General features: G+C 30.9%; 3 protein-coding genes across 6 annotated transcripts; 2 read left to right on the top strand and 1 right to left on the bottom strand.

The window, feature by feature from the left end:
- Positions 1–279,372: 279,372 nt before the first annotated feature.
- Positions 279,373–413,511, bottom strand: dia (diaphanous related formin 1). Of its 4 annotated transcripts, XM_075363695.1 has the most exons (17): positions 413,372–413,511; positions 407,793–407,852; positions 340,261–340,422; positions 330,693–330,794; positions 327,296–327,492; positions 317,055–317,364; positions 315,531–315,641; positions 314,091–314,326; positions 310,977–311,104; positions 309,197–309,342; positions 306,732–307,100; positions 304,684–305,094; positions 300,489–300,575; positions 297,563–297,715; positions 295,625–296,288; positions 291,985–292,051; positions 279,373–286,921 (listed from the first exon to the last, which is right to left on the bottom strand). In XM_075363695.1, the coding sequence occupies exons 1-17, from the start codon at positions 413,372–413,374 to the stop codon at positions 286,900–286,902; spliced, it is 3,228 nt and encodes a 1,075-aa protein (XP_075219810.1). In that variant the 5' UTR covers positions 413,375–413,511; the 3' UTR covers positions 279,373–286,899. The 4 variants fall into 4 exon arrangements, with proteins under 4 accessions (XP_075219810.1, XP_075219812.1, XP_075219811.1 ...); XM_075363697.1 differs by lacking the exon at positions 407,793–407,852 and having other exon boundaries at positions 413,372–413,502; XM_075363696.1 differs by lacking the exons at positions 407,793–407,852; positions 413,372–413,511 and adding an exon at positions 341,999–342,167.
- An 864-nt stretch (positions 413,512–414,375) lies between these two features.
- Positions 414,376–470,911, top strand: LOC142322672 (uncharacterized). The gene is made up of 7 exons (XM_075361749.1): positions 414,376–414,843; positions 416,642–416,764; positions 450,019–450,138; positions 457,569–457,755; positions 459,738–459,897; positions 463,486–463,583; positions 468,149–470,911. The coding sequence occupies exons 1-7, from the start codon at positions 414,515–414,517 to the stop codon at positions 470,909–470,911; spliced, it is 3,780 nt and encodes a 1,259-aa protein (XP_075217864.1). The 5' UTR covers positions 414,376–414,514.
- Positions 470,912–625,515: 154,604 nt separating this feature from the next.
- da (transcription factor daughterless) lies at positions 625,516–1,151,927 on the top strand. The gene is made up of 18 exons (XM_075363694.1): positions 625,516–625,588; positions 696,895–696,941; positions 732,945–733,047; positions 747,340–747,365; positions 781,491–781,538; positions 1,048,776–1,048,869; positions 1,053,684–1,053,877; positions 1,057,134–1,057,409; positions 1,068,383–1,068,550; positions 1,069,093–1,069,155; positions 1,093,545–1,093,682; positions 1,100,876–1,100,966; positions 1,102,597–1,102,729; positions 1,114,187–1,114,279; positions 1,120,539–1,120,619; positions 1,139,627–1,139,772; positions 1,145,518–1,145,654; positions 1,151,234–1,151,927. Exons 1-18 carry the CDS (start codon positions 625,531–625,533, stop codon positions 1,151,273–1,151,275), a joined length of 1,938 nt encoding a protein of 645 aa, XP_075219809.1. The 5' UTR covers positions 625,516–625,530; the 3' UTR covers positions 1,151,276–1,151,927.
- Positions 1,151,928–1,153,433: the final 1,506 nt, after the last annotated feature.

Here is a 1,153,433-nt window from a genome sequence, read left to right as displayed (position 1 = left end):
ATCCAGAATATTTTAAAAATTCTTTGTTTAATTGAATCAAGATTTATCTGTTTGGCGATTCAGTTTTGTTATCAGATTTAATCATCTCAAATTTTTATTACATAAGAGTTTAATATACTTCCAACCGATTAGATAAGACAGATTATTGCTTCGTTAAAATGGTTCTTATTAGTCGAAGAATTTTTAAATGCAACCTGAATCATTCGTGGTGTACGTTTGAACCAAGAGTCGGGTGATTTTTGTTAAAACTTGTTCAATGTATTTTCTGGTTACATTATTTCGAATTTACTTCTCTGTTATTTTGAGATACGGTCGATTCATTAACCCACATTTTCTCCTAAACCCCTTATTTTGAATCGTAGTAGATAAGTATTATTCTAACAAGAGGAATAATGTTTTCCCGGTTACAAGAGTACGCCAACTTCTTACACATTACTACCGATCAAAAGATACCCGTTAAACGAGTTCCATTTTAGCCGACTTTAGAGACGTATCAAAACGAGCGTATGAATAAGATCAAACGCCCTCGGCTCTTCTAATCATATTAAATATGATTGCAAATAAATACAAAAATATTCTCCTCATGAAATAAAAAGTGTAAGCAGTGTTAGATTTTGATAAATGGAGAAACGGTTCGAGGTCTACACAGATCGATCTTAAAAGCTTAATATCTAGGCGGTAACGATTTACTGGTCCTACATGGGTTTCTAGAAACGTAAAAATTGTAGCAGAATCGGTTCGAATAAATCTGTACCGTAAAATGGGAGCTCGGTTGAAGACTGATGTCTTCAACCAAGGCACAAACTTGTGCGTTCGCCTAGTAAGCGCTACTCTCTTACCCTGATAAACCGTGTTTAGCAACGAGAACACGCGGTCGATTAGAGGTGTCTATATACTTAAAACAGAGAAAAGAAGAGGCTGTAATAGTGTGACTTTGCGAACACATAACTCGTCTACCTACCGGCGATGTCGAAGGTCTCCCGATAATACCCCTACCGTACGAAGACGATGAAGATCAAATAATTGGAATCCATACATTTTCCACCCGCTGCCCGCTGAAGAAGATGGAAGAAGATACACGACAGAAGAAACTCTTCGCTTCCCTTCACTTCGCATCATTCTAGGGTGATTGCGCCTAAACCTCCGTAATTTGATAAAATTTATTCTCTTCTAGGGTTCTCAGTAAGAGAACACCTCAGTATATCTCCCATATTGTTTATTGTACAATTATTCTGATACCCCACTCCTAGTTCTTCGATACAGTCGTATGAAAATAGACTAACACATATTTTGGTCTATGAATGTATACATAGTAAATACGATAAATCTTACCTCAGATTATATAGATATATTATACATAATATATATTTATACATAAAAAAATTATATATATATATATATATATATATATATATATATATATATATATATATATATATACACCTCTCGCAAAAAACTCTGCGAGACTGTAAGTTAAAAAAGTATTACTAAAGTAAGTCTCAATAAAGTTATTTTAATAGATAATTTATCTGAAAAAAAATCTACTTCGTCATATTTTTGTAAATATTTTCTAATTACGTCATCATTTTTTTCCTAGCCTTCAGCTACGCTCTAACCGCATCTATCTCCATCAGATTTTTTTATCCGATCGGTAAAAATTTACTTGTAATATTTTCCCAAAAAATAAAGGTAGTGAAATAAATTACAGTTACACCTTTAATTGAATTAAGACACTCAAATAACCCTGAAGTTATATCAAATTATTTGCAGTTTACATAAATTATCAGCGATAACTTGTACAACTTAGAAGGTATTATTTGTAATAAGCATACAAATACGTGCATTTATACGTACGATTAAAAGTCCGTAAAACATTAATTCACGTTTATTTTGTTCTGCATAACGAATAATGGACGTAATGTTTATATAATTATAAATAAAATTTCCCGAGTACTAGCATTTGCCGAGTAAATTATCCATAAATCTTCTTGCAATGTTTTTGTTAATAAATCTGATTTATTGCGGTAAACTCAAACTAATATCGCTATTAAAATTTAGCAGGAAATTACTTAACAGAACCGGTGTTACATTCTGGTTAAACGCGTAAAGTAAATGGAACGAATCCCGAGTTATTTACTTGAATTTTAATGGCAAATTAAATGTCACTTTTATGAGTACTAGTAGTACAGCCGCCCGACTTTGTATAACAAGCGTTTTTATTTCGTTTTGTTTTTTTTTTGTATTTTTATTATATTTTTTAATGCATCTCAAATAACTTCCATTCAGGTTAAACTTATATATTAATAAAAAGAAACTGAAAGTTCCGGATAGTAATTACACACTGTGTTTGTGTGTGTGTGTGTGTGCGCGCGCTCTTGTGTGTGTGTGACAAAAAAAATATTTTAAAGCGGTCTATTATTTTATTGTATTAATAATCCGACGATCTCCGCGGTATATAGGGCCCGATATGTAATTCCTAACAACATACTAACGTTAAAATTAATTAACAGGTAGCTGAAGCTGTCAATAAACGATCCCATAAAATTAAATTGCTTGGAGATATTAACGTCGGTAGATCCTAAGTTATTACTAAAGACATCAACGCCGCCAGTCCGTTTGTGATACTGGAGCTCCGTACACTTAATTACCTGTTTTGTTTTGTAGGCACACAGGTATTAATTAAAAATATAACTAATTGATAGATTACAAAGATGTATATTTAATTATGAAGCCTTCTTTTAATTAATAATGTTAAATTTATGTTCTTTCGTAAATTAAATATTTAAACGAATTGTAAACAAACTAATTAATGTAAATAGTACGTAACAAACATACATTTTTACAAAATATATGCATCAATACATACACACACGCGCGCGCGCGCACACACAACATATATATATGTGTGTGTGTATGTAATTATTTATTTCCTAATAATGCATATAAATCCCATTTATTGGTATAAAACACAGCGTTAAAATTCTACTGCTTTATTAAAAAAATTAATAAATAACTTAAAAATACCCTCTGCCGTTTACCTCACGAATCCCTGGAGAGACATTCACCTCCTTTTCAGAGCCCAACGCAACGCTCGGAATATAATACAAACTAATTCGATACAAACAGTTACAAAATTCATTTCTCAAGAGGTATTCCATTAATTTACTCATGAAAACCAAAAGTTTTTGAATTTAATTATATAGAAAAGATTTTATATTTAACTTATTTTTTAAGAAAATGTTGATTAGAAAATAATATTCTACGTAATATTCTTATTTTAGAAGCATTTACCTAAATTTTTAAATCCTGCTGATTTTACAGTTAAAAAAGGTCGACCTCAACTACATCGCATACCGTCTTGAGTCCTATTCTTTAAGTACTTATACTTCTACTTCTTCAGGTTATCAGTCACCATGATCACCGTGTTCGTTCTTTTACCTTTCTTTTTAAGTCTTTTTTTAAATAACCCTCACGAAATCGATAAGTAGATTCCTATTCTTTATCAATTTATTTCAACCAGTAATTTCTTTTCCTCTCCATTCTTTTTACCCTCTGTACATTTAAGTTTTTTTCTATCCGCTTCATAATATGCAGTCCGCTCTATTATCATGAAAATTTCTTTAACTTTTCCTACTTACCTATAATTTCACTAACTTTTCCTTTTCCCAGTGACCTATCGTTTCAAAATCCTAACCTAATATGACTACCCGAGCTATTCCAATGTTATTTTTGACACTTTTTCTTGTTTTTGTTCTTCTTCTTCATATCAAAGATGTTATGGCGCTACCTTATCCTTTACTATTCTCGGCTAGTCTATTTATTTCTGCATATGAACGTGATCCTACGGTTTTCTTAATTTGTATCGAGTACTGGTATCCCTCGGTCGACCTACTCTTTCCTTCTTTCCATCTTTCTCACTACTATGTTCACCATGCGTCTATTCATATATATATATATATATATATATATGACTGACTTCTCTTTATAGTTTAAAAATTCCCATTTCTGTCTGATTTTATAAGAACCTCCCAGTTTATTATTTTAGCTAACCTAAAAATCTTTTCCAGCCTTCAGTTTTCTCTAGTTTTTTGTCAAACTTTTCAGTAGTTAACGTTTCTGAACCGCCAAGGGCCATATGTTCGCTTTTAATAAATTTCTGTTTAATTTCTTTTGGTAAACTATCGGTTGTTAGAAGTTTTATTTTTCCTAGAATAATTCTGATCATTATATCTGGTGAATTTTTTCTATGTGAAGTAATTCTTTTTTTTATAAGTAGGAGAGATATTAAATAATTTTAGGGGTGTTTCTCTGATTTTATTTAACAGTGAGGTTTGTTTGTGTTTCCATATACTATCATCTGTGTTGTTATTAGGTCAATTTTCAGTTTTACATTTTTTTTAAGACCGTATTCTTTTACAACAAGGATTTTTAAAACCTTTCTAGAGCATTTATTTCTTCTATAACACGAGTTTCTCTTACCTCGCATACATTACACGATGCAGAAAAGTAGCCAATTCAGTCGACCAAAATCAGGTTTACTTAAAACTGAGAACGACAGAGACTGAATAAAACATTTTTATAAAATTTTTTTTAAAAAAACAGGTACCGTTAATCTAAAAAAAATATCCGTTCAAAATTCAACTTGATAGAAATATTACTTGGATTCTTGTTATTCAGGAAGCCGACACAGCTTTAATCCGTCTATTATTGGTTCTAACAGATCCTTGTCTCGAATGAGTAGTCCTCACAAAAACTCCCACAAAAATTATCGATATGATGCCTGGCAGATGCCGATATTTTTCCTACTGCCATTTCGCTGATTCTCAAAATCTTTTGTTTTTCTTGTACACACTGGTTCGGTTATCGACGAAATTATACGCACAGTTTATTTTAACGTGTTGGAACCGCTGACGCTCGATATCGATCGTCCGATATATACACCTGTATTTAAAATAAACAGTTTAATCTTCTTTAATAAAATAATCGAGGCAGACCGACCAGGCACTTATAAAAGAAAACATTCGTCGTTCTCTTGCCAAACGCTTCTGATGTCCATCATTGTGAATACACGCTGCCTCCATTGTTTTCCTCATATATTAAAAAACTCTTGTATTTCAGACCTCTTTACATGCATCACAGCCGAACTGGCCGAATTAACATCAACAAGTTAATCCATCCCTTCTTTTAAGAAACTATGCGTTATACATCGGCACGGATACTTAAACTCGATAAAAAACCGAACTGATATGAGATGAGATATGACCAAATCTTGTCATCAAATTTTTCAATCTAAAGTCGAAATATGACATGCATTTATCGGTTCGTAATCTACACTAAACGACTACAAAACATTAAACAAGATATCGAAGTAAAAGCTTACAATAAAAAACATGTAATAAAGATAAAGGAAAACAATAAAAAACAATAAAGGAAAAATTTCACGTTAAATGCATAAAACACTATTTTGATAAATCATGAATCGATATCCGTTGCGCAATAAATAAATTTCGTAATATCAGAACTTGCATATTATTTGAATATCTTTAGATAACAAAGGCGGTTCTATGGTGGCGGAATCACTTCTTAACGATAACAATGAGCGATATAATATTAAAGTCGTACGATTCGAGAAATAAAATTATTATACCGATACAAAATTTATAACTCTTAAAGGAAGCTGACCGGACATATCGTATACATCGATCTAACGAGGACATACGAATGAAAATATCGTGTTTCATCGACTATCTATTAAATCGTGATATCAAACTATATATTATATTATTAACCGATTAAGGATGGAATATCTGAAATAAGCGATGATTTCACATCCTTAAAAGTAATTTTAAAGAGAATAAATAAATTATTTAATAAAGGCTGGACAATCGACAAAAGAGATTTCATGTGACCACCTCATGACTTTCCCCTTTGACATGCTCGCTGATCGAATCGGAGATAGTACTATTTACCTTAGAAAAGCATTTTATAGGTCTTTACTTTTACGATCTGTACTTTACTTTTATTCAATGTCGTCGATTTTTCTTTCAGTGATTTGTGGACTTTTCTCAAAGTATATTATAAAAAGTATACTACAAAAAGACTGAAAAATAATTTCCTACCTACGGTCAAGCTTTTGCTTTGTAGGTAGTATATTTTTATACGAGATTACAGTATTATCTTTATCGATATCACGGTGCTAGATTTATTGACATAGCAAACTGATTAAATATCAGTTCGTGTTAAATTAATTAACTAAGTGCTTTATATTTTACATAATGTAATGTGTAGTATCACTTCTGTCTTTTTTGTGTATGAATTATGTATTCATGTTGCGATTGAAATAAGTAAATAAAAAGTAGATTAATATAAACATCGTACAGCCACAACAACTACTGACCGGGCCGGTAAAAAAAAACATGATAACAAAAATATGTAAAGCACAAAAATATTAGCATCATTAAAAAAATTATCACATCAATAAAAATATAATCGTACTATAATTACATGAAGGTATATATATATATATATATATATATATGCACCTTCATGGATATTAAGATACAATCCATATATTCACACGTAATTATGTATTATCACAAAAAAATTAAAAACGGGGCCGGCATGCTCACGAAGAACTTTCCTTCGGTTGAACTATCAGAAGACTGCAATAGTAACTATATTTTTTTTCAATAAGCAAAATGATGTAATAAAGTAATATTTTAAAGATTTCCCTTAATGAAATTCATTGATCAATAAATTTAAATGAAATCAATTAAGTGTAAGCATTAATTTTTTTTTTTTGTCTTAACTCATTTGACTGGTTTGATGCAGCTCTCCAAGATTCCCTATCTAGTGCTAGTCGTTTCATTTCATTATACCCTCTACATCCTACATCCCTAACAATTTGTTTTATATATTCCAAACGTGGCCTGCCTACACAATTTTTTCCTTCTACCTGTCCTTCCAACATTAAAGCGACTATTCCAGGATGCCTTAGTATGTGGCCTATAAGTCTGTCTCTTCTTTTAACTATATTTTTCCAAATGCTTCTTTCTTCATCTATTTGCCGCAATACCTCTTCATTTGTCACTTTATCCACCTATCTGATTTTTAACATTCTCCTATAGCACCACATTTCAAAAGCTTGTAATCTTTTCTTCTCAGATACTCCGATTGTCCAAGTTACACTTCCATATAAAGCGACACTCCAAACATACACTTTCAAAAATCTTTTCCTGACATTTAAATTAATTTTTAATGTAAACAAATTATATTTCTTACTTAAGGCTCGTTTAGCTTGTGCTATTCGGCATTTTATATCGCTCCTGCTTCGTCCATCTTTAGTAATTCTACTTCCCAAATAACAAAATTCTTCTACCTCCATAATATTTTCTCCTCCTATTTTCACATTCAGTGGTCCATCTTTGTTATTTCTACATTTCATTACTTTTGTTTTGTTCTTGTTTATTTTCATGCGATAGTTCTTGCGTAGGACTTCATCTATGCCGTTCATTTCTTCTAAATCCTTTTTACTTTTGGCTAGAATTACTATATCATCAGCAAATCGTAGCATCTTTATCTTTTCACCTTGTACTGTAACTCCGAATCTAAATTGTTCTTTAACATCATTAACTGCTAGTTCCATGTAAAGATTAAAAAGTAATGGAGATAGGGAACATCCTTGTCGGACTCCCTTTCTTATTACGGCTTCTTTCTTATGTTCTTCAATTGTTACTGTTGCTGTTTGGTTCCTTCCTGTACATGTTAGCAATTGTTCTTCTATCTCTGTATTTGAACCCTAATTTTTTTAAAATGCTGAACATTTTATTCCAGTCTGCGTTATCGAATGCCTTTTCTAGGTCTATAAACGCCAAGTATGTTGGTTTGTTTTTCTTTATTCTTCCTTCTACCATTAATCTGAGGCCTAAAATTGCTTCCCTTGTCCCTATACTTTTCCTGAAACCAAATTGGTCTTCTCCTAACACTCCCTCCACTCTCCTCTCAATTCTCCTGTATAGAATTTTAGTTAAGATTTTTGATGCATGACTAGTTAAACTAATTGTTCTGTATTCTTCATGTTTATCTGCCCGTGCTTTCTTTGGTATCATGACTATAACACTTTTTTTGAAGTCTGACGGAACTTCCACTTTTTCATAAATATTACACACCAGTTTGTATAATCTATCAATCGCTTCCTCACCTGCACTGCGCAGTAATTCTACAGGTATTCCGTCTATTCCAGGAGCCTTTCTGCCATTTAAATCTTGCTCTCTTAAATTCAGATCTCAGTATTGTTTCTCCCATTTCATCCTCCTCAACTTTCTCTTCTTCCTCTATAACACCATTTTCTAATTCATTTCCTCCGTATAACTCTTCAATATATTCCACCCATCTATCGACTTTACCTTTCGTATTATATATTGGTGTACCATCTTTGTTTAACACATTATTAGATTTTAATTTATGTACCCCAAAATTTTCTTTAACTTTCCTGTATGCTCCGTCTATTTTACCAATGTTCATTTCTCTTTCCACTTCTGAACACTTTTCTTTAATCCACTCTTCTTTCGCCAGTTTGCACTTCCTGTTTATAGCATTTCTTAATTGCCGATAGTTCCTTTTACTTTCTTCATCACTAGCATTCTTATATTTTCTACGTTCATCCATCAGCTGCAATATATCGTCTGAAACCCAAGGTTTTCTACCAGTTCTCTTTATTCCGCCTAAGTTTGCTTCAGCTGATTTAAGAATTTCCTTTTTAACATTCTCCCATTCTTCTTCTACATTTTCTACCATATCTTTTTTACTCAGACCTCTTGCGATGTCCTCCTCAAAAATCTTCTTTACCTCCTCTTCCTCAAGCTTCTCTAAATTCCACCGATTCATCTGACACCTTTTCTTCAGGTTTTTAAACCCCAATCTACATTTCATTATCACCAAATTATGGTCGCTATCAATGTCTGCTCCAGGGTAAGTTTTGCAGTCAACGAGTTGATTTCTAAATCTTTGCTTAACCATGATATAATCTATCTGATACCTTGCAGTATCGCCTGGCTTTTTCCAAGTGTATATTCTTCTATTATGATTTTTAAATTGGGTGTTGGCAATTAGTAAATTATACTTCGTGCAAAACTCTATAAGTCGGTCCCCTCTTTCATTCCTTTTGCCCAGCCCGTATTCACCCACTATATTTCCTTCCTTGCCTTTTCCAATGCTTGCATTCCAATCTCCAACTATTATTAAATTTTCATCTCCTTTTACGTGTTTAATTGCTTCATCAATCTCTTCGTATACACACTCTATCTCATCATCATCATGGGCGCTTGTAGGCCTATAGACGTTAACAATCGTTGTCGGTTTAGGTTTTGATTTTATCCTTATTACAATGATTCTATCGCTATGCGTCTTGAAATACTCCACTCTCCTCCCTATTTTCTTGTTCATCACGAAACCTACTCCTGCCTGCCCATTATTTGACGCTGAGTTAATTACTCTAAAATCACCTGACCAAAAGTCGCCTTCCTCTTCCCACCGAACCTCACTAATTCATAATATATCCACATTTACCCTATCCATTTCCCTTTTTAAATTTTCTACCCTACCAACCTTTTTTAAGCTTCTAACATTCCACGCTCCGACTCGTAGAATGTTATTTTTTAGTTTTTTGGTGACCCCTTCCTTAGTAGTCCCCACCCGGAGATCCAAACGGGGGACTATTTTACCTCCGGAATATTTTACCAAGGAAGGCGCCTCCATTTTTATTATGTGAAAATGCAGAGCCACATTTTCTTGGAAAAAAAAAACAGCTGTAGTTTTCCATTGCTTTCAGCTGCGCAGTACTCAGAGGACTGAGTGATGTTGATATGGCCGTTTAAGTCATTGTGACTCACGCCCCTAACAACTACTGAAAGAGCTGCCGCCCTCTTTCAGGAATCATTCCTTAGTCTGGCTTTCAACAGATACCTCTCCGATATGGTTGCACCTTCGGTCCAGCTACTCTGTATCCCTGAGAACTCAATCCCCCTCACCAAACGGCAAGGTCTCATGATTCATAGAGGAGGAAGCATTAATAAAAGGAAAATATTACAAAAAATAAGTAAACATCTCCTTAGTAATACCCGTTTAATAACAGCATGAATAAGGTTAAAAAAAGAAAACTTTATATATTATTAGTTTTTTTAATCGTTAAAGATAAATTTTTATTGTGATATTAATATCGATTGTAAATAGAATGGAAAATCATCGAGATCGAGAAAACTCCTTCTTTTTACGATAAACAAAATCGAGTATATCGATAAAAAACGACATCGTTGATTACGTCTTTTGTGGAAAACATAAAAGACTCGAATGAAACAGAATTATTTCAAGATTACTTTACACGAGAGGTTATCTCTAAAGTAAAGACCGTTCCACTGTAAATAAAAAAATTCTGAAAACTTTATAAATACGTTTTATTCCTCTTAAACTACTTATCTTATACTGCTTTTCTACATAATCGCCACATGAATTAAGAAATTTATCGTAGCGATACACCAGCTTCAATATACCCTCGTAGCATTCTTCTTACGCCACTTCATTTAGCCACTGATTTTTAAGTTCATTGTCACCCGCGAATCGCTTATCACTAAAAAATTCTTTTAATTTCCCAAACAAACGGTAATCAGAATGAGCTAAGTCAGGACATATTGTGGGTGATAGTAAGTCTCCCGTCCAAATGTTCTCAGTAAATCACGTGTCGGACCCGTAACATGCGGATGTGCATCATCGTGCAGCAGGAGACGCCGTCGGTCAGCCGCCCACGTCGCGGATTTTGAATGGCGCACCGTAACTTACGTAGGGTTTCGCACCAGGTTTCTGCATTTATAGTCGTTTCACGTGGCATGAAATCAATCAGCAGTATGCCAAACCGATCTCAAAAGACTGTGGTCATCGGTTTGCATCCAAATGGCTGTGGCGTTGACCTTTCTCGGTCTGGTTGGTGATTGATGACGCCATTCACTTGACTGCCGTTTTTTCTCTCTGGCGTGTAATGCGAAATCTATGTTTCATCGCCGGTAACGATTGAATTAAGGAACTCATCACCTTTTTCTGTGTAGCCCATCAAAAATTCCGAAGCAGATCCCATTCGGATTTTATTGTGACGTTCCGTTAAGACGTGCGGCACCCGACGTGCACAAACCTTTCTGAAGCCTAAATGGTCATGAACAATGCGACCGATAACAACTCTTGAAATATCACGAAAAAGAAGGGCCAGGTCGCAAATCGTTGAGCTACGACTTTCTGATTTTCATCATCGACGCGTTTCAATAAGTCATTGGTGATTATCAACGGCCTCCCCGAACGTTTTTCATCGTGCACATTAATTTTGTAATTTCTAAACCTTTCACACCATTTTCCGGACGTTTCTCTCATTCATTACATTATCATCGTACCCACCAACCAACTGCCTATAAATTTCAGCCGGCTTAACGTTTTAATGGTTTAAAAAACATATGACTCCACGTATTTCACAGTCGGCGGCAACATCGACTTTCCTATTCATTTTATAACGTAATAACTCACACGTAATCTAACATATTACAACGCGACAACTTACAGACAACAATGCACTGTGTACATTACTAGCGTGGCCATGAGCGACACAGGTTCGCCAACTTTAAGGAGAGAAATTTCCCAGTGGTTTTTACTTTAGAGATATCCCTTGTAAATTGGAAACAAGATTTTATTTAAGATCTAAAAAACTAGGTGGTCGTTTTGATTGTTGAACAATCATTATGATCGGCAAACTATCATCGACTGACGAGGAAGAGTATAATGTATGTAAGGAAATACATAAAATGTAAGTAAGGTACAATCTACCACTTTCTCCGCAATCGTCTCGTGGAGGTCGAATCCTAATTTTTTGTCATTTTCTCTTTAGAAAAAAAATCAAAGCTTTTATCAAAGATCGACAATGTGAAACATAAAAAATAAAACCCTATATTAAATGCTTTAAAATTATTGAATAATGGACTATTTAATTTAAATATTTAATAACAAAGATAAAAATATCAGTGATAATGGCTGATAATAATTATCATAGGTCCTATTCATATTTCCCGTACCGAATGCAAACAGCACATGATTCATTATTTTCCAAAAAAATTGGGGTTGATTAATTTCTTATTTTGTACTACCTGACCAGTCTTTATTATGGTAGTAACTTGTTTAAAGAATCTGAGCTACAAGCATTACTAGTTGTAGACGCTTTCTCAGGATCTAATGTTCACCTACTCTTTGCGATGAACCGTTATTAAGGTGATACTAGTACGGCCAAATATCGTCTGTATCTTTCTAAACGCAGGCAAGATAGAAAGCCTGATCGTGCGTGAAATCCTATATTCTACAACGTACAACGTCCTGAGTGAAGCTTAAAACTTATGAAAAGAGGTAGGTAGCATGGTGAAGTGAACAGCAGGGTTCGGTATGAGTGCTTTTCCAATAACATCTGATGAATCACGTTTCCAGTACGTCTGTTTTATCCCTTTTACTTTTTGTTTGATTTTTACCGTAATGACATGTGTACTAGAATTAAATTTATGTCGTTATACACAATAATATTTATGAACACACTATAAATTAACAAAAAAATCAAAAACGTTTCACGTCATAGTTTTAACACCCTTCCAATAGCGTATATTATTTATTTAACTATAAAAATCAGCTGTAGTGTTATAAAGATAAAGGAATCAATGTGGGTGGAAGAAGAACAAATTTTATAAGGCACGCTGGTTACCCAAAATCAGAAAACACACAGTAACAAAATACGGAATTAAAATGAATTTTAGGAAAACAAAAATAATGAAACAAGTAAAACGGTATAGATACTTAGATACTACGTTAACAGAAGATTGTAATACCAGAAACTGAAATACAAACAAGAACAGCAATGGATAAGGAAGCATATAACTCAAAGAAAACGTTATTATATAGTAACATAGGTTTTCCTGGAAAAGATCGGAAGAGAATTAAATAGACAAAGTAAAAAATTAAGTAATTAGGAGAGTAAAATAAAATAAAATGGATGAATAGAAGATTCAAGGAAAAGATAGGTCAGAAAAGAGTAAAAATTACTGACGATCTGAAAGTAAATGGGAACTACCAGGATTTTAAATATTTAGCTAAGAATAAAGGAGAATGAAAACAGACATTGAACAAGGAACCTCTGCCACAGGGCAGATAATCGTATGATGATATTCGATACTATTTTAAGCGCAACAAGTGTCCAATAGAATGTAAAATAGGAAAAAAAATTATTTGGGTCCTAGTTTTATACATCGAGTTTCCTGATAAAAAGGTCAATACTTGTTTGTAGAAATTTGTCCGTTACAGTAAAGCCTAAACTAAGATTTATTGTAACGGACCGTTTAATTTAATAAATGTACATTTGAGATTAAAAATTAATCTATCTGGTGATTTAAGTTTACTTTCGGTCAGTTCATCACAGGTTTACATTTTTTATTTTGCATTATAACAAACACCATAATCTTTAAGAGTGTTCAATTCCCTTTTAATCCAATTAAAAATGATTTCATCGTTTTAACTCGTCTTTCTTAATTTAAAGGACATGTAACACACAGCTACCTTTGGATAATACATTGTATAGACCCTACTACAATAATACTAAAGGTTAAAATATAAATTTATAGATAATATATTATTATGTAGGCCTATGAATGTTACATATATAATGTATGGAGTAATATATAAGCATAACAAAAGTCAATTGTAACACGACTCAAAACGGTGGAAATGTTTTTTACATGAGCAGTACATGCAGAGCGCTAGAACGTAGACGGTCACGCTTCCCGCCGGCTACAATAATCGACAGTTGAGACGATTGGAACGAAGGATGTCGTGCGCGTCTCACTTAAAAATTGAGGCGTTCATACGAGCAACCGACAAACGTATATTTAGAAAAATATCTTTTAACTTTCCACTAACTTAGCTTTTTAATTTTTGCTTAAGAAGGTAAAAAAATCAAAGGTATAAGTTCGATTTAGTCTAACAAAATATACAGAAACATATAGCATTATTACTATGGACATAGATTGAGCCTCCAAATTTAGATTTTTAAAAAAATACTGTTATTTTGACAACCCTCCCGCTCAAATAAAATAAAAATGAATAAAATTTTCACAAAATACAAGATGACTTTCGAAGTCTACAAATAAATATTTGAAAATGTTTATTTCATTATAAGCCAAAGACAACCCTTAATTAATATAAGTTTTAAAACCGTTTAAAAAATCTATAACTGAAAAAAAATATATAAGAAAAAAAAAATCGAACATGTGAAAAACTTTTGAATTTTGCACTCAGATTTTATAACGGTCCGATAGCTTAATCTAATAAAACAAAACGGTAAAACAAACTAATAACATAACCTAATTTTTTTATGTATTAACAGTTGTAAAACTATAATACGGATATGGTTTTACTGACACACGTATTATGAACCGAGTAGCCAGTGATTCGAACAAAACCAGTTTAAGAGGAAATTCTATAAAATATCTATTGAATGCCGCGGATACCACTAGAGGCAGAGCGTTCAGCGAGTTGAACCGTCCACCTTAATTCCGAGCCGTGCATTGTTCAATAAATTTCCGGTTTTCCTCCTTTTTTCGTAGCCTCCTCTTCAACATTTCCTTCTTGCGCGCGCACATATATACACCATCACACAAACGCGCACACGCGTACTTAAGTTATGAGAACTCAAACATTTTATGCCGTTTTAATTGTTTTTTGCAGTTTTAATATTTCATTGTCTATCTCGCTGCGTTCCAGCCGGTCTTCATTCCCATAATTAATTAAATAGAAATAATTAAAATGAAGTACGAGGAATTAATTATTTATAATTATTATATCGTAAAAAGAAATCGGTCAAAAACGAAAACATTTCATAATCTAATAGAGAGAGCGATATTACCTTATTACATTCCGTACGATGAAAGATAAAAACTGCTGATTAAACTAATGTTTTTAAGAAAGGTTTTAATCTTTCGACCCGAACTTACGCATTCCAGGAGTACTTCGTCGTAACGTTAGAAATAAAATGTTTTACGGGGATTATACAGCCTGTTCTACGAAAAGATTTACTTCTTTGATCCGATGTAAGTATTGTACTTATCGACCTGATTCGGTTAAAATTTCGCATGCGCATCAAAAAGAAGTTCCGAAATATATAATGTAAAATATCAGGGACTTTTTTTTTATCTTCAAAAAGAATGGTAAAATTTAAACGTAAATCTTCGGTTGTATTTCGACGCGTGATTCGATGGACCGAAAAATAAAGTGAAATTTTCGACTGTGGCCGCCAAGTTGGCCAGATTCACGACTTTTTGTAACTGGCCCGTTCAAAACAGCATGTTTACTCTAATAAAAAAAAATATGGAAAAGATATATAATATGGTTTGTCAAAGAAGAAATTTTTCAAATACCGAAGACTTCATTGTAATGCGCTTAAACGTCGATTTATTCCGTAAACCTAGATGTATACATCCTCTATTAACAAATGAAAAAGACGTAGAGAACAGGCCACATCCATGTCTCACATTATGTAATATTTTATTTCAGTTGCTTCTTTCTTGTAGAAATTACAAATATATCTTCTTCGTCTATAATCCAATAATATTTTTCTTAAAATCTTTTTACATTCTATTTCATTTTAATTTTAAAATACTTATTCATTATCTATAAATTCCAAGCTTTGTTTTTCCACCTTGGCTTTTCATATTAATCATTAGTTAATTTTAAATACGCGCGAGCGCACACAAACATATATACTGATAACTACTTTTCCAGTAATAACACAATAATTATATAATTGTCGCCAAAGAAAAAAATTGTTTTAACTAAACAAACAACTTGATAGAAGACAATTGGTTTTTATCCCGTATTAAAACCTGTTTTTTTCTGCTACATTGTTTTAAGTAGCAATTGATTTTAAGGAAAACTGTAGAAATTACAGAAACCTACGCATCAGTTATTTATTTATTCATTTTTCTAAGGAAATATAGATTTAATGACTGATAATTTCTTTAAAAAATTACATTTTTAAAAAATAAAAGAATTGTATTTAGGTATGATAAAACAAAATTTCATCGTTCATTTACCTCAGGTATTTTAAACAAATTTTCTTTTGGTAAATTTTAATAATGTAATTTTTTTTAAATTTGTTATCTCGGCTGCGATAATTTTTTTATGACTTCATTATCTGTTTTAACAACACTTACGGTGTGAACAAGGATCCAAAATTTCAGTTAAAATGTCGATAGAAAAAAATGGTCGTAAAGAAAAGAATTTCAATTGATTTCCATGTTATGCTTTGCCCGTCCTAGCATTGTTACTAAGATTCGAAGTTGACGCGTTTCGGAGCACCTCCACTCACAAGACTACTTTTAGCAGGGAGTCTTCCTGATTTTAGATCGTTGAATCCCAACTTAGGAACACTCATTGCTAAAAGCTGTTTTGAGAATGAAGGTACTCCGAAACGTGTCGACTACGAATGTTAGAGGGATAATGCAAGGAAGGGTAGAAAATAACACTGAAATCAATTAAGATAATCCTTGTGGAAATATAAAATATTGTGGAAATTTTAAAATAATCTCGGTTAAATAGGTGGAGTCTCGAACAACCGGTAGAAAATATCTCAGTCGTTTTACGTAAGAATAGAATACTCTACGGAAAATGTATCTACAAACTCTGTAACACCAAAATGATATTTGTAAAATGCTTGTTTTAACATAAAAACAAAAATTCATTTTACGATTGAGAACTGAGAAAGCATTTTTTTAAAGAATGATCATAATATTAAAATTGCAGAAAAATACTTTTAAATACTTGATAGATACATTTTTCTTAAGTATATTTAGACGGTAATCTTGTATATGATATAATAATAATTCTACGGGTCGTCAAAACTTCCTCGGACGGGGAAAAAGTAGAAAACTGTCTATAAACACGCAGTATCCTATAGTTTCAATAAATTGCAACTCAAAATAATAAAACTGAAAAAACAAACGTCAAAACAGTAAAAAGCTCAATTATTTCTATATAGTAGCGCATAAGATATTATTTTCGAAATAAATATTTTCTTTAGTCACACGCGTACTATAATTATTATAATTTTGTTTATAAACATAGAAAGAAACTTGAGGTAACCCGTGTTTCATATTTCTCCTTTTTTCACCGAGACAAACCGTACTGAAAAGTACGGGTCGCTATACAATTTCAAAAATTGTAAACAATAAAATTATTAACGATCGTTTTCCCCCGACGTTCCATAAAGCAAAAACCTCATTAACATTTGTTTAACAATACATAAATGAGTTTTAGCCCGTTCCAAATTAGTACCGATGGTGTTAAATCGTATAAATATCGTATTGCAGGAGAAGAATGCAGACTGTAGACGGAGTCATTTTTTTTTTCTTTCGATTTATAATCGACTACCCTTTTCTACTATTCGACATATGCTCCTAACTTAAAAAACTTCAGTGGCCAATCACATTCACTGATAGTAGACACAACAACAACAACAACAACGTTTTGGAAACAATAAAACAGTGTATTTCATGGCCTCTTATTTCCCATAGCGTATAGTTAAAGATTCTTAAGATAGAAAAAAAATGTTTTGCATCGTGCACACGACTACTCATATAAAAACACGACGTTCATTCTAAAAAAGACATATATAACAATTCTTTTATAATATTATTCGTATTAATAAATACGTACTGCAGAATATTTTATAATTAATTATTTTAAATACGATGGAAACATTTTAAAACGACATATGTTTTTCTTAAAACCAAGAAAAAATGCAATTAACACGTTACACAGTTTCATTAATGACCGATAAAAATTGTGATTAAAATTTGAAAAAAATTGTTTTATAAAATGGTAGGAAATCTAATTTGATAATTTAATCAATACAATCTTTGGAGCAAAGCTGATAAATAATAATTTTTATGCTTTTATTTTTCTAATCCGTTCTAGTCTAAATACAAAATTGTCTTCTCTTAACCAAATAAATCAAGAGACGTTAAAAAAAGCAATAATATAACAAGATCTACTTATTCATCTTCATTTATCTAAAAAAAAAAAAATTGAATGAAAATTAGAAAAAAAATTAGTCGATTATTTTTAATGAACATGAAAAATATATACATAATAAAAAAAATACAATTATCGCTTACCTGTGCAGTAAAAGAATGAAGATTCAATGAATTAAAGATACAATCATTAACTACAAAAGATTGAAATTTTATATTTTTTTACTCTCCACAAAAGTACGTATTGTGCATTACCTGCAGCCTATTCGCAGTTTAACGGTTTCATATTTATCCCGTAATTGTATGTTTAAGATTCGGCCTATGACAAAAGAACTTTTGTGTACTCCCGGTTTTATTCATGTAGTATACACCGTTCTCTCTATTTTCCTTGTCTTCAAGGGATTTGAGGTGAGAGTCAGCATGTACAAAGAAAAGTCGTATAAGATTTTAAGTCTCTGCTCCCAGCATCCCACGCAAAAATTTTGTAATCTACTACGTCCTTTTTAAATAAATATTAACAGCGGCAAACATATAAATTTCTTACTGGTTTATTACTTTTGAATTTTTACTGATGACTGAATTAAAATGTACTACCTAATAATTCTGTTAAACTAGAGTTAATTATCTTTAAAAAATATGCGGTTGAAGAAAAAATGAAGTTTCATATTTGAGATGAAGCATTTAGAGGCAATATTATTATTATTATTATTATTATTATTATTATTATTATTATTATTATTATTATTATTATTATTATTATTATTATTATTATTATTATTATTTCACGATTACCGATCCAGGAGTTTAAATATTAGATAATTAAAATCTAACCAAATTAATTCTACATCTTTTGAAACGTATGTTTCAATCGAATTAAACAACACGATATTTACGGGATATCTTAGGAAATAGGCTCAGTGATATCTCGTACATGATTACAACGTATTATTTGGCATCCGAGGAATGCCGTATATAAATAATGAGAAAAGCAACGGATGGAGAATACACTTTGAACTTTACATCGTGTAAAAGTATATATTTATAAATGTTACGTTATCGCAAAATAATATTTCAACAGTCTGTTTACAGGCGATAATATAAGGATTTACGAGCTGCTATATGAAGCAAGCCGATCTGATCGTCCATAATAAGTAAGTTTATGTTTTATCGTTAGTAAACTGTGAAAATAAATCAAACGGATTCCTAGATAGCAAAGAATTAGGTAAGTTATAACATTTTACGATTCGAGGCTGGGAAAATTACCGAGTGAAGTATAAAAACAGGACTTTTTACTCAAAATTTAATCGAATATATCTTCAATCGTATTAACTCATAATAAGGGTTTTCCTTGATCTCATTCTTTTTTTTTAAAATAGAGAATACAGAAAAAATTTAAATACGTCTAGTACCAGATAAATTTTATTCGTTTACGCAAAAAGTACTATACTTTGTAACTTTATATCTGTGGATGTTGTTCAATTTAAAATTTGATGTACAAAAATTTATTCTTAGTAAAATTTGAGTTAAATAGGTTAAATTTTACGTAATTAAAGTGACAAAAGTAGGTTTAATAGACCATATCGATGAAATTTTGCGACGGCAGGGAGTTTACAGCTGTCAATTAAAAATAAGACTGATCTCCCGTTTGCTATTGAAAGTTAAGGTACAAAAACGTCAATGAATAATATTTATTGTTTATAAAAAGAAAAATGCATTGTCGTGTTTACGAGCAAACGGGAGACAGATTCTACACACACACACACACACACACACACACACACACACACACACACACATATATATATATATATATATATATATATATATATATATATATATATGTATTTTTTTACGACAAGCAAACAGAGGAATATTAATAAAGCGTGAAAAAATACGACCTAACAATCGGTCGTGTATATATAAGCATTAATACATTGGGATGAAAATAAAACATAAGTCGTAATCACGATTTTACTTCTGTTTACAGTTACTAAAAAAAAAAATTCGAACCTGTGTGTCGCTCATAAAAGAAAAGAAAAAACCACCAATCATACGATCCAACAAGTGGTAACAAATCGCGTTCAATTAACGAAGTCTAAACAAAACTAAGATAATCTGTTTACATCCGATAAGTAATGTCTAAGCGACAATATTATTTTATAACCTTATTTACTAAAAATATTAGCAATGAATTTATTGGAGGTAAAGCTCGGAATTATAAAAAAAAAAAATACTGAAACACTTCGAAAAAACTAGTTCCATTTTTACGATACAATTTCTATAAATTTATCTATTTTTTTACAAATACAGCAAAGAAATTATAAAAATACAACCGTATATAAAGAATCTATGTCCCCAAGATATGCACCCGTGTACCACCCGCACCATTTTGACCGGACTGATGATTGCAAAAATTGCCTGCGCGTCGTACATGAATTTCAAGGTTTTACATTGATGGATAATCATTAAACTTATAAATAATAATGCTTACAGAATTTTAATAAAAACTGCTTTTTATCGACTATGAACCGACATTTAGTGAAATACAATGGTTTAAATAAAACAAAAACTTGCTATGAGTAATTACCTGTATTAGAAAATTAGAATCTTATCTACGACGTTTCGCCAGACCTATCGGAAGCAATTCTTTGCATTTCATACAAGCATCTCATACAGATTATTTTTGATTTCATACGAAAACATTTTTATCGATCATTTTGTAGCCATTTTAGATCAATTTTCATTGTGACAACGACCGTTCAGTTCGTAAAGGTTTCGTGTAAAGTAGAAATATAGAATGAGTGAAAATAAACGCCGATTCACTCACCATTGCAGAAAAGTTGCATGTTATTGCTTACTCAAAGGCGTATGGAAATCGTGCTACAAGCAGAAAATTCCGTATAGCAGAGTTCTGCCATTCGTGAGTAGCGAAAAAAGAAAACGAATTTCTAATAGCCGATGTAAACACGAGATTATCTCGACGGAAATCACGCGAAATATCCGGAAATAGATGAAAAACCTCAAGCTCATACATGGAATATCGGTTTGGATACGCGATTTCTACAAAAGTGTGTCAGATAAAAGCCCTGGTAATGACCGATTAATTAGATGTCGGTAGGAATGAATTAAGGCCAGTCTTAACTGGATAATTTGATTTCTTTGCCGATATAATTTTTCTATTGTAAGAAGGACGATAATAGCTGCCAGAAGTATATAAAGATAAACTAACAAAGTTTTAAACATATATCATAAATTTACAAAAAAGGAACAATTATTTCCTAGATCAAATCGACAATTCAGAACGGACGATGACTTCCGAAATGAAATATCATCAACAACAATAATTGAAAGCGAAGGTGCAACGAGTGTTTGCCGACAGAATTTTCGGACAGGAAAACATTACTCCTATATGTAATTTTTAAAAGAAAACATCTACTAAAAGGTGAACAATTTCCACCCGATACTGTCGTCTTTGAGCACAAGAGAAGGGATGGATGAATTAGTATTAGACTGGATTAAAAGCGTGTGGGAGTGTCGACCAGATGCTTTATTACGAAAACCTTCGGTACTTGTAATGAACAGTTTTAGGTGTCATACGATGGATGATGTTAAGCAAAGACTGATTGCTCGGGGAATATAATACTGGAGGATTATTATTCCTGATGGAATGACATCTATTCTTCAACCTCTAGATATCTGCTTAAACCGACCGTTTAAAATCAAACTTCAAAAACATTGCACAAACCGGATGTCAATCACTATACACGGGAGTACAACATCTGGTAAAATTAAAAAAACCGTCTTTGATACAGATTTATGAGCGGATTTTTTCGGCTTAGAAATACGGAATGATTTGCTTAAAAAACTGTTTTTTAATAAAATACTGAAAATTAATTTTTTTTTTAATCTTTTCAATTTTACAGACCTGGGCACGCGTGATAAATGGGTGTAAACGGAATAAAAAGTAGTTAAAATTCTTCAAATAACAATATTTTTGGCTTAATGAACAAAAAATTATTAAAAAATGTTTGTACTTCCCAAAAAAAGCATCTCCGACCTGATAACGTCTCATTAAAAAAATTTATAATAAATACAATGAAAATAGTTTCACTTCCACACGTTTGAAGTGTCAAATGTTAAAAAAAAATTATAAAACTAAAACTTTTATTGATGGATTTTTTTGAATATGTTGAACCTTTCTGTTCGTCGCTAAACGGTATGATTTCATTGATTTTCTATTAATGCTATTAAAGTCGCTCTGGTGGTTACGTTGTAAGTTTTCCCATATAATATTTGCAGAAGATTTATTAAAAGAAAAATTAGAATAATTTAATAGACGATGTGAAAATATTTTCAGTTTGTGACTTCGATGTCACTTATTTTTTTCTTTCTTTTTTGTAGTTCAACTATAAAAAAACCTGATGTCATTGTGATATTAAAAATATTTTCCCACGAAAATTAATTGAAAAATTTTAATTAAATAATAATAGTTATTCTCGCATTGAAAAGCAGTGGCAGCTCGTAGCTAAAATTAGTGGGGTTGCTACTCCAGAAAATTTTTTTCTAGGCCTTTTCAAGGTCATGGTTAAAATTTTCTGTAAAATAAAAGAACAAAAAAAAAACTGAATCAAATAGAATAGCTGGAAGCAGGATAATAATCCAATTCTACACTTTATCACATTCAAGAATATGGTACACGGTCTTTAAGCATATTCGGTTTAACTGAATAAATAATAAAATGTCAATACAGATATCATTTAGTATTATCAGATAATAAATTAATTAAATGTCCGCTTAAAAATATATTGTCCATCGGTGCTTAATTTAAATTTCTATGTACACAGAAACAAATTTGTAATTAGTTTTTACTAATTACCTTCTCTTTTGCCTTTCCAGCGTGTTTTTGGACAGATCTGGCTGTCGAAGAGCCCTTGCTTTCCGCCATCTTCTGATCACTACTGAAAAAATAACTAAACCGCTTTCATATTCCTTCCACCGACTAATCTAGAAAAGGGAATGAACAAGGAACGTTCCTAACACACGAGGAATAAAAAAACTATCTTCCACCAGCATGCCAGGTGCTAGGTTCCTATCAGCGCATGCGCACAATAGCCAAACACCACGCTGCTGGAGCTGTGAAGCGGACAGTTCCAAATAAAATTTTTGATCTTTTTTAAAAAATGGGGGATGGCTACTGACATTAGACTTAAGGATCATATATTGTACAAGTATAAAGATAAAAAGACTCATTAATTGGATGTTATCGATAATATCAAGTAGAAATAGGGAGTGCTGTAATTCCACAGTGCCTATACGAACTGTTCAAAAGAGTCTTAACTCACACTCGATAGCAGTCTTTACGTCGTTTGTCTGAATTCTTTTTTCGCTTTTTTATTACAACGCCGACTTTCTTACCAGCGGCTTTTTTCACAGGTTAGTTTTTGCTGGTCTACTCAAATCTAAAATAAAATAAAATAAAATAAACCAAAGAAAAAAATAAAACTGATTTTTTTTTTTTAGACTCGCTATATTAAATCCTGAGTCTAATTCAAGAATTTTTTTCAGAATAAAAGAACAGAATTTACTTTGACTTTTACTTAGTATATAAAAACCGCGTAAAACGATATTTAACAAATTAAAAATTTCATTCGATTATTCTGTATTTAAGAAAGTGTTGCTTTATCTAAATAAATAACATTTTTCAAATAAAAACACAGTATTCATTATTTCAAAACAGACAACAGAAACATTTACGCGTTACACAGAACACTTTGGTCTACGATAAAGGACATTATGTTTTCATTATTGACCGGTTTAAAAGATCTTCTGACTGATTAAAATGAAATTTTCTCCTTACAAAAATAATATTATTTTTTCGGTGAGTTTTTTTTTATATAACGCCTAAATGATCTGATTTTCTGCGTACTCTTTTTTTTAAATATAATTAAGTACTCAAATATTTTTTTAATTAATGCCTTCAAAATTATTATTTTATTTTTGATTTTATTTTTTTTTATAATTTACATTACTACTACGGATTACAATCACTTCTCTTCCTTTCTTTTTTCCTTTCTATCTCTCTCTTTTTATGATGCTGCTCTGATCTAGATCTAGTAACCGTGGAGAAGCTATCTCTACCCATCCCTGACTTAATAATGTATAATGTTCTATCTGAATAAATTATTTAATTTTTTTTTTTTTTTGTTAAACCTTTACACAATTTTTCTATAAACTCAGTTAAGGAGAACAATTGAGTGAGCTGATCAGGCATTTTAAGGTACTGTATTATCCAAAGAATTCACTATGTACACGTATATAATCTCCAACTAATGTACGCACATGTATTTACTCCTATTCGCTCTTTCACATTCTAACCAATAAAAAGAGGGACCAAATATTTTTTACCTAACAATATATTTATAAATAATAATAATCATAATAAAACAAATAAATATGCCGTTTACTAGCTACAGTTACTGCACAAAGATTTCACACAGCAAAAACACCTGTATTTTGATCATACAACTTGTAATTGCCGTCTACGTATGATAAAATAATAAGACCAAAACTTGAATGCAAATATTATTACAAACCAACTGGATGTGCAGCTGTAGTATAAAGTGTATCTTGCAGATGGTAATTTTCTCATTACAAATTCTTTATTATTTAGAATTAAAAACAAAACCGTATTTTATTTGCCATGTACTATTTCTCATATGAAATGACAAATCAGGAAATGATACATTAACACACACTTTACACCCATCCGTACATATAACGTTTTAATTTATTTATTTAACGATTATAAGAAAAATCTTCTCAGAGATAAAACCGATGACAGCCCTGTCTTTCCTCAGTGTAATTTGTAACTATATTATTGATTGATAAAAGAAAATGGCAAATCACATTAATCCCTTAAGTACCGTTGGCTGTGAAATTACGCTGGTAATATTTAAATTATAGCTTATATTACGAAACTTTTTAAATTAAGTTTTTTTTTTTTTTTAAATAAATTCACTAATCTTTTTTTAAAATACTTTTCCTACAAGCACTAAAATTATTTAGAATTCAAGTGGAAAAAATGTATTAAAATCTTATCAAATTGTACGAAAAAGTTCTGTGAAAAGCAGTCTGTATTTTAATTTTTTTATTTTGAAATGTAAGAAATATCTTTTTTTAATAATTTTGTGAATATTTCAAAGTACTTAACGTAAGAAACGTAGACGTGTATATATAAATAGCAAAAAATGTATTAAAATTTGACGGAAAATTTTTTCCACGCATAATTTAATACAATTTTCTTATAAAATTAGTTGTGAATTCACTACTAGAAGCGTATATATAATTGAATTTTATAAAAAAAAACCTTAAGAATAATCAAATTTAATGAAAAATGCTATTCGAGTTGATCCAGAACTGTACTTTTAGGAGCAAAGTAAAATTATTTTACATTTTGTATTTATTCATTTCCTTTTCCAAACAAGAACAAGCCAACCGGCCGATTAAAGTTTCTAATGAGTAATGAATTTTTAGTACGTGTGAAAAATACCAGTCCTGACTGGGATTTGATCCCAGGACCTCCTGGATGAAAGGTAGATACGGAGATCGGTATAACATAAATAAATCTACAGAAGGAGTAATGATAAACGATTTACTGAAATAAAATCACAAGGAATAGTTTATATAAAGTAAAAATCTACAACTAGAAGTAACGGATGTAAAAAAAAAATCATCATTACTTAGAAAATATTAAGAATAAACAACATAAAAAAAAAAATTCAATTTAAAAGCGTTAAAAAAATAGCTTTAACCTTTTTTATAAAACAGAAACATCCACTAGAAAATAACACATTTTGCCGTGATAAGTTGAAATTACAGAAAAAGAACGGTTAAAAATATCGTTTATGCTACATAAATTGTCATCCTGGACTAACTCATCCATATTGTAATTGGAAATGATGTATTGAAAGCGACTTTTTACTTTCCCGGATAGCTTTACTGCTGCTATGTAACAGCTGTAGCTATTAAGAGAAAGTTTACACAGATCGGTCTAAAATTTCAATGTCGAGATTTTTGCGATTATCGACGTATCATTAAACAGATTTTGTATTAAAGTTCGAAATTTACTTAACAATTTTCCTTATAAGTGTATTATATAACAGATTATTCATTTTTACTTGATTTAAACATCGGTACTTTTAGTGCTCTGTACCACCTAGCAAATATCGCCAGAACCTCAAGAAACACCTTCTAGAAACCCGATTTCAAAATTCATTTACTAAATCCGTTTTCTACAATCGCTGTTAAGTAAATGTTTGAAATATATTTCTCATCTTATAGTACGTCTGTTCTTAGGAACAAGAGGTATAGGATACGCTTGTAAAATATCAGTAAAAAGTTTTTAAATAGACCATTTATAATATTTGCAAGTTACCTGTAGCCTTACGCTTTCCATTTCATATCATGATGAATGTAAAACTTGCGCTAGCTTTACTATTAAAAAACATCTTTCTGAAATTTTAAAAACGTGCCCCCTCCCTCTTATCCATAAGAACAGAAGTACTATAAGATTAAAAATATATTTCAAGCATTTACTTAACAATAGCGATTATTCGCTATTGTTTCTAAATTGATATCGATAGTGTAAAGAAATGTTAGACTTTTATTACTTGTTATTAATAAAACCTCATGGATATATCAATTTAGAGCCATTTTATTTCTTGCCCGATTCAAAAAGTCACTTGCTCAAACAATTTCCTTGGCTATATTTAATTTGATCCAAGATCTTCTTCCTGAAGAGTTAAATGTGCAAATAAGTTACTACAAGCAATCTTTGTGCGAATACAACTTGGAAACTTAAACTTCCGACTAAGTCCTTTTGGAATGCTATATTTTTATATGGTATACCAAATGAGATTCAATATTTATCTGACATGGAAATACGATTACTTTGCAGAATTTTAACTTTCCTCAAAATCATCAAATTAAGTGAATGCTTAGGTCAATACGGTTTTCGTGGTCAACCAGTATTATCTGCGCAAGATTTTAAGGAAGTGCCCGAACAACTTCCTCTATCAGTTACAACTGCAAGATTTATAATTGTATGTGAACTTGAAAATGTTTAAAGTACTCGTCAGTTTCGAGTAAATGTTGCAAAATTGAGGGCTACATTACGTTAGTTAATTGCAAACAATCAATTTTATATAAATTTACAAGTAAATTATAACAGTAACTCTGATATTACACAGATATGTCAGGTTGTAGAGCCTAAAGAAGAGATTGTAGAACAAATAGCAGAATCAATATTATCTCTTGAATTTGAACTAAAGGTTGTAAAGGTGGTAATAGAACAATATTATGGGGAACTTTTCATCAAGATCATTTCAGATTCCCAATTTCAAGTAGAAGGAAGCAATTTACATGTAAAATGCAGCAGCAGCCATTACTGTAAGACATATTAAAGATTTAACAAACTGGACTTCGTGTATTATTGACAATATTCTTCTTGTAGGAGATAGATTATACAATGAAAGCATTCTAAATCACAACAGTCTACATCAGTGATTCCCAAACTGTGTTCCATGGCGCCCCGGGCCTCTTCACAGAGGCGCCGCGATATATTGTAAAAGCTTCATTTTTTAATTGAACCAAGACATTAATAATTATTAATTTATTGTTAATAAAGTAAAAAAATAACGAAAATACGAGTTTTATTTATTTTTATCTCTTACTTACGAGTAGTCATACTTTTACTTATGGTAGGGACCATAGAAATATTTTAATTGAAAAAGGGCTCCGCGACTCGGAAAAATTTGGGAACCACTGATCTATATATTGATGAAACAAATATTGAATATTTAAGAGTGACGGGATTGCAGACTGAATTCGAAAAACTATCAAATGTCTGCAATTTGAATATTGGGTGCGAGGTAAACAATGTAAATGGACACTTGATTATAAATAATTTAGATGATAGATTTCCCATTCTTCAGGATGGATTGAGTTGTTTATACCTAGTATACTCATAATCATACCTCAGGTATTTTAACATGTGCCGTATCAGTTAGTGTATTTAAGTTTAAAGACCATTTTTGGATATTTGATTCGCATTCAAGAAACCGTAAAGGTCGAAAAGCAAATGATAAGATTGGTTATTTCTTGAGATTTCCAACAGTTTAGTAATTATTTTCTTTTTATTAAAGTCTTTATTAAAAACTAATTTACTTAAAAATCGTAGTAGTTTGTTTGAAAATCAGTGTAGAATATTTGCAGTCATTGCCGAGATACATCCTGTTCAGCACAAGAATCATTCAGCAATGTAAACTGATGATCAAATATCCAACAATTTGGATCTCCGTTACCGAATTTGGAAACTGATGCTAATTGGTAACTTACATCTGATGACCAAGACGATCCCATTATCGCATCGTTTGTGTCGCACCTGTTCGACGAGCCAGTTCCGCAAGTTTATTCTGTTGTTGAAGGAGACCTTAAATTAAAGTGAAAAAATGTGCTCCTCTGCACATGCACATAGAACGAAGAGCTGAAGAATTGATTTTTAAAAAGAACGAGCTGGTTTATTTATTTCCAAAAGGTCGTAATGATCATAACTAAACAGCAAGGGTACATCAAATAACATCACTTGTTTACTGTTACGCTAGAGTAATGTGTGAACAGATTTCAACCTAATAATTACTTGTTTTATACACTTACCGTTATGGAATACTATCAGCTCAACAAAACGTTGGCATTGTTCTTCGAATGCGACAAAGTAACTCTAGACACGGTAACTCTATTTTTGCTACCTGAAGGATTGGTAGAAAATTTTCATATCAATATGAGAGGTATATACGATCCAATGCCTACCGGCAGAAACCCTGCAATAGTCAGATCGGTACGATGCGCAACATAGATCCACCTCAATGGTACATCGCTTTAAATAACAACGACATAAACTGGTCAGATATTTTGACAGCTTTATTGATGGGTGACCAGACGAAAATCCATATGAACTTTCATTTGAAGAGAAACAACCACTAACGGAAAAATATTCCGCCACCTTGTCTGGTCAATTCATGTTCAGAATAAACGCTTTTACAACATTTGTGAAACACGATCACCAAGTTCTCCACGGAAAGCTAATAGATTTTTAGTATAAAACTGAATTCCAATTACAAGGTAGTACGCATTTACACATGTTATGTTGCGTTGAAGATGTACCGCCTTTCAGAACGCCTGGAGGTGCAGCTGTGATAGGTGAAATCGTCTCTTCTTCTACGCACACTGAGATTCTGAACTTAACGATCTTATTCGGCGAGTTCAGATACACGTTCACAGCAACTTACTATAAAGATAAACAGAATAGGCATTGTAGTTTAAGTTTCCCTAGTAATATCAGCGATAGAACTATTTTATGGACCTGAAGAAGCAGTTCAAAATAATGAAAGATTTTAAAGAGGAACGAATATGAAATTTTCGTTAATAACTACAACAGAGATATATTATTGATATGGGGGGTGGAAACATGGTCATTTAATCATGCGGAAATGCTACTACAGTTGCATTTTACATTGCAAAATATGTTTCAAAACACGAACCACAATATGTTATTCAATCCGTTTGAGATTGATATCATTAGGGTGAAACGTTATGGTAGTGACATCCCTAGACAACGTTTTGCTGTATTAATGCCAATTCTCAACCACAGAAGAGTAAGTTTTTGTGAATATGCATATAGATTATGCCACCTTTAGTTGCGAGACTGCACGCGGAAAGTCGTGTCGCCCAGAAGAATGATATCGTATTCTTCACTCGGGTAGCAGTGAGGAGCAAGTGCATTTCAACATATTCGATCGTTAAGTTCAACATCCAGAATATCTGGAACATCTTAGCTAAGCAGAATTTTCTGTTAGTTGTGAAAATGTAACGCGAATTCAAAATTATGAAGAAGGAGATGCAGAAACTTATGATAGATGATCAACTACAGCCTCAGCGATAATCACACTTCTAAACGGTTTAACTAGGAAACTGGGAATGAGAGAAGCTGTGTTACGAACAAGATATCATACTCAAATTGCCTTCCGGGAAGGTTATTTCTATAACTACTGTGTTGCCGATGTTCCATTTCGGAGTGAATAAACACTTATTGAAGGTTATAACAGTGCTGAAGAAGCTTTTATAGCTCAAATGAATCGACTTCGACCTTTGCAAGAAAGAGAATGCATTAAACAATTTCAACACGTTGAAAGAGAATTTCAGCAAGTTACTGTCCAAACTTTATCCTTAGTAGATGAAAATCCCGTACGTAAAGAACAACGAATTGCAGAAAATTGTATGTCGTAGGGATTGGTCGATGGATATGATGTACAATTGTTAGATATTAATATCCATGACGACGACTACGGCGATGAATTTCATTTTATTACTGCAGACGAAGATTTTTGCCAAATTATTCCAAGTATGAATGTTGAGAAAAAGCTTTATTTGACAAAATTGTTGATGAAATTTTTCAAGAAATTTGCAATAGCGTCATAGACATCTTTACAATTTTTCATCACAGGAGGAGCTGGTCATGGGAAAACACTTTTGCTCAAAACAATCGTACAACAAATAAAATTATGTTAAGTTCCAACTGTGTATCCATTGTTAAGGGCTGTTATCACAGCCCTTACAGATGTTGCGTTTTGATTAGTTTATGGGCAAACTCTTCATAGTTTTTGAATTAGGAACAGAGAAAGGAAGAGCTGCAATTTACAGACGGCTCACTGGTCAACGCCTGGAAAATAGAAGGTGTAAGTGGAGAACAATAAGGTGGTTTATAACAGATGAATTATCTACGGGTATCGTGTGAAATATTATGTTCTGTTTATTTTCGTTTACAAGAGCTGAAAAGTAACCAGTTAAAGTTTGGTTTAATTTTATAAAAATAAATTTCCTGAGAGTGAAACAACCGATCCTTTGACCAGTACTCCTCAAATGTAATTAAAATCGGTTATCTTGAAATCGAATTGAATATTCTCCGACTAGTACTCAGAATTTAATGAGTAATATTATGCTGCGAAAGGTGTGTGTGTGTGTGTGTGTGTGTGTGTAAAATGTATTTTTTTTTGTTTTTTTACTTATTTATTTTTACTTCCCCGGTGAATATAACTAGAAGAACTATCTTAAAGAGAAAAGTGATCAAGTCAAAATTCGGGTATCAGGTTTTTTTGCAAATCATTATGTTTTAGGATCCAACTAGTTCATCTGGACCATAGAAACGTATGTTTTTGCGTGTATGCATGTAGTTTATAAGTATGTGCGTCACACTACTTTTGACATTATATCTCAGGATTAACCGGACCGATTTTCTTCAAATCTAGCCCAAATATTTCTCTGTATTGAAACATATAATTATTTCAATTATTATTATTTCTAAATATAATGGGTGGAAGGTAATCATGAAAAAATCAATTTCGATTTTCTTCAGAGGAATTTTGAGGAAATTTTACAAAAATAAATTTGTTACCTACACTGCACATATAAAAACAATCCAAAAAAGATTTTTCAAAAAATCAATCCCCATTTTTTAAAGTTGTAACATATTTTTTTCTTCTTTGGTTCTATTTCCCTTCGGTTTAAATATTTTTCAAAATTGTTTTAAGGTTATACTTCATATATAGAGCTATCAAGTAATGTTTAAACTTTTTTTTAAATTATAGACCACGGATCTAAAAATGTTTTTTAAAAACTTTCATTTTTTTCTTAAATTAGCCGCTATTGAATAGGGGTGTTCGATTTAGAGAAAACTTTACTTAAGCAAATTCTTTAAGCTTAACTTAACTATAAATATTTTTAGAAAATTTTTCTTAAAATTATTTCCCATCTCTAAAAAATATATATATTCTATTTTTTTTAATATTTTGGTTCTTAACTTATATTATTAATAGCCGGGAAAGTCATCCAATACATTGCCAGAGGTGTTATTTACTCGACATCTATCACTTTTATATCAAAATTAACATATCACAATTTAAATTCTTTAAACACGACCATTCCTGAGTGGAACAACTATTACTTGTAAAATGTCGTAGTAAGCAGAAAAATGATTATCCAAAAACTGATAAATTGCGCGTAGACAATGACAAAAGATTAGCTACCGTGCAGTTAATAGGTTTTTGTTTTTTTTAGATATCGTGTTTACATCTTTTACATGGATGAAAGTCGACATAGATTATTATTTAATCACCTTTCAGTTTTTTTTTTTTTTTTAAGAAAAATTACAGCAAATGAACTTATATTTTTTTTAGATTAACTAAAAAGTTATCACTCTAGAATTTTTTTACTGTACTCTGAAGTACGTTATTTAGTTTCGACTTACCGGCAAAAAAAAATGAAAATAATTTATAGTAAAATTATTAATTAAAACATTTTAGTGAAGTATTGTCAGTTCAAGTTGATTAGAATAATAAATAGTTTAGAATGATCATAATCTAGGAAGATCCGATATGATAAAAATAAATTTAAATCAAAATGTATGAAACATCGTTCCATAACCTATAATAACGAAAACTATGAATCATAACAATCCGACCTCACGAATTAATCAACTGGCCAAATTGAACTTTTCAAGTAATATAATCAAAGGAAAATTATTACAATAAATTCGTCACAAAATAATAAGCTCATAATCTTTTTTTTTTTTTAATCAGAAACCAGGACAAATAATTTAAGTACAGTAAAAGTATTATTAAAACAAAAAAATGCTGGACAATTGTTTTATTAACGTCAAGAATTTATTAATGGTTTATTTTTTGCTGATGATCAATTCACCAGAAATGATCGATGCTTGTGCTTAGGAATATGGAACGAGATATTTTGAAGCGTATGAAAAATGCCATGTCTGGACGGTATTCGAACACAGGACCTTCCGGATGAGACTGAGATGTTGCCGCTCCGCCACGGAAGTCAGCCATATGTAATTAAAATATTGAAAAACCTACAAAGCCCATGTACATAAGTTTATATATTTTTGATAGAAAGTATGTCGGGGAAATTTAAATTATTTTAAAATGATTAATTAAAATAATTTTTTTTAACTGGAAAATGATTGCATAACTTTCCTGGCTTTGCCCTTAACTGATTTTTATTTCAAATTCGTCACAGGTGTTTTAAGTATTTATAACATAATTATCAGTACTATTATGAAAAAGTTCCAAATCTTCAGTAAAAACGTTTGAGTCCTATTTGGCTCACTTAATCGAATGATTTTTTACATTAAAAATTATTTAGTATCAGAACTATAATTGAGAATAAAATCAAAAATCGTGATAACAAATTGTTGATCCTCTCAACCAAATGATGTTTTTATGATAAAATTATACTGTATTTAGAGTATAACACCTAAAATAAAATTAAAATTTTTCGTCAAAAAACTTGGGTCCCATTTGAGTCTTTTATTCGACGGCTATCTCATATAACATTTTTAATAACATTCATAATTTAAAAAACTAATAAAGTATCCGAAATTATAAAAAAAAAATTACTTTCTTAAGTAGAGTACGTGGTATCCGTTTTTTAAAAAAGTTTTAATATCGTCTACATTACTGCCAGAAACCGTTAGATTTTCAATCTTGGAAAATAAAGTCTCAAAAAACTGACATTTTAAGTACGGATTTCATTCAGCCCCCTTTTTTCGAGAACTAAAATATTTATTTATTATTTAATATTTATATAAAATATAAAAATATAAGTAATATAAATAATATAAAATAATAATATAATATAATATTATATAGTATTATTATAATATTTATTATATTATTTAATATTTATATTTATTTAATATTTTATTTATTGGAGTAATTTACTTCAATAAGTTGACCCTATTTGGTGTAGTGTTATTCTACAAGACCTAAAGAAAATTATGATTTACGAATTTAAAAAAAAATAGGATACTGTGATGGCCCCTTTCTCGATAGGATTGAAAATCAGACCAAAGCTGAGATATCTCTAGCCAGTTAGAGATATTTGTGCAGATTTCAATTTCTTTGGTAAACGGGTTTTCGAGATTTGAGGCAAAATGTTTTTTTTATAAAAATTATGTTGAGTATCTTCTCGCGCCGTTTAGAGTTATCAAATTTCGATTCTAATACGTTATTTATATTCACTGTCTTACAATACATTACAGATACCAGAATGTTTACAAAAATTTAATATTTTTCAGAGACGACAAAAAGACTGACTGATTACTTTCCGAGACTCGGCAGTAATCGAAATTACATACCAATATTATCTATAATCAGATTCTTATTTTAAAACAAGGTAAAAAAATCCGTTGGGCAGAACACAAGTCTCCGTAAATATACGATATTTTTTTGAGAATACAAAAAATGTCAAAAGTTAGATATCTTGTGATCGATACATACGACTAGAAAAATTTCTTTATTTTGCTGTGGATGTTAAACTTACGACGTTTTAATTATACAATAATATTAACAATTCATACAAAGGAACAGGTCTTCAAAGCAGAAATATTCATTAACTTAGTCGTTTTGTGTTTTGGCATTAATAATTGTCAGTTAATACAAGATGAGAGATTCAATTAAATAAAATCCAGATTTCTTAGGTACTATTCTATATTTTTATTTTGCAACACAATTTAATTGTCAACTCGAAAGAATTATTAAAAAAAAATTAACTACTCGGCCCTAATCCAATGAATCTAAATATTAAGACCAAAATATTTAATTTATCACCCGTGCGGAAGGTACAAAGTTAAAATTTTGACGGAGTCAATTTTATATGATAAGGTTAGATAAAAAATGAGAGAACGTTAAGGTAATTTGCGGATAAATCCCGTATTTACCTCTTAGGTTGTATGCTGATATGAATTTTACTTAATATCTCTCTATTATTTAAGAAATGCTGCAAGCTTGAGCTAGTTTTTTTTTTAAGTATAAAAAAAAAATAGATTGATATTTTTATCTTGAAATCTGTTAGGGCCTCATGAATCCAAAAACTTTATTTCGATATTTATTTGTGACCCTTCTCATAAATAATCATATGAAGTCTAATGCATATTCAGTAGCAAAAGAAAACAAAAAAGTTGTAATCTAAATTCTGTTTTATCCTTTTTCATTCCCTTGGAGTTCGTTAAAAATTATGTAATTAATAATTATATCTATGCTGGGATAATAACCATTTTTAAATGCCCGAGTGTCCAAAAAGATAATAAAATAATTTTTTCAGGGTTTTATTCCTGAACGATTAATAATGAGGATAATTTACGCTCAGTTTCCTTATAAAGGTTGTCATACGTGACTGTACCAGATTTCGGGTTTCTAGGAATTCAAGAAATTGGAGAATTAGTGATGAGTGAATGAGGTCTTTCGCGTTTACATTATAGATATTTACTAATACAATTCCATATAGGCTGCATTCACACACTTCATTTCATATGCTAGTCCTGCGATTTAAATGAGAATTCTTCCTATGTATGTTTCACATAATGGGTAAACTTAATTTTATAGTATCCGTTCAACCTATGTAAGCTGTATTATGATAGATCTGATATTCACAACGGATGAAGAGATTACGGCGTGTTTTAAAGAAATTTGACAAAAAGTTCGATACGTTTCCTGACCAGAAATTCCACGCAACGAAAGCTTTTGTAGATGAATTTATCTATTGAAACATACACCGTATAAAGGATACATTATACTCTACGTAAGTAAAAAAGAAATTTATTTTAACCCGTAACTAAACTGTACTTTGCAAAATAAAAACAATTTTTTTATTGTATGTATTTTTATACAATAAATTTAGCAATAGTCCGGTCGCTCGGATCCATATTTAAAACGAGGTAATAAATCGGGTCGTGCAGAATCAACAACGCTCAAGTAACTTCAACCGTATGGAACCAGCGGAGCAAATGAAATTTTTCTTCTCTTCGAATTCTAATGCGCTATATTTATTAAAAATGAAAAAGCGTAAACAAAATCCGGATTAGTAAACCTTCGTTATTTATTCTTTTATTAAAATATGCTAGGAATAATTCCTAGGCGTTTTATTCACTCCGACCGTTACGTTACGGGCGTTACACTTTTCATATCTTAACAGGACGAACTCGTTCATAAACGAAGCACGGGCAAATTAAACATCAATTATGACACGATGGCGTTCAGATTACTAATTACTTTATAATTAAACTGTCAATAGTTTCATTAATAACAGACAACATAAATAAAGGTGTCGACTGTAATTAAGTTACAACGATCGCGTCGTCGCTTTAAAATAAATATCGTACAGTAAAGAACTGGTAAACGCCGTCTGCGGCTGCTAAAACGAAATAAAAACAAAACGTTTATCCATAAATAGGGTTTTATTTATTTATTTTTTTATCGTACCAACAGTCATATTGTCCTGCTGCAGTCGCCGGGACCGCATTACAAGGCGAACTGGCATTTCCCCTCCCGCCGTATCGAGTCCCCACTCCGGTATCTTTCACCGATATACGTCAGTCAAGAGCGAGCGAAGTGACCTTCTGAAACTAGCTATCTCGGCCGGCTGCCGGTACAGTCGCCGGACGCTAGCACCGGCAGCGTAACCGCACTAACTCATCCGCAATACAAGTTACAACTAAGTCGCCGTTTAGAACACATTTTACGTATAACTCTACACAAATAACTTAACACCGTCTCACGTTCGAGCTCTGAATGCGTTTTATTTCGTTTATTTTCAAACAGAAGTCTTTATAATGTGCAGTACATTTTGCAAACGTGACATACTAATACTGTACAAACGTCGACTCGATTTTAACTCTTATTTTATTAACAGAAATAAAATAAAAAGTGACAACGTAAAACACGCCCGAACAGAACCGCGCACTCGCCGCTAACAGACATACACAATTTCGCGTATTTACAAACAGAAAATAAATACTACAAAACATACAAAAGACAAACACTTAAAAACTAGAAAATTAGTACCTACAGTTTTCTAAACTTAATATATTCATAAATCTCTTCACGGTAAACAAAACATTTTATCAATTTTAAACGATTAAAGCAAAGATAATTGAATTATAAATGACGAATTAATGGAATGTAAAAATGCGTATCCACTAAATTATAACACTTTCTTAGCATCTATTTTATTAAAATATTTTAAAAGTTAAAACAAATTTAAATGCAATTTTTCAATAAACAAAAAATAATAATATTTTGTGTAGACCGGTGCATAATTATATAATATATAGACCACATCAAGAATAGATAGGCGTGCTACTTCATGGATAAAAAAAATGAATTGCTCTAGCATTCGCCGGAGGAACCAAAGAAAACCGTGGGAAAAATTTAAATAGCAATATCATAAAAGAGATAAAATAATTACAATACATAAAATAAAAATTGTTTTGAAATAAAATAATTAATAGTCGATATAATATTATTCAAAACAAAACAAAAAAAAAAATACAATTCATATTAAAATATACTTTGTTGTATAAAAATTTAAATATAAATTAATATTAATTTGTTAGTACATGAATATAAAGTATTTTTATACTAAACAGCAAATGTTTTTTTTTCTTTAATTTGCTTTTTTAAGAATATACATGACTTGACGAAACCGTACATAAGTATTTTTATTTTATTTTTAATCCGTTTTTTAACCTGATGAAACAGATTAAGAGAAAGAGTTTTCCAAAAAAATCTTTGTGAATATTTAACGTATTAAAAAATAATTTCTACTAAATTTTTATTTTTTAAGTATAAATAATTTGTCTAAATATGCACTTATGTTTATAAATTTGATTCTTTTGGTAGTGAGAAATCATAATAATTATACCGCACACAAACATATGTTTATTTTTTCCTTAGTTTTTTGAAACTAAAAATGCTTATCAAAACGTCAAGCATATAATAATATAATTTGTAGACGACGTGAGAAAAGAGTAGCATTTTTTTAAATACCTTGTCATATTTCCTAATGGCATTTTTATACTGAGGAGCGAAACATCACCGCCAATGTACCAGTCTAGTAATTTAAAAACGGTTGAGGGAATTCGCTATCTTACGCCGGATCTTCAGACATTCATATTCAGATTTTTACGCTGATATCATTATTTCCTGATTCCGCAAAACCGCTATTAGTAAATAATATTTTGCGCACTTTCAATCTTTCCAATAACCAAAATCCTGTTATTACTCCTATATGATTGATCCTGCAGTATTAGTTTTGTATGATCTTATAATAGGGATGTTGAACATTATGGCTAATCTATCATTTTATAACGATAATAATAATAGTACTATATATTATAGTATAGTAGGGTGCAAATTTTTTGTTTATTTCTTTGTTGTGGCTACACTGCTTGACCACACCCAATCTTTAAGTTGTCTGTGTAACGTGAGGCTATTGTTCCTAGGTTATTTAGCAATTTTCATGTTACAAAGAGCAATCGATGGATGAAGCCGTAACTTTATGAAAATCCATCATAACAAAATCTGTTATTTGACTTTCACAAAAAATTTATTTAAAAAAATCACAACAGCTGTTTCCTTCCTGAGAAAGGTACGTTGTACCATAATATGAATAAATAAAAATGATCGAAAATTTACATAAAGTAAAAGTTTTTTGAGGTTGTTTCACATTTGAAAGCCTTTGTTTATTACTTCCAGTATGTGGTATGCTAAAAAGTGACGGATGTATCATCTGTTTCCATCCTGAGGAAGATACTGTGTACCGAAATAGCTGTTGCGATTTTTTTAATAAATTTTTGAGAAAATCAAATAACATATTTTGTTTATTTTCTTTTGTTATAAATAGCGTTTTGTAACAGTTTATTTCATTTTTTATTATAAAATCATATTTTCGTACTTTTTGTTTTGTGTGTGTGGAATACATAAAAATGGACGTAACTGCAAGAAGCGTTCGAAAATTTTTTCTCTTTCTAAGCATATCTGTATGACACAACGAAAAATAGCTTCTGAGTGTAGTATTGGACTAGGGACAGTAAATACTATTTTAAAACAATTTAAATAAACCGGTTCCTTCTCACCTCAAAGGAAAGGCAAGTGCAGCTGTAAAAAAAACTACTCCGACATAGGATCGGTTATTAGTGAGGAATAGTAAACTTGATCCAAAATTATCTGCTGTGGACTTAAATCGAGAATCAGCAGTCAGCGGAACAGATTTATACGCGATAACTGTTTGACGCCGGCTTCTTGCACCGGACGGAAAGCTCATCAGCCAGCTAAAATACAGCTTTTAACATCAGCAATGGGCGAAAAAGGCTCTGTGGATCAAACAACATGCTAACTGGACCAAAGAAAACTGGAAAGATGTTATGTTTTCCGATGAACCACATTTTTATGTTCACAGTTAAAAGGTTTCATTTTAATCAGTTAAAAATCCTCGGAAAAATATGTTTTGGAGTTATTTCACCATTCGAAGGCCCCTGTTCATTACTTTCAGTTGATGGTATGTTGAAAAGCAATGATATATCAAGATTCTGAAGGAAAGGGTTGTGACGTAACTTCAAAACAAATTCCCACAAGGCAACGAAGAATTCCAACAAGATTTGACGCTACGCCAAGCTAAAAAAGTGGAAAAAGTTTTCTAAGAACGAAACATTCATGCTCTCCAGTGGCCAAGTAACTCTTCTGACTTAAACGCAAATGAATCTTTGGGCAATAGTCTAAAAACGACTCTAAAATATGAACTGTGTCGCAAAAATTGACCTAATTAAAGCAGTAATATCGGTATGGTTTCATAATGAACAAATCAAAAAAGTGTAGTACATTTATTGAATTGACGCCAAATCGTGTACGTGAAGTGATTAAGAATAAAGGAAGAAGACATTTAAATCACTAGATATTCACAAATTGTACAGGTATGATTTTTTTTTTCTAAATAAAGTTACTTTTTTCTAAATAACATCTGTGTTTGGATTAATTTGAACGCTACTGTAGGCAGGCATCATCATTAGAACTTATCGAAATGAGAATATTTTTTTAAATTAAAGTTAGTAAAGATAGTCTAGTCAAATAATCTCGATTAAACACACACACATATATATATATATATATATATATATATATATAAATCATTCATTATTAAAAAATTATGAAATAATATTAAAAAGTACAAATCCACCTTACCAGCAATTAATTCTGAACTTCTCAAGATCTTTCTGTCGTAAGACCATGGTCAGGAGTTTAAAATACATTACAAAATAAAGTTAAAAAATAAAAATATTAAGCAGTCAAATAATCATTAATTTTTTTAATTCTTATTTCATATTTTTAAAAAGAGACAAGCTCTGATGATTATAGCTAATCATCGAAAGCGCTACGTGATAAACTTTTATCACATTATTAAGTAATTTTTCATAATATCATGCAAGAATGATTAAGCAGTCCTAATTGCCTAGCTTGACTACTTAACCGAGGTTCATGGTTTTTATTTTATCTTCGCTTGTTTTTACGAGAAATTAGTCATTCCTCTGAACGCATTTTCATGCTTTGAGTTAACCATTGACTCAAAGGAATTTAAACTGTACATTTTAAAGCGATGGAAGAATAGGCAATATATTATTATGATCCATCTCGATAGTTTACTTTAGCTGATATTGTTACAGTTTTATCTAACAAAACATGAACTTGTAAGACACGGACTTCTCTAATTTGATACTATATATGTACATCATTCTCCCAAATTGATTACGACATAGTTTGTACGACTATATGAGATTTTAATTAGATTGTATGAATGTTAGGTGCCGTAACCATAAAAGTTGTACGTGTCCGGACCTACGACACAGATCGTATCTAAAATCATTACTATTAATAACAACAAGCACCTCTTACCAGGCTAACCAGAAAATTGGGGGTTAAAACGTTTTTTTCTATCTCGCTGAGCCAAAAATACCGTTGCACATCGTTTGCAGAACTTACCGAAATGCATTTTATGTGTAGCTCTTTGAATAAAATTTTTACGCTGTTCTCCACAGTCTGGCTACAAAGAGAACGCTCGGTGAAAAAAAGTTAACTTTTGCGTCTTTTACCGAGATATCTATCTCCTGGGATAAATAACATAAAGAAACTAATTCACCTTACTGTTCTGTTGAAGAAAAAATTGATTGTATACATCGCTTTTATTAAAAATGTTTAATTCCTCAAAGTTTTGAATCGTTAAGGAAAAATGGAAGAATTTCAATGTACTTATCAAGAGATCTTTTTTAAAAAGTTAGTAAAAGAGCAACTCGATTTCAATTTCTGCTGTTTTTTCGTAAGTACGACTATGGTAAATTAATAGTCTTAATTAGAAAACTTTGTTTTTATTTTTTAGAAATACAATTATAAAAATAGTTGCCGAAACTGAGGTTTAGGATTGTGTTAAAAATAAATTTTTGACGTCGGTTGATCATTTAATGAAAACTACATTTTTTTAAATTTTAAATTAGACATTGTTTTTCCAAAAAGTGTGTTCGATTCTTAAATAGCACTTTTTTTCTTTTCTCCATACCTAGGAGGGTGGACCAGCTAATGCACTGCACACCCTCAGAAGTTGCCTTTTCCTCAAACCTACCGAGACCCCGTCAGTAAAATGGCTACTACATTTTTATAGCTACCAATAGCCAGTATTCAAAAAGATGTTTTTAAAAGCTCATAGTATAAAATAACGATCGTAAATTTCAAAACGAAATTTCGCAGAAAAACCGTTCGTATGATTTTGTTAATATTTTGTTTCCTTTTGTGTGAGAAATACAAAATGTCGATTTTCTTCAGAGGAATTTAATAGAAAACTTTATTAAACAATTTTTTTACATACGATGCATGTATAAATAACCAAAATAAAGTTTTATAAAAATCAACCCCCACCTCTTAAAATAGAAATATGTTTTTTTTTGTTTTTTCCCTCTATCTCCCTTCGGTTTAAACATTTTTCAAATTTTTTTAAGTTTATATTTCATATATACAGCTATCAAGAATTGTTTACAATTTTATTAATTTTTATTCTTCTTATTTTAGCCTCAGTCGAAGGAAGCGTTAGATTTAAAGAAAACTTTACTTAGCAAATTTGTTAAGATTAACCTGTATGTGAATATATTTTGAAAAATATTTCTTAAAATATATTCACAACCTCTAAAAACGATATTTTCTGTTTTTTGGCTCCATCTCTTTTAATCTTTATTATTAATAGCCGGGAAAGTCATACGCGTTACTGTGCCAGCTTATTTGTAATTTTTAACAAAAAAAATTGCTTTTGGACGCTATAAAATTTTCCCAGTAGTAGTATTTTACATTGTATAAATACCGAAATTCTATAAAAATCGTACCAACAGTTTTTATGAAAATCGGATTTAACATTTTTAAAGATGATAAGAAAATGTTGTACTAGTCTTTTTTTCTAAGACAAAGCTTTGGAATTTGTCTTAGGATAATTCTAGAGGGCTACATGGTTTTTTAACATTACTTCTGGATTGTTATAATTTCATTATTAAACTTTCAATTACTAATATTAATGTCATTTTGTGCAAATTTAAATTTTCATATGTTTTAAAAATTTCTTTCCTTTACGTTTACTATCATGAAGCCGGTAAAGAAACTTTCTTTCTTACAGTACTTATTCAGAAAAAAAATAATAACAATGTGCTTAAACAACCCCTACAGCAATTTATCAAAATAAAATTTAAACGATCGCGGTCGCAAAACAAAACAATAAATAAATGCAGAATGATTCACTGCTTCAATTATTCAGGTAAAGTATCATAAAATCTTACTCATCTTCAGACGAATATAACTGTTTTTTTTTTTTTTTTTTTTTTTTAATTTATTCATACAAAATAGAAAATAATATTTATAACTACGATCCGTTACGTGCAGGTCACGTTGATTCGTGACCTGCACGTAATTTGATGTCGATCACTAGACGATAGAAATCATATTATAACCGTTTTAAATACAAATACATTTAGCGATATTTATGTTCCTTTTTAAACAAATGGTATAAATATATATACCATAATTTGAAGAAAAATCTACTAATTTATGTTATTTTACATTATTTATTTCCTTTCGAGTAGAAATTATTGTATTACGTTGAAATACGACGGATGGAATCGAAGTACTAATATCATAAGGATTTTATGGAATATATTTTTGCATATGAGATGGTAGAGTAGATAATAATTGAACGCTGTACAGTCCACGCATTTGTCCCCGTCCATTTGACGTTCTTAAACACACCGTGAACTAATATTTTCTTGAATTACTTAACGTATCGAATTTAAATTTTTCACAATTTTTTTTATGATACCGAGTATGTTTTTTTTTTTATTTCTTTTCATTTTCTAAAGTAACATATATATATATATATCTATATACACACACATACACACACAAGAATTTGTTTATGTGAAATTGTATGTAAAATTTAAAACAGAAAAGGAGGCTAGAAAAGTAAGAAGACAAAGATGGAGTGAGGAAGAGATGATACTATGAAAGTGCACACTGGATAATCTCATCTCATGAATCTAACCGATCTCGTGACTAATCTTTATAGTACTCATGAATGAGATTTTTTTAGCAGATAGCCTTTAGTATTAAAAGACGAAAACAAGCATCGTACACAAATTTAAATGATAAATATTGCTTATAACGTAAATTGGAATTATACTTATTCAAATCGTTGGAAAAAAAATATTAGCATATGTTATCTTAAAGTTAAGTATTGGGGGAACAAGCTACCGGATCTCGTTCAACTTGACTTTACTTGGAAATATAGTCTTGAAAATAATTTTAAATAAATTCTAAACCGTATACGATTGGCTTTGTGTTATATGCAAGGCATATTTATATTCAATATTTGTAATCAACGAGGTTTACAAAATTTATCTGTCTACACGAAGGAAGAAACGGACAAAAATAAAATACCGCTTTAATAGAGAATTGTCCTATCGAAAACGTAATTAAAGCAAGGAAGCGTTTAAGTTAACAGAAAGAAACAGATAATATGTAAAGAGATAGGATTAGATTTAAAGAAACGTCATGTGAAGTGTTATATTTAAAGTGTATTTCTCTACGGATGTGACACTTGAATGACAAGTAAAAAGGAAAAAGAATCCTGGAACCATTTAATATGTGGGAATGGAAAAAATAAATGGACAAAGCGAAAAATGAACATGTAATAAGGAGAAGAAACAAGAAGTTTAAGCGATCTCTTCCGAACAATTCAGAACAGGAAACCTAATATATATTGAGACGAAAAGGATTTATCAAACCATTCCTCAAAGGATCAATAGGTGAAAAAAAGAAAGACCGGAAAAAAGCAAACACTATGGAGGATCTAAAAAAGAAACGAAAACTATCGGGAACGCAGGATCCCATTCAGAGAAAAATTAAAATATTTCTGCATAAACGACAAAAAAAATTAAGCTACTTTAAGTTGCAGCTTAACACGACCTTTCCCGAATCCGAGTAGCTTTCTCTGACTGTAGCAATGTTCACTGTACAGCCTGCGGGGAATAGATGAAGGTCTTACTTGAAGATCTGAAAATCACTCGAGTCACAGCTGGCTTAACTCGGTGTATTCACCGGTATTCATTTCAGCCAAAGAAATAAATAAATAATTAAAAAAGTCTTATTGCTGTCTTAAGATTATTAACAGTGCAGTGTTATAATGCCTCGAAATTTTGTAAATGATGTGGATACCTTTTGCTATGTATGTGGTGAGTTTACCGTAAAATCAAGTAGTAAAAACATTACGCCTTTAATTTATAAAAGAAAAGCATCAGCGAAATCATTCTAATATAATTATGGCCAAGCAAAATTATAAATTTTACAGATTTTAACTATATTTTCCCGAAATTTTTTTTGAAGCATTATTTATTTAAAACTAAGGCTGATTGGAAAATTGTACTTATAGATCTGTAATGTACGCAAAAAACCAACTCAAAAAATGATATCACACTTAGAGAAAAATTAAAAAAATGTTTTTTTTTTCTATCAGTGTTATTTACTAATATTCTTAACGTACTGGCTTAAAATTTCAAACAATTAGGTAGTACTTTACAAAACAAACATTATAAAACAATCATATCCCATAAGGCAGATAGGGCAGTTCCTCCCTAAGAAATATTAATGGAATAAAACAAATTTTACAAAAATTGTTTAAATCTCATTATTAACACGCGCACACACGCATCCATATATATATATATAAAATTAGTTTTGAAATAATTTACTGAAGCTTTATACTCGCAAACCAAGAGCTTTTAATTTTTTTAAATTTATTTTAATCATTTTTTTGTAGTAAATTTTCTGTTTCTTAATTACACATGTACATAAATGTATATGACAGCGTCACCTTTTTCTTCATTAAGTTATTATACAGGTGCCCAATTACCAACCAGCTTCATTTAACGTTTAGTATATGATACTACATCTTTTGTGTAAGATTATTTTAGTGAAAATTATCTTTTCAACGAGATCAAAAAGATGATAAACACGATTCAGCTAAACATGGATGGTAGATTTAACTTCCGAGCATATTAAAGAAAGTCTAACTTGTCGTATCGAGGAATCAATAAATGCGAATTTGCCGGAGATAGTTCAAAATTCTGAGAAGAATTAGAAAGCCAAATCTATGTAGCATTGTAAATATTTATATAAAATCCTAAACGAGACAGTCTTATGAACTTTACAAGGACGTCAGTCAGTTGCTTCCGCCTGAAAAAGAACCCCGTCTGTCGTAGGAAATTGTACCTCGCTATTCCAACAAATTTATCGTACTAATAAGTACAGAAACTAGCATATCATCCGCTAATCATTTTTGGTTTTAATAGCCCAGTGAAAAGCAAAAACATATTTCATACTTTTATTAGTGATCATCAGCAGAAAGGAAACAACAGTATATGTTTTGTCTAATACATATAATAATTGTTTTGTCAATTCTCAATGTCACATTTTTTTGTTTTATTTTTTTGATGCTGATTGTCTAACCACCTATAATAATCCTGTCAATCTTCTATGCTACTTTATTTTATTGGTAAAAACTTCATGCCGACAGCCTCTACATACGGTATTCGAGAACAGGTTTTTCTGGTAAATTTATTCATTTGTTCCCGAAGATACATTTCCTTTTTTTCTATCCGTTTATATTTCCATACATTTTCTTTCCTTCGTGAGTTGATGTATATGTGTTAGCCTGGAAATCTTTTAAAACATCAACAACATTGTATATGTTGGGATGAGAAGTGTAGAAGCCATCATTTATTTAATCGAGCGTAAAACGATTCGCAGTTGTTCTTCGTACGATTCGCTGAAACGCTGAAATTCCCTCATATTCTTGGAAGAAACGTAGCATCAGGATATACGTAAATATTAAATATATAATCTGTGAATAATCTTATGTTTACTTTTCCGTCTATTTATTATGCCATTACGTCGTCTGTAAAACATTCGTCTACGACGTCGGAACTTACGAAGTGTAAGCAAAAAAATAATTTCAAAAATAGGCTGATTTCAGTGTTTGATTTATATTCATAAGACAACCCAAGAGCTTGAATTTTTTTCTACCGGTTTTTCGCTAGATGAAAACGACAACCCTTTATCTTCATTAAAGGCCAACAACGTTTGGAGCACTATGTACTACAGATTCGAAGTTCATCAACATTTCCTCAGGATCAAGAGAAAAATTATTCGATTTGCGATTCACAATTCGCGATAATCGTTTTGAACATTTCGGTGTAAGTACAAGAGTCTTTCTCCGATAATAGAAAAAAAACTAATTGCACATAGACACCCTTTACATATCCATGTGAACATATGTTTGAAAAATGTTGGGCAACTTTAAAATGTACCATCAACATACAGTTTTGGCATTCCGCATAGAATTTTTAGATTTGTCTTTGTCGAGAAAAAAACAATCCTTTTTCTAGGTCTTTCATCATCATGAGGAAGTTTTCCCTAGTATTGGTGACAATTTCCATTTCTTGCAGAGCGTGATGGAGTTGCACGACGTTTTGGTAGACTTGGATGGATCGGTTCTTTGGACCCTCGTTTTGATTAACTTAACTTTTCCGGTCGAGTTAATTTTTTTACGTCTCCATTATTTGTCAGTTCTCTCTGTAAGAGTTTTGACAGCCTACATGAAATATCTTCAGCTGTTTTACTTTTCAAAGAATTTGCTATTTTTGTCTGTTAATTATATTTTCTTCCAAACGTGCATAAGTATGATCTTGAAAACTTTCTGTAATTTTATTTTCCAAATCAATTTTAAAATAACACTTACAAGTCTTTATGGTACGAGTCCATCGCAGAACTCCGTTCGTCAGATGTTTATGCCGATAAAAGCGATGAAAGACAACAGCTGTATCATAAGAGAATAAATTTTTTATTCGTTCCATTTCTTTTATAATTCAATACGGTAAAACAATATCCTATTCGGTAAAATAATCCAGTGCTCCCTGACCGGATCTCCGGGTGAGGACCTCTCAAAAAATTGTCGTTAGAAAATAAAAAATATGACGAGGCAAAGAATTAAATACGTAAAACGAGTGAAGTAAGATGTATTAAATATATTTTAGTAAAAATATTATGATAAGCACAGAACAGAGAGGAATTCATAAGAAAATGAAATCGAATGAATGATGGCTTAAAAAAAGTACACCGAAATCATGTATATTCAACTCTACTTAATAATATTTATAGTTATAGGGATTTAATCTGAGTTTTTTATAACCATTTTTCGTAGAAAAGTAAGGTATTACTTTCGGTCCCACGGTGGAAGCGAGAGTATGAAACTGAATTTACTTTACGTTTTAAGGTATGAAGAGTACGAAAATACCATTCACTCAAATTGTGTTTTTCTTATATATATATATATATATATATATATATATTTATTTATTTAATTATTTATTTATTTATTTATAGGCCTACGTCCAGAATATCAGATTAATTTCATTGAAATTTAAATATGCTGTAGTAGTGTATCTGAAGTTATACATGTAAAAATTTTATGAAGATGGTTGAGTCTTTCTTGAGTTACGTTATATTTAAGGTAGAAAAAATTTTAGGGGGGCAAATTAGAAACGTGGTTCGCTGTGATGCTGCAGGTTGGAAAATTGACGTTTCTTTATCTGCGGTATCTATTTTTAGCATACTCTTCGGCGTATTCAGGAAGCGTTACCTACTTTGAGAGTCATGATGACTGGGTATGTGTTTTTTTTAACCATCAAGTTAACCGTGTAGTGGTGTATTTTTTCATAACCAATTATGCAGTGAGTAACAGCGGTGAGTTGAAACTTGATGTTAGTGGGTAGGGTCACTGGTTAATCGAACATATGCATTGCGTTGTACTCCGCAAATCAGTGCGTTTCTGACTGCGAAATAGTTACGGCTTTGGAATTAACTTATTACTGATCTTCTTGTTACAGTATATTAAAATGATTTCTTCATTATTATTATTATTATTTGTGTATAGAGTTTAATTTTGTTTTAATTTGCTTCTTGATTGTTTACTTATTTATTCCTAATTCGTTTTGTTTGTAAAATTTTAGATTAGAATGAATTGATAATTTTTCAAAATGAAATAACGAAAAGTCGGTCTTCTTGGGCAGAATTGCGCAAGAGTTTTTTTTGTACTGTATTCTGAATGTTATATTCTACGGAACAGAGTCCGATAAGTTTTGTTATCAATAAAGTATTATAGATGATTTTATTAACTGTATCCTTCTTTTTGTACAGACTGATTTCGATAACCAAAAACACACTGTACGAGAACATTTTTCATTATGAACTACGTGATCTTACATTGTTTTTATTTCTCCTGAAAAATCCTGATTTAACTTGGATGCCCTCTCTCTCTTTTTTTCTGTTTAGGCTCCGGATCCACCGTAAGGTATTTCTTCAGAGGATGATATATATGAATGTAAATAAGGTAGTAGTCATGCACAGTCTCAGGTTGACCATTCCTGAGGCTGGTGGTTAATCTAAACCTAACCGCAAAAGAACACCGGTATCCACGATCTAGTATTCAAATCCGTATAAAAGTAACTGCCTTTTCTAGGATTTCAATCTTACAACACTTGACTTCAAAATTAGCTGATTTTCGATGACGAGTTAACCGCTAGATCAGCTCGGTGGGCTAACTTGGATGCCCGCCGCAATAGTTCTGTTTGCGCTTAAAATTTTACGGTAAACCTAGTCATATATGATAACAAAGATATTTTTCTGAAATTATAAACAGATTTTAAAATTATTTCATCAGCACGATCCAACCTTATCTGAGGGACGTCTACTATACGCAGAAATACTATTTTATCGATATTCTAAACTGATATAGGAATTTCAATAAATATTAGAATCGTATGTAAATAATCAATACAGAAATTTCCAGGAAATCTGTACTAAACTTTACAGGCGTATCTTCTGATTAAAATAATCAAAAAAAGGTTCAATATAAGTACGGGTTTTCGAATTACTGCTAGTGAAAAATTTCGCCCTGCTAAAATGAGGATATACTGAAATTCTTGGGGTTCAAATTACAGGGATTGGTACATTCATATTTTTCTTGACTTGAAAACTTTCTTTAATACCTTTCAGAACTAAATCTTTGGTAGTTTTTCCAAAAAATTTCATCAGCCCCAAAAATATTGATAAAAAATACATATTTTATAAACTTTGACCAAGATTTACTTTCATAATCTGCAGACAAATAAAAAAAAGTTGGAAGAAATTTTGGAGAGAATTTAATTTTGAGAAAATTTTTGTAGGTAACGTCTACTTAAATTATTTTTATAAAGTTCTACTTTAATAAAACAAAGCAAACCAAAAATACATGACAAAAAGTGCTGTTGTATTAAACTAAAAATATTCTTGATACTGAAGAAAAATTTTATGAATGTCAACCTACTCAACATAAATATTAGAGAATGAAAAATTAAATAAAATAGTATCTTTAAAGTTAATTAAGTTTAAAAAGTTTTATTTACGTAAAAAAAATTTCATATTCAAACTTTTTTAATTCAAAAGTCGCAAGTAAGTTGATCGTTAATAAAGTTTTGTCTATTATGTTTGAATAAGTTTTGTAAGCTTACAGAAGTGATTAAAATACACAGTACGTGCACATCGGTCTAATAGTGTCGTTTCAACTTTTTCTAAGGAACAATAACTGTCGTAATTTTTGTTAACCTATTTCATAATGGAGATGCGCCTGTTGCACAAGTGAATATTAAGAAAGGTCTCCCGATACAAATGATAAGAATTCTGTAATGCCACTGAACCTATACGAAACAACCCTGATACAACATAGCTACATATAACTACCTAAGGAATTTTTGATCGAGCAGAGCGTTGCGTAATCAGTGACGAAGAGATGTAATAATTTTGGTAATTTTACGGGGTTTTAAATTTATTTTAAGTAATTAATTTAGTTTCTACATTTTTTAGCAAAAAAAAAAATGTTTAATTTAATTAAAATTTTTTCTACCACGTTTTAGTTTAATTTTTTTAAAGAAGTAAAATTTTTTAAAGTTTTATTTATTTTCAATTGATTTACTTTGATAAATTTTTTCCATATTTAACTATCTAATTAATATAAATATTATTACAAAATATTATTTGTTTATTGTTTGTATATTTGTTGTATTTATCAAAATACAGCAAAATAAAGTTACACCAAACATAAGATGTTTTTTGACGATTCTATTTTTTGCATTGACAACAATTTATGGAGTAAACCACACAAACAGTTTTTTAAAGAAGAGGAAATTGCAAAGATTTATTTTTTTTACAAAAATTATTTTGTATTCTCTTTCGGTTTGCTCTCTTAAATGTTTTTCTTCGATACATCTTCAGCGAGTAAATCGGTGAAAAATTCGTTCATAAAAAAAGATAATCAAATCCCACGCTAAAATTGAAAGAAAATTATCACTTAACAATTAGTTTCATGTTTTTGAGGTTTTAATTTTTTAGGTAAAATTCATCCTAAAAAAAGTAAAAAGAAATAATAAAGTTTATATTTAGTTTTCTGAATCGTTTATATTACTCCAAATTTTCTTAAAATTATTTCAGCCATAAATATTACAGACAGAAATTAAAATAATGAGCTTTTGCTTCTACATTCTTATATAAAACCCAAAATTATATCATTAAACACAAATATCATTTTTTGAGTAACGTACATAAAAAATTTCAGTTTCAAAGAATTAAATTTACGCCAAAGAATTATTTTACCAATTTACTACTTTTGGTATATATATATATATATATATATATATATATATATATACACGCACGCACACTTATATGTTTTTTTACGTTTCCAGTTTATGTTTGTAAATTATGATAATATAATGTCTACTGGTAGTGTTGACTGATAAAGATTCATGTTCCACCTTAGTGAATCAATGGATGAAGGAGACGGGTCTTTCGATTGATCTTGCATCGACCTTCTTTGTCCCCTCCCACCACGCCACTATTTCTATCTACCAGTATTTCCTTTAATTCCTACATACCACTCTTATATAAAACAACTCCGGCTACAAGATTAGGAATGGAATGGAATGCAAAGTTGGCAGGAGTCTATTACTCCCTACTTTATCGCAGAACCTGGACAGAGTCCCTTGCTGCTGGATCATTCTAATCGGGCTTGTTTTTAAAAGGGTTATTTTTTAATCTCGGATCTAATTTTTCAAGTTTTGTCTATTATTATTTTAGTGAATTTAAGACGGATTTAATTGCATTCCAATCCGTTGTTAAACCAGCGTTATCGAACCCATTTCATGGGCCGACCGCGGAAGGCTAGGCTTATAAAGCCTGTCCTCCCGACGTAATTCCCCTTCAGACCGTCCACTGAAGTCCTTTCGGTGCTAACTCTTTAATAGGCTAGCAGGAATACGCCACAACGGGGCACTAGCTATAAGGAGGGAGCAATGCGTCCCCTTTTCCGGAGGAGTCGCAATTGCTGGGATATTTTGTCTTACTGTAAGTTTTTTTTTTAAATTTAGACCGCGTTTTTGTTTTACGCGCGACTTACCGTGTTTGACGTCTTCAAACTATATAACTCGCGAAAACCTTTCACTCGCGACCCCGGAAACGCGTCTGACGCACTATTCCGTTTATGGCTCATGCGATATGGAGGCCCCTAAGCCTGGTTTGTCGATTTTCGGCTACCGCACCGCACCATCACGGTGGTTCGTCCAGTACGGCGTGAGGCCGCTTCCTTACAACTGTCGGAGTTGGGTCCTCTCGGCAGATGTCCCGAAGATGACTGTGTTCGGACACAGCCGCTCTCCCGAACAGTCTGCGCGCCTGCGCCACCCCCACCTCGGACACGGATTGAAATCTCGCATCAGATCGGAGAGTGGCGTTCCTGACGAACCACGGAGCTCCAAAGATCGTCCGCAACGCGATGTTTTGGACGGCCTCGATCTTCTTTTGAAGCGAGGAGCTCAACACTGCCCCCCATGCCGGGTAAGCATATGTTAGAATCGGCAGTACGTACAGCCGAAAAATGAGGAGCTTAGTTGCCAGTGGGTACGGGCTGGCACTGTTCAGCACTGGGTATAGCGAGGCTCTGGCGGCCTTAGCCCTCCAGGTCGCATAATTTACATGTTCGCCGAAGGTAAGCCGCCTGTCCAACACCACCCCCAGGTACTTAACTGTTTTCTCAAAAGGGATTTTCTCCCCTGAGATTTCCAGCTCTCTGGTCGGTTTTCGTGTCTTGCATGTGAACATCACGGCCACCGATTTTTCACCGTTGACCCTGATTCTCCACATGTCGAGCCACGGTTCCACTAAGTCCAGCTGCCTTTGGAGCCTCCGGACCGCGTAATCCACATTTGCGGATTCGTAGAAATATGCCGTGTCGTCTGCGTAAAGGGCCGTTTTGACCCCTTCCGACAGCGGCATATCGTTCACGTACAAAGTGTACAAGAACGGGGAAAGTACTGCTCCTTGGGGAACCCCAGCGGCTATTTCTCTGGTAGAGGAAATCGTTTCCCCTACGCGCACGACAAAATGTCGGTCTAGCAGATATGACCGCATCAGTCTGACATAGCGGTACGGGATCGCCGATCGCGCTAGCTTATAAAGCAGCCCGCTATGCCAAACTTTGTCAAAGGCCTTGGCCACATCCAGAAAAACGGCTGCAGTCACCCGTTTCCTGTTCAGGCCTCCGACAAGGTCGTCTATTATTTTTACCAGTTGGAGGGTGGTTGAGTGACCCTCCCTGAACCCAAATTGCTCGGGCCGCACTTCTCCCTCCATGTATCGCCTCAGTTTTTCGAGAAAAATCCTCTCGAACAACTTAGACAATACCGGTAACAGGGAGATTGGCCTATAATTCCGTGGGAAAAGTAAACTTTTCCCCGGTTTGGGTAAACATACGACTTTGGCCGTTTTCCAACAATTCGGGAAATATCCAACGTACAAAATGGACGTGAATATCACCGAAATTGCTGTAATCACGGAGGCCGGTATGTTCCGGAATGCACGGGCGCTGATCCCGTCGACACCCGGGGCCTTGTCGGGGCTTGTGGCCTTAATGGCTGCGGAAACTTCCGCTTCAGTGACTTGGTCAATCTCTAGAGGGGCGTCCTCCACCTGTGAGAAATAATCTGCAAGAAAGGATTCCACCTCGGTTGTGTGCTCGTCGTTCGGGGAGGGAGGGGGGTTTGGAGTGAACTGCTCCTCCAAGGTATCGGCGAATACCTCGGCCCTCTCCGCTTCCGAGTATGCAAGAAAACCTCGCTGCCCCACAACCGGATGGCGAGGCTTCTTCCCTTCTCGCAGTCTCCTGTTCAACCTGAACACCGAGGAGATGTCGTCAGAGACCGAGGTGAGGTATTCGTTCCACGAATCCTCTCGATGGCTTGTCAGCAGTTGTTTTACCCTGTCCGTTTGATTATAAAAGGCCCGCTTATCAGCGGGGGACAGGGTGATTCGATATCTCCTCCTCAGTCGTCGTTTCTCCGTTATGGCTTCGGAGATATGAGGAGGGAGGTCGTTTCGAACAACTGCTCGAGTTTTGGCCGATGAGCTGCCTGCCAGGGCCTCGGTCATTGACGACGTGACGCGCCCGACAGTGTCGTCGATTTCCTCCGGGGTGTTCAGGAGCTCAGGATTTACCGGCCTGTACTCCCGCTGGAGGGTCTCGTAGAACCTTTTCCAGTTGACTGACCTTCGGGGTATAGGCGGGGGATCTCGGCCACCCCCTGCCTGACCTAGTTCCAACAGGACAGGGGAATGGTCCGAGCTGAGGTCTTCTATCGTTTCAATCATGAATGGGAGGGTACCCCCCTTCATGACTGCGATATCCAGCACGTCAGGCCTAGATCTGCCTGAGCGATGCACGAACGTGGGCACCTCAGGGCCTACGACGACCAAGCGGCGGGCTCTCGCCCTTTCGTACAGCAATCTGCCATTCGGATTTGTCAGAATGCTGTTCCATGACACGTGTTTGGCATTGAGGTCGCCCATGAGTATCACGGGCCCATCCCAATTTTCCAGCACGGCATCCAGATCTGCGCCGGTTACCGCGTCGTTCGGCTTGCTATAAGCCGAAACCAGCCGATACACCGTGCCCAGATGCTCCACATGCACACACGTTTGCTCCATCACGTTTGTATGAAGAACAACGCGCGTATGCATGTGGCGTCTGTGGACTAAAACCGCAGTTCCACCAGAGGTGCGAGATCCGGGTCGAACTGGCCTATCCGTCCTATATGTAAAATAGTTCCGAAGGGTCAGTTGCTTGTTTGGGTTCAAGCACGTCTCAGACAACAGTATCACGTCTATCAGTAGATCCTCGGCCAGACGGCATAGTTCCTCCGTCCGGCCTACTACTGAGTTGGCGTTCCACTGCAAGAGTCTGAGGGTGGGCCTAACCATACCTTGACAGTACAGCCATGAGGCACTCTATTAAGGACTGAATACAGTCCTTGAGAGATTTTGCCTGGAGCAGGCGTGGCAAAACCATCATGATATCTGGCAGGATATCCTTCACTGTCATCTGCGACAGGAAGTCCATGCCAGTGGTCTCCAACGGGGTAGCCGGTTTCGGATTGCCGCTGGGGGTGCCTTTTGGCGCGGCCGCCCTTTTGGTGGGGCGCGGGGCCACAGGAGCCGCGGTGTTTTTAACAGCCTGCTTGGCCTTCCCAGCCGGAGCAGGCTTTGCCTTTCCCGTCGAGGAAGGCTTGGCCTTCTTCGCCGGGGCCGGCTTTGTCGCCGCCTTTTGTTTTACCACCTTCTTGGTGGTTGCCGCCGGTTTTGGCTTGGCGGGTGTTGGGGAGGTTACCTCCCCTTTTTTCACGACCGCTTTGGCCACGGGTGCCGGCACCTCCGGTTTGGGGACTGTTTTTCCCCCACCGGCAACACGGGCCCAGCTGCGGCCGTCCAAAGTCGCGGGCTTTTTAAGTCCCTTGACTTTGTTTGTCTGCTCCTTATAATAGGGGCAGCCCCTGTAATTGGCCGGATGTGGCCCCTTACAGTTGACGCATGAGGCTGGTTCCTCACGCGGCTTGACGCAGGCAGAAGTGTCGTGGTTTCCACCACACTTTACGCATTGCTGGGCCCTCTGGCAGTAATTGGACGAGTGTCCAAATTTCTGGCATCTGTGGCACTGGGGTGGCCCCCCTCGTGACACAAATGCAGTCACTGCGACCTTGCAGTAAAAAATACTGCCAAGGTCATAAATGGCCCGGGCCAAAGGGGTCCTCTTAAGGGCCACTAGGCAGGTCGGGGTTTCCCGACCGTCCCTTGTGAGGAGCTTCTTAACCGAAACCACCTCATAGCCAAGGGAGGTCAGTTCCTCCCTTACTTCCTCCGGGGCAGCCCCATAGGGGATCCCCCGTATAACCACCTTCAGCTCCCTGTCCTTCGGGAGCTGAAAGGAGTGAAAGGCGATTCCCTTCGAGTGCAGAAAACTCTGCACCGCCCGGTAATCCGCCTCGCTGCCCAGCTGCAGCCTTATCGAGAGCCCGGTGCTTTTAGCCACCAGGCGCCCCCCAATCCTCGACTTTATGTCCCTCGCCAATGCTGGCCACTCTTTCGGGCAGTCCAGCATTATCGGTGGGATTTTCTCCCGCCTGACGGTAGCAGGCTGTGATGGGGCCCCATCATCAGCCTGCGAGTTGGCGGCTGCTGCAGCCTTGCTACAGCCCGCTACGGGCTCCGCCTCCATAGGAGGCGCGGAGTCCCGGCGTTTCTGGCGCTTCCTAGCGCCAGACCCGCTTTCCTCTCCACCGTCGGACAGTTCCGTGGTGGGAGAACGGGGTGGAGGAGGCCTTATTTTTCCTTCCATTGAGGAAAATAAGGAAGAAAAATTTAAAAATTAAAATTAAAATTAAACTTAATTTACACTTCTTAATCTACACTTGCTGTAAAATAAAATCACTGACAAGAAAATCAATTAAAAAATAAAATTATTTTAAAAGTAGCACAATAGTCCTATAATAATAGGCTATTTACTTAACGTATTCACAATGACTACAAGAGTTCACTTTACATTATTAGAAATATTGAATAGTATAAAAGTAAAATTAAGAAAAGGATTATCCTTTTCTTAATGTGACTGGCCTGTAGTCCAGGTAGCTGGCCGCCCGGCTGATGTCCTAGCAGACCCTTCTCACATTGTCTGGCGACGCAGGTAGAAGAACTGTTGAACACCTGGCTGGACTGGTTACAACTGACAATTCACAGAGCACAATAAAACACAACCTTTCACTACAAGAGCCAAGGATGGAATCACAAGATTAGGTATCGAAAAATAATCGTAACAGTTGCTCATTCAGTCATTCGGTCGACCGTTAGTAATGGATCATTCGAGTATTTTAATACGCTACTTTTAAACAATATAATGTAAACACACACACACACACCACCACCATAACTACAGCAATACTTAAAACTAGTCGAAATGATGCGAACAATAAACCGATTCAGAATGCTTAAGAAAAACTCTTAGTTGTTATACATATAAACAAAACAAAAAACTTGCTTGTTTTCTAAAATTCCGCAGAGTTTGAAAAAACGCACTACAATAAAAATAAATAAACTAACAAATGAGACAATTAACTTCAGTTTCCTAATAATATTTGTAAAAAGAATGAGCCGCTCTTGTTTCAAATCGCGATAAATCTTTTCAAAAACCATTCTTTCTTAGAAACAAGTATAACAGAACGTACTATATACTCCCGTTATTAAACATTAAAATCACTCTAATTTCCCGTTTACTCAGTAATTCATATATTTTACACTTAATGTGAAAAATTATCGGCGTCTTAACTTAAGTGCAATTACATTTTATCGCATAATTATTATACACGATTATATACAAATACACATTCTTTGTAGGAAATTATATTAACATTATAATGTGTGTTGTCGTGGCGCAGATGGTTAGCGAAATCCTTCCCGATCGGGAGTTTGAGTTCGAGTCCGGCTAAACCGGTTATATTTTAACACGGCTTCTCGATACTTTACACGGCCACGGTTGTTGGGGTTTAATAAATAGAACCACTTGGCCTTCCAATCCATTGGTCTAACGAGCTATAGGTATACTTGTTACACGAACAAGGGATGCAGCTGCATACGGGCTCCTAAGCAATAAAGCTGTACTAGATATCAAAAGACTTTCGGTATATACGAATCGCGATATAGAATACTATATATAATTATACATCGAATTCATATGTAATGCATATTATACAGAGTGAGCAACATAAAACCGAACCTATAATGAAACCGCTACCCAACACTACTTATGAAGCACACACAACTAGCGCGACTAGTAGATGTATATGTTACTACTGATTTTTGCTGCTATTTTTCAGGTGGTTACGTGTCAGTGCAGGCATTTCCGAATGTCTGTATCCCAGCGAAGAGTAGCCTACACGATTTAGTTAAAAAATGGCGTACAACAGGTTTGATTTCAAATGCAAAACCTTCCGTTAGGACTCCACAGGTCATTCCCGATACTGAAAGGAGAATTACTGCCAGTCCAAAAAAAAATCACTTCGCAAGTTATCCCAACAATCTGATGTTTAATACACATCATGTAAAATTCTTCATGAATTAAAATTGAAACCATACCGCAATACAACTGAAGCAGACTGACAAACCGAAACGACTTGATTATTGCAACTGGCTTCACGAAAACATTGCTAGTGGACAGATAGACCCGATGTTGTATTTCATGTCAGACAAGGCGTGATTTCATTAATCCGGCCATGTTAATTCGCAGAACACCAGGTATTGAATGGCGACCAATTCTCACGAGATATTCGAGCGTCCACTTCACGATGAGAAAGTTAGTATTTGGTGTGCCATTTCCGGTAATCGTATAGTGGGACCAATATTTTTTGACTGGACTGTCAATACACAAGTTTACCAGACAATTTTCAAAGAGTTCTATGCTCAATTAACTGATAATGAAAAAGAATACAGCTTCTTCCAACAAGACGAAGCAAAATGTCACATATCAAACGTTTCATTGAATCGCGTTCATGCAGGTTTCACAAATGAACGAGCTGTCAGCAGAGGACGGTGGCCTCCACGTTCTCCAGAGTTGTCTACTTGCAGTTTCTTCCTTTGGGGCTACTTAAAGGAGAGAGTTTATGCATCTAATCCCCATAATATTGATGACCTGAACGTGAAAATTCAACGAACAATCAACGCAATTCACCGCAACGTTCTGCGTCAGACGAATATCAATATGATCAGTTGAGCACAAGAGTGCATCAATGGTGGTCAGTTTGAACATCCTTTGTAACAATAAGTTAAGTAAATGCAACATTTAAGTTTACATTTTATGTTTTTTTATTTAATTTATCCGTATCATTCATAAAATTTCATTCCAACATAACCTACCGATTCTGCAACGGTTACATTGTGGGTTCTGTTTCACTCTGTACTACATTATATTGTAATAATTACTACAAAATGTTGTTCGAACGCAGCTGGAAAAAGGAAGGGTATTCACAGGAACTATGGGTAATATTCAGGATTCCTACATATGACCCAAGAAACATTACAATTTTCTGGCAAAAATTATTTCTTAGTTGAGCATCAATTTTCTACATATACGCCCGGTCGGCTACGATGGACGTTGACCATATCTTCCACTTGAATCTCTCTCTATTTGGTAAGACCCCTTTCTACAATCCTTTCCACAACCCGAAAAATTAATTTTTCTTTACTTCACCGATATCAAACGCCATGGAAATAAACACTTTTTTTCAGTAATGAATACTGTAACATTTTACTTCCGACTGATTGATTTTATTTCAGATATGTTAACGGATTACTAAATACGTAAAATATATTGTGAAATATAAATAAAAATATTAACAAACAATTTTATTTAAAAATTTCATTTGATGTAATAGGTTTTCTTCAGAATGTTGATACCGAAACAAGGTAAGTTAATTTCTTTATTGCTATCCCTTTTTTTTTTTAAATTATTATTGTTAATTTCACTCGCTTTATACCTTTTATCAGCGATCTTGGGATCCTGTTTGAAAAGACTTACTTAACTTCAAATAACACTAAAACATAAAGCCACACCGATAAAGTCTTTAAAGTTAATTTTGCTACTACGGTAAATTTTACAGTATCAAAACGTTTTTAACCCTTATTTGTTTTCAGTTGAGTTTACCTACACAGATATTCTCACAATTAGATTCTTGAGAAATACTGTTACAAAATATTGTTTGCTTACGGGCAAACAAAGTAAATTTTTCCCAGTCTTAAAATGTATTTTTTAAGGTTGGAAACGTTTTGGAGACACTGTTCTGAAATTTAATTAGAAAATGTTTCAAAAATTCTTTTTTTTTTACTTTTTCATAAAAAAGCACAGATTTTGCCCCACAGTTTGTGTCTCAAAACTTTCAGCGTAGCATCATTTTACTGTTGTATTAGAAATCAGGGCGAAATCTAGTTTCATAAGTAGAACACACTCTGCTAAAAATAATTTTAATTTCTTTGTGAAACGTAAATGAATTCAAGAAAGACATTTATTTGCCGAATATGAATTCAAGGAATAGTTTGAAGATGTTACGATTATAAAATGTTCTTTATTTTTCCGGAAGTCTAAAATTAGTAGGAAAAAACATGAGTTTTAGCTAAATTACATAGAATGGGTGAAATAAGGGATATATATATATATATATATATATATATATATATATATATATACATTCATAAATTATTTCAAACGAGAAGAATTTTCAACCAATAAAAGTCTAATTAAATTAAATAAGATCAGGAAATTGCAAAGAGATTTCAGAAGTATCTGCACGGTGACTGGATTATGGATAATAAAAAAAAATAAAAAAGAAAGAAAGAATTTTTTTAAATTCCGGTGTTACAACAGAACAGAAAAAATAAGATGGATCGATAAAGTACAAACTGCAACGATTTTTAGTCATCTTGAAGAAGAAAAAAAATTTACGACAGAATCTTGTAAATAGAATGGAAAGGTGGGTGAACAGCGTACCAAGACACCAAAGTTTAATTAATTTGGAAGTAAGAGGGTTAATCAGGATATAGACCAAATGGAAAACAGAATTAGTTAATAGAAAAGCCACATCCCTCCTAACGTAGTAAGTTTGTCACGAGACTTTTGTTATTCTTGATAATAACTAGGCCAAATATTTATCAGTTTCCAAAGTCGGAAGCGACCTGTGTTAAGACAAATTGAAAATTTAGGAACAGTCAAATACTTTCAGATATAAAAAATATTTTAAAAAGAGAAAGGAATAAAGGTACGCACATCAGTCAAATGACTAATGAAAATAATTTGTTATTCTATAAACAACACCTGTTTATTTATTTATAATTTTGAGTACATCATTACTTCATTTTTGGAGTTGAAAATCAATGAATCCGTAGGTAACCCTGAGGATCATTATCTAAGGGCTTCTTACAAGAAAAATCGTAATTTACGAAAAAATCAGATAGATAAAGCGTAAATCACTTACTTCTTTATATTGATAGCTACTAAAACACCTTTCTTTATGTTTTTAATTACGGCCGGGGTACCACGATAGTAAATCCAATAAAACGTTTCCAAAAACTGAACGATTTCGATTATAACAGTCTCTATGTACCATTCGTTATCCTACACCCAGGTATCAAAATGGACGGATAATTTCCCGGCAGCCTATTTTCTGAGTTTAATGAACAGCAGAAGCAATCAAAAAAGGCTTTCAGTTATATTTTCTTTACGATAATTTTTCACTTTATAACAATAAGATTAATTAAAAATATATATATAAAGCTATATTTCTGTTAAATAGATTTTAATTTACACTAATATAAAACATCATTTTGCATCTATAATTTTATTATATTAAATTACCTTTTTTAATTTAACTCCATGATAAAATGTTCCGATTAAGCGATAATCCCTACGTAAATATTAAATGAGGGAAACTAAACCAGAAAACAGTAATTATTTTTTCAAATACACCGCTATTAGAATACTTTTTTTTTAAATTACTCGTAATTATTTATAAATATTCCCTAATATGAATTTAAAAAAAATATAAGCTCGATGTTTATGTAAATATAAATATGGATGTACGTATTCTACACAAAAAAGATCTAGTAAAATGACTATAAAAAAAATTTACAAGTTATATGTAAATTATTATTAAAATAGATTTATTATTAAAAATAAAATTTTCAAAGAACCCGTAGAAATAACGGTACTTACGCGTAAAGATTAGCGCAAATTTGAGAGCACCCTAGTCAACTCAATCATGTTGAATCCTGTATACAACTACCCTCTCACCGCTGTCACAACACGAGCTGGATTTTCAGTAATCGAATTTACAGCATTTTTGCCACTACTCTTGCAAATGTGTTCTAGCTTGTGTGATCGTATATAATTTAATAAATAATAATCATCAAAATGAATGACAGTGAAACAGTACTGTTACTGCCTGATAATCGACGAAGAAGAGAAGCAAAGGAAGAGAAAAAGCGGAAAAATATTTGGTTTTATACCAAAAATAAAAGGAGAGTTAATTAAGAGCACAGCACTATTTCCTGAATTGACACCGGACGACGTCAAGTCTTTCAATTATATTCATAATCTTGATGTTTGAAGTCGTATAAGTCTTCATATTTTTGCACGATACTTATTCAATTACCGTCATGCACAGTCAAAAGATGAAGACCGATTAGAATGCGGCTACGCCTTGCTGGTCCCTGCGCATATCAAGGATTTTGTGATGAGTAGTCCAGCAGTGTCGCAATCATTGCATTAGTTGTTCTCGAGAACGAAGCAGCTGTTGTGCGAAGACTGCGGTACGATTAGCGATATCTCATTCGATTTAAAAGTAAAGGACACAAAATGCGCTGAAAGCGAATGTGCATATATCTTAACTCGTTATTTCAGAGAACATATCTATACGTTCATAAACGTCTTCTAGATAGCCTATATCGTAAATTAAATAAATTCCGGTCTAATGTTATCGGCTTACTGCATGGAATATGCGATACATTTGCGATACATATGCGTATTCATTTATTAAAGGCTTTTGTGCCAACATAATTATTAATAGGTCTTATTAATATATTCTGCTTTAAATAAAATTAGACGTTAAACGACTATCTTCGTTCGTAGTAAATAACTCGCTTCTGAAGATGACATTTTAAGTTTCAAAATGCGTCAGAATAATTTATGCAATAGACAATATTCTTTTTCTTATTCATTACGAACAAATTACTTTACTCGCAGTAAATTTTATTTTTTTTTAGAATGATGGCACTAAATAGACGCTTTATTTTATGTTCGTAGTAAAAAATGAAAAGTTAAATAAAGCGATAAAAATGTATGTTATCTTTGAGCAATCAAAATGAAAATTTCTTCTATTTTATCTTTTAAGACGGTTAGTTCTCGTTCATTATAATTTTTTTTTTAAAAATAAACCAATTATATAAATAAATCAATTATTTAAAAAACAAAAGAGGATCAAAGAGAATAAAACAAAACCGACGGGTTTTTTTTAAATTTTCTTTTTCTTTTCATCATCTAGAAAAATTTCCTAACCGAATGCAGAAATAAATAAATAAATATATCTATATATGTAGCCAATTTGTGTATTTCTGCATCCATAGTTAACTTTCCTTTTAGAAAAATTATTACTATTAAGTAAGTTTGGGTAAAAATAAACCTACATCATATGTCGATACTGAAATTATTTTTCCTCTTTCAGGAAATACTGCAGTTATTTTTAAAATATTATTTAAGTTGTGATTTACAATTTTTTTTTGTTTATAAATCTTTACAAGCTGTAATTTAATAATAGATATTAAAAAAAAACCACAAAGAAACGACTTACTCGATATTGCGTAACTCGGGTATAAAAGAGATTGGAAACCTAACAATACCGATTTAGAAATACAGGCAATAAAAGGATCTATTCTGTTGTTAAAGGTTCTAATGATTATTATTAAAATAAAATAAAGGGTATTCACGATATTCATGATATTCAGACTATATTATATTAATATAGTCTGTAGACTATATTACTCTAATTAACGTATTTTATTTTTTAATCGACTTATGTTGATTAACCTTCAGCTGAATTCCGATAGATTTATACCTACGCAGATCGTCACTTCCTCAATAAAACTGGAGAATCTTTGGCGTAGTCTGATTTTCAAAAGTATTAATAGTTGATTCTGTAATTCGAACGTATGCGTAAAACGGTACATTATTTTTTTAAATAGAAAAGATTTTCCGTGTATTATACAGAATGATTCACGAAGAATATAACAAACTTCTGATGAATATAACAAAAATGTTCTACTGATGAAAATAAAAAAGAAAATTCTTATAAACGTAGGTTCGGAAACGCTTCGTTAGCGCTTGTCGGCCGACGAAAGATTTGACCCTAATTTCTTGGTTAGACAACATTTAAATGCGACTTTTTTTAAGCAACTGGCCTTCAAGGTCGCCTGGCTTAACACCTCTGGGCTACTACCTGTAGGGCCACTCGAAATAATGAGTATATTCGAACAAATCTGTAATACAAGTGAAGAGTTAGAATTCTCAGTGCGGTACAACTAATACAAAACGACCCTGCTGACATACGGAAATCCACCAAATTGTTCGTCGGGTAGAGTACAGTATCTACTGTGGCGAAAGATATTTTCAGCAGTTAATTAATCGTTTTGTAAGATGGTTTTGTTGTTTGTGTTAGTATTTTTTATTTTTCTAGAATGATTAGAAAATTTTGTTTAATACCTAGTTAAAAGCTGCTACGTTTAGATATGTATTGTTTTTAAAAAAACTCCCAAATTCTTAAGTTTGTATTTAGCTCTTTAGACTTTACTCATACCATTTTATTCAGAATTAAATTATCTACAAGCTTTGTTTAAAACCTTTACGTGTTTATTATCCATTTAATAAAAGATGGAAAAGTATTGGACGACTTTCTCATCTATCAATAATAAAAATTAAGAGTTAGAGCGAGAAAAAGACTATATTTTTTAGAGGTGGGGAATAAATTTTATGAAAATATTTTCTAAAAATATTCATATATATAGATTAAGCTTAAAAAATTCCGTTCAAAAGGTTCTAAAAAATATGTAAACCGAAGAGAGATAGAGCAAAAGAACAAGAAATATATATTTCAATTTTAAGAGGTGAAGGGTTGAATTAAAAAAAAAAAAATTGGATTATTTATAAATGCATTGTAAGTAACGAATTTGCTTTAATAAAGTTTTCTCTAAAATACCTTTGAAGAAAATCGAAATTGGCTTTATCGTGATATCCCCCACCCCTTAAAGAATTCTAAAAACGTTAATACGATCAATGTGCCTCATGCATATAAATATTTGAGCTTAATTTGAAGAAAATCAGTTCTGTCTATCCTTAGATATAAGGCCAAAAACCAAAAACTAGGTACATACGTGCGCCCGCACATGCATACATATGCTTTTCTGGTCCAGATGAATTAGTTGGACCTAACATGTAAAGATTTGCAAAAGTCTCGATACCCCATTTAAGAAATGATCACCACTCTTTCCCCTTTAATACAGTTCATCTAGCTATATTCGCCGGGAAAGTAAAAAAATCATTTTACTCATAACATAAAATATTGTGTTTTTCGACCCCAATATTTTGTCTTTTACCCCAGATTTCTAAGAAGCTACTAAAAATACAATTCTAGGACCTACTTTTATTAATTTTTCAGGTCAGATTTCGTATAAAATCACTAAATTTACTCCTTAATTTGTGTCCCGAGAATTATAGTCTAGCTTAATTTTTACAGAAGGCACCGAGATCAGGGCGAAATCTTTCGCCAGCCGGGATTCGTTAACGAAGCGTTTCCAAACCCATGTTTATGAGAAAACTTTCTTCTTTACTTTACATTCTTCGTGAATCACTCCGTATAACCTGTTACGTATAAAATAATTTATTGGATTTTACTGTAGAAGCACAATAAGATTCTTAAATTACACTCACATATTTACAATTTTTTTGAGTGATTTATTGCCTCGTGTTAGGAAACTTAAAAGCTTTGTATCATAAACCCTAATATCAAACAATAATTTTGCACCGTTGAAAATTGCGAAAAAGCTATCTGATCTATTTTTCAAAAAGCAATTTGAAAAAGAAGACTAATCGAGAGCTGTGAAGATTATCTTTGGCAATTATCTCTCATAAGGTATCTTATCCATAAATTTTACTAGTTAATAAAATAACTTATTTATTTCTTTCGATACGTTTTGTAATATTTTCTTATTTAGTAACTATAAATTTGTATATTTTTAAAAAAGGGAATTTTTTTATTGACATAATGATAGGGGGAAAAGATTTGATAAATTGGGGTAAAGGCACCGTTGTCAAAAATCGAGGCTAATTTGTAAATAAAGTATTGCTCGCATATATTAATAATACTAGTGGACGATCAGGAATGTAACCCGGTCGGGGACATATCTTAATTTGTCAATCGGTTAGTTTAAAACTTTTGAAAGCATCACCATTGTTGTTCAATAACACTTAATTACTATATTCAACGAAAATTCCGCCAGTTGCAAGATGCCATCGGCGATTAGTTTTTCAAATAAAAATAAAAAACCGTTACTCTAGCTGAAATTCATCGATAGCTAGATCAATACATAAATGAACAGGTGTGATTAACAAGAGAAATATGCGGAAACGGTGTCATTGTTTGACGAAAGAAGGACAAATATAGATAATGAAGAAAGATCTGGACATCCATTTGTCATTAACGACATTTTCTGGAACCGGTAGGGTATTCTTCGATTTAATTATCTGCATCGAATATAAATCAATTCAGAAAGGTACTGCGAAACCTTAAAACGTTTCGATGTGCTGTACAGAAACGTCGCGTGGACTATTCATTAAGGAATGTGTGACTGCCCGCAATAATGCACATCCTCACATCGCTCAAAACATGGCAGAGCACCAGTAAAAATTTTGATAGAAGACATTGGACCCTCCTCCGCACAGTTCGGATCTGCCGCTGTCCGACTTTCACTTCTCCTGAAATTAAAGGAATTTTTTAGAAAAAACCCGAGAAAATCGATGACGTCATCCATCGAAATGTCACCGATTTTTTCGAGAAATAGGCGGCAGAGTTTCATCGAGGGAATAATCAAACTCGTGGACGATCTCAAAAATGTTCGCATATCAACGGGAATTACGTTGAAAGCTTGTGTTAGAAACTGAACTGTAAAACAAGGAATTTCAGTTACAATAAATAGTTATGAGTTTATGATAGAAAGATTCTATCTTAGGATATTACGCTCTTATACACATTTAACTAAGAATTACGCCTATTTTTTTGTAGGACCGAGAGCAGATTATACGAGTACAAATGACTTCTGGATTTGAGCACAACAGAAAATCACTTCGATTTTATACAAAACAAACAATGAACTTGAACGAACAATAAACGCTGTTTGTGTATAGTTTACCTTACAATTCATCATGTCTACGATAAAATGAAAAGACGGGAAAAGGATATGATGTATTGAGTAAGAAAATATATATTTTATTTAACCATCTTTTTTTTTATATACAGCCTAATTTATGATAATCAAAAGAATAACCCTGCATTGAGATTTTCACATGTCAAAAAGGAGATGTTTTACTATTTCACTCGGCCTCACGCACTATTAGTTAACCCCATGCGAAAATCCCCTGAGTAAATACTGACTTATGATACACAACGGTACAAAAAAAGGCACATTTCTCTCCCTTTTTGTCAAAGAAAACGAGTGACAAGGTCTCCAAGAAATCCGTAATTCATGGTTATAATAGTTCCGGTGCTCATCAGTCAACCCTAAGAATACGTCAAACCCCGCTTCAAGAAATACCTTAACTGCCACCAATAGTGTCATCTTCTCTTTCTTTAACACCAAGGCCTAATTCAACCTTTCTTTTTTTTGCACGATATATATGGTTCATATTTCTTTTCTTGTATTAACAATGAAAGGTTTACCACACATAAGAAGCTGGCATATTCAATATATATATATATATATATATATATATATATATATATATATATATATCACATCTACACATGTTATAAATCTACTGAGCTAGGTTACATCGTTAAAAGACGACACCAAGGAAAAATATGTTTAATTATTTGTAAACTCCGTTTCGAATTTTTCTTGACTAATGTGATTATATATGTTTTTTAAGTAAAAAATTATTTTATTTAAAAAATTAAATGTACAAAAAAAGGTGAAAATAAATATAAATAAATAAGTACGTTATCTTAGAGGCTTAAGTTATTTTTAATCTTTCGATTGGGGTTACAAATAATAACCGCATGTTTTTATTTTTTACTTTTTTTCTACAATTCCCGTAGAAAATTCTATTTATTACGTAAGTATTGATTAATTTTAATTAATATATATATTATTTATTGTGATTTTATTTTTACGTTATTTAATCCTGTTTAACTTTGTAATTTTAATGCTCTATATGCTTTATTTTATAATAAAATATTTAATAATTAATTAACAAACAATTAATATAATCCACCTAACCAGCACGTTGATACATTCTCTAGATCTTTCGGCTTACTTGGAAGCCATAATCAGGAGTTAAAATTAATGTACTAATACTAGTAGGACCGGAACAGCCATGACTGTTTTTAAATTTTAACTATAATTTTTTAAACTTCTGACTTTAAAAACATTAATTTTAACTCCTGATGATGGCTTCCAAGTAAGCCGAAAGGTCTAGAGAAGTATCAACGTGCTGGTTAGGTGGATTATATTAATCGGATTCGTTCATTTATTCATTTAACATATTTGCGATACCACGTTTGAAAAATTAATTTACCTTCTTTATATATTTATTTAAATTTATACAGAATATTTCAGAAAGTATTGTATCAAACTTGTGGGAGTGAGTCAGGACATCAAAATAAACAAAAAGGTTCATATGGACAATATCTCGTTTCCTTTTTCTTCGATCCGCCATTTTGTATATATTCAATAAAAATGGATATCTTTAACACGGATTGAGATATTTTAATAAAATTTGGGTGTATTCGTATTCAACATCTTCTAAAAAATAAATAAGTTTAAAAACTTAACCTTTAAAAATTCCAAAATGGGGGCCATTTAAACTTGTTAATCATTAATAGCTCTGTAAATATTACTTTTATCGAATTATATTTTACTAGATAAAAATTTCTTCGCTGACTGATTTAAAAGTAATTAATAACAATTTCTATTATTAATACCGTAAGCGAAAAAATTGTCAGACTGTGTAATAATTTTTGCAATTAATTTTAACGATATTTAGCCACGTCTCAGATGTTTATAAACCGATTTGAACAAAAGAGGTGCCATTTTTCTTTCAAAATAAAAAGTTTAATATTTTATCAAATAAGACGTAGTTCGATAAAACTAATATTTAGGGAGCTATTAATGATTAACAAATTAAAATGGCCGCCATTTTGGAATCTTCAAAGGTTAAATTTTTAACCTTTGAAAACTTTTTTTACTAGAAAATAGTACTATAATGCCTTGTACAGCGACTTAATGGAAGTTAATGAAACTCTTTTTTTTTACTGGAAAAGAACAATATAATGCTCTGTACAGCGACTGTCTGCCTCGTGCAAGCAAACTTTTATTTTCGTTATTGCACTGTACAGTGCGGTGAAACATTTATAAAAATAATCAATTCTTTAAATTTAAAAAAAATTAAAGTAATAATACATATAATGAAAGGTGAAAGAGCCGGAAGGAACACAGCCATCCTTTGGGTTCGGGAGTGCGGGAAGGAATAATTAAACGACTTTTTCCTATTATTTTACACCATGGTTTACGTTAAAAGTGAGAGAAAAGAGTATGTTGGGCCCTATACTTGAAATTGAAATCAGCTATCTCGACTCCGGTACAAGTTTTGAACAAATTTTACCTTGTCATTTTTAAACATTATTGTTGATAAGAAAAAAAACTTGTATCTTGAAAAAATTTGTCATATTCCCATAGATGTTAGAGGAGTTGGGGGTTAAATTCAACCGGTAGAGTTTCACAACCATGTCGCCAGCATAAAAGTTATTAAATTTGTTTGTTGCAAACTTAAAAGAACATTTCGCCAACATTTAATTTTCGATATCACGCACTTTAACAACTCAGGTATCGAGTTCGGTATTTTAAAATTTTAATTATATATTTGTGTGCATTTTATTTTTAAATGGCTCTATTATTATTTTATAGAAAATTATTTTATTTTATATCCGTATAGTAAATGTAAAAATCGTATAGCGCATTCAATTCGCTTTTTCTAATCGATTAAGTCATGTTAACATATTAAACTGTTTTTTGGGTGTTTTTATTGATTTAATTTTTAATGTAATGTGGAGAGTCCGTTTAATAAAGGTTTCATTTCATTTTTATTAAATACGCTACCGTTTAGTGTTCGGTAACTAATTCTCTTTAGCGTGAAAAATCCTGAGTAAACTACATATCATATTCAGGACGTGGTAGTGACAGACAATTTCTCCAAGCTGTTGCATTCTTTTCCTTTATAATCCGGTAAAGAAGGACATGTCTGCAATTTTCTATGAGAGAGAAAAAAATTTACTTCTATGCGACATAGACATTGCGCTGCCTTCTATATAAGGTATCTTCCTATTTTTATTTCTTAACCGACCAACTGTTATTGTAAAAGAAGGAGAAGAAGAAAAAGATGCTGCTGCTGCTGCCGTCGCTGCTGTTGATGATCATGATGATGACGATGATGAAGGGACAAGTAGACACGTGATTGTACTCGCTTCTTCAATCAATCATTTCCAGTGCCGATGACATTTCCCCTCCTTTCTTTAGCTTCTCCGATCTCCTTCTCTTTATCCCCTCCTTTTATAACAGCCCCTGTCGTCTTACCGATCACCGTTCACCGTTTTATTCAGGTCTATAATTTTATACAGATTACGCAATTAATTACGATTCGTGCCGACAAGGGGGAGAAAGGATTCGCAGAGGACCGATTCTACCATACGGCAACCGTGACCTACAACCGCAAATTCAAGGAAGAGCGGGGGGAGGCAAGTAAGAAATGAAATAAGAAAAGAAATGATTTCTAAGTAAATTATATATACTACTGTGTATTTACACCGTTACACCGACCGTTTGACCGTTTGGTGTTACTGTTACCGTCTCGTTCTCTCTAATAAAAGGCTGTGGGTTCGAGTCCTGTTGTAAAATCCGTATCATTTTTATTCTTATACATTTTATTCACAATTTAAAACTTATGTGGGTATAAGCAAAATCAAATTAAATTAAAAAATAACGTCAGGGTCAGATTTACCATTATAAATAACATTTTAGAACGCGTGCGCACGCGCGTACAAACACATAGAGAGAGACACACACACACATTAGGATCATTCAGAACAGAGTATTCTGCAATACAGTGTGTTTAACTATTTTCATAAGCTGCAAAAATTCTTTACGCAATTAATATTTATTACATTTTGTTTAATTTCAGAAGGTAATTTTTTTAAAAGTATTTAGCGTTCTTATAAATATTTCTTACTGTATTCTGTAGAAAAACGAATAGTTTATACTTGTATTTATAGATTGTTATTACACTCCCTCCATCAAGTGAATCATAAAATGAATGACCACTTTATTTGAAAAAGATTATCAAAATAGGTGGGTAAGTGGATGGTGGACGGATTTTGAGTGTGCGTGGGTGGAAGCCCTTAACAGTTTTCAGATAATATTTATTGTACGCGTTGTTTACGAAGAGAATGTATACCATTCTACGAAGAAAAAAGCTATAAAGTTAGGAGAATTAGAATATGAACATTTAGTACGCATTCAAAATTGTGAAGAAAAACCCGCTGCAGGTACAGCTTTGTGATCACAAATTCAAAAATTCCGAAAAGAAAAGCAGGATCTTCTTAAATTTAAATCGAATGAAAATAATCGTACAAAAAAAAGAATTAGAGAATTTTAAGTAATAAAAACTCTAAATATTGTACAAAAAAATGATTGAATAATAATAATAATTGTACGTCTAATTTATTGTAATTAAGGATTCAATATGCATTCAATCACTTGTTAAGATTTTTTAGTTTAAAAATATATCTAATTTAAATTTATTGGTTTTTCAATCTTCTTTATTGATTTGTTAATACTAATTACGTAATAATTAATTATAACTAATAAAACATGAAAACGGTAATAAATTAAACCTGCATAAATAAAAGTACCACGATTATTATTGTTTTGTCCTACTATGTGGGTGTAAATGTTTTTAGGTTCAGCAGTAGCGTCTCGGCCTTTCACCCGGGTTCCCGGGTTCGAATCCCGGTCAGGCATGGCATTTTTCACACACGCTACAAATCGTTCATCTCATCCTCTGTACAGTAATGCTTAACTGCGGCCCCGGAGGTTAAAAAAAAAAAAAAAAAAAAAAAAGGTTCAGCAGTAACGCAGCCCATACAACACACCTTCCTACAACACAAGTTTTTATTCTCATTGAACTATCTACGCACATAACTATCTTGAGTTAGCAGTCGTAGTGAACTGGCCTATTCATTCATCCGATTGAAAATTTAATAAAATAAATTCGTATGCATACGTTACCACAAAAAACCTTGATTATTTTTTTCCGACCCCATATGACTAAGAAAGACAGATGCCAACATACAACTCAATACGGGAAGAATTTTGCCCTTTTTTAATTTTTGGAACCGAGGACCAATGAACTTAATAAATGTAAGTTGGGCGCCAAAAATGTTTACCTGATACAATAGTTACCCTTATAATATTTTATATTACACGATGGCCGTGAAAGGAAAGTTCAGTTAACTCCTTCCTATGTCATAAATTTCGAGCCATGTTTTTTAAATGTTAACATTTGTATGATTTTATTGGTTAATTTTTTTTTTTTTTTTTTTATTCTTCTATGTTTATTTGTATTTATTAATTATTTATTTTTATATTTTGCAAATGAATGACATTCAAACAAATTGTTATAGTTAAAAATTAAATCAAACAAAAAAGTTTAGGAAACAAAGAATCTTGCGCGAGCATTTGTACTAGTAAAATTTTTGAAGATGCCGCATTCAAAAACTGAAACCTTCCGATTTTATTTCGCCGGTACTCGAAGTATTTTTGATTGTAAGAAATTCTCTTTTGGTTGTGTTCTCTGCTTCTGTTTCGTTCTTTCTCCCGCCTCAACGTAAGTTTCATTGTGTATTCTTTTAACACTTCAATAAACTGAAACGACTGTAGACTGTGTGTATAAAATATGCCGTTATAACTGCCGTGTATAACTTTGACCGGAACGTTTCGCAGTTGATGATCGTGGGTTCTGTAGCTACGATTGTAGCTACGTATCAGATGAAAACAGTCAGGGGTTAAATATAGAATATAAAATAATTTGGGACGGGATTGAAATAAGTATTTTTAAATCCTTGGATGCACTTAACGTGTCTCCAAATAGTAAACAAGATTGCCCGATCGGAATCAACACAGCCCCGGGAAAGTAATGAAACCTGCGGCGGAAATAGATCAGTTCCGTAAAATAAATTTTGAATCCTACATCAAACCCGGTAATATTTCAGTTTTCTTACGCAAACAGTATCAAAATTTGTTACTAACTGTACTAGAAATGAAACTTGTTAAAAATATCGTGGAGTGAATCAAAAACAACGGACAGGGAAAAATCCAAAATTTTCACGACAAATGATAATTAAATATGAATAACAAAAAATAACTTTTATTATTTTAATAAGTTTACAGCCAATGATTCGATTTTAGTAGTATTTTCGAGCCTTTCATATTTATTTATAGTAAAATTTAAAGAATAAAAGTTGTTTTCTCATGTTTAATCCGCAGTAAATTAAAATATGTTAACACCACCTACAACTGTTTTAAGTTCATTATTTGAGTCCTATTCGTCAAATTTAAATTTAAATCTATTTCTTCAGAAATAAAATTTCAAAAACAATCATTTCTCCTTTGTGTACTGAAAATATACAAATAGTTTCGGATATCTTCGCTAGAAAATTTCAATGAGCGTAATTTATTTAATGCGATTTATTTTTATTAACGCGTGACTATGTTTTAATTAATAATATACCGTAATGACATCACCTCTAATCGAATGCCTAAGTTTGAAAAATATGGTAACAGTTGACCAAAGGCAAATGAATTTGGCTGATTCCAGACCCTCAGAGATGGCTGTACCGAAAACACGGGGAATCGCGTACGAGTTAACCCAGTTCCTTACCGGTCAAGGTTATTTTATGGCATACTTGTACGCGCGGACGTTGAGACCCTCTGCGGAATGTGTCTATTGCGGAGAGGAGGCACCGTAAAACACACGGTGTTCGAGTGCGTTCAGTTCTAGCAGCAAAGGGAAGCATGATTGTGAGAATTCGGCGTGCTCACCTAAAACATCACGGTGACTACGCCGCAGACAAAACGGAGGGGCTCGCGGCGTCTACAATGTTGGTCAAGATCATCGGTATGAAGATGGCGGAGGAACTACAGGGATGAATAATTCCTCCTGATTATGCCTTGGGGCAATTCCCCCGCGACACGGTTAAATTAAAGGAAAAAAAACAATAATAACAAATGCGCAGGACCCCGATGGGTTCGAGGCGTGGGGCCAGTAAATGCTGGCTCCATTATTTATGAAGGCAAAACACATGGTGTGAACATCCCATTTTGTATGGGGGGAGGGGGAGTGTGGGACTCTCCCTTGAGAAGAGTCACTCTACCATGATGTTCGAGACCACATGGTGCCTATGAAAGGTTCCCTCCTCCGACGAAAAAATGTCTTAAAAATACGCTACTAGTAATTAATTTATGATAAATTAGTAATAACTAGATGATTGATATCATTGGCATTAAAATAGAGTACAAATTAAAAACAATTTGGGTTCAATTTCAAGAAAAAAGATTAATAATTTATTATGAGCAATTCAAACGTTAAACTAATTTTTTCCTTAAGTGGAATATGCCCTTTGTTCTCCCTCCTACCGTTATAGGCAAAAATAAAAATTTAGTCCCAGATTAATTGTTATTACCATTCTAGAAAACTTAAACGTTTAGAATTTTAACGAAATTTATTATTAAAAGAAAACCGTCAAAATTAATTACAACTTAATATGTTACATTCAAATATAAGTATAAAAATCACACATCGAAGATCGAAAATAAAATAAACAAAAATGACTTTAGTGATAATTAATGTCGGCTGCTTAAATTAGTGTTATATCTTTTAGAATGCTTTAACTAATTTTAATTACATATTTCACAAAATACTTTATTATTTATAATACTATAATTACTCGTACAGACTATATCAGTACATCAATAAAGCAGATACGGCATCTCTGTACAGCTATTTAATACCGAATGACAAAAGACAATTCAGAAGACAGCTATAACGAGTAGAATGACTCGTAAATTTCACCAAAAATGTGGATAGGCTGTTGATACTGATGCATACATTGGTAAGAGACATAATTGAACTGATGGTGAACGAACAAAAAAGAAAATATACGCAAACATCCACATTACAAGAAAGAAAAGAGATCGATGAGCCGACGATTGCAATGGAGGTATTTCAAAATGTAAAGAACTTCACTTACCGACCCTAGGATTGGACTGAGTAGAGAAAATAAATAATCAAAGAGAGCACTGCCGAACGGATACTGGTAGAAAAGAAAGCATAAGTAATTTAAAGCTTTTCTCATACACATCGAGTTGTATGCGTAGTATTTAAAAAAATATTTTTTAGTTTAATATTAAAAGAAGGAACAACCACGACGCTCAAAGATTCTCTGCTAACAAAAATTCGTTATCTTAAAAAAAAAATTTATATAATAGGGTGCTGATGGATAGGTCGCGCCATAAAGGTGTGCTACAGTAAGAGCAAGCAAAGAAATAAATGGAATGACGTAAAAATTTGATAAGTTTTATCTCCGTTCAGTAGGAGATAAAACACTCCTGTAAAGGAGTTTACAGAGGTTAACAAAACTAAATGTTTATTTTCCCTATCCTCTTCCGGAAATTTATAACTTGCCACGGTTTAGACCTACTTACACTATATAGTTTATTTTATTATAAGCTTACCTTTTTATCACAAGTCGTTTCCAGGGATTTTCTTGTCGGATAATATCTTTCGTATGATTTATAACAGGATCACACCTAATAATGAAAAAAAAAGAACAACCAGTCCCTTATATCACTTATTAATTCATAATCTAATTAAAAAATATCTACAACAGAAATTAACAGCCTACCTTGGTGATACAGGCGGTAGTATAATAATCTGTTATACCTAAGTTTATGATTCAATACTTGGCTAGCTAGGGTCTGAAAAAAGGTATGTGAGTCACCCTCAATGTTCTAGATTCTATTATAGTCGCCAATAGTTTTAGCGCTTGAAGTAATTAAAATTTATTGTTAATCTTTAATAACTGAACCGTATTCGATTAACTGAACAAAATTCGATTGTGTATCTTATTACAAAATGTAATAAGACATACAACAGTAAGAAAAATATAAAACATATATTAGCTTACACGGAAAGTAAAGTCGCTAATTTTCCATGACAGGCACGACCCTTTTCTCAGAAAATTGGATTTTCATGAATAAAATTCAATTTGTAAAAGCCGGTTAAATTTTTTTGGTAAGTATTTATCCGTTGTCTAATCTAGAATAACTTTGATAAACAGTACAAGACCTATTAGTGAGGGTCGTTTTCTGGTTAAATTAAGATGCTCTCTATACAGCCATTTCCTTTGATTAAAATGATGGTATCATCGGTTAGGTTGATTATCACTTACATTTCGATAGAAATGGCATATGCTGATGTGCTACGTTATACTGTATTTGATTTAATGTCGAAAGCTACGGGAAACCGGTTCACTCCTTTCTTTCCCTAGTAAGCCTGGCATGTTATATCCAAGCACAATCAGGTATATTTCAGATCCACTGAGCATAATTCACTCGGTGTAAAAATAAATGGCGATTCGACAAAACTATTATTTAGAAAGAATTTTTGAGGCGCCATGTTTATAAATAAGAAAAAAATACTTTCTCCTGTCGGTGTTCTCGTAGTTTCGGGGAAGAATTTTGGTATCAGGCTCTATGAATTTTAGTCTTGTTTCATATTGAATTTCCCATCTTCAGAATTTAATTAAGTAACCGCAACGTTAAATACTACCAAAAAATTATGAAATTTTGACATTTTTCGTGATCTCACCTACTAGTAAATTATTTTAATATTACATAACATCTACTTCGTACAAAACTTAAAAAGGAATAATGTTTCTATTTTTGCCGGGCAATAGTGTTAAACGAACGTCATTTACAAACACATATTGCTTTTAGCGTTACGGTATAGCATTTTTCATCTAATCGCTTCAGCGTTCAGTGTTCTATAGTTAATATTTCTTTTTTTATTTTAATTGAGAAACGTTGATAAAATACTGTTTAAAAGAATGAGATAGTCTTTAAAAAATTATTAACAACACTGTTGGTGATTCCGAGGTCAACAGCTCTGTTAGTTTACCTCACCTAACACGACTGATGGTCATCTTGAAACTCGCGTGGGGTCTAATCGCAATGCTGGTAGTGACCGAACGAGTGTTGTACTCACCGACTTAGCGACCGACTCGGCGATCATAACATTTTATTATAAAGGGGAGCCTTTGTTATGTTTAAGTACAAAATAATATTTATTTTGTTTGAGGATAGGAAAAAAATGTCTAATAAAAAAATTATTAACAGAGGGGAAGGATAAGAAGAAAAATTAGCGTTTTGAGAAAGACTAATATTTATTTAGAAAATATTAATTTAGTAAAAATATTAACGAACTGGTTCGCGCGTTAACTTTTATTCTTAAATCATTTTAATACTCGTCTAATATTTCTAACCGATCAAATAAACATCAACGCTTTAAAACAGGGAATTTCAAACACGCTTTAACGGGGTTCCTATTCGACTTCATCGAAATTTTTGTCGCATACCATCTTATTAATTAATCCGACAAGCATTTTGTTAAGCTAAGTATTTATATAATTAATGTCGCGATGAATTTCGATAGAAATATGTACATATATTTTTATTCGGGATCGCTACATACCACGAGTTCCTTACAAGCCCGGTCCGAAAAGGTTAAGTTTTGTGAAAATCGTGATAAAAGCCAAAAAATAAATCAAAATAAATGTTTTCTGTTTACTGTAAAAGGTTTACTGCCTGATATTAAGAGTCTTGCTCGTATTCACGAAATCTAAAAGTTCAAGACTAATCTTCTCATTAACAGGATAAACTTGCTTATCACCGATCACTCGGAGGAACTTCCCCTACAAAATCAAAAAAATATCATACTTACTCGCGTTGTTTTCACACCTGAATTTTTAAACTATATTTTGTTAAATATTCAAAAATAAAATATTCAGTCAAATAAATATGATTTTCTCAATGACTATCGCATTTTAGTTTAATTATAAGCCCGTGTAAAATCGTATCCTCGCATAAATCACGCACCTACTTTTAGATAAAAAAATGTTGGACAAATAGTAACTCGATTAACTCGAACAACGCGATTAAATACGTCATATATACGTACTAAAATGTATATTATAAATGTATATTACCGTGTGTCCCACGAAGAGGTACACGCTTTTGATCTAGTATCACTCGCCCATTCCCCCACCGATTCTTTTAAAACTTTACAGACCTTTTAACAAAGGTTCTAAAACTTTTCTGGGGAAATTTCTACCTTTCAAGATTTACAGAAACCTAATTGCGGCTTTCAAATAAAAACATCAATTTCAGATAAACCACATTTTTTGTTCAGTACAAAATAGCTGGTAAAAATGACTAAAAACAATGAATTACAAAATGAAAACAACTCCTAAAATTATGAAAAGATTTCGTACGAATTAATACAGAAGATACTTAACGCAAACTGAAATCCATCAACAGCGACACATTGTTTTAATAAATCCTGTGTATGCTATCGTAAAGAAATGTCTTGGAATTCATAAGTAACTAAAGAAACATTTCTCACTGTATTAAGTTTACCTGGAGATTGCTGTAATGAAGCATATAACATTTCCTCTTTTCCTTCATCGGTAGATCGGTTATATTTTTTACCCGCATTGCCAGTTTCCAACAACAAACACTTCCATTTGGAAAATGATATTTTGGTCGGTGGATCAACATCAGGAAATTTAGCTCTGAAATACGGTATGGACTCTGCTAGATTGTCAAATGTCCATGCACAGCATTTAGCTCTTTTTCTTTAGTTGTAAATCACATTTTAACAATTAAATTTTTACAAAGGAAAGTGAAGCAAGGTTATGACTAATTATTAGCTTCATTTATTCAATTCGAACAGTTGTTTAACAGTATATCATCTGGTTTTAATAAGTTTTACCAGCTATTTTGTAATGAATAAAAAATGTGGTTTATCTGAAATTGACGTTTTTATTTGAAAGCAAACATTTAGTTCTATAAATTTTAGAAGGTTGAATTTCTAACAGAACATTTTTAGAACCATCGTTAAAAAGTCTGTAAAGTTTTAATAGAATCGGTTGGGAGACGGGCGAGTGAAACTAAATCAAAAGCGTAAATCAAAATCATCGTGGGACACACGGATATATGGTACAAGTTGAAAACCCTCCCTTTTTTAAATCTCTTAAAACTTTATTAAAAAATCCTGAAAATAAATTTAAATAAAATATTTCACTGTAATGTAATTGAACCTTTACTGACAAAAAAAAAAATTTAATTGATAATCTTTAAGAAACCGATATCCGATTATAATGGTTACAGCCAAAGCGCAAGCGAATTATTCGTAAACTATCTTGACTTTCAATTTTCCGGTTATTATAAAAGATATTAAGTAACTATAATTTACGGAAAGAATCGTTACCGATGACAAGTTAAACCTTATCAATTTTTATATACCTTTTCTAAATAAGGGCATGGTGATTTTACGTGAAGCGGAGTCTATTTGGTATTACGTCTCAGAAAAGATTTAATTATATCATTAACGGGAAAATCATGAAATTTCGTGTATTTTGGGTAATACAGGAATTTATTCTATTAGCTTTTATTATAAAATCGTATAAGGGGTGAGGAAATACTGAGAACTTGGTTTATGAACAAGGATTTGTGAATTCATATAAAATTTAGTTATATTTTTTATATTATTAAATATATATATATATTAATATATATACGAGCACTAGACCTCTCTAATTCTGTACTTAATTTAACAAATTTAGCTGCACAACGAAATTTAATTAATGAAGTAAGAAACAGAATCGCCGATCTTAAACAATTAAGGAAGGTGTCCGTTACTAAAAAAATCTTTCTTTGTTGTCGCACAAAGTGATCGTAGGCATCACTTCCAGACACATTGGACATTAATGACAGACGATTGTCAAAGAGACACTTTCATTACATCCCTATGTTCTTTACGAATTTAAAAAAAATGTTTTAACTACATTATAGATAAAAAGTTATCACTTCAGCGGTTTGTTGAAAATTTATTTCTTTGTTATGAAGGTGAATTCAAAATTTTGAATCGAAAACTCGTTTCCTGTGACACTAAGAGAAAGAGATGAAGACAGATAAATTGAAAAATGAAGTAATGAGGAGTGTGAATAAAAATAGAAACTAAAACGATTAGAAGTAGGAAACCTAAATCAGAGAAAAATAATTCATCGAAACAGTATGCCACAAAACCGAAAAATGAGTGGTAGGAAAAGAGTAAAAGATTTAGACGATTTAAAATAAAAAAGAAAACTATCAGAAACTCAAAATTTAGCTAAATTTAAAGAAAAACGAAGCAGACCCGGTACGAGAGACCTGCTTAGGATAGATTAGAGTATGGCAATGATTATTTCCGATAAGAAAGCGACGGACCATTATTGATTTTGTAATATCATTGAAGATATTTTGTAAAACATTTTCTAGACTGGAGAGGGACTTCAAATAATATTAAATCACTCCTAAAGCGTTATCTTTTAGACGGTATGTAATAAAGATTTACAGGCCGCCTTTTGAAATGAAAATTTTTATGAAAAATCGTTTCATATGTCGATCTGTCAATTAAAAAGGAATTTTTCTGCAAAATTTCGTAAAAATTGGAGAGTATATATGGCCAGAACAAATAATCAAAAAACAAACTAATCCCAAAAGTCGAGTTAAAACAGATCCTCGCTTTGCTCGGCTAAATATCGTCGGAAATATAAATGAAATAACAACGTTAAATTTTTTTTGGAATAAATGTCGTGGAAGGAGAAGGCTTGAGACAGAAACGGATGGAGACAGCGCTGGCGCAAGTGATCTGACGCTAGGCAGAACTTCGGATGATAATGATGAAAGCACCTTCTAAAAACTTTATTATATTCCTTTTTTAAATTTTGTGTCTCACAGATTAAACAATTTTAACATATATATTTTTTTAATAAGCCATTATATCGGTGGGAACAGCTTTTTACCAAACGGCTAGATGGTAGTACTCCGTTATCCATAAAAACAAGAGTGGCATAGATATTTCTAAATTTTTACTTTTTAAACATATCGACTTCACATTAACTTCTTTTTTTTTTTTAAATTGCCGTTGAGAGGATGAGAAAAGTTATCTCTGGGTAGATTTCACATTTAAATTGTTTAAAAAAACATAAATTTATTATTTTTTTTCCATTATTATTTGGTCGTATCGCCCGTATATCATTTATCCGCTTTGATTTTTAATATTTTTTATCATATGATACCTTTTAATTATTCCGCAGAATATCCTTGATACCCTCCGATGTTCGGGTCGATTTCTAAAAGATTCGTAGTCGAGGGTATGTTCAGAGTAAACTGCAACGGGGGAAGAAAGACGGGATCTGAAGGCACAATAAGGTCACAGAGAAGTCGTATGAATGTTCTCCAATTTTAACTCTAAGCGTAGCCATACTCTAGTCCTTCCCTTTATTTTTCCTGTTTAGCCTCCGGTAACTACCGTTTAGATAATACTTCAGAGGATGAATGAGGATGATATGTACGAGTGTGAATGAAGTGTAGTCTTGTACATTATCAGTTCGACCATACCTGAGATGTGTGGTTAATTGAAACCCAACCACCAAAGAACACCGGTATCCACGATCTAGTATTAAAGTCCGTGTAAAAATAGCTGGCTTTACTAGGACTTGAACGCTGGAACTCTCGACTTCCAAATCAGCTGATTTGGGAAGACGAGTGATTTGGGTAGACCAACCCGGTGGGACCCCATACTCTAGTCCACCGACACGCAACTTAACTTTAACTTTAATGAACTGTACTCTCGGGATCTTTATACTCATCACAGCCGTAAGACAAACTCGAAAAACTGTAATAAGCCCACGCCTTTATATCGAGAAAAAGCATTATTACGTATGCAACACACCGCTACTACTAACTAGGTAATGTAAGAGACCACACCGTAACACCAATACTTCTGGAACATAAAATATAGTAAGATATAGTAAAATATAGTAACAGTAATTTAGTGTAAATATAGTAACGGTTATACAGTATTATCATTTTTAACGCATCGATTTTTGTTTCTGATGTAATTTAAGAGTTGTATCAATCAATTCTTACAATTTTTTACATGTTTCTGCAATGTACTCATTTTTAAATCGTATTATGAACCTCCGATTATCTGCTTTATATCTTCCTTTACAAAATTTTCCTTTATATTTCCTTTTATTAATAGAATAAAATAACCTTAAAATGATATTTCTCATAATTAAAAGACAATTTGTTTTTAACTTCTGTTGGAAAAAATATTTTAAAAATATTTGCTGCTCCGCAGCGTAATTACAAAGTAATATTATATATTTAAATAAATCGGCTAAAAATCTATTCTATAACAACTCGTCTCACCTCCAACCCGTTGTTTTCTTTTTCCTTTCCTACCGTAGGTAAAATGCATACTGAAAACCTGTTTCCAGTCCGTCCAGCACCATGGACTTTCAAAGTGATTTTGCTGTAAATAATAATCTCGGAAAGTTCCTCAATTAAGGAATTAATGAGAAGTTTTTGAGGATTTCTCAGAGATGTAAGTTCGGGGTCCGATGAAGTTTGATGACGCATCTGCAGGTCATTCAGAACAGAATAGAAAAAATAATCAGCCCGATCCATCCAGTAGAACGACCAGACAGACTGGAAAAAGTTTTTCAGCCCATTTTTTAATATATAGAATTTTTTGAAAGCTTCAATAAAAAAAATGTTTAATTTTATTACATTCGATGACATCTTTGGCGACATTATTTTTTATAAGCTTAAAAACGTAGCGTTCCCATTACCAGTAAGTAAAGTAAAAAAAGAATATTTTAATCGTTTTTTCGGGTTCCAGAATTTATTTTTTATATAGTACACATCTTTACCTCTAGAAAACTCTCGACCTTGTGATAGACTGATTTTAATGTTCTATTTTTTATGATATTTTGCTGCTTAAATATTAAAATTCTTTAAGTTTTAGTGTATCATTTCTTTTACCCGATTATTTTTAACTCGTAGTTATCCTTTTTCACTGTCACATTTCATTTATTTTGTTTTATTGTTATTTATTACAGTAATTTAAAAACCTAACAATAAAGGAATTAAAGAAACAAGGAATAAAATTAATACGAGAAAGGTAGTGTCGGAATTTTTATCGTATAACAAGAAAGAGGTATCGTTTAAATTGTGAGATATCAGTGATTTTAAATTGGCAGCGGTTGTCGTTTCGGGCGGCCATTGTTCCGACTCGGATAGCTAAATGGTTTTATAAGCCGCTGTTTTAGAACGCACGGCTCGGAACGAGAGAGGCCTGCTCAACAGGTATGTATATCAAATGACGCGTCGGTACCCACGATGTCAAAGCGAGTTCCGATTGACAGAAGAGGGCCCCCGACCTTCTACCGTTTAACTCCTAACAGAACTACTACTAATTTCACTTCAGTTCTTATCTTTATACAGCGACTAAAACACAACGACAAGATGTTTTAAGAAATAAACAACGTGTATGTTATCGTAACATGCACACACTTTTACAAACGGTAATGCCGTCAATTAACATTCTAATTTTATCTTTTAATAAAGAGGCCTAAACTTAACCTTTCAATGACCGTACGACTAAAACAAGATAAATAAAATCGTTTTATTTTATTTTTTATTTAATACGAATACACGTAAATGTAGTCTACCGCTTCTATAACTAAACAAGACTATTTTTTATTTTATATCTTTTTCCAGTTATAAAACACGAAATACAATAGAAAAAAACATTTGTTATTAAAGATAATATTTGTACGCTGTCATACTAAAATGATGTTTCTTTAAAAAGATGGATTATATTAACCCGATATTAATCTATATTAAGCTGTTTATTATTATTTGTTTATTTATCTTTTTTTAGGTTTTTGGGGCATCGACTACGTTGGCCGTTAGTCCCTTTCCACTTCAAAAAAAAAAGAAAAATAAAGAGAAAATATCTTTCCTTTCTAACAAAACATTAGCGACGTAGTCAGTAGACTAGTTTTGTCAATATAAATCATCCAATAATCAGACTTGTCGTGGGAATAAAACCCCAAAAGAAATACAGATGGCAAAGTTGAAAAGAATCCTTGCCAAGTAAAATCGCTCAAAACTTACACATTAAATCACTTCAAAAAACATAAGCAATTTCCGATGAAATGTAAAATCTTCAAATACTGCAATAATATCACGTGATTATTAAAAAAATCATACTTCGTTGTAAAAATTTCTTTAATCTTTTCCTTTAATATTATCGTCTGGGCTTCCCCTTAGGCCATCCTTTTTTACTTCTCTTCTTCATCTTCCTAAAGGCCTCGATGTCAGAGTCCAAGGTATCTGAGGTCTCAGAGATAAAGTCTTCAAATCCTCCGCCGTAAATCGCGGAGGATCTCCTGCTGCCGGCATCGGATGTCACCGGCTCCGTTGGCACGTTCAAAAGTACATCACAGTCGAGACTGGATGTACTCACCGCTAGAACAGGAGGGGCGGCTGAAGTGTTCGCCCTCTCGTCTAAAGGACTCCGTGCTTTCGGACGCTCCGTTGTCGGTTTTTGAAAATTTTCCTTTCCAGTATCTATACTTCTGGTTTCGCAGATCCCTTAGTAGGGGTTTTTTTCTAGCTGGACTTTTGCTTTAGATGCAGTTGGCTCGTACTTTCTCTCGATTTTTGCTTCTTTTGGCTTAACTTGTGTACTAGCCGTAGGCTCATTCTTGGGGTTTACGGAGTTCTTTTTTTCGGAAACTTCTGCTTTCTTCTGGGTCGGTTTTGGACTACTTCTTCTTGATGGTCGTCCTTTCAATTTTTTATTGATGATTAGTTCAACCACATTTGCGAGGACCGGTGCTATTTCCAATATTATGTCTTTTGAAGCTACAGTAGCTGCAGCAACCCGCGCATATAACGAACGCAACCTTTGACGTTCTGCTGATCACAATCTTCCTAGCTTCCAAGTAGCTAACCTTTTGTATCGTCTTGACTTCTTGAACAGCTACTTCTTCCTTATAAGTAGGACAATTTCAGGATCTCGTAGAGTGGTGTCCATGACAATTGACACGTACAGGAGGGTCCCTGCATGGGTCATCGGGATGTAATGGCTCACCACAAACGCATATTTGTTTCCTGTACATCTCGCCGCAGCATATCCAAATTGTTGAAATCCAAAGCATCGCAGTGAAGTCGGTATAAAAGGAAGTACATCTAGTCTATAAAATTCTGCCTTAATTTTCTCCGGACACTTTGGTTTATTGAAGGTCAGTACGTGCGACGCAAAGGGAACAACTTCGTTTCGTTGTGTGTTAAAGCAACTGTTGCCTGTTGCTTATACCGACCTGAATACGCGCGGGTACAGGTCTTGCAAGTTCTTAAGTGATAAAATTTGTTTCTAAGTGCGTAAAGAACAAAAAAGAACAAACAAAACTATAAAACTTAAAAAATATAACAGAGGTGTAATAAAGTATTACACAGGTGTAATGAATATTTTATTACGTCTCTTAGTGAAACCTCCCCCCGCCACCAACCAATCTCTCTCACATTTATCCTTTGATACTTCTTCATAATAGTATATTAAACGAAAAATAAAGTCTTATTTCGAGAAAACAGTTATTCATAAGTTCCCTAAATTTTGAAGCCGATGTTTGGGCCGTTCTTTTTTACATCGGGTTCTGCCTTTTAGAAATTAGTCTGCTCTAATGATCACAAAAATATTCAGGCCTTCTTGTCCACCTAGATCAACCTGCTTCCCGTTCCGTCCCGTTAGCTTACGTGGACCAGAGCAAAACTCACTGATGTCATAAAATTTGAGTCCCTTTGCACTCCCAGAAACCATAGGGCTACTACTCATTTAAATTAACAAAATTTTAAAAATTGCAGTGTAGTTGTACCAGTGTATTACAAAACTAAACAAAAAAGGGCAGGCAAAAAACTTAACGGATATATTTTTTGTATGAATTAACTCCTTAATCCTTAATATTTTTTTATGAATCGGTTTGTGGAAAATATAAATTCGTACCTCTACATCGTACAGTTTTGTTTTTGTGTTTGTTTTCTTTTTAGTAATTATAAATTACACCATATTTTATATTTTTTTAGCCGTATTGGATCTGCCATTTTTAATTTTAACATTACAACATCAAATTTTCAACCGGCGATCTTCAAAACCCGAAAACTTAAATTTCTTTCTTTTTTTTAACAAATACTAAATATTCTTTAATTTTTGTTCGGCCGTACTGCATAATCTACGTATTTTTAAATTTAAACACCAGAATCCGATTCGCTGACCTAAAAAACCCAATATTATTTATTTCGTGGTCCTTTTAATAGATTTGTAAAAACTATTAGTCTATTATATTAAATAGTATAATACAAACATAATTTTTTTATGATATTTTATAAAATTTCGGATCAAATACGTATAATCGATCCGCTATTTTGAATTAAATTATGTTAATATTATATCTGGATCCGGCGATCCCCAAAAAACCAATTTTCAACATTTTCTGGATTTTTGAACTGAAATTTATGAAAGGTTTTTAAGTATTGAATTTTCAAACATTCCATCGCGTGATTTCGTTAATACATAAACTAATCGATCGGAATACGCTTTAAAAATTATATAAAGGACTATAAAATCATGTCTAGCGTCACTTCTGTAGAAACTATAGAGTATCTGAGAATAAAATGTTTTAAGCTAATTTGTAATCGGTAATTGTCAGTTAATTGTACTAACGTACAATTAAATATAGTAAACGTCACTATCTAAAAGAAAACGATTCGCTGTAATTCAAATGATTTTCGTCGATCTCATCCATTAAGAACGGCTGAAAAGATAAATTTAAGAAAAGCGATTTCGCTTGATATGTTTCCCTTTTTAATTTATTTTTTTCTTAAGATATATTAATTATTTCTTTAGATACAAATTTTGCAATTTCTTAATGCTCCTTCATAACACTTATCTTTTTTTTTCTTTCTCTCCGTCTTAACACACAACCCCGTATTCTCTTCTTCCAATTACCCACAAATTTGATTCTTTCACTCCATCTTTCAACTTTTTCCGACTGATTTTCCTACACTGTTTTTCCTAACATCCTCAAAAAAGGTTTCTTTCCTGAATACATGCTATCGTTTCTCGATGTTGTTAATCGAACTTTTACCTCAGAATTACCTAATTCCAGGATATCCTAAATTTTTCCAATAACTTAAGCTTCAAAACATTCCTCCTTATTCATATTTCCTGTCTCCTTTCTATCACTTTTTACCGATTTCTTTGTAAGTTGTAATCGATCCTGTTATTTAATATTTTTCTCCCTTTACCATCACTAAAATACTTTTAGTCTTTATTATATTGAAGTTTTCAGGCACTCCGATTTTCAACGCTTTTATTTCTTTGAATTTAATCGTAGTCTATATTAATCTCAGTATATTTTTTCTCTTCGGTTGCAGACGACATGCATTCAATTAGTTTAAGCCCTTTACATCCTCGTCAATAAAAACATATAATGATTTTACCTCGTACCTAATATTTTCTAATAATCCCAGCATTCCTTCATCGCATTCTCTACGTATAAATCGAACAGCAGCGAGAATAAACAGCATCCTTGTTGTACACCTTTAAAGGTGTTAATAATTATGACAGCGGCAATCAAAATTCTGTCCTACTGAGATGAAAGTTTTTTCAATACTTGCAGTTTAAATTAATTAAACATTGAAAACTAACAGCCGGTTAAAATAATGTTGTAAATATCGTGTAGATATGAAAATAATAAATAGACAGCGAAATGACATGACTAGACGTAACATCTGTTTCTTAACCGATATGAGAAGGCTTCAAACTCGTTTCTCACCGCGTTAAGTAAATCAAACGTCAGAAAATTAAATAAGTAATATTTTTACCTCTGCTTATTTATATTTTCCTTGGAGGGGAGCACAATTACCTGAATATTTCCCACGGAGCCGCAACTGTGTAAATATATTCGAACATAGCGGCAGCAAATTTTATATTCCGAACGAAAAGAAGAAATTAAAAAATATATATATATATATATTATTTTCTATTCAAGTTTTACTTTTTTTAAAATTCGATCTGAATTTTATAATAACAGTAATCATAATAATTTTACTGTGATGTAAATAGTACCCAAAAGGTTACACAAAATATTTTCTTCTGAATTATACAGAACGAATGAAGACGGTTAAGAAATATGTAAATATCCGTTTGAAAGTTTAATACGACGTGTATCTCGGGGTGCCAACACAACCTTCCTTCTATTAGGTATTAAATAAGGTATTTAAATAAGTTATTTTTTACAATATGCCACTTGATTGTCAGAAATGGATTGTACGTCATCATAATAAGGGTAATCGGTTATTTTTGGCAGGTTAGGCGAGGTCAGGTACAATAGAATTAATAGGATGGGATTTATAAATTTATAAGATACGGCGGGTATTTTATTGTAGCATACAGGAGCGGGGGATCGGACGGGCGGGAAGGAGGTGGAAACTTTAAAAGACTGGGAACGAGGTGTGAGATGGTGAGGGGGATACGCCGGATCGCGGTGAATAAATCATTCCGCTACGACACTGGCTTTCCTGACATTTCATATAATGGGATGGAATTTCCAACCGTTGTTGGTTACAACTCTACAAGCTGTGGGTGATCGGCGACTAACCGATCGTCATTATAACCGTCATCGTCATCATAATCATAATCATCGTCATCGACCGACGCTATAAATGCCGTTACCCGATAGCACGGAGACACATGCAAATAACTTATTCATTTTTCCTTTACCGCATTACAACTAAATCTGTATCTATATTTCATTGTTTACTCATTGCTACCCGCCTGCTTCGTGTATAAATTACCGGAAAAATCTGGACTTTAACAAAATTAACGCGGCTACACCGAGGTCAACAAAACGTAAAAAAAGCAGCTTAATTTGAAAAAACCGTACTACAAATAATTTAATTTTACAAAATTAATTTACACGATTTATATTTGTAAAAATAAAAAATACAGAAACGTAAACGTAATATCTCATGTTTCATCTTCGAGATTTCAATATTTTAACGACTGGAAATATTTTGATTATAAAATGTAGATAACCGATTATACGGTTCCTCGCCATTACGAACGAAATAATAAAAGTATACATAAATCAGATAAAATCCACTAATATATATATATATACAAGGGATATTTCTAAAGTAAAGTTATTATCCTTAAGGTTGGCGAACCTGTGTCATTCATAGCCAAGATAGTAATGTACACGCTGCATTGTCGTCTGTAAGTTAAGTTGTCGCGTTTTATTAAGACCTCACAAAGCATCCTTAAGCGGTCCAAACAGATGAAAGTTGGAGTAAGCAAGATCTGGGCTGTAGTGAGGGGTGTTGCCTCAAAATTCAACTTCATGGTTTGAACGATGTGGCGAGCCATGCAATGCCGGACGGGCATTGTTATGTGGCATTGATCCAACAACACGTCTTAGTGGTACCCGTCGCGCACAAACTTTACAGAATCTGAACTCGTCTTGGATGATGATTTGACGGGCAGAACCATGAGTGGTGAAGACGTTATCACATCGATGGTAACTCGCCTATTCGCCAGAACCATCTCTCAAGCTTGCTGAATCTTGTCGTCCGTGTTGGAGGTAGATGGGTGTCCCTCTTTGTGCGTTAAACTCGTCCGGCTACTTTTAAACTTTTCAATCTACAAAAAAAAAAAACACTTTTACGTGGTAAAGCACCGTCCCCGTATTCTGATAAAAGTCTAAGGTGAGTTTCAGCCCGTTTATCATCTTCCAACTTGAGAAATCAAATCGCTGCTCGTTGTTCGTCCTTGGTACAAACTGCTAGCGAAGCTGACATGTTTACACTGTAACAGCCAGAAGGAAATGTCGCGATCGGGATCAAATTTTGCTCACGTGACCGCAGTCGTACCAACTCTTAAGCACGAATGCGCAGAAGGCAGTATGACAACTCTGAAGGTGTGTTATGGCGAAAGTTTAGGTAATTTTTGACTCGCTCTGGAAATTTCTACATTTTGTTGCCATCTTGTACGTATCATATTTCATAAACGTAAAGTAAGCAATTACTTAAAGGCTACAAACCGATTTCGATACGAATTTCTTAATGAACGGATGGGTGCGTTATAGGAAATGTTTATACGCCGACTAAAGATTTTAAAAAACAGCATTATTTCCCATAAGTATATCAATTTACTAAACTTTTGGTTTCAATGGTCGAATTTTGAGCCTTTTGAAAGAAAAGTTAATAAAAGAAAAAAATTATCTTACTGAATTATTGAAATTATTAAGTAGAAGTATTTCTGGAAATAATACCTTATTATCACTGTACTTGGGAATATAAACAATTATAAATACCCTATAAAAAACGATAATAATTTACGATTAAGTCATAAATACGATCAAATTACGAATGAATCGACACAAAATTAACATCTACAATCAATATTCTTAATTTTTAATAAAGAAATTTTAAATATTTGGAGAAATAAAAACAAACTTTTTTTACTATATTCTTAACAAAAAAAAGTTTTTTGAAACAAACTATATGATTTTAAAGAACTTTAATATCTATCCAGAGAATTTGCATAATTGAATGGTCTATCATATATTAAAATTTGATACAGTATTTTGCCACTCTTCACGGGGCTTATTAGATATTCTCTTCTTCTTACCAGACTACTAACTCAGAAGGAGTGGTACAGTGTTAAACCGTTATGTACGAATATGTTTGTTCCCTTCAGAAGGGAATAAACGTTAGCTTCACAGATCCAACCGATTACTACCAACTTCTGCATAGTAATAGGTCTTCAGCCTGGAAGTAACACATGCTATCTTAAATCGTCTTCAACCAAAAAGTAGAGGGCGCAACACTGGAGGACAAAATTAAAAAATAACGCTTTCAAATTTTAATGATGGTATTCCATAAAACGATAGAAAAGGAACACCTTTACCCTCTTTGGATTTTAACAAAAAATTCATCGTTCTCGAGCTGTAAGCGTAAAATGTGCTCAGCAAAAAGAAGCAGGAGGAATGCATCGCGGTCAGCACATAAATGCGTAACACGCATGTACATTATCATTCATTAATATTCAATTTTTATTTAAGTAGCACAACGTTTCTAAAAAACGAAAAACTTATACCCGTATCCTACCTAGATGACTAGTACATTGAACGGTAAGGTTATGAAAACAACAAAAAAGCGTTAAATGAAATAACTATTAAAAAAACAAAAACTCCGACTACTAATTGTACATATCTACCTAGAATAAATTTGAAAATCGAATAAACAAAAGTTAAATAAGTGGTTTTTTTCATTTCGTGCAAGCATTTTTCAGGATACAGTAAGTTAGTCAGCGATATGAAATTTAATATTACTTCTAAATCTTATATTGTATTCTGGTACCTGTGTAGACTATATGAGATGTTGAATTTAATGGTTTCCACTTTGTTAAGGCTAACAGGCATTCGACTACAACAGAAAATGTAGAAGTAATATTAAATTTCACATTGCAGACTGACTGACTGTAACCTGAAAAAATGCCTGTAAGAAAAGTAAAAAAAAATTTGTGGAACTATTTTTGTTCGTTTTTCATAATAATTCTAGGTAGATGTGTACAATTAGCAGTCGGAAATTCTGTTGTTTTTTTTTTTTTTGATAATTATTTTATTAGAAGACGAATATAAAAGGAATTAAAAAAGCTTTTTTTAATTCAAAAGCGTAAAATAGTAATCCGAAAAAATTACAATGATATTGTAAACCGTACGGTTAGAGTCTCGAAGATATCATTTCTTCCGCCCAAAAATTTAACAAAACGATACTGATATAAAAAAAGGTTAAGAGACACCTTTTTTTATATCAGTATCATTTTGTTAAATTTTTCAGCGGAAGAAATGATAAGACGCTTACCGTACGGTTTACAATTTCATTTCATTTTTTTGGATATCACTGCGTTTTGTTAGATTATTCTTTTATTTTTTTTATGAATTACTGATTGTTATCTATGGATTTATTATTAAAACTTATTGCCTTTCAAGAACAAATAAATATACATTTTTTTGAATTTATCGGCCAAATTTTTTTTTTTTTTGCTGTAGTCGTCACTTCGTACCATATTTTTCCTTTTTTAATATAACTATTATAATGTCCTTCACGAATCGAAGTCCGTGATTTAATATTGCTCTTATTACTTTGTAAGTATAACCCTCGATTTTTATCGTATCCATGAACACATTTTTTGTATTATTATTAAATTAACTTTTCTTTATTTCTCAATCATTTTGTTTAAATAGTTCTAATTGTAGAATAAAAGTTTTATCAATCGAATTTATTTCTGTTTTATGTAACAAATCTTTGTTGCCACTTTTGCAGCACTTTCCTACTGTTCGTTTTTTTTTGTTTTGTTTTTTTTTTTTTTTGTTTTATTAGCAGCTATAATCTCTTGTAAACTAATACTCTAATTTTTTTTTTTTATGAAGTGATGGGTTTTAAAAAAATTGTTTCATCTTCAGTACTTTCATTTATATAAGAGCATTTACTATTAAAAGAAGCAGTAGTATATTTTCTTTAAAATTTCATTATTTCAAGTACATTATTAAGTTTTTTTACGCTACCTAGTACTATCAAGTACTGCTACCTAGTGGCGCGATTCTTAAACCCACCTTTCTGGGGAAAAGTCACATATTCGAGTCCCGTAGTTCATCAAATGGAAGAAAAAAACGGTATCTAACAAAATTCGATGTATTTTTTGAAAGTATTCTTTATTACAAATCTAATTGAACTGAAATATAATGTTATCATGCTTACTTTTTAATTCTTTTTCTCATTTCAATTTTAAATTTGGTCATGTTTAGAACTGTAAACATAGTTCACCGATTTGGCGTGCCGTCCAGTTTTCTGCGGACGCTTACCGGCAAAGTTTGAACAAACTTCTTGATAATAATTTGTAATTACAGTTTTCCCCTAGTTTTGATAGCAGTAACATTTTTGAAGATGAAAAATTACTTAGGAATATTTTTTAAACAGAGAATATACAGTTAAATCGAAATAAATAATAATACAGCTACTCAAAAAAAAGTTACTTTTAATTTTCAGAATTTGTTTCAACATCTTTTTACATAGGCCATAGAATATCAGAAACTACAATTATTTTTTAATTTTAAAAACTTATATCTTTAAAAAAAAAATATTAAAAATTAAATTTAGAATTTGTTTCTCAAAATATTCTTGTTGCGAAATTATTTATTTAAAAATTGGTTAGGTTAATTTTAATATGTTAAATCAAGTTGAGTAATTCGACTTTCAAGTCTAAATACCTGTTTGTGTGTGTGTGTGTGCGTGCGTGCGTGCGTGCGTGCGTGCGTGTGTGTGTGTGGTGTATGTTTGTGGTGTATGTTGTGTGCGCGCTCGCGGCATGTGTGAATCTGCATGAACTGCGTGTATATAGAAACCCTTCCGTTCGTACGCACACGTATATACACAATCACAAGGATGTTTATTACAGTCGGAGCTATAAAACTGTAATTTCTTTTATATAAATTTATTTTCGGATTAAGAGAAAGACAGCCGAGAAGAGAGATCGGTTCTTCTCATATTATTAGAAATGATTTATGCTCTTTTGAAGATAATACATTCGGAATACTCTATATGCCGTGCTTTATATCTTGCTTTCTTTTCAAAGGGATATAAGATAGTTATAGGCCATAAAATAGCGATTGTATGTTTATTTTTACAACTTCTTTGGCGTTCTCCAAATGGTAGTTTTATGACCGAGTTATATTTTTACGGTACTCAAATCCACGGTACCGAAGTGGGCGGTGCGTGAGTGACCGACACGGGAAGGGTCTTTCTGTCATGATGAAACAGCATTTCTTACAGAAAACCGGGTAATCTTTGTAAGAGAGAAGCGTTAAATTCATACGCGACTGCACCTTATCCCTATGATTAGCGAATCTTTCAAACAAGTATAAGGTATTTAAAATATATATGAATAAATTCTGGTTACCCGTACGGTTTACAAAACGACTTTCCCCGTGAATTTATTAGATAATTTAAACTTTATTCATCGACATCAGTAAGCGTATCATCAGTAATTATTCAATATTCAGATCCGAGGCACATTGTTTCAGGTAGGTTCACTGCGCTAATTATCGTGCTACGTATTTTCTACATAAACGCTCAGTGAAACCTCTCCTTACGGATATCTTTAGAATAGTAGCCTCCGTCTGATCAGATTACTCCTCAGAGGCAGTAATCAACCTAAAAATAAATCAATTAAAAGTAAACATGTAACTTTTTTTTAGAAAAATAAAAAGGACCATAAGTTTCGGAGGTATAAAAAAGGAAAACTCCCTCGTTTTTACAATTTATTCAATGAAATTGGTTTTTCCTATTTCATTGAAATTTCATTGGTTAAACCAATGAAATTTCATAAAAATTCTTTAAATTGCGCTATATGATAAAACTTCGACCTCGTTACTTTAATAAATACAAATTTTACACGGTGAATGTTGTTTCTTTTTTTTTACAGCAAATAAAATCGTTCTTTGTTGTATATTTGTCAAGTTAAATTTTTGGCGCTGAATTTGAAGCTTAATAACTTATTTCGTAACATTAAAAAAATTCAGGGTAGTTTTACTTTTTCTCCAATTACCCTTTTGTTAATTTATGAAATTACATTTTATTAATGAAATATTTCTTTAAAAAAAATTTAGAGAAATTAAATAACAAAAGCGTTACCCTAACGAGGATTTACACTCTAAAATTCCACTTTTTTAAAAAATATGCCTAACAATTAGTTCCCGAATAACGAATCTTCTTCTTATTGTCTTTACCCGATTTGTATGTTTTTTTTTCTATCATTCTTATTTTAGTATCATCGATTTTCATCAAGTAGTAGTTATTTCAATCAAGAATAGTTATTTTTTTAAATTAAAAAAACTTGTAAATTTTGATAAACCGTTAAAAAAAACGTGTTCAGAAATTAGATGTAATTATTGTTATTACTACGAACGATATAATAGTGGTTATAACGTGGTCATTACGTGTCAACAATCACGTTATAACATAGCCTTTGTAGTTGCTACTATGAAGCCGCTCGTAAGAAAAAGCGCCGATTAACAGTTTTCTTCCATCGCTACATCGAACGTTTATAATAAATCTTAAGCACTTTCCCGAACTACAACAGTTATTATAATTTTTATTTACAAATACCACTTCATCTGTGACATAAAAATTATTGTTTTTCATTATTATATACATATCAGGTATGTTTTTTTTTTTGGTAATTTTATCAATTATTTGATACTTGTTCAACTTCAGTTTTGTTCAAACTTTAATATATCATATTAGATATGCATAGGATTAAGAAAACACAAGATCTAAATGTCGGATAGCAGGTTTGGACAGCGGGTAAACCCGGCAAGTCAAAGTCCGCACGCGTTTTCAGTACTCTAGCCGATTAGCTATCAGTTTATTGAGTTATCGAGACTTGTTCAGATGCTAATTCGTTCTGTGGAGAGAGGTTAGGGATAAATTACCAAAGACGGCAATACTTAACACCATGTCGTAGGACCCTGGGTAGAATTTATGTTTTGTTTAGTCACTACAGAGAGAAACTGCACCAGATGTTCCGTAATATTAGTCATGTGTTCGACGGATAACCTTACGAAGAGCGCCATCAGTCATCTTCAACGACTGACCCCGAGTCGGCTCTGACGACTATTAAGGTTAGTTTATAGTCTATTCCTTTCTCACTCTCTCTCTCTCTCTCTCTGTCTCTCTCTCTCTCTCTCTCTCTCTCTCTCTCTCTCTCTCTCTCTCTCTCTACAAAGCTCCAACCTTAACGCTAACTCTAATCTTAACCTTATTCTCTCTCCACAGAATGGGATTAGCATCTAAAAAGATCTTGATAACGTACAAAACTGATAGCTAATCGGCTAGAGTACTGAAAATGCGTGCGGACTTTGACCTTGCCCGGGTTACCCGCTGTCCAAACCTGCTATCCGACCGACATTTAGATCTTGTATTTTCTTAATCCTTAAATACTATAATATATTAAAATATAAAATCAATTAAAATTCGTCAAGTAATTGCTCAGAATTACCTTTTTTTTAAATAACCGTTTTGGGAATGAAATAGCTATTACTTGAAAGTTAGCCGATATAAGGATTTTCGAGAGTTGTTTGTGGGTACGGACTGTCGTTAAGTCGAATTAAGTTGAAAGATAAACTTAAAAAAAGGGTAATTTTCTTAAGTTTTTCTTAATTTTTTAAGTTAAATATCAGCAATGAGATGAAACCGTGCACGTTAAGTAATTTAGGAATAAAAGAATTTTGTATTTTTTATCGTTTTACGAAACCAGTTATATTTCTTCAAATTCATCGTCAAAGATACATGACTAGTATATATAGAATTATGTCAAAAGTTTATTCCTTACAAAACTCAATGCGATCTTAATGTATATCCGACTCTCTTGAGAGGAAATACTGTGGTTTTTGTTTATCGAACCGGAAATTAAAATTACAAATTTTTGCGACTTTTCCTCAAAAGTCACGAAGTACGAAGTCTTCTTAAATCGCCTTATAAGTGTTAAAAAGACAATTAACGAGTATAAATGTAGATCAATAGGGTGCGTCTAATGTTGATGTAAATATGAATTAGCGTTTAGGCCATTTCGACACCATAAAGCGATTTCACAATACTCGCTTCGACCTTTACGTCGATTTCTTATCGACAGTGTTATTGTTGGCTCTTTTATAAGTTTATCTCACGAGAAGTGATATAATCGAAAGACCGTTATATTTTATGATATTTTAGCCTAATTTAAATATTTAACCGGTTAAAATTATAATAAACTAAATCCCACCTTTACTAGTAATCGTTCTAAATTTCTCAAAGAAAGGAACCCTATCGTTTCTCCCGTATCTTAGCAAAACGGGCACTGAGATAAACATAACATGTAATTTTCTAATCTTTGTGATTTTTAACATTTATGTTCAGAAAAATTAAATATTTGTGTCGGTGGTAATATAATTAATAATACGTAATAAAACAGAAATTTTTCTTTTGATGCGAACAATTTGTTAGATTTCGTTAAAAATTAGGAATAATATTTTTCTCTTTAAATTACAAAATTTTTGTACGTAAATAACATAAATTTCACTCAAATTTTTATTTAAATATCACTTTTTTCACATAAAACCACTGATTAACTATGATTTATTACAATATTAATTTATGTTTTAATGGCAACTGTAAATTTTCAAATTTATGTTGTGAAACATTTCACATCACTTTTACAAAAGTTAAGTATATATAATCACTTTGGTTCAGGTATACAATATGAAAATAATGAAAAATAACACATCTTGAAGAATGTTTTGGCTATAACTAGGGCAAATTTTATGTTCAGTAAGGGAAGGAAAACGTTTTTGCACTTTTTTCCGTCCATTCTTCTTTTACTTTCCTGAAAGTAGATGGAGAATCCAAAAGAGAAGTAATGGTAATCAGAAAGAAGAAAAATATGACAATCGGTTAAAAAATTACGTATAGAATTTTTTTGATTTTTCTCGACGTCTCATAACTTGAAGAACCCCCCAAAAAAAGAAAAAAAAAGTGGGGGTAATATTCGTATGTATATACCTGCGTTGGCATGTTTGAAGCTTAATAACCTTTGACTGGATACTCCGATTTCGATGAAATTTTGTACAGAGATTTGTGTATACAGGTGAATTTGTTGGTAAAATTTGGGGACAATATCTCCAAGGGGTGGGGTAGATAGTTAGTTTTTTGGGATTAATTATCTCAACTTTTTGCAAACATAACCGTATTTTATATTAAGCTCTGTTCATGCGTGCATGCTTATCGTACCATTTAAAAAAAAATTGCCAAAAATCGAAAAAACTATTTTTTTTATTTATTGCAAATTTTTTAACCGATTTTTTTTAATACCTTTCTGGGCATAGTAGTAGTGCAAACGACCTAAATAAATACTTTGAGGGCAATATTGGTGAATGGGGAAGCCAATCAAAGTTTAAAAATATCGATTTAAAAATTTGTTTTGTGTTTATTTAAAATTTTAATACTATTAAAGTTTTAGACCGATTACCATACTTTCCTTATTTCATCGTAGCTCTTGAGCTATAATGCCAGGAAAGTAAAAATTAGAATAAATTATAAAAAATGTATTTTTAATTTATATTTTTTTTAAATAGAAAGTGCAGTTTTTTTAATTCAACACCACAGGATAAAGACTCATTACTAATAGTAAAGGCTACTAATAGTAAAATAAATGTATAATGTAAATTTCTATATCAACATAACGTGTAAATTAATTATAAATTACAAATTAATAAAACAGCATGTTCTTTATTGAAAGCGGTTATTTGTTTAACAGACAATAATCAGATTTGCGGAGTGTATAAAAATTACAAAATAGTTTTTACATTTTATATTATTTTTAGACAGATTACAAAAGAGTTTTTGTTGATTGCAAATCAATCGTATAGATAAACTCATTTTAAATAACGCATGTATTTTTATCAGCAACTGACAAGAGTGTTGAAGGGAATCGAAGTTTTTGTGTTGCTCGAGATCACAGGAGATGTGATAGCGAGTTGATCGTTACGACTCACGTATTAAACTAATGATATTCGTGGTGGAGTATCGATGCAAGATTATCTTTAAAAACGGGCTTTATACTTTATATCTTATTTATTTAGCTTAAATTTAATAGTAATTAAACTTTAAGCTATAGAATGAATTTATCCGGACGCTAGTATTCAACTGTCACTGAAATGCGGTTCAGTGATGAACTGCCATTAAATCGGTTCAAGAAATGGAAAATAAATCTCAAGATTAAAGAGTTAATAGAACAAAGAGGTATAAAAGGAATGCAGCAAAATATTCGTCGTGCTTTGGACATAACAAATATTATGACAAAAAAGATTAGCTTTAACGTGAAAAAGCGATATTTAACTAGATAAAAATGGATATAAAACTTCATATTTGTTTGATTACAGTTATTACATCGAGAGGTTATTAAACTAGTAACGTTAATCACCGAATGACGTTAACATATATAAACAAGGTTAAATTCGTTATATTACTATTACGATCGAGTTACAATAATAATTATTATAACTGTTGATTATAATTTTGTATAGTTATCGCTGTAAAATTTTTCTGATGCGGTTACTCATCGTGCAGAACACATCCCAAGCCGGCAACCGCGTCTCGTTTACTGCACAATTAACTATCTGAAATGCGTAACAATTACGTTCGGCTTTTTTCGTTAATAATCGTGTTACCTCCACTTTCGTACGCTACAATGAAGCCGTTAATTTACATGAATACAGTTGTCTGATTGAGTTGCGCATAATCACAAGTTAGTTGCAATTTAGATTTAAATATCTCAGCATACAAGATGTTTACAATCATTAATTAGTCATTCGGTTTTTATTATTCATCTTTTAATGAATTAGCATTCATCATAATAAATACTATTAGGCGTCAGTCTAATTGTGATTATTTGAATAAATAATTAGGATTGTAATAAAAATGGCTCATGGTACAAATAAAACGTTTTGTTTCTTTTACTTTTCGAAAGCAAGAAAATTAAAATAATTTCTTATCGCGTATTCAAACATTAAATCCGCCGTAAAATAGATTCGCATGCTTCCATTTACATGACAACTCCTCAAGAGTCTATCAGGTGATCGTAAAATATTTTATACTTTGTTATCTCATCGATACATCGTTCTAATTTGAAAATGATTTCAAATTCAGATTTCAAAATCAAAGAAACGACATCGAAAATGAGTTACAAATTTATTAATTTAATGTAAAATATATTTAAAAAAAGATTTTATCTTTTATCTTCGATAAATGAAGAAAATCATCTACGTATCTGCTTTGCGAGTATAAAACCGAACACAGCGGCCGCAACAATCTGACCACACGTTACTTGGCTTTCACATCTTGTGCCGTCGTTCAAAACCGCGTCACACCAATTTTTTACGATAAAAATATGGGTCGTACTTTTTTACTGAACCGGTAAAATTACTTTTAATCAGTTACTGACATTTAAACTTTTAATTTTGAATAATACGTTTATTTTCTTATATGATATATTTCTATATATTCTTTTAACTTTCTTTTTTTTTTATGAATGTGCGAAGTTCACGAAATATCACTTATATTATTTTATTTTTATTATTTTTTTCTTTACGTTACCGTAAAGTTTATTCGTATATCTTAAGAAGGGCTGCTAAAATTAAACTAAAATTTAATCGAGGTTTGTTTTATATTTTTTTTTATCCTGAATTAATTTCAGCTCTGCCAGGACATCAGGGGGAAAGGAAGCTAAGAAAATAATAAAATAAAATAAAAATTATTTTTTCAACTTTGAACAAGGAAACTGAAGAGACAAATACGTAATCACTTTGCAAGTATGTTGTTGAATTTTTTCAACTATTCCAAACGGTTAAAAAAACTAATTAACCCCTCTTGAATTGGTAAAAAAAAATTATATTTATCTTTAAAACGTTATTTATTAAAATAAAAAATATAATGACATCCAATATTGATTTGTTACAATCATGAAAAACTGGTTTCTATTTCTCATTAAAACGTCTCATTATAAAAAAAAAAAAAAATATATATATATATATATATATATATGCGTCAAAAAACATTCATTTCCTTTGTTTAAAATAGAAACAATTTTTAAAAATTAATAAAACTTCAATTTTAAATTATTATAGGTGCTCCTATTTTATAATTATTTTAAATTATTATTATAGGTGCTCCTATTTTTTCCAAAAAAAAATGTACAGAATCAATCGCCTTTTTATGCAAGTTACCAGATAATTCGTGGAGGTATAAATCACTAATGATGTATACAAACAAACAGATAAAAGTACCCTTAGAAAATCCTCCATATAACCCTGTACAGAACGTTTTAAACAAAATTTTAACATTTTTGCACTCATGACTAGAAAATCAGAATAAAATAGAAATATTCAAAAAGGATTCTATTTTTATCCAAAACATTACTCTCTTCTTATTGTTTACTAAAACAACCTGGAAAGCAACACGCAATTAAAATTGCAAAGTTTGCTGCATACGAAGCTGTCTACAGTAAACAAAAATATTCTAACATTAAACTAACATTACACCTTAGCAGGACTCCCGTACGACCTTAACATTGTAAAAAGCCATTTTCTATAACAATTCAATTTTTCGAATGCTACTAACTATTATACTTAGAAATTGATATCTAAGAGGTGTAATAGAAATGTTAAATTCTAATTTAAAGAAAATTTTGAAAAGCCTGAAATAACCGTTATAATTATGATTAATCTATTTACAATTTATTATTAGTTTTTAGCACGTTAACTTGTTTTCAAGAATAAGATATCTCCATGTTTTAGTTCGTCCTTTTAGATTTAAAAATCGAATTACTTTAGTTGAGGATTGGTAGCGTATCAATCTTCCATCCAGAAATACCTTTCATTTTCGCTCGCTAAAAAATATCCACATAGCATTTCCACGAACAAACTGTAAGCTTATTATTGATAATCTAAACGATAAAAAAATTACTTATATAAAATTATTGGTTATCAAAAATTACCATGCACGGATTGTTCTGGATAATAAATAACCATAATATTTTCCAGTGTGCAATTCTAATTTAAAAGTTTTACCCCCCCCCCTCCACTCGGAGTAATATTATTTTATAAATAATTAATCTTTTTATAAAAAGTATTCTTTTAAATACTTCCGTTTCAGAAAAAAAATTACAAAAATACCAGAGAAACAGTTTACATTTTATTAAAATATATTTAAAAAGAGTAAAAAATTTAATGTATCAATAAATCGCGTTTAAAATTTCAAGAGTTTAGTATTTCTAGTAGAAAAAGTTACATTTACATGAAATGGCCATTACTGAAATCTTTCGTTTGGCACAAACAAACAAAAAAAAAATGTATAAATATACGTTGTACGCGATTTATACAAGAATGGCTAAATAATGGCGTGTTCGTGCACAAAATTATAAGACTACTGTCATTTGAAAATACATAAATCTCTAGGCTTACTAATCTAAGTGGACCATTAACAGTAGACTTATACTGCAGTTTAATTTCTTATAATTACTGAAAATCAATTCTTATATTAGTACATGTTATTTTGTTCTAAATATCATTTTGCTCTAGTAACTGCAGACGAAAGAACCTTAAACTGAGTAAATAACCTGAAAGAAAATCTTAAAACGAAGGATTCCTAAAAAAAACACGAAAAAAATTGCCACATTTAACTCTCCTTTATAAGACTAATAACTTTCCACTTAGTGGATCTCAAAGGTAATATTTTTATAAAATTACCAAATTCATGTCGAAAATTTTCAATAATACTAACGTAGAATCTTGGTTAGCATTTTATAGTTTTATGTCAACTATTTTTGTTCGTATTTTTAAAAAAGAAGCGCAGTGTGTGTTATAATTCTTGAAATTTATGACTGCTGTTACCGTTCGGAGTAATTTCAGACAAACATACTGTAGAATAGCTCAAATATACCAGTTAATAACTGGTCTCAAACGTTTAAATAAACGAGTCGCGTAGAAAAAGGTAAATCTCCTTCAAGGCCATGATGTCGTCGAAAATGTCGAGCGTGTTCAAAAATATACCGTGTATTAAGAACCTGTAGATATCATGAATTTCTATATCATAAAATTACTTTTTCCATTTTGCACTAAAATTATGTAACTTTTTTTGAGAAGTTGAATATCATTACTCTATTACAAGATAATTATCTTTTTACAGAAGCGACATCGGGTTGAAAAATAAAGCAAAGGGATTAAACACTCAAGGCAAAAAAAAAACTTTTTTGGTATATTTTTTACAGCTCACCAGTCATAATAAAGCTTTAATTTGAAGCCTAAAATCCCTTTACCAGATACTATACGAAAGATATTAAGATAAAACGCATAAAAAATTCGACTAGGACATGAAATCAAAACGGATGATCATCCCAAACAAAATTTATTCTAGAACGAGAGAGACGATGAGAATTTCTTAAAACGTGTTATTTTCGTAGATTATACGACTCTTCTTCAAGTTTTGCCTGAATCGGCATAAATATAGAATTTGGGGGTTGAGCTGGTCCGAGATTCTTCGAAAGTGCAAAATTGATGCGGGCTCAAAGTTATAGGGACGATAATTTTGAAGATAAAATCATCTATCTTGACGTTTTCAGCCGATTTTCCTGTAAATCATGATGAAGCGACGCCTTGCTTCAGCTTGAATTAAAAATGTGCTCGACGAACGGTTACCTAAACGGTGAATTTGTAGAAAAAAAGCCTATTTCCTGGCTACCGTATTTTACACCGTTAAAATTTTTTTCAGTCATATAAATAACATCATTTATTCTGCGAAAATTCATGATTTAACCGATGGCGTGAACGGATACCAGAAGCTATCCCTTTTGTATCCGATCACGCCGGAAGTGACCAGCGACCAGAAGTAAAAACAGAAACATCACAATTTATTTTGATGTCTGTATCGGTACAAACGTTGCTCTGATATAAACCTATTAACATAGATAACAAAATGTACTTATTTTCTAATTATTTCTGTAAAGAAATAAACATCCTATTTCCTGCAAATACAAATTTCCCAAAACAACAATTGTACTGATTCTTTATCGGAAAACCTGTATTTTTTTAATCCAAAAATTTAAGCCCCATTAAAAACTGAAAAAAAATTATATATATTAAAAGGTGAATTAAAAAAATTTTGGAATGATCAAAGAAAATGAAAACATACAACTATTCCAATAAATTAACATTAACTTATCAATTATCTATGTAAAGCTCTCTATCATTAGGTAGTATAAAACAGATAAATTATTTCGTACATTTCTAGGTAATATATTACTCACAAAATAAAAATTTCGAAAAATTCTAATCACGAAAGGTGTTTAAAGTTTGTTTTTTTTTTACTTTAATTTTTTGCCAAATTACATAATTAGTAAAACATCCATCCTTAATCACAACAATAAAATTATTATTTTTATTTTTCTTTCTTAATTGGAAAAAAATGTTTCATATTTAATTTGATCTCTTAATACGTTTGACTGTATTATATTGTTAAAATAGTTATTTTGTATTGTTAAACCATTATTATCAAGAAATAAATTCCAAAAAAGTCTGTCGGATATGAGTCAAAAGTTCTCCATTAAAATTTTCAAAACCTTTCCTATGAAAGGTTATTTCAAATGATTTTTTTTTAAGTTCATAGGCGGTTTTCCTAAAAATAAATAAATAAATCACTGGATTTACATTTGTGCAAATTAACGATTTTCAAAATTACATCCTAAAGACATAAATTCTAAATCCAATAAATAATTTATCATCGGGAGGGGCGAAAGCCTATTTGTAAATACTTTAAACATTTACAGATCGATCCCAATTTAGGTAATAATAAAATTTCAACCATAAAAATTCAATAAAAACAATTCGGTCAATAATTCCGTGATCCGATTAGAATTAATAGACGCAAACCTAGAGGCGATTAACTAATTTGCTTAAGTTTTATATGAAAACCAAAAATATAAGTAAATCTTGACTGTTAAACCGAGAAAACGTTCAATCGCGAACTTTTTTATTCAGCTAATTTATCACGCATTGCACAGTATGATCACATCACCTGTATCAGATGTTCCAGAAATAGGAAAGGAACTGGCCATCGTAATATAACTCTTAGCTAAGACAACTATCTATAACGGCTTTATATAGAAGATGATGTTAGCAACGGTTCGGTCAAACCTGTCTTCGGGCCGATGACCATCCGTCTGCGTAATAAAAACCTATATTATAAATTCCACAATTATTATTAATTTTTTTATATATATTTTTTCTCTCTTTTCTGCAATTATATGGTATTTACAGAAAATAGTATTAAACATATACAAAGATAAGATAAATGGTTGACGATTAAATCTAAAAATTTTGTTTCAAATTAAAATTGGAATTATTACCCATTGTAAAAATTCCTTTTTTCCTTAGTATATGGCTTCGTGGTGTATCGCAACGGGAGGGCTCCTACCACTGTCAGAAGTACAGAACTCCTGGGGGTAATCCGACTCGAGGCAAATCTTCTTTCACAGTATCTAAAATAATTTAAAACAAAAATTGTCCAAGAGAAAATGTGGGAATGAAAGAACAACAAACATTATAATATATGAGTTGGTTTTTTTTAAAGAGGTAGACACTTTCCATAAGATGTGTTAAGTAAGAAAAGAACATAACATTTTATTATATTGCTGCCAAAATATCTGTTACATGGCATTTTTACATTGTATTGTTGAAACGTACTGTAACTAAAATAACACCGAAGTAATATATTTAAAAAAAAAGAAACCTATAAGTTGATTTACACAAAATAAAATGTTTATATATAAAATAAACAAAAAGGTTTCATTATTAAAAGCTGAAATCGTCAAATTTCGTGTATCCGGATTATACTGTTGCAAAATTTTTAAAACATGGAGTTTTAAATCTAAGACATTTATCGCGCGCGCGCGCGCGCGTGTGTATTACAAATGTTTTAAATGTAAGTTAATTAAAACAGATTATGTACAAACACAATTTCCATAGTCTTCAAAGTATCAATATTTATTAATTCAGTTGTTTTATTTTAACATGTAGCGATTATAAAAAAAAAATAAATATTTTAATTAAATAAAATCAAAATTTATTTTTTTCAAAGATAATAAAATAAATAACGTTATTTTCAGGGGTAAGTCCCTTTTTAACCATTTAAAGGTTAATAATCACGATAATTTACGTTAAGCTTTCTTATTAAGCTTATCATAAACATCGGTGCAAAATTTCCGCTTTCTAGGTATTCACGAATTAACCCACCGGGTTGCTCAAGTGGTGAACTCCTCATCGCAAATCGGCTGATTTCGAAGTCGAGAGTCTAAGGTTCAAATCCTAGTAAAGGCAGTTACTTTTATACGGATTTGAATAGTAGATCGTGTATGCCGGTGTTCTTTGGTGATTGGGTTTCATTTAAAACATCTCATGAACGGTTGACCTGAGACTGAACAAGGCTGCACTTCATTTACGTTAATACATATCCTCAATCATCCTCTGTAGTAATACCTTACGGTGGTTCCGGACGCTAAACGGAAAAAGATAAAAGTATTCAGAAATTAGAATAAATAGTCATGAATGAGTGAGTAAGCTACCTCATCTATAAATTCGAATATATATATAGGCCTACATTTACAAAATTAAACTTTTGCATTCATTCCTTTCGTTTTTTCTTCGACGTTTAGTACTTTCCCAATGATGTCTGTTTCATCAGAAAGTATTTTTATATACATGATTTAATTAGAAATATACAGAGTGTACAAAAAGGAATGTCGGAGTTTTAAGCTATTTAATGTCAAAACAAAATGTATCATACAATTATTCCCCACAAATATTCAATATACCTTAATCATCCATCCGTTCCTAGCCCTGATGGGCTTTATCGAAGATCCCTCCAAATCTGATAACCCCTCACAGTCATCGGTTTGGCCTCTATCAGGATGCCACCGACGCAAATGCCCCGGCAGACATTTTCATCAGTGTATTCACACGACTTACTATCGCCTTTGCATGGCTTCTTCCAACCTCGACCACCTGCTATAATTTACAACCCTAACCTATCAAATTAACCGAATTTCGGAAGCGCGATCCTCGCGCCTTCCTCTAACGCCGAATGCATACAAAAAAAAGTTAAAAAACGTACCTTTCGTCACACGGTACACATCCGACCGATAGGAGAGTTTGCCTAATACTTTAACCAGCACGTTTGGAGTAATGAAAGCAACTACCGCTTCAATCCTTCGCCTCAAATCGGGTAGATCAGTAGGTAGTGGAGGCAAATATACAAAATCCTTTATAAACCTCAAAGGAAAAAAGTCATATGTGATCAGATCGGGTGACCTTGGAGGCCCCTGCAAACAAGCTATGATATCGGGTCGGGGAAATGTCATTCAACCGATCCTGTATAGAGTTATACCGATGTGGATGAGCACCATCTTGATGCCAAATAAAATTTTCTGGTACATCTTGCAACCGAGGAAAGAACTGTGCACGCAGCACATCCGAATAAGCGACTTCTGTTACGCTTGCTTCAGCGAAAACGAATGGCCTGTACACTTGTTATTGGGATATTGTACAGAAAGCATTTAAGTCTGTGAAATCCCTTCGTATTGTAAAAATACACGAGGACTTTCTCATTCCCACAGATATGGATGTTATGTGTATTAACTTCTTCACTAAGATGAAATTGTGTCATGACTAAACACAATACGATCAAGACACTCTTCATCTTCATGCAGCAACATTTCTATTGCGAAGTCGGAAGGCTTCAAAGCATGCAGCAGCTACAAAAGATATGGATGCATACGTAAACGTTTCCTTAAAATATTCCATGCTCTCATCACTGTCATCGCTAATTAGCGGTTTTAACAGATTTTTAGGACTGTGTAAGAAAGATTACATGACAAGTTCCACATTTTCTTAAGACACGCTCTGTCGCTCGGTATTCTTCTCTTTACATAGACATCCGATCCTTTCAAACCGATTATGCGAACGACGAATGTTATCGTCATTCAAAGTATCACAATTAAACTTTCTAAGGAACACACGTTGTACTGTAACTAGAGATCTGCATTTAGCAAACTGCAAAACACTTTCTGGTCAGGAGTCGCCATCTTTATTAGTGCCGGCGTTAATAAGAAAGATAGGGAATCGATCTACCGCCAGCACGCAAATAAAATGCCCTATTATTATTTGATTCGAGCCTTAAATCTACGCTGAACACCTAATGAAATGTAAGATGTATTATAAAAAATAAAAGCTCTTTTTTGTAAACCCAGTAGTTTAACTTTAAAATTATTGTGAAATAGGTATCATCTAAGTCCCGAGATAAAATTAAAAAAGAAAGAATAAAAAAATTAAAAAGATTATTTTTTTTAATAATAACAGTAGATAATGAGAGGTTATTATCAAATTGAAAGAACAAATTGAAAGAACAGCTCGTTTAGTAGTAATCTGTTAAACACACCTCTGTATAATTTTAATACTTTAAATTATGTTTTTAATTAAATTTTATTAAAAAAAAAAGTTCTGATGAAGTCTAATTGTAGTACAGGACTTTCAAACGATCTTTCCGTTGTTCTATAACTAGCATTTAGCCATTTTTGTATTATTCTTTCGCAACAAATATCCGATTTATATAGAATATATATGTATGTTGGGCGCTATAAACTTTCAGTTGTAGCTGATCTGAAACGATGTTGGGATGGGCACAAGTTTTTGTTAAAAATAAAAAGCTTCCAGGTTTACTAAGAAAAATGAAAAGTAGAATGATTTCTACTTTTAGAAAGGCATAGCCTTTTCCACTGAACTGAATATCTTGTTACATAACACAACCTCATTGAAATACAGGTGACATTCAGCCCTACGTGTGATACCGTTACTCTGTTTACTACAGAAACTGGTTGTACAATGGACACCGTTACTCTCAAGGAAAGTAATTTCACTAGTACCTCTTGAAACTGAGTTGCTTTATATTAATCAGTCACAATAAATAGCGCGGAAGTAATGTAAATTAAATTATTATACTCTTTCGGTCGAAAACAAAACGTTCATTTCTAAACCGCCTATTCAGTAGAGGAAATAGAAAAACATGTAAGATCACTGCTCTCAATAGCGAACGTCCTTAACCTTACATAAAATCTAATACTTTTTTATGAAAGTTACAGCAACTATTTTTTCAAAATTTGATGTAAAAGAATTATTTTTTTAATTATGATATAACATAATTTTAATTTTTTTTTATCATTCGAACCGTTGTAAAGTTGAGCATTTATTTTAAAGTTTCGTATTTTATAAACCCAATTATGCTATTTAAAAAAATACTCCTATCGTATCGTTAAATGTCGGTTTTATTTTTTTTAAATTTACTTATTTATTTTTACTTAAAATTCCACAACTTTGAAGTCTAATTTCTCTCAGATGTAGGTTGTGTGACTTCCATTAAAATCGTTAATACGTTTATTTCTTAATAGATTATTATATTCGGTTTACACATTACGAGGAGAGATTTTAAACCGATGTAACATTGAGTTTTTTCTATAATAATCGATTCAAAATCTATCTAAATAAACAGCAAACAATCGGGTGTACACAAACAACTATAACTCGCCGCACAGTAGCTGAGGAAGCTTCTAAATGATCAGAAATTAATTATTTTACTAAATTGATAGTTTTCATCTAATTTCAAAATTTTTGTGATCCAAAATTCATAAAGAGATCTTCGTGATCTTGTTTATAAATATATACTTAGGCAAAATTTTACCTTTTATAACGTAAAACTAAGCACGATTTTAGAAAAAATTTAAATTTTGTAAATCACTACTTTACAACCAATCAAAAAATTCTGAGAGTTTCTCGACGCTTTATCTGTAAGTGTACCAAACGTCAATCCTTTGTTTTATAACAGAAGTAACTATCCTTTCATCGTATGGACAAATATTAGGGTACAAAGGAAGATAAAATCTGGTGATAAATAAATATATATATGTATATATTTTGTATAAATTAATGATAATTAATTCGCTCGCTCATCCCGAATAGCTTGAACACTAAAATTTGGTATAGTTTCTTAGGGGATCTTAAGGAAAAATAAATAAAAAAATATTTCGATAAACGACCATCACGAGGTTAAATTAAAAAGAGATGCTAAAACCAAATGAGATGAAAACATTATATAGCAGGGAGACACGTTCGCTTTAAGTAGTAACCTGAATCTAAGAAGCGATTTTTTCTTCACTTATCATTAAGGAAGTAAAAATGGATCCGAATCGATTTTTCAAACCGGTCTATCTGTAGTTGAACCACAAAACTAACATTTTTCTAATTTATACAAACGGGAAAGATCTCCTCGACCTGCTCATTAAAAATTAATTCTTCTATTTCTCGAATAAGCAGAAGGTTTAAATTTTTCATAACTACTTCTAAAAGGATAAATAAATAAAAATCATTTTTTTTTTTATAAAGTGAACTTTATTTCATTAAGCTATTAAAAATATTCCCCTATGGATATATAATTTAATTCTTTTATTATTATTTACTTTTTTATTAAATTTTATCCAAGATCTTGGTTATTATCTATTTATGATTTATTTTGGATATTTGATTTACTTTCATAATTTCTATCTATATGTTTACCGCATATAAAAACTTTGATCCTAAAATGTTATTTTAAAGGTAGAATATTATCTCCGACATTATTAACAGACTGTTTGTGATAAGTTTAAAGATAATCCGTTAATATTTAAAATAACAACTTTTGTTCTTAATTAAAAACATGATATACTCGTATTCCAATTAACGGATAAAAGAATGTGTAATCGTTTCATCAAAGTCTTATACGTAACATGATATACGGATAAGAATGTATAAACGACCAAATTCTGCACCGTGTATCGTTTGATATGTTAAATTTAAATTATAAAAAAAAAAGTATTCGAGTACGCCAAATTATGTAACATATAATTATAAAAGAATGTTTTAAAATTTATATCGGGGTACGTATTTACAACAATTTAATTTACTTCTTATTTTTTTATTAGGTAAAAGGTATTCGATTATATCGCACATATACGAGTATGTTAGAATTCAAACTTATGACGTACGATAGAACCCCTTGTAAAGTATATATGTTTCAAGCCTCAAGCTGTGGTAGTTTCAGTATGCGGTGTGTCGTGTAAAATTGTTGGACTGTAGAATGAATGCCACCTGCGTTCATAATCTACTCCCTCGCACGACACACGGTTTGGCCTCGGTGTGTGTATGATGATTAATAAGGCAAGGGGCCACATTATATAGGGGCCGGTAACAGACGTTCCAGAATACGAATAGGCCTATTAACATTTGAAAAAAAGAACATTTCTGGACATTCATTTGTTTGTTTGGCTTTTGGAAAAAAAAAACCTGTAGCCTATTGCAACCGGCAGCCAGCGAACAAGTTTATAGTATGTCTGTCTACCTCAAAGGCGCGAGCGTGCTTGCTCGTGCGAACGCGATCCCGGTTTCGATGTGAAAGAAGGACATCGTTTAACTCATTGAGTAAATTTAATTTACTGCACTAATTTATACAAAAAAGAAAAACTTCATAATAAACTGTTTAAAATAAATATTTTAAATAAATTGCGTAATCTGCTTTTTATCTTTTCTTACATGACGTTTTAGGTAAATTATGTATACAAAGTAATAAAACACAAAACTACGCTTACAAATTTCAAGATTTATTTCCATCATTTTTAGTCCATTTTTAACCGTTAAAGTCGATTATTAAATACATAAAATGAAAACTTAAAACGATTTTAAATAGGTAATTTAATCAAATTATATTCAAATTACCATTAATATTTTGAGAATTCTATTATTTAATTTGTTTGTTTATTCATCTAATTTTAATACGGCCTCTACAAGAAGGCTCACCGGTTAAAGTATTTACTTTTCTATTAAGATAACAACGTTTCTCGAGCCGTCGTTTTCGTGCACATCCTCGGTAATAAAATGAAGCGACACAAAAAAAACAATCGAAATTTTCTATAGCTAGTAATTTTTCTATCTAAAAGACTTCCTTCGTCGAAAAAGATATATATATATACCTTTAAAGCTACACAAAAGTGAAAAACACTTGGAAAAAATATACATACTCCCCCCTCCCCAAATTTTATAAATGCAGCCGATAATGAAACTTTGCTTGAAATTGTTTCTGGTACATTTAAAATCTAAATCGATTTCGATTAAAATTTACAAGCTACTCAAACAAAAATAAAAAACTAACCGACTAAATCAGAATTAAAATTTGATCTACTAAAAAAAATTCTTATTAATAATTAATTATTACTGGAAACATAGTTTAATAGCCCCAATTTTTTTTCCTTTACTAAAAAATTAAAAATAATTTTTTTTTATCAAAAATTAAAATAATATTACCAGACTTGTATTTTGAGTAATTTTATTCTTAAAATCTGGTACAATAACGTGTTAGCTTTAGTAATAACATCGAAAAGAAGAATTAATTCGTAGCTAAAAAAAAAATTTAGGTACTTTTTCCGAAAAGATGCGAGGAGATTTTAACAGAAACCATTTTTGAAAATTTTAATTTACAAAACTTTCTCAATTATTTACACGGATACTTTTTAAAACCGTTTCAAAATCAGTAAGAATAGCTCCATTTTGAATTAATTAAATATAAATTAATAAATTATAAATAGAAATTAAATAAATATAATTTACAATAATCCAGATTTTTAATTACCGTTACATTAATGTATACAGTTATGTATGTATAAAATGATATAAATTGTTATTTGCCCTCTATCACGAGCCTTTTTTGAGATGTTTGTTATCCCCAAGAACGGCTATACCCCGCTTTCAAAGGTGACTTGCGTTTCATGTCTATAGATTTTGCATTAATCGCTTATAATTTACAAACGTAGATTTTCTAATAAACATCACTATATATCATTTTTTAAATAATAACCAAATTGGGTCAACGTGATGCATCCAGCCGCCAGATTCACTCCTACCTCTTAAACTTAACAACTCTTGGGTAATATTTTTTTTTAATTTTGGAGAAGAAAACTATGCGTTTGGATTAAAACAGCAATTTAGAACTTAAGTATTTATTTCATTATATTTATTTTCCACATGATATTTCTTCGCATAAGATATAAGGTTATTCAAATGTAAACAAGCATTTTTTTTTATAGATTTTGTTTACAACACGATCCAAAATGTATTACTTATTAACTTTAAATATGGTTCCCCACGAATAAATTACAAGTTTTGCATGGTTCAATGTTGTAAAGTTATATCGGCTTACTTTTCGTACGGACCAAACGCTGCCTTCATTTGTTCACTCATAACATTTGAGTAATACTAAACGTTGTTTTATATGAGCTGTGAGAAATTTCAAGTAATTAATGTTCTCTTAATCCCGATATACAGTTGCTATGATTTTGCTTGCTGCAGAACTTGTTTTTGCATTCCTCGATTGAGAAACGCTGTTTCTATCGGGTACTTGCTATCTTCCATTATATAAAATGATGAAACCAAGTTTCACCATAAACCACAATAGATTTTAAAAAATTCGTTTCTTTTAAAATGTTAATAACGTTGTCATTATCGTTTTTTTTTTGTTTTGTTTTTTTTGGGCCGGGAGGGTTTGATGGAAGGAAAAAATAATAAGCATTTTCGTATAATATTCCTCAATCCTTCTAAAAGGAATTCCTAACCTCTGCGATAGTATCCAAAAGTTATTCGTCAATAGACTCGAATAATCGCATTAATCGATTCGGGCGATTCGTCGTCCAGAAAAATTACAAACGTTCTTGGTCGACGAAAGTGAGAATCGCCTTCCTCACGACCGTTTTCCATCAGGATCGTTTTCCGTCGGGAAACTAATCTGCCCAAACGTGCACTTAAAACATATAATAAAAATTCACCCCGAATTGTTACTGAATTCTAGGAAAAATTTCAGAAAGATGAATTTTATAATGATTCGTTGCGCAACGCTACTTGACGTCTTTTTATTTTAATTTAGTAATAGTGACTGATAGATGAAGTGGGCGAAGGGTACTTACACTTTTGAATCGGTATGATTTAAAAGCGTGAAAATATCAACAAAAAAAGGTCATAATAAGAATGACAACGACAAGAAAGGTAATAAAATTCTCGTTTATTTTATATAATAACCGACTATTTAATGTTTTATAATGTACGTTGTATCAGTTTCGTAAGGGTTGCTAATAAAGTTCGTATTTTTGGTTTATTTCCTCCTTTTCGTGATGCAATAAAATTATTTAGAAGGGAATTTAATTCTCTTTCTTTTGGTAATTATATTTATTTATTTATTTATTTATTTATTTATTTATTTATTTATTTATTTATTTATTTATTTATTTATTTATTTATTTATTTATTTATTTATTTATTTATTTATTTATTTATTTATCATCGTCGAGATTAACCATCAATCTATTTGTTCAGAATTCTGTACAACGTCAAAAACCAACTGCATAATAATTCTCGTCATATTGCACGTCGTCAGTGCTGACGAGGTTCTCTATAAAGAATGATGGTAGCTCTTACGAGAATAGTTAGGCTTCAGACAGATAACTTAAAAATTTATGTCGTAATAAAACATGAATTTAAGTATTCCTGTAAGCGCGCACGCTTATGTAAGGTAAAAACGGTACAATACTTAAAACAAAAGGAAACATATTCCGGCCTAGTATCTAAATTAAACTTGGAAATGATACTGTATTCTAATGAATAAGAAAAGTGCCGACCGTGCACAGATACCATTATGGAATTTAAAAAGTGGGTCGAAACATGTAAGCGGTCTATGTCTTCTGTGACAAAGTGGCGCCGAGTTTCTGTTTATATTAATCGTGAATAGTTTAAAATTCCTTTCATAATATACGACATCTTTTAATTAGTTAAACATTTGTTAGGATCATATTTACGTGTATACATATATTTATATATACGTATAGGAGAGAAAGAGAGAGAAAAACACTGTGCGAGAGAGAGGAGCGTGTACCTTAAACAGAAATAGGAGCTTCCCTCCGTGTGACCGATAAGCAATTCCAACCCCCGGAGATCATTTCACTCTTTATTTTTGTTTTCTTACTACTCATTTTCATGTCATATTATATACCATATCTTTTAATTTTGAAACAATCTATTGAATATCCTGCGCTTAATCTCTTAAAGACGCCATATTATCTGCGAAACTTATAACTTATTCCTTACCTTCAACCCTAATCCCTTTATTTTCTTCTACAGCACTTTTGACCGTACCTTTAATCTGCATGTTGAATACGGTCAGAAAAGTGGCAGGACAGTTGCCTTAAATTCTCTACGTACTTCAACCCGCTCGGTTTATACGTCCTTTTTTTCACAACTGTTTTCTGTTCAGGTATAATCCTTTAATTAATAATATGTTTTTCTAATCTAATCTTCGATTCCATTTGATACGATCGAATAATTTAATCATCTCAACAAAATATACACTTATTCCTTGACACCTTTTAGATTCATTTTACCGACAGTTATTATCATCACGCCCCATTGTATCCTTTGTGTCTTCCCTTTCTGATCCCGTATTATACTTCTCAGTATTTTTTTAAATTATTATAATAATATAAAAAATTATTAATAAAATAAAAAATTTTTCGAAACCTAACTGAAAGGTTTAACTCAAACATCTTAAAATTATTATAAAAATAATTACTGTTAAAAAAAGTTAATGTGTAATCAAAATCCACATTTTAGATAGTCATACTGTTCTAATAATTATTGCACTCGAATGATATTTATAAAAGTTTTAAATTTATCGACGGTAATGAAAAATTATTGATGTAATGACAATTTCATTTTTAATTTTTATTTTATTTTTATTATTATTCTTTTTCGTAAGAGATGACAAATAAAATAATACAAATAATAAAGAAAATAAGGCAAATCTTATGCGGAATGGAAGGAATGTAGTTTTCATTAACCGATCCCTCTTCTGCGATCGATTAATGAAATAAGCAAGAGTAACATGGGCGTAGTTTTTAGTTCATAAATAATTTGACAGATTATGTATACTTCATCATATTTAATAGAGTTAATTTATATTTATAAACATATAAGAGCGTGTATACACGCATTCACACGCGTGAGAGACATATGTAAAAGAACTTAGGTATTTAAATAATAATGAAATAAATAAATAACTAATTCGGTTAATAGGCAGAAAATATCACTTTCTATTTTACTACGCTGTAATAATAAAAAAAAATTTCTTATATAAATATGTACAAATAATATCACCGTTGATTATATAATTATACGTTCCATAATTGGTGATTTGAGAAATAATAGATGTAAAAAAAAAAGTAATGACGAAATTAAATGTTAAATCAAATTTAACAAGGATATAATTAGGATGTAAGAATTAGGTATAAGAAAGGAATAATAATAATAATAATAAAAGAGAAGAGTCGATAGCTCGGTCGGAAGGTCGGGGAAAAGCATCTTGAAGTGTGCCCGGCTATTAAAAAGCGATACATTAATCAACGTATTTAAAAGCTGTCAGCCTATATAGCGCTCGCACAAACGATCAATCAAAGTGAATTAGAATTAATATATTAGTATTTCAGATTATATACTATGCACTATCAAATAATCATTACATAATACTATTATTTTATAATAGTAAACTGGTATTTTTATTACTAACCTAGTGGAGATCATAAACCAGTAGAATTACTGTAATTTAACAGTTGACTACCAGTGTTACCACCACACGAAAATAACAGCAATTATTGAACCACATATATTAAGGTAGCAATTTTCCCATTAACTGTGCTGTATAACCCCCCTCAGCCGCCTCACCACTCGCCTTATGTATATATAAGGCGAGTGGTGGGTCAGTATATAGATGCACACCACACGCACTCCGTGTATACATCATGCTACGCGGTAAAAACGAATTTAACAGAGTTTTAAATTTGCGGAGCGTGCTGAATTCACCTCATAATGTTTAATATAACATGCACAAACATGTGATAGATAGAACCGAGAAGATAATGGGGACTGGTCTATCCGGATAGTCCGATGCGTGATGCTCATGATAAATACTAACGACTGCTTGCAAGAACTGTTTGCTGCTAACCCCGCTTACAAATTGTCCATCCTTCATTCTATTATAATAAGATATGCGCGTGTTTCTTTCTGTGTACGTATGTGCGTTTGATATAATTATAACGAATTAATCCCGGTGTATTTCGATACGATTTAAAAAAAAAGAATGCGGCCTTAACAGACTTTTTACTATCAAAAAATAACGATAATAAAACTTTTAAATAATTCGGGGCCGATAAAATATCTAATTATAACAATCGTACCTAATATTATGGTAATAAATTTATTAAACGGATTAATTCGTTAAAATACAATAAACTGCCGGTTCAGTTCTTAGAGCTGATTTTACGCGTGGAACGATTAGATTAAAGAGCCGAAGACGGGAATCATAGACCGAATAATTCTGCACTGCCGCTTAAAAAAATAGTTGTAACTTTCCCCACATTTCTATAGAACTTAAAATTTAACCTTTCCCTTAATAATATAACAGAAAATTATTATTGACCTCACGACCTAACTTATTTTCTTATAAAAAAATTCTAAATATAAAAACTACTCGTTAAAACAAAAAAAGTGTTTAAAGGTCATTTAATGAAGTTAAAAATATTTCAAATTAAAATAATTTGGGGTATATGAAAAAAATGTATTTTAAAAACGTTTAAAAAGGATAAACAATAAATGTTAGAAGGTTTAAAATTTCATATTTTTGGTGTGATAAAAGTTTTATAAACTTTTTCAAACTATCTTAATAACGTTTAAAGTAATCTCTATCTTTGCAATTTTTTTTTAAAAACTGTGACTTCTTTAATACAAAGGAAAGCATTTTCTTACCGATGTAAGACCTGGTGAGAACTTAATCATCAGCCAACCTTAAATGTCTTCTACTTCTACAACATGAAAAATATATTTAAACAAACTGAAACTGTCTGAAAGTTGATCACCCATTATTTTATTTTATTAAATACTGTATAACGATGTTTACTTATTTATTTCCATCCCTTGTTTTGTTTTGTTTTTTTTTTTTAGTTCGATTTATTGCCGTTTTTTTAGTTCAATTTATTTTTCGATATTTTTTTTGCAGTCGTGTTCTTTTAATTTTTACAACCGTTTTTATTATTTAATACGTTTTAGTGACCGTCAAGAAAAAATTCACGATTCGAAAACTTATGGATATAACGTATTTAAAGTACTGAGCGAAATGAGGAAACTGTAAACATCTCAATTTATTTATTTAATTGGCGAATACCAATCTAAACTTACAGATTTCTCAGGCAATTGAGTTCTTCGAGGAACTTTATATCGTGCGGATCATACAGAAATTTTCTGAGATCAAACAACTAAAGACTAAACACTACGATTGTCTCAGGCAACAAGGTGCTACGTAGACAAGGCCCTTGGCAAAAATGTGACTGCTTAAATCTACGACAGCTCTATCAAGGGTAGTCCCTTGTAGTTTATGTACCATCAAATCCCAGCACAACATTAGTAGTAGCATACGCCGTTCCGCTTTGGCCCGTTCCCCATTAAATTTGACAATAGTGGGCTCGTTCCTCAACCCGATGCTGACAGCATTACCTCAAATCGTGCTGTCATCAAACTCTACTTTGTGGTAGCTCGCCGGGCTCAAGCTGGTCTCGGTGTAGCGCAGGCCAGTCGAGTATATCAGTCAAGTTTCTTCCGGTTTGGTTCCATCGTGATTTTGTATTATACTAGAAAACATCCCGTTTGAATTTTGAAAATCGGACAATTGTTCACAGAGATATTATAAGAACCTCCCAAAACAGCGTCCCAGGGACAACCCGTTTGTTACCGGTTGATGATGATGGTTGGTTTAGCCTCGCACGAGGTGCTCTCATCACCTCACTAGCCTCACACACACAGTTCCCAAGAGGATCCCATTATATTATTATTAAACAAAACTTTTTTAAATTTATTTAATATTATTTTATTTTATTTAACGTAAATGTAATTCCATTATTTTTGTATTATTATTCATTCGATTAATTCAGTTCATCAGATTTGTGCTTTAACCGGCAAATCTCCACTAACTATATATATATGAGTGAGTGTGTATGTGTGTGTGTATACCGTATTTATTCGAGTACCCCCCGCACTTTTTTTCTTGGAATTGCAGAGAAAAAATAAGGGTGCGGGGCTTACTTGAAACATAGCCTTTGGCCAGGATAATTTATGTAAAGTAAACGTTTTCTTAAAAGTACCTAAATTCAATCACATAAATATAGATGCATTAGGCTTTTGTTTATCAATACCGGATGCCGCTTATACAGAATACATCCTTAATTATTAACATCCTGTTCATATTATCGATAGGAACGAAGTTACGGTATTTTTATAAAACTGATTCATTCTGTATAGGCTGCATCCGGTTCTAATGACACTACAGTTACAGTATCAGTTACCCACAGTAGTCTTGTCTATTCTCCATAGTAATTGTACTGTTTGTATATGTGGACGGTTATGTGCATTCTATCTGTTTAGTTTATCCTGTAAAGTCTAATATGGTGATTAACTTTAATTACGGCATTAAAATGAGTACAAAAGGCCAGCGTCTACGATCTTTTACAGTAAATGAAAAACTGCGCGTTACAGAAGAGGGTGAAAAAATTGGAAATCGGACGGCAGGAAGAAAATTTGACGTAGATGAAAGCTGCATTCGAGACTGGCGTAAGAAAAAACAACTTTTGGTGAAAGTCAATGGTAATAAAAGGGGTTTTCGTGGCTTAAAACCAAAATACACGGACATAGAAAAAAAAATTGTATGACTTTGTTATGGAAAAAAGGAAATGCGGTTATGCTGTCACGACAGAAATGTGTCGATCATATGCTCGTGTAATCGCTAAATCATTGATTTTAAAGCAAGCCGTAGATGAACAACACGATTTTTTGCACGAAATGATTTGTCAATAAGACGAAAGACGACCATTTCTCAGCGACTTCCAGACGCTTATGAACAAAAAATATTACATTTTCACAAATACATAATAAATCTTAGAAAATATAAAGGCTATTTACCTTTTCAAATAGGAAACGCTGATCTAACTCCCGTATATTTTGAAATGCCATTTGACAAAACCGTAAACAATAAAAGTGAAAAAAGTGTTACGATTCGCACTGATGATAATGAAAAACAAAGGTGTAGTGTTATGCTTTGCATTACTTCTGATGGATCAAAATTATCTCCGTACATTGTTTTTAAAAGAAAAACTATTCCTACCGTACAGGTAAATGGAGTTATTATCAGAGCACAGGAATCAGGTTGGATGGACGAAACCCTAATTTTAGATCGGATCAGGTGTGTATGGCAAAAGCGATCAGATCTATTTAATTAAAAAAATGCCGGTATGATAGTAATGGATAGTTATCGGGGGCATACGACTGATAAAGTGAAAGACATTTTAAAAAAGGGTATGACAAACCAAGCAATAATTCCAGGCGGATTGACATCTCTATTGCAACCACTAGATGTCTGCATTAATAAACTGTTCAAATCTGCATTAAAACAACTGTACAGTAAATGGATGGCTGATGAAAATTTCTTTTCCACGCCTACAGGAAGAATCAAACACCTAGATTTTAACCAGATTTGCGTTTGGATAAAAGATGTTTGGGAAGGTATTTCCACGGAATTAGTAAGAAAAAGTTTAAAAAAATGCGGAATATCTAATGAACTTGATGGTAGTGAAGCGATCACCTTTGGCAGAGCGACGTAGAGACTACCAGTAACTCTTCTACAGACATTGACAGTGACAGTGATTAATTAAAAATAAAATCCCATATTAAAAAGTATATTGAAATGATCCTTTTCAACTTGATACTTTCTTTTCGTTTTACTGGCCTACTGATTCTGAACTAAACTAGTACTTACGGTAATTAATTATTAATGTAATATTAATATTGTAATTTAAATGCTTTACTTTCTGAATATTTACGTATTTTTTTATCATATCTGTTGCACTTTAAAATACCGGTATATACTCGATTTTTTTTATCGTGGGCGAGGCTTATTCGGGGGCGGGGGGTACTCGAATAAATACGATGTATATATATATATATATATATATATATATATATATATATATATATATATACATATTTATATAGCCTATGACACTTCCGGTAATGTAAGGATTCCAACGCGGGGTCATACATCTAAATCGGTTCGACCGTTGAGCTGCTACGATGGAACATAAATACATACATCTTAAATACATTACACTCCTTTTTGGGGAGTCCTGTAAAAAGAGAGCTGCGCTAAACGGTTATTAAAATAAATTTGTAAACCGAAAAATCTCAAAAAACATAAACTGATTTCAGATAATAGATACTGTATAGCTTTTCTGGTTAACAGTACTTTTTTACATTTATAAACCGTAGTTAATGTCTTCCATTTTTAATGTAACTTTTTTTTATACACGAGTGCCCAAGAAGGAGTGAAATTTTTTAGGGTGTATGTATGTATGTTTGTTCCACCGTAGCAGCTCAACGGCCGAACTGATTTACATCTGTGACCCCGCGTTGGAATCCTTACCTTACGGTGAGTGTCATAGGCTACATAAATATGTATATATATATATATATATATATATATATATATATATATATATATATATATAATTATTATTATTATTATTTACATGTTTACCTAATCCTACTTTACGCATATAAAAGGGTCTATTTTAAAAGAATTTAGTTAAAGACTTTTGAGTCACGTTATATCCGAAAATATAGTATAACCAACAACTTTATGATGGCCGATTTAATAATCCGAATTAAATTGCAGCAGAATTTTTAAATACGACATAAAATGTTTATCAACTATCTGGTATCGTTAGAAACTCTTTGATTCGCGGTTATTTTAATTTCTTACAGTAAAGCGTACCAATATTAGCCTGCGTTGTAATCTTAATCGGTCACAGATAAGACCAGAAGAAAACAATTAGCTTTGTTAATAGAATTATAGGCTGCTTGTACGCTGCGTGAGTTTCCGATCTCTTTTAATTCTGATTGTACATGTGACACTATCTTATTCTTATCGGTTGTGTTTTATTACAAAACAGTAATTTCGCTACAGTCATTTAATTTCTTTCAAAATAGAAGATCAACAGATCTTAATGTTAATTGTAGAATAGGTTACGGTGATTTAATTAAGCTGAAAGTGTACTCAATGTTATGAAACGGTCAGTAAACATCAATGAAAGCAGAAGCAACAAAGATGTTATCAGCCGAACAATCATATATATATATATATATATATATATATATATATATATATATATGTATGTGTGTGTGTGTGTGTGTGTGTGTTACACACACACACATTCACTTAACATTCACGCTCTTTATCTATGTGTGTTCGTAACACTATTGTGCGCGCGTATGTACAGATGCTTAATTTTATAACTTTAATGTTATAACTTTTGTATTACTGAAATTCTTTAAGGAAGAATATAAATTTGTGATGAGTTAACCTTTAAAGAGGTTTTCTCTTTATTGAAAACTTATCTGGTAAATATTTGTAATATTCTTTTAAAAATATTTCATGTATTTGAATTTTTTGTTTCTTTTTTTAAATCTATTGTTTACTATAAGTTACTTTTAATTTTTTTAATAGATTATTTACTAGAAATTTCCATTCTTTTATCCCAAAATAATAATTCACTACTTTTTCGTACAGATAGACTTATTTATTTAAAGTACGTTTTTTACAATAATTACTTTTACAACGGTAAAATTATCTACGAGTACAAATAATTGTATTCCGCATTAAACATAACAAGCTTTTATCAAAATTGTATGAAATATTTTTCCAAGCATTTATCGCTGAAAACTGAAATGTACCCTTTCTAATTATATAGAATATTGCATTCTGAATTCACTAGAACGGTTAGTATTTGCCAAAAAAACAATATCATCGATCAAAACCTGTAAAGAGAAAAATAAGACGGGAACTAAGCATCAAATCACAATATATCAAATATTTTACTGAAAATCATGATTCTAATTACAGGTTTATATATGAGAATATGAAAATATATAAGGAAAAGCCTAATGGAAAACTTCCTGCAGATGATAAGAGCCGGAGAAGACAAAAACGTAATATTTGGTATCGGTTATTACATGCAATAACGAAAAACAAGGTAAGCTGAGAAGGCGTAAGATAAAAACAATAAACCGTTGCCACAAACTAACCCGGTTATATAAAAATGAAAAAAGACGAGGGAAGTATCAAAATAAGAGGTAAAAATGTAGAAAATGAAAGCTTACAAGAAAATAGGATTTTTTTCAAAATGTAACTTACCCGTTCAGCAAGTAAATAAAAATGCTCACGACGATAAGCATTCAAATAAAAAAGGGTTAATGGTTACATTCGTTTACAATATAAAACTACGACCGTTTCGAAAAGAATTTACGCAGCGTTCGAGGCTCAAGCGAGATATAAAAGACGAAAACCTTTCAGCGTGAATTTATTATCAACCGCCCATGACAGCATCTGTCAAAACCGTAGAGTTAAAAACAATCTTTACACCATTATTCCGACCGTGCACTATGTTCCAAGACAAACGCAAATGTTACTGAACGAATATCAATTATAATTTATCACGATTCCAAACTACATACAGAGTGATTCACAAACAATGTAACAAACTTTCAGGATATATTCTACTGATGAAAATAAAGAAGACAGTTCATACAAACAAAGGTTTAAAAACGCTTCTTTAACTATCGGCTGACGAAAAATTTCAACCCGATTTCTACGTCTTCGGTAAAATTAAAAGACTGTAATTCTTGTGACCCAAATTAAGGGCTAATATTACTGGTTTTATGTGAAATCTGACCTGAAAAATTGAAAAAATAGGTATCAGAATTGTATTTTTCGTTGTATTCGAGGAATCTGGGGTAAACAACAAATAACTTCGGTAAAAACACACTATTTTAGGTTTGGCGTAAAATAACTTTGTTGAACGGGTAATAAAATTTTTATGTTTTGTTTTTAATGAACTTCGAAATCCTTACGTTTATATTTAGTTTCTGTGAACTTTATTCATAGTATTTTATTCAGAATTAAATTCTTTACGGGATTTATTTAATTATTTTACGAGTTTATTACCCATTTAATAGAGTTATTTTACGCCAAATGTAAAACGGTATGTTTTTTATCTGAATCGTTTATCTTTTATTCCAGATTTCTCGAAAACTACTAAAAATACAGTTCTGGGGCCTATTTTTTCAATCTTTCCGGTCAGATTTCATATATACCATTGATATAAGTCCTTAATTTGGTTCCCAAGAATTACAGTCTTGCATAATTTTACCGAAGGCGCAGAAATCGAGGCAAAATCTTTCGCCAGCCGACACTTGCTAACGAAGCGTTTCCGAATCTACGTTTATACGAACTTTCTTTATTTTCAACAAATGAACATGTCCTGAAAGTTTGTTACATTCTTATACTTGTTAACAGTGGCGGATCTCTAAATAGGCTAGCTAGGGTATAGCCTAGCTGCAAATTTCGAAGGCGATAATGAGTCTACCGGCGGCAGCGCCGGCCAGTCGTTCAGCCTATAGGCGGCTCATTTTTAAATCCGCCTCTGCTTGTTAAATTTATTATGTTTTAGTTTACGATTGATGAACAGTGCTAATCTGAAAAGTTTATAGTTCTGGTGGATACGTCAACCAGTAAGAAAATTCCGGTGATGGGCGATGTCGTCAAATTAGGAACTCTGAACCTATTTCCGGTTGGCTACTTAAATGTGCAGTAAAAACGATTCTTTTTTAGAGCAATCATTTAACCAGATCAATACAAAATTGTTGATAAGTAATGTGCTGCATATTCCTGGAAAAAAATAAGCCCTTCTATCTATGGGCACCAATCGCATAGAAACCTTTAGTCGGTTTGCACTTCTCGAACTCCGGTTCGTCGAGAATAGATCATTTTTTCTCGTCATTGGCTGAATGATGAGAAAAAATTCTTATCCTTATTCATTTCTGTTTTCAATACTGTTTTATGATATAAAACAAGAGAAAATAAGAAATGAATATTTGTTATTCAGCGAACAGTGTGTAAATATTTTTTTATTTTTTGTGCGTAAAATTAAATTAGATAAAAATTAATCAAAAAAATCGTTAGTTTTCTTCAATTTTTTGAAGAAAAATTTCACTAATAAAATAAAATTACATGTGTTAACTGAAAAGTTAATGTGTACCAGACGACGCACGATTTTTACCGTTATTATAAAAGCTTCTAATTCATCGGAAAAGGTCCAGCGCGCCGATTGTAATTTGATACAAAGTTATCTTAATGATTCAGAGTAATAGTAATAGTAATAGTAGCCAATCTTTATAATTAAAACAGAAAATAAGGGCATGCAGTAAAATTTATTAGCTACATTCTTTTTGTATAATTGCGAGAGAAATAATCAAGAAATGTGGATGTCATAAACATAATTTTTTTAATACTGTTTAGTAGGAAACAAGAAATTCCAGTATAAGAAACGAGGAAAAAAATTGTTTAACGTAAGCAAGATATATATATATATATATCATATATGCAATTATATACATACAATAAAGGAGTAATCAGATATAATTAATACATTTATTTAAAGGTAAATTTTTTAACTGAAAATTATTAATTTATCTTTTAAATGTAACATATTTGCGTGCATCAAAGATATTAAATAAATTTACCTTTGATTATAATTTATTTCTTATTATATTAAATATTATAATTTAATACGGATAGATAATCTAAATCTTAAGTAATTAGTAAATACATCTAAAATACCTGACGAGTTTCATATCGATGCGGTATGTTCTATTCGTTGTACTCTGTTCTTCGACTTTACCTCATTACTGAAATAGTTAAAAGACGGGATTTTAAAAGCAAAAATAAAGTTATAGAAACAAAATGGAAGATAAATACTGGTGATTTAATACAAGGATTAAGTACACCTTTGAAGGTACCGCTTAAATGAATACACCGGATCTTTTTTTTTCTATCAGAGGTATACAGAGATGTAGCGGTCGAGGAAGTTAATCGAGGAAACACCTTTTTTATGGCCCGTGAATAAGTTTCATATCCGATCTTAAGCAACATCGAATAATCGTGCATTAAACACTTAGAATACTAAATCGAGGAAAAAATCGTTGATTACATCATATTTCTAAGGGGTGATGATCAGTGCAATGCAGGTTGTGTCGATTCTGTCCTATGTCGTTTACAGTAAGTCGATTCCGTCCCACGATATAAAAACAACTAAATCGGTTCGTATCAAAGATTTTTGTGAATCTTCCTTAACTTTGACTCGCATTACAAATAATTTTTTGAAATACTTCTTCTGTTTACCATCTCAAAACACAGTAGATGATGATAACCATTTCATCCAAGTCGTCGTAGCAGAAACAACCTTAAAGGGAAAAGATCTGTATTCGTATCGCAATGGAATCTTTATCCCCGTTTCGTTTTTGGGCTAAGTTCGTTACTATGACGGCATAAGTGACCGACAATTGGGAATCATAAATAGCATTCGAATCTCAACGGCACATTTTATACGATAAACACTAACTTCCTTCATTTTACCGAAACGTTAATAGAAATGTATACTTAAATATTCGAAAAGGAAAGCAGCAAAAGCAAGAGAACTCTTCTTTAAATTGAAAATGCTTGAATACCAATCAAGTATAAGGTTATCAGTACAAAGATACGTCCCAGTTTTTTAATACAGTTTCTTTCAAGGTTTTATGAACAATCAAATATTTATTCTAGAAAATTTTGACTGAATTATTAAAAGTATATATATATACATATATATATATATATATATGTATATATATATATATACATAACATTTTTGTGTTTTTAGAAATTAATAAGCAATTAAAAATACGAAGAAAAAAAGGATGGCTAAAGGGGAATTCCCCGAGTGTAATGACGATTTGTGATGCAGGTGTAGGAAGATATTTACAAGGAACATAATTACCATCATTAATTTTTATGCATTAAAATTGCTATAAATAAAATGAATCCTTTATATTCTTGGTATTACCAAAATTGGAACCTTCTTAGACGAGGCATATTTTCAAAAAAAATGAATAAATGTTTATATAGTTTCGATCAATCTGCAACCTTTTTGGCTTTTATAAAGATTATAAACGTGTACCACTTGTCCTACAATTCCTTTTCTTTTGATTTGCGTAATAAAAAACTAAACGTTATATCAATATGAAAATTAATGAATCAATATTTTTTTTAATAGCAAACGGTAATGTATATCTTAAATGTAAGGGAAAACAATTTTTTCATCTATAATTTTTTGAAAATTGTCGGCAAATGTGTAAACTATGAAAAACGGGAAAAACTATTATATTTGGTAAAATAAGAAACGTAAAAAAACTTTCTCAAAAATCCATAAAACCTTTTATTGAGAATCTTTTCGTTACGAAAAATCGTAAACAAAAATTTTTATATTTACAAAAATGGTTATCGGTACTAAAAACAGCAAATATTAAATAAACATACTTATCTTGTACAATCGTTTTTAGAAAATTAACATTCAAAGCAATTTATATTACCGCTAAGCTCTTTCATTCAAAGGCATCGTCTTCAGAGCAGCACTGAATTAAAATAATTTTTTAAAGTGATATCTTTTTTATTACCATTAAGGTGATGGCTAGCTATTAAAAGCGGGCGATTAAGTAAATAAAGTAAACTCGTTGAGGTGATTAAAAATTGTAATAGTTTTGTAGTTCAATTTTTTTTATTATGAAGGAAATAGAATTCAGTTAAAAATATGAAATCTATATAAACTCGTATATTATAAAATAAAGATTTCTGTGTCCGTTTGTCTTTTATGCAGATCTACAGTTTTATTCAGATCGTGATAAAATTTTCCATACTAATATTTTCAAACAACAGGAAAATCTTTATCTACGTTTCACTTTGAAATCCTACCCCCACCCCCTTTTACATCCTCTTCTAATCCTCTAGCATCATTCTAGCATTCACATCCTCTAGCAAAATTCTAACGCCCAGCTTTGCGGTTTTTCGGGAATATCGAAAAAGGCGAGAACATCGACAAAAGTGTAAGTAATTTTCTGAAAGCCCATAAAATTTTCTACGAAATGCAATCTTTGCGGCTCCGATACTTTTCTTAGTTCCGAAGTTATTAACAATCAGATTTTACAATTGGTGCAACCGTTTTGTTCTTTACCCTGTTGTGAGTGTGTCATTATTTCATCGGCTATCTCCTTCTCACCCGTTTTCCACCTCATTGTCGGTGTCATTCGCTCAGTGTTTGGCTACAAAAATATCCGCAAGCTAAACTTCAAGCAGCATTCAGAGCTGCCAAAACTGAAGATCAAACGAGCGTCAAAGAGTTCAAGCCACACGCCAAGTACAAGTGCGAAGCCGCGGGTAGCCTTTTGACAGTCTATTTTAAATTAGTCAACCTTCCTTGTAAAGAAACTTTATTTATATGTATCCATGAAACTGAACGAATCCGCGCTTTGACACTTGACATGTTTTATGAATATATATATATACAAAATAACTTTTTTATACATCAGTCAATTGAAATGGTAAACATACCTGACCATAACTGATATTTTAAATTATGCCTTTAATTAAATTTTATAAATAAATAAAAAAAAGTTCTGATAGGCAAAGATATCTATGAAATTACAAAAAGTGGAGGTAAAATTGTAAATAACTATTATATTACGCTGCAAAGATACAATATATATTTATATTAATTAAACAAGACGTTTTGAAAGTTTCTGTGCAATGGAATTATGGAAGTGTAAAGACGAAACTTTCTTAATTATTACTTTATATTTTTATTTCATTATTTTATAGAAACGGATATTACAATAACTTGAATAATTAATAAAAGGGGTTGAAAATGACCTTCTCCAAGATCAATACAACACTGCACACGTTTCAATTTGTTTTCACACTTTAACCAGTTTATATACTGGAATGTCTCGTACGTATGCCGTTTTTAGTTCGTCAATCGTGAGTGGTCTGTTGTGATACGCTGCTTGTTTTGATGCCTCCCAAAAAAGTAATCTGGGGGAGTAGGATCGGGTGATCGTGCAGACCACAAACCCCTCGAAATGATTTCTTCACCAAACACATTTCATAAAAAAGTCATCCACTTATTAGCTGTGTGCGCTGTGGTGCCATCTTGTTAGAACCAACCGTGACTGATTTCCACTTTTGTTAACCGACTAACGAAGTTTGTTAAAACAGCACAGTAACGATCACTATTAACTGTATTTAAAAAAAAAATTGGACTCACAATGCGCGTTCTACTCGCACCGACCAAGACTCCAATTTTCGCTTCGTGTAATTCATAGGGGTTAGTAGTCGACCACATTCGTGCATTTTGTGAATTAATATACCTTTCCAGATGAAACCACTCTTCATCTGTAAAAAACCTAATGTCGAGGATACCTACGTAATTTTGGTCGATAAAACGTTTAAACCAATGACAATAATTTAGTCTTTTGGCAAGATGTGTAAGGTCCAGTTATTTTCTTATAGCTTTATGTGCGGTAGCAAGTCCATGTTTTGCTGCTGTGCTAACTTACGCGTTGATATTGATGGACTCTCGGCCGTATCATCCAAAATATCAAGCATCTTCTATTCGTTTAGTTTAGGTGGTCTTCCACTCGATAAAAAAAAAATTTTCCTTTTATAAATTAAAGTAACTATTTTTTTTTTTTTTTTGTTTGTTATCAACAATATATATATATATATATATATATATATAATGCGCCACCTACCGGTAGCGTATATTCATTATAAAATCTAATGTTAAATAGAAACTTTCTCTTTTGATTGTACATTTATGCGAGTTGTAATCGCTGATATTAGGTTATTAACTTTATTTTTATAAGAATTTCTTAAGTAAAAAGCAAAAAAAAATAATCTAATTCATAATCATACAATAGAAACCATAAAGAACGATAATAAAAACTCACTTAAAATACATCGATTTAGTAAATGTTTAATACAACATATTTAATAAAAATGTTTATCATTTTGTCTTTGAAGGCGACCCTTTAATATTATAGATCCGACTGAATAGATTTCAGCTCATTGGAAATGAGCTGAACACACGCCACACTTTAGTATCTTTTCAGTATCTGAAGAAAAAATTAAATATCGCAGCGTATAATTCAGCTCATCATTAAAATATCGTTAATCAGTAACTCCCGTCCCGGATAAAGACAGTTTGATCTTATGAAAAATCGAAACGGGATGGTACCTGCTGCTTAGTGGGTGCCTCATCTTGTTTTCTCATCCTGCTTCGGACGGAGCAGGATTTCATCCTTTCGTAAAATCTATGTCTTTCTCTTATCCGTTTTCTGTTCTTTCATTGTATGTTGTGCGGATTTTGATTTAAATATCGGTTCTATGCTAAGGATTTAGATTTACTGCATCCTTAGTGCATTTAGTTGGGGCAGTCGATGGAGCTACCGGGGAAACGTGTTTTCTATTCGGTATCCGTACAGAAAGATTGTGGTGCTAATCGGATAAACCAGGCCTGCAAACGTGCTTGTGTTCATACTTAGTTTTTAAAACGTATTTTTAAAAAATTGCACACACCTTTTATTCGATTTGTTTTTTTACTTACTTTTACAAAGAAAAGGAAGTATTGTAATCGCGAAAAATTTCGGTTTTCAGATATCAACGGAAATATCCATTCTGACCATCCTTGAATCCATTACGACTAGTTTCGGCGGACGTCTGTACGTACGTACGTATGTACGTATGTATCTCGCATAACTGAAAAACGATTAGCCGTAGAATGTTGAAATTTTGTATTTAGGACTGTCGTAACATCTAGTTGTGCACCTTCCCTTTTAATTGCAATCGACTGGGCCAAAATACAGGGGGTTTCAATTTTGAAATATTTGAATTTTGGACTTTTTCTTAACTGCAGTAATAAGCACTTGTTGAGAGCTTTTCAACGATAGAACATTAGCGGTACTTATTTTTATTGGTTCCAAAGTTATAACCAAATAGATTTTTAATGAAATAATTGGATTTCACAAGGGTTCACACGCACATCAGTTCATTTCGACTTCATACACATATATATATATTTATTTTTTTAAATTTAAATATGTTAATTTATTAATAATTACTATTCTCTAATTGTAAAAAAATTAACAATAAAAAATAATTCAATAGTAACAATACAAAAAAGAATCAGAAGTTATTAGTGAAATAAAATTATATGTACTTTTCATTTTAATTCAAAAATGTTTACAATCAGAGGTTAATAATAATTCAGTTAATAAATCAATATATTTAAATAAAAAAAAATATATATATATAAAAATATAAATATATATAATAAGTATATGAAATCGCATTCGAACCGATGTGTGTATGGTTATGGATCAGACACGTTCTCACTTACACCACATATCTCCTTAGGCGACGTGAAATAAAATTAATTTATAAACTAATATAAAATGCTAAGGAAATTTTTAGAGCCATTTTTCTTGAGTGTAATTGAATATTACGTGTTAGTATTTTGTGATGAAGACACGTAAACAATGTACTATTCACACACGCAATATGATTCAAATCGGTGTTCCGAAGCCCGCGCCTTCCCCCTGTTAGCTACAGTAATATGGATCTTAGGTGCCTTATACTGATTAGATAGATAAACTTACATTTATTTAAAGAGTATTAAAGGGACTTTAACTCTATCCTAATATTTCAGGTAAGATTTTTGAATTAATTTTGTAGTATTAATTAATTGTAGTATTAATTAATTAATTTTAATTGTATATGTAACCCAAAAAATTGCCAAAATTAGGAATTATTCTTAATTCTACATCAATCGTTGCTTTCTTTTAAGTATTGAAATTGATTGTGAAATTAGTATTCTTTTTCGACCGCATTCAATACACTTCATTAAACTCCACTCCACTTATTATCGGAATCTATATAAACAAACACCCTAATCGGTATTGGCTAATTGTGTCCTTGAAGTCCCTGAAAATCCTTAGCGCGGCACATCCTAATGTTATTAAATTATAATTTTATATTAATATCGTTCATAGTAATATTAACGTAACGTAAGATATTAAATTGTTTATTTAGAATTTTTTTATGCTTTTTTCTTATCGCTGTTGATGCTTGGATACATCAGGAGATAGAAATTACGGCATTAATGTAGTAGGTGATCTAACGCTATAGTTAGTAAGTTAGTTCTTAGATGGCGCCACTAGAAAAGCTATATTGAAATAAGAAAAGAAAATCATAATCTAACCAAACTTAACCTACACTTGCTTCACTCGCTAACCTTGACTAGCGAGCGAAGCGAGCGTAGGTTAAGTTTGGTTAGATTATATTTATAATTTTATTTATTTATATTCTTATTTCAATGTAGCATTTCAGTGGCGCCATTTAAACACTAACTAACTAACTAACTAACTAAAGAGGTAGAGCGCCTACTACATTACAGAAATTACGAGTATATACAAAAAGTGTGTAACCCACGGTAGGAACGGTAGTACTAATTCGATCTTATCTTTGAAAGATTTGTTCACATCATTTCTAAGTGAATATAATTACGAGATGATTTCACTGTCAATATGATGAGCTAAGGACGCTTAAAACCAACAGCACAAAACATGTTTTAGACATCTGATCGCCGGAAATTAATTGAAAACAGTCCTTTTTACCTTTTTAGCCAGGAAACCACACGATATTTATATGCGTACTGTCGATGTACAGTAATATTTATTAGATTTTGCTGTATGCCTGATGTAGGATGCTTGTTATTCTTTCGAATGAATATGTAAGTCTAACGAATGAGATGTGAGTCGTGTCAAGTTATCTTAAGTTGTGATTAAAATAAAGTACACTTAAAATGTTAATATCTAAAATTAAAGTTTATCTAAACGTTTAATCAGGGATTTACCCAAAACTTTCTTTAAAATCGTATCGATGTTCTGGTATGATCTACCGATTTACCCGGTAATAAAAATTGAAATAATTGGTTAATTCGCTTCAATTTATAGTGAAATTAAAATATATCGAAGAAAATAAAATACGTTCTTAGTTATTAATAGATAAAACTTTAATATTTTGTATACTGTACGCAGATTATTTTTTATAAATAAAACATTATATTTATTAACTACCACATAAATACATCTTGTTGAATATTTTAACCTTTATCAGATTTTATTTGGCGACTAATAAACTGTTTCAGTAATAAAAAATAAAATAAAACAGAATTATTTACAGGACACAATAGAACAGAACCGTAATGGAAAATACCTTTATTATCGAAATGCTATACCTGAATCTGAACTGGATGTCGGCATAAATTATTTACTAAATGTTAAAAAATATATTGTCTAGTCCTTCAAAAATAAAGTATAGTGAATTTTAGATGCTCTGTTTTTAACCAAATTTAGCCTCACCATTTTTAACGACTCTACTGCCCTTTTTTCGACGGAATTCGGTATGGAAAAATCTTTTGAATGTCTCCTTCCTTATAAACTCCACTCTGTACCTGCGTGGAGTGTAAGGACGAATAAAGATACCAGAACGATTTAACGTTTTCTTTTCTTTTTTTTAATTTCAAACAAGAAAAATTAAAAAAGAATAAAATAGAAGACAAGAAAAAAAGGATTAAAATATCTCAAAGTAACAAAAATATTATTCCACAAAAAGAAATCGAGGTATACCTTACAAGACGAGAACTTATCTAAAGATCAAGCACCTCAAACGAAGAACCTTATGGCGGCATCATTGTAAAAATTAATGAATCAAAAAGTAAGTAATGAAAATAAGGTACACTTATGAAATATTTGATTTAAAAAATACCAGATATAGTATATTTCTCATGAGATATGAGCGATTGAAACTCAACGGCTTTAACCCCTAAAAACATCGATTTATCTAAATTTTTGAGAAAATTTTGCTTAAAAAAAAGACCGAAAAATTTAAAATAAAATTTGTTTTATGGAATTTGATTTTATGAAGCAATTTTTTTTCTAACTTAATTTAGAATTATTACTAGCATATATACAAAGCATAGTTTTTTAAGGGAAATACTTATACAAACGTTACAATCCGACAAATAAAAAAAGGAAAAAGGTAAACTCCGGTAATTGCCGGTATAAAAAGACCTATTAATTTTAATCACTAGTAAGTAACGAACTTAAAAAGTTAGATTATTCGAAATTACATTTTTTTTAAGAAAGAAAAGAAGTTCTTTTTAGGAGAAAAATTTGATCAAAATATCGATATCATTAAGATTTTATCTCTGTTTTATGTTAACAGCACTTAATTTTAGTGAAAAGTAATAATAATAATAAAATTCTTCCTTTGGGAGGGGCTGATTAACATTATTTGTCTAGTAATTAAAACTTCCATAGGCAATAGATTACCTTTTACGTTCTAACATTTAACTTAATCCTACGTGTTCACTTGTATATGCATTAAGAATTCACAATGTAACAAATCTTCTTGTCACTGAAAATCATATTATATGAAACGGATGGGTTCCATTTCATCATTCCTATTAATATATCCGAATAACATGTAAACGGAGAATTTAACCGCTCGTAACCAGAAAATTATCTATGTAGGAGAAATTAATTGAAGTCTGAACTACCGTGTTTAAATCAAATTTTATCTATTGAATTTCAGTTTTTCTCTGTAAACGAAAAATTTATATTTAAAAAACAATACTGATATTTTAAAAGTAAGTTATGGGCCGGTCGAATGATTAGTAATAGTTCGTTAATTGATAACGGAAAAACCTAGTTTTGATCTTCAAGGATAAGAATTATTACAAAAAAAATACATTTTTATCAACAAAAAAAAACCCGGTAAATAAAGGATATAGTTTCGCGACCAATTACAAGTGGGGAAAGTATTACATCCTGAAAACATTATCCTTTACCGAATATCATTACCATTATAACAACACATAAATTCAGTAGTGAGCCGATGACAGGAAGTCTGATATTTCCTTCTTCCTCTTGCTAGATGAAAAGGAAATTGAATCATAAAGACCGTTTAACAGGTAAGGGTTGAATTATCGTTAGTAATTTAGACCGGCATTTACTTTGAAAATACCGATACTGTTTCATTTATTTAACGTTTGCTGTTATCCGACCCTCAGGATCAGGATTTTAAACAAAGCGGAAAAATTTAGAGTACTTAGCATTATTTTATGGAACGATTTGGTATATTAAAACGAAAATCAAATTGAATTAAAGTTTAATTTTTTAAAAAAAGGATTGAATTTTGTAAACTAACGCTGCGTTTATCTGGACACTACTAATCCGTAACGTGCTCATAAGCCAACAAAATGTAAATTAAACTGAAATTTAATCTGATCGATCGTAAAAAATAAAATAAAAAGAAATAGGGTGTGATTTACATGAATGTGACGAAAACATTTATTATAAGAAAATCAGCACAAAGAACTATTAGCCACGATATTTTTTTATCGGCAACCTATCCCTGAGTATTGATGCAGCCTATAGAAATAACTACTCAAATAATTTCTTGATCGTGCATATTTTCTTGTCTGCCACAAGACGAAGATTGTATGTACAGATGCACGTATATAGCGAGCTGGCCGGCTGGCTAAATATGTGGAAGCACATCAAGATCTCATGACCGGTATTTCAGCAGTTAGCAACCGGATACATTGCATCAACTTCAGTAATTTTTTAAACATATATATACATATATACAAACACACACACACACACACACACACACACACACACACACACACACTCTCTCTCTCTCTCTCTCTCTCTCTCTCTCTCTCTCTCTCTCTCTCAATGTATTTCCGTTTGTAGTTTAATAGAGTGAGAGCTTAACTACCTTAATAATAAAATCAGCCACGTCTATTAGCTACATAATTCGGATGTAAAAAAAGAGGTTTATTATAATGCTCCCAGAAATTTTTAAAATGTATATAAAAAATATATTGGCGTCTCTGTCAATGTTGGGGCACTGTCAGTAAAATTTGGAAAGAACTATCTTGCAGAAATATATTGATAAAAAAGTTTTCTAATTCCTAAAACCATTACAAAAAATGAATGATATTAATTCTTCACTGCAGCAATTTTATAGATTTAAAAAAAATGTAAATCGAATAAAATTTGAAACAATATTCTTTGGAAAAACTTTGCAAAATCTCAAACGGAAATTCCACTTCCAGTTGGAAAAGTTAATATTTTCTAATATATATATATATATATATATATATATATACTCGCTGAGAAAATATATAATATGTCTATATAAGTAAACAGAATTTTTTAACAAGTTCAGTATGTAAGTTGTTTTTTTAATTTAAAATCCCCATTTGGCTGAAACAGGTTTTCTGTTGATAAGGATATAATCTAAAAAAAATATTTCAAGGGAAATTATTAATTATTATTTCAAGAAATTATCAATGAAAATACATTTTAAAACAACTTTTTTTCCCGAAGAAGCCTGTAAAAGGCCACGCAAATATAATTTCAATTCTCTCTGTTATGATTTTCCCTCTTTCTTCTCCAGAATTCTCTCATTCTTTTACTGAGCTGTGTTTTTTGTTTTTCTATCCAGCACATGCGCTCACTTTTCTTTTTGCATTCAAAAAACCTCTATTCTGTGGATTCTTTCTATAAATATTTTTCTATCTTGACAATCTTTTATTTCTATATTAGCTTTATTTTTTTTTTTTTTTTTATGTGTGGAGTGGAGTTTTATATTTACAAAATGTTTCAAAAAAGTTTTTGTTCAATCTCTCTGAATTCATTCGAATCATATGTTCCACAAAATATTTTCTTCTCTTTCTGATTGTAGTTTCTAAATCGTCAAAAATGTTATCTTTAATCTTTCTTTAATTTTATAAATTTCTTTATTTGACTTCATTCTGTATCCGCCTTTCGTTTTTCTTGCGCCATGGATCGTCTTAAAATTTTTCTTTCAATTTTTAAAAGTGGTTCTAAGTTTGTTACATTGAATTTTTCTGTCCAATAGAAGATTATTGGTTTCAATACTGTGTTATAGCACCTCAATTTTGCATTTATGGATAAACTTTTCTTCTTGTATATATTTTTAGCTAAAATTTCAATTTCTCAAAAACTATTTTCCATTTTACAAACGCCTTATTATCCGAACCCTTTGAGGTTATTATTCTGCCTGAATATTTAAATTTATCTGCGTTTCATTTTTTTCAAATTTAGTTTCTATACAATTCTTGTTTTGTTTAGAACTTGTCATTATTTCTATTTTAGTAAAGGAAATTTGTAAACCAGCTTTTCCGGCAATTATTTTCAAATCCTCAACTTGAGAAATCGCCTCTTTTTCTGAATTCGTCGTTATAGCTAAACCATCTGCGAAAGCTAAACGATTTACTCTTACTTTTCCTTTTCCTGTCCCGATTATTTTATCTAATACTAGTTTAAAGAGTATAGAGGAAAGGCCATCAACTGTCTCAGATCTGTTTTAATTTCGAAAGGATCGCTGATTTCGCTTAAAAATTTTTATTTTTGATAATGTGTTTGGTAGAGTTAGTTTGATTAAATTTATAATTATTCAATCGACTTCATATTCTTTCATTTTACAAAACAACCTTTGTAAAAAAAAACTTTTTCTGTCGCATTCCTTTCAAATACTAATTTTTAATGTATAAAAATTAATATTAGCAGTTACTGATACAAATTTAGAATTAATCCTGATCTCTGTATTCAACTGGTGACCGAAATTACTGGTTTTCTTTCAAAAATACCGACTGTCACTTTGTTGTTAGCCCGTTTAAGATTTTTTGTAATCTTTCAATTGGACTGGTTTAATGCAGTTATTTATTCTTTTTTTATTATACGGTAATCTCTTAGACTTAACCTCTTTCAACATCGTCAAAATTCACAATTTACTGCAAGTACTATTTACTTTATATACTCTAGTTGTAATTTTCCTTCCTGTTTTTTCTCTGCTTTTCTTTATAGATTCGAATTCAGTAACATTTATTCATTAATATTTTCTTTTTTATCTAAAGAATAGTGTTAATTATTAGTGTTCATTAAACGTTAATTTTCTCTAGTTGAATAGTTATTCTACTTTCAAAATTTTCAACAGATTCCTTTATTATTTATTATACGAACTAGTTGAAAATAAACGAGGTCAGCCTACTCCTTGTTTCGCTAATTTACCAATCAGAGCTCGTCTTACTTCATCTTTTATTCTTATAGTCGCCACCTGGATCCTGCAAATAAATATCTTTTTTTCTCTATACTGAAATAAGATTTTTTTTAAAATTTAAAATTTTACTCCGCTCTAAGTAACAATATCTTTCTTTATTAAACACAGAGATTATTCAACCGATCATATATAGCTTTTAAAATCTGTACGTAAAAACGATGATATTAACAACACGATTACATTACCAGAATGCGTACATTTTTTTAAATTACGGAAGTTCATATCGATATTTAATTTACTCTTGGAATAAACGATTTTAAGTTTTTTTTTTTTTTTAGTAATCATTCTTTTTTTTTTATATAAGATCGGCAATTTTTAAAGAAAAGATTCAAGTCTAAGATCAAAGTAAATAAATCTCTTCCATGAAGATGAATTAACCGGTATTTATGTAAGTATTTAACAGATTTCATTAGTATCTTCATAATTTTTATCACAAATTACTAAAAATAATCACTGGCAATATCCCATCATTTCCGATAATTGCTTAACATTTTATAGATCCGGTAATGTTTTCTATCTCATAATACCTTATTCTCAAAATGTATACATTTATTTATTTATATGTATATAAAAAAACATAAACCACATCGAAACGATTCAAGATTCTCTGACGGGAAATCAGCATTCCGTTGTCATTCCGATCGCTTGTAAGACAACAAAGGAATTTTAAATACTCCAAAGAAGGCTGCAGTCTGAAAAAAAGCCGCGACGAAATTCCCAAGGCATTGTCGAAAACAATGATGGGTCCTTCTTGACGTCAATTTTTAAATAAGCCCGTGTTCTTCTTCTTCTTAAGAGAACGCCGCTCTGGAATGTCCTAATGATTGTTTAAATTTTTAATTGCAAAGTTGCCTACGAATATTTATACATTCTCTGCTTCTAGAAAATTATTTTTCAGCGGCTCAGATTTATTTATGGACGTAAAGGATGTTTTAGACCGAACACTTAAGAGATTTTTTTTAATGTTTTGATAATTTCAATATATTAAACATACCGAATTTAATTTTTTAAATATTAAATAAATTCGAACGTCCCTTAATGCGCTTATTAATAAAATGTTGGAATTGATGAGTCGAATAAAGTTTTTTTATACTTAAATATAAGTAAATAAATCTACCTACCAGTGATTTTAAATATGATGTAAGAAAACCGATTTAAAACCAGCTAAATAAAACCAGGCATTTAGTATTTTAACTGCCTAAATAGTTAATGAATATCCATAGAAATAAAACGCATAATGAATATCTGTTTCAGTTCTTACGTAATTGTATACAACAGTATGAATGTGAAAAAAATTTGAGAACATATGCGATTCAAATGCCATTGTACAAGTTACACATGTCACTCATCGTAATTTTATCGTTAATTTTAAAGTTAAATTCATTTCATAATATACGGAACTAGGATGTCTTATTTTAATTAATTGTTTTTCTGTAACTTATATCATTAATTTTTTATTTAATTCAAAATAACGCTCTTAAAAAACGCGCAAAACAGAAACTAGTTCAAATTATATATCTGATAAGTAGTATTTTCACGTTGTCTTCAACGAATCTAAGTATTTTTGGACTAACGGTTTTCCAGATACTCGTAGTTTTCCTAATATACATACAGTCGTTCCAATTTTAAAATTAACCTTTTAAAAATTAATAAAAACTGCTCGTTTTGATATGCTAAAGATAAACAATCCATTTAATGAAAGCAAACCGTTATTACATCGCAGATTAAGTAATACTGGTAAATAAAATTATGATAAAATATTCTCAAATAAGGGTTTCGAAAACAAGAAACGGATAAAAAAACACATTTCTTACCAAAATGAATACAGAGTTCGATATTTTTATCTTTTAATAACGAAAACACCTATAAACGTGAAATTATCATTCCATGACTTTACATTTATAGACCAAGATTACAACCCAAATTGTACCGACCATGAAGGTTTTCCCTCTGATGACTTTTAAAAGATTAGAAACCACGATTATAGACCGTGAAGGTTTGATGGTCCGAACCACGAGCCTACCATGATTATAGACCAAGATAGATGAAACTTTTCTTTCTGGAATGAGTGTTTGATTTTGAAAATTCTATCAGCGACTTCGAACGACGAGATACGAGACAAAGAAATTAGAATAAAAGGAAACAAGAAGGATATCAGGCTTATGACCCAGAAAAGAGAAAATAACTATTACAAAAAATTTTCTTTTTCCGAAAATTATCACTTTCTCCGTAACTTAATAAAATTCTTATTAAATATAATTCACAAAAATTACTTCCTAAAAAAAACTTTACACAACCTTTTATTATGTAAATAAAATAAAAAATATATATTTATTATCTATACTCTTACACGTACCGAATTATTAGTTTTGGAAGTATATTATTTTTATGTACTTTTTAGTTTTTTGCAAAGGTTTAAATTTCACACTCAAATGTTTTATTTGGTTTTTCAAATTGTTATCGGATATTTTTTCAAATCATAAACAAAATATTAGTACAAAACTCTAAAATTATTCACGAAAATAGTTCAATCCGATTAATCCAAAAGTTTTGTCTAAATATCCCTTTTCTTAACTCAGAGAAAGGTAAAGATTCAATTTCTGTTACCTACGTATCTAATAAAAAACCATTTATTAGAATTTTAAAAAAAAAGATGATAATAAGAAAAAATGCATATTTGTGTAATTTTGCGTATACAAATTCATACAGTAAGGATTCTTCTTAAAAAATTTGAAATTGCATTTTGTAAGAAAAATATTAGATAATCCTAAATTTCGAAAAATTAATATAAATTTTCCGAAGTATTTGGCTTTCTATAGAATGAAAACTTTGTCTGACATTTTGAAAATCATAATGAGATACTTAATAAGAACTAAAATATTGTATCTTTAAATGAAAATGTACGGGCACAGTTTTGCGAAAAATAATTCAGAAGTGAATGTAATAAAAGTTGACAAATTTCTGTCAAGTTCGGCGTTATTTCTTCAACGCAAATGTAAATTAGCAATTTTACCCAAGCTTTTCCTTTTATTTAAAAACAAAGGAGGGAAAATACTCAACGATTAATAATTTGACGTACAAAAACTCGAAAAAAGAAAATATCACTAATAAATTCCTCTTCCTTGTATTTCCTTTCATCAACCTTATTAAGATTGAACAAGATGACGTGCAGAAAATTCTATAAACAGATAGATCAAAGAACTCTTTGAACAGAATATTCTAAAAGATTTTATTATGATATTTTATTGATAAGAAACGAAGAAAATCTCTCTCTTGTCGGGTGAATATATTTGAAAATCATACAAAATATTTAACGACAAACCACAAACCGACTTTAATATAACTTTTTTCTAAACTTAACTCAACATTTTCAATGGCTCATGCAACCCCGATTTCAGTCATTGTTGTTGATGTTTTTCAGTGTGGCGTCAATTGATAATGTAAAGTGCAGTTTGGAAGATAAGTTTTCAGGATACAGTCGAAGAGTGATTATATTTGAATCGTACCAACAGTAATTTTGTACCTTATTTTCAATAATTTACGTGTAAAATAATTAAATAACATTTGTTTATTAAATGGTATAAATATCAAATTCCTATTCAACGTTATGAATTCAATATTTTACATAAAAGTCTATAAAAAGATAACTGACTGTGATAAGATTCAAGGAATTGGACATCTCCAGAAGGTATCGGGCAACATTTTCATGAATCTGACAAACGGTTACTCTAATTACATTATTCATAACTGACAGTCTCAAATAATACAACGCGCACATATTGTGATTTGAGTTTCAAATTATTTTTTGTTACCGTATAAAACGTGTTTAATAACATTTAAAACTCTGATAGAGAGTGCTAAAAATAACACAGCATTTTTGATAAAATATTAAGTTATTTATTCATATATGAAAACCAAACGCCAACGTCCACTGCTTAGAAAAACCAGCAGTATTTATCGTAAACCAATTAATTGTAAAAAAGTTTTCTTTCGGTCGTAGAAATGGCGTCTGAGAACCTACTTCTTCCACTAGTCTAATTAAACCAGCTTTGTATCTAGCTTGAATTGAACAAAATAAACAAAATGAATGAAAATAGATTAAAAAAAATAATAATTAAATAAATCCAAAATAATTAAGCAAACTAATTAAATTTTAATGAAAACATGCGTTAGCATTTTAAACGGAGTATTTGTTGAAGTGTCCAACAGTAATCTGTAAATCAGTGACTGCAATCAGAGAATAGGTAGATATCTTGACGTGTTTATTTTTATTTCAACCAAAAAATGCATAACAAATTTATTTTATTATATATAATATAAACTGCTTACCAATATATTATTCTTTACCGTCAAGCGCTTTCGGCTATTCTGCCATCTTCAGAAGGGATTATAATTTATGATTGAAAAACAAAAGCTATAAAACACACATACTTAAATTATATACATGACAATTGATCGTCATTTTGTAAAAGTTAAAGTCGTAAGTCAAATTTACTACGCCCGTATTGTAACGGTATCTCAATTGTTATCATAACAATAGTGATTTTAACAAGGCTAACGTTTACAAAATGACGATCAATTGTTATGTATATAATTTAAATATGTGTGTTTTATACTTATATATTTCAATCATAAATTATAATCCCTCCTGAAGATGGCAGAATAGCCGAAAGTGCTTAAGGCTAACGAATAATATATTGGTAAGCAGTTTATATTACATATAATAATTGTATTTTACCAGCGGTACCATGTTAGAAAAACTAAATCTATTTTAATAGATAAAGTGAAAAGAGTGAAGTAAATAACTAAATCATGCAAAATTTGTTTTATAAACTTATTGATAAATTAATCTAATAAATTAAATTAACCGTAATTTATCGTACAAAATGATATCCACCCAACTAACTAGGTAGTGATTTTTATCTTGTAGCAAAAAACTTAAGATTTTACAAAAGAATCTTTATAAAGAAATGATAAGAGAATAATGATATACAAAAAATAATAATCAAACTTTGATAAAATACTATTAAAACGTTTGCACGCAGGATTAAATTTGGTACAGTGTTATTCGCTATCAAATGACACCTGGAGTGCAACTTTCCATTATTACATTTCATTTCGATATAGAATAGAAATCTCATTACTTTTTTATTTTGGAAAATGTTAAAATGTAATAAACGAGAAATTATGAAATTTTTTCAGTTATTCGTGTTAAAATTAACACAAAAATCAATGGTAAATGAATTGACGTCCAACCCGCTACCAAAACAAAACATAAAAACGTAGAATTAATTCTACAAAATATGCGTAACATAACAGATTACGATAACAAACAGTAAGTTATAATATTAAAGTATTAAAGTTATGTATATCATCCGATTTACATTCAAGATCGAGGAACTGGTCATCTAGACTTCCCACAATCTAGATTTCCCACCTCTTTTAATTCCGTCATAAGATTTTAATCCCCTTACTAAATACAATCAAAATGCGTTGTTTCCGGTAGAAGGGGTGCATTAGTTTACTGCATTACTCTATCTGTAACAGTCTTTCTTATAGCTTTCATGCGTGTAAAGCACCAGGCATTAGTCAGAGTTGCTTTCTTTGGGAGTAATAATGTCCATTATATAGCTAACATTCATAGTAAACAAAGTGAAGGTGTCACTGGTAGAGCTGAATTTTGGTATTTCAGTGAGGTTTGGCTCAGTAAAGGAGACGGCTGGAAATCGCTTTATTCCTCGCTTTCCTTGGTAAAGTCGGTACGGTATATTTGTTAGTTTGATAATGGCTAAGCACTTTCAGAAGTAACTTATACCTCGTGTCCGGACACATAAAATCTTTTCATTATTATCTTTTGCAAAATTATCCTAAATAGTTTAAAGTAATTTAAGAAAAAATTTCTTATTAAAGTAAGAAGTGACATGTACTAAATTAAGCACGTATATGTATCCTAACATCCTAATCGATATATGCGTGTGTATATTTCAATCATTAACGCAAAATATACACTTGAAATAGTGTTCATTATCGCGTCTGTTAATTATCTTAATCTGTATCTGCTTTCCTATCGCACGAGTGTTACGTGTAAACGACCAAACCTAACTTAACGAAACCTGCAGAATGACTTTTTTCGCCAGATATCATAGCAGTTCGTACAATTGAAACCTACCTGTTGCGTTCTCGCTTTATTAAATATTTTACTACGGACTGTCCCCTCCTAACGAAAAACCTATCATTTACTAATTTAGGTTGCACGTAACTAAACAAAGTTATTGGAAAAATGAAACACATTCACTTTTTTATAATTTTTGTTTAAGACATAATGCGTTTTAACAAAATAATTTGTACCGTACAATAATAATATTTCATATAATTTTCCTTAGACGTATTCTTTTCATTATGAACGGAGAAGTCCAGTCCGATTATCTTTGCGGCAACTTTCTTTTAATGATTTTAAGCCATTAAAATTAAGTAAATAACATTCTAAACTACTTTCATGAAAGCTTTATTTGAATTTTCAAACCCTTCCTTCATCTAAGGGAACAATATTTTTTTGATTTAGTTTTTGCGGGTGTATTCTTGTCGTATTAAAATATTTCTTAGAAAAAATGTTGGAATTGTACGGTTTTTTTTTTTTTTAATTTTGACCGAGGGTTCTTTCCTCGGTAACAAATAAGATACCCGAAGAAACACCGCTTATATAATCCATTTTATCTCATTTAGACCTAAATTACAGAATCGTTTTACGAGTAGATATTTTAATTTAAAAATCGTCATATTCTAATTTAAAAGAGATTTTAACCGTTATAAAATTACTATTAAATTCAGACTAGATATGAAAATCGAGTAGCTAATAAGAATTGTTACTGTAAACAAAGTTTAATTACAGTTCTTTGTGTAGACTTATACGGTACGTCAATTTTCCTAAATAATCGAGAAATACAAAATAAAATAATTAAAAATACAGACATTTTTAAAGAAAAACCAAAGAAAATTCAGTTAAAAATTCACTTAACGACAGACACTATAGTAAGCACTGTGAAACTAAAACCACACGCGACAAAACGAAAGAGTAGATCTACAGATTTTGTTTCTGTTTCTTTTATTTTTCAACTTTGATTTATTGATAGTGATATGTGCGGTAATCCAACTTATGCAAAACACGTAGCCCATTGCACTGATGTTATTTGTATGTCTTCAGTTACATTGTAGAGCGGTGTCCATTCCGCAATGACATATTAAAACAAATTGCATTCGAACACATCTTATACTATACTAGTCACAGATTTGAATCGGCGATACATAAAATTTGTACCGCGGTAACACGTTTCATCATTTTAACGAATAAAACAAAACTACGAATTTATTTCAGTGACGGTGGGAGGAGGGAGTGTGTGTGTGTGCGTATGTGTGTGTGTATGTCTTGGACACGGTCATAAAACTAAAATAACAAGCCACCTAATACAAAACCATCTTATTGTATTGTTTAATAGCGTATAATAATTTATCCGGCGTTTATGGGCAGTCTCTTAGTGTTGTTAAGCATAGATTGTCCCGTAAAAAAAACAGATACGACCAAATATCGAGTCCAAATTGAATATTTTATGTACACTGTGAACAGATAATGTACTCATTTCCACTGGGGAAATATCTGAACTGTTCACAGTACAATCAAATTTTTTGACATAAAACACGATTCCGGCAAGGAATGATTAATTGCGTTTAAAACCCTGTATCTATTCTCAAATGGTTCTTTAAGTAAGTTGCCGCCGCGTTTAACTTGATCGATGTAACGTGAAATTCTCGCTCGAGTAAAATTGTCCCTATTTCCTAAGAGATTAGGGGTGAAAATGAACCCCAGATGTCCAGAAGGTGCCAAAACTTTCCTCCATATGTGTTCCTACATTTTGTATTCTACTGCAGTTCCACCGAAGTCCGATCGTTCATTTTCACCAACCACGCCTTTTCCTATAACCTTCATTCCTTCTTGGCCGTTTTTGATAGCGAGGATATATCTCCTCCTGTTAGGTTATACGCTTCCTCAGCGTTGTATACACTGCCGGTTTTGGCTCATCATCAGATCGATGCCGAAACCGGCATTAAATCAATAATCAAGCATCAAGGCGCTTCTAATCTGGTGTCGACCGACTCGGAGACTTCTATTCAACAGTCGTAAAATAAGAAGCCGGTGAAGGATTTTCATATAATAAAGCTGCACCTCTTAATTTCTTTAAAGAATATAATAATTTACTTACGTAAATTTATGGAAAACTTTTTTAAGATTTGATAAACCGATCGGGCTAATCAGACTAAATTAATCGATTACGTAATCTAACATTTACAAAATACGAAATAAAGACTTTTTTTTCTTAAGCGAATAAACTATGAAAATTGGATATATTTTATGTTAAAAAGCGAGTGTAATGGACAAACCTTATAAAACTGAAATTATTTATATGGAATGGCATCGTAAATGATCTGACATTTTCTCTTACGTGAATATTCAGCGGTTCAATGGAAAAGCAGGCCTAAAATTATTTAATATTTAATCTTTTACGAATCTAATGTAAGCTAATAGGAATTTTCAGAAAAAATTTCCATTACCTTGCATTAGATTCGTAAATACTTAAAGACAAGTAGAAAATATAGATAAATAAATAATTCATCAGCGCTTATTCTTTTGATAAGTCCTTCTACAGAAATTCCGTTGTCAAATAGTTTCATCCGCAAAAACAGCTCAGCTACGCATAAGAAGATATATCAATACTTCAGAAAATTACGTTTTTATTACTTTAGACGATTTTAATTTTTGGTAAAATTTAATGAATTCCGTTTTTGCGTTAAGGAGATTCCCGTTTACGCTGATTTTTACACACAGATACGAAAATTCGTTGGATACAAAAATTCCGTTTTATCATCTTTTATAGATATCTTCAACAAGTTATAACGTATTTCTAACGAAGATTACTGAATTGATATTTTAGATTTTTATTCAAATTTTGAAATTCTCAAAGCTTATGCATCAAATAAAAAACGTAACATAATTTTCGCTAGAGATTTTAATTTATTTTTACCCGGGTATTTAATTCATTATTTATTTATTTTTACCCTCTCAGCAACCTCAGCGACCACATATGCATTGAAGTGGTCGTTGGGCGGCCTTGAATCTCTCGGACCAGTAGGGTGCTCCCTTGGTGGCTGGAACCACTGGTGCCGAGGTTACGAGAGGTGTTTGAGAGGTGATTGGGTGGATATAACAAACTGGAGCAGGAGGGACGTGGTCATTCTCGACACCTGTAGACAGGTTCTGTGAGTATGAGATAAGGATAAAGGCACTGACCTGTCTATTGGTGGTCTCCACAGATCGAAGAACTCCGAAAGAATTGCATCAGGCTCCGTCGGTGTTTGACTCGGAAACAAAGACGCGAGGCTTCACCGGGGATTGAAGATGCAACTCGGAGGTTAAATAAAACTGGCCAGAAAAGCACTAAAGAAAGCGATCATTAGCTCAAAGACAGCAAAATGGACTGAACTCTGCGATGAATTGGACGAGAACCCGTTTGGAGAGACTTACAAGAGACAAGAGACCTAGCAAAAGGCAAATGAAGGATATCGCTCCCAGATTACCTGGAGATCAATTGAGATATGTTCTGCGTGAGCTTTTTTCTGCAGATATGAATTGGCAGCGTAGAGAGATGACGGGGGGAGAGATACCTCCGTTTACATGCGATGAGTTGGAAAATGCAATCTCAAGACTTAGACCGTGGAAAACTACCGGCCCGGATGTCATCCAGTGGTAGCACTTAGGTATTTTTCCGAGACGTTCCCACTGTCGTTTTTAGGCTTTTTTAATCGGGCAGTTCAATACGAGAAAATCCCTGGAAGTTGGAAGTCAGCATGTCTGGTGTTGTTCCCGAAGGAAGAGGGGAAATTCAGACTCATTGCAAGGTCTTTGAGGGCCTATTGGCAAGCCGTCTGGAGGTGGAATTGAAACGACGAGGAGGTTGGTCCAATAAACAGTATGGATTTCGTACAAGAGATCCACCTCTGATGCGATCAAGAAAGTGATGGGAATGGTGAATGAGGTGGCATCGGGTACTCGATATACAGGAAGATTCCACTGGTAATATTAGTCGACATAAAAAACGCATTTAATAGCGTGAGTTGGGAATTAATAATAAGCCAACTGATAAAGAAGAAGTTAACTCCCTACTTCATCAGGATGGTCCAAGAATTCTTGACGGGTAGGCAGCTGACGATCTCTTCGGAGGAAGGCGAGGAGATCGTCGTGGCCATGGAGAGGGGGATCCTCCAGGGGTCGGTCCTGGGCCCCCTCTTGTAGAACGTTGTCTACGACGACCTGCTGGACAGGAGGCTTCCTGCGGGAGGAGTGGAGTTAATGGCATATGCGGACGTCCTCGCTGGGGTGGTCACAGCGAGGTCGGCCGGAAAGATGAAAACTTTAGCAATGTTCTGGCAGATTTGACGCGGTGGATGCGGGCGCGAGGTCTTTAAGTATCTATGCATAAAACTGAATTTTTGCTCATGACGGGCAGTAGATGAATGCCAAGGTTTTCGGTTAAAATTGAGGGCACAGAAGAGATCCCCTTGAGGAGAGCCAAATAACTTGGTGTTTGGCAGGATGAGACGAGGGGGTTTACAACACACGTAACGGAGATGTGCTAAAAGGCCAAGAGATTGACTTCAGCAGTTGCCAGACTCATGAGAAATGTTAGAGGTCCTAGAGCCACCAAAAGAAGGATTATTGTGGCTATGGTGACCTCCGCAATCATGTATGCAACACCGGTGAGGTGTGAAACCCTTAAAATTAAGCGTACGTAGGATTAATAGGGTCTATCGACAGTTTGTACTCAGAGTGGCGCAAGCGTACAGATCAATGTAGCTGGAGGCGGTGCTGATGATAACGGACATGCCTCTGATGGACCTATTGGCGGTTGAACGTCTAGAAAGATATGAGGGTAGAGACGCCGCGGTTGCCTGGAGAGAGTTGATCGAGAAATAGCAAGAGAGATGGTCCGACGCGGTTACAGGCAGATGGACCTTCACGTTGATACCGCGGATCAAGAGCTGGATTGAAAGGAGTCATGGGGAGGTGGACTTTTGGACGGTCCAAATGCTTACGGGTCATGGATCATTCAAGGTCTACCTCCATGCCAAGAGCAAGCATGTCGCTACTGTGACGACAAAGACGACGTAGAACATACTTTTCTCAGATGTCCAAGATAGACTTTGGAGCGACCCTTTGATAGGGCGATTTCACCTGAGGAGTATGATCGGCTCGGGCGCAGGTTAGGATAGGTGCTCGAGATGGTTGAAAAGAATTCTCTCCGTGAAATTACAAGAAGAAGAAAGAGAATACGGTAGTGGTGCAGTTCCGATGTGGGGGTGGAAGGCCAGCTCTCGGGGTTGGGCAGCGGGGATCCTGTTGGACCCCCGCTACCCACTAGTGAGGTACACATCGTCACCACGGGTGCCTACGCGCCCGTAGGCACGGGATGCCTACCTCACTAGGTGGTTCCGCCACCACGCCGCGGGAGGGGGAGGGTTTTTAGTGGATGTCCACCTTACACGGGAAACCCACACACCTAGCGGCACGGGACGCTGGGCATCTGGCAGCAGATTTTCCTTCCTCCAACGCAAAACAAAAAATAAAAACAAAAAAAAGTAAATTTTTAATAGACTTTTTTGCGTCCATTGTCATCTAATTTTAAAGGACATATAACAAAGCAAGGTACTCACCATTCTGAGTACATAATTTCAAACTAGTTATTTCTTGAAATAATATAATTTATTTTTTATGTACTCTTATAATAAAGTAAAATTTTGTTCGTGAATGTATTTAATACTTTATCTAAAGATAACGTAGAACACTGCAACCGTAATCGCATTCGAGAAACCTGTTAGTATAAAATAGATTTGTCGATACAGTATGTATCTGTCATGTTAATTCATTAATGTGCATCCCTAAAAGGAAATTTTAATTAAGAAATAAATTCCATAAAGAGTAGATTTCGATAATTACAGTCGAATTTCAATTTGTATGCAACCACACGATAACCGTAATTATCCAATTGTATTAAGGAAAAATATTCTATTTTTTTTATCAAATCCGGTGGTTTTGTCAAAGCTATTGTGAGAAAACTTTCCGATATCGAGGCGTAGCCTCAAGAATGAACGTATAATGACTTATCGGTTCGTTGCTGGTGGTGTCATCTTTGAAATAGATCTGAAAGTTTGATCGGTCTACAGGTGTACAGAGATCGATCCGAAACTTTATTTTAAAGGAATCCGATAGTTATGGATTTCGCCCCGTTAGAATCAATTCCTAACTACTTGAAGTAACTATCGATACGTAATATTATAGAATAAAAAAGTCAAGTTCCCCCTTCCCCCACAAATATTCCAGACGAAGAGAAAACTGAGATTTAATTTCCTTCTTACAATGCTCGTCCCCATAATACGGTGTCAACTATTTCCATTAACCCAAATCTGATGTTCTGCGACACCCATCATACAACCCTAACCCGCATCCGTTCTTCTGTTCCTTATTTGGACCAAAAAAAGGAATTTTGAGACCGAAGGAATAATGTATGAAAAATAATTATCTTTTTTTGTTTTATTTCATCAGACTCTACATTGAAATAACGATTTGAATTTGAATCTAATGATAGGAAACTGAATGAAGAGATGAAATGCAAAAATCCAAAGAAAACTGTAATCCAAGACTCCTGATCGGCTAGATTCTTTTAGTTCAAATTTAGGCAAAAATATCACCGTTAGTCTTACTGATTTGCATTTTATCACTAGATTTTTTAGTGAAGTATTCTTACAGATTTTTAACAATTATGTGATCTGAACGTTTCTGTGAAGAAAATATATGTCAAAGTCACACTATCTTTTTTCTTTCAAAGTTTCACTTTTATCTCGCCGTTTTTAATACATTTATGCCTGTGCAGATAATCCCTATCTTACTCAATGAATCGACTTTTTTCCAAGATACAAGGTATAATTTCTTTAATTTTTAATGTACAATAATAACCGTTCAAAAATTATTGCTGGAAAAATAATCATAAGCAAAATAAAAGGAAAAAGCAAAATTATCACTTAGATCTCGCATGAAACATATTGTAAAACTAAGCGAAATAAGATAATTAATTTTATATCTTAATTAATTAATTTCAGTTTGACACATCGAAATCTGTAATGAGTAATTACCATAATAGGATACATTTACAACACAAGGAAATAAATTATACTATTTAATGTAAAGTTTGTTTCTCTTAAATAGCATTACAAAGGATATTTATTTAATAGTAGAAAATTATAGATAATCACAGGTAATACTTACTTCATGTAACGGTAAAAATCAGTAGCGGATTAATTTTATTGCCAGTAAATAACTATTAAACGTATTTATAGGCATATATTATCAGTGAAGTTCATCAAATTTCTTTCATACTTAGTATGAATAAAACAATAAACTTTCGTCTTTAAAATTAAAGACAGAAGATATATTTAACTGCAATTCATTTTAAACACAACGTTTTCATATGTACGCATGCATATGCACGCATTTTTTTTTTGTTTTTTTTTTTATTTTTTAAGTAAGACAATAAATAAGATTTACAGTAGCATACAGTAAACGAAAAGGAAATGGGAAAAAGAAAACTATGGAAAGCACTAATGGGAAAAGTAGCTTCCTAAATTACAGATAAACGTCACTGCGCTAAATTACCTCAGCACACCGCCTTGATCAGTATATCAAAGCTAAATTTCTTGAAATCACTTTCTAGAATTTTTATGAAGTTGGATTTTATCCATTTATGTGAAATAAAAAGAATTTATTGAACGTACTCCTTCAGTTATCCAACAATTCTGTTAAAAAAATAATATTAGATAATTCTAAATTATTGTTAACCAGAGAACTCTTGTAAATCTAGCATTAGCATAGAATCTAGAATTCTTGATAACGCTTTAATAACGGATTCTGCGTTCATATTATTCGGTTATATTATAAAGTAATTTTTATGGTCCTTGACATAATCATTTTTATATAAATCGTTTTGGTCTCGATGGCTGTCGATCGGGTGTGAAATATAATTAGATGTCATTAACATGATACGCTGGAATAAAATTTTCAGTATAAAAAAAAAATTAGGGTTGAAATACAGAGATAAAAGAACAATTGCTAACATTTACAGGAACCAAACAGTAACAGTAATAATTGAAGAACATAAGAAAGAAGCCGTAATAAAAAAGGGAATCCGACGATGATGTTCCCTATCCCCGTTACTTTTTAATATAGAACTAGCAGTTAATGATGTTAAAGAACAATTTAGATCCGGAGTAACAGTACAAGGTGAAAAGATAAAGATGCTACGATTTGTTGATGATATAGTAATAATATAGTAGCTAATAATATACTTTTATACTTTTAATAATATAGTAGTAATAATATAGTAGCTAGTAATTCTAGCTGAGAGTAAAAAAGATTTAGATGAAACAATGAACGGCATGAATAAAGTCCTACGCAAGAACTACCGCATGAAAATAAAAAATAACAAAACGAGAGTAATGAAATGTAGTAGAAATAACGAAGATGAACCACTAAATGTAGAAATAGGAAGAGAAAAGATTATGGAGGTAGAAAAATTTTGTTATTTGGGAAGTAGAATTACTAAAGATGGACGAAGCAGGAGCGATATAAAATTCCGAATAGCACAGGCGAAACGAGCCTTCAGTCAGAAATATAATTTGTTTACATCAAAAATTAATTTAAACGTCAGGAAAAGATTTTTGAAAGTATATGTTTGGAGCGTTGCTTTATATGGAAGTGAAACTCAGACGATCGGAGTACCTGAGAAGAAAAGACTAGAAGATTTTAAAATGCGGTACTACAAGAGAATGTTAAAAATCAGATGGGTGGATAAAGCGACAAATGAAGAGGTATTGCGGCAAACCGATGAAGAAAGAAGCATTTGGAAAAATATAGTTAAAAGAAGAGACAGACTTATAGGCCACATATTAAGGCATCCTGGAATAGTCGCTTTAATATTGGACGGACAGGTAGAAGGGAAAAATTGCGCAGGCAGGCAACGTTTGGAATATGTAAAACAAATTGTTAGGGATGTAGGATGTAGGGGATATAGTGAAATGAAACGACTAGCACTAGATAGGGAATCTTGGAGAGTTGCATCAAACCAGTCAAATGACTGAAGACAAAAAAAAAACACAAGATACGAAGAAATATTTACCTTATTTGTAAATAAAAGAAAAGGTAATGCTGCTTATATAGCGTTAACTATATTGTAATAACTTCCTAACATTAGACGCCAGTTAATTTACATTAGTAACGTTATCTTTACCGATGAGTAAAGACAGCTTATTAACTCATGTCATAATGACAGCAAAAGATAAAGGACTACATTATTTTATTCCCCGATCATTTTCTGTAACACTATTACAATTTAATTTAATAAGATTTATTCCTTTAAAAAACTGAACGAAGAGTAGAAAAATTATCCTTTTTTTAAGTAATTTCCATTGTTACTCCCTTTTTACGTCGTGTGAAACGCGAAAATATCTAAAAATATAAGCTATCTCTTTACCCGCCTAATAAAAATTAATTTTTTCATCATCCTCCCCAAATTTTTCGTTTTTCTATCAATAGTTTTCTAGTCAGCGATTGTCAAAGTAATAATTGTCTCTAGCAGGTAAGCTCATTTTTTAAGTAAAAAAATATATATGTATATGTATTCATTTTGATAAGCCGAATAAGAAGGTATTTAGTAAAATATCCATTATAATATCGCGGATGGAACGATACCTGTAAATAAATATTTTATTTAATTTGTGTTTCACGCCAGTGAGAACGATTTACAAAAACTTAGAAAAAAGATTAATACTTGTTAATTAGCATAAATAATAAAAATATACATTGCGATCATTTTATCGTGCACTTCATGATACCATACATTATAATTCCACTACGGACTATAATACAGAGATACTCGCATTTCATTTGATTCATTGAACGTAGTTATGCGCAACTGGCAATGTCTTACAGTTAAGTGTTGGAAATGTCCACCGGTTTTCCTGAAGGCAGGTCCGAACCCTTCGCATCATATTTTTTACACCCTTCGTAGGACATCACCGCTAATGGAATTCGCTCCAGGTAATGTCCCAGGTAATAGTAATCGCTCGCTCCAGGTAATGTCCAAGACAATAGTAATCGCTCGCTCCAGGTCTTGTGTAGTACGCGGGTTTGCTCGATATACACATCCTTTCAAAAATCCCCAGAAAAAGAAGTCTGGTGACGATAAGTCACGGGATCGAGGAGACCACAGATCTTTTAAGATCATGCGATCACCAAACATTTCTTCCAAAACTTTCATGATGTTTTCGGATGTATGGCACGTTGTCCCGTCTTGTTGCAGGTAAAAATAGCTTCATCAGAGTGGAAAAAGCTACATATTGCATAATTATAATCTGGTGCCGGACTGCAAGGGTTTCGTAAAATAAAAAAATCGGGCTCACTATTCGTCGTCGTGTAATCGCACACCAAACCCTTACCTTCTATGAGTGACGCGGAAGAAAAAGATGTTTGGATTTTGTGTTCAGCAATATATGTTGTTCTGATTAATAATGTAGCCGCTTAATCTAACTTTCAAAAACTGCTAAAAAGCGGTTACTCGGTGTCAGTGTGTTCAAGACAAACGATTTGCGCGATCGCACTTTATATACCATGTAAATGCGAGCGAAACAAATTATTCGGTTGAAACTTTGTCACGATTAACTCATTGTTTATACTGTAGATTAACGGGGCGGGGCAGTAAATAAAACATTTTCACACACTTGACACACGTTAAATATAATACAATAATTAATTATAATATAATGCGATAATTTATCATTCAGAAGACGTTCCGTTTCACTTCCGGGAGATTTCATTTCCGCGTTAATGAAATTTCGTTATTAAAAGGAAAATCAACGTTTTATTTTTTCACAATATTTATATTTCCGCTAGGATTATCGTAATTAATTCAAGTGTTGTTATTCTCCGCCCTTCCTAACATTTTAACTTTATCATTCGTCGTTGACGCGTTTTGGAGTACCTCCGTTCTCAAAACTGAGAATCGAGAGTGCTAAAAGTAGTTTTGAGTACGGAAGTACTCCGAAACGCGTCTACAACGAATTTTAAAAATATTACATTTCAGATTGAATTTCCCTTTGAATCTAGATTCCCTTTTTAATCAGATTTTATTGTACACATAAAAAGAACTGTCAATTATCTTATGAGTTCCCTTAAAAGAGTATACTTAATATTATAATTAAGGGCTCCCTGAAAAAGCATTTAAACGGTTTCGGTAAACCTCTTGTTCTTCCTTTTTTTAATGTAATACACATGTTCTACATAATATACTCATTACCAGATGCCGGAAAACATTCATGAAAAATTACAAAAATCACAACTAAACTTTCAGGCGACATTAATTGTACTGTATCTCGGTAAAAATTTAATTTTTTATACACAACTAAATATTTTCTTTATCAAGTTTTGTTATTTTCTCAAATTAATATTTAGATTTGTTATGTGATCAGTGTATTTAAAAAAAAATTACCTTTTTTTATAGATTTTCATACTTTAAAAATCGATAGATAGATAATTACAAATTTTATTGCTGATGCCAAGATTGATAAAATATTATTTTTATCATAGTAACAGAAGCTTTCTTATCTATATTGAAATAATCCGATAATATGATATGATATAATATTTATAGATATAGTCCGACAATCATCTCCCTTTGCGTTTCTCTTCAATACGACTATTTTTTGAGAAAGTTAACTTTTAATAGATTTTTTAACAATTTACCACAGTTAATATAAAAGTGTAATCTAACTTTTTACCGTGTGTAATACAAAAATTCGATAAATTATCAAACTTCATCATTCTCCTAAGCTAAATACTTAAATCAAACTTTCCAAATTGAGTTTTATATACACAACAATTCGAAAATTATTTTTTTACAAATTCTCTTCGTACGCATTACTGCCAAAAGAGATGAATTATGTAATCTTAATAAATATTAAGCTTTACGCGAAATGAGAATTGTTAAAGTACTACTACGATCATTTAAAACGAAACCACAATACTAAATGCCAACAGCGTAATGTTTGAAACATGGAAAAAGTTTAAAATGAAATTTTTTTAAAACCGTTGGCTTTAAAAAATAATGATAAAGTTGAAACACAGAAGACAAATATAACAACTGTAAATTAAAAGAAAAAAAAGAACAAACTCTCAGTGTTTGAATAAACATTGAAATCATTATTATCTGATATAAGATATAGGAGATAATTGTACAATGCTTTTTTAGGTACTGTTGAAGGAAGACGGAGAACCTGATTTTGATAAAAAGAAGGCAAAATTGAAGAAACACTTTTTAAAAGGCACATTTAACTAAAATATTAATTATATTAATTAAGAATTGAAACTGTTTTATCGTTTTTTTTTTTGTTTTTTTTTTGTGTGTATACTTTAAACTAACTTAGTACGCTCTTACGCGAACTAGTTTTATTGGTTGTCCACCGGCTTCCTTCTATTTCCTAAAATATCTTCGTTTGGAGTCCAAAATAAAATCTGTTCGAGTTACAGTTAGTGGAAAATCTCGCCCTAATTTTTTCTTCAGCGTTAAAATGAGATAAAAATTAAAATGAAACTGAAATCTTTGGGATAGAAATTACGAGAAAAAAATTACTCTTTAGACGTTTATTTATCATTATTTTTTTAATGGGTTTTAGAAATATATCTCCAACAGATTTGGAAAAAGGCTGACAAAAAGTTGTAATACTTTCCTGGCATTGGTTATTTATTCTTACGTAGTGAAAAAATAATGATACATGAAAAAATATTAAAAGATTTTTAAAAAATCGATATTTTTACTTTTCTCTGATCCTAAATTCCCAATATTGCCCCCAAAGTATTTTTTTAGACAACTTGCACTACTACTTTGCAAATAAAAACATAAAATTAACACGAGAAAATTTAATTTATGTTATTTATTAACATAAAAGATTAAAGAATATAAAAATCTTTTATGAACACAAAAAAAATCGGTTAAAAAATATGCAATAAATAAAAAGATATCTTTTTCGATTTTTGAGAGAGGTAGAATTCGGGGACAATCTTTCTTTTAATGGTAAGATAAGCGTATACGCAAGTTCTGAACTTCATATAAAGTGGAGCTATGTTTACAAAATTTTGAGAAAATTCACCCCAAATAAACTATCTACCCCATCCCTGGAGATATTGATCACAAACATTTACCAAAAAATTGCCCCATATACATGAGTCTGTGTACAAATTTCCTCAAAATCAGTTTATATAGTCAAAAATTATTAAGCTTCAAACACGCCGACACACGTACATATATACGTGCGTACGAACATAACTTCCACTTTTTTTGGTTTTTGGGATTCCTGAGTTTAGAAATGTCAAGAAACGCAAAACAACCCCTTTCCCTATTTGTTTGACTGATTACCATATTTTCCTTCTTGCAAGTAAAGATTAGGATCGAAAAATAAATCTTTATAGTTTTTTGTAAATCTAATTCGTAAAAATTTTAATGAACAAACAAAACTGTACAACAAAATTTATAGAGAATTTAATTCCGAGAAAATGGATGTAAGTAAAGCCGACGAGTATAAGTTTAAGAAATTTGAGTTGTTTTAAAATAAAACAGATGAAAAAGTTTCTGAAATATGCTATAATTTTAAACCAAAGTAAAAACATCTTATTTCTGCAAAAATATTGTAAATTAATTTCATTAAATACTTTCAAAGAACAGTAACCAAAGATATTAATAGCAGTACGTTAACATTTAAAATAAAATTACACTCCGAAATAAATCTTAACCGTGTGTTTGTTTTCTTATTTATTCGCAACTAACATAAACAAAATAATTGTATCTTATAAATTATTATTTAAAATAACGGTAACAAAATGAATCCTTTAAATACTAGTTGCAGTTAATATTTTCCTCAAAAAGTGACGTTGCCTATTGTAATAAATCGAAACAATTTATAACTGGCGTAAAGTCGTAAATGTAACAAGCAGAAAACCAAACCGTTCCTTGAAGAACGCGCAATAAAAGCGCATTTGAATTCCGTGAAACAAGTAATAAATATAACCTTGCAGCAAAGTTTATAAACTCATACATTGTTAAAAAAAAGTAAGGAAATCGTTTCACCTAAACAAGAATTGTTAACGTGTATTTCTAAGAGATTATATAAAATATTTTACACCGGAGTAGGGAAATCGATGAATCGGTTTTTTAATTAAAGCACAACTTTTAAAATATATCGCACGTTGTAAATCAATTAAACGTTTAAAATTTAGAAAATACCGGTGAATCTTTTTGTCATTATTAACAGAGTATCTTCAACAGAATTACACGAGTCTCAAAGCAGTAATTTATCGACAGTTATCTCGTTAAATGTTTCTATCCACTATGTTTATACGCTACTTATAAAAGTAGAAATTTTATTAATAACCTCTGTATATCATTAAATTCGTAAATATAGTCTTTAATTCTGAATATTATATTCCAAACATTTAAAACGAGTATAGATTAAATTATAAGTTGTATTCACTGCCGGTCAATAAATCCTACCATTATAGAAGAGACGTAATTAAAGTAGAAATCGCACATGTCGAAAAACACTTATACAAAATACGTTTTATTTGTGCATTCAGTATTCTCGGATTTTTCAAATCAAATTTATTTTTACTTTCCTGGCATCACAGCTCTAGAACAATGATCCAAGAAGAAAAGTATGATAATCGGTCAAAAAATGGGGTATGGATTTTTTTTCATTTCCCGACATTTCATGACCCGGGAACCTCGAAAAACACAAAAAAGGAGGGTAATATTCATCCGTACGTATGTACGTGTGTGAAGCTTAATAACCTTTGACTGAATAAACCGATTTTAATGAAATTTTGTACAGACTCGTGTATATAGGGCAATTTGTAGGTAAAATCTTGGGTACAGTATCTCCAGCGGTAGGAGAGGGTTTTTTGGGTATTAGTCTTCTCAAACCTTTGTAAACTTTATATTAAGCTCAGTACAAGCGTGCAAGCTTATCTTAATACTTTTTTTAAATTTGTCCCAAAATTCCCCTTCTCCGGCCCGCCGAGGTTTAGTCGGTAGTGCGCAGGAACCTGATAATATCTTGCGGAACCTGTTAGCGAGTCGACACTGCCTAGGCGCCCGTAAATGGGGTTTCTCTTCTCCACCTCTATATAAAAAAATTCCCCCTTCCCCAAAAATCGAAAAATGCTATCTTTTTATAACCTATTTTTTTTAATGTCATCCTAGGCATAATAGTAGTTAAGCAACCCCCAAAAAAAAATACTGTGAGGTAATACTGTGGGAGGGAGAGCCGATCAAAGTTTAAAAATATCAATTTTTATGTTTCAAAATCTTTGGTTTATTTAAACTTAAGTGTTAAAGATTTAAAAAATAAACTTTTAGTAATAATATTACAATAAAATTTCACCATAACTCACTCCTCATCACCAAAAAAACTTTTTATTTATAGGTGTGCATTTTTTAGTGGAATTTTATTTAGTTTCTTCCATTAACATAGTAAACGTAGGAAAATAAAAATAGTTGCTTAGAAGGTGATTTTTGCACAAAAAATAAACTTTAGGTAACTTTTTTCATGTAATTATTTTTCTACAATATAAGAAAAATGATCAATTCCAGATAAGGATTAAAACTTTGTTGTCAGCTTTTTTTATACACCTAAACAACGAAAATATCCGCAACTTTGTTACATGGCCTAATTCTTAATTTTCGTTCAGTTTTCGACAGCAGTGATCCCTCTTCTACACTTCTTTCCAGTTTACTTGCCTAATAAAGTTATTAGCTACCATTTTAAATTAAAAAAAAAAAAAAATTGTATGTCGTTCCACCTTCCACCTAACAGTAAGAAATCTTACAACAAATTTATAATAATGGAAAACATAATCGACGATACTTGGGTCACTAACAAAAAAACAAATGTACAAAATGCAGAAGTTCGTATTAAAAGGACTTCGCCTCACTCGGTCAAAAAACAACTTAAGAATCATTCCCCACATAAATTTTTGTCTGGTTAAAGGAAATGAAATTTATTTTTCTTAGCGGATTTCCAAAGCATTTGTAGTAATCGCTATTGCACCTGGTCAGATTTTCTAAGGGAGTGGGACCAACTTTTCTTTATGTTTTGGAGTCTCCTGAACCCGATTCTGTAATGTTTATATACATATTAAGTATGTATAAGATATTTTCGTCCGCTCTACCGGATCCAAATCTTAACCGATTTTCACGAAACTCTGTGGGATGGTGTAAACCTATCGGGAATAGAACTCTATTGATTTTCAAGCGAATCGGTTTCCAAGAACCGGAGTTAGAGCCAGAAAACGTGGTTTTGTGTACATTTTCAGCTTTTTTTCTTTCTACTGGGCGCAATTTTTAACCAAATATGATGAAACTCGGTAGGGTGATGCAACTCTAGTAGAAAAAATACCCTATTGATTTTCAAGCGAGTCGGTTCACAGGAACCGGAATTACAGGGGAAAAATAGGTTCTTGGGTACGTTTTCAGGGTTTTTATTTTGTAACTTGAAGAGTGACATGTTAGAAAGCAAAAATTAGATTTTTGCGTTACCACGTGGTGCAAACTAGTTTTCCAATGGCTCCAAAACATCAACTTTGTTGCCCGAATCAAATGTTTGCGAGCACCGCTAGGTGCGAGTTGGTTTTGCTACAGCACTCTGCTTTCGCAATAATTCAAAATATGATCTGGTATGAAGGAAAGGGATTAGTGTCCAAAAAATCAGTTTTGAAGGTTTAATCGTTTTGGATCAATATGAACCTTTATTGTGAAAAAAAACACATTATGGGTAACAGTACAAATTATGGATAACAATTATGGGTTCTCTTAACCTATGCAATTTCATTTCATAAATGGAATCTATCTTCAAAAAATTAAACCAAAATATGCTATTGAACCTAATTGAAATCTAGCGTAAAATGCATAAAAAATTTCTAAAAATATATTACTTTAGCTAGTTTATTAATAATCATTTCTCACTGGCCCGACTCATTTGGCCTATTTCGAATTGACAGTTTTCCCAGTTATCGTCTAGATTTCTATTAACAGATATTTCATCCAGGATGGTTAATTTTTAAGAAATAAAATTTAATTAAAATTAAACTCTCCCTCCTTTATATAATCAAACAAATATTTATATATACAATTTGTACTTTTATTTTCGAAGCGAATTAAAAATCTGAATTTATGCAGCACGTTTCGTTCACTTTTCCTCCCCCATAGTACCCGCCAATCATGTGAAAATCTGGTAATTTCTAATCGGCATTAAATTATTTGAGAAAATGAATAATTGTTGAAATCTACATATTTAAAATTAACATTTTGTATACATATTCCCATCAACACATTCCCGTGTCTTAATGTTTAAAAAAACCTGATAAGTTTGTGTTGATGCAAACAACACTATCGTATTTATTAAAAAAAAATTGGGCTGAAAATCTATTTCCAGTCCGTTTGGTCGTTTTACAAGATGGATTGAACTGATTTTTTTTTATTCTGCTCGGAATGGCACGCAGATATGTCATGAAGCGTCATCGAACCCCAAACTTGAATTACTACTGAAAAATGTTCAAAAAGTCCTCATTTATTACTACACTGAGAAAACTTCCGAAGTTATTACTCACATGAAAATTACTTTGAAGGTCTGTCGATGCTTGATAACATATCTTCAGGTCATTCTGAGCAGAATAAAAAAAATCAGCTCCATCCTTCCAACAGAACGTCTGGAAATAGGTTTTGAGCACGCAACATGAAAACCTATTTTCAGACCGTCCAAACGTTCTACTGGACAGATCGGGTTGATTTTATTTTATTCTACTCGGAATCTTGCACAGGTATGTCATCAAGCGTCATCGGACTCCAAACTTGAGCCCCCTCAGAAAAATTCTCAAAAAATTCTCATTTATTCCTTCATTCAGGAATTCTCCCAGGTTATTGCTCACAGGAAAATCACTTTTACGGTCTGTCGATACTTGGTGACATATTTGTGTGGCTATTTCCAGCAGAATAAAAAAAATAAATCAACCCGATCCGTCTAGTAGAACTTCTGGACGGATTCTGGTAGTTTTAGAGCACGCATTTTACTTGTAGTAGGAAAGGAAAGGGAAAAACAAGCGAAAAAAAATGGATTGGTTTTTAGCTGATTTTTTAAACATATAAAATTATTTTGTAATAATAACGTTGTGAGCTGTAGGTTTCACTAGATTTTTAGCCGTTTTTTTTTTGTTTTTTTTTTTTGTATATATTATTACTTCGTAATAATAACGCTGTAGAGCACCAAGGAGCCACTAGTTCTTTATTAATTCTATCCATTAATCTTTTTTTTTATCGTATTATAGCAGAACCAATTTTCATCAGATTTTCGCGGTTAGTAAATCACGGCCGAGATATATCCTAACTTTTAACGTTAAGTAATTATGGGAGGGCATTCCTCGATCTAAAGATTATCGGATGTTCGTCCTCTCGAAATTAATGTTTTATTTTGTACGTATTTAGACTTATACAGCTTTTCCGGAAACGGTATTACGGCTCTATGACGATGGCAATACACAAACGATCAGAAATCAGTATCTGACTAATAAAGCCAAAAATCAGTAGATAAATAATTCAGTAAATGAGTAAATATGCCTAATAAAGTCTAGGCATAAATAAGACATAATGTATAAGAGTACATTTTGTACAGAATGAACCCTACCCGGTCGAATTCTCAATCGAACGAGGTTCCAATATTTGAGTAAATAATTTTACTATATTTCATCTAATAAAGGAGATCTTTCTATAGATTAAAAAAAATCTGTGTAAGCTTGGTCGACTGAAATATAAGATGAAATGAGATTCTACGAAAAACGCATAAATGCCATTCATTATTGAATGGTTAAATGTTAAAAACAAAAAAGATTCAATTTTATACACGTATTCTGTTTTTTTTTTTTTTAAATGCGAGTGTGTGTACATATTCTTGTGTTTATACATATATATATATATATACACACACACACACACACACACACACACACACACACGCACACACGCACATTTATAAAGTGTATTTTAAAACCAGTATCAGGTTTATATCAAATTAAAAAAACAAAACCAACAAAAAATAACCACTTTATGTGCTACTGTACAACCAATACAATATTACAAAACATCGTTTAGGTTGGCTATCTTCAATAGAATGTAATTAATTCGGAGTTTAATCAATAACGACAAGATATCTTATGGTCAAATGAGTTTTAGGTAGTTCACTTAAATACTGACAAGTAACATAAAAAATGTATGTCGACGTTTTTGCTTATATTATATATATAGATTACATTTAACTTACATAAAATACTAATTTAAAAATAAAATCTTTAATTTTATTTTATTTATTTTTTTAACATAAAGATTCCATTAATTTTACTAGCGTATATTTAACGACTCGTTATATTAAACATTCATATTTTTATTATTAATTTATCTCTAACAGGCATTCAATCCAGAAATTCTAGATTTCAATTTTGGATATTCAATTTCGAATCCCGTTTATAACATTTGCTGCGGGTCCTGCACCCGAGGTTAAATTACCCGCCGTGTTTGCATTTTTATTTTTTTTATTAATGTATTTTTAAAAACCGACTATTCGTATTATAACAGTTCTTGTTCATCGCATACAAATAAGCTAAAAGAATAAAACTATTTATAATAAATATATATAAATATTGTCGCGTGTTCGCGGCTCAATCAGGATATTGAGTGATTGATAATTAAATGTTTATTTAGTGAAAATTAGATAATGAAAAGCAGAATTCAGTCCCATTGACAAAAGACATTAGCATGACTGCTAGTCTTAACGCTTTTTAACGCTAGTATTAACGCTTTTAACCGTAGTCTTGTATTAACAACAATAGTACAATAGATAAGACAAGTATAAAGTTCTTTCCCTGCGAATACCTTCGCTGCTCACAAATAAAACTTCCCTAACAATTTATGAATGAAATTTAGTACATTATTCCTTTCACTTATAATCTTACAGTAACTCACCGAACCGTTTCTTTTTTTCGTGTATTGGAATTACTTGTGACGTTACCTTAATCGCGTCGAACTATGTACACGCTAGAAACTCGCTTCTTCGTTGTCCTCCTCGCAGACTTTCTTTTTCCTGTTTAGCCTCCGGTAACTACCGTTTAGATAATTCTTCAGAGGATGATATGTATGAGTGTAAATGAAGTGTAGTCTTGTACATTCTCAGTTCGACCATTCCTGAGATGTGTGGTTAATTGAAACCCAACCACCAAAGAACACCGGTATCCACGATCTAGTATTCAAATCCGTGTAAAAATAACTGACTTTACTAAGACTTGAACGCTGTAACTCTCGACTTCCAAATCAGCTGATTTGGGAAGACCCGTTAACCACTAGACCAACCGGGTGGGTTCATCTCGCAGACTGACATCATAACGTCTCACTTAGACTGATTTCAACTGGTTTCCCCGGAGTATTTATACTCCTACATTCTTTTCCTGCCAGATCGGACTCAATTCGAACTGTGAGAATGATCGTCTAAGCCCTTTAATTCCCATGCATTCCTACCCTGGTCCGGTAATTCTTCTCACGGAACAATATTTGTTTAGATGTGTCAGTGGGCAGTATCACAAAAGACGATTGTTAAACGGACCTGTTACCTTTACTAAAAGGGTTTCTTTTAGCCCCTTACTAGATTCCTCCCGTTATTATATTTTCCACTACTTTCTTCTTAATTGGTAGGAATCCGTTACTCTGGTTACTTTCGGCAACCCTAAAGCTTCTCACTTTGTTAAAGGAGTACGAAGCGAAACGTAAATAAATATGTTAAGAAACGAAAAAAACAGAGAACAGAAGATTGAGAACAAGTTATTAAGAATGAAAACAATGAATAATACTTTAAATGTTTACCGGCAGTATAATTTTGGTCTTTCCCGAAAATTTTATGACACGAGTAATATTTTTTTTCTTAAAATTTATGTCCTATGTAAAATTAATAAAAAATCTAAAAAACAGTAAATGAAAATTAACCGCTAAGATTGAGGAAAGATGTGATGGAGATGCGTACACGAGACTGAATAGAAGAACTAATCGCAGAAAGATCCGTGAAGCCAAAGATGAAGTGTCAAGAAATTGAAGAGCTGCAGACAGGACTCTTTCAGTGTCGATAAGAAAGTGAAATAGTTCACCAGTTTGTACCGTAAAATGGTACCAGGTAACTTGAAAGACAAACACGCGGTAATATGATACTGGAGAAAAATGGCAGACTTGCTAATTGGAAAGAGTACATCGAATAATTATTTGATGATGCAAGGCCTACACGGTTGTGTGCTGGATAATGTCAATTCTGGTCAAGATGAAGATGATATAAAAGAAAAAAAAGAAATGATTTACGCAATTAAGAATATGAATAACGGTAAAGCTGTCGGCCTGATAAAATGCGTGGCGGATTATTAATACTAGTGAAGGACGATCGATGGAGAACTGGGTCCTCACTCACACGCTGAAGAGGATAAAAGAAGCTCTGGGATGTACATATACCGACGCGTGCTGAAATACCGACTTCGTACCGAGATCATGTTGCAAACGTCGAGGTATTGCGAAAGACGTCTAACGAGACAAAGTTGCTCAATACCGTTCGTCAAAGGAAGCTTAAGTATTATGAAAACATAAGTAGAATTAATAATGTCGAGAAATACTCTGTTTATTAATTTACCTTACCGGTAAAATAGACGGCAGAAGAGGTATTGGAAGAAGAAAATCATATTTATTAATTTACCTTACCGGTAAAATAGACGGCAGAAGAGGTATTGAAAGAAGAAAATCGTATTGGGAGTATTTAAAAAGTTGGTTAATTGTTCACCGATAGAATTATTCAGGGCGGCTGTGGATAGGGTCAAGATAGCCATATGCTTCGGACGGAGATGGTGTATTACATCGGACGGAGATGGTGAATTACATCGGACGGAGATGGTGTAATCAAGAAGAAAAATTAAGACGCATTCTAAGAATAGTGGACGGAACCACAGAACGAGAAAGAATTTACTGGATAAAACTGACCAAAACGAGTAAAGAACATTTTCTTGACGTAAAAGATTAAAAACTCGGGTAAGCTTAAGAATAGTGGACGGAACCACAGAACGAGAAAGAATTTACTGGATAAAACTGACCAAAACGAGTAAAGAACATTTTCTTGACGTAAAAGATTAAAAACTCGGGTAAGCTTAAGAATAGCAAAAGATCGTTTAATTTTACTACAAAGTATTTATATTAAAATATTATTTTTAACAACAAAAATGTTTTAGTTTCTTAAGGGTTACCAAATAATTTTTCGGGTTTATAAAGAGATATATCTAATTAAAACGAACAAATTTTATTTAAATTTAATAAAAACAATAATATTATCAAAATGTAATAAGGACAAATAGGTACATTTAAACGACGTAACGTGATATTTTATTCTTATTAAAAATACTATAACAAATAAAAAAGGATTATAATTCAATTCTATTGTATTCGGTTCACTGAAAAGACAAACAGCACTCTATCCATATTTTATGTAAATGAGGCGTTTATATATAAATATATAAATGTTAATTTAACCGTTCCCGCTCTTCCACCTTCTTGCATAAACCTTGTTTTAATTTAAATTTATATTATTACTATTTCAATTATTATTAAAAATGATTATGTTTATCGAGATTAACCTTTAAGATAATTTAATTCTAAACAGCGCTCTTCAAAGAGAATCTTAACCGTAAAATTTTGAATCCGAGTGAGAATAAATACAATATTTTTATAATACAGAGTGTACCAAAAGATTCATCCGATTTCAAAATACTTTATATTAGATGAATTGGTCGATAAATATAATAATATGGTGCATACAACTACCGGTTTAAAACAGAAATATATGTCGTATAAATACGAACACGAAATGCTACTAAACATAACGGAAACCCCCGAAAAAACCAGCGGTGTACAATTGCGAGTAAATTTAACGTAGGTGATCAGGTAAGAATAAACAAGTATAAAAGGACATTTGCGAAAGGATATCTTCCGAATTGAACCAATGAAGTTTTTACTATTTGTATGGTTAAAATGATGCAGTCTATAACGTACATTCTTAAATATGGGAAGGGGAAGTAGTAAAGGGAAGTTTCTATGCGGAAGAACTGAATGAATCCAAGTATGGTAACATTTACCTGGTGGAGAAAGTACTGAAAAGAAGGGGCGATAAGCTACTCGTCCGCTAGTTGGGATTCGATAACAAAGACGATTCATGGATAGAAAAGAAGCATCTTATGAAGTATTATAAAGACAAGTCGCGTTTAGTAGCGGAGATGAATATGGAAGAGGAGGATCAGTAGTTAACGGCAATTAATTTCGAACGATTAATATTAGATATAATCGAATTCGATTCGAAAAAGACACAGCCCTCTTCTTCCGGACATCAGATACCTGGTGGTAGATCCTTCAAATTCCGGTAAGACCGATGCGGTCTTCAACCTTTTGTTCGACCCTAGCGGGTTGAGGTTCAGCAAAATATACGTTTTTTCTAAATCCTTATACCAACCGAAATATTTATTACTGAAAGGTCTACTGACCGATATTGAAGGAATAGGACCTTTAAACGATAACGATGTTATCGTAGCCCATGAAACAGAACCGAATTCGATAATGATATTCGACGATGTAATATGCGAAAAACAAAACATAAAGAAATATTTCTTTATGGGTCGACATAATAACATCGACATAAGAGTCAGACGTATAGCAAAACTTCTAAACAAATGGTCCACGATAAGGGCAATTTTCTTATGGTTTTTCGTCAGAACGAAAGAAACCTGAGGCACATCTACCGTGAAAATATGACACCCGATATGACGTTTTAAAAGTTTAAAAAAATATGCAACGAAGCTTGAAATCGGACAAGAAGTGGGTTCTTAGTGATTAAGGAAAGGGATATAGAAAAGGGTCGATACAGATTTAATTTCGATACCATTAATAGAAAGCCTGCAAAAACTCGAAAAAGCCTGAAAACGTGTGCAGGCTTTTCTAAAACCCTGAATAAATCCAAGTCTGGTAACGTTTACCCCGTAAAAGCCTGAAAAACGTGCAGGCTATCGCACAGGCTTTTCCAAAAGCGTGCAGGCTAGCGTGTAGACGTTTCCAAAAGCGTACAGGCTAGCGCATCAGCTTTCTAAAGCGTACTTAAACCTGATCTCCAAGAGGTTTATTCCTTACGCGGTCCATCGCCGAACCAAGAAAGAGGCCAAAGAGACCGAACCGCGACCAAAGGTCGAACCCAAAGAGTCTTACGAGTCTGAACCTTCCATCGAGCAACTGCTGAATGCACGCGACGGAAAGATGAGAGCGAGCATGACTATTAGGACTAGCTTTCGGGAAGAGCCGGAAGAGCGGGAAGAGTACATGCTGGACGCCATCAGGGACGTAGATAACAATCATTAACATAGATAACATCATAGAACGTAGATAACATTCACTTCGACGGCAACTAGCTGAAGATTGGCGATGCGACGAATACTTCGATCGAGACAGTAATATCCTCATAAGAGAAGTGACTTATCCTGCGAGTCGAGGGATATTCGAATTCATTTTCTTGAAAAAAACGAAGTATTACACGAATTTTGAAGAACATAAAAAAATTCTGATCCCGTCAAACGCGTACAGGAGAAACCACTACACTGTGTAACGGGTGAAGACCTACCCGGGATAAAGTACGTGGAGCAAGCTTTTTCCGCGCGATGCTTCTAAAAAATGAGGGAAAGTTCTGGTGTTTTCTGCGATGACTTTAAACAATAACCGCCCAGTCGAACACGTTTATTTCGATGATCCTAATGAAATCTGCGAGAGGTTAAAACTGGTGATCATATCGAAGAAGGTTGGCAATACGGCTAACGATAACGAAATCGTATCGATAATCGAAGAGCTGAAGGAACGAGGGCTGATAAAAGGAAAAAACGAACTGTAGTTAACACTCAAAAAGAACATGCCCGTCTACAGGTTAGGTATGACGGAATTCAGCGCGAGGATCCCTTTCGGAATCACTTACGAAGGCGATATCAATCTCCGCGAAAAAGGAATTTGCAATCTTGCGTCTACAGAAAATTACAATGACTTTGTGAACGTGGATGACTGCATGTACTTCATCGAACAGTACGCCGAAGAGAACGGGGTTTTAATGCGCGAAGAACGTAACAATATTAAAGTCGTCGATTGCAAAGATGCTCGCGCTAAAAACGCGGCTCATCCGGACGACGAAAACGATCTGATAACGATGAGATACGTGCGGTTCCCCATCCAGCAGAATTTCGACCAAGTCATCGGAAAGGTTTAGAAATCCCGTCCGACAGTAAAACTACAGCCGTTCAATGGAGACTAGACGAAACCGTCTCTCGGCTTAAAGAAGAAAGAGACGAAGAAATAAATACGGACGCATCGTCCGAAAAATTTTAGTCTGAGTGTAAAGGGAAACGAAAAAACAGGCAGCCGGTCAGTAAAACAACAGGACGCAGCTTGATAAGTTCGGTTGGAATCTTCCGCGTAAAGCGCTCAGCGTTTTAGGCGACGCTAAAGAACCGTACTCAATCGAGCCGTAGACATAGTTTCGTTCAAAGCACACATACCGGATTTCCAATACTGCGGTTCGGGAACCAACCTAGAACGATTTGGGAGAGGCGATCCTGGAATAAGCCCACTGGACAGAACCTGCAATGCGCACGATGTTGCGTACAGCAACTACAGCGACTCTCGACGAAGAGCGTAGGCCGATAAAGAGTTGGCGGAAAGGGCTTGGCAGAAGGTGACGGTTTCCGATTCCGGTATCGCAGAAAAGGCCGCCGCGTGGGCTGTAACGAAAGCTATGAAATTGAAAAGTAAGTTCGTGATCGACACGAAGAAAAAAACTATAAGGAAAAAGGGAAACATTTTATTTATATTTTATATTAGCACACCCGGCAATGCTTCGCTGTTGCTAGATTTCAGTATATGTGTATATATATATATATATATATATATATATATATATATATATATATATATATATATATATTAAAGGAACACAATTGAAAGTTTGATAAAACATTAAAAACTGAACATTACAGATCTTCACAAAATTTAACCTTTCACTTTATCCTTTTCCTTTTCCCTTTTTCCCATTTCCCCTTTCTTTGTTCATTCCCCCTTTCTCTATTCCCATTTCCCTTTTTCTTTGCCCCTTTTACCCCTTTCCCCTACTTTTCCTTTTCATTTCTCTCTCTCTCTCTCCCTTTTTCCAATTTTTCCCCTTTTCATTTTTTATCTTTTTTCATTCTTCCATTTTCCCGCGAATAAGTCGGTCCAGTAGTTTTTTAGTCTATAGCAGACGCACATACGAACACTGCCTTTTAAATATATATGGAAGAAGAAAGTCTGTTTGTATATTTGTTTGTTTGTTGTTTCATAAATATCTCGACACCGGCGCCACCTAGCATGTATAGTTTTTGCAAAAATGTTTCTTTTCACATAACCAATATATATTCTGAATATGAGCAAAATCGGATCATAAATAAAGGTTTTCGAAATATCTCTACCCCAGCGCCACCTAGCGGGACCAAACTAATTCGAAAACCTTCGCGAGAGTTAATAATCAGCAATACAATTGTGGCGCAGAACGGACCAATGGTGGTGCGCTGGGCAACTGCATACAGCTCCCTCCACGAGCAGCAGTCCGTTGTCAATTAATTTACAAATTATTTTATTTAATTTCTAAGCTTAGATAATTTTTATTTATATTTTATATTTTTATTTACTTATTATTATTTATTAATTTTATTAATAAAAGAAAGGGATTATTAATTAATATTTAGCAATAAAAAACATGCTTACATGATCGGGATATACTGCCCGTCTAAAAATCATAAGATTTTGTTTTTAAATGTTTATAAACAATAAACAACAACAGTAATAATAATTATAAAATAAATTAATAAATTTTACTACCGTAATTCATTCATTCAATATCGTAGCAGATCTTAAAACATAACTATTTTCTATACAAATAAATCGATACTGAAAATACTATAATACTATCGATTATAAATTACAATAGCATATAAGATATTTTGTTGCATTTTAGTCACAATTAAACATACATATATATATATATATATATATATATATATATATATATATATATATATATATATTTATATAGCCTATGACACTCCCCGTAAGGGTAAGGATTCCAACGCGGGGTCATAACCTAAATCGGTTAAGCTGTTGAGTTGCTACAGCGGAACAAACATACAAACATACTTACATACATTCATGCGTACATACATCCTAAATACTTTACACTTCTTTTTGGGCGTCGTGTAAAAACAGAGTGGCGAAAGAATCCAGTACCTGCTAGTCAACGGGAAACTCTACGTCGTCAACAGTTGTGGATAATAGAGATTACTGACTACACCAAGAACTACTACAGACCGCTGACGATCACCGACCGGTTGAGATTTCTCCCCAGCACGTTCAGGGGAATGGACGCGATGTATCAGCGGCCGAATGGAGATACAGTGATATTCGCAGAGCATAGGTTGCTCATGTTCAACCTCCACACGCAACAGCTGACTGGAGGATACCTGAAGAAGGTGGATTCACACTTCAACATCGCTCACCCCTGTAAGATCAACGGGGTTGTGTGAACGTGTAAAAACGTATCTCATCTATTACGACGACTATGTGTTGGAGATAGACGAATGTTCTTTCGCTGCTGTTTGGACAGACTTCGTTTCTAATCTGTTTCCCGGAATACTGACGGACATAGATGGTGTATTCCGTTTCAACAACGGATTATTTTATTTTTTCAAGAACGGAAACTACTACGAGTATAATGAATTCTTCAAAAAAGTGACCAGATTCGAAAGTTTCTTCCCGGGTTGCTGTGTTACATCGTCGTAAAACAATTATCGAGTTCATCTCCAATCATCATATATATCCGAAGATAAATGTTTAATTAGTTTACTGACTTTTTATAAGATGTTTGAACTGGTTTTGAAAATACTATGTAGTAACTTTAATATTTAATCATGTATTTGTAATTTTCAAATAAAAAACATTTAACTCGATTATTAGCGTCTTTGATTATTTCACCTTCACTTCTCAAGATAAGGGAAAAAATAAAGAAATCGTTTTACCTTAATCCGTAGTTAATTAAAATATATTAACATATAAATAATTGGAAAAAATACATAAATAGTTACAATGATAAATACATAAATAGATAAAGAAAGATATATACGTAAATATATAGATACAAATATACATAAATAGATACTCAATTAAAATATAATTATATAACTGGAAAATATACAAAAATGTAAAAAAAAATATATATATAAAAATAGAAATAAACATTGTTATATAATTATAAAGATAATACGTAATTAGTTATATAAATAAACTACTATACATTAATTTCAACAAATAATTAACTATACTCATCTCTGTCTGTTAACTACCGCAGCCGAAGGTTACAATCAATTTAACGTGAGCCAAAGCCTAACTCACTCCAAAAAATGGGAGAATAACTATCACCAAGAATTTTTTTTTTTTTTTTTCATTTGACTGGTTTGATGCACCAAGAATAACAGGCATGTACTACGTTTATTTGGTAAAATGACACGCTGTCACTCGTTGCTTTCTTCGTTGAATCGTGTATACTGTTATAATCAGCGAAATGTAAGTGACGCACAGCACTGAATTGCCACAAATAGGACTGAATTGTCACGACCGAGTACATAGTGAACATTATTGATCTCAGAGCCACAGCGGCTCTGATCGGAATCTCTTGTATTTTTCTGGTGCTTCACATGCATCACAGCCGTAAGAAAAACTGAGATTGATAAAAAAATAGAATGAATGTATATCTCTTTTTGTGGGAAATAATGATACACTTTTCTCCCTTCACTAGGAGAATTAGCAAGCATTTTTTTACCGTTGTAGTATTTTCTAACGTCAAATATTTCCTCTGTTATATTGGTAACATTACACACCACTGGAGTAAAACGTGAACCATTCTACAATTATTTACAGTAGGACATACAAAATACGGAAAACACAATTAAATATTATCGGCTTTACATAGTAAATATTTCTATAAATTATGTTAACTATTCAATTAATAATCAGCTTCTTACTGATGGATAATAGTGACGTTTAAGAGAAGAAATTAATGGAACTAAAAACGATCAGTTAGTAAACAGCCACGAAATATTTAAATAATTCACTATAGATATGAAAAAAATTCCGTTATTTGTGTCGCTGCAAGATTAATAATTAAATTCCTTGTCTGATAACTCATTTCCTTTAACATATAGACATTATTTTATAAACAAAAGAATTCGGAATTGTATTGTCCTGATGGGATAGTAATTATTTGTTAGCGAACTACGTATACAAACATTATTTCCATTTCTTTAATTTTAAAATAAAATACGTTGAATACTTCTACAGCGGTAAACGGAAATGTTCTTTCCGTGTAGAATGATTGTTTCATTGCTAACAGGATTATTAAAACCCACTTATTAAAAAAAAAGTATATATATATATATATATATATATATATATATATATATATATATATATATATAATTGCCGAAAAGTTAAAAAGATAATTAAATCTTGGCAATCTACTACCAAAATTATCAAGAAATGTAAAAATAAACTTAATTTATTTTTATAAAGGTCTTTACCAATTTAGGAAATTCGCTACCGATGATCAAATCGAAACAGTTTACAATTTTCAGAAGGGATTGTTTGAGAAAAATATTTCGTATCCTTTATTAAATACAAAAGGAAAAAAATTAATGATTCTATATTTATTGATTCATATATTTTTTGTAATTTAAGGAAGGATTAGGTGTAAATTTACCTAGATAACTCTTAACTGGGTGAGTAGTACTTTTTCAAACGAAAAACGTACTTTACATTGTAATTTTTCGTGTAGTCGTTGATAAAATCACAGATCCTGTAATATAGACAGCTACATGATTCCTAAGAGTAAAATTTACATACAATACGTAGACGCGACGAATCGAATGCTCTAGAAACTGTTTGGATTGATGAGATTTACAAGCACATTGATCACAAAAAAAAATCAAATAAAAAAATCTGGGACACAGATTACATAAATCGAATAGAGGGCTGCTTAAAACACTTTAATCATCTTTCTGTAAGGATTTCTCGAAGAGAAACTTACCTCTTTGTTCACTTCTTGTAATGTATATAATGCATCCTGATTGCTAGTTCCCCAAGAATCTAGTATTGTAAGAAAACTATTAGTCTATAACGATTTTATGCATTTTCTTATTTTCGTCCTTAGGTTTGTTTTACAGAGCACACTTTCTCACTGTTTTTACACAACTGCACGAAAAGGAGTGTAATGTTTTTAGGGTGTATGTATGTATGTTTGTTCCACCGTAACAGCTCAACGACCGAACCGATTTAGATGAATAACCCCGCGTTGGAATCCTTACGTCTCCGGGAGTGTCATAGGCTATACATAAATATAAATACATACATATATATATATATATATATATATATATATATGTGTGTGTGTGTGTAGTAGTGGAGATTTGCCGGTTGAAGCACAAACTTTAATGAATTGAGTTAATGAACTGTGAACTATGAGCCTCTATCACTGTATTAGCTGAGTTTGAATATAATGATTCAAATCACTCGAATGAATAAACTTACAAAAATAATAAAATTAAATTTACGTTAAATAAAACAAAATAATATTAAGTAGATTTAAAAATGTCTGTTTAATAATAATAATAATAATAATAATAATGAGCTTCCCGTGGGGACTGCGTGTGAAGCTAGACTGGTGAGGTGATGCGAGCACCTCGTACAAGGCTAGAGCAATCATCATCAACTGGTAACAAACGGGGTACTCCTGGGCGCTCTTTTTGGAGGTACAAAGGAGTGCTCTTATAATATCTCTGCAATCAATCGTCCGATTTTCAAAATTTAAACGGGGTATTTGTTAAAAGATTAAAGGCTAATTTTTGCATGTCTCAGGTACACTCCCGATCTAACAGAATACGGTTATTCGGAAATGTAGTTATATCTTCGCAAGCGATCTTCCGATTTTCAGAATTCAAACGGGGTATTTGCTAGTTAATACAAAATCACGGTGGAACCAAACCAGAACAAAAGAGCAATGTTTTTTAACAATGTTTTTTTTCGGTAGTCGTGTTTTTTAATATTTATCTCTTGTTACGTAGTGTAATTATAAACAGAAACGATCGCTTAAGAAATGAGATTATAACAATAGTGTAATCGGCAATTTTATTCACGAAGGAGGCGTATAATCGCTCAAAAAGTCCTAGAACTTAGTTTTTATAATTTTTTTTCAAATTATTCTTAGTTATACAAGTAACATAATCTTCCAAACCCTTAATCTATAATTCTCAATGTTAGATGTTATTTCTCAATTTCTAAGAATGCCGTTTATTTTTCATGATATTTCTGCTTTTTTTAACAAAAAAAAAAGGAAAAAAGTTAAGCCATTACATAAATTTGTGCATATACTCGTTTTTATATATATTTTTTTTCGATGCCTTAGAATAGCCAAGTCAATGTTTCATGACTAAAATCATAAATTTCATGACTAAAATCATAACATGAGTGATACCAGTCTGATTTTCATGAAAATAAATTTTTGTGTTTGTTCTTGCTATGTACGCACATTACAAAAGGTAAAAAAAAAATTATTATTATTATTATAATAATATGAGTAATTGGGGAAAAATTACATTTCATAATGTTGCCAAAATATTTTTAAGAATTACTTTTTCTTTAGCGGAGACTCTGACCTCATTCCAACAGAAAACGGATATAAATTAAAGAGACTTAAATAACGTATTAAAGACACAAATAAATAAAGGCTTGAATTACGATCAAAAAAGTTTCTAAAATCTTTTTTAGAAAATATGTTTATTTTGAACGTTGGGGGAGCTTTTGTTAAAACAGCTCGATGATTTAAATGCTTTTGGAGTTTCTTACCAAAATATCTCACCGGATAAAAATAGAATAAGATCTGAACCAACATTCTTAAGAATTAAATTTTTTATCCGTGAACCGAAATTCCACGCCTTCTCCGCAGTTATTTCATAATTTACTCGCTAGAAATTTGTTTCAGCGAAATATTTCAACCGATAAAAATTACAGCATATAAAACTTTAAACTATTATAAATATTTTTTTGTTAAGATTTCAATCAATGCAATGTTTCTTTATTTCGGCAGCAGTTTTTTTTTTTTTTGTAATTTATTGTTTGGGATGCATTTTAGTAAAAGATTTTAAGGGCCAAAATCTAAAAAAACAATATTTTCGTGTATAACATATTTAAAAATTTTGATTGAGGTTTCTCTATATGCCTAATCGAAGAATAAATAAGATCTGGTACTCGGAAAAGGTTTCTTTATTATAACTCAAATGAATAATTAATTATACGAGTAATTTTCCAAGTACTCGTAGTTTGTAAAAATAATAATAAATACAAAAAACTTGTACTTAACAACTATTAAACACAACTATCTCACGCTCTCTCTCAATCACACTCTCTCTCTCACTCTCTCTCTCTCATTCTCTCTCTCACGCTCTTTTTCTTTCTCTAGAATTCTAGACAATTTATCAACAAAAGAGTGATACAATATTTACTACATTTGTATAGCGTCTAGTAGTAGATTTCTGATTACAAATCACGATACTAACTGCAACATGAATTAGAAGTAAGTTGTCTTAGAAATTTTTATAAAAATAACAACAAAAAAACTTTCTCTATACTTGGTAACAGTTCCCATCCTGCCGGTTAAAAAGAAATTAATTTTATATTGTAGCATAAATCATTAGAAATTATTTAAAACCTGCTCTCTCGTATACTCGTATTTTCGTAACTTGAACGACTCAACACAGCATTTAGATATTTATTCGGTCATCGAATGTTACCCAACTGACCACCCAAGAAAGTTTAATCATTTTTAATAAAACATAGATATAATAAAATTACATCGCTAGTATTTTATAAAATTCCCCGTAAATTCGCTTTTTCTTAAAATGATTTCGCTAATTTACTAAAACCCTATACACAAAATAAACGATAGAAGAATTAAGAATATTTATTTGCATTAAAAATAAATAAATAAAAAACCTCCTATTCTAGTTCCATCAATAATTATATCATCTGGTATCCGTCAGAACGTTTCCGGAATAAAAATCACAACACTTTTTCACACGATGGACCTAGGAAAATCATGTTCTGGTTACAGAGAAGAAACACTATTAAATATATGTTGGCAATATTGAATATTTCCTGCCTATCGTCTGTTTGTTAAACAGAAACACGGTGTCTATGCAAGACTAGATACAATGTGTCTTGTGGTTTTAATTTAAATCTGCTATTAATACTCAGTGTAACTTCAGACAGACCTAAGGTAGAGCAGCTCCGACACGTCAATTAATATGTGTGTGGTTACAAAAGCTTAAAGAAAACCTGTCGTCGGTTTCCTGGAAGGTGGCGCATTAGTAAAAATGTCGTATATAAACTTTAATAGAAAGACAAAATCAAACCGGATGAAGTCTCGAACGTGTCGAGTCTTATGCTACGCAAGATAATGAAAATTTCTTACATCGTGTGTTGTTTTCACGGATGAGAAGATTTTTTTAAGGTAGTGGTGCATGAATCAGTATAAATACCGAATTTGGAGGAAAAGTAACCGAATAAAATTCCTCAAGATTCTACAAAAAATAAATGTCTGCAACGGAACGACCATAGGAACGTTATATGGCCGATTAGGGATGCAGAGAAAACTAACACAGCTATCTCTCTATCTTCCTTCAGCCGCTTTCTTTCTTGTGAAGTGACGAAGAATACCTTTAGGTCGTATACGTGTACTGACAGGAAGACTGCCAAAACGCTTAACTTGGAAATGTGATAGATAGAATATTTTCTAATCGATAAACGGTAAAGGATTATTCGTCATAATGAAAAATTTACATCTGATACAATTGGATTTTTTCCGGTGGTTAAATATTCTGTGAAAAATTGAGATTTATACCACCTTCGTAAAAATATAACGGAAACTGTTGGTACGACTATGCCAAAAATGACCCAGCGAACGGGGATAGAAAAGATTTAATTTTCTGCAGCGCTACAAATTATGCTGTTCTTATGTTAACTTATTAACACACGGAATACAAATTTTCTGAGTGTTTTTCGAAAAAAGTTTTAAAATTACAATAAAATTCCTAGTTCCACCGAATAATAATAAAGAATTAAAAACCTAGCGATTCTTTTACTGTAATCCTGAACATGCAGTATCATCAGGTGTATTTATATTAAGAAAAATCGCTAAGTTGAATAATAGTAAATTATACATGGACTCGTTATATCATATAACAGATAAATGATATTATCAAACATTTTTTCAAAAAGGGTGCTTCATGGTTTTAACTTATGAAGGATTTTTAAAATTCGGGTTATAATCACTAGTTTTATTAGGAATAACTATTTTTAAATATACATCTATAAAATGATTCGCGAAGAATATAACAAATGTTCAGGACATGTTCTGTTGGTGAAAATAAAGAAGAAAGTTCATATAAGCGTAGATTGGGAAACGCTTCGTTAGCGAGTGTCCGCTGGTGAAAGATTTCGCCCTGATTTCTTGAATCTTCAATAAAATTAAGCCGGAATGTAATTCTTTGGCCCCAAATTAAAGGGTAAATTTAGTGTTTTTATTTGAAATCTGATCTGAAAAATTAAAGAAAAAAAATAGTAAGTTCCACAACCGTATTTTTTAGTAGTTATTGAGAAAGTTGGTGTAAAAGACGAAAGATTGAGGTCGAAAAATTCACTATTTTATGTTTGGCGTAAAATAATTTTGTTAAATGGGTAATAAAACTATAAAAGTTTTAAACAAAACTTGTAGAGAATTTGATTCTGAGTAAAATGGCATAAAGTTCAGAGAAACTAAATACAAACGTAAGAATTTCGAAGTTTATTAAAATTAAATGCGATAGATTTTAAGTAGGTATAAACAAAACGAAATTTTCAATATTATAAAACAAAAAATTAAATCATTCAAAAAAATAAACAATCTGCATTAAATAAAAGTGAAAAATCAAATTAAACAACACATCTGTGGTTGTTACTAGTAGTGGTTGTTACTTCAACATCGTATGAACATTTTAAGATTAAAAAGAAATCACAATATTGAAAATGTTGAAACCTCTGTCTCCGTCCAGTCATTTAATAATGCCGATTATCTACTGCTAGTATTGCATCCGTTTGCGGAGATTAGAACCGATGATGTTTTAATTAAATTTAAAATACAGAAGTAAAGTAAAATTTAAAACTAAATTTGTGATTTCTGTGATCCACCAATCATTGTCAAATTTTAGTTGTTTGTATATATATTTTTTTTTTAGTTAGGTAAAATATTTCAAGAGCATGACAAAATATTTTATTAGCTTCTAATATTTTATAAAAATGTTTTTCACATTTTTTAATATTATTGGTGTAATCTCTGTTAATTTTTTTTTTGTGTAATTTTGTATTTGCAAATAATTTTGATAACTTTTTTTTATTAAATCATTAGTTATAATCTTCAAAATCGGACGCAATACTAGAAGTATTTTATAAATTTTATTAAATAATTGAAAGTTACAGATGTATCTTTCCTACATTTTAAACTTATTAAGGTTTTTTTTTACTTTAAAGATACGCAACTGATGAAGTAGTGATCGTTACGAAAGCGTTTTAAAAGAATTGAACAGCAGTACGGTAAGTTTTTATTAAGATAATGATTTTAATACATTTTATTTTTTTTTTAAACGAGGCTTAATCAGGGTGGAATAATTTCTGAGCTTAAGTTATAAAAGGTGTTTTAAATTAATTCTTCGTTGAAACACCATAAAACATTATCATTCGAGTTATTTTTAACCTAGTCTTATATTACATTATTTGGGCGTGCAATCAGGTAGGATTAACAGAATATCTTTTGCTAACTTTACAAAAACTCTACTCGCTTTTTTTAAAAATCGTTCAAATTTTATTTTATTAAGATAAATAAATAAACAAGAAATTATGAAATGCGTAAGGGTGTTACTTAAATTATAATTTTATAATCGGTGGAAGGATTTAATTTTAAGCTCCGTCGAATTTTCCTAGTTAAAAAATCTATATCCGAAGTCATAATAATAAAAAACAAAAAATAATTACAAATACGTTCAGTAACATCATTACCAGATCTAGATTTTTTTCTCTTTTCTTTCGGTAGTAAATTCCAGTAACGTTAATAATACAAATTTAATATAATATTACGGTAAAAAATTGACTTAGGGATAAATAAGATTACCTCGATATTTTGCCATAATACATGACGAATAAATTACCCTTCAAACTCATCGGTAAAAATATAATACTTCTAATATAAGACATCGGATTACATACCTCAACTATGTGTTTACGTCTCACAGAATTAAGTTATTTAAACATATCTAAAACGAATAGACGAGATGAAAATCAGTAAAAAATCAAAGGATGTTTGTTTAAAAATTAGAAAGAATTTCCTAAGCAATTTCTTTTTATTTTGTATAGCACTTACAAGTAACAAATCAGGAATATTATGAAAACTAGAACTGACCTTTTCTTGAAGTGATATTATAGGAAATACTAAAAATTAGGTGATTCGATAATGCATTTTTTTAGGAAGTTTTTATTGAAAGGAAAACCGCTCAATAATTGAAAAGGACGAAATTAATAGGTCCTTAGACGATTAAAAAAGGAGAGACGTTTACGGCAGAATCTTGTAAATGACGAATTAGGCGATAGACCTCAGTTTAAAATATCCGGGTTCAGTTAATTCTTGAGCAAGAGAGAAGTGTACATAGATTGTAAAAACTGTAGGGAAAACAAAGATTTTTTATACGGATCAAATTATTCAATCTGTAAGATACAACAAATATTTCCAGATTAAATGATTAGCGTAGAAAACAAAGGAATACAATCGTGCCTAGTCGAATGAATATTTAAAAAATCCTAAATGATTTAATATATCTTTTAAAAAATTCAATTTTAGGAAGAGAAAATTGTCCTTTCAAAATATACAGTTGACTGGGAGGCCATTTCAAAAGGCACGGTTCTGCTTCGTACAGAGTTCTGTTTCATGAGACAAAAAAGTTTACTTTTTTTTTAAATCCTGCGGAATGAAATTTTATGTTACCGTAAACCCGATCTGGAAACCTCTTTAAGCACAATAATAAAAATTTTGTCACAGTATTACAATAAACATTCACAATGATTAAGTGATAAAAATCATTAATAGATATTTTCTTACATAAAAAGTGTTTAAGAATCATGGTAAATAAATTTCAAAATTTATGTTTGAAAAAACTGTTTATTGTTGTAATTTATCTGTATAAGTTTGTAATATATTTTCTGTAAGACGGAGCAGCAATATTTAATAGAGAGTGAAATGATCTTGTTACTGAAAGGTTTATGACCGCTTGTCGTTGGTTCTGTGAAAATAATTATAAATTATTAAATTTGTGTGGTCTTATTATATATATATATATATATATATATATATATATATATATAGAACACCGCTGTAAGATATAATAACCATTGTAGTTAATTTTCATTTATCACGATACACAATATTTCAAGATTTGAAAGACTGCTTGTCGATGTCTTTCGTGCATGTGATTTGACCACATTACGGTTGTTACATTGTTTTATGTTAACCAACGGTAGTTAACTACGACTATGTTATTACACACACCAGTACAACATATACGATTTCTGTAATACGGTTCTACTACGTGCATATACGTACTTTAGGTTGAAGTGTAGTATTGTAATCGGCGAGTGTTTAACAGCCTTGTTCGTTTGACGGTTTAGAAGAAAGGATGTTTAGTTAGTTATTGCTTTTTAAATCGTCAGAGTTTTTTATTATTTATAATTCGTTCATCCCGTCGTACAAGTCGAAATTTTTAAATTAAGATTTTATTATAGAACTGAGGTCGACTTATACGCCGGAACTGCGTAAAAGTCATTTAGTTATAATACAAATTAATATTCTGTTACAAAGAATATTTTCAATATTTTAACAGCATTTAGCGATATCTTTTTATTTTAAAAATTAACAGCGGTCTATTTATTTATTACTACAAAATAATTTTTTCGTCGATATTTTGCTCGATGGATCTTTAATTCCGAACAGTGCTGTCTACCAGATTATATTCTGAAGCTGAGATTTATAAGTAAATAGATAAATCTTTTTTTTTATAAATAATTACACCTTAGAAAGGGATAGACGTGTTTCTTTACGGATAATAAAGAGCTTGCCCACCGTTTGCTTGAAAGGATCAAAATAACCGAAGAAAAAACTTTATCAAAGCATTTTTAGAAAATGATTTGCATAAAAAAAATAGAAATGATTAAATTGTACATCAAATTAAGTTTATTCTTTAAAGTTTATTTTTAATTATTTATCGCACCAGTTAATTATAAAATACAAGAAATCCATCAACCATTTTGGCGATTTACGTACTTATATGAGTACAACTTAAGATACAATTAAGCAGTTTATGTTTTAAAGTTTTTTTCTTATTTTTAAGAATAGAAATAAAGAAAAACCTCTTATCACCATTATTATTACTAAATTTAATACTTAATAATTAAAACTGCTGTTAAAAATGTTATTAGGATATTGATATTAATTAAATGTAGTTTTAAAAAGCGGGAAAAGAGATGCATACTTTAACAGATTTTTATTTCAAATATACAGTAGGGCTTTTGAATATTAACGTCTTAATTATGGAATATTTAGAGTACAATTACTGAAAGAAATAAAAATTTAACTAAAAAGCTTTTCGTCTGATTTGATTTCCTTGATCATATTATATTTTTACCTCAAAAATTACGCAGTATTAAAAATAATAAAAATAAAAAAAAGTAAAAATTCTTAATAAAAAATGTTGGGTCCCACTTGACCCTCTTGATCAAATTGTACTTTTTTCATAAAAATTATACTGTATTAAAGAATAACTTGCTAAAAAGAAAATTTTTAGTAAAAAAATTTGGAACCCGTTTGACCCCTTTGCTCGACAACTACATCATTTTTAATAATAGTTATATTAAAAAACAGATAAAGTACAAAAAATTATTTAAAAAAACTTAATTCTTAATTCGGGTCTCGTGAGACCCCCTTTTTTAAAAGATTTCCATTTAGTTCACATTAATATTAGATACGGTTGGATATTCAATCTGAAAATTAAAGTTAAAAAAAAACAGATGTTTTAAGTACGAAGGTTCCCATGCGGCCCCCTTTGCTTTTTGGAGCTTAAAAGCTTATTTATTGAATTTATTATTACTTTAAAAAGGGCCCAATTCAATTAAATGTTATAAAATAAGGCTAAAAAGAACTATAACATACTAAAAAAACCAAAATATATTACATATACGGTGTATATATATATATATATTCATGAAGAATCTAACAAACTTTCAGAACATGTTCTACTGGTGAAAATTAAGAAAATTAACTGTAAATTTGATCAATTTTCATATTTGTCCATATAAATATAGATTCAGAAATGCTTCGTTAGCGAATGTCGGCAGGCGAAAGATTTCGCCCTGATTTCTGTGACTTCAGTAAAATTAAGAAAGATCTTTAATTCTTAGGACCCAATTAAGGGATTAATATAGCGTTTCTTTTTTTTTAAGTAACAGTATAAAAAATATTAGAATGTAATGAGTAAATAAAACAATTTCTAGGGGGTCGATTGAAATCGCTTGATTACATATTAGTTGTATCTACTCGTATAAATTGAGATGCAGAAATTTCACTTTTTATTTTACCAAACTCCTGTTACTTATATTTTAAATACGCTAGACTGGAACTCTTTTAAATGGGTCGCTAATTTATTAAAAATACGAACAAAAGTATAATACGGCCCTTTCTTGGACGCCGAACTATTATGAGGTGTTAACTATTGCGAAAATTGTTCTATAGTTTATTTAGATAGAGATGAATGGTTTTTTTTTTTTTTTTGGTTTTTTTTAAGGAATAAATGCCTATTTTTTGGCAACCGTAACAAATTCATGAATACGAAAGCATGGAAGAACAGATACAGGTTTTTTATTTTAGACCGAAATATACGTTGCCATAATAAATATTTAATTACAATGACTAATTTAGGATTTTATTAAGAAGATTCAAAGTGAAAAACCAAATATTTCATAACAGAAGTACTACTGTTATCATTAATTGATACAAATTATTACAGCTTATTTTTTACAACCTACACTTTCACAATAAACAGCAAGTTTTCCACTAACAACGTAAGAAAATATTGCTTCACTATCGTTTGTATTTTTGCAAAATCTAACGTGTTTATGTAAAATCAGTAATCGTATTTCGAACGTTGTACAACACGTCGTTAAAAATACATATATAAGCAAGAGATTTATTTAAAAAACACACACACACACATACATATATATATATATAGGATTATATATACATAAGGATTCCAACACGGGATCATACGGTACTTTTTCGTTTCTACCCCACAAACGTTTGCATCTTTTTCACCTGTAAATAATTGAAAATAGCAAAGGATATTTATATTAACAATATCAATATTGTTAATTCTTCAAGTTGGAGAAATAAATAACCCGATGTAATAATTTATATCGCATTTTTATAACCATTTATATTTATTTATTTTATAAATATAATCTAACCAAACTTAACCTACGCTCGCTTCGCTCTCTTACCTTGACTAATTAACAGTAGTATTTTGAGTATTTAAATAGTAAATTCTGTAATTACTGCAATTATTTCTTATTTAAATAATAATTAAATTACTTAGTTAATTATTTGTGGTTAGCGAGCGAAGCGTGACTAGGTTAAGTTTATTTAGATTATATTTATAATTATAAGCAATAATAATTTAATATTTTTTTAATAATATTTTTTAATAATTTAATTTATATTTTTAATATGTAAAATATGGAGAATGTTTACAATGACCGGTATAAAACACCATGTTAGCGTTTTACCGGGTTATTGGGTTGTTTCTCCAACCTGGTTATTGTTATCAATATTATTATTGTTAATATTATGTTATCAATAATATTATTATTTTATTGTTATCAATATTTTCTGCTATTTTGAGTTATTTCCAAGTGAAAAACTTACGAACCTATGGGGAAGAAAGAAAAATTTACCGGTCTTACATCTTAATCGGTTCAGCCGTTGAGATGCTACGGTGTAAAAAATATATATACATACATGCTCTGTAAATACAGTATAATTCTTTTTGGGTAGTCGTGTAATAAAGTCCATTTCTAAGTACATCAGTTAATTTTTGTTTGGTTCCATCTCATCTTGTATTATACTAGCAAATACGCCGTTTGAATTTTGAAAATCGGAAGATCGGTTACAAAGATATAACAACATTTCCGAATAACCGTGATCTGTTTGATCGATAGTGTACCTGATGCATGCAAAAGATAGCCTTCAAGCTACTAAAAAATACCTCGTTTGAATTTTGAAGACCGGACGATTGTTTACAGAAATATCATAAAAGCACCCCATCGCACCTCCCAAAACAGCGCCCCAGAGGCATCCCGTTTGTTATCAGCTGATGGTGATGATTGGTTTAGCCTCGCACGAGGTGCTCGCATCATCTCACCACTCTAGCCTAGCACGCAGTCCCCACGGGAAGCCCATTATTATTAAACAGTAATCTTTTAAATTTATTTAATATTATTTTAATTATTTTATTATTTTTGTAATTTTATTCATTCGATTGATTTCATTCATTCAATTCAAACCCAGCTAATGCAGTGATAGAAGCTTACAGTTCACAATTCATCGATTCAATTAATTAAAGTTTGTGCTTCAACCGGCAAATTTCCACTAATATGTACACATCTGTATAGTCTATAACACTCCCGGAAACTTAAGCATTCCAACGCAGGGTCATTCATCTAAATCGGTTCGGCAATGAAACAAACATACATGCACACATCCTAAAATCATTACACTTCTTTTTGGGCAGTCGTGTAGGAAAAAAGACAGAATTAAACAAATAAGCAAAATTAAATACTGCATCGGTTTACCAAGCCGAAAGTTAAAGGCCGGTTTGCTTTAGACGAACAAACGTGACTGACAGCAGCTTTGAAGCCGCCCTGATAATACTATTTCCCACCATTATAAAAAAACCGTTCGTTCGTCTAATGTGGACCGAACTCCTAAACGATTACTGTACAAACTCACAGGAATGTATTACACCGTGTGTTCAGCTTGCTGCTACCGTAACTCTTGTCAAATCCCTAAGTAACTATAATTACCAACAAAATTCTCATTATACTGTTAAGTCGGCTAATAAGCCAGATCTCTCTTTAATCCTTCAAAACGTCCTTAAAACTTATTATCAGGTAATTATATTTCACAATCGAACAATTTTTTAATTAATTAAAAAGAGTTAATAATTTGACATTTTAGACGTTGTAATAAATTAGTGGTATCCTAATATAGGGTACAGTTTTACTCAGTCGGGAAATATACATACATATAACCGCGACTTTTTTTAATCGTAAACTGATACAAGCGTCTGTGCCAGAGAGAAGGCTAGACTGACAAGGACGAATTATTAAATGGAATCTCACAGCGAATCGTGGACGGGTGCCAGAACTAAGAGCCCTACAGCGTTGAAATTTAACACGTAAGACCGGGCCGCGTTTCGTCGACCTTCCACACACGTACGAAAAAGCGTTAATCACTACGGTATCCCGAAACGCGTAAGGAAATATTTAAAACATAATATATAAGAGTAATAATTAAAAGTAAATAATATGTATTTACGGTTGCATTTTTATATAAATTTAATTTCAGGAAAATAATATGGGAAATAAACCAGTGTTGTGTGAAGGCAAGTGAGGAATTCTAATGTGAAAACGATTTGGACAACGTAGATATAAAATTAAAATTTTGAATAGAAATTAGCGATAGAATGTGGGTGTCAAGTGTATTATATGCTCGCATTATATTTCATTTTTTATGAGAACGGTATGCAAAACAAACTCGTAAGATTAATTTTTAATGTAACCTTTACAAGCTGTTTATAATACGTTCGGTGGTAAGTTTACAAGTTACGCAGCCAAGGATAATTTCATATTTTCTCTAAGAGAAAACGTTTTTTCCTTACATTATCTTTACGAATGCTTTAAATGATATTTAAAGTTAACTACAACGATCACTGTAAGAAAAATAAAACAGATTTTAATTTAATTTTATAAATATAGAACTTCTTTTTTATAAAAAAAAGAGGAGTTAGTTGCCTCTAGATACTACTTTGAGATAATTATAAAACAGTGTTATATAGAAAATTCAACTTTTATAGAATTTTCCCCACCACCAAAATACCTTCCAAAAATTTTTTTTTCTACGTTCACAAATGGAAGAGACTAAAAAAATCCACTAAAAAATGAACAACCAATAAAAAGTTACCTAAGATTTTTTTTGGGGAGGTGTGAGGTTCAAATTTTTTGGATTCTGTTTACCAACTTGATCAAATGACGTTTTCTCATCAAAATTATGCTTTATTTAGATTATAATTTGGTAAAAAAAAAATCAAAACTTTTTATAAAAATGTTAGGGTCCTATGTGATCCCCTTTCTCGATAGCTACCTCATATGACATGTTTTAAAACAGCTACACTTGTGAATAATTTCCGCCGTGGTACCATACCTTGGTTAGGTTGAATTACTATATTCATGTAGTTGATTAGGTGCTGGTACATTTATTTAAATATAAAGCCTTGAATTAATTTGAATAGAAATATATTTTACAGTTTTTGTTTAAGTGAAACAAATTTATATCAATGATGAATAACAATACGAGTCTTCAAGCGATGTACTTAGACGAGATTGCGAGACCGGACTGCCTGAATGGAACGGAACGCAAGGGTGGCGGGAATTTAATTACTTCTCCCTACAGATCGCAGAGCCTGGACAAAGTCCCTTGCTGCTGTGTATCTTTCTTTTATCGAACGGGTTATCGGTTGTTTAGTGGCGGTTGTAGATTTTTATGTTTTATTTAAGGACGGATTTGGTGATTTGCGTTCCTATCTTACGGACTATGAAAATTATTTACCGGGGCTGATCGTGGGAGACTAAGCTTTTTGAGCCTCGTCCTCCCTGTCTGAAGTGAGGAGCTTGCTTCTATACTGTGTACGGAGAAGCTGAATCGTCAATAGCCGAGTGCATCCGAAAGGAGCTGTGTGAACTGTAAAGAGCCGAGTGATGCCCACAGGAGCCGAGTGCATCAGTAAAGAGCTGTGTGAACTGTACGGAGCCGTTGAATCATCAGGAGCCGAGTGTGAATCCGACCGAAGCCGAAGACCTTTAAATTTTAAAAGTCCTAATTTAAATGAAATTTAATGTTTCTCATTAATAGTGAAATTTAAACAAGATGAATGAAAACTAAGTCTATACAACACTAGTACGAGTACTACATACAGTTGGATTTTCAATTTTCAATATTAAAGTTTAAAAATGTTAAACTTAAGTACGAGTCCCATTCACCCCTTTTTTGCACCTTAAAAATGTATTCATTGGAATTATTTTTTATTTAAATAAGTTACATCGATTTAGTCCAATTTTATTCAAGACTAAAAAAATGTTATAGTTTACAACAAAAATTACGAATAACGTAATGCCCCCTTGTCCGACGGAATTAAAAATTAAGCCGATGTTGGATGGGATGAAAGAAAAATATATGTGAAAATTTTCAACTTTTTTTGTCAACGAGTTCTAAGATATGAGGCAAAAACAATTTAGAAATACTATTGAATATCCCCCACTGCTACTTACTCCGATCGACTCAAAACTTTGGTCTTTTTAAATAGCTTATAGTACTAAAGCTCAATTTTTTACGACCACTATAAAAAAAACAAAATGGTAGAAACTGTCCCTCCCCCTTTTTAAATTTTATCCGAAATTTAATGCCATCAATACTCCGTGTATAGAAATCTTTTTGAGTCAATTTTGGAGAATCTATTTCAGCAGTCCGGAAATATTAATCAAAGTATAGGACAAAACACCTACGTACCACTATAACATGCTTATATAATACATTTTACATAAAACATATATACTAATATTCTAAATATTTCTATAACTTTTTTGTGTTTTTTGGATTAAGGGAATCTGAAACTTCAGCATTTTTAAAAACTTCGATATCCAAAATTTTGACCCATCGCTATGATTTTCCTTTTTACGTAGCTACGCTAATCCAGCAGCGATAGAGCTATAGCTGGGAAAGTAAAAATGCCCAATTCGACATTTTAGACAAATTATTTTCCAACGACTGACCATTTTCCAAATAGAACTATTTTATTGATGGATGCCTACAAATTTTAAAAACCTGATGTGTTTATTGGGCAGTAGTCCCCTGTTATCCGTTCCCCGTTTAACCGACTCCGGGTAAACCGCCGAACCCCCTGAAATTACCGTTTAACCGACAGTTCGGGTTAAACGACCCTCTAATTTTTTATAAAATAATTAATTTTTCAACTTACTTTTTATAATTAAATTTATATGATTTAATGTAATTGCCCCATATCTAAATAGTTCAGTACTGTATTAATTACGTTCAATAATAATTACGCCCGTATGCAAAGGAATGATTTTTATGAAATGTAAAATACGGTACATACGTAGACTTTACACACTACGTATGACACCGTGACTGACTGATTACGGTAACCCCTACGCAAGATCACTATCACCGTGACTGACTCGTACATTTCCTCAGCTAACCGAAACATAAACGAACAATTTACGCTGATATTTCTCGCATTAATTTCACAACATCGATACATTAAGCGGTTTTATTAACTTCCACTTTTTCTAGTAGGAAAGTCTAAAAATCAGAGAACGTTGAAAAACAGTAATAAAAAGACGTTACCGATCTATTAAACAGCACAAAAAAATACACGGATGAGTGTATTTTTTAATGAGTGCTTCGTTATTTAAAGATTGGTTTCATCTCGAATTCGTTCCAAGTAAAACGACAACTAAGGAAATTAAATCTATCTGGAAAAGCTGTACTTTTTTCTAGAAAATGCTTCGTGTCATCCTTCTTCCGACGACCTTGCAGAAAACTACAATAGGGTTCAAGTTTCTGCCGCCTAATGTATCAGCCTTGATTCAACGTATGGATCAAGGGGTTATAGAATTATTAAAGAGACGGTACCGAAGACATTTTTATTTTCAATTCTAGAAGAAAAAAAAGACGATAATATAACTTTGCCAAATTTAATTTTAAAAAATTACAATTAGATACGTAATTTACAACGTAGCCTGCATTTGGCCGGTTTACTTTTTTCTCATGTTCTGATTTACTTATGTTATTTTATAGGTAGCAAATTTATACTTTGAAGACTACTATTTCAAAGATAGCCCATACAAAGGTAAATTTTATTCATTTACTTAGCCTACCTTCTTTTTATTTATTTTGTTTTTATATTGCAGGTGTATGGGATTCTTGTAATTTTCATTATGGCGGAGAAGAGATGAGACCCTTCTGTCTGGAAACAGTGGCTGGAAGAGGGCATTTCAGAAGATAAACCTCTCGATGTGATAGTGACTTCAATGACTGTGACAACAATAATTTAGTAGAAGATAACAATAATTCAGATACAGAACGGGAAGCAAGTGACAATGAAAAGAGTGGCTAAAGATGCTAAAACAGAAATGGATACATTACAACTTTTTGTTGATGACGATAGTCAAAATTATCACGGTTTGTACAAATCACTATTTTTACAAAATAAAGGAAAATTACTCTAGGGAAAGAGATGCTCGTCCAACTGACGAAACTGAGATTAGAATCCTCTTAGGAATAATGTTTTTTTATCGGTTGGCGCCGTTGTAGCAGAACCAGTACAACAAAAATGTGGGATAATTCCAAAGGGTGTGGAATAGAAGCCTATTATCTCGCCATAAGTGAACACAGATTTCGTTTTCTGATGCGATGTCTCCGTTTCGACGACTACCGTACGAGAGAAATAAGGAGAAAATCAGACAAGCTAGCTTCTATTCGGGAAATGTTTTATGAATTAATAAAGAAGTTCCAAGGCTAATTTACACCAGGGGAATACCTCACGATAGATGTACAATTGCTCCCTTTTAGAGGGAAGTGTTCATTTCGGCAGTTTATCCCAAGCAAACCTGCCAAATATGGGATAAAGGTATTTCCACTAGTTGATTGCAGGATGATGTACACAATAAATTTAGAAGTTTATTGAGGAAAACAGGAACGAGGGCCATATTTGGTCAGCAACGCATCAAAAGATGTCGTCCTCCGTCTAGCCAAACCAATTTATGGATCTAATAAAAATCTTTCGGAGGACAATTTGTTTTTCAGCATTCCTCTGGTGAAGCATTGTTTGAAAAAGAATCGCTTATGTTGGAACCGTAAGGAAAAACAAAAGGGAACTACCGAAAGAGTTCCTCCCGAACAAAAACAAACAACTAAATACTTCAGTTTTTAGGTTTCAAAAAATAAGAATCTCGTATCATACACTCACAGGAAAAAATAAAGCAACAATTTTGGTTTCTTCTATGCATTAGAATGATTCTATAGACGTATCTACTGGAAAAAAAATAAAACTTGATATAGTAACTTTTTATAATCATTCAAAAGTTAGAGTCGATGTAGTTGACCAACTTTGTTTTAATTATTCCGTTTCCAGATATACAAAGAGGTGGCCTGCTGTTGTATTCTTTGACCTTTTAAATTTTTCAGGAATAAATGCGATGTGCATATTCCCGGCGAATAATGATTACAAAAACGTTAAAAAAGACGAGTTTATCGAATAATTTTCTTGGGAACTAATTAGACCTCAAATACCAAGACGCATACAAATTCCTCAGGTGCCAGTCGAATACAGGAGAAGAGGTACACAATTAATCAAGGTAGATGCACCAAAATGAAATCAACCAGAAAACAGACCAAGCAGTTCAAGGGGAACATGCCAGATCTGAAGAGAGAAGATCTAAAACGACAAGAAGTTCCTGCTGTAAATGGCAGAATGGATACACCCTGGTTACTGTTCTGATGTTTGTGACGTATGTATTTAGTAGTCTAGTTTCATTTATTACGTTTTACTATTGTTATCTATTAATATTATTATTTACGTATTTATATTATTCTTTTGACATATATTCTTTATAAAAAAACATTGTAAATGCAGTTTAATCCTTTATACATTTTCATCAGTATTTGGTATTATTAAAAACACTATTAATGTATAATTTTTTTTTTTAACCTATATTATGTTAATAATACAAATGACACTTTTAGAAACAAAATAAAATGTTTAAGATTAGAATACTTGGTGGATGACTATTATCATCCACGCGACTTCTCGTGTAACTTAGTTACACGCGACCACTCGACGGTTAAAGATGATGTTATTATTGAAGTTATAACAAGAGAAAACCAAACTAATAAGGAAGACGACGAAGAATAATGTGATGTAGACGAAGACGATACAAAAATGCAGCATACGGAAGCAAAAAAGGTTTTTGACACGGCTATGAGTTACGTCGAACAACAACCTAACGGCACACATTACACGTTCTACAAATGAAAAATGGAGTGACTAAGCGTCAAAGCAAAGTGTTGCAGCGGCTAAACAAACAAAAATAACAAACTATTCAAAACAAAAGTAATAGATTGAATCGTTTAAATTTATTATGTTAAAGTAAGTATCAGTTGTAATCCTTGTTTTTATTTATTTTTTTGTTTGTTTAATGTAGTGTATAGAATAGTGTACAGTGAAAATTAAAATGTAATAAATAGCAGTGTTCAAAATAAATTGCATACAGTACAGTACTGTACTACACAATAAATCAAATAAAATAAATTTTGTCAGTACTGTACAACCAACATCATACTTTACCAATGCGATTATTTTAGTTTTAATAGGGTTAATCATGTACAAAAGTATATCTGATAATATTCCCTTTATTAAAAGCGTATTGTTACAGTATTAGTTCAAAAGCTTAAATATTAGTACTGTACAAAAAATACCACCGACAGTACCTCTCATTCATAAAAAAAGATTCTTCGGTTTAACCGACTTTTTCGCTTAACGACTTCCCGTCGGTTAACAGAACTACTGTATATAATAACGCTGAGAACAGTCAGTAGTTGTAAAATTTTAGAAACTCCTATTTTTAACAGAGACGCTTAATAACGTCCTTTACCTATTAAAAAAGATATAAAATATTCACATCCTGATAGCAACTCGATTAGGAAAAATATCAAAAAGAATAGAATCGAAGTTTGAAGCGCTCAAAAATTTATACAATTTACAAAACATGTTGTTTAAAATGGTAGAGTTCAATAAATTTTTTTCAAAAAGTTCTAAATCTTTTTTTACATATCACGATGACAGTATTCTTTTAGTGGCTAAAATAAACATAAATAGAATTTTCATAAACTCCAGTCTACTTTGAGACCAGTAACCTCTCAATAAGGTCACCATCCTTAATGAAATCTTATAAAATATGTAATACAATCAATCAGCAATAATACAATAGTGACAACATCAAATTTCATCACGATTAATAAACATTATTAATAATGGTTAACAATTATTAATTAACAATTAAGTTTGATAATAAATAACTAAACAATAAGAAATAAGGCCTTTCTTTCCTGTTTAGCCTCCGGGAATCACCGTCAGGAATTATTTCATAGGATGAAGATGATGAGTGTAAGTGAAGTGTAGTCTTGTACACTCTCAGTTCGACCATTTCTGAGATGTGTGCTTAATTGAAACCCAACCGCCAAAGAACACCGGTATCCACGATCTAGTATTCAAATCCGTATAAAAATAATTGCCTTTACTAGGATTTCAACGTTGGAAGTCTCGACTTCGAAATCGGCTGATTTGCGAAGACGCGTTCACCACTAGACCAATCCGGTGAGTTAAGAAAATAAGGACAATTTTTTTTTTTTTTTTCGAACCCGGGACATTCGGATGAAAGACCGAACGCTACCACTCGTGCCACGGAGGCCGGCAAGAAAAAAAGGACTAATCCATTTCAATATAACAGTAAACAAATATAATCAGACATTAGAATAAAAAAGCCATTCCTTATGTAGATAAAAATAAAAACTAACTAGATTTAAATCATCCCCCCTCGACTAATCAATATAATAAAACACAATTTCTAATTAAAAATCAAAAGACAAAAAATAAAACATTAAAAAGTAATGAATCTTACAGAAAAGAGATTATAAAAAAATATTATCACTCAAAAATTTATGTCATATTCGCATAAAAAAATATTACAACATAAATATAAGGTTATTAATAATTAATAATGGTTAATATTTGCTTTAAACATTGACCCAATCTCTAATTGTTTTTATTAAATGAATACGTCACTTTTAGTAATACAAACTGAAGTTCCTTAGTGGGTATCGAAAATAAAACCAAATACGTAAACAGTTAACATATAAAAAAGAAAAACTAAGTTAATAAACGTTAATAATGTAAAATGTTGTCTTACCAAAATTATTTCAAGATTGAATTTATATGTACAAATACTAAAACAAACAGTACACGAATAGGTAATCAAAATAAAGACTATAACAAACATTATTATGCAAGTGACAACAATACGAGTAAATCAACACGATAGATCAGAGTAATGGACATTTCGTACTTGTTAAAACAGGTCCGTGTACACAGCGTATGGCGCAAGCGCAATGCTGATGACACTCCGTCGCAGCATTACGCATCACTACCAACAAAACCGTCTATTCAATATTTAAATACCGACTACGCGCCAAGTTAATTTTTTTTTTATTATTAATAGACCTCAAAATATAATAATACTCAATGTTTAAATTGAACCTATTCTATTTCCTTTTTTCATACTTCTTCAAATATTAGTATCAATAATACGTTTATACATACAAAATTTGAAGAAAATAAAAAATAAAAAATTCGAGAAAGTTAAAAATTTTGACCAAAAGCGTTATTTTTAAATTATGGAATCAGTTGAGAAAAGTTTCAATCTTCATTTTTTTAACAACATAAAACTCGAAAAATAAAATTTACATTTACCCGCACATACACGCCGGCGCGCGCGCGCGCACACACACACAGAATCACAGATATCTCTCTCACTCCCTCTCTCTCTAACTCTCTCACTCTCACTCACTCTCTCTCTCTCTCTCTCTTTCTCTCTCTCTCTAAGAGTATATATATATATATATATAGATAGATACTAGGCATCCCCGTCTCAGCTTCGCCCGCGCTGTATGGTTAATTACGATTCCAGTCGCCGCCAGAGAATATTTATCAGGTCAGAGCTTTGCTCGCCTTCCTTTCTAGCCAGCGGACTACCCCCTCGATCCCTCTATGTTCATTAAACTCATGCCCGTGAGAATATTCTAGTGAGGATAATAATAATAATAGTTAAAAGTTAAAGCCTATTCAATTTACAAAAAATATCAGTGTATTGTAATTTCTTCAGAGCAATAGTTTGGTAGTACAGGACCAGAAACTTTGAGCGATCTGAAGAATGTGGGTTTTAAAATAATCGGCCTCAATCATAAAAATAATAGTTATAGCTGGTTACCTGTCCTTCGTACGGGTAAAAACGTATTTTATCCGGTTCTAAGCGTTACCCGACAAACACCACTAGAAGGTGACCGTACTTCATTTCAAATTTTTTAATTGCTTTTATTGTATATTTTTTAGTCAAGTAACTGGAGGGAGGTGGATCCAGTCGCGTCGCACATACAGTAACAGTGGCAGTAGCTGTGTTGGTTGAGCCGCTGCGCCGTACACCGTCGCACCCTTTAAAAAATAAAAATTTAAAAAAAACCCAAAATGGTTTTTAAATATTTATCTAAAGAATATTTTCAAGCCCCAATCTAGTGAATATCTCGTTTAAAAAGTCGGAAGCGGGGAAAATTTGCAATCATTGTTGAAAATATTTTACCCTTTTTCACCTCTTTCAAGGTCGAATTTCGAAAAATCTAGTAATTGGTTTTTAAATGTTTACCTGAAAATTACACACACCAAAAATCAAGCTGATATCTTCATTTGTTAGCGAGAAAGTAAAAAAATAGTAAATTTCATTGATACATATTTTAATTCTTAAACTTGGAATTTCAAAAAAATCCTTTCTTAGTGTGCACTTCCACCGTACGAAGAACATGTATACAAATTTTCATTAATTTATTCTCAGTAATTTTTACTGGGAGTCGATAAATCTGTCAGCCACTCCGGACAAGTTGCTTTATAGGTACAGATATATAATATATGTTATAATAAAAAAATAAAATAAAATTCAACCTTACCAACAACTTATATTATTCTCTAGTACTTTTGGTTATTCGACAATCCTCAGGAGAGAAATTTTTATGTAATTAAAACATTAGTATAAAAATCGTAAATTAATGAATTATAAAATATTAAAATCAAAACAACGGTCGTCATTGAATAAAAGTGATTACGTAAGAGTGTCTCAGTTGTTATGAATCATTCATAACCAGTTGTTATGATTTCAATATAATTTTTTATTTACGTTTTTAATTTTCATGTTTTGAATTAGAAAAAACTTCTCTCCTGAGGATGGTTGAATGACCAAAAGTACCAAAAGTACAGTAAATTGTTAGGTAAGCCTAACAATTTATATTGTTAGGCTTACCAACAATATAAATTGTTGGTAAGGTTGTATTTTATTTTATTTTTATATTGTAACTAATTTCATATACCAACGGTGCCATGTTTGAAAAATTTAACCTAGTGTGTGTGTGTGTGTGTGTGTGTGTGTGCACAAAGGGAAGTACACGCGCCCGCGCGCGTGTACTTCCCTTTGTTTTTATTCCTCGACGTTCATTGTAGCCGAGTCCAAAAAACCAAAAAAGAAAAAAGATGATATTTTGTATACTTTCTCTTCCTCTCCTTTTTACTTTAAATAAACGAATCGTATTATAACTACAACCAGGAACACGTTTTAGTTATTAATAACAGTGTATGACAAATTTTTTCTTTATATCCATTTTTAAAGAAGTCTTTAAGACCATATATCACATTTAATCTGCAATATAAAAATTTTCCTTTCGAAAGAGATATTCATGTATTCTTTTTTAAACTTGTTAAAAAAGTTTGGGTTTCTAGTACTTCAATTATTAGTTATTAATAATAATAACTGTAATAATAGAAAAAAATTCAAATAGTTCAAGCTAATATAGGTAACGGAATGTTACACAATCTGGAACAACTATTAGTGTGCTTCTTATTAAGGTGTAACGTTGCTGATCGCGTGGGCAGAATTCCCATTAACGATAACGATAGCATTTCTGTTGCCCATAAAGCGAAAATTTCTGGGTGTTTTATTACATAAGCTCTCGTGGTGTAATCAAATTGATTTGGTTTGTAGCAAAATCAAGCCTCACTGTTTTGCTCTGAAGCGCCTTAATAAAACATCATTATTAAATATTTATGCCTATCCATTTGGAAAATCTTTCCTTCAATTTATTAAAAAAACAATTAAAAGGTTTTATTCTACGCAAACAATATGATATTGTTGATGAATTTTTAAATAATACTAATTAAAAACAAAAAACATGATTTGCCTGCAACTCGTTCAACGTTAGATGTATTTGCGCTCAAACTAACTTGGCAGCTTCAAAATTGTGAATTATTTTGTAGTAATTTGTTACTTAATGCATTTACTTTAACATTATTTCATGTGTCTGTATTTAAATAATTAGTATGAACTTAAAATACATCTCTTATCTTATAATTTGTTTTTATATATATAATTTATTTTATACTAGCCGGTCGGGCGCACGTCGCTCACCCTTCCCGTCTAGCCTGAAACTCCGCTGTGTTCGTTATTCTCATGGTTGTGAGAGAAATATTGATAAATAACAATTAAAGTCTGAAGATCTCTATTTCTTCCAACGTTTTCCTCGTTCTTGACGTAGAAGCTCTGATGCGCTCCTGCTGCAGTCGAAGCTCCCGTTGTTCAGGTGTTTCTGACGCATGGATAGTTATTGTTTTGGTGCAGGAGTCGTCTGACCGATGCTCTTTTTTTTCTTCGGTGGCATTTCGATAGGTTTAAAGGGTGCAGAGTCAAAAGTTCCGATGCAAAACTTTCAGCATAATTATTTTTCCACTTCTGATTTTCCTACAATTCGAAAATCATTTTTCCATAAATCATCGATTTCCATAGTAACGACTTCATTTACTTATTGAATTTTTATAAACTTAATAGCAAAATTTGAAGTCGGTTAGAGGGTACACTGGGCGAGTAAAAAAGGGGGGGGGTGGGAACCTTTTTGTTCCCCTTTCCATTTCCGAGCGTGACAATACGAAGACACTTCTGTCACGGCACCAATATGTCCAAGATCGGCGAACTTAATCTGTACAGTATACCTAAAGCCACTTCCATCCTTATGCAGCCGTGTTAGCTCTACAATGACATCGGTATGAAATCGTGAAGAAATTATCTGCAACTCGTGTTGCAAATTTATTGCAGCTCGAGTCTGGGATTAGCGTTCCCGATCAGCAGCTAACCGATAATCACGCACTTCAGCTGTTTCAGAGGACCGAGATACTCTCATTTTTTTAGCAGACTTCGTATAATAAGAAAGGTTACTTTTATTATATGCCCTTCTTGACGGCATATTTTTTTAACTTTTGACAATCCAATATCAACAGCAAAAATAAACAATTAAAACCCATAAAAATTCGCTAAACGTGCTAATAACTGCAATAATAAACTAATGAAATATTAAATATTTTAGTTATTAGGTTAGATGATATTCTTTTAACTCTTGGAGTTAAGAGTTAGAAGTATTCTTAGAGTTAAAGTTTCTTTTAACGTTTAGACTGTACGTATGTGAAACATGGACGCTAAGAAAAGAGAAGATAAAAATAATAGATTAATATATAGACCTGAACTCAAAGATCTTTTATTTTTTTTTATCATGGTAACAGAAACTTAATGAAGTAAAAGGATCTTTTTTCTATATTTTTAATAACTTAACCTCGATTAAGAATATTGTGACAATTCTAATTGAAGATAATGACCAAGGCCTCTAAGATATAAAACGTAAAGTTTTATTAAAATCTGTCCAGTAATTTTTGATGCGCTAACAGGGACGACCCTAGAGTTATTATTTTATTGTGTGTAAATTGACGTGATCCATATAAGGTATTTTTACGTTCCGATCAGGAAAAAGATTTTTTTTTTGTGTGCCAATGAAGTTTTCCATAATTGAATGTAGGAATCAAATCAATTTCAGCTCGTTGTTTTGAGAATAAATTTAAATAACAAAATCATATTTTAATGGCTTACACATGATTCTGTGATATTATAGAGCTGTTCACTAATTATAACTGTTACATTTTTTTAGTTATTAGCATTTAAAAATAAAACTGATTTTGTAATTCTGTGTAAAAATTTTATACTTTTACTATTCCAAATTGTAAAACTCAAAAATTAAAGCTTTACGTGATATTTATCAATTAACTTTAACAAAATTGACACACGGCTAAAGCCGCATTCCGGAAAAGTCCTACAACTGTGGGTTGTTTCTGATGCACGGCTTGCACACACAACTTAGTTTAAAATATTTATCATTTTATTTAAATATAATATTTTTTCATTTATTTAATTCAATGATGCTAACTAAAGCGCGCGCGCATACTGTATTTAATTCGCGCGGGTACGGAGGTACTAGCGACGAGGTGCTAGACTAAGCTAATGTAATTTCACAACTTACATAGAACAAATTTCGCTTGCACAGTCGGCAGACCGGTGTAGCCACGAGACTTAACGTATCAGGTACCGAATCAACCGGGCAATCGAGTTCGAGACCCAACCAGACCGAGTTACTTTTTTACATTTTAAATATTATTAATTTATCTAATTCTACGGTCCACCTGTGACGTCACAACATAGCAGACGACTATAACAGCATTTTTTTGGGATGAGAGTGCGATTTTACAAAGATTTTTTTTTCAAACATGCAAAAATCCAGTTTTTGCATGCATCAGGTACACCCTCAATCTAACAGATCACGGTTATTCAGAAATTCTGTTATATCTTCGCAAGCGATCTTCCGATTTTCAAAATTCAAACGGGGTATTTGCTAGTTAATACAAAATCACGATGGAACCAAATCAAAACAAAACAGCAATGTTTGTCAGCAATGTTTATTTTATCAGTAGTCGTTTTTTTTAATATTTATCTCTTGTTACGTAGGGTAATTATAAATAGATGTGATCACTTAAGATATAAAACCATAACAACAATGGGCAATTTTATGTGATTTACGGACGCCCACAGAATTTTCGCAAGGGTCTTTAAACACTGTCCGAGCAGTGAACACTGTGGAATCAGAGTTAAATGTTTCATCACTAACCGGTTCCTTTACTTGTGATCAGATTAAAATCCCTTCATTAATTTTTTCTTCACTTACTTTCGAGAATTTCTACCGTATGTACAAGAATCCTTGAATGTCCTTCGTAGCTTTCACGAAATGTTTTTATTTTTCCTAGTTTGGTATGAAGGGGCAGTAAAAATATTTCTTTGGTTTAACTGAAGGCTCGTAAATAATGTTTTTTTTTTTCACCAGGAGTTAATTTCTCACGTTTCATCCACTGTTTTACTCCATAATGTTGATCTCTAGCTCGGCTGTCCCATTCACAAATAAAACAACATTATTTTGTATGTATACACCTTAACTGCACGCCTAATAAAAGAACTACAACTTTTAAATCTCCACGCACATTCCGACTACGACTTTATAATCTACTTTTTCAATAATAGTTTTCATTACATCATACGTTTCTTTCATATTAATTTCATAACAGATCGGTACAGAAGGATATGAATTATTAATGTGAAGCAAAACTGCTTTTAAGCTATACTCGGAGGAATCGATGAAAACGCGCCACTCCTCCTCAGGTTTATGAACTTGTCCTAATTGTAACACAAGCTCATCAATATTTGTATAACAGACTAAGTAATCTTCTTCAGCAAAGTATTGAGAAAATCTTTCGTCGGCTTCGATAGCTCGAACATTTTTCAAATAAATTCTAACGTTTCAAGTTTAGCTTGATTTTTCGGTAAGCTTGTGGCATGAATTAAGTTATTGTTTCACGGTTAACGACTGATTAATAAGGTTAAATTTATATACTGGACACATAAATCTAAAGTAATCATATAAGTAGCGTATGTGTGTATATATACATTGCATATCAATAATTATTTTTAATTTAAATTTTGGAATTTTTCAAAAACGTAGGGTGATGGAAAATTCTAACTTAAGATTCGTTTTGAGCACTAAAAAACAGACCGGTCTGCGTGTCACAGTTACAGAAATAAAAATTGTGTTTATCAGTGTAATTTAAGTCGAAGATTCATTGAGATGACTTTATCTTACAAGGTTCATTAAAATCGGTTCAGTTGATTCTCGGATCAATCACGTATAAACAAGTAAACAAGCATCGAGATTCAGGTTTTTTCTGTATATCGTTATGACATGAAACTCTAGGCTATCTTGAAAAAATATCATTGTGAGCAAAGTAAAAAAAAAAAATGTTATTGTCTAAACCGTCCCCATTCAACCAGTTTTATAATCACTCTCGCTTTGAATATAATTCCACAACTGTTTTTTTACGAATTAAAATTTACTAAAACCGCTCGATTTTGTCAATATAAATTACGATTGTGGTTTTTATAAACAAATTTCCTTTATAATACTGAATATAATATACTAATTGTAGAATTTTTTTAAAGTAAATGATCATAGATCGATTACTACTAGCAGCTGTTTTTATTGTTAAATCTAGTAATAAATCAGTAATTTCAAAAGGTTTAAAAAAGCAACAGCAGTAGTAGTGTTATAAAGGCTACAAATTACAACGCGTCTAACACTAAAGTTACATGCAACAATATTAAACTACCCACTATGGGTGGTTCGGTTTGCAAACCCCCCCCCCCTCGTATGTGCAAACACACCACACGGTTTCCGAATCTAAACACCTACTGTACTGTGCGTTACAAGTGAAGAGATGTGGTGCTTGCCTGCCAGCATTATTTATTGTTAATTGTTTATAACAAAGCGCGGCTTCTCTATCTCACCTTTTCGACTACCATCTAGCGATGTTGTACCATTGTTTTCTTTTCTTTCTTTTTTTTGTTAGAAAAAGTTCGATGTTCAGTTGTAATGAAAGGCAGTTCAAGAGTGGAGGAGGGATAGATACGTTCCCTCCTTAACGTCCAACGAAACAAAGTTTTTCATGAATTATTATCGTAAAAGCGCCAGTTTTAGGAGAAAATTCAAAAAATTCTAAATTCAACCCTCTTGAGACGTCTGTTGAAGTGAAAATTTCACTTGAAGTTCTGATTCGGCTCGTCGGCAACAGTTTCGGAATGACAGGCAAAAAATGCTTACTATCAGAATCCCCCCCCAAAAAAAAATCAGTTAAGATACAAATTTAAAATAATATAACTATTTTAAGAGCTATTTTAATGTATAGAATTTTAATAAAAATTCCAATACCACAAAACGTTTGATGACTTTTTTTATTATGGATTTTATGATTATTTCAATTCTTTTTTCTTTTACAGTAGTCAGTCATGAGACTAGCTGATGTTTTTTTTTACGTTTTACTGTTCTTTCGCCTCTACATATCTACTGTATAGTACCTTACCCACGTCTTAAAATAAACTATTTATTGTTTGTCTAAAGAAAGAAAAAACTTCGCAGAAAGGAGAAAACACCAAGATTATGTTACCGTTTGAACTATACTTTATTTTTAAGTTAAATTAAATTACCGTAAATAAATAACCGGAAATAGACTTTTACGATTGAAGGGATTAAAAAAAAAAGCAATTCTCTTCAGCCTAATCAGAGTTATTGCCTGTCGTATACTCGTGAACCGTATTCTAAATTACCCGAAAAAAAGAAAAGTCAAAAAACGTAAAACCAATCGTATAACACACGAATGACTATAAGAAAATCCAATATCGAATAATGATAAGACGTATCGCCGCCGCCAGGTATCACCTCGCTCGAGCGGTAAAAATTTCTCAACGCCGACATAACTTCGTTGTCTGTGTCAGAATTTATCTATGCTATTCTTTCACAGAAAATAAATTAAATAAGTATTTTACTATAATTCCTTCATGCTTATAAAAATTACTTACGACTGAAAAGTTTCAGCTACTTTTTTTTTAACTGGAAGTGATTTCACTGGAGCTTCACTTCAAAATTAAAAAGAAATTTTACGTTTGAAATAAATTATCATGTAAATGCCGGATTCTATAACTTTGAATGTATTTACATAAAAAAGGAAATTTATTGCAAACTAAAGAATTATTATTAAAAATGTATTAAAAAATTCATTCGCAAGATTTTCACCGTCTACTAAATCTAAATAAAAAATATAACCTTGTTTAATAATTCTCTACAGAGCCGTGAAGAATACATAGCGGTTTGAAAACATGCAGGATAAGATTTTTTCATACACCTTTTTCTTGTTGAAGATACAGAAATATAGCTAACGGAAAACATTTACTGCTTTGTTTGAGTATTTATAGATTTTTTTAATTACATTATTAAAAACTTGGGTCATTTTTATCGCAAGGATGATTACACTATGTTATCACTAATATCTTTTGCGTAAAATCTTACAGAAATAAAAGTAGTTATTTGGAAAAAAGTTATTATTAACGTTTATAATAAACGTAAGTTGCGTTGTAAGTTTTGTAAGTTGCGTTCTTTCGACGCAACTTACAAAACGGTGACCGTGATTTTAATCGTAGTTCGTCAGAAGAAAACAAATTATGATAATTATCATTAAAATTATTTCTGTATAATTAAAAAAATTTTTTTTTAAATGTTAATTTGTGATTTAGGTGGTTTAGATATTTTCTGCTCACAATTAATCGTAAATTGAACGTTTTCAATGTTTGTATCTGCATTTTCTTTTCGATCATAAATTATTTGACCAACTTGAAAATTACATAAACGTGGTTCATCTAAAGTTAAATAAACATTATAATTAAAACAGGGAAGACACTAGCATTAAGAAACACGATCGTAGAACTTTCTTGCAAGATTTTTGAACTGTTCGTCATATTTTCTATTTACACATTTGCCATCTTCGTCGTATAAATGTTTTTTGCGCCAGGCTTTTTTTAAACTATTAATTAAAGATTTACCTGCCTTTCTGGACCACTCTCTACACATGTTACCGTGTTTATTTTCACTTAGTAGATACATTGTTTCATCGGTTTAAATGTATCAGGCTTAATAGGAAGATTGTCATTTATAGTTAAAGAACATAATTTACCTAAAATTTTAACAGCACCGTCATTTCTATCACCAAATCTTTGTATATATTCCTTACTCGTTTTTATATCATCCGTTAAATTTAAATCATAAACTCATACTTTTTTAAAGCTAAAAGTATCTGTAGAATCTTGAACCCGATGATAACCTTCAATATTTGTTTGAAGATATACAAAATAATTTTTAAATTTACATCTTTTTTTGTGAAATAAAGTATTAAAATTACATGTTGATCTTATATTTTGATTATCACATGCAGGTAAACATAAACTGTTTTTTAATGGATCTTTTATTTTTCTTAAACTTTTATGTATTTTAAATAACACGACCGGTTATAAGTATCTGTTAAATGTATTTCGTTAATTTCAGGACATGTAAATATACTCATTTACTTAATAAAATTAATTATTATATACTATTTAATTACAGTCGATTGATTTTTTATAAAAAAATTATTTTTTCCGATTAAATGCTTGATAATGACTTAATATGTTTTATTAAGAGTTCATAATCAAATCGATTGCAGATAATTAATATCGATAACACGACTTAGCCGTTTTTATTATCTTGTTTTTTCCTATAAAATAACGTTCGAAATATTTTTGCTTTACTGTTATTTTTATAGAGCTACTTTCACGTACTTGAGGTATTTTTTATTTACTATTACAACGTTTCAAATTATATTATCTTTATTCTTTCTTGGCGTGTCATCAGTAAGTATTTGAAATTAATTCTGCTACAATCTATTAATTTTTTGATATCTTTACTTAGCACTATGTTCTTTAATCGTATGTTTTTTGGGAACAAAATTATATCTTTTATTCAGTGAAAATATGTAAACTAATGGTTATTTAGAACTCTGATTTAAATGGAAGTCGATCTGTTAGCTACTAACTGCAACGCAGTATTTTCGTAATGTTGCATTCATAATTTAATCATTTTTGGAGTTTGATAAGTAATAATTTTTGTAGTTTTAGAGTTTTAAATAACATAAATTATAGTTTAATTTATATTTATTATATATGATTATTATATGTGAAACGAACAAAATTTTTTTAGGCTATAGTGGAACAAAATTGTTAAGATATTAAAAATGCTATTAAATTTAATTATTTTAGCGCGATTAAAAATACTTATGTAAGCATATTTGAGATTTTGTAGCCCGATAATAAAAATAGTTATCGATACCTTTCTTATCTTGTAAACTAATAAGAAATTCAAATAAAATACGTGGGACGATGCAACCGTAAGTTATTTTTTATCGCAAGTTATAATCTATAAAATTTGGTAGCCTTTTTTTATCTTCCTGTTTAGCCTCCGGGAATCACCGTCAGGTATTATTTCAGAGGATGACATGTATTAGTGTAAGTGAAGTGTAGTCTTCTACAGTCTCAGATCGACCATTTCTGAGGTGTATGGTTAATTGAAACCTATCCACCAAAGAACACTGCTGTCCACGATCTAGTGTTCATATCCGTATAAAATGAACTGCCTTTATTAGGATTTGAACGTTGGGACTGTCGACTTCAAAATCATCTGACTTGCGAAGACCGTTCAGCACTAGACCCCCCGATGCGTTAGGTTTAGGTAACCTGTGCAATGTTTACGATGTAATTATCGATAAATGTTACTTCGATTTCTATTGTGCGTTGATGGTCTAAAGAATAAATGGAAACGAAAGGATTAATTGCGAGCTAATAATTTATTGTATTCTTAGAAATTTAAGATTCAAATGTACTCTGATTTTTATTATAAAGCGTAAACATATATACACATATGAGCAGAAAAGTAATCGATAAACTCTAGGTTTTAATAAAGATAAAACCGAGTTAAAGCCAATTTAAAACATTAAACGAATCTTTGAATAATGGTAATCTTGTGAAAGTCATTGAACCTGTAGTTACTCCTTACGTTATCGGAAAAGAAAATACGGTTCATGTAGTTCGAAGTTTATATGTTTTTAAAAGTTTTTAAATAAGATCAGAAGTGCTGTACAGAAATTAAAAATTATAACCAGTTTTGTCATAAGCACGCAAAGAGAGATAAAGTGAAACAGGAAAATGTGTAGAAAAATATTAACAATGACCTGCTGGTAGTTGTTTTACAGTATGTATACGATTTATGCTCATTCAACAAATTATTTTTTTCTTTACTAAATTATTCGTCAATAAAGGAAATTATTTTTAGTGTAAAGAAGTAGTAAAACATTTTTCGAATATTTTAACATATTATTATAATTATTAACTTAAATTACTACAACTAATTATTTTTCGATCAAAACTTCTTACGTTTAACGAATTTACAAAACAAGAAGTATACAAAGAAGATTTTATTTCATTACTATATAGTTCTGCGTAAGCGCAACTTGCTTTCTTATTGAGGACACATTCGATATCAACAGATAACTTTCGTCTTATAGCGATCGCTATAGCTATATGATAACGTGCGTTGCTGGTCTGAAGGCGTGAGGCTACCTAGGAGTCGTTCCTCAAATCTCTCTCTTTCATTAAAAACCGAAGTAGAAATTATCTTAAGAGAATTAAAAATCAAAATTATATTAGGAGAAAGTTAAGCGGGAATAATTATAAGAAATCGTGTGAAAATTATTTTTCAATTGAAACTCTCTTGTCTCAAATCATCAGCCTTACCGTTAGCGTGTTTGAAGCTTAATACGTAACCTTTGGTTGGATAAACCGATTTTTATGAAATTTTGTACAGAGACTCGTGTACAAACGGGGCAATTTGTTGCTAAATATCATTGACAATATCTCCAAGGGGTGGAGCTCAGTGCATACTAATCTTACCAATTAAAAAAAATTGGCCCCAAAATTCCCCCTTCCCCAAAAATCGGAAAACGCTATCTTTTATTGGTTGCGTACTTTTTAACCGAATTTTTTAATATCTTCCTAGACGTAGTAATAGTACAAGCGACCAAACAAAATACTTTGCGGACAATATTGGCGGTGGGAGAGCCGATCAAAGTTTAAAAATATTGATTTTTTGAAGATCGAGATTAAGATGGAAATGAAGTTTTCAATCGGTGAAGAAATTTCAGTACTTTTAGCGCTATAACTGATCTGACTAGCACAGTAGAAATTAAAACAAGAATATCAAGAAGTAAGCAGGCATTTTTAATAAGAAGGGAAGACTGCTCTGTGGAAAGTTAACTTAGCTTTAGGAGGATATTAATGAAATGTTTTATCAGGAATGTGATACCCTACGGAGCTGAAACGTGGACGATGAGAAAGGCAGATAGAAAACGAATCGAGGTTTTTGAGATGCGGGTGTGGCGCAGAATGATAAATGTCAGATCTCAAAACCGTGTAACAAATGAAAAAGTATTAAAGAGAATCGGACAGAAAAGGAAAATGCTAAATGCGATTGAATATAGGAAAAGGAACCGGCTAGGACACTGTCTAAGGAGAAGGTGTTTGTTAGTGGATGCGATAGTAGGCTTGGTGAATGGAAGGAAAGGAAGAGGAAGGAAGAAATTTCAAATGATGGATGGGATTATGGAAAAGGGAAAATATCCGGCAACAAAGAGGTTACAAAGTATAGAACAAGGCGGAGAGCAGCAGCCGTGACAGGACTTGTCCTAATCGCGGAACATTATGAATGAATGAAAATTAAAATAAAAGTTTAATAGCATTAGTTTTACTAATATTAAAGTTTAAATAATAAATATTTAGTAATAATATTTCATCACAATTTACCCCCCCCCCCACAACTAATAAAGAAATTTGAGGTAAATTTTAATTGGTTGTACATTTTTTAGTGAAATCTTTTTTTCAGTTTCTACCATGTAATATAGTAAACGTAGAAAAATCAAAAAAAAATCTTGGAAGGTGATTTTGGAGGTGAGGGAGCAGAAAAAGATACCGATTTTTTTGAATTTTTAAAACTTTTGTTTTTAAACATAAAATGTTAATTTTACAATAAAATTTCATCATAAATTACCCGCGCTCTAAAAAATAAATCTTAGATAACTTTTTCCATGAATAATTATTTTTCCACTATATAAGAATAAATAACCAGTGCCAGAAAGTATTACAACTTTGCATTCAGATTTTTTTCTAAGTTAATCTTCTTCAAGAAAATTTCTTTTTTTTGCGGTTACATAATTATAAGGTACTTTTCTTAGCGTACTTAATTATAGATAAATAATATAGACGGTACTGTAAATAGATATTAAACGATGCCCCGTACAACCCTTAGGAATCCATCTAGAGAATCGCATCCGACCGTTTAAGAACCGTTATGTAAAATGAGAAAATTAGGCGGTAAAATTATGAGCTATTTAAATACTGGAAGCGCGCAAAATTTCAAAGTATATCTTCATGCATAAACCATAAGGTAAATGTATTCAAGGTCGGCCGTCGAAGAGATGACAGGATTTAATACTGTCAGAACGGGTCGACGGGCCTAAATCATCATGAACAGTAGAAAGAGACAAAGAATTAAAAAAAAAAACGATGAATAAATAAAAAGATCAAAACGAAAAAGAATATTTTAAAGTTTAGTTCACGGTCAGTCTACGATGACCATAAATTTAACAGAACATTATTTCAGATGCCTCCCGCAAGCTGCACTTCTGAAGCGTACGAGCCGCGTTACGACTACCCATGGTATATGCTACTTTAATATTATTACCGGCTGTACGTTCTTTTACACCCTATAGTTCAACGATTCAGGATATAAATTACTTCCATAAAACACGATAAACAATGTACAAAACGTTGGACATTCATGTATATATTTACATTTACGGCTAGCACTCCTTCACATTTTTTTAACGTTAAATATTGTTTCAGCTTTTCCTGTCAGGTCCTTAAGATATAATACTGTGAATCGACCTGAGAATAAACCTTTCTATATTAAATATATAAAAGATTCTGTTTGCTTTGTGCGCTATTTAAACATTACGAGGCACAAAAACTGTGACAAATCGTACATTAACAAAATACAATACGACTAACTGTAAATCTGTATGTATATGTTCGTTTGCGCGCGCCCTAGCGTATATGTAATGAATTAATTACCTTTCGCTACAACATGCCGATCGCATTTTCAAGACGAGTAAAAAGTTAAATTATTTTTAAAAACTCTATATAGGTAATTTATGACGATACTCTGTTTAATTAATTTAGTCCTATTTATTTATTTTATTTTCGGCATAAATTTATAATTTAATACTTGTTACAAAGGCCGAATACGATCGATAAAATCGTATCGAATCATTATTTATTATCGGTAACATACACACCGACATTTCTGAAGTACCAAAGGACAGTTCTTGTGTAAATATCTGTTACCTGATTTTTTCTTCATCGACAACCGTTTTGTGTGCTTCTCAATTTCTTTTCGTTCCGCGTTAATTTAAAAATTTCAATATATAAATTTTGAATAGTTTCCTTTTTATAATCTAAACGCTGTCTGCCATCTAAATTCTACCTTCCGTATTCTGTCCGTTAAAAAACGGATGAAACCCGGATGCCTTAAAATATGATCTCCTTACTACTAGTTTTCTTCCGGTTAGAATTTACCACATGTAAATTTCATACAGTATTTGAAATACCTTCTGGCTTTTTAATCGTCTATATTTGATAACCGTAAAACTGTATCTTTAGAAAAATATCTTTAGCTTTCTTCTTTCTAAATTTATGCTCGATATTAACAATTTTTTTTTTTTATGTATAAAGGATCTTTTCTTATTTCAGTTAAACATCTTTCTTACATCGATCATCCTTTATAATCTTAATGTCCAAGTTCTTAGACTTACGGTAAATAATCTTAATATTTAATACATCACCGTTTTTATATATCCACACTTCATAAAAGTTGTTTTATTTTAAAATAAATTTTTCACCTCTGAATGAATCCAAACCTGTCAGTTTTTTCTAATTCCGTTTTAATTTTGATCAGAAGAACGATATCACGAGTAAAATTTAAAAATCTTAATATTTCTGCTTTTAAATGATTTTGATCCGCATTCAAAATTGATTTTCAGATTTTTTATCGTATCTTCTACATGTAACTTGAAAGTTTTCACATTTCTGCCCTATATTCTTGGTCGTTAATGCTGTCGTTTTGCTCCAGATTATCAAACGCCTTCTAAGGATCTAGAAATATGATTTAGGTATATTTTTTCACCTTATCTTCTAGTTATAAATCTAACTATAAAAAAATCACATTGGTTTTTTCCTCAAAAGAAATCCGTCTTTAATTTTACTTCTTCTACTTTACGTAGAAATTATAAATTATCTTGCTTTCTGGTTTGAATTCCTGAGACGTCAGACTGACAGTACGATAGTCATTTATCTGTACTTGTCTTCATTGGTTGGAATTGCAATAATTTTACTAAAAACTTCAGGACGCACCTCCGATTTTGTATATGTTGCATACTAACTTTTTCGATTTGATATTACTTTACCCGAACCAAATAACAATTTTACTGGAAATCATATCTATTCCTATTGCGTTATTATTATCTTAATCGTTCAGAATTCCAATCTTAGTGTAGTTTTCTTTGAACTCATTGCCAATTTTTTCTCTTCCTCTAACACGTCATCGACTGTTTCCTCCAAGTATATTCTTTACATTCATTCTTACCACCTATCAGCTCTTTTTTTAGTCTCTAATGATGATTCCATCCGCACATCTGATAGTAATATATTTCGGCTTTTTTTTCCGAAACTCCGTATCTTTCTACATGCTACCTTCCCGGAATTATATTCTACATCGAAACATTTGTCCTTCTTTTAAACCGGTACTCTTTGTCGCTTTAAAATGTATATTTATTCTATTTCTGAAAACTATATTATACTTTGATGAACCGTTCCGATCGTTTGTAATTTTATATCTCCTACTTCCATGCGCCAGTAATTCGCCAAACAAAATACCTATCTGTTATCTTATTTTCCTACCACTAGTCTTTTTTCCTAAGGTATCTTCTCTCCCGTTAAATATTTATTTTCTTAAAGTCAGTCATTCCTTTTCTATACTGCTCGCCTTTGTAGTATATTCTAAATCTGTCCCTTTTGTTCCCTTGAAGTCTACCTTTACTACATTTATCTTATTATATCCCTGAATTCGATATAATTTTGTTATATTATATTTGTATATTGAATGTTAATTAAACAAAGACCTGTCGATCTATAGTTTGAGCTTTGGCTTAAAAAGAAACATTACAGATCAACCGACTTGTTTTGTAAAACACAATGTTAAACGCATTAGATCGGCTATGAAAGCGAAATTTTATTCTAACGTTTTAATTACGTGAAATTTTTTATCTTTAATTACTTTCAATACAGCGGAGTTACTTTTCTTAAACCGTTTTAAATAGTGAGGCCTTTATTTAATAATGTAGATAAAAATATGTGAAAAGCTTAGTTTTACAAGAAACTTTAGGAATATAACACAAGAGAAATATATTACGTACAGTAATTTATTATATAATATAGAATTTAACGGAGGCCGCCATGCTTCCTCCTGATATAGAGTAGGATGACATATGGTTTATCTCAAGAAAATCTGATAATAAGGTAGACAAGAAAGGTTTTTAATATTTTTACGATTAAAAAAACTACTTTTTTCTTTTGACTTCCAAAAAGACTATTTTGCACCATCCAAAGATAAAAAGCTGAAAACAAAGTTGTAATACTTTCCTGGCATCGGTTATTTATTCTTGTATACTGGAAAAATAAATATTATACATGAAAATAAAACAAAAAAAGGCTTTAGAAAATTCAAATAATCTATATTTTAAAACTTGGCACGCCCACCTCCAATATTACCCCCAAAGATTTTTTGTTATGGGTTACTTGCACAACTACTTTGCCTAGGAAGACATAAAAAATAATCAGTTAAAAATATGCAATAAATAGAATAATAGCTTTTTTGATTTTTGGGAAGGGGAAACTGTGGAGCAAATTTAAAAAAAATGGTAATATAAGCATGCACGCATGTACTAGGCTTAATATAAAGTGGGGTCACGATTGGAAAATTTTGAGAAAATTGATCCCCAAAATGTTCCCCTCCATCCCCTGAAAATATTGACCACAAAATTGTATCTACAAATTTTCCCGTATACATGAATCTCTGTACAAAATTTCATCAAAATCGGATAATCCAATCAAGACTTATTAAGCTTCAAGCACCCACATACGTAAATAGGTACCTAAAAACATTACCCCCTACCTTTTTTTGTTTTTTGGAGTCCCTGGGTCATGGAAGGTCAAGAAATGCATAAAAGCTCACACCCCAATTATTGATTAGTTATATACTTTTCTTTTTGCAGCGTAGCTCTAGAGCTACTATGCCAGAAAAGTAAAAACCAATTTTTACTTTCGACTCCCAAAGATACTATTTTGGACTATCGAAAAAAAAAATATGTAAATATAGTAAATAGCAGTTTAATTACTTTTTAATCATAAATACAGATAGAAATTAATTTTTTTCTAAGATAGTTTAAAATTTGTTGCACTAATATATAAAAAAAGAAAGAAGAAACCAATAAATACAAATTACTACAGGAGATTTCTTCTCTACATTAAAGCTATTCTTGCTTGTACCAATCTGATTTTGATGTTTGTATTTCTACGTCCATTTTTGTTTTAATCTTGCTACTTAACGATACAAAAAAACTCTTGCGCAGAACTGCGCAAGATAAACAACAGCACATCTAAATTTCAATGAAATTGATCAAGTAGTTTTGGAGATTTTCAAGTAATAAAATTTGTACATATACGAGTATAAGAAAATCACAATTTTTTCAATTGGAATTAATGGAATATGGCAACTATGGTAATTTTCAACGAACGAACAGCTAGTTATTGAATTCAGTATATGTGTGTGAATACGTTTTGTCTCAGATTTTGATTTCAAATGCGGATTCGGATTAAGCATCGTTAGAGGATTACAAAAATGCACGAATGGCTTCAATCGACCGCCGGGTTCACCTCAAAATGGCCACGGAACAGAACGCAAGAATGGCAGGAGTTTTAATATTTCTCCCTACACATCGCAGAACCTGGTCAATGTTCCTTGCTGCTGTATCTTTCTATAATCGGGCGTGTTTCATGGTTTTTATTTAGTGGCGGTTATAAGTTTTAAGTTTTATTTATGGATGGATTTGGTGATTTGCGTTCCGATCCGTGTGGACCAGCGAGTAAGTTGTTTACTGGGTCAGACCGTGGGAGATTAAGCTTTTCGAACTTGGTACTCCAGGCGTTATTCTCCTTCAGTCCGTCCGCTGAAGTCCTTTCGGTAATAGCACCTTATGGACTAGCAGGAATACGCCAAAACGGGGACCTAGTTATTTGGAGGAAGCAATGCGCTCCTTCTCCGGAGGGAGTCGCATGTACTGACTGAATAAATTGTAAGTTTTTATTAGAATGGTGGATAAAAGGGTTGCAGATCTTCATCGTCTTCTGTGGCTGCCCTTCACGCTATTATTCTGCTGGGCTCTTCACCGGACTCCAGTTCGTGGCGGCGGGTCGCGTTGTGGGTCTTCTTTCTTCTTTTGATAACCTCTTCTTTCTTCTTTGGCCTACACTTTCCGTGAGTTGACAGTAATCGAATTACACGCCCATAACCTTGATAAGTCCCGTGGCCCTAGGGCTGAACAGAGGAAAATGCAGGTTTCTTCGTTCTTCTTTCTTCGGTCTGCGGCTGGCGGCTGCTTGGTTCGTCCCCTCTTCTTCTTTCTTGAAAGGCAAAAGGAAGTAAGAAACTTACAATGAGTTATAATTTCGTGATCGCGGTTTGGAAGCGGCGATCGCCTGGTGATTAAAATGGCCACCAAAATGAAAACTTGTGATAATCATTACGCAATAACGGTGTCAGTTATCAAATCGGTTCAGACGCACAAATGTAACTTTTACTAAATCGAATAAAATATATAAATTTTTTAAATCAAGTGTGATACCTAAGAATGGCGGAAAAATTAATTTTTTTAATAATTGAAAAACATATGCCATAAAACCTCCAAAACATGAGATAATATATCTCGTAAATTATATTAACTTTGTGTATGTACGAGTATAAGTTAAAGATAAAAACTTTGTTAGAAATGAATTAATAGTTAAGAGAACAGTAACAATAATAATAATAATAAGAATGTTCGTTCGGTAAAGTCTTACCAGACTTTTCATCGATAACTGGTTATGCATGCTTCTTCTGATACTTTCTGAAGTGAGACTGTTTTGAATGCATTTGTTAAGTTTTTTTGCAAATTCTTTTTGTATGCTGTCGATGGTCTTTTTAGTAAAACCACTGAAGTTAACTGTATCTTTAAAAAAACTCATTTCTCTGCGATAAGCGTCCAGATTAGGCGGAACCAGGTTTGTTCTGTAAATTACACATTAAAAGCTGCCGTCTTATGTTACATAGAATGAACGGAATCGATGGTGACATATTTATCGGTGTGCATATTTTTTCTGTATTTGTCAAAAGTGATTTTATCATATTTAAAAAATCGTTTAAAATAAAAAATATATATTGTAACAATTGTTAATTTAAGTTTCATCGGTAAATCTAATATTTTGTTGATTCGACTTAATTTTTCAACATTTTCAATGTGATGAGAAGTATCAAAAGCAGCAAAAATATTTTCTAGTTGTCTCAACCAAATTAGAGGGAAATACTGAAATTCACTTTTAGTTTTCATTTTTAGGTTACCAATAAAAATATTGGTTAGGAATCTAGACAGGTACACTTTGTTCCATATAATTGTTTACAAAACTCGTTAATAAATTGAAAAATATTTTTAACCTGTTAACCTTATGTACTCCTCTATTTTACAAGAATCAATAGACTGGGCGAATGGCAGGTCCTTTAAAAACACCCATCTATTTGATAGTAAACTACGCACAACACAAAAATTGAGCTAAACAAAAGTTACTCAGACTGGAGGGGATACCTCATAGTATCCTTGAATCTGACCTTGAACTTGACCTTATTTTAAAGTTAACACGATTTTTTAAAATGGAATTACCTATTTATGACCCCCACCAATCAAAAGAGCAGAAAATTTTACATTAGAATATGTGATCACATATATAACCTTAGAAGTTTTTGAAGGTCATACGGCTAACCGTCAGAGAGAGTGTTATACGAGTTACCCGTTTTTGAAGGTAATACGAGGGTAAGTCAATTATTATCCGCAATTTAGTTATATTTTTGTTTATGTTGGTAGTACTGTCGTGTTGCGTAGATGACGCATGCGTGGTTTAATTGTTGTTATGTCTGTGCAGGTTTGATGCTGATAGGTTAGTTCCATTATCGCTGCCCTGCCGTTAACCATGGCTGCTCCGCTTTCTGTTTACACCAAAGAAGAGCAACGTTCAGTGATCCGTTTTTTGTGGTCGGAAGGTGTATCGGGGCCGAAATACATCGAAGACTTTCGGTACAGTGCGGTTCAGCGTGTTGCCGCAACGGAGTGTCTACGAATGGACTCAAAAATTCAAAAATGGTCGCATAAGTGTTACGCACGACGAAGGAGCCGGACGACCGTTTACCGCCACAAATAAGGAAGACACTGAGCGTGCACGTGACACGGTTTTCTTAGACAGACGAGTAACTATCGATGAAGTGGCACATCGTCTGGAAATTAGTCACGATTCTGCCTACGAAATCATCCACAACAGACTTGGGTTTCATAAAGTCTGTGCAAGACGGGCCCCAAAACAACTCACACAGTTGCATAAACAAATGCGCTTGGACATCTGCCAAAAACATTTGGATCGCTATGGTAACGAACGGGACATCTTCTTAGACAGAATCATCACTGGTGACAAAACATGGGTCCATCATTACGAACCGGAGAGTAAACGGCAGAGTATGGAATGGAAACATCCAAATTCGCCCTGCAAAAAAAAAGTTCAAGACCAAACGTCCGCAGGAAAACTGATGATTACGGTTTCAAAAGACCCAGTACTGGAACATTACGAGGAAAGGGACACAACAACAGTGCGCGTTACAGTGAGATGCTTACTGCCAAGCTGAAGCCTGCAATTCGAAGCAAACGCCGAGGACTGCTATCGAAAGGTGTTCTGTTGTTGCACAACAATGCCAGTCCACATACTGCTGCCCACACTGCTGAAACGCTCCAGAAACTCAAATTTAAAGTACTGGTTCATCCTCCGTATATTCCTGATCTTGCCTCTTCTGACTACCACTTGTTTGGTCCACTCAAAGAGACATTAAGGGGCCGTCGATTTACCTCGGACGAAACAGTGAAAGAAGCGATGCATTCCTGGCTCGCAGCTCAACCGAAAACCTTCTTTAATGAGGGCATCAGGAAGCTTGTGCAACGATGGACCAAGTGCGTTGAAATGCAAGGGGCTATGTTGAAAAATGATCTACAAGTAAGTTTCCTGTTTGTATTGCAATAAAATTTATAACTACATTGCGGATAATAATTGGCTTAACCCTCGTACAATATTCCTGGAATATTTATATTCCAGGCCATTTATCTCGCAAACTGTAGGAAAGAGCTTAAAAATGATTTTACAGAAGTTATGTGGATAGGAGGGGACATCCGACGGTGACCTTGACCATAACCTTGAGGTCCCTTTGGAGGTCGTCCCACGGTCATTGGGTTTTTTCAAATGGTGATATATTTATCGGTGAAAAACCGATTTACACCTTCTTCGATAGCACCAATGAAAAGAGCGAAAAATGTCACGTCGACATACTTGAATTTAGTCATGACATTTTATAATTATGTTTTATTTTGTACAGGTTCTTGAATATCATGGTTTAGGAATTAATCACACACGATATCCGATTAACACAATTTCCTGATTCAAAACAGTACCAGATAGCAATCCTCTTTTCACTACTTAGAAACCAGTGACTATAAATACCAGCGAAAAGAATCCAGCACCTGTATAACACTATCTCTGATGGATTGCCGTATGATCTTCAAAAAGTTTCCAAGGTCATATGTATGACCACATATTCCATTGTAAAATCTTCTGCTCCAAGGTCAACGGTCAACTTCAAGTTCATCATGAGGTGTCCTCTTCCAATCTGAGAATCTGAGTACCGTAACCTTTGTTTAGATCATTTTTTTGTATTGTGCGTAGTTTACGAAAAAATGCCTGGGGCGATTAAAATGAAACACTATATATAAAGTGTTGAACACTCTACTTACATATATATATATATATATATATATCTTTTAAATCATTAAACAGATCAAATTTATTTTTAATTGATAAGATGATATGGATGGTATAGCTATAAGTTGCTAAATTCTTTTAATAATAATTTTTCTAAATAATGAATTGGACTATTAAGAAACACAGTTTCTTTTGTGGTTTTTTTATGTATTTTATAATATCTAATAGAAATTATTTTCAATTCAGTTAGTAAAGTAAATGAAAACACGCACAAATCTGTCAGACTGTATAATTTACGTGATCCACTTAAAAAAATTTAGCCGTATCTCAGCTGTTTTATTAACTAACTTGAAAAAATAAGGTGTCACTTTATTTCTAAGAACAACAGTTAACAATTTATCTAGTAATACATAATTTTATAAAATTTATATTTATGGAGCTATTAATGATTAAAAACTTTTAGTGGCCATAATTTTAAAGGTTTCGAACTTACATGTTTTGTAAAAGATATTGTTGGATATGAACAATTTAAGGTGGGCGTTCTCCCACTAAACCACCGGTGCTGTTAAATATTGTTGGATATATATGTAGATCAAATTTCATTTAAATATCTCAATCCGTTGTTAAGATATAAATTTCTATTGAAAGAAAAAAAACAACAACGAAATAGCGAACAGAAGGAAAATGAACCCACCGGGTTGGTCTAGTGGTTAACGCGTCTTCCCAAATCAGCTGATTTGGAAGTCGAGAGTTCCAGCGTTCAAGTCCTAGTAATGCCAGTTATTTTTACACCTGATTTGAATACTAGATCGTGGATACCGGTGTTCTTTGGTGGTTGGGTTTCAATTAACCACACATCTCAGGAATGGTCGAACTGAGAATGTACAAGACTATACTTCATTTACACTCATACATATCATCCTCATTCATCTTCTGAAGAATTATCTAAACGGTAGTTACCGGAGGCTAAACAGGAAAAAGAAAGAAAGAAGGAAAATGAAGCGAGATAAGCCATTTGTTCTTACCAATTTTTTTAATTTGATATTCTGTATTAGTCCCTTAAATTTGGCCGACACTTCCCTGGACATCTACTTTGCCTGTTGTCTACTGATGATAGTCTATCGATCGAAATAGCCGTCTAGATTTACATTTCAAGTAAATATCTTTCGTAAACGGTTTTTATAGCATAATCTCTCTTTCAAAACTGTCTCAACATCAGTTCAACATTGATCTTTATTTCTACCTACCGTGATAACCGACCGGTTATCGTCGGTCTAGTGATGAATTCATCATCGCAAATCAGCTGATTTCGAAGTCGAAGGTTCTAAGGTTCAAATTCTAGTAAAGGCAGTTACTTTTATACGAATTTGAATACTACATCGTGCTGGATGCCGATATTCTTTGGTGGTCGGGTTTCAATTAACCACACATCTCAGTAACGGTCGACCTGAAATTGTACAAAACTAAATTTCATTAACTTTCATACATATCATCCTCGTTAATATCTTACGGTGGTTCCGGAGGCTAAACAGAAAAAAAAGATCTACTACTGTGATATTTAATCCTTACTATCTTATCCCTTAAGTTTCTATAAAACATCGCAAAAATTCGCAAGTATCACCAGTAAATTCGGCTACTTCACGTCATATGTAACGCGTGATTTTATTCGTTACCGATTCTAAAAAAAATAATATCCCAGAGTAAACAAACAATATTACCGTTAACACCTCCATCATTTGCAGAAGCGATAACATTTCATAGAACTCGAGATATTCTTCGTCACACACCGTTAATCCATCAGTAATTTTTGTTATAAATTATTAAAAATATTTTCATTACTTTGAAAATGTTACATCGATTTAATGTACCGTATTCATAAAAAAAGATGATAATGAAAAGAGTAATGAAACAGAAAAACAGATGTACAATTTTTGCATAACAAGCGAACTGCATTCTTGTTGAAAAAACAGAACGCATCTCTGGAACGAAAAGATTTGAGGTAATTTAACGCATATAAATGTCTGTCTAAAACTGACCGTATTAGTGTACCGTAACACAACTTTTTATTTCAAGCGGACTGCACCTAAATCGGTTAATGGTTTAGCTATCCCGAAGCATATTAAGTGAAACAATTTTCATTTTATAATTCTAAACAATAAGGTACGGGTCATAAATTTGCATGTAGGACAAGACCGGCCTCCTTGGTTTTTTACAGCTCATTTTTTAACTGGCTTAGCAGTAATTGATACGGCTTTACCAAGAAAAAGTGTTCGTCTTTGATCAGCGGTAGGTATTTCTTTTACTGACCGATTTGGCAGAGATTTCGTATGAACACCAAAAGAAATCACAAAATATATACCTTAAAAAGTGGACATGTTTTGTTGCATGCGAATAAAATACAAAAGATAAAACATAAAATTCAAATTTTTAATAATTTATGAAATTTATTTTGCAAAAAAAAAACTATCGTTAATGATCGATTAAAAGCATCGACTTACAAATCACAAGTAAGCAAACCTGAAAAAAATCCTCAGAGTTTGGAGAACTCCGTCTTCGGCGATCGTTTTTAAAAGTTCTTTTTAGTTTTTAGATCTTGTGAATACGATATTTCTTGTAACAATTCTATAAAAAAATAAGGAAAAACCCAAATTGTTAAATCTGACCATTTTCCTCTACCGTTTCAAAACCAGGAAGAGAAATAGTTTTACAAAGTTTGCAAAATAACCCGAAGTACCGTCTTTTTGAAAATATCAAAGTTCTTATGTAAACTAATGTAGGAATAGGTGATAAATTATCTCGTTGTCATTAAGTTTTAATTTTTAATGCCATCGGATATTTGATTAAGACAAAATATTATCGGCGATTTAAGAATCCAAACTATAAATCTACAATCTGTTTTGATATAGGATTTTTTTTTGCTAATTTATAAAGGATTGAATGATAAAATAAGGAGAGTTGTGCCGGCTTACCTTGCCGTTTCAGTAAAAAGTAGATTTATCCGAAGTTCCTTTCTCAATCCATTGAGACAAGGCTTTATTCGTCTACCTGAAACATCCTTGAGAAAAGACCGCAAACGAGACGAATCTTGCAGAAGTTTATTTTATGTTTCGTTATAATCCTCTGAACGTAGATTTTGGTGCACCGTTATCAAAGGACTCGACTCTTTTCTTAACTTATTCAGTTTACCTGGAGTCTGCGATTAAGAACACGTAATTTTTATCCCGTTTCTGAAGGGCGACCATATTTTTTTGCAATGTTTTTCCAAAAGTAAAGTTCTTCAACCTTGCAGCTAATGTTTTTAATGAAAGATCGATCACCGGATAGATTACTGTTTATTATCCTTGAAAAATTCTCAAATCTAATACTAATGTTTTAGATTTAGTACGCGAAAACTAAGTATTAATTTTATTTATTTTTTTTTTTGGAAAAGATTTCTGAGCGTTTTGTAATTTCGACTTTTTTCAGTAATCTTTAGCATAGATCTTACGTTTCCCTCCAATAACAAATAAAACCATTATTTTTAACTAGCATAATTTTAGAAATTCCATGACAAATAAATCTGTATTATTTTTGTTTTTTTTTTAATATAAAACCTTCCGGCTTTCGAGAAATCAACATTGAAACTCAAAAAATATTCCCAATTAACCGAGAGAAAAAAAAAATTTATGTACATGTATTACTATTAGAAATCGGTAAATTCTAGGAGAATTTCAAACTCCACCAAGATATCGATGAGATTTTTCCAATTAGAAAACTGAACATAAAGTGAACCGCCGATCATCCGAACATCAATTTTTGAGATGTACAATTATCCGGCACTACCTAAAAAATCTAAAATACTATTAGAATAAATGCTCTGTTTTAATAGGAAATGTATTTTTATTGATATTTATTTTTACTGGGTTTTTTTAATTGACTTTTTCAATTCTTAGAGCACAAAAGATGTAGCTCAAATTTAGGCCTGTGTTTAACCAACTATACAATTAACTACTAAAAAGATTGATTGAAACGCATTAATGGTCAACCTGAAACCATCGTGTAATGATTTCCATCCAGGAATGTCACACGAAAAGCTCATCACTCATCGATATTTTTCTGTCGCTATGGACTGGTAGAAGCGACAAAAAGAATGCGATTCTATACAAATTCTTCGTTAAAAAACTAATTAGTGATCTTGCAGCCCATAAACGAAGGTCAACATTAAAGCAAGTACAGATTACAAATTTTTTAAAGAATAAATAGTGTTTTTAAAGTGCTTTGAGTATTGGCTCTTAATAAGATTATTCTGTTAAACAATTATATTTTATTATAATATAATTATATTTTTTTATAACACACAGTAACTTACATAAATTTCTCTTCGATTCGTTTTTCTAAGTTTTTTCTTATAAATAACTTTCAATAAGTTCATTAAACGACATTTTTTTATAAAACAGTAGGGTAGTAAATTTTAATTCCTTTCAGATAATTTATATAAATCTCTCTGATTCTTTTATTAGCAAATTTCTACTCATCGAAATTTTTTGTAACATTACTGTATCTATTTTTTATTACACTTTATCTATATTTTGAGTATCTTTTTCGTTTAACTATATTTTCGTATTTTTTTATATTTTCATCTTTTTATTAAGTATAATACCCATTAAATATTAAAATAACATGTCCATTATATATGATAAACCGTTTTTTAATTCTCCGACTATCCGGATTTCTAATTGTCTGAATTCGATCTTGCAAGATCAATCTGGATAATCGACGTTCCACTGTATTTTTCATAAAGATTCAACAGAAATTTTATTTAAGCGAATGAACGGACGGATGCGAATCACTTCTGGAGAACAAAAAGTGAAAAATAAAAACCAGTTATTTCATCATGAAACATTCCCAAAAAATGAAAATATTTTCCTTCCACGTTTTGGGAACGATTTTTATTTTTTATTCAACGCGTTTTAGTTGTTTAATCTGCGTTACACGTTTTTTTTCATAATATATTTTTTTAACGTTAGGAAATTTTTCGTCTTTCTTTCGATCTTGAATTTGGGAGATTTTTTTGGATTCAATCTGAATCCTACTTTTTATAGTAAAATGAAATATTTTAACAAAATAATACTTCTGAGGGTTAAAAATTGGAATGAAAAAGGGAATCGATCATGATCGTATGGTTAACTGCACCGGTACCGAAAAGAGTCGTCCTAGTTTTCTAGGAATACTAAGAAGAGAATTTTCAGAGTAACCGAGGTTGGATTTTCCAAAACGGTAAAAAATTAAAATATTAAATGCAAGAACTTAACGACAGTAAAAAGTAAAGAAAAAATGCGATTAATAATTTATTAGCAAAGTAAATGCCGTCGAAAAACCAGGTGAAAGTACGCTTTTATATAATATTTATTTATATAACTATATCGGAATGGTTTTCTAAATAAACATATCAGTGATAAACATCAATAAGGATTACGGATTACGTTAGTACAGATGGATTGCACATCGCAACATTCAACACGACGACTGAGAATTTTTCATCCCGCTATAAAATCTGTCATAAAATGATTTTTAATAAAATACGTCCATTCTTTACGAGCAAATCCTACGCATTCTTCACGGATTGGTACTATATTTTTTTTTCTTTAACAGAATCATTCAACTACCTACATACTGTATTTATTTTAAATAAATACACTAATGCACTCGGATCCGAGTAAATTCATCCGTCCATTTTTATTACTACTCTATATAAGCGTTCTTCTTCTTATTCCTTATATCAAACATATCCGCAGTTGTTAATTACGCCCCCTTTTATTTTTTATTGTCCTGAATTGATTGTAATACTTCCTTTTAATGAATGCTGAAGAAAAAAGGATAACATAAAAATCAATTCCTTATCAAGGAAAAACTATTACATTGTTTAAAATCTCGGTGAAAATTTCTTTAAAAAATTCCCTTTTTATTTATTTTTTTTTAGATTCGTAGGTTAATCGAAGTCTCCAAACATCTAGAGCGACTTTATCGATTTCGGGAGACTGTAGGTAGCCGGTCCCTCGTTCGGGTAATAATCTCAACCGCAGTTTTTTATATTTCTGGATCGTCAGACTACAATGTGTCGTCGATTCAAAACCCGACAGAATGGAGACTGGAAGACAGTATCGAGAAGTAAACGTTAAAAATTATTAGATCGGCCGGAACGCGAGTCGTTAACCTACATCGTAGAAAGGCAAGCGGTAACTCTCAGCGTCAAATTAGTCACGCTTTTCTTTTTTCCTCTACTTTTTATTGACATATTCTTGAAAATTCTTCATTAGGGCATAGCGAAAGAATTTCTTATGTGTACGAAAAAATAAATCGAATTATAATTCAATTAAGGTGCATAATCAAGAATAATGTGATACTTTGTCCTTTTTCCGGCTACGCCGGTCAAGTCGTAATAACTACATTAAAAATTAAGTATAAAAATTCCCAAATTTCGAATAAAAAAGTTTTTTTATTTTCGGTGTTTTCTTACTCTGAAAACAATTAGGAATTTATTTATAAAGAAGTGATCCCTAACAAAAAAAAGAAAATAATAATTTAAAAGAGAATTCTTTAAAAATACTAAAAAAATAAAGTATAACTTTACGAAAGTAATGTAAAAAATTGGTTCTCATTTTGGGGTCCGGAATATAAAATAAGTGCCAAAGCTTTTTGATTTTAAAGTTTCCCTATAAGCATTGAAGAAAAATACAAAAACATTTTTTTAATAATAAAAATTAGAACCAAAAAAATAACTTTAAATAAACAAAATATATATTTTTAGAGACGGGGAACAAATTTTAAGAAAACTTTTTCTAAAAATAGTCATATATAGGTTAAGCTTAACAGATCTGCTTAAGTAAAGTTTTATCTAAATCTAATAGCCCCTTCATTAAAGGCTAAAATAAGAAAAAGAAAATTTTCTGCATTTTAAGTCCGGGATTTATAATTTTAAAAATTGTAGACACTTCTTGATAGTTCTATATATTAAGTATAAACTTACAAAAATTTTTTGTAAAATATATTAACTGAAGGAAAATAGAACAAAAGAACAAAAAAAAAATATTTCAATTTTAAGAAGTGGTAATTGATTTTTTGAAAAATATTTTTTAAATTTATTTATAATACGCATTATAAGTAAAAAATTTTCTTTAATAAAGTTTTCTCTAAAATGCCTCTGAAGGAAATCGGTATTGGTTTTTCGCGATATCACCACCCCCTTAACGAATTTAAAAAAAAAAAAATTAATATGATTAATGCCTCATTTGAGCCAAATTTGAAGAAAATCGGTTTAGTCAGTCCTGAGATAAAAGGACAAAAGCAGTGCTACACACACACACACACACACACACACACACACACACACACACACACACACACACACACACACACACACACACACACACACACACACACACACACACACACACACACACACACACACACACACACACACACACACACACACACACACACACACACACACACACACACACACACACACACACACACACACACACACACACACACACACACACACACACACACACACACACACACACACACACACACACACACACACACACACACACACACACACACACACACACACACACACACACACACACACACACACACACACACACACACACACACACACACACACACACACACACACACACACACACAAATGCTTGTATGTCTTTTAAACTAGATGAACTAGTTGGTCTGTAAAACGTAAAGAGTTGCAAAAAAACCAATACTCCACCCCATTTTTTTAGATGATCACCATTCTTTCCCCTTTAATATAGTTTTATTCACCAGGAAAGTAAAAACTACAACCCCATTTAAGCCAAATTTACTGTTTTACTACTTTTATTATCATTTACTGCTATTCATTGGTAGATTAAATCATCATTCCATATATTAAGTATAATATTTTTGTAATTAAAACCTTTTAAAAAAAAGCCTTAAAATAGAAAACCAGTTTAACAGACTTGACTGTTTGATATGGCACAGATTTAATGAAGTTATCATTAGGAAAAAAGCTATCGTTACAAGTTCTGTTTCTGGTTGAATTAAGAACATCATGCGGGTCCTATAATAAATATATGGTTTTTGTAATTCATAAAATACTCAAGTTCCTAAGTTTTAAGATCAGGGAACCCTAAATTCCCCATTTTCTGATAAAAACAAAAAGTCAACGGTTAAAAATTTTATAGAACGCCTTCCATTAATGGTAGGCCACCACAAACCTCCCGCCTAATTCTTCGAAAAGGGTTGAAAATTGTTCCTCATTTCCAACTGTTTTTAAGAATAGAATAGGTGGATTATTGCTTTTTGGGAGTAATCAATAATTTTACTAGTTTAATGCTATTTTCCATGCCTTTCAGATATGTGACAATCTCTTAACTTAAATATGTTTACTTCACCCTACAACTCAATTATTCACTTTATAATTTTAATCTTTGTGTTTCTCAACCAAAATTAATTAAACTTGGATATCTTAATACAAAACCACAATAATAATCAGAATAATAATAATAATAACAGACAAATAAAAAAGAGTCTTACATTAATAATTAGATGACAATAATAGCAACAGTGAACAATAATAATATTGCATGTCAGTAACAAACAAATAATCATAAACGTCAATCATAATACTAAAAAACAGAGATTACATACAAACATAATTTTTTTTTTGTCTTCAGTCATTTGACTGGTTTGATGCAGCTCTCCAAGATTCCCTATCTAGTGCTAGTCGTTGCATTTCGGTATACCCCCTACTTCCTACACCCCTAACAATTTGTTTTACATATTCCAAACGTTGCCTGCCTACACAATTTTTCCCTTCTACCTGTCCCTCCAATATTAAAGCGACTATTCCAGGATGCCTTAATATGTGGCCTATAAGTCTGTCTCTTCTTTTAACTATATTTTTCCAAATGCTTCTTTCTTCATCGGTTTGCCGCAATACCTCTTCATTTGTCGCTTTATCCACCCATCTGATTTTTAACATTCTCTTGTAGTACCGCATTTTAAAATCTTCTAGTCTTTTCTTCTCAGGTACTCCGATCGTCTGAGTTTCACTTCCATATAAAGCAACGCTCCAAACATATACTTTCAAAAATCTTTTCCTGACGTTTAAATTAATTTTTGATGTAAACAAATTATATTTCTGACTGAAGGCTCGTTTCGCCTGTGCTATTCGGAATTTTATATCGCTCCTGCTTCGTCCATCTTTAGTAATTCTACTTCCCAAATAACAAAATTTTTCTACCTGTCCCTCCAATATTAAAGCGACTATTCCAGGATGCCTTAATATGTAGCCTATAAGTCTGTCTCTTCTTTTAGCTATATTTTTCCAAATGCTTCTTTCACAAACATAATACATAACACAATCAAAACAGTAAACAATCACGCATCAAATAGTACGGTAATAATGAACAGAGATTACACACAAGACAGAGTTTAAAATAATCGTTCGGATTTAATCCAGGTAGATAAATACGGGAAGAAAACCCGAATTCCGACGCATTAACAAAAGATATAACGTAATCGATATCTTAACAGTTTTAACCACTAATATTAACAAACAATAGGACTCTAGATAAGACAAGTTAAAGTTCACTGCAAATACCTTTGCTGCCCACGAATAAAACTACCCTAACAGTTTATGAATGAAGTTTAGCACATTGTTTCTTCCTTATAGTTTTACAGTAACTCACAAATAGTACTTCTTGTTTACTGGAATTACAGAATGCTCTCGCTGACTGATGTCTCACATTCTCGTCTCGCAGGCTCTCCTCGCTGGAATGACGTCTCGCTGGACTGGTTTGCAGAACTCTGCCGAACTCACATTGCAGAACTCCTCGCTGGATTGATGTCACAACATCCCGTCTTGCAGCCTCTCCTCGCGGAACTGACGTCGTAACGTCTCGCTGAATTAGTTCGCAGAACTGAACCCACCAGGTTGGTCTAGTGGTGAACGCGTCTTCCCAAATCAACTGATTTGGAAGTCAAGAGTTCCAGCGTTCAAGTCCTAGTAAAGCCAGTTATTTTTACACGGATTTGAATACTAGATGGTGGATACCGGTGTTCTTTGGTGGTTGGGTTTCAATTAAACACACATCTCAGGAATGGTCGAACTGAGAATGTACAAGACTACACTTCATTTACACTCATACATATCATCCTCATTCATCCTCTGAAGTATTATCTAAAGGTTAGTTACCGGAGGCTAAACGGGAAAAAGAAAGAAAGTTCGCAGAACTGAACTTTAAATGGTCTTCCCAGGGATATTTATACGCCTGTCTTCTTTACCTGTCGGACTGGATCGAACTCGAAGTGTGAGAACAGTCGACCGAGGCTTTTGTTCCCGTGAATTCCATAATCAGGTCCGGTAGCTTTTCTCACGGTACAAACAGGTATTTATTGTGTTCAGAAGGCAGTACTACAAAAGACGATTGTTAAGCGCACCTGTTACCTTTACTAAAAGGGTTCTCTTTTTGTCCCTTTCCGGATTCCTTCAATTATTATCTTTTCTACTACTTTCATAATAATTGGTAGGAATCTGTTACTCAGGTCCGCTCTACCGGTCTTGTTGCAATCCGTTACAAATAGATGAAAACTCATGGAAAGGATTTTTTTTCTTACAAGAAACATTTTTAGGCCTGGGGCCATTAATTAAATCAAATTAAGATTAGTATATTTGTGAACTCAAGTATAGTTTTCATTCATATTAAAAAAAAAATTTTTTTTTAATATGAATGAATCGGTGACAGATATGGTCACCGAATGTAATTTTGTTATGATGAAATATTGATTAAAATTGTAGAAGAAACTAAAAACTGAGAGTTAGGATATAGACAAATTAAAAGCCTTTAAAATTACTTAAAGGCAATGTTTGAATAAGCCACAGAAACAGCTAGATATTTTAAATCAAAAAATGGATGACTTAAAAAGAAAGTAGCAGAAAATTTTAAAGCAGATAAGGCTTTTGGTTGAAAGCTCATGTAAAAAAAAACTGTGAATATAAATTATTCATTAATGAAAAATGTATATAGAAGTTATTTTGTTAAATGTTAAAAGATAATGATAGAATTAAACGTATCAGATGTTGTAAAATAAAATAATTAGATAACATATCTGATGATATGTTGAAGGAAAAGAAAGAAATTGACAAGTACTAAAAGATCTGAATTTGATAGGGTTTTTGATAGAATTTGATAGGGTTATTTTAGCAAATTAAGATAAGTAATTATAGATGATATACATCAGAAATGCTACTCTTCAGAAAAGTACCTTCTGAATTTAGAAGAAAAACACCCAATCCCAAAGAAGCCGCACCAAAATAAGTATGAGAAATATCACAATATTTGTTTGAAATCTCATGTCACGTAATAGTATGATTTATAGATATGGTAACTCAAATACAAGGAGTGAAAAATATTATGGGTGAAAATCAGTCCTGAACTGATATAAAAGCCTTTTAAATCAAAGTTTTTCTAGTAAAGCCTGGATTAAAGATAAACAATCAGAATCAGAAATAAAATTCAAATTTTAGAATAATGGAAGGGAAAGAAAAATAAAACTATATTACTTCTAGAAGGCACTCAATAATATTGAGTGGAATAATATATATAAAATCTTATTAAAACAAGAAATAAAAATTTAAAACTAAAAAACACGATTGTCAAATAAAACATTGCTGTTTAATATAGGATAATTAAAGAGCATAAGGATGACAAATCTGTATATAGTATATATTTTTTAAATTTATTTAAACATATATATAGCCTATGACACTCCTTGTAAGTTAAGGATTTCCACACGGGATCATACATCTAAATTGCTTCAGCCGTTGAGATGCTAGGGCAGAACAAATATTCATTCAAGTACATACACCCTAAATACATTACTCTACTTTTTGGCCAGTTGTGTAATAATTATTAATAATAATAATAATTCAGAGATTTCTATTTTATGAGTTTTATACTTGTAAGAATTTCTATTAATAAAAACTACCGTGCGACACAATCAAAGAACATCACTTAAATCGGTACAAATATAATTATTATAATTTGCTGAATTACAACTTTTTTGTCGCCGCTAAATCTATGGATATAGTTTTATCTAAGAATATGCTTTCACATGAATCTCTACTTACAGATGTAGCTTTGTAAACAGTACATTTTATGCTGTGCAATGTTAAATAAGATCCATTTCTGAGTATATCAGTTAATTTTTGTTCTGGTTTGCTTCTATCATGATTTTGTATTACACTAGAAAATACACCGTTTGAAATTTGAAACTCGGACAATTATTTGCAGAGATGTTATAAGAGCTCCCCTTTCAACCTCCCAAAACAGTGCCCTAGGGGCACCCCATTTGTTACCAGTTGATGGTGATGATCAGTACAGCCTCACCCAAGGTGCTTGCAACACTTCATCACTCTAGCCACACACAAAATCCCCACAGGAAGCCCATTATTATTAAACTGAATTTGTTTAAATTTATTTAATATTTTTTTATTTTATTTAACGTAAATTTAATTTTATTATTTTTGTAATATTCATATTATTCATTTGAATCATTCAGTTCAAACCCAGCTAACACAGTGATAGAGGCTCACAGTTCATAGTTCATTAATTCAATTCATTAAAGTTTGCGCTTCAACCGAAAAATCTCTTATATATATATATATATATATATATATATAGCCTATGACACTTCCAGTAACACAAGGATTCCAACACGGGGTCATACATCTAAATTGCTTCGGCAGTTGAGCTACTACAGTGGAACAAACACATATATACATACATACACCCACCATACATTACACTCCTTTTTGGGCAGTTGTGTAACAAGGATAAAATGCCAGTGGCCAAAGCCAAATTTTATTTAAAACGATTGTCATAAATCATCGAAGAAAGAAAATACCAAAAACAGGGAAAAAAATAGTATGTAGAAAGTTTTTTTTTTTTTAATAATTGAAATGACTTGATGCAGATGTTTAAAAACTAATTTATTTATATCAATATTTTAATATAACACTGACTTTAGATGTCTTTCAAATTTTAATTGTAACTTTTAAATGCAATAAAAAATTAATAATTTTATTTAAAATAAATTCTATATGAAAGATTATACTTTCTGTAAACAAGTTATTATTAATTTGCACGATATGGTTAACATCTTTGTATGTGCTTACTCTTTCTACGAAAAGATTTGCAAAGTTTAATTCTGATATTACAGGTGGTGCTAGTGTGTGTATACCTTGTATCTGTTATGAATGTGCTACCAGTTTCCCCATTGTAGTATTTAGTGTAGTTAAAACAATTTACTCCTGGTTTGCTTTATTAAACTGTCTATACTTTATTAAGTCATGAAATCATTGGTAATTTGTTCGTGGGATTGAAAACAAAAGTTTCATTTTTAATCCTAAAATTTGTAAACCAGCATGTGAAAAATGTATTGTTTCTATCTACACCAGTCAGTGCGCTACATTTAAAAAAAATGTTATTCCTTTTGTTTAATATATCTGTGTATATTTTTTATACATTGTGTAAATTATTATGTCATACAAAAAAGAAATGAAAAACAGATTTTAATTTTCTATGTCATAACTAAATAAATTTTATGTCCTGCCCAAGATAAATCAGTTAATTTTTAATCATAAAAAAAAAATAAAACAGAGGTTCTATTCATCTAGAAAGAATGAGATATCTAAAAGTCTTGATGGAGAAAACAAAATACTTATATAAATTAACAGTTTAATACTTGCTGGTAAACAGTCTGGGCTAACCAGAAGAACTAAAATTAGAACATAAAAAACTAATGAAAATGCTAAGAAGATTAAATTAAAATTCAATGAATCAGAAATATAATAAATAGTAATTTTATAATTCACAAATATCAAAAGGATTTTCAACATATTTACGTGGAAAAGTATGTTGTACAGATATGAAAAATGCAAAATGGGGTAAACTGAAAGAAATATTAAAAAATCAAATACCTATGAATATAAAAAGGATCCAGAATCTCAGGGTTGGGCCTAGAAAGAGAGGCACGGCAAGAGAGCTGCCTATTCTCCAACTTGTTAAATATCTAATCAAATGTGTCCACTTAGAAGGAAGGAGAATAAATTGTATAAGGTTCACACATGTCAGTTGACAATGAAGCACAAGATATTCAACAGACAATTTCAAAATTAGAAGACAATATGATGTGAAAATGAATCCTGATAAACAAAAGATATGATGTTAGGAAATGTTATAAGAAGTCAATGAATGCCTACGCAAAGCAGTGAAGAAATGAACGAGTAAAATACATTAGTTATGTTTCAATTTTAAGTTATCATTAAAAATAAATAATTTTGTATTAAAAAAAAACTGTTGACGAGCAATTCAAAACAGTTTATATGTAAATAGAGGGTCAACAAATCAATAAACTATATTTTCTGTTTATGCCTATAAAATGCTACAAATTTTTTATCAGAGTAGAAACAATTTCCTAATATTGATTATTGCATTCATTCTCTTATTCAGGAAATCTCTCTCCTTTGATTCATGTATCACAGATGGTTATATGAATTTAAAAAAAATGTTAATCCATTTATAAATTTTAATTTAGATATATATATATATATATATATATATATATATATATATATATAAATTATAGTGATACAAAACCAAAATACATCAGAAATAAAAACAGGAAAGAATTAAACTGTAAAAAAAGTTGATAGGTAGAAAGATAATTAGAAATTAAAAATAAATAAATAAATATAATAAAATTTACAAATAAGAACAATATATTGGTATGTATGAAAAATGAAACATCGATGTGCTAACATTAAAAGAAAAACATGATTTCCCATTAGTTAAGTAATCTTACTTCTAGGATGGTCCAGTAAAAAACTTTAGATAAAAACCAGATGAAAACGGAAGAGAACCATTTCTCATGGTCAGTAAGAAGCTTATATTACCAAAAACGTTTTGACTGGTCCCAAAAATACATGAAACTAAAAAGAGAAATGATTACATTTAAAGCTTTCAATTTTAAATACAAAAAAGCTAGCGCTTCTATGAGGCCAAGTATTTTTTGGACAACATGGGTGAGGCAAAGCCATAGGATTTCTTTTCACAAGGTAGGGCAAATCCTTAAAAAGGAGAGTTCCAATAATTTCTATATTTTTGTTAATTGAAAGGGCTAGGTTGCATGAGTTCTATGGAAGAGTAGAGAAGCGAAGCTCTTTTTCTCACATATGATTTTTAACGTTTTTTAAGGTAGAAAAAATCTAAAAAATAAACTTTTGAATTCAAAATATTTATTACTGTTAATTTAAGGGCTGAAAAGTTAAGGCTTTAAAAAAATACTTCACTATTGTGTTTTAATATTTTTCTTATGCTAAAACATATATTTTAACAAATCAGTTGAAATATAGCAATATTTCAGGGATTTTTAATTAAGGTAACTTTCTAGAGCCCATTTGAGGCAAGAAGGCTTGATCCTCTTGGAGATCGTATATTTTTTCATTCTTCTGAGTGTAGAATACGTTTTGAAAAATAACAACTTGAATACCAATCACATAAATTTTTTTTTTTTTAATTAAAGGAGCTTGGAAGCTAGATGCATTCAGAAGGCAAAAGGACCAAAACCTCTCAAAAACCAGTTTTTTTTTTCTAAAGCCAAAATACATTTCTGAGTAAAAACTGGTTCTGATATCCTGATAATTCAATTTTATTAATATAGAGACATTATTAAAAACTAAAACATTAAAAAGGTGGCAAGGCATGAACACATCTTCTTCTTCTATTTCTTTGTTAATTTTTTCTGACATTAAAATACATTTTTAAAAACAACAGTTAAAATATTACAAACTTCAAATTCTATTAATAAAGGTGTCTATGGAAATGAGAACTCTAGGGGATGAGGTAAGATGTACCTACTCTTCTCCCTAAGATTTTGAATTTTTTGGGGTTAGTACACATTTTGAAAAAGAAAAAAGTTCAAATATTACTATATTTCAATTTTTTATATTTTAGGGGTTGGTGTAGAGGCATATGGAGAGCAAAGGGGCTGAACCTCTCTTTTTCTTCTATGATATTTCTATTTTTTCTGAACGCAGAAAACATTTTGAAAAATAGAATTTTGAACATCACAGTATTTCAGTTCTTTACAGTATTTGGCTGGGAGGGAGAGCAAGGGGTTGCAGGATTTTTAAATCTCCTCAACCCTAATTATGATAAGCTTCTGGTCTTGTAGAATCAGATTCCAAAGTTTGTGGATGAATGACAAACAGTTTTCTAACAAATAGACTTCATTTTCTATATATTTATATTATTACTAAACAGTCTTGTGCAAATTAATGTGAACTAGAGTATATTTTTAAAAATAATCAAATTTATTACATATGAAGAATGTAGTGTTTATTAAAGTATTTTTTAGTATTTAGTACGTTCTCCTCAGTTTTTAATAACGATTTCATTTCTTTTAGACATTGAATCTATAAGTTTTTTACATATTTCTTTAATTTCTTGATCGTGACACCTCTATTACAGCGCAAATTATCTTCTCACTGGTAGTGCAGTCCATTTTTCTCAGTCTTTTCTTCACAATTGCCCATAAATTTTAAATTGGGTTCACGTCTGGTGAATTTCCAGGCCATCCTAACACTGAATCCCTTCTTGAGACATGAAAAGCTTAACTTTCTTTGATGAGTGGCAGGGCATTGAATCTTGTTGAAGAACAGCGTTTTTGACTCTAAGCAAATCTGCAAATCATTAATGTTCTGGTAGAGCTCTATTTTCCAATGTACTTTTCACTATTCATCATTCCAGAGGTGGGTACTAAAGTTTTAGGTCCAAAGTAGCTGAAGCATCCCTAAAACATCTTCATTAAAGGATGCTTTACAACTTGTTTGTTGTGTTTTGGCAAGCCTGCTAATCATCGCTCTTTGCACGTGTGACACACTTACACCCTGAACCCTAGAGAATGACTCTTGTCAGAGAGTTTTCATATTTTTTGGCCCAAAGAAGCCTTTTCTTCTTCATGGGGTGTGTAAGAAGTTGTTTTCTTATAGGCCTTTGCGCCTTGCAACTGCTTTCAAGAAGTCTTCTGCATACAGTAAAATCGTAAATTTTCACACCAGCTGATTCTAATTCTTTTTGTAACTCAAAACTATTTTTCTGAGTAGTAATTTTCTTATTCTATGTAAAATAACATTATCTTTTAAGATGGTTTTACATTTTCTTCCACAGCAACCTTTTCGTTGGGGGTGAAATTGTACCATCTCAAGATTTTGTCTAATTATCTTATTAACTACAACTAGACTAACCTTACACTCTGCTGCTAACTGTGTTTGAGTCATACAAGTATGTTCATTGAGTGTTATTATCTTGCTTCTTTTCTTAGGAGTTAAATCCATATTGCTATTTTTCTAAATCTCTTAATAAAATCACAAGAAGCTCACTTACACTAGTAGAAACCAAAATAAAATCTGTAAGCAATGCATATAACCTCTCATAACAAATAAGATATTTTCAGACAATACCTGAAATGGAGGGAAACAGCTGTTCTACATCTGCAATTAGTGATAGAACATAACTAACTAAAAATTACCTATTGTTCTCATTAATCTGCACAAGACTGCAAAGGTTCCAAATAAGGAGAAATTGAGGAGTTGTATGGAGGATTCTGTAATAATTATATAGGCTACAATAATTAGGAAGGAGTAAACTTTAAGACAAGGTCGTAACTTTTCATATTGGTTGTGAAGTTCTTGAGATTACCTGGAGGAAAAAACTCTCTTTATAGAGTAGTAAAAATATAAATTGGCAGAAATTCTGTTTGCATGAAAAAGAATAAAGTAAACAGAAACAACAGATCCATTTTTTTTTAATATCTAGATGGAATTAAAAATAATTCTTGTAAAACTTAAACCACAAAAGTATGAAAAGTTAGTACAACAGAGGAATGCAACTGCATGTAAGTAGATCAGAGTTAGCAGAAAATGAACAAAACTGTGGATTGAATTACAGAAGACTAAGAGACTTGAAAACGGTTAAAAAAAATAATAAAGTTTGCGGTAAATTAAATAGGAAAAATAACTTTGTTATTGGAAAAACTCAAGAATAATTCAGAAATGAACAGAAGAATATGGAAAACTAACTGCAAAAAAGATGTAAACATAATCAACAACTAACAGAAGATGCTACAGATATGAAGTGAAATACACAGAAGAGAATCAAAATCATAATTGACCTACCTTACAATCATAATTTTTTCAGCTGAATGCAAAAATCACTTACTGTTTGTACGCTGGAGAAATTACACCCTATTTTACTACAGGATTCAAATTTAAAAATGAGATATTTGAAAAGCCAAACAAATGGCACTGTTTTAATGCAAGAAAATAACTTGTGTAAAGGGTTCAAAAAGGTTTAAAAGGTTACAGTACAATATAACCATTGGATTCATTTACAGTAATAAAAAAACTTTAATTTAACACTATAGAAATCTACCCCTTACCAGGACTTTTTTTGTTGGTAGTTACTATTACTCAGAAATAATTTTAAAATAAAACCATTACTCTTGATTCACTTTTAGTAATACTGATTTTTGGAATCACAGAAACACATTTTGATGCAACAGAATTTTTTTTTAAATCAATATTTTATTTAGATGATTAAAGTCAAAAAGTTATATAAATATTAAAAAAATGTTACTTCTCTAATGTGGTCTGGAATTTACACAAATTTCAGATCAAAAATTTAAATAAAAAACTGTCAACATAAATAAAAGAAAATAAATTAATTTTTGTTACAAACGATAATCTAAAACATATGCAAATATCGTGTTTAAATCAAATTATACATATTAATTTATTTACACCAGAAAAATAGTAATAAGAATGTATACATAAACAGGGCACTAATAAAATATTTCAAGATTCATACATTAATATACGTAGCCGAGGTAGTAGCATCTGCAGAAATAATGACAAGGCAATTTTCGTTTTCATTACATGTAACTAATAAGAAATACATTATAGTAATTAGGAATTTAAAACATAGATCGTATTATTTTAAATAAATTATAGTTTCCGTTGTAGGCTAGATAAATCGATAAACTTAAAAATTAGATGTTAAAGTTATACAGTAACAAATAACAGTAGCTATGTAGTGTTTAAACTGCTGTGTGTGCGTTGGGATGAGAGAACGCAAGAACGAGCTGATGTACATGTACAATAGTACACATCAAATTCATCATAACATTACCGCCGTAGATTGCAAAGCCCAAGCTGGAGAGGTTACTATGTTTCTAGTTCGTATGGGGGTGTGCCCTAAACAGCGTACTGACAAGCGTAGGGAGTTGCTGAGAAGTGTTCGTGTTAACAAACATATCTTTTAACCTTTCATTTATATTTCTTTGAATACAAATCGAAAGTGTAGAGAAGGCGGTTAAATTAAACAACCGATATTGAAACCTATAACCGACGCCTACTACATCTTTAAGATTAAACACCCCATTCTTTATTTTATCGCTAATTAAAATGTTAGCTTGCACCTACCTTACTGATTAAACGATGAATCACATTTTATCCTCAAATAAAATGAAAGAGAGATAAACCGCTTCTTTCAGCCATCACATTTTAAACTACTGCAACACGATACGTAGCAACGTAAATTTATGGAACTACTTATGTCAGTAATGATTTTAATAACTGACATCGATCGCCCTTACTTAGAAAATCGTCTTATAATCCGTTTTCATTTTTCAATAACTGCTTACCTCCGAACTGATTTAATATAATTAATCACAATATTTGTGATATAATTAATCACAATTCTACTTAATAATACAAAAAATTAATTAAATAGGTACGCCACAAATTGTTAATCTGTCTAAGCCGCCATAATTCATTACTGAAACTAAACTCAGCCAAGCGTATTTTTGCAAAACTAAACAGCTTCCTTGACGTCACTTTGAGTTGTGTTAATAATTTCGAATAATACATTACATTTAAAATTAAACAAATAAGATTTCTTCAAACCTTTATCCATTTTCGGTGAAATTTTTATATTTTATCTTTATATTATGTATTACTAATAGGTTAATTCTTAAGAAACGTTTTTAACAATTTTTGGTTAGATTTCTTATTTAAATAGACCTCTTACAATTAGTAAGTAATTTTTTAAACAGGTGTGTATGAAATTTTATACTACACCGATATTTCTAACACATCACAATACTTTTAACCAATCATATTTCTTATTACATTAATATATATATTGATTCTATTTTGATCTATAATTGTTATTAACTACAATTTTTAATAATAAAAACAATTGCAAAAATTAAAAAACTACTGCTAAAAAATAAAAAAGATAAATAGATTGAACTAAAAAAACGACAATAAGTCGAACTAAAAAAAGAAACAAGGTATGGAAATAAAGGACGAGACATCAGATGCGGTATTTAATTAAATAAAATAATAGGTGACCAATCAACTTTCAGACAGTTTTAATTTACTTAAATAAATTTTTCATGTTGTAGAAATAGCAGGCATTTAAGGTTGTCTAATGATTAAGTTCTTTACCAGGTCTTAAATCGATAAGAAAATTTTATTCTTCAATAAAAATATTTAAATGCAGTCGTGGGGTTCTATAGTATAGGATAATTACTATTCAGAGCCTCCCGACTGCATTTAAGTATTTTCGTTGAAGGACAAAACTTTCTTATCGATGTAAGACCTTGTGAGAACTTAATCATTAGACAACCTTAAATGCCTGGAATTTGTGTAACATGAAAAATATATTTAAAAAAATTAAAACAATCTGAAAGTTGAATGGTCACCCATTATTTTATTTAATCAAATACTGCACAACGATGTTTAGTCCTTTATTTCCATACCTTGTTTTCTTCTTTTTTTTAGTTAGATTTATTGTCGTTTTTTTAGTACAATAAATTTATTTTTATTTATTTATTTTTTGGTTCTCGTGTTTTTTAATCTTTATAATTTTTTTTATTATTTAATACTTTTTAGCGATCATCGAGCAAAATTCACGATTCGAAAACTTATGGATATAACGCGTATTTAATATAATCAATTGATTGTCTGCTTCTTGTTCTGAGTCTACTAACAACGCTAAGTTGTCGGCAATAATATTACCAGTATTATTAAAACAAATAAAATCAATGAAAGATTAATAAGGCCCAATCTTCTTAATTATATATAGAAACTACTTAGGTTAAAGTGTAATTTTAATTATTTAAGTAAATTAATATTGGTATTCCCATTCATATGTATATGCAAAACAAATAAATTGAAAATACATGAAGTTGATTAATAATTTTTATAGCAAATTTTTTGACCATCTTTTTGATCTCATTGGCATATTGATTTAATTTTATTTATTTATTTTTTCTTTGATAGTGAACTGTATTCTTTTTTTTGTGTTTTTGCCTGTCTGGGGCCATATTCTATACTGGCTATAATTCTACAGCCTAAATGTATAAAAGAATTAAAAGAAAAAAAAGAATTTTCTCCCTGAAAAAAAGAATTAACAGGGAAACTGAGTGACATATTCTAACGTGAAGAAAGTGCATAGAACAGGAAAAGAGAAACTTCGTATATTCACTAGCCCTATCAGGGGATGTGTAAACTAGGAGAACGTCAAAACTATTAAATTGAATATAAATGTCACAAGACTACAATCATATAAACCATAAAGGACTTGGCAATGCGTCAAACCAAAACACAAAAATACTAAAACAGTACATGCAAGTAATAAAACAACCAAATAAAATATGAATTAATAATACAAAAAAAAAAATTAAAAAAATATTAACATAACGAGACACTAACTACTCAGATAAACTTATTATATCGCAGGGTTTAACACGAAACACAACGACCACCCAACCATACTGGTTTAGCCTACAAATACACATAGCTAAATGTGTCAACCTGCTATTGTTACACCATTTAAAACAGACGGTGCCTGTTAGAGTGAATAAAAGGAACACGTATGGTTATGTTTCTCAAATCGCATTCAATATCACCCCCCATTAATTATTTTATGGGCAAAGACAAGCTCTTGTACGTTGTACCTGACCTTGAGCGATTCCATCTTCCAAAAACAGCACTCATCGTGATAGTTTCAAAGGAAGAGATATTAGAACGAAGAGCAGCACACAGAGTACTCGCTTCGACACTGCTTCTATATTATTACACGTATAGTCCCTAACAATTCCATATGAGCACAGTATTCAAGAATAGGTCTATCCATACTCTTATATAGATACAAGATGGTATTTGCTCGCTGGAAATGCCGACTAACCCAAAGAAGCAAACCAAGATTCCTTATGTATTTGGAGACAACAAGATTAGAGATGCCTTTAATGATAAAAGGGGGCATTTCGTCGACACCAGCCGTAAAACGGGGACGCAGAGACTTGATACACAACTCGACCTCCTCAACAGTTAAAACCGGAATGTCGACAATAACGTCCTCAAACATCCCAAAATCAATTTTCCAAACGTCCTGTTCACAAGGTTTGTAGACAGACTGAAAATTCCTACCGAATTCTTCATATAATTCCGAACCGTCAACAACAGTTCGATTATTAAGCGGGTAAACTCCACCAGAATCTTTTAGTGCTGACCTCACAAAACGAAATAAGTTCTCTGGCTTCCTCATTAGGTCATTCCCAACCAACCTGGCCCTTCTTAAATTATCAGCTCTATAGAGAGTTTTAGCCTTATTACGCAATTAAAACAATTTTTGGTAGTAAATCGTAACACCGGTTTTATATATTTTTTTAAAAACTCCTTTTATTTAAGACACTTGATCAGGCTAGATTAAAACCAACTCGGAAACCTTTTAGACCTGGTCTACATAAAGGAATACGCCTAATTACAGATGAGGAAAGAACAGTGTTAAAATCAGAGACGGCATATCAACATTAGGTGATTGATAAACATAAATCTTTCCAGTCAATCCCATCTACAGACTGACGCAAATCAAGATAGTCACTTTTACTGAAATTTAAGAATTCAGTAGCACCATGACAGAATACTATATCACTAACAGGGATATTAATAGAAAGCGTATCATGTGACATGTCAGGAAAAACAAGATGGTCAGCCTGTAAATTAAAATCAACAGTGCCACTGGAAAAAATAAGATCTAGAATGGATGAGCCACCAACAGGTAAATGAAAATTATACTGATGTAAATTTGGGTAATCCATAAAATGAAATATATTGGCCTTATTCTTGGCATAAAAGTGAGCGCACTCAATATGACATAAAATATTAGCATAAAAGTGAGTTGGCACTCAATATTTGGGGCATTGAAGTCTCCAATAATAACAATATAATAAACACTAATGTCAATTTTACTAGCAAGGCTATCAAAATAATCAGACATAATCTGTCTTAGTAGCAAGACTAAAATAGTGATTACCAAGTAAAAGATTGACCCCGCAACACAACCGTATTTCAACCCAGACGCATTCGTCAAAGCTTTCCAGATCAGGACGTCTGAAGGAAGCGATAGAAGAGCGAACGTCAAGTAGCCACCATCATACTTCTTGCCCGATTTAAGAAATCACGATCAGCCCTGTAAGCATTTAAAACATCTTGAAAGTATTCAGAATTTAGAAAGGTGCAATTAAAGACAGAATCGGTAACAGCGATAATGTTATAAGGACTTGCAGCAGCAGACACAAAAAATCAGAAGCTTTGATACGAAGACTCCTAACATTCTGATATATTATACTTAAATTATCTTTCTTCTCCATTACAGGGCTTACCACAATTCACCTCCATGAACTTGTTACAACCAGGCACAAACGTCTGTTCAGATTTCAACTGTTCATAAAAAGGGAGTACCAAAGACACCAGAAGACCAAGTTTCAGAAGACATTACTTTATCAAAGCGCACCTCAGGAATCGCAAGATAAAATGAACTGTAACCATCTTTTTTTGTCTTCAACTTGGTACAGACAACGTCAATACCTACTGCATACCTAATTAAATCAATACAACAATAATGTCTGAGTTTAGTGTCATGCAGGAACAAGTAACAATTAAGTAAGCACCGGATACAGAGACTATACAACATGAAGTTATTGAACCTCCAAAATCCCAGAGGACACCTAAGGAGAGGGCGGGTACTTCAACCTCCACAAATATACCACTGGAGAATCCATCAAGTTTAGATTCAATAACAACCATGGTAATAGCTCCACTAAGTTATCATCACCTGATATCAGCCGCAGAACATCACTGGTATCTGAAAAGGAAGAAGATACCATTTTTGAGGCCTCAGACACCTTGTCACTCATCAGAGGTAGAGGTCGTAAGGAGGATGGAAAAACATGTAAGAAAGGATGGCCGAAGGAAAGCCTAGGCGAAAAACTAATGTGATATATTCAAGAATCACATTTCTTAGAGTTTGTATGTTTTGTATATTTTTGAGTTTGTAATCGAAAATGAATGAATTAATAGTCTTTAGTTTAATGTGAAGCGTGGAAGAATTAAGTCTTTCTTTTTTTTGTATGGGAAAAGAGGTCAATGCCCATAACCCCGAAGGAAAAAAATAATCGCCCCAGACAAATCCAATTTCATGTCCGTGCAATAGCATCTACGTACACGTCTGGGGCAGGCAACGACATAGTACTTCTGTACTATCGCTTACGACGGCCAACGGGGCAATGGTTCTACTCAGGAGCTCCCTGTGGAGTACTGTATTGGCGGTCCCGATCTATCCGAGCTGGTTGCGGTTGTTCTTCTCGTATTTGCAGGTCATAGCGGTGGCGGGAGGCATGACCGTGATCTGTTTTCTCGACGCTGGGCGAATTGCGGACGGAGAGTGCTCATCCCTCTTCTCGGTTGTAGTGCCGGGTTGAAGGTGGGCTGCTGTGAACTTGCTCTGACGAAGTCTTGCGCCATCCAGCGTGAGTCAGTCACTTCGGCCATTGGCAGGGATTGTCCCACAGGTGAGGGTATCGAAGCCCTTGCTGCTGCGTGCGAACCCTGGGATGTCGGTATCGTGGGTCAGGCAATACCTGACTCCCGGCTCGGGTTAAATCTGTGGGAGGCAGCTGACCGAGAGAATAGACAGGATCAATGATCCGGGGCATACCCAACTGTCTCTCCGCCCGCATCTTGTTACATATTGACTGGCGTAAGTATAGGTTCATGGATAATTCAACATCCACAATTTCCGTGGCAGAGAGTCCACGTAAAAACCATCGTCCTGGAGAGCCTCTGTCTTTGCAAACAAAGAGGAGGAATAGTGTCGTCGAGTTCAGCGGAAAAGAAGAATTCATTATTTTGGAAAAGACGAATTGAACGAAGTTTCAACCGAAGAGTAGCGGACTGATTCCGAAATATCTTGTAATTAAGAAAACAGGAGGCAATTTTACGAAGATTACCTTTTTGTGGTAGCTCGCGGCACACGGAAGACCCCGGAGGTCCAGTAAAGCATTTTAGGAAAACCGCAGTTGGACTATTTGCAGAAACCGTGGACCACGTACAATTATCACGTTTACTTAAAGCTAAGAAGTTGGAGTACAAGACGTTGAGGTTACGCCGCACGGTACATTAAATAACTCAAAGGTCGTTGTTGATCGTAGAGACTTATTGAATTGCACCGAAGAGGAAATCATCAAAGAGTTACATGCTCAAGTAGTTTTTTTGCGTGTCGACGATTGAATACGCGACGAAACGGAGAAGTTTTTCCCTCCGCGTCGGACGTCCTGACATTCAATAAATCGAAGTGTTCAGAAAAACGTAAGGAAGGATTTTATAGATTCGATGTACATCCTTTTATACCGCTTCCACTAAGATGCTTTGGATATCAACGATTTGGACATACAGCGGCGAGATATGCCAAAAAACAAATCTGCGTTTGTGGTGAGCCATTGCATCCTGATGACCCATGGAGGGGTCCACCTCTATGCGTCAATTGTCATGGACACCACTCTGCGAGATCCCGTAATTGTCCTATCCACGAGGAAGAAGTAACTATTCAGGAAGTCAAGACAATATAAAGGGTTAGCTACTTGGAAGCTAGGAAGATTGTGATCAGCAGAACGCCGAAGGTTGTGTCGTATGCGCATGTGGCTGCAATTCCTGTAGCAACAAATGACATAAGCTCCGAAATAGCACCGGTCCTCGCAAACATGGTCGAACACATTATCATTCAAAAATTTAAAGGACGGCCATCAAGAGAAAATAGTCCAAAATCGACCCACAGGAAAGCAGAAGTTTCCGAAGAAAAGAACTCCGTAAAACCCAAGAATGAGCCTACGGCTAGTACATAACTTAACCCAAAAGAAGAAAAAATTGACAGAAAGCCAGAACCAACTGCATCTAAAGCAAAAGTCCAGCTATATAAAATCTTCATTAAGGGATCTGCGAAACCAGATATATAGATACTGGAAAAGGACGATTTTGAAAAACCAACAATGGAGCCTCCGAAAGCACGGAGGCCTTTAGCTGAGAGGATGAGAAATTCAGCCACCCACATGTTCTAGCATTGAGTGCATCCAGTTCCGACTGTGATGTACTTCTGACCGTACCAACAGAGCCGGTGTCATCCGATGCCGGCAGCAGGAGATCGCCGCAACTTACAGCAGAAGATCTTGGAAGACCGTTGATCCCAGACCGATGTTTAAAACTGTGGGAATTCCTCCAGTTTTGTTCGGATCCAAAGGTATGAAGGCTTGCTTTGGTTTTTGTTCGTAATTCTTTGCTTTTACAGACACATCTACAGCCACGATGTCGCAAACTTTGGATGATTTAGCCAACTCAGTAGTCATTGTCAAATTATAAATGTCTACTTGTTTTGTGGTTGGGAAAATACGCAAGCATTTGCCATCCACGAACTGATCTACTAGAGGAACTCTACGACGATCTAAAATTTCTAGCTGATACATTGTGAGTTGGCTAACTCGCAAATTATTCAAAGTATCTACACAAGTGGTGTCGTCTGCCTGCAGCATATTTTGCGGTAACTCACAGAAGTTAAATAGTGTCAACAGGGTTACTTCAGCCGATAACAGCTGTGGTTCCTTGAAGCAGTAGGCACCACCAACAGCTTACAAGCGGCAGTTGCATCAGATCAAAAACAATTTAATGTTGAAGCCTCCAAAGTAGCACTTATTTTGAGCTGCTGTAACCTTAAGTGGATATTCCTAAGCATTATGTAGGGTACAACTGAAATCTCATCAATGATGAGCCAATTGCTGTACTTCCAATTTAGGCGTTCCCTTTGAAGACGCTCGCCGGTAAGTAGACTAAGAGTTGTTGTCTTGCCCTTTTCAATAGGAAGTGGAAATGTAGAGTGCAAGTTTCTACCTCCAATCAATCTTACGGCGACTGCTGTCGGTTCTGTCACCGAAACAAATGTACCCGCTGGCCCATTAGCGAGGCAACTTATCTGTTCCACAATAAGTTTCAGAATGAAAGTTTTTCCGGATCCGGCTCCTCCTGTCACGAATATACGCAATGGCTCAATATTGTTGTCATTACAGAGTAGTCTATCAGGTCTTAAACAGTTCTCGTTGCTGAAAATTCATAGAACCAATCGCATTGGCATCGTAACAAGAATATCCTCGTCGTCCTCTTCTTCGAGTAAATTTTGCCCAATAATTTCAACTACATTAATTTCCTCTACGCCAGCATTCAAATTTTTAGCGAAAATGAGCTAATAAAGCTTGCTGGATTTTCTGCTCCCACCTAGCCATTTCTTCTGCGCTGTGTCCGCCTTTCATTGGTCTCAGTGAACTTTTTTTGTGAGAAATGCCTTTCTGGCGCTGCTGTACCCTTCTAAAAATTCGGTCGCCGAACGGAAAGGGATGTGAGTAACCAAGAGAGAATAAAAGGAACCTTCTAGATCTGAGTTTGGCGTATAGTACCTGGTCCATAAGACGACTGGCCGGTTACGCTTCTTCATTCATTCTTCCCTGGTTATCAAGCAGAGTGATGTATCGCTGTTGCGTTTCGTTCTTTGGAGCTTGTTCGTAGGCGTTGGCATCCTGATCGTCCTCTAAAAATTCATTGCGCATGACAGGCTCGTACCAAACAGCGAACTCATACAAACTCAATTCCTCAAGAGTATGCAGTCTGGCCATGTATCTGTCGAAAATATTTCGGTACGATTCGCTCGCCCCATCATCAACTCTAAGCATCTGGTATCTTAACTAAGGACAGCAGGAATTGACAGACTACTTTTCGTGAAGTCTCTCATTTTATTGTGGCACAAGAGCACTGTGACCTCACACGCTGACATCTCTCTGTGGGTTAAAATGGCATTTTGAATTGCGAACACTTGTTTTGCCATATTGCCTTCCTTTTCTTGGACTCTCCGAATGACTTCCCGAATACTCTTAGAAACTTCATCAGACTCCGATTTGGAAATATATTTACAAATATAATATACGATTCCCGTGGCAGTGCCGCAAGGGCGAATGTCCATGTTAGCGTTTCACATCCGTAATATCCGCGCATTGTAGTTTTTTACATTTTGTTCCTTCTCTTCTCTTCGTAACAAGTAGAAGCGTCCAACATTTCTTGTCATCTCATCGTCACTGAGTATTCGGTTCCTTTCTGATAACAGTTTTATATTATTAACGATTTATATTTGTATTTTATATTATTAAATATACCGGCCTTAGAAAACCAATCCTACAATAAATATACCGGCCTTAGAAAACCAATCCTACAAGTATTTTTTATTTTTATAACATGTCTGTATATGCTTATGGATTTGGAAGCGAGAGACTAGTTCAAGATCAATATCATGGTCAGGAAGTCTGCAGGTAACGACATGGTGTAAGAGGTCTATTCCTTCTTCGCTGACAAACGGCGGCATATCTGTGCACCAGACCACCATATATACATTAGGATTTCCCCTCAGCTGGAATTCGATGCACCACCAAACGTCTACTACAGGTTTTCCCAGTAGAGGTCCATTTAGTCGCTTAAGAGTGAAAAATATTTTCAGTCCTAACATGAACAGGATTAAATTCGACGAGACGCAATTTTTCTGGGAAAGATACCGGAAAATCTGGTCGACCGTCAGCTACTAACAGCGCTAGTAGGATGTCCGGCCAGAGCAGATCAATACACGACAGTGTAATGTACAAATGCGGAGACCCTAAATTTCGGACCATTGCCATTAGATCCGTGAAGGCTTTATGCCAGTATGACTGAGTCCCCCGAATATTACGCATCACAGGGTGAACGTTTAGAACAACATTATTAGGCTAAGTCCACTTTGTCGTAAGCAACCACAAACAGAACATTTTGCTGAACTTTACGTAATTCTACAGTTGAGAGGCTCAAACAGATACTCGTTGGTTTGAAGTCTCCTTTTGTTACTCATTACCCTTGATTGGAAATAGTCAAGTGGAGTTATTGTTACTGACCGGTATTCTCTGAACAGACCTTCGGCTGCTCGAGACGTTTTGCAGTGACTCTGCAACAATGGCGAGTCCCGGATTAGCGGCGGATATTGGGAGCTGCTCCGATACCTCCTCTACCTGTTGCACAAACAGAATAGCCTGTCCTTTGAAGCCTTACTGGCCAAACCTTCCATCTAAACGGATCACTTTAATAAAAGGGCTTACACGAGAAATCAATCTAACCTCCATCTCATTTAGACACTGTAGCTCAAGAGGGATGGGCGCTACTCTCATGTTGTTCCAGAACGTCGTAGATTGAGTTTTGTTCTTCAATATGTTATTAGCACATCTGTTACAACACACAATTACGTCGGGAGGCCTTGTGACAATATAGTTATATTGTTAAGGACAGTAACCCGACGTGTCTGTTTTTGGTACAGCATTTTGTCACAGGAATAGCAAACTATTTCAGCCACTTGTGATATTTGTACTTTGAAATTTTCACCTTCGCTGAATAGATGCCTTCTGCAGCCTATCCGCCTTCGCATATCGGCGAGTCTCGTTTCATGCAAAATGGGCGAATCGCTTTCACGCACCATTGTAACATGCTCCCGAATATTAGCGAGTCTCGTTTCATACGAAACGGGCGACTAGTTTCGACGCACCATCATAACGTACTTCTCATTTTTCTGAGCCTTAAAGAACGAGCAGATGAAGTTTGTTCAGAACGATACTGAGACATATGTTTTTTTAACAGTTTTTAATCTCTCATTTCGTGAGCACGGAGACTCTTCTTTCCTGCTATTCTACACCCGGCGAGCTTTTTTCGATTTACTGGATAAAGCCAGTATTTCACAAAATAATTTATTAATTTACCAAATTCTGTAAATAGTATTTGCATTGATCATACTTACAAAGTTGAGTTCAGCAAGGGAAACTAGGAGTAAATTTCGTTGTTGCGATCAACATATTTGGTGGTATGTTGTGTTTAATTTGCCTCGATTTACGAGACATTCACGAAATTGGCTCATAATAAGTAGAACAGGTGCGTGGTTCGTGCTTCCGTGAACTCGGTTAGCTAGTTCAGAGGGATTCGATGTAGGACATTCAAGATGTCGAGACGAGGCCCACAGCGAAGGCAAAAACTGAGTTAATACGAGTAAATCACCGATGCAAATGTCTACCGAGGCATTTACATCGGTGGCATCCTAACAAGGCCAGGCTTATTATTATGAGATGTAAAAAGTCAGAGGGCAATAGACGACCCCCTGTTAAAGCCCAACAGGGCTATGAACGGAGAGGGGGTGGCGACCGGAACGTCACTAGGCGGGTGTCTTCCCCTACGCGGTTGGGATGATCATGCCAACCGCGAATGTACTTATTATCGAATGTACTGCCCGTCAAAAAATCATGATTTTTCTCTTAGATGTGTATAAACAATAAATACTTACAATAATAATAATTATAATATAAATTATTAAAATTTACCACCGTAATTCATTCATTCAATATCGTAATAGATCTTAAAACACCTCTATTTTCGATGCAAATAAATCGATACAGAAAATACTATTGATTATCGATTTAGAAACGTATATATGGTTTTTTGTGGTCTTTTAGTTACAATTAAACATTCATATATACACATTTATAGAGCCTATGACGTCACTCCCGGTAACGTAAGGACTCCAATATGGGTCATAAATCTAAATCAGTTCAGCCATTAAGCTGCTACGGTGGAACAAACATACATACATACACACTAAATACATTACACTCCTTTTTGGGCGTGTAAAAATTACTTTTATCTAACGAATTAACGAAAACTGAACACTAACTACTAATTATGCAGGGACCGAAGTTTATTTTTAACACACAATATCATGTGTCTAATAATTTATTCTATAAGTGAGAAATAAGCCATCTATATTATTAACTTCTAACCTTGTGCATCTTATTTGTGATATGGATGGCTACCAAACCAACGATAGAAATAAGAATGACCACTCATCACTTTGTAATTATTATTAATGTACACGCGCGCGCACACACACACCAGCTATAAGATATTCATATAATTTTTTCTTTCAAAAAATTATGTATTTAATGATTTGTTAATGTAGTAACATTTTCAGATTATTAAATAGCAAAGACTTGCTTTAAAAAAATAGAATTCATTCTTCCAAATGTTCGTTTGAAGCTAATTATCATCACCTTCTTCAGTGGCGTTAAGGTTGTTAATGGCACCTGTCTTGTCTTAAATAAAAGTATAGAAAACCCTTTAAATATTTAAATTATGTTGTTCCTACAAAATTTTGTACATCTGTAAGATGTTTGCAATAATGATGAGTGTTCTGTTGTCTAGCAAATCATAGAACACAGCCAGTTTCAAGTAAATCAATCCTCCAACCTTTTTATTGGTCCATACTTCCTTCCACATTGATGTCATCAGTTATTTTCTTCTATTCCCTAATTCTGTTTACTGCTTCTTAATTTTTCACATTATCAGCCCATTTTATCCATTACACTCTCCATATCCACATTTCTAGTGCTTCTGGTTTTTATCTTCTTTTCTTGGAGTCCATGTTTCTGCTCAATATAGTACCATATTCGAAATATAAAATTTTGCCAGCCTATTCCTAAATTTTTTAAGATGGCAGCATATTGAGCATTCTTTCATATTAAAAAACTGTTTTGCCACTGTAATTCTTCTTTTTCCTGACAGCAGAAAAATCTTCACTAAACTTATCACAAAGATATTTAAAATGATTTACTCATTCTATCTTTTGTCTGCCTTATTTATACAATTCCAAACAATTTGAAGACATTTTTCTTTTTTCCAGTATTATAGCTCAGTATTAGATTATTTTATTTTTATTAAGAATACCATGATATTATTCCAATATTCAGAGTATTTCCATAAGAAAACTGGTTTAGAAAATTTGGGTAAAAAAATAAAATAAATATTTCCACTTATAGCTAGCTACTTACTAACATCCTTAACTCGCACTTATTAGTAACCTCTTCATGTTATTCACTACATTATTCTTATTTTATCAAGAAGTACTTTGACTTGATTTTGACTTTGTTTGCATCATATTTCTTTTCCACATGAAAGTTTTCTTGACTTGTGCCAGGCTGCTTTTATTACTATACTAAAAAGATTTTGTTGTACCTCTATAGGGAAAAAAAAGAAGCTATCAAAGTTCTGACTCTACATACGGACAGTGCTGATACCCAGGTTAGGCCCGGGCAAATGCGTATTAAGAAGTCAACCCCTCCTGCGGAGGATAGCAGAACATTAGTCGTTAAAGCTGCGGGTAAATCATATGCTGAACTTTTGGGTGCCATGAAGACGGCGGTTGCAAAAGATGATGCTAAAGACGTAATTTCTCTAAAAAAAGGAAGAAATGATGAGGTACTGGTAAGAATTCAGGGTTCTAAAAGTGCTGAAGAATTTACGAGTATTCTAAAAAGTAAAGCTGCAGACCTAAAAGTGGACCTTAAAACAAGAGCCGGGCGTCGAACCATTGTCCATATCAGAGATGTCGAAGTAGATACCACTAAAGAAGAAATCTTAGCGGCAGTAACGGCAAGAGTTGGTGATATGGAGGACGTCAGGATCTCTTCAATTAGACCCGGAATCGCGGAGACTAAGAATGTTACGGTGATCACATCCTATAAGGCAGCCTGTAGGATGGTGGAGCAACGCTTACGTATCGGCTGGGTGAACTGCAGAGCCTTTATTAGGGAAGATGACGAAAAGTGCTACAGATGCTGGGGCTCTGGGCACCGTCGACAAGACTGTAAGGGTCCAGACAGGCTGGACCTATGTTTTAACTGTGGCGGCAAAGGGCATAGGATTGTGGAGTGTCGGGAGCCTAAGAGCTGCCTCAATTGTGGAAGTCATGACCATCGGACTGGTGCTTAAGCGTGTTCTCATAATAAACATGACTAAACTCCTCTTAGCTAATGCTAACAGAAGCACGCTGTCGCATGACTTGCTACATGAACTGGCTTTTGAACGTGATGTTGACCTGTTGGTGATCACGGAACCTGATAGATATGAATCGGCGAAATCAGCATGGATCGCTGACATAGTGGGTGACGTGGTCATCAGGAATGTAAGCAATAGAATGGCCTTGAGCTTTAAGGAGAGCTGAAGGCGTAATAGCGACGGAGTTGGATTCCATAATTATTGTAGCGGCGTATGTTTCCCCCAACATCTCAATCATCGATTATGAGAAGTTTTTGGATAGCATATATAGAATTCTGTCTAGGCAGAATAAGAAGTTTGTTTTGTTGGGGGACTTCAATTGCAAAACTGTTTATGCTGGCTGCTCGCACAGTAATAGACGCGGTGAATTAATTGAAGAGTTTATGGAATCAATTGATGGTCACTGTATAAATGATGGCACGCCGACCTATGAGGCTCGGGGTCATTACTCGATACTTGATCCAGTCATCATTGACAACAGATGGTTGAGGGATCAGTGTGAATTATCAGTCCTGGACAATGATATCGCTAGTGACCATTTTTCATTACAATTGGTCATAAGAGATGGCACTCGTACTGCAGTAGAAAGACCTATCGTGATTAGACCCACGGCTCGCCAGGTTGATAAAATAGTCGATAAAGTGTCACAAAGACTTAGCACTATAATTGAATTGACACCTGATACTCTCACATCAATTATTCAACAAGAGATGGACAGGGAGATAAGGGCCACCAGGAGTAGAAGACAAGTATACTGGTGGTCCAATGAGATAGCGTGCTTTCGCAATACTCTGCAACAAGCTAGGAGGGAAAAGCAAAGACTAAGGATCAGAGGCGGCTCTGAATATGACCCCGCAGTCAAATGTTATTTAGAGGCAAGGCGTCAGCTTAATAGGTCTATCAAGAGAGCCAAAAGGGATCATTGGGCCAGACTCTGCGAGGAGTTGGACAATGATCCCTGGGGCCTGGCATACAAAATCGTCACGAAGAAGTTCGGCAGGCGTTTACCGATATTGAGCGAGCATCACGCCAGGGACCAGTTCAACGAGTTATTTCCGTGCGAAGAAGAAGCGATTATCACCTTACCTGATTTTGAGCCCAGGAGATTTACACCTGCCGAACTGAATTGTGCCATTGGCCAGCTTGGCAATAAAAGAAGCCCCGGCGTAGACAGAATTCCAGCTGCTATACTTAAAGGACTTTTTAAAAAACGGCCTTGGGAAATGACGGACATTGCCAGCCATGGGCTAGAGAATGACTGCTATCCGCGGTGCTGGAGAGAAGCAAGAGTTGTTTTTCTCCCCAAGGGTGGAAAGGAACAAGAACAAGTTCGATACAGGCCGTTAAGCCTTTTAAATAATATGAGCAAGGTGATCGAGAAGATGCTTGCCGCAAGAATTATTGGAGAAATTGAGCATGGAGTGGGGATTAGCCAAAAGCAATATGGATTTTGGAAAGGTCGATCCAGTGATGGCCGCTAAGAAAGTAGTCTCCTGGATGACAGATGTAAGACGCGGCACCTGGAGGACGAGGGGTGTTCCATTGCTTGTCTCATTGGATATCAAGAATGCGTTTGGCTCCATTAAATGGAGCCATATACATAGAGCGCTATTAGCAAAAAATGTTAGTCCATATTTGAGGAGGCAAGTAATGAGATACCTCTCTGATAGAACATGCAAGGTGGCAACGCAAGAAGGAGAAATGGAGATAGATATACATGGTGGAGTGCCCCAGGGCTCAGTTTTAGGCCCATTATTATGGGTCTTAACGTTTGATGAGATCTTAAATCTAGACTATCCTGCTGGGGTTGAAGTTATGGCCTATGCCGACGATTTGGTGGTCTTGGCGAGTGACAGGCATGAATTGGAGGCACAAGAAAAGGCCAATTTGGCATTGCAGATAATAAATGGTTGGCTATGTGAAAAGAATCTAACACTAAATACTGGTAAATGTAATTTTATTACATTTACTGGCAGAAGGATCATCGAACGGCTAAATATCAAGGTCAATGAACAAGTAATAGCAGAAACAGATAGATTAAAGTACTTGGGGGTCACCTTTCAGAGAAATGGTGCATTTACGGAACACATACATGAGGTTTGCAATAGGGCTGATAAGATGACTAAATCTCTTAATATTATTATGACCTCTCAAAGAGCACCTAAAGCGTCTAAAAGGAGGGTTGTTGCGTCCTTGGTTATGTCATCGATATTATATGCTGTCCCGGTATGGTGGCCTTCAGTACGGATAAAGAAGAACTTGGCACGCTTAGTTAGGACCCATAGGAGACTGTTGCTAGGCGTGGTTTCCGCGTACAGGACAGTCTCCTATGAGGCGTTATGCGTTTTATCAGGAGTGCCTCCGATCGACCTTATGGCTCATTTCAGAGTCGAAAGAGATCAAGGTGTTGAAGTACATGAAGCGAGGCATAGGCTAATAGAGAGATGGCAGGAGAGATGGAGCACAGCAGGCCCTGGAGACAGGACCCTAAGGCTAATCCCCAATCTAAGGAACTGGATATATAGAAAACACGGTGAAATAAACTTTTACACGTCACAGTATTTTACAGGACACGGTAGTTTTAATTACTATCTGCATAGAGTCGGTAGAAGGGAAACTGCAGCCTGTATGTACTGTGACTGTGATGATGATGTCGAACATACTTTCACTGTATGTCATAAATGGAGGGAAGAGACAGACGGTATTGACCTGTCATCTGATGGAACTGGGAGACTAATCAATAACATGATAAACAGTGAAGAAATTTGGAAAAAAGTTGAGTTGGTCATCAAAAGAATACTTACGCAGAAAAACAATGATGAGAGGAGACTAGGTTTTTAAACTTTAGCATAGGGCAGGGTGGACAGCCTCAGTGGTGAGGGTTGACATGCTGAGGTGTGTCGGTTCTGATGATCCACTGGGGACTCCTAAGGGTTTTATCGTTAGGTTAATATCAAGATCTGAGAAGTCCCAATCCCCACGTCGCGACAATGCTGGTATTGTCGTGACGTGGCGATATACGGATGGGGCAAAAGAACTCAAAAGAACTGACCGGTGGGCCGACCTGCCATGCCGGACTTATAGCCGGTAGGTGGGAAGGCCCATTAGAGTAGAACAGGCACTCCCCTGGGTGGCGCAATACCAACCAGTCGGACCGGCCCAGGGAAGTAGAGTTCAAAAAAAAAAAAAGGCTGCTTTTATTGTTTAATTCATCTGTCCTTTTTAATTTAACTATTTAAATAATAAAATTCTGTAATTTGTGGTTATCTATGTTCTGCTATCTTAACAATTAAATCCTCATTCCACTTTTTGCCACATTTCATTAGTTTTGTTTTACTCTTGTTTACCTTTAAAACTAAATTTCTTTTCAAAAATTAATCCATACCATTTATTACTTCTCAAGTCAAATTACCAATGTCATTAGTGAATCTTAACATTACTTTTTCCCTCGGACTGGTTAACATGCTCTTGAATATTCTTTTGATTCTTTTTCAATATACACTAATTCTATTTCTCTACAATCAATAACTGTAATAATAACAACTAGTATATTAATAACAATTAAGACTTAATTATGATGAACATAAAAAGTAATATTAATATCATTAGTATTAATTACTAACACAAAGTAAAAAAAAAATTGAGCCTTTAATCTTTTTTTGTGTTTAAATCTTATGACAAAATTAAATGACATCTGTTATAAATTATATATAGTTCTGTAAGTTTCTGATTTAGAGATCTGCCAGTGATTAGCAGAGAGACAAGTAACAATAAAAACAAGAGGGTTTAATATAAAATAAAAACACAAATTAATTATTATAAAGTATTATACTGTTCATTATTTTATCTCAGAATTGTAAATAAAAATATTTATTTTAATAAAATCTTACAAATTAAATTATAAGTGCATAATTTACATAATATATATAATCATAATAAAACCTGAGTGTAAAACTGACAATGCTATAAACAAAAAATGTTATATTAACAAACAGGAATGAATTTTCAAGTGAGCATATTACACGATCTAAAATTAAATAAACAATAAAAAAATTATTCAATAATAAGTTATAAAATATTTAAATATCTAATTACAATCTACAGATAATTACATATCTAATTACTCATTTCTTAAAATAGTTGAGCACATCATATATATATATATATATATATAGTAAGCACAAAAAAGAAGAAAATTTATGAAACTTGTTACTGTGAAAATATTTTTATGTCAAAAATAAAAAAATAATTTTTTGATAGAACAAAATATTTTTAACAGTTAAAAACAATTAATAAAGTTAAAGTTAAGAATGAATGTTTACACAACTTTATTACCGACTTCATTGGATAATTACATAAATGGAGACAGAAATACAACTACAGATTCTGTTTTTCCCAATAATCAAAAGAGGGGGCTCAGTACAGTACGATTCATCTTATATTAGCTTATAGAATAAATGGATATTTTTTGGTAAGCTCCAAAGAATACAAAAATTTCTTATAATATCAGATGGCCAAAAAAAGTGTGCAAGAATGCTTAATAAAATGACCTAAACAAGCACTATTTACTTATTGTTGTCAACACCATAATCACTACAAGTATGAAAGGGTAGGTAGCTAAAGTGAGCCATACTTTTTTGTATATTTACAAGTCGATTAAGATGGCATTGGTAATTCTTGCAAGAGATTTTCTTCCGTCTATAGTATCTATTTTCTGTTTTAGCCTTTATTCTGTGTGTGTTTCAATTCTACAATCCTATAATGTACAAAGGATTAATGTTTAAATTCAAATAATTTTTCTACAAAAATGCGTTGATGTTAGAATAATTTAGCATTTGACAACTTCAGCGAATCATAAAAAACAAAAAAAGGAAGTCAAAATAAGTATTAGTAGAAGAGTTGAAAAGAGGAATGCCTAAGAGACATAATCTAGACAAAATGTTGCATAAATTAGAATATTATTACAAATTCATTGACTATGAGACTTTCATAGAGAAACTTGAGCCCATTAAATTATCAATGAGAATAGATTATATGAATTTATTTTTAACAAGTGCCAACATGTATATAAATTACTGAAAGAGTTACATGTTCCAGTTAGACGTGCTGAAAAAGATTTAAAGAAAATTAAAATACTTTTTATTCATCATTTAAAATCTAAATCGTGAGAGTATATAGAAACGACAGAAAGACTTTCATACAATGAAACAACTCTAGAAAGTGAAAATTTTGTTTACTTTATCATTAAAATAAACAGCTTTAACTCCAATTTCTTCTACTTGGAAGAATGGCTTCAAAATCAAGCTGTTGTTGAAATTAATGATAAGGAGGTTGAAATTAAAATGTTCTAACAAAAAGAATCAACCTACAGCAAAATAGGTTTTTTTTGGGAAGCTGTTAACTGCTAGCAGATGAGAATATTAATTATAACATAAAGGAATGACTATATTTCAAAATATTTTTATGTTACATTTACAGAGGTAACTTCTATCTTAAGATTGTATATACAAAGAAAAAGCCTGCAGTCTCTATAAAAAACTTGATAGCCTGAAGAATTTTTGTTTTTAAAAGAAAATAATCTCTGATCAAACATCTTAACCAGTATGTATGAAATAAAGAGGTATGTTACATCATACTAGCCTTTTAAACTTTCCAGTTCATACCTAACAAGAACCACATTAACATAAAAAAATATACACACACTAAGAAATCTATGGAACCAATTACTGATATCTTAAAAACCTTTAGAATCATCAGGCAAGATTTAAAATTTATCTGAGTTGAAAGTGATACATTGTATTTTACAGTCAATACTTGTTTAAAAGTCCTAAAATCTGAAAAAAGAGTCAGTTAAAAAGGTTTACAACATTTTTCATGACATTCCACCAGTTTTCTTCCACACCCATGTAAGTATGGTAAGACTCAACACATATGATAATAAAGTATTAAGCAATAAAGTTAAGTACCTTAAGTCATGAAGATATCATGAGCCAAAAAAAACTTAGGAGCTCCAAAGTGTTTTGAAATCTTAATATATCTTTTCCACCTATAATAATATATAAGTGATAAGTAATTCCAGTGAAAACCTGCCTGAATGTACATACTTGTCAGATCCTGGTAATAGCCAAGATTGTTCTTCAGGGAGTCCGATGCCATTCTTTTTCTTTTAGCTCTTTTTTGGAAGAGAAACAAAAAATTAATCACACATTTAATAGAAGAATAATTTTTTAAAAAGTACACTATCCAGTTGTTTTTAAAGGGATTTAGACAAAGTCATCTGCCACCTATAGGGAATCTTAAATATGTAGACAGTTTTGGGTGACTTTTGTCTTCTATCACGAACCCTCATCATCTTTCATAACTTATCTTATTTCATAATCCTTGATCCCTTTTTTCCTAGCCATACATAAAGGGAATCCCCTATACTTTATGTTCAAGGACTGCACAATAAGTGGCTGTATGTAGTACCTATCATATACAGCTGGTCTATGATTAAGAACATAAATACATATAATAAGAGACCTGAGATATAATATTTTATGTGATACATCAATTTTAACAGAGCAATAAATTGTTAATCTCAGGGATGTCTGATTCAGTGTAGTAGGATAATGCGACTAGATAGAGATGTAGATAGTTATGCCTATTGTGCAAATGGAAGTCACTAAGCAGATCTCATATTAATACATTTATCCAAACACTCATGTAGATGTAAGATATGAAATAAATGAAAATTTTTTTTTGGAAACAAAGCCCACACAAGTAAATACAGTAAGCATTCACAATGCGTATCGTACATACTTGTGTAATGAGTGCACTACATTTTTTAAGGACTAATAAATTTTGGCATTATCTTCAAGTAATGTTATAAACGGTACGTAACTGCAAAATTGACATACACCTAACCTGATACAGTAAAACAAACTAAAAAACTTATATTTAATATATACAGTATGTTATATGTGATATTTATTTCATAAATTACAAATTGAATTTCCTTTCAAATGAAGAATTATGAAAAGAGTGTATTAATGGTATTTGCCTTATTCTTGTAAGTAATCTATAATTTTCTTTTGAACTGACTCAATAAAATAAATTCTTCTTTCACGCTGTAGAAATGCTACATATATTCCATATATCCAAAATTATCTGTCTTTAATGGTAAAATCCTTAAAGGATTTCAGTGGCTGTAATATCAGAGAAGTGATCTCAACAAAATTTTCTGCCTCTACTTTTTTTATACTTTCTTGATAATTTGTAAATAATTCAGTACTAGAAGTGTTTCTACTTGGTCTTCCACTGACACAAATGGGCACATTTCCAAATTCTTTAACACTGAATTGCTTAATCCACTATTGAGAACAGCAAATTGTCTTTCTCTTACCACTTTGGGTGAATTAGTGCGTCCACAAGTTGTCCTTTGCTGTACCACTTTGCTATGGTCCTTTGCATTGAATTCTTCCAAGTGTTTTCCAGCAGTTGCAAATAATAAAGAGATTGGAAATTTTAACAAAATTTGCTGTGGCCATAGAGCAAATAATATTTTTTATAGGTTGCTTCCAGTAGTCATACTTTATGCTTGTAATGATACCTTGATCTACAGGCCTGCACAGTTTGTTTGTCTTGTAAAATCTGTCATAATAAAGGTTTAAATTAATGGTAAATAAACTCTACAATGGATGGATTGCACAACTGTTAACAATGAATAAATTTTCTGGTTTTCAGACTGATTTTTGTTCCATTTTCTGAGTTCATCTTCTAAACATTAAATGTTGTTGTCCATGCTTTTTTTAATGTAGTTTACTGGAAGTTATCTTTTTTTTTAAATATCTAGGATTCCGAATCTACACAATAACTAAAAGTTTCCTCTTTTTTCCTCCTGTCATATTTGCATAAGGAAGAAACAGAAAATAATTTTATTATTTTTTTTTTAAGGCTTCATACAAACAAATTTTTCACTTCTAAACTTAAGTTCTAATCTGTCTAATTTATAAAAAGTATTTAAAAGTCTAAGTGCCTTTGTTAATTTATTAAAATATTTAATAAAGTGTTGAGCTTCTAAACATTTTTGTTAACCATTTAAGCAGTTGAATTCAATATCAAACAATGTTTCAAATTTTTCAGTCTTTTTTTTTCAAAACTGGTCCACTCACCAGAACATTTTAACTTTTGCACAATTTGAGTCACTTTATAAGTACTAATCATTATGTTCACATTTCCTGATTTTTTCCTCTATTTTCTTTGAATGCATTTAAAACTTTAATATTTTATTACAGTAGAATTTACAAACCTGAACTTATGATAAACCAGTCTTTTTTTACCCACTTTCAGCGGCTTTAATAACACATATTTCCCCTTGAATAAACAAAATTTTTCTTTTCTGTATTTTACAACTCTCATGATTACAAAAAAAAGGAGGCCTACATATAAAATAAATAATTATAACCATTACTTAACTTACTTATGAAACACAAAATATGACTAATTTACTGTATGAGCAAACAGTAATACTAATAATAAAAGAAAATGATTACTACAGTAAATGCACTGAAGAAGTTCAGTAAATGATGAATATTGTAATACTGAATTTACACTCTATTGATACTCAGTGTGACAGGTCAATACACATTTGTAAACTTGTTTGATTAGTAGAAGAGTTCAAAACAAAGGAAGGTGGCCCATGTAGCCAAGCAAAACCCAAATATGCTTGACAGCTTGGCAGATTTCCTAAAAGAAGAGAAGCAGGTTATGGCTTGAGCGACACATTTAAGGGACGCCAAATATTTTTGTTTAATTTGAATATATTTTGCCTATATTATTTTCTAAAACCTTATATTAAGATGTAGAAAAACTTAATAAAAATAAGTTTTCTCAATATCTTTTCTTTTCCTTTTATAAGAAAATCGAGAGACTTTACAATTTTTTTAATGTCACATACTTTATAGCCAAACACATGTGAATTGCTTCTCAGCACTTGTAGTAATTTTGCAGCTGTCAAGCTGTGTCATGTCAGCTGAGACAACGTTTGTACTCTAAATATTAGGAGAAAATTTTCTTTATATAACTTCAGGCTCAAAATTCTGCACTAACAAAATTGATTTTATTTTGTAGTACTGATAATATTATGTGAAGTACAGAAACTTATCGAGTTAATCATTAGTTTTTTTATTCTGAATATGTAAAATTCTAAGAAATAATAGCTATTATATGAGGAATCATGACTTATCTTCTTCAGAAACAATTTGCTTATCCCCATTTACAGTTTCTTAATAATTAATGAATTTTATGGCACATGAAAAATGCCAAGCCTGAATGGGATTCAAAACCAGAACATACAAGAATAGATTTAACTTTAAAAGTTTTACATTATTCAATGTTTTTATGAGAAATTATATTTATGTTATTTAACTTGCAACGATTTTTAAGCATAAATGTTTTTGCATGTATAAGAATATGTGTAATTCTGTTTTTTATTGCAGCTTCTCTTACCAAATTCTTCTCAACATATCTCAGAATTTTTTTTTTGAGTGGAAAATCATCATTTCTGGAGATCAGATTGAAAATCTCACTCTAATGAGAACAGCTTCTTAATAGTAATAAGCTTAATAGCTTCTTTCCAAAATTTTTATTTTCATTGAAAATCATGAACATTTAATACACTTAAATTTCTTTAAATAAATGCATATTTTGAATGAATATCAGTAATAGAAATTTAAAAAATAATGGTCTTATAGGATAATTTGAAATTTATAACCAAATCATAAAAGGGTATTTAAAAAAAACACTACACTCTTACATAGAAATAAAACAAGGAATATTTCCAAATATGTATTTTGACCTTACACAATGAATTTTCATGTCAACCCAGATGTAATCTGCCCCTGAATTTCCCTTAATTGTTTGTATATGTGAGTTATTCTATGCGATAACTCACAATACATAAATATGACAACAACAAAAATATTTAATCATTTTTATTTTAAAGATAAGAAACTGACAGTTCTTGTAAAAGTTGTTGTAAGTGTAAAACATAATTTACAGAAATAAAAAGAAGTTCGAATTGTTTTCAACAATCTGTAAAAGTTTTTCACTCTGTAGTTTTCTATGATATTTAAAAAAACTGTAAAAACAGACAACTGTAAAAATTCATGAGAGGTATTTCACTATCAGAAATACAAATAGTAATAGTTTTCTCATCTGTATAGTATTCTTATAATTTTTATAACAAGAGTTTATTCAATATAAAGAATAGGACAGAATGAAAAAACATATGTCTTAAAATCATAATAAAAATCATGATAAACAAACAGAAACCAATATTTCACAGAAATAAGATTTTAATAGAAAACAAACTTTTGCTGTTATACTAACTTCATAACTTCTGGAAGATACTTAAATGAAAACTGTAAATTTCAAAATCTGAAATAGTACAGGATTTATCTTTTAATAGAAAGCCATTGACAGTATATGTTCCATAGAAATTGAAAATATTAAATGACATTAAAATTGGGAGCTACAAAATATTAAACACATAGGGCTTCTGTGATTAATACAAAATATAGAAAATAAGACTATTATCTCTACATTTCTATGAAAAATAAATAAATAAATTGTGATATACTCAATGTGAAAAAACAAACACTTAAATGTTACACCAGTCAGAAAAGTTTTCCATCAATTATTTATAAGAACAAGTTTTTTAAATAAATTTCTCAAAGGATAAATTCAAACTAATAATATCCTTTTCCATTTAATATAGTTAATTATATTTAACCATTTTTAAATAAATTTCTCAAAGGATAAATTCAAACTAATAATATCCTTTTCCATTTAATATAGTTAATTATATTTAACTAAAAAAAAAGTTAAAAAATTCCCTTATAAATGTAAAATATTGTTAAAAAAATAATAATTTGTTAAAATTTGTAATAATATTATTATTTCTAAGAAATACACATATACATTAAAGAAATATATAAAAACATTATTTTATTGTAAATTACATTAATAAATTCTTATAATTTCAATTAATCAAATAGTTACATGCTAATTATTTGTCTTTATTAAACAAGTTGTCAAAATATCTCACTTAAAAAAATAAATGAAGTACCTCACTTATTTTTTTTTATCATCTACCTATAAGTCTGTTAATAGATAAATCACAATGATTTATTTAATTATAAAAACATAAGGACGGATTATTAAATTATAAAAATATCTAATACACTAATTTTAAAAAAAATGTTATAATTAATGTCTTTTTTTTATAATTTTATAATTAATTATCAACTTACTATCTTAACTTACTCAACTTACTAAAAATCAATCTGTATTATATTAACTGAAATTTTATATATAATATATATATATATATATATATATATATATATATATATATATATACAATAATACAATAATACATCACTACTAAAAAACAATATATAATCAAAAATAAATCAGTCTTTTAATAGAATTACTATTAAAAAAACAGCTTGTAATGTGCATTATGAACTACAGATTCTTAATGCACCACGGTCTGTTCGGTGAGGGTAGCAGAGAAGCTACTATCTTAGAGAAAGAAAGCAAGGATGCTCTACAACCGTAAACATTGAGTCAGTAGTGGTAATAATTTAAACACTTCAGTACTTTCTACAAACAGAATCCTAAATTTTAACCAGAATCTGAGTGGTAGACTGGTAACCAGGCAGCTTTTTTAACTGTTCCTACTCATCGTACAGTGCAATACCTTTGTTTATGCAGGCCGTAGCTCATGTCCAACATTATAGTCTCTATTTATAATTTATTATTAAATAATTATAAGGAAAAAGAACTGTAATAAAAAGAAATTGTCATATTAGAGACAATTAAAATTCACTGTTCCTAAACTATAATTTTAGTGTCAGTATTATAAAGGGGTTGCTTTATATTTAGATAAATGTATAATAAAAATTATATTTTATAAAAGAATTAAATAACTTAATAAATGTAATAAACTAAAGACAAGGCCAATATTATTGGGATCAAGGATCCCGATATTATTGGCTCTACTGTACATCTCATATCAGGTTTTTATAGTATACAATCTATTTAATAAAAAGAAATCTATTATTCAAAATAACAATCTATATAATCAGAAGATGTAATTAAAAATTATAGGTTCATCAAACATTGTTTCAAAAGTTCAAAAAATGTAAAAATTCTATATTAATTTTTGAACCAAAATTAAAAGAAGATTTTTTCAAGTTCTAATGATCTGATTTTAGATTTGATTATAAGTACGAATGTATAATCCTGAGACCACGAAAAACATATCTTTCTTGAAATAGAAAAAAAAAAAACAAAAAGTAATTTGGATTAATCTAGAACATCACATTTTAGTAAACTAGTGGTAATAGTACTATGCTTTTGTGTATATAAATGAATATATACATTTGTTGCTTTTGTAGCAATTCTTTTGGATCAGTACTCACTGTTTTTTAAATATTTTTAAAATAGCACTAGATAATTTCAATCACTATAATCTGGAACAAGTGCTAAACTGGGGGGAAAAAATTTTTATCTTTTAACAAATAATTATTTTTCAATACTTCTGAGATCAGTTGTAAAAAATATGTTGTAAAAATTGTATTTTACATAATAATATTCAAATTTTCTCAAACCAGTGTGAACTATGATTTGATTCAATTTGAAATTTTGAAAAACAGTCAAATACGATGTACGAGTATAAAAACCAATATGTTCAACATTTACACTTAGGCTGGTCACAAACGTTACATCACAAAGGATTTAAAAAAGCTGGTCACAAATTTTTTAATCACAAAAGATTTAAAATAAAGTATAATGTAAAACATCTGAAACTTCTAATCTCAACCTTAGAAAAATTACCGAAGAAACTTATTATTTAAATGTTGTTACTTTAACATTAATTGGAGTTTATCCGTCACAAATAGAACCTGACAACTCTAAAATAAAACAATATCAGTAAGTTTATGATTCTTCAACTGAGTAAATGAGAAAATTATAAAGCACAATTCATCTCAGTTGGTACCTTTTTTTTTATTCCAACAGTGTAGAGAAAAAGGGAAGGTATAATTTTTCAACACAATTCTAAAACTCCACATCTTAGCCTTATTATAAACCAACAAACTTTTTATAAATAGTATTTACCATATCAAATAAAATTGTATGACAGATCACTAAAATCAATAAAATAGGATCACCACATATTATTACACTTATTTCTCAAGGCCTATATAAAAAAAATTGTTAATCATGAAAAAACCTGTAACTTATGTTATATGAGCTTAAAACATTTAACCGATTTAATCACTTAACCACTGCCCTAAATAAAACCCAAAAATTTTGTACATGCGTGCCCACACACACAATATGCTGAAATTTCAAATCTTTCTAATCATAAATAATAATTCATTATCTAAATTTCATGAAAAAGTAATAAATAATTAATAGAATTGATATTAAAAAGGAAAGATACAAGTAATTAGTAGTTTAATGCTTTGGGAACAAGTTAAATCTAACTGAATTTAAGTTGGTACCTCAACTGACTGAACAGCCACTCAAAAGCAGTCATTAACAAATCTTTATAAAATTCAGTTGCACCCAACTGGTTTAACTTTATGTTATACATGTAATTTTATATAGTTTGCATTATGTAACAGTGTTAGGGCTGCAAAGATTTTATTTTTTTCTAAAAACAAAAATATATAAATCTACCAGTCTATTAATAAATTAATTAGTAAATACCAGTCTATTTACTAAAGACAGATCTATTTCTCATAAAATCTGACCTATTATTGCCACTAACAGAAATTATCAACTTTTTTTTCACAAACCATCAACAATAGTCATGAGTAAGGAGATTAAAAAACATCCTGATATTTCTAAAATAGAGACAAAGACAACTAAATAGAAAAAGAATTAAATGAGGTAAAAACAACATGAATTTTTTTAGAATGTTTAAAATAAATATTATAATTACAATGATAACAATTTTAATGACAATAGTTTCAATAACAAATATTTCAAGAACATTTGAAGGACCATTAAAAAAAAAACGTATGTTTAAACAGATTTGAAAATTAAACCCAATTATCTCATATTTAATTGATCTACCAACACCATAAAATATTTTCAAGTTCAGCGAAAAAAGGGAAATTTTAGTAGTCAACAAATTTTTGACGGATAACTTCAATAAGAAGCAAGATGGAAAAATTAGGTACCTGAATAATGCTCCATCTCCCATCTCATTGAAATTACAACTGATCTTTTTTTTTTAAGAAACAAGTTTTTCATGTTCTTTGTAAAAAATATTAATTATTTTTTTTAACAGTATTATCATTGGTTTTAGGTCAGGTTAGCTACAAATTCTTAATTATGACATCTAACTGACAAACCGTGTGTTAAGTGCCATGTTATTATTTATTAGGTTGTTTTTTAATTACTTTTTTTGGTTATAAAAATATATTTTCTATCATCTAAACTTTCATATTCAATTATATCACCAGTTAGTTACATTCCACTTTCAGGACATTTTGTTCCTTTTTTTTTACTTATTAAAAATAATATAATTATAGCTGAATTATAGTATATTTTAAAGTTATCTAAATTTCCTTTATATAAATTAATAAACTGAATTTTAAGTAATATTTTATAATAAATGACAACTACTGATTGCAATTAAATATGAACTAAAGTAATTTTCTTTTGTAATACAGCTGCTTAGCTTTCAAATTGTGCTTCACAGCAAATATCAGAATATTTGCAAAAATAGATTTGAAAGAATTGCTTATTATTTCTTTTTTTCAAGAAGCATTATAACTCGGTTTGTTTCTAAATTTTAAAAAAGAAAGGAAGAAAAAGTAGTTTATATAACTACGCAAGTTATTAATAATAACATGTGACAAATCACACACTAATTTCCTTTTAATATTAAATTTATAATTTTTCTTCACTAAAGATACTTTTAAAAAAAGCGAAACATGTCAGAAAGGATTATGGTTAAACAAGTAACAAAATAAGGCATTTTCTTCTGTATGCAAATAGTTGATATTAATTAGTTAAGAAAAATTAATAAATAATCTAAATTTATAAGTTAAAATACGTGACAAGAGAATTTATTAGAATCTTAACACAAATCGTGCTAAAATCAAAAATGTTACAGAATAATTTATAAAAGATTTTCCATTTATAATAAACATAACAGACAAAAATCTTTTAACAATAATGATTTCTGTTCTTATAGATAATATCTTATTGAGAATAGTGGTCTGTTTTCATGAATGTTATTTCCACTTCTTACTAGGTTTTATTCTAACTTATCATGGTTAAAATATGGTTTTCTTCTGAAAATGGACAAATTTGGCGTAATTTGAAAATTTTTTCATGAAATGAAAAAAATGAAGTCAAAAACAAAAAAAAAATTTTAAAGTTCTGGTTTTTCAATTGAAATTACTGTTTTTAGTTTTTTAAACACCGTTTAATATTATAGATACCTATTTTCAATACTAATGTCATTCCCAAATTTCAAATTACATTTACTTATACATTCTTTCATAAATTTTATGCCCTACTATCTTGAATATATTATTTAAAGTATAAGCTAAACAAAAAGTTATTATAATTTTTCTTATTCCAATAAATACTAAATCAACAGTTCCAGCATGTGTTTCATGACATCATTTTACCTTGCTTTCGATACTGCAAATACTTTAGCAACTGTCCCTCATAATTATAAATAAACTACTTATAAGATTGTATTTCTTGCTTTAGATAAATTTAGAAATCTAAGTAAATTACCAAGTAAGGAGAAGGCATTTATAGAATCCTGTTAACTACAAAGGAAGTACAAGAATTATTATAATGTAACTTTGTATGAAACAGATAATATGCTGAGGCATCCTTTCCTGAACACAGGTTGTGCATTTTCGAGGGAAATAATTTACACAGGAAAAAATTTATGAAGGAACTGTAGCTAGCTACTAATTAAATTAATGCATTATAAAAAATAATTTATAAGATAAATTTTTAATTATTTATACATTATACACAGTCTATGTAAATATGGAAAAAATAAGTAAATAAATGAAACAAATTGTAGTAGAAGGATATATCACAGAAAATTGTGTTATTTCTTGCATACAGGCTTATAAACATACTTCAATGGATGGAATTTATTGTATTGAGAACGATTAATGACTATTCCAGCAAGAGGGAAGATCAGAGTTTATGGGATAATTGTAATGGCAAACAAAAAAAAAATTAATACACAACTGTTTGACCTCAGACAGTTTAAGAAGTGATTTTTTGGTGATGTATTCCAAGAAACAAATAAATTTTTTACTGTTCAAACCCCTCAGGTTGTCTTATGCGGATAAATTTGATCAATGACCATATACATTAAGACAATATAATATACTTTGACTTCAAGCTTATGTGATGATGAAGTTAAAATTTGATATTTCCAAGACTGTGTGAAATTAAATAACAGAGCGTACCGAGCACTTTATGAAATATTAAGATTGATAAATTAGTATTAGCTGTAATCAATTAAAATTTTGCCATCAATATTTAAATAAAACACCTTACATTAACATTAAACTTAGCACTATATTGACTAAGTTATTTTACATTAATATAGTAACACCATTCATAGATATTTGCATTATAATGCAAAATTATTATTGTAATAGATTTCTGATTATGGTTATTTTCTTTAAAATTTTAAAGGCAATAATAATAGAAAGAGGCAAGGTTTAAAATCTGACTTTGCAAACAAATTTTATCAGTTTTAAATGTTCGACATATAAAAAGCATTAATCTGAGATCAAGTCTGGGTTTTGGTTTCTCTATGAAGTGGAGAATTATTAGTATACAGGGAAATCAACACAAAGTATTTCTGAGCCATGGACCAAACAGCAAGAATCACAAACCATCAGGCAGAAAACTTATTTCTCATCAGTTCTAGAAAATATCCATATATCATGAAAATATTTGAAACATTTAATTCTATTTCAACGCAAAAACAACAAAATCTTCTGAAAACAACAAATGTATAGATTTATGGAATGTGGTTCACCGATTTCAATGACTCTAATAAATCTTTTTTAATGATGTACCTCACTTCTTTTAATGGTCTTTTTAATACAAAAAAAATTAATTTTATTCTTTACTGATAATGTTTCATGTAATGAAAACAATTAAACAAAAATCATCAGTGTTTTATCAATGGAAGCAGAAAATGTGTCTGGAGTGACAAAATAATAATTAAAGTAATAAAATACATATGCTATAAAATACTTTTACAATATATTTTATTAAAGTAGACAATAAATAAAATTATAAACAAGTATAAATTATTCACGTGTGTAGTTTTTTAACCAAACGACAAAAGATTGCTTTCATCATAATAGATTTAAATCAAGAACTACAGCTTTCTATAACAAGATGTATTGGAAACTAAAGCCCACTCACTAAGTTCAGTTGTAATTAAAATAATTTCATCATCTAATCAGTTAAAAAAGAATAATAATTGCACAAATAATACAAATAAGCATTACACAAAAATTAAAAGCCATTATACAGCTGAATTAAAATTACATTCATATTATGTAAAAGACCAGTTAGTTACGGGCTGCATTTTGATAATGCAAAGTTAATAACTCCAGAGTAAAACAGGAAGAAAATTCTGCATTAGCATTACACTAACTGCTAAAATATATATTAAAAAAACACCAGATTAAAATCTACTCTGAAAAAATGTTTATCTTATTAAAATTTAAGATGATCTTTCAAAAAAATCAAAGATCAATTTACAAAAAGTTTTGCTTGGATGATAATACATAGGAATGTTTTAACGTAATGCAAAAAGGAACCTTTCACCTGTTAAGTAGTTGAAATAAACAATTGTGAACAGACTTACCTAACTAAACTATAAGTATCAAAATTGGTTAATTTCAAACTACTAATAGTACTGCATATTATGGTACTTTAAAAGGACACTGACTGCTGCTGGGCAAGACTAAACCGCATGCCTTGTAAACTGGTAATACCAAAACTGTCTAGTTAATTTTAATAGAAGGACTAAATGCATAAATGTAAACAGATTTCTATCACAATATGGAAGCAGTATTTCTTCTTCAGATATGTTGGAGTGACACAGATTGTTATCATAGCTTTCTGTGCAGGAGGTTAATAGTTCTGAGGCCTGAATGAACAGATTATAATTAATCTAGATTTTTGATATTGTCTCCAATCACCAATTTGTTGTTAGGTTCTAATTAACAATGCATCATGGCAACCCAGTTTAATTAGCTACCGGTACATAATTACATGATGTCCCAAATCAAGAAAGCTACACTACAGATCTGTAGACTTCTAAAATATCATACTGATCAATCGATCACTTCATCTTGAAATAAGTGGGATACATTTAATAATTATAGCACATGAATTATGACTAAATATCTTACAGTTCATGAAAAACAGGTTAATTCTTCTGGATATAACAAATAACCTATGACAATAAAGGCATTTTACTTAACAAAATTACAAAGGTTGGCAAAATTACTTACAAAAGGTTGGCATTTTACTTAAAAAATTTCAAAGATTCTATTAAATCCATACACTATGAATACTTTTTCCTGATATTTTGATAAAAAAAAAAGTATGAAACTAAATTAGTCCAGAAAACATTAAGTTTTACAAGAAGAAAAAATTGAAAGATAAATTTGCGGTACTTTCTTTTAAAAAAACCGTTTACATTCCAGCCCTCTTAGTAATAAAAAAAGTTTAAGGTTTAAAATTTTTGGATCTTCAAAAATAAATGTAAATACTTATCGGTAAACATATATCAATGTCTAAAATGTATTTATTAAAATAGATGAAATTAAAATATTTAAAACTTATTCATATAAAATCATATACACAGAAAATAAACAGTGCGACAAAAAATTTAAATTTAACCAGTAAGCTAATAAGGTTCTCAATCTTTTGAAATAAAAGGACCACTGGCATAATTTGTTAATACAGTCAACTTTGATTATCCATGAGCAGTTTAACTACATTGCAAGTTAATGCCTCTTGGAAAAAAATAAAGTTTTAAAAACTAATAAAGAAACTAAAAATTAAAAATTGTTCATAATTCTGTGATATGGTCTACTACTTCATTCACTTGCTACTAGAATGTGTACTTGTTTTGGATATGATAATGCTGTACTATAGTTCATTACGAATATGATAAAACGATAGTTCATTGTGTGATATTATTACACTATGCAAACTATGAAGTTCATTTAAAAGAAAGCATTTTCAGTTACTATAGCAATAATCAATCCCATTTTATTTAAAAAAAAAAAAATACTGAAAGAATAAAATGCACAATTTATTAATTTTTTTTTAATATCTATTTTTTTCTCGTTAGCTACCATAGTTTTAATAAGTGTTTGTTAATACATTACGTAGTACATACGATACTGTATGTACAATTTATTTACACACAGTATTTGTGACAGCAAAAATTTGCTATATGTTGACACATATTTTGAATTAAGTTCTAAATATTATTTTTGCCAGGTACATAATAGTGCACAGTATTTTATTATTTACCCTTATACCTTAATGTAATAGTGCATATAAATATGCGTACAGTGTTAGGCCATTTTAACACATATTACTCTATTACATATTATTTTTAGATCAACTGCAATTTTGCTATGATTTTGGATTTTCTGCAATCCTCTTCCCAGTTATTATTGCGGATAATCAGGAATTTACTGTATGTCATGGATCATATGATAGGAATTTGAAGTGCTTTTATAGTCATATGCAATGTCAGTAATCAACAGTTTATGAAGTAATAGCACTTATAAAGACTTGGTTTAGTTACAGATTCAGTCATCCAAATATTGTATCATGAGTTTATTTTTACTTAGAAAAAAATTGATTTTGAATTATTTTTTACACATAATGTCTCAATAAAAGCTACTCACAGAGCAAGCTTGGTTTTTTAAGTTTTTTTAATTGAATGTCATCCAATAAATAACTGGTTAAAACAGACAGAAAAAGATACATATTAGGGACATTTAACATTTTTGTCTGGAAAATAACACAATAGAGTTTTATAATACAATGAATTTATTTTACAATAATTACAATTCAAAACAGAGAGACGGCTTAAAAATTAATTTAACAAAACCAATTTCAGAGATTTTATAAAAAAAAATTATGAATCGGGTAATTTTTTTTACTTTTAATTGACATTTTGGTTAGCTGTTTTATCCTGTTCAGTTTAACATAAAGTTTTAAGTAAAAAACAAAAAACATGTTCTATTAACTCAAACAAAAATCAAGCAAAGGTTATTGTTTCAATAAAAATATTTACATTTTAAAATCTATTTTCAGAACTTCAGGTCAATGATGAAGGAAACATAGATTTGTGATGGGCTAAGAGTTGAGCCCCCCCCCCTTTAATAATCTGTAAAAAATTAGCTTTTTAAAGTATAATTAAAAAAAAGAAAAACAAAGATAAAAATTATTCATTAAACCCAAGAGAGATTGTTAGCATTATGCTTCTCTCTTAAATTCAGCTCTAACTTTCATACGTTTTTGATATTAAACCACTAATTTGTATAAACCACTATTCTAATTTTTTTCTGCTTCTTGCATCTACTATTCATTAGTATCATTACTTAGTTTATTGACATTTTCAATCAACAGCAATTTCTTTGGGCACATGAATAAAAGTGGTACTCACTCAGCAAAATATTAATATTGTAGGTATGAGTAAAAATATCAAAATAATAGGAATAGAAAGTTTAAGCTATGATGTATGATCGAATGATCGCACAAAAGCATTATCCCAATGGTCAAAGATCTACTATATCTTTTGTTTCAAATACTGTTTCATTCAGATTTCCTCTTTGTCACAATAATCATTGCTTTTCTTTATTCAGGAAAATCAAGTTAGTTATAATCAAATCTTGCAACTGCTATATCAGTTGAAAATCAATGAAATTTGGTACACGTATGTAACTTTGATGACAATACAATACTACGGTGTTAGAATTTGGATATGACCCATCTCCACCGCCCTGCGTGCTACCCCTACGCTAAATTCATGCATGTTGTTGAAAATTTTTATTTCTCATGAACTATTGTATAAAAATTAATGAATTTGATTCCCGTACATAACTTCAATGACAATACAATGCTACAGTGTCAGCATTTTGATATGACCCTCCCCCCTCCATGCACTAACCCTATGTTAATTTCATGCATGTTGTTTAAAATTCTTATTTCTCATGAACTATCATATGAAAATGATTGAAATTTGGAACATATATGTAACTTCAATGTGTAAAAATAAATATTTTTACTTTTTTGTTTAGTCTTAATAAACAAACAAGCTTTTATTTAACTCGCTTTAGGAATAATCAAATCTTGTAACTGCTATATCTTTTGATCTATAGTATAAAAATCAATCAAATTTAGTACACGTATGTAACTTCGATGACAATACAGCAATACGATGTCGGAATTTGATATGACCCACCCCCATGCGTTACCCCTATGCTAAAATCATGCATTTAGTTGAAAATTTTCATTTCTCATGAACTACCGTATGAAAATGATTAAAATTTGATAATCACGATTTAACAGGAGATGCTTATTTAAACTTCTCAATATTCAGGGAAGATGCTAATAATATATCAACTGTTAGTATGACTCAACATTTTTTAAGGAAACTGTTTTATCTTCAGTGACAATTTGACTAAATAATTCAGCTTTTTCATTTAGCAAAATTTCCAAATAAAAGTCTGAACTTAAAGTTACATGATTCAGTTTGTGTGATAGTATATATTTTAGATACCCATTTGACTGTTAAAGCAATTTTGGTTAAAGCCCGGTTGTTGAAAATTCTGAGGAATGATTTTTTTAATAAATGACAGGGGATCTTTTTCTATCTTGGAAATAATTCCCCTCTTTCACTTTTCACATACCTCCTAAGATAAAAATTAATCGATTTCTAACATAAAACAGTTTAAACATAATAAGAAAAACACATAGATTACTAAAGGAATTGTAAAATCTATCTCTATGCATAGAAATCTCTGTGAAATGTCAAAATATAATGTCTGATAATGTCCAGAATTATTTGAAAAATTACAAATGAATTTATACTGCTAAAAGATTATACATAGTATTATGGTAATTTAATATCTAATTTGAAGAATAAATCTAAAACCAGTCAAAATAAAAAAGGTTAGATAACTTCACCAAAAATATAGTACTCAATCATTATCTCATGCCCAATTCAGGTAGCAAAGGAATTTAATAATTTATTTTTCATTATTTTAAACAATAACAATAATGGAGTACTACAAGCTGCCTTAAGATTTCTGTTGTTATTCCCCTCCTTAAGAAAGGCTTGGCATTTAATTTTCAAAATTATAGGCCAAATTTTGCTATTTTTCATAATTTCTAAAGTATTTGAAAAAAAAATGAATAATCAAATTTTAACTTTTCTTGAAAAGCATAACATATTAACAACCGTTATTATAGTTTTAAGAACAAATTGTCTATTGACATAGCCATTTCTCAGTTTTTGGAAAATACCTTAAATAACAAAAATATTCCATTTTCAATCTTCTGCAATCTCAGTAAAGCAATTTAGTCCATTGGTTTTACATAATAAAATTAGTTGGTTTTACAAAATAAAATTAGTAACTATGATATCAGAGGAGCTGCTCACAATTGGTTAAAGGTCAAACCTTACCAACTGTAAACAAGTAGTTGAAATTTCATCTTTTGATAAGAATACATATGTAAAATTTAGATCCTCACTTCAAGATTTAGAATGCAGAGTTCCTCAGGGAAGTGTTCTCAGCCCCTTGCTTTTCTTATTGTTTATTAATGACTTGCCTCAAAATTTTGGGCCATTCATTTTAATCCTCTTCTTAGACATAACTATATCTGTATCTTAATAATTATTAAAAGCAATTGAAAATTTTATGATAGTAGTTCAAAAAATTATTCACTGGACGAGTCGTAACCCTAAATATGATCTAACTTTAAATATGGATAAAACTGTTTCATGTGCTTCTCAGGTAGACAACATTGCTGAACACGTGGACAGAATTTTTATTAATGATAATGAAAGAACTTCTGTTACCTATAAAGCAAACTTTCTCATTTTATTAGGTGACAAATTCTTGTAGTTAGATCAAATTTTTTGCTTTGAAGCGCCTTAATAAAATGCTAAACTTGTTTTCATTATTAAATATTTATTATGCCAATGTATGTACCCAGATAAAATATAATCTAATCTCTTAAAGCTCCCTCAAAAAGTCTGAACGAGTTTTTAAGAAACAAAAATAAGCTTCTAGTTCATTATCTGGCACCCATACGTATGCATCATGTAGACTGATATTTAGAAAATTTAATATGTTAACTTGTCCATGTGTTTATATTTATGAATGTACAATCTTCATTTAAAAGAATAGTCACTTATTCTTAAAAAAAGTAACAATATCAACTCCTACCCAAACAAACAGAACTGTTTTTGCATTACTCAACACAATACTTTGGCTTACAAGAAAGGGTCTTATTTTGCTTCCTTTGCCATTTTTAAAAAATTACTGAACTATTTGAAAAGTTTTTCCACTAATTTATTCAAAATACAATTAAAAGAATTTTTTATAGGATTAGTATCCATTTGATTGTCTGAAGGGGAGATCGAATGTAATTTTAGCAATTTTCACTTAAATAAAGCTAAATCATATTACTTTTATTTACCTAATTTTTTTTACTATGAAATTCAAAGCTTAATTTATATTTTTGAGTCCAGAGTGAAACAGTAAAAAACATGCATTACAACCTGATGGTTTCACAACTAGAATGTAACCGAGTAATATCCTAGAAATTGAAGGGTCTGAAGTAAGAATAAAATAACAATCAAAGTCATTTTTAATAGACTGGTTCATGCATATCACTGAAGTTAAACAATACTGGGACCAGTTTCGTTTTATGCTATCAGCTTTATTAATACCTAATAATCACAGTAACTTGTCATTTAAAATTTTATTATAATAAAATTACATTTAAATCGTAAAGACATACACTAAAACAGCAACCACAATTATTATAAAAAGCCAAGTCAAAACAATAATGAAATTCCACTGAACCAAACATATTATGGAACAAAAGAATACCCAGCTGTGTAGGTAACAATAAGCATGACAAGTGGTACCTACACTATCTTTACCGTAAGGGTTAGCAGTATACTGAAAAATATCAGTATTCTCAGAAAAAGCTATTATGGCCAGCGATTTCTGTACCTCACTGACATAGACCACAATAGGAAAGAGGTAGGCATGTAAAGCAAGAGATTCAAATACTCCTTTCTGTTGTGAATCAACTCATTATATTTATCACTTCTAAACAGTAGGTGATAATTTTGTTTTTTGTTTATATATATATAAAAAATATTTAAACATGTGAATGTGCACATGAACATAATCATAAGAACATTCACAAGGATATATTAATAATCTTACATTCATTTTTGTTATAGCTTCACTCAAAATACTTCCTTCAAACTCATCTTCATTTTAAGTGAACAAGTTATTTTTCAAGTTTAAATTAACTTGCTTTTATTTGTAACAAATTCATCACCGTTTAGAAACACTAGAGTTTCTTTATCTCACAAAATATTAATTAAGAACCCAGCATTGTTTAAATATTATAAATACATGGATGAAATAACTGAGAGTGAAGTTAAAATTGTTAAGATTATTATAAACCAATAAACCACACCACCATAAAACGTTGTCCATTTAAAAGAAAATATACTCATTTTACTAAATAATAGCTTTTTAACAGATACAGAAGCTTACAAACAAACAACAGATAAATTGGACCACTAAATTTATAGTATCGATATGGAAAAAACTGAAAATATTTTGCCTGTCAACAATAGACAAACATCAAACAAAATGCATTTTTTCATTTCTATTAAAAGTTGAAAAAAAATTGATTCTAGTTTGGTAGGCATATCATTATCAGAAGTTATTTTTTTCACTAATTTTGAATTCGTTTTCCAGGAATAACTGATCACTTAATCATTCTCACTTCCTTTTAAAACATTTTTGTTTTATTGAGTAATTTCATGGTATTTAATTTCAATAAAATTAAATTCATATTATTTTGTTTATGATCTTAATATTTAAATAATCAACATTATGCAATTATGAACAATGAAGTAACAGTTGCATATATATATAAAACAACATTTTACAACCAAAAACGTTTCATAACCATTTTATACATAGTTTTTAATTTTCTGAGGAGTTACTTTAAGTTTCAGTCAACACTGAAATCAGTAATACAACAATAATTTAATTATTGTCTTCGTTTAGTTTTTTAATTATTAATAAAAATGGTTGTTCATTAAATATAAACCTAATGGCAATTATAATAAAAATTCATACATAATTTGTACGCATTATCATAAAAACAATTAATCCATATTAATTATAAATGGCCATTTATACACCATTCCTGAGAGAGGACATAACACACTGATATTTAAATTACATTACAACTAGAGATAGCCAAAGATTTATTACACGAGCAAAATTGAACTCAATTATTTAACAAATAACAAAAAGATTTAAAGCTTATTTGCATCCATATACTCTGCTCCATAATACAACCAATAGCTCTAGAGGAAATTTGATCAAATTAGTCAAATAAAAAAAATCATTAGTCAAATCTCTTTAAATCATACACTCAGAAACTCAAAAATTTATCATACAAGAATCCAAATCAAGTACGATTTAAAATTTTGAAATAACTAAAAAAAATTCAATAAGTTTAAAATAAAAATCAAATCATCTAAAGTCAAAAATACACACTAAAGAAAAAAAATCCATTTTAAAGAAATAGCTGAATATAGATTTTTTAGAAATTAGTTTTAGTAAATGAATGAATCTTTAAAAAATGATGTAAAAAAATTAAGTAATTTTTTTTTAAAGATTCCTTACAGCTTAGCTCCAAAGCAAAATAATGTAAATGTGATGTCTGTTATTCATCAAAGAAACAATTTTCAAAATCTATTTCATTTAAGTGGTTCTTGCATGCTGTAGTATCATATGTAGTCTACATCTCAGCTGAAATTAAATAGAGGAGTGCCCAGGGAGCATGGCTGTATATTACAGAAACCAAACAACATATGTGGAGAAAGGCTCATGATATAGTTATCCAAAACTAATAACATATTACTAGTACAATCATAGAATATCAATAATCAGAATGATTATCTCGTTATTTTATTTTTTGTAGTTTTTTTATTTATTAAAAATAAAATATATTTTTAAGAAATGAAAAATTAAAGATTATTATAAATATAGCTTATTTTCTTTCAGAAGTATGAGTAAAACAATGATTCTGATGCATGAATATGTGCAATCATACAAAACCGTCAAAGTATAAATTATTTGTAACACTTACAGTAAAACTTTATACTATATTTATATTACTAGTTCTGTAACATATGAGAAACAGATTAATGTCTAGTCTTTTTTTAATATAGTCTATTTACATATGCAAATTATAATATCTGACTTTTCTTCTAATTTTGTTAGTATGAGAAATAAATTATGAATAGTTTTATTCCATTTAATGTTAACTAACAATTCACATAACATATTTAAATAACCTTTGTAATACCTACCAACACTGCAATAAAAGCGATAGCTAATTTATGAAAACCTGGGGAAACTAAATACAATATGAAAAAAAATTTAACTTTGCACATAATAAAATTTTGTGTGGAAAAGCAATTTGGTATTCCTACAAGTTCAACTGAAAGAATAACAAATTGCTATATAGTGGCTGAAAAAGAATTCATCAGATATGAAATGGAACTAATGTGAATGAGTCTAAATTTATACTCACAAGTAGTTCAAACTTTCTAAAATGTACAAATTTAAGTAACTGCACATGTTTATAAATTAAATTTCAACATAACTGAATATTTTTAAAGTCAAAACTACTTAGTATATGTTATATTACAGTAATAATGGAAGTAAATTAACAATTACCTACATTTTGATTAATTTAAAAACATGAATAAATAAGCACACCTAATTTTTTATACTGTAATTTAACAATTATCAAAAAATGAAGTACTATGGTTCATCACAATATTTAAGTAGCATAGACCTTAATTATTTTCATAAACTGCAGTACATGCACTGTTAGAAAATGATAAAATATGGGACAACACAATGTTTTCAGAAACATATGTATGTGTAAGGAAATTAGAAAACAAACATCTGTTACACTTTAATAGCTATGGAACTTTAGCCTAGGTGCAGGCTGTAATCTCTTAATCTTGGGTTAGTTTACTGGGAAAACAGTAAATTAAGCCAATTTTCAAAGGGACTTGAATTCTCTCTCTGGATCAATTGACCTCTCCCTCTATCTTTGTCCCTTTTATATCCTTAATCCCTGTGGGTCAGTCACCACTTGATTGCAAGTCTGGAAAGACAGTTACCACTGAATCAACTGATTCCTTATTTCAGCTAAGGAGCTGAGCTTGATGAGAGGCAGCCTACTTGAGGATTTGTGCGGAAATTATGCTTTCTACCCTGTGGGTTTTAAAATAAGTCCGACTGTAGCTGAAGTGACTACTGGTAAAATTTAGATTCCTCTTCCTTTATACTTCTGAGACCATAATCTAATCTGAACTTGGTTATGTGTAATACTCGTAGCAACGAGAAATACTGGTTGGTATGGTCATTATGGAAGTATATAAATGCGTAGAACGATTCAACATCTTTATGTTATATTTGTGTTTAGAGATGCTTAGTAAAATAATGCATATAGTTACACATTATAAAAATGTTTTCTCACTTTTATTTATTTATAACTCATTAATATCAAATAATGAAGTACAACATTAAAGACAGGTTTGTTTACAACAGGATAGTTTCTACAATGAATGAAGCATAACATGGACAGACACAAACAAGCTCTTTTAAACTAAACTGCATGATGAAGATATGTTTTTCAGAAATAATAAAAAAGTTAATAAAATAATTTTAAACTTTATACTCCCATCACATTTATCACACTAACTTTTTTATGACAATTTAATTGCTGATCACCATAAAATTTATGCTTCTATCTATATGATGATTACTCCTAATACTTGCATACAGGAAATTTAACGTGAGAAACTTTATAATATTTAATATAGTACACAAAGAAAGTTTGAACATTAAGCTCAAGACCTAGTAAAATTGTAGTTATTTATTTATATTACTTATTAGAGGCTTACCAAAGAGCCTCGTAATATCAGAGTTACTTATTAGAGGCTTAATAAAGGTCATCTCATCTAAAAACAATGCTATAAAACATGTTAAAAACAAAACAAATATTAAAAGATCCTTTTTTATTTTGTGAAACTTTCTATCATTTACTAAAAAAAGACAAGCAAGCAAATAAAACTAAATAAGAAATTAAACAATTTATTCAAAGATTATATTTTTCATTTTTTTTATAAATAAATGTCAATTTTTGTGCAAAACAAGCAACTTTGACTCAACCAAATAGTACAATCATAACAAAACAATTTATAAAATAATAAATTGGCCAGTTTTGAAAAAATAAATAAAAAATATTTCTATTACAAAGTATTATATTTTGGTATGTTACTCCTAACTATTTTATTGTCTACAGTAGAAATTATTATTTTTCACTGATTTTTTTTTTTATAGAAAAAAATAGAAAATTCTAAAAAAAGATTTCTTAACATCTAAAATACATTAATACTAGTGTCAAATTATCATTATTTTTTAATAAGAATCTTATATTGGTCAACTGATTTATGTTTTGTAACTTTTCAGTCATACTAGCTAAATCAGAATAAATTTTTTTTAGAAATAAAATTATATACTTTTTAATGCTGAATAATGATAAAAATAACATTTCATATTTTTTGTATAACAATCATCGACAAAAATGTATGTAGCTTTAAAAAAAAACAAAAAACATTACACTTATCTTTGTAAACTAGCAATCACAAACAAAAGTTTAAATTCCAGATTAAGAAAAAGAGATAATGCCTTTATTCCCTATACTACCAACATCTGATCTGGGAGAAATTACAAAAAAAAAATTAACCAAAAGATGGCAACATCCAATTTGACAAATGTCTAGAAAATCTGCTATATTTTTAATTTACAAAATATTCAATCCTTTTTTACTATTATACATAAATAATATTTTTTTTATATTATATTTTATTTTTTGCCTGTTAAAAAATACAAAAAACTTATCAAATCTCATCTATTATAACATTTTTATAGCTCATATAGTAAATGCATATAAAATTAGTTGAAAGATGGTATTTGAGGGAACTTTTATTAGAAATATTGCAACATTAAAAAGTTAACCAGCAAGGGGTCAGATGGAGTGATGTAAATATTTTTAAAGGGCCATCACGCTTCTTCAGCTTAGGATCGTTCAATTAACTTTTCATGTAAGGATGGTAAAAATTACACCCAATTAATAACTCAATAATAGAAAATGTAATTACTAAAAATGTTATGTACATCTGTAACACCTACTTTATTTAACATTGCATAATTAGATGATAATAATTAGTCTGATAATTTGTTGCCAGGCCTTAATAAAGTTTTCCCATTGTTAATATAAGTGCATAATATAATGTTAGAGCACTAATGTATCTGTATTTGATTATTCTTCATAGTTCATGTAAATTTTATTAAATTAAATTAAACTAATTTTTCTATCTGTATACTAACTAAAAAATATATATTCTTTTGTTTTTAACTTATTTATTAAAAATAAGAATGCAAATACTAAAAAATATTCTTGAATTTTAACAATATAAGAACAGGCAGATGAACATTTTTTTATTAAATAACTAGCAGGTCTAGCCAGGGGCTCCATCCCCTGGACCCCACCGTGTTTATTGGTTGTGAGAATAATACAAATAACAATTAAAGCCTGTTCAGTTTGTAAAAACTATCAGTGTATTAACAAACTTCTTCAGAGCAACAATTTGATCAGGACAGGACTCAAAACTTTGAGCAACCTGAAGTATGTAGGTTTCATTAAAAAAGTATTTGCACGGTTCTTAGTGCTACCTGACAAACACCACAAGGAGCTGATCGAACTTCCTTTCTCATTTTTTTGTTAATTTTTTTTACTTTATGGTTTTCATAAAGTAACCACAGGCAGCTGCAGCCAGTCATGACAAACAGTAACAGTGGCTGTGTCAGTTGAGCTGCTGTGCCACACACTGCATCTTTAAATAAAAACATACCTTTAAAGTTATTTTTTTCGATAGCCAAATGAAATATTGAAAAAGTCTACAGAGACCTTTTTTCTAGAACATTTAATTTCAAAAGTGGGCTTCAAATTTGATTTAACCAACAGTTTAACAATGTTTAAGTTGAATACGTGGAAGAAACTTAATCCAGTTGTTACTGCAAGCTATTGCAGTAACAATTTCAAAATGGCCACCATCTTGAAACAGTGAAACATTTCATTATGGCAATAGTCCTGTTTTTTCTAAATATAAAAATTATATTTATGTAAAGTTTAATTTCAATCAGTTAAGCAGTTTTTGTGTGAGAGAGTAACAGACTCGGACACCACTATATATATATATATATATATATATGTGTGTGTGTGTGTGTGTGTGTGTGTATATATATTAGCACATATTTTTATTTATATATTTATTTTTTATATCCAAATTTTAAACATTTCAATTTATTTAATCTCTTTTTGCATTTTATTTATAGTTTTTAGATTTTAATATTTTTATTTTGACAAACAAAGGAAACATAGGAAGGAACAATTAGGCTCTTTATATTTAACTTCTCTATCCCATCTATATTATCTGTATCGTCACAGTCTGATGACCAAGATTCATTCGAGTTACATCACTGCTCCAATGAAAATGATGATTTCACTATCATTTTGTCGCAATTGTAAACTATTGATTTGTAGGTCAGCATAATAATTCTTTTCTGTTTTTAAGGTTTATTTGCAACACAGCTTTCAATATTCAGCTGGCAGTTCAAAAACTTTTCTCAGCTACTTCTTTTATCATATTTGCCGACATTTTCTTCCACAATTTGATATTTTATTTTCCTGTGCAACAAATTGGCTCAATCAGGGTAGTACGATGGCAATCTTAATATGTTTGAATGTAATTCTCCGGTATTTTTCATTTCAGACATATAATGTCTGAACATATAATGTCTAATTGGCACAGTTCTGTTTTTAACACATCTGCTGAGAACAGAATAATTCTGTGGTTTGGTGATTTTAAGTTGTTTTCTACAATTTGAGTTCAATGCCTTGTACAATTTTACGTAATGATAAAAACAAGTGTTGTCAATCACCAAAATTGAATGAGGTGGATGTCTTGTATTTGTCTAAATTTGTTTTCAGTAATTTATTGTAGTTTTCAGAGTTAATGTTTTTTCTGGTATTTACCTTGCTTCTGCCTTGATTTAAAACTCAAAAGTGCATTTGGAATTTTAGGTCTTATTTCAAAAGTGGACACATTTCTAAATTGCTATAATCATAGTAAAAAATAAGTACTACTTATATTCAATGTTGTGAAGGCCAAAACAAGGTGATATCCTACAAAATTTGATCAAACGGATCCCTGTCGATGTTTTATTGATACCACATGAATTTGCATAAATAGGTGTCAAGTGTAGATCTCAATGTACCATACTTCTTGTGATTCTGTCTTTTTACTACTCCCCATAAACTCTCTACTGTGTTTGCATGCACAGGTAATTGGATCTCTATAGTTAACTGAGTGATTAATAGATTATTGTGTAAAATTGCAAACTTGTAGATTAGGTACATCATCGTAACTCCACCAATAATCATAAATTATATTCTAATACACTCCTTTAACCAACACTTAATAACATATCTTTCATTCGATCAGGAATCACATGTGAAAAATTTTTTGTTTCTCAGAAAATTCTTGCAAATACTCACTGCTGAGGGTAAACCCTCAGCAATGCATTTTCACCTTGAAAAAAAAATTCATTTATTTCCAAGTTTAGACCATTCCTGCCTATCATTACTGGATAACAGAGTAACATCTCTGCCCACACTTCCCTTACAAAATGTTTCCAGTCAGTTACAGCAGCATAACCACACATAATTCTTTGTTACAAAACTTCAAATTGGTATATTCCCTACTCCACGCATACAGGATATAAACAACAACTTCCAATTTCAGCTTGCTGGACTGCAGCCACATACTGCTCCTTAAAGTAGCATTATTGGGGACAACTTGCCTTTGCACAACACCACTTATCTTTCCTGTTATTTAACAAAAGAGAGATTTCATAGACTCTGTAAGCAAACTCTAGAATTATGTAAAATCCCTTTGGCTAGTAAAAACAAACATGTTGTTTATCTGGCATCTAACGGATTAAGTCAATCAAACCTATTTAATAACAAATAGAGGCAAGTACAGCAAACACACACAGTACACAATTGAAATAATTAACTGCACCAACTACTACATAGTCAGCGATACAACTATAAGATAAGACAGGTTGAAACATAATACTACAACAGCGGATAAGATAAACATTAACAGTTTAATATTATATATTATTACTTAATCTCTAAATAAATTACATAACAATATTAGTAATTCAGAGAATGAAAATTAAGCAATGTGTCAACTTTTGAAATAAGACCTGAAATTTCTTCCGCAACACTACTGGTGTGCACATAATCAGATTCAATCCTTTGTGTATGAGTTTTTTATAGCCATTAATAGTCATTGCTCAACCATAAGGTTTTAATTGTATTGAGTGATTGTATGCCTTACCTAAAAAAAAATAAATGGTCTTCCTTTCAGTATGTAAATGTCAATTTGATTTAAATAATTTACTCATTTTAAAAACATATAGCGTGTTTTTCTACCAAAAGTTTCCTATTATTTTAGTCTTTCCTTCTAGAATTTTTTGTAAAGTTTTGTGCATGGAATTTTTCTGCAAATCTGAATTTTCAGTTTTTTGAGCCAGTAATAGCTCTGTTAATGTCGGCAATTTTTTAATGCATAAGAAAACTGTAAATAATAGTTTTTCTTAATGCAAATCCTTGAAAGTTATCAACTTCTTTATTCTTTTAAGAAATTTTCCAGGTGTATTGACATTTTCATTTTCTTTCAGTTAAAATTTTTAATATTATATGAGCAGAATGCCACAAAGAACAGCTAAGCAAGCTGAGTTTCTGAACATAACATTATTGGGGTTTCTTCAGTTATTTTATTATAAATGTTCATTATTGCACATTTGTTTTGACTATTAAAAGCCACTTCTTGTTAAATCTTGGCTGCAACATTGTAAAGGTAATCATGAATGAGAAGGTAGTAATAAAAAAATAACTACTAGTGATGAGCATTGAAAAATACTATTTATAAAACATAGAAACTAAGATCACAAAATTAGCAACATGAATTAGCAACATGAATTCAACATGGCTTCTTGCTACCTACAACATTCTGTCGCGGTATACATCTTCTTTACTATACTATTAGTGTTATAATTACTTCGGACCCCCCCCCCCCCCCAAGGAAGAACTAATGCACATATATGTGTTTACACATTATAAACTTTGACCAGTAACAACAAATAAAAAATAAATATACATGTCTTGTTAATACAATGATCAATATACATAAAAGTAAACAAAAAAGTGGTTTTATTTTGAGTCACTATGGGATCCCCTCCTCAAGCTAATAATCGCAACCCTCCCAGAGGGGAGCTGCAAGCTACACTTTGGTAACTGCTAATGTAATGAAACTGGCCAGTCAAGGCTTGCTTTGCTTGCCCTTTCCATCTAGCCATCTGGACCCTCGCTGTATTTGTTACCCTCATGGTTGTAAGAATAATACTGTGATAAATAACAACTAAAGGCTGAAAAGCTCTTTTTCCTCTGTTTCCCTTGTTCTTGACAAAGAAGCTCTGACTCCTGCTGTAAGATGAACATATCCCTTTTTTCCCTTTCAATTACCCTAGAATACCCAGTATCTCAGGAAGGGGGTCATCAAGGAAGAGAGCTGAAAATCGGAAATGTTAAAAAACACATAGTCTATTATTTTTGTCGAAAAATTAATTAAAAAATGCTATTAGGTCATCATTGAAGAGGAACAATTCACAACTTCATCCGCAAGAGGGCAAGTTTTCCCGGAATAACATGAATGTATCCTGGAAATTTGAAAGCAATCAGTCAGTTGGTTCTCACATGATGCTTTTGCAAACAGACAGAACCGCCACAAAATTTCATTTATATATTAAATAAAAATATTGTCAATTTTAAATTTACAATTGTATTACAGTTATTAAGACCTACTCGATTACTTTAATCCATAAAATAACAAAAACATGTTTTATCTCCTGAATTTGAAGATTTCTATTAAGAGTGAATTTTGAAATACCATATTTCTACACAACCAATCACAGGTTAATAAAATGAAGAAAAACAAACTGCTGAATAAACATAAGAATCATTTGTGAATAAACTGAAATAATACAGTCATTTCGCTGAATACTGATTAATTCACATGACTAATAAATTTTTTCAATTATTTTTTTCTTAATTTACAAAATAAATAAATTAACAATTAATTTCACTGTTAAATACATTAATTTAATTTTAATCAAAGAAAAGAATCTGTTAAAGTTACATTAAATAAAGCTTTCAAAAACAGAAATGAATTTTGAGCATTAAAAAAATTCTTTTTTTCATTTTACATCACCATTTAAAACAATGTAATTTTGATAAACATTATTTATGTTTAATTTTTAAGAAATAATTATAGAAACAATTAGAAATAAAACTAAATAATACATAGAGTAAATTTATAAATAATAATAACAATATAATACTTCTTCTCCTAATATATACAAAAATATTAACATTATGATTTTTATAATACATTATATATTACAGAAATCATTTTATAACACAGTAAGATTTTAATAAAAATATTTCATTTTATATTAAAAAAAAAACAAAAAAAACATTATCTAAACTTTTTACATAAACATATAAATATTTTAAATATATTGTACTTTTTCACTAAAATTTAATTATGCACATATACACATACATAGTATTCATATAAATTATATATTTATATTAAAAAAATTATTATACACATTAAACAATTCAATTTAAAACTTTCAATTTGAAATAAATACTAATCATTGTAAGTTCAACTTAACAATAAAAAATGACAAAGCATTTTTTAAAAATATTTCATACTGTTTAAACTTCACATTATTTGATTTGGCACTGGACCTGAAGTAACTGGAAAACCGAAATAAATATCTTCATATTAACTATGCAGAACCAATCAATTCACTGAAAAAAAAAAAAAAACTCTGATTGTAATAAAATGCTCATTTTGTAAATTTATATACATTATAAATTTATCAAATGGAAATTGAATTTAAAAAGAATACTTGAAAATGAACAGTAAAAAAATAAATATTTATTAAATCGGTGTTCAAAAAGTAAACATGTATATCATCAAGGTGATGAGATTATATAACTTACAATGACCATTTTAAATTGCATTATGTTAAGGTGAAAACCTCAAATATGTTACACTACAGGGACTTTAAATATATGAGAAAATTTTCCTGCAAAAAAAAAGAAAGAAATTGGGCTTGCAATCAGGCAAATGGATTCCAACAAGTCAGTAATTTTCTTACAGAGGAAATGTGGTTCAACATTCAGTAATCATGAAAAGCAAGTGTGTTATTAAAATTGTTTGCAAACTTTTCTAGTGGACAATAATTATATGTTAGACTGGTTGCTCTTAGACAACCTTGTCTAACGTTGTTATTTCATTTATCAGCTTATACAAATGCACAAAACACTATTAAGAAACCCATGTGACATATATGAAAAGGCTTTATGTGACTAATTGGAATAAATATATATAGAGCTACATCCAGGAGAAAACCGAGACCCCAATTCTTTTCAAAACAATAAGTGCTTATCATTATTGTAAACTTATTTTGTAACTGTTCACTTGTGAGCTTACTTGAAGAAATTGCAACCAGTTTATTATTGAAATCTGTTTGAACAAGAAAATTACAGCACATAAAGCCAGAAAATGAATGAACTTCCTGTCAGTAATATTTGGAGGCATAATTATTACTAAAGTTATCTGGCCATCAAATTCTCTGGATTTTAGCCTGTCATATTTACTTCTGAAAAGCTGTAAAAATACAGTTTATGAATTATTGCTCATGATTATAATAATGATATCCAAAATTAATAATAATAAAAAAATTATCAATCATACTTCATTATATGCGGCATTTATTTCCCAATAAAAACGCAAAACCATGAATCTTGAAAATGAAAGTAAATTATGATATATAATAGGCTTAACATTCACCCAAATAAAAAAATACTAATTAAAACACTTCTGAGCCTCTCATACATACACTCTAAGTACTTTAAACAATGTGATTCCCTAATTAAGCTGAGCAATCTCTCTTTTTTCTGTTTTGCTTCTGGAACCACAGTAAGGTATTACTTCAGAGGAAGAATAAGAATGATATGTATGACTGTAAAGTATAGTACTGTACAGTCACAGGTCAACCATTCCTGAGATGTGTGGTTAATCGAAGCCAAACCACCAAAGAACATCAGTATCCACGATCTAGTATTAAAATCCGTATAAAAGTAACTGCCTTTACTAGAATTTGAACCTTAGAACTCTCGACCTCAAAATCAACTAATTTGTAATGTCAAGTTCACTGCTCGACTGGTCCAGTGAGTTGAGCTGAGCAACCTGGTGAAAAGTTAGTTATCATCACTAACAGTTCTTATTAACAAGCAGAATGGTTTTGGTAGTTGAAAAAATTTACCATAGTTCAAAGGAATAGTCCCTAACAGACAAACTTGATAAGATAAAACTCAATAAAGTAAGAAGACAGCCAGAGAATGGTTAACTTGGAACTAGGAGAAAGAATGAGTACGGGAAAACAAATAAAGCATCAATCCATACTTATTTGATGTACACAATTCAATGAAGATAAAATATTGTACAAATGTCTGTACTTTTCATAGGTTGATTTTATTTTTATTTACAGAATAAAAAACCAGTTAAAAGTACATAATCAATCATTTAAGTTACATAAACAACATTATGTGATAAAGTCAACCATATAGCCTAATCTATATTTTATGTGGTAAGGAGTATACATGACATCACTGCAAATAACAATGAAAGAATTCAAAATGGTACTTCCAATTGTTTTTTTGTACAACACATAGGCTTAAAGCTGGAATATGATAAGCAAATTTTTTATAGTATGTGTGGAAAATGGCATGTCCAATCACAATTTGAATCCAAGAACTTTCTGAATTGAAGACAGAGATGCTACCACTCTTTATAAAAACAGAACCAGTTGCACATCTTAACTAGGTAAGAAAAGATTTTTTAAGTAAAAATCAGCTCTTATTATAAGGTATTTTTAATGCATTAATAACCACTTCAAAACTAAAAGATGGAAAAACCATGATGTAACAATTACTTTAATCTCATTATTACACATTTGCTTTGAGTATTGAGACTACAATTTAAGAACACTAATATCAATTATAAGCATTATAAAAATCATACATTTTGTCTAAACTTAAATTTCAACAATATAACTGACTTTCAGGATTAAAATTATTTAATAAATGAATTTTAGTCTATTACTTAAAAGTTTTCTAATCTAAACACACTTCTTTTTCACTGCTATTTATGATTATTCATTTATCTTTGACAAAGAATAATATAAACTTTTCTGTTCAGTGTAATGTTAGAAAAGAATATATTTTTACATTTAATGAATAAAATATTAAAACATACAACTGATCTAATCTATGAAAAAGTGCTTAACACAACAAACATCTAGTGTAAGATATTAACTAATTGGTAATTTATATTACAATCAAGAAGATGGAAAAAAAGAAACACAACAAAATCAAGATATGCAGCAAAACTAGTATTTAGAATTTTATTGTATATCACTGTAAAAACTGAGAAATCCAACATAAACAATGGAATCATTAAAAAAAAATATAGTCATCAATAATCACAAGTTGTGTGTCTGCAGTACAGTTAAACAGATAAGTTCTACACAATCTCACAGCTTACCTAAAGAGAGAGCCACTCAAACACGAATGCTGAAATAGATACATTAAAGTGTAACAAGAACAGTCAACAGATTACACTAATAAACATAGTTTTTGTCACATGGAAGTTTTAATGTATTCCTAATGTAACTTTTTAGGCTGAATTCAAAAATGCAATTAGAATTTTTCCATCATCCACAATTTTTATGTGACAACACATTTTTGAAGAATTGCTTTTGCAGAATTCTATGTATTTTTTGGAGATACCTTATATACATAAAAAAATATTTACAATGATTTCTAACAGAGGGTGCGGTACAAACAAAATATTATATGAAGGCAACTGCTGAATATGCATGATGATTAATTTGCTGTAGGTTCTGACATGACAGCATGGAGCAGTCTTCTGAGTCATACAATTAGCAAACCAGTATTGTTTAAATGTTTGCTGTGTATGCACATACTATGGTTTCATTCTGTTTTGTGACTTACAGTTTCTGTATCAAGTATTGTGCTACTGAATAAATATGCCAAGGAAGTGCATAAATGATTTGGATAATTGTCAGGTATGTGGGGATTTGATGTTTACAGACTTAAGATTAATGGAGTTTGACTCCACTAGTTAGGAAATATTATAAACTATATTTTAGCTGTAAAGTTGGGGATTGAGATAAGAAATGGGCCCCTCACATCTGCTATTCGTTATGTGTGAAACATCCACTAGACTGGGCAAGGGTTTAACTGGCAGATGAGGTTTCCCATACCGATGGTGTGGCATGAACCACAAGACCATTTATTTGATTGTTATTTTTGTATTACACTAATAAAAGGAAGAAGTAGTAATTCCAAACACACAGTGCAGTATCCAAATTTATTGTCTACTATAAGGCCAGTATCTTACAGTGAGGACTTACTTGTATCGCATCCTCCAACACATCAACTTTAGAAGGTGAATCGGACTATGTGTTAGCCACTGAAGTTTGACATGAGGAGCAAGATAATCCTACTTTTGAAGCAGAATTCACTTCCCGTGAACCTCAATTGATAACTCATGGTGAATTAAATGATCTTGTTTGGGATTTGAACTTGCCAAAGAAATAAGCCGAGCTTTTGGAATCTTCTACATAGACATTAAAATGTGTTTCTTTCATAATTGTCAATAAGAATCACGATTTATATTTTGAAGAAAATAGTTTAGCGTACTGTAATGATATTTATGCTGTCACGGATGCACCTCATCGTGAATGTAACTATACAAAATGGAGACCGTTCACTGATAATTTCTTTGAAAACTAATTTAGAGACCGTCCTTTTGCATGATAGCAATAAATCTCTTTGCAGCTTATGCAACACATGAATGAGACATATGACAATATGAAAATCCTGTTAGAAAAAATTCAGTTCAAACAAGTACTGCTGTGATTTAAAAGTTCACGTTATTAATGGGTTTGCAGCTTGATAACATTAAATTTTACTGCTTTTTATGCAAATAGGAGAACAAGGACAAGACAAATAATTATATCAGGAAGGAGTGACTAAAATGTGAACCACTTACACCTGGACAGAAGAATGTTGTACATCACAGACTAGTTATCTCAGAAATGATTCTTCTACCTCCATTCCATATGAAATTATTGCTTCTTAAAGATTTTGTTAAGGCAATTGATAAAAATAGTAATAGATTTCATTATTTGAAAGAAAGAAAATTTCCTTTTGTTAATGACAGTAAAATCCAGGAAGGAATTTTTGTAGTCCCCAAACAAGAACTTTGATTAGGAATGGACAATTAGAAGAACCATTAAGCAAAGTTGAAAAATCAGTGTGAAAGGTAATTTAAAAGCGTTGTACAAAGCATTTTAGGAAATCATATTAACTACTGTGACGTGGTGGGTGAATTGTTACAGCCACACAAACATGTGGAGCATAATATGTACCTAAAAATTCATTTCTTGAACTTACACTTTGGTTTCTTTCTCATCACCATCAGTGATGAGCATGGGAAATATTCCACCAGCAAACTTAAGTAACAGAAAACAGGTACCAGCAACAGTGGTATGCAAGAATGCTCGCATACTGTTAGACGCTAAAGAGGTATGTTCTAGACATCAAATACACAAGAAAAAAAGCAACTATCACACTTTAGATAAGTTGAATAGTGTCCTGTGTGCATGTAAATTCTTACATTTCTTTCACAGTTTAGAAATAGCAGAATTACACAAAAAGAATAAATTATTTATATTTAACATTCTGTAAAAGTAAGAATTATAAATAAATAACAATACCTAGTGAGTTCCCTTCCTACTAAACCGCTCCTTGAACGACTCCTATTCAACTGTGCTCGCCTTTCAGCTAAAAAAGAAAGTAATATTTATTAATGCTATTATAATAATTATACTGACTGTATATTTATAAGCCACAGATACTCACAGTATATAATAAATACCTATACCTGATGAATAATCAAACAAAAATCAAGTAACAAAAATATTCAGCTCTTAAAACACAACTGCTGGTAGTACTACTTCCAAGACAGAAATGAATAGCATAAAATGGAAAAATAATATTATACATATACAAATTTAAATTTAATTCATCTGCAAAGAAAACAGTCCTTGCATGAGCCAAAATTCAACAGCACTTGGTATACAATTATTCTTCAATTAAATGGGGAAAATAATCCCTCATTAAATTTTCTGTTACTTTTAAGAATACATGACTTTTAAGTAAATTTATAAGGAAGAATGCATGGATATGTTAAAATTCCTAATTTACAAAACAATATTCTACATAAATAATTGTTATCCATCACAAAACAAAGATGCTATAACTTATTTTTCTACCATATTTTCTTCTTTTTGCTTAACAACTTCACTGCCAGTGTCTTGAACATGGGAGTCAGTCAGAAGCTAACTTTCTTTTTTGTTGTTTATTTGTTTAAAAAGGATTCAAATGTTATTAATTACCATTTACCATTTGCATATATAAGGTAATTAAAATAAAAAAATAAGAAATCAAAAATATCACGCACCGGCGCAAGACCGGTACTGCGAAAGGAATTCTCTCTATCAGTGTCGGGTCTCGTGCCGGTGCGAGATCATGATTTTACAGACTTTAATTCACATAAATCGTTTATTATTTATATTTTTGTAATCATTTTCAAAACAATAATTATTTATTAATCAACAATCTTCCAAAATCATTTTAAATTTAAATGAAACTCGTAAAAAAGTAAAATTAGCTGACTTATTCTAATAAATTGTGTTCGATGTGGTATGTATCAAAGCACTCTGGACAAAGGCTTTTCAACACAGGTTGCACATTGGTAGGACGTGTCTGTGCGTTTTTTGTTCTTGTGACACTGACGACACATTTTTCACTGTATCCTGCCTCTTGCATTTGTCTTGGTAATTTTACGAATGTAATGGCGTGACCCAACTGATCTTGATGAGGCGCCTACTTCTGGTTCTGATTTTACTGGCAGCAAAGCATTTATTATGTTTAAACGATAGTCGTATAAGGTCATCTTTCTTTGACCTGAGTATTGGTTATAGATTTTATAAGAGTTTATAATAAGGAGTTGTAGCATGTGAATCGCAATTTTCAAATACCATCTAAGGGTTTTCCTCTCACAGGGGTAAAATGCAAGAAGTTGATCCTGCCTGTCAACTACAGACATAAACTCGTTGTATTTCACTACAGCTTGAGGTTTCTCTTTTGTCTGGCCACGTTTATTTACCACAGGTACCATTTTATTTTCATACTGGTTTGTAATGTACATTACGGGGCGTTTGTCTTGCCATTTACCTATGTGAACCCCTTCTCGAAACAATGACACGTTTTCACCTTTTTTAGCTTCTTTGCGGTCACTTCAATGGGATTATCCTTCAAAGTTTTACGCAATGTACCTGTACAATAGGTGTCATTTTCCAGAAGTCGTTTAGCCAAGCCAAAACTGTTGTAAAAATTATCCATATAAAGTTCATGGCCGCTTCCCAACTTTCCTTCCATCAGATGCATCACTACTTCTTCCGCATGACCTTTTCCAGATACATCAATATCTCTGCCACCAGTATATACACGAAATCTCAATATTAGTCCATCAGGTTGGGTGAGCATGTATAACTTCACACCGTATTTGTGGCGTTTATTTTTGATATATTGTTTAAATGCAAGTCGTCCCCTCCAAAGCACCATGCTCTCATCTAATGATAATTCTTTACATGGGTAATAACAATCTTCCATCTTTTTATTAAAGTAATCAATCATGTTTCGGATTTTGTAAAGCGGGTCTTCGCTTTCTGATTCCGAAGTGAAGTGCAAGCACTTTGGTATTAATAGAAACCTATTTCGAGACATTTGCTGCCTAAAGATTGGAATTTTAATAAGTCTATCAGTTTTCCAATAATCTTGGAGCCTGTTGAGGTTAATAGTACCCATATGAAGCAGTAAACCAAAAAAAACTTTCAATTCTGGGATACTTAGCTCTTTCCAGTCTTTTATTCTGCCTTTTACAGATTCATTTACTGATTTTAATCTTTCAGCTTGAGCATTTGTTTCTGTACAAATCATAGAAAGTAATTCTTGGTCGAAAAAGAAATCAAAATAATTAATTGGTTCATGTCCGTTGACCACACTCATCCAGTTCGATGTAGATCCGCTAGTAGATGGTTCATTTGGCTTCGCATGTGAAGGAGTAGGCCGTAACTCATATTTACTAGTGAGAATTTCTCGAACGTCAAGCCCTGATTACGGTCTTCGTCTGACGAATACTCCTCAGAATCACTACCCGGCTGATAGTCATCTTCTTCGTCACAATTTCCAAATAATTCCTCTTCAATATCACTATCTTGTACGTAATCCGGTTCGACCAACCTTTGTTTTTTGGCACGTGGCGGACCCTTTCTCGTACTCATTGCAGGAGCAATAAAAAAAAAAAATTATAAAAGAAAACTAAAAACAATAGTTCGCCAATGAAGTTACAACGTTCAAGCGCATTGCAGACACGTTAGCATGTTACTTCGTGCGATGCTGGCACCGTACTGGCTCATAAAAGTTGGCATCTCGCGCCGGCGTGAGACCGGCCCCTCACCATACACCCCGCGTCTCACGCCAGCGCGAGACCGGCAGCTAACTTGTTAATATCGCCATATAAGCTTGATGCTTGTACGTGGGATATGAAAATTGGATTTTGTAGCGTATGAAAAATGCCATGCCTGACTGGGATTCGAACCCAGGACCTCTGGATGAAAGCCTGAGACACTACCACTCGTGCCATAGAGGCTGGAGACAAACAATCAATCTCATACAATTGAAACAAACAAGACAAACAATTTCATAATATCCATTGTTTGACAACACTTTTTATTTTAAAAATGCACTTTTAGACTTCTTTAACTATCTCTCTACTTTGTCATTGGAAAGTTGCAATTTAATAATATATGTTCATATTGAATATATTTTTAATTTATGAATTTATATTTCCTTATATAACTGGAAGAATTTTCAGTTTAAAAATCTTTTTCATTTTTTCAATACAATATAATAAACCTCATACGGTATACATTTAAAACATAGATTTTTTCAATGACTAATAATGATTAATAAAACCTAAAATTAAAACTCTACAATTAAAAAAACTTTAACTGTAATTGTATTATTTATTACAATTTTGCAATTTGCATTACGCTAATGCAAACTGATATTCCATTAACATAATTAGATTTTAGAATAAATTTTCAATTTCTCTATTACTACTTTTTATATTATCTACATTCAAAAAAGCATAAAATTTAAAGAAATTTATGGTAGTTAAGAAAAAAAATACATACTGTAAAATTAGCACATGAATACAAATATATAATTTAATTAACAATATATAACACAAGATAATATGTTTAACAATAGTTTTAAAAAAATGCTTACCTCCATCAACTCGCGGTCGCTGCCGTTTTCTTCGTTGGTCTCTAGTAAACGCTGAACCTGTTTGTAAAGCTTCAAGAAGGCTGTCCATTACACCTTCTTGCGTCTGATCGGCAGTCATATCAACAAGAGCTTTCTTTCTGGCTGCACGTTCAGCACGCTCTTGTTCGGCTTTTTCTCGGGCTTCACGAGCACGTCTTGATTTTTCTTCTGTTTCCCTAGCTAAAACATTATCTTTATGTGACTGATAAAAGGCATCTTTAAAACTTTTTATATCTGTAAAGAATTCTTCTAATGTATATTTTTGTTTATCGAAGGAATAAAACTCAGACAGTTCAGTATATAAAGTTTCCATGTTTTTGAACATGTTCTGTAGAAGTCCACACTGCTGTCTAGCATCCACGGCAAATTTTCCCATCACTTCTGCAAATAAATCATCCTCAGATTGTGGTTGTCTACTATTACTCAAATCAGTTTCAAGATTTCGTACATTACTTTCCATCATTCTTAGAGCTTTTTGAATTGCTTCAGTTGAAACACGAGCTGCTCGATCTACATGAACTAGCTCATCAGCAAAGGCCAATAATTCTGGAAATTTCCGTTCGATGGTGTCTACTAGATAATGAAGTAATGTAGTTTTATTCTCAATATCTTTCGTACCAGACAACTGTAACAAAAACAAGAAGTATTTTTTATAGGGTAAATATATTAACTACAATGCAAATATTAAATAAAAACATATTACTATTACAATAAAGGTATCTAAAATCTTTAAAAATACATAAAGAATATAACAAAAAAGAATTGTCTAAGTAAAAAATTAAATAGTGTATATTCAATAGAGTGCCTTCAATGGATAACTGAGCTGCGTAGTTTCCAAAGAATATAGTTAACATTTTGAGAACAGATTTGAAACAGTACCTAGTTAACTTTAAGACTATTTTAAATATATGATTAGTATATAGTATATTAGTATTTTCATAGATAAATAATACTTAATAAAATATCCTGCGACTTATTTTCAATAAATTAGTACTTCACTAAAAAAATTTAATTAAATACTTCCTTATTCCATTTTCAGTAGATCCACCTTAATCAGGGGCACAATCTCCAGATAATTATTAAAAACTAAAAATACAGTAGGGAATAGTGTTTCCCTTATGTCAAATAAATAAAAATAATAATAATATTACTGTTCAAGATAAATGATTAACACTTGATTACATTATACATTGTACATAACAAAAACAGTCTTTAATTAAAATTATAATTTTTAAATTGAATTTATTCATTTATAATAATTTAAGTATTAATTTAATTTAGTTTAAATTTCAATAAGTATTAATGTAAAGCATTTCCAATTAATCAATTTTATATTTATATTTACTATTAAAATATTCTATCAATATTTCCAAATGAATATTTTCCTCGTTTTATATAATTTGCACAGTTGAAATAAATGTAATATCATTTCATAGCTCCTTTATGACTTCTACAAATCATATAAAACAAGAAAACTATAAATTTGAAAAAATGGAAAGCGATCTGAAAATAATAGATTGAAAACTGGAAACATTTCACATTACAGTTTTTAACTTAAAGAAAAAATTAAATTAAAATATGATATCTTAATTAGGTCTACTGCTGCCATCTACAAAAATAAAGGTAGTCATTTATGTTTAACAGCAACATTCTTTCTAATCCATCATTTTAAAATATCTGAGTAAAGAAACATTTTCTTTCATTTCTTTTATTTTTAAAGCTCATCTGGAGATGAAAGTAAATCCTCTAAAATATTTTAAGACAATTAATTATATTTAGATTCTAACGACTTTCTTAAGGTTATTTTTCGTTTTATTTTAATATACTGATATCTTCATTGACAAAACAAAATAAAATTTATACTATAAACACAAATCTTTTAATAGGCTAAAATTGTACCTTAGGAAGAAAACTAATTTCAAATCCAAACGCTTGTCCATTCCTGGAACCACTATTCATGTAATTTCCCATCAGAAGTATTAATTCTAATATCCTTAAGAATTTTTTGCTTTGTTTAACTTCCTCACAGGCAGCTGCACCAGCCACAATATCCTAAAATAATATAAAAAATCCACAATCACAAAATCAAATGTAGATAATTGAATCAAATCACGTTCTCCAGAGCTCTAATGTGTACAAATTAAATTCATTAAAGTAAAATATTAAAATGCAATTCCTGACTGGTTTCTCCCTATTCAACAGAAAGAGCATTAATCAACATCCAGTGATTTAATAAACACTTATAATGAATCTGTTTGGTATTCTCATAATATTAAATAACCCATAATTCAACTATTTGCAAAGAATCTCACTTCAATCAATACCTTTTGGTATAAAAAAGTATACTACAGATTGAAGTTTAAATTGGAAATAATTTTTATTACCTTACCCATTTTATCTGCTTAGTATACAGATAAGAATAGTTAATGCTAGTATAAAACTGTTCTACTTCAACTGATTATATAATAAATGCCAATGATAGAATGACAATTTACTTATTTCACCGAAACTGTCGATTAGTTCAGATGAGCCTCATGCAGAAAAAATTTGATTTTCCAAATAATACAACTCATGACATCAAGTCCCAAGTAACAAAATTTTCATTTACATTTGCTTACTAAAGTGAGTTATTAAGCATATTTACCATAACAAGAAGTTTAGGGCACGTGAGATACATTTGCCATGTTAACATAAATACATTATTGATAACTCGCAATATTTTTCTCCACTTTCTTTTAGTTATATTTGTTATAATATACTGTTTAATTATCCTTTTTTAAAAATTAATCTATCTAATCTACATTAAAAAAATGTATTCAAGATTAAAAGCACCATTATTCACAAGAATGGCTCATGAAATAATGCTTTATTCCAAAATTTAGAAATTCAGATTAAAACTATTTGGATCACCATTCACTCTTTCTTATTTGAAATATATTGATTAATCAAGAAAAAAAAAATTATTTAAGTTTTCATGTCTTATTTTCAATGGCTTAATGATTATTTTAATATTTATGAGTAATTACAGTCTGGCACATGTATTGTACATGGGTTGTACAGAAAAAACTCTTATAGACTATTAACATGTTTGTTGCCATAAATTTGTTAGTACACACATATTCCTGTACTGAATTTTTATATTTTTTAGTTTAGAAAACCCCATAAATATACTTATATATTCTTTTTGGTAACTGAGAAAATACATATCCTCATCTAGTGTGATATCCCATGGTGCGTAAAATTATATTATATATTAATTGTGCAGTGGCTACTAGTCACTGAGCAATAACCACACTTGTGTTCTCTTTCCTCCCAGTTTTCTTTTTAAAAAAAGAAAAGAGTTTTATATGTGTAAATATTTTATGTATACCTATATTCCGTTATGAAATTTTTTCTCATGAAATATAACTAGTATACAACTCACAAAAACTGAACACTTTGCTGCTGCATGTCTGTATAAGTATTTGAAAATCAGTGTTGTATTGTAATAGAAGTACATTTGAATTATTAATTATAACAAATTTTTTTTTTCTATTTTACTAAGTATTTTTTCTCTACTAACAGAATGTAATAAAGTACCATTTTTCATTAAATAATAATTATTATTTATTTACATACATTTTTTTTAATTAAATCTTCACTGAAAATTTACAGCAAATAAAGAACTACAAAAAACGATATTTATTTTATAAAAATAGTATTACAATTTAAGTCAGAAAGGTCATCTCAGTGGATCAAGGAGAGTTACATCCTATATGATTAAATAAGCAAATCGTATCAACAAAATTTTTATTTTTTGAGCTATTTTATTTTTTTTAAATAATTCAAATCATTCATGAAAATTTCATGCGGTACAGATTGTGAAATTCCAGATAATACTAAGGAGAGGGCAGAGATTATGAAATGTCAGTCCATACTAAGTTTCTACTGAGCTACAAATTGAGACATCATTTAACAAGATGGTCTTCCGCTTCCAGCTTCATCACGCATGTTTTCTCTCTTCATTAAACATGTGAATCCCTCTCCTGATCACATTACTACAAATCACATTTTCAATACATACTTCACAAATTTGTCAATGAATTTTGCTACATTGCGCATTCCTAACATCAAACAAATAAATGACAGGCTTGATTTCACAATTGGAAATCAGTCCATTTGATTTAGTTTATTTAACACCGAGTAACAACTATATGCATAAACAACTTCTATTAATAGCACCTACAACTCGCCTATGAACATTTTAAGACAATACACATGCACAATTAATAATAACTTAACTTTTCTACTAGCAATTAAGTAAGTAATCACATTACATTTACATATATGTACTCTCTTTCTTACATATGCACATTTATGTATTCATACATTCCGTTACCCAGTTACTGAATGTACATAAAAAGAATTCAAAATAAAACATCCACAAGAGTTGATAAATTAAATATAAATTCAATAATAATAATAATCACTATTTATTATACATAATTTTTTAATAAAATGTCAACCGTATTATAATTTACTTTCATTGTACATACTAGAAAATATGGAAACTAGTTGTCTTAAAAACAATTGAATAAAATTTACATTTAGAAGTAACGATGCTCATTAATGAACCAAAATTCAAAACAAAATTCATTATCTACAAAATAAAAAATATTTCAGAATATTTAAGTAACACTAATGCCACTTGTCACCACTAACTTATATATAACAAGAGGCAATTTGATTTTAAAATTTAAAGATGATCATGAGAAGAAAAAGACAAAAATCTAGCAATCAGTAAGATTTACCAAGAAAAAATTAACACATAATATTAACTACTCACAGGTTTAATATCCTGCACTAATTCAGGATGGTGTTGGCGGAATTTCATCGATTTCAGTCTTGGCATAAGCCTTTTGATTTCAGCAATCTGCACAAAACAAGAAAAATAGTTAAGAAATTTGGAAAAATCTATAAAATAAACATCATGATCACTATTAATATTATTATTTTGTCTTTAATTCCCACTTTACGTAAGTTTCTGGGGCATAACCATGATTTTTACAGAATATTAATCTGTCTAGAGGATGATCATTATTATGAACTATATAAAAAAAGAAGAGTACACATAGAATAAATACTGTGGTGCTATCAGTTATATATTTTTGGTTATAATTTAAGCCACTGACTTCCATATTGTCATCTACACCTTAGTACTATTACTTAATTAAACATATACCACTTCAAGTTTTTTCCTACCAGGCAGAAACAGCATTTGAACAACAATATTAATTTATTTTGTTATCTTTTCATGTTACTATACATAATTCAAAAGTAAAACTATCTTTCACTCGTACAATATGAAGGTGAACTAAAGAAGAAAATTTTTCATTATTAATACATAAACATTACATCGCAACAATGAATGAGTGCAATAGTCTACTTGCTATGCTTTTGGAACAAGGAAGAGGTGTAACTGAATAGTGGTAGCACTATGACACCACTAGCTAAGTGTTCCACAGTCTTCTCAACTTTAGATTCAAGCATAATCCTACTATTCCCCTTCCATTGCCACCAATAACCTTCTTAAAAACTACTACTTTATTGCCTTCTTTGCACAGTAACTCTTTTCAATAGCTTTACTATACTACACTAATGCAGTAATCATTTTGAATGTCATTACAAAAGTAAATGAAATATTATTTCATTGAAATTACTCAGATATTTTATTAAAACAACTATTAATTTAATATTTTATGTTTTGTAATCCAAAAACATCTATTACCTTCTATACCTAAAAAGACAGTATAAAAGCAATGTAGTATAGATGTTTTGTCACATTAAAAGCAAAGCAATATAACATATCTGTTCTGCAGTCCATCAACCTAAGTTAAAATCATGAATAATTTAACCAAGAACACAGGCACTCTCAAGAATAAGCATTCCACAGCACAGTAAGGAAAGTGTGGATTGAAGTGTTTCCCACCACCTTCTCTGCACTGAAATGAATACACCATTGTATGTAAGCACATTTTTTTCCTAGCTTAGGGAGTTAAAGAATAATTTAATGATTTTTTTATTCTTATTTTCTATATAATTTTTATTTCAAAATATAATTTATTTATTAATACCTTATTTTGTAAGTCGTGAGGATTATAGGTTGCCAAATTTAAAAGTGTACAGTTATACATATATAACCTGATTATTCATTTTTGATATTAAGAGAAATTAAAAAAAAAAAAAAACAACAGTTTTTACATTGTCTCAACAGAAACTAAACTGCATACATGTGAAATGCATGGTCACTGTTGCAGACCCGAGCAACATAATACAATTAGCTTCACACCCAGACTACCGACATGTCAAAAACAAAAAAAACATTAGTATAATACTCGCCTGCTCAGTTAGAGCCAATTTAGTTATATGATTTTCCAGTAAATCACACACTTAGCTTGATCACACAGTGTATATAATGAATCCGGAATTTATTTTTAAATATCTTAACTATTTCACCAGCTGCATTCAAGATTTTTACTAATATCAAACTTAGTTCCCACCAAAATACTATCAACAATTTTGTATTAAATAATAATACTTTACATTACATACTCATGGGTATAAAATTTAAAACACTAAACCCAGAAAAACAAAACATGAAAACAAAAGATTTAAATTAACAATAGCTATAGGAATAATTCAGAAAAGAGATTCTAACAATGACTTCATTCTCATGAGTAGTTAATGCGTACATTTATAATACTATTTTGAGCTTGTTTATGCTACTATCACATCTCTGAAATAAATATGAACTATGTTGTCAGTATAACTGTAACAATGATTTAAACTTTATTTAAAAACTAAACCTCTTGTTAATCAACCCCACATATAGATGAAATTTGACTTATATGTCAGGTTAACTTATACACCAATTTTTATGAAAAATAATCTCATCTTTCTGCTACAGAATGAATGAAGAGAATTAAAAATAATCATTTAACACAGTTAATAGATCACAATTCATTTTAAATTCAACCTTTAAATACTATACACAAGTGATGCCAAATTTTTTATACATGTTTATTTTATTCACATAATGCTGAAATTTAATTAACTGTTAAATAATGTTACTTTACAGAAGAAAGTTGCACATCAACAATGAAAAAAAATTTTTTAATTTTTAAAAATTGACTTCTTTTGTTACTTTTGTTATTGAAAAAATATTGAATTTAAAAAAAAAACAAAAATATTAATTACTAGAGATCAGATTATGTGCAACATAAACCACTTGAAATATACATGAAGAATGCTTAAAATATGCATGAAAAATGTAAAAAATATGCAACTTTAAATAATAAAAAAATAGTAATTTTTAGTTTTTTTTTTTATTTCAAAATCAGCATACTATTAGTAAGTAGTTAAATAACATATCAATAAATTCGATAATTAACAATTACTTAACATTTTGTTACTTTTGTAAACTTAAACAATCAGGTACTGTTCTAAATGTTCGGTAAAGATTGTGTCTTCGATGACTCAAAATATCTTTATAAGCGGAAAAGGATTGTTCCACATCCACTGAGGTAACTGGGCGGTATTTGAATTTGGGTGCTATGTTAGCACTTATTGTTTCTGGTGAAACAATCACCTGTCCCATTAATTAAACTATCAAATTTGACACAAAGAGTCAAAGCCTGGGTTATTGTTCAAAAGTTTTCAAATTTTTCTTTAAGTTTACATGGGATTACCTCTGGCAATGCGGAGTTCATTTGGTGATTTTATTCATTAACTGAGTAGATTCAGTCAATGCCAAACCTTGAGTTTCAAGCTTTTTAATACTCACAGGTATGTGGGGAAAATGAGTGCTAATCACAGCTATGAATCGTTAAATGCTTCCTTGGACTGACAAACTGCCATAGCCTCTGCACTATCAAAGTCGTTTACACCTTTGATGGCCTCGAAGTGTTCTTGTACAACAATACAGCTTCAATCCACGTTCCCCATTGAGTTACCACTGGTTCAGGAGGTAAAGGCACATTTGGCAGTTTTTCTTTATAGGCCTTATTGCGAGCAAATGCCTTAAGAAACACTTTCTTTGTTGATGAAATCAGTTTATTTCATTCCCAAACGTGGATCATACTTCTTCAGTGAATCGATGTACTCTGTGAGCAAAGCACATTACTAGTCAAATTGGGATAAAATACTTGGAGGGCTTTGGCTGCCTTGATCATATAGGGAGCAGCATCTGAGAGAAATATAAACACTCTTTCATCTGCAGAAGATTTAGGAAATATTTTTTTAATACGTTCATTCACAAATCTGACGATCGTAGAATGATTTGTCTTTTCAAGGTCTTTGTAGGCCACCAGATAGGAAGAAGAAGATTCTACTTTTAATGCACTGACAATTAAATTCACAATGTAAGGGCCACAACTATCTAATAAATAAAAAACTAAACTAATGCAACGAGTGCGTCAACAGTAACTTGCATAATTTAACTGTCTAGTGGGAGGAGTGCTGCAGTAGGCATGCGTGACGCAGAACGGTATCGTCCGTCTTTATCTCACGTGAGTCTGTGTTTTATTTGGCCTCATTACATTATTATCCTACCAAAACCATAGACGCACAGCTGCTAAGTGCGCTCTAAGAGCCGTGCAGCTAATAGGTTTGGCTGGCTACAACATAAGATTTCATTTGTTAACCAGGTACCCTACCAAAAAATATTGTAAATATAGCGAAAATATGCAATATCCAGTGAGAATGGGCTTAATATACAAATTCATACGCAAATGCACATAATCCGTTAATTACACTATTTCACAGCCTAAATAAAAAAATATTTAGAAAGGACTAGTAGATGGTCTTTAACTACTACAGTTGGTTGACCAATTAGATTTATTCAAGATACTGTATATATTCAAGACACTGTGAGCATTAATGAACAAAATCATCTGGTAATATTTGAATAAAACTATAAATCATTTTTCTTGACTCTAAAAATGACTCTCACTAGATAACATCTAATTATTAGTTATACTTACAGTTACAGCAAACTGTTCGGCTTCAGTTAACTGATCATAAGGGACATCAAGTTCTGTGAGACGCTTAAGCTGATCAGGTGGAGGTAAGTAATTTATTAGTTGTTCCAATATACTATCAGTAAGCACATTAAAATCACACCGTAAAATGCACTTTTTTACATCCTGATAGCTTAAATGTTTTAAACTCCCTCCTAATAAGATTGATAGATTTTGTGCTGCTTTACTGTCAAGAACTCTTAAAGCTTTAACTTTCTTCAAAGTTCCACCTTTATCTATGACATCATCCACTCTTTTTGCTGCCGGTTTAGATGAGAATTTTGCGACAAGCCCGTTAAGTATATCGGGTGAGGCTAACTTTTCTTCTTGTACTTTAAGCCAAAATGATTTCTCAGATAACTTCTGAGGTCCAATCTGCAAAAGCAAAAAATAAAGAACATAAATTTGCTTTAATGAAGTACATTAATAATTTATCCCCACATTTAAGTCATTAAAGTTAAATTACTAACACACATAACATATTTTATTAATAAATATTAAATTACAGCGAAGCAATGATTAAAGATTTTTGTTATCTGTAATCTGAAAAGGCTAGACAAATAAAATAAGATGCAGCAGTATTGAAAATATTAAATATTATGTAACATACTATTTATATAATATATATTTCCTTATTGAGACAGAAAATAAAAAAAGTTACAGTCTGATCAATCAGGTAAAAAATTTGATCACAATATCAGATAGTTTAATGCTAGATAGTCAAATTTATACACTCATCAACTGAAGTGTCCCATGGTGTTAAATATTTATGTAAATATTTATATTTATGTAAATTAACAATTATTATAACCTATTACAGATAATTTAAAATAAATTATATTTGAATCAAAGGAAATTCTTGAGGAAACCAATAAGAAAATGAAAATAATAAATTAAATTAACAAACAAAGAGATTTAAATACTGATTTGTAAAATTTTTTAAAATAAGTTAATAAGTTCTTTGTCTGTCTTAGCAGTGATAATTGACAAATAAAAATCTGGAAAAAATCAATACAGTTCTTAATTATGTTGTCTCCCAACGTAAAATAATTTAATTTTTTATTTCTTTCTGTTACAAAATTAAAACAACAAAGGTAAATGTGTATTTAAGCACGGAAAAGCTGAAAAAGACTATATTTTGGATTATTTTATTTATAGTAAAAAGTTGTAACATGACAATAGTTTGATTTTCATGACCTTTTTGATAATTGAAATAATAACATTTATATCGCAGATATATATCATATTTAACTGCTTATAAGCAAAACAAAAATAACTACATTGTGTTATGAAAATATGTGCTGAAAGTTGAGAGGAGATTCTCTATAAAAACAATTTTAATCTCTTCGATTAGTTTTCAAAATCAAGGAAAATGAATATAACAATTAGGTTAGTACACAGTCAAAAATATAATGACAGATTGGATACTAACAATAAACTGAAACTTTTTGTGAGTTAATCAAAGTCCATTCTACTTAGACCACACAAATATTTCATGACTAAGCTAATAGGTTGAACAACATGTTGACATATTATATTCTACAGCTTTCTGCAGAAGCAGGTACATGTTTTATGATTATTTTATTTATTATTTTGTATAACTTTGAGCGTATGTTTAAATTTAATTCAATCTAGTTTTATATTATTGTAGATTTACTCAAAATTAAATAAATATAATGTTAAATCTCTTAATACTAAAACTTACAGAAACTGCCAACTTTTTCCACAACACTATTTTGCTATTTTTTCTTGTTTGTTTAAATTAATAAAGTCAACATACATGGTAGTGTTTACTAAAGAAAAATGGAATAGACATAAGATAGAAATTACATATGCCCACGCAGTAACTTTTTCTTTTTATTGAATTAAGCACGGGTAAAAACTTATAACAATAAAGACCATATCAAGTATAAAACTTCCAGAGTGAAAAATTATAAGTTAAACTAAAAGTTTATTTATTCATTAAATTAGATTACTGTACATTTAATCATGATCATATTTAATATGATTACCGTCTTCCAGTTTGCACGTTTTAATCCCTCCACTTCCCATTTCTTCTTTGGTTTTAATCCATGAGGTAAAACATCTGGTGGTTTTGGTGGCATTGGAACCCCGCCAAAACCTCCTCCTGGTGGAGGTGGGGGCATTCGAAAACCACCACCCATCATCCCAGGAGGAGGAGGTGGAGGTGGTGGTCCGCCTCCACCAGGCATCGGTGGTGGTGGAGGTGGAGGAGGACCCATTCCAGGCATTGGCGGTGGTGGAGGAGGCATTGGACCACCACCACCCATAACAGGCATTGGAGGTGGTGGTGGAGGTGGCATACCTCCTCCCATGCCAGGCATAATTGGCGGAGGAGGAGGCAAAGAACTTGAAGATACCTAAAAAACAAATTAAATTACAATTAGCGTGACCGAAATGACATGATAAAATAATAAAAAGTTTACTGTACATTAAAATATGGTTCCTAACCTTTTAAAAATACTGTCTTAACTTTCATAATTGAAATTATAGAATAAAAAGCATTTATTGTAATTAATATAAATGTTTAGCTTTATCAAAAGAGTATTTAACCAGGATTTTAAAAATAATTTCTCTATTTTTCTAAATATCTCAACGAAGTCTCCCCACAAACATTTTACTATTTAAGTCCATCTTCACTATTACTTGTATGTTTTCTAAAACCTATAACTTTTGAAATGAAATCAATTTTTTATAGATTTTATAATTATGTTAAAAAATATTTTACACACAACTACAAAAAGAAAAAAACAATATTACATGAAAGTTTAATAACAGTAATATCCATTTACTGGGTATTAACCCTGTAAATTCATTTTATTTTGTCATTAACTGGGTATTATATACACTCTTACGATTACACCTGAAAAATGTAATAAAACAGTATGTTTGTAGTAATGGGTTAGCTTTAATATTTTGTTAGTTCATTTAAAATATTTCAAATATGTAAAAACTTGCTAAGGACATGGCTCATTTTCCTGAGCACATGTAAGTAAAACATTTAGTAAAAATTAGATATCACATCACTAAACTCTCTTGAAAAAGATAAAGAGTAACAAAAATATTCAAAACATGAATTACAGGTCAACATTAAGGGTATAAAAAATATAAGTTGATAAAAGCTGGTTAAAATATGTTAATGATATGCTTTACATTTCAAGCCCTACCTTCTTTGCATAATGCACCAAGTAGTACTACTTGTATTACATGAAATGTATGCTGACCTGATTACTTCACACTAAGCAATTTACTACTGCACTTTAGCATATTTGTACTGTGATATCAAAAATAAGTAAGAACCAATTATTTTTACTTCTATAATATTCAAAACTGATCACCAGATTTTCCTATGAAAAAACTTCCATATATACAGCTATGGTTTGGGAAAATGTACTCTGAATATAATGTGCTTTGAAATCAGCCATTGTTCATTATTTTATGAAGAAAAAAAATCACATAAATAAATAAAAAAATAAGTAAAAAAAAATTTTAAACACCACTCTTAAATTAAACACACTAAAAGGTAAAAAATAATTTTAGGACGGTATCTCAGAATGGATTTGACAACAAGCTTTGATGGTGAGCGTATTTAGCAAAAGATTGGATCAATACATTTTATGGTGGGTGAGTGCAATCAAAACATAGGGCTAAACAATTTAATTTCCGAGCAACCAAGATCCGGTTGATCAACAGCGTACCCGATGCATTAGTTGGTGATCAATCTGGTGATATATATGCCGTTTGAATCATGAAAATTGGATGAGCGGTTGCTGAGATATTTCAGTGCCATCCTATTGCACCCCCTCCCCAATTTCCAAACTGCGCCCGAGGACACTTGAAAATATTATCATTTGACGGGTACTACAGGGAGAAAATGGGATCATAGTCAAGGGGGGTCGAAAAAAATTTTCAGAGTGCTAGGACTGACCATTTTCAAGATATTTGCGATTTTCATCCAAAAATTCAGATCCAGTTAAAAAGTACTAAATTTTCCCAATACTTTGAGATATAAATATATATAAAACAATATAACAAGTATACACCTGACCACTGCGAGATGTACTAACAAATTGGTATTTTCCATTAGTGATTGGTACATTCTGGTGCTAAGCTAAGGGGGAAACAAACACATACACACACACACAAATCCTGTTTAGTAGGGTAGGATTCATAAGTGGCAAGTTTTTTCTGTTTAAATGTTATAAATAAATTTATTACTACAATTTTTTCATAAGAATATTTAATTTTCAAAATTTCCCCTTTCCCATTTCCCTGAATCATCCTGTACATAGCCTTATTAGATATTTAATAATGATAATATAGGGAGAGGAATCATCAACCGGTAGAGGATCACATCAGAAAAGCAGTTTTTTCTTACAGACACTTTTATTTTATAGATTTTGACATAAACATATGAAAATAGGTATATATTAAAACTTTCTTTTGTTATAATTACCCTAACAGCTCCACCAGCTTGAAGCTCTGATATAGTTTTCTCTGCTTGAACTAGTTTTGCCTCAGCTTCTTGTCTCATTGCTAATGCTTCTTCCAATTTTCTAAGTGCTTCTTCTAACCTTCCTTCATCTTCTACCTTCGACTTTTCTATAAAATCATAAATAAAATTTTTAAAAATACACAAAACAAAAAAAAAAAAATGGAAAAAATAAAATAAGTGAAATCACAGATATAAATGAAAGTTAATTTTTTTAAATAATCTTGCACAGCAAACATCAAATGACATGTTTGCTAAATCATTATTAAAACTGAATTTTACATCAAGATGAATGTATTATCAGTCCATGAAAAGAAAAAGAAAACAGATGATTTTTTTATTATAAAATTTTTATAAACAATAATTCTTGAGTTGAAGAGAGGAATGAATAAACAAATGACAATAATTTTTAAACAAAGACAATATCTAAATATTGCAATCAATAATGAATTATTACTTATTATTCTATTTACACTATGTAATGCTGTGGAAATTCTTTTAACATTTGGAACAAGCAATCAGTTAAACAAAACTTTTACAAAAAGAAAACAGAAATATATATATTTGAAACTATAGGAAGCTTTTTTGACACCAATATAAAATATAGTAAGTTGCTAGATTCTAACTAATTTGTGAATAATATTCATTTGTGTAATAAAATGTTACAAATTCTCGGTGGCCTGATAAAGATGATAAAATAAACAATAACAGTCAAGCAATGAATGATATGTTCTAATTGAAGGTGTGTTAAAGTTAACACAAGAAAATTAATGAAAAGTAATGAAGATGTTAAGAATTAAAATTAAAAAAAAAAAAAATTATAATTTTAATTATATTATTTATTTAATTAAAATTATAATTTAAAATATTTTTATTTTAATTATAATTAAAATTAAGAACAAAAAAGAGCCTAGTCTGGTGACATTGTTAAAACAGTGTAGCTCCTGAAAGTAATGTATATAATGATAACAATGGCCACAATGAAGACAATTTTCATTATGATCTTGTTACATCAACAGAGGCTGAAAAGTAAAACTTCTTAGTTTTTAAAAAAAGAATTGGGAATGAAGTCAAGACTGATATTATGGATGAGAGATAGAGCAAAAAAGTTGTTAAAAATTGTCAAAAATTAAATTTTTTTAAATTGTGTCTAGCCTAGATTAATGTATTCTTCAATCCTAACATAAATATCCAAATTGCTGTACATCTTCAGCTGACATACTGTTCAACCTACTGTTAGAATCAAGATAAGATTTGGGTTTACGTTGCATAATTTTATGCAAAATTTCATTCAAATTGATCCTATAGCTATCATGGAGGCAAACTTACACAAATAGTATTAAAACTTCATGATATTAGTTGAAATGGATTCAGTATGATAAAAATCATTGAGAAATTACATTTTCACAAATACATTTGTTAATAAATAAAATACAAGCACACTATTATAACAATGATAATAATAGCAAATCAGTAAGTTTACTGCATGACAAAAATACTAAAAAAAATATTAAAAGTTGAAAAGAAAGAACTAATTAAGACTTTCACTTTTATAATCAAGTACATATGAAAAAACTAGAAAATCCGAATTAAATAATAATTAGTTAAAACTAATACTTAGTTAATAAAAAAGTGCTGAACTATATTTGAACAGTTGGCACATATCATAAAGCAAAAAATAACTATTTACAGACCAACTTTTATAAAAAAAAATAAATAAATAAAATTTGAAATAATCTCTTACCGACTAGAGTTTCAATTAACGGTCGAACATCTATATCTAGCTTTGAAGCACGAAAATCAGGATCACAACCACTACGGTGAAGAACAATTTGTGAAACGCATTCTTCTATGAGCTTATAGTATGCTGCCCTTCAAAATGAAAACAAAATTTTTAAACTATATAATTTCATAAACTACAGTATAATATACATAATTCTATATTGGGATGTAAGATCTTGTGTACTGCTTCATTTGATTTACTATCATAACATGTGAAAGTTCCCTGGATGAAACTGAGTAATATTTACTCATATACAGAATACTCTCTTCATTCAGTTTAATAAGATGCAAAATAAATGAATTCTAAGCAAATTTTATCTTTCCTGAGAACAAAGTGATCTTGGGAATTTCACTATGTTGGTAGTACACTAACAGTGGCTGTGATCAACTGGATGTCTTCTACTGTAACAATTACTTAATTATTCACTTAATCAATTATATTATAAACTCAAAAAATCAAAAAGGTAATAGAAACAGATTGTGGACTCTACCAATCCGATTCAGAAGAGTAGGGTGTTTGATGATTACCATGTTAATGTCTATCAAAAACTGTATAATTTTTTAGGGAGGTATAAGCAGGTATATTATCAGTCAAGTTTGGTTTATCCATAGTTCTGCTATTTTTTACTGCACATCTCCCAAGCACCCTGAAAACTACAGTAAAGATAAAAATTCATCATAACACCAGGAGAAACAGATTCTTAGTGAAGAATATCCCTGCTATCAAAAAACACAATGAATATATCTTGTTGTGCTTTGGGTACTCGATGCCTTCTTTGGTCTTGGTAACTAAAGGCTCTTCCACTGCATGATTGTTGCTTTATTTCTGGATCACAGCCATAAATCTAATTTTCACTGCCTGTGATAATCCTAGAGATCAAATCTTGATTATTGTTAAGACATATTTTGAAGCTCACAACAGACATCAACATAATGCTACTTTTGAACTGTGACAAAGTTAAGGAAGAACTTCTCAACAATTCGATACATGTTCATGTTTTCAGTTAAGATTTCTCAGCAGGTTCTAAAATTGATTCTGACAATTGTCAGAATGTTTCAAAATTCAAGGGCTGTTCAGCAAAGGTCCTTTTGGATGATTTCCAAGTTTTCACATATTCCAGCATTTTGTTTGTGGATGGTCATCCTGAGCAACAATCATCTCTTTTAACTGACACTCTACCTGCACTGAAACATACATCCTGTTCAACAATTTTTGCATAATCTAAAGAATGCTCTTTAAAATACTGACGAAGCATTTAGAAAGTCTCAATTTACCATGGTCACACAAAATATAATATAAGCACAATATTCAAATTTATCAGCCAGTGAAAAACCGGTACAAACACATGGTTAAAAAATTATACATACCGACTGAACACATTATGACACACTTTGCAAACTGTTCGAGCAGGTTTGGGAGTGGTGATCACCACAGCATGTTCACTATACAATACAGTCAGGAAACTTTCAGATTCCACTTCACAGAACAAACACCAGTTTCAAAACCATCTACACATCCATGTTCACGGTTGCATCATAAAATATTTAAAATGTAGGCTTCCACCAAAATTTTTCCATGCTGTCTATATTCATCAAAGTTATTTTGGCTCCATTCAACTAGTTTAGCTCCCACTTTTTGTATGATGTAAGTGTCTTTCCTCTTTCCTTTATTTTATAGTTTTGAAACCTTAATCAGAATGTATTACATAATAATATTCTCTACTCAAAAGATATTACAGTGAAAAATAAAACAAATATAAGTAAACTACCTTTCCATTACCTAGAGTGATTAAAATCAATACTCAAAATAATTTGATTATTTTCTAAAAATTGATCATTTTCAACCATTTAATATTCATAAAAATCTCATTCCTCTCCAGAATTGCTTGGTAATGTGAAAACCAAACAATAAGTAATTCTCTAACTGTAGTTGAAACTATCCTGATAAGACACTCAGTGAATCAATCGTCATCCTCTTTCCTTATCCTTTACTTCTTCCTTGGGCAAGTGCCAAGGGAATAAGGCCTGTCACCCTGGCTCCATTTGTGGTACCATGCTGGTACTTTCTGGAAGCCAGCAAGCAGAGCAGCCACTACTTTAACTGGAGTTTAATGGGATGACAAACCTGTGTGCCTGTATACTACACAAGGACTCTTTATTTTCTGCTGGAGGAGTTCACACAAAAACCAAACTAGCTGGTAGAGGTGCCTACTGGGTAAAACCAGGTTTCATATTTATGTTCCTAATCAATAACCAGTTTTCTTTAATATTATTACACTGACACTAAAAATTACCACAATAATATTAAAAAGAAACTCCATATTTTCAAGAAAACAATTCAACAACTTGGAAGTATTACTAAGTGGTTTTTCCTTACATCTTTCTCTGAAGAGCCAACCAACACAACATGATACAGAATAATGATGATCATTAATATCTCATCTTAAAATCAACAAAAATAAGTTAAGGAACTTAAAAAGTATTTTAATGATATGTTTTGTTTTTGGGGGATTATGCATAATGTTTTCTTAATTTTAATAACATATTAAATTTTTGTATATGAATTATTTGTACTTTTTTCTAAACACTTAGCCCTGCAAAAGCATATGTAATCCCTTTTTTCTTACCAAAATTTATATTATTTTTCCACTGATTTGCATTTAATACAAAACAGCACAATCAACAAGATATATATTTAAAGATAATAGATTGTATGCCAAGTTATTATTATTATTATTATTATTATTGCTGTTATTACCTTAGACATACTTTTACATAAAGATATCAAACAAATCGTAGGTGAAAAAATATCAATCTAAAACTGAATCCCAGACCTGTAAAAGTACAAGTGAACTGGGAGAATTATAACCTTTAAAACTCCAGTTTGACATCTGAGTTACTTTAATATTATATTTAATAATTTATTTTGCTGTTAAATTTCATTGAATATTATACATTTTTTTTTAGGTTATTTGGAATCTGGACTTTCATTAATATAGACCATCATTTCCCAAATTATTTAAGTTTAACAATCATGTAATTAATTTACATCAAATATAACTGATTTATCACTAACCTGACAGCAGTATCATCTCGAATGAATAATAAGTGTTGTAATATGGATAATAAATATGGTTCAGCAGGTGAATCCATCACCAAATTCTTGACTGTTTCAAAGCACTCATTAACATCATCCAGATCCAATCGTACATTATCAAAACGTTGGATAAATTCATAATAATCTTCTTCCTTATGATCTAAGAAAATTTTTAGGTGTTTCTCTAAATCTTCACTAGCATCCTTTTCTAGTGTCTTAACAACAATACAGAAAGACAAACATTCAGTTTATACACTAAAAAATAATTTTAAAAGACATAATTATATCTAATAGATTCCTGAAAACTAAATTAGAGGTGATCCCTTACATCTAAGTGGTAATTCTAGATACATAAGAATTTAACTAACCTTTGAGCATGACATTTATTTATGGATGTTATAGCTCAAGTTATCTGCAATGAGATATTTTAAAAATCAGCCAAATTTTAACATGTTATACAAAATACAATAACTGCCAATTAATATTACTCAATAAAACTTTTAATGGAAAGATCAGAATTGAATGATGAATAACATGAACAAGTTTAAGCGATTTCTTGGAATCAATGTATTTTGTTTGAAGTATGAATGAATCAGAACATGAAAAATAATATTTAATAAAATAGACAATACTCCGTGATGTCACAATACAACCAGCAGATGTGGTTCATAAAACACGACTTTCTATTGAAGCAAATGATACAAACATTAAAAATTGAAGAGAAACAGAAGGAAATCTATTGAAATAGAATCAAAAGTTGAAATATCAGAAGGAAATTACCAGATATTTTCCAAAATGATCTGGAAACGCATAATGTTTGACAACACATTGCTCTAAAATATCGACAGCTATTGCCAATCAAGATTTGCTGTCCAAAGCTTGATGCAGCATCACTGACCAACCACACTTTACTCTTCCAATTTGGCATCAGTTATTCTTAATCAATTACTTGTTTGAAAGCGACTCTCAAATGTGCATAAATTAATTAATTTCCAACAGGTACATGTAAATACGGATTTGAACACAGCAAAGCACTTAGACAAGAATGTCATGTTGGCCACACTATTCAGTTAACTCTGCAGAGATTAATGTCTCATAACCACATTCTAAAGGTTTAAGAAATAAATTAGAATCTGTGTATCTTAGAAAAAGTATATTTATTTTTTATAACACATCTGAAAATCACAGCATGTCACTAGTAAAAGAACACAAACACAATGATATTTTTCTGTATAGAATGAATTCAAATGAAAAATAAACCTGATTTAGTTGCTATCCTTCTAACAAATTATATTTGTTCTTTCACTAATTTAAATCATTTTTTTTTGTAAATTTTGATTAATTTACATCATTAAACATTAACAAATCTAACAAATTATTTTCAGTTTTATTATGTAATATAAAATTAAATACAAATACCTCTAACAGATCCATAAGACCACAACGCATTATCTCATTACGTAAATGTAATCTGAATTCCATATCATCAGGAGTCGAGACGATAGCATTAATAAGTTGAAGGCATGCCACCTTAAAAAAGATGTATAATTATTAAATATAAAAAATACAAGTATATATTTCACATAATAAAATTCAATAATGAAAATAATATTATTAATTTTGAAAATTTTAAAAACAGAACAGTAGGAATACTGACTGAATTATGAACATATTAACTTTACAAAACTCATTTATAAGTTTACTTGATTACCACCACCAAAAACATAAAATTTATCATGAAAATAAAGGAATAAATTCAAATATCTCTACTAGTCTAATCATAAAGAACATCAAATTAAATATAAAAAGTTTGTTCACTTTGTCTATTTGTCAAAAAAAAATCCCTCACCCTCACTATTCTCAAAAATTGACTCGATTCATCTTAAAAAAATATTCTAATGTGGAATGCAAAAAGCCACTGGTGGATTATTCAACCTACTAGTAAAATTATGGTAACAGGTACAAATTTTTTCCCAAAGAAGCTCCTAAAGGTAGCTTAGGATATCACAAAAATATTTTTATGAAATAATGCTCCAGTGATGCGGGAATCTGTTCCAAGCGGCAACAAAGTTATAACAGCTACATGTAATGTTCGATGATCAAATACAATATATAAAAAGAAGAGAAGAAAAAACATTTTCCTTAGTTTAAATACCAGAAGCACTTAAACAATCTTTAAATATTTCTATTCAAAGTCAAGTTTTCATTTAATTCGCTTAATTATTTTAGCAAGACAAAAAAAATAAGCATCAAACACAAATGACTGCTTTAAATTTAGAAAAAAATATTGTATCACTGTATCACAAAATTTTACAGAATATGATTCTGAGATCATAATTCATAAGGTTTGGGAAACGATTCATGGCAAGATAATAATAAGATTTGGTTAGAAATTGAAATTAGTGAAGGAAATAATATTAAAGGATAGATCGGTTCCAAAGTTTAGAACATAAAAATCACAGAAGTCCTTATTTTATTGGCTAATGTCCATCTTTATTATTCAACCTGAAATTAGGATAACATTAAAGTGCATGTAATTTTAACACAATTATAAAACGGCATATTATTTCTAGTTGGAAAAGCAAAGATACCAAGTCTTAACAGTTTACAGTCATAGATAAACATTTGATAAACTATATTTGAGCTCAGTGATAAAGAATTTTCCACAGAATAAATAAATTCATTTGATTTACTTTATCAGGAGTGATAAAGTAATCAAATAATAATTTGATAATAATCAAATAATATGAATTTAATGATTATGAATATGAAATAAAGTGAATTCAAATAATATGGTTCATTATTAACTTTTTCATAAGATTTAGGGGAAACTGAAAGTAAAATAAATTACACACAGAATCTCAACAGAGTTATATTAAAAAATAAAAATCTGTAAAACTAGCTACCACACATCAACATTAAAATTAAGATTAGCAGACTTACCCTTAAAGGTTCATTTCCAGTTATCGTAAGTCCTTGAACAATAGGAGCAAATCTTTCCCGACCTTTTAACTCTCCACTTATAGTAATAGCTTCGACAGCTTTTTCATGTCCATTTCCTGGTATAAGACAAACTGCTCCCAACATTTTCACAGCCTCTAACATAACAGATGGTTTAGTTGTGTCTAACGATCTAGCAACTACCGTTAATGCTTCTTTTTGACTAAACATCTGTTTCAATCCAACAGTGTTATTCATAATAGCTCTTAAACATCGCAAACACTCGCATTGTATTTTATCATAACGATTATCACTAGAAAAAAAATAAAAATATTCTATTAAAAACAAATATAATTTTCAAGATTGAATCAAAACAAAAAATTAAAATATTAAGAAACTTGATTTATTAACAAATGCATTTACTAAACTATACTACAGCTTCGATACCCAAAAAAAGTGCTTATTGCTTACCACAACTTATCACATTAAATAGATGCATGAGTTAACAACAAGAAAGATTAAACAATTATTTGTAAGACCTCGAAATAAAATTTCAATAGTCTAGAAATTCATCTATATCATCCTTCAGAGACAGAAATTCTGTTTCAAGAAGAGCAAAAGAAAGGTTATGTTAGATTTTTTTTTTATTAGGAGACATTGTAAAAAATGAAAAACAAATGACAAGCTGGTCATGAAATACCTTGTGTAGTATCATAACAGTAGAAAGTCCATTATACTCTCTTGATTTGACACCAACTGATTTTTACTTATTCCTCTCATTTGAAATCATATTTGAAAGGAAAGCAATACAAGGATGCTGATGAAAATGACATCACTGACAAAATGAAGCAGCTGAAGAAGATTTCTAAGAGTAAGTTCCACAAGTGTTTCAACAAATTTTATGAATATTGACAAAAGCACGTATCTGCTGAACAATTACTCTGAAGGAAATCCATTTAAATATGAAGAAAATACAATTTAGAACATTTAATATATACAGTTTTTTGGGGAAACTATGTACTCTAGACCTTTTTGAAGCTTTATTATGCATGTCATCATTCAATTTATAGAAAAATCAATGCTAACAAATGGATTCTAAGAATTCGTTTCTTTCTCTTGATTTGGTGTCAAATCTGAGTCTAAGGAATCTAAGACTGGATTCTACCATGCAATTAAAAGGCAAATAATCTATCAGAAAAAAAGAAAATAGAGCACTACAATAATTATAAAAAAATTCAGTTACCTAAAGATATTTTAATATAACCAATTATTTTTACACAAAAAAAAAAACTGTGCATTAATGTAAATTAATAAAACAATATTAATTCTAATCAAATGTTCATATAAAGTAAGAGGTACACATTAAGAAATAGAGATTACTTTTCTAAATACCCACCTATAGCTGTTTTTATTTTGTTCACAAATTTCAAGCAAACCACAGATTTAGCAGCATTAAAAAGAAAGATCAATAAACATCAAAGAAAACACAATAAAAGTTTTTAATATTTAAACAGATGTAACTGTACTAAGAAGTAAGTTATCCAAACATAAGTTTTCAGCATAGTTATATAGACCTTGATATACTTTTTATTTTTATTTTTACAAGTAATTGTTATGTCACAAGAATAGTGGAGGCACCAGGAACCAGAGACTCTGTTAAGAGATTTCAATTAATAAACTACTGTATAAGAACGATACATAATAACAGAAAATAACTATTTGCATATACAATTCACTATTTATGATAGATGGGGTTCACGGTATTTAAAAAAAAATTGGTTAAGCAATTTCTACTAAATCTCCAATGATCTGTAATTTTTTATAAGGTGACAGTTCTGATATGCCATCTGCATTTCATGATCAAACTTCCACCATAATAGAAATAAATAACAGTCACATGTTAAATGCCATAACAGTAATGCTTGTAACTGACCTGATACAAGTCACACCTAAAGATGGCATAGCCATTCTTAATAATAACAAGCATCCTAGGGCAGACTTATTGGGAAATGTGAGAAGTGAAGCAGTTTCCCATTGCCTTCTTTACCATGCCAATCCCTCCAGAATGCAGATGAGATTTAGCCCTATTAATGACACCTTCACTCTGTCCATTGCAGAGACTGGCTCTACAGTGAACACCATTCAAAGTCATTCAGAGAGAGCAACTCTTATGGATGCCTCTTGTACTTCAGATTGTTTATATGTGTCACAGCTAAAAAAAAGGACTGCAATGGATAGTGAAAAACAAAAAAAAATTAATTACAACTCAGCAAGTGACTAAACATTATAAACACAAATTAAAATCATTCTGTCAGCAAATACACATTCTACTACCAAGGAGTCAATAACACTATGTGCAATTTAAATAAAATTGAAAATATATATTTGGATAAGTCTTTAAATAGTACATATTACTTAATTTCATACACTTACAATATGCAACATTATACAACATATGTAAATAATCCTATTATTTTAAAAAAAATCAAATAAATGATTTAAGAACTAAGTTAAATCTTTATCAAATTTTATGACAAAATCTGATTGATTGTGAGAAAAAAAATTAATTCCCTATAACTGCTAATTGTAATTACTTTTTATAAAAGGCATTCTATCCTACTATGCTAACATTTTATTTTTAATAAAAACAATTTAAAAAAAACAAGTTAAAAATAAAACAAATGAGAAATCTCATAGAATGAAACACATATATAAATTCATATAAATATATAAATACCTGTAATATTGTGAGTTATACCAAGATAAATTAAAAATCATTTCAATTAAATTAATACTGACAAAATAAAATAAAACCAATAAATCATATAAAACAGAATAAGAACTATTAATACATTCCAACCAAATATGAAGAAATAACCAAAATATACAATGATCACATAATTTAATAAAGAACCATAAAAACATAATATATTTCCTCTAATTACATATTATAACAAAGGTAACAAAAATAATAAATTATTTTAATAACATGAAAATAGAAATTAATTTTATAAATTGCCATAATGAATTAACTTTTCATTAATAATTATAAACTACTACCAATAAATAGTATAGAAATCTAACAGTAATAAGATTATTGAATAAATGCCAAATAATCTAATAAAAGGTCAGTTTTATAACAAAAAAAATCATCAGGCTATAATAATATTATTATCTTAAATGAAAATAATTTAACAGATAAAAATACATATTAACAATAATCTATAATGGATTCAAAAACTGAAATATAAATAACTTAAATAATTAATTAGTTATATTTAATTAATTAAGCAGTTTAATAATGTAATGTCAAATATATTATTAAATCTGTGTGTGTCATAACTTAAAGAAAAAATATACATAACTGTTAGAATTACTAAAGAAAGGTTAATTTATTTATTTCATAACAAAATTATGCCTAAAAACAATAAATATATAATATAACATGAATGCATTAGATAAGAATATTCACTTATCTTACTTATCACTACAAAAAAATAATCAATTCAGCAGTCTAAAAATGATTTCTTTTATGGCTTAAATATAATATAACCTTGATGTTATTTAATCAGGGTCTGAATCAATTGACAATGACAATGAAAACTAACTTCCATGCAATAAAACAAATTTATTAGTAACTATGTAATTCTACTAAAAGTTAATACACGAATATTAAAAAAAAAAGTTAGTATAAGCAAAAATGTTATTATATCTCATCATAATTTAAACAAAACTTAATAAGACTGCAAATGAAGAAAAAAATAAAGGTTAGGTAAAGGGTAAACTGTGCGACCGGTAAATGATTTCAAAAACCTTTTAGTCAAGTCAACAAAGTAGCACACATGATTATTCAAGGTACATAAAGAAATATCAAAAGGCGACTTCATGACAAATATATATATAACCTATAGTACTGTAAATCTATCAATTATGCAGCACAATCTCGAAAAGATTAATTCATTAAATAAATAAAACATATTTTTATCAAACAAAATAAATTTATTCTAACAAGGTGCAAAGAATACTAAAAGGTACTAAAGAATACTACTTTTTATTGGAAATGGTATTATTTCTTATTAAATAACAATCAAGACACTATGATACTGAATTCGCATAAAATTGTAATTAATTGACAACATTTATGATTACATAAAACTTATCTAGAATACACATGCTGCTTACATATATTTATCATTTTATAATCAATAAGTAAGCATATATAAATATAAAATAAAATGTTTGAAAAATCATTAAAAAAAAAGTTATACAACACTATCTATTTACTATGACAAGTTATACTATTGCTTTGACTACATGCTTTTTTTTACAGAAATTAAACAAATATGACAGCCAAAATATTAATATAATTTTTTTAGTTTTTTTTATGGTTAGTGCTAAGGCCCTCTGTACTTTTGTTGCATTTAAACACATGTTTCTAGATGAAGAAGATGGATGAAATAACTGGTGAAAAAATGCCATGTTGAAAATTGGACCTTAGAACAGCTGATCTAGAAGACAACATGCTAACCACTATACAGACTGACCAACGGATTCAGTCATAAGCAATTGTTCAATTTACTCTCCGATACTAATTTGAAGCAAGAGTATATTCAAATGTATTATTAAGGCTTGTGAGAATATGCTACAAAATATTTTTTTGGCATTTTAAAAATGCAAGCTTGACTGGGATTTGAACCCAGACCTTCTGGATGAAAGACAAGAACGCTATTATTCCCTTAATCTTCCAAGAGTATTCCTCTGTGGGCTGACTGTTCCCCTCCTTATACAATACGAGTCTTTTTAAACCTTTCAGGATAAAATATAACAACATTGTCACTGTCACCAAACAAACTGAAATCACTATATTCTTTGAATACTCCTAACACAGATTAAAAAAAAAACAGATACCACAGATTGCTTTTGGAAAACGATATGGAAAATACATATTGTCTGGTAAAAAAACCAAAACAATTGTAAGTGACCTGACAGAAGACAACAACAAAATGGAACAGCCACGCTCAAGAAGCATCTCATGTCAGCTTTATTAGGGAAAGCAATCAGTAAAGTGTCTACTTGGTGTCTTCAATGAGCCAAACAACCTGTCCAACATCAAAACTGAAATACTAATTTTCAGTCCAAATAATGATACCCTTGTCTTCACCATAGGAAAAGTGCATAACGAACATCAATGTGTGAGAAAGAAACTCTTGATCAGTCACTTGTGCCTTGTTCCTTAAGTGCTTTACATGTATCACAACCATGATCCATGTAAAGGTAAAGCACCTTTATTCTGTTTCAGAGTGACCAGAACAAATAATGTAAACAAGGAAATTGATGTTCTTTCTGTCATGAATACATTATATATACAACTCAACTCAGTTGAGGGGGGGGCAACATACATAACAACAAACTGTATAATAAGCATAACATATTGTCAGGGGAGCAAACAAATTATCAACAACCAAAAGTGTAAAACACAATTAAAAAAACCTGAATTCTTAGCTAAAGTAGACAAGTAGCTCTACTGTCAGAGATGATAAAAAAATAAATAATAATAAAAAAGGCAATTAAGGATAAAAGCAATTAACAGACAAATAAAAGTTTTACTGAAAGATGAAACAAATTAGGTTCAAAGGTAAACTAAATTGAACAGCTTACGGATAGAAAGAAAACCTGAATAAAATACACACAGACAGAAATACTAACATACAGAAGAAATATACTAATGGTTAAAATTACTACAAATTATAAAACAAAATTAAAAAAAAAAGAAAAAACTACGTTTAAATTGAGGAATAAAACAAATAAATATTTACACAGAATTCTACAACATAGCAGTCTAATTTATACTGACAAACTAAGCAAAACAAAATCCTACCATATTAATATAATTACAATAACTTTAAAAAAAGTCTTTTTTAATGGAATGTGCAATAACATTTTATATTTTACACACAATAAATTTTGTTAATAATAACAAACTAATAAAATAACAAAGAAAAATTAATGAAAGAAAAAACAACAAATGTTAAATTTTAGGGCACTAACTCATTAATAATAAATAGGTGAAGATTACCTTATATATAAAACAGGCAGTCAGTCTTGATTAAGGAAAGCAAAACAAAAAATATATATTATACAAAAGTACTGAAAGAAATCTCAATATTTTTATATTATATTAGACATGTAAAAAAACTGAAACATGATACAAATTAATTGATTGGTGAATACCAAACAAATAATAGTTAATAATTAAGTCATAATTAATAAAAGTAGCATTTAATAAAACAACAATTAGTAATTTATAAAGGAAAAATTTAATAAAAAAGGTAGGATTTTGTTCCTTGCCGATAATTAATAATAGAAATATAATAAATTAAAAATAAAATAATTATCTCATAACTGATAACAAATTTACTACAGTAATGCCCTCTTAACTGACCTGATTAGAGTAACAAGTTAACTGATTAATTGAAAGATGGTTGAACCAAAAAATTGATTTTATATATATATATATATATATATATATATATATAAAAACGCATATACATAATATTTTAACCCTTTTCATTTACGTTTCATATAAATGATCTTCCCTTTCAAATTATAATTTTTTTCATAATGGTAGGCAGATAAATTAAATTTTTATGAATAATTTGATTTGATTTTTTTTTATTACTGTAAATCCTGATGTGTATATGTATATTGAGCTGGCACATAAATTGAACTTCATTTTGAAAATACTATGAGATTTGAAGAAAAGTTTGAACTTATGCAATAATTATACTGATAAATACATATACTTCGCTTATTTCAAGGATGTGCCACTAACAGCACCAAGTTAAACCCAATAATATAAATAAACAGAACATTTTCTGAGAGTGCAATCATTGTTATTGTTTTCTTTGTACTAACAAACCTGTCAAATATGAATCTTTTACACTAATTTCAAATCAAAATCTTTTTTTGTATTTAGGTGTTAGATTTTTAATCAAGAGTTTTTTTAAAATCTAAGCATACTGTTCTTCATTTAAGTGCAAGAGTTTGAAAAAAAATGTCAAACACAAAAGGTAGCAGAAGCAGGATCTATGGTAGTTGATAAGGGAAAGGTTCTTCATGATAAGACTGAAAAATCAAGTTAAAAAACTGGGTACTCAAAATAATGTATGCATTCAAGCAACACCTATCGACCAAGATTAGAGAAACAATTAGCAAAGCATATATATGAAAATTGATGAGCGACACTCAATAAACATGAAATAAAAACATTAATGAACAATCTTTTTTGAAGTCATAACTTATACACTGAGATTTACACCAGACAAAATTTGTGTCAAATATTTTTACATAAGGGCTAAATTACACAGTGGACCAAGTGGGAAATTATTCATCCCGAAGGACAGTAAACTATCCTGATCTGAGGAAGTCGCTCAGTAACTTCAACATCTTCTCCCCTTTTCTTATTCATTATTCCTTCCTTGAACAAATTCTACAGGTTGAGTCAGCTGCCTTGTTCTACAGTGAAGTCACACTGACACCTTTTGGTAGCTTGCAGTATCGTATACAAGCAATTTAATTAATGCTTATTGGAAACTGGTGAGGTAAAAACCTTATATGCCCATGAATCTGTCCAAGGACTCTATTTCCTATTTGGGGGTCAGACGAAAAGCTAAAATTGTAGATGAGGTGCCTTTCTATGAGGCTTTCTATTCCAAATCAATAAAAAAAAAGTGAGAGTGGGTGAATCAACTTTAAAAAATCAAACATCATAATTTGCTGAACATGACAATTTATTGTTCAACCTCATCATCCACAGACACAAATACATAAATAGTCTCTTTCTTAAAACATACACTGAATAACTCATCCTTTCTTAGCATGCAAGACTGAAACTGAATATTTCTTTTAAAAATTTATAATTTACTGAATTTTCAAAATGTTATTTGTTAAACATTCATTCCACACAGTTAGATTTTTAGAATCTTAAATAAACTGATCTAAGTTTCCATCATGTAGCGAAATAAGTATTTTATTTAATCACATGTTTCATATAATCACAAGGTATCAATAAAAACTAAAAAAAAAGTAAAATGTTTTGTATGATTTCAAGTACACAAAAATTGGACTTTCCAATCTTGAATTACCAGTGTTTTTCATCCATTATTTTGAAGTAACAATACAAAGCCAGAGATTTTGTCAATAATCTGTTCACTTCATTTTAACTAAAAAAGAAGGTTCAATCCAGAAAGCGGCACCAAACTCCACGTCAGTTTGGGGTATTGTTTATTGTTTTTTCCAGGATAATAAACTGTAACTGTATATCCAACAAGTAAAAAGAAATTAATTCTGAAATTTGCTCATGAAAAATATTGCACTGATAAACCAAACCAGAATAATAGACACAATTAATTAGGATCACTCCAATTATTAGTTCTGTTATGACATACTGCAGTTATAGTACACAGTATAACTAACCACAACAGCCACTTTATTCTAACAAATTGTTTAAAGATAATACTGATGATCAACTGTACTCTGTATTCACTGATCAGACAGAATCACGGATAATACAACATTTATATAAAAAAAGTACTATAAAATTAAAAACAAGGTTAGGATAATAACTTAAAATAAACAACAACAATCAGACCAACAAAACTAGTTACAATTGAAGCGAAATCATAAAGCACGATGATCAATGTGGTCAGAACTATGTAAATACAACTGTACTCGAGGACACACAGAAACTTATCTCCAGGTGCAGTATTTCTGAATATGATTTAAATATCTTACTTTTGATTAATTATAGAACATAGCACACATAATACAGGTGATTTATAAGATCCTAGGTTCACTTTCATAACCAAATTTCACACTGAAATACTACTAACACATGAGAAAATCGATTAAAAATTATTTTCTGGTTTAATTCCAATAACTGGGCAGGTTTTAAGCACAATTCTACACATGACATGAATTTTTATTGTTCTTGAGAACAGTATAGAATTTCCAAGGGTAAATTGTACACCTCATGTAAGGTGGGTACAGTTAGACTGATTAAAATTGAAAGATAACACTATACTAACTTCTTTCTTATATCAATGTACCAGATGGTGTGTATGCGCTGTAGTACATTAAACACCCCTTGCATAAATACGCTTATTACAACCACAATTATAAAAAAGTAACAAAAGCAAAATCTGAATAAATATTAAAAAAATAATATTAATAATATGTACAGAAAAATTCCCAGATTAGAAAAAATCTACTAACAAATCAAAATAAACACATTCAATTAATAATCCAAGCATTATTTAACTACAAAAAAATAAAAATAAAAATAATCTCTGATATATGAATATGCTCCTAATTATAATTCAAATCATGAAATGTGCCTTAGCTTTACATCAATGATAACCACTAGATTCCCACATAACTTAAAAAAACAACTTTGAAACAAATTTACATATAATTTTTAAAAAATCACTTAATTTTCTTTAATAAAACTATTGCCAGGTATATTTTCTTAAAATAACCACCACTACTTAAAAAAGTAATCCCTATATGCTGTGTTATACTGTTACAATGTTAATAATTAAAATGTTAAATATAATTTTAAAAAGCAGCTTACCAAATTCCAGTTTAATTTCCTCGAGCGCTTTTGGTTATTCTGCCATCTTCAAGAGAAATATAATTATGATTAAAATTATAAAACTATCATAATTGAATTATATATATAAAGCAATTGATTGTCATTTTATTATTTGTCAAAAGTTAAAGTTTAATTCTCAGTGACTACTTCTGTAATGTAATAGTTTCTCAATTATCATGTAACAACTGAAAAACTATTACAATACGGATGTACTCACTTAGACTTAAACTTTAACTTTAGATGAAATAAAATGATGATCAATTGTTATATACATTATATATATATATATATAAATATAATTCAATTATGCTAGTTTTATAATTTTAATCATAATTATATTCTTCTTGAAGAGGCAGAATAGCCGAAAGCGCTCTAGTAATTAAACTGGAATATGGTAAGCTGTCTTTTAAAATGATATATAATAGTTATTATAACAAACGGTGCCAAGTTCAAAAAAACTAAAATTAAAATGTTATTCTCTTCTTTTTTTAATTAAATTAATCATCTTCCTTACAACCATTTTTAAAAAACCCACTAAATTATAAATAAGTAATCAACAATAATGAAAAAAGAAAAAACAGCATTTACTCACTTTCGATAGCATTCACTTAGTATTGATAAAACTTGTTTAAAACCAGTAGGTCCAAACTCATGAACCCAGCTCAGAGGATTATTTGTTAACGCTATCCTCAATGATTCTATACAATTGTACATTTTATTTACGCTGAGATCTGGTGCTGATAGATACTGTATGTATTCCGCAGGTTTGTCAAATTTGCTTCTACTTTCCTGAAATAAAAAAAAACCAATAAAAACACATAGAACATATAATTTATAACTTTTCTTTTTAAAAGTAATAAAAATTTTTGGAACTCTTATGCAGAATGTTTCTAAAATGGTGGGCTGACTATACTTTTCTGGAACTTGTAAAATTAAACAAAAAATATCCTTAGGAAAAATAGCGATTTCTCCTTCGTTCTCTTCCTGTCCATCATTTTGTTATTTTTATATAAAAATGTATATCTTGAGTTCAGATAGACGAATCATATTAATATTTGGTAAGTGTCTTGGTAATAGTTTTAAAATTATAAAAAATCAGCAATTAAATACCTTCGCAAATAACAAAATGGTGGCCATATTTATTTTTCAATCAGTTATATCTCGGTAAAGTTTTATCAAAATTTATGTTATTTACTAAAATTTTAAGCCTTTTATTTTGAACAAAATGACATTTTATTTTTTTAAATCAGTTAACAAATAGCTGAGTTATAAAAAAAGTATATCTAATGTTCTGCAACAATTAATAAAGTAATGTTTGCTGTAATATCAATCAACAAGTCTAAGTTTCTGGCTTTTATTTTAAATGTGGGCGGATAGCCTCTGAATTTCATTAAACTAAAATTTCTTGTGACTGACACATACCAACTAATATATAAAGTTAAATAAATATTTAATCCTGTAATCCTACAATTACATACATAAATTAAATTATAAAAAAAATTGCTGTTCAATACTGTTCTACAAGGACAGTCATGCCTTAGACATTCATTTCAATATTATTATTTATAATTCAAAAACTTCTAATAAGGACTATTTAGGACTTTATCTGAATAAAGATAAATTTATATTAAAAATCTAGTAGTATTATTAATAGTTTAAAATATATATATATTTTTTCAATACGTGATTTCACTAAGAAATATAGGCTACCACAGATAATTCTGGGATCTCAAATCACATCACCGTAGAATCATTTACTCATTCAACATATTATAACATATCACGAGTTGTAAACAGGTCAGTAAATGCTGAAATGTGAGCAATAAACAAGATTTATTTCAAGCTGACGTTTATGCATTAATTTGAACAAACAATCAGGATGAGTCAAGTTTATATCGCTTAATCACTTAAATTGCATTCATTTTTGTATGTCATTTTATTATTCTGATTGATTCAAACATTAATTTGATTCAAATTTTTAAAAGCAGAGGTTATTATACAGCTGAAATATTTATTAGTCATAATTTATTATTGCTGGTGTAATGAAATAAGAGAAGTAGAAATACCAGGTTAAATATTAATTAATTTTCAAAGAATTTTTTTAAAAATATCACCTTCATTAATTTTATGAAATGTATCATTTAGACATAGGATGGACGAAGTAAATATATAAAAAAACAAACTAGCACAATGATGTGAATTTTCACGAGAAAGCAAATATAAAATATGGATTTAGAGATTTTGCATTTGCATTTCTACAAATGTAGCATTTTATGAGTTAAACATAAACAAAAAGGAAGCCAAGAAGGAAAAGAACAGAAATTGTTAAATATGAAGATGCAGTCAATTAAGTACAAAAAGATGAGATTTTAAAGAAAATTGATCGATCGATTTATATATCCTAAAACTCTCCACACACACCTAGTGCAACTTCGTTCATTTAAGGGTCTGTAGACAACCGCATCTTTTGTTCATTAGGGTACTGATAGCTTACATCTTCAAATCACCAAGTAAGGATATTTAGTTAATTAGAAACCAACATAATGGTTGCCAGTAGATAGTATCAAGGAACTGAATTAGTTTAACCAGGCCTTGAACCGATTACCTTCTGCACCACCCCAACACTCTAACGGGAAATAAGAGTAAAAATATACAAAAATCTTGAAATAAAAAAGAAAAGCGAATTATAAAAGTAATTAATTATAGACCATAACCAACTTAATTATCAAATTAGAAAGAAGAGTAAATTGTAAAAATTCTAATGGAAAAGAAGAACAGGAATACCTAAAGCAGATAATTAAGTAAACATTTTGAAATTTAAATAATTAGCACTAAACAGAGAGGAATGGAGAATAACATGAAATCAGTCAAGCAACCGACATAAAAGTCTATAATTTAACCAAAAATAAAAATATCCTGTAACATGGATTTTACATTTTCTAACTTTATGATGGTATTAAGAAAAAAAGATACAATAATAGTATTCTCATCGATTATTTACTACCTACTTAAACACCTAGTCAATTTTTAAAAATTTATTTCTTACTCAGCAAATAATACAGCAGCAAGTCATAATATCATTCTCGCTTGTAATGTGCAAAAGATTAAATGACAACAGGTTTAATGAAATTTTCATTATTTTTACTTTTTCTCAAAGGTATAAATTATATTAGACGATTAAGTGAGGTGATTAGGCCTGTTTTTAGCAAAAATATTGGAAACTTTTAACTACCATCATCCACTAATAAATTGTTTTAGTAAAACCATACACAATTAAATAAATCAATAGGTCAATATTAATAATTTAAAATATGTATTTACAAAAATTTCACAGAACTGTAATAAAAATTTAATAAAGGCAATATCTTTCAATTTTACTTAGAATTTTAGCATACATCAGGATATAAGCTGTAAGTTGATAACAGACTGCACTCAGGGACATAAAATTAAAATTTTTTAAAATACATACTTATGTATGTGAATCGATTAATTTTTAAGTCCTTAAAAAAAATCAATAATAAGAAGTGTACGTTCAGCTTCATTGGATTTTGATTTAAGGAAAATATTTTTAAAACCATTGTCTTAATTTACTTGGTTTTTAAGAATAATAATAGACTCTCGTTATTTTATCATATGATCTAACAGATCATCATTTAAAGATGAACGCAAAGACAAGTATTAACTGTCAATTAATGAAATTTAAGTATATTGATGTTACACTCTACAGTTTTAATGAAAATAAATAAACTAATATCTAGTCACACTAGCAATAAAGACGTACAGCAAGAGTGTTTATCTCTTTATTTTACAAGAATGAGTAAAAATATATATGCAAAAGCCACATACTTCTAATGCTCCATAATTATGGAAATTTAAAAAAATTTATATCCTCTATTTCAAAAAAATTTATATATTAAGTAGTTATAATACTAACCGGTATGCACACCAGTAGGAATGCTTACATTATATTTTTAAATAAAATGTCATACCTGAATTAATCCTTTATAATGCATTATTAACATTTTCTTTTTATTTAGTGAAGGCTGAGATCTCAATGGCTTCTTTCTTTCTTCAGATAAATTCATATCATTCTGCAAAAAATAAAAATAATTAAAATACTATATTAAATCTGATAAAAGTGAACAAATAATACAGCAAGCTCCAGGAAAGAATAAGCAAGTGAAACAAGAAAAAACTGCCCAACAACCAAACCTGTAATAAATGAAACAATTATTGTAGAATATTTAAGTTAAACTGCATTCGAAGAATTACAAGGGTATTCCAAGACATGTAAAAAACAAGTACATTTAAGTAGTTTGTTTGAGTACTATCTAATAAGTAGAACTAATATAAACAATGCACTGTTTCCAGAGCAATAATTTGTTGTTTTACACTACATTTTTTTTGCTATAAGAGATATTAAGGCACTGAAGTAGAAGAGGCGCTATACAGAGTTGCTTTCTCGGCAAGTAATGTTTACTGTACATAGTACGTCTGAAAAGTTCTTGAACTAAATTAAATAAAAATACAGATTTAAAGATAAACAAAATGATTATCAACCCTCTATACAGAAACCTTCTCTAGTTTTACTCTCATTACAGCACTAGTAGAGCCTGTCAAACACTCTGCAGAAATTACTTTGAGGGATCACCTTCAACTGCTCAGTGCAAGCCCTTTGGATGGCCGGAATGTGTTTGTAAAAGGGACCGTTCATCTTCAACTTGAGTTTCAGCAACAAAAAATAGTCTGCTGAAGCCAAAGTTGGATGAATAGGGTGGGTGGGATAAGATGGTGATTTGATTTGTGGCATAATAACGTGTTAAAACTGTTGCCATGTGTACCAAGGCATTGTCATACAAGTGAGTCTAAATGCCCGGATCCCAGTACTCGGGTCGGATTCGACGAATACGACGCTTCAGGCGTTTCATTACTTCCAAATAGAATTTAGAATTCACTGTTTGACCAGGTGGGGCAGTTTCGCCAGTTGCGTGCGCACTTTTGCAACGTTTTCCTTGTGAACAGCTGTTGACGGTCTCCCTCTTCGTTCGCCGTCATCTAATGACTAACCGCTTCCATCACATGTATGTTGTAGCACGAGATGCGGCATCACCGAATGCTTGCTGTATCATAGAATAAGTTTCAATGAAAGATTTTTGAAGTCGAACACAAAATTTTATCGTGCTTCTCTGTTACATGTTCCGACGAGCACACGACACTGTCGGCGAGATGGCTACTGAACTGTCGAGGTCATGGATCCCATGCCGCCGTGACGTGCAGCGGCATCTCAACGATGGTTGAAAGAAAGAAAATGTCACACGGGACTCTGCGATGAAGCTGAGTGCGAGTAGAGGTCTGTCTGCCTCTCCCTTTTAGACCAGACTGGAGTTCGCAAATTAACCTAAGTCAGGGGTATGAACTGAAGTTGAGTTCACTAAGGGAACTAGGACTAAATTTCGTTGTTGCGAACAACATTTTTGGTGGTATGTTGTTAATTTGCCTTGAATTTCGAGATATTTACTAGAAATTGACTCAGTAAATGTGGAACCAGGCGCGGGGCTTTTGCTTCTGCGAACTGGTTAGCTAGTTCAGGATGCAACGATGTAGCACATTCAAGATGTCCGGACGAGACCTACAGCGAAGGCAAAAGCTGAGTTTTAAAATCACTGATGTAAATGTCTACCGAGGCATTTACATCGGTGGCATCCCAACGAGGCTTGGCTTATTACTATGAGATGTAAAAAGTGAAAAGCAGTTGCAAATATAAATATCTAATATTTTTAAAACATCAACATGAATAGACAGGTTATCAAGTATCTTACAACACACTATTGACATATTTAACTTAAAACCTACTGGCACAAGGGAGTCCAACGCCCCTACACTAACTACTCTGTAACCTAGCAGTCAAATCCACCTCTAAATAAACACTAATCATCTTAAACAGGAACGTAACAACCTGAATTTTTTCTTCCCTGTTCAAAGACCCAATCTCAAGATGATTGCAACAATCATCATATGATTCATGATGCAAGGCTAATCCACAACAATGTAGATTGAACAGTAACCTTTTTTGTGCCACCTTTATCTGTTTACACAAATAATCCTTATCGCTGTTCCACACTGCCGAATGATACTCAAAAATCGGTCTAACGGTATGAAGATTCTAGCCACCCAGAAAAGTAATTCTAGGTTCCTTCTAGCCCTACAAGTGATGTTATCCACATATTTTGAGAAATACAACTTTGTATCCAAGATAACCCTCAGATCATAAACAATATCGACTTGAAAAACCACTTCATTATGTATTTTATAGTTGTATTTCACAGTATCAGTATTTCTAGAAAATATCATAACTAGTTTTTCAAGATTTAACTTCATTCCATTATCCAATGCCCATTTCTGTACTTTATCAATGTCCTGCTTAAGTATCAAATAATCATCAATGCAATTCACTTTTGCACACAACTTGATGTAATCAACAAACACTATGAAAATAGACCTTACACACTTGTCAATAACACTGATAAACAATATAAACATCAATGGACCTGAGTTGGAACCTTGAGCAACACCAGCAGTTGCCCTATATTGAATGGACAAAAACCAGACACTTTAACTTAAACAGTCCTATCTGTTGAATATGATTGCAACTGTTTCAACATGTTACGCGTAAGGTTCCATAGCATTTAATCTTACTAAGAAGGACGTTATATGACATTAAACCAAACACTTTACTAAAATCAAAGTAGATCAAGTCAACCTGCTTCCTATTTTCAGTTAAAAAGGTCATCATATCCACAAGGTTAGTGACCGTAGATCTTTTGGCCCTACCTGTGCTGTCTAGAATCAATTTTCTTGCTCAAGGAGAAATAAAAATACTGATTGACCTTCTCAGAAATTTTTTCCACCATATTTATTATAGATATAATTTCCTATAATTACAAATCTCTTTACAGTTTCCCTTTTTTGGAAATCAGCGATACCAGTTTGTTTCCACCTTAAAGAGAACACAGCAGTTGTTAAGCTAAAATTGTACAACCATGCAAGGACTGGAGCAACCAACTCTGCTACACCCTAATAATAAATAGTGGAATGCCATCAATTCAGACGCCATGAGTCTCAGTTCAAGGATGGCTTTCAAAACATCATTTACTTTTGCAACCAGGGCATCAACCACATACATGACATATCATCAATAATAATCTGCCTATTGTTTATTGAAGGCTGATAAACAGCTTGGAAATAGTTTCCAAAGGTCTCAGTTAGTTCAGATGCATCCATCACAACATGGTCCAGGATCTTCTCCATAGGATGAACTCCCCTATATTCCTTCATAAAAGAATTGATGTATTTAAACAGAGTTTCAACTCCAGCTCATCCTCAACCTTCTTTGTCCTGTTTAACGTGTCTCTCTGCAAAAGGCTCTTCACTCTTCTAAGCAAAACCAACTCTTCATAAAAAACAACTGCAACTGTCCTCTTAAACCTCCTGTGCACAGCATTCTTTTGTTTCAGACATTTAACCAAATGAACAGAAAACCAATTAAGGTACTTGCCAGTCCTAACTCTTTTCATAGGCACATGCTTGGCAACAATACAATTTTGCAACTCATTGAACATACAAACTGCCATATTAACAGTAGGAGAGTTGTAAACAAAACTCCAATCTTTCTTTCTAACATTATGGAACAACCCATTACAGCCACCTTTAGCAAATAATAGCTTGTCCTACCATAATCTGATGTGATGTAACTACTTCTCCTAAGTGTATAGAAAGAGCATCATGTGACATGTCAAGAATGATGAGTAACAAGAAAATCCTCCTCAATCTCAACATTTACTTCCAGTAGTAAACAAAACCAAACCTAAATTGTACTTCCAGCCCACAGGAAGATGAAGATTAGCTTGACATAATGTATAGTGATCAATAAATTGAAATAGTGTCAAGGCTTTTTTCCAGACATAAAAATGAGCTTTAGCACCGAGAGAGCGAGTCATCCACTCAACATCAGGAATGTTCAAATCGCCATCAAAACAATGTTATACCTCTCAGTTTTCTATCCAGAGCATCCAAATACCCTATAAATATCTCAGGTCAAGCATGCAGGAAGAAATAGTGGTTCCCAACAAGACTGATTCTATCTTTCATCTTACTCAATCCATACGCACTCTGGAGTTAATTTTAAATCTTCTCTAAAATTCTGTAAATTCCATTGGTAGAAAAGAACCTCTTCCTCTCAGTTTACCAGTTTCAACAGCACTTATATCAGATCTATACACTCTCCAGTTGTCAAAAAAATAATCAGACAACAGAAAATCCTAGAGTACAGTTTCCATAACTGCAATGAAATCATGTTAGGCTCCCAAAACTGAAGCAGAAAATTCTTCAGATTTTTTCCTCAATCCTCAAACATTCTGATAAAAGATGTTAATCTGCTTACAGCTCATTATTTCTTCTTAGCATTATTATCCTCCGAGCTACCCTTACCTGTCTCCAGGTATATTTGTTCCTGTTACAATTTTCTATAGTAAAGCAACACCAGGACACCCCTCAGCCATACTCCTGAATCACAGAGAACTCATTCTCCACAACACTGGGAATGAGCTATATCCCTCTTTTCTTGTTACAAGTAACTGAACTCACACCAGCAGCTGAAACAAGTCTGAAACTTCATCAATTTTGAACACGGCCTTGGAATGTGTGACAAACTGCTTTATTCTTAGACTTTACCAGCTGATAGTTAATTGCACCTATACCCATACAGCCTTCCTGTTTACATTCATTACTGGTTTCAGCTTCTATACCTTTCCACATGATTATACCATTATCCACTCATCAGAAACACCACCTGCCTTAGCACTATTTTCATTAATACTGTTAAAAAAAGTAACATCTTCAATATCTTTTTTAATACTACATTGAATGTGAGCATAATGCTCAAATAAAGAAGCATTATTTCCACCCCTTTTGTAACTCTGAACAATCTTCTCCTTTCTCTTCTAAACTTTAGTTACATTACTATATGTATTAAATGCAATTTTCATAGTACAATCCACTGTATTAATTCTATTTAGTACTGTGTCAAGCTTTTCTTTCAAACTTACATTTTCTTCCTTCAGCTCCTTTACAGCTCCAGAGGAACTTTCTATTTCTTTCATCACTGGGCTCAACTTTTCATCCAAGTTGGCAATACATTGAAAAAAGTCTCGACACTAGATCGTTACAATTATATCATTAACTGCAGTGATCTCACTTATATTTTTATTAGTTTTCTAATAAAACTAATTAGTGGTCAAAATATTGATGGGTCATTACTATGACCCATCAATAAGAAAGTCTAGATCTTCCAGTTTAATATTAAAACATTCAAGGTGGAAAACACCATTACAGTCACTCTTAAAACTAATTATTTTCTGCCACCCATAAATAGGCTTGCCACAATGATCCAATTTATAGAAGTCACCTGTCAGAAACACTTGAAAATCTAACCTAATTTAAAACTTCAACTGTTATAATTATATTGCTTTAATTACTGTGTCTTCCATCAATATTTGTCCAGAATAAATAACAACTATCAGAATAGTATTTCCTGCTCTTTTTCTCTATCTTCGCTAACACTTAAACCCCCACCACTTTGAATATTCCAACACAGATTTTAATTAATCTTTTCTATTGAAAATATTCGTAATAATGTGTAATATCTTTTTAATTCATTATACTTTATCTTGTATAATCACGTGCAATCACTTATCACCATCGACTTTTATAATAAATATTAAAGAATTTTTTCGCAAATAGCAACTATAAAACAAAAAGCGCAATACTCAGAGAGCCAGCAAAGACATGATCACTCACTATGACTGTTAATTCACTACATATCGATGAGTTAACAATCATAGTAAGCTAAAATTAACTAAGTATTAAAAATTTACATCAACCCTCTAAAAATGTATAAATACAAATTCTTCTTAAAAATTTAACTACTAATCTTCTCTTTTTTCTTCATTGATAAATTAAAACATAACTGAAGTTACAAAATATTAACATAGAATAAAATATAAATTTAAATTAAATTGTATGTTTTTTAATTCATACAATTTAATAAAATGAAATTAAAAAGTCCTGATTACCCAAGGTCACTGGGACCAAAGGTAACTAATTCACATAACTGAAAAGTCAGATAACAAAAAAACAGCATGGATGCACCAATATATATATATATATATATACAAATGAACTCCATTAAATGTGTTGAATTCCAGTGAAATCAAATGATTCAATTTATATAACCAATCAGCCTTATTTTCATTCTGTTACAATACAAAAAAATAGTGAAGTACTGCTAATCCTCTTTTAATTTTTGTTAAAAAACTATAATCTTAGTTAAAAAATTTGCGTTTGAAAGTATTCTGAATGAGAAGAAATAAAAAAAAAATTTTCATGACTTCTGTACCTTTTTAACGATCTATTTTTACAAAAGTATTTACAATATTTGAAAAAAATATAAAATGTTCAACACAGTCACCTGCTCATCATCTTTATAAAGTAATTTTTGCATTTAAGGTTTCCTGACATGTTCATACAATGAAATTTACATAGAACAATAATCTGTGTTTGATTCCCAGAATTATTTGCTCCAAGAACTCATTATTTTCTAAAAAATCAAAAAAGGATGAACAAGGAAACCCATCTCTGCTGCATACTTCCCAGAATCCTAAATGATTATAAAGAACAACATAGATAGTGTCAACTGAAAGACCGAATTTCACTTCCAAATGCTTGAGTATTACACAGCAATGGCTACACTGATAGCAGGGACAAGATCTGCTGTTAACACAGAAGCTCTTTGTTTGTCTACTGCACTTTACTGAAACAAATTTCACACTAAGATCACACCTGCTGCATGCTCATCACAAATAGTGGTTAACTGCTTCTAATTTACAATGAATTTCAATCGGTGCCAAAACTTATTCTCACAAAAAATTTTCAGTACAGAAAGAACTGCCTATAATTGAAGAAGGGATGTTCGTAAATGATCTCTCCAGTGGAACTCTTTACATAGTACATGATATACACATTGGTGTCATCAAAGAACAAACTCATTGCATAGAGTACATCAGTAGTTACTGATTAAGAAAAATTATGTTCAGACTTACTCCTTATGATCAGGAATAGTTTAACAAATAATTATATAATTTGTTTGGCAAATCTTCTGTATTAGGGAGATTAAGTTTAATCTTTTTTAGTAGATGACGGGTAGGAAGGTATACAGGGGTTCCACACGTCAAAGAAATTTTGACTTAATTGAAATGCAACATGTATGTTTATCAGGTCACCAAAATCAAATACCACTGGAGTTAACACCTTTGACTTATTTTTTAAAGAAAAGAAAAAAGTCTTCTTTCCAAAAACTGCAATTTTATTAATTTATATTAATTATTCCAGTGACAACTTCATATAGTAACTTTTTATTAATTACTTTTTATAAATTTAAATTGTTAATATAGGGATAAATTTCAACCTTTACCAAGAAACAGGAAGTCATACACCAACCTAACAGGGATACATTGATTTTTTTCTTATTTCACATTGTTTTAATTAACTGACTTGGAACTTTCTAATTAAGATTCCAAAATTATTCATTACTAAGAGAAAATATAGTTTCCAACATCTATCAGAGGTGCAGGAGGTAATAACATTTTAATTTTTTTACAAAGGAATGTTTTGTTCAAGTATCTCACAAAGATTGCCATTTGAAATCTCAATTTTTCAAAATTTTTACCATTATAATAAATCATTAACAATATTTTTATTATTTTTCTTTAAATAATCAGCATCATAAGGGTAGATATAATTTTCCCCAATATACCACTAGCGAGAAAAAGGTTTACATTTTTAACGTTAATGGAAATGTTGAAAAAGATCAGCACCGCTTTTTTTTTTTTCAATGATTAATTCACTGAATAAACTTAAAGCCTTGGTTTGAGAAGCCTTCAGCACGGAAACTGTCAAGCCTGACCAGGATTAAAAATCTTCAGAATTTCCTGTTACAAAAGAGAGGCCTGTATGTTCTAGCATGTTTGCCTTTCAGAAGAATGTGATCCTTGTGTCATACGTACCAAAGTAGGGTAAAAATGTACTTTTAGCATCAAGTACGCATCATGTTGATGCAATTTATACCTCTACAGATGAAAATAAGCCTGAGATTATTAGATTTTATAATGCCATAAGAGGTGTAGACATGTTATGTACATCTTATGATATCTCAAGAAACACAAGAAGGTGGCCTATGGTGATCTTTTATGGCCTAATAATGTTGCAAAAACTCCAAAATCATATGCATTGCCAACAAAAACAACAGTAAAAAAAAAAAAAACTCCACACAGGCTTCACTTAAAAGGCCTAGCTCTTAACTTGACAGAAGATCACTTGAAACCAAGATTATTGGTGACCAATCTGCCACCAGAAATTTTCCTGAAAGAAGACAAGAGGTAGCTGGCACTTCTACACATCAACCAACTGCTGACCAATTTCCCTTGTGAACTTGGAAAATGTGTTTTATGTGCAGCAAAGCCAGCAAGACTAAGTTTTTTGTAAAACTGCAAACAATTCATTTGTTTGGGCCATGCATAATTTTCATGCATTTACTGTCCATCGCAAAAGTAGTTTTGTACTCTTACGTTTCAGTTCAAAGTTCCACTTATTGATGAACTATTTTTTGTGGCAAGACTTTTTTTTACTGTTTTTCATATCTTTTAATACTGTGTAAAGTATTAGGTTTATAAAATGTGCATTAGATTTAAAAAAAAAAAAACAATTTTTGTTTATGACTGTTTTTCTTTTTTGATGTTTCTAAAAATATTTGATTAAAATTTGTGAAATGTGGTGTATTAATTTTATACCTGTGGAAATCTCTATTCTACAGTGGTAAGTAAGAAACAACATTATGAAATATTTATCTATTTGATTTTTTAAAAGAACAATAAAGAAGTATATTGGGTCTGTCAGACTTGGTGCCACCACTCATGTTACTATAGAGGGCATCACTGCTTCAGTGTTAAAAAGAATAAGAAAAGATTATAAAATGTAACAATTTTTTATCAATTTTTGGTAAAGATTTTAGCAAAAAAAAGTTATGCACGGATATTTTTTTCAAAGCACATTCTATCCTATTATTTATTTACTTATATATAAATGAAAAGCCATCATAAAAAGCATATTCAAAAGTAGAACATGAATTCACATAATTTATTATAATAAAAAAGTAAACTAAATTTAGCTTCTTTCATAAGCAGTACAAAATGTTATAAGTAAAAATGCAATAATATGATTCAATATAATTAAAAAAAATAATAAAAATAAATGCTAAAGGAAATTAATATAGATAATTAAATACTAAGAGAAGGTGTGGCAATAGTACATTAAAATCACACAGTGTGTGAGCAATATGAAATTTCAAGGCATATGTGAAAGTGTGAGAGTGTACTCTTTGCACTAACACAAAACATAATTCAATACACATATAAATAATAACACATTCTAAATATTATAACATACCAACATCAGTTCAAATTTTTCACTTAAAGTTTCCTCATCCATCTGTTCTATAAAGTCCGCCTGTTCTTCTGTTTCATTAAAATCTGATTCAGACCGTGGCCGTGGGAGCGGGCCCCCCGTGCCACGGACCCCAGTCTTTTTAGGCCGGAATATTGTCTCGAGCTGCAAAAGAATTTAACTCATTAAGAAACGAGAAAGTAAAAATAATAAATGAATTAATCATATATATATATATTTTACAATTTACAACCTAATGTTTCCCCATCACTCAAAATGTCTCACACAGTAACATACGGTTAATCGAAGGATATGAAATAAAGATTTAATTTCAATAGCCAAAGTCAGGCTAAAGTGGTTTTAGAACATCATCAAAATAAGATAAAACTGAGTGCAGTTTCACAACATGCTGTTAACATTTATTTGCAGCTAATGTTCAAAATAGTTGATGTCACTTAAGATTAAAAAGAAGAAAATTTTCTAACAATTATACACACAAAACTAACAAAAATAAATATTTTATAACTATATTAATAACTTTAATCATTTTTTTTCAAAATGATTATGAATGTTCTCAAAATACATAGGAGAAAATAGTTAGCTAGGAGAAAATAGTTTGGTGATGTGAATACAATTAAAGTAGAAAAATCAGTCGACCACTCCATACATATATGCTGATGAGGAACTCAGATGGTAAAAATTGAAACAATTGGAGTATGTTATTTATATTAAAGGATAAAATCAGAAATGGGAAAAGCAAAAAAACACATGTTATTAATTGTAAGAAATATAGATGAATAGATAAATGGAAGGAATTATTAAGGCCAGATAAAAATAAGAATAGGTAACAAGAAAAAGCCGAAAGGTAAGTAAACATTAAGAAAAAGATAACTGTTACATGGAAATGATGTAGGTAACAAAGGAACGAGAGATGAGGATTACCAACAAAGCAGCTAAATCATAACTTTAGAAAGTAGAAGTGAAAGACAGAAATAACAAACTACACTTAAATTAAGGTTGACTTGTAATAACTCAAATCACACGATTTAGATTACAATCACAAACATAATAATTACTTTAATCGTCTTCTTTTTTTTTATATTTACTACTTTTTTATAAAAATTATCTCTGATTTCCAGAATTACTATCAAATGCATTCTTAAATAAATGGTTTGCTTCATTCTGTGATATAAATATTTTGCTGTTATCATATGAGAGATGATATAATGTAAGACAAGTCACAAATGTGACAAGTACATGTTTATTGTTGGTATAAACTTTTAAAGTTGAAAGTTATAAACACAAAATACTTGGATGCTTCATTTATAATGTAAATGAGCCAAACCTAATAAGACGATTTATCTTACTGAATGAAAGCACTATCTACATAGCACTTTAGCAGACACCATACCCAGGATCATTATTAAACATAAATTAAATGTAGAATTTAATAATAAAAGACAAATCGATTAGATTAATAATCAATAAAATTACCATAACTAAAAAACAGTGAAAGTTTATTAATTTGTACTAAGTAAACCACAAACCACATTAGGAAATACACTATGTTTTAACATCAAGAAATTTTCAAGGTAATGCTTCACAGAAGTAAAAAATGTGTGTGCATATCCATTCACAAAAACACACACACACACACACACACACACACACACAAATTTAAAGCTATATATGTCAGTTTAATTATCTCATTCAATACCAGTAAATGAGAACTTATACTAACCTTACTAAGACTACTCATATTACAAACAAAATTTAACAGAAGAGATTCAACAAATTCTATATAAATCCAATATAATTATACACTACTTTAAACACAAATAAAAATTATTATGCATATTGTAAAAAACAAAACAAAATAATTATGAATACATAAGAAAACATTTAAATAATTATAAAACATCACTGATAATTAACAAACATAACTGAATCACTGGAACGGAGGAAACTGTAATAATACTTCACAGCGTTATCTGCTGACTTTACGTTATCAAAATAAACATGACTACACTATCGCTTACTCACTTGTTACTTTATCATTTATAAATTTATCATTCAATATGGATTTAAACAAAAATTACAAAATATAGTCACCTCAAAATATTATAAGGAAACTGATAAATAAAAGTGCTCATCCTGGAGTAATATAAAAATTAGTTTTTATATATTAACATTAAAAACAAACAAAAAAAAAATCCAACAAAAATAAATTAATAATTATTTTATACTTTACTCAATAATCAACATAAATTAGAAATTAGAGGTCTTACATATAACCTTAAATAAGTCCACACTGTAAAATTTCATTTATTACATATAAAATATGTCACATCCAATAAAGATGTTTACATCTTTGATCAGTTATAGGTACTTTACAGACTTCATGGTATAATCATTGCTTTTATTGAAATCTTCCACAAACAAATAACACAAGAAATACACTGTAAGATACCAGCCAATTTTTATTGTGGGCAAACAAAAGAATGACTTGAATATAAATTAGGTACTATACCTAACACATATTCCCAATTTTATGTCAGGTCATAGGTGACCTGACATAAAGCACCAGTCACTCCTGAAAATGATATAGACATTTCCAAGAATAACAATACTGTGCTTAGGTAGGAAAGCGAGAAGCAAAGCTGTTTCTCATTCCTTCTACATAAATGTAAATATACCAGTCACATATCACCTACTGAAATGGAAATTATATTACGCCACAGTAAGTGGCCAAATAATAATGAGCATCATTAATTTAAGAAAAATAAACTTAAAATACTACTCCTGATCATACCTTAGGTGCTTTATATGCATCATATAGCAGTTACAAACACCAGGATACCACTTTCTTTGAGAAAAAACATATAATTTTCACTGCAATTGCTAAGTAAGGGAAAACTTTAGCATACCTATCAAAATTAAACCCTCAGTTTTAACTGTATTTTGTCTTATGATATGCATATAATGGTAGGACACAGCTAACAGATATTTAATTGTGCTTCATCATCGTGTTATCCTAAATAGTACTGTTCTAGATGTAAGTTAATTTCCAACAAAATCATAATTTTACTCACTTTGGAAAACATTATAAATTTGTTATTAAATGACAAAAATGTTAAACTTAACTTTGTGATATACAATTAAAAATGACAACACATAAAAAGTGGATTAATATTAAAATATCTGATATCTGTAATCAAAAGTATTAAATAAAATACTAATGACATGGCATAATAATCCTGAATTGTAGATAACTTCATATTATTTAATATACATGCATGAAGATGTGTACTTATAACCGTACAAATAACCATGGGGAGATAAACAACAGCCGTCGAATTAATATAGATTTAAAAAACACTTTTAAAACAATAAAAATTATTCGTCACATCTTCACAATATTACACTTTCATCTATCTACTTCTTCACTCATTGAGGAAACATCACGCGCACGCACACACCAAATTTTAATAAAACTTGAATGAGGATGTTACCTTAATCTTAACTGAAACCGAAACTATATCATAACTTAAAATATTTACCATTATAGCCTTCTCTCACTTTTGACAAAAAACATAATACTTAGGCATTTACATACCGAGCACATTCTAAATTAAATAAATAAAAGAGCTCGTAAAATTAATTAACACTTTTCTAAGAAATATTTTCTTTAAAATTTCGAATGGCAGCTTTTCAACAAAAATATTTTTAATGTTTACCAGATGAGAATGAATTTTACTAAAAAAAAATACTAAGGAATACAGATTAAAGTAAACAGAATTTACTTTATCTTCTGCAGAAAATCCATCGACCAAAACGTTCACGCTTGTAAAATCTAACAGAGATTTCAATACAACATTAAAAATACAATTTTCGATACACCGATAAATGATTTTCATATTTATAGTCAAGTGAATTTACACTCACCATAATACCTAAAGTCTTAAAACGCATTTTCAAAACATAACGACTTAAAAAAAATACGTGAAATATTAAATTAAGCAGCACTACACGTGTAATCACAAACACTTTAAAAAAAATAAAGTAATACTATCGTCGACTAAATCGTAAATTAATAACTAAAGAAAGCGAGTAAATACCAAAGACTGAAATATAATATAAGGAATAATTAACCAACCGTACAGGAAATGCATACGTCAACTCAAATCGAAGTAAAACAAAAAATACCGCAGAGCTGTGATAGTGAAAAAAATCTCATCGATCGATGAGATTTTCATATTTTTTAATATAACAACGTGATAAATTTCCAAATATGACGATTGAAAAATGAAAACTTATATCACCAGATCAGTCTGGGTTTGTATATATATATAAAATAATAGTAATCGATGAAAAATAAACATATTATCGAACAATACCGATTTAATATTAATTTAAAATAAGATAATATACACATATTTTACTGTACAAAAAAAGAGAAATAGGAAGTAGAATGAAATAATGAAACTTAAGAACTGAGATATTTTAATTTTATATTTCAATAAAATCTTTAGGGAAAACTATATAGCAAATTTAAGTTTTATTCGTTTGTGTACTATTTTTTTAAGAACGAACTCGATCAAACAAATAAGGTATCCTTTGAATTTTTATAAAAGAGAACAATTTACAACCCCTTGTTTTTGTTATAGCTACTTGTCCCCGGCTTTATTGTTCGATGTTTTTATTTTTTAATGTAGTTTACGTAGGATAAAAATTGTTTTTTTAATTATACCCTATTAAAATTTCACGTTGTTTTGTCCATCACTTTAGCGATAATGGTCCTTTAAAATAATTGCGTCTCCATCTACAAGAGTCAAACCAAAGCGGTTTTTTTTCAGTTTGAAAGCAGAAATTCAAACTTGTAAGCCGTTCGTGAAATGACTATTATATTAATAAATAAAAAATTAATAACATATTAACAATTTTTAAAAAATTCTGAATTTTATATATACGAAAGAACAAGTACAGGCCGTTTCAGCGTAAATATGAGTGGTTTTTGTTTTAAACCGGTCGGCACGTATTATTAGAAACATTACAATTCTTAAATCTGTAAACCAATAAATTTAGTAAATTACAGGGGATACGATGAGAAAACAAAAAGTTTAACATTACATTCGTGTAAAAATTACCATACAGAACGGTCACTAAAACGGTAAACTTCTTTAAAACATTTTTTGCTCTAGAAAGCTTATAAAACCGGGTAATTTTTTTAGATAGAGATGACAAAATAGCCAACCCGCGACGACTACAATTCAAATGTTTTAAAAACTCATAGTACTAAAATATAGTTGTTTTTTTTTTTAAATCAAAACTTTTACAGAATACACAAGAGACTTTAATTTTTTACTTAAAACCCACCAAAAAAGATTAATCGACAAATGTACCAAGTAGCAATACCGTGAAAATCGTATTCAGCTGTTAAACCGCACGGTGGCATTCTCTGGGGTCTCCAATAATTAATAACAAGCAAAAGTTATTTTAAGAAAACCGGAGTTTCCCTAATAAAAACAGAAAATCACTTTTAAGTTATCCAAGGACGATGATGATAACGTTAAATAACGCGGGAACTATTTTTGCCGGTAATGTGCGTGGTACGTAAATACGTGCTTTTAGACAAATGTACCATGTTAGGAATAAAAGAAAATGTTAGGAATTAAAATAAAAGGTAATGAATGATGATTTAACAAAAAATAAAAAATAAAAAAATAAGAAGATATGAGTTACGCCGCATAAGCGATGACGTAATCATATTTAAAATATTATTTTAAGAAAATGATGTATTCTGTTTGTGTATTGTATAAATATACATTGACTGATGTCAATTATTAACGTTCGATCAGGAGAATCGAGTAATAAAAAGGCAAAAAAAACGTGTCCTGGTTTTATATATATATTTATTTAATTGAAACTTTAAATAAAGAAAACAAATGGTGACTTCTTAATCGCTATTACCTTCCCTACCGTTAGTTTAATTTTTTTTTCCAATTAAAAACGGCGACCGCTAATATTTTTTTAAAGAATTAGTTATATATAGTTATTGTCTTAAAATTTTAGAATATAACTGTAAATAAAATGACATCTTATTCGTCCGAATAGGATTTCAAACGACTGAATTATGCAGAAAAAAGTTATCTATGTACCTAAGTATGTAGAAACATTTTTGAGCCGGTTTTTTATTCCTAAAAAAAAAATCACGTTACTGTTTTTCAGTAAAAAAAGCGGAATCAAAATGAAGCGACCAATTTTTATCAGAAGGATCAACGTCTTCAAAAATATTTTTGAACATTTTGAACAACACATTAAAACGTAATGAAATTCATGAAATTAAATCCCGAAAAATTAACCTGATAAAATGATAGATACGATTAAAAATTATATTCAAACGATTAACAATAAAAAAAGTTAATCTTGCGTAATAAACACGAATTTTATGCTTTCCAGTTCCTACACGCTAAAATGTTAAAAACAAACCTGTAAACGTTTTATAGGACCGATACAAGTTTTAAAAAATGTAATGTATACTTGCTTTATAAGCATAGTGTGATAAAAACTTCAGTCGCGCAGATGATATTAAAAAAAATAGACTGAATTTTTTTAAAAACGAAAGATAATCTGAGAAAATCAAATATAAAGCACATACTACTGAAAAATTGCACAATAAATGAATAAAATTAATTCATTTTAAATTATATTTAAATTAAATACCAGTACATAATCGGATTTATAAAAGTATTACAAGATAGATACGTCTTTCTACATTTTACACTTATCGATCGATTTATTTATTATTTTCAATATATCACCTGATGAAGTAGTGATCGCTACGAAAGTATATTTAAAAGAATACTTATTAAAAACATATTTAAAAGAATTTAAATGCATTAAGGTCAGTTTAAGTAATAATTTTAATACATCAGTAAAAAAAAAAAAAAAACTGAGGGGAACCGTGCACACTTTAAAATTAATGAAAAAATATTACGAAATTTTCTTCAGAAACGGAATTTTGTTGAAAAAATCAATTTAAAGAAAAAGCGATCATAAAAAAAAAAATTGGTTGTGGATTAATTTACGCCAAAAATAAATTAAGAAATTCACCGTAATATTTATTAACAACGCGGTCTAATCGATGGTGAACAAAGAAAGAAGATGACATAAAATTAAGAAGGAAAAGTGTTTCAAATGAGGTAAAAATAATTTCTAAACGGTAACAAAGAAATAGGTTTTTGATCCGCAAAGGGTACGGAATAAAAAAAAAAAAATTCATATACAAACAAAAAATTACGAGAAAAAGCTATAAAAAAATGCATTTTGAACAAATTCTTTCAAATAAAATTGTCGATGAAAAAGTCTGTTCTAAATCATTACCGAATGTAACTCCGATCTGAAAGGTTGTGCTTTCCATTTTATAGATGTTTTTTTTCTGAATTACAACAGAACGAAACGCTGCGCTGCTTCGATTTAATTCTAAATGTCAAATTATTGTTTGTTAACACGTATCTTTTTAAGTTAACAAAATGCTTCTGGATATAAAAATTTATTAAAAAAGAAAACACAAATAGTTGAAAGCGGAACCGATGTTTTCCTAATGTACTACGTATGTAAAAAAATTGTCCACAGACCAAAATGTTTTTTCTTTCCAAATCGACGTATCCCGACGCAGAAGAATTATTCAAATTTGTTTTACGTATATCGGGCCGACTCCGCTATAATACGTTAGAACAGTTTCTCCGGTTCTTAAATCGCGTTCGTTATCTCGTAATACAAGAATGACAGAATCGTTATTAATCAAACTCTAAATTATTTGTTTCAGTCCTCACGTTAAATACCAAATACAAATGGTTTTGGAAAAAGCAGAATTGCGGACGCGAGGTACCAAATACTTCGTTCATCAACGGCGCAATTTACTTACCCCTTAAAAATATATTTAATTTATTTTTATTTTTTACAATTAGTTTACTATACTGATCGCGTTTAAAAATAATGAACTTACTAATCTAATATTTTCTTCCTTTTAAATTTAATTATTTTAAAATAAAAAATTTTTCTAAAGAGATGTAGGTGCATTAAAAGGATAAAAACGTACAAAAAATAAGTCGATGCCGGTCCGATAAAGATTATAATTTATAAAAAATGATTTAATTGAAGCCGTAATATTTCAAACTAAAATGAATCGATAAATTACCGTATCGAATCGTTAAAATAGTAAAATAAACTTACTGTAAACAAAATAAAAAAAAAGTACAAGAACATGTAAAAAAGCAAAAAATTTGCAACGTTGCAATAACTATCGGTCGGATAAATAAACGTCATACGCTATAGATTCCTTGTAAGGAAAACAATACTCGTACAACAGATTCATCGTAGCTCTGGTGTAATACTTTTAAAACGGAAACTGTTACACACGAATCGAAAGAAAAGAAAAAGGAACAGAATAAGACGAAACTAGCGGTAATGGAAGGAAAAGAAACGACAAAACAAAGATAGAATATTCAGTGAAAGTTACGAACGCCATACAGAGATCGTTAAGCATGTACAAACATCATCGCGCACTTTCACTGCTAAAACGTTTTCCCAACACGGTAAGATATCAGCAGGGAAAATTTACAGATTCAACAAATGAAATACGCTCGCACGTGGGCCCGCGCACACGCACGCTCACGTCTATTCGTTAGAATAAAACAAATTAACTTTTATTAATACAAGAAAAATAACTACATTTGCTGTCATGGGTGTGAATACATTAGGACAATAAATAGTAAAAATACATTACGTATACTGGTATTTAAAAAAAACAAACTATAATTAATTTTTTTTTTACTTAAATTTATTTCTAAAACAACTTTAAAAAATGTACGAAAATCTGTTAATATTATTTATTAGATACACGTCTATGAAGAATGTACTGAAAACTGAAATGTTGGAGTCACAAAAAAATATTTAACTTTCTTGAAAACAAAAAAAAATATTACTAGAATTAGGTTCTCTAGAGAAAATATGTACAAGTATATATGTAGCTTATCTACACACAGAGAACTCTCCTACATTTTGTTTTAATCAGACGTTAAAATATGTCCAAAGAGAAAAAATTCATAGCGCAAAAACAAAATAAAATCTTACGTAACTTTTTTTATAGTTTTTAAAAAAATTAATAAAAATGTATTTTCTCAATAATTTGATTAAAATCACAAAAAAAATATGAGCAAAAATATAAAATTCTATGGACAATAAAGCTTTATTAAAAATCGTATGAACAGGTTTACGAAATTCGCCCAGTAAATTTACCAGTTTAGAAGTAATCCCGATTAGAATTTTTTTTCCGAGACAAATATGTACTGTTTTTTTTTTGTCTTCAGTCATTCGACTGATTTGATGCAGCTCTTCAAGATTCCCTATCTAGTGCTAGTCGTTCCATTTCGGTATATCCCCTACATCCTACATCCCTAACAATTTGTTTTACATATTCCAAATGTTGCCTACCTACACAATTTTTTCCTTCTACCTGTCCCTCCAATATTAAAGCGACTATTCCAGGATGCCTTAATATGTGGCCTATAAGTTTGTCTCTTCTTTTAACTATATTTTTCCAAATGCTTCTTTCTTCATCGATTTGCCGCAACACCTCTTCAATTGTCACTTTATCCGCCTTCTAATTTTTCTTTTAAGGTACTCCGATCGTCCAAGTTTCACTTCCATATAAAGCTACGCTCCAAACATATACTTTCAAAAATGTTTTCCCGACGTTTAAATTAATTTTTGATGTAAACAAATTATATTTCTGACTGAAGGCTCGTTTCGCCTGTGCTATTCGGAATTTTATATCGCTCAGCTTCGTCCATTTTTAGTAATTCTACTTCCCAAATAAAAAAATTCTTCTACCTCCCTAATCTTTTCTCCTCCTATTTTCACATTCAGTGGTCCATCTTTGTTATTTCTACTACATTTCATTACTTTCGTTTTGTTCTTGTTTATTTTCATGCGGTAGTTCTTGGGTAGGACCTCATCCATGCCGTTCATTGTTTCTTCTAAATCTTTTTTACTCTCAGCTAAAATTACTATATCATCAGCAAATCGTAGCATCTTTATCTTTTCCCCTTGCACTGTTACCCCGGATCTAAATTGTTCTTTAACATCACTAACTGCTAGTTCTATGTAATGATTAAAAAGTAACGAGGATAGGGAACATCCTTGTTGGATCCCATTTTTTATTACGGCTTCTTTCTTATGTTCATCAATTATTACTGTTGCTGTTTGGTTCCTGTAAATGTTAGCAATTGTTCTTCTATCTCTGTATTTGAACCCTAACTTTTTAAAAGTATTGAACATTTTATTGTATGAACATCTAAAATAAACCGAAATTTTTTTTGTATGATAATTTTAGGATAATTTTTTTTTTAAATATCGTCTATATATATAAAAAAAACAAATTTAATTTGGGTGATCCAACAACCATAATTTAAACTAAAAATTAAGCTTCTTCATACTTTGTGAATACAAAATCGGAAACCGTCGATTAATATTTTATTTATTTATTTACTAGCACATAATTATACATTCACAGACCGGATAAAGAATTCGTAGATGTGTTCTATTCTAAGGATAACGAATGTAACAGTTCCAGTAGTCACCAGGAAACCCACTGGGTTGGTCTAGTGGTTAAACACGTCATCGAAAATCAGCATATTTCGAAGTCGAGAATTCTAAGGTTAAAATTCTAGTAAAGCCGGTTACTTTTATACAGATTTGAATACTAGATCGTGGATACAGGTGTTCTTTGGTGGTTGGGTTTCAATTAACCACATACTCAGGAATGGTCGACCTGAAACTGTACAAGACTACACTTCATTTACATTCATACATATCATTCTCACTCATCCTCTGAAATAATACCTTACGGTGGTTCCGGAGGAAAAACAGAAAAAGAATAGTAGTCACCAGGAAAATTAAGGAAAATCGAAAATTAAGGCGGCATCGTAAAATTAACAAATAAACAATTCGAAATAATTGATTTAAAACTTAATAATTAAATGAAATAATAATCACGATTCAAAAATAAAAATAATAAAAAAAATTCGGTAAAAAATAAACAAAAATCTTGAAGCTGTTAAACAATATTTGAGTAAAATTTAAGTATTAAAAAAAAACCAGGTAAAAAAAATTAATTTCATATTATCAGTTACTTAAAAACCTATTGAGGATGTAATAATATACTCTTTAAATTGTAAAACAAACCTTTCGTTAGAAAATTTAAATAAATAGGCAGAAAGATCGATCTTTATTTTTTTTTTATTATTAAACGAATGATTTTTTGAAAAAGTAGTACATTCGTGTACATAGACTCACCGAAATTATAATATTTTTAATTTACTAAATTTCGGTCGACCAGATTCATATTTACTAGGCCCCAAACAATGATCCGATAAGTCATTTTTCTATCCTGAAAATTCGACAACTTTTTGAAGGAGTCCCAAGACATACGTAATATTATAATTTAGACAAGTACATTAAATACCGAATTTAATAATGATGACGAGCTTAGCATTTTAAAATATTTTTTACCTTCACAAGAATCCACATATAATGTAAAATACTGAAAATGTTATTCACCCGAATCATTCCAAAGTGTAACTTTTGCGATCTGTTCAAATATAATTTTTTAAACCGCTAGTAGAATGCGCTGTCAGATAAAAGAGATATGTAAAAAGATTATAGAGTAGATTACTGCCAGATATATTGATAATACTATTAACTGCATTTAACAACGCAATTAATTAATATTGATATGATAAAGCCTTGTAAATTGCTAATATTTACCTAGGATAGCTTCAGAAATGAGATTATATATATATATATATATATATATACACACACACTAACACACGAGTGTAATTGTTACCATTTATACTAAACATAAATTTTGCCCGTTCTGGCGGCATCTCAGGCAAAATTTTTACTTTAAATTAATTTTTAATTAACTCACATTTGTATATGTGTATGTTCGTAGTCGTAAACAAATAAATATTGTTGGCCACCTGACTGGAAATAATAATTCACTGGCATACATACCCATTCCGGAAATACAAAGCATCCGATTCTAGGCTTACAAGGGAAAATTAGGAAAGAAGTGGTTTACAAAACTGAACGTGTTGCACATCGGTATCGTCTCTATTACAGTGTAACGTTTTACCAATATACAGTAATTTTTAAAATAACCGAATTTTTGAAGTACATATGCTACATTTTTTTAACATCAAGTTTTCGCGAAAACATTGAATTCAACATATTTATTTATATCCAATATATAATGACAGTTTTCCCGATCACCGTTCGCTAAGGAAGGCACAAAATTATAATTTACACGTTATGTTTTCCAAAATCTTTTCTATATAATCATAGAATTAATGATCTAGCTGGATTAGATAGCAAAAGAGATATAATAGGTACTAAAAAGCGTTGAGTCTTTTGCGCACAAGATTGTGTTAGCGTATTCTGGCAAAATACGAGAAAGACCGGAATGTAAGCAGTCGTGACATCGCTGATATCTAGACATCCATCACCAAACAGTATTAAACCGTATAGAGAGAACCGCCTACAAAACGAAGCTCGACGTTTGGTGCCGCACAAAAAAAAATTTACTTGATCGAATTTTTATCTGCGAATCTCTACTGAAACCTAACGAAATACATCCGTTTCTGAAGCGGTCGATTACGAATGATGAAAAGTGGATACGTACGACAATATTGTGCGAAAAAGATGTTAGTCGAAGCGAGGAGAAGCTCCACGCTCCACTGTGGCAAAGCTCACGCTGACGGGCAGGAAGGTTATGCTGTGCGTTTGGCGGGAACGAAAGGGCATCGTGCATCACTGTTCGTGATGCCGCCAGTGAGCTGCTGCCGCCAGGCAGAACGATAGACTCAGACATGTACTGTCGACGATTAGCGCGATTGACTCTAGCGATTCAAAAGAAACGGCCTGAACCGGTGAACAGAAAGGGTGTCGTATACCGCGCTAGCAAGCGCCAGACCGCATACATCTTTAACGATCCGTCAGAATTTGAGAGAACTTTACCGGAAGTTTTAATGCACCCATCATATAATGCACCCGGGCCTAGCAGCGTCAGACTATCATTTGTTTTGGTCTCTACAGAACTCCCTGAATGGTGTTTCAAAAGAGGCATGTGAAAACCATGTATCACAACTTTTTAACCGGAAACCACACAAGTTCCACAACGACGGGATTACGGTGTTGCCGGAAAAAAGGCACAGTCATCGTAAAAAAGCGGTGCATATGCGGTCTCATAATGTTATTTTCCAGTAACAATAAACGTATTCTCAATCTTGGCCTCCAAAGGCTTAATACGTTTTAGACTACCTAAATATTTCCTCTAATTTATGTCATAAAATTTCCCCATTTTTCATCACTTATTTATGGGACTTAATGCAACGCCTTCTGGTAACAGGCTGATGAATCAACTCTACAACAATAATTTATCTAAACGTTTCTCTAAACAAAAAAGAATTATTGATGATAAATTATGATACAGAATAAATTTAAATAAGTAAACACCAGCTTTTGCCAGTACTCTCTTTATAAGAAATAAAAACCTTCAAAATGCTGTTCACCCACAGAAAAGTTGGCATAATGCATCAAGACGACCAAAAACTACACAACTTTCTTTATTTCTCAGTCGATCGGTTTTAATTAAAACCATACAACCCTGACAGATAAAACAAGTAAAAAATGATAATCTTTATCTTCTCGCATGAATGTCTTGAAAAGGTGCCTTCAAGCGGAAGAGAGAAGAAGGCTTTTCAATAGTGAGCAGTAGAAGGGAAATGAAACATTTCCCGTGAAACGGCAAGCGTTATCCAAGGACTGATCGAAGAAAACATTATAATGAGCTGGCTGTCTTTTTTTTAACCTCCGGGTCCGCAGTCAAGCAATTCTTTCCGCAGAGGATGAGTGTTTGATGGGTGTTTAGATCGGGGATCAAGTCTACGGGCCTACAAACTACTATTTCTAATGAAATCCTTTTACCTTTTAAAATTAATTTGTATATTTTTGATCTGGCAATCACGAATACCGACTTATCTAATTTAAATAATTTCCAAAAAAACCACATTCCGAATTTTTTTTCAATTTGAACAATAACACCGTTACTTCTCAAAAAGTGTTCTACGTTTGTGCGACTAAAAACATTAATGATATAACAGTCCGGGTAACTTTTACGGGCTACAGCTCATACGTGTAGTACCCGCAAACGACAACGATAAACCATACTTTACAAACGAGACTTAAAAGAAATGCATGATTGCCGAAAAGTTCAAAACTACTTTAAAGATTTTAACAAATTAAAAAAAATTAGTAGATTTTTATCAAGTTAAATATCACAGTTTAATGTTAAACCTGTAAAAAGGATTTTAATTAGATTACTATTAAATTATTTACAATAATAAATTTTGAATTAATATTTATCAAAAACTATTGGGAACTCTAGTCGATTTGTCGCTTAATAATCGGTACCAGAAACTTTCAGTATTCTCCACGACTATAGAAATAAAAACACTTTCAATTCGGTGCAGAAGCCCACAAAAAAACCATAGCCTGTCGGTGTCCTACCATAAAATGTAGAAAATAATATGGATCGCAAAGAACAAAATAAAAATATATAATGGAGGAAAACAATCCATTAGCGAATATAATTTATCATTTTAAAGAAGAATAATACTTATATAAAAAAAATAATGGAATAACCGGTTTTTTTCTGACGATAAAAACAGTTACTAATTAAAGTAAAATAAATAGATAAGACAGTCAAGTAATTTTCCCTTTTTTCGAAAAAAAGAGGGGAAATTATGAAAAATTAAATCCCGAAAGATAACAAAATTATTATTAAATGTTCCACTATCGACCAAATTAATCGCTCCTTTCATTATGTACAAAATAAAACGCGAAATGATTCTTTTAGACAGAAGTAGAGTACAACAGGAAAAAAACAGCTGTTGAACAGTTACCAACTGGCATACCACCATGCGATCAGCAGGTGCATAGTAATAATAATAATAACTTCCGAATTACTGATCGGAACGAACAAAGTCAACTACATATACCGGCGGCTTGTACTACTATTTTTAATATTCAATATCGATGTCACATGAACACTTTCACCTATGATCTACGATACGCAACGATTAACAATTCATTTTATTATAAGTTAACCACTGCTGATTCACAACTTTCATTATTCAGCGTAAAATAATACGGCGCTGTCCCTAGCTCGAGAGAGTAAAACATAGCACTGTTAACAAATTATGAAAATATTACGTTTTTTCCACGAGTTTAAAAAAATTATATGAAAAATACTCTTTAATAAACCGAATAAAAAAATATAATTTCTACTTTTGTAGAACAGAATGAGTCGGTCACGACTCAACTCGACGCCAGAATCCTCATCGATCGAAAACAATGCAATTAATTGATAAAAAAAAATAATTTTAAAAAACCTAAATCTGTTAAACCATCTGTTAAATGCAATACATCGATTGCACGTTAAAAAAACCTCAGAAGTAGATAAACTAATAAATATTTTATTTGATAGATACATAATAATACATTATACATATAGAATCAAAAACGAATAGGAATGCAACGCCCAGGAAAACTCATTAACCCACCGGGTTGGTTTAGTGATGAACGAGTCTTCGCAAATCAGCTGATTTCGAAGTCGAGAGTCCAAGTCGAAGCCTAGTAAAGGCGGTTTCTTTTATACGGAATTGAATAGATCGTGGATACCGGTGTTTCCTTGGTGGTTGGGTTTCAGTTAACCACACATCTCAGAAATGGTCGACCTGAGACTGTGCAAGTCTACACTTCACTTACACTCATACAAATCATCCTCATTCATTCTCTGAAGTAATACCTGGCGGTGATTCCCGGCTAAACAGAAAAAAAAAATAAAAGGAACCTCATTAAAGAATCCTTTCCTCCCCAGAATTTATTTGGATAGATCGTGGTAAAATCTTGATTAGTAAGAAGAACACTATCACAGAATGCACGATTAATTATAAAATAAAAAATAAAAATTGTTAAAACTTATAATTTAAAATAAAATGCGTTAAATAATAGTAACTATTTAATAATATAATTGAGAAACCGGTAATGGAAGTTATTTCAGCACATGTATATGAACATGTTAAACGGAGACGTAGAAAATTAAATTTCTGATTTTTATCATTTAAAAAATGATCTATAGAGTAACAATGTTTCTGTAAAAAAAACCTTTTTAATCTTATTTATTAAACAAATTGAGGAAAGATGTTTTAGAGGGTCGATAATTTATTAAAAACGGTAAAGGAACCATAATAAGGTCCCTTCTCGTGAGCGGATTACGTTGAGACGTAAGAAAACAGTTAAATTAGCTAGTATTTTAATTTTTTTAAGAACGTGACTGAACTGATGATTTTTTTGTAAAAGCGCATTCATAAAAACACATAGAAAAGTTAATATTTTTAATTCACCGTGTATTAAACAAGTTATTAAAAAAACGGCCTGACAGGCCGATTTTTGTATTTTGAAGACTCGTTCTGACTTTCTCCGGCAACCCCAAGAGACGGAATTATATTTTAGGCAGGAATGTACGTAGACATAATAAACATTTAATAATGATGATGATGACTGGGGTTTTATTAAGATGCTTCACGAATTCAGCAAACGTTTCAGCAAACGAATTTCAATTCGACTGCATTGATTTCATTGAAATGAAATAGATTCGATCATCCTGTAAACTAACGATTTCATCGTACCCCTATTTTAAAGCTTCTATATTAATCGCTTTAATTCTAATTTCCCGTACAGTTGCAGGGAACCCGCTTCTGAGAATAGCGGTTAAGCATTCCTCAATAGGTTTACTCGTCTCAAGCCGCGTTATATAAGCGATCTTCTTAATACTGGTCTTCTTGCTTATCCTAAGGTTTTTCTAGAATCAAGGATGAGTTTCAAGGAAATTAAGTAATTTGGTTCCGACGAAGCCCCGCTAAATCCTTACTGAAGATGTGGGAACCGAAAAACCGATGCGTTCTTGGTATCCGTGCGATCCGTTGTCTGTACACCTGTCTTAGAAATCCTTTTGTCTGCCCGGCGACCGTACAATAAATCCAAACTAAACACGACTAAAGTTTCTATCCAGGGCCCGTAATCCTTTCTTAAATCAAAACACAATCGGCGAAAGCTGACACCAAAGCTAAAACTGCGGTTTTCATGTTAAAAAAAATATAAAGCTCCAAGAAATAAAAAAAATAATTCGTTACAGATAACATACAACAAAACATACTAAACTTTCGATACACCTAACACAAGAATCGAATTTTATGATGAACTTCGTTAGAGAATATTCTTTTGGGGTAATCCCCGCTAATAGGTATTTTAAAACGTGAAAATTAATTAAAAAATGTATATTTATTTAGTTGCGTTAAAAGTAAAAATAAACTAAAATCATGAAAACTAAATAATATCATTTCTATTTAAAAAAAAAATAATAATAATAAACACACTCATCCTCGGTTCCGAATTAACTTGCAATTTATATATAAGGTTAACATTCAGCCTTCGGTGACAAGACAAGGTTCATTAAACTAACCTAGATTCGTTACATAAGTATATTATTTTTTGTACAACCTACATTTTTTAAATAAAACAACTTCGATAAAAACAAACGTACTAAACAAATAATACATTTAATAAAAAGATAATTTGTACGAGTAAACACTTAAAAAAAAAATCGGCTACTTTGAGCTATTAATTTAACTATATTTACGAACGTTACCAATAAATATACTCTACGCTATTTTTTTTTAGGGTGATACAAAAAAAAAACTTCGGCTAGCACTTATATGTTGATAAAGATGGATCGGCGATAATTAAATTACTTTTAAAAAAAATAAAGACAGAGAAAGAAATTGACCTTAAGAAGTGAAAAAAAGTTTTAAAAATGTACGAGATTTCGGTCTTAATTCCAGAAATAAGCTTCTCCGTATTTTTTATTCCTAATTCGTACGCTAAATGTTAAAAATTATACATAATCTATACGATAGTTCTTTTATTGTATATTAGACTACGAGGCGTGTGTCGAACCTACTACGACCGTTGTTTCCACCGCCCTTAGGATAACATTTATAAATCTGAAACTGACATTTGAAATCATTAATCGATTCGATTAAAGTTTTCTGTATCGTAACCGCGATAAGAAAACTGCAATATCTATCTAAGGATATATCAAACATTTTCTTAAACGTTTTTAAAAATAATTAAAAACATTCCGTAACAGGCATCTTAACCAGATTGAAAAAAAACCGTTGATTTTTTGAAATCGAACATAGAGATATTACTTCAACATACTGTGTCGCTTAGAATATCAATAAGGATTCTTTGTAAATCTTTGTATTTGTATGTATTTTTTTAAATAAATAAATGAACAAGTAAAATATTGATGGCGGAGCGGTTCAGATAAAAATCCAACCTTACATGTAAATACAATCCATCAACCGGTAAGAAGAGCATTTTTATATTATGTATAATGCAAATTTTACAAACGATTATACTTACCTCACACGTACTTTGATAATAACATTTATTAGCTTATTATTTAAACGATTTTTAAGTAAATCAATTATTTAACGAATAAGTAACCAAAATATATGTTTAAACCTAAAACAGGATTTTTATCAACCGATTATAAAAAAAATAATCCAAGATCTTATCCATTTTTAGGTTTGGTCTACCTTTGACAGAATGGAAACTATTTGTTTCCATATAGGAAGTAGAGCAAACTTTTGAAACAATAGTAAAATGTAGGTTTAATAATATTATATACAGGATATACCGGGCGAACTCTTTTGCCCTCATCAGTACAATAACGGATGAAATTAAACAATCGACGTTTTTGTAAGTTTAACATTAAAGTGCGTCGAGAGTCAATGTTTTCAGTCGATCTAGTAACGTACCCGACTTATATAAAGAAGCCAGTAACCGGCAAACTAATCGCTTATTTACGACGATCGTTCGAGTTTATTGCATCAATATGAAAAATTATTATCGATGATATTCTATCATTTAATAACGAGAGAAAAGTTACGTTTTACATTCACCGGTTACTACACTATTACTCATAGTTTTGCGAACGGCAGACATCGCTCATTTGAATGTAACAGATCATTTGAATGTTGAATGTAACAGATTTAGCTAAAATGAAATAAAAAATTAGATTTGAAAAGAACTTTTTGGGCCGTAATCGATTGCGAAAAATTTAACCGGAGCCAAAAATAATTTTATTATATAATCTATATTGTAATATAGATTAAAAAAATAAATAAAAGATTATAAAAAGTACTTTTTTGAAGTACCTTCCAAAAGGTACTTTTAATAAAACCCAATTTTCTTTTTTATTAAAATATATATATATATATATATATTTCACTGTTCCTCCCGATAACAAAAAAGAAACCTTACCTTCAAAATTTCATAAAAATCGGAAACAATCTAGCTATAACCGAGACATAAAACACAAACTGACAAAATCTCAAAGGTTTAGTTAAAACAGGCTATCGGAAACTGCCAGCAAGTAGAAGTCGTTTTATAACGGGAAATTTCAAACGTACCCCCGTTATACCGTGCATAAGTAGTTTGCGGTTACGATGATGATTTTTATAACGTAGTTTTCATATAGAAAATTTTACAGCAATATTTTCTTAAAAATCTACAATTATTAAATAAAAAATAATAATTAAATACGAATAAAAAAAGACAATCTTTTATCAATAATAATCAGAATACAACACAATATACATTATGTGCAAACCGCTTATATTTAAAAGTTTACAAGAAGCTTTGAAGTCTAATAAGGTAATTTGTGTCAGTGACGTTCTACTATCTCCCTTTCTAATTCTCTAAGTGCGCTCGCAAGCGATCAGAAACTAAGATACGCACGGATTAATATAACAGCTGATCTCAATACTACATAAAAACAACACCCTCAGGAAGTGAAAAATGATTTAAAACGTTACCGGTTAAATAAAGTAGGGGAAAAATAAGACAAAGTATCGTATCGGTAGACTTACAAAAGAGGGAGAGATACAACCGCTAGCGAGGAAATAATTCCCGGCGAGGCAAGTAACACTAGTAGAATGTGCGCCAGTAATAATTTATAAAGTAAAAAACATTGTTAAATAGTTTTATTTCATTTTTTACGTATTTATAATACGTTTTCGATGATTTTTTTCTCTTACAAATAATCGTTATTTAAGTTACTTTCAACTACTTCGTATACGATATGGTAAACGTTTAAAATAAATTTGCAACAGCGGATAAATCAATAAAATAGAAACTAATTGCTAGTTATTAATAAATTCTGCTTAGCTTATGAAGGTATTTTACAGTTATAATGACTTCTGGGCGATGCGGGCGGATTATCGCTTACGAGAAATATAGCATTTTTATATCTATTTGTACGATAAATTACTTGACGCTCGATTTCAAAATAACTCTTAATTCGAAAAAAAATTTTTAGCATACTTAATCGATAAAACGCAATTTTCACGCGATCGTAAACCGAAAAAACAGATTTTCTCAAGTAAAACGTTCTGTACGCTTAAAAATAATTAGTACTTGGAAAAAAAAACGAACATTCAGGAAAATCATAGAATATTATGATTCTACAAAATTAAAAGATTTTTTTTTGTACAGATACGATCGATGTAAAAAAATTAAATACAACTCCAAAAAGCCGATATTGATTATACGTTTTACAGAACATAAGGTATAGTAATCGTACCCCTGTAGGCTATGACTATCGGGTTAAGCTAATCAAGATAATATAAGGTAAAGCTACTTTCAGGTTTGCTGGATTAGAGAATTATGCCATCATCAGAAATTACATAATTTTCATCTTTTACTTTTCATAATAAAAAAATTACATTATTTCTACACCGCACTGGCAAAATTTAATTCAAAAAAATTCAAGAGTACCGGTAACGTCTTTTTCATTAACTTTTAACAGTCCACAACTTTTTTTTTTAATTCTGATATCTAATTTGTAGGCTGTCATGAAATAATGATAAAATATTAATAAAAGCCGCCGCAAATAACAAGAAGCTATGAAAGAAGTAAAATTACAGTATACAACCTGTTAAGATGCAATGTAACAGGTTGATTAGGCAATTGAACTACAAAGGGCAATGTTACAACGTGACAGCGCAGTATGCGTTCGCGGCAATATATACACTCTCACTATATGACCTGTATGAACGGACCACTCGCCCATGACCTGGTTAATATACATATTGTATAAAATTAAAAAAAAAAATCTATTAACGCTTACTAAGAAGTTCTATCTATATCAACATATAGTGTGTGTGTGTGTGTGTGTGTGTGTGTGTGTGTGTGTGTGTGTGTGTGTGTGTGTGTGTGTGTGTGTGTGTGTGTGTGTGTGTGTGTGTGTCTTGATCTCAGAGGAGACAAAACGAGAAGAAACATATGGCGGGATGACATCACAACAGAATTGCATCATATTTATATTCAAATCAAGGTCGTACAAGTTATAAGTTTTAACTTATACTTGTAAGTTACATATGGAACAACATCGGTATACAATTCGTCATCGCTTTGATATAGGCGAACGTTAATCAATTCAATTTTTTTATTTTTTTTCTATACATTAAGATAGAATAAAAAAACGGATTTAACGAGTAACACTGATAAACGTAACCGAAAAGCATCCGATATATAAGATAAATAAAATGTAATAACGTAAGAAATAAAGATGAAACAAAACACAACGTGTCATTCTGTATCAAATTAAATTGATACATTTACATCGATCAAAACGTTAAGGAGTTTTTAAATTCGGGTGCATCTTAAATCGCAAGGCCATGAAACAGCAACCTCGCTCAAAACTATATCGAACACGGTTCCATTACCGTTCACTTTTAGACACGACCACAGGAAGCGCATTACTACGAAGTTAATCGAAATAAAAAATTACTTATAAAAAAAATAATTTAAAGTTAATCCGGTTACTATAAGCGTACGTATAAAGAATTTACGTATTTGTTTTAGCGAGAACATACGTAACGACTAGCGTTTCCTTTCGATCGTCTATTTTTCGGTTATTATGGTTTGTATAAAAAAAAATTAACATCGCATCCATCGATATGCTTTCTCCCCGATAAATATACGCAGGAACTGTGCACGATACTGTGAAATTTTTTATCGATAAACTTCTGAGAACAGGTTACACATATTAAAACTTTAGTATCGTACAAGAAAATAAACGTATTAAAATGTAAAAATCTTACAATGAAAACAACTGAGAAATTAAGCTTTGAAAATTTTGTAAATTAGCGGCGGTTCTATCATATAAAATTAGCACCTTCGTTTTCCGGTAAGATTTATTATACCGGTAATTTTAAATCGAAACACGAACAGAAAAAAATACAGTCTAGTTTACGAGTAGAACAAGTTTAAATTTGAAAACCTTAATGTTTCTGCGGGGAAAACATCTGCTTCCGTGCGCTAAACTTTCACGGTAAAAGTACGCATCGTTAAAATGAAAAACACACCGAATTGAGGTGAAGTTGAAAATTTCGCCGGTAACAGTTATTTTTGAATTCGGGAGATATTTCGAAAAAATATTAAAAGAAAAATCTTCACCTTCTCTTTAAAAGAGTTCACAACTCTCTTAACAGTAAAATTTTCAAGTCCTAATGTCAAAGCCCACACCTTTGAGACCGCGACCGGTAACGTTCCATATATAAAAGTTAGTACGTCAAATTTGAAGATTTTCGGGGCAGCCGATCCCCAGTTATTAACAAAAACAGAAGAAGCCGTAAAATTTAATTTAACATCCTCTCTTTATCGCATACCTTCGACTTACCACGACCTCGACTTCAAAAACCAAAAAATTGGAAATGTAATTTTTGTAAGATTTGTGATTTTTTTTTATATAGTATTTCTCTAAGAAACAGTGACTTGTAAAGTCGTTTATCTTTACTCCAAAGAATAAATATTATACATAAGTAGCTTCAACGTACGCGTCGAACTATCGATATAAATAATCGGTACCCCATATCCCGATCGTGAGAAAGAGACTTATGCGAAGTCGGGGTCTGGGGTGGGTGAACGGTTCGTAACCTGCGTACATTCGTGTACCACAAAATTCCGGGGACGACGAAGTTGTTCCTTTAGGAACAGTTATCGTGTAACATTTTAACTTCTGAAAGAAAAGAATTTCTCGTTTCAGCATGTTTAAAACGCGAAACCGTCGACCAGTAATGCGCTTCTTCAGTACAAATTCCCCGATTTCCCTGGGATCTCCCAGAAATTTATGAAGCGATTCAATTTTATTTTTTAACTCTTACATAAACACGCGTACGCACGCGCACTAACAAGAAAATACTAAGAAATGGGATGACTTCGATTCAATCGGCCGATAAAAAAATTTAATTAAACCTAATTTAAGCTTTTCAAAAAATCGTCTTTTTTATACATTTTATTTCTATCTAACAGCGATATTAAACTCTTTTATTTTCTTGCTTTAAACTAGAAACTCTCTTAAACCGCAATTAATATAGCAAAAGAAAAAAATTCTAAGAGACGATTAGATATTACAATTTTCAAAGCGAAAAGTTAGTCGCGAGATAAAAAAATAATCGTTAAGAAAAATTAAAAAAACACCGCACTCTGTTAATTACCGACAATATTCCTGCCGAATAATGACTATAAACGTCACGGAAAATTAAAGTAAACCTATTTAGAAGTAACCTTAAAACACTGGTGACCTTTGCCGTACTATAATATTAAAACTAAAATTACCACAATAGAATCTATATTTGATGTAGAAATTACATATTTACGGTATAATATTAACAAAACATCATAAAAACGGCTGGACAATAACAAGAAAATTACTTGTTAAAACATGCTTTTACACGTATGTATTCAAATTCACCTGTTCAAACGTAAAACCGTTACAGTTAAATCGCATTTATGGGTTTTCTCTATGTTTTTTTTTACGATATTATTGTTTAAGAATTGCAGAGTATTGAGAGTTACTGCTAGATCGAGCGATAAAGGTTTATTTCATAACAAAACAAAACAAGTTACCGTTTAAGGGTAAAATCAAAATAACATTACATTTATTTTCTTAATAACTGCGTTGTTATAATATCGATAAGAAAATGCAAATTTATTTGTTTGATGTTCACTTTTAATTAAAATCAAATGAAACTAGAGTATCGGTAAGTACGGTAATAACAACCTTACTTGCAACTGTTGACTTCAGATACAAATATTTGCTTTTATTAAAGGGACTCTGATGATAATGATGAATGGTGCATTTAAAAAACATTCTCTTCTCACTGAAAGTATTTTTTTTCTAAGACCGTTGTGTTCGTTAATAAAAATATTGATTTTTTTATTATTTTTTAAAGTAATTTTTAACGATATAATGTAACATTACAATAAAAAATAAAAAACACAGCGGAAAATTCAAATGAATAATACAATGACATGAACGACGAATCACCCCGTTCTGTACAAGATTACCGACACCAGCATTTCAATTTCTTCTCACCAGAGCGCTAAAATGTTTCCGCTGAAAATTTGAAATTCAAAGCAAAATAATAACGTTTATCACAGCTTATTTATAAAACGTTTTAAAAACTCGTGCGATTTAAAAAATAAAAATACATATCTATGTAGCTACTGTGAAAGTTTCACTGAACTTACCTGAAAAACCGATACCTATACGCTTTTAAGTTATCGTGATGGATAAGTGATTCGCGGCAGAAAAAATAAAACACAATTTTAACAGTTAAAAATTCTTAACTCGTTGAAACAAAACAAAAAATTAGAACGGTACGTATACCGTCAATATTACCATCTCACGTATTTAGGTTTCTTACCACCAAAGCGCTACTTGTCATTACAAACTTTCTACTGCCCGCGATAATAAAACGAATTTATTATCACGAAGAGCCATTGTAATGCCAACGATAACATTATCGTTTTACGTAAATTAGTAAACCGGTAATCGACCGACCAATAAAACTCAATTCACGGTATGCGTGTATTTTGTTGGGTTGAAAAATTCTATATTTTACCTAAAATACATATCTATGTGTCTACATTCATTGAATTTATCTGAAAATACCTATCTTAAAAGATATTTCTATACTTTAATAAATATAACATATGTTCCAGAAATACACAATTTAAGCATGTCCGGAAAAGAGCAAACTCCTAAGCAAACCCTGTTCATGCCAATCGCATTGCACATCCCGTATAAAATCACTTGATTACGGAATATAGAACATTTCAAGTAAAACCCAGGCACCCGACCTGAGATAGAAGGGTCCACTTCATTTGTCAATCTAAATTAGAGTAGTAACAACTCATCCCTTACTACAACATTTATAATTTATCTTTTTTCGATAAAAAAATAATAATTGCTTAAAAATTCAAAATTGGCCGACTGACAAGAGTAAAAAAAAATCTTGCTAAATTCATCTAATTTTCTGGATTTTTATCTAAATAGTACACGTTACTTTTATAAACAAGAATTAGTAAAGTTTTCATACTTTAATTGCAGCAAACGATGTGGTTGGTCGGCCAAAACTGACGGGCGGGGCGGACGTTCGACGCTACTAGTTCAGTAGATTGCTTCCAACTTAGCTTGAGACGCCTACAGGCCTGTTCCGGCTTCATACCACCTTTTACTGGGCCTCCCCAAACCAATATCTACAAAACGATAATTCGAAGAACTAATCAGAATCCTCTCCCTCTACATTCGCTCTATATTCTACACCCGTTTTTCTGAAGCAGAAAAATATGAACGAAAGCGAGCAGAAAAAGCTCGCATAATATCTTGTGAGTATTTTATCATCTTCCGAATTCATTTATGATGTCAATATTAAGGATTTGATCTTTAAAGATGCATCACTAAAAAGATATTTACAATCTGATTTCGGTAGCTTCCATCTTCCTCAATTTTTACATACATTATATATATATTTTTACATATACTTTTTCCATATATTTTTACATTTTACTCTACAGATCGTGTCTACATCTTCTTCAAATGAGATAATTTATAAAAGATAAACTCATTCAGATATTCGATAAAAAGAACTTCTTATAGGATCATATAAATAAATAACTTTTATCGACGAAACTGTTTTTCAACTTTTGTTTTTCTATTTACCGGCAACTTATTCGTCTAAAATTATTGAATTTTATTCGTCTTTTTTGAATTTTTATTATTGAAATTAAGTTCATCAGTTTATTTTTTAATAAATCATCAGTGATCCTCCTCTGATGTTTTAGAGCCGGTGACCCGATTTATATTCCGCTGACTATTTCCCGCCACAGCAAGCGGGGTCCTCTGCCATTCGAATCGATATACGTTTCCCCAGTCGCCTCTTCGATTCGGTCTAACCATCTTTTCGGCGGTCTTCCGCATGACCTGCTGCATTCGATGTAAAAAAAAAAATATGAATTTATTTAAAGCAATTAAGTTACATTTTTAAACTAAACTATTTATGACTAAATAATAATGTCCAAAGAGCACTAAAAAGAAAAAAAAATTGTACGTATAAAAATACGTAATTCAATTAAGAAACATAATATATTTTCCTTACTGTCGAATATAACCAAATTTTTGCGTCTTCTAAGAAAATTATAATCCATTTATCCGGAAAAACTGTGGCCGGATTATTGAAGTTTCACTTTTTATAAGTATATTTTATTTATTCTCACAGTCTATTTTACCTTCCACAAATCGAACAATAAAACAATACTAAAATACGGTAATATGAAGTTCAAATCTTAAATCAAGATGAATCTTAAATTTTAAGCTATAATTCAGTTAAACAGTTCAACAACTAATAACACGAACGGTGGACGGCTATAAACTATATCATATAATAATAATTAATTACGTTAATTATATTAATAAACGACCAGAAGAATATGAATAAACAATACAAAGGAAAGAAATTAAATATATTTAAAAAACGCCGATTAATAACTCTCATTCATCATTACAGATAACAAAATTATTTTAAAAAATGTATTTTACTGTAATATTCTAAATATAGATAAAAAAAAAAACAAATCAATGGAAAATAACAGCGTATAAATATTCTGCAAGTGTAGTAACAACGTATTGCATTCGTAATTAATCACGGTATTATGTTATCTTCATATTCCATCATAAAAAAAAAATCACTGAGAATCCGATGATCAATTATCCGGACAAAAATTTCACCAAACCGATATCGTATAAAAATTTGTATTACATGTACAACAGGACGTAGATTACACGGATAACTTAACATTACAATAAAAGAAAAATTAATATTCAACTGGAATTATTTCTAATAAATAAATGGTATTCTTTATTTCTATTTTAAACGGATTTAAAAATGTATTACGATTTCAATCATTTCAACCCTATCCGATGTATGTATTTAAATGATAATAAGGCCTACACAAACCTTGTATTAAAACTAACTTTTGAAATGAATATTTGGAGAACGGTTTCCATTAATTATGAACATTTTAAACTGTATCGTGAAAGAAAACATGAAACGCATCACGAATATGTCAAAATTACTAGGGATTTTTTTTTAGCGGTGTTGATTTGTGGAGAGCTTACAAAATTATAGGTATGAAAAGGTTTACACGAGCCAAGTCTACGAATTGCTTTAAGCGGTAATAAAAATACGGGTCTTCTCAAATTTTGTGTCAAAAGAAAAAAGAATACATAATCTGGAAGCACATAAAATTAAACCACTCTGAAACAAGTGCTTGTTATACTTTAAAAAAAAAAACATATATATATATATATATATTCATAAAAAATACAATCTGCACTCTAATTCAAATGCTGTTCTCTACTTTTGAAGATAATACTAACGATTTTTTTTTAATAGGATAAATTTATAAAAATATAAAATTTTAATAAATGACGATGAAGACTATCACTGACATTTATAACAAGCACAAAAAATTAAATCTATTAAAAAACCAGTCCCAAAAATTTACCCCATTTAATTTAAAATACTTAAAAAAATATTTTTAACATAAATCATTAAATTTGGTCGATAGATTTTTTTTTGGTAAGGTAATCACAGAATGTATTTTTACACGAAAATATTTGCGTCAAAAAGAAGTGTAATGTATTTAGGATGTGTTTGTTCCACCGTAGCAGCTGAACGGCTGATCCGATTGAGCGTATGACAACGCGTTCGAATTCTTACGTTACCGGAAATGTCATAACTATATATATATATATATATATATATATATATTTTTAATGAATTTAAAAAAAATTGAAAAAATCTTATCAAATGAATGAGTCGTTTTTGAATAACTTGCAACCGAACGCTTCACTCTGAACGATTCGGAAACTTCGTACCTCATATGTCTGAAGGTGTTGTCTTACTAGTGTTTCTACATGACTGCCCAAAAAAGGAGTGTAATTTATTTAGGATATAAGAGTATATACATGTATCTATCTATATGTTTGTTCCACCTTAACAGCGAATCGGCTAAACCGATTGTCACTAGCACGCTCTTTAATTATCCTATATTAGTAATTATCATTTATTAAAGAGCAGTGTTTTTTTTTTCTTTTTTTTATATTAATATTTATCTCTTGCCTTGTCCTGTACTTTGCTGTTTTTAGTCATTCCATTAAAATAAATTGAATTTTTATTTTAATTTCATTATTTTTTTTTAACGGAAATATACCCATAAACTAAACAAGACAACTAGTAGTACATAAGATGATCAACATATGCGACATCACACAGATTATACAATAGGGTAAACCTGGCAACATCCAGATAATTGACTACCTTCAATAAATTTTTTTATAACACTAATAATTGTAAAATATACATAGGTGATTCACGAAGAATTTAACAAACGTTCAGAACTAAAAACTTTATTTAAAAAACCTTCAATTCTTTTGTTTTGTAATTTTTTTTCGTTACAAAAACGTTAAAATATGCCACATTTTTATATGTTTTGTTTTTAATAAACTTCAAAATTCTTACGTATGTATTTTGTTTCTGTGGTCTTTATTCATACAATTTTACTCGAAATCAAATTCTCCACAAGTTTTCTTTAAAACGTTTTTACGTGTTTATTACCTTTAACACAGTTATTTTACATCAAAAATAAAATAGTTTATTTTCGACCACAAATATTCGTTTTTTTCTTAGTTGCTGAAAAGCATCTAAAAATACACTTCAAGGGCCTATTTTGTTTAACTTGCTTTATTTTAACTCAAAATGTTTTTCAATTTTTATCAGTTTTTTTTCATGTTTGTCCTCAAATTTTGTATACTTAATTTAGCATACCTCTTAACACTGCCGATTAATGAAATTTTGCACAGTTACTAAGGTCGAGTGACAATACAATATTTCGCCATTACGTTTGCAAACATCCCCCCTTACGGGAGTAAATTATGGGTGAAAATTAAGGGTGAGGGTGTAATAATGTAGTTCCTGACAATGCCTATTGATGAAATTTTGCACAGTTACTAAGGTCGGGTGACAATACAATATTCCACCACTTCTTTTGCAAACATCCCCCCGTACGGGGGTAAATTTGTAAAATGTATATAAGCGACAAAAAAAGTTTTGTTAGTTTACAGCTGTATTTCAATAATCAAAAACTTCACTATTTCGTTACTTTGTATAGTAAATGTTTGATTGAAAATTTGTTTGATATTTTATAAATATATTATATATGATGTTATCTTTTGAAATCCGAATAAGCCTTCTAATTAAACTCGCGCAATGTACGATAATAACTTGATTAAAGTATGGCTGAAAAGTATAAAACAAGTTTTTAAAAATGTTTGTAATATTATTTCAATTCTTCAGGTCAGATTTCATGTAAAACCAAATTTACCCTTAATCTGAATCCCAAGAATTACAATCTAGATTTATTTTACCGAAGGTGCAGAAATCAGGGCGAAATTTTTCGCCATCCGACACTCTCTAATGAAGCATTTTCGAACCTAATTTTATATGAGCTTTCTTCTTTATTTTCACCAGCACAAGATAAACTGAATATCTGTGACGTTCTTCGTGAATTACCTGTATATGATACCAGTATTAAATTACGTAACTGCAAATAATTTACAAATTCCACATTTTACGATAAATATATGTATTTTTTAATTAAAAAAATAGTAATAATAAAACGATACAATTTACGCATATTATATAATAGAATACTTTATAATCATTATCGTTATTTTTTTTATAAATCAAAATTATATCGATTAATTTTTATTCGGGCCAATAGAATTTTATTACTAACATCCATGTTTACTCACGAATAAATATTTAAACAGAAACAACATAATTCGAAATAAGCTGAATTTATCTTCGATGATTAAATACTAAAAAAATTATATAAGTCTGTATCGACGGATGTGTATACATCTCTGTTCGAACAATTCTTTCAAATTTTTGTTACATTTTCAAACTCAAAATGTTTTTACTACATCAAACTCCATTCACTTCTTTTTACAAATTTTTAAACGTACCGTTTTATTTCCAACTAACAGGAAAAAATTATCGGTTCACGTAGAATACCGGGATACAATCCTAGATATTACAGTCGAGTTCCTCACAGACAATTACTTGTGTCGTGAGCTCCAGTCACTTCACACTCGGTTCGTGGAAAATTAAATCATACTCGTACTTACAAAACAGTTACGGTGAAAGTATAGAGAGACTCGACATCTTAATCCTATTTGAAAACGTAAAACTGTTTATAACATTTTAAATCGCGTTAGATTTAGTTACTGCAGCAAATGATTCATCATATAAGAATGAATAAAGAATCCGAGTAATGGCGAAATGTAGATTATTTGATCGGCAGTTTTCAATTACCTCTTTTTATTCGTATAGGATAATGAATTTCCTATTCAGAAATTTATAAATCTATTGTTTAATGTCAAATAATGAACTGGAAAAAGTCGTCACAGAAGAAAAAGCACTTTAGTATGTGCCAATTCTTGATGATATTCTATGAAAATGTAACAAATAATCGAAAGAATTTTTCAAACAAATGTATAAACAACACTCGATACATATTTTTTTTAGTAATTATTTAATTGGCGGATAAATTTGTAGCTTAATTTACTTCGGATTATTTCGTTCACTTTTAAATATTTATGCATACGTAAATATAGATACGAACATTTACTCGGTAACCATTGAAGTTTGTCCTTTTCTTATTTTTATCAAGAAGCTGATAATTCTGGGTTTAAGCCATTTCTTACGAATTTTTTTTTCATATGGGTAGCGTTTATCGAATTATTTAATAATTATCACTTCAGATTTGTTTTCAGTAGACATTATTTGTTTAATTTATAGCGATTACAAAATTAGGGGTTTTCAGCTTACGAAATTTCACAAAAGTGGCTAACACTTCGTAAATATTTATCAGAAAGGATTTCAAATTATATAATGTCAAATTTTTGCAATAACAATCCATAAAATTAATAAAATAAAAAAGAACAAACAAAGCTGTTATGTACTATATGCTTTATCTAAACGAACCGAATACATATATAAAACTGAATGCACCCGAATATCTAATATATAAAGCCGAAGGTTTGTTTGTTCTCGCACCACGCGAGACTTACAGGATACATTTGTGTTATTCCAGGGAAGGATTTAAGCCGTAGAGTGAGGCCCTAGCCCCCTTGGGGGTTAAGTTGTGAATTAAAAATATTCAATAATGAAAAAAAAATTATTCCTTTCACTTCATTAATATATTTCTGTCACCGTGGCAACAGAAATAAGTTATGAATACTTCGTCGTGAAAGGTGGGTGAACTTTAGTATTTTTGAACACGTGAACACGGTTTTTTTGGGTTTTTTTTTGCGGCGTGAGTTTTGGCTGTGTGCGTGTGTGTGTGTGTGTGTGTGTGTGTGTGTGTGTGGTCGGAGTGTTGGTCAGGGTTGTTTGTTACTTGTCGCCTGTTTCCATCGTCCCCCCGTGTTCGGGCCACGGGTTGCGTCCACGGGAGGTGTGTTCCACATTATGCGGCACGGTGCCGTGTGCGATAACACGGCGCGGGTATGCGATGCTCGTGGAGCGGGGCTGTGCGGCGGGTGTTCGGTGCACTCTCCGAGTGAGTTGGTGTGTTACTTGTTTGGTTGGGAGGGTTATTTTATTGAGTGAGTTTCTTGTGTCATGTGTGGGTGCCTAGGCTCCCTGATGTTATGCCCAAGACAATTCCAGGGAGCATGGAGGGGGGGTTTATCGGTAGGAATCCGACACGTCCGGCGACACGGGTCTCCAGATGTCTTATGCAAGATTCCGCATCCTCCTACGTAATGCCTGTATCGCTCCGCTCCGGCGGAGAGAAGGGGAAAAAAGAAAATAAACATTACTGTTTATTCTGTTTGGTCTTTTGCAATTAAGTCTGTTATTCAGGTTTTTATAATACCAGAATATGAGTACTTGAATTGTTATTTATCAGTATTATTCTCACAATCATGAGGGTCACGAAAACTTTGGGAATCTAGAGGCCCCTTCGCAAGACCGTCGGGCGAACGAAACGAACTCCGACCGGCTAGTATATACAGAGTGCCCACAGAGAAACTTTCAGGTCATGTTCTACTGGTGAAAATAATGAAAAAAGTTTACATAAACATAGGTCTAGAAACGATTTGTTTTCGAGTTAGGGCTAGACAAAGATTTTGCCCGGATTTCAGCTCTTCTAATAAAAAAAAAACCTACTGTAATTTTTGGGACCCAAATTAAGGAGTAAAGCGGTGGTTTCTTATGTAATTTGTACTGGGAGATTGGATAAAACAGGTCCCAGAACTGTAACTCCAGTTTTTAAGATTTCCGACGTAAAACAAAAAATTCAGTGTCGAAAAACATGTTTTTTTTTGTTTGTAGTACAATAGATTTGTTAAATGACCGAATCTATTGATTCGTTAGATTTAGTAGCAAAACTTGTAGAGAATTTAATTCTGAGAAAATTAGTAAATAAAGCCGATAAAAAGTAAATAAAAACTTTTAAAAATCTGTCTTTTATTGAAGCAAAACAGATGAAAAATAGACAGAAAATCATATAATTCTTTCTGCACCTAATAAACATTATTTTAAGCATTCTTCGGTGTATCAGCATTTATGAACGAAAGAGTCATTTCATTCGTGTTCGTTTTCTGTTGAACTCCAAGTAAATCATCTTGTTAATGATGAACATCGTGCGATTCACCATATTCAGCGTAGCCCAGGCACTAGTACAAGGAAAATTTTATGTCGTACTGGTTTGTCAAAAACAAAGTGTGGTGCATCCTAAGGAAAGAAAATCTTTATCCTTTCCGCCTGCAGAAGGTTAAAAATTTACAGCCAACAGATTACCTAATTCCATCGGTTATACTTCTGTCATTGGCTTTTAAACAATGCTGACAAGGTAAATTCAATTCAATTCTATTTACTGATGAAGCCACTTTTATGAGAAACAGTCTTCAATTCTAAAAAGTGATTTATGGAGCGAAGACAACCCACATGGTACTGTGGAAAAGTGTTTCCAATATAGATTTCAGATTAATGTTTGGTGTGGCATTATTATAAAATTCTGGTATCATTTGTTTTCAATGAAAACCTTACAGGAGATGCATACGTTCATTTCATGAAAGATAATTTGTTGGTTTTTTTGGAGTATGTACCTTTACAAACTAGATTGCAAATGATTTTCCAGCACGATGGTGCAACTCCACAGATTTCTTTAGTAGCTAGAAATCACTTGAATACTAATTTCTTAAACTGGATTAGACGTGTGTCAATAAAAAACCGATTTTTAAAAGTATTTATTTACTTGTTATTGGCTGTATTTACATTAATTTTCTCAGAATTAAATTTTCTACAAGTCTTGTCACTAAATCTTCCGAATCTATTAGCCATTTAACAAATCTATTATGCTACAAACCTAAAAAAAAACTTGCTTTTCGACACCGAATTTTGTTTTACGATGGATATCTTAAAAGTTACTTGAGTTATATAGTACTGGGACCTGTTTTATCCAATTTTCCAGCTCAAATTGCACGTGAAACCGCCAATTTTACTCCATATGGGTCGCAAAAATTACAGTAGGGCTTCTTTTTATTAGAAGAGCTGAAATTCGGGCGTAATCGTTCGCTAGCCGTAACTCGAAAAGAAAACGTTTCTAGACCTATGTCTAAATGAACTTTGTTCATTATTTTTACAAGTAGAACATGTTCTGAAAGTTTCTCAGTTTCTACGTGGGATACCTGTATATATAGGTGATTCAAAACTATACGGCAATCTCTAGGGAGATGATTCTATAGCTAAAAGTAGGAAAAAAGTTCATATAAACATAGACCCGAAAACGCTTCGTTAACGAGTTACACTGGAAAAAGATTTCGGTTCCCACGAGGAAATGAAACTTCCTGAGATTCTGGGACGGTAGATTAAGGGACAGATTTGGTTGTTTGTTATGGTTTTTAACCTAATTTTTTTTTTTTAAAAATGGGTCCCAGAACATTAACTCCATTAGTTTTAATAATATCTGACGTAAAACACAAAAACCGGGGGTAAAAAATAACACTTTTTGGGGTTTAACGTAAGAAAACTTTGTTAAATCGTTAATTAAGTTGTATTTTTTTCCGATTAGAAATGTACAAAATTTCTGAAGAATTATGGAAATTACTTTAAAAAAAATGGAATACAGGATATTGAAATTTAACTTTATTAAAAAATAAAACAGACTGAATTGTATAAAAATAAATTTAACAGCATGAAATAACTAATTTTGTCACCCAACATATACACCTAACACATACGTCCTTAATAAAGGAGGTTCTGGATAACAAGAGACTACATTTTGATGTTATTTTTTTATTTTTTTTCTTGATCCGCGGGAGTATAACCGTCCCTAATAGCTATATATACAGTAATCGTACCGAAAACGCTGGGGTAAATTTATTTCTCATTATCGTAGAGTATGCGAAAGTAAAACAATCGACCCCGAACTCGATTGAAATCCTCCATCCATTCATCCCCGCCGAGGGAAGTTTACAACTTCATAAGGTAGCCCTTTATATTCTAATACCAATGGTTACTCTGTCCTGTGTACGTAAACGTTTGATGAACTCTCAACGGTTGACGATACAAGAGGACGCAGTCAGAGTGTGAGAAGGTGTCACATGTAGACTACGCAAGGGGGAATCGACACTCAAGTTTAGCTCGGTGGGAGGTTCAAGGAGAAACAGTCACAATTCCCTGTCCCCCTTTAGCATAACGAGTCGATTCTTTAATATCGGATATTTCAAGTATAAACAGAACAAAGTCCAGATTAGAAAACAAGAGCAAACATAATAAAATGCAAAGTATACGTAAACGAATACAAAATGATCCTATGATCTATATCTTAGAATAGATGTATAATTTAAAGGATATGTGTCATTTACCCCTTGAAAACCAGGACGCAGAAGTTGAATGACCTATATATATAACAAACGATTTATTTATGGTACAACCTCTATACACCAAATAATTTACTTACGGTACAATCGGGAAGTTTTTTAAATATTTCAAATTAATTCACGCTACCAAAAAAATGTTTTTAGTTTAGAAAGAAACTAACCGCATCTTTTATAAACTCCAGTGTGAAATTTTCCTTTCAAAGTTTTAAAAACTTTCACACAAAGTATTATTCTTTTAACGGCTAATTGTCCCTAAGGGTGCAGCATGAAATGTTTTAATTCTTTAAGAAAAATCTAATAGAAATTTCGGTAGACAAAAGTAATTTACAATGTATACAAGAACCAAGTGATAGTTTTACGAGATGTTAAAGAAAGACGAGCTGTTTTACATAAAAATGTAGTCTATCTACGCTGTTTTTCAACTTATACGTACAAGCAACACAGTTATTAAAGGAAAATAATCGTTCGACACCGGCTAACTATCCAAGAAGAAAAAAGTCGAATTCGTCGATGACATTACTCTTTTTGCAGAAATTAAGAATGAGAGTTACAAGAAATACTGATCGGCATAGATTCGTTACTACTACAGAAATTCAATTTTAAAATAAATAAAAGTGAGAAACGTACAATAATAAGGAATTAAATATTAAAATAAAGTAACGCAAAATATTAGAAGCGAGAGAATATTTTTAGACGATTTTGCTAAGTAGTAGACATCAAAAGCAGAATGAAACGCAAGGAGATTTTTTCACAAGAAAGACTCTGCTGGAATCAAATAATATAAAAAGTCTTGAAACATCTGTTTTTTAGTGTAACGCTTTACGGTGGTGGAATACGAACAGAAGAAATAAAAAAGAAAAGAATGTGATTTTACAGAAGGATGATTAAAATTGAAGGAGTTGATAACGTATGAAATAAAGAACTTTTGGAAACGGAGATTTATGGAAGAATCTTGTAAAGAGGCAAACTTGGTAAGTGAATGTATTAAGATATCCAACAGATTTAGTCACTGGCAGATAAGACAAAATGGAACCCTAAGCATTTCAAAGCGAAATTCATGCCTCTCAACATATAATTATAAATTTGGGGAAAAAATAAAAATATAAAATTCAATTTTTTTAAATAAAATTTTATTTCAACTAAAATACAAACTGAAACTTGCGCAAATAAAATTGTTTCGACAGTTGGTTTTTCTTGTTTAAATTTAAATTATTTAACTAAAAATAATATTAATGTAATCGAATAAGATAATGTTTTTCAAATTAACCTTCTAAGTATTTCGGGCCCCCTAAAATCCGAAAACCTTCAGAACTGATGGTTTTTATTTATAATTTTTGATCTCCAGTTTTTTAGAGGTCGCTCAAATCTCGGAGTTTTTACGACAATATATTTTGGAAATTAAATTAATTTATTTTTATTTTAGTCACTTATATAATTTTTTGAATTTCCAGATTTCAACTGAAAAAATAATAATAATAAAAATGTATTTATTTTACTTCTTTTTAATCGTTAAAATTTAATTTTCAATTAATGATATAATTTTAATGTCATAATTTTCAATTTTCGGGGGCTATAGGCAACTGCCTAGTTCTGCCTATCGGTTAATTCACCACTGGAATTAGTTGTTAATTTGGTAATAAGGAAATAATATGTAGAAGTTAAAAACTTTAGCGGAAAGTTCGAATATATGAAACGGATAATTGAAGATGCAGTAAATACGCTGATATTAAAAGATTAGAAGAGAATAGAAAGGAATGGAAAACTATACCAAACCGGTAAAAAAAATAATAAATAAATATAGATACTGATAAAAAAACTATTATATTTTTTCTCTTTTTTTTCGGTATATAAACGAGTAATATTTGTGTAAATGTGTGGGTGTATATATATATATTTATATAATTAGTTTTGCGTATTTTCCGTAGACTATAAGTAGTGAATCATAAAAAAATGATTCACTATTTCCACGGGTAAATGATTATATTTATGACCAATTTTTTTCCCCCAGATAACATCAAGGAAAAATTTCCATATTTTACTTACAAACACATTTACAATCATTTTGTCCCTAATTCAACGAGGACGATAAAAGAATAGTAGATATTACCTTTAACTTTCATAATTTACTTCCGCTGAAGGCGTAATCAATCGTGATTCACAACCGAACAGGAAGAACAAGTACTGGTACAGAATAGTTGTTCTCTACATCGAACTTTTAAAATCGGTATTTCTTTAACAAATTATTTTTTAAGGAAATATTCTTATAGAATTTTTACATACAATAATCGATTTGAAAGCAAAGCTAACAAATGATAAAGCAAAGACATAAAAGTTTATACTTCAATAAGAAGAAAAAAGAGGTTACTTCAAGCAGTAGAAAACTGAATCGAAATAAGCGATTAGCGAGAATTAGTAAACAATAAGTTATTGTTTAACATGGTCACTTAAAGTCGTTTTTTAACCATTCTTTAATTAAAGTTCTACATATTTCTGTATTATATTGTTTATACCGACATAACTGTTTAATAATATTGTTCCTAGAAAAAGTAAAAAGACGTTAAAAATGCCTCAACAAGCAAAATTTTTAGACAGTAAACCTTTAATTTTGTAATCGAAGAATTAAAATATTAGATATTGCAAACTAACTGAGAATTTAAAAGTACTTTTATTTAATAAAAAGAAATAGGACTAAAGTTTTTCGCTTCATTAATCAATTACTCTTCATTTTAGATTTTTTTAGAGCTTTGCGACCCCCAATCGTAAACGTTAACTCTAAAAGGGGATCAGAAAGAGAGACATAGAGGAGGAGAGACAGGAAATTTTACTTGCCATCATAAATTTTACTAAGGCAGATAGGCGACACTGCAGAAATATTTTAAAAATCAAAAGAGTATATAAAACCTTTTGTATAGATGGCTTCTTTTTTTTAAGATAAATATCTTAAAAATCCTGTTTTTCCATTATTTAATTATTTTATAGAATCGTATATTAAGAAATTTGGACAGAAATAATAATATATAATTTATAATTCCTTTAAGCTTCATCGAGTAAAAGTAATAACAAGACAAGAAAAGTGTCTCTCTCTCTCTCTCTCTCTCTCTCTCTCTCTGTGTGTGTTGCTTGATATTTTTTTTTACATTTTCGTTTATACAATTAAAGTCGCTTCTTTCAGTAGTATTAAAAACAAATTTGAATCAAATTAATTTTTGCTTTAATATGTTACCGCTAACTGAATACTGAACATAAAAATATCTATAAAAAAAATTAACAAGCTATTAGCAATAATTTTTAAGTTATATGTAAACGAGTCACGGATTACACCCGGCTAGGTTCCGAAACATAATGCTTTAATAATAATCGGGTAGTTAACCGTTTAACGAAAAGTCACAGTTTTCAATACCATTTTGTCAAATTTTTATACGCTAAAAGCTGCTTGCGATTAGAAAAATTCAAAAAATTATTGCGCCGATTTTTTTTTAACAAAACGTAAACTCATTAAAAAAGTTTTTTTAAAAAAAAGTCAGTCCTTTAAAACTATTACCGACATACCTAGACTCATCGTTCACGAGACAAGAAGGAATTAGGTAATCCGATAAGGCGAGAGAAAAGTAGAACGGATTTCCTTTGATTAAGATTTTCCATTTTCACTTAGAAACATATCCGGGGTCTTAATATAGCGGTCAACGATACTAATACCCCAGGATCAGGTAAACATAAGAACTCGCAACATCTTTACTCTTTTCAAAATGATATTTAATGGACATGTAGATGTACCTACAGCGGTAAAAAAGCTATTATTCATCGTACACTTCGCTACAATGTAATACCCACGTGCGCTAAATACAAGAACGATTAGCTTTTCAAAAACTGCTGAGTTCACCTAAAAGCAACAAATACCACGCGTAAATATATTTATAATAAACTAAATTCGAACAAATTAAATGACTGATAATCGATAATTCTAAACTTCTAATATTTTTAATGAGAATGAAATATAAAAAGGTATCGCTAATAGTTTCATAAAGAAACCGCAGCGAATTTTCACGCATCACTTTTTAGCCAACATGTAATACTTATCATTCATATGACCTTAAAATTTCACGAACGGTAAATAGAATTCATCATGGTGGTTCTTCACGCGTCGTTAAAGAGACGAGGTGGCTTTACATGAGATGTTGTAAGACATGATGGCAGTCAAACAATGAAATAAAATAAAAAACACTTTCAAATATAACAATCCGTATACTAAATCGTGAGCCACTTCGAGCGGTACAGTTCTAGTATTATACGGAATAAAAACCGTCCTTTATCATTAACACACACCGATATAAAACAAGCTTAAAAATACTGTGTAATACTAAGAGAAGCAGAAAACATAATCCAACAGTATCACATTATAAACCAGCGGAAATCAATTTTCCTTTTATCTCCACGTTTGGTTAGGATAAATAAACAAACTCGCACACATACAGATTTTTCAACGTGAAAAGTAACAGATTACATTTCGAAGGATAAATTAAATTACTTTAGTGTGTATACACAAGTAAGTCAATGACCAGAATTTTGATTCAAGTTTAAGCGGGAAGGATATATTTTATATAATATATATATATATATACTTTATAACGATAAGACTTCGGAAAAATGGAAAAAAAGTCAGATCCTAGTCGATAAATCAAACAAGTCAATAAAATACAATTGTGAAAACTGAATTTAACATCGGACCTATTTATAACAACAATTAACATTCATGCAAAAGATTTATTCGAAATGGAACAAAAATTCCGGAGAATCTTTTACGAGGAACATCGGTTTGAATCGGGGTCGCCCGCATTCATCTATGTCTACGTTACTTAATATTAATAATGATGACCGAGTGTCGGAGTAGCGTAGCCAGTACTACTCTTCCTGCGCGGGAGGTTGATATTCGCAGTTCACACACCGAACGAGTTTAACGCGAACAGCTCTTCGATATTTCACCGACCCCCGTTCTGTTCCCGATTCTAATCGAAAATTTGGCCTGGTGATCCATACATGTAACAAGCTTCAGACAAGTATATCGATTACATAAACGAGAGTTACTTACGGGCCTATAATCAAGAAAGTGAACTAAATGTCAAGAGGCCTACGAAATAAAATTCGTACAATCATTTAACTGTCTTCGTAAAAGAGCACAGAAGAAGGAATAAGTTAATCTTTTATCTTGATAAGTTGGGCTGCAAACCTATTTCCAGTCCGTACCAGGTGTTCTACTGGACGAAATTTTTTTATTTTGCTTCTAGGACTGACCCGCAGATATGTCTCATAAAGCGTCATCGGACCCCAAATTTAAGTCTCCTCAGAGAATTCTTCAAAAAATTTAGTTTATTAGTTAACAGAGGAACTTTCCGAGATTATTACTTACATGAGAGTCACTTTGAAGGCCTGTCATCCTTGATGAAATATCTGGGGTTTATTCCGAGCAAAATTATCCCGATCCGTCCAGTAGAACGTCTGGACGGACTGGGAATACGTTTTCAGCGCACATTTTACCCGTGGTAGAAAAGGAAAGATAAAAACAAGGGGGTTGGGTGAGACATGCTGTAAATGGAATAGGTTTTTAGCCGATTTTTGTAAATATATAACATTACTTTGTAATAATAACGCTGCGGAGCAGCAAGGGGCTATTAGTTAGGAATTGAAATTAATATCTCCTTATTAATTAAATATATAAAAGGAATATGAATCCTCACCTTTATCCACAGTTTGCATTTCCTTAGCTCTAAAATTTCAGATAGGCAAAAATGTTAAAATTCGCTTTAAATATTTATTATCGTTAAAGAAGAAAAAACGTTCAGGTAACTTTTCCTCTTTAGCCTCCGGGAATCACCGTCAGGAATTATTTCAGAGGATGATAAGTATGATTGTAAGTGAAGTGTAGTCTTGTACATTCTCAGTTCGACCATTCCTGAGATGTGTGATTAATTGAAACCCAACCACCAAAGAACACCGGTATCCACGATCTAGTATTCAAATACGTGTAAATAACTGACTTTACTAGGACTTGAATGCTGGAACTCTCGACTTCCAAATCAGCTGATCTGGGAAGACGTGATCACCATTAGACCACGCCGGTGGGTTTCGAGCAGGTAACTAACTCTACTTGAACACACGGTTCTGAATTTTATTACGGAGAAGTCAAATATGAGGCGGAAGAAATTACGACCGACCGATTCCAAGCGAACTGTAATACTATACATCGAGCACAGTTGAAAAAAATCGCTCTTGAAATAAAGCCGATTTTATAATCGGATGGTATTAACAGTCATTTTAAAAAATATACTTATATAAAATATGTTGCAAAAGATTGAAATGACAAGGTATTATTCGTCAAAATTTACAAACCGTACACACATAGATGGGCTGCAGTTTTATCTGGGATATTTTAAATAATAGATGGAGTGAACAAAAGATAGTAAACGCTAATACTAGATTATCTTTAAGGTACTAGGTTTTGTGTGAATAAAAAACTATTTACCACTAAGCTTTGCATCAACTTAGTTTAACCAGATTTCTAGCAACTACTTAAAAATAAAATAAAAAAACAACTTACTTGATTTTAATTTTAATAATTATTATTAGTAGTATCACTGGTGACTATGCTCTTTAATATACGGAACGGCAAAGTGTACGGCGAACGAAGGAAAATAGATGAGAAGCAGTTACTGTATATTGAAAATGGGGAACACACCGATTTTATAACTGAATTATTGCCAAAAAAATGAAACGTGTAGTGCTCTTTCGCCCAGACGGTGAACAAATCCCTATCTGCCTTTTGCCTACTACCTCTTAGTCTGATGAAGACATCATTTTCAAATAATTGCAAAATATCAACTCGCGATGCTTCTTTACCAAAAGATGGCCCGTGCAAATGTCAACTAGCAACCAGAAAGTATCAGAACGTGTCAGCGTGATCACATGCTTGTGATTCATCGAAAATGTAATAACAACTAGATATAAAGCAAACTTAATAGATACTAATATAGTTGCTACTTAAGTTTTTCTGGGTGTTACTAAATTGGAAAGTATGTAGTTTTAGCATCTTTTTATTCATCTCATTTTGACCGCTCGCTAAAACTACTTAGTAGCAACCAACACTAGTTATAAGCTTTTTATTCACTTTACTGAATACTGAACTGTTAATAACAGTACACTGGAGAGGATGATAATATACCGGAACAGGATGCCGTAGTAGCAAGGAGCCGGTCCAGCAATGCATCCCCACCGTACTCGTAATTATAGTACGCGTATTTATCACAGTACGTCAAGACCTTTAAGTGTATTATATACGTAGGATTATTTATTTAATTTCGAGGGCGAGTCAAAAATTATCTACACTTTCGCCATAACACGCCTTCAAGGTTGTTATACTACCTTCTACTCATGCGTGCTGGAAGTTGGTACGACTACGGTCACGCGTGTGCGAAATTTAATCAGTATCGCGTTATTTGATTTCCGGCCATAATAATCTAAATATGTCCGCTCCGCTAGCAGTTTACAGCAAGAGGAACAACCAGTAATCCGATTTCTGAAAAGGGGCTGAAATTCATTGTAGACTTTTATCACAATACGGGAACAGCATTTTATCACGTAAAAATATTTTTTCTTGGAACGAAAAGTTAAAAGTGGCGGACGAGTGTGACGCACGAAGAGGGAGCGGGACGCCCGTCAACGTCCACCACGGACAAGATTCAACAAGCTTGAAAGATGGTTACGGCGAATAGGCGAGTTACCGTCGATGAGGTGGCATTTTCTGTGTCATATTGGTCACGGTTCTGCCCATCAAATCATCCATGACGAGCTCGGCTTCCGTAAAGTCTGCGCGCCCAACGGATTGATCTAGTAGTGAACGCATCTTCGCTGCTGAACTTTCGACTTCGAAATCAGCTGACTTCGAAATCAGCTAATTTCGAAGTCGAAAGTTCTAAGGTTCAAATCCTAGTAAAGGCAGTTACTTTTATACGGATTTGAATACTAGATCGTGGATACCGGTGTTCTTTGGAGGGATTTTTTTTTTAACCTTCTGATCCACCGTTAGGCATTCTTCAGAGGATGAGATGAATGATTTGTAGCGTGTGTGAAAATGTCATGCCTGACCGGGAACGGTACCATGCCACCGTTCTTTGGTGGTTGGGTTTCAATTAACCACACATGTCAGGAATGGTCAACCTGAGACTGTACAAGACTACACTTCATTTACACTCACACATATCATCCTCATTCATCCTCTGAAGTAATCTTAACGGTGGTTCCGGAGGCTAAATAAAAAAGAAAATAAAGGGTACCATCGGCGGTTGTTGCATGACAACGCCCCCTTATTTAAGCAATCGAGTAACAAAGCGCAAATCCCCTCCCCGTAAAATACCGACGTAATATTTGAACGGCTAAAAAAAAATGTGTTTTTATGTTTATAGAGACGTGTTTAAAAACAAAAACATTACAAGAAATAAACAAAATTCCTAGCCGACAATTAAAATGGATTATACATAATTTTAATAAAATTTAATACAATCACAACCATATATGTGCGTTTGAAATAATCCATACGATAACTATATTGTAACACCGGTAGATAAGTATAGCTGTAAACAAAGTTCAACTTAACAAAAGCTTGTAGTCGTGTTTTTTTTTCTAATCAGTACTCGGTATGCAACTAATGCAAACAATAAATATATATATATATATATATGCATTATCGCAATACAGATCGTTACTGTTCTTGCTGTAATGAATACTACAATTTAGTCCACTAATACGACGCGAAAATGAAAAGAAAATGTTAATCCGATAATTTTTATCTTTCTTAGATATGACCAAAAAACAATAAATTTACGTAAGCAACTCAGAGGCGCTCCCAAATTCGATTCTGCCACGTAAATCTTTCTTTTTTTTTAATTTCTGCAAAAAAGTAAAATCCATGAATTTTTTAACTCAATAATATCAGAGTACCAGAATAGCAAAAAAAAAAAACATTTCTCGATGCCGTAATAAGGTTAACATAGGCAGATATACACCTTTAAAGATGAAAAAAAAGGTGCACAAATATCGTAAAAAAACGAGGGATACCTATGCCTTAAAACAGAAAAAGATAATTTCCATTTATTTTTTAACAGCAACAAAATTCTGGTTTTAAAATATAGCTGTTGAAAATGTTCAAAAGCAAGACCGGCTCAATCATTTTCAAAACGAAGGGATTATAAAACGAAATATTAAATAAACACACAAAAAAGTTAAAGCCAAATCTTGTATAAAGGATGAGATTGATGGAAGAGAATGTTCGATGTAATACATTAATGATTGAAAACAGGAGGTTTGTGTAGAATAAGGCCTGTAAGTATGAGTTTGCTTTTACAGAGGAAAATAGATGACAGGGTAGTGAGAGGGATGTGGTAGGAGGGAGAGGGAGCGAGAGAGAGTAAGAAATCAAAGATTTTATTCGACAGACTAAAGCCGTTCGTTCGTGTGTAATAGATTGTTCCACCCGAGGATTAACAATTTATTTTCCCGAGCAAGAAAAGTAAACTAGGAGTATGTTCAGATAAAACACACAGAAACAATGTTATGTGAAACTGCTAATCGATGATTTAATCGTCGATTAATTCTCAAGACGAATTACGAAAAAATATATATTCATCAGGAAAAAATTAATGTACAAACAGTACGTCAAATCTAATCGAATATTTGTAGATCTGATTCTACACATTTACCCTAGACTACTATATCCTTGTAGCATTACAAATGATCTTTCAAATGTGAAAACGATCGGTTTTATTAATTCGTATCGACATTTGAGAGAAGAAAAATCACAAATACGGCTACAATACAAATTAAGTCGGATGCAGATTTACCCTATATCCAACCGTTTACAGCTTGAGGCATGCGTCTAGATTGGAAGAACCGTAGCCGTAAAGGTCTTTATTACAACGTTTAGTTAACTTCAAGAGCGATTCAACAATTAAAGAGACGATAGACGATAGCGGAAAAATTATTTAATAGAATAAAATGAACTATCTGAAGTTCAAGTCATTCAAAACCTTGATACAGAAAGTAACAGCTGTTCGAAAAGAATTTCGATTATTACAACCTCTTCATTTATTTCAAAATGTCGGCTTCCCTTGAAACATGTACGAAGAACAGACAGCGCGGTAAGATTTTTATTTTCTGAAAATGTAAAAAAAAGGCCGAAATTCACTCGCGGATGTTAAAACTGTACACGCTGAAAAAGTATTAACACTGTAAATTTTTATAAGCGGGTCGAACAGTTTAAATTGAGTAAAACAAGTATCACCGATTTTCATCGTAGCTAAACACCGGTAAACATTTTAACTGAAACATAAAAATTAGGGAACTTCTGAATTTTGTAGTTCGCGTATCGCACTTGCCATTCCGTTATCCACGATAGGCTGAATTACCGCAAAACGTGTTCGAAAACGGCTCCGAGACGGGCCACTCAAAATCACAGATACCCGAATTCCTGATCGTACGGAACTTAAAGGACGGTTTTTAGCCGAAGCAATACTTTCTTTTAGGTCGCATACGTACTCGCGATAATACTTGTATTCATCGTTTTGTGCCGGATTGAGAATATGTAATGGTAACATCACAGTTCACCCGCCGCGAAAAATTCAAAACCTATGCTTTTAAGCCGGGGAAAGTGATGTTAACGGTGTTCTGAGACTGTAAAGGCCAAATTTAGTGCGATTAATTGGAAGAACAACGTACAATTAACAACGAGTAGTATTGTGAAACACTAGAAAATAAGTGAAACCCGCAGTAAGGAGCAAATGTTCTGGTTTTCTCTGAAAAGGCACAATTCTTCTGTACGATAACATCCGCGCTAACACCGCACAAAAGACAGAAATTATCATTCAGAAATGAATCGGGAAGTGTAACACAACCACCTTACAGTCCCGATCTCGCAACAACAAATTTTTGTTTCTTTGGCCTTTTCGTAGAATTTTTATGCGATACAGAGGAGGGCAACAACGAACAGGTAAGAATGCGGTACAAGAATGACTCAGAGCAATTCTTTACTACAGAAATAAGAAAGTTCACAGAAAGATGGGACGTGTGCGTGAACGTAATCGGGGATTATATTGAAAAGTATACTTAGTTTCATTAACGTTACAAAATAATTTTTTCTACGTCTTTAATTATTGAAGACCCTCATACGAACAGTTTAACGATCGGATAATTGTAGCGAAAACATAAACGCTTTTCGCGTTAGATTGGATGTAAAACGCACTTGTGCACATATGTAATTTTGTTCGCGTAGCACACATCCTGTTCTTCCCCTACTGTGCTGCAAGAAACTTAGAATCGGACCGACTGTATAATTTTTTTGTAAATATTTTAAATCGTTTGCAGGAATACCATTAACAAAAATGCGAATGAAAACTGAAATTACAAATAACTATGAAATTATCATTAATTTATTGAAATAACTGTTATTCACGTCTAAAAGTTTTTATTCGGTAGCGAATACGTGTAAAAAAAAATTATAAAAGAAATAAAAGTAAAATAAATTTTTAATTCTACGCGTGCAGCAGCTGATGTTATGACTTTTAATGAATCCTATTCCGAAAGTAATTCCTGGAGACCAAATAAAAATATATCTTTACCTTACACCCAACCTACACTTTGCACGTTGTCTTTGCGATGACAAAAGCTTAAAACTTCGCTTCATAACAATAAAAAAAAATTTTCGAGAACTATTTTATTTTATTCCTCGATCGTTTTTCTTTTAAACCGTGGAATTTCATTTTTCAATGGTGAAATTTTCCATTAAAAAACCCCTGAAGTAAAGTTACAGATTTTGGTCTATTTTTTAAGTTAACTCGGATTTTTTTGACAAAAGTAGCACAAACAAAATTCTAAACTATTCACTACAACCGCATAATAATTAAACTTTTCTTACTTTCCTAGCCCAATTTGGGCATTTTTTAGACCAACAGTTTTCCAGTTAAATCGTTCATCGAAACACACCCAAATCGGGTAAATAAAATGAAAACCGATTACTCATTTCATTATTAATATAGCATTTTTTGCGGATTTCATAAGAGCGTAAAATCGTCTTATAGGTTAAGGAGCTAAAATAGTGTACCTAAGTTTTTTTAGGCTTTCTTCAGATCGCTCTTATTTCTTTAAGAAAAATTTCTATAATGAAATGAAATTTCATGGATTAACATAAACTATTTGGGGAATAAAACGGACAGCCTTTGAATTTTTACCGTTATTATGAAAATCTTCAAATTCATCCGCAAAAATTCAAGATACAGTGTAACCCCGCTATAATGCGGCTATCGGGAGACTTACGTGACACCCGCGTTTTAGGCTAACCGCGATATTTCAAGAAGTAAATTTTAAATCACAAAGGGGATCAAACAAAAAAAAAATCAGGCAAAAAATCAAGCATTAATGGTTTAATTAAAAAAGCCAATACAGTATGTGTACTTACATACAAACACGTTAAGTGCGGAAAACACGATGTTTTTTCTTTGAATGTAAATTACTTTTTAAAATAAGAAGTTATTGTTTTTTTTTCGCGGTTGTACGTTTCTTCTTTAACCAAAGGTACATACACTCATCTACAATATTAACTTCACCGAGTCTAACCTTTCTGCGATCAAGTCCACTGTTTCATCTACCGAATCGATAAAAGACGCAATTTATCTTCTTCTTTCACCCAACCACATATAGTACCTTCAAGCCGAATTCCCGGAATAAACTGGCTTTCGAACGACCTGCCTTAACCTTTTCAATAATTTCTAACTTTTCCTTTACAGAATATGTTTTTCGTTTGAATAACATGTTAAGCAAATACGAACGAAAACAAACACAAATATTAGATTTTATCTAAAGATCTAATAAATTAACCGACGTAATAAAACTTAACGATACTGATAAACACAGTAAAAGTAGCTCGGAATAAATCACAATACGTAATAACATTCAGATACCGTAAACTGTGCCTTGTCCATGCAGTACATTGATGGTCTTATTGTTACAGGAAATGAGTCAGGTACAGTATATCATAAGAATTTCTCCTATTACTGTATCAGAATCGCGGTTTAGTTTTATTGAATCATGTTTTTGGGAATTCTAAGGCTTTAAAATTGGTAAGGACTAATTGACAATGTTATATTAGAAGCGTATTGTTGACAATTTCACAGGATTTATGGTGGGTTTTACACCGATATCGAATACAGTGGTAGGGCGACTAGCATTTCTTCATCCTATTTTATTTTTTCAGATATTCAGATATTTTTGGGGGACAGGTTATAATCCGTGTTATATCCGTACCCGCGGTATATCAAGCCGCGTTATAGCGGGGCTGTACTGTACTAAGAATTGTATAAACTTATTTTAAATACGAATGATTATTATCTTCGATAATCGAAATACTGAAAAAAATGTTATTAGCTAACGGGAAGCTCTAAACTGTAAAGCTTATAAATGAATTGTAAGCTTTAAAAGCTTTAAATTTAAAGCTTATGAATTGTTAATTATAAATGAAAGCCGGTAGGAAATAACCGGCTTACACCAATACGTCAATCCTGAGCTTACGTACAGTGTCAACACGTGTGAATATAACTTTAATATTCGTATCCAAATTTTAAAACAATAATTCTTTATATAATATAATAACCTAAGCGAAGAATTCCTAATCTAATATAGATAAAGATTAACAAATTAATGTGTTATTGATAAATTAAAATTAGCCTGCAAGTTAAATTAGTAATAATTATTGCTGTCGTTTTTTTTTAAATTTTTAATTATACATTAATGATAACATCAGTAATTAAAAAGAAAAAAATTAACACCCAAATGATTACATTACGTTAAATCTAGTACTTTATTAGTTACTTTATTAAAAACAATTTCAATGTTACGTATGAGTTACATTAATAACGTTTTAATAATTATAAGATTGTTATAATGCATTATATTTAATTCATTTCTTACCTTAATAAAAGAATAAAAATATAAATAATTTTAATTATTACAACTTATCAGTAATCATATGTTAAATAACTATGCTACACCTTGCATAAACATATATTATCTTCAGAATGCTTACTCATAACTCTGAATTAATTTACGCTATAAACTGTGAGAAAATTTAAGGTATAAAATAACAAAGAAATCAATAAAATTTCTAACAAATCAAATTACTTCTTACGGAAAAAATCATGGAAAATCAGCAACACAAAAAAAATGTAATGTTAATTTCAGGAAAATTTTTGATCCCCTTAATAAGAGGGCGAGTCAAAAATTACATACACTCGCCATAGCACATGCCTTCAAGGTGTTGTCATATTACCTTCTGCGCATGCTTGCATGGAGTTTGTACGACCGCGGTCAAGCGTGCAAAATTTGATTCCGATCGCGCCAATTGCCTACCCGCCATTATAATCTAAACGTGTCCGCTCCGTTAGCAGTCTGCACCAAGGAGGAACAACGACCAGTGATCCGATTTCTCTGATCGGAAGGTGTGAAAGGCGCTGAAATTCATCGTAGAGTTTTACCACAATACGAAGACAGTGCTTTTACAAATAGAAGTTTTTTTTTTTTTAGATCGAGAAGTTAAAGCGGTCGGACGAGTGTGACGCACGAAGAAGGAGCAGGACGCGAGTTACCATCGATGAGGTAGCGTCTTCTTTGAACATCAATCGTGATTCTGCCCGTCAAATCATCCACGACGAGCTCGGCTTCCGTAAAGTCTATGTGCGACGGGTACCAAGACGTGTTGTTGCATATCAACACCCGCCAGTAGACGGTTCGCCAAACCGTTCAAACCATCAACAAGCTGAATGTTGGGGTATTAGAAGACACTCCCTACAGTACAGATCTTGTACCCTCCGACTTTCATCCGTTTGGATCGCTCAAAGATGCTCTGCGAGGTCGTAGATTTTCCACAGACTTAAAGACGTGTACGAAGCGGTGTAAAAGTGGCTTCGCGATCGACGGAAAACCTTCTTCTTGGAAGGAATACGCAAGCTTGTGAACCACTGCACCAAAAGCACTGACAAGGTATGTAGAAAAATTATTTACATGTTGAAACCCTATCTTTGAGTAAATAAATTGTACAACGAAAAATTTAGATAATTTGTAACTCGCCGGTATACTAATTTCGGTAAATAATATAAATATACCTATAGTTTTTTGTGTTTTTTTTATTATTATTATTATTATTTAATAAATTTAAGAAGAATTAGATAAAATTTAGAGAATGTGTAATAGAACATGAATAAATATTCAACAATGAAAATTTTTATTCAAAAGAAAGACAAGAAGTGTGATTTAAAGAGTTGATTTATTTTATGCACTAAAAGAACATTTCCGGTTCCTAATATGCGTTTTATCTGTAAATAATAAAAATTTATACATTAAAACTGGTCTACGACGAATAAAAAAAAAAAACTTTTTAATAACAAACCATGAATTTCTTCTTTTTTTAAGAAAAGAAACTCTTTAAAATAAGGAGCAAAGGAAGATTAATCGAATGAAATTCGGTGCGATAAAGAAAAGAAGATAATAAGTAGGTCTGTACAAAGGGGGAAATTATCTAAGTGGTAAATGACGGAAAAATATTGATGAAGATTTTAAAGGAGGATATAATCTCTTCAGAGGACGTAGAGGACTGCATAGATCATGGGAATTTAATATCGTCTAAGACCAGAGTTTGACAACAGCCCGATTTAAATAAAAATAATTTAGTAACAATTGGTGATATGAAACTCGAATTACTAAGCTGTCTGAAAAAAGTAGAACTGTAGAAAATGTATAATGCAATATCTTTGAGACAAAAAGTTTAAATAAAAGCGCTGTTTAAATATAACCGGGAGCTGATAACGTCAGGAGAACTACAAAAATACTATAAGTTTATCCCTTGATTCCAAATGATTTACAAGGATTACTTAACTACATACAGATCGAGATGTAAAAGGTAAAATAAATGAAGTCGATTTCAGAAAAAAAACTGATAACAAAGTTTTAATACTTTCCTAGCATTTATTTATTTATTCTTATATAGTGGAAATATAAACACCAAAGTTCACCAAAAAAAGTTTTAAAAAAAATTGATATACAGTATTTAAATTTTTTGATCGGTTCCCCTACCCTGTATATTGTTCCCAAAATATATATTTCTTTTTAGGTCATTTGCACTACTTCTATGCTTAGGAAGCCATAAAAAAAATCGGTTAAAAAGATGAAACAAATAAAAAAATAGCTTTTTAAAATTTTGAGACAATTTTTTTTTTTAAATATTAAGAAAATATAAAGCGGGATATGTTTGAAAAAATTTCAGAAGACTGACCTGAAAATTGTTACCAACAAATCGCCCCATACAGACAACTCAACAAAATTTCATCAAAATCGGTTTATCCAGTCAAAAGTTATTAAGTATCAAACATGCCAACACACGTACACAAACATGAACCCCATTTTTTTTTTTTAGTTCCTGGGTCATGAAACGTTGAGAAATGCAAACAAAACTTCATACCCCATTTCTCGACCGGTTACCATACTTTCCTTCTTTCACCACAGCTACGATACAAGGAAAGCAAAACTAACGAAAACTATAAATCTGAATATTTGATAAAAAATATATAAATCTGCATTTGATAATATGTTGAACGGAATGTTTAAAAAACAATTTATTTTTTTAACACACTACAAACGACCGATCGGTTACAGTTAACTTACGAAAAATAATTTTTGTAGAGTATGAAAAATCCCAACCCTGACCGGGATTTGAATCTGAAACCTTCCGGATGAAAGGCAGAGACTATCACTCCGCTATGAAGGTCAGATCGGCGGAGATAATAATGATAAAAAAATTATTTTGAAAGATTGCGTAAGAAGAGTTAAATAGAAGCTCAACAATCAGGTATTTATACGAACAGTAGAAAATTAGGAAAGACAAGCATCAATACAAAAAGGATGAAGCAAGGATATACCTTGTCCTTTTTTTACTTTTATGTAAAAGGTATTGGAAAATAATAAATACAACGCTGAAAAAAACTTTTACTAAAACTCTAAAGCATTTTTTTCTTCTTCAGTCATTTGACTGGTTTGATGCAGCTCTCCAAGATTCCCTATCTAGTGCTACTCTTTTCATTTCGGTATACCTCTTACATCCTACAACCCTAACAATTTGTTTTACATATTCCAAACGTTGCCTGCCTGTAGAATTGTTTCCTTCTACCTGTCCCTCCAATATTAAAGCGACTATTCCAGGATGCCTTAATATGTGGCCTATAAGTTTGTCTTTTCTTTTAACTATATTTTTCCAAATGCTTCTTTCTTCATCGATTTGCCACAAAACCTCTTCATTTGTCACTTTATCCACCCGTCTGATTTTTAACATTCTCCTATAGCACCGCATTTCAAATGCTTCTCATCTTTTCTTCTCAGGTACTCCGATCGTCCAAGTTTAAATCTAAAGCTAGATGATCGCTTCGATTACCAAACGGTTATCATCAATAACCGTTGGAAAAGGTATATCTAAAAAAATAAGTAAATAAATTCAATAAATACATACAGGGAGGGGATAACCATTTAACGATACTACTATTGACAATTTTGACAAAATGATCTTTAATAATCTATTTAAATTCAAAATGACAGCCGTTCTTTTGCGATAATTTTGTGATGTTTCCAGGGAGCTGCGGGCTACAATCGATTTCTCAGGACTTTGATATTTATAGTGGGCCTAATGCTTCTTTATTTTAATTTAAAGATTTCCTTAATTTTGCCCTCATTATTGTCAATTATTGTGTTTATATGTAAATTTATGCAACTTTTTACGGACTGAATTTTATCTTTAACATTTCCAAGGACAGAGACTAATTTTCTATACGTAGCTTCAAAGTTTTGAATCGTTAAAAGTATTTTTTACCTTGTGGAAGTCAATATGTAATTTTTTGTCCTTACCTTCTCCGATCCTACTTGTCTATTCTTCTGAAAACTCTTTTAGTCTAGTAAAAATTTCTCCAAACGGTTTTTCAATATAATCTAAAGGAAAGTATAAAAAACAGATTTGCACAAATCCGAGAGCTTTTGTACGGAAAAAATATTAATCGCATTAAACATAAATTAAATATTTCGAAAGGATTCTTAAAAATATGTTTACGGAGTGAGCGCTTTACAGCAATGAAAAATAAACAATATGGGCTCACGGAAACAAAAAAAACATATTTTGATATATATTACAAAGAAAAGAACGTTGAAAATTAAATAGGTTAAAAAAGTAAGGAACGGAAGTTTTAAGACAAAACGGAGAAGAAAAAGGTCTACCGGAAAATCTTGCAAAAAACCTACAGGAGGGTTTGGTTATACAAGTAACACAAAAAAATGGAAACTTTTGAAATGCGTAGTGGCAGCAATGTACAGGCAGCACTGCTTTATGCAGAGACAACCTTGCCGATCAGTCTCATGGAGCGGTAGAACGGTCGACGCATACTTTCGCCACAAAAATGTTTTCCAAAGCCAATGATAGTTTGTAAGGTACACAGAGGAAGTTCCGACGGCATTACAATTTAGGACGGTTCCATCAAAACACGCTGTAAATAAAAAACCTTGAAGAGGCTGGATCGGCTATGAAAAAGAAACTGATAGGACTACCAAGACGTGCTCGTACTCCACAAAGTAATGAGGCTGTATGTACGAGTTTCAGTCGTATAGCCCACGGCATTTAATTCGTAAACAAGCAGCTGCGCGGTCGGGTTGTCTCGAAAGAGTGCTCGCCGAATTCTTCATTTCGATTTAAAATTTAATTCTTACAAGTTACAGATCGTGCAAGAACTGAATGAGAATGATCACCAGTTCTGTTCTGATTTCTGTCAAACGTTACGTCAAACATTAACGAGAAAGAGGAATTTCTGGACAAGCTGTGGATGTCAGATGAGGCACATTTCCGTCTCACGGGTTGCGTGAACAAGCAGAACTATCGTTACTGGACAGACAGCAACCCCGAAGAAGTTCATGAACGCCCTTTATCCAGCAGCAATGTGTAACGGTATAGCGTACAGTTTCGTCACATGAGATATCGGATCATACTTTTTCGAAAATCAGGAGCGGATCACGTAAACTTACACTCGGATCGGTATGTTCACATGCTGCAATCTTTTGTTACATCTGCATCGAACAATTTCTCACACTAGCACGAAGCCTGGTTTTAAAAGGACGGTGCGACGTCGGATACTGCAAGGCAATCGACGGCAGCGGTGCGAGAATTATTCGGTAACCGTGTCATCTAAAACTTCGGCGACATTCGATGGCCTCCAAGATCACCGGATTTGGCAGTTTGTAACTTCTTTCTTGTGGAGATACCTTAAGTGTGCGGTCTATAAAAGTCGGCCAAAGACACTGGGTGAATGAACCAAGCAAATAAAGACGAAATTCGTGGCGTCCCACCTGAGATGTTGTAACGAGCAATGGGGAACTTCAATGGCGGACTGACAGAGTTCATATATAAAGGAGGACGCCATCTACCTGACGTAATTTTCAAAAACTGATATCAGGTATTTTGAAAATTTAATACTTTATATTTTTATATAATTATATTTTTTAACTGTAACGGTTTGGTTTCTGTCAATAAATATTTTTGTCGCACGTTTCAAAAAGTTCCCGTTTTTGTGTCATCTATATAAATTATTAGAGAATCCAAGGGTTAGTAAATACTTATTGAACAAGGAAATTTAGAAGAGATATCAATAAAGAATATGAAATAAGTAATTGAAGAACGTAAGACTTGAATCAACATTAAGAGAATGGTACAACATAAAAAGAACTGTAAAGTGCAAACCAAGCGACCGATGAAAGAAAATCATCAGTTTCAAAATTAAGTCTATTGATTAAAACAAAAATATATATTTTTATATTTTATAAAGATTGAAAACTATTCAAATATTAAAAATGTATTATTTAGATAACTAATAAGAGAAAGTTCAAGTGGATATGTTAAAATTGAAATAAAAATAATAATAAATATATCAATAATAAATAATCAAAGTGAAATTTAAAAATAAAAACAGATGTGGAGGAAGAACTTTTAAAAACGCTTTCAAATTTATTATTTTATTAGTGTTTCATTCAGATTTTAAACTAAAAAAAGGACGTAAGAGTAAAGTTTTCATTAAATCCACCCCCTCCCCCCAACAATCTACATACGTAGTACTTCCATATCTTCTACTCGTTTATCAAATATAAAAAATAATTAATAGAATCGATCTCCCATAAAATTAAAAAAAGGGCTATAATTTCAAATTATATGATTCCAATTGTAACGGTTCCACTTAACGAAGCAAAACATCATGCTACATAAACACTCAAAACAGAAATTAAAATTTCATTATTTTTGGATTTGGAAACCTCAAAACATAGAGATAAATAAATTCGGGTAGAGGAAATCTTATGACTGACTACGTACATTTCCTAAGAAGCCTTGAAAATAATAATATAATTACATTTTTTTTTAATTTCTTAGCGCGTAGTACCTTTTAAAACCACAACTATAAAAAAGCTTATAAAAAAAAATAAAAGTAATAATAAATGACTAAATCAGACGAGTGATCTCATTATGTTTAACTTTAACCGAACGGTTAAGGAATATTTTATACACTTTATTACGTTTTAATATTTTAATTTTTTAATAAAAAAAAAAATGGACTTAAACGCTTGGGAGTTAACACAAGTAAGGATTATATTCTATTCGTACGTAAGGTCGATTACAAATAGATGTCTTAATGTTTTAAAACGGTAAGCGGTGAGTCAGTCAGTCGTTAGCACCTTAATTCTATTCCCAACAAGGAGTGCGTTATGAACATTCTTTTGTCCTTATCTAGCTAAGCAGCGTACGCTTTACTCGATTAATATATTATATGTTTGTTCGACGTATCTGAGGTCAACTTCCTTTAAAACCTTGGGTAAAATATTTGTAGATCTCTTAATAAATCTGTATTTTTTTTTTACAACTAAACGCTCATATTTAAGAATGAATACGAATTTATGGACGCGCATTCACCACATATAATTTATGAAATCTTATTCAGATTGTATCCTAATAAAAATTTTCCTTTTTTTTAATTTTATTAATTTATAATACAAAATTAATCTCCGAATCCGATGGCTGTACTAATACTACTTTCTTTCTTTTTTTCTTTTTCCTGTTTAGCCTCCGGCAACTACCGTTTAGATAATTCTTCAGAGGATGATATGTAATGAGTGTAAATGAAGTGTAGTCTTGTACATTCTCAGTTCGACCATTCCTGAGATGTGTGGTTAATTGAAACCCAATCACCAAAGAGAACACCAGTATCCACGATCTAGTATTCAAATCCACGTAAAAATATCTGGCTTTACTAGGACTTGAACGCTGTAACTCTCGACTTCCAAATCAGCTGATTTGGGAAGACGCGTTAACCACTAGACCAATCCGGTGGGTGTACTAATACTACTTAGCATTACATATCTTTACCGGTGAGTTTGAAGCTTAGTAAATAATTAACTTCATAACGAAAATATCGAGGGCGGTTTTATTTTGTTTTCAAATAATACTTTACTGTTAACATACGTAACTTTATTACATTATCAAATCGTTCTTTAATCTTTAAAACTATTTTTCAATACAGTCCGACTTTACAACCGTATGAAATGTGAAAAAAATATGCTCAATTAACTGTGTAATAATTAATCTTTTCTTATAGTCTTTACCCGATTCGGGAGGTTCTCCACATCGACTTTCCAGTTTTACTATTTTCGTTTTGATAACCTATTTTTGCCTTTTTAGCCTCCAGGAATCACCGTCAGGTATTACTTCACAGGATGAATGAGAATGATATATATGAGTGTAAGTGACGTGTAGTCTTGTACAGTCTCAGGTCAACCGTTTCTGAGAAGTGTGGTTAATTGAAACCCAACCACCAAAGAACACCGGTACCCACGATCTAGTATTGAGATCCGTATAAAAATAACTGCCTTTACTAGGATTTGAACGTTAGAACTCTCGACTTCGAAATCAGCTGATTTGCGAAGACGCGTTCACCAATAGACCAACCCGGTGGGTACTTTTGGTAACCTGGATAAGAAATCTGTACAGTAATTAAAAGTAACTGTTATTACAACGAAGATAGAATTGTATTTTAAAGGAAAATAAAAATTCTATTAAGATAACTTCTCCATAATATTATAACATTGTTTTTTTATAATCATAACTGATCATAAGCGTTGCGGCGACTATTTATTTTCTTACGAGTTATTGAGCATCGACGGGCACGAAATATTTAATCGTAGTTTAACTTACAAATATCAAATCATCCACAACATATTAATAATTGTTTTACATTATGTTTTCTCGATCGGCTTATTACAACAAACATATCACTTCTTTTTTTATTATAATCGTTGAGAAAAGGTTAGTAATTATGCGGTTAATACAACATATTTTTAGAATGTTTCGCGCTTTCACCCAGGTATAAAGTCGAATAATGGTAAAAAGTAATCAAAGAAAAACGTTTTTTTATTACTTTTTTAAAATTAAGTTTTTTAAAGAAAAATTCCGGTAATGAAATAAAATTACATAGTTTAAATAGTATCCGAGAAGAGAATTACGAATATAGTTAGCCTCCAGATTCTTCGGCAAAGAAGTAGCATGTCATGCGTAGAAACATTTTTTTTTTTCATTTCAAAATCGTTTTACTTAATGGTTTTAAGTCGGTATACAGAACGTAAAAATGCGAATAAAAAAACTACTTTTCAATATTTAGGTACATCAAATCCATTTTAATTACTGCCGAATAATCTTTTAACCTAACCGGGTTCACGTAATTCTAGGTAAACAAAATTTACTGCCGCATACCTTATGAACCACCAATCACGCTTAAAGCAACCAGCGGATCTTCCGTAAACTAATAAATATGGACTTAATGTAATACGGCTTTATACACGGGCGCGCGCACACACATATATATATATATCAGCGTTAAATTTTTATAAGATTTTTTCCTTTCTTAAATAATTGAAAGAATTAATAAATAACAATGGTCTTACGAAACGTCACCTCCTCGCTTTCATCTAACACACACTTATGTATATACATTAATATGTATCTGTTTAACAAACAGAGCTTCCCGGTACTTTAATTTATTCTTCACAGTATTCATAAATTATTTATCTACAACTAAAAAGTCTGGAAACTCTAAGCTTTATATAAGTGATCTGAACTTTATTATGAACTTGTAGCTCGATCGTCTGAGGATTTAATTTTACGCTCTTTCCAGATGTAGTATGTTTTTTAAAGCAAAAACTTTTTCGGTTTATACTGTTTACAGTAATCAGTTCAAATTTATAACAACAAAAACTTATTAAAACAAAGCCATATTTTTAAAAAAAATTGCATAATGCGGTATAAATAAAACAAGACTTTTTGATGTAAAATAAAACAGATTTTGAAGGTTGTGTACCGACTGATGTGCTGACTTCCAGCCCTTAAATATTCTTCTGCGGATAAATTACCTCGAAAAGTATTTCTAGCGTTAATTCTCAAGAAAAAGATTCTTAGAATGTATCTGCGGAAGTTAATTTTTGTTTCGTTTACGATCAATCTCATCGATTATGAAAAAAAATTACTAATTTAAAAGACTGGAAAGCCAAAATACTTTGTCTTCTGAAGTCTGGCATTCAACAAGCCATGTTGCCGATTAAACAAGAATCGGTAAAAAATTCATATATAAAATTTACACATATATTCATTAATATGAAAACAGGGAAATATGAAAAATAGAAACCGACTATAGTCAAAGACTGAAATATAAAACAGATATGAGAATATTAAACTTAAGTTAAGGTTAAAAGATAAGCAAATAAATATAAATTTAACATTAATCAATCATACAGCCGATGAAAAACACTCGATCGGTTTTAATTTATTTCAATAATAAACCGTATTTCGATTATTTGCATTATAATCTTTAAAAATATAAATATTTAGATAATTAACTATACGAGTTTTAAAAATTAAATTCAAGAATGAAAACACAGATACATTGCACAGCTATTTTAGTTTTCCCCAAAAAAAAAACACTTAATTGTTGCATACTACTTATGGGAAGAGGGAACTTTTCACGTTTTACGTCAACAAAATACAATCGAAAACACTAATTTAAAATTTATAGTTTTTCCTTTTAATTCCCTACTTAAAAATACAACTTTTATTATTTCTAATTTCACGTTTCAGGTCCTTTAACTCAACGAAACTATACCGGTATACTATTAAAAGATACAAAACATACACGAGGTGTGTGGGAACCGTATATAATGCAAGCGATAACGATATACGTGATAAAAGAAAAATTGCGTTTAAAATTAATAGCACGGAAACTCAAAACGAACTATAATATCCTCGTTAGTCAACCTAGGTATATACTAAAAGAAATACATACTTCCGGAAAAGTGTGGTAGGATGAGCCACTACTGGACACGCTACAAGTGATCCAAAGTTACTTTTTTTAAATATATATATCGCTAACAGGCCCACTTACTAGTCGTTAGTGTTTTAAAGTCCATTACATTGCACATAATGTGTAATCTTTTTTTAATGAACCATTTTAATATCGTTACCGATTGTATTCGGGTAATTAAATTCTTATAAACTTTGACTGCAGCGCAGCATATAAAATAAAATATCTAAGGTATAAGAAATACTAGTTCGTAACCTTTGATAAGAGTGAAAATTTTATTTTTAAAGACAGTTCATTAACCGGCCTTTCGGTGGCTAGATACAAAAATGTCCGATACAGGCTGATCTTAATATGGAATAAATTTTTCGCCGTATTTTATCTTCAAAAAATATTTTACGTATTTTACTTGATGACTATCGTAAAAGGACAGTTTACCTTTTACGGACAGTTTATTTTTCTGTGAAAAGCTTGGTAATCAGCCAAATACCTCGCTATAACATTTTTACATATTTAACGGCAACTCTTGAAATTGTTCTTTTTAATATATTCACTGTTCACTTAATCCGAATTAGATTTCCTTCGTTATCTACAAAAAAAAAAAAAGAAAGGAAATATTATTATACCCCTTTTCACTATAAATGAACTCGTTTCAAAAATGTCAGGTAATCGATCTCATTAGCGTAATCTACCAAACGAAAAAGAAAATTATAAAACCAATCGGTTCTTAATTTTTTTCTAATTATAAATGACAAGTAATCCTTATAATTTGTCAGCATCCCTACGACATTTTTGTGCGAGAATTCTGTCTCGCATTAAATCACATAAGAGATTACGATTATGACAGAAAAGATGTTCAACGTTTGAAATATTTGAATCCGTTTCTTAATTACACTGCGTAAATTCTTAAAAAAATTATGGGAAAATGCTGAGAAATCTTTATTTATTAAAAGTCATAAAACTTGTAATTTTATTTATCCTAATTGTAAACGGTAGGTTACGTATATAAAGTAATAACAATTTATTAAACATCCCAGCATTATTAGCATTGTTCTTATCATGTTTGGGAAAGAATATATTATAATTTACACAGTACAACAGTAGGCCATGTCTAAAATATTAGAAAATAAATAAACATATTCGTGCGCGCGCGCGTTGATTTATACAGCATAATGTGTTAATTAATTCTGACAAAAATATTCTAACATTTCCATGCGTTTATATTTAAAAACGTATAAAGTTTGCAGACACAGTTTTTATCTGAATTCAAAGTATTTTTATCCCTAAGTCCAATAATATTGTAACAGGGCCAGTATAACGGACCAGGGTAACGGATTTCTTCCGATTAAGAAGAAAGAAATAGAAAAATAATAACGAAAAGAAGAATCCAGAAGGAACTAAAAGAGATTCTTTTCTCAGAGCAACAGGTCCGTTTAACAATTTGTTCTTTGTTATACAGACAACGGTGTCTCCAAAAGCTGTTTTTCGACCAGAAGGATTACCGGACCGGAATAACAATTTGTAGAAAAACTTAAAGACGTGGACGATGAAAATTATTACGCTTCAACAATTAAAGGGGTGAAGCGGGTACTGGTTCTGCAAATCAGGAAATATTAATACTGCCAGGGACCGGCGAAAACGGTCAGTACTGGTTCTGCGAGGCCGTGCTCGGCGTAGTCGTGATAACAAGCGGTAACAGTGAGTAGTTTCGCAAGCCCGAGTTCAACGCGGTTGCGGTGACGGCGATATCAGTAAGCATGTGGTAACAACTAGTGAACAGTACGTCATAAACATTCCAGCGTGACGCAGGATGAATGCAGGAAGTTGTTCAGAGTTACTGGTAAACTGTACTCTACACATAAAGTGAAATGTAGTTCATAAAGTATAAGGTATTTCTATTGAAGACAGTAAAAGTAATAATATTTACAAAAATTGAATTGTATGAACTTTAGACTTTTCTACTGTTATTTTGTTGTTAATGTAATATTAGTTCTAGCTGTAATGTAATGTTTTTAGTAAATTGGATGTATTCTCCTTTTTATAACTTAATTGTCATTAAACAAATCTTGTCTTTTTTGTATGTTATATTGTATTGCCATATGTATTTTTGTATTGCCATTATTATTATTATTTTGATTACTTATTTTGCTTATGTCTTTAGGGTAATAAATTGAATTTATAAGAAATTTTTACGTTAGTTAGTCTCTCAATATCCTGGTAGAACCGCAAACACGCGACAATATTCAACTGTCCCAAACCAGGCAAAGCGAGTATTTTCGCGTTGCACAATGCATTATATCGTACTCTGAGACCTTTCTCAGAAGACGGATAAGTATAATAATGTAAAATCCTTGCCTTATAACGCTTCAGATTTTACTCTTTAACAAATTACCTAGCGTCCAAAAATATTTTCCGACAACTTTAATTAAAATTAAATCAAAAGATATCCTTCTACAGAAAAAAATTGTACTCTGTTCACTAGTTTTTAAATACTACTATTAGATAATCTTCAATTTTCTATATAATCCTTTAATGCGAATTTGAAAAATATACATTAATCTATTTTTTAATCTTTTAACTTTATTTATTATCTTAGCACAGCTGCATCACTATTAATTAATTTTTTTTATATTACATTAACTATAAAACTACTCTTTTTTATTTGTAATCCAAAATAGGTCTATTTTTCTTATCCGTGGAATAGTAAACTAACATTCCTGGCGCGATCTGTATTAACGTATAACTGCGTTACGTCACAAATAAAGTATTTTATTTTTTAATTATTTTATACCTAACAAATGAGAAAAAAAACACTATTTAAAAAAAATAAATAAAAAGGTGAAGAAAGCATAAAATTTTTCAGTTATCCACGCCGATGATATAGACTAACGTTTTTTTTTAATCTATCGCACATGACATTTAATAAAATATTCTATTTCGCAAACTGCAATCAAGACACGTATGCGACAAAATTAAACTCTTTCCATGCACGACCTAATTTATTGAATAACTTTTAAAACAAAGCAGTAAGGAAAAATATAGGGAACATTCAAGGCTTGGAACGTTATTTTTTTAACCTTCAAGGACTTTCAAACGCTCATACCTTGAACCCTAACATCAAGCGCTTCCGGAACTAGATTCGCTTAAGTATGTTACGAAAATCACGCCTAATAATAATAATAACAGTCGCTATTTTCAGTTATTTCTGTGATAATTTCTACATAAAATTATTTTTCATAAAAGAAATATATTTTTTACGTACATGATAGTTCTAGGTGACAACATAAAACTTAAAATTATGATAATTAAAAGGAAAATACGTGTTCGTAAGCGCTCATACTTTCCATTTTCAAATAAACTATGAACCACTTTTCTCTTTTCCTGAGACATTTGAAATTAGAAAAATTGCGTCTACAATAAACCGAAGTGCCAGCCTATAGAAACAGACATTTAATTCTTATAGTTAAAATTTTTTTTTTGTTTTTTATCCATTATTATCGTTACTGAAGGGAAATACCCTACTATACTACCCTACAACTCTTAACCTTACACACACTTGTGCTACCGAAGTTCTACATAGAAGGATGATTGTACCACAGAAGAATCACAACAGCCTTTAGATAAATTAAAATACAGCACAAAAATTAAATACAAATAACTTTTAATTAATTTCTTTAAAATAATTTAGAATTAAAAAATTAGGTATCGTGAACTGTGTTTAAATTAATACCGGACTAAATATATAAGACAGGATGTGATTTAAACGTTATAAAATAAATGAAGGAACCTTGAACTCATAGAAAAAATGCACATCATTTTTTTCTGAAGCAAGAGATAAATACTCAAATAAAAGATAAAATGATTTATTAATTTAAAATAAATATAAAATTTCCACGAAAAATAAATATAGTAATGCTTTGATAGATAAAATAAAATTGGATATGAGGCAAGCTTGTACATCAATCGGGGTTGTAGAAGGCTTTACTGTTTTAACACAATATCAGACAGTGCCGATTAAAATAAAAAAGATTACAACAGTACTTCTTATATAGAAACATATAATCGATCGGTCACTAAAGATGGTTACAAAAGCAATTAATAGTATTATAATACTGGCTTAAACATAATTATTTTAAAATAAATTCAGTTTGGTTTGTCATAAAAAAACTAACAGTTTAATACAAAGTAATACCTTACATACACTTTATATCAAACCAGTAAATCCTGAGAAAATTCACCTCGTCTTCAGACAATAAGAAAAAAAATGTTGTAATATATTTTACAAATCATTTGAGCCTTTCGAGAATTAATATGAAAACAGGCAAATCAATTACAAATTGATTCTACAGAAAACTGATAATTTGAGAGCATAATAGATTTTGGATAACAAGATAACAATACTTTCATCAAAATCTGTAAAGCAGATCAAAAACTGTCACTGAAAATACCACTGCAGTATATATCTACACATATATAATCATATCAATCGTCTACACGTATGTAAATACATTAATCAATGTGCTTTGGCTTAACTGTAGTTAGATAAAAAAAATAATTGATGTTAACTTTACAATTTAATTGATTTCCTGGTACCAAATATCTACAAAATATTATTAATAAAAATAAAAAAAAATCAATCTGTCATATTTTAACCTTCCTTATAAACTGTTAACTCCTGAATGGTGGTTTAAGAAGATGAAAACAAAAGGTTCGTTCTATAAATAAATAAAAAAAGTAAATCGTTAACTTTAAGTAAACAAGTATTTAAAACTGCAGTCATTATTTTGCCTCTGTGGTTACTGATAAGTGCTTTATACATCTAAATTGAAACTATTAGGAATCGATTAAAAGCTTAAATTACTTTCATCGTTCAAAAACTGTAACCTATATTCAAACAGTAATATGTCATTGTAAATTTCTTAACATCTTTCTGTATGATCATACTATTTATTTACATACATGACGACAAAATCACATATCATCGCCAAATCTATTTTGACCGGTCAATCCTTAATTTAGAATGCTAAAAATAGTTTTATGTTTCCACCGAAGTAAATGTAATCTTAAAAAAGCAACAACCTCATTTCATTTAACTAAGAAATAGATATTTTTTAAATACAAAACTAAATAAACACTCTTAAATGCCAACTGTGCAATCTACAAATGTACGCACATAAATTCTGCCGTACTTCATAAATACCATTTAAATTAAAGCAATAGCAAGTATTTAATAAGAATAAAAAACTATAAAATCATATAAAACTATTTTCATATATTACATATTACAAAATGTTTCATATAAAATAGAATATATGAATATTTGGATAATTCTTCAATTACAAATACAGACTTGGTGACCCTTTTTTCCAGATGAAATTACAAAAAATATAATCGTAAGTAGTTATATTATAATCCTAAGAGATCATAAAGGAAATATAGGATGGAAAACTCAATGGTCAGAATATAATTAATGTTAAGAGAAAAATATATCAAAGAAATTTAAATAAAACCTGTTCTTACCGGTACATTAATCGATTGATTGTATAAGGCCCGACAGATATCTTGACCGCTATCCCTTACGTTTTGTACAAATCCCTGGATAAAATTCCCTCTTTAAGAGAAACTCTGCCGCTTACCTTTGGCAATACCGTAACTATAAGGCGAACCTGTACTTAAGATTTTCCAGAAGTGGAAACTGTTCCGACTATCAGATAATGACCTGAGTAGAGCCGGCATAGCAACTTACATAAATCTCGAGGTACATAAGGGAAAATGGATCAACGATACGGAATGAAAAGGTATACGTAGGGAACAAGTGATCCATGGAGAGAATGATTAGGATCAGAATAGTTTACCCTCAATAAAAAAACAAAAGTACATAAAAAAAAAGTTTAAAGTACATAAAATAAACAACCTTACCCAGTAACTACAATTAGACAAATAAATAAAATGACAAGTACACTGTCTGAAACTATTTTACTGGTCTACATAAACTTTAAAGGGTCCTGACATGAGTACCTATTTTGATACAAAAGAAGCATTTCAGAGAGCATCTTCATGAAAAATTACAGGAAGTGAGGTACACATAAAGTGCAATTCCAAACTACATTACCCCAAAAAAAACCTGGTAAGAATAAAAATAAATGATAATTACTACATCAAATCCTTCTGTCTTTATACATATAAAGCTTTTTAAAATGTAAAAAAAATTTTAAACGAGATAACAGCTAACATATCCTGCAAATCACCAATTATTATACAAATTTCAGATACTCTTAACTAGATTTGAGTCAGCAATTTCTATGAAAGTACTCTTATCACCTGAAATTTTATTTATATACATTTTTTTTATTTCCTCACTTATGATGAAATAAATAAAAGCTTATAAAAATGAGAATTATGTCCATCAAGTTTAGAAAATCTTTTGTAGGTCAAATAAAATTCATCACACCTCTCCCTTACGAAGGATTTTTTTTAATTTTAATTTTATTTAGTCAATATATCAGTATACAAAACAATGTTTATAAACATTTAATTAAAAACACAAATGGGATTTTTACAGTAGAGAACTTAGAGCACAATAATTAAAAACTGATAACAGATGCAACATCAAATAATTTAATTAGTACATTAAAAATAGATTAATTGAATGTAATAGCACTGCTCTGTACTCAATTAATAGTACTTCCATTCAATTAAATAGTTCAATAGAAAAATACCATTTAATGTATAAAAGTCATAAATAAACAATAAACTTTGATTAATTAACCGATACGAAGATGTAGTAGTAATATTTAATGCACATCATTAAAAAAATTGCAACAAAACAAATTATACTAACATAATTTAAAATACAAAGCGATGAATAACAATCAATGCAGAATATAACTTTGATATATTTTTAAGAAAAAACACAAAAGTACACAGAAACATCCAAAGATTTATCTTAAATAAATTTATAACTTTGGCAAAAATGATGATGATAATAATAATACTAATAAATCACAAATGTAAGATGCTTAAGTAATATAAGCTTAATTTACTATTTACAACAGCGTAATGTATCAACAAACATAAGAATTTATTACTGTACACCAACAGTTAACAATTTCTTTTCCTCTTTGTTTACAGTGATGTACAGTCATAACTACACCACAATAAGGTACAACCGATGAGTACGTTAAAATAATATATTTAAAACATTTAGCATACATCAAACATAAAATCAAACAACAGATAACTACATCTAAGTGAAATGACTAAGTATTTGACATATTTAAGCAATAATTTAAGTAAAATAAAATCTAAAACATTTAAAAGAGTAATGAGAAAAACAAGTAGTATTTAAGAACATAATTATTTACAGCTGCACGGTGAACATTAAAAATGTTTAGATAACTTAGTCTTCTAATACTAAATATTAGAATTTGATAGAAAACTACAATGGAATCTAAACTTTAATTTAAAAAAGTACTCACAAAACTTGCGCTACTTTTGTTTTTATCTGGACGTGACATTTTAAATTTATCATCAGTGCTCTGTAAAAAAAAATCATAAAAAGTTTTAATTTTCAACAAACAGAAAATTAAAAAATAAAAATGTAAATAAATCGAACTAAAAACACATAAAATATACTATACATTAATATATAAACATAAATACATATATTAAAACATTAAAAAAAATCAGAATCATATATTATTAAAAACAGAATTTTTAAATAAGATTTATAGAATACCACAGGTAGACGGTTATCTGGATCCCTTATAACCTGATGGTTCCATAACATCTAAAACTTATTGAGTAGCATCCCAGAAAATGATAAAGTGTGAAATAAAGATCAAATGATAATGGCTAAAGTCATATTTAATAAATCAGCTCTTATAAATCGCTTAAGTTAAACAAAATCAGATGAAAACAATTATATGATTGTATCATTTCATCCATCTCTAACAGATTATCTAAAAAATGGGTGACAATGGACCATTCATTCAGAAAATTGTAGCCGGGCTACGGAAATTTAGAACACCGCTTAAGAAAATGAGCATCTGTTGAGATTCTTCTAGTAGGTTACATGCAAAATGTGAGGATGGTGCATACTGTTATTTCAGTTTAATTACAGGTGGAAAAGATTACTCTTGAATATATTCAAGGTAGAACACATGCTACTTAAGACTATGCTCAGTAGTATCAAAGCAATTTTCATATCATTTTGTATATCAAGTATTAAAAGAACAAGCATTATCTGTCTGTCCAAAGTTGTGAAAATGATGTTTGTAGTAAAATTCTACAGACTTACAGTCAGGAGTAATATTAAGTCGCTCCATGACCATATTTTACAGCCTCCTAACTTATGTAACCAAAAGGTTTTATTTTAATAAAAGATAGTCAGGGCAAACAAGTCTAGGCAAACAAACAAGGGCAGGCTAGGCTTAAAAACTGATCCAGCAACCAAGCTTAACACGTGTAACAAGCAGTGAAGATGTTAACCAGAAACAGCAGAAACAGTACTATCATAATTATAATTTTCAGGAAGCTAATGTGATTCAATGGTTTCAAGTATCAACTGGAAACATTAAGAAGTAGTTAAGGTATAAATGAGCTGTTCCTTATAAAGGGAATCTCTATCCTTAGAGTTATAGATAGATATTTATAACTATATCCACTGTTCATAGAAAAAATGCTTCAACAGTCAAATATTGTGAAACTTTTAATTTCCTTTGTAATAATTTCATAAAACATGAAGTTCAATAATTTTTTATTAATTTGATGTTTCTCCCATCAAGTGTGACAACCTTTAAGCACTACCACTAAATACAAACAAGCAGTGATTTAAGAGAATTTTTACAAACCTAAAAATAATCAATACAACAATAAATAAAACTGTAAGAAACAGTATTTCATACAGATAACCACTACTGTAATGTTTCTGACAAATAGTAAGCAGATTAATTAACACTTCAATGGTCTGAATAATAGTAATTTAGATTTTCAACCTAGATTTAATAAAGAATGAATTCTGTTTTAATTCTTCCTCACACTACAGTGTCTAGACCATCTCAACACGTGTCATATTGTAATAAATTCAAATCACATTAAATGATGAGCTCTAAAAGGTGAAATCAACAAAGAAAGTTATTCATACAATACAAGTACAATGGAACTTGGTTAACTGAAACTCACAATATCGACAACAAAATATTATGATTACCAATTACTTTTAAGTAGAATATTCTAAATATTGATACAGGGAATATTTACACAAAAAAAAATCAATACAAAGTTACATAATATAAAAAAAAAACTATGGGATAAACAACTTTATAAGTCAAATTTTCCCTTACAGCAAACTCGTTCAAATTGTAAAGTAATAGAGTTTAAAGAACCAAGGCCAATAGAATCATTTCTATTTCTCTTTGAAATTTTTCTCCTGCTTTGTTTGATTTCAACCACACATAATTCTCTGCACCACCTTTTCACCCACTCACCATAGATATAATTAGAGTATTGTCAGCCACTGCAAATTTATCACACCCTTACTAACACAGGCCAAAATAACTGCGAGTATCACAGGGTAGTAGAGATTAGGACCGCATTACACCACGGACAATATATATATACACTGCATATTTATAAAAATATAAATTCTTTTTGAGATGAATTATCTGGTGGATATAAAATTACAGAGCATATCAAACTAGTTTGACATTGGTTCTTTAATATCGCATACTCTAGTAATATTCATTTATTAAACATTCTTTCAATTCTTCTTTTACCATGTTTGTAAATCACTTAATTTCTTTACAAGTTTATTTAAAATAATTATGGTTTATTATTTAAAATTTCCTGATCAGAATAACTAATTTATTTATATACTGGAAATATTACACTACACATAAACAAGAAATTCAACTTTCTTTACAATTGATTTTTATAGTTTTACGTAAAAAATTATAAGAGGTTAGATAAAAAAATACATGCAATTTTTAAATTTTCCAAGCTGTATAAGTCCAACTGTTACAATTTTTTTTTCTTGTGTTGGTACATTTGAACCTGACATATGTTTACATCGGTAGCCATATCGGATGTTCAGTTTATTGTTTACTGTCAAAACGGTTACATGTGTTTTGATATGGTCGGCAAATTTTAACTTGTGGAAATAATGGAACAAAGAATTTACATAAAACTTTGTTTTAAGAATGGAATAAAGTGGCGCAATGCACTGGAAATGTTGAATGTTTCTTTTGGCGATTCTTCTATGAATAAAACAAGCAATACAGGTGGTACAAACATTTCAAAAATGGCCGTGAAAACGTTGAAGATTGAAAATTGATTCCAGGTGTGTTTTAAAGATTAGAAAAAACGTTGGCACAAATGTATTATGTCTGAAAAGAGTACTTTGAAGATGATAAAATTAATATTGATGAATAAATACAGATTTTTTTTTTTAAAAATGAAAATTTTGTACATTTTACAAATTTCTTGCAACCTCTTACTTCTTTGTGAGTACTTTTCCACCATACAGCTGCTGCCCGTTTCTAGAAACATTAGTCTTTTGTCTGTACAAAACACTACTGTGTTTTGTCAGCACAAACACAGACTTGGCCAAAGGCATAATGGCTGTATGACAATACTTAAAACTGGAAAAAAGCAGCAGTGATAAGTGTACGTAATCATGATAACTATACCCTTGAGGAAGTTAACAAAACAAAAAATCACAGTAAAAGCTAAAAAGACACTGACACCACTTTATCTACAAAACTGATAAAAGAGAATAAATCTGAAATTACCTAATTAAGAGCTAATCTAATTAAAAGTTTCCTTTGAATTAATCACAAAATATGTAAACTAGTAAAAATCTTTAAAAATAGTTTACATATAAAATTTAAGGGAAACTTGGATCAATAGAAAATTAAAATTATTACTTTTGATAGATATCTTTTTAGTTGAGAAGAAGCTATATAGGAGTTATATTTGGTAAAACATTACGAAGGCTTTTTTCCATTATAAAAAGGAGTATAAAGTTAACTACACTTCATGTACAGGGACAGATGAACAGAAATAATTTTATGGTTACTGAATCCTAGCAAATACATATCATCATTCTTTTCAATAATGTAAAATCCAATATTATGTATAAAATAAAACTTTTCCAAATAAATTATTTTTTTAAATATTTGAAATACAGTACATACTTTTCTCTACCAATTAACAACCTATGTGAAGATTTTAGGATAATTTCTTTAATACAGATTTCCAAAAGATATTTTTATACAGTACTTTCATAATATATAATCCAGTATAAAAGCCACAGACTTTTATCATTAATAAATATGTAAATTTCTTAATATGTAACTATCATATTGAATTTAAAATATAAAAAAGGATTTAATGCTATTCGATATAATTAAATTTAAAAAATGAGAATTAGTCTACATTCTTTCAAAAAAATTTACTCAAACTTGTAGCATTCTCATATAAAGATTCAGTTAATCATAACAAATAACAAAATATTTTGTACAATTATTTTTCAAACTGTATTATACACAGCATATAAATAAAGATGTGAAATACATTCAATTAAATAACATACAAAAACAAATGCCACTCTCAATAATTATATATATTTACAGTGAAGGTACAATTTTCATAAAGATATAATTATTACTTAATAATAATAATAAATAAAATATAAGTTTACCATCACGCTAATCTCTAATGTTTTTGAAAAACCAAAGAAATCAAAACAATATTACATACTAAACATACCCTACATTATACACACTACAATAAATCCAAAATGAGTAAAGAATAGGACTGAAGAGGTTATGAACTTAGTTTTCCTACAATTTTTAGGATTCAGTTGAAATATTCTGGTAATAGCTAATACAATTGCACAGAAATTTAATGAAATCAAGGCTTAACAATTTTTGAATCTCTTGTTCACACATAGAAAATACAATAAAAATTAACAATAAAAACTGCTTATATTTGCATAAAAAACAAAATAGCTAGCTGAAAAAATCATTATTAACAAATTTGTCATGTCTTAGTATTATTTTTCTTATTCAAGAAAATTAATTTCACATCTTTCTATAACACAGTAAGAAAATATATGAACACTAATGTCACTGAAACAATTTTAAAACTTAACACAAATATAAAGAAAAAATGCAAACTAACTAAAATACCTACTCTGTGCAAAACTAAACTTCCAAGAACAACATTTAAACTTGTAAAAACATATCACTAATAAAACCACTAAAAATTTGGGCAGAATAATCAGTTTATCAGATTAGCTTTTTACAATTTGCATGGAAACATAAATATTCATAATTCCACAAACATCTAGATAAGTTAGTTGCTTCACACATACAATTTCTAGAAATTATTAGACTATTCCTTTTTCACCAACATTTTATCATAATCATATAAGCAGAAAAATAATTTATTTTTTCAATTCATATTATCAGTAATTAATAAAGAAACATAACTATTTGACTAGTAATGCTGATAATTTATAACAATATGTAAATAATACACTGTTTACATTAAAACAATAATCATAAAGCAACAATGTGTTGAATACGCTATTTTACAATTAAATCTTTTAATACATACCTGTAAGTTAAACAGGTAAAGTTACCACTACATTTTACACACTAAACAAGAAAAAACATGAATAACACAAATTAAATTACTAAACCGATTTACAAAATGGTATAATTCATAAAAATAAAGTTAGCAAATTAAATTTTTGACACTAACACTAGTAAAATTTAAACAACGGTATAATAAATGTTTACGTTCACAGAAAAAAGTAGCTAAAGGTTATGTTCCGGATTTCAGTATAAAACTAATGAATATCAAATTCTCCTGCAAAGCAAAATTATAAAAAGCAACATTTTATGGTAAAATGTAACATTCAATGACATGTATTGTTAAAACATAACATTTAAAACTGAAACATTATCAACAAATATTCAAACGAATTTGTTAGGCTAGGAATTTCTAATTTAATCACGCATACACGATAAATAAGCAATCAATAGCTTACCATAAGAAGAATTACTGGATATAATAAAAAAATTTTTCGTTATCTTATTAAAGAGTTTAATGCGAAAACAAATGAAAATAACATTCCGCACAGAACTTACAACACAACACATCCATACAATACTACCACTACTACTCGAAAAAACTGATAAAACATCCACCAGGGGCGTGCCATTAACGGAAACGTTGTCACTACGCAGGCGCACAAAATAAAGTTATATTTCCAAAGAACTATAAAACACCAAGAGATTAAATTCAGCATGCGAAATGTAGCAAATCCAGTTAAACCGTCGAAATTTATGAAAAATTATCAAATTATTGCCTATTTTAGTTTTATAAATAAACCTGACTATTCACCGTAGAAACTTAGTAGATTAAGAAAATAGATAAGGCCCAGAATATCAATTTATTAAAACAAGAAAAGTAATTTCCTGGTTTCTTTAAATAATGTTCAAATGCTTAACAACCAGCTTAGTGAATTTCATTTTATTATAACACTGCTTTATCAGAGGGTTTTTAAATATTATCCAACCCAGCTTAAATAAACATGTGATAGCTATAAAGGAGGGAAATCCTTGTGAAAAAATATAAAAAAAGCGTTATATCGTAATTAATATGCTTCTTAAGTCCGCACATCTTTTGTTATTTATTTAAACAATAACAGCAAACCAGTATACTAAGCAATTTACCAAAAATCAAACAGTAGTTACCTCAGTTATATGGTTTATAATAATACCAAAAGAAAATAGGGTTTACTGTACAGTTTATGCAACTACAGAATAATCTAAAAACAACTTTCTGCTGTATAATGAAGAAATTAATCTATTTCAAAATTAAATGGGTATGATTATAAGCTTAAAAATTTGTGTTATGGCTCATTTTTACAAATTTTTCATAAAGGTTTAGTTAGTAAGGGTCTCCGATAAGAGCGCTAGTTACTCTACATGTGACTGTTTTATCAATTGCGGAAGATGTATTCTCTCACGTCTACGTTACAGTTTCAAAGGCATTGGAACAGCTGACTCTCATCTGACTCCGATTACACCTTTCAAATCCAGCTGATGCAGAATGACAAAATGGAAGTGTTGCTTTTTTCCTATAAGAGTTTGAATTATTTCTTTGGTGATATAAATTATTTCAGGGTATGGAGGTCATTGAAAGAACACAATATGACACATGTATCACCGGCGATAATAAAACTGATAGTGGAAATTGTTGTAGTAAACAAGAAAGAATTGAAAAAAAAGATAGCGATTGTCTTCCTCTCCTTTCGATAAAACAAGAATGCGATTATGTGGCTCGAAGTGACATAAAATACGGTTGTAATGAAAATAAAAAATTAAAAGAAAAGAGTGGAAAAATAAGCAAAGTCATCGGTGACTTGTTTCAGAGGTCTGATCACTTAAATAAAAACATCGGTGGCCTTCATAATAATAGCATTGGAGTAAAACAGATTGTTGAAAATGAAATTACGTATGTACCTGCTTATTCATTTTATATTGTTTTTTAAGATTATTATTACGTTAGAAAAAATAATCTTTTTTTATCCGAGTGTGTAGTCGAAGTTAAGTTTTTTGTTACTATTAAGAAACATCTGTACCGGTATTTTTACCAATTGTTTGGAACATCCTCGCCGCTAAATTCCTGTAATACTTATCGCAATTAAAAGTGTAATAGTATTATATTTATTTTTATACTTCCGGAGAAATATGATTTTGTATTTGCTTCTCCTGTTACGGTGTAATTATTGTAAATACTGTTCGTAAAGAACAGATGTCATTGTGGCAGTCGGCCCTCAGCATCATCGGAGATTTGGTTTATTTTGATTTTTTTTCTTACCGTTGATAAATGTCTTTTGTACTTGTGTTTGATGATTTTTTTTTCAAATTAAGTCCTTATATGAATTTTTTGTAGAATACTACAAACGTAAAGTAAAAAAAATATCTGATAGTGGTATTTAACTGAATGTAATGTCTTCTAAGATCAGTTTTGAAAATTCCTCTTCTCGGTTAACAAACAAGTCAGGACCCTTTTTTTCTTTTTACAATCAGCAACTTAAAATTCAGGTATATGTAAAAGTACTTTATTTATAGTGATTTGAAATAAACCACCATTGTTTATTTGACAAAAAATTAGACAGTATTAATTAATTAATACAATAATACTGTATTAATATTTTTATAAAAAGTAAAACTGTTAAGGTGTAGATAACACTCAAAATTAAATGTAGTTTCCTGTATCTTAAATTGATTAAATATAGATCCCAAAGCTAATGAAGGAAACATATGATTGAAGTAAAGTAATATTTTATTATCATTTTGTTGATTATAATTTCCTTGAAGTTACAGTAAGTGGTATTACCTTAAACCAGATCAAGATTAATTCTCATTAATAACAATTAATTTTTCAATTATCATTCATTGTCTTTCCATGTATAGGTATAACAGTACCATATAATTTACATTAAAAATGTTCTTTTTATTTTATACATTTTCCCATTTTTAGTTTTGCGTTATGTCAGTTCAGCAGTTATTGCTACATACATATATACAATTATTTATTGTTGTCAAACCTTTCCAAAGTATGTTATACAATACACATATTACAGTTAATCATCGTGTTTTCCTTTTATAATATTGTTCAAATTAATGGGATTAGATTAAGGCCTATTCATTTAATATTTAAATTTCATATTTCTGCTTCATTAACTAATCTTATTCTAACTTCTGACTTTTTCTTCTCAAGGGTTCTGTTAGATAAAGAGGTTCATCAATTTTTGTCTGGGCGAGTAGAATTTACTGTGTTGTGGACTGGTAATTTCCTAAAAAGCTATTTCATTTTAGTAAACACATTCTTGCATCTATGTATCACATAATTGTGTGAAATGCTTGTGAAATATATATATATATATATTTTTTCTACATGGAAACTCTAACTTTGCGTATTTATGAAATTACAAAACATAAATTATATACCAAATGAACATAATGCAGTACAGTTTGAATACGCTTTTTGAGAATAGCTGAAGTATATACATTTGTGATTCAAAACAATAAAAGAAGCAGTAATTTCAACTGTAACTACAGTGCTGAACAATGGAGAAAATATCACAATTAAAAATAACATTATTAGATAAGTAAAGTCATTTATTAAATATAACTTTGGTTCAGTTTGTAATTAAAAGATTAATATTTTTCATATTCTTATTACTTACGATCATCATAATATTTTGTATTATAAGTAACAGTGAGATGTAGTCATTTGTTTTCAGGTTTGAATCTCGCCAGATAATTAGTGAAATATTAGAACAAATAGATACTTTATCAAATATTGAAAAATTATTTTTATATCTAAAACTACCAAAAGGCAGTGATGTAACTGATCCATTAAAACAGTGAGTTCATATTCAATTATTTATTTAGAATAGTTAATTTTTTACATATAGCAAATATATATAATTGTTTGTTTTTTTTTTATTGCTGCTGCAGTGATTTAAGTTTTTTACTAATGTTTGTTTTTTTTAATTTTAATTGTAGTGAAGTTTTGTATATGATGATATTCTGTTTGGTAAACATTTTTCAAGGATAGAAGAAAAAATTAAATTTATAAATATGTCAGAGAATTGTATTCTATGTTTTGTACATTTTGAATTTTTAGTCACAACCATAGATAGTGAATGTAATCTTGGGATTACCAAGTACTAGAATTTCTTAAGTAAAAACATTTCATCAGTTTGCATGTATAAGCCATGTATGTTTTTTTGTTTTTTTTTTTTGTTTAACCTCCGAGTCCACAGTTAAGCATTACTTCATAGGATGAGATGAATGATTTGTAGCGTTGTGAAAATGCCATGCCTGACCGGGATTCGAACCCGGGACCTCTGGGTGAAAGGCTGAGACACTACCACTCGCGCCACAGAGGCCGGCAAGCTATGTTTGTTACATGGTCTTGTATGGTACTTGCTATAATCAAACTTTTGTAGACACCCTGACTTGAGCACAAGTTACTCACTGCAATTACATAACCATGCAGAATAGCAAGAATTTCAATCCAAGCTTACTGTAGAAAATGAGAAATAAAGTGTTCCTGTTGCATTCTTCACTGACTCAAATATATGATTCCATGTCGCCATGCCAAGCCCATCAAAATGTCAGTGATATTCAGTCTTTCAAGTGATACCTACATTCTGTTTGCTGACTACTTACTGAATTTAATCTCAAGAAAGCAGCTTTGACTGGGGCCTCTTGTATCCCCAGTGCTTAGTATGTGAATTACAGCCATAAGAAAGCCTGGAGAAAATAAGCAGAAGATTAATATACTCTTTTTGTAGTGAAACAGTGCATTATAATACATGTTTAAGTTAAAAAAAAAAATCATTACTCGAGCATTTATTTTTATACATTGATGCAATTGCACAGATATCAAATAAATATATAATCATGAATAAAGTAGCTCTCAAGTTGTTTACCTACTGGTAGTACATCTTTCTTTCTTTTCCTGTTTAGCCTCTGGTAACTACCAGCTGGTAGTACATCTGAATCTTTGTATCTTTACCTCAGGAAGTGGACATGTTTCTTAATTAAATAATAATAAAAGAGATATTAAATATACAAGATATATTTTTTGACAAAATTAAAATTTATTTCCGATTTTTTTTAAAAGCAGTCTTTCTCCTTGTTACCCAGATCCCCCTTTGAATGTTTTAGACTTCTGAAGGAGAAGTTAATGCCACTTCAGGAATCACAGGTTAGAGTGATCTTGGGTACTCGATTAATAATGTTATTTGTATAACCACCTAATTAACAGTTTTTGAAGAATGATTTTGATATATACAGAGTCCAACAAGAAAGTGTATTTGGCTGTTCATTTTTTTAATTTTACGCATCAAAATAAACAAAAAATGTTCTATGAAAAAAGGCGATTCTTCTGTTTCCTTCTGTTCTTTTCTTTGTGTCTTTTTTTTAATGTATATCAACATAAAACTGAGAAATCATGATATTTTATACACATGTTTATACCAATTATCTGTGAGAAATAAAAAATTGTTATAAATGTTTTCACAGATTTCAAAATTATGGCCACCTTAATTTTTTATTTCTGTGTCAGTTATTAGTTTTATTAGATGAACTGATAAGCCTTTCATTGTAAACAAAATGACACCTAAATTTTTAAATTCTGTTGAAAGACAACCAAGTTAATTGCAGAAAATTGATGACATAATTTTCACCTGGATTTCCTCTCCACCTCTATTAATTAATGTATTTGAATAAACTTGAATTTTTTGTACTGTCAGTGCTTAGTAAAGACTAAACTAATTTGTGTAACATTACTTATATTGTAAAATAGTAGTCTTTTTATTTATTTAAAAATAATTAAATAAATTAAAATAGTAATTACATTGGTCAACATGATTTTTGTCTCACGATTACCAATAGGTGTACTTTATGCAGTTTTTTATCTGTTTTCAAATATGTATTTGGAATTTCTGCATCACCCACAGTTTTTTTTTTTTTTTTTTTTTAATATTTTAAAACTTTTTCATCCAGTTGTCCATTTTCAAGTAAAGTAAAAGCTCTTAGAATATTGTAAATATGATGGAACCAAATTAACTAACTCAAAGGATAATGTTACTACTGTTTTACAGGTTCAGACATGTATAGACATGTACAAATGTTATCTAGTGTAGCACACATTCATCAGAATGATGCCAGTTGTGAGATAGTAGTGAACCAGTAAACACGTCATTGTGAGCACTTTGTGTGTCTGAATTATTGTGTATTACATATTTACAACTTTATTTCTTTTAATTAGTCATTAGTTACAAAATGCCTAGGGTTTGTTTAAATCATCCAGTTTTTGTTATATATGTGATGAAGTGATGCTCAAGTCTCAAAAGTGAAACCTTACTCCATTAGTAAAAAAGTGTTATGAACTTTATTTTGGGTGTACAGTCGGGACCAAACAAGGGCCTGGGCCCCATATCTGTTGTTTATTGTGTTCTAGGTTTCTCACTGCATGGACAAATGGCACTTGCTATTTGCTATCCCTATGATTTGGAGGGAACCCAAAGATCACTCTCCTGGCTGTTATTTCTGCTTAATAAACATTAAAGGGATTACATCAAAATCAAAACGTACAGTGGTGTAAAAAATTGTCATTTTTTGTGTGAATGGGATAGTAGGGATAGAAAAAACTATTTCATTAGAAAAGAATAGCCTAAATGCAAATCAGTCATCCCTGAACAGAAAATTGTGAAACATTGTGTAATCCTAAAAATGTATATCTACCTCCATTACATATCAAACTAGGATTAATGAAGAATTTTGTCAAGGGCATGGACAATACTCCTGGTTTCATGTACTTAAAACAGAAGTTTCCTAAAATTAGAATGCAAAAATTAAAGAAGGAATATTTGTGGATCCACAAATACGATCACTAATTCATGATGAAAAGTTTGAGGAACTATTAAATCCACTGGAGAAAGCAGCTTGGCAAGCATTAAAAAATGTTACTCATAGTTTTTTAGGAAATCAAAAGGCGGAAAATTACCATGATATTGTCAATCTTATAAAAATTTGGGTTGTAATATGTCTTTAAAAGTACACTTTCTGCACTCACAAGTAAATTTCTTCCTGGAAAATCTTGGCGCAATGAGCATGGGAATACTTTCATCAGGAGATTTCAGCTATGGAAAAGAGGTTTCAAGGTAAATGGAATCCTAATATGCTGGCTGATTATTGTTGGATAATCAAGAGGGATGCACCACTGACAAAATATAGCAGAAAACTGTCATTTCTTACTTTCTAGGTGAGTCAAATGATAGAATATTGTGTAGTTAAGAATACAGAAAGTATTAAAATGTTTGAAATTATAAATGCCTGTCTCTCAGAAACCTTGCATGATGAGAAAAAACCAATATCATATTTTAATTTAGGAGAAAAAATACTATCAGAATCGCATATTTTTCTAATTGAGACAAAAAAAAAATGTTTTTTCTTCCCCAGTGTTATTAATAACACAGTTTTTTTCACCATTTTATACAATCCATTCTTAAAATTAACTGATGAAAATTATGTATCATTATTGGAAAATAATAGAATTGATAAACTCTATTATATCACATTAAACACAGAAGCTATTTAAATTTGAACAGAATTTAAACATAAAAAATTAAGTAGACATAAATAATTGCATACCAGTTTTATTTTCCCATAATTTCCCTAGAGCAAATGTTCTAATTGGCTCCATTAGTGACAATATACTATAGCAGCCAATGATTTTAATTTACTGGTGGACATTGATAGTGAAGTGTGGTGGGGCACCGTCATGCAAGAAGCAAATATTACTCCTAGTTACCAGAGGAACATATCCAAATAATTCTGCAGAAAGTTTCTAGAAAATACTATTAATTCTCACCATTCAATAATGCTGATTGGAAGATGAACTGATCAGTGAATCGATGGTATACAAGCCCAAACATTTATTAAAAATGGTTACCTTGACTGCATAGTAGCATGAGGAATTTTTTGTGCCCAATAATGGCTATTGTGTAAATACATAATTCCATTTCAATTGAATACAGCTTTATCAATAATAATTATGGCCCCGGGAAATTGTGAGTTGATGCAATCCACAGTTTTAAAATAACTGAGTTACTTTAAGATTACCTACAAAGCACTCGACTTGGCTGGTGTTGGGTACGTTATTATCGGTGGTGGAGTTTGATTCTCTCCTGCTGCTGAGGTTGCCCAGCGGGTGTTGCATTGTGGCTTATCCTGATGATGCGCTTCTGCTGGTTGAAGGAAGCTCACAGAAGGAGGTTGAACTCTAGGCCACTCGAGCTTGCAGAATGCTTGAGTTGTGGAGTTATCAACACAAGATGACATTTAGCCTGGGAAAGACCACAATGATGCTCCTCAAAGGCTGTTTGGCAGTGAGTCACTGTGTCCATGTTTCGATGGCAGGCCGGCGTATAAATTATGTTCAGGTTCAGAAGTATCTTAGGGTGTTTCTTGATGAGAAACTGCAATTTTTTAAGAAGCACCTTCAATACATCGTGGAGAGGGCCTGCAATGCCTTGACGTGCGGTCCATCCTGATCGGGATCTTATCTATAAGACCATGAGCATCCTGTATAAAGGCATGTGTACAGGCATGTCTGTTATGCTATATACGGCACCTGTTTGGGCAGACAGGCTAAAATATAAAAATTATCGGGACATATTATTAAGGGCTCAATGCCTAATATTGTTAATGGTAGTGGGTGGTTACCATACTATTTCACGGGATGCAGTCTTGGTGATTGCAGGCATAAAACCGATAGACTTGATTGTGTCTGAGAAGCAGGAGTGGTATGTTGCTAAGAGGTCCAGTGAGTTGACTTCGGATAAAGTTTGAGAAATTGAACAACATGACAATGCCTTGTGGCAGGCCAGATGGGATGAGACAGATGGTGGGCGTTATATGCATGATCTCTTTCCAAATGTTGTTGGTTTGTGGGACGCCTCTTGGGTGCACCCTAATAAATATGTGATGCAATTTCTTTCTGGTTGTGGTGCTTTTAGGGACAGACTGCAGAAATTCAACCTGGTAGATTCTGGGATGTGTCCTCAGTGTGGACAATTGGACGACACCTACCATGTTCTTTATGAGTGCTCGAAGTATGAGTTAATGCATTCAGAGACCATCTGTCAGCTTGATCTTATCAGATAGGAGTTGGATCTCTGTAAACTGGAGGAGCCAGACCGAATGGGCAATAGTGGAGAGTTTTATAGTGTACTTAGCAAAGGAAAGGATTGCTGAGGGGATATAGAGCTCGGCTTGGATTTCTCTTATATTTTGTTTTTGTAGATGTTTTATTTTATAAATCAATGATTTTGTCCTTTGTTTTGTTTTGTTTCAATGTTACTTGTTATTGTTCCATGTAATATTTTGATGTTTTGTGTTATGTGTTGAACTCACTTTTACCTTCTATGGGTAGGTAGTCAATTTGGTCTTTTCAATCTTGCTTAAGACTCTATGGGATGTGTTTTGTTTTGAGTTCATTAAATAGTAGTACACCAATGGGAATGTCACTCGTGGCATTCGAGGTTTCAAATATGACCTCTGGTAAAGCTGATAAGGGATGGCGGAGGGTTTCTTCCCCTACGGGGTCAGGATGGTAAATTTCTTTAATCACTTGTTTTCTTTGTTTATGGTACAGATACAACTGTTTGCTTCGTAGAATTCTCTTAAATATTGTATAATTAACTGTTCAAATAATGCAACCCTTCTTGTGTTGCCCTTTGGATTTATCTCAACATTTTCCAATACCTGTTCTTTCAGCTCTGGCATTCTTCTGCATCACAATTTTCCTCCATCATGAGCTCTAGGAGAAACATTTCCAGTTTCTCTTTACCTTTCTTTCAGAATTACAAAAATTTTTTACTTAGCAAACGGTGATTAAGAAATTATTCTGCATACAAACAACATGCTGATTGCAGTCTGGCATTCTGCACAAAAATGCACATCTGCCATTTCAGTAAAAAAATATATAAGAATAAACTTAAGAATAATTTAAAAAAAATTAAAATACAAGTTACAAATACTAATTAATTTTGAAAAATAGAAAAACTATAAAAATGTAAATAAATATAAAACAAATTAGAATAAAAATAGCAGATTTCTGATATTAGTTCTACCACAATACCGTAGTCAATACAACAACTTTATTACAACTATGCGACTGTTTAACTGTGTTTCTCTGACTAAATTTATTTAGTTTTATTATTTATTAAATAAATATTAATTAAATATATTAATAAATTTAACATTATCATTAACAACATGTATTTAATTACTGGAATTTATTTTAATTATTTCAGTTTAGTAATTTTTTATCAGTGGTAGAGATGAAATACGACTGAAAAAGATTTTGTTTACAGTGAAAGACTTAATATTTTAGGTAATAACAGCATATTTTGTGGCAAAACTATCAATTACTGATATGTAATAGATCAAAAAATTGACATGGCCACCATTTTGAAATTTGTGAATGTGTTTACCATCATTTTGTATTTATTAGAGAAAGGAAAAGGAGAGGGAAGTCACCATTTTTTTTCATAAAAAATTTTTTGTTCATTTGTTTTGAAAATCTTTTGATTTGGAATTCAAAAATTAAGAACCTGGTAAACTTTCTTGATATACCTTAAATACATTTCAGTCAAAAAGGGCTGGTTTTTTTCCTCCTTAAATAAAATATTAGGTGTATGCTTGATCCAAATAAATTCCTTCTGATTTCTAAAAAAAAAAAAAAAAAAAATACTTTAATTGCATGCCAGTGCAAGAAATAAGGATAGAAAACATATAGATCATGTTTGAGAAATTCAATTTTAAAATTTAGTGCTTTAAGGAATTGCAATAAATAATTGTTTTTCAATAATTTTATCAAATTCTTGCAAGAGATAAAAATTCATAAAAAAAATTAGGTTTCTTAACAACATTTATTCTTTAAGCCTACTGTTTCTTAACTTTAGTGTTTGTGTGGGAACTAGTGTATGAAAAAAATGGCCAACCATAGACTGATTTTGGTATCATTGCTGGAATAGAATAGATTTTTGGTATCATTTAATAGAATAGATCACAGGCCCCTTAAATTGAGCATGTGCTGTATAGATTTAAGATGTGTAGTAAACTTGCTAGCTTGTTCTGTCGTAGACTTAGTATTAGTTTCTACTGCAGTGACCTGCCAAGTCTGTTTTGTTAAATGTAAATAGACATTTTAGTAATTATTATAATTTATATTAATTTGATTGCAAGCTTTTCTCAGTTGTTAGAAAAAATGTATAAAAATTTCATTGAGTTGTTTAATATTCTTGAAGTCTACTAGAATTTACTTGCGCATGATATTCCAGAAGTGTGGATATCCTATAGTTTTGTTGAGTCGGGCCCCATAGTCAGCTTTATCCTTTGTTTAAATAGTAGTGTATTTGTAGCTCACTACATCTATGTGTTATCCAGACAGGATATGTTTTTAATCAGAACCAAGCAACAGAATGAAGGCCAGGAGACAGTATTAAGATGCTAACAACAAATAACATTAAAATATAACCAGTCCATCCTGACCTTGATGTTAGCCTCCTGCAAAAAAAGGCTAGAGCTAATCTTCTATACCACCTCAATGCACAGTATCTAAAATTTGGGTAAGGCACTAATTAATACTGCAGCAATGAATCTTATTGTTTGATGACTATGTTATAGAATTCTTATGTCCTATATGTGTCTATTCAACAGCACATTATGGAACTCTGACTTCATCTATGCAGCTGGTTGCTCAAATCCGATTCATTGATAAATATAAAAAATGAGCATTTAGTTTGTTTTTCCCCTCATTTTGCCAATTATGGGCCACATTTAACACTTTTCTCAGCTTGCATCTCCTTTCTTTTCTGCCAGTACTTTTTAAGTCTCTCACTGATCTTTCTCCTGAATTCTGTTAATTCTCTAGCTTGTTTTGGAACTTCTTTCTAATAAAAACCCTGCTTTTCAGGATTAAAAAAAAATTGTTTCTTTATTAATTCCCAATTTTTTAAGTGTGGAATTTCTATTCCTGCTTTAAATCATTCTTAACTTTATCACGATATACACTTTTAGTTCGTCTTACTAAATAAAAGAGGAGAACTTTCTTGGGAATTATTTCTCCTGTCATGCATTGCTTTTTAAATTTCTGATGTAACATTTTGTGGTATGGAGTTTTTTTGTATTAATTATGTTGTTCTTTATAGAACTAAATAATTTTTCTTAAAAATCTTGGTAGTTTTGTTGTAAATAAATTATTTTACTGTCATCCAAGTTTCTTGTGTTCCATACTGCACATATGACTGAAAGCATTTTTATATTAATACCATGACCCAGTTTCATATTACATAGAGATTCATATAAGTATTAATATATATAAATTATAGTATATACTGTAAAATAAAAATTGTATTATTTATATATATATATATATATATATATATATATATATATATATATATATATATATATAGATCTTTATTTTTTTTAGTTTATTTTTTTATTTTTGTAAATTAAATTTTATTTTATTAAATTTTATAATACAGTACAATTTTTATATGATTTACTATAATTTATATTATACCAATATAGTATATAGTATAAATATTTATACTTTTATATAGTTTATATATTTCATATAGCACATATATTGTGTACTATACATTTTATAATATAGTATACATTAATATAAAGTATTTATTTATATATTTTTATATACATATTTCTAAATTTGATCCTTTTGGGAATCATATTCCTCTGCACTATACAAATTATATTAATCTGATCAACCCAAGTACAGAATTAATAAAATAAAATAGGATGACACCTGCCTTATTCCATAATCCAAACAAGAGCATTTTTGCAAGTACCACACATCATCAGTTGCTCTATATAATTTTTCAGATCATTCATTGCAAATTGCACATTAAAATTAAAATTGAAAACCCCTATATTATACATGAGATTTAAAATTGTTAAAAAATCTTTTTTCAATTAAATCAAAACAGAAATAAAACTAAAATTTTTTTAATTTAAATTCAAATTAAAAGTCAAAATTAAAACCAGTAATAAAAATAAAATAGAAATCTGTGTAGACTAGCTAGCCAAAGTTATGTAAATGTGTTTTTTATATATATATACAATTTAAAATTTTTGAATTTAAAAAAATCTTAGTTTTATTTCTGTTTTGATTTAATTGAAGAAGATATTTTTACAATTTTAATTCTCATGTATAGTATAGGGTTTTTAATTTTAGTGTGTAATTTGCAACGAACAATTTGAAAAATTATATAGAGCAACTGATGATGCAAGGTAGTCGTGAAAGCCCTCTTGCTTTGATTATGGAATAAGTTAGGTGTCATCCTATTTTATTTTATTAATTCTGTACTTGGGTTGATCAGATTATTAATATTATGTACATATACATACATATATATGTATAATATTTCATTTTTATATATTAAGTTTTTAATCATAAATATCATGAATCTTAAATAATTTATGAATATAAAAAACATTTTTTTCTTTAAAAAATTTACACAAAACAACTAGTGAATTTATAAAAACGCATTTATTAATCTATTAAAATTGCTGGTATGAATTTTCTAATAAAGAAAAATTATTGCTCTAAGTAGCCTACTAAATCATAAATTGAAGATAAATTATTATTAATGTAACAAATAACATTTGAAAAATTATTGTTAAAATATATTCACTAGTTACTAAATTGTACGTAATGTTCATATGAAGGAGATAAAGGAGGAACAATTTATACAGCTATTGTAATAGTAAAATTTTACAATTTTGTGTGATAAGAATAATTTTCTGAAATATTATTAAGAGATCAGTTCTGGTACCTTTTTATTAAATTTTTCAAATCAAAAACCATTTGAAATCATCAAATGTATTCCTTAATTTAAGTTCCAAAATGTCAGTATGGCATCATTTTAGCCTTTGAAATTTAACCTTTGGTTTCATTTTAACCTTTGATTTCATTTTAACCTTTGAAATTTTAACCTTTGGTTTCATTTTAACCTTTGAAATTCTTTGCAAGTTACAACTCATAAATGCCTTGTTATATGAGTTTTTTCCTTATTTTCATTGTAGAACATGGGCTAAATTCTTTCTGTTTCTTCATGAGGCACCATGTTTATAATTCTGTAACTAAATAAATATTAAGAACAATTAACCAAACTTATATTGATGGAAATTAGATTATATCCTTAGGGTACCTGTTTTAAAGATTTGTAAATCAAATCATATAGATTAAAGGAAGAGAAAAGTATTAGATCTATTCAAAATTATCAGATCTTAATTTTTTTAGGAAAGCACCTGGAGTTGAGGGCTGGAGCTTAGTACTATGTTCAGTTAACCTTATTGTACATGTATGTTTTTTTTTCTAGCTTGTAAAGTCAGTTACTCCCTTACGTTCTTTGAATACAATTATGTTAATGGTTTTTCACATTATCATTTTGTTCACACAGACAGAATGTATTGAATAACACGACTGCATCAAGTTTCACCTAAACTAGAATGATAACTTGAGTCTGTTATCCTCATAACTTGAAAATTCATCCTCCACTAGATTCATTAAACCTCAAACAGGTTTAATTACTAAAAACAAATTTACTGAACAAAATTTATATTTGAAACAGTTTTTATCAGAGTTTAGCTTTTAATTGAATCTTGGCAAAAAAATGTAATTATTAAAAACGCATTTATAAAAATTACTGCAAATAGATTCTTATAAAACTTTCAAGGAAAACTTCAAATTCAAATGAGAACTTTATACACCCTTTTTTCAGAAACAGGTTTTTTCTTTCATGTTGGGGGTTGCATATAGTTACTTGTAATTCAGTGAAGCATTTCAGCGCATAAGATCTAAAATGATTTTTTTATTTTTTTATTTTGACCAATTTACATAAAAGGGCTATTACCCACAGTAATGCAAACTAATTTAATTACTTATTTCATATATTTAAAGAACTGAATAGTTATCAGTAGAATCTCTGATTGGCATAATTGGATTACTTTCCCTTCAATGACTATGTTTGACAAAGAAATCTTCATTACATATAAAATAGATTGCAGCTATTATTTAAAAAATGATTTTGTTATATAATTAATTTCCTATCTGATGAAATAGTGATGTGAATACTGCAAAATCTGATCTCATCTTTGTATTAAAAGCTGGCAATGAATTGCACAACTTTCCTGGCTAAGCCAGTCAAGTTATGCTATTTATTTTTGAGTAATTCAAGTTATTTAGTTCAATCATTTTAAGCTGTTTGGGGGCTTGTGCATCAGACGGCTTTTTTTAAAATGGTCACAAAAACTGATTTTAAATAAATTTAAAAAAAAACATATTTTGATTTTTTTTTAAATTTGGAAGCTCCCTCATCATGGAAGGGGGTATTAAGTTATGTTTAGTGACCTCATTGTTTAACAAAATACGTTTTGAGCATTAAAAATTTGAAATAGCAAAAAACATTTTTAATTTTGGGGCTCCCATACTCAAGGGGAAAAATTCGGATAAAAATAATTTTTAAGAAAATAATCCCTAAGTAGTGATAATAAATTTAAAAAGAGTACTTTTTAAACTGTTTAAAAAATACAAAGATACAGCCATAATTCTTAATAAACAAAGTTCTAATTTTTTAGGAAGGGTGAAAATCTAGTAATTTTTTTTTTTCAGTGAAATACTAAAGAGTAAGGGCTAACAAAATATTAAAATTTGTACATTTTAAATTCAGTGGGGTATCGTGTGAGATGGATTTAATTTTTTTTTAATTTTTAAAGATTAAAAAAATATTTTTGTTACCACAAACCATTGGAGTGGATGGACAAAATATTTTTAGATATCAAAAATATAGATACAAAAAACTCCCATTAACTCTTTTTCTGAAGCAAGATATAACTAAAAAAAAAATAAAAATATTTAAAGTCACATTTGGGGAGAGGAGTGAACATTAAATAATGTTTTTTTTTTTTTTTTGTAATTTGCACTCTTCATAAAAAAAACTTCAACTTTTGTAAGAAAAAGTTTCGCTAAAGTGTCCAATAAAGATTTAAAATTTTATTTCCCCATTTCTTTTTCCAATTTTTGCAAAAATTAATATATTCTTTTTCCCTTGAAGGTAGTACTTGTCTACCAAATTTGAAGAAAATTGGTCAAAAGGGTCCAGAATTATAAGACCAAATACAGGCCAACATACATACAATATGCACCGTCTACCTGACAAAAATACATTTTTGAACTTGGCAGCATTGAATAAAAATTTTCACAAATTATTTACAGTGTATTTAAATTTATTTTTTTTATTAAAATGTTTTTTTAATGTCTCCTTAAGACACAAAACCTAAGACCAATTTTTTTTAACGGTGTATATACTTTCCCATTATAGCTATAGCAGAGAAAGTAATAATAATAATAATCTAGAGTTGCTAAATTAGAAAAAGTGAGGTTATCATGTTTCCTGATTAATTTCATTTTCGATCAGTGAATTTTCATTAATCAATGATTAATGAAAATTTTTATTGTTTGGTAGTATAAAGTTAAATTTTTATCTTCTGTAACTAAAATGATTGTTGTGTAAAAAACATCTAGATTTATTATTTCAGACTTAGTGAAATTTCCTGCTATAAATACTGTTAATTAGTCAATATCTCTTTCGTATTAATACACAATTTTATACTTTGATTTATGTAGCTTTATCTTTTTACATCAATAAGTTCTGTACTGATGATCTGATACAATAATAGATGTTGAAATGCATCAGACATGGACATGACAAATTTTGTAAAATAAACCTCCTGATAGCAGACAGTTGCTAAGCTAAATATCATCTAAAAATATTGACACAGAGAAGATCTACCAGTCAAACACTGCACTGTATTTGAGCAAGACAGTGTGAAAGAGAAAGGAAAAAATTAGAGTAAGAGGAAACAGTAAAGAAATCAACATCATTATAACAAAAGAATACACAGAAAAAAGACATGTATATAAATAAAAATGTAAATGTTCATTTGTTCAAAATCTTAAATCTCTGAAAGTTCTTCACTGATTGCTTTGAAATTTTGACACAACATTGCATTCGAATACACATGTGTTTTTATATACCTACTATTAATATACCTAAGATGTCACACCTCTGACAGGTAAAAAAATTTTTTTTTAAAAACAGCGCTATCTGTTGGACGACGTAAAAGCAACACACACTATACTAAATATTTTACAATTCCATTTCAATGTTTCCAATATGAGTGTCCACTATAGACTAAAAAAACTACTGGACCGATTTACGCATGGGAAAAGAGTGAAAAATTGGAAAAGGGAAAAATCAAAAAAAGGTAAAAGGGAAGAAGAGGAAAGGATGAAAGAGGAAGGGAAATAAGGGAAAGATAAATGAGGGAAGGACAGAGAAATGTGGTGGGAAAGAGAATATGGTAAAAATGAAAAGGGGAAAAAGGGAAAGGTTAAATTTTATAAAGTTCTGTAATGTTCATTTTGTTAATGTTTTATCAAACTTTCAATTGTGTTCATTTAATCTATACATATATACTCAAATCTAGCAATAGCAAAGCATTGCGGAGTCTGCTAGTTATTAATAAATACTGAGCTGCATTTTATTTTCCACCGTCATCAATAGAGTATGCAGATAGAACTAATTAGATCAGTTACTAATTTTGAATATCTTAGGTTATCATCACATTAACCGCGTATTCATCAGCAAAAACAAATTGGTGCCCATTTCACCTTTGCTTCATTAATGAATGTCAGTTATTCCTATAATTAAGTTAATAATAGAATAAAAGAAGTAATATAGTGTTTTTGCTAAATTAGATTACAATGAAAATTGTAAATTTGAAAATGTAAATTTGAGTTAAGTGAAGTGCCAAGGTGGAAGGCATAGTAGGCAGTTCACCAGCATGCTAGCAGAGTTGTTTTGTTTCTTCTGTACTTGTTTTGAATGATTGTCTGTTTCGCATTACCATAATTTATTTTGTTTTATAATTCTGATTTTTTGTGGACATAATATAACAGTGATATCTACCGACGAATGAGTGATGGCTTAAAAGTTAACTCTTTGTATAAATATTAGTATGTCAGTGCTTAAAATTTGTTTATTATTTAATATTCAGCTGCCTCATAACAAAATGATATTTATAAAAATTAAATTTTGAAATAGAAATTTTACTCTAAATTTTGTAACTCATAGTATGTGTAACCAGCTGATATTTTTCAAAACTTAAAAGTGAAATATTTCAAAAGCTATTCCTACAATTTTAATATGTTATTGTTAAGTAGAATTTTGTGTTTCTATACATATTTTCCAGATACTTCTCATAAAATTATGAAAAAAATTCCTTTTTATCAGTTTAAAGCAATTCACATGAGGTCAGCTCCCATTTTTATTAATATTTCTTGGAATCAGAATTTCAGTCATTTTATGTTTAAGATCACCTTATTACAATTATTATTGTAAGGTATCACATAGATTATGCTTAAACAAAGATTTAAAAATCAACTTGTCGACTGCAAAGCATATACTGGAGCAAACATTGATAGTGACTATAATTTAGTGATAATAAAATATAGATTGGGGTTTAAAAACCGGAAGAAAAGGTGTGAGATGAATTGGTGGAATTTAGAGAAGCTTGAGGAAGAGAAGGTAAAGAAAATTTTTGAGGAGGACATTGCAAGAGATCCAAGTAAAAACAATAAGTTAAAAAATATAGGAGAAGAATGGGAGAATGTTAAAAGGGAAATTCTTAAATCAGCAGAAGTGAACTTAGGCGGAACAAAGAGAACTGGTAGAAAACCTTGGATATCAGAGGGTATATTGCAGCTGATGGATGAACGTAGAAAGTATAAGAATGCTAATGATGAAGAATTTAACAGGAATTATTGTCAATTTAGAAATACTTTAAACAGGAAGTGAAAATTAGCAAATGAAGATTGGATTAAAGAAAAATGTTCAAAAGTGGAAAGAGAAATGATCATTGGTAAAATAGACAAGTCATACAGGAAAGTTAAGGAGAATTTTGTGGTACCATAAATTAAAATTTAAAAATTTGTTAAATAAAGATGGTACACCAATTTATAATATGAAAGAAAAGGTCAGTAGGTGGGTGGAATATATTGAAGAGTTATACGGAGGAAATGAATTAGAAAATGATGTTATAGAGAAAGAAGAGGAAGTTGAATAGGATGAAAAGAGAGAATACTGAGATCTGAATTTAAGAAAGCATTAAAAGATTTGAATGGCAGAAAGGCTCCTGGAACAGGCGGAATACCTGTAGAATTACTGCGCAGTGGAGGAAAGGAAGCGACACATAGATTATACAAACTGGTGTGTAATATTTACGAAAAAGGGGAAGTTCCATCAGACTTCAAAAAAAAATGTTGTAGTCATGATAACAAAGAAATCAGGAGCAGATAAATGTGAAGAATGCAGAGCAATTAGCTTAACTACTAATGCATCAAAATTTTTAACTAGAATTCTGTACAGAAGAATTGAAAGGAGGGTGTAAGAAGTGTTAGAAGAAGACCAATTTGGTTTCAGGAAAAGTATAGGGACAAAGGAAAGCAATTTTAGCACTCAGATTAATAGTAGTAGGAAGATTAAAGAAAAACAAACTCAACATACATTGCATTTATAGACCTAGAAAAGGCATTTGATAACGTAGGCTGGAATAAAATGTTCATCATTTTAAAAAAAATTTAGGGTTCAATGTAGGAATAGAAGAACAATTGCTAACATTTACAGGAACCAAACTGCAACAGTAATAATTGAAGAAAATAATAAAGAAGCCATAATAAAAAAGAAAGTCCAACAAGGATGTTTGCTATCCCTGTTACTTTTTAATAATTACATAGAACTAGCTGTTAATGATGTTTAAGAACAATTTAGCTCCAGAGTAACAGTGCAGCAGTAACTACCGCATGAGAATAAACAAGAACAAAACGAAAGTAATGAAATGTGAAATAATGAAGAATTAGAAATAATGAAGATGGATCACTGAATGTAAAAATAGGAACAGAAAAGATTTGGGAAGTAGAAGTACTAAAGATGGATGAAGCAGAGCAGAAGCGATATAAAATGCCAAATAGCCGATGCGAAATGAACTTTCAGTCAAAAATATAATTTTGTTACATTAAAAATTAATTTAAACGTCAGAAAAACATTTTTGAAAGTGTATGTTTGAAGCATAGCTTTATATGGAAGTGAAACTTGAAATGTGGTGCTATAGGAGAATGTTAAAAATCAGATGGGTGGATAAAGTGACAAATGAAGAGGTGTTGCAGCAAATTGTTGGCAAAAGCATCTGGAAAAATATAGTTAAAAGAAGCAATAGACTAATAGGCCACATATTAAGGCATCTTGGAATAGTCGCTCGGATATTGGAAGCACAGGTAGATTGGAAAAATTGTGCAGGCAGGCAACATTTGGAATATGTAAAACAAATTGTTCGGGATGTATACTGAAATAAAACGACTGGTACTAGATAGGAAATCGTGGAGAGCTACATCAAACCAGTCAAATGACTGAAGACAAAAATAATATTACAATGTTACTTAGCTGGAAATTTCCTGATTGGCCTTTAAAATTATGAAGACCTTTGTCTTTAAATTGTCAAAAAAGAATTAATCTTTTAATAAAAACGTTGAAGTTCGCTGTATTTAATGAGATTTACACTTAGTGCATTAAAAAACTTATTTGAGTACACAACACGCAGTTATTTTATATTGTACAATAAATAATAAGCGATACCATCCAATGTAAAATCTAAACACTAATCCATTTCATAAATATTGGTATTATTTTAATTAATGAAATGTTTCTATTTCCATTTCTTCAGTAAGTTTTTTTACAATCTGGTGAATAATTTCTGTCAGCCAATCTTACCCAATCAGTAATGTGAGCATCAGACAATTTTATTCTATTTTAAATTATCTGTGTTCATAATAGAAAGTGTGAAATCAGTTACTAACTTCGGAAGAGGATAGAAATTCTATTATATGTTCCATTACAAATAGCTAGTAATTAATTGAGTTCTCAGGCATAGACAAGATTGTACCAAATTATTTAATTTAATGTAATATCTCAATATTAAAAATATAATTTTATAGGTTTTTTTTTAATTCAAAATTTGGTCATAAACTAATTTATATGGGGAAGCCATGATACATGATCACTAACCCACCAGAAAGTTTCAAAAAACAAAAATAATTGATTTGAGTGTTATTTTCTGCCCTACCTTGCATTGTCACTAACATCCATAGTTAACACATTTTGAAATACCGGATGTTTCAGGTTGACTATGGATGTTAGTGACAGTGCTAGGAAGGGTGGAAAATAACATTCAAATCAATTATGATAATTCTAGCAGAAATAACTAACACTGAGAAAATTTTAACAGAAAATAAAATACTTGAATTACAGAGAATAAGTCTTTGCCATCCTCCTGGGCAGATTGTAGTGTCAGCATTTCATCCAGAAGGTTTCACATTCATATCTTGGTCAAGTATATCATGTTAGGCATGGTAATATTTCTATTCCATATTCCCTCACACAAGCTTAATGGTTTATTTGTTGAACTACTCGTGAAGAAAAAAATTGAAAAATCCGAGTGTAGTAGATAATTGAGCTGCTGAAAAATGTGGAAGTATGGCAGCTGCCAAGAAAATCAGTAGATGAAAAACTAGATTCACTGGCCTTAAAAAATGATATCTGCAAGTTGGATGCCTGCCAGAATTAATTTATCTCAAGACTGTCTACCATTAAAAAATATGTGCGTAAAGGTCATGCATTTAAAAGAAAAGGTTGTTTTAATATAGAAGATAAATAAACTTTGAATTTAAAGGATAGTTCCAAGGATAATAATTTGATATTTAACTTACAAGTTATATGTTGTACAACTTACTAAAAGGATTACAGAGTAATCCTTTTAGTAAGTTGTACAAGCAGTGGAAGACTTTTGTATAAATATGCTGATTTATACAGAAAATATTAAATTATATTAGGCAAATCAACTAACCATTAAAAATACAATACAGCGTTGTATACATATTCCAGCTGATAAAGATTTAAATTAACAAAGTAACACTAGTAAAATTAAAGATTCTAGTTTTATAGTACTTAAGGACTACAATGTTTAACCAAGAGGAATTAGAAATGTTTTGCTGACATTAAAGAAGGGAGTTATAAAAATGTAGACAAAGTAGACTCCATTTAGCTGTTTAGCAATAGATAGTTTGTCAGCAGAGAGGTTTTCACTTTTTCACACATATGGTATTAAGTGTGGGAAAGTGAGATATTGATATGTTAAATGAAGTATATGATGGAAGAATCTAAAATAAATAAATGATAGAGATATGACAGGGGACAGAATCAGGAAGTCAAGTAGTTAGGGATTATCTGTCATGTTGTTATTAATTAAAATTGTATGTGTTTGAAAGCATAAGTTTAGAGAGATTAAGTTGAATAGTTTCAATGTAGCAGGTCTCAGAGGTAAATTTTACAATCATAACCTCATTTCATTCATTAAATCTTATATGTTTTGTTTGTTAAAATATTTGTAAAAAGGGCCATATGATAAATATATTTTAAGGATATTTTAAGAATACGAATTAAGTGTAAATAAGTCCATAGATCTAAAATTATGGGACCGGCAAGCAAGAGGTAATATTTGGTTTTAGTGAAGTGAAATTTATTAGAATTAGGATGGTAATATATGTCATCATTGAGAATCAACTGATTATCATAATTCCAATTTGTCTGAGTAATGTAGTTAAGAAATGAGAAAATGAATAGATGGATTTGTGGAAGGCTTCAGAAAACAATTGTGACATTAAGAATTATATGTAAATTAGTATTTTAATAGTAGAGTACTTGAACACAAAGTATTATTAACAAAATTCTAAATTTAGAGGTGGGTATAAACTCCTATAGAAATCGCAAAAAGTCAACAATAAAATGTATATGGTATTAAAAATGTGTGAGAAATTTGATCCGGTGATCATGATTGTTAAAGTGAAAGGTGTCAATGAGATTGAACCTAGTTTCTGTAGTCAGTATGGTTATACCTGTTATCAATTTGTGTTGTGTGTCTATGAGTATTTTGATTTTAGTATGTGATTTTAAGGTAGCACATACTATTTCACGCCTATTGAAATTAATAAGAATAATTTATTAATTGTAAATAAAAATGACATTATGTTAGCTCCGCTGTCTAGATATCAGTGTCATATAAAATAAATTATTTAATTAAATGCATCAATAAAATAATTATAATAAAATTATGCTTAATTTTGCGTCATGCGTAGGAGATATTTAATTAAGTAGGGTCTAGAAACAGGTAAAGGAAATAATGTATTTCCCAGGAGATGTAAGCAGTATAATGTTTTATTATTAAATACAGTTAAAGGAGTGCTAGGTAGTTAGGAGTGTAAGGAAAGGGTACTAGGACATATTTATATGATTCAAGTTTGGGAATGTGAAAAGACTAGAAAAGAAAGCTATAAGTCTTAGATTTATACCTGAGGTATATTAATATTCAAATTAGAACAGCATACCTATAAGCCAGTAAAATTACATTTATGTGCAGATGAAAAGAGGAAATTTTCTCTTTATATAAGAGATACTTTGTGAAGCTAGGGGTTCAAAAACATTTTGAGGATCTGTTAAGATTTTAAGAATGAAAGTTTCAAATGTTCTCTATTTATAAATCCATAAGTGTGGATTCATCACTTTATTGCTTTGTTTAGGTCCAACAGGTGTGCTGATCCGAACACATGGTTGTTCCATTCAGGAGAGATGAACTCCTCAATAGGGAAGTGATGACGGAAGAGCGTAGGGTTGACCTACATAAAGCAAAGGAAAAGAAAACACTGGAAATGGACGGTATCCTGTAGAATTCGATAAAAATACTCCTGATGAATTTTTAAATTGAATCTCGATTCTTTTTTAATAATGTATTATGGAATGTCACAATCCCTCAGAATTTAAATAATCAGTTATATTTCCCGTTTATAAAAAAAAAGGTAATATAGCGAATGTACAAAATTATAAGTTATATCCTTTAAGTGACATAGAAAAGATGTTTTTTTAGATTTTGTTTGGAAGAAACTGAGAAAGATTTATGAAAATAAAATATTAAATTAGATTAGGTCGGTTTTAAAAGAAGAATACCCTATAATTGATGATATATTTAATAGTATGTATATCAATTATATCAATATTAGTTGTAAGTTAATAGATAAGCTGAAGAAAGTGTACAGTATTTTTTTGGGGGGACCTTTAGAGCAACTTTTGATAGATCAGTAGGAATGTGTTATTTTATAAATTTCATGAAGTTGATCAGTCATTCCATTTTGTTTGAATATTTTATTATTTTTATAATAAAATGAAACGTGTTTATAGTGTTTGGTGTAAAAATCTAATGAAATGTTAAGCAAGGTGAAACAAGATTGTTTGTCATCTCCTTTACTGTTTGCTATATTTTTATATGATATTTATTATTTTACAGGCGAGGGGGTACGATACAGTTGATTGATGTTAAGTATTGTTACATGTCCAGATGACCTTGAAATACTTACAACAAGTCTTACTAAAATTATTGAAATAAAAATTTAATAGCTTAAAGAATTATTGTGAGATATAGAGACTAAAAATTAATTTAAGTAAGTTCAAGATAATATTGTTCAGAAAAGAGGGATATTTAGTCTCTCACGGTTTTTAGGAACTGAAGAAATAGAAATTGTATATAAATTCAAATATTTGGGGTTTCTTCACACCTTTACCAAATGTATTAAGAAAGCAGCTTTAACTGAAACAATTTGGTTCAAGTGGAATATGAAATAAATTAATTGTTAAAAACTACTTATCTGTGGATGCTAAATGGGAATATATTCAAAAATGGACTTTGCTAGATTAGTAGCCAAATAACAGGCACAGGGGTTGTGGTCACTGATACTTCAATTCACTTTAACATTTACTTTTTTTTGTAAAAAAATTCTTAGCATTACAAAGATTAGCCTGTAATTATATTATCCAGTTAGAAGTTGATATTTTGTTCATTTTTATGTTGAATTTATACAATAAAATCTTTATTTTAAAGATTTTAAATGTGTCAATAACAGGTTTACTGTATTTTATTGCAGAAAAGATAATCAGATATGAAATAGGTTGGTATAAAGTTTGTAAATGAACAGTGAATATGTGCAAGTGATGTAGTAGAGCAAAAGGAGCATAAGTGGTATGTAGAGTTTGAATGTATGATTGCATTTTTGAAAGTAAGATTTAAGGAAAAATGTACACATCAGACAGCTGTACACATTTTCTTGATGTTTTAAGAGATTGAGTTGAGATCATGAAAGTGATTACTTAAAAAAAAAATTGAGTAGATGCAGAACAGGTGTAATTTTATGAGATAATCAGGGTTTATTTTATTTAAATCGTATATCACGAAATGATGTACATCAATCTGTTTGTTCATTGTCCAGTTTTAACAAGAAATAATATCGCATATTTTGGAGACATCCTAAAAGTACAACTTAAGAAAACTTTAAATTATCAGATTACTAGTTAAAATAACTAAATGGAAAAATTTAGTTAAGTCTGCGTAAAACAATCTTATGATTGCATCAGCAGTTAGAAAGGAAATTGTTTATGCGTTTGATTTCAGTATGTATGCATACATATGTATGGACATAAATGTTTAGAATTAAAGGATTAATTATTTTATTTAGGGTTTTCTGACTTTATTTGATCAACCGTAAAGAAATGTATAATGTAATACTACTTAAAATGTTAGTAGAATCTTTAAACTTTGTAATTTAAAGAAGATAATTGGTAATTTAAAGAAGATCTTTATATTATTACGTATTATGCTATTTTTGTGACCAAGTTCAGATTGTTATATTTGCATTATCTGAAGGAAAACAAATAATAGAGAATTGTTTAGTAATATTGTAATTATCATAACTGAATTGATTTCAAAAATGGGCTCATAGTATTAAAATTTTCTTTAATTTATTGATATATCTGATTTGTTTTAAATAACTTGTTCATCAGTTAATTACCTATTGAGGCCTGCTACACTGACTGTTTATAAGAAATAGGCTTAGAATAATTTGTTTTTATTTTTATTATTACTTAAGAAATTTAATATACTTTTATCTGTGTCAGATTGTTATATATTGTCTTTTATTTAGTATTCTTTTATACTTTTATTGTTTAAATATATTTTTCCTTTTTCTCTGTTGATTGACCCTGGTGTACAACAACCATGTCAAGCTAATGCCATATAATGATTATTTTACCTAATTTTGGTTTTGTTGTGCTTTTCTATTGTAAAATAAAATCATTATTATTAATGATTAATGTTAACTTATATAGATACATAATAAAAAAAAACATGCTACATTAAAAAGACTTCGATAATTTTTTACACATTTGCATTTTTTTTTTTTTTAATTTAGGTAGATAATTATCCAAAGTTCTTTTTTTTGTATATTCTTAGTCATTTAATTATTTTGAATCTGATAATTTTTTTTATTTCTAGTTATAGTTATATTATTATTTCTATAGGATAGCTAGAAACTTACATTATTTAAAACCTCTTCCACTGTTCAGTTGTTGTAAAGGTTAAGCTATGTCACTAATTAATTTAGTGGCATTTATTAAATCGTTAGTGTTCCAACAATAGCGACAGATATTTATGGTGGAAAATCTGGTTCGAGGGGTACATAGATTACAGGCAGATTATGAGAAATAATATAAAGTTGATTTTTTAAATTCAAAATTTAAATTATATATTTACTGTAGTGGGCAATTTTTACGTATTGTTGGGGAAATCATAGTGTTAAAATCATATTTAAAATAATCTGTCTTGATTCCTTTTATGTTACTAAAATATTTCTTATTTTTATACGTTTCAAAAAGTTGTGAGATATTTTCTGTTATATGGATGAACCGATTGTTTATTCAGCCTAAACCAGCTTGCTCATGAGAAAGAGAGAGAGAGTTAAAATAATGGTAACCATATAAGAATTTGACTGTCCTTCCTTCAATGTAATTTCATCCTCAAAAAAGATTTTGCAGTAAAAATTGTTGAAATAATAATAAGATAAAAATTGGTATATATCAGCTGATCTCTACTGAATATATCCATTCTAAAACAGCCAAGTAGTCTTTAAAAAGATTAATGTTTCTTAGTAAACATTAATATATATATTAATATCTTATCTTAATATGTATGAATGTTGTCTTAATATATATATATATATATAAAGACATGTGGAAATGTAAAAATGCACATGAAATAAACAAGTTATTAGAATCACGGACTCTCAAACCAGTGTAACCATAAGATAAACAGTGTTTTATTTTCCAGTAAAACTTATATTACTGTTATATAAATAATTTCATGAACACAAAGTTATAAATAAAAAAAACAAATGGTAGTATTACACTAAATTAAGATTATAAATTGATTTATTTCAAATGAATGTTAAGGAAAGTTTTGGCTTGTTTTAAGCATTAGTACCGAAATTGTAGCATTGATTTTTATACTAAATTTTAAAGTGATTATTAAATACAGTATAAAATACTAAAATACCATTCTCAGTTGCTGTAAATAAAGTTAATAATACTGTCTTCCATATATCATATTGATATATATCATATACCACATATCATGTTGAATATTTCAACAGAGTAAGAAATATTTTACTGTTATAAACCACTTTAGCCTTTTCATAAAAACTTTACTTGACATAAGACAGCTTGCATTCAAATAATGTTGTTCTTCAGACTTACTTCTCCAATTTCATGTATTAATTACTTCATTACGGCTAACTTCACTAGTGATGACTGTTCTACATTATTATCACTGGTTGTATTAATTTTATTTTCTTCTTTGTCATATTTATTTTTAGAGCTTACAAAAATTGGATTTATTTCTACAAATCTACTTAAAATTTTACAAAACAAGGTCTGAGAGATTTTACATAAAAAATGGGAAAGTTTAGAATTTAGTAATTTTGAGATTTGGCAGATCAAATTTAAACATAACAAAGATTCAAGATTTTAAACTGTCTGGTATAGACTTTGTGACTTATAACCAGCTGAAGTAAGTCCTCTGGAATCAGAGGTCTATGAACAGGCTCCTTTATTTTAACTTCCAATAAAGGTCTTAAAAAAATTTTTAAAGACAGTTGTGTAAAACCGAACACACTAAATTTTTAAAAAACTTTATTTAAATCTGACAAAGTTTTTTATAAATTTAGTATATTTGGTTTTACACTTATTAACTGCCTTTAAAAATTTTTAAGAACCTTTATTGGGAAGGTAAAAATGGAGCCTGTTCATAGACCTTTGATTCCAGAGGACTTACTTTAGCTGGTTATAAATCACAAAATCTTATTTTAAGTCTTATTTCTAAAATATTTTTCCTCAAACTGAAATGCATATGATATTTAATTTTTGTAATCAATCAAATCCTTCAGGCCAATTATGAAATGTAAAGTAGATAATTGAATATTTAGTGTATTCTTTTTTTTTTTTGAACTTAATTCATTAAACGGCTGATGAATCAAATTAAATTATTATAGAAATTCAATTTTTCTAACTAATATAATTTTCAACAGTAATCGCACTTTATTTCAAAACCATGAAAAATGTTTTATTTGTGAACAGTATAATACCAATTTAAAAGTTAAATAAAAGTAGTTTGACATAATTTTTTTAGATTCTGATAAAATTTTCATTTAAACCAATGAACAGTAGCATTATTTTTAATTTAATGTGCTTAAATATTATTCATTTGTTTTATTATAAATTATGCAATTTCAAACTAAGATTCAGTAGTCAGTGTGTATTAATAGACTTGATTTAATCACTGTATACCTTTATCAGTGAATAAAGAATACATTTAACATTCATAAAGTGAGAATAACATTTTTATAATAATTGTTTAAAACCTTTATTTATCTGCATACAGTCAGCTGTAACATGATGATTACTAATTAAGTTTTACAAGAATAAAAATGTTGTTATTTAGTCTTGTTTGTAAATGATACAAGAAAGTAAATAATCATTAAAAAATGTTTAAATTAGATATAATTTTTTATCACCTACTATTATCATCAGATCCTTAGTTTAAATATAACTAATTGTATAAAAAAAATAAGAAAGTAAGCTATGCTAAACAGTTATTAAAATAAGATTAAATGCATTATTTTTAATTGTAATATAATTCTACATTGTTCAAATATTATTGTATCACTTTCTCCTCCACTCACTTGTTATAAATGTAAAAAATATTCTAAAACATAGTCTAAACAAGAAAAATCAGGAATTTAAACCCCTGACACCAAATGTTTTGAACCTTTTTTTAGTCCAACATATGAGTCAGATTTATAAATGTGCACAAATAGCTAAACGTTTGCTCGTGAAACTAGCACTGGAAACATGGCCAGTCACTATGTTCACATGAACTCTTATCAAAATTCAATCATATGAAAAACTAATTCAAGAGCAGTAAACAATTTTAAATATTTAAATTCCTAACAAAAAACTTCTTTAGATAATAACAAATCATTTTGAGGAAACTGCATTGAAATCTGTTATTTCATTCAAAATTTACAAAGGAATAGAGAATGTAGTTTCTGGTCAAAATCACAACCTCATCTGTTCCAGCAGTTGAGATGCAAGGAAAAAAGAATTAAGCCAGGAAGGTGCAGAATAGTATATTTAATAGTAAAAATGTGGACTTCCACAATGTATTATAATTTTGCTATTATTGGCAGTCATAATATGCTTTTTTTAAGGTATTATTTTGTGAAACCACATAAGATTTTTTAGTTTTGTCTTATCACTTGTGCAGTCTGTTTAAATTAAGAAAACCCCTAGTTTTTTAAGGATTATTTAGTACAAGAGAAGTATTGAAATAAAATGTAATGTTTTTAATTGGAAAAAGTTAATTCTTAAAGTTAGTAAGTTAAGTTAATAATTAAAATACAAAAACTAGTAATTATAGAACATAATCACTTGCCAATTATTTAAATCTGGGTATCACATTTGAAATATATCATTTACAAACCTACCTTTTAACTTAAATGTTAAAAATTAGATCTTCATTACCATTAAAGTTCTTGACCATAAGGTTCATTACGGAAATGGCTTATGTCACCGACACAATTCAAATTTTAAACAGATTTGAGTCTTCAAATGTGGTCTGTTAAGAATAAACAAATCAGTACAGAAATATTAGAGGTATACTTACCGGAGGTAAATATCAGAGGGGCTATAGAATTTTAGCATTTTATTGAAGTTTATCTGAATTACACAGATTGTTAGCGCTTCCCAAGCCAGTCCTATTATATTTTAACATTTATGGCTCTTCTAATATCTGGTTATGATAAACAAATCATTCAAGCTCTGCAATCTAGAGATATAACAAGCCACTGTTATGCTCATTACACAAACAAGGAACACAGCTGCCTGAATCGAGGAGGAGTACAGAGTCAATAAAAACTATTCTTAATATTTAAAGACAACAAATATAAATATGATATGTTCTGGGAAATCATTCAGAAAATTCAATAGTGATGAAAGATTTATGGCCAACAAGAAAGCCAGAAAAGCAGAAGAATAGAAGCTTTTACAATTTGATATTACAGGAGAACATTAAAAATTAAGTAAAGTAGATAACAAAAATGAAAAATGTTATTAAAAAGTATCAAATATTACAAACTACATCTGTAACAATATATGTTCATGTAAAAGTGAATTTCTGTCTATTAGTTACACCATAATCAACCCACCGGTTTGGTCTATTGGTGAACGCATCTTCCCAAATCAGCTGATTTGAAAGTCGAGAGTTCCAGCGTTCAAGTCCTAGTAAATTTAGTTGTTTTTATACGGATTTGAATACTAGATTGTGGATACTGGTGTTCTTTGGTGGTTGGGTTTCAAGTAACCACACATCTCAGGAATGGTCGAACTGAGACTGTACAAGACTACACTTCATTTACACTCATATATATCATCCTCTGAAGTAATATCTGAACAGTAATTACCAGAGGCTAAACAGGAAAGAGAAGAAGTTACACCATAATCACTCATTCATTTTTAATGAATTTTTAGGATTATTCTAAATTATGCTAAGTTATTATGTTATGTAAATTACATAACACTTCAAAAATATATCATATAAATATACCACTTCCTCTTCTCGGTAAAAGATTATTTTCTGTTGCTGCCCTTTTTAAATATAGCTTTAATAATTTTTTTTTTAAAAATGTTTAATCTTCAAGTTTTATCTAAAGCATTTTTTGATACAACATTTCTTTTTAGATATCACTATAGTAGCAGCCAAATATAACCTGCATAATGATTCCCCTACTACAACTACTCCTCATTCTTCTTTCCATTTTAGTACACAGGTATCATTTTTTCTGCTATCAAATTATTAGGCTACTTTAGCACTATTTTGTTTGATATATTTGTTTTTTTTTTTTTTGTTTTTTTTAATAAATTTAGAAATGTTGATGAGCCTTATTAACGTCTTTGTTTTTCTTTATTTATTGTTTATTCAGATATTAGTTTATTTTTATATACAAGTATATATTTATATATATATGTTTGTTATCTGTCAATTTTTCTCTCCATCTCTCCGTGCACTTACATCATATATTAACATGTATCAAATTTTTATGTAACTTGTTGAATGATGTTATTATCGTCTGGTTTAAACTTTTGCTATTTTTCAAAAATATTTTATGAAAAAAGCATATTGTTTTCTGAAGGATGAAGCTTTACATTACATATAGAACTACTTTTGTTAATAAAATGAACCTTTTTTCCTAAAGTTTGTTAATGTTAAAAAGAGTCATTGTATCTAAAAAAAAAATCCCATTTCAAAAAATATTTTTGTTTATAGAGAAATTTGTAACCATAAATCAAATTATAATTGTTGTTCAGTGTATGTATCATCTATTTTAGAGTTCTTAACATATTTCTGAACATAGTAATTTATCTATGTTTCTCTTCATAGAATACTGCATTTACAGATAATTCATATAATGCATTTACAGAACTTATTAATAAACAAATTTTCTTGTTTGAATTTATTGTTATAAACACAGATAAGTTAAAAAATTATGCAACTTTATGACTTTTCTGAAAAAAAAATAATAATTTTGCAATTAAGAAATGTTTAATGTTAAGTTAAAACTGTAAAAAACCAACAGAATTGTTATTGTTCTTTTTTTTAATTTCCTATGACAGATAATGAATTTATGTAAACTTAATAAGTTAATATAATGATGTTCATAATAAAAGATGTTCAGTTATCATTGGCAATTCATTATTAACAGTCCAATATTGTCAGATTTTGTTTCCTCATCATTATTATTTATTTGGATGATTTCCATTTTTTTTTCTCTAGTTTAATTACTTTTTATCAAGCCTTTAGATACATTGAGAATTTACTGTTATTATTTTTACTTTCCCAGCTATGGTTCTATTGGTGCTGCAACAGAATAGCTGGAAAGGGAAATTATAGTGATCAGCGAAAATGTTGTTTATCAGGGATTTAGAAAGTGTCAATGCTTCAAAATTCCTTTAGTCAAAAAACACAAAAAAGTTACAGAAATTTCTAGAAAATATATGTATGTACATGTATTGGTCTAAATATTGATTAATATCTCTTGACTAGTTCAACATAATCTTTTTGAAAATTGTTCAAAAAATTCTACTTAAGGAGGATTGCTAGCATTAAATTTGGTCGTTTTTGCCATTTATTAATTTTTTGTATAATGATTGTAGAAAGTTGAGCCTTAATATGATAGAAGCACATATTGAGTTGTTTAAAATTTCAAAGTTTCAATTTAATCAGATTTAGGGGTAGTGGGATATTCAAAGTTATTTCTAGACAGTTTTTGCCTTATCTTGAAAAAAATATTGACCAAAATAATTGAAATTTGGCAGAAATATTTGGCTATATATAGATAGGTAGCCAGATAGATATTTCTACTTTGGCCTGATTTTTATCCCCATCAGACAAGGGGCATCCCATTACCCACCTTTTTTTATAATAAATAAACTTTTAAGCCTAAAATGACAAAAGGGTAGAATGGGATCCTTACTTAAAATATCACTTTTTTAACTTCAATTCTCGAGATTGAAAATCGAACTGTATCTAGTATTAGTATAGACAACATTGGAACTTTTAAAAAAGTGAGACCCTTGGATGGATCCTAACAAGAATTAAAAAAAAAATTGTATAATTTTGAATATTTTATCTGTTTTTCAAGTTGAGGATATTATTAAAAATGTTATGTGATAGCTGTTGAGCAACAGGTCAAATGAGACTTTTTTCTAAAAATGTTGATTTTTTTTTTTTTAGCAGTTATACACTAAATTAATGTAATTTTGATCATAAAAATGTATGCATTCAGTCAACGGGATTGAACTGGAACTGGTATATAAACGTTTTTACATTATTAATAAGAATTTTGATTTTTCTCAATTGCACTTTTAATTCTGCATAATATTTAAGGTAAAATCATCATTTAATTTGAAACTTTTTTAATAAAAATTTTGATCTTTTTCACTTCTGTACTCTAAATATTGGATAATTAAATCACTAATATTTACAAATCCTATGGCAAATTTGAAATAAAAATCTGTCAACAGCAAAACCAGGAAAATTATCCAACACTTTGCTGACTTTTTATTTTTACAGTTGTTCTGGAAATCTGTTAATAAACAATCTGCCAGTCTCTGTGGCAGAGTGGTAGCATCTTGGCCTTAACTGAGTTCAAATCGGGATTTGAACCCATTTTTTCATATGCTAAAAATTTCCATTTTTATATTCCCACATACAAGCTTCTTTGGTGAATTAACTCATGAGTCAAAAAAAAAAATCTGGTTCTTATATAAATATATTTATTTATACACACATGCATGGTATTAACAAAGTATGGAAACCCACTTTTCAACCGTTAAACATAGAAAAATTAAATTTAACAAATGATCCTACCTGAAGCAGTTTTTTGGTATAAGACCACCACACCCAAGACCATCCTTGGGGAGCGACTTTAACATTTTAAATGGAAAAGTCGCTAAATAAAATGGTGGCCATTTAGTGTTTCTCACAGCTAATTTCAAAAGTGGCTTATAGTATACCCCAAGTAATGATCTCATGCCTGAAAATAAATCATTTTGAGGTCAGAGCATTTGCTAAATTTTTATTGTTTTACTGTAGAGCATTGTAAGAGCTACTGTAGACCACTTTTGAAACTGGAAAACATTAAATGGACCGCCATTTTGGTTGAGATGTAGTAGTTCAATGCTTTTTGTGTCAAAATTTTTGTTTTTCAGTGCCCTTAAAAATGTTTGTCACAATTCTACTCTTTCATTTAAAATTGTTGAGCTGCTTCCCACGGGGGCTTGGTTGTGGTGATCCATGCAAAAAAAAAAATAATAAAACTTTTGAGGTAGTAGCATTTGGTAAATTTCATTTTTCAGCATTTAACTGGTGAAAAGTTGCAGTCATACTTTGTTTTTTAAGTTACTGACAAATCATATTGCTTTCAGAATTTTTTCATTGTGTATATTTATTAGGTTTTTGTGTGTCGTATATTTCTATGAACAGCTTTATTAGTCATGTTATTGGGATATATTCATGCGATATATTTTGTATATTTATATTAAGATTTACATTACATAATGTAATTAATAAATCTGGTAAAAGAGGTTGATTTTTTATAAAATTTTTATCAAATATGTGTTTATAATAAATGTGTATTTCATTTTAATTTTACAATGATAAGGAAAATTGTTATAAACGCTACATTTTAGTCGATGACCTTCTGATGACCTCTTCTTTTATTTTATTTATCTGATGTTAAATATATTTATTATGCACTGTTTTCATTTTAATATAGTGGTATGCAGTATTTGTTTAATTAATATACTTATTTTATGAATGTTGAATAACATCAGTTTGCTATGATCATTACCCACACTATAGATGTCAGCAGCATGCATTGGAACTGAACCATTTTTCTACTGTAGAGGTCTATATAAATCAGTATATTTATTTATTTAAATGTAGGAGAAAGCATTAATTAGCATTTATCCCTATTCACACCCTTTAGTTTCCTGGATTCTACACCTTAAGATGTTCTAGCTGTCACAGAACCATTAGATTCCAAGAATATGTGGTCTTTAAGCAAGACAGTAAACTTACTTAATAATTACTTAAGTATTAAGACCATTTATAAGTATTATAAAATTATTAAAAATAATAAACAAGTAACTTTCAAAATATTTGGAAATTGTTCTTCCAGAAGGCCTTGCAGAACTGATTGTGCTTCTTTTCAAGCAGTTACGTTTCACTGGAGTTACCTTTCCACTGGCATCCCCATTGATAACACTTAATGGTTCTCAGAGTGTCACTAGTAAATCCACTGATGAAGGAACTTTCTAATTCAGTACAAAATGTCCTTGGAAGATCAATTTCCAAGTAATTAGAAAAGGTCATTTGTATGTTTTGTCATTCTATTCAATGAATTTAATAAAAAATTATGAATTTTATAAATGTTCACTGTATGTTAATAACGGACCTATACTATAATCAATTCATGGCTTATATTTTTATTCTCAAATCTGTTTGTTCCTTCTATTCTGGTTCTGACTAACTATTGACCTGGGACCTTGACTGTTATCATCATCCGGTTCACAAGTGTTGTGTTTTCCATCATAACAGAATTTCTCCTCAACTGTATAATCAAAAGAAACATAAAATTCACATCCAATAAAAGATAGTAAACTCAGGACTCTGATATATGTGTTTCAGGCATAGTTTCTGAATATTTTTTGGGGAATTTGCCATAGGAATGGAATGAAACAGTTTTTGTTTTACGTGAGTAGATGGTGAGCAGTGAAAATGTATTTTTTCTTCTGTAACAGTTAAGAGAAGGGATAATGTGCTTATTTAGTTAAACCAACTCTTCAGATCTTTCTTTGATACTTACATTTGCACATAATGAGAGTAATATTCATATGAAATGTGTTATTCTGTATTAATAAGCCAAAGATTGATTTACTACAGAACCTTACTAACACAAATAAAAATAAATATTTCATCCAGATCAGTACATATTTATACATCATAGAGATCAGATCAAGAATGGGTAGCCATGTGTTAGTCCAAAGGTAAGAGAAAGTACTAGTCCAGAATTTGCCTGGAAACCATATGAAAAGTGATCAGAACAGCATCACAAAATACACTATTAATATTATTAATAAATAAAGGGGGTGTTTAGCTAAGGTACCACATTCATAAATATGAATGTATGGAAGTATTATAATTTTTAATTTACTAATTAATGAGTGTATGATAAGTGTGTCATAACAGTAACAAGAGTAGGAAATCCAGCACAAATCCTAAGTCGCATTAAAAAATGCCATAGCTGTTCCTAAGAATAACCAACATTGAAATCAGCCATACTAGCAACATGAGAGCAGACAAATTAATGACACCATAAAGCAAAGAATTAATGTATCCCTTTTTGTTAAGAAACAATGCAATACAGTAAAAGTACATGTTTAATATTATACTTATATTCTTGAAAACAGTGATATAAAAAAAATGACGTAAATCGAACCACGCTTTCCATTAGAAAACACAAAATGTTGATATCTTAAGTTAATATATATTAACATTAAGTTAATTATATATTCACATATTACTAAAATATTATTACTCATATATAATTTAAATTTGTTTGGTACATATTTACAGTAGAAAACTATAACATAAAATCATTGTAGAAAAATATGTTTATTCAGTTAATGTAACTATAAAGTGTCTGTAGTTAAACTACTCTGTTTGGTATTATGAAATTCATAATGGTAGAGAAAGGTTTTTCTGTTTTAGATTTCCGTTCTTGGATAGCAGCAAATTAATGAACCTTTACTGTTCTGAAACAATGCATCTTATAGTGTTTCAACTGTCTAGAGAAGTTGTTTGTTATTTTAATTACTTTATTCATAATTATTTTAATTTTTTTCAGGCCCCTTAATCCATTAGGAAATAGATTGGAAATAAGTCAAACAATTACTTGGATTAAAGCCAATTTCGAGGAAAATCCAAATGTATCCATTCCTAAACAAGTGGTATATGGTGAATATATGTAAGTTCTGATAATAATCTTTTCATTTGTTTAATTTTTATACTTAAAAGTATTAATAATTATTTGCTCTTTTTTTTTGTTTTTATTCAGTCAGTTTCCATTCCGATAGCATCCATACATTGAATGAACATGCTTTGTTTTAATAAAACTTGAATGAAGCCTGCTTTAATCCACTCATTCATGAAATTTTTCAGTGCATAGAATCTATATCTTCTTACAATATCTTTTCGCAAAGAATGTATACACTTGAACATTTTGCTTTTTATCGATTAAAAGAGTTCCATACACTAAAATCACTACCCTCAAATTATTTTCTTGTCTTAAAATATGTTCCTTGAATAGATTGGGATGATTTGTAATCGTTTACATACAATATTTTTAAAATTTTGAAAAATCTTTTTAAGATAAAATATAATTTTACACAAAATTGACAATTTTTTAATCTGTATTTATACAAATAAAACAAAGTAATAAATAAATATAATCATGTTTAATTTCAGCTTTATTAACTTTTACTTCCAACAAAGGAATAACTTTGATTACCGCTATATGCATTATAGTTACAGTAGTGCTAAGCGAACAAATCATATACATAATTGGAATTAATGATGGAAGTAGAGGGAATAATATTAAGGAATATCGTGTATTTTATTTCCTGCAAGACTACTTAACATTGAGACCTACAATGACATTTTAATATGGAGACACTTATACACTGTCTGTATTATTTCCTGAAATTTGTCAGAATAGCTCCTCCTGTCATAATTAGTGTATGGGTTAAATTTCAGCTGTTTCATTAATAAAATTATTGATTTAAGCTAGACATGTATCTAATAATAAATACATTTTTCATGTAATATATTTAAAACAGCATAAGTAGAAGTCTGTACAATAATAAAATAATTCTTCATAATTAACTTTTATGATTGTTGTGTTATATTTTCATGTTACTTTTGTAAGAATTTATCATATATTTTTATATAATTTTCTATACTATTAAGATTAATTGAGGTAATTTTTAGTATATGGTTTTATTTTTTATATATTGTTTGTAATTATAAATAGTTATTATAAATATGATAAATTATGTTAAAGAAAAACTGATAAAATGAAATAAATAAAAAGTGAATTAAATATGGATTAATAGGTTTCTTATTTTAGTGTGCAATATTATAATTATGTTGATATTCATTTAAAGATTGTAATTATTTATCATTTTATTGTTATTTTTATTATGTAGCAGTTTACTCTGTTACCTCATATATTCTGTGCTGTAACGTCATAATGTATAGCACTTTTATTTAATCATAAAGAATTGATATCAAGTCACTATTATGCATACTTGAATATTATTACAACCTTATTGAATTTTTATACTAAACTGCTTTTTTTTTTTTTACTATATTATGGCTTCATCCAGTGCTGTAATTTATGCAGCCTTCTCTATTTTTTCATAAATCATTTGTAATCATAAATCAAGAAAATTATACAAGGTGATTCAGGGAAACTGGAAATTTTGAAAATGAAATATTTGGTAATTGTGAGCCTGAACGTCCTCAACCTTAATCTTTTTCAAATTGAAGTATGTTGAAAATTATGTCATGTAATTAATAAAAATACAAGTTTCAAAAGTCAGAAGATTGAAATTACCTTAGTATTCTCCTCAGAATCTGTAATAGCAGTAGCGTTATCAACTGTTTTGGACAACTCCATCATATAGTCAGGATGCAATGAAGCAAGACTGGACCATAAATGATGAACTCGGGTCTTGTAGTCCATGCATTTTATTTTGAAAAAGAACTCTGTGAGATGCCTGTGCAAGTGGTGCTTACAATTTCTATTCCGAGGTAAACATTCAAACGCACTTCTCGCCACGTATGCTCGATTGTCTGCGTATGAGCTCCTGTGTCCGGATGTATGAAATTATGTTTGTGGTTCACCTTTAAATGTTGGTAGCCTTCGTGTTGCAAACAATTATATGTCTTCCAGCAATTGTAAACAATTATTGTACCAGGAAGAATATTTTTGAATGATAGGCAATAAGGTGGCATGTCCACGTGTTGCAACAGGAACCAATAATACTGCTTTTGTTTCTCACTCAATGCAACTGAAAACCCAACTACCACTAATAGTTCTTCCTCTGTTATATCTTCTCTTTCTTAATTTACCTTTGTCGATTTTGTTAGGTCCTCCTACCGGTACCAGATTTGAACAAAACAGTTGAAAAAAAACTTCACAGAAATAGTTAGACCAGTCGACAACTGCATGGGAACTTATGTTTAATTCATTATACAACAACTCTTGTTACGGTGGTTTTAATAAACACCAAAATAGATAAAAGTGAAAAATTGTAATGGAAGTTTTCTTTTCTCTAACCATTTACCACTATACTGGGAAACAGGCGTATCACACTACTTTTTTTTTTCTTTTGTTTGTCTACTATTTCAAAACATTTTTTACATCTAAAAATATGATTTTTATTATCCAACCTCATGTTGTTGCATACAGGACACTTCTTAGTTTTAGGTAATGCCCCATGATCATAGAAAAATTTATGAACATTATCAACTGATTGCAAAAGTTCAGTGCCATTAATTATGGTTAATTCACAGTTATCACAAACACCCCACAGTACTTCCAAACAGCTAGCCATAATTGAGCACACTATAATAATAATAATATCGCAAATGACCTTTGAGCGCTGTATCAACTATGAAGCCTACACAGATAAAGACTACTTTCCAACGACTACTATATGTTTTTTTTTGTTTTGTAGTAGTTTTAGTGTCCATCATATTCCAGTATAAGAGATATTTAAGTTTAGGATGTTCAGGCTCACAATTACCAAATATTTTTGTGAAAAATTATATTAAATAAATTATATAAAATTTAGAAAGATAACATGCCATTTATGAATACATACACAAAATTTATTTTTTGAAGATCACATCTTCCAGGCGAGCTCAATCTCTGCTTAGGCATTCCTTCAGTCTCATAGTGAAACTGTGCATGGCTCAACACAACATTTAAACAGGAATTTCTGCAGTTGCTCTGTGGATCTAGGCTTTTAATTCTTCTGTAGTAGGAGGTCGACTACTACATTCTTTGCTTTTAAGGTGACTAATATTTAACTAATGAATCAGGAGACCTGGAAGCCACAGAATGTCACCACTTCTCAAAATTATATGATTGCCAAACAATTGACACACAACAGCCATCGATATTTGTGCTGTGTATGATGTTGCCCCATCTTGTAGAAACCAAGTGCTTTCAATAATTTCTGGAAATGTCTGTAATATTTACATAATAAAGTTTTCATCTACTTTGTATGGTGATGTATCAATCTGATATATACTGTAGTTTTGAAAGGCCATCCTCATTTTCAAAAATATAAGGCCATATTATGCCATACAATGACAGAGTGCACCACATGGTATCCTTGTTGTTATGTAGGATTATCGTATGCCCAAAAACAAAAATCTTATTTATTAACAAATCAATTAAGGTGGAAACAGGTTTCGTCCAACACCCACTGTTTGTTAACAAGGTGATTGTTATCCTCGTTTATCTTTAACCATTCTTTCACAGAATTGATGGTGTATTATATGATTGTTTGGTTTCAGTTCCTGGATGATCTGCAACTTGTACAGATGATAAAGTAAATCCTACAACAGTATTATTCAAACACTTGAATAATACAACTGTAAAGACACTGCATGATGATGAATTGAATGGTGTGAGCTTCTTATAACAGCAGCTCGATTTTGTCTAGTGTATGAACAGTCTGTACACCGCTTGAAGGTTTCATTTTCATTACTGGACCTCAAAGTAACATATCTATATGTTAATTGTATATGCTGACTGTGTACAATCGTGGCATCCAAAATTAAATTGGCAGCAAAATTCTCTATGTGCAGCCTCCACAATGTCATTATTTTTATAAAAAGCTTTGTTGGCAAAAGCACGTTGCACACCAAGTATCCATGATAAATAGGGTAATGGCAAGATAGCATGAACTAGCTTTTATATGTATTCTGTGCTGACATTCAATCAGGGCTACCAACAGAAATTTCATAATTTCCAGTTTCCCTGAATCACTCTATATAAGACCATATTAATTTTTTTTTTTCATTTTCAACCATTTTTGTTACATAAGCTTTAATGAAATTAAAATATAAATAGAACATCTGTAGAAATTTTATTCGCTTTTTGTAGAAAGGATTACTGAAAAAATCTTGAAAAATTCTTGCACTGACAGATTATTTTATTTTTCCACTGGAGGTCTGGCTTTACCCAGCAGGAACTGTGGCTACTATTAGGCTTTCATGCTAATTATAGATAAAACTCGGTCTCTGGATAAGTCATGAATATAGCCACCATATAACTATAGTAGTTACTACACTTGCTACCAGGGAAATTGCCGTTGCTGATGCTAAATATTGTAGTACCTATCAAGAATAAAGAATATGAATAGAATAAAGAAATATGAAATCTTGTTATGAGTGTTCATGCGCAACAAGATTGTCTCATCATTCTGGGCAAAACTGTAAACTAGCCTAACCTTTGAAGTCATTATTTCTCTCCATGAGTTTATCTTCCCCTTCGTATAGCCTTCCCTCTTTCCATATTCTTTATCCCTTCATCCCTGATTAAGTTCAATAAGATTCGATCAGTATCACACTGGCATCATCTGGTAGCTGTTGTGATAAGCTGCTTTTCCAATGAGATTACAACTTGGTCTCTGGGGTTCAAGAATTCTTTGTTCTGTCTGAAGTTGTACAAAAAGCCTAAATAATAGCCAAGATCTATTGAGTAAAGTCAAACTTTGACAACAAACAGTCAATCCCTTTCTAACAGATAGAAAATTATATAAAATCCAAGACTATAATGCATTTGTAGACGTTAAGACATTTCTTACATATTATTATAGAACGTTATCTGAATGAGCAGTTTGAAAAAGTTTAGAATTACTTCACTGTGTGTAACTCTGACTGTATAATTTAATATCATATCAAAACTTATATATAAGGTTATAATAAGCTACAGATAATTGACTCATGTTTAGTTCATTTTTTACTACGAAACTAATTCAGTAGTGTTTTTAATTCCTTTATTTTTTTTATTAAACTACAATCTGCCCCAGTAAATTTTGTCTCTGCAAAATTATTAAATTTGTTATACCCCATTATTTTCAATGCCAATAAAACAGCAGTCGATTAACTGTAGAATCTGATATTAATGTTTTTGTCAACTATGAGATGTACAGCATGATCAGTTACATTTATGATAGTAATATTACAATCGACTGTATTGTGAGAGACTAGTACCAGAAAGTCAGAGGAAGCAAGCCAAAAAATGCAATCGGGCACTATCAAATTGAAAAATAATATTTAATGTTTCGAGGTGTTAAGGGAGTTTTTTTGATAGAATTTATGGAACCTGATGCAACAGTAACTTTAGAAGTTTATTGGAAAATATTTAATAACCTTCAGAAAATCAATTAAAAAATGACATGAGATTACAGCTCTCCACTTTACAGGTTGCATAAAGGCAACCTGTGGAATGAGCAGTTAAAGTGAGAGATTTTTTTATTATATCCCCTACTGTCCAGATTTGGCTTCAAGTGACTAGCTTCTCTTCACTGTAATGAAGGTAGTTGTTAATGAAAGCGATCAGGAGTTCACAGATATAGGTAATAACTGAATGGGTACCTGGTTGTTATTAATACAATGATCTGGAAAGGCTGGTATTGAATGAAAAGTGCCTAAATAGTCAGCAGTAGCATACTAGAGATGTAATGTCAATATGTAGGCAATTAACATGCATATAAAAGTTTTTTCTGAATTTTTTTACTTTTTTATCCACTAAATGGAATTCGATTTTGGATTAGCCAGCGTTCAAAGTATTGATTACACAATACATTTTTTGAAGACTGACAATAAATAAATTTAACAATTTTATTTTTGTACAACTAAAATTTTTGATATTGGAATACATGATAATTTGCAGTTGAGCGACAAAAAAATGTTGATTGTTCTCTAAAGTTTGCTTTTTTACCTAAAAACAGTTGTTAGTTTGTATATAAAAGCAGTGCTTTTTAATCATAATAATAATATGTTGTGATGTATGTATTAATTAATTAAATACAGATTTTTTAGTAAATGTGTGATGTATACAGTTTTGTTTTATATACGTATAAAAAAGACCAAAGTGTAGCAGAAAAACATGGCAATTTGTGTAAACAAAAGAAAATCTTATTTATAAAGTTAAAATAAATAAAAACTAACGTAAAAAAGTAATTTCTAAAACAGTAATATTTTCTGCAGAATTTGTTATTTCACATGTTTACAGTAACCGCTGTTCTAGAATTAAGTTTTATAATGTATGTGAAGAATTTTGTGAGCAGTTTTGTATTGTTGATAAGATCTGTTTTATTTTCAATTAAAGTTAGATTTCGTAAATTTGTATACGTTTTCTCTTGACTTCATTTACATCAATTTTTTCATAATTAAATTTTCTACAAATTTTGTTAGAAATTTTATTTGCTTGGCAATTTAACAAAGTTAATTTATGACAAATCTAAGAGCATTTTTCTTTTACTTAAAATTTTTTTATCTTTTCCCAAAAAGTTATTTTTTTGGAAAATCAAGAGATAAAGTTTTGGAATAGTTTTATTCAATTTTTCAGGTAAAAAACTTATAAAACCACTAAATTTTCCTCTTAACTTGATCCCAAAGAATTTCGGTTGGTGTTATTTTACTCTTTGAGCCGAAATCAGGGCGAAATATTTCAGTAGTTGTAACCCAAAAACAAAGTATTTCCAGATATATTTAAAGTAACTGTTATATATATTAATTTCCTGAATCAGTTCCTAAAGTATTGCTGTGCAATCTTGAACCACCTGTTTGTATACATGCATTATTGTGAAAATTTAACTAAACCATCTCAGCAATGCATTGGAAAAATATTTAACTTAAAATAAAGTTCATGCACATACTTGTGTTTCTATGAGTAATACTCTCTCCGGACAGTAAATATTATGAATATTAAGTGTTACTTTTGTTGATGAATGCTGACAACCACAAGGATCAGCTTTTATTCTATGTCAAATATTTTGTATTATTGATTGCACACTGATTTTATCTGATTAGAATTTTAGTAACATTGTCTTCATATTTTTTTTTTTATCAATTTATACTTTTTTTATATCTATAATTATCTATTTTTAGTAAGGGTATCTGGGTATTTTTTTTAATTCTATCAAAATTTTTGAGAAGTGATTAGAGTATAAAACTTAAACTTATTACAAATATATCATAAAATTAAATTATTTTAATTTTTTGTGATTAAAATTTGATTTAATTTAGTTAATTTAAGCTGTAGAAATATTCTTTCTCTTCATATCTTGCATTTATATTTGTTCTTATTAGGGAATATTGTGATAAAACCGGTGTGAAACCGTTATCAAATGCTGATTTTGGAAAGGTGATGAAACAGGTGTTCAGTCATGTCAGGCCCAGAAGATTGGGTACACGTGGCAATTCACGGTATTGTTATTCTGGTATGTCTAAGAAGAGAACGTTATCTCCACCAACATTGCCTGAAATTACATCCGAGGTATTTTTTATTTCTTATTTACAATACTTGTAAATACAAGTATATTTAAACATGAAACAAAATAGATTTTACTTTAAGTGTGGAATTAATTTTTACAATATTTCTGACAAATTGGTTGTATATGATAATAATTAATAATTTCTTCCATACTTCTTACTGTTCTGTGTATACAATCTTTAAGTAAGGTTTTCTTCAGTGCTTGAGTCTGATGCTTTCTTGCGTGAGATTTTGTAATTATCAATTTTTTTTTTAATTATCATTTTTACAGTTCTACTTTATAAATAAAGTTCACAAATTAGGATTTTACTTATTATCATAAATGAATTGGGATATTAACCAATGCCAGACTTTCCTTTTTGGGTTAATCACTTCTTCGGCTTATTTGTACTTCTTGTTCATCCTTCCTGGTTTTTCAATATCAATCTTGACATCATTTTTTATATTTTTGTTCTTGTCTTTCATTCATGACTTTTTTTTTAATGATCAGTAAAATTCTATCCTCATATAACCAAGAAGGCAGCTAATAGGTGATAAATGATAGGCAAACAGATGACATTATGCTATTTCAAAAAAGAAACTGCGTAACATTGTGGGCTGTGAACATAACTACTGTCGGCTGGTATTGAATCAGAAGAAATAGAGAATAATTGTTGCAGGTTTGTAAGAGTTCCAAACAATTACTTAATTTCAGATGTTTTCATCTGTTATGGCTTTTCCTTGTTTTTCTGGGATTTGGTCATACTTTAATATACACAGATGCGCTTTCTACAGCCAAGCTTCTACAGTATACCAGGAATATATTATATAAGTTAACAGCCAACATCCATTAATTAACCATTCCTAACATTACTTAGTTTCAAAGTTTGTATGAGGACTAGTGAATTAATACAGCTAAAGACTGCTGAAGCCAATTTTAATAACATATCCATTCTTGATGATGCGTTTACATTTCAAAACCTTATACTTCAGTGATTTATTTTAATTTGTTTTCTGTCTTTTTAGGGTAATAAAAGTTGCTCCATAAACAATAATCTTTTTCTTTCATTTTTTATAATTTATCTTTAAAATTAAAATCACTAAATTTACACTAAATCACTGTTTTTTCCTTCCTTTTATCATTGAAGAAGTTTCATAGGTTCTGTTAACATTTAATATGTATTTTAATTATAAAGTATTAAAAATGAATCTTTCTATTGTCTTTAAAAATGTAACTTTTAATACTTTTATATATAAAAGCATGTATATTAATTGCTGATGTAGTTAATTACAAATACACCTCATTAATAATAAGAAAAGAAGAATAAGGCAACAGTTAGTGTAAGTGATTTTATTTTCCTACAAAGAGCTAAACTGATTGAAATAAATTAGAGAAACCATTTGAAAACTGCTTATAAATAAAATTACTTAAATTTAAAACTAGATTTCAGTTATTAAACAATCATTATTAACAGATTATTGTGAGATAACTGATCCAAAGATAAATAAATATGATAATGAAGAAAAAGCAGTAATAATTAACAAATAAACAATACTTATAAAAGACAACAGCTTAGACTTAGCTTACATTTCACTTAACACTTCATCTCTTTTCATAACAAGTGCTAAGTGTCATGCTGCTTGATGTGTGTTGTTATGTACTCAGTAGAATATTATTACAACAATGATTGTCTGTGTAAATAAACATTTCACTGTAATAGTTGTTTATCTTTTATCATTGTACTGGCTTGCTAGTTCTACATAACCTACCTTACAAAAAAATTCTTTGCTAAGATATTTCATTTAGTTTCTGTAAATAATTGTTAAACTTACTACCATGTAATATAGTGAGGAATTTTCAGTTATATGAGTCAGTTTATTAAACTATTGGAAAATTCCTGATAAAAACATCTCATTGGTTTTCACTAAATAAGGGTACAACTTGAAATAGCTTTTAAAAATATGAAATCCTTAATAGTTAATGATTTATTTAATTTATTTTATAGAACTCAAATAGTCAAGTAGATGGGGAAGAATTATATAATGAATCTTCTCAAACTACAGTTTGTCAATGGGCTAGCGAACAACTAGGACAGAAATTTGTAGATCTGACTGAACTAGCTACTTACCTTCAAGTAAACCATTTATGTACCATTTCAAAACAAAGTAAGTTTTTTTTAAATTTCTCAATTCTTTTTCCCATTATTTATTTTTTTATTACTTTTGTTATAAGTTAATAGTAATAAAATTATATTTCTCATTCATATTAATGAATTAGGATTTACTCTCTCACAAAGTATTATAATAGTCTCCCTCTTGAAGTCATAAGACTATGTCATGAGAGAACTTGTGTGTCTCCAAGAAGTAAATATCGATACAATAGGCTCTACAGTAACCAGTAGATATCTATGGAGAGAACAGATTTTGGAATGGTTCCTGAAATGGGATGGCAGCCGTTATGTTTACTAGCCGAATATTATGTGACTCTAAATTAAGACAGTTCATTTAAAGAAGTGCGAACAAATATTCATGATGAAGAACATAGCAGCCTGCCATTGGTGATAGTGATTAATTTGATAAAATGTCAACAAAAAAAAAAATCAGGAAAACTGATGCTTCAACATGTCACACACAGTTGTCTTTAATGTGTCCTAGTGTTTTTTATCTTTGATTTATGAAGTTTTGACTGAAAAATTGGGCTGTAAAAATTTGTGTGCAGGATGGTTGCCAAAGATGTTAACAGATATATATATATATCTGTTAACATATACTGTTATATAAGAAAGCAAATTGCAAAAAATGTCTTTTCTTATATATATATATATATATATATATAAGAAAAGACACAGAATTTTTGTGACATTTGGATTTCTTATTTGAAGGTCAAAACAAAGCAGCATTTGATGCGATGGCAGCATCCATCATCTCGTTGAGCAAAGACGTTGAAACAAGAACATTCACTAAAGAAGCTTTTGAATACTGTTTTTTGGGGACATAAAGAGTGCCTTGCTTGTCAGATTTAGTAATCGCAGAACTAATGTGAATGCTGATACATTCTCAAAACAGTAAAAAATCTTAGAAGATCTATAAAAAACAAACAGACATGGAATGCTATCCTGCAGCATTTTGATTTTGCATGACAATGCCTGGCCACACATGGCAAATCAGATAGTGAGGTGATTGAAAAAAAAAGAGGGAATGAAAAAGCTAGTAAAACATTATTAAAAATGTGTTTAAGGTGAAGGTAGTTGTATAAAAAAGTAGTAAATAAATGTATTTTTTTATGTACAAGTTATAAAATTTGTTGATATTTTTTAGTTTTGTTTTTATTTCAAAACAGACCTTACTTAAGAAACCTTGTGTATCATATTCAGAAGTTATACACCAAGATCAGATATGGAACTCTGAATATCCTAAACAAGAATAGGCAGTTAGGATAAATGATATAACCCATCAATTTTTCTATGGTTTTTAAATGAAGTATGATTAAAAAGCCTCTATAAGTTAGTATGCAGAATGTATAAAACTGGAGAAGTGCCCTCAGAATTCAATTAAAATGTGATAATTGCATCGGCCAAGAAAGTAGGAACAAGTAAAGTAAATTTGAGGACTACCATACACATGAATAGAACGTGAAGTAAAAGGTAAACTAGATGAATGTCAATTGAAAGATCTAGAAAGAGCCTGGATACTAGGTATTTTAACTCTTAGAAGATGGGTTGAAGTAAAACAAGGTTACATACAAGACATTTGATCTTGAAAAATTGATTGGTATTGAGTACAATAAAAAATTAAGTAAAATATTGAAATGTAGGGAAATAATACTGTTTTATAACTGCATAAAAATCAGGTAGCTACAATTAGAGTGGAAGACCAAGAAAGGCAAATTTCAGTACAGAAGTAAGAAAAGAATGTTGTGTATATACTTTTGCTTTTCTAATTGTACTTAGAAGAGCTGACTAAAAATTTATAAGATAAATTTGAGTTAAATCCAAGCAATAAAGTTATAAGTATGTTAATAATATTTGCTGATGATATTGCTCCCTTAGTCGAAACTGAGAATCAGAGTTAAAAACATACTGAACAGTATGGATTTATTAGCATGAAAGAGATTTATTTTATGAATAACCAAATTAATGTATGAAATAAATAAAAAGTAATGCTAAATGTTTATCAAATAAATTGGGAAACAAAATTATTCTCAAAAACTGTTAATAAACTTTTTTTGCATCTAGACCTAGATACCATTTCAGTTGTTAACACAATCATCATAAATAGATGCAGTGGAAAAGTGAAAAGAGAAGAAATAATAAAAAAATATTAACTGACAAATAAATTTAAATAGAATTATTATTATTTACCTGTTTTCTTGTGTACATTTTTTCCTTACCATCTACTGGTGGTAATTGTTTAACAACTTCATCTAGATAAAATAAGTAGAATTTTTGAGCATAATTTTGTTGAGTTAAATAATAAGGCAACACATATTCCAAAAATTATTGCTTTTTTTTATAATTTAATCTGTAAAATTACTAATATGGCAGTGTAAGGAAGATGTTAAAGCAGAGTATACAATAATAGGAAAAAGTCTGCTATTATTAGACATTGAATTAGTAATTGAATAGAAATTTTTAAAAATATTCGTTTGGATTGTAGTACTTTTAGGGCAGAGAAATGTGGCCCACAGGCACATTGATATAAACTTGTGACAAGTTTCTTCTTCAGAAGAAATAATTAAGTAATTTATAATAATCGTTATTATCTTAAAATTCACCAAATAGAATGAATTATTAAGCAGTGAACAAATGTAATGTGAAATGATAATTGAATGATCTGGAAGCTTAGATCTATGTGAGTTAATTGTCAATTTCATTTACTTAATAATTTGTCTAAATAGTTTAGACAAGTTTCCTGTTTTGCTGTGAGTATTATATAGATAAATAATTTAAAATTGTTGATAGTTACAAGGCAATTTATTAATTTCTTTTTTACTTCCTTGTTTGAAGTAAAGGAAGATCGCGAAAAATTTTGGTTTTCAGATTTCAACAGAAATAACCATTTTTACCATCCCTGAATCCATTTTGACTAGTTTCAACATGACGTTTACATACATACGTATGTATCTCGCATAACTCAAAAATGATTAGCAGTAGGATGTTGAAATTTTTGATTTAGGACTGTTGTAACACCTAGTTGTGCACCACCTCCCCTTTTGATTGCAATCGACTAGACCAAAAATGTCCAGAAAAGCTTAACTACAGTAATAAGCCCTCATTGAGAGCTTTTCAACGGTATATCATAAGCGGTACTTAGTTTCATTGGTTTCAGAGTTATAGCCAAATAAGATTTTAATTAATGAAAAATTTGGATCTTACTAGTGGAAGACACATCGGTTCAAATCAGACTTCATCTCCTTTTTTAACTTTTCTAATTTAAATATATTGATTTATTAAAAATTATTAATCTCTGATTGTAAAAAAAATTTACAATAAATAATAATTCAATAATAATAATAAAAAAAAAGAAAAAATATCAGAAGTTATTAATTAAATAAAGTTTTATGTACTTTTTATTTTAAAAAAATGTGTGTATGTAATTTAATAGGCATACAAGGAAATCATATGGTGTCCACATCAGATTTTTATAAGTGTCTTTAGTTTAACAAACTAGTTCTTGTGAATGACATCTGTTATCTATAAGCTATTTCCATTTTTAAATTCTTATTTACAAATTAGGTTATGTGTACCATTTCAGATGAATCACATTCTAGCATTAGTACTGGTACTGGTCAGAATGAAAAACTAGAACAAATTCTGAATGAAAAAAGAATGGAAAATAAGCGTAAAAGAAAGGTAAGCTATTCCTGTACACGATTCAAAAATACATTTCTTTTTTATGGGGCCGGCAAGAAAATAATTTCGGTTTTCACAAATAGGTAGCTTTATGTTTTTAAAGGTCTTCTGTCAACGTTATGATTTTTTTTTCATTCAGCATTTGATGATAGCTTTCTAAATGCTATTAGCATATTTCAGAAGCAAATCACATGTAACTTTGTTTTCACCTGTTAGTTTACAGTCAATTTTAATACAGAGTACAAAAACAAACATTTTCAACCTATTTACTTTTTTATTTCCATAAAGGCAAGAAAATAGCTGAGGCTCACAAAGAGATGTGTGAAGTTTATGGTTTTCATTAACTAACAGAACACACATGTCAGAATCGGTTTAAAAAATTCCATTCTGGAGATTTTTCACTCAAAGATGATGAAGACTGATGTTCATCAATCTATTGAAGTTGTTGAAGACAAAACCAAAGCCATAAATGAAGTGGATCATCTTACAGCTGTGGGATAGATTGCAGAGAGGTTAAATCTATCACACACAATTAAGAATCTCATCAAATATCTTGGACTTGTTAAGAAGCTCAATATTTAGATCCCACATAAATTGAAAAAGATTCGCTTAACACAATGAATTAGTATTTGCAATATGTATCTCAAACATGATGAAGTCGACTTTTTTTGTAAACACATCGTCAATGGTGATGAAAAAGGGATCATTTACAATATTAATCAAAAATGCTTATAGTTCAAACAGGATGAACCAGCACAAGCCACATCAAAAGCTGAATTGTATACAAAAAAAAAAACCTTCTGTCAATTTGATGGGATTACAAAAGTATTGTATATTTTAAGCTGCTTCCAAGAAATCAAACGATAAATTCAGATGTTTACTGTTAGCATCTAATGAAACTAGAGGAAGCAATCAAAAAAAAAAAACAGCCAGAATTTATAAATTGCAAAAGAGTCATGTTCCTTTGCGAGATAATATAAGACCTTGCACATCTTTGATAACTTGTGGAAAAGTAATGAAGCTTGTTTGGAAAGTGATGTCTCATCCCCTATATAGCCCTGAATTTGTACCACCAGATTACTATTTATCTCGAAGTTTGTAAAACTCTTTGAATGGTAAAACTTTCACTAATGATGATGACCTGAAATCACACTTGTCAGTTTTTTGCTGATAAGGACCAGAAGTTTGTATGTGTTCAATCATGATTTCACACAGACTTTTGCCACAGAAATGGCAAAAGGTTATCGGACAAAATGAAAATATATAATTGATTAAAGTTTATTCTTTGTATAAAAAAATTGAGTTTATTTCACACTGTAAAACCAAAATTATTTTCTTGCCAACCCAGCAGTTAGTCAATGTGAAACCTGGTTGATAATTTCTTAATGTTCAGTCGCATAGAACGTAATTTGAAATAACTGAGTATATTATTTATTATATTATGAATGTTGATTTTACATTGAGGACTTACAAAACATATGCAGATGTAGATTCTCATATTCATATTTTCATATTCTCATATCATTCACATACAGGCATAAATTCTCTCACAAATGCACGACTCTCTCAGTGTTGTATTGTACATAAAAGACATGTAATTAAAAATTTGTCATTTTGCAAAAAAAGCTTTTTTAACTTCATGGAAATTATTGTTTAAAAATAGAACAGTAGCATTTAAAGAGGAATTCCTTAGATTTTGGTTACTACTGTTTTCCACTTGCTCATTTAAAAATTTATTAAAATTATTTCTAAAATTTGTTTTATGATCTTCAAACCATGATCAACTGTTTCATTTATTGGAATCAATAGTTGTGAGAAAGAGAGTCTTTTGGTAGAGGAACACATTTTTCTCATTGAATATGTCTTTCGTGAATGTGACAAGTACACTGATTTAGTGAAGAACAAGTTTTCTGAAAAGTTTCCAAATACTCCTGTTCTTCACCGCAATGTAGTTCAAACTCTTACTAAAACATTTTGGGCAACAGGCTCTGTTGAAGACACTGATCAAAGTGGAAGACCATCTAAACTAAACAAACAGAAGCTGCTTTGTATTTCTGATGTTATGGCCAAAAGTCCATCAAAGTTAACGCATAAGTTAGCACAGCAGCAAGATATCTGACTTGCTACCAAACATAAAGCTCTAAAAAAAGAACTGAAACTTTCCCCCTACAAAGTAATGTGTGTTCAAGAACTGAAACGTACAGATTATGCCAAAAGACTAAATTAATGTCTACGGTTTAAACGTTTTGTGGACCAAAATTCTGTAGGTATCGACGACATTACACTTTTTACAGATGAAGTGTGGTTTTATCTGGGAGGGTATATTAATTCACAAAATACATGATTGCGATCGACAACTAACCTCCATTAATTACACGAAGCGAAAATTGGAGTCTGGGTTGGTGTAAATAGAACGTGGATTGTGGGTCCAATCATTTTTGAAAATACAATTAATAGTGATCATTATTGTGCTGTTTTAACAAACTTCATTAGTTAGTTAACAGAAATGGAAATCAGTCACGGTTAATTCCAACAAGATGGCGCCACAGTGTACACAGCTAACAGATCAATGACTTTTTTGCAAAATGTTTTTGGTGAACGAATCATTTCGAGCAGTTTGTGGCTTTGCACGCTTGTTCAATCTGACCCCCAGATTACTTTCTGTTGGGGGGAGCAACAAAACAAGCAGTGTATCACAACAGACCATGCATGATTAATGAAATAAAAACCGCGATAACAGCATAAATATGAGACATTCCAGTAGATCAGCCGGTTAAAATGCTTGAAAACAAATGATAACATGTGCAGTGTTATATTGACATAGAAGCAGGTCATTCACCTTTTATAAACTGTCCCAGTTATAGTAATATCCATTTCTATAGAGTAATGAAATAGAAATACAAAGTAATAATTAAGAAAGTTTTGTCATTATACTTCCATAATCCCAGTTCACAACAATGTTTTCGAACGCACTGTATAATGAAACATTTTTGATGTAATATAATGAATGAGAATTTATAAATTATTATTGTAACAATCATTTTTATTTTCAGTAAAGTACTATATAAAATTGAAAATTCACTATATCATAATTTTAATATAACTTTGACTTCGGCAACTGCTACAGAAAAAATGTTATCAGTCATTCTGATCATCATATGAGATTTATGACTCCTTTAATTCTTATTTTTTCTTTATGTTGTTAAACTGTTTTTATCTGACTTTCATTTATTTTAGTTTTCTACTTTGTCAAAAGGTATGTTTTTCAATAGCTTCATTGTTTTTTATGTTTATTTGACTATGTCTTTTTTTTGTATGATGCGTAGCAGTTTTTTAACCATACGCATAAACTTGACCTGATTCTCTGAAAACAATGTTTGGTTTGCCTTGAGTAAGATGGTTTAAGTGTTTAATAAAAAAAATTGATTAGTGTTGAATACAGAATGAGTAGTTAAATAAAAATTGAATTCATCGTAGTATAAATTAAAAAAAAAATTATGTCTAAAAATCATTAATAATTTTTATGACTACACTTACTTTTATGACTTGTAGATTTTTATAAACAGTTTTTGAGCATAATCATGTTTTCCACTTTATGTAAATATCCATTTAGCAGCGTAGTCTTTATTTTTATTGTCACAGTATGTCAGAATGTCTGCAGATAATAGTTAATTAGGAAAAAAAAAAATTAAAATTAAAAAAATTAGACAGAAGGTGCTGGCATAACTGCACTGTTTCTTAACTCGAATCTTTGCCAAATGAAAATATAGCACCTACTCATTTCTTGAATATCTTCTTGGTATACACTTAAGTAGATACTTATAAATAAATATATATGCTTCTCTTCCTTATATTATAGCCTTCAAATTATCAATCCACTTTCATCATGTTCTACAACTAATTTTTTTTACATCTGACTTTTATTTCAATAACTTTCTCACTTTTGTTTCCTTTATTGTACACATCTCTTCACTTGCTAAACTGTCTGACTTACGTTCTGTTAACCTTCTTATACACTTCACTTCAAATTGCTTGTAAACTTCAGTATTTATTCATTTAATCTTTTCTAGTTTTACCGTATATATTTCTTAAGAACTTCATCTCCCTTGCCTAAACTCTACTTCTGTAATTTCCTTAGTTTCAGATGCTCTTGTAATGGTTAATTTATTTTGTCATTAAACATTAATATTTTGATGCTTAGAAAATATCTCCTCCTTCTATTCAGTCAACTAGTTACCTGTTTATTCCCCTACCCTCTTAATGTATATTTCTGAGTAAGTAAATCTATGTCTTTTTAAAGCAAAATCTTCCAGTGTTGCTTTTAATCATAGTATTTTGTCTTTCTTATTACCACCAATAAGTGAAAACTGAAATTTTATTGTTATTTTTGTTAAAATTTTTAACTTTCAGCCTGTAAATGGATCTAATAATGTTTTTAACTTTGAATGATAATATAATAAGATATAAAGACTAGTTTTATTTTAATTTCTATTTTTGTTTTTGTTCTTTTAGTAAAAATATGATGTTTTATGAATTTTTGTGTAATTTTCATGTTTGATTTGTAGGATAACTTACTGTTGAATTCGGATTTAAAAGAGAAGACAGTCAATAGATCTCCATGTTTAGTAAAGAGGAAAAGAGCAAAAACAAACAATAATAAAGATGCTTGCAGTAAAGGTAAGAAAGTAAATTTAAAACAATCTTATGATGATTTCAATGAGGCTGTGACTGATGTGACCGAAGCACGCACAACTGAACATCAGAGTAAAACTATCTGTGATAATTTTAACCCAGTACAGATACCTGTAGATGGTATCGCACCTCTTGCTGGGTGTAATGATCTCATCAAACCTGATGAAAGTACAAAACAGAAAGATTCATTATTTTCTATCGCGGTCCAGAAAGAGACTGTTCTTAAAAGATGTTTAAGAAAAACTGTTGGCAACAGTGTGACTGACTTTTTGGATTTGCATACAGAATCAAATAAAGTTGAAGTTAACAAGGAAGTATCAGTAATAAAAGATTTATGCAATAAAAAAAATAACGATAAATTAGATAATACTACACATACAAGCAAATTACCAATACCAAGATTATCAAAATTAAAATCAAAAAGCAAAGAAGTTCCTGCTAATATTATAATTTTACCAGCTGTTCCTCCACAAATTAAACCGAAGCAGTATAAACGGATTAAACCAAGGCCTGAAAAAGAAGAAACAGCTGATGGTTTCAAAAAACCAGAATCTGGAATAGAGGGTAAGGTCAGAAGTGTAAATGTTGCTGAAAAATTACTTTTTGCTGATTTAAAAGATAAATCCTTATGTAGTGAATACAGCATAGGGTGTTTAGGAAAGGATGCTCTTGATGACTATTTAGATGGTGATGGAAATTCACAGGAACAGGAAGAAGAATTATTGCAGTATTTTCAGCAGAATGATGTACACCCTAGTAATAACAAGCCAGAAATTAAATTAGAAAATTCAACACAATCAAAACTTCTAGTTGAAGGTAATGTTACAGAATTAAACCGTAATAAAAGTGAGTTTGCCTTAGAAAAGACAGGCTTTACAGGCTTGGGTGTTAATGTAAATAATTTGATTAGAAATTCAGTGGATAGTACTGTATTAATGACTAACTGTGATACCAGTGATTCAAATAAGGATTGTAATAATTTGTTGCTATCACCACGAAATCAGCATTTTCTTAAGTCAGATTTGGTTTTTCCATCTGTTTTAAATATAAACACTGGACTGAATGTTAGGAGAAGAGTCAGCTTTGATAATTTACCATCTCATATTCCTCAGAATGTGAATATTCGACGACAAGTCTGTAGAAGTTTTACTCCTATTTCTCCAACGGATAAAATCAAGGCAACTTCTACAAATGATAGTCCTTTTGTCTCTCCAAGAAGTACTCCATGTAGAATGAAAACATCCTTGAATCTTCAGAGTGTAAACTTATCACCTGTATCAACAACCATTACATCAGGATGGTGTTCTGGCAGTTCAACACCATCATCTCTTCAATCAAACATCGTTAGTTCTCCATCACCTTCTCCCAGCTTTCGAACAAGATCTCATTCAAATGCCGTAAAATTACCAGAAAATGCCCGTAGATTTTCACCTTTTCAAGATGCTAGAAAATCTCAAGCCGATGCATTAAGGTCCCCAGTATGTAGTAGTTCTACTAGTCAGGGTATATTTATAACTCCTTGTTCTCCATTGCAGGTATGTGATTCTTCAGTTTTCAATATTCATAAAAAGCATTCATCCCCAAATATATCTGAGAAGATAATAAATAAATCTGAAAACTTTTCAGAAATTCAAGGCACTTCTCTTTTAGAATCAATTTTGCTTTCTGGGAAACAATCAGATTACAAGTCACAAGAAGAAAAAGAGTTGCTTTTTGTAAAAGTTGAAGATAGTATGCAGTCACCTAAATCAAGCTCCAGTTCTGGGAGAGTTCAGAGTACTGATCCTCTGTCACAAGAAGTCAGTCAGTTTTTTCCAGAAGAAGATACCCAGCAACTTCCTGCTTTAGAGTTTCAACCCACTCTAAGATCTCAGTCTGTTCCAATGGTATCATCCAATGCACTGATATCACCTTTATCACTAACCCAGCCAGCTACCACATTTTTTAATGGTTCCACAAATTTTGGATCGTCAATTCCACCTACACCAGTTCCAAGTGAGTTAGTGGATTTTGGTGGTAGTTTTAATACAGAATCTTCATCTTCAAATTTCCTTTTAGCTTCACAAGGAAATGATCCCGGTGATGTTTCAGACTTTAATGAGCAGAACACTGCGCAGAATAATATTCTATTAGAATCTGACATAACAACAAATTTGAAAAGTATTTTTGAGCTGATTAATGATGATTGTAAGTCATTATTGAACAGTCCTGAAAACTGCAATAAATTTGCACAACAAATTTCCAGATCACATCCTAGTACACCGATTCCATCTTATACAAATTCAAATAATAGTGATAAATGTGATCCTATAGTTTCAGCATTTTCTTCTAATGTTACAATACCTTGTAGTCAAATCTCACGATCATATCCATCAACCCCTGTTGTACCAGTGCCAGGCCTTTCCGAAGTCATATCAGAATTTTTATCAAATAATAATCAGAACAGTCCTCAAGATATGTGTGATTCAGAAACCGGTAGAAGTATAAATTCATTAATAGAAAACACTCACCTTTTAACTGAAGATGATGGTTTAACATTACAAAGTTTGGCCGCTGATTTACCTGAATGTGAAGATACATTCAATGATTTAGAAAAAGAGGTTAACAATCCTTTACATGAGAATGATTTAACTTGATTTAGTTTATTTTTTATAGTAGTCAATTTGTTTCATTTTTATGTTCTTGATTATTAACTATTGGCAACTTGTTTCTTTTTCTAATGGTCATAGAAAAAAATTTGGACTGTCGACTGAATCATTCCTTATTTAGAAATGGGCAACTGGTAAAGTACAAACTAGATATTAGATATAATTAATTAAACATAGTTATAGTAGTGATATTAACTATTTCATTACTATGTATATCTGTGAAATTTATGCTTTTAACACTTAATACATAAATACACACATGTGCACACACACACACACACACACACACACACACACACACACTATATCACACCTCATGCACGCTTACAAATGACAAGCAAACAAGTAGTTTTTGTAAACTGACCACAATCTATAAAATTTGACATTATAATGAAAATTGCTGAAATTGTTACTTTCTTTAAGAGCATTTATTTTTTAATACTACATATTAACACTTCTAACTACTTAATTTGTAAGCTCATTTCAAAATTAAAAGCCAATATCAAAAATTAAAATTCATTGTTTCCTAATAACAGAAAAAATAATTATCTTAAGAATTAATTTTTTTATACTTCTTTCTCAATTAGAAGAAAATATTTCTTTATTTGGGTATACTATATTAAGGAATGCCAGTTTTAAGAAATAGTATATTTTAAAAATGATTGCCATAAATTAATTTTTTAATTATGAATGATAATATCTGTCGTGCTTCTCTGGTGAATTATATAAACTTTCTTTAAGCCTTTTTCCTTAAGTTTTTTTATAAATTGTGTTTAAGATTTACAAAAACTAAGTATATACATCACTTTCATATACATGTGTTTATACATATATATATGTGCATACTCACACACATTCACTTATACTTTACCGCAAGGTAGTTCTTGGGAAGAAATTTTCGGTGAATCTTTGTACTTAAATTTTTATATAATCTGCAGTAAAGCTTGTGTTGAGCTAAAATAATGTAATTAGTTTAAAAAATATTTTAAAAGTTTTAAAGCAGTATCTGACATCATAAAAGCATCTCATTGCATTAATACAGATCCAGAGTTCACTAATTCACTGCTTGCTTATAACCCTTATAACCATTAATATACATGCTGCAAACCTTTTACAGAATGTTAAATTCTTAGGAATACTTTACAGTCAATACATACATTTGAAGTGTAAAGTTTATCTAATGTTTTAACTCCTGCAAACTGGGAAGTATAACTACAAACAAAATATACCAGTATTTACTACATGTAATTAAAGAGTACTGTTTATACAAGTTGTATCCTTCCTAAATTTGAAATCCTTTTTAAATTTTACAATCGGGAGGTTTCACAAATGTCTTAACCTTCCATACTGAAGCTTGTAGTACATCGTAAATAGAATAGGTTTACTGTGTACTGACATTTGATACATAGTGAATGAATTTACCTCCGAAAAATTACGTAACATATTTCGGAAATATCACGCATGACCATGTTCTGCTTCAATCTTAGCATAGATAACTTCAATAGAGGAAAAGATTACATGTTCTGTTTTTTTTTTATCATTTAACAGTGCAACAAAAGGAAAATTTTATTTCAACTTTCATTTTCATGTAATGACCTGCATGTTCTTTTTAGTGAATGGAAGTTTTCATAATGAACTTCAGTCTTAAATTAAACTAAGATTCAGAATTAAATTACTCACTATTAAATTAATATAAATTATTTTATTCTGATTCTTTAATATATATATATATATTTTTTTTTTTTTCTAAAATCAATTCTTCTGAGAATCATATTCCTTTGCATTATACAAATTATATTAATCCACTCAACCTAAGTACAGAATAATAAAATAAAATAAAGTAGGATGACTCCTACCTTATTCCACAATTCAAGCAAGAGCGCTTTCGTGAATCCCTCGCATCATCAATTGCTTTATATAATTTTTCAAATCGTTCATACCAAATTACACATTAAAATTTTATCAACTACAGAAATTTAGTTCGGAAACTTTTCAGACCTACTGTGTATACAGTTAAGACACAACGTCTAATTAAAAAACCAAGAAAACCATAAGTCCATTAGTCATAAGTCTTATTTATCGTGACTTTATGTTTGAATTCACTATTTACCCAGTATTTATTTACCCAATAAACTGTTAGTTGCTATTTTCCATTAGTGAAATAGTGTCTTCATTCTGCAAAAATAACATTCTTGAAAAGATAAATGTAAAACAGTTCACTAATGGCTTATGATATTTAGTGTAACAGAAGTGTTAACCGAAAAGACAAATAATTAAGATATTACTATACTTGTAGTTATTTTTTTCACGTACAAATAATAAATTTAAATGTACAGAAATTTCAGAAATGTTGTGGAGTTTGGAGAATGATGTCTGGTAAGAAGACCAAGTGACTAAGTGACCCGTGTAGCAGGGAACACATTTTTGAGTTAAAAAGATATCGAATTACTTTGATAATTTTCACAATGCAATCATTTTAATGTACCTTAATATGTTTTAATTGTATTATATAATTGTGATGCAGTTCACCTAGTCATTTACAAGAACTACCTAGATACGCAAACATACATACACACATATATTCTTATTACAATTTTATGACTGCTAATTAACAAGACTGAATTAAATAAATTCATGAACTTATTTAAATAAGTTTATATTGTACATTTGGGAATAAGGTAATTATAAAGATGGGACTACTATATTTTTGACAGAAATATCCAGTTTTACGTCATGTCTAATATGATATTTTCCTATTCTAGTACATGTCATTTTAAGAATCAAATCAGAAATATGTTTGTACATATATATACTTTAAATATATGTATGTATATATTCAATTCTTAATGTATAGTATGTAGTGGGCTCTAAATTATGTACTTTTCCCCTTATATATTACTGTAACATGATAATAATTGCAGCTTTTATTTTCATTACTTCTGATTGTTATAGTTTTTCTCACATTTCCTTATTGTTTTATATCACTGTTAATCTATAGTAATTTTAATTATTGTCAACGCTCAATAATGTTAATCGAATATTATAGTAATAATTAATTGTGATCTGAAATCAGTAGTCAGGAAATTATGTGGAAGAATTGCTGTAAATAAGTTGGTAAAAAAGAGGTACTGTTTAATTAAGATTATTGAAATTAATTGATTATTGGATAATTAAAAGCTACAAGAAAATATACTTAGACTAGATTGCTTTTCATACAGTGACCTATTTTCTTGTAAACAAAAGCCTTATCATTAAAACAGTAGTTATGAAACAAAACATATTTTTGTATTAAATAATCGATAAAATGTGAACTTATTAAAGATAGATTTGTTGAAATTGTTTACATTTAATACATAGTACTGGTTTATCCCATAAGTGCCGTTACATATATATTGATTGAGGAAAGATGGAAACCTAAGGAAAAATTCAGACTTATAGTTACTTAAAGTTCAGAACAAGTAATGATACCTGTACTGTGGAAGAAGGCGAGGCTGTAGAAGATAATCTGAGCAGACCGACTGTCTGCTCAGTAATAGAAATAGATATCTGACTGAAATTATTACCGTTATTATTGTGTATGTGTGGCTAATTTCAGTCTTTAAAATATCTAGCTTCTTCAAATCAGCTTTGTTTTAAATGTATTTCTTCTCTTAACTTTTTCCACTTCTGTCTGTTCTGTACCACGTTTTGACAATTTACAAATCACCAGCCACTCTACAAATATTGTTGTCTGTTCTAGCCGGAGACCTTCTTCAATAGTGTTTTCATATCTGATTACTATTGACCACCTTTCATCAAATTATTAGTTGGCCAGCCCATTTGCCAAATTATCTGTTTAACAAGTCACAGGGTATCGCTAATTTGCATTATACATTTAATATTATCCACTCTTTTCCTGTATACTGATTAAATTCAAGGTAGACTTTTTTAATATGCTGAGTTGTTCTTAGCTTAAACAAGAGACTATTTTTTCATGCTACATTTTTCATACTTATAGATGTATACCAATAAAAATCATCGGTCAAGTTTTTTTTCTTTTAAGGGTATTAATATAGTCAAGTTATGAACTCTGTAGGCTCCCTGATCATCTTCTTGCATTATGTTACCTATCTCACTAATCTGTTTTTCGAGTTATAAATAATTTCCAAAGTAAAATGATTAATTAATAGATAAGGATATGAGAGTGTTATTTCAGTTATTTTTATTAATCCATAATTATTTGTTATGGTACATAGAAAAGTTCCGTAACTGAATATTTTTTTTTAAATTCTGATATCCATGATGTATTTTAATATGGATACATATTTTCTTACAATGTATACCAAAACATAATTTTATTAACATTTTCTGTTTTCCAAGAAATATTTCTGATTTTCAATAATAGCTGCTTCTTAAAAAGCTATACTTGTTTTTCACCCATATTAACTTGTGCTTTACATATGATTGTCATTTTTGATTAGTTTTTACAATTATTTCAATTTTAGGTAAGTTGTTTTTAATAATATAAACAATTTTTAAAAAAATACTAATGTAGGTGATTTTTTTTTATATGTTCAATTTTTAATTAATGTTATTACGAAAACAAAAATATTAAATGTATGACAGTTCCACAAATATAGCCACCTCACGTAATTATACATTTACCATCAATCCAGTTATCTACAGATCTCCACATCCTCAGCTTCCAATTTGCATTTGACCAAACTCTCAGAACCTCACTCAGGAATAAGGGATCAACAATAAGGATAAGGAGGTGGTGTGACTAAAAAACTGGAAGAGAAACTGAAAAATAAAATAACTCCTACTAAAGAAGTATATATTAAAAGGCCTTTCCAGGCAGTGGGTCTGGTCAGAGTTCCCCAAGAGATCCAGGTATCTTAACCAGGAATGAGAGAGCACATTACCGATCAATGATTTTGTGTTAACCTCTCAAATGTATGTTGCAGCTGATTACTTTTCAAATAATACCGAAGAACTGCCTTAGAACTAGCACAGGCTTCGTTAAGGAAAACCTTTCAATTTCCCAAATTTTGTGGCTTGTGGAATTATTTAAGAGTTTTATTAACTGTTCAGTAAGAAACCACTCTGATGGGTTAAATAAAATGTTCCAGTATTGAAGAAGAGAAGTATTAAAACAGGTAAGAATTTTCTTAAGCTGTTGTTTTAATATCAGTTTTTTCATGGTTATAAAAACTGTAGCTCTTGATCCTACTGTATTTATGATTTGTAAGTGTTTTTTTCTTCATTTAATGTACTGTTGTGGTTTTAAAATAATTTTAGATTTTTTCTTGACCCAAAACAACATATTCAATAAGCACAAATAAAAAAAATTCACTATGATCATGAGCTGCTACGTGTTTTTTTTTAGCTCTGGGTAGAAAAGGTATAGACAAAAAAAATCACCCCTAACCAAAATCTAGTACAGCAGAAGCCCAATGACTCGACAGAACTGCACCCAGTCTGGATAAACAGAAGTCTGTATTAAGGAGTTTGTCTTTAATATCCCATGTTTATTTTCAGTTATAATAAAATTTATGGTTTTTTTTTATTCTCACTATGAGTTAATGTGGCTGCAAGACAACAATGGAACATATGTAGAAAAGTAAACAACCTGTTTTCTGAAACTTATTCTTTAATGGTGTGTTACTTTGCTTTGCACCAAAATGCTAACCTTTAATAATTAAATTGAATGTATACTGATCCAAAGGGAGTAATTTTGAAAAAAAGAATTTTATCTGTTCCTCATAATTCTAAATTTTATGACTGATTTGTATTAGTTGGTTACATTTGTGTTTCTCTATATATAACCTTTCCCTTTAAAGGATTCCCTCAACCACCAGAAGTAACTTTATGGTGGAAAAGTAGCTTTTAGCGTCCTTCATACAAAAAGTTTCACGGTTAGAAACACGGTCAAAAAAAAAATTAATAATTTTAAAACACCTTCCATACAAACGTGAGATTACCGTAATTTAATTTATCTATTTTTAATGCGCATAAAAATATGAAATCAAAAGAATCAGTTGATTTTTCAGGAAAGAAAAATTGGAAAACATACAGTAAATATTTTCTTTGTTTGATATTTCAGGTCTATTTTTTTATAAAGGAAATATTATCTGATGTATAATATGTTAATTTTGTTCTGATTAAGATATATAGATTAATTGGTGCAAAATTAACATAATTAATTACTTTTTTATTATTTAGAAATAGTGATTTTTCCACATAACACTGTTTCTGAATAATCTGGTGGAACACAAAAAAGATGAAATATATGAATATTCTTAGCATGCATTTAATTATTATTACTTATTGTTTGTCTGAATGATGAATTTGCCTTTGGATATTAACTTTTTTGTATAAAAACTACTGTACATGTTAAAATTATTGACCGTTGACTTGTGTATATAATTTAATTAAAATTTGTTCATGTTAGTATTATTTTATCAATCAGTGTTTTAGGATCTTTTCAGGGTATAAAAGGCTTAAACTATTGGTATAACAGATCATTTTGGATCAGATATATTAAAAAGCTGTCAATTAAAAAGAATGTGATATCAATTAAATGTCATGATTTATTTGCATGAAGAAATTATCTTATCAAACTGTTGTCTAATGAGTTTGTTTTTAAATCGTTTTATTTTATTTACATCACCAGCTAAATTTTCTTCTTTTTTTGTAGTGTTTCTCTATTATTTAAATTACCTAAATTTCTTTACAAATTATCCATAATCACTTTAATATTTACCAGTCATCTTTATACTTGTGAGCTATTTTAACCTTTTTAAATTATTGCTTTACTGATTTAATATAATTTTTTTTTCTCTTCTGCATTAATTTTTTAATTTGAAAATGTCTCCTACATCTTGTTTTTATTTACTTTTCAGTTATTTACCTTTACTGTAACCTTTTTCTCACTTACAGTTCCCTCCTATTTCTTCCACTACCAAGGCGACCAACCCTGAGTACTACTTTTGATTTATAAATAGGAACCAGTATAGTAGGCCTGATTTTACTCAACAGTTACCTCAGTCCCTAGTTTGGTGTTTGATGCTATCCCCAGATAGAAAACAAAATACTTAGACATTTTCTCAGACACTTGTGGTCGTTACCCCACTAAACTCCAATAAAAAAAATGGCTATCTGCCACCAATAAGGTGTCAGTATGATGCTTCAGATGGAATAAGGCTGACTTATCTGACTCCAACTGCATTTGTCAAAGCAAGAGGGAATAAAGCATAAGGAAAGTAGAGGAAGAGGAAGGGAATGATCATCACATAGAGGGACTTCCTCTGTTCTGGGTATCTTTATTCTTAAAATTGCATTTCATATCTCACGACCTCACCTTTTTTTCAACATTCTTTAGATCCAGTAGATAATTCAATTAAATTATGAGATTGAATTAATAATTATGTGTTTTTCATGTTAGTTTTTAAATGTATATAGTAAAAAATAAAACTATTTTGCTTATACATAAAAATAAAGAGAATAAAATGATCTTTGTTTTCTCTTATAAAGTAAAGCCAGTGTGTGTAACATTCATTTATACAATTGTAATGCATATTAAATACCTGAAACAAGTACTATTCAATTAATTTTCTGAGAGATTATGATTTCATTATACCTGAAGTAAACAGAATGAAAATGTAGCTCGCCTTTTGATGAACTTGGCACACCGATGGCAGCAATATGTTCAGCTCAGTGAAGAAGACATCAAGAAACTCATCTCACTTTTTCTAGTGTTCCTGAAGTTAGATGATTTCAAATCAAATCAGATGATTTTATTTTTGAGAACAACTGTAATTTTTGGGAGCTGACTTCTATTTTATTTCAGGTCAGTGGCAATGATTTAGTTATAGCAGATATACTCTTCGCCGCATTATTACCTAATACAAAACATAACTGTTTTCTGCCGACTTAAGAGGAGCAAAAACAATATTGAAGAATTTCTTTTACTTTACTTATGTATTTTTAATCTGATTGTGTACCTATTGGATTTGAAATTTGTTCAACTTTTTTTTTAAAATGTAACTATGTACTTATCTATTATTCATATTGTCTGTGATATATTATCAATTGATAGTTAATTATTTGGTAAAATGAATAAAACTTAGGATTTACCCGATGAATAATGTTGGTGTTATTTCAGATTTTTATTTTTGAAATGTAGAAATTTAATAATATTCCAAGATTCTAATGCAGTATATTAATTATAGTCAAGGTTTTAATAATGAAGTATTCATAAACAGTGTAAATGGACGGCAGCTTGATAAAATAATTTTTGTCTTTAATTTTTAAGAAATTTTTTGGCTTTAAAAGTAAATTTATTTAACATTTAAATACAGTTTCTAAATTTGAACTGTTTTAACTGGGTTTTTTTTTTTAACCAATTGTAATTTTATAAATTTGTTTTTTTTAGCATAACTGTTTAATACCATTTACTTATATTTTCTAATTTTATGTTATTTTGTAAATCTTTTCTTTCTGTGTTATTTTCTTTTAAGTATTTAATTCTGGTTCTTATTTAGAATAGTAATGCCGCTTCTAAAACTCCTTATATTTACTTTAATAAATATGGAGTTACAGTTTGTTTAGTGTGCTGCTTCATGGATACAAAAAGGATCTGCTCCAGCATTTGCCCAGATGAATTAAGGGAAACTGTTGCAAAGAGCATTGTCATAAAATACACAATTAATTATAAAAAAGAAGAAAATAAAAATAGTTAATTATAAAAGCATGAGATATTAATAAATTAAATTAATAAAGATAATAAATGAATGAATTAAATTAAAAATAAATAACACTTAAGAATAAATTAATGAAAATTATTTAAATACATTTTTTATACTTGTAGAACAGAGATTTAGAAAGTTAGTCGCTTTATTTTTTAGTTAGTATTATTTAAAAACTCAATGACAGAGTAATATTTTTTCTGTAAAAAAAGATTCTTTTAATTTTATTTTAAATAAGTTAATAGGAAGATCTTTCAAGTGCATTGGTAGTTTATAAAAAATGGCAGCAGAAGCTTATTAAAGTTCTTTCGTGAACATTGAAGTATTTAGTTGAGTTACATGAAAACAGTTTACTTATAACACTTTATCGAAGTGCCAGAGTATAACATAAGTATATTCACAGAAGAGACTCGTTTTTAACTAATGTTCCATCATTCAAATTAATTCTAGAACAGCATACACTTTTATTCACATCACATTACCCTGACCGTATCTGGTTTCTTTAAGTCAGCTGATCTTGATGAAATATCGCAGCCTTTATTCAGTAGGGATATTCCAAAATATCCATTCTCAAAAAAAAAAAAAACAATATGAAAGAAAAACTACCTGATTAAGCAGAATTTTACCAAAGAAGTAATTATGGGAGTAATTGAATTATGTATAACAAAGAAGTGTTATCTTATCACTGTTGATAAGTTATTTATTATATGTTACAAATACTTAGTATTGTTGGAAATAAATAAAGTATGAAAGGTGAAAAATATGATGCATTAATATTCTAAATAAGAACCTTAATATTATTAAAATTAGTTTGTATACCCATTAATTACTATACGAATTTGTGTTTGAATATATATATTCATTCATTCATTTTACTATTATTCTAATGTTGAGAACTGTTCTCACTTAATAAAGTTTTGTTTTAAAGTTATATATATACAGGTATATATAAAGTAAGTCCTCTCCTATTTTTTTCTACAATTGTTAATTTAGAAAATCTTGATCAACACCTTATCTATTTTGAATTTAAATACTATTTTTTAAACTATTCAAAAATTTTGGCCGGCATATCTGATTCAACTTTATTTTTTAAATGGCATTATGTAAAATTTGGCAAAAAAATTGACAAAGAAAATTGCATATCAATATCTACCTGTTTTCAAAATAGTATCCATTAAAAAGCTTAGTGACTAAGGTTGTTTCTTGACCAAAAATAAATAATATTGAAAAAACAGATTCATGAAAATTTATCGATTCATTTTACTTTTGTTCATACATTCATTTTCTCTTAAAACTACTTGAGCTAAACTGTCAGCAGTAATATTATCCAGTAACATAATGTCAAGTTTACCCTGGTACAAAATGTTTAATTCCTTTATTGTATTTTTGACTCAATTCAGTTTATTGATACTGTTCAGCTTGTAATTGTTACAACATAATTCTTTTGCTTTTCAGTCACAATCTTGAATTTAAAACATTTATTAAAGATCACCGTTAGTCCCAATTAAACAACACTTAATTTAATGTCGGATATAACAGTTAACTCGTCGAGGCTTCATTGATAGCAATCTTACAGGAGTTCTCAATTTCAACATGTTAAGGGAGGAGTTAGTACCTGCAATATAAAATATTTTGTCTAATCACCCTGAAAAATTTCTACAAGGTCGTATTGCAGCAGGATGGTATATCATCCGCATTTCAGTAAAGAAGTAAGAGAATGGATATGTCAAAGAGGATGAGTGGAATGGGCAGCATGTTCTCCAGACCTTATGCTACTGGACGTTTTCTTACAGTGCCATTTAAAGTCCGCTGTTTTTAAACCTTCTATAACAGATATTAAAACTAAATACCAGGATATCTAATATATGTCAATTCCTTATACTTTATATGCTTGTAAATGTAAGGAAAGCATTTCAAGATAGAATATATACTGCTTAGTGGTTGGTGGATGCCATTTTGAACACTTGTGCTCCTAATAATATTAACATTAACAAACTAGAAATTTTCATTTTTTTTTAACATTAGCTATAAAAGTTAAAAATTATCCCAAGAAAGGCAAAATGATTTTTTTATTTTTACGTGATTTATTTATTATTAGTAAAAATATAGTTATTTAAAATTAATAAATAAAACACCTTCAGTTGTATGTTTTTTAATGGTTAATATCTTGAAAGCAGGTAGAGGCATCGATGTGTGGTTTCCGCCATCAATTTTTTTCATAGTTTTACACAGAAATAATCTTTCATATGACCATAGTGCCATTTAAAAAAAAAATTAAAGTTGATTTCAAGATGGTGACCAAAATTTTAAAATAGGTTGAAAAGTAATATTTATGTTCAAAACATAAATATATATCTAATATACGTAATAAATAATAATCTAGCATAATAATCTAGCATAATAATCTATCATAATAATCTACCATAATATCTAGATCCAGATTTTCTAAATTAACAACTGTAGAAAAAAATATGGAGGGACTTACTTTTTATACACTTTTTTATGTATATGTATATATATATATATATATATAAACACTTATAATTCATACTCAAATTTCATACCTATTTTAATATTTTATCCTAATAATTTTGTAATATTCTACTTACATTTTAAATCTTTAATTATGCTTTGATGATAAATGCCTGTCTAATTTTTGTTTTATTTATACTATTTAATTTTGTTGTGTTTATTTTTGTAACGGATGATTTATTAATGTTTTTGTTTTCAATATTCTATGTATAATTTAATAAAATTTTTATTTTATTGTCGTTGAGAGAAGTATTATTATTGTTATAACACATTGATGTTTTAAATTATATAGGTGTATATACGAATAAATAATTATAGTTTTAAAGAACAGTGGTGTTTTAATTATAACAAATTATGTCATATTTCAGTTTTTATGATTCATATTATTTTTATCATAACTTAAAATGTATGTTAAAAAAATGTAAAGATGGACCCATATTTGAGTATCAGATGTTTTAGCAAAACTTTTGTACTTGCTGTTCTTTCTAATTGTTAGAGAATTTTTTTAAACGTTTTTAATTAACATGTGTTAATGTAATTGTAATTTTAACCGTAATTTTAACCTGTAACTCATAACATCAATCCGTTTAGAAAATTGTATGAAATATTGTTGTTTTTATTATACCTAAAATATCATTTAATAAGTACCTGTTACCTTTTGATGGCATCGCTTTTAGCTTGTATAGTTTTCTTTTATATTGTTTAATAGTTGTTTTTAAAGTTTGTTGGTTTGAAAGACTGAAATATAATAAATATTCATGGTATAAGACCAAATTTACCTATAAGAGTTTTTGAAATGTAAAAGAACAATGTAATATGATGTACTTTTTATTCGATCAGAATTTTTATATGCATAATATATATTATCCTATAAGATAACTGTTAAAATAATGATATTATTGATCGACATGAAGTATGGTTAAACTTTGTAAAAACAAGTTTTAAAAATGGATCATTTTCAAAATATTTGAAAATATGCTTCCAGAAAATCTTTTCATAACTATTGTGCTAAAAATTAGTGACAAGTGGTAATAGAACTATGTGACGATTCCAGAAAGATCTCGAAGCAAATTTTCATATATTTAGAAAGCGAGTCATGCTTTAAGTTTGTTTATCTTTAATATGAAGTATTGTAATAAATGTGTTTAAGTAATTTAAAAATCTGTAAAATACAAATTCTTTTTTCTTAAGTTGTGATTTAAATTCTTTTATTTCATTTTTTTATTTTGAAGTATTAAATTAAATTTTAGAAACATGAAGTAATTTTTTGTCAAGGTCATAGCCGCAATGTCAAGAAATCATGTTTTGTCTTATTCTTAAGCTTAGGATAAATTGTCAGCTGTTGACTTAGAACATCCCAATTTATCTACTTTACCTGTAATGTCAGTGGCAAAGAATAAGCTTCACCAATAACAGGTAATCACATTTAAGTCCCTCTCCTAGAAAGACATTGCTTTTAATGTACATTAAGTTGGCAAGATCACTTTGAAAATTTATAAATTAAAGAATTTACCGTAATTCACTTTTTTTAATAGAATAATAATTAGATGTCCACTAAGTTTACATCTAGATTTGTAACTTGCTTAAATAATTAAAATGAGTAAAGTAGTAAAAATCTCATTTTGTAAGAATTTGTTTTTTTAACTGTAAATAAATCATGGACTTTTTTTTAATTAAACTAATTGAGGTTCTGCTAATATAACTCCAGTTAGATGTTTCATGATCTAACTTGCACTAAAATAAGCTGCTTTTTACTTGTTAATTAACTGCATTTTATTTTTTTTACTGCAGCTTTATTTTTGAAATGAATTAGAAGTGCATTACTGTGATGTCAAGATAATAGGGCTGCTTGGAATAGTTAAGTTAGAACATATATATCAAGATGTAACTGAAAATAAAATAAAGCTGCTTTACACCCATTAAGAAATTCCACTATTTTTTTTTTAATTTTATCCAGTTGGTTCTTAATTTGTTTAAAAAATAAAGTTCCCATTAGGAAACAGTTATAATAGTTCTATCATTCGCTTATAAAAAAGCAGGTTACTGTGTTGTGAGCTAGATTTCAATACTTGCATTTTAACATACATTATTCTATGTAGTCCCACTATGTGATGTACATCATGTTAGTGAAACTTTGATTTTTTTTTTTATAAATAAAATTGTGGTAAAATAAATTATACTGTTTATAGTTAAAAATGGCTAAAGTAAACGTTGGATATTGTATCCTAATAGTAATCATTGTAGTACTACCGACTTGCTTTAGTTATTCAAACAAACTACGGTAAATTTTTGTAATTTATTATTTCTACAACTTGTAAATGTTCAAAGTGGTTCTATCTACTTGATATATACTTTCTTTTAAGCATTGATTTACTAGAAAGATTTACTCTCCAAACTCTTATAGAAAATTGTTTTGTCATTCCATTATTTTTTATTAATTGTTTTAAACATAAACACCATTTTCCACATAATTTTAAGTAACTGTGATTGTAGTAAATAAGTTAGAATTTTTTTAAATCGTACCATGTTGGCATTCTCTAGTTCATTGACATTAGAAATCAACATGAAATTTTACTTTCATATGCCATAAAAATTTGGGTAAATTATTAAAAAGTTAAATAGTTAATACATTTTTTCTCTTTGATAAAAAATGTTTACCCAAAAAATTTCTTTTGATACATTGGTTTTTAAATAAGCCCTTGTTTGTTTAGTTTCACTCGCTGATAGTTTTCTTCATTACTATGACCCTATAGGTAATCACATTATATAAACCGTGCACTGAAAAATAAGTTGAATATAACTGACCAATTCCTCTTAGTAATTAAACTGGCAGATTATTAATCACATAGTTAATTTATTTTGTTGTTGTATAAGTTTATCTAGATAATTACCATAAATAAATACTGTATTCAAATCATTATATAATGATACATTATATAGATCGCATTAGGAAAGATTGTTCCACAGATAGCCAAAAGAAACTATTTCAACATTTGTCTGGAAGGATCGAGGGAAAACTGTGGGAAAATTTTAAACATACCAGCATTACAAAGTACAAAAGTTTAAAATGTTGTATTGATGCATATTAAAAAAATAAATTTTTTTATAGAATTAAATAACTATTCTAAAGGCATTGCCGATCAATGTTTATATATATATATATATATTTGTACACATTTTATATATGTATGCAGAAAATTCTGGTTTAATTAATATTATTTAAAAACTGATTTATAGAGATATATGAGATGTATTTGTATCTATAAAAAGAGATTATCAAAAGATTTTTTATACCCTTTTATGTCATTTATTGAAAATAGAAATTGAATTGTAGTAAAATCCTTTCTGAAAGGTACAAAATGTAAATGAGAATATTAAACATATGAAATAAAGTAAAGTAATACTCAGATGCAATTTGTGTGGTGGGAAATCTCATGAGATTTGCTATGTACTTATTAGACAGAACTGCTGTAAAATGTATTATCGCTTAAAAGTAATGAATCAATAATTTATACATCTAAATAATCTTGGGTTATTATACTTTTAAACTTTAAATGGCCCTGGTTTATTCTACATATGTCAGTAATCAGTCTAATAACAGAAAATCTTTTAAATTGTTGCAATAACAGAAAAGATGCTTAGTTTTACCACAATAATATTTGAAAAAAAGCTTAAGTAATATTGTAACCTTACTTCTGTGAACTAGTGAGACTCATATGCAGATGCAAGTGTTTTTTAATTTTACTTTTGTAAGTTTACATTATATAATTTAGGCCTGAAAAGTTAAAATAATAGATTATTAAATTGCACCCAATAATAATTATTGAAGATGCATTTATATTAAAATTTATAAATTGTCTTTTTCCAATACTTATGCATTCAGGTTGAAAATAATATCAATCTAGTGCCCGTATAATGACCCAAGTGTTGGTTTTTTTTTACTAAATTTGGAAAAAGATTTCCAAATTAGAATTTCAATGGAGTAGCATATTTAATAAAAACTATGCAGCATCATTTATATGGAAATCAGGAGTAATAAAATCAAATGGTTAACATAAATTCTTTATACTAGGAAGACACTACAATTTTTTTACAGAATGGAAAATTACTAGAACTGCCCTTGTAGCAAATGAAGATGCTTTGCCACTGATAAAATTGTGTTTTGCAACAAAAATTAAAATTATTTCTTTTTTAATTCTTGGGAGGTGAAGACATACAGAAATTTAAGTACAAAATTTTATATATTTTAAAAGTATTTTCTATGCATCTTCTGTAATGTAATCCATTTATATATGTAATTATAACAGATACCCAGATAAGTTCTTGCCAGTTTTTGTTAGTCATAATTCTAAGAATTTTTCTGATTAGCAATAATATTTATATATGCTACATAACTCAGACTATTAGATATACTCTCTGAGTTATTTAACTGTCATATTTTAAGCAGTCAACATCAAGCTGAGTGTTTTTTTTTTCACCCGCACTATAGCTAACAAAAAACAAGCTATTCGTGCATGTTTATTGTAAAAGTTCAAATTCAGTTCTAAAGCATCGGAAGCCTCTCAAAAGATTTTTATGACATTTGGAGAAAAAATAGTAAAGGAACAACTGGTCGAAATATATTCAAAAAGTTTGCTTCAGGTGATGGGGGATAGACCCCTCCTGGTTTGGAAGATCATTTTCCTTAATTGATGAGGATTTGAGGACTGCTTTCAAGACGTTCAGAATCGTTCTCCAGATAACTTAAATGAAGTAACCGTAAGATAAGAGCTTCATCAGCTAGGAAAGAGTGGTTGATAAGCAAATTAATATCCCATAGTTTGACACCTAAGAACAAACTGCAGCAGCTAACAATATCTTAGTCAAAAACCAAATTTTTATTCATCCAAATTTTAATATACAATGAGAAATGGATCGTGTAGTTGAATCACAAGCGATCTCATCATTGAATATCTCCAAATGACTGCACAAAGGTGTAACTGATCCTCAAGAAAAAGTTTGCTTAGTGTTTGATGGACTTCCACGGGAGCCATTCATTACAAGTTTTTTAGGAATGGGAAAACTAACACTACTATGATTGGTTGGAAAAAGTTCATGGGAATATTATGCAAAAACAGCCAGCATCAACAAACAGGAAGACATTTTTTTTCTTCAGGTTAATGCCAGATTTCACGTCCCAAAGATGACTCGTGATAGGATCATGGAACTTGTCCCATCCATCATATTTGCCAGACCCCTCACAGACAGATAACTATTTGTTTTCAATTCTGATAACTGTATGAGGAACAAGCAGTACAAAATGAAAGTTATCTGGAAGAAGAAGTGTCAAGATTTTTGCATGGTAAAACGAGATTTTTTAAAATAAAAACAGCTTTTATACGTTATTAGATCATTGGAAGAAAATTGTAGGATGTGAAGATCCATATTTTAATGAACAAATTCATTTTAAAATGAGAATTTGTTTGTTTAAGTTTTCTCTTGAAATATGGCAAAACCGTTTTTGGATACCCGATATCTCTTTTATGAGAGATATCCACAAAAGGATTCTGACCTTCATATAACCATTAGAATGTTTTTATAGTATCTCTCATCTATATTATATCGTAAAAAAAGTTGTATAAAAACAGCTGTACATTTGTCTAAATTTACTTTAAGTAATTAAGTATAAATGTAATATATGCATAGGAAATTTTTTTTTAAATTTCATTAATGGCTATCCAAGTGATTAAATTTACTGATAATTAACTTGAAATATTGGGTTTTGAGCATTTTGTGAACTTTTAACTTACCTCCAGCTTTTAGCAACAGACATAGCCCATCAGAACGTCACAGCTAGAGGAAATAATCTTGTATCAGCATTATTTGTTTACTTTATAAATTGTGAATTATTAGTTTCAGTTTTTCAGCTATACTACTTTGTTGCATGCATAATTCCACAAAAACATTCTAACAGTTATATGAAAGTAAAGTGACGTTTTCTTTTCCTCAACATTCAGGTTGTTGTTAATGATTAGTTGTAAAAACGTTTGTGAGTGCGTGCAAATATATATGTATAATATATAAATATATGTTTTATATAATATTACAGTTTTATTTTTATTGAAGGTACTAATTTTTATTATTATTAATGTAATGTAATAATACTAAAATATTTATAACTTTATAATTAAATTTTTATGAGACTTGAGACTTGTTAAAAAAAATTTACAAATTTTCTTTTTAATAAAATGTTTTATTAACTTTTAAAAATAATTCTATAATTTATTTTTAGTTATTATTATGTAAAAGTTTAATTCCACTTTCATTTGATGTTTTACCTGTACTAATTTTGTTTATTTTATTATTATTATTATTATATCAGCTTATCTGTTATATCATCTGGTCAGATATTTGTAATTTTTCAAAATAGATTTATCTAACTAAAATTAAATAAGCATAAAGCTTTTATGTATCAGTTCTCTTGTTATAAAAACTTGTCAGTAACAGAACTCTTCGTACGTACTTATATCTTCTTTCCAACTAGCAAAATGCTGAAATTTTAAATTAACAACTTTAACTAGATGGAAGAAAAATTTTTGTAATATTTTAACTGTAGTCATTGTTACTTTTTTAATTTCTAGTTGAATATAACAATTTTACAAATGTTTCCCACCATTTCTTGAGTTTCGACACAAAAGATGATAGGTACATCTTACAACCAACTTAGGTAACAAGCAACCATTCTTGCTTGTTATCACTTTTTATACTATTTTATGATGTTATAAAGTAATCTAGTTTCTTTGAGAAAGGAAGAGGTACTAAAATGTACTACCACAGGATAAGTATGAGAGTTAGTGTACTTTCTGTAAAAGATAGAAAATAATTTTATCGAACAGGTTTCAATATGTGTAGACTAGTTTTAATTGTTTTTTTCTTGACTTTTAAATCTTCTTCAGTAATGTTTGCTGAATACACATCAAGTTGAGCATTAGTTTTATTTATATTCTTATACTGTTCTAAAGGGTTATTCCTTGAGATCCATAAACAACTCTATATTGTTTTTCAGGTGTTCAGTTTTTTCTTATTTTATCATTTCTATAATTCTTACTGTTATATAAGCTTTTTGTAAATTTTATTAAAAAAAAATTAAAATGAGTAAAAGAAAAAAAAGTTTAAAAAGGGAGTAGATTTTATCCTTTCTTAGTACAGTATTTTGGAACGTATTTTTAACATCTGAAGTATCATTAGAATTAATTTTTACATATAATATATGTATATATTAATAAATTTCCTTCTACCATTTGCGCAACTAGAATAATGTAAAAGAAAGAGTTAAATTCTAAAAAAAAATTCAAGAATTTGATATTATTTACCTTACCTACCTTCAGTAATTTTTACATTAACAAAGTCCACATGTAAGAATATTTAAATTTGTTTATCGTTCATCATGAGATATCATAGCATTGAAAGATTCATTCATGTAGAAATGAATAAGTAAATAATAAATTTGATGTCATAGTAGATACAGATGGCTAAGATAATGATGATGATAACCAGTATGGCACAATGAGAAAAAACATGTTACATTTTTCATTGATCAGCTAGATGCATATCATTTTATATTCTAATATTACTCAGATGATGTAAAATATGAGTGAACTACCCAGTGCTCCTCCAGATACTATATCTTATTTATTGCCCAGAAGGAAATGCTCAAGTCAGAATTTAAAAATAAACATTTATAAATATTTGTTTTAGTTTTTATTTCCTTGAAATATTTTGCTAAAACTCAAGTAAGTACGCAAATTACAAAAAACTACTTATTTTGCAAGATGGAAAAAGAATTGCTGTTTGTAATTTCAAGAAATATTCTGTAAAAGTTTATAGTTCTTTATTGTTTTAATCTTCATTATGGATTTTCATTTTTTTGTTCAGTGCATTCTGAAAGTATAAATTAAAAGTTTTTTTGTAATACAAAAATTATAACGTATATATATATTATAAACGTATTATTTTTTTTATTTATTTGTCAATTATATGTACTTTCTTTGCAGATTGTTTTAGTTTAAGTGGAATGCACGTGGTGTATTGTGTTTTACGGGGAATCATGGTTGTTGTAGCAATGAACACGATTCATATTTCTGGAATCGCACAAATGTGATAATTATCAGAGGATAGATAGACTAAAATTTATACAAGTTTTCTTAAGATAATATGACATTTTTAAGAATAAAACAAGATTTATTAAGTTGTAAAATTCAATTTTTTTTATTTTAATAAATTGTTTTGTAATATATCTTTACAAAGACACACTTTTTCCTCTTATGATGACCACTATAGTGCATTTTTATTATCGTGAAAATAGTAGCGCATGTAATTAGGCATATATTTTGTTGTGCAACAGAATAACCTCAAAATAGAATAAATCTTAATTTATCATTTATTACCTAAATATTTACTGTCGGTGACAATAAATTGGTATATGAATGAATGTGTGTCAGTTACAGTCACATTTCTGATTATTAATTGAATTGCAACCGATTTTAATTAAAGAGTATCACCTGATTTTTTTATATAAATATAATTTTTTTTCAATAAAATGTAATGACTAGCGATTGAGAAAACAGTTGCTGAATAAATAATCTGTAATCAATTACTTAAGTAATTTTAATTCATTATAACAATGTCAAGGGGATGAAGAGGCGATGAGAGCATTTTCTAGCTTTAGTATTAAAATAACTGTCGTTGCATTTATTATTAAAATTACAATATCTCAAAAAGTTAATGCTTCATAAACATAATGATAGCATTTATATCATTAACAAAATTATTCACTCATTATAGTGGCAATTATTTTTTTTGTATATTTTATCTTGGAAAAAAAATTATTTTATCTAGTATTACATGTTAATCAAATTTTGTGTAAAGTTAAAAAAAATTAACTTATATTCAGGGTAAAGGTTCATCAATTATTTTGCTTACATTTCTATTTTGCATACATTACCAAATCATGAAATACTGGTTTTTTTATGAAAACTGAAAAAAAGTACATGTCTTAATTGCTGCATGTAGTAATTAATCTAACTGGCGGTAAAAGGTTCAGAATGTTAAAGCGGGATATGTTTTATTGTTAGAATTACAATTAAAAATGATTTTTGTTATTATTCATTTAGTATTCACGTTAGAATTATATATTTCAGTTATAGAGAGATATTTATTAATCAGGTCGGTCAATGTTCATCAGTCGTGATGGATTTTCATGTTTTTAATATATGCATATAACTGTTACGGATGTAATTTTTAAGTTAAAATATTGTAAACCTAGACATCAACATCAGATGGCCTGTCTATCCGCATTCTCGACCAGTTTTTCCTTTAATTTATATTAACTTTGCTCCACCTCTATGAAGGATTTACTATTGTTTACACCCCTCATAGTCAATTTATAATTAAAAACATTTGTCGTTCACATATTAATTCTACCAGAATTTCTTATATTTTGTCATAATTTTCCTGTATTTATTATAAATATTATTTTATCAATATATAATAATACTTTTCAGGTTAATACGCACTGGCTGTTATCCACCTGTCTCAAATACCATAAACTGTTTATAGAATAAGATTCCATTTTATCTACATTAACCAGAATGTAAAGTTTTTGGCGGTTTTTTTAATATGATTTTTTTTTTGTCTTCAGTCATTTGACTGGTTTGATGCAGCTGTCCAAGATTCCCTATCTAGTGCTAGTCGTTTCATTTCAGTATACCCCCTACATCCTACATCCCTAACAATTTGTTTTGCATATTCCAAACGTGGCCTGCCTACACAACTTTTTCCTTCTACCTGTCCTTCCAATATTAAAGCGACTATTCCAGGGTGCCTTAGTATGTGGCCTATAAGTCTGTCTCTTCTTTTAACTATATTTTTCCAAATGCTTCTTCCTTCATCTATTTGCCGCAACACCTCTTCATTTGTCACTTTTTTCCACCCGTCTGATTTTTAACATTCTCCTGTAGCACCACATTTCAAAAGCTTCTAATCTTTTCTTCTCAGATACTCCGATTGTCCAAGTTTCAATTCCATATAAAGCGACGCTCCAAACATATACTTTCAAAAATCTTTTCCTGACCTTTAAATTAATTTTTGAAGTAAACAAATTATATTTCTGACTGAAGGCTTGTTTCGTTTGTGCTATTCGGCATTTTATATCGCTCCTGCTTCGTCCATCTTTAGTAATTCTACTTCCCAAATAACAAAATTCTTCTACCTCCCTAATCTTTTCTGCTTCTATTTTCACATTCAGTGGTCCATCTTTGTTATTTCTACTACATTTCATTACTTTTGTTTTGGTCTTGTTTATTTTCTTGCAATAGTTCTTGCGTAGGACTTCATCTATGCCATTCGTTGTTTCTTCTAAATCCTTTTTACTCTCAGCTAGAATTACTATATCATCAGCAAATATGATTTTAATAAAAATTATTATTTTTTTTTTAATATAAGCCATATTAGGATCGCTGACTTCCATGGAGTAGTCATTGCATATTTGTTTTTATCCAGAAGATGCATTTGAATCCCAATCAGTCGTGGAATTTTTTCAAGCGCTATAAATTTACATACATCATTTTTTTCTATTAGGTCGTCATAAAGACGGATGTTAAATATTAAAAAGAAAACATTATAGCAATATATAATTCGGTATATCTTTAAAATATTTCAACCCGGCTTAAGCTTTTGAACCGGTAAATTTTATGAAAAATCATTTTTTATAACTACAATAAGTAGATGTGAAAACTTTATATGAGGTTTTAGCTTATGTCAGTAAGTTAATCGTTGTTAGGTGGATTTCCTAAGAAAGCTAGCTATTGTAACGGTTACCATGATTCGACTTTCGGAACATTTCGACATATCTTCGCGTTTCACATCCCCCAGACCCTAAAGCCACTGTCAGTTCAATAGTTTATGTATATATATTTATAATTTCACTTTCTTGTGGACATGATAACTGCTGTACATTTGCGCCAATTACTTTCAAATTGATACATAAAATATAACGACCCAAAATCTCGGTCGAGTTCGTTAATGGGCAAAATCGGACCATGGGGTTGGAATGTGGGGACTTTAAAAAAAAACCAAATATCGCTATAACTTTCTTGTTAAGTAAAATATAGAATTCGTTTAAAGTTCCTACTATTCTTTGGATAAGGGCCTAAAACTTATCTAAGTAAAGTTTTTTGATATCACCAACCATTGGCTCAGGGGGTGAAAAAATGGGGTTTCGAAGACAAAAAAAAATTCATACCTCCCGTAATAGGCACAGTATCGAATCGGTTTCGAATATCGAAGTGGTCGTTAGTCCTCTAAGCAATACCTAAAACGTTTGTCTGAAACAATTTTTGATATGACCAACCCTTACGGCAAGGGATGAGCAAAATGTTGCTGGAATTGTAAGTAGATGGGGCTTGTCGTATGCTGAACATGTGAAACGTTTTTACACATGCAATCGCTGCCTTGTTGAGTATATTTGAAGTTTTTCTTAACTTTAAGTAGGAGGTGGAAATCTCTTTTATCCCCTACGTAGCACCGGTGAAATCTACCTCCGCCTTCCGGCGTGCCGAAAGGAACTTTTTTTTACTACATATGCTTTGTAATTTTTCAGCCGGAAATGTATATCCGTTATCGAACGGTTTATGTCTTAGAACTGTTCAGAGGTTTAGGGCTTTACTTCCCGTACAGGAAGTAGTCGGTTCAAGGCTTGCCCCAAGCGCCGCTTAAATTTTAACACTAACGGCTCCTGGATACTGCCGCTCTCGCTCTCTATTTTTAGATTCTAATTAGCAATATATCCTAGCAGGTGTTGTAGAAATGTAACAAGCTACAGCTAAACTCACACGAACAGGGATTGCGAACTTCTACAAGTCCTGAATCGATCAACTGTCTGGGTCTTACAAAATACTATACGATCATTAATCAAAAATCATTACGACTAAAAAAAAAATTGCTCGGAAATGGTTTCTTGAAGAGACCCTTGTTTCAAACAAGTCTGTTACCTTATTGTTAATCGATAAATTTCATGAGAATGGAATATCAAAAGTAACAGAATTCTTGACATCATATACTCGATACTCCTTATGTATTTTGTGTACGCATTTGATTTGCTCTTCAGGAAAATATCACGGGAAACTTTTTAAAACTGAACTGAAATACCGTAAAACACACCAGTATATAACAAATTTTAATTCGATGAAAACATAAATGCAGAATGAAATTCGCGACTCCCAGGTGTGCGAGTTCTACAAGAATAATAATGCGTATTAGTAAACGTGTAATAGTCAAAAGTGCACGGGTTGGAGTAGTAAAATCACTTCTTATCGTAAACAAACATTCCATTTACAATAGAAAAAGTATGATTCAGTTTTTAATTAAATGCGATCGGTCCTCTATCTAAAGTGTCGTATGTAGCCGGCGTCTGAAGCAGAATAGTAGCGTCTACACCACCTTAAATCCAGAAGATTCTGGATCGAATCTCTGGGTTAGGTTTGTTGTTTGTAATATACTTTACGATTCATTTCTTATTTTGTAATAAAGTAATATGTTATCGTAATCGGACATCAGCCTTTGTAGTTGGAGTTACCAAGCGAATTTATAAATTTATTGTATAAATAAATATTTCTTTAAATGTACAGTTTTATAATGAAGGGTTCAGAGCCATTAAGTAATTTCATGATACGTTTTATAATATACGTTATTTTTTATTATAAAATGTGCAATATAATCTTTTTATTAATTTTTTATAACATTTTCTACTGTTTGTACACAGAAATATATGTAATCATTATTGTTATATAATGACTTAAGTTGTTTTTATATTACGGTAGATGAAAATATGTCAAAATTGAAAAACTATGAAACTGAAAGAATCTGAATATGTAAATGAAGTATTTTTCTGTTCGTTCATCAGACTGAAAAATAAAGGATGTTTTTAGGAAGACATAAAAGAATGATAAAAATCCAAGATTTTTCCTTGAAGCTGTAATTATCAGCCAAACCGCTAGCTTTTCGAATTTAACTTTCATATTATTATTATTGTTTCTTTTATGACTGTTAACCGATCAAGTTTTAATGTGTTGACTCAGATGTACGCATAAGTGAATAATTCTCTTATTTATTTCATAAATAACACTGTTATTCTGTTAACCGATTTATTATATAATTAAAGTATAAAATAATTTCTTAAATTAAAATTAGCGACTCGTTTATAATTATGACTCGGATTTTTTAACTTTATTTGCTAGAGTCGGTGACTGTTTACAAAGTACTTTCAGCCCGATAAAAATCTCTTGACTTACTCCGACCCAAGTATTTATTCGTTCTTGATTCTTTTCTAACCTTTCATAATTTACATTCATTTCTTTTACAGAACGCTCCTTCTTTCCGAATTACACTTTTTATTTGTGGAATACATTCTTGTCTGACGACCTGTTACAAAAATAGGTAATAGGTATTGCAAAAATAATTGCCTGACGACGATTAATTAAAAAAATTAATTTATTAATAGAATACAATTTGAAGTATATACTAAATAAATCACTAAAAGTGAATAATAAATCTTAACTGCAGTAATTACATGATCGATATAACATAAATCATAATATATTGTAAGTTGAGAATATTTTAATATTAGTAGATGGAAATTATACTAAAAAATCCATTTGAAATGATCATGTCATTTTTTTAAAAAGAAAAATTATGACACTAATTAGTCAATCCATAATATGGTTTTTAACAGATAATTAAAATCGTCTTGTACATATATATAAATTTGCGAAAATTCAGATAATTCATCCACATATTGACCACTGTGCCAAATAACCACCAAACACAGTAACAGAACTTAAAAAACTAATACCAAAAGTCGACTTTCGCAGAATCCCGCATCGTCAGTCGGTACAAAATTTCAAAGTTACATTAAACAAAAAAAATAATAAAACCATCATTCCAATCGGTATTGAATTGTTGTTCAAGTTTTTTGGTTATTAAGGTTTATATTTTCTAAATTTTTAGGTTTTATTTATTTAGTTTTTGTTTGATGTAATTTTGGAATTTTGTACCGACTGATGATGCGGGATCCTGCGCAAGTCGACTTTTAGTATTATTTTTTTAGTTTCTGTTATTGTGTTTGGTGGTTATTTTGTTATTTGATATTATATATATATATATATATATATATATAATCTTTAATAAATAAATAAATATATATATATATATTTATTTATTAAAGACATTACTAGCGACTGTTTTTCAAACTAAATACATCGGCTACTACTGTTAGTTTAACATGATGAGGTTGACTTACAGATTTTCCAGATACTATACAGCATATGACTTTTAATGTAGCTGTAGGGATTCTCCTACCGATCGAGACAGAGTAGAATAAAAAATTTTGTTTAATAGTAGGTGAAAAGATGAGATAAAATACTTAACAATTTTTTTTAAACCTAGAGGTCGCTCTGTTTAATCTGCGGTCTGTAAAATTCAAAATAAGTCATATACTTTATCAGAATGTACAATTTTACATCAAGTCTGTTCTTAAAACTAAAAGTAAGCTTTTTTTTTATTACATACTAAAAACAAACAACCATTCTTTGTCACTATTATTAAAAATTAATGTTTAAATTATATTTAAAAGCAAAAAAAAAAAAACTTGTATTTAAAGTGGGTTTTAAATATTTATTTATTATGACAATTCTGTAAATTTTTTAAGCTTTTATATTTTTTATATTTAGAAATGAAAACTATTTATTATCTAATAAAAAAAAATGTATTTTTTAACCTTATGAGAATTTAATTGTTTTTGTAAAATAATATTAATATAATTTTTGTTATTAATTATATAGGTATTGTATCAATAAAAATAATAAAATTACATTATGTTGTTTGTTATTATTAATGATGTTTCAATATAAAAATTATCGGTATGAAATTTATAAGTAAAAATATTTTTAACCGATTGCATTTCATTAGTGTAGTCGTACTGAAAAATTTAATGAATTGTGCTTCGGGGCCAGGTATTTTAACAATAATTTATACTATTATAAAACATATGTAATCATTTAGGATTTTCTATTTTAATTAATTTTATTGAACTGAATTTTCATTGTAAAAATTGTGTGCTTCATTATTGGCTTATATATATACACTTTATAAATCTTTATACATATGTAGATATATATATATATATTTTTTTTTATCATGAAAATTACCTCTGTTGTAAGTGTATGTGTGTGTGTATATATATATATATATATATATATATATATATATATATACACACACATACACAGGCACACAATACATCAATATATATAAATAGAGTATATGTGCTATTAAACCTAACAAAATTATATCTTTATAGAATGTTTTTAACATAACAGTTTCTACCTATGTATAATTTTTTATGTGAACATAACTGTTTCTTCATTGGATATACATTTTGTACATAATAAGATGTTATTTAATGTAATAAGTCTGGAAGTATCCTTACTCTTGTATATTTGTATAAATCTGTACGTATGTGTAAAGAATATTAATATTTAATGTGTTAATCCTATGCTGATTCTTGTGAGAAAAAAAATTAATTCATGTACACAAAAAAAAGATCGATCTCATTTTTAAATAAAGGAATTAATAAACGAGCGTTATATATTCAGAAAGTTCAATAAAGTTCAGTGGCGGCTCGTAGCTAAAATTAGTGGGGTGCTGTTCTAGAAAATGTTTGTTCTGTGCCTTTTCAAGGCCACGGTTAAAGTTTTCTGTAAAATAAAAGAACCTAAAAAACTGAATCGAATAGAATAGCTGGAAGCAGGATAATAATCTAATTCTACATTTTATCACATTCAGGAATACGGTACAAGGTTTTAAGCACATTACGCTTCCGTATTCGGTTTAACCGAATAAATAAGAAAATGTTAATACAGATTATATTTTTTAGTATTATTAGATAATAACTTAATAAAATGTCCGCTTAAAAATACTATAGTCCAATGGTGGTGCTTAATTTAAATTTCTATGTACACAGAAAAAAATACGTAATTAGCTTTTAATAATTACCTTCTCTTTCCCCCTTCCAGCGTGTTTTTGGACAGATTTGGCGATCAAAGAGCCCTTGCTTTCCGCCATCTTCTGATCGCTACTGAAAAATCAACTAAACCGCTTTCATATCCTTCCACCGATTAAACTAGAAAAGGGAACGAACAAGGAACGTTCCATACACACGTAAAAAAAGAACTATCTTCCACTAGCACGACAGAGTGAGAACTGCAGGAGCGACAGTGCTCTCTCTCCCTCGCAGCCTCACGTGCAGCTTCGTATGAGCGCATGCGCACAACAGCCAAACACTACGCCGCTGGAACTGTGAAGCGCACAGTTCCATACAAGATTTTTGTATCTTTTTCATGTACTGGCTACTGGCATTAATCTTCAGTATTATAGATTGTACAAGTATAAAGAAAAAATTAAAGAAAAATGGAATCGTTATATTAAATTTTATCGGTAATACCGATTGGAAATAGGAGGTGCTGCAGTTCGACAGTGCCTATACGCGAGCCGCCACTGATAAAGTTAGACAAAAGGAAAAAACCGTATTCAAATAATAAATATAATCGTGATTTTACATTTGTTTTTAATCTAAATTTATCAAATAAACAAATGTAAGTTGTATTGTTATTCCGCAAACTGATTATCAAAGAATTTTAAATAATCGTTACATTTTATTAGGTTTTATTTATATATTGTTTTATTTTATCAGCATAATATGTATAAAGAGCGATCGACTCGAGATGGCCACCGTCGGGATCTCAGAGAGTATAAATTTTATGAGAGACTTTAAACGGGGAACATTCCCTAGATTTTTCTTTATATTAAAAATTTAGTATTGCCGTTTTTGAAATGTTCACGTTTTTACAATATGCTGGCCGGTTTCATTATTTCAATTGGAAATCTCGTGTTTTTATTGGATTTTTGTGTAGAAAATATTATTTTAAGACTTTTTATTCCTGGGTAGTTTTCTCTAAACGCAGCTACGGACTGACAATTGTTAAATCAAATACGGTGGCCATTTGTATTATTTGAAACGGGAACCTAATGTATGAGTATCTGGTTGTCAAATAATACAAGTGATACAAAAAAAAAAAACGGAAACTTTTGAAATGCGTAGTGGCAGCCGTGTACAGATGGCAGTACTGCTTTACGCTGAGGCCACTCTGTCATCGTGGAGCAGTAGAACGATGAACAGCGTACTTTCACCGTAAAAATGTTTTTCAGAATCGACGATAGTTTGGAAGGTACTCAGAAGGAGTTCAAAAGTTCCCGTTTTTTTTTTTTGTGTCGCCTGTTTATTCAAAGTTCGAAAGTTAAGTAAGATGGAAAATAAAATAAAGGTAAGGTTAAAAAAATACTTTTTACCTTGAACAGTGTTATTTTAGGAAGGAAGAATTACAATGTCAATTATAACAGATTTTCAAAATGGCCACCCCTAGTAAAAATGCAGGCGGTCACTTTCCTAAAAATCATTAACAATTTTCGGCAGTGTGTTGTGACGGATGTTGTACAAAATTTCTACTACGTTAGCTATTATTTCTTCGGTTGAAGCGCGTAACAAGATGTGTACAACCGGAATTTTTTCATTTAACATCTCAAAAAGTAATCTAACGGAGAAAGGTCTGGATTTCTCGCCGGCCAAGCAATAGCTCCTTAATTAACAATCCTCCTATTTTGGAAATAAGCATTAAAAATCCCTTTACCTCACTGTGTACTAGAGCTCTCCACCTTGTTGGAAATATATTTTTCATTCTTAAATATAAAAATTAAGTCATCAATAGGTGGCAGTAGAACGTCTTCCAGCAGGTTTTGTATTCAGCTCCCGTAAGATTTCCTTCGTAGAAATGCACGGCCAAAATTTGATGGTTGATGATGACGTACCAGCAGCTTATGAAAAATCTCATTTGATTTTTTCCTTCTCTGATAGTTAATGGATTTTTTGACAAATAATTGTGTTGTTTTTTCGATCGTCCACTCCATTATTGGAGAAATTGGTTAAAATAATAGTAAGGTTAGGAAATTTACAACTTTTACAGCAGCTGAATTCAACTCCATCATCAGGCATAACAGTGTGAAGAATCTCAGGTTTTTCTGCATGGCGACTGTGCTTCCAAAACACGCTTGCTGTTGAGCTATAAGATACGGGTAGCAATTGGACTGCTTTCCTTATGGAAGCTATGGAATATACTTAAAAAAATGACAGAGTATCGCTCAATATTTTCGGTAACAACTCTGTTCTGGCAATGTTGTTTTTTTCTGAAATGACCCATTACTTCGTAGATCTCCAATTAATCTTACAGATAGTTTACGGTGAGGTGGATGTCTAATCAAGATATCGCTGTACACATGTATTTCTCGCTAATGTTGAATTCCTGCTACTTAAAAAATAGATTTCTAGCATATCCAGTTTTTCGTTATTATGAAACTGCTTTAATAAAATTAAAATTATACAAACCGATAAATAAACGCTTAAAAAACTATTGCAAATAAAGAGTATTAAAAAACAACTTTTTGGCAACGATTAATACAACTAATGAATAAGGGCGACACATTAAACGAGTGTATTGTTAGATTCGAAAAATCCTTCAACAGTACAAAAACAGCTGGTAATTATTTAGCATTGAAATTATATTTATTGTTTTTGTAAATGTACAATTGTCAGTCAGTAACGGCTGCGTTTACAGAAAAATACCCGCGAATAAAAATGTCTTGAAATATTATTTTATACCCAAAGGTTCCAAAAAAACATGAGGTTTCCTTTTCAAATAATGAAGTCGGCTCGCCATATTGGAAAAGGGGAGAACATTTCAAAAATTGTTAATACTGAGTTTTTAATGTAGGGAAAAATCTAGGAAAGGTTTCTCATAAAACTTACAGTTTCTGAGATCCCGAAACTGTCCCGGCAAGATGGCCGGTAGCCATCTTGAGTTGATAATTCTGTATAACTGTGTATAATTGTAATATACGTATATAAATCACGTAGCTGTATAAGGTTTGTTTCTTTATTTTCTGTTTACAAATAAAGAGCCATGTTTAATCGTTATTGGAATAAACCGAAAAACAAGATTTAATTTTATTTGCTAAAGAGAATAAAATCACTTTTGATATTATAAAAAAAAAAAAATACCCACACCGATTACATTCACTACCATTGATTCCTTTTATCATATGGAATATAAAGTGTCAGGTTTTAATTCGACGGTTTACACGATAAGCCAGATACCGCTTGATATGGGGACTTATTGTGAAGAAATGATTTATACAGAGCTGAAATTAATGATTTACTGGAAAGATGATTGCCATTATAGAAAGAAAGATCTGCAAAAAATTAAACAAATGCGGCAAAACAATAAAGAATAAGGATAGAAGAAAGCATAGATAAAAATAGGATATTTTCTTATCTAAATAAAAAGTATTTAAAAAGAAAAAAACAACTCTAACATCTATAAAATTATCCTCTGTTCTCGAAATGCTGAAGATAAAACTAAACCGAAACAAAGTATTTACATATTTATTTGTAAATAAAAAACTGTAATTTAAGATTCGTTGGGCAAACTAAACAAAAATTTTAATTATTTTAAGGAGCTTTTGCTTATTATAAATACACAAGATCAAAGAAATCGATGGTAGTTCAGTTTTCCTGGAAACCGGTCACGTAATTAGTTTATTATAAATTATTTTTTTTTTTAAAAACTTACTTAATAAAAAACAAAGTTGGGGAACTTTATAGTTGGGAAAAATCATTGTTGATCAACGCAATATATGACCGATATCCAATAATTGTTTGAAGTTCAAAATATCCTTTTTTGAAAACGTTCAGTGATAATTACATTAAACTCTAATCCTCACCCTTCAAATCTTATTTATCGGCGGGGACATCACATTCATTGGTTTCATGCTTTCTTGATATAACCTTTACCTATAAGTATATAGGTGGAGAGTCCACGTATAGTGGACCTAGCCTACCGGGCTAGTCTAGTGGTTAACTAGCCATCGCAAATCAGCTGATATTGAAGTCGAGAGTTCTAAGGTTCAAATCCTAATAAAGGCGGTTACTTTTATACGGATTTGAATACTAGATCGTGGATACCGGTGTTCTTTGGTGGTCGAACTGAGACTATAAAAGACTAGATTTCATTTATGTTTATACATATTATCCTCAATCATTCTCTGAAGTAATACCTTACGGTGGTTCCGGAGGATAAACAGAGTAAGAAAGAAAGTGGTGAAGAGTCTGGTTGGGAAGTTTAAATGGTTTAGGTATTTTAAGAATAAATCTACTGTTTTTAATGGAATTTCATTAAACGATGCAATTATTTGTATTGTTTTGTTTTTTTTCTTTTAATCATTCTAAAACAATAACTGAAAATATTTTGTAGCGTTTCGTAAGTGCTGTTTATTTGTCAATATGTTTTTTAATATTTCTTTGAATTTTTTAAAACGATTTTTACTTTCCTGGCTGTGCATTTCTACTGCTGTTGCAGCAGGTCTAGCTACAAAGGATAGCGCAAAATTGTTAGTATCGGGGTTTTTGCAAATGTCCACGTTTCAAGACTACCTTAGTAAAAAAAAGACATTTTCCGGAAGATGTACTTGTACTGGACTGTATTTTGATTAACATTGCCTGAGTGATTCAATATGAATTCTTAAAAAAATGTTCGATATGTGGAGCCTTGATGACATTAAAATCATTGAACGTTAAAACCCCAGAAGATGACAAGGGCGTATAGGGTCTCTACTACTTAAAAACACATCTCGTTTCTAAACAATTATCAATTATTATATATATATTATTATCATTTCTTCTCACAAATAATATTTTTGATAAAATCATTGAATATTATCCATCATTCTCCATTTAAACCATGTCTCACGAAACCGTGCAGCAGATATTAATATGAATTCAGCATTTATTTAAGTAAAAATGGAATTTTGAACTGTAGTTTTTGGGTATTTGAATCCAAATCTTCCCATAGTTATCACGATGAAGTGAATGGTAACAATTCTATGCAGCGGTTTAAAAAATTATCGAAATTGTTGCTGAAGGATCCGTCATAGTAATGAATAATGCGCTGTACCATTGCCTGAAAACTGAAAAAATTCCAAACATTTCGACCCGAAAATCGGAAATTGCCGATCGGTTAAAATCGCGTACACCGAAGACTTGTATAAAGTGAAATTTTTTAAAATAGTAAAATCAATTAAACAAAAATATATTCATTATCAAGTAGTTGAAACGGCAAAATCAAAAAAATGTGACGTGTTGGGTTTTCCTCCATAACATTGTAGTTTTAATCCGACAGAATTGATATGGTCACAAGCCAAAGGTTACACTGGGAATAACAACACAACATTTAAGGTAAGTGATGTAAAAACTTTTTTGATAGAGTAGATGCAAATGCTTCGAAAAATTGTATTCAACGTGGAATTCAAGAAGAAGAAAAAAGCGTGGGAAGCGGACAGTTTGTGTGAAGATATTGTGATAAATTTGGGAAACTATAAGAATAGTTGAACGACAGCAGCATATCGGGTATTGAAGAAATACATTGATGTAACAAGTATTTTTTTCTGCTTTGCTTGATAACATTTTAATATAGCGGTAATGTACTTTCTTAAAAAATGTTATTTTTAAGGTAAATATATTATCTTTTTACAATTTCTAATGTTTGTAATACAAGTTATTTTTATTTCATTTTTATGTTACAAGAAAAGAGAAGTACTTCTCGAATGGATTATGCTAAATTAAATTAGAACTATCACATACTACGGTATTATGTTTTGGTTTGCTGCACGGTTTCGTGAGACAGGGGTTTAGTAATTAGTCCCTAATAAATGATATCTGGATGGTTTGTAGGTAAGGAATATTAAGAAGTCACAATATCGAGCAACTTACGAAATGGTTTATACTGTGGCAACCAAGAAGTTTAAAATTAACCTTCTCGCAGTTACTTTTTTAGGATTTTATAAAAGACAGAGTTTTTTTCCTTCGCCTTCCTGTAATGTGGATGACCTAAAACAACGTATCACAAAACGGGATAAGCTTTCAACGTTTTTAGGGTGAATTGGATTACCGTGTTTTCTGAAGTCATCTGTTGTTAGACTCAAAGTATATACTATTACTTATGAATTAAAACTATAAAAAATTTCTGGTATAACTATTTAAGTAGTAATCTTCATATTAAAAAAAATAAAATTATAAATCTTCGAAAGAGTGTAAAAAATCTTTAGTCTGCAGTTTATTATGACGAAATTGCGATCTCCTACAAACTTCTAAGAATGTGAATATTCTTTAACTGTAAAAAATACGTATATTTCACTTTTAAATCTTACTTAATAATTTAATTCTTAAAACTTACAAGTAATAATAAATCTTCGTTTTCTACAGTATGAACTCCCAGCCCGTATTTAGGATTTTCTTTTACAGAAGATTAATTGGAGAAAGATTTTCAAATTCCGATTTGCAAAAATTGTTTTTTTAAAGCTTATCATGCTAAAGTTATAACCTTGCGTTATGTTGTGTGTGTTGAAGTGTGTGTGCGCGCGCCGACATTGTAGTCTGGAAGCTTTTTTTACTTGCAAAGCCATTTTTGAAAACTAAAATAATCTCCTTGGTTTTTCAGTTATAAAAAGAGAAATTACAGTAACGTATGTTGACATAGTTTTAAAAAATTTCATACTTAGCAGATTTCTCACAACTTTCTGACAGCTTATTGCATTCAGTCATTATAAACTCAGAAATTCGATGATATTTCAGAATAAAATGTAAGTAGATGATTTTTTTTTTAAGCGTCAAGTCTTAAGATGACGAATTTCCCTCTCCTGTGAACGACACAATTTCAAGTTTATTTTACGATTAAATATCGTGATTCTTGGTAGAAAAAAACAGAAAATTTTAATTTTCTAAGCGATAAAATAGTACACTGAAATCAGCATATTACAGGTGCACCGGATGTCTGAATAAAAAAAAGTAAAAATACAACACGCCGATGTAAATAAATTAAAACGCTTTTACTTTTATAACCAGAAAACTATAAACAACTAAAATGTTAATTGTTTTCGTAATTGTAACTACGGATTAGTACTGAATCCATAGAGTTACATCCTTTCATATATTAAATTAAAGTCGTACTAGATACAAGAAATTAAAATGGATCTGTTGAATCGGTAAATTACGTGTTATACTGAATTTATTATTCACTTTATAGGAAAGTTTTAATGCGGTAACATAAAGGTAATGCGAGTTAAGATATTTTCGGTTGGTTAAAATTTGCAGTTCTCAGAGCGATCTCATTTTTCCTTTATAGGTCTTTGTGACTGATAAAGTGGAAGGGTTTGCGATCATTCAGGATATGGTATTATCAATATTCAGATGCGTGATTTGTATTCAGATACCAGATTTGATATCAATTTGTATCCGGATTTACGTATTGTGGTCAAAATTTAATTCTTTCCGACCTGTCAGTTCCTTCTCACCTTATGATCGGTTAATAATAAGAATGTTGGGTGGTTGAAATTTACTGCGTTTCAATTATCCAGTACCTTTTCACGCTGTAATCAGTATTAATATACTGTTTTCCAATCGGTTTATAGTTTTCATACTTGTGATCGATTAAGTAGATGAATTATTCTGACAGGATAGAAATCGGTGTAATTTGATTTTCTTAAACGAATCGGAATCAAATTGTTCGGAAGTGTTCCGTGTTGGTAAAACTTAAGTGTTTTAAGAGGAATTTGGAAAATTTAATTTTTTTTTAGCAAAAGACTTCAAATTTATTTAGCCTAACGTGTACACTAAGCTAGCTGAAGGTTTGCCTCTGTCTTTACCGAACTGTCGGCTGGCTTTGGCGGGACGGGCAAGCAGGGTTTGTCGTACTATCTAACTAGATGACATCGTCCGATTACATTATACATTTTTATATAACACGCAAACACAACAGACTAGTACACTAGACATAGCAGTTGGCGAGGGGCAAACTTTCAGTTTGTACCGTACAAATTAAATTGTACGGTATAAGAAAATCAAAATGCATACCATATACTGAATCGTAATACTTGGAATTTCTTTCATAAAATGTTACTAATTGTATAATTATATTTTTAAATTTTTTAGTATTTTATATCGTCTATGTTACGTCTCAAGAGTAAAGAAGTATGAATCGTTTATGTCCCGTTAATGTATTACGCGAATCGATAAATTTTTAAATAAAAATCACTTAACATTTCAACTAGATATTTCTAAAATATATTTATTAATAAAAAGAGGCATGCATTGATGAGAATGATACTCACTGTCAGATTATTGTCTTTAGCCAACTTCTTGTTTCAAACTAAAATGCAAATACTTGTATTATTCAAATACGCAATTTTTACTACCTTAATAGAAACTGTGTTTTACAAACAGCGGAAAAAGTTTTTTTCATCTTTGAAAAGTTCCTTCAAAGATTTTTTTGTTTATTCTATATTTTAAACTTCATCATCGCCTACTTCATTTGATCTGACGTAGGCTAATTTTAGCTAATATGTATTTTATTTTCATAATCTGTATATATAAAAAAGAAGTTGATTTCTTTGAAATGCAAGATTAAGGACCCCATAGGTTAAAAAAAACTGTAATACGGCAAAAAGTTTCTATTTATTTCAAGAGTGGTTTTTATATTTTTCTTTTATCGATGCGGCTGTAAATGGCTCATTTCTATTGCACAAATCCGGCTACACAACGTTTTTTTCTGAAATACCCAAAAGATTCGTTTTGTAATTATTTATCGATGTGCCAAATAAAAAACACGTTGTCGATCGTTATTTAAAGTTATCGGTTATCAAAGATGATAAAATTTCTGTTTTTTTTCTCTAACGAGCAAGAATTTTTACAGACTTTATTTCAAATTGAATCAGCCTTGCCACCCTTTAATGTAAATCCTGTTACATTACCCATCAATTTGGGAACTTTTGTGTCAAATCGGGATTTATTAATAAAGTCTCTTTATTTAACTTTGAATTAAAATTTCAAGATGAAAACTGGCTTTGCAAAACTGTATTTTAGCGTCTATAAACGCAGCCGAAGATTTAATTAACGAAAAAATGTTAAATTTACTTCCCGAAATTGTTTCAGTGAAAAAGTCCATAGATACTGTCATGAGTGATGAAAATGGGGTCAACTACCCAACAGAAGTGTTAAAAAGCCTTTCATCTCCTGGAATGCCAACCCATAATTATTGAAAAAATATGCGGTTGTTATGCTTTTGCGTAACTTTCATCCGCCAAAGCTATGAACGTCACATGATTGAAAGTATCTCTTCCAACGTATTAAAAGCAATTATCCTTACAGGATGTGGAAAAGAACACGTATTTACACCAGAATACCTATTATTTCGAATAACCTCAATCTTTCATTTGAATTTAAAAGAACTCAATTTCCTACTCGATTATCATATGTGATGACAATAAACTAAGTCCAAGGTTAAACTGTGGAAGTTGTGGGTCTGGATTTAGAAGAACCGTGCTTTTCTCATGGACAACTCTACGGTGAATGCTCTAGAGCAGGAAGTTCTACAGGATTGTATATTTTTACCAAAAAAGACAAAAGACAGAAAAACAACAAATATTGTCTATCGCGAAGCTTTACAATAAAATTATGAAATAGAAATAAGAAGTCGAAATGAAAAAAGTACCGGAAAAACAAATAGTAAATATTTTTGAATTACAGTAATTTTCCCCAAAGAGCAGAACGAAGCGATGCCTGGTTGTGAAGCCAAGCAGAACAGCTAGATGGAGCGATAAATGCGGAACATAAGTTGCGGGTCGATTAATGGAGCTGTAGTTAAAAAAATCACTACAATAAGTTCATCGCGGCAAAATGCTAATATTTATTTTCTTAAAATATTTCAGTAAAATACTTAATATTCTCACAAACATGAGGATACGAACTTGTCGAGGATCCAGGCGGCACAGCCCGGACAGGTTAATATTTTATAAAAAAAAAACCCCTTTCGGCACGCCGGAAAGCGGAGGCAGATTTCACCCGTGCTAAGTAGGAGATAAAAAAGATTTCCACCTAAAAGTTAAGAAAAACTTCAAATTTACTCAATACGACGATGGTTGCATGTGAAAAAATTTCACATTTTAGCATACAAGCCCGATCTTACAATTCCAGCAAAATTTTGGTCATCCCTTGCCATAAGGATTGGTCATATCAAAAATTGTTTCAGACAATTGTTTTTTATATATATTTAAAGAATTAACCTTTAAGCCGATTCGGTTCTGTGCTCATTAAGGGAGGTATGATTTTTTATCTTCGTAACCCCATTTTTTACACCCCCTGGGGCAATGGTTGGTGATATCAAAAACTTTACTTATATAGGTTTTAGGTCCTTATCCAAAGAATAGTAGGAATTTTAAAAGAATTCGATATTTTACTTAATAAGAAAGTTATAGCGATATTTTGTTTTTTCGAAAAAGCCCCCATATTTTCACCCCCATGGTTCGATTTTGGCCGTTAATTAACTCAAACGAGATTTTGGGACGAGTTATTCTTAAGGAAGAATTTGTAAGTGATTGGCGCAAAATTACGGCAGTTATCGTGTCCACAAGAAAGAGAAATATATGTGTATATATATATATATATATATATATATATATATATATATATAAACTTGACGGTGGCTTTGGAATCTGGTGGATGTGAAACGCGAAAATATGCCAAAATTTTCCGGAAGTCGAATCATGGTGCCCATTAAAATCGGTACGGTAGTTTTCTTATGAAATTTATCTAAAACCAATGATTTTTAGGGTGTAAATATCAGGAATTTCAAGCAGTGATATTATTGCCTGGTCGGTACGTATAGTTGGCACATTACTAAAATGATGTGTTCGTACGCCCTGGGAACTTCTTGATCAAATTCTCTGTTCTGGATTTGATAGTTCCGATCAGGGTGTCGAACTTGCTGATTTCTCTTTCGCCTAAACCTTTTTTTCAGCATATATTCTTCATCCGTCTTATTTTTGGATCTTTTTCCAAATAAAATCAACCGATTCAGGCACAAACCCCACCCGATTATCAGCAAAGATTAGACTCTGCGATCCGATTTCAACAGTTGACTGGGGAAGAACATGGATTTATTCATAGTTTGTTCGTGTCTGATGATACGCATTTTCATCCAGACTTGTTTGTCGACAAACAGAATTGCATAATTTGGAGTACCTATAATCTACGAACTGTAGACCGGGATTAATTGAACTTTTTTAAGTACACTGTTTGATGTGGCGTTATTTCAGCAGAAATTATTAGACTTTTTTTATCGAAGATGCAAACGGTGATGTAGTCACGATGTCTGGTCTACGATATCGGATTATGCTGGAAAATGTTGTAGACCCATTTGTGGAAAACAAACCTGAAATGTGGTTTCAGCAAAATGGAACTACATGCCGTACTGCTGAAGCCACAATTCGACTTCTAAAAAACAATTTTGGGGAGCGATTAATTTCGAGGAGATGTGCAAACAATCGCTCCCCTGATTCGACGGTTTCTGACTCTTTTATTGTGGGGGTGTATAAAGCTGTGTATAAATAAACTGCAGGCCAAGCATTACAACCAGCTACACTTATGGCTATAATTTAAATGGCGTAGAAAGAGCTCGTCTTTGCGAAACTAGTGATGTTTTCCACGTGTAATAAAAACAAATTTCTCAACATTCAGTTTTAATTATAAACCCAAAATAGAAAAAAAATAATTGACGAACAAAAACATTATTATTTATTTAAACTCCTTGTGACTTATGGGCCACCCACTATAATTTTGGTGTGTTTTATCTAGTAATAGGCCTGAAGTATTGATTAAATTTTAAATATATATTACAATTTTATTTTTAATCCGACATGACTCAAAGTAACTCAGTCTATCTTTCTTAATAAGAAATAATCACCAAATGTTTTCTGACTTGAAGTATGTGAAACAACGGTTTTACACTTTTATTTTTATAAAAAAAAACTTCCAGTTTTAAAATCGTTTGGGTTGCCTTTGTCTATGGAACCTTCCATCAACATTTTCTGGGTACTCCTTATATTACATTCAACTATTATATATAAATTGTTTTATATTTATAATCATGAAATTTTCTAATATACGATAGGCTGATGTTAAAATAATTCCATTGTTATCGTGTGTATTGCAGAAAATATTTTTTTATTTCATTTAAGAACTAAGATTCTTATATACGTTTATTATTACAAACAAAAACTGTGCATTGCACTCATATTTTATAAGCAAGACAAACAACGATTTCAAGTAAGAGATGCAGATACATGTAATTGTAAGAAATCTTTTTTCTGCTTTTGTTGTAAAATCTAACTGCTTTTCCTGTACAAATAAGATTACCTGGGATTTTTATAAATGTGAGAAACTAATACTCATTTCGTTTACATTTTCATTTCCGTGCGATTGTATTATAAATTAATATTAGAATATATTAAATTATCGTGTTTTATTAATTTTTAAAAATATTTTTTAAATCTTTAAATATGTGGATCGTGAATTATTTTAATGTAGGAAGAGTCGTAGCTTTCTAGATAGATTTTTTTAACTGAAAAATTTTGTAAAATCTCTTCAAAGAATGAAATTAAACGTACATGTCGATTAGATTTCTTAAATTACAATGGATAATTTAATTGTTTTAATTAAATTGGTGATAAAATATTTGTGAATATTACTTTAAACTATTCAACCCCTCGTCCGATAACCTCCTATCTTTAAAGAAAGATATTTATTTTAAAGAATAAATTCCTGTTTCTGTGTTCTCCGCTAATTTTTCGTCCTTTTTCTTAAAGGTCAATGAATTATCTTCGATCTCAAATGTCATCGGTGATCGTGTTGTTGCAGGGTGCAGATGGATATAAAAAATTGGGTGTCGATATAAATTCACTAAATTTTTATCTCTTGCAAACCTTTGCGGTACATTCCGCAACGATTTCAAATATAATTGTTTCGTCACATTTTTATACTTAAAAAGTTCCTTCTGATGAGAAAATTGCTCTTTTCGCAAAAAAAATTTTGCGTTGTTAGAGGATGATGACAAACGCGCTATTCCATTCGCTTATTTAAATGTTTATCGCTGTTCAAATGAATTTAAAAAAAAACTTAATTGCTGGAATCAGCTGTTAGTATTGCCAACTTAGGAAATAAATTATTTGAAACAAATTTTGATGAAATTAATTTTTAATTAGTTTTAAAAATGTCTATTAAATTGCTTTATTTGATTTTGATTTTTTTTAAATTTTAACGGTTACTTTTTAAAAATATTTAATTCTTTTGTTTTGTAATATTGAAAATTTTGTTTCGTTTAATACCTCGTTAATTACGTGGGTGAATCGCATCCTGTATTTTTACCGGATATTAATCACGCGTGAACCATTTCTAATAGCATAAACTCAGATTATAAAATATATACCGTATTGAACGCTGTCGTAGGGTAAGTAACTTAAAAAAGGAAGTGCTGATAAGGAAAAACATTAAGTAGGCATAAATTATTGATATCGTTATTTTATATTTTTGATCTTCCTGTTTATGCAGTACAGCTACGCGTAATTTCACACATCTAAATGTATTATCTTATCTATGTATTCTGGTCAAATTATTACTAAATGCTTTTATAAGCAGTTAAATGCGTTTCTTATTAAAAAGTAGAAAATTTTTTTTGTATCTGATAAGTTTTTTTCGGGGAGGATATCCTTTTATCCGCGTTAAGACTTTAACTACGTTATTTTGAACCTCGTCGTAGCGGGATCGTCCTGCATTTTTAGATTGTAATTTGTATCTTTTTTTTCAATGAAACTTTTAAATTTTATTAAACTATTAGCACATTTAATTGTAATTAAGTAATTTATAATTAATTTTAATTATTAAACGAAGTTAAGCACATAACAAAATGTGCTTATACCGTATACATGTTCGGCGCTTTTATGTAGTGCATCCAACTATGTTTATACCTGTTTAATAAGGGAAAATTTAATGAAATAGCTTTCTCTAAAAGCCCGCTTAAAATTCTACTATTTAAGTATTGTGCGTTTTTATTTTTAATATACAACACAAATATCACTAAACTTAATAAACGTTTTGTGTAGAGTGTACGACACATGTTAAAAAAACCAAACAACAGCCATAAAGAATATTTTTAAGTGTAGTTTTATAAGAAAATATTATCTAGGTGTATTAATAGAAAATAAAATAAACAGATTTTCGGAAGAATTATACAAAAAAACATGTTTGTGGCAGAATCTCATAAAAGGAAAAAATTGCTCAGGTCATTATGAAGCACCCACGTTTAGTGAATTTTGTTGTAGAAGGAAGTTTAAAAAATAAGGAATGAGAAATAAAAATTAGAATGTATGAAAAAAAGGTAATTGAAAGGATAGAATATAGAGATAGAGACAGAGATAGAGATCGGTGCAAATAAGAAAAGAATGGAAACCGGTTTGCATCAAACCAGTCAAAATATCGATGACAAAAAAACATCCGGCAATGTATTCGTATAAAACGAACAATATTTGTTATGTACCATAACAAGGCTTCTGCAACTCTTTTAGGTAGATTTCATAAGAAAGCTACCTAATGTAATGGTACCATAATTCGATTTCCGGAAAATTTCTACATATCTTCGCGTTTCACATCCCCCAGACCCCAAAATCACCATCAGTTCAAACGTTTATACATGCATTTATATACTTTATATATATATATAATTTCACTTTCTTGTGGACACGAGAACTACCGTACTTTTACGTCAGTCACTTTCATATTGATACATAAAATATAACGACCCAAAATCTCGGTCGAGTTCGTTAATGGGAAAAATCGGACCATGGGGTTGGAAATGTGGGGACTTTTTCCAAAAAACAAAATATTGCTACAACTTTCTTATTAAGTAAAATATCGAATTCGTTTAAAGTTCCTACTATTCTTTGGATAAGGGCCTAAAATTTATCTAAGTAAGGTTTTTTTGAAATCACCAACCATTGGCTCAGAGAGTGGAAAAAATGGGATTTCGAAGACAAAAAAATCATACCTCCCTTAATAGGCACAGTATTGAATCGGTTTAAAGTGGTCTAAACATTAAGTCCTCTAAACATTACCTAAAATGTTGGTCTGAAACAATTTTTGATATGACCAACCCTTACGGCAAGGGATGAGCAAAATGTTGCTGGAATTGTAAGATGAGGTTTGTCGTATTCTAAACAAGTGAATATTTTTTCACATGCAACTATTGTATTGAGTAAATTTGACGTTTTTGTTAACGTCAAAAGGTGGAAATCTTTTTTATCCCCTACTTAGCACCGGTGAAATCTACCTCTCCCTTCCGTCGTGCCGAAAGGGATTTTTTTAGAAAAAGACAAATTATCTTCAGAATAAAAAGCATCTTTAAAAAACTAAGGAGTTTTACGAGTACTATTTTTCAGTAAGGAGTCTTTTTTACCAATTCATTCTACCCCTAGTCGAGTCGAGAGGGGAATAACGATTTCCTTCTTTATGCGATTTCATGAATGTTTGTTGTAGTCGGTCTGTAAGTGTATGATTTTGAATGAGATTAGGATTGTATTCGTATTTTGATGAGAGCATTTACAGAAGTACTCAGCCTCCTGAACGGGACAAATTGGAAAAAGACAGTAATTTGAAAAACATTTTGTATTTTATAAAAGAGTTAATAAATGAGTTCAATTTTCTTTTTAAAGAGGTGGAGGAACCCCATTTACGGGCGCCTAAGCAGTGTCGGGCTCGCTAACAGGTTCCGCCTGTTATAACTAAGGGCGTATATATACCTGCGCACTACCGACTAAGCCTCCACCACTGGCTTCCCCCTTCCTGGGACTGCTTATAAAAACATTTCATCAGAAGAAGGGGGAATCGCCCACACACACGGTCATAACAATCCAACAATGTCACACACCACACAAACAACACTACTGGAAGCAACACATACAGCACGTCAAATACATACTCCGACAACAAGAACAACACACAAGAACCTGCAGAAAACAGGACAAGTTACTAACATCCACAACACCCACGCGTTACATACCCACACAGCCGTCAAGACATAAATCTTAAATAGTCACACCACTTATACCAGTAGCCACCATCAGACGCACGAGCAGAGTGTACCCGGTCTCATCGCACCCAGGCGACCCCCGCACGTACGGGGGCCCCCTAGGCACTCAGTCGAGGAGCTGTCCGCCCCCACGCCCTCCGGCGCCATTCGCCTCTGCGGGACTCCTCATATAATTGGAACTTCCTCATGACCGTCCTGACGAATCTTTCCTCAGTCTTCCACTGTGCCTCACCTTATAATAGGACTCGTAGGGTATCTTCAGGGCGAAACATGTGCTCACGTCTCAAGTTGCCGAACATCTCTCTACGCTCTATGGCGAATTATGGACACAAAAAGAAAACATGTGAGGGTCTTCCCCCTCGTACTCTGGACAATTTTCAGATTGATCGAGCCCGAATCTATACAAATAAGACCTGAATCCCCCATGACCCGCCAGGAATTTCGTTAACTCAAAACTCAGCGTCCCATGGGTCCTCCGGCACCACCCCCTGATGTCCCCAATAAGGCGGTGGGCCCACCAACCCTTCGTGGCCCGATCCCACTGCTCCTGCCATGTTTGTGCGATCTCTTCTTCTAGTTCTTCAGCAGAACGCTTCCTTTCCTCTAATGGGAGTGTTCTCAGTTCCCTAGTTCTGCTACGCCGCATTATCATTAAGTCTACAGGCAGGAATCTAGCAATTACCTCAACCGCCTTCCTGGATACCGTCCTACAGGCGGCCGCTACTTATAGCTTAGGATCTTTGTTTTATTTAACTTACTTCAACGGTTTTTGTTTTTACAGATCTTCTGTTGTATGAAATAAGGTATTCCTATACTGTTGTACAAATAATACTTTAAATTTACCTCCATAATGTTTTAGAAGATGGCTTTATGTATAATGCAAATATTTCTTGATTATTATAAGCTTTCCAGTTATCAGAGCCTGTGGGGAAGCTAGCCAGTAATTTTGACGCGAGGTCAGAGCAGTTTTTCTCGTCTTGGAACCCATGAAAAATATCAAACTGCAGAAAGTCGTTATGCTGTTTGATTCGCAAGCTGCCATAAAAAAAGAGGGTTATATTTCTATTCAAGATTTTTACTTTCCCGACGAATATAACTAAAAAAGCTATACTAAAGGGGGAAAGTACTGTGATCGTGTCAAAAATGGGGCATTTATAATTTATTCCCTACCTCTAAAAGAATTTTTTTCTTTTGTTTTTTGGTTCTACGCTTTTAATTTTTATTAATATTAGTCTTGAAAATCATACGCTTTGTCAGCAGTTTTTGTAAATGGTTACCGACTCGACAGACGACTTTTTCGGTCTCGTCTCTGGATGGAAGTTAAAATATCGTATTATTTGAATTTTTTGTTATTTTATTTTCATTTTGTAAATAGTACACCATTGTATACTATTATTATTTTTAACAAATATACCTTACCAGGCTTACAAGGAAAGAAATTAAGCGGCTTCATTCAATTTATCGCAGGGATGGGCACTGTAGTGAACACCATTACTATCAGGAAAAGTAAATCTGGTGTCTCTTGTAACTTAGGAACTTAACATACCTCACAGCTTTAAGATTAGAACAGATAGCGTAAATTAACCTACCCGTTTCTGTTTACCTTTCAAAAATAAATTATAATTATTTACTATTACATTTACATCTTTTTTCAAAAAAGTAATTATAAACTACTTTATCTTCTCTATTCATCTCTCGCTCATTCTTTTTCAAAAAGGTGCGCCTGCCCTAGAGTATTACTTCATAAATTACATATTAAAATATTTCTTATCATATCACCCGTCGATATTCTATGAATCGTATAATAAGCAAATGTATATATTAACAACCGTCGTAATATTTTTGATACGAATATTGTGATTTATTTTGATTTTCAGTCTGATTTGGCAGTTAAAATGTGTAAGTAAGCAAATTTAAAAAAATTACGCAACGTTGTTCCAACCGGATACTTTTTAAAAACATAGTCGCCTTAACTCTTGATAAGATCCAAATATACATGCTGATTTGTTAATTTCTTGTTCATACTAAATAAAAATGTTGATAGGTTTGCATTTATAAATATAGCATTATTTTGTTTTTTTTTATTTATTCAATAATACATCCGTTACGATAAGTGATTTTAACGGACGTCGTTCTAGTAAAAGAGGATATTGAAGTTAGAAATATGAATTAATTATATTTTCTTAATAAAAACCTACGTAAAAAAAAAAAAGTATAAACAGCCCTAGTTCTAGAAATTCATGATGTAATCACAGTTTATAATTTTAAAATAAATAAATCGGTTAAAAATTTATAATCCGTTATTAAAAAACATAAAATAGCTTGAGGCTCGTTGCCTGCCGTTTAGCAAAACTTTCTCCCTGGTAATTTATCCCGGTTTAATTTTGACTGTTCCTTTAGGTTTCTCCCTGAGGTCTACCTTGAAATCCCCTTTGTCTTCCTAATTACTATCTTTTCATGAAATTATAAGATCGGAGGTATCTTAACAAGATTCTTGAAAACACTCATAATTTTCAGTTGGATTCTCACTGTATTTTCAAATATTAAGTTATACCTTAAATCTATTGTTTGTCCAATACTATCAAAGTTTTAATGTATCTATAAATGCATATTTATAAGTGTGTGTGTGTGTGTGTGTGTGTGTGTGCACTCCCGCGCACGCGAGACACAGTGAAAGAGTGTCTCTTTTCTGGTACATACTAACAATAAGTTGTCATAATGATGAAATAAGTCAGCTCTGATGAAATACGTTCTAATTAGAAATTTTGTTACATTTTTAATACAAATACAATTTTAATAAGTGGAGTTTAAATGCAATGAAAATTATTTTATACATACTAGTCTCGATCCGGTTGGCCGGATGTAGTAGTTCGGAAGAGGGAGGAGATGTACAGGGAAGCGAGTAAGACGATGCGGTGGCACGGCTTGTCCGACGGTGAAAGAAAAGATGGGATCGGTCGACGAAAGGCTGTAGACTGATCCCAGACCTCCAGAAATGGCTGTACCGAAAATACGGGGAACTAAAGTACGTGTCGACCCAGTTTCTTATCGGTCACGAGTGTTTTAAGGCGTACTTGTGCTCGTGGACGCTGAGACCGTCCGCGGAATGTGATTACTGCGGGCAGACCGCATGGTGTTCATGTGCGATCGGTTCCTGCAGCATAGGTAAGCGTCTAGGAAAGGTATAGACGCGCTTACCTCAGAGAACATCACTGGGACTTTGCTGAAGACCAAACGATCGTGACACGCGGTATCCACGATGTTTGTTAAAATCATCCGAATTAAGTCGGGGGAAGAAGTCAAGTTGTGAATAAGTCTTCCTTGGGGCAGTTTCCCGGCTCCAATGTCGAGATTAAAAAAAACATAAACTACAGGATCCCGACGGGTTTAAGGAGGTACGGATAAAGAGACATGGGGCGCTGTGATAATACCGTAAGGTGGGCCCGGCATCTCATGTTGTATATGGGGAGGGGTTTTAGTGGGTAGGCCATCCTACCGTGGGGTTCGAGACCGCATGGTACCTATAAAAGGTTTCCCCTCCTCCAACAAAAAGGGTCTCTATCCGGTTAGAACTGAATCTTACTTGGTTGACTGCTCGTCTTATTTCTTGTTCAGGTGGTATATAAATATGGTTTCTCAATTACAAACAAAATTTTCCTTTCATTTTTAAAATATTTTTTTCCAATTTTTAGTTAAAAAAATGGTAGGTAACGTAGTTTCTATTTAGCCTGTTTAGCAAGATCAAACTGGACAAATATTTTCTACATTTTGTAGTTTACCGACTTTATATTTTTCAGAAATAAAACTCATTTTCATATACTGAGCCTTATATCTACGGTGGACCAACTTGTTGACAGCATAAATCGAGACACTCCTATTTATAAGTACCCCCACCCGAACGTATCCACTATGTTTGTCTTAAAATCTAATTAAGGAAAATCGACTTAATATTATCGAAAAATAGCCCTAAAAGTACAAACATTTGTTGCTATACAAGTTTAATTATTTTATGAAGTTTCAAAAGATGTACAACTGAAATGAAGGAAGTTATAAAATAAATGTATCGGGTAAAAATATCCTATCATATCGCACTTACGTTCAGGGTCCGGGTTTTTACTAATTAAGAAAAAACTCAAGGTGTCAACCAAAGTTAGTAAAATTAATTTTAATTAAAGGTTTTTGAGTAGACCTAACTCAAGACAAATTTATTGTAAAAGAAAAATATTTAAAAGTTTGATGAAGCTCTAGTTTTTTATATTTGCAGAAGATGACGCTTGTTTTGCTTCCGATCATTTTTGATCTTCTCGTATATTTCTATATAGCTTTCTGAGGTTCATTTGTTCCGTCAAAAGAAATTTTACTCAGTCAATTATCATCGAGGGCTTTCATACCCTAAAAATTATTGGTTAATGAAAATGCCCGGTCAACTGACATTACCGGAACAAAGAACAAATTTTAACGGCGAATATTTAAGATTAAAGATATTTATTTTATCGTTCTTAAAGTCCTACAACACAGTTTATCGGTTTTGTTTTGTAGAAATTTTCTGTTGGGCGTTCTTAATTTTATAAATCTTAATTTTCTTCATAAATCGCTAAATTCGGGACGTTTTTGTCTTTTTTCAGGACGCCGGGACACGACCCTAAAATCGGAACTGTCCCGATACTTTCGGGTCGGTCGGTCACCATACGTTTACCCCATACCTTATACCATTAAACATTTTAATGAGTGTTTTCGATAAGTTAGACACGAATATCAGTTTTAAAGGTTGTCATATTTTAATTTCAGTATCAGTCCAATCGATCTATAGTGAGATACGGATATATATTAAGTGTTTATTAGATCGATGAAAAGAAATAAAATATAATTATTAAATAGAAAGTGTTACTGTAGGGTAGATTTTAAAATGGATTCGCATATTAGACCTACGTCAACGGTTCAATAATTCGGATAAATATATCTTCTTAAGTTCAGAAATTATAAAGAAAATTTAATGGACGGAAGGGTAGAAGAAATCCGAATTTTCACAAAGTTAGGGTTTTCTTTTTAGAGCAGTATTGAAAAAACTTTTGATTTTGAAATAAATTTTCCACTATATTTTCATTAACATGTTAAGCTTAATTTATCTTTAAATTAACTAAAGGTTACGTAAAGTTTTTCTCTTTCTGAAATTATGGTTACATGAAAAAGGAAATAAAACGTAAAACCTGTAAGAAATATATGTTTTTTATATAATTTATTTTATCTATGTTAAATTGAAAATTATTTACGCTATATTTATTTAGAATTACAATTAAAACTATTAGCTGAACATAAATACTAATATTTTATTTGCGGGAAGAAAGACAAAAGTTTCAGTCTTTTTTGGGATATATATTTATTTAAAAACTTTTAAATGTATTTCTTAAACGTTTTAAAACATCTAACTACAATTTTGTGCTCAGTATTTACATTAAGATTAATTTTTTAATCGATTTAATAGTATATTTAAATCGAAAATGTATTACACATTTATAATTAATAACAAAGTAGTGAAACGCCATCTTTTTTTTATTTTTATATAAAACGCTGTTTGCTTCCTTTTACGGATGAATATGAATATTATAAAACAGGATATAGGTCTATGTTTTTGTGACGTCAAATCATGCCACGATTAATTCCTTTAATTTAATTGGTTAATAAACGAGTCGGACACTAGATTATCGAAATATATATGCTGAAGTGGAGGGAAGAGTCTCATTCGTAGTCCAAAACTCATCGAGGAAACATGCGTCTTAATTTGCGGTTAATTTTTTAGTCGTATAAGTTTTTGTTCTAAAAGTAATATTAATCCGGTTAATGTTAAATATACTTTTTTTGTTGTAGATAATAATAATAATTTTGATCTTATTGACTTTTTTAAATAAAAATTCGCGTATTTTTGGGTTAAAGTAGAAAAATCGTCTCGGACTTTGTCTTTGGGAAATGGATCGATGGCACTTTCCAAAAAGCAGCTCGGACGGAACATTACCTTCTGCCACCATATTATAAAGGTAAAAGTAAGTTATGAAACATATTAAATTTATATAATTTAAATAAGAAGAGTTCAGCTTACCAACAATTATAACATGTTTAAATCTATTCAAGCGCTTTCGGTCCTTCGTCCATTTTCAGGAATATCCACTTTATTAATTTTAAAAACTTCATAATTACTATTCATTTACAGTGAGATAAAATAAACTAAAATATTATAGCCATAACAATTGATTGTCATATTAAAAGTATGGTAATTTTACCATTCATATTTACTGAAAGCATAATGTTACAGTCATAAGTAAAATTAAAAACATGTTATAATTTATGATTTTTTTTCAGTAAAATGTCATGTAAAAACGTATTATTTTTTTATTAATTTTTTTATGAGTCTTCAGTAAAATAATCTCAATTGTTCTCATTTCACATTATAAAAAAAAGAGCATTGATATTCTTTCAGTGACAGGATATGTTTTTACCTTTACGTATGACTGTTACTATACTTTTAGTACTAAAATTACTATATTTTTAATAATATGATAATCAATTGTTATGGATATAAAATTTTTGTTAATTTTATCTCATTTTAAATGATAGTTATGTAAAGTTTTTATAATTGATCAACTGAATATTACTAAAGATGGATGAAAGTCCGAAAGCGCTTAAATAGATTTAAACATTTTATAGTTTTTGGCAAGCTGAACTCTTATTATTTATATTTTATATATAAAACACCAACGGTGCCATGTTATGAAAATTCAACCTATATTAAATTTATTTAATTATGACTTTTATGAAGACTAGAAACAATTTTTAAATATTAAATTATTTTTTAATTTTATTTATTTTCTATTAATTGTTATAACAAGAACTACAAAAAGGTAGGTTATAACAGTTTTTATTGGTACTTGTTTTTATTTTAAATTATTATTTTTTTCTTTAAATCTATTTTATAATCGAAAATAATAAAAGCTTGACAAATATTAAATTAAATAATTTTAAAAATTCAATATTTTTAGATGATAGCAGATACTGCACTGCTTAAAAAAACTTTCCATCATTATTTTTCTCTCCAATATTTAATGTATTTCTTGATTTAAAACAAATTTTAAGAATTAAAGATAAATATTTTTCTTTACTAACTTTAACCTGAAGTAAGTTGGGACTTTATAAGGTTATTTTTTATTCAAAAAAAGTTACAAATTATACGTACTAAAATTTACCACCTCCATTATTGTACTGAAGTCTTGTTATATATTTATTTACTGTATTTTGTTTTGAATGTTTGTTATTAATTTATATTTATTTCAGTCATCAGTTAAGTAATAATGTGATAATTTATAATAGATATTATAAACAACTATGTCTTCTAAATAATCGATGAATCTCATCTCGTGTACGTTAGAAATCATAAAAACTGTACATTAACGTTATTAAGGTTTCTCTGTTCGATTACTCCAAGGTAAACGGAAATACCAATAAGCCTGGCATCAGATGTTGTTATTCTTGAGAACGGCTGCCATTTTTGGGAGCGTCCATCGATGCGGGTCGAGTCTTCCACTAGTATTACGTGTATGATACTTAAAATACACATAGCGGCTAAAACTTCTTATAGGCAATCTTTGCTTTTATTGTTACAATCTTTTTTCTATATATATTTTAAATTAAGCGTAGTAAAATTTCCATTTTAATAATTTTTCAAAGTTTTATCGTCTACTCTGATTTAATTTTAACAGCTATATTTAGCATTGCAGTCGATTTATTAACATGAACTACAATAGAATTTGTGTATGTGTAATTTGTAAAAGTAATTTATCCTACCGTACTTTTGATCGTGTCATGTAATTTTATGAATATCAATTTTTTGTAATCATTTATAATTATCGCTTCCGATGAAATTTAGATTAACCCTTATTTAGGTCCTACGTTATTCGTTACGGTCAAAAAATATTGTAAATAAAAGCGGAGGGTTTAAGTTAACAATGTGGTGGTGGTGCGGCAAGACGATTGAATGTTCTTGTGACGTCAAAATCTAGAGGTAGATTATTCCATTAATGCTATTGGTCGATTTAGTCACCGCAATTCAGTTGATTTAGCGTCGTGCACAAGAGGCTTTAGAGAGGGTAACAACTTATTAGCGCGCATGCGCAATTAATAAACTGATGGTAGGGATAACATCCGTTTAGATTTCGATGGCGCCGATCTTCATATAATTTTTTTTATTCAATTAAATATACATTTTTATGTTATTTCAAATGAATTAAGTAATTTTCTAATTAATTATTTGTAATTTTAAACGGGTAGTGTTAGTTTTTTTCAGTACGGTGGTGTAATAAAAAAACTTCTTGTAAGATCATAAAGTGATTTATAATTAGTGGATGCTTGCTACCCGAATAAAGTTCGTCATCCAGTAAACTGTTTATTATATCCATAATGTTTGTATTTGGCCTCTTCTCGATATAAATGTAAGCCGACTTAAACACCTTCCATTTAAAAAAAAAATTAATTGAAAAGGTTATTAAATTATTTATTTTTAAAATACAATTTTTTTAGTCTATTATTAAACTATTCTAATTTTAGTTAAGAATTTTTTATAATTGATTTTATTTAATTTAACACAGGTATTTAAGAATTTTTAAATCGGTTATCGATTGAAATTAATATTCGTAATACGTTGTATTATTATTATTACGATTGCAGATATCTTTGTATTTATCAATCGTTATTAATATATTGTATCGCACTGCTGGTTTGTTTATATTTTTCCTAGAAATATTACTATTTTAATATTTAATATTGGTGTTATACTAGTTGTGTTAAATAATTAATCTGCCAGGGCTTTACCTTATAGTAATAGTCAACCGGCTTTCGATTGAATAAAAAAAAATAAAAATGCCACGAGTAGATATTCTGGTACATAATTATATTTCAGTCAAAAGAATAATAAAATTTATCTGCCGCTACATACGCGTAAATCTAAGACTACTTTAGAATCAGAAATAAATAAAAAAAATTCTAGTTTTTTGTGTACAATTAGGTACAGTGTTTAGAAATATAAACCGAACGAAAATCGAGATAGTGTACATTATATTTTTATATGATTAACGATGAAAAGTTTATATTATTATTATTTGATGTGTTTTTAAACCTACTGTATTATTGTATTTAGCTTTAAAAAAATGGAACCTTAAGTTTCGATTAATTTTATTTAATGATTTATTTACTGATCGACTGACAGGTTTACTCGGTTAATTTATAAAAAAAAATTACGTATTTACATTAATTAATTATTCTCCTTTTCTTAAATTAATTAATAATCTTTTATTTACAAGTTTTTTATGATTTCCCTTTGGCAGAGATCTCTGCTTCTTCAGAACGTCGTTTTAAGAATAAAAAATAATTTTAAAATTAAACGTATGTTTACTTTTACAAGTCATTAAAATTTAAATGAATTATCAGTAGATGGTAGATAATTATTTTTTTTTTTGTATGGGGAAATGCTTTTCCTACCTTCAGGGGCCGGCTTGCCCCCCGGTGTGCGGATCTCCGGTAAACCGCGGCCTACCCTCTAAAATCCTAACCTTCTTATCCAGTTTTTAGTCCTTTCCGGTACCGCTCACCGCATTTCTTCAGAAAGGGGCCATCTCTCTTGTCGTTTGGCAGGCCTTACCTTTCCTCATCCGATTTGCGTCAGTTTTTCTATCGCGACCGCTCTAAATCTTTTTTCTTATTTTGAAGGATCCTTTCAGTGAAATTTCTCACCTCACAGTTTTGGCCGTCTTTCAACATCTTTGTCATTAAGTTCTCAGTTATATTTACTATATCTTTTTCTAAGGTGTAAACGTTCCACTGCCAGACTCTCATATTCAAAGAACGTATGTTTCTCGTCATCTTTTTGGGAATCTCCATATATAAACGCTTCCGTTCTGCTTTTAATCGTTTTATATAAGTAATCATTTAAATATTCACGACCTGTTAATAGTCGATTTAGGTAATTATTAACTTTCCCAGTCTCTCGTTCCATCTATTTATCGATGTCTATCACCGCCCTTTTGTCTTTGTTTCAGCGGTCTCCGACTGTTTACAGACCATGCTGAACCTGAACCTGCTGAACCTTGACTGTACGTGCTGTGTTCGTGCAGTCATAAATAATTTTCCTCTGTGTGACTTTTAGGTCTATCGGTATCATGCCAACAAGTACTAACGCTGCCAGTTCAGATACTGTGCGGTATGAGCTAATAAACGCCGGTGGCTCCTCTTTTATGTATTCCAGCTGTGTTCTTCCTATAACGTCTGTCCAGATTTCGGCTCGATAAAGCAATATAGATTCCACCACTGTTACCAGTAATAGTCTTCTCCTGTTCTTTATCGGCCCGCCTCGGCCATAAGTTTGCTCATCGAGGTCATTTTTTTCCACCCAACAATTAAGTAAAGCTCAGCCCACGGAAGTGCCCTTTTACTCTAAGGGAGCTTCCCCGCCCACCGGCAGTAAATCTGGCACGGCAGTTCGGCCTCCCCGGTCGGATGTTTTGATCTTTATTTTGCCTGTCTCTAATTTCCGGGAGGGGGTAACCAGGCTCGAACATGTCGTTCCCAGCCCTTCCCCCCCCCCCGCCAGAGACCGGGTCTCGGCCGTTACCATTGCCTACCTCTAACCGCCGCACGAGGTGATGGGGTTCGACAATGACGTTCCCGGCCCCCTGCACGACGGCCGGGGCTCGGGCTTAATTTTACCCCTGACCTACAGTAGTCCCGGAGTCCCCATCGGAACCGGCACACCTATGCATATCGGCCCTCACAGATGGGGCTGTCCGCCCGTCGTCGGCGGGCGGAATTATTCTTGCCCGGCGGGTGCGGTTGCGCTCCGACGAGGGCATTTTGAGCTAAAGTCACAGTCGGCGGGGCTTCTCTAGGTGCTGCTTAGGTGGTACGTAAGGGAGTCCCGGCGGCAATTGCGAAAGATGGTGAATGTCATGCGGGACTCCGCGATGGCGCTGTACGGGAGTAGGCGTTTATTCTCCTCTCCCGGGCAGACCGGAACGGAGTCAGATAGAAACTCATTAGAGTATTAAGCGGGGTTCTTAAGGGAACTAGGTCTAAATTTCGATGTTAAACTTTAGTGGGAAGTTTATTGTTGAGGTTGTTAGTGCGGATCTGTGACATTCAGATAGTGGCTCTTTATGGTAGGATCTAGGCGCGGGGTCTTCTTTCCGCGGTAAGGTTTCTAGCTTAGTTCTTGAGGGCGACGTGGTAGCTGCATGTCTTCATTCTGAAGGCATAAACATGTAAATCTATCTCGGGGTGAATTTTTACCGATGTAGATGTCCCTTGGGGCATCTGCATCGGTGGCATCTCTACGGGGCCTAAACTGTAAGCTGTAGTGCGCATCAGTTTGAGGGCGAGAAGAAGTCCTCCGTTAAAGCCACTGCTGGCTAGGAACGGAGGGGGTGGTGTAGCGACCGGACACGCTACGAGGTGGGTTCTTCTCCCCTCGTGGGGGGGGGGGGGAATCGAGATGTCCGCCCGTCGTGGTCATTACCTGGGTTGCCTGATCTGTTCCCGACGGTTAAGCTTGTTGTATGATCTAAAACCGAGATATTTCACCATTCTTTTGGCGACAAAGATTTCCGATCGTACTTTAATTGGGATGATAGTTCGAATCCCCTACGTCTGATGAGAAGCACGATTTCAGTCTCTTTCGAGTCGATTCTACGATATCGTAACCGGATATTCTGCGAAACCCATGTTTTATCAAATTTATTTCATTTTTAGTTCATAGTTATCATCATCCCTTCTTGCTCTTTCAGTGAGGCCGAAATGCAGGGACATAAACTATTTCGTAATCGGAAGAATTATTTTTAAGTTTTGACCGCTCGCTTTCATTTCATGAGAAAGTTTCGATTGAGAAGAAAATTTCATGCCCTTTTAAAAAATCTAAATCGTTAACTAATGTCTGTAACGTTATACAGCATAATATTCAAACTGAAACTAACATTATACGATATAATATTAAAACTAAAACAGAAACTTATCTTCTATATCATCCGAAACATTTTAAAATTTATATACGGAACTTGATTTAGCGGGAGACCTGGGAGCACTTCGGCGACAAAAGCCTGCTTGATGTTTTGCCATGTTATCTGTATTGCTTTTTCAGCCAACTTCTATTTTTACGCTGATTTCTCCCTTGCCGTTCGAGACATCTTTGTAATTTGTGGAGGAATAATAATAATGAAAAGGCGGGTGATATAAGCATGCATCGCCATGTTTTACATGTCAACATAGAACCGTTCTTTGTCCATATACGGAAATAGATTCAGTTTTATCACTTAAACGTAATCGGTGGATTCACTATCGCAGCTTACGTCGTTCTGTTTTTCGGAATTACATCTTTATCAGGAAGGAAAGGAAGTGTCGTGTAATTTTTGTTTTTTTCCCTCGTCATTTTCTAATCGCTGATTGGCCAATGTAATGTAGTGGTGGGGGATTTCTCTTCGACCAACGATGATCGAGCCTGGCTTTCTTTATTCTTTGTTCTGATCGCGACGAGAGTGTAGCACGGTTTATGTGCTGTTTTGAAACAGTTTTTGATCGAGTTTTTTTTGTTCAATCTTTTGTATTAATAATGTTACATTAGTGTAGAAATCTTTTTTGAGACCGATTTATGACCTTTGAAATAATTTAAAAAAAAACAACATTTGTCGATTATAAACGCCGTTAATAATTTTCTATTAAAGTAAACGAACGCGTTTGAAGCCGATTCAGCGATGTATTAATTTAAAATGAAGAAAACTCTGAAATTATGAATTATGTTCCGTGCATTTGATTTTAGCAAACTTTAAAAAAAAAATTAGACGGGTCTCGAATTGTGCGTGTATTGTTCACGTCTCTAATGAAGAATATTCCTGACTTGGCTCCTATCGCCGACGCCAACTGGTAAGTTGTATCAATTTATTTTTGTTCGCATGCATCTTTTTTTACAATATTTGTATTTAAATAAAATAATATTGTACAATTTGTTTGTTCTCCTACAATGAAACTAAGCGCTCTTTCTCGCATTATATAATGTAGTTGCATACATTGTACGATAAATAACTTTGAAAAAACCGTTCTATTTCTAGTCGCCGTGCTGTCGACTAATTTCTTTGATTATCATTGTGCTTACGCAGGTAACGTTACATTATATGTGTGATGGAAAAAATGTAATTGTGTATACTGCGTACAATGAAAATAAAAGCTTGCGTCGGAGGTCGAGACTGCATTACTACCTGAAAACATTTATATCCATCTAAAAGGAGAACAATAAAATCGTACTTTTTTTATGCACGTTTAATTTATTACAATTTTCATGTTTTGTTAGTTATAATTCATTATTACCTGATTAGAATTTTAATAATTCAATCAATAAAGATTGCAAAACAAGAATTTCAATTTAGGTGTATTTTAAACAAAAATTTTTAACTATAGTACTTGAATGTATATTGTATTTCTTAATTACAGTAAATTAGATGTAGAATTATTACACAATTCCTTTTTTGTATAATTAGAATTCTTTGAATTCTCTTTTTTATCGTTTTCATTGTTGATTGTATTATTATTTTTATTATTTACTTACTTGAAATTTGCATTATATTTTTTAGTTTATAAATTTTATTTGAAAAATATTTAGTTTTATTTTAATTAACAGTTTTAATTACCAAAATTGTTTAATTTTAACTTTTTAATCTAAGTATGATTTTATTTATTCAAAATTTTTAAAGAGCAGGCTAAAAGTAATGGAAATTTTTTTTGAGTGTTTATTTACTTAGATTTTTCTGTTATACTTCTTGTTTTGTCATAAAAAAAACATCTAATGTGGTGGCGACGGCGGAGCTACTGGCTGACAATTCTAAACTCACAAAAACAATAAATATATTGTAATGCTAAATAATTAGCACCTGTTTTTTACACTGCTGAAAAATTTTGTTCAGTTGGTAACGGCTGGGTTTAGGAAAAAATACCCAAGGATAAAAATGTCTTTAAATACTATTTTCTATCCAAAAACGCGATAAAAATATGATTTGAAATAATGAAGTCGGCCACAATATTAGAAAAAGGAATATTTCAAAAGTGGTAACACTATATTTTTAATATAGGGAAAAATCTAGGGAAGGTTTCCCGTTTAAAGTTTCTCATAAAACTTCTGGAATCCCAGAAGTTCATCAATTACATCAATTACCAGAAGTACATCAATTGCCAATGGTGGCAATTTTGAATTGACCCCCTTTCTCACCCACCCCCCATGTCTCGATGTGTGTGTGCGCACACATACATACATACATACAACATACATACATACAACATACATACATACATACACACATACATACATACATACATACACACATACATACATACATACACACATACATACACACACACACACATACAACATACATACATACACACATACACACATACAACATACATACACACACACACACACACACACACACACACACACACACACACACATACAACATACATACATACACACACACACACACACACACACATACAACATACATACACACATACACACACATACAAACGTACACACACATACATACATACACACATACACATACATACATACACACACATACATACACACACACACATACATACACATACACATACACATACATACAAACATACACATACACTTGATGTAGTCTTGCTCAACAGTGGTGACAGGCCGACCTACACCAAAGGTGACGCAAGCTCGATTGTAGACCTCACTTTTGTCAGTGCCAGCCTTGCTAAAGGTAACTCCAACTGGAAGGTACTAGACATCTACACTGCCAGTGACCATCATGCTATACTCTGGGAAACGTCTAACGACCAGAAACTCAGAGGGCCTAACAAGCCATCTAACATCGTTGGTTGGAAGGTGAAATCCCTAGACCCAGAAGTATTGATAACAGCCCTCGATAGTGATCCGATAGAGACTGGATGTGCAGAAGAACATACTAAGGCCCTGATGATGCGAGTAACACAAGCTTGTGATGCCAGTATGCCTCGCAAACGTGTTATCAATTCAAGACCTGCGGTACACTGGTGGAACGATCACATCAGGAACCTTCGTAAAGAGTGTCATGGAAAAAGAAGATTATCTCAGCGTGGCTATCAACGACCCAACTCTGCAGTGCTGATTGCAGAGTATAAAAAAGCTCGTCGTGAACTCAATAAGGCCATAAAAGAGAGCAAAGGAAGATGCTGGAAAGAGCTCATATACGAGGTGGACAAAGACGTGTGGGGCAGGCCTTATAAAGTGGTCATGACCCACCTGAAGAAACAACAAATGCCGTCACCTACGTGTCCTCAGCTCCTTCAGAAAATCGTCACTGCGCTGTTTCCACAGCAACACAGTCTCGATTATCAGTTAACGCCAGGCGAACTAGACGACGTTCCACCTGTCACTGAAGAAGAGTTGCTGGAGGCCTGTAAGCGTGTAGGAAATAATAAAGCGCCGGGATTGGACGGAATCCCGAATATAGCCTTGAAAACCATCATAAAGGCAGCACTAGCATTATTTCTAGACGCGTACAACGCATGCCTCAAGGAGGGGACTTTTCCTCGTAAGTGGAAACAGCAACGGTTAGTACTGTTACCTAAAGGGAAGAAACTGCCAGAAGAACCGTCATCTTACAGACCACTCTGCATGCTAGATACGGCGGGTAAGATATTTGAGCGTATCCATCAGCGAATAGATGCAGTGGTTGATCCACTCCTGGCAGACAACCAGTATGGATTCCGGAAAGGACGATCAACCCTGGACGCGATCAACCTGGTTGTCAATACGGCCAAGGAGGCGATCGCAGGAACTAGATGGAAGGGTGGAACGAAGAAGTACTGCCTGGTTGCTGCCTTAGACATCAGAAATGCTTTCAATTCCGCTAATTGGGACTGCATCATGCAAGCTCTCGACGAGAAAAACGTGCCAGTATATCTTCGCAGACTAGTGATTAGCTATTTTACAGATAGAGTGCTGAAGTACGATACAAAGAATGGTCCGAAAGAGTATGATATAACCGGTGGTGTGCCACAGGGCTCTGTTCTCGGTCCACTTCTGTGGAATATCATGTATGACGGGCTCCTGAGATTGAAGTTTCCAAGATGTGTCAAACTGGTAGCGTATGCGGATGATGCTGCCGCAGTGATCGTCGCCAAACACCTCGACGAGATTCAACATCTGTTTGACATTACTTTTGAGAAGATCAACCAGTGGATGGATACAGTTAACCTTCAACTGGCCAAGCAGAAGACCGAAGCAGTGCTTATTACCAGCCGAAAAGAAGTTGAAACAATTAAGCTAAAAGTCGGTGACCAAGAAATTACATCACAACCTCATATACGATATCTGGGAGTGATGCTTGATGCCCGACTCAACTTCAAGCAGCAAGTAAAACACGTCTGTACGAAAGCGTCAGTAGTGAGAGCTAGTCTCGCACGATTGATGCCGAACGTCGGAGGCCCAAAGCAGAGCAGAAGGCTACTATTGTCATCAGTAGTAACATCGGTGCTCACTTACGGAATATCTATTTGGGCTGACGCACTAGAGACGCAGATTCGTGGAGAAAGGCGGGACCGATATATCGTATGAGTGCATTACGAGTCGCAAGCGCTTTCCGCACAGTGTCTGAGGAAGCAGTTTGTGTCATTTCCGGAACTCTGCCTCTTAGAGTTCTAGCTGAAGAACGACGCAACCTTTACCATCGAAAGACGTCAACCTTACTGAGTGCTGAAGAACTCAAGACAGAAGAGCGACAGAAAAGCATCGCACGTTGGCAGCTACAGTGGGATGTTGCCGTGAAAGGCAGGTGGACACACCGTCTCATACCACGGATTGACTTTTGGCTGAATCGTAATCATGGTGAGGTCAACTACTATCTAACGCAGATGCTATCAGGACATGGCTGCTTTCGAGAATACTTACACCGCTTCAAGCACGATAATTCTCCAGAGTGCCCGTCCTGCCCAGGAGTCAATGAAGATGCAGAGCATGTTTTCTTTGTGTGCCCACGATTTTATCCACAGCGTGATCAACTCGAAAACATCTTACATCAAAGTATCCAACCTGAGACACTAATAGAAGCAATGTTGTCGTCAAAAGCCGCATGGAACGCAATAAGCACGTTTGCAACAGACGTCCTTACAGACCTGCGTTCCATCGAAAGAAAAAGAGCAAAGGACCACAACATCTAGAAGAAAGAAGTAATAACATCTTAGCTACCAGAAGGAAGAGAAGTAGCTAAATCCTCCCCCCCACGAAGTAATGCCTAACGGCGGATACCGTGGGGGATCAGAGTTCAGAGGATAGCGGAGGTTTTAGTCGGTATTAGCATTAACAAGTCACCTTTAAGTTAATGTTCGAGTCCGACATACCAGGCAAAACATCTAAGCCAGAGATTCGTAAAAGAATTTCCTTCGCTATATATGAAAAAAAAACAAAAAAAAAAACACATACACATACATACACACATATACATACACACATACACACACACACACACACACACACATACACACACATACATACATACATACACACACATACACACAAATCATTCTTTATTCAACGAAGTTGTAAAAAAAGCCAATACCCGTGAGTAAGTTTAAAAATTAAAACGTTATAATTTTTTTGTGGTGGGAGGGTGTTATATATTCTCATAACTACTCTTGTTTATATAAAAAAAATAATAAATAATCAAAAACGGGAAAATATATATTTACTTTACCTTGTGATTGATGTTAAACTAGTACAATAAAATAAACCAGGATTTGTTTATTATTATTTTTTTTATCTTTTACATTTAAGATATCTGTTTTTAAAATTTATTAATAAATTTTCAGATATAAAGGCAATTTAGTTCTTGGACAGCGCTCATAATACACGTTAATTTTTATATTAAATGTTATTACTTTAGCATTAAACAAAATTAGTTTACTTTTCATACCAAGAAAATTAGTTTTTAATTCATAATTTTTTGTCTATTATAATAAAATTATGTTGACGTAGTACTGCTTTTGTAGTTGCTGTTTTGTCTCTAAGCATATAAATGGATTTCTATCTGCAATCTATGTTTCTGGTTCTATTACATTTTTTTTAAATTAAAAAAGAGATTACACATTTTAATGACTTTGTTCATTATTTGGAGCACTTGACATTCAGTTTTCATTTAGTTCATAAACAAGTCGGTATCCATTTTTAATCTACGCAGGAGGATCTGTGATGGCTGTAAAGGAAAATGTGTGGACGCCATCCAAAAAAATATAAGTATTTTTGCTATTGTGTAAATTATCAGAGTTGTATTTTTTTAGCATTGTTTTTCTTGACATTTTTTTTTAAAGAAATAAATGCATTTTACAAGAAAAGGGTATATATGAAATTTAGAGAATGCGCTCTGTAGTACTCGTGTCAGCAAAATTGAACTAAAAGGGATAAAAACTATATTTTATTTTTTGTTGTCGCTTAACTTCAATACGTGTTGTTGATGAAATTATTCTGAGCTGTTTCGATTTACCAGTCAACATAGAAAAGTAAAAAACTTCAAATATTTCACCCAGCAACATAACTTTTCATCACTATTAATCTACATACGGTCAATATATTTCTACACAAACATGTATTGCCTTGTTAAGTTAAAACCCACATTCTTTTTGTATAGACACGTCTATAATAAAACCTCTTTTTATGATGATTTTAATTTATTTTTTCAAATATAGAATTTGTCTAGTGTACCTTTGTATAAAATTCAAATTTTTCATCTCCGCTGCAAATTTTGTAGATTGTGAACAATTTTAAAGCCAGTTATTATACTTATCATACTTTATAAGTTTTTTAAAATTGAATTAATTACCAAACTATGAAATTTATTACCATTTTTTGTTTGTTTGACAGAAAAGGTTTCTTTTGTAAAACGGTTAGTTTTCCATCTGCTTTTCTTACTTTACGTTCTATATTTCGATACTTGTTAATTGTGACAAGTGATTGAATATTTTTTCTCATCTGAATATTGCTTTAAGCCACACACACGCGCATGCGCTCACACACGATTTATGATAATTCGTATCGACCTAAGTTCGACCGCCTATAATCAATTTTATACGTTTATTACATATGTTTATTTTTTAATTTAATTTGAAAATGCTTTTATCACGAACTCAATAAATTTTAATGAACTTTATTGACTGAAGACTTTATTTTTCCTGACTTACCTACAGTACTTGGATAGAAAATTAAATTTAATAATCAAAATAATGGTAAAAAATAAACGTAATTGTAAAATCATACATTTGTAATCGTTTATCAACTTTGAGACAATTAAATATTGATTGTAATACAATCTCGTAAGTAGAGGGGGGTTCTCCCTTAACCGATACTCTCTTAACCAAGATAACCGGCCGTCGTGGTCAGTCGTCTTTGCCTTTCATCCGGCGGTTTCGGGTTCGAATCCCGCGCAGGCTTGCTACATGTGCTACAAATTATTCATTAAATTCATAATTAGCTTCAGGCACAAAAAGTCTGAAGTAAAGTAAAACTAAAGAAAAATTAACCGAGCTGCCCTTTACTCCACACACAAATTTTATTGTAATATATTACTGAAGTTTATTCGTCGTACCTAATTACTATTGCGTAGTATATTTATTTGGTAAATGCGCCCTGCCATATACCTGAATATGTTCTAATTTCGGGGAACATTGACAATATTTTTTTCACCTAATGTGATACCCATTTGTCATTTTATGGATAAGGGTATCGTAGCAGCAATAAGAAAAAAAATTATAAACAATATCTCGTATAATAACATTAGAGCTTCAAGTTACGCCCGCATTAAAGGTATTGACAGTAAAACAAGCAACTTACATGTCGCCAGATTCATGGAATTTAATCGATCAAACAACAATAAATCATTCACAGAAATATGGCCAGAAATTTATCAGGTTAACAGATCAGAAAATTTTGCGTACTATGCCATCGAATGAGGAGTTTTATGGTTTATTAGAAAATATACCGGGATGTGAAAATGTAAAGGAAATGAACTGCAAGACTGGTTAGATCGGATTCAAGGAAACAGACATTTAAAGTGTATGATGATGAGGTTGTGAAAGTTTCTGCTACAGAAGATGTTAATGAAATCTCCATTGACGAAGACGAACCGATTGATAAAAATGAAAGAATAATCGCAAAGAAGGGATTGTATTTCTCACAAAAGTGCTCCATAATTTAGAACAACAAAACAATGTTCCTTTCCTTGACTTACGGTAATAAGAAACTGGCGTGATCGCGATATGAACCATGTTACTCAGTTAAGATAAGAAAAAGTGAGACTTTTTCGTTAAAAAATCAAAACTTTATGCCGGTCGATGCGAGAATGATTAGCGACTGTTTTTATTATAAAAAATACAGTAAAATAAAATAAAAAATGTTAAAAATCTTTGTTTAATTCGTGGCTTACCCTGCTACAAATTCGATGTTAATATGGTTTGTTGCCCGAAGTCAAGAACGAAACTTAACATCTGTTAACCGCGGATTCCGTTATCCGAGCCGGCAAACACCCTCAATTACCTCTGTTACCCTCAATTACCTCTCTGTACCTAAGAGTGGTCCTACTGTAATTAGAAAATGCTTACAAGGATAATAGGGGTGTTCCTGTGTTAGTTACAAAAGCTTTCGTCGTGTTTATACGACCTCTGTATAATTCCCAAACGCCCAGTTAATGTTGATGAGTCAAGGATAGCTGTAAGAGTAGATAATGGAGGTCATCCACCCGAAAAACAATTTTTTGTTAGTGATTTTTTAAGTACAAAGTTTTGTACAGTTTTTCACTTTCATTTTTAATTTTCTTTTAATTGTAGTTTTTTATAATTTATTTTTTATTTGTACTTCATTTAACAATTTTTTGTTAACGTAAAAAAAAGATGCGCATGAACTTTTGTTCTTTTTTCACATTTGTTGAGCTTTGAATTAAAAATATTTTCCCTGCATTCATCTTTTTTCATCCCATGTTATCTTTTTCTGTGTATGAAAGATTAACTGGAACTCGCTTTATAATACGGTTTCGAATCGGGGCGCGCAGTTATTTGATTTGTTATCTGTTGCTAGAAACTATTTGATGACACGATACGACTAAAAATAATACGATAATCTGTACACCATTACAGTATATGACCTTAGAAACATTCATTCATTCTTAGTGTTCTGCCGTTAGGGCAGGTCCGGTTACGGCTGTTGCTTTCCACACTGTTTTTTCCTTTGCTAACCTTTGTTTCAACATATTTTGTCTTTTCCATAAACCCATCCATCATTTGAAATCTCTTTCTTTCTCCTGCTTTCCTTTCGTTCACCAAGCCTTCTATCGCACCCACTAATAAATATCTTCTCTATAGTGTCCTAGCCGGTTCCTTCTCCTATATTCAATCGCATTTAGCATTTTCTTGTTCTTTCCGATTCTCCTTAATACGTCATATGTTACATGTTTGAATTCATAAGTAGCCGCCTGTTTGTCTCGTATAATTACTATAACGTTTTAATTTCATACTTCCTACACCGTTTTGTGCAATTGTGTTTTGTGCGACTGCATAAAACACAACTTATATCGAAGATCGACGCAACTTCGCTAAATTAAACATGCTGGTTAACCATATGCTATGAATTACATTATCGCTGGTGACGGCGTCATCGAATCATATGTTCAACGGTATGCAAATATTTTTTTTATTGTACTATCTTTCATGTGAAATTTTGCGTAGGACTTATTCTTAGAGCATCTACAAGTGACTCAAACAAATAGAAATAAAAAACGCGTTATGATTTTAACAGGTTACATGATATATTCGGATATCAAAATGTTTTTCAAATTCGTAATAATTTACAAAATTTCATTGTTAAGTTATATAAATAATTACAATACTTTATTCTCAGCTGCTATGCCAAGCAAGCTTCAGCGTTGTGTTCGTAAATGCGATACCTATATATACATTTCGATCGCGTTGCCGACTTTTCACTTTTCCATTATATAATTGAAGTACAAAACCGGCGTACTTCATTAATTATTTAATTTTGAACTGTTTTAAGTGAACCGTTAAATTTACGGAATTTTAAATCCATATAAAAATGACTCGAAAGTTCTACCATGAATATAAAATTAGCGCTGTTCGTACCGTGAATATACTGTTAGTCCTTTTCCGGAATATCGGTAAATTCGTACAATGAGGAAATTATGCGGACGCTTCTACAATGTAAGATTTGTAATAAAAATACAATCTATTTCTAATAAACGGTGCAAGTAATTTTTAGTTTACGTAAATAGTGTTAATATTCTCAATATAAGGAATATGCAGGTAGCGTGGCGGAGAAGCGCATGGACAAATTTTTTGCAACCGTCTATTCCATATTTATACTCCGGTGTGAATGGAAACGTTTGAAGCGTGGAAGGAGTGTGTGGCGTCCCTTTTCTCTTGAATTAACAAAGGTTTATCGATATATAACGCAGGCTAATGTAAGTCATTTAATACGGTGTATTAAAAAGTAATCCAATAAATGTAAGCAAACTTCAGACGTGTAAGCAATATATAAAATAAAAATCCAACATGATAATGAAAATGTAAAATGAGTACATTAAAATCTTACGCTTTATTTTAATGCAACATATCTTATAATATAATATAGCCGATACAGTAAATAACAATTATTTTTAATTTATTCGAATAAAGAAAACAAAAAAAAACTGAATTGTAAAAATTGTATATACCTACATATGTACATACTTATTTCAGTGTGTATATAAATATATTTAAAGTAAGTTAATTACAATATATATATTTGCATATATATATATATATATATATATATATATATATATATAATATTTGTTGCATTATTTTCGTATTATAAATGGAAAACTTAGTTATTTCTTTTAATAATTTGTGTTTTTAGAAATGTTGGAGTTATATAAGTGACTCAATACTGTTGGTATCACCTTTGGCGGAATTTATCTTTTAAATTAGAATCCATTCTCAGTGATACCTGTATTTTTGAGGCGATTTCGACTGTCTACTTGTCGAAAAAACCCAATATTATTCGTGTTTTGTTGGATGTAAACATTTACGGTTATTTTTACGCTACTATAACCGTATTTTGTGAATATTTAGCTGTTTATTAGATTATTCTACCGTGTGAATTTTAGAAAGATATGTGCAGAAAGCGTTTAATTCATTATTCTCTAATCGATATTGAATTATTCTTCAAAAAACGCCGATGACAACCGTTACTGGAGACTCGCACAGCGATAGCCGTCGAAATAAAGATGGTGTTGATAGGGTGTGTGTGGGCAGTAAACGACGCGATAGTTAAAAATTTTAACTAGGTTTTCTGTGTGAAAATAAAGTATGTTATCTTATTGTGCCTACGTTACTAACTTATTAATGATTCCATGTATTTTTTAGGTTACATTAAATTCAGTATTTACCTGATACTTTTTTAAATTTAATTTCGAAAAAGTAATTTTGTGTTGTGTAAAGTACGATTGGTACCAGTGTAATTATAAGTACAACATTTTAAAACTTCATTACTTATCTAAGTTTATCCGATAGTACATAATTCACTGGTCATTAATTTGGATTAAGTATCGGTGTCATCAAGCAGCGAGTGATAATGTGCCTAGCCGGTACACGTCCTTGTTAGCAAATTACCACGGTGATCTTTTCGTATACCCCGGGAATTCCCTGATCAAACGCTTCTCTTCTGGATTTAATGGTACGATGGTACAGATTAGGATGCTGAACTGGCACGTTTCATTTTTATTCTCAACGTAACCATCCTTTACTTTACGTTTAAAAAATGTATTTATAAATTCGTATTTGGCTATAAGTGTAATTATTTATAAGCACTGAATCTTGAGTCTAACCGGCTCGTCCGTGTTGGTGTATAAAAAGGTTCGTACATGATGTAAACTCCTTCGTCGATCTCTTTTCTTCTAGATATAATAGACTCGATTTAGTTGAACCGAATATCTTTTCACTTCTTATTTTACTTATAAATTACTGTCTGAAACGAACGTGGCATAATTTATTTAAAATAACGAAAAACACTTATTACCTTTTTATAAATTATCTTCGCTTAATTCTCTGAATCTGTATTAGTATGCTGAAATATTTTCCCTCTATAAAAACGTCCACTACGTTATATGGTGTATTACGTTGTAATTGTTAAACTAATGACTTAATAAATGGAATAAGCCTTAGATGATTAAGCAAGATAAAAGTTAATTATTATTATGAAAATGTAAAACGGGAACATTCAATCTTTGACATTATTATAATAGAAGATAATATATCCTATAAAATATATCTGCTACATTATAATTAAAATAAACATAGCAATTCTTTTTTGTTTCGTTGAATTAACAATATAGAAACACAAACAGAAGAGTAAAATTCGTATGTATTTCTAAGCGGGTGCATGTATTAATATGCACACACTTGCAAATGTATTAACATGCACATTAATAGAAAAAGCATATTTAATTGTTCCATTTTTTTGGGGGGGGGGGAATGGTTTAAATGGCAAAACTAGCATTATTTCGTTAACTTAATTTTTTCCTCAACACCGCTGGTATCACCTTTGCCTTTTGAATCCTTAGTTATTAGAATTCCTGCTCGTTAATTAAACCTATATTGTTACGGCAATTTCGACTGTCTACTTAACCCTAAGACCTGATACGTAATTTGATACGTATTCTGATACGTAATTCATTTCATTTAATTTTTTTTCTATTTGTAAGTGTCGTGTCCGCTGCTTTTTACCGATTATTCATCGCATTATATTGTAAATAAATTATATGTAATTATTAAAGATAATCCTTAATTGCATATTCTTCAATCAAAAGATAAAAATTGCTATTAATTTTCCTATTAGAGAATAATATGATCGATGTTTGTCATCGGGTACAAAGAAGAAATACTGAAGGAAGAGCACCTATTCTTGTGAAATTTGTGAGAGCTTCTGACAAGGATGGATTGATGAAGAAAAGAAAGATTTCGAGAAACCTTTCCACGCGTTATATGGATAGACAGGATGACATTCCGATCTACATAAATGTGAGTCTTAGTGTTGGAAGAAGAGTTTTTTGGTACTGCCAAGGATATCAAAACAAATAAGTTTTACATATATCTCTGGATAAAAGATGGAAAAATACTGATTAGGAAAGACGAAGGAAGCCCTGTAATAGTGCTTAAGTCATTACAAGATGTTGATTCGTTGTAGAATTATTTAGAGAGGAGAGGAAAGTTGTATTTTTGTTTATATATTTTTCTGACGGATAAGTTTGTGTTTTGCATTGACTGTAAATAGTGATAAACATTTTTATTTAATTCATCAAAATATTAGTATAAAGAAAAAAATTGATTTATTTGTAGAAGATTTAAGCAGAATGGTAAGTATGACTAAAGTTATTTTATTAACAGAGGTTTGGGCATACGATTATGAAATTTATAAATATAAGATTAAGGATTATTTTTGTTTTTATAATTGTAATAACAACTATAGGGCAGCTGGAGTGGTTGCATTTGTTCATAAAGAAATTACTGTAAGTCTTATCAATTTGACATTATTATCTGCAGACGGATTAAAACTTGAATGTAGGCATGGGAATTTTTATTATGTTATTGTTTGTTTTTATCGTTTTAATTTTCATCCAGAAAGTATTTTTGTAGAGGTTAATTCTTGTTTACTGAATCTGAAAGATAGTAATCTGTTTTTTGCTGGGGATATTAACTTGAATGTTTTGTCTGATAAATTTAACTACTGATAAATATAAATTTATGTTAAGACAGTCACGGTCAACATTTACTGACTGTTATTACTCGTAGAGCTAGTGGAACGTGTATCGATCGTTTAGCTTTAAGAATTATAAATAAGCCTATGTACAACGATTATTTTGTTGTTGATGTATTAGACACTGGAATAACTGATCATTCCGTGGTTGTTTTATACGTTGATAAAAGCATAATAGGTAAGAAAGTAATAATAACTGATAAAAATATAATTAAATCAAAAATAGATTTTACTAAACTTAGATTAGCTTTGCAGAATACAGACTGGAATAAGCATACAAACGTCGACGCTGCATGTGATTTTTTTGCACTAATCTTTCCGATTGAGTTTCTACGGCGACTATTATTTATCATAGCTCTAATAAATTAAAATTCTGAAACCTTGGGTAAATGTTAATTTAGTTAGAAAAATAGAAAAAAGGAATATCCTTTATAGGAAGGTAAGGAATGAACCTGGGAATAATAGGTTGCTCTAGTATTATATTAAATACACTAAATCTTCAAGTGAACAGTTAAAAAAGTCTAAACAGACGTATTTTGATGAATTGCTAGGTAGTTTTAAGGATTCTAAATCCCAGTGGAATGTACTCAATAAGCTTATTAATAATAATATAGATAAATATAAGAATATAGGGGATATAATATCTGAGGAGGGAAGTGTTGTAAGAGATAATTTTTTGAAAGCCCAGTGTTTAATAAGTATTTTCTAGAAATACCACACAAAATTAAAGCGGAGCTAGAAAACATAAATGATTCTGACGGAAGTGAATTTAGTAAATATTTTAGGGAGAAGTCTCCAAAGAGTTCTATGTTTTTTTATTCGACTGATGCTAATGAATTACTTGATATCATAAGATCTATGAAAAATAAGAAATCGGCTGGAATAGATGGGTTGGGAGTAAATACAATAAAAAATGTGGCGGATATATTATGTCATCCTGTTAATTTTTTGGTTTTTATATTTAATTTAAGTATGGAATCAGGAGTATTCCCTTCTCAAATGAAGAAAGCTACAGTAGTGCCTATTTTTAAAAGTAATGGTAGTAAAATTTTAGGTAACTATAGATCTATTGCGTTGTTGCCAGTCCTTTCAAAATTATTGGAGGTACTTATTAAAAAACGGTTAGTAAACTAGAAAATATAAATTTTTTTAGTGGGAATCAGTTTAGAAAGGTTTAGAAAGGAGAAAAGTACTGAAAATGCATTATTGATCTTTATATCTAATTTGATTAATAATAAAAACGATGACAGCAGGATAGCATATTTATTCCTGGATTTTAAAAAGGCATTTGATGTAATTGAATGGGAGAAGTTATTAGAAATGCTTTGGACGGCTGGAATTAGAGGCGCATGCAATAACTGGTTTAAGTCTTATTTGAGTGGTAGATACCAACAAGTTAGTCAATAATGTACTTAGTAAGGGGGCCGAAGTAATTTATGGGGTTCCCCAAGGATCTGTACTTGGACCGGTGCTGTTTTTTGTATGTATTAATGATTTATGTCGAGGCTCTTTTCGAGGGCACAGACCACCTTTGCAGATGATACATCATTTTGTTACGTGTCATCCTCTCTGTCTGGAATTGAAAATGACGTAGAGGCTGCCCTGAGGATCATAAAATAGTGGCTTGTGATGAATAGAATTTCATTAAATGTAAATAAGACAAATTACATGAACATCAATTTGCAAAGTACGACAGAAAATGTTTGATGTATTAAATATCACTCATTGGGATGTAAGGTTGTTCATGTGAGGATATTTCACATGCTACATCTGTGAAATACTTGGGCACTACTTTGGACAGTAGACTATCCTGGAATGTTCACATTACTAATCTCAAAAAGCAATTACGTGTTTGTATAAATAAGTTATATTATTTTTAAAATATTGTTCTGTTAGAGTTCTGAAATCGCTGTATTATGCTTTTGTAGAGTCAAGGTTAAAGTATGGGGTGATATGTTGGGGTGGAACTTACTAGTATTTTTAGATCTGTTTATATTGCTCAGAAGCATGTAGTGCGTATAATATTGGGTAAAAGTAGACGATATGAATCCTTCCCATTATCCAGAGGCCTTAAGCGTTATATCTATTTCTATAGAATACTAATGACGTATTATGAAGGCTGTAAATAGGATAGGATCCTTGGTACTTTGGTTACGAGGCCTTTGCGGCAAGCGGATAGAGTAGTAGTTCCTCCTAGGCCAAAAATTGAATTATTTAAACGTTTTTATTCATACTTAGGTCTAAAAATATTTAATCACCTACCAAGGGAATTTAAATCCATAAAAGACTCTAAAAGGTTTTCTCTATCAGTTTATGATTGGTTGTTGTCAATTGAAGATGTAGAGATTTTTTAATTGATTGCCCTGTGATTGTAAGTGGAATCGATGACTAAAAATTTCATATTTTTATTTTTTTTATTATTTTTCTTTCAATTTTTTATCTAGGAATAATTTAATTTTATCACTGTATTCTTGTAATGTATTTATGGTTCTGATTTATTTAATCGGTATATATGTATATATAATCTTGTCACTAGCTGAAATTTTTAGTACTGCAAGACTTGTATCGTGTAATTATTTTTATATTCACTTGGAAATCCACAATTGACCATTATTCAATAAATGGTTAGTTTATTATTTTGCTCATTGAAAAATAATGGATGGTAACCTCCAATACAGTTATTACTATAGGGGGTACCTAGTTTACTTTTATTATTTTATTTTGTTTGGTTGTATGTCGACTAAGTTATTATTTGTCGACTAACTTATTTATTTGTAAGAAATTTTCCTTCTATCGATGTAAAATATATAATATTTACGTAATATATTATATTATTTAATATATTATTTTTACGTGTACCTAAAAGATTTCCTGAGATTTTTAATTCTGTAGAAACTAAAATTCATCTTTTTTATTTTAGTTTTATATAGAATTCAATATTTACTTTATACTTTTACTTTAGTTTCGTTTTGATGTAGTTTTCTTTTTGTATTTATGTTTGATTAGTACTAGAATATTTTCGTGTAATTCAACTAAAGTACGACTTTATAAAACCTCATTATTTAGGTAATTTTTATGCAGTAGTACACGTTTTATTCATTGGTCAATAAATTTGGGGTGTAAGTATCGGTGTTATCAAGCAGCGATACATGTGCCTAGCTAGTACGTCCTAGTTGGCATATTATTAAGGTTATGTATTCGCACACCCTTAGAATTCTCTGATCAAACTCTTTTGGATTTAATGTGACCGATAAGAGTATTGAACCGGCAGACTTCCTTTTTCTTCTCAACGGTAACACTTTACACTTTTCTTTTTAACACCATCAGTATTTCTTCCTGGATTTCTATTCAATTACCTTTCTTTGGTGACGTCTCGATTAAACAATCCCTAGAGTCTTTTTATTGCTGCAATATTCTTCAGAAATATCTCCCATACACTAGAGTTAATGTTTACTGAGCCGCGTAACTGATGTCTATTCATTTTAATTGGATCTTTATTTACGTATAGGTGCATTGATATCATAATGCTATGCGGAGACAACCGTTAGGAGTTAGCGATTCTGTTTCTTTAGTACGCTTGTTTCGGTAAATTAAAGATTATTATCTCCTGATTTCTAATCGATTAGTTACATTAAAAATAAAATTTACCTGTAATTACTTAATTAAAATCCATCGATTTTTACGATTTTTCCATTTATTTCTTATTTTTAAGCTTATGCTGATTAACTTTATTATATATTACTGTATATAATTGGACCGTAATAGAATAGCTGTTTAAGTACATAAATTTTTCGCTAAATGACGGTCTCCATATTTTTTTTTCAACTAAAATTTTGAAATTGTCAAATTTAAATAATTGAAATGGAAATGTGAAATTATATTATCTACCAGATTATTATTTGATGGCCAAAATTATCACTATTTATTTTGATGTTTTTAATCGTAATTTTTAAACTAAAGATGAACTAAATAAAATCTCTTATACCGTTGAAATAGTTAAACGATAACTTGAAATATTTTACATTATTATAATACAATCTATGTTATAAGTAAGATACGTTGTGTCTAATGCACAATTTGCGCATCGTACATAATGAAGACAAAAATACACGCACAAATTATTGAATTGTAAAATTCGCATATGTATGTATATATTACACAACCTATTTTTTAGATTATATAATTCTTGCAAAATTTATTGATAAATTAAATCGATACGTCAATAATATTTTGTAACATTGTCAATTTCAACAATGACGTTTTCATGATTATTTTAACTTACATGGTGTTAGAAATGCACTTTTTACGTTTATTCTTTTATGTTACTACAATTTTATTTTGCGCATATTTGGTTTCTTGTAAGATCTACAGTATGGTCTTTAAGAAGATGCGTTCTGAAAATGTATATTTCATTACTCTTTGACCGATAGTGATTTATTCTTATATCATCAGTGACATCCGTTAAATGAAGATTTGTACAGAGAATAATTGTGGAAACACTTTGTCGTAGAGTATCGGTAGTAAATGATACAAGTTTTTTTTTTACAATTTACTAATTGTCATTTACTGCCCACACTCCGTAAAACACAGTTTTCTTCAATTTCAGTAGGAATTGCATTGCTATCAGCAAGGAACTAATGATGTGCAGCGTTTTGACTCTATATAACGAGCAAGTGATTTATATTGATGATTATTGTATATTTATATTTTCCTTTATAAAGATACACACTTTCCAGTGATGAAAACCCGGTAACAATCTGTTTCTACAACTATATGTTGGGATGGAATATTTATGCGTGGTAACACATTGTATTCCGAGGAAAGGTACACTTTGCCGGTTCAGTTTATCTCGGCGTTCATTTTCTTTTTTTCAATTATAACACTTTCACTGGACATAAAATAGTTCTAAATAACAATTTTCATTACTTAAGGATTTAATTAAATCTGATTTAGTAAATTAACTGATTTAGGATTTAGGAACTCAGTTAATCAGTTTAAATATATATATATATATATATATATATATATATATATTTATTTATCGTTTATGATAACAGTTTCAAAAATTCAGGGGATGTCCTGCACAACGAAATGAGCAAAAATTTATATATCAATATGTCTGTGTACGTTGATAGCTAGTCGGAGGTGCTGCTGAAAAGCGGGAGTGCAGCTGAGGAATCGATAGGACAATATTGCAAGCGAAGATGCTAGAAGAATGGAGTAGCGAAAACTGTCTCGGCTTGGTTAGGAGAGGATAGCCTAGGTGAGGGATTGTCTGCAACCTCTGGGGGTCGTCACTTTTGTTGATGGGCCTAGGACTCCGTAATCTACCCACAAGGTACCCGTATGAGTGCATCGTGCTCCTGAGTAATGCTAAAGGTGGGCATCGGGGTACGCTTCAGCAGGGGCAATGGTTTTAGTCTGAGAGCGCTACACTGACGTCTGTGCGGGCAAAAAAAATCAAAAATCTTTGCTACCGCCGAGTTATTTGTATGTCATTAAAAAAATGTAACTTTTATAACGAAGAAAATGACTCCGTATTATTGAAATCCGTTTATACGTAACAAAGTTACGGCAAAGATTCTTTAAGTCAGTCACTCTAGAATAAAAAAAAACAATTTTCATTTCCTCCCGAATAAAATTAAACACAACACTTTCTCAACTGCAATAGTTTTATTAATGTTATCATTAATAAATTATAAAAATTTAATAATGTTGAAAATATTACATTGAATAAAATTTTATTGAAATCATGAAAATATAATAATTATAAATAATGTTAATATTGACAAATAATTTGCATTACACGTTTTTCGTTTAATGAAAAGACAGTAGTTAATAAAGTGTTGTTTTTTTTTCAATTAAAATCATTTTAACAACTATATATTATCGTACCAGGTAATAAAACGTTAATAAAATAAACTACATTAGGTTTTCAAAATTGCTGCCGTTATTCAAAATACACGCATCCAGGCGTTTTTCATCGATTGCCGGACTTCTTTCAAAGAAGCCAGATGTCTGACGAATCCTCTCAAACCCGTTTAGAATTCTTGTACGAAATTGTTTTACACGGCGGTGTCATATGCAAGTGTCTTTACATAGCTCCGTAAGAAAAAGTCAAGAGGATTGAGATCGGGAGACCTTGCAGCCCAAGCTACTATTGGGCCTTCTCGACCGATCCCTCTATTTGGATTTGCTTCGTTTAAGTGATCTCGAAGGTTTTATCTATTGTGATCCGGAGCCCTGACCAGCATGAACCGCATTTTTTTGCGTGTGTTTAGTGGAAAATCTTCGAGTAAAAGTTGAAGATCAGCCGTCAATATCTTTTACCATTAAGCGTTTCAGGTAAAAATACAGACAAATAAGTGGACACAGAGAGTACCAGTAGGTACTTTTACAGAATATTGGCGACGGTTTGGGTTCATCGGTAAAGAAAATATCATTCAAAGAATATTTTTTGGTGCATTTTCCGATAAGTCATCGGCATAGCCGAACACTGTGAGTATAATTTCGAAGTAAAATAGCTTGTACTCGTTGATAGTGGTAATCGTGGAGTTGCTGCTCATGCAAAACCTTAAAAAATGTTGCATTATTACATTGAACTCCAAGGTAAGTTCTGCGGTACTTTCGGAATGATTACATATTTCGTTTAACACATCCTCCTCAAATTCGTGTGTTCATATTGAATGCGATCGTCCTGATATACACAAGTTTGCAGGCTTTCAGATTCTTGTGTCTGAACAGTCTATGAACGGATATAAACATTGTGCTAGAAGGAAACACTCGATTGGGATTTTTTTTATTCTATTGTAATACTTTGAATATTATTAAATGATTGTAATTTATTACATGATAACATTAATAAAATCAGTTCAATTGTGATCGCGTTGAGCTATTTAATTTTATTCGGGAAGAGATAAAAATTGGGTTTTTAATCTTTGACTCGATCAATGGATTTTGATATCAGCTTCGTTATTTTTTTTTACAAGCAAATCTGTAAATACTCTAGCGGTATGCGAAATTTCTGCTCAATACAATAAATCATTGGCCTGATCCTAAACGGGTACTTTTTCGTTTTATCCCAACCAAAATTTCTTGCGCAAATCAACTCAAAAACACTCAAATTTTTTTTTATAAGCATTATTGATTATAATTATAGATATAAATTAACAAAACTTAAGCTACGCTTGCTTCGCTCGCTAACCACGACTAATTAACAGTAATATTTCGATTTAAATAATAAGTAATTGTAATAATTACTGAATTTATAATTTAAATACTCAAAACATTACTGTGTTAATTAGTCAAGGTTCATAAAAAAAATGTATAAACGTACATGATACAAACATAAATACAACGTAAACAAACATAAAAGATCATTAAACAAACATACAAACATGAAACGAATATAAAAGGACATGAATGATCATAAACGTGTACGTGACACAAACATAAACGAACATGAATCGAACATAGATGATCATAACACAAAGATAAAAACATCGAAAATCATCATAAACACTAAACGAACATATAAAGGACGTAAACTAACATGAAACTATCATAAAACGAACAAGATAAAACTTAAACGAACACGATACAAACATGAAAAAATTTGTAATCCATTATAAACAAACATTAAACGAATATAAAATCAACGTAATTGATCATGAAACGAACATGATATGAACAAAAACGATAATAAAACGATCATGAAAGGAACATGAACGTGATACAAATAAAAACTAACATGAAACGATCATTATTCAATCATGATGCGAACAAAAAAAAACGAAAATTAAATCAACGTACATGATACGAGCTTAAAACGAACATCGATTATAGTCGTTAAAGTATAGTGTTTCCATCAACACACCCGGTTGAAAATGAAAGAACTAGTCACTGCTCCCTTTAAAGGAAAATAAATTAAAATCATTAATAAAGTCTCTAACAAAAATTTACATGCATCGTAAACTTAAAGCCAAATCTTAAAACAAAGATCCGCCAACTCTGTACTTCAGCTGTCAACTTTGGCCGTTTTCTTCAGTCCTGCATTGGATTTCGTGAGAGTAAATCGCCCGAGTATTTTTCTTCTGATAACCAGCGTTAGATTTTTAAACAGTCAACTTTAACTTTCAATCACACGAGTTTGGTTTGATTTACGCCTACATCATAACTGTTAGTCTAATACAGCGTTTAGATTACGTTAAAACTAAAGTACACAAGACTACTAAAAGAAATTTGACAGATTGATTACATACTTTAAATATTATTTGCTTGATATATTAACACTGACCCGATTACAATCAGGTTAACGAAAATGTGATAGTTTCATAAGAATATAGTACCCACCCAAACGGTTGAACATGATAGTCTAAAGTCGCTGCTTCCTTTAAAGTACACCACTAGAAACTTATTCACTAAACTATAGGCGATTTCTTCAGTCCTGCATTGGATTCCGTGAGATAAGTCGCACGAGTGTTCATCTCCTGGTAACCAATCTGTTAGATTTACTTAAGCATTCAACTTTATCTGTAAGTCACACGAGTTTGAGGATTGATTTACGTCTACCAAATCATAACTGTTAGTCTAATACCGCATCAAGGTAGATACCGTTGAAACCAAATTCTAAGAAAACGCTTAAAATTGCAAATGAGTACGGTTTTCTACTCGTTTTAAGCTGCTATGTTGCATTTAACCCGTTGAAACTTCTTACAGGTGCCTAAGTCGTCTATTTGATAAATATATATAGGTTCATAATCGAACACATTTTTTTTTAATTCGTGATTCTTGTTGCAGGACTAAGGTCCTGCAACGACTCTCCCGCAGTCGATCAAGTTGGTCGATTCACCCTCGTCAAAAATGCTCTCAACTGCAACCTGAGCACCTGCTATTATAAGAACAACAACTAGGTGTGCAAGGATATCCAACCGCTTTTAAATTTAATAAAGATTGAAATCGGATCGTGTATTTGCAGAATTATTGGAGCATTACAAATGCCTTAATGGTACTGGTATCACCGGCTGTTAAATTTCTTTTTACATGATAATTTAATGTCGATGGTAACAGTATTCTTGCGGCAATTTCGACCCTCTACTACACACACATTTTTTGCCTTTATAGATAGAAAAACATATTTTTTTAAATATTTTTTTGTATTTGCAGAATTATTGGAGCATTACAAATGCCTTAATGGTACTGGTATCACTGGCTGTTAAATATCTTTTTACATGATAATTTAAAGTCGATGATAACAGTATTCTTTCGGCAATTTTGACCCTCTACTATACACACATTTTTTGGTTTTATACATAGAAAACCTTATTTTTTAAAATATTTTTTTTTGTATTTGCAGAATTATTGGAGCATTACAAATGCCTTAATGGTACTGGTATCACCGGCTGTTAAATTTCTTTTTACATGATAATTTAATGTCGATGGTAACAGTATTCTTGCGGCAATTTCGACCCTCTACTACACACACATTTTTTGGTTTTACACATAGAAAACCTTATTTTTTTAAATATTTTTTTGTATTTGCAGAATTATTGGAGCATTACAAATGCCTTAATGGTACTGGTATCACCGGCTGTTAAATATCTTTTTACATGATAATTTAAAGTCGATGATAACAGTATTCTTGCGGCAATTTCGACCCTCTACTACACACACATTTGTGGCTTTTATAGATAGAAAACCTTATTTTTTTAAATATTTTTTTTTGTATTTGCAGAATTATTTGAGCATTACAAATGCCTTAATGGTACTGGTATCACCGGCTGTTAAATTATTTTTACATGATAATTTAAAGTCGATGTTAACAGTATTATTGCGGCAATTTCGACCCTCTACTACACACACATTTTTTGGTTTTATACATCGAAAACCTTATTTTTTAAAATATTTTTTTTGTATTTGCAGAATTATTGGAGCATTACAAATGCCTTAATGGTACTGGTATCACCGGCTGTTAAATTTCTTTTTACATGATAATTTAATGTCGATGGTAACAGTATTCTTGCGGCAATTTCGACCCTCTACTTATCCAGAAGACGTTATTAAACTCATAAGTTTATACTATAAATCAGTTCACCGTATTTATAAAAATAATAATAAATGACAATAGTTTTTAAGAAATGAATGTTAGTTGTTCCTATTGTTTATAGTTTTTAGCAGTGTCTGAAGCGTTTCAGGTTATAAGATATTGTTTCTTTTTTTGGCCATCGTATGTCGATTAAAACGTGTATTTTTGTCGCATTTACTCCTTAATCAAATCTATTCAAATAAGGGTTCGATTATTTATTTACTTTAAAGTTAACAGTTACGAAAACTATATTAATTATTTTTTAATTACATTGTATTAGCTTAATTATGCCAGCTTGAATTAAAAATTAATGTAAGACTATAAGACTATATATTTACTTTGTATCACATTTTCATTACGATGACATATACGTTTTTCTAAATAAATAAAATTAAAAATTGTCTTGTGAAATAAGCACAAAGAAACATATTAATGTATACATTTAAATTTTGTTTGGTAATACATTATTCCGTTAAGTTTAATTAGTATTTTCGTGTAGTTTAAACTAAATGAAATCTCTTAAAAGCTTTATTTTGGGATGAAAATATCAGTGTTATGAGCAGCGATACATGTTCTAGCCATTACGTTTAAGTTGGCCTGTTACTATGGTCATGTGTTAGTAGTGCATCCTAGGAATCCCCTGATGCCCACCGGGTTGGTCTAGTGGTTAACGCGTCTTCCCAAATCAGCTGATTTGGAAGTCGAGAGTTACAGCGTTCAAGTCCTAGTAAAGCCAGTTATTTTTACACGGAATTGAATACTAGATCGTGGGTACTGATGTTTTTTGGTGGTTGGGTTTTAATTAACCACACATCTCAGGAATGGTCGAACTGAGACTGTACAAGACTACACTTCATTTACACTAATACATATCATCCTCATTCATCCTCTGAAGAATTATCTAAACGGTAATTACCGGAGGCTAAACAGGAAAAAGAAAGAGGAATCCCCTGATGAAACACTTCCCGCCTCGATTTAATGGTGGAGATCAGGAATAGCCAGCTTTTCATTTTCTTCTTAACCGTCTGTTACTTTCCAAATTTCCTTTTAACAGCATCAATTTTCTATTGAGATTAGTAAATGTGTTTTGTAAAAGTAATAATGTAAACCTATTTTTTAACAAATCGTTGTATTCATAGAACATCTAATGCAGAAATTTTGTGATCATATATTGCCTCAACGCTACAGTTACGATCCAACATATATTCAGTTTAAAATTAGAATACAGCAAAGGTCTTAACTGAACATTTTTAATATTCTTTGATGGGTGAAGAGTAGTCACGCTGTTACGCAAAGTCTTCCTCAAAGTTAAGTCATGCGATGTACGGGTTCGAAGAATGAAATAAAGTCAGTCATGAAAATAAATTAACTAATAATCTACCGAGTACGTATTTTTCGCAATACTGCACGTATACTAATTAGTTATGCTATTTATTTTAGGAATTCAAGTCTAGGTAAACTTCGAAGGTCATTTAGATGTTAAAGATTGCACTTTATGGAAAAATGTTTAGGATAAGACTTGCGTATCTTTCTCCCTAGATTCCGAATTCGCGGTGAAAATATGTTCCATTTAAAAACATAACTTCCGATGTAGTTACCCCACTTCCGGTCGAAACCGGACGTATACAATATGACCAAAAGGTAGAGCGCCCCCGACTTGGTGGTCAGTTTTTTTTGCGTTTTCCAGAAAAGTCTCTACTAAAATTTTAGAAGGAATGGACGGGTGGTCTAGGACACTACACATAAATATAATCTATATTTTTAAATTATATCATTCTTACCAAATTTATTCATAAATTAAATCGACGTTTAATTTATTCATATTTTAAAACCTCCTGTATCCAATTTCGACAATGACATTTTCATGATTATTTCAACTCACAAGGTATTAGATATGCACTTTTTACATTTATTCTTTATGTTACTGTGAACGTATTTCGTGCATTTCTTGTTTCTTGTAAGATTAATCTACAGTTTGGTTTTTAGGAAGATGTGTACTGAAAATTTATGTTTCATTACAATTTGACCGACTGTGATTCTTTTCTTTTCACACCATCGGTGACATCCTTTAAATGGAGAATTTGTACAGCGAATAATTGTGAAAAAAAACACTGATTGTATTGTAAAGTTGAGTGGTGAAATAGTTTATTTTTGACAATTCACTAAGCCACTTAAATTCACTAGGTTTTTATGAAGTATTCATTGCATTATACTGTAAATGAATTGTATGTATTAAAAAAGATAATCTTAAATTGCAGTTTCTTAAAATAAAAAATATTATGAATTTTTAAATATTGTGAATTTTAGTTAGGCAATATTGGAGTCACTACAGCAGATTGATGATAAAATAATATATATATATATATGAATATATATATTTTTTTTTTAATTTATTTATTGTGAAAATTGTGTATCAAGAGGTTATATTTATTTAATTATTTTTTATGAGTAAAATTATATTTTTTAATGACCCAGAAAATAGCACACATCAGATAAATTATTGATTTTGCATAAATAATTTTAAATTTACCAACAAACATTTTTTTTTATTAAATTCACTATTATAAAATAAAATTATTTGTATCATATTTTTCATATCAAATTTGTTTGAATGCGTAAAATAATTTTTTTTTTATTCACGCCAAAGAAGTATAACTTCTTACGTGCGTACATAAGAACACACTAGCTTTTTTTGAGGCAGAATTCTTCTGAAATATCTCCCATACTAACTAGAGTTAATGTTTACTAATTTATTCTAATGCAATCTATGTTATCAAATAAGGTACGTTGTGTCTATGTACAATTAGTACATCATTCATAATGTACATACAGTAAATTAAATACAGTAATTAACAGTGTATATAGTAAATTATAATATATAGTAACTACTTTTTTGTCTTGATAATAAGCAGAAAAAATCGCATGTATATATAGTCTTTTTTTTAGATTATATAATTCTTACAAAATTTATTAATAAATAAATTGATACATTTTGTAACACATTGTCAACTTCATCAATGATCTTTTCATGATTGTTTCAACTTACACAGTGTTAGAAATGACTTGTTACGTTTATTCTTTGTATTCCTAAAATTGTATTTCTTGTTTCTTGGAAGATTAATCTACATTACGGTCTTTAAGAATATACGTACTGAAAATGTAAATTTCATTACTCTTTCACCGATGGTGATTTATTATTATATCATCAGCGACATCCGTTAACTGGAGATATGTGCAGCAAATAATTAAGGAAATAACACTGTTTGTGTTGACGACTTTTAGGTAGTAAATGATGCAATAGTTTTTTCTGACAATTTACTATAAATCGTTTACTACCTACACTTCGTAACACAGTTTTCTTCGATTTCAATACGAATTGCATTACACCTGTGCTATCAACAAGGAGCTAACTATGTGCAACGTTTGATTATATATAACGACTAAGTGATTTTCAATTTTTATAGCAGGACTTGTGTGAAAATTACTTAAATTTTTTACAAATATATTTTCACCTGTATTTATAATTATTGTTAAATATTATATATTTTCTTTTATAAAGGATACACACTTTCCAGTGATGAAAACCCGGTAACCATCTCTACATCTATAAGTTGGGATGGAATATTTATGTGTGGTTACACCTGGTATTCTGATTTTCTGAGGAAGGTATTCTTTGTCGGTTCAATTTATCGCAGCATTATTTTATTTTTTTCATTTATAATCCTTTCACTCGATATAACATTTTTTCTAAATAGTTTAAAATTTTCATTCTTGTATAAATCTAACATAGGATTTAACTAAATATATTAACCACCTTCGACCCATGTTAGCGCCACAATTCTAGAGTAAAGACTTCTCTTGAATTCTGATTATATGATTACAACTGTCACAAAGATAAGTGAGGTGGGAATTACAGCGTGCAGGTATTACTACTGTACCCTCCGGGTTGATCTATTGATGAACGCGACTTCGCAAAAAAGCTGATTTGGAAGTCGAGAGTTCCAGTGTTCAAATCCTAGTAAAGGCAGTCACTTTTATACTGATTTGATTACTATATCGTGATACCTGTGTTCTTTGGTGGTTAGGTTTCAAGTAACCACGCATCACAATAATGGACCTGAGATTGTACAAGACTTAACTACACTTCACTTATACACGTACATATCATCCTCTGAAGTAATACCTGACGGTAATTCCCGGAGGTTGAACAGGAAAAAAGGAAGGTAACGCTACTGTACGTGTGCGCATATATATTTATACATAAATAAATGTTTGCGTAGATTTGTATTTAAGTTTATTTATAATATATGTATATATACACACACATTTTTTGCTTTTATAGATAGAAAACCTTATTTTTTAAATATTTTTTTGTATTTGCAGAATTATTGGAGCATTACAAATGCCTTACTGGTATTGGTATCACCGGCTGTTAAATTTCATTTTACATGATAATTTAATGTCGATGGTAACAGTATTCTTGCGGCAATTTCGACCCTCTACTACACACACATTTTATGCTTTTATAGATAGAAAACCTTATTTTTTAAAATATTTTTTTGTATTTGCAGAATTATTGGAGCATTACAAATGCCTTAATGGTACTGGTATCACTGGCTGTTAAATATCTTTTTACATGATAATTTAAAGTCGATGATAACAGTATTCTTTCGGCAATTTTGACCCTCTACTACACACACATTTTTTTGTTTTATACATAGAAAACCTTATTTTGTAAAATATTTTTTTTGTATTTGCAGAATTATTGGAGCATTACAAATGCCTTAATGGTACTGGTATTACCGGCTGTTAAATATCTTTTTACATGATAATTTAAAGTCGATGATAACAGTATTCTTTCGGCAATTTCGACCCTCTACTACACACACATTTTTTGGTTTTATACATAGAAAACCTTATTTTTTTAAATATTTTTTTGTATTTGCAGAATTATTGGAGCATTACAAATGCCTTAATGGTACTGGTATCACCGGCTGTTAAATATCTTTTTACATGATAATTTAAAGTCGATGATAACAGTATTCTTTCGGCAATTTCGACCCTCTACTACACACACTTTTTTTGCTTTTATAGATAGAAAACCTTATTTTTTTAAATATTTTTTTGTATTTGCAGAATTATTGGAGCATTACAAATGCCTTAATGGTACTGGTATCACCGGCTGTTAAATATCTTTTTACATGATAATTTAAAGTCGATGATAACAGTATTCTTGCGGCAATTTCGACCCTCTACTACACACACTTTTTTTGCTTTTATAGATAGAAAACCTTATTTTTTTAAATATTTTTTTTTGTATTTGCAGAATTATTGGAGCATTACAAATGCCTTAATGGTACTGGTATCACCGGCTGTTAAATATCTTTTTACATGATAATTTAAAGTCGATGATAACAGTATTCTTGCGGCAATTTCGACCCTCTACTACACACACATTTGTGGCTTTTATAGATAGAAAACCTTATTTTTTTAAATATTTTTTTTTGTATTTGCAGAATTATTTGAGCATTACAAATGCCTTAATGGTACTGGTATCACCGGCTGTTAAATTATTTTTACATGATAATTTAAAGTCGATGTTAACAGTATTATTGCGGCAATTTCGACCCTCTACTACACACACATTTTTTGGTTTTATACATCGAAAACCTTATTTTTTAAAATATTTTTTTTGTATTTGCAGAATTATTGGAGCATTACAAATGCCTTAATGGTACTGGTATCACCGGCTGTTAAATATCTTTTTACATGATAATTTAATGTCGATGATAACAGTATTCTTTCGGCAATTCGACCCTCTACTACACACACATTTTTTGGTTTTATACATAGAAAACCTTATTTTTTTAAATATTTTTTTGTATTTGCAGAATTATTGGAGCATTACAAATGCCTTAATGGTACTGGTATCACCGGCTGTTAAATTTCTTTTTACATGATAATTTAATGTCGATGGTAACAGTATTCTTGCGGCAATTTCGACCCTCTACTTATCCAGAAGACGTTATTAAACTCATAAGTTTATACTATAAATCAGTTCACCGTATTTATAAAAATAATAATAAATGACAATAGTTTTTAAGAAATGAATGTTAGTTGTTCCTATTGTTTATAGTTTTTAGCAGTGTCTGAAGCGTTTCAGGTTATAAGATATTGTTTCTTTTTTTGGCCATCGTATGTCGATTAAAACGTGTATTTTTGTCGCATTTACTCCTTAATCAAATCTATTCAAATAAGGGTTCGATTATTTATTTACTTTAAAGTTAACAGTTACGAAAACTATATTAATTATTTTTTAATTACATTGTATTAGCTTAATTATGCCAGCTTGAATTAAAAATTAATGTAAGACTATAAGACTATATATTTACTTTGTATCACATTTTCATTACGATGACATATACGTTTTTCTAAATAAATAAAATTAAAAATTGTCTTGTGAAATAAGCACAAAGAAACATATTAATGTATACATTTAAATTTTGTTTGGTAATACATTATTCCGTTAAGTTTAATTAGTATTTTCGTGTAGTTTAAACTAAATGAAATCTCTTAAAAGCTTTATTTTGGGATGAAAATATCAGTGTTATGAGCAGCGATACATGTTCTAGCCATTACGTTTAAGTTGGCCTGTTACTATGGTCATGTGTTAGTAGTGCATCCTAGGAATCCCCTGATGCCCACCGGGTTGGTCTAGTGGTTAACGCGTCTTCCCAAATCAGCTGATTTGGAAGTCGAGAGTTACAGCGTTCAAGTCCTAGTAAAGCCAGTTATTTTTACACGGAATTGAATACTAGATCGTGGGTACTGATGTTTTTTGGTGGTTGGGTTTTAATTAACCACACATCTCAGGAATGGTCGAACTGAGACTGTACAAGACTACACTTCATTTACACTAATACATATCATCCTCATTCATCCTCTGAAGAATTATCTAAACGGTAATTACCGGAGGCTAAACAGGAAAAAGAAAGAGGAATCCCCTGATGAAACACTTCCCGCCTCGATTTAATGGTGGAGATCAGGAATAGCCAGCTTTTCATTTTCTTCTTAACCGTCTGTTACTTTCCAAATTTCCTTTTAACAGCATCAATTTTCTATTGAGATTAGTAAATGTGTTTTGTAAAAGTAATAATGTAAACCTATTTTTTAACAAATCGTTGTATTCATAGAACATCTAATGCAGAAATTTTGTGATCATATATTGCCTCAACGCTACAGTTACGATCCAACATATATTCAGTTTAAAATTAGAATACAGCAAAGGTCTTAACTGAACATTTTTAATATTCTTTGATGGGTGAAGAGTAGTCACGCTGTTACGCAAAGTCTTCCTCAAAGTTAAGTCATGCGATGTACGGGTTCGAAGAATGAAATAAAGTCAGTCATGAAAATAAATTAACTAATAATCTACCGAGTACGTATTTTTCGCAATACTGCACGTATACTAATTAGTTATGCTATTTATTTTAGGAATTCAAGTCTAGGTAAACTTCGAAGGTCATTTAGATGTTAAAGATTGCACTTTATGGAAAAATGTTTAGGATAAGACTTGCGTATCTTTCTCCCTAGATTCCGAATTCGCGGTGAAAATATGTTCCATTTAAAAACATAACTTCCGATGTAGTTACCCCACTTCCGGTCGAAACCGGACGTATACAATATGACCAAAAGGTAGAGCGCCCCCGACTTGGTGGTCAGTTTTTTTTGCGTTTTCCAGAAAAGTCTCTACTAAAATTTTAGAAGGAATGGACGGGTGGTCTAGGACACTACACATAAATATAATCTATATTTTTAAATTATATCATTCTTACCAAATTTATTCATAAATTAAATCGACGTTTAATTTATTCATATTTTAAAACCTCCTGTATCCAATTTCGACAATGACATTTTCATGATTATTTCAACTCACAAGGTATTAGATATGCACTTTTTACATTTATTCTTTATGTTACTGTGAACGTATTTCGTGCATTTCTTGTTTCTTGTAAGATTAATCTACAGTTTGGTTTTTAGGAAGATGTGTACTGAAAATTTATGTTTCATTACAATTTGACCGACTGTGATTCTTTTCTTTTCACACCATCGGTGACATCCTTTAAATGGAGAATTTGTACAGCGAATAATTGTGAAAAAAAACACTGATTGTATTGTAAAGTTGAGTGGTGAAATAGTTTATTTTTGACAATTCACTAAGCCACTTAAATTCACTAGGTTTTTATGAAGTATTCATTGCATTATACTGTAAATGAATTGTATGTATTAAAAAAGATAATCTTAAATTGCAGTTTCTTAAAATAAAAAATATTATGAATTTTTAAATATTGTGAATTTTAGTTAGGCAATATTGGAGTCACTACAGCAGATTGATGATAAAATAATATATATATATATATGAATATATATATTTTTTTTTTAATTTATTTATTGTGAAAATTGTGTATCAAGAGGTTATATTTATTTAATTATTTTTTATGAGTAAAATTATATTTTTTAATGACCCAGAAAATAGCACACATCAGATAAATTATTGATTTTGCATAAATAATTTTAAATTTACCAACAAACATTTTTTTTTATTAAATTCACTATTATAAAATAAAATTATTTGTATCATATTTTTCATATCAAATTTGTTTGAATGCGTAAAATAATTTTTTTTTTTATTCACGCCAAAGAAGTATAACTTCTTACGTGCGTACATAAGAACACACTAGCTTTTTTTGAGGCAGAATTCTTCTGAAATATCTCCCATACTAACTAGAGTTAATGTTTACTAATTTATTCTAATGCAATCTATGTTATCAAATAAGGTACGTTGTGTCTATGTACAATTAGTACATCATTCATAATGTACATACAGTAAATTAAATACAGTAATTAACAGTGTATATAGTAAATTATAATATATAGTAACTACTTTTTTGTCTTGATAATAAGCAGAAAAAATCGCATGTATATTATAGTCTTTTTTTTAGATTATATAATTCTTACAAAATTTATTAATAAATAAATTGATACATTTTGTAACACATTGTCAACTTCATCAATGATCTTTTCATGATTGTTTCAACTTACACAGTGTTAGAAATGACTTGTTACGTTTATTCTTTGTATTCCTAAAATTGTATTTCTTGTTTCTTGGAAGATTAATCTACATTACGGTCTTTAAGAATATACGTACTGAAAATGTAAATTTCATTACTCTTTCACCGATGGTGATTTATTATTATATCATCAGCGACATCCGTTAACTGGAGATATGTGCAGCAAATAATTAAGGAAATAACACTGTTTGTGTTGACGACTTTTAGGTAGTAAATGATGCAATAGTTTTTTCTGACAATTTACTATAAATCGTTTACTACCTACACTTCGTAACACAGTTTTCTTCGATTTCAATACGAATTGCATTACACCTGTGCTATCAACAAGGAGCTAACTATGTGCAACGTTTGATTATATATAACGACTAAGTGATTTTCAATTTTTATAGCAGGACTTGTGTGAAAATTACTTAAATTTTTTACAAATATATTTTCACCTGTATTTATAATTATTGTTAAATATTATATATTTTCTTTTATAAAGGATACACACTTTCCAGTGATGAAAACCCGGTAACCATCTCTACATCTATAAGTTGGGATGGAATATTTATGTGTGGTTACACCTGGTATTCTGATTTTCTGAGGAAGGTATTCTTTGTCGGTTCAATTTATCGCAGCATTATTTTATTTTTTTCATTTATAATCCTTTCACTCGATATAACATTTTTTCTAAATAGTTTAAAATTTTCATTCTTGTATAAATCTAACATAGGATTTAACTAAATATATTAACCACCTTCGACCCATGTTAGCGCCACAATTCTAGAGTAAAGACTTCTCTTGAATTCTGATTATATGATTACAACTGTCACAAAGATAAGTGAGGTGGGAATTACAGCGTGCAGGTATTACTACTGTACCCTCCGGGTTGATCTATTGATGAACGCGACTTCGCAAAAAAGCTGATTTGGAAGTCGAGAGTTCCAGTGTTCAAATCCTAGTAAAGGCAGTCACTTTTATACTGATTTGATTACTATATCGTGATACCTGTGTTCTTTGGTGGTTAGGTTTCAAGTAACCACGCATCACAATAATGGACCTGAGATTGTACAAGACTTAACTACACTTCACTTATACACGTACATATCATCCTCTGAAGTAATACCTGACGGTAATTCCCGGAGGTTGAACAGGAAAAAAGGAAGGTAACGCTACTGTACGTGTGCGCATATATATTTATACATAAATAAATGTTTGCGTAGATTTGTATTTAAGTTTATTTATAATATATGTATATATACACACACATTTTTTGCTTTTATAGATAGAAAACCTTATTTTTTAAATATTTTTTTGTATTTGCAGAATTATTGGAGCATTACAAATGCCTTACTGGTATTGGTATCACCGGCTGTTAAATTTCATTTTACATGATAATTTAATGTCGATGGTAACAGTATTCTTGCGGCAATTTCGACCCTCTACTACACACACATTTTATGCTTTTATAGATAGAAAACCTTATTTTTTAAAATATTTTTTTGTATTTGCAGAATTATTGGAGCATTACAAATGCCTTAATGGTACTGGTATCACTGGCTGTTAAATATCTTTTTACATGATAATTTAAAGTCGATGATAACAGTATTCTTTCGGCAATTTTGACCCTCTACTACACACACATTTTTTTGTTTTATACATAGAAAACCTTATTTTGTAAAATATTTTTTTTGTATTTGCAGAATTATTGGAGCATTACAAATGCCTTAATGGTACTGGTATTACCGGCTGTTAAATATCTTTTTACATGATAATTTAAAGTCGATGATAACAGTATTCTTTCGGCAATTTCGACCCTCTACTACACACACATTTTTTGGTTTTATACATAGAAAACCTTATTTTGTAAAATATTTTTTTTGTATTTGCAGAATTATTGGAGCATTACAAATGCCTTAATGGTACTGGTATTACCGGCTGTTAAATATCTTTTTACATGATAATTTAAAGTCGATGATAACAGTATTCTTTCGGCAATTTCGACCCTCTACTACACACACATTTTTTGGTTTTATACATAGAAAACCTTATTTTTTTAAATATTTTTTTGTATTTGCAGAATTATTGGAGCATTACAAATGCCTTAATGGTACTGGTATCACCGGCTGTTAAATATCTTTTTACATGATAATTTAAAGTCGATGATAACAGTATTCTTGCGGCAATTTCGACCCTCTACTACACACACTTTTTTTGCTTTTATAGATAGAAAACCTTATTTTTTTAAATATTTTTTTGTATTTGCAGAATTATTGGAGCATTACAAATGCCTTAATGGTACTGGTATCACCGGCTGTGAAATTTCTTTTTACATGATAATTTAATGTCGATGGTAACAGTATTCTTGCGGCAATTTCGACCCTGTACTACACGCACATTTTTTGCCTTTATAGATAGAAAACCATATTTTTTTAAATATTTTTTTTATTTGCAGAATTATTGGAGCATTACAAATGCCTTAATGGTACTGATATCACCGGCTGTTAAATATCTTTTTACATGATAATTTAAAGTCGATGATAACAGTATTATTGCGGCAATTTCGACCCTCTACTACACACACTTTTTTTGCTTTTATAGATAGAAAACCTTATTTTTTTAAATATTTTTTTTTGTATTTGCAGAATTATTGGAGCATTACAAATGCCTTAATGGTACTGGTATCACCGGCTGTTAAATATCTTTTTACATGATAATTTAAAGTCGATGATAACAGTATTCTTGCGGCAATTTCGACCCTCTACTACACACACATTTGTGGCTTTTATAGATAGAAAACCTTATTTTTTTAAATATTTTTTTTTGTATTTGCAGAATTATTTGAGCATTACAAATGCCTTAATGGTACTGGTATCACCGGCTGTTAAATTATTTTTACATGATAATTTAAAGTCGATGTTAACAGTATTATTGCGGCAATTTCGACCCTCTACTACACACACATTTTTTGGTTTTATACATCGAAAACCTTATTTTTTAAAATATTTTTTTTGTATTTGCAGAATTATTGGAGCATTACAAATGCCTTAATGGTACTGGTATCACCGGCTGTTAAATATCTTTTTACATGATAATTTAATGTCGATGATAACAGTATTCTTTCGGCAATTCGACCCTCTACTACACACACATTTTTTGGTTTTATACATAGAAAACCTTATTTTTTTAAATATTTTTTTGTATTTGCAGAATTATTGGAGCATTACAAATGCCTTAATGGTACTGGTATCACCGGCTGTTAAATTTCTTTTTACATGATAATTTAATGTCGATGGTAACAGTATTCTTGCGGCAATTTCGACCCTCTACTTATCCAGAAGACGTTATTAAACTCATAAGTTTATACTATAAATCAGTTCACCGTATTTATAAAAATAATAATAAATGACAATAGTTTTTAAGAAATGAATGTTAGTTGTTCCTATTGTTTATAGTTTTTAGCAGTGTCTGAAGCGTTTCAGGTTATAAGATATTGTTTCTTTTTTTGGCCATCGTATGTCGATTAAAACGTGTATTTTTGTCGCATTTACTCCTTAATCAAATCTATTCAAATAAGGGTTCGATTATTTATTTACTTTAAAGTTAACAGTTACGAAAACTATATTAATTATTTTTTAATTACATTGTATTAGCTTAATTATGCCAGCTTGAATTAAAAATTAATGTAAGACTATAAGACTATATATTTACTTTGTATCACATTTTCATTACGATGACATATACGTTTTTCTAAATAAATAAAATTAAAAATTGTCTTGTGAAATAAGCACAAAGAAACATATTAATGTATACATTTAAATTTTGTTTGGTAATACATTATTCCGTTAAGTTTAATTAGTATTTTCGTGTAGTTTAAACTAAATGAAATCTCTTAAAAGCTTTATTTTGGGATGAAAATATCAGTGTTATGAGCAGCGATACATGTTCTAGCCATTACGTTTAAGTTGGCCTGTTACTATGGTCATGTGTTAGTAGTGCATCCTAGGAATCCCCTGATGCCCACCGGGTTGGTCTAGTGGTTAACGCGTCTTCCCAAATCAGCTGATTTGGAAGTCGAGAGTTACAGCGTTCAAGTCCTAGTAAAGCCAGTTATTTTTACACGGAATTGAATACTAGATCGTGGGTACTGATGTTTTTTGGTGGTTGGGTTTTAATTAACCACACATCTCAGGAATGGTCGAACTGAGACTGTACAAGACTACACTTCATTTACACTAATACATATCATCCTCATTCATCCTCTGAAGAATTATCTAAACGGTAATTACCGGAGGCTAAACAGGAAAAAGAAAGAGGAATCCCCTGATGAAACACTTCCCGCCTCGATTTAATGGTGGAGATCAGGAATAGCCAGCTTTTCATTTTCTTCTTAACCGTCTGTTACTTTCCAAATTTCCTTTTAACAGCATCAATTTTCTATTGAGATTAGTAAATGTGTTTTGTAAAAGTAATAATGTAAACCTATTTTTTAACAAATCGTTGTATTCATAGAACATCTAATGCAGAAATTTTGTGATCATATATTGCCTCAACGCTACAGTTACGATCCAACATATATTCAGTTTAAAATTAGAATACAGCAAAGGTCTTAACTGAACATTTTTAATATTCTTTGATGGGTGAAGAGTAGTCACGCTGTTACGCAAAGTCTTCCTCAAAGTTAAGTCATGCGATGTACGGGTTCGAAGAATGAAATAAAGTCAGTCATGAAAATAAATTAACTAATAATCTACCGAGTACGTATTTTTCGCAATACTGCACGTATACTAATTAGTTATGCTATTTATTTTAGGAATTCAAGTCTAGGTAAACTTCGAAGGTCATTTAGATGTTAAAGATTGCACTTTATGGAAAAATGTTTAGGATAAGACTTGCGTATCTTTCTCCCTAGATTCCGAATTCGCGGTGAAAATATGTTCCATTTAAAAACATAACTTCCGATGTAGTTACCCCACTTCCGGTCGAAACCGGACGTATACAATATGACCAAAAGGTAGAGCGCCCCCGACTTGGTGGTCAGTTTTTTTTGCGTTTTCCAGAAAAGTCTCTACTAAAATTTTAGAAGGAATGGACGGGTGGTCTAGGACACTACACATAAATATAATCTATATTTTTAAATTATATCATTCTTACCAAATTTATTCATAAATTAAATCGACGTTTAATTTATTCATATTTTAAAACCTCCTGTATCCAATTTCGACAATGACATTTTCATGATTATTTCAACTCACAAGGTATTAGATATGCACTTTTTACATTTATTCTTTATGTTACTGTGAACGTATTTCGTGCATTTCTTGTTTCTTGTAAGATTAATCTACAGTTTGGTTTTTAGGAAGATGTGTACTGAAAATTTATGTTTCATTACAATTTGACCGACTGTGATTCTTTTCTTTTCACACCATCGGTGACATCCTTTAAATGGAGAATTTGTACAGCGAATAATTGTGAAAAAAAACACTGATTGTATTGTAAAGTTGAGTGGTGAAATAGTTTATTTTTGACAATTCACTAAGCCACTTAAATTCACTAGGTTTTTATGAAGTATTCATTGCATTATACTGTAAATGAATTGTATGTATTAAAAAAGATAATCTTAAATTGCAGTTTCTTAAAATAAAAAATATTATGAATTTTTAAATATTGTGAATTTTAGTTAGGCAATATTGGAGTCACTACAGCAGATTGATGATAAAATAATATATATATATATATGAATATATATATTTTTTTTTTAATTTATTTATTGTGAAAATTGTGTATCAAGAGGTTATATTTATTTAATTATTTTTTATGAGTAAAATTATATTTTTTAATGACCCAGAAAATAGCACACATCAGATAAATTATTGATTTTGCATAAATAATTTTAAATTTACCAACAAACATTTTTTTTTATTAAATTCACTATTATAAAATAAAATTATTTGTATCATATTTTTCATATCAAATTTGTTTGAATGCGTAAAATAATTTTTTTTTTTATTCACGCCAAAGAAGTATAACTTCTTACGTGCGTACATAAGAACACACTAGCTTTTTTTGAGGCAGAATTCTTCTGAAATATCTCCCATACTAACTAGAGTTAATGTTTACTAATTTATTCTAATGCAATCTATGTTATCAAATAAGGTACGTTGTGTCTATGTACAATTAGTACATCATTCATAATGTACATACAGTAAATTAAATACAGTAATTAACAGTGTATATAGTAAATTATAATATATAGTAACTACTTTTTTGTCTTGATAATAAGCAGAAAAAATCGCATGTATATTATAGTCTTTTTTTTAGATTATATAATTCTTACAAAATTTATTAATAAATAAATTGATACATTTTGTAACACATTGTCAACTTCATCAATGATCTTTTCATGATTGTTTCAACTTACACAGTGTTAGAAATGACTTGTTACGTTTATTCTTTGTATTCCTAAAATTGTATTTCTTGTTTCTTGGAAGATTAATCTACATTACGGTCTTTAAGAATATACGTACTGAAAATGTAAATTTCATTACTCTTTCACCGATGGTGATTTATTATTATATCATCAGCGACATCCGTTAACTGGAGATATGTGCAGCAAATAATTAAGGAAATAACACTGTTTGTGTTGACGACTTTTAGGTAGTAAATGATGCAATAGTTTTTTCTGACAATTTACTATAAATCGTTTACTACCTACACTTCGTAACACAGTTTTCTTCGATTTCAATACGAATTGCATTACACCTGTGCTATCAACAAGGAGCTAACTATGTGCAACGTTTGATTATATATAACGACTAAGTGATTTTCAATTTTTATAGCAGGACTTGTGTGAAAATTACTTAAATTTTTTACAAATATATTTTCACCTGTATTTATAATTATTGTTAAATATTATATATTTTCTTTTATAAAGGATACACACTTTCCAGTGATGAAAACCCGGTAACCATCTCTACATCTATAAGTTGGGATGGAATATTTATGTGTGGTTACACCTGGTATTCTGATTTTCTGAGGAAGGTATTCTTTGTCGGTTCAATTTATCGCAGCATTATTTTATTTTTTTCATTTATAATCCTTTCACTCGATATAACATTTTTTCTAAATAGTTTAAAATTTTCATTCTTGTATAAATCTAACATAGGATTTAACTAAATATATTAACCACCTTCGACCCATGTTAGCGCCACAATTCTAGAGTAAAGACTTCTCTTGAATTCTGATTATATGATTACAACTGTCACAAAGATAAGTGAGGTGGGAATTACAGCGTGCAGGTATTACTACTGTACCCTCCGGGTTGATCTATTGATGAACGCGACTTCGCAAAAAAGCTGATTTGGAAGTCGAGAGTTCCAGTGTTCAAATCCTAGTAAAGGCAGTCACTTTTATACTGATTTGATTACTATATCGTGATACCTGTGTTCTTTGGTGGTTAGGTTTCAAGTAACCACGCATCACAATAATGGACCTGAGATTGTACAAGACTTAACTACACTTCACTTATACACGTACATATCATCCTCTGAAGTAATACCTGACGGTAATTCCCGGAGGTTGAACAGGAAAAAAGGAAGGTAACGCTACTGTACGTGTGCGCATATATATTTATACATAAATAAATGTTTGCGTAGATTTGTATTTAAGTTTATTTATAATATATGTATATATACACACACATTTTTTGCTTTTATAGATAGAAAACCTTATTTTTTAAATATTTTTTTGTATTTGCAGAATTATTGGAGCATTACAAATGCCTTACTGGTATTGGTATCACCGGCTGTTAAATTTCATTTTACATGATAATTTAATGTCGATGGTAACAGTATTCTTGCGGCAATTTCGACCCTCTACTACACACACATTTTATGCTTTTATAGATAGAAAACCTTATTTTTTAAAATATTTTTTTGTATTTGCAGAATTATTGGAGCATTACAAATGCCTTAATGGTACTGGTATCACTGGCTGTTAAATATCTTTTTACATGATAATTTAAAGTCGATGATAACAGTATTCTTTCGGCAATTTTGACCCTCTACTACACACACATTTTTTGGTTTTATACATAGAAAACCTTATTTTGTAAAATATTTTTTTTGTATTTGCAGAATTATTGGAGCATTACAAATGCCTTAATGGTACTGGTATTACCGGCTGTTAAATATCTTTTTACATGATAATTTAAAGTCGATGATAACAGTATTCTTTCGGCAATTTCGACCCTCTACTACACACACATTTTTTGGTTTTATACATAGAAAACCTTATTTTTTTAAATATTTTTTTGTATTTGCAGAATTATTGGAGCATTACAAATGCCTTAATGGTACTGGTATCACCGGCTGTTAAATATCTTTTTACATGATAATTTAAAGTCGATGATAACAGTATTCTTGCGGCAATTTCGACCCTCTACTACACACACTTTTTTTGCTTTTATAGATAGAAAACCTTATTTTTTTAAATATTTTTTTGTATTTGCAGAATTATTGGAGCATTACAAATGCCTTAATGGTACTGGTATCACCGGCTGTGAAATTTCTTTTTACATGATAATTTAATGTCGATGGTAACAGTATTCTTGCGGCAATTTCGACCCTGTACTACACGCACATTTTTTGCCTTTATAGATAGAAAACCATATTTTTTTAAATATTTTTTTTATTTGCAGAATTATTGGAGCATTACAAATGCCTTAATGGTACTGATATCACCGGCTGTTAAATATCTTTTTACATGATAATTTAAAGTCGATGATAACAGTATTATTGCGGCAATTTCGACCCTCTACTACACACACTTTTTTTGCTTTTATAGATAGAAAACCTTATTTTTTTAAATATTTTTTTTTGTATTTGCAGAATTATTGGAGCATTACAAATGCCTTAATGGTACTGGTATCACCGGCTGTTAAATATCTTTTTACATGATAATTTAAAGTCGATGATAACAGTATTCTTGCGGCAATTTCGACCCTCTACTACACACACATTTGTGGCTTTTATAGATAGAAAACCTTATTTTTTTAAATATTTTTTTTTGTATTTGCAGAATTATTTGAGCATTACAAATGCCTTAATGGTACTGGTATCACCGGCTGTTAAATTATTTTTACATGATAATTTAAAGTCGATGTTAACAGTATTATTGCGGCAATTTCGACCCTCTACTACACACACATTTTTTGGTTTTATACATCGAAAACCTTATTTTTTAAAATATTTTTTTTGTATTTGCAGAATTATTGGAGCATTACAAATGCCTTAATGGTACTGGTATCACCGGCTGTTAAATATCTTTTTACATGATAATTTAATGTCGATGATAACAGTATTCTTTCGGCAATTCGACCCTCTACTACACACACATTTTTTGGTTTTATACATAGAAAACCTTATTTTTTTAAATATTTTTTTGTATTTGCAGAATTATTGGAGCATTACAAATGCCTTAATGGTACTGGTATCACCGGCTGTTAAATTTCTTTTTACATGATAATTTAATGTCGATGGTAACAGTATTCTTGCGGCAATTTCGACCCTCTACTTATCCAGAAGACGTTATTAAACTCATAAGTTTATACTATAAATCAGTTCACCGTATTTATAAAAATAATAATAAATGACAATAGTTTTTAAGAAATGAATGTTAGTTGTTCCTATTGTTTATAGTTTTTAGCAGTGTCTGAAGCGTTTCAGGTTATAAGATATTGTTTCTTTTTTTGGCCATCGTATGTCGATTAAAACGTGTATTTTTGTCGCATTTACTCCTTAATCAAATCTATTCAAATAAGGGTTCGATTATTTATTTACTTTAAAGTTAACAGTTACGAAAACTATATTAATTATTTTTTAATTACATTGTATTAGCTTAATTATGCCAGCTTGAATTAAAAATTAATGTAAGACTATAAGACTATATATTTACTTTGTATCACATTTTCATTACGATGACATATACGTTTTTCTAAATAAATAAAATTAAAAATTGTCTTGTGAAATAAGCACAAAGAAACATATTAATGTATACATTTAAATTTTGTTTGGTAATACATTATTCCGTTAAGTTTAATTAGTATTTTCGTGTAGTTTAAACTAAATGAAATCTCTTAAAAGCTTTATTTTGGGATGAAAATATCAGTGTTATGAGCAGCGATACATGTTCTAGCCATTACGTTTAAGTTGGCCTGTTACTATGGTCATGTGTTAGTAGTGCATCCTAGGAATCCCCTGATGCCCACCGGGTTGGTCTAGTGGTTAACGCGTCTTCCCAAATCAGCTGATTTGGAAGTCGAGAGTTACAGCGTTCAAGTCCTAGTAAAGCCAGTTATTTTTACACGGAATTGAATACTAGATCGTGGGTACTGATGTTTTTTGGTGGTTGGGTTTTAATTAACCACACATCTCAGGAATGGTCGAACTGAGACTGTACAAGACTACACTTCATTTACACTAATACATATCATCCTCATTCATCCTCTGAAGAATTATCTAAACGGTAATTACCGGAGGCTAAACAGGAAAAAGAAAGAGGAATCCCCTGATGAAACACTTCCCGCCTCGATTTAATGGTGGAGATCAGGAATAGCCAGCTTTTCATTTTCTTCTTAACCGTCTGTTACTTTCCAAATTTCCTTTTAACAGCATCAATTTTCTATTGAGATTAGTAAATGTGTTTTGTAAAAGTAATAATGTAAACCTATTTTTTAACAAATCGTTGTATTCATAGAACATCTAATGCAGAAATTTTGTGATCATATATTGCCTCAACGCTACAGTTACGATCCAACATATATTCAGTTTAAAATTAGAATACAGCAAAGGTCTTAACTGAACATTTTTAATATTCTTTGATGGGTGAAGAGTAGTCACGCTGTTACGCAAAGTCTTCCTCAAAGTTAAGTCATGCGATGTACGGGTTCGAAGAATGAAATAAAGTCAGTCATGAAAATAAATTAACTAATAATCTACCGAGTACGTATTTTTCGCAATACTGCACGTATACTAATTAGTTATGCTATTTATTTTAGGAATTCAAGTCTAGGTAAACTTCGAAGGTCATTTAGATGTTAAAGATTGCACTTTATGGAAAAATGTTTAGGATAAGACTTGCGTATGTTTCTCCCTAGATTCCGAATTCGCGGTGAAAATATGTTCCATTTAAAAACATAACTTCCGATGTAGTTACCCCACTTCCGGTCGAAACCGGACGTATACAATATGACCAAAAGGTAGAGCGCCCCCGACTTGGTGGTCAGTTTTTTTTGCGTTTTCCAGAAAAGTCTCTACTAAAATTTTAGAAGGAATGGACGCGTGGTCTAGGACACTACACATAAATATAATCTATATTTTTAAATTATATCATTCTTACCAAATTTATTCATAAATTAAATCGACGTTTAATTTATTCATATTTTAAAACCTCCTGTATCCAATTTCGACAATGACATTTTCATGATTATTTCAACTCACAAGGTATTAGATATGCACTTTTTACATTTATTCTTTATGTTACTGTGAACGTATTTCGTGCATTTCTTGTTTCTTGTAAGATTAATCTACAGTTTGGTTTTTAGGAAGATGTGTACTGAAAATTTATGTTTCATTACAATTTGACCGACTGTGATTCTTTTCTTTTCACACCATCGGTGACATCCTTTAAATGGAGAATTTGTACAGCGAATAATTGTGAAAAAAAACACTGATTGTATTGTAAAGTTGAGTGGTGAAATAGTTTATTTTTGACAATTCACTAAGCCACTTAAATTCACTAGGTTTTTATGAAGTATTCATTGCATTATACTGTAAATGAATTGTATGTATTAAAAAAGATAATCTTAAATTGCAGTTTCTTAAAATAAAAAATATTATGAATTTTTAAATATTGTGAATTTTAGTTAGGCAATATTGGAGTCACTACAGCAGATTGATGATAAAATAATATATATATATATATGAATATATATATATTTTTTTTAATTTATTTATTGTGAAAATTGTGTATCAAGAGGTTATATTTATTTAATTATTTTTTATGAGTAAAATTATATTTTTTAATGACCCAGAAAATAGCACACATCAGATAAATTATTGATTTTGCATAAATAATTTTAAATTTACCAACAAACATTTTTTTTTATTAAATTCACTATTATAAAATAAAATTATTTGTATCATATTTTTCATATCAAATTTGTTTGAATGCGTAAAATAATTTTTTTTTTTATTCACGCCAAAGAAGTATAACTTCTTACGTGCGTACATAAGAACACACTAGCTTTTTTTGAGGCAGAATTCTTCTGAAATATCTCCCATACTAACTAGAGTTAATGTTTACTAATTTATTCTAATGCAATCTATGTTATCAAATAAGGTACGTTGTGTCTATGTACAATTAGTACATCATTCATAATGTACATACAGTAAATTAAATACAGTAATTAACAGTGTATATAGTAAATTATAATATATAGTAACTACTTTTTTGTCTTGATAATAAGCAGAAAAAATCGCATGTATATTATAGTCTTTTTTTTAGATTATATAATTCTTACAAAATTTATTAATAAATAAATTGATACATTTTGTAACACATTGTCAACTTCATCAATGATCTTTTCATGATTGTTTCAACTTACACAGTGTTAGAAATGACTTGTTACGTTTATTCTTTGTATTCCTAAAATTGTATTTCTTGTTTCTTGGAAGATTAATCTACATTACGGTCTTTAAGAATATACGTACTGAAAATGTAAATTTCATTACTCTTTCACCGATGGTGATTTATTATTATATCATCAGCGACATCCGTTAACTGGAGATATGTGCAGCAAATAATTAAGGAAATAACACTGTTTGTGTTGACGACTTTTAGGTAGTAAATGATGCAATAGTTTTTTCTGACAATTTACTATAAATCGTTTACTACCTACACTTCGTAACACAGTTTTCTTCGATTTCAATACGAATTGCATTACACCTGTGCTATCAACAAGGAGCTAACTATGTGCAACGTTTGATTATATATAACGACTAAGTGATTTTCAATTTTTATAGCAGGACTTGTGTGAAAATTACTTAAATTTTTTACAAATATATTTTCACCTGTATTTATAATTATTGTTAAATATTATATATTTTCTTTTATAAAGGATACACACTTTCCAGTGATGAAAACCCGGTAACCATCTCTACATCTATAAGTTGGGATGGAATATTTATGTGTGGTTACACCTGGTATTCTGATTTTCTGAGGAAGGTATTCTTTGTCGGTTCAATTTATCGCAGCATTATTTTATTTTTTTCATTTATAATCCTTTCACTCGATATAACATTTTTTCTAAATAGTTTAAAATTTTCATTCTTGTATAAATCTAACATAGGATTTAACTAAATATATTAACCACCTTCGACCCATGTTAGCGCCACAATTCTAGAGTAAAGACTTCTCTTGAATTCTGATTATATGATTACAACTGTCACAAAGATAAGTGAGGTGGGAATTACAGCGTGCAGGTATTACTACTGTACCCTCCGGGTTGATCTATTGATGAACGCGACTTCGCAAAAAAGCTGATTTGGAAGTCGAGAGTTCCAGTGTTCAAATCCTAGTAAAGGCAGTCACTTTTATACTGATTTGATTACTATATCGTGATACCTGTGTTCTTTGGTGGTTAGGTTTCAAGTAACCACGCATCACAATAATGGACCTGAGATTGTACAAGACTTAACTACACTTCACTTATACACGTACATATCATCCTCTGAAGTAATACCTGACGGTAATTCCCGGAGGTTGAACAGGAAAAAAGGAAGGTAACGCTACTGTACGTGTGCGCATATATATTTATACATAAATAAATGTTTGCGTAGATTTGTATTTAAGTTTATTTATAATATATGTATATATACACACACATTTTTTGCTTTTATAGATAGAAAACCTTATTTTTTAAATATTTTTTTGTATTTGCAGAATTATTGGAGCATTACAAATGCCTTACTGGTATTGGTATCACCAGCTGTTAAATTTCATTTTACATGATAATTTAATGTCGATGGTAACAGTATTCTTGCGGCAATTTCGACCCTCTACTACACACACATTTTATGCTTTTATAGATAGAAAACCTTATTTTTTAAAATATTTTTTTGTATTTGCAGAATTATTGGAGCATTACAAATGCCTTAATGGTACTGGTATCACTGGCTGTTAAATATCTTTTTACATGATAATTTAAAGTCGATGATAACAGTATTCTTTCGGCAATTTTGACCCTCTACTACACACACATTTTTTTGTTTTATACATAGAAAACCTTATTTTGTAAAATATTTTTTTTGTATTTGCAGAATTATTGGAGCATTACAAATGCCTTAATGGTACTGGTATTACCGGCTGTTAAATATCTTTTTACATGATAATTTAAAGTCGATGATAACAGTATTCTTTCGGCAATTTCGACCCTCTACTACACACACATTTTTTGGTTTTATACATAGAAAACCTTATTTTTTTAAATATTTTTTTGTATTTGCAGAATTATTGGAGCATTACAAATGCCTTAATGGTACTGGTATCACCGGCTGTTAAATATCTTTTTACATGATAATTTAAAGTCGATGATAACAGTATTCTTTCGGCAATTTCGACCCTCTACTACACACACTTTTTTTGCTTTTATAGATAGAAAACCTTATTTTTTTAAATATTTTTTTGTATTTGCAGAATTATTGGAGCATTACAAATGCCTTAATGGTACTGGTATCACCGGCTGTTAAATATCTTTTTACATGATAATTTAAAGTCGATGATAACAGTATTCTTGCGGCAATTTCGACCCTCTACTACACACACTTTTTTTGCTTTTATAGATAGAAAACCTTATTTTTTTAAATATTTTTTTTTGTATTTGCAGAATTATTGGAGCATTACAAATGCCTTAATGGTACTGGTATCACCGGCTGTTAAATATCTTTTTACATGATAATTTAAAGTCGATGATAACAGTATTCTTGCGGCAATTTCGACCCTCTACTACACACACATTTGTGGCTTTTATAGATAGAAAACCTTATTTTTTTAAATATTTTTTTTTGTATTTGCATAATTATTTGAGCATTACAAATGCCTTAATGGTACTGGTATCACCGGCTGTTAAATTATTTTTACATGATAATTTAAAGTCGATGTTAACAGTATTATTGCGGCAATTTCGACCCTCTACTACACACACATTTTTTGGTTTTATACATCGAAAACCTTATTTTTTAAAATATTTTTTTTGTATTTGCAGAATTATTGGAGCATTACAAATGCCTTAATGGTACTGGTATCACCGGCTGTTAAATATCTTTTTACATGATAATTTAATGTCGATGATAACAGTATTCTTTCGGCAATTCGACCCTCTACTACACACACATTTTTTGGTTTTATACATAGAAAACCTTATTTTTTTAAATATTTTTTTGTATTTGCAGAATTATTGGAGCATTACAAATGCCTTAATGGTACTGGTATCACCGGCTGTTAAATTTCTTTTTACATGATAATTTAATGTCGATGGTAACAGTATTCTTGCGGCAATTTCGACCCTCTACTTATCCAGAAGACGTTATTAAACTCATAAGTTTATACTATAAATCAGTTCACCGTATTTATAAAAATAATAATAAATGACAATAGTTTTTAAGAAATGAATGTTAGTTGTTCCTATTGTTTATAGTTTTTAGCAGTGTCTGAAGCGTTTCAGGTTATAAGATATTGTTTCTTTTTTTGGCCATCGTATGTCGATTAAAACGTGTATTTTTGTCGCATTTACTCCTTAATCAAATCTATTCAAATAAGGGTTCGATTATTTATTTACTTTAAAGTTAACAGTTACGAAAACTATATTAATTATTTTTTAATTACATTGTATTAGCTTAATTATGCCAGCTTGAATTAAAAATTAATGTAAGACTATAAGACTATATATTTACTTTGTATCACATTTTCATTACGATGACATATACGTTTTTCTAAATAAATAAAATTAAAAATTGTCTTGTGAAATAAGCACAAAGAAACATATTAATGTATACATTTAAATTTTGTTTGGTAATACATTATTCCGTTAAGTTTAATTAGTATTTTCGTGTAGTTTAAACTAAATGAAATCTCTTAAAAGCTTTATTTTGGGATGAAAATATCAGTGTTATGAGCAGCGATACATGTTCTAGCCATTACGTTTAAGTTGGCCTGTTACTATGGTCATGTGTTAATAGTGCATCCTAGGAATCCCCTGATGCCCACCGGGTTGGTCTAGTGGTTAACGCGTCTTCCCAAATCAGCTGATTTGGAAGTCGAGAGTTACAGCGTTCAAGTCCTAGTAAAGCCAGTTATTTTTACACGGAATTGAATACTAGATCGTGGGTACTGATGTTTTTTGGTGGTTGGGTTTTAATTAACCACACATCTCAGGAATGGTCGAACTGAGACTGTACAAGACTACACTTCATTTACACTAATACATATCATCCTCATTCATCCTCTGAAGAATTATCTAAACGGTAATTACCGGAGGCTAAACAGGAAAAAGAAAGAGGAATCCCCTGATGAAACACTTCCCGCCTCGATTTAATGGTGGAGATCAGGAATAGCCAGCTTTTCATTTTCTTCTTAACCGTCTGTTACTTTCCAAATTTCCTTTTAACAGCATCAATTTTCTATTGAGATTAGTAAATGTGTTTTGTAAAAGTAATAATGTAAACCTATTTTTTAACAAATCGTTGTATTCATAGAACATCTAATGCAGAAATTTTGTGATCATATATTGCCTCAACGCTACAGTTACGATCCAACATATATTCAGTTTAAAATTAGAATACAGCAAAGGTCTTAACTGAACATTTTTAATATTCTTTGATGGGTGAAGAGTAGTCACGCTGTTACGCAAAGTCTTCCTCAAAGTTAAGTCATGCGATGTACGGGTTCGAAGAATGAAATAAAGTCAGTCATGAAAATAAATTAACTAATAATCTACCGAGTACGTATTTTTCGCAATACTGCACGTATACTAATTAGTTATGCTATTTATTTTAGGAATTCAAGTCTAGGTAAACTTCGAAGGTCATTTAGATGTTAAAGATTGCACTTTATGGAAAAATGTTTAGGATAAGACTTGCGTATCTTTCTCCCTAGATTCCGAATTCGCGGTGAAAATATGTTCCATTTAAAAACATAACTTCCGATGTAGTTACCCCACTTCCGGTCGAAACCGGACGTATACAATATGACCAAAAGGTAGAGCGCCCCCGACTTGGTGGTCAGTTTTTTTTGCGTTTTCCAGAAAAGTCTCTACTAAAATTTTAGAAGGAATGGACGGGTGGTCTAGGACACTACACATAAATATAATCTATATTTTTAAATTATATCATTCTTACCAAATTTATTCATAAATTAAATCGACGTTTAATTTATTCATATTTTAAAACCTCCTGTATCCAATTTCGACAATGACATTTTCATGATTATTTCAACTCACAAGGTATTAGATATGCACTTTTTACATTTATTCTTTATGTTACTGTGAACGTATTTCGTGCATTTCTTGTTTCTTGTAAGATTAATCTACAGTTTGGTTTTTAGGAAGATGTGTACTGAAAATTTATGTTTCATTACAATTTGACCGACTGTGATTCTTTTCTTTTCACACCATCGGTGACATCCTTTAAATGGAGAATTTGTACAGCGAATAATTGTGAAAAAAAACACTGATTGTATTGTAAAGTTGAGTGGTGAAATAGTTTATTTTTGACAATTCACTAAGCCACTTAAATTCACTAGGTTTTTATGAAGTATTCATTGCATTATACTGTAAATGAATTGTATGTATTAAAAAAGATAATCTTAAATTGCAGTTTCTTAAAATAAAAAATATTATGAATTTTTAAATATTGTGAATTTTAGTTAGGCAATATTGGAGTCACTACAGCAGATTGATGATAAAATAATATATATATATATATGAATATATATATTTTTTTTTTAATTTATTTATTGTGAAAATTGTGTATCAAGAGGTTATATTTATTTAATTATTTTTTATGAGTAAAATTATATTTTTTAATGACCCAGAAAATAGCACACATCAGATAAATTATTGATTTTGCATAAATAATTTTAAATTTACCAACAAACATTTTTTTTTATTAAATTCACTATTATAAAATAAAATTATTTGTATCATATTTTTCATATCAAATTTGTTTGAATGCGTAAAATAATTTTTTTTTTATTCACGCCAAAGAAGTATAACTTCTTACGTGCGTACATAAGAACACACTAGCTTTTTTTGAGGCAGAATTCTTCTGAAATATCTCCCATACTAACTAGAGTTAATGTTTACTAATTTATTCTAATGCAATCTATGTTATCAAATAAGGTACGTTGTGTCTATGTACAATTAGTACATCATTCATAATGTACATACAGTAAATTAAATACAGTAATTAACAGTGTATATAGTAAATTATAATATATAGTAACTACTTTTTTGTCTTGATAATAAGCAGAAAAAATCGCATGTATATATAGTCTTTTTTTTAGATTATATAATTCTTACAAAATTTATTAATAAATAAATTGATACATTTTGTAACACATTGTCAACTTCATCAATGATCTTTTCATGATTGTTTCAACTTACACAGTGTTAGAAATGACTTGTTACGTTTATTCTTTGTATTCCTAAAATTGTATTTCTTGTTTCTTGGAAGATTAATCTACATTACGGTCTTTAAGAATATACGTACTGAAAATGTAAATTTCATTACTCTTTCACCGATGGTGATTTATTATTATATCATCAGCGACATCCGTTAACTGGAGATATGTGCAGCAAATAATTAAGGAAATAACACTGTTTGTGTTGACGACTTTTAGGTAGTAAATGATGCAATAGTTTTTTCTGACAATTTACTATAAATCGTTTACTACCTACACTTCGTAACACAGTTTTCTTCGATTTCAATACGAATTGCATTACACCTGTGCTATCAACAAGGAGCTAACTATGTGCAACGTTTGATTATATATAACGACTAAGTGATTTTCAATTTTTATAGCAGGACTTGTGTGAAAATTACTTAAATTTTTTACAAATATATTTTCACCTGTATTTATAATTATTGTTAAATATTATATATTTTCTTTTATAAAGGATACACACTTTCCAGTGATGAAAACCCGGTAACCATCTCTACATCTATAAGTTGGGATGAAATATTTATGTGTGGTTACACCTGGTATTCTGATTTTCTGAGGAAGGTATTCTTTGTCGGTTCAATTTATCGCAGCATTATTTTATTTTTTTCATTTATAATCCTTTCACTCGATATAACATTTTTTCTAAATAGCTTAAAATTTTCATTCTTGTATAAATCTAACATAGGATTTAACTAAATATATTAACCACCTTCGACCCATGTTAGCGCCACAATTCTAGAGTAAAGACTTCTCTTGAATTCTGATTATATGATTACAACTGTCACAAAGATAAGTGAGGTGGGAATTACAGCGTGCAGGTATTACTACTGTACCCTCCGGGTTGATCTATTGATGAACGCGACTTCGCAAAAAAGCTGATTTGGAAGTCGAGAGTTCCAGTGTTCAAATCCTAGTAAAGGCAGTCACTTTTATACTGATTTGATTACTATATCGTGATACCTGTGTTCTTTGGTGGTTAGGTTTCAAGTAACCACGCATCACAATAATGGACCTGAGATTGTACAAGACTTAACTACACTTCACTTATACACGTACATATCATCCTCTGAAGTAATACCTGACGGTAATTCCCGGAGGTTGAACAGGAAAAAAGGAAGGTAACGCTACTGTACGTGTGCGCATATATATTTATACATAAATAAATGTTTGCGTAGATTTGTATTTAAGTTTATTTATAATATATGTATATATACACACACACATTTTTTGCTTTTATAGATAGAAAACCTTATTTTTTTAAATATTTTTTTTTTGTATTTGCAGAATTATTGGAGCATTACAAATGCCTTAATGGTTCTGGTATCACCGGCTGTTAAATATCTTTTTACATGATAATTTAAAGTCGATGATAACAGTATTCTTTCGGCAATTCGACCCTCTACTACACACACATTTTTTGGTTTTATACATCGAAAACCTTATTTTTTAAAATATTTTTTTTGTATTTGCAGAATTATTGGAGCATTACAAATGCCTTAATGGTACTGGTATCACCGGCTGTTAAATATCTTTTTACATGATAATTTAATGTCGATGATAACAGTATTCTTTCGGCAATTCGACCCTCTACTACACACACATTTTTTGGTTTTATACATAGAAAACCTTATTTTTTTAAATATTTTTTTGTATTTGCAGAATTATTGGAGCATTACAAATGCCTTAATGGTACTGGTATCACCGGCTGTTAAATTTCTTTTTACATGATAATTTAATGTCGATGGTAACAGTATTCTTGCGGCAATTTCGACCCTCTACTTATCCAGAAGACGTTATTAAACTCATAAGTTTATACTATAAATCAGTTCACCGTATTTATAAAAATAATAATAAATGACAATAGTTTTTAAGAAATGAATGTTAGTTGTTCCTATTGTTTATAGTTTTTAGCAGTGTCTGAAGCGTTTCAGGTTATAAGATATTGTTTCTTTTTTTGGCCATCGTATGTCGATTAAAACGTGTATTTTTGTCGCATTTACTCCTTAATCAAATCTATTCAAATAAGGGTTCGATTATTTATTTACTTTAAAGTTAACAGTTACGAAAACTATATTAATTATTTTTTAATTACATTGTATTAGCTTAATTATGCCAGCTTGAATTAAAAATTAATGTAAGACTATAAGACTATATATTTACTTTGTATCACATTTTCATTACGATGACATATACGTTTTTCTTAATAAATAAAATTAAAAATTGTCTTGTGAAATAAGCACAAAGAAACATATTAATATATACATTTAAATTTTGTTTGGTAATACATTATTCCGTTATGTTTAATTAGTATTTTCGTGTAATTTAAACTAAATGAAATCTTTTAAAAGCTTTATTTTGGGATGAAAATATCAGTGTTTTGCGTTTGCATTTTGGGTAATACATTGTTGTAGCCTTTCACGGTAACTGGCCTCAATTCTTTGCAGCATGTCTACATCAATCTGGGTGACGTGATGACGAATTGCGATCTTTAGGTCCTCCAATGTACGCGGTTTATTGCCGTACACACGCGATTTCAGAAACCCCCACAGAAAAAAATCACAACTACTCAAGTCGGGGGGACCGACGGGGCTAAGGAATGTCGCCGAATCTGGAAACGATCCGTCCCGGAAACAAGTTACGGAGAACAGCCATCGTTGCCCTCGCTGTGGGCGCTGTAGCTCCATCCTGCTGGAATAACACATTTTGAAAATCGATTCCCCGGTTTCGTAACTCGGGGATAAAAAACGTATTCAACATCGCAATGTAACAATCAGCTATTACAGTTACGGCAGCGTCATTTTCTTCAAAAAAATATGGTCCAATAACACCGACCCTTCCTATTGCACACCAGACAGTCACCTTTGGGCTATGAAGTGGTCTCTCGTGCAGCTGATGTGGGTTTCTTTCTGCCCAATACCGGCAATTCTGTTTTTTGACGAAGACATTCAGATGAAAATGGGCTTCGTCACTCATTAACAATAACAAATTTTCATTTTCTTCGAAAATGGTAAGCATTTGTCGACAAAATTGTAATCGCTGCGTGAAATCTTGCTCGTTTAACTGCTGCACGACGGCTATCTTGTAAGGATGGAAATGCAGGTCTGTATGCAGAATTCGTCTTACCGTACTTGTGCTCATTTGAAGCGCTGCTGAATGCCTCTGAATAGAGCGGCGTGGGCTTCTGACAATGGCTTCCCTTACTCGTTCGATGTTCTCCGGAGTGCTAGTAGTTCGTCGGGGACCCGGTGGTTTTTTCTTCAATATTGAACCGCTTGTTCGAAGGTTGTTTACCCATCGTAATATTGTGTTACGAGAAGGGACACTTGCATTACGATATTAAACTGACGGCGGAAATCTCGCTGAACAGCAGTTACGGATTCGTCATTTCGCACAAAACTGTCATACGCGTACAGGCGTTGGTCTAGCGTCCACGGCTCCATCTCAACGACTAAAATGTAAATGCTAAGAACCAAGGAAACGTCAGACACCAGCCGCGTGGCCCTCCCACCACGAACGCCCGAGTACAACCCACTTCAAAAACATCCGGTTCCCGTGAATGACCCTGTATTATTAGTTTTGTTTTGAATATTTGTAATATATATTGATTTATTATTTCTAAATTGTTTTGTATAATTATGTGTTTTGCTCCCTTTATTTCACTGATTATTCATTATTTTATACTGTAAATGAATTTGTATTTATAACGATAATATTTTTTTTTTTTTTTTTTGTTTTCAGTCATTTGACTGGTTTGATGCAGTGCTAGTCGTTTCATTTCAGTATACCCTCTACATCCTACATCCCCAACAATTTGTTTTACATACTCCAAACGTGGCCTGCCTACACAATTTTTCCCTTCTACCTGTCCTTCCAATATTAAAGCGACTATTCCAGGATGCCTTAGTATGTGGCCTATAAGTCTGTCTCTTCTTTTAACTATATTTTTCCAAATGCTTCTTTCTTCATCTATTTGCCGCAATACCTCTTCATTTGTCACTTTATCCAACCATCTGATTTTTAACATTCTCCTATAGCACCACATTTCAAAAGCTTCTAATCTTTTCTTCTCAGATACTCCGATCGTCCAAGTTTCACTTCCATATAAAGCGACACTCCAAACATACACTTTCAAAAATCTTTTCCTGACATTTAAATTAATTTTTGATGTAAACAAATTATATTTCTTACTGAAGGCTCGTTTAGCTTGTGCTATTCGGCATTTTATATCGCTCCTGCTTCGTCCATCTTTAGTAATTTTACTTCCCAAATAACAAAATTCTTCTACCTCCATTATCTTTTCTCCTCCTATTTTCACATTCAGCGGTCCATCTTTGTTATTTCTACTACATTTCATTACTTTTGTTTTGTTCTTGTTTATTTTCATGTGATAGTTCTTGCGTAGGACTTCATCTATGCCGTTCATTGTTTCTTCTAAATCCTTTTTACTCTCGGCTAGAATTACTATATCATCAGCAAATCGTAGCATCTTTATCTTTTCACCTTGTACTGTTACTCCGAATCTAAATTGTTCTTTAACATCATTAACTGCTAGTTCCATGTAAAGATTAAAAAGTAACGGAGATAGGGAACATCCTTGTCGGACTCCCTTTCTTATTAGGGCTTCTTTCTTATGTTCTTCAATTGTTATTGTTGCTGTTTGGTTCCTGTACATGTTAGCAATTGTTCTTCTATCTCTGTATTTGAACCCTAATTTTTTTAAAATGCTGAACATTTTATTCCAGTCTACGTTATCGAAAGCCTTTTCTAGGTCTATAAACGCCAAGTATGTTGGTTTGTTTTTCTTTAATCTTCCTTCTACTATTAATCTGAGGCCTAAAATTGCTTCCCTTGTCCCTATACTTTTCCTGAAACCAAATTGGTCTTCTCCTAACACTTCTTCCACTCTCCTCTCAATTCTTCTGTATAAAATTCTAGTTAAGATTTTTGATGCATGACTAGTTAAACTAATTGTTCTGTATTCTTCACATTTATCTGCCCCTGCTTTCTTTGGTATCATAACTATAACACTTTTTTTGAAGTCTGATGGAAATTCCCCTTTTTCATAAATATTACACACCAGTTTGTATAATCTATCAATCGCTTCCTCACCTGCACTGCGCAGTAATTCTACAGGTATTCCGTCTATTCCAGGAGCCTTTCTGCCATTTAAATCTTTTAATGCTCTCTTAAATTCAGATCTCAGTATTGTTTCTCCCATTTCATCCTCCTCAACTTCCTCTTCTTCCTCTATAACACCATTTTCTAATTAAATTGCATCATCGATAATATTAAATTGCATTAGTTTTTAAGAAATAAATGTTAATTTCGAATAATAGTTATGCTTTTAAGGAATTTCTGTTGTTTGTTTAGTGTTCAGAAATTTTATCGCAGTAAAAACTGTATGTTTTCTAAAGATTACTCATATCGGTATTCTTTTACTCGTAATATATTATATATTACGAGTAAAATATCGAATATATATATATTCATTAAACATGTCCTGTGTGTCAAATCCACAGTGATTTATAGCAAGAATCACCATATACACACATGTCGGAAGAATACGTGTAACTTAACTTTTGACGGATCACTTGATTTCGAATAGACACAAATTACAAGCTTAGCAGATAATCTTGAAATATTAGAAGTTTGTAAAGTTATTAACATACTAAAGAATTTAGAAAAATATTACATTTGTAGATAAAAGAATTCAATTTAATGAACCATAAAACACATTACGGACACTACGATCTATTTAGATTGCCTATAACATCTGCATATTGAAATGTGTTTCAACATCTGATTACGACTTAGTAGTTTTATCTTAAGTGACCAAATACCTAATGTTTTATTAATTGTGTTATCTTGATAACTGATGGTGGATCCAGTGGGTACAAAACGGCCTTCTTGAATAAAAAAAGATTTTAACACTTATTATATTCATTTATACAAAGATAATTCAGCAGTAACAATTATTTTAGTGCATGAAATATCGCTTAATACTTGAGTTTCCTGTACATTGTTGGTTAATGGATAGATTTGGATGTAATTTTTAATATTATGTAAACTGCAATTGATATTTTCTCATAACTAAATGCATATTTTCCAGTGAAGATAAAATTATAAATAGACATTGGTTACAACTGAAGTTAGTGGACAATTACAGCTGCATACATATCGACATGTAGTGGCATTACTACTTATCCCGTTCATTTAGTACTATTACTCCTTTCATCTTATGAATAGTGACATACATACATATTTTCCAGTGACCAAACATAGTGATGTAACCATCTGTCATTCAATATGTGTTAGGATTATTCATATTCTCAGGGGTCAGCTATCCGTAGTGCAATGGATGGCCTCTCTCTGGCGGAACCGCCTTCGTGATCACGGTAACCCCTACGCAAGGTAGGGTTACCGTTACCTACTCCTCTTCACGGGTAGGAGAAGACTGCGCGTCGTTCGGGTCGTGATCCTTGGAGAGGTTATAACTGAGGTGAAGGATACAAAATACATAGGGGGTACAATAGATAAAAATCTCAAGTTTGGTGGGCATATAGAAAATGTGTGCAAAAAAGTAGGGCTCACCATAAAAGCCATCAGGATATTATTCGTGGAACACACAGTACCGGGGGCCTCCATACAGAACCTGCGTCGGCGGCGGTGTCTGCGGCGTTATACGCGGTGCCGGTTTGGGCTGATGCAATCAGGATACAAAGAAACAAGGATAAACCGCGAAGAATGCACAGAACGGCATTGTTGGGAGTGGGGGCAGGGTATCGTACCCTGTCATATGAAGCTATATGTGTGCTTGCGTCGGTCCCGCCGATAGAACTTCAGATCAAGAGCAGGAAAGCGTGAGCGGAAGGGTGTAGTAGAGCTGAGACCGAGGCGATGACCCGACAGTGGTGAAAGGAAGTATGGGCAGAGACTAACTAGTTTTATGACAATTTCAACTGTACTTATCTAATAGACCTAGTATTCTGATTAGTAATTCATTACATATTAATTTTTATTCGGTTTTTAATTGTTGTGCCCTCGGCTTCGTAGCAATTATTCATTACATTATATTATAAGTGATTTATGTGTATTCATATAGATAATCAAAATTGCAGTTTCATAAAAGAAAAAAATATAAATGATTGTGTATTTTAGTCACGCTCGTTAGGAGTCTACATCGGGTTGATGTTAGAATAATTTTATTGTTATTACACGCATTACTTTCTATTAACAGTTCTTTTTCATAACAACATGGAACTGATATTCTTACTTGCCTAAATTCATATATTTTCGAGTAATTCAAACCAAAGTACGACTTGGAAATCTTCATTATTTATCTAATTTTTATGCAGTAGTTCGCATTTTATTAATTACGCATTAAATCTGGGGTTTAGGTAATCTGTATCAAGCAACAATACATGTGCCTAGCTGGTGATTTCTTCGTACACCCCGGGAACTTTCTGATCAAACTCTTTCTCTGCTGAATTTATTGTTACCGATCAGGGTGCTGAACTGGCAGACTTCCCTTTTCTACTTAATCGTATTTTTCTTTACACAATCTTTTTATCACCATCAGTTTTTTCCTATGGCAATTCCGACGATTTCCTTTCTTTGGTGAAATCTCGCTTAAACAATCCTCTAGTCGTACGAAACTTCTTTTTACATAGGCAAAATTCTTCTTCAATATCTTCAATACACTAGATTTAATGTTTACTAAGCCGGGTAACTATTTTATATTTACTATAATTGGATTTTTATTCATACACTAGCAGACCCGGCAATGCTTCACTATTGCTAAATTTGAGTATGTACTCGTGTATATATATATATATATATATATATATATATATATATAGATTAAATGAACATAATTGATAAACAAAATGAACATTACGGACTTCACAAACTTTAACCTTTCCCTTTTACACTTTCTCACTTTTTCCTTTCTGCCATTTCCCCATTTTCCTTCCCCCGTTTTCTTTTCCCCATTTTCTTTTTACCATTTCCCTTTTCCCAATTACCCCTTTCCCTTCCCAATGTCTCTTCCCTTTTCTTTTTTCTCCTTTCACTTTCCTTTTCCCCCGTTTTCCCTTTTTTTCTTTTTTCCATTTTCCATTTCTTCCCTTTTTTGATTTTTCCCTTTCCGATATTTCCCTTTCTCCCTTTTCCCCGCACGTAAATTGGTCCAGTAGTTTTTTAGTCTATAGCGGTTACACATAGGAAACATTGAAATGGAATCGTAGATATTTAGTAAAGCGTGTGTTGCTTTTACGTCCAACAGATGGCGCTGTTTTTTTTTTAAAAAGCACCTCTCACAGGTGTGACTATGAATGTGACGTATTTTTATGTACCTACTAATTATATACAAATAGTAGGTACATAGATATACGCGCGTATTCGAATGCAACGTTGTGTCAAAATTTTAAAGCAACCGGTGAAAAACTTTCGGAGATTTAAGATTTTGAACAAACGAACAGTTACATTTTTATTTATATAGATTGATTCACTGAAGCTACACTGTTTGCAGAAACTACTCTTAATTTTTAACAATTATTTTCTTCGTACGATTTTTTTGATAAATGAATGAATATTATCTGTCGATTTCTAATTGATTTGTTCCATTAAAAATAAGGTTTACCTGTAATATTTAAAATATCTTTAATTTTTAACTTACTTTCTTCATTTTAAGCTTTTTCTTAACTTTATTATACGTTACGGTATATAGCTGGACCGTAATGAAATAGCTTTTTTATGTAAATAAACATTTTTCCCATATTTGAATGACGGTCTCCACAATTTTTTTCAACTAAAGTTTTGAAATTGCCATATTAAAGTAAATAATTGAAATGGAAATGTTAAATTATCATCTGTTAAATCTGTAAAATTGTTAGTCGGCCAGACTATTATTTACATTGACTAAAATTCAGTATTTAGTTTGATGTGTTTAATCATTTGTTTAATAATTTTATGTGTTTAGTTGTTAAACTAAGAATACAATAAAAGGAATCTAGTATGACGTTGAAATTGGTAAATGGTAACGTAAAAATCTGTTACGTTATTGTAATACAATCTATGTTACAAAGTAAGATACATTGTGTCTTATGCATAATTTTCACATAATGTACATATAGTAATTTATATTTTTTGTCAATACACAAAAACAAATTATTAAATCGTAAAATTCGCATATATATACGTGCTTTTGTATATACAATATCGTTTTTTTTTAATTACAAAACTCCTACAAAGTTTATTAATAAATTAAACTGATACATGATTAATATTCTGTAGCACATTGACATTTTAAAAAATTACGATTTCATGATATTTCAACTTACACGGTGTTAAAAATGTACTTTTTACTTTTATTATTTATATTAGTATAGTTATATTTTTTGCATTTCTTATTTCTTGACAGATTAATCTACAGTGTGGTTTTTAAGAAGACGCGTGTTGAATGTATATTTCAATATTCTTTGATCGATGGTGATTTATTCTAACATCATCATTAACATCCGTTAAATGGAGATTTTTACAGCGATTAATCGTGAAAAAACACTGTGTTATAGAGTTGAGGTAGTAAATGATGCAATAGTTTATTTTTGACAGTTCACTAAGCCCATTTACTACCTATACTTTCTAACACCGTTTTCTTCGATTTTAGCAAGAACAGTTACATTGCTTGTGCTATCAACAAGGAACTAACGATGTACAGTGTTTGGTTATATATAACAAGTAAGTGATTTTCGCTCTTCTCTGAGGTAGAATTTAATATTAACCTTTTTAGGAAGTATCAAACTCGAATTGGGTTTACTTTTACTGTTTCCACTTCTATGTATATCGTATTCTTATATTGAATTAAATACTTATCTTATTTTTTAAGTTTCATTTTGACGAACAGTTTTTAGTAATCCATTACCGTTGATTAATATTAGTTTATTTGGTATAATTGAAATTTAAATAAACTTATAAAACGTTAATTTTGGTGTGTAACTTATCAACGATACATTTGAATATCTAGTACTTCCAAGTTGGCATATTGCCATTGTGATGTGTTCGTACACTGTGGGCACTTCCTGATCACCCTTCTTGATTTAACGGTACCCATCAGGGACTTCAAACGGCAGGTTTCCTTATTCTTCTTCTTAACTTAACCCTTTTTTACTTTCCAGTTTACTTTTTAACAGTATCAATTTAGTAAATAATGCGTTATTATAAATGTAATAATGTAAACTTTTTTTTTAACAGTTTGTTATATTCATAGAAAAACCATGTAATAAAGAAATGTTGGAGTTATAGTGCCTAAGTGATACAGGTAAGACCTTGCAGAAGTTTAATATTAGAACTAGTCGTATGTTTGTAAGTATAAAATTCATATTTCTCTCTCTCTCTCTCTCTCTCTCTCTCTCTCTCTCTCTCTCTCTCTCTCTCTCTCTCTGTGTGTGTGTGTGTGTGTGCGTGTGTGCGCGTGCGCCTGTTTAAATTAAGTAACTTAGAAAAAATTTATGTTTAATTGTTGAATTTTTTTTCGTTTTATGAATCGTAAACCTGACGTTATTTCTTTTAATAATTTGTTGTATTTGTAGAATTATTAGGAGATATTCAAATGCCCAAATACTGTTATCACATTAGTCGGAATTCTTTTTTAAATTAGAATTTCGAGAGTGTAATAGCAATGCCGGAACACAGGCAATTTCCACCGTCTACTTATCAAGAAGATCTCTATTTTTTCTGCGTAGCCTCTGGAAACACCTTAAGGCATTAACTTCAGCGGATGAGTGAGGATATGTATGAATGTAAAATAAGTTTTGTCTTGTACACTCTCAGGTCGATCTTTCCTGAAGTATGTGGTTAATTTAAATCTAACCACCAAAGAATATCGGTATCCACGATGCAGTATTCAAATCAAAGCAACTGGCTTTAATAGGATTTGAAACTTAAAACTCTCGACTTCGGAATCATGTGATTTACGGTGACGAGTTAAACACTAGACCAGCCCGGTGGGCTTACCGAGAAGACCTGGTATTATATTATATTAGATATAATTTATATTTCTGCTTATAACTGTTGCCTTCGCTGCTTTATACTGATAATTTACTGCAACTTTAAATGAATTTTTATTGTAACATGTAGAAAAACAGATTGAATTGTAAAATTCCTATATTTAAGTGTGTGAAAAATATGTATTTTAAGCAAGTTATTTAAATTTATTAAATTAAATAATTACTTTTTGAATGTTTGTCGATTTATAAATGGAAAAACGAATGTTATTTCTTTTATTAATTTGTAGAAACGTTGGATTTATCAAAGTTCCACAACACTGTCTGTATAACTTTTGCCTGAATTCTTTTTTTATTAGAATTCATGCTGAGTGATACCTGTATTGTTGCGGAAATTTTGACTGTGCTTTGTGAAAAGTCCTATTATTATTATTCGTATTGTGTTTTGTGTATCTGTAATGAATGTTTGTTTATTATTTGTAAACTGTTCTGAATAACTAAAGAACTGTAATACACAATAGAACATTTTTTGTCTCATTTATTTTGCTGATTATTCATTGTTTATATAACGAATTATATTATTTTGTTTTTATAACGATAATATTAAATTGCATTATATTTTAAGATATAAATATTATATGTTAGTAATATTTATGCTGTTTAGGAATGGCTACAGTTTGGTTAGCATTCGTTTTTATTCCTGTAACAATTATATGCTTTCTAAAGATTACCGATACCAGTATTCTTTTATATATACAAGATAATTTAGCGTGTAATTTATTTTCCTACCTGAAATATTGCTTAAAACTTGAGCTCCCTGAAAAATTTTCGAATTGGATAGTTGGAGATGTAATTTTTTTTTATTATTAATTAAAATACAATTTATATTTTCTTAATAACTGAATGGATATTTTCCAGTGAAGATAAAATTACGAATAGACAACGGTTACAACAGAAGTTAGTGGGCGATTTCAGCTGCATAATTATCGACAAGTACTATTATTATTAGTTTACCTTATTCATCAACTATTATTATTGCCGACTTAAGAGTAGTTTTGACACATTAAATGTATCATTTATATTTGTCAAGATTAGTAAATAGAAATAGGGCATTGAAATAATTTTGTACTTGTGGTCAAATTTTTCTTATACTTTTCCTGTTGGAATTCGTTTTTCCTTCTTCTGAAGTAATCGTTTATTACAAACCGATATTCGCATTCGGAGTTAGTAGCAATCAATATTGCAACAGGCAATATCTAGAGGCCAGGCAGGCGATATCTGTTAACAACAGTGCTAGTGGCCATTATTTTTCTTTAGTGCATAGACGTTCACAGACACAGACACCTTATTAGCTTTCTCGAACTTTACAATGTCTGATTTTAGTCTGAAATTTAACCATGCTAAAGCGTATTTATCAAGTAAGGCTGTATGTCGCCTGTCTACTCGCTGAGGATTCCATCCGATTACATGTTTAAATAGTATAGCCCATGTAAACAGTATTGTCATTATTTTTTACGTTGATAATTGCTCTCTTTCGTTTAATAACGTCGGGTAAATCAATGTGTGATGAACCACGTAAGGGGAAGTATTTGTTAATGCGAACTAATACACAGTCTATGCTCAACAAAGACCAACAGCTTCCTTCGATTAGAAATTCTGTCTGTTCGTTTATTATTTTATCGAAGGCCTTATTCAGAACTTTATCTACATCGTCTTAATTGTTAAGTTATTTCTATTTTCAACCGAATTAATTCCCCGATAAAACTCTTCCCTTTTGTTTTTAATGGTACCGATGAGGTGCTGAACGGGCATATTTCGTTTTTCTTCTTAACCCTATTTTACTTTACATATTAGTTTTTAACAGAATCGGTGTTATAGAATTTCTATCACAATTCATATTCTTTAGGGAGTCTCATCTTCAAAATCCTCGTCTTTTTCTTATAAAAATTGTTTTTACTGCGGCAAAATTCTTGTAAAATTGTTTTGATACACTAGAGTGTACAGAGTCGCGGTACAGCTTCATTTTATTATAATTAATTTTATTATTTTTTGATTTTCATTCTTATACCGGTTCATCAGAATCAGAGTTAAGCATACTCTACCGTAAAGATTAGCATGAAATACGATTAACTTGCAAGTTAACCGTATTTCATGCATTTTCCCTGCATGTAAGATTATTCTACAGTCTAGTTTTATGGAATGGAATGGAATGCAAAGTTGGCAGGAGTCTATTACTCCCTACTTTATCGCAGAACCTGGACAGAGTCCCTTGCTGCTGGATCATTCTAATCGGGCTTGTTTTTAAAAGGGTTATTTTTTTAATCTCGGATCTAATTTTTCAAGTTTTGTCTATTATTATTTTAGTGAATTTAAGACGGATTTAATTGCATTCCAATCCGTTGTTAAACCAGCGTTATCGAACCCATTTCATGGGCCGACCGCGGAAGGCTAGGCTTATAAAGCCTGTCCTCCCGACGTAATTCCCCTTCAGACCGTCCACTGAAGTCCTTTCGGTGCTAACTCTTTAATAGGCTAGCAGGAATACGCCACAACGGGGCACTAGCTATAAGGAGGGAGCAATGCGTCCCCTTTTCCGGAGGAGTCGCAATTGCTGGGATATTTTGTCTTACTGTAAGTTTTTTTTAAATTTAGACCGCGTTTTTGTTTTATGCGCGACTTACCGTGTTTGACGTCTTCAAACTATATAACTCGCGAAAACGTTTCACTCGCGACCCCGGAAACGCGTCTGACGCACTATTCCGTTTATGGCTCATGCGATATGGAGGCCCCTAAGCCTGGTTTGTCGATTTTCGGCTACCGCACCGCACCATCACGGTGGTTCGTCCAGTACGGCGTGAGGCCGCTTCCTTACAACTGTCGGAGTTGGGTCCTCTCGGCAGATGTCCCGAAGATGACTGTGTTCGGACACAGCCGCTCTCCCGAACAGTCTGCGCGCCTGCGCCACCCCCACCTCGGACACGGATTGAAATCTCGCATCAGATCGGAGAGTGGCGTTCCTGACGAAGCGTTCCTAGTTTTAAGGAAGATGTGTGCAGAAAATGTATAATTAATTACTCTTTAACCGAAGATGATTTATTCTTCAATGAACGTAAATGACAACCTGGAAACTTCGCAACAGCGATAGTCGTCTAAATACTCTGCCCTGGTGTTCTAGAATGCGGGTAGTAAATGTTGCAGTAGTTTTTTATACTACTATTGCACTTTTACTTCCCGCACTTTGTAACACGATTTAATTCTATTTCAATTGGAATTTCAATATATCTGTTACTGACAAGGAACTAATGCGATGCAGATCTCTAAATCTTAAATCTAACCACCAAAGAATATCGGTATCCACGATGCAGTATTCAAATCAAAGCAACTGGCTTTAATAGGATTTGAAACTTAAAACTCTCGACTTCGGAATCATGTGATTTACGGTGACGAGTTAAACACTAGACCAGCCCGGTGGGCTTACCGAGAAGACCTGGTATTATATTATATTAGATATAATTTATATTTCTGCTTATAACTGTTGCCTTCGCTGCTTTATACTGATAATTTACTGCAACTTTAAATGAATTTTTATTGTAACATGTAGAAAAACAGATTGAATTGTAAAATTCCTATATTTAAGTGTGTGAAAAATATGTATTTTAAGCAAGTTATTTAAATTTATTAAATTAAATAATTACTTTTTGAATGTTTGTCGATTTATAAATGGAAAAACGAATGTTATTTCTTTTATTAATTTGTAGAAACGTTGGATTTATCAAAGTTCCACAACACTGTCTGTATAACTTTTGCCTGAATTCTTTTTTTATTAGAATTCATGCTGAGTGATACCTGTATTGTTGCGGAAATTTTGACTGTGCTTTGTGAAAAGTCCTATTATTATTATTCGTATTGTGTTTTGTGTATCTGTAATGAATGTTTGTTTATTATTTGTAAACTGTTCTGAATAACTAAAGAACTGTAATACACAATAGAACATTTTTTGTCTCATTTATTTTGCTGATTATTCATTGTTTATATAACGAATTATATTATTTTGTTTTTATAACGATAATATTAAATTGCATTATATTTTAAGATATAAATATTATATGTTAGTAATATTTATGCTGTTTAGGAATGGCTACAGTTTGGTTAGCATTCGTTTTTATTCCTGTAACAATTATATGCTTTCTAAAGATTACCGATACCAGTATTCTTTTATATATACAAGATAATTTAGCGTGTAATTTATTTTCCTACCTGAAATATTGCTTAAAACTTGAGCTCCCTGAAAAATTTTCGAATTGGATAGTTGGAGATGTAATTTTTTTTTATTATTAATTAAAATACAATTTATATTTTCTTAATAACTGAATGGATATTTTCCAGTGAAGATAAAATTACGAATAGACAACGGTTACAACAGAAGTTAGTGGGCGATTTCAGCTGCATAATTATCGACAAGTACTATTATTATTAGTTTACCTTATTCATCAACTATTATTATTGCCGACTTAAGAGTAGTTTTGACACATTAAATGTATCATTTATATTTGTCAAGATTAGTAAATAGAAATAGGGCATTGAAATAATTTTGTACTTGTGGTCAAATTTTTCTTATACTTTTCCTGTTGGAATTCGTTTTTCCTTCTTCTGAAGTAATCGTTTATTACAAACCGATATTCGCATTCGGAGTTAGTAGCAATCAATATTGCAACAGGCAATATCTAGAGGCCAGGCAGGCGATATCTGTTAACAACAGTGCTAGTGGCCATTATTTTTCTTTAGTGCATAGACGTTCACAGACACAGACACCTTATTAGCTTTCTCGAACTTTACAATGTCTGATTTTAGTCTGAAATTTAACCATGCTAAAGCGTATTTATCAAGTAAGGCTGTATGTCGCCTGTCTACTCGCTGAGGATTCCATCCGATTACATGTTTAAATAGTATAGCCCATGTAAACAGTATTGTCATTATTTTTTACGTTGATAATTGCTCTCTTTCGTTTAATAACGTCGGGTAAATCAATGTGTGATGAACCACGTAAGGGGAAGTATTTGTTAATGCGAACTAATACACAGTCTATGCTCAACAAAGACCAACAGCTTCCTTCGATTAGAAATTCTGTCTGTTCGTTTATTATTTTATCGAAGGCCTTATTCAGAACTTTATCTACATCGTCTTAATTGTTAAGTTATTTCTATTTTCAACCGAATTAATTCCCCGATAAAACTCTTCCCTTTTGTTTTTAATGGTACCGATGAGGTGCTGAACGGGCATATTTCGTTTTTCTTCTTAACCCTATTTTACTTTACATATTAGTTTTTAACAGAATCGGTGTTATAGAATTTCTATCACAATTCATATTCTTTAGGGAGTCTCATCTTCAAAATCCTCGTCTTTTTCTTATAAAAATTGTTTTTACTGCGGCAAAATTCTTGTAAAATTGTTTTGATACACTAGAGTGTACAGAGTCGCGGTACAGCTTCATTTTATTATAATTAATTTTATTATTTTTTGATTTTCATTCTTATACCGGTTCATCAGAATCAGAGTTAAGCATACTCTACCGTAAAGATTAGCATGAAATACGATTAACTTGCAAGTTAACCGTATTTCATGCATTTTCCCTGCATGTAAGATTATTCTACAGTCTAGTTTTATGGAATGGAATGGAATGCAAAGTTGGCAGGAGTCTATTACTCCCTACTTTATCGCAGAACCTGGACAGAGTCCCTTGCTGCTGGATCATTCTAATCGGGCTTGTTTTTAAAAGGGTTATTTTTTTAATCTCGGATCTAATTTTTCAAGTTTTGTCTATTATTATTTTAGTGAATTTAAGACGGATTTAATTGCATTCCAATCCGTTGTTAAACCAGCGTTATCGAACCCATTTCATGGGCCGACCGCGGAAGGCTAGGCTTATAAAGCCTGTCCTCCCGACGTAATTCCCCTTCAGACCGTCCACTGAAGTCCTTTCGGTGCTAACTCTTTAATAGGCTAGCAGGAATACGCCACAACGGGGCACTAGCTATAAGGAGGGAGCAATGCGTCCCCTTTTCCGGAGGAGTCGCAATTGCTGGGATATTTTGTCTTACTGTAAGTTTTTTTTAAATTTAGACCGCGTTTTTGTTTTATGCGCGACTTACCGTGTTTGACGTCTTCAAACTATATAACTCGCGAAAACGTTTCACTCGCGACCCCGGAAACGCGTCTGACGCACTATTCCGTTTATGGCTCATGCGATATGGAGGCCCCTAAGCCTGGTTTGTCGATTTTCGGCTACCGCACCGCACCATCACGGTGGTTCGTCCAGTACGGCGTGAGGCCGCTTCCTTACAACTGTCGGAGTTGGGTCCTCTCGGCAGATGTCCCGAAGATGACTGTGTTCGGACACAGCCGCTCTCCCGAACAGTCTGCGCGCCTGCGCCACCCCCACCTCGGACACGGATTGAAATCTCGCATCAGATCGGAGAGTGGCGTTCCTGACGAAGCGTTCCTAGTTTTAAGGAAGATGTGTGCAGAAAATGTATAATTAATTACTCTTTAACCGAAGATGATTTATTCTTCAATGAACGTAAATGACAACCTGGAAACTTCGCAACAGCGATAGTCGTCTAAATACTCTGCCCTGGTGTTCTAGAATGCGGGTAGTAAATGTTGCAGTAGTTTTTTATACTACTATTGCACTTTTACTTCCCGCACTTTGTAACACGATTTAATTCTATTTCAATTGGAATTTCAATATATCTGTTACTGACAAGGAACTAATGCGATGCAGATCTCTAAATCTTAAATCTAACCACCAAAGAATATCGGTATCCACGATGCAGTATTCAAATCAAAGCAACTGGCTTTAATAGGATTTGAAACTTAAAACTCTCGACTTCGGAATCATGTGATTTACGGTGACGAGTTAAACACTAGACCAGCCCGGTGGGCTTACCGAGAAGACCTGGTATTATATTATATTAGATATAATTTATATTTCTGCTTATAACTGTTGCCTTCGCTGCTTTATACTGATAATTTACTGCAACTTTAAATGAATTTTTATTGTAACATGTAGAAAAACAGATTGAATTGTAAAATTCCTATATTTAAGTGTGTGAAAAATATGTATTTTAAGCAAGTTATTTAAATTTATTAAATTAAATAATTACTTTTTGAATGTTTGTCGATTTATAAATGGAAAAACGAATGTTATTTCTTTTATTAATTTGTAGAAACGTTGGATTTATCAAAGTTCCACAACACTGTCTGTATAACTTTTGCCTGAATTCTTTTTTTATTAGAATTCATGCTGAGTGATACCTGTATTGTTGCGGAAATTTTGACTGTGCTTTGTGAAAAGTCCTATTATTATTATTCGTATTGTGTTTTGTGTATCTGTAATGAATGTTTGTTTATTATTTGTAAACTGTTCTGAATAACTAAAGAACTGTAATACACAATAGAACATTTTTTGTCTCATTTATTTTGCTGATTATTCATTGTTTATATAACGAATTATATTATTTTGTTTTTATAACGATAATATTAAATTGCATTATATTTTAAGATATAAATATTATATGTTAGTAATATTTATGCTGTTTAGGAATGGCTACAGTTTGGTTAGCATTCGTTTTTATTCCTGTAACAATTATATGCTTTCTAAAGATTACCGATACCAGTATTCTTTTATATATACAAGATAATTTAGCGTGTAATTTATTTTCCTACCTGAAATATTGCTTAAAACTTGAGCTCCCTGAAAAATTTTCGAATTGGATAGTTGGAGATGTAATTTTTTTTTATTATTAATTAAAATACAATTTATATTTTCTTAATAACTGAATGGATATTTTCCAGTGAAGATAAAATTACGAATAGACAACGGTTACAACAGAAGTTAGTGGGCGATTTCAGCTGCATAATTATCGACAAGTACTATTATTATTAGTTTACCTTATTCATCAACTATTATTATTGCCGACTTAAGAGTAGTTTTGACACATTAAATGTATCATTTATATTTGTCAAGATTAGTAAATAGAAATAGGGCATTGAAATAATTTTGTACTTGTGGTCAAATTTTTCTTATACTTTTCCTGTTGGAATTCGTTTTTCCTTCTTCTGAAGTAATCGTTTATTACAAACCGATATTCGCATTCGGAGTTAGTAGCAATCAATATTGCAACAGGCAATATCTAGAGGCCAGGCAGGCGATATCTGTTAACAACAGTGCTAGTGGCCATTATTTTTCTTTAGTGCATAGACGTTCACAGACACAGACACCTTATTAGCTTTCTCGAACTTTACAATGTCTGATTTTAGTCTGAAATTTAACCATGCTAAAGCGTATTTATCAAGTAAGGCTGTATGTCGCCTGTCTACTCGCTGAGGATTCCATCCGATTACATGTTTAAATAGTATAGCCCATGTAAACAGTATTGTCATTATTTTTTACGTTGATAATTGCTCTCTTTCGTTTAATAACGTCGGGTAAATCAATGTGTGATGAACCACGTAAGGGGAAGTATTTGTTAATGCGAACTAATACACAGTCTATGCTCAACAAAGACCAACAGCTTCCTTCGATTAGAAATTCTGTCTGTTCGTTTATTATTTTATCGAAGGCCTTATTCAGAACTTTATCTACATCGTCTTAATTGTTAAGTTATTTCTATTTTCAACCGAATTAATTCCCCGATAAAACTCTTCCCTTTTGTTTTTAATGGTACCGATGAGGTGCTGAACGGGCATATTTCGTTTTTCTTCTTAACCCTATTTTACTTTACATATTAGTTTTTAACAGAATCGGTGTTATAGAATTTCTATCACAATTCATATTCTTTAGGGAGTCTCATCTTCAAAATCCTCGTCTTTTTCTTATAAAAATTGTTTTTACTGCGGCAAAATTCTTGTAAAATTGTTTTGATACACTAGAGTGTACAGAGTCGCGGTACAGCTTCATTTTATTATAATTAATTTTATTATTTTTTGATTTTCATTCTTATACCGGTTCATCAGAATCAGAGTTAAGCATACTCTACCGTAAAGATTAGCATGAAATACGATTAACTTGCAAGTTAACCGTATTTCATGCATTTTCCCTGCATGTAAGATTATTCTACAGTCTAGTTTTATGGAATGGAATGGAATGCAAAGTTGGCAGGAGTCTATTACTCCCTACTTTATCGCAGAACCTGGACAGAGTCCCTTGCTGCTGGATCATTCTAATCGGGCTTGTTTTTAAAAGGGTTATTTTTTTAATCTCGGATCTAATTTTTCAAGTTTTGTCTATTATTATTTTAGTGAATTTAAGACGGATTTAATTGCATTCCAATCCGTTGTTAAACCAGCGTTATCGAACCCATTTCATGGGCCGACCGCGGAAGGCTAGGCTTATAAAGCCTGTCCTCCCGACGTAATTCCCCTTCAGACCGTCCACTGAAGTCCTTTCGGTGCTAACTCTTTAATAGGCTAGCAGGAATACGCCACAACGGGGCACTAGCTATAAGGAGGGAGCAATGCGTCCCCTTTTCCGGAGGAGTCGCAATTGCTGGGATATTTTGTCTTACTGTAAGTTTTTTTTAAATTTAGACCGCGTTTTTGTTTTATGCGCGACTTACCGTGTTTGACGTCTTCAAACTATATAACTCGCGAAAACGTTTCACTCGCGACCCCGGAAACGCGTCTGACGCACTATTCCGTTTATGGCTCATGCGATATGGAGGCCCCTAAGCCTGGTTTGTCGATTTTCGGCTACCGCACCGCACCATCACGGTGGTTCGTCCAGTACGGCGTGAGGCCGCTTCCTTACAACTGTCGGAGTTGGGTCCTCTCGGCAGATGTCCCGAAGATGACTGTGTTCGGACACAGCCGCTCTCCCGAACAGTCTGCGCGCCTGCGCCACCCCCACCTCGGACACGGATTGAAATCTCGCATCAGATCGGAGAGTGGCGTTCCTGACGAAGCGTTCCTAGTTTTAAGGAAGATGTGTGCAGAAAATGTATAATTAATTACTCTTTAACCGAAGATGATTTATTCTTCAATGAACGTAAATGACAACCTGGAAACTTCGCAACAGCGATAGTCGTCTAAATACTCTGCCCTGGTGTTCTAGAATGCGGGTAGTAAATGTTGCAGTAGTTTTTTATACTACTATTGCACTTTTACTTCCCGCACTTTGTAACACGATTTAATTCTATTTCAATTGGAATTTCAATATATCTGTTACTGACAAGGAACTAATGCGATGCAGATCTCTAAATCTTAAATCTAACCACCAAAGAATATCGGTATCCACGATGCAGTATTCAAATCAAAGCAACTGGCTTTAATAGGATTTGAAACTTAAAACTCTCGACTTCGGAATCATGTGATTTACGGTGACGAGTTAAACACTAGACCAGCCCGGTGGGCTTACCGAGAAGACCTGGTATTATATTATATTAGATATAATTTATATTTCTGCTTATAACTGTTGCCTTCGCTGCTTTATACTGATAATTTACTGCAACTTTAAATGAATTTTTATTGTAACATGTAGAAAAACAGATTGAATTGTAAAATTCCTATATTTAAGTGTGTGAAAAATATGTATTTTAAGCAAGTTATTTAAATTTATTAAATTAAATAATTACTTTTTGAATGTTTGTCGATTTATAAATGGAAAAACGAATGTTATTTCTTTTATTAATTTGTAGAAACGTTGGATTTATCAAAGTTCCACAACACTGTCTGTATAACTTTTGCCTGAATTCTTTTTTTATTAGAATTCATGCTGAGTGATACCTGTATTGTTGCGGAAATTTTGACTGTGCTTTGTGAAAAGTCCTATTATTATTATTCGTATTGTGTTTTGTGTATCTGTAATGAATGTTTGTTTATTATTTGTAAACTGTTCTGAATAACTAAAGAACTGTAATACACAATAGAACATTTTTTGTCTCATTTATTTTGCTGATTATTCATTGTTTATATAACGAATTATATTATTTTGTTTTTATAACGATAATATTAAATTGCATTATATTTTAAGATATAAATATTATATGTTAGTAATATTTATGCTGTTTAGGAATGGCTACAGTTTGGTTAGCATTCGTTTTTATTCCTGTAACAATTATATGCTTTCTAAAGATTACCGATACCAGTATTCTTTTATATATACAAGATAATTTAGCGTGTAATTTATTTTCCTACCTGAAATATTGCTTAAAACTTGAGCTCCCTGAAAAATTTTCGAATTGGATAGTTGGAGATGTAATTTTTTTTTATTATTAATTAAAATACAATTTATATTTTCTTAATAACTGAATGGATATTTTCCAGTGAAGATAAAATTACGAATAGACAACGGTTACAACAGAAGTTAGTGGGCGATTTCAGCTGCATAATTATCGACAAGTACTATTATTATTAGTTTACCTTATTCATCAACTATTATTATTGCCGACTTAAGAGTAGTTTTGACACATTAAATGTATCATTTATATTTGTCAAGATTAGTAAATAGAAATAGGGCATTGAAATAATTTTGTACTTGTGGTCAAATTTTTCTTATACTTTTCCTGTTGGAATTCGTTTTTCCTTCTTCTGAAGTAATCGTTTATTACAAACCGATATTCGCATTCGGAGTTAGTAGCAATCAATATTGCAACAGGCAATATCTAGAGGCCAGGCAGGCGATATCTGTTAACAACAGTGCTAGTGGCCATTATTTTTCTTTAGTGCATAGACGTTCACAGACACAGACACCTTATTAGCTTTCTCGAACTTTACAATGTCTGATTTTAGTCTGAAATTTAACCATGCTAAAGCGTATTTATCAAGTAAGGCTGTATGTCGCCTGTCTACTCGCTGAGGATTCCATCCGATTACATGTTTAAATAGTATAGCCCATGTAAACAGTATTGTCATTATTTTTTACGTTGATAATTGCTCTCTTTCGTTTAATAACGTCGGGTAAATCAATGTGTGATGAACCACGTAAGGGGAAGTATTTGTTAATGCGAACTAATACACAGTCTATGCTCAACAAAGACCAACAGCTTCCTTCGATTAGAAATTCTGTCTGTTCGTTTATTATTTTATCGAAGGCCTTATTCAGAACTTTATCTACATCGTCTTAATTGTTAAGTTATTTCTATTTTCAACCGAATTAATTCCCCGATAAAACTCTTCCCTTTTGTTTTTAATGGTACCGATGAGGTGCTGAACGGGCATATTTCGTTTTTCTTCTTAACCCTATTTTACTTTACATATTAGTTTTTAACAGAATCGGTGTTATAGAATTTCTATCACAATTCATATTCTTTAGGGAGTCTCATCTTCAAAATCCTCGTCTTTTTCTTATAAAAATTGTTTTTACTGCGGCAAAATTCTTGTAAAATTGTTTTGATACACTAGAGTGTACAGAGTCGCGGTACAGCTTCATTTTATTATAATTAATTTTATTATTTTTTGATTTTCATTCTTATACCGGTTCATCAGAATCAGAGTTAAGCATACTCTACCGTAAAGATTAGCATGAAATACGATTAACTTGCAAGTTAACCGTATTTCATGCATTTTCCCTGCATGTAAGATTATTCTACAGTCTAGTTTTAAGGAAGATGTGTGCAGAAAATGTATAATTAATTACTCTTTAACCGAAGATGATTTATTCTTCAATGAACGTAAATGACAACCTGGAAACTTCGCAACAGCGATAGTCGTCTAAATACTCTGCCCTGGTGTTCTAGAATGCGGGTAGTAAATGTTGCAGTAGTTTTATATACTACTATGGTACTTTTACTTCCCGCACTTTGTAACACGATTTAATTCTATTTCAATTGGAATTTCAATATATCTGTTACTGACAAGGAACTAATGCGATGCAGATCTCTAAATCTTAAATCTAACCACCAAAGAATATCGGTATCCACGATGCAGTATTCAAATCAAAGCAACTGGCTTTAATAGGATTTGAAACTTAAAACTCTCGACTTCGGAATCATGTGATTTACGGTGACGAGTTAAACACTAGACCAGCCCGGTGGGCTTACCGAGAAGACCTGGTATTATATTATATTAGATATAATTTATATTTCTGCTTATAACTGTTGCCTTCGCTGCTTTATACTGATAATTTACTGCAACTTTAAATGAATTTTTATTGTAACATGTAGAAAAACAGATTGAATTGTAAAATTCCTATATTTAAGTGTGTGAAAAATATGTATTTTAAGCAAGTTATTTAAATTTATTAAATTAAATAATTACTTTTTGAATGTTTGTCGATTTATAAATGGAAAAACGAATGTTATTTCTTTTATTAATTTGTAGAAACGTTGGATTTATCAAAGTTCCACAACACTGTCTGTATAACTTTTGCCTGAATTCTTTTTTTATTAGAATTCATGCTGAGTGATACCTGTATTGTTGCGGAAATTTTGACTGTGCTTTGTGAAAAGTCCTATTATTATTATTCGTATTGTGTTTTGTGTATCTGTAATGAATGTTTGTTTATTATTTGTAAACTGTTCTGAATAACTAAAGAACTGTAATACACAATAGAACATTTTTTGTCTCATTTATTTTGCTGATTATTCATTGTTTATATAACGAATTATATTATTTTGTTTTTATAACGATAATATTAAATTGCATTATATTTTAAGATATAAATATTATATGTTAGTAATATTAGTAATTTTATTATTTTTTGATTTTCATTCTTATACCGGTTCATCAGAATCAGAGTTAAGCATACTCTACCGTAAAGATTAGCATGAAATACGATTAACTTGCAAGTTAACCGTATTTCATGCATTTTCCCTGCATGTAAGATTATTCTACAGTCTAGTTTTAAGGAAGATGTGTGCAGAAAATGTATAATTAATTACTCTTTAACCGAAGATGATTTATTCTTCAATGAACGTAAATGACAACCTGGAAACTTCGCAACAGCGATAGTCGTCTAAATACTCTGCCCTGGTGTTCTAGAATGCGGGTAGTAAATGTTGCAGTAGTTTTTTATACTACTATTGCACTTTTACTTCCCGCACTTTGTAACACGATTTAATTCTATTTCAATTGGAATTTCAATATATCTGTTACTGACAAGGAACTAATGCGATGCAGATCTCGATTATAAATAACATTTAAATGTCATAAATTTTATAAATTTGATTTTGGTTTTAACTAACCATAGTTACTATCCCAGACCTAACTGGTAGTGTGTCTTATTATATAATCTTAATCAAGGTTTCTTTTTATCGACGTTTTCGATTTCAGTAAAAATGTAATTCAACTGGACGCGCGTTACAGATAACGTTGTGTCAATTCTTAGAAAACTGTATGTGTTTGGGTCCAGTTCGACAAAATGGGCGTGGCAGATAATTCTAAAAAAACAGAATGTGGTGGTGATAAACATGTTTCAACTGGATGGTCTGATTGTTAGATGTAATATTCGTTCGTAACCGTAGGCTGATGCAAACGCATAAAATAATGTCTTATTTATTATTAAACACGTACGCACGCACAAGTATATCTCCCTTGCTTGACCCATCAGTTGCTGTGATAAAGGTTAGGTTAGTCCCAAAAGCCTCGTGGTCTAGCCTCGCACAGCGGGATTCAAAATTGTTCATGGTCTACTCCGCATGCTCGCCTAAAAAGTTGTTCAAGGCTTATACGGAGTGCTCGCCTTGCCTCACCTAGCCTTGCCCGGGACTTCAAACTTGTCGCACCTCACCCAGACGTCGAATGACCCTGAATTCGTCCTTCAATGCTGCTATTACTACTGTTTAACTATTTACATCCATACCATCTATCGCCTAGGTTTTCCCTTAGGCCATCCCGTTTTACTTTTCTTTATCCTTCTGATGTGCTCTACCCTGAATCCAGGATTTCGACTGAGATCTGTGTCCAGGGAGACCTAGGAGATGGAACCTTCATCCGTCTCCATTACCACTGAGGATGTTTTGAGGCCGGTGTTAGATGATACTGACCTACTGACCCAGATGGAGCGGTAAGCATTGTGCCAGAGTCTATACTTAAAGTACTTCCGTTAAAGATGTTTGGGGCGCTAAAGCTCTCGCCCTCTATTTTAGAGGCCTCCTTGCTCTCGGGGGCTTCATTGTTGCTTTCCCAACTCTTTTTTACCATTATCTTTTCCTTCTCGATTTCCTGAATGGTGATTTTGTTTTTAATTTGTACTTTTGAGTTGTACATTTGATTCAAGCTTCTTGTGTATTTTGGCATCACTTTCCTTCACCTGAGAACTAGACAAAGGCTCATTCCTCTGTAGAGAAGTCTTTTGTTTGATCACATCTGCTATCTTCTCTACTGGCTTTGAGCTGTCTTTTCTAGTTTGTCGTTTATTAAATTTCTCATTAATAATACTCAACCATACTGGCTAACGCTGTTCCAAGTTCTGAAATTAGATCTTTTGGTTTGAAAGTTGCAGAAGCCGCAGCATTCTATACATAGGACTATTACCTTTGGCCATCTACTTTGACAAATTTTCCTTTTGAATTGCTACTTTTTCCTTGTACATTGCACAGTTCCGCCTTCTTGCTAGCTGACGGCCGTGACAATTTACACAAACAGGTGGATCCCTGCTCGGATCATTTGGATACAGCGGGTCACAAGCACAGATCATTTTTCCTTGTACAATGTGTCCCCGTATTTCCAAATCTGTGAAATCTGAAGCACCGCAGTGGCGTCGGGATGAACGGAGAACGGACGGACGTCTAATCTGTGGAAGCCAGCTTATATTTTTTGTGGATGCTTCGGTTTGTTGAAGGACAAAATATTCTACGCGGAGAGCACAACTTCTCCGTTACATTATATTTTCAATCTTCGACACGCTACAACTCCCTGTTCATTCAGTTTTTCGGCGATGTCTTCCTCTCAATAAATCCCTACGCACGACTACCCCTTTAGAAAAACAAGAAAGAAAGTACAAGAGGTACTAAATACCTCTGTGGTGGTGGTTTAACCTCAATATCCAACATTCCAATTTCTTCGCCTTGAGTAATTTTTTGTGAGGATTGTAAACCATTGACAGTCTCCACGAACAATCGTACCGCAGTCTTTTTAACCTCATTTACCGGTTTTCTTGCAGTTTCCGTGATGCCATGGGCTATCACCAAACGACTAATCTTCCCGAAATCCCTTTTTTTCCTCTTAACTGGCAAATATTTCGGTAACGCTGCAATACCCGTCGGTCGATACTTACATCGGAGCCGTCCGATGTAAGTATCCTTGATCGTATACTCATTCTTATACTCAACACGTTTCCTTGTTTTCACTTGCGAAGACAAATGCTCTCCAAGATGCCAGTTTAAGTTGATCCTCTATACCAAAATTGTGGAAGTAGTAGTAGATATTTCCATAAAAAGACGTGACACCAGTCAATATGTCGCAAGGTGGAAGGCGATTGCGCATGCGCCTAATCGCTGATCTTTATGACTCCACTCTAAAGAAAGATGAAAGCATCAGGCATATATTGACAATCCTTGGACAGCGGACCATTTTTACTCGGGTGGAAGCACATTACTGCTCAAATCATTTTGAGTTTGCCAGCTTAAATATATGTTGCGGCAACAATCGCTTTTTTCTTCAACTAAATAACCTCGTAACAGTTGCAGAGTTCATAAAGGAAAACCTCACACATCCCCATAATTGTGAGCAGTGTAGAAAAATCCAAATGAAATACAAACTCTTCAACCAAATCTTCACTGAAGTTAACAGCCATTGTTCAACAACATGATTACTGTACTCACTAAAAACTCAAAACTTCATACAAGTAATTTCCATTATTAAGCATATCTACTAGTGCATCATTTAACAACCTACATTTTACTTATTGAATAAAAATTAAGTTAGCCATGAACTGTGAATGAATACCAATATTTAAATATTACATTAATGATTTTAGTATTGTACTACTTCCTTCTTTAACCATTTATATGCTGCTAAGAGTTACGTTTTCCATCCAATTTCTCTACCTAACATGTTCCTCCACATAATCTCTTAACCCTCTGATGCCTCTTCCTTCTCTCATCAGCAGTTTTCTTCACATATCTTTTCCCATTCAGAGAATGATCTTCCTCTACCTCAACCATTCACAGGTCTTTGCTCTAATAATCGTAATAATCGTGGCTATATGTACATCATGTACATATATACTTGGTCAGTGGACATTTGGTTCATATACACAGCATACCCAGACCATTTTAGCTCTTTTGTTTCAAGTCCCAATTAATGGAGTTCGTGAGTTTTAACTACTGTATTCCTCACTTAGTTTCTTCTCATCTTCCCAATTATTCTTCTTAAATACCTCATCTCTGTGCCAGTTACATAATTCTGATGTATAGTGTTCATTTGCTAACGTTCACTATTATATACTAACAGGAGTAGAAATGCTGACTCATCTCTTCAAACAAGTACCCATCCCCAACATTTTTACTGACTTTCACAAATTTAGTCTTTGGTACAATTATCTCCATTCCTCTACATTTGAGGTAGCTTGCTTATTGTGTAACACATACCTGTAAATTTTCATGGGTATTACTAAACAAGGCACATCAGCATGTTTAGTGCCTGTATCACCACATGGTCTAAGGTTTCAATACTCAATGATGTCGTTTTTAATGTTTAATCACATTATCTATAAATACTATGAATAAGTTAAACTCCTTGTTTGATTCCTTGGTGTCCATTGTAAGCCTATTTGCCCAGGAACATTCATCAAATCCTGGGTAATGACAAAGAAGTTTTAAACCAGGTAATTTTATTTTTTTATGTATTAATATTTTACATATTTAATTTTACTGTTGTTACAACTGTTTTCATTTTATAACTGTTATAAATTTCATATTAAATCTAATCTTTCTGTTATCTGAAAAGGAGCCCTTTACACTCCTTTCGGACTTTGTTAAATTTATTTTTTTTATATTAGTTTTATATATATATTTTAAATATTAGTTATTTTTAAAAGTTTGTGATAATAGTTATAATTTTTTAGTTACCTGTGATAGTAGTTGTAAGTTTCTTTCCTTTTTGTTGTTTAAATTATTAGTTTAAGTTTTTTGTTTATTTTGATTTTTTTGTGTTAATTTTATATTTGAATTTTTTGTATTTTAAGTTTTTTTTCAGCCAATGGTAATGTGAAAAGTGTTTCGCCCACTTCAAAAAAAACTAAAGTCCATCATTCACTTTTCCATTTGTTTCAACCTATCCACAATAATTTCTATATATACACTTTTAATTACTTTCTTCAGTTTCCTAATTACACCATAGCTCTTCAGCGATTTCTCTTTAAAGTACTGTATCAAATGCAGCTTTCAGGTCCATAAAGTCCGAGTATAGATCTCCTTAATAGTTAATTTTGAATACTGCTTCTTCAGCCAGTATTTTTTTTTAGAAAGCTGTACTCTTACCCTGTGCACTGTCTTAACCAAAATCTGATCACAGTTAAGAAAAGAAGTAGGCTTTAAAAAGCCAGAGTAAACGCAAAATAATTTACATTTACAACTAAACTAGGAGAAAACCTAGAATTTTTGCACTAAAATTCATCTTACAAAGCTTACCTTTGTGGCATATTTTCCCACATTATTGGTAAAACAAAGAAAATGAGAAAATCACTACACCAGAATTTCATTATTGATAAATTTCTTATTTCTCTGAGAAGAGAATATTTAATATTTTCATACCTCTCAAGTGCAATGATATTTTTGAGTTTTTTCAACACTGATTTGCAGATTATTATTCAAATGTTTGAAAATTGAGAGATCTAGACTCCTTGCAGGTGTGTTACACATTAAGAAATATTTGCGTTACACACTTCACTGATAAATAAATCTTGTCAATTTCCACCAGAAGTTTGGCTTTTAATATACAAAACATTTTGATTTGATTGATTCTGTTCCAATTGTCTATTCTACACAGAACTTGCTAAGAATGTTGCTTGCCGTTTCAAATGAGACTTAAATAAACTGAAGTTTTGTTTAAGATCTGCAGTTTCATTTTCACAAATTATTTTTCTTTGTTTGGTTCCTTGATAAATTTTCTATGTTGGTGAACTTTAATTGACATATAGTACTTTGCAAATTAATTGGAACGACAGTTTTTTTTTAAATACAAGTTTTTATAGAAATAATTTTATTCATGTGTTCCTTCATTGTAATATGAAGTATGTTCTTCAGCTTTAATATCCTCTTTTTTTTTGGCATTAATGCCATTAATTTACAACACATTTTTCAAAGTCATTTTTCACCACACACTATAATTTTATAATGTTTCAGTTAACTGAAGTTTGGTCGAGCAGTCCATTTTTCAAGGTTTCTCTCAAATATATTTCATAAATTCTCATTTGGGTTTAAATCAGAATTTCCAGGGCAATCAAGGATATTTACACCATTTTCATTCGTAAATTTTTTGACTAATTTTGATTTATGGCATAGTGAATGTTCATGTTGAAAATTACTATAGCCACCAAGTGAATCATTGCATGTAAGATTAAATTTTCCTTTTTACAATATCTATGCATGTATTTTAGTGAATTCATTTTCTTCCACTGGCCTAAGTTTCCAAAGCTTACTAGATGTGAAGTAATCCAAAAACATTTTGTTTTAAGGGCATATAAGTCTGCAGAAAATGTTCACTTGTTTTATTACTGCATCTATAAAAAAAAAAAAAAAAAAACAGTTGAGTTTTGAACCCTTAGACTAAAAAGCGTGATTTTTCACTATCATCTTCTTCCAGCCACATTACTCAAAGATTTGTAACTTATGGGTCAAGTCAAATGATTTTCTTCACTGTTAGTAACTTAGTAATATTGTGGGTTTTTTCTGGCCTTAGACCATTTCAATAAAGCTACATAGTACTCTATAATTAATCAGTGCTGACAACTTCCAGTTGTCAATAAATTCTCTTAGGGTCTGTACCTGACTTATGAGGATGAATGAACTATTCTGCATAGAATATTAATGCCTGCTTTGAATCGGGATAAAGTAATTATTCTTGAACAAAAACTGGTCAAACAAGTTTCTAATAGTTAAGTTCAACCTCCCGCAGCAACTCAAAGCAGTTAAAACTACTTTAAAACAATCATCCCTAGTAAAATAGAAAATGACTTGTCCCAATTAATTTGCACACTGCTGTACTTTATTTGTGTTTGTTTTTGTGAACAATTAATGACCTAAATTATTAATTAATGTCTTGTATGCCTAATTTAGCTCATAATATATGTTGTTAACAGTTTTCATCAGTTCTTTGGGATATCTGTAGTAAAAATTCAGTTTTTAAATAGTTAGTGATGTGTAAGTTGATAACATATAAAAGAATAGGACATGTAAGTGGATAACAAAGGTGGCACAGTTGTTAATGGCAACTATTATGCAGTTAGAATCCCATTTAGTGTTTAGTAAACAGCACATACTGTTTTGGTAAGGCACTAAGTACCATTTTATTACATATATTGAGTGCCATTTTATAATCTCATATATATTAGTAGTTATATCAAAATATAATTACAGGTTCCTTAAAATTAAAAAAAAAATACCAGTCACCAAAATGTACAAAAAACCATACATATGTACATGTATGCTATTTGTTATTTGGTGCAAATGTATGCTTTACATAACCTTGTGATTTATGCAGATTTACTTATAAAAAAGTCTTCTTCCATTTGTTCATTTATTGTGCAAAAAATGACAATGACAAACTGTGAATAAAAAATTAAGTATTTTTTTTTTAATAATTACCTTGTAAACAGAATATCTACCTCCATGAAAATTGTTATCATTAGAATTAATTCTTTTATGAGGTAGAAGTAATACTCATATTGAAGAACATTCATTTTCAGTTCGAAAATGAATGAGAATGAAAAAAAATTGAAAAAATCATGGAAAAGCATGAGGAAATGTGATAACACTTCAAAATTGTTAAATATTAAATGGCTCTTTCAATTTAATATTTAAATTATAAAGTGAAAGAGTCCAAGAAAAGTGGAACTTTTTCTTTCAAAGGAATTACAGAGTTAATTATAAAGTCTCATCAGAGTAGAAAATTATGAATGACTATCATATATTTCATATCTGAATGGAACACATGGAGGTCGTATAATTTCTTACTCAATTATAAAAAATATTATTTTAGTTCTGATAATCAACATACTTAAATACATATATTTAAAAATAAATTTTAAAAAAGGAAAAGAAAAACTACAAAAAAAAATAAAAATATGATTTTAATTTTTGTTATAATAATTAACTGATTATAGTATATAGTAGATGATTAAAGTGGTTGCAAACTATTTTTAAACATACATAATATTTAATTAAAAATTTTAGGATGTATTTCAGTGTTTAGATATCTGCTGAAAATAAATGGATAAGTTTTAACAAAAAGGTTAGGTTAAGTTGTATTGAGGAAGATTACTTCCTAAAGATATACTTGATGGCAGAAAACCAAGAAAAACAATAAATTTGTTAGAATTGATATATCTATCTTACAGGAGAGAAGTTTGTGATAGAACCCTGAAAACTATGAACTGTGTTGGTGGGCCATTATGGATCCAGTTTTAATTAATTTGGTAATAGACTGTAAAAAATATAGAGAAAAACTAAGAATGGAATTTATAAAGTAGACAGCTGAGGATATAACATAAATTGAGAATTACCACAGAAAAATATTTATTGTAAAACTTTTTTTTTAATTTGTCATGAGCAGCTAGGATCCTGACAGATATTTTCAGCCTAAAATGCAGATTTTATTTGGGTTTGACAATTATACAATTTTACTTAAAACTGATTAACTTTTCATATGTGATACTTTGACAAATAAACTGAGATAATTGAAGATAAATTTTTTACTTTGTACCAAAATAAATTTATCATGAAAGTCTCTGATTAAAGTGTAGATAAACAAGTATACATAAATATTGCAAAAACTTGCTTTTTCAATCGCATGTCTAATGTATATGATGTTACTAATTATAAAGACTACTTCCAAAACTGGCAACCAACTTTAAAAAGAAAGAAAATTATCTATATTATAAGTTGCCTACATACCTATAATACTTCTTACCAGATGTTGCCCACAGTTAGGCGTTTACACCAGCTTTTGCCAACCGTCTTTGGAAAATTCTTATTGAGCTTTGCATTCCTTACATTGTGCTAGATAGCCATCTAGAGCTTCAGGTTGATAAAGATATAAATTAAAAAACATATAATATTTCAGCTCAGAAACTGGCTCTTTCTTGTTCTTGGTCTTTTATAATTACACCTACATTATAAAATTAGTTAATACAGTATATTTCCTAAGTTTATTTTGGAGCTTTATGTCAACTTAGGTGCATTGAGTACATTTAAATTTGATGATTTAAATTGGTATTTATAGGTTAACTAATATTTCTGACATAAAGAACTATAAAACTACTTCATTTCTATTACTAAATGATAATGAAGGTTGTAGGCGAGTCCACATTACTCAATAATTACATTGAGTAATGTTAATTAATCATTAATTCACATTAACTCTGAAATTAATCTATACCCACTTAAAATTCACCAAAATACTGCTAGTTTATTTGTGAATAGTGATCATTTATACTGGAATATATAAACGCCATTTAATTCTAAAATTGTCTGGTATATATATGTTATCTGTTAAGATATCCATTTTATATCAGACTTTATATCAATAAAATTTAAAGGTTTCGTGTTAATTGATTTGATGGATTGTTTTTTAAAGGATTTTTTTTAATTTCAAATCTATGAATGCATTAAACAAATGGTATAGTTTTAATTTTTTCTTTATAAAAAGTATAATGTTCAATTTTTTTTTACTTATAGTCTATTGTTTGTTGATATTCTGGAATGCAGTTTAATACATGTCCCTTGTATGTACCCATTATTAATTCATGGATATGATTGGGTTCATTTTCCAGATAGTGAGTTTTTATTCTTGATGTATTCTGGTAGAAGCCATTACCTAAATTTCCAATATTTTGCTGATAAATATCCAAAGGTGTATTGTTACACACATCTTGCATGGCAATATCCTTTAGTTTTAGGTATATCACTAATGCATTACATTTTTTAGCATAGTTTTTCAGTTAAATTTGTAGACCTTAAAATAAGCTCACTACTCACTACTCACTACTTTCTCACTCTGTTGGGAAATTAGTGCTGATTCTTTTAGAATTTTAAATTTTTATTTCTTGTTATTAGAAATATTTTATTGTGATTAAAATTTTATTTATATATAAAATATTAATTGTTTGAATATGATTGAAATATAACATTAATTGTAATTGTTTGATTGTAAGTGAAATGACTGAATTTTAGAACTGGAACTGGACTGGTGTAGAACTGGCCCTGGCCTAATGGAACAGAACGGAACACAAGGACGTCAGAGGGTTGAATACCTGCCTACTAATCACAGTATACGGACTTGTCCTTTGCTGCTTTTTTTCTTTCTGTTTAGCCTCTGGTAATTACTATTCAGGTATTACTTCAGAGGATGAATGAGGATGATAAGCATGAATGTAGATGAAGTGTAGTCCTGTAGTCTCAGTTCGACTATTCCTGAGATGTGTGGTTAATTGAAACCCAACTACCAAAGAACGACCTAGTATTCAATCTGTATAAAATAACTTTTCTTTAGTAGGACAAGAATGCTGGAACTCTCGACTTCCAAATCAGCTGATTTGGGAAGACGCGTTCACCAATAGACTAACCCGGTAGGTTAACGTCCTTTGTTGCTAGGTGATTCTAATGAGCTGGCAGATTATAAATAGAATGTGGTGTTGATTGATTTGGTGAAATTTGGATTGTGTTCCGATCCAATGGAGGTTTTTAACGGTAGGTAACTGTCGGAACGATGCGCTAATGAGCTTGCTTATCTTCCATGACGCTCTCCTTTTCCAGCACATGGGCGGAAAAGGAGAGCGTCATGGAACTTTGTTTAAGGGGTCATTCTCTCGAGAGGAGAGGGCGCCAGAGGCGATTTTGGTGCCTGCACTTTATTACATTTTTGTTTATTATTAACGAAAATGTGTTTTGGTTGGGCAGCTCTAGGGCGTTGCGTCCCAGAGCTAGCCCAGTCTGAGGGAAAATGGTGTTTGAACAGCGGGTAAGGAATTTGGTGTGATGTTTTTCCCTATTAAGTGAGATTTTGTGGAGGTAATTTTTGGTTATCGGCACGTATTACATAGATCACGTTGTGTTTTGGGGGTTTGGCCAAATACGCTATACTGTTGTCCTTGGAGTTTTGTACTTCATTTGGTTGTCTAATGGTGGCTCGTCCAAGACTGTGTAAGGTCGTTTCGTGGCCTCTTATGGCTACGGGTCCTCCTAGCATAAGTCTCAGATGTGCTGAAACTCTGACAAAGCTGCTGAATTGAAGAATCGCCTCGCCTGCTCAAGTCCCACCTCGCAGATTGTTTGTATTCTGGCATTTCTGCGCAGAGTTGAGTTCCTGATGAACCACAGGGCTCTGAATACGCTCCTCACGGTGATGTTCTGGACGACTTCCAGATTCTTCAGGAGGTATGAACTCGCCTGTTCTTCCCAGGCCGAAAAGACGTAGACCATGATCGTTAGTACATATATCCTAAAAAGAAGAAACTTTATTAGATTTGGTGTTGGGCTGTGTACATTAGCGGATGGAACGCGCCTCCAGCCTTCTTAGCCCTTGGCCCTAATGTAGTGAAGAGCTTGCTTTATATACTGTTGGTGGAGCCGCTGATTCGTCAGGAACCGAGTCCATCCGAAAGGACCCGTGTGAACTGTAAACATCCATGTGTTGTGATTGTTGAATAAAAAAGGTAAGAGTGTGGTTTAGTTCTTGAGTAGTTAAAGAACCAGAAATTCGTTCTGATTGTCTTGATTTGGCATTATCAATAAATCTGAAACAAAAACTAAAAGTGCGAATTAAAGTATGTAGTGATGAAATTCGTCTGCGTAATCGAATACAATAGTAGATACAAATGATACAATATTTTTTCGTTTTTCTATTACACATTCAGAACTTCTGTTACAGTTATTGAAGGTATTACGTATTAATATCTTTCGGCCAATGGGCAGAAGTTTGTGATAACCAATGAGAACCATGCTACCAAAGTGACATGTCAATTAATTTACTTAGTGAACAACCTCTAGGCAATACGTCTGCTGGATTGTAAAAGGATTTGACCTAATGCCAATTAGCATTTGAAATGATTTCTTGAATCTCAGAAATTCTATTGCTGACGAATACTTTCCAATTAGATGGTTGTGGATGAATCCATTGTAGTACTATCGTAGGATCTGTATAAATGGATTTCGTCAAACTGTATGTGTAAGGCATTAATTACCTTAAATAATAGACGTAGTAAACCACAAAGTTAGTCTTGAAACTGTAATTTGTTTTTTTAAGGTTTTCAATTTTGGCTTGGTACAAAGTAAATTAGAGGAAATTGTATTATTAGTGTGTACAGTTCTTAAGTAAATACAACAGCCATATAGCTCTTTACGGAGGTATCGGAGAATCCATGTATTTGAATAGAATTAATTCTACTATCAATATTGGATTTTATGGAACGATTTATTTTGATTCAATTAAATGCAACTGGTTGTATAAATTATGCCATTGTGTTAGTAAGGTATTGGGTAATGTTTCGTTCCAATTAATTTTAAGTTGCTACAACGATTGCATAAAATGTTTGTGAGAAAACAATAGGAACAATGAGTTTTAAAGAATCAAATGCACCTGCTATGATGAATAGAGTATTTTTTTAATGTGTGTGTTTTTAGAATCAATGGCATGAGTAGTTTTTCGTTTGAAGAAATGGAAGTATTGTGTACAGAAGTAGAAATGATATTATTAGAAAAATGAAGGGGAAAACCATATTGTTGTAAGAGTTTAGAAATACAAACTTTTAACTGAATAACTTCATCAAAGTTGTCTGAACCCCGGTTATTAGATTATCAACATAAAAATCATTTCGAATGGCTTACATCCATGTGGAAATTCATTTTCATTTGCAATTTGATTCAAATGTCGTGTGGCAAAATATGGTGCACAAGCGGTCCTATACGTTACCGTACGTAATGTTTAGTTTTCTCTCCTGATCTGGAGGATCACGCCAGAGTATATGTTGTAAATTGGAATCGCTAGAATTAAATAATATCTGACGATACGTTTTAGCTATGTTAGAAGTAATTACGTAATTATGGATTCTGAATCTAAGCAGTGTGGAAATTAGATTTTGTTGAACTACAGGTCGAACTATAACAGTATCGTTAAACCGTTAGTGGTTTTCGCTGAATCGTCAGACAACTCGAATTTTAGTGGTTAAACTTGACGGTTTAAATACTGGATGGTGAGGTAAATAACACATTTAATTTGTTAATTAATAAATCATCGGGGTTGAGTAGTGTCATATAACCTAAATCTAAATATTCCTGTATGAAAGCGGAATAAGTTATTTTTAAGGTTAGAATTGTTGCTTAGCTTTTTTTCCAAAGATAAAAATCTATTTTTAGCGTTGACGAAGGAATCGCCCAGTCGAATGTTAATATCTTTGCGTGGTAACGACACGACAAATTTGTCCTGATTTTTTCGAGTAGTATTGTTTTGAAAATGTTTTTTCACATGTAGAGATTTCATTTCCTGAAGCATCAGTATTAATTTCTTCGAATTTCCAAAATTGTTCAAGTATGTTTGATAGATTTTTATGAACATTCCGTACAAAAAAAACATGCGACATTATTGTTGCCTTTAATGTTATTAGGAAAGCAACCACTAACTATATATCTCATTTTAGTTTCCTGTAAAATAGGAATCTACGAATGAATTTTCAAGGGAGAATAAGACTCTAGTACAATTGAGCTCCAATCAGTAAGTCAATATTATTTGCTATATTGAATTTGGGATCTGCAAAAAATGTACTACGATTAAGATTAGAAGTGTTAAATGTAGTAGATGGAAGGCAATCAAATATCATGTAAAACAGCACATTTTACCTTGAATGAAAAGTTCTGTAATGTAAAGTATTACATTGTATTTGGATTGAGATAATCATTTATTTATGCCGGATAGATCATTTTTATTTAGTCTAAGACCTAATTTTCGGGCAAATTTATACGTTCAAAAATTTACTCGGCTACCAGATTCTACATGAAAGACGATTACCATATATGTCATTAGTATTACATACGGCTGTTGACATAATTATATTTTCAATTGACTGATTTTTAAATGAACAGTAAGTTGTACTTTCAGGCTTATTGCTATCTATGTTAGAATGATTAATTTTGTCCATACGAATGAGTGTATTTTGTTTTTTTCCACAAATCTTACACAAACCTTTTGTATAACATTGATTAATAGAATGACCCTTACATAAACAAAAGAACAATTACTATTTGCCAGAAAGATTTTACATTCACCGGTGGACAAATTTAAAAATTCTTTGCATTGAAATATGTAATGATTTGAATTACAAAATGAAGATTGATTAAAATAGATTTTGTATAAGTAACATTATCTTTTGTCTTGTTTATTAGGATTTAAATTGAAACGTTTGGTTAGATTGGGTTGTATTTTTATGATGCTCCTTGGTTTCGTTATCTGTATTCAATTGCGTGTTTGATGTAGATGGATTAATATTTTCTAAAAGTTGTCGTTTAGAAATTCTATAAAATCTTTAAAAGTGCGAAATCTTTGATTTGACAACCTTTATTTCCATAATCTTGAAGTACAGTAATCCAATTTTGATGGTGGATATTGGACGGCAATAAATTCGTGTGTTAATAGGAAGTTGCATTGCTTCAAGCGAATTCACATATGATGAAATCTCATTAATAAATTTGGATAAATCATTTACGGATTCTTTTTTTAAAGAATCTGACCTTATAATGCGCTCAGCATTATAACGTGCAATTGTATTTGTTTTCAAATCGTGTTATTAGCAATTCTAACGCTATACTATAATTTTCATTTGTCAGTGGTAAATTTTTAATGATAGCTAAAGCTTTATCAAAGAAAAATGTAAGTAGTGTAATTTTTGAATATTCATCAAGTCATCTATTTTATGAACTAAATAATAAATATATTAAAATAGTACTGCCACTCTATCACATTACCTCTAAATAGAGGTATATTAATTGGATGTAGTGTTCGTTTAATTGTTACAATTGAACTAATTTCTTGATTAGATTTTTTTTGGCTATTATCAATAAAATTTTGTAATTTGGATTATACAGAACACAAATCTTCTTCGACTTGTATACCATCAGATTCTAAAACCTCATCATCGTATTCCGTTTAAAGTTCTGATTGAACGGTGTTATATTTGTCTTGCAAATTAAGAAGATTCCTTAACTTAATTCGTAAGCTGGCAATATCACCTTGTATAGGCTCATAATTATGAGTAAATGTTCCAATCCTAGTTCTTGAGGCCTTAAAAATTTAGATCAAGGCACCAGAAGCGTGCTTTGCATTCAAAACTTATGTTCTGCAATCCCTTATGCCTCTCTTATACTGCTGAGAGCACGATGTGTTCTAATGTATCATGTGCATGTCTGAACATGACATCTCACAGCGAATATTATGCAAGCAGACGAATTTACAACGAACCACATACACATCAAGTTGGAACCTATAAACGTCTTTACTTTAAATGTCTTTGTTTAATTAATTGCTACATTTCCAAAATAGTATGAAATTAATGTAAATTGTCGATAATATGAATTAAATGTGAAATACTTAAATTATATTGCAATAATGATGAAACAATATTAATTAAATGTGATAATAAATTAAAAGCTATTACAATAAATAATGTTGTAGATATAATTGCTGCGATTCCTGGTTGTATGAAGTTTGTTGTATATGAAGATTCTTAAAAGGTTGAAGAATATATCCGTGATGCCAGAAGACGGAAATTTGTGATTCTTGAATAATTTTTGAAATTCTCTGCAGTTCTGGTAGATTAAAAAATGTAGAATTCTTGAAAGTGTTGATTAAGACATATATCCGAGGTCGGACTACCAAAAAATGATGTATGTTGAAAATTAGCGCTGATTCTTTTAATATTTTAAGTTCTGATTTCTTGTTATTATAAATATTTTATTGTAATTGAAATATATATATATATATATAAAACATTAATTGTTTGAATATGATTGAAATATAACATTAATTATAACTGTTCCATTGTAAATGACCATAACTGAATTGTAGAACCTGCACTGGACTGTGGTAGAACTGGCCCTAAGGTAGTGAAGAGCTTGCTTATATACGCTGGTGGAGCCGCTGATTCGTCAGGAGCCGAGTGCATCCCAAAGGAACCGTGTGAGCTGTAAAGAGCCGAATGATGCCGTCAGGAGCCGAGTATATCAGAAAGGAGCCGAGTGAATCCGACCGAAGCCGAAGATTTTTTAATTTAAAAGTCATATATTAAATAATAATTAAATTTCCAACGTTTAAACAGAAGCAAAAAAGTGAACATTTAAGAGTATTTAAAAATTAAATAAGTCATTTAAATAACCCTGAGTCTTAACACACTCATTCAACTCCTCTCAAAGTTATCACTTAAAGCAGTGACCGTTTTAGCTCCACAAACCCCAAAATTAAAAAAAAATATAATGAATATTTCACAACCCTCAACAACTACCCCATTGAAGATTAATTAAAATTTTTTTTAGCTGCATTGATAGTGACAGGTACGAACATGCAGGTATGAAATACACAAACATGAGCAATTTATAGGTTCCAACTTGATGTGTATGTGGTCCTTGTAAACTGGTCTGTTTGCATAATATTCACTGTGAGAATGTCATGTTCAGACATGCACATGATACATTAGAACATATCGTGGTCTCAGCAGTATAAGAGAGGCATAAGGGATTGCAGAACATCAGTTAAGTTTTGAATGCAAAGTAAGCTTCTGGTGCCTTGATCTATTTTTTTAAAAGTGTACTTTCATTGAAAATAATAATTGAGATTTTGATTTTTTAATATGTGGTCAAATGGTGGGTAACTGTTTTTTTTTCCAGTTAGATTCTTATGCAAAGTGGGGAAATTTGTGAAAAAATGAAGTGAGCCATCTACATCCAGTGAATCGATGGGTAAAAAGACGAGATATTACTTTCATTGGAAGAAAAGCCATACTGCAATATTTGCTTTCAAGTCATCTCTGATGAAAGCATGATGAAGCCATCAAAATCAATTAAGATACTTCGAAACTAAAATCATAAAAGCAAACTCTTGGAATTTTTCAAAGAAAATTACATACTTTGAGAACTCAACAACCTTCTATTTGTAAATCAAGCCATATTGATAAAAGTACATTTGAAGCAACTTATCTCTTAGCATTAAGAATAGCTAAGATCCAAACCCTATCCAATAGCAGAAAACCTCATTGTATGCTGCAATCGATAAGGTCAGAGTTTTAATATGTGTGGGGAAGCAAAAAAATCTGCTTTCTAATGACAGAGTATCAAGGCGAATTAATGACATGGCTCACTGCCAATCTACGTGATTAGATAATTAAGCAAGTCAGTTTAAGTGAATATGTTTGTATTCAATTTGAAGAATCAACAAATGTGGTAAACATTTCTCAGTCCTTAATTTTTTTGAGATATGAAAGTGATAGGGACAGATCAATTAAAAATATATGTTGTTTTGCAAATCAATACGTGGTCATGCAACAGGGTTATCGTTTAAAGCAGTAATTCTCACCTTTTTTAGCTCCACAAACCCCAAATTTAAAAAAAAAAATTACGTATAATGAATATTTCTTGAATTCCAACCCAATGAAAGCTAATTAAAATGCTTTTAGTTGCATTGATAGTGACAGGTATGAACATGCAGGTATGAAGTGTACAAACATGAGTAATTTACAGTTTTCAACTTGATGTGTATGTGGTGGTTTGTTTTGAACTAAATGTTGTCTTTTTTATGTTTTTTAAACAGCTACTAAAAACTATAACATAGACTGAATAAAATATACTGCAGTATGTAGTGATTGTGCAAAGGTGATAAACAGGAAAGAACAGTGGATTTCTGAAAAGATTATCTTTTACCAAGGGCAGAATGAACGCACTGCTTCCTTCATAGACATGCTGTTGCCACAAAAAATATGCCAGAAAATTTACAAACTTTGTAATTTACATTTTTTTATTCTTAATGAATCTTACCTCAAAAGTTATCAGACTTGAAAGCAATATCAAAATCGCTGTTGCTGAAAAATTTATTAATTTTCTCAGTGGGTTTACCCACAGTTCAGAGAATGCATGAAATTTCTTTTGTTCAAATAGATTACTTGAAGAAGGGAAAACTTTGCTATTTGATCTTTATAATTTACTCTGAAGCAGCTGTTCAATTAGAGTCACTTGGTAACCAATATTTACAATTATTCATCTTAAAATAATTAAGATCAGAATATTTAACAATCTGTTAATATAATTACTAAAAACTGTTAATTTATGTGCAAATATGATATACTATGAATGACATTAACAGTGTGTGAGGGTTTGTGATGTATGCTGAAATTCAATTTGTTATTTTTGTATTTAAATCTAAAAAGACGATAGAATTATTTTTTCCACTTCGAAAGTAAACGCTACATTTTTGTGTAAGGTGTTAATAAAATCAAAAATACCCCTAACTGTCTTAGCTGCATAAAAACCAAAAATATCATCCATGTATCTATACCAAAATTTGAAATATTTGAAGAAAGGATGAGAACAACGTTTTTTTCTATATCATTCATAAAAATTTCAGCAGTTAATGGAATAAATAGATTACCCATAATTACACCCTCTTTCAGAGTGTAAATGTCGTTGTTAAACTCAAAATAATTTTGATTTAAAACAAACATTCAGTGTCTCAACTCAATTCTTATTATTTCATTAGTTTTCTGGGTAATCTGTAACTTGTAACAATATTGATAATCTCTTCTGGTAGAATACTAGGAAACAGATTTTTTACAATAAAAGAAATTAGAGCAGAATTATCCGCAACTTATAAATCCTTATTATTTTCAACAAGCGCAGTTGCATTTTTAATATTAAATTTTGGTTAGTTACAATGAGATTGGATTATCCTCCTAGATAATTTAATAGCAAAAGCATTAATGAAACTACTGGTCTAATTAAATATTTTCTTTATGTAACTTAATAAGAGAGTATACTTTTATTAGCCGCAGATTCAAAATTATGCCTGTCATTTAATTGATGAAAATCATGTTTTTAATGGTAATTTTTACGATTTCATGTTAAGAACAAAGGTTTGAAACTGAAACTTTAGAGTCATTAGAGATTAATAAACTTAAATTCTAATTTACTTTTAAATGTTCAATTAAACTTGATTAGTTCACCTTCTATAAACTTATAAATGTGAGATGGGCTTCATATCTTATTGTAAGTACTGTCCCTTTTTTGTTAATTGATCGATAATATTTACTGTTAAATTTATGTATTACTGATCATAGTTACATACTTCCTACTGTTGCTCTTTATGTATTTTATCTGTTTTGGTTTTATGTACTTACCTTTCTCTTTGTATCGTACTTTTAAGCTTTTGTATTCTGTACATAACATCTGAGGAAGGTAATGTGTTCTGAAACATCCGTCATTTTTTAAATAGACTTTGTGAAAATCAAAAAATTATATTTTGTTTTCATTTTCTTTTTGTTAGTGGATAGTTGAAAATCCTCCATTAACTGTTCAATTGATGCATAAGCACAATCTGTGGAGTAGGGCTATTCATGGCCATGTATAAAAAATCAGTGTTTTGCAAACAATACAAGCTATATATTTTAAACAGACATCCAAAGCTCCTTTACTGTTTCGTAATAAATTTGCCATATGCCTCCAATTTTTATTCATTCAGTCATAAAACTTTTCTTGCAGTCCTAAAACATTGTGATCATATTTTTTCAGCCCGATAGAGACTTGCTTGAAATTTTTTGGTTTGTTAGGTGTACATGTACACGTCTACACATTCATATAATAAATAATGTTATTAACATAAATCCAGGGCAGTTGTCAGTGGTTCTTAGCAGTACTGTAACCCTTCACTCACAAAAAGAAACCATATACAACTCATAGTAGGTAGCACTGATAATAAGTTGCAAATTTCATCAACTAATGCTTTACACCTCAACAAAACTGAACAGAATGGTTGGCAAATGAGTGTGTAACAAGATTACAGATGCTGGCAGCTACTATGCATGTTTTGTATTACTCTGATCAGTTTATTCCTACAGCCTTCTGGAACTCAATTTTGGGATAGCCCTTAAATAATTTTAGGATTTGAATCATTCTCAGTTTGGGGGAAGGAAAAAGTACAAAAATTTATGTTCAAACATTAAACTACTGCTAGAAATCAATGCATGTTGTATTAGACAGAAACATTACTAACTGGATTTCTTTCTCAAAGGTGCAATCTACTTCAACAAATTTTCTAATTCTATTAGAATATCAAAGGGTAACAACTTGAAAATACAATTAAAAAATATCTATAACTTTTTATTTAAAAAACAAATATTAACTTATAATTATTGAATAAAACACAAATGTACTATTATACAAGGGTAAGTCAATTATTATCCGCAATGTAGTTATAAATTTTATTGCAATACAAATAGTAAATTTACATGTACATCATTTTTCAGCATAGTCCCCTTGCATTTCAATGCACTTGGTCCATCGTTGCACAAGCTTCCTGATGCCCTCAAAAAAGAAGGTTTTCAGTTAAGCTGCAAGCCAGGAATGCACCGCTTCTTTCACTGTTTCGTCCAAGATAAATCGATGGCCCCTTAATGCCTCTTCGAGTGGACCAAACAAGTGGTAGTCAGAAGGGGCAAGATCAGGACTATACGGAGGATGAGCCAGTACTCCAAAGTTAGGTTTCTGGAGCATTTCAGCAGTGTGGGCAGCAGTATGTGGATGGGCATTGTCGTGCAACAACACAACACCTTTCAACAGCAGTCCTTGGCATTTGCTTTGAATTGCAGGCTTCAGCTTGGCAGTAAGCATCTCACCATAACGCGCACTGTTTATTGTCATGCCCATTTCCTCATAATGTTTCAGTACTGGGCCTTGCGAGTCCCAAGAAACCATTTGCATCTGTTTACCTGCGGATGGTTAGGTCTTGAACATTTTTTTGCAGGATGACGTTGGTTGTTTCCATTCCATACTCTCCCGTTTACTCTCTGGTTCGTAATGATGGATCCATGTTTCGTCACCAGTGATGATTCTGCTAAGAATATGTCCCGTTTATTACCATAGCGATCCAAATGTTTTTGGCAGATGGCCAAGCGCATTTGTTTATGCAACTGCGTGACTTGTTTTAGGATCCATTTTGCACAGATTTTATGAAACCCATGTTTGTTGTGGATGATTTCGTAGGAAGAACCATGACTTAATTTGCAAAAAAGTTACTTGTCTGTCTAAGAAAACCATCTCACATGCACGCTCAATGTTTTCCTCATTTGTGGTGGTAAACGGTCGTCCGGTTCCTTCGTCATGCCTAACACTTGTGTGATCATTTTTTAATTTGTCAATCCATTCGTAGACACTCCGTTTCAACAACACACTGCTCCCAAACTGTACTGAAAGTCTTAGATGAATTTCGGCCCCTGATACATCTTCTAACCACAAAAAACGAATCGCTGAACATTGCTCTTCTTTGGTGCAAACAGAGAGCGGAGCAGTCATGGTTATCAGCAGGGCAGTGATAATGGAACTAACCTAGCAGCATCAAACCTGCACAGACATAACGATTAAACCATGCATGCGTCATCTACGCAACATGACAGTACTACCTAAATAAACAAAAATATAACTAAATTGCAGATAATAGTTGACTTACCCTCGTATTTTATTTTTCATTATTGCATATCATACAGCTTACTTTTATAAATTCTGTAATTATATATTTTCATATAAGCCAATTAATATCATATAAACCATAACTGCTTATGCTGTGAATTCTTATAAATCTCTTTCTTACATACATTATCTATTATAAGACTGTATAATTTATAATTATTTTTTAACTGTTACTTAAAACTTAATTAACTACAGTTAAAAAATAAGCCTTCTAGATTTTGTACAGAAAAAGGAGATAAAATTATTTATTATTCTCTAATTTTGCTGAATAAACATACAGCGTTGTTAAACAATACAACTGTTTTTACATCTGAAATTACTCATCAAATTTATAAGTAAGTAAATGAAGGCAACAATGAATATTGAAAACTAATAATCCACTTGAAATGAGAGAAAATTTGATATTTAATGTGCTGTACTTCTTCTATGATAAACTTATACTTCTTTAATCTTTCTTCTTCAATGATAAACTACCATGGCATAAGGAGTGCTATATTTACAAAGTAAACAAGCTTCATTTTAATTTAACCCACCGGGTTGGTCTAGTGGTAAACACATTTTCACAAATCAGCTAATTTCAAAGTCGTCATGGTGTCTTTTGTTTTAATGATAGACTACTGTTCAAAGATTATGCTAATATGATAGACATAATTAAAAATTATTTTAATTTTGTACAAAATATAAACAGTTCTTCATTCCCAATATATTATGCATTAGTCTACTTATGTACTAATAACATTTACTAAAAGTTTTAATTATAATTAAAACTATGTTGATAACCAAAGCAAAATTGACTTGTTTTTCTTTTCAATACCGTTTGTCAAAATTTATAAATTTCTTCCTAAGCACTGCGTGTTGGTTAAGTAGATAGAAGAACCATATTGGTGCTGAACAAGAAGGTGGTGTTTGTTATGTCTGGACACTGTTGGTACACATTAGTAATATATATTTTCAGTTTTACTGTCATTATTGTTCAGTGTTATGATTTTTCAATTAATAGTAATTTTAAAAACACTAATACCGGTAAAAATGTATAAAAAATTTATGTACCAAGTTTTGTTCATCCGTCTACCAATGATTTCTTTTAAAAATATAATTTCAATTTTAGAAGTTAAGTAATGAAAAAATAGGAAATGATGTTGTTTTAGTCTTACTACATGATAACTCAGATAAAATTTGGTCAAACTTGTAATTGTTTTTAAAACTTAAATTTTTGACTTGCTAAAAGTTATTTAGCGTTCATTCATAAATTGTTAACGGTACGTTAAATTGAAAAGTTGCTAGTCGATACAGAAGTTTATCGGCGTTGTAATTAATGAATGGAGTGAATATGTTTCGTGCTGCACTCTGTCGAAGAAATACTGGATTAATATTTCAAGTTTTTCAACCAGTAAGCTATGCTGTGAATTAACAAGATGGCGACGAGTGATGATGAGCCAATGCATCTTTATGAGGTGTTTCAGAATTGTTTCAACAAAATTGCTAACAAACAACCAGGTAAATTTAGTAATTGTTATACATAGATTTTCTTTCTGCCTTTAACACAAGTATGTTTATGATGTGAAATCATTAAGAAATTACGGACGAGTTGACTTTTGGCGTGTGTGACTTTCCTCCCATTTAACTTAGCTTCTCTGTTGGTGTTGGGTATCTTTTTTAATAATTTAACTGATAATATGAAATCCTACATTTTTATAAATATTAAAGGGGCCGAGTGGTCGTATAAGATTTTAGCTGATTGCACTTATCATTATCTCAAAATTATGTTTTCGAACTGTCAACTGTAAGGTAAACAAAGAAAGTTTTGACAAAAGTGGGCTAGTCCTACCTTATATGCCACAACTTGTGGCATTAGTTAAACATTAAATAAAAATTAACCTTTATTTAGTTGAGAAATTAATAATTATACCATTTAATCTGACATTCGACGAAAGATTAGAAATAACGTGTTTATAGAGATAACAAGATTGGTTATGCATGTCGAAGTAAAATGAAGAGGTTAAATCCATTGCTTTTACCATTGATCATAAATTAATCCGTAAATATAATGATGTTATCTTAGCAATAAATCAATATATCAAAATGACATTTATTATAACGTTCTGTTTCATTTTTTCGTGTATATTAGTATCTTTACTGAGCTAAGTAACAACCTAACCTAGTCCACCTAAGATAGTAAATGAAATTTTGAATGAACTCTTTAATTAGTGCGATTGTGTTCATAACACAAAGATTGTAAGTTATTTGATATCTTTACGATTTATTTTTGTTTCATACTGATATTTAATAGGTTATGTTGTTAAAATTTTTGTCAATTTAGTAAATGTTCATATCTTAGTGTTAGTGGGTGTTTATTATTATTTATGTATGGTTTATAATCAATCGTTTAAACCCTGATTTTCACTATTTAATGAAGATTATGAAGTAAATATTGAATCATTCTCTATTTACATTATTACTTCAAACATCAGAATTTATAGGTTTCATGTAACTGTGCTTCATGTTGTATGCTAGTTGAATTGTTTATTAAGGGAAGAAATCCAGAATTATTAACTTACTTAAGTTTGATAAAAGTACTGTGGTATATTTGTATGTACACGATTTTATCTTTTTGTTATGTTAATTTTTTTATTTTAAAGGATGCATATTCTTAAATTATTTAGAAGTACATTTAATTCCTGGTAAATAAGTGCACAATTGTAAAAATATTTTAGGTATGCCATACATTTTTCTTTTTGTGTAATTTTTTTCTTAATATCAACTTAAGAAATGTCATAAGTTGGTATACAGTGTTCTTATATTTACCCTAACATGTTATTAGTGAAGTTTTGTAAAATAAGTTGTTATTGACCAAGAAGTTTATCAACCATTAAGGTAATGCGGAAAGAGTATTATTATGATAGTAGCTGGTAGTTAGCTTAACTGTTAAACAGTGAATTTTTAGTTTAATGTCTATAGTATATACAATTTACTTATTTATTAAGAAATTTAGGGTTATGTTCAATGGATATTTAAATAAGGTTTAGTCTGTAAGAGTTAACATTAAATATTATAGGTTAGGTTAAATTATTGATAAAGAGAATGTATTTGGTAAAGAAAATTAGTGCTTCTTGATAAACTTAAGGGTAATATTGTTTAAGTAGTTTGTGGAAGATTTTCTGATAACAAAAATTTGGGGTTATGTTTTTGCGAAATTGTGAATTACTTCCAGTCTACAGAATATATTAGTTTCATTCTATTTATCACATTTTCATTTTATTATACAGTACATCGAGTCTTATGAAGTATATTCATAATTTGGTTTAATTTATAAACGTATGTTTTCATATTTAATAATTTGGTTTAATTTATAAACATATGTTACCATATTTAAGTTTCATAAAATTTAAAGTACTTTATTATCAGTGATATAAAGTATGGATACATTACAGAATATTATTTAAATAACCAATTTTAGGTTGGATTGTCTTGCATATTTATTGTGATTGTGATATATTTGTTTATGATAATTATATTTGTACATTTATTTAATCTTAGTAAAAAGTGGGTTAAATCTTTCTTTGATAATTAATAACAAATGACTTGTTTGTACTTTGATGTATGTAGTCGATAGTCTATAAGATAATAATCTTAACTGTATTTTCTTATTATATTAACCAGACATATTTTTTAAATTTTATTAAATATCCAGATTTTATTACTAACCTTCCTTATTATCATTGTATCTACAAAAAATCAATTAGGATTAGATTATAAAATGATTAAAATAAGGCTAATCTTTAGTGTTATAGATTTGTTAAGGCACAGTATTGCATGATATTTGAGATATGATGCAGTGTAGCATTTTATGAACTTTTAGTTGCACCTGTAAAATGAACTGGTGGATGAACATTAGTGATATTTACTCGGTATGGTGATGACTTGACTAAAACTATAACCTTTCAGCAAATGTTTGTATATGGAACATGCTGTAATGTGAAATGATTAACTGATCAGAATTGAATTAATTAATGTGTATATATGAAATACTCATATTTTGAATTTTCATTTTTGGAGTTAATTAATGTATTTGTACAATTATTAGCAAATTACAAGAAACTAAATTAAATTGCAGAAAATTTAAGGAATTATAAATGTAAAACTTTATGTTCAATTTTTTCTCATTTTATAAAAAAAATCTACACTTAAGCATTGAACGAGCTTTATTTTTTCATTAGTTGTGCTCTTTTGAATTAGAAAATAGTTTGTATGCTAACGTTTAAGTATTACAGTCAAGAGTTTGTGTTTATTTAACAAAACTATATATTATAAAGACCCACTAACTGGGCTGTGTGAAATTTAGGACAGTTTTAAGGAAAAGTAAATTAAAAAAAATAATTTCTTTGTAAGTATTTTACATCCAACATTATTATTAAATTTCATTGTTTTGGTAAACTAACGTAGTATTGGAAAGTGTATTAATTAATTTTCTAAAATAAAACTATCTACTTTTTAAATAATTTTTATTTATAAATACAATAATATTTTGTTTAGATCGGTATAGCTATTGCCACATATTTTGAAGCTTAATTTTTTTGTGCCAGTGGAAACTGTTGCATCTCTCATTTTATTATGTTTTTAGTGTAAACAAAGTTCCCTCGGTTAGAACACATACTTTTGTTCTGACTGTTAATGTCATGTAAATATATTAAACTTATCTTCTCTCAAATTATATTATTAAAAACGTAAATTTATATTTTGGCATTTATATTAAAATAAATTTAATTTAATGATTGAAGAAATACAGGAAACATCACATCACACACTCTGTTAATTAGAATTACAGTCTGCTACAAATAATGAAAATCAAATGGTACAATAATGCAGTACATTTACAATTAGCTCATCAAGAAGCCTTCTAATTATAATTTATAATATGAGTGTTTTACAGCCTTGCTTCTTGCTTTTAAATTGCAATATATGTTTGATTAATTTAAGTGATAATTTGACTTTTGAAAAATTTAATTCTGACACTTTTGAAAAATGAAATGTTTGAAGAATTTCATCAAGTTACTAAATTTTGAATTCCTGTTATCGTTGTCATCTTCACTTTTGCTGCCTTCTTTCAAAGAAATTATTAAAGATTGCATATTGTCAAGTATGTATTTTCTCCCATTATTTCCATTGGTTTATTTTCCTACTTCATGTCCACGTTTCTAAGTTCATTAAATAAGTACACATTCTAATTTTTTCTGTTTCTCATTTTTTATAATTGTAGTTTCAACAGAGAAAAAAATCAATAGAATATTTTCCTAGCCAGTTCTCCACATCTTTTGTTCTCGTCATTGATGTAGGTATTTTTTGTAATACTATATTGATATATAGTTCATCTTCAATTAATTTCTAAATTTTCAGGTAGACTTTACATTAATTTTTCTACTTCCATTTCCAATGATTGGCTGAATTCATTTGTTTGTGGTATTCATTAATTTTTGTACTCACTCGCAGGCTAATAAGGCTTTCAGAAAGATAGGATATAAATCCTATCTTTCTTCCAGTTTATTTTACAATTAATATACTGCCCTCCCAAATTTCAATTTTTATTCCTTATCCAGAATTATTACTCCACGGTTAGTTAAGGAATGACATTATATACAGTTTATCATTATGTGTGATCAGTTCTTTATTGTTTCTGTATATTTTATTCGCATTCAAATAGTGTATTAACTTAAATCTTATGTCATGTTTTTCAGTAAGAAACTTCCTGTTATTCCAAATTTGTTCTATTTGAAACTAATTCTTTTAATATTCTTCAATTTACTGAATACTTAAGAGCTAACTCCAATTTTTCAATCATTGATAGTTCTTTATGTTTTGAAACTATTTTATGGTCTTTCTTACTATGTAGTTTTTTAAATAGTTGCCCCGATACAAGTTGGTTTTTTTTTGTGTAGTGAAAGAATAGAAACCCTCCAATGGATTTTTTTTATTAATTTATAATTACTGCTTTTTCTGTTTCCTTACTTTATGAACTGATCAAAATTTTCTACACATAGTGTTCTTTCCTCAAATTTTTTTCTTTGTCATAATGACAAAGAAAAAATTAAAGACAAAGAAAAGTAAAAAATGACTATTGTCATTTTTTGATTTTCCAAATCTGTCTATTTCTTTTTTCATGTCTTCATTATTGTTTATCTTATATAATGTTTTAGTTGTTAGTGTTATGCTGTAAAGTTCTAAAGTTCATGCATTTCATATAAAATTATCAAAACAAAAATTTGTATACTGTTAACAAAGAAAATAATACTAGATATTTAAAAAGGAAAATAAAATTTTACTCGCTTTCATGTACAACATTCATTATAAAAAATCAAGACTAACAACACCAATAAAATTTATATCGCTTTTTTACAGAGACAAGTTAAATTAAAACTAAAGTTGTATTTAATATGCAATGATTGTTAATCAGTTTATGTGTGGGTTATCGAAAGAAAATGATTAATTTCCTGTAAAAGTGTTCATGTTTTGATTAATGTTTTATTCCATTTGTAACAATTTCATTGTGGGAATGTAAAATTAAAAGGACAATTCATTACGATTATGCGTTTCAGTTTAGGTAAATAGAAAAAAATCTTTAAAGTTTATTTTAAATTTATTTTATTTTGTGCAAATGGAGTAATAGTAATAGAGTATAGATTTCTATTAGTTGAGTCATACCATAACAGCCTATGGACAATAAGCTTCAAAATTGATGTCAATACCTGTATATTTTTAATATATTATTCACACCTCAAATTAAAAAAATTAAATTGCTCAGAATATGTTAAAATTGTTAGAAGGTTTATGTTATTTGATCGGTATGAAAATCACCATTTGTTTCTTCACTGGTTCTAATTGATTTTGTGAACTAGTTTGTAGAATTAAGTAGATATTGAGTAAAGGTTAAATTGGAATCTATGTAGTTAAATAATAATAAAAGGGAAGACAGGTGGTGCAATATTAATTATGAAATACATGAAAAATTGTTTAAGTTAGTTAAATATCATTTGAAAGTTAATATTTGGGTTTATTTATTCTGTTGTATTATAATTTTGTTATTGATAGTTATATTTTATAAGTGGAAAAATTTTAACATGTTTTGTGTATGACTATATTATTATTGTTTTGTAATCTGTTTAATGTAGATGTAATAATCGAGATGTATTTTTTCTACCATTGTAGTTTGAAAATATTGTAAAATAAGTAAAAATGATTTTTTTTTAATATTATTATTAAAAAAAAGATTATATATATTGAGTATATTTTATTGGTCTTTACTAATAATGACTAAATAAAATGTGATTTTGATGAAATATTTTAAGTGTTCTTTATTCTATGAACATTTTTCTATTATATTAGCCATATTTTTAACTGTTGGATAAGGTTGTGTGCCCCGACTATTAATTCTGGTTGCAGCTTTTGCAACATCTTTGAAAGTAGCATCCAGGAGTAGAAGGATAAACTGTCAATAGCCAAAGGCTACTGATTAACCTGTTTCCTATGGATCTTTGAAATTAATCAATTCTCTGCTAAGTTTCTCCATGAGGTTTTGATTTCTATTTGTCTATACTAGTTATGCCACTCACTATATAAAAAAATTAATTAAATTGTAGAAATTTGTTAAAAAATTAAAAATGTGATTCTGTTTTTTTAATTTATTATACAACAGCACAAAAAATGTATTATCAGATACATGTGTTTTTTATTGTTGTGTGACCAGATCTAGTTCCAAAAATCTATTTGTTTATTCTTTGTCAGAGGGGTAAATAAATTTTGAGTGTAAAATTAATTTTTATTGTTTTCTTGTTAAATCTGTATGCAGTTGTATACATTTTTACCAGTCAGGGAAGGATATCTGTCTGTCACAGTTTTAGTGTGCCTTTTCCTGTTGTGGTAGTAAAATTATGATACAGCGCTTTGATTTTGTTGAGGTTATTTATTTTAAATAAATTAAAATATTACAGTCTATTATGTTTATTTATTTTTAAGTTATCCATTTACACTATTATGTTTAGGTAGATTGTTAGTAAGTAATATATGCAAACATTTAATGAATATTATTAGATAATCATTCTGTAATTAGAGAAACAAATGACTGTTTAAGCTGTTCAATAAATTTAATTACTTATTCTTTATAATCCCCAGCTATATTTATACATTAGATTCAGTACTACTATTTTAATTTTTTTTATCTAGCAAAGAATTCATTAACTTCAAGTTTGACCTAGTTTTTTACGTTTGTTTTTACTACCCTATTGCTGTGAATCTTGACTACACGACGATCCCTTGAGGGACCCAAATAAAAGAAGTCTGATGGGGCAAGGTCTGAACTATAAGTAGATTTAACAGAACCTCCTGTCCTTTCTACATCTGTTCCTAGCATCAATTGTGTAGTGTGTAGACAAGCATTTTCTAGAAGAAGAAGCATTTCTCTTTCAGATAATTTCTTCATTAGTTTAATTTTATTTTCAGGAATACCTCCTTGCTATTGGCTGTTTATAGTACATATTACTTCCAAAATTTGACAGAAAGTTGGATCTTCAGCATTCGAGAAGATCATTATTGTTGCTTTAGTCACTGTCATGGATTTTTTCCTGATCGGAGAACCAAAATGCTTTTCTGCTTGGGTTCTGGTTATCAACAATGGATCAAAGTCTCATCAGGGACTCCTTTGATGAGATTTTTTTCTTTTTAATATCTATAGTTAAGGCACGTTTGTTTCCTGTGGTTAGTTGAAATTAAACATGTTTGTCTCTTTGTTTATTTAATGGTCCTTGTAATTTAATCCATTTTTTAAACATAGAATTTGATAAATTCTTCTGTATATTATTTTCGTCTGTTATATATGTATTATCAACCGATACTATCCATGTATGATTGACATTGTTATTAATTCAATTAGGTCAAAGATGACCACAGATTAATTGTTGGTTTTTTGTTTTATTTTGAAAACTGCTTTCTTATATATAAGGTTAATATAATTTATTAAGTTATGATCCATTTTCACATTTCATTAAAGAAAAATTGTAACATTATTCTTTTTTTGTTTCACTCATTGATGATAAAATAGTGAAATATTTATTTTCATTGAGCTTAATTGCTATTATTATTTGTAGGGTTTTGAATTACTACAGGAGAAGACCATTCTGATATGAAAATTAAAATTGGTGAAACTTAGTCCTAAACATAATCAAAAACAGCCGTTTCTTAAATCATATAACGCTTTTTTCTTTTCACTATCATCCATTCTATTCTTGGTTTGCATTTTGATAAAAGTCGAAATTTGGTATTTGCTTACATTTAAGAACTAAAAAATAAACAAGAAATATACATTATATAGATTAAATTAAAGAAAAAAAAAGTATATTAAAAAAATATTTTCAATTTAAATGAAGGAAAACAAGTAAATAGGTAAAAGAAATATTTTTCAAAAAGTAATTTTGTAGAAGTGTTTTTTAAAAAAAATTAGCATAACTTAACATTACCAGATCGGTTAACAAATTATTCCACATCCTATACATTGTTGTAGTGAATTTTACTTATTATACATTATTGTTTGGTGGCACCAATAATATTTTACTAGGCAATCTGTAGTCCCTTCAGTGCATCACAAATATATGTTTACAAGTGAACTTTAAGGCAAGCTACTATAATATTATAATATATGATGTAATCTAATTACTTAATTGTAGATCTACATAAAGGTATTACTTGCTACAAAAGGTTTACCTACACGTCTTGCTGCATTTCAGCCAAGAATAGTAACATTTGTTTATCTAAAGTGATACTGAAGTGCTCATGATAAGACTGAACACACTGGTTGACGTGTCCTTTGCCCAATGGGCTAAGCGAGCAGAACTTTTTCAATCTAACATTTGCTTAATGATATTTCTCTAAATAGAGCAGGCTGTGATACTTCATCATATCACATCAAGCTCTTTTGATAATAAAAAAAAATCTTAGTAAATAATTAACACACTAAAAAATTGCTTGATTGGTTTCAAGCAGTTTGAATTTTTTTTAATGTAGCATTTACTTTTAGAAGATTTGCTGATGCTAAGAAAAATGGGATCTGAAAATGTAAGTGTTAATGTATTTTTTATTTTTTAATGGTGTGTGCTTTTCTAAATATTTATAAATTTTTTAAAGTTTTTTTTTGTGTAGTTAGTGTTTGTTGTCTTTTATAATTAAACATTTTATTAAAAAAAAGTTATATATAATTTTTTTCTTTTTTCAAATTAACGCTTTTTATAATTAATAAGATCTTTTTAGGCCTCATGCACACTTAAAAACTTTTGTCATATGATTCTTCAGTCATTATTTGGATTAAATATATTCAATATATTAAATTACATGCCCTTTCTTTTTTCTTTTTCTGTTTAGCCTTTAGAACCACCATAAGGTATTACTTCAGAGAATGAATGAGGATGATATGTATGAATGTAAATTAAGTGTACTCTTGTACTGTCTCAGGTCGACCATTCCTGAGATATGTGGTTAGTTGAAACCCAGCTACCAAAGAACACTGGTATCCATGATCTAATATTCAAATCTATATAGAAGTAACTGCCTTTACTTGGATTGAAATTTAGAACTCTCAACTTCAAAATCAGCTGATTTGAGATGAGTTAACCATTAGAACAGCCCGGTGGGCTGAATTACATGCCCTAATGTGATCTAACTTAACAGTTGGACATGGGCATGCAATTTGAACAGATACAATGCTTTTTGTTATACCACTTTACTAGCATTATTATAATATGATTATGTTTATTTTTTTAAATTCACCATCAGCTCACAGAGAGTGTAGTGTGGGATTACACAGCAATAGTAGAAGCAGATAGCATTGAAGCCAATACGGGCATGGCCCACAGTAGTTGCTTATACTGTATCTTTGTAGAAAATCATGAGCTGCATGATTATTTTCTGAGATTACTTAATTCCATGACTTGTGGATTAAAAAAGTCATGGAGCAAAAATAGCTGTCTAGTTACTAATGTCATGTGCATTATCATAAAGGAAATACATAAATACATCTTAAGCACGTGTACCCTGTAATAAAACCGTTATCATTTAGCATTTTTACATTCCGACCAGTCTGACAGAATAGTCCTATGAAAAAAGTTGAAGTGCACTTTAGGCCTTAATGGAAGTAGACATCATTGTTATATTTGTTTATTTATCATAAGAAATTGATCTGTAGTGTTTTCTTTTTCAGGTGTTGATGATTGGATGCATCCGATTGTGCGAAGAAAATACATAATGAAGATCTTATGCAGTGCATTTGTGTTAATAATTTCTATCGTGCAGTTTTTCTGATTTCAAAGAGAAAAACTACATTTGTATTGTACATCAATCTTAAAAGTTATCAGTTGATTGTAATAGGTAGACGTTTAGAACAAATATTAATTTAAATTAAAAAATGAAAGCATTTGTATTGAGGGGATTAACTTAAAACCAAAACAACTGTTATGTTTATTTTATGGTCAACAAATAGGAAACAAGAGGTAGGTCTATAGGCTGGCTGCACTTTTTTTTTTGTCTTCAGTCATTTGACTGGTTATGCAGCACTCCAAGATTCCCTATCTAGTGCTAGTCATTTCATTTCAGTATACCCTCTACATCCTACATCCCTAACAATTTGTTTTACATATTCCAAACGTGGCCTGCCTACACAATCTTTCCCTTCTACCTGTCCTTCCAATATTAAAGCGACTATTCCAGGATGCCTTAGTATGTGGCCTATAAGTCTGTCTCTTCTTTTAACTATATTTTTCCAAATGCTTCTTTCTTCATCTATTTGCCGCAATACCTCTTCATTTGTCACTTTATCCACCCATCTGATTTTTAACATTCTCCTATAGCACCACATTTCAAAAGCTTCTAATCTTTTCTTCTCAGATACTCCAATCGTCCAAGTTTCACTTCCATATAAAGCGACACTCCAAACATACACTTTCAAAAATCTTTTCCTGACATTTAAATTAATTTTTGATGTAAACAAATTATATTTCTTACTGAAGGCTCGTTTAGCTTGTGCTATTCGGCATTTTATATCGCTCCTGCTTCGCCCATCTTTAGTAATTCTACTTCCCAAATAACAAAATTCTTCTACCTCCATAATCTTTTCTACTCCTATTTTCACATTCAGTGGTCCATCTTTGTTATTTCTACTACATTTCATTACTTTTGTTTTGTTCTTGTTTTTTTTCATGCGATAGTTCTTGCGTAGGACTTCATCTATGCCGTTCATTGTTTCTTCTAAATCCTTTTTACTCTCGGCTAGAATTACTATATCATCAGCAAATCGTAGCATCTTTATCTTTTCACCTTGTACTGTTACTCCGAATCTAAATTGTTCTTTAACATCATTAACTGCTAGTTCCATGTAAAGATTAAAAAGTAACGGAGATAGGGAACATCCTTGTCGGACTCCCTTTCTTATTACGGCTTCTTTCTTATGTTCTTCAATTGTTACTGTTGCTGTTTGGTTCTTGTACATATTAGCAATTGTTCTTCTATCTCTGTATTTGAACCCTAATTTTTTTAAAATGCTGAACATTTTATTCCAGTCTACGTTATCGAATGTCTTTTCTAGGTCTATAAACGCCAAGTATGTTGGTTTGTTTTTCTTTAATCTTCCTTCTACTATTAATCTGAGGCCTAAAATTGCTTCCCTTATCCCTATACTTCTCCTGAAACCAAATTGGTCTTCTCCTAACACTTCTTCCACTCTCCTCTCAATTCTTCTGTATAGAATTCTAGTTAAGATTTTTGATGCATCACTAGTTAGTTAAACTAATTGTTCTGTATTTTTCACATTTATCTGCCCCTGCTTTCTTTGGTAACATGACTATAACACTTTTTTTGAAGTCTGACGGAAATTCCCCTTTTTCATAAATATTACACACCAGTTTGTATAATCTATCAATCGCTTCCTCACCTGCACTCACTGCGCAGTAATTCTACAGGTATTCCGTCTATTCCAGGAGCCTTTCTGCCATTTAAATCTTTTAATGCTCTCTTAAATTCAGATCTCAGTATTGTTTCTCCCATTTCATCCTCCTCAACTTCCTCTTCTTCATCTATAACACCATTTTCTAATTCATTTCCTCCGTATAACTCTTCAATATATTCCACCCATCTATCGACTTTACCTTTTGTATTATATATTGGTGTACCATCTTTGTTTAACACATTATTAGATTTTAATTTATGTACCCCAAAATTTTCCTTAACTCTCCTGTATGCTCCGTCTATTTTACCAATGTTCATTTCTCTTTCCACTTCTGAACACTTTTCTTTAATCCACTCTGCTTTCGCCAGTTTGCACTTCCTGTTTATAGCATTTCTTAATTGCCGATAGTTCCTTTTACTTTCTTCATCACTAGCATTCTTATATTTTCTACGTTCATCCATCAGCTGCAATATATCGTCTCAAACCCAAGGCTTTCTACCAGTTCTCTTTATTCCGCCTAAGTTTGCTTCTGCTGATTTAAGAATTTCCTTTTTAACATTCTCCCATTCTTCTTCTACATTTTCTACCTTATCTTTTTTACTCAGACCTCTTGCGATGCCTCCTCAAAAATCTTCTTTACCTCCTCTTCCTAAATTCCACCTATTCATTTGACACCTTTTCTTCAGGTTTTTAAACCCCAATCTACATTTCATTATCACCAAATTATGGTCGCTATCAATGTCTGCTCCGGGGTAAGTTTTGCAGTCAACGAGTTGATTTCTAAATCTTTGCTTAACCATGATATAATCTATCTGGTACCTTGCAGTATCGCCTGGCTTTTTCCAAGTGTATATTCTACTATTATGATTTTTAAATTGGGTGTTCGCAATTACTAAATTATTCTTCGTGCAAAACTCTATAAGTCGGTCCCCTTTTTCATTCATTTTGCCCAGCCCGTATCCACCCACTATATTTCCTTCCTTGCCTTTTCCAATGCTTGCATTCCAATCTCCAACTGTTATTAAATTTTCATCTCCTTTTACGTGTTTAATTGCTTCATCAATCTCTTCGTATACACACTCTACCTCATCATCATCATCATGGGCGCTTGTAGGCATATAGACATTAACAATCGTTGTCGGTTTAGGTTTTGATTTTATCCTTATTAAAATGATTCTATCGCTATGCGTTTTGAAATACTCTACTCTCTTCCCTATCTTTTTTGTTCATCACGAAACCTACTCCTGCCTGCCCATTATTTGAAGCTGAATTAATTACTCTAAAATCACCTGACCAAAAGTCGCCTTCCTCTTCCCACTGAACCTCACTAATTCCTACTACATCCACATTTATCCTATCCATTTCCCTTTTCAAATTTTCTAGCCTACCAAACTTTTTTAAGCTTCTAACATTCCACGCTCCGACTCGTAGAATGTTATTTTTTAATTTTCTAGTGACCCCTTCCTTAGTAGTCCCCACCCGGAGATCCCAACAGGGGACTAGTTTACCTCCAGAATATTTTACTAAGGAAGGCGCCTCCATCATTGCTATATAAAAATGCAGAGAGCCACATTTTCTTGGAAAAAAAACAGCTGTAGTTTTCCATTGCTTTCAGCTGCGCAGTACTCAGAGGACTGAGTGATGTTGATATGGCCGTTTAAGTCATTGTGACTCACGCCCCTAACAACTACTGAAAGAGCTGCTGCCCTCTTTCAGGAATCATTCCTTAGTCTGGCTCTCAACAGATACCTCTCCGATATGGTTGCACCTTCGGTCCAGCTACTCTGTATCCCTGAGCACTCAAGCCCCCTCACCAACGGCAAGGTCTCATGATTCATAGAGGAGGGCTGGCTGCACAACATTAGATTAATCCAAGGATGCACCTGCTCCTCAAATCTCTGCTTCACTCATGTAGATTGGGCTGGAGTGTAGACCAGACCTGCAAAATCTAAACTGATAATGTAGTGATCAAATGACAATTTCTGTGGCAGACTGGTAGCCTCTCAGCCTTTCATCCAGAGGCCTCCGATTTGAATCCCAGTCAGGCATGGCATTTTTCATACACTACAAAATTCTATTTCCATTACCCATGGACAAGCTTCAAGCCTATCTGATTTAAAAAATAGATGGATGGTGAGAAGAAAATTTTACCCAAGGGAAGAATTTTGGCATGTAACACACAATCTTGTTTAGAGATTACATTGTAGGCAACCTAAAAACAACAGGTGTCTGCCACAACCCCCAGAAGATTTGAATGTTTTTAATCAAGATGGGAATACTACATAGATGAATGATTTTATGTTGACCAAATTGAACAAAAGTTACAATAAACTTTTTTATCACTCCAGAAAATAAAAATCCATACAAGAATTGGTATTGGATTCTTGGCTTATATTTACAATTAGAGAAATCCATAAGAGATTAAACCTTCCTGTCCCTTGTTGTAATATTACATTCACGCGTATGTTGTCAAAACGTGTCTAATGTAAAATTAAAGAACTTTAATGTTTTATTAATTAATGTTAATGTATTTGTTTTATTTTATACTTTAATGTTATACATTATTCTGTCAAAATATCATTCCTTTCTTTCATATAACCCAGCCGTTACAGAGCTGTACAAAATTTTTCAGCAATACAAAAAACAACTGATAACTATTTAGCATTAAAATTGTATTTATTGTTATTTGTAAGTTTATGATTGTCAGCCAATGGCTGCATTTAGAGAAAAATACCAAAGAACAAAACTATCTTAAAATACTAGTTTCTATCCAAAAATAGAATAAAACAATGAGGTTTCCAGTTGAAATAATGAAGTTGGCTATCATATTTGATTTTACAATTGTCAGCCTGTAGCTCTGTAATGGCTGTGTTTAGAGTAAAATACCCAATAATAAAAATGTCTAAAAATAATATCTACCAAAAAATGCGATAAAAACATGAGGTTTCTATTTCAAATAATGAAGTGTGGCATCATATTGGGAACTGAGTGAAGATTTAAAAAATGGAAGTATTATATTTTTAATATTGGGAAGGTTCCACGTTTAAAGTTTATCATAGTTTTTAAAATCCCAATGTGGCCATCTTGGCCACATATATTAAATGAATTTAATATATCATTATGTTATTGTTGACATACGCATCAGTATTATTTTTTATGTGATATTACCTGAATACTGTTGGTTTTTATCCTACAGTTAGTAAAATAAAATTGCTAGTACCTTTGGTAGACAAATGTTACAAGAAGTTGATATTTTTGAAAAAAGGAGTTGATATTATTTTTAAATTTTTCACGATCTCATAGTTTAATTAGATTAAAATATTTCTTTTTTTTAAATCTAGATTTAAATTAGTCTTGTGAGCATCTTTGTATTTTAACAACGTGTTTTAAGAACAAGTTTTCATCATCAGTCTGAATTATATTACTCTATTATTGCAGATCATTGTGCTCATCGTAACCACAAACTTGTAGTTTATTAATTTTTGTAATTTTGTAATATAAATCAGTATTTTGTAGTTACTGTTTACAATGAAAGGGTTTGTAAATATTATGGGTATTTTGTTTTTAAATTTTCTGTGCTTGAAACGAGTAGCATAGAGGGAGGAAAATAAAATAATTCTGAAACTTTAGTTTTGCGAACTCAGTCGAAAAATTTTTTTTTCCTTTTAGTGCGAGCAATTATGTCAGAATAAGGCAGAATTAATGGATATAAACCTTACAGTATGAGCAAAACTTAATTTCTTATTAATTTTATAAACAAAGCCAGGATATTTTAAGTTTTCTATTTTCTATTTTGGTTTTAGCTATTAGTGGAGATAATTATTTTATGGTACACTATTCCTCAATTAATGCATTCTTTGAGAATTATGTTTTGCCGGTTTGTTGAAAAGGCCCTTATTATTCCAAAATTTAGTTACACTTGCATTGAATTTTTTTAGCGTGCATTGTTGAATAAAAAAAAATCTTCAGTATGAGAGTGCTAATAGTTGACGTTAGTTTTCATTAAAATTTCATCAAGTCATATAAATAATTAGTATGAAAAGTCCTTTATTTAAAACATAATTAACTCGTCAATATTAATTTGTAATGGTTTGAAGCTGAAAGTGATGTAGACTATTTGATACCGCATCAGTACTGACGAAAGCTTACAGATTAGTACATTGTGTTTCAAACAATTTTTATGCATATTATTTATTATATAAATTTTTATCAGTTAAATATTTATGCCTGAATAGTATGTGATTATAATCAACCTTTTTTATTCTACCTATATGTTTTGTTGCTTTAAATGGATTAAATCTTAACAGTTTTTCTTGGAATTTTTTCTTAGTTTAAGGTTATTCTACAAGTAGTTGTTAGCATGCTTTGCATAACATTTAGTGTATTGTATATTAGTATTTTACTTTTTTCCTTATAACTTGTGTGCTGTTGTGTTAATCTATTAATCCTTAACTACATTCTAATGATTCATTTTTAACAGGTAGAGGAAGAGGTTTATTTTTTTAATGAGTTGGAATATTCAAGAGTTGTGTAGTGTTAATAATCTCTTATTTTCTTGCTTGTTTTTATGAAGGAACTGTTGATACCACTGTTTGTACTAAGAGAAAACTAGGTTTTATTAAAAAAAAAAAAAAGTTGAAAATTGTTTAAAACGTATATTTTAAAAATCAAAAGATTCATAAGTTAAATTAGAATGAAGGTAACATCAAATTTTGAAGAAAAATGAAACAAACTGATTTAATAAATGATAAAATTATGTTTAAAAAAGAGTTAATATCTTTAGTTTGAGAATAAAATGTACAGTTTACCAATAAAAATAAAATTTAAAGTTCTGAAGTAACTGTAAGTAAAAGCTACATACATAACATCTGGATTTGCCATTTTCAGGAAAATGATATTTTTAGAACAGTACAGATTATGTTAAACCTATTGAGCAACATTTTTAAGTTTTGTTGTTGTTAAAACAAAAATACAATTCAGTTAGTAATATTGCTATTTCACACTCAGTAATGCTATTATTTGTCTAAGGTAAGCTTTTTGTTGCACTTGCTCACCATTCTGAAACATTTAGCTAAATTTTGATGAAGTTATCAATCGATAGTATAGATTAGACAAAATAAAAAATGTAGAACCCACTTGTAAGTATATTGAAAAAAATCTAAGCAGAATTTAAAGTTTAAGCAAAATTTTGTAATTATTACATTTTTGTTGCAATTTTTTTCCTGGAAAGCTATTTACAGAGATGTTTGAAAAAATATTGTGTATTCCTTGTCTCTCAAGGTAAGAAACTATAATCCAGAGTAAGAAAAATATAATCCATTATACTTTTATTAAAATATGTTTATTTTTTTATTTAAAAACAGTTTTCAGCTCATCATGGTTTTATTTTTAATTTTAAACCAATTTTTCTTCTTTACTAATTTTAATTTATAAGATTTATTTTTGTCTGAATATATAGGTACCCGTGAAATAAACTTCAGAGCAGATTCCTTCTGAAAATATTAAAAAAAACAAAAAACAAAACAAAAACGTATTAATTAAAAGTGTAATTTACTATAAATATTTGTTTGAAAATCCGTACATTTTCATCTCTTTGTCTTTTTTTTTTATAGAAATTCATATCTCAAGATCGGATTGAGGTAGGCTATTTTAATAAAATTTGGTGTACACTGTTAAACTGACATTTTCTATGAAGAGAATATTCTGATTTCAAATTATCTTAATAAATTTTTAAACCAATTAAGTAACTGTAACTTCTCATTTGTTCAAATGATAAACCAGTCCGTGAAACCGTTCAAATCAACCAGAGATATTTGAAAGGGTCCATGTGACATCTATGAACAAATGTTCTCATACTTAACATCGCCTAATTCTTAGTATTACTGTTATGTGTAGTATTTGAACAAATGTGTTCATACTTAACATCGCCTAATTTCGTAGTATTACTGTTATGTGTAGTATTTGTATTAGTTTTTTCTTTCTTAGTATTTGTTGTCTGTTATTCTCTTTTATTCCTTTAACATTAAATCTGTTTCTACTATAACACTGATTTGAAATTTGCTATTACAAAAAGTAGGTAGGTGACTTGTTAGTTAAAAAGAAAACAAATTAATAATAATAGTCCATCAGTAGTCATTCCAATAATAAACATAAATGTATGTTTTTTTAAAAACCTGTACAGTAGTGTGTAATACATTTATTTATTACTAAAAAAGTTAATAAATTTAATCTTTTGTGGTTCAGGAAAACAATTTATTTGTCCAGCCCTTTTCAGTTTCATTTTTCAGAAGTTGTTTTTAATGGATTAAATGAAAACCGACTTAGTATTTCTTTAAACTTAATAATTTTAATTTTTGAATTTGTGCATCTTTATTTTCTTAAACTATTTCCAGCCCAACTGTTATGAGAAGTTGTATTTGGATAAATGAGATAATTGTTTGCAAAGAAGTACTTAGGATTTCAGCCAAAAAAAAACAAAAAAAAACGGTTATGCAGATATTAATGATTTAAAAATCAATATGGAGCCATTTTTAAACTTGAAAACATAAAATTACATATTTATTTTCTTCAGAGAACATCAGTGGAAAGATGTCCCGCAGAGTTTAATAATAAAAAATCATGATCTGTTTTTAATGTATGAATTTCTACTGAAAAATATAAACAGAAAAAAAGTGTTAAATAACATGTTATAGGGACTTTTTTAATTGATCTGTAAAAATAAGTCCAAAGTTTTTCCTTTTATTTCAGTGATACTATATAACTCCTTAAGAATTTTAGTTTTCCTCTGGAAATTGTGAAATATACATCTGAATTATGTTAATGTTAAAGCTATCCAACATGCAAATAACATTTTAACGTACTGTTGTAAGCAGCAACTTTATTTACTACAAGGGTGTACGTAATTATATATTATGGTTTGAGATTGTCTATTTATTAATCAATATATATAAAGACATGTAACATTATGAAAGCCTATATTGTATTATAGCAGTTTACAACAGGGTAGCTCATGCTGAATGCAGTGTACACAAGTACGTTTTGCAGACCTGAATTAGATTGTAGTACCTTTAAAAGATCTGTGTATTCATCCTTGAAAACATAGCGAGTCCAGAGTGTCAGGGTTACTTTTATTTCAGTAGGGGTAAACTTGTTCTATTGATATTACTGTTTCGTCATTTAAAAATTTGCATGAACTTGATGTGTGTACTGAATAGAGAATTATTAAGTTGCATTACTTATATCTTTAAGGTTTTGGATCACTGCATCAGTTGGCTAGCTCAGTTAAAATGCATTGATTTTAACTGTGGAGGAATTCCTGCTAAAATCTTTGTTATTAAATATGTTGATGATAAACATAGTGGATTTTGGTGGTTTGTCTGCCTCCCTACAGACATCTCATATTCAAATCACAATTCAACATTTGTCAGTGATTATGTTTATTGGCATTTAAATCCTATTCCTGTTACTTAACTTCAGGACCCTGGCAAGACTATAAACTACCTCGATCTCCCAAGGGGCTTACTGTCCATTTGTGGGTGATGGTCCATCTCCTCTCTCTTTCTTTCCCCTTTCCTTATCTTTTATCCTTTTTACCCTAGATAAGTACAATGAGAATCGAATCAACCTGCTGTTTTCAGCTCCATCTATCGCTCGTGGGACCTGGCACAGTAGTAATGCTTCTCATGGATTTTTCAGCAGGCTTTATTTCCTATGTAGAAGGTTGTACAATGGGCCAAGCGAGCAGGTAAGGTGCTTACTGAGCAAAGCTAAGACTGTTAATTCCTACAATCTAAAACTAGTCCACAACCTGAAAGTTGAATTTTAATAAAGATTCTACTCTATCATTGTAATTATTTTTTATCAGCTGATCTGTTATGATGTTAACCTATTAACTAACTAATTAGATTGCTTTTAGTTTCAAATCGATTCTTAATAGTTGAATTTTGAAGTTTAATAATTTACTGTTTTATAAACCAATCTATAATACATTTACAGTTTACTCACTCTGTGTATGAGCTCTTAAAACTGTCTACATAACAGTTTTGATGTATATGCTAATGTGGCACTTGCTGATTAAAATTGGATTACATAAAAAAAAAAGAAAAACATATACTTTCTCAAGATACCAGACCAAATTACCAAGATGACCATCACCCAACCAAGATACCAACAATAACAATTGTTATTGTTTTATTGCATTCCATGTTGTTTTTTTCACATTTTTATGTATTTGAATTTAAAATTTTAAAAGTGACAGTGTGGAAGTATGCTTCAAACTATATTGTTATTCTGTCTTTTTACCATGATCTAATGAACAGTTTGACAAAATTTCTATTTAAAAAAATGAATTAGGAGAAACAAAACTCTAGTATAACTATAAATTTTATTAATTTGTGATAATAGTTCAGATTTCCTTTGGCTATAAAATTGTAAAATTTGAGTAATTTGTGCAAACGTAGTTCCACTGATTCCCCATATCATGTGTTCTTTTTTTGGTCCATCTAGAGGGGAGATGAAAAATCCATCAAGATGTTGGGTTTCAAATTTTTATGAAATGTGTGTTTAGTAAGTGGTTAATTGAAACCCAACCACCAAAGAACACCGGTATCCACGATCTAGTATTCAAATCCGTGTAAAAATAACTGGCTTTACTAGGACTTGAACGCTGGAACTCTCGACTTCCAAATCAGTTGATTTGGGAAGACGCGTTCACCACTAGACCAACCCGGTGGGTTCATACACCTTAGCTGCCTTCATTTATCCAGCCTTGCTTTCAAACAAGCACAAGTACGAATCTATAACATTCATTATTTAATGTAAATGAAATTTATATTGTACCGAAAATATTTCTATTATGTATAATAAATCATTTGGTAATGTGTAAGTAATGGATTAGTAGAATCAGTTAAAATTTTTGTGAATACTTCATTTGTGTTAATTAATTAAGTTATTTTATATATTCAGGTTCACTATTGTTTATTCTCTACGTTATTTCTCAAAGTATTTATTAATAATATTTAAAAAACTAATTATAAATTGTTCAAGAAATATCATCATAGGCAGTATAAAAAAAATTGATTTTTTTTTTTAGTAATAGACTTATTTTTTTATTACCTTTTACCTTGCTTTGCTATGTATATATTAGCTAATATTCTAGAGGCAATGCTTAACACTTTGAAGTTTATGATTTTAATGAGTAACAGTTTTCAGTGCCGAGCGGTAATTTTTTTCTATAAACCAGAACATTAGACAAATTTTTAATCGGCAAATGAAAGATAACCACGACTTCGAAACTATTGATGTACTTCTGAAGCTTTTGATAAAGGTTTTTATTTAGGTTTTTTACAGTCTGTTAAAATATTTCTAAGTACCCTTGATTCAGTATTGATCTATGAACATAAAAGATTCTGATTTATGTTGTTATGTAAACAGTACAAAAATATATGACAGTTAAATTGAAGAACTCTGGCCCATTATGGAGTGATATTATAATTTATATCATTATATTAAAAAAATAAATAAGATCATGGGTGTAAATTAGATATAATTTTCTAAATCTAATTTTCTGATTGCATTCACATTGAGTGTTAAATTAAAGAAAAATGTATAATTTTGTGCTTTGTATTTAGGAAATGTGATGAAAAATCATTTAGTCGGCTTAAAACTGAAGTCGTTGAAAATGAATTATTTAAATTACATAAATTAAATAATAATTTAACAAGAGTTTTCACCTATACCTATACATGTAAATTCCTACATTTTTATCATTCATTTCATTATTAAACTCTTACCACTTGATTTATATAATTACTAAGCCAAGTTGTTCATTGTTGCAAAATAAACTATTATATGATTGAACACTAGTTGCTTAATAAACAGACGAGAGATGCTCAGAAAAATTATGGCTCTCACACATTTATACATTAATAATAATTAGTGTAAAACTCATTCTTCAAAATGTTGAATGCATCTTTTCCCCCTGCAGACCCTGAAAAATCACAGTTGCTTGTTGAAATGTGCTATTAACTTATACCTGTAATGCTGTTGTAGCATGACGTTTGCTTGATAATCTGTCAACAAATTGATGAGTCAATAGATCATCTTGTATTGTTATGTCTATTAGCCAAGAAGACAATGACATCATGTGTACTGAATATTTGCTTAAGATACCAGTCAATAATTTTAACCGTGAAATAAATACAGATTCTGGTGGCTTTGATTAATGATTGTGTCATTTTAATTTATGATCAATTTTTTATTTAAGTAAAATTATTAAAATGATGTCATGTTTTTGGTAGAAAAAATTTAAACGTCTTGTCATCTTGTTGATAGTTTATAATAGGTTTTTTTGTGCTGCACAACTTAATTTACATCATATTGCTTCCTCAAATGCATGGGAAAATTTTTAAAAATATTTCTTTAAAAAGTAGTTTTTTATTTGTATATGCCTAATTGTTTTCAACAGTTAATCGTTATGAGACATGAAACAACACACTTTCCTAGTTATACTGGATTATGCAAAACAGGTGAATGATTGCAGTGTCTACAAGTTATCAAGATTAATAAAAAGTAAATTTAAACATATACCCGCTAATTTTAATTAATTTACTTTGATCATCTTTCTTGCCAGTATTTTAACCTGTAACCTGGAAGTATAGTATAGATTTTTTATCATTATGTAGACAAAGATTTACATTAATGAAGTGATGTATTAAGACTGTATCCCTTGCAACATGATAGTTTCACCACAACAGACATATCTCAAAGAATAAAGCACTTCCTGCAAATTGAAGGATGTGAAGTAAGCTTGTATGGTAAATACAGAAGCCATATTTTAATGCGCCGGTTCATGTTATAGTACTGAAGTTAATCATCGAATACAGTTTTTCTGCACGCATTCTGTTTGTTCATAACTGTAATGCCTTGAATGATTGAAAATATTTGTGATTTTTTGTTAAGTAGTAAGAAATAAGTAATCTTATTTCTCACCCACCAGAACACTAAATTTTAATTTTTTTTAAGAGTTCGTTAAATTACCCAATATTTGAACTTGCAGTAAAGGACCACCTACTACCAAATATCATTGCTTTAACTCTGTTTCACTGTTTGTTATAGTGATAAACTGTTTAAGAATTGGCTAAATTTAAAGTTATGTTAAAATAAATTTGTTAAAAAATTTGCAGTGTACCCATTCATTCTGTAATCACTACTTCACTGTAATTTCAACAGTTTTCAAACTGCTACGCTAATTATTTTTCTATTACAGTGTTTGGCATGATGCTTTTGAACTTAAACATTAGGCAGAGTGTAAAATGAAGCGGTTTTTTTATCACCAAGCTGAATGTATGTTCTTCAGCATTTCAAGTTCGTGGAAATAATACAAATGATATCTATCCTTTATGTTACATTTTCACTCTGTTTACTATAGGGACTGGATGTATTGTGAATATCATTACTCTCAAAAAACAAAATCTGATCAGTATCTCTTGTACATCGGTGCTAGACAGAGATAGGTATTATAAAGCAACAAGTTAATGTACTTTTCTGTCGCGAAACAATATGTTACATCAAGATTTATCAGTTATAAAGGTTTGTATAAATTCAAGCCTACATGAAGGTATAAAATTAGTTTAAAACAGTAATATTTTGGTTGATTGAATAAAAATAAATTTTCAGGTTACCCGTACTTTTGTGATTATAATTACAAACTATCTCCACTTTTGATGATGTTCCATTTTATATACATATACATATATATATATAATTTTTTTTTTAATTGAAAGAATAAAAATTAATCAAAGATTGCATTTTTGATAATATATATATATATATGAGAACTATTTTCATAAAATTCCACCCCTTTGAGGTATTGTACTCGCTCACCGTTGACCTAGTTTTTCTAAAATGTAATAAAATTTGTTCCTGTCCTATGCAAACTGCTTTTAAAAAATTTAATGATTTGATTAAGATACATATTGAGGAATGAAGTAAAATAGCCACACATATACCACATTCATAGTAACAGAATTTTGTGACTTGAGTTTTCGTTCATTTGACACAGAGGATCTTAAAATGTCAAGAAATATAAAAACCAAGAAAGGTTATTTTTATTAGAAAGTGCTGCTCTGTGCTGTAACTGCTGCCAAAGTGAAAACTTGGAAGTTATATAAACATGTTGATGATATAAACATTAATTGAAATTTAAGGGGATGCATGCTTTTTAGAGTTAACTGGTTGTTACAGTCTGCACTCACTTTAAAAATGCAAAGTTTTTTTTAATAAGTCTTACATTGCTTTGTAACATATTTTGCTGTGCAGTTATTTTTATTATTTAAACAACCAGTTTTTGATAACTAGTAATTAAAAAATCCGCTGTGCTTTTGGTAGATATGTCACTACTTACTTAATACGGTCATGTGTGCAAAAAGGAGTACATATTATTATTATTGCGTTGTTTTGCAAACTCATAAAGTATTGGGATTTCAAAATATCATAAAAAAAAGTTTTCCCAAAATAGTTACAAAAATATATTACAAACATATTTCTGTTTGCATCAGAATTAGAAATAAACACTTTGATTCTTCGACTGTTTTTCAGTTAAATTGTAAAAATATTTTAAGACTGTACTATAACACTGGGTTTTTGTGGTCAACAGTCCACCAATAACGAATCACTACCTAACTTTCAATTTTGAAGAACACTAAAGCTTGTTCCGAATTGCACATTGGTTTTGGCTTGCAAACTTACAGTGAATCAAATTTTTTACTGTTTTGGCGAGATCTCTGATCTTTTTAGTCGTTGCAGTCAATTTGTTACTCTCACTTATCATTAAAGATATAAAACATAATTTCTAAATTACTCTTATCGCTTGACCTGACTAAAAATTGCCAGTGATCTATTGTTTGGAAATTTTAAAATCGTTGAGGGGAGATATTTTCTTATCTGCACACCGATTCCTCATCTGCCATGGTTTAATATTAAAAAACTCAAATACTGTTTTGTATATGTATTTAGCATATATATATTTTCAGTGTAATTATTTAAGATTATTCATCATGTATTTTGATACGCATTATCATCAGGAGTAGTTATTATTATTATTATTATTTTTGTTTTATTATTTACTTTTGAATGAAATTAGTATGTTTGTTGAAATGATATAAGCTGAAATATGTAGGTAGGAAAGTATATATATATATATATATATATATATATATTTTTTTTTTTTTTTAAACTACATCAGTGTTGTAACAATTTATAGAAGATGTTTGCTTTAATATTTTGAAGTATATTAATTCTTAAAATCTTCTTTTGATATCTTTAATAAATGAAACAATTGTTACATTTATTAACCCCAAGAATTTTATATAGTTTTACAAAGAATATTACTGGAAAATCATCACTTAATACTGCAAGTCATTGAAAAAATGCTTGACTGCATCTCCTTACAACTTCATAATTATTCCATTATATGTGGAATTTAAAAAAGAGTAACATTTTATAAAGTAAAAGATCTGAGGTAAGGATAGAATAAAAATTACCATATTACCCGTTAAGATCCTTTAAATCATCATAGTTTAAAAATTGTAAATAAGAGGTTTCCTTGGAGGTGGTATTGTGTGCTTTTGGAATTTTTGGTAATGCAGATCTTTGTAGCTGTCAGGTAAAAAAAAAAAACCTGGTATATATATATATTTAGTTAAATCATTGTCATTCATGTAACATATTTGCTTTGTTGATCTCCATTTTCTCTTTGACCTCCTCTTGCTCGTTTCATCCGATAATAAAAATTTTAAATTTGAAAGATTTCATATACCTACTTTTAAATAATATTAAATCTTGTTTATCAGCCTATTTACAGGTTTTCAAAAATGTTTTTCTTAAATAGTAGAATTAAAAATGCCTATAAGCAAAGATTAGAGTGATTTTGAAAGAATAATGAGTGTGATTCTAATTGACCCCCTATGAATTTGAGAAACTATTAAATTATCTCATTTCTTCTTTTATTTACCATACAAAGCTACATTTATATTAAATTTCAAGATTCTTGATCGTCAAGATTTTATTTTCCAGTAAGAATTTATTTTAAAAATATCATATTTTTATACGTGATAATCCAGGAAAAGATTAGATTTTCTAAACTTTAAAGATAGTTGGTGTGGCTTTCGTATTTGATTTCTTATCCTTACTTAACAATACGCAGAACATTTATATTAACAAAAGCATTGGCGAATGAATTTAATAAAAAAATTATTGATGTTTTACGCGTTAAGAAATTTTGATTTTCTTGCAGTAGGTTATTTTTTAGAAGTTCAATTTTATAACATAAAAGATAATTAAAGGTCAAGTAATTTTACGGATTGAAAATTTTTTTATATTTATCCACCCGGGTGATACTTAGATTCAGTATGACGTCGGTTCATTTGTATTTAGCATCTGATACGTTGAACAAAACGTATGTATTAATAAACAGTTTTGTTACGTGTTGATTGCTAAATTCTGACTTTTTTTTTACCCGAATATATTTTATTGCACGCTGAAGGAATTTAGAATATATAGGAGGTACTTGTTTTATTATGCGCTACAGATTGTGTTTAATTGTTTCTCCTGCCGCAATTATTTTATAAGATTAAAAAGAGATATTTTTCTAAGATAACGTATATTTTTAACGTTTGGGCGACCATACGATTCAGAAAATTGAATTATTTATTTACACTCGGCTTGAAAATATTTAATTACAAGAAAAACCATTGTTTTTTATAAATAAAAGAAAATCATCAGATTTTGAAATAATAACTTAAAACGTAGTTTTAATAACATCAGGAAGTAAATTGTATAAAAAAAGATTCCTGCAATTTCTCAGAATAATCATTTCTATTTTGCGGTTAAGTTGTATCTCCATTACTGCTTGGAAGGAAAATTGGTACGGTACCTTAAAATACAAAATAAATATTTTTCTCTTCCTAATTATTCTGGATCAAGCTCTTAGCAGAATATTTCCATCTGTTTCTTCAAGAACTAATTTCTTTGTCAATGTGGCTCCCAGTTAATAGGTTTAGCTTCTAGAGCGACTGGTCTCCGGTTAAATTCCTGATAGGGTCTGGCATCTTATCATGTAAAATTCCATACATCTCATGATCCATGTAAAAGCATATGTCAGTAGATGTAATAATTGAAAGTAAATAATAACCGCTTTCACTACGGGTGTACTTTTACACCAAAATGACCCTTTAACAATTGCCGTTAGAATTGGCTATCTTACTATCCATTCTTGTTGTTGACGCCTTATAATTTTTTTTCATTTTAAGTATATTACAGTACCCAGATTATGAGTAATACTTGTTTCATCATTTTTTTTTGACTTTACTTCAATTTTCATCACATGACTATTGAAAAACAGGCTATTTTACTACATATTTATTTTCGTCTTCTGGTTCAGCCGGTTTCACCAGTTTAAAGATTGCAATATCTTTTATTTCACAAATCAATCGGTTCTTCCAGTCAAGGACATTAGATTTACAATTTTTTAATCATTCTTGTTATTAATTTTTGTGGTTTTTTTAATAGGTTGCTTAATCTATTTTGTGTATTTTTTATCCCGGTTTCAATTTAGGTTGGAATATAGTAAAATCATTATTTTCAAAGGAATTTTTTCCTTTTATCAGTCTACCGTGTAACGGCCTTGTACTTTTTTCAAACGGTTTTTTTTTTATTAAAGGCTTGGGTAAATGCTAAAAAAGACGCTTCAGCGAATAGGTTTATTGTTCAACCTCTGGACAGGAAACGAAGATTCCTCAAATCTATCTGCAGTCAACCTCTTACTTTTGATCTGGCCCTGCTTGGTATTCTCACCGTCGTGAATCTACAAGAATCAGACCTATACCTTCAATCGATATCAGAGATAAATAAAAGAGATTGGGTGGTGAGATAGGATAAACTATCCTGATGGATAGTTTACCAATTTTGTCCGAGACCATGAAATATAGTTTCATTTATTTATGCCGATGGGATTTCCTCCATTTCTGTACGGTCCGACAAGAAGTTACTGACTTAAACCATTCCCTTATATGAACTGTTTGGTTAATTAACTGCTACTCAATATTCGATATTAATATGTCTATTATATGTAACATTATTACTTCTTCAGCAGATGAAGGAAAATAATCGGTCATGTCCACTGTTTTTAATATATATATATATACACGTGTCGCAGTAAGGGCCAACAGAATTCAAAAACGGAGGCAGCCATCAATCTCTTTATTAAATTCTACAGCACACATATCAGTACATCTATCTATTGTTTAATATTTATTTATATACATAAAAATTCTTTAGAAAATTAAATTTTGGTGTTAATAATATAAGACAGGTAGATAATTTTCATATTCACCGATATAATTTTTTTTTAAAGAACGTTAACTGCGACAGTTTTTATAATTGTTAAAGAAAAATTAAATTGTTGTAAAAACTTACTACTCATTGATTTAATAAATACGAGTAAATTACTTTCCTATAGCATAATATTAAAATTTAGCGGTATGATTATATTCAGTAGTTAACTTTTACACATAATAATTTTAATATTAGTATGGTGTTGGCTTGAGTGCTGCATGCTAGATGAAAGTATTTTCATGATTTTCGCAATATTTCTTCTAGCTCTATCCTTCGCTTGGAACTGATGTAGTTTGATTCCTTTTTATTGCTTTTGATGTGTTTCTTTTTCTTAACAAAAAATTTGCAAATTTTTAATAACACCGAGTTGATTGCTACTTTACTTTGGCCATGGTTGAACCCTCTTAGTACTATTGCTTTCTCTTCCCCTGTTGCCATATTTTTCTTTATATTTGCTAAAAAGTGGAGGTTTTTTTTAACCAACGTTATGTATATGTATGGAATATAAATTAGAATTTTTATTATTTACAACAAAATAAGTAGTTTTTGTTATATCTTTGTGTTTTAAACAAAACTAAAGAAAAATGATGTAATTGTTACTGGGAAGACTGGCTGAACCGGTTTCATTATGATTTACAGGATGAATTCAGGTAGAATATGTGTACTTAAAATGTTCACAGGTTCTTTCTGTCTTTCTTGAGATGATTTTTTTTTCTCTATATTACCTAAGGAAGAAGTACTTAAAAAAATGCAATAATGTAAAACTTAAAGCTTATAAATAAAAGCTCGGATCCCATTTTGGAGGTCTTCTCTAAATGTACATTCTGTTAAAAGATTGCAACAGTAATAAGTATTGATACTCTAGAAAAGACTTCTGCTTTATTATACTTTTTTTTTAAATGTTCAGAATGCATTTTAGTCATTTCGGCAGCTAAAAATATAAAATTAACCATAATTTTATTTTTATACAAGGTTCTCTTGATGCGTTTCTCTAAGAAAATTACAAGGGATAAAAGCTGTAAAATAGAATTCTAAATAGGTTTGATAAAAGTATTTTTTTTTTAGATTAGTCGCTGACCCTTTTGGTAGAAACAGTTAGATATTTTCGCTTAATTTAAAAAAAAATTAAAAACAATCTTAATTAAAAAATTAAAGCGATCGACCTATCTCCAGTATAGAAGAATTATGCATGATATTTACCAGTAAAACCTAACCTTACTTAACTCGACCTAAACTAAGCTAACCTTTGACGTCATTAAACGGCTATTCAGAAGGCCAGATTACATGAATGTCTACCCATATTTGTTCAAATGAAAACAGATACGGGAAGAGAGTTATGTCCGTTGAATCGTAGCAGTAAAAAGCCAGTGGATTCCGCCTAATTTCTTATAAATACATTTGACGTCTGACGGCCGATCGCAGAACTCTTATCGTCTGTATATGTGTTTGGTACAGTTATTCGCACGAAATTTTTTTTGTGTTTGGTCTACTATCAAACGCCTGATGTTCAGGTATGATAAATTAAAGCTTTCCAAAATTTCGAATTAAAATTAATCGAGGGTAAAGTTACCCTCGGAAAAATACAAAAATATAAAACCAAGGTTTGTATGTTATGTTTGACAGTATAAAAAGATAATTTTTTGTCTTCCTGCTTTACGTTACCCACGGCCAAGCCCGCAGTCCCCTCGCGCGTGTGTGTATGTGTATTCATTCGCACGCACTCTGTACAAATTGCTTAACATGAAGTAATGGGAACCAGTAATTTTTTCCCCTTTTTTAGAGACAAACGGAAAGCAGAAAAATTTAGTATATTAAACAAATATTTATGTATTAATTAAACGTACTGTACAGTTAAATTATGTAAAATAAGTATATATATATATTTTTTTTTAATGTCTACGTATTTGCATACAAAATATCTCTTAATCCTTGTGGTTTAATTTTTGGTTTTACTGTTAGTTTTTCTTAAACGCTTTTTTTTTTACTACGTAAATATGCTTCATTTTATTTTCAATAAATTATTGTAATTTATAGAAATTCTCGTACTCTTTCAGTTTCTGATTTTGTATGGCGTTTTAATATCGATAAACAAAGCGGGCCATTAAAGCCTGTAATGACAGTGATAGAACTAATACATTTTCACATTCATTGTCTTTATGTCTTCGTTTTTCGATATCGATATTAGTAAAAGAGAACCGGCGTGAGAGAAATATATTTAACTTGTAAACGTCACGAGATTGTATCCTGTGAATACAACCTTACAAGCATCCAGGAAATTTAAGATCTATATAATTCTTTTGAGTAAATTATTGTATACTTTAGGTACTGAATTAAGGTGGAATGAATCAAATATGTACTAAAATAAAGGTGTCTAGATACTATAGCAAGTATAGATGTAAAATATCGTACTTTACTCTTTGGCGAGTACAAATAGATTCCTTACATGTATAAATGCCTGTAGGTGTTTATGCATAGTATATTTATGCAGCTATATAAAGTACAAGTGCTTACAGATATTTTTCAGGTAAAGCTGTCGTGTTGAAATTAAAATATTATTGCTGCAAAGCATAACTAATGGTTTTGTATGTATGCACATATCTCAAACGGAAAATAGTTCCGCAGAATTCTGAAAAAATCTTTCTTTAAGGTTTTCTTCAAATGTCGAGCTATTCATAACGTCCATTTATGTCGGACTAAAATTATACTACTCGACAGTTTTTAAATATTCGGTCGACCGATAACTCTCAATATTTTGTCGAATAAGATTTTGGAAATATTTATTATTCTCTCAAAAAAATTGTTTGGGTTCTTTGTACACACCTTATTTCCATATAGATTCTCTATTTCCATAAAAATTTGATAAATCATTTTCGTATGCCAAACATCATTAACATAGATTCGTTTTATGAGTGTCGTGTAGCGGTATCCTTGCAGGTAATAATAGAACCTTATATTTCGTAAAAGTAAACCGGTGGTCTGTATTATTTCAATTTGTGAATTATCTGGTGCTCCCGGTGGCTCCGAATTGCACACCAAGTACCTGTATATGAAGTCATTACACGAACAGCAACGCACTGCACTCTAGATTAGGAAATTGCGCACCTATTACCTGAGTTAAATAAATACTAATGTAGGTAATATTGTAAAAACACTAATTACAAAATCAACGCAGATTTATTAATACTGAATAATAAAATTAGTGTAATATTTATAAAATTTACGATTCAAATCTTTTTTATTAAAATACCTCAAATATTTTACACACTACAGAGTGCTCGTTTCATGATATTTACTTTTTCTTTTTTTTTTTAAGAAGTCATTTTGATATCTGATTATAGAATCCTTAATTCTAAAAGTTCGTTTACATTTTTCAATTTGATTTAAATATTTGTTTAAAATTCTAAAAGAATATTTACAAATTTATTTAAACACGGGTGGGCTTTGAAAACCTCCCATTAAATCGTGACTAAAACGGTTCCCAGCAGTTAGTCGTCTCTTCTAAACTGGCTGTTCAAATTCCCTTACCTTTGGTGGAAACACTACATTTTTCGATACGTATGGGAAAAAAACAGAATATTAATATTTTTCATGTAATAACTGATTAATTAATAATCAGCGGTAGGCTTAGTGCTTATTCTCTACAGGTGCACTCAGCAGGAGATAAAAAGGGATTAATCTAGTGCGCTATTAGTGAACGCCCGGTGCCCTTCCGGGCATCAGTTTTTTTTCTAGAAGAATTCGGGAAAAATGTTTTCGTCTCCCTCAAAACGGATTTTCTTTTAATCATCTGTAGATATCGCATAAAAACTATTATCATCACAGGCCGTTTGATATTCAAAAAATAATTTTTTGATGAAAGCTTTTTAAAATACCGTTCGTTCTTGAAAAAAAATCATTCGGTGCATCATCAGCGAGTAAATCGTACTAATAAATAAGATTAATAGACCTAAATAAATAAATGTTTTTACCAGGAAATAGAATGGTATTCTCCTTCGGATTTTACGTTTTTTTTAAGTAAAGCTTTATTTAATTTTTTTTTATACGTAAAAAAATTTCACTTTATGGAGGGGAACAACTGTTTAAAAAAGAATGGAAAAAATATTCTCTCGTATTTTCTTTAGTATGTCAGCAAAGTTCCCGTGTTTTTCTTCTAGGGGGGGGGGGGTTCAAGAGTTCTTAAAGAGAATGTATATTTCCATTCCTGAAGCTCATTAAGAGAACGATTCCAACACGTTATCAGAAATTAAAGAATATTATTATTAAGGAGGTAAAAAAATTCTGGTTGACGTTTTAGTATAGTCGTTTTTCTTATAGGCAAAAGTTGTGGGGAGTATTGAGAAATTCCGTTTAAGTCCTAGAAGAGAGAATAGTTAGTATGTATTGTGTGGTGATGGTAAACCAATCTTATTTAAAGCGCTTTAATATACGGCTGATCTAAATAGCCGATTAATTTGCCTGATAATTGGAAAAACAATAATTCCGATATAAATTATCCTGTTAATTGAATTTAAAGAATGCACGATTATTATTTCATTACGTCATTTACACAATTTATTTTTAAAGCATTTTATCTGTGTACAGTGTGTTTATTTTACGGCGTTCCTAACGTCGGTAATGTGTTAGTTACTGACGTCGGTAATAAATTTTAGTCGCGTACTGAAATTCAGTAACGGAGTGCAGAAAATAAAATAAATGAAGCAACATATTTTTTAAGGCTGTGGGTAAAACGTAATACGTAGGCTATATTATATATATATATAGTAGAATTCAATTAATTACTTACATAATAAGTAAACATGATTCGTAAGCAGACTTCTCCGTATTTTTTATTTTGTATTTCTATACTTTTTAATTTTATAATATTAAACAAATTTCATTACGCTAACTCACAGTTGTAGATAAATTTTAATTATATCTATAATTTATTTCTTAATATTTAGGAATATCGATAAATTTTTTTAAAATGATTATTTTATTCACAACTCTGTCAAATCACTTACGAATATTAACGACCAAAAAGAAACACAATTAAGTAATTAGCGGTAATGAACAGCATATTCAGCGCCACGTTTGAGTCCTTCAACCTGTCTGTACCCTGGACCTACCTACATTTTGCATAGCCTCGGCGGTTATGATTCAAAACTTCTTTACTTTTTTCGACTTGTTTCACTAATCTACTGAAAAATCTATGAATACACTAAAATATTGTCTAGCTTTTCCTTAAGTAACGTTGTTCAAGTCGTTTACCTATGTATCTCGAGGATGGGGGAATTTTACTCCTGAATCTCTTGTACAGTAGGGTTGAAAATTATCCAACAAAATATGTAAGAATATCTTTTTTTGAAGGAAAATGGGTTGGTCTCCGATGCCCTCCTCCCATTTATTTCGTGTGTATTTCTGGCAGAAAATTGCAGTAGTATTTTGGGGAAAATATTTAAAAAAAATGTTAATTGTTACTTCACGTTTAAAAACAATAAATAACAAAAACTTACACAGAAAATTCCAATTTTTTTTAAATATTACAAAACAAAAATTTCAAATCGAAATGATTAAATACAAATTAATGAAAACTGAAACCGAGATGATAATATTTGAAACGTTTAATACTTACGTAAGAACATAATAGTTTATCACGTTGTCCAAAAAAAGCGGCAATATCTTTCTTAATTGTTTGAAACACATTGCGATCATTCGTTTCAGATTTTTCCCCTCATAAGAATCGTATTACTAATTGTCCAAAAATCCTCTTGTTATACCTGATTTAAATTTAATTTAAACTTAAATAAACAGGAATGAAAAAAAAAACGCGAGTTATAAATTTTGTTAATACAGTCTTTAATACTTGCAGCAATAAATGTAACGTAAATCTTGAGATAATGACGTTCAACAGACTGGAGGTGAGGATAATGAAGGGTAACGGGAAGATATTATTCGTTTGCCGATTTTCGTGGCGGAGTGGTAGCGTCTCAACCTTTCATCCGGCGGTCCCGGGTTCAAATCCCAATCAAGCATGACTTTTTTCATACGCTACAAGATTCCATTTCAAGGTTATATGCGATACCACCAAGAAGAAAAAAAATTGTAGGAGCTATATGATTTCAAATTTGACTTAAATGAAACATTTTGTAAAAATCGGGTTTTTTATGAATGGCTAAAAATTGGCTTGTTTTGTCTCAATTAAAGATATTTTTTCACATTATTAAAGGAGAAGATAAACCATTAATCTGATTTTTGTGACTGCTTCTTGATGATGTAGTGGCTTCAAAGGTAGGTTTCATATTCAGTTATACATATACAAAAGTTGTTTTGTTATTCTCTTTATCTTTTGTCCTTTGAATACCTTTTTAGAATTTTTCTCACGGAATAAATAATTTTTTTAGATTTTCATTCAATGTTTCAAAAATCTTTCCAGAAATTTTGTTAAAAATTGTATCGGCTTTAATTTTTGTTCTAATATTTAGGTAAATTACTTGTTTTTATTTTTTTTCAACACTAAAAGTACAAAATAATTTTATTATAATTTACATCGGTGCCAAAATCCATGCGATCAAGAGATGTGTTAAGCTGTAGGTAAATCGCTACACAAATTAGAAACGCAGCTGTCTACCGGCTCCTATTTGCCAAAAAGCTTCACTATATTCGGAGATTTCCTATCTGGTATATACGAGTCAATCAATCAATTCTGCTCCGAAAAATTACTTAGTGTTTTGTGTCAGGTGTACTGCATAACTAGGGTGTTACTAGGTACTATAATAGAGGCTTTTATACGGTTGAGCTATCTAGCGAAAATTCATACTACTTTCGGATGGATACATTTTGGATTTTCATCCACCGGGACGTTATCACAGTGTAGCAGCTCAAAACCGATACGTTATTTGGACAGATATACAGAATGATATATAGGGTGTTCAACTTAAAAAAGGTCCCATCACTCGGTAGTTTATACTAAATGCATATTTTTGTTGAAATGCATGTGAGATGGGTAAAGTAATGCGGAAGTTGTTGGTAGTACGAGTGGAGCTGGAGAGCTGGAGTGAGAGGCCTGCACATTTGAGTACTGCCGGACTGTGTTGAGCATTTGAACAAGGTTGTGTAATCGTGTGATGTTTGTTAAAATGCGGTTAACTGTTGAAGAACTTGTATTCGTGAGGAAGACTTATTTAGAGACGAAATCTCATGTGTGTCGGCGAAAGTTCAGAAGAAATTTGAAAAGGAAGCGCCAGTGAAAAGTGTTATTCAGAAATTAGTGACTGCTCGTTGCAACAGGGCAGAGCCACTCGCTATACAGCTGTTCTATCACAGCATCGTTCAATTTTTATTAAATTATTATTTTGTGTTATAGCATTTTATAAATATTAAGTTGTCTCTATGTATTGTTGCTCTTTGAAAGTTATATATTTTGCGATGGGTTCGAAGCTTAATAATTCGAGTCATAGTAACGTGAAGATTTGAAGGTAGTCTTATCATATTCCCCGATCACGTTTCTGTTAATCTCTGCACAGTTTTATCTAAGCCAGGAAAGTTTTCTTGAAAAAATGAAAAATCTAGATTAGAGCCCTTTTTTGATTACTTTTTAACTTAATTTTACATTGTTTCAAACGTGTGCTAAAATATACTACAAGTATAATGCGTACTAGAACTTTTCTTCTTGTTCTGGACTATTGGTTTTCTAGTTATAGGCAAGTTTTTCAAGGAATTTTTATTTCAGTCAGGAGTGGTTATTTTTTTTTTGTAAATTAATAACATTTAGTTCGCAAATTAGTTTTAAATACGTTCATTTTGATAAGCTAAGTAAAATAATGAGACGGTTACTAAACTACAAACATTATTAGGACTTGAATGAAGTTATATTCGTAAATAAAAATACATTAAATATTTAGTTTTCTTTCTTTTTCTTGTTTAGCCTCTTGGAATTACCATTCAGGTATTACTTCAGAGGATGATATAAATGAAGTGTAGTCTTGTACAATCTCAGTTCGATCATTCTTGAGATGTGTGGTTAATTGAAATCTAACCACCAAAGAACACCGGTAAATATTTAGTTAGGGCGGGCGATATACAATAACACAAGAAAATTATGTCTGCCTGTTGTCTTACGTGTAGCTCTGTATACAGTAGTTACTAAGACAAATGTGTTAAGTAACTGTTATTACTAAGAAAAATATATTTTGTAATTGTTGCAGGGCTTTTCTTTCTATCCGTCGTAATAATAATTACTTATATATACTATACGCAATTTCCTTTCAACTTAAACAAAATACCAGTCTTTACTTTCGGTCGAATAGTGCGAGCGGAGGGGGGAAATGGATTTTCTTTACGTTTTGAGGTATGAGGAGTACGAAAATACCATTCGATTAGGGTTTCCTTGTATATTTATTTATAGGCCTAAGTATAAAATTTTGTGGATCAAATCTCCAAAACTACTAGATCAATTTCATTGAAAGTTAGATATGCTGTAGTAGTGTATCTGAGGTTGTCGGTGTGAACATTTGATGAAGATTGGTCGAGTCGTTCTTGAGTTACGCTAAATTTAAGGTCGAACATTTTGAGCGGGGAAAATTACAAGCGTGGTTCGTTATATTGTTGCAAGTTGGAAGGTTGAAGTTTCTTTATCTGCGGTATCTATTGTTATCAGTATTGTTCGTCATATTCAGGTGCAGCGTTACCTACTCTGAGGGTCATGAGTTGATACTTTTTCAAAAAGAAACAAAATGTAATAACGAAAAGTCGATCTTCTTGCGCAGAACTGCGCAAGCGTATTTATTTGTTTCTTTAATCTTGACTAAAATACTTAATTCTTAAAAAATGTCCGGTAAGTGGAAAACTTGGTCCTAAAAGGCTCAAATTCGGTGAGTACAGTGAAAAAAGATTAGTCACGAATTTAATAAAGCATACTTATAACATTTTTTATGTTTCATACGGGCGTTAAATTTCATAAAGATTAAAAATTAATCACAAAAATACTGTTGTTTTTTTTGAAGAATATTTTTCCCAAAAAATTATACGGATCAACAGAACTGTTACTTAGTAGTAAATTAAGGTCACCCTGGACTTTTTTTTTTACTATTATGCATTTTTCGCTGTTATAAAATTATTAAGATTTAAAATCATCGGAAAACGTATAACATGCTAAGTGTAATTAAATTATACGTATTTGAATTTTTTTTGGCTTAAATTAATTAACTGTTGAACATTACAGAGAAGCTTATACGTGGAATATGGGAACGCAATTTTGTAGTGTATGAAAAATGCCATACCTGATCGGGATTCAAACCTGGGATTTCCGAATAAAAGGCTGAGACGCTACTCCATCGCGAAGATCGGCAATTAAGTTATTATATAAAATTAAAAGTATTAAAAAAAAAATAATACAAAAAGTTATCCCCCACCCGGATTGTTGTCCCCAAAATATTCTTTTGGATCACTTGCACTACTAATATGCCTAGGAAGACATAAAAAAAATTCTGTTAAAAAATATTCAATAAATAAAAAGATAGCGTTTTCGGGTTTTGAGGAAACTTTTTTTATTAATGGTAAGATTTACATCCACGCATGTACTGAGCTTAATGTAAAGTGGGGTTATATTTGCAAAATTTTGAGAAAGTCTACCCCACCCCCTGGAGATATTGACCCCCAACCTTTTACCAACAAATTTCCCTTTATACACGAGTCTGTGCCAAATTTCATCAAAATCGGTGAATCCAGTCAACAGTTATTACGTTTCAACCACACCAACACACGTACAGTTGCGAAAAAATTAATACGAACAAGGGAATTTGTTCTGTTGTAGGGAATTTTCATTCTGAGGCAGACTGCTTGCTTGGTGTTTCAGGTTATGTTCATCGTAAACAGAATTACTGGTTTTTGTGCTTTTATAATTCATTGTCAATTAGTTTTTGGTGACCTTGTGAGTTTCTGTTATAAGTTTGTTATTCGTTTCTAGTTAATACAATGAATATAACCCCACGAAAGCGGTAAAAATTGTTGCTCTGTTCCAACATACACAAATGACTCAAAGACAGATTGCCAGTGATTGTAGTTTGGGGTTAGGTATTGTAAATGAAATCGTGTAAAGGTTTAGGGAAACAGGAAACGTCTCTCCAAGAGAAAAGGAAAATGTGGACTGAAAAAGAAAACCAGCACTACAGAGGATCGATTACTAATAACTAAAAGCAAAATTAATCCACGATTGTCTTTTAAAAATAAAATTTTCTGTTAAAAATACTATGTTCGGATTAATTTGTTCGCCACTGGTCATACTTACGAGCATTACCTCCCCTTTTTTTGTGTTTTTTTTTTGGGTCGAAGTCATGAAACTTCGAGAATTGGGGGGAAAACCCATACCCTCCTTTTTCTGATTACCGTACTTTTCTTTTTGCAGCAAAGCTCTGTAACTGTGATGCCAGGAAAGTAAAAGATAAATAGTTATAATAATTTAGTAGGAGTATATACGTCTAAACGGCTTTCCTATTGTAGAACATAGAAAAGAGTGAGTGGAATGAAAACTGGTAGGAACTTTAAATGCAAGAAAAATAATTGACGGATATACTCGATGCAAAAACTTTACACGTACCTGAGTATACCTGTCACGTATTTACTGATTTTAAACGTTTCGATATATTAGTTTCGGAATTTGTTAAGATTCCGAAATTTTGGAACGTTAGTATTCCTAATTCCGGTTGATGGTAGTCGATTATTTAATTACCGAATCTTCGATATTTCGGAAATTATCGATTTTACCATTCGTAGTTGTATGTTATTAAAAATCTTAAGCATTCTGTTATCCTAGACATTTTGATGTTAGTCCAATAAATTTGTTAGAAGTTATAAAACTAACTTTATAATTAGGTTAACTGTTAATTTTTTAACTGTTAAGACATGGTTTCCTTCCTTAATTATATCTTAGTTTTGGATTCTTTATTCCCGTTATCGCAAGATCTATTTGAACCGTCACCGATTCACTTTATGACGAGCTCATTATCAAGACATCTTTGTATCTTGTTGCCTCCTATGTTCAATCTAGTTCATCATTTCTTTTACTTTCTCGATTATAGTGCTGTTATAACGGGAAAGTATACAGATAGGGAAAAAAACAAAAAAATTATCTTTTTTTGAAGTTTTATATTTTAAGGAGACATTTAAAAGAAATAAACAAAATAAATTTAAATAGATTACAAATAATATGCGGAAAATTATTTTTATTGCAATGCTTGTAAGTCCAAAAAAATCTTTTAGTTACACTGACGTTTGTGCATATATGTATATGTTGGCCTGTATTTGGTCATATAATTCTGGACCCCGTTGACCAATTTTCTTCAAACTTTGTAAACAGGTACTACCTTCAGTGGGAAAATGTAATTAATTTTTGCAAACATTTTCAAAAATGAGGGGTTTTGGCCGAAATAAAATTTCTTATCTTTACTGGGAGAGCTTAAACAAAAAGATTTTCTTACAAAAGTTTAATTTTTCTGTAAATGATTATATATATATTCATTTACCTTTATATTGATTCAGAAAAGTAGTTAATGGAAGTTTTTTTGGATCTATGTTTTCTACATCGATCTCACCAAACACCCATCATCCTTTCCTAATGCTTACAATTATGTACCAGCCAGCACATGCAACTCCCTCCGGAAAGGAGAGCGCATTGTCTTCTCCAAACATTAGGGCCCCGAAAGGCGTATTCCTGCTAGGCCGGAAGACGCTAGCATCGAAAGGACTTCAGTGGACGAACTGAAGTGAAATCACGCCGGGAGTACAAAGCTCATGTGCCCCTAGTCTCCCACGAACAGCCCCGATCAACAAATTCTCACCGATCTAAAGTATCGAAACGCAAATAATTCCGTCCATAAATAAAACAAATAATTATAAACGCCACTGAATCGGTAATGATCCGCCTGATAAATGAGAGATACACCGGCAATGGACATTTGTCCAGGTTTTGCGATTATTAAAGGGATACAAACTCTCCTGGTATCCTTGCGTTCCGTTCCGTTTCTACATCGATAGGCCTTCAAACCGTTATAAATTTTTTTGGCCTATTCCACTCCAATGGTACGTGGTAAAAGAAAATATAAAATATTTTTGGTGTATCTCGAGATATAACCAATGCTTTAATAAATTTTTTTTCCATTTTTTTTTTATTGAATTTTTTATTGTAAAAAATTTTTACAATCACAGGTTAATAATTATTAATAAATCAATAATTTTAAATGAAAAAAAAGTTAAAAAAAAAAGAGATGAAGTCGGATTCGAACCGATGTGCTTTCCCCTTGTAAGATCCAAATATTTCATTAATTAAAATTTTATTTAGCTATAACCCACCAATGAAAATAAGTACCACTTATGATATAAAAAGTTGAAAAGCTCTCATTCAGGGCTTATTACTGCAGTTAAGAAAAAGTCCAAAATCCAAATGCTTTGGATTTTGGGCTTTTATGTACACTTTTGATCTAGTCGATTGCATTCAAAAGGGGATGTTCACAACTAGATGTTACAACAGTCGTAAATCCAAAATTTCAATATCCTACTGCTAATCGTTTTTGAGTTATACGAGATGTATGGACGTCACGCCGAAAATAGTCAAAATGGATATTTCGGTGAAATCTGGAAACCGAAATTTTTCGCGATCACAATATTTTCTTTACTTCGTATAAGGAAGTAAAAAGGCGTAAAAACCTTACCTAAATATATTAGTTCTTAATAAACCCAAGTAAAAATTTTTAATTTGGTATAGTACCATTTTTTTTTTCTTTTGAAGTACACAATTATAATATCTCAAACTCAGCTGTCTTCCTCATAGTAAGACCGTACACTTTTGTTGACGGACGCGAATAACGGTAGTATTTTTAGCCTTTAGAAGTAAAAAAATATTTTTGAATCGAGAGATATTTCATTTAAAATCTCAGCATTTTTGTGTATCGAGCGTATTTCAAACATTAGTTCATATTTCGTTACGTTATTTTTATTTAAATAAATATTAAAATAGACAAATGTTATCGATTAGCATTAACCTACATTTTATTTACGCATTCTGTTTTGTTTTTATTTTATTTTTTTAATTTTGTTTTAATAAATCTAAAAATAATTGTATTTAATAAAACGATTACCCTATAATATATTATTTATTAAAAATTACGTAATATATTATTGTTTTTGTTTTTATATCGTGTGTGTATCTTCTTAATGTTGTTAAGATAACTAACTAACTTACTAGTTTAAATTGATGATATTTAGTTCATAGCTTTGGACCACCTGTTTTAACAAGCGTTATTTACCCGTCGATACTGTTTCCAAGTGTTGCTTAAATAAATATTGACTTGCCATCAATGTTAACTGTATATTAGTTTTTTCTTCATTTTACATTGTCGATGTATTTTATACTCGATTAATTAAAAGATCTATGTAAATTGTGTTTATTAACGTTACATGTTAGTTGCATATTTATTATAATAAACTTTCTATTAAAAGGTTTGTACGAGGGCTGTTTATAACATATCGTCATTAAAGGCTGATATTCAAATTAAAATATGTTCAAAAGTAATCCGCTGTTATTAGTTTAGAAATTTCTACAGACACGGTTGCGTTTAAAAATAATTATACGGTTAGAAATAAGATCGCTGATTATGAGCGATATATTTTTACGATTTTTTTTTATTACTGTGTCGCTAAGTTTTGTCAACGACGTTTGGAATCTTAAGGTTTTTTTAAATAAAAAAACTGTTAGTTATTTCAGTTTGTAGAAATGCAACCATAAATTCATTTGAATTAGTTTAATAATAATAAACCTTGTAACTTGTATGAATTAGAAATAGTGATGCTTAATTATCGATCCCTTGTTTAATCTAGGATTTTTTTTCTATTTTACCTGGCAAATGTAATCGTGGCATCCGATCAAGAATACTCTTATTAGTACGAATTTAAAGTAGTATTACAAATTAGAGACTGGGTTTTATATTGTTAATTGATTACATTTATAATTGTAAAAAATAATCCAGATTTTTTAGTATAGCGAGTATAATTGTCCTTCTTAATTCAATTTGTGGTTCGAGTAATGTAGAAGCAGATTTTAAAAAAAATACAATTTATGAACACCTCTAGCAAGTACAGATATTTTAATCTATAGCGCCAAAAATTTGTATTACTTTATCATTGAATACTCTTGGTTGGAACTAAACTGAGATTTTTAAATCTAAAATTCCGTGATTTATAATAGTGTAGATTCTTTTATTAAATCGTTCAATTGTTTCGGTTATCCATGTTGACTTAGTATGTTTTAAATCGTGTAAAATAAATATTTAACTAAAAATGAATAATTGCGTTTTTTTAATAGAGAAAAAAAATGTTATTAATTTAATAAACATAATAAAAACAATTATAAAAATTAAAAACACGACTGTCAAAAAAAGAATTAAAAAAAAAATAAATTGAACTAATAAAACGACAATAAATCGAACTAAAAAAAAAAAAAAAAAAAAAAAAAAAAAAATAGAAATAAAGGACTAAACATCCACGTTATGCATTATTTAATTAAATAAAATAATGGGTCACCGATCAACTTCCAGACAGTTTTAATTTGTTTAAATATATTTTTCATATTGAAAACACTGGCATTTAAGATTGTCTAATAATTAAGTTCTCACCAGGTCCTACATCGATAAAAAAATGTTGTCCAACGAAGATATTTAAACGCAGTCGGGGGAGCTCTTTAATATAGAATAATTACTATTCAGAGCTCTTTAATATAGGGCAGTTACTATTCAGAGCCCCCCCGACTGCATTCTAGCCTCGCACGCAGTCCCCACGGGAAGCCAAATTTTATTAAACAGAAATTTTTTTAATTAATTTAATATTATTTTATTTAACGTAAAATTAATTGTATTATTTTTATAAAATTATTCATTCTAATGATAGAAGCTCATAGTTCATTAATTCAATTAATTAAACTTTGTACTTCAACCGAGAAATCTCCTATTATATATTTATATAGCTTATGACACTCCCGGTAATGTAAGGATTCCAACTCGGGGTCATTCATCTAAATCGGTTCGGCCGTTGAGCTGCTACGATGGAACAAACAAACATATATACACCCTAAATACATTACACTTCTTTTTTGGGCAGTCTTGCAATAAATGTTTAACTAATTGTTATTTTTTATGTAATTAATTTTTTTATTCATAAATATAATTAATATGCAACAAGTAATTATCGGGCAAAGTCTGCTCTGGAAAATAGGTTCTTATTCATCTCTTACACGATGCATGTAATGACTTGGTTATATTTATTGACATTATTAATATTTATTCTTGTTTATAATATTTAAATAAATAAAATTATGCTCAAAATCGTTCACTTTTAAAATTATAGTAATTTGTTTTATTATTGTTTGCTGAAATCAGTTTGCTAAAAATATCTCTCACACGTTCATTACAGAAAAATATTTTAGTCAGTGTTATACAGAGACCGGTGTGAAATTAAAAAATTCCTTTCGGAACGCCGGAAGGCGGAGATAGATTTCACCGGGGCAAAATATTTTCCTGAACTGCTTGACAACACACCTATTTGAGGATTAGTGGGAGATTCTTGGTTTGTTTCTTTGTACTGATAAAAAAAGACAATGTTTTCAGAAAGTTTTATTTAAAAACATGTATAAATGTAACAACAGTGATTTTGGGAAGACAATTTGAAAGTACAATAGGCCTACATTACCGACATTAAATATTACAACTTACGTTAGATACCCTATTTTGTTTGAGTATACCGAACTTTTCTTCTTAAGTCTAGGCGTATTTACACACTTTCACATTAAGCAAGGATAACACAGAAAAATCACACTTTTTGGCAATTAGAATATTGCCAGTTGCAAAAATTAAAATATACACAGTACTAAGGTCACGGCAGTTTAAATGCGTTTGCTTCAAATTCACTCAATACGACAACAAGTTTCCAATGTAAACAAGTTTCACATGTTTAGCATATGGGAAGCCTCTTCTTACAATTCCAGCAATATTTTGGTCATCCCTTGCCGTAAGGTCGGTCATATCGAAAATCGTTTCAGACAAAATTTTAGGTAATATTTAGAGGACTAACGACCACTTTAAACGGATTCGATCCTGTGCCTATTAAGGGAGCTATGATTTTTTTGTCCTTCAAGCCCCATTTTTTCCTCCCCTTGACCCTTATCCAAAGAATAGTAGAAACTTTAAACGAATTCGATATTTTACTTAATAAGAAAGTTATAGGGTGTGAAACACGAAGATATGTCGAAATCATAGTACGTTTTACAATAGGTAGCTTTCTTATGAAATCTACCTAAAAGAATTAAGTCGATTACTTTAGTTATACTTTCCGACGAATATAACTTGAATAGTTATATTAAAGGGGAAAGTACACGGTGATCGTATCAAAAATGGGTTATCGATTTTTTCAGATCTTTACGTTTTAGAGTCTATGTTACATTTTTTTATCTAGTTCATCTAGACCAAAAAAAACCATATGTATGTGCGTACGTATGTATTCGCACTGCTTTTGGCCTTACAACTTAGGTTTGACCGATCCGATTTTTTTTCAAATTTATCTCAAATGTTTCTTTATATGGGGGCTTTGATAATATTAATTTTTTTCAAATTCGTTAAGGGGTTGGGGATATCGCGATAAAACCAACTCGATTTTTTTCAGAGGAAATTTAGTGCAAACTTTATTAAATCAGATTCGTTACCTATAACAACAATGCATATATAAACAAGCAAAAAAAGAATTTTTTTCAAAAAAATCAACCCCCTCCTTAAAATTTAAATACATGGTTTTAGTTCTTTTGCTGTATTTCCCTTCGGTGTAAATGTTTTTCAAAAATATTTTGAAAGCTTATACTTCACATATAAAGCTATCAAGAAATGTCTACAATTTATTTTTTAAATCGTAGTACCCAGATGTAAAATGCGGAAAAAGTTTTTGAAAATTCTCTTTTTCTTATTTTAGATTTTATTGAAGGGAGTATTAGATTTATAGAAGACTTTATTAAAGCAAATTTGTTAAGCTTAATCTATATATGAGTATTATATACGTTTGTTTTCTGGCTCTAGCTCTTAATTTTTATTATTAATAGCCGGGAAAATCATGCGATGCTTTATTTCTAGATTTATCGTTATTTCTTGGAATTTTTCAATAATATACACCTTCAGGGAATAAAAATTTTGAAAACCTATTGTTAGTAGGTATTCTTAGCCCCTGTTAGCGAAAAAAAAAAAAACATTGCCGCAAATTTAATTTTTCCGAGTGTTTAACAGTAAATTAAATCGTAAATGAATTAATGCCAAAAATACATTTTTCATTCAAAGTCTTACAGACTCTATGCTAAGTTAAAGCTTACCTAAGATTTCAATTGTTTATTTATGTGAATATTACGTTAAAGATTAGTTAAGCCAGTTTTTCGTGATGCCGGAACAGAGTTGGTAACGATTGAAAAACGGCTTAACTAAATTCAGTTTTGTATTATAATAATATCGTGAAAATGCGAATTTGAATATTGTACAAAGAATTTTATGTATGCATTAATTTTGGTTTGGTCTTAAAGATGACGATTTATTGTGCGTAAAAAGAAAAAAAAGGAAAATGTGAACACGTCACGATATTTGGAATCATGTTAAACTAAAAATCCAAAGAAAAGGGATAACACTGTATAACAATGTTAAATAATTCTCTTGGAATTGTTTATGGAAATCTTGCCAAAGAATATTTTAACGTTCTTTGGCAAGGTACTTAAATAATTAAAATAGATTTTTGTATTAATTTTATTAAGATGTATTCTCTTGTATTGAAATCTTTTATTAAAAAATTAATAAAAATCATTACAGAAATTACATAAAAATTTAGTTGTCATTACCGCCGACCTATGTGGTAGAATGAAACGCCTCTGAATTTCATCCTGAAGGTTTCAGGTTCGAATCCCGGTCAAATTTAGCATTAATTTGTAATAAAAATAATATTTAAAAAATGTCGAGTGTATTATATTTTTAATTTACTATGGTTCTACCCGGTTTATGAAAAGTTGTGGTTTACGTTACCCCGAGTATTATCATTTCGATTATCGTGCTTGGCTATGCCACTGGCTGTTAGTTCTTAGTCGTTGCAGAACAGTTATCGTAACCTTAACTTAATCCGTTTTAATGATATGATAACATGGATCTCTTGAATCCTTAAATATCTCAGTACCAAAATACACATTTATACGTACACTCATACACGCACGCGCCCCTGTGTGTAATGCTACATTAATAGAGTTTAATTTTCGTAAAAGATTTCATTAATATTTTCACCGTTTTCATCTGCTTTTTCTTTTTTATTATTAGCAGATAAATCTTTTAAATTTATTTAAAACCGGTTTCGAGATTAATCCCGCGTTAGATATTTATGAACTCCCATAAATCGAAAACGGTTGGATTGATCTGTTTGTCTATACAAAACAAAAAATAGAGGAAGTCTAAATGGTAAGATTAACAATAGATATATAAGATTTAAATAATAAAAATGTCATTTTTTGAATTAATTTTATACTCTTAATAATAATAATATCTAATTGGTTACCGTGTCCGCCATTTTGTTTTTACTATATTTTTTTTTTATTTTGTAAAGTTCTTTAAAGCAAAAAAAGATAATTTGAAATTTGTTTCATTAAAACGAAAAAGCAATTCGGCCTATATAACTCAATTGTTTATAAATGAAGGTTTTTGTTTGGAAAAAAATTTAAGACTCGTTTTTATTTACAAACATTTTTTGGAGTAAATGTGAAAAATTATTATGCTACAAAAAAAAAAAAAAATATATATATATATATATATATATATATATAATACGAATAGAAGCATAGTCTTCTTCGGTTAAAAAATGTTGTAACTAGTATTTTAATTTTTGCATCCAGGGCGTAAGAAAACCATTTCAGTATGCGACAGTCGGTTTTTATCTTTTTTATATAGGAAAGTCTTGTGTGTTGTAGTGATGTGTTTATAAGAATTAGACCATTTACTAATTATTACCTTTATTTTATTACTAGGGGTACGAATTGCCTAAATGATAAAGAGAAGGAGCAAAAGGCTACTTATAGGATGTTGCTTATGTTTTTTATTCTTATGATTAATTTGGCTAAAAAAGAAGAGTATGATGACTACTAAGAAATTTTATTTTTATTCTTTAACCTTCGCTTTCTAAATAGATTGTTTTTAAAACTTCTACTAAAATTTTGTAACTGATAAACTTATGTTTTCTGAAATTGAAAAAAACAAACTTTTCAAATTACCATTTCGTTATTAAATTTAAATGGATTTGCTGTTGTAAATTTCATTCATATCTTGCTAATTCTGAATTTCCTTACTAGCATCAGTAGTTCTGATTGTTTTAATCACACGCATTTTAATAAATTTTGACTACATTGTATTAAGTAAAAAAACTTATTCTATTTTCCATTCTGTATAATAAAATAGGTGACGTCATTAAGAATACTCAGGGTATTATCTACAGTTTTCAAAAACTGTATTAAATAACAACGTTATTTTACTGCGTAAAAAGAGACAGTCATCGACATTACAAGCGAAAAAAATTGTTTTCTAGTTCTCTTTAATTTTTATATTGTTTAGGTGGAAATATATTATTAAATTGATGTACTCGTATTTAATTTCAGAATTATGTGCCGTAGGTTTATATATTTTTCTAAGCACAAAATCTAATTTTAACAAAATTTCTTTTTGGATATTGTAAAAACAAAAGGTTCCAAAGTAATAGTATGTATCACGAAGTTTTCCCTGGACTTTCATATCCTATTCTTCTCGAGAAAATAATGGAAAAAGTTTATATAAACATATGTCCTAAAATTCTTAATTTGCGAGTTACGGCTAGTGAAAGATTTCTCTCGGAATTCAGCTACTCCGGTGAAATAAGGTCGTACTGAAATTTCTAGGACGTTAATTTAGAAGCAGAATTAGTGATTTCTTATGATGTTAAACCTTAAAAATCGAATAGAATAGGTTCCAGAACCGTATCTGCAGTAGTTTTTGCGAAATCTGGAATGAAAACCAATAAATTGGGGTAAAATTCCTATTTTTGTATGTTTGACATACAATAACGTTGTTAAATGGGTAATAAGCACATAAAATGTGTAAACAAAACTTGTAGAGAATTTAATTTTGAACAAAATGGTGTAAGATATGGTGAATAAAAAAAAGAAAAGTAAGAATTTTATTTAGAAACGGTGCATTACTACATTGTCATACAAATACTTATTTAATGTGAAAAAAAATCACATTCTCTCTTAGTAATGTGAAAAATTTGTAAAAACAAAATTTATTGTTATAAAGGTGTAAATTACACAACATTTGTAAAATAAAAATTACTTAGATAATTGTTTTATTACAGACATAAATACAATAAATTATTTGAATAATTATTTCAAAGGTGGTAATAAAATAATCAGCTGATCAAAATCCACAATACTGTATTAGTGTTTAAATTATTCTGTAAGATGCATTAAGTATATCGGGTACTGTGAACTAGCACAGTCATTAGTGAAGGTTTTCTGTGAATTTAGTTTGAACGTGATCGGTTTGTCATTGAATTTACTTATTTACAACAGAAGAATACGCTGATATTATATTCATTTTGGGTGTGTAAATGATAATACTACAGCTGCTGCAGTAGAATATGAAATACGTTTTTCCCTGCTGCAGTAGAATATGAAATACGTTTTCCGAATCGCAGAATTCCAAATTTCAAAGCAATTAGCACAATTTTTCGCAGACTTCTGGAAACAGGTTCAAACATAGTATTCGTACCAGCTACGAACATCTGTCCAACATGACGCTGTTATTGATGAAATTATTATCGACGCAGTCCTTCGTCAGTACACGATGTCTTTCAAAGCGGATCGGAGTTTCGATTCAACGGTTTGGAGGACACTTGAACAAAACAAGTTTTATCCTTATCGTAAACAGCCAGTTCAACTTCTATACCTAGGAGACGATCCGCTTCGCTTCGATTTCTGCAACTGGTGGAATACAAATCGATAACTCTACACGTATGTTTTATTTACCGATGAAGCAAATCTCACTCGAGATGACGTCAAAAACTTATGCAGTGAGCGTACTTGGATAGAAGTAAATTCTTAGGAAACTGGAAGGAAATTTTCAACACCAATTTATCGTCAGTGTATGGTGCGGCTTTCTTCACAATAAGCTGTTTGGACCGTTCTTCATTATACCTGGCGGCTTAACTGTTGAGATATACTTGTACTTTCTTCAAGAAGAATTTTCGCAGCTGCTAGGAGTTGTTCTAGCGCAGAGACCCAAAGTATACGTAAAGTACGACTCCGCGTTGGGGAGACGCTTCTCTTGTGCTGTTTTTCACTCAAATCATTTCCGTGATAAATGAATCGTCTTGGAGGTACACATTCCTGCCCACCAAGATCGCCTGATCTTGGACTGATCTTTAGATTTTTACGTGGGGGGATGGACAAAAAAAAATACATTCTCGTGAGGAATTAATTATCCGTATTATGGATGTGCGGCTGAGCAACTTAAGGAAAGCCCAGAAGAACTAAAAAGAGCAACTAAAGCAGTACAGAAGCGTGCCAATTAATGTGTTGAAAATGGCAGGCTCATTTTTGAGCATCTGTTATAAATGGTACGTGTAATTCTCACTTTTGTTTTCTGTACTGTTTCTGAATAAAATTCGAACTTTTCTTTGTCTTATTCAACTTATCTTACACCATTGTTTTCAGAATTAAATTCTCTACAAGTTTTGTTTAAGCGTTTTATGTATTTATTACCTTTCAACAAAGTTATTGTTGAAAACAGGATTTTTACCCCAAATTATTAGTTTTCACCCCAGATTTCTCAAAATCTACTGCAGATACGGTTCTGTGATCTACTTCATTCCATTTCTCAGGTCATAAACTATAAGAAATCACTAATTCTGTCCCTTAATTCACGTCCTAAAAATTTCAGTACGACTTGATTTCACTGTGGTAACAGAAATCCGAGTGAAATCTTTCACTAACCGTAACTCGCAAACGTAGCATTTTAGGACATATATTTATATGAACTTTTTCCGTTATTTTCACGAGTAGAGTAGGTTGTGAAAGTCGCGGGAGAACTTCGTGATACACTCTGTGTACATATAGTTAACTGGGTTCTGTTCAACTAATTTTAATAACCTTTTTTTTAATTTGAAAAGAAATAATCGTCAGTATGAAATTCCATCCACTCTTCAAAATTAACTTCCATTTATATTATGTAATATAATATACAGGATATGTTATTATTATGAATATATTATATAATATATCCATATTTCCATGCACATCCCGCAATATGGAACGGTTTTGCACTAAAAATTTTGATTTATTATATTTTTCCCCAATTTTCTAAAATTGTCCTTTAGTCAGTGAAGTGAAGAATTAAATCTAGTATTTCATTATCACGAAACGGTACTAAAACATTTTAGTACTTTTTAAATCTTTTATAAAACTTTTTTAAAATTTATCAAAATCATTGTAACATACTGTGAAATTTTAAAATTCCGAATTTTTTAAAAATAAATGCTTAATAAAATAGTGTATGTATTGAAATTCAATCGTAAAAATATAATATTTCTTTTACACAGGTATCCCGGGAGTTGTTGGCCAAACTTAACCGATTAGTTCAGGACATCAAATAGACAAAAAAGCTGATGTGGATAAAGGTCCATCTAGCTTTATTTTCCCTCTGTTTGATATTTTGTATTTTTCAATAAAAATTTATGTCTTAAAGAGAACGGATTGAGATTTTTTAATTAACTCTGGTATACTTCTACCGAACAAAATTTTCGACAAAATAAATAATTATAAAAGTTCCAAAATGGCATATCTGTTTGAATTTGTTTCCTGCTCTATTATTACTACTAATATTAGAAATTTGTATTAATTATATGTAATTCTACATTATATGTAATAGACGGAATACCTGTAGAATTACTGCGCAGTGCAGGTGAGGAAGCGATTGATAGATTATACAAACTGGTGTGTAATATTTATGAAAATGGGGAATTTCCATCAGACTTCAAAAAAAGTGTTATAGTTATGATACCAAAGAAAGCAGGGGCAGATAAATGTGAAGAATACAGAACAATTAGTTTAACTAGTCATGCATCAAAAATCTTAACTAGAATTTTATACAGAAGAATTGAGAGGAGAGTGGAAGAAGTGTTAGGAGAAGACCAATTTGGTTTCAGGAAAAGTATAGGGACAAGGGAAGCAATTTTAGGCCTCAGATTAATAGTAGAAGGAAGATTAAAGAAAAACAAACCAACATACTTGGCGTTTATAGAACTAGAAAAGGCTTTCTATAACGTAGACTGGAATAAAATGTTCAGCATTTTAAAAAAATACTGTTAAAATACAGAGATAGAAGAACAATTGCTAACATGTACAGGAACCAAACAGCAACAATAACAATTGAAGAACATAAGAAAGAAGCCCTAATAAGAAAGGGAGTCCGACAAGGATGTTCCCTATCTCCGTTACTTTTTAATCTTTACATGGAACTAGCAGTTAATGATGTTAAAGAACAATTTAGATTCGGAGTAACAGTACAAGGTGAAAAGATAAAGATGCTACGATTTGCTGATGATATAGTAATTCTAGCCGAGAGTAAAAAGGATTTAGAAGAAACAATGAACGGCATAGATGAAGTCCTACGCAAGAACTATCGCATGAAAATAAACAAGAACAAAACAAAAGTAATGAAATGTAGTAGAAATAACAAAGATGGACCGCTGAATGTGAAAATAGGAGGAGAAAAGATTATGGAGGTAGAAGAATTTTGTTATTTGGGAAGTAAAATTACTAAAGATGGACGAAGCAGGAGCGATATAAAATGCCGAATAGCACAAGCTAAACGAGCCTTCAGTAAGAAATATAATTTGTTTACACCAAAAATTAGTTTAAATGTCAGGAAAAGATTTTTGAAAGTGTATGTTTGGAGTGTCGCTTTATATGGAAGTGAAACTTGGACAATCGGAGTATCTGAGAAGAAAAGATTAGAAGCTTTTGAAATGTGGTGCTATAGGAGAATGGTAAAAATCAGATGGGTGGATAAAGTGACAAATGAAGAGGTATTGCGGCAAATAGATGAAGAACGAAGCATTTGGAAAAATATAGTTAAAAGAAGAGACAGACTTATAGGCCACATACTAAGGCATCCTGGAATAGTCGCTTTAATATTGGAAGGACAGGTAGAAGGGAAAAATTGTGTAGGCAGGCCACGTTTGGAGTATGTAAAACAAATTGTTGGGGATGTAGGATGTAGAGGGTATACTGAAATGAAACGACTAGCACTAGATAGGGAATCTTGGAGAGCTGCATCAAACCAGTCAAATGACTGAAGACAAAAAAAAAAAAAAATATGTAATTCAATTATTGAAGGAATTGAAAACAGGCATAAAATTGTTAGACTGCATAATCTTTGCGATCCGCTTTAACAATTTCGAATTGTTAAACTCAGGTGGATGTAATAGTAATGTTTTTAATTAATTTTTTGAATATATCTCGTAGTTCTACACATATCTCACCCTCATTCTCATAAATTGAGATAAGTCGTAACAAACTGGATGTACTGGAAAGTTTATCTAGAAACGGATTTTGGTTTTAATTTATTTATAGTAAGTAAGTATACTGTTTAATTCAGTTGAATCTAATATACAGTTGCAATCAGGGGGCTCTTTAATATATAATAATTACTACTTCAGAGCTCTTTAATATAGGACAGTTACAATTCAGAGCCCCCGACTATTTTCGTTAAAGTACAACATTTTTTTATCGATGTAAGACCAGATGAGAACTTAATCAATAAACTGATTTAAATTCCTGCTATTTCTACAACATGAAAAATATATTTAAACAAATTAAAACTGTGTGAATGTTGATCGGTCACCCATTATTTTATTTAATTAAATACTGCATAAACGATGTTTAGTCGTTTATTTCCGTACCTTGTTTTTTTTTTAATTCAATTTATTTTTTTGCTGTCTTTTTTTTTAATTTTTGTAACTGTTTTTATTATTTAATTCTTTTTATTGATAAGGAGAAAAATTCACGATTCGAAAACTTATATATTTAATGTACTGAGCCAAATGAGGAAACCAAGCATTTCAATATATTTATTTAATTGGCGTATATCGATCTAAACTTACAGATTTCTCAAGCGATTGAGTTCCTTGTGAAACTTTTTATCGTGCGGATCATACAGCAATTTTCCGGGATCCAAACAGCTAGTGGCTAAGCTCTTTAATTGTCTTACGCGACTCAGTGTTACGTAGGCATGGCCCTTGGCAAAGATGCGAGTGCTCAGATCTATGACGGCTCTGTCTAGGGTAGTCCCTTGTAGTTTATTCACCGTCATAGACCAGCACAATATTAGTGGCAGCATACGCCGTTCCGCGTTGCCCTGTCCCCCCTAAAGCATCAAATTCGGCAATAGTGGGCTCAGTCCGTTTCCGACAGCATTACCTCTAATCGTATTCTCATCAAACTACAAAAAAGGCTGTTTGTGGGAGCTCGCCGGGCTCAAGCTGGTCTCGACGTAGAGCAGGCCATTCGATTTTCCTGAGTATATCATTTAATTTTTGTTCCGATCTGGTTCCGTCGTTATTTTGTATTATACAAGCAATTACCCGTTTGAATTTTTAAAATCGGAAGAATGGTTGCAAAGATATAACATTTCCGAATAATTGTGATCTGCTAGATCGAAAGTATACTTGATGTATGCAAAACTCAGCCTTCAACCTACTAACAAAGACTTTGTTTGAATTTTGAAAATCGTACGATTGTTTGCAGAAATATTATTAGAGCACCCCATTGCACTCGCTAAAACACCGCCCCAGGGGCACCCCGTTTGTTACCAGTTGATGATGATGATCGGTCTAGCCTCACGCGATGTGCTCCCATCATCTCACCACTCCAGCTTCACACGCAGTCCACACGGAAAGCGCATTATTAAACAGAAATTTATTTTATTTTATTTTATTTAAAGTAAATTTAATTCTATTGTTTTTGTAATATTATTCATTTCAATGGGTCAGTTCAAACCCAGTTAACAGTGATAGAAGCTTACAGTTCACAGTTCGTTACTTCAATTCGTTAAAGTTTGTGCTTTAACTAGCAAATTTTTACTATTAAATATATATATTTATATAGCTTATGACGTTCTCGGAAACTTAAGTATTCCATCGCGGGGTCATACATCTAAATGGGTTCGGCCGTTGAGCTGCTACGGTGGAACAAACATACCTACATCCTAAATACAGTGCATTCCTTTTGGGCAGTCATGCAAAAACAAAACTAAAGAATGTTTAAGTATACACCATTCACGTAATATTTTTGTGATTAATGATAAATATATTGCGAAGTAAGTAAAAATAGAACAGATTTTGTCGATTCAAGTTCGCTGATATTTGTTAAATTGTACTATCCGTTCTTAAAATATGAGACAATATTAAATAAATAAATAAAAACAATTAGTGTAAAACAAAACAGTGTTATTTTTGAGAAGTTTGAAATTAATATCTTTGACAAAGTTGAAAATTAATATAAAATATGTACCACCTTAATTTAAAAGCTATTTTGCATAATTAAACAACTATTTTACTTGAAATTTTTCACATATATTTCATAAAATTTTGATATTTTAATTTCTTTCCCGAGTTTACATTTTTGTGTCTTTTTTTTGGTAAAATTTTCCAACAAAATTATTAATTAAAAACCTATATTTTTATTCATACATCATCATAATTTTCCACTATGGACTATAATTTAAAAAATACTGATCAGAAAGGTCAGTATGGTCGATTACTTAAAATTCATTAAATAAGTAAACATCATCGACGGTTTAATCTGTACACGTGAATAACATATATTCTTCATCGCGGACACTCTGTGGAAAAGATTTTGTAAAGAAATTTTCAGATCGCTAAAACTACTTTATTTTTAATTTTGTTTTTCACAGTTTTACAGAGTAAAATCTTTTGGTGATTTTTAGACGATAACGAAATCCGTATGGAGGTGTTAAAAAAATGTATGTTATGTGTAACAACTCAAATATTTATAATCGAGTTGCACTGTAGAAATCGGAATTACCATTTCCGAGGTTACATGAAAATAAGATACGAAGCGGTTTCCCGTTGCCTGTTATGAAATGAAAAAAAACTTTATTTCTGTTCGGTATGCGGACCCAGATTAAACTAGATGTGCTATTCAGATTTAAATATGACACCTTTACAGTCAAAGATACGGGCTGTATAGTTAATATCGTTCGTAGAAGCAATTATTTTGATAAAATTTCAATGCTGTTTAATACCATGTATCGTACTATATGCACGTCGTTCTTCTACCGTGTAACATTGAATTTTATCATTTCTATAACTCGGATTTTCTTTCAGGAGAACTATATCGAGCCGATTTTAATGTTCACGTAACTGCTACTTTTTATCTAAGATAAATCGTTAAATCGTTTAGGTTCATTAAAAAATATCTATATTAATCTCGCGAATCCCAGTCACAAAAATTTAGTTGCATTAATTACGTTCAGGAGTTATAACGATTTTACTTTTTACCGAATAGATAAATAGGTATACTACACCGATTAGACTGCTCTGTACTCTTAGAATGGACGATGACTTTTATCAAAAGGGGGTAGTGTAGAATTATTAGTCGGAGTAGATAATAGAACGTTGTATAATTATAATCTACCACATGGCCGGCTCTCCTCCCGTTCCTCTTTTATAATACACACGTAAGCTTACAGCATACATACATCCATATACTCGCACCCGTACTCTGTTTACTAAATATGCTTTCTTTATTAATATCTCGTGCTTTTAAGAATATCGTATTTATAAATTAAATTTATCTACTTTAAACTTTTTTTTAAATTTATTGTGGCTATAGATATAACCGTTTAAGAAAAAAATCATTTAAAGTATTCTTTTGAAATTATCGTTAACGTTTTAAAATATTTTACTGACAAATTGAAGAACACATTTTTAACCAAACGTTCTGTTTTATGAAGAGCTCTAACTACATACGGCGAGGTAGGTCACGAGTTTCTTATCGGTAGGCCGTAGAATTATTATATCTCGCTTCTCGGTTAATTAATTCCACTTTTAATTCGGTATACGTAAAAAATAATCGAAATAAGATTTATTTAATCGGATGTAGGCGTATTAATTTTTTTATATTTTAAGTCAATTTTTTGTTAAATTTTTAAAATGGATCTCGTTTTTTATATAATTATGAATTAAACTGGTGAGAAAAGTTGAAATTTCGTTGTTTTTTATTCACCTTTTATCTTAAAACTACGGTAAAAATAAAACAAGTTTTTTATTTAAGAAAACAACAGGAAGTATAGGATAAATTTTTCAGGAATGGGATCTGTTCAAATATATAGAAAAAAAGGCTTGATTTTTCGTTCGTCTTTTCGGTGAACGGTGTTTGTCGAGTCGACTAACGGCTGCATTGCGATGGACTCGGCGTACTGAATATACAAAATTATATTAAGTTCGACGGAGAAAGTCGGTGGGAAATACTTCATTCCTCGATTTTTCCTTGGTTAGCCTGGCATAGGATGTTGGGTTTTTTAGAAGATCGCTTCGCTGTTTTCTGGAAGTAGCTTGTCGCTTATTTTAGGTATCTGCAAGGCAAATTTATGCAGCCTAACCTGTATATGTTTGTTAGAAAAACGGTACTTCTAGGGCCACTACTCTATATCCAGCGAAAAGTTTTGTATTTATCAGGAACGGTCTAATAAAAATGGAAAGTATTATCTTCAAATTTCACGTACGCGAAACAGAAGTCGTTGCCGATTACGTCATAGTTATTCTCAAGAGCAACAAGTATTTTGTGTTAAGCGTATTAATAAATTCGGTCTGTTGTCGCCTACTTCATTTTACCAAATACCCTGCTGCACATCGCTGTATCAAGTCGACGATGTTTATTCGTAATTAACTTACAAGACGAGCATACCTTCGCTTTGTTCACCGTATTAATCGTGCACGTCATTACTTTTACAGAAAACAACTAACGCTGCTTTATACATCTCGCATGATTTAAACGTTAGAGCAGTGATTCCCAAACTGTGCGCCGCGGCGCTCCGGGGAGCCGCGGCCTCTTCACAGGGGCGCCGTGAAATATTGTAAAAGCTTCATAATTAATTGAACCAAGAAATTTATAATTATTAATTTAATGTTACTAAAGTAAAAAAATAATGAACATACACGAGTTTTATTTATTTTTACCTGTTACTTACGAGTAGTCATACTTTTACTTAGGGTAGGGCGCCATGGAAAAATTTTAATTGAAAAAGGGCGCCGCGACTCGGAAAAGTTTGGGTACCACTGGTTTAGAGTAATGAGAAGACAGTTGGGAAAGATTTCTCTTGAACAGATAGTGTTGAGTAAGATTAATATGTCCATATCTATTTGAAATGGTGAATTTTACTCCGAAGAACTAGTAATCGCTTTATACCAGCGGTCTCCAAAGTAGGGTACGCGTACCCCAGAGGTACGCCAAAAAAGTAGTATAAATAATTTTATTTCTGACCACACACACACACACACACACACACACACACACACACACACACACACACACACACACACACACACACACACACACACACACACACACACACACACACACACACGCACACACACGCACACACACGCACACACGCACACACACACACACACACACAGACACACACACAGACAGACAGACAGACAGACAGATATATATATATATATATATATATATATATACCTGTTTTAGATTAATGAATATGGATTTTTTTTTTTTTTACAAAATTGAACACTAAATTTTAAATTTTATAACTGGTTTAATTCTTATTATTATTGCTAACTTTTTAAATGCATATTTTTTTATAACTTATTTTTTTCTAAACAATAAAATTATGAATATTGGACTAACTGTAGTCGTTCAGATTTTTCTTTAATACGAATAAAATTTTATTACCGTCTGTATATTGTTCTGTTACTTTTATTTATTTATGTAATCGATCGAACCGGGTCACCTGAATCCAGAACCTTTTAGTTTAATGCTCTATTTGAATTTTGTTCTATTTCTTGTTCTGATACCATCATTATTTATTTATCATCCAGGATTATTTGCATATCCTAAATTTCTTAAATTGTCTCGTTAACATCGCTCGTAGATTCGGGTGAACATAAACAAGACGCAAACTGAAATAGTAAATTATAGAACTATTCATTCGATATTAAGGTATCTATTTAATCTATTATTAAACTAATTTTACCATTGTTATACGAATCCATGTTACTGTTCGTGCGCGCCCCCGGTAGCTACTAAGAAGTTAACGTTGCGCTTCGCTATGTTAGAAATGGGATGGGAGATTTAGCCGACATTATTAAGAGAAGTGATGTGGAAAATTGTAGTGGGGGATGCATGTCAACAAAGCACACTTCCCCTATTTCCTTACTTGATCTCCCTTACTCTGTCTCTCTCTCAGCTCTGCAAATAAGCCTTCGGTTGACACCATGAGAAATCCATAAAGGAGATTTGGTTACCTCTTTGCCGACCCTCTCTTCAGCTGTTCGTTAATTGTTTTAATGGGATAAGGGATAAGGCGTTACCTAGTTATAGTATACGTTTAGATATATTTACCTAATTGTGAACTTATAAATACATAAATATGTTAAGCATAAGTATTGTACTCTTATTATCATGTGTATATTTTATTTATGTATGCATATTTATATACTAGCATATCTCGTCACAACTTCGTCTTCGTTATACGAGTAGAGATCTTCAAAAATTGGAAATAGATTTTAGTAATTATCTATAGGCTGTTGCTCTCAGAGTTATTGGTATTCACTACTTATCGAAAAAAATAAAAAAGTTTAGATAACGATGTGCTCCCAAAATCAAATTTTGAATGAAATCATAGGATATATAAGTCGTTCAAGAATTATTTTGTACCCGGCACAGCAAAGTCCAGGAGTTTCATCATTCCATTTTTTTTTTTTTTTTTTTTTTTTTTTGGTATTGCAGTCGTTAAATATGTTAATCGTGTTAACTATTTAAATATCTTTCAAATTCAAATCGTCGGTTTCAGGGTGATAATCACTATCTGATTTGACATCTAAAATATTTCATGAAGGCTGAATTCGATTTTGAGCCGAGCGTGTACGTTGCTGTTCAAGTCTTTGAAAACGCTCTGTCGTAGATTCATGTTGTTTACGATCATAAATTTTATAAGCCCTAGAAGTTCTGACCTCGCTGACCTTGGCTTTATGAAAATATTACTACCGAATTTAAAGTCGAATGTATACCGATTATGTGTACGTCTTACCGTGATGGAACTTCATAGTTCAAGATATAAAAATCTACAGAGTTCTCGCGGGTCGCCGCCAGATCGGATAATGACATTAAATTTAGTAAAACAGATAACTTTCTGAAGAAATCTAAATCGAAGTTCAATATTCCTCAAACCATCAAAACTTTTTAAATACGTGAAAGTCGTCGTTCCCTTTAATTTTATTATCAAAATAATTATTTTTTTTTATTTCACGATAATATTACAAATTGATCTTTTATAAGCGATGTCATTAAATTTAGTAATTCGGAACGGAACACAAGGATAACGGGAGTGTTTTCTCCCTACTAACTGCAGAACCTGGACAAATGTCCCTTGCTGCTGTGTCTTTCTATTTTATATGGCGGGTTATTATTTGTTTAGTGACGGTTATAGATTTTATTTTATTTATGGACGGATTTGGTATTTGCGTTCCGGTCTTTTAGACCAATGAGAAATAATTGACTGGGGCTGATACGGGGAGACTAAGCTTGTATGTGCTTTATATTTCCGGCAATATTCCCCTTCAGTCCGTCCTCTGAAGTCCTTTCGGTCTAACAGGAATTTGCCTTCGTGCGGGCCCTAGTTTTTGGAGGAAGCTTCAAGACACGTGTGTCCGATGAGGGATCGCATGGCCACCGTCATTGTGCTGGTTCACCTGAAATGGACATGAAAAGATGTTCTATATTGCAAGAAAGATATAACAGACCTTGTTAAGGACAGTACGACAAACCTGTCATGTTTCGACCTACCTTCATATTAAATTTTCATATAATTTAATTTTTTTATGAAGCGCTTGTAGTAAATCACGTAATAACTTTCTGAAGAAGTCGATGTTGATGTAGACAACACATTGAATTTAGTAAAAGAGATTCTAGGTTATTTATGTGTTGTGTTTTATACATATGATTTATATAGTAGTGAGATTGGTGAGATTTAAACAGTGGTAAACATTCCGGAAGTCATAGGACAGCTACAAAAATTTCGTAATGATTGGTTGAATAGTTCGCGGTTAACTGGAACAACGAAAAAGACATCTCTTTATATAGTAGTGATATATATGTATGTAAGTTATAGTCTCATCTGCCCATGCCAAAAAAGGTGTCTCCCAATTTCTTAAAAAGTTGAAATTTGCCCCTCATATAATTTTTTATTATTATTATTTTAAGTAAAAAAAAAAAAACTTAAAACGTCTTACCGGGAAGGAGAAAAAAAAGCTTCATCAAAATATTTATTTAAATCGATTTTACTGTACGTTATATGGTTTCTAATTAAAAATAAAATTTAAGATTCCAAAATTAAATATCATACCTGATAAATTGTGATTTGCAGTATCAAAAGATGAATGGTGAATTTAAAAAATATTTTCTGCTTTTTATATATATATACATACGAGGGACATTCAATAATTAAAAAGAATAATTGATGTAGAAAAAAAACTGTATTTTTACAAAGTGAAACTTTTACTACTTCTCAAATAATCCCCACCAATATTAAATACACTTATCCCAACGATGAACTAGTTTTTTGATACCTGATGCAAAGAAGTATTTGTCTTGTTTGAACTACTTTCCCACAAATTCTTTGACCTCCTCGTTGTTGCTGAACTATTTTCCACATAATGCCTCCTTGATTGGACCAAACAAATGAAAATCCGAGGGAGCCAAATCTGGACTGCAGGAAGGATGTGGTAGTATCTCCCAACCCATTTTTCCAATGGTTTCTTGGGTCAGCTGGGCGGTGTGAGGGCGAGCATCGTCGTGTAGCAATATCACGCCTTTTCTTGGAGATCCGCGACGTTTTTCTCTCATTGCTGGCTTTACTTTTTTCATCAGCATATCTGAGTGGTAGGCACTGTTTATTGTACGCTGATTTTCCAAATAATCACAAAAGCCGACACCTTGGGCATCCCAAAAGACGGTTAACGTGACTTTTCATGCCGATACTTGCATTCTGAATTTCTTTCGGAGAAGTGAGTGCTGTGCTTCCATTCCACGCTTTGTGTTTTGGACTTTGGTTCAAGTTTCATCACTCGTTAAAATCTTAGGAAAGGGTCACCTTCCCTTTCATAGCGTTCTTTCAAGTCTGTACACACTTTGAGCTTTGTTTCCTCGTGTTGTTCCGTTAACTCTTTGGGGATCCACGTTGCGCTTGTTTTGCTGCACTTGAGCTTCTTATTGATAACGTTACGAACTGTGCCGACACTTACTGCAACTGTTTTTTCTATATGTTCAACTGTAATACGCCGGTTTTCACGAATAATGTCGTCAATGCGGATTTCAAGCAGAGTTAATTATTCAACTGGCCGGTCAGGACGGTGCTCGTCAGTCACTGACGTTCGACCGTTTTTGAACTGTTCTACCAACTTATAAAAATTTCCGCGGTTCATACAACTTTCATCGTACTGTAAAATCATTCGAGAAATTTTGATTTTAGCCTGTTTTTCACCTTCACAAAGCAAAAGACAGATCACTGAACGTTGTTCAACTAATGTGAAAACTTCAAGCGGACATGCCATCGTTAAATGCAATATTGAGGTTATAAAACAATCTTTATCCGTCAGCTGAGAACAGCTAACGGATAAATATTGTTGTGATGCCAACCTAAAGTCATGAAAGTACAAAACTCCTCCTACAAAATGTTTCATTTCCACATCAGTTTGTCTCTTTAATTATTGAATGTCCCCGTTTATATATATATATATATACACACACAAGATCACCTCTTACTGCATTCGTTAATTAATTTTATATTTTATTTTCTTGATCAAAAAATGAATATATTTACATCCTAAAGTGTTAAATTTAGTGGATATCGTATGTAATAGTTGATATAGTGGATATCGTAATATAGTTGATATAGATGTAATAGTGGATATCGTATAAAAACAGTTGCAGTAAGTGCCGGCAAGTTCGATTCCTAGTAAGGGTCTACATCATTGATTCTCACTTTTTCGCCCACCGCCCACATTAAGAATCGCAAATCTTCTAGCGCCTCCAGAATTTTTAAACTTATCATCTGTTAAAAATAAGACTTGCAGTTGCTGTTTTTAAATTGCGCTCTTAAAAACAGCAATCGCAATTATGGTTTTTAAACGTAGCATATCATATTTCCGAATCAAAAACTTACATTTTAAATGAGATCAATTAAAACGCATATTTAATCATTTAGGAAGTATTTTTATTAAAATTTCTTTCAAAAAAATTACAGTTTTATCTATTTAGTGACAGCGTATACAATATAACAATACAATAATTAAAACAGAGCTCTAAATTGAAAAATTACACTTACATTACATTAATATGAAGGTTGAATCTGATGTGCTGTAATGAGTTTGTTAATATCAGTCTCGAATTTACTTAAAAACAGCCGCAATTCGCCGCATTCGGTAACATGCAGCCGATTTCTCTTTTTTGTTAGCGTCGTTGTCACAGCACTAAATCCAGACTCAGACAAATTCGACGATGGGAATGCTATCAGAAACTGTTGAACAATCTACCACAAACCAGGTTACAGTTGGGGGATTGGCTTTTGCAGCCAAAATTCTTGGTAGCCATACATAAATGTTGCATTTTTTTTCTTTAATCAGCCATCGCCTTCCTAGACCGCCCCCAATTTTCTGTGGACCTTCTACCGTTCCCCTAAAGGCATCCAGCGCACACAATCGGGGTTATCGCCTACTTTGAGAATGAATGGTGTACAGTTTTTTCATGTATCATGTCATTTATCTCTTCTTAAAGTGAAAACATGTCTGATGGTGCAATAAAAGTAATATATTATTTATTTTTGAATTCAGTTTTTTTCGTACATAAATCTGTATCTGTAGAATTGATTTCGATGTTTGATTTTAAATTAAACTGAATTTTTGGTTCTGGATGAGCCGTGACCAGTCGCCTACTTACAATTTATTGACCGATAAGATATTTTCATGACCGATGAAATTAACATTTTAGCAATATATGTTCTACCGTCAAATAATTAAATTGAACAAATCATTTTATAAATACTAAATAAAAATAAGTTAAACTTTAATTGAACAATATACAATTAAATTGTTAATTTTTAACATAGTTTACATTACTTTGTAACAATAACGCTGCGGAGCAGAACAGCAAGGGGGCCGCTTGTTTAAAATAAAAATAATCATCCGTTTTTATGAAGGCTAAACAAACTTTACTAACTTTATTGTTTTGAAAAGTACGATATGAAATATTTAGTTTCTATGTTATATAAGCAAGAAAAGGGTTAGTTTTAATTTGATAAATAAAGAATATAGAAAATATACGGATTATTTAAAATTATTTTTGATTTTTCCAAAATATAACTAGTGATTTTGAAATTCCACCCGTGATGAACCCGGTTTAGGTACAGGCATTTATTTAAATCGAAAATTATTTTTAAAAAAAGGAAGAAAATTACGTCTAATAACATTTTTTTTTAATGCAATTTTTAAGTAGAAAATATTAATTTTATTTCATCAATTTTAAAAAACTAGTTTATCTTTCTGTTCTTCCTACGGGCAATACTAAATCTTTCAATTTTCTTCTTTGTGTATCTGCCCTTTTGAGTTCAAGAATACGTGTCGTATTTCTTAAACCGTTATTCGTTTTATATATGTAAAAGAGAAAAACTTGAGATTGAATTTGTGAACGTTATGCGTAAATTTGCTGTTAAAACATTTTACTCTACGCACTATTCGTTTTTATAAATGCTTCCAGCACTTTCAGAATACGAACTGGAAGTACGAAACCGCGAAATCCAGTTTCACCTTGTTAAGGATGCTTTAAAGAAAAACGGTAAAATATACTTTTATAGAATTTCGTACTCGATGCCCTGGTTTATTTTACGTGTTTGAAATAAATATGGAAATTACGAAATCCGTGCGTATCCCTTTTAGATAAAATTAAAAGGGAAATCGTGATGTTTTTCCAGATATTGTTAGAATTAACTTTCAGATCTTACTTCTAGCTTTTATTGCAATCGGATCGAAAAAAATTATGGAAACATAATTTTTAGGCTTCACCTATTTTTAGTCGGTTTAAAGGGAAAATTCATTATATCTTTTCAGAGAATATTATATCCTTGCTAAATCTCGAGGTTTGTCACATAACGTTCAAAAGATATGCGAAGAAATGAAACTGTAATCCCGTTTAACTTACGGATCCGGTTTTAAAAGAAATTCTTAAAACGTGAGGTAAATATTAATAATAAATTTCATTGTCTTATCTCAACTGGAGCAAGATGTTCTGGTTTTAAAAAATTGGTTTGTAATCATTTTACCTCTTTAGGGATATGTGAGGATCTTCTTTTAGCGTATACTCTTGAGAGTTGTTATTGAAAATAACTTTTACTTTAAGAAAATACCCTCTTAGGAATAACTATACCAAATTCTTCTTTTCTGGCTATTTGGAAATTTGATAACAGGCGAGACGATAACATTTACCGATATGTACAGTTCAACAACAGGATTTTCGAAATTAGTAATACCAAATAAAATCTACTGTTATAAACTTATCTAGACAATATAAATAAAATAATAATTTAAGATTTTAAATTTAATCAGAAAGCAATAAAAATTTATATGTTTAATTTAAATTCCATTCGACAACGCGTTTCTTTCACGGTGGGACGCGGCATGATCTACTCACCTTCATCAAATTCCTCAATGCGACCCTGCTTGCTTTTAACTGTTGAACTTTTTTCACCGGGTTATCTTGCCGGATGTTTAATACAATTAAATAGCTCATTTTTATTAAACGGTTTTACGTAGAACCTTTTACAACTTTCATTTATGGCTGTAACTGTTAAATTTAAACGAATAAAAGGGACGATTTATCATCGCAAATAATTATTATTTATTGCTTTTTAGTCGAATCGTTATGACGTTGGTGATTGTCGTTTAATTATAACCGTATAGACCTATTGTTAATCTAAAAACAAAACATAGCCTACTGAATTTATACCCTTCGCACGCGCTAGCCCGATCACGTATACACAACACTTATACGTACACAAAGATATTAAACTCATTCTGGCGTAGTTATATTTATAAAACGCCGTTGCCGATTTGAATGGCAATTAATCTGAATACCGTACATCCTAAGCCCCTCCTTGCTGTTCCTCCTTTCCTTCCCTCACCCTCCTCGTCTTGCTTCAAACAGATTTTACACATCAACGGTTTTAATAGTGCGCTGCTACCTCGCCTCATCGTACATATCCTTGCTGCCACCCTGTTTCACCTCCTTCACGTCTTTGCCAATCAATCTTCCCTTTAAATAATATCCCGTTCTATCTACTTACAGTCTTTAATACTCCTTGCTTTGCTTTGTGCCATTTTCGGGTTTATCTCCAGTTCTTATTACAACGGGACGTCAATTATATTATTAACTGTACGTTCAACTAAATGATATTTAAGCCATTTTATCGTATAATTATTATTATTGCATTCAATTTTTTATTTAGTAATCCTATAAATTCGTACCACGTTAATTTTATATTTTTATTTAATGAGATGTGCGGGCGTCGACTGCTATGATCATTTAGTCCGAGTGGAAATCTATAGCGTATGAAAAATGCCATGCCTGACCGGGATTGGAACCCAGGACCTCCGGATGAAAGTTGGAGACGCTACCACTCGCGCCGGGGATTATTTTTTACTGAAATTTATAATTATATAAAAATTATCGTTGTATTATCTACTTAGTTGATTCTTAAAAAAATATATAATTTGAATGGAATAGAGACTAAAAATTTGATATAAACAAAACATTTCTGGTTTTGACCTCTATTGACAAAATTTCGTAGTATTTATTTGGAATATTTTGTCTGATCTTATAGAATCTCCCGAATGTTTTTGCAGCTGATCGAAAAGTCACGTATTCAAGATAACGTATATATTAATATCATAAAAATTGGTTTTATTGAAAAAAAGAGCATTAACTATTTGTCGATAAACAAAAATCACTATAGAACTTAAAAATCCCTGTATTTTGAGTTATTATAATCAAATTGATAAAACGTGCATTGCGTTAAAACAAAATAATCAAACATAATAATACTACAACAAATTAAAATGGATAAATTATGAAAATTAAGTAGTTTTTCATATGAAAATTTAAACAAATAGGTTATTAAATTAATTATTTTATTTTTTTAATTTAGTAAGTAACGTAATTTTTTTAACGTATACTTTTTAAATGTTTACGCAACTAATTGTGTTAAAAACAGGTAAAGTTTACTTTTATATATTTCCCAGACCTAATCTAGTCCAGTACATGTAATATATTGTTTTACAGTATAAGAAATGCATTATCATTGCTTTGCGCTATCTGTTCCGATCTTTCTTACAGTTGTGATGCGTGTAAATGAACTTTGATACAGGTCTCGCTAGTTAAAGTTTCTTTCTATGAAAGTAGTGATCTATATACTGTTAGAGTCTCATAAAGTGAAGGTATCATTTGTATTCACCTGCATTTTAGCGGGCTTGACTTAATTGTATGCAAAAATATATTCGATTCGGGGAAGAAAACAACCGGAAAAATTGTTCGCTCAGTACTTTCCTTAATAAAAATGGCAAGATATATTTATTATTCTTTACAACCACTATGCATTTTTCGGAAAGTCATAACACGTCTCGTGTAATTTCGCTTTTCACCGCTATTTTTACGACGACTAAAATACTTACTGTAGGGGGATGGAGAAACGATTATCTTCATTTTATTAAAATAAAGTTTAAAGAGTATCTTAATTATAATACAAAACACTAGTTACATCACGAATTAACAACGCAAAAGTTCATAGGCAAAAAAAGAATACGCGAATAGATGCCTAATCGAATAATAGATATAAGTTCATAAAAAATTTCAGATATCACACTAAAATAAGCAAATAATGAGTATTGTACATTTCCAGTATTTATACTGTACTATCATATAACATAGCGGTGATAAGTATCAGAATAAAAGACTGAACTTGATTACAAAAACTAATATTTTGTGCACACAGTTTATTGAACTTATTTTCATAATATCCTTTCATTGAAGGGAGAAAACAGTTTATGTGAAATTAAAACAATTTTATTCATCGTGTATCTTTAACACGTATTTCTTTGATCGATTTTTGTGTAATAGCTGCGACGATTAAAATATTAAACTATTCCAAAATTACATGGAAAATCTTTCCAAATAAAGGGAATTTTTAACCGATGAACTACTGAAAATTCTTATTACCGTGCGATGTAACTGCTGCTATATATGTATTTACTTAATAATTGTTGGCATTTTATTTCATTAAAATACAAAATGCGTAAGATGGAAGTTATTCCGCAGAAAGATCCTCTTACGCATGTTTCTACATTTTTTTGTTATTTGTATTGTTTTTTAATTTTGCTGGTTTTAAGTGTTTTCTTTTATCCCGTAACATTCAACATTTATATTAGACTGTTATTTACAACTCGATCGATTTATTGAAAGATTTCTTTATATTCCAATTTTTTTAACAAAAAAAAAGACTTCTTTAGCGTTAGAAAATGCACAAACGAACTGTATAAATTGGCTTCCAGATGAAAAACTGACTTACTCGGTACGTAAACCTCGGCTGACATGTTCAGGATTGATTGATTTGGGAAGGAGTAGTTGAATGCAATTAACGAAGCGCATTTAATTTTATATGTAGGAATAGGAAAACGTTTAGCGTTATCGAATTAAGGAACTTTTTACGAACGTTTGCTATATTATGTTTTGACACAGAAGATCTCACGTTTTCTAAGTTGGAGAATCGATTAAATAAAAGTTCCAATTCTGTATCTTAACCGATTAGGAGAGGATTTTCGTAAAAAACACTATGAATTTTTGAAACATGTACCCGGGAAAATGTTTTGAATAACACTAAAGTCTTTAAAATTGCCCGGAACTTCCACGTGTTTTTTTCTTATCTTTTAATCTTTTACGAAATAAAATCTTTATGTATTTCGATCAGATTTTCTTCTGTCGACTGTGACAGATTAAACTTAGTAAATCCACTTAGATTCATATTTGTCGGAATCTTGGACGATTGGAATAAAGAAAGGTTATTATTAAAAATACCGGGAGGGGGAGTCAATTTTAAAAAACGTGTACGCTTGAAAAGAGGGCTATAGTCTAAAAGCTTAATAGCCGTATGTTGTGGGTAAGGATGGTTACCATTTTGTAAATGAATTTCCTTAATACAGAGATTCAAAAAAATATATACACACTTTGAACTGTCATAGAAAATTTATTTTCCTACCAGTTACATTTCTGGGAGAAGTAATGCTACAGACCGATTTGAAAAATAAGCGCACTTTCTGGACATACTGAAAGTTCCTAACGGTGGCTAAAGTAAATGTTCAAAACGGTGGCCTTCAGCATCCATACATTTCCGAGTACGAGCACGACTGATTCCGCAGCTCGCACCAAGGTACCCGATGGGATTTCTGCGCACACCGCTTGAATTTCATCCCTAAGTGTGTCCAGGTTACGTGGTTTACGACGTTACACATCATCTTTTACTGATCCTCTTAAAAAAAAAACTCGAGCGGCGTAAGATCTGAAGAGCGTACAGGAAACTCGATCGGTCCCCTGCGTCCTATCCACTGGCCTGGTACATTTTGATTCAGGTATGCCCGTACATCCCTGTAGTAGAGCAGCGGGGCGTCATCCTGTTTTAATAACACCTGTAATTACTGTATATTTCACGAACGGAAGGGAAAACGAAATCGGCAACCGTGGTTTGGTACTTTTCTCCGATTACAGTACCTTCAAAACGGAGAGGCCCGATGAGTCCCTTAGGTGACAAACCGCACCACACATTCACACCAAGCGAATTCAGAGCCTTTTCCAGAGTAATGTGGGGATTGTCTTAAGCCCGGTACACACAATTATGACTATTTACAGTTCCATTAAATTTGAATTGTGCTTCATCCGACCGAACAATACTACCCGTAAATCCCGGTTCACGTGTAACCATCCCCTGAACCCGTTCACAAAATTGTCCCCTACGATCTGGATCGTCGTCGCTTAGCTATTGCACTAGCCTTTGAATGTATAAATGCATCTTCCCTTTCTCCAGAACGCGTCGTACAGTACTAGCATTTACCCCGTTCTCAAGCGATTCTTTCTTTACAGATTTTTGGGACTGAAACGGTTCCGGCACCGCACCTGAGGATTCATCGCTTGTAGCCGCGCGAGGAGCCCTGTCGGCATTTCTGCACATCACACGTTGTTCCGTAGACCTCGAATTTGTCTCGTAGATGTATGAAGGCCACCGTTTTGAACGTTTACTTTTACCACCGTTTGGAAAATTCAGTTTGACCAGAATGTACGCTTATTTTTCAAATCGGACCGTAGGCTTACTTTTCCAAAAAATTTAACTTGTAGGTAGGAAAATAAATTTTCTGTGACGGTTCAAAGTGTGGATACGTTTTTTTGAAACACTCTTTATTATATACTACAATGCTTAGTTTACTTACTGTTAGAGCGCGTTATTGTCGGACGGTTACAACTTTGTAGGTACGCTTTAAAATTTAGCTGTAAAATCCGGTAACCGTTTTAAATGTGTAACACTTTTTTTCTAATTCTTATTTTTCATTATAATGTAATCTGATATAAATTATGTTACGTAAATGTATTTTACCGTAAAGTAAGTATTGCTTTTAATTAAAGTACAGTTTCTTATTCCGTTTAACAGAAGTCGAGTTAATTTTGCGTTATCGTGGATTTATGTTTTGTATAAATTACCGGATTAATGTTTAAGGATTATACACTACATTGTAGTACAAGTTTTCTACATCGTATACGTTTATCTTGTTTGTACGATAGAATTTAATAAAATGTATTTAAAAAACGCATAAATATTTGAATAAATAGGTACACTGTTAAACGATTTGGATTTAATCCGGTTATACTTTATCGTTTAGGGTTAAATTATAAAGGAATTCATTATTTATTGAGTAATATAAAAACCATTATTGTTAACATGCGGGTTTTTAAGTACAACAACCTCGTGGCATTTAATGCATAAAAGATACAGTGACCTTTAAAGATGTATGTATTACTCTTTTATTAAAAAAAATAAAAAGGTTATTGTTATCTTTAAGCGATGTAAAACGAATTAAAATGTTTGAGCTAGTATATATTCTAAAAATTTTAATTTTATTAAAAATTTGTCGCAGTTCAACGATTTTATATTATTTTTAACTTTTATATTGTATATTTAAATATATTATGTAATTTTTGTACACTCTTTACGTCAGTATGCACTATGCTTCACTTGTTTTAACGGACTAGGCAACTGAAAAGCTGTGTATTAAGTCGTATTATATTTTTCACATCTTTATGTTTACCGATTTCTTTGTTACATCGTTGAATCTAAAAATAAATTTCAAATCTTTGGTATTTTTTTCTAATAAATGCCTCCGGGTACACGGTGTTGAAAAAAAAATACAACATAGCGGACGGCAGTAATTTTTTTTTCTATTTTTGAAAAAATTAAATATCGAAATAAACGACTTGTAAAAATAGTTAGGAATATATCGAGCGCGTGTTTGTTTGTTTGTTTGTTTATATACACATCATAAAAGCATTATTAAATCTAACTAAACGTATCTTTTAAATAAGTTACGGATTCCTTGTAGAAGGATAACGGATCGAAGACTGACCGAACTGATTAAAATTAAACGATACCCGTTTTTAAATTCCGCCTTCCGCCCGATGTTTGTTGTCGGGTTCTAACCGCCCTTCCTGATCCGGCGAACCTAAAACGAAATTCAAACGTCTTGTACGTTATAGTTTCACGAATCAGGGAAGCAGCTATTTACGGTTTTCAATTACAAAAGCTGCATCTTGAACATTGCAGATTTTCATATGGATCATTCACTCTGCTTTTAACTTTTACGTATACCGCAGAAAAAATATAAGATTTACGTATTTGTCTTTCATTTATTTGCCGTACTAATTACTTTTTATGTTTTGTGGGTAATTATGTTAATAGTGGATGTTTTTCTTTTCCAGAAAAAACGGGATTTCAGTCGCCTTATGGTAGCATGGACAATGGCATGGTAAGTATATATATATATATATTTTTTTTTTATAAATATTATCTCTTACATAAATCCAGTTGTTTTTCTTTCTTCTAATTCAGTAATTTTTTTCTTGTCATTCCGTAACTAATCGATTACTTTTTTAGTTATTATACTTGTGTTATATTGTATATTTGTATTTTTTACCGCTCTCTCATTTTTTGCGATGTAAAATGTTTCTTAGAAAGGAACCAAACAGGGCGCTAAGAATCCATTAGAAAAAGTGGCCTTGGGCGATCTGTTTAATACCTTGAATGCTGCTTATTAATTATATTATGGATATTATTAAATTTTACGTTTCATAAAAACCGAACCCATTTCAGATCCAATAAGTAAATAAATAACTTAATTAAAAGAGATATAATTTAAAATACAAGTTCTTTTTTTGCCGTTTCGAAGGCAGCTTAGTATTACAATAGATAATTTTGGCCGACGTGAGATAGCCGTATCTAGCCGATCGTAGTGAAACGAAATACGGTTTTCCAGAAATTTATCAAACGCAAAACCGACAGTTCTAATATTTTAGTATCGTGATTTAATTTGAAATAAAATATTGCAGTCCATCGCTTAGTTATAATTGCATTTGAAAATTTAAGTTAAGTATCATTAAATATTGTAATGATATGACAAAACTGTAAAAGAAATATGAGAAAATTCAGTCTGCCGATTAAATTTTAAAGTAATTTTAACAATCTTTATCAAGTAAAACGAGATAATTGATTCCAGCCGATTCCAGAGATCAAAGCTACAGAATACCCGTCTTTATTTGTATACATTCCCTCCTTATTCGTGTAAACGTTATAAAAATTAATTGATATCATTGTTATTGTATATTGTAAAGACCGGATGTAACGTTTGAATTACGCGGCTAGAACCTGTATCTAATGAAGTTTATTATGAAAGATATTTTCGTTACTATACAGGTGTTCAACCGATCAAAAGCTTAATCTTTTCAACCGCTGACCGATTTGAAGCGGGATTGATGTATCGGGTGTTTTTTTTCTTTAATTCTAATTCGATTTAGTAGTTAACGAGCAGAGGTTAACTTGAAAGTACGCCGATAGGCGACTAAGTTTCTATATTACACTGTTTATCCTTTTGTTAATTGTGTCGGATTCCGAGGAAGAGATATTTTTAACACCGATCGATATTAAAGAAAGGCAGAACTTATGACCGGTAACCTAATGCTACAGAAATACATTTTTTTTAAAATTAAAAACATATTTCGTAAACTCTAGGGAAGTTTACGACACTCGCTAAGCTCGTGTTGTAACTTCACACTCTTGTATCGATGGCTATCGTTATAGGTTTGTAGCATAATGTACTATTTATTTATTTTTTTAGTTAATTTATGCTTTTAAACTACTTTACGCGATAAGTATTACTACAGTTCGTTGTTTATAGAATTCTTTATTAAGTAGTTCGAATTTAAAATGCTATCTATACAGCTGTGGTTTTATTTTGTTCAAGATAAGTGATATTATTTCTGTGGCGTTTGAACTTTCCATTAATCGTTCCTAATTTTAACCATGTCAAATTATCATTTAAGAATTTATATCATCTTTCTTGTGTTATCAGATAAATGTTGGTGAAGGGGGGATTGTGTGACGCGGCCAGATCTGGGAATTTAACCGGTGCAGAGCTAATCCTTTTCTTTTTCAACGGTTTTCTTATGTTCGAAATCCTTACAGGTCAAATTTAGTAATTGAAATTTGACACACTTCTCGTTATCCAATCGAGCTGAAAATTTGCACACAGCTTTGGTACTGATGACAATATAATACACCATATTTAATATCGTACTAAATCCAATTTGACCGACATTGTGACAACATATTTCTTTGTTTACGTACGGATTAAAAATCATATGATTTGGTAACTAAGGGTTTGTTGTGGCAGCGAAACGAATTTGTTACGATAAGCTATCGTTACTGATTTGTTACTGTAAGTTATCTGGTTTTGTTACGACGAAAACCCGATTTGTTATCGTAAGTAATTGAATTTTGTTACTATAACAAAATCATTTGTCATCCTGAATTTTGTTATTTTAACAAAATCGTTTTTCGTAAAGAAGAACTTCGATGAATTTTTAAAGTTTGCTACAAAAAAAGGAAGAATGCGAATAAGGCTCGTAAAAAAGAAACGGGATATTTTAAACATCTGGTTTACGTATTTTCTGTCTGGAAATTTTAACATCAGTAATGATGCACGTCGCTCTGTTCGGCGAATGACTGAAAATGTCGATATAATCATGCAAAAAATTAAGCAAAATCAACCAGATAACAGGTTTAAATATATACGTTGCCGTAAGTCGGGTTCGCTCGCTTCATGGTTTAAGGATTGAAGAACTTGACAACACGAAGCTTACTGGAAAAAACCGTTCAATAACGGACGCTAGTATAGTTAGATAGAACCCACCGGGTTGGTCTAGTTGTGAACACGTCTTCCCAAATCAGCTGATTTAGAAGTCGAGAGTTCCAGCGTTCAAGTCTGCAAAAAAATATTTTGCTTTTTTTCAAAAACTTGCTTTATACGTTTTAGTCATAATTTAATCAAATTATTATCATACATTCCATGAGTTTAATTAGTAGGTTAATTTGGATTTCAAAAAAATAACATCATATATTGAAATTTCTTATATATTTATAAATTATCAAACAAATGTTCAATCATTTACTATACAAAGTAACGTAATGGTGAAGTTTTTGAATACTGAAGTTTTTAAGTCAGTTATTTTTATATGGATTTGAGTATTAGATCGTGGATACCATTGTTCTTTGGTGGTCGGGTTTCAATTAATCACACATCTCAGGAATGGTCGACCTGAGACTGTACAAGACTACACTTCATTTACACTCATACATATCGTCCTTATTCGACCTCTGAAGTAACACCTGAACGGTGATTTCCAGAAGCTAAACAGGAGAAAGTAAGTAAGAAGTATAGTTAGAATGAAAAAAAATTATAAGCCAATGCGAATGAATCGATGGCATTTGAATGAACAAGTGCGGGCGGGAGGCAGAAAAGTAACAAATAATTAAAAATAAATGTTTAAAACAACCGTTTTCTTTTAAACCGAAATTGCTCTAAAAAGTAGAAAATATATTTTTCAGTTATTGTAAGATAATCCAAATAATTTTCAACGTTTGTAAAAATAAAAAATTGTTCGCTCGTAAAATATTACTGAAAAATTTGAATAGCTGTTCTATGAGAATTAATAAAGTAAAAATGTGAACATAAATTAAAATGATGAGACAAAGTAATATTTTATGAGTGCAGAATGTTTTTCTTTTACAAATGTTGAAAATTATGTTGATTGTCTTGTAATCACTGAAAAATTTTCTACTTTTTAGAGAAATTTAGTTTTAAAAGAAAACCATTGTTTTACTTTTTTTAAATTTATTTATAAGTTGTACTTTTCCCCGGTTAAGTTATACTATTTATTTTTTTTTTAGATCTTTGTTGAATTTTATAACTAATATATGTGAAAAAATCACTTCGGAAAGTTTGATGATTTTGTTTATTAATTCTTTGTTCTTTTTTTAAATTTTTTTATTTTCTTAATTACTAAATCGTAAAATAATCGAAACGAATATATCATTGTAGTACAATAACTGATGGAATCCGATAATAATATTACAAAAATTGTTCAAAATTTTTAAAAACCTACTTTGTACATTTTAGTCGTACTTTAATCAAATTATTATCATACATCGCATGAGTTTAATTAGTAGGTTAATTTGAATTTCAAAAAACAACATCATATGTTGAAATTTCTTATATATTTATAAAATATCAAACAAATGTTCAATCATTTACTTGACTGAACAATCAAGTAAATGATTGTTCATTTACAATCATTACTTGATTGTAAATATTACTTAATTGTAAATATCATTCACCATTTCGTAAGAAAAATGGTGAAGTTTTTGAATACAGAAGTTTTTATTTCATTTGCATAATTAACTATCACAATTTTCGACGAAATTTTTATAAAAGATTTCTCATTCGGTTCTCTTTGATAACGCATTGCAAGATTTTCTTCCTGTTAATTTGGAGTTATCCAATTCTTGGATCCTAAGTCCATCTAGAAATCTAAGGCTGACATTCCCTTGACCTTCAGCAAAGAGCTATCGGATTTGTCATCTGCGACCCCAAAAACTCGGCATAATCGTTTTGCAGATTTTGCAATTTTTTTACACTCGCACCCTTAATTTACCCCTGTATGGGGGATGTTTTCAAAGGTAATGGTGGAATATTGCATTGTCACCCGACCTTAGTAACTGTGCAACATTTCATCAATCGGCAATATCAGGAAGTATGTTAAATGGATGCAAGGATGCATATGTTAAGGATGCAAGATTTGTGGACAAACATGAAAACAAAATATTGTGAGTTAAAGAAAATCAAATAAAAAGTGACAATTTTAATACTTTACTACTACTGCTACTTTACTTTCTATCTTTGAAATAAAAGATTTCATATTATAGAATGAGGTTTCAGCCGGCTATCTCTGTACTCCTTATTACACCTCAGTTTTATTGGAAAATGTCTATGTATAAAATTTTAATTAAAGAAGAATACATTTGGTTAATAGCACTTATGGAGATTTTTTTTAACGTTCTTAATTATCAGTGATTCTATGACCTACGGTTTCAGTCAGTGGTTTAAGTCGATATTTTTTTTTATTCATATTCCATCCGTATTTATTAGAGCGTCATAAAATTGAAACGAAGCATTGTTTTACGGAACTTAATCGGATGAAATTAAAGTCTCAATTCTTTTGTTTTAAGTTATTGTTTAAGCATAATGTAAAAATGGATTATTTTACGCGATAGCTCGTTGTATTCAGTCTTTTTTATACTTGTCGAGATTCACGGATCGTACTTTTCCTTTACATCCGTGTTCCGTACACTTTTAAAAACTTATTTTAAGACCTTTAAGGGTTCTCGTATTTTAAATTGAAAAAAATGGAATTCACGATAAAAACCCGGTTTTTTATTTTAATCTAGTAACAGGAAAGTCAGAACTACTTTTCTTTTGATAGCAGGTTATTAAAATCCTCTAACATTATTAGTTTTACAGCTCTTTACCCTTTGGCCCCATTAAATGATGCTTACAAGATTATTTACCTTGCTGTATACAAAAATGTGAGAGTTGTTGATTAAGTTATAAATAACATAGAAAATGTCTTTTAGGAATGTGCTTTATTGCCGAGTAATAGTACTCATCCGCATTATTTTTTAATAATAATATGCTGTGTAGATACTGATCCATTAAGGAAATGAAAAGAGACGCAAAAAGAAGAAGAAGGTATGCATGTTTTCAAGGTTTCTACCCGCTTTAAGGGGAGCAGGCACTTTGTATCTTAATAATGTTAAATTTATTTTCTCAAACATGGTTACCGCTGAAATATTTTAAATTATTAAAAAATAAAAATCCACCTTACCAGCAAATTAAATGTGACTCGAGATCTTTCCGTTTATTTCAAAACCATCTTCAGGAATTAAAATATTATAATTAGGTTAAAAAATTAAAGTAGTGTCAAAGGTTAAACTACTTTTACAGTCATAATTGTTTGCATTCTAACAGTATACTCAAAAAACTTATTAAGGCTCGAGTATACTGTTAGAATGCAAGCAGTCATGACTATAAGTATTTTAACCTTTGACATTATTTTAATTTTTTAACTTAATTATAATATTTTAACTCCTGAAGATGGTTTTGAAATAAACCGAAAGATCTCCAGTTACATTTAATTTGCTGGTAAGGTGGATTTTTATTTTTTAATAATATAATGATAAATTTTTCAATTTCAAGAACCTTTTTTTCACCTTAAAGAAGCACTATAGATGTGACATTTGGCACACATTTAGATATAACTTTATTACACCTGCTGACAGTTTTCCATACTTTTAAAATAAAATTTAAATTTTCTAAAAAAAAATTTTATATCAATTTTTTTAATTTTTAGCCTCATTATCCTAAGGCTGAAAAGGATTACATGTCCAAAAAACTGTCTGAAGCTGTATTAATATATCACATAGATCCTTACAAAATTTCATCCCTCCAAGTTGAATGGTTCTTATGAAAAGGGAACGTTAAATTAAAAAAGATTAATTTACGGTAAACGTGGCTTAAAAGCGGCCAATTCTGTTTTTAGTGCATCTCTGCACCACATGAAGGGTGATTTGGATTTTCCTCTTTGTTTTCAGCATCCGTTCTCTTCTTTAATTTTTTATTTTCTTTTTTACACATGAATTTAGCTTCTTCTTCAGCTTTTTTTATTCGAATTTCATCGATGTCGATTAAACTAATCATAGTATTCACCCCCGATTCGATACCAAGAAATTTAAAAACGTTAACTCTCCCGACATCACTCTCATTAAAAGTAACAGCACTGTCATATACACCTAACCTAAGAGTTTCTAAACTGACAAAAACATTTTTTGTGTCGTTCCGTGCAAACATTTACGTAACGCCAAAGGATTTTCCACATCTTTAAACAGAAGCTTAACAACTTCAACGATGGCAGATGTTACTGGTTTTTGAAAAGTATAATTTGCTCCCTGTGTTTTTTATTTATTAAACCTACACCAAGTTTTTCTATCATTAGGGCATAGCTGATTACTAGGTTTTTCATCCGTTGAAATCCTGAGGAAGAAAATTGCCCAAACTCCATGTTTCATGTCTTCAGCACTTTTTACATTTCTCATGTCCCGTACCGTGATAATTTTGGATGTTATTAATAACCTTATCAGACAATCTACCGCTCCAGAAATTAATTTTCTATCTGATAATTTTTTACTTTTCACATTTTTTCGTAACTTCCTCAGGTGTGCCCCCATCCTCTTCTGCACATGCTCGGTACACTGTAGCTTTCCGGTTTCTGTAGCACCGTAAGAGATAATTGAGATGATCGTTCCTCTACTTTTTTGAAACCCACTGTCACCATCATCTAAATATTTAATGTATCTTATACAATTTACATTTTCGGAACAGTTACATGTTCAGAACAGTTATCATCCGCTTTTCGGATGATTTTTCCATACTCTCAACTGTTTATGTTATGCAGCAACTGTGAGAGAAGTTAGATAGCAACTCGACAACTATTACATTTCCAGTATGTAACGAGGTGGCAGAAACCACGCCGTTTAGACTTTTGAATCTTCTGTCGCGTACTATCTAGCGCTACAGTTTTCTAGTTTATCAGGCATTTCAGATACATTTTTAAGAGTGATAGTATTATTTGAGAGTTTTCTTTTAGAAGAAAATGAGGATTCGTTTGATGAGTCGACCGTATTTTCAAAATACACAACACTAAGTAAAGCCTGTTTTTTCGGCCTTCAATCAATATTTCTCGGGTTCCCCTTTCGTTTCTTAATAACCTGCTTCTTCTAGGCATTTAATTTATTAAATTACAATTAAAACTTAAAAACACACACTGAAAAATACAAACATTAACAAATGAAAAACTGCACCCTATAACCTCAAAAACAAAACGCCTGAGTATTCTTATGAAAATACAAATAAATCAGTTCGAGTAGCTATGAGTTCAATAAAATTTCCCTTTATTCATAAAACAATTCCCTCTTCAACCTGTGTAACTGGGTAAAGTCTCGGTATTGTGTTCTAAGTAGCAACTATGACACGTAAAAAAACTATGAGCTTTTTTATATTTAGAATTTCTTTTTGGACATAATACGAGTTAATTCCTATAAATATAAATGTAAACTATCAAAAAATAGCAAAAGCTTTGATTACGTCTAAGTTTTTCTAGAGGAAAAATTAAGTTAAATTATGGATTACCATTTTAAAGGAATAATTAATACTTCGCTTCTCAGTCCCTTGAAACTCAAATGTAATGGTAATGAAGGACGAAATTAATGCTTAGATTATTGTTTTGTTTTTAAGAAAAATCAATTTGCCTTGAAATCGATCGATCGGTTCGAGATTTAATAAGATATTTCCTTGTAAGGATATGTACGAGAACACTGCTCCGTTTTATCGCGGTAAGAACGTTATAGATAAATATTAACTATTTCCTAAATATTGTGTAATTCTTTCTTTTTACTCATTGGTTTCCCTTGGGTTAATGTTGATTTAACTTCAGAAATAACCACGACTAAGAATTTTTTTAATTTTATTTTCTCGGCGTATGTAGCCAGAATAGTTATAATTGCGGGGAACAGTATGGCGATGGTGTAAAAAATTGAGTATAGGGTTTTTTGCAAATCTTAACGTTTTAGGTTCCAACTAGTTCATCTAGACCAAAAAGAACATATGTGTATCACACTGCTTTTGGCCTTATAACTCAGGACTGACCGGACCGATTATCTTTAAAATGGCTCAAATATTTCTATAGATGCGGTATTCATCGTGTTAATTTTTTTCAAAATTCGTTAAGGGGTTGGGAGAGATATCGCGAAAACCCCAATTTTGATTTTCTTCAGAGGCATTTTAGAGAAAATTTTATCAAGGCAAATATATTAGATACGATATTAGATAAGTAAAATAAGTAGAAATGAGCATATAGAGGAAATCTTGACAAATCGGATTAACAAATATTTATGATAATAATTTATGAATTATCAAATTAATCCTTTAAAATGCTAAGCTAATAAGCTAATAACAAACTTAACTGTAATAAAATTCCGATTTTGTTTGTATAGCTACATATATATATATATATATATATATACACGGCTGTTTTTTTACAAAGGATAAACAAGAAAGCATGATTTAACCGAACACGCTGTGGAAAATGTATCTATCATTTTCTTTATGAGCATTTTAAAATATAATCTTTAAAAGTCTTCATTAAAAGTGATGAGCAGTACAAATAGCTTATAAGGGTTGCCTTGAACGGGGGGTTGGGTGTGTAGGAATAGTAAGAGAGAGGTTTAGCGATGGGAGAAGAGGTGGAAACAAATAATAAAAGTGATAAAATACAAACACAACGACCGAGGATGCTTGAAGAAGTTTAATCAAAACTGAGAAGAGCCGAGAAGTTTCATCTTTTAAGTTGAGAAACAAATGAAGAAGGAAAGCAAAATCAAGAAGTAATGCTAGGAAAGCCATCCGAGCGAACATTCTAAGCTATTCTGACGACTGGATTACTTAGTGATACTGTGCGCTTTGAATTATTATTATTATTATTATTACTGTGATGAAAATACCCCTTCAATTCCTAATTAACTTTATCGGTTAGTAATCTTTATTTCAATTTTACCGAGTCTCTCACATCGGTCTGCACCGGTTTAAAAGCTAAATAATTTTGTTATAATATGAATTATTGTTTTACCTCATAAGTATTATGAATTATGTCGATATAATAAAAACTCGAAATGTGTGAAGAATCGTGCAATTAAGGGTTTCGTAGTTAAATAAAAAGTTTAAAAATGACGCAGAATAAGAATCTTTTAAATATTTTAGATACTTAGGCAAATATATTAGACACTAAATTCTACAAAATACACATATAAATAATATCTTTTTTGTTCTTTCTGTTTTCTTCTTTCAGTTTAAATATTTTTCAAAAATGTTTTGAAAGCTTATTCTTCTATTCTTCATATAAAGAGCTGACAAGAAATGTCTACAGTTTTTTTTAAATTATAGGTGACTAACCTGAAATGCTGAAAAATATTTTTTTTTTCTTTCTCCTATTACAGCCTTTATTGAAGGGAGTGTTAGATTTAGAGAAAATTTTACTTAAATTGTTAAGCTTAACACATATGAAAAAAATTTTCTTAAACTTTATTCTGTGCTACTAAAAAATATGTATTTTGCTTTTTTTACTGTAATTCTTTTGTTATTATTACAAAAAAATTTGTACTTGTCTTCATAGCTTAATGAGTTATTAAAATTAAAGTAGCGTTGGCACCAATATTATATTCCGGATCAAAAATAAGAAGCAATATTTTTCATTATTTTCATACAAGTTATACTTTTATTTTTTCAATATTTAACAATTTTCATTTAAATTAATTCTGTTTTTCGTTAGGAATCGCATCTTTATAAATAAATTTTTCCTAAATTTTCCCCACACAGTAAGAAAGCTCCTAAAATTAAAAAAAAATATTCGAAATTTGGGAATTTTGATGCTTAAATCTTATTTTGATAATAATGATTTGGCCGGCATATCCGGCAAAGTCGTGCGATATTGTCCCAGCTTTTTTTTATTACATTTAAAAGTAAATAAGTAAAACCTTATTTATTCTCGTACATTCAAGCCGTTCAGGTTGATAACTCCAACCAAAAATCAATAAAAACACAGGAATCAATCTACATTCCGCTACTGCATAAGACCCGCACTCCACTTTTAAGATCAATGAGAAAGAAAAAAAGATTATTTTTCAAACTACGTATTTTGTTACAAAATAAAGAATTAATAATAAAGACACTAGCTGGTCAGGCTCGCTTCGCTAGCCGGACCGTCCAGTCAGGGTGCTCTGCCCTCTGGACCTTCGATGCGTTCGTATTCTCATGTTTGTGACAGTATTGTACGGAAATATTTTAAGTAAAGAAATATTAGTGTGTAGAGAATACTTTTCTGAACATTATGGTGTTTTTATATTTAAAATAGGCTTACGGAGTGAGTAAATATAAAATGTAATAGTTTTTAATAAAAATATAATTTTTAACGCTAGCAACATTGATAACAGGGAGTTGGCGTCTTGTTCGTTTAGTCTATGTGTGTTCGTGTTAGGTTGTGTTAGTTGTCAGTCCATCTTCTGCTGTTGACGCAGAGCGGACCACTTAATTGGTGCAGGGCGGACCGCGTGACGCGCCGGGTGGTTGCGCACAAACGACTCTCTCCCGCTAAATAAAAAATAATTTTTTTACTGCTAAATATTAACTAAATCCCTTTCTTCTATTAATGAAATAAAATAAAATTTTAGTTCCAGGAAAGGGAAGAATTTGAGCTCGGTTAGAGTACAAATTTTTCATGTAGCAAATGATATTTTCAATGATGCGGATGATGCTTTCAATGCTGATGATGATTTTCTGATGAAAAAGCACGCTAGTTACTCTTAATTAATTAAAAAATAAATCCATGCTAGATTTAAGATATTTATTTCCAAATTCGTGAATGTTAAATTTCTGATATAAAATTTAATGATATTTTGTATTTAATCGATTATAGTATATCGTTCGTGCAGTAATCATTCGATCAAACGAATAAGACCCGCGCCCCGAAATTTTAAATATGTTGCGGGACTTACGCAAATAAATACGGTATTCTCTCTCTCTCTCTCTCTCTCTCTCTCTCTCTCTCTCTCTCTCTCTCTCTCTCTCTCTCTCTCTCTCTCTCTCTCTCTCTCTCTCTCTCTCTCTCTCTCTCTCTCGCTGTGTGTGTGTGTGTGTGTGTGTGTGTGGTATTTACAATTAATTTTTTTAAAGTTATAATTAAATATCAATTAGTTACATATTATTTTTATGTTATCCATTAGGGTTTTTAATTATTACGATGTATATGACTTAATAACTCACACGTGATAACTTTTAAGTGCATTTTATATCCTTTGTAAAGGCCACTCGGCATGCATTTGCCGATGTGGTAATTATATATATTTATTACGGCTTAGACATCGTTTTTATTAGAGAAATGATATCGGTATGTATTAAATAATATAGCATTTATCCCGTATATATTTATTACCTGTATGTCCTAATACGCTTATTGTTGTTATTAAAGTGCATAGTTTTATGATTTGACGTTTAAGTTGACGATAATTATGTTTTTCTTATTTTAATTACCGATTAAACAGTCTCATTGTAGTATATAATACGTTATTTCCGTAAATGTCGGTTGAGTAAAATGTGTTTTATCTTTATCGCGAGTCTTTTGTAAAGAGTCTCTTAAATCTTTTAAAATTTTCGTACTCCTTTAGAATAAATACATCATATTCGAGCGTTCGCAACTCGTAACGAATAGGGAATAAATAAATTTAGATTTTTTAGAAAAGTTAAGTAACGGTAACCGAATTTATTGTTGTTATTTATTTTTGAAACTGTCGTACCTGTTATTGAAAAACACTTAAAATGAAAATGAAATAAATATTAAAAGCGAAGGATTATTTATAATAAAATTTTCACTTCGTATCGTGTGGTCGGTTATCGCTCATATCTTGTAAATAAAAATTCATGTAAATCGAGACTACAGTATATATAATAAAGTATGGCTGTAGAAAGAATCGATTTGAGAATGAAGAGCTATTATTTTTATTTTCTCGGTTATAGCGTGATTGTTACCGCAGCACCATACCTATAAAGGGAAAATATAATGATCGCCTAAATTTTTGGATGTCGGAGTGTTTACAAATGTGGGTGTTTCAAGAAGATTCCCTTTGATCACAAAATGTTATAAAAATTCCGGAAGATGTATATATTTACGTGTATACGTGTGTGAGCCCCAGAATTTCGATTAATATATCTCCGGATCGGTGTGACACAAATTCTTCGAAAATGACTTTCTGTATATGGGGCATTGTTTGCATTAAATTTTGGAAGAAATTAAAATAGGAGAAGAGGTAGTTTTCGCCATTTTTATCTTCTGATTTTTGAAAAAACTGAGCTTTAATACGATGAAAATTATTTTCATTTTCAACTTTTTCGTCGATCGGATTCATGGGGGTTATGAAACATTATTTCTTGTTTTTGCTTTCTATCTCGAAAATCCGTTGACCAAAAAGTTGAAATTTGTGTGTGTGTGTGTATATATATATATATATACACACACACACACATATACTTATACCGAATGACCCACTGAAAAACTTTCAGGACATGTTTTACTGGTGAAAATAATGAAAAAGGTTCATATAAACATAGGTCAGGAATCGCTTTGTTTTCGAGTTACGGCTAACGAATGATTTCGCCCGGATTTTAGCTCTTCTGATAAAAAGAAGTCCTACTCTTATTTTTGGGATCCAAATTAAGGAGTAAAGTCGGTGGTTTCTTATGTAATTTGAGCTGGGAAATAGGATAAAAAAGGTCCCAGAACTGTAACTCCAGCAGCTTTTAAGATATCCGACGTAAAACACAAAATTTGGTGTCGAAAAACAAGTTCTTTTTACGTTTGTAGTACAGTAGCTTTGTTGAATGACTAATAAATGCGGAAGATTTAGAAACAAAACTTGTAGAGAATTTAATTCTGAGAAAATTACCAAATAAATGCAGCCGATAAAAATTAATTAAAAGCTTTTAAAAATCGTTTTTTTTATTGAAGCAACACAGATAAAAAATAGAAAATCATTTTATTTCTATACGTAATGAATGTTTTTTTTTTAAACAAAACTAATTACTGAAAATAATTTTAAAAGAAATACATAATTTATAAAACAATATTTTAGCTGTATATATTCAATAATTTACACAGGTAAAACGAAATATGTAAAACGTAAAACGAAATGTAACTTTAAAAATAATTTTAAAAAATTGTGTCTTAGATTGGCAATACTAACGGCTGGCCAACAATGAAAATTGTGTACTTTGTTTGAATCTTTTGTCATAAATTGTCATACAGATAAAGGAAGAGTGTGTTATCGTATCGTAGTGTATAGTTTACTTTCATAGAATTGTAAACTATTTAAAAAATATATATTCTTAAGTTTACTTGGTATTTCCTAATATGACATTATCTACCTGTTTTACCAAACCTGGAAGGGTATTCTATAACATTCACAATATATTCAGGAAAAATTATTACTATAATTTAAATTCTTTCTCTTCTTTTTGCATCGATCATTCGAAATTCTAGTATTTACAACGAAATCAAAATATATTTTTCTACATTTATTTTGTAGAATTCAGATTGCGTATCGATTTCAACAAAAAAAAAGGTTTATCAAAAGAAAATTGTCGTGGAGGAAAAACCGTATCATATTTCAGTTTACAGCCGTATTTAATAAACCATGTTTTCCATTTAATTAGGTACTTTTGTGAAACGGTTGAATATAATTCTGTAGAACGAGTTGTAGTTACCGGTCGCACGTTTTCTGCTTTGAAGGACAACTGAAGTGGTAGTATTCTATGTGTGATGTTACGACTAAAATAGAGGGACTGTTTAAATTTTTCAAGAACGGTTAGCTTTGATGTCCTAAATTGAGTCGGTCCGAACAATGTGTTTTTATTTGAATCAGGTGTGTGAATTCTTTGAATTTCTACTAGATTTCTTTCTATTACATTTATTTGCATTTTTCTTTGTTTATTTAAAAAATGTTAATAATTTCATTTTTCTAATGGTGTTCATTTTTTCTTTTTGGTGGGCTCTCATTTCAACTCTTTAGCTTACATCCTTTTTTTCTGTTGCTTTTGTGTCCCATTTGTTTGCCAATTGTTTTTTTATCCCATTTATGATGTTTATTTCTCTATGTCCTTTCCAAATTAAATATAAAATCTTTGATTTAGCCGATATTGTTGTGCGTGCGGCACTCAAATGTTTTTTGATGTTCAGATAATTATTAATGATTTTAATTTTTTTAATAATTTCTGGTACTGTCTGTTTATCAAGTTGTGCCTGTTATTAAAAATGTTATATGAGGTATAACATTTCCGGTTAACAAAAAATTTATATTTTTCTCGGTGTAGATTTTAATTTTTTCATTTTTTTGACGGCACGTTTAATTAGTCCAGAACAATATTTTTTTTTTTTTTTAAGTTTCTCCGGTTCGATGACACGTTATATCTTTTATTAATTTACAAATAAATTATTTGTTTTTAATATTTGAATTTTTTTTATTCATGATGTACCGTGCTTTAAAACGAAAAATATAATTAAAAAAATTCTTACAGAACAGTTTTAAAGTTAAAAATGATATAAAAACCTTAACCTGGATCTGAGCTAGCTTTGGCTTTATGTTAATCTTTTTCAAAGACTACCGCTGAAAGCGCTGTGTGTTGTGGGTAAGTCTGTGTATAAATTTGGTTTTTAATGTGTTAAATTGGGTTTTATATGTTTACGATATGATCTGTTTGAAAAGTCTGTGTGATTTGGATAATTTTTTATTTAGAATGTTGTTTGTAAGTATTTTTGTTTTAAACTCGCTCAATTGTGTCAAGTTTACGTCGTTTGTTGTTCAGGAGTAAAGTTTTCCATCTTTTTATTGACATTTGTGGTGCTTAGCTTGTTTCGATAACCTAGTTTGCGAAAATGGATTCAGCGGTGGTGAGAAGCACTTTATGTATTTTTTTTGTAGTGTAAAATCAAGTCCTTTTTATCCTACGTAGAACTTACTGCAGTTCTAAGGTCGAGATTGTTTTCACCCTGATACATCAGTTTTGTTGGATCGGTTGTATAAATTATTATCTAATAAGGCGTATTTTGTTATATTTGTGGTTTGTATGCAATTTTTAGCCTCTTTTTTTAATTTGTGCGCAATTTTTTTCAGTATTGGTGTTAATGTAATGAAGTTTTATGAAATTTTTCCTTTTGTTATTCTCAAATTCGGGGAATATTGGATTTTTACTATAATTTTATAAGATCGTACATCGTTTACAGATGGAAAATGACATTTCATATACATAATTAACAAAATAACAAAAAAGAGATGATACGTAGTAGTTTGTTATCGTTTGACGTTTCATAAGTACTTTATTGTCACACGAAAACTGGTATATTTTCATAAACGTATACAGAATTTTCACAGATTATTGTAAGTTAGTATTGTTTACAGATTTTTTCTACATTTATAAACTAGTTTTAGACTTTTCTTTATTAAGCGTTAAACTGATCAAGGTCTACCGCTTAAACTAATTCTATTTTCTGTGATAGTTTAAAGAAATAACCGGTTAGAAGGTTTTTTATTTTATTTTATAATAATGTATATCGTCGTATATATTAATTTTTCTGACATTTGTTCCTTTTTTATTATCGGTACGTAAATATTAAACGGTGACATTTCTACATAGGATCCGGGAAGTTTCGGATTCTAATCCCGTTCAGGCGTGATATTTTTCACCAGCTAAAAAATGTTTATCCTTAGGTTTTAAGGTTACGTAATTTTAAATAAAAACGTATTACTATTTTTTAAACCGTTTTAGCCGACATAAATTGTGAATTTAGATAATAGTTTTTCCCTCGTGAAATAAGAGAAAAAATTATTATTTACCGAGAATTCATTTAGAGGTATGTTGGAATAATACAAGTTAGTATAAAACTAGCAGAAGATTTATGTCGGCTACGTTAGCCATTAATAAAATAGAAACAAAATGTATGAGGGTGTACACTCGGCGAGAGGGGAATAAAACATTAAGTCCTTGTTTTTTCCCCTCCGACAAGAAAGTTGCTTTTGCGAGACGAGTTTTAACGGCACCCATTAATATCTTGCTGCTTCCACTTCTACAACTTAACCTATACAGTCCCCGTAGTTATTTAAATGTTTGCTTGATGTCGGTGGACCGCCCTCCGGCTACGTTTAAGTACTTATAAGCACTCTTTACTATATAAACTTACTGCTCGGCGGTTCTATTTCGTTAATTGAATATCATTTTAGTATCGTCAAAATCCTTGTTAGTTCTCCATCCGATTATAACGTAATCGTTTCGGGTCGTGTTTGTTTCGTTTCTTTCTGACGTCCGTTTAAAATACTTTGTAATTACGTCGTGTGCAAAAATTAAAATAAAACCACTCGAAACAATTTATTACGTACGATTTATTTTTCTCTTCATAAATTTTGCACTCGTCGGTCTGATGTGTACTTGAATTTACCGACATTGTAATGATTTCCGCTACAATTACATAACGTACTTCTTGAACCGATTAATGCGTACTTTTAATTATTTTTTTTTTTAAATGAAGATATAAACTATTGTCAGTAATTAATTGTAAACCGATTAAAGTCGATCTGTTCACAAAATAGAAACAATTATTGTTAATTTAATTAAACGTTAATGCGTTGTGTGCGGTCGTTTAGCTATTTGTTTAGTTGCAAAGTTGTTCGTACTTTAGATTTGTTCCTATCTGTTTGTGTTATAATTCCTTCTCTCGTAGTTGTTCTGTTTACATCATGTGTTTGTCTCAGCGTAGATTGTTGTTTGAGTTTAATAATATCCTTGTTTAATAGGTCACTTCATATTAGTTTCTTTTTCTGCTTTTTTTTTTAAACGAATAAATGCGTAATTAATTTTTATCTCGTTAACTTAATCGTTCGAGTTTCATCACGATTAAATAATTGTATGTCGAACCGATACGGAAAAAAGCGATCGTTTATGAAAATTGTTGGTACTAAACACTGTTGTCTATATCGCTAAATGTGATGGTATTTTAATTATTAACATTTCTTTAAAAAAAAATTACGTTAAAAATTAAATATGAATCTGCTTTTATTTCCGCTTATAATACTTTCAATAAGCAATCGTTACATACATATTAGATACCGTAACCGAATCGATAGTGGATACAAGATCGTGTCACTCCGATAAACAGCAAAACCGGTATAAATATTAATAAGCGTGCCGTGCAAAGCTTATCGTATATGAGGATGAATTAGTTTCCCTCTTACTCGCATAACCGAATTAGAATGTAGGTATCCCTACGTATGACACCCTCGCTTTGTTCTCTGCAGGTTGTATAGCGGTATTATTCTTATAGAATGCAACACTTGACTTATCCCGCTTGTAGCTTAGATGATTTACTTTCGTCATTACTTATCAGAACTACTGTCAGACGGGTAGTGTAATAGAAAAAAATAATGTAACTTTTTATTGGAAACAATGCTTTATATATATTATCTTCATTTAGTCGGGTAAATAGGTAAATTAATGAAATAAATACGAACTGTAAAAAAACTAAAGACACGGTTCTCAACCCGTTCTTTTCCTTACGAGAGAAGTTTCCTTCGTTTTCTAATAATTATATACTCGACCTCATTTTTTATGTCGGGTCTGAATGATCTCTGAAGAGTCTTTCTGATTTTGATGTGATATCACTTTTTCCGCATACGGTGTAGTTAAAGAATTAAGTATGAATTTTTGTGGTCCGAGGTGTGAGAAAATGGTTTTTAAAAAGGTTATTAATAATAAGCATTTTTACTTGATTTAAATTTTTTGTTATTATTATTTTTTAATATAAAAACATTCGAATACTATTTATCGGAAAAATCTCCGCTTTTTGTAAAAATCTTAAGAAAAAATTATTTTAAAAAGTGAAAATAACAGCCTCCATCTTTAGGTTTTGTTCACTTCTGAGTTCCTGAGTTTCTGCTAAATAAAGTGTTTAAAATTTATTCTCAAATGCAACCAAAAATACACTAATATGTCTAATTTTAATTAAAAACTTTTTTATTACGACTTTTTCCGTATCGATACTAGCCTAAAATTTATTTCGTATTGAGAACCGGAGTAAGGAATAAATAATAGTAATAAAATTAACTGTAGCCTGGTAACAAGCTTATGGGAAGGGGAAATTAATAAGTTGAATTGAAATATACTGTTAGAAAAAAAAATAACCTACCTTCAATCATTAAAAGTATAAATTTTATTCAAATTATGTGAGAAAATAGATCGAGAGGCAAACTTTCAGCTTGTATGTGCTCAGTAAAGTAATTATTACTTTTAAATTAACGACCAAACCATTTGTTCGAATCTTCACAAAAAAAAAAAAAATGTAACACTAGCAGTAGATAATCAGTTTTATTAAATTTTTACTGGGAGGAGAAAGGTCTTTTCTTCATAAATTTTAAAGTTACTGATATGTTTAAATATTTCAATTTATATATATATATATATATATATATATATATATATATATATATATATATATATATATATATATATATATATATATATATATATATTTGTTTAATTTTCATTTAAGAAAATATATTAGTAAAATATAATAATACTGAAAATTAAGCAAACAGTAAAGTTATTAACTTTCCTGGGAAAGTTTCTTGAAATATCAAAAAGGAGTTCATTCTCCTATCTAGCCGGGTAGGTTTTTAAAATACTCGTATGCTGAACTAGGGATTGCTACAATAGCGCTTTTAGGCATATGTATATACATACCTGGTGATCATTTGAAAATTTACCACATTTATTATTCAACAGCTGTCAGTCCCATCGTATTTCTGTTTGCAGGCATGTATACCATTCTCGGAGGGGAACCTTTTTAGAATTATTTTCAAAGGGTGGAACCCACCCTCTCCGCTACATCTACCACAACTCAAAAATCTTAAATGGCGATGGTAACATTTAATTACATTAATTGACAACTCGAAAAAAGTATAGAATTGTGGTGAAAAGAAAATTAAAATCCGCCCACCACTTCGCTCAGTAGGTGCGAAAACCCATTCGGGGTAGTACTTTTTTTAAATTTCAATCCAAAAAAAATAACTACAAAGTTAAGTGTATTACTTCTTAAACCATTTTAAATAATCACCTGTGGATTAAAACTGTAGAAATTATTTTTTAAATTGTCAACACAAAATTTCGAACTTAAATGTTTTCTAAATTTTCAAAGGTTGAAAACTTATTTTTTTTTAAATGAGACAATGTAGCTTGTGACAACTTATTGGAAGGTCCTTTGAATAACAAGTAATTTGGTATAAATAAAATAAAAATTGGTTCCCTGGTATTGAAGTTATGATTAAAAATGTGTTTTTTATTAGGTTTTGTTGAGATACAGTGTTACTGACCCAAAGCATTAGGTCTGAAATCGTCCGTTCTTGTTAAAATATGGGTTAATAATATGGGTTTCGTCGTTTCTTCTTCTCTTTTATTTTTTAGTACTTAACGTCCCCTTTCATTATTCATTTTTCTTCTTCCTTCCGTATAGTTTTTTCAGTCTTTTTCATTATGCCCTGTAAGAAGAAATTGAATCTAGGACGATCATCAACTGTCGCTAAGCGTAGCCGGGTTTCACGAGAACAAGAAACAAATGATAAAAGAGGTCAGTGCGTGGAGATGGAACGAGCATATAAATGCGAAAGTTTCTCACAGCCATCAGGATAACGAAAGCGTCGGCAGTCCGGAGAGAGGACCCCTGGCTAGATGGTCGGACGAGCGAAGCGAACCCTGACCGGCTAGTATTAATATTTATATCAAATTAATTAATTTTACCACTAACAAATAAATAAGCCTACTTTGCTAACAGAAAATTGAAGTTAAATTGAATAAATTTAGGTGGATTGTAGAAGAAATAATAGATGGTGATCAAGGAGGTGATAAATTGATGATGTTGAGGATTTGAGGAAGCCAAATGGATGTTCATCTCCGGCTTTAGGGAGGTGGAATTTATATACAGATAAGGTGTAACTGAATAAATAATGCCGATCTCCGTGGTGGAATGATAACCTGTCTGTCAAGAGTGGTAGCTTTTCAGGAATGGTAGTATATTTCTGTGACAGAATGAACTCCGGCTATTCAATCGGGGGTTTCGTGCTTAAATCTCCAAAGACATGGTGTTTTTCATATACTGTAAATTTCCATATTTCATTCACTCTATTTAACTAGTCACGGGAAGGTCAGTCTGTCTTACTTTAGAAATATATATATATTATTTTAGAAATGAGCATATAGAGGAAATCTTGACAAATCGGATTAACAAATATTTATGATAATAATTTATGAATTATCAAATTAATCCTTTAAAATGCTAAGCTAATAAGCTAATAACAAACTTAACTGTAATAAAATTCCGATTTTGTTTGTATAGCTACATATATATATATATATATATATATATATATATATATACACGGCTGTTTTTTTACAAAGGATAAACAAGAAAGCATGATTTAACCGAACACGCTGTGGAAAATGTATCTATCATTTTCTTTATGAGCATTTTAAAATATAATCTTTAAAAGTCTTCATTAAAAGTGATGAGCAGTACAAATAGCTTATAAGGGTTGCCTTGAACGGGGGGTTGGGTGTGTAGGAATAGTAAGAGAGAGGTTTAGCGATGGGAGAAGAGGTGGAAACAAATAATAAAAGTGATAAAATACAAACACAACGACCGAGGATGCTTGAAGAAGTTTAATCAAAACTGAGAAGAGCCGAGAAGTTTCATCTTTTAAGTTGAGAAACAAATGAAGAAGGAAAGCAAAATCAAGAAGTAATGCTAGGAAAGCCATCCGAGCGAACATTCTAAGCTATTCTGACGACTGGATTACTTAGTGATACTGTGCGCTTTGAATTATTATTATTATTATTATTACTGTGATGAAAATACCCCTTCAATTCCTAATTAACTTTATCGGTTAGTAATCTTTATTTCAATTTTACCGAGTCTCTCACATCGGTCTGCACCGGTTTAAAAGCTAAATAATTTTGTTATAATATGAATTATTGTTTTACCTCATAAGTATTATGAATTATGTCGATATAATAAAAACTCGAAATGTGTGAAGAATCGTGCAATTAAGGGTTTCGTAGTTAAATAAAAAGTTTAAAAATGACGCAGAATAAGAATCTTTTAAATATTTACCGCATTTGACTTGAAATTTCTCTTTTATATGGTAGAAAAAGAAGCAGCACGAATTTATTTTTCAGATTTTTAAAGCTGTTAATTTAGTCGGGCTAAAATCCTGTCGAATCGATAAATTTTTCGTTGTTTTTACATTGACAAAAACTTGGCAAGTTAATGAAAGCAGCTAACGGTTGTTTTTCACTCAGATATTCATTATTTGCTTTACGGTTAAATCTAAAATTAAGCGCGTGTAGAGATTTCATACAATATAGTTATCGCAGAGTCTTGCATTATAATCTTTGAGATCATCCGAAATGAAACTTCATTCAGAACGGACAATTATGAAAGGACTACTTTTCCAGTAGTTTTGAAAATTTTTTATTCCGTTTTCAAAAGAAATTTCGATTTATCAAACCACCTGGTTGCAGTTTTCAAATGACATTGTCAGTTTTAGGTTTTTACTTCCAAAAAAATTATTTTTGGTCTCGATATATGGATCGAGCTTTGTCAGGAGTGTTCGATGGATTAGTAAAATATCCCGTTTGAATTGCCGTTGTTGAAATAATATTATAAAATGAGGAATATCCTAGAAGGAACGAAACCAGATAATCATGATTTGGCTTTATTCTTTGCCTGGAGAGGATCGCTGGCTTCACTTTTTTTTACACAGAGTCGAATATTAAGCGATGATGTTTATTTTCTTAAATGGCAATGAAGTCAATATAAGAAACACCGTTTGAATTGCAGTAGAAGATTGAACAGAAGAAATTCCGTTCATCGGTGAAATCAGGACCTATCACAGGTTTCCATAGAGCTAAAAATTGTTCCTTTTCTGTTTATTTTTTCCGTGTGTTCTCTTATAAAGAGGCTCTCTTAGAAAGAGATCTTGCACATTTTTAGTTTACCATAAACAAAAAACCGGGTAAAAATTTCTAGCTTAGTATTTCCTCAACATTCCCGACACCAGTTCTAACTTTTCTCCTGTATCGGCTTGGAAAATTTCATAAATTTTTCTATAAGTTTTCAGGAGTAAAACCACTCCCGATCGCGGAGCAGGAGAGTAATTTCCATACATTATCTTCGTTCACTGAACGGTTTTATCCGCTCGTAGAATTTTTCCTATGATACGATTCATAACAAAAAATGCACTAAAATATTTAGTAAAGGTTGAGAAAGAAAGAAAGCTAGCCCACATTTTTCGAGAAAAATTTTGTAATATCGTAACAATGAATGTAAATCAATAAACAATGAATTCTTGAAATAAAAATTTGTTGAAAAAGAATGTTTATCTGAGTCCGAATTTAAAGTTCAAAAATATCACAACGATTGTGGAATTATAGATGAATAATAGCAAGAAAGAAAAATATGTTTGATTTGACTGTAATAGAATCAGTGTTATAGCTTCGTAGTCTTTTATGGTTATTTTACGAAGAGCACTAAGCGTGTTATTGAATACAGGTAAGTATGCGTACAGACCCACCGGGTTGGTATAGTGGTGAACTCGTCATTGCAAAACTGATTTCGAAGTCGAGAGTTCTAAGGTTCAAATCGCAGTAAAGGCAGTTACTTTTATACGGATTTGAATACTAGATCGTGGATACCGGTGTTCTTTGGTGGTTAGGTTTCAATTAACCAGACATATCAGGAACAGTCGACCTGAGACTGTACAATAGTACACTTCATTTTATTCATACATATCACTCCCATTCATCCTCTGAATTTAGCCTTAACGTGGTTCCGGAGGCCAACAGAGAAAAAAAAGTATGCGTACAATTCTGATCGGAATTCTTTTTGACCGACACTTTTTGTTTTAAGAAATCATATTGTATTGCCTTCAATTAATATTTCTAAAATAGCAATCGGTCTTTGTACAGCTTTAAATTGAAAAATACTAAAAATATTTCACGGATGTATCATGCATATGACAGTATTATTTGTAAAAATATCGTTTTCTTTGTAACGATGAACATACTAAACTTCTTTTTTTAGATTAATATCTAACGGCAATAAAAGGCTGATATAATTTTTCAAATTTACAAATAACCTAATTTCGTTAAAAAAAGTTTTACGAAAGATTGTTTTTGGTGAAACAGAACTTAAGTTTTAATAACAAAAACAAATTTTGTATACTTTAAAAGTAAGTCTAAAAAAAGTGTCTTGGTTATCATCTACATGTTACCTCTTCGTTAACGATAAATTGTGTTTATCGACCATTTGATCTTTGGTTTAAAATTTTTCATAAGACCATTTCGAATACAATTTTTAATAACGATGTGAGGAATAACAATGCAATGCTTTAGATGAAGTAAACATATTTTATCATTTTTACGTTTTATATATATATATATTCTTCATTGTAATAATTTTTTTTTTGTTGAGAAACTGGTTTTCAGATTGTTTTTCTATCAATTTTTAATCGTCGTAAAAATATTATGGAAACTCATGCTTGTATTAAAAAAATTACTTTTAAATCGTGAAACGTAAATGAATCTTGCATCTGCAATAACAACCTGTTGCTTCTGAAAGTTAGAGGGTTAAATGGATGATGTATTTTCTAATAAAAATCAATAAACTTTGTTAATTAGATTTTCATTTAGTTTTCCTTTACCTTCATATTTTTACCTTTTTAAATTTGTAATTAATTATTATTAGATAATTATAACGAGCACCTTCATGCTGGTTGTAGTGAAATTAAATTAATTTTGTAATTTTAACGTTTCTTTAAATTTTAAAGAGAAACTCAAAAGAAACATTTAAAAAAATGGAAGATCTATAACTAGATTCGCATTTCTATTGTTAAATAATTATCTTCAGCATCATCATATGGACATGTTGTCATTACCATGTCAACATTATAATATCATCATGTTGACGTTACCGTTTCGTGAAATTATCGAATACCATACTCTTTGCCGGTATGTAGGACCAAAAACATAGATGCAGGTTGGTTGTAATAAACTTACTTCAATAGATGGGTAAATAAGTAAACCTCTATGATACGATAAAAAGAACATTAAAAAAATGATCATTTAATTTTCTGTTTACAGGGTACATATCAAAATTATTAATAAGTAATTCCTATTTTAAAGTTGCAGAAATATCTGTGCCGTCGCATTTTTTCATCAAGATATATCGGTTTAAGTGCAGTTTAAATAATGATTACTGTTTTTTCATTGTCTGTAGCATTGATTCTCAAAGTTTCTCGCCCACCCCGCACATTGAGAATCAAACATTTTCTAGCGCCTCCCAAAATTTTTAAACTTACCATCCGTTATAAATAATAATTTCAATTGCTGTTTTTAAGATGCGCTCTTAAAAACAGCAATTGCAATTATTGTTTTTAAACGTGGCATATTCTATTTCTGAGTTAAAACTTAAGTTTTAAATGAACGCAATTTCTCACTGTTTTTTTTTTTAAATTAGATTATTTTTTAAATCTGAAGTATACTGTCAAAAAGTAGAGCATTCAAGCTTTAATTTTTTTTATTCGTCTCTCTAAGCCTCTTGGTTGCATAGTTAAATTAGTTTGAAATAATCATTTTTTATCATAAAATATGTGTCCCTTTAATCTTTTGCAGCAGTGTAGTAGGTATTTAATTTTAGTTTGAAATATCAGGAAAACATCATTTTTCCCTTTCTTTTAATCAGCCATCGCCTTCCAGATCGCCTTATTGAACGCCTTCAATTTTCTGTGGGCCTTCTGCCGCCCCCTTGAAGGCCTCCACCACCCACAAGGGGGCGTTATTGCCCACTTTCAGGAAAAATGGTATATAGCGATGAAAGATATCAAACTGATGCGTTACAAAGATTTTTTTTTAGTCAGACTTTACCAGAAAAAGTTTTTGTGAAAGGCGTTTCATTTTCAGCGTAAAAAATTAAATTATAATAGTAATATCAAGCAATTTTTATTTTTTATTTTGAAACTTATATCATTAAATTAGTTGGAAAAACATTATCATTAATATGGCTTCCACGGCTTTGCTTGACATACCCAAATCTATCAACAAAGTTTTGCGTGACTCTCTCGCACAAATCGGATTGAATTCCACTAATAACGCGTCAAATATTTGCTTTCAAGTCATCAATTTTTAGTGGTTTGTTGCTGTAGACTTGTGACTTAACATAACCCCAGAGCAAAAATTCTTAAGGGAGTCAAATCACACGATCTTGGTGGTCGATTGACATTACCGTTTCGTGAAATTATCGAATACCAAACTTTTGACGCAGTAATAGAATTTTTCCAGCAACTGTGTGGTATGTGACGCCGACCTGTTGAAACCACATCTCATTCGCATGAAGATTTTCCAAATTTGCAAACAAAAAAACACGAATCCTAGCTCGATTGCTTTCACTATTTACGGTAACCTTGGTCATTTTCGAAAAAAAAAATAGCTAATGATGTCACTAGCTCATAACCCACACCAAAGAGTGATTTTTTTTTAGCTTGTAACGATCTCTGTTGAATCATTTCTGGATTGGAATCATCCCAAATATGGCAGTTTTGCCGGTTTACAAAGCCACCAACTAAAAAATTAGTCTCATATGAAAATTTGATATTTTTTATGAAACTTTGGATCCATTTCGAGATGCTCTAGAGCCCAATCATCAAACTGTCTACGTAAAGAATGGTCCCGTGGATTTAATTCTTAAGTTAGTTGAATCTTATATGGGTGTCGAACAAGATCATGACGCAAAATTTGCCATGTTGTTGTTGAAGAAAGGCCCGATTCTTATGAACGATGTGAAATCGATAAATTTCGACTTTTACGAACACTTGCTCTTACAGCGGCAATAATCTCTTCAGTCTTCATTTATTTTGTGAATTAGTGTTTCAACATCAAATAGAGAAAATTCTTTTCGAAGTTTTTAATCAAACACAGTGAATTGTGATTTTGTTTGGCCGACTATGCACACCATAAATAAATATTGCGATACATAGATGTACCCAATTCCATATTTCGATAATAAATTGTTATGATTTGTAAACGTTGAGGCGTGTATTTTATATGAGAATATTTTATATCATGAGTAGAATATCTTATCACACGAACAGATGTTCGATTAAAAAGTACAAGTTTTAAAGTAAATAATATTTCAGAGGAAGGTAATACGCACGACTGAGACGGTAATAACTGGCGCCACCGTTATTAAGTAATATACCCTTCTCTGGAAATTAAGTTAGATATAAAGTTCACCGTTATGCTAAGAATGAAGAACTATATAATGTGGCCTGATTTTTTTTTACACTATGTGCTTGTTGTTTGGAGCGACAATGTTACCTGTTATAGAAACATAAAGTTCTAATTGAAATACAATTATGGGATTTCATTCTTTAGCGGACTGTGATTAAAAATTACTCAATCGTTTATCGTATTTGCTATACAGAACGAATAAAGCAAAATAATTCATTTAAAGGTATCACTCGTACTATTTCTGTCTATAGTGATCTTGTGTACACTTTTCTAAAAAGATTTTAAATACATTTAGTATATATAGATATAATTATTTTACTATAAGCGTTTCTGTATCTTTCAAAAAAGAAGGTAAATTTTTCTTAAAAATAAGAAAAATTTGTTTTTGAATTCGCCAATTGAGGACCACGTGAAGCAACATTTTGCATTCATTTTTTTTCCATAAATATCTAATTTATGCCCCGTCGTCAAATACAATATCATATTTATTTTTTTAATATTAGTTTTATAACTGGCTTAGCCCTGGTTATACCTCTTATTCTAAATTATAGTAAAATCTAAACCAAATATAATCGCAGTTTAATCCGATTCTATATCAAAATCCATTTTTATTAGATTTTATCAAAATCGGATATCTCGTAATGCGATTTTGATAATACCTCCGGGACCACCGTTAGGTATTGCTTCAGAGGATGAGATGAATGATTTGTAGCGTGTGTAATAAATACCATGCCTGACCGGGATGCGAACCCGGGACTTCCGGATGAAAGGCCGAGACGTTATCACTCGCGCCATGCACGCCGGCAGGAACTGAAATACAGTTTGACCGACATAAAAATATTCTGCACAGAACCGTTCGCGTAAATCATCTTCAGTTGCATATCGTTAGTCTCGCGTTTTTATATTTTAAAATATATGTATCATTAAGCAGAACTAATGGATAAATACAATACATTATATAATAAACAATTATACTCTGTATTAGCTTACGTAAAATACAATAAACATACAGGAATAAATAATAAGATTTACATTCAAGAATCGTTTTAAATGTATAAACACAAGAAAAAGAAATAAATTTGTAGAGAAGCACTTATGAAAATTCAATAGCAACAAATGTTTGCCTGTATAGCATAACCTTGTAAGGGGAGTTGACAGAATAATAGGGAAACCGTTCACGACAGGGTGTTTTCGATGTATCCCTCTATCATATGCTAACAATAATACATATTTATTTCATCCGATATCAAAAAGGCATGGTTTCACGGAGTTAAACCTAGGTATAATTTTGTTGATCTCAAAACTGGGGATCACGTTCGTAATATAGTTACGTTTGAACAAAGACGGTGTTGAAAATATTTTAGATTGTTTAGAATTTTATACATACATACATACATATATATATATATATATATATATATACGCATATACACACAGAATGTTTCTAAAATGGTGGGCTGACTATATTTTTCGGATTCTACTTGTAAAAGTAAGCAAAAAAATATCCTTAGGAAAAGTGGCAATTTCTCCTTCGTTCTCCTCCTATCCGCCATTTTATTATTTTTATATAAAAATGTATATCTCAAGTTGGAATAGAGGAATCACATTAATATTTGGTAAGCGTCTTGGTAATAAAGTTTTAAAATTAACAAAAGATCAGGACTTAAATGTCTTCCCAAATTACAAAATGGCGGCCATGTTTATTTTTCAATCCGTTATATTTCCATAAATATTAGTTTTATCAAAATGTATGTTTTTTCGAGAATATTAAGCCTTTCATTTTGAATAAAATGACATTTTATTTTTTTAAATCTGTTTACAAATAGCCTAGTTATGGCAGAAAATTGATGTAATTTTGTGTGTGTTTTCATGTCCTCCACTTTACATTCAATTCGATTAAATATTAATTGTTTTTATTTATTGTTAATTTTAGAACTGCAAATTAGTACCAAATTACGTAATAATTTTCTCACAGTAATAGACCTAATAATTAAAAAAAACAAAAAAAAAACACCTCTGATAATCTTACGTTAATTTTTCTAGAACGATAGGTGTTTTTGTTTTTTTATTTAAATAATTAACAATTGTTAAAGGTTATAAGAGATGTTCAAAGTGTCCACCATTAAAAATTACGCAAGTTTCCAGCCTTTTTCTTAGAGATGTGTTAACCGTTCTAAAATTCTGTAGTATTCCTAATTTCTTGAAATCTATTTTGGATCCTTTGTTGAAGATCGTCAATGTTGAGTATTGGAGTTGTATAAACAATACGTCTCAAATGGCTCCATAGGTAGAAGTTAAGGGGGTTTAAGTCAGGTGATCGGGCAGGCCAGGGCATGGCCCTCCGTGGCCTATTCTTTTTTCATGGAAAGTTTCATGCAGGAAATCTGATACCAACCGACTGAAATGTATTGGAGCTCCATTGTGGTGAAACCACATATTTCCTCTTATTTGTAAAGGTACCATCTTCCAACAAAATGTGGAAGATTTTCGGTCAAATTAGCAAGATAATTTTCTCCATTTAAACAAATTGGCAGAATGACGGGACTCAAAAAGTAGTCATTAAAAATACTTGTCCATATGTTGAGGTAAAATCTTTGTTGATGGCTACTTTAGAAGGTATCATGAGGATTCTCGTCGCTGTAATTATGGTGTTTGTGATAATTTTGAACACCATTCCTGTTGAAATAAGCTTCATCTGCGAACAGAATCCTTGACGAAAATAAAGAATCTTCAGTTAATGTTTTTCGAAACCGATTACAGAAAGTCAATTTATGTAGAAACTCGTCGGCAATCAGCCCCTGTACGCGCTTCAAGTGATAAAAGTAAAAACAGTTACCAATTAAAATCCGCCACACCTTCTTGTATTGCCAGAGAACGTGTACCTTTATCAGGGGATTCTTCCACACGATTTAGAACACTTTCTTATAATTCATTAGTCCTAGTGCTCTTTGGTCTTGATTCCATGGTGTAAATGAACCTGTTTCCCTAAGCCGTATGTGAAGTCTTTCAAACTTTTTTCATATGGCACACGTCTATTAGGAAACCTGTTTCATACAGTCTTTTTGCTTCTGCCTTGTTGCTGTTGGCTAAACCACACATTAAATGCTGTCACACATTTCCGCAAAGGAATATTCAAATTCCATGATGAGAAAACGACAAAACTTAAAAAATAAACCAATGACACTGAAATGTGAAACAAACACTTAAATTAAATTGATCTTAAATTACTTTAAAATCATATGGTTTTATTTTTAAATAATGTGCATTGCATTTTTACATCGTTAACATGATCAGCAGTAATAATCGCTGTGTAAAAGTATTCAAAAGTGAAAAATTAATATCGATCGTTTTATTATTATTTAATAATAAATTTTATTGTGTGAAAATTATTACTTAATTTGATACTAATTTACATTACTAGACTTAACAATAAATAAAAACGATATTTAATCGAATTGAACGTAAAATAGAGGACATGAAAACAGACACAAAATTACATCAACTGTTGTGCCATACCTCGGCTATTTATTAACAACAGATTTAAAAAAATTAAATGTCATTTTGTTCAAAATAACACTTAATATTTTAGCAAAAACATACATTTTGATAAAATAATATTTCTGGAGATATAACGGATTGAAAAATAAACAAGGCTGCCATTTTGTAATTTGCGAAGGTCCTGATTTTTTTGGTAATTTTTAAACCTTATTACCAAGACGCTTACCAAATATTAATGCGATTCCTTTATCCGAACTTGAGATAAAAAATTTTTTTATAAAAATAACAAAATCGTGGACAGGGAGAGAATGAAGGAGAAATTGCCATTTTTTCTGAGGTTATCTTTTGTTGAGTTTTACAAATAGAATCCGAAAAATATAGCCAGGCAACCATTTTAGAAACACTCTGTATATATTTAGTATTAATATGTTTGGAAATTGACCTGTATTTTTTTTTTAATGTGTAAGTTTCGTTGAAATCGTTATTTCCTTAATAGATCAACAGAGGCTGAATCGGCAAAATTTATATGTTTTAGTTGTAATTTATTACTTAAACCTTTTCTGAATTAAATCCAAGATTTTTATATCACTTTTGTAAACGTTACAATATTAGCCTCTTACACACACACACGCACACACACACACACACACACACACACACACACACACACATATATATATATATATATATATATAAATGAATCCCATCTACAAAGAAGGGATCAGGGAAAATGAAAAGGACGATTGGTGAGAAAGGATAATATGAATAGAAAAACAAATGATAAATTAACATTACCGCCCAAAATACATCTTCAGATTTTTGGAAAACATCACCATACAAAATATTATCTTGCATTCCGTTACCTTGAGAAGTATACCGGGCCGACCCTAGGCGGTAGGCAAGGTAGACAACTGCCTACAACGGCAATATTTAGGAGCGGCAGAACCGCCGCAATTAGAGCGCAAAAAAATAAACACAACCCACAAAAATATATTTCGATCATTTGAATCTAAAAAACAATATTATATACTATTTATTAGTACAATAATATTGTTGTATTAGTTTTGTTTATTGTTTTAAAAGTATATTTAAATTATCTCTGAAAATAGTAGGTACTAGTTTTAGTATATAGGCTCGTTTTCGTTAGCCCGTTAAAAGTGAAAAGTATGATTTTAAATTAAAAACTTTTCCGAAAATCTGTATTATTATTATTTTCTTAATTCAATTGTATGTCGTTTTCCTGGTTAACATGGTTCTTTTATAATTCTGTTATTTTTTAATTTTGGGGGCAGCATTTTTTGGATTTCCCTTCAGCGGCAAAAACGCTACGGCTGGCCCTGGAAGTATATAAGTTTTTTTTAACGTTTTTTAGGTTTTAAATTTATCTTTATAATCTGTAGAATGGAAAACAAGGATACGCTTCAAAACCGTTTTCAAAAGTTTTATTTAAATCTAAAAGTAAACGATCGTTTAACAACCATTATTAGACGCAAAGGATATGTTATATAAGAGGTGTGATCAAAAAGTATCTGGACCTTGGCTCGTAAAATCAAAAATACTTTACCTATTCAGTTCAGTGACTTGTCTTCTTCAAAGCGGCCCCTTCTGATGTAACACACATATCCTAGCGATGTTTATATTATTGGAACCGTTTTCCGATCCCCGTTTTCCCAAAGGTGTCTTACGACGAATAACATCGCTTAGCCGACTAAAATAGTCTGACAGTTCCTTGAGAAGCAAACTCCTGGATGAACCGTGCCTTGATAATCAAAAAAGACTGTCCGCATGACTTACATGTTGTGAAAATTCATTACGTCAACGCTCCAACCCGTGCATTACAACTTTATCCAGAGATTCTTTGCAAAACACAGAAATCAAACTACTTCAGCTTCTTACTCGTAGGACATGGCTACCTGCGATTTGTGGCTCTTTCCTAAGCTCAAAATTCAGATAAAGGAAAGATATTTGAAGTAAAAAAAGAGATCAAAAGAATGATGCGTCAAGAGGACTTACGGTGCTCGATAAAAATTACTTTGAACATGCTTCCGACAATGGAAACATTGCTGGGATGAAGTTTACATCAGAAGGAAGCTTACTTTGAAGTCAGTGAACTAAAAAGATTAAGATGTTTGTTTTTATGAGTCAAGTCGGATAATTTTTTATCACGCCCCGTATAAAAGAATAATCCGAAATATAGATAAAACAAAATATAATAAAAATTAGTTTAAAAATAAACAAAATTTACCAAACTTTAGAGAACGACCGTTTTTAAATAGTGTTTGTAGAATATAAAATATATAAGCGACTGTTACCGTTTGTAGATTTAGTATCCCGGTAGGGATACTTCTGGGATCCCAGTAGGGAGCATAAAGCTTCTATCTTTACCTATGTATAAGACCGTTGCTTTATGCTTTTCAGTTAGACATAACATTGCTGATCGCGTGGATAAAATTTCAGTTAATGATAACGATAGTATTTTTATTGCCCGCAAAACGAAAATTCTTGTTATCGTCGAATACTGTTTATAAGTTCTCTAGGAGAGTTTGTAACAAAATCAAACCGTAACGTTTTACTTCGAAGAACCTTAATAAAAAGCTAAGCTTGTCATCATTAGTAAATAAATATTTATTATGTCTTCATATATTCCCGTATAAAGTAATCATCTTTGGGACTCCCTGAAAAAGTCAGAACGAGTTTTTAAGATAAAAACGGGCTGTCAGGTCATTATCTGGCGCCTTTTATTTTGAATCTTATAGACCTGTATATAAAAAATTAAATAACTTACCGTTGCGTTTATACTTATGAATGAGCAATCTTTGCCAAAAGGAATGGTCACTTATTATTAAAAAAAAATAGTATCCATTTTTACCGAACCAGTCAACGAAACTGTTTTTTGCAATTCAGTAGAATAGTTCGGCTTACGAGAAAGGGCATTATTATGCTCCCGTGGCCATTTTTAATAAATTTCCGAACCGTTTGAAAAATCTTGCTTCCAATTTAAAATATAATCTTATAATGTTTTGATCTTTAAATGTATTATCTTGTACCAATTAAAAAAAAGTAAATTAATATTTATTATATTTAACTTAACAAATCTTTTTTTTTTCCTGTTTAACTTCCGGGAATCACCGTCAGGTATTACTTCAGAGGATGAATGAGAATGACATGTATGAGTGTAAGTGAAGTGTAGTCTTGTACAATCTCAGGTCGACCATTTCTAGTTAACTGAAACCAATCACCAACCTATTGAACTCGATTGAAACAGCCTGTTGAAACCGATTAACCTAGTTGGTTAATTGAAATCCAACCACCAAAGAACACCGGTATACACGGTCTAGTATTCAAATCCGTATAAAAGTAACTGCATTTACTAGGATTTGAACTGTCGACTTCGAAATCAGCTGATTTGCGAAGACGCGTTCACCAGTAGACCAACCCGGTGGGTTAGACTTAATATCTAAACCACGAAAACCAACCCCCGACTACCGTCAGAGGTTTCAGCGGTTTAGATATTTATATAGCGATTGTATGTTTGTTATTTCGAAAGCCGGTAGAATAGATCTTTATTTATATTTATTAATTCTCGTCGGACCTCTGTGAATTTTAAATTAGTTATATTAGTGAAAGATTCGAAGATTTTTACGGTCGAGGGTGAAACAACAAAAAAAATTCAACAGATTTTAATTAATAAAATTATACCTTGAATTAATTTCGTGAAACTATTCCTACTCGATATAAAAAATATATATATATTGGAAAGATTATAGTGTAAAGGACATTTTATTTCATTTTTCTTTGACGTTACGCAGTCTTCCTCTTTGTAAATTATCTGCTAGACTATAAAATAAGCATCCAGGTTTTTTCTATTTAAATGAATGAAATATCAGTTAGAATGAACGCGGAAATTTTTATATATACACGGACACATAAGAAATATGTATTATAAGTTGTACGAATAATTTATTAATTTTAATATTGTAAGATTTTATCTAGGTGATGAAATATCTATTTTATTAATAATAAATACGTTGTTCACTTTATTATAACAGTGCTTGTTATTTTAATTTTATGTATTAATAATGATATAGTTCAGTTATAATAAATCGCTTGTTACTGTTCTCTTATATCTTTAATAACGGTATTAAAAAAATAATAATAATAAAAATAAAACAACCTTAAGAGAAATTTCCAATTACTTATACAACAACCGGCTTCTTCTCTTATTTTACGTATTAAAACTAGCGGCTTGTCGTCGCAGAAGTGGATTATATCTTTGCGGTCGTGATATTAATGATTCGATTCCATTTGCATTTAAACGTAGGCCGTTCGTTAAAAAGTTATCGTTCATTCAAAAATGTAAAAATTAATTTTCAATCTTTAATAGTCGTAAATTAATATTACACGCTCTAACGATCAAGTCTTTTGTCAATATTAATTACATCTTGAACTCGATTTACATTATGCTTTTAAAAATATTTTTGTTTAAATTTAAATACGAATTATAAAAAATCGTATTATTCTCAAAGTGAACTTATACCGCAACAAATTATGAAGAGGAAATACTCGTTTTAAAGAAAACCAGAAAAATATCATGCTTATTCGTTTTTTGTTTCTAAAACCAAAAACTTATTTTTACGTTTGGATATTTTACGGGAGATTTTTAAAATTCTCAAAAAGAAGTCTTATACTCATTTTTTTAAAAACTAGAACGGTGTGAGATCAGCAACAAATCTCTTACTGGAATCACAATACAACAAAGGAGGTACATACGAGGTGCATTAGAAACAAGCCTTTCCTGATCAAAGCTTCGGTAAATTCCTACGTACAGGAACAGATATATATTCGGCCCGTTTCTTGCCTTAATGGGAAGCGGATCGTGGGCTTAATATGTGGACACGCGGGGTTTATTCTGGAGCGCATATAAAGACATAAAAATTCCGATAAGAGATCTTGTATGTTGGTTTTCTTCAGCGATCTTAGACTTTACGAAACGCATGATCGATTGCTAACCTCTAGAAACGAGTTGAATCTTGACTTGCAGATCCTGGATTTTCTCTGAGAAATAACTCCCAAACGTTGTTAGTTTATTCGGATAATGTAAGGGGTACTGAGACGGACCTAAGATTCTAAGAACAGAAATATATTTTTAAAAAAACAGCCTTCTGGATTGGGTGTATTGGATTTCTGCCGCATCTTTTATTATCTAAATCCTTTTTATTCTATGCCCATCCGTTTATTTTTTAATCAGTTTCTACTGCGTTGTAGTCAACGCTACGTTTATAGGTTTATTTTTTCATTTTCTAATACTGCGTTCAATTTATATGCGCTAAGTACTTTTAATTTCATTAAAAATGAGATGCAAAAAAAATTTTCCGCCAGAGAAACTTTCCTGGTACTCTAGAAGTTCCTGCCGCTAAGGTTAAGAGAAAAGAAGAAAAGCGATCAGTTGTTTTGTTTGTGTCCATTCTTTAGAGGAGAACCGAAGAGAGTACGTATTAAAAAAATATTTTTCTGTCTGACGGCAATGTAGAGGTTCATCCGATAATATCTAAAAGTAAACGAACAAAAAGGAAGATTGTAAATCTGCATTTACCACTTCTGCTATTCGCTACCCGTAAATAAGCGATTAGAATCGTGTCGTGATCGCTCATTAGAACGCTGAAGGGATGATTTAACTCCTTTTCCTCATCTCCTGTTAGCCGGTTATATATACGATTTAAGATTTTGGCTACTTCAGAGAAATTATTTTTTCCCTGCTAAATTTACTTTTTTCTTGCTTTTTTCCCCTTTGTTTTTCCCTGCTAAGTAAATAAATTAAATTTTTTTATTGTAAATTAATCTGATATTTTTTCATTTTTTTTCTTTTTTGATTTGTTTCAGGCCACGTATGCAAATAGTTATAGTGCCGGTAGTGAAACATTCAGTCCAGATTCGCCTTATTTTCCTTTCAGTAATGCACCGAGGAGAACAACACAACCGACCGGTGAGTAGTCTGCTTTTACAAATTATTTAATTTAGAATAAAATTTGTTTAGATTAATAATAATAATAATGAATTCGTCTTTAAATTCAAAAAATCAATTATAGATTTGATTTTTAACTCGAAAACTTATTAGGATTACTCGTAAATAGGGAATCGGTTTTTATAATTAGTTATTTTCTAATCGTTTCAATATCTTTTATTTTTTGTAAACGTTTTGTAAACTTTTCAATTTTTTTTTCGTATCAATTACTTTTCTTTTTTTTTTATTATTTCGTTGCTTTATTTTAGTTGTTTTAGGCTATAGGATTCTTTCTTCGCTTCAAATTTCTTATCTTTAAATCTAACTGAAGAAATAAAAAGGTATATGACTACGAGAAAATAAGGTATTTTTAGCGTTTTTATCGATTAAATTAAAATTGTTTCAATTTTAATTTAATCGATAAACTTTAAAATATTAAGACATTTTATACTGATATAGATTAAAGTACGTGCGGCTTATACTCCACCCCCAACGCTTCAAGACTACTATTTAGCGTCACTTTGCCCAATGTATTCCGCGTAGGATAGCATTTTTTTTTTTTAGTTGTGGGTGCTGAATAATATACTTTGCGGATTAAAACAACAATAATAAAAAGTAATATGATACAGGATGATGAGACAACCCTTATCGATATCGTCTGTTTTTAAAGAAGGTCGAGATACAAGTGATGTACTGATACGTTACCTTTTGCTTTGGGTGTAACTGGAAAATGATTCTGGTCCCTATGTTAGTCAGTCGTGATCATACACGCCTTTTTTCGATAGGCTTATTGTTATCGAAGGCGCGATAAATTTACAAATAACCAAATATTCGTTCTTAACAATATTATCGCGTGATAGCGCGGTTCAACAAGGATATTGAAAGATTGCCCGCGTAAACATTTTTAAAAATACAATTTACTTACTCGAAAGTAAATTACTATGTATAAAAACAGCATCGCCGTCGCGGCTTCCCCTGCGATTTATGGTTACTTACGTTCCCCGTCGCGATCAGGAGGGGGATGATACCAGATCTCATAAACATTGTTGATTCGATTAGCGGTCGCATAAACAGGCAAAAATATAAAAAACAATTTATATTTTTTTACCCCTTAAAATATTAAAATTTAAAACATCCGAAAATGGTTTTCAAAATATTTAATAAATATTAAAGAGTATTTTGAAACCCAAAACGAGTGAATATCTTGTTTAGTATAGTCGGAAATTGGGAAAATTTGCAATTGTTCTTCGAAATATTTTTACCTTTTTTCTTCACCCCTTTCACGGTTGAATTTCAAAATATCTAGAAATCGGTTTTTAGATATTCATATGAATATTACACCCGCCAAAAATCAAATTGATATTTTCATTTGTTACTGAAATAATAAAAAATAGCCGGGTTTCAAAAATAATTCAATCCTTTAACATGGAATTTCAAAAAAATTTAGAAATTTTTTTAGATATTCACATGAAGATTATACACGCCAAAAATCATGTCGATATCTTTATTTGTTACCGAGAAATTAACAAAAAAAAATTCATTGTTTCTCCATTTTAACCGTTTAAAATCGAAATTTCAAAAAATCCTTTATTAATGTATTCTTTATTTATTATTCTTATTCTTTATTTATTTTATTTATTATTATTTATTTATTTATTTTATTTATTTATTTATTTTATTTATTTTTTATTATTCTTTATTTATTATTTCTTTTATTAATGTATTCTTTACATGTACCTTTGTACATCACATATAGCTGGCTAACGGGGTTCCGAGTAAATTCCTCGGTTATGCCTTGTTAAGTTTGACCTGGTTCCAACTTCAGGTCACTAAACGGACTGGAGTTGTGGCTACCTGCAGGAAATGGAATAACAAACGATTTTGGAAATGGATTCATACCACTCTTAGAGCTGGCGATGTGGCGGCCAGGGTCAATGTTATTGCAGGTGTAACGGAGACCCTTCCGTTGTCCACATGCCCCCTGCGATGGCAAGCATGTAGCAATGGTGCCCATGTATGTCGGTGCATGGGAGCTCTGAAAGCTTCGGTGAGTAGGAGCCTGGAGTCAGTGCAGAGACTGCGCATCCGCTCTCTGCCAGGACATATGCCGGTTCCACCGGAGTACCGGATCGGACCTCCAAGGTTAGTAGCCCTGGAGTGGGGGTGTACCCCGGCGGCTAGCCTTGCTACAGAAGGGATCCACTGTTCATGAACATTGAACATTCAAACGTGGCAGAGGGTGCACGTAAACACCCTCGTTTAGAAACCTCCGATTCGCCACAAGCGAAGAGGAAAAAAAGTAAAGAATCTGATAGGATAATGAAAGATGCTGATAGGATCAGTAAAGAATTAAAGAAAAGTCTATTTGGCTATAGCGCACCAAAGCCAAGATTTTTAATTATTACAAGGGAGAATGGAAACTTTCAAAAAGTTAGTCCATTCCTTATCGCAAGAGAAGTTACAAATTGTGGTGGTCCTGTCAAGGATATTCGTAAAACTTTTAATGGATTGCATGTCGAAACCATCAACGACATGCAAAGCCAGAAAGTTTTGGCGTTGAAGAAGATCGGTGAATTTGCGGTTTCTGTCCAACCGCATAGCACACTGAACTCATCCAGAGGAGTTGTTGTTTGTCGCAATCTTCTTAATTGTACAGAAGAAGAAATTGTACAAGAAATGTCGAGTCAGGGAGTAACTCAATGTCGCAGACTTACTATGAGAAGAAATGGTGAGATTCTTCCTTCGGCCTCGCATGTTTTGACATTTAATAGGCCGAATCTTCCTGAAAAGGTACGAGCTGGCATCCATCGGCTTGATGTACGAGCTTTCATCCCGCAGCCGATGAGATGTTTTAAGTGTCAACGATTCGGACACAGCAGCAAGATGTGAAGCGCAGGAAATATGTATATGTGGAGAGAAAACACATGAGGGTTACCCATGTAAAGACCCTCCAACCTGCGTTAACTGTAAAGGGCATCACAATTGTCGTTCAAGAAACTGCCCTACATATAAATTAGAAACAGCAATTCAGGAAGTTAAAACGCTTCAGAAGGTAAGCTATCCTGAAGCAAGGAAGATTGTTAATAAGCGTACACCACGACCATCGACTTCTTATGCAGAAGCAGCGGCTGCCCCTTCCACATCTAAAATTAATGTGGAGCAGTTGCTTAACACGATGGCACCAAGTCTTGCGACGATGATTGAAAGAATCATTGATTCAAAGATTGAGTCGACTCATCAGAGAAAACAAAGTAAAGATGAGAAGGCTCATCCCCGGACTGACGCCGTTGACATGAGAGACACACCAGCGCCGTTTAAAAAACCAGCTAAATCTGCGATTGTAAAGTCACCAACTTGTGTAAGAATTAAAAATCTTGATTTATCTGACAAAGAGAAAGAGATCGCTCCGTCGTGTAGTCACAAATCTAAAGAAATTGTGACAAGAAAACCTGAATCTGCGGAAACAGAGGTGCAAGTTATTATAGAAAAAGCACCAGGCGCAGATGAAATAAAACCTGTACCAATAGAGCCTCCCAAAGCGCAAAGACCAGCTTCGGTGAGAGCATCTATTTCAGCCGGACCCAGTACTGCAGTAGAGATAGAGTCCGGCTCATCCGCCGCGGAGACATCATCGCGCATTAATTTAGATTCTTTAGCAAAGATGCTAACAGCGCCGGCGAAAGTTTCATCAACTGACGTCAGCCGAAGAACGTCACTGGCATCCGAAATAGAGGAAGACGATGCCATGTCTGAGGCCTCAGATACGCTGTCATCAGAGGTTGAGGCCGTCAGAAGAATGGAGAAACGTAAAAAAGGTTGGCCGAAAGGAAAGCCTAGAAAGTAATTTTATTGGATCAGAAGTTATAGAAAAGTAAAATTTTGATCATTTTTTTGACACATGAAAATGTGAAATTTTGAACCCTTTTTTTATTTTTTTTTGAAGTGGGATGGGGCTAATGACCAAAGTAGTCGATGCCCCTAAAAACCTCAAAAAAAAAAAAAAAAAAAAAAAAAAACTACAAAATCAATAATTAACTTCACGCAACAATTGTTTTTTTCTAAAATATAGAAAAGAAAACTAACTCACGCTTCTATCAATGAATCATGTCACCTAGTCTCTTGTTCACAACGAACTTAAACGAATAGCTTCTGGTACTTAACCGTAGAGAACACTATCTCAAAACGGAATACTGTAGTGACACACTCTTCGCTCGTACTCTCGATCGTTATCGCACGCTCATTTCGAATGCTGTCGCACATTATCCTCGCATTTATTGCCTTCTGTACCGGTATTTATCGCGCACTTAACTGAAATTGAAGTTCGCTGATCCACGGCAGTATTTATACTTCCGGGCCTTCGGCTTGACCTGTAGTAACAGTAGCCGACCTACCCTTTTGTTTGTTCAAGCGTATTAATTTATATTTTCCGAACCTTCTACGCTTTTCTGTAAATTCATTCTAGAAAAAAATTTATTTATTTTTTCTTCTGGATTTTTCTTTTTCGATCCGTTTGTAGATTTCCGTTCTTCATTTGCTGTCTTTTTCTTATTCTGGAAGCTTCTATACCCGATGTCATAGAAACGATTAAGATTTTTAACCGTGCGTCGAGCCTAAAATCCTTATTTTTTTAAAACTGAGATCTTGCATTTTACAAATCAAATATGTTACAATACTGAAAATAATCTTTCATTTTTCTTATCTCCGTTCCTATTTCTTTTATAATAAATCAAAATAAATCTTGCCGATTGTATTAATTCAGTTGGGTATTTCATTTGAGAAAGAATAAAACTTTTCCTACAGAAACGTTACAACTTTTCTTGCGTGTATTAAGTTTTGGAGGAAACAGTTTTTATTGCACTACATATTTAAGGTGAAACGATTGATCATTAATATCCTGCTTACCGTATCTGTTAAAGATACCCCAAGAATTTTTGGGTGAAATCTACGCCTATTCCTTGGGAGGATTTTGTTTTAAGTACGTAAATTTGACCTTTCAGGAGGTTGGTTTGTCTCGTAATGCGGTTTCTTCCAGTTATAAGTTCACCGTTTTCCTTATCCTGTTTTAGGTTGTGTGCTTATCGGTTTGATCTTGCTTGAAGGTGAATACACACGATCCTCTGGCATCCTGCAGCGCTAGAATATTGATTTGATATGGTGTTAGGGTTAGCTGTTGACCAATCATGAGCTGTTTCTTGTCAGTAGTTGCATAATAAAGCTGATGGTTGATGCGCCTACCTGGTAAAGTTGAACCTTATATTACCTCCCCCCCCACCCCAGAAAAAAAAACAAAAAAGATTCTTTACAAGGACATCGTTCTTAAAAGTAAGTAATCCATTTTTTCTTTTCTTCTCTTTTAGTTACGTACACGGACGTCTTTCTTTACCCCTCAATTTGTGTCTAATTAATTTTAGTAAAAAATTTGCGATGCGACACTGAACCCTCACTTCCCCTTGCACATTTACTAATTCGAGAACGATCTCATTTCAGAAAACTATCCGTTTATTTATTTTAACTGAAAGATGTGTAATAAGTTTTAAAATTTTACGAGTTGTTTTATCGTTAAAAAGCATAAACGCAAATAATCAAGATGTATAATTACGCTTAAAACGCTTGGGCATAGAGATTTGTTTCTTATAAAGGTTTAATTTAATCGTAAGAATATTTGTCAATAAATTTATGATTTAAAACACTAATGTAGTTAAATAATACTTAAATTTAATTAAAGTTTGCTGACATGTAATATTGTTATAATTATTTTAGTTTAATTGTAGTTGTTACAGCTTTTAGTAGAGTGTATATTTTAGATTATCTGAAGAGTTAATTCGGTTAGAAGAGTTAAATTTTTAAATAATTAACTGGTTTTTTGTTTTCTTGTTCTAAAACTACTACATTGAACTAGTGATGAAAATTTCATAAATACAGTTATTTCTTTTTTAGAAATGTTAATTTTTTTTACGACTGACAATTCTCCGCGTTATTAAAACTATAACAATTTAATCTGTATGAAATTAAAACGAATTACTTACTGCATGACCGTTTTGTTTTGGAATTTTTTAATAATTTGGTTTATAATTAATTATATTCCTCATAAAACCTGCATCTAAATTTTAATTCATATTCAGTCCAAATATATATATATATATATATATATATATATATATATATGAATTTCCTGTTTATGAAATCATAAAATTATTATTTCGGGTAACGCCCTTTATAAATTTTATGTGTTTTCTAATATTATTCAGGAAAAAATCCAAATTTTTTTCCTATTTTTATAATTCGTTATACAAAACCATTTATTTTTACTTTTCATTTATAAATTTATGGGCGTGAGTGTGTGTAAAGGATTGTAATGTTTAAAAAATGAATCTTGGGTGAGGTGTGATGTATAAACTTTTTTTTTTTGTCTTCAGTCATTTGACTGGTTTGATGCAGCTCTCCAAGATTCCCTATCTAGAGCTAGTCGTTTCATTTCAGTACACCCTCTACATCCTATATCCCTAACAATTTGTTTTACATATTCCAAACGTGGCCTGCCTACACAATTTTTTCCTTCTACCTGTCCTTCCAATATCAAAGCGACTATTCCAGGATGCCTTAGTATGTGGCCTATAAGTCTGTCTCTTCTTTTAACTATATTTTTCCAAATGCTTCTTTCTTCATCTATTTGCCGCAATACCTCTTCATTTGTCACTTTATCCACCCATCTGATTTTTAACATTCTCCTATAGCACCACATTTCAAAAGCTTCTAATCTTTTCTTCTCAGATACTCCGATTGTCCAAGTTTCACTTCCATATAAAGCGACACTCCAAACATACACTTTCATAAATCTTTTCCTGACATTTAAATTAATTTTTGATGTAAACAAATTATATTTCTTACTGAAGGCTCGTTTAGCTTGTGCTATTCGGCATTTTATATCGCTTCTGCTTCGTCCATCTTTAGTAATTCTACTTCCCAAATAACAAAATTCTTCTACCTCCATAATCTTTTCTCCTCCTATTTTCACATTCAGCGGTCCATCTTTGTTATTTCTACTACATTTCATTACTTTTGTTTTGTTCTTGTTTATTTTCATGCGATAGTTCCTGCGTAGGACTTCATCTATGCCGTTCATTGTTTCTTCTAAATTCTTTTTACTCTCGGCTAGAATTACTATATCATCAGCAAATCGTAGCATCTTTATCTTTACCTTGTACTGTTACTCCGAATCTAAATTGTTCTTTAACATCATACACTGCTAGTTCCATGTAAAGATTAAAAAGTAAGGGAGATAGGGAACATCCTTTTTCGGACTCCCTTTCTTATTACGGCTTCTTTCTTATGTTCTTCAATTGTTACTGTTGCTGTTTGGTTCCTGTACATGTTAGCAATTGTTCTTCTATCTCTGTATTTGAACCCTATTTTTTTTAAAATGCTGAACATTTTATTCCAGTCTACGTTACCGAATGCCTTTTCTAGGTCTATAAACGCCAAGTATGTTGGTTTGTTTTTCTTTAATCTTCCTTCTACTATTAATCTGAGGCCTAAAATTGCTTCCCTTATCCCTATACTTCTCCTGAAACCAAATTGGTCTTCTCCTAACACTTCTTCCACTCTCCTCTCAATTCTTCTGTATAGAATTCTAGTTAAGATTTTTGATGCATCACTAGTTAGTTAAACTAATTGTTCTGTATTTTTCACATTTATCTGCCCCTGCTTTCTTTGGTATCATAACTATAACACTTTTTTTTAAGTCTGACGGAAATTCCCCTTTTTCATAAATATTACACACCAGTTTGTATAATCTATCAATCGCTCCCTCACCTGCACAGCGCAGTAATTCTACAGGTATTCCGTCTATTCCAGGAGCCTTTCTGCCATTTAAATCTTTTAATGCTCTCTTAAATTCAGATCTCAGTATTGTTTCTCCCATTTCATCCTCTTCAACTTCCTCTTCTTCCTCTATAACACCATTTTCTAATTCATTTCCTCTGTATAACTCTTCAATATATTCCACCCATCTATCGACTTTACCTTTCGTATTATATATTGGTGTACCATCTTTGTTTAACACATTATTTATAAACTACAACCATAAAATGTAAAATATTTGAATAAAAATTATTTATTTGTATTTTTATTTAAATATGTTTTGTTGTTAACGTAATATCTTTCTCACGAGGAAATCTTTATGAAATTTTTTCATTGACTGTAACTCTTTTTTTTTAGATACTAGACTGATATAATAATAATAATTAGTGACAAAGGGCAGATTTATACTCGAACGAAAGTAGAACTCTGTGACCATTGGCTATTCATTTGACGAAATTCTTCTAAATCTTAAAGATTAAAAGAAACAATAAGCATGCAAAAAGCGCTTAAACTCCGAAAAAGAATCTGTACTCCTCATCAGACATTATATCCTCTATATCCGTACAATTACCTGTATTATTATTATTAAAAAGCTTATCTATTGCATTCCACTGGGACTTAGAATCCTTTCAACTACCTAGAATTTCATTAAAATACGTTTAATAAAATTAAAAATAATTAAAAAAGTTATATTCACCTTACCAGCAAAAATGATGTGACGATAAATCAGAAAATTCTAATTTTGCTAAACACATCTCAAATAATGGTCATACCTACAATAAAAATAATTTTTAAAAATTTTAGATATTTCCTGTAATCATTTTAATACACATAATTTAGAGAAATTTCACATATGTATTAACCGTAATAATTTAATTAATGATCAAAAATTTTTTAAAGAAGATAAATTATTCAAATGCGTCTTAAATACAAATATAAAGAGATAATAATAATAATAAACAATTAAAATACCATTTTTGATAACATGGTTTCGTTTTATTTTGTTTTATTCCGTCAGAATTCACTGCATTGTCTTAAGAATACGTTTGACATTCAAAGAGTCATGTCTGTAAATTATTTTAATTTTTGACTTATTATATTGTTTTTGTCTCCTGATGATGGTTTAAAATAAACCGAAAGATCTAGAGAAAACACATCTTTTTTTCTGGTCAGGTAGATGTAAAATCTTTAATTATTTTTTGTTCTATTAAAAAATTATCAGCTGAACTATGTTTAAGAAATTTAAAATGTTTTGTTAGACTTTTTAACCGGTCACCTAAAAATTTAGTTATTTAATATAATACTGGAGCAACCTATTATTCCCAGGTTCATTCCTTACCTTCCTATAAAGAATATTCCTTTTTTCTATCTTTCTAAATATTTCACTGATTTTCACTAAAGCTAAACAGACACAAATCGTTTGATTTGGGTTTCTGGTTAATTTATATTAAAAATAAGTGGTTTTACTAAAACCAAAATCGCAAAGATAAAGTGAAAAGTTTTTTTCTCGGCTATTAATTTAGTAAAAATATACTATAATGTAGCTTTTCGCTATCGGGTTTTATTTTTTATTGTTTTTAATGTGCTAACTGTTCGAGTAGTAAAATTGCGAATTATAAACGGTAGGCAAGACAGTAAAAATATAATGGTACAAATAAAGAGAGCGTTTATACCCAAATAAGGAGAGTGTGACGTCATATACAGGTTAAGGAATTCTTTAAAATATTAACGTATAGTGCAGTGGTTTACGGTAGCGAAACGTGACCGGTAGAACAGCCGGAAAGAAATAGAATAGAGACTTTTGAAATGTAGTGTTGCGAATACTTGTTAAGAAATAGCCGATCGATAGAGTACGAAACTAAGACAGGTTTATGCTTATTCCTGTACGGAGAGAAGTGAGATATAATTTTGTAAAAGAAGTTTGGTAAGCAATTTATTAAACAATCTTAAGGCTTTGGTTGTAGAAGGAATTGTAGCGGGTAATGATTGTAAAGGAAGACAAAGAATCTTTGCAAAGGATCTTTGAAACAGAACGAGGAATGTACGGTGAGATTAGTACGGTAGGTTATCAAACCAGATGAGTGACATGTCAAAAAAGGTTATAATTCTACTACAAATGTTAATTGTGGTAAATTACTGATTAGATAAATTTAGACTTTTTTCCGCAACGGTTTTTTAATTGTTGATTAGCCTTTAAAGCGGTTTGTAACTTTCTATGATTTATATTTAAACATTTTTGTAATCACAAATTAACTTGAGTAACACATCGGGCCATAACATCGTAACAATTGTAACGTGTCAAAGCAATTTTTTTTTTTGCACCCTGAGCCGATTATGTTTGCAACGCTCTCTACAATTAAAATAATAGTAGCTTTATGTGCAGTGATCTCTTTGTACAAGAAACGTAATCTTTGAAACGCCTAAAGTAATCTCACACTGTTTACTAATGAAATAACGATAAAAAAGGATTGTATCGGTAGTTTTCCATTAATTCAAAGCGGAATTGTATTTCAGGGTAAATAAGGTCACTTTACTCGACAAGTATTTCAGTTTTGGGGCTAATTCTACAGTCACCGGATAGAAATTAAGTCCTCGAAACGATTCGCTTGCAGCTCTTCTATGTATGAATCTACGGGTAACCTGGACCTAGAAGATCCCTCACAACCAAAAGCGTGGAAGAAGGGATCAAGAATGATTAAAATAGGTAGATATTGAGAAAGGATGATTCCTTTGAAAACCCGTTGCGCAAGATAAATCATCACCATGTCGAAATTAGCTTGCGGTCTCGTCCATGCAGCAGGCGCTCATCCCGACCGTAGAAGAATTCTAAACGGGATTGAGAGGATTCATCAGACACCTGGCATCTTTGAAAGAGTCCTGCAATCGATGAAAAACTGGAAGCACGTATTTTGAACGAGGGCCGCAATTTTGAATAGCTGATGTAGTTTATTTTATTAACGTTTTATTGCTTGGTACGATAATCTCCTGTTAAATAAATTTTAATTGAGAAAAAAAATTTGTTTAATAACTACTGTCTGTTCATTAGACAAAAAACATGTAATGCAAATTATTTTTCAATATTAACATTACTTATTATATAATATTTTCGTGGTTTCAGTAACATTTTATTTAATGTACTATTTTCAACATTATTACATTTTTTCACGATAACATTAATAGAATCATTCCTGCTGAGATCGCGTCGAGTTGTTTAATTTTATTCGGGAGGAAATGAAAACAGGTTTGTTATTTATAACAATGTTATTTATGAATGGATTTGAATAATTAAGGTGTCATTTTCTTTGTCGTAAACGCTTAACACTTTTTGCAACATAACATTTAAATAAACCAGCGGTCGCAAAGATATCATCCCGAAAGCCAAACTCCTTGGAAGATCGCGGAAGTTTTAGGTAAAACAAGCGAGAGCTTTTACCGATCGGTGATTTTGGGTTATTAAATTAAATTTAAACCGTTAAAAAATCCTTTTTTTATTGAAAGTAAAGAACTACACGAAGGTTTCAAGAAGAACAGAGACCGTTCTGATAGACCAGACCTCGCCGGAGCTATCGTTTTTCGTATCGTTATGTATTATTAAATAAACCGGTGAAGTTTGTATGCACTTATTAATTTTAAATCGTGTTCTCATTATAGAGTTTTAATTGTTTTTGTTATTATTTATAAAGAGAAGTCGTTACATACGAAGTTTTATAAATAATATTTTTTGTTTAAGTGCCATAATCATAAAATTATAGACAACCTGAGAATGTTAAAAAATAAAGTCCAAAAACGGTGTAGCTATTAATAAAAATATGTAACATTACACACCAGGCTTACTTGAAATAGCGAGAAGTAAACAGATTTCCTGTTGTTTTACCGAGACGAATACGAGTATGCTGTTGAAAATCAAAATGTCAAGTCCAACGAAATTCTGACCTTCAAAAGACACCTTCACTCGATTCATCGAAAGACTGGCTGTGGAGTGAATAAATATCATTTACTCTGTTGATTGACACCTCGTACACCTAAGACGCTTTCTATTTATCACAGCCGTAAGAAACACCGGGAGAGATTATGTAGTTAAAAATTAATGTAACATCTTATATATTGCCTTTTTTCAATAACATTAAATAATCTATTCCTACGAACTATTTATCCGGATTATTTTATGAATCTACCTGTAATTTTTTTTTGTTGCAAAAATCCGGTTTCCATTATAAAAATTCTCTGGCAAATTGCATTAATGTTTCTGATGATTCGTTCAGGGGTTACCGATTTGAATTTATTGACCGGTTGCTAAATCATCTGGCGTTTTTCAAGCGGTCGATTCATTAGTTTTTTTGTATGGAATAGGGATAGAATGGATTTTAAATTTGGTTTCGGGTTATTTTTATTTTTACTTTGGCCTATACAAAATCTTCAAGATCAAGAGAAAACCGGTCGACCGGTTCGATAAAAATTCTGTTTATTATCGTGATAGTTGTGGAAGCTTTAATAAATAAATACTATATAGAAGCCGATTACAATTTTATAGACTATCTCTGTTTTAAGGTTAAAAGATTATGTTAAAATCGATTGTATATTAAAAAAAGCCGGTAATCCATTTTTTTTCTTTGTAATTTTTTCATTGATTTTTTTGGAAAGTTTTTTTTTCATTTTGGAGGCTCCCGTACTCGATGAGAAGTATTTAGGTAAAATGGATTTTAAGAAAGTAATTCTTAAGTGGTGATAAATTAAAAAAACAACTTTTTAAAATTACAGCTTAAAATTACAACTTTTGCAAAGTACGATACACCCGTAATTCTAAATAAATAACGTTATAATTTTCTAGAAAGGGGGTGAAAATGTTTGGCTAAAATTTTTTTCTTCAAGAATACTAAACAGTACAGCAATCAAAAAAAAAGAAGATTTTTACAATTTAAATCGAAATGGTAACTTATGAAATTGGATTTAAATTTAAAATAAATTTAAAAAAAAGTTTTTTAAATAAATAAAAAATTATTTTCATCGGAGTATTTTTTTTGACCATCGGAGTGGGATGAATAAAACGTTTTTATAATGACTTGATGGCCTGTCTGTGTAGAAAATGTAGATGCAAAAAACTCTCATTAAATCCTTTTCTGAAGCAAGATTTAGTTAAAAAAACAAAAATATATATTGATTTTTTGGAAAGGGATGAATATTAAATAAAGGTTTTTGGTAATTTGTGATATCGGTAAAAAAATACTTCAGTTTGGTCGTACGAAAGGTTTTCTGCTAAAGTCCGTCGATAAAGATTTGAAATTTTATCTCGGTCAAAACTCCCATCCCTTTTTCCAATTTATAAAAAATGAATACGTTCTTTCCTCACGAAGGTAGTCTAAAAAGTTTGAACAATATCGTTCGACGGGATCCAGTGTTACAAAACTGAATACAGGCCAACATGCTCGTACATATGTACGTATGCACAAACGTCCGTGACAAAAACAAATTTTTTGGACTCGGGAACTTTGGAATAAAAAATTGTTTTCCCAGATTATTTACAATTTAAATTATTATCTTTATTTAATGTCTACTTAAGGCACAGAACTTAAAAGAAGGGTAATTTTTTAGACTTTTTTTTTTTTTGTTGACAGATCTATATAGTTTTCCGTTATAACTGTAGCCGAGAAAGTAAAAGCTAAACGTAAAATTTATGGTTTTCTGAATAAAATAATTTTAAATAAGCTTACAAAAATGTTCTTAAAAATACGTGTGGAGTACAATTAGAATTTAATGAAAGGAGAAAATGTAAACGAAAGTTTTGGAAAAAATCATTTGTCATATTTTTTTTTAAATGCCATTCCGAGCAGGTAGTCACGGATCATTATTGCGATCGATACGTTCGTGTTTTTGAATTTAGCATAATATTTTAGACAAAATTGTTGCAAAATTTACGAACTTTTTTAATCACTGTGAAATTTCCAGTTTAATTCTTCGCTCTGTAGAAAAATTTCAAAACAACAATTTTTATTAAGAAAGGGATGAATTACTGGGATGAACTTTCAGAACGATGTCAAATGTTTCCTCAACTTTAATGATCGTTAAAGTTTTAAAAATTAATTCCCTCGATGTTTTATGTATTTATTATTTATTTTTATCTAACTTTAATCACGAAGCATTTTGTTAAGATCAGTACAATTGTCAAGAATTAGGTATCCAGACGGACCTGTTCCGTTCATCTCATCCTCGATCTTTCCACTCTTCCCTTCGATCGGGATTATGTCTAAACACCTCCTTAAATAAATTATCATTAATTCCATTCGCACCAGCGATTCACTTGCTTCTATATTTATTCATTATACGTGGTAGGTTTTATATAAAAATAAAAAAATTATAAAGTAATAATTTTATCAATTTTGTTTTTTGTTTACATCTCTTTCTTTTTTTTGGTTCCAGGGTCGGCCGTGAAGAGAAAGAAAGAAGTGAGTATAAATTTGTTTCAGTATTTTTTTTTATCTTTGTTTCTTTTTTTTTGACTTCATCACGCATTATACTTTTCTTTTGTTAGTGTTTTTCTATACATAATTATTAACAATATTTCATTAATTAAAAAATTAATTTTTTTATAATTATAATCTTTATTTTAATCCGTATACGTATACGCTTTACATCGAATATTGTCGAATTATCGTTTCATCGTTCCCGCGTAAATTATGATTTTTATCAGAACTATTTGCAAAATGAAAATTTTTTTTCTGTAAAAAATAAATTTTATTTCTATTGAGCAAATCGTTGCTATCCGTGTATGAAAATTTTGTTAACGAACAGCCGATTCGTCGAGTCGAATCGGCTGCATTAGAGTTAGTTCTAGTGTAGTTTTATTAAATAGTAGTAAATTAAAATTTACTCGGATCGATTATGTAATATACGGAGATGATAAAAATTTGTCTATATGTGCACGTTACATTTTAAAGTGAAAAATATTACCTTATCGATCTCCTTGCGATCTATAGAACCGGTGACAAGACGGGAAATAGGGTGTGAAATCGTTCATTTTATAGATGGATACGACAGAAACGTATCTCATTAAGTAAAAAATGGATTTTTATAAAAATACAGATTTTGTATTAGGCCGTTGCACTTTCAAAAAGTTTTACGTGTTTTCGAGGTGGTGGTAAGGGAAGATTGAGTAAGTATATTATACGAACGAGGCATCTTAATAACCTACTTCGAAAAGATCACTAGGTTCTCATTCGACCCGTATTATGCGCGTTCAACCCTTATTTTTTACTCAATGTACCGATTTATGTAATTCTTTTTTTATTTTGTAGAGGACGTCTGTTAGGCGTTTCGGTAATGAATTTTTTCTACATAACTCAAAAGGAAAATAAAACTTTTTTTGAAACGAACACGATCCGCATAGACGATGAATATCTTTGTTTAATTTTTTATCGTCATTATTTTTTAGTAATATAGGGATTGATAAAGAATAACGATGTGTGTAACCTAATATGGAAATATGATATTCCGAGTACTTTAGTTATTATGTCTTTACGTCCTTTCTCTGCGTTTCTTTTGTTATTTTTAACAAGATGCAGATTTATTGTTTTGTTATTTCTATAAAAGCCTTTTTTTCATACAACTGCGTTTTTTAAACCTACCTACTTGTGTTTTAAATAAAAATAAAACTACCGGGTTAAAGTAAAGTTGAAAAAAAAAATAAGGCTGATAAGTTTTTGGTAGTTGATTGTTATCAATTTGTCACCGATTTTTAAAAGTCGAAATTTAAAGAATTGAAAAATTAATTTTTAATGTATTTTTTAAAATTCGATATAGTTTTTCAATTTTTAGTCCAACTGTAACTGTTATAACTCTGAAATTATTTACCTTTATTCTATTAACAAAAAGACTACACGAAAAAGTATGGCGTATTAGTCTCGTTCCGATATTTTCCATAGTTTAAAAGTGTAGCGGGAAAGGTGACACTTCAGTGACACCCTATTATTTACTTCTGCATTAGTGTTAACAAAATGTAATTATTAGAAATTTAATTAAAAATACACAATGTAAATACAACCAATAAAAAGTAAATAAAAACTTTTTACAAAACAGACGAAAAATAGACAGAAAAACGTTATTCTCTCTGTACCCGATAAACATTATTTCTTGATATACCAAAACAAAAAAATAAAATGCATCAACTTATAAATGATAACAGAATAGTATATTATTAAATTTATAATATTACTAATAATATATTATTATATATATATTTTTTTTTTTTTGCTTTTAAGGCTGCAAAGGACCACTTTAGTCAGAATAATTCAAGTCTTTTTTGCCGATCTTTTGGCCTTTAAGTTCTTAGCTTTTACTTTCTTCCAATATTTAATCATTCTTAATGATCTTGCTTTACGATCCTCTTCTGAATAAACCCTTTTTGTATAATTAAAAGTTCTTACTTTAAAGTTGGTATTCGGATCTTTAATAACAAATTTTAATTTTTCGGATTTATTCAGTAAATCATCGTAAGTCAAATTTAATTCTTGCATGTCTTCTTTAATTTCTTTGATCCATAATGGCGGATTTTTTAAAGACCAAATTTGATCGATAATTCTCTTAGTAATCCTATCCTGCGTTAATCTTAACAAGTGTGCACAGAAAGAAATTCGCTTCTTTTTCATAGTATCAATTAAGGATTCCAAGTTTTCGTACAGAAATTCATTAGGCAATAATCTGTACTGATTTTCATGTTTATATTTTTTGTTTATGCAGGTTCTAAGAATCCTGCGTTCAACTTTAAGCAAAGGTTCAGTCCTATTTTTCTGATTTATTCCAAATAAAGTCTATTATTATATTTATAATATTATTAATAATATAATAATTTATATTAATTCTCTACAAGTTTTATTACTAATTCATCCGCATTTATTAGTCATTCAACAAAGCTACTGTACTACAAACGTAAAAAAAAACTTGTTTTTCGACACCGAATTTTGTGTTTTACGTCGGATATCTTAAAAGCTGCTGGAGTTACAGTTCTGGGACCTTTTTTATCCTATTTCCTAGCTCAAATTACATAAGAAACCACCAACTTTACTCCTTAATTTGGGTCCCAAAAATAAAAGTAGGACCTCTTTTAATTAGAAGTGCTGAAATCCGGGCGAAATTTTTCACTAGCCGTAACTCGAAAACAAAGCGTTTCCAGACCTATGTTTACGTGAACGTTTTTCATTATTTTCATCAGTAGAACATGCCCTGAAAGTTTCTCCGTTTCTTCGTGAGACACCTGTATGTACGAATATTATATATATATATATATATATATATATATATATATATGAATTGTAAGCATGAAGCCTGGTTGGACTCAGCAATATTATTTCTACTGTATACGAAAGGTTGGTCGATTTTAAAAGTTTTACTACATATAAACTTTTAAAAGTTTAAGATTAATGTTTAGAGCCGAAATCTTTATTCCTTAGAAGTAGAATTGGTTTTTGGATATAAGTTGGTTTTGGATTTGTTGATTAAAATTCAAATAACTGAAATAACGTATAGTCTGTCAAAGTTATCCTGACGTTGACAGTGGTTGCGAAAAATTGAGAGTTTTCAATGCCTTTGATTGTGTTACTATCCGGCGAGAAAAGTTACGCTATTGGATGGATGATAATCCGAGTACAACTATACTACTATACTATGCTGAGAAAGGCGCCAACTGAATGTACTGCTAGCTCACACAGATATCTTTTGTTAATTTCCGAAGCGTAACCGACCATACCTTGTCAATACTTGATCATTTCCCACCGTGCACAATCGCTCCCTACCTGCATAGTGATTACACTAAATATTTTCGACGGAACGGTGTGTCTTCACTATATTGACTTTCAAATTATTAGCTAGGATGATGGTCGAAGAGAATACGTAATTGCATTAAATGATACTTACGGAAAATGTTTGGTTTTCCGTTGTGTAGATTTTGGAAGTTTTTCCTTTAACCTACGCATCTATCTGCATGTTACGAATAATATATACCCATATTCTCCTTTTAAATCGGCTGAAAACTCCATACTTCTTCATTTTATACATCATAACAAATTTCCCTATTAATGGTAGTCTTAAACTTTTATATTTATTTTCTCTCCTATTATCATTTTTACCGATAGACAACCTACTTTTATTTTCTCAGGGGGGATTGGAGGGTTAAATGTAGAAATAAGGGAAGGTGTAGGTTCTTCCACTCCGCTTTGCCTTTTCATTATTCGCTTCACCTCCACAACTTCCTGAGTACGAAGCTCACTAGTTATTTCATTAACGTCCATCTCCAGAAGATCCCGGCAAAAGATTACTCCTCGGCTAGTATTTAAGGATTTGCCGCATACCAACTTTATGTACCCATATTGGTAAGACGTAAGAGGGATCGCCTCTGTACATCACTAAACTTCTCAACCAATATTGATCCATCTCTTAACTTCGGACGTTTTTCGGTGAACCACCTGAATTCGTTATCACTTTATTTTTCAAGAAGGAAGAGACCTTTTGAAGGGAGTCTCCTTCCTGATTGTTCTGAAGAACGATAAATCGTATATTTTTATACAGTGGATGGGACGCATCTTCATTTACAGTATTTTCTTCGGCGTAGTTTTTATCTCATCGGACAACGCCGAGTAAGGTCTGTTTAGATGACAAGTTTTGGTGGTTTTTTCAGATGGGTCACTAACCATCGTAATATTATTTTGTGGACTTGTAATTCTGGTCCCACGAATACCGGCGATATAACGGACCACTCCAGCAGAACGCATGCATACTGGAGCTAGAGCTAAATACAACTGGGTTCACCCAGCCTAGAGGACATCTTTTGAAACTCACTGCGTAGACCCATTCACCCATCGGCACGATAGTTTCCACCTTGGGTTACGGTTGCGCTTTTTAAGGTGTCGCAACATCACCGAGTGTATATGTAAGAAGAAATAGTGTAGAATGTTGTAGTATGGGTATATGTTGTAAATTGTGTAGTGTTGTTGGTGTAGTGTATATGTATAATGTAAAGTGTTCCGCAGCTCAGTGTGTAGTGGGAAGAACAGCTGCAGAGGCTAGAACCGTAAGGACGCCAACCCCTAAAGTCTTAAAGAATAATACTCCTCGTCGGGGACGAGTAAGAACTGTTTGTGGTTTATAATTACTGGAGAATTGTTTTTCATTTCGATGGCTAATAAACTGCTATATTTCATTATTAATAGCGATGATGCATACTTCATACATATATGACACCCATAAATGGGTGTCATATATGAAGTATATATAGCGACCCCAGTTGCGGTCGCTACGCTACCCCCTCTGTACCTAGCCCTTATGGGCTTTACCGGAGGTCATCTTCAAAATTTCGGCAAAAGACATCTCTCAGCCTTCTTCTTGTCTAAGTCAGGATGCCACCGATGCGAATCCCACATGTGACATTCTCATCAGTGTACTACTATCCCTAACAAACGACAAAACTAAATACAAAACACTTTTTACGTTAGTCTCAAACAAGACTGAGTAAACAAAATAAAGAAAGGAACTGAAATCCACTACCTACCCGAAGGTAAAAGAAGTGAGTTCAACACTCAATTACGAGTACAATAAAACAAACCAACGACAATAACTTAGCGATTACAAAACAAACAAAAGAAGAACACGGGAAATCATAGGCGGCACCCTTAATGCCCTCGGCAATCCTTTATTTTGCCAAATAGTGTATGAAATTTTCAACTATTATCCATTCGGCCTGGTTTCGCCAATTGACACGGAGATCCAGCGCCGACCGATAGTCTCCGTGCGTATCAACTCAAACTTTGAACAAACGTACAGAGCATTATGTACATCGTACAATTGTCCGCATTGCGAACACATTCCTGAGTCCACCGGGCCAAACCTCTGCAGCCTATCCCAGAAAGCGCCATGCCCAGAAAGATATTGCGTCACGTTCTTATTTGGGTGTACCCAAGAGGCACCCTGCAAACTACCATCAGGAAAGAGACCATGCGTATAAGGTCCGCTCTCTGCCTCATCCCATCTGGCCTACCACAAAGCAATAACATGTTGTTCAATTTCACGAACTTTGTCAGAAATTAATTCACCTGACTAATTAACGACATAACGCTGTTGCCGGGCATAATTGCATCGCAGACGCCCTTATACAGGATCCTCATGATCTTAAAATTAAGACCCCAATCAGGATTGACCACAAGCCGAATACAAAAGAAGGCACTACAGGCCTTCTCCGAGACGTATTGAAGGAGCTTCTTGAATTGCATTTTCTCATCGAGAAACACCCCGAAGTACTTTTGAGCCTGAACATATTTTATGCGCTGGCCTGCATCGAAAAACGAACCTGCCGCCTCGCTGCCAAACGGCCTTTGAGGAGCATCATAGTGGTCTTCTCCGGGCTGAAAGTCATCTTATTTTGATGATCCCACAGCTTAAGTATCTTAGCCTGAGTGGCTCGGAACTCAAACTCTCTCCGCGAGCATCCTTCGACCAGTGGGATCAGCCACAATCTGACACTGGCTGGGCAATCTCAGTCGCAGAAGAGAATCGAACTCCATCACCCACAATAAAGGACTCAACACGCTGCCCTGGGGACACCCCTTGGAAAGCCTCTTGCCTACCTCATGGCTCTCCTCGCGGAGCAGCACATTCCGATCACTGAAGAAACTGTGCATTACCTGCAATTCATTCACAGTGCATTCTCTTTTTTGGAAGGACCTAATAAAGGACCTAATGAATGAAGGACCTAATGATAATAATAATGAAGTTTCCTAGATATTATTGCTATATTATTTCCTTTTTTTGTAATAAACTATTAGTTTTTCTTTTCTTAAGTTTTTTTTTTCATTCTATGAAGAATTCTGTTTATTCGTTTTTTATTACTGGTTACGGCATATCTTACTAGCTTAAGCAAATCTAGAAATGCGCTTATTATTCTGCTTTTGAAAGATATCTAAAAGAAATATCCTACTGGACAAAAAAAGAAAAGAAAAAAAATGATTGTGTTACCTTACAATAAGGTTCTTTTATATTGTAGAACGCTTTTGTTACCTGATCTGTCATCCTATCTTTATTTCACATTTTAATGTTTCTTGTTTATTTTTTACATCTTTTTTGTATCAAAAAGGAATAACTGGATATATATATATATATAAGTACAATGTCCGTTTTGAAAATTCGTTATGAGAATTGTCGGTTAGTAAAACTACTACTTAAGAACAACCACGTTCTTTATATCGGAAATGATTTGTGTAGATCCAAGCGTTTACTCACTTCTGAGATAAGTTGCGTAATGGAATATTTCAATAAAATATTAACTTTTTGAAAATATATCTTATATAATGCCACTTCGTCTGGCTACATCAAAAAATCATGACATCTCACATGATAGAAAAAGGAAAAATTGCCAAAATGTTGCCGATAAGGAAAATAAATGAATATGATGATAAGGAAATTAAATACCCTTGACAGATCACCGAAGTTGAGGGGCGTAGACTAAACGATTTAATGTTCAGTCGAATATTCCTCGTGCCACGTAATTTCGAGGATGAAACCTGTCCTTGTTTTCGGATTGTTTTTTTTATTTCTGGGCGAAACAAGTTGTTGTGGAAATTTATTTTTAAATCGGTCATCCCGAGTAAAAATGTTCTGATCGCCCATGAGATCGCAGGCGAGACGGTCGCCTGCTACCTATAAGACTCGGGCTTTCCGCTCGATGGGTTTTTCGTACTTTCTTTCCTCGGAGGGTCGATCATACTTTCTTAACGTCCACTCTTTTTCCCCGTGTACTCGATCTCTTGGTCGTTATATTCAGTTTGTGGATTTAGGTCTAACTCTGCTAAATTCCCCGCGGCCTGCCTGCGGACGGCCTGGGGGAATCTATTTTTTGTCCGATCATCGCCGAATTGCTTATAGGATAAATCAGAAGCTCGTAATCTTTTTTAAAATACAAAAACCTTCTACCGAAATGAATTCAATAAGTAAAATTATTTTAAAATTTTTCAGTGAGGTGTGCAAAAATAAAAATGGAGGATTATTAGAATTTTAATGTTTTTAAAAGAGCTTCTTCGGTGTTTAAAAAGTTTCAAATTCTGTTTACACCTATTTTTTACATCACTTCTTAATTTAAATTACGAACCGTATCCGATAAGGTTTAAGTAATTAAAAAAGAGACAGAAATTAGAAAGTGTAAGAAAGAATAATGTTAAACTTACAAAAGATCAGAACATTTTACACAAGAAGTATTTTCTTTCTTATCATTTATCGCTAAATTTATTATTTTTAATTTAATGGTTTGATTTAAAAAAAAGATTATTTATCCTATTTAGTAATAATTATTTAATCGATTTTGTTTTTCCCTACGCAATTTTTTTTAGCTAAACCAAATAATCACGAGATGTATTCGCATAGAGTCGATTTTAAAAATCAATTAATAGCGCATATATTTGAAAAAAATAAAAATGTAAAAAAGTACGTCATCGTAAAAAAAAATTAGATTGATTTTAGGTAGATTTAATAAGAAAGCTGCCTATTTTAATGGGTACCATGATTCGACTTCTGGCAAATTTCGACATATCTTCGCGTTTCACATCCCCCAGATACCAAAATCACCGTCAGCTCAAAAGTTTATATACACATTTATATATATTTCATTTTCTTGTGGACACGGTAACTGCCGTAATTTTTTGCCACTCACTTTCAAATTGTTCCTTAAAAATAACTCGTCCGAATATCTCGGTCGAGTTCGTTAACGGCCAAAATCGGACTATGGGGGTGGAAATGGGTGGGCTTCTCCGAAAAAGACAAAATATCATTATAACTTTCTTAGTAAGTAAAATATCGAATTCGTTTAAAGTTTCTACTAATCTTTGGATAAGGGGGCAAAAAATTATGTATCTAAAGGTTTTTGATATCACCAACCATTGGCCCAGGGGTGGAAAAAATGGGGTCTGAAAACAAAAAAAAAATCATACCTCTCTTAATAGGGACAGTATCGATTGGCTTTAAAGTGGTCATTAGTTCTCTAAACATTACCTAAAACGTTTATCTGAAACAATTTTTGGTATGGCCAATTCTTACGGCAAGAGATGCCCAAACCAAAAACACAAAAAAAAGCAAAATATCACTATAACTTTCTTATTAAGTAAAATAACGAATTCGTTTAGAGTTCCTACTATTCTTTGGATAAGGGCCTAAAACTTATATAAGTAGGGTTTTTTGATATCGCCAACCATTGGCCCAGAGGGTTGAAAAATGGGGTTTCGAAGGCAAGAAAGAATCGTACCTCCCGTAATAGGCACAGTATTGAATCATTTTAAAGTGTTCGTTAGTCCTCTAAACATTACCTAAAACTTTTGTTTGAAACAATTTTTGATATGACCAACCCTTACGGCAAGGGATGACAAAAGTTTTGCGGAATTGTAAGAAGATGGGGGCTTGTCGTATGCTAAACATGTAAAATTTTTTTCACATACAACCATTGTCGTATTGAGTAAATTTTTAAGTTTTTCTTAACTTTAAGGTAGAAACCTTTTTTATCGCTTACTTAACACCGATGAAATCTACTTCCGTCTTCCGGCATGCCGAAAGGGATTTTTTTTAATATACAAATGAAACATTTTTCGTGTTTCCATTTAATTAATTATTTCTTATTTAAATACACGCTATTATAAAACAGAGAAAAAACATCGCTATCGATAAAAATAATACTCTAATTTTTGAATTTCTTGTGATTTTATGCTCTTTAATTCAAACATTTTAAAATCATTGTAAATAGAATTCATTAAATTTGATAACATTGTTTATAATCAGAGGGTTCGTTTCTCTTAAATTATAGAAAAGAACGGATAAAACGGGAACGTATCTTTAATGGGGTTGCATTTTATATAAATTTTATTCCTGATATAATTTTCTTTTAGCGTATCGGTAAACGAAACCGTTAGAATCGCCATCAGTGCTGAAAAAAAAGAATTTCCTAAAAGCAGCTTCTCGTGTCCATAAATTTTATTTCTTTCTAAATGAGAGAGATAATTAACTCAAGATATCGCCGTTTTGAGATTTTTTAAGGTTAATTTACTATTACCTTTAAATTACCTTATTAGTGACAATTTTTATAATTTTTTATCGGTTTAACAGATTATTTTAGAATAATTTTTTGTTTTTAATAAGTAAATAAATACAGTGGAATTCCTATAACTCGAATGTTCAAGGGAATAAAAAAAATCGACTTACGGAAAATTCGAGTTAGAGAAACATACATGTTACGAAATTACGACCCACTGTAAATTCACTCACGTAAAATGTACAGCACTCTTTAAGAAAATATTGCATTTTTTTCTGTATGTAGTCTTATTATATCACAGTAATATTATTGATTGATTGATTATTGATTATACATGACATGATTCAGCATTACAAATACAGTATACAATAGTATATATTTAGTTAGTTAAACTTAATTTACCTGAAGAGTATTCATTACCGCGGAAGACACTAAACAAAATGTAGGCTAATAAATGCACATGAAAATACTGTACATTAATCACATTTTTTTTCTCACTGATAATCAACTTATTGCACAAAAGTCGTAAATGAATGCAAAATACAAAAGGCTATAACTTAATATGAATAGTAAAACATATCATTGTTGTATATAAAACACGGTTCAGTTTTAAATTCAAGGAGTGTGTTTCATAAGTCTTTCAGATAAAATAAAAACAATATTAAAATTATAAAAAATAAAATAAAAAGTGAAGAATAATTGGCTCTTTCGTAAAAAAAAATTAATTTCATTAATATCGATTAAAGAATTTGTTGATAGTTGTCTGACGTTTATTCTGACGCGGTGTAGTCAACCATTTCTCTATATCTGCCACCTCGGAAAAAACCCGATTCTGGTACATCATCTTTTGACTCGACAAATGGTCGAACAGAATCAACGATATCCAAAACTTACATTAAATTTGGGGGCGGTACGCAGGGTAGTTCATCATTGTCATTATCCGAATCGGTTTCTATAGTGTCATTCTCATTTTCCTGTACGTTAATCGTATTGATTACAATATCTTTGTCAGTAGGGTATTCGACTACTTCCAAATCTTGGTCTGTAGAAACATAATTCCGAAAAGTTAAATCGTTGGGCACTTGCGAAACATCGGTAACTGACTGCCATTCATTATCATTATCATCACCATTATTGTTGTTAGAACAAGGTTTTCACTGTTAGTTTGTTTTTGTTACAACAAAATAACGGGCTGTTGTGGGTTTTTAAATCCAGCAGTTTTAAAGCAGTTAAAAATTGTTAGCTCAGTCACTTCATTCCAAGATTTTTAACTTCCCATAGACAGTGAAGAAGATTAATTTCTTCACTCTGTCAAGAAAAACGTTTTCATTATAACCTTTTTCCTGTTCATTTGCTTAAAATTTTATATAATGCCCTGATCCATTGGTTGTAGTTAGTTAACATTTGGTGGAAAGAAAACGCATTTTATTGATAACAATTCCTGTCGAAACGATTTTGGATGTGCCGGGCAGTTGTCAATGAATAGAACAATCTTTCTATTTTCCGAATGATAATAATGAACCGATTTGAATAACTATTTTTCGAAGATTTCACAGTAACCCACGCTTTTCTATTGGCTTCGCACTGAATAGATTTAATGGTAGCAACACAACGTGGATTTTTTGATTTACCAATTAAAAGAGGTTTCAACTTTTCTGTCTCCAAGATGTTCGCACTTAAAAGATCTGTGACGTGGCTTTTCTTTGTTTCCCACCACGGAATTTATTACCTTAAAAGTTGAAGTTTTGTCAGATAAACATTTGTAAAACAAGTCCAGTTTCGTCAGCGTTAAAAATGTCCGATTTGTTGTATGTGCTCAGAATTTCTTTTATCGTACTGTTTATCCACGTATTACAAATTTCTTCATTTACACTGGCACTTTCACCGCAAACATTTAAAAAAATTATTTCATGCCTATCTAAACTTATTAAGCCTATCCACACTAGCTTTGAAATTCATACAAATGAACTGGCCGGCAAAGTATTCGCCTTTTTCGTGTAAATTTGATCCACTGATAGGTAATTTATGATCGCGACAGTTTATAAACCTCTCTAAAACAGAATAAGAACACCCTTGTTTACAGCAGCAATCAAATCCAGACATACGGAAACTATGCATACGAGCTGAGACGGTTGTAAACACATATTGACCGACACTTCTTACGACAAACGAGTTCCGGTGAATACTGACACCTGATGTATAAGATTTCGCTTCCCTCTTTACTGAATGTTGATTCTTCCTTTTTTGTTATCGCATAGTAACGGAAGTGAATCATGCTTGTTTCATATTTCTGAACTGAGATAAGATCAGTATTATAGGTCTAATGTTAAACTTGGGTTTTTTTTATTTTTTGTAATAAACTAATCAGATATTTTACTTCGACTGATAGGATTTTTGTTCGAGTTAAAGGAATTATATTTCCGTATAGCGTAATATAATAGGCCGGGAAATAGAATAAATTTAGAGTTGTAGAAATGTTCCAGTTGTAAAAAGAATTTGACTTTAAATCGGAAAAAGTATAATTTTCTAAGCGCATAATAATCTTTTTTTATCTACGGGAAAACATTTTAATTTTAAGCCTAATTCAAATACCGGGATCGCTTCCGTCGTTTTATTATTAGGAAGATTTTAATATTAAAAAGTTTTACTTATACTGCATTTGTTGTTAAACAATTTTTAACTTAGATTTTTTTTTTTTTTAACGGGAAAACTGATCGTATAATTAAAGAAACTTCGAATAGATCTATAATGGATTTGCTTATTATAGTTTCTTTTTCTGTTATATCGGCTGATTTATACAAGAATTTACCGTCTGTTTTCGGCTATTTTTATTGGTTACTAGTTTTTTTGGTATTTCTAACAAATTCCCTTCCGGTTCGCCTGGCGGCATCAATCCGAAATTTGTTCTTAACAAGTCTTACATAGTAGTAGTCTTAAGTTTACGTATAATTTTACCGGCCGTTTATTATTTTAAAAAGAAATCATAAATTACAATTTTAAAGAGAGTAGAGCAGGGCTGATCGGGCCTTAATCAAATTTTTTGTGTACTATACTCTCGTATGTTCTTATTGGTGGTTTCGGATGAGTCGGACAGTAATTGCAACTTTTTATTGTGTAATCGACGTTAAGTGCGGAACGGTTGGATTACGACTACCTGAAACACTAATTTAAGCCGTGCCAGTACGTATCTATAAACCTTTATAACCGTGTTCCTTTTTGTGCTCGATCGGCCTTCGAAGAGAGGCGATGATTGATGGGTGACCTTTTTGATAATAATACTGACATTTGAACGACACAATTTCATCGAATTTAACTCCTGTACTGTCCGTAAATGCGATTCCTGTCAACAATACTTCGCATTCTTAAGGTTATTCTGTAGTCGATGAAAATTTCAGAGATCCTTATTTTAACGAATCTATGTACCGTATTTTTCCTCACTCCTCTGGTTGAGGTAAATTAGTAGTATCTGAATTATATTCTTAAAATAAATTGTTAGCTCAAAAAAAAACTACGTTACAAAAAAGTTTATTTAAAATCTACAATTAGGTGATAATTTCAGTTAAACGATCATCCTGAGAAATTAGTATAAATAAAACAACTAAATTGATATATATATATAATATAATATAAAAAACAATAATTTTGTACTCTAAAAACATCAGGATTTTTTTAAAATGTTCTTTAATACGTTGAAGTATTCTTTCGCATTGAAGATTTCAAAAAAAAGAATAAAAGTTGCACTTTATATTTTAAAGAAAATTCTTGGAAGAACATTTGATGCTCTTTTAGAGGATTCTTATAGCCATAAACCGCACGTAAAAACATCTTTAAATACTGAAGGTGTTAAAAATATATAAGTATATATCTCCTATTTACCGGTGATCGACTTAAAAGTGCCCTCTCATCACTTAGTCTATAAATAATAATTTATCGGCAAACACTTGCATAATAATTTACAGAAGATGTTGAAAATGATGTTCATTCGCTTCTTTGCACTTGTAGACGCGTTTGACCGTGTTCCTGGCTACTCTTGTTAGCTGTACCATGTCCATTTCCTGGATGACATCGATAATGTTTTTCTTCGATTCCTGCAGGGTGTGCGGGACGCTCCTATAAATAAGTAACCCCACAGAAAGAAATTTGGACCAGTCGGATCAGGAAATCTTGGTGTCCGCAATCCTTTAAAAATGATTCTTCCACTGAAAAAATCCTGTAGCATCTCCATAGTAGAACGAGCTGTGCGGCGAGTGGCGTTGTTCTGTTGTAACCATCAGTCACGTGGTCCCAAAAGTTTAAAAAAAAACCCCACCAGTCACGCACATCCTCTTCCAATAAGGCTATGAGCTGTTGGATAATTTCTTGATAAACGATAGCATCTACAGTTTTTTAAAAAAAAGGGCCCTATTATTCATCGCCTTGAAAGCCACATATCGTACGCCTATTTTTTGTGTGTGAAGGAGAGACTCAAAAAAATGTGCGTATTTTCAGTATCCCGGGTCCGGTAGTTCTGATTATTAGCATACCCACCGAGGTGAAACCACGCTTCATCTGTGAAAAACCTTAATCTAAAACGCCAGTGTTGCCTCTAATGAAGTTCTTAAACTACTGACAGTAGTGAACCCTTTTAGAATGATCATTCGTTTGTTCATTGAAAACTTGTATGCGTTTTAGGGATAACATTTCAGCATTCTCCTCGGTGCAGTGTGGGCTGAACCTAGTGAAATGTTCTTTTCCCGGCTTAGTCTCCGCAAAGATTTACGAGATCTTGTAACCGCCGCTTTAATGTCCTGTACAACCAGTGACGTTAAAAGTAACCTGTATCGGGCACGCTTCTTGTCTAACACCGAACCTGTTTCTCCAAATAATATTTAATAACGTCTGAATAACTTTTCACTGAAGCTTCCTTTTCAAATTTCTTCCTGAACTTTCGCCGACACGAAGGAGATTTCGTGTGTAAAAAAGTTCCCATTACGAATACATGTTCTTCAGCAGTTAACAGTATTTTAAAAAACAACAACACACGATTACGCAACTTGTTCAAAAGCCAGTGCTCGACACGGACTAGTACTCAAATGATGAGACGGTAAACATTCCTCCCCACTCCAGCTCCAATCGTACCAACATCTTCCACATTATTTTACGCATCTCACACCGATATATGCATTTCAACCAAAATAATCATTTTGTATAAACTATTGAGCGATGAAGCCCCCCTTTTAAGTTGAACACTCGCTATAAAAGACTGTAACTAGAAAATTAATATAAGGTTTCTGATAATACTTTCACACAATGCCAATAAAAATTTACATAGTCGTATCTCAATAAATTTGAAAAATACAGAAGGGTGTACAATAAACTTATGGAAATAGTTATAGACGAACAGTTGGAGGGTTCAATTATAGTTCTTCAGAAATGAAGAAATTCGGAATGTCATCTGATCTTAAAAGTTTATAGGTAAAAATGAGAAAGAATAAAAGGAGGCTAAGGAGGATAATGTCCGAATGATTATTCTGACAAATAAAAGGATGAGATTCAAAAATATCAAGGAAGACGTAAAGAAAGAAAAGGAAACTATGTAGTCTCTGGAAATTTATAATACTAATACATAAATGTAGTAAGACAAGTTAAAATATTATCTTTAATTTTTTTAAATTACTTTTTTTTTGTACCTTTTCATATCGTACGAGTCTAACTTGACTTCTATTTTTAGAAGGGCATAAGCACTTTTTTATAACAGGTGATCGTAAAGTCGCGCAACCCTAATGACAACAAATTGTTTTTTTAGAAAGCCTTTTTATTAATTTACAAAATAATATCAAAATTTACAAAAGTATTACATACAAGTTTATAATAAGTGCTGGAAATGTCTACCATGATTTTCAATGCTTACATCAACCCGTTTACGTACATTTAATACGACCTTTTTCAGTGTAGCAGCAGTGATATTTGACATACAGTCCTCAATATGTTGTTTAAGTTCTTCAAGTGTATGAGGGTTGTTTGAGTGCACATTATCTTTCAAAAAGCCCCACAAATAAACATCGAGAGGACTCAGGTCCGGTGAAAGAGGAGTCCATAGACCACGAGGTATTATCTGGTCATCGAAGAAATTACTTACTTCTGTTCTCAGTGTGTGCAGTTGCTCCGTCTTGTTGTAGCCAGCAATCGTTCATCAGCATACAGCAAAGCTATAAACTGCATGATTATTTCTTGATACCGTTCGGCTGTGATGGTCTCTGAAAAATAGATAGGCCCGACAATTCTCCGAAGAGATACACCGCACCTCACCCCAAGGTTTGCGAATATAATGACTGTTCATGGAACATATGTGGATTCTCTGAAAACCATATTCTGTAATTTTGACTGTTAACATATCCGCTTAGATGAAACCAAGCTTTATCGCTGAAAAAACCTTGTCTAGAACAGATATGTCATTTCAAATGAAACTTCTGTACCATCGACAGTACCGCATTCGTTTCTCTTTATCTGGTTCTTGAAGCTGATGACGTACGTTAATCCGGTGTACGAATGTAATTTTAGAACTTTAGTAGCCTTATGAACACTTCCGTAAGATAGCCCAATCAAGTTAGAAAGTTTTCGAAGAGCCTTTTTTTAGAGAACAAAAAAGTGTGTCATTTATCGTCTGCAGATTGTCTTCAGTTAAAACACGGACGGCCGGTACGCTTACGGTCATGCACACTATCTGTATCCTGAAAACGATTAAATAAACGACATATAGTGGATTTGTTTGGCTCATTAGAATCCGGAAAAACATTTAAAAATCTTCTTGACATTTCGCGTACGATTTCGATTCGCAGTAACTCGCAACAATGAAGACGCATTGTTCTTGCGTAAAAGACGTTGCTGCTCGGACTAAACAAACTGCGTAGTGCCACGCCCATTGTTGCCCGGAGGCGTGATTTAGCAGTGCTACCATACACTATTCTGTCACACAAAAAATTACCCTAATTAAAATATCTTTTGCAAATTTAACTGTTATTCATACAATGCAGAAGTATTTTGGTTGCGCGACTTACGATCACTCTGTATTATTCATACGGTTGCGATCTTCTGTTTTCTGTATTAAACCAGTAGGTAATTATGGTACACATAACGTTTTAAAAAATGATTAACTCGAATCTAATAGTAAATTATGAAGCGAGCCTATAATGATAGCCGTTTATGCACGAGTGCGAAGTAAGTTACGACACGAGCCTTGGTGAATGTCGTTAATTTTCGCAAGAGTGCATTAATGGCCATTATAGAGAGTTTCTACGACAGAAAATATTGGGATTATTAATTTAAATTAATAATAAAATACCTTGTTTATGGAATACTTTTTTATTTTTTCAAAAAATTCACATTAAACAAAACATTTCTGTGGCAATAGATTTCATTAGTCATAAGCTCTGCTTTTTTTAAATATCGATCTGTGTTATTTCTTTCTCAGAATCCGACATAATTAACAAAAGGATAACAGTGTAATATTGAAACTTACTTCCGTATTATTGTACTTTCAAATTAACCTCTTCTAACTACTCAATCGGATTAAAATCAAAGTAAAAAAAACAAAACAAAAAATAGCTGATTCATTAAACAATAGCCGCTTCTGATCTGTTAGCGATTGAAAAGATTAGTCTTTTGATCGGTTGAACATCAGAAATCATAATGAAAATCTGTTTCATAATGACCCTCATTATAATACAAGTTCCAGCCGCGTAATTCAAACGTTAATACAGCCGTAGAAAAAGTTTCAATAAGTTACAATATTTATTTCTAAATTAGTATTTAACCTTGCATCTTAGTAGAAAATTCTGGGTGGATTGCATAATAAAATAAAAACATTTGTCACAAGGCAGGAGATCGTATATTTTCTTTAATTGTAATTAAATATAATTATAATTCTTCTCCTTCCGAATAACTTGCATGCAGAGTACGAAAAAAAAGTAGTTCTACTACGTTTATAAAACAAAAACGAAAACGGGACAATCTGGGTTAAAATGTTCAATCGTTTAAACTGCTTTAAAGCTAGATTTTTGCGTAGAACTGAAATTGTCTGAAATAATACCTCTTATAAACATGTTCTGTTTTATTTTTATATATCAACACATAAGCTTGAATATTGTGCGCGGGATATGGAAATGGAATTTTGTGGCGTATAAAAAATGCCATGCCTGACCCAGATTCAAACCCGGACCTCCGGATGAAAAGCTGAGACGCTACCATGGAGATCGGAGATTGGCGTTTGTTTATTTAGTAATTAATTAATATTATTTTTTATTATCATTTCTCCTTTTATGTTTATTAAGTGTTTAAAAAAAATATATATATATATATATTTTTTTTTATTCAAAAAATAACACCAAAACCCAGTAACAGAAAAATCTGAAAAAGAAAACTAATACCAGTAGTTAACTTTCGCGGGATCCCGCATCATCAGTCAGTACACAATTCTATAATCACATCAAACAAATAACAAAGTAAAAAAGAATTGAGGAGCTGGAAAACAACAACCTCCTCCATGAGAATCAGTTTGGCTTCAGGCGGGGGCGGTCAACTATTAACGCCAACAACAAAGTCGTTTCATGGGCTGTTGCGGTGAGGGCTGGGACTTGGAGAACCAGGCGTATCCCACTAATGATACTCCTGGATATTCGGTACCTTGGCCAGTTATATTGAGGTCACTTCAAAGAATGAATATAAGTGAGTACATAGTGCCGCAAGTAGCCAGCTATCTATCCGAGAGACGGACTGAAATTAATACGGTGGATGGTGTGGTAAGTCATCAGATCTTCGGTGGAGCCCCGCAGAGGTCTGTACTCGGACCCCTACTTTGGAACATTTTCTATGGTGAAATTTTCCGACTTCAATTCCCACCGGGGGTGAATGTCGTAGGATACCCGGATGACATCTCGCTGCTAGTGGAAGCCAGTACCTTAGATGAAGTGGAGGACAAGGGGAATATTACTTTAGAATTAATGAATGAATGGCTCGTCAACAACAGTTTGGAAGTCTCTCCTTCCAAATGCAAGAGTATCCTCTTCACTGGTAGGAGGATACTCAGAAGAATAAATCTGTGCCTGAGAGGAGAAGCAATTGTCGAGGTAGAAAGAGCTAAATATCTAGGGGTGTTACTGGATAAACACCTCAAATACTCCAGTCATGTGGTCATCATGATCTGCGACAGAGTGAAAACAACAATCCGTGCCTTGCGAGGTCTCTTTGCGGGACAAGGAATTTCATGTGCGTCGAAGAGGCGACTTATCACCTCGGTGTTAACGTCGTCTCTGTTGTACGCCGCCGCGGAACGGGCCGATGCGGTTAATGTCAAGCGCAACAGAAGCAAATTAACTAGCACTCATAGGAAGTCGCTACTGGGCGTAGTTTCGGGGTACCGAACTTTATCGTATGATGCACTGTGCATGCTTTCTTCGGTGCCCCCGATAGAATTACAGATTAAAGGACGAAAACTAATGGCGTCCGATGTAGCCAAAGATGAGGCCAATTCTATTATACGGGAACAATGGAAGGTGGCATGGGCGGGTTCAGCAGTGGCCGCATGGACCAGAAAAATTATCGCGGACCTGGATGCTTGGCTAGATCGCTCTCATGGCGAATTAGATTACCATACAACGCAACTCATGTCGGGACATGGTGCGTTTGAACAATGCCTGCATAGGTTTGCCAGGAGAGAGTCACCCATCTGCTGTTATTGCGATGCGGTTGACGATGCCGAACACATTATTTTCGTGTGCAGACGATGCGAGGAACATCTTATAAATGCAGGACTGTTACATACCCGACCGGATCAGCTCTCGGAGTGGCTCTTGGTTATGTCCGGAAACTGTCATAATTTTCTAATATTTCCTCAGAATATAAGATGATACAAGACGACTGGGTTACTGAGGGTTTTAGTTTATAGCAGGGCAGAACGGACAGCCCCGTTCCTGAGGGCTCACATGCCCTGGTGTGTGGGTTCCCGTGATGGAGCGGGGACTCGTGGGGTCCATTAGGTGTGGTTTAATGAAACGACCGAGACCCGGCCGGCGGTGTGGGTTCCCGGATACGCTTCGGCTCCTTGCGCCGTCGGTTTGAGGCTGGCAAAAAGAAAGACCGTGACCCGGTCTCCGGCGGGGTGCTGGGGACGGCATAGCCGGGCCTGGTTTCTTCCGTCGGAGATTAGAGGCAGGCAATTAAAAGATCCGGAAAGGACACGTCCCCGAGCCGAGTATACTTAATTGGATGTCCGGCTCGGGGATGTAGGACAAAAAAAAGAAAGAAAAAATTAAAAATTTAGAAAAAATAAAGCTAATAACCACAAAATTTGTAATAAAAATACAACTCCATTACTGAAATCCAGTATGTTGTGTTAAATATTTTTTCTAAATTTTTTAAATTTTTTAAATATTTTCTCTGTTATTTGTTTGATGTGATTATAAAATTGTGTACCGACTGAGGATGCGAGATCCCGCGAAAGTCAACTATTGTTATTAGTGTTTTTTTTTTTTTTTGTTACTGTGTTTTGGTAGTTAAGTGGTTATTTTTTGAATTTAATTGGCACGGTGGACAATTTGTTGATGAATTATTTGAATTTTCAAAAAATTATATATATATATATAATGCTTCGCTATTTCTAGATTTAAGTATATATATCGGTATATAGATTAAATGAACACAATTGAAAGTTTGATAAAACATTAACAAAATTAACATTCGGAACTTCAAAAAATTGAATCTTTCCCTTTTTTCTTTTACCCTTTCTCCCTTGTCCCTTTCCCCTTTTCCTCATTTTCATTTTTACTATAGCCCCATTCCCCAATTTTCCCCATTCCTTTCCCCATTTCCTCTCTATTTCACTTTCCTTCCCCCATTTCTCTTTCCGTTATTTCCCTTTCCCCTTTTATTTTTTCTCCTTTCCATTACCTATCCCGTTTTTTCTTTTCCCGTTTTCCCTTTTTTCCATTTTCCCCTTCTTTCCTTTTTACCTTCTTCCCTTTTATCGTTTTCGATTTTTCCCTTTTCCGCTTTTTGCCTATCTCCCTTTTTCCCGCGCGTAAATCGGTCCAGTAGTATTTTAGTCTATAGCGGACACACATATCGGAAACATTGAAATGGAATCGTAAAATATTTAGTATAACGTGTTTTACTTTTACGTCCAACAGATAGCACTGTTTTTAAAAAAAGCATGTTTTTATCTGTCACAGGTGTGAATTCTTAGGTATATAAGTATTAGGCAAATTAAAACGCGCGTATTCGAACGCAACGCTGTGTCAAAATATCAAAATAATAGGTGAAGAACTTTCTGAGATTTAGGATTTTGAAAAAACGAGCATTTACATTTCTATTTATATAGATAATTCCTCAGTATCTGGTTATAGAATTTTTTTTGGAAAATGTTTTTGAACGTTTTCTAATTTCAAATTTACCTCGGTTTATCCCAGCTCTTTCTTTTTGTTCTGTGTCGTTAAAACTTCCCTTTCCATAACTTATTTCATTTATTAATTAATTCTTTGAGTTTTAGTTTTAGAAGTATTTTATTATTGTAAATTTTAAACCGGATTGTTATTCATTTGATACGGCCAAAGAGCGTTAAATTTTTTTTTGTCATTGCGGTAATGCGGACAATATTTTATTTTAGCTTTCTTAGGTTGATTTTTTCGTTTTTAATCGTGGAGTAAAAGGAAATGCGTGTATGTTTTTAATAAATAAAATATAATCTGACCGTTTTATTTTACTTTACGCATATTAATTTAATATACCGAACGCTAATAACAGGTCGGTGTTTTGTTCAGATTAACTCGGTTTATTTAACTGGCAATTATACGGGCAATGGAATTTTCAGATAGGATGACGGCACGTAACTACATTCAATAGTCGTTGTTTGTTAACCGATATTATTACTAAGGTTTTTTTGCTGTGATTATTTTTGCTTTCTGTTACTAACTCTAATGCTGTTACCACAACTTATTAGAACTTTACTACCGCTCTATTAATTTCGCTTAGTTTTCTCTAGCTTTCATATGTATTGAACTTTTAACGTATTTTAATAAATAACTTTCTTAACTTTAAAAGGAAAAATATTTTTGTCAGTCGCCTCTACAGATACAATACCACCACCCTCCGGTCATTAAACTACCTGATCTATGCTTGTTCGGCAGGTTTAATTATTCTTCATCGCATGTCTTTATCTGTATAACGCACAGATCATTAGAAAAATGAGAAAGGAACTGACCAGTAATCTAAGTACTACAGCCTTCCTATTTACTGAAAGTCAATGAAAGCAGCTTATCTAATTCTGTACCGCTGAGTCGGGAAAATGTTTCCCCAGTAAAAAATTATTTATTCTTGCAGGGGCATTCTTATACTCATAAATGAACTTACTTTTCTTCTTTTTTCTGTTTAGCCTCCGGAACCACCGTAAAGTATTACTTCAGAAAATGAATGAGGATGATATGTATGAATGCAAATGAATTGTAGTGTTGTGCAGTCTCAGGTCGACCATTTCTGAGATGTGTGGTTAATTGAAAACTCAACCACCAAAGAACACCGTTATCCACGATCTAATATTCAAATCCGTATAAAATTAACTGCCTTAACTAGGATGTGAACCTTAGAACTCTCGAATTCGATATCAGCTGGTTTGCGATGACGAGTTTAACCACTAGATCAACCCGGCGGGTTACTCGTAAATGAACTACCTCAACCGTAAATCAAGTAATGTTTTTTCTTTGCGAAAGGTTTTGTACTATCAAAAGTACATTATTTCATTAAATTATCCTCGTGTACCGTAAACGGTTGGTTTTTCTCTTCAAATTGAAATAAAAATAGTGGTCTCCTCGCCCAATTTATTTTTTTCTAGATTTTGATTATTTTTAATTTCTTTGCATCATAACTCTTGAGCTATATTGCAAAAAGGAAAGTACGATAATCGGTACAAAATTATAAAACCCCCAAAAAGCAACAAAAAAAGGTGAGGGGTATTGTTCGTATATACAGAGTGGAGCACGATAAGTTGACACATTTGTAGTCAATTATAAATAAATTTTTTTTACCTGGTGTTTCATATTGTGCATGCGTAATCGCAATTTCTGGGAAATACCGGTAGATGTCGCCTAGTCTTTGTATTTCGCTTCTGATTCCGTAAAATATCAGTTATTGTCGAGCTATGGCCGATCGCGGACGTTTGTTTAATTCACAGCGCGCTAAAGTTGCACTTCTTTGAGTTGCCGTACAACGTAGTCCGGGAAAGACTACACGGCGAGCTTCACGAGTAACGAGAATTTCTCGTTTTACAGTACAAAGAATGTTGTGCAGTGATTTCAACCTTTTCCATACTGATTGACTGTCCTGCATAAGACAAGGAACGGAGAGAGTGGTGTAGCGACCAGACACGCTACGTGGCGGGATCTTCTTCCCTCGCTGTGGTGGCGGGGGGGGGGGGGATCGTCCTGAATAAGAGCTACTCTGGCCTCCTTAAGTGCGTCCAGATTTCCTGTGTTTGTGTCTATTTTCAGTAATTTTTTGGCTGCTGGTCGTGTGTGTACCTTCTAGCAGTATCAAGGCTTCGTTGATTATCAGACAGGCTTATTATTTGTTACTTCTACGGAGGTAAAAGGGTTGCATTTATACGACGCGTACCTGCCTCATCGGGGATGAAAGATGGCAACGACCCTGAAACAACAAGGGATTTTCCCTAGTCCTGCTTGCGCTCTTTTCAGAACGGGGGCCTTAATCTGTAGTTTCGTGCCGTACGTTTACGAATTATACCCAATCGATCCAGTAGCGGCTAAGAGGTACAGAGAGTGACAGGGGAATACAGAAGATCCCCAGCTGCCCATGCTCGCTGCGAGCAGTCGTCAAATTTGTGGGCTTGCCCAGTGTTTCAGTAGGAGGAAGACGGCGAGAATCTAGTTAGTTCATATAGTTTGTTAGGGTAGGGAATCTTCGGCCATGTGTCCGAATTTCAGGAGTTCCGCAAGTCCAGGCGGAAGCGCAAGCCGGAGCCTGTGCCGTCCATCTCCTCTGAGGACGAATCGAGTGGGATGGACACGGGCGCACCCGCCCGGGTCAAGCCGATTCCGGCTGTCGACGAGTTCCGCAAAGCGAAGGGCAGACCTGGCAGTTCTGCCCCGTTGGCTAAAGTAATCCAGGAGGACCTGGTAGTGGTTGTTAACAGTAAGTAGACTGTCCGAATCATCGGTCCGGCTGGACAGTTTAATTGGCAGAAGGTATGCGCTTTCGCAGCGAGCCACGGTTAGTTAGATAAGAGGTGATTATGATTGTAAAAGCTGTCGACGAAACGGTGACTGCACTGCCGATGGGCAAGGGATACATGCAGCCGTGAGGTGTAGTGGCGTTTCGACGAGGGCGGATTAGAATAAGCAAGCGACTACACTGCCGAGGGCATGGGTTAACATGCATCCATGCAGCAGTGAAGTGTGGCGGCATCTCGACGATGGTTTATGAGGTGAATGTCACGCGGGACTCTGCGATGAAGTCGCGTGGGAGTAGGAGGTCTGTCCGCCTCTCCCTAGTGGACCAGACCAGAGTCCATAATTTAACCTAAGTCTAGGGTTTGAACTAAAGTTGAGTTCACTAAGGGAACTAGGACTGAATTCTGTTGGTGCGATCAACATTTTTGGTGGTATGTTGTGTTTAATTTGCCTCAAATTACGAGACATACTTGAAATTGGCTCATAATAAGTAGAACTAGGCGCGGGGTTCGCGCTTCAGCGAGCTCGGTTAGCTAGTTCAAACGGATACGATGTAAGACATTCAAGGTGTCCGGACGAGGCCTACAGCGAAGGCAAAAGCTGAGTTATTAAATCACCGAGGCATTTACATCGGTGGCATCCCAACAAGGCCAGGCTTATTACTATGAGATATAAAAAGTCAGAGGGCGATAGACGACTCCCGTTGAAGCCCAACAAGGCTAGGAACGGGGGGTTGTTGTGTCGACCGGAACGTCACTAGACGGGTGTCTTCCTCTAAGGGGTTGGGATGTCCTGTATAAGAACCGTTGGCTATACCACGTTGAATACCCCGTTTCTCCTCTGATTACCGAAGTTAAGCAACGTCGTGCGCGATTAGTACTTGGATTGTGTTCTGCATAAGTGGACCTGGCAGAGAACTCTTTATTGGCAGTTTCTGCTGCTGTATTTATCAATTTTACTTGACTAGTCTACTTCTCCTCACCTCTTACACTGGCGACTGCGGGTTCATTAGTGTTAGTTACCGGTTGGTTATGGTCCGCACGGACAGTGTGATTGGCCGGAGGTAGGCGTGCTTGGCATCGAGCCCCAGTTAGAATAGTTCAAGTATCAATGGGGTCATGCTCGGGAGCGTGTCTTTATTCTCCCGGGTGCAATTCACAAACTTTAGCATCGCGATTTGTTGAATTTGAGTGCACACTTATTAAGGGGCAAACAAGTAAATGTTGGTTGCGATCAACCTAGCTGTTCACCCAAGCGGTTCTCAAAATTGGAGCTGAAGTGGGAGACTAGAGGTTATACTCAGCCGGTAAACGGACAAGACCTGAGGTCGTCTGGGACATTGTTCTAGCTGGTAGTACTCCAATCACTAAATTTATTGATTTGCTGTCGTGGCATGAAAGTTACTGAAATCGTTTGTAAATTGGTACATACGGTTTAGGTGGTGGCAATAGTAATAGAGTTAGGCGCGCGGGGTCTTTGATCTTCCACGGGTAGGCTGTTAGTTTAGCAGTTCCTGAGGGCTACGTGGTAGAGTTAGGTGTCTGATGTTTTCTTAGAAGCCAAACTTGACTTGGGCGGAATTTACCGATGTAGATGTCTTTCGAGGCATCTGCATCGGTCGCATCTCACGAGACCGGACTGATGACTGAGGAATGTTATCAGTTTGAGGGCAAGAAGATGTCCTCCGATTAAACCACTCATGGCTAGGAACGGAGGGGATGGTGTGGCGACCAGACACATCACAAGGTAGTGTTCTCCCTGGGGGGGAATTGAGATGTCCTGCATAAGTCGCGGGGTTCGTGCTTCCGCGAACTCGGTTAGCTAGTTCAGAGGGTAACGAAGTAAGACAGTCAAGATTGTCCGAAAGAAGTCTACAGCGAACACGAAGGCCGAGTCATTAATTCACTGATGCAAATGTCTACCGAGGCATTTACATCGTGGCATCCCAACGAGGCCTGGCTTATTACTGTGAGATGTAAAAAGTTAGAGGGCAAAAGACGACTCCCGTTAAAACCCATCAGGGCTAGGAACGGGGGGTGGTGTGGCGACCGGAATCGTCACAAGGCGGATGTCTTCTCTTGTGGGGGTTGGGATGTCCTGCATAAGTTAACACAATAACTGCAAAAAGACTGGAGATTGCACATCGGTAGAAAGGAAAGATGATGTTCTGTTCAATACTTGGTTTTCAGACGAGTCCTATTTTCATATTGATGGGACTGTTGGCAAATAAAATGTTCGCTTTTGGGCTACGCATCGCCACAGATCGTGCGTGATAAACAACATGGGCCTAAAGTAACCGTTCCGGCAGCTTTATCGAGTCACGGATCGATACGACCGGTATTTTTCAATATACGCGTGCAGTTAATTCTCAACGCTATTTGGATACGTTTAGGGATGATTTTGTGCACTGGGTTGTCTATAGATACTCAACGTTTTACGCAAGATGGTGCAACCCCTCACACCGCTAATGTTGTGTTGGATTTTTAAATTCAGTTTTTGGTAATCGCGTATTTCCAAATCGCTATCCGGGCCGCCAAATTGGAGGATTTTGGCCACCTTCGAGCCCGGATTTAAATCCTTGTTTTTTTTTTATAGGAATATTTAAAAGAGAAACCTTTCCCGTTAAGACCTACAAATCTTATGGAAATGCGAGCGCGATAGTTCAGTTGTGTGAAGAGATTCAAGAGGACTTATGTCGCAGAGTCGTAGAAACGTACACACTCGCCTTGAAGAGGTTGTTGGTTGTTAGGCGTAAGAACGCCCTCATTGAACATGTCATCCAGTAAAAGAACTTTCCACAAACACTTTGTTTGGTATGTTAAGTTGTAATCGTAGTAAAATTTAAAAATAAATATGTAATCAAATGTTCAAACGTGTCAACTTATTGTGCGCCACTCTGTACGTACGAACGTACAGAGTGGCGCAGAGTGGCAGAGTGTTTGAAGTTTAATAATCTTTAATTAGATAAAAAGATTTTGATGAAATTTTGCGCCGAGACTCGTGTGTATGGATCAATCTGTTGGTAAAATTTTGTGGCCAATATCTCCATGGGGTGGGGTAGATAGTTTTGTGGGGTTAATTTTCTCAAATCCAAACGTAACCCCATTTTATATTAAGTTCAGTACATGCGTACCGTTTTTAAAAATGTTTTGCCCCAAATCCCCTTTCCATACTTCCACAAAGATCTAAAAAAGCTATCTTTTTATTTATTGCATGCCTTTTTTTTTTTAAACTATCACCTGAAACCCTTTTGTAATATGTTTGGAATACGATATGTTTGGTATATGTTTGTGTTACTAATTTTTACAATCGACTGATTATCTCATGCACGTAGATGTTTATAATGAATGCTATTTCATCGTTATTCAGTGTTACTGTGCTTATTATTGTCATCTTTTTAGCAAATTTTAGCGTTTTATAATATAAATTTAATGTTGACTGCTCTTTCAATTTTTTTTTTTAAATAGAAAAAATTTCTTGCGGTGGTAAAAGAGGAAATATTCTCATTGATGTATCGCGTACAATTTTTGTGTGACGATTGGAAAGCGTTTACCGGAAGAAACGTTTTAGTGCATGGTCCCTCTTGCTATAGTCGGTGCGTGTTATTAAATGTATATATAGCCTGTTACTAAATATTTGTAAGGAATTCAGCCATTTGAACAGAAAACTCAATCACGAAAATTTTTGTTTGTGATTTCATAACCATATTTAAATTTAAAAATGTTTTAGATTTTTGATTTAGAAGTTCTTTATTTAGCCCTCATACGTAATTGAAATAACTTTAAATTATTAGTTTCTACATGAGTACACACCTTATTCTCAAAAGGAAACAGTTACAAAGGAAATAAATTAAAAGAGTAATATTTGTATCGTTTTGTTTTTTTTTTTGCATGATCAGCCTTGAAAATTTACAAAATTATTAATTTTTAAAATAATCAACCAATAACCAATCTAAATTTATTTTAATTATTTTTTTTTAATCTTCGTCATAACGTTTTCAGTTGGGATTTTCGGTCATTTTCAATGATTTTTTTCGCTGTTTTCTTCTCTAACATTAGTTGAAGTTATTGCTGGTGGTTTTCGTTTTCTGTTTTTTAATTACTTAAGTGCGTATTTAGTTTGTGGCCGAAAAGTACATTACATTTGAAGTGGGTCTAAAAATTTAGTATATAGTTGTCTGTGTGTGTGCATGTACGCGTACGGGTATTGAATATGAAAATTATAGTTAACGTTCAACTTATAAACCAAAAATATACAACTATTTACCCCATTTCAACCTTCTTCTTTCTTCTTTCTTTCCTGTTTAGCCTCCGGTAACTACCGTTTAGATAATTCTTCAGAGGATGAATGAGGATGATGTGTATGAGTGTAAATGAAGTGTAGTCTTGTACATTCTCAGTTCGACTATTCCTGAGATGTGTGGTTAATTGAAACTCAACCACCAAAGAACACCGGTATCCACGATCTAGTATTCAAATCCATGTAAAAATAACTGGCTTTACTAGGACTTGAACGCTGTAACTCTCGACTTCCAAATCAGCTGATTTGGGAAGACGCATTAACCACTAGACCAACCCGGTGGGTTACCCCATTTCAACCTAAACAATTAAAATCTAACGCATGTTTCAACTACATTCTAAATGTGTGTTTTCCTAACTATAAAAAAAGGCAATAATATCAGCTGTCGCCATAGTGTAAAAGTGAAGTATTAATCACTGAAGATGGCAGATAAAGCTAATGAAAATGTTATGAAATGCATTCAAATAATTATTGTTATAAAAAACCGCAATAGTTCAGCATTTGAGAAAGTTATCAAAATGTAAGAAATTAATTCTATTTGTACCAATTGTAGATCAGGTGGTAAAGCTATTATTATAAATATTTTCGTGAATTTATTATATCCTTAATAGTAGCGAAACGAAGATGATAGGAAAGCAAAAAGGAAAAAATAGAAACTTTTTGGTCGGTTAATAAAAAATTAAGTGGTGTAAGACGAAACGAAGAGAGAAGTTTTGTGGAGGAATCCTGTAAAGAGAACTTTGTTACTGAATCACGTAAAACATCGGTTAAGTTAATTTTAGTTTAAAGGGAAAGAATTAGGTTAAAATGTATACGAGAAAAAATAAAACGTTGCGAAATTGATAATTGAGAATATCAGTTTATGTATATAGTAAAGAATATAAAATAAAAGGAATTAGTATAGAACTAATCGATGAAAAGAAATTAAGAATCATACGTGTAAGTTATCATCGGACATAGAGAGCTTTATTTCATTTTAAGCCACAAGAGTCGTATCTCAGATAAGAATTATATCTGTAATGGCATCAAAACATTTTTTGGTGAATCAGAGTTCATTTGTTTTTTACTTTTTTTTTTTTAGAAGAAAATTCCTTTTTCATTAATTAAGGGCTCCAAAAACATTTACGTAAACTTCACGTATTGCGATTTTACCCTCCCCCCTCATAAGGCGATTTTTATGTAGAAAATCATAAATTTTTTAAGTTTTTACTTACAACTCATTTTAACAATATCTTTGTGATTCTTACCAAATTAAGTAGTAGTTTTTATCAATAAGTTCAACGTTATATTTTTTCAAGTCTTTTTTTTATTTTAACTTAATCTTGGGTATATACCTAAATTTAAAAAAAAAAATATGTATTCACTTTTTTCAGTTGATTTTCATGAAAAATTTCAATATCTCATGAACAACCGAGTAAGCCGTTCTCAGTATACCGGTTTATCTTTTATCCCAAATTTATCAAAAACTACTAAAGATACAGTTCTGGAACCTTCTATTTTTCGGGTCAGATTTCATATAAAACCACTGAATTTACTCCTTAATTTGGGTCCCAAGAATTACAGCCTGGCTTAATTTTACCGAAGACACAGAAATCAGGGCGAAAACTTTCGACAGCCGACACTCAATAACGAAGCGTTTCCGAACCTATATTTATATGAACTTTCTTCTTTATTTTCACCGGAAGAAAATGTCCTGAAAGTTTGTTACATTCTTCGTGAGTCGTCTATATATATGTATATATATATATATATATATATATATATAGAGAGAGAGAGAGAGAGAGAGAGAGAGAGAGAGAGAGAGATACATATATGTTTGTAATGTTCCTGAAATATTTTTTAATTTTTTTTTTTGACATTTCTATATAAATCTATCTTTCCGTAAGCATTAAACGATAATGATAAACAAAAATACTGTTTAAAAATTAATTTTGCTTTTACGGCGTAGTTTGTTAAACTATTTAACAATTAACTCCCCGTAGTAATATATACTCAATTTAAAACTTAGGTTAGAATTTTGGATTAAGATCAGTTTATGATTCAAGTTTCCGTAAAATCGGTTCGCTGCCCTTGTACTACGGTCTGTTAACCGAAGTTTATAATCGGTTGATTTGTTTCAGTTTTGTTTGAAAAACAAAGATATTAGAAAAAAGTCATGTATTTGTAGTACTTTACAGTCAAAACTTCAATTTATGGGATTTATAAATCTATCGACGTGCGCTTCAGTTCAATGACTTCTATCTTTTCTTTTATATCTTTTATTGTTTCAAGATAGTAAGGAAATAACAACCTTTTTAAGACTTAAAAACCAATTAAAAACAATACGGGTTAACCTGTGGGAAACGTGACTATCTGTGTATATTCTTACATCGGTTCAATAAGTGCGGTAGTCGGATATAAATATTAATGACGTAACCGTCATTAACAGTCTCTTAACAGTCATTCGCATCGCACCTGCCGTTCCGTACGTACACAAAACATCAAAACCGTAGACCCAGTCGTCGTTTTGAGAGTTATGTATTCCCAAGGTCGTGTACAGTTTTTACGAGTTAAATTACTATTGCGTTCTTTACGCCCGAAGAAAACAAGAGGCCAGAGTAAACGGCATCGGTAACAAGAATTTAATGGTAAGTATTAACAGCGGTTTTTACGAGCAGAAAATGTGACTGAAAGAGTGGTAACAGTTTATTACAGTATTAACAAGTTTTAAAAATGTACGATAACTTTAAAACGCCTTCCCGTAGTTAGCGGTGTTGTCATTTTAAAACACGAGTTATTAGTTCGAAACGTTAGTTACGTTGAATTATTTTTTTTCTTCTGTTATTAATGACTTTTGTTTAACCGTTTATTACAACGAAACTACTTTTTTCGTCTTAGGGTTTACTTCCGTATTCATTTTAATAATAAACAGGAATCCGTGGAAATGCGACTTAGAACATATCTTCTTATTCGAGGAAATCATGTCACCGATCGATCGAAGGGAGAAAAATATCTGTTTAACAACTACATATGGAATTTTTTTTAACGTTTTCTGATAATAACGTTTGAACAACTTTAAAAATTCGATCGAAAATTTGCAGGACTTCCTAAGTCTCAAGAAGAATTAAAATTTTTTTTGTATTTTTATTTTTTTATGAAATTATCAAATATCCATCACATTTACGATAAGATATATTACTTAAGTAATATTTTACCGATGAAATATTGCGTTAAAGAACTGAAAACCCTCTCGAAATTTACTATATTTCTCTATTGTTCAAAACGTTGACCGTTTCTTTCGTTGATCTACCACGGATAAGAATTTTTTTAATTTCTCATGTAACATAAAACTTTTACTTGTAAAAAGTATTTTCTTACGCATATCGGTTTTCCTAGAAAATGAGCAATTAATGATAATTTAAAAAAAAAATCCCTTTCGGCATGTCGGAAGGCGGAGCTAGATTTCACCGGTGCTAAGTAGGGGATAAAAAAGATTTCCACCTTAAAGTTAAGAAAAACTTCAAATTTACTCAACACAACAGTGGTTGCATGTGAAAGAAGTTTTACATGTTTACTATACGACAAACCCAATCTTCTTACAATTACAGCAATAATTTGGTCAACCTTGCTAGTCATATAAAATGGTATAAGGCTAGTCATATCAAAAATTGTTTCAGATAAAAGTTTTAAGTTATGTTTAGAGGACTAACGACCACTTAAAATCGATTCGACACTGTTCCTATTAAGGAAGGTATGATTTTTTTGTCTTCGAAATCACATTTTTTCAACCCCCTGGGCCAATAATCTATTATAATATAATAATAATGGTTATATCAAAAACATTTACTTAGATACGTTTAAGGCCGTTATCCAAAGAACAATAGGAACTTTAAAAGAATTCGATATTTAACTTAATAAGAAAGTTATAGCGATATTTTGTTTTTCGAAAAAGCTCCTCCATTTCCATCCCCATGGTCCGATTTTGGCCGTTAATGAACTTGACCGAGATTTTCGGACGAGTTATTTTTAAGGAACAATTTGAAAGTGAGTGGCGCAAAATTACGGCAGTTATCGTGTCCACAAGAAAGTGAAATAAATATATATATATATATATATATATATATATATATACACGATATGTACATAAATGTATATATAAACTTTTCAACTGTCGGTGGTTTTCGGGTCTGGGGAATGTAAAACGCGAAGATATGTCGAAATTTTATGGAAGTTGAATCATGATACCCATTGCTATAGATAGCTTTCTTATGAAATCTACCTAAAATTTAATTAAAGATACAAGAATGAAAATGTCTTAGCTTCAGTTATAATTTTATAAATTAATTTATTCGGATCGGTCCCTATAAAGTTAGGAATAGGTAGGTATGCTACCTGACGGATAGAAGAAAAGAACTGCTTCAAACATTTACTTGAAAAGATTTAGAAAAATTTTTATCAGGATGGCATCACAAAATACAAAATAAAGAAAATTATTATATGAAATAAAGATTATGGAATTTTATAAAGGTAATAAAAAAATAATATCATTGGAAATGGAATTACTCTTTTACTGGCGTTAATTAAATGTTAAAAATTTTTGACTACCTACATAAGTACACGTTAAATGAGAACGCATAAAATTCAGGTTTATTTTATTTTTTAGTGTTATTTAAAAATTCATAACAGATGAGTTTTGACTCGTTTTTTTTTTTTTTTTTAATTATAGGATTTATGAAATACGTAATAGTATAGGTAGAATGAGGTAGTACATAATAGGTAGGATGAAATGTTAACATATAGCTTAAACTCCGGGAGTATACAAATTTAACTGCACTAAATATTAAATCGGACGTAACTTTGACGAAACTGCGTTATCCTAGCTGTGATCGCATAAACTCAGTCTTTGTGAACGTATTTGTAGTAATAAGCCGTATGTATACACAGATTAATTACAACATACATTTTTTGAATAACACAAAAACGCCACAAACACGATATACTCCCGTAATTTAATTTTGCTTTGTTTTTGTTGTTTTTATTCAAGGTAAAATTTTTGAAGTATCTTCCCTAAGAATACCTGACGACAAAATTAGTTTTTCTTTAATACATATTAGTACAGTATAAGTTTTTTCACCTCGATAAATCTGGGAATTTAACTTTTAATTCGACATTATAGTATTCTGTAGGAATATTTATGAATTTGTTATTCCCCTACTGATTGTATCAACGCTTATAAAAAATTACGTAGAAAGAGAATTTGAATGAAAGACAGATCCTTGTATGTTATTCACTGTGCCATCACAAAGAAAGAAAGCGCACCGAAGTTCATCTTTTAAGCTGTATACTGTAGATTATATCATTATTTATAGAGAATTTTTTCAGAACTTGTGAAATGTACACGGTGTATTACGTACTACACCTTTGTCTTCTGTAAACTTTATTAATTGAAATGATCGGATAAAAGCGACCCTTTTGTGAAAATGCCATGCCTGACCGGGATTCGAACCCGGGACCTCTGGGTGCCTTAAAAGCGACCCTTACCAGCGTCTATTCGTACAGCGAGCCAGTCTGCGTACAGGAGCGGTATATATTAATAATTTGCTTGGTTTTTCTCAAATAACGTGGGATTTAGTAATATGTAAATGTATTTCTACTACCATCAGTTAACGGGGGATATTCAGTTTTGTAACTAATTTACCTCCGTCCACTCATACCGGTCTTCAGTTTTTTTTTGTAATCGGTTAAAGAAAAATATTTTCCACTTATCTAAATTAACTTTTTATTAATTAATTTCATCGAATATTCGTTTATTTTTTAAAAAAATATTTGATACAGCGTAGCCTTAGAAGTATTTAATCAGATAATGTCATAACTGAACCACGATCGCTTAATGCAGATCCGCACTTACAAAAAATATATAAAACCGGTACTGGAATTTTGTTTGTTCAGTGGATTGAAAAAGAACTAATTATCTCTAGGCTGTTTTAAATTTTAAATTAATTATTATTTGTAATACTTTTTTTTTACAGAGTTTGGATCCTGCGGAACCGAACGATGGTGTTGCACCACAACATTGGGTATGTCTATTAATAATATTTGTTTTAACTTTTTCCTTAGTGTTTATTTGTTTTTATTGGTTTTTAAATTTTATTTGATGTAGATAGCTTTTACCAGTAAATTAATATTAATTATAAAGTTTATAATTTGTATTTTTACTTTTTTGTTATTAATAAAATACATTTTTTTGAATTAGATTATTTCTTATAGGTTCATGAAAGCTGTCTTATTGCCTTTTTAAATTAGTTTTTTCTTTCTAAAATTAGCGTTAAACTTGTGTACAACCGGTTATATTGTGTTAAAAACATGCTCAGGCAATTAAGATATCCAAGCCGCGAGTGAATTATTTTTTATTTTTATTTTTTGGTAGTGTATATCAGTCGTGTAGAATGCTGTTTTATAACTTTCTACATGTGTAAAATAGTTCGAATGTTTTAAAAATGTATTTTATATATTTATTTCTTTGTTCGATTTTCTGCATCTTTGGTATAATTTATTTATATATTTATAGTTCTATATATATATATATATTATAAACTGCTATGGATATTCGATAATCGAGGTTAATTAGTGACCCCCGATCGTCTCCTTATTTAACGTCAGATAAATGAAACCGTTGTAGTCTTTGTTACGAGTTAAGTATAATATTATTAAATTAATTAACCACAAGTAAACATATACGATTTCCTAACAAATGTATTACAAAAGGAGCTTTTCAGAGAAAACATATTTTCCACATTCCAGTAAAGATAAAATATTCAGTAAAAATATTTTATTAAGTTAAATACAGTACGAACTAATTAAATTAAGTAAGTCTAATTCAATTAAAAATTTAATTAAATTACCTCTAATTGCTATTTGTAGGATTCCGAAGTTAATGCTACGATTACGTTTGTGCAGTTTCATTTTAGTCTACTCGTAAAAACTAAACTGAATTATAATTGATTGCCAGTCTTTGTGGAGGGATGCTAATAAAGCAAAGGAAATATAGATTTATTTTTGGTTCATAAAATTTTCCGAAATAATTCCTCTATTTTTCAAAGGAAGTGTACCTTTTTAGAAAAAGAGAACATAAGGTCGAAAAATTCTGGGAATCGCTAATTATAGATTTTTCATTCGTACTTCTTTCGGGTAGATCGTTTTTTTACAAAAAAATACTGTAACCTTACTGAAAGAAAAGGTAGATTTATTTTATTATTTTAAAAACTCTTCGGTAGGAGAAATATGGATCTTGTAAAAAGAAAACGTGTAATTTTACATTAAATAAATTAATCGATAGGAAATAAAAATAATAACAGAAATATAATCCTTTGTCACCAACCGAAAAATTGTGTGATGTCACGGGGAAATTATTCCGTTGGCCGGTCGTGTATGAGTGAAGGGTTTTTTTTTAGGAAAAATTGTTTTTCCTTTTTTCAGAAAATTTTTAAACATACGAGTAAACGTAAGTTTGAATTTTTATTCGATTTTCGCCTACGAATGAATCATGTTCAGTGGGATGTAACAACGATCTGAAAACTCCCACCTTTATATTATTTAAGCTCTTCTTGACTTTTTAATAAAGGAATATCAAGGTATAATATATATGTATATATATATATATATATATATATATTTATACACACACTATATTTTAGACGGGGATATATTGTACACATACACATAAGATCTAAGAGTTTCAAATTAATTTTCTCACGGTTGTTTGCTATCAGACCGTTTGACCGCTGTTTGAAGACATTCTTCTATTCGTTTTCACCAACAAATCACTTGACGTCCGAGTATTCTTCAACTTTTTTAAATAGATAGAAGACATTGGACTTAAGTAAATATTGCACGGTAAGTAACTTGAATAGTTCCATTACAATTTTTCCAGATGATGAGTTGTCAAAGCTGCAGAATGTGGACGCGTTTTATCGTGATATAACGCGGTTTGTCAGCTGTTTAGGCAGCGCGGCGAAAATTCAGAAGCACCTTAATTGTTCCTTATGAAGTGAAGTCGATCGACTCCATCGTAAAGACGGATTTCGCTTATGAACTTTTTTTTCTTTTTTTTGATGATTTAGAGTAATTCTACTCAAATGGCTGGAAAGTTCGTCCCGTGCTTCATCGCAGTAAAAATTGAATCGAAAGATTTATCAGCTTTTTATAATACGTCAGAAATTGCAATGCAACAAAGTGTTATATTGTAAAAAAAAAATCTCAAGGAATTGAATCCTACAAGTTGTGCCGGTCTTCACTTTAGAAATTAATTAATATTTGTTACTTTCCTGTAAGTTTTCGTATCTAATGATGTCAATATTATAGTTTCAAATTAAGTTGCTTCAAAGCGAAACGATAAGGTTTTATTTATGTTTTTTTTTAACCGAATCGATTTGGTGATTTATTAAATAAGAAATCGATCAAATATTTTTCACGATGGCATTAGAAATACTACAACAATTATTAACGAGATTAGCAGTGGTTCGGCCATTATTATTTATTCTAGTTTTTTTTTTATTGTTTTTTGGATGGATATTTTTCTTTCATAATAAACATGAGTTATCTTGAACTAATATGTAAATTTTTTTTAGATTTTTATTTGTAAAAATCGATTTTATAAAAAATGGAATTTTAATGTTAATTATTACATTCATAATATCGAAAATTCATGAATCGGGTGTTCGTAAAGCAAGAATAAGTGTTATAAGATACCAGTTTTTTTATTCATAACTCTGTAGCCAGTTATCGTATTTATCATTCCAGCGTAATTGACCGTTCAAATATTAATTTCTTTCTTTTAGTATGTACAAATAATACATATATATCGCTAGATAATTTGTATATATTTTAACATTGGAATGTGAACATATACACATCGCCGCGTTGCCGTGATGTAATTAGAAATTTTTGAAGCGAGTCATGTTTTGTATTTCTCTAAATAGATCTAAACGAAGAGGTAGTAGAGATTCTACTCGTCTCGATGCTCGGGGTTCATTCGGATCCATTAAGGCTTGTGTAATTCTAAATAATTGATGAACTTTCCATGGGAAATTCCTCACTCATTTCCTGATACTATCTTCCTTTATTCCCTTTATTCGTCTTTGTAAGATTTTTTGACTCTTATTCACGCTTATTATATTATAATTAAATTGTAATATTGGTTGGCGCATTTCCGCATATTTATTTGTAAATGTGTATTTCAGTTGTATGTTCCATCGAAAATTGATGCATTTTCATATAATTAAAATTTTAATAACAATTTTCATAACAAAAGTTTAGGTAAAGGTTTTACTTCTTGGTAAACAATTAAATGTGATCTTATAAAGAGTGGTACAGTCGCTTTTACTGTGTCTACGAATTGGTTATATATTAACTGTTCATATATATACGAACAGCATTAAAAAAAACTATTGAAATAAATAAAACTTTAATTTATGTAAAATTAATTTTTTCTTTATTATCTTTTTTCTAGATGAATTGATAATTTAATAAATTGTAACCTTATATAATTTCGTAATCATTACGGTATACATTTTTAAATAATTTGAACTTTAAAAAAAAAAATAATATAACAAAAAAATAGAAAAATAAAAATGTAGATAGGTAAAATTACATTTATAATGCAAATAATTCGTAGTATTTAAAAAAGTAACAATACTTATTGTTAATTAACTTAAAAATGGCGGAATATTACTAAAAGATATCACGTACAAAAAATTCCATAATATAATCTTTGATGAGAAAATATTATTTTGTGACGTCAGATTGATAAGTTTATGAAAAATTATCAGAATTAAAAACTTCTGATATATATTATTTATTTAACATTTATTTATAATTAAACTTATCATTTTTTCTCTTCAGTCAATTGACTGGTTTCATGCAGCTCTCCAAGATTTCCTGTCTAGTGTCAGTCGTTTTATTTCGGTATACCCCCTACATGTTACATCCCTAACAATTGGTTTTACATATTCCAAACGTTGCATGCCTGCTCAATTTTTCCGATCCACTTGTTCCTCCAGTATCAAAGCGACTATTCCAGTATGGCTTAAGATGTGACCTATAAGTCTGTTTCTTCTTTTAGCTATATTTTTCCAAATGTTTCTTTCTTCATCAATTTGCCACAACATCTCTTCATTTTTTACTGTATCCACCCATTTGATTTTTAACATTCTCCTATAGGACCACATGTCAAAAGCTTCTAATCTTTTTTTCTCAGCTACTCCGATCATCCAAGTTTCTCTTCCACAGCTACGCTCCAAACACATACTTTCAAAAATGTTTTCCTGACTTTTAAATTAATTTTTGATATAAGAAAATTATATTTCTGACTGAAAGCTGGTTTCACTTGTGCTATTCGGCATTTTATATCGCTCCTGCTTCGTCCATCTTTAACAATTTTACTTCCCAAATAACAGAATTCTTCTACTTCCATAATTTGTTCTCTTCCTATTTTTATATCCAGTGGTCCATCTGGATTTATTTTGTTACATTTCATTAGTGGAAGAAGTGTTAGTAGACGACCATTTGGTTTCAGGGAAAGTATAGGGACAAGGAAAGATTTGTTTGCTTGTCATTTCTCCCGCCACCGTCCCATTCGGTGGCCCTAAAGCATAAGACCGAATGTCTGTGCCACAAACGACTACTGAGCCACGAAACAATTTAGCAACAAGTGTCCTAACTTGCTCCTAGAGCTAATCTAAAAGCATTAGCGGAATAAGTGTGGTACCATACACCACTCGCTTGCGAGTCCCACCGCCCACTTGACATATATCAGTAAAATGGGAAGGCGCACTCCGTCAACTATTAAAACATATATGACTATCAATAATTTATTTATCTCGTCAAAGATTAGCTGCCATGCCTAGGCCGATGAATGCCAACAAGTACCTGTCCACCATTAAAACTCTTGGAGCCTTAATCTGGCTGGTAGCCAGCCATATCTGTTGGTTAGCTTCCTACAGCAGCGCGCTAGGAGTCTTTTCCCTTAGGTAAACTACTGATATCGGTTGAACAAAATATCCACATCAAGGATCTCCCAAACGGTCCGACAATGCGGCTCTCGCCACATTGACTCGCCGCTTGTGAGTGGCCAATTTTCCGCTAGACTAAGTTCCAGGGTGGCCTGAGTTCTAGCCCCCCAGGAGCTGGGCAGTCGAACATCATGTGTTCGTTAGACTGGACCTCCCCGCAGACGCACACCTTATCAGCTGCCAGGCGGAACCGAAACAAATATCGGTTTAAATTTACATGGTTGGAGAGCACTCGGGCTCCCGTTGTCCTTAAAAACGAAGGAGAGGCATACCATCCCCCCAGATCCTGTTTAAATCTATACACAAGGACCTTCCCTTAGTCGTGGCGTGCCATTCTTGCTGCCATGCTTCCATCGCGAGGCTGTAATGCCTCCCTCCGCAGGCGGGAGATGGGCAGCTATTCGAAATTTAGAACCGTTACATTTGAGATCACCGTTCCGCTCCGGTACAGGCCCGGCTCGAAACCGCAACCCAAATACCTCGGCCTCCCTGCCTCTTCGCAATTTCCACATGGCCGCCCGAAATTTCACCACGAAATCGATTAGTAGACCTTTCCCAATACAGTGGTATGTAAGAGGTTGATTTAAAAACCCCAGTGCATATAATTAAGGCTCTGCGCTGGGCACTCCTTAAATTTTGAATAACTGCTCGATTTCTTTCCAACCTATGCGCCCAAACGGACGACGCGTAAGAGGTCATACTTTCGAAGACACCTCGGTACACTATGTACAAATGACGGCCCGACAGCCCGTAATCCTTTCGAGTAATCCTCTTAAGCTTGTACATCACAGAAACGGCATCCGCCGCTGCTTGCCTAATGTGGATGCTAAACAGCAACTTTGCGTTATTGTTAGGCATTGGAATAAATTGGAAAACAAGAAAACGCCCAAAATCACAAAAAAAAATCATTGTATAAGGCTTGTGTAAGTATGGAGGTAGAAGAGTTCTGTTATTTGGGAAGTAGAGTCACTACTAAAGTTGGACGAAGCAGAAGTAATATAAAATGCCGAATAGCACAAGCGAAATCAGCTTTCAGTGAGAAATACAATTTGCTTACATCAAAAATTAATTTAAAGGTCAGGAAAACATTTTTGAAGGTGTGTTTGGAGCGGACCTAGAACATTTATTCGCTATTATACGGTTCAAGGAATATAAGTTCATAATGTTAAGTTTTTCATTGCTTTTTTTTTGCTTTTGTTTTTGTATTTTCATGCGGTAGTTTTTGCGTAGGACTTCATCCATGCCATAAATTGTTTCTTCTAAATCTTTTTTACTCTCAGGTAGAATTATTATATCATCAGCAAATCGTAGTATCTTTATCACCTTGCACTGTTACACCGAATCTAAATTGTTCTAACATCAACTCCTAGTTCTAGTTAAAGATTAAAATGTAACGGGGATAGGGAACCCTTGTCGGACTCCCTTTTTTATTACGGCTTCTTTCTTATGTTCTTCGATTATTACTTTTGTAGTTTGGTTCATGAAAATGTTAGCAATTGTTCTTTTATTTCTATTCTTGAATCCTACATTTTTTTTTAAATGCTGAACATTTTATTCCAGTCTACGTTATCAAATGCCTTTTCTAAGTCTATAAATGTTGTGGTTCATTTGTTTTTCTTTAATCTTCTTTCTACTACTAATCTGAGCACTAAAATTGCTTCCCTTGTCTCTATTCAATTCACCGTCGTGCGAATCACAAGGGGTACGCTCGATGGTGTACTGGTGTCGAGATACTTCCAGCTTGGTCAAGTATGCTTAACGAGTTCTGACTCGTTATGCATACTTGCTTAACGAGTCTGAACAACCGCCGACTTTCTCTTCCGAACTGGGGGAAAGTTACATCGACATCACCTTGGTGACGGACGACTTGCTTAGGTGAACAAGTAGTTGGACTGTCTGGCCCGAGGCCAGTGTACGGAGGCGGTCCAAGAGCTCCAGATTCGGGTCGCTATAACCTAAGTGACCTGGATCAGGACAGGCTGTGGAGCGTATGTGCGGCTGCCTTGCAGGGGTTGGAATGGCGCATGGAGCACAGGGAGGAGGTAGTATTGATGGCTGAACAATTCGGCCGGGCCATCAAGACTGGCTGCGATAGGGTCCTACGGTGGCCTCGGCCAATGGATGGACCCTTAGGTAGTGGCCAGTCTGCTGATCGGAGAGTGCCTGGAGCCGTCATGACCGTTGCTTCCGGGGAGCCGTCTGTTGAACGCAGGCGGAAACCCGGGAAAAAGTTGTGGTCCTCTGATCTTAGCGTGCTGCGCGCAAGAGTTAGGTCCGCTAGGAGAAGATACCAGTGTCGCCCCCTAATGGAGATTATCGTTGATCACGTGCGCGCTGAAGATCTGCGGATCTACCGGCGCGCCCGTAATGAGTATGTTCAAGCCATCAAGGAAGCCAAACTCAAGTTTTGGCAAGACTTCATGCGCGAGTTGCAGAGCAACCCCTGGCAGCTCGCAAGACCGTTATTGTTTCTTCTAATTTTGACGTTTATTGCTTACTGTTTGATTTGACCCACGTGGTTTGTCTATATGTATGTTTAATTATAACTACTAGGCCAAAAAAATATATATATGATTCTAAATGGGTAATCGATAATATTTTCAGTATCGATTTATTTGTATCAAGAATAGTTGTGTTTTAAGATCTGCTTCGATATTGAATTAATGCGTTACTGTAGTAAAATGTATTAATTTGTTTTATGATTATTACAAGACTGACTAACAATAGAGCATTAGACAAACTCATTTAATTTGAGTAACAAAAAAAGTGAGAAGTAAAAGAAAGAGTGAAAATTTGTAGAGTAAGAAAAAAAGTCAAAAATTTTTATTTTTACTAATAAAAAAGAGGAAATGGAGTGTGAGTTTTAACATAAATAATGGATTTTATAAAGAAATACAATCACATAAATAAAAAAATACATTAATATATATTTCGCATATATATATATATATATATATATCGATATATATGCGATATATCGATATATAATAATATAACAAGTATACATCTGACCACCACGTGACATGTACTAATGAATCGGGATTTTCCGCTAGTGATCGGCTCATTCCGGTGCTAAGCTAAGGAGGACGTACACACACACACAAATGCCGTTTAGTAGGAAAGGATAACTCCCGGCTTTTTTAAGGGTTATTAATAGATAACTTATCACCGGCGGTAGGAGGTGGGACTCAAGTATCGTACTTTATCAAGTACGATGGGGTAAGATGGGTGATTGGGTTAGAAAGTTCATATCTTTATGATACTTGTAAAAATTACGTAAATATTAAAAATATCTACGTAAATTAATAATAATTACATTATGTTAATAAACAATTAAATAAATTTATTAATGTTTTTTTAGCAATCTACAGTAAAAAGAAGTTGACATTTTAATAATTTTTGTGTTTTTACTTTCCGGCGAATATAGCTATAAATATAGCTACAATGGGAAAGTACGGTGATCGTGTCAAAAATAGGGTAGCGGGTTTTTTGCAAATCTTTTACGTGTTTGGTCCGACTAGTTCATCTAGACCAAAAACCGTATAAATGTATGTATATGTGTCGCACTGCTTTTGATCTTATATCTCAGCATCGGCCGAACCTCTTCAAATTCTGCTCAAATATTGATGTTATTAATTTTATTTCAAAATTCGTTATGGGTTGGGTAATATCCGGAAAAAACCGATTTCGATTATTATCAGAGGCGTTTTAGAGAAAACTTTATTAAAGTAAATTTGTTATCTACAATTCATATATAAAATAATAACCCAAAAAATTATTTTTTTTCTAAATCGACCTTTGCAAATTAAAATATATGGTTTTTTTATTCTTTTGCGCTTTCCCCTTCGGTTTAAATATTTTTCAAAAATGTTTTCAAAGCTTATACTTCATATATAGAGCTATCAAGAAATGTTACAACTTTTTTAAATTGTAGACCCCGGACCTAATATGAAAAACAATGTCTTTAAAAAAAATTTATTTTTATTTTAGGCTTTATTGAAGGGGTTGTTAGATTTAGAGAAAACTTTAATTAAGAAAATTTGTTAAGCTTAACCACCTAGACATATGAATATTTTTAGAAAAACGTTTTCTTAAAATGTATTACCTACCTCTCTAAAATATATATATATATATATATATATATATATATATATATATATGTTTTGTTTTATTTTTAGCTGTAATTCTCAATTTATTATAAATTTTTTTTTGTCACTTTAAGGGCGATTAAAATAAGTAGTTTTGGCTCCCAACAATATACCCTGATCCCAAAATAAGAAGCAGTTTTTTTTTCATTACTGTAACAAAAGTTGTACTCTAATTTTTCAATATTTTTAAATAAATATTTTTTAATTTTCTTTTTTTTTTGTTAAGGATCACTTCTTTATAAACAACTTTTAGTAAATTTTCCCTGCAGAATAAGGGAGTCCCCGGAATAAATAAAATTTTCATTTGAAATTTGAGAATTTTGATGCTTAAATCTTATTTTGATAATAATTATAACGAATAAAAAGTCCCATTGATACTGGAGCCCCAGATTTTTAAAATTCGGAATTTTTTTTGTTAACTTTTACTTAAACGGTTATTATGAAAATAAAAATAAGACTTCTAATGATTGAATTGCAAAAATTACCGGTGAAGCCGGAAAGGTTTTGCAGTAAAATAGCTATGCAATGTATTTTATGACGTGACCGGGGTCCTTGGTCAAGTAGTGTAATACTTGCCAGCTTTTTTTTATGCGTAAATAAATCGATGCAATTTCGGAAATAAACTAACGTATCTTAAAATATTTGCTATAAATTATTATTGTTATTTTCTTTTTAAGGAAGTTATAATTGTATTCCTAATTTATTCCAATTAATTTTTTTAATAAATTCATGATGTTTATAGTTGTTCGGAATATATTTTTTCAAAATAATCTATTCTTTAAGAGCAAAATTTTGATTCTTTTTTTCTCATCGTACTTTTTTAAATATTAATAAAAATCTTAAAATTAAATTTAAACTTTTTTCTAAACAAGGAATGATTATATTATTATGCAATTTTAGGTGGGTCCTAGATAATATCACTTTGAACGGCTGGGGATTATAAAATTAGTTAAAATTATATTATGAGATGTTTGAGCAGCCCCAAAATGTATGAAGCAGAAAACGTATCGGTCAAAATATTATTACCTCTAGATTTTTGTATTTCTGCACGTTTTTAAGAGCGTCTGAGGTGAAAAATACTAAAAATTTAAATTATAGAATCCTCTGTGTAAGACTGTGTGTATGGTTTTTCCCTTTACTTGGATTTATATCTCATTAATGATTTAACATGTAGAATCATGAAGTGTTGTATGTTGGGAAGATTGATTTCTTTTAGAAAAAATGTGTGATGAGTGATATTAGTTTATTGGATTTGGTGAACATTTTACTGTTACGTTTTTAAGATTATAAAAATAATATCGCCAAAGATATCATCGAATGTAATAAAATTAAAAAGTTTTTATTGAAGCTTTCAAAAAATTGAAAAATATATTATTGATTGAAATAACCACAGATTTTTCATCAAGCGACATCGGATCCCAAAAGTCTTCTCTGAGAATTCCTCAAAAATCCTCATTTATTAGTTAATTGAAGAACTTCCGAGGTTATTATTGACAAGAAAATCACTTTGAAAGTCTGTCAATGCTTGATGACATATCTGCGGGCCATTTCGTTTAGAATAAACCAAAAATCAGTCCGTCCATTAGAACTTCTGGATGGGCTGGAACTAGGTTTTGAGCACTCATTTTCCCCCGGGTAGGAAAGGAAAGAGAAAACAACGGGGTTGGGGTGGTGAGACGTGTTGTAGGTGGAACAGTTTTTTAGCCGAGTTTTTAAAATATATAACATTAGCAGCAATAATTTCTAGTTTCTCTGTGTGTTTTATGGTTAGGATTTTTTTTACTTCTTTTTTTTAACTATAGCAGAATTAATCTGTAATACAATAAGGAAGCAGATTTCATGGTTTAGGTTACACTATTCCTGAAGTAAAAACATTGATTGTATCTGTCATTACAAAATATAATAAATCATGCAGAACTTAGTAACCATATATTTAATTATTTTTCTACTTTAGTTTAGGATACAAGGTAAGTCAAAGACTCGAGAAGTGTACAAAATCGTAACAATTCAATCGGGTTATTTTATTGTTTGAACGAAGATAGCCTACTATATTTTTGGTACGAAAATTATAAACGCAAGTAAAAAATCCGAAAATGGTATTTCCGTTGTCGATAAAAAGCTAAGTAAAGATTAAAAAATTGAATAAACCTAATTTTATAGTTAAACGTTAAAGCAATAATTCTTGTTTGAAATAAGAATACTGAAAAATTGCACGATTAAAGTTTAACTTTCATAAACTTGGCTTTATAACTATTGTGAAAAATAAAAATAGAAATGATGCATTCAAACACCGAAGATCCTTATTTCTATTTGAAGAAATTGAAACAAAAAAAAAACAATCAGACGGTTTCATTTGACTCTTGTCAAATCGGCTCAAGAGTTATCGCTTACTTTCCCGTAAAGTATAGACACTTCAAGTCGACGCCGGAGCAACTCACCAGATTGACCTAGTAGTGAACTCATCCTCGCAAATCAGCTGATTTCGAAGTCGACAGTTCCAACGTTCAAATCCTTGTAAAGGCAGTTACTTTTAAACGGATTTGAATACTAGATGGAGAATACCGGTGTTCTTTGGTGGTTGGGTTTCAATTAACCACACATCTCAGAAATAGTCGAACTGAGACTGTACGTGACTACATTTCACTTACACTCATACATATCATCCTCTGAAGTAATACCTGACGGTGATTCCCGAAGGCTATACAGGAAAAAAGTCGACGCCGGAGCGGTAATTTTTTAACGCTAACACAGTGATTCTCATACTTTTTGCCCACTCCCCACATTGAGAATCAAAAATTTTCTACCCCCCCAAAATGTTTAAACTTACCATCTGTTGAAAATAATAATTGCAGTTGCTGTTTTTCAGAGTCGTTCTTAAAAACAGCAATTGCAATTATTGTTTTTAAACGTGGCGTATCCTATTTCTGAGTTGAAACATAGATTTTAAATGAGAGCAATTAAAACACATATTTAATCATATTTGGAATTATTTTTATCAAAATCGCTTTCAAAAAAATTACAATTGTATATATATATATATATATATATAGTTATATAACAACAATAGTGGTAGAATATTCAATATAATAATAATTAAAACAAAGCTTTCAATTGAAAAATTGCACTTACATTAATATGAAGGATGAATCACATGTGCTTTAACGAGTTTGTTAATATCTGGCTCGAATTTACTTAAAAACAGCCGTAAGTCGCCGCGTTCGGTAACATGCAGCCGATTTCTCTTTTTGATTAGCAACGTTGATACAGCACTAAATCCACGTTCAAACAAATACGACGATGGGAATGCTATCAGAAATCGTTGAACAATCGACCATAATTCATGGTACAGGTGTGAGAGATTGATTGGCTTTTGCAGCCGAAATTTTTGATAGCCCTTCTTGAATTTTATTTTTATATTAATTTCCATATTTATTTGTATCAATACATTGCTTAGATTGAGATATATGCATAATTAAACAAGAATGGCCTTTTCTCTTTAAAGTGGAGTATTTCGGTTCAAAAAAATCGTAGAGAGACATACAAAAAAAAGAAATGAAAGCTAAAGTCTTAAGCTTTAAAACGATTTCAATGCAGTTTACTGAAAAAGATCCGTTTTCCCATGCACTCGATCAAACACGTAGAAAAACTTTCATATTTTTAGAACTTTTCTTCTCACTGATTTTTTTTTAATTTGATTTTTGAAATCTGAAGTATACGTCGAAAAGTAGAATATTAAAGATTAATTTTTATTTTTATTCGTCTCTAAGCCTCTTGGTTGCAAAGTTAAAGTAGTTTGAATACAATCATTTTTTATCATAAAATATAGGCGTCTCTTTAATTTTTTGTACTAGTGTAGTAGGTATTTAATTTTAGTTTGAAATATCAGGAAAACATAATTATTGCCTTTTTTTTAATCAGCCATCGCCTGAACGCTCCCAATTTTCTGTGGGCCTTCTACCGCTCCCCCTGAAGACCTACAGCGCCCACAAGCCTGCCGTTTTCATTTCAGCCTGCCGTTTTCTACAGATATAGAAAGTACAGGTCGCTGTAATCATATAAAACAACAAAATTTTACTGCGGTTTCATTTTCATACTGGATGATGTGTTACAAATAAACTCGATGCAATTTTTTTTTTTTAATAAATGAATGATTTCGGTCTGATTAAAACAATATTTATTAATTTAAGCAAATTTTGTTTAATCGCATTTATTTTTTTAATATACACCTGATATCCAATAACTATAATTTTGCTTTTAATTTTAAACATATTATGTATTTCTTAACGGGTTGTACGTATAGATTTTGCATGATATTTGCATGTTAATTATTTACAAATGATCCTACTTTATTCCGTTTTGTAGGTTCAGTTATTAAAATGTGTTATCATCTAATTAATGCATGTTATTTTCTCGAATAATCCGTTTATGCATGCACGTCTAGAATATGAGCATGTATGCATCTGTGTCTGGAATACGATTATGTATTACACAGTAGTTGCTTATTCGTTTTGCGTTCTGAATCTTTTAAAGAATTATGTTTAATCATGTTTTCAAAATGAATATTTTATTGGAATCCTGGGTTCAAAATTATTTATATATTTAAAATTTGATCTCTTGTTGAAGGAACGTAGTTTAACTTACGATGGATTATCTTTAAGCTAAGTTATTTTTAACCGGAATGCTATCAACGACAAGGTTAATTATATATACTGTAGAATGTTGAACGGATTTTTACTAACTTAGCTATAAATCTCACTTTTACATTCAAAACCTGAATCTTAAAAAAAAATCTACTGCAAAAAAGGTGCAATTTCCATTGTTATATTCAACTTTGAAAGATAAGGAATGTTCATAAAAAAAAATACTAATACTGGTTATAAATCAATTTTTTGTAGTTTCTGGGATGCCCTTTTATATTTTATTTCGTTTTAGGTGATAAAAAATTTTCGAAAACGCAAATTGAAAAAACGAATTGTAAACGAAAATCGTCTATGTTTTCGGGTTTTCAGCAATCGACGCGTGCAGCATTAGTAGTGGTGGATGTTCAGATTCATTTTTTTTGTTCTCTTCCTTAATTTAAGCATCTCCTGTCATCTTCTTTTTTCTTATTTGTTAATGAACCAGCTGGTCTTAATTATTAATGGTATGAAATTTACTTTCCTTTATAATGTGAACGAATTACCATGAAAATGTATATCTGTGCTAGCCAGAATGTTTAATATTCCATAAAATGTGTAATTAACCTAAGTGTCATAATTTAATATAATGTTTAACTAATTTAATGTAAATTGAAAAAATAAAGAAAGTGATTATTAATAATTGGTTACCCGGCAATACTTAATGTATACAGTTTACACAACCAACGAATTGCTCCGCGGCTGAAATTGTTGTACATTATTTTTGGTCCTCCGGGCCGGATAATTAAAAAATATGGATAAGACCAGATAATTAAATATTTATGTAAAATATCAGCTACATGTGAAGGTCTAATATTGTGATATTTATAAATACACTGCAGCTTGGCAAATTCTTCATTGGGTGATCTTTAATAATAATAATTAACGTATGAATGAATGAAAATATTATTTTGGAGTTTTATTCACTACGTTGAAACCGAGTTCGTAATTTATGTTAACGCCGTTATCTATATAATATTATGCGTGTAATTTAGTTTTACTTCGTTTTTTGGCCTTATTGGTTATTGTAGTCGTTATGGATGAAGAACAATTATTAATACGAAGAAAAACTAAGGCTTCCATTACAAGAAGTGGAACATTCGCGGATAAATTTGACGCGTCACAAGATGACAGCTACGCTTTACAAGCCAAATTAGGAAATTGCTTGAATTGTACCGCAAATATTATTTCATTCAGATACAATTAGAAATGGACTTGATGATGGTAATTTGTCTTTAGATCGAGAACAAGTCAAGGAAAATTTATGCAACACACGATGTAAGTTGCAGCATTTATTAAACAGTCAGCATAGAGTAAATAATCAAGAAAATTCTGTAGACACGGCTATTAAACAATTACAATTACAACCTATCAATTTACCGTTGTTTAAAGGTGACATTCTTGAATGGCTTCACTTTTTTAATATATTTAACGATGATTTAATCCACACTCGAAACGATTTAACAAATATTCAAAAATTACATTATTTACATTGTTCGCTGAGAGACGAAGCCTTAGTCATTATTAAAAGTCTTCCATTGACAAATGAAAATTAAAAAAATCGCATTAGATTTATTGATAAAACGATTTGATAACAAATTTACGATTGCTTATTTTAATGCAGATCGAATTTTAAAAATAATTTTTTTAAAAAGAGTATCATTAGATCTTCTATCTAAATTCATTAATGAAATTTCTTCATTTGTCAACTCACTTGAAGCAATGCGACTTCCAGTTAACATATTCGAATTCATTATAATTCAATTTCTAACAAGGCTAGATTATAATACTGCCAGGTTATAGATAGAAAGTTTATCAAATTCAAATTCAAGAGTACCTAGAATTTCTTGAGACCAGACGACACATCCTGGAAAATCTTCGTTTAAGTACTACAAACTCGCAGTACAGTATTGGAAATGTAAAAGGACAACATTACAACAATGCATTTAAATCTCATCGCTGACATCCTACTTCAAACGTTAACAAGATATATAAACAACATAATTTTTGTTATTATTCTAGAGAATTAACTTTAAACATTGTTTATTTTGTAAGTTCAATCATCAATTACAAAAATACAAAGAATTTTTTAATTTATCCAATGATGAACGAAGAGACTTTTTAGAACATAATAACTGTTTTCTCATATGTTTTCAAAAAGGTCATAGTAACAATCAACGTTACTCAAATAACTTACGTGATTTATGTCAACAAAGACACAACCCATTCGTTCGTACTGATAAAATTAACGATTCTAAATTTGGTAATAATGACTATTGTTCACAATTAAACAAAAATGTTATTTTGTCTACTGCTGTATGTAATGTAGATGACGTTTTTGGTCATTCTCATTTATGTAGACTCTTGTTAGACTCAGGCAGTCAATTAAACTTCTGCAAATATGTTTGCTCGCAAATTGGGACTTACACTCAATAAAGAAGATTTTCCTATTTCAGGCATAAATAATGCATTAGCCAAATCTGATTATAATGTAGTACTTACATTGCGTCACGATAGAAAAACTTTTCATTCAAAGCGCATTGTGCTGTTTTGTCAGACATAACTAATAACCTCCCATTACATACATTTGAAACTTCTCATCTTAATCTACCTCAAAATCTATTCTTTGCAGATCATAAATTTAATTATCAAATAATATTGATATTTTAATCGGAGCCCAATTTTATTTAGATCTTATTTTACCTCGTAAATTTATTCGAGATTCAAGATATCCTATTATTCAAGGGACTAAGATAGGATATATTCTTAGCGGTTGTCTTCCAACTAAATTTAAACATAAGAACACTGTTATATCCCATTCTACAAGCAACAATAACTTAGATCTCTCAACTATATTTGAAAACTTTTGGATCATTCTAAAAACTGATTCTGATGTTTCAGTTAATGAAACTTCTACATGTGAAACACACTTCCAACTTAATATCACTAGGAACAAACAAGGTAGATTTATCGTCTGATTACCACGTAAATCCGTTAAAATTCGGCTAGGTGATTCTTTCATTAACGCTAAAAATAGGTTCTTATATCTTAAAAGGGAATATTCCCCGTTATGGAAGAATACTTAAGATTAGGTCATATGTCATTACTTAATTCTGACGATTTGTTAACTAATAAATCAGATGTGTATTACCTCACCACCCAATATTTAAGCCCACAAGTCTAACTACTAAAATGCGAGTTGTCTTCGATGGCTCAGCTAAAACCTGTAATGATTTATCTCTTAATGATACATTGTTAGTCGGGCCTGTTGTCCAACAGGATTTATTTTCAATAATACTTTTTTTCCCGTTTAGCCTCCGAGAATCACCGTCTGGCATTACTTCAGAGGATGATATGTATGAGTATATGAATGAAGTGTAGTGTTGTACAGTCTCAGTTCGACCATGCCTGATATGTGAGGTTAATTGAAACCCAACCACCAAAGAAGACCGGTATCCACGATCTAGTATTTAAATCCGTATATAAGCAACTGACTTTACTAGAATTTGAACGTTGGAACTCTCAACTTCGAAATCAGCTGATTTGCGAAGACGCGTTCACCACTAGATTATCCCGGTGTGTTTCTCAATAATACTTAGATTTAGAATTTATTTCGCTACGTCCGATGTAATGACATCGGACACAGAGAAAATGTATCGTTAAATACTAGTTAAACCTTACGACAGTAATTTACAACCCATTTTGTGGCGTGAATCTCCAGATCAAGAACTACATTTTGCATTTAGAACTAGAATATATGGAACCACTTATGCTCCATACTTAGTCACGAGATGCCTAATTCAAATATCAAATGAAAACCAAAGAGATTTCCCATTAGCATGCAATGCTATTAGAAATTATTTTTATGCTGATGATTTTATTTCAGGCTCTGACCATCTAGATGAATCTATCCAACTAAAGGTTGATGTTTCTAATTTACTCCAACGTTATGGTTTTCCATTTCATCAGTGGTTCTCTAATAATCATAATATTGCTACTCTGAACATAATTGTTCTAGTCCTTTAGCCCAGGAACTTGAGTTACGTACCTTAGGCATTTTATGGAACAATTCTACAGACACATTATCATTTCAAATTACTCAATCTATTGATACTAAAATTTATACTAAAAGAATTATTCTCTCTCTTATTGCAGGGGTATTTCATCCATTAGGTCCTATTGATCCTACTTTTTTTCTATCGTAAATCTTTTATGCAATCTTTACGGCAACTTAAAATTAATTGGAATGATAGATTACCTACAACGATGTTATCTCAATGGTATAAATTATACAATCAGTTGCACTTAATTGAATTAATTAAGATAAGTCCTCCGATTAAATTCAACAATGTTGCTGAGGTTAACTCAATCCAAATACACCGATTTTCAGACGCTTCCAAAAGGATTACGGCTGTTGTATCTACATTCGAACTTTATTTTCTAATCAAACAATTTCATGTATTTTACTTAATTCCAAATCAAGACTTGCTGCTTTAAAGCAAATAACACTACCAAGGCTTGAGTTATCTGGTTGTTTATTACTCTCACGTCTATAAATGAAATGCGTTTGTATTCAGATTCAACAATAGCATTCTCCTGGATTCATGGTCATCCGTCTGCTTGGAAGTTATTTATAAGTAATAGAATTTCTGAAATTTAAAGAGATATCTCAAGTGCTAAATGGCACTATGTTAAGTCTTTGGGAATTCTAGTTGACGTATTGTCTAGGGGTTGTAATTCAAGTAAATTAATTGATATGTCGCTTTGATGGCATGATCCTTCTTGGCTCCTACAATTTTCATCTCATTGGGCAAATACTCATATTTACTTTAATAATTATAGTAAGGATCCGGAGTGTCTTAAAGAAAAACGTAAAAATATATCAACATCTTCATTACATACTGTTATACACAACAATTTTCATCTTTATATAAGCTAATTCGTACATTTAGCTTTTGTTTTTGATTTATGCACAATCTTAAATTAAATCGGTCCGAATGACATTTAACTACAAGGGAATTAAATCAGACCCTTACCTTTTTCATAAAACAGTTTCAACATGTACATTTTAGTGATGAAATAAATAAAATTAAAAACAATCAAATTATTTCTAATCAAAGTAAAATCATTTCACTTGGCCCGTTTCTGGACTATTACGAATGGGAGGTGGATTATAACACTATTATATTATCAAGCTAAAAGTCCTATTATCCTAAAAGGCAAATATAACTAAATTAATTATTACTGCTGGGCATTTACGTCTTTTACATTCTAGTATATAATTGGCGCATCATTCATTACGCCAGAAATACTGTATTTTAAATGCTAAAACAATCATTTCATCAGTCGTTAATAAATGTTTGAATTGTTTTCGTTTTAGCGCAAAAATCAAATGCAACAACTAGGACAGTTACCACGTTTCAAAGTAGTACCTTCTTGTCCATTCTCTGTTTGTGCAATAGACTATGGAGGTCCACTTACAAATCGTCATAGCGGGCAGCGGTCCAAAGTCTTAAGTAAATTTTATATCGCACTTTTTATATGCCTCAGTAGTAAGGCAATTCATTTAGAATTAATCTCTGATTTTACTACACAGTCATTCATAGCAACACTCAAAAGATTTATTTCACGAAGAGGTATTCCTAGCCAAACCTTTTCCGGAACGAAACGCAAGGATAGCGGGAGTTTGTTTTCTCCCTACTAATTGCAGAACCTGGACAAATTTCCCTTGCTGCTGTGTCTTTCTATTTTATCTGGCGGGTTATTATTTGTTTAGTGGCGGTTATAGATGGTATTTGTTTTATTTTACTTACGGATGGATTTAGTATTTGCGTTCCGGAATTTTTTCCGGTAACGGTTCCTACTTCCATTCTGCCAAAAATATTTTGTATGATTTATTTAAATTCTTAAATTCGGAAAATTTCAAATCAAACATTTATTTCTTTTCATCCAAACAAAACTTATCACGGTCATTTATTCCATTTTCTTCGCCGCATTTTGGTGGCTTATGGGAGAGCGCAATTAAAAGCGTAAAATATCATCTACGTTGTGTAGTTAGACAAAAAATCTTGAACTTGAAGAATTGTATACGGTTTTAACACAAGTTGAAGCCTGTCTTAATTCTCGTCCCATTTTTACTGTTTCTGCAGATCATAGGGACCCAGAACCACTATCGCCTGGATATTTTATTAACGGTTGTCCACTTATGTGTTTATCTGAACCCAATTACAAAGAAATTGTAATTAACCGCCTAGGTCGTTGGCATTTACTCCAGAAAATCGTCCAATCTAGCTGGAAACGATGGTCTAAGGACTATCTTCATTATCTCCAGCAGAGAAATAAGTGGCGTTTCCCTTCGTGTAGTTTGTCTATTGGAGACTTAGTATTAATCTTTAAGGAGAACTGTTCATCAATGCAATGGAAATTCGGAATTATCAATAACCTTTATCTAGATCGATTCGATTTAAAGACTGCTAATGGTCAGACTTGTACATTAGTGGTGTTTGCTGCCTGTATATGACAATTAATTGAATATTGTTTATTTAAAAAAAACATCTCTCACATGTTACTAATTGAGAATATTTTTAAAATAATAATTTTATTGATTGATATTATACTTTATTATTGTAATTCATTTATTGTATATTATTAATATGCTTTCAATTATGATTTATATTATAGTCATAAATGTTATATATTTTGTTATTATAGTGTAATATTCTGTATTTATATCAATATATTTATATCTTACTCATATCCTATTAAATTTCTAACACTACTCTATAGATTAATTTTTTTTTTTTTTGTCTTCAGTCATTTGACTGGTTTGATGCAGCTCTCCAAGATTCCCTATCTAGTGCTAGTCGTTTCATTTCAGTATACCCTCTACATCCTACATCCCCAACAATTTGTTTTACATACTCCAAACGTGGCCTGCCTACACAATTTTTCCCTTCTACCTGTCCTTCCAATATTAAAGCGACTATTCCAGGATGCCTTAGTATGTGGCCTATAAGTCTGTCTCTTCTTTTAACTATATTTTTCCAAATGCTTCTTTCTTCATCTATTTGCCGCAATACCTCTTCATTTGTCACTTTATCCAACCATCTGATTTTTAACATTCTCCTATAGCACCACATTTCAAAAGCTTCTAATCTTTTCTTCTCAGATACTCCGATCGTCCAAGTTTCACTTCCATATAAAGCGACACTCCAAACATATACTTTCAAAAATCTTTTTCTGACATTTAAATTAATTTTTGATGTAAACAAATTATATTTCTTACTGAAGGCTCGTTTCGCTTGTGCTATTCGGCATTTTATATCGCTCCTGCTTCGTCCATCTTTAGTAATTTTACTTCCCAAATAACAAAATTCTTCTACCTCCATAATCGTTTCTCCTCCTATTTTCACATTCAGCGGTCCATCTTTGTTATTTCTACTACATTTCATTTCATTTTTGTTTTGTTCTTGTTTATTTTCATACGATAGTTCTTGCGTAGGACTTCATCTATGCCGTTCATTGTTTCTTCTAAATCCTTTTTACTCTCGGCTAGAATTACTATATCATCAGCAAATCGTAGCGTCTTTATCTTTTCACCTTGTACTGTTACTCCGAATCTAAATTGTTCTTTAACATCATTAACTGCTAGTTCCATGTAAAGATTAAAAAGTAACGGAGATAGGGAACATCCTTGTCGGACTCCCTTTCTTATTAGGGCTTCTTTCTTATGTTCTTCAATTGTTATTGTTGCTGTTTGGTTCCTGTACATGTTAGCAATTGTTCTTCTATCTCTGTATTTGAACCCTAATTTTTTTAAAATGCTGAACATTTTATTCCAGTCTACGTTATCGAAAGCCTTTTCTAGGTCTATAAACGCCAAGTATGTTGGTTTGTTTTTCTTTAATCTTCCTTCTACTATTATAGATTAATTATTATACTATATTTACATGTACGTATATACTACACGTAGGCACATACACACACACACACACACACACACACACACACACACACACACACACACACACACACACACACACACACACACACACAACACACAGATATTATATATTAGAGACGATAAGTCACTAAATATGCAATAAGTATTATTTACACTTGCTAGCCAATGACACCATGGTGTCTTCTTGCTATAGGTGCGTCACGAACAACATATATAAAGAAATCCTAGTCGCTCTAAGATTATAGGTACAAGACATTTACACTTTCTAGCCGATGACACCATGGTAATTCGGGTCTTAAAACAGTCGATTTTATCCAGTATTTTCGAATAAATATTTTTGTATATTATTTTAGGTATTGATGGAAAGCTTAAGAAAATCTTTTGGGGCAACGTGTATTCAAAATTAAATTTTCTTAGAGTAAATCAGTTTTATTTCCCAATCTGATTTAAACTATATTTTAAGGACATTCTTATTAAATGCGACCTATATATAATATAGAAAAATAGTTAATATACAATAATTGATTTGTACATCGGTAAATTTAAGGCAATTTTTTTAATTTGTCCATGACATAGATTAGACTGTAGACCCTTGTTTGTTTCATATATTTATAGTTTATATATCACTCGTACATAGATTTTTTTTTTTATATAAATTAATTCGGTACTAATATCTAAACGATTCGTTGTTCTTAATAAAAATAAAAACATTAATTGCCGACAATTTTTTAACGGTGTATTTTTACTTGTTTTGAATGTAGATCACTATTTATTTAAAATAATTTTATTATTATCTGCAGGAATTATTTTACTAGCAATCGACTCGCAGAATTGTAGATAAAAACGTATTTTCATTAAACATTATTTAGGTCCGTTTAAAATATTAACTTAGAATTTATCAGTAAACTATAAGTACAATAGTTTTAAACTTATGTCTGAGTAAATTTTAACTAAAATTAAGCTAAAATTTAAAAATTCTTCATTTTTACATTTTTTCGCGTTTTTCTTGTTATTTTGAGGAAAAATATGGATTTATTTAAAGTAAAGTGTATATATTACGGTAGAAGTGGAGCATAATATTTTTTTTACAGGTATGAGGATAATTAAACGTTTATCATGAGGTAAAATGATCGGTTATCTATAGAAGTAACGATTTTATAACATTTTTCACTATTTAATTGCTTTGTCGTTCAGGTTATACTCATAGTTTTTCTTTACATACGTCTATTAGCGTAGCCAATAAATGCGTAGATGCCTAGATACGATACGTAGATCGTTATCTGAAAATAACACTCTTGCTCAAAAACAGTAATATAATCGTATACCGGGTATAGTAAGGTAGTTTTTCATTACTTTCTTCATTCGGCCGATATTACGTTGTACATCGGCATACCAAATTCACTGAAACGACGATGAAATTCAGTTCATCGCTTTGTCTGATCGTTGAGTGAACACCATATACTCAGAGGAAGGCGCTCGTAACAGGCGCCTCTTTTTTTCTGTTTAACTTCCCGAACCACAGTCAGGATTACTTCAGAGGATTAATGAGGATACGTTTGAGTGTAAATAAAGTGTAGTCTTGTACAGTCTGTGGTCGACCATTTCTGAAACGTGTGGTTAATTGAAACCGAACCGTCAAAGAACACCGGTATCCACGATCTAGTACTCAAATCCGTAAAAAAGTAACTGTCTTTACTAAAAAAATCAGCTGATTTGCGAAGACGCGTTCACCACTAGACCAACCCGATGGTTAACAGGTGCCTCTCGTACCACGTGTACTGTATACGAGTCGTTTCTAAAAAAAAAAGCAGATCCGTGTAAATCATTATAGCAGTAAACTTTCTTTCTTGAAAAATTTTATAAAACCTCTTTAATGTTCAATGAAGCGATCTTTCCACCGTCATTATATCGCAAAGAGATTGTAATTCCTCGCATAAGTGTTCATACGGTTTCGTTTATACTCTTCTTCGATAATAACTCTTTATCGTTTTGTTACAGTAATATTATTATTTTAGAACGCAAAGAACATTAATTTCCTTATCCTTTTTTCCTGAACGTAAAGAGATTTATCATTTTAGAGGTTCTCTTTTACGGTGAAAAGTATGAAGGTGTCGATCGTAAGGTTAAATATCGCTTGATATTTGGAAGGGCTATGCTTTGTTGATGTGCTGCAGTATATTTAGGTAATTGAAGAAAGTAACGGACGGGGAATCACTTTACTCCTTTGTTATTCTAGAAAATTTTTATCTCGTTTACAAATTGATAACCTTCTCGAAAAATATTTGTCTTCTCAGATAGCAAACTATCGTTACGATTACGACGTTAAAAGTGTTATCGCCATCTAAACGTCGTTTAAAAACACCATTATTAATTTTGGATTTCTTAAACATATATAAAATATAACTTTCCTTATAAATTTAAGTTTTTTTTGTTTTAATATTTACTTCATTTTTAAATTTTAATACATTTGTATTTTAATTATTTTTTAAAAATATAAACATATTTTGTCATACTTACCGAGGAATTCATTTGTAAATACATAAATTAAAAAATACTGTGCTACGTGAATTTATAATATTTGTTACATTATGTACGAGTATTAAATGTATACTGTAAGATCAGTCCTTTAAAGGGGAGGCAAGAAACAGATATATATATATATATATTTTAAGGATGTCCGTTTTTATTTTATACTTTATCATTGTTTTTGCCTTTTATTTTCTCAGGTAGTGTTACGTAAAAAAAGATTTTAATAATAAATACGGTCCTTTACAGGTTTTTTTTATTAACAGTTTTTCTTTATATTTCCTTTTTATGCTAATCATGTTTTTTTATTCATCAACAAATCCAAAACTATTACCCGTGCTTTTATTATGTGTGTGTTTGTGTGTGTGTATGTGTATGTTTGTATGAATAATTACGTTATAAGCTATGCTTATAACGTAATTATTTTCTGATGCACAGCGTCCTGTCTATAAGATTTACTTCACTATAAAATATAGTAATTTTACTATTATTATTATCTTATTTATTATTTTTCTACTGAGTTGTAATTTCATAGCGATCTGAAATTTTAAATAAAATATTTGTAGGCACCTGTTACGAAACTGCAGTTACAATTACTCTAGCAACACATTTTAGTTATTATAGAAAGAATTTTGTAATTACACGTTTACATAAATGTATATCGGATTTTTTTTAATGTGTTATTTGTTAAAGTTTAGAAAGCTCAGTAGACGGCCGGAATGGGGATGGATTTCGATCGGTGTAGAGGTACCTACGACGGTAACCTATCTTGTTTGGTATGTTATTCCCTCCACTGTACTATTAAAAATGTCAACGTTTCAGACACTCGTACTATTGCGCATCTATATGCTTACATTTTTTAATCTTTGGCGAGAAAAAAATAAAATAAAAATTATCTATTTCCGACTTAAAATAAAAACCATGAAATTTAGTCTTTGTTACAATTCGATCATCTAGATGTTTTGCGTCGTGTGTACTTGTTCAACGGTTACTGTCATACGGTTCGATGAATTTCAATGATAAATCTCTGTTTGACTTATGTAAACAAATTCAGCAGTCCCGGTTCAATTTCTTTTTTCTGAAATTTTCTATTATTTTCATTTAATAAAAGTGAAAGTGGAATTTATTAATTCCAAACAGAAAAACCTTTGGAGAATGGGTGTATAAGACGAAGACAGCTGAAATTCTAGTAGAAAATTAATCTTAAGCATATCTCGTATACAACGCGTTACTTACGAGAACTAAATACCAATGTTCTTTTTAATCGGACAAATATTTATGTAATTCGTTTACAGTGAATAATTTTTACAGAAGTAGCGATTGCTATTGTGATTTCTGTAGCCTGTTTCCATTGTTACATTTGTTTCTTTGTGTTTAACTGTAATTTAAAATTAGATAATGAAGTGAATAAATGAGAAGCTAAATAATAATAAGTCCTATTTTAATTATTCTACAATGAAGACAATATTTTAAAGTATTTTAAAAATTTCATAAGCATAAAACGAACTAAAATTATTTATAAGATTGATTAATATTATATAATTTTCTAATTTTACGTAATATTATTTAGTTACAAATGAACAAACAGAAATTGTATTATCTCCGTAACTACTGGTAACTTTCTTGTATCATCTCGTTACTCTCTCCTTTCTCGTAACTCGTTAGTATCATCTTCACAATTGCTAATTAAAAGAATCAGAAATATTTTATATGAAACTATATTAGACCGTGTAAGTAGGTTTTATAAATTTTATATTTTTTCGTCGATTTAACAGCCGAAATCTGATGTAAAGTCTAAAAATTGTGGCCAAATGTACAGTACTAAGAGATTTTTCCCAATCATTTTGAAGTTGTAATAAAAATGAAACATAGTGCGAAATGAAGTCGTTTTATAACAAATTTGAAAAAATAAATTCGTGGTAGAATCTTGAAAAAAGGGCAAGGCCGGTAGATCGTACATTAAAGCACGATGGTTTAATGAATTTCGTTTGAGAAGGAGATATATAAGATAAAAAAAACAGTAAAGGAAGATAAAGATCAGAATGTAATTGAAGATGTGGAATGTAAAGACGTACGTTCAGATTAAGAGATCGATGTAGAATAGAAGGGAAGGAAGAGGTGCAACAATCCCATCATAACGTACAGAAAAAATTATTTATGAAAGGTTATGTTACGTAAATGCAACTTAGTTGTAAATTTTAAGAAATTAATGAATTATTTGTGGGATCCTAAATAACATATACTTTTGTATTTGTCAACGATCGAGAAAGTTAAGTTATATTGTAGATCGCCCAAAATAGATTCTTTCTTCAAATGTTCTATCGTTTTTTTTTGTTTTTTTTTTTAATGTTTAAAATAATTTTTTGTTTATGCGCTTTTACCAGTTTTTTTTCGACGTAGCAATGTCTATTTCTTCTTTTAATGAAATTTTTTTGCTAAGAACTCAGTGTGAATTCCTCTGACCATTTTTTCTAATGTCATTTCGGTTGTACGATGCTTGTTAAGCAGTAAATTTTTTTTATGTTTTTGAAAAGTTTCCCGCAATTTCTTTAACAAACAATGTGTATTTGTTTCTATATGAAAAAAACATATTTTGCATTTTTATTAAAATTATGTAAACCGTTTGTTTTTTCTTTTGATAAATTCACGTTTTTAAATATATTAATTTTAATAATATAAAGAAACAATTATTTTTCAAAATCTTTTAAAAATCACTACTAAAATAGTGATGTTTTACATAACGGAGTAAACATTACGCATTAACGTGGTTGTACAAAATTAATAGTAATATTTACATTCGTTTGTGGTTGGTTTCGTTTATTTTTCAAGTAGGCTGTATTTGCATCTAGTTTCTTTTTATTTGCGATACTGTATACGATTTTGTTTATACCGGAAATGAACTTTAAAAAAAAAATAGCGTTTGTAGTGATTTTTTTCTGTATGGCATTCAAATGTTATTCGATGTTGATGTTTTGTGATTTACTGCCGTTGTCATAAATGTTTTCAATCAACAGGTTGTCTCCGTTAAAAATGAAAGTATCGAGTGAAAATCTTTGTTATGAATAAATTACGTTTAGTACTATTTACAAATTTTTTTAAATAAATATTTATTTCGCTTCTAAATCTTAAAAATATTTATTTTGTTAAAACGCTTAAAAAGTATTTCTATTTTTTATTATTTAACGGTCGTGCTGTTCAGTCGATAGTATACAATAGACAACATTTTGGTACCGCGACTGTACCTGAGGCTGAATGCTTCGAGGAACATGTTTGTAGAAGGGGATCCCCCACTCTACGAACAACGTCGGGTCGGTCTACCTCCACCCCTCTCTTGATTATCACGCTTAGTTTCCTCTACATCTCCCAGCTGGTCCGTGTTTCAGTTCTCGGCCGCGTCGCTGCCCGCGCTGTGTGTTTCTGTCTTATAACGGTTTTAACGAGTCTTAATACATTTTTATTATTATGTATTCAAGAAGGAAAATACTGTGTTGACGATGTGTGTTATATAGTGTTGTTGTTGTTGTTGTTGATGTTTTTTTTTTAAGTTTTAAAACCAAAAAAGTTGTCGTCTTGGGACGACAAATTTTATTTTATTTTTTAATTTTAATTTTAAAACACGATGGAACATCCGGGCGCTACTTCCAGCCCTTCAGTTGATCCGTTCTTATATCTGCGTCTTAATACTAAATATTTGCCGCCCTCAGTTAAACAAGAAGTGTTATTAGACAATAACAACGATCTATCTGTTGCTTCACGTACGACCACGATGCCTGGACTCGTCGAAACTGCCATGTTTGTCGGAGACAACTCAGCCGATTACCTGGAGCATGAATTTAACGGACAACCTGAATATCCGACCGCTGCCGTTCCGGTACCGCCGTCTCAGGTATATATTGTACTAAAAATGGCTTCGTATTATTTTCTTTTTGTATAAAAGATGAGTGGAATATAACTCCATATAAAATACTTAAAGACCGGTTTACATTATTTAATATCGTGAATCGCTTTAAATAGACTTAAAAAAGTTTCTGTTTACATTTTTTGAAAAAAAATAATATTGTAAAAGTTTATTCCATAATTTTTCCTTCGTATTTACGATCGTAAATATTTTTAATTATTTATAAAATGCTTGGATTATTCTTATTTAAAAATTTGAACTTTTCACTACATTTTAGTTTACATTTACGTATAGAGCAAAAAAATGAACGAATCACGGTTGCCAACTTCAGCAATTTTTTTTTCTAAATACTAAAAACAGTCGCCGTTTTTATTAAATACAAAAATTAAAAAAAAATAAAATGAATTTATTAAAGCTGTTTGTTCGTTGTGAAATTAAAGGAAGCATTTTAATCTTAAAAAAACTGGTAAAATTTGTTACAGTTGTTTCATCAATAATTTTGGTTTTTACAATACGTAAAACGACCTGTTTTATCTTATAATGAACCTGTTTAAAAATGAATAAAGAGAAAGAAAAATAAATTTTCCTTCTCGAAAAAAAAAGAGAAGATTGTTTGTAAAATATATATTACATATTGTTTATTTATTAACCATTTACATTTTTTTAAATCGGTTTTAATATTTATTTTAAAAGAATGTAAACAGACGTTATAAATACAAAGAAAGTGCATCCATTAAAAAAAAACTGTTATTGAATTCGAAAACAAAAAGCATTGAAAAACTGTTTATTAAGTTTGTTTTTAATATGATGTTTTAAATTTTAAGATCTAAAACTTTCTTTACTACTTTTTAACGCTTATTTGTTTTATAATTTAACTACAACAAATAATTTGGCTATTATAACACCAATGTATATTTACAATAAAAATTATTGTAACCGACATATTATTTTAATTGTGTTTTCTATAATTATTTTTTATGTTTTACGTAATATTGTTTATTATTTGGTATTTTACCCTACATAACATTATGCTAATAATTAATACATTTATGTTAAACAGAACAGTTATTACTTGTACGTATTCCACTAGTGGGTAGCGTTTTTACGTCCGTAATTTGATTACTATACGTGCAATTAGACAATACAATGCATTAAACAACAGTTTTTATATTAATAAAAAATATATAGCCGTATTATTTATACTTTTTAAATTATTTAATAATTGTAATTTTATAATTATTATACAACTATGTTAACGGTTTCTTATTTATAGATACTATTTATTTTTTATTTTTTTATTTAAAACAATGAAAAGGTTCTTTGTTATGCAGTAGCAGGGCATCCATATTTTATACAACACTTCGAATTTAGAACCAAAAGAAAGTTATTAAGTTTTATGTTTTGTTTATATATATATATATATTAAAGTAAATAATGCCCATTGTTTTAATATTCCTATTGTTATGTGTTTCTCATAACGTTTATATATTTATTTAACTTATGTTTACATTGTTCTTTGTTATGGAGTCATCTACAAGTATGACTACCGTACATATACATCTAGATATTTTATTGTTCATTTAATATTTTAAAACCGTTTATTATAGGTTGATTTAAATTTACGAACATATTTTTATTTATTGCATTAACAGCCAAAGTGTATTAACAGCTTAAGTGTGTCTTACGTAATTATTCTCTTTTTTACAAAAAAAAATTAAAAAATCCTTTCGTGAGAAGTTAGGTTATGTTTAACGTATATTTATTTTTTTCCTATTAAGTTCTGCATCGCTTATATTTTTATCCAATCTTTTTTTTAAAAGCTAATGAAAAACCAAAAAAAATAGTTTTTGGTGTTATTTTTTTGTTATTACAAATTGTCTAATTTGCTTATTAAATTATTTCCAAAAATATATTGTATTTTTACGAATTTGAAGAACGACATTATGTATTAATATCGTTTTTAAAAAATAAAAATTCAATTCCTTCCCCAAAAACAAAGGTGTTTTTTGTTTGTGTACGATTTCAAAATAAAGTACGAAAGCTAATTAAATTTTTGTTTCTTTTTGGAAAATAGATTACTTTTAATAGTCCTATATAATTTTTTTATATTCCTAATTTTAATTATATAAATATTAAGAAAGACAAAATAATATAAAAATAGAGATTTTTTACCAATACGAAAGCCATTTTCAAAGATTATGATAAAATTTCGAGATCTAAAATTGTATTTGAATCGTGTTGTTTTTTTTATTAATTTTTTTTTCTAAACTAATACATGTTTTTTTTTTTTTAATTTTAAGTAAGTTTTCTACACTGCCGATAATTTAGTTTTTAAGTGTATTAAAAGATATTGAATTATTTTAAAATGAGAAATTCCAGTAGTGGAAATATTTTTTACATGAAACCTATTCTATGAAATCTGTTTTTTTTTTTTGTTTTTTTTTTATATATATTTATGCTATCACATAATATAAATCGGTAAATTCAGGAACACATACATATATTTGATTAAAATCAAAGCTTAAAAAAAATAAAACTTAATTAAGATAAAATGGACAAAATTAATGAACCCATAATTGGGTTCATTGATAACAGAATTATAAATTCAATAGTTTCACCTTTTCCGGATATTTTATTATAATATTTCTTGAGATTAGTTAATTTAGTTAACATTACGCGTTTTCCAAAAAAAAAAGTCTAAACTAATACAATTTGTTTAAACTAATACAATTGTTAAAATTTCTTCTAATTTTAACTTAAGAAAAGAAGAAAATCAAACTGTTAGCTTTTATTTAAAAGTTATTAATTCTTTATTTCTGATAATTTGGTATGCTTCTAAGATCGGTCTCTATTTAGAATAAATTTTATAATAAAGGTAAACATGTAGGCCATTTTTTATGTATTTATATTTAAAATTAATAAACTGTCCAGTCCTTATTAAATATAATAAATTTAATTTCATTCTTATTAAAAATACGGAATTTTAATTTTCCGATAATAATTTCAAGTTTTTAATTTAGATGAGTTACAAATTTATCAATTTTATCAGATATTTCGATTTACCGTATATTAATTTTTGTATTAAATTTTTTTTTAAATCTTGTAATCACAGAATACCTATTTTTTTCTATTTGAATGTTATAATATTATACGGGTATCATTATTGTTAAAAAAAAAGAAAATGAATAAACAGTTTGTTTCTTTAATATCATGCGATCCAAAAATAAGTGTGTTTGTTGGTAAACTGTTAATCGGTTTTTAACCGTATAATTTAAGTAATTACTGGTAATAAATCTAGTACCAGGATTAAAAACAGTAATTATAAAATAAAAATCGTACTTGTATTTTATTTGTAAATGTAAACCTATTCTACTATTGGTGATCGTTTAAGGTTTTATAACGTTATGTTACTTCTTTTTTGTTTTTAATTTAATATTAATTTTTTTAATCGTCGAACAGAATTTCCGTTACCTCATTTCCTCTTTCGAATTAAATTGATAAATAAGTAATCGCTTTGTAAACGTTTTTACACAAATTTATTTACTTAAAATCTAAAAATTTGTTGGAAATTTTGATTATCATCTTTAAATCCTGAGTAAGGAAGAATCAAAAATGCATAAAAAGAAGAAATAATATTAATTAAAAGTAATATTTAAGAGTCCTTGTAAAAAGACAGATAAGAAAAAAAAAATTAAAAAATTACTGCTAAAAATGCTAAAATTTTTTATCTAATTTTAAATATTAATACTTTAGTATCTACTGTTGATGACATCTTAACATTTGAAATGGCCATTTACTGTGTACACATAAGTAGAAAAATGTTTGTAGACTTTTTTTGAGCGTTTTCATGTCTTACGAAAGATATTTACTACTTATTTAATATTGAAAACCCATTACCTGTTGTAATAGAAAGACCAACTTCTTCCATATATATTCGTGCTCGTTTATATACAAACTTCAAGGATTTATTATAAATAATATTTTGATTCTATAAATTTCCTTTTATGAAATAATTTAATTTGTAATTCGCTTCCCCTCCCTTCTACATATAAACAGAATTCATTTGTATTTAATTTTACTTTATTTGTTCGACTATAAAAAATGTTCTTCGTATGGAATCAAGTTAATTTTTCTTTACTTGTTAATACTATGAAACGCCGTGAAAAAGAGAAGATTTCTCCTTAATAATTCTGTAAAAAGGTATTAACTGACTAGGTGCTAAAAACTTTTCTCTTAAATTTGGTATTCTATGGAATAGAAAATTAAAATCTTATCAGAATTAAACTAATCCTTAATTCTAATTTAATTCGAAAATATTAAGTTAACCGTTTTTTAGTTTTACAGATTTTAAAGAAAAAAATTACATTTCAGTAATTTTGTGAAAATTTGTTGCCGGCGTTAAAATTATGTGCAAAATTAAAGTATTTTTCTTGCTAGTAAATTATATATAATTAAAATTTTTTGAAGATTTTTTTTCTATTTTCCATTGATCCATAAACTTAAGGTATTTGCTATACCCTAAATCCTCAGTTAGCTGCATTATGCGTTATAAATATCTGTCTGTACTTGCAGTTATTAACCCTTTTACTTTTTACTTATGTCAGTAACCCGGTAAGATATAGTACATATTTCTGTTTGATTCTAGTAGAGCTTTTAAATACTAATGTTAGTCTGTATTTTTTTTTTCTATGCAGCTTTTGATGTCTTTTGTAATTTTTAATTCTTTTGCTATTTCACTATCCAAATAAACATATTCTACAACTTGTAATACGTTACGATCATCAGTTTTAATATTTTAACTAATCGTTCAACTTCTTTACTATCGCATTTCATTACGGTTGTTTTTACTACTACTTTTTCAGTTTAACATTATCTCATTATGTCTGTTACTTTTAATATTCCATAATTGTTAAACACTAATACATTAATCGGTAATAAATAGGTGTAAATAATCCCAGTGGGATGGTTAAATAATTTTCTTCTGAGAGAAACGTTTTAATTATATTGCATTACGATAATATAACTAAGGCCTTTAAAAAAGAAGGTTAAAAAAGGTTTAAAAAAAATTTTTTAACGTTTAAAATTCATAAAATGGACTGGCCGAGCCGATATGTATTCAAAAAAATGAAAACATTGTTTTTTCCCCTGTTTGTAGTAGCAATAAACTGGTTTATCGACAAAATAAAAGGTTATGTTGAATTTTTTTTATTTGTTGCGCTTTCCTTTTTTTATATGAAAATGCATATAATTTAAATAATCGAACTATGTAGGCCCATTATTTATTTATTTACGCTTCTACAAATTAATTTGATTATTACGTCGCCGATCGCCAACGGTGGTATGAAACCTCGTTTAAGGGGTTTTTCTCACTTTTATTGAAGGAAATGATACACCAATTTGTCGGTACGATTTCATATCCGTATATGTAACAAACGCGTGATAAAGTAAAAGTATGGTCGCATCCGACAACGTGACTATTGTACTTAAATTACCGTTTAGGTTTTTTTTTCATAATTAAGTAATCGTGTATTTATCTAATTAATTTTTATCGATATTTTTTTATAAACTGTTAATTTGCAAGTTACAGATTAGGTATATTAACTATAAACACACTTTCTGCAACACACTCTTTGTTGTGTTGCAGAAAATATATAGTAATTGTTTTTTCGATTATGCGGCAATTAACCAGTAGGTGGTAATAATAATTAAAAGTTTGCTTTTGTTATTAAGGGATTATAATTAATAATTGATAAATAGTTACTGCAGCATTTTATTAATGCCTTCTCTCGGTGTGCACGCGCGCGTGTTTTTGTGAAACAAAAATTTAAAGAAAAGTATTTATATATATATATATACAGATGGAATTCCACAATTTATTTGTATTTATTTTACTGGTTAAAAAAGTAATTTTGAAAGATTATTACCAAACTAAAGTAAATGTAAGTATTTTAATCTCGTTTTAATCCAGGGTTTAGAAAGTAAAAAGTATAAAAAATAAGGAAAACTGTGTTTTCCCCCATAATAAAAGCGGATCCATTTTAGTTAATTTATTTTTAATCTTATTTTATTATAATTTTTAAAGATACAATTATTATTAAATAAAATTCTAAAGTTACGTTTGCCGAATAAAAACTGGAATTATTTGGTTGACCCCTATGATAAAAATTAAAACTAAACCCCCCTTTTTTTGTTAATCTTTTGTAAAAAAGTTATTATTTAAAAAAACGTATCGACCCTACTTAAAACAACTGTTTTTTTTCTTACGTTGCTATTTTTTTTTTCAGTTCTAATATCTTTATCCTTATTTGATTTCAGGGCATAAATATTTTTTTAAGTATAACTTTTTGGAACAAGAAAAAGCTTGATTTTATGAATTAAATAATTATTTATTTAATTTACTGTTTACTCGGTCTTTCTATTCACTGTATAACTTATTTGTGTATTTTTGTTCCCCATTTAACCGATTTGAACTTTCAAATAGCATCAGAAGGTAGCAATTTTTTTTGGTGTAAACAAAGAACAGAATCTTGCACATACTAAATGTGTTAAGCTGTGTATTTTTTTCATTTGTAGCAAGCAGTTTTTTTATTTTTTATATCTATTAATTAACATCTACCTGTAAATCGATGTGTGGTTAAATAGGCCTTCGGGTGTAGTAATTTACGCATACACCGTGCGGTTTTATTTGTAATAATTTTTTTGTTCATTATTTAACCTCGATGTTATTTTAAATACAGAGTGTTGAGAATGTTAATAATTTAAATTTCGTTTTTATTTATTTTATTAATAATTTTTTTTATCGTGTTTTTGACTAGTATTTTTAATATTATGCCATATGTTTATAGAAATAATTAAATATTTTGCATGGAGTAATTTTTTGTTAATTATTTTCTAAATATCTTATTGCCGTAAAGAAAAAAAAAGTTGTGTATTTTATGTTATTTTTAGTATTTTATCGTATAAATATACACGCGCTCGGTTCTTGTTTTGCGTACTTAGTAATTATATTTTTTTGAAGATGTAATTAATTTAAATTGGCAAGTATTTCGCCTGACCCGTATCTTCGCTATTCAAAATGTTCTGTCTTATTTTAATCAAATTTTATAGTTTTTTTATGTATATAATTTTTTTTAATTTTGTTTTTTTTTCCACTTCGTATTTCGTTTTTGTTATATATATTTCAGAATAAATGTTTTCTGTGCTTCGCTTTAATTTTTATGTGCTATAATTTTTGTTTGTTTGTGCATCTCATTACAATGCAGATAAAGAGTATCAGTTCCCCATCTGTCATGTACAATAAATTACGTTTTTTTAATTTTCTGTAAGTTTTCAGAAAATCAGTGTTTTTTTATTTTTCTGTAATAAAACGTCACCTCTTCCTAGTTTTTCAAATTAACCTGTTTTTATTAATACGAAAATAACTAATTGTTAGATATTAATTTTGTTTATTATTTTTATTATTATTGGCTATGAATAACTATTATTCATTAATAAAAACAATAACGGTCAGTGTTTAGATGAAGTCTTCTTTTACTTAAATTCATTTATTAAACGCATTTTTTTTTTTTATAAAAATTATACTTCTTATCATCTGTTCAGGATATGAAATTTTATGGTGCATTAAAAAAGAAATGGATTTTTGTCATGTACCCGTAAGTGTGTTACCTTTAAAAAACTAAAATTTGTATAATAAAAGAAAAATGATTTTATTTAAAATAACATTTGCATTTTGCACGTAAGTAGAAGTGATTAACTAGAAAAAAGTGTTAATTTTCATTAAAATTGGAGTTTAATATTTAGTAGCAGCTGAGATGGTAAAATTATCTACATTTGATATAGATCCAAACTGCCCATAAAGAATAGGCAAATTTACTTTTTTTTGTTGTTTTAGAAGTAAATATGAAGGTAAAAACTGTCGCAGTAAGTGCATCATAAGGGTAGGGTGGATTTCCGGTTTTAGTTAACCTTGAAAACGTCCCCGAAAACCCCGTTTTTTGGGATAATTCCGGTTTCTGTGAACCGATTCGCTTTAAAATCAATCGGGTCCTGTTCGCATTATGTTTACATCATCCCCACCAAGTTTCGTTAAATCGGTTTAGATTTGCGTCCGGTAGAGCGGACGATAAAGTTATACATAGATAAATATATACGGATATAAAAATGACCGGGCGCAGTAGCGTTTCCAAATTTTTTGGAAATCCGCTAAAAATTGTTACGTGTTTGATGACAAATATTGTAATATATAAGCCAGAAATATATTACTGAAGTTTTTAAAACCAATTTAAGTAACTTTATATAAGAAAAAATCAGATTTTAGTGCGATGTATATTTATATTAAAAATTATTATAAAATATAACACCACCCAGTGTACCAGGTTTTTGTTTGTTTTTTATCCGAATTCGATTTTTTTCCTATTGAGAACTGGAAATTCTGGTTTTTAAATCTTTTTTTTTGTTCGTTCATTTATATTAAGCCCGTTATACAGGTAATAGTTTTTATGCTTAAAAGTGTTTAAAATAACATTTTTTATTCCAGGAAAACATAAAATTATCTTTGATCAAATATTTTTCAAAAAAAAATTTTTTTTAAATTGTTTCATGTGTGTAGATAAAGTGAGTATTATTTACATTGTATAAGTTTAAAAATTCTAATAAACATTTTTTTGTACTTTTTGCTAGTAACGTTTGTGTAATTATTTTATTTAAATATGTAGAATACGAGTATTTAATTAAATTATGCACTCATATAAATTTCGCTATTTCATCATCATCATTATGATTATACATTTTTGTATTTATTATTATTTTTTTAAATTTTTATAGTTGCATATTGAAAAAAAAAACATAATTATGTGTAAATAGAATACACATTATTTGTTTTACCATATGTTGGCAAAACAAATAATAAATAGTCGCACACTTAAGTGCATCATGCTTGAATGTAATTTATTGTTTATTATACGTAAATATTCACCCAGTGTATTTCACTTTGTTTTATAATTTCTGTTCTAATGCATGTCCCGAATAATTCTTTAAAAAGGTTTTTTTGTAACTGATATATTGATGATCTCTAAAACATATATTTTTTTGGATAGAAACGAATCGATCTATCTAATTTTACTAGTTTCGTAAACATATGTATTGAAATATATATGTGCATGTATTTTTATAAGGGGTTGAAAAATTATTGTTAAATATGCACAATAAAGAAAAAGAAAAATGTATGTGTGTGTGCGTGTGTATATAATATATATATAACGATTTCTGTTAAAAAAAACCTTATTAAAAATTGTTTAATTTTATTTCCTATGTTGTTAGTGTGGTTAAAAGGGAAATATTGATAGGGAAAACGTATCCAGATTTTAGTTAACGATAAACGTTTTTATGTAAAATATTTGACCTTGTATCATTTTTATTATGGTCTTTATTTTTACTTTATGTTTGCAACATAAGGAAAAATAAATTTAACTGATAACGATATATTTACTCGGGTGTTATATTTTCAATAATTTATCAGTTACGTGCGAGTATTTACGCAGCGTATGAAATTTTTTAATCTACATTTAATATTAAATATATAAGACTATTCAAAATTACACCTAAGAATAAAAATTTGTAAGAAAACTCAGTATTACTCTTAATTTTATTTTTAATAAAGTAAAATTTTATTTTTTTGTAGAAACGTTTTTTTAATGAATTGTATTTTCTGAAATACATCTTTATTTATATATGCATTTTATTTTATTTTAAATTCGTTCATTTATTCAGTCAATTTGTGAACGTTAATGAATTGAAAGGGATATATATTTATATATTACATACATACAGGATGATCAACTCAAGATGGCCACCACTGGAATCTCAGTAACTATAAATTTTATGAGAAACTTTAAATGGGGAACCTTTCTTAGATTTTTCATTAAAAATACAATATTACCGTTTTTAAATCTTTGCTCTTTTCCAATACTGCAACCAACTTCATTATTTCAAATAGAAACCTAATGTTTTTTATTGCATTTTTGGGTAGAAAATATTATTTTAAGATATTTTTATTCTTGCGTATATTTCTTTAAACGCAGCCGTTGTGGAGCTACAGACTGACAATAGTAAAATCAGATAGGTGCATCTGCCTTATTCTATATGGAAACCTAATGTAATGTACCTGGCAGTGAAATAATTTATTCAAAGTTGGAAAATAAAGTAAAGGTAAGATTAAAAGACTTTTACCTTGAACATTGTTGTTTTAGGAAGGAAGAATTACGATGTCAGTTATAACAGATTCTCAAAATGGCCACCATTAGTAAAAATGCAGGCAGTCGCTCTCCAAGAATTGTTATTAACAGCGCTGTTTCCCTTTCAGCTGTAGGATATGATTCAAAGAAGGCCAGAATACCGGTCACAATATTTTTAATAATAACTGTTCTGGCAATGTCTTTTTTTTCAGAAATGACCCGTTACTTCGTAGATTTCCAACTAATCTTGCAAATAACTTACGTGAGATGGATGTCTGTCAGGGTATCGCTGTGCGTATGTATTTCTCGCTAATATTGAATTCCTGTTACTTAAAAAATAAATTTCTAGCATACGTCTACGAAACCTTAATTAATCTACCGTCCTTCTTTCCTCTACCTTACAAATTATGGCTATCGTGAGCATATACAACTCCCTCCGGCGAAGGGAGCATCCTCCAACAATTAGAGTTCCTGTCAGGCGCATTCCTGCCGGACCGAAAAGCGCTAGCAACCGACAGGCCTTCAGTGAACCGACTGATGGGGAATCGCGACGGGAGAAAGACGCAAATACATTGCTATTTTCCCAAGATCAGCCCGATTAACGATTTTTTTTCAATTTGATCTGTGAGGATCGGAACGCAGTTTACAATTTCGTCCGTAAACAAAATATATACCCTACATTAAATAAATAGATACCCGCCCGATAATAAGAAAGACCCAGCAGCAAAGGGATTGTTGTCCAGGTTCGCGATTATTAGAAGAGATGTAAATATCCCGCTATCCTTGCGCTCCGTTCCAGCATATCGGCTTTTTAATTACTATCAAACTGCATTATTAAAATTAAGATAATATAAACAACAAATAAATAAACACTCCAAAAAATAAACACTAATTAAAAGTATTAAAAACTAAATTACGTATTAATTTCTTGACAATAATTCAAACAACTACCGATTAAGGGCGATGACACAACTGTTAAATTTGAGAAACTTTTCAAGAATTCAAAAAAATAGTTGATAATTATTTAGCATTAAAATTGTATTTGTTTTTTGTAAGTTTACAATTGTCAGCTTGTAGCTCCGTAACGGCTACGTTTAGGAAAAATACCCAAGAACAAAAATATCGTAAAGTAATATTTTTACCCCAAAAAATGCAATAAAAACATTAGATTTCCGTTTGAAATAATGAAGTCGGTCGCCATATTGGAAAACGGCGAAGATTTCAAAAACGGTAATACTGTATTATTAATGTAGGGAAGGTTCCCCGTTTAAAGTTGCTCATGAAATGTACTGTTTCTGAGATCCCGATGGTGGCCGGCCACTTTAAGTTGAGATAATCCTATTTATTTATATTTTATAATAATTTTTTGTCATTTATCTAATTTTTTTCTTTGCAACAAGGAATTAAACAAAATAAAAAAGTTTTTATTACTTTACAGATATAGGTGAATTATAATATATCTTTAATGTTGTAACAATATAGTATCTCATAATTACTGAATGAAATTATGCCTCGATAAAGGCCTGTTCGTGAACTATATGAATGAACATGAACGAAACAACATTGACATGAAGCCGTTCTGGATAATTCTATTAAATCGATTGAACATCCACAAGTAATATAAACTAGAGTTCATTCATCTGCTGTAGACCAGCCCTAAAGGAATATAAATTGCCTGTTTTAATTTATTCTCCTTTTATATTATACATACTTCAAGGTATTTTAGCTACTGTAAAGAATCCGTAATAGTTGAGCCGACTGTAAATTTAATTGCAGGATTAAATTACGAATTGAATCTGTAATTTAAACTTTTTAATTCAATTTTATAAACTTATTTTAAAATTGTTAATAAGGTAATTAAATTAAAAACATTTAACGAGTAAATTTTTATTTATATTTTAATTAAATAAGAATTTTAAAAATGTATATTAATCAACACAGATGGAAAAATTATTTATATAATAAAAATATAGCTGCAGTCGATTTTGTTAACCGAAATTGATGTTTAAAAAAACCGCTTAATTTTTACCACGTTATCACCCTGCGAAAAACCGGATTGTACTCATCATTCGACCGTGCAACAAAATGGACTCGGTTCAAATTATTTATGTACGAGATATAAATAACTATGTATAATTTATATCGTGTACGATAGTCTTCTATAATGAGACAAAAATAAAAAAATAGTTTTGCGATGAATAGTAGCTATAACTCGTCGTAAATCAATGTAATAACATCTTGACAGACTATATTACATAACTATTTTATACAGTGAATTTTTTTATTTTCATTATTATGTCTATCGGTTATTGTATTTTCTATTCAAAAAGCTCTTTTATGGGATCACATTTTCATTTAATATATTTGTATATTCGTTGGAATAAATTATATTTTTTTATATATCATTAATTTAATTTTTTGTAGAAAGGATAGAATTTTAGCTTAGTTTCATTAAAAATTTTGTAGAATATTTATTCCTAGTTTTCGCATGATTTTTTCTTCTCTAGTTGTTTACTTGACTAGGCTATGCATGGAATTAAAACTTATTTGTTAAATGTTATACGTAACGATGAGTTTATGTGTTTCAAGTATAATATTGCGTCATGTATTTATTTACTTTACGTTCACTGTTTATAGTTTTGTTCCCTTTTTTCTCCTTTATATTATCCTTATATATTTTCTAGTTTTTTTAAAAATTAATTATTAATTTTATTTATTTATTTATTTTATTTTTTGTAAAATTGTATCCTGCTAATATTTATTTTCCTTATCCAATTAATAAAATATTCCTGCATGAAATATATGTTTATAACTTCTAAGATTTACGTATAAATAATATTAGTTTGTTGTTTTATGTAATTAATTAATTAAAATTTATTATAAATACGTACATATATTAACGTTAATAAACCTTGTGATTTTTTATTTATTTTATATTCAGCCACAAGGTTAAAAATTAATGTTAATGTTGTATAATATATGTGTCGATCAATTCATGGTATACAGCATGTCTTTGTACGTATTATGTACCTTTTATTCCTATTAACCTTTCCTTATCAGTTTTGTATATATATATTTTTTAAAGAAAATATTTTCAGATTTCATTGAAATTAATATGAAATAAATTTGTGTAAACGAATGATTTCATTAATTGAAACATATTTTTTATTCTTTATAACTTTATAACCGTTTAACTGAATACAGTAAAAAAAGAAGTTCTGCTTGCCTTAGAAATAATATCAGAGATTGTTGTAGGTATAATATTATGAGTAATTAAAATAAAAATATTGCATTTATCAAAATAGTTTATACTACTTATATAACATTTTTTAAAAAAACGCTATATCGATTAAGTTATAGTAGGAGCTAAAAATAAAAACTTTATAATTTTTTCTAAACGGTATCCTTTGCGGGTCGGAATGGAATGTTTTTGTTTTAAATATGAAAAAATATTTCTCCCTGAAATTAAGGAAATAATTTTTCTTTCTCAAAATTAGGACTATATTATGCATCACAAAAGAGAAAGTAAACACTTTTATTTTAAGAATTACATCTTACCGCCATTCGAAGGGAAAGAAATTGTTAAATTATATTTTGTGAGTTTTAATCTTTCTAAATGAAACTTTTAAAGAATAATTGAAAAGTTAGGTATTAAAAGTAGTACCCTGTTTTCGTTTCTTTTTTGTTTTTTGTTGTTTTTTTTATAAGTACGATTTTAATGTTTAAATACACTTAAGAACAGTTTTGCATTTAGTTAAACATTTTTTTTTTAATTGCTGAAAATTAGTTTTAATATAGACGCCATTTGTTAAAAGAATTTTTATTTTGTTTCTAAAAACAAAAAACAAAAAATATCTTTTGAATCGTGTGTGATATAACATTTCTGCAATGCTATATACGATTAATAATGGGGTGAAAGAAGGGTTTTGAAGCTAATTATAATTACAATTATAACAGATAGAAATCTCGGTCGTCCTTTAGAAAAGGATACAGTCGCTTCGAGAGATGCAAAAAAGCGAATCAGCATATTTTCTAAAAATTGACGACTGTATTATATTCTACGGTTACGTGAAGCGATCGTACTTTTTCATAACAGAACATAAACTCCTAGGCATGTTAATAAAAATCCTTCTTTTTTTATTTTTCGGCCCCGTCGTTAACTACATTATAAAGTTAGTATTAATAGATGTACGATTAAGAGAAAAAAAATTCCCGTTTTTACTGACAACCGAAATTGCTCTTTCTTTTTTTAAAAGTGGAATTCACGTTGAAGCGGTCTACCGGAAATTTTTTTAAGCGCTTAAACTAGAAATAAAAATCTGTTCATTATTTAACAAATTTATAATTTTATATCTTCTTAACGAAGATAAAGGACTTAAAAATAATCCTAACAAATAAAACGGTCGAAAAGCGGAATACTTTTTATTTGTAATTTTCTATAATTCCCGATATCATCTATTAAAAATAACAAAGAAAGTACATGTTTTAATTCGGTATAAAACATTTTTTCATCGAGCGATTAGTAAGATAACTTTCTATTTGAAGGTAAGTTTTCTCAAAGCTGATGTTTAGAATAATTTAAAATCCGATTAGTAAATTAATCGAGCCGATCAGCGTACCGTTTAGCGTAAAATTATTTATCGTCTATTTTATTTTTTGTGAAAAAGATAGTATTTTGGAATTTATTCGTTCAGGATGCATTTTACGGAAAAATTAAAAGCCCGTAAAATTTGCAGCAATTTATATAGAAAACACTTTGATACTCGCATTCCGTAGAGAGGATTTTTGTTATGTATTATTCTGAAATAAAAGTTAAATTAAAAAAAGGTAATTTTAACATTTTCCGTAGGTTTTGAAGTTACGAAAAGCGGTTGCGCTTCCAACATGCGTTTTATTTTTTATTTTACGTCGAATTATTTTAATAAATTGTAAAATGACCGCATTGTAAATAAAATAAAAATTGGTTTAGGATTCGGTTCATTTAAAAATAATTAAATTAACAATTAATGTAATCCACCTTACCAACACATTGATATGTTCTTGTTCTCTAGATCTTTCGGCTTACTTGGAAGCCATCATCAGGAGTTAAAATTAATTTATTAAAGTCAAAAGTTTAAAAAATCGTAGTTAAAATTTAAAACAGTCATGACTGTCCTGTTCTACTAGTATACTGAAGGAATATACATATACTCTGGTGGATTAAAATGAAAGATGAGAGATCATATGTATATTCCTTAAATATACTAACAGGACCGGACAGTCATGACTGTTTTTAAATTTTAATTATGATTTTAATACATTCATTTTAACTCCTGATGATGGCTTCCAAGTAAGTCGAAAGATCTAGACAACATACCGACGTGCTGGTAAGGTGGATTATATTAATTGTCAATTTATTTGTTTAACACATCAAACTTTTGATAAATTAAAAATAATACTTCGGCATTTATTTGTTTGTTAGCTGTCTTCGACAATTCTTTTTTTTATAGCATACCAAAATATAAATATTTTAAACAGTAAATATATAAATGTTGGTATTCAGTTATTCTTAGAAATTATTTTATATTTTGTAATTAATATCGGCTCAGTAGTTCCACCTGTGTAACTTTTAAACAAATAATTATGGAATGATAAAACTGTGTGGACAGATGGTTAAATTAAAAAACAATATTGTTGAATGTTCCTTAAAAGTTGTATAATATTACCTTATCTAGATGTCGAAGAAGAGGTGTAAATATAAACATAATAAAAAGTAAAATTGAGTCTGGTAATGTGCACACACACACATATATATATATATGTTATGTATATAGATATATTTATTCCATGATTGTATTTTAAATTATAACTTTTAATTTTAAAAAAATATTTTTTTTTTGCGTATTTCTTAATATCGCACCAATCATCATGTAGGCGGGCGTTGGATAAAATATTCTACGTTGTATGCATTTATTTTATAATAAAATTTATGGAGTATTTACTTGTAAAAGAGAGAATTCGTAAAATTATGATTAAATTTTAGGATTAAAAATATTAATGGCATCTTGTATATCGCGTCGTAATATATGTATGCACGAACAAATTCTTACTTGGCAACCCTATGTTTTTCTGTTAGCAGAAAAACTTTCGAATTTCTCCATACAACAATATTGTACGGTTTAAATGGATTATATAATTTTGCTAATTTTTTACCTTATATGCATTATAATAATTATAGATCGATGTTAGGTTAGGTTGTTTAGTTTAATAATGTAACCTTTGATAAAATGTATTCATATTTCTTCATAAACTTACGTAACCGATAACTTCCTCACTATTATCGCTTTAAATCTGTTACTGTAAATAAAAAATAAAAAAATGGTAAATGGTTATTTATTTTTTTATATTGTAGGCGGATCCGGTATTTTCTATAAATTCGTTTCATTTATTAACTTTTACGATTTTTTCGGAATATTTCAAAAAGTAGTCGCCTATTCTGAAAAACAAAATTCATCCTTCCTTAGCAAGAAGATTATAATTTTGTACTTAATTAATCGTGATTTTAATTGTCATTAGGTTAATTTCAAAAATATTATATTAAATACATTATTATATTTATTTCATAATTTTTTTATGGATATTTAAATTTTAATATAGTCGTATCAAAGATGCTGAGTTAGTGTTTCGTGTCGAGAGAGAAAAGGCGTATGAAATTTTCTATTGATATGGTAGTAAGTAGGCTAATGTTTGTTAAAACCAAGCGTAAAAATAATTTGTACAAATTTTTGTGTCGTGAACATAAATTTCGGAAACAACTTCCTGAGAAATGTTCTTGGATATTTCGTTGTAATTAGTGAAATTAATCCGGTCAACCTAGATTACGATATAACGAGATACTGCTATTAATCTGTTATAATATATATATATATATATATATATATATATATATGTTGTAATTTTATTATATTTTTTTATTTTATTCTGATACGTACAATTTACTTTAATAATTATAATTAGCATAAAAAAATAAGCTGGACTGAATTTTAAAATCCTGAGAAAGAAACTTTCACCGACTGTATTTTATATATTAACTACCCGTGTTACTTTTATTAAAGTTAATAGAAATGCAGTTTGGATGCACTTTCTTAAATAAAATGACTTGACTGTTATGTTAATGTTACCGCAGAATGAATGTTACTAGTTTTAAATCGATCGTTCGATTGTCGTATTAAAGTTATAATATTTTACTTGTTTATAATGTATTCCGCCGTATAAATTTTATTACTAAAAAATAATAAGTAAATAAATAAATAATGTAATTTATTTGTGGGTTGTAATCGAAAGAATTTTATAAAATAAGTGTAATCTGTTTGTGATTCGATAACCAATTGACAGCTTACCGATCGCATAAATTGTATACTAATAACAGGTGTACAGAATTTCTTCCAGTGTAAATCTTAGTTCAAACTTTTTATTAATTCTTTACACAAATTTTTCGATCTTAACCGTTTAAATAATCTTTTCATGCTTTTCCTTTCACGAACCTTAAATTTTTTACTATTACGGTACGTATAATGTAAATATTATATCTGTCATTAGTTTATACGGGAAGAAAAACCCGATTTCTTTCCGGTTACGCGTATTCCTTAATACATCGTACTGCATTTTTTGGGGAAAAAGAATTATAAGAAAAGTTAACGTGCTTTAAATGTATATCACTTTATATTTAATTATGATTTTCATGAACGTGATTTATTTTTTAAATTACGGCATAAAAAATTAAGCAGATAAGTATTTTTTTGTTTATAATATTTTTAAACATTTTATCGGTATGTGTTTTCTCGTCTTGAAGGCAAGAAGAATTAAATTTATTTCTTAAAATGAACATAAGAAAAACTTTTATAATATATGCAGTTTCTATAATTTCACTGACGTCGTATTTAATTTATACATATATATACTTAAGAATAAAATATTATTTGGATTTTTCCCGAAATATTAATGATTTCTCTAAGTAAATTTAGTAGTGAATGTAATTTTTATTCGACGTCAACAGAGCACGGCTTGTCTGTTACTCTTATTTAATTTTATACTTTTAAATCATTTTACGAAGGAATTAACTCCCTTCGCTCAGTAGATTATTTTTTTCGTTTCGAGAATTTTTAAAAGTAGATTACTTAATCGGAAAACGTGTTAAAGTTATCGGCAGTGGTATTTACTATGTTTTTAATCGCACTGTATTTTACGGAATACAACGCTGTTGCAGATTGTTAGCTAGTTAAGAGAGCTATATGGCGAGAGGGTAAGTGTGTTAGAGCTAAGGGTGGTTTGACAGCGTATGCTGGATGAAACAAGAGGGCTGAAGGATGTACTCTCGCTTACTGGCGGATAAAAGAATCATAGGAGGTTGCTACTGCCTTCCTCGTCCTGTTCGTAACCACCCCTTCCACCCTCTTAGTTCACCGCCCTAGTATCATCACGCTACCATCGCATCGCCCTGGTAGCACCCTGCACCCTAAAATTCTGCCTGCCGCTTTCGTAGTCGTTTGTATGACCTTGAAAAGCTTTTGTTTGACTAAAAAGCTTCCCTTCTGCACCACTTCGTAGTTTAGACCGGCCTGTGGTAGCTAGAAGCTAATCGTTGAATGTTTTATTTCGTTTCAACTTTGTAATTTTAGAAAGTATTCTTTTATTACGTTGCGTGAGGTAAAAGATCCTTTATGCTTATTCTCGATGATCGCAAGTTTTATATATATGTATATAATTCTTGATTTTAGGTTATGCTTCTCTCATCACATCTTAATATCGAGTTTTAAACATAATGTTTTTTAAACATTATTTTCTTATAATTACGAGAAAAAATCGAGTGGTCATTTTTATTTTATTCCTCAATCTTTCTTTCGTTAACATGTTTAATTTTATTTCATTGATGTGATTTAAAAAAAAGAAGACTTTTTGACAACATGACTTGAAATTACAGCCGTGTAAAACACGCAAAAAATTCGAAAACTCTGGTGCTTTATAAACTTCTTGTTAGTGACTACATCAGTTTTTTTTCTATGCAGCGGTTATTATTATTACTTTCAGTTTTTTATAATCAATTTTAACAAAAGAACTTTCTTTTTTTATGGCTAGTCATGACTTAAAAAAATTTATTTAATTAAAAAAAAAAGCCTCAAATAGGTTGAAGAAAAAAAGTTAAAAAAAAAAAATTAGTTATTAGTAGATGTATTTTTAATTTTTTTTATTGTTATTTTTAAAACGGGGTAAATTTAGGTTAAAAAGTGATCAAAATTTCAATAGTGTATTAAAATTTTGGTTAAAAGTCATCGTTGAATAAAGTAGAACCATCCTCAATAATTTATCAATTTTATGCAGTTATTAGACTTTAAAGTCAACGGCAGAAATGCAATGCTTCTAGCGTATTTTAAAGATTTTTATTTTATTTACTATAAACAATATTATTTTATTTATATTTATATATATATATTTTTTTTTCTCTTGATATAATAATTTTATTCAGAAATTTATGCAAATGTGTATAGGGATAGGTAGAAAACGATTTAAGTTTTATAATATTTTTTTTGTAATCGTTTTGAATTAAGGAATTTCTTAAATCATTTATGATATAAATATCGATTGATTAGGAAAACTAATAAAAGAGGAAAATCAATTCGGTTTAAGGGATTTATAAAAAGTATAATACACATTTAATGTATTTATTGTAAATAAATGAAAAGAAGTTAAAATAGTCTTATCAGTAGGGAATTTTAAGGGATTTAATAATAGAATCTCAAGGGTCAGATGATATGGGGTAGAAATGCGGTGTTCACTTGATGCCACGAGCTGCGATTGCCCTCTTTTATACACGTATATGCACGTGTACACCCGCATCATCTCCAAATATCCAGTATCTGATATGCCCTAGATAAGAACTGCGGTGGTCTTTATTATTATTATTATTATTAATAGTAGTAATGATATGAAATTCTCTGTTTTATCTACATCAAAACCACTTGAGTAACTACACATTTACGTTCTATTTATAAAATTTAGGCTTGTCATAATCATTAAAAATTTCATGTTATTTACTTTTAAGTATTTAAAATTACGCGTAGGTTTTCCATGTATTTGAATTTTTTTTTATGGAAAATTTTTTTTTATCAACTTTTATTATGTAAAAACTGGTCAGCGTAGCTTTTTTATCAACTAGTGCTGAGTTCCTGTCTAAGCAATATCTAATAAAATAATCTTTCCGGCATTAGTCGGAAATTAAAAGTTTACGAATAAATAGATAAGGAATCAAGAAATTGTCTAAAATTAAGAAAATTTTTCTTATCTAGTTATTGTACTTTAATACAGTTCTTTACCGGGCTGTTTTAATTTCCTTACTGTCAGAAACAGATAATATATAACCGATAATCGATAAAAATAACCGATAACCGATTATTATGATACCGTTTATTATTTTTTGATTACTTAAATGCTTGATTATAAACGATTTATTTATTTATCTGGTTCGGTTTTGTTTTTAATTTTATTTTTAAAGAAAAGTCTGTAATTGTTTTCTATACATATAAGTGCTACTTTCAACAGTATGTTTAATTATCGAAGGTATCATTGTGAATTTGCAGAAATAATGACCGCGGCTTCGCTACGGATTTATATCGTCAGCAGTGAACCGTTAAGTTGTCACTATCATTATTAATATCGATTTCGTCGACAACTTCGAAGTTATTAAGCCGTACTGTTTCCACGAACTGTCTCTAGGATTTGAGTTCTCATTTACAGTCGCGTATTAATTTTTAGCTTACAAATTTGACACGCTGAGACATTTCAAAAAGTGTAGAATAGATGAAAATTTAGTATAATTGATTAAGTTGAATAAACTTTAATCGTTTTAAAAATAATTTGATTCTTTGATGTTAGTAACAAGATGTAAGAGTCCAAAAACGGTTTTTTTTCATCAAGGTGGTTACTACTGAAAGAGAAAATGAACGTTTACCGTAGGGTATAGTACGAAGAATCAGGAGTGAGACGATCGGATTTGCGGTTATGATTTCTAGTAAACGGTTTAGTAAAACCTATAGCAAGGGGTGGTATTTTCTTTGAAAGGAAAAGACGCCATAATCGGATGGATAATGAATTCATCGTAGCTAATAATGCACCGACGGTCGTTAACTTATGAATCTATTTACGCGTTTACCTAATTAAAAGTCTAAAAAATTACTTAACTTAGATTTTATGCGTTAACACGGATATCAATTTTCTTCCGTAAATATTGATAAATTTCTTTAAAAATATATCACGTTAAGTACCGTAACCGATAGAGATTCTAGGCGACCTGATATGAATCGGGAGTCAACCCGCAAATGGTAAAGCCTTCTTTAAAAATAGTAAGTAAACCATATCGTGCTCGCTAGGAAAAGTGAGGAATGGAGCGGTTTCCCGTAGCATTTATCTCTGAGCCGAATCGCGTATGCCGGTTCTAGTGTAAGGCAGATAATATTGAGCTTTACAAGTAAGCTTAATTCTTAGCTCAGCGGACGACTGTTATAAGCAATACTTAGGCCAGGCATGGCCAATATGCGGGCCGGATCCGGTACGCGTAATGAATTTATGCGCCCCGCGAAAAATTTTTCAATATTAGCTATTTTTGTAAGCGATTGAATAAAAGAAAATACAAAAGTTTTTAAAACTTGCCGAGACATATTTACGTAGTAATCTTCAGTTCAACTTATATTTGCGAACAAACTTTTTATTTAATTCAATCGTATTTAACATTTTTTTTAATTTTAATATTTCGTTCGGCCCGAAGGCTAAAACTGGCGGCCACTCTTGAATTAAGCAGTGTAAACCAGATTAGTTTACCCTTTTTTTTACTGGAACAACGCGAGTTATACTCTACTTCATCTCAGCAAGGATGTATGTGTGTTTATAAGTAACAAAGAGAGCATTTTATTTTTACAATTTCCATTATTTTCTGGTTTTTTTTATGGTTCATAATTTGAATACGATTGTGTATTTATGTCTCACATCCATCGTAAGCCCAGCTAAAAAGAAAGAAAAAAGCGAAATCCTTAAATCCTATCTGATTTTGTCAAAAAATATCCATTGATTTTTTTTTTGTATAAGTAAAAAATAGTTGAATTTATTAAAAATTCATCTCGTGTACGTAATCTCATACGTAGTGAAATCCAAATTTTCCATTTTACGTATGATTAAAATTTAATCTAAATTATCAGAGGTTACATGTAAATTATATAGATCTTAAAGTCAATCCATCAGTCAATAGGATACAAACATAATAATCGTAGCCTATATGTTTACATATGTAACGTGTAATAGTACATTGTAAACATAGATCGGTAAACATTAGTCGAGAACACGGTTACTATATGTGTGTTTATATCTGTATAAATGTATGCAGTAATATATATATGTGTGATGTTATAATGTATTTGGTTATTTGTAATGTTACCATTATTAATCAAGCACAGTATTGTGTTATTTTAGTGGTAGTACCTCGTGCGTGTGTGTGTATATATATGCGTGTCCGTGTGTGTTAAATATATTATCAGTGTTGTGCATTGTTTAATGCTGAACATTTATTTATTCGTCGGTTATTATGATACGTCTGATTAATTTCCGTCTGATAGTCTCATATGCTCACTCGTACTTCGGTTTGTTAGTGTTTAAAAATCGGCTACAGTTTTTGTTAACGGATTCATTAACGTTAAACGGATAGAGAAAAAAACGTTACGTGAGATCCCTAATTCATGCGTTTGTGAAAAAGGAGCACTCTCGTGCGGTGGCTGTACTTCACGCACTGTTACTCGAATTTCTAAGGTTATTTATTTAAATATATCTGTAATTATTTCTCTGTATAAGTGGCATCGTATATAATGCATTATTTTACGGTAGAAATAAGTTCGTTAATAAATAAGTCCCTTAACGCTGTCTGTTCCAATGGATAACATTGTGTAACTTGTGTTGTAAAACGCCTACGGTGAGCGATGAGCCAGGTTTTTCTTTCTCTGACAGACATGTTTTTTTTATAATCGAAACCGGTAGTGACAGATTGAAATTATCGCCTGTAGAGTGAAATATTCGCTGTTTTTTTATCGTCTGGTCCGGCCATTGGCTATCGTTTCGGCTCGTTGACGAAAGTGACAAGAAACCTTTGTATTCGTTGTTTTTACCAGTGCAACAGATATCGATGCTTGTTTATTTTCGAAGTCGACAAAGCCGTTTTCGAAATCCGTGTATATTTTTACAGGTACAGTTGTTAACAATCGTTTAGTTATCGGGAGAACACATACGTATTAATAAGTTTAGCGAATAGATAAATCGTAATTATAAATATGTATTATTTATTAAAAAAAAGAGGTTAATTGTCATCTCAAGCTTTTGGGATTCAACTGTACATTTTTAAAATTTATGATACGTATCGGGTTTACGATTTATCATAATACTTAGCCGTTTTATACATTTTGAACGGCTGTATTATATTTCTTTAAAAATACACTCTTGAAACATTTTTTCCGCATTTTTGAACGACTTGTAAAAGAGGCGTTGATGAATATTTACTCTTATTTTATACGGCATCGGTTAGAAACTCTCCCCTACGGTGGTTAAAAATCACCGACGTTGACTAAAATCTTCGTGCTTCTTTGAATTTCTATTTAAGTTATTTGTTTATAAATTTGGTACAAGTAAAAAGCTGTTTACTTTGTCTTATTCCAATATTCATCTCCATGACTACTTAAGCGATCATGCATGCCGATATTGTTTATTTCCAGTTCATATAGTTTTCAGGTCTTAAAATGCATATTTTATGTATTTATTTATTATTGACATTCCCTGTTATATGCGGAATAAAAGTGATATCGCGTATAATTATTCAATAGAGTTATTAATTCGGTACTGTTTATCATATTTGTCCTGAAATCATCGATTTACTTTTATTGTTTTATCTTTATACAGAAAAAAACCGTTTAAGCCCGGATGTTTTGACTTAGGTAAATACATTTTATTGTACTTATGGCTGTGTTATTTTATGGGATTTAAATGAACATTTTTTTAAAAAATAATTAGACGGATCTCTTAGTACGATTATACGTACAGTTCTTTAATCGCGTGATATTTTGTAGAAATATTGCGTATGGTTGTTGAATACCATTAACTGTACATATCGATCAATTTATCTTCTCAGCAGCCGTACGAAGGTTTTTATAAATGCAACGTGTAATTATTTATTTAAGAATTATGCTGTAAGTTAATCGTTTAGTGCATATTATTTGTGTATTCGTTTTTTTTTGTTTTTGTTACTTTCTGATTATCCTGTTTTAAAACGAAGTTTCCTGGAAAAAAATATTATTTCGACGAACCGAACTTCATTTTAAAATATATTTTTTTTTTACTTACGTTAAAAACAAAATTGTAATACGTACCAAAACAATAAAATTTATTGTAGGAATATACTAACCTAATTACTTGAACCGTTTACAGTAATATGTAGGATAAATACAGGCCGTAATTTCAAATAAAAATACAATCAACACGTAAAAGAATTTAAAAGTAATCTATAGACACGGTATACTTTGTTAAATGGATCACAAATATATTAAAATCTTGAACTTCATTTTATATTTTTATAAATATATTAAAAGGGAATTAATTTTAACCGAATTGTTAGTGAAAGTGTGTTAAGAAAATTTTTCTCTTTTCGAGATATCTATTAATATGGCTTACGGTCGCTAATTTTTGAAACAATTAATTTGTTTCTAAACAAAAACAAATTAATACCGTATAATTTGTTTTTGAAATTTAGAACAAGTATTTAGAAAGAATAGACAAAATATAACTGATAAGTGAAGAGAAATGTTAATAATAAATGTTGAACAAGGAGGTCGCCGCAAATTGCCGACGGCTAGTAAGGTTAGCCAGCCACACACCTGCTGTTATATGACGGAAACGAGCTAGTTACTGGCTTCCCGTATTAATATATACTCTTAACAAGTGAAGTTATATTACTATTTATTTATTTATTCGTGTCATATTCATACATGAAATACGTGAAACACCTTACCGTTTGCTGATTAAGTACGTATTACGTTTTATTTTATGAAACTGGAAACGTTATAGTGTTTGTTTATTTGTCAGTTGAAAGTAAAAAAAATATTTCCTTATTGAATAATATTTATAATTTTTTACGACTCAGACATTTCTAGGTCTTTTTGCTAATTTCAACAAAATACGAAGAAAAAACAACCCAGAGGAAAAAAAAACTTCTTTCCAGATTTTTGTTCTACCTAATTTTTTTACTTTGTCGAGTGGTGTTTTCTTCTCTAGGCTGATATATATATATGTGACCGTTATATAATTTTATATAAGAAATAAAAATAACGAAAACTTTCAGCTCAGAAAGATAATTAAAAGTAGAATAAAGTGATATGTAATCGACATAACACGGGAGAAATATTCTTAGTTCAACCTCTAAAATACGTCAAAGCCTTACGATCGGATGCTCCGATATGGATGATTATATTTTTATTTTGTAGACGAAGATCCTCTGGTAGTCCCGTAATAAGATTCTTCCTATCAGCGTAATTGGAAGATTAAAAAATGCATATTCTATGGAGACGATTTGAATGTATTTTTGTCATCGTTGCTTATGTTGAAGGTGTCATTTTAAATTATTAACATGAAAATTAATTACGTATTATTTTTTTATTTCTCTGTGAATTATAAATTATTTGATAAATAGCATAAGTAAGATTATCATATTGTGCGTGTGTGTGTGTTTTAAAAGGAATTACTCGTTCGTATTATTATTAGCGACTGAAGGAGGCGTTTGTAGTATGATAATATATAGTAGCTGGATAAGGTTACTTTCAGTGTTAATTTACATTGTTTTATCATGAAGCTCTATTTTATTTATGCCGTATCATTTTCATTTATAATTCGTCAATAAATACAGCTTTTTGTAAAAATTCATGTACATTATTTATTAATTGTCAGCATGTTTTATCGCCACTAATTTCATCGATTACATGCATTTTTCACCGATTAAGAACCACCTGTAATAAAAATGACAAAAAATAAAAGCGGTTTTAATCTTTTAAAACCTTTTGGATTTTTGCTATTTAACGTCTCCTTGTCTTATACGTTCTGTATACTCATTCGTTTGTATAATATACTGTAATATGATTTAATACTATACTTGATTTAATAATATACTTGTTAATGATTTAAGCCCGGCCCACACTAGACGAAGGAATACGAACAGACTGGATCGAAGCCTTGACCTTGATAATGTTATCGAATGGAAAAATCGACCCGTGTAAACAAACGTTCCTTCATCTGGTGTTAACCGGCCTTTACATTTTATTTCAGTTACCGCATTAATACACCCATGTTTTTTACATACTGCTTTTTTATAAGATCTTTGTTCTTACGTAATTCGGCTTTGATCAAAGTTTTCTAAAATTTTTTTCACGTCATATACTTTATTAACTAAATTAATTTTTAAGCATACCTCCTTCTATATCGCATTTCTCGAATCTTCTGTTTGTTTTCTCTCTCGGTCTCTGCTGCCTCTTTATAAAATGTTACCCTCCTTACATATTTTTTTCTGTTTAATTTTCTTGATTACCTTCTTGAAACAGTTTTTTTCTGCATCAAAGCACTCTGTTCAACCACTTTTAGATGTCGTTCATGCAAGACGTGTAAAATATTCTGATGTGTCTGTCGTCTTTTCTCTCTTTCGTGTCCTTTCCTTTTGCTAGATCTCTTTTTCCTCCCGCTATCGGTTGTGAGAGTGTATATCTGACTCTGCTAGGTTCTCCGTGCTGAGGAAGCTAGGACCCGAAAAACCGGTGTATCCTTGGTATCTAGTAAAGAAGGTCTGTAGACCTGTCGGGAAAATTATTTACTATCTAGTGGTTGTACAAATTCATATTGTGTAAAGCCGGTCTTCCTAATCCCCGATCGCTGTAACCGATCGTGCTTTAAAGTTTTAAATAATAAAATTTTTTACTTCCTTTTGTATTATAGTCATCTACAATATTCTCATTATTATTCTCTTTCCTACCACATTTTAACCACAAATCTGGGCTTTTTTTAACATATTTTACATACTTAAAACTAATGTTACTTCCGATATTGCCGCTATTTCTGTTCGAATGTTGTTTTTTAGCACTAAATTTTTTGGCTTATTGACATAAACGTTTTCTTTTATATAGCCTTAAAGAAAAAAATCAGGATCCGTCAAATTCGGTGACCTTGAAGGCCAACGAAAATCTAAATTTTTAACCTAAAAGGTTAGGTTAACGAAACACAATTTTCTTAAAAAACAATACGGCTGGATGATTGTTGATAAAAGCACACCACACCGTAACTTTTTGTAGCTATAAAGGACGTTCATGTGTAACTTATGAATTGGCTGTACCCCAAAAACGAGCTTTTTGTTTTGTTGATATAGCCACTGAGATTGCAATGGGCTTCGTCAATTGTTTACAAATTAGGCAAGAAGGAAATAACAGAATCATCGGTGTTGATAATTTTCCGGCAGTATACCAGGCATAATGCGTTATCGTTTGAGGTCATTTTACGGGCTAATTCGATTTTTAAGTCCTTATGCAATATTCTGTGCAGTGATGTTCGATTAATGCCCAAATGAGTGGAAAATTTCGTATTGACGTTCTGGCATCCTCCGATATTCGTTTCTCTGCGGAATCAATATTTTCGACAACTATGGAAGATCTTGCATGGTCTTCCTGATCTGGCATTTCCCACTGATCGTCTGTTCAAAGTTCAAAACTATTGCGCGTATACTGCCTCAGAAGATGATTTTCTAGTTTTTTAAAACTTTTTAAATTTTAATTGAGTTTCAGAAACAGTCCTCCGGCTTTCCAAGTAAAAGTCGCTATTTTTATTTAAGTTTAATCTGAAAGAAAAAAAGTTGTATTTTTACTAATAAAAAAGATTGTAATTTTTTTCTCATAGGAAGTGATTTTTGGCGCACCCAGTGTTTGCTACCAACAGAAAGTTATAATAATTTTAAGGCAGCACTTATCGCCTTGAAACTGCATATGATTGGCTTGTTTGTTTTTTTTTTAACAGTTATACACGTTTCGGTACCCCAGGTCCTTTAATTTCGACTATCGAGCTAACTTACATTATCTCAGATGTTAAAACTGACTTCTGTCTCTGCTTTTCTAATCCAGTACCAAACATCTTTTATGAAAATTTATAACAAAATTGTTAATTATATTATTCACCGGTGATATTCATAAAACTTTCGTTGAAAATAAATTTTTAAAAAAATTTGGTATAACTTTGCACAATACTCTGTAAAATACATTGTGGAAATTCAGTTACATTACCATCCATTATTCTTTATTTAGTTTAAGAATAAATATTTCGGAAATTTACTGTCAGATTATCATAAAGGTTTTCGTTTGTCGACGCAAAACTTATAAGGGCTAAATTTTTGCTTACACTTTACGAAAATCTGACAGTACATTTTCGAGATATTTAGACTCAGATTGTATTGCCCGTAATATTTAATCGGATATTTTTCGAAGGTATAATCTTTCCCGACAACCGATCCTCGACAACGACTAACAAAACTCATGTCTGCAAGCGGGATTTGGTTCTTTCCACTTCACCTACTCTAACTCTTATGACTTATATGGAACCATCCATCTCACACCGATAGAACAGTTGTAAATAGAAATGGAATCTAGTATTCGTGGCTGAAAAAGCGGTCCACGTTTTAATAGAACTCTCCATTTTTCTGGCTTCACTATTATATTATCGCAAATTCGAGGGAATTTTGCCAATTATATGCAAAGTATGATATCACAGATTTCGAATACGTTTTAAATCATCGCTAGTAGTAATTACTTTTTACGATTATATCCCTGTGTATTGCAACAAATGTCAAAATGGAAATATATATTCACTGGGGGTAAAACATTTTCGTTATTACGAAGTGTTCATTAATTTATTAATTCGAATTCCAATAACTTTTACGTTTCTTATATTTAAAAAAATTAAACCGTATGAAACCTATAAAATTTATACTATTATGATCGCTTATTTAATTAATAGAATTAAGATAAATTTTAATTCACGAATTAAACCGATGTATATAATTTAAATTAGCATATTAAATGCATAAGTTATTTATGTATTTGAATATATCTTATAGATAAATACTGGTTTTGCAACCGACTGCCAAGTCGATTGTTCGTACGTTTCTTTGCTATTTGGTAAGTTGTAATACGTTTATCTAGGTTACCGCTGTTTCTGTACAGACCATTTCTGTTACCGCTTGTGCTGGAAGTCCTTGGTGAGATCTTGCTTTCTGTTAATGTTTTTATTAGAACGTCACTTTCTCTGTTATACTATTTATTTGTTAGCATTTTTTTTTTTTTATTATTAATTTTACTTTTATCGGCATAAAAGTATAAATTTATATATGATACGTCATGGATTGTATTTCAAGTTAAATTTAACCTGTTTTTCGTTATGGTGGTTCCGAACATTAATTAGAAATTGAAGTGTAAAGTTTAGCCGGCCGAGTCGGTTAACCTACATAAAAGTAGATTTTTAATTTTTAAAAGCATCTTTCCTCACATTTTACATATATTTTTTTTAATCCAAAATTAGTTCTTAGAATAGATTGTGTTTTTTTTTTTTTGGTTTTTTTTTAATACTATGCACACACAATTATAGACCAATTATTTGGTTTTCCCGTACAATTTTAAAAAAGGAACTGAGAAAAAGGTATGTCCGACAAAAATTAAAAACGAAAAAATTAAGATTTACGTATAGGAAAATAATGACGGTTGACATCAAAGGTTGACATTAAAAGAATAGATAAAAATATTTATGTAATGTTCATTTCGTAACTACAGAGAAGCTCTTTCTTTAAGACATACTTTATACAAATCGCTCTATACAATTTTTATTATGACGGATATAAAGAGATAGGTCGTCGATTAAAAATCCCTTCGCAGCAGAACAGCTGGGCAGTCAAGGATGCGGTCTATATTGTATTCTATACTTACGCGGAGCGACTGCGTCTTTTTCGAGCAGACGGTTAAATACCCATCTATTTTATTAGAGATTCTTTTATTTTCACAACCGTGTTTTCATCCTATGTTAATTGAAATTATGTACGTAGTCAATAAAGAAACAGGCTGCCGTATTGAAATCGATTATCGTAAAAATGTTTTAAGATATTAAATGACAAATAAAACTATGATTTTGAATTTAAAATATTGAAATTGTACTTCAGGACAAACGTGGAGGGAAGGAAAATTTGATAGGTAATTTTCTGTTTCCATTAAAAACTGCAATACGCAGAAAAGAATAAATTCTGCTAATTATATTTGATAGGAACCCGTAATCTTAATATTTGTAGTATTCCTACTGAAGCAGTGTAGTGTGAAGTTGAGTTTCGTTATTTTCTTCACCTTGCCTAATATACTGTTGCACATCACCGTGCCGAGTCCATCGAAATTGCGACTGTATTTGGCCCTATAAGTTACGCCTTCACTTGACATCCTTACAGAGACTGGCGAAATAGATTCAGAGAAAGCACAAGTTATAACTTTGGTACAATACAAAAAAAAATTCCATTCCGTGATTATTAAGAAAAAATGTTTCAGATTTGTGGGTTATTTTTCAATCACGCAATTATAACTTAAGTTGTTAAAAAAAAATGCTGTTTGCATTGGAAATAAAGAATTTAAGATGTATTTTGAGATTAAAATCCAAAGATTAGTATTTTTCGTTTCTTTTTTTCTATCTAGATGACCTTATCTTTTTTTATGATTAACAATTAATACGGATGATTACATTTGTGTCTGTATGAAGATGTTTTGAAGGATTTTGTCCAAAGGATTCTTGGAAATCGTAGAATACCTTCAGTACTTGAGCTGTATTCTAGGCTGAGGAGAAGGATTCTTTTTAAGATACTGTAGAAGACGCGTTTAACAAATTGCCAAAGTATGATGTTAAACATTTGCTAGGAAGTGCAAATGCAAAGGTGGAAAGAGAAAACGTTTGGAACGAAATAGCAGGAAATCAAAGTCGGCATTTTTCAACAAACAATAACGGCGTAAGGTTCCTTACATTGGCAAACGCAGTGAACATGAAAGTTTGTAGCTTAGTGTTTTCAAAAAAGAAATCCACAAAACCGTACGGGTGTCTCCAGACGGAAAAACTGAGAATCAAATAGATCAGGTACTCGTGGGTAGTAGGCGTACGAGTTTCAGTGAGTTGGAAACTCAATGAAGAGTTTTTGCAGTATTCATAGATTTTGAGAAAGCGAACGGTATTAGAGATAGAAATGGTTTATGGAGGAGTATGGAAAAGCTTGGGATATCAAGAAAATTAATTAGGCGTACAGAAGTATATGTAACGGAATTAAAGGGTAGGGTAAATGTGGAGAGAGACATAACTGAAAGTACAAATACTATGGAGAGGCATCTCCCCAATTCTTTTTAATATAGCTGTGCAAGAAGCTCTACAGAGCACAATAAGTTTGAAGAGATGTGTAAAATTGGGAAGGGACTTAAACAAGCTAGCATTTGGGATTTTTGTACGGTATTAGCGGAAACGTTCATTAAACAACCAAAAACGTTGTGCTAGTTCTGAATGAAGAGAAAACTAGAATAGTTCATTTCGGAAGGAATTTAACTAGGGATAGAGAAGGTAATTGCAAAACAGCAAACCTGGCCGTAGACTGTGTGAATAGGTTTAAGTACCTTGGTGTGATTATCAATAACACAAATTCGGAAGATGAGAGGTTCAATCAAGGTTAGCAAATGCCAGTAGACGTCTGGTTGCATGCAAAAAGCTGATTTCTACTAAGTTGTTATCTCGTATGTCAAAAGTGAAGGTGTATAAAGCTGTTATTAGTTTTCTGATGTATGGCATTGAAACACGGGTCATATCAAATAATAATGAAAAAGTCTAGTAGTCTTTGAAAATAAAATACTCAGAAAAATATGGAGTCCCATTGAAGAAGAGGAGTATGGAGGATAAGAAAAAACAGAGAACTAAGATGGTTATATCAAGATCCTGATACAGCTATAGTAAAAAGCATGAAGGAGAATTTGGCATATATTAAGAAGAAAAGAAGGAACAAACCTAGTAATGAGGGCTATACCAGGGGGAGAAGACCGCTGGACCGGCCAAGATTAGGTATGGCCATTTTGTAAAGGACTTAAACCAACTGGGAGGTGGAGTTCACGTGGCGGATGACATGGATGTGGAGAAGGCTTATCTGTGAGGCCGAGAATCGACTGAGATTCGTGGTGCCGCAGCAGTAAGCAAGTAAGATATAACTAAAAAATAAACACTACTCATGTTCATTTCGTTTAATTTAATTGACATTTTTAATATTGTTTCACGAACTTATGTAAACCGATCATATAGGTATAGAGCAATTTTAAAAATACCCAATTAGTATGTAATTGAAGATTAATTTTTTTATTTTTAAATTATACACGTCCGACATATTTATAAATCAGATTTATCCCATTCTGTTCTGTAAATGGGGGTAATGAATTCGATGTCCATGAATAGGGGGTTAAATTTTTAGGTTAATGGACCCGACAATGCATAGAAGTCTGGAGAAAGAAGTCTCCTGTGGGATTGATGAACGGAACTATAGTTACTAAGTCCTTATTTTCTCACACGCTTTATGTTAGTTTGTTTGTATGTGTCTAATACAATCATTTACATGCGTTTCTCTCCGTCTTACATAGAGTTTTATTCTTGATGGTTACATGGGAATAGTTAATATTTACTATTAAACATTACTTGATAAACATCCGTAAAAAATTAAATAACGAATAAACATTGGTTGTTGACGCGATAAAACTACTATTTTTTCATGTGGAATAAATCTTTTGCTGTATAATTTGTCAGTAATTATTTCCCAGTTGAATGAAGATATTGCAGTGTTTATTTTCTTATTTTCTTCATCCAAGGATTTGTTACCGGTCTCAGCCGTTTAGATCTTTATTATCCACATTAACCTGTGTTTTTTTTTTATATATATAAAAAAAGAAGTATCATAAATCTAACAAGTGCTATATAAAATCAAATTACTATCTTATCGGCGTGACGTAATTTCTTAGTAGTTGTCTTACTGTATTGGATGTTAACAATTCGAGCCCCGGCTAAACCAGTTAAATTTTAACCCTACCAACACCCGTATACTGACTCCTGGGCACCATTCTCTTGTTCGGTTGTAATTTTACATCACGTCTTGGGCTAGCAATTCAGTAATGCGAAAAACAACAGGTATACCCTCTAAACAAGCTAGGTAAGCAGCTGTTTACAGGCCAGGTTTCTTTGAAGCTACATTAGATAACCTTAGACTTCCGTTATTAAATTCCTTAACAATGTTGTATGAGTGTCAGGTCTTCGGTTATTAAAAAAAGTCAATGATTTCATTGTAACTTACAGTACTTAAAAATGTACCGTTCGTTATTCCCTACGCATGTCGGGTATGTGGTAAAAGTTTTATGTGTGTCTAATTGGTTATTTTGTGGATGTAGACTAGAATTTTTTATCTCCTTACGCTGAAGGGATGCATATGTGTAGCGATAACTTCGTAGATATTTCTTATGGACGTCTGATCTGTATATGTTAGCAGCCATTTTTATGGTTACTTTATCAACTGCCGCTCGAAAAAGGTTCACCACAGTTATGTTATATTCTTAAATGGTATACGTCTTCTACCGAGCCACTTTTTTCCAGAGGTACAGAACCCGTAAAGCTAATTAAAAATTTATATGTACATAAATGTACGTACGAAAACTAGCATCCGTGCTCGATTCCGTTCCTAGAAGAAGTATTTCTCATTGGTTATGTGTAAATTCATGTTTTCTTCACTACGAAATATCCACGTCAAGTAGTTTACTGGTAGCTTCTGTCAGAATCCAACCTTCCACATTATTAAAAAAAAAAACAACAGAAAAGATGAATTTCTCACCGATCCTAGACGCAAATTAAGGATTAGTTCATTGTCATTGAATTTTTTTTTTTAATTTTAAGAAGACCCCTCCTTTTTTGTACCGTTTTCGGATTTCTCTTGAATGGTCTCTTTACTTAAGCCGGAAATTAAATCCAAATCTTGAGGCTAGAAATTAAGTAGAATGAAAAATTATTAAAGATAATATATCGAGAATAGTATTTAATAAAAATGTATGATCACGGATTTCACAAAAGGTTACAAATGATTGATCTAAAATTCAAAAATTAGTACAAAAAGTACCGGGTGTACAAAAAAGAATATCGGGGTTTTATTTTGTTATACTATTTCTTGGTTGAGGTGTATAGTGTTTATTAATCCTAAAATCGAAGAGTGAAAAGGACAGTTTTAGTTTCGCACAAGATTGATTCCTTATCATTTTGCTTAATAGAACAACCAGCAAAGATGGCGACACCTGAACAAAATGCCTTCTGTGTATTGCAGTTTGCTAAATAAATATGAACCTGTACTTACAGTTCAACGTGCGTTACATAAAATTTTAATGGTGATCCTCCGCGTAACAATAACATTTATCGATGGTATAATCGCTTTGAAATGACCGAGATGTTTAATGGGAAGAGTACGGGATGACCGAGGATTTGTGAAGAAAATGTTAAACGTGTCAGGTGTCTTTTCTGCGTAGTCCTAAAAAAATTGTTAAGAAGGCCGGCCGTGAACTAACGATGCCGGTGAGAAATGTTTTAAGGAAACATATATTCATACCTTTACAGCTGTTAAAGGCTTTGAAGCATACCGAATTCGCTGGGCGTACCGTCTTCGCAATCAAATTGTTTCAGCATGAAGACGACGACTTTCTTCATCGTATTATGTTTTGCATTTCGTCTTAGTTGAAAAGGTAACACACTTAATAACGGTATCTGGGGAGGGAGACAGAAAATCCTCATGAACTCTTACAATGCGAAAGAAACTCATCAAAATTAAATGTTTTCTGTGCAATAGTCTGTATAAAACTTTTACCCAAATTTTCGTTGAAAAATGCGTTACAGGAATTGCTTATTTGGATGTGCTACGTACTCGCTTTTTTCTTCCCCTGTAAGGTGGACCAGAGAATTTTATTCGGTAACAAGATAATGCATCTTCTCACGGCATAAATGGGATCGGTGGTTGAATATTGTTTTTTCTGACTGCTGGATCGATCAGCATGTATCCGATGATAGAGCTTGTTTGTGGTGACCTCCAAGGTCATCCGATTGAACCTGTGTGATTCCTGTGGGGTTTTATAAAGGGTCTTGTATATGTGTGCCCGTTATCTACTGATCTATCCGATTTGAGCCGCATGATTGAAGCGGTTGTCACTTCCATTACTTCAGACGTGCTGGTTATAGTATGGGACGAACTCTCCTATCGGTTGGAAGTGTGTCGCGTGACGAAAGATGCTCGTATTGAATACTCGTAGGGAAATACTGTGTAAGAGCTGTTCTTTTGTTTTGTTTGTGATTCTTTATTATAAGTTGAGTTAAAATATATTAAACAGCATTAAAATATCGATATTCTGTTTTTAACACCTTGAACAGTAAGAGTAATAAACAAAATAGAGAATTTCTGTTTTTTTTTTTTTCATTTCTGCGCTTTCCTCGATTCATTCCAAATTGTTTTATATTTTCTTGCTATTTGGAAATTAAAAAAATATATATTTATCTGGTAATTCTTACAATAATAAACTCATTTTCATAATAAAGTAAAAAAAAGAAGGCATTTGAAATACCTTCGACCTTCTGGAGGGATCGCTAAATATTTATTGATTACAAAAATTCTTTTTAGATTTTCCTGCATTCAAAACTGTACCGATCAGATGTTAAATTGTATAGTCTTTTGTACGATATTCTATTTAACATTTGAATAATCTTTACTCCCCTTGATTAAGTTCCATCGAAATTTCTTTCTCCACAGATATCTACTTTGAGGTTTTTTTTCATTTCATAATAGGTCTTTATTTTCTTAACATCTGTTAACGAGTCAAACCTTTTTTCTTTTCTTTTTTCTTCTTATCTTTTTCTTTATTTCTTCTTCTGTAATAGCCTTTTGCGGACGCAATTTCTTTTTAAGATATAACCTATCCTTTTTAACCTTCCTGTTTCTAATAATTGCTTTTAGGATTGCTCAGCCGCTTCCAACTTTCCTTACTAAATCTTCATCCCTAACCTTGTCCTTCCACCTTATCTTTTCTATCGTTCAACCGCCCTAATATACCTTCATACAGCGGTACTGTCACAAATGTTAGTTTTCTCATACAAATTCAGCTAGTTACAACTTATTTAGGCTTATTTCCTTATTTGTTTAAATAAATACGGTAACAGTTCTTATTTTCATGTAGAAAAATAATTTTGATTTTTTTTTGTAAACACATATTCCTATATTTTCAATTTGTTTTCTTAAATTTAGATTTTTTATCATCCAGTAAATTTTATTTTATAATTATCTTAAATTTTAATGGTCTCTTGAAGTTTATTCCCGAGAGAAATATTTTCCCACTGTATTTTATCAAACCTTACTAGTTCATAATCAAGTCTACGTGTTATTGAGAAATTTCTATTGAAATTTAATGTGTTTTATCAGTTTTTTCCATTATTAATATTATTTATCTGAGTATCCCTTAGGAATGTTATATCTCTCCTCTTTGATAATATGTATTTTTTTTCTATGTTATCAGTTGTTCTATATCATATTACTGTTTAAAATCGTATGCTTCATAAAGTTATGTTTCTCGTTTTAATTTTTTTTTTTTTTTTTTAATTTTTAATTCGTTGGTTCGAACAATATTTTTATTATTTTTTTTATTGGATGAAGGATTTTGTACGTGTGTCAGAAATTCGTTTCTAGTTAATATTTATTTATTTCGCAAACTTTTGAATGTATGAGAAACGATTTAAATACATTTTTTTCACTATTATACTTTGATCGTGGACGGATTTTTTTTTGTATTCTTTTTATTTATGTGGTCGGTTCGGTCATAATTTTCAAAAAACAAAAACCTCCTGATACGACTGTATTATTATTATTATTTTTATTTTTTAAATAGAATGTCGGTGACTAAGACTATGACGGGTTAGGCATCGATGCCAAATTTTGCTGGACTATGTACAATGTTCTCGTGCTTTCTTAACAATAAAAGGTGCTCTTTTACCTGTGAAACTGGATATTTTGTAAAGATCAGCTCACACAGTCGATGTAAAAATGCCTATTGTAATCGGATATTGGTTTCTTTTCCAATTACAATTTTCGTCTTAATTAAATTCTTTAATTTCAGAGAATTTGAAAGTTTAAATTTCTATTTAAACGGCGATCGCTTATTTCAGCGATGTGAAAGTAAAATAGGATTACTCATAAATTAATAAATTATTAACAAACAAAATTTTTTCTAAATAAAAAAAGTGATTTTGAATTTTAAAATGTTAGATACGTGATGTAATACGAGTTAGGATGGTGATTTTACGTGATGATTTACGATGACGGGGCCAAAACCGAAGTAAAATAATGTAAATTAATTTTTAAACGGCTCTACTTTTGTCTTTTTTATTTCATTCTAATGCGTTTAGTTAAATTATAAATTCTTGTGGGATGATCGAATCGATTTTGTTCGCAACTAAATTAAACCGTACAGTTTTGTTTTAAAAATTCTTAATGCTAAGCTTCTCTTCTAAATATTTATTACGCTTATTCTAATCGCATCTGAAATATAATATCAAATCATAGGGCTCCTTCGGAAAAGTTAGAACGAGATTTCAAAGTATAATAATATTACAAAACGTTTTCAAGGTTTTTAAAACATGCTGTATACTTTTTAGTCGTACTTTAATTAAATTATTATTATACAGTGCATGAGTTTAAGTAATAGGTTAATTTGGATTTCAAAAGATAACATCATAAACGGAAACCCCGCATAGCCGTTTTGCAAATATTTTACACTCGCACCCTTAATTTCCACCTTTAATTTACCCCCGTACGGGGGGTTGTTTGCAACAGTAATGGTGGAATATTGTATCATCACCCGACCTTAGTAACTGTGCAAAGTTTCATCAGTAGGCACTGTCAGGAAGTATATTAAATTAAGATTTGAGTACAAAAATAGAAAAACAAAAAAACATTGCGAGTTAAAGAAAGCAAGCAAAAATCGGTTGTCATTTCCATCTTTTGACGCCCATAAATATGAATCATTTTGATAGGATTTTTTATTTAGTAATACATGTAAAAACTTTAATCTACCCGTGCGTTCGTATTTAAGAATATGTTATGTTAGCTTTACTTAAAAAAATTTCCAATTTCGTTAAAGCAGACAATAACATTGTTTTCGTACCGTTAAGAAAATTATATAATACCGTAGAGAAAAGGCACTTATGTTTCCTTTGCCGTTTTTAATAAATTACTGAACCATTTAAGAGATCTTCCTACTTATTAACAAAATTAAAGGGAGGGTTTATTTTACAATTTTACGAGTTTTTGATTAATAAAATCGTGAATATTTTTTCTTTTTTGTATAAAAATATGGGCTTAATTAATTTTCATTAATTTCTTCTAAATTTTTATGTTTTTAAGATTATTTCGTGTATATTTTTATTGCTATTATTGACTTCAAACAATTATTTTATTTTTTTTTACATACTTAATCGTATATTTTGTGATTCTGCTCCGGTAAAGGCGTTACAACAATATTTCTTGATTCATCCCCCTTGCAAATGGTTGGGAAGTTCTTTTTTTTCATCCGTGGATTACCACACCCCCTGATTTTGACCCGATTCATATAATTTATTATTATGTATCGATCAGAATAAAAAATTTATTCATTCATTCGAGAGAGGTTATTACGTTCGTAAAAGTTTTTTTTGTGCAATTTTAAAACCGTTTGAAGCTGTGTTTCTCTGTTTTTGCAAAAAAATTTTGTCGGGAAGTTGTAATTTTTTTTTTAATTTTGAGTTGTTGAAAGATATAAAATGGATATCGTATAACTAACTACCTACCTTTTTCTGCAAAGAAAGTTATATTAAAAAAAAAGGAAACTTCCTCCGGAATTGTTAAACTTTTTTTAACGGTCCACTTTATCATCCTTATATGTTAGTAATGTTAATTTGAACTTAAATACAGTAGTTGATGTACTAAAAAAAAAAAAAGTTTTTTTTTCACAGTCGCTAAATGTGTTAGCTTTAACTTAGCTTTTTGCTTTATGCCGTATTATGAATAAGATTTATGTTCTCCGTTGAGCTTTCAAGTTAGAGAACCCATCGGTAAAATATTCTATACACTTTTTTTAAGTTTCATTTTTATTATTAGTAATTTTATTTATTACAAGTTAACTGTGTAATAGGATAATTAATTCTAAAATAATCTGTACCGTATAAATCGTAGTTGTAAAAGCTATTTAAAGTTGTATAAAATTATAATGTCTCCGTTCATCCAAAGTGTATTATAATCTTTTTAATTAGACTGTGTAAGTTAGAAAGTTAATGCGTTTATATAAATTATTTTAAAGTATAATATCGCAGAAGTTTTTTATTTTCTTAGCTATTATTAAATTCCTTATTAAAAAAAAGGAAAATTTGCGGTTAGTTTTATCTACCGTTTTCAAAGACAGTTTATATTTCGTTTAATTCATTTATTGATTAAGTCCTCATCTATTGATAATAACTGTATCGAATGCTTCTGTAACGATTCATGAATACCTTTGTAATGGATTATATCTCGTTTGATAAAGTAACCGGATCTTGAACTAAAAAGCATTTTCCCAATTTTCTATAATTCGAAGCCTTCAAGCTAAGATCGCTAACACCTGGAAGTACAGAAACATCAAAAATCGGATTTCTTTGGTATTGAAGCCGGTCGCATTCTAGGGAAAGATACCTAACCGTCGCATCGAACTACTGGCCTTATCTATAAACGTAATCTTCTCTAAGACCTTAACATACTATTTCGGTTTAAAATTAACAACCGGTCTGCTCGGCCTCAGTAATGAATCAAGAGTTCTCTACAATATTCGTAATAATAACCTCGTAAAACTTCGTTATAGATCAGATTTTTCTTTCATCGGAAATCCATTGTTTCAAATTACTGTTCCGATTAAAGTTGTGATTATCCCGTAAATCAGTTCAAGATCAGTTAATTGAGTATTTTTCACCTTTCTTGACACAAGCACTTTATTAGAAAATAAGAAATTAAATAGCGGTTACGGTATGATCCTTGTTAGATGTCATCAGCGTAATCTTTTAGTTCTAACGTAGATTTATTTTCGGCCAATGTCGATCAGATTTCTGAGTCAAGTATAAAAGATATTTATTATATTTCTTTGCCCCCCTGTTTCCTTCCAGTTTGTTTTCATTACACCTACCGATTTAAAAAAAAATCTTTTTAATTAAATATTAATATAAGAGAGAATAGATGCATTAAAACAAATCTAATAAAGTGAACTTTAGGATAATTTTGTCAGAAGATTACTCGATTGAAGATTTATATTTCAAAACATCCAGGATTAGTTAATTCAGGATTTCTATTCGGTGAAATATTATATATAGGGTCGTGTTTAATATAAATATAAAAAAAATAAACAAATTTTATTAAAGTTAACATACGCATAAACATACATATAAAGTGAATAACATACGCAAAATTGAAAAATTTTGCGTATGTTATTCACATATACGTTTTATATTCCTAGGTTTTAATTCCCATTAGATATTTTGCATAAAATTTGATAACCCGAAAAATCTGGCAAAGTTATGCCCTCATTCTTCCATGTCCATTGTGTAGTAATGCATTAAAAGCTAACGTGGGCCCCACATAAGTTCCTTGTATGCCTATTAAATTACATAACTCGTATACACATTTTTTTTTTTAATGAAAAGTACGTAAAATTTTATTTCATTAATAACTTGTGATATTTTTTTTTATTGTAATTTGTTTCAAATCGCAGTTTAGTAATTATTAATAAATCAATATATTTAAATTTAAAAAAGGAGATGAAGTCGGATTTGAACCGATGTGCCTTCCCCTTGTAAAATCCAAATATTTCATTAAATTAACTTTTATTTGGCTATGACTCTGGAACCGATGAAAATAAGTACCACTTATGATATATCGCTGAAAATCTCTCAATGAGGACTTATTACTGCAGTTAAGAAACATTCCAAAACCCATTTTTTTTGGAATTTGGGCTTTTTATGACAGTTTTGATTCAGTCGATTGCAATAAAAAGGGGATGTGCACAACTAGATATTATAACAGTCCTAAATCCAAAATTTCAACATCGTACGGCTAACAGTTTTTGAGTTATACGCGATACATACGTACGTCACGTCGAAACTAGTCAAAATGGATTCAGGGATGGTCCAAATAGATATTTCCGTTGAAATGTGAAAACCGAAATTATTCGCGATGACAGTACTTCTTTTAGTTCGTAGAAGTAAAACACTGTAATTAAAAATCTACTTATTATTATTCCACTTTACCTTTCTTATATATATATACTAGCATCCCCATCGAGGCTTCGCCTGCGCTATATGGTTACTTGCATTTCCCGTCGCGGTCAATTTTGTTTTATATTTCTTAATCAAGTAACCGGAGGCAAGTGCAACCAGTCGCATCGCACATGCAGTATCAATGGCAGTAGCTTTGTTGAACTGCTGCGTCGCACCCCTTAAGAAATCAAAATTCAAAAAACCCGAAAATGGTTTTTAGATATTTATGTGAAGAATATTTGCAAGTCCAGATCGAATTAATATCCCGTTTAGTATAGTCGGAAGCGGGGAAAATTTGCAATCATTGTTCAAAATTCTTTACCTTTTGTTCACCATTTTCAAAGTCGAATTTCTAAGATACCAAGAACAAATTGGTTTTTTAGATTTTCACATGAAGATTATACATATCAAAAATAAGCTGTAATCTTCATTTGATACCAAGAAATTAAAGAAAAGGAAATTTCACTGTTACTCCACTTTAATCCTTTATATTACGAATTTCAAAAAATCCTTTCTTAGTGTGCACTTACACAGTAAGAAAAACACGTATACAAATTTTCGTCAATTTATCTTCAATAGTTTTTGCTGGACGTTCATTATCTATATGTTCATATATATATATATATATATACTTACGGTGTATGTTGCACTTAATTCGTAACGGAGCCGGCAGGGTGTATTCCACATTTACGATTTATAGATTTTTATGAATATCTAATATGTTTCACGTATTTATAAAAAAGTGAAAAAAATAGATTAATAAAATACGAAAAAAATTTTAATTTATATTTCCGTAGACCTATTTAAAACACTACATCGAATAATGTTTCAACATTTGAAGGTATCTGATTGTAGATTTCATGAGTTTTTAATTTTTATTGGGTTAAAACAGTCTTCAGAATCAGAACTATAAAAAAAAACATCTCTTTTTCGTATTTACAAAGATATAATAAAGCTTCTGAATTAATGTTAAAACAATCGACGAAAGTAATATTGAATAGACAACACTAATATTTAATGTACATTTTATGTAAAATTGACTCTATTTCCAAAGTTATTTGTCTTTAAACTCGATGTTACATTTCTGTCAAACTGTGTGTATGATGTTAAATCGGTTACTATGAAGTATTGTAGCAGATAAAAGCTAAAATAAGAAAAAAAATATTCGTATATAAAACCGATGTAGGAATTTGTATATATCTGGTTTTAGAAAAATCAGTATTAAATTATTCGCCCAGAGCAGAAAAGATCGGAGATGCGCTTCAAACTAGCCAAATAAGTAGTTAGAAATAAAAACAATTTCGTTTGTGTTTTCTATAAAATTATCTTTTAATCTGTCTTTTCGATTACCTTTTTTTTTTTATGTTAATCCTTATAACACGGCAAAAACCGGTTGTGGTTGAATTTCTTTTAATTTTAATGTAAATAAAACTAAAATTTGCTACGTATGAAAATTAGCCAATGTATTTGGGATTCAAACCTCAGAACATTTTGGATGATAAAAGGAAGGTACCATCGCTACAACTTTTGTGGTAGCGATTTCTACGATCATCACTATGTCAGGTTTAATTTAAAAGGAGTTAATATTACAATATGTGCTTATTGGTTCCTTATTACCACTCTGTTATTACTCTGAGTTATTACCACTCTTATAGCTCGGTTCTTGGACTATGTATGTGAGATTCATGGTACGGAACCTTTCAGTCGAATTTTGAAGCACTTCCGCTTATCCATTCTCTCTCAAATTTTTATACAGGTTTTCTCCTGATGAGAACTCATTTTAGCAACATTTTCAAGTCGCTAAGATACCCCTAAGTTGCTAAGTGAAAAAAATGCCCCTTGAACTTATGCAACCTCGTTTACATGCGTATTCTTTTAGTGAAAGAATTATCTATGTTTCTGATACATGCTGTGTTATATCACGAGAACGGTTTGACCAATCCCGGATCTGTTTGGTATTGTATCCGTTTTGGGCCTCTTCCAACCCGGTCCCCCACCTTTAACACCTCAAAATCCGACCCCCCAATTCTTCGAAAAACTTGGGTTTGAACCTCATCCGACCCACTCCCCCCAACAAAAAAAAAACATCCTACAGTCCTCAAACCCAGTTTTTTTCATCGAAAATAAATTTCGATGGGGTACTCATGTTATAGCACCCCACTCTTTAGGCCATTCATCACGCATATGAAAAAATTGACAAAAACATCAAATTTTTAATTTGTAGCTATGATTTTCACAAAATCTTACGTATCATCATCAAAGCTTGTCAAATCCATTCTGAGATAACGTCCTAAAATAATTTTCTACTTTTTAGTGCATTTAATATAAGAGAGGTTTAAAAAAAATTATAATAAGTTATTTTTATAGTTTATTTATGTATACTGGCTGAGTATTTATGGCTGAATCAGGCCATTTATTAGTCAAATTGGCCTGATTCAGCATTCGTAAATACTACAATATGATTTGTCAAAATCTTTCTGCACCTTCTTTCTGTATCCGTTATATACAACGTTTAGAAACCTTCGTTGTATTTAAACCGGTTAATGCTTCTGGTTTCGGTCCTCAAATCAAATTTTAAATGTTCGATTAAAATGAAAAAATATTGATGACATTTACGGATTCATTAGAATAACCGCTATCTCTGGTAGCATTAAATATAAATCTAAAACGTAAAAATTAAAAAAAAAAATATTATTTAGAGTTATGAACCGAAAAAATGCAGGACGTTAGAGGACGTTGAAATCGGGTACGTTACAGTAGAGGAGCATGTATTGAAAATCTAAATTTTAGCCTAATCGATGTGAACCGTAGGTAAATCTTCTTGTTTTTAATTTATTCGGTACAGAAGGTTTCGTAGCTGATAAAAACTGTTACAGAAAACGGAAGATTTAAATAAATCCACTTAATTCATAGTGTGGGAGAAGTATTTTAAGGTTAAAAGATCAGGATATTTACTGGAAAAAATAGAGAATAGCTTAAAACCGGTCGTTTGTCTGATGACAAAAAACCTATATGGCGGTATGGAGGCTCTAAAACATTATATTTCTATGTACCCTATTCTTTAAACATAAATGAAAATATTTTTAAATTTATTTATTTTTTTTTTTTTAAATATACAGAAATCATGGTTTTCATTTAATTAAAGTGTGTTATGTTGTAATTCAATATGAACTCTGAATGATTTACAGGTAGTGTAAATTTCATGTCTATTTTATTACGTTTAGTTTACATGCATAGATTGTAATAGTTATTAAAGTAAAATTGTAAACATTTTTAATTGGTTTTATTGTTAACAGGAATAATAAAAAGAATAATGTGTAAAATAATTTCATAATGTTAATTAATATTGAAAAAAAAAAATGTACTGTTTTGAAATTCTTTTTTTCAACTGTGCGTTGTACTGTCCAGTGGAATTTTATATTAAAACGATTTACAAGAATTGTCAAAAACACGTTCAGATAACCGTTCTGTTCCAGATATAAATGTGTCATATGCAGATAAAAATTAATTTGCGAGTGTGTGTTTGTGTGTGTATATGTGTAATGAATGTGAAACATTCAGTAACATCTATCGCAGTCTGTATACAAATTATCCTTTCTTATTACGTAAACTTACTGAAGCGATTAAATTTCTATTGTTTTTCCGCTTTTCGCATTTGTTGAAATTTAAGTTTATTGTAATGTAATACTTAATGAATTTAAAAAAGTAATTTATTTAAAAAAATTTGTTTACTGCAAACGGTATTTACGAATATTATAATTTGATTAGTTTCGCGTTCAGTGTAACACGTCGTAACAGGTCATACTTTTATTTTTCCATTGAGTTCTTAATCTCTTATACTTCAATTTGTTGATTTATCTGTTTTCCCGATACCGATGTACTGTAATACTGTATTAGTAGGGTTGAAATACATTTAAAATGTGTAGCTATCATAAATTGCATTTAAACATCTATATTAATTATTTTGGATTTTACGGTTTCGGTTAATAAACGGCTCGATTTTAGGATCGGTTAACGCGATTTGTAGGCAAGATTAACCGTTAACTGCTCCTTTTTTCGTCGGTCCTATGTCTTATTTTGAGGCTGTAAAATCTACAGTTAAGAATAAAATGTATCGATTCAGTCGTCATGTTTTTATTTCGTAAAATTGTTTCGCCTACCCTTCTTTAACGGATTTCGGTCCATATTTACCCGTATCGAATTGTAAATTGGATTTCCGTTTTCATTTCACCTTTGATTATCTTTGTAGTATCTTTTGAGAACTTTTCAGTGCTTTAGGATTGTTATATTTTTTCGTTATTAGTCCATAGATAACTGCAGCTATACAGGTACTATGAATAAAGTTTTTATTATATTAAAAATAGAATATTTGAACATTTCACGAGAAAATTCCGTATATTTACAGCAGCTGCCTTAGCAATTAATCTACCCGTAATTACAAGTATAATTTAATAGTTTAAAATATAATTTTAAAAAATTTTTCGCTTAGTACATTCAAAAATTCTTTCAGAGAATTACACATTGAATTTTTAAAATATTTAAATTAACCTTTTGTAAATTATTGTTGGTAGTTATTACCTTGTCTCGGTGTATTTTATCCCGTTTTTTATGTTATAATACAATCTTATATTGCCGTATTAATGAAATCCGGTCGTTATTGGAAACCTTTTGATTTCACAAGAAATATATAATAATCAACATATTAAAGTTATACCCATCTGTCGTATCCGTATTCGCTGTTAAATTTTATCGACGTTATCCTTCGACGGACTGTTGTAAAGAACGGTTCCAGAATCAGTATTTTTACCAAATAAGTCTGTGGGAGCACAACGATATAGTTTTTTGTCGATCTCTTAACGCATCGGTGATCGGCTATTACAGTAATTTTGACTAACTTTGTAATACAAAGTTAGAAGTAAACTGACGAAAACCGTTAATACGTAGAATTCTTTAAAAATAGCGTGTCATGAAACTGTGTTATGCGTTTCTTTTGTGAATATCGTGCGTACAGCCGTTGACGTTTTTATAGCGTTACACAAACTGCAACATCGTGGCGGTAATTACTGTAAAACTATGTGCATATATTTTATTTAGTATAAAGTTATATGTATTTTTATGAACATACATTGTTCATAACATTGTGTCTGTGGAGTTCTGTGTCATAGTTATTCGATAAGTACAAAATATAATTGAATCTAATTTGTTATTAATATTAGCCACGTGAAGTGCAGTTCCCATGAAAGTCTGTTGTCAACAGTAACGTCCAATCGGAAATATAGCCGTTTTAATAGTTTGTTTATTACGCGATTAAATTTCGTACACCGGCGTATTTTCTTTCAAAATTCATACGATTTGGTTTACATACTGTGATTTTTTGTACGGGTATTAATATCGCAGATTACTATAAAGAATAATCAAAGCATTTACTTTTTTTTAAACCTTTTAAAACGTCTCTGAGAGATCGCAGAAAGAATTTAGGTTTTATCTATTCCAATATTATTAACTTGGAACAATAACCTTCAGAATGTTCTCTTCCAAATAAATAAATATATGCAGAGAAATTACCTGTTACTGTAATATATAAGATCGTGCATAAAATAACTCGCGTTAATTTTGAGGAATTCGCCTCAGCTACTGGGACGCTGTTCTCAAAGAGGTTTTAAAACTACTTATTTTTGGAAGTTGCATGAAGTATGGTTTAGGAATAAAAAATATATATTTATATAAATGATAAAATTTGTGTTCGTTCCTAATTTATTTAAAAAGACAAAACTAATTTTAACACGATTTATTGATTTATGTAATTAAATTAAATAATGCGTAAAAATAAAAATAAAAAGTGAATTCCACGCTCTACAATTATTTTCCTCTGAATAATATTTACCGGATAGGATTGACGACAGTTTTGTACGAATGAAGCCCCCGACCCAGCTGGTAGTTATGTAATTTAAATGAAGAAATACCCTTTGCAATATCTGCATTTATCCTATCGATCGTCTGAGAACGATTTTACAGGTTCATTTTTTGTTATTACTCTGTAACATTTCCGTTGTTTATATATATATTCACTAACATCCCAGTCTCTGTTTTGCCTGCCCTAGATTCTTACTTGCGTTTCCTGTCGCGGTCAGGGCGAACGAAGCGAGCCCTTCTCATCTAGACAGAAGGTTTTATCCCCTAGACTCCTCGTGTGTTCATTAAAACCACCGTGCTTGTGAGAATAATAATGATAAATAAAAATAAAGCCTGTTCAATTTATAAAAACTATCGGTGTATTGTAATTTCTTCAGAGCAAAAATTCAGTCTGTACAGGACCCATTAATTTATATATTTCCCGTCGAGGCTTCTCTCGTGAAATACATAATCAGAATTACAAACGTAAATTACAATCAATATTACAAATCTCATAGAGATTAACAGCGATCGCATAAAACGACCAAAGTGTTAAAATTAATTAATGTTTTTTTATCCTTTAAAATATTAAAATTCGGGTTTTTCTTGATTTTCAGATAGATATTTATTTATCTGAAGAGTATTTGCAAATCAGATCGAGTGAATATCGCTTTTAGAGTAGTCGGAAAATGGGAAAATTCGCAATAATTGTTCAAAATATTTTTACCTTTATTCACCCCTTTCCAGGTCAAATTTCGAAATATCTATAAACTGGTTTTTAGATATTCGCATGAAAATTATATACTTCAAAAATCAAGTTGATATTTTCATTCGTTACTTAGAAATTAAAAAAAAAGTAAATCTCATTGTTACTCCGTTTTAACCCTTTAAACTCGGAATTTCAAAAAATCCTTTCTTAGTGTTTACTTACATCGTAAGAAAAACGTGTATACAAATTTCCATCGATTTTTTTTTTTTTTTTTTTTTTTTTTTTTTTTTGCTGGACGTTCATTAGGAGTCGGTCACGACATATTCTTTTATGTATATATAGATATATATTTATATGCATATTCTTTAAGTGAATCTATTCTCGTGGATAGACTGCTAGAATAATTCGTATTTTTAACAGATATAGACACATGTTTAGTAGCTTTTGTCACATGGGTTTGTATCGATAATATTAAGTTTTTGAACATGCGGGATGTATTTGCATGACAGCTAAACTGATTAAAATAAAAATTGTTCTCGTTATGTGGAAATGTTTATTCTTTTACCTTCAAAAACATAGAGAAGGTTATAAAAGTCACTTTGTTGTTTTTTGGGTTTTTTTTAACAAAATAAGAACAGGTAAAAAAGAAGATCTCTACAATAAATATTTGTAGAGGTTCAATAAAAAAAATAAAAGGAAAAAAACACGTAAAAACGTCTCTTTTATGGAGTACTTAGTCAGTCTTCCCGTAGCAGCTGTGAAAATTTATAGGTCATACATTAAACTGAATTTTATGACAAAAAATACGACCAGTTTTCTTGTGATCCACGAGTCGTGAATTATATTATAAAATCGTGATTTTTATATGTACTTACATTTTACTTAATGAGATAAGTTTCTATCGTGTCCTGTCTTTGAAAAAATTCAATTCAGATCATATCTATTTATCGCAGAAAGTTCTACATAAAAAGATTTTTTTTTATTTCTAATATAGTTAATATATTATGTTTTAGTGATAGATGAAAAGTGTATTAAAAAAACTTCTTGCCGTTTTCATTTATTTAACCCACTTTGAGGTTTTTCTCGGATAAATAAAATCCTTTAAATTTACATCCAAATTAGCTCAGAATTATAATAAATAACACGAGTTACTTGTAAGTAACTGATACTTATAACTTTTAACTAATAAAATCGACTTATAAATTTTTTTTGCCTCCGGAGCAAGTCAGTACGACAAATTTTGTTGCATTTAAATGAGGTATTCTGTAAGTAGTGACAATCTGTAATATATTAGGTACGGTTTAGAAGTTTATCGGCCGATAAAATTTTATCGTAAGTTATTTTTCTTTCATGAGGTTTTGAATTTTTAAACAGGCCGAATGTTATTCTTTAGTATACCTTAAACCCATTCGTTGCGATTCGTTTGATTTTACATCTTGATATTATTTCTCTGGTGTGCGCGCGCGCGCGATATAATCTTCGATTTAAAATAACGTTGCACTTCGTGTTATTTGTTCTTAGTGTACTATTTCACCTCTGTCGTTGTCCCTCTTCTCTTGTGCCTGTTTGTTTGAAGGTGTACGTATTGAATTACAGGATACTACAAAGATTGTGAACTGGATGGATGTTCGGGCACCTGGCTTTCTCGCTCTTTCAGTCTCTTACCTCTTCCTTTTATCATTAACTCCCTCTATGTAATAAACGCGCGCACACTTACACACTTGAACGCACATACTTATATATCTTAGCGCGCGGCCAGTGTGTGTATGTGTGTATATATATATATATATATATATATATATACATATACATATATATATATCTACGTTAGCTAGCATATACCAAGATGAAGAAAATACGAGTTAACGTGCTGCAAGCAGCAACTTTGTACGTGTGTGTATGTGTATGTGTGACCGACACGCCAGCTGTTCACCCTGTACAACGTTGCCATATCATTATTATCAACAACACACGAAGACTTAAACAGCGTTGCCGATTGTTATTAACGTAGCATAGGAGACTGACGACGACGACTACCTGTTGATCTCAGTACGTTCAGGGCCCTTCAAAAAAATAATTTATAACCGTGTGTGATTATGATGTTTTAATATTGTATTTATTCAAGACATAAGAAATGTTTGTTTTTTATATTTATTTATTTTCTGAAAATATATATATGTATATATCAGGAAAAACGTCTGTTTTAAGTATTTCTTATTATTATCACCATTTTTCTACACTGAAAACGTATACGCTCAGAAAGAAAACACGTGAATTATTCAATCATATCCCTTATACTTAATTTTTTTTATTATTACAGTTTTTGTAGTTTTGTATTCAGTAAAAGGTAGAAAAATAAATATAATTTAAACGCTTGAAATAATATTTTAAAACTAAAAATATTTAATTATTCATCAGTTCAGTTGCTATTTATTTACGTAACATAATAATTATTTTACCTTTATTGTTTAATTTCTTTTTTGTTTTTGTTTTTAATTGTTCCGAATCTACCGAGGCGCTTGGTTATAATTCTGTTATGATGTTTTATTTAACATATCTCAGCATAACAGTCTGCGATAAAAAAAAAAAAAACAACAAATTGCGTGTAAGATTGTAAAGTACATTGCTTACAGACTGAACAGTTCTGCAGCTCCTGAAACAAATTGATCCTGAAAATTAAAGGCTGAATAAAATATAATTTTCGGAAGCTACGTTTAATATAAACCGATTCTCGTTATTATGTCCGATATTAAACAACTTTTTATGCCGTTTCATCGTATGCTGTTACCGTTGAAGGCAGCAACTGATGGCTCTTTAAAAAAAAAAATGCACTCGCTTTACAAACAAAGGACTCGGCTACCCAACGGGTTCCGATTCACAAAGCTACAATACAGATAGCCATAGAGTTTCTGAATATCATATAAAAAAAAATCAAAATTAGCTTTCGTTTTAGTTAACTTATAGTAATGAAATAAAAAATTTGGCAAAGATTCCATAACTTTCCCGGCTTCGCCCTTAAAATACCTTTATTTTAAATACACCATTGCGTTTTTAAATATTAATGATTTCATTATTTTTATTTAAATTCGATCTAATAAATTATGAAATGCAAAAAGGGAAAAATTATTGAAGTCGATTTTAGATAACAAATACAGTAAACAATTTTATAAATCGGTTTCAACAGAATCTGTAGAGGTTCTGGCGATATTTCACTAGCTAGTATCGAATCTAGCAATGTTAACTCGTATAAAAATTAATAACCTGTGTATACTTCCGGTATAAGAAACTTCTTTTAATTAAATCTCGCGCGTTAATATAAAATATGTTTAATGATATCATAAGAAAACCAATAAATGTGAAATCGGATACCACCTTACCTGCTAATCTGTATGGGTACAGACTGGAAGTTATGCAGTCTCACAATTTTATGCCTATTTTTAAGGATAATGTTTGCGTTTCACTTTTAACATACCTGTCATATCGTAGTTTGTTATCATTGGATTATGTATCATTTCTTCACAATAAAATTCTTAACGATTTATCTAATCAAACATTCGATAAAACTAATATTTCCGTAGCTATCTGATTAACAAATTTTAATGTTCGACGTTTTGAAATTGTCAAACTTATTTATTTTTTAGAAGATATTATCGGATACATATGTACAGGAAATTTCATTAAAATATATCAATCCGTTCTTAAAATAAACATTTTTTATTGAAAAAACACAAAATAGCGAACAGAGTGAAAATAAAACGAGGTTGGTATTTATCTACCTTGTGAAGTCTATCTATTTTTTTTTTTTGTTTATTTTAACGCCCTGAATCTTTATCTTAAGTTTGACCGACACCTCGTACAATACTCGTTATATGTAGTGCCGTGGAAGGGGGTAATAGCGGACGAGGGAAACTGAAGAATGATAGAGGATTTTTCCACACTAAATTTTTTGTTTACTTTGATGTCCTAAATCAATCCCTTACGTTTGGCCACCACCTTCCGGGACATCCTGTCACAGAAAAAAATATGAGTACCTTTGTCTTATGGGGTCGAAAATCAAGATTGGGGTGGATTATATGTAGCCAAATACTTGTCCCTTTTTTCAACTGGGAGGATATTGCAGAATAATTAAAAATATTCCCACATAAAGCCGATCGACTTAAAGATTTGGAATATAGTATAATTAATAACTGCAGCATATTCAACTTTAAAGAGGCCCCGTAACTTAATTTAATCTATAAATAATAGTTTATTGGCAAACACTTTGATAATTTACAGAGGGTGTTGAAAATTATGTCCGTTCACTTCTATGCACTTGTCAATACGTTTGACCATAATCCTGGCTACTCTTGATAGCTGTACTACGTTTCCTTCCTGTAGGACATCGGTAATTTTTGGCTTCAATCCCTGCAGGGCGTGTAGATTGCTCTTATGAAAAGTTTCTTTAAGTAACCCCGCAGAAAGAAGTCTGGACTAGTTAGCCCATTGAAAACCGCACTCATTACGGATAACATTTCAGCATTCTCCTCACTGCAGTGTGGGGTGAAATGCTCTTTCCCTGGCATAGTCTCCACAAAGATTTACGAGGAGATCTTGTAACGGCCATTTTAATGTCCTGTAGACCAGCGTCGTTAAAATTGGCCTTTGTCGGACACGTTTCTAGTCCACCACCGAAGCTTTTCACGAAATCTTTCAGCTAACCTCTAAATAGATTTTTTTACTGGTGCTTTCTTTTCAGATTTTTCCTTGGAACTTTCCCCGATATACAACATCAGATTTCATCTCTAATTAAGTTTCCATCACCAATATTTGTTCTTCAACAGTTAAACGCATTTTAACAAACAAAAACACACGATTACGCAACCTTGTTCATAACCAGTGCTCTACAGTGACTGGCAATACTCAAATTTGTAGGTAATAAACAGTCCTCCTCGCTCCAGCTGCAATTGAACCAACATCTTCCACGTAATTTACCCATCTCACATCAATATATGCATTTAGTATAAACTATTGAGTGATAGATCCTCTTTTAAGTTGAACACCCTGTACTTTCGTCGTACTAAAGCTCGATACTGTAAAAATAGTCAAAAATTAGAAATGGCAAAAACGACGCCCTGTTCCATTTTTAAATTTGTTCAAAATTGAATGCCTTCAATGTCCGTATATATATATATATATATATATATATATATATATATATAAATGGTTTGAGCTATTCTCGAAGAATTTATATTAAGCCAGTCCGTAGGTATTAATCGAAATACATGCCGACGTACGCAGGCATATATACCTGTACATCTGCTAGAAATTAATATAATTTTTTTACGTTTTTTGATTAGGGATCGAAAAACTCGAAAAATCGTCGACATCGGCTAAAAACCCGACATTGAAATTTTGGTCGATCTATATATATATATATTCTCCTTTTCTAGTTATAGTTGTTTTATAAACGCAATAGTGCTTTATAGCCGAGAAAGTAAACATTGTCATCCAGAACGAAAGATGTATCAAAATTGAAATCTTTAACTTGTTTGTTATCACAGTTATTTATCAGATTTGCGAATGAATCTAAATAAAGAATTTGTTAAGGAATTGTTTTTTTTCTAAAAATACCAATTTTAGGGAACACCAAAGGAGTGTAACGGATTCATCACAGATTTTTCAGAACGACTCGAATTTATAAGATTTCTTTTGTTTGAACTATGTTGTAATGGTCCTATCAGCATTTTAATTACAAACCGTGTGCATTAAACTTCGGCCATGCCTGTTTTGCAGGATTCTTCGTTATGCTTGATGCGCCTATCGGTTTGCTGATGGGATTTTGTTTGATTTTCTTTTTTTGTTAATTTATTTAATGTCGACTTTTCTTCTTCAAACCTTTTTGCGACAAATTTTTACGCATATATTCTAATGCCGATCGTAATTTTAAGTTTAAGAGTAGTTTCTTGATAGAGGGTGGGTAACAGTAGAGTACTGCAGACCGGAAAATATATGCCTATAAACATGACGTATGCATAATGACGCAGTTAAATCTCTCTTATTTTAATAACTTTTACGTGAAGTTTAATTATTTTTTTACTCCGTTTGTATCATTTAATTAAATCGATTCATAAGGTGACTAGTGTAAGACTTAAATTAGGTTCGTATATTTCATTGGATTTCATATGCTCTGGACCTATTATCGTCTCACTACTTTAATGCTTTGATGTTTATCGATGATTTTTTAAGTCTTATAATTTTTCCCTTTGTAAAATTTCTGGGTGGATTTTATTTATTCTTAATGCCTTCAAAATAGTCTAATTTTTAAATATCTCATGATAATTTATATGAAATTCACCAAAAATAGTAATACATTTTCCAAATGATTTATTTTTACAAGGTCAGCAATTTATTATGATGCGCACGTATTGATACTAATTTTATAGACTTTTTCCTTCAGACTATCATTTAAATAACTTGTTTCTTTTTTTTAATAAAAAAATAATTAAAAATTCATGTTTTTCTGGCTTTATGTAATTTTAGTTTTATTTAAAGGTTAATTCCACTTGTTTTTATTTAAAGTATATGATATTTAAAAGATGAATTACAAAATTTTACCTGTAGATATAAAACAGGTGTATATATATATTTTTTTTAATTTCCAAGTCGTCAGTTTGCCAACTAATTAAGTATGGCTTACTAATTTGTTACAGTTCCTATACGAATATATATTTACGGTACCATCATACACACAAACACACAGGTAGATAGACGAAAAAATAAGTTCGTTCATGATGATGCTAATTTATTTTCATTTTTGTTTACTATTCTTTATATAAAGTATAAATAGTGTGTTTGTGTGCGCGTTTAATTTATGATTGTATTAATTCTTTATAATTTCTTCTTCGGTTGTTAGTTTCGTTTATATGTTCTCTTTCTGGCTGCAGAGAAGCTAGTTAAATCCATATGTCTTGTCCGAAGGGTCTAAATCACCGAGTATTTTTCGTATTGAAACCGACGAAATTCAAAATTAACAATTAGAACAGCTAGTTTTTCTTTTTTGTAAGACTTTATTGCGGCGGAAAGCTATATAAAGTTAGAAAGGCGGTTTAATAAATTTTATAAGTAAGTTTATTCATATTTGATTGAATTTTTAATTAATTTTAACGTTTTTAATTTAAAAACTAGTTCGTACAATTATGTCATTTTTTAACAATTTTATCTGACATTTTACATTTTGGAACTTCAAGCAAATTTTCAAAAAATTAATAGAAAAAATAGTTTGTTTTTATTAATTTTTAAATGTATTATTTCATTTTTTAAAGTTTTCTTCTAATAATAATATACTTTCTATTTCTTGTTAAAAAGTAAAAAAATTATCGAATTAGGTCAAAAAAATTGCTGTACATGTCATTATATATGCTTTCAGATACTAAATTGTTCTTCGATCACTCGACTGAGGTAATCGTGCCGCAGAATGTTTGTTTTTCAATATTTCTCTTTAACTGTAATTAGAAAATAGTACGGTACGATTTATATTTTTTTAAGAATACACAATATTATTTCTTTTTAGATATTTGTCGTATAAAAAAATTAAAAGATAAATAATGTTTATTGGGTGTAATAAACATAGATTACGATTTGAAGCGTAAAGTAATTTTTAAAGATTAAATATAATTCTTACAAGACGGAATGGTAAATTTATTCTTCGATGATTATGTGTACGGCAAACATAGTTTGCAAGAAAAGTTAAGTTTAGCTAACTACAGTTGTACATTTAACGACTGTTTCCAAACTGGCGCATTTAATTCATTATTTTAGTTAATAAAGACGTTGAATATAATCAGATTACTTTATTATAGGCTAACTTTAACAGATAGATATTAACTTAACTTAATTACGTCTTATTACACACAGCTGTAAAAATTACATCGAGACGATTTAATAATGTGTCTATTTGAGGAGAATATGAAAACGTGTTAAGTATAAAATACTTTTAAAAAAATCCTAATTTTCCTTGAAAATAGAAGGAATAAGTGATTAAAAATATTGATTTGTAATTTTTGGGTTTGGTGTTCAGGATTATCTAAAATCTAGGATTTTCAAAAATGGAAATATCTTTAAAGTTGTCAGTTTTCTGGTAAACTCGGGGAATTTATTTGCGATACACTATGGATTCTTCGTTGTGTATCTGTATTTAAAAGCATATATGTACTTGCTCTTGTAACAATTTTAAAATTATTTTTAAATGGCGGAAATAGTGTTAATGAAGTTTTTTTAATTGTTTTGTTACAATTAAATCGGCCAAAGTAAACATCTGATTTTTGTTTCTATTTAGTAACATTTTAAGTCCAGATATACAATAATCAGAATATTCTATTTATATCAATATGTACTTTTTTAAAAATCAAGAATGGTTTTTGAATTTTAATGCGAATATGAAGAAGAGGCCCCCGGCTTTAGCCGATAGTCATTATTGACAATAGATTTCCCAAGCCACCGATCAGGAAAATTTCATCAGATCAGTTAATTAGGCAGCTCCCTTTCCATCAGATTACCTAGAAACGCTTTGGTTCTAGGTCCTGACATTTTTATCATTTAATCTTCGTTCTTAGAATCCAAAGATTCATTCGTAAACCCGGAAGAAGCAGTCAAGGATAACGCAAAGGTATGATCTACAATTCTACGAGCGATCTTCCATCATAGAACCCACATCGTGGTCCTATTCGGTTACTTTCTTCATTCGTTGAACCCAAAGATCGGTGAACCCGATTTTCATCTATAGAACCCGGAAGATTGGATGGGATACGGAAAAGGGTAGACTGTGTAAAAGATAATCTGATGAAGGATTTACCGTAATACAAGACAAATAATCCCATCCTGAGGATTCCTAAAGGATTTCGCTTCTGGTGATGTTCGTCCTGCCCAGAATCTTCCAGGAAATATAGGTATTTTTACAGAGGATGCATCTCGAAGAGAGCATCTTATTAGTGATCAGTGATTTTGCCAATGATTAAGCTCCAAAAAGTTAATGTTCTTTCAGAAATCTCCGCAGTTGTTTTTCTTAAAATCAAATAATCATTTTCCCCCTTTTTATGAACGGAATTGATTTTATTAAAGTTTTGATTAAATCGAATGAGAAATTTTGGAATGTTGTATAAGAGGATTTTATGTCTCGAACGTTTACTCATTGGTTTTTAAATTATAAATTAATAACAACACTGCAAAAATCTTTTTAAATATCCTGGTGTTTTTAGGTCCCGGTTCAGCCGATTTTTTGTTAGCTTTATTCTAGGTAAATTTAGATATGTTTTTACATCTTGTCTTCTAATTTTCTGTTTGTTTTATATTCGTTTATGAGAAAGATATTTCGAAAAGTTTTAGATCGTTTAGGTGGAATACTTGTTGTATTTTATTTTCTTGATTTTTTTCTATTTTTGAATAAGTTGGATTTTACAAATTTACGTACATATTTGTATATATTTTTTTCTACTAATATTAGGGAATGTTTTATATGATATCTTTTTTTATATTTAGTTAATCACACATTTTTTTGTTACTTGTAGAGTTCACATATCATGCTGTTAAAAAATAATGAATGAAATGCCTGCCATATTTTATTCAAGCTTTGCAAGGTTAAATTATTATTTAGATAAGTAGTAGATCCGAAGATAGGCTGCTTTAAAAGATGTGGGAAAAACTGAACGTGTCGTTATAGATACTATAATGGGGGTTGAATATTCGTCCGACCACCCCTCCCATCACTTCATTCCGTGTTATTCTCGCCACTCACAAGTTCCCTTACTCTCATTTTACGCGACCATTTTGTCAGTCAGTAGATTAATTTGCCAAACAAATTAACTTGCCTGGTTTATTGTCATTGTTTATTAATAATTAACTCATTTCAAAACAGTCTATTTACTAGCAGTATGTGGTTATTTATTTACTGTACATATTTTTTCTCCTGTACAAAAACAAATATTCATGCGTACAAAATTTTTTTATGATCGGCTATTTAAATAAGGTATCTTAATGAGAACTTTATCGGCAAATTAATAAATTTTTTTACTAATTTTTACTTTCCCGGCGAATATAGCTAGAGTAGCTAGATTAAAGGGGAATTACTTTGGCAATCATTTTAAAAATGGGGTATCAGATTTTTTTTCATATCTTTACGTTATAGGGTCAACTAGTTCATCTAGAGCAAAAAAAAACTTATGTATATATATATATATATTTGTGCGTGCGTATGTACATATATGTGGCCTTATATTAAGATATAAGGTCAGTCCTTAAGTTATAAGAACCTAACCGATTTTCTTCAAATTTGGCTCAAATATTTCTATATATGAGAAATTGATCATATTAATTTTTGTTTCCAAATTCGTTAGGGATGGCGATATCGCGAAAAATCAATTTCGATTTTCTTTAGAAGCATTTTAAACTTTATTAAAGCAAATTTGTTACCTACAACGCATATATAAATAATCCAAAAAAGGTTTTTCAAAAAATCAACCACCATCTTTTAAAATTGTAATATATGTTTTTTGTTTCTTTGCTACATCTCCGTTCGGTTTAAATATGTTTCAAAACTCTCGACTTCTAAATCGGCTGATTTGCGATGCCGAGTTCACCACTAGACCAAACCGGAATCGGCTTTCTACAGACGCCATTACGTTTATTTACAGTAATTCTTTATTTAAAGTTTCTTGTGCGTTTTTAAAATCCCTGTAACTATATACAGTGCCACCGATTGTGAAATACGTCCTGTAATTGGTTTCTTTAATGCAAGAGCTACGAAAGCTGTTTCCGATGAACGGGGAAAAATGGATTAGGATATTTAAATAGGGTCGTACAAACGTACCACGATGTGGCATGGAGAGGCAAGAGAGAGCGGATATGCAGAGAGTTAATGGAACATTTCATGAAAATAAGATGGTTTACGGTTTCATATTATCTAATGAATTTCCTTTAATTCCACGAAGTGTTCTCTGTGAAGTGTTTATACGCTTAAAATATATGAAGTTGTGCTCACAATGGATTCCAAAAGTTCTGACCGAGTTGCACAAAAACATTTAGACAACGCTTTGAATTCTCTCACGAGATATAACGATGAAGGCGATCCGTTTGTAAGTGGGATTGTTACCGGTGACGAGACATGGGTGTCTCACATTACACCGGAATCAAAACAACAGTCCGTGGAGTAGAGACGCCCAACATCCCCCGAGAAATTGAAGTTCCAGCAAACAGTCAGCCCGGAAAATCATGTGCACTGTGTTTTGTGATGGCCGTTGCATGTTGATTTTTTGCTTCGAGATAAAACGATAAATGCCAAGACATACTTTGAGACCTTGACTAAACTGGGACGGTCAATCCAAAACAGAAGGGGTGGTGCTCGGTATTGGGAATCGTGCTGATTTACGACATCGCTCGGCCGCATACGGCTCATCGCACCCAAGATATCATCGCGTCAATTAGCTGGGAAAAATTTCATCAGCCACCCTATAGTCTTGACCGGCGCCCAGTGACTACAGCCTATTCTTGCATTTAAAGCACCACCTTGGTGGTCGGGACCTCGACGATGACGTTGACTTAAAAAAAGCCCTTTAGCAACGGTTGTCTTCTCATGCGGCAGATTTCTATGAAGCTAGAATCCAGAAGCTGATCCCAAGATACAAGTACCCTAATGTTGGCGGATATTAGTTAGAATTGTAGCTTAAGATTCAGGTTTTCAGGTGAATATAAATTTAATAAAAGATGTTTGATTCTTATTTTATATATTAAAGCGATACTTTAAAAATAAAAAAGTCTCGTATTTGTTCCTTTTGTTTTCATTTTTCACGTGTTCAACTGACCGAATAAAATTCATATTGAATACGCACTTGACAAACTATCAAGCGGACCTGAGATTAGAATCCAGGGAAACAAGATTATAAATAATTAAATAATAATAATCAGTAATAAAGTTAAATAATATAATTACAGTAAACGTGCTTAACGAAGATCATTTATATTTTAAAGAAATTATTTCTTAACAGATAATCGCATATATTTCTCATCAGTATTGCAATAGAAATTTTTAGTTTAAAACGGTCGGAAGATAAGAAAATTTTTAATTGACTTAAACTAAATACAAAAGCAGTTATTGCCTTCATCGTTTGAAAAATTCCAAACCTTAATTTATAAATTTAAAAAAACTATTTTCAAAAAACCCAATTATAGCGATAAAATTTTAAAGTTTCTTATTATGTCGAGTAAGTTTCCATACTTAGGAAAAATATTGATGAAGCAATTTTTTTCGTTAACGGTGAGGTAAATAGGCAAAACCTACGTTATTTGAGAAACTGTAACCCTCACTGTATGAATTCAAGCAGGATTCAAGGTACCGGTAAATTGAGTGGTATGAGCAAGGATTTGGCGGGAGAGAATTATTGGGCCGTTTTTCGTCGATGGAAATCTTAATACCGACAAGTAATGTTTATTTTTCTGTGTAAGGAAACTTATAGGACTCCCTGTAGAATAGCATAATGTATTTCAAACTGATGCAAACAAATTTTCATTGAATTGATGAAAGGAAAATCATTTCTTAAATATGATAAATTTCAAAATTTTGAGTTTTTAGAAACGGGTAATATGAATTTAATAAAGTTTCCGTACGTTTATTTCTGTGGAATATATATATATATATTAAAGTTAGAAATAATAAAATCTTATACAAATGTTTACTGCTTTTTTCAAAAATGTGTTGCTCAAAATGATTGAAAACAGAAAACATTTTCGTTTAACTTGCTTCCCGTTATCGGATACCGTATTAGAAATATTGATCTGACCGATTTCATTTTGGTGTGGTGGCGATTAACAACTATCCATAAAAAAGTTATATATATATAATAAATCAATCCAAAGTATTCGCTACACGAAGTAATATTCCTTCCAGATCACTCGTAATTATTGGTATTATTTTTTGAAAATTTGGTAATTTTTAATAAACTTCCATTACTGGTAAAACTTCTGCTTAAATTGAAATAATTTTTTAACCTCTACTTAATCTTTTACTTTAATGAACTCTATTCAGAGGTCGGTCAGTAAAACCGATGAGTTTCTGTAACGCCCCCCTTCGTTTTCATCGCTTGAAAACGAAAAATTTACCGTCTGTAACACTTAATAACTAAAAAATGAATTGTTGCAAGTCAATCTATGCAAAAAAACGTCGTCGAGTTTAATCTCATAAGCCAAAATGGTAATCATACCGTTCATCTAACATAACATCTAACAAAGATAAAATGGTAATCGTAATTTCTGTCGATAACAATATTATGCTTTGTTTTTTCCTTAATGCCGTGTTTTGACTCAAATTAAGCTATGTAATGTTTTCTGATTTTAATTTTTTTCCCGTTGAATTATTCGTTTTTTTTTTGCATTTTGAACGACGTAACATTGCTAAAACGTAATGTTTTTCTAAAAAAATTTGTAAATTTTTTCCCCAATAAAATTGCATTTAATATACGTGCGTACGATAGACAATATGTATTCAACCTCGGTGAATATGTAAATATAAGGAAAATATTCCTTTCTTTTTAATCGGAAATTCTCAAGAATAAGTTTATAAAGCGCGGTGCTACCTTCGTTCGAAATTTGAATCTATTAATAACAATAGTCTCCCCTCTTAATGTAAATACTTTTCCCGTGACATTCAATAGTATCTATATACAAATTATCGTTGTATTAAATTGTAGGCGTTGTTTATAGTTGACGTCAACTATAAACAACGTTAGTAGCCCTCCCGTATATCGGTATACCTAATCCGACGTTTGTGTTCTTCGCCTGTGTTATGCGCCTTCTCTTATACCTAAAATCTTGTCCGATAGCCCCGCATTCTGATATCATAAAAAAAAGTTATGAAAATAAGCCACCCTTTCGCTGCCCCGCAAAATCGCATCAATTCAATAAGAAATATATTGTAAAGTTTATTCGATATTTAATCGGTATATAAAATAGCATCTTACGACATTTTACCGTGACCGACTTCATTCAGAAATCTGTACTGACGAAACTCATCCCGCTACGAACTAGGCGGTTGTTTTCGGTCTGTCGAACGGTTTTCTTCATTTAACTGTACTGAAGCTATATAAAAGTATAAGTAATAAAATTTATCATTAACGCTTCGGTTTTTAAAATATTTAAGATGATTTTCATTCAGATTTTAAACTAATATCTTTATTTTTCAGCAATTTAATATAATTCGCGTCATTTAAAACAAATTTAAAAAAATACTACTTCTACTATAACTATTTCAAGTCGTACGGTAATTTGTTAACATTTGTCTATAAAAAAAGAAAAATCAGGAAATAATGAATCATATTACATGAAAATAGTTGGTTGTACATTATTCGTGTTAAAATAAATTGTTATTATTTCCTGTAAATTGAAAATGTAATTTCCGGTAACGCTATGAATAAAAACCTATCGGGTTATTAGTCCGTTGTTATTATCGGTCTTAACAATACTAATAGAGTAGTAATATTATATTATCGTGCTTTGTATTTATTGAATTTTTAATAATATTTTTTTATTATTACGCTTGCTGACTTTACCCATAACGTTAGAATTATCAAGAATATTGTAAAGCGACTGTCCGTCTCCTAGAAAAAATATGTACAGTATACTAGAAAATATACCTTTGATATAAAATAACAAGAATATTATCCGATTTATAAGTATTTTTATTATACTTTCTAATGACGTTGGGACTTTTTTTAATTGTACGAAATTTAGTATGGATTCCACACATATTTTTTTAATTATTATTACCCTAAAGAAGAAAATAGATTTAAGAAAAATATTTTTCAAAAAAGCAATGCGGCAATCGATTAAAAGTTTTTTATTACTTTGCCCAAAATGATACGAACTTCAATTATTTTGCGGCTTTTTTTAATGCTGAATTTTAAAGAGAAAATAGCTACAAAACAAATTTGGAAAGTAGAGTTTAAGTAGAATCTTTTAAATAAATAATTTTTACTAACCCGCCTCTTAAAAACGTTGAGTATTGTAATTACGAAAATACGTATATAAAAAGTTTAAAAATTTAATTCGAAGTTACGTATAGGTATATAAAAAGCCAAACTGGATATCTGTCTTTACTGAATCGAAAGATTTATACGAGGGCTGTTTTTTTTTCAACCTTCGATCATGCATCTAAGTAAACAAAAGATAGGCGGGAGCCAGTCTGCGCGTCGTGCGATTGTGAACCCCCCCCCCTCTCCAGAACCACTGCTATTGCCGGCTCCATTACATCAGTTTGAGCCGAGCTACGGGCAGTTGAACGTGGCCGTTACGATCGACGCTCGCGCCAATTGTGAGTTGCGAAGTGTGACTGTGTTTTGTGCAATCAGAAGAATGTAGCGCTGCTGAAATCCATCGCAGAATGATCAAAGTGTACGGTGAAAACTTTGTGAGTGATGGTAATGTACGGGAACGGTGCAGCAAATTTAAAGAAGGGCGAATGAAGGTAGGAAAGGACGCAAGTCTGTCGCTACTGTACGCCTACTTGAGCGTGTTGATGATTTTGTCCGCGACAAACGGAGGTTTACGATAAGTGAACTTTCTACAAAAATCCCAAAAATTTCATAGTCTTCTCTGTTCACAATTGTAGTTAAAGACCTAGGATACGGGAAACTGTGTGCATGTTGGGTCCCAAAAATGTTGAGTGACGAACATAAAACGCAGCGAATGACGTTAATGTTTCAGCCTTAGTGTTTCTCACGCGTTACGATAGTGGGGAAGAATTTTTGAAGTTTATCGTTACTGGCGATGAGACTCGGATTCAGTGGGACGATCCAGAAACTAAAGAACAATCTAAGCAGTGGATGCGCACTTCTCCAAACAAGCCGAAAAGTTCAAATAGACCCTTACAACAATGGAACATAGGAAAACAATGACTAGAGTTTTTTTGGTACGATAAAGGTGTCTTGTTGGTGGAGTTTATGGAGCAGAGGACAACAATAATAGAGGAAGTTTATTGTGAATCTTTACGTCGCCTCCGCTGAGCGATCCAGAACAAACGAACAAACGAAGTGCATGCTCTCGTCCGGCGTGGTTTTGATCCATGACCGCACTGTGCCACCGTGACGCAAGACCTCAAACAATTCAAGCGGAAAGTTTTCTACCATCCACGGTGTTCAGATTTATTACTAAGCGATTTTCACCTCTTTCAAGAATTGAAGGCACGGTTGGGCGGACAACACTTGGCCACCAACGAAGAGCTTTAGGAGGCTGTCAAGACGTATCTTACGTCTCTGGCGGCAAACATTTTTGATGAAGGCATCGGAAAACTAGTGTAACGATGCGGCAAATGCCTGAATCGTTTTGGCGATTATGTTAAAAAATAACTTAGATGCTACTCAAATTTTAGTAATAAAATCATTTTGTTATGTCTGTGGGTCTTATTTTAATAGCCCATCGGAGGTTGAAAAAAACAGTCCTCGTATTTAAACTATTAATATAAAAAAATAAATAATATTTTTATCGTAAAAAAAAATATCGTTGCCTTTTTGAATTTCAAGCTTCATATAAAATTATTGGAATCGGTGTACAAGTCGAGAACATACCCTACGCTTAGAATGGATATCACGACAGTAAAAATATTCTACGATTACTGGAAAAGTATTTCGTATGTAAACGATTTACTTTAAATTACTAAATTCCGTGCGAATCCGGTTCATTTCGAATTCTGTCTGAGTATTGATGATAAAAATTATGTAGAAAATTTCATGAAGATCACATAACCGTTTTTGAACTTTATTGTAATCGAATACACTTGTCGGTCGTTTATTACCGCTATTAAAAGTAAAAAGCACTGTTCGAGTCAGTGCTCGAGTCAGTACTCAAGTCGAGTCAGTAGTTTTAGAATCTATTGACTTCAAACAGGCAGATGAATAAATTAACGTTCACATATTTATTAATTTCAGTACTTTATAAAGCCTTTTTTTTAAGGGATTGTATAATAGATCTTTTCAAGACAGATAGGACGCCGATCGCCGATATTATATTATCTCGTTGTACCTGTGTGTGGGGATTTATATAATCTGTAAGCGGTTTACCGTCTGATTTTGTCTAACCGGTACATCATATTTTCATCCCATCTACTGTTAGAGTAGAGAGTCGATGCGTCAGAAGCAAAGAAAACGATATTTCGTACCGTCTCCATTTATGTGAGGTTAATTATAACAGATTTAAAGTAATTAATATCTGTTTTGTCGTACGACCTTCTCGTTCTTTAAGTTGTGTGAGGCACCAGAGATGCAAGAAAGTAACTACCGGAGTTGTATACTTTAAACTAATGATGCTCACAACGATGAATCGAGATTTCACTTAAAGGTCTGAATTTCAACTATTTTTTGGTGAGTTCGGCTTACTGATTAAAATATTCTGCTGAATGAAGTCTACCGGAAGATAATTCAGTATTAACTCTACTATATATTCGGCATAAGATGCTATTCGGAATAGCCGTGCCGTTTTTTGGAATTTTTATGCCCTACGTCAGGTTATCTACAAAACGTGTTATCATTTAAGTTTATTATATAGGGTTAAATGATGGAAGGTATTTTCGTTTGTGCACTCCGTACGATCGAAGAACAAGTAGTAGTAGAGGAAATAACAAATACGGTTTGTACCCGTAATTATTGCCTGATTAAAATATCAATAATAATTACACTTACTACAAGAAGAATAAAATTAAGCAGATTAAATCCTAGAAACCGGAAGGATGATCGTCACTAAAATTTTAGAAGTTCTCAGCTGTTCTTATTACTTAATTTTTATAACCTAATCTTCTAATTTCATCCTTTTTTTTATTAATAACTAGCCGACCCGGCAATGCTTCGCTATTGCTAGATTTGAGTATATATATATATATATATATATATATATATATATATATATATATATATAATTAAATGAACAGAATTGAAAGTTTGATTTGATAAAATTAACAAAATGAATATTACGGAACTTCACAAAATTTAACCTTTCCCTTTCCTTTTCCTTTTGCCCTTTTCTTTTCCCCATTTTCCTCCCCTTCCCATTTCTTCCATCATTTCTCTTTCCATTTCCCTCTCCCCCTTCCACTTTTATTTTTTCTCCTTTTTCCTTTCCATTTCCTTTACTAGTTTTTCCTTTTTCTTTTTTTTCTGTTTTCCCCTTTTCCCATTTTTACCTTCTTCCCTTTTACATATTTCGAGTTCTCCCTTTTCCGATTTTTCCCTTTCTCCCATTTTTCCCGCGCTTAAATCGTCCAGTAGTTTTTTAGTCTATAGCGGACACACATATCGTAAATATTGAAATGGTATCGTAAAATATTTAATATAGCGTGTGTTGCTTTTACGTCCAGCAGACAGCGCTGTTTTTTTTTAAATATGTTTTTACCTGTCACAGATGTTACATCATAGGTATATAAAAACACGCACGTATTCGAATGCAATGTTGTGTCAAAATTTCAAAGTAATCGGTGAAGAACTTTTGAGATTTAAGATTTTGAACAAACGAACGTTTACATTTTTATATATACAGATAATTTACGGTTAACTTAATAAGATTAGTTAACATAAAAGTATTTTTATACAATCTTTCTTTACTTGCAACGCGAGTTAATATCGCGGCATGAAACTTGTAAACGTCCGGATTACCGTTTATCTAACGGATCGAAATTTTATTTGAGTGTAATTATATAATCGTGTTCTGTAATATTTTTTTTTATAGGATGTGCGTAGTAGTTCGAGTAGAAGCGTTTAAGAAGAGCGCGCGAATACGATAAACAGGTTGATCTTCTGAAGTTCGTTGACTCATCCGGACGACATGCAAGGCATAATGTTAATAAGTAATTAAAAAATAAAGAACGGTCGGAGGTTTTATGTATATCACGTAAGCCTGTACGTATTCAGACGTATAAATTCTACTCCTCAATTTAAACGGTAATACAATAGTATATTAATTACATCGTGGAAAATGTTAACGTTCTCTGTTCGTCCTTGTTCAATCACAATCTATATAGATAGAAATACCTTCGCGGAACAGATTTCCTTTAATCATTTATATTCGGTTTTGGAAAACGAACCTTTGTTATTTGTTAAGTATTTAATGTTCAATAAAAACCTGTTTTGATATGCGACTACAACTTTTGTATTTTTTTATTTTAACCGGTTACAAAAGTCTTTTTTTGTTTGGACCAAAATTTTTGGATAATTAGAATATTTTCTTATTTAATTTTTTTTTATAGTAAACTGGATCTAAAACGAAGACGTGATAATAAAAGAGTTACAAACTACAACTGAAAAAAACTCGGCACAGAAAGATAAAACTAATGTACTTTCTAAATAGCGAAGAAGTTGACGAGTAACCGTTATATTTTCACCGATTGCCCTTTAAACAAAAAACCGTTTAACTATAATTATTTTACGTTAAAGTTGCACTCATTTTTATTAAATTCTAAATAAATAAATAGATGTAAAAATCGGTTAAATTACAGACAGAATAAATAACAGAAAATATCATAAATAGTCAAAATTATGAATATTTGTATATTAAACTAATATTTAGGGTTCGTAACCGGTAAGTTAAAGCTTTTCTGTTTCGCATTTTACCCTCGTATGTAAGAGGAAATAAATACATTTTTTTGTTACTAATATAATAACATCGATATATTAAAGGTCGGGTGACGGAAGAGATCTCAAGTCAATGGTATTCTAGTCTACAGATTCAGATAGTATACCGAGCGACGTCTCGCTTATCATTGTTTTGCGGTAATAAGAACCCAGGCTACTTGAATAAACCGAAAGTTTTACCTTTTCATATTCTTCTTCTTACGGAAAATACCGAAGTTATTTACATCCTTAAGTAAATGCGGTTTCGAGCCGGGCCTGTACACAGCGGAACGGCTATCGCTATGCACCGGTTCTACCTTTCAAACAGTTGCCCATCTCCCGTCCGCGGAGGAGGCTTTACAGCCTCGCGATGGAAGCATAGCAGCAAGAATGGAGTGCCACGACTAAGGGTAGGTCCTTGTATAGATTTATAGAGAAATTTTGGAGGATGGTACGCCTCTAGTTCATTTTTAAGGGCAACGGGAACCCAAATGCTCTCCAACCACGTGAATTTGAATCAATATATGTTTCGGTTCCGCCTGGCAGCTGATGAGCTGTGTGTCTGCGGGGAGATCCAGTCGAACGAACACATGATGTTCGACTGCCCAGCTCTTGGGGGAGCCAGAATTCAGGCCACCCTGGAACTTAGAGGTCAAGGGGAAAATTGGCCGCTCATAAGCGGCCAGTTAATATGGCATGAGCCGCATTGTCGGACCGTGTGGGAGTTCCTGGATGCCGTTGCATTGTTCAACCGGCATCAGTAGTTTAAGGGATATAAGACTCCTACTACGTGCTGTAGAAAGCTACCCTCGAGGAATGGCTTGCCGTCGGCCAAATGGTGCTCCAAGCGCTATAATATGGTGGACAGGTACTTGCTGGGATTCAGCGACCTAGCCGTAGCAGCGAATTGCTGTCTTTGACGATGTAAATTTTATTATTGACCGGTCATATATTTTAGTATGTAAACGGGGTGCGCCTACCCAATTTAGTAATATATGGCAAGTGAGCGGTTGGATATGCAAGCAAATGGTGTATGGCACCACGCTTTTTCCGCTCATGCTGTTAGGTAAGCTCTAGGAGCTACTTTAGGATTCTGGTCGCTTAACCGTTTTTGAAGCACAGTAGCCGTTTGTGGTGCGGAGATTCGGTCGTATTCTTTAGGGCGATCGAATGGGGGTGGTGGTGGGAGAAATGCCAAGCAAACCAAATATCCTGAAGTAAGTGCATTTAAAAATTAAAACCCGATTAAGTATGTCTTTATTAACTTTTCACTTAAAGTTTTTTTACAGGTTATTTCAGTTGTTTTAGGTAAAAACATCCTATTCGTTTCGCTATCCTAACGGCTAACTTAAAATCATTTAGTTAATGTTTATAAAATTTCTGATCCTTTGAACGAAGTGTTTCGAAAGACGACAAATGTTACGGGTGGAGTGAAGAGTGAAGATCCCTTGGATTTTCGGTGTAACCTTAATGAGATTACCAGAAATACTCTTGGGATCAGAAAAAATTGTAAAATTTCAAAAAGAAAGTACTTTCGAATATTTCATAACTTATTCTGGGTACGGATAGATCGAGAATAGGTTTTTGTAACCAAGTTCATGTCTCTGCTCTTAAGGACTTGAAATCCCATCAACATGATGTCCGTTCGACCGATATAGTGACATAAGTAAAAGAGCTACTGGTAATATAAAAACTTTAAACTAATATATGAGCTGTTTTTTATCCAATCATTTTATAAAAACAGAACAATAAACATTAAAATTTTATAAAAACCATAAAAAAACCTTTTCTTTTGAAATTTATTAAAAGTTGTAGCTTCTGCGTTCACCTTCGGATCGTAAACCTTAACGCTAAATCGATTTTTCAATCGATGAGGTTGCTTAAAATTTTTTTTTAATGTAGCGATTAGGAAATTGTAAGTTTTTGGTGTCGCTAAAGAAAAAAAGATATTTAACATCACGAGTTGTTCCGGTGACCGGTTAAGTCATAAATTACATTCTTGAGTAGAAGCGTTGATATTTATTTAGAAGATTACGGTAAAGAATGAAAGAAAGAAAGATTACAACTCTCAGATTCGTACGAGTATAATTTATTCAGATTAAAACCGGTTTAACACTTACAGATTTTTATCATTACTTCATGAACCACATAATAATCTTTGTAGATATTAAATATCTCATAGCGACAGATCTGATCAGCGTGTCACTTGTATATTTATAAATAAACGACTGTTCCTAATATAACAGCGGCTTAAGTTTAGCCTACTTTATAATGTTTTATCATAAGTGATACATTCAACTGTATAAGTTTCAGGATTAAATATCCTAAGTGTATATCTACGCGTTTATTTATATTTTATCCGCATCTCCGTACATACTGTATATATATTTTGCAAACGATGAGATACGTTTTATTAGCTCGTATCGATCCTATTCATTTCTCCTTAAACGATACGTTATCGCTTGCAACAGAAAGATAATAATAAATGAGGTGATGCGGGTATGATATTTTAAATACAACGATCAGTTCGCATTTTATCTGAAAGAACTTTATGTTACTGCTCTTATTACAGTGACCGTGCTTTGTGTGCGTAGTCGGGATGCGGTCGATATTATTTTATAAAGTATAAATGACAAAACATTTATATTATATAATAAATTTAAAAAAATTATTCGTCTTTTAAAACTATTATACGTGAAATTATATCGTTTATATCGTATCGTAATATATTTTGCAATTAAAAAGTATAAAAGGCAACATTTTTCCCGTTTTATTTACTAATAAATGTATTAAGAAGCTTTCCTCGATGAATTTAATAATAAATACGAATCATCTCTTTGTTTTCAGAATTGGAATATCAATTTCAACATTGTCATTAATATTATTTGTGGTTGTCGGAGAATGTTTAATGCATTTCAGTTGCCGCTTTAATTCGGCCTCTTGTACTACTTAAATACGTAGTATAAATCTCATAAACGTTTAGCTGTATAATAAACATTGAAGTAATTTTAAGTGTGCGAGTTGTTTTTACAATCTTGTCGTATATATGTGGTTTTATTGATTTATTTATTCATTTATTTATTTATTTTTTTCAGTTTGTCGGTTTGGAATAAGTGATCCTAAAGTGAAATTTTCACTTTTCGAAAGCTTAATTATCAAAAGAAATATGAACTATAAACGTAGTCTTTTTACTTGCTTTTCTTTAACTCGTAATGTTTTTTTTTTTCATGTTTGTCCTCAAATCTTGCATCCATTTTTTAACATACTTCCTGACATTGACGATTGATGAAATTTTGCACAATTACTAAGGTCGAGTGACAATACAATATTCCACCATTACTTTTGCAAAAATCCGCCCGTACGGGGGTAAATTAAGGGTGCGGGTGAAAATTTGTTTGATATTTTATAAATGTATTAGAAATTTCAACATATGATGTTATTTTTTGAAATCTAAATTAACGTACCAATTAAACTCCTGCAATGTAAGATAATAATTTGATTAAAGTATGAAGCAAGTTTTTAAACATTTTTGTAGTATTATTTGAAATATGCATGCGGTGATTATTCACTCTGTTGGAATTGTAATATTTCCTCAATTATTTTGAGTTCTAACAAAACATGAAACGCTTATTTATTTATTTTTAAGTTTTTATCTAAAATATTTTTTGAAATCTCAACCCGAATCTTCGTATTTTTATTGCGTAAAAATGTTTACTATTTTTTATATTCTGTCAAATACTTTATTAGAAAAAAGACTAACTACAATATTTTTTCATAATTTGTCTAACACATTTTTATTCTCCCGGTTACTATAGTATGGCGATCTCTGTGGCAGAGTTGTAGTGTTTCTACCTTTCATGGGAAGGTTCTGAGTTCGAAATTCCGATCAGGTGTGGTGGCATTTTTTTTTTCACACGTTAGAAATATTAATTTCATTATTCATCGATTGGTATTAAAGACTGTCAGCCAGAATAAACAGAATATAGGGTTAATTGCTGTCGATCTGCCTTATTTAAGACATTCAACGCATCCATTTATTGTACAGAAGGAACAGAATGTAGACATTTAATGACAAAAAAAATCATAAAATATTATAAGAGAAAGGTATCAATTACAATGGTCAAGATTTTGTGGCACCCGGGTTTTTTTTTTGTTTCATTTCTCAATATTTTTGGTATATCCTGAATTTAAAAAAAAAATGTATATTAAATTATATATTATTAGAATTAATTATTTAATTTATCTGTAGTATGGATGTGTGTGTTTTGCTCTTAATATCATTAGAACGGGTTAATCATGAAATTCGATGGTGGTTCTTGAGTACGGGACATTAATACTATTAAAGTTTTATGTAAATCAAACAAGGAATGGGATAATTCACAATTCCTCCTTTTAAATCATGGTGGGGATAATTTTGAACATCAATTGCCTCCTTTTTTTCTATTTTGAACGGTAACCCGATTAGTTTAGGAATTTTTTAATATTTCCTTTCAATTTTTTTGCATTACTAAAATGTTGATAAAATTAATTTATATATACATTTTTTAACAAAGCGAAGGACTTTTTTATGTTCTTATCATTAAAAAAATCTTCCTTTTGTTCTTGTATTCAATAACTATATAAATTTGTTTAATTATTTTTGAGTAAAAATGTTTAACCGTGATATAACAAAAAAAAAAACTTGCGCGGTTTTGCGAAAAAAGACCGACTTTTGTTATTCTATTTTGTTTTCTTTTGAAAAGTTATAAACTGATTCCAATCTAAAATTTTACAAAGAAACGAATTAAGAAACAGGAATAAGTAAACAATCAAGAAGCAAATTAAAATAAAATAAAACTATCCGCAAATATAAATATTATAGTAAAGAAATAATTTTAATATACTGTAACAAGAAATCAGTAATAAGTTAATTCCGACGCCCTCACTATTTCGCAGTCAGAAACCCCCTGATTTTTAAAGTACAACTCTCTACATACGTTTAACTCTATTTACAAGCATCAAGTTTCAACTCGCTCACCACTGTGACTCGTTGCGTAAGCGCGTATGAAAGATACACCACTACCCGGTGAACATAACCCTTAGATTAAAAACACTTATTCCAGTCATCATGATCCTCAAAGTCGGTAACGCTACCTGTATACGCCTGTAACAATATTGCTAACATTAGATACCTCCCATAAAGAAACGTCAACGTTCCAACCTTCAGCATTGCAGCGAACTAAGCTTCCAATTTGCCCCACTAAAATATTTTCGACCTTTAATTTCGCGTAACTAAAGAACGACTCAACCAATCTTCATAAAATGTTCAAGTGCAAATTTCAGATACACTACTACAGCCCATCTAAATTTCAATGAAAGTGATGTAGTAATTTTGAAGATTTTCGAGCCACAAATTTTATACATAGGCCTATATAAGGAAAGCACACTTTAAGTGGTATTTTCGTACTCATACCTCAAAACATAATGAAAATTCATTTTCACCGCCCTCCAATCCCACCATGCGACCGAAAGTAATACCGTATTTTTCTTTGGGAAGTCTGTTAAAGACTTCTCTTGAAAATGAGATACTGATAAAAATCTATTTCTTTAATATATATATATATATATCACTGATTGAAATATTTGCAGAGTATTGATGCTATTACATTTTTATGAAAATCAAACCGGTGGGGTACCTTTCCCTACTAACCCATCGTGGACAAAAATATTATATGGTTGAGTGTGTTATTTTTTATTTTTCGTACATATCTGCTAACGAACGACAGTCGGACTGATTGAATTTCATATTTCCGGTTCGAAATAAGTTTTAGCGTTACATCAATTTTAATTCGATTTTCAATTTTCAGATCAAATTTTTGTATCAGACCTAAAATAGAGATCGTGATACAAGTTTTCCCTGAGAGATAAATTAATCTGTTATTGTATTTATGTTAATAACTTAAGTAGATAGCTATTACAATTTAATGTACTTCATTTTATTTTTCTGTTTGATCATGATTTGTTTAACCTATATTTTGAAACAAATATCAGCTTATTACGCGTGATAGTATTTCAATTATGCTGTACTTTTATCGAATAATTATCTTACTTGTGGGTTTTGATAGGATTTCTCATTTAAATTCTTCGTTAATTTCTTGATTTTCATTGTTAATCTGTTTTAATAATAATAGAAAACTAGATATGAATAAACATTGTAATAATAACATTAAGTTTTTCCCGTACTTTCTGAATGCCACAAGTAGTTTTGAGAAAGCTTAATCTGTCATTATTAATGATTTAATAAATGTAAATAGGGCGACCTGATAATTGTAATAGTTTTAATATAATATAGTATGAACCGCAGCGCAACATAATTATATATAGATAGTCGCAGCTGTAGGTAGTACACTAGTCGTACGCGATGCGAGATACAGCTGTCCATATATCAGTATTAACAGATGCAGCTGTACAATGGGTAGGCCATTAGAACCAGGGCTTTACTCTGGGTGCTTCTATTGCTGTGATTTGCATACTACTATCACCATCATCTCATACACACACACACACACACACACACACAGAGAGAGAGAGAGAGAGAGAGAGCGAGAGAGAGAGAGAGAGAGAGAGAGAGAGAATGTGTGTGTGTGTGTGTGTGTGTGTATATATATATATATATATATATATATATATATATATACACTCTAGGACGCATGCTCCTCAGAATATATACACGGATAACACGCATACATGTAAACGGTAGTAGATGTGAACAAGGGTAATTAGACCAGTTAATTACGGGGGACTGTTATTACATATATATTTTTTTAAATCCTGCGATTTAGAATTCTGATTTAGATATAGAATAATTACTTCAGTAACATGACGCCTATTGTACTCTTTATAACTTATATTCTAATAATTCAGTCGACTGAAATTAACTGAACTGCATAAAAGATTCATTTAAAAAAAGGTGTTCCTAAAGAGGTATTAAAATATGTATATATATATATATTAGAGATAGCAGGTCGAATTAGAAAGAAAAAGGAATAATATGATAATGAGGGATGAATTAAAGTTTTGATAGTGCAAGAAATATTGAAATTCTTGTAAATGAATTTCGTGACAGTTATCCACAGCGGAAATTCCTGTATAATTTACCGGATCACGTTTATTTCTTATTAAATAAATGTGACTAATTTTACAATTATGATATCATAATACATTTAAGTTAGAAATAATACTATTCATCTTTTTTATACAAGCACCACAGGTGCCCCCTCAACAAATTACATAAAGGATATTACGGTTTGACAAGACTCCACGTTCTTACATAGAACGATCTAGATCCACAGAATTCAAAGTAAAGAAAAGAAATGATTACAGAGAACAGCAGTACAGTTTAAGAGGCCATCGATGTGATAGTTTACAACTCCTGGTAGCAGGGGGCCACCACCTAAAAACCTTTCGAATGAAGGGACATTTGTAAGCAGATTGGATTACTGATGAACATATTTTTCGTTAACTTTCTAACAAAGGCTCTTTCTTTTTCAGCACCAAAATTAAAAAATTGCAATAAAAGAGAAAGTTTGAGTAAGATCAACTAAATTCTTTTTTTATTTTCAAATTATAACATTACATTACGTTCGAAAATCAATTCATATGGCCTCCACGACTTTGCTTGACAGAGCCAAGTCTATCGACCAAAATTTGCGTGACTCTTTCATACAAATCGGCTTGAATTCCACTAATAACGCGTCTAAAATTTGCTTACAAGTCATCAGTAGTTGGTGGTTTGTTGCTTAACAAAATCCCCAGAGAAAAAGGTCTTTTTTTCTGTTTAGCCTCCGGAACCACCGTCAGAATTACTTTAGAGGATGAATGAGAATGATGTGTATGAGTGTAAACGAAGTGTAGTCTTGTGCAGTCCTCAAGTCGACCATTTCTGAGATGTGTGGTTAATTGAAAACCCAACCACCAAAGAACACCGGTATCCACGATCTAGTTGTAACTACAAGATTCCATGAAAAAATGATAAGAGACTTTATCAAAATCAGTTTAAAAGAATTAACGCACAATCGGATAATTAAGTCCGCCGTGCTCTCTCTCTCTCTCGCTCACACACACACACACACACACACACACACACATCGGTACAGTTTTGCTTCAGAGTATCCAAGAGGGCTCTTGGAACTTATTTGAAAATAATTTTGTTTTGAAATTTTATTTTCCAAGAAACTTCTATTTTGATATTCTAGAATTTTTTTAAGTCCTCTTTTCGGCCGTGTCTAAAAATTTCATTCTTTGTTTCCTATTTGCTTTCTGTTCTTTTCTAATCTTTCAACATCGACATAATAACTACAGCCTGTACTATCGGTTATCTGTTTTATATGTTACAATATTTTTATTTCTCTACAGTTTTTACCTTCTACTCGTACACATCCCCCGTTACTAAATTAGCTAACCTTAGATGTCTTAATACACGTCCTACGACCTAGTTTGATTCTTTACAAGATTCTATCACGAATGTCTATCTTCACCTGTTTTACTTTTTTCTTTTTCCGGTTTAGCCTCCATAATTACCATTCAGACAATACTTCAGAGGATGAATGAGGATGATATGTATGAGTGTAAATGAAGTGTAGTCTTGTACAATCTCAGTTCGACCATTCCTGAGATGTTAGTGGTTAATTGAAACTCAACCAACAAAGTATACCGGTATCCACGATCTAGTATTCAAATCCGTGTAAAAATAACTGGCTTTACTAGGACTTGAACGCTGGAACTCTCGACTTCCAAATCAGCTGATTTGGGAAGACGCGTTCAACACTAGACCAACCCGGTGGGGTTTCTCCTACTATACTTGTTTTTAGATATCTTCACTTCTTACTTTATCGAGCCTCTTAATTGTCAACAATCTTCCCTTACACACCACGTGTATCTCAAAATCCTACGAGTTTTTCCTGTTGTTCATATTTTTCCACACTCTCATTAAAAAGATTTTAGAGAACAAAATTCCTATTTTTTTATCTATATTTATTACTGTAAGACTTTATTTCCGCATGAATAAACGATTAGGTAATTTTGTTTTTTTTTTGAACGATTTTATAGGAAAATATAAATCGGCTCTCAGCTTTATGTAGATAAATCTGTTAGAACAAAATATTAATTTAAAAACTTAAAAAAAAACTTAATTCCAACACTTTATGATTAAGTTTTAAAATGTTTCCCGTCCGAATGATGCCTCATAGAAAAAATAATTTTACAAAAAATTTTCAAGTTGAATGTATACGCAACTCTAAAACACTTGTTTTAGCGTATATTGTTCCTACCTTTTTGATAAGATTTAAAAATTAATCACGTTTTGAAAGAATTAATTTGAAATCGATAGATTGAAATGATTGTTTCAATACTTAGTTTAATAATTCGTTAACTTCTTACAAGAATCTGATAAAAAGAATTAAAAATGAATTAAAATTATAAAAGAACTAAACTTTTAGAATTTATAGTTTCGTTTTTATGAAACCGTAATTTATAAAATTTACAAAATAAAATTAATTTCCTTTTATTAAATAAAACTTTTATTAAATAAATTTTTATAAAATTCAAAACGCATAGTGATAGAATCGTTGTAATAAGGATAAAATCAAAACCTAAACCGACAACGATTGTTAACGTCTATATGCCTACAAGCACCCATGATGATGATGAGGTAGAGTGTGTATACGAAGAGATTGATGAAGCAATTAAACACGTGAAAGGAGATGAAAATTTAATAATAGTTGGAGATTGGAATGCAAGCATTGGAAAAGGCAAGGAAGGAAATATAGTGGGTGAATACGGGCTGGGCAAAAGGAATGAAAGAGGGGACCGACTTATAGAGTTTTGCACGAAGTATAATTTAGTAATTGCCAACACCCAATTTAAAAATCATAATAGAAGAATATACACTTGGAAAAAGCCAGGCGATACTGCAAGGTATCAGATTGATTATATCATGGTTAAGCAAAGATTTAGAAATCAACTCGTTGACTGCAAAACTTACCCTGGAGCAGACATTGATAGCGACCATAATTTGGTGATAATGAAATGTAGATTGGGGTTTAAAAACCTGAAGAAAAGGTGTCAAATGAATAGGTGGAATTTAGGAAGAGGAGGTAAAGAAGATTTTTGAGGAGGACATCGCAAGAGATCTGAGTAAAAAAGATAAGGTAGAACATGTAGAAGAAGAATGGGAGAATGTTAAAAAGGAAATTCTTAAATCAGCAGAAGCAAACTTAGGCGGAATAAAGATAACTGGTAGAAAACCGTGGGTTTCAGACGATATATTGCAGCTGATGGATGAACGTAGAAAATATAAGAATGCTAGTGATGAAGAAAGTAAAAGGAACTATCGGCAATTAAGAAATGCTATAAACAGGAAGTGCAAACCGGCGAAAGAAGAGTGGATTAAAGAAAAGTGTTGAAAAGTGGAAAGAGAAATGAACATTGGTAAAATAGACGGAGCATACAGGAAAGTTAAGGAAAATTTTGGGGTACATAAAGTAAAATCTAATAATGCGTTAAACAAAGATGGTACACCAATATATAATACGAAAGGTAAAGTCGATAGATGGGTGGAATATATTGAAGAGTTATATGGAGGAAATGAATTAGAAAATGGTGTTATAGAGGAAGTTGAGGAGGATGAAATGGGAGAAACAATACTGAGATCTGAATTTAAGAGAGCATTAAAAGATTTAAATGGCAGAAAGGCTCCTGGAATAGACGGAATACCTGTAGAATTACTGCGCAGTGCAGGTGATGAAGCGGTTGATAGATTATACAAACTGGTGTGTAATATTTATGAAAAAGGGGAATTTCCGTCAGACTTCAAAAAAAGTGTTATAGTCATGATACCAAAGAAAGCAGGGACAGATAAATGTGAAGATTACAGAACAATTAGTTTAACTAGTCATGCATCAAAAATCTTAACTAGAATTCTATACAGAAGAATTGAGAGGAGAGTGGAAGAAGTGTTAGGAGAAGATCAATTTCGTTTCAGGAAAAGTATAGGGACAAGGGAAGCAATTTTAGGCCTCAGATTAATAGTAGAAGGAAGATTAAACAAAAACAAACCAACATACTTGGCGTTTATAGACCTAGAAAAGGCATTCGATAACGTAGACTGGAATAAAATGTTCAACATTTTAAAAAAGTTAGGGTTCAAATACAGAGATAGAAGAACAATTGCTAACATGTACAGGAACCAAACAGCAACAGTAATAATTGAAGAACATAAGAAAGAAGCCGTAATAATAAAGGGAGTCCGACAAGGATGTTCCCTATCTCCGTTACTTTTTAATCTTTACATGGATCTAGCAGTTAATGATGTTAAAGAACAATTTAGTTTCGGAGTAACAGTACAAGGTGAAAAGATAAAGATGCTACGATTTGCTGATGATATAGTAATTCTAGCCGAGAATAAAAAGGATTTAGAAGAAACAATGAACGGCATAGATGAACTCCTACGCAAGAACTATCGCATGAAAATAAACAAGAACAAAACAAAAGTAATGAAATGTAGTAGAAATAACAAAGATGGACCACTGAATGTGAAAATAGGAGCAGAAAAGATTATGGAGGTAGAAGAATTTTGTTATTTGGGAAGTAGAATTACTAAAGATGAACGAAGCAGGAGCGATATAAAATGCCGAATAGCACAAGCGAAACGAGCCTTCAGTAAGAAATATAATTTGTTTACATCAAAAATTAATTTAAATGTCAGGAAAAGATTTTTGAAAGTATATGTTTGGAGTGTCGCTTTATATGGAAGTGAAACTTGGACGATCGGAATATCTGAGAAGAAAAGATTAGAAGCTTTTGAAATGCGGTGCTATAGGAGAATGTTAAAAATCAGATGGGTGGATAAAGTGACAAATGAAGAGGTATTGCGGCAAATAGATGAAGAAAGAAGCATTTGAAAAAATATAGTTAAAAGAAGAGACAGACTTATAGGCCACATACTAAGGCATCCTGGAATAGTCGCTTTAATATTGGAAGGACAGGTAGAAGGAAAAAATTGTGTAGGCAGGCCACGTTTGGAATATGTAAAACAAATTGTTAGGGATGTAGGATGTAGAGGGTATACTGAAATGAAACGACTAGCACTAGATAGGGAATCTTGGAGAGCTGCATCAAACCAGTCAAATGACTGAAGACAAAAAAAAAAATTAAATAAACGGGTTCTTTAATTGTTTTAAATCGATTTTAATTTGAGGGATTTAAATTTGAAAATAAAAGAACAGGGAACTAACAAAAGTTCCCCGTCCTTTTATTTCCGTAGTATTTTTATCGGATTTGATTGTAACCGGTAATAATAGAAAACGTTAGTAGAACTTTAATGTTATAAAACGCAAAGTAAAATAGATCTTAATGAAATTAGAATTTTAGAAAATATGTATTTTCTGGTCCGTCATATTAAAAACTAAAGATATTTTGTGTTGTTTCTACAGATTATAACTCTTTGAGATCGGAAAATACACTTGTTGGAACAGGCGTAGAACAGAAAAACTGGGAATTATATATATATATATATACACTAGTAGCCCCTTGTTGCTCTGCAACATTATTATTATTACAAAGTAATGTTATATGATTTAAAAGACCAGCTGAAAATCAATTCCATTTCCAACACGTCCTTCCCCTGACCCCCCTTGGTTTTCCCTTTGCTTTCCTACCACACGTAAAATGCGTACTCAAAATCTGTTTAAAGTCCTTCCAGACGTTCTACTGGACGGATCGGGCTGATTTTTTTCTATTCTTCTCAGAGTGGCTCGCAGATATGTCATCAAGCATCAACGGTCCTCAAAGTGATTTTCCAATGAGTAGTTACCTCGGAAATTTCCTCAGTTAAGGAATAAATGAGGATTTCTCAGATGAGACTCAAGTTTGGGGTCCGATGACTCTCGGTGACTTATCTCTCGGTCATTCCGAGCAGAATAAAAAACAAATCAGCCCGATCCGTCCACTAGATAGAACGTCCAGAAAAGTCCGTCTGGTTCCTGTTCTATTAGTCCGAAATAGGTTAGTCTGAAATAGGTATTCAGCCCAATTTTTTTTTATTATATAAGATTACAAAAAAAAAGAAGAATTAGCGGTTTAAGTGGTTTTTGCTTACTATATCTTCTGTTGCATTTAAGTGTACTAGATGAAAAACAGTGTTTCCCCAGGGCATTTATCGCATAGGAGAAACTGAGTTAATGTTTAGATTGTTAGTATAAAATTTAACGATTAAGTTTTGATGTATGAAGGAAAAAAATAACTATATTATTTTTTGCGTTTCGTTTTACATCAGGTTATATGATGATATTCGATCATTAACCACTAGCGTAACTGTTCCCTGATTATATTCGTTTAAATAAAAGTTAATTATAAAACAATTTCCATCACGCGTATAAGTCGATTCTGTTCTATCAACCTGCATGTCAGTTACATATCTCCTTGCTTCGGCTTTTTCTAACCTAAATCGGTCCATTCATGGATTGGGCTTTGCATTTTATATATATAAAAGCTATAATTTCCCTGATGTCGTATTTATAAATTAAAAGAGGCTTTTTTGTGGTTATTTTTTTAAGTTGATAAAAAAAAAATATTGTACTGGAAATTTTGACTGCAAGAAATAAAATAGTATGATTCTGTGCGTCTTTTTGGAAGAAAACTACAGCACTTTTGAAATATATCGGCGGTCGAAGTTCACAGCTCTCCTTATCAAGCCTGCTCTATCGATCGTGGTTTTCCCTTCTTAAGCTGCTTGCTGTTGATTATAAGCAGGTCTCTGTTTATTTGTCATCGCCTTATTATTTTTTACTCGCTCCGTACAAGTAAGTGATCTTTCATTTCGATAAATAATTTTTAATGTAGTGACCGGCTCTAATTCCATATTTTTATGTCTTGTTCTCAAAGAGACATAATCAAATTTCTAACTTACGGGATGCCTTTTTTAATGTATCGAACGTCTGAAATTTAAGTTGATTTAATTTTTAACATATATTATGAGTAGTTAAAAATATAATCGCCCTGATTTCGTTCAGCCTAAGCCGTTTCACGTGTAAAAAATAGATTGTCAAATACTATAATAACATATTAAAAAATCGGAAACGATTTGCAGCGGGTTAATATCATCAAATATTTATATTATGATAAATTTATTTATTATTTAATTATTACTTTACTTCTTTGACATTAATGTATATAAATATGCGTTTTCGAAAAATTACATCGACTCGTGATTACAGGTTAATATCGACCATTTTTTTGTTTTTTAGCGTTAAGTATTTATTCAAAAGTATGTATGCATTACGGATGTTCGGCGTGCCAAAAAAAAACATCTTAAAAGGATTGTTTTCATCATCACAAAAGTTGACGGAACACTATCGTTACAGAGAATTTCTGTTGAAGCCGATCATAGTTCTATTTCTGTTAGTGAAGTGTTATTTAAATAGCCGTTAATAAAAAAATTCATAAACATTCTTAACTACAGATATTGTAAAAGAAGCATTACGGAACCAAAATTTGTGAAAATAATAGTGTTGAAAATTTATCACATATGTCAAACTAAGACTTTTCTTTCTTATATCTTATCCGCTCTGCGAACATCAGCTATCGTGTTTGGGGATCGTATATTTTTTCACCGCCGACCTGAAAAGAGATGTGCTCGACATTCCAAACCGTTGTCTCAAATTTTTTACCCGTGATGTCCTGATATCTTTCCCTGGAAAACTAGATGTAACTCGGAGCATTTATCTGAAAGCCTCATGATGTGGCCAAAATAATATAATTTTGACTGTTCGCACAATCTCTTTTCCTTTTTCATCCGGTTTAGAATCGTTTCTTTTGTTGCCTTGTCCGTCCGATGCGCTTTTAGAAGACGCCTGTATGATCTCGAAGGATTCAAGGTTTTTTAATAGATGTATCGGTGAATTTCCAGGGTTCTATCTCATACACCAGGACTGAGAACAAGTAGAACCTGAGCATTCTTACTCACAGACTCGTTGAAAGGCCCGCTGACCCGAGCGCATTCTTAAATCGGAAGAAGACTGATCTGGCCTTTTCATTTCTGTAAGATATTTCTAGACGTTAATCGATACTGCTCCCCAAGTACACGTATTCTTTCGATATTTCTAGCGTCACCTGCTGCCTGTAAAATGACTTTACTCACCCTATCCTCACTGACAGCCATGTACTTAGTTTTTTCGGTGTTCCGACTTAAGCCGTATTTCTTACACGCCCTAACAACTCGATATAATTTGCATATCCTCTTTAATCTCCGTCCATAATACATACAGTATTGTAAGCAGATCGTTAACGGGAACACCGTTGATCTTTATACCTTCCTCTCGATCTATCGAGACTTCTTTGAATATATGCTCAGAATAGATATTAAATATTAATCGGGATAGAATACAACCCTGCCTCATCACTCTTCTTATATCAATATCCTCAGTTACACTACCATCGACTCGAACGCAATTCTTTTGATTCCAATAGAGATTAGGTACAATGCGTTGATTTTTCTTGTCGTTTTCTGAGGATTTTAGAATCTGAACAATCTATCATCCCTATCACGATGTCGAACGTTTTCTTAAAGTCAATGAAGACTAGTTGTTAAATGATATATTGTATATACTTTTTAGTAATTTTGATTTTCTTAATGTTAAAATACTAGAAATAATTTTAACAACTGGGAGTGTATTTATTTGAATTTAAATTAATGAAATAATTAAAACATAGTTGTAAAAAAAAGTGAAAGCAAATATCTTTTTGGATTAGCAAATTAAATTTTCTACATTGTCCAATAATTTGTCTATAATATGTTTTTAATTATGATTTCAAACTATTTGCCTTATCTCAATTTAAGCTTCCTTTAAGAGTAAGCTTGTTTATTATGTTTTCTTTTAATTATAACAAAATATATTTAATTTTTTTTCTAATAGAAGACAAAAATTAAGTCCAGATTTATCGTTTTACATCATTTTTGAAATATTATTGCATTAAATTTTTTCTTCTATTAAATAAACAGATTTCTCGTTTTAATTTTTATTCGGGTTTTGCCTTTAGTAAATTAGAAAATGTTACTGCTTTTTTATAAAAACTAAACATAAATGTATCACTGGAAAATATTTCCTTTCATTTTGGAAATTTTATCGTTTATCGTAATCACATTTTTTTATAATTTTAAAACAATAGACGTAATATCATTCTGTTATAAAATAAATTTATATTTAAAAGGCTGGTAGAATTCTATTATAAATTATAGAGATACATATTTTACATAAGAATATAGTCGCTCTTAAAATTTTAAATATGTTTTGCAGTTTATGCGTTAATTACAACGGAAGAGAATGCAAATTACGAAGGAGTACCTCTATTTTTTTTCAAATAGTTTATAGTTGTAATAAACGTTGTAATAATAAGTCTAAAATAAACGGTACCACTATGTTATTTTAGTTGTTTTGTTATTATTGATAGAATATTTAGCCTGTCTCTGCATCGGTCCTCAGCGCATCCAATAATAAGGATTGGTTAGTGTTAAAGTAATTAGTACTGGTGATAATGATTTCGTAATTACATCAATCTATTGACATTCATATTTGTATTTATGAATCGATGTAAGGGAATGGAAAAATAATTATATTATTTAAAACGTACTACAATCGTTAAGTAAAATTCATTATTATGCGATCTCGGTGCTTTTTTGTTCCACCTTTAGACTTCACGCGGATTCATTCAGATCAATATCTCTGTACAGGTGTTTTTTTACCGACTTTTCGAAGAAACCTATTGTATTACTTTCCTCACATGGCGGTTCTTTACGTTTTGAGGTATAAGGACTACGAAAATACCACTTAAATTGTGGTTTCCTGATTTATATTTGTATAGATACGAGGTGTTCAACTTGAAAGAGCCTTCATCACTTAGTTTTGTTTATAAATTATAATTTATTGGAAAACACTTACATTATAATTTACAGCAGGTGTTGAAAATGATGTCCGTCTAGTTCTATGCGCTTGTTAACAAGTTGTATCACGTTCCTGGCTACTCTTGTTAGCTGTACCTTACCTTATTTACTGTTGGTATTGGTAATGTTTTTCTTCAATCCCTTCAGGTGTGTGGATCGCTCCTAAAAATAATTTCTTTTAAGTAACTCCACATAAAGAAGTCTGGACAACTCACATCAGGGGACTTGGTGGCCATAATTCTTTAGAAACGATTCTTCCATCGAAAAAATCCTGCAGCATCTCTATAGTAGAGCGAGCAGTATGGCAAATGATGATATCCTTGCAACCAGCAGTTACGCTCATCCTCTTGCAGTAAGGCTATGAATTTTTTGATGGACGGTAGCATCCGCAGTTTTTCTTCTTCAAAAAACAAGGATCCAATTCGTCGCAATAAGAACCGCACATCATAAGCCTAATTTTGTTGGGTGGTGGGGAGATTAAAACAAAATGTGCGGGTTTTCAGTACCCCAGGTCAGGTAGATCTGATTATTAACATACCCACCAAGTGAAACCACGCTTCAACTGTAAAAAACACTGTTGCCACTGTTGCCTCTAATGAGTTTCTTGAACCAGTGACAGTATTAAAACCTTTTATGACAATCAGCATTAGGTACCTCATCGAAAACCTGCATTTAATACGGATAACATTTCAACATTCTCCTCACTGCAGTGTGGACAGTGTGAGGTGAAATGTTCTTAAAAGTGACCTGTTTCACGAAATTTTTTAACTAACTTCTGAATAGCACTTTTCACTGGAACTTCCTTTACAAATTTCTCCCTGAACTTCCTTCGACACACACCATGAGATTTTGTCTCTAAATAAATTTCAATCACAATTACACGTTTTTAACAGTTAACTGCATTTAATAAACAACACACGATTACCCAACCTTGTTCAAAAGCCGATGTTCGACACAGACTGGCAATGCTCAAATGTGCAGGCAATAAACAGTCTTCCATACTCCACCTCCAGTGGTGAGCCGGTTGAAACTTGATGCTTGTGTGTAGGGTCTAATGAATGATCGAACGTATGAATTGCGTTGTACTCTAAAAATCAGTGCGTTTCTGAATACTGAAAACGTCGAAATTATTAACTTATTACCGATTTTCTTGTTACAGTACATTAAAATTATTTCTTTACAATTATTTATAGTTTTATTTTATTTTAATTTATTTCTTGATTGTTTGCTTATTTCTATTTCTTATTTATTTCTTAATTCGTTTTTTTGTAAAATTTTAGATAAGAATGAGTTAATATTTTTTTCAAAAGGAAACAAAATAACGAAAAGTCGGCTTTCTTGCGCAGAACTACGCAAGTGTTTTTTAATGTTGTTATAGTTTTCACTATGACTTTGTCACTTGATTTTTCATCATCACTCCTGAGCTTCCTTGCATGTTATTTATCATTTGTGAACGTCATCGATAAGGAAGTTTGCAGCGGGAGAGAGGCTTTCTAATGAAAGTAAATTAGAGGGTCTGATTATTGTAATGCTGGATAGTCCACACGCCACACCAATATTTCAGAGCATTAGGATTCCTGCACATGATCTCAAATGTTATCTTAATTTTTGAAGGGAAGTTTTTTTCCATATATTTTGATGGATGTCCGCCGCATCATCCATTGGATGGAATTAATCCTTTGATAGGGTTGTTTTGTATCGTGCCGTATTCTTTCACGGCGGGTAGATCGGTCTTTCTCGATGTCCACTCCGTTTCCTTAATTCCTTTTTTCTTTTTTTTTTTAGTTGTGTGGGTATAGGTCAGACCACTGATTGTTACACTATAAGAACGGTTGAACCTGTGCAGTCGGTAGATTCCTGATATGAATTAAGTTGTGATCGAATGCTTGAAGACTTCTCATAAGATTTTGTTTCCTATCCGATAAACGCACAACAATCTCAACAGTTGACATCTACGGTAAAGTTTCGTCCATCCTAATATCTATATATAAACAATTCGATGTTTTCAACTTCAAGAAAAGATATTTTTTTTTTTGAAAAATTAATTTCTTTGATGTCTATCGGGAACGATAGAACCAGAGCTTAATCACAAACGATCTCAATGAAAGGATTAACGGTTGGTGTGGGTCTTCGTAACGGTTTAACCTCCATCCTAATTTACATTCATTTTCTATTTACTATATATGTTATCTATCTACATTCGTCATGGCACCTTGTGCATGTATTTTAATTGAAATCTTAATTAATTAGTATTGTTAATCGGCATTTTTAACGTTTATATACTTACTGTATACTCGCTCAGAATATATTTATTTTAACTTGTTTCATTAAAACAGACATTTCTTTTTATTGTGGTATGAACTGAAGAAAATATCTAGGAAACTTGTTCTCTCTTTCTCTCTCATTAATTTTAAAATAAAAAGATCGGTACAATCATAAATAAAAGATTCGTGAGATTCGATTGTCCACATATAGTTCTGTTTTCACTGAAATATTTTCAGTCTCTCTCCCTCCTCTCTCTCATTGTGTGTGTGTGTGTGTGTGTGTGTGTGTGTGTGCGTGTGTTTGTTGTTGATAACTTTCAACAGCGGAGACGGATTTTTACGTTTATAAACATTCAAGGTACGAAGTGGGCTCCGTAATTCAAAGCACTCTTGTTGAAGCCCGAATATCTAAACATTATATAACATGTGTCCCGATAAACATTTTTATTTATAATTCATATTTTGTTTCCTTTAGTTTTATATTTGCGTGATAAAGAAAATTTTCAAGTTGATGTTAGGAATAAGCTATATTTTTAATTTTAATTGATTCAGTATTAATTATTAACATATCAGTTAGTTAACTGATTTAATATGCATATCAATAATTATTAATATACTAACTGTTAGTATCATATCAGTAATTATTAATATACTAACTGTTAGTATATTAATAATTATTGATATGCATATTAAATTATTGAATTAGTAAACTTAAAATTAAAAATAAAAAAATAAAACATTTTGTGGCATTAATAAAAATTAAATAAACGTAAACGTGAAATAAATTTTGTTGCAAAATACGCTGTCATAATGTTTTTATTTGGTATATAGGTTGATATAGGTATTATAGGTTTATTTGGTATTATAGATTAAGGGCAGTATTCTCCTGACATCAATAAGATTTTTTTTTTTTTTTTTTAGTTCACTGAAAAATTATATACTGTGTATCCTTCTCTCCCTTTTTATATAAGTATTAGGTTTAAGAGAAAATAATGTGAAAGTTCGGGGATTCGAATTCTAGGTAATTAGACTGGACGTCTTGAACCTGGAAAAGCACATTCGATGTTAAGTTGTTAATTTTATTTATGTATTTTGGCAATAAGTCTTTTAAATCTTGTTTCGTTATTTTTAAAAATACGTAAAATTTCTTCAGGTATCTCGGATTCACTTTAAAACCGCTTTTCCTTTGTAAATATTGTCGCAAGTTTACTTTCTTTACCTTTGTGATGAACAATTTCATCGAAAGAGTCAGCTTGATATGAGTACGTCTAATATATGTAGTCATCGGTGTAGAATAAATTACGTTGATATTTTTCTTTCTTTTAATGATGTTTTTGTGAACTCGCATTAAATAATAATTCTATCCGCCCCACCGTTCGAGTGATATGTAAAGACGTCTAATGAAAAATTCTTAACAGATTGTTTTAAATGCGTTACGAACCTCTCAGTCTGTCTGAAGATTGTCTCGACAATAAAGGGAGATGTAGGGGTGGTCGCCGAGGATCGCCTACAGTGGAGCGAGAAGATATACCCCTCCCGACGGAGCGACGGGTAAATCCCAGAGCAAACATTTTATTAATTTATGTTTTCCGCCCTTTTCATCTGGGGTTCGGGTTTCTGCAGTAATGGACGAACTAAAGAACCTAGGTTGTCTTCTTTTTTTCTTTTACTTCTTATTATTCTTGTTTTTCTTCTTCGCATTGTGTTCGTTAACGTCGTCGTATATCTCCCTCTTCCTCGTACCCTTAACAATTTTTCCTGCTTTCCTCTGCTCCATCTCGAGGAGTACCGACAAACTAGTACACGATTATATACAGCTACTCTTTGTTCTTAACTCGATGTTTTTGCTTTTAACCGAATTGGCTTTCTTCTGCCTTCCTTATTTCTCCTTTCTTTTCTTTCTTCACTTGCGGAGCGTTCATTTCGCAAATGTTACTTCATAGTCCGTTCTCCACACAGTACGTATAAAACTGTTTTCATTCCGTTTATGCGTTGTACAAAACGCATTAAACGCGCTCGTGTGTGCGTGTGTAATATTTTTACTGTTCATCGTTTCTTCCTTTGGTATTACTATTTCTACACTGTACTCCTGATTAACCGAACTAATGATATGATTAAAACAAAAACTAACTTTAAAATCGATATTATTAGGACGAATTAGATTTAAGAGTTTAAATTAACTAAAATATTTTTATCTTGTTCCTAAACTACATGTATTTGAAAAAATTAAGTAAACAAACCGTAATTAATTCGTACTTCATTATCTAGTTATTTGTAACTTATTTTATGCTAATAAAATAGTTCCAAAAAATGACAATACGTCTTTTTTTTTAACAAAATCTGTAACTCGGATGATTTAAAGTATTACTTTATAATACAGTTAAATATTTCTATACTTATCGGGTTTAATTTTATTTTAAGATTCAATGAAATAACATTATTAAGTCTGATTAGGAAATAACTACCGAGATTAATTCAGATAAAGCATGACGAATCCGAATTATATGTTACAGGCATGACTTAAATTCAATACGAAAAAAAATTAATTCACATTGTATGAATAACAGATTACGTCATGTAGTTTGCGAAGTATTAAAAAAATTTATAAGACAATAAAGACGTTCCATTCCGTAAGATTTACCTTAACAATCGTACGAATTAATATAGACTTTTCGTTATAAAATCCTGTAGGTGTTTTATTTTTACCTAAAACATGATTATATGTAATAATACCATGTAGTAACAGCTTGTAGTAGTTTAGAGTGACGATTTAAATTTCATTATTTTTTTTATAAACAAAAATTATTGATTATTCGTTATAGGTTAACGTGAACGGACATACAATCATTTTTTTTCATTACTTTTTCGCAAACCGTGTCTTGAAATAAATGACTATCGATATTACCTAACGATTACGTAATAATTACGAACCTGCTTAAAATTGTTTTAAAGAAAACCGCATTCCAATCGGTCGGTATATTTTTAAGTTACGGAGTTATTAACACAACCATAAACATGATATGCGTTAGACACTTGCATCGAATAAAGATTTTAAATTAAAAAATTAATTACAATCGGTCTAATTATTATACGTTTGTATAAGTTTGAATGTAAATTTTAAGCTTTTCATTCGTGGAAACGAATTAAAAGGGGAATATAGAAATAATTCTGTTACAGGAGAATTTTTGTTAGGAGAATTTTACAGCAGTAATATTGTTTTCTATCGTTTTTATAAACTCAAGTTTGGCTTTTTACAATAAATAATTATAAAACAAATCGCATAAAAAATGTCTAATTTTTTAGCGTATCTTTTTACGTCTTCTAAAGAGATCTGTACAGATAACTTTAAAGTACGTAGTTTGTTCTATGATTCTTTATCTAAATTTAATCAGTTATTTGATTAATTTGATCGATGAGTTTTCGAAACTTATATCCGAAAACTGATGGATTAATGGATAAATAGATGTAACGAAGGTTTTTTTTTTATAGGTTTGCTTCACGTTTTCTTTTATAAGTGCAAAGATATAAAGTAAATATTCTTTATCTCTGTGTTGTTTATTTATGTAACTAATTTGGGTTAACCGTATGCATATATTACATGTTAACTGATATATCAAAATGGATAACGCAATAAAATGGGAACAAGATTTAGAAAAGTGAAGCAAAACTGAAAGAAAATGATCGTAATAAATGAAGCATTGATGAAAGAAAAAGATGTAGAAGAAGAAAAAGAAAAGAAAAAAGCAGAGAGAGGATCCGGTTGTCGGATGGTTGAGGATCTTGAAACAGGAAGCTGTTGAACACAGGTAAATCAATGACCTCAAATCAAAACAAGACAATGCACCCAGATTCTCGATCCTTCAACACACGACCATCGGACCAGCTGCTTGCTCTCTCGCTCGTACTGTTTCTCTTTATCGCTTCTCTCTCTTTCACTCTCTCACACTTCCCCCTTCATCATATTCTCTTACTTTTCCTCACTCCTCATCTGGTTCAACTCGTCGGTTTACTGTCTATGAACTATGCTGTCGTCCAATATTAATTAGATCATCATATCATTTTGTCGCTAGAATGTAATATTTAAATTATCATTATTAAATTTAATCTTAAATAAAAATATTTCGTTTACTAGGTTACCGCTCCTTTTTTTTATTTTAATTCTGTTTAAATTAGTACAGGATCGATTACTTAAATATTAATTAATCTACTGATACTGTAATTTAAATTTCTGTTTACAATAAATACGACATTTATTTAAAATTAGAGGTTTCACTTTTTATTCGGTCATAGCAACAAGGATTACCTTACATCTTGGAGTTGTAAAAAATAAAACTTTCTTGAAAATAAGCGATTTTTAAACAAAGAAAAGTCGTTTCGGGTGACCCAAAATCCTTTTGATAACTTACACGTTCAAAAGTATTCATTCATATATGTGTTGTTAGACTTATTTCGATTTTTTTGTTGTTATTATTTTAATGGATTTTCGTAGCCAGAAGTTGATATCAGGATAAAATAAAATCAATGTTTCAAAAATAGTGACAGTTAATGTAGAACACTTAAAAATAGTAAAAACTAAGTTTTTCCCAATAATTATGCAAAGGTTGCATCTGGTTCCAAAAAAAGTGATATTTTACATATCAACTGTAAAATTTGATTTTTTTCGTAAACATAAGTGCAGTTCTTCAGAAGTTCATTTTTTAAGCTAATATTTACTAGAATTACTTGGAACCAATTTTTTTTTCCAATAGTTATATGAAATTTGCTCTCCTTAGAAATGTATGAGTACACTAATGTAATATATCGCGTAAGAAATGAATCAAAATTGTATGAAGCATTTATTGAAAAACAGCTTTGAACTTTTTGAAATGTTATCATACAAGTCTTTCGCTTTCAATTTAGGCTGATTCTCCGTTAAAATGAAAATCTTGTCTTGAAACTGTTTTAAATATTCCGGGTGATTCAAAAAGAATTTCACAACTTTAAAAGCAAATAAATATTTATTGAAATAACTTTCAGATTCGGTTGAGTTCTTATTTCATAGAAACACTCATCAAGTTTGTCATCCGGCATTCACTTTGGGCCGATATGGCTTCTGTTTGTAATGCTACATACATCCCACCACCTGAAGTTTATTTCATTCCAGACAGTAGCCAGAAAGTCGGTCATTAGCTCTGCCGCTGCGGCGTTAATTAGAATTCTTAGCTCAACATGATCGGCAGACAAAGACGGTACATCAACCCGATCTTTAATGAAACCCCACAAGAAAAGCTTTAGCGGGGTCAAATTTGGGGAGCGAGATGACCGTGCGATTGTAACTTGACGACCGATTCACCGACCTGGGAATCGAGTATCTAGAAAATCTCGAACTTTTAGGCGGTAGTGAGGTGGTTCCCCGTCCTGCCGATGGTAAAATTTTGAAGCGTATCCAGATAAATATAGTATTTACGGTTGCCTCCTAGATGAAGAACAACCTGTCTCGATGAAGATTTGTGCCAAGAGAAGATTGTACGCCTACTAGGAGGCTCCCTATCGTACTCTCTGCGAAAATTACGCTGAACTGCAGTTTCTGACTGCAAATCGTGAAACCAAAACACATGCGAGCACGTTCCGCACCAGTAAATGTGTCCATTTTTAACAACAATGCTGACAGTGCTAGTGGCCAAATTCGGTACTAATGAACTACGCGAGTCAAAACTTGATCTGTTTTGCTATGAAATGAGATGTCAACCGAATCTGTAAGTTATCTAAATAAATTTGTATGTCCTTTTAAAGTTGTGAAGTCCTTTTTGAATCTCCCGGTACTTAATTTATTACCTTTGACAAATTTTCCTTTAACTGACATGTTTTTGTGTGTTTTTCAATTAATTTTACCGACTTTATAGGCTATTTCATCGTAACACTTAACCATGTCAGGAAAACCAAATAATATATATTAATAGTTGGATGTGTTATGAGTATCCTATACACCATACTTCATTTTCTTTAGGTACGTAAAGCTGTTTAGGAAACGGTGTTGCCATATCTCTCATCGCACACTTTTCTTTAATTCATTACGGTTCTAATCGTAAACAAACATATTTTATCAGCTGCACATATTTAAAATGAATGGCGCTATTGATAATTCTCAAAAAGAAAGACAGCTCTTTGCGAGTAGCTCTTGTGCTGTGTTTCGTTGTTCTTACTTATTATTAACTATGAAAACTGAGACCGTATGTAGTCGATATGTAGAACGGTCTTGCAACCATACGTTTAAGGAAATAGTCTTCAACAAATTTTTACGAACTTAATTTTAAGGTTATATTTTTACATCGGTCATCAAAATTAAAGATATGTAGAAAAAACACAGATTTAATTTTCAATCCACAGCTCAGTTGCCTGTTTTACATTTGGCAATTAAACCTATATAGCAATTAATTTTTCTACTTCAGTTTCCACGAAAAATACAAGATTTCTATGGAAATACCTTTTGTCTCTTTTTCTTTAGATTTTTTAGAATCGATTGGTAATTTGGAAAATCTACTTATTTATATTTGGTATTTCATTAAATTGAAAACTATTATTCCATTAGAAAATAACATAAAATCTCTTCTGGTAAATGATATTAACAATTTTTTAAGTTCGATTAGTGCACTTTGTATTTAATTAATTATATTGGTTTTTTCATGTGCCCATCTTCTGTTATTCAAGTAATTTTGAAATTTTATTGAATCGGAATCTTCATTTAAACATGAAAATTGTAAATATTAACTTCCTCATTTTGCAAAAAATATAGTTTAGCTGCATTTTTCAATTAAATTCAGTTTGTTTTCACTCGATATCCTTTGAAAAATTATAAAATGTTCCTTTCTTTGAAAAAGGAAGCATTTTTTTGTACTTAAGAAGGTAATAAATAGAAAATGAAAAAACTCAGAATTCATATCGATTAATTTTGTTTCCGTTACATTCTTCTATTTAATGCAGTTATTGGTTTATGGAGTTCAATGTAATTTATGAATTTTAATTTCGTATTTATATTTCGTATTAAGCTTATTCAGGTAATCTTATTTTTAGTCATCAACCGTCTCACACTTTTTACTCATTTTTTTTTAATCCTCAACGTGTTTATTGTTACGTAAATTCTCTATTCTCTTTAATAATATATTTTTATATTTTACTCTTGAATTCTTTCACAGTTTTACTTTGTGTTTTACCATTGTCCAAATCAATTATCCGTATACGTCTTAATGAGAGTCCCTCCGATGTCGTACTTTTAAATAGTTCAAACATGTTAGATTTTTCTCTTTGTCAATTCATCTTAAAACTACGTTACCATATCGCCTAATCTGTCACATCTCATTTTAACTGTATGTACTTACATCTTTGTATTTTTTTAAACAATTTTCCTTTCGTAATCGATTTATTTTTTTTATTCCTAAATCTTTTTAAAACTATAATACCTTCTGAATCGCGCTAGTTTAAATTTTATGAACCCATTTCTTATATCGTTAATATTAATTTTACAAACGAAATTCCCTAGATTATGGTCTATTATATTTTTCTTATTTTAATGATTAATTTATCATTATTTTACTATTTAACGTATTTTACGTCTTCCTTTTTACATTAAAATGAACGAACAGGTATTGTGTGTGTTTGTATTTGTAATAAAGTGATTAAGTGTTTAATATTCGAGGGAAGTTATAGAGCTTTTATTAACCGAAACCATAAATAATATAAAAGAGGGGAATTCGGAGATCATTGTCCGAATACGAGTAGTATAATTATCGAAATAAGATATATGTATTAAGTTCAAAATGAAGCTAGCTTTAAAACCATTAGGGGATAAATTTCTTTTAAAATCTTAGTAGAAAAACAAATTTGGTAGTTTTCTTATTAATTATGTTAAAACAGGTTAGGTTATGTAAATATTAGTAGATTTAATGTATTTGAGTTATTGCAAACGTTAAAATTTTGAGTTAAAACAAAGTGTACGACGGAAATAATCCAAAGGTTTTGACATGTATCGAAAGGATTATATCAAGCAGTTCCTGTAATGATCGATAGTCTTGAAAGAACCGAAATGTGTATTTTATAGAAAATATTACGTCTTCTCTTTTTTAAATATGATAAACTTTCAAGCATATTTAATATCGTTTCATTTCGTATTTCACTTTCCCTTGTGTGTTAATTTATTAAAACCGACTCGTTTTTACTTCATTGTATTGCAACTTCGTTACGATCTTGAACAAACACGCATAGCTTTTATCTTCTTCTTTTATTAAACTGTATTATCAAATATTTGTACGACAGCCTTTTAAAACTAAATTTCTACCCTCATGAACACGTTCAGTATTCATGTAGCTGCAGTTCGGACTCAAGAGACGTTCACTTCGAAACCTGTTGAACAAGATGCGTCAGGCCACACCTGCCCCCCCCCCCTAGTCCTCCTTCTGCCATTGTATATATGTTCGGGTAAGAGGCGGTCTAGCTAACATCTGCCGCATAGGGCCGTCTGTACGTCGCCATCTCATCCGAAACTACGCTAGACAAAAGAATAGAGGGTCCTCCTCCGCTATACTCCGCTCTATAGACGTGTGTGCTCGTACGATTCCACCCTCAGTATTACGTCCGAACATCATTCTAGCTTATAGTTAGTTCACTTGCGTGGAAACCTGTTGCCGATAATAATGTTTATGCTTGTTGCATGCGGTTAAATAATTCTTAAAAAAAAAATCGTCCGTATTATATTGAAGAATTTTATTAGTGTAATTTTAAACAAGGAGTAATTAATCGTTACGGCTTGATAATATACTGATATCGGTTTGTCTGCAAAAAAATTCTACTAGCATTTTACTCGCGTCGGGTAAGGTAGCAACCTTTCTAAAAATATTATCTTTCAGTCGCATATTTCGTATCGACCGAACGAAAGTGTTAATAATAGATACAGGGAATAGGACAATCTTTTGCTTAGATTTTTTGAATAATTATTGAATGAAATAAATATAAAAAATACATTTTCTGATCTTTGTGGCATTATAATTACTTGTAATTTATTTACTTTGTTCGTTCGGTTCCGTAACCAAACGTTAAAACAATCTGTCTTGAGACATATTTCACTTCGAGAAATGCCATTATCGTTTTCAAAAGTAATTAACATCGTATGCCTTTGCAAAGAAAGATGCGAAATGTATATTTAAAAAAAAAACATACTATCGCAAATAGAAAAAAAAAATAGAAATCCTGTATGCATTTTGTTTGTTAATTGATCGTGATCGGTAGATGTAGAAGAATTATTAAAAGTAAAGTAAAATGAATAAAAACAAAAGCTAATATAAATAAAAGAAGTATAGGGAAAGATGTAAGAAATAAATAATATTTACGAAGCGCTGTTTATAAAATGAAGAAATGAAAATAATAAGCGATGATAAATAAAAAATTATACAATATCGGTTTAAAGAAGTCGAAAGCAGAAAGGAAGTTTAAATATAGTTTAAAGTAATAAAAATAAAATATAAAACTATTTTAATGAATTAGTAAAGTAATTAATTTTGTTTTCCTAATTATAAATCTTCGCCACACTGTCCGTAGAAGTATAAAAAGATTCCATCCACCGGTAAGAATTCTTTCTTTTTTGGGTGTAAGTTTCCTTTCGATAATGTTACATCCGTTTTATTTTAATGTAAATAAATAAACATAATCGTACTACTCGAAAATCGGAAACCTAAGTAATATTATGTAATATTTGAGGACTATTTAATTTTTATTGTTTTTTCTTTTTTTTAGCCAGTTGATTATTTACATTAATTTTATGAAGAAAAAACACACTTTTAGGCGATCTTCACATAAGTATTGCAGAAAAATATTTTTATTTCTTTTCTTCAGTTTCAACTCTTATCGTTATCGGCTGCCATTTTAGAAATATTAATCCAGAAAACTTGTTATTTTTACAGTTTCAAGTTTCTGCTCTAAAAATCCATCCAAAAAACAAATCGGTCAAATAGAATTGTTAGAACGATGAGCATATAATTTCACCCTCACGACCTTTTCGTAAACAACACAAAGCAGGCTCCGAATTGACAAACCATATTTTTATGTACGTTATCGATAGAGATTAATTTTTACATTCGTCAAAATTACTATAACCCGTTATACAAAGCCCTAGATATTGCGGTTAATATATCTGCATATCCACTAAGTCTCTTTATTTAAAGAATGCATTACCTTATACCGAAAAAAATATTTATAAGATAAAATCATATATTCACCTTATAACAGGTCATATTAATTAATCGGTTTCATAATTAAAATGAAAAAACTTCTAAATGCAAAACTATTTTTAAAAAAATCGTGAGAAATAATGAAAATTAAATTTACGTTAACGATAAAAGGAATAAGATAATATTAGACGTTATTAAATTAACGGAAAAAATGGACGATTAAATGCAGGTGAAGTCCGACAGTTAAATTTTATATGTAAGCGCTGTCCGTGAAAGCACGAAACGATTGACGGGTTTTTCACCTTGCTTTTGATGCTCCTTTTAATTGTACGATAACAAATTTTAATCGACCCTTTATTCATTTATCGTAAATATGGATGAATTTTATTTATATTTATTCATTATTAGTTTATAATTAAAAAAAAAACCATTAAAGTTACGTTATCCGTTATTTATATTCTAATCCTTTGTCTCTTCATTAAATAAATAAAAAAAATTATTACAGATAAATTATCGAGATGACTCTGTATCGCAATTTATCGGGATATCTTTCCCAATAAAAAGCTCCAATAGTAAGTACACTTTAGTCGAATGTTTCCACATGACACTTTCCGTGTTAGGCTGTGTTGGATTTTAAGGAACGTTTTATACATATTCTTGTAGTGACTTTATTAATTTTAGCATTTTAGCCGCCACTTTATACACACACACACACACACAGTGATGGCTCGTAGCTAAAATTAGTGGTGGTGCTGCTACAGAAAATTTTTTTCTGGGATTTTCAAGGCCCTGGTTAAAGTTTTCTGTAAAATAAAAGAACCGAAAAAAATTATTCAAATAGAATAGCTGGAAGCAGGATAATAATCTAATTCTACACTTCATCACATTCAAGAATATTGTACATGATTTTTAAGCACATTGTGCTTAATTTAAATTTCTATGTACATAGAAACAAATACATAATTAGGTTATACTAGTTACCTTCTCTTTCGCCCTTCCAGCGTGTTTTTGGACAGATTTGGCAATCAAACAGCCCATGCTTTCCGCCATCTTCTGATCACTACTGAAAAAACAACTAATCCGCTTTCATATTCCTTCCACCGACTAAACTAGAAAAAGGAGCGAACAAGGAACGTTCCATACTCACGCGGAGTAAAAAAAAAACTACCTTCACCAGCACGCCATGGTCGGAACTGCGGGAACGATAGTGCTCTCTTTCCCTCGCAGCCTCGCATGCAGCTTCCTATGTGCGCATGCGCATAATAGCCAAACACCACGCCACTGGAACTGTGAAGCGCACAGTTCCGTATAAAGGATTTTGTATCTTTTTCATAAACTTGGGGATGGCTACCGACATTAAGCTTAAGGATTATATATTGTACAAGTATAAAGAACGAATTAATGAAAAAAGGACTCAGTATATTAAATGGTATCGATAATATCAAGTGAAAAATAGGGAGTGCTGCAGATCCACAGTGCCTATACGCGAGCCTCCACCGTATATATATATATATATATATATATATATATATATATATATAACAATGTGTCGTGAGAGATTCGTAATCATCGATCAGCAAAAAATAGTGAAGATAAATTGATTAAAGTTTGTATGCACGTTCTTCTTACGGTGTAAGTGCACGCTAAGAAAGGATTTTTTGAAATTCCGAGCTTAAAGTGGAGTAACACTGAAATTTACTACTTTTTTAAATTTCTCAGTAACGAATCATAACGAAAGATATCAACTTTATTTTTAGTGTGTGTAATATTCATGTGAATATATATAAACTAATTTATAGATTTTTGAAATTCGACCTCGAAAGAGGTGAAGAAAAAGAAAAAGGTTTTTAACAATGATTACAGATTTTCCCCATTTCCCCAAACGAGATATTCAGTAGATTTGAATTTGCAAACACTCTTCAGATAAATACATAAAAACCTGGTCAGTCTCGACTTCATTTCCTCTTTATTTGTAATATCATGATGTTATTTCTTTCTATAAATGTAAACAAACTTGTTATTTTTTTACTGCAATGGTTACCATCTGTACTTAATTAAGTTAATATGCATTGTTAAAATTAGTATTTCTTTATTTATCATACGACATACATCACTCTTACAGTAACACTTATACGTATAAAGGTTAATAAAGAATTTACTCAAAATATGGCTTGTATATTTAACTGGTACCCGTGAATTAGTGCTATGGTGAAAAATAATGTAAAAAAATTCTGTTATGTGAATCTACATTCTTTATATTTTTTGTCCTCCGGGCCGGATTTTTGAAAAGTTTAATGTGATACTCTTTAACTTAAAATTATAAAACTAGTAATCTTATTCAAAGCTTCAAAAACTTATAATAATACAGTGACATGAATTGATAAAAGTTGCCGACTCTACAATGATGTGGGCTGGACGATACGTATTCATTCATTAATATCGTAATATTATTTATTTAATTTTTTTATATTAAGGATGTATATTACTTATTAGTTTTAAACCATTATGGATAAGGAAAAATTGTTAAGGCAAAGAAAGACAATAAATTCTGCCGTTACAAGAATCCGTACGTACATTTGCTGATTAGTTTAATATATCAGTGGATGATATTTATGCCATAGAAATCAAGTTGAGATATCTTCATGATTTGCATGGAAAATATGTTATACAGTCACATCTTGAGACTGAATTTGATGATGGTGTTCTCTCATCAGACCGCATTCAAGTTGAAGATGATTTAACCACTATTGAATGTAAGTTTCAATTTTTAATAAAAAATTGTCAATAAAGCAGTGAATTAAGAAATTAGTTTAAATCCAAAGACTAACTCATTCCAACTACAGCCAATTAACTTACCAGTATTTAAAGACAATGTCTTAGATTAGCGACATTATTATCATTTATTTAATGATCTAATACGTAGTAGAAATAACAGATTAAGAAAAATTGCATTATCTTCATTCCTCCTTGAAGGATGAAGCGCTAGCTGTTATTAAGAATTTGCCAATTACAAAAGAAAATTACGTAATTGCATTAACTATTGAAAAGGAGATTTAATAATAAATATTTAATTGCTTTCTATAATGCTGACCGCATCTTAAATTTTAAGCTTTAAAGGGAGAATCTGTGGGCACTTTGTCCAATTTTATTTATGAAGTACCATCTCGTGTGAATGCTCTTGAGGTATTGCAAATACCAATTAATATATGTGAATTTATAGCGATTCAGTTTTTAGTTTCAAATTTGATTATAATACTTTTAAAAGGTGGAAGGAGAATTTATTAAAGAAAGTATTTCCCACCTTTCAAGACTTACAAGAGTTCCTTCAATGAAGACTTAAGATTCTTGAGAACACCAACCCAAATAGGTCAAAGCTAAACATGTAAAATAACGCTAGGAGACAGCGTTACAACAATACATCCAAATCTTTCACCAAACGGCCTACTTCAAATACTAAAACTTTTAAGCGAAATAATTTTAATGGTTATTCAAAATTTAATTTACAACAATGTCTACCGTATAAATCAAATCTACTAGCAATATTGTGAAGATCTATATATTGATGATAGAAGTAGCCTTTTAAAACATAATAATTATTGTTTTAATTGTTTGTGTAACGGCCATTTTGTTAATGAATGTCATTCTTCCATTGTATGTAACATTTGCTTTAGAAAACATAATACTCTTGTACATATGCACACGAGTATTAATTTTGAATCAAAGGACAAAGGGTTTGAAAATAATTATCATTCCTCGTTTAAGCTGCAGTTAAACAAATTAGTATTGTTGGCTACTGCAATATCTAATGCCACTGATTTCCATGGTAATTCTCATGCATATCGAATTCTATTGGATTCAGGCAGTCAAGCTAATTTTTGTAAACATGAATTTGCTCGAATTTTAGGGCTTCCACTTGTGAAATGTTATCTTCCCATTTCTGGAATAAACAACTCAATTTCAATACATTGTGATCACATTTCATTCTCTATATATGGAGTTTTCATTTGAGGTACAATGCGCTGTTCTTTAAAATATAACAGATTGACTCCCGTCATACACCTTTGACATCTTGCATCTTAAATTGCCCATAATTTATTTTTTGCTGATCCTAATTTTAACAGCACAAATAGAATTGATATATGAATCGAAGCTCAATTTTACTTGAATCTCATTCTCTCTGGGAAATTTATTCAGACTTTTAATGATCCTATTCTCCAAAAGATTAAACTAGGATATTTAATTAGCGGTTGTATTCCAACTAATGTTAAGCGCGATTATTCCATTACATCACTTCTCTCTTGTAACGATTCTACAAATCTCTGTAGTATAATTGAGAGATTCTGAAAAATCGAAGAAGTCAATAATGATATTTCGCTTAATAATAATTCTTTATGCGAAAAACATTTTCAATTTAATCTGACACGAAATGATCAAGATAGGTTTGTAGTTTCATTACCACGTAAATGTGATAACATACAGTTAGGTGATTCCTTTGTTAATGCTAGGAATAGATTTTTGTATTTATAAAAAGAATTAAATGATTCTAAGCTCGAAGGAGATTATTCTACTTTCATCCAAGAATACTTAGATCTGGGTCACATATCATCACTTAACTCCGATGACTTATCAAGTAAATGAGCTAATGTGTGTTACTTACTCCACCATCCAAACAAGTATTTAAACCGTCTAGTTTACTAAACTTCGAGTGGTTTTCGATGGTTCGGCTAAAACTTCCAATGGCCTATCACTTAATGACACTTTACTAGTTGATCCGGTAGTCCAACAAGATATATTTTCTATAATTATTAGATTTAGAATACATAATTATGTCATTACATCAGACAACGAAAATGTATCGACAAATTTTAGTCAAACCCAGTGATTCAAATTTACAACGTATACTGTGACGTGATTCTCCAAATCAGGAAATAAAACACTATGCACTGCGTACGGTAACTTGGAACAGTTTGCGCACCATATCCCCATATCCAGCCACACGATGTGTAATACAAGTAGCTAAGGAAAATTAAATTAATTATTCACGAGCCTGTAACGCTATTCAAAACGACTTCTATGTCGATGGCATTATTACATGTTCAAATAACTTAGATGAAGTTAATCAACTGAAAAAAAAAAACATCACTAAATTGTTACAACAATATGGTTTTTCGTTACATAATTGGTTTTCAAAAAATTCCATCAGTGCTTTTCTTGATCCAGTCCGTCCAGTCAAGAACAATACATACGAACTTTAGGAATCCTCTGGAATAATACTTATTCCACATAAATATACATACAAAATACAACTCAAACATATACACTATTGGCTAGGCTAAAAGCTAATTTGGTTGTATTAAGGCAACAAGATGGTATACTTATCATTTGCTTGTGGTTAGAGTCCCAAGCTACTTTGGTTGCATTGAGGCACCAAGATGGTATATCCATCATTTGCTTGGGGTTGGACTCCCGAACTCAGTTCATCTTGACGCATTATACACGAACAACACTGTTAAAGAAATTCTAGAACTACGTGTCTCTAGGTTCAATCTGTCATGGCTTGCGATTGCTCTGGCCATTGGATACATCTTGACGCATGAGGCTTCACGAACAACATTACCAAAGAAATCCTAGATCTTCGCGATGCTAGGTACAATCGGTCTAGAGCATTGATTCCCAAAGTGGTCCAGGTGGACTCCCAGGGGTCTACGGGAGACTTGACGGGGGTCTACGTTGGCGTGACAAAAAAATGGGTGTTCACAATTCATAAGCGGGGGTCCACGAAAATTCATCCGGTTTCGATAAGGAATAACTGAAATGTTGGCTTGACTTTGCGTATTAATCTAGGCAGATAATGTTTTGAGAAGCTCAGCGACTGTTGCTTGTAAAAACTTGCATATTCCATATTCAGTATTACGAACGTGTCGAGACTTGCAAAGCGGCGGCGGTGAGAATTAACCAATCAATTCTCACTTTTTTTCGGATGCTGTTAGTTCGTGGAACTCAGCCGTAACGCAGATTTTCATAGTTAGATCTAATCTTCACATTTTCCGTCGACTGGAAATATGGTAGAAATGTAGCTAGCTGCAGGGGGTCCACCGGAACCAGCAAAATTTTGAAAGTGGTCTATGAGAAAAATAAGTTTAGGAACCTCTGGTCTAGAGGTTTGGCATACCCTAGATAATTTACATATAATTTCCATTGGCATGTGATTGTCCTGGCCAGTGGTTACTTCTTAATGCATAAAGCTTCACGAACAATATTATAAGAAGTCCTAGATTTGTGCAATGCTAGGTATATACTGATTAAGATAATCAGATTATTTATAGAGTTATGTAGTTACTTATGATTATTACATCAAGTAATCTATTTGTGAGCATTATGATTTATTCTATTTATTGCGTAATTGATTGTAACTTTGATTCATTGTATATTTAAATAAGCGAATTCAATTAGAGTTTACGTTTTGAGATAACTATTACATACTATTTGTTATTCATAAACGATCACAATTTGTTCTAAACATGAATTTAGACATTTCTATTATGACTTGGCAGTATGCAGTTTGTAACTTTGTTATCTTGATAAATACAACACTATGATTTTATAATTTATGTACAATTGCATGATATTACATTACTTTTAAAGTGTTAATTATAACTTGTTTGTTGTTAACGTAAGTTACTGTGTAGATTATTTATTTGTTATTTTCATTGTGTACACTATTTCTTATGTACAATTATATTGAACCTGTAATTAAAAAATTGTTATTTTTACCGTTGTTATTACTTATAAATTTGATTATAATTTAAATGAGGAAAAATCTTGTACGATATTTTGGTGGGCAGTATATGGCCAGTACGGACTTCATTTCCTCTTTATTTGTAATATCATGACGTTTATTTCTTTCTATAAATGTAAACTAACTTGTTATTATGTTACTGCCATGGTTACCAGCTTTTTATATTTAATTATGTTAATATGCATTATTAAAATTAGTATTTCTTTATATATCAAACGACACTCATCACTCTCACATTTACACTTATAAAAGGTCAATAAAGAATTTATTCAAAATATGGCTATTTGTTTATTTAATTGATACCCGTCAATTAGTGCTACGGTGAAAAATAATGTAAAGAAATTCTGTTATGTGCATCTACATTATACCATTTTAATTTCGATTTTTTTAGGGGGTGCGACGGTGTACTGCGCGGCGCCTTGACTAACACAATCACTGCCATGGTTACTGTATGTGCGACGCGACTGGCTACTCCTGCCTCCGTTCGCTTGACTAAAATATTTTTAAAAAATTGACCTCTACGGGAAATAACCATGTAGCGCGGGCGAAACCGCAACTGGAATGCTAATATAAATAGGCGGTCTATGCAAAATCTTTGATCATTAATGTGCTTTTTCCATCTGGTTAAAAAGTTCTCCAATTTCCTTCTAGGGTTTCTGAACGAGATGAATTCTCGACTTAGACGTTGTTTTGAGCTCTCGTGTAGATGTAGTACCTCTCTTTTTTTCAAAATTGCATCGTCGTTACCTATCCCTTTTCGTCCTGAAATAACAGCAGCCGTTTTACATACGCAGCATTATGTGCATAATTAGTGTCTGCTGCGAGTTGAAAAACAAAGAAAAAATTTATCGAATCGGCATAACTTGTTAAACGAAGATAATAAGTAAAATCGATTAGTTTTTATTTATATACATGTTACCGAAAAGGTTGTACCATCTGTTTATGATAATTTTTTTAACCCCCTAATTGAGAGAGACTATATCAAAGTGGTAAAGCTTTTTAATTTGTAAGATAAATCGCGATTTAACCGAACAATTATTATTTTTTTTTTTGACTGGAAGTCGAAATTATGTATCTTGTAAGTTAATATACGTATATTTTATGTCGGATAAAAATATTTTCATATAATTACAACCTTACGATTAGAAAATAAGGTATATATGTTAATTATAATAAACGAATTTTAACGAAAAATAATTTGTAACGTCAGGAAAAGGATTGAATTATTCCCGTTGATTTTTTAAAGTGTGTAAGTTAATTTCAATTTGAAAACAATTTATGTAAATTTGAAAGTAATTTTTTTAAATGTAATTTTTATTTAATAGATAGACAGTACGTTCAACGTACTATTTTATGTACGAAGGTTTGGACTGTACTTTGTATTCTATTATATTGTATAAAATCAACCTAAATACAGGTAAGTTAAGTTAGCTGTGCTTTAGGGGTTTACGAGTATAAGTTCTATTGAAAGAGAGGGAGATGTGGTCACGACGTATTATCGCAGTCGTGACGATGCTGCAGCGGCAGCAGGAGTCAGCTTTCCTATCCCACGTCCCAAATCCATTGCAATTGTAATTGCACGCATTAATGCCCATATCTGTGACCTGACTATCTGAGTAACTGACCAGCTTAACCTCTTAACGCGCTGTTTATTCATCTTATTGAAATTATAATCGGTTATAATGATAATAATAATTATTATTATTATATTGTCCGTATTTATGGTTTTTGATAAATTTTACTTTATTATAGATTAATTTACGAATTAAAAATTAATTTTATAAATCTTATTATATTTAAGAGATAATTACGAGAAACGGACGTTATCAGGACTGGGCTTTATTCTTTTATTTTTAGGTCTACTTCCAAATTAAATCGCAAATTGCTTTCATCTTCACCCGTATAATGTTTTCGTTTATCTTTTGATATATATTCTTATTTTCTTTTTGTCATTTTAACTTTTTAACAGCAATCAAACGAAATCCTAAAGCTTGATAAAGTTTCGGGAAAGCTTGAAATATATATTCGCTGAATCAGTGGTTTTCATACTTAATTCTTTTGTGTTTTTTTATCGTATTATGTCTTCTGTTAAATTTTTATTTGGGCTTAACGTTTTGAAAATAGGCTGAAAAAAGGGGTCCGGTTGTTTTAACCACGGCTACTAGACGTGATTTTTTAATGTACTTTTTTAACCCAAAAGTCGTTGTAGATAAATTCAAATGATATTTTACCACTATTTATTTACCAATTGCCTATTTATTTACTGAATATTTACCAATATTCAGATGATATTTTAATTTATCATCATAATGTTCCTATGAAGGACTACACGTGTTCTGATTTCATACGTATTCTCACCATAGACTGTTTGAATCAGTTACGTTTTTTTTTCAGATCGTTATCCTTGATCGTAGATTTCATTCGTTTGTTATAGTTTATGTTCTCTTTTCTCCTGATACTCATCGACATTTCTATCGACATTATTCCTAAATTTGATTTAATTACGTCATGAGGAATTTTATTGCAAGAAAAGAAAACCTACATCACTTTCAAAAATTTCATCTCGACCGCCTAAATCTGATTAATTTTCCGTTTTCTTAGCGTTTGAGTCTTTTACATTGAGCGTTACCGAACATCGCTTTTATAAGCTTTAAAAATCTTATTACGAATTTTCTTTGTCGAGGAATTCTTCCGTTTTAATGTGTTGCAACTCGAAAAGTTTATTTCATCGGTAACGTGTTTTTGTATTCACAGCTTAAACCACAACTTAAATTGTTGAAATTTTGTGCTTTATGTATACTTTTATTACAAAAAAATGTTATTCTATCTAGAAAAATAATCTTGAAAAGCAATATTTTTCGCTGTTGATTTATTTAAATTATAAATATCGGTAATTTCAAGTAATTCTATACACTTTTACATATATATTAATATACGGTATTGTTTTTAAAACATCATTATTTACGAATTGTAATTTCTTAGAGGACTTAGGTTTTATATCGGAAGACCATGGATTATATATATAATTTTTTTTTAAAAGCAACTCTTATAATAACCATACTTTTCTGTACCAGTGAAAATTAATTTATATTTAATAGATCAACCCTAAATACAGAACAATTGAAATAGGATCATTTAAGCGCTTTCGCGAATTTGATTCGCATCATCAGCTGCATAAATTATACATATATGTATATTTATTACAAAACCATAAAAAACTTGCAATCCATGACAACATACCGCCCATTTACTTATAATTTTATGTTAAAAATATTTTCAAACTAATTAAATTTTTTTAGATTTTTAAATTAAATTTAACTTATACTTGAAAACCAAACAAAAATTTAAAACCTTATATATAAACTAAAAAATTAAAATTATAATTCCAACAAAAGATAAAAACATTAAATATAAATTTTTTTCAAATATAATTTTTTTTTTAAATTACAAAGATTAATTAAAATTAACCAAGTCAAAATTAAAATGTAAAAACAAAAACTTTAAGCTAAGCAAAATCATGTGCTAGCCATTTCACTGATTTTACTTTACTCAGTTTACTTTCCTTTTTTTATTTTAAATAAAAGGTTTTAAATTATTATATGGTTTTAAAGTATAAGTTAAATTTAATTAGTTTGAAGATATTCTTAATATAAAATTATAAGCAAATGGGCGGTATGTTGTCATGGATTGCAAGTTTTTTTATGGTTTTGTAATATATATATATATATATATATATATACGTATAATGTATGCAGCTGATGATGCGAATCAAATTCGCGAAAGCGCTTAAATCATCCTGTTTCAATTGTTATGTACTTATGGTTGATCTATTAAATATAAATTGATTAAAATATAAATAATTAAAATTATTATTAATATTTATAATTTTATAAATATAAATAAATTTATATATATATTTAATATACATAATATTAAAAAGAGCGTTTGGGATGTGATAGTTAAATCATATTCTAACAAACATCATAATTTATTAACGTATTTTTTTTAATCATTTATTGTAGTAGTCAATAAAATTTTTCGAGACTTATTTAATAACTTTAGTTCTATCGATTAGGTATGTGATCTCAGTTCTACATAATACGGAGTATCTTTATAAAATTTAGTTTAAAAATCTTGTCAAACCTGTATTAAAATATTTTTCTATATCTATAGATTGTTAGTTTCCATTTACAGCACTTCCATTTTTTTCTAATTGGGTTTTATTTAAATACTATTTACCTAAATCTTCATAAGCTATTTTGGTTATCGGATAGCCCGATCTTACTGGTAATTTTAATCAATACTCCACAGTAAATCTGGTAGCGAGTATCGGCAAACGTTTCCTTTTTTAAACGAATAGTATCGCATTACTAATTATTTTAATAACCCGTTACTAAAATTAATTGTAAAGATTAGTAAACCGAGAGAACTTTCTAACATTTCTAACTTTGTTCTTTTAATATTTATGGATCAGATTATATAAATCATCCTGCACTCCAGATTCGGCCGAAAGATCTTTTTTTAATACTGTCTAGTCGGATACTTACAAACGGTGTTCCTTAAAGAACTCTTTCCTCGGATGGATCTTCATTATGTGGAAGAATAATTTAAATATTGCTTGTATTCCGATCGATCTACGTAAGATTATCGATCGATTATTTGCAGTTTCTCTCCTGGATCTGCCGAGAGATTTCGATCGGGGTGCATGCTGACGCGTGGACCGGGCCTGAAATACTCCTTTAGGTGAGCCGTTCAACTTATTTTATATCCGATCCCTTCTTCCATAGTGGTTTTCTGTAGGTTTACGCCAGGATGGATGTTAAGTACGCGGGGACTACTGTTTTTTATTTACTGCTTCCTATCTATATTGTTTATCGGGCGTTTATATGCCGATAGAAATGTGCGGGACTCTCGTTTTCTCTTAGGTCGCCGTAAAACGGCTTAACTAACACGGAGCTGAATCGTTTTATCGGATAAAGCTAGATCTTCTAGTATCCTAGTAAAGTCAATTATTTTTACACGGATGTGAATACTAGATCGTGGATACCGGTGTTCTTTGGTGGTTTCACTTAACCACACATCTCAGGAACGGTCGAACTGAGACTGTACAAAACTACACTTCATTTACACTCATACATATCATCCTCATTCGTCCTCTGAAGTATTATCTGAAAGGTAGTTATCGGAGGCTAAACAGGAAAATGAAAGGAAAGACCTTCTAGTAAATCTTCCTTACACAATGCATTAACGTTTACGTAAATGAATAACAAACTCTAAAATTGTTCGTTTTATTTGATAAAATTTGTATATATACGGTAAAAACTTGAATACAACACTAGGTTAAGAATTCTCAGAATTAACTTTCACTCTATAACACACAACGATTCAGCTTATCTAATGTTAATATAGCGCTGTCCGTTCTACATCTTATTCTTCAGAACGTGTACACAATAATTATTTTAATTCCATTTATATAGCTTTTAGAATTATTTTATATCAGCGTTATTACTTCTCTTTAATTCTCTGATTCTATAATTTTGTGGTAATTTATTTTATTACGTCGTTTAATAGTTGGACTGTGGATTTTTTTAAAATTAAGGTAATATTTATTTTTATTGTCCTTTATTGTACTTTGTTACTACATTATTCTGTCGACTTTTATATTTATTTTCGATGACTAATGTAAGGTATTGCAAAATGTAAATAGTGACTGAAAGGGAGTTTTTAACAAAGTTAAAATTGTGCAAAAATAAATTTTATTATCTCCTTACTTACATGTATGGAATTTTATTATTTTCTATATTATTTATCACTTTTCAGATATTTTTTATTTATTTATATATATATATTTTTTATTTCTTATTTTTATTGCAGTAATTATATCAGTTAAGGAAATATTTTCTGTTAATATTAAATAAAGATTATCTTGGCTATACCAACACATAATTATATATAATATCGTATAACTTTCATCCTTTTTATGGATAATTTTATACCGCCTATCCTTAAAAATTTGTTGTAATTATTCGTTCCTCCATTTTTTATTCATTTTGTATCTATTTTTTTTTTTCATCAGTTACCTGGTTAAGGAAACATTTAGAAATGTGTAAGTTTCCAATTTTTCCAATTATTTTTACATTATCGGGTTAAAAAATGTGTAACATTCATCATGTATCTTTATTTTTCAAGACAGAAGCGAGCACTTTATCGCAGTGGTTCCCAAACCTTTCCGAGTTGCGGCACCCCTTTTCAATTAAATTTTTTCCATGGCGCCCTTCCATAAGTAAAAGTATGACTACTCGTAAATAAGAGATAAAAATAAATAAAACTCGTGTATCTTCATTATTTTTTTACTTTATTGACATTAAATTACTAATTATAAATGTCTTGGTTCAATTTATTATGAAGCTTTTACAATATTTTGTGGCGCCCCTGTGTAGGAGCCGCGGATTCCCAGGGCGCCGCGGCGCACAGTTTGTGAATCACTGCCTTATCGACATCAACGGTAACTTCCGGGACGCCCAAACGACCGTTTTCCCTTCGTCATAGCTTCGATGATCGTAGATTACAACTTCCTGAGTTATTTAAAATGTTATTAGATTTATCAAGTCTTAAGAGGAGGCAGTTTATCGTCTTACCCGGTACTATTTACGTACTGTTTTATGACGTGTTACACATCGCGAGATTAATGTAATTTTTTACATTTAAAAAAAATTATTCTACGACTTTTACTTTTTTGGCGAATGTAGCTAAAATAGCTATTTTAAAGGGAAAATACAGTGATCATATCAAAACTGTGGTATCGGGTTTTTGCAGATCTTTACGTTTTAGAGTCCAACTAGTTCAACTATACCCCAAAAAAACATATGTAAGTGCATGTCTCGCGTTGCTCTTGGCCTCTTATATCTCAGAATTGACCGTACCGATTTTCTTCAAATTTGGCTCAAATATTTCTATATACAAGGCATCGATCATATTTTATTTTCAACATTCATTTAGGAGGGTGGAGATATCGTGAAAAAAATGTGATTTTCTTCAGAGGTAATTTATAGAAAACTTTATTAAAGCAAATTTGTTACTTACAATGTGTATATAGATAATCCTTTTTTTTTTTTTAAATTAACCTCTCCTTTTAAAATTGAAGTATATGTTTTTGTTTCTTCTCTCTATTCCTTTCGGTTTAAATATTTTTCAAAAAGTTTTGAAAGTTTATACTTCATATATAGAGCTATCAAGAAATGTTTGTAATTTTTTTAAATTATAGACCCCGCACCTAAAATGCAGAAAAGTTAAAAATAAAGTTTTCTTATTTTAGCTTTTATTGAAGGAGTTAGATTTTGTAAAAAGTTTACTTAAGCCAATTTGTTAAACTTAACCTGTATATGAATATTTTTAGAATAATGTTTCTTAAAATGTATCCCCCCTCTAAAAAAAAGTACAGTATATTATTATTATTATTTTTATTTTTTTTGTTTTTTGGCTCTAATACTTTTAATTTTAATTATTAATAGCCGGGAAACTCATTTATTACTTCGCCACTTATATTTTATTTTGTATGAAAGTAGATAAATATGGAAGTAAAAAAGATTGAATAAGTAATTATTATCTTGAAGTATAATTATCGTCGGATTTTTTTTTAAGCTCTATGACGACAAAGTTCTGGATTATCATTTCCAGTTTTATTATACTTTTTGTTTTGAGTTTATTTCGATTCATTATTGGAATGCTCACCTGATCCGCATATCTAGTTACGTTGATATAACCCTAATAAACCATTATTTCAGTAATCTGGAGATTTTAATCCGGTTATAATAAGTTCTAATCCGATAACCGTAAAGTTCATTATCGAGATAAGCGTTTTAGCGTCCCGCCATCAGAATTGTATTCTGTTGCTACGACTATCATGGATATTGTATATTAATGTCCATAATTACATCGACTGTATTATGCCGCAGTCGTTTCAAAGAGTAAATATTGTAAAAATAAGATTGTTCGCCTTTATTGGTGATTTTGATTTGACAGTATGAGGCGATTAAAGAATTGACCCCATCTTCATCACAATTAAATTCAGATTGAGAATTGACTCAAGAAGTCGGTGTTTAAATATATCAGCCGATCCGTAACAGATAATTTAAATCGATTACTATACTTATATTAATTTATTAAATAAGTAAAAACCTAGTATTATTTATTATGTAATAAATTAATAATTAGTATTAACATTAACCAATATTATTACTTTGTTTTTATCGTTTCTATTTTATATGTGTAAAATATAGTCATAATAATGCAAAGTATTGCGTGGCTTTCCCAGCTATTAGTAATTAAAATTAAAAGAGTTAGAACCAAAATACACAAAGCAGAATATATATTTTTTAGAGGCGGGGAATAAATTTAAAGAAAACGTTTTCTAAAAATATTTATTTATAGGTTAAGCTTAACAATTTGCTTCAGTAAAATTTTCTCTAAATCCAACACCTCCTTTAATAAAGGCTAAAATAAGAAAAAGAAAATTTAAAAAAATTACTTTACTGCTTTTAAGGCCCGGATTCTATAATTTAATGAAAAAAATTATAAACATTTCTCGATGGCTCTATATATGAAGTATAAACTTTCAAAAATCTTTTGAAAAATATTTAAACCGAAAGGAAATAGAGCAAAAGAACAAAAAACATAATTTTCAATTTTAAAAGGTGATTGATTAAAAAAAATGTATTATTTACAAACGCATTTTAGATAACAAATTTGCATTAATAAAGTTTTCACTAAATTACCTTTGAAGAACGTCGAAATAGTTTTTTTCGCGATATACCCCACCGCCCTCAACGAATGTTGAAAAAAAGATTAATACTATCGATGCCCAATATAAAGAAATAACTGAGCCAAATTTGAAGAAACTCGGTTCGGTCAATCCTGAAATATAAGGCCAAAAGCAGTGTGACGCAAATACACGTACCTTTTTTACTTCCTTGAACAAAATAAAGGAAGTACTGTGATCGCGAAAATTTCGGTTTTCAGATTTCAACGGAAATATCTATTTTGACTAGTTTCGGCGTGAAGTCTGTACGTACTTATGTGTCTCGCATAACTCTAAAACGATTAGCCGTAGGATGTTGAAATTTTGAACTGTTGTAACATCTAGATGTGCACCTCCCCTTTTGATTGCAATCGACTGGACTAAAAGTTTCCAAAAAACACCTCAAAATGTGGATTTTTTACTTTTTCTTAACTGCAGTAATAAGCCCTCATTGAGAGCTTTTCAACGATATAAGTAAGTAGTACTTATTTTCATTTGTTCCAGAGTTATAGCCAAATGAAGTTTTATTTAATGAAATATTCGGATCTTACAAGGAGAAGGCACATCGGTTCAAATCAGACTTCATCTTCTTTTCTTTTTTTAATTTAAATATATTCATTTATTAATAATTATTTACCTCTGTAAAAAAAACTTTTAGAATAATAACAATACAAAAAAAAATGGAAAAATATCAGAAGTTATTAATGAAATAAAATTTTATGTACTTTTCATTTAAAAAAAAATATGTGTATGTAATTTAATAGGGTTACAAGCAAGTCATGAACAGATTTTTTGGTCTATATCATCTAGTTGGACTGTAAAACGTAATTATTTGCAAAAAAGACTCGATATCCCATTTTTTATATGATCACCGTACTTTCCCCTTTAGTACAGTAATTCTTAACTATTTGCCGGGAAGATACCGTAATAATTATTTTAATTCTTTATGGTTTAGCCTAGTATGTATTACTTTAATAGCACGAAATAAATTAAATAATAACCAGTAATTTTTCATAATTTCTATTATTATCATCGCTTGATATTTCAAAATACAACAAAGGTCATCATAATGTTATATTATCTTTCTTATATTCTAACAGACCGGCTAATAATTTACATTTACAATAATGCTAATAAATATGTTGTTGGCAATTTGGTGTCTAGAAAAACATATGATTTTAGATATATAGGGATGTTTACGTACATATTGTTTTGCTTTTAGCTTTTTTATTACCATTCATTCGATTTCCAAATGCGCGCGCGCACACACACACACACACATATATATATATATGCCAAAGTTATTACGTTTATTCTTTTCGTTTAAATTTCCTATTTACTTTTCGCCGTAAACCTTTTACTTTCCCATCTATAACTCTATTTCTGTTATAAACAGCTATTATTTAAAGGAATAGCATATAGATCGCTACAAATTTTCGACGTTGGATTTTTCGCGAATTTCGAAATATCACGACCCCTCGGTCAAAAAAAAAAACAAAAGAAAACCATAGACATTTCTGGAAGAGGTTTACCTGTATTTTGATTAATATCCTCTGACTGGCTCAACATAAATTTTTCGAGAATCGCTCAAAACGTTTCATATGTGGGGCATTGATGACATTGAATTTTTGAGAAAAAAAAAGAGAGGGTAGTTTTCGTGATTTTTTATTTTAGATTTTTTTGTGTAGTGATCGTAGAAAATAGAGTCTTAATGCGATGAAAGTAATTATTAAATTATTTAAAATTCGAAAGTTTTAAGCCAATCAGTATAGTGGTGGAGGGATATTACAATATTATTTCTAAACCGTTTTTGCTCGAAAAACCGTTGCGAAAAAAAATAGAAATTTAGCGCAAATATTTCGCTATATGTATGTTAACTTTGCCCTGGTTTTCGTCCGATTTGGATTAGGGGGCGTCACGGTACCTGTAGCTTTTTATCTTCCGGCAATAACTGTACAATGTGTCCCGAAAAGTGTTAGTCAAATTCAAGGGACCGATTCAAGACATCAAAACCACATCGTGTGGAAATTGTTCCTCTTTTATACGTCTGTCCTCCATTTTACGTTTTTCAATAAAAATTTATATCCTAAGAACGGTTCGAGAGATATTTTAATGAATTTTGGGATCTACAAAATAAATTAAATTTGTAATTTTATTTTAGGAAATTAAAAAATGGTGGCCATTAAAATTGTTTAATAATTAATAGTTCGAGTAAATATCAGTTTTATCGAATTATGTTTTATTAGATTAAATTTTGAACCTTTTATTGTTAACAAAATGGTACCTCGTTTATTGAAATCTGTTGATAAACAGATAAACACGCAAAAATTATACGTGAAAACAGACGCATAATTATCAGACTACATAATTTCAGTTTGTTTATTTACTATTAATTTATATTATTAATAAATTATATTAATAATAATTACAGCATTCATTCATTTATAAATTATCGAAAAAGAGCCCAAAATAGGGATCAAAATACTTGTGAGTCGGGTTTTTAAAGTACGGTACATTTCGATATAGCATGGCCTGATAGATTAATTTTGTAGAACAGTAATTTGAGATGATCTAAATAAAAGAGAATCCGAATTCGTGTCGTTATAAAAAGTAGCAGATTAAATAAATAACTGATGTACAAGAAAGGAAGAAAGATACAATTATATCTGAGAATTCAAAGTAGTTTATCTTTAACTAGATCTTTTCATTGCGATTCGTTACTATAGTAATTGTAAGGAGTTATTATTTTATATATCGGTTAAAGAAAAGAATTCCGGCCAAATAAATTACGGTTCACCTGTTAATTTAGCATATATTATATGTATTTTGAGTCGATTCTAGTGCACCTGCATATACGAATTCATAATTATGGTTTGTTATGTGTACCGACTAGACGTGCCCTTTATCAAGGTCGTTACAAACATTATACGTTGCTTATAAAAAAATTGCCCTATAATTCTAATTATACACACGTTTTAAAAGTTTTTATAGAGTGCAAGTTAAATTATAGTTAAGGTATAATTCGGCGAGTTCTTTTCTCATACTTTTACTTTTTGACGTACTAAGTATAAGTAAGTAAACCTTTGTTACAAAAGAGAAAGAATGTTAATGTAGCAAAAATATAATTTACCGAGTTCAAAATTGTCGTTTTTTAGACGTTTTAGTCTATTAAACACTTTATTCCGTGTGTTTTGATCATTGAAATTAAATCATTTGACAAAGATGAAATCTAATATGTGAAATAAAAACGAAAATTTCTTTTCTTTTTATTATGAACATTTTACTGTCTCGTCTCAAATGTTTACTCTTTCAATGGACATAACATCCTTTAAAAAACTTTTACATTAATATAAAATTTTGTTTTTCATATATTAAAAGGTTATGAAAAATTTATTTACACTTTTTTTTTGCATTCATTTAGCGTTTAACAAACCAAAGTATAGTCTTTCAAATATTTAAAAAAAAAAAAAAATTTTTTTTTTATTAACATTGATGATATTTTAATATAATTTATTTTTGTTTGTTATTTTTATGTAATTTTCATATTTACCGCGTAATTTATATTTCTAATAAAAGTTTCTATTTCCAGAATATTTACATTTACACATGTTTATAAATTTGAATTTCGGGTTTTCGGATAAAAAACTAATTATATCGAAGATTATTCCTACGATATTAAATATTAATAAAATATATTTCTGTTTGTCACATAATTTAATTCGTATTTATAATCTTAATTTAGTTAAATATTCAAATTTATCTTTCAGTTTTTTATTTTATTTTTAAACATCAATTAATTGTATCTTAGATTAAATATTTCAAGAAAAAATTTCTTGTGTTTAATACTCTGTTATTTTTATTTTGTTACAGGTATGTTTTATTCAGTTCACATTAACATAATATGGGCCGACAAAATAAACGTGTAAGTTATTATGTAATATTTTTTAGCTTTCTAAGTGCAGTAAAATTTTTTTAATTGAATACGATTTGTCATTCGATCATAAATTTTCATCTGCAGACGATGTGCCGGTAAAGGTATCTACATCCTGTTCGGTTTCTGTTATATATATTTTTTTTTGACCGCTAAACGTTAAGTAAAATATAAGTACTAATTAATAAAAAACTACTCAGGAAAGAAGGTTGTTTCAGAATTTTATGAGCTGTAGTTTTAAATGGCTAAGTGCATCCTTTGTCAAGTAAATTAATAAAAATATTTTCTGTTTTGTATGTTAGCAGTTTTCCAAAAAAAGTTTCTACGTCTCTCCCACCACGGTATAATTATTAATTATTGTTTTTTTTAATCCTTTTTAAGTAAAAATAGAATATGTAAGGATAACGATTAGTATTGTTTAGTTTCATTCGCTTTAACAAATACTTTCCCTGATAAATATCTAGTTTAACCGTTACCTGTTGGTCTTATGTATGAAATATAATTTTTAGATAAGATTTTAAGGCACGTCTAAGATACTGCTTCAGAGCGTTTCCTATTGTTAAAAAAAAAACTGCCAGGAATTGTATTACGAAGTTACAAATATCTCAATATAAATATAAAAGTTAGACCTTTATACTCGTTCTGTACCGTTTGGTCTTTGGTTCACACGAGCGGAGCTACAGGCAAAAGCTTACTCATAATAATAAAATTTATTTGTCCGGAAGAGTATTTTATGTAATTCTTTTTACTAGTAACTAGCATCGAATAGCGGTTCAGATATGAGTAAACTTAGAAGGCGTTTTTTTTTTGTTTTTTTTTTACTATCGGCGGTAACAGTGTGTGCTGTAAAAATTAGATCGTCCTAATGTTGTAAGCCATATATGGCTACGGATTTGATAACTTTCATTTTAGCAGGAAGTATGTAACCATTGACAAACTATGTAGCCGAACGAAGCCATGTGTTGGCATTACTACACACGCGCACGCACGGAATTACACATTTTATCTTGCCTCAAGTTGAATTCATTACTGCTGTATGTATATTTATATATGTTCTGTTTTTATGCGCGCGTGCGTGTGTATATATATATACTTGTCTAGATTTTCATTTGATATTAATTTTAAAGTAATTTGTTTTAAAACTGGATAAAGTTAGTATTTAGGTTTGTAGCACGTATTTCTCTTTCTTCTACGTGATAATGTATCACACGGGCTTTTTTAATTTGTATGTTAAGAATTTATTTACAAAATATTACGTTAACTAATTAATAAAATGGTCCTGCAAGTAATATATCCCGCAGGAATATTGTAAAAATAATAGATTGAAACTTAAACGATTTTAATTATTTATCTATTCATTCCGTTTTTCAATCTCGTAGAAAACTGAGGCAAATGAACCCTTTATCTCAATTTGTCTTTTGTGTTTTTTTTATTTTTTTTTTTTTTATCTTACTGTCGTTGATTAAAAAAAGCAATGAAACCTAAAATTCCATTTTACTTAATCTGGTTATTCTGTTGTTTCCAAATAGAAAATTAACATTATAGATTTTTTCAGCTAACAAACCCTTCTGTCAGTCGTAATATATCTATGAAGTTGTTCTGAATTGTTATTTCTATCGTTTCTGAAGTTAAAAATTAATTTATTACTTAATGTTTACGAAAAATCAGGCTGACAATAAACAGTCTTCATCAGTGTTGTTAACAAACGTATATTTAAAATGACACGTTTTCATGTATGAAATAATTTTTTTGAATGAATTTCTTCTTTTAATAATGATAAATATATTTAAATAACCTTGAAAAACTTAAAGGACTTAAAAAAAGTTATAAATAACATAAAATTATTATACCGAAGAATAATTTTTTCCTTACACATATTTCATTTTTAAATTTTTTATAGTTTTTTTAAGATTTGGGAAAAACATTATATACATAATTATTTAAATAGCTACTGATAACTTTTCTTTTAAAAAAATAGTGGGTAAATGGGAATAAAAATTTGGTAAGAGAAAGCTATGATTAATGGGATCTAATATTATCCCCTAAGAAGTACCCTGCTTAATCCAAGGTAGCCCCAGAATGCTATTTTGTATGTACATTCCTAGGGTCATTTGGAAAGTTCTTGGTATTACACAGAAATTGCGCAATTATGACTTGATCACTATGATATTTGTCAAATACTCATTGGCGGCTCGTAGTTAAAATGAGTAGGGGTGCTGCTCCAGAAATTATTTGAAGGCCACGGTTAAAGTTTTCTGTAAAATAAAAGAACCGAAAAAATGAGTCAAATAGAATAGCTGGGAGCAGGATAATAATCTAATTCTACACTTTATCACATTCAAGAATATAGTACACGGAGGATGTTTATTAAAAAATTAATCGAATGAATAATAAAATGTCAATATAGATTATATTTTTTAGTATTATTAGATAATAACTTATTAAAATGTCCGCTTAAAAACATTGTTGTCCAATGGTACTTAATTAAAATTTTTATGTACCCAGAAACAAATACATAATTAGTTTTTACTAATTACCTTCTATTTCGCCTTCCCAGCGTGTTTTTGTACAGATTTGGCAATCAAAGAGCCCTTGCTTTCCGCCATCTTCTTATCGCTACTGAAAAAACAACTAAACCGCTTTCATATTCCTTCCACCGACTAAACTAGAAAAGGGAACGAACAAGGAACGTTCCATACACACGTAAAAAAAGAACTATCTTCCACTAGCACGACAGAGTGAGAACTGCAGGAGCGACAGTGCTCTCTCTCCCTCGCATTCAGCTTCCTATGTGCCAAACACCACGCCACTGGAACTGTGAAGCGTACAGTTCTGTAAAAAGGATTTTGTATCTTTTTCATAAACCTGGGTATGACTACTGACATTAAGCTTAAGGATTATATATTTTACAAGTATAAAGAACGAATTAAAGAAAAAAGGACTCATTATATAGGATGTTATCGATAATATCAAGTGGAAATATGGGGTGCTACAGTATCACAGTGCCTATACGTGAGCCACCACTGCAAATACTATCCTTTAGATGGCGTTCTGCGAAGTTTCAGAAGCGTGTCTTTAGATGCTGTTTGTGGCGATGGAATAAAGCAAACAAGTTTCGACATTTTCTGAAAAATAAATATAATTGAAATTCGAGCGGTTATAAAGAACGTAATTTGTTTAAATATGTTTAACCCCCGGTGGTGATACTAAAAATAGTCAAGATTCTACTTTAAAGGATTCTTCCCCTTCGTTCGATTTTGATAGAGAAAAAATGGGCTGTTGAATTGAAACACGGTCGTATATCCATCCAAAATTTGAACGCTCAGAACGCCTAAAAACTGCTGTGACCGACGAAATCGTCACAAAAATTCACAGTGTCGTATTAAATGATCGCCGACTGAAGGCTTGCTGACATCGCAGTCATCGAGATATACCGTGTCCACTACATTTTACAAGATATGTTAGTGGGTACAAAAAAGCATTCCTCTTATGGGTGTCGCTTTGTTAACAGTTGACCAAAAACGCATTCGCCTGAACACTTTTCAAGGGTGTACAGAATTTTTTAAAGGTGATTTTGCTGGGTTTTTTCGACGATTTATTGTATTAGATGAACATGGATTCTCCATTACACGCTAGAGACCAAATAGTGGATGGTAGCAGATGAAATTGCGTCGAAGAAAGCGAAAACGGTTCCATCTCCAGGTAAAGTCATGGCAACTGTTTTTTTTGGATTCTCGTGATGAACCTTAATTATATTTTCAATCAAAACGATTGATTGTATGTTCTACGTGATTACTGTATTTGAAGGCAAATTTATGATAACGTAAAAAACCCGTATGTCGTGATAATAAAGGCCTAATAATTACTTTTGATTTTCGACTTCTTCATGGAAAGAAAATCCAAGAGTAACTAGTTCAGATGCATTTAAGAAAACATGGTAGAACTAAAGATCCACTAAAACAACATCAACGACACGCAAAACATCAGAACGATAATGAATGACGAAAACCTGATTTTTTCAAGAAAGAGTCTCAGTCAAAAGGGGATCCAAGATGTCGGAAGAAAGGAGGAAAGTCATTTCAGAAATAATACTGGAAGAGAAGAGAAGATACCAATACACGCTGTAATACTTTGATGTCTAACATATCCCGAGGCAGATGAATTCAAAAGAAAAAAGGTCTAATTTTGCGCCCTTCTCCGAAGCTTCTTATTTTTTTTAGACAAACGGTAGTTATTCTTTGATTTATAAATCTTTGGCATTATACAAAGAATAAACGGTTAAATAAAAGTCAAAAATGGCGATACAAGTACAGTTTTCATTTCCTTTAACTTCCAAAATATTCTTGAAAAACTTTCAGATCAATCTTTTATGATATTTATCTTTAATTATTACTCAAGCCATTTTGTTATAAAATGTACAGGAAACAACGATGGTAATAGTCGTCCTATGAAGGAGCGAAACCATTTTTTACTTCGACATTCCAATTTTAAGGGTTTCGTTCGAAATGATTATGACATTCATGTTTATGTCTGTCTCTGTTAAATTTTATTCGTAAATTTTATTGAAATTGTAGTTAACCTAGAAATTTTGCATTTAGCAAATCTCTCATCCATTAATGAAAAATATTGTCATTTTTTTCTTTATGTAGAACGTATATCTTAATACGAAATTTTTAATGAATTAGTTGTTTTGTAAAAAATTAGAGTTGTTATATGTACTAATTAAAAGATCTTAGCGAACGATACTTTCTTAAAACATTGTCCACGAATGACAATGTTAAAGGTTTTCCTCTACGGAAATAACCTTAACATTTTAATAATTTCTGAAACTTTTGAACCTCTCGGATTAGAACTTTCATAACGAAAATTTTTTCCTTCGAATGTTTGAAGTTCTCATTTTAGAAATTACACGCAAAACGTTGTCTCTTAACACAAAGTTCGTTAAAAATCCACAAACTTGGTGGTTTTCCCTCATTAATAGTTGTCAACTGTCTAAAATCTTTTTATAAAGCGTATTATTATTTAACAAAAATTACGTTCGAAAACCGCTTACGAAAATGTAATTTAAAATCTAAGCTAGATGAAAATTTCAGTTGTTAAACGGTTATCATCAGTAGATGCTGCGGAAAAAGTATCGATCAAAAAATTAGTAAATAATGAATAACTGAACAAAGAAGGAATAATAATAATAATTAAAAATATTAAACAGTATTTGTTAATCGCTATAGAGCTACTGAACGAAAACAGCTGTTTTCGTTCTAAGCATTCCCAATATAAAGTATAAATTAACTTTAAAAACGCCTAAACTATTTAACCTCAATTCAGAATGCCCACCAAGACTTAATACGCGCCTCTTATATAGGTCAGATAATTAAAATTTTAAAGAATGATAAAGACAGTACAAACAGTAAACCGATAAAAGAAATATCCCGTGGTATAAAAATAATTAAGAAACCGAATAATCGTTTAATGTTAAAGATTGAAAAATTTCACCGAAGGATTTTAATAAATTTTATCTAAATTTAAAAATGTCTGTTATCGTACTATATTGTTGTTCAACAATGAAGTTTCTGTATCACTATTGATAAAATAAGTTTTCCGACTATCTTTAACTATTATTTATTTTGCAGAAATTTTTTTAAAACTATTGTCTCTATTGTAAATTTTGTGACTAAAGTTTCCGGTTAATGAGGTGTACACCCGATTTCTCTGGTCTGTATTTCTGCATTTATATTTTACAAAATGCTGCTTCATTTTAATCTCAATATTTCTTTTAGTTTTCTCTACGTATTCTAAATCGCAATATTTATTATAACTATTTTATAAGGTTATATTTATTAAAGAACAGACTACAAATTTTTACTAATCTGCATGACCGATTAAATATGTGGTTAAATATCACGTTTCCTCTTTCATTATTTGTAGTTTTTATGGTGCACAGTAACATGTTTAGTTCCAATGTTTTTTTTTATAATTGTAGGTTACTCCAAATTTTTGCGTTTTCATTACGTGTAAGCGCTTGTGTGTACGTACACAACAAAATGCTACGTGTTGTTGTTTAGCTCTGCAGGTACTCTTCAGTGATTCGTTTATATATTTTCGAACAATAATAACAATAAGAAAAACCGTATCTTGTTACGTAATAAGTATCTGGCGGAGAGTGTATTTGCAATTGAAGGACGTGAATGGAATTGTTTCGTTGGGTTACTACTGTCTGTCGTATTACATTAGTAGAAGTAGGGTCTACACGGGTGGGTCAAAACAAAACGAGACATTGCCGGAGCGATGTCGGGTCAGAATGATCATGGGGGGGGGGGGGAATAGTCGACGGAAGGGTAGATGTGGATCAGTGTAAATATTTGATTTCACCCTCTCGTTCCCTCTTTTCCCGTTCCTCGTAGTCCTCCTTCAGTCCTTCCCGTTCTAAAATTCCCTTCGTACTCCCGTCCTCAGATTTCTCCTCTTCTTGTTCTACGCCTCCGTATTCAACAGTCATCCCATCTCCCCGAGGATTCTTGTGCCCTCTTTGCTTCTAAACTGCTTCCACCCCCTTCACCGGTGTTGTGCTTGTTTCCACTCTACATAAGCCACCCTCTTATTCATTCCACTCCAGGGAAACACTTTGATTGATGTACATTTTTTCTGTATTTATTTATTTATTTGTCTTGTTTCATGTACAAAATAAATATTCTTATCTCATTTTTTTGTTGTTTTGTTTCTACGTTAGAATTTTAACGTACAGTCAATCGTCTAATACGCTTACTTAACTCTAATCATACACTTTTCCTAATACACATTCTTAAAATTGTTCACTTTTACAGAAATTTCAAGTTCTGTGAAAAGCTATTTTGTCTTGTGTTGTTATTAACGCAAAAATGTTTAACTTCACAAAATGTTCCGGCGTTTTTCTTTTTATTAATCCATCAAAATATTTAAAATTATGAAATTTAGTTATTTTAATACAGTGATTCCCAAACTGTGCGCCGCGGCGTCTTCACAGGAGCGCCACGAAATATTGTAAAAGCTTCATAATTAATTGAACCAAGACATTTATAATTATTAATTTAATGTTAATAAAGTAAAAAAGTAATGAAGATACACGAGTTTTATGTATTTTTATCTCTTACTTACGAGTAGTCGTACTTTTACTTAGGGTAGGGAACCATGAAAAACTTTAATTGAAAAAGGGCGCCGCGACTCGGAAAAGTTTGGGAACCACTGTCAACGAACAATAAAGAATAATTAAATACATAAAACAATATAAAATAATTTGTTTTAATAGTACTGATATTTTATCAACGAACGAACAGTTATTTAATTGAATATGTACGTATGTGTGAACACTTTTTGTCTCGGATTTTTATTTTGTTTGCAGATTTAAATTAAGGATCGTTAGAGGATTACAAAATACACGAATGGCCACGATCGGGCATCAGGTTCGTCTCAAAATGGCCGTCAAAATTAAAATTTTGTAATAATCGCTAAGCAATAACGGTGTAAGCTACCAAGTTGGTTCAAACGCTGTAATGTAAGGTTTACTAAAATGTATAAAATATCAATTTTGTAATTCAATTGTAAGGTCCAAAATTGGCGGAAAACCTAACTTTATATTTTTTTTAAATTATTTGCCATAAACCGCAAAACACGAGATACGTAAATAAATTATTATATTAACTTAGCGTTTATAAAGCGTAAGTAAAAGTTAGAGGTAGTAAGTTTGTTACAAATGAATTAATAGTTGAGAAAACAGTAATAATAATAATACTACTACGAGGGCTATTCAGAAAGTAAGGAACGTTTTGGAATTTTAAAAAAACCAAGACAAGAAAAACGTTTTATTATATACATGTGAAAGAGGGAATAAAATACTACTTTTCAACATAATCACCATACAAATTCAGGCACTTATCATAGCGGTGGACAAGCTTTGAAATTCCTGTGTCATAGAATTCTGCCGCCTGTGATCTCAACCACTCAGTGACGCACCCATCTTGTACAAAATTTGTGGTAGCCTAGCTTCTGTGAAACAATTTCAAACAATAAAGTCCGTGAAACTTGTGGGAAACATAGAGAAAGCTCAGTTATTGTGAAACGGCGGTTTTCACGAATCTTTTCGTCAACTTTGGAGACCAGATCGTCAGTCACAATGCTCGGACGTCCACTCTTCTCTTTATCGTGAACGTTTGTTCGGCCATTTTTAAACTGAATGCACCACTTCCTGACAGAACTTTCACTCATTACATTGTTCCCGTACACTTCACACAGTTCCCGATGAATTTCTATTGGTTTTAAGTTTTTTGCCAACAAAAAACGAATCGCAGACCGCACCTCACAACTAGCGGGATTTTCGAATGCAGCACACATTTCAAATTTGTATATAAAAAAAACGGGCAGTGCGGAGATGTTCCCGTTGTCACGGCTGGACGCTGACTGACGTGCCGGAATGGAATGGAATGCAAAGTTGGCGGGAGTCTATTACTCCCCACTTTATCGCAGAGCCTGGACAGAGTCCCTTGCTGATCTTTCTAATCGGGCTTGTTTTTAAAAGGGTCACTTTTAGTCTCGGTTCTTATTTTTCAATCTTTGTATATCATTACTATAGTGAATTTAAGACGGATTTAATTGCATTCCAATTCCGTTGTTATACCAGCGTTAGACTGACGTGCCGAGCACGAGCACACCAATATATACGCGATTGGCGTGCGCCTGGCGGCGTCAGGTGGAAACGTTCCTTACTTTCTGAATAGCCCTCGTAATAAGGATGTTCGTTGGGGAAAGACTTATTAGACTTTTCATTTTTTAAATTCTAATAAAAAAAATTGAATTAAAATCTTAATTTAAAATTCTAAATTCTGGATTTTTTTAAATTTTAATAGAGAATATATTTTAATGATTAACATGAAATAGGTGTTTTTTCATAGGTGTTTTATATTCCTAGCGCCTGTTGTTGATTTAAATTAAAAATGAAATCCTTCACCTTATAGTCACCTTAAAATCATTCATAATTTAATAAAAGTCTTCATTAAATAGTTATTATTTTAATTCAAAAGTAAAACTACTTATCTCGCTATTTTTTTAAAGAATAGAATCCATTACAGAATTTCTTCTAGGAGGTTTATTTTAAGTTAATGAATATACAAGGGATTGATGTCCAGGTTCTGCGATGATAGGGGGATGTGTAACCCCCGATATCCTTGCGTTCTGTTCCGTTCTGAATCGTAATTTCGGGGAAAAAATTAATCAACCTGCATTAGATACGTACTTTTTATCATTAAATTTCACGCCGTTTTATCCATTACGAGTATTTCAAGCCGTGATGATCATTTCAAAAATTGCAGCCGTTCATAAATTTTGACTGGCGTTGAAAAAAAAGATAATGAAAAAAAACTTATTTAAAAACGTTCAATCAGCTGCTTACTGAGGCGTAACATTATATAGCGTTTATAGTCGTTGCCCGATGATAAAAATATTAAAGATTTATAAAAAGTACAAGCCTTGTGTAAAAGGATTCTATCAGTATATTTATCCTTACGTATTTGTTTCTCTTTCGGCCGTAAACAAGCCTCAAAATAAATCTTTTAATTAAATTTTCCATTTTCTCGATGAATATGTTTTTAATTTTTACGGATTGCTACATTTTTTAAATTATTTTGTCAAATTATATATTACTATAAAAAAAACTCGATTCCATGGAGGTCAATTTTTAAGTACACCCCTTAATATTACGATATGTTATAAGATAACATATCGTAATATTATTATGTTTTGGGACAATTTTATCAAAGTATGAAATCGCATATGTCATATGCCAAAATTATACTAAATTTGGCATATTTATAGATTATATTAAAAATTATATTATATTAAATTAAATTATACTAAAAAAAAAAAATTATATTTGGCAATTTCCAAATTTTAGTATTTTTTATAAAAAAGATATAAACCGAATGTTTATGCATGTTTATGTTTAATATGTATGCATTATCCGACGATATTTTCCGAAATTATGATTTTCTTTCCTTAGCCCAATTACAGATCGACGGATTCATAAATTAAAGAATGTATAGTTTTAGTGTATTTTCAACTACTGTCAGTCTGTTAGAAACTAATTCTCTGGTAAAAAATTCCCTTTGTTTAAAAAGATCATAAAAATTAATTTTCATTTATAGCTTGTTTTCTAAAACTATTTGCAGCGCATTTTAAGGAAGAATTTTTTTTCTGATACAGTTTCTAAATAGTCCTAAAAAAAATATTATTTTCATTATCTTTAAAATAATATTTTTCTTTAAATGGTGTTTTCTTCAGCATATTTCCAAAATAATGAAATAATAATTAATCAGTTAAATCTTGAGATTTTATTTAATTCTTTCAATTCATTTAACCTACAAAATTTATTTTGTAGGTTATTTTAAATCTCTGTTTATTTTAAATACATCTAAGTATTTTTTCAGCAATTTCATTAATTTTTGAGAGTTCTTAATAATAAATAAATAAAAATTCAAAAGTGGTTTTGGACAGCACCCTAGATGGTCTGTCACCTTAGATTCACTTTCTTGTACTTTAGTAATACAGAAATTATTAACTGCGATAAAAAATAATCTCTAATTACCTTGTAATTTTTTTCACTAATTATATATTTTTTTAATTCTCTTTCAAATCTGATGAAATTTTACAAATCAAGTAGAAATCATATTAGGTAAAACTTCGGCATAGATGATTTATGATGTAGAGAATTGAAAGTAGCATTTTAAATTATCTCAATTTTTTAAATCGATTCTCCCAAAATAGGTGAGTATATATATCTTTTTAACCCGATTTTATAATATAAAAAGTTATAGGTAAGGTTGAAATCATACGAAGATAATTTTTTGATGTAATTTTTGAAGAGACCTCGCTATTTTACTTTTATAAAAATGAGGAGAGATTAATTTACCAATCTATACCGCGGTAACCCCAATCGCTATCATGAAATTACTACAAAATTAATTTTTCAAAATCGTTATATTGATTGCGATTAAATTTTATCACGTTTATCTATTTTCATATTTTTAATAATTTTTCATAAACATGTTTTTCGGTTTCAATCCATTCACAATACTGACTATTATTATTTTATAAATGTTGGTTGTATAGCCTTCATATTGATGTATTTTGTTTATTAAAACCCCTTCATAAAATTTGCCAAATATATATTTATAAATACTAGCGAACTTTGCTGTTCGGCAGGATTATTATAAAAACGTAGTAATATATATTTAAAAAATTCGGCTAAAAACCTAGTGAACCCATCCTGCTTCACAGCGTTATTAAAAAATAATATTACATATTTTAAAAATTCTGTTAAAAACCTATTCCGTTTATAACACCTCTCATCTCCAACACCCTTGTCTTTCTCTTTCCTTTCCTTTCCTTTCCTACCACAGTAAAATGCGTGCTCAGAATCTATTTCCAGTCCGTTTAGACGTTCTATTAGACGGGTTTGGCTGATGTTTTGTTTATTCTACCCGGAATGACCCGCAGACATTTCATCAAGCGTCGACAGATCTTCAGAGTGATTTTCCTGTATTAACTTTGGAAAGTTCTTCATTTAAGGAATAAATGAGAATTTTTGGAGGATTTCGTAGAGGAGACTCAAGTTTATGGTCTGATAACGTTCGGTGACGTATCTACGGGTCATTCCGAGAATAATAAAAAAAAAAAAGAATCAGCCCGATCAGTTCAGTAGAACGCTCAGACGGACTGGAAATAGGTTTTCAGCTTAATTTCTTTAATACATAAGATTTACACCCAGAACCACACTTACAGATTCTCCGTATATTACTCAGAGAAGTTCTACCTTACCCGAAATTATTGTTTATTGTTTTTTTATAGTAATGTTTAATTTTGGAGAGTATCCTTATACATTGTGAAACTAGCCTTTTAACACTATTCGTTTCAGTAATACCTTTTAGAAGAGACAGCCGCAATAATAAACGGCAGCTATTATTCAACAATAGTTGGTGATTTGGTTTCTTATGTATTTTAATCTATTTCGTGTTACACGTACAGATGCGTGTGTGTATATCTGTGAGCGTAGGTATGTTTGTTTTAAAACCTACGTGTATGACAGTGTTATTAATAGATTTATTAGTTTATTTTGATATAATATAACTTTAGAATTTGTGTATTATTTTTACATAAGTTAAGTGTAAAATATTACAAATGTTATTCTTGTCCTGAATAATTTTTATTTTATTTCTATTCCATTCTATCATTAAATATAGAATAAAGGACTAAGTGATATATTTTATATCGATATTTTAAAACCTTTAAGTTATCGATATAGGAACCTTTGTTTTGTTTCAGTTTTTTCCGTGAAAATTTCCCGATTAAGATTTAAATTCAGAATATATATATATATATATAATATATTTTTATTTATATATTTTAAATACTTAATTTTTTATTAATCAGTAGTTTGCGAAATTCGTAAGACCACGCAGCTTTACCGGAGAAGAGGCCGATTCATAAAAGCCATCAGCACCTAACGGGTTCATTCTTATTTTGGATTCTATTTATTGAAACTGAATCGGGTTACCGTATATCAGCAACTGTCTTTCCAAATCTACGATGGATGGACAGGCGGTGAAAACCAAATAAGTTACTGGACCTTTCCCTGACAGAACGTTAGGAAGTTTCCCTGTAAAAGACCAAGAAAGGGGTCTTCGCTGCTCTTTTCTGTTTATAAATAGGGAGGAGTCTGATGAATTATAGTCCTTATTACTGGTAACAAATTTATTGCGCTCACTGTCTGTTTCTATCACCACACACTATTCCATATTATAATAAGAGTGCGAAGATCTTGATATGAAAATATCTTATATTAGCTTTCTTACAAAGTCGATAGGGTGCCAGATGTATTTTAGAGCAAGAAATATAATTAAGTCCTAAAGATGGAGTTCTCAAAAACTACTTCTGTCTGAAATTTGTAGGTATTGTCGCCTTTTCTTGACAATATACTCGTAGTTTAATACCAGCAGAGATAGTTCCTTGCCGTAATCAGATTCAAAAGGTTAAAAAAAAGTGTTTTCTTTGGTTAAAATGTTGGTTCAAATTTTTTTATCTTAATTTTTCCATAGAGATTTTTAACTGTGTATTCCAAGCGTTGTAAATAGCTTTTGAAAATCTGGTACTTTTATCGAATGCCGGCACCACTGATTACACTGCTCAACAAAATTTCTTTTTAATGTTTCCTTCACTTCTCGAGTCAAATCTTACCAATTTTCGGCTAAGAAAAACGAATAAGACAAATAAAAATTCTTATTAGCTCTAGTTTCTGTGATACACAATAGCTGGAAGTATTTTATTTTAACGGATTAAGAGAAAACGATACATTTTAATTACATATAACAACAACATAGAAAGTCCATTTGACATTTTTTTATGACAGTTACATTCTAAGAGTTTTTATTGATGGAAGAATACTTGGCAGTTGGTTGGGTCTTAAAAGAATCGTGTAATGGCTTCATGAGATCGTTGTCTTTTGACTTTCTTCTTGTAAGTGAGTTCCGGAGCATCCCTACACACAGAACAGCTGTAATCCGTAAACATTACTTCATTCCAACGGCCCTGATATCTTTGTTTCATTACAGAAATATCCTGATGGAATCTTTCTCCGTGTTCGTCACTGAAAACTTCACAAGTAGGAGGGAAAAAGTTCAGGTGTGAGTGGAGAAAATGGATTTTAAGGGACATGTTGCGTCCGAGTTGATGGTATTTTTGCAGAAGTACTGTCATCAACCGACTCTAGTTTTCATCACTTTTGTTGCCTAAAAATTCACGAATGACTCCTTTTAAGGCTTCCCAAGCTTCCTTTTCTTTCCTCTCCGGAATTCGGAAACTCAGGATTCTTTACAAGTTGTCGAATGTGTGGCCCAACAAAAATACCTCCCTTAACTTTTACATCACAGTGTAGGAGATTTGTCTCTTAAGTACTTAAGATCTGTTCTTGGTTCGTACTTTTGACAAGATGTTTCATCAAACCCAGCTTTATATGAAGGGGTGGAAGAAGAACATCTTTTGGGTCCACGAGAGGCTCAGCAACGACATTTTCTCGCTAGAGTTAAGATTTCTTGCAGGCCAGTCTGCTTGAATATAATGTGATTTCCTATCCCTACTGTCCCACATACACAAAAATCAGCAGTAATTACTGTATCCGTGTTGCATCCCTAAGAGTACAGCGATGACTTTTAGACCGCCACAGATTTTCCACTTGTGTTCAGCATATTTGATTGATTCTTGGAGGATTGCCGTGTTTGAATAAGTCTCCTTTATGTGAACTCCCAACCCCCGTAGGAGAAGACACCCGCCTTGTGACGATTCCGGTCGCCACACCGCCACCACCCTCGTTCAAAGCCCTGATGGATTTTAACGGAGGTCTTTTGACCCTCTAACTTTTTACATCTCACAGTAATAAGCCAGGCCTCGTTGGGATGCCACCGATTCAAATGCCTCGGTAGACATTTACATCAGTGAATTTATGACTCGGCCTTCTCCTTCTCTGTAATCTTCTTTCGGACATCTTGACTGTCTTACTTCGTTACCCTCTGAACTAGCTATCCGAGTTCGCGGAAACACGAACCCCGCGCCTAGTTCTACACTTTAAACTGAGCTACTAGTGTGAGTAAATGTCTCATAATTTGAAGCAAATTCAATAAATAACATACCACAAGAAATTTTGTTCGCAACAGCGACATTTAGTCTTAGTCTCTTAGTGAACTCAATTTTATAGTTCAAATCCCTGACTTGATTTCAACTACGGACTCCGGTCTGGTCTATCAGGGAGAGGAGGAAAGACCTCCTACTCACACTCAGCTCCATCGCAGAGTCCCGCGTGACATTTACTTTATCACATAAACTACTATCGTCGAAATGGCGCTACACCTCACGGCTGCGTGGTAATCCATGCCCTCAGCAGTGCAATCACCATCTCACCGATAGCGGTGCTTTCTCATTCATTAACTGCTCTCGTCAAAACGACGCTACACCACACGGCTGCATGGATAACCATACCCTCGGCAGTGCAGTCGTTGTTCCAAACCGACAGCAAACGTAATAATAATCATCGTACTTGTTCTGACTAACCGTGGTTCGATGCCAACACTCCTACCTCCACCCAATCAACTGTCCAGGCGTTCCCTATCCACCCGGGGTACTTCTCTACTTATACCCCCTCAGCCGTTTTGCTCAGTGGAAGGAATCGGAGGAAGCCAGCCTCTATACTCCATTCTCTGCGAATCTTCCAGTTGACCCGCAGATCAAGAAGGAATTTACTCTCTTGAGCTCCCTAACAACTCTGGTACGTTCAGCCTCGTACCGGGACAAACATAAAGGACATGATCCACAGTGTCATCGACCCTACAGTCCGGGCGTAAGCCCTCCTTCATGTGAACTGCATGACCAACAGGAATAGAAAGAAGACGGTTGCCATCGTGAAGTAATACAGCTTTCAAACTAAGCTTGGAGGAGTCTATGAATGGCCTCCAATCAGTTGGAACACGATTCAAATTAAAATATTTCATCAAGCCATTAACATCGCAGCAAACAAGAGTGTTTTTCTTCTCAAAAAAGGAACCAAATGTCTGTACGGTGAGACCCTGGCATCACGTTGGAGAAGATACCGTTGCTGTAGTCTTGACCCTAGAAGTTGTTCTCCTTAGACAAATCAAGATCTCGAATAAGATCACTCAATTCCGCAAGACTCAGTCTGTGCGGTTTATCATCTTTTTCGTCAAAATCAGAGTCATGGAAGGTGGAAGGCTTGTTGGGTTCTTCTTTTTCCACACTGTCTTCAATTTCTACTTCAAGCTCATAATTTTGGAGTGGAGTAGGAACCGGTAAACTATCTGAATGTGTAATAACAAATGGAATATATATATTGAACTGTTCCTCCTTGCTTCATTGACAATCCTTCCCTTATAGGTGGAGTAAATCAAAAATAGTAATCTTAATGTTCTGTAGACTCCCGCCAAACCATAGACGCAGCAAAAACCATAGATCGTTTTTTTATTTTTCAGCCATTCTTGTACATAATTGAACAAGAGTTGCAACATATATTTCGAGCCCATGACTTATCCTGGTCCCCTACCTTCATAAAAAATAATGTTTTAGGCAGTCCTCACAAGAAGCGTCAGATTGCGTTTCTCTGACGAAAATGTTATTTCATCAGAAATGTAACAAAAACTATTCACTGAATTTACACATTTTCGTGGCATTTTTATTTAACAAATTTTTCACTTCAAAAGCACTCGAAAATTAGAAATTCTGCACTGATTACAACACAAACAATATGAAACTCACAGTCACAGAAACAGCAATAATATTTATAACTTACAAACAGCTGTAGAACTTGTGTTTTGTTATTTAACAGGTGTGACAACTCCAAAAACAAAATTACCCCCAAACTGAAAATGTAGATCGGGTAAAAAATGACGTGTCATTGTATCTCCAAAGCAAGAGCTAATCGATCGTTCTTATGGTGATTTTTAAATTCAGCAGATGGAAATACATAAGAATAAGCTATTTTTGAACTCGAATCATTTTCATTGTTTGGCAGTGTTATTTGTTTAAAGGATTAGGCAGGACGTAAATTCAACTCGGTATCTGTTTCTAATGTATTGCCGCCGTTAACCTAGAAGTAGTTCTGTATATTTATCGTGATAGCGATTTAATTTTGTTATCGAGATTTAACATAAATGTTTGGAATTTGCCGACTAAAGAACGCGATGCCATTGAGTTTTTGCCACTGTGTGGTATTCTACCGGGAGCCAAGAAACGTCGCAACATACACGCTATGCGTTTTTACGAAACTGACGGTGTTTTTTGGTGTTGCAACAAACGTACATGCCGGTCGAAAATCAATCTGCGTATCGGTACACGGTTGAAAAACCCGAACACCAGCTTCGTGACCGTCATTCATTTTCTTTATAGTCGGGCGTTCAAACTACCAAATGTTGCTCGGTGTCACTGTGAATCGTGTACGGGTCCGAATACAGTTGTCGACTGGAATAATTTCATTAGAGTATTGAATATCGACTATATTGAATAGTACAGGCAAGGTAAAATCGGTGGAAACGGTACGGTCGTCGAAGTCGATTAGACGAGGCGCAAATATGTCGGTTGCTTCTACTCGTAACAGTGGGTTTTTGGCGGCATTTGTTGTGAAAACGGCGAGTGTTTTGTCGTGAAAGTTGCTGAGAGATCGCGTCACACCCTGTTTAATGCTATCAAAAAGGGACGGAGCCGTTTTTGAAATTGTTAAAACTGTGTTATCCTATCACATTTATTTAAAATTCAGTTTATTTCAAGATTTATCCTTTGAAATTGTACGCTGAATGTATAATTATTTCGCTGAAGACGTAAATTTTGAAAAAAAATTTTCCCATAAGCCCATTTGAAATTATAAAAATATTTTTTTCATTAAAAAAGTGTTTAAAATTGTATTTCACTTATTTTTTTCTTTTAAATCATTTTCAAAAAATACATTTTGGATTTGTTAATCATTATATAAATAAACTAGCTCCCGTCGCAACTTCGCCTGCTCTTTATAGTGTTTCCCGTCGCGGTCAATTTTTTTTTTAATTTTGTGTTTTTTGTTCAAGTAACCGGAGGCAGGTGCAACCAGTTAGTCGCACATACAGTAACGGTGGGAGTGGCTGTGTCGGTTGAGCCGCCGCGCCGTATACCGTCGCACGGTAAAAAATCGTAATTCCAAAAAAAAACCAAAAATGGTTTTTAGATATTTATCTGAAGAGTATTTACAAGCCCATATCTACTGAATATCTCGTTTAGTACAGCCGGGATTGGGAAAATCTTCATCATTCTTCAAAATCTTTTTTTACCTTTCCTCACCACCGGGTTGAATTTCAAAAATTTAGGAATCTGTTTATTCACATGAGGATTACACTCGCCAAAAATCAGGATAATATCATCATTTGTAATCGATAAATTAAAAGATTAGTAAATTTCACTGCTACTTCGTTTTATCCCTTTAAACTCAAAATTTCAACAAAAAAAATCCTATCTTAGTATGTACTTAACCGTAAAAAGAACGTGTATACAAATTTTCATCGATTTATCTACAGCAATTTCTGCTTGGCGTTGATTACGAATCGCTTACAATATGTCTTCAGTCTCAATAAGACATCTATCGAAAAATATCTTGGGAACGATTCGCCATAAGAAAGGAGCATGAAAATTTAGCGGTCCGAATGAGAAGTGCAGTACCTTAACGGATTATTTATTATTTACTCGTTTTAATAAATAATCTTTCATAGCCTATGACACTCCAGATTACATAAAGAAGCTACTGTTAAAATTCGGTAGCGATTAGTTTAGTTATTCTTGAGATGTTTGCTAATGTAGCTTTAATGTATTGCAAGAATATATCTTTTGCGACAACTTAGAAAAAAAATGTCCACTAAATGTGATACTCAGGCCCCAGTTAAATTAAATTACAGCTATTTTTTAGTGGGTTTTTCTATAATTTTTTTTTAACTGTGTTCAACAAGTGTTATCGCATGCTTCGACCGAAAGACAAATCGAGAAGATTGGTTAATTAATTCCTGTTTTCTTTTATGAAACGTAAACGTAATTTTAAAAAATACATTCTGAGCTATTTACAGACAAAAGTCAATTTTTTAAACTATAATTTACTTCTTATACGTTTATATATCGATAAATAATTTACGCATTTTTATTCTTTAATCAGATTATTCTTTCCAGAGACACCTGCAGAGTGATATACGTTACATTAATTTACATAATCGGACGAGTGTAAAATTTCCGTAAGGTTTTCTTACGTTCTACAAGGTATATTATTACAAGGATGTTAATTTACATTGTTAGAACGCGTGTTCTATTACTAGTAAGAGGGTTTTGGTTTTCACATCCATCCTCCGAAATAAAATACGCTTTAAAATGCAGCATACCTTGTCCAGATATCCTTATGGCGTATAATAATAATAATAATCAAATTTTCGTTTTCTCTTACAAAAAATTAAGTGAACGTAATTTTATAGACATGACTTACCGATCGTATTTCAGATTGAGTTTTCATAAATTATTATAATTTTTTGCTGTTTTCCCGCCCGCATTGAAAAATAAAGCAAAGAAATAATAAATAATTTAAAAAAACAAAAATAAATCGTTATCTTATAAAAAAAGTTACAGTATCATTCGTTACCGATAATGGTAATTGTTTAATGTTAACGGTGTATATATATTTTCGGTGATGTTACGTTACAAAGATAAACCTCCGACTGGATATTTATTGGAAAAAGTAAAGATAACGGATTATTTTGTTCCCTACCTAATCATAATTTTAAAAATATTCTACGAATTCTCTTCGACTTGAAAATGGTATTTATTGAAATATAAGATAAAATCTAACGTTTTAATTATCTAATCGGTTAGAACAATTAACTGCTATATGAAATGTTAGTAATTTATAAAGGGTAAAAGGACCGGCTACGGTTAGGTTTTGTGTTAGTTGTAGTAATTAAATAGTTTTCACAAAAAGCAGAGAACCACATCAAACAAGCACATCCATGCACACGCATGCGCTCGCGCGCATTTACATACACATACACGCACAAATTGACACACATGTACGCCGAATATAATAACACATTGACTTCACTTCCTTAACGAAAGGGAATTCCCTATTTTCCCTGCAGTTGGTAACACTCTTTAGCCTAATGGCAATCTCTATAGCGACGAGAAACATCCCTATCTACCACCCACTCTTCTATAATTTAACTATTATAGTTTTAACTATATTACCTCTTTAACATTTAATGTCTAGCGTATTTTATTACCGTTCTATAACGTTTAATGTGTAATCGATTATTTTATTATGGATTATATGTGAAGATAAATGTACGAATTGAATTTTATAGTAAATCATTCAATTTTATGCTCGTACTTGGGCCTAATTTTTAGAATTTGTAACACGGGAAACTGGAATATTAAATTTAATTTAATATACATGAATAGAAAAACAATCTTGTCGACTTTGTTTATTTATTCAAGAAAAAAACAAGCATTTCGCTTTTTTTACACGACTATCCAATAAAGAGAAAATTTATTTAGGGCGTATGTATGTATGTTTGTTTGTTCCACCGTAGCAGCTCAACCGATTAGATGTATGACACATTGTTGTAATCCTTAGGTTACCGGAAGCGTCATAGGCTGTATAAATATTATATGTATATGCATATGCAGCAGTGGAGATTTGCCGGTTGAAGCACAAACTTTAATGAATTGAATTAATGAACTGTAACCTGTGAGCCTCAATCACTGTGTTAGCTGGGTTTGAACTGAATGATTCAAATCAGTCGAATGAATAATATTACAAAAATAATACAATTAAAATTATATTAAATAAATTTAAAAAAATTCTGTTTAATAATAATGGGCTTCCCGTGGGGACTGTGTGCGAGCCTAGAGTGGTGAGGTGATGCCAGCACCTCGTGCGAGACTAGATCGATCATCATCATCAACTGGTAACAAATAGGGTGCCCCTGGGTCCCTTTTTTGGCAAGTGCAATAGGGTGCTTTATAATATGTGTGCAAGCAATCGTTCGATTTTCAAAATTCAAACGGAGTATTTGCTAGTACAAATAGGCCGGCTTGAACCCGGCGAGCTCCCACAAACGGTCTTTGTAGCGTTTGATTACAGTAAGATTAGAGGTTATGCTGTCCACATTGCATTGAGTATCGAACCCACTATTATTGAATTTGATGATTTAGGGTGACAGGGCAAAGTAGAACGGCTTATGCTGTCGCTAATATTGTGCTGTGACAATTTTAAATAAAAATATTTAAATGCAGTAGGGGGCTCTGAATAGTAATTATTCTTTATTAAAAAGCCCCTCCCTACTGTGTTTAAATATTTTCGTTGAAGGACAAAATTTTCTTATCAATGTAAGATCTGGTGAGAACTTAATCATTAGACAACCTTAAATGCCTGCTATTTCTACAATATAAAAAATAAATTTAAACAAATTAAAACTGTCTGAAAGTTGATCGGTCAACCATTATTTTATTTAATTAAATATTGCATAACGATGTTTACTCCTTTATTTCCATACCTTGTTTTCTTTCTTTTTTAGTTCGATTTATTGTCGTTTTTTTAGTTCAATTTTTTTTTTTTGGCAGTCGTGTATTTCAATTTTTGTAATGGTGTTAATTATTTCTAGATTTTCTTTGAATATATATAATTATAAAAACAAATCCTTTATTTTATTCCAGATTTATTCTACCTATTTATTTATTGTCGAGATTACTTACTTTATTTTATTCAATGAACATTTAACAAAAAATAGATTAGTAAATAAAAACAAAGCAATCAATTAATTTGATTCTTGGTGTGATTAACATAGTTTTCATTTCACAAAATCATGGAATTTATAAAAATAATTTTTTTTATATATATATTTATAAACGTATCGTATGGCTTTTCAACTTAATATAACTTGTATAAATATATTATTAGAGTCTTTCAAGTGATAAAGAAAAAGAATGTATATATTCAGCCACGGACATTCTCCATCAGCGGCACAGCTGCCTTTTATATCCACATTTTGATCCCCCACTTAAACTCGGCTTGTATTATACAAGAATTCTCCCTACTTTTCTGCGCCGTCCAAAAAATACTTGTTTTTGCTCAAACGTTTCTTCCGCTGGATAAACTATAGAAAATTTTTATTAAATATTAAAAATTATTATTATTTATTTACGCGTCAAGAAACAAATGAATCTTTCACTTCTGCTTTTTCTGTTTATCTTAAATACAATATTTTACGTTCTACAACGTGGATACAGTGGTTATCGATGAATCATATTATCGATAAAATCAATCTCAATTCAAATGTTCAAATGAGTGAACATTTACTATTTGTCACTTATCAAAGTTTTATTGTGATAACATTTGTACTTGGAAAAAGCCAGGCGATACTGCAAGGTATCAGATAGATTATATCATGGTTAAGCAAAGATTTAGAAATCAACTCGTTGACTGCAAAACTTACCCTGGAGCAGACATTGATAGCGACCATAATTTGGTGATAATGAAATGTAGATTGGGGTTTAAAAACCTGAAGAAAAGTTGTCAGATGAATCGGTGGAATTTAGAGAAGCTTGATGAAGAGAAGGTAAAGAAGATTTTCGAGGAGGACATCGCAAGAGGTCGGAGTAAAAAAGATAAGGTAGAAAATGTAGAAGAAGAATGGGAGAATGTTAAAAAGGAAATTCTTAAATCAGCAGAAGCAAACTTAGGCGGAATAAAGAGAACTGGTAGAAAACCTTGGGTTTCAGACGATATATTGCAGCTGATAGATGAACGTAGAAAATATAAGAATGCTAATGATGAAGAAAGTAACAGGAACTACCGGCAATTAAGAAATGCTATAAATAGGAAGTGCAAACTGGCGAAAGAAGAGTGGATTAAAGAAAAGTGTTCAGAAGTGGAAAGAGAAATGAACATTGGTAAAATAGACGGAGCATACAGGAAAGTTAAGGAAAATTTTGGGGTACATAAATTAAAATCTAATAATGTGTTAAACAAAGATGGTACACCAATATATAATACGAAAGGTAAAGTCGATAGATGGGTGGAATATATTGAAGAGTTATACGGAGGATATGAATTAGAAAATGGTTTTATAGAGGAAGAAGAGGAAGTTGAGGAGGATGAAATGGGAGAAACAATACTGAGATCTGAATTTAAGAGAGCATTAAAAGATTTAAATGGCAGAAAGGCTCCTGCAATAGACGGAATACCTGTAGAATTACTGCGCAGTGCAGGTGAGGAAGCGATTGATAGATTATACAAACTGGTGTGTAATATTTATGAAAAAGGGGAATTTCCGTCAGACTTCAAAAAAAGTGTTATAGTTATGATACCAAAGAAAGCAGGGGCAGATAAATGTGAAGAATATAGAACAATTAGTTTAACTAGTCATGCATCAAAAATCTTAACTAGAATTTTATACAGAAGAATTGAGAGGAGAGTGGAAGAAGTGTTAGGAGAAGACCAATTTGGTTTCAGGAAAAGTATAGGGATAAGGGAAGCAATTTTAGGCCTCAGATTAATAGTAGAAGGAAGATTAAAGAAAAACAAACCAACATACTTGGCGTTTATAGACCTAGAAAAGGCTTTCGATAACGTAGATTGGAATAAAATGTTCAGCATTTTAAAAAAATTAGGGTTCAAATACAGAGATAGAAGAACAATTGCTAACATGTACAGGAACCAAACAGCAACAATAACAATTGAAGAACATAAGAAAGAAGCCCTAATAAGAAAGGGAGTCCGACAAGGATGTTCTCTATCTCCGTTACTTTTTAATCTTTACATGGAACTAGCAGTTAATGATGTTAAAGAACAATTTAGATTCGGAGTAACAGTACAAGGTGAAAAGATAAAGATGCTACGATTTGCTGATGATATAGTAATTCTAGCCGAGAGTAAAAAGGATTTAGAAGAAACAATGAACGGCATAGATGAACTCCTACGCAAGAACTATCGCATGAAAATAAACAAGAACAAAACAAAAGTAATGAAATGTAGTAGAAATAACAAAGATGGACCACTGAATGTGAAAATAGGAGCAGAAAAGATTATGGAGGTAGAAGAATTTTGTTATTTGGGAAGTAGAATTACTAAAGATGAACGAAGCAGGAGCGATATAAAATGTCGAATAGCACAAGCGAAACGAGCCTTCAGTAAGAAATATAATTTGTTTACATCAAAAATTAATTTAAATGTCAGGAAAAGATTTTTGAAAGTATATGTTTGGAGTGTCGCTTTATATGGAAGTGAAACTTGGACGATCGGAATATCTGAGAAGAAAAGATTAGAAGCTTTTGAAATGCGGTGCTATAGGAGAATGTTAAAAATCAGATGGGTGGATAAAGTGACAAATGAAGAGGTATTGCGGCAAATAGATGAAGAAAGAAGCATTTGAAAAAATATAGTTAAAAGAAGAGACAGACTTATAGGCCACATACTAAGGCATCCTGGAATAGTCGCTTTAATATTGGAAGGACAGGTAGAAGGAAAAAATTGTGTAGGCAGGCCACGTTTGGAATATGTAAAACAAATTGTTAGGGATGTAGGATGTAGAGGGTATACTGAAATGAAACGACTAGCATTAGATAGGGAATCTTGGAGAGCTGCATCAAACCAGTCAAATGACTGAAGACAAAAAAAAACAAAAAAAAAAACATTTGTATAACAAAAACAGACAAATGTAAATTAAAAAATGCACACACACACACACACACACACACACACGCACTCCTTCATGCATTCTATAATTAATTTTATATTAATGAAAACGCAGCGCTCTCTTTTTTCTCGTGAGAAATATTTTACCTCCTTCTTCAGCTGTACATTGTTGAAAAGATGATGTTTACGATGTACAGTAACTGACAGGAATATAATTTTTTAACAGTGAATGAGATGTGACCGTTACCGTTTTCTGAAACAATATGTAGTAAGTTGTATCGATTAATTATGGCGTAAAATTACTAAATAGTAATCATACAATTATTATGATAATTAATAGAAGCTTTATCGATCTTTAAACGTTTTAGTTTAATAGATAATTTTATAAGTAATACTTTTTTAACCGACTAGTAGACGTAATCGAATGAATTCAAATTAGAGTCGGTTGTGTAACTGTGGGTTTGTGTGTATATAACCCACCGGGTTGGTCTAGTGGTGAACGCGTCTTCCCAAATTAGCTGATTTGGAAGTCGAGAGTTCAAGCGTTCAAGTCCTAGTAAAGCCAGTTATTTTTACACGGATTTGAATACTAGATCGTGGATGGGTTTAAATACTATTCTTTGGTGGCTGGGTTTCAATTAACCACATATCTCAGGAACGGTCGAACTGAGAATGTATAGGACTACTCTTCATTTACACTCATACATATCATCTTCATTCATCCTCTGAAGTATTATATGAACGGTAGTTACCGGAGGCTAAACAGGAAAAAAAAAGAAGGGTATGTGTGTACATGTATTTATACACACACAACCGTTTCTACTTATATACAGGTGTCCTTTAAAGATGAGGCCAAACTTTAGCAAGTGATTCTACTTAACATACTGAAGAAAAAATGTCCAGTGAATATAGGTCCGAAACGCATATTTTTGTTCGTCCGCCATTTTTTGTTTTTTAAGAAAAAAATATTTTTCCAGAACCTAAGGAAAAAATAACGATACTCTTCGTTGACAAATTTCAAAATGGCGGTCTTTTTAATTTTTTCAATCTTAAATATCTTAGGAATTATTAGATTTCTCAAATTGTGTTGTATTATAAAAATTATGAAACTTTTTTTTGTGAACAAAACAGCACCTTAGTCGTAAAAATCCGATGACAAACAACAGTTACTGCAAAAGGTAGGCATGAACCAATATGACGGCCATTATTTTATTTTTTTTTTTTTTTTTGCAAGAGGATGCAAAAAAAGAGAGAGTTTGGAAGGAAAGACTTCCAAATTGTTGTTGACGAGCCATTCATTCACTAATTCTTAAGTAACTTTCCACTTGTCCTCCACTTCATCTAAGGTACTGGCCTCCACTAGCAGCGAGATGTCCGCCCTATCCTACGACATTCACCTCCGGCGGGAATTGAAGTCGGAAAATTTCATCATAGAAAATGTTCCAAAGTAGGGGTCCGAGTACAGACCCCTGCGGGACTCCACCGAAGATCTGATGACTTACCGCACCATCCACCGTATTAATTTCAGTCCGTCTCTCGGATAGATAGCTGGCTACTTGCGTCACTATGTACTCGCTTATATTCATTCTTTGAAGTGTTCTCAATATAGCCGGCCAAGGTACCGAACCGAAGGCGTTCCTTATATCCAGGAATATCATTAGTGGGATATGCGTGGTTTTTCAAGTCCCAGCCCTCACCGCAGCAGCCCATGAAACGACTTTGTTGATGGCGTTAATAGTAGACCGCCCCCGCCTGAAGCCAAACTGATTCTCATGGAGGAGGTTGTTGTTTTCCAGCTCCTCAATTAGTCTATTAGCGATGAGCCTCTCCACGACTTTGCCCATATTATTAATGAGATTTATAGGGCGATATTCTAGAGCCCCTGGAACTGACTGTTGTTTGGGCAAGAAAGCAGTTCTTGACGCTTTCCAGCAAGTAGGAAAAAAGCAATGCTGGACCCCATAACTCGCAATTTCTGTCATCTCCCACGGGATGACTGATATCAGACCCTTTATGACTGCAGTTGGCACATCATCGGGTCCTGGACTCTTTTTATTTTTTAGTCTTAACCGCAGTCGCCACTTCATCCTGGGTGAACCTGCCGCGTTCACCAGGTATTAGCTCCGTTATGCCCGTATCAACCCGCGGGAAAAGCGCTTCCATGTGTCGTGTAGCTTCTATCTTATTAAGAACGGGCAACCGTCTTCCCAGTCTTTTCATGACTACCTTGTACGCCCGTACCCAGGGGTCAGGATCTAGTTCACTGCATAGCTCCCTCCAGTTCTGCCTTTTTGTATGTTTAATCGTGAAGTTTAACTGTTTTCTTGATGCTCGGTATTATGTAATCGCCGTGTTCAGGTCTCGATCAGCTCCGTATGTTCTCGTTCTAAGTCTCTGCACGCGCCTCTTCATGGATTGCAGAACCCTGCGTTGATCGGCAATATCGGAGGACCACCAATAGACAGGGTGATGTCTGGTAGCTCTTTCGGGGAACCTGGCCAGCTCAGTAATCTCATGATCTGTTGTAATGTATCTGGCGTGACCGGTCTGCCATCCGTCATTTTTGCGAACAATGGTCTCTACCTGACGTTCCGAAAGTCTAAAGAATAGATGTTGATTTCTAATAAAGAGTCTCAGTATCAAGGATTTCAACAGAAACAGCCAAATAATCACTTGCAGTCTCGACCTGCAAAACCTGCATGCTCACCATGTCTGGTGGAAATCTACCGTCGATCAATACCAGATCCAGGATAGAGGAATGCCCGCGGGCGTAAAAAGTGGGCGACCCATCATTGATGCACGCAAACCCAGTAGTTCCTAGTAGTTCTTCTAGCGCTAGTCCTCTGTTGTTCGAGGACTCAGCCCCAGCCGCTACGGTACGGCAATTGAAGTCACCCACAACAATTGTCCTCTTTGGGGCGTTCATGACCATCCTCTGCAGTCTGGCCACGTACTCCGCGAGCGTCTCATTCGGGCTTATATAGACCCCAAACAATATAAAGTTACAGAGTTCTATTGCGACGACTCCTTCAGTACTCAAATATAAACTATAGTTCCAGTTTCCAGTAATTTACTTGATAGCCACATCCCCAGCGGTATCTGGCACCCATCGAGACCCAGCCGCAGAGTATACGTTAGGCTCAGTGGCAACAACAAAGTTGTACTCTACAGTGTTAGCTGTCTCCTCCACCAAGTCATGGGAGAGGAGGCTTCGATGGTTATTGATTAATGACTAGGCATCCAGCTTCATTCCGCATTCAGTGCTTCCGGTGCGGTGATTTAGGCAACGGCAATCCAGACATTTGGATGCCTCTCTGCACTCCCGGATACGGTGTCCAGCGCCACCGCAGTTATAACAGTGATTGGTTCTGTCCGAGCCCTTACAGTCTCTGCTACCGTGTCCGGTGCCCCAACAATGGTAGCAGCGCTCTCCTTCTACGCGAATATAGGTCCTACAATGGACCCAGCCAACTCGTAGTCTTGATGCCACCAGCTTTGTGGCGCCTCTATGTGTCGTGATGATGATGGCGTTTTTAGTGTCACCGTATGCTTTCCTGAGAGAGGTGACCTGGAACGTCTTCCTCACACCTACAACTCTGGAGACCGCTTCTCTCACCTCCTTTTCGGTCGTGTCTACGTCGAGGTCCTTAATATGGACCACAGTCCTTCTGTCACCCCTAGAATGTAGGTCCACCTGAATTTCTGCTGCCCGATCTCTCAGAAGAGTGGTGAGTTCTCCTGCCTTCTGCGCCCCTTTTATCCTCACCTCTAATTCTTCATTTCGGCCTTTCCGGAGAGAAAGGACCTCGCCTGCCTCTTCCTTGGTGACTGTTTTTCATTGTTCTCAACAGGTCCGTATAAGTCTTTCTCTCGGCCTTAATAACGATAGTCTTGCTATCAGTTACCGGTGGTGTGCCCCTCCTGGTTGAAGTCGATCTTGAGCGAGCCCGAACCAAATCCCCCAATCTGGGCAGGACCATCTTCGGAAGCTTCTTCTCTTTTCTGGTCAGATATGTGATCAGTTTCTTTATCGTTGTACCAACGGGTCCCGGTGGAAGCACGACGACCGGAGCCCTGGTTTTCACCACGACTCGTTTCAACGCCCTAAGGAGCTTGTTGTCAAATCCATTCTGAGAAAGCGTCCTAAAATTATTTTTCATCTTTCAGTGCGTTTAATTTAAGAGTGGTGACTTAAAAGTTTTTTTACATATTTTTTTATTTATTTATGCGATTGTTTTTCTTCATAAAATAATGAACTATAACCAAAAAGTAGGCACTGGAATGTACCGATCACTAGCGGAAAATCCCGATTCGTCAGCATCAGTTTCCAGAGTTAAATTTTTTATTTAACTTTCGTTAAATCAATTTTCATCATTCAAAAAAAAAATTTTTTTCACAAGAGATAATCAGTTTTGGACAGCTAATAATCCCATTCCGAGACGCCGTCCGCCAGGGTAACCCGCCCGGAGAGCCTAGCTGCGGAGACTAGCCCTGCAGCTAGTATTTAAATAAAATTATAAATGTTTAAATTAATTTTTGTGTGTAAGCCGTGCGTCAGAAAAAAGCCGCAAGGTGGGAAAGTCCTACAGCTGTGTTGTCAGCTTTTTTTTTTATAACTTATCTATCACTTATTTATTTGTAAACCCGACATACGTAAATCATAACTATGACAGCAAGTTAAATGTGACCCATCGGGTTGGTCTAGTGGTGAACGCTCTTCCCAAATCAGCTGATTTGAAAGTCGAGAGTTCCAGCGTGGCAGTTACTTTTATACGGATTTGAATACTAGATCGTGGATACCGGTGTTCTTTGATGGTTGGATTTTAATTAACCACACATCTCAGGAATGGTCGAACGGGATGTAGAAGACTACACTTCATTTACACTCATACCATTTTCATTTATCCTCTGAAGTAATATCTGAACGGTAATTCCCGGAGGCTAAACAGGAAAAAGAAAGAAAGAAAGTAAGTTAAATGTACCGTCCTTCTAGATACGAGTTAAAATTTTGAACCTAACCTCTGTTGTTGCATTTTAAAATTTAGTTTTGACGGGTTTTTTCTTTTTAAAGAAAATTCATTATTTTTTACTACGGTTAGAGACTGATAAAATTTATTGGTCGGGAAATAGTAAATTTTTTCCTTCAAGAATTTAGGTATAACCGTGTTTCAAACGATTAATCGTCGGACCATGTACGCTAATACTTTTCTGTTATCGATTTGATTTTGGAATACGCATGTTTGTGAGTTTATCCGATACTTTGTATATGCTTAACAGATTTCGTTGATGAAATTTTTCATTTTTTTTCTCTTAAATTTGGACAGAAGTAAGTTTGTGGGAGAAAAAATCGATCTATCGGCTTCTAGATACTACCATGCTTTGTGAAACCAGTGTGCTTGGTTCTTCACCGAGTTATGCGTTATGCCGATAAAGTTTACCCGCTTATTTTTCATTGAAATTAAGCCAATTTTAACGACGTATTTAACCACTGCGATCTGTTTTTAAAATTACGTAAAACTTTATTTTTTAATGATAAACAAACGAAGTTTATTTGAAATTCATTTAAAATTAATTTAAAATACAGGGCGTTTAATAATGTTCTCCGGAGTTCCGAAAATTCATTAACAAAAAACTATTTCACTCATAAGAATAAAACAAGTACTGTACGAAAGAGTTCTTCAAATAGTTTTTTCCACACTAGGCAGTTAGTAAACCATTTGCTCGCTAGGCGTCGACAGTAGAAAAAATGGCTGCTACGGGAGGCGAGAAGTCGTTTTGTATGTTAGAATTTCACTTGTCAAAGTCAGTAATTTCTGTGTAACGTGCGTTTCGGTTGAAATTTCATAAGGAGCCATCAAGTGACAATTCAATTCGTGCATGGGATAAACAATTCAGTGAAACTGGTTGTTTGTGCAAGCGAAAATTAACTGGTTGTCCATCAACCTCAAAAGTCAATGTCGAACGTATGCGTGCAAGTTTCATTCGCAGCTCGCCAAAATCGACTGCGGCTGCAGGCAGAGAATTAGGAATTCCGAAAACAACAGTGTGGAGAATTCTCCGTAAACATTTATTATGCAAACCGTATCATCTTCAATTAATCTAGCGTCTTTCTGATGGAGATAAAACACATAGGCTCGATTTTTGTTTACAGTTACAGGAAAAGATGTTAGATGAAGGTTTTCTAAACAAGATAAATTTCAGCGATGAAGCTACTTTCCATATTAGCGGCAAAGTAACCCGTCATAACGTGCGAGTTTGGGGAACTGAAAACCCACACGCTAATGTGGAACACATTCGGGATTCTGCGAAAGTAAGCGTTTTTTGTGCGATCTCTCGTGAGGCAGTGTATGGGCCGTTCTTTTTTATGGAAACGACAGTAACCGGCATGATATACCTGGATATGTTACAATTATGGCTTATGCCTCAGCTAATCAACTACTTCATTTTCCAGCAAGATGGTTGTCCTGCCCATTTTCATAAATAGGTTCGACAGTACCTTAACAACACAGCATTACCTCGGCGCTGGATAGGACGTGCGTCTGAAGAAGACCAACACATTATGCTGTGGCCACCAAGATCACCAGACCTCACGCCATGTGATTTCTTTCTCTGGGGTTACGTGAAAGATAAGGTGTTTATCCCACCAATGCCGCACTATATCGCTGAGCTAAAGGATCGCATAATCACTACAATCAACTCTATCGAAAATGACATGTTAGAACGAGTTTTGCAAGAGCTAGACTTTCGTGTTGATGTGTGCCGTGTCTCCAGAGGAGCACATATTGAACATTTATAGATTTTAACAAAAACAGTTTCGGCCCCTGCATCATTCATTTCATTTAGGTAAGTGAAATACTTTTTTTTTACTGAATTTTTGTAACTCCTAAGAACATTATGGAACGCTCTGTATATTCTTTTTTTTACAGAAACATTAAACATTTCTTTCGTTCGATTTTATGGTCGTATTCAGTCACTAGTAGATACTCTTCCCACTCTGGCGCAGGCCGATATTATTTCTGGCAGTTTTCTTGAGCTAGAAAGCCACGTATTTATGCCTGAAAAATATGTTTGATTGGAATTTTTTTATACTTATTTCATACGTTGTTTGTCATTCTTGTGTAATTCATAATGTTCAAATTGTTTTTTTTTCTTTTAAAAAAAATTACTCTCATCAAATTAACAAAAACCTTGGTGTACTTTACATATGTAAGCAACGCATCCTTAATACACTTGAATGTTGTTAAATATAAAACGACGATATCCCTATGCGAAAAACACAGTTTTAATCGATCAATTTTTCGACCGCCTTCTAAATTCGAATCCTAATTGAAGAAAATCACCAGAAATAACATCGAATGATCCCAAGGTGTCTACAACAGCGCCGACCGCTGTATATGGATGTATAAGCGACTGAAAAAGTGATTTTAGAAAATATTATTTAATAAATTTTGTTTTTCTTTAAATTCCCGGTTTTATCCATAAATTTATAGTGTTGACAAAAACTGTTAAAATTTTTTTTAAATGATTTATTGTTTAAAATTACACAACACAGAAGTAATAATTTTTTTTGTAAACTAATTGTTATCGATATACATAAAAATTTATAATAAAATTTTAAAAATAACTTCGTATTATGAAATTTACGTTTATTATTATTATTTTTTTTTTACAACTCCCAGTCCGGTTACCATCCCTTCGTTTAACTGTCCCCGATGAACGAGCAGGTTGATCGCTGACAGTCGATTCATTAATTAATCGGCACACGCATTATAGCCAACGTACTCTAGCGAACGACTAAGGTTGTCTAAATTATATCGAAAAGAATGCAGTTTATTGATTTTAACTGTTGATGCCGTCCCATTAACAAATTAATAATTTTTTTGAAAAACGTAATGTATTTTTATATAAAGATGGTTAATCAGTTACAATCTTCTTAACCGTGCTCATCGATATATATATATATATATATATATATATATATATATATATATATTTTTTTTTTTTTTTTTCTTTAACGAAAAATGTTATTTTGTAATTTAATCACCTTGAAAATGCTTTCACGTCGATAGCGTCAAAATCAGCTGTATAAAAACGATAAATAATTGAAAATAATTGTTAAAGTTAGTGACGGTTCGGTTATAAGTTTCATAATAAAATTGTTTAAATTTGTTAATTTTATGAAAACCAATTAATTAAGAATATTGTTATCATAAATTTTATTACAATAAGACAGTTTCCAACAGTTTATGTCCGATTATTGTTTAAATATATATAACTGAATTATATTTCGTTTTCATAAGCTATTATTTAATGCATTAATATTATTACTACATCAGTTGTATTAAAAAAAAAAATTATTACTTTTATATAACTGATGATAAAGCTAGTAGCGAAACGTGTTTGAAAATTTATTAAATTAGAAAATAAAAATAAAAAAAATTATAAAGATTGACAGATTCAAACATTAAATCATTAAAATACTTTAACAGTATTTTTTTTTTTTTTTATAAATATGATTTTATTGGATTATTAAACGCGTCACAAAAAGTAAAATTATTTTAATTGTAGCAGAAAAATGTAATTAACTTAAAATTATGCAGAGCGCGTGTGCGTTTATTATTTTCCTGGGCTTTAGAGCCATGCTGCAAGAAGGAAAGTATGGTATCAGTCAAAAAAATTGAGTATGGTTTTTTCGCGTTTCTCGGCGTTTCATTGACCCAGGGAACTTGAAAAACAAAAAACAAAGTGAGGTAATGTTTGTACGCGTGTTAGCGTGTTGTAAGCTTAATAAAGTTTGACTGGATAAACCGATTTTGATGAAATCTTGTACAGAAACTCGTGCATATAAGGCAATATTTTGATTTAATTTTGGGGTCAATTTTCTCAAAATTTTGCAAACATAACCCCACTTTATATTAAGCTTAGTACATGCATGCATACTTATTTTACTATTTTTAAAAAAAATTCCTCAAAATTCCTCCCCTTCCCCAAAAATCGTAAAAAGATATCTTTTTATTTATGGAATATTTAACCAATTTTTTTTAATCTCTTCCTGGGCATAGTTGGAAAAGTAATCCAAAATAATACTTTGAGGGTAATATTAGGTGGTGGGGGAAGCCGATCAAAGTTTAAAATTATCGACTTTTTGAAATTTTTAAACCTATTTTGGTCTATTTTCATGTATCACTGTGTTTTCACTCCATAAGAATATATAACTAATTCCAGGAAAGTATTGAAACTCTGTTGTCAGTTGTTATATATATATATATATATATATGTGTGTGTGTGTGTGTGTGTGTGTGTGTGTGTGTGTGTGTGTGTGTGTGTGTGTGTGTGTGTGTGTGTGTGTGTGTGTGTGTAAACAATGTGTTATTAATTGTATTATTTATTAAAAATATTTCGTTTAATTTACCATTGTATTTTATAGCGTTACAAATGTACAACGTAAGGTTTTACCAATTTTCAGTCACAGTTATTAACATTACCTTATAACGTTTAATATATTTTTTACATACCACATCGTTATTTACTCTCTTTAGGTATTTTTTTATCCCGTAACAGTATTTATGTTGTATACTTATTAACATTACTAAATTAACTAGGCTCTAATCCTTGGTATTTCAATATACCTTGAACTTTTATCAAGGTACTCGTATTTTATTTTCAAATCCTGTAATTTTCAAAGGGCGTCAATAGTTTGACGCCCTTTGAAAATTTTACGATAGGGTAATTAAACTTCGTCGTCTCACATTAATTGCAAATATTTAATTTTATAGGCGATTGTTTATTTAATATTTTCATTAAAACGTTATTAGTAACAAGATATAACAGATTACTTAACTAAATTGAATTTTTCCGACGCGGTACAGCGCGCGTTTCAGCGGCGTCAGATTTACGGGTTTTAAATCATTGATTCTGTTATGTAAACCTTGTTGTTCTTCTAGGATTAATTGATGTTAGAAGATTATCTAGAAACTCTATTTTTGAACTCTGTTTTCATATTATAGAGGAACCAAAAGATTTCTCAGATTATAGATTATTATTAAATACTGGTTGTTCTTAAGTTTTTCCAAGACCAAATAGATTCAAAATTAATATCGGCCGGTTTCTAGTTACAAAAATTGTTTACCTCGTCTACAAGGACAGAGCCTGATAGAATTAATATTTATATATATATGTATATAGTGATTTAGGAAGAATGTAACAAATATTTAGGACGTGTTCTACTGGTCAAAGTAAAAAAGAAAGTTTTCATATAACATAGGTTCGGAAAAGCTTCGTTTCGTTAGCGAATGTTGGCTAGCGAAAGATTTTGTCCTGATTTCTGCGCCTTCGGTAAAATTAAGCACGGCTGTAGTTCTTTGGCCCTAAATTAAGGGGTAAATTTAATGATTTTATATGAAATCTGACCTGAAAAATTGAAAAAAAAGAAAAATAGATCCAATAACTGTATTTTTAGTAGTTTTCGAGAAATGTGGGAGAAAAACAAAAGATTGTGGTCGAAAAACACTCTATTCTATCTTTAGCGTAAAATAACTTTGTTTTAAAAATACTTTCAGAGAATTTGATTCTGATTCCGTAAAATTCTATAAATAAAGTCCGTAGAAACTAAATACAAATGTAAGAATTTCGAAGTTTATTAAAAAAAAAAACATATCAAAAGGTGGCAGACTAATAAATATTAAACGAAACAAAATTTTCATTTATTTAATTCTTCTTTTTTATAATATTGAAAATTTTGTTTCATAACTGGCTAACAAAGCGTTTCTGAACCTTTATTTATATGAACTTTGTACTTCTTTATTTTCACCAGAACATGTCCTGAAAGTTTATACATTCTTCGTGAATCACTCTATATATATATATATAATATATATATATATATATATATATATATATATAATATATATATATATATATATATATTATATATATATATATATATATATGTAAATGAATGAAATTTAGGTTTTAATTTTATTTTTTTAATTCGTTTATAATTAATTTTACACTTATTCTAACCTGAAATAATGTCAAAAACGTATGAAACAAATTAATAATGTTCCTCTCAAAATTTAAAAATTATTTTGCATACAATATAAGAAAATATTTGTAAAAATTAATCTCAGGAAAGGTCAAAATAATGACGCTATTTTGATATCTTTGCTAGATAACAATATTTATTTTGTAACAAATATGCTCGCTGTAATATTACATTCAAAGCAAATACAAAACTATCCGAATATTATCACCGTTAAATACAAGGTGAAACGGCTTTGTACTGCTCCAGACTAGTGTACATTTTACTACAAATATCTGTTATCTGTACATTATAACGGATAACTGTAGAATACAATCGACTATATTTGAGTACGTTTGATGATGTAAAATTACTGAGCTCGTTTATAGTTACCGTTTGAAATGTTTCCGTATTTATGGACATGCACGATGAAAAAAAATGAACAAATTAGTTCCTCCCTACAAATATTTATTTTCTCAGCTGTTATAATATGAAACAGGGAAAAAATCTTTAAAAAAATAACTCTGTAATTTTACAGCATTTTCGAAATTTTTACATTACTCAATAAAAATAAATTAATTAATTAATACATATGCCGAATATTTACGTTATATCTCGGGAACCTTTTGAAAATTATTAACTTTTGATGTGTTGTCTGGTATACAAAAGCATTAATTATACAATGTCTTATGACGAAAGGACGTAAATAAGAAATAATTTCAACATATTAATTGAATAATTAATCTCTTAAGAAAACAATTTATAACATTAAATAATCGTTTCAATTTCTATAAAATTTTACCCTTAAAACGATGTTTTTTTATTTACACAAAGTTAAATTTTGCTCAAATTGTATTTATTTTATTAATAGCTGGATCTATTAAAATAATATTTAGATATTTTCTAAATATTCCTTATCTATCAATAAGGAAATTATCCATAGAATATAATATTTTTTAATAAGAGGTTGTAACATTAAAATTATGCATGTAATTTTGACAAACTGATTAAAATTATTATATTGAGTTTTTTGAAAGACTTCTGTATTCCTTAAATGTCACTTGTCATTGCTTCCTGAACTTTCGAATAAATAAAAATCCGATTATTAAAAGTCAGAAAAACAACCGATACAAGATCGTAGTTGCTGTTTAAAATTTAATTTTTCGGGAGTTTATAAATTACTTTAATATTAGTTTTATAGCTTGTCGGTAATTCTCTCAGATGCTTTCAGACCGGTTGTCCGAAATTTTCCTATTTTGTATTCACTGAAATACGATGTATCCTCGTAAGGTTTTCCTTTCCAGTCGTTATATAAATTATGTTAATTTTTAATTAAAATGTTTATATAGATACAACATTATAATTTTATTGTAATATAATCTTTAGTTGTTGCTAATAAAGAAAACTAGACCGAATTTGCTTTTAAAATTTCCATGAATTTCCTGCCTCTGCCTTTTTCGGAAATAATTTTACGCTGTATTAATGTGCCGTTGTTTATATATATATATATATATATTTTAAATAGATTAATCATCAATAGATTTTGCATTAAGTGTAATTCTATTTAATTAATAATTATTGCTATTTAAAAATTCAATTATATGTTTTTAACAAAGGAAGGTGGGACATTTTGAAGAGAGCAAGATATGTAACGGTGGTAGAACTGCACTCTGTTCATTGCCGGGTTTCCCCTCACTCTGTTCTCTCTATACAATATAAGGTTTCTTATCTGTGCTCTCACTTCTTTGCCCATTCACAAAGACAATTTGTCTAGATTTATATTGGCTTGGCTGCGTGGATAGGGGATAGACCTTTATGGGCGGGAACGTTACACTTGTACCAACCTACAGTTTTGTCATTTAAATACCTTATTCTCAAATAAACTGAACTCACCTCTTACCTATTATATTCCGCTAATATGCCTGTGATTATTATCTTATCTTCAGCCCGATTTTAATTTATTTATTTATGACATGCCATTAACCTATATTTTCGTTCTCATTGACCGATTCATTTTTTTTATTTTTTAGTTAAATATAATTTATAATCTAATTATTAAAATTTATAAATTCAAATTCTTTCCCGAATTTTCCAAATGAAATCTTTGAAAATTGATCCGCTTTAAAGATTTTCTATTTAAAAAATAAATCGTTATTCTTTATCTGTAGATTGTTTTGATTGTAAGGTATTTCGTTCAATAAAACAATGAAAATTGGCCTACCTTAGAAAAAAGCGTACAATTTTTTTAAAAATCTCGTTGGATTGAATTTTTATTGTTTTTTTTAATCTCCTATACCTTAGATGATAAGGAGTTTGTCCCGTGTAGATAATCGTACGATTTAAACTTACTAATCGTACGATTTACTTTTTACGGTAAGTGGTAAACAAAGCTCTTTGCTGTGTCCAAAGTACGGTAATTTTGGGTGTGAGCCCACGGTTACAATTATCACGTAGATATCACTCATTGATAATGGCCGGTATTAATCGCTAAAATTTCGGCGTCGTTACCAACACTGCCCTTACTGGTGGGGATCGAATTACTTTTGACCTCAGCGATCGGTTTGTGATCCCTGCTTTTAATTTTGAGCGACATTCATTAAAAACATATTGTATACGGATATCCCAGACGCATGCATCTATTCTCGGTCACGTTTAATAACTGATCTCGGATCGCTACATTGTCGCTCTTACGTTCTTTAAGTCTCTTTATCTTTATTTTCAATATGTTGTGCCATCATAATATTTTTTCTTTTTTACATAACCGTTTCAATTGCAGTAATATAATTTTTACTATATTTCATTTTTTTTTTTATCATTAAATGACGTTAAAGAGTTCAAGTTAAATCATCGCAATTATACGACAATAAGAAATACAGTACTATTACTGCAAAATTTTAAAATAACTATGATTGTGTCTTACTTTGAAGAACGTTTTACAGCCTTTATTCACCGATTATTATTTGAGAAAAGTTTCATAAAATATATAAAAAATAACAGGATAGGAACCTTACACGATAAGATTTAGTATTCCGGCATGCGAAGTTTTCTTTTTTCCGTTTATCTAAAAATATATATAGATCTCTACCTCCTTAGGTCGGACCGATTAGGTAGAAATCACATCTGTTTTAGAAATGTGTATGTATACACGTTTGGGAAATGTTTTTTCGCTGTTTTTTTTTTTTTTAATGATCGCAATCCTCCGAATTTCTCTTGAGCTTCGAAATTCAACTGTATTTGATGCAGAGAGTTCTCCGATTAGGTTTGATTTATTTACTTATATTGCAAAATGTTGAAATTGTATGTGTATTCCGGTCGAAAACAAATCTCAATATTAAATACCTGTAATGCAGAGTATTACCTTCGGGAGATAGACAGATTCCTTATCAGTGATCCTTCTCTGTAATCATTTTACGATGATATCTGATCACTTACGATTAGAATTATTTGTTTTGAGATGCTGAATAGAATAGTTTTAAATATTTCGTGAAAAGGTGAGTAAAAGTAAATTATGATAAACGGATCAAATATACAGTCGGTTTCCTACCTAAAACCACAGTTAATTCAAAATTCCGTGTTTGTTAAGCGCTCTTTCTTTAATAGATCGTTTAACCGATTAAAGATTTTGGTTACGAAACGCTGCATTTTAATAAACGCATCGATGAAATCTCAAGATCGATATAATTATTATTAAAGTTTAAATAGATGGTGTTGCTATTCTCACCGGACCGAGTGGAAATAGTAGAAAAAGATGCGAACATTTGAATGATTTTCTTTGTTAAAGCCTTCACTGCCAGTAACCGACTAACCTTGCCGTGTGTGTCTTATGTAACAAGCAGTTTATTTTTTTTTGTATTAAACAAAACACGTTTGGTGACTAACAATAAATTTACATTTTCAATTTATATTTATTCTCTTTTGAATCGTCTTAACTTTATTGCGTGGATTTGTGATAGTATCAAATCCGCACAGCAAGAAGAAGGGGTTCCTCAAAGTGCGTAAAATAATTATTCATTAAATTTTTTTTTCATTAAAAACGCTAAAATCATTAAAACATTTTTTAAATGCAAGATTTTAGCGAAAATGAAAAATACATTATTATTACTACTAAATTTGATCCCAGATTTGCAGAATTTTCTCTTTGTACAACTAACATTATCGCTTACTGTTATTTGTTTCTTTATATATATTTTTTCCTTTAGTTATACAACGTCCATTATTTAATGAATCTATGGTACAATACTGTTTTTGTTCTACCTACTGGATTTTAAATGAATGGGGCTGCCCACACAGACACACTGGCATAATTTAAACCTACGCTTTAGGTTGTTGTAGTCCTTGAGATATAGTATGTAAGCCCAACAGCAATTTTAATCAACCTTTTAACGACCGAACTTAAATTCGATCTGTTTTCTCTGAAGGTATTATTTTTAAAGAGGTTTCATTTTAATTTTTGTAATCGATCTTTCTTTCTTTTTTTGTTTAATCATTCGTATATTTTTTGATCGTGTATAAAGTTAGTTACTTTTCCCGGTGATAATATATTTTTCGTTGTTAATTAATTATTTTATTATTACCGTACGGTTTAATAGTGAAATTACCGGTATTAGGTTTATATTTTTAATCGATCTATATCAAATTTCCACTTATTAAAGAGAGTCGAATTTGATTTGTTAAAAAAAGTTATCGATGAAATAAATTAACTGACATTTTTCTCTCTACCTCCTCTTTACTTCATGAGAGTTAGCGTGCGATTAGTTTATTTCATATAATAACGGAAACGTATCCGTTAATGAGTGTAGTTTTTAGGTTTAAAACGTTAAATATATAACTTAATTTGACATTTTTAGTTGGGAAGTTGTAATTAAATACTGTTTATTAAATTGTTCGTGGGAATCATCTGCGGCAACTTAAGTAAAGTTAATTTACTTACTTCCCCGTTCCTCTCTGTTGTACACATTTAATTTATTCGCTAGATCCTAGTTACTCGTTATTTATTTTATGTATTCGAATCTGTTTTTGTTTTTACTTACAGCTTTTACGTTCTGCGCTTATTTTTGTTATTAAATTAACTAGCCCTGGAGCCTTAATATATGACCCACCGACCTAGTTTTAAAGTGAGAATTTGCTCCAGGCTTTTTAATTTTTCCGGTTTGTCTTAAAACGTCATCTCTGTATTTGTCAACCCTTTTGTAAATTTTTAAATTTCTTCTATTAATATCAAATTTAAATAAAGTGTAAATTCATGTTTCATAATAGTAGATTTCATTGATGTTTGTAATCTCTTGTGAACATTTTTTTTATATTGTTAATTCTGCTTTGATTTATGTTAGTATTTATCATTGTTTTCTTTTCTATCTAATTATTGAAGGATAGCTTATGCTTGTTAGTTAAACATCAAAATATTTGCCTTTAATATTTCTTTAACGACATCAAACAATTAGTTTTAATCGTATGACCGACACTATAAAAAAACTTATCACGTTATACTTTTAATAAGTATCTCGGTTACTTATGTTGGAGATCGATTGAAAAATAAAATTATAAACATTTTTAATAAAAAAAATAGGTCATTTTTAATACGTTTTGTTTTAATAAACAATATTAAGAAAAATAATCAAAACTATATTAAAAAAAGTTACTTTTTTTACAATTAAGAAAATATTCCCCATGGTAGTGTTAAAATACAACTTTAACGAATTAAAAAAGCCTTTAATATATTTTGGTTATTTTTAAGAAGGAGCTTGTGTTATCGTACGACAGCAACCTATTCTCATGTGTCCGTAGCTTTTAATATCTCGATAAAAGCATTGAAATAAAACCTAGGGTGCTCTTTTTTAATGCAATTCATTTAATTTTTGAAATTAAACCTGAATAAAAAATGCCTTTTTTAAGTTAATTTGACTTCAAACTCGTATGGAACGTATAGAAAATGTTATAAATATCGGTTATTGAATCACTAACAAATTATATTTTTCCCCAGTTTTTTTTTCATCTAATATATATTTCTTTTTTTTTAGACAAAAAATAAGTTGTATGTTCGTTCGGATTAAGTGACTAAGAAAACGTAGATAAAAATCCCTTTCGGCACGCCGGAAGGCGGAGGTGGATTTCACCGGTGCTAAGTAGGGGATAAAAAAGATTTCCACCGTAAAGTTCAGAAAAACTTTAGATTTACTCAATATGACAATGCAAACTTACGTCAGTTATCGTATCCACAAGAAAGTGAAATATATATATATATATATATATATATATATATATAATCTATATATAACTTTTGAGCTGATGGTGGTTTTGAGATCTGGGGGATATGAAACGCGAAGATATATCGAAATTTTCCGCAAGTCGAATCATGGTACCCATTATAATAGGTAGCTTTCTTATGAAATCTACCTAATAGTAACAAAATTATTACGTTGGACATGAATATTTATATGTAAAGATTTATCTTTACTTAAAGAATTCGCTTCAAACTCACCCCAAAACGTAGTGCAGGTATATGACGATTTTTCAAAAATTATGTTATTGTACGATCGAATACATTTTTACTGAAACAGAAACCAAAACTATTTAACACTAGAACTGATGACTGTCGGTTTCTCCGAAATTTTGTTTGTTAAATTATTTGATGACAATTGTGCTTGTTAAATCTATGTAGTACATAGCGATTTAAAATAGCCAGTATTTCAAACGCTATTTTACAATTCAATTCTGTCGATTTCTGTACCAAATGTAAATTTAAATTCTCTTCTTTTTTCTGCTGGTTAACAATTTGAAATTTTGTAATTATGTAAGTCGACAGAACAGTTACAGAAGTACCTTAGGAAAAAATAAAAACATTTTATAAGACTCAAACCAAGAAAATTGTTATTTTTTAAAAACAGATTCTTGGCGACAATTTCTTTTTCATAATTACAATAATTTTTTTATATTTCTTTATCCAAAAAAAAAGTCAATAATGATGCAGTTATTTACTACAAGCTAAACAGATTAAGTAATGCAAATAAATATACTGTCAAAACCTAACATCAATAGAAATGAAAGACCGCTTGTTTTATAGTTAAAAATTATCTAGTGGATTATCTAAATAAAATTACGTGATATAAGTATTCCTAAAAAATTCTATATCATTTTAGCGAATTAATTTAGAAAACTTTTGTAAGATCTCCCCTTGATTTACGTGCTTTTTAATATAAATTTGGTATATTAATATTTTTATACTGCAGTTTACAGTAGTTAATCCGGTCAGTACCAGATCTGTCCGCATTTGTTTTGATATCCATAAAAAGTAGTTCCGACTGACTAATCGTTCATTTTATTATAATTTCCATGCGGTTCTTCGATACGGTAACCTTTTTATCGATTAAAAAGAAATAATTATAATTCAGGTATCACGACCTATATTTGTATAGTCGCTTAAAAATACGATACAAATTAATTTGTTTTTTTTTCTGTTTCAGGTAAGACATTTGGATCCGTGTTTTATTTCTGGAAACAGATTATTATTTTTATGTGAGTGTTAATTTAAGTAAGTTATATTGTTATTAATCATTCACTTACTGGTAATAATCATACTCCATGTGGTTTTAAAGGTTTCTCTGTTAGTTGCCGGTTGTTGTGGGGTGTTTTCTTCTACTTCTTATATATTTGTAAAAATTGTTTAAAAAAACGTAAAAAGCGAGTTTCAAAGCACCCTTCATGTGTATTCCTAATTTTTTTTTTCTTTTTGCACAACTTAACTTAAAAAAGATTCCTTCGTTTGACGAAAGTTGGGTAATTAAGAGGGAGTAACTTTTAACTTACTCTTTTTCAGTGTGAATTATTTGTAAACTTAAAATTGACTTTGTAATTTTATGTTGCGTATTCTGTTATTCTGACCCCGAAGGGGAAGACAACCCCCATGTGACGGATTAAATACCACACCACCCCCTCAGTACTTCGCCCTAGGGGCTTTACCGTAGGTCATCTTCAAAGGCCTCACGATATATTCCATCTTGCCTCAGTCAGGATTCCACCTATGCGAATGCCACACGCGACATTCCCATCGGTGTAAAACGCCTACATCAGAACCTACTACTAACACAAGTCTTAAACAAGACTTTACCGATTAAGCTGATTCGCGAAACCCACCCTACAGCCCAGCGAGCCCAGCACGTAATGCCAACGAGCATTCAACAAGTAAACAACACCAACACTAATAAAACCCGATAATAACGAAAAACTACAAAAACACCTCACATTGACAAAAATAAACATAAATACAGACAAAATAATTAAGAACTAATTAAACAACTAACCAAACACTAACACCAAAAGTCAAAACCTAAAGGTAATAAAATTAGAAAACAAAAAAAACTAGTTCGATAACAACAATAGTAACATTCACACAAACAGGATAAACCAAGAAAATAAAACACTAAAATTAAATAACTCAACCAAGACTAAATAACAATAACTAAAACAACCAATAACGGTAATCCTATATTAAACAACAGAACAAACACTATAACTACAAAAACACAAAATCCACAACAAAAACAAAACGGAAAAGAAACTGATAGAGATGTAAACAATCATAAAACAATAAATCCAAACAAGAAAACATCTCCAGAAGCCCCCGGCCCTTGACTCACGTAGCCGTGTAAACCTAAATATCAATTATAGTACGCAACTTATCCCGCGCACGCACGTACGAGGGACATTCATCCGATCTACAATCGTGTAACGCCGACTTTCCAAGTCGAGAGCAGTTGATACAGACTGGAGACCGCCTCTTTCTGCTTGGTCGGGCAATCCTGTACTTGATGACCCTCACCACCACAATAAGAACAAAGCTCTTATCCCTTACATACCTCAGCCACATGCCCTAGACCATTACACCGGAAGCACCTACTCGCTCTCAAATAATCCTTAACCTTAAAAGAATAAAAATTTACAAACAGCCGACCATTCTGATCAAGAAAACTCTTATCTACCTCTACAACATAATGCACAGCACTACTATCCTGTTGCCTTCTCGAAATACAATCTTAAACCCGCCAACAAACTCTTCAGAGGTTTTACAACACTCTTTTATTACCGAACCGCTTCCAAAAAGGGTTTTTCCTCTGTCCTTCGAGGGACATCATATATGATCATACGTGGCCTGAGAAGCTTTGCAGTCACCATCTTTATCGGATACTGTTTGATCCTATCATTGTCCTTGATTTGGTCTGCAGTATAACTATCGTTAGCAACAATTTTGACGCTCTTGGGATTGTCCTTTATGCTCACAATTTGCAAGCCGTCCTTCCTAGCTTCTAACTGTTTAATGACTTTGCATTTAAAAGCCGTTGAGGTAAGCCCCTGAAGGCTTATCTATCAATCGTTGGCTGCGATTGTAGAACGCTAATTTTTTAACAGGTTGTGTCGAAACAGTCTTCAACCGCTCACCCATCCCGGCTTAAAGCCTTCTATGCAACCCTATAGTCTATCATTTGTTTTCACGGTCAACAAATGAAGAAGCCTTAACTTCCGAAGCCGAGATTGGATGTAGGTGGAATTCTTCTATCTCACGTTCGTTGTGTTTCCAAAAAATTCCTCCACCTCATCACGTATTCTGTTAAAGATATCAACCAATTCTGTAACAACCTCATGTGAGACTAAGTCTGTTGATGTCAACCGCGTCTCCAATTTTGTTAAAGCAGCAGCTTCATCCTTCTTGACCTTCTGGGGTGAAAAAACTGAATTCTCACAATTAACGGTAGAACCAAACACCTCTTCACAATTCTCGTGTCTGAGTCAGAATCATCATGCTCTTCCTCTTCTGCCGCGCTGGCCACCCCCACAGCAGTATCAAGTACTAGCTTTGACACTCCCCTTTTTCCTTAATCGCTGCCCCTCAGATGCTTCTTTGTCCGACTAGACACACACTTGTCACTGCACTTACCGCACTGACAGCGTCGCCGTCAGAAGCATCACTATCCTCTTCAATCGTCTTAATAGCCTTTCTCAGTCGTGCCTTCTTTAAAATTTTACTGTCTGCCATAAGTTACAACACTCAAACGTTAAAAACGTCTAAATACAAATACAACGAATAACAAACTAAACAACCAGTCGCTGCAAAACTTAACGAAACTTAACAGCCAATGAGAAAAAACTATAATATAAACAAACGATCAGCAGTCAATCAGAAAAGACCAATATGGCTGCCGACGCTAACGTAAATTTTTTTTATGAATAAACATATTTAAAAAAGCATTAACCGATTAGAAAATTAAATAAATATGTACCTGAAAGATGAAACGACAACCGATCCTCTAGCTAGGAAAAGTTTTGTTAAAATCTTGTATTAATTTTGCAAAATTTACTGAAAATAAGAATTCAATTTCGTCGTAATATTAGATAACGCGTTTTTTGAATTGAGATTTCCCTTCGTTATATTTTAATCCGGTATAATATTTTCATTAAAATAATACTTTTACACGGAAAGTTTTAAGTACATCGATTAGAGAATATTTTGAAGATTTTTTTCCCAGTAATGTTAGCGAAGAATGAAATTACCATATTTACATTGTTATTTGAACCTATAATAGCATTATTTGTTTTTTTGTTTAAGTTGTTTTTTTATCGGGGACTGTTTTTGATGATGCGAGACATTTAGTCGATAACGTTAATAGAACGTATGTTCCTTTGTGTTGTGTTACACTGCACTTGTCACCTATTTATTTTTACGAGTACGTAACGTATTGTAATCGTTAAAGAGTTTATTCAAGTCGGTACATATTATCTATTTTCGGTTAAAAGTTTCTATAATAAGGATATTCTGTTTCTATTTCTAGCGGTAATATTTCTGATAAACAAGTTTAGAGGGGTCTATAAAAGTCTGCGCTATTTTAAAATAACTTTCAGGTTTAAGATTCAATTTATAATTTAGCGCTATCATGTAAATTATTAACCGTCTCTTAATTAAATGTTACATCACGTTGAAGTAAATTTTTTATTCGGTTTATGTTTACTTTTGCATACAAATGATTATTATACGTGTGCATAAATACGTCTGCATTCAGTTAACCGGTATTATGTTCATTTAAAATATGAGAAATTATTATTTTTTTAAATTCCTACTAAATAATAGTGAAAATATTATAAAAATGAAAGATAATATTTGTCAATTTATGTCTTTTTGAAATCTTTTACCGAGCAGTTTTGTGGAGAAATTACAATTTTTTTTTAATACATGAAATTGAAGAAAAAAATGAAGTATTGGTTTGCTTATAAATTTGATGGTTTTGGGTAACTGATGAATTCATATTTCTCAGCCCGACCAGCTTTTCAACTTAATTACAATCGATTTGTTTTATTTTAATAACCGATCGATTTAAGCCTTAAGCGTACTTACAAGAAAGATTTTGATATTCTTCAGTAACATTAATCAGTTTTTATTTTATTTTACCGTATTACAGGTTTCGTAGGCATCATACACTAGTATATTTTATTTAGTTTTTAATTTTAACTTTACATAAAAAAAAGTATAAATCTATTGAAAAATCTACGCGTTTTAAGTAATACTATCCCGAATTTTCAGTATTCTGTATCGTTGAACTTGTATCGGTGTTAGCAGATTTTTTCTACATATTATCGATCGATAGGAGGTACTTATTCTAATATCGCGTAAAAAATTGTTGGTATACTAAATAAACAAACGATGTATTATGTGAAAGTACTTTTTAGAAAATTAAGGAAGTTCACAAATAGGTTTCTCACATCTGAGGACAGCCGAAAATCGCTTGAACCTCTTTTTTCAGCTGCTATTATAAGCATCATTTAAATATCGCAATATACGAGTATTTTGATAAAACGTGATATGCCTTTTGGTCGCTGAATTTTTTTGTGTAAATTTTACCTGTGACGAACGTGTAGTATATAAACTCACATCGACAGAAAACCGGTTTTATCGGTTACGAAAATACTCCCAAACGTAATAAAATCGCTGAGAAGATAGGCGGGGGATAGTCGAATGGTCTCATACTTATCCTGTATTTGGTTATTTTAAAGAAATACTGTTTAAAATCATTTCTTGGAAGTACGGTCGTTGAAACGTGAAACCTATATTTTCCTGAACTTATTAAGATACCGATTTTTTTTTTATTTCGTCTTCAGTTTTTATAAAGTATCACCTCGCATTTAGAATGAGGGGATTATTAATGTTGTAAGGTATAGATTTTAACCTGTAGAACAAAAAGTTACGGCTTTTTGAAATAAAAAATTAAGCTACCAACTGTGTAAATGATTCAAAATATTTTTATTAATTCCTTAAAAATGTGTAGTTGTAATTTGTAAGTTAATATCTTAAGTTTTAAAATGAACTGTATCTAATAGATCAAGAGTTGGATACGAGTTTTCCACCGATCGTGTAAACGGACAAATTGTATTGGAAATGGTGGAGAGTATTGAGAGTACCTCAAATCTCAACGGACAGACACGTAAGTGATAACCAAGGGTCTCTGGGCAGGGTAAATCTGCAAAAAATCAGTTTTTTCTGTATATCTCGAGAAATATAAGTCGGATGAAAAAACGTTTACAACAAATTTTGTTTCTCTTTCTAACCTGTACAATTTTTTTCTTTAATTAAAATCAATAGTTTTCGCAAAAAATGAGAAAAACGGATAAAAATAGTAGTCTTTTGCCCTTCATTGTCGAAGAATCTTAGTTCAAGTAACACATTCACAACCAAAATTAATCGTGCAAGACAACTTCCTTAAATTGTAGAGGTTGGAAAGGCAAACAAGATTTTTTGTAAACCTTTTTCATCCGACGGCGAGATATACGGAAAAAACTGATTTCTTGCAACTTCACCCCTGCTCGGGGTCTCTTGGTCCTAACTACGTATCTACCCATCACAATTTCCATCAGGAAATCGTATAGGATTTTCACACAAATTGGCACACATTTCCAAAGGAAACGTTTTGAAAAAATGCGTTTTTTTTTAAATTAAAGGCAGAATATATTTTTTACCCGTTCTCTTTAATCATTTTTAGCAAAAACTACTGATTTCACCAAAAAGTGTTAAAGGAAAAAATTGTAGAGCCTAGAAAGATAAACAAAATTTGTTGTAAACTTTTTTCATCCTACAGATATTTCTCGAGATATACGAAAAAACTGATTCTTTCAACTTAACCCCTGCCCGAGGGCCTTTGGTCCCCAGTTACTCTATTCGTGGAAAAATCGTACCCAGCTCTCCGACTAAAAATAACAATTTAACATAGGGAGGTACATCCTACAGTAATCTGCCATTATAATCGTCTTTCGAGTCAATTCGAAACGAATACACATGCAAAGTTGACTGTTCACTTCAAATCACTTCAACGCGGTTAGCTATCTCGGTTTAACTGTGGCATTGTTTCTGTCGCAAACTTCCAGTCGGACGATGAGTGCCGTCAATATTTTTATTTATTTTTTAAACACGTTAATTTCCCATTTTCCCAATTCTTTGTATTTTAAAATATAATAATCTGTATTTATCGAAACGATACGATATATTTTCGTATTATTACAGTAGTTTTAGTTTTATAATTCTTATGCCTTAACACGATCTTTTGGATAAATATTTTTATTTGATTTTCTCCTATTTCAAATGAATATACTTATATGAAATTAGAATGTTTTACAAAACACATTCTGCAAAAGATGTTAATTATATGATACTAAGTATACTTTTTTATTTACATATATTTTTTTAAGTAAAAAATTCATATATAATTCTGGGTTTTTTAAGTATGAAAATTTACATTTTTTTCTAGATGTCGATGATTTTACGGAAAATGATCGGATAATTTAAAAAGTTTTCTTTTTATACGTCGTCACAATAGAAAATAAATTCGTAAAATCAGTGTTTATTGCTTTAACCCTTCCTTTCCATCTTTGATGGATTTAAGAAAAAAATTGTTCATTTAGAAAAATTTAATTAATTACGCCTTAATATGCTGCATTGTATAGAAACAAATTGTTTATTTTAATTTTTATTTCATAAAACTTTACGAATCGTGAAAAGTTAACGGTTTTTAGAAAGATCTTCATAAAGTTAATATAAAATCAGAATCTAAGAAAGTTATTTTTACTTTGAAATTCATTCGTTGAGAAAACTTGAAATGATCTGAACTTAGCTGATAAATACCTGAAGATTTCCGACACGGAGAGTATATTTTCTAATTTATTTCAACAAATAACTGCGATCACTCTAGCGTATAAATTTTCTCTAACAGGGTTTACAATAAATAAAATATTACACATTTTAAACGAGATCGAATCGCTATAAAACTTTACTACTTTCGATGCCGACGACAAAATAATGGATATATCGTATGTCCGTCCGTATGGACGGACCCCGTATCACAGATGATAACCAATAAAGAAAACACTATATACCGAATAACGATATAATACTATTAACTAATGGTTCATTGTGAACCGACAATGCGTATATAAATTGTAACACCTTTCAGACGATGTTTTACACGTAATTACACTTTATTATCGATTAACTTTTCACAACTTATATTTATTTAGTTTGCTATCGAATGTTCCCCTAATCCCTTTATCTGTTGTATAAAATAAAAATATGCAAAGAAGTTTATCGCTTTTAGAACCGGTGAGCTTTTATTAGCCTGCGGAAGATAAATAAATTTTATCTAGATTATTACTATATTATAGCGATTATACAATTTGTAATTTTATATTAAAATAATAAGATTTCTGTTGATTTTTAATATAACGCCATGATAATTTATTAAAAATTTGAGACTTCTAAGTAGTCTTAGGAGGTAACCTCATCGGGTTGGTCTAGTGATCAACTCGTCATCGCAAATCAGCTGACTTCGAAGTCGAGAGTTCTAAAGTTCAAATCCTAGTAAAGGCAGTTTACTTTTATACGGATTTGAATACTATATAGTGGATACCGGTGTTTTTTGATGGTTGGGTTTCAATTAACCATTCTTCTCAGGAATGGTCGATCTGAGACTGTACAAGATTACACTTGATTTACATATAACCCTCTTTCATCCTCTGAAGTAATACCTTACGGTGGTCCCGAAGGAGGTTAAAAAAAATGTGGTAAATACTGAATAACAGTATTTATATATGTAAGCGTCAGTCGAGTAATCAACGGCGATTTTTCTTTGCAGAATTTTTGCATTTTATCGTCTAAAATAGTTACAAAATGAACAGTCATAATTATATTTTTATTGAGTCCAGTCTTTTGTAATACCCCCAACAGTTTAGTTTAATTACAATGTTATACCTAGATACAATAATTAATGTATCACCATATCAATGTTACACCACCTATTTAATAATTAAAAAAATAAAAAGTTAAACGTGTACCTAATTTTGCCTCTACATGAATGATAAAATAGATAATGTAAAGAAAATATAACTGATATAAAAGATATGGTAGATATAATATTTTTACAAAATATCTATAAATTTTAATAGTTTATCAGAGAGAATCAAAAATATATCCATAAAACATATTTTTTTTAAACTCTATTGGGTTACGGTAAATTGGCAGGGAAAACATTTCTTGATTATTTTTACACGGCTGCCCAAAAAGGAGTGTAATGTATTTAGGGTGTAATATATATATATATATATATATATATATATATATATATAAAGTATATGTTCCACCGTAGCAGCTCAACAGCTGAACCGATTTAGATGTATGACCTCGTGTGAAATAGACTCGTATGATATGAGACATTTACAATCACAAGTAGCTTATTTAAACGTAGAACTAGGCGCGGGGTTCGTGCTTCCGCGAACTCGGTTAGCTAGTTCAGAGTGCAACGATGTAGGACAGTCAAGATGTCCGGAAGAGGCCTGCAGCGAAGGCAAAAGCCGAGTTAAAAATCACTGATGTAAATGTTTACTGAGGAATTTACATCGGTCGCATCCCAATCAAGGACTGGCTTACGTTAAAGCCCATCAAGACTAGAATCGTGGTGGGGGGGGTTGGTGTGACGACCGGAATCGTCACAAGGTGGGTGTCTTCCCCTACCGGGGTTGAGATGTATGACCCCATGTTGGGATCCTTACATCCTTACGTTACCGGCTGTGTCATAGGCTCTATATATATATATGTTTAAATAAATTTTAAAAATTTGGATAAAAATATACTATATACAAAATTGTCACCCGCACGCTCTTATATTATCCTACATTAAAGAGCAATATGGTTTTTTGACAGTCGTGTTTTTTAATTTTTAATATTCATCTCCTGTTTCCTGCATATTTTACTAATTGAGAGTAAGTTTTAAAATTTAGTATTATTCACAGAACTTAATTTAATAATCGAAACATTCTGTAATTCAACTACACATATTCATAAATTTAGAGACAACCGAGTAATCCGAATTTTTATACAATACTTACAAAATTTGTATAATTATAAGTTTCTAAATTTTGTGAAAATGTCGTTTACTCATTAATCAATATAAAAAATAATACTAATTGATATATCTTCAACACTTGTTTGTCATAATTAAATAATAATAATAGAAAAAAGAAGAAGAAAATATTAAATAAATTTTTGTCTTTAAATTTATATTAATTTTTTACTGTGTACGGTAAAAACGTAAATTATTCTATCCTGCATCATCGTTAACGAATGAAAAATATTATTATGTTTCGTCTACTTTTCTCTAAGATGAGTTTTCCAAACGCTCTTTGCTAAACTTGCATTGTAATCAGAGATTACCATATCGATGTATTTCTGAGAGTTGAACTACAATTAATTATTATCGGCATGAAATCCTGCAGGATGCGTGGGTATTTTGTTGACAATATGTATGTTATTTTATAAAATTATACTGTTTCGAACAACCGAAATTTCAATTTTACATGTATTCGACTTACAGATTTATGTAATTTTAACATTATTTCTTACTTTTTTATCGCCTGCACGATGTTTTTTGAAACTAATAACGTTTTTAAACATTATGTTAGCTATTTAAAATTAAAAACAAAAGTAAGTATTGTAAAACGTTTATAGAAATATAGCAATTCTAGAAATTTATTCGTAATATAAAGAAAAGAATTAACGATGAAATATCGCTTTGTATTTTACTAAATGTTAAGCTGTTGTAGGGTTATCGTTAAGAAAATTTAAGATTTAAAAAAACAAATTCTTGATGTACTAAGATTGTTAAAAGGTGTGATCTTAACTTATAAATGGAGGTATCAAGAGTAAAAATGGCTGCATCCAGCCGAAAGCCTCCTAGTCCAGGCGGTATCCGTTTTAAAATGGGGATATTTGGACTTTTTCTATATGATCGCTAATTTTTGCTTTAATACCTTCGGAATATCTTCCAGAAATGATTATTTTATTATGCGCCAGTTGAAAAAGTAGTTAAATTTTTATTAAACAAAATGTAAAAAAAATCGCAAAAATATCCATTTTTTCTCCTCTTTCGCTATATAACTGTCCATTTTAGAGAAAAGATTGTGAGAGAGAAAAAAGTTTTGTTATTAAATTTTATACACAATGTCATCGGTTTCAAATCGAAAAATGTTATTATTGATGAAAAAGATCAATAACTGCCAAAAAAAACAAAAAAACAAGGTTTTTTCGGGAATTTTTTTCTAGTACTTATATTATACTCAGGACCTTCAGATTTTGCCTCAAAGAACTTTTTGATATGATATAGCAACACGCCAAATTTCAACAAAATCGGTGTGACAGTTTTTGCACAATAATTTTGCAATCTATATTAAAAAAAAATAAGATTTTTCCAAATTGTGTTGAACCTGGAATAAAGCGTCCAGATACTTGAAAATTTAATCACATATAAAATAATACTCAAACTTTCAAATGCATTTTGAAAAATTTAAATCGGTAAATTAGGAGAGCCTCAGGAATTTTTCAAACATACTTGCAATTTTTTTGCTTTTTAATAAATTGAATATCTTCACGAATTTTTATGTAAATTAATTTTAAAAAGCACAGCTTAAAAGTACTCGGAAAGACGCTTCTTTAAAAAAAAAAGTCTCGATTCTATCTACGGAGATACAACCGATCAAAGTTTACCGCCATTGTGTAACTTTTGGAATAAATTATTATCGATAAATTAATAAACCGATATTTAGCGATGCAATAATTCGCGTTTGCCAGTATAATATTTGGACTTTTTAGCTTACAAAAAAAAATAGCAACAATAATTTTCTTGTTAAAATTATTGTTTTAAGTATATTTGAAACATTCTCTAAAAATCATGTTTTTTTGTTTTTTTTTTTACTATTCTTGCATTAATAATAACAACGTACTTTTCGATTTGAAACCGATGATTTCTGTGTAAAACTTTTTTCTCTCTCTCAATCTTTTCTCTAAAATGAACAGTTATCGAGTTATCTAAGGAAATAGTAGAAAAAATGGTTGGTTATTTTTGCGATTTTTTTTAATTTTCGTTTAATAAAAATTTAAGCACACCTTTCTCAACTGCCGCTTAACGAAATAATGATTTCTGATGATATTCCGGAAGCATTATAGAAAAAAATTAGCGATAGAAATAGTCACAACCTAAAACAGATACCGCCATGACTTTCCGTAAAGATTTTAAGATCGGTAACCAGTGCTGTCCAAAAAGAAATTACAACCATTTTAAAATAAATTTAAAAGAGAAACTCTTTTGGATAAATATTTTAAAAATGATTTTCAAAAGATTAATACCTACATTATTTCGAACCCGGTTAAATGTTTTTGGATATTTCTCACTTGTTAAGAATTTATTATTGATGTCGGTTAAATAAAAACTGTTGATTACCGTGAATAGTATTTTTATACTTACCCGAGACATTTAGTCCCTTTGACGTATGTCATAGGATTGAATTTGGGATCAAGATCAAATATCATTTAATATCATTTACCGTGTATTTTCTAGAAAATACACGGATAGATGTAATGATAAAATATTCTAAAAATGTAATAGAATAAAATGGAGGCCATTATATACGAAGACTTCATTTTTAAAGCGACGCATCCCTGCCCTATTTTTTAATATTTTTACTAGCATTTTTGTTAAATGTATAGTCGTCATAAATTATAAATTTTTCGCTTAAGTTTTTGTAAATGTTTTTTTTTTTGAAGTGCATATTTGCAGCCACCACTAATTGTAAAAAAAAATTCCTTTATTTACTGTTAAAAATAAAAAATCTTGGATATATGTCTGGATACGTAGAATATTTTTGGATTTACAATAATGGAAATTCATTTTTTTTTTTTTTAATGCGTACATCACCGAATAAATACATGCATGACTATATTGGTCACGAGATTGATAGCGCTTTCGTAGTTTTCAAATCTTTAATAAAAATTCATATTTTTATTTAAACAGATGTTAAAATAAATATTTACTGTTGGACCACGTTTGGATGCAGTTGTAATAATTAAAGTTTACACTAATTATATTTTATGTATTAATTTTTTTTATTATTTACACATCTGTAACTACGTAAAAAGACAATTTGATGAGTAATCGTACATATATTTATTCCGTGGTTCACACATATAAAAAAAATAATTTTTTTATATCATTATTTCTTTAACTTTTTTTTTATCAAAGCTAAACGTTTGCTGGTTGTAATTCTTACATGATAAAAAGTTTGACGTAGTTTTTATCTTGTATAATTTTTTTTTTTAGCTTAGTTGTTTTTTTAATTATTTATTCACAACATCGAGTCGGTATTGTTATTAATAAATTTATTTTTTAATAACGTAATATTTTAAATATATTATTATTTCTACTAAACGATTTTATTAAAGAAACGAGATTTTAAGCGACTCAAACGGTTACGATTCAAGTCGGTTAGCTAACAAATGAAACGTACCACGGGTCCGTTGTTTGTCTCGCTCTCTTGCTAGCTCTAGGTTGGGTGTGCCGCTCGCTCTGTGGGTATACGATCTGGCAACAGTGTATTTATCCTTTATCCTTGAATGTCAATTCAATTCAACGGGTTTAAGACTCCACTTTTATATTTTCTTGTTATGGACATTATTAACATTCGTTATAAGTATCGGCTATATTACTTTTTTTAAACATATCTTTACTGTACTCTTAAATTTTTATAGTTTTTTCTTCGTCCTTCTTCAACAACGTAATAATCATTACTCAAACACTCTTCTTACACAGTTATTCGTCTTCGCTTTGATCTTTTTTCCTTCTTATTTTTTTTTTTATTTATATTTTATACGTCTTACTTTCATTGAAGAAGACTGAATATTACATGATGTTTTAATAGATGAAAACGATTATGCGTTTACTCCTCGGTCACTGACTTTTCACCGTCTTCTTTCTGTAATCTACGGCTTGTTTCAGTCGAGATACACGCCGCTACAACACACTGGTATACACACATTTTTATTCCGACTCGCATGTACTAGCGCGAGCCGCTTGTTCGTGTTTTTTAATGGGTGCAATAAACCGTACGGATGTATCGACTGATATAGACGGGGCATTTCAATCAGAATTGTTAATAATAAAACTAGTTAATATTAAAAGATTCTACGAATAGTTTTATTGTATTCCGAAAAACTTAGTACTTACTCTTTGTTTCAATTTACCGAAATAAATAAAAAATTAGTACCCGAAACACCAAATCCGATGAATCTTATTACGATTTTTTTTTTTAAATTATGAAACGTGGAAATTTTTGTTTTCTTTTCATTCTCAAAGAGATCAAATTTAAATAACTTTGCGAGAATTTTTTTGTATTGTGAAATTTTGATTTCCGGATTGTAAATAAGGTTTGATAGTAACAAAAACGTCCGGTAATTCAAGCGGTTTAGTTAATATATTTGTCTTTTTACGTAATAGAATAATCATAAAGAAAAAAAAGGCTGTGGTCTCTTTCATTATAATTATTATTTTTTCACGATATTAGCTTTTAATATGTATTACATTACGTTTACTCATAGTATTGAGGCTCTGTATGAATATTTTACGGTTATGTACGTGTACGCGCGTTCAAAAGTGCTTATAAATTACAAGCGATGACGTATATGTTTAGGCGCTTTGTTAATAAGTTGTTATTGTATTAAAATAACAAAGTGAACGCTGAAGAACTTCTATAGAAAAAACATCTAGTGCGAGATGAACATTTCGCTTTTGTTAAACCATCACCTGTTTTATAAAGAAATTACTTAAAATAATAATCTGACGGCTAATCGTCTAATCTGACGGCCGCAAGAACTCATCCTCACAAGAGCGATGTAGCACTACTGTACATTTCTATATCTTGAATCAAGAAATTCCATCAGGGTAAGCTATACACAACATCGATATATTTGGAAGATTCGACTTTCAATCGGGTATTATTATTTTCATAACGCCTAGGTCGGTGAGGTCACAGATAGGAAGAAGAACTTCTACAGCTACTAAAATTTATGATCGTAGACGTGTGAGTTTACACACCAAAACGTTTTCAAAGACTTTAAAGTGAAGTGATCTTGTACAGTCTCAGATCGACCGTTCCTGAGATGTGTGGTTAATTGAAACCCGACCACCAAAGAACATCGGTATCCACGATCTAATATTCAAATCCATATAAAAGAAACTGCGTTCTCAAAAACTTGAAGAGAAACGTTGGCTCAAAATTGAACAATGTGTTGGATCTCAAATCGACTTTTGATTATCACTTGAAATTGACTGTTTGAATTTGAAAGATAATCAAATAAGTAATACGATTAAAATTTTTAAGTTCCATACGCATGTAGTACGGACAAAACCGCGACAGGGGATACTAGTAATAAATAAATGAAATTCTTATAAAATTATATAAAAAATTGCTTGTATTAAAAAAAATAATAAAAAAACGTAAAAGGAAAACTGGCAAAACGTTGTTTTAAGTTATCCAGCGAAAAATAAAATTTCAGATTATGATTTCCACTGGATAACTTACAGCGATGTTGTATTTTTCACTGATATTTATTCTTAATGCTTTAACAATCGACATGTGCATCTAATTATACATTTTAAAGGAATTTTCATGAATGAAATCGTATTTATTTTGGTGTATATATATATATATATATATATATATATATATATATATATATGATGAGATGAGGAATTAATGCGTTAGCTTTGCGTGTTATTAAAAGCGTATGAAAATTTGTTGTTGCATAATATCGTTATATACTATCCGTTGCGGTTATGAATTCTTTTTTATTTTGTTATATATTGTATTTATTGAATATTAAAATTAGTTGATATGAAAATTGTCGAGTTGCAATAAAGAAGCGTATTTAATAGCAAATGAATAGATATTTTTACACTTTATAAGATAGTCATCGTACGGAGTATTTTATTTTGCTTTGTTCATCCGTATACTTTGTGTTCAGCTCTTTTATTTTGATTAAAGCTGATTATATTGTGCAGACCACGTTTCGATTACTTAACCGAATCTGTTTAAATGAACATATTAGGTTACTTTGAAGAATAATTTACCTTATTTTACAAGTCAGTTTTTGTATTATTTCTTGTTTAATACGTGCATTGTTTGTTACAATGTTAATATATTTATGTAGGCCTCCTACGTTATTTCCCATTCTTTTATCGGGTTGCTAATGCCACGGACACCTGCATGCATAATTTTATATGTTAATTAATTTTTATTTTATGTTTGGGCGGGTTTTAAATTCGTTTAAAGTTTTTTTTTTTTTCAGTCGATAAATAATTTCTTTTATCGGAGATAGTAATTTATTTATTGAAGATTTGTAAAATTGTAATTCGTTTCTTTGTTGTAGGCGACTTATGATTTTATCACCAACAATATATAGTATGTCGTACTTTTATATATAATATTTTACGTCAGCGAAAAAATCAGCCGGACAAATTTTAAACTCGCTTGAAATGTACTACTTTCGATTATTTGGTATCGAAAAATTTTGAAAAATGAAACGCCGATTACAGCCGAAACATTTTCTCTTTTAGTTACTTTACTAACAAAAAAAGTTCTAAATTAAAACATTACAAGAATATTTGTAGAAATTCGGCTTCGATTTTTTTAACGGTTTTGAATAAAGTGTTTTTAGATTTACCCATTCTTTATAGGTTTTTATTTAACGTTAGGGAAAAGGTTTTTGGTAGATTTTATTACGACCGTATAATTGTAATATCGACTAGATAATATAAGGAATATAATAATCTTCACCGTTGATTAATTAATCTTTTAAATTCGATAGTTGCACAGAAAATAATAAATTATTAAACACGGCAAAGGTCGTTGGCAATTATTATCTTTATTATTATTTTTTTTATCGAAAACGTAGGTGGCAAATAAAATAAAAGGAAATTAATGGGTTTGCTCAAAAGTGATTTTGCCGATGTAGAAAAGACAAATTGATAATTCAGTGTTATCTTGGGGTGTTATATAAAATCGGGCATTATTAACAAATTTCACCGGTACAAAAATTATTGAGTAGCAGTCAGATTCCAAAAACGAGTGTCTCAGGAGAAACAGTTAACCAACAAGTTTTATTTGTTTATTGACAATTTAACAGTTATTTAAACCAAAGTTAAAATACTGTTTATCAATTCATTTTTTTTTTTATTCTACCCTATTTCGTAGAAAATAATAATGATACAGTTCTGAGACCCATTTAAAAAATTTTTTCAAGTCAAAAATCGTAAGAAACCACTAAATTCACCCCTTAATTTACTTTCCCGGAATTTCAGTAGGACTTCATTTTAGCAAAGGAACAGAAATCGAAGCGAAATCTTTCACTAACCGTTCTCGCTAACAAAGCGTTTTCGGACTCATGTTTATATGACCTTTTTAATTATTTTAATGAGAAATACGCTTATGACGTTTAGCAGAATCCTCCAGGGACGGACACCTTTATACAAATGTCTGTCTGTCGTACTGCTTTCAAAATTCGTTAAGAAGGCGGGTAGATATCGCATAGAAACCAAATTTCTATTTTCTTCTGATGAATTTGTATTCTTATTTGCTTTAAAATCGAATTTTTGTTCATACAATGGATCCGTGCCGTTCAGTATTTCCTCCAATTAACTTTCAATTTCTGACAAAAGACACGAAAAAACCAATTTAGATTTTCTTCAGATGAATTGTAGAGAAAACTTTATAAAAGCAAATCTGTTACGTACAATGCATTCATAAATAAATAAAAAATTTCAAAAAATCAACGCCCACCTCTCAAAATTAAAATATATGTTTTTTTCCTTGTTTTGCTGTATCTCCGAAAGGAGATACAGCAAAACAAGAAAATTATTCCTAACTTTTTTGAAAGTCTTACTTTCAAAAAGTTGAAAGTATTGATATGTAAAGCTATCAAGAAACTTTACAATTTTGTTCAATTATAGATCCAAACCAAAATCCAAAATATAGATCCAAAATGCCGAAAGGTTTTTAAAAATTCTTTTTTTCTTATTTTAGCTTTAATTGAAGGAGGTGTTAGATTTAGAGAAAATTTTACTTAACCAAATTTGTTAAGCTTAATCTACGAGGGCAAGTCAAAAAGTAAAGTGAAATTGAAAAAATCAGTATATTTATTGGTACTTACATAGATGATAAATACATTATTTTTCAACATAATCCCCTCCTACTTCTGTGTAATTAGTCCATCTTTTAACGAGCTTTTGAATTTCTTCCTGGAAGAAAGTTTTCGATCTGCTGTGAGGAAAATTTTCACCACTTCTTTGGCCTCTTCATCAGATCGATAATGATTCCTTCGCAACTCTTATTTTAATGAACCAAAAAGATGAAAATCGCTTGGTGCCAGGTCGGAACTGTATGGAGAGTGGTCCAGCAAAACCGAGATCTTGAAGACAAAGGATTGTTTGCTTTGCTTCAGGATAACGCTCGAGCGTTATCCTGAAGCAAAATCACACCTTTAGAAAGTTTAGCACGTCTTTTGGATTTGATTTTTTGCTTCAGTAAACGCAGTAACTCACAGTAGATGTCACTGTTTACTGATTGACCTTTAGGTGTGAAGTAACCGAAAATGGACCTTCCATATCGCAGAATATCGTCATCATCACCTTTCCTCCATACATCTGAGTTTTGAACTTTTTTTGCTGTGGGAGATGAAGGATGTTTCCACACCAAACTTTGTCGCTTACTCTCGGGTTCAAAGTGATGGATCCATGTCCCATCAACGGTTATTATTCGCTTAGGAAATGAGTCTCCTTCATCTTCGTAACATTTCAAAAGCTTCTGGGAAATTTTCAAACGCTTCTCTTTGTGGATGCTGGTCAATTGATGTGGAACCCAGCGAGCATAGGCTTTTCAAAAGTTTAAAGAATCATGGCGATCGAAAATGCTGAGCCATGGCTTATATTCAACTCACTTGCAATGTCATTAACTGTAATTCGCCCATTACCGAGAATCATTTGTTTAACCGTTTCAGTATTGTCGTTAGTCTTTGAAGTGGAAGGCCTACTTTTCCGTTGTTCATCAGAGAGAGAAATCCGACCATTTTTAAAGCGATCAATCTATTCGTAGATCTTGCTTCCACTCTAACAACTCTTTCCATATTGCTACTGCATTCGACGAATAATCTCCGCTGGTTTCACCCCTTCTGAACCGAGGGAACTTATCACAGCTCGAATTTCTTCCTTGGAGCAATCAGACAAAGGAGCGCTCATTTTAAATAGACTTTTAAACACAATCACAAATAGCGAACAATAAAGCAATACTTTCAATGAACAGCTGATTGAGATTATGAGTTATACCAGAACAACAATCATTGCTGCCATACATGTGATTGGGAGGGAAATCAAAATTTCCTTTTTATTTTCCCTTTTGACTTACCCATGTATATGTGAATACTTTTAGAAAACGTTTTCTTAAAATTTATTCCCCGCTTCTAAAAAAATATAATTTTTTTTTTTGGCTTTCTAATGTTATTAATAATCGGGAAAGTCATGCAATAATTTGCCAGCTTTTTTTTAATTGACGATATACCATATGAGAAATTCCTTATTTTGTAATTACGCTTTTCCAAATATTTTTCATTTTTAGAAAATAAAAACGTTTTAATATTTAATTTTCTTCATGATTATACATTTCATCAGTGATTTTAAGCCTGAATTTTACGACTTTAAGACTATCGTTTAAAAAAAGTTCATAGTCTACTTACGGTTAACTTAATACAAAATTACGGTAAATCGGTACGGATAAGTCCTGCTGTTATGTAAAGAATAATTACTTTTTAATTTTATTAAAATTAAACTTTTATTTTAAAATTTTAATTTTAATTATATATATTTGATAGACTATTTAGATTACGTCATAAAATTTTAACCATTATTAGTATATTTTTTGAAAGTATATGTTTGGAGTGTCGCTTTATATGGAAGTGTAACTTGGACAATCGGAGTATCTGAGAAGAAAAGATTAGAAGCTTTTGAAATGTGGTGCTGTTGGAGAATGTTAAAAATCAGATGGGTGGATAAAGTGACAAATGAAGAGGTATTGCGGCAAATAGATGAAGAAAGAAGTATTTGGAAAAATATAGTTAAAAGAAGAGACAGACTTATAGGCCACATACTAAGGCATCCTGGAATAGTCGCTTTAATATTGGAAGGACAGGTAGAAGGAAAAATTGTCTAGGCAGGCCACGTTTGGAATATGTAAAACAAATTGTTAGGGATGTAGGATGTAGAGGGTATACTGAAATGAAACGACTAGCACTAGATAGGGAATCTTGGAGAGCTGCATCAAACCAGTCAAATGACTGAAGACAAAAAAAAAGTATATTTATAAACCCGGCATTGCTCTACGACTGTTCTGGTTTAAATAAATATTATTATTTCTTTTATTATTTTTTAAAATTAAATTCCTTTCTCATTTAATTGATAGCTTAATAAAAATTATTTTATTTTTAATACCACGTAATAATAATAAAAATAATAATAATTGACAGTAAGTATTAGTAATGTTGTTAAAGTAGTTTTTTTTTTTTTAATAATTTATAATTGTTACGTATTTATTACTTCGCATGTTTTAGGAATGTTGATTTTTCTATATATGGTTTAAGACAAGTTTATTTCATAATAAAGGGGATATTCCCTTATTTGCCCTTTTTTACATTCTTCCGTATGACCTTAGAGAAATATGAACTATTTTACATTCAATTACTAATTCTGTAAATACAGTTCATCTATACGTCTTTTTTTATATATACTACCTAGACCAGTTTTATTAGTTCATACCTTTATGCAGAAGTTTCATAATTTCTCACAATGATTTAGTTCCATTTTTAGAAATTGTGTGTGTGTGTTTATATATATATATATATATATATATATATATAAACATACAACATACGCGCACGTATTCTTCGCTTATCTGTGGGCTACGTACATACAATCATATACACACACACACTTACATTTTTTTGTAATTTTTACCATGTAAAAATAAAATCTTTTCGAGATGGAGAAACTTCTGATTGTTCAATAAATTATATTTGCATTAATAAAATTAATTTAAATTGTCTGCAATCATTCTGTAAATTATCCATACTTTCTAGTCATAATACTGTTTAGATTATTTAAGCAAATAAACAATTTTTAATTAGTTTCATGAAGATGTCAAAAATCCATATCACACGGAATTTCGTGAACCTATTTTTATGTTAGTATATCTAAAATAGAAAAAAGTTTATATTCGTCGATACAAATTTGAACTATCACAAGTGGATTTTTCCAATTTTTTAAATGAAATTTAAAATATCCATTAGTTTTTTTTTGGGGTGGGGGAATTTCTTTTCACGTAATTTTCTTTGTGTCCATAAAAGGTATCCTTAAATTCTACATATCCTTTGAAAGTTATTTTGCTTTAAGGGTAGTTTATTAATAAAGATTAGTTAAAATTCTATTTTTCAATTGTTCCTTTTCATATAAAATCCATGAAGATTTTAATACTTTCATTATTTAACGGTGAGTTTTTAAATTTTACAAAAGGACCGACATTTCTTTTTCTTTCTTTTTTTTTTAAGCTGAAATATTTAAATCGTAATGTTGAAAATCCTACCCAATTCCCTAATTCGTAGTTAAAGATAATAATTTCTAGATCCTAGTTCTAGAACCTACGGGGTTGGTCTAGTGGTGCACGCGTCTTCCTAAATCAGCTGATTTGGAAGTCGAGAGTTCCAACGTTCAAGTCTTAGCAAGGTCAGTTATTTTTACACGGATTTGAATAGTAGATGGTGGATACCGGTGTTCTTTGGTGGTTGGGTTTCAATTAACCACACATCTCAGGAATGGTCGAACTGAGACTGTAGAAGACTACACTCATACATATCATCATTCATCCTCTGAAGTATTATATTAACGGTAATTACCGGAGGCTAAACAGGAAAAAGAAAGTAAGATCGTAGTTCTAGAGCTATGCTGCAAGAAGGATTGATAATCTGTCAAAAAATGGGGTATTGGTTTTTTTTACATTTTCTCGACGTTTCATGATTCAGGGATCCCAAAAAATAAAGTGGGAAGTAATGTTCACACTTACGTATATATATGTACGTGTGGGATTGATAATCTGTCAAAAAATGGGGTATTGGTTTTTTTTACATTTTCTCGACGTTTCATGATTCAGGGATCCCAAAAAATAAAGTGGGAAGTAATGTTCACACTTACGTATATATATGTACGTGTGTTGGCGCATTTGAAGTTCAGTAACTTTTGACTGAATAAACCGATTTGATTAAATTTTTTACAGCGACTCGTGTGTGTGTGTGTGTGTGTATATATATATATATATTTACCAACGGGTTGGTACAATTTTAGGGTCAATATCTCCAGTGGGCGGGGAGTTTTATCGGGATCAACTTTCTCAAAATTTTGCAAACACAACCCCACTTTCTATTAAGTTCCGTGCATGCGTACCAGCTTATCTTACTATTTTTAAAAAAATTCCCCCTTCCCGAAAAATCTAAAAAAGCCATCTTTTTATTTATTGTATATGTTTTAACAGATATTTTTTTAACGTTTCCCTAGGCATAGTAGTTGTGCAAGTGACTCAAAAAAATGCTGTTGGGACAATATTGCTGGTGGGGGAGCCAATCAAAGTTTAAAAATATGCATTTTTCGAATTTTTCAAAAATGTTTTAGTTTTTTTTAAGTTTGATAATTTAAAAATTTTAAATAATAAATTTTTAGTAATAATATTACAATTTCATCATAATTCACCTCCACCCCCAAAAAAGAAATCTGAGGTAACTTTTTATTGGTTATACATTTTTTTGTGGAATTTTAGTTTCTTTCATTTAACATCGTAAACGTAGAAAAATCAAAACAAATTCTTAGAAGGTGAAGAAGAAGAAAAAAATATAAAGAAATCGATATTTTTTTTTAGTTTATTATAATTTTACAATAAACTAAATCATAAATTACACGCTAACGTTTTTCGTGTATAACTATTTTTTCGCTATTTAAGAATAAATGACCGATGCCAAGAAAGTATTACAACTTTGTCGTCAGATTTTTTTTAGTTCGCTATCTGCCAATTGAATAGATAAACTGTTATTTTTGAGCTCTTTAATAATAGAGAGGTGCGGATTCTGATTAATAACATAACCACAATGTTCTCGCGCCGTTTTTTTTTGTGCGTGTTTCGTAATGAATTTTATTTTAAAATATAATATACAGTAGAATATTGCTATGCAATATATCGGTTTGTAATTACATTTGGAATTACAATTTGGGATTGTTTTGTAATTTTTTTTTTAAGACTTGTTCCTGAACTTTCAAGATATTTGCTTACTGCTTAAAATTTAATCTATTCTCCAGTAATAAAGTTGATTTTTTTTACCCTTTGTGAGCGTGTTTAATTTTATTAATCTGTTAATAAAAAGATTAATTAATTATTATTCTTCCTTGCTATATTAAAAAATCTGTCACATTTTGAATCCTGAACATAAGTATTTTATCATAAGACATCATAATGAATTTGAAAAGAAAACTTCAAATGATAATATTTTGGTTTGTTTGAACAAATATTTTTTTAAATTTTACCTTCTGTGATGAAGTTTTAAAAATTTCTCCCTCTGATAATTTATCAGTTATTTAGGAAAACAGCCTATTTTTAAGTTCGGTAGGGTAAAAGGGCCAAACGTTAGGTATTTTTTAAATACTAAATTTTAAATTATTTTTTAGATATTTAATTATATAATATGTTTAACTTATAATTTTTTTAAGTTAAATAAGTCAAATTTTAATTTAGTCTAGTTCTCTTCTTTACGACACTTCTGGTTGATGTTAGTTAAAATTTAATTCGCTTAAATTCTTTACGTTATGTTTTTTCGTTAAGTTCACAGGTGACATACGTTTAATATATAACGGGGATTGCTATTAGCGATAACGGTCATCGATAGAAGGCATAATTTTTTTTCTTTATGATTTAATATAAATTACCATACTTTCGATTTAAATTACTGAAGTTTTTCTTTATTTCAAGTTTAATTTTCTTTTTTGTCGTGAGACTTTTATGTATTTTTTCTAAACTTGCTGTTAAATGTCACGATCAATTAATAATTACATTTTTTTTTTTTTATTAATGTTACTGATTTTTATTTTCATTTAAGTAATTTTCACATGACGCATTAACGAGCTATAATCTTATTATCTATTGAATTTTTTTGGATTTTATAATTAACTTTTTATTTAATTTTGTTAAGAAAAACCTTTTTATTTTTTATTTCTCGGTTTAGTTTTTATACAAAAACAGCTGTTTTTTGCCCGATTAATTTATTTCTTACTTTTATTCTATTATGCGTTTATCGTTTAGTTTTCGTTGTACCTTTTTAATGCTACATCTTCATTGATATTTTTTACTGATCGAATGTATTTTAAATGGATTCGTATTCGCTTTCGATCGACTGATGTCGATCGTTATCCGGCTGAGTATATTTCGTCCGGGAAAAGAATTTGTCGTCTTCTGTTTTTACGCTCGGCTTAATTAGGCTCACCGGTGCTCCCTTGCCCTCGTGTCTGTAATGCCTGATGGTAGTCCTGCGGAACAAACTTACCCCTTCAGTTATGAACTTTTTTCTGCCGAACTTAAGGTTTCAGCTAAAAACTTACGTGTAACTTTGCATTTAAAATTAGTTAGATGTTTTAGATTTCCTTTCGTTTATAAATCATCTTGATGCTTTCATATTCGATCTATAACGCAACTTTTCTCTGAAGTTTTTTTATCTTGGTCTTTTTTTCTCTTTACCGTCTTTAATGTGTTCCGCTCTGAACCTCATCTTATCTTCAAAATTTTGTAATTTTTTATTTTCATCTTCCTTATTCTTTATACTTATTCAGTATTAGTCATGACATTCCAAACCGGCAGTATAAAAAATTTATGTTACCGGTATTCTGCTGGAACAGTTCGTAGAGCAGCAGTCATCCCCCTACCGCTTTTCCCGTTAGCCGGTAAGAAATCAGTGTTTTTCCCTGTCGTACTATTCCAATGAATCTATAAATGTTTTGATTTTTACAGTCGGATCGACCATTTCCGAGATATTGATGATATATCATGTGACTTATGACATCGTAATTACATTTTTATTTATAACTAAGGAGTGATTTTTCAGATTTTAATGATTAAAATTGATCATTTATCGGTTTTAAGTCCTTGACAGAACGTAAAGATAGGGCTTTGTATAATTTCTTATTTTTTTTTAAATTTTTGTTATAAAAAGTAATTGTTAGTAATAACTTATTAGTTTTACGATTAATTTACATTTAGCACAAAATATTTTGGATCGATTCGATTGTAAACTCAATTTTCTATAAGTTTTAAAACTTACTAAAAAAAATTTAAACTATTGTAATAAAATCTGGCAAAGTATCCCATGACTTTCCCGGCTATTAATAATAGAAATTAAATCAGTTGTAGCAAAAAAAAAAAAAATGAATAACAGAATATTTATTTTCTGTAGAGGGGGAGAAACTTTCAAAAAAATATTTTCTAAAAATATTCATATATGGGGTAAGCTTAACAAATTTGCTGAAGTAGAATTTTCTGTAAATCTAGCACCCCCTTCAATTAAAGCTAAGATAAGAAAAAGGAAATTTTTAACAAACTTGTCTTCATTTTAGGTCCGGGTTTTACATTTTTTTAAAATGTAAACATTTCTTGATAGTTGTGTATATAAATTATAAACTTTAAAAAATTTTTTGAAAAATATTTAAACCGAAGGAAAATAGAGCAAACGAACAAGAAACATATTTTTCAATGTTAAGAGATAGAGGTTGATTTTGAAAAAAAAATTTTGTATTATTTACATATGCATTGTAGGTAACAAATTTTCTTTAATAAAGTTTTCTCTTAAATATCCCTGAAGAAAATCGGAATTGGGTTTTTCGCGATATCCTCCACCTTCTTAACGAATTTTAAAAAAAGTTATGAATGCCCCCCCCCCCCCATTTACAGAAATATTTGAGCCAAATTTGTGAAATTCGGAAAAGTAAAAGCTTGTAAATTTTCCACTGACCTCCTAAAATAGCAACATAACGAGTAGAAGGTTTTCACCCACGAATTATTTGACCTAACATTTTTTTTTTTTTACTAGCGCACTACCTATTTTTTTTCTTCAGGAAGGACTGGTGTATTTAATTCCTGGATATAAGAATACGTATTGGAAAATATTAATTAAAAAATAAGAGATATAACAATTTGAAAATATGTTCGGAATAAACGAATTTTTCGCCTAAAATTTATCCTTATTTCTTAATAAGGTAGAAGATTAAGATACCTAATCTTAATTCTGCAAACAAAAATTCGAAAATTTTGTTCGATTCAGGTTTTCACCATTATTATTTTTTTTAAATCCATCTTAATTTATAAAAAGAAATACACTTCGTGAATACAAGGAGGTCATCTTGGTAAAGGTTTTTTTTATATAACTGTAGTTTCGGTTGGTATTTTAATTAGCCTTTTTCCTTTTTTCAAATTTTATTAGGAGTTTCACACATTTTTTTTATTGTTATATTTGTACATTTCTAAAAAAAATCCTGAAATTAGGATTTTATTCAAATTTCTTTAACTGGATTATACTTTTAAAATGTATAATTGAAACAGGCTCTATCCGTTTCTTTGTAAGGAAAAATAACTGTCATTTTTCCTTAGTTTTAAAATTTAGAAGGAAAGTGCCTCGAACCGGTTTTGTTTAAAAAAAAAATGTAAATCATCAGTAGAAGAATCATTTGCAGTTTAAGAATAGATCGGTTATACAATATTTGCAGAAATAAATTTAAATTCTACGTAACTATACGGATATTTAAAAAAAAGTATTATACCTTCTCCTGCTAGGCATGTCTTTGTACAATTTAAAAAAAATAGTAAATCAAATTTTTGGATAAAAGAGTTTTTCTGTTACTATTATTAATTTTCTTCGTTAATCTGAAAGTATTAATTTTCATAAAATAAATCCGGTTATTTTCTTCGTAATGTGTTACATTATTTAATTTTGTTTTTAAATTCGTATGTTAGTAAATTTGTCAGTAAGCTCGTACTGTAGGTCCGTTTAAGCGGCAGTTTGTTTGTGTCCGGTCTGGTGGGGAATATAACTTTCGTTGCTACCTGTACTCGTGTTCTGCTAGACAGCCTGGTGCCCAGAGTATTATTCTAGTAGTGGGGGTATCATCACGGTCTTTCGAGTGTTCTATTGGTGGATACTTACAACTCGTCGCGTTTATTTTCTATTCCGATTCACTCGGTTACTCAGTTTAAAAGCTAACCTTGTAGCCTTTGTTCGTTTGTGTAATTCCGTTTTATGTGTTTTTATTGTGCATTTAAAGTGTTCATTACATTAGTTTTGTGATCGGTTTCATTTTTTTCCTTTTGCGTATGTCTTTTGTTCTAAATATTTATTCTTTGTTTTTTTCTTTGTATTTGTGAATGCGCTTCCTTATGATGATATTTTATAAATATTATTACAGTTTGTTACAATGTACTTGAAAAAATCTTACTCTACTTTTTATATGTCGTGCGTAGAATTTTTTTGGCAGTTATTTATTTAGAATAAAAATATTATTACAGGGAGTTTGGTTTAATGTATATTTAGTTTCTGATATTTGTTGATTTTGGCTCGTAACCGAGTCGGTCGTGTAGATTGCATGTTAGTGTAATTTCTCATCTAAGAATTACTCATCGGAACGAAAATTTGCATAAATACCCTGAAGGAAACCTTTGGGTCAATTCTGAAAGTTGTTTTTAAAATGTGTATACTCATTAATTATTCTTCCTAAAAACTTTTAGCAAAATGAACGCCAGAGAATTAAACATAAAGTTTGTTTTTATCAGACGAGTATAAAAACCGTTTATAAGAATTTTCGAAAAATATTCTTACAAAAAACTTTTCAAGAGGAACTGGAATCTCTAAAATTAAAAAAAGGAACTTTTTCCACGGGAAGTATTTCTATTTAATTTTTGGTTAAGTAATTTATAAGAGTAAATTAAAAAAAAATATCAAGATATATCCGAGAAATGAATATTTTAAGACGTAAATAATATTTCGGTGACAGTTAATATACGGTCGTCTTAAAAGTTAAGTAAAATTTTGGAACATTATCACGTGATATAATTAAAATTAGTCTGCGACCGAATTTGTTTTAGTTTTGTATAAAACGCGTTGCATATAATGAAAAATTATAAAGCAATGCACAGGCAAATATAATTTTTTCCCCGAAAACGGCCTCAAACATTTGATTTGAGTTGAGTGTTATTTTCTGCACTTCCTAGCATTTTCACTGAAATTCGTAGTTGACGCGTTTCGGGTAACTTCATTCTGAAAACTGCTTTTAGCACTGTAATTCTAAAATTCGGACTACGAATATTAGAGTGACGCTGCTAGGAAGGGCAGAAAATACTCAAATCAATTACGATAATCCTAGCGGAAATATAAAATTTCTGAAAAAAATTGATTGACCTATGCTCATTTATAAAAAAGAATATTATTTAACGTACATAAGATATTTTATTTAATATCTATCTTGATATAAATTTTTATAAAATAAATAAATACTGTAAAACATATACCAGGTTTTTATTTGCAAATTAATTTGATTATATGTTATTTGAGCTGAAGATATAATTTTATGCCAAATATTAAGAACGTTTAAACGGAATTACTCAATAAATTAATAAGTTAAAATTAAAACATTACAAAAAAAAGTGGTATAGATCTTGCTAAATTTCATAGCATTTGAGTACAGCTTCGGTTTTAAACATTTCATTAATGATAAGAATTATTTTTACCGGCTCTATTATACTTTTTATTTTTGATTAATTTTTTTTTTTAGTTTGGCCGACCGAGGACCAAATGTTGCTGCGTGAAGCAGCAACATTCTGCATTCATCTCTCTTCTAGGGAGTTCTTGCTTTACTTGTCTTTCAGTAGTTCCTAATTCTTTCACCTTTTTTTTTTTGACCAGACTTCGGTTTATTTTTTCTCCTTTTCTTGGAAATCCTTGAAATCTTGTATCAGTTTTTTGAACGTTTTAGGTCATTTTAAACCACTAAGGTCCGATGATTTCCTTCTTTTTCTTGTAAATGTGGTATAAGATTGGTTCGTGAGCATATTATCATTCATTGTTATAAGGTGTCCGAAGAATTTTTTCTCTTCTTTTTCTGATGGAATTTGACATTTTTTCAGTTTCATTGTATTCGTAAAAATTGTTATTATTTTTTAATTTATATTTGTTTTTACCTGTTTTTATTCGTCCTTGGAATTTTTTCAAAGGTTTCCTTTTTCTTCTATTGCGTTTATTTCATCTGATTTCAAACTGTTAATTATTATTTTAATTTGGTTTTTGTATGTAAAGAAAAGAAATTAAACAATTTTCTAGTGTTCATAGTAATTAATCTTTGTCGTATGGAATTAAATGTAGATTTTCCCCCCTTATATCGATAAAAATATTTCTTTAAGTCCGTTCTTTTCTTACGTTGGTTTATTTCCATGTTTACAGTTTTAAAACTTTTGTTGGGAAAATGCTGAATCCTATAGGAAATCATAAATCTAAAGGTTTTTTTTAATTTAAAGATTTATTATTTTAATGTCTTCGTTTTTTTAAAAAAACTTGATTTTTCGTAGTAACAATGAAAATAGAAATATTACTTTCGTTTGTGATTTGTATAAATGTGTTTGATTATGAAAGTAATTAACAAATAATAGAGATTAGAATTGCAGAAATATGTTTTATTTCTCATAAATTTTGACATCTTTATCTGTTTAACACTGCAAAAGTTGCTCTGTGAGCAATTTTGTTGTGTTGTTCATAAAACCCTAGGTTCCTATTTTTAAAAAATACAAAAATATGTTCGAACATCAATCAGTTTGATTTCTTAAACCACAGAAAAGCTATAAAATTTAGGTTAGTCTTAGTTCCAAGATAATTTTATCCAGCATATCGGGAAATTTTAGCATTAAGAACTATAATATTAGTAACAGTATTTTGGGCTCGAAGAATAAAATACTTTTTAAAAAACTTTGCCTGAAAATTTTGCCCCATCTGATTTGAAGTTTCTAATCTGATAGGGACTCATTTAAAAATAATTCTTATAATAAAAATGTCTGATATTAATAAACATTAAAAAAAGAAGAAAAATGGTGTAGTAATAGTATCTTTAGGGGTAGGATTTACACTCCTGACTCTATATTGAGGATTTAAAACTGTGATTTCGAGGTAATACTTCATTTGAGTAAGAATTATAATTTTTTTTAAATTCAAGTTTGTAGTTTGAAAGAGTCAAATTATATACTAGATATATGTATATTTCTTGAACTTTCAGGAATAGAAAGCTATAATTTTTTTATATTCAGACATTCTTATTGCTATAATAATTCATATTTTTCTTTTTTTTATTTAAAAATTTAATACAATTACTTCAAGGACAATCCCCTTCAGTGTTTCCCGCTTACTCACCCGGCTTTTTCGAAAATTTCCTAAAATTGGTCTTGTAATATCAAAAGTTGCAGCACAAAATTTAGTGATTGTTAATTGAAAGATTTTTGTTTGTGTACCCAAAGGATCTCAAAACGTTAAGAAAAAACCCAGGGTGGTCAATTTTTTGGCAAATAGCCAACACCTTCCATTTGAAGAGTATAAAACCATAAGAATTAAATTGTACAGCTGATCTCGTTGTTTACTGGTGATGATTTAATTTTTTTTTTATTGTTGTAAATAAAAATTAACCATTTTAAACCGGTTCCTTAACTAACATAAAATTTTAAGTAACGTCAAGCAAGTTCAGTAAATTGTTTCCTGAACGTTTATTTTATGAACGGCCGGATTCTCTTGTCATTTGCCATTTGATTTAGATATATTTGATTTAAAACCTCCCCATTTCTGTCTTAGGCCCAGAGTCACAATAAATGAAATTTTTAAAATAAAATTTTGAATAAAAATAGTTTCTTTTAATTAGGGTTTATTCTCGTGAGAAATATTAATGAAGAATTCTTGTACGATGAAAATCTGTCCGATCGTATAATATATATATATATATTATATATTATATTATATTATATATATATATATATATATATATATATATTGTATATTTGATAGCCTTGAAATGAGTTATTGCAATAAGAATAACATAGAAGTTCATCTGTATGAATTTTCTTAAATATTTGAAAAATCGCAGCCAGTAATAAATTATACTTAAACTAAACTGATTTTTCCTATAATTTCGTGAAAATATTTTGTATTCCATTTTTTACGTTTTTTTTACGTTGTAAATTTTTTTTTAAATTTTACGAGAAATTTGAAAGTTGCCGTTTTAAATAAATTAAAAGACAAAATATAATTACCGATAACCCGATGACGAGGTTTCTTCAGAGAGTGGATTAAGATTACGCGACTTGGGCAGGGATAGGGGACATATCCAGGGTTAGGGAGGATATGCACTGAATAATTTTAAATACAGTTCCTACTGGTAAAAGAACACGTAGATTGTCAGGAAACGGATTATTGAAAAACATCGAATTAGAAGGGGTTAGAAGTAAGTGTATCCATGATGGAAGTTGCTAGGGATAAATGGAAGCGGAAAGCGATTTTACTCGTCAAAGTTTTGTATGCGTAAAAACATAGACGCGTAATAGTTCTTGGTGTATCTGAAGTAGGGTCGGCACTGCTAATAATACAGTGGAGGGGATAATGTAATGCCGTTTGTAGCAAGAAATTAGTCACAGGTTCAACAATCCATCCCCACCCCGTGCTTCAACTGAGATTTCTAAATCTTGACGAGTAATACGTTAAGTTAAGGTTCTTAAAGAACTATTTGGACATCAGAAGTCGGTAACAGTTACGAACTACCGATGGTTATCTTGCTGTGAAAGGCGGGTAGATGTTTTACGTATATAAAAGATGATGTTGAACTTTTAATTTCTTTCACCGTAATGACGTTGTAGCCGGGTGGTTGCATCGAATGTTAGCATCTCTGTCTTTAATAATAGAAATGGTTTCGCATTCGAAAAGGCGTGGAATTCTTGTCTCGATAGAAATTTTATTAACATATTCCCACATTTCTTGTAGTGAATTAAAGTAACCGGGTGTAAAATGAACATATTAATAAAATTTTATTGCGAAAATAAAGGAACAAGTTTTTTTTAGAAAAAGAAATTTTAAACCCTTTCTATTGCTTAATGAGTCGTTAAAATTTCCTGAATGATTCCAGAAATAAGCAGTTTTAACATTTTAATTTTATAGATTTTCGATTTGACAGAGGCTATAATTTTTTTTTAATGTAAAGTATTTTTGGGATTAAAACGTGATTTACCGATAATTTTAAAACCTTTTGCTTATAATTTCGTTTAAAAAATAAAAATGTCATTTAAAGTTTAAGCTCAATATTTTTTGTATGGTTATGTGAAGTTTTTTATGATGGGTAAGCCTGTTATTAGAAACGATGCAATGGTCCGGAACATCTTTTGCTAGTCAAAAAAATATACTTTTAAAAAACAATAATAATAATAAAAATGGAATTATATTAGAAGTGAAATAAAAAATTCGTATTCATATATTGCGACGTTTCTTTTATATTGATTTTAAATGTTGTTTGTTACGGTAATTGGCAAACGTTTCGGCTAATAAAATTTTTCAGTTTGTTCCACAATCTTTTGTTTTGATTCTTGCTTTGTGTTTACCGCCATATAATTTAATTGCCATTACCTTTTAGTAATGCCATTTTAAAATTACGTGTTAAATGGTTGATATGAAACATTAGTAATAGTCGGCCAAATATTTTAACCAGAAGATATAATACAACTATTTTTATTCCACCTTACCTCTTTAACGGTGAACTAACTATATTTTTTAAACTTTTATTTAGTTTATTTAGCACTCTCCCGTGACCTACACGGTGAAGTACTAGCTAGCGGCTCTGTCTTTAATCCAGAAGCTTACCGATTCGAATACAGAGAAGGTATGGCATTTTTTTCTTCATAGAAATTTCTGTTAGGGTATACACTTCTGATGGCGAATTAATCATAAACAAAAAATTCTCTTCGTTGGATTACATTGGTCATTTACGAACGATTTTTTTTATATGTTTCTGTAATTGAATTTTTTTAAGGTTCCTGTAAAAATTGATTATCGGTCACTCGTTTTAAAGGATGTATTATTTTTTTTTATTTTGAGTGAAATGTTTGTTGAAATCTTCAGAAAGTTAAATTTAGTCATATTTTTTCTTTTACAATATTTTTCAAATTTGTATTAGGTTTAGGAGCCAATTTTAGTCATAGGATACCATAAAAAGATTTTGTTTTATATTGTGTGTATATATATGTGTGTGTGTGTGTGTGTGTGTGTGTGTGTGTGTGTGTGTGTGTGTGTGTGTGTACATACATACATACAAATCCACACATATATAAAATTATATTCTATTTTAGTTGCTAATGACGCTAATTATTTTGTGTGTATCCACCTTTATATTAAGTTAAAATCATTTAAAGGTGAATAAACGCAAAGTCATAGAGTTTGTGAAAAATGCAAGAACAGACAAAACTAGAATGTGCAAATAAATAAAAATGTGGAAAAGCATATCAAAGTTGTAGCTGATAACCAAAACAGGAAAAAATGCAGTAATTTTTATCCAGATAATTGCATCCAAAAGATTTTTTTTCTTAAATAGAAAATTTAGAATATAGATAGTCGAAAATCGGATAATAAATTACCGAAGTGTTACAAGTGATAAAATAGTATAATAATCAGATATCGCATAATAAGTCACCTGGTCGAAAAATAACTAGCTTTATCGTAAATACGACCACTGTTTACAATAATTTTCATTAAATGTAATTTTTCCACATAATCATGAAGTCTCTTATAGGTTTTATATAAAAAATGGATTTTTTTGGAAAATAGTAAATTTTGATTTATATTACAGTTTCTGATAAACCGTTATCTGATTTCGATATTTTTAGAAGATTCCATTAACTATTTTTAAGATAGATTTTTTTTTTCTTATGTGTGGTTCAGCAATCAGTATTTGTCAAAATCCAAAAGCAAACTCAAGATTTCAAGTACTTCCTAAAATATCACCAGAAACAAATTATTCACTTCAACTAGCTACAACAGGTGTTCAAAAAAAGACGTGAAGTAAAAAATATATAATTATCTCCAGGATTTGGATCAGCGTGTATTAGAATATATTCTGCTTAATTTGTGAAAATATCTAGTGACAGTATAATATAATTCTAAAGAGATATGTTTTATTTTAATAAATATATATTTTTAATAAATATATCTTTTAATAAAAATTTTACTTTTTTGTAATTAAAAAAGTAATGCTTGTGGTAAAAATATCACCATTTACGAAATAGTAATGGGGAAAAAACGTAAAACTTTCCTCGTCTTAAACATATGTTTTTATAAATTTTTCTGTTTTAATTTTGAATTAAATTTTTTTTTTTTAATCAGCGAGTTATGGTTACTGGACAATGGTGAAGCTTTCTCAAATTTAGGGGATATATTTTTATAAACGGTGTATTTTTATCGGGCGGGTGTTTACATTTTATGAATATACCGGGAGAGTTAATTATTTACTATTGATTTTTTTTAATAGGTGTAATACATCTTCGTGGCAGATAAAGTGCATAATAAGATTTATATATATATATATACTGTAGGCTCTCAATAATCCGATACATATCGGGCAGCCTTGATGTCGGATTACCGGAAATTTTCGGATTACAATGGAATAACCAACAGAACACGTTACGTACTTTCATATGCATTTATTAATTTGAATACTGATGTAATTTGATTAAGAAAATAACAATAATATAACTAAACTACTTAACAGAAAAATACTGATCAATAGTCTTTTGTTTTTTTGCTTTAATGGACAGTTTAAAATTATTTTCTCGCAAACGTTTAAATGTTACGATATTGGCAGCTGCCACTTCATTTTCTTTAGCCACCCTTGTTACACACGTTAAACGCACTCAAAGCACTTTCGTGATTTACAGTTCTAATCGATGGCGAAGTCACGTTTTCGCTGTTATCATCGTTTTCGTCCTGATCCGGCACATCTTTAATTTTCTCCCGGTCGGTCATCAATTGATAATTGTCATTTCCGGTCAGCCTTCATTTACGTCGTCTTGTGTCAGTCCTTCTTAGTCGTCCTGACTGCACGGTTGGTTTAGCGATTCCCTAATGTCGTTTATTTCAGCATCAGGATTTAAATCATTACTTTCGGATGTTGTCGGTATTTGTTCGTATTCCACTGGTTTCTTGCTTTTTTTGTATAAATGTAATGCAGGATGAGTTGGCCACAAGTTTTTCCAAGAGTACACTATTGTTTTGGCAAGAATTTTTTCCCGTTCTTGTGCGAGATCAAACACGACGTCTTAAAGATTTATTTAATAATTTTATTAGGCGCCACGCGCTCAACTGCAGACACAGCTAATAACGGCCACGATCAGAAGTACTGTACTGCAATTTATTGAGAATATGCATGTAATTACGGCCTACTCATTTAAAACATCATATTCACCAGTCGGTCGTGGCATCTCTGTTATATCAGTTGTGACGGCGTGCATAAAAGTGAAAGGCTACACGAAAAGTGTCGGATTACTGGAGCTTTCGGACTAAATAATGTCGGATTATCGAGAGCCGACTGTAATACAATTAAAATCGTGAAAAAATACAAAGATATGTTTACTATCTCTGTTATAATAAAAATGTAATTAAAATTTTCGTTTTTTTTTTATCCGCTTGGGGTATATTGGATCATTTACTTTCTATATGTTTTTCCTGCTTTTCATTTTATCCAACGTTCTTTCTGAGGTTGCATTCTCCTTCCTTCTCAAACTTCGTCCCCTCTCACGGATTTTGGTTTCTCTTGGAATATCTTAGTATTTCTCAGAGGCAGGTTCTGTTTTCTATAATTTCATCTGTAATATTTAATTTATTTACGTCTTTTTGGATTTATTTGAATCATCTGTTTTTTTTTCTTTTTTTTGAAGAATTCAGTTATTTGCTTTAAGTCTATTATTGTTCGTTTCAAGATATGATTATTATAACCGATTCTTCTTTTTCTAATGGTTTTCAATTTTTAGATTCAAGTTTCTATTTGGGAATTAATATCTTTTCATTATTTTGAAATTTTGTACCTAATATTTTTCTTTTTCTCCTTCTAAGTTGTCTAGAATTCCTTTATTACTTATGGTATTAGAGTTTCAGCTGCTTATAGGGTTTCTGGTTTTACTACTTTTGTGTAGCGTTTAATCATTGAGTTCCGTGATAGTAACTTCCTGTTATCTGTATTATTTTTGGTTAATGGAAATGCTAGTTTCATTTTTGTGTTGTACATGCTACCATTGATTTATTTTCTAATGCATTTCAGCCGATCCATTCGTCTAGATATTTTAAGTGTTCGACTCCTTTGATTTTCTTATAAATTTAGATTTTTTGGGTGAAATTTCTTTTTTCTTTTTGGAAGGAGATGTTGGTCCTATTTTTTTGGCTGACTCTTTTTGTAATTCTTTAATTTGTATTTCTGTTTCGGACCAATCTTTAGCTGTAAGAACCGTTATCATCTGTAAACGGTAGGTAGGTACGTTTTAGTCCTTTTGTTTCCATTTTAATCACATTATTTTATTTTTGTTTGAGTTCCATTCTCTCTTGACTACTTCTTCTAGTGCGCCGTTGAATAATAACCGTGATAATCCATCTTATTTGACTTCAGTTTTGATTAGAAATGGTCCTGATAATTCTTCCATATTTTTACTGCAGAATATTTATCTGTTAAAAAGTACTCGTGATTATATTTGTAGTTTCTTTGTCTTCCTAATTCTCTTGTTTTTGATATTAGAGGAGTCATATCGGTAATTATTTAGTTGAGGTGCCTCACCCCTAAATCACAAAAAAACATTTCAAATCGTTGTAAAATCTTTTGAAATGCATTTTGTGATGGAAACAAAGTGTCGGAAAAGTAGATATTTGAATATTGACACACTCGATATTATAACTTAAATAATAAATTTATTATTTAAATAATCAAAAATTACTATTAATTACTGGAGGTTAGCGAGCGTAGGTTAAGTTCGGTTAGATTAATAAAATTTTAATATAGTTGAGTAATTACCAAAACCCAGAAAAAAACAAGCAAAAAATCACGGAGCGTTCGACAGCACGTCTTCACTACTCAATTTCTCTTTCTCAACTATATTAAAATTTTATTAATCTAACCAAACTTAACCTATGCTTGCTAACCTCGACTAATTAATAGTAATGTTTTGATTATTTAAATAATAAATTTATTATTTAAGTTATAAATAATAAAAGTAGTGTAGTGAATAAGAAAGAATTCTACATTATCCGGAGGTGAGAATCTGCATTATCGCGTGTATCAGTATTCAAATATCTACTTCTCCGATACTTCGTTTCCATCATAAAATACATTTCAAAAGATTTTACAACGATTTGATATGTTTTTTGTGATTTCGTGGTGAGGCACCTCAACTAAATAATTACCGTCATATCCTTTTTGACAGTAAATTTCTTCTCCTTTTTTTTTTTTTTTTGTTAAAACCCGTTCTGAACACAAGGATTTCTAATGCTTAGCAGAATTAACGGTTAAGTAGATAAATTTATTAAATGTGTATAATTAAATTTTTTTTGAGTCAGTTAACTGGTTTTATTTTGAAGTGCATTACTTTACATTCTCTGCTAATTATTACCTGATATTTAAAAAAAAAACAATAAGCGAGTTGGAGTTTCCATTCATTAAAAGCGCCTGAAACTTAACATGTTTTCTCTAGAATTTACAGAAAGTATTAAGTAATTATTTCATTTATCCTTTTAGTACTATTTGTGATACCAGAATTTATAATATCAAGTGTAATTTGATATTTACAGTCGCACTTAAATATTGAACTTTTTTTTAACGTTACTTAGTGTGTATGTTAGTGCACACTGTAAACTGATTCATCATGAAAGGAGGGCATTCACAATATGGTTACTACAACCCTACTTACGGAAATAACTATAATTATTGGAACAATTCTTATAACAATAATAAAAATGATAATTCGTTTAATGACGATTGTCAACAACGCAGTTCTTCAGTTAACAGCTCTACTATCGACCAGAACAGCTTATGGTATCAGGAAAGTGGGGTAATATATTATTTTTTATTACAATTTAAAATTTCTTAATATTTTAATTATGTTATTATGAATTTTATAAAATGTTATTTTAAGAAAGATTTGCCAGTGACCAGATAAATTATAGGGATAATTTCATTAAGCTATATTTCTTTACTTTGCTGTCAGTCCTTTCTTGTATATTTATGAATCAAAGAATACCGGTCGAGCAGAGTCGAAATTTGATGTTACCACATTTTATGGGTATTTTTTTCTCTTAAACTAAACGATTACGAATAGAACAAAATTTTCTACTTCCATGCTCTAAATTTATCACAAAAATGAAATTTTAAAAACCATCGAACTCCCATTCTTTATTCTTGTGAATTAAAATTGACCTGAGATTCAATAAAATTTAATTTTTAATTAGTTTTTTAAATTAAAGCTCCTTATTTAAATTAAAAAATTTTGAATAGAACAATGCGTTTTATAAATATTACAAGAACATTGTTAAAATGTAACGTAAGGCAGAAAAAAACAAGACATGAATGATCTGCTGACTGGTGAAACATTGCATTTCAAGTTTTAATGAGAAATATTTGGAAACTTGGTAGAGTATAATTTTAGCTTTTATTTTTTTAATTTTTTTTTTTTAATGAATCTAGAATAAGAAAATTTGAGAATAAATTCATTTATAAAGGGGCGTAGTCCCTTAGGTATAGCTTTAAAATGGTTTTATGTATGTTTTAATAATATAATTAATAGGTACTATCATCCCCGTCGCGGCTTCGCTCGCGGTATAGGTTACTTGTGTTTCCCTTAGCGGTCATTTTTTTTTAATAATTTTATGTTTTTCTGTTAATTAAGGCTGAGGCCAGTCGTGTCGTACCTACAGTAACAGTGGCAGTGTCTGTGTCGGTTGAGCAGCCGCTCTGTCACCGTCACCCTCCTTAAAAAATCGACATTAAAAAAAACAGAAAATGGTTTTTAGTTATTTATCTGAAGAGTATTTGCAAGCCCAAATCTACTGAATATCTCGTTTAGTATACTCGGAAATTGAGAAAATCTGCAATCATTGTTCAAATTTTTTTACCTTACTTCACCCCTTTCAAGGTCAAATTTACGAAAAATCTATAAATTGGTGTGTAGATATTTACATGAAGATTACAACAGCACCAAGAATCAAGTTAATAACTTCACTTGTTATCGAAAGATTAAAACAAATAGCCGGGTTTCAACAAAATTAAAAAATCCATTTTAACCCTTTAAACTCGGAATTTAAAATATCTAGAAATCAGTTTTTAGGTATTCACACGAAAACTGCACACACCAAAAGTCAATTTGATATCGTCATTTGTTACTGGAAAATTAAAAAAATAATAGATTTTATTGTTACTCCATTTTAACACTTCAAATTCGGAATTTCAAAAAGTCGTTTCTTAGTGTTCACTTACACCGTAAGAAGAACGTGTATAGAAATTTTCATTAATTTATCTTAAATAGTTTTTGCTGGGTGTTGATTATGAATCGCTCACATCTTTTATATACATATAGCTTTTTAAACTTTCACCTTAGTTTTAATGTATAAAAACAATGGATTAAAAAAATTATACTAAATAAACAATTTTTTTAAAGTATTATTGTAAATAAAATCTTGCCTTACAAAACGTCACTTACAAAATTTTATTAATATACTTTCTTTTCATCAAATCGTTTATATATTAAACCGATGATTAAAAAACGAATATTCCATTTAAATTAAAAAAAAAAAACATATGAAAAGTACCGAGATGTAAGAGTACTGACAAACAAACATTGACAGGATATTTTAAAAAAGAGTATAAGTTTATTAACTTGATAATTTTGTACCTAATATATTTATTAGCTACGTGTTATTTTCCGATATATCCTAAACGTAATACACTTAACATTAAATAGATAATGTATGCAATTTCATTTCATTATTGAGTTATTTTTAAACATAGAACAAAATATCCTTTTACAACAAGTTTTTAAGTTAATTTTTCTTGTGGGCCTGCGAAATAATTTTAAAGATATGTTCTAGTAATTCATCTTTTTGCACAGTCTCGCCCAATTTGGGCATTTTTTATTTTCCTGTTGTTATTTTTCAAGTAATATCTATTTCAGCTAGCAATGATTATGTTTAAAGATTAAATAACTGACATGTTTCTTTTATTTAATCGATTAAAAAAAAATATCAACAATAATTAAAGAGAATCATTATTACGTCGCGGATGAATCTGTATTTGTAAAAAATAAAAAAAATGTGTGATTAGGTATTCCGCTCCACACGCAAGGAAGTTTTATTTGCCGTTGTATTATCTTAAAAACAACTGACCACATTAGCAGTTATGTGGTCTTTACTATTACGCTACAGCGTTTTTACCACTCCCAGGTAATGTAGCGATTATTTTAAAGAATTCTTTTTTTTAAATCCAGTACCGTTCGCGATTGAAATAGCAATTACTTGAAAAACTTGCCGATAAGTATAATACTTACAGTCTAAAAATGTTCAAATTCTAAAAGGATAGTGAAAATTTACATCCTATCCTACTAAACGGCATTTGTATGTGTGTCTGGATGTGTGTGCGTGCGTCCCCCTTAGCTTAGCACCGGAATGTACCGATCACTAGCGGAAAATCCCGATTCGTTAGTAAACGTCCGTGGTGGTCACGTGTATACTTGTTATATTATTATATATCGATATGCATGCGAAATATATATTAATAATATATTTTTTTATTTATGCGATTGTTTTTCTTCATAGAATCTATTATTTATGTTAAGACTCAGGTTTCATTTCCTCCTTTTCTATTTGTAAGAATAAAAATTTTTCACTTTTTCTCTTACTCTTATTAAATGAATTTGTCTAATTTTCTATTGTTAGTCAGTCTTGTTGCATCCTTCAAACACTCAACATGTGCTTATTATGAAAGTATAATTAATTAATACAATAATGTTATATTTATGAATTACAAATTCAAAGATCATAGTAAAAATAATTTATATTATAAACGAAATAAAGATTATTTATTTGAATGAACTAGCGAATAATAAAATATTTAGAATAATTAAACCTAACCGAGGTATTGAACCAAGTCGACATTTTTGGTCATCAGAGTCCATTGATTGGACTCCATTGATTGTCCATTGATTGTTGGAAGGTTAGTTTCGTATTACTATAATCTTGTTTCGTAAATTGAATTTAAAACATAAATAATAAATTATTTGTGTTAAGAGTCAGGTTTCATTTCCTCCCTTTTTATTTGTAAAAAAAAAGTTTTCCATTTTTTCCCTACTCTTTATAAATTTTCTCTCTTTCTTTTTACTCTTTATAAATTCTCACTTTTTTTGTTACTCTTATTAAGTGAATTTATCTAATGCTCTATTGTTAATCAGTCTTGTAATAATTATAAAATAAATTGATAAATTTTACTACCGTAATTATTCAATCAGTATCGTAGCAGATCTTAACACACAACTATTTTCGATACAAATAAATCGATACTGAAAATACTACCGATTATCCATTTAGTATATATGACTTTTTTTTGACCTTGTAGTTACAATTAAACATACATATAGACAAAACACGTGGGTCAAATTAAATGGTAAACAATAAAGGTCAAAATTAGAAGGAAGAATAATGTTCAAAATTAGAAGAATTTTGAATCCTATGTATTCTCCTTAACGATATATTGATTTTGAAGCCAGCTTCTCTTTTGTTATCGTATCAAGGAAGGTTAGTTTCGTATTACGATAATTTGTTTGGTAAATTAAATATAATCTATAAATAATTAATTTAATTTATATTTAAGCTTCCAGCTCTCGTATTGAGTGAATTTGCGTATGGATATTATGGATCTTGATGAAAATGTTGAGAGTGTGCAATCTTTAAAAGATGCCTTAACGGATCTAAACCGAATTTAACTGGGAAGATTTGTTGATATTTTTTCGCTTTTCCTTGATCAATTTTCTCGATTCAAAAAAATACATTTTTACGCAAGAGGTAATTAGTTTTGGACACCTAACAATAGCATTCCGAGACGCCGCCCGCCAGGGCAATCTGCCCGGTAGGCCTGGCTGCGGAAGGGGTGCCGTAGGCACGCCCTGCAGCTATTAAGTTAATTTAATAATTGAGGGATAATTATTATTTTACCGTTATTATGGAAGGTGTAATAGAATTAAGCTTAATACTCATCGACAAAACATATAACGTGAATACTTTATTTAATAGACAGGTCGGTTAGTAGATCCTCGTCAAAGTCATTTCTACTATAGATGTGTACAGACAGAAGATCGATAAAATATGTCTAGATTTATGTAACCGTGAAGAAAAAAATATTATCTTGTACAGAAAACTGACCGATGAGATTTTTTTTGTTTGTGAGGTATCTATCGATCATAAAATAACTGGAGCATAATGAATTATTTTACACAGAACTAGTAATAGTAAAATTCATAATTTATCAGGATATATTTTTTTCTGGTTACCAAAATTATGTTAAGCATTTAAAAAATCGGTTCGGTATGATATTTTCACCGAAAAAACAATCTTGTGTATAAAACCAAACCGGCTCTATATATTTCTTTGGAGATCGATTTATCTGAACGGTAGAGTACTGATTTTTTAATACGAGGTTAGCCTGCCAAAATTCGACTGTTAAACTAAAATTTGTATTTTAATTAATGACGTTCCGGTCATATAGACACTACAATCGGTCTTCAATGATATGTAAAACTAAAGGGAGTTACGCAAATTACACTGTCGCTTTCCTTTTTAAATATATCGTATCACCTAAAAATCTTTATTTTTTCTCCTGCTTGATATACTTCAGTAAGGGCACACTTTTGCACGCACGCATTTTATAAAAGCGTTCTGTTTTTAACATAAATATAATCTATTTCTAATAAATGTAAAAGGTTACCGATTATTATCGATAAAAATATGTCATAATAATAATTTCAACAATCTTTATCGACTCGTATGATTTCAGAAAATGGGAAAAGCAACGAACATTTGTCATATTTATCTCCTTTCACCTCTTTTGAAACGAGTATAAGAATAATGACAATAACGCCACTCTGAAATCGCTGTGCTACTTATTGTTTGAAAAAGGCTTGGAATAACCAAGCCCCTTCACGATTTTGATATGATTAGAAAAGAGGGATTAAACCCTGCTCAATTATTACGCGCCCTTATATTATTTAGTTAGGGTTACTTCACACTATTTGCTCATTAGATTTTGTGTGTGTGTGTTTTATATGGACTTTTTCTGCTAGTTACTTCGAATTCTTCTCTAATTTAAACTTTTTTTATGTATCAATCATTCGTCTTTGTGCGCTAAATTTTTTTTTAATTTTTATCGCGTAAATTTATATTGAGAAAGTATCCCCTGTCCACCTAATATTAAAATTTCTATACTTAGGTTGAAACAAAAATATTTTATATTCAGAAATATCAATTCGTCTGCCGAAAGAAATGTGAGAGAAGTTGATAAATCAAGAGAAGAACGCTGAGTGATTCTCACTTCCCGAATCTTGTTTTTCTAAACAATTTTATAAACGATGCTTTTATATACTGATAAAAATTGTGAATAACTTTACTGTTTTTTGTGGTTAGTGCAATAGTTATCTCGGTTAAATTGTAAAATCATCATTTCTGTGGGGGTTAGAATTACGAAAAAAATTTAAAAGCCAAAAAAGATAAATAATATTTTCCATAATATTAATATATTTTAAATTGACTTCAGAATGAAATAAAAAAAAAGAAATTAAGCGTATCATTTTAAAAACCGTGATCGGATTTTCTTCTTTTCTTATAAAAACCTAGTGTCTTTTCTTATATATTAATATCGTCTTCCCGTACGAAGCATACATCCGGATACGGGCCGTTTCATCTTCGTCATTTATTTATCCGTAATGATAAGTGTAGATGATACAGATAGTATCATCGCTTGAAATAGTTTGACGATATGGGACGTGATAAAGATAAAAAATTGTACTCGCCCCTTTACCCGATGATCTCGTACCGTATTGGATTCGGCGTGTTTTTTAGTGTTTATGTAAATTTTTATGCCGGCGTAATATTTCTAGATGTCATGAGGGTGCGGTATGCGCCCTGTATGAAATCAGAAGAACGCTGCGACCAGTTCAGTCACCGTGGGTCACCGTTTCCCACATTCTCAAAATAATAATATTCTTATTGGATTATTATAATTTTATTAACTTATTTGTTTCTTTTTTAAAGCGCATTGCGAGTTTTCTTTTACAACTCGCTAATATTTTCAGTGCTTTTTCTTTACTCTTTTACAAATTGTTTCCGTGTTTTGATTGCGTTTTAAAAAATACGCTTATTTACTACGTATTTTATTGTTGTTATAAGTTTTTATCGTATATAAAAATTGTTTATCGGCCGGATGAAACGTTATTTTAGTGAGGTTACCTGATTATTTGTTCGTTCGCTTTTGAAAAAAATTTTCTCCTGTATTCGTGTATGTGATGATTCCTTCAAAATGTATTTTTCAGATATGGAAATTGGGAAGTGCCAGGAATTCCACAGTCGGTGTGATAGCTATTTTACTTTGGTATCCTTATTTCTAAAAATATTCCATAAAATAATTTTAACTTCATTTAGATGTATCTTTGTTTTTTCTTTTTTTTAGAATTACGTCATTGTTTTTAATTTCACCACAATTCTATGAAATGATGAAAACAATCCTTTCCTATTCTCTCAGGAAAGATTTTCTAGTGTTATGTAAATATCTGCGTATAACCTTGAATAATTTACAAGAAAAAATGTCTTCTGATATATTCCGTAAAGGAAATTTACTGTTTGTATATAATATATATATATATATATATATATATATATATATATATATATATATATATATATATATATATATACAAACAGTAAATTATTCTTAGAATGTAATTAACTGTTCAGATTATAAGTGATACGTTATTTCTTGTTTACAACTTACTCCTACGCTATTTGTTTCTTTATTCTTAGCGTGATTTTTCCTTTAATTTCTTCCTTTTTTTCTATTGTTTAATATTGTATCATTAAAGCTTCATGTCTTAGCAGTTTTCTTGTTAAAAAAAAATGCGAGAATAGAACGATATTACGTTACAATAATCCGGTTGGCAACAGATCTCAATGAATGTTGATATTTTTTTCGTTTTTTTTCTTAAGATGTAAAACCAGGTTTAGCGTGTTTTAAGCTGTTCTAGCTGTTTAATTTCCCTTTGTCACCGATTCGCCGCTTATAAATAAAATGTGTAAATTCATGTGTTTTAAAATCTACAGTAAAAAAAGGATATTTGAAAGGAAAAAAGAAATATAGCAGCTGTTTATTTACTGAAAACGTATTCGAACCGATTGCTTTCGTAACGGAGCAGTTATATTGGCGACACCCGTACCACAGTCTGGAACAAAGTATAGGCTTCGGTACTTAATATTTCTTAGTCGAAATTAAAGTGGGAGTGCTTGAGGATAACAAGCGCAACTAAGCGTATAAAATGTCTGTAACTTCAGAACTACCAACAGAAAACGTGAAATAAACTGGCTACAGAAAATCCATTTTTATTCAGTAAAGAAGGGAAATTTGATACTTCTTTTTTTACCACAGATAACTACTTATAAAGGAGTAAAACTTTATACCATACGTTAAACTTTATTACCGGTTTTAGTTTCAATTTATTTATGTCGTAAAATAAAATAAACTATAATTGATCAACTGATTCCTCGTGATCATTACTGGCTCTTCTTTAAAAGAAATTCATCGTAAAATACAAGTATTGTTCTGTAAATAGCCTATTGCCCCTTCTATTTATTATATATGCCTTGTGCATCCCCCTGTAATGGTGTAAGGGTGTCAACATTGAATCATATTTTGTTGACGTCACTACGTTTAAGTTTCTTCTTCTTTTTTTTAGAGTGGTACTGATTAGTATGAAAGGAAAGTCGACGTTTCGAGCCCGGCCAGACTATAGTACTCGTCACGAGAAAAAAATGGTTACTTTAAATAGCTCTATTATTCTAGCCATTTATAGGATAAAAATTAGTTTTATACTGTAATGAACTTTATTTAGTGTTTTTTTGTCTGATATATTTTACTTTTAAAAAAACATGTTGGAATTACGGAAAACTGCGGAGTAGTATCTCACCTCTCTTTTCATCTGTTTTTTCTATTAATGTGACTACAACGTTCCATAACTGTTATGAGATTATATAAAACATTAGTTCTCAATACATTTACAATAGAGTTTTACCTGATATTTAGGTTTCGTTAGAAAACGTACAATCATCTCGCTATGCTACATACAGCTTTACGTCGAGTTTTAAATTTATATTTTATTCTATGTTTACATGAATTGACTTTAATCTTTAGACAGATGGTTTAGATTCCCAGAAACCGAACATCAGACAAAATATTTTAATTAATTAACCGGAAAAAATTTCATTTTTAAATTTAAACAAATACTTTATATAATCTTACAACGAAATTACAGAACTTTAAATTGTAATATCAGGAAAAATGCGTAAAACTTTTTACGCTTTAATTTCCATGATTCTGATCAACTTTCTTCGAAACCACTGCAGCTAACAAGAATAACGGAAAGAAATAGATTATAGTGCGGTGTAAAGATCCAATTTTTTCCCATCGAAATTTCGTAAAATTTCTCGCTTCAAACACAACCTCTTTCTTTCGTGACGGGTGTTACAGATAAAATATAAATTAAAATATAAAAAATAAATTAATATAAAATATAAATTTTATATTAAAATTCCTTGATAACAGTTTTACGGCCACCATTCTGTTACCGGGTTCTAATCAACAACATATCTTAACCTGGCAGTCCGGAGATATAAGTTACATCTGCATGTTCCATTAACGAGGAACGCAGCCATATATGGAATTCTAATAAAATAAATCTGCAGTTCGTTAAGGACTGTCTTGATTTGTATGACAGTCCTTCATGTAAACTGTGATGGAAATATAGGTTATTCGTATTTTTACGGTTTTGCCCTTTAGTATTCTGTTATTATCTTACTATTTCTTATTAATAATTAACTATTATTCTTATTGAATGTACGTTAAATGAAGGAAGAAATAATTTGTAAACTTAAATTTTTAATCTTTTTTTGTATAAATAATCAACAGGTTTTATTGAAAATATTTTTATTTTGGAACGCGAAATATAACGGTATTTTGTCAGATGTAAACGGAGTGAAAACATTTTAAAAAAAAACAAAAAACAGTATTTCCTGTAATTAAAAAATCAACCCTACGGCTTTTTAAATAAATGTTGGGTGATAACATTTAAAATTTCATTTCAAATAAACAATGATGTTAGCCTGAGGAGAATAAATTTAAAAAAGGAAGTACATTTATATAAATTCTATTAATAATACTTTTTTTAATAATAAATAAAAGTAACATAAATATGTATAAAAAATATATAAATTATTTATATAAAATCGGTATAGTTGGAGGACCTCCTACCCGATCACACCAAGAATTCATTAACTCTGCAGGTCCTCACATCCTTGTTATGAACTTGTTTAAATCCCACAGAACCTAAACTATGGACGAAGAAATCTGTTATAAGGAAAATGTACGAATGGTAAGAAATAATCTCTGTCGCAGAAGGTGCCTCAGAAGGGCGAATTTCCGGTTTTAGTTAAGAAAGAAAGTTTTTTGCACAGTGTAATGATTTTTGAAAATAATATTGCTTTTGGTCTTTTTTGCTTTTTTTCATGTTATGTTATATCATGTGTTCTTTTATAATACTGTGTATTATTCCAATAAATACATTACATTACTTGTATATTTGTGTATTTTTCTCCTCCTTTTCACATAGTTGTTGAGTTATGAGTGCGTCAATTGCTTAACAGTGCTACTTGCCAACAATCCACTTTGATACTGTTATTTGTGGTTTTGGAGCCGTGCTAAAAAAAAAGGAAAAGGTTCAAATTGATCCAAAACGATTAAAAATTCAAAACTGAAATTTTGAACAGCAACCTCTTTTCTTCATGCCAGATCACATTTTTGATAACACTGTGTATTGCGAAACTAAAGTACTATAGCGAATCTACCTCGCACCTGGCAATGCTCGCAAAAATCTGATTTGGGCTACAAATTTGATGATTTGGAACCATCGGGAAACCAGCTCGCAAAAATATGATTTTGGCTTTCTAACATTTTACCCTTCAAATTACAATATGAAAACCTTGAAAACGTACTCAAAAACTCCGTTTTTGGCTCTAACTCCGGTACCTGTGAACCGATTGGCTTGAAAATCAATAGTCGAAGTGTACGATGAGAGTAGTCGGCTGTAAAAGTGAACACGTTGTATTCAGTACAGGAACTGACCGTTTAATTACCATCATTACTCTCAATAGTGCGCAGCTGTAACCAGATTTGCTTCTATTTTAATTCTTCAGTTTTCTTTCAACATTTTGAGATTTTTAATAATAGGTTGCCTCTATCCGATTGATTTTACTTTCATGCTTCTCTTCATTCTGTGATACTTTAGTGACGGACCGATTTCTTTTTTATTCTGAAGTCTTTGAAATATTCCAAAAACGGACAAATATTTCCTTAATAATTTTAATTATGTGCGATCGGACAGAATGCAAGATAGTTACATCGTCACTAAAATAGTCTTTCTTTTGTACCCCGGTCTGTAAGTTCTCGTTTTTGTCCGTAACACTTTGACGAAAACACTCGCTCGTTAATAACTGGAAGAAATTGTTTCTATGAAAAACATTCATACAGCCTAGGTAGTTGATTTAAAAATAACTAACTTCTTTGAATATCAAAAGGGCAAACGTATCTCTAATCTTACGTTACAAGTAATATTTTTTAAAGAAATTTACCATAATACACAGATCGATGAGTTCGTTTACTATAATCAACTTCGTGTAGAAAAAAAATGATTTGTTAATGAAGAAATATTCTGGGTGAAAACAAGTTGCAAGTTGAGATTAATCAGTTTATTTGAAAGTACCGATTCATTTTGAACCGTCATCTTTTTTTTTTATTACACCTTTATGTTACTTTTTATTATTATTTCTCTTTTATTACGAATTATTTTAGTTTTTAGCAAATAATTAATGGTTTTTATTAATTTTTTTTTATCATTACGAATGACATTTTGTATGTGTGATTTACTCTTTTACTTCCGTACAATTTATTGTTAATCGGTATTGTATTATTATCATTAGAGTTATTTTTATTATTATTATTATTATTATTATTATTATTACTTTTATTTTTAAACTGTTTTATATTAAAGAAACATGTTTTTATATATCATTTATTTATAGTTTAAATATTTAAATAATTGTTTGCCATTGTGGTCATTTATTTTTATTGGGGTTAAAAAGTTGACCCGGCTTCAACAACTAGCTTAGCTTAACTTAACTAAAATGACCAACGTTCATTCTTAAATTACTGTTTTTATATAGCCTCTATAAATATACATATATATCCTTCTGTTCGTTTACATTAGTGTATGTTGGATAAAGCTCATTGTATTGTCAGCCGTTGTTTGATATACATCTATTTCTGTGTTAAAAATTTCGTGTTTCGTTTTGATTTTATTTATTTTCATTATTATAAATTTATTATATCGTTAAGAATTTATCGTAAATATTACTCCGTGTATTGATGAAATTTAATCGGTTGTGAAGATATATTTCTTAGTGTTTTGCTGGTTACACGGTTTATTAATGAAAATCTCAGATGACAATTATGCCGCAAACTACTGTAAGTTCTATATATTTTTTTAAATGTTAAACTATTAAAATTAATAAAAAACATAGATTAGAATAAAAGTATTTAAGTTTTTCAAGTAAAATAGGATTGAAATATTTACAAAGAAGAATTACTTTACTTTTTCCGATACGTATGACTAACAGGGAGACCTCGAAATATAGATTACCGTAAATCCTAAGATCCTAATCGGAATCGACCCGGGACCTTCATTTCAGTAATCGGTGATGCTAAACTGTTATTATTATTATTATTATTATTAGATTTATTGCCTGAATCGGATAATTGTAACCGTAGTAGTAAATTTAGAAAGACAAAGAATTGTGCAGAAAGGAATGAGACCTCGTCTATCCTTGTTGATATACGATTTTGTAATAGAAGTAATAGAATGCAAAAAGGAAAATTTGAGATGGTGGTAAAAGTATAAAAGCTGAAATAGCTTACATCGTTTCTCGGGCGTAGATGGTTCTTTTAATCCACATTTTGATACTTATTTACTTCGTAGTAGAATACAAGCGGTCATTAGTATATTAGTCATTTAATGAAATAGACGCAATATTTTTATATATAAATTGAAAAATAATATACATAAAACAAGTCATTAATATATAAAATCCAAACAAACCAGGTTTTAAAAGTCTCGCATAATAAAACATGAAAATTTTGTTACACTATTACCCGATTCTTCATTATTAATTTTTTTATTTTTTTTAATTTTATGCCGGAATAACTAAAATCTTCACAATATTTTTTTTTTTAATTTGAACTTAGAAAGTTCCAAGGTCCTGTTTCTGATATAGTGGTTCCGAATATCAGATTTAGGTAATTTTTTCTGTTTGTATCAGAAACAAATCACCTTAACTTGTTTCATCGAGCGATGACATAAACTAACATGAATTCAGTTGTTACGATTAAAATCTTGAGCTCCCTTAAAAAAATATCTCGCTTTTTTCTCTTCCATTCCAGACAACCACCTTTCGTCCGGTTAAAAAAACAGCAGTTTTTAACCTTTTTATGTTTGAATGTAGTAACATTTCAGTATTCGTTTACAACATCTATTGTCAGATATTATTTTCTTCTTTTTTTTATTTGCTTTCGGTTTAATGTTGATTACTTCACATTTTGTTGATTATAGCCAGATCAAATTGGATTTAAATCTTGTATCTGTGTTATACGTAGCGTATACATTGTACGATGATAATTAGGTAATATATACTCAAACGTTTTATTTTTGTGTATACGTATTAATTGTTGTATATAAAATTGTTTTTTATTTCGAATCAACTTGAAAAATAATCTATTTCATTACTGAAGAGACGTGTTAATTATATTCTACAGTGTTATTTTTATAATGAAAAAATTACGCGATGTTTTTTTCAATGTAAACTTAATCTTTCCATGTATGAATAACATATTTTTAACCGACCTCCGTGAAAATCACCGAAATTTTCATACATCTATTAAAGGTTTGTGCTACTGACGATTTAACATTTCGTAGAACCGGAGGGATTTTTCAGGTATAAATTTATTTGTATATGCTATTCAATATATGGTATTCTCCTATCCAGGTAAATTTCAAACAACAATTCTTGTTCGTCACATAGGTTTAACCTGACGTTAAGCCTTTACTTTTTAACTTTTAACTGAACATGTGGTTGATATTAAATCCGTACTTCAGTTCCTTGTTATTCTAATATATGTATTTTTTTTCATTTTATCGTTTATTTTTGGATTGGAAATAATAATATTAGTAATTCTTTTACTGCTTTTTTTTATTCGTAATAGATGCAATTAAATTTGGTTCAGTACGTAAGTGTGAAAGACCAAAGTAATCTATTGATTGTTTCGAAACTGATCGTAAAAATAAATTTTAAATTAGGCAAAATTTAACAAAAAAAAAAAAAGTGTCCTTAGTAAACAAGAATTATTTTGGATACTTATTTTGTTAGCAACAGTAGAGAAAAATTGAATTTGGAATTTTTTAAAGAATGTTTGATTGCTGGACTAAATATTGTTTCGGTAGGCCAGGATCTTGTTTAATTTTTTTTATGATAAAAGATATTTGTATAAGATTTGAATTTTCTTGCGATGGTCTTGATGTAAAATTTCGTTATCGTACTTCGCATAAGAGGACTAACAAAAGGCGTGTGGCCAGTCCTGAAGGAAGTTAACTGGAATAGATTACATATCTAGTTAACATCATTTTTTTTTTTTTAATTTTGAAAGATTACATCTTTACGTATTGCTTCGAAAGTGCTTTTCGTAGTGCTGTGTTGTTTATTATTTGTTTTTATTTTATTTATTTATTTTTACGTTTTACTTTCTTACTTATATTTATTTTTAATTTTAAATAATGCCTACATAAAATTTGGGGATGTTTCGGTAAGGTTTTCATATTTTGTAATCCTTTTGGGATCATTTCTTCTGTTTGAAATTTTTTTCGTGATATATATTTGTTTTATGCGTATATACATGTCAATTATTAGATGCTGTAAGTGAACTATGACGATTTAGAACTATATTTATCTTCTTAAACATTAATTAAAATTATAATTTTGAATTATATTTCTACATAGCGTTCAAAATAATCGTACGTTTAATTGTATAATTTGTTCTTTTTAATTCTGCAACATATTTCCCTCTTAACTATTTTGGATTACTTTATTGTTATCCTGTTTTATTTCTCTATACAGAATTTGATTTTATTATGAAAATTGTTTTAAGAATTAACTTTTTTAAGTACTTTTAACCAAATTCGAATACCCCCGTAAAATTACCTACACCCGTTTAAAACGCGCTAAAAAAAAATCTAAAAATATACCTGTAAACTTGAAAGTTTACAGGTATATTTCACAGGTTTAAGATTATTATAGAAATAATAATCTTTTCTAATTACACTGGGAAACAAAAAAAAATTATTATGTCTCGGGAAGAAAAATATGTGATTCTGATAGTATCTTTTCTCCTGAATTCAAGTATGATATCGATTTTTCCCCATCACGCAAGATTCCCGAGAGACAGAAATTTATAATTTCAAACAGTTTAATTCTTCCTCATTCTTAACTACACAATATTCAAACATTTGACTCAAGTAGAAAGTAAGAAATGACGATTTTCTGCTATATTTCGCCTGTGGAGCGTCCCTCTTGATGGTCTAACAATAATCGGCCAGCATATTAGGATTCAATTTGCCTGGATACCTCTTTTCCATAGCTGAAATCTCCTGATTGTGTTCCCCGTCCTCATCGCTCATTGCGCCAAGATTTTCCGGGAAGAAATCGAGGTGCGAGTACAAGAAGTGTACTTTTAGGGACATATTACAACCCAAATTTTTAATAAGATTGTTGACCATATCACGGTAATTTTCTGCCTTTTGATTTCCCAAAAAACTCTGAATAAAAGTTTTGAATGCTTGCCAAGCTGCTTTCTCCAGTGGATTCAATAGTTCCTCAAATTTTTCATCATGCATTAGTGATCGTATTTGTGGAGCCACAAATATTCCTTTAATTTTTGCATCGCTAACTTTAGGAAACTTCAGTTTTAAGTTCATGAAACCAGGAGTATTGTCCATGGCCTTGACGAAATTCTTCATTAATCCTGGTTTGATATGTAACGGAGGTAGATACGCATTTCTAGGATTACACAATAGGTCATGTTTCACATTTTTTGTTCAGAAATGAGTGATTCGCATTGAGGCCATTCTTTTCTAATGAAATGGTTTTTTCTGTCCCTACTATCCCATTCTCACAAAAAACAACAGTACTTTGTGTAACCAAGCTTCATACCAAGAATAAGTGCAATTACTTTCAAATCGCCAAAAATATTCCATTCATACACTGCATATTTAATCTTTTCCAATATAAATTTAAAGTTTTCATATGTTTCTTTCATACTAGCAGAGTGAGTCACAGGTACTGATGGGAATCTATTGCCATTATGCAGAAGCACAGATTTTAAACTAACTTGAGGATTCAATGAACAAGCGCCATTCTGTTGGGTTATGTTCATTACAAAGTGTCTCCATTAGAGAACAAATGTCATTACAAAACACTAAGCCATTTTCTTCAGAAGAATAGTCTTTAAAATCAGAATGACGATTACGATAAGTACATATCTTTGTATTCATTTGAAGAAGATTCCATCCTTTTAGCCGGGAAGCAAGCGTTTCAGACTATCTTTGGATGACTTTAAATCTCGTATGAGATCGTTAAGTTTTTCTTGAGTCAGTAAATGAGGCTCAGATGAACTGCTTTGTTCAAAAATTGTATCAGCAGAATCTGTTTATTTTTCTTCCTTACTTCCATCAGACGCTGAGCTGTCTTCATCTAATGTCACATATTCTGTAGGCTTTGGTATGGGCAAGTCTTCGCAGTGTGGAATTCGTCTCACTGCAGATTGCAAATTAGGGTACACCATTTTATATTTTGATTTTGACGTAATCCCTTAAATGTTTGTTAAGCAGAAATAAGTCAGAAGAGTGATCTTTGGGTTCCCTCCAAAGTTTTTTGATATCACCAACCATTTCCCAGGGGATAGAAAAAATGGGGTTTCGAAGACAAAAAAATCACACCTCCCTTAATAGTCAGAGTATCGAATCGGTTTAAAGTAGTCGTTAGTCCTCTAAACATTACCTAAAACGTTTGTCTGAAACAATTTTTGATATGACCAATCCTTACGGCAACGGATGGCCAAAATATTGCTGAAATTGTAAGAAGATGGGGCTTGTCGTATGCTAAACATAAGGAAAATATCACCTTCGATTTTTACCTTTATTATGAAGCAAGTTTTTACATTCATCGGAAAAGATATAACACGACTAAATACTATTAACTATATTTTCCGATACAAATAATTTTTATTAAAACGTTTCACTTACTAAAGTGTCGCTTACATATTTGAGTAATCTCCAGGATATGGCCGCATGGAGCAGATTACGTCATACAAATTAAATCTAGGTGAAGTTAATAAATATACTTAGCTTGAAAAATACTGAAGGGTACTTTTTTTTAGGTAAATATTTTTTTCTCGAATGTAATTTATGAATCTGTTATGTCACTATTATTATGTACAGAGACAACGTCTTTTTCGTTTGTTACCGATAATCGCGAAAGCTACTGAACCAATCATAACGAAATTTTTAACTGTAGCTATCTTATGACTCCCGAAATGTTTACCGCAGTTCAGACTTCATCGATCTCATAAGTAAAAAAACCTAAAATAAATATCCTAATACTTCTTTTACTATATTTAATGTCATGCCTTCATCGATCGTTGTCTATATCAATATCAGCTTCTTCAGACAATTATGTGATTTACTAAATTTAATGACATTGCATATAAAAGATATAATACATTGCATATAATACATTTGTATTATCGTAATATTTGTAAAAATTAGTTTGGTAATAAAATTAAAGGGAATGACCACTATTTATTATATTTAACAAAGTTTTGATGGTTTGGGAAATTTTGAATTTCGATATCGATATCTTCTCAAGGTTATTATGTGTCGCTAAATTTATTGTCATTATCTAATCTGCAGGCGACCCGCGAGAACTCATCTTCACGCCAGCTATAGCATTCTGTAGAATTTTTATCCTGAACTAAGAAGTTCCATCAGAGCAAGCCGTGCAGATATTCGGCATAGATTCGACTTTCAATTCAGTATTAATATTTTCATAACGCCTAGGTCGGTGAGGTCAGAGATGATAGGAAGAAGAACTTCTAGGAATACTAGAATTTATGATCGTAGACAACGTGAATCTACGCCAGGATGTTCTGAAAGACTTAAAATGGGGAACTCATGCGCACTGCTCAAAATAGAATTCAATCTTCGAGGAAGATCTCAAATCAGCCTTTGATTATCACAATGAAGTCGACTATCTGAATTCGAAATACATTCAAACAATTTAAATAATTAAAATATAAAATCATTGCGTAGCCAAAAAATGGAATGATGAAACCGTTGGACTTTGCTGTGATGAAGGAAGTAGTTCTTAATCGATTTCAAATACCCTCTTTATTTCATTAAAAATTTGATTTTTGGAACACATCACTTATCCGAACATTTCATTTTATCTGGTTAGTTATGAGTAGAGATACCGCTGAGAGCAACATCCCACTTATTGTTACTAAATACTATTTCCAGTTTTTGAAGTTCTATACGCATATAGTGCGGGAGAAGTCGATGGACGCTGCTAGTGTTACACACTATACTTATATTTTTAAGTATAAATTTTACACCAAATTTTTAAAATTTGGAACTAATTCCAAAATGGACTTCTAGTTGTTATTGGTTTTTTCGTTCAAAAAAAAACACGAAAAATTTCGAAGTTATTATTTTTTAGAAATGAAAATTTCTAAAAAATGAATTTTTTCTTCTTCTGCTGAACCGAATTATTATTTAATAACCGACACGAATATTTAGAGTGTTGAGATTTTTTTATAAGTGTATTTTAAGAAGTCGTGGAATACAAGCAAATTTTTTCGCCGTTATTTCATAACCAGTTATTTGGATAAAAATTGTCCCAAAGATACTACATAAAAATTTATCGATTACGTTAGCGTGAAAAAAACATACAACTGATTATTCAAATTATATCTCTATTTTGGTGACGGTTACCGGATTTGCAAGTCGTTGAAACTTTTAACTATACTAATCGCGGCACTTTATTTTAAATGACAACAAAAAACTTAACATTTTTATTGCCGTTACACAAACCTATAAATTTTCACTGTGCTCTATGTACTACTTACTTTACAAACTGTAGATTTAAAATATCGTTAATTACGTTTTATTTATTTAAATAGTCATTTTTATTTAATTACTTTATTATTACATAGTAAGTTTTGGTCTCGAGTATCAGGTTACTTCCTGCACGAAATTAAGGGAATAAGGTAATTAAAGGATTTATAAGAATTAAATGCAGGATTTTAAGGGTTTTTTGATCAGAAATGACGGGAGAGAATCGAATATTGCACAATTTGTCCGATATTCGAGTCGATGACAACTGCTTTCTATGTCATACTGTTTAAACAGTTATAATTTGGAGTTTAAGCCGTCGGGTACGCCCGAAATAATCAGCCAGGTCGTTTCCTGAGGCGCCGACCGAGAGGATTCCCAGTAATCATACATCGAGTTTACGAGTGAATTTCAGGATTTACTTTCTATAAACTGTGGATGCTCACAGCATTTTACATCCCTATATTGAATTAGGAATTATTTCTCGGTCGTGATTATTACGGTTAATTTTGTTACTGAAATCAATTAAGATTAAATATATAAGGACGTACGTCATATCTATTTGTAGGGATTAAACAAACGTTTGTTAATATACTTTCTTCCTTTTTTAGCTGTTATTAAATGGAAAGAACTCGTAAAATTTAGGACTCGTAAAATAATTAAAAATGAAAAATATCGGGTTATTTATCTGGAGTTATTATTCTGCAGTTTACTATTTTATATATTATTTGTAATCAAACAAAAATTAGTTGACACGAATAGTTCTAATTCGGAAAATTATTATAGACCACTGATATCGGTCGAATTCGGTATATACAGTATCGCAAGTTTTGTAATCCGATGTATATTTTATTTTGCATACATATTTATCTTTCGTTATTTTTTTATTTATCTACTCCGTAAACGTGTATACAAAATAGGATTTGCCAATCTTTATATACCGCTCGTCCGTTTACTGATTACTGTATGACTAATGTTATGTATCCCCCGAGATTGAGATTTTCGACGTACATTATCATTCTCTATTTCTATTGATCATTTTTTCGATCGTTTATCCTTATTAATATTTATCCACTTCATTTATTTTCTGTTTTTTTATAAATATTTTTTTATATCGTAATTATCCTTATTTCTTTATATTTAATTATGAAGTCTTTATTACACTGAACACATAAGTATATTATTTTTTTAAAAAAGATTATGTAAGAAGATGGTGGCGGTTATCCAGAATATTTTTTTTCTCTGATTTTGTATTAGTAGTGGAGCGATCGCAAGTTTGTTTTCGGTTCGAAATATCGGACTATTTTTTACTTTAAATTATTTTGCGTTTATTATTTGCTCAAAAAATTATAATCGTTACCTCTTGTTAAAGTACAACACTTGCATTTAATTCCGTATTTTTTTTTTTTTATTTACTTAATAGTATCACAATTATAGTCGAAAAAGAACACCAAATATTGTTTCTCGTATATAAAATATGTTTAATTTACTTTCTTTATAATACCCAACAAATATACATTGATAAGTCATGTTTAATATTTATTTTTCTTAATCAACTTCACTTATTTAACCACATAAAATATTTATCGTAACGATTCTACATCTACAACCCGTCTTTAAAAGTCGATCGATCCCAATCTTCCTTGAAAGTCTGGAATCAATAATTATCTACGGTTTAGTTTTTTATATGCGTATTATTTTAATGAGTGTTCATTTCTTGTACAGTAATAAAATTTAATTTACAATAATGTAGTAGTAGTAACAACCTGAAACGAATACTGTATTATATTTATCGAATCGAATAAATTATATTTATATGTTATACGTATTAAATAACAATAGATATAATATAATTGGATACACAGTACCATTGAAATTTATTTTATATTAAGATATCATTGAAAAATAAATGATCAGATACGTACATCGTATTAGGCTGTGTATTTGTTGGTTTATGTTATTTCGTTTCTCTTATTTTATTTGTAAATCAGTTTGTAAGTCATTTTGTTTCATTCGGAACAATATATCATTATACAATATATTATTTAATATCGCGAAGCGGTATTCCGTTTTTATCGGTTTCTTTTTTATTTACGTCTTTTTGCATCGATGCTCAATCCAAAACTGTCCGATACATATATTGATTCGTATACATCTACTATCGAGAAGAAATACGGTAGTATAATATGTTTTATTTATTTAGCTGTATATCATTTTAATAGGGTGTGCTATAACGTTTCTGTATTTGTTTGTAAACACGGTCGATCATTTTATTTATTATTTGTTTATAATCCGCATTTCTAAAGCATAGATATGACCGGTGCGTCATAAAAAACGCGTCTATAAGTGTGTCTATAAATTCTGTAACTGCTGAACCGATTTTCCTTTTTTATTATATTAAGCCTAATTATTGAACCGATCTGTTATACAATAGACCCTTGTTATAAAGACCTAATAAATCTCTGGATAATGATCGTAAATACACTACTTAACATCACACGGCGGTCGTATTGTTGTAAACAGATCGGTCGGTCTCGGGTTTGACCCTGAACCCTAGTCGTCTATAGGTAATCCACTCTTTTAAAATATTTTTTTTTAGATTACATCAAATTACGATATTTAAACTTAAAAAATCAATTTTATATTGTACTAATCTGCGTAAAAAATTCATGTAAGCGGTCTTTCGTTACTTCATTTGAGTATAATTTTTTTTTCTTTGATTATATTCGTCCATAATGACTTAAGTTTCTAATATAGGTCTGTTTAATCGACACTGAATATCAAACCAGTGAAATATTCACCGTCTATTTACAGCTTTATCTAATATTTTAATGTTTTGCATTCTGTTTATTAACTACGAAAACGTAGAAAAAGTTTGTCATTTTGATAATAGAAATGTATTACGTTTCATCATAAAAAAACAAGGATGACTGATCGAGTGACATTTCTGATTATAATTTTTGGCGATCTCAAGATTATAAATAATACTTATTGATCACATCTAGAAGTTTATACTGCTGCGAGAATTATTTAATTCGGTTCACTAAAATATTAGAAGTTTTTCTGTTCTCTAAGAGCATTAAAAAATCTACTTTTAAATACAATTAATTATTTACAAAAACTTTAGTTTTTACGTTTGATAGTAGAATAAAAATTACAACAAATAAAGGTAGTGAAGTGAGAAAAAAAGGAAAAATAATATGGAAATAAGAGTATTAAAACAGGGAAACACAATGTAACAGAAGCGGAAGAATTTTGTTATTTAAAAAGTAGTAAACTTAGAAAAGACTAAGTAAAACGCACCGGCAAAAGTAAGGAGAGCTTTCACGCAAAAAAGAAGCCTGCTAGGTATCAAAGATAGATCTAAAAAATTAGTAATAAGTTCTTGAAAATATTTATGTGAAGTGTAACGCTGCTTTATGCTAATAAAATATGGGAAAATGATAAAAACAATTATAAAAATTAAAAAAATCCACTGCCAGAAAATAAATAAACAAAATAAAAAATAAATTATCTAAAAAAAAGACAATAAATCAAACTAAGAAAAAGAAAAGATATGGAAATATACCTAAAAATCAGATGCGGTATTTAATTAAATTAAATAATGAGTGACCAATCAACTTTCATACAGTTTTAATTTCTGTAAAAATAGCAGGCATGTAAGGTTGTCTAATGTTTAAGTTCTCACCAAGTCTTACATTAATAAGAGAATTTTATTGTTCAACGAAAATATTTAAATACAGTCGGGGGGCTCTTTAATATAGAATAATTACTGCTGTTCAGAGCTCTTTAATATGTGACAATTTTTGTTGAAGGACAAAGTTTTCTTATCGATGTAAGACCTGGTGAGAACTTAATCATTAAACAACCTTAAACGCCTGCCATTAATACAACATGAAAAATATATACAAACAAATTAAAACTGTCTGAAAGGTGATTGGTCACCCATTATTTTATTTAATTAAATACTGCATAACTCTGGGTTCGTTCTGAGACTAACTCAGTTCAGGTAGGCACAACATTTACCATGGCTCGTGAGGAGCTTGGTCAGAGAGTAATCAACCTCCCCGTGCCTCCTCAGACACCATGTCCTCAGGTCTCTTATCAGGAACCATGTCCACCTTCCCGTTCTACTCTGGTCCCATCTTGTCCTTCACTCTTCTAGCATCCCGTCGCGTGCTTCGTTTGGAGGCATCCCGCGCCTTCGATCGTACTATTCTTTGGCAAGAAGCTGAGCTGGCGGTATGCCAACCAGTACCCTGAGTGCCTCCGCAAACTCCGTGTGGTAGGGCGACGCCACTCGCTGCCGTCAGCCTGAGTACGCTTTATAACTGCCGTCAGCCTGAGCACGCGATATAACCTCCCTGCATGTTTTTTAATTAGTAATGCCCTGCTCCATATTGGGGCACCATACGTCATGATGGATGTCACCACCCGGCCATTAGCAGGAGCTTTGCTTTTTCCGCCGCGAGGTTTAGCCCCCTCTCTTCCACCCATGCTTCAACCAAGTGTAAAGATTCTCGCGATCTTTGTTGTATCTCCTCTTCGTCTCTCTCCGAGATCAGCAACGCGAGATCGTCCGCAAACGCCAACGGGCGCACTCCCTCCGGGTATCTGAGCCGCAGAACCCCATCAAAGACAATATTCCATAACTGCGGCTCCAGCACAGATCCCTGGGGATCCTACCCGTCATGTTGAACTTGTCGATTGTATTCAGCAGGCAAATGGGGAAATTGCCAGGCTTCCGTAGCAGGACCAGCCTGGCGTCTTCCATGCTACCGGGAATCGTCCATGCTGTAGCTCCCCATTCATTATATCAGCCATTGTCCACGGAGAGAATTCAACAAGCTCCTTCGCTACCGCCCCCGGGAATCTATCGGGTCCCGGGCTTTTCTTAACATTGAGGCGCCTGGTTGCCACCAGGAGTTCATCAATGGTGAACCTCCTCCGAGTAGGGACCTTCTCCTCTTCCTCCAACGTCTGCCTGACTGGAAATAATGTCCTAACTGTACTCTCCGCTTGTTCCCTTGTTAGAACCGGCAACCTACTACCAAACGTTTCCGGTACCACCTGATAGTCTCAGCCCCACGAGTTCCTTTCGAAGTCTTTGCACAATGCTTGCCACGAACGTCTCTTCTCCTTCCTGATAGTCTTCTGGAGTTCTTTCGTTATCACCTGGAACTCCGCATTAGCTGCCCAATTTCCCCGACATCCCTCCTTCTGGATCTTTGCGCCCTCCTGCGGGCACCCATCATCCTGGCCCTCAATTCGGCTACGTCGGGCGTCCACCAATATGCTACTTTGGGCCTCCTTCGTGTCATCATTGAGACCCTGCCACACTCATTGCTTACTATCTCGGTCAGCTTACTCGGCTCCCTCTCAGTTCTCTCAGGTTGAGATTTGTTTTTCGATGTTAAACGAAAAAAAATGGATTTGGGGGCTGTAGAATGACGTTGGGGGGTAGGATGATGGTCAAATCCCAATCTTTCGAAAAATTGGGGGGTTTGTGGTGGGAGGCCCAAAACGGATACAATACCAAACAGATCCGGGATTGGTCAAACCGTTCCCGAGATATAGCACAAAATGTATTCCTCCTTATAATATAGGGGTCCAGCACTTAAACTATTTTCCTTATAGGTAGTTGTTTACCTGAGTCGTGACGAGCCCAGACGTCGCTTACTTGCTCTGTCCTGTCCACTAACTGTCAGTGAAAAAATTTTCTAAGTCCGAACTAAGATTGAGGTAAACACACAATTTCTCTATGCATGACACACCTGAAACTTTAAACATTATTTTCACTCGATAAAAAAAAATCAGTCGACAAACCTATCGACTTAAAGTTTTCAACATCTCTTCCTGATTAATTTAATGTATCACTCGTATCAGAAAACACCAAAAAACCACCAGTAAACAGATTTCGTACGGGAATTGCTGTACTATTACTCGTACTCGCCTATATAATCATATATAGTCTTCTCGAGCCTAATCTACCTATAATACATATAAGTTTTCGTAACAGCCTTGGTTCATACTTGGTACCAATTTCTTCATATCCCGTTTTTCTGCTATATTTATCTTATTTTTTTTATATTCAGGTTTGTCGCCTTTGCGTTTCTTTTGAATGTGTTTTTTGCAGTCCTATAAATATTTTAAATCAAAATTAAAACATAAAAAACTTTAAATCAAAATTAAATTCTCTTAAAAATATCACCCGAAAGTACACTTTTCTGTTTAATTTTCTAATTCGAACAGCTGTAATGCTTACTTCTTAAAATAGAAATTATAGAAGATTAAAAAGTAACGATTTTTTGGTAGCTTTTCTTCGCAGTCGATGTACTCTCGGGTTAAAAAAAATTGGGCTTTTTACCTTAAAAATTTAGTAACATTTGAAAAAAGTACGTCCACGAAGGAGCCTTACAATTTGGAGATCAGCAGTTCTCTGGAGAACTTCATTGTTATTAGTTTAAAAAAAAAAAATTAATTTCGCTTTATCCGGAACCGCCACTCCCCGGATAGTCTGGACATGTTATCACATGTATGCGTTTGAATTCGCAATTCATTTACACTGATTTTGATAATTCCTTTTTTTTATGTTGTAACAACTAGATTCTGTATAAAAATGGAGTAAAGAAATAAAGTTCGTCTTATTACGATTATTTCTAAACTGCTAGCCGATAATTTGAAGTAATACCGAAAAAAGAAAGTGATATTTTTTAAGTAATTAAGTAAATGCTTGAAGTTGCTAAAATTTAATTAAAAATGTTAATATATGTACCAAAACAATGAACACGTTAAAATTTTATTTAAAAAAAATTAACTTATCGGTGCGATTTCAAACAAATAAAGGAAAATCTATTCTCCGGAAACGCATTGTAGAATAAAAGAACAATAAATAGGCTAAAATTAATAAACAATTAAAAAGATATATAATATACGAATTTTATTGTCATTGTACAGTATAATATGTATATAGCGACTTCAAATTCATGAATCATGTTTGTTCTTAATGATAATTTACATATGAGTCATTTAACATGAAAATAAAATAAAATTTAATAAAAATATATATATAATTATCTTTCGTCTACAGATAATAATCAATGTACTGAAATAAAAGTTCCTATTTTAATACGGAAAATGTATAAATAACCAATGTACACGTAATCTGTATATTTATAATATACCGATTTATTTATAAACTAAGCTTCGATTGTTATGAAATATTTTAATTACGTCACTGATTTAAGTTTATCATACATTTGCTGATATTAAATACAATAAAATAAAATGAATTCTGAAATTTTTTTTTTTTCTAAACCATGATTCATTCATTATATACTACTTGTACATATGCACATTCCCTCACATACTCATTTACACAACACAGGAGACACGCGTATTTGAATGTGCGCGATTGTGTGGTTTTATACATATATATATATATATATACTGAGCTTATGAATAAATACCGCTGATACCGATTTAATTTTTAAAAAATGAAAAAATGATTCATTTTAAAATAAAAGAATCCTGATTACTGCAGACGTATAAATATAACTAATATATTGTTAAAAAAAATAATAACGTCAAATTGAATTTGGTTTTTTAATTCATTATATATTGTTTTTATTTTTCTGGCAAAAAATTTTTCAGGACTACAAACAATTCTGAAGTAGAATTTGTTTTTACGTTATTTTGTACATTTTCTAAAATCATTACTGATATTTTAAAAATAAAACATTTTAATAACAGTGCCTTTAAATATCATATATTTTTTGGTCTTCAGTCAGTCATTTGACTGGTTTGATGCAGCTTCCCCAAGATTCCCTATCTAGTGCCAGTTTTGCTATACCCCGTACATACTACATTCCTAAAAATTTGTTTGTATTCCAAACGTTGCCTGCCTGCAGGATTTTTCCCATCTACTTGTCCCTCCAATATCAGAGCGACTATTTCAGGATGCCGTTAAGATGTGGCCTATAAGTCTGTTTTTACGTTATTTTGTACATTTTCTAAAATCATTACTGATATTTTAAAAATAAAACATTTTAATAACAGTGCCTTTAAATATCATATATTTTTTGGTCTTCAGTCAGTCATTTGACTGGTTTGATGCAGCTTCCCCAAGATTCCCTATCTAGTGCCAGTTTTGCTATACCCCGTACATACTACATTCCTAAAAATTTGTTTATATTCCAAACGTTGCCTGCCTGCAGGATTTTTCCCATCTACTTGTCCCTCCAATGTCAGAGCGACTATTTCAGGATGCCGTTAAGATGTGGCCTATAAGTCTGTTTCTGTTTTTAGCTAGATTTTTCCAAATGCTTTTCTCTTCATCAATCTGCAGCAACACCTTTTCATTTGTCACCTTATCCACCCATTTGATTTTTAACATTCTTTTATAGCACCGCATTTCAAAAGCTTCTAATCTTTTCTTCTCAGGTACGTTCGAAACATATACTTTCAGAAATGCTTTCATGATGTTAAAATTAATTTTTGATGTAAACAAATTATATTTCTGACTGAAAGCTCGTTTTGCCTGCACTATTCGGCATTTTGTATCGCTCCTGCTTCGTCCATCTTTAGTGATTCTACTTCCCAAGTAACAAATTTCTTCTGCCTCCATAATCTTCTCTCGTCGTATTTTTATATTCAGTGGTTCATGTACTTATTTTGTATTACATTTCATTACTTTCGTTTTTTTCTTGTTAATTTTAATGCGAAAGTTCTTGCGTAGGACTTCATCCATGCCATTCATTGTTTCTTCTAAATCGTTTTTACTCTCAGCTAGAATTACTACATCTTGAGCATCTTTATCATTTCACCTTGCACTGTTACTCAGGAGCTACGCTATATAATATTTAAAATAAATCTCATTTATTAAATTTTAAATATCCTTTAAATTTTTCTTTCATCATAACATCAAGAGCTATGCTCTAAGAAGGAAGGTATGTAATCAGTCAAAAATGGAGTATAGTTTTTTTTTGCATGGGACCCAGAGACTCTAAAAAACAAAAAAAAGGGGGGGGATTAATGGGTGGGGGGGGGGGCGTTGAACACGTTAACAGATGTACTTTGTACATGTGTTGGCGAGTTTAAAGTTTAATAACTTTTGATTGGATAAACCGATTTTGATGAAATTTTGTACAGATTCTTACATGTGGGGCAATGAAAAATGTTGTGGTCAATATCTCCAGGGGTGAGTTAGATAGTTTTTTTGGGGTCAATTTTCTGAAAATTTTACGAACACGATCCCACTTTATATTAAGCGCAGTACATGCGTGCGCTTATCTCACCATTTTTTTTTAATTGTCCCAAAATTTCCCCCTTCCCCGCAATCGAATAACTTATCTTTTTATTTTTTGCATATTTTTTAACTGAATATTTGTATGTCTTCCTGGACATAATAGTACAAGTGACCCAAAAGAAAAAGAATGACGGCAATATTGTTGGTGGTGGAGCCGATCAAAGTTTAAAAATATCGATTTTTTGAATTTTTTAAAACTCTTTTTGATTTAATTAAACTCTTAATAATAATATTACAATAAAAATTCATCGTGATTCACCCCTACCACCAAAAATAAATCTTATTAGATTTTTTAATGGTTGTACATTTTTCAGTGGATTTATTTTTAATCGCTTCCGTTTAACAAAGTAAACGTAAAAAAATCAAAAAAATTCTTGGAGGGTAATTTTGGAGGTGTGAGAGTAGAAAAAAAATACCGATTTTTTAAAATTAAATTTGTTTAAGCATATAATTTTACTATAAAACTATCATAATTTACCAGCACTCAAAAAAATATATCGTAGGCAAATTGTATCATGTATCATTTTTCCACTACATAAGTATAAATAATCAGTGCCAGGAAAGTGTTACGGGTTTGTTGTCAGCTTTTTTTAATTTTATTTACTATAACTAACAAAACCGTTGTTTTTTTAATTAACAAAAAAACTACAAATATTTATGAATTCTTTTTAATTTATTCTTGATAAAAAAATAAAAGTACATTTCTTTCAAGAATAGAACAGATTAGATCTTGCTAAAAATTAAAAACCATTACGTATTTATTGGAGGTTATTTTTTTTCCTGAGCGAAACAATGTAAAAAGAATACGATTCATTATTGGTTTGGAATCCCAGGTTAAATATTTATGGAATTTTTTTTCTTTTTTTTTCAGTTAAAATTTATCAAACATTAATGAACTGGTCTTGCTAAAGTTGAGCGCAGATTAATTTGAAGTAAAAATAAACGTGTATAATACTGTCGGAAAGATTTGACTGTAGCCTTACCGATTAAAATTTAGTCTTTACGCCTTCTTACTTCGCCTTACTATCGCCTTCTTACATCCCATGTTTTGGCTTTTTTTTGTACTATTCGAGCGAGTCATTTATCAGAATGTATCAAAAGGTAATAAAAAAACCAATATACACCATTAAGCTAATATGAGGATTCTTAAAAGACGTATAAAAAAATAAAAAGTAAAGGATTAAGCATTTGTTTTAAGTATTTAGAAATACAGTTAGATGTTTTCTAATGGGGTATTCTAATAAAAAAATATTAGTCTTACTGTTATATAATAAGGACCTATCCTTTTTAATTTAAGATATAATTTGTAATTTTAATTATTTTTTAATTTAATGAAATTGTAACTTTTTGAATTTTATGTTTTGAGAGTTTTTATTTGGGTGTACGTCATACTGTTTGAATGTATTGTAGATTTTTCTCCCGCGTGAAAATAATTTTTTTTTATTTACGAGAGGTTATCTCTAAAGTAAAGACAATTTCATTGTAAAAAAAATGTATTTTGAAAACTTGATAAATATTTTTTTATTTCTCTTAAAATATGTACCACCTTACAATATTTCTCCATATAATTTCCAAATGAATTAAGACATTTATCGTAGCGACACACCAGCTTCCATGTATCCTCATCGTATTCTTTTGCCGCCAATCCATTTAGCCACTGATTTACTGCATTTTTAAGTTCATCGTCATCCGCGAATTACTTTCCGTTCAAAAATTCTTTCAATTACCCAAACAAATGATAATCAGAAAGAGCTAAGTCCGGACTATATGACGGGTGATCATAAATTTCCCATCCAAATGGTCTCAGTAAATCACATGTTGGACCCGCAACAAGTGGACGTGCATTATCGTGCAGCAGGACGACGCCGTCGGTCACCCGTCCACGTCTCCGATTTCGAATGGCGCGCCGTAACTTGTGTAGAGTTTTACAATAGGCTTCTGCATTAACAGTCGTTCCAGGTGGTATGAAATCAATCAGTAGTTTGCCAAACCGATCCCAAAAGACTGTGGCCATCAGTTTGCGTCCAAATGGCTGTGGCTTGACCTTTATTGCTCTGGTTGGTGATTGAGGATGACGCCATTCAATTGGCTGCCGTTTTCTCTTTGACGTGTAATACGAAATCCGTGTTTCATCGCCGGTAACAATTGAATTAAGGAACTAATCACCTTTTTCGGGTAGCGCATCAAAAATTCCAAAGCATATCCCATTCGGATTTTTTGTGACTTTCCCTTTGTAAGACGTGCGGTACCCAACGTGCACAAACCTTTCTGAAGCGTAAATGGCCATGAACAATGCGACCGATAACAGCTCTTGAAACATCAAGAAAAAGAAGGGCCGGTTCGGAATTCGTTGAGCGACAATCTTTTCTGATTTCATCATTGACGCGTTTCAACAAGTCCTCGGTGATTATCGAGGGCCCCCCGAACGTTCTTCATCGTGCACATTAATTTGTTTTTTCTAAACCTTTCACACCATTTTCGGACGTTTCTTTCATTCATTACATTAACATCGTACACAGCAACCAACTGCCTATGAATCTCAGCCGGCTTAACGTTTTGATGTTTTAAAAACCGTATTACTCCACATATTTCACAGTCGGCAGCAACATCGATTTTCCTATTCATTTTATAACGTAATAACTCACACGTAATCAAAGATACTATAACGCAACAGCGTACAGAAACAATGCAGTGTGTACATTACCAGCGTGGTCATGAACGACACAGGTTCGCCAACCTTAGGAGAAACATTTCTCAGCCGTCTTTACTTTAGATATATCCCTTGTATATATTAATTTGTACGAAAAATTATATATATATATATATATATATATATATACCAACAATGGATAACAACTTATTGTGAGTTATAGTTATATAAATAAGGAGAATAGCTGAATTTTTTTTTTGCAAGCGAATTTGTAATTTAATTGCTTCTCACGTTACAAGTAATTATAATATAGAGTTTTTAGTCTTTCGGAAAATATATTTTCATCTGCATTTATAAATAAAAGCCAACAGCTCTGATTATCCTAACCCCGTTGTCCTTAAATCTCTCCTGAGATAAGAAGGGTTTAACTTAATTAAAATTATTATTTAATTTATCATTCACTTTTTTAAAGCCAATTACGACAAAAACTGCTCTTATTACTTCTTTCAGTTAAAAGGGTTTTTAATAGTTAATTTCCATAAGGTTTCTACATGATATAAATACACTTACTAGATTACACACACATATATATTTTTATTTTATTTTTTTTTACTTAATCTTTAGTCGTGTCGGTGTGATATTTTATACTTTGTAGTACATTTATTTAATGAATTATTTCTTCAGGTATCGGAATTTATATCTGTTTCACGTGTTATTACTTAGTACGTAATTACTACCGTAATAGCAAGTATTTTGTTAAGGAAGTTGTGTTATAGTTATGCGCGTACATTCAGTTGTTTGTAGTGTTCATCTGTGAAGTATGCCATGACGTAAATTCTTCCCTATTCCGTCACACCCCTCTCTCGCTCTCATGTGTAATATATTGCAAGTAAAGGAGCGGCGAGGAACCGCGGGAAGTACACAAGTTAAGATGGAGGGGTGATGTAGATGTTATTTATGTTTTATTGCAGTGCATTTCTCCCCCCTCCGTTCGCGCCCCGCGCCTACCGACCGCCACCTACGTCAGCGTTTCTTATACTCGATATTGTCTCAAGTTATGGCTTTGAAAACATGAACAAAGGGAGTGGAGTATAGAAACATAAAGCTACGGTACACTACTAGCAGCCACACAGTAGCTGGTAAACCATCCTACTTCTTTCCGTCTTCCTATACTAACATTTTCCTTCTTCTTATTCTTCTTCTGCTTTCCTTTAACCCTCTCTCTTTCTTTTTCCTTCTTATTCGCTTTAGAAGAGAAGACAACTTCTAAATAATAACATTTCCTCTGTTGTCTTGTATTATTCTATGCTGGCATCGCATATTATGTTTAAGGAAGAACATCCATATCAACGCGCTGCTGCCGACTTCTGTTACTTCATATAGAAAACAAATTTAGCTTTCACAGCTCTTATTTTTTTACTTATCTTTTATTTTTTTTTATTATTGTTTTTATCATATTTGTTCTCGTACGATTACTTTAGATTATAAATATTCATAGCATGCAGAGTTTTATTCTTTTTCCATTTAAACAAATTTAATTTACTTCGGGTTTTTTGTGTGCATGTGTGTACTTGCTCTGGCACTCGCATGCACACTAAGCAAAAGCGAGTTGATGTAATCGCTTCCGAATTTTTATGATGATAAATTGTCCTTTTAAATAAAACAAAAATAATAATAATAACGCGGATCAAAATTTAACAGTCATTATTTATTTTAAATCTTTATTCAATTAGAGGTGTCGGCGTGAGAGTTGGCGCAACAGTAAGGAGTCTGATTACTAACCTTCTACATATATTGGGTTTGATAATAAACAAACTAAAAATATGTACATTTTCGTCTTGATACAACTTTGACAGTCAAAACCTTTAGTCGGATTGCTACTGTTCCTATGTATACAAAAAACAACCAGCGATTTGTGCTAACTGATGAGGCTGTTAACAGTAATATAAAAAAAAATGACGAAGGCGATGGTAAAACAGTTGATACAAAATTATGTTACGAACGTTGTATCGGTTAAGGATATAAAATGTTTTTTTTTTAAAACTCTTAACGAGACCGTTGCAGTTTACCTTTAAGTGATTAGACCCGTAACAATAGAGGACCGGTATAAAGGTTTCTTAAAATACCTTTGGAAATCATAAAATGGAAGAGCTGGTTTGGTAAAAGAGTCGATGCCCATCCTGTACCCACAGCCCTTTTTTTAATAATTATTTATTTATCTCCAGTACTATTTTTGGTATCCAGCGCAGACTTTATTTGAATGGAACTACTCTTTGTCTTTTCTCTACTCCATCCTTTTATACATTAATTGTTCCGCATAAATAAAAATTTTTATAACTTGTAGATTTTGACGTTTTCTTATTTTTATATTTATTATTCTCTTTTCGGTTTCGTTTAATAACTTTTTTATATTGTGAATTTCTTTTTAAATTTATCAAAACTGTTTTGTCTATTAAACACGGTCTTCAAACGTGGTTTTCTTAGACGATTCCACGTGAGATACAAGTTTTTCTCTCAGTTTAGTCGTGCTCAAGAACAACAAGTAGGCCTACCGCTTTCCAGGCCGTACTGGTAAAACCCACCGGGTTGGTCTAGTGGTTAACGCGTCTTCCCAAATCAGCTGATTTGGAAGTCGAAAGTTACAGCGTTCAAGTCCTAGTAAAGCCAGTTATTTTTACACGGATTTGAATACTAGATCGTGGATACCGGTGTTCTTTGGTGGTTGGGTTTCAATTAACCACACATCTCAGGAATGGTCGAACTGAGAATGTACAAGACTACACTTCATTTACACTCGTACATATCATCCTCATTCATCCTCCGAAGAATTATCTAAACGGTAGTTACCGAAGGCTAAACAGGAAAAAGAAAAAAGGCCGTACTGGTAAAAGTGAGGAGTTAATGGTTTCCCGCTACACATCAGCATGCCGGGTCCATCGAACTGTACTTGACTTATAGCTCTACAATTGAAATCGTTATTCTCATAATCTCAGGGACCCGATTGTATTATACATCATAAAAACAAATCAGATCGTTGTTTTTCGTATCTCAACAATATCACTATCAATAAAAAATTAAATAAATAAAGAAAAAACTAAGTTTAGGTGGTTATAATACTAATGATAAACAAAATTTTTCGGTGTTCATGCAACGCATATTTTTCGTGTTTTATAGCACAATGTGGGGGATTACCGACCAGAAGCTTGCATGCGAATTTACAGGTATAAAGTAGTTAAAGCAAGCTATTAAACCGTTACTAAATTCAGTTACTGATACCGTGTGAACTACTGCTGTTAGCAAACAATAATATACATAACTTGTTAATTAAAGTGAATAGATATATTTTCTATTCACTTGTTCAAGTGACTTTGACTTTACCCCTGCTGCTTTTTAAATGGCCTGGCCGTCACTGCCGCATTTGGACGGATTATTTAATAAAATTTAGTGGAAAGCTTATTTCTTTTAAGTTATTACAATTTTTATACTTAAAACATTATTAGCTTATTTATTATATTATAAAAATGTGAGCTCGAACGTTTTATAAAACCTGAAATTAAAAAAAGACTACATAAAGGCGTTACGATTAACATATAATCAAGAAAGTTCGTCAAATCTAAAAAAAAATCGGTACTATGGAAAAAACAGTGTTTATTTACCTGATAACTCTGGGTTTCTGTTAATTAATTAAATTTTTAAATTCATGGAAAAAGCTGCGATTAAAATAGGAAAGAAAAGCACTTAAAATAAATAGGTAAAGGAAATTGTTTTACGAGATATGCGTTTTAGTCATTAAGCGACCATCATCGGTAGTTACAAAGAAGTCGGTTACTATTAAAAAAAAACAAAAAGCCGAAAATTATTTTAAAAAACTTAGGAAACGGTACTAACTAATTCTGCCTAAATTAAAAAAAAAAGAAAAGAATCTAGTGAAAACTTAAATAACAGTTTAGGGATAGTCAAAGTTAAAAGAAAAATTATTAGCTTTCGATACATTTAATTAATAAAGTAACGGTAAGTATTATTATATAGTAAAAATAGAATGTGAAAACCTAGTTTACACGCGCGCACATACACATTTATTTATTAAAAAAGCATTTCTTAACGAAATATCAAAAATTTATGCTTAGTAAAAGTTAGGTTTTTATTTATTCATTTGTTTTTATTTATTTATTATTATTCTTTATACTTTTAATTAATTCCGTTTTATCTGATGATCGCTTAACAATTGAAGTGTGAATATACTCATAAATTTTTATTTTTTTGTCACCTTTTCGAACGTTCTCTACGTTTATTATTATTATTATATATTTTTTTGTCATTCGCGTATAATTTTTATTTTTTAGTACTTTAAAGGGCAAGTTTTCAGTTATTTAAACAATTATTAATGTATATAATAAACTTCGGTATACATAGAAATATTTTATAGTTCAAAGGAATTTTTTTTTTCACGGCGATGCTTTATATTAATTAACTAATGTGTCCTAAACAAAAAAGAATGCTTAATTGACTTCTGTTTCGCTTATCACCTAATCTAATTTTTAAGGTTAGTTTTAGGAATGCACTGGTTCCGGAACTCTGTTCTGATACTGATTTTTTGGAGAAATAAAAAATTGTCCTTTCGCATAAAATTTGTTTTAATTTAAGGCCCGTGAAAAAAATATAACCTAAATTATAAAAATCAGGCCGCACAAAAACGTTCTTTGTTTTTGGATATGTAAACGTTCCGGTACTGGAAAACTTACGAATGCAACACCGGTTAGTTTTAGTTTATATTGTAGATAACGAAATTTTTATGGGTTCACGTATTTAATCGATTAATTGTTAGGTTCTTAAATCTATCTTAAAGATAAATTTAATATAAAGGTTTTCGTACCTCCAACCTATCAGTTATAAAATAATTTCGATACTCTGGTAATTTTTACCGCATCAGATGCAGAATATTTCATTTACGCCTTAGTAAATACTAAAGAATATTCCATTTACGTATTAGTAAATACTAAGACTGTTATATAATTACAGAATAGAGAGTATGACTTTAATAAACCGCTGACCTATTACTGTACATATATCGGCTTAAATTAGTGGGAAGGGGGATTTTTACAGCATTTTCTTGTGTTAAGATTAAAGCGTTGAGGATAATCAGTATTTTCTGTACGGGTTCAATACTGTATTTGATTTATGCAACGTGAAGTTAATGATTTGATCGAATCGATTTACTTGTTATATACGAGTAGTTTCCACCTGTAAATTTTTCTCTTTCTTTGACAAATCGGTTTTTCAAAAACAAGCCTTTCAGTATACTGATTTCTTTACAGCTAACGACGGTTCTTTTTAATGGATTAAATTTTTAACGAATTAAATATATATTTAAAAACTATTATTATTCCCACCGTTATGAAAGTGGAAAATATAAAAATACTAACTTTTAAAAGTTGTTTTATAATTTATATTTAAATGATTAATCTAAATTCTAAATATATATTTTACAAAACAATAAAAATAATAAATACTCATTTGTTACTAAAATATTATCGATAAGTAAGCTGCCGCATACGCTTTGAATTTTATTTATGTGAAAATTAACCCTGTAATTACTCTAAAGCGTGCTACAGAATGCTGAGTACAATTATGGAAAATTCTCGCTGTCTCTTACCAGAGCGAGTCTCACTTTGACTTTGTGTTTTGAGTACACTGCACGCGTTAAATTAAAACAGTTTAATGAGCTACAGTTTGTTACAATTGGTTTACAACCAAATTTACAATGGTTAATTAAATAATAAACTTTGTTTTATTTTTGTGAAAACATTGTATAAAATTACTTACTCATCGTTTAAGTCGAGATGTGGTCTCGTAATCTTAGGTAATAATGTAGATTATTATAATAATACGCTTCAGTAGCCGTTAGAAACAGTTGAGTAAAGAATTGTTCTTTCAGAATTAAGAAGTTCCGAGAAGTGTTGGATCAGCATTTTTTAAATGAGTATTTATTTTTTACATTTTTTAAATATATATTTACAAAACTTAAATTAATTATTTATAAACAACTTTTAGAAGATAGTATTTTTATTTTTTCACTTTCATTAAGGTATTATAATAATAATCGTTTTTATATATATTCTTGATCGATTGCAGAGATTTATTCCATCAAAAGATCATCATTCGCTGTAAACAAAATAATATACTGTAAGATTTTTTTTTAAACTGATACTAAACAAAAAATAAGTTTTTGTTATTTTTCTTGATGAATATTAAAATGCACCTTTCTTTTTCCTGTTTAGCCTCCGGTAACTACCGTTTAGATAATTCTTCAGAGGATGATATGTATGAGTGTGAATGAAGTGTAGTCTTGTACATTCTCAGTTCGACCATTCCTGAGATGTGTGGTTAATTGAAACCCAACCACCAAAGAACACCGGTATCCACGATCTAGTATTCAAATCCGTGTAAAATTAACTGGCTTTACTAGGACTTGAACGCTGTTACTATCGACTTCCAAATCAGCTGATTTGGAAAGACGCGTTAACCACTAGACCAACCCGGTGGGTTATTAAAATACACCTGTGTAAGTTAATCAAAACTCTGTGATCATGTTAATATTTTTTTCTTATAGTTCCCATTGATAGTGTTGTTTTCTGTACATTTCCTTATGAAATACTGCTTCGTGTGTTGTTTTACTTCTGGAAATTGGATTATTATTTTTCTGTTTGATGGTATCTGTATCAACTGTATTAGAGATCGATGTGAATTATTACGTTAACAATCTTTCTAGCGATCGTAATAAACGTTAGGTAAGAGATTTTTACTGTTATTTACCATAACGTTTCGTCGGTTAAACTGCTACGTTATTTGAAGTAATATGTATTTACATAAAACCTTCTTTTCTTTTAAAATCTCGTTTTAACATTCCTTTAAACTACAGGTTGTCCCATATAAAACCCAACCCAACCTTATATTGGTAGGTATTGAAATAATAAAAAGGCATGTGCAAATGTAAATGTAATTTTTATTATTACCATCCATTACCTTACATTTAGAGTAAATGTTGGAAGTGGCCGCCATCTTCTTGAATACAAGCTTCAATTCTTTTTACAGCGTTTCTTGCAACTTTTTTCAAAGTTTGTGGCTGGATATTTAATACAGCTTGTTCAATATTAACTTTCAATTGTTCAAGTGTTCGTGGTTTGTTGCTGTAGGCTTTTTCTTCGAGGTAACCCCGTAGAAAAAAATCCGCCGCAGTCAAATCTGGAGATCTTGGTGGCCACAATCCTCGACCGATAACACGATTACCAAAGAATTCCTCGACGAAATCAGAAGTTGAACCTGCGTAGTGCGATGTCGCACCGTCATGTTGTAGCCAGCAGTGTCTGTCTTCCTCTTCCAAGAGTGCAATAAACTGAAATAAAATATCCTGATATCGTTCTGCATTAATGCAGAACTTCTGCGGGTGTAATTGTTTTTCGTGATAAACGTGGGGATTTTCAGCACTCAAAATTCTACTGTTTTGGCTGTTTACGTAACCATTCAAATGAAACCGTGCTTCTTTTGTGAAAAATAACGAATCCATAACATTAATTCCCTCACGCAGAAATCGACGGAACCGTTGACAATATTGTAGCCGTTTTTCTTTGTCGGGCTCAAGAAGTTGATGAACCGTTTGAATGCGATAAGGTCGTAATTGTAATTGTTTGGTCGCCCGATGAACAGTTGATTTAGACAAATTAATTTCAGCAGACAAACGTCTGATCGATTTATTTGGCGAGGCGAGTAATCGGTCTTTGATTTCAGTGACTGTATCTGTATTCAACACTGACGCAGATCTTTTGTGTTCCTTGTTATTTACAGAACCAGTCTCTCTAAATTTTGCAACTAACCTTAATACTGATGTTTTGTTAGGAGCTGGTTTATCTGGGTACTTATGGCGAAACAAATCTTGCACTGCAACCACTGATTTCGTACTGAAGTACGACTCAACAATGAAAACACGTTCATCTAGCGAAAACACCATCTTGTCTCTAGCAATAGACTGAACGTTATGATTGCATTGTTATTACTATCGGTAGTGTTCTACTGCGTCGCCGTGATATTCAGATGTTGGATGAGTCCATTTCAGTAACGAGTAGGGGAGTAAGCTTGACTTTTGAAATTTCATGGATGAGTGATTGATGGGTTGCGTTTTATATGGGACACCCTGTGCTTACCGTATATGGATTCTTCCAAATTATTTTCTTAGTATTACTATTTTTCATATTAACCTTATCATGCTATTAATTCCTTCCACACTATATTCTTTGTAGCGATTCTGTTTTAATGTTCATTTTAACCGATTCATTATTGGCCGGCCGAGTTTTTTAGTAGTCATTCAAACTTAATATTGAAATATTTATATTTTTTCATAAAAAAAAGGTGTTCCGGAGAAAGGAACAATCCTTCATTGTAAAATATTGGTATGCTTTAAAACAACTGATTTATCAAACAATAATTATTTATTGCAGTGGTGATTTTTTTTATTTGGAAAGGCTGTGAAATCTAAAAAAAATTTAAAAAAGGAAAATGGAGTGTTTGCAGCTTATTACGGGTGAGGCCAGATTTTCCAATCGGCTGTTACCTAAAACGCAATAGTTTTTTTAGGAGCACAAATATGTTTTTTTAAGTTAAATATTTTGCACGTTCATATTACTTGTTACAGATATTATTAATATTAGAGAAAAGAATTTATTACCATTAAAAAAAAGAAGTTGTATCGGGTGTCCTTTCTTCATAATTTTATAAGGAAATCAAAAAACTCTATACAAAAGAAAAGACTTATGAAGCAAAAACACCTGTATTCTAGTGCTTCTTGGCTCTTGTAATATGAGCAGCTGTTGACTGTTGGTTGAGACAACTTTTATATTCTTTGAACATCACCAGAAAATTTTGTTTATATACTGTCATTCTCAAAATGTAGTAAAACTGATTTTTTTCTATTTTATATAATTAGTATAAAATTGAACATATTACATGATATAAGAACACTTAGTCAACTAATTTTGAAAGTGTAAAAGTTTTTATTTTGGATGTATAAAACCCTGTGTAACTCGAGAGCTCTTTAACATATATGAAAATGGCATTCACACATAAAATACAAAAAACAATACATTTACACTTACACACATGCCATCAAAATTAAAATTAATATCTCCTTATAACTATCGCCTTACGTAGACGCCAGAATTTTGAGGCCTATTTACATATAAGACTTAAATTTATTCCGATTAAGACAACAGAAGAGTATTCTTGCCTGAAAAATATTATGTAAGAAAAGATGTAAATGGTAAACAAAATAAGTGTTGGATGACCAGTATTTCCTGGTCGCAAATCTTTTGAATTTGCATCGGCCGCAGCTTAAATGGATTATTTAAATTGTCAATAAACAAGGTAAATATCACTATGATGATACCAAACCTTCAATGGGGCAGGGAGACATTTAAAAGAAGACTATATTTAAACTATTCCTTAAGTATTTTATTAAGATATTTTTGTTTTTGAAAGATTATTTATGTTGTATTATGTTGATTATTCTATGATTTCTGCTAGTGATTTCATTTCACATATTCCTCTATATAATTTAATCATTTTTTACAGATTGGAATTCACAAAGTGCACTGTCCCAGTTTTTTATAACAGGATTAAAATAAAGATAGTTCATGCTAGTTACTATCAGAGTAATACTGGTTTTGTACATACTTACTTTTGTTATTACTATAGCAACTTTTCTGGGACCACCTCTAGATAGTCATTTAAAATAAAATGAGTGTAGTAATCATTTGTGAAAAAAGCCTGGTTTTGCTCTTTGTAGTATAAAACTTTTATTCTTCATAGCGAGTAGAAACAGTAAAATTATTGTCCTTTGAAAATTTTTACTTATATTTAAAATACAGGCTAATTCTGTCATATTCTTTTTTACTGTAGTGAAAATATTTATAATGAACAAAATATTAGTATCATCTAATACCAATATTATATTATTTGGATGTTATATTTAAGAATTCCAATACTAAATATTCAGAAAATGAAGTTGTTAACTTCATCTCACCTGTGTACTTAACAAACTTAACTTTCTTTATTGATATGGATAATAAAGATTTACACATGTTAGACATTATCAAGAGGAAACGAGTACAAATATGCATACCCAAATATCATCTTCATGATTTGTTTTGGAAGTTTACTATTCCTCATTACACTAATATAATATTTTTTGAGCATCCGAAAGCAATTCAAAATGATTTGATCTTTGTATGACTTCTCATATATTTCTAATTAAAAAAGTTCCGAAAGAAATTTTTTTTAACATTTTTGGGTATCCGCATTCACAGACCACCCTTGGAACTCATTGTTACGCTTCAGTCACATCACATCACTCATCACTTCAGTTCTTTAAAATGTATGACTGTAATTTTGAAAGGGTTTGAAAGTCTTGTGGGTAGAGTAACTCAATTGGGAAAATTCAGATTCTATACGCCTAACAATTTTAGTACTGGTTCCATTAATCTGTTTTACCGAAGACATTAAAACTAAATCTTATTTACATTTAATAAAATGATTAAAGTCATTGTCTTGTTTTTCACAAGGTAATACTTTTAACTTCACTTTTTGGCATTTCAAATGCTCTTGACTTGGTTATGATCAAACGCATTTTGAATTTTTGAACTTTTACGATAATCTTTGATATTAAGTGAAATGACACTAACAATTTTTCATAAAATGTTCAGTTTCAAAATGGCAGCTGCTATTTTTCTTAAAACAGGGTTAATGGACGGGTAGTGCAGTTATTGAGTTACAGACTCATTGTCTCCCCTCCATGCCTGATATGACCTATTTTTGACATCACTCCCTGTTTTTAGTCTGCCTTACATGTAGTCACATGTTAGATACTTTTTTTTTACATTTTACTCCAGCTTTAAGCCTAATATTTATGTTGAGGCAATCCTTCTACTACTGTACAGCACTGTACCTTTGTTTATTAGTAAACACTTAATCTTTGTTGGTTTTTCAATGAAGTTATCTTTTATTTCATTGAAGAACTTAATAACAAAAAAATTTGTTGTTAGAACATACAAAAAAAAAATGGGGATGTAGTGGAAATGTCTCCTTGACAGACATCGATCAGTAATATTCAATGTCTCTAGAATCATTATTTATGATATTGCATTAGTAATGTTGTATTAACAGAAAGGTCATTTCTTGGAGTGACTAATCCTTCCACAATCAATTACAGTTGATGATGTTGTTTTGTAGTTTAATTTAATTTTCAGTTTATTAGTTCAATTTAGTTTTATAACTCAATTTTTTAAATTCAGTATAAACTGAAGGAGTTGTATTGTTCACAAATCTACTAGTTAATCTGTTTTACTAGAGATAAGGAAACATAAATTATAATAGTATTAAAAAAAGTATAGTCAGTTTGTTGTCTGTATTTGAGATGTTTACAATTTATATTTTAGTAAACAATTAAATATTAAATGTCAGTTGAAATTTTTATTGTGAATATTTCATCATTTATATTGATATGCTAGTAGTTGTTTCTAATGACTTATCATCTTTAATAGGTCAAATATACAAAAAATATTTCTGAGATCATTTATCTGTTTATACTGAGAGGTGATGTTTTTACATTATGTATCTTGTTATAGCAATTAAATTATTTAAACCTAATATTAATAGTTCTGTTGTAGACTGAACTCTTATTTTTCTTTTTCAGTATGGTTCCGATGAATTTGGTCAGGATTCACCAAGATACACCTCACCTAAAGCAACGAGTGGCCTCTATGCTTCAGACCCTTCATATTATTTAGGTCAGTTTAATTTTTGGTTTACTGCATTTTTTTTTATCTATTCCAGTAATATTGCGTAGTGATTTTTTTTATATTCATTCAATAAATTTGTTGTTACATACAGTTATTAATGAATGCAAATTATTGACATCTGTTAATTAGCCCTATGCTTGTTCATGTAATGAACAAGCATAGGGCTAATTAACAAATATATAATTATATATATATATATATATATATATAATATATACCATATTAAAAGGCACACACAGTATTATGTCCTACTGTATATTATTATATGTCATTCTAATAAGATAATAAGAATAAAAGTTTCTTAACAGGTCACATTCTGATATAAAGGACTTTCTCATTGTGTCAGATTTATGAGAGAAACTGCCTTTGTGTATCATATATATATATATATATATATATATGTTACTTTTAATTAATTAGTACCAATTGGTAATATTGTATCTACTATAATAGTTTTCTTAAAGCATTTGTTGAAAGTTCTACTGTAATTTATTTAAGTGCAGTTTTATTGATGAAAGGGATCATAAATTTTAGTTGAATAATTACCTGCTTTCTTTTAACTTAGAGAGTTTTAATGAAATTTAGTTTATTTTATGAAGTACTAATTTCTAGCAGTACATTTATTCATTATTTACATTTTGACAATTTTATAAATCTTCTATAGTTGTATCAGTCAATTGTGTTTGTAGTTTAACTTTTGGATTTAAAAATGAATTTTCGGCTGTTTCTACTTAAGATGATTAACAAATTTCTAAGAATCATTACCTGAAATTATTGGAATATTATAAATCAAATAGTTTATTGGCATTTTTGTGGTTGTGGAATTGATTTTTCTTTGAAATAGTACGATAGATTTGCTGCTAGATCGAATGTGAATGTACTGTTACTACTCATTAACTGAACTATAGACCTATGGATGCAAATAATTAAAAACTGTAAAACTCTCCTGACAGTTAAATTTATGTGTATTTATTTGGATTTAATCTGAAGAGAACTTGAAAGGTCACATTCAACTTTGTTTGTGAGTTTTTGTATCTAAACTAAGCATTTAAAATTTAATAAGCTGAATGATATTCACTTTCTTGAAGTATTTTTTATTTTTTATTTAATTACTTTTTTAATCTAACAGTGTCTGACGACTGATAAAATTACTAAATGCCAATTTTTTTTGTAAAAAGTTGACATGAAAGTAAAAAAGAAATGAAAAACATATATATGTTGACAAAAATACCTGAAACTAAGGCATCCAGAAAGAAAAAAATGAACTGCTAACAGATCTTTTATTAAATGTATATTTACACTTTGAGAATGTTAAACAGTAGTTAAAGTTTTATTTAAACAAAGTAAAATAAGATATTAAAAAACAAGACATTATACGTGTATTATTTTAACAAACTACATTTTTGTAGTTCTATGAGAGCAGAGGTCAGGAAAATACTCGTAGAATGTACAGTACCTTTTGCTATCGATAGCCTAGCATAGATCTAATTTACTTTGATCTCCTGAGTAATCCCTTTATAGGTCGATTACCTCCCTTTACTTTTCCCTTTATTTGTCCTTTTTTATCCATTTTTTGCTGGATAGGTACCATGGGGTTTTATCAGCCACCAGACTGACCCCATTTGTAGGAACATCTGATAACAGTGAAGGTATTCGGATAGCGTTTTGTGCAGTCATATTATTTTATAGTTACTAATTGTTTTTCACAAATTTTTTTGTAATATATTTTTTTTTGTTTTATTTTTGTTTGTGTGTTATTAGTGCACTTTGTTATGGCAGAATTTAAATCCGTAGTTAAGATAAAGAAACATAGGAGTCAAGCACATGAAATTATCAGTAATGTTTATGATTGTATGAGAAAAGAAGCTCTAAAAGTAAGTCAATTATTGATGACAAACATATAATTGGTATTCAAAAATGCAAAGAAAGAACTGCTGCTGCTTGTGGGATATCAAGAACTTAGGTTCAAAAACTCAGAAGAGAAAAAAAAATGAATCTTCAATCAACATCCCAATTGTGTTCTTTCAGCATGCCGAAAAAGTATAAACAACGTTCAAAACCTGTCAGTGTACTAGAAACTTTTGATTTAAGTGTAGTTAAAAGAACAGTTAATGAATTTCATTCAAAGAACAATGAATTACCTACTTTAAAAAAAATAAGGCAAGAACTTCAGTCATCTATTGATGATAAAGACAGTGAATCAACTTAAGCTATTATTTTGAAAGAGTTAGGTTTCAAATGGCGTAAAACTGAAAATAACAGAAAACTTTCAATTGAGAAATTTGATATCAGGTGAGAGAGAATTGAATATTTGCAGGCAATGGCTAAGTACAGACAAAGCAATGCTTCAATTGTTTATTTGGATGAAACGTACATTTTAAGTTCGCACTGTTTGACAAAGTTGTGGTCTGATGGTATTGTTAAGGGACTTCATGTGCTGATTAATAAAGGTGACTGTTTAATAGTAATTCATGCTGGAGGAGAAATCGGTTTTATTCCAAATGCATTACTAACTTGAAAAGCCAGTTCGAAAAGTGGTGACTACCATGACAACCAGAATACAGACAATTTCATAAAATGGGTGCATGAAAAATTGATTCCAAATCTTCCACCAATCTCAGTAGTACTTGTTGATAATGCCCCTTTCACAATACAGGTATTGATAAAGCGCCAAATTCTAACTCCAGAAGAAAAGATATGACCAACTGGTTGGAGAAAACCCATATTCCATTCCATATAGTTAAAAAATGCTGAAACCACAGTTATATGAATTAGTAAAGTTACATAAAACTAAAGTACAAAAATATCACTTGGATGAACTTTTGAAAAAATATGGGCATCGTGTTCTTAGATCCATCGGCACCATCTTGATTTGAATATAATCAAGATGATATGGGTAGCCGTAAAGACGTGACAAGTCATAGCACAACATTTTCTTTCACAAATGTTGAAAAATTAACTACGGGGAAAATTAATTCTATGAATGAAGGTGACTGGAAACCCTATTGTGAAAAGGTAAAAAATATTGAAAAAGAGTATGTAAAACTGGAACCACTGATAGATGAAATGACAACTTTATATTATATGTGTAGACTCTGATAGTGAAAATGAAAGTGATAGTGATTTGTTTAGCAAGGATGGTGAACTTGCTAGAAGTTTGAATTAGATACATGAAGAAAATTCAAGGAAGCTTCTGTTATTATTAAAAATTAATAATTTAGTACAAGTAAAGGTTATAAAAGAATTAATTATGCATTGTTTATAATTAGTAAATGGAAATGTGATAGTTAATACCATGTACAATATGAAAATAAGTAGTACTGATATGATATGTGGAGTTGATGTTTTCAGGCCGAGTAGTAATACGCAGTTTGCTCATGATGTCACAAGCTCATACATTGACTGGGCCAAGTATACCATAAAGCAAACACTGTTCAGTTAATTTGACTAAGCCACTTTTGTGATATTATGCATATTATTAAACTACAAGATAAAATTAAAGAATATTAATTCTTTACACAAGTATAGACAACCATCTGCTTTACTTTATAAAAGTTTATTGGAAAAAATGTACAAGTCTCATCTGTCAAGAGGTTAAAAATGACACCTATAGCTAAATAAAACATTTATGTGTGAATATTAACTAGATGCACGAAATTGAACTGTCTAGACATGATGACTTGATAGACTCAAAATTTATATTTTAAAATACTCAAGCAGTTCTGGTCTTGTTTATATGGAATGAACCTGATGTGTAATAAGTGCCCAATAAAAAACTACATCTTTCCTGTTGTTGAAAAATCAATTAGTGTTTGCCATAATATTTCTTCAAACACCTGAATTTTGATTATGAAATGCATCCATTGTATGTAATACTTTGTTTCTCAATAAAAACAATTCATGAATAGTCAACGGCAAGTTATAGTGATTTTTATTTTTATGGGATGTCATAGCATCATATAGTGAAGTACCATTTAATGCAGTGTATCCTTATACATAAATTATTAATTGTTCCTTTGGCTAATTTGCACAAGTGATATATTTTATTAACTACTGAATATAATCCTTAATGTAATAGACATTGGAAAATTTACCCAGGAATATTTTTGTGTTCAATATGAAAAGTAGGAGCTCATATATTCTTTTTCTAATGTTTCTTGTAGGCATTTTGATGTATATAATTAAATTTTTCAAGAAAGTTGAAAATTACACAGATGACAGTGGCCAGATAATGAAATTAATTCTGATTGTAGCGTTGGAGTTTGTGTAAATAAATCTTTATAACATCCCCTTGAATTTTCTTTTGAATTTTCTTTAACCTTAGGTTAGAATGCGGAGTTTTTTTTTATTTTCTGTTCTATCCTACATTTTTTTACCTATATTTGTTTTTATTTGTTAGATCAATAGATTGTGGTAAATGTTGGATTTTTAATTTGAAGAATGACAGATTTGGATGTGACAAGTGTTTGGAATTTTTCCTTGGAAATGATTATTTAAACCATTTATACTTCTTTGGTCCTTTTCCAGACACCTCTTTTTGTTAAAAGTAGGACATAAAAGCGGCCAGGAATGATGTCAATCATTTCACCTTCCCAATAATTGTGAAATAGTTTCACACGTTTTGTCCATTGTCTTATTGTGGAGCAGATTGAATTTGGTAGATGGCTGAACCTTTTAAATGTTTCTAATTTTGATATAATATTGTATGATCTGCAATTTTTGTGATAGGTTCTGGACTTTAAGATAAGAAAATTTTATGTATTCATAAATTTCACTTAATATATATTTTATGTAAATTACAGACAGTGGTGCTGCAGGTCCAGGAGATCCATGGTCTGGGGGAGGGTCTGCAGGCAGCTCATACCCTGGAGGTTATGCATCACCTGGAGGACTACTAACAGGAGCAACGCCTTCTTCTACACCCACTTACCCATCAGCCCCTGCCCATGCTACACCAACAATGCATCTTCCTCATGATAATTTGGTCAGTCCACAAGTATGTATGACGTTCCATTATTTATGGATCAATATTGTTTGTAATCATTAACAATTTGTTCCTTATGAGAAGTCAGCATCATGATGTTAACATTCTCTACAAAGTTCAACTACATCCGTAAGAGAGTAAAACTTTATAAGATGTTTAATAATTGTAATATAGATGAATTGCCATCCTTTTTATTTACTAAATAGTCTTAGGAACCCGATGTCTCCCAAAGCTGTTAAATATGTATAGTAATCAATCTGATTTGAGTTTTGAAAACTTTAAATTGCTTTCACCCAGAGCAATCTTGTTTATGCCATCACATAATTTCTGGACACAGCTTTGAACATGTTCTAAGCAAACATATTGCCAAACACAGATACACAGTGAAGATGTAGCCTCACTACATGATGACCAGAACTGTGGCTGTATGTAGTGAGCTCTGTGGTGCACTGGAAAAATACTGAAGCCACTACATGAAAAGTAGCTTCTTTTGCTGCTACTTATAAATAATAACAGTTAATAAAATAATAAACATTATTTTAGTTTATTTTTTAATATATTATATGATGGTGTAATTTTTTTTTTTTATTCGTTTGAAACAGTTTTGAATAGAAATGGTTAATATTAATTATATCAATCAAACTGATACCATATAGAAAAGAAAAATTTAACTAAATTTTAAAAGTAGCATTACAAAAAAAATTTGCTTTAAATTACATTTGAAAACTCCAAAAATTAAAGTTATTGTAATAAATTGTTGATGAATTTATTACAGAAAAAAGGCTGTTGCCGTGGTAATGGCTTATATAAATAATATTGTTTCCTTTCATTATTACAATCAGATCAGAGATTTAATCTATAATTTTTATCATTGAAGTTTCCAAAAAAGGAAATAGCATGACAGTATATTATTTTACATGCTGAAAGAAATGTTTCAAATTTGTAAGTGTAATATTTTTTACAGATAGATTTTTTTGTAACAGCGAGATTAACATTTTATAATTGGAATTATTAGTTTATTAATTAAACAGTTTATAACAAACTTAAGTTCATTTAGTTTGGGTGAAGTTTTATTGATTTTATTCTGGTCTTATTTAACAAAATTTTAGTTTAAATCTTGTGTTGCTCCAAAATGTTTTGAATATATGTAGAAATTTAACATACATAAAAATGGATTATTAGGCCAGAAAATTCTTGTTTTCTATAAATTTTCATTGCTATTTACAAAATAACTTACTGATCAAAGTAAAATTAGAAATGTATGATTGATTATAATTTATTTTTTTTAAATGAATGGATTGATGTGAATAAAACTAATGATTTTTCTAATGTTATCTTCTTTATATTAAGTTTATTGTATGATAATCCAGAAGTCTCCCAAGATACCTAGTACAGCTTTAGTCAGGACCATGGATAGCTGCATCTTGTTTGTATGTATATTATAAATAAATTTGAGTAACATTCTATGTTTGTTAGGTCTGGATGTGTTGTTAATTACAATCTTTACATCAAATGATGGGTTATAATGCTTCCAAAGGTGTATTAAAAGAATATTTTGCTAAGCCACTGAAAGCTCTTTAGTGACATATATACTATTTGCCAAATGTGATAAATACCTCACCATACAAGAAAATGAGTCAGCTATAGCAGTAGGTCATGTGAAGCCTTATAATAATGATACCATAGTTTCTATGATACGGATATGGTGAAGTCTTTTAAAGGTTTTTGGATCAAAAAGCTGTTTAAATAAATTTTCTTGCTCAAAGAACAATAATTGTTTTACTGAGACAGTAGTTATGTTTTTGTTGTTTAACTTGTATGTTTTACTTGAATAGCTACTAAAAGTGGACTTCTTGATTTGAACTAATGAACTACTTTAATGTTCTGTATCAGAGCTGTTCTTTATGAATGTCTGTGTGGATATGGATGATTTGTTTTTAATGAAGCCATAATGATTATGGTTTCATTAGTGATTTCATTCATTGCTTTTTTCCATTCTTTGTCACTTTACTCTTGTATATATTATTGTTGATTTTTTAAATTTATTATTCTGTTAACAATCTGCATTACTGAAAAAACTGAAATGTGTTTTGTTGAAGTGGAAAGATGACATGTCATTTACTCATTTGTAATTTTAGCTGAAGAACTATATACTTAATTAGAATTATCATCATCATTTGGGGTTCAACCTGATAGCAGGTCCCTTATACTGCTGCTGTCCTCATTCAGTAACTCAGTTTCAAATAAATTACATTTTGTTGTCCAAATATTATATATATATTTTATGACAAGATTTTTTTTAAAAATCATGAACGTATTTATTAATAAAAACTGATATTTTTGATATGAATGTAACTACAAAATATTAAAATTACCACGAGCCTCTTTTCTTCTGTGTTATCTAATATTTTTTTTTTGTTTTCCATCTTTCCAGATGTATTATATTTACATCTGTTTTTATATTTACATTTGCATATATTTGTATGCAATTAACTTAGTTATATGTAATTCTCTACAATATATGATTGCACGTTAGCAAGGGATTCTCATCATAATGAATTAACTATTCTCCTATAAACTTCTGTGTTTCTTGTTCCTTTTTCTTCTTCCAGTTTAGATCAGTATAGTGTAATAGATTATGCTTTATCCAATTAAAAAATTTTTCTATAATTATTTTGTAATGATATTTTCTATGTAAATTACATAGAATTGTAAAAATAAAAATCTACATAAAATTGTTTTTTATTTCCTCAGATGTGTTAGCGTATTTTACCATGGAAATAATCCATCTAATATTCATTAAATAAAACTCAAAACTTCTGAATAATAGTTTCTGATTAAACCCTGATACGTTCAATTCTTTCAAAGCTAATAATGACAAAATAGTGAACAATTTTTGTTATTGTTTTATTGGCACATCAGTAATTTTTGAGTAAAATTAATATTAGTTATTTCAATAGAAGTAGAATAAAAAATTGCAAAATAATTGTTTTCTTTTTATAATTAAAACACAGTATTTAAAGTTATAATAAGTGGATATTACTGTATGTTGAAAGTTAATATTTAGTGAATCAGAATAAAAAAAAACAAAAACTATAAAATGGTATATTACTCCACACTTTCTTTAGTAATGTTATATATTTTGCTCATTATGTTTTAAATTATTCTTGTAGTATGATTTATTATCACGTTACTATTATTTATTTATTTGTTTTAGTCCATAATTACTTTTGTTTCCTTCAGTCCATATTTTACTTTTGTTTTTTAGGGATATGGGGAGATGTCACCGGGTAGTGTTAGTGGTTCAGCCGCCGTTGCTGGTGGTGCACCAACTGGACCGACAACGGGTGACTCCGTCGTCGCTTCTTCCCTTGGTCTACCTGGTCCTCCATTACCAGCAACACTGCCGCCCATGTCAAGTTTTCGTGGTGGAACCACAGCGTCGGGTGGTGCTGGAACTGGTTCACCTGCTAGCATACTCTATACTTCGCACAGTCCTGTTGTACAGACTTCTGGTGATACCCTTGGAAAAGCCCTTGCCTCGGTCAGTTCTTCGTTATTGTTTTTATTTGTTTTAAATTTTGTTAAAAATTTATTAATTGGTTTATTTTGCTTAATCCATTCACATAAACAGGAGTTAAGTTGTTGTTTGCATTTACCTTCTATGAACAGATCTGAGATCACTTGTTACTGTAGTTCATTCAATATATATGATGTAACTGACATTTAGTCACAACAGATAGCTGTTTCTTTACAATTTTTAACATTATAATATTAAAAAACAGTGTTAAAATGTAGACAAAAAGTTGTGCATATGCTTAAAAAAATATATATGTATATATTTATATTTTTATATTGGATTTGTTTTGGTACTTTTTATAAAAAAAGAATATATAAGTATATATTTCCCTCCCCCATTCAGTTGTAGTATAGCTGTATTTTAGTATTTTTACTATCAAAAATAAAAGTAGATTGTACAGTTGTTAGTATCATGCAACTTTTCTTTCACATGTGATGTTTATTTGTGTATTTGATGTTTACTTTCTTTTTTCTTGTTCATGTTATATTTTCATTTATTGTGGTACGTTCATATTTATTTAATGGATCTGCATATGAAACAGAATGGAATTATGAGGTTTAAAACTACAAATAGCCGACTAAGGTTGTTGTATGTAAGGGTTGTTGACTAGTATAAAAAAGGATCAGGTTAGACAGTAGAGCGAAATACGATAAAGACATTAATGATTCACATTATTTAAAAAATGTAAGGATACATGATAAAATTTAAATAAATATGTATATGAAAAGTGTTGTAAATAATAATTCAAATGTAAATACTAACTTAACCACCAGTATTGTAAAATACCAACCGGCAGTCAACCTTTTCTATTTTATCTGATAATGGACGTAACAATATGTGAAATATTTTGTTACAATGCATGCTTTATACTGTTTAAGAACATATTTTTCCATGAAAAAAGATTTTTTTAATAGTACAAGAGGTGGATCAAAAAATAAGTTACACCCTTGCCGTGTTCTTGAACTGAAAGTGTTATATTAATGTCTTGTGGTGACAGCCTGGTTTTGTTGTCTTCACACTCCCCCAGTAGCAATTCTGTATGACATTCAGTATGTGTGTAGTGTCGTTGTCAATATGGTGTGTTCTCCAGAGGTTTCGTCCAGCATAGAAGTATATTCATTCAGTAGTCCGATTTTTGTGGCCAAAAAATTACAGTTGTTTTGGAATTCATCGCCAAATTGTTGAGGTATATGGTAAGAATGCAGTGTCATGCCTGATGATCACAAAATGATGCCAAATGTTCAGAAATGGAAGAACAAATGTGAGTTATGAACTGCATGTTGGGCGTCCTTCAACACAACGCGTAATGCTGAACACATGAATGAAATTATCTTGAGTAACCAGTGCATTAAAATTAGAGAGATTGCAAGTGAACTTAACATCAGTTATGGTAGTGTGTTTACGATTATTCATGATCAGCTTGGTTACCGTAAGATGTATGCACAATGGGTGCCACATCTGTTGACCGACAACCACAAACAGTTTTGCATCTACTCTTTCTTTTCTTCAACGTTATTCTATGACTGGTCCACAGTTTTTGAAACAAATCATCACAGGGGATGAGAGCTGGATGCTTCATTTCACTCCTGAGTCTAAACGAGCATCACATGAATGAACACAGAAAAATTCGCTACAGCCAAATAAAGTGTAAACATCCCCACATCTTTGAAAGGTTATGCTGACAACATAACATTCTGAGGGAGTTGTTTACAGTGAATATGCCCTGAGCAACAATAATCAATGCCAAATCTTACTGTGAGACTTTAAAAAAATTAAAAAAGCCAATAAAGATCGAAGACCCGGAAGATTGAGCGATGGGGTCATTTTTCTTTGCGACAATGCAACTCATTCAGTGCATGTGACAAAGGAATTACTGTAAAAATTCAAGTGGGAAGTGTGGTCTCATCTGCCTTACAGCCCTGACCTAGCACCCTGCAACTACCACCTGTTTGTTCCTCTCATGCGAGAGCTGGGTGGGGAGCGTTTCACTAATGATGATGAACTGAAGGAAGTGGTGTCCTTAAATGGTTGAAGGAAATTGGACGAAATTTTTATGAATGTGGAATTGAAAAACTTGTCACAAGGTATGAAAATTATTTAGAAAAGCTTTGTAATTTTGTTGAAAAATAGGTAAAAATATGTAGTTTTTTGTTCAATAAAAAAAAGATTGCCTTATAAATATGTATTTGTTTCATAGAGGAGGTGTAACTTACTTTCTGATCAACTCTGTAGAAGAAAGATATATTAAAAATGTATTATAGTACAAAACAATAGTGTTGACATGATCTGTTTTAGATTTCTATAAAGACCCTACAAAGTAGCTTGGGTTTAAGAAAAAATGAATTTATTTGATACGTCAGGTGTAAAAAAAAGAAGTAATTTGTAAATAAGTGTATCATTACTGGGCAGTCAGCAGTTGTAATAATGTTTTTTGAGTTCCAATCAAATGCTAGAAATATTCCAACTGTAATTTTTTAAATAATTTTTCATAGATTCATTCTGGCTAGACACTTAATAAAATTTGTGAATTATTTAGGAATAACATCTTTATTGGTATGTTTGTAGGCTGATGAAATAAAAAAAATATTTTTTCACTAGGTGTTAGAATACAAAATTTATTAGGGATATACTGTCTTAATTAATTATATTTCTCTCCATTCCAAATTGCTTTCTACTGTTAAATTGAATTTGTTATTTTGTTATGTATTTTCTTTTTATTATATTAAAATCTACAATCAACTTCTCTGCTTACATATTTTTATTCGGTTTTGTTCTTTGTAATTTTTATAGGTTTTTTATCTCATGAAAATTGTATTAAGTAATATTTTTTAATTTTTTTTTCTAAGCATTCCTGCTCATGCTTACCGGGCATTCAGAACCTTGACTGTAAGTGATGTGGATTTAATTTTAGAGAGGCTTTTGGATGTGAAATCTCTTTTATACCTGAAATTTAATCCCTGATGTTAGCTAATGAGAATAGAATTTTTTTTGTAAAAATGACTAAGCAAAATCTAAAAAAGTAATAAAAATCAATCAAATATAAAGATATCATAATATCTATGTAATAAAAATTCACAATATAAAAGTAAACAACAAATAATTCTGGCCAACAAAATTTAATTTTTTCTTTGTTAAATGAGAGTGAATGGCTGATTGTTATAGTATTTTTTATGCTGATTTCATATAGATTTTTTCTATCAGGCTCAGTTTATTTTAATTTTAATTTCTTTTGAAACAAAAATGTATGGTGAAAATAATATGGCAATATATTACATGCATTTTGTACTCGCCCAAAATCTATTTCTTTTGGATTTCCTGCTGTAATTTGCTGTAGGTAGAGCCCTCTGTAGATTCCAACAGTAGTCAGCTAGCATTTTTGGGTTCTATTTTCCCTGGTATTGTACTTCCATTGTAGATATCTCCCGGTGAAAGTGTTCTCCATGTTCACCACTGATAGCACCAAGATTGTTAGAGAAAAATTTCAGATGTGAATGTAAGAAATGGATTTTGAGTGACATGTTACACCCAAGTTCTTTCTAGTTTTGAAGGAGTTCACTCACAAGTTCTCTGTAGTTACTGGCCTTGTGGTTTTCAAAGAAGTTGTTTACAATATTTTGAAATGATTTCCATGCAACAACCTCCCAAATCATTCAAATATTCTTCAAACGTTGGATCACTCATTAGTTTTCTTATTTTTGGTCCAACAAATCTATCTTCCTTTATTTTAGCAATGCTTATATTAAGAAATTTGTTTTTAGAAACTGAAACTCTGCATCATTGCGATCCATTGTTTTAATAAAATTTTTGAATAAACCTAGCTTAATGTGTAATGGCAGAAGATAAACTTTTTCTGGATTTACGAATGCCTAACAACATTCTTCTCTCCTACAGTTAGTATCTCTCTCTTTGGCCACTGCTCTTTTATGTAATGGTTTTTTCTATCCCTGCTGTCCCACTCGCACAAAAAAAGCAACAGAACATAGTCTATCCAAGTTGCAGTCCAAGTAAAAGCACTATTACTTCTAGATCTCCACAAATATGCCATAAATATTTCTCATACTGAATCCTGCTCAATACAAGTTTCTTATTTTCATAAAACTCCTTCATGTGAACAGCATATGCTAATAGTATGATGGGTATTTATTTTCACTGTGAAGTAGAACAGCTTTCAAACCAAACTTGGATGAGTCAATAAAAAGTTGCCATTTGTCAGGATGATACATATGTCCCAAAGCTTCCAGTAAAGATTCCACATCATTACAGTGTGCTAAGTTTTCATACTGAGAGAAGAAATGGTCAAATTCTGACTGTGTGTCATGCAAAGCACTTATTTTAGTATTTGGTTATAAAAAAATGCCATCTTTTCATTCTTGATGGCAGTATTTCTGCTTGATTCTTTGATAATTTAGATCACGAACCAGATCATTTAATTCTGACTGATTAATTAAATGGGGTTCAGCAAACCTATTTTCTAAAAATTTAGGATCTCTTTCTTCATCACCTGATATGTAAGCACAAGATTTGATATTTTCATTTTCATCGTCACGTGGTGGGGCATGTTTCTGGTAGTACTCGAATTGGAAGCTCATGGCTATGTGGCACTTGCCACATGGCAGAGGGAATATCAGGGTATTTAACAGTACATCTAGTTTTATCTGTTATCCCAGATATCTTTATTACACAAAAATAACAGTCTGTGGTGTGATCCTTCAGTTTTCTCCAAACCATTCAAATTGTAAATGGCATGTGACGAGATCCATTTAGCCAAGCAGTCAACAGTGTTACAGAAGAAGCACAGCAAATTTGAGGAGCCCAGGATTTGACCTGATCACCTGATTTACATCCAAAATATAGTTCATACAACTTTTTTATCAGTTGAGTTATATTTCTTTCTGAGACTTCAATGTTATCTCACCACTGATGTAGCAGAAATTGTAATACAACTGCAAGGCATTGTTAAAACATTACAATAACTAATATTGTTTAAAAAGAAACACTATAAACATGCTAATTTAATAAACATACACTCATTTTACTGAACAACATACACCAGCAAATACCAAAGCCAGCTAGAAAACTGAATGTTCACGCTCGAGAACTTGCACTTGAATGGGAATTAAAAATATTTCCATAGTCTGCACAACAGTTTGTAAGTAAATATAATAACAACAGAAATAACTAATGAGTTTGTAAATAATAAAAATGATGACTAACGGCTAACAAATCAATGTGACAACAATTAACAGATTGTAATAAATAAACAAAAACTATTTAGTTGGTAAATAATGTAATAAAATGCATTCAAAAAATCCTATACTTATGGAGTTCATGCATGATACTACCTGAAAATAATTTTGGTAGTTAAAAAACACTAAGCCTGATAGAATTCTGATTTCATATTTGAAATCAGCATGAAAAGCAGTATAATAATCAGTTAATCACTCTCATTTAACAAAATCATTGTTGATTAGTGTAATCAAAGACCTTAGCAAAGTAGTTAGCAATGCAAACAAGTTGTAAAATCATCCTTCTGAACTAATAATAGTATTATTAAATAATAAAATTTCACTATAGTAATAATAATAATTAAGTATGAAATAGTGAATTATTTAAAGAAAAATGAGATGTCTTATGTAATTCACTAGCAGATACCATTGGTAAGAAGATATTACATAGTTTTTATGAATCAAGTTACTACAATAACCTGATAAGGAACAGAATGGAACTTAATCATACCTGAGGTTAAAATGAAATTAAAATTTTGTTTAAAAGAATGAAAAAAAGCTTTTTTTACTTTTTTTTTAATGGGTGGCAACTTACAATTCACATTCTCAATTTCAAGACTTGTAAATATTTCTCATAATTTTTATATCAATAAATTCAACTGAAAATGTTCTGGGAAGTAATAAGAAATCTTAATCACTGTTTGTATAATGTTTTTACGATGTAATAAATCAGTTATGTTACAGTGCTTGATTTAATTAATTATGAATATTTACTTTTTTTAAATGTATTCCTAGTGGAATAGGCTGTTTTCTTAGTACTGTTTATTATATTTCGCTGATGAGAGCAGAATTGTTTATTGTTGCATCTGCAAGTGTAATGTGTTATATATTACACATTAATGTTTTCGTTCTAAGCTAATTAAATTAAATGTTACTTTGATTATAAATAAGCATGAAATCATATCTCTTGATATTATTTTTCCTTCTTACTTGTTTATATATATATATATACATATCTAAACTTTTATAGAATATGTTGTTCTCTTTATAACTATTTCTTAATCGAAAATCTTAAATAATTTTTTTTGCAAACTTCTTGAGTTAATTATATGGACATAAATGCATCAGTGACTATAATTAATCTGGTGGTGAGAACGTCTCGTAGACTTTAAGTTTATGTTATTCCCCCGATGGCAAAGACAAGGGGTGAGTGAGCTTTGAACCACAATTTAACCGAATGAGTAAACTTTGGTCAGTTTAAGTGGACCTCAAATCCTTCCCTTCTCTCCTATTCCCCCTCCCTAATAAGTAAAGTTTAGACCAAAGGGATGTGGGTTCACTTTACTCTTGTTTTACACTTAGATGTTATGCTATTCGATTTTGACACAATCTAATCTTGTGTCTTATCTTGTCATGTTAAACTTCTTTTCCCCGAATTCACAACTTTAACTATTTTATTGGTGTGTGTGATTTTTATTTGCCTTTTTGTTTTTTTATTTTTATTGCATAATATTGCGTTAAAAAAAGTTTGTCATAAGTTTGGAATTCAATCCGATATACTTCATGTTACTTTTTATTCTGTATCTCTTTTAATCTCTGCATATTTGTTGCACATTACCATATTTCATTTATTTACTCCATGAATTTTGTTTATTATCTGAGTATTTTTAATGTTATAGATTTAATTTTATTATAAAATTTTCTGTAATGCTTGATTAATATAAACTTTTTCAGCTTAACTTCTCTTTCATCTTCAAAATAAATTTCTATCTGAAAATTTGTTAATTTTAAAGTAATCCATCTATCACATTATTATTTTTATTTTGAAGTAACAGTGATTACTATATCATAAAATATTAAAAAATACCAATTACATGCAGACCTAGCATTTATTCATTTCTTTACTTTGTTGATGAGAATGAGAACCAATTAATCGATTTTGAGTTATTGTCATTTTATCCTTATTCTCATGCCTTTCAACTTTCATTCTCCCTGAGATATTCCAGATATTATAGAGCTATAAGATTGTAATGTAATTCATCATCTTACTCGGAGAATAATAATACTATCCACTGATTTTTGACTTTCTGTATATTATACATCTTGATTTTGAGTTATTGTCATTTTATCCTTATTCTCATGCCTTTCAACTTTCATTCTCCCTAAGATATTCCAGATATTATAGAGCTATAAGATTGTAATGTAATTCATCATCTTACTCGGAGAATAATAATACTATCCACTGATTTTTTACTTTTGTATATTATACATCTATCTTAATTGTGTTTCTCGATTTCCTGTTCATGTCTTGCTGGTACTGATACTCCAATCAGATGTATCATATTTAAAGCATTACAATGAACACAATTATCAGTTATACTTATGCCTAGGATACTGACGACTTGTTTCATCAGAGTCATCTGTTGTCATGTTTGTTCCTGCAGGATAAAAAAACTGGTAGTATTTTCATACCTAAATTTGTATTTACTGTTTGAATCATGTTCATTATGTATCTGTTCTACATCATCATTTATGTGTGAAAAATACTTTTAAAAATGGCTATTTTTTGTCAGGTGAGACACAACTATGGTAATGCCAGTATAATTCTATTTCTGAAAGTTATTTTGTTATTCCTTACAGCCAGTATTAATGATTAAATCAGAGAACAGTAATAATAGTGGGATTTTATAAAAAATCTTGTTCTTAAAATTTAAAAAAAAAAAACTACTACTATTCAACAAATACCTAAAAGTACCAAATAAGGGATGTTGACTCCAAGTTTATGTTTTTTTTTTACTTTTATTAAGTTTTATTGTTCAATTCTGTTTTGAAAATATCATTACGTAGTGCAGGCAAGAAACAACAGTCAGAAACCATGTGTAGTTATTACTAAATAAACTGCTTCACTATAAAACAATTGTTCATCTATGATGATTACTTTCATTTGATAGTAAATCATCCATATAAATTAAAGGTTTACAGTATAAAAATCTCTTATATAATAAAAAAACTTTTGCTCTAAGTGCAACTTTCATTTGTGTTATATAAATTTCTCATTTTCGTAATTAAAAAATATGTATGTAAATAAATTATTTAATACTGACAGTGCAGCGTAGACTGACTTCAGGCAGAAATTAATTTCATACAAACATTTGTGTAATTGTTGAAACATTTTTATTATATTATACTGCTTTGTTTTCTTGAGGATAAGACTAAAGATTGCAGCAACCTGCAACTTAAACTCAGGGATAAGTTAAGTTGTGGTTTCCAGTCGCTGGTGAGGATTTGTGATGCGAGTTGCTTTACCAGACTATGACTGTCATTTTATTCGATTCCTGTCAGTAATTGATTAATAATTTAAGAGTAGCCTTGGGCTCACTGTAAAAGTTATTCCTACTGGATTCAAATCTTCTTTGTCATTGATGTACTGGAATGATGTTATGATATTCAATTATTTACTGAAACAATGACTGAATTAGGCAGCTATAAATTTTAGTCAGCATAGCTTTTATTCAGTCTTGCTTCCTCAATGAAGGGTTATCTATCCCTCAGTTTTATTTTACGTAAAACTATAATTTGGGCATTTTAATTATCAAAATGAAGAAATTAGGTTCCAAGGTTGATCAGCTTGGTATTAGTTTAGGGGCAGTTCAGTCTGCTTCATCCTCTAATTTAATTTCAAGTTTGGTTTTAACTCTAATGGTTTCATAATAATTACAGGAAAGAGTCTTATGAACAGCCTTCATATCTATGCCGATCATATATCTCATCTTCAGTGGATAGATGGCAGGGCAAATCTGACACACTAATAACCGATGGATTATTTTATCCTTATCAGAGTAACTCTAAATAAATAATTAGATAGAACCTTAAAAATCTTAATAAGATAATAATTAGTTTATGTTGAATGTTTTTCCACGGTTAACCATTTCTTCATGATTAATCTTGTTAGTATATATTGTGTGAAATATGTTGTCCCCTGTGAAATAATTGTTGCCTGTATGTAATATAATGCTGTTTTCATTCTATTTTTCTCTTATTCATCTTTTCGTGTGTTGTCTTTTGATTCAGTGCATCAGTTTATTCTCATCTGCTTTGCATGTTCCTTAGTATAATTCACTTTGGTTTGTTGGTACATTGTTTCACAAATTATTTTCTATTACAGTTGTAGTATTAAATTTTGGTATTTTGAATTTTTATATTTTGTTGCAGTGATTCCTGTTTCTAACACTATAGAGGAGTCTTTATAATTAAGAAAGATATAAATGAAACAGGCAATTTTCCAGTTTTCTTATTGAATGTCTATGAGTTTTTACAGAACTTTGATATCTTACAGATACTTTCTACTCATTTATTTTGTCTCATTCATAACTTACCATTCTCAATAAAAAATAAATTTCAAACAAATGCATTCTACCCAATAAATAAAATATTATTTTGAATTATAGTAAATACATTCATTTTATTAACATGAATTAGAGCATGATAACACAATGTACTTTGTTTACATTTTTGATTATAAAGTATTAGTTATTCATAATTATGAAAGCTTTTTAAGTATGATGTTTTGTACCTTTTTGTTTTATCATTCACAAACTATATGAAATCAAGCCTGATTTTTTGCAGCATTATATTTGAAAAACTGACCAAAGCATATTAAATTTTTTTTATTTTGTTAAGAACAAAGCTTCAGTACCATCATAAACTTATAAGTTTATGATAGTACTGAAGCCGGTAACTGTGATTAATGAATTACATAATGTAAAGATTAATAAATATATAATCAAATATGTCAAAGTATTGATACATTTATAACTTCATTCAGATTTTTCTGTGTACTCTAGATGTACTAAATACAACATAATAAAAATGGCTTGCCTGCTTATTTGCACTTAATTAATAGTTTTCAACATTCAAGCTATGTTTTTATAGTAAATTTAAAGATACAATTTATACCAAATAATGATAATAACTATAGATAGAAGTATTTTAGAACAGCTCTGTTGTCTTGCTAACATGTGGATTAGTTATGGCAACTTTTAGCCAGATAGCAGTGATTTTGTAAATATAATTATTACAGCATGACAGTATTGCCTATAAACAATTATGTGTCTACTGTCTGCCATAAATCAGGATATGCAGTTGGTTTCATTACTATCGTTTCAGCTTCATGGTCCCTTCTACTTATTTAAAATTTAGTTTTCTATTCTGTTTAATTAAATAAGCTTATGGCAGCAATTTTTTACTTGCTGCTTTGTGGAATGAAGCATCATTGCTTACCATTTGTTGCAATGTATACTAACTGTCAACTATGCTTCTAGATGTTATAGTCATTCTATAAAGTATTTTCAGACATAAACATGGAGAGCTATAAAAATAAACAAATAACTACACTAAAATATTTCTGCATATTCAGGTTAAAAATTCCGACTGTTAAATGATTAAGTAATTGTCTACAACATTCAACATTTAAACAGTCATTCGTATGCTGTAATTAATTATACAATTACAGTGGTACATTGTATAAAGAATTTGATGGTTAAAGATGTTCTTAGAAAGAACATACTTTGGATAACAACACAGACTTTCTTATTTGCATTATAGTTGACAGTGTTGTAAAGAGTAACCACTGTAATTTTGAAGTATTCATTTATTTTTATACATTGTGTAGAAATTATTTTTAGTTGCACTATTGTCAATGTATGTTAACAGATATACCCGACTGACCAAAGTGTAAGCAGCTACAGTTCAAACCCATCGACACCAGTTAGCTCGCCACCACCATTAACCGGAGGTACTGCAGGTGCTGGTGCATGGTCACATCCACCGCCTCACCCTGGATCTCCACACTTCCCACCTGATCATCGCACTCTCCACATGGTCAGTTCAGTACGTTTAATTTATATTTAAATTAATTAAACTGTTATGTCTATGTTTAGCTATTATAGATAGTGCTATGATTTATTTTTAATTTTTTTTAATAGTATTTAATACTGAAATAATTATATGTTTTTTATTGTTGCATTTTTTACCTTATTTGGTTTATTAAAAATCATGCTTTTAGCCAAGCAATTTTTTTATTGCATTTTTATTATAGTGTTATTACTTAATTCTAATAAATAAATACTTGAATACAGCATGTTAAATAGAAATAGTTCACATACTTTTATTTAAAAGATACTAATTAAAGATCTTTTTATTGTATTTTATCTATTTTTTATGTTTTACATAAATATGATCACTTATTTTAGCATTTTTATAATTTTTTGTTGCTTTTCATTATATAATTTGTAAATATTTTAATTAATTTTTATACTTAAGTTACAAGAGAGACATACAACAATTTAAAATTTTGTTGTTGTCTCTTTTGTTTCTGTTACATTTTGTTTTTGCACGTTTTGTGTGTTGTGTGCTGTGTAAAGGGTCCCCCTGAGCAGCAGTTGTTAGATGATGCCATCGGACACCTGAGAGAACATCATCCTGAGGTAAAATCTTAGCTACTAATTTTTTTTATTATTTTTAGATATTCGTAACAAAGTTTTTATTTTATTTTTATTTTTTTTTTTTTGCTTGTAATTATATTTTCATTATCGCTACTGTTATTGAGTTTTCTATTGGTGTGTAAAAAAATCTTGCTTGTTAAAATAAAACTGTTGGTATTTTGAATTTGTCATCGATGTGTAATATTGATTGTTAAAATAGCATTTTTGGTGTTTTAAAACTAGGAGGTGAATTATATTGTTTTGGTCTCTTCTAGTTTTATTACAACCTCAACCAATAAACATATTTATTTTATAGTGTTTATTGTGAATTTCATAATTTTAAGTGTATGGAATTTTGTTACGTCTATTTAGAAATATGTTTGTTTTGTAGTTTTAATTTAACATTTTATATCATTTTTAAATATATTATCCAATTGTGCTATATATTTTTGCTACTTGTAAACTGAATGGATTTTTTACTCGTGGATATTTCTAAAATATTATTCCTTTTGTGCCATGAAAAAACAATAATCTAAACTGTTTTCATTCTGTGAATAGTTTTTTTTTTTTAATAACCTCTGTATTGTTTACTATATAGTATAAGTCAGTAGTTAACTGAATTTTCAAGAGATTTTCTGTAATGTTAAAAGTATTGAATCCATACAATATTGCAGTAATGTAGAAAAAATCCTGTTTGCCATCACAAAATCTGTTAACATAATTATCTGAATAAATTATCTGACCTTACCATATGAGTCAGCAGGAGTCAACAGATCAGTATATTATTTGTTTAGGTAAGTTTATTTGATACAGTGATTTCTACCATATTTCCTGGAATGTTAAGAATAGGTGCAGTTTTTATTTCCCAAATTTTCTGTAATTCAGAATTTTCCATCTTTCATAACTGGAATTTCATAAATTTTGTCAGAGTGATACGAATAGATGACAGACATATGTATCTAAGCATACATAATGTATATTTGTATGCTTATACAAATGTATAAGCATACTAGAAGCGTGGGGTCATTCCTACCAACCCTAGATGCTCAGGAACAAAAATCCCATTTATATTTGATTTATCCTCATATAAAATTGTTTGTAAGTTTCTGTGGTAAAATGTATTGTAGGTTAATTTCATAAATCATAAAAATACTTTATTAAAAGAAATTTGTTTTTAAAATTAATAATCTACCTAGTGAAATTATTTACATGAAATACATAAACCCTTTTTTCTATTGTAATTTATTTATGCTAAAATATCTGGTCCTGTCGTATAAAAAAATTATTGAGGAAGTAACCACTACATAAAAGCATCTCAACCATTTATTTTCCTGATTGGAAATAAGCTAAAAACCTTTATGCCCTTTTAAGAATAAGCTTCAATTTTTATGATTTATAACCAAAGCAAAAGAAGTTGCTTTAGTGGAAGTTTCTTATCCGTTATTGAGCTAATTCATTTATTAGGATACTACTAAGAGTAGGTGTTATGCTTGTTTTTCATTTCTGTTCCCATAAGTTTAGTCAAAATCTTAGATTTGTGATATGCAAAGTACAATGAATAAAATTAATAATTTTAAGTTTTCTTTCTTTCTTTGCTCATTTAACTGATTTGATGTACCCCTCTCAATTTCCTTTTATTTTGCAATAATTTTATAACTTCAGTATTTCTCCTGCATCCTTGATTATTTGTTTTGCGTATTTTAATCATTTTCTTCCTTTACAATTTTTATATTTTTTGGTTTCTTCTACAATCAAATTAACTAACACAATGTCTTTTTGTGTACCACACTAACCATGCTCACTTACATGTTACAATTGTCTCTTTTCCAATTCATATTAACATCGCGATTTCTTTCTCTATCAGTCCATCTAATTTGCAAAGACTCTTTTACCTCTACTCTTTGTTCTTCTGGCTTAACTGTTGTCTGTTTTTCTTTGCCATATAGTAAGTACATTCTTTAGAAAAAAGCACCACAGTCTCTATAAATATTAAGAAAAATCTGTTCTTAAAAGCAGCAGATTTTTTTCTACATGAAAGCATTTCTGGCTTAGCTTCTTTGCTTTTCATATTCTCCTTACTTCATACATAATCTAACATCATGTGAGTTAGCTATCGTACCACTAAATATTGTTAGCTATCTTGATATTGTTCTTTCATCTACTTTTTTTACTATTGTTTGCTTTCAGATTGAATTTCTTAAAATCAAGCAATGAACTCATATGATTCTTCTGACATTTAAAAAAGAAAATCCATTTTTTCAACCAAAATAACCTACAGTATCATCAGGAAATCTTTAACATTTTTATATTTTGTTCTTGGACTGTTACCCCAGCCTCAAATATTTCTTTACTAGTTTTCTGCTCTTCTTATAGCTGCCAGATTCTTATGCAAACTGTAAATATCTTGTTTCTTTTTTTTAAATTAAATTCTATTCTCCTTCAAATTTTAAACTTTCTATTCCATTTTACATTATGAAATTCTTATTTAAAATGAGTAAACACTATGTTTGTTAGATTTTCTTCAATATTAATCTCGGAACTAAAATTGTGTACCCATATTCTTACTATAATTTTCATTTACATTTTTGGTTGTGTATGTGTACAAAAATTTGTTTTCTTGTTTCTTAATTATTTACATACAGCATAACCCAGCTTTTTTTTTCTTTTATGTTCCAGTTTATATCATTTTTGTCAACTTCCAGAACTAAACCTTTACAAATACTAGTGAGATTTTTACTATCAGGCAAAACAGTGATATGATGATGTAATAATAATGTAGTTCAATTAAATTTACTTGTAATTTATGAATTTATTCATAAACAGTGAACAGTGAACAGGGAGGTGAATAACTTTATTATTAGGATTGTATTACCTGGGTTTCACAGGTTCTGTCATTCATCTACTTGCAAATTGTCCTAGTTTTGTCATGTATTTTCCTGTTTTTTTAATGCAATTATAATTATTAACCTGCAATTTGGTTGGAGAATTAATGATTTAACCTTAACTGTGTGATTTCCTTGAAATGTTGATTCTCATGTAACAACTTGTCATCATAATGTTGTTGTTGTGGTCGTATTTAAATTAGGTCCCAAGTTTTTTTATGTTCATTTAATACGACCATCATCTTTCAAAACATTTGTTCTTGTTATTGAATATTAAAAAATTGCGTTTTATGTATTTTATAACACCTAATTGTTAAAATTAATTAAAGTGTCTCAGTTTGTTTTCTTTAATAGTCATCTTAATTTCTTATTTAAAACAATGTATATTGTGATTAGTTTTATTCTATTGTAAAATTTACCTGATATTAAGATTTCCATTAGTTTTTAAACTTATTTTTAAAAGCATTAATTTTTTAGTCAAAATCTTAAAATTATGAAAGTTCAAAATATTTAAAAAACATCAAAACAGTAAATGTACAATAGCTCAGAAAATTAGTAGTAAAGTTCATATTTAAACAAATATGTTCATAAGTAGTATATCAACTGGCATTTCTGTAGACTTGAATAAATAAGAATTATCTTTTTACGCAGTAGTACTTACATCAGGTTACTTAAGTATTTTGCTGTTCAAATCTTTTGGTTTGGTTCTCTGCTGAGCTGGTGTTACACTGTTTGTCATAGGATCTGGTCTATAATGAACATTGTTATTTTCTGAGAAAACAAGCTGACTAGCCCCGCTTATTTTGCAGTGTGTTTTATGTGCTATAAGAGTATGAAAAAATCTTTATTATCTAATACAGTGCATCAATACGTAGTATCCAGTTGGTAATGAATTACAATAAATAAAATGTTGCATACAAATGATACTGTTGGATTCTATATTTTATTTTGTATTCTATGTTGAGTTCTAGTTTACATTGTATCTATTTATTTAATGATCTATCCTTTTAATGCTTGACTGAAATAGGCTACAAAACTATTTAACAAACTTCAAAATTCAACTTCTAGAATCATCATGACATACCCGTTAATTGATTTTTGGTATTTTTTTTTATAAATCTTATTTCAAAATATTTTCTAGGAATTCTGCTTCTTCCCACAGTAAATATTGGTTTATTAGCAATTTTATGCTCAGAATAAATTTTAACAAAAAGTTTACTGACTAAATTTTAAGGTCATAAAATGAACACTTATGCGGAACACCCTCACAGATGATTTTCATTTCAAAACCTTAATCTTCATAAACCGTAGTATATTTGAAATTTTTTTCAGGATATGTCTATAGAAAGTTTTACTACTAAGAAGTAAACCATTTGAAATGTGTAATTACAGTTGAGACATGTTAATCCAACTTTTGATAAATCAGATTTCCAATAATCCACCACTGCTACAATTCAAAATAAGCTAATCAAAGTCAAAACAAGCATGAATACCACAGTACAAATGTATTTAATGACAATGATTTACATCACACAATTTTTATGCTAAAACATACATTATGTACGTTATTGTAAACACAGTAAAAGAGAATAAAGAAATTCTAGTTTATGAAAGTAAACAATTTATATTTTTTAGCACTGTATTTTAGATCAGTCTACCCTATCCATCAGGAAATGAGTATTAGATGCTGTAACAGGAATTCAAGTTGTAAACTATAAACCTCCTCTACATACTTTCTTAGTTCACCTCTATTAACTAACAGTTACAGCAATGATGTTCTTTTTTATTTTGTAATAAATTTATGGACGAAATCTTTGTCAAAAGCAGTTTATTATTATTTGCTGTTGTATGAACTTATTTAGTTTTTCTCTTAATCGCAAATAAATTTCTAAAATTTAGTACTTTATTATGGTAGCACAATAATTTTGAACATACTTAGTATTTATAATATAATAGTGAATTATATAATATTACTTGAAGGATACTTTAATTTTAGTTTTTGATTTGATAAAACATTGTTCTGTCTTTATAATTCATTTTATAACAGTGTTGGCTTTGTTGACAGACTATAGTTATAAATGAAAACATATCCCCCTTACCATTGTATGTTAAATTTCAAGCTTTCAGTTGTGTCAGTAAATATGAGACTTGTTAATATAGCTTGTTATCTTGGAGTATGTGTAGTTACTGTTGGTGATTGGATATGCAATCGCGTAAAAAAATGTATTAATGACAATATATTTCTTATTATAAACTTGGTTCTATCCTTTTTTTATTCATTTGAAGGACCTTGTTAGATCAGTTTATCAAGACCCTGTTATATGTTTATTAGGAAGATGTTTTGAAAACTTTGATAAGTCTCTACTCATTTTACTCGAGTTAAAATTATTTCATTTTATGTTACTTTCACAGTTAAGTATATCTTATAGTAAAATATAAACTTAACAAAATTTCAGTAGGCACTGTCTAGAAGTTTTATTTTTGTTTTAGTAAGTGATCCAAAAATAATTAAGTTCTCTGCGTTTAACAAAATTGCAAGTGTCGGTTTCAAATAAGTTGATGTATTCATTATGTCTTGAAAAAAACATTGTATTATAATAAGGAAATATTTCTTTAGTTCAGTTTTTAGTTACTTTTAAATGTCTGGTAACTGCATCAAGAATTCAATATTACGCAAGGATGTGCAGTGTACACTAGGCATTTTTTATTAGTTTGTTTAATTGTTTTGCTGATTGTTGCTTTAATAAATCATTGTTGTAGTGATAGCATGATTTAATGTTTATAATAATTTATTATTGAACTATAATTTGTATTATACTCATTTGTAATTTTATACCCTGTTTCTGAATACCATGATTACAGTCAGTTAATAGTTAAGAACATATAATAACTAAACATTAGTAATTTTTATGTTTAACTGTGTCTTACTGTTTTTCTTTTGATTAAGGTTTGACATTGTGCTTACCAAAAGTGATGTTTTGTATATATAAAAAATATAAATATAGTGTAAACATTTTCTGATTAATTTAATTGTGATAAAAATATTATAAATAACTGTAAATATTCTATCAAAATTACACAAATCATTTTTGAGAAATTTAGCATTGCAATTTTGGTCAGTAGTGGCTGTGGCTGTGTCTATTAGTTAAAAGTGGTAAACTCTGTGTTCAGTTTTAGCTCATTCTAATGTTATTAGAACTATGAGACCAGTTGACTACCCTTACAACCTATTTTGACGTGCAAAACACTGGACTCTTTAATTCTTATCATGTTATGTCATAAAGAAATTTGAAAAGAGATCTTGTACTTTTCCACTTTTTTCTGTGTTTTATCTACAGATGCTGTAGTTCTGACTATATAAACATATTTCACTGGCTACAAAATATATACCCATATAAGCAGCTGTACTTGGGCTTTTGCTTATAATTGCTGTAAGGAAATAATTAATCTTTCCAGTAGTTGTGATGTGTTTCTGAAAGTTTTCTTTATTGGAGTTTACAGTTTATCAAGGCACTACTGCTTTGTGTAGCTTACAACCAGTCCGATGAATTATGTTTAACTACTAATTAACAGTTCAGGAAAACAGGAAAATAAATGTTTACCGATCGTTCAAAAAATTTCCAGAAAATATTAAAAACTGTAAAAATCTCATAGATAAAAATTAAAGTGATATCAAATCAAGTAAGTCAAAACTGATTTTTCAAAATTTAGCATGTGAATTTATAACCTTTGTAATTAGTTATATGTAAAACAGAAAAAGACTGTTATTACATTGTTTTTATATTAAAAATTTGATTGTAACCTAATTTTTAAACATTAAATAAATAATCCTAATCGATTAATCATTAATCACTTTTTAATGATAATTACCTCACATGTTTTTAATGAAAACAATTTTTTTATCAGATGTAGAAATTATGTCTTGTTGAAGTATAGTTAAAAATACACACCATAAATCCTCAGTTACCAGTACACTGTTACTTTTAGAAAATGAATATGAAAATTATATTTTCACATTCATATTCATAATTCAATCAAGCTTTGAATTGAATTATGATTTGTGTTTATTAGATTAGGTAATGAATTGGCTTGTGCTTGTCAAATATAAGGACTTAAAGACTTCCAATACCTTATAGAAATGAAATAATATGATCCCTTAAATTTATTCATAAAACATCAATGTAAAAATATTTTTGTTTTATTCAAAACTTCCAAAAATTTCGTGCAATGCTCATATAAATTCAGATGATTTAAGCGTTTTACTCATAGAAAGTACTAACACCACTGAAACAAAATAGTGTAGTCATAAGCATATAAGTTTTATTTAATAATTCACACCATTGAAATAATTGTATATCTCTATTGAGATAGTTCTTTTATAGAATGTTCTTGTAATTTTCACTTAACAGAAACTCTTGAGAAAGTTTAATCCTCAGAAATAGCTTAGAAAATATATAAGTTACTCTGAATTTTATAAAAATCAATTTACTTTAGAAATACATATTAGCTGAAAAATCGCTTATAAGAAAATTGAAGTGATATTAAACATTTCACAAATAAAACAGAATTGTACATTAATTTAATAACAGATTTTACACAAAGTAGCTTGGTATAATAATTTTTCCTGAGGAGATCCATCAGCACATGTAGAGTATAGTGACATTGCTGGTAAGAAAAGTAAAGATGATGAAAAATAATTATGGTTGCAAGAGGTTCTAAAGCAAAGTAAACATGTCTGTTTCTGATTAGACACTTAATATTATTTACTGTTTCTCTTTTTCTCATTAATATTTTTCAAGGCTATATTATGATTTTTATTTTTTTTAGTGAATATCTACACATTTTTGTGCATTAATATTTTTTTTTTTTTAATTCAGACTGATTTTAATCCATGAATGATAATCACTTTTAAAACAAAATAAGGTTAGATGATACAATAATTATAACTTAGGTATAACTGAGTGGGCTAGTGACTAATATTAAACTATATTTGGTTTTTGTACTTAGTCTTACCATATAGATAACGTTCATGATAAGATATTGGATTTCAGCTTAAAATATAGGTTAGATTTGTTCGTATTATGCAACATTTGGTTAAATTCCAGTGTAAAGATTTTAATTTTCACTATTACAGGTTGTAAACTATTTGTTATTGCTTTGCTCTGGTTAGAATGTTCTCTCTTGTATGGTTATGAAAAGACTAATCTGTTGCTTCTATTTTTTTAATGTTATTTGCTATTAAATATTTGGAGGAAAATAATGAAATCACAAACAAATATTGACATTGTAAATTATTGAATTTGTAATCATGTTATTTTTGAAATTATTATAATTAACAATGAATTTAAATTTAATTACCCATATTTTCACTTCTGAAGTTAACACTCATTTTCCAAAAAATCTTTATATAAGTTTACTTACCATTCCTCAACTGCCTGAAGAAACTGAGATGTTTTTGCTAATTGTTGACTTTTAGAATATTTCCCTCAAAATTTATTGTTATTGCATGTAATTAGGCTTAAAAAAAATAATAAATATTCTCTTAGATCAATGAAATGAAACCCCAAGAATCATGAGCTCATTTAGAAAGCAGGTTCAGATTTAGCAATAAGTTATTTGTATGAGTTCAATAATCCAGCAGCCCTCCAACAAATCTTTTTCAAAATATTTTTTGTAAGCCTGTTTGTGTAAGAGGTTTTGGAAAACAGATTAATTTAATTATTGGACATTCTTTTAGGCTATATTTTTTTAATTGGGTATTTTTAAATTGCTATTTTTTTAATAGATATCTTTATAATTAATAATTAAAGTCCCATTCACCAACAATTCCCTTATACATACGTTGAAGCATTTTCAGAATAAAATTCCATCATCAGGAACATAAAAATTTATATTATAATCTTAATAAACTAATACTTCTTATGTAAATTTGTTTATGTAACGTAATATAATATAATAATGGTCATATTATATTAATATGTAAAACAAATTGTTAGGGATGTAGGATGTAGAGGGTATACTGAAATGAAACGACTAGCACTAGATAGGGAATCTTGGAGAGCTGCATCAAACCAGTCAAATGACTGAAGACAAAAAAAAAAAATATTATATTAAGTTAATTATGTAACATAAACAAATTTACATGATAAAGAAGTTTTAATTTTATTAAGATTATAACATAAATTTTTAAGTTCCTGATGATTGAATTTTATTATGAAAGCTCTTGAACATATGTACAAGGGAATTGTTGGTGAGTAGGCTCTTTAATTATTAATTATATAATCATACCAACGGGCCATGTTTGATAGAATTATTATATATCTTTATAAAGCATTTCATGTAGCTTGTGCAAATCTTAGGGTTCTTTTGATAGAGTTGTATAATGTTTTAATTAATAGAAAAAATTCACGTGTTTAGCCAATTCTTTAATGGGTAAGTACACATACACTTTACAAGGGTAGGGTGAAAATTTTCAGGCCTGGGTAATAAAACAACATATTTCTATGTATATTTTGATTTATTTTTCCACATAGTCACCATTAAAGTTTATACACATAGCTCAGCATTTACAAGAGCACTTATGGCAGTTAAGTATATCAATTTATCCAACTCCTTAAAATAATCATCTATGGTGGCAGTAACTTCATTACTGGTTGAAAATCTCTTCCCTTCAAGCCATTTCTTTAGGTTAGGAAAAAAGTGATAGTCACTGGGAGCCAGATCAGGTGAAATATGAAGGGTGTTGAAGCAATTTGAACCATAATTCATTGATTTTTGTCATTGCAATGACTAAAGTGTAAGCTGAAGCAATTTCTTGATGGAAAAGCACTTTCTTTTTTGCCAAAAGTGGTCATTTTTCCTAAATTTCATTGCTGAGATGCTGCAATAGAGTCACATAATATTCACCATTTATTGTTGTTTCACCCATTTAAGATATAATCAGTGAAAATTGTTCTACATGCATCCCAAAAAGTGGTTGCTATAACTTTGTTGTACAAAAAGTCATTTTCGCTTTTTTTGGAGCAGGTTAACTTTTTCAACCTATTGTTTGACTGTTGTTTTGTCTCAGGAGTGTAATAATGAACCCAAGTCTCATCAACCATCACAGATTAATGTAAAACTTCCTCTGGATTGCGCTAAAACAGCTCAAGACAATTGCTTGAAATATTTCTTCAGCTCTGTCTTTGGTGACTAGGACTTTGGCATCCATCTAGCACACAGCTTGTTCAAGCCCAAATGTTCATGCAAAATATTCCATATGTGTTTTGTTGACATGCCTACAGACTCTGCTAACTCACTGATCTGCCAAAATGATTTTATGCATTTTTTCTTTTTCTGGTGTAGTCACTTCAGAAGGGCGTTCACTGTGTGGTTCATTGCTAGTGCGTGTTCAATCCATTTTTAACTCTGTAACTCATCCTTTAATTGTTGAATTTGATGGAGAAGAGTCTCTCAGTGTTGTATCAATCTCTTCTTTAATTTCCTGTGCACTTAATCCTTTCAGAAACTGTATTTAATCACTGCACAAATTTCTAAATTTTTTCATTTTCCAAAAAAATACCCTAATTCTCCACTTTGACAGCCTTTAAATATCAAACTATGTGGTGCAGCGACTTGAAAAACTTATAGTAAACTAATGAAGAATGGAATCATTCGATGCCATTGAGAGATTAAACGTGCTAATGTCATCTCTGTGTGAGGCCTGGAACTTTTACCCCCAAACTTCCCTTTTACCCTGGAATATATCCCATCCTTGTAGTTCAGTTTTAACCACACATTTTATAAGGTCATACATATATGGGACAAACTATTGTGTAGTAAATGGTATTATAAAGTAATTGACATGTTACTAACTGCAACAGTGAACTTTTTTTAGTGATTTAAAAAATTACAATTTCACAGAATAAGATATTACCCAGGAATAAAAGCAAATACTCATACAAACATAAATTCCTGCTACCATCTGATCATGCTTGTCAAGATCAGATTTAATTTCACCTTTGTTTTGTAGAATTTTTTGTTGTTTCTAGTTTTTATTTTCGTGTAATATTACTTACATATTTGTGTGGAACTGTTTGGGTTCATCTTTTTTCACACATGTGCATTCTTTGTCAAAATCTTTGCTTTTTTCACTACTTCTTTTTACCATGAATCAGTAATTTACTGTCTTATTCTAAAATGACCATATACTTAATTATCATATGGTACTTCCAGATCAATTGCTTAACCCTTATCATAAATTTTATAAGAGAAATTTAAAAAGCAGTACTATAAACAGTCTTTTCTAAAATGATGCTTCACCTATTAAACACAGAAAATCATGAATGCAAATTTTTTTATAGATTTAACAACTGATCTCATATAACAAAAAGATATGACTAGTAAACATTCTAAAATGTGGAAGTAAAGCTGTGTAATTAGCAGTAAAGTTGTACTTAATGAGTAGATACTGTACCTTGAAGTATCAGTATACGAGGATCATTCAAGTATAAAATGGAATTTGTTTACATAGCTTTATTGTTATTAGATAATATTACAAATAATTTTTTTTATTTTTCTACATAGTTTCCTTCAACAAAAATACATTTTCTCCACTGGATAGGTAGCTCCTTAATCCCTTCATCAAAAAAACAAGATGTCTGCCTCAACAACCAGTTGCACATATAATCATCAATTGTAGCATCATCTTCATCTCCTTTCCTAAAGTTTCTTTCAGTGAATCAAACCTATGGAAATCATATGGTAACAATCCTGGACTGTACGGTGAGTGTTCAAGAGGTGGCCAATGAATTTTAGTGAGTTTATCATGAGTCTGAGCTGCTGTGCATTGTCATGGAGAAGGAGGACGTTGTGAACAGGCATTGTTTGTTGCAATATGCAGCCCTGACATCATCCAACAACTGGCAGTAGTACGCCACATTTACAGTCCTTCATTCATTCAGGAAATCAATCAGCAGCACACCTTTTGAGTCCAAAAACAGAGTTGCCAGAAATTTTCTAACTGGCAAGCCTTGATTGATAACCCCCTCACTTTTAACACCACTCCATATTTGTTCTCTTGCTTTGCAGGGTGTATTGGTGAATCCACATTTTGTCACAGGTCACAGTATGGTCCAAAAATGCCTCTCCTTCTTCCTCAAAATGTTTCAGAAGCCGCTGACAGACTTCTTTCTGGGCATTTCTCTATTCCTCAGTGAGAAGATGTGGAACCCACCTCGCCAATCCTCTGCTGTTTCCAAGAGTGTCTGACAACAGTGTATCCACATTTCCAACACTTATACCCACCTCTGATGCAATTTCAGCAATGGTTGTGTGGAGGTCACTTTCCAAAAAGTTCATGAACAACCTGAAAGTTATCATCAATGATGCTGGTCTTCCAACAATGTTTGTGATTTTCATCATGGCCACTTCAAAATGTTTTGGTTCAATCAATTATTTCAAATTTGACAGAGTAGCATCTTCTAACTGAGCCTGGAGTTGAGTCAAGAATTCATTGGATTTAACAAAAGCATTATAAATGTGACTATTTAATTAATATTGTAGGTGACTCTAACTGCTTGTAATTAGAGCATTGTTTTTAATTATCAGTCATTGATTTGTGTTATACTTTTCTAAGTTAATTTCTTTTCTATAATTTTTAACTTTCAAGACATTTACTACTTCACACATCTTGAATTTTCTTCTTCATGTATTCTAATATTTATCTTCCCAAACAGTTTTTATACTTTATGTAACCAAATTAACTAAATGTCCTAATTTGTCACACCAACCTATTTCTTTTTTTTTATACCATAGACTAATTAATTAGCACTTAATGAAATATTTATGATAGATGCATGAAGTGACTTTTTTTGTTTAGAAATACTTTTATAAAATTATTTTTTGTGGATCTCCACACTGCGCTGTTTGCAGACTATTTTGATACCAAATTAGTGGTGCATAAATATTTTGTATGATTTTCTTTAAGAGTTATTTCCGTGGTAAGATGTACAACTGATTATGAAAAAACAATGCTACTAATTTACAAGATGATTTTTCTGTTTTATTTTTTATCCACAGACCTGAATACTTTTTTTAAATAAAAAAAAAAAACTTTTGTAATAGCTAGAAAAAAATAGTTTATGAATTTTTCAGTGATACCAAAAGAGGCAGTCAAATAGATCTGTGTGCTCTGCTCCTCAAAAGAAGTCTAGTACGTGTGTCCTTTTTACAGGTTTGGATCTCACTGGATTTATATAGTCATTGAACTTTATATATAATTTCTATAATATCCATTACCTATAGTTCCCAAAAATCTATTAAAATCTTAAAATGGAAAAAACTTATTACAGGAGCAAAAAATTGATTAGTGTATGATTTATTATACAACATTAGAAATATGATAACAATAAACAAAACACATCACTCCTGAATATACCATTTGTCCCGAAAACAATTTCTGCCTATCTTACATTATCTTTCATTATCTACTGTAAATGTGATTAAGTGATTTTTATCAGCTGTTGTACAAGTGACTTTTTACCAACTGGGTGTGCAATAGAAGCTTTATTTTAGTTTCTGGATTAGTATTGTTCTAAGTAGATAAACCAGTGAAGTCAATTTTGATTCTCAACAGGAGTTTTAAATTTTTATTGTGCTATTTTTAAAGGAGAGTACAAGGTTCAGTTATCTGATGTTAGATACATTAGCTTTGTTAGGAATCTAATTAAATAATCCATTTTAGAAGAATTATAAAAAGTGTGATCCTTAAAATCTTGATCTATTAATATTTAGCAGGAATTGAATTAGATTAGTTGGAAGACCAGGTAGGTATTATTTTATTTGGAACAAGATCAGTTTGGTTAGGGTAAGTAGGAAATTAGTTAAATTAATCATTCTTGAATAATTTTAAAACAAAATTTGAACATTTTTATTTTGTTGGAATAGATTTAAAGTAATTGTTATTTTCACTTCTTTGGTTATTTCATCACATTTGTTTTGATAAAGTGTTTGGTTTCCATTTTTTCACAGTTATATTTTTCAACCTGCTTTGAAATCACTGGTGAGGGTTTTTCTTTTCTTTTTTTGATCGGGTAGCTGCCATAAAAGTTTTTTATAGTATTAAATATGTTAACATCAACTCACAATTAAAAAACATGATTAATGTGACCTCATTTTAAAAGAGGATTTTCTTTTCAAAAATTTCTGTTATGCATTTTTGTGCATTTTTTTTATTTTTAAAGTAAATGCTTTACCTTACAATTAGGAAAACAACAGGATGTCTTCCAGAGGAAAATTATTTTGATCAGTGCAAGTTAAAAACCTGTTTATGTATTTTTATGCTGAACTGTGCAATGCTTAATTTACGTCATTCATAATCTACATATTTTTAGTCACTGGTTGATTGTCTGTGACTTCAAGTCAATTTTTCACAGTAATAAGTTAACAAAATTAAAAAGTTACTTTTGATTAATTGTGAATCAGATTTATTCCAATTAATATAATTATTTTTGGTGCAAAAGCATAATACAGCTCCTGAATTTTTCACAAGTTTGATATGTTTATTCATGATTTATGTTTTTTTATTTCGTTTTCCACTGATTTTCCCAAACTTTTAATCAGTGATTCTCAATGTTTTTAGCTCTACAATCCCCAAAAAGTAAAAAAAATATATAATGAATATTTCGCAACCCCTCCCCCAACCACAACTCATTGAAACCTAGTTAAAACTATTCAACTGCATTGATAACGATGGGTATGAACATGTATGTATGAAGTGTACAAACATGAGCAATTTACAGGTTCCACCTTGATGTGTATGTGCGCCTTGTAATTTGGTCTACTTTGATAATATTTGCTGTGAGAGCATCATGCTCTAGCATGCATATGATATGTATGTATGTCATGCTCTCTGTAGTATGAAAGAGGTGTAAGGGATTGCAGATTGTCAGTTTGGTTTTGAATGCAAAGCTTGTGTCTGGTGCCTTTATTTAAGTTTGTAAAAGCATAGAGCATAGTTTCATTAAAAAAAATAATAATAATTGTTTTGATTTTTTAGTGTGCAGTCAAATGGTGTGACTGGTTTTTTTTTTTAACTTAGATTCTTATGCAAAATAGACAAATTTGTGAAAAATCAAAATGAGCCATCTATATCCAGTGAATTGATTGGTAAAAATATAAGACTGTAGTATGATATTTATTTAAATTATGGTTTTACCTCATTAAATGGAAAGCTACAGTGCGTTGTTTGCTTTCAAGTCCTCTCTGGTGAAAATATGAAGCCATCAAAATAAATTTGACACTTGGAAACTAAACATCCAGATCATAAAAAGCAAACCCTTGGAAGTTTTCAAAAGAAAATTGCATACTTTGAGAAATCAACAAGCTTCTATTTGTAAATCAAGCCATAGTGATAAGTACTCTTGAAGCATCATATCTCACAGCATTAAGAGTAGCTAAAATGTCCAAACCCCATACAGTTGCAGAAAGCCTCATATTGCATGGCTCAATTGATATGCTCAGTTTTTTTATAGGTGTGGAAGAAGCAAAAAATTGAAAAAAAATTTCGCTTTCTAACAACACACTATCAAGGCAAGTCGATGACATGACTGCCATCAGATAATTCAGCAAGTGAGTTTTAAGTGAATTTTTTTAGTATTCAATATGATAAATGAACAGTTATGGCAAACATTTCTCAGTTCTTATGTTTTGTGAGATATGAATTCAATAGGGACAGATCAATCAAAGAGAATATGTTGTTTTGCAAATTAATACCTTGTCATGCAATAGGACAATGTCTTTTTGATGTTTTTTTATGAAGCTACTAATAACTGTGATATAGATTGGATAAAATATATTGCAGTAATGCAGTGATGATGCAAAGGCAATAACAAGAAAGAACAGTGAATTTCTGAAAAAAATTAAAATATTACTTTATACCGAGAGCGGAATGGATGCTGTACTGCTTCCTTCACAGTCATACTCTTGCCACAAAAAATATGGCAGAAAATCTCACAGATTCTTTGTAAAGCTGTAAAAATGGTTAATTTTATTAAAATTCAACCATTACAGAATAGGCTGTTTGCTAAACTACACAATGAAATGGGTGAAAAGAAGATTCTTCTCTTCCATACAGAAGTCAGATGGTTTAGGGGGGAAAATTTTAACCTGGTTATTGGAATTCCAAGATGAATTAATAATATTTTTCCAGGATAAACAAATTCTATTCTCTATGTTTTTACAGAATAAATGAGTATATGTTGCTGTTGGCTTACTTAGCTGCTATATTTTTGCATTTTAACAACTGGAATGTGAATTTACAAGGACGTGATAAAAATTTTTATTAATGACATACAAATTCATGCTTTCATTAAGAAGATTGATATCTGGAATGCCATCAAAACAAAACTTTTATATGTTTCCACTCACTTCCGATTATATTGAAAGAAATTTAGATGAAGACACTATTATTCAGCACAGTTTAGATAGCATGACGATGCATTTGCATGAGCTAAAAATTGAGTTGGCATGGTATTTTCTGGAAGATAAAAATGATTTCTCAAAGAGATGAGTACTGAATCCATTTAGTGAAAATGTTGTAGCTGTTAAGTTAGTGGTTGAGATTCACTACCAGTTCATTGAAATGTCTGCCAGTAAAACGTTACAACTTGTTTGAATCATATCTGAAGATTTAGATGCATTTTGGCTTGCTTGTCAAAGTGAATATGGAAATTTAATCACAGAAGCATTGAAAATATTATTAATCCCTTTTGTCGCCATACCTTTTCACCTCTGTGAAAAGAGTTTTTCATCTATGGTTGCACTAAAAACTAAATATAGGAATTGTCTTCATCCCTTGAAAACAGTTTGCTTTTGTGTGTTTCTTACATAGATCCACATATGGAGAAATTTTTAAATGAAAAACAACGCAACGATCTCATTAATTAATTTTTTTTATATATGTACTTAAAAATATGTAAAATTTTTATAATAAATGATTTTTTTTCTCATAAAATGATTTCATTATTTTTTATATGTGTAGTTGTGGCAGGCTAATTTCACGACCCCCTTTCATTTCATCACAATCACCAGCTTGAGAAATGCGCCTTAAATATCCTTTAATATTGCTATAAACTTTCCTAAACTCTTCAAGCAGTATTGTATAATTACCAATGATCTCATAAAAAACATTAATCACTATTTATGCTTAACTATTTCTTACTTAAAACTTCAATTATTTGGTAATTAATTCAAACCGCTATTTCAGTTATTTTATTACAGATATTTCAGCTAATTTATACAATGAAATAATCTGATACTAATTGTTTTTATTTAGTTAAATATTTTATGGTATATAGATTTATCACAGGAACCATTTCGTTATCACTACTTTGCATAGCACATTGCAATACAAATCTCTGGCTATATTTATTTTTACCCATAAACAATCGGTGGAATAGTTTAGAATATACTTGGTAGCACTCTGTACTACCTAATACAATTACGCTGTAATATACTCTTAATGGTAATTTTATATTTTTTTTATAAGAACTTTAAATAAATTATATTCAACATGTTTACCATGTTCCTCATTCAGATTATGCATTTGGTCTTTATAAAACATCTTTTCACATGCTTTGTTACACAAATTGATCCTTTCGTTGAAGGTTACCTTACATAGAGAATTTATTAATTATTCTAGTGACTAAGAAAGTTTTTCTGACAATCATCTGAATAATGCAAAGTTTTTAAAAGTGGAAAACATATTTAAAAAAAATGGCAAATAATACTATTAGAAAATAAAATCCTACTTACTAGAACTTTAAAGTTTATTAAGGAACAGTATTGAGAGTTTTTCAACTTTGAAAAATTCTCTATACTAATATTTAATAATATTGAGTAACTTTATCATTTATTACCATTACATTTAAATGGACAGGATAATAATAATTCTACCGTGTGCTTCATAGAAAAACTATCACAGAAGGACGTCCATCAGATAGTTTATGCCTGATCATAATTTAAAATAGTTGCCTCTTGATAGTAAGTGGGTTCTGAATGATAAGAATCACAATATATAAAAATATAATTATTTAAAAATCATAGTTATGTAGTAGTTATGAAGTATCAAGTCTTGAGTTGATCGTGAAATGCAAATTTTTTCTTTTTATTCGAAGCTTTATGCAGAACTAAAATAATTTCTTGCAGTCCGACTACTTCCAGAATAGTTTCTGGTTAATTTAAATCAACATTATAAATTTCATTGACCATTATTATTTTGAAAAAGCATACTGTAGTCACTGTCAGCAGCAATAATAAATGACATTAATAAATACATACTTCAGTACAGGGGCCTTGTTAAAAATTTATTATAATTATTAATAATTTTGATTTTTAGTATTGATATTATAATTCTTATGTATATCATGATTGGATTTTTTCCACATATTTATTATGTTTTTTTTTTATTTTTGTCAGACATATATACCTACATTCTGTTGCTCCTCGACAGAATTAACTGTTCAGCAAAACAGAAAGGGTTTCGTTTTTATTTTTTTACCATTTTTATGCTCTACATATATAAAGAGCATATAAATAAATATTTATAATTACTTGTGTGTGTGGGTGCGCGTGCGTGCATGCGTGTATATAGAGCAACAAGAAATCTACTGTTTAAAACAATATTCTATAGATATTAATTAGCTAGAAATAAATATTCGATTTTTTTTCAATATTATACAATTTACTGTGAAACATGTTTTAAATTGTTATTGCAGTTTTCCACTTTGTAAACTTCATCCAGAGTTATTTATTTTGCAAAACCGACACTCATTTTGATTTATATTACTGTTTTTAAATAACCTATATTTAATGCAAAATTCTGATTATGGGTTTTTAGATTCTGATAAACTGTTTTCTTGATAGTTTAACATTTCAAAGTTTAAACCCTCACAGTAAACAAATTAAAAATGTGTTTAATATAATTTAGAACTCACATAAAAAGTTGTTTACTTTATTATATCAGATCTGGTCAATGTTTTTAAGAATAAATATTTTATTGGTTAATCATTTTTCATAATGTCTGGTGTTAGAATTTTTGATAGTTACAAACGAGCTCCATTTTCAATTTTTTTTCTACTTGAAAGTAAAAGATTAGGAAGAATAATTTTTGTAATTTTTACATTTCTGCATTTGTAATAGTCATTAGCTTATGATTTAATATTATCATCATTTTAAATTTGCAGTTATAATACAAGCATAAACACATAAACTGAAACTTTTTATTAACATGTAACTCCTAGTTCATATAAATAAGATTGTAGTATTCACTGTTTGTTTATGATCCAGTGGGAATCTGGGAAAAAATGTTATATAGTTCATTCAGAGGCTTTCACATATGCCATGTATTCTAAGGATGGGTTTGAATTATCTTCAAGAAAGCATCACTTCAGGAGAGACTCTTCAGTATCTGGAAGTAAAACAATTTATACAGCATTTAAGTCGGTTTATGCAAAAATTGTTGAACAGTAATGTGCTGCTCCCATTCCAGGTAAAGATTTCATGATCTCTCTCTCTCTAAATTGTCGGTAGGATGGATGCCCACTGCTTGGAGGGGCCTAAGGTAATACTTTGGATGAGATTGTTTTTCTATTCTTCTTGACCACAGAGAGTAGGTTGCCCCTTTATTATTGTACCGTCTCTTTCTTTGATGGTTTTATTGGGGTTTATACTAAACACCAATTGTATATAAATTAAGGATATGAGGTCCTATTTGAGTTATTATATCGCTCTCAGTATTCAATGGGACAACTCTGCAAACAGGCCTCTCAGATGTCTGTGTTCCTTATCCACTGACTGTAAAGTGCTAATTGGATGAAGTCAGGTCTATTTTCCCTGATGCAATCAAATTTATTATTTTAGTTTTTTTTAGATGTTATTCTTATGATCAAACAGAGAGTATCTTTCTGTTAAATCCCCTACATGAAAGATCTCTAGGTATGTAAGGTGATTATTGACTTTCGTAATGTCTAATTTATAGCTGTTTTGTTAAAATTAGTTTTTTGTAGACCTTTGCTTGCTGTAGAAAATTATGCCAAAGAGTCTCTTACCTAATATCCAGTTCAAAAGTCCAAATTTGCATAAATTGTTTTATTATTCTTAAGTAGAAAAGGTTTCCATGCGGTCCCATACTGAATGAGTATCCATTCTGTTTTCCTAGAATATAAAAAACAAGCTGTATATTTGTAAGCTACAAGTATCAAATATATGTTGATACCACTGATAAAGAATAACAACAATTTTTTTAACTCAATGAGAATGTATAAAACTGTACTATTAAAATTTAAACTTCTAACATTCCACGTTCCGACTCGTAGAATGTTATTTTTTTATTTTCTGGTGACCTCTTCCTTAGTAGTCCCCACCCGGAGATCCGAACGGGGGACTAGTTTACCTCCGGAATATTTTACCAAGGAAGGCGCCTCCATCATTGCTATATGAAATGCAGAGAGCCACATTTTCTTGGAAAAAAAAGCAGCTGTAGTTTTCCATTGCTTTCAGCTGCGCAGTACTCAGAGGGCTGAGTGATGCTGATATGGCCGTTTAAGTCGTCCTGACTCACGCCCCTAACAACTACTGAAAGAGCTGTTGCCCTCTTTCAGGAATCATTCCTTAGTCTGTTAAACAAAGATGGTACACCAATATATAATACAAAAGGTAAAGTCAATAGATGGGTGGAATATATTGAAGAGTTATACGGAGGAAATGAATTAGAAAATGGTGTTATAGAGGAAGAAGAAGAAGTTGAGGAGGATGAAATAGGAGAAACAATACTGAGATCTGGATTTAAGAGAGCATTAAAAGATTTAAATGGCAGAAAGGCTCCTGGAATAGATGGAATACCTGTAGAATTAATGCGCGGGGCAGGTGAGGAAGCGATTGATAGATTATACAAGCTGGTGTGTAATATTTATGAAAAAGGGGAAGTTCCGTCAGACTTCAAAAAAAGTGTTATAGTCATGATACCAAAGAAAGCAGGGGCAGATAAATGTGAAAAATACAGAACAATTAGTTTAACTAACTAGTGATGCATCAAAAATCTTAACTAGAATTCTATACAGAAGAATTGAGAGGAGAGTGGAAGAAGTGTTAGGAGAAGACCAATTTGGTTTCAGGAAAAGTATAGGGACAAGGGAAGCAATTTTAGGCCTCAGATTAATAGTAGAAGGAAGATTAAAGAAAAACAAACCAACATACTTGGCGTTTATAGACCTAGAAAAGGCATTCGATAACGTAGACTGGAATAAAATGTTCAGCATTTTAAAAAAATTAGGGTTCAAATACAGAGATAGAAGAACAATTGCTAACATGTACAGGAACCAAACAGCAACAGTAATAATTGAAAAACATAAGAAAGAAGCCGTAATAAGAAAGGGAGTCTGACAAGGATGTTCCCTATCCCCGTTACTTTTTAATCTTTACATGGAACTAGCAGTTAATGATGTTAAAGAACAATTTAGATTTGGAGTAACAGTACAAGGTGAAAAGATGCTACCATTTGCTGATGATATAGGAATTCTAGCCGAGAGTAAAAAGGATTTAGAAGAAACAATGAATGGCATAGATGAAGTCCTACGCAAGAACTATCGCATGAAAATAAACAAGTACAAAACAAAAGTAATGAAATGTATTAGAAATAACAAAGATGGACCAATGAATGTGAAAATAGGAGGAGAAAAGAGTATGGAGGTAGAAGAATTTTGTTATTTGGGAAGTAGAATTACTAAAGATGAACGAAGCAGGAGCGATATAAAATGCCGAATAGCACAAGCGAAACATGCCTTCAGTCAGAAATATAATTTGTTTACATCAAAAATTAATTTAAATGTCAGGAAAAGATTTTTGAAAGTATATGTTTGGAGTGTCGCTTTATATGGAAGTGAAACTTGGACGATCGGAGTATCTGAGAAGAAAACATTAGAAGCTTTTGAAATGCAGTGCTGTAGGAGAATGTTAAAAATCAGATGGGTGGATAAAGTGACAAATGAAGAGGTATTGCGGCAAATAGATGAAGAAAGAAGCATTTGGAAAAATATAGTTAAAAGAAGAGACAGACTTATAGGCCACATACTAAGGCATCCTGGATTAGTCGCTTTAATATTGGAAGGATAGGTAGAAGGAAAAAATTGTGTAGGCAGGCCACGTTTGGAATATGTAAAACAAATTGTTAGGGATGTAGGATGTAGGGGGTATACTGAAATGAAACGACTAGCACTAGATAAGGAATCTTGGAGAGCTACCAGTCAAATGACTGAACACAAAAAAAAAATAAAAATAAAAATTTTTAATGTGTACATCACATTTTAGGAAAAATATTATTATAAATGTAGATAATATATTACTTTTAACTAACTTTACTCAAAATAAATTGTTGGACTTTTTTTTGAAAGGATGTGAATTTTACTTTCTAAGTATTATAAGATCTGGACATTTTAACTATAAGATAAATAAGAATCTTGTTTAAAAATGTATTGTGAAGAATAGTAAAGTTTTCTTCTGGGATTGTAATATATTTGACACAGTTTTAAAATATGAAACTATGTTTAATATTAATCTTCAGTTTATTTTCTGGCATATTGAAATAGTTTAGGTTGGTTTTCAGAAATATGGAAATATTATTTCTTTTCTTTCTTTATTTTTCAGTCAGTTGGAATTAGGCATCTACCTCTACTGCTTACCACCTTTCATCAGTCTTTCTCTGTCTCTTTTTCGTCAAATTTATTATTCAGCTCTTGAAATTTTCCTACATCTTTAAGATAATCATTGTACTTTATCCTGTTTGCGATAACTGTTTTATTGTTCCCTTATTAAGCTAAGATCCGATATTAACATCCTAGTGTGGTGTTTCAGATTCCAAATAATTTATATTACATATATTTATCATTGTCTGAAATTAAATGTATTTCCTATCTATTTGAAGACTGTTTTGCATCATGCTAATACCATCATGACTATTGTACATGTCCTAGAACACGAAAAAAGAGTTCTCAGATACACATGTTCAGTTGTCCAATGCTTACCGGATGACACCATTAAGGCATCACAAACAGGGGCTAGTATAGCAGTTGATGCAAACCCTTTGGAATTAAACTAGAGAAGTGTCCAGGGAACTGATAAGGAGAGCACAATCAACAACCGTAGGACTATTTCAGGACATAGGATAGCATAATCTAAGGCTTGACTAAAAGCTAATATAAGCATAAACTTTTAATATTTTTCCCTGGTTTCTTAAAAGTGTATAACTTACATGCACTTCACAAATTAAACATTTTTTAAAAATTTTGTCACTGTAGGTATAAAGAGAAGTGGAAATACTAAGGAAATACCTGTTATTTATCTTAATCCTAGTTTCAGTGTAATATTTCAATTTTTGATTAGTTTCATGCTTTCAGATATTTAACACTGTGGGTAAAATGAAATAACCTTGTCAGGACTGCGCTGTGGGAATTAGAAACAATTCTTGGTGCACCCTCAGTAGTGTATCTTCCTTTAAGTTATCTGAGATTTTTCATTGGTTATTACACTTTTCAAAAATGTTTAACAGTTTTAATGCAGGAGCAGATTTAAAGGGATATCGTTAAATTTTTCCAATAAAGACATCTTCCTGATCAAAACTTCTTTGGTCTTATTCTGCTGCTGATCTGATACCATTATCTTCCAATTGGGATCTGACTGAATAGTTTATATAATAGAGACAGATACTTCCACACTGCTAACTGTGTGGAAAAGGAGGATTTCATTTGAAAATATGAATTTACTTTTTTGTATCTGATAAGAAAATAACTTTTTTACAGAATATATTTCAGCTGGTCTGGCAATGTTTTGTTTAATATGCTTTTTCCACTCTCAATAATAATAATATCCCAATCTGTTGAGGAATTAAATGTAGAATGAACTCCCACTACCTTGAGAGGCTTTGAAACACTTTTGTGAGTGAGACTGTTTGTCTCATTTTGTGGCTCTTGGTGGTATATAATCTTTCTCAATGGCTACCTCTTTTCCATTTTGTTGATCGTTTCAAACACTTTAGGAGTTGAGTAGGTTATGATCAAACACCAGCAAATCTGTAGAGTTACTGTACCCTTAGTGTTTGGTAGGAGTCCTTGTGTTTGTGTGATTTGGTAGGAAAAGCTCTGCAATGGACCTGGCAAGGGATTGTTTTTTTTTTACCAGAGGCCTTACGAAAAGCCCAACCTATTTATGAGTTGTTTATTAGAAGAATTCAGTTGTCCTAATACATAGATACAATTATGCTTGTTAGACACCTTTCATAAATTAATAATGTTAGTCAAGTGGCTGTTCAAATCTAAAATGATTATCCTTTATTTATTTAAAAAGTAGCAGATCGTTGAACTTCTAATTGCTGAATGGTATCTAGGTAAAACATTTTATCCTGTTAATTTTGTTGCATGATGTATTACTGTTTGGTTTATTGATTGATTTTTTCTGATTTATTGGTTGTCTTCTGTCCAGGGCACGAGGATGGAGGAGAGACTGGATGATGCTATTAACGTCCTGAGAAATCATGCAGAAAGCCAACTAGGTCTTCATGCAGCAATTGCATCTGTACATTCCTCTGCCCCTTTATATCATCATACTACAACTCATCTTGTATGTTTCAGTCAATTATTAATTACACTCTACCTTTAGTTTTGTTATTTATTTAAAACAATATTAGGGCAGGAATAAAATTATCTTCTTTGTGCATGCAGAAATACACAGGATGACCATAAATTATTTACATAAATTTTTCACATTTTAGGTGCTAATAAAAAGTAAAAAAAGCAGTGTACTTACATCCATGCTTTATTGTTAAACAGGGCATTTCAAACAATTTTGTTTACAACACTTATTAACTTCAAACAAGTTCCACATGAGACTTTTTGTGGTGCAGTAAATATCTAGACAATATTCAATTTCATATTACACATTACAAAGAATATCTGGAGTTATTCAATTAATTAAACCTTCGATTCTTCTTTTTAGCTCGTTGATGTTGACAACCTTCATTGTGTACAACCTGTCTTTGACAAACCCCCAAAGAAAGAAATTGAGTGGCGTAATGTCAGGGGATCAATGTGACCAGGGAATTGGTCCATCACAGCCAATCCAACATTGAGGAAATTGTGTAGGTAGTCCCTAACATGTCAACCCCAGTGTAATGGTGAACTATCTTTTTGGAAGTAAACATTGAGTTACCAATGTTCAATTTGTATTACTGCATACTTCTGTAACATGGCTAGATAACTAAAACTAGCAACTGTTGGCTTGGTGAAGAAGAATGGGTCTATCACTTCATAAGGAGTCAAAGCATACCAAATGTTAATTTTTGGGCTATCACGTTGTGTTTGTCAAATGGCATGAGGGTTCTCACTACCTCAAATCTGACAATATGACAGTTAATGTGAGCAGAAATATTGAAAGTAGCTTTGTGTGAGATTACTTTTTCTAAAAATGCATAATCTTCATTCACTTTATCAAGAATGTCCATAGCAAAATTGTAACAACGTGGATTATTGTCATTTTCAGTTGCATGCACCGACTGAATTTTGTATGCAAGTAATTTTAGTCCTTTGCTTAGAACCGTCATAATTGTCAATTGCAGTATTCACAGTTCTAAACTCACACAAGTCGATTTACTGAGGCTTATCTGAAAGGTTTCTCTTACTCGATCCACAACTTCCTTGGAGATGGGAGGTCTGCCAGCACCTTTTTATGTGTACTATACTTCGTGTATCCTAAAACTGCTGATACCAACATTTAATAGAGTCTTTATTAGGAGGATCACAGTCATACTCTAAATGAAAACATCTACGAACATTAATAACAGATCTGCTTTCATGAAACCATAGTACACACATTGCTTTCTCTCCTGCACAGTATCCATTGCTCAACTAACAATCCCTCCTGGCATTACTGCAAGTTAACGTGTTCATTCAAAGTCATCAGTAACTCTAGCACCTGCAATAATGTTTGAAAAATCAACGTGCGCTACATTGTTATTATTCTGTAGTAACTCCTAAAATCCACTGTATAATTTACAATGAAATTTTACCTCTATCAATTTTGAATTTAGTTTCTCTTTCACATGGGTTTTAGTTCATTGCAGATGTCTCTGGAAAGACATTACAACCATTTCATTTATGAGGTTTGATAAAAAAATATGCAGAATTTTTAAATCTCCCAGGCAGTATAAATCCCAGTTGTCACAAATTTTTTTGTAGTGCTGGTACGCTTGTCCCTAACATATGTGTTTACATTGGTAGCCAAATTTGAAGGATAGTTTATTGTTGGCTGTCAAAAAGGTCACACGTGTTTCGGTAAGGTTGGCAATTTAACTTGTATAAATGGAACAAAGAATTTGCATTAAATTTTGCTTTAAGAATGAAATAAAGTGCAGCATCGCATTGAAAATGTTGAATGTTGTTTTTGCAAATATTTCTATGAATAAAACATTTGCAAGTGCTACAAACATTTCCAAGAGGGCCATGAAGACGTTGAAGATGATGAGTCCTCAGAATGTTCCAGCACATCAACAACCAACGAAAAAGTGAAAAAAATGATTTTGGACAATCACTGAATCACTATCAGAGAGTCAATAAGGATTACTACCTGAAAGTTCTATGCCATTTGCATGAAGCAATCTGAAGAAAACGCTCAGATTTGTGGCGAAACAATTCATGGCAATTGCTTCACGATAACGCAACTGCTCACATTTCACTGCTTCTTCATGAATTTTTGGCCAAAAACAACACCTTTATGATGCCTCAGCCTCCGTATTTGCCGGACATGGCCCCCTGTAACTTCTTCCTATTCCTCAAGGTGAAAAGAACCATGAAAGACGACGTTTTGGCAATATTGAAGAGGTAAAGACAGAATCACTGAAGGAGCTAAATGCCATACTAGAAATTGTGTTCCAGAGGTGCGTCGAAGATTGGAAAAAGCTCTGAGACAAACATATTATATCTGAAAAGGAGTACTTTAAAGGTGACAAAATTAGTATGGATAAATAAAGATTTTTGATATAAACTAAAATTCCATGTATTTTTTTATCAAACCTCATATAATCTTTATTTTTTAATAGTTTTTCTCATAAATCACTGGAACTTATCTATAGATTTATTTGTTGCTTAGTTGAAGGAAAATGCTTGAAACCCTATCTTGTTTCATGTTTGGATATAAGTGTAATTTTGCAAAACTTCATTTTGCAATGAACAATTTATTTTTTATGAATATATATGTTTTTAAAAAAAGCGAAAAAAAACGAAAGCAATTTTAATACAGTACTAATGACCAGTATAATGTTAATTATAATGATTTGGGGGAAAAAAAGATAACTACTTTATAAATGGTCCTTTATAAATGTTCAAAATTGATCCTCCATTGTTAATATAGGGATAGTTTTAGTTTTAGAAGTATATAAATCAATTTATGTACTTCAGTCTATTGCAGAACCTTGTGTTCATATAATAACACTGAATTCTGGTAAAAAATTAAAAAATTTATCTCTTCAAATTTAATGTTAGCTACAACTTCTATACCTCTTAAATTTGCATTATGCCTATTATAACACTCACTACACTATTAATATTCAGTTTTCAAATATGTGATAACAAGATGTTTTATTTTTTGCAGTTTTATATTTAACTATTGATGCTTTATTAATGTTTACAATATGTAACTTAGCACAGAGTTGAATAATAGAAAGAACTTTTCACCACTTAGAAGGTTTTTAGAAGCAGTTCAATAGATTGAGATTTGTTTGGTTAAATTTGTGCTTCTACATAGTTTTAATCTGAAAATTTTTATTGTGTTTATAAAGAGGAAATAATAGTTTGTGCAAAAAATTCAGAATGAGGTTTACTTTTTCACCAAAACAGGTTAACAGGACTAACATATTATATAAAAATAATTTTTCTTTATTATATATTATATATCAGCTACATTCATAGATTTCAGTCATATGACTCTATTGACAGACTATCACTTTTTAAAACACTAAAAGAATTTGGCATGAACAGGAAAACAAGAATTCTAATCAACATACCTCCAAAGTTAAATTCCTTGGAGAAATATCAGAACTGTTTGAATAAAAAACAGGAGTGAGACAAGGCGATAGGCTATCACTCATTCTATTCAACCTAATTCTGGAAAAAATAATAAGAACATGGAAACAAGAAAACATCAAAGCGATACAATTAGGAAAAAGGAAAGACAATCTGGTAATAGAGTGTTTAAGAGTAAAACAAGGAGGAAGTGCAAGTAATGATCGAGAAACTGCAAGAAATCGTAAAAAAAACCAGCCTACAAATCTCTTACGAAAAAACAGAATACACAGAAACTAAACACCAAAAGGATAAACATATGAAGACAAAATATGGCAAAATCAAAAGAATAAACAACTTTAAGTTCTTAGGAGAATGGATACAACCCAATGGACTGGATAAAACAGCAAAAAACATAGAACATGATAAAAAACTGGAATGAGCATATGGAATTACACAAAACAGATACAACAAACGAAGCATATTCTATAAAGTCAAAATCAGACATTACAACACAGTCATCAAACTCGAAGGGCTATATGAATCGGAATTCCTAACACTCAACAAGAAAGGAGAAATAGAAGAAATTGAGAAAAGAAAAGGCAAATACTCAGGAAAATATTAGGACTAAGAGAAACAGAAGACGGCACCTGGAAAATACAGATGAACAGGAGCCTCTGCAAACAGACAGAGACCTTCACAGACACCATACAGAAAAGACATGCAAAATTCTACGGACAACTCAAAAAATGGACAATGACAAACTGACCAAAAGGATTTTCAACCATCTTACACAGATGAAAGCAACGACCAACTGGGTTAAGGAAACACAAAATGATCTGGAGGAAATGATTACAGAAGAGATCATATAAGGTAGACATGAATTCAGGAAAATAATCAACAGTTTTAAGAACTTCAAAGATAAAAATCACAAACCAAGGACTACCAAGAAGTGGACTGACAAACAGAAGAGGAATTATAGTGAAAGATGAAAAAGGTCTGGGAAGCAAAGAATAAATTGAACGTTAAGTAATGATTTGTCCGCAGACTAAAGAAAACCAAAACAAATATGAATGAATGAATATCTTCTGCATTACTTGTAATACAAACATTTTCCTGTAGTTTATTTTCTGTAATTTTCATATAATTAAAAGACAACATTTCAGTGAATGATTTAACATGATTGAAATAAAATACTAATAAATATTACCTGAATTATAAGAAATTGAGTCTGATAAAATATGTGGTAGAATGTTTGCTTAGAATACGTATTATCAGGATTACATTGCATTAGTGATATTATTATATTATTTTTGGAATATAAAAATAAAACATATATACATGCAGGAAATCTAAAATAATATTAAATAATGATTTTGGTTTCAATACGTAAATAACAGTTATTTCTTTATAATGTTTTTCATTTGGGTTATTACTCGTTTTAGAAACATTTATTTGAAACTGTTGATATTTTAAATTAACAAACATGAGTTTTTATGTAGAATTTTAAATATTTGTGCTGTATATAATTATTTTTATACATATATGAACAATTATTGTAAAAGAAAAAATATTTATGTAAGTAAAAAAATGAAGCTTGTTAGCGAATGAAATAAATGTTTGCCAAAATATTTTGACCTTCAAGATTGATTTAAGATATTTATATTTTTATTTATTTATTTATTTTCATAAGCACATCTCTCAGAAAGAGTGCATACATTTAAGAAATAATTATAAGGCACTATACTTTCAAATTACTGATATATGTATACTTCAAGCATCACACACCATATGTCAAGAAGCAGGTTGAGAGGGTTAAATTATACTCTTCACTTAGCTTAATTTAGTGATCTACTGGAACCAGTTAATTAAACCTAGCTTTGGTGTTGAAATTTTTCATACTTTTAAGTTTACTTTTAAAACTTCATTGGATATATCTTCATGCTTTTAAAACTAGACAAAGTTCATTGGATATCCCAACAGACTGAGCATTTCACTAACTTGTTTCATCAATTTTTTCAAATAAAATTATTTATTTTTAATTGTGTGACGTATTTCGATGAAATAGCACTGGGGTTTTATTAGGTATTTTACTAGTGGCTGATTGTAGTAATGTGTGCAAAAAAATGAAACATGTTCTTTTGAATGATTTAAAATTTATAATCTGTTTTTGTATTGTACAATTTTCTATAAACTTTGAATAAAAAAATCATTGCTTAAGAATTAATTTAAAAAACTAATATTAGAATTATTTATTAAACCATAATTATATCATGATGTAAAAATACTTGATGAATTAATTTTCACTAAATTACGAAGTGCAAAGTATTGCTACATGTAATTCTTTAAGTTTTCTATAATTTCCTACTTTCTAGTTGTAAAAATATTAACTGAGTATTAAACAATTTTTCTGTTAGAATTAACTGTTTTCAGAGCATTTTGTGTACTATACATTTGGTACATACAACAATGAATTTGCAAGCAGAGTACACATCTTGTCTGATATGAATTGTTTGCTATTGCAGACTGTGCTTCCTCTATGTCCACAAAGTGTTAATTTATGTATTTAGTTTAATTTGCCCTTATTTATATTGAGATCAGTATTATTGGGATAAAAATTACATTGAATTAATGAGGAAACAAAAGATATCATAAATGTTTTTATAAGTAATTTAGTTGAGATTTAATTCCTTAAGTTACAATTAATTAATCATTTTTAGTTATTGAATATGGTATATGTTTTTGATTAGTCTGCAGTACTTATAGACTTTTAATGATTTTTGTGAGTAGTAAGAATAATTTAAACTATGCTTTGAATTTGATTTATCATAATTAGATAAGTGGCAAGTGATTACTAACAAACTTTTTCAGTTGTGTAAGATAAGACAGGAAGATTGACAAAATCATTTGTTCACTGTAGCATTCCGGCATGGTTACTGTATATTGTCTGAACTTGTATCACGCTAAAGTTAAATGAAAGCTGTAAAACTGAATGTGAAATGTCTATCTGTCTGATATTTTCTTCTGAGTCAAGACCTTGCAATATTATTAAAACTATTCTATAACATTAATTTCATCAATTGTCATTTGGCTTGTTATTAAAATTTAATTTAGAATCTTCATTTTATTATATTCTGTAAATACTATGTATTTCTTCTCATAAACAATCAACTCAGTAGATGAAATTTAAATATTTTTCTGTTTTTCTAAGGAAATTTTCTTTGTATGCATTTTTCACAAGAAAAGAAGGAGATTTAATAAATACTATAAACAACACAATGTAGCTGTTATATCATATGAATTTATTAGGGATGTTCAATAACTAACAAGACAAATTGATGTAGAGAAAAAATGATTTATTCAATGAATGAAACTTACACTACTTTTCAACACAGTCTCCAGCAACATTTAGACACTTGTCTCACCATTCTGTGAGCTTTCTGATTCCCACAGCGTAGAAGTCTTTAGCTTGCTGTTTGAACCATTTGTGTACCACTTTTTTGACTGCTTCATTGTCATTGACTTCTTGCCACATAAAAAGTCTTTGAGTGGGCTGAACAAATGAAAATCAGACAGGGTGAGGTCTGGGCTGTGAGGAGGATGTGGCAACCCAACTTCTTGAGTGTTTCTCCTGTTCTGCAATCAATTACATTTTTTTTTAAGTGTGTAGTTAGTTTAATTAATTATTGTTAAGTTGATTTATTTACAATTAAATAATACTAAAATTCAAAGTATAATGTAATTTGTTCTTTTTTATAGACAAGTCCTCACGGTGTTTACCCTGGTCTTGCACCAACGCCTGATGCTGATCCCCAAGGCCCTATTAAACTTGAAAGGCTTTCTGCATCGAGTAAGCATCCTTTTATTTTTTAATTTCTATATGTGTATAATTAAGGGATCCAGGAAGATTTAGTAGTAGAGCATTAACTCATTGAAAATCTTCAGTCCAGGAGTTGTAAGTTTCTAGTGCAGTTTTGGTTGGCTAAAATTTGTAGCCATATATAAATTCAGCCAAAAGGGGCACAGACCTGTTTAATTTGAAAAGAAAAATTACTTTAAGAAACAATAGAACATTCTTTATTATAGTAGGTGATAATATATATAGTTACTAGTGTAGTGAATTGTCATTTTATAGTTTACCTTTATTGATAAGTGCACAGCCTTTGTCTTTTTCAACACCATTACTGGCATGGAATTTGTTAAAACTGGTTTAGCTTCTTTTTGGACACATATTTACTTATGTTTATTCATAAATTGTTAAACATTTGTTAAGTAATTTTGTTTAACCCACCGGCTTGGTCTAGTGGTGAATGTGTCTTCCCAAATAGCTGATTTGGAAGTCGAGAGTTTCAGCATTCAAGTCTGGATACCGGTGTTCTTTGGTGGTTGGGTTTCAATTAACCACACATCTCAGAAATAGTTGAACTGAGACTGTACAAGACTACACTTCATTTACACTCATACATACCATCTCCTCATTCATCCTCTGAAGTATTATCTAAACGGTAATTACCGGAGGCTAAACAGAAAAAGAAAGAAAGAAAGTAATTTTGTTTGATAACAAACATTTGTTAAACACGTCTTCTATGCCATAGTTAGGTTAAAAGACAAGTTGTTCGCTTTGTCACCAATATTGAATAATATTTTTATTAATTTTAATAAGTTTTATTTGCTTTTATGCTAGATCTGGTTACTTATTCTACTGATTAGCTTAAAACAAAGTTCTGGTTTGACTTTTTATATGTGCAATGGTATTCATTATTCTTTTTTAAATTACAGTATATCTATCAAGGTCATGTTTGATTTATTTGACCAACAAATGGATTCTACTACTACATATAAGTATTTAAAAGATTTTAAGTTATTTTTTTAATTGAAATCTGCTTTTTTAAATTAAAATTACATTTATTTTACATAAAAAGTAAACTGTGACAACATTGCTATCTTTTTGTGTGATATTTATGTGCTTGTATGATTATATATTTAAAATGACAAAACAGTTTTTGTGAGATTATTTGCTGAACGAATTTGCTATTCTGAAAGAGACTGTTGGTCCACAGTTTGGGTTTTGTATTTAGGCAAAGGTCGCCCAACATATTTTCTATTTTCAATTTTATGTCTCTTAATTGATTAATATTAGAGTAAAATTGTTTAAATATTTTTTAATGAAAGATTTGAAAAAAAAACATTTTATTTCAAAATAAAGCTTTAATTAAAGCACTAAGTAAGATCTTTTAATTTAGCGCTGCTAAATAGGGAGAGTGAAATTCACTGTCTGTGTTTGTAATTAAAGGAACAAAATATTTAAAATTCTGATTAACATGTCCAAATTATGTGTAGTTTTTTATAATAAATATATGTTTGTATTTTTATGTGTATTTCATACTATTTTTTATTTATTAATCTTAAAATTAAAAAATATATATATATATTTGTTGTAAGCAATTGCAAGTGTAATAATAACTTTTAATGTTTCTCAGAAAAACGTAAAGAGCCACCTGACAGTTGTGATAGTAAACCTTCAAGTAGTGAATTAATAGTGAACAGTGTAGTTAACACAACGTCCCCACCTACTATATCAACTGCCAAGAGCTCAAAACGGTCAAGGAGATAGTAAGTTTTCAAATTTAATTGTTTTTCTCAAAATAGTTTTCATTTTTTACAAACAGAACAACAATTATAACGATAAAAATTCATAGTCTAACAATCTGTATAATTAATCTCAGTCTCATGGTAGTGAAATATTTTAAAGAAAAATCTTGTTATTTGCTATTTTACTAACATAAAGATATTTTTATACTCATTTCTATAATTTTGCTGTATTTATTTTTTTTTTGTGTAGTATTTAACAAACATATAGGTTATACATGTCCCCACCTGATAGCAATTGTTAAGAATGTGGAGGCCTCATCTCTACCAGCTGATTTGAAATTTAGGCGCTGCTAATTGGAATGATGGTGTGTATGACCATGATCAGCATCAATTATAAAATTCTGTTGAGACCAAGCAACAGTTTTTAAATGTATTTTGCTTTGTTATTGATTCACTGTAGATTGTACTGTTACGCCTGGGTGGCAGCCAAGAAATCAGATCTGACTAAGTTAGCTGCTACTTACTGTGATATTAAATTTCTGGTATCATCTCCTTAAAACACTGATAAAAATTCAAATTTGTTTGAATATTAATCTTGTAAATGTAATAAAATATTTGATAACAGCAGTGACCTTCAATATTGCTTTTAACATAATTTTTTTTTAGTTTAAAGTTTTTTTTTCAATATTAATATATTTGTGTTAAAACTATTCTGTAATTTTTTGATTTTATTTTGTTTTTTCTAATACAGATTGCTATTATTTTCTATATTTCATTAAAATATTATTATCCTTTTGAAATTGGTATAAGAAATTCATTGTTAATAAATACACCTTTCATATTTGTATCTGTGAAAGTAAATCCCTGTAAAGTTCTCTTTCCATGTAAAGGTAGTTTTTCGTAATATTCTGAAATTTCATTAAAAGGTTTTATATCTTTTAAATCACATTGTTTATAGTTAACAGGTTTTTTTAGAAATAGTAAATACAGTAATTTAAACCCTTAAGATTTTTTTTTGTCTTCAGTCATTTGATTGGTTTGATGCAGCTGTCCAAGATGTCCTATCTAGTGCCAGTCGTTTCATTTTGGTATACACCCTACATCCTACATCCCTAACAATTTGTTTTACATATTACAAACGTTGCCTGCCTGCACAATTTTTCCCATCTACATGTTCCTCCAATATTAAGTGACTATTCCAGGATGTCTTAATATGTGGTCTTTCAGTCTGTCTCTTCATTTAACTATATTTTTTTAATTGCTTCTTTCTTCATCAATTTGCTGCAACACCTCTTCATTTGTCACTTTATCCACCATCTGATTTTTAACATTCTCTTACAGCACCGCGTTTCAAAAGCTTCTAATCTTTTCTTCTCAGGTAAGTTCCAAACATATACTTTCAGAAATGCTTTCATGATATTAAAATTAATTTTTGAAGTAAAATTATATTTCTGACTGAAAGCTAATTTTCCCTATGCTATTTGGTGTTTTATATTGCTCCTGCTTCGTTCATCTTTAGTAATTCTACTTCCCAAATAACTAAATTCTTCTACCTGTAATCTTTTCCCTTCCTATTTTTATATTCAGTGGTCCACCTACATTATTTTTAATGCATTTCAGTACTTTCATTTTGTTCTTGTTTATTTTCATGTGGTAGTTCTTATGTAGGACTTCATCCATGCCATTCATCATTGTTTCTTCTAAATCTTTTTTACTCTCGGCAAGTGTTACTGTATCAGAAAATTGTAGCATCTTTATCTTTTCACCTTGTACTATTACTTCGGATCTAAATTGTTCTTTAACATCATTAACTACTAGTTCTGTGTAAAGATTAAAAAGTAATGGCGATAGGGAACATCCTTGTGTGACTCTTTTTTATTACTGTTTTCTTATATTGTTTATTACGGTCCCTGTAAATGTTAGCAATTGTTCTTCTATTTCTATACTTAAACCCTAAATTTTTTAAAATGCTAAATATTTTATTCCATTCTACATTATCAAATGCGTTTTCTAATTCTATAAATATCATGTAAGTTGGTTTGTTTTTCTTTAATCTTCCTTCTACTATTAATCTGAATGCTAAAATTGATTCCCTTTTCCCTATACTTTTCCTGAAAGCAAATTGGACTTCTTCCATTCTCCTCTCAATTCTTCTGTACAGAATTCTAGTTAAAATTTTTGAAGCATGAATAGTCTAGCTAATTGCTCTGTGTTCTTCACAATTATCTGCTCCTGCTTTCTTTGGTGTCGTAAGAATCACACTCATTTTGAAGTCTGATAGAACTTCCCCTTTTTCATAAATATTACACACCAGTTAGTATAATTTATTTATCGTTTCCTCACCTGCACTGCACACTAATTCTGCAGGTATCCCATCTATCCCAGGAGTCTTTCTCCCATTCAAATCCTTTAATGTTTTATTAGATTCAGATTGTATCTTCCTTTTCATCCTCTTCGACTTCCTCTTCTTCCTCTATAACATACCAGTTTCTGATTCATTTCCTTCATATAAATCTTCAATACATTCCACCCTCCTATCAACCTTTTCTTTCATATTATAAATTTATATTTAATACAGTATTAGATTTTACTTATTTACCACAAGATTCTCCTTAACTTGCCTGTACGCTCCATCTATTTTACCAATGATCTCTTTCCACTCTTCTTTCACCAATTTGCAGTTCCTGTTTATAGTATTTCTTAATTGTTGATAGTTCCTTTTACCTTCATTATCATTAGCATTCTTATACTTTTTATGTTCATCCATCAACTACAATATTTCCTTTGATATGCAAGGTTTTCTACCAGTTCTCTTTGTTCCGCCTAAGTTCACTTCTGCTAATTTAAGAATCTCCTTTTTAACATTCTCCGATTTTTCTTCTATATTTTCTACCTTACCTTTTTTACTCAGACCTCTTGCGATGTCCTCCTTAAAAATCGTTACCTCCTCTTCCTCAAGCTTCTCCAAATTCCTCCGATTCATCTGACACCTCTTCTTCAGATTTTTGAACCCCACTCTACATTTCATTACCACTAAATTACGGTTGCTGTCAATTTTTGCTTCAGAGTAAGCTTTGCAGTTGACAAGTTGATTTCTAAATCTTTGTTTAACCATGATATAATCTATCTGATACTTTACAGTATCACCTGGCTTTTTCTATGTGTATATTCTTCTGTTATGATTTTTAAACTGCGTGTTGGCAATTGCTAAATTATACTCTGTGCAAAACTCAATAAGTCAGTCCCCTCTTTCATTCCTTTTGCCCAGCCCATATTCACCCACTATATTTCCTTCCTTGCCTTTTCCAATGCTTGCATTTCAATCTCCAACTATTATTAAATTTTCATCCCCTTTTGTGGTGTTAATTGCTTTGTCAATTTCTTTGTATATACACTCTACCCATCATCATCATGGGCACTTGTAGGCATATAGATGTTAATAATCGTTGTCGGCTTAAGTTTTGATTTTATCCTTATTACGATTCTATTGCTATTTGAAATGCTCTACTCTCTTCCCTATCTTCTTGTTCATTACAAAACCTACTCCTGCCTGCCCTTTATTTGAAGCTGAGTTAATTATTCTAAAATCACCTGGACCAAAAGTAGTTTTTCTCTTCCCTCCGAACCTCACTAATTCCTACTACATCTACATTTCCCTCTTTAAATTTTCTAACCTACCAACCTTTTTTAGACTTCTAATGTTTCATACTCCAACTTGTAAAATGTTATTTTTTAATTTTCTGGTGCCCCTTCCTTAGCAGTCCGTACCCGGAGATCTGAATGGGGAACTAGTTTACCTCCGGAATATTTTACCAAGGAAAATGTAGAAAAGCTACATTTTCTTGGAAAAAAAACAGCTGCAGTTTTCCATTGCTTTCAGCTGTGCAGTACTCAGAAGTTTGAGTGTTGTTGATATGGCCATTTAAGTCCTCCTGACCTACGCTCTTAACAACTACTGAAAGAGCTGCTGCCCTTTCAGGAATCATTCTTTAGTTTGGCTCTCAACAGATACCTCTCCAATATGGTTGCACCTTTGGTCCAGCTACTCTGTATCACAGAGCACTCAGGCCCCCTCACCATCGGAAAGATCTCATGAGTACCCTTAAGATATTGAAATTGAGATAGGTGTGGCAGTGATTCAGGTAATTAAAAAATACCATAAATCAGTAAAAAAATGATAATTAATCATTTTATTTTATATGAATGTAAATACATCCTTTACAATATTGTTTAAAAATAACATCTCAAAGTTGACAATCATTTTGTTTCATACATACAATAGTCTAATACAGTGGTTCCCAAACTTTTCCGAGTCACGGCGCCCTTTTTCAATTAAAATTTTTCCATGGTGCCCTACCATAAGTAAAAGTATGACTACTCTTAAGTAAGAGATAAAAATAAATAAACCTTTTGTATCTTCATTATTTTTTCACTTTATTAACATTAAATTAATAATTATAAATGACTTGGTTCAATTAATAATTAAGCTTTTACAATATTTTGCGGCCCCCTGGGGTGCCATAGCGCTAGTTTGAGAATCACTGGTCTAATGTATAGGTCATATTTTTAGTGTGGCCACATAAATTTGAGCCTCCTTTTTTCAGATCCATTCCTTAAGGAGGTTGATTTTGATTTAGGTTGATTGTGTTTGAAGAACGTATAATTTCATTTACCCCTAAAGGAAAAAAATCACGTGCAGACAGATCTAGTGATCTTACAAGCTTCAGAATGGCCCCGTTCTTCGAGATGATGTGATTAGGAAACAATTTTTTTATAAAAGTCCTTGATGTATGGCGCAAAGATTTTAATCTTATTTTAATCTTGTTAAAATAAAATGTTTTGAATAGCAGGATGATGAGTTAAATCAGGCTGAAGGAAACTTTCTAACATGCTAACGTAGCAATGTTAATTTACTGCATGCCCGTATCGTACACAAAGAAATATGGCCTTATGATATCAAATGATGAAATGATGTAACAGACTGTCACTTTAACATTATGGAGCAGCTTTTTGTGTAAACTTTGAGGATTTACATTTGACCAATAGCAAATATTTTTTATTGCCGAAGCCTGAAAGGTAGAAATGGGCCTCATCAGTCATATAAAATTTATTTAGAAAGTATGGATTAACGTTTATCATGTCCAATAACCAATGACAGAAAGCAAATCAATTTGAATGATCAACAACATTCAGTGCACGCATGATCTGAATCTTATACAAATGGTATTGTGGTGCTGGAGAGATCTTTGTGAAAAATCCTCTTTACGCTGTGGTCTGAATGCATAGTGATACTTCTTACTGTCGTGCTGACTGGGTAGGTCTTTGTTGTAGAGCAGCCTCTGTTCTTACAATATTTTCTGTCATAGCACTTTTTATTGCTTCAGAACTTCATTTCAATGTGGAGCCAATTTCCTCAGAGTTTTTTTATTGCATGGATAAAAGGCACTGGAACATTACAAGGAATATTAAAATTATTCCAAAATACTGGCCTTGCATGGACACATAACTATCATTGGATTTTTAAATGCACTTTAACTATAAACCTTGGTGCTCATCGCTCCATAACTCCAGTGTAACTGAATGGTAAAAGAAGGGCTAGAAGATAATGAAACTTTTGTATCCTCCACGCATCAGTGGTAGACTGTATCTGGTGTTACCTATCACCTGATTCACTGCTGCACCTGTTATAATTTTTTTTTTTTCTCATTGTATGCATAACATAAAACTTTTTTTTTCTGAACTGATCAAGCAGGTCTTTCAGTCTAAAGCTTGCTGGTCGGTGTTGATGTTCCTGCATTTTAAAAACTTTTTTATTCTAAATCTTATAGCTTGAGAAATTTTTATATTATCAGATCTTCATTTTGCATGAATTATCTCAAGTTCTATTATAACTTTTTTCAAACAATTGTAACGTCTGCCATACCAGTTTGCATTTTTCAATAAGTGACCACATTAATTGACAGCACTGACATCAATAAGCCTTAAAAACAAAACCAAGGACCACCTCTTTGTTTGAAGGATGCAGGACTAATTACTGCACATTTTATCTAAACCACTGCTGCCATTTTCTACATAATTATAATAAGCTATAATCTCAGGCTTGATATTTTCCTGGCTGATGATGCCCTTATCATGATAAGGAGAACTGATCAGTACTACTGCTCTTGTACATCTAAGAACATGAGTAATTATTGTCATGTTCTTTGTAAAGCTGCATAAACTTTCTTCTACTTTTTGTTCTTTTGTTTGGCAGGAATTTAGCTCATATTTCATGTATTCTTTTTTTTTTGTTTGTCAAACCTTTAGCTTTTTGTTTTTCAACAAGGTCAGTTGATGAAAACCTATTGTTTCCAGTTACATTTCGATCTGAACCATAAATTGGTTTGGCCAGTCTTATTGTAACTTGTGTTGGCTTAGAAAATTGTCTTTCTTCTTTAGTCAACCTGATGCCATCAGAATCCTTTTTACAGTAAATATATACATTGTTAAGTAGTTATTAATATTAAATATTAATGTTAGTCTTTATATTAGTATTAGAAATTGTTCAATTACAAAATATGCTTGTAAGAAGTCCGATAAATGATAACTGACTGTACAGAAACAAGAATAAAATTATGTGATGTTTTGTCATGCACCATTGTTTTATTTTATAATAACGCTCATTCAAATTTAGCTGCAACTCAAGTGGTGCTTCAAAAATTTGGCTGAGAAATGTTTTCACACCTACAATCATATAGCTCGCATCCGGTCCCAATGACTTATATTTGTTTCCTGAACTAAAATAAATGTTAGCAGCAATTAATTTTAAAGCAATGATGAAGTAAATAATGCCATCACATATTGACTAACAAAATTAGAAACTCGTCTTTTTATTGATGGAACAGTAAAACAAGTGATATATGTGTTAAGCATTTAAATGTTTACTTAATAGAAAAAAAAATAAAATGATGAAGTATAAAGTAAACATTTTCTTTTAATTATTATTTGGTTTACAATATATTAGCCAAATATTCTTTACTTTCTGGATAACCCTTGCATATTCAACTAGAATATACAAGGTAGAAGTCATATACAGTGTTAAAATTACTACGCTCTGGCTTATATATGTATCGTTTGCCATATTCTACTGTACAACCTGTACTCTGATACACATAACCAATCTGTATTGTTCTATTGTCAGTTCAGCATTCAGTATATCTTCCAGTTGAACAGTTAAGAATTTTCATTAAAAACTAGCCAAGAAATTAAAACTAGTCAATAAAATGGTTTTGTACTTTTCTTTTTATAATTTATTTTTTAATAAATATTTCAGTATTAAGTACTTTTATTAATACTTCATTATCTTAAGGGTCACAATTTAGAAGTAACAATATAAATTTTTTCAGACTAACATAACGGTTTATATTTATTAATGTAATAGCATTTTAAAATAAATGCAGTTCTTTATTATAATGATCATGAGATTGAGAATTATTTTTTGTTTGTAATTCTGTGGGTTTTTTAAACTTTATATAACAATAATTATAATTTTTATTTTTAAATGTTAATTGATTTTTATTTCTTGGTACATATACACTTCCAAAACCATTATACTCAACTTCATGAAGTCAGGAGTTTTAAACATTTTAAACATTTTTGGTAAGTAGATTTACGGATGTTAAAGTTAATTGCTCTTTAAATTCTAATAAAGTACAATCAGAAAGTTACTGTACATTGTGTCTACATACTTATGAACAAGGCATAGTTTTTGTTCTTTCCAAAACTGAATTTGTTTTGTTATTTTAGTATTTCTTTTTATAAAATTTTTATGATAATCTTTGATGTTATGTTATTCATTTATTTTTTTTATGCCATTATTTTTTGTTGTTTTGATTTATCTAATAGTCTCTTAATTTGTAGAACGCAGCTGATTGTCTGAGATTTCTTGCAGTTTTCATATATGACTTTAACAAGGTGAAAAGTAAGAGTATTGGTGAAACTTTACAAAAATTATACTATGACCCTATTTTCTCTGAAAAGACTATTAATAGTGATCCTTTTTCTGCAATTTTATTGATCAGTTCATGGAAGGAGAGATCATTTATACTCAAACAAAATAATGCATACCACTGCTACCGACAAAATGGAGATATTCTTGTTTAATCTTGAAGATGTTCATGGCTGGAAGAGCTTTTGAGTTTACTATCTTACGTTATATGAGGATCACCCAATCAAGTGGTGGCAGAACTAATCATTCTGGTATAAAAAAAAATTAATCCTCAGACATGAGGTTTCTAGAACTCTGAGAAAGATCAGTTCCATTGTCATAAGTTCTGTTAATTTCAAACCTCTAATAAGTATTATTAATCTTTACCTGGCTGTCAAACAAAAGTTCAATGTACTTTAACTTTCTGAACATAATAGTATATAAATATATCATCTGTTTTAGGTGTAGCAGTTACTGAATTTTTAATATAAATATTTTTAATTTAAAAAAAAAGTTGTTATATTTGCTAAGATGTGAACCATATATAATGTAGCATTCATATTTACAGAGACAGTAAAACTATGAAATGAATTTTATACATTTAATAAACTGTAAAAGTATCATCATTATAGCAGAATTATGTTCCTGCATTCAAAGTTAGAAAATTTTATTGTTAACTTTATTGGTGGGACTTTTCATTTTATACAGATTTATATGAAAAATGTTTATCGTTCAAAACAGTTTAAATTAAAGAAAGTTTAAATTACAGAAAATTAAAGAAAGTTTAATAACAGTGAATAATACTTATCTTACTTTAACTATCTTGAAAAATAAAATACTTGCCAAGATTTCTGTTTCAAGTTACGATTATGTTGTATTAATTTACCTTTCTATAATTTTCCTTTTTACCTTTCTTTTAATTACTCATAATTGTTAGACGTACATTACGAAATTTGTGTTGGGTACTAAAACAGTTGTCTTCAACCTTCATAATTTAAGAAATGACTACTCATTCCCTGAATTATCATTCTCATAAATAAAAACTCTCCCACACCTGACTTATTGTTAAGCCCATCAAATTTCTGATGATATTCAGCTCTATAAATAACACACTGACATTGTACACCACAGATGCTGGTCATATTATTACTTTCAGACAAAGTGACTCTGATTAGTGCTTTTTATGTCTCTAGTGTTTAACATACCAAACAACCATGAGAAATACTGGAACAAATAATGGAAAACAACAAATTAATGTTCCTCTTACTGTTGTGAAAAACTACATTATAAACAACACGTGATCCTAATAGAGAGTATTTACGATGTATTACATTATTTCTATTTAGCTGTCATATAAGGTCGCTTACAGTAGAACAGAAAAGTTTATACATCAAAAGTAAAAAAGATCTTCTAAATTTTTATTTTGAATAGTTTGCATCGATGCTGTTTCTTAACTGCTTAACCTGTAGTGTTTTTATATTGTTTATTTAGTTTAAGTTGTAATTGTATCAATCAAATCCTGAGTCTTATGGATAATACTTCTTTTTAACTTTTGTTATTAATTATTTACAGATATTAATCTGGTAAATATTTTTTTTTAAAAATGGTAATGTTATCACCTTAGATGAATTTTTTTTATTGCTGAGCTTACTAACAAGGTGCTGATTATCGGTATATTTTACCGACCAGTTTACTACCTTATAATCTTACATATACTAATTATTATTGCATCGTTTTACTATGAATGGAATTAATTAAAATCTGTTGTAGATAGTAGTATTTCATAATGGCTTTTCACATAACAACTGAAGTTATTCTAATCAAAATCAAAAATATATAGACCATATTTGATATAGTCTCTTAATGTGATATATATTATTTCCCCCCCCACATAACATATGTGAATATACATTTTCCCCATATAATAGATTACACAATTTCTAAATTGGAAAAAATGTTATGGTATCTTTGACAGGAATGAGACAATTGATGTAGACTACTTTCATCTTATTGCTACTATATAACGATTATATATGGATTTAACATCTACTTGATGTTCATGTTTATAATTTGAAGAATAAAAAGAAAATTATTATCAAAAAGCATTTAATAATAAGTACAACATTGTTATGAATATTATTTTTTCTTAAAATGTGCATTATCCTTTATTGTGATTACATAAAAACTTGAAATTTACTATTGAGGTATTTGCTCAAATTTATAAACAAAAAATAATTTAGCAGTAGATAAATTTTGCAGTAGTTTACCACAGACTTACAAAATATTTCCATAAATAGATCAAATATATTGGTCTCTTATTTAAAACTACTGTCCCTCCCTCACAGTGTTATCAACATTTTTTAAATATCTGTTTAATAAATTAGAATAGTAAGTAATATTCACCAATTAATTGTAACTAAAATTCAGTTTTATAGCTCGGTTAAATATTACAAATTGTTGTCAGTACTTTTTTCTGTAAATATGGAAACATTTTATTTTGGTTTCTTTCTTTATTATTTTTAAATTTATTTATTATTTCTTTGTTTATATGTCAGTTTATTATTAATTTTGTTTTTTAGAATAAGTTTGTAATTTTTCTCTTCTTATTATTTGAATATGAGACCATTGAACCAGTTTGATGGAATACTATGATTTTTATGACTTTTATATATTTTATTTGAAATAAACAGTTGTGTGTGGCATCTATTTTGTGTTTCAATAGCGTATTTCGTTAAAAATGACATTTTATTATTTTTATATATTTGTATAATTTCTTTTTCTTTTCTTTTCTTTTAATTATTTTTATCCATCATTTACTTGTAATATACATGAATACTTTAGTGAAATTAAATTAATGATTGTTGTTTTGTAATGAAAATTGTAAAATTTAGGAATTTATAAGCAGGATTAACAAAAGTAATTAGCAGTGATTAATAATTAAATTAGCCTGTTTCATTACAACCCACTGGGTTGATCTAGTGGTTAACTAACGCATCTTCCCAAATCAGCTGATTTGGAAGTCGAGAGTTACAGCGTTCAAATCCTAGTAAAGCCAGTTATTTTTACACGGATTTGAATACTAGATCGTGGATAACGGTGTTCTTTGGTGGTTGGGTTTCAATTAACCACACATCTCCGGAATGGTCGAACTGAGAATGTACAAGACTACACTTCATTTACACTCATACATATCATCCTCATTCATCCTCTGAAGAATTATCTAAATGGTAGTTACCGGAGGCTAAACAGGAAAAAGAAAGAAAGAAGCCTGTTTCATTAATCTATTACCAGATCTATTCAGTGTTTCAGGTTCTTGAAACTAATTTTACTAGTTTCTTTACTTTTTTTTTTTTAATTAGACCACTGGTCTAAACATTTGTAATACTTATTTCTGCTGTTGTTATTTTTTTATTGTTGATAGATATTTTATTGATTAAGAATTTTATTCATTAATAAAACTGTTTGTAGTTATTAATTTGTTATACCCTAAGTTTTTTTTTGTTTCCTTTTAGTTGTTCAAGTGCAGATGATGATGATGGTGAAGACCCATCAACAAAAGCACATCGGGAAAAAGAGAGGCGGCAAGCAAACAATGTCCGAGAAAGGTCAGTTTATTATTTAACACATTAAATTCAGTATATTCAATTTTACTTCTTTAAAAAAAAATTACCATAAAGGCTATTTATTTCTACCACCATCTTTTCCCAAGTTTAAGTTTATCAGCATGTAAATCAGTTGTAAGTTTTTATTTATTACTTAACCATATTTATACATTAAGAGGATGTGTATTTATTAGTTTAAATATTATAATATAATTTTTTCTGTTAGTAATTTGCACTTAAAAATGATTTAATTTTCCATTTTTTTCTCGTTAATAACTTTTTCAATTATATTAATTTTGAGTTGTTTATTTCTTTAATTAAAGTATTTTTAAGATGCTTTGTAGTAATCCAATAAAATTTATTAGTACTGGTTATCATATAGTTATGTTTATTCAATAATTTATTTTTTATTTTCAAGGATTAAATATAGCCACAACTGCCAGTAATTTTTTAAGGTTTTGTTATTAAATAATTATTTTACTGTTTATAAGAATACTACTACGCCGTGGCCCGCGACTTCGTCCGCATGGGATTTATTCACTCGTTACAAACAGTACTTCATTGTGAAAATTGATTCGCAAAAATTAACGACTATATGATACATAGCTGAAACCCGCGACTTCGTCTGCGTCGGAATCACTTAATTTATTGAATATAGCTGCCCGGCCCGGCTTCGCACGGTTGGTGTACCCATTTAAAAAAATAAGATATTTGTTGCAGTCGTTCAGGGTTTTGTGCCACTTGTTCAGCTGTTTCTGCGGTAAAATACACCCTTTGGCCGTTTTCTAAGTGGACGGCTAACTGCAAGACTGTAGGATGTCGCTCGTGAATGGGAAATTCTAAAATTCACCAAACAGCTTCAGATGTACTTATGTACCGGCCATTTACATAGTTTTCCACTTCATCGTTTGGGTTTTTGACGCTAAAAGTAGCTTGGTCAGATCCTTTATTGATATATTTATAAATGTATTTGATGGCTTGAACTGAGTGGCAGTACTCGATATTTATGTGCGTGTTAAACATCCTACACAATAATGGAGAATAAGGGACAATCCACCTATTATCTATATAGAAAGTACTTCCTCTGATATTTAGCGTAGCGCTATGGCCTCCATTTTCGGCGTCACGATGATGATAAACTGGATATCCGTCCTCTTCGGTTTGGGTATCGTTGACGAAACGTCGAGGAAACTTTTTTGTGCAGATACCGTTTTTCATACATGGTGCTGTTAAGTTATGCTCTGCGCATAGACAGTGCACCATATTTTTAGTCACGATATTGTACAATATTGGGTCGTTTTGTTGGTTGGGCAGTTCCGCAACTATGACACTATCAATTTCGTCTGGCTGGATTTTTCTTTCTAGCCAAAACAGCAAATGACAGTGAGGTAAACCCCGCTTCTGCCACTCAACACTTGACATGTAACATTTCACTTTGCCGAATATTTCATCTTTTGTGAATAATTTTATGAATTTTTTCATCTTCAAATGAAATACCCTTGAAATTATTTTTATTGCCCTAGCCTGTAAACTATTTCTAGAAAGTTGAGATCTTAATCTTTTGGGCATTTTGAAATAATAAAAAAAACTAAATACTACATCAACTAATACTAAATTATTTGCTTACACGTTGAACAGGAATTAGCCTGTATATGAAGTGGTGATTAAAAAATTAAAATAAATTCAAAATATTTTCAAGGAAAAATATTCGATATCGTACACAACCGCTGCGTAGGAAGACGACCGTGCGAATGAGCCGCGCTGCACTTTATTTTGTGACATTGACTCCCCTCCCGCACTGCAGTGACGCTTAGGTCACATGCTGCTGCCTAGCTAGCCGAGCGGGGTGTGGGCGTGGCGAGGGAGCAGAGGCAGGCGGTGGTGGGGACGCGAGCGTCAAGAGAGACATGACGACGACGGACAGTTGCTAGTTACTGAATTACAAAGATAGAAAAATTAAAATATGTTGCTTAAATAACGCGGTAAAAAGTAGTCTATGTTCATCAGGGATAATGTCGGCTTCTAATGGAAAAATAATTTTTCAAATCGGTCCAGTAGTTTCGGAGCCTATTCAATACAAACAAACAAACAAATCTTTCCTCTTTATAATATTAGTGTAGATTAACTGAAAAAAATTATAGTTTTCCAGCAAGGTGGGTCTGATATTATTTTTTTACAACAATGCTAATTATTTACATGGAATCTTCTAAAGCTTGGAGTGCAATACACAAGTTGCTACAAATAAGGATATGATGGTATTTTGGGTTAGCGATATTCAAAGCCTTATTGATAGCATACAGTTCTGCAGTAAGTACACTTGTAATATTAGGTAGACCAAACATATATATTCTGCTATTAAGAATAAATGCACTTCCAACATAGTCATTCTGTTTATTGAAACAGAATGACTCTGTTGGAAGTGCATTTATTCTTAGATTGATTGCAATCTGGGTTTATTTTGGAGAGAATATGGTGAAAAATTTGCTGAAAGACAACAGGTAGTATGGTGATTGTTTCTTGTATATGGTAAGATCAAAAATAAAATTTATAAGGTTGATTCTCCTTGGAGGATATGAACAGGGATACATTGGAAAAATAAAAGATATGTCAAAGTTTAAAAGCTGTAGTAATTGCCAGGTATATACACCCACAGGTGCAGTTTAACGTGGATGGTCTTCATATCTTTGTAAATTAGGATTTGCAAGAACTGCGGTAAAAGCCGGGTGATTCGATTGCCCTTTAAGAGGGGTAAAGTAAGATGCTAGACGTTACTCATGTCTATCCCAAAGTGATGGTTTTTGCCATACTCAACAAATATGCTAGCGACAGGGCTTGATCTAAAAGCACCTGTAGCAAGACAGAGAAAAGCATGATGTACAGCATCCAACATCTTCAGCACGGTATTACGTGCTAAAGAGTAGTGATACAACCATAATCTAATCAGGAACAAACTAAGGAATAATAAAATCGCAACATACATGATCTGTCAGCTTCCCAAGTGGTGTTGTTAAGAACTCACAGCATCTCTAGCAGTTTGGAACATTTCATTTTTAATTGCCTGATGTGATTCATCCATGTAAGATGACTGTCAAAAAACAAACCTAAAAACTTAATATCATGAGAGATAGCAATTTACTCTTCATTCAGAAAGATTTGTGGTATAAATGAGTCCTGCAAGCAAGAAAAGACTACACATTTTGTTTTCTCAGATGAAAATGTGAAGCCAGTAACCTTGGACCAAGCTTCAAGGTGAAAAATTGTGTTCTGTAGTAGTCTCTCTGCTGTGGCTGTTGAATGGGATGTAATATATGTGGCAAAATCACAAACAAACCTGAGAAGGAATCTCCAACAGTTCTGTCATATTGAACAAGGCTAAGAAATCGAGATATTCATTTGTAGGTCTGCAATTAAATTTGTGCAGTGCTTGTCATCAGTTATTAATAGCATTTTGGCAATCATCATTCCACCAAGGAACGTCTTGTACTGATAATAAATTTATACTTCTAAATTTCACTATTATGTTAAGGTACTCATACTATCCTCAAGTAACTTTGATTAGGTCTGGGTGCTAAACAATGAACCCACCAGGTGGGTCTAGTGGTTAACACGTCTTCCCAAATCAGCTAATTTGGAAGTCATTCAAGTCCTAGTAAAGCCAGTTATTTTTACACGGATTTGAATACTAGATCGTGGATACCGGTGTTCTTTGGTGGTTGGGTTTCAATTAACCACACATCTCAGGAATGGTCGAACTGAGAATGTACAAGACTACACTTCATACATATAGGATGATACATATCATCCTCATTCATCTTCTGAATAATTATCTAAACGGTAGTTACTGGAGGCTAAACAGGAAAAAAAAAGAAGAAGAAAGGTGCTAAACAATGACTTGATTTCTGCTGTATTATTACCCCAATAATGCAGTAAATTTCTCTCATCACTCTGCTTTTCCACACTGTAGGCTTGAGAAACATTTTTAATCTAGAAAAATTTTGTTTGTCTAATATTCATGGTTTTTGAGTAAATTCCAGTAATGGTTTACAAAATGTTGGATTTGTAAGAGATGTAAAACATACTTTCTAAAAAAGAATACTACCTCAGTAGTTTTAACCAAATTGGAACAAACCACATCTCGAATTAACAGAAATTTTGCACATTTGAAATCTATACTAATATGGGTTTTTTTTTGTTAAAACCCTGTGGAAGTGAATAGGTTCTGAAGTCCCAAATATATTTTGGGGAAATTTTACTGGGTATCATAAATAAAATTTGTGAATTCCAATATGAAACCTTAATCCCCCTTCTAATATGAAAACTTAGTTTTGCAAAATTTTGTTTTCCAGCCCTAATTTTATTGGATTGTTATTAGAGTTTTTGTGTAGATAGAAATAATATTTAGGTCTACCTAATGGAATTATAAGAAAAGATACAAACATGGCATAGTAATTGAATGAAAGATCTGTTTAGTAAACATTGCCATTTTAAATCAGTACCCAGCAGTTGATGAATCAACAGCCAGAAGTTGGCCAAAAGTTTTTTTTTTTTTAAATAAAGAGTAGACAAAAAGCAGCATGTAAAAAATAAGAGGGTTGGTAAAAAAAAATATCGGTCAGATATCATTAAAATATAGTATCCACTACTAATTGTATCATTTGCATGTCAAATCCCAGACAAATAAATGTAAATTTTGTTGATCTGCCATTTTTTGGCAAAGAAGTATTGTATTTGACCCTTTTTTATTTTTTTTAAATATGCAGAAATTTACAACTGTCACTGTAGATCACCAGGAGTAAGTGCTTAAATAAGGTTTAGCATTTTAAATATATAAATTCAATATACTTAATCAAGTTGTTTGTGTTTAGTTGAACAAAATAACTCTTCCGTAATTATATAGTGGAAAATACTATGTTACTGAAATTCAATGCATAAAAAATCAGATACAGAATGTTTCTTAAAATTAAAGTTGTGTTTTTATTGACTGATTGCATTCTAAATAACTTTCTCTGACTTCCAGTCCATGCTGCATCAACCTTAATTATTCATGTAACATTTATATGCAGTTTATTTAGGTAGTAAATTTATTTGCATTTCATGTGCTTTGAGATCGACCTAGCTTTAATTAGTTGTCAAGTGTTGCCATGTTATTTCAATGAATAGTTACAGAATTGCGTGACAACACAGTGAAAAAAAATTGTTAATATCACTAATATATTTGATTTTATAAATTCTAGTTGATGCATTTAGTTTTTTTTTTGATTTGATACTTCTAATCATAGAACTTTTCCCCTTTCTATGTAATAAAAATTACGCATATGCACCAATACACACACACATTTGCTAATCTAAATATTTGTTTATAAATGTTTGGATTATACTGCAGTAAACAGCACTAAATTTATTTAATTGTTTCTGTGATGAAAGTGTTTATTTATCTACTTACAACTTATTTTCTAGATGATCAATAAGTATTAATTACTGAATGCTTAATTAAATCCACTACTATTTTTGTAATTTTTCAATTTTTCCATCTGCATTTTTTAATTGTAAAATTTATTTTGTATTTATCATTTATTATTAATTTTAGTTAATGCTGAAAATTAATTTTACCTCATTGTTTTTCATACTTTCATCATGGAAATTAACAATAAGAAATTCATTAACTTAATATTTTCCACTTAACATATATTGTTTAAGTGTTATTTATAGTATGTTATTTTCCTGAAGTATTTTTGCATGCTTTTTTTATTAATAGATTATAAGAATAATTGAAATAAAATTATGTTAATGTAATTATTTTCACTATGATATTCTTAATTGAATGAGTGTATGATTGTATATATGCACATGTTTATGTGTGAATTTGTATGATGTATGTGTGAAAGTGTACTCACATTTATATGATTACACTTCATCACATATATTATGTATTGATTTTGATGTTAATGTGTTTGAGGTATTCTACTAATTATTGTAGAATATCTCTTTTGGCCTACAGCATATGTTCCACATTCATATCGTATCAGTTTTTGTGAAGTTACTTTAACATTTCATTTAGTTTTAATTTACTATTAATCACTATAGTTGTTTACATTTAAGTTATTTACTAAAATACATGTTTTAAATTATTTTTCTTTACCGAGAATTTTTTGTGAGATTATATGGAACATATGTGAAGTAGGAGGGTGGGAGGCAGTTACGGGGTTGCTGAAAAAGGATCAGGCTCGTCTGATAGGGTGTTTTGTCTTGTTGTGGGGTAAAGCGGGGACGAGGACAGTGAAGACCCCGAACTAAAAGCCCAGAGAGAGAAGGAACGGCGGCAGGCGAACAATGCCCGCGAGAGGTAATGCCATGTCAAGCATGCACGGCCAAGCAAGCATTTAAGCATCTTTTAGGAAACAAATAATCAAACATTAAATTAAGTAATTCACTTGACAGTCTTTAACAGAATGTCGAGTTGAAAGTTAAATCATATGCATGATTGTTTGTTTCTATTTTGGATCTTTTAATTGGGTCTTTGACAAGGCATGGGGGAGGTAAAACATTGGTTTAACATTTGTATAAAACTCCTATCTACCTTCTTTTGTGCGACTGATAAAGCAAACCTTATTAATCGTTAAGTTTTCTGTTAGCTTGAACATTTTATTTTTACTCTGTATGCTCTTTCTAAAAACAACATTAATAATCTGTTTATAAATAGTTGTAGATTAGTTTATGACTGTAGAAGTCAAATATACTTTGAGCATGGTTGTCATCAGGGTTACGGTGAACATATAATTTTTTTAATATCTTTTATTATTATAATTTCACTTACTGTAACTTATATTGTCTAAAATTTTTTATCAGATGTTTTCTATGCGGGTTGTTTGAAAAGTAACTATACACCTATCTTAAAGTTATTTGTTTTTGTTAGACGTCCTTATTAGGAAAAAGCCTTTTCCCCATTATTTGGCTATTATCCCTAAATCACTTTACTTGATCAAGATTTTAAGTGAAAGTTATGTTTATATAAATTAGAAAAAAGAAGTAAAATCACTTCATCTAAATACCCAATTTGTGTAAAAATTAGTATGAGAGAAGCAAAGAAGACAGTTAATACATATTTCTATTTCTTGGTTGTTGTAACCTATCATTTCTTTGTTTTTATCTTCACAATTTGTTTTTCTACTTTCTCTTGTTGAGTTTTCTTTCTGGTAAAAAATTATGATTGTCAAAAATTAATTTTTTAATTTTCTTTTAAAACAAAATTCAGTATTATATTTGATATCCTTTCACAAAAGTTCCTTTATCATATCAGTTTAGATCAATCAGATTTTTATTTTCGTCTGTGTTCAACAACATAACCTTATCTGAAGTATTCAAATAGTTAGAGCTAAGGATTACTTTCAATAAGTACTTATGTTTTCTACATATTATTTACTGATTATGTGGAAGAACCACTACAATAGAAATCTAAAATGAAGAACTGTATATGTTACTAGGATAATCAGAAAATACGGTGACAGCAGTGATTTTAGATTCTCACTGCAGCTGGATCCAGTAAAAGCAGTTTAGAATGTACTCATAATGTTTGGATTCTGCTTTAACTCAAATTATACATCAATGTATTCGAGTGTGCAGTTTTCTCACCCCTGATAATAGTTTCTGTTTCCAGATAGGATATTTTTGGTTCCCAGATATTCAGTTCATGGTAATTTAAATATAACATTTACCTAAGTCCCATTGTAAAAATATTTTGTGATCTAATTATTATTTTTTCGAATGAATTCTTGTTACAGCAAAGGCAGTTCAAATATCCTTATATCAACTCAACATCTAGTTTTCATAACACACTTAATTTATGAATAGGTGAAAATGTCAAAGCAGTAACATGCTAATTTTAACATTAAAGACTGATTTCTATTGTTTGGGATGTGACTCCAATACTTAGTTTTTACTATCGGAGAGATCTCATGATTATGCAGATTTTCCAGGTCTTAAATCAGTTATAGTTTTATTCAATAAAATGTATAACTGCTTATGTCCTTGCTGTTGGATTTATGTTGGTTTTATTACTGGACTGTTGTACTTTGAATTGGAAAGTCAAAAGATTTTTCTTTCATGTAAAATTTCAAATTGCTTTTAAAAAGACATTTATTATCCTATTGAGTACCTTTATAGCATCAGTTGTTTTTAATTAATGTCACACAAAAATTGAGCATGATTCAGTAAATATATTTTGGAGCTATACTGTATTTTAATTTAATATTGGTGTATCAGAAAAGTCTATGAAAATTGTTGTTGGTTGCATTCATTCCTTACTATATACTCAACAGTAATTGAGATGACTTGTTAAAAATTATGTTCTAGTGGACTACTGAAGAAGCATAGGTGGATTTCAAATACTTTCAACCAGAAAGAACGACTTCTGATTTTTCATTAAAAATATCACATGGTTACTGTTTTTCAGTTACTTTCATCATGTAGCATCGTGTGTATTTACTTTACAAACACACCAGTATTGTGAATTTTAAGTCATTAATTAAAATATTGGTGTTTTATTAATAGAAAAGAAACATTGTGAAGTAATACCTTGAATTTTTTTGTAGTAGGCCTATATATTCTAACGAGTTTTTTATGTACAAAACACAATAAAAAATAATATGAAAATAATTATAACTATATTGGGAAGTATGAAAAACAATTTTTTCCTCATTCTATTTGTAATAGGTTATTAGTAAGTTTTAAAATTACAAGACATGTATTAACTTTTTCCAATCTCATTTTACTTTTTGCTAGCCTTTCCTGACTTGTTCTTTGAAATAAATATATAACTATACAAAGAGTTAACCGATACCTGCAGTGGTATTTACAACATTCAGCTGTTGAGTTGGATGCAATTAAATACTTACGAATCAAGGGTCATGTAGAAGTGATTATGAAAATGGTTCTTTATTCAAGGAAACCCTCCAAATTACATAATATGTTAAACTACAAAATTTTCAAGTCTATTGTCATAAAAAATATTCTAATACAATATGTCCAACAGGTAGTGCATTGGATGGATTATTTTACTGCTATCTGTAATCCATTATCTTAATTTTTATGTAATTTCATAATTTTTTAAAACTTAGTCTGAATAAATTATGTCCATTAAATTTCAAATACACTAATTTATGACATAGTTTAACAGATAGAATTACATCATGCTATCAGTGCTTGATTTAAATTACTTATTAATGTAGGAATCTTTAGAAAATTTAAGCCATGAGAAAAACTTGTGAGATTTCTGTTAAGTATATTGATTATGATCTTTTAATCTAGTCACATATATTGAACTGTTTTTGTAATATATCCCAGGTGCAAATTCTATTCAATATTACTTTCATTTGTATTTGATTATCTATTTTACTTGTGTATATTGTATTTAACTGATTCACTGCTAAAGATTGATAAGCTTAGGTCTATCGTAAGGCCGTTGCTTCATTGTGTTAAAGACAGACAGAATAGTTTTGTACACTTATTATGATTACAAGTCGGACAGCTTTCCTTTAGTAAAGGTAGCTTCATGTATTGTTACTAGGTTATTATATTTTCACCACTGTAAAGTTGCTGATCCCATCTGTTAAAAAAATATCCCTTCCTTTCCTTCCATAATTTTTTGTCAAAAAAGTGAAAACTTCAAAAATGTTATCTTATTTTTGTAAAAATCACTTTTATGAAAAATAAATTTGATTAGTCTGCAAAGAAGTGGAGAGTATAACTGGTCATATTCCAGGTAAGGAAACCACATCGCTAGTCTGGTTTTCTTTCCTAGCAGTCTTCGGTCATCATTCAAGTCTTTCAAAGGAAATCTGGACAACAATTTCCAATTTATTGTAGAGAAATACACATATAGAAACCATAACGCTGATAAAGTTTCAGTGATCTAGTTGCTTCACTTGATCAGCGAGATCTGTTCCTCTAATGGTATTTTCTGTTGCTGGTACATCTGTTTCTGATTTTTAATCTTAAAATTATTTTATGAATGAAAACAAAACCACTTAAAACAAATAGTAGTTAAATCTGAATATATATATATATATATAAAACTTAATTCTGGATATACACATTGAATCTTAGTTATATTTACTAATTTGTATTTGCTATTAGTTTATTTTACTGATTAATTCTTTACTTGGATGACTCATGTTTGTATATAATCCAGTCACTTTCATAATCACCCAAAACCTTTTTTAATTGCTTAGAGAGGAAGATGTGAGTTTAGGATATGGTATTTCTTATTTGCCTACCTGTATAGCAGTCAGACTGCTTGTACCATGTGTCTCATTAGAAAAGAGCATAAAATTATCAAACCTCTTTTTAACTTGATTCTTGAAAAATTAAAATAATAGTCGTATAAAGTAATAGCACTTTATGAGCAAACAATCAAATAATTTTGATTTTAATAAAACGTAAGTGCTCTGTCCCTTTAATAAACCTTCCAACTTTGAACTGAATAAGCAATCCTTTAAGTTAGGCTAGGTCGGCTTAAATTAAATTATTCCTTTAAAAGAAATATTTTGATAAAGTTTGGACAAAATATGTTATAATTATTTTATATTTTGCTTGATTTAGAATTCATTAATTATTATTTCCAAATAGCCACTGAATGAAGGTTTACTGAAATATTTGTCTCCTATTAGTGCACATCAGTTGTGTAAAGGTTGCTCACCACCACCAATGAAAAAGCCAAGACAGTTATGAAACTAATTCTGCTGCATATTATTATTACCTTATTTACGTTTTATGAAGAACATACATATAGTTTTTTTAAAAATTATACATCGTTAAACTTCTCATGTTTCTTTTTTTATTTAATGAAAACATGATGCATGTTATCTTAATTAATGATATAATATATAAAAAATATATATATATTTTAATTAAAAAAAAATATATATATATGTAGCTGTGTACGTTAAAGAAAATAATATTTACGATGATGATTAAATTATTTTTGTCAGTTTTCTTAATACTGTTACATTTTTCTTTTTCTGTTCTATTTTCTTATTCATTGTTTGAAATTAATTATTTTTTGGGGTAGTGGGTTATTTATTTTCCTCTTCTACTTTAACTTGATGCTAACATAAGCATTAATTTATAATAGAACGGGGAAAAAGTGTTACTGCACAGGCACCGGGATGATTTGTAAGTTTCTCGGGTCGTGCATGCATCCATGCTTGTGCCAACTAACATAACGGTGTGCTACGGGTTGCTTACATTATTTTTTATATGGTGGGTGGGGACTAACGTTTCATTTCAAAATATATTACAATCTAATTGTAAATTTATTAATTTTTGTTTATTATCTTTATTTTTATTATTTTTTTAAATCAAAATTTAAAATTGATATTACAAACTAGAAAATATTACAAAATATTTTATTTTATTAGAAAATATATTACAGACTATAAAAAAAAAGTTATATTAAACAATGTTTTGCCTCAGTTTTTTTAATTACTGAATAATTTAGTATTATCATTTATTGTTAACAGTATGTTAACAGTATGTTAAAAGAAGTATGAATTTCTTTTTAATAATCTTCACTTACATTTATAGATAAGGCTAAATTTTAGTTTATTACTGAAATATTTCTCATATACATACCTTTGACAGTTCATTTTTTAAAAATAAAATCAATTTATTTTTTCTAATCCTACATAGATATTAAAGAAGAACAATTTCAAGTCTATAGCATCAGACAAGTAGTTATATTCCATTAAATAATTCTTCTTCCTTTAATGTGTTAAAGGAAGGAACATTTTAGAAAATTTAAAAATCTTTATATTAGTAAAGATTTCAAAGTTTACATTAGTTAGTAAGTATGTAACTATCGGGTCAGGTTAACCTTGTTAAAATTGTTGTTATTCAGATATTAATTACTATTATCTTTTCTGCTTAGAACGCTATAATTTCTATGTTGAGTACTGTTTACTTTTACCTTAGCTTCATTCTTTTATTATATGTTGACATGTTTTAGAACCACTCCATTGTCAAAACTTATTGTACTGGTACTTTTTAATTTCTGGTAATGTTTATATAGCATTTAGTCAACACCCTTCCCTTTATTTGATGTCATGCCTTATCTGGCCTTCTTGTTTATTTGTTATTAACTGTTAATACTTATCTTTTAATTTTATTTATCTATTTTCTGTTTTCAATAAATTGAGGTTCTTGAAAAGGACATCCACTTGATTGTTGATCTGTTCATTTATGATTGTTTTCTTGTTACTTTTTGTAATATATACAATTTATGTTTAGAAAATAAATTGCAAATGAAGAATGTACACTGTAAGACAGATTAATTGTAAGACAAATTAAAATAAAAGACTTCCATAGTAGTTTCAGTGTCAGGAGAGAATGATGGAATAAATATGCAGTGAGAGGGTTAAATTATTTTAATATTAATTTTAAGGGTTTGTTAGAATAATATTATTGAATATACGTAGTAGTAAAGTTTATTAATTAAAAAAAACACAAAAAAAATCTGCTGAACAGATCTAAGAAAATCTGTGAGTAATCAGATTGTTTTCTCTACTAATGATACCGTTTCTTTTTAGTTTGTTGTATGGTTCATATGATGCTCTTAATCTCTTGCTCCTTTTTTTCTGTGCCAAAAAATATAAGATTTCTTCTTTTGTTTAATTTGTAAAATTTCTTTATGTTTGATTGAGAGCCACTAACTTCAAACATAACCCAATCACTGGATTGTCAATAAGTTTCAGAAGTTTCTCTAATATTTTGCATTTCTAAATCTCTATTTAAACTTTAATTTTATTGCCATACATAAACTGAAAATTCAAATATTATCAAAGAAATATAGTAGATAAATATTTTGTTGTTAAAAGTACTGACCTTAAAGATATATTACTATTTATTAATTTACCAGAATAAAATATTTTAATAACTGGTTTGAAATATAGCATAAGCGTTTCTACAGTTCATTATTAGGGGCTGTCAAAGATATGCAGTTTTGTGGCAGGTTTTCTCTATTAAAAATAAATAAATAATGGCAGATTGTATCATTTTTATAATTTTATTAAAAAAAAGAAAGAAAAAAAAAAAATATATATATATACAAGATTTATATTGTACTGAATTAAACCTTAGTTATAGTATAGGAAAATAAAATGTTTTATTACTTTGGGTAAGTACATACTTTTTTTACATTTCATTATATAATACATGATAATATCTTCTTTGCCTGTCTTAGTAATATATACAGTAAGTATTGTTTATAGTGACATTGGATACAGTGACCAAAAACTTCTCTCTTGGTTGGTTTGGTATGCCGTTACATATCAGTTATTATGACTTTTCTACTGCAATGCAACATTTTATCGCTTATAATGACGGACGGTAGCGACTCGTCATTATCTACATTGTAGCTACAGAAATATTTTGACAGTTAAAATGAGTCAGCTTTTCGTTTTTACCTGCATGTGTGCTATAGTTCTTGTTTTTCTTATCTTCTTCCTGTACCAGATTATTGTAAACTGAAGCAGCCACATTAAGTTGTTATTAATCTTTTGCTGTGAGCGTATCGTATCATGCAGGTACAGTATTTTATTTTACGTATCCTTTGTAATTCATTTAATAGTGATTTAATTATGATTTCGTGAAAAACACACGATAGTGGAAAAGGCACATATTATCTGTTAGTTAGAGAATGGTGAAATGAATAAGGATATTGCCCAAGAATAAGGTGTAGGTCATTCAAAAATATTGGTGATATGGAAGAACTCTGAAAAAATTAAGAAAAATTTTGAAACAAATTCTATGAAATCAAAAAAATTACATGCCAAGCCCCGATGTTTTAAAAATTTGAAATCGCTTCCTGTTATATACAAAAGTAACAAGAAAGCTTGGATGACAAGTGATATCTTTACAACTTGTTACAAAAATGGGACTACAAATTAAAGATTGAAAATGACAAAATAATGCTGCTCATTGACAACTGTTTGGCTCATCCACACATTGAAAATCTTTTGTGTATAAAGTTAGTGTTCTTAATAGCTCTTAGATAAAGGCATGATCAAGTTGGTTAAAGTCCATTACAAAAAACACCTAATTTTAGAAATGATACAGGATTTAGATAAAAAAAAAAGGAAACACAAATAACTATTCTGGATGCTATAATTATGTTAGAGAGCTCTTGGAATGAGGTTTCTTCACTGACTGTAAAAAATTGCTTTTGACATGCAGGATTTTTACCACAGGCTGGTGAAGAGTCTAACATCGCATGCAAAGGAGAATCTTTAGTGGAATGGGACCATAGTCTGCAAAACCATTTGTTGTCAGTGCATTGTTTGAAGATTATCATGAGGATGATAAAGATTTTGAAATGCATGAAACTGTAACAGATGATGTAGTGGTTCAGTACTTCCAGAAGTAGATGGGGATGTCGATTATAACAATGAAGACATCAACCCACCAAATGTTCCAGAAGTTTTAGTGGCATTGAAAACCATTTGCCGGTTTCTCAGTTTTACAGAAATTGCTAATGAAGAAACAAAGAGTGTTTGTTTCTTGAAACATTTAATTGGAGTTGAAAATTTAATTTTTATAATTTTTCTCTATCTTCTTTTACTCTCCATATTTTTATTTGTTATTGCATATTTTTGTTTTTTTTTTTATATTACTTTATTACAGAAATAAATTATTATTTTTAATGATTATTATTTTACTGTATTATAATACCCATGTAGATTGCATATTAAAGTGCTATAGCACCACTAAGCTAAACATCGATTATTGTGACTGTCAGTTATAACGACCTAAAATTGTCAGTTCCTTGGAGGTATAAGCGATATTTACCGTATATATTTTTAGTAAAAAATAATAATAATATTTTGATAAAACACCCATGGCATTTTATTGAGTTAAAATTATAATTTCTCTAATTAAAATTTTCATTCGTTGGTAGCATCTATTATTAGTTTCTTAAGTGAATAGCCTGAAGATATAAATTACTAGCATCTCTACAAGGGATGCTTGGAACTCTGAATCTCCTCAGTAATTTCTGTGAGATAATGTATGTTTAGTCAGGAAAATATTGTAAGCTGGCGAGTTGTAAGTTGTGTCGATTGCTCCATCATCTAGTTTCAAATAAGGTACATTGTTGAAAAAGGGTGTCAGTTTAGCAATCTCTAAAAATTAGTTTTAATTCAGTCTTAATTGTCAGTCTAATTAGACTATTCCTTTCTGCATGATTTTCAATTTTCATGTTTTTTTTTATTATAAGCAGTGAGAATGGCAACAGCATTTAAATTTTCGGATAGGAGGCTTAGTTTTACCTGATGAGCTCCTCACCACTAATTTAACTTTTTTTGCCACCCCTAGATAGGAAATAGATTCCTTGGACATCACGTAGCCAGTGCCAGCATGGCACCATAAATAGAATCAGAGCAGTGGCTATATGATTTCCAAAGAAAAAGGGATGAAGGATAACAAAAGAAGAGGGATGACCACCCCATGAGAGACTGCCTTTGGTCAAGGTAGTTCAGAGTAGTTTTCCAACTTGCCCGGTTAATTACCAATATTAGTTATGATTTAACTAACTCATTGTTCAGATAATTTATTGTTAGGGATTCTGCCTTCATAATGAGATCCTGACAAGAATGAAACTGTGAAACAAGAATTAACATTTTCAGAATATTTTATACCAAAAATGTACAAAACATTTTCTGTAACATTTTAGTTATAGTGGTATGACCGATATTAAGAACTAGTCTAAACTATGTCTTTCTTCATCCACTTGCCTAGTTATTTGATTGAAACTAATTGAAATAGGTTGAAAATGTCATGACAGTTCTGTTATGTGTCATCAGTGGCAGCACCCATATGTATCAGTAGGTTAATTCAGATGCCTGATCTATTGTAAAAAGAAAGTCTAAAGTCTATGCTTATGGTAATGTAGAAGTGGAGAAAAATTTTTGTTATTCTGCTAAGCTTTGCTAAAACTGCATTACGATAAAACCTACATTGCCTTAAAAAAAAAACTTGCAAGGGTTTGAAATTATTTCTGTTCAACCAGACAGCTTTATTAAGGCAACAGTTAAGGTTGTTAGTCAAAAGTTCCAACACAGCAGTTACCTATTCAAATAGAAACCACATCCACATTATTTAACTTCATGTTCTATGAGATTTTGTTTGTTAGGCAGCTCTGACAATTGAGACATTATCCTTTCTTAAAACCACACCAACAATCAAATATTCTAGCAATAGCCTTCTTTTCCCTTAGATCCACTAGCTGCCATTGAAAAATTGATTATTTAATTGTTCATTATATTCCATGTTGCCTGTTTTCTCTCAGCTCTTCCTCTCATCTTTATGTGGAATTTTCTCTTTTATTCATTTTCTTATGAGATGCACATAACATAAGGCCTGTAAAATTAAAAAAAAAATTACTTTATTTTTGGGGAATTTGAAGTTATTGTTCAGCACTGCCTTGTTGAATCATGTTTTTTGACACATTCACTTATAAATTTTATCAAAAATAATACCATATCAAATATTAATGTTGTGAAATTTATTGAAAAGAACTTAATATTTTAATTTAAGAAAACTGATTGTTCCTTTTTTTGTGAAAAGTGATTTTTTGACAAAACTAAATTAAAATTATTTACAATCTTTATGGCTTTTCTGTAGAATAGTTTTATTCATCTATACACATAATACATAATTTCTTTAAAAATAATTCTATAATTGATTATTCCAAAGTAATTTTTCTTCTAGAAATCTATTTATCTTATAATAGTATTAATAAACCTGAACACCAGGTAGTTCAACTACACCTATAAATATTAATGTGATGTAAAGAAAAATCAGGTTCTTTACATCTATGATTTGCCTTTGGGTGTTTAATATAAAAAATTAGGTACATTTTTCTCTATTATGCTACTTTATGTACTTCAGTAAGTATTCTGTTTTATTTTATTGATGTTTTATGTGTTTTAACTTGGTAGTTTTTGTTGATTACAAAATAAATATTTTTTTTAATTATTAAGAAAGAAAAATGTTATTATAGCCAAAAAACTTATCTAATACATTAAATTGTTATTACTCGTATTTTACTAATGAATAATAATAACTAACCTGAGACTGCACAAGATCATCCACCTAACAATGTCTGGACTCACAACATTTTGTGATGCAGTGTAATATTGGAAAAAGTTAAAAGTTTGTAATTTATGAAAACGTTCAATATGAAAAGATCATTCATTATAACTTTCATTTGGTTGAGATATTTTTTTTATTTTTTTAAAAATTACATCAGTTTTTCATAAAAACAAATAACAGTCTTAATTATGGATAAAGTTTGAATCTGACTAATGTCCAGATTATCCAGCTGAAGTCGACATTATTAAAATGCTTAAACATCCAGCTTAAATTATTAAAGAGTAATTTTTTTTTAAGTACTGATTCCTAAATAATCTTCAGCATGCTTGAAAGTAATGTGATGAATGATAACTGATAAAGAAATACTGACACCAAACCTGGGATTGGGCACAGAACCTTCTGTATATGTCATTTGAGCAATTGAGTTGCTTAGACTACCAATAAGCAAAATTATCAATTAACTGGTATGTGTGAAATATTACATTCACTTAGCTGTAAATATGACCTTGAAAAACCAAACATTTTGCATAGAAGGAAGTATGTTAATAACTTAATCTGATGATAATTGAAAAAAAATCACAATATTTAATTAATAATTTTTATAAATTTAATTAAATTCAACGTAATAAAGAAGAAAATTGAATGTACTTGCTTTCCATAGTTACACTTTCCAGATTAAGATTAAGATTCATGCTAAACTGTGAACCCTTAATAATTTAAACATGTGTTAATATGAAATTACTGTTAAGCAAAAAATCATTTGTCCGCTTAGTTTTCCTTTATCAAATAGTGTTAAGCCATGCTTTTAAATTGAAATTAATGAATAAAAATACAGTGTGTACAAAAAGAATATCAGTATTTGAAAGCTATTTTATATCTCTTAACTTTGACTTACAATGACTCACAAATAAAATTAAAGAGTTACTCTTACAGTTTTCCCTACAAGTGTTCAATGTGATCACCTTTCGTCATGCGGCACTCATCCAACTGATAGGGAAGTTCAGCCCATACTTTAACCAGAATATCGAGAGTAATGGAAGCAACAGCCACTTCAGTCCTCTGCCTTAAATCAGGTAGATCTGTAAATAGTAGAGGCGCTTACACTAGATCCTTTATAAAACCCCAAATGAAAAAATCGTATGCTCAAATCAGGTGACCTCGAAGGCCACCGCAAACAAGCTCTGTTGTCAGATCTGTGCCGACCAATCCAACAGTTGGGGAAAACAACATTCAGCCAATCTCATATACAGTTATGTCATTGAGAAGGAGCACCATCTTGTTCCCAAACAAAATTTTCTGGTCCATCGTGCAGTTGAGGAAAGAGCCATGTATGTGTATCCAAACAAGCAATTCCTGTTGTATTTACCTCTGGGAAAAAGAATAGCCTGTTAACTTGCCATTAGGTTTTTTCACAGAAAACATTTAATTTTGGAGAGATCCTTTTCTACTAAGAAGAAATGTTGACTCATCTTTAAACACAATGATCAAGAAAATTGTCATCTTCACATTGCAACAATTCACAATGGCACGCACAGCATAATCGATAGGCTTCAAAACCTGTAACATTTGTTAATGGTATGGACACATACCTAAGTGTTTCCTTAAAACATTCCACACTGTCATCACCAGCATTACTAGTTTGCAGCCAGCCTTCATAACAGATTTTTTAGGACTATGCAGAAAAGACAACTTGGCATGTTCAACATTTTTTCAGACATCCTTGATTATCCCGTACTCTTCCCTTTACACAGACATCTGATTGTTTCAAACCAGTTATGTTATCAATGATTGTTATTGTCACTCAGAGGATTTCAAAAAACTTTCTACAGAATGTACAGTGAACTGTAACTAGAGATTCACACTTAGCAAACTGCAAAAGAAAGATTTCCATTCAGGGAGTCGCTATCTTTGCTACTTCACTGTCGAGCAGAAATATAATGAATCAGTATACGACCATTCATGCAACTAAAACTGTCCTTTTTTCTCTTTTATTCTAGACTTAAATCAACATTGTACACCTCATCAAAGTGATACCACAGCAAATTAAAACCCTTGATATTCTTCTTTTTCTTTTGTACACAGTATATTGTTACTGAAATGTTTTATTTATTTTTACAATGTCTGAAAATCAGTATTGGCCCTCACTTTTTCATTCAATAATATTTATAAGAAATAAAAATATTTAATAACTCAAGTTATTGAAGAAAATTATCAGAGTTCAGAATATAATTTAACAAGCAATGCTTGCAGAGCAATTGTTAAAATAAAGTGAAGCTAATATATCTAACACATTTGTTAAGTAACAATGATGTGACATGATTAAAATGGAAATATGTTAAATGTAAAACTAGTTCTGATTACTAAAAGAATATCTGGTGTCAGTAAGTTTGGTAAAATACTAGAAGGAAATTTAGATGATGTAAGTTAACCATCAAATTGGAGTGAACTTTCTACTGTTCAGTATTTTTTTTATTATTTATTTTGGATGATGATTTTGTAACTATTTCTTGGGAAACTAATGGAGAAGTCATTGGTTAGTGCAGAAATGGAACTAAGGAAAGAGAAGAAATTGATGACTACAAGACAGCAAACTCTCATGTCAGACTGCGTTAGTGTTTGTCATGTCTTACTATAAGTGTTCTACAGTTGTACTCATAAGCTCAAGAGAAGGTTGTTAAAAAAAAATTTTATTTCATAGGAAGCTAGTAATAAAATGTACTGAACATATATCATCAGAAAAGTAGATAAAAATAATTGCATCCTTTTCAATCAGTATTGTACAGGAGTGAAGCCTGTCTTATTAAAGTATAAAGTCGTTAATCAGAGTTAATTTAAAAAGATAATCACGTTGTATTACATTATTAAATTGTAGTAAAGAAAAAAATCATTAAAAATCTATAAATAACATAATCTTTAGATTTTTACTCATTTCAAATGTTTTGAAACAGTGAGGCAAACAGTGAAACAGTGTATTGTATTACATTTGGCCACTCCATTTCATATACTCACCATTTTTATGTATAAATTATGCATATTTTGTTTTTAATGCTGTGAATTTTTATCAGTAATTTGTATTTAGTTGTAAATTTATGTCCATTTGTCTATTATAAGAAATTTCTCCTTTTTTAAGATCATATCCATCCTTTATTCTGTTAAACTGAAGTTTTACTTTATTAATGTATTCAAAATACAATTTATAATAATAAATAAAAATAAAACAATAATTTATTTCATCTTCGTGGGGTGGATCGTATAAGTTACATAATTAATTAGAGTTAATACATAGGTAAACATAAATTACAATTAATATTTTATATATATGGTCCCAGACAAGATGGATAAATATATAAACTCCAACGGATTGACAGTCCCTCTTTGGATTTAATTGTAACTTCTTCTAAGTAGCATCCTCATGTAGTACTAAAAATTAACATTCCAGATTAAGAGTGTGTTACTTTGATATTTAAAATATATTACTAATTTATCATAGAGGCTTGTAGATTGAGTGATCAGGGTAAAATAAAGTATAATATTCATATTGCAATAGTGTTTAATAAAGTAAATGATTAAACTTTGTATAACACCTTATGTTTGCGTAACTCTTGAATCATACTGATAGTAGAATGGTGTAAAGTAAACAAAGAATGTCAGTTTAGTAAATCAGCTCCTTTTGATTATTAAAATTAAACAACATTATATGCAGTTCCCCTGAACACTGGTTGATATTTTATTATCAGGTAATTGTAGCACTGAAAAGGTAATAGCTTCATAGAGTTTGGTAATTTATTAAAAAACTCTTCTTTTTTTAAAATTAAAAGCGGGCCAATCAAAAGCCTCATTCTCATTTTGATATGTTAGGCCTCAGCTGATAACTGTTCAGGTTCTTTTTGTCTTTAGTAAATACATAATAAAAAACACATATTTAAATTTTTAAAAGAAATTAATTATAACCATCCAGTGAAATCTCTCATGGTAGCCATATCTATAAGACAACCACCTTCATAAAAGACCAGTATTTATAGGAAGGTACAGTGCGTACAATGAAAATATAAGGTTGTGTTGAAGAAGGTCGAGACTGCATCACTACTAAACCGAAAAATTGTTATTTTGTTGATTAGCAGTTCAATCTTCTTATACTCAGTTTCAGACTTTTTTATATGTTCGCAATATGGTTTCCAATCATCCTTATTCATTTCATTCAGTTTTCCTCAGCTTATTTCTTTTTCTGTTTAGCCTTCAGAAGCACCATCAGGTATTACTTCAGAGGATGATATGTATGAGTGTAAATGAAGTATAGTCTTGTACAGTCTCAGGTCGACCATTTCTGAGGTGTGTGGTTAATTGAAGTCCAACCACCAGAGAACATCGGTATCCATGATGTAGTTTTAAAATCATATAAAAGTAATTGCCTTTACTAGGGTTTGAACCTTAGAACTCTTGACTTCGAAATCAGCGGATTTGCAAAGATGCATTCACCACTAGACCTGGTGGGTTAGTTTTTCCTCAGCTAATTTTTTAATGTCTAACATTAAAAAATGTTATGTTATAACTACCAACATATCATTTCAGAGCAGACCATGCCATCTCAATTGATGGTATGGTCCATGCCATCTCAATTGACCTGATTTAAATCAGGATGCTAAGGTGGAAGTCGCTGAACCTGATGCTTGTGTTTTTTTAATAGTTCATCAAAATGGTATATTATTTTTGAATTTCTACGTCATACAATTGTAGTTTTAACATTGCTTTATTAAATGGAATATTCTTCTTTTCTAACCAATTAATCATGCCACTTTTCCTATCATTTGAATTCGGAGGTTTCTTTAGAAGTGAATTGTGGTTTGGTGTATTTTCATTAACAGCGACTGACTTGTGCTTGCGACAGACCAGGAATTAATTTTTCAGACGCCCATTCCATGAAGTTGTTGACACTGTCATGATAATCACTGCTTTTTGAACTCATTTTCCAAGTTAACATCGCGCTTAGAATGAACCCCATTTCTCCTACAGCATGAATTATGATTAACTGATCACCTTTATTAATTGGCACGTTTACTCCTGCACCACTGTCATCCAACCACGATTTTGTAGTTGAATAGGACGTTAAAAATAAACGATTCATCCAAATAAAAAATCAAAGAATTTTATTTTGTGAAATCAGTCATTTTACTTAAATATTCTAACCTCTTCTACCAGATGTTTTCTTTCTCAAATCAAAAGTTTCCTTTTGTTATGTTAAATTTTTATTTTCATCACACTGCACTATTTATAAATAGCAACGTTATTATTGTTCTCTAAGATGACCACTCTCTAACTCAATCAAGACCATCAAATATTCACTGAAGGCAACCACTAATTCATCGATTCTTTTTGATATAAAACTAAATGTTGGTCATAAATACAATAGCAGGTTAGCAGAAAATTTTAATTCTAGTACAAAAACTTTTCAATCATTTACAAAAATAAATTTAATTAAAAAATATTAAACAAGAAAATGTAGATTTAAATCATGTACAAAAATACACTGCTTAGTTATTCATTTTTATAGTCTTGTATGCTCAAGAGTTTTATCATAGCCTACTTTATAGAATGCACATATCTAACGTTACATAGACAAACAAAAACAGTGTTATATCTGTCACCAGCTAGTCAACAGCAGACAAAAATGATACAGATGGCAGCAGGCTTCAGTTCTGATTTTGTCACTATTTTATTCAGTTGACTTATACGTGAAATTGTATATTGTGGTTTAATGTTGGTGCTTTCATGTGTTTTCTTTTATAATTTTCTTTTATCACTGTAATTTTGTTAGTAAAATGCCATGAAAAAAAATCAAAACATTAAATTTAGAAACACAATTAAAAGTTATTGAAGATGCTAGCTGTTTGCTGTCATGAAGAAAATTATCTGTATACTGTTACGAAGAAAATTAGTGGAAAAATACTATTGTCGTAAAACACAGATCCAGAAAATTTTTAAAGAAAAAGAAAAATGATTTAAAAGTTGCTAATAAAATACAAAAAAGAAACTTTTCAACCATATAAAGAAGTGAATGATTTAACTTTGGCTTGGTGTGAAGGTGCCTGTGCACGAAAATTACTTGTCAGTGGTAAACTTCTACAAGAAAAAGCAAGGAGATACACTCAACTTCAAATTGAGACATACTGGAAGCAGTGGTTGGGTGAAAAATTCTACCACCGCAACAATTTTTTTTTTTTTTAATTTCTGTGGTGAAAGTTAATCGGTTAGTGAAAACATAGCAGCAGAGGGGGTTGTAATTGCTGCCAATGTTAATACTATGATCTCAAGGCCATTTACAATATTGACAAAATGGGACTTTTTTATCGAGCTTTACCCCAACTAAGTATGCTCAAGTACGTTCAAAGGTACTAATGCTTGTGGTTCCAAAAAAGTAAAATAAAGAATAACAGTGATTTATATCATGTGTCAATGATATTGGAGGAAAAGGACCTCTAATTATAATAATCAATTCATTGTGGTCAAGATCTTTAAAAAATGTTAATATATCCAAATTGAAAGTAGAATGGTAAGTCAGGAAGTCAAAGGGCTTGGATGATGGGCTCAATTTTCACTGATTGGATTGAAAAATTCAATTAAAAAAACAAGACAGAAAAGTGCTGCTAATTTTGGACAATGCTTCATGGTACCCAAAATTGTCATCAAGTAACATTTAATTATTGTTTTTACCCGCTAACATTACAAGTAAATCACAACCATTAGATCTTGGAATAATTCGGTTGTTAAACTTCATTATCACCACCGAATAATGACTACTATTGTAGCTTTTATTGACTTGATTCAAAAAATTTCTTTGACAAATGCATTCTAATATCTAAAGGAAGCATGGATTAGTGTGGACAAAAACAAAGTAAAAAAGTGTTTTAAGAAAATTTGTATTGATTTTCGGTTTCTTGAGGAAGAAAATATGAATGAAGAAACTGTAATTCAAACTGAAAATGAAGTCATAGAACTAGGTCAGCAGATTGACACTGGCAATAATATTCACTTTAATGAAGATAAAGAGGTTGAAGATGAAAATGATTGGGAGAAAGAAATTCTGTATAAGCAGGCTAATACTTCTACTTTAAAAGATGCGGAAGAGACTACAATGGAAGAAAATGAAGAAATCCCAGCTGTTCCTTTAGATAATGCCTTAAATTGTGTCTACAAATTTTAAAAATTATGTCGTAATCTTGGTAATAACAAAATTGTCGACCTGCTTTATGAAGTTCCAAATGTGTTAGAAAAGGAAGTGATTAAACAAAAGAAAAAGTCAAGTAGGCAGAGTTCGCTGAACAAATATTTCAAGTAGTAAGCGTTTTTAGAAGTTAGTAAACAAAAATTGTTTTGAATACCGTATTTGTTATTTGCAGTATTTTTCAATGCGCTTTTAATTTGTTTAAAATACAGAATTAATTACCCCCTGGTTCACAGTATTTTTTTTTTTTTGTATTTAGTATTTATTTCTGTTTTACAAAATTTATTAACGCGTTCTGAGAACCTGCTTCATCTTTTTATTAATGTTTTTTTTCATAATTGTTATCAACCAAATTATCTGTTTTATTACAGTAATACAGGAATTTCTTTTCTACTTTCAATTACATTTTTTTATTAAAAACATTAATTTCCATAAACCTTTAATGAGTTATGGTCATAACAGCATACCTTTAAGAAATTATTATTACAGCCACATTGAGCAGTGATGTTCTCTAAGGACCTCTACAAAAGACCAAAATTGTCTGGAAATGTGGCTGGTTGCCTTAGGGAGATTTCATTGAATTTGCGTTGTTTTACTACATTTATTAAAATTATTTCTTTCTTATTTATACATTATTATTACTTTCTAAGTTCAGCTTAGAACTTAGTTCACTTGCCTTATTGACTGAACTTAAATATTTAATTATTCTCTGAAATGGCATCATATTAGTCATAATGTTTCTTCTGTTATCAGTTTTTTCCAGGAAATCTGGACATTAGCAAGATTTTAGGTTTTACCATTAGCATATATAATATACAATACTGGTCTCTTGTTTTCTCTTAATGTTTTTTTAAAGAAACACTTTGTATGTATTAAAACTTTTGTAATTCATAGTATTAAAAGCTCTCTTTTTTTATTTTTTGTAATGTTGTTAGAAAAAGCTTATAAATATTTTGTTTTTAAATTGAAAATAAAAATAACTGTTGCAGAATTCGGATACGAGATATCAATGAAGCGTTGAAGGAACTAGGAAGGATGTGTATGTCTCATTTGAAAACAGATAAACCCCAAACAAAACTGGGCATTCTTAATATGGCTGTGGAAGTAATAATGTCACTAGAACAACAAGTTAGGGGTAAGTATAGAAGTAATCAATATCTTTTAGTATTATATATTTTTCTTATTATTTATTGATAGAGGCTTATTATTATATACTTATTATTCTTGCGTGTTTTTGATACATTATTTATTGATTGAAAAATAAACATTTTTGGAGCCACTAACCAATTTATCCAGACACTTTGTCAGTTCCTGAAAATAGCATTGTTTGAATCTATTACATGATTTGTAACATTTTAATATGGCCCGGTCATATATTGATTATCTGAATTATTCTTGCTATAGCTAAATAAAGTATTTTTCCATGTTTCTGTGGTTCACTATCTAATTTAAAATAGGGTGATAAAACAAAGTAATTTTCAACATAACCATTCATGCAATCAACAGTCTTCAAATATTAGCTCCAAATTTATTGTGCATTACGCTTCATTCATGTCATGTGCAGCTTAAAGACTTAAGTAGATCTGAAATTTTCCTGCTTTATACCTATTTAACTCCAAAAGATAGTGTCTTCTTTTTTGCTGCCTCAGTCTGTAAATTTCAAGTCGCTCGAAAAATGTTTAAGCAACTAAATTTTATTTTTTATAATTTGTATAACACGATTAATTTTTTTCTTCACCTAAATAGCTTAATTATTCAAGCTAATTCTACCTTGATAGATCATTGATTTTTTTTTTGTTTTGTTAGTTAATGCTCCCTATTTAAAGATGCTATTGTGAAACATGGAAAAAACCAGGTTGCATTTATGACACACTCTTAACTCGCCAATCTTTGTTAATTCGTTAATCAGAAATATCACAAAGTACAAATGGCAAAAATAGTGCTAATATTATTATGGTACAAGACCAATCGATTTAGTGGTGAAAGTTCAGGCAGCCATGTGGAAATTATGAAGAGGTCGGGAGGCTGAGGTATTTGGGATGCAGTTTGAGCCAGGCCAGTACCAGAGTGTAACTGCAATCACAATGCATTGGATCTAAATTTCAAATTGGCCACTTACAAGCAGCAAGTCAATGTGAGAGAGTCACATTGTTGGTCCGTGTGGGAGTTCCTTGATGCAATTGCTTTGTTCAATCAACATTAGTAGTTTACCTAAGGGGAAAAGACTCCTACCATACTGCTGTGGGAAGCTAACCTAGAGGTATATATGGCTGACCACCAGCCAATTAAGGCTCCAAGCACTTTAATATGGTGGACAGGTACTTGCTTACTTGCTGGCATTCAGCGACCTAGGCGTGGCAGTGAATTGCTGTCTAGACGAAATGAATTTTAATTTATGGATGTCATATATATTTTTAGTAGTTGAAGAGATGCGCCTACCCATTTTAGCAAATATATGACAAGTGAGCGGTTGGTACACGTAAGCTGGTAGTATATGACACTGTGCTTAGTTCGCTCATGCTATTAGGTAAACTGTAGGAGCTATTTAGGATACTGGTCGCTAAACTGTTTCGAGGCTCAGTAGCCATTTGTGGGACAGACATTTGTTCGTGTGCTTTAGGGCAACCAAATGGGGTTGTGGCAGGAGAAATGCCAAGCAAACCAAATGTTACAAGACCAAAATAGAGTTATTTTCACTGATAAGCTTTAAATTTAATAGTGAAAGTACCTTGGTTAGGTTTAATTATTCTAAATATTTTGTTTTACTGGTTCAATTAAATAAATAATAGTCTTTATAATTTTATATTGTAAATTAATTTTATTATAACATTTGAACGTGTAATAACATTATATATACCAATATTGTTTTATTATAATATTTGAACTCGTAGTACCAATATTGTATTAACACATGTTGAGTCATTGTCGGCTGGCAGAAGACTGATTATTTTAATAGTAAAAAAAATATATATATATATTTTTTTTTCTTATATATATTATAAATGAAATTATTCAAACAATAACATGAATCATGTTTTTTCTGCAATTACAAATAAGTTACATTCATGATACAATCCATAATGAAGCATTTCAACAGAATAACAAACAAGTTTAGTTGTGAATAAATGAACAGTAATATAATTAAATTGTTAATATTTATGATTTGTTGAAATGATAATTACATTCATTGTGATATAATATTAATATTACTCAGATAAACATAATAAATTAATTAAAAACTCAATAAATATAACCTGCAAATAGTATTTTGATTAATAATAATCAGCATATTACTAAAATAATAATACAGTTGAATAATTATATATAACAGTTTGAAATTACATTCACATTAATCTTAAATAATAAATAAATCTAGGAATCCTAATCCTCAAAATCAATCAATTATTACTGGTGTCATATTACACCTAAATATATATATAAATCGATGCATGTCATATAATTGTATAATATAAATGTGAAAGCATAATTAAATTAATACAAATATGTAAATTAGGTTATAAATATTAAAACAATATTTATGAGCATTTTCACAGTTATATTATTAGAATACAATCAAACGAAATTACAAGAAAAATAGTATGAAATAATTAAATCAATAAAAAATATTACTTAAAAAACATTATTTAAATCAATTGTTTGAGATTGATAGTAAGGATAATTAATACACAGTTCTTCTATTTGTGATAAAACTGTATATAATACCTCAAAATTAAGGATCATTTGTCCAATTACATGAAGTATATGAAATTTAACGCCTTTGATTACGCTTTCCCATATCCACCAAAATGGGTAAAGAGGGAGGTATAAATGACCAGGTAATACCTTGTGTTGTAGTGAACACTTGAATGTCTGATTTGTAGTTTTTTTTAAATTTAAAAGTTAATACAAATAATAAAGTACATTTTTGGCAGAACGGAAATTTGAACCTAATCAGAAAAGACTTGAGTGGAAATACCCCATGATATAAATCTTTTAAATGCTGCAATAAATGACTGTGAAGTTGTTTATGAAAGAAAAATAATGTATGAAACCCAGATTAATACACGTTGATGAGCGATAAAAAGTTGCTTAAATCTTTCTAAATTATTAACAAATGAAAAAATCATGATATATAGTTTACCAGTTATTAATTGAAATTCACTGCATTGCAGTGAAATGTTTAAAATTTCTAAATGACTGAAAATCCCACTTAACCACAAACATATCAACACTTGTTTTATGAAGTTACAGCTAGACAGGGAAGTTTAAAACAAGGTGCAGCATGGTTAATATGTTTATAAATAAAAGTTATTAACTGAAGAAGAAATTGGCATTTTACCATATTTAATTTCAGTTGTATAAGAAAATTTTAAATTTACAGATTGATCTTAATAAAAGGGAGTTTTTACTGTTTCTTGCTGCAAATTTAAACCTTCACATATTTTAATAGTAGAGTATAATACAAGTACTATTATTCATCAGTACTATTCATTTATTCTATAAGCTGTTAGTTTTTTCACAATCCCAGTTTCTATTTTTCATAATAATTCATATTTCTTATTGAGAGTTTTAACTAAGTTGTGTACTGTGTACTACTTAAAAACCAATTTTTCCACTGAAAAATTCACATGTATTGAAAAAATTATTAACACAGATTTTGCCAGTCACAAATGTAAATAGCAAATTATGAGGTACAACCAGTCATTGCAGTATTCCAATAGTAAAATGTCTGTTTACCCAGTTTATGGGTGTACAGCACTTTCCATCTATGGCGAATTGTTGAATCAGTTGAATCATTGTTGAATCAACAAGCAAAATTAAGAAAAATAAATCCCTGATATTAAATGGCAATGAGGAATCACACCTAATTTCCATTGAATTCTTTTTCTACTTAATCTGCTTGACTGTCAATTCACACATGTACATACATTCCCTCTATGCCATCTTCTCACCAACCAGTACTGTCAGCCATTGTGAAATCACCAAAAGCTTCTTTACAAGGAACAGAGAACTGCTGTTATTATAAAGTAGGAAAGAATAAGGAAAGAGAGGAGTGAATGGGTCCGGCTACAATATGACACTATGTTTATTGTTTTTATTTTAATCATTAAATTTATTATACTTATGATAATATTTACTGATACTATACTTTCTATTAAACGGCATAACAGATTGTTATTATTTAAAGGCATGGGGCTAATTAAAATATTGTTATGTTTTTGAATAATTTTATGTTATGTACAAAATTTATGAAATATGGTTTATTTTTTATTTTTTTTAATGGTAAGAAATGTTACTTATTATAGAGGTTACTCCAGCCTCTTTGGTAGTGTTAGTATCTTTGCTGTTAGAAGTTGTGGGTTCAGATCCTGGTTAGGTTTGGCAACTTCCATACACTTAAAATAAATTTATCTTATGCTTAAGAAAAAAACTGTAATCAGCCTGTTGTTTCTGGAAGAAATAAATAAATATTATATTTTTCTGTCAGCACTTATAAAAATCTAACTTCTCTGATTGTTCCCTAAAATTGAATAAAACAAATATAATCAATATTTCTTCTAAATTTTAATGTTAAGAAACTAAATCACTGTCTTAATAATAAAGCCAGTGTCTTTGTGGTTATTCATTACATCTTATGAAGTATCAAAACAACTACAGTCTGTTAAATGAAAGGGTATGCATGACTGCAATAATTTCTCAATAAACCATTGTAAAACAGTTATTTATAGTTATAGTGCTGTTTATACCAAACCAAGACTTGTTCCTTTCTGCATTAGTTTATTTAGAAGTTAATCAAACAACAATAAATGCAACGTTTACATTCACAAGGAAAATGCAGGAAACATGATTTTTGCAGCTTTTTTTTGTGTACACTATTTCCAGATGAATAAACAGTTCTTTGACAGAAATTGAATAATAAGGATGATCTTAATAGAAGAATCATACTTTTTTAAAAGCTGAAATGGTAAAATGTAAATGTTTATATAGAGTCTGAGACTTGATCATATGCAGTAGAGATTCAATACACTCCATCTGCATAAGCTACAGCCTGATATTGAAACCCCACCAAGACATCAACATCATGCTAAACTTATAGTTATTAATAATAAAGTTATTACTTTTTGAAGTTTTATCATTTTTGCAGCATGTTATTTTAAATTTGTAAATTTACATTCATCTTTTATGAAAATGTTTATACCTTCCATAAATTCACTATTATAAGTAAATTTATTAGGCTCTTCATTACCATTGGTTCATCAGTTTCTTCATTACCAATACTTACAATAAATAATTGAACAAACTCGCTACATGACATCAGCATATATACTGCAATCACACATGTGTTAGTTTATTATACAGATATTTGCACTTTAATTTATTCAAAATGGTAACATATTATTACTACTATACACATCTGTTTATAGTATATTCTTAGTCATATGGTAGTACCCTAACACGTAATGTTGAATGAGTCATTCCGAAAGTATTCCTTGTTAAATAATATGAGAAAATACAAGGAAGTAAAACTGATAATCTATTTTTGAAACTAAAGTTTGGTGATTTGAGGATATGGATTTTATTGGTTGTTTAGATTTCATTTCTTTTTGTAGTTTAGGTTATTTTTTAGAAAAATGTTTGGTTATTTTTAGTTCAGGAAAGATTTATTTTATATGTACTTTACAGAATTAATTTTGTGGCAGCACTTTTTAATTAAATAAATATAGTAAAACTGAAAACTCTTGTCATTCTTAACACAGATAAAAAATTTGAGTTTTAAGTTATTATATATTTTTATTAATATTAAGATTTAAAATAAGATTCATATATTATAAAATGCTCATTTAAATATTTTATTTTCATTACATATCCTATTTTTCAGAGCGTAATCTTAATCCAAAGGCAGCGTGTTTAAAACGGAGAGAAGAAGAAAAAGCTGAAGATAGTACGGGGCCGAAACTTGGACACCACCTTGCAGTAGCACAACACATGGTACAGCCCTTTCCTACCTTACCACCGGTTAGTGATAAGTAACTGTTCAGTAACTCTGTACAATTCTTGAAATAAGTGTCTTAATAATTACTATAAACTTTATTTCTTATTTGTAAATTTGTTTAAATGTAAAAATAAATTTCTGTCTTTCTCTCTGCTTACATAATTTTATTCAGTCCTTAAATTGACTCATGTAATAAGAGAGAGGGTGATCATTTCAGCAAATTAAAAACAAAAACATTATGAATATTAGTAAATTATGTTTACATCTGCTATAAGATGTTAAGTATTTTTCAATAAAATATCAGTCAGCTGAATTTAGCTGGAAATTAAGTAATGTAACATGTGTGTTTAAAATCAAGGCATATTCATTACTTACATTTCTAGTTTCTATTGAATATATTACGACAGATCACAGATTCGTTTAAACACAGTTGATAGTGCTCCTATGATAACTTTTATCTAAGTACTTGCTCCATTTTGTCTGAGCTTCTTACATAACTTTTTGATGTGCAATTGTTATAAATAGAAGTATCATATCAGTAAAACCTTACATTGAGACTTAATTTAACCAATAAGTTGTTAACCAGTTTTGTTTGTAATCTACATATGTGTAATTCTACAGCAACTTTACTCATGAATAAAATAGTTTCAAAAGGTAGCAGATAATTTTATAAACAGCATCTGTTCACATCATCTTTAAAGGATATTCAAGGGCAAGTCAATTATTATCCGCAATTTAGTTGTATTTTTGTTATTGTTGGTAGTACTGTTGTGTTGTGTAGATGACACATGCGTGGTTTAATTGTTGTTATGTCTGTGCAGGTTTGATGCTGCTAGGTTAGTTCCATTATCACTGCCCTGCCGTTAACCATGGCTGCTCCACTTTCTGTTTGCATCAAAGAAGAGCAATGTTCAGCGATCCGTTTTTTGTGGTCGGAAGGTGTATCAGGGGCCGAAATTCATTGAAGACTTTCGGTACAGTACGGAAACAGTGTGTTGCTGCAACGGAGTGTCTATGAATGGATTGAAAAATTCAAAAACAGTCGCACAAGTGTTATGCACGATGAAGGAGCCAGACGACCATTTACCACCACAAATGAGGAAAACATTGAACATGCACGTGACATGGTTTTCTTAGACAGATGAGTAATTATCGATGAAGTGGCACATCGTCTGCAGATTAGTCACGGTTCTGCCTACGAAATCATCCACAACAGACTTGGGTCTCATAAAGTCTGTGCAAGATGGGTTCCAAAACAACTTGCACAGTTGCATAAACAAACGCGCTTGGACATCTGCCAAAAACATTTGGATTGCTATGGTAACAAACAGAACATCTTCTTAGACAGAATCATCACTGGTGATGAAACATAGATCCATCATTACGAGCCAGAGAGTAAACGGCAGAGTATGGAATGGAAATATCCAAATTCGCCCTGTAAAAAAAAGTTCAAGACCCAACCGTTTGCAAGAAAACTGATGCTTACGGTTTTTTGGGACTTACAAGGCTCAGTACTGGAACATTATGAGGAAAGGGGCACGAAAATAAACAGTGCACGTTACAGTGAGATGCTTACTGCCAAGTTGAAGCAAACGCTGAGGACTGCTGTTGAAAGGTGTTGTGTTGTTGCACAACAATGCCCGTCCACATACTGCTGCCCACACTGCTGAAATGCTCCAGAAACTCAACTTTGAAGTACTAGCTCATCCTCAGTATAATCCTGATCTTGCCCCTTCTGACTACTACTTGTTTGGTCTACTCAGAAAGGCATTAAGGGGCCATTGATTTACCTCGGACAAAACAATGGAAAAGCGGTGCATTCCTGGCTCAAAGTTCAACGAAAACTTTCTTTTATAACGGCATCTGGAAGCTTGTGCAACGATGGACCAAGTGCATTGAAATGCAAGGGGACTATGTTGAAAAATGATGTACATGTAAATTTACTATTTGTATGGCAATAAAATTTATAACTACATTGTGAATAATAATTGACTTACCCTCGTAGTTTTATTTGGTTATTGAAATTAAATGAATCAATTTTATAGTTATTGCAAAACAGTTATAAAACATATTTCAGTTGTAACATTTCACTATGATGCATTAACTTGATTATAAAAATGAAATAAATATGATGTATTATAACTTGGGTAATAACATAAAAAACTTTTTTGAATGTATTCGCTTCAATTGAAATTAAAGGAGACTGAAATTGATCGGAGCATAGTCTTTTGATTTCATTTCATAAAAAATAATTAATGATTGTGTCTGTGAAAGACTTGCATACAGATTAATGACAGATGTTCTTTATAATTTACGAAGTTTGTAAAAAAATTTGTTCTTAATGCCTAGGAAAAGTTATTAAGAATTGACTATTTTTGATAAAGTGTGTTACTTTTTAATTACTGTATGTATTATAAGGAGTAAGTATTTATAAAGATACAATTGAAAGCTAAAAAACTAAATCTGGCTATTTTGTATGTTATCTGAAGATAAATTGAAAGGGTATTCTTAAGTTAGAACACACTCAAGACTTTGTTTTTATTTTGTAGAAATCAGTTAAATAATACTGAGATGTAGCAAAACATACTTTTGCTTTAAGACTAGCATATACTATAAATTCAGCAAATAACTTGAGATTTTATAGCCTAAATTGTAATTGAGAGCTACCTTATATGCCATAACATAAATTAAAATCACATTTTTTTATGTTCGTGTATTAAACACAAATATTACTACAAATAGTATATTTAAAAAAGTAGTTCAGCAGTATATTTTTATATAATTGTTATTTGTATTATCATTTATTACTAAAGAGAAAAATATTTTGTTCAATAATGTCTTAACTATAAGTGTTGAGATTATCTCTTTGTTTATCCCTGGAGATACAGTCGAATTGAGTGGTAATAATGTATGATAGCTGCTCAGTATATTTTGATATATCCTTGTACTACAAACTCAGCTTCTTTAATCCATGTCATCACACTGCTTAATCATATAGCCTATTTTGATTGAGGCATGTTTTTAGTGATTTATTCATTTTTCTGCTAATAACAAAGAAGTTTTTTTTATACCACTATTTAGATCCCAATTTACTACTGTTTATGTTTTGTTTTGTTTTTTTTTTAATCTACCACTTTCAACATGCATGATGAATGAATGACATGTTTTATAATTCTTATAGTTTCAAATAATGGACATCTAATTGTAAAAATAAATATGATATTTAAGGAATAAATAAAACTTAAGAGTAATAACAACTAGTAAATTTACAAAGCTGATTGTTTATGTTGACTGTATATTCCTAAAGAATTAAGGCCTACACTACATGTGTTTGAGTTCGTTTTTACTGCTATCATAAGCAATAGGCATATTATTTATATTTAAATAATTATGATTATAAATAAATAAAAAAATCATAAAAATTTAAACTTGATTAATAAGAGGAGTCTTTCTCTAATCCTTTAAAATGAAGTTCAGCTTACTTTCTGAGTCAATTAAATACCAGGATTTAAAGTAGTTCATTTTGCATATAGTGTTTTCTTATAATACTGTTGTGATCAATAATAAAAATATTGTCCAAGTACACAGTATTTTGCTGCTGTTGTACATTGTCTAATATCTTTTCCTATCTGTACTGTATAACTACACCATACGTATATAGTGAAATTAGGCTTTACTAAAGCCTTTTTAGGCATTCTTTGTAGTCACTTTAGTGCCTATCAGACTTAAGACTAGTAGAACTGATTTTGGGGAAGAAGTGATCAAGAAAAGGAAAGCGGTGGCAGCAAGAAAGAATAATCAGAGCTGTTTACAATCTCAGCCAGAACTCAACTTCTGTGTTGCAACAGAAAAACAGAATTGATCTTCATGAAAATGGCAAGTTACTACAGTTCAAGTCTGCAGTTCAAGATGAATAATTATTAAATTAACTCTGTTTTAATCAGTTTTATTTGTAGTAGTGAATATACTTTATAAACTTATTTATAAAAAATGATATGTCATATTAATAATACAATAAGGGATTTTTATTTTTCTTGAAAGAATTACCTCTCATTTAACCTCTTAGCCCATAACTAGTCCCTTCTCCTTTGCTTAGCCACCACAAATTATTAGAGGATGTGAAGTTATGTCAGTGGAAACAGTGATAAAAAATTGTCTTCTAGTTTGCACAAATCACAAATGGAGAATGGTTTTTACTCTTACAAAAAGACTACATGAGGGCTATTTTTTAAGTAAGGTTCAATTGGCTGTAGCCATGTAAATTTTGTGCGACTGTTGAAATGCGCATGTGCCCTGACCCCTGGTATGCCTTGCAAAAATGCAGATGCCATTTGCAGTTGTAGGATCACTGTGTATGGTTTATATTGTAAAGTTGAAATGTTTCAAATAATTGAATGGCCTGCTGATAGTTAATTACAATCTGCGATTAAATTTTTGACTGCAAGGAATGTGTCAGCAGCAAAAATTCATTGCCAGATATGCAAGGTTTACGAGTCTAATTCAATGAGTTAGAGCAGTGTGTAAATGGGTAAGACTGTTTAAGCGAGCAATCTCCATGATGAACCGCGATCGGGTCAACCTTCTGTAATCAATTTGGTGCACAAAGTTGATGTAAACATTTGTGAAGACTGGCGATTCAGAATTTCCATTTTGTCACTGATATTCCTACGAATTTCAAGGTCACTGCTATACAAAATTATTTCTGAAATCTTGCAGTTTAAAACACTGTGCTCGTAATGGGTTCCCAGGCTGCTTTCTGAAGAACATAAAAAAAAAGGAGAATGGCTAGAGCTTTAACATTTTTGACCTGATACAGTGAGAAAGGATATGAACTTTTGGATAACATTGTCACAGAGGACGAGACATGGGTTTCTCACATCACTCCAGCATCAAAACGGCATTCAATGGAATGGCGACATACATCTTCAGTCAAAGTAAAAAACAAACAGAAGATTATGGCAACTGTGTTTTGGGATAGAATTGGTGTTCTGTTAGTCGATTTTATGCCCAAAGGAACAACAATAAATTCAGCTAGGTACTGCGAGACCTTGAAGCTTTGGCATGCCATACAGAATAAATGACGTAGCCTACTGTCATCTGGAGTTTTGTTACTGCATGACCTCATTCTGCTGCTCAAACTCTAGATTTAATCAGATCTTTTGGACAGGAGCAAATGGACTACCCCATCGTACAGCCTGGACCTTGTGCCAAGCAATTACCACTCATTCTGCTACTTGAAGGAGTTTCTCGGTGTAGGTCAGTGATTTGACACTGATGAAGAAGTGAACAATGGTTGAAAATTGGTTCTCTTCACAGGCAGCGGATTTCTATGACATGGGCATATAAACAACTTAGTAAAACACTATGATAAATGTTTAAACAAACAAGATAATTATGTAGAAAAGTAGCATAAAATGTAGAGTGAAATAATATAAACTAAATTTATGAAATTGAACAGAATGATTTAAATATATGTTTTTCATAATTATACTGTACTACATTAATAGTAACTACCACTGAATAAAGTTACATAAAAAGTTATAATTTTTGTCACTTTTCAAATAATTTTTTTATTTTTAAAGCAACTTTTGTTTTGTTTTAGGGTTCACAAGGAGCCTTGCCTCATAATGGCCCTCCACAGTAGCAGAGGATCTATAGCAGCAGTGTCTGCACCACTCCCAGTGCCACAAGCCTGAGTCAAGCCCCTAAGTCTACTCCAAGTGATTCTCCCTAGTGACTGTTATAATTATGACTATGAAAATGCCAGATAATAATTATTATAAAAAAAAAATAATAAAAAATAAAATAATCATTATATAACATACCTGAAGAACTAGGGCTGAAAACATTTACCAGGCAAGTTATTTTTATATTAAAACCGATGTGGGGTCGGAGTGGGTTAGGGGTTTGGTTTTCTAAAGTACTATTATAAAAAAAATTGATACAGTTTTGTTGTGTTCTTTCTTTGATTTTTTTTTTAATTTCTCAAAGGAAACCACCAGAGTTATGCAGTGACGTTTTGCTACCTGCCTTTCTTTGAATTGCTGCCATATTTATCATCTACGATTTTTATTGTATTTCTTTTTCGATTAATTTCAGTTAATTTAACTGAAATTTCATTAGGACATTTTCTGTTATTTTGTAATTATCAGTTAACAATAAATGTAATGTTCAGTTCAACAAAAGGTGCTAAACCTCCAAGTTGTCTGCTTATCTGAAATTACAGAATACATATAATTCATATATGCATACATTACTTATTAGTAAATTAAAAAATTGTATGCTTTGTTGTGATTTTTGAATTATAGTTTACTCCAATTTTTATGATTTATTTGTAAGCAAAGAATGAATTTATTCAGCTTTAAATTATTTATACAGTGTGTCAATACACAGGAACACTTAAACTTTAATGATACATTAATATTTAATTGTGTTTTAACCATTAGGTATTTATGAGAGAACTGAATTTTTGTTACTGAAAAATTTTATATAATTTTTTTTAGCTTTAATTTATGGCAAACGATGTTTAAAATCCACTTAATTTTATAACATCAGTATTAAAAAAAAGTAAATCAGTTTTCATTTTACAATTTGTGTTGTAATTTTGAACTGTAAAGTATTTTCTTAGTGGATAAAATAATTTTTTTATAGTTTAGTTAAATTTTTTTTAGTATGTAAAACAATTATATTTTCTGGATGATGTTTCAAATGTGATCATGAAATATCTACAAAACAGTCTACTGAAGTATATTGTATAATGTTTTATTTATTAATTGTAATATTCATGAAGTATTAAAGCAGCATAATTTTTTTTTTATTCTTTAATAGGTTTTATAGTACAGTAATCCCTTGACTTAAATGAAGAATAATTATGAGGTTTTTAGTATAAAGCTTTCTTCTGCAAATTGAAATGTACCCATGATGTAAGTGCATCAACTTAATTAAACCATAGTGGTACATAAATATAAATAAATAATAGCATTCTCTTTATATTAAATTATTTGAGACAGTTCTGCATCTCAGCTGTAATATGAACAAAGAGAAGTCCATAATAAATGGTTTTTGACAAAAAAATCCAATATATTTGTTACTTGTCACTGTTTAATCAATTGGGCCTTCCACAATGCACAAAAGAGGGTCACTACCCTACTGAGCCCAAGTAAAACTCAACTGCCTTGCCAGATACTACTCGGTGTGTATCTGCATCATGTTAACACAAATTCATCCAATTCTGACTTGGTTCTTTGGGTATTTGTGCAAGGAAGTTGGATTAAAGAATTGGAAAAAGGAATGATCAATCTACAGAGGGAATGCCTCTAATCATGGACCTAAAATGCATCTGGTTGGTGAAATTTTTTTAACTTATGGATGCATCCATATTTAGCATGAGAATAGTTAGTGTTATTCATACATAATTAGGCAGAAAAAGTGCTCGAATATGATATTTTGTTTATCAAGTTCATATAACTTGAGGAATTACTGTACAAGTCATGATGTTTCATCAAATATCTGCCTTAACTATATATATATATATATATATATATATATTAAACTGGGTAGTGTTTTTCTGTAATGAACATAGTATTTTATTTTTTGGTTTGATTTAAGTTTCAAATTATTTGATTTAGAAAAATATATTGTTATTTTCTGACAAAGTAACAACTCTTTATCATTTTTTAGTAACTCATGTTGAATGTATTTACTGATTTACTTAGATTAACTCTGTTTTAGGTCTTTATTGAATGTTAGTATATAATAAATAATGTCAGTGTCTTCCTCTATTTCAGCACCACTCTTTTCAA

Source organism: Lycorma delicatula, chromosome 4 (genome assembly GCF_047948215.1).
Source record: "Lycorma delicatula isolate Av1 chromosome 4, ASM4794821v1, whole genome shotgun sequence".
NCBI lineage: Eukaryota > Metazoa > Arthropoda > Insecta > Hemiptera > Fulgoridae > Lycorma > Lycorma delicatula.
Note: the sequence above shows the minus strand (reverse complement) of the source record. Positions and strands in the feature narration are given on the sequence as shown.

Bases quoted from the DNA above. Each gene is read 5' to 3' on its own strand.
- dia (XM_075363695.1), bottom strand. The intron at 327,493-330,692 runs GTATGACATTTT...TTTTTATTTCAG, and splicing joins ATTATAAAGGATTAATTCAG to GAAAGTAGAAGCAAATTTGA. The intron at 317,365-327,295 runs GTGAGTAAATGC...TTTTTTTTCTAG, and splicing joins CTAAGTGAATGCTATCGAAA to TGATAATCGTTATGATAAAA.
- LOC142322672 (XM_075361749.1), top strand. From the start codon at position 414,515: ATGGAGGTCATTGAAAGAACACAATATGACACATGTATCACCGGCGAT. The intron at 416,765-450,018 runs GTGAGTTCATAT...AATTTTTTTCAG, and splicing joins GTAACTGATCCATTAAAACA to GCCCCTTAATCCATTAGGAA. The intron at 457,756-459,737 runs GTATTTTTTATT...TTTATTTTATAG, and splicing joins TGCCTGAAATTACATCCGAG to AACTCAAATAGTCAAGTAGA.
- da (XM_075363694.1), top strand. From the start codon at position 625,531: ATGCATCTTTATGAGGTGTTTCAGAATTGTTTCAACAAAATTGCTAAC. The intron at 696,942-732,944 runs GTAAGTATATAT...GATTTGTTTCAG, and splicing joins GTAGCATGGACAATGGCATG to GCCACGTATGCAAATAGTTA. The intron at 1,102,730-1,114,186 runs GTAAGTTTTCAA...GTTTCCTTTTAG, and splicing joins TCAAAACGGTCAAGGAGATA to TTGTTCAAGTGCAGATGATG.